We start from the raw sequence: 921,031 nt of genomic DNA, 5'->3' as shown, positions 1-921,031 counted from the left end.
TTGACATGATTTCTTCATGACAAAATTATAATTTTTGTTCAGAGATGTGTAAATTGATCAAGCACTTTGTGAAATAGGTTTTCAAATTAAGCTGGAATTAATATTGTGTGTATAATGTTTGCAGTCAGCTGTAATGCTGTCCAGATCAGAAAGTGAAGAACAGAAAATCTGAACTTCTGATGCAAAATTATTCTTATTCTCTGATTGGTCCATTTGATTCACCAGTGTGCTGGTTAATTTGATTAGACTTAGTGCATTTTTGGATTCACCATCACCAGAACTATATTTCTTCTTATCACTGTAGTCACTAATATTGATACTGCTGCCAACACTTCTAACTTCTCTATTTTTTTCAATCTTCTGATCTTTAACCTTCTCATCATTAATTCTTATATTCATTATCTTTATCACATTTTCTTCATTCTCATCAGGTCTTGTATCTACAGGCACTTGCCTGATTAAATACTTATTGAATTATTTAAATAATTGCTGTTCAATTTATCAGTTGTATATCTTATATTGCTCAAGTTTGGCTTAAAGTCTTCAAAAACTAGACAACATATTTGTTTCTTATTATAAATTTTACAGTTTACTTCTTCATCATCTGAGGTATTGCATTCCCAACAGGCAGCAAATTATCAAGATCTTTCAAGAATAAGTTACTGATCCCCTCTCTTGAATATCAGGAAAAAGATATGAATAATAATATCTTTAATCTGAACAGATACTTTGTCATAAAATGTGTAAAAAGAAGTGACTTCTTTTGTTTGAACAATCATGGTCACTTGCAGCTTATTTTTCATTAGCAGATTTAACATTTTAATGTACTTTCAAGACAACAAATTAATTTCTGAACCAGTATTAATCAATGCCATTAATTCTTGTTGGTTTATAGTGACTGGTGCATATAATAAATGTATTTCATATGCTGTTTTGAATTTTGATATCATAGGCTTTAATGTAAGTTGACTGGAATTAATCTTTAGCTCAGGCTGAACTGATTTGAAGACTTCAATCTTTGCATGACTTTTACTAGTACTGTTATTTCAATCTGATCTGAAGAATACTTGATAAAGCTTTGACAATACATCTATAAGCTTCTTGACTGACAGTTCAACCTTCTTATTGAGAATTTGACCCATTAATTCATTGGCATCTGTTGAATCATGAATCTGAGAGAATAAATAATCTGTTGCAGAATATCTTGATCTTTGTTTCTCTACAGTCTTGTTCTGAATTTCAGATTTCTTCTGATTAATTAGTTCAATGTCTTTCATGATATCATTATTAATACTAGCTTGATTATTCTGATAGATAATAAATTATCTAGTATGCTGAGTATAAAATGTTGTAATCTTAGCTTTTTAACTGTTCTTAGCTTCTTCAACAGTTCTAACATTAACTGATGTTCTTTCTTCCAGTAGTTCATATTTCTTATCTGAATCAGATTTTTTATCAGATATTAAGTATGCAAGTCATCCTGCTTGAACCTTCACACTGATTAAATTTACTAGAGGTGTCTCTTCTTGCTGATTAATCTTCTTTTTAGAGCTTGTTAACTTCAGAATTACTCATTTATTCTCTTCTATAGATCATACAATATACATGTTCAGTATTTCAGGTTTAGGAGTAACAACTTAATAGTTTTGATCAGGAGAATTCATGTGTAAGTTCTCTTCATTATCAATATGACAGTATCTGTTATTTGTATTGGATTGGTATTTGTAATACTGAGATTGACAGTGTTCAGGTTTTCCACAGTAAAAGCATGAGGAACATGTTAAAATTTCTCTCATTTGAGCTTCTTCTTGATCACTAGAATGATAGCTTGTCATCAGTGAACTGTTTTAAGCCACATAAGAATTGACTAATTGCAGTGAGGTGTTCTCTTATACTGTTGCAGAATTAGTAGTCACATTTATTATATAATTTGATATGGGTTTCAGAGACCCTTCTCTCTGCAGTATATAGTACTGATCAGAATTCTCTTGTATTCAATTTAACTGTACTCTCATGATTAATGCCAAATTTGTAAACTTGTTAGTCATCTTTTCAATTACAGCTTTAATATTAGTGCTCTCAGAGCTTGTAACTTTGAATTTTGATTCAGATTCTTCAGTCTTTACAGAACTAGCTGTTTTCTTTAAAGCTTTAACTGTAGAGAGTTTATTAGCTAATTGATATTGCTTATCAAGCTTTTTCATTTTCTTCTGCTTTATTTCATCTTCTTTAAAGATCTTCTTATTCTCTTCATACTAGTTAATCAAATCTATGATTACTTGAACAACCTTTTTAAAATTAATAGATGACATATTGTCTGAAAGATTGAACTTTGTCTTGTCAATAATCTTATTCTGGAGCTTCTCAGGCAGCCTCTGAAGAAATCAAGACATCTTAGTGAATTTATCAAGCCTTTTATTGACTTGTACTGTACTGGTAATAGTAGTGTATTCTTGAATATAGGCACAAATGTTGCTATCTCAAGCATGTGATTTCTTTATAATTACTCAAAAATAATTCTGACAGTAAATCTTGTAAGTAATGTTCTGATCATGAAATTCATGAATAATCTCTTTAGAGAATACTTCCCAATTATCTTTCTTGTAGTCTTTTAAGATCTTCATCCATTCTCCAATCCATGTAATACAGTATCTAGCCAACTGTTTGATAATGTTCTTAGAGTCAATTACCCCATAATTCTTGCACATTTGATAAAATCTTTCAATAAACAAGATAGTATCTCTGCCATCAAACCAAGGTGCATTTGCTGTACCAGGGGAATACATAGAAATATGAGAGTGAACTACAATTCTCCTGTTCTCACACTGTAATATAGTTGCATATAATTCTGTAGTACCTTCAACCATAGTTAATTCTGATTCTGATTTCTTGATTTCTTGATCTTTGGTCATGTTATACAGTATGTTCTGTTGTTTCTCAATGATTTAATATCTTTTCAAAAAACCTATTTATCAGGCAAGCTTTAGATAAGAGCCATTTAAATCTAAGCTTCTTAACCTTATTTCTAAACAAAAACCTGATTAGTACTGTATTTCTAGTCTATAAAATCTTACCTTGAAATAGTGTATTGCTTCATGTGTCTCAGAATTTGTTTTTCTTTCTTGGCAGTCACCAAATCACTGCATTATTATCTTCAGGTCTCAGCTTGGTTGCCAAATAAAGTGGGGTATGATGGAATGCCTCATTAAGATAGATGAGTTAGTTGATGTGGTGAGAGCACAAGAAAGGTGAAAAATCACAATATAGTAAGGATAGTAATGGCCAAGTAGTAAGAACAGAGAAGCATGCCTTAACAGATTCCTAAGCTCATAAGAAATAATAGTAGTAAAGAGCCCATACTAACACAGGCAGCTCTAATAAGAAACAGTAGCAAGCTTTATGAACAAGAGATCTTCATATTCTCTAACTAATAACTGAACTAATAATAAAGAACAAGTGAGTAGTAAGGTGCAAAGGTGTATGAAGGTGTTAAGTAAGATGCAAGAGCTATAGACAGTTTATATAGCTCAGAGATAATAACTGGAGGGGTTTTGTGCCTTGGACCGGAACAACCTTTGTCCTAATATGGTACTGGAATCCCCACTACACTAGATTTTCAGACCAAGGTGTATTCCATTTTGCTTTGATTCTCTTTGTTTTTAGAGAAGGTAATATATTTGAAATCATTAAACAAATTCTGAATAGTTGACTTGAATACTTTTTTTGTTTATTGATTTTTCTTCTTTTTCTTTTTCTTTTAGTTGATGTTTGTATAACATATTCATTATTTAATTCTGATTGATTCTAATCTAAAAACTTTTCTTAATCAAGATCAACATCATTATTATAAGATGGAAAGCTAGAAGATACTTTTTTTCTGATTGCATATTCTTTTAGCATTTTTAATAGTCTATAAGCATAGTTTCTGCATAGTCTATTAAACCTTACTTTAGCAGGAGGAATAGCAGCTTCAATCTCCATAGCATAAATTGAAGAAGTTTTAAAAGCTTCTAGAATCTTTTTTAAAGCAGAGTTTTGAAGTTTCTCATACTTATTGAGAAAATTCTTTTGACTCTTAATATATTTGAAATTATTGAGTAACTTCTGAATAGTTGACTTGAATACTTTTTTTATTTATTGATTTTTCTTTTTTTTCTTTTTCTTTTAGTTGATGTTTGTTCAACATATTTATTATTTAATTCTGATTGATTCCAATCTAAAAACTTTTCCAATCAAGCATTTTTAAATAGTCTATAAGCATAGTTTCTGCATAGCCTATTAAATCTTACTTTGGCAAGAAGAATAGCAGCTTCAATCTCCATAGCATAAATTAAAAAAGTTTTAAAAGCTCTTAGAATCTTTCTTAAAGCAGAGTTTTGAAGTTTCTCATACTTATTGAGAAAATTCTTTTGATTCTTCCACTAAATCTGAACACAATAATCAGCTACTAAGGTAATATAAGCTATATAAAGTTGTCTTATAGCTTGAAAAGTAAAATCTTTTTCAGTATTTGAGAGTCTGATTATTTGATTAAGAGCTCTTTCAGCAGCTGATATTTTACTTTCAACATGGTTCTTGAAAGTAAAAGTATTGTCAAGCCAAATACCTAACTATCTCACTAGCCTTTTTGGCCCCTGGCCCTCAGCCACTCTAGCTCTGGAATTCTAGGCTCATCCAGAGGTCAACCAGGCCTGTAGGGAATGCAAATACAGGAGAATACACTTTAAGCTATTATACATACACCTATAATAACTGACTGCTGTGAACTGTTCTCTCAAGCCAGCATTAACTATTCTGATTCTAGTTAAGCCACTACTACCTAGTCTACTGATCTAGTAGCTAGTTCTCTAGAAGCTAAGCTAGCCTACTACCTACTAGACCCCACCTTCCAGTTGCTAATCTCAGCATTTCAGCCTACCAATTAGCTGTCATGGTCTTACCATATCATATGAAAATCACTAACCAATTATCTCTATTAGAGATAACCAGAGATGCTCTTGTCAGGTGGTTTTCAAATCCATTCCCCTGAGTTGGCACCCCACTTAGTTACTTAATTATTAGTTATTATTGAATTTCTAGCTGGAGTAGCTTTTAGTAGTACAGTGGAGCCTACCCACTCATATCATTTTAACTTTACCAGATGCTAGATAGACTCTACTTAGTTATTCAATTATCAGTTATTATTGAATAACTAGGTAGAGTAGCTTTTAGTAGTGCAATAGAGCCTATCTATTTGCATTCATTTAGCTTTACCAGATGCTAGATGGACCTACTATTTCTACCCAATCATCAGTTATCATTAGATAAGAGCTAGTGAGTAGCTTAGTTGAGCCATGAGCATATATGTGTTGCTTTTTATACTATAACTTTGGTGGGTAAAAAAGTGTGCCAGTTCAAGAATTTGAGCCCTACACTCTAAGATGCATCTGCAGCTTATTTTACCAGTGAGCCATCTGGCTATTTAAATTCATCTTTGAAAAGTAATGTACTTCTGCTAATCAGCTTAACATCTTATCTATTAATAGTAAAGAGTAATAATTCTTTACTGTAACTGTATTAAGATTATAATAATTAATACAGAGTCTGAGTTCTCTATTAATCTTGAGTACAAATAATACTGAAGCCTCTGCTAAACTTTATAACAGATATATCTAACTCTTGCATAACTAGTTCTTGATATATTCTTAGAGTGGTATCTGGTTCCAGAATTTCCTGTCCCAGTTCTAGATTCCTGTTCCAATTTCTGTCCTGAGAACAGGATTGGGTTGAAGCTCAGCTCAACAGGATGGTATCAGGTTGTTTAACAGTGTATTGGAACAGTTTCATGGGAGCTGGAATCAGGATGGAATTGGGACCAGGATCAAAATATAGCTAATAGAATAGGTCTGGGACCTGGCCATGACAAAATGAGATAGGACTGGGATTTCAATATTGTATATGAGATGGGACTAGTAAAGTATAGAATGGGACTGGAAATTCCAGTCCCATTTGTATTGTCAAAAGATAACAAAATTTGGTAACAGTTCTAACATAATTTTATCAATTTATTCAACTTTGAAGAAGTAACAAAATTTGATAATACTCTTTATATAATTAAATCATATTGCAAGCTATTAGACTTTAGCTACTTGAGTCTATCTATTAATAATATTAATACATTTTCTGTTTCTTATCTGGATTAAGTAGTAAATTTGACAGACTTGTAATCTTTTTCTGTATAATTTTTGAAGTATCTTGATTATCTTAATTATCTTGAATGACTTTCTTGACCAACTTCTGATGTAATATAAGTACTTTATTCAGTATATGCATCTTGTCTTCATGTTTAAGTAGCATGATTTTCTTGATTATAGATGTATAAAGCTATAATTATTAATAATAATATGTATTCTGAGTAATATTGAAAACCTGTTCTATCTCAATCTTTATTAAAGATACAGTCAGAATGTCTCTTGCCATCTGAGTAACAGTTAAAAAATCAGGCTCTAGCATTTTTCACTGTTTTAGAATTAGAGCTTGAGATAATATCAAATTCTTATTATTTAAATATCACTTTATTCTATTTTGGAAATTTGCTTGTCTTTAATAGAGTTTCTCAAAAATCATTTGCTTAATATTTTAGAGAAGTTAGCAGAGAGAAAATCAGAATAATACTTATAATAAATATATATCATTTATATTAAGTATTACTTCTCTTGACTGTTTATATTTCTCATAATGCTTTTTGTAAAACCTTAAAATATATTATTAGTATATTTTACACTCATTACTGATCTAATTCTCTGAATTATATACTCTCATGTAGTGTAATAAATAAAGAGCAGCAGCTACAGCTAGCAGCTTACTCTTTAAATGCTTAGTATTACTATAGTATTTCTGAAATTTTAAGTTAGTAACTTTGATAGCTTCTTCAATATTCTCTCTTATTATTAACTGTTGGGTCTTGTTCTTCTCTCTTTCTAAATACTGGAAAAGATAATTGTAGATTATCTATACTAGATGAATTATTAAGTCTGTTGTTTTGAACAGTATCTTGATAAATTAACTAAATAGCTGTAACAGTTTAATTATATACTCTATCTGCTTCCAGTCATCATTCAATAAGTGAAGTCTTTAATATTTTGATGATAAGTTCTGAATTCATGAGTTTACAGCTTGTCAAAGTAATAAAGTATGAATATACATCTTATAGATAAAATTCCATCTTATGTGAATATCTTGAATCATCTTGTGCTAGTTCTCTTATTAATATTCTTGAAAACATGCAGCAAGTTAGAAAAAGATATTAATTATATTAACAACAAGATAAATCTATTGTTAAGTAAAGATTAGTAAATTAACTCAAGTATATCAAGACTGTTATCAAATTTTATTATCTTTCTAAAAGTATTTGCAAATATATTTATTGATGCTAGATCATCAGTAATTAAGCTCTTATTAAAAATAGTGAATAAAGTATTATTGTCTGGCTGAATCTTGAGATTGCAAACCAGCTCTCAAATCACAAGTTAAATTACATAAGACAGAGTATTATTCTACTGTCTGTATCTTAATCAGTTATCTTGTTCAACTGCTGCAATGCTGGCCTTAACTAATATATAAGATGTGCTTGCATGATATCATTATTTAATGTATTATTACTTGTAATTGCAAGAAAATTACTCTCAAGTCTTCATACTACTAATAATTATTAAAGAATCTCTATTATATTCTTGTCAGTATAAGTACTCTCTAAACTTTCAAAATCTAGTAAATACTTACAGTACTTTCAATTCTTTGTAATATAATAATTATTAATTGCTATAAAGACAAGATTATTAAAACTTGTTCAATTATCTACTGTCAGAAATATCTTGATTATTGAATTATAATTAAAGAGAAAATTTCAGAATAGCTAATTGTATATATTATTCATGACCTGATATAATGTTTCTTGTGTAGATATCTGTAATGCTATTACAGAGTTAAGCATGATTATTAATGTGTGGAATGCTGAATTCTCAATAATATGAAATGAGAGATTTAAAAATATTAATGTTTGCACAAGCTGCTGAAGAAAATTTTCTTAATTATATTTGGGAACAGGCAGATCTGAATCTGTTCAAGAACACTTCAGAAACTGTTGCTAAGACACCAGAACTGTTACTAAAATCTGTTACATTTGAGAAATTCAAATTTATGATCTATCATCATGTTAATCAGAGTATTATTTTATCTGTTACCAGTTTTTATACAGTCTTTACTAGTTAAATACTTCTTCAGACTACTTGTATCATTTCAAGAAAAGCTTGAATGACTAAGAAAGATTTAGCAATACTTGCAAATTATCTCTAAAGTGCTCTTAGAATACTCTGCCACCTAATCAAATTTTGACCAAAAATCAGAATAGTATTGCTTTGCCTTCCAGTTAAGATTACTACACTTCTTATTCTTAATCAACTGAGCAGCTTCAGTAGTTAATCATCAAGTAATAAATAACTTATGATGCTGCTTCTTCTACAATACAAATTATTTTTTTTCATGTTGAACTATAATTAATTCTGAAGAAATCTCTGTAGATTTTACTTGTTTGCTAGCTTCAGCTATTAATTAGATTTTTTTTTTTTTATAATTAAATTGATTTTTCTCTGAGTTCTATCTTAGTCAAAAAAGTAACAAAATTTGGTAACAGTTTAAGCAAAATTTAACAATTCAGCTAGTTAGGCCCATTCTACTCTATACAATAACCAACTACAAAATCATTATCTACAAAATAAAACATTCTTCTTCAGGAAAATAAAACATTTTACCAATTTAATGGTACCCCACTCTCAAATTAATATAAAAAAAGAACTAAAAACCTAACTTTCTTCTCTAGATATCAACAATTCAATCATTATCTATCTTATTATTCTTCTTATTATTCTTATTAGAGAACATCACAATCTTAAAATTATCTTTCTTCACCTTCTCTAAAGCAGGTGAACTGTTGTTATCTTTTATTAGATTCTGTAATTAGCTCAGGAATTCTCTCATCTTCTTCTCAACTCTCTCTCTTAATATACTGACCACAGCAAGATAATGATAATTATGGGCCATAATCTTGATCTCAAGCTTGACTATTATTTTACAGAATCAGACCTGCTTACATACAGTAATAGAATGCTGCATCTGACTTGTTTTAGCCTAAATATGTCAGAATCATTATTAAATTTCATTACTTTTAAATTCTATCTTCTTGCTCTGCTGAGCTTCATTCTTGATTTCTGTAATCTCTTCTCAGTAATACTTCTTCTTCTTCTTTTTTTTCTTTTACTGAGAGATCATAAGCTGGTGGTTATAATACTTTTTTGACTTATTCTTGACAAATTACTTAATCATTAGCTGTTTAATGACTTTATTCTCAATTATCTTGCAATTCTTCTTACTGTTATTCTGCCTGTAATGAATATTAATATGATTCAACACAAATCACTAAGAATATATATTACTTATATTTGACTCAGATTCTCTTCAGTATATCATGGCATGTCTTGCAATCTGCCTGTTCTATCTTCAATATGTCTTTTTGATAGTCTTTCAAGGCCTGGTAGTGCTTTCATGCCATATAGATCTTCTCTCTTATTGAATATTGCTTTGGCCTCATCTTCACAATTGTATGCAATGAGTTGAATTGGAGGCACTGCATGATGGAATTATAGAGTGTATCAACTACTTGTATTAAATGACTACTATACACATTATTTATATTCTATAGGCATATTGCTATAGGCAAGCTCAACATATTGTTGCTATACTGGCTACAGAATAATGAGAATATGAAGTGTATTGATCAAGTACTTGTGTAGAATGATTCCTATATATATTGTTTACATTCTACAGACATGTTACTATAAGCAAGCTCAATGTGTTGTTGCTATACTGCTGCAGAATAATAATATAAGATTAGTCTCTCTTCTCTTCTTTTTCTCTTTCTCTTCTTCTTCTTTCTCTTCAGAACTAATATTGAGAATTTTCTTTTCCCTCTCTTAGCCCCTCTTTTTATTTACTGCTCTTTAACATCCCTCTATATGATAAACTGCACTGCAATAATAGGTTGTATTAAGAGATAAGTGCTTGCAGAATTCTGCTCTGGCACACATTATTTACTGATAAGATGTTAGTTTTCTTCATGCACATTTATTTCATACAGTTAGAGAGAAGTGGCACAAAATTATATTAAAAGAATGAGCTTTGAAGAAGAGCAATTGACATAAAGTTAATAAAGACATTAATCTGGCTAACTTTAATCAGGAGAACTTCTGCCTCTGCTCCCTGATTCATAATTAGAAGTTCAGCACTTGTATGTCAAAAAGTAACAATTTTTGATAACAGTCTTGATGCTAATTAGTAAAATAGATGCTATTAAAGAAATTCACCACTTCCAGAGCTCTACAGAGCTAATTCTTCCAGTGGTCCTGTTCTAGTAATTGATTTGAAAAATTACTTTGTTCTGCCATCAAGAACATGAATATTACTGGCAATATACTGTTATTAAGTTACTTTAGAAGACTGCTAAAGCAATCTTGTGCACTTTATTTAAGTGTAAGTCATTATTAGCAATGGCACTAACAATTATACTGAGTAATATAGATTCTGTTATGGCAATGACATATTATAAGTATGTTACAGTCAACATCAACAACATGAAGCTTGTTCTTGATATCAGTGTCATGATCAGATCAAACTATTTTGACTTAATTAATGCACCTGATTGCTCCATCTCTACTGCTTCTATTTCTGCTGCCACCACCTGCTATCTGTATTCTGTCTCTGCTCTGCCAACTACTTCTGCTGCTGCTCCATCACCATTATTATCACACACTACTATCTCTCTGTCTCTCTCTAATGCTAACAGGGTCTCCACCTGTCAAATGACAGATATTAGAGCCCCTGTCTGGTTCACAAAGCTAGTTCTGAAGAAGCAGGAGGAGAAGAAGAAGAAAAAGAAGAAGAAGAAAAAGAGAGAGAAGAAGAAAGAGAAAAAGAATAATAATAATAACAAGAATAACAATAATGATGAGAATAATAACAATAACAAGGATGATGAACTTGCTATTTAGATAATTTCTGATTATTTGCTGACTTCAGCTATTACTTAATTTTAATACTTTGTTTTTTTTCTTTAACAATGAAATTAATTTTTCTAAAAGTTCTATCTTCATCAAAAAAGTAATAAAATTTGATAACAGTTTACACAAAATTTGATCAGTTTGACTCTTGACATAATAGAGCTGGGAAACCTGATCCCATTCCAGTCCCACTATGAATTCAGCCAGAATGAAAAATGGGAGTCTACCTTCTCTGCTGGAATGAAACATGGAACATAATTTTTTATTTGAGAACAGGACTGGGAAATAATTTATGAAATAGTGATGGGAACAGAATCTCAAGCTCTTGAGTGGAATGGAACATGGAACTAAGATTTCATATTTGAAATTCCAGCTGTTTCTAAATTCAGGATCAGGACCAGCTTCAATGGAAAATGGGATTCTATCCTGGTCCCAAATACCAGCCTATATATTCTTATAGAATCTCTCTTTGCTTGAGTAATAATGCATAAATTAGTAACATAATTCACAAGCAAGCAAAATCTGCAAGTGAGCAAAAGATATTTTTTCAACTTCCTCAACTATTCACTTCAATGCATCAGAATGCCACCAATTTGCAATAAAAATGCAAGATCCTCTATAGAAATAGAGGGCAGAATTGAACTTGCTATTTCTACACTTAAAAAGTAAGAAATTAGCTCAATTGCTGAAGCTGCACAGCTATTTAATGTGCCTTATACTACCTTATATCATTGAATGAAAGAAAGATGTGCATGAATCAGTCTACACACAAATTCAATCAAATTAACTGAGCCTGAAGAGAATCAGCTAGTTTAATGAATTCTAGACCTAGATAAATGAGGAATCCCCCTCCAACTGACATTTGTTGAGAATATGATCAACTATCTTCTTGCCATGCAACATCCTACCTCTTCTCCCCCCTGTGTTGGCCAGAACTGGATGTCAAATCTGATTAAATACTGTACAGAGCTCAAATGCCACTATTTCAGATACTATAATTACAAGTGAGCAAAATGTAAAAATAGAAAAATTAGTCAGACTTGATTTAAGACTCTGAAGAATATAATTACTGAGCATGAAATTTCAATAAAAGATATCTACAACTTTAATGAGACTGAATTTGTAATGAGCCTTTGCATAACTATTAAGATTATTACTAGTGCTGAGTACTATGATCAAGCAAAGCTTTTACAGCCTGGAAATCAAGAATGGGTTACAGTAATTGAATTAGTTAATATCTCAGGCTGGGCCTTGCCTTCATACATCATTTTTAAGAGGCAAAATCTACAGAAAGGCTGGTTTGATGAGCTTCCAGCTGGCTGAAGACTTAATGTTAGTTTTAATAGCTGGACTACAGATGAGATAGAAATCAAATAACTGACTAGACTATTTATTCCTGCTGCAAATTCACAGAGAGTTAGCACTCATATACTTCTTATTCTGAATGGGCACAGCAGTTATCTTACTTCAAAATTTAATTATATCTGTAAAGAGAATAAGATTATTTCTCTGTACATGCCAGCATATTCATTACATCTCTTGCAGTCTTTCAATATGAGTGTTTTTGCACTTTTGAAGTAGACATATAGCAGTCTAGTTGAACAGCAAATATGGCCTGAAATCAATACTATTAAAAAGATGGATTTTCTGAATACCTATTCTACAGTATATACAGAGGTCTTCAAGACTCAGAATATTCAAAATGACTTTATGACTACTGGAATAGTCTCATTTGATCCAGATCAGATTCTTCAGCAGCTGAATATTCAACTTCAAATCTCTACTTCTTCAGCTAGCTAATCTAGCAACTCAGTATCATTCTGAATTCTATAAACATCTTACAACCTCCAGTAATTGCATAAGCAGGTGGATAAGGTCAAGAATCTTATAGAGCAGGGGCTTGAGAGCTCACTCCAGAACTTAACAGAAGAATTTGATCAAATTATTAAGATCTGCAAATATGAAATGATTAACATCATTATTATGAAGAAGCAATATCAGAATATATTTGCTGCAAATGAGAAAGAGAAGCAAAAATATACAAGATCTAAGCACCAAATTCAATGTGAAGAAGATCTAACTAGAGAAGAGATTGCTGAGCTTGCCATTCCACCTGCTTAATCTGTTGAACAGTCAGTCACTCAACTCTCTGAGTTTACAGCCTCAGAGCCTGCATTACATTTGCAGGGATCATTAAGATGTACAAACTGTCATATTTTAGGCCATACAAGAAGAAGCTGCCACAGTTCTATTGCAATGTAATTTAATCTATTTAGGGGTTGTTGAGTATAGATATTTCAGATTAAATTCTAGTTAATTGGGATGCCTTAATTTAATCTTTTGCTTGCTTGTAGATTTTGCTTGCTTGTGGATTATGTTATATATAAAAACTTGCAGCTGTCTTTAAGAATAATCAGATGACTAAGCTTTATTAATTCTAGTAACTCTACTGCTTTTTCTTCTGAGAAAATATTTTTATAGTCTTTTAATCACTCAAGCACTTCTGTCAGAACTTGATTATTATCTAATGTGAAAATAGCATAAGCAAGTTTATTCTTAATGTATACTACTTAGAGAATCTATCTGTATTTAGAAGTTTTACTGTTTTCTTCAAAAATCAGTAATATTATATCTTGTTCTTCCAGTTAATATCTGGATTGAAGTCTTCTAACTACAGTATATTTAAAGCTATATTTATATTAAATATGTTAATTACTGCAAACATTCATCTTATCATTCTTGTAATTCTTATAGAGTTTATTATAGTGAGTTAAGCTTTATAAATATTATATTAATCAGTTGCACCTCTGTTCAATATTTTAATAACTTTTATAATCATCTCTGGTTGATCCCAGTTCAATTGAAATACTAGTTTATAAAAAATACTATTTATTATAGTATTTGAGTTCAACAGTGCAGCTCATTCCATGAGATTATCTGATAATATAGTTAGTATAGCTAACAGGTACATACTGCATCTGCTTGCTTTCTCTATCAGATTAGTACTCTGTCTTTTTAATATTTGATCTGGATTTTACATGAGCTTTACAGCTCTAGTTTTTACTCAGTCCTCATTCTTTTCATCTGTTTACTGAAACTTGTTAGAGTTATTTATACAGAACTTTGCTCTGTAGCCTAGTTAGCTATATTTTAAGCAGAGTTCTTCATTCATTTATTATTTATATTTCTCTTTTGATATTTTTAGAAGTGATTTCACAGGCATTTTCTTTATTTGTGAAAAGCTTTCTTTATTATTTTGTTATGATGTATCTTTTTCTTGAGAAGTTAAGATTTTCTATTTTTTCTTATTTAAGTTCTTGATCTACTGACTTTGTTTCTTCTTTTCTAAAATAAACTTAATAAGAACTACTTGTTCTTGTAGTTTCACAATTATTTTTGATCAGTATTGCAGTTTATCAAGTTCAGTTCAGATAATTAATCTGAGCTTTATTTATAGAAAGAGTATATAAAAGAATTCATCTGATAGATTGTTCAGATTCTGCTCAAGTTCAGTAATATATATAAAAAATAAGAATATAGATTGGTTTTCCTGTTGAACAGTATTATAGTAGTACTGTATTATATCTTGACTACAAGTTATCTCAGATTCAATATTGTTCCTACACTATATCTTGAATTTATTCTATAACATGAGTAATTAGTCTCTTTTTATTTCCTACATCTGCTAATGCATCTGAGATTTATCATAAAAGTAACAGAATATTTAATTAATTTTGATCATATCTATTGTCTTTTATAGTGATTTTCTCAGACAAAATTGCTGTCTTATTAAGACTAATTATAATTTGCACTTGCTAAGTGATTTGCTATAGTAATAAGATGTCTTTAGAAATGTTACAAATATAGGCCTAGATTAATCCAGCATCAAACCACATTGAATATTCCGGAAACATTACATGGTCATATTTCTGAACATATAAGAATCACACAATTCTCATGAATCATAAGAACCTCAGCATTCAGTCTTCTAGTTAGCAGATCTATATGTTTGACACATGACTCTCTTCTATTAGCTGTAGGCATTGCATTTATTTAGCTTTTTTGTACCTCTAAAATCTAAAATAATCTACAAAGTTTATATCAGATCTTCTCTAACAAGAAATTTTACATTATCAAAATTATCTGATTTCTCTGTTGATTGTGTTCACAGAAGAAACATTAAAAAAAGATTATTATTTATTACTCTTTATTTGTATTCAATCTATTTCTGCAGTCTGTATATTTTATTCTCTTTATATATATCTGCTAGATTCTTTTGCAGATATGTCTTCTTTTTTTAAGAGTCTCTTTTCTTCAGATTTCATTCAAAGTATTGAAGAATGCACTTTTGTTATCTGTATTATTTGCTGGTGTTTCACTAATAATAGCTTCACTGCTACCAGTATCTTTATTAATGTTTATTTTCTTTACATTGGTGTCTGTCTCTGTTGAGTCTGCAATATAATATGTTGTTGTGGTTTATCTTGTAGATCTTAGTAATATTATATCAACTTAGATAATCATATATTAAAATATTCAGAATATTAGAAGAACTAGTTATAAATTATGTGAATTTTTCCAGGGTTTAAGATATAAAAGAGGTAAGTAGATTCAATGCCTGTAATTAATAAAAGAAAGTTATGTATAGAATATAGAAATTCTTTAACTAGAAGACTGAGTGCTAAGATTCCTACAATTTGTGTAAATTATGTGATTCTTATACATCCCATACTGGAAAAATGAGCTTTTTGGGCAACTGTTAGAAAACATTTATCTGACACAACCTGTTGAACCACAGGTCACAAGCTTGAAACCATAGATCAACCATATATTTACAATGCACATATAAAGGGTCCAAAACATATAGAATTCAGAACATATATATTTTTAAACTTGAGGGTTTTGAACCCAATTCAGAAGCTTTTCAATTACTAGAAAGTAACTAAGTATTACAAATCACCCACACAACTCAAATCATAATGAATTTTTTTTTTTTTTAAATTTGAGCCTCCCCAGTTGGAGTCTCTGGTTCAGGAACAGAGTATAAAACCAGCACAGAAGAATCATCAGAGCAAGCTCATTCAGACTGCTTGATTATACTTTCAAGCAAATCAGCTTCACTGTCTTCAGTTGGAGACAGGTCCAACACAGAGATATTCAGCTGTAACTGAATGAAGAGAGAAGGCATGATCAGAGTGGAGAAGAGAGAGAGAGAAGCAGATACAGCAGAGAGCAGGACAGCAGTAAATTAGTCTATCTTGACTGCTGATTTATAGACAGTTTCTTCTGCCTTTCACTTTTTCTGTCATCAAATATTAAAGTCAGTTCAATTCATTCTGATATTGCATCAAGTATACTGATTACAGAAGATAAATAATTGAACTTTAAGTTCTGGCAGATATCAGTCAAGGTCCTTTCAATATTCTATATATATAACTACATTAGCATGAGTTGAATGTATGATATCCAATCAGTTTAATTTATTTTGACAGAGCAGAATGTATGCTCCACAAGCTCTTTTTATTCAGCTTGAATGAACACAAGCTTTTTCAATACTGCTAAAGTGGCAGCACCAACTTCAGTATTGAAGAGAGGGGAAGGAGAGGATTTATCAGTTTGAACTAACAGAAGTGCTATTTTAGCAAGCAATTTACTGAGATCAGCAGCCTGTTTCATCATACTGGCTTTTAATTTCTCTCAGAGTATTGCATTCTTAAGTCTAAGAAAATTATCATGATCAGACAGTAATGCTGCTACTTTCTTTGACAGCTCTGAAGAAACAGAAGTACAGACTTTTTTATCTTCTGTATAATTAGTGCATGTCTTCACAGTTTCTTGCTTGCAGGAACAAGATTTTTCAATATACATCATATACACAAATATTAAACAGCAGCTACAGAGTATATCACTTATTATAGCAGGCTCTTTTTTAACAGCCAAGAGCTTTCACTCTGGCTTCTTCTTTATGAATATCAGGAAGTGCTCATTCTGAGCTGCTGTTAATTTACATATTTGCAGAGCCATTTTTTGTTATTTCTGCATATATTATTCTTCAGTTTGCTGCAGTTCCTTATTTCATTCTGAAATCTACCACTTATCTCAATATTGGAATAGAGGGAGAGAGGCAACAAGAAATATAATGAGCTCAAGAGAAGAAAAGAAAGAAAAGAAGAGAAGAAGAGAGAGATTTTGTGTGGAAAGAGATTATTATATTTAGCATGTCTGCTTGATTGTTTTGAATTTTCTAATCAGAATGTATCTATTTATACATTACTAAGTGCTAACTCATTTTGCTTAGAGCTCCTACAGCCAATTACAGTAAACAATAAAGAGATATATATTAAATATAGCAAAATTCAGCTCTTGCAAGCATTGATATAACAGAGTATTGCATTAAAGTCTAGATATCAAACTCTGAAATTTATTTTGAAGCACAAACTAACAGCCAATTTTGATTCAAGAAGATACCTTTTCATGTATTCAACTAGAATCTGTATCTCTTTCAGAGCATGCAACCAGTTGCAGCTGGCACAGATCTCTTTAAACAGACAGGCTAATTTATTACAGTCTCAAAATAATTCTTTATAATATTCTGTAAAGAATTCCAATTCTTCTTGTCTGAATCATCATTCTCTGGCTTCCACAGAGCTTGCACTGCCTGAGCCAGACATGAATCAGATTTTCTGGGCAGTATACTAGATATCAACTGAACCACATCCAGAATTTCTGGCAAAGTCTTAACATGGACAGTCTTTAGCTTTCTTGATTGAATCTTCTGTCAGGCAAAGTTATTCAAATTAACATCTTTCAGTCTTGGTTTCTGTGTCAAGCAGTTCCAGAGCTTGAGTACAGAATTCCAGGTGTAGATTAACAGAGTAAATGCATCTCATTTTGAACTGTTGTCATCAAGATACAGCTTTACTTATGCTGCTAAATTTGCATACATCTCTATTGCCATAACTGTCAGAGCAGAAATCATGGCAATTAAGATTTACTATTAACTTATATTCAAAATACCATTTTTCTTGTGGAGCTGACTTCTCAAAATCAACATACAGCTTGATCCAGTAAAAGACTTTACAGAATTGGTCCCACTTGAATAATCAGGCAAAATAACTGATCAGCTTTTATCAATCAGTTATTTTATAGAGTTCAAAATCAGGATTCTCAGTCAAGCTGAGTTCAATATATTTCCTGACATGATTCTGCAAATGAGATCAGTTTATATCATAACTAGAAGTTTAGAGATATTGTTCCAATCTTCAAGCTACTCAAGATCTTACATTTCCAATCTTTATAGAGGTTCAACATGCATCTGAAAAGTTCACAAAAATATGAGTTATTTTCAGCTTTTCAGTTCTCAAGACTTAGTATCTTCTGGATGATATCAGGAATCAGATCAGTATTTAATGTCAATATATAGGCCCATTGCACCCAATTTTATATCTCATGCTCCACTACTTGAACCTGCTTTTCAATTTCTGTATGATCAGAGAATACTTCAGTTCAGGTACTTGTATTTGAACTGAATAATATCTCTTGAGTCTTTGACATGTTATGCAATTGGGCTCATGAAAAGATGCAAGCTGTTCTTTTTGGCACTGGTGTGCTTTGTGTCTCTGACATTTTGACTATCAGATTGCTGTTAAGAATGAATGAGAGTGAATGCTTGAATTTCAGAGAGATTCACTATCTATTATATAGTTGACTTGAAGTGCATTCAACTGCTCAAGTTACTATTTAGATCTGTATTCATATTCTTCTACATTCTAAAATTCAACACCACTAAGTGATTAATTTCTTTGAAATAGGCTGATTATTCAGGAGAATGCAGATTATTACTGATCTTGCATCTCTTAGAGCCAATTACAGATCTAGATAATCAGAATATTACAGTTAGTCTGCAGCACAGTTAACACATTTTGCAGCTGCTCTAACATTCAACTTTGCTATAATATATTCAATTTCCCAATCAAACAGCAATTTTCTTTCTAATTTCTACATACTTTGTCTCAAAGTAATTCTGCAGCAACTCTCACTATTTCTGTAACTTGAAACTCAACCACTGCAGAAACCAGCATATAAATCTCAAGCAAACATGCAAGATTCAAGATACTTAAGATATATAGAGAACTATATGTTTTGAAGAAGACAACTTTATTTGCTATTTCCAGTCTTACAGTTTCAAAAATGCAGACAGCCTGCTTATTTGTTACAGAAATCACAAGATTGCAATCACATTTTATCTTCAGTGGAATCCAACATTCAGCCAAATAATTAAACTGAGAAGTCAGAGTTGAGTGTAAGATCTTGAATTCTCTGTCAGCCTGCATTATTCTAATTACTGTATACAGAATGTAGCAAGTCTTTCAGATGTCTCTAATGCTTCATCTGATGCTCTATTCAACACTCATTCTGAATCAGAAGACATCAGAGTGCAGGAGATTATACAAGAAGCAGTGACAGCTCTACTCATGAAATCAGTTAATAACAATGAATCACAACAGTATAAAGAGCCCAAATCCAAACTCTAATTACAGACTATATTACATTCAGTGCATCTGATTAGCAATAAAGATTCTGATTTTTATTTATAACTAGAGAATTTATTGGATGACCAGCCAGCTAAGATCTACATCCCAACTACAATGAATGACCCATTAGAGATTCTAGTTCATGCACATGCAGAGCCTGATGAAATGCTGAACCATTTCACACTCACTTTAGAATTATGATACAAAAAATCAGAAATATCTCACCAACACTACAAGACACTATAGAAAGTCTTACAGATTCCTGAAGATATCAGTGCACTGAAATCTCTATTATTAGAGCTGAGCACATTGAAGAAGAAATGCAGAGCTCAATTTTCTATACTTTCTATTCAACAGGCATTCATACCAGCTGTTCCATTAAAAATACCAACTTTTTCATCTGTCAAGAAGCAACTAATACAGACATCTCTTACATTTAATTTATTCTTTCAGAATCCTGTGACTCTTTTGTCATTACTGGCAAGGTCTCCTGTATTTTGCAAGAAGATACATATTGGTATAGCTGATCTAGTTGACAACCCAATTAAATTGTAGCAATTATAGAGCTGGAGAAGCTTTATTAGATGTTCATCAGGTGACTTTGCATGATATTCTGACAGAACACCAGTCTTTTCTTCCAATTTTATTTGTTTCAGGTGCAATAATGCTGTATATAAGTGCACTTGAAATGAACAAGAAATCCATATCAGAAGAATTTAATTTGTGAGTCAGAATCAGAGACTGGCCTGCACAAAACCTGATGAAATTATTCTTATTATTCAGTACACTATTACTGCCAGCAGCTTTAATAAAAGAATCTATTTGCTGAGACTTCTGCTTTGCTCAAACAAGCTACTCTTACTGGAAGATCAGAAAACTCACATCATATATAAAGACAACATTCTAGTCTGACTGGATGTTCATCTTGACTACATTTTTGACAGATCAGATAGCTACAAACTCTTAGAAATAAATAGATTCTTTGTACAGCAAGTGATGAATACAATTCATTACACATCATCTGTACAAGAGCTTCAACTTAGCACTTCACTCCAGAGTGAACTGGAAATTGTAGCATACAGAAGAGATATGCTGATTAAGATGCTCTGTCCAGGCAATTCTATCAAGAGAACTATATCTATTCTCTTTCTGCTGTTCATTAACAGATTCAGTCTATATCAGAACATGTATCAAAATATAACTGACTTCTATATGATTTCTGCAGGACTTAATGATTCCAAAAGAAGACAACAAAACAATATATATACAATTACTCTCAGGCCTCATACTACAAATTTTCCCAATGTTGTGAAGACATTAGCTCCTGGTTTACAAGCAGTTAAAAGAGAATTTGACATTGTAATAACTGATAAAGAAACTGTCAGAATTATTGCTTCTTGTATTATTTATCTTGATAACATGCTGCAGCAAAATAACAATACTGGAATCAAACACTCTACTGCAATAGTCTTCTGTCAGAGCTGTACTGTCTTCAATATAAAGAGATTCAATATGAATTTCAACTTGATGAAACACAGCTGATACCATTACCAGCTACTTAATTTGTGAGCTGAAATTGAGGCAAAGCAGACTGTTTGCAAGCAAGAAGTACTGTGGAAAATCTATAGATTGGTCAAGAAAAGTTCTCCAGTTTTGAAGATCTGCCCAGTACTGAATCTGATGACATTTTTCTTTTCTGATCTCTGTTATAGTGAATTTTCAGGCCTGTCCAAAATTGCACATATATTATTGATATCACATATATTGATATCTGAGGGGCAGAAGAAATACTACCAAACTCTACAGAGATTTTCATTTTAGAGATACTGGATCTGACTGCAGTCTCTAATTACTTATCTGAAGTTCTATCAAATCCAGAAACACATCTGAGCTTTAATTATGATCCCAATTATACTTTACTTTGCTCTAAAGTCTGACTGGATTCAGACTGTTGTTCAGCAGGCTCTCTATAACTTCTTTAATAAACAGTCAATTAATTCCAACATTCCATGTTTGTTGCTTGCTAAAATCTTTGATGCTATTGCAAGAAGCAATTCTCTATTAACTTCTCAGACATCTGTTGGGTACAATAAACTTAAAAGTGTAGTTACTAATGCCTGAACTATGCTTCAGAAAGTAATAGGTGCTACTGTCATGGCTGCTGAGACACTACAGTTGGCTAGTCAAACAGTATGAATGCTGAGATTACAGCAGAATTCACCAGTATTCAATTGAATTATAACACTTCTGACAGAGGACATTTCAATCAATACTATCAGTATTGTTCTGAAAGCAGATAAGATATTACATGCTTTGAAACACTGATCAAACATGTATATCAGGGTGCACTATGCTAACCAGATAAAGAAGTATGCTGTATCAAATAACTGTAATATACTGATCAGAGAGAATAAATACTGTAAATACAAAGCATTTATGCAGCAAATTAACAAGCATGATGTTGAAAAGATTTTACTGATTCATAAGAGCTTCAAACACACTATATTCTTGATTCTTGATAAAGCTCTTATGGAATTGGAACCCTATATCAGTAGCTAGATGAAGCAACTTTATCACAAATGTCTAATTCTCATGCAAGACCTTATGTGATCAGAACACAATAAGTAACAAGATGATGGTGAGAATGCCAACAAAGCTGATGATTCATATGCTACTATCCTCTTCCATATCTTAATCAATGTCTACTGCCAACTACCAGCTAGCCACAAAGTCATGAAATTGCTTGATTTACAAAGCATACAGCTTTTCAAACTACTAATTACACATTTCTTTTTGCAAAAGCTCCAACTTTCATACAGCAGTGATTGAATATATCAACATATGCTTGGCAGAGGTTCAACCCTAATTCAATTGTTTCAAAAGCTGATCTTTACATTCAATAAAGATGCACATCACACTACATTGAAACTCAATGATCTGATTGAGTATACTCATGCATTGGGCATCAAGATCAGGCAAATAAGGTGCATATTCACTCACAACCAGGGCAGCTGCTGGAGGGTTTTTTTTGCCATGTTCTCTGCTTATGAAATTCAGTGTGAGAGGGTACTGGATTTGCCAATTTTGCAGGTGAATCAGAATGAGATTCATATAATCAGTCTACCTGCAATTCACAAACCAAGCCTTTACATAATATGAATCTCAGTCTATCTGCAATTCACAAACCAAGCCTTTATATAATACCTGTCAGCAAAGATTTCAAAAGGCTTGAACTGGATTCTGCTCTGCCAACTACCTTTCTCAACTGCACTTGAAGCATTTCCTTTTTATAGGTAGATCAGGCAGTTTGATGTATGTAGTATTGCACATTAGTTGAAATCTCTCCAGTGTCTGCTGGAGTAACTATACTATAATGGTTTCTATACTATAATAGTTTCTATACTATAATGGTTTCTATACTATAATGGTTTCTATACTATAATGGTTTCTATACTATAATGGTTTCTATACTATAAACATTTATAAACCTGAAAAGGTATCCTGAATATTTCTAGATATATTCATTAATCAGGGGTTTGAATATTTCCCAATTTCTATATTGAGGATTGGAAGCTACGTTTCTGAATTCAGAATGTATATATTTTTAAACTTCCAAACAACCATGAATTCAGATAAACGTATATTCTGATGTAAATATATCAGGACTAGTGGATCTATGGTTTACAAATCCTTCCCATTTCTGCTATGGTCTAGAGTTAGAGTCATGTGATTTTCTCTGAACATCTAACATTATTTAATGCTTGGTTGGTCTAAACCTATATTTGTAATAGTTACTAAAAATTAATCTTATCTATTTAAAGAATTTTTTGAGTATATATTTTATTGTATTATAATAGACTTTAATTCAGAAAAGTATTATCTTAACTATATTCTTCTTCAATTATAAGTTTATATAAATTACTAGATTCTGTTCATTTCCAATAGCATATTCATTAATTTATAGTTTCTCTTATAGATTTACTTTAAAGCTTGGATACAGACTTAAGTTCTTCTCATTAAATCAGGTGCAATCAGAGAGCTGATGATGAGAGTATTTGACAGAAGTTTTACTAGTGCCAGCTGGATTAAAGCTAGTATTATTTCAGATAACTTTTAGCTGTCAGCACAGATTGTTATTCATCTGATTCTGAACATATTAATAGTTCTGAAATTATACTAGTGTATTTTCTTTTATTCTCTTTATTATTCTGTAACTTATTTTAGTGTTTGAAAGAAACTCTAGAACTTTAAATATAGATATTCAGTTCATGTTTATAGTTTATAGTTCTTATAACTGCTATTAATATCTTAAATATGGATGTAAAGCTAGCTTCTGCAGCACTGTCTTTTATAGTTCTGTTCTTTCTATTTTTCTGTTCATAAGCATCTATATCATAAAGTGAAAAGAAGCAATATATAATATCATGGGCCTAGCTGAAGTTACTAGCTAAGACTCTATATACATAAACATATTACTTGAAGAGAGAGAAGGAAGATGGTAGACAAGTATATGTATGATATATTCACAACATTTGTGTATGATGTTAATCCAAAAGAAGAATAGTGTGGAGGTCTTCTATACAGCATGCCATTAAGAGTTTGGTCTGAGAAGAGTAGGAGTTCAACTCTTTATAATAATTACTCTTTCTATTCATTCCCTTTCTCAAGCTGTATAATTTCTTGAATGTGATGTGGAATTTGCTCAATCTACTGTTGAACCTTCTCTTGCAAAAGCTCATTTCAGGCTTGTAGCCAAACTTTCTTTGCAGTCTTGGTTTTGCGTGGAGCTTCACAAGAAGTTGTACATCTTTTTATTCACATTCAAGCAGGCTCAATTGCATTTAAATCTGGTGAATTTCCTGGCCAAAGCAGCTGCTTTATTCCATGTAAACTATATAACTTTTAAAAGTTGAAGCTTTCTTGCATCTCTGCTGGATACAGATTTGATTATAAGCCTCCAAAGTTGTTCTTCATATGTGAAGAGCTCCCTGTTAATGCCTCAAGACAACTGAAGTCTCATCTGTTCAGATAACACTCTTCTTGGTCAGGTCTATTCTTGCAAATCAAATTCAATATCTTAGATTCTTTACTGAAATCTATCTCTTTAGAGTGTCCTGATTACTTTGCATTTTCAACAAATGAAATATCAATTTGCTGGTTTTCTTGAGGCTTATAGCTCTAGTCTTTAGCTTGTTTTTCAATTGCATGGAGAGTTCTAGCAGGAATTTCTAGAGTAGTAGAGACTTTGTTAACTAGTATTCCTTAAGAGACTAAAGCTAGAGCTTGAATAGCAATTGGATGAAACTGATTATTTTCAGGCATTGGAAATTATAATTAAGATAAGATTCAAGCTGGTGATTGTTTTGAAATCAGAAGATATACATAGATCTGTAGTAATTTAGTTGAAGGGTATTGTACCTTTCTCAAAGAACTTACAAGACTACTAACCATATGTGAAAGCTATAGAAACTACAGAATGTGAACTTAATAGATGTGTGTCTTGCTAGTCTTATTCTAAAGAATTGTGAGATGAGAAGCAAGATGAACACTCTGCATCAGATTAAAGAAGATTCAAGCTGCTAAGCTAAAGACTAACTATATAGAGACTAGTGTCTCAATAACTTTTAATATAGCTATAATTAGTAGCATGAGTAAAGACTTCTGGAACATATCTCTGTAGTTAATACCAAGATTATCAAGATTGAACTTTATTCTCTTGTCTATAAATTGAGACATAATTAGTGTAGTTTTGTTTGAATACAACACTAGTGATTAGCATTAATTTAAAAGTCAATAAAATATCATACTACTTATATAGAGGTCACCACAAATTAAAATATAAATCTATTAACTAGAGCATCTGAATTCATTAATAAAGTTGCAATGTGTTGATGCAATATATCTTTTTATAGAAATTTGTATCTTGTTCTTCATACTCTGTACTCTGTACAGCACTCTTTAATATCTTAACTATAGTTAAAAAACTTGTTTAAAAGATATTTCTAGCTAATATATTTCTGATTTATTTCTGATTTATTTTGCAAAGTCTGTAGAAATCTCTTTAAATTAAAAGTGCAAGCTAGAAGATATTATTACAAAGCTTATCTTTATTAAATTAGTCTTCTATTAATTACTATATATTATTCTTCAAGAACTACAGCTTAAACTATCTTCTGATATTAATATTAAGAATTTTTATACTTTATTCTCTCTTTTTCTTATCAAGAATATCTTTGAAATAATTGCTTGAGCAATTAATATATATATTAAAAAGAAATGCAAGTCTCTTAATAAGAATTTTATTATACAAAACTGACCTTGAAAAGACACAAATACTGCAGAATTGAAGATTTCTTTTAGTATAATTATATATATAGAAGTCTACAGATCTTTATAAATAGAATATTATTTTTAGCATACTGAAAATTAGCTACTTTATCTGCTATAGCTTTACATATTGCTTATTTATTTTAAATAACTGAAGAGATTCATTTACATTTTTAATATCACAAAAGATGAGCTATAGTTTTCTAACTTAAAGAATTAATAATATAAGCTTGAATCTCTTATTTTATATTTTTATTAAGCTGTACAGAAATACTACATTTCTGAATTTAATATTTTTATTAATAAGATAATGATTTAATGTTTTGAATAAAGCTTGTATATAGTTAAGATATTAGTAAAGTTAATTCAACAGAGGTACAAGATATTTACTCTAGCAGAATGTAAGTATATTTGAACTTTCTTCTAATTAAGTTGCCAGCTGAGTATTAAAAAAATGACTAGAGAGAATAATCTCTTATCTACAGCATTAATAATATTGAATATAATTAGAAGACTATCTGAGATCTCTAATAAAGAATCTAATAGTATGAGAAGAAGTCTTAAATTAAGTATTAGTTCTTTAGTAGCCTTATACTTAATTTATATAAATAACTACTTTAATTCTGTTCAGCTTTTCTGATAATTATATAATACTGATTATAAAGTATGTGAAACTGCTTGTTCTTCTTCAGAAATATCTTTTATTCTTTAAGAACTGTAAAATAATTATACTAAATCACTTTTATAAAGTTTATTATATATTTTAGAGCAGAACAAAGTACTTTGTCTTATCTAACAAGATAATAATATAATATTGATACTATCTACACTTCATTCTTCTGATATTTTTATTAGCTAAGAATAAAAATAATCAAGAAAGACCTTTATTAATATTATAATAGCTTTCTGGTTCTCTTATATTTACACTGTACAGTATAGTATGTTTTTTTCTTAGTTATGCTCTATCAGAGTCTACAAACCTCAATAGATTCTGATATCTTCTGATATTGATCTATAGTCATGTATATGGAGATAGCTCAGTTCTTTTTAATTCAGAGGACTCAAGTAATTCTATTCTCAGATCATATCTAGTAGCATGTCAAAAAATTATCTCTCTGTCAGATATATATCTTTATAATACATCATCAACAGAGTGGTCAAGATCTTGTTCTATAATTTGAAAATTAATATATAATCAACTTTAATTATTCTTTAATACAGAATATAAGTGTCTAATAAAGACTCTTTATGAAAATCTGCATTCTTGATTAGACTCTACAAGAGTATCTTTTTACAAGATAAATATCTATCTTCTTTTTTTTGAATATTTGTTTATTAGAAAACAATACTATTATCTACAATAGCTTTACAATTCTTGATATATTTGCAAAACTTATCTATTGTTATTCTTTTGTAAATCTCAATATGATAAATCTTGATCAAAATCTCTTGATTTCTATCTTCAACTGTTCTGGTATCATCTTATTCTCTACACCTAAGTCTAACATCTTGAATTATTTGGCATTAGCTGCTGCTATAAATACTCTGCATACTGTACTTGTCAATAACTTAACATTACATACAGTCTATAGTCAGCTTAATACAGCTGTTAATACTATTACTGCAGAAAGTTAGTATATCAGTTATTAAGAGAGAAGAGTGAGAGCTGATATAAAATAAGAGTGTGATTTAGAAGAAGAGATTCAATGCCTGAGAAACAAGATGAGCAAGAACTTAAATTATCTAGCAGAACTTCAAATAGCAATGCTTGCATGATATAATACTTAACTAGAGAAGTTAAAACTAAAGAATAGTAAGTCTTCTGCTTAAAAAGTCTTGAAACTTGAGAAACTTAAAAAATACAGTAAAAAAGTAACTGATAATACAGTTAATAAGTAGCTTTTCTAATACTGATTGTACTGGAATAGGAAACTCATCTTTATCAGAAGAGTTATAACTGATGCTTAAAAAGTTACTCTAGCATCTATCTGGCTTACAGACAATACTGCAAAAAGATAAGCTACTGAAGAAAATCTAGCAGACTGTAACTTAAACAATTATTATATGTCTGATACATGACAAGATTTTAAAGACTAGATTATTATCTGATACTTAGAACTCAACACTAAAGACACTTAATGAAAATAATTAATAAGTATTAAATAAAAAAAAGATATCTAATTATATATTATCAAGCTCAATCAAGCATATATCAAACTTAAGTACTTACTACCAGAGCCTGTCTATATTTAGTTACTGTTAAAAGAACTAAAAAATAATATTCTAACAGAGTGAAAGAAAGAATATCACAAGTTAATAATAAAAGATAAAATTGTGAAAGTTCTAAAAGATATTAAAGAATCTCTAGAAATATCAAGAAGTAGAACTACTTAGAGAAATCTTGATAAATTTAAGTCTGATATAATAAATCTTAGTATATTAGTCTTTATTCTTAATGAAGAGAAGATAGAGAAGATTAATACTTTCTGTCAGACTTCAAATTCTTCAAGAAAGAACTCTTAAGCCTGATAACTCTAATATTATCATAATAATGTGTGTTATAATTGTGGTGTGAAAGATCATAGATTAGTCAAATACCTGAACAGAACTAATGAAAAGAAGAAGAAGAGAAAGAAGAAGAAAGCTAATACTAATTTCAGATTAGAAAAAAAGTAAAGTCAGTAAATACAGAAATACTTACTGATACTCTATATAAGATCTCTACATTTAATGAGATCTCTGATCTTCCTGATCTACTGAATCCAGCAGAGATTTTCAAGATTAAATTACTTACTATCTTATTTAATACTGAACATTTTAACATCACAAAATCAGAACAAATACTTTATCACATAAAGATTATTGCATCTGAAACCAACAGAAATGTCAAGATAAAGATCTTGTTGAATTCTGGTGCATTAATCAAGTTTATCAACAAAACTCTAGTGGAAAAGATAGAAGTTAAGTTAATTCTCTTTCAGAAAGCTATCAAATTATTAAACAGAAAATATATGTAATTAAATTACAGAACTTATCTTTATCTCAAGCTTGGCATTTTTAAATACTGTATTGCTGCTAGAGTTCTCAATAACTTCAATTATAAACTGATCTTGAGAAGATCATGGCTAGAAACTTGAGATCTGAATATAAGTTGGAAGTCAGTATGCATAAATATCACTAATAGACAAAAATAAACACACATGATATTATCTTGTGATATGTGACAGCACATTAATACTGATGATCTCAAGCTAAATCTAATAACAGATTATCAGCTAGCTCATGCTCTGCAAAAGAAGTTAACAGAGTGTTATGTTTATATTCTAAAGATAAAAGATAGAAGAAAAGAAAAGAAGAAAAAGAAAAATACTTCTGTTAAGAATTTAAAGTTAAGAACTTACTATCAAGACTTCCATCAGATTAACTGTTCAAGCTTGATATTAATACTGAAGACATGCTACTAATAAACATCTATATGTATCTACTATTGCAGATGCTTCTTGAGAAACTGTAAGAATTGTACATGTGGATCAGCATGACAATAAATCTATAGAAGAAATTGTATGTGAAAAAGAGTACACAAGATAAAAGATCTGGTATTAGCAACTATATATAACTTGTAGACAAGATTGCTACTGACTTTTAACAAGAGATTTATGTAGTAGTGGCCTTTTATGTGTGCTTATAAGCACATGACTTAGTGTCTCACAAGAATACATGTACTTCTAATAGCTTGTGAGCTGAGGCCCTGAACTTTTATAGATGTTGTTCATCTGTATAAGAGATTTGCAGGCAAATTCTTACAGATTTTCCCCTCTTGTAAGTCTTGATTCCTTAAGACAGCTGTCTCATTAAAAATCTTCATGAGTAGAAAAACAAAATCTCTTGGGAAAAATAAAAATTTTCTTATAAGAAAAAAAGTACAGCCTCACTAGAGATGTAATATCAACACAACTCTAATAACACAACACAACATAACAACACAACAGAGCTCAATAACATAATAATATGTAGAGAGTCTCTATTGTTCTCACTAGCTTCATGTTATTATTAGATAATGAACACTAGCTTAAGAAAGAGCTTTCTCTTGCTTTCTCTTTCTCTTCTTTTCTTTTCTTTCTTCTCTAGTTTATATTATTATTATCTAAATAAGTAAACCCTTCAAGCACTGCTTTGTATGGGAGACAAGCTTGCAAGAGATCTCTGATATTTGAAAGAAAACTATAGCTACATCTTAATACTCTGTCTGTCTGACTGCAAGACTACAAGTTAGTAAGTTCATTTCTGGTTATGCCTTTGCTTCACATGATTATAAGATTTTATCTTTATGTGAAGTTTAATTCATAAAGATGCTGATGCTTGCTAGAAGCTGCTGGTTTACTCTCTTCTCTTTCTCTCTCTTATGACTTCTTTTCTCTCTTCTCTCTCAGAAGGACCCCCATCCCCCCCTTTATAAAAGATATTAGGCTTTTAATGAGTAGTTCTGAAAGATTGAGAAGTGCTTATGACTGATAGTTCTAGAGTATTATTGCTTCTCTCTTTTTCTCTCTTTCATTAGTTATTACTGCTTTTTCTCTGCTAGTTCAAGCTGTAAGTACTTCTTGTAAGCTGACATTTGATTCACATGCTAATAGAGTTAGAGTTCTGCTGCTCTGTCTTTCTTCTTTATAGTTATTGCACTGGCCCCAGCCAGAAATGTGAGTATTCTCTATCATATTTCAGTTTGTAGCTAACTCTCTCTAGATTGTTGTTGCTGTTTTCTCTGCTCTGACAGAATTTATAAATGCTGTAGTTCTGTAGAGTATCTGAAATTATCTAGTACCCCCTCTGTAAGACTGACAATAGTGGTTTCAGACTATCTTCACCCAATTACTACCAGCTGGTACTTTTGCTGGTGTATTGTAAATCAATCTGGTGGTTCTCTCAGACCTTCTACTCTATACTGGAGCACAAGCTTTATCTATCTGTAAAAAGACATGATGTTGTGAGCCTATTCAAAGATCTGTGCTTATTGCCGGTTTGAATAATCTAAATCAGTTGGCTGTCTGTATCCAGCTCTGTAAGAATATTCTTGTAACTTGAGCTGGAGTCCAGCTGCTATCAGAACAGAAGTACTCTGCCTGCAAGAGAGCTCAGCAAGACTATAATAATATAGTCTTTACAGAGTGCATCTCTACAGGCTTGAATTAAAAGTATAACAATTGTCTATACTGTTAGCATCTTGCTTGCTCTTTCCAGCAGTAAGATTATAGATAGTTGTTACAGATCTTTATGAGAGAAAGCCAGAGACTCTTATATAATTCTTAGCTTAGTTCTTTTTCTTGTTTTAAAATTAATTTGATTCAGTTCAGACTATATCTTTTCTCTCTCTAACTTATTTTCTAGCTCTACTACCTCTATTCATCTCTTTCACAAACCAGACTTGTCTGGATTTCTACTATGAAATTGTTGGAGTAGCTTTCTCAGTGAACAGATATTACTTGCAGACACTCATGTCTTGTTCTTCTTATTATCATAATCTTCCCAATATACTCTGTACTACAGCTTATGACTCTCTCTCTTTAAGTTAATTATCTTACAGATTCAATACTTCTTTTCATTCTTGTTTATCTTGTGAACTTTATGATGAGGTAAGCTATCAATTTCTTTACAGATCTTGTGCTTGTGGAGCAGAAATATATAAAAAATGTTATGAGTTTACAGATCTGAAGATAGCTTTAGTTTGTAGACTTGCAAGCCTATCTTCTTTATAATTCTACAAGATTCATGCCTTAACAAATCCAATTTTTTGTTAGGCTGTATAGTTTTGATATTGTGAAGATCAAGTTATATCTTGTCTTTTATCTGAAAAGTCTTTGTGATGTGCTTCTGGTTATAGTACTTCTTCTGATAGACTTGTGTCTTTGCAAGCAATTTCTTGACCTTCTTATAAAGTAATCTTATTATCTCTGCCTGATTTTTTAAATTCTTGCACATATAACTATACTTCTCAGAATTCAACAGATTTGTTTATAGATTTAATTCATATATCAGCTGAAAGAGTGATTTCTGTATAAAGACCTGCTGTAAGTTATTGTATGCAAACTCTGCTATTAGCAACCACATCATCCAGTCATCTTGATCATAATTGATATAGCTTTGCAGATACTGCTCTAGCACACTATTTAGTCTCTCAGTTTGATCATCAGTTTACAGATGGAATACTGTACTTATTGTTCTTGTGATCTTCAAGATATGAGTCAAATCACTTTAAAATTTACTTGTAAACAGAGATTCTTGATCTGTTACTATACTTGCAGATAATCTGTGCAATCTCACTATCTCACAAACAAAGAGATGAGCTAATTTCTCTGATGTCAGCTTCTTTATTGTAGAGATAAAGTGAGCCATCTTTGTAAGCTGGTTCACTACAACTAGAATACAGTCAAACTGCACCTTCTCAAAATTCAGGCTTATAGAGAGATCTGTAATAATATTCATGCTAATAGATTCTCAAGAGTAATTTAAAATTAGTAAGAATGATAGTTCTTCTTGAAATTTCTTATAAACTCTTCTTGAGTTCTGGCAGACTTCACAGACTTTGCAATACTTCTTCACCAGTTCTCTTATTCTTGGCCAAAAGTATTTGTAAGCTATAAGCTTGTATGTTCTTGCTGTAGCAAAATGCTCTGTAAGAGATAAATTATAATGATGCCTGATCAGCTTTATTTGCAAGATCTTATTCTGAGAGATGTACATGTAATCATTTCTATAGAGAATGCTCTTCTTCTCTTTCCACATCACAAATTTCTTCATGCCTGTCTTAATGTCTTCATGGACTTTGGCTGTATAGTTGTCACTTTGCAGTAGATTTGGCAATAATGCCAACAGATTAAAGCTGCTCTTCTCATAAGAATTCTTCTTATAAATCAGGTCTTTGATCTTCTAAACCTGTATTGTAATCTTTTCACTTTACATATGTCTTTCAAGACAATCTTTGTAAGTAGTTTCTTAGTTACAACCTGAAGCTTTACAGAGATAAGTTATATATTCTCATCTTCTTTTTTTTCTCTCTGGTTGAGAGAAACTTGAACTATTAGTTTTAACTTTTCTGTAGTCTCTTGCTTCTTTGCAAGCATTACTCTTAGTTAGTTTGCAGTCTTGTGACTTTCTGTATCATCTAGACCAGTCTTCTTAATATAATTAGATCTTCACAAGAGTTTATCTGCCAGGTTCTTGGTTTCTTTCATATGGTCAACTGTAAATTAAAAGACTGTCAGTCTTTGTGTCTAGTGGATCTATCTTTACAAGAGATCTTGAGCAGTCTAGAAATAGTGCAAGCTATCATAATCTGTAAGAACTTGAACTAGTGTTTGCAAGTCTTTTAATCAGCAGCACTAATATCTAAATGACTCTATAATTATAAGCAGTTCTTGATCATGAATGCCATAATTTATCTCTACAGATTGCATCTTCTATAAATAAAATCTAACTAGAACCCAAACACCATTCTTTGCCAGCTGTAATAGAATATCACACACCATAAAGCCAGATGCATCTGTTTTTAGTCTGGTCTTTCATTCTATATTAAAATGATAAAGTATAACAGTTTCTGCAAACACTCTTTTCAGATCTATAAAGACTTTATGATCTTTTTCAGTCATGAAAGTATTAATCTCTCTTCTCATCTCTTTTTATATACACCTGCTTAGCTTTGCTTCTTCTTTCTTTAGAAGAGCAGTCAGGCCACAAGCTATCTTAGAGAATCTTGGAATGAAGCACCTGTAAAAGTTTGTGAATTCTAAGAAGATCTGAACCTCTTTCTTACTGGTTGGCTCTAGCTAGTCAAGAATAGTATTTATACAGCTCTTCTCTATAAGAACACTCTCTGATATTATAATATACTCAAGATAGTCAATCTTGCAAGTATTGAACTTGCACTTTGCCAGCTTGTAATAAAGACCTGTATTCTTGAGTATCTTAAGTATTAATTTCACATGCTTCTCATGATCTTTCTTGTGAGCTGAGTACATAACCACATTATCAAGATAGGCCACTGTAAATACATTTAGATATTCACTAAGTGTCTTTATAATATACAATTGAAAGACTGCTGGTGTATTTGTGAGTTTAAAGAATACTATCAAGTACTTAAATAGCTTCTGTAAAGTCTGAAATATAGTCTTCTACTTATCTTCTTCACAAATTCTCAATCTATAGTAGATATTCTTGATATTCAACTGAGTGAATATTGCAGCTTCTGCAAGCTTATACAACATATCTTTAATCAGTAGTAAAGAATATCTATTCTTGACCATTTTTGAATTCAGATCATGATAGTTCACACACATTCTTAGTCTACTATTCTTCTTGAACATGAACAAAATGAGTGCTCCTGTAGATAACTTGAAAGAGTGAATGAACCCATGAGTTAGAGTACTGCTCAGATATTTATAAAGAGTCTCTTGTTCAGCTTGTAAAAATCTGTATATTCTTTCAAATTCTGGCTGCTTCTCCAGCTCAAGATCTATGGCCAAATTATCTTTATAATGTGGTGGCAGCTCTCAAGCTCTCTTGTTGCTAAACACTTTCACAAGTTTACAGTAGGCTTCCAGTATCTGGAGATCTAGATCTGCTGTCACCACCTGTTCTGATTTACAGAAAGTTATTATATAGATGAGCTTTTCTTTCTTCACTAGCTCTAAGAGATTAACTGGTTTAACTTTCACAAGCAGGTTACAACATACAGTTTGAAACTCTAGCCTTAGTTCTCTGAAATATATCTTGAAATTGTGTTACTGCAGCTAGCTCAAACTCACTAGCATCTCATCTTTTATATTTACAACCATCACTTGTTCATGAAACAACTGCCAGTTTCTCTAAGAGTTACAGACTTTAAAGAATATATTCACAATCTCTTTCACAAGAGTAACATTCTCATAATCTATAGTAGTTTCAGTCTCTGTAGGTATCTTGTGCATCTCTAGTGCTAGCTTTGCAGCCAATCATGAACTAATTACTAGAGATTAACAACCAGAGTCTATTAGTGCTGACCAGATGATACTTCTGTTAGTTGAGCTTCATACATCTAGAATAATAAAGAGAAGAGCAAGAAGACTTTTCTTGAACAACTTCATTATATTAATTCTATCTACTTGTGGCTCTTTAATTTTCTATTTGCTATGCTTCTTCTTGAAACAGTCTTTCACAAGATGCTTCTTTTGACCACACTTAAAGCACTTTTTTTCTTTTCTTAAAGCTTTACAATTCTTGATAAGATCTTTTTCCATCTTCTGAGCAGGTCTCTGAAGTTAACTTCTCTTATCTATTTGTGGTCTTGAGTTATTAGTCTTTATATTTCTGTGAGCACTTTCAACTGAATTGGTAGACTTTACATGTGAGGCATTCTTTTCAAGAGCTGCTGTCACACTTGGTCAGAGTTGGGTAGTCAGTGCTACTATCTCATTAATATCATCTGGTATTTCCAGCTGTTCATCCAGTTTAGCTCATATGAGCTTATTCAAGTTCTCTATATATAGATTCTTCTTCATTTTTTCAAAGCTTTTAAATTCTTCACTAATTTCTGTTGCAAGCTCTAGAAATTGTTGGCAGTAAACATGATTAGTTTTATTTAAACTCTTGCAAAGATTAAAGATTGCTTGCCAAGAGTTTTATATATAGTTTGCTGGATCTTCTAGTCTTGTGTGTAGGAATTTCTTGAGGCTATTCCAGTTATTCTTTAATAAGTTGTTTTTACAGTAAATCTTTCAGAGATCTTTTTCAATGTAATCAAGTTCTGTAAGAGCATATGTGAGGGTTTTCTCATCATTCAATTTGCTTGTATTGCAAGTGAATTCAATACTGAAGATGAACTGCTGATATTTTGTATAGAAGCTAGTCTGATAGAGCTTTGTGTATTGTGATGATCTCAAAACTAATGAATGCTTTGCAGGTGTTGGATTGAAGATGATTATATTAAGAGATTCACTTTGCAAGTGCTTTTGAGTGGTCTGGAGAGTATTTAACTTTTCTTGCCATTTCACCATTCTCTTTAGTAGTTTGGTTTTCTCATGAAGTTGTTGAATTTCATCTCTTGATGCTAAGATAAACTCCCTCTCTGAGATCATAATACTAGTTTTGGTTTCATCTATAATTGAGAGAGCTGAGATGGTTTCAAAATTTGTTATCTTCTTATAAACTTAGGTTTGTTCTTCAGATAGGTTTTCTGCTGGTGTTCCAGGTTTACAAGCTTCAGAGAGTTGGCTTCTTCATGTTGATACCATTATCAGATGTCACCAAAAAAGAGTGGCAAAATGTGAGGATCATACATGTGAATTGGTGTGACAATAAATCTATAGAAGAAATTGTACATGGAAAAGAGTATATAAGGTAAAAGATCTAGTATTAGCAACTATATATGACTTGTAAACAAGATTGCTACTGGCTTCTAACAATAGATTTATACAGTGGTGGTCTTTTATGTGTGCTTGCAAGCATATAACTTAGTGTGTCATGAGAACACATGTACTTCTAACAGCTTGCAAGCTGAGGCTCTGGACTTTCATGAGTGTTGTTCATCTGTATAAGAGGTTTGCAGGCAAATTCTTACATACAAAAGAGTGAATAATTAATCTGCTATAGTATCTTTTATTATAGATTTTGATAATTTCTGCTTATTTTCATTAGCAAAGGTTCAGAAGAAAGAAAAGATATTATAGAAAGTTCATACAGTAATAATTAAAACTTCTATAGCTAAGAATAAATATAGAATCATAATAATATATGTGACAGTAACAATAAATAAAGTGAAAGAAGAAAATGCAACAAGAAAAAAGAAAGAAGAAAGAAAAAAAGAAAAAGAGAGAAGATATTATTAATATTCTACATATACTAATATAATTCACAAGTGAGTGAAATCTACAAGCAAGCAAAAGATTAAATTAAGGCATCCCAACTAACTAGAATTTAACCCAAAATATCTACACTCAATAACCTCTAAATAGATTAAATTATATTGCAATAGAACTGCAGCAGCTTCTTCTTCTATAGCCTAAAATATAGTAGTTTGTATATCTTGATGATGCCCACAAACATGATACAGACTCTGAGACTGTAGGCTTAGAGAGTTAAGTAACTGACTGTTCAACAGATTAAGCAGATGAAATGGCAAGCTCAGCAATCTCTTCTCTAGTTAAATCTTCTTTATATTGAATTTGACACTTAGATCTTGTACATTTTTGCTTCTCTTTCTTATTTGCAGCAAATATATTCTAATATTACTTCTTCATAATAATGATGTTGATTATTTTATATTTACAGATCTTGATAATTTAATCAAATTCTTCTGTTAAGTTCTGAAGTGAGCTCTCAAGCTTTTGCTCTATAAGATTCTTGATTTTATTCACCTGTCTATATAATTACTGGAGATTGTGAGATGTTTATAGAATTCAGAATAATACTAAGTTGCTAGATTAACTAGCTGAAGAAGTAGAGATTCAGAATTAAATATCTAGCTGCTGAAGAATCTGATCTGAATCAAATAAGACTATTTTAGTAGCTATAAAGTTACTTTAAATGTTCTGAGTCTTGAAGACCTCTATACATACTGTAGAATAGACATTCAGAAAATTCATCTTCTTAATAGTATTGATTTCAAGCTGCATTTACTGTTTAACTAGACTGTCATATATCTGCTTTAAAACTGTAAAAATACTTACATCAAGAGACTGCAAGAGATGTAATAAATGTACTGGCATGTACAGAAAAATAATCTTATTCTCTTTACAAATATAATTAAATTCTGAAGTAAGATGACTGCTGTACTCATCTAGAATAAGAAGTATATAAGTGTTAACTCTCTGTAAATTTGTAGCAGGAATAAATAGTTTAGTCAGCTATTTAATTTCTATCTTATCTGTAGTCCAGCTATTAAAACTAATATTAAGTCTTCAGCCAGCTGAAAGCTTATCAAACCAGCCTTTCTGTAGATTTTGTCTCTTAAGAATAATGTATGAGAGCAAGATCTAGTCTGAGATATTGACTGATTTAATTACTGTAACCCATTCTCAATTTCCAGACTGTAGAAGCTTTGCTCAGCTATAGTGCTTAGCACTAGTAATAATTTTGATAGTTGTGCAAAGGCCCATTGTAAATTCAGTCTCATTAAAGTTATAGATATCTTTTATTAGAATTTCATGCTCAGTAATTATATTCTCCAGAGTCTTAAATAAAGTCTGAATAATCTTTCTATTTTTATATTTTGCTTGCTTGTGATTATAGTATTTGGAATAATAACATTTGAGCTTTATATAGTGTTTAATTAGATTTGACATCCAGTTCTGGCTAATACAGAGAAGAGAAGAGATAGAATCCCACATGACAAGAAGATGATTGATCATATTCTTAATAAATACTAATTAAGAGGGAATTTCTTGTTTAGCTAGATCTAAAATTTATTGAACTAGCTAATTCTCTTCAGACTCAGTTAATTTGATTGAGTTTATGTGTAGACTGATTTGTGCATGTCTTTCTTTTGTTTGATGATATAAGATAGTATAACACACATTAAATAGCTATGCAGCTTCAGCAATTGAGCTAATTTCTTGCTTTTTAAGTGTAGAAATAGCAAGTTCAATCCTGCCCTCTATTTTTATAGAGGATCTTGCATTTTTATTGTGAATTGGTGGCATTCTGATGTGTTGAAGTGGACAGTTGAGGAAGTTGAAAAAATAACTTTCACTTGCTTGCAGATTTTGCTTGCTTGTGAATTATATTAACTAAGTGAAAAGATTTCTTTACTAAGTAATAATAACATCTACAATAACATTTATTGATAAGTCTTATTAACAATTATATGTATAATATAATCTACAAGCAAGTGAAATCTGCAAGTAAGTGAAAGATATTTTTTCAACTTTCTCAACTGTCTACTTCAATGTGTCAGAATGCCACCAATTTGCAATAAAAATACAAGATCCTCTATAGAAATAGAGAGCAGAATTGAACTTGCTATTTCTACACTTAAAAAGCAAGAAATTAGCTTAATTGCTGAAGCTGCACAGCTATTTAATGTGTCTTATACTACTTTATATTATTGAATGAAAGAAAGATGTGCATGAATCAGTTTATATGCAAATTCAACCAAATTAACTGAGTCTGAAGAGAATCAGCTAGTTTAATAAATTCTAGATCTAGCTAAATGAGAAATTCCCTTCTGACTGACATTTGTTGAGAATATAGCTAATCATCTTCTTGTCATGCAAGATTCTACCTCTTCTTCTCCTCATGTTAGCCAGAACTGAATGTTAAATCTGATTGAACACTGTATAGAGCTCAAATACTACTATTTCAGATACTATAATCACAAGTAAGTAAAATATAAGAATAGAAAGATTATTCAGACTTGATTTAAGACTCTAAAGAATATAATTGCTAAGTATAAAATCTTAATAAAAGATATCTATAACTTTAATGAGACTGAATTTGCAATAAGTCTCTGTATAACTATCAAGATTATTACTAGTGCTGAATACTATAACTGAGCAAAGCTTCTATAGCCTGGAAATTAAGAATGAGTTACAGTAATTAAATCAGTTAATATTTTAGACTGAATCTTGCTCTCATACATTATTTTTAAGAAATAAAATCTACAGAAAGGCTGGTTTGATGAGCTTCCAGCTGGCTAGAGACTTGATATTAGTTCTAATAGCTGAATTACAGATAAGATAGAAATTAAATGACTGACTAGACTATTTATTTCTGCTGCAAATTCATGAAGAGTTGATACTCATATACTTCTTATTTTAAATGGGTACAGCAGTTATCTTACTTCAGAATTTGATTATATCTGTAAAGAGAATAAGATTATTTTTCTATATATGTCAGCATATTCATTACATCTCTTACAGTCTCTTAATATGAGTGTTTTTATAATTTTGAAGCAGACATATAGCAGTCTAGTTAAACAGTAAATGTGACTTGAAATCAATATTATTAAGAAGATGAATTTTCTGAATATCTATTTTACAGCATGTACAGAGATCTTCAAGACTCAGAATATTTAAAGTAGCTTTATGATTACTGGAATAGCTTTATTTGACTTAGATCAGGTTCTTCAGCAGCTGGATATTCAACTTCAAATCTCTACTTCTCTAGCTAGCTAATCTAGCAACTCAGTATCATTCTGAATTTTACAAACACCTCACAATCTCCAGCAATTGCATAGACAGGTGGATAAGATCAAGAATCTTATAGAGCAGAGGCTTGAGAGCTCATCTCAGAGCTTAATAGAAGAATTTAACCAAATTATCAAGACCTGTAAATATGAAATAGTCAATACCACTATTATAAAGAAGCAATATCAGAATATATTTGCTGCAAATGAGAAAGAGAAGCAAAAACATACAAGATCTAAGCACTGAATTCAATATGAAGATCTAACTAGAAAAGAGATTGCTGAGCTTGTCATTCCACCTGCTTAATCTGTTGAACAGTCAGTTACTTAACTCTCTGAGTTCACAGCCTCAGAGCCTGCATTATGTTTGTGGGCACCACCAAGGTGTACAAACTGTCATATTTTAGGCCATACAAGAAGAAGCTGCTACAGTCCTATTGCAATGCAATTTAATCTATTTAGAGGTTGTTGAGTGTAGATATTTCAGGTTAAATTCTAGTTAGTTGGGATGTCTTAATTTAATCTTTCACTCACTTGCAGATTTTGCTCACTTGTGGATTACATTATATTAATTCTCTATAAACTTCTTCCTATTAGAATCTTTCTAACACACCTATCACTACTGAGCTATATCTAATAGGCCTTGGAGAATCAAGTCCAATTAGATGGGGGAGGATGTGGTTCTCTTATGCCTATACTGTACAGTATAGTACATTTCTTTTCTTAGTTATGCTCTATCAGAGCCTATAAACCCTGATAGATTCTGATATCTTCTGATATCAGCCTATAGTCATGTATATGTAGATAGCTCAGTTCTCTTTAGTTCAGGGGACTCAAGCAATTCTATTCTCAGATCACAGCTTGCAAGATTTTTGGTGCAAATGTAACTAAAGAACTGAAAATACCAATCTTTATAAATAACTATAACTACTATATAAATGAGGTAGATCAAGTAAATCAGCTATAGTTATTCTATACAGTTTATAGAAAGAGTTATTACAACTGGTTATTTTTTTTATTCTTTTTTATTAATGCAGCAGTGAACCCAGTGATTTTGTGGAAGATAGCTGTTCTGATGGAGGATACTTGTTCCGGATGTTGATGCCTAGCAGGTCGGTTGGTAGGTCTGGTAGGGATTGCAGGCACAGTGATATGAGATTGTTATACACTAGACACCACACAAAGCGGACGCACACATCGTCCGACTAAGGCTACTTTTGAATAGATTATCCATTTCTCCTACTTGTGCTGGTGTTCAGGTACTCCCTGTATCAACCCGTCTGCTTGTGATGATCTGGACGCGATTGGGAGGACCGAGTTTGCATGATGGATTAGTTTGAGGATTTGGCGATGGGAACAAACAGGGCTGAATCGGGATGATAAGAGAAGGCGCTCCTTATCTTATCATGGGACATATCAAGCACCATCCCGCCAGATAGATTTCTCTTCCTTTTCCTCCCCAGACCTGATACCCTCGTTTGAATACACAGGATTATTTCGATTTCCTTTTGGCTGTAACACTGCTTACAGACCACCTTCTAGCTCCCATCCCGTCTTCACTAGGTAAGAACTTCTTGACGACAGGAGGAAACAGAGTCCTGGACCGAAGGGATCAAGGGAGAAAAGAAGTCGGTCGATTCCTACAAGAGGCAGCTCACTGCGTGGAACCCAACACCCCCGGCCTCTTTCCTGTTTCCCCATTTCTCCTTCCTCTTTCCTCCTATGTTCCTCTGTCTTTGCCCTCCTTGTTATGGATATTCAACGCCAATTTCCTGGTGTGCACTGGGTCTGGGGAGGAGGAATCTCCTTTGTCTATGAGGTCCATCCTCTCATCGTGGTCAAGGTTCCGAAGTCCGGTCAAGAAGAGAGAGAGAGATTTCGCAAGGAACTCAAGATCTATGAGATTCTATCCCGGCATCCGCCCTGCCCCTCTCTGGTGGAGTGTTTCCACTATACAACAGACGGAATCTTCCTTGAGTATATGAGAGGTGCGACCCCTATCGGTATTCTAAAAATATATCTACTAACTGCGTTTCTAGATATCTCCCTTGCTTATAGGAGACAATTCAATCTTACTCGGGACCCCGAAACTCGTGTCGTTACTAAAGTGGGAAAGCTGGAACCCCTGGCACTACGAAAGTTGTGTTAGTAGACCCTTGATAACTGCTTATAAGGAACCGACCTCTTAATATACTTAGGGATGAACGATCTTGCTCAAGGTGTTGCTTTCCTCGGATCGCTTAACCTCGCTCATGGTGACCTGCGACCTGAAAATATCCTGCTTGATCGTAATCGACTGAAACTATCGGATTTTGATTGCACCGCCGAATTTGGAACAGATTTCGAAACTTGCCCTTGCCCGTACGGAAGACTTCTCAATAGTAACGAGGCAGACCAAGGAATACCAGGAACTGCCAGCTTCCTAGGTGCTCGAACAGAGCAGTTCGCCCTAGGTTCGTTGTACTACTTGATCAACTACGGCTTTGAGGTCTATGACGATCAATGTCTTACCAACGATCCTTACGAGCATGGACCTAAGGTCATGGACTTACTGCAGGACATGAAGTTTCCGAAGCTCGATGGCGATCCGCTTATTGACGATATCATCGATAAATGCTGGCACAACCAATATCGCACGCTTGCGGACTTGGCCACGCACACAGAGACGTTGCTTAAGGAACCACGAAGCGAAGCACTGATCCACGAAACAGCCTCCACTCCGGGATGGCGCACAGCTATAGACAGAATACTGCGTCGGTTGTGGTACAGCCTCGAAACCCAACGGAGGAGCAACGGGGAGGTAATCAATGGTGACGACAAGGTGGATCAGAACCACTCTGGTGAGCATTTCTCTTCGAAACAGGAATTCTGCCAGGACTTGGAGAAGCGTGGACTTCTTCGCCTACTTACTTTGAGTAAGCCCACGGAGCTTGGATTCAGCATGGAGCACAGGCATGTGTCACCAACTGCTCCGGCGAACTGAGAAGGACGAGACTACTATGGAGGGACGTTGGAGATTTCGGATCCTGTTTTTGGCTAGGGCTGGTTGATAATTTAAATGTATACTGTCAGGTTACTCGGAGTATGGAGTTAGAAAGGCCCAGAGAAGACTTGTGTATGGAATGCCACACGTGCCATCATGTAATGGATTTGTGGAAGGAACAGAATCACATCCTGTTACATGCCAAAATATGCCCTGGAATGGCCCGCTTTGTTCTACACAGTGAGCGAACCGCTGAGGAGTCGCCTCGGGGAAGGGAGGCTTTTCCAAGAAATAATTTGACCCTAAGCATTAAATATAGTGAGGCAACGGTAGCCGGCCCGTTACACCAGCTTCGGGTCTCGGTGTAGTCTTACAACGCGCTGTGGCCTTCCTTTCTCGATGCTTGCGTCCTGCCTCGAGGTATGTGATTATAGTGGCTTTGTCTAGAATTAGAGAAGTGTCTTATCTCTTGATAAAGTGTGATCCTTTCATCTTCTTGGGTATGTTCATGGCTGTCAGGGCCTTGAATCCATACAGTATCTCATGAGATGATGCTCCAGTACCAGTGGTGGCTGCATTTATGTATAATTAGAGAAGTGGTAATATCCCAAGCCAGTTCTTAGAGTCTTCCAGGCAGTGGATAAGATGGAACAAGACTATCCCCTTGTCCGTAGGTTGAGGCACAATTAGCACAGTTTTGTTTGAATACAACACTAGTGATTAGTATTGATCCAAAAGCCAATGAAACATCATACTACTTATATAGAGTTTACTGTAAATCAAAATACAAATCTATTAACTAGAGTATCTGAATTCATTAATGAAGTTGCAATACATTGATGTAATATATCTCTTTATAAAAATCTGCATCTTGTTCTTTATACTCTGTACTTTGTACAGCACTCTTTAATATCTTAATTATAATTAAAAAAGCTTGTTTGAAAGATATTTCTGACTAATATATTTCTGATTTAAATATTTCTGATTTATTCTACAGAATCTGTGGAAATCTAAATTAAAAGCACAAGCTAGAAAAATATTATTACAGAGCTTATCTCTATTAAATTAGTCTTCTACTAATTATTGCACACTATTCTTTAAGACCTGAAGCTTAAACTATCTTCTAATATTAATGTTAAGAATTCTTATACTTTATTCTCTTTCTTTCTTATCAAAAATATCTTTGAAACAATTGCTTGAGTAATCAATATATATATTAAAAAGAAACACAAGTTTTTTAATAAGAATTCTATCATATAAAACTAATTTTAAAAAGACACAAATGCTGCAGAATTGAAGATTTTTTTTAATATAATTATATATATAGAAGTTTACAGATCTTTATAAATAGAATATTATTTTTAGCATGCTAAGAATTAGCTACTTTATCTGCTATAGCTTTACATATTGCTTATCTGTTTTAAATAACTGAAGAGATTTATTTATATTTTTAATATCACAAAAGATGAGCTGTAGTCTTCTAACTTAAAGAATTAATAGCATAAGCTTGAATCTCTTATCTTATATTTTTATAAAGCTGTCCAGAAATACTATAATATTTCTGGATTTAATATTTTTATTAATAAGATAATAGTTCAGTATTTTGAATGAAGCTTGTATATAGTCAGGATATTAGCAAAGCTAATTTAATAGAGATGCAAGATATTTACTTTAGCAGAATATAAATATATTTGAACTTTCTTCTGATTAAGTTACTAGCTAAACATTAAAGAAATGACTAGAAAGAATGATCTCTTATCTACAGCATTAATAATATTGAATATAATTAGAAGACTATCTGAGATCTTTAATAAAAAGTATAATAGTATAAGAAGAAGTCTTGAATTAAGTATTAGCTCTTCAGTAGTCCCACACTTAATTTATATAAATAACTACTTTAATTCTGTTCAGCTTTTCTGATAATTATATAATACTGATTATAAAGCATGTGAAACTGTATGTTCTTCTTCAGAAATATCTTCTATTCTTTAAGAACTATAAAATAACCATAGTAAATCACTTTTATAAGATTTACTATATACTTTAGAGCAGAATAAAGTACTCTGTCTTATCTGACAAGATAATAATATAGTATTGGCACTGTCTACACTTCATTTCTCTAATATCTTTATTAGCTAAGAATAAAAATAATTAGAAAAGATTTTTATTAATATTATAGTAACTTGCAAGATGTTTGATGCAAATATAATTAAAGAACTGAAAATATTAATCTTTATAAATAACTATAATCACTATATAAATAAAGTAAACTGGGTAAATCAGCTATAATCATTCTATACAGTTTATAGAAAGAGTTACTACAACTAATTATCTGTTCTATTCTTCTTTATTAATATAGTAGTTATCAATGCATATTGAATTCAATATATATACAAGAAGCAGCAAGAGATATTACTGCTAGTACAAATATTTTTTTATAAAAAACTATATCAGTAACTCTTTAAATTTACTAAAGATGTTAATAACTTACTATTAGTCTGGCATTCAGCACTCTTGAAAAATCACCATTGAATTTAACTAAAGAAGATAATTTCTTGTACCTAATATCAGTACAAATATCAAACAGATAAATTAAAGAGCATTCAAGCTTTAAAATTATAAGTAGCTTATGTTGAATGTAGTAATATAGATTTCTGTTTAAAGAGATGATACTGACTTGATTTTCATACTCTTGCTTGACCAAATAATTAGACAGTAAGATAAAGTAATATTTTTTTAGACTTTCTGTGTTGGCCAATAGAATATAATTATAGTCACTAAAATCTTGACATACAGTAATAAATTCATATTAACTAATTATAATGTGTTGTTCTCTGTATTCTATTACATACTAGAAACTATGCTAATTGTGCTTCAATCTACAGGCAAGAGAATAAAGACTATCTGATTAGTACACTCAGATTATCTGTTGATTTGTAAATAATAAGCTGTGCTGTATAAAAGTTAAATGTTAAGCTTTTTGAAAATCTTCTGCTACAGTAAAGCTTCTATATAATGAATCAATTTTAAAAGCAATATGTTTGTGTATATAAAGTCTTAGCTAGTAACTTCAGCTTGGCCCATAATATTATGTATTGCTTGCTTTTACTCTACTAGATAGATGCTTACAAATAAAAGAATACAAAGAACAGAATCATAAAAAATAGTACTAAAGAAGCTAGTCTTGCACTTATATTTTAAAATACTAACAGCAGCTGTAAGAATCACAAACTACAAATATAAACTGAATATCTATATTTGAAGTTTCAGAGTCTTTTTTGGATACTGAAGCTAGCTATAGAGCAATAAAAGAAATAAAAGAAAATATACTAGTATAGTTCTTAAACTATTAACATATTCAGAATTGGATAAATAAGAATCTGCACTAGCAGCTGAAAGCTGCTCAGAACAATACTGATTTTAATTCAGCCAGTGCTAGCAAAACTTCTATCAAGCACTCTTGTCACCAGCTTTCTGATTATGTCTGATTTAATAGAAAAGACTTGAGCCTGTATTCAAGCTTTAAAGTGAATCTATAAGATAAATTATAAATTAATAGGCATATTATTGGAAATAAACAAAATCAAGCAGCCTACATAAACTTATAATTAAAGAAAGATGCAGCTAAGATAATACTTTCTTGAGTTAAAGCTCACTATAATATAATAAAATATATAATTAAAAGATTCTTTAAGTAGATGAGACTAGTCTTCAGTAACTCTATATACTAACAGAAAGCTCTATAAAGTCTATACTTAATTAGCAAGAACAGACTCTTTTTGTAATCTTCTTGTCTGAGTTCAATTATCTTCTTCTTGAGTCAGGTGTGCTAATAAATAACTAATTATAGAAAAGATATCTATAATCAGCTCTGAGCACTGAATTAATAGAAAGAGTTATTGAAATACCTACATCTAAAAATCTATAAAGAATATTGTGCACAACTCTGCCAGATTAATTATTAAATAAGGTAGTTCACTACTAAATAAGTCACACCACTAAATAAGCCAAATTTTGCCAAATGCTCTATGCAATGAATTTATTAAATATCTCAACAACCAGATCTTTATTATTAAATAGCTATTAAATATTAAATGAATGTGTTCTTTGAAGCATAGAAATTAGTGTAGTTAGGAAATTAAATAGGTGGACAGCCTAATATTGCAGCCAGAGCAAGAGATTCAGAGAGTAAACTTTAAAAAAAAATTCAAAAGAATGTTAACAGTAGATTTCTCAGCTAGAAAGCCTAATATCTTGCTAGAGAAACTTGTAGAGCTCTTACTTTCTCTTTTAAAAGATTGTATAGGCTCTCTGTAATAAGACTCTTTAGTAGAGAAGTTCTTCTGACAGTACTTTAAAGCTCGTGCTTAAAGATCTGACTATCAGTATTTAGTAGCACATTCAATTATCTGTTTTTTCTTCTCTGCTAGTTATAAAGTCTTCTTCTTCTTATAAGTTATTATGTCTCTCTTTCTCTAGCATGTTTGATTTTTTCAGTTTCTTATTGCTTGCAGATCTTTTTACAGACATTCTTTTATTTAATTTATCTTTTTTCAACATCTCTAGCAGTCTGCTTCTTTTGAAGCTTTTATTAAAGCTTTGTCTCTTATGTTTAAGTAATTTTATCAGCTTTTTCAGTCTCTATTTCATCCAGATGCTTATGTGTCTTAAGAACTTTTATTGAAGACCAGAACTATACAACTAGAATTATCTTTATTAAGTAGATCTAGAGACTTATCTTACTTGCAGCATTGCTTTTCTGTTACTAGAGTTAATCTTAGATACTGATTCTCATGTTCCAGCAGTTTATTACAAAAAGCAAATTACTTACTAGCTTGAATAATTTATTTAATACTCTGCAAATTTAGGCTGTGTCAGAGATATATACTCTTGATCTCTTGTTGAAGCTGGTGCATATTACTAGAAATAGAAGATTCAACCAGCAGTGTAGAGACTTGAGCAGTTTCAAATTAATATAATTAATATTGAGAATTCAGAGAATTAATTCCAGTTTTTACAAAGCTAGCAAGTATATTTTTAACTATTAAAGTCTTCTTTCAAGCTATATTAAATAATCTCCAGAAATCTCTTTTTGTCATTTGAATATAGCTTATTTCTTGATGTAGTAGTGCTTTCAGCTCATTGAAATATGTCTTGCCCAGCAGCTTAAAGACTTTAACATCAAGAGATTGCAAACAGTAAATTGAATGCAGTGGAAGAATTATAAGAAGAATCTTTTTACAGTTAGTATATTTAATAAATTTCATATTTATATAAGAGGAATGCCCATCTAGTAGAAGCAGATATCTTTTTTAATCAGCTTATTTCTTAGTATGCTGATGAAAAATCTATTTCAATTACTTCAGTTCATATTTATTATTGTTTTAACTATTTGTTGAAGCTGTAAAGTAGACTTATTTGCTTCTGTCATAATTATCTAGCTATATATTCTGAAGATCATGTGATTTGTTCTGATAAATAAGAGCTAAAAATAGTGTAATTTCTTCAGCAGAGACTAAGCAGAGTAATGAGAAATTCTTAACTATTATTCTGAATGGCAGCATTCTTTTCAGCTTGTAGAGCTTCAATAGAGACTAATTACTTTAAGATATGACAGAAGTCTAAAAGAAATTCTTTTTTATTAAAGTTGTAAATGTTTGAGAGCTTAAGATTATATTAATTGATCTTCTGCTTCAACTGTAGTTAACTAGTTAGCCAGTGTCAACAACTACAATCATAATTAATCAAATAAATTATCAAATTACAAGCATATAGAAGTGCTTAAAGCATTAATAGCTATCTGCTATCTGTTTATTTTAATTACTTGCTTTAAGATAAATGTATTTAATCTTGTCATTATACTACTTGCAAAATTAATTAATCTAGTTAATTTCAATATTCTCTTCTGTCATCTCTTGTACAATATTTCATAGAATTTAAGATGTAATAATAAGGCTGCAGCTAGAGAGCTTGTTTATATAATTCAGGAGCTCTGTCTCCTGTATATTAGAGAGCTTTTTCTTATATTAGGAGGCTGCTTTATTCTAAGTAAGTTACAAGTTTTTATGCTGTCAGTACAGAATTTCTTAGTTAACTAAGTATTTTCTTGTGATTACAGCATAATTTAGAGCTTCTTGTGATTCAAGATCTTCAATTGCAGGCCTAATTAAGGTGTTGTTAACCATGTTGTCACATATTAAATGTTGAACATTGGAGAAATTTTAGTGGTAGAAGATTTGGCTTGTTTTATTACAAATGTAGATCTAGACCAATCTTGCATCAGACCATATTAGATGTTCAGAGAACATCACATGGCCATACTTCTGAACATATAAGAATTGCACAATTCTCATAAATTATGGAAATCTTAGTGTTCAGTCTTCTAGTTAGTAGATCTATATGTTTTATGCATGACTCTCTTCTATTAGTTGTGGGCATTGCACCTATTTAGCTCTTTTGTACCCCTAAAATCTAGAATGACTCTCAAAATTCATGTTAGGTTCTCTCTAATATTCTGAATACTCTGATATATAATTGCTTAAATTAATACAATGCCACTAAGACCTATAAGATAAACCACAACAACATCTTATATTGCAGACCTGATAGAGATAGAGACCAATATGAAGAAAATAAATATTAATGAAGATACTGGTAGTAGTGAAGTCATTATTAGTAAGATATCAGTAAATAACATGAATAACAGAGATGTATCTCTCAATACTTCAGATGAAACTTAAAGAGAAAAAACTCTTAAAGAAAAAAGAATATATTTGTAAAAGAATCTAACAGATATATATAAATAGAATGAAATATACAGACTGCAAAAACAGATTGAATACAAACAGAGATTAACAGATAATAATTTTTCTTTAAAATTTCTGTTGCAGACCCAACTGACAGAGAAATCAGATGACTTTAAGAATATGAAATCTTCAAAAGTATCTTATTATTATGACAAACTAATTGATGAGTGTAAAAGATGACTAGTCTTAATAAAACAGCACTTTTATTTGAGGAAATCACTATGCAAAGTAACAGATGCTATCAGAATTAATTGAACATTTAGCTATTTTTGTGATAGACCCCAGATGCACTGGCAGATGTTGAAAATAGAAGAAGAACAAATATCTATATTATAGAATAAGTTCAAAACATGGTGTAAGAATGATGTTGAACTCAAGATAACTTGCTGTTGAGATAAGATGACTTACTACTTAACAAGTCAAACCACTCAACAAGCTAAATTTTTCCACCATTAAATTCCTTCAACATTCAATTTTAACATGTAATATCATGGTCAACAATAAAGTAATTAAGCTTGTGATTAAAGATCTTGAATTACAGAAGAAGCCAAATTACACTGCCACTGTAAAGAAATACTCAATTAGCTGTGAAATCTTGCACCAGCAGCATAAAGAACTGCAACTTGATCACCATGAAGCAATCTCCTAATATAAGAAAAGGCTTACTGATATACAGGAAGATAAGCTTCTAGAGTATTAAGCAAGTTCTCCAATTACAGCCTTGTCATTATGCTTCAGATTCTACAAAATATTATACAAGAGATGACAGAAGAGGATATTGAAATCAACTAAATTAATTAATTTCACAAGCAGCATAATGACAAGATCAAATGCATTTATCTCAAAGTAATTAATTAAAATAAACAGGTAGCAGATAACTATCAGTGCTTTAAGCACTTCTATATGCTTGTAATACCAGGTAGCTCACTGGTAAAATAAGCTGCAGGTGCACCTTAGAGTATGAGATTTAAATTCTTCAACTGGCACACTTTTTTACCTACTAAAGTTGTGGTGTAAAAAGCAATGCATGTATGCTCATGGCTTAACTAAGCTACTCACTAGCTCTTACCTAATGATAACTGATGATTGAGTAGAAATAGTAAGTCCATCTAGTATCTGGTGAAGCTAAATGAATGCAAATGAGTAAGCTCTATTGCACTACTAAAAGCTACTCCACCTAGTTATCCAATAATAACTGATAATTGAATAACTAAGTGGAGTTCATCTAGCATCTGGTGAAGTTAAAATGATGCAATTGGGTAGGCTCCACTGCACTACTAAAAGCTACTCTATCTAGAAATCCAATAATAACTAATAATTAGGTAACTAAGTAGAGTGCTAACTCAGGAGAATGAATTTGAAAACCATCTTACAAGGGCACCTCTGGTTATCTCTAATAGAGATAATTGGTTAGTCATTTTCATATGATATAGTGAGACCATGACAGCTAATCAATAGGCTGGAATGCTGAGATTAGCAACTAGAAAGTGGAGTCTAATAGGTAGTAAAGTAGCTTAGCTTCTAAAGAACTAGTTACTAGATCAGTAGGCTAGGTAGTAGTGGCTTAACTAGAATCAGAATAGTTAATGCTGGCTTGAGAGAACAGTTTGTGGTGGTTGGTTATTGTAGGTGCATGTATAATAGCTTAAGATGTATCCCCCTGCATTTGCATTCTCTACAGGCCTAGTTGACCTCTGGATGAGCCTAGAACTTGAGGGCTAGAGTAGCTGAGAGCCAGAGGTATTTACTTTTAGACTGCTCAGCTTATCATACTGAAAGAAGAAAAATTTAATAAGAACTTGATATTTCTCAACTATCTTTAAATTTTATTTTTGAAACTGAATTAGGCCTAAAATAGCTAGTTTTATTTCTGAAATGTACTGAAATAGCTACTAGACAGTAGCTTTCTCAAATATTCTAATTTTATTTCTTTCTGATTTGTATCATATTGCTGCAAGAATTTTTATTTTTCTTTAAAATTAATATTATGTACTATCTGTTATTTGACTTTTGTGGAGAAAGAACATCTTATATTGTCTTGAAATACTTTAAATTTTTTTCTTTTTTCAGTTTCTACAATGTATACTAAGTAAAGTCTAACAAAGAAGCTGTTAAATAGACTTTATAGTTACTAACTGCATAAGACTATAATGAATAATAATAATAATAATAATAATAATATGCATCTGGTGATAAAATAATATTGTTATCAAGAAACTTATAAATAATATACACATACACTCTTTTTACAACTCAGTCAATTCTTGTTCAAACTGGATGAAACCATATTCATTTGAAAGCTATTTCTCTACCTGACAAAATTCAATTTTCATGTGAATTGCCCTGCTGGTTGTTAAGATATAACTGGAAATAGATGGTGCCAGCCTCACGCCTGTCAGAAACACTTCTCACACTATTACTCAGCAACCACATGGTCTTTTCATCTAAATTTTGAAAGACAAGCTCAATAACACTCTTTAAACAAACTACTAAATTTTCTTTACTATATCTCTACTATTTATTGTGTTATTACACTTTTTTTATCTGAAAAATCTCTTACCAGACAGTCTCTTATTTTGATTTTCCTTGCCAAGACTCTTGCTTACTCACATTTTGTTGAGATGTGTCAAGCAAAGCTGGAGCTCTTATCTTATCTTATCTACTTCTATCTTATCTCTCTGCCACTTCTCATCTGATCTTTGCTCTCCAGACTTCACACTAGTATTAAATCAGTCTTATCAACTTGATACTCTTGATATAGCTAAGGCAAATTAATCTCTGCAAATTCTGACCAATCTCTACTAAATACTAGTATGTTCTATACTATTTGGTACCTAAAAAATCAGAATCAATTAATGAAAAGTAGCTTTTCAAATACTTATAGTAACTAAGTTTTTGAGCTAGAAACAAGCTATAATATAGATTACCTTGCAAATCAGAGCAGTTTTTATTAATTTTTCTGCATTTAAGAAAAAAATCAAGCTAGAGTTCTAGTAACTTAACAGGTTTGCTATCTTTTTCATCTGATAAAAGATATGCTAGCTTTCTGATACTACTATATCTGAAAAAACCAGCTGCTCTTCTCATTTTTCTGCTTAGAATATATCTTATTTTTATAGTATTGGCTCTGGCATCTTGAATGTGAGTCTTTACTACTAAATTTAAAAATATTATCAGCTGATTTCTGAAAGCTTCTCTGTAAAAAGTTCTCTAGTTTGATACTTCTCTTCAAAAAGTATACTTGCTAGTATTAATATAACTGATTTTTGAGACATAATTACTCATATCTCTTAGATTTACTAGCTTGCCCTCTTGCTCTCTACTCTCTCAACAGTTTTTTTATAGTTTTTACTCTAGAAGCTGTTCCCACAATTACAGTCTTCAAAAAAAACTATATAATTTGCTACTTCTCTCAAAAAACTAGTCTAGAATTTAACAAATATAGCTCTGGCTAAAGAAAAACCTACTATATTAAGATTTTCAGCTCTCAGTAAAACAACTGAACTAGTTTGAATTAACTAGTAAGTGAGATATAAAATAATCTCAGAAGATTTTCTTAAGAAAGTAATTTTAAAAGATTATCTTCTGTTTTTTTATTTAAGAAGATACTTCTTGAAATATAGTTAAAATATCTTTTACTTCTGATTTTTCTTCTGAATCTGAACAGCAAGATCTAAGATCAATTCTTAATCTTCTTGCTAAAGAATCTCAGAAGAAGAATTATATTCTTGTGAAAAAAAAACTAAATGCTTGTATCTTGAATATTCAAAAAATCTTTTCTTTTCAAGAAAAAGAAAGCTACTACTGTTTTTGAAAACTCTGAACTTCAAAATCTTGAGAAAAGAATTATACAGCTTGAAAATCAGAAAAAAGCAGCTACTGACAGTAGTAATACTTCACAAATCTGCTTTCAAGAGAAAGTATTTACTAGTAATACTTCTAAATCATATTCTTCTGCTCTAAAAACTGAACTAAATACTGAATCTTCAGTCAAATCTTCTTTACTCTTTAAAGTAAATGATAAAAAAGATAAGAAACAGTTCTCTGAGTTAAAACTCTTTAGAGAAAGAACACTAATTCTCAAGATAAATACTCAAGTACTTAAAGAAATTAGTGATAAAGCTTTTTTCTTCAGAAATAGAATAAATAACAGCTTTACTGAAGCAAATATTACTGAAAAACCAGTTATTTCTTCAATTGCTAAGTTATTTAAAAGCCAATCTCTAATTCTAATAACAACAGAAGACTTTTCAGCTGATTTTCTTTAAAAATACAAGCAGACTTGAATATCTATATTTTCAGATCTAATGAACTTTGATACAAAGAGCATGAAAATTCACAAAGATAAGTACTAAAGAGTCTTTATAGTTTATAGTATCTCTACAGAGATCTTTAATCATATAGAGAATTGATTATCTCTTCTAAAAGAAGAGATAGAAACTTTCAACTCTATCTCTTTAAAAAACAGCTCTTTCTTATAGACTGGGTAGTTAAGCTCAGTCTCTGAAAGCTTCTTGCTGTCAAATACTATAGAATAGAGAAATCCATTTTTCTCTAATTAATAAAGAACACAACCAATTACTTATTCTGAAGCATTCATCTTAATTATGTAAGATTTGCTTCTATTCAGTTAGATTATAATAAAATTTTTTGTCACAGCTTCATATAATTCCAGAAATATCAAGTGACAGATAGTATTTCAGACTATCAGATGAAACTTCTTTTTTCTTATTCTTTTGTTGATTTCTCTCAACAGATCTGATAAAGAAGTAGTAATTCAAGAAAAATTCTTGATGAACTATCTATAAAATATAGCTAAACTCAAGAACTATCAAACTTCATGCACATTTTTTAGTAGAGATTATTTTGCAATCATATTTACTTTAGCAGATAAGAGTTATATCACTTTCTTTTCTATAATATAATTATAATACTCAAGCTTGTTCTTTAAAAATATACACTTTAACACTTACTCTCTTTTATATAAAGTATATATACTTAAAGCTTATTAAAAACTTTTGAAAAATGCTTAAAATATTTCTTCTCTGACTAGAAGAAAATAATAATATCATCAAGATACATCAAGCAGAATTTACTAATATATTTTGAAAGAACAATATTTATTATTATTTAAAACAAGAGCAGAGTATTTATAAGTTCAAAAGATATCACAAGAAATTTGTACTTGTCTTATTATATGTTAAATACAGTCTTCTCTACTAATAGTTTATCAATCTGAACCTGCCAGAAACCAGCAGCAATATCTATCTTTAATAGAACTTTAATATTACTGATAGTATCTAACAGCTTCTGGATTCTGAGCAGCAGATAAGTATTTTTTCAGATAACTTTATTAAGTGCTTGATAGTTAATATATAATTGCCAGATGCTATTAAGCTTCTTAGCAAAAAGAACAGAAAATCTTTATGAACTTGTGAATAATTATATAAGTTCTCATTTCAATATCTTGTTAATCTGGCACTTTTGTTTCTCAAGAAGTGCCTGCAATAGTGGGTACACAGAAATATTTATTGGTAGCATGTCTCCAGTATTAATATTAAGCTTGAACAGTTAATTTGGCAGAAGTCTTAATAATAAGTTTTGTTAAAAGATATTCTTATACTTATTAAGCAACTTTCTTAACTTTAAATTCTTGACAGAAGTATTCTTCTTTTTTTTCTTTTCTTTTCTCTTATTTTTTGTTTTTAGAATATAAAGATAACACTCTGTTAACTTCTTTTGCAGAGCATAAGCTAACTAATAATCTATTATTAGATTTAACTCAAGATTATCAGCATTAATATGCTATTATATATTACAAGACAATATTGTGTGTGTTTGTTTTTATCTATTAATGATATTCATGCACATCAACTTTTAACTTATGTCCAGATCTCAAGTTTCTAGTTATAATCTTCTCAAGATCAGTTTATAATGAAAGTTATCAAGAACTCTAGCAGTAATGTGGCATTTAAAGATGTTAAGTTTAAGATAGAGATAAGTTCTGTAGTTTAACTATATATATTCTCTGTTCAGTAGTTTGACAGCTTTTCAAAAGAGAATTAACTTAACTTCTATCTTTTCTGCTAGAGCTTTATTAATAAACTTAGTTAATGCTTCAGAATTTAATATAATCTTTATCTTGACATTTCTGTCAGTTCTAAATGCAACAATCTTTATGTAATAAAGTATTTGTCCTGATTTTGCAGTATTAAGATATTCAGTATTGAATAAGATAGTGATTAATTCAGTCTTAAAAGTCTCTGCTGGATTCAGCAGATCAGAAAGATTGAAGATCTTGTTGAAAGTAGAAATCTTATATAGAGTATCAGCAAGTATCTCTGTATTTACTAATCTTACTTTTTTTCTGATTTAAAGTTAATATTGGCTTTCTTCTTCTTTCTCTTTTTCTTTTTTTTATTAGTTTTATTCAGGCATTTGGCTAATTCATGATCTTTTGCACCACAATTATAACATATATTATTACAGTAGCACTAGAGTTGTCAGACTCAAAAGTTCTTTCTCAAAGAATTTAAGATCTGATAAAAAGTATTAATCTTCTCTATCTTCTCTTTATTAAGAGTAGAGATCAATGTATTAAGATTTATTACATCAGAGTCAGATTTATTAAAATCTCTTTAAGCAGTTCTACTTTTTAATATTCTCAGAGATTCTTTAATATCTTTCAGAACTTTCACAATCTTATCTTTTGTTATTATTATTATTATTATTATTTTTAACTCTCTTACTTTATTAAAATGTTATTTTTCAGTTCTTTGAACAGTAACTAAATATAGATAGACTTTAGTAGTAAGTACTCAAGTTTAATATATACTTAATTAAGCTTGATAATATATAATTAAATATCTCTCTTTTGTTTAACACTTATTAATTATTTTCATTAAGTATCTTTAGTGTTGAATTCTGAGTATTAAGTGGTGATTCAGTCTTTAAAATCATGTCATATATCAAATATATGATAGTTACTTGGGTTATAGTCTGCTAGATCTTCTTCAGTAGCTCATCTTTTTGCAGTATTATCTGTAAGTCAGATAAACACTAGAGTAACTTTGTGAGTATCAGTTACAGTCTTTTTAATGAAGATGAGTTCTCTATTTTAGTATAATTAGTATTGGAAAAGCTACTTGTTAACTGTATTGTTAATTATCTTTCTACTATATTCTTTAAGTTTCTTAAGTTCTGAGACTTTTTAAGTAGGAGGCTTGCTGTTTTTTGATTTTAACTTCTTTAGTTAAGTACTATATTATACAAGTATTGCTGTTTAGAGTTCTGCTAGATAATTCAAGTTCTTGCTTATCTTGTTTCTCAGATGTTGAATCTCTTCTTTCAAATCATACTCTTATTTCATATCAGCTCTTACTCTTCTCTCTTGAAGACTGATATACTAACTTTTAGTAGTGGCAGTATTGATAGCTGTATTAAGCTGGCTATAGACTGCATGTAATATTAGGTTATCAGAGAGCACAGCATGCAGAATATTTATAGCAGAAGCTAATGCCAGGAGTTCAAAGTATTAAGTGTGAATGTAATAAATAGGGTGATATCAGAAAAATTAAAGATAGAAAATCTTGTAAAAAGATATTCTTGTAGAGTTTGATCAAGAATACAGATTTTCATAAAGAATTTTTATTAGAGACCTGCACATTCTGCATCAGAGAATAACCAAAGTTGATTGCATATTAATTCTCAAATTATAGAACAAGATCTTAACCACTCTATTAAAGATGTATTGTAAAGATACATGTTCAACAGAAAGATAATCTTTTAATATACTACTAGATATTATCTGAGAATAAAATTGCTCAAGTTCTCTGAACTAAAGAGAACTGAGCTATCTACATATACATGACTATAGACTAATATTGAAAGATATCAGAATCTATCAGAGTTTGTAGGCCCTGATAGAGTGTAATTAAGAAAAGAAACATACTATACTGTACAATATAGATGTAAGAGAATCACATTGAGAATTAGTAAGATCAAGATCTAGATAAATCTCACAAAGATGTAATAATTTGTAGATGAAACTATTTACAGATTCATAAATCTATACTTATATTAGAATAGCAAAGAAAACAAGTTGAAAATCTTGTACATTATAATATTTACAGATAGTACACTTTAGATAGTATTTACAAGAATTTTTTTCTTCATTCTATACACAAGACAACTTCTCTCTAAGATAATCTGTAAACATGAAGTACATATAAATAGAACAGAGAAAAATATCTTTATCTTTATTTGTAATGAGAATCTGAGTTAATAATATAATAAATTATAAACCAGAACAAGATTGCAAAATATAAAAAAGAAAAAAATAAAAATAAAAGCAACAAGATCTTTATTTATACTCATTTTATAATACACTAAAGTTGCTAGTTCTATAACTTGTTGATAAACAAATATAACAATGAACAACAAATGATATAGTAATCAGATAAGCAAACAAATAAAGAAATAATACTATAACAAAATACTGGACTTTTATAATAAAATAATTAATATTCTATAATAAAGAATATAAAGAATGTCTACTACAACCAGCAGCAATACACATGCAGAATATCTATATAGATAAGTAGTAGAGATGCAGAAGCCTGCACATTCAAGAATTTATAATACTCTGCCAATAATAGAAAAGTAATAATAATGTATGAAAAACCATCTCAGTAGCTTTATGCCTCAGAGTCTGAAATCTTTAGAGAGAGAGATAGTATTATAAATATAGATTGAGATCAATCTTACATCAGACTACATGAGATATTTGAAGAATATTGTATAGCTATATCTCTGAACATATAAGAATCACACAATTCTTACAGATTATGAGAATCTTAGTGTTCAGTCTTCTAGTTAGCAGATTTATATATTTTACACATGACTTTCTTTTATCAATTGTGGGCATCACATCTATTTAGCTCTCTTGTACCTCCAAAACCTAGAACAACTCTCAAAACCCACATTGAATTCTCTCTAACATGTTTAGTAGTGTGGCTTTTTTAGTGGTGAACTACCTTACAAGAGCTAAATTAAATTAAATTCTGTATGCACACATACTTCTTCTCTTTCAGCTTTAGTACCAGATTTTATATTTCAAAAGAATCTGCTTCTCTTTCTGCTAGTGACTCTATAAATCTCTCTGCTGGTGCTGGAAGACAGCTCTAGTAAGCTGAATTAATAGATAATAAAGATAGAGTTACAGTAACAAAAAGAACTCTGCTTATATTATAGTAAATCAGATTACATAATACAAATCTATTCTTACACTTTATTTTGATGCTCACAATATCAAGCCCAGCCATGATTTATAATTACTGTCTATATTGCATCAAGACTGGAAAAAGAATATATAATAAAAAATAATAAGAAGAGAAATAAATAGCTTTTATTAAAAAGCACTAGCAGAAGTGCTGTAAAAAGCTTATACAAGAGAAGTAAAGAAAGTTTAAGAAGATATCTGCTATAGAACTCTTTATTATACATGCAATTATTAATAATACAGGTGTTGCTAAAACTATAATAAATAATAGATATCAAGATTACTTTCTTATTACTTTTCAAGCTGTATAAAAGTATAAGCTTAAGCATATACTTATTTCTGAGTAAATACTGAAGAGATTTAATACAAAAAATCACAAGATAATAAGATATGTGGTGAAAATAAATCTGAATATTAAAGGGCACAAAAATAAAAAGTCTTTATATATAAAGTTCTCCAGTTGAATAGATATAATATAATACTGGAATATCTCTGGCTACAGTCAGAAATAGCTGTGCTAAATGAAGAAAAAGACACACTCTGGTTCAAGCTCTCTGGCATCATACTGTTTGCCAAACACATAGAACAGGCAGCTTGAGATCTGGAAGTGTTGAAAATCTTGGCCAGCAGCTTGATAACTTGGCACCAGAAACAGAGAACCAAACAAGCTACTTCTCTATCACAAACCTAGAATCAACCACCAGATTAAACTGATAATGAAGAATGAAAAAGAATTTCAGCTACTATAAAGGCCACTTTATAGCATGTTACAGAAGAAGCTTCTAGTTCTACAGAAGACACTAACAAATCTACTAGATAAGAGATTTATTCAAGTATTATGAACATAAATCTAGACTAATCTTGCATCAGACTGCATCAGATGTTCAGAGAACATCATGTAGCCATATCTCTGAATGTATAAGAATTACACAATTCTTACAAATTATGGAAATCTCAGCATTCAGTCTTCTAGTTAGCAGATCCATATGTTTTACACATGACTCTCTTCTATTAGTTGTGGGCATTGCACTTATTTAGCTCTTTTGTACCTCTATTATCTAAAATGATTTACAAAGTCTATATCAGATTCTCTCTAATATCAAGTTAGTGAATCAAGTACTGCTATACCAGTTCTCTTTACAAAGAAGTCTGGCAGTAGTCAATATTTCTGTATAGACTACTAAGAACTAAATAAGCTGATTAAGAAAGATTAATATCTGTTGCTTATAATTAATAAAACTTTGAAATAGATTGAACATGTCAAGTAGTTTATAAAGTTAGATATTATTCAAGTATTTTATTAGATATAAATATCAGAAAGCAATGAATAAAAAATAGCTTTCAGAACACAATATAAACTTTTTAAATGAATAATTATCTTTTTTAAGCTTGCAAACATCTCAAGCATCTTTCAAGAATATATTAATTAGATACTCTATAATTATCTGGACAAGTTCTGCTTTACTTATATATATGATATCTTAATCTTCTTCACTAAATTACATAAAAAATACTAGAAGCAGGTACAGAAGATATTATATTAGTTACAGAAGATAGATCTGCATATTAATATTAGTAAATACAAGTTTGAAGTCACATCAACAAAATATCTTGAATTCATTATTAAGACTGGCAAAGACATGTGAATGAATTCTGAAAGAATGCAAGCTATACTAGAATAAAAGATCTTCACAACAGTTAAAAATATATATAGTTTCATTAAATTCACAAACTTCTATCAACAGTTTATAAGAGACTTCTTTAAAATAGTAACACTACTTACAGTACTAACCAGAAAGAATAATAAATTTAAATAAATCAAGAAATACAATAATATCTTTAAACTTTTAAAAAACATATTTATCACTATATTTATTTTTCTACAGTTTAATACAAGTTATAAGATAGTAATCAAGACAAATTCTTCAGACTATATAATGAAGAGTGTGCTTCTATAATACAATAAAAGAAACACACTATAATTATGTATCTATTTCTCAGAAAAGAACATACCTGCTGAATGCAACTATAAGATTTATAATAAGAAGCTGTTAGCTGTAGTGAAGTATTTACAGAAATAAGACTTCAAGCTCTGTAGTATTAAGAAATTCAAGATGCTTACTGGCTACAAGAATCTAGAATACTTCATAACTCAACAGTATTTTAACAAGAGACAGATACAATAAATAAATATTTTGAATAACTTTAATTTTTAAATTAGCTACTGCTCTAGTAAGTTCAATATAGAACTAAATGCGCTCTTATAATATGATCAAGATATACTAGTCAACACCAACAACAAACAGCTGAGAAATTAAAAAGCACAGCTACTAAAGTCTTATATAATTACAGATAGCACAATAGCCTGCCACACCACTGAAGTAAATAATATGACAGAGCTGTTGCTAGCTGAATACTGGAAATATATATATATAGTGAACATGCAACTTTAAAAAATGGAATAAGCTTTTAAGAATAAATACTCACAGTTTCTTTCTAAGTTCTTAATAAAGATATTAACTAGTATCATACTGCTTACTTAATAACAGAAATAAGCTATACTTTCAGAAATAATACTGAATTTCAGATTCTGAAGAGTTACATATATAGATTATGCAGAAAATTTATAATTCTGTAATAATAAGTTATCTGAGTAGAAAGCAGATAATCTCTATACTTATACATCAATATTTCTGGCCCAGATTTATCAAGAATATATAGTACTTTGTACAAAACTGTAATCTCTGTCAAGCAATAATAATATAAAGAAATTATCAGAAAAAGATGCTGAAGTCTCTGTCTATTTCTGATTATATCTGATCAGAACTCTTAATGAACTTCATTATTAATTTATTAGAATTAGAAGCATGTACAAATATTATAATTATTACAGACTAGCTTATTAAAGAAGTTATCTTTAGACTATGCAAGAATATTAAAGTTAAAATAGTAGCTCAAGTCTTTATATAAAGCATTATTATTATTATTATTATTATTTATTATAGTCTTATGCAGTCAGTGACTATGAAGACTACCTAACAGCTTCTCTGTTAGAATTTACTTAGTATACATTGTAGAAACTGAATAAAGGAAAAAATTCAAAGTATTTCAAGACAATATGAGATGTTCTTTCTCCACAAAAGTCAAATAGCAGATAGAACATAATATTAATTTTTAAAGGAAAATAATAATTCTTGTAGCAATGTGATACAAATCAAAAAGAAATAAAATTAGCATATTTGAAAAAGCCACTGTCTAGTAGCTATTCCAGTACATTTCAGAAATAAAACTAGCCATTTTAAGTCTAATTCAGTTTCAAAAATAAAATTTAAAGATTCACTATTTCTCTTCTAGCTTAGCACCACACACAAATATTGTAAATATATTGTACATATATTTGTTTACCATCTTTCTTCTCTCTCTTCAAGCAATATGTTTGTGTATATAGAGCTTTAGCTAGTAAATTCAGCTTGACCCATGACAGTAAGAGATATATATCTCTTAAAACAAACTTGATTTAATTCTGTAGCTTTTTTTGCTACTAGATCAGCTTTTTTATTTCCATGTATATTTATAATTTGTATTATATTACTACAAGAATTTTTGTTTTCCTTTGAAATTGATATTATATACTATCTGTTATTTGAATTTTGTAGAGAAAGAACATCTTATATTGCCTTGAAATACTTTGACTTTTTCTTTTTTTCAGTTTCTACAATATATACTAAGTAAATTCTAACAGAGAAGCTACTAGGTAGTCTTTATAGTTACTGACTGCATAAGACTATAATGAATAATAATAATAATAATAATAATTCTTGTAGTAATATGATACAAATAAAGAAGTAAAAAATTACTGTATTTGAGAAAGCTACTGTCTAGTAACTATTCCAGTATATTTCAGAAATAAAACCAGCTATTTTAAGTCTAACTCAGTTTCAAAAATAAAATTTAAAGATAGTTGAGAAATATCAAGTTCTTCTTGAATTTTTCTTCTTTCAGTTTAATAAGCTAAGCCATCTAATAGTAAGTGCTTTAGATTTTCAAAACATGTTATGAATATAGGTCAATCAAGTATCAGATGATATCAGGTGTTTAGAGAAACTCACATAATTCTCAACTCTGAATGTATAAGAATTGCATGATTTGCATGAATTATAAGAATCTCAGTGTTCAGTCTTCTAGTTAGAGAATCTCTATATTTTATGCATGATTTTCTTCTACCAGCTGTGGGCATCAGACCTACTTAGCTCTTTTGTACCCCAAATCCTGGGAACACTCATGAAACCTATGTTGAATTCCTTAACAATATAATAAGTGCATATAGAGTATATATAAATAAAGCTGAAAGAAAAAAAATAAAAAGAAAAAATAAGTAAAGTACAAGTTCAGAGTAACAGCACTTTTAAACTGTTAAAATGGTGGAAGGAAAAATGGGTAACCTCCACTTTTAGCTCGGAAAATACTCATGAGAAAGCTGTACATGCCTAATAAAATCATAGTCCAAATAACAACACTTGCCTGCTGTGCCTTGGTGTCAACAATCTGTGGTGTTTTTGTGGCTAATGCTATGATAGTGAAAGACAAAAGCCCATCTTGAAAATAAATATTAGTACCTAGATATTCATATTTCCATAGTTTAGGAAAGCTGGGACTTACATATTGCAGCAATGATTTGGCTTTCCAGCCCAAACTGGTTTGAAAACCCGCTAGCAAAATAGGTTATTCCACCTTTGCCATCACCAGTCACATATGGAACCTTTCGAATGTGATTAAACATGTGACCACTCGTGAAGAGAAGGAGGGCAATCAAACTCATAGCAGCCCATATAGTTCGGTTGCGTACAACTGGCAAGATGTAGGGAGAACAGGCTGCAAAAATCGAAATAAAGCAGAGAAGGGAAGTAGTTATTCCCAGGATTCGGGTGTAGTTTACCGGACGAACTATATCAAGGCTTGGACTTTCGGGAAGGTGGCGGCTAATCCAGGTGTAAAGCTGGTCCGCGGAAACAGGTCTGGAGTAGATCAAAATGATGCTCCAATGCCAACGTGAATTTCCCTTGCCATGACTTACCCATTAAAATCATATCGAAGGGGCGAACTGTTCTGTCTAGCAGCAGGTCCAACAGTTGGAGGAAAGAGGAGTAGCACAGGGGCGGTTTGAAGAATGAGCTAGCCTCACATTCAGTTAATGTCATCTATTCTTGAATGTTTCTCGCTACCTTTTGGAAAACAGCTTTCCCTTGATCGAAATCGAGTGTACCAAAGAGTAGTCTTGTCGAAGGATGAGAGGCCTTATTCCAGCTCTTCGCTAACAAATCCCATTCCGGCTGCATATCTCGACATAGTTGACATCCATAACGAGCCTCAACTGCCGTAAGAAGAATAGCGACATGGTAATCGCGAGGATCAGATACAATCTCGTTGTAGCTTGAATCGTCAAGTTGAATTGGCAACAAGGATTTGGGAAGGGAGCTGAATTGGGTGAACTTGTCTAGGCCAGAGACCACATTGAAGGCAAAGAAAAAATTCAAACTAATAAGGAACAAGTTAACTGTTTGCTTGACACCCATCATTTTTGATTATATGATGAAGGTCAAGGCAGAAGAGGTCACAGTTCAAGCCTTTCGAAGGTGCCCAGTGGTCAAGTTATTCGAATTACTCTGTACGGAGTACCTGGTATGCCAAGCAATTCTGGCTGCCAAGCTGCAAAGAAGGTGGCACAAACTAACCATTTTAAGTTTAGCATTGCTTAATACCGTTGGACTTGCTACATTTGGCTGCGACATAGTAAATCCCTTCATCACTTTGCTTTGTGGGCAAGCCACTCGGGGTCAACTCCAAACAGAGAACGCCTCGATGCTGCCTCATGCGAGGGGAACTAAATAATTGAAGGGTAAAGCCGATACATATACTCCGTACACTGCGCGTGCCTGCTAATTGATGGCCATAATAACCAATGAGCAATTGGGTACTTTTTGGATTTCTGGCTTTCTGGCTCTTTCTAAGACCACCAAAAATGGCTTATTCATCTTTGATTTTCTGACTTCTAAAACCATCTACTACGGCTCTCTCTATCTGGTGTGACAGCACTAAGGCTCTAAACTGGGTTATCTCGATTACTTAGGGCTTAGGGCCAGGGCTCAAAGCCGGGACTCCCCGTTGCTTGGCTATATAAACCGCACCGCAGCCTGCATCTTTCCTTTCTTTTTCTTTTCTTCCTCATGCTTCATATTTCGTTGATTAGCTACCTAATGGAATTCAGTTTCTTATTAGCCTGAGCAATCGTCACACCTGGTGACTGCTTCCTTTGCAGGCTAAATATTTCACACCAAAAGCCACAACTTTGAGGACTCCCCAGGGCAAACCTATATCATACCACGAAGCCATGACTTTCCAAGCTCCGCTGAGACTGCTTCCGGATAATGTTTGAGGGCGAAAAGAAAGGAGCAAAAAGGCGATTCAGGAGAAAATCCCTCGTGCATGGTTTTGACATCTTTCAAGCGCAACTGGAAGAGAGCGCAAAAGCGGGGTTCTCCTGAAGCCCAGATAATAATCCTCAGGGGTTGATGCTCGGAGGTATTGATTTGGTCAAATCAATGACAGACTGCCTGTGATGTTGGCGCCTGTTGGTGTGCGAGGCTGTGATCACACCAGCCTATCCTTAATTGAGGCATAGCCTGCCTTAGCTCTGCTAGCATTGGCTGTTTTGTCTTTCAGCCGTCATCAGCGGCTAACCCGAACATTTCATCAACTCCTCACACATCAAGAAGACAATGAGCATTGGCTGGAGATTTTTCTCCTGTTAGCAGAGTTGGACCTTTGTTTTCTCGGTTCGCTGTCTTTCAGCAACATCGCCAAAGGCTTCCTCATAAATCTCTACTCACGCGACATAGACTTGCTTCTCAGCCAGGACATCATTTCCGTGTTATCATTCCATGGCCGAGCCACCGCCTTCGGAAGCCGAAAGGATTTACTACCCCGAGTCGGATGTGGAGGATTTGGAAGGATACAGGCCCGGCGGGTACCATCCAACCTTCATTGGAGACACCTTTTGTGGAGGTCGCTACAAGATAGTTCACAAGCTTGGATTTGGTGGTTATTCAACAGTCTGGCTCGCCCATGACCAGCAGCTCCAGTGCTATGTATCGCTGAAGATACTTGTTGCAGGAGCTTCACAGGGCAGTAATGAGAATGAAACTCTCTGTCTATTGACAAAAGGTGAACCGAATTGTCTCGGAAGGCAATTTATCCCAACCTTGCTTGACCAGTTCTCTTTTGACGGTCCCAATGGGTATCATCTGTGCTTGGTAGGAGAGTCTGCTGGCTGCAGCATAGCCAATTCAAAGGAGAACAGTACAAACTTTATGTTTCCACGAGATGCTGCCAGATCCATTGCTGCCCAGCTCATCATGGGCTTGAACTATCTGCATGCGAACGATGTATGCCATGGAGGTATGTCAAATACAGCCTTGTCCCTTGATTGCTCATCCAAATTACTGAATCAGACAGATCTCCATCTGGACAACTTTCTTCTTCATGTCCCGGGCTTTGACAATTTAAGTACAACTGAACTGTACCAGCACCATGGCAAGCCATATGAGGTTCCTACCCGGCGCCTTGATGGAAAGCCTAGCACACCCCACGCACCACCGTGTGTCATTTATCCCATGATTTGGAACATGCCTGCGAACGAGGTGATGGATCCTGAGATTATTATCTCAGACTATGGGACGTCTTTTATTGTTTCAAAAACACCATCTCCAACAGTCACACACCGGCCCTGTATTCCCCGCCAGAAGAATCCTTCAACGAATTCACATCACCACTGCAGCTGATATATGGACGCTGGGTGTTGTCCTATATGATGCCATGAGCGAACGGCCGCTCTTTGAAACCTTTGCATGGGACCCAGACGACATCATTGCTGAGATGGTCAACACCTTGGGACAGCTGCCCGCACGATGGTGGGGCTCCTGGACTAACCACTCTGAGTTCTTCAACCCAGATGGTTCATGGATCACCAACTTCCAGCGCATCGGCACACCTGTATTCCGTCATCTTCACCAACGGATGTGGGATATGGGCCGGGGTGAGATGCCAGAAGCCTGTGAATGGGATGTTGCTGGTGGCGAGCTCAAAGCTCTGGAGGATATGCTGAGGGCCATGATGGCATTTGAACCAGCCGAAAGACCAACGGCGAAGCAGCTCATGATGTCTGAGTACATGGTGAAGTGGGCCATGCCAGCGTGGGAGAGGCAGATGAAGCGAAAGAGAGCTTATGCTGTGGAGCAGAGGTAGTAGATTGCCCACATTTATTGTAGACTTAAGTTCATCCCGAAACATTTTCTCCCGATATCTCAAGTCAAAGATCTTCGGCGTCCGCTCCGGCTCTTGACTCACCTTTTCAAGAGTTTTCCCAAGGCACATTACTCCTATGTCCTTGGGCCGAATCGCCGCTGTTGAGCACATCGCTTCGCAGCCCTTTTTTTTTTTTTTTTTTGGGGGGCGGATTCTTACCCTCTGGGGATATTCGTATTCTTGGGGGAAGGAGCAAAAGAAGTTTATTTGATCTATTTGCCTATCTAGTTACAATTCACTGCCCTCCAAAGATTCTGCAGCGTGCATAGGATAGGTCCAGGGGCGTTCCTGGTGAAGGGGGGATTGGCCTGTTTCCTCTGTCGGTCTTGAGCCTTTCTCATTAGGTCTCTTGCCAATTTCCAAGCCACTTAAAAATTGTCTGAGCTGATCTCTGGCTGCCTGGCGATTCTGCAGTTCTGTTCGGCTAATCCCATTACTCAGTGGATGCCAATCAAAAGAGGTCCGAAGCTCATAACCATTGGTCACTAGAAAAGGTACCAATCTAGTTGATTCATGCTCCAGGGTAGCAGCTGCAAAGTCTAGGATAGGAAGCAATTCTGGCCAGTCATCCTGATAGTGGTTGATAAAGGGACGGAGCTTCATAGCAACAAGCTAGTTCACGATCTCCACTTGACCGGCTATTTGAGCATGATGTGCAGTAGCACGCTTCAGCTTGATGAAGACAGAGCTGCATCCCACGCGGCTGAGCTGAAGCGGGTGGAGAAACATGCGCATGAGAGGGCAGCTCAAGCAGCCGAGGAAGTCCGCGCCGAACGGGACGCCGAGCGTGAGCGATTGCAAAGAGAGACAGATGAACAAGCGGCCCGGCTGGCTCTTCAGCAGGAAGCGGCAGAGATGATGGCCCGTCGTGTGAGGGAGGCCGCTGAGAGAACTCCCCAAGGTGTTGATCAAGCACACTCACAGGGGAACAATGGTAGGGCAGAACAGGACGGGCTCGAACGCCAGGTTGCAGACGTTTCTAAGTCTCATAACGAGGCTGAAGGTTCTCCTGTTGAGAACATGGACGAGATTGAGATTGATGTTGACCCGACTTCAGAGGCTTCAGAATATAAACAGAAGTAATAGGCAGAGAGTAAGTAGTAAGAATATAGTTGCCTATATTCTCAATAAATACTAATTATAGAGATAGTTCTCATTTGTTCAGATTCAGTACTTATTAAACTAGCTGATTCTCTTTAGACTCAGTTAATTTATGTGAATTTGCATATAAATTCATCTGTGTAGATCTATAAGTTAATAAACAAGAGTACTCTGTAGAGTGTGGCACATTAAATAAGCATGCAGCTTTATAAATTAAAAATGTTTTTTTATTTTTAAAAGCAGATATTGCAAGCTTAAGTCTTCTTTCTATCTCTATAGAGTTTCTTGCATTTTTATTGTGAATTGGTGGCATATTTGCACATTGAAGTGGCTTGATTAAGGCATTCAAGATATTTTGAATTTGGTGTCCCAGTGCACTTGGGTGTCCTGCTCAGTTGTGGATTAAGGTAGTTCACCACTAAACAAGCCACACCACTAAACAAGCCAAATTTTCCACCACCAAATTCCTCCAACATTCAACATTCAATATGTGACAATATGGTCAACAACACTTCAATTAGGCTTGCAATTGAAGATCTTGAATCATAAGAGACCCCAAATTATACTGTAACTGTAAGAAAGTACTCAGTTAATCAAGAGACTTTGCATTAATAGCATAAAGACTTGCAACTTGCTCAGAATGAAGCAGTCTTCTGATATAAGAAAAAGCTTTCTGATATACAGAAGACAGAGCTTCTGAATTATATGAACAAGCTCTCTAGCTGCAGCCTTACTATTACATCTCAGATCCTACAAAATATTGTATAAAAGATGACAGAAGAGAATATTAGAATCAACTGAATTAATTAATTTTGTGAGTGGCATATGGAGCAGAAAATTAATTAATATAATCTTGAGCCTTCAAATATCTACAACTTTAATAAAAAAGAATTTCTTCTAGACTTCTGCCACATCTTAAAGTAATTAGTCTCTATTAAAGCTCTACAAGCTAGAAAGAATACTATTATTCAAAATGATAGTTAGAAGTTTCTCTTATTGCTCTGCTCAGTCTCTGCTGAAGAAATTACACTACCTTCAGCTCTTATTTATTAGAGTTAATTGTGAGATCTTCAGAATACATGACTAGATGATTATAATAGAAGCAAATAAGTCTACTTTGCAGCTTCAACAAATGATTGAAGTAATAATAAATATAGAAATTATTCAAGCTAGTAAGCAATTTGCTTTTTATAACAAACTGCTGGAATATAAGAATCAGTATTTAAGATTAACTCTAGTAACAGAGAAGCAACACTGCAAGCAAGGCAAGCCTCTAGACCTACTTAATAGAGATAATTCTAGTCAAGCACAGTTCTGATCTCTAATCAAAGTTCTTAAGACATATGAGTGCCTAGATGAAATAGAGACTGAAAAAGCTAATAAAATTGCTTAAATACAAGGGATAAAGCTTTAACAGAAGCTTTAAAAGAGATAGACTGCTAGAAATATTAAAAAAAGACAGATTAAACAGAAGAATATTTATAAAAAAATCTGCAAGTAACAAAAGATTAAAAAAATCAAATATACTAGATAAAGAGAGATACAACATGTTGCTTATAAGAAGAAGAAGACTTTACAACTAGCAGAGAAGAAAAAACAGACAATTAAACATGCTGCTAAATACCAGCAGTCAGAACTTCAAGCACCAGCTTTAAAGTACTGTTGAAATGACTTCTCTACTAAAGAGTCTTATTATAAAAAGTCTATACAATCTTTTAAAAGAGAAAGTAAGAGCTCTACAAGTCTTTCTAGCAAGATATTAGACTCTCAAGCTGAGAAATCTACTGTTAATATTTCTTTGAATTGTTTCCTATCTACTTTTCAAATCTCTTACTCTGGCTGTAATATTAGATTGTTTATCTGTTTATTTTCCTAACTACACTAATTTCTATACTTCAAAGAACACATTCATTTAATATTTAATAGCTATTTAATAATAAAGATCTGGTTGTTGAGATATTTAATAAATTTGTTGTGTAGAGCATTTGGCAAAATTTGGCTTGTTTAGTAGCGTAGCTTGTTTAGTGGTGAACTACCTTAGTTAACATAATCCACAAGCAAGTGAAATCTCTAAGCAAGTGAAAGAATAAAGTAAGGCATCTCAACTAACTAGAATTTAACTCAAAATATCTATGCTCAATAACCTTTAAATAGATTAAATTACATTGTAATAGAACTGCAGCAGCCTCTTCTTGTATAACTTAAAATATAGCAGTTTGTACATCTTGATAATGTCTGCAAATATAATGCAGACTTTGAAACTGTAAACTTAAAGAGTTGAGCAACTGACTGTTTAACAGATTAAGCAGATAAAATAGTAAGCTTAGTGATTTTTTTTCTAGTTAGATCTTCTTTATATTGAATTTGATACTTAGATCTTATATATTTTTACTTCTCTTTCTTATTTGCAGCAAATATATTCTGATATTTATAATAATAATATTAACTATTTTATATTTACAGATCTTTATAATTTAGTCAAATTCTTTTATTAAGCTCTGAATAAGCTCTCAAGTCTTTATTTTATAAGATTCTTAATCTTATCCATCTGCCTATACAACTACTGGAGATTACCACTTAATGTTTGTAGAATTCAGAATAACTGAAGATGCTAAATTAACTAGCTGAGAAAGTAGAGATTTAGAGTTAAATATTTAGCTACTAAATAATCTTAAATCTTTTTATTCTCACATTTTGCTTGCTTGTAATTATAGTGTCTAGAATAGTAGTATTTAAGCTCTGTATAGTATTTAATCAGATTTAACACCTAGTTCTGGCTAATATAAGAGAGAGAAGAGATAAAATCTTGCATAATAAAAAGATGATTAATCATATTCTCAATAAATACTAATTAGAGAGAGATTTCTTGTTTAACTAGATCTAGAATTTATTAAACTAGCTGATTCTCTTCAAACTCAGTTAATTTAATTAAATTTGTATGTAAACTAATTTATACACATCTTTCTTTCACTCAATAATATAAGATAGTATAAGACATATTAAATAGCTGTGCAGCTTCAGTAATTAAGCTAATTTCTTGCTTTTTAAAAGTAGAAATAGCAAGTTTAATCCTGCTCTCTATTTCTATAGAGAATCTTGTATTTTTATTGTAAATTAATGGCATTCTGACATATTAAAGTAAATGATTGAGAAAGTTGAAAAAATATCTTTTACTTGTAGATTTCACTTATTTATAAATTATATTATAACTTTAATAAAACTGGATTTGTAATAAGCTTCTGCATAACTATTAAGATTATTACTAGTGCTGAGCACTATAGTTGAGCCAAGCTTCTACAGTCTGAAAATTAAAAATAAATTACAGTAATTAAATTAGGTAATATCTCAAGCTAAGTCTTGTCTCTGTATATTATTCTTAAGAGATAAAACCTACAGAAAAACTGGTTTATTATTAATAATATTATTATTATTATTATTATTTTTTTTTTTTATAGTCTTATGTAGTTAGTAACTATAAAGATTATCTAGCAGCTTCTTTGTTAGAATTTACTTAGTATATATTATAGAAACTGAAAAAGAAAAAATTAAAGTATTTTAAGATAATATGAGATGTTCTTCTTCTACAAAAGTTAAATAACAGATAGTATATAATATCAATTTTAAAGAAAAACAAAAATTCTTGTAGCAATATAATACAAATAAAAGAGAGATAAAATTAGTATATTTGAAAAAGCTACTATTTAGTAGCTATTTCAGTACATTTCAGAAATAAATCTAGTTATTTTAGGCTTAATTCAGTTTTAAAAATAAAATTTAAAGATAGTTAAGAAATATTAGGTTCTTGTTAAATTTTTCTTTTTTCAGTATAATAAGCTGAGCAGTCTAATAATAGATGCTTTAGATTTTCAACATAATTACAAAAATAGCATAAATTGGAAAGATAGACAGATAATCTTATTAGATAAGATCTGAAATATCTATAATCAAGCTGTAATTAACAGATAGTTGATTATATCTTCTTAGATATAAAAAGAGTAGATGCTTTTCATCTGAATTTTATTTTGAATTAAAAGTAGTAACTTGTAGAACTTTCTTTATTAAAAAGATTTTTCTATTACTTTATTATTGCTTGTTTATTTATTTATCTCTTTATATTCTAAGAGATATATATCTCTCAAAATAAACTTAATTTAATTCTGTAGCTTTCTTTACTACTAGATCAGCTTTTTTATTTTCATGTATATTTATATGTGCAGGAATCTAATGAAGATGTAGATTAATATGCTGATTTTTAATGTACTTAGCAGTTTTTCTTATAGATTGAACATAATATAAGCTAGAATTAAGATCTTAATTCATAAGCCTCTGAATAGCAGCTTGACTATCAGAAAAGATCAAGATATCTAATATTGATCTTGATTGAGACTGAGAGATAGAACTTGGTAATTTAAATACTTTATCTATAGTAAACAGTTCTGTATTACAGACTTTAAGATATTTGTCTAGATTCTATAAAAATCTAATATTATTTTATAGATTGTATACACCAGCACTAGTATATTAACTTTCTTCAGCTTTTGATCTTTCTGAATAGAGAATTAAAGATTTATTATTTAAATTTTTAATTTTATTTATATGACTCTCTTTAACTATTTTCTTGTCTGAATTTTTAATTTGAATATCTATCAAATCAGCTAAATTTTCAGATTAAGATGCATTTCATTTTGCTTTGATTCTCTTTATTTTTAGAGAAGATAATATATTTGAAATTATTAAATAAATTCTGAATAGTTAACTTGAATACTTTTTTTGTTTATTGATTTTTCTTCTTTTTCTTTTAGTTGATGTTTATTCAATATATTTATTATTTAATTCTGATTAATTTTAATTTAAAAACCTTTCCTAATCAAGATCAACACTATTGCTATAAGATAGAAGGCTAGAAGGTACTCTTTCTCTAATTATATATTCTTTTGATATCTTTAATAATCTATAAGCATAATTTCTGCAGAGTCTATTCAATCTTACTTTGGCAGGAGAAATAGCAGCTTCAATCTCTATAGTATAAATTAGAGAAGTTTTAAAAGCTTCTAGAATTGTTCTTAAAGCAGAGTTTTGAAGTTTTTTATACTTGTTAAAAAGATTTTTTTAATTCTTTCATCAAATCTAAACACTATAATCAGCTACAGGGATAATACAAGCTATATAAGATTATCTTATAGCTTGAAAAATAAGATCTTTTTCAGTATTTGAGAGTTTAATTATTTAATTAAGAACTCTTTCAGCAGCTGATATCTTGATTTCAATATGATTCTTGAAAGCAAGAGTATTGTCAAGCCAAATCTCTAATTATCTTATTAGTCTTTTTGATTTGAAAACTTGATTATGTAGTTTAACTGAGTTATCTTTACTAAATGATTTAGTAAAGTGGATTAACTAAGTTTTTTCCATATCAAATTGAACTACATGAGAATCTTGTCTATTAAACATTACTTGTAAAGCTTTATCTAACTTAGAGCAGTTTTCTTCTGTTAAGAAAGAAAAAACAACAAGTTTAGTATCATCTATATAACTAGAAATTCTGATATCTTTAAGATCTGAATCATTATCATCCTTAAAAAGAAATATAGTACATATAGAGAAACATATTGAAGATAAAGGTGAATCTTAAGAAATTCCAATATTTATAGATATCTTTTCTTGTTGTTTCTCACCATTAAAAACCAGTTGAATTTTTCTTATTTGCATAAAATAAAAAATTGATATAGCTAGTAATTTAGATAGTTGCCAATCAGAGAATACTTTTAAGAGTCTATTTAATCAAACATAGTCAAATACTTTTTTTATATCAATAAAAAGAGCTGAGGCTACCAATTTATTGACTTTTGCTAATTAAACATTATGTACCAAACTTATTATAGTATCTATAGCAGAGTATTGCTTCTTTCCTTCAAACTGATTAATATATAATAGTTTATTTTAAGAGACTCAGTAAGAAAGTCTAAAAGTAATAACTCTCTCTATAACTTTTTTCAAGCAGTTAGGAAGAGAGATGATTCTGTAAGATTTTAATATTGAAGCTTTTCTATTTAATTTCTTTAGAATAACTTCAGTAGCTTCTCTCCAGATTTCTGGATGATATTTCTTTTCAAATAGTATAGAGTATAACTTGAAAAATCTATCTTTAAATACTGGATAGGTTTTTTGTAGTGTAAGAAAGAATATACTATCTGAGCCAGATGTACTGATTTTGAAGTCTGAAAAAATAAAGTTCTTGATCTCTATTTCTTGAAGATTAGATTATTTTGAATCTGAATTTTCATAATATTTATTTTAATCCATTAGTGAATAACTTGATAGTTCTCTGAAAAGGGTTTTTATAAAAGTATTGCATTTCTCTTTAAATAAGATAGCTTTATTTTTTATTTTATTTTCAGAGTCTGAGAATTTTAGAATAGAAGTTTTCTCTACTCTTTTTTCTTTAGTATACTTATATGCTTTAAAAACTTTTTTTTCTTGAGCATTCTCCAGAAATTTGTTATAACAAGATGACTTTGTCTCTTTAATAGCATTAAAGTAGTTATTTCTAGTTTGTTGAAAGAACTCTAAGCTAATCTGCTTATTCTTCAGTTCTCTAAAGACTTTTGTTATAGCTTTTCTCTTGATTTTAGCTTATTATTTCACCAAGACTTAGATCTTTCAGTTATTCTCTTTTTGGAAATGTGTTTCTTAATGAAGATTTGAATTAGATTTCTTAATTTAATTACTTCTAATTCAAGTTCTGTTGGAGTATTTTCTATTAAAATCTATTGAAATTCTTCTTTTTCTAGATTTTGAAGAAGAGATTTATTTACTTCATTCCAATTAGCTTTCTGAAAATTATATTAATTTGAATAAAGTAGATTTTCAACAAGATTTTCAGTATTTAGTTCAATACTGAATTGAATAGTTTCATGATCAGAGCCAGAGTGAAAAGCTTCATCAATTCATCACTCATGTATCTTTTAAGTTAAGTTGGTGGAGAAGAAGATTAAATCTATAATTGATTTAGATAATAGATTTGATCTGAAGAAAGTTTCTCTGTCTATCTCATTTATTAAATCCATATTATTCTCCTCAAGCTATTCTACTAGTTTTTCAGCTTTAACTGAATTGACTATATTTGAATTCCACCATAAATGGTGAGCATTCATATCTTCAGTAACAATAGAGTATTGAGAAGCTGAGATATTTACTAGTTCTCTCTCAATAGTTCAAAGATTTGAGTTGTTCTCTAGATCTTTTTGATTATAGATATTTATCAGTTGTATAGTTTCAAACTGATTGTATTTATCTTTAATATCTATAACTAGAAGATCATTACTAGAGCATATATCAGATCTTAAGCAGGGTTAATATCTGAACTGTTTTCTAGCAAAAATAGCTACTCTAGATCTCAAATCTTTATTCTCAGAAAGAATGCAATAATATGCATTATGAGAGACTGTAAACTGATTATCTGAGCTCATCCATGGTTCCTGAAATAAAATATAATCAATTTTCTTTTCAAACTCAATATTAAGATATGTATATATTGACTTTTCATTTCTTCCAACATTATTCTGAAGAAAGATCAATTTTGAAAAAGTGTTTGAAGTTTTATTTAACATAAATTAATAAATGATAGTTTAACTTTAATCTTCTTCTTAGAGATTACAACTTGATTTTCATCTTCAGAATCTGTTTTATGAGATCTCTTAGAAACAGGTTTAGTTCTGGAAAGATTCTGCTCAGCTCTTACTAGTTACATTGATTTACTAGTATTTTGTGCTGAATAGTTGAATTTTTTGAAGAAAACACACTCTGTACTTTTAACCACATGATTTTCTCAACAATTAGCACATTTTAATATAGAGTGTATACATTTTCTTCCAGTAATCTCACAAATTGAGCATTCATGCATACTTGTTTAATGTTTTTGAGTACAGATATTATATCTGGCTTCTTTTTTACAGTTTGATGCTCTATGTCTATAGATTTAACAGTTAAAGTATTGTACAGTGCTTCTAAATCTTTCTGACTGTTTATATTTACAAACTTTAAGATTCTGTCTAGCAATCACAACTGTTTTAAGATTTTCAGCTATTGTAGTATTTTAAACATGAAAGACAGCAGATGCATGTCTTTTTTGTATTCTATTTTCAGCAGAAGATAGCCAGATTGGGGTTCTTTTTAAAGAGATAGAGTTAAAAATTTCTATCTCTTCTTTTAGAAGAGATAATCTATTCTCTATATTGAAGATCTCTGTAGAGATATCATGAACTATAAAGACTCCCCAGTGCTTATCTTTGTGAATTTTCATGCTTTCTATATTAAAGTTCATTAGATCTGAGAATATAGATATTCAAGTTTGCTTGTGTTTTTGAAGAAAATCAGCTGAAAAGTCTTCTGTTATTATTAAAATTAGAGATTGGCCTCTAAATAACTTAGCAATTAAAGAAATAACTGGTTTTTCAGTAATATTTGCTTCAGTAAAGCTGTCATTTATTCTATTTCTGAAGAAGAAAGCTTTGTTACTAATCTCTTCAAGTACTTGAGTATTCATCTTGAGAATTAGTCTTCTTTCTCTAAAGAGTTTTGGCTCAGAGAACAATTTTTTATCTTCTTTACCATTTACTTTAGAGAGTAAAGAAGATTTAACTGAAGATTCAGTATTTAGTCCAGTTTTTAGAGCAGAAGAATATAATTTGAAAGCATTACTAGCAGATACTTTCACTTGAGAGCAGCTTTATGAAGTATTACTACTGTCAGTAGCTGCTTTTTTCTGATTTTCAAGCTGTATAATTCTTTTCTCAAGATTTTTTGTATACTTAAGATACAAGTATTTAGTTCTTTTTGCACAAGAACATGATTCTTCTTCTGAGATTCTTTAGCAAGAAGCTTGAGAATTGACTTTAGATCTTGCTGTTCAGATTCAGAAGAAGAATCAGAAGTAGAAGGCATTTTAACTATGTTTCAAGAAGTATCTTCTTGAATAAGAAAACAGAAGATAATCTTTTGAAATTACTTTCTTAAGAAGATCTTCTGAGGTTATTTTGTATTCCACTTGCTAGTTAATCTAAACTAGTTCAGTTGTTTTACTGAGAGCTGAAAATCTTAATATAATAGATTTTTCTTTAGTCAAAGATATATCTATTAAATTCTGAACTAGTTTTTTGAGAAAACTAGCAAACTATATAGTTTTCTTTAAAGACTGTAATTATGAGAACAGCTTCTACAGTAAAAACTATAGAAAAACTATTAAAAGAGTAAAGAGCAAGAGGGCAAGCTAGTAAATCTAAGAGATATAAGCAATTATATCTTAAAAATTAGTTAGATTAGTACTAGCAAGTATACTTTTTAAAGAGAAGTATCAAACTAAAGAGCTTTTTACAGAAAAGCTTTCAGAAATCAGCTGAGAATATTTTTAAATTTAGTAGTAAAGACTCATATTCAAGATATCAGAGCTAGTACTATAAAAATAAGATATATTCTGAGCAGAAATATAAGAAGAGTAGCTGATTTTTTCAGATATAGCAGTACCAGAAAGCTAGTATATTTTTTATCAGATGAAAAAGATAGTAAATCTGTCAAGTCACTAGAAATCTAGCTTGATTTTTTTCTTAAATACAGAAAAATTAATAAAAACTACTCTTATTTGCAAAGTAGCCTATATTATAGCTTGTTTCTAGTTCAAAAACTTAGTTACTATAAGTATTTAAAAAGCTATTTTTCACTAATTAATTCTGATTTCTCAGCTACCAAACAGTATAGAATATAAGATAGTTCACCACTAAACAAGTCAAATTTCACCAAACATTCCATACAACAAATTTATTAAATATCTCAACAACCAGATCTTTATTATTAAATAGCTATTAAATATTAAATGAATGTGTTCTTTGAAGCATAGAAATTAGTGTAGTTAGGAAAATAAACAGGTGGATGGCCTAATATGGCAGCCAGAGTGAGAGATCTAAAGGGTAGATAGAAAAGAACTTAAAGAAATGTTAACAGTAGATTTCTCAGCTAGAGAGTCTAATGCCTTGCTAGAGAGGCTTGTAAAGCTTTTACTTCCTCTTTTAAAAGATTATATAGACTCTCTGTAATAAGAATCTTTAGTAGAGAAGTTCTTCCAACAGCACTTTGAAGCTGGTACTTGAAGTTCTGACTGCCAGTATTTAGTAGCATGTTCAACTGTTCATTTTTCCTTCTTTACTAGTTGTAAAGCCTTCTTCTTCTCATGAGTAACATGTTGTGCCTCTCTTTCTCTAGCACATTTGATTTTTTCAGTCTCTCATTACTTGTAGATCTTTTTATGAGCATTCTCCTGTTCAATTCATTTTTCTTTAGCATCTCTAGCAGCCTGCTCTTTTTGAAGCTCCTGTTGAAGTTTTGCCTGTTGTATTTAAGCAATTTTATCAGCTTTTTCAGCCTCTATTTCATCCAGATGCTTGTGTGCCTTAAGAACTTTTGTTGGAGACCAGAACTGTACTTGGCTAGAATTATCTCTATTAAGTAGGCCTAGAGGCTTGCCTTGCTTGCAGCATTGCTTCTCTGTCACTAGAGTTGATCTTAGGTGCTGATTCTCATATTTCAGCAGTTCATTATGAAGAGCAAACTGCTTACTGGCTTGAATAATCTATTTAATACTTTGTGAATTTAGACTGTGCTGGAAATGTATACTCTTGATCTCTTGTTAAAGCTGGTGCATATTGCTAGAAATAGAAGGTTTAACTGGCAGTATAGAGGCTTGAGCAGTTTCAAATTGGTGTAGTTAATATTGAGAATTCAGAAAATTAATTTCAGTCTTTACAAAGCCAGCAAGTATATTTTCAACTGTTAAAGCCTTCTTTCAAGCTATATTAAATAGTCTCCAGAAATCTCTTTTTGTCATTTAAATATAGTCTATTCTGTAATATAGTAGTGCTTCTAGCTTGTTTGAATATGTCTTGCCTAGCAGCTTAAAAATTTCAACATCAAGAGATTACAAATGGTGAATTGAATGTGACAGAAGAATCATAAGAAGAATCTTTTTGCAGTCAGCATATTCAATAAATTTTATATTTATATGAGAGGAATGCCCATCTAGTAGAAGCAGATGTCTTTCTTGACCAGCTTGTTTTTTAGTATACTTATTGAAAACCTGTTTCAATTACTTCAATTCATATTTATTATTACTTCAACCATTTGTTGAAGCTGCAAAGTAGACTCATTTACTTCCATCATAATCATCTAGTCATATATTCTGGAGATCTCACAATTTGCTCTGGTAAATAAGAGCTGAAGATAGTACAATTTCTTCAGCAGAGACTGAGCAGAGCAATAAGAGGAATTTCTGACTATCATTCTAGATGGCAGCATTCTTTCTAGCTTGTAGAGCTTCAATAGAGACTAATTACTTTAAGGCATGGCAAGAACCTAGAAGGAATTTTTTTTTATCAAGATTGTAGATGTTTGAGAGCTCAAGATTATATTGATTGATTTTCTGCTCCAACTACTTTATAAGTATCAAATAGTTAGCTAGTATCAACAACTACAATTGCAATTAATCAAATAAATCATCAAATTACAAGCATATAGAAGTGCTTAAAGCACTGATAGTTATCTGCTACCTGTCTGTTTCAATTAATTGCTTTGAAATAAATACATTTGATCTTGTCATTATACTACTTGCAAAATTAATTAATTTAGTTGATTTCAACATTTTCTTCTGTCATCTCTTGTACAATATTTTATAGAATCTGAGATGTAATGACAAGGCTGCAGCTAGAGAGCTTGTTTATATAATTCAGAAGCTCTGCCTTCTGTATATTAGAGAGCTTTTTCTTATATTGGGAGGCTGCTTCATCCTGAGCAAGTTGCAAGCCTTTATACTATTGATGCAAAATCTCTTAATTAACTGAGTACTTTCTTGTGATTGTAGTATAATTTAGAGTCTCTTGTAATTCAAGATCTTCAATTGCAAGCCTAATTAAGGTGTTGTTGACCATGTTATTGCATATTGAATGTTGAATATTAGAGGGATTTGGTGGTGGAAAATTTGACTTGTTTAGTGGTGTTGCTCATTTAATAGTGAACTACCTTACTAGTATTTAGTAGAAATTGGTCAAAATTTGCAGAGATTAATTTAGCTTAGCTATATCAAGAGTATTAAGTTTATAGAGCTGATTTAATGCTGGTGCAAAGTCTGAAGAGCAAAGATCAGATAAGAAGAGAAAGAGAGATAAGATGAAAGTAGATAAGATAAGATAAGAGTTTTAGCTTGCTTAACATATCTCAACAAAATATAAGTAAGCAAGAGTCTTGACAAGAAAAATCAAAATAAAAAAGTAACTGGTAAGAGATTTTTCAAGTAGAAAGAATATAATAATACAACAAATAGTAGAGATATAATAAAGAAATTTTAGTAGTTTGTTTAAAGAGTGTTATTGAGCTTGTCTCTCAAAATTCAGACAAAAAGATCTTGTGATTACTAAGTAATAGTGTGAGAAGTGTTTCTGACAAGGTTGAAGCTTGCACCATTTATTTCCACTTATATCTTAACAACCAGCAAGACAATTTACTTGAAAATTGAAAAGCTTCTTAAGTAGAGAAATAGCTTTCAAATAAATGTAGTTTCAACTATTTTTAACAAGAGTTGACTAAGTTGTGAAAAGAGTGTGAGATTTGAACAGCTAGTGCTTTGAATACAGATATAGTTTCTATATTTTATTAGATCTTAATATGGAATAGTAGGGTTACATCTTTATTTTAACATAATACAGAAAGTTCTTTCTTTGTATACAATGTTTGAAATCTCAAGTATATTCTCTTCTGAGTCAGAGATAATTAATATGTTGTATATTTGTGTGATACTCTGGAATTTTTAGAGTTGAAGAGTATTACAGAAAGTAACAACAGTTTACAGATTAAAATAATAATTAATAATTCAATAGTGCTTCAGTTAAGCTAGCAGTCTTGCTCTGACAACAAAAAGTTTCTGTACAGATATGACAGAATTAGAACAAGACTATAGTATCTTCTCAAGAGTAGCAGAATCAGATATAATTATACAGTATTACAAAACTTCAATAATACAGAAAGTAGTCAAGATATAAAAGTATCTGATTTAAAGATATCTAGTAGATAGATAAAAAAATTGATCACAATAAACAAGTCTATCAGATCTCTGGTAATACATATTCTTATATACATGATGCTTCTCTGGTAATAGTTCTGTTAAGCTATTTTATCTATTTTACTACAGTATGTTTACTATATTTTTCAATCAGTTCTATCATGCTTGGTGTAATTGGTCAGCTTATCAGTTGTATCATTAGTCACATAATCTCTATCTTAAAGTTTCTCTGTAACAGTCTGTGATTCTGTTTTATCAGGTCTCATCTAATCATTCTGTGTATTCTGCTGTTATGCTGCAGGATTCATAACAAGACTTGGTTAAACCAGGTTTTCAAGTAGATTTGATATTAATAAAGTCATAATACTGCAGAATTTGCCAAATACTTAAGTGAAATATATCAGATTTAAAGATAAGAATCTCAGTAAATTTTTCTCAGCCAGCTCTATTCTTGTGAATCAAATCTAATATCTTAGATTGTTTACTGGAATCTATCTCTTTCAAAGTGTTCTGATTACTTTACATCTTCAATAAATGAAATATTAATTTACTGGTTCTCTTGAGACTTATAGTTACAGTCTTTAGCTTATTTTTCAATTATACAAAGAGTTTTAGCAGGAATTCCTAGAGCAGTAGAGACTTTGTTAACTAGTATTCTCCAAGAGACTAAAGCTAGAGCTTGAATGTGAATAGCAATTGAATGAAACTGATTATTTTCAGGCATTGAAAATTATAATTGAGATGAGATTCAAGCTGGCTGGTGATTGTTTTGAAATCAGAAGGTACATGTGGGTCTGTAGTAATTTGGGTGGAGAGTATTGTACTTTTGATACAGCTATAATTACTAGCGTGAGTAAAGACTTCTGGGACGCACCTCCGTAGAAGAGTTGGATTTTGAAATCGCAGTCATGGGGTGGTAAAAGATGTTGGGTGGTTATTACTTCCCCTTTACAAGCCACAGTCTGATCATCTGCCTGAATGCAAAACATACCTGCCTTCTACCCACAGATTTAAGAGGCTTCAGGTCCAATATGTGGCCACCAAATTGCATTTGCCATTCTGCTTTGGCCCCCCCCATTCTTCAGACATCTTATGTATTTATGTCACAATCACGACGATTCGCTTCCTCAAAACAATGGCAGGCAAGACAGTTTAAGGATATATACTGGCGAGAGGCGAACCTACGGGGTCTAAAGAGCCGTGCAGCATTTAAATTACTACAGGTATATCCTTGTGTCTGATACTTTCAAAAAAGTATTTGGCAAAGTTGGTAATTTAGTTCTAGATTAACAATCACTATCGCATATTTGAGCCTGGGCAAACAGTTGTTGATCTGGTATTCAATTTAACCTTATCGTGAATTATGAAGCTACTAACAGTGGTGTTCAGGGTTATGCTCCTGGTTCCTGGTCTCAGGCAGGCATTTCTACCACTCTTGCTTTGTTATCATCTAATGCTTGATATTTATTGTAGGTTGCAGTTGACTTAACTCATCCGAATGGGAGGGTCCTGGGGATTGACATTATCCCTGCCCAGCCACCTAAAGGCGTATCAACGATCCAGGGAAATTTCCTTTCCCCTAGGATTCAGGCATATATTCGGGAATTCCTGAGAAATCCCGACAGAGGCAGACCCCTTCGAGAGGAACTCTGCTCGAGAACTCCCCAAAAACCTCGGACTGCCAATGAGGTGGAGACCTTCGAACCGGGATACATTGACAGAGAAAAGGATGTTAGTGAGCGTATTTCCAGAGAACCCTGCGATGACCACTCTCCTCAGACAGAAGCTGGGGAAGGTACAGTCGATGTTGTTCTAAGTGATATGTCTGCTCCCTGGAAACTAACCACTGGCTATTGGAAACGAAGTCTTAATGACCCGTATAATAGGATGATGAATACTAGCGGGCTGGGTTTCCGTGATCATGCCCGAAGTATGGTACGAGAAACAGTGCAGCATCCAAAGAGGCCTTGGGTTTGCTTACATGACATAGGATCTATGTAATGCTGCGGTGAACTTCAGTTACGATGTATTAAAGCCAGGAGGGCATTTCATTTGCAAATTCTATCAAGGGAATGAAGATCAACAACTCGAACTCCGCTTAAAATCCCTCTTTCAAAAAGTGCATAGAGAAAAGCCGGATTCATCACGGAAGGTTTGTGTTCTTGATCCCATTTAATGGTACTCTGAACTAAATTCAGCCACAGGAGTCAAGAGAGGCATATTTTATTGGGTTAAAACGAAAGAGATATGCTATCAAATCAGACATTGTACTTTGACAGAACGGAAGTGTTTAGGACTGCCCGTTGCCATTTGGTACTTGCCAGGAACCATTTTTTTAGTCAACATAGATGTTGACGTGGTAACTTGGGTATGTGGAGGTTCTGGACAGTCAGGGGGTAATTTCCCCGGCTCTCGGAAGGGTTTCCCTATATATATAAGCTTCTCAGAGAGCCGCCAGGCTTGACACAAGGTGGGCCAAGACTATACCGGCCTTAGACGTCGTTTTAAGGGTGAAAATTGTCGCGTTTGCGTCTCAGCTTCCCGGTCTTCGGCGCAATTATTGAGTCCATCACTCAAGTCAAACAATGCTTTCTCGCGTTTTGCCCCGAGAACCCGACGCCGTTTCACGGCGTTGCGCCCCATCTCGGAAATGCCGAGTCGGGACGCTTTGTCAGTCAAACGCAAGGCCGAGATATTATTTTGCATCGTTTGTTCAGCCAACAAGTCAAGACTGTCGTGACGCCCTTGCATACGCTGCGTCATGTGTTCTTGAACCCCCGGCTTATGATTCTCAAAAGAATTGGTATCCTTGACACTCGCTTCAAGTCTCGGCGGCGTGCTCCCCTCCCTAGATGCTGGGGAACGCTTAAATTCTTCGGACATAATGTGCGCAGTGTCGACATCGATATTAGTCCGGCTCAAGAAAGGCGTGACAGAAAAAAGGGATTTATCACCCGGAAGCGTAGAGAAACTTTTAACAGGTTGACAATTTTTTGATCTTCCCGGGGTTGCGATGGCTATCTGCGGTCGGCGCCGCACAGGTCCCGGCATAAAGTCTTGTGACTCCGCTTCCCTTGCAGCTCCCAAGTAATTATCCAAATGGCTCCTTGGCGCAACTTCCACCTCAGACTGCTTTCCTTCAGCGATGTGCAACCTAACTTTGAGCTCTTTTATCTCATTCTCGAGGGCTGTGCGTTTATCCACTTCGGTCTTCAATCTCATCTCCAGCTTTTCCATTGAATGTTTCTGTTTCAATATCTCGTGGGCGGTTAAGTTACTCTCCTTACCCATCCGTCCCGAATCATTGTGTTTTGCGGACATCACAACTTGTCGTTGATTCTGAAGTTCCGACTCCAACAAATTGATGCTTTTCTGCAGGGCCAGCCTTTCCGATATAGCTGTCTGGTAAGAATTATTTTGTACGCGCAACTGCGATAGGCGTGATTTCATGTTAGAAATCTCTCGAGCCAAACATTGCTTGTCAGCTTCAGTCCCGGCAATAGTGGCAGATATCGCTTCTAGGCAATTGGCTTCTGTCTAAAGAAAGATCAATATCTCATTTGAAACACACAGGAAAGGACGGCCACCTTGAAGGTCTTGATTTGTCGGAATTTGAATTGAAGGACAGTGTGAAGCTGGGAAAGTCTTGTTTGTACATATTGTAATTGCTTTTGTAAATTCAAACACCGTGCTTGCACACTCTGGAGCTCTGAGGTTGAATCCTCAAGTCTCCCTAAGAAGACATCCCTGTCGTGCTCTGAAAGTAGCTTGGCCACATTTGATGAGCGGCAGCTTTCTGCAATAACGACAGCTGTGGTTTGACCAAGAACCTTTTCATATTCCAATTGAAGTAGCAAAAGAGAAGTAGGCAAAATCTGCAGTATAAGTGTTAGCAATAGTAAAGAACACATAGGGAAGTCTGACTTTATTTAGACCATTGTTTTGATTCCTCTGCTTCACCATGGTTGTATAAGACTTGCGCCCAAAATATTAAAGGCAGCAATTTCATCAGGCAGGTAAAGGCAAAGAAGGAAGTATCAATATGAAGTGGGCTATTCAATTGATTCTACCTATCATAGTATTTATCAATGTATGAGCCAACATGGGAGAAGAAGTGTGCAGAGCAGTGTAAACCAAAAAACAGCAGCCTAAAGTGTTCATCCCGCTACATTTTGTGCACAGATTTCACATAACATAAATGCACTCAGCAAACCCCATAACATTTCAATCACCCAACACCTTAACCACTCAATGACTGCAATTTCAAAATCCAACCCTCAAACTTCCAACCATGATAAAATAATCAACAAAGCTGTACAGAGGTGTGTCCCAGAAGTTTTTGCCGTGCTAGTAATTAGGCTTGTACCAGAAATACATTGCACCAAATTAGTATGGATCAGCCTGTACCTTTGATCATGGATTTATTTCTCCTCTTTTACATCCTCCCAAGTATTCATATCTTCAAGATGTAGAAAGCTGCTAGAGTCTCTGCAGCTTCTAATCTACTAGCTAGGTAATTTTTTTCTAGATTCTGCTGTTTTAAGATCTTTCTCTTTAAACACTGATCTTTATACTCTCTAGAACTCTTATAATCACTTTCTCTATACTTATTCTCTCTCTCAAGCTGTATAATCTCTTAAATATGATATGAAATTCATATAATTCACTGTTGAATCTCTTTTGTGAAAGCTTATTTCAGACTTACAGTTAAACTTCTTTTACAGTCTTGATTTTATGTAGAGCTTTATATGAAGTTATATGTTCTTTTATTTATATTCAAGCAGATTTAATTATATTTAAATCTAGTGAATTCTCTAACTAAAGTAGCTACTTTATTTTATATAAACTATAAGGTAGTTCACCACTAAACAAGCTACACCACTAAACAAGCCAAATTTCACCAAATGCTCCACACAATGAATTTATTAAATATCTCAACAACCAGATCTTTATTATTAAATAGCTATTAAATATTAAATGAATGTGTTCTTTAAAGCATAAGAATTAGTATAGTTAGGAAAATAAACAGGTGGACAGCCTAATATTACAGCCAGAGGAAGAGATTCAGAGAGTAGATAGAAAAGAATTTAAAGAAATATTAACAGTAGATTTCTTAGCTAGAGAGTCTAATATCTTGCTAGAGAGACTTGTAGAGCTCTTACTCTCTCTTTTGAAAGATTATATAAACTCTCTGTATTAAGACTCTTTAATAGAGAAGTTCTTTTAACAGCACTTTGAAGCTGGTGCTTGAAGCTCTAACTGCTAGTATTTAGTAGTATATTTAACTGTCTGTTTTTTCTTCTCTGCTAGTTGTAAAGTCTTCTTTTTCTTATAAGCAATATATTATGTCTCTTTTTATCTAGTATATTTGGTTTTTTCAGTCTCTTATTACTTACAGATCTTTTTACAAATATTCTTTTATTTAATTTATCTTTCTTTAATATTTCTAGCAGTCTGCTTCTTTTAAAGCTTCTGTTAAAGCTTTATCTCTTATATTTAAGTAATTTTATCAGCTTTTTCAGTCTTTATTTCATCCAGATGCTTGCATGTCTTAAAAACTTTTATTAGAGATCAGAACTGTACTTAACTAAAATTATCTTTATTAAGTAGATCTAGAGGCTTGTCTTGCTTACAGTATTACTTCTCTATCACTAGAGTTAATTTTAGATACTAATTCTTATATTCTAGCAGTCTGTTATAAAGAGTAAATTACTTACTACCTTGAATAACTTATTTAATACTTTGTGAATTTAGATTTTGCTAAAGATGTATACTTTTAATCTCTTGTTAAAGCTGGTGCATATTGCTAGAAATAGAGAATTTAATTAGTAGTGTAGAGACTTAAGTAGTTTCAAATTAATATAATTAATATTAAGAATTTAGAGAATTAATTTCTGTCTTTACAAAGCCAGCAAGTATATTTTCAACTGTTAAAGTCTTCTTTCAAGCCATATTAAATAATCTCTAGAAATCTCTTTTTATCATTCAAATATAGCTTATTTTATAATATAGTAATGCTTTTAACTTGTTCAAATATGCCTTTTCTAGCAGCTTAAAGATTCTAATATCAAGAGATTATAAATAATAAGTTAAATACAGTAAGAGAATTATAAGAAGAATCTTTTTACAGTCAGTATATTTGATAAATTTCATATTTATATAAGAGAAATGCTTATTTAGTAGAAGCAGACATCTTTCTTAACTAGCTTGTTTCTTAGTATGCTGATTGAAAATTTATTTTAACTACTCTAGTTTATATTTATTATTGCTTTAATTATTTGTTGAAGCTACAGAGTAAACTCATTTACTTTTATTATAATGATCTAGCTATATATTCTGAAGATCTTGTGATTTGCTCTGGTAAATAAGAGCTGAAGATAGTGTAATTTCTTTAGCAGAGACTGAGCAGAGTAATAAGAGAACTTTCCAACTATTATTCTAGATAGCAGCATTTCTTTCAGCTTGTAGAGCTTTAATAGAGTCTAATTACTTTAAGATAGAACAGAAGTCTATAAGAAATTCTTTTTTATCAAAATTATAGATGTTTAGAGGCTCAAGATTATATTAATTGATTTTCTGCTCTAACTATAATCAACTAGTTAGCCAGCATCAACAATCTCAATTAATTAAATAAATTATCAAATTACAAGCATACTTATAGAAGTGCTTAAAGCACTGATAATTATCTGCTACCTGCTTATTTTGATTACTTGCTTTAAGATAAATGCATTTAATCTTGTTATTATACTGCTTACAAAATTAATTAATCTAGTTAATTTTAATATTCTCTTCTGTCATCTCTTGGACAATATTTTGTAGAATCTGAGATGTAATGACAAGACCACAGCTAGAGAGCTTATTTATATAATTCAGAAGCTCTATCTTCTGTATATTAGGGAGCTTTTTCTTATATTAGAAGACTGCTTCATTCTGAGCAAGTTGCAAGTCTTTATGTTATTAGTACAGAGTCTCTTAGTTAACTGAGTACTTTCTTATAGTTATAGTATAATTTAAAGCCTCTTGTGATCCAAGGTCTTTAATTGCAAGCCTAATTAAGACATTGTTAACCATGTTATTGTATATTGAATGTTGAACATTAGAGGAATTTGGTAGTGGAAGATTTGGCTCATTTAGTAGTGTGGCTTATTTAGTAGTGAACTACCTTATAACTTTCTCTCTATAAAATAAATATATGCTGATGCTTTATCTTCTTACACTAGAGTCTTTAATTAATCCTTAAAATACTTTTTTATAAAAAGAATAAGCTTGGAAATAAGAATCTTTCTAGTTAAAATAAAACAAAGAAATTAGTAGAAATTCAGAAAATATTTAAATTTTTTAATATTTATACTAATCTACTTCTTTATTATCTTTATAAACTAGCTTTTTATTCTTTTCTGTAAACTAAAAGACTGATTTTCTTTTAGAAATTTTATAAAACTTTATTTATTATATAGTAGTATTAAGCTTTTATTTTTTTTTATCTTAGCTTTTCTTATAATATTAAGCTTATTTAATTTTTTTAAGCTTTCTGCTTCTCTACAGAAATCTTTGCAGTTTAAATATAATAAAAATCTCTTCTTTTTATAAATAAGATAGTCTTAAAATATAAAAGTTAAAATTTTCTTCTACCTCTACCAAATACAAATAACAGATCTGACTATAAGTCTGTAAACCTATTCCCTATATGCAAAATTAAAAAGCTTTCTGTTGATGCTTTAAGATAACTAAAATCTTTATTTATGTACTCTGTAGATAATATTTTTTCAGTTATCTAGAATTTAATTCTTATAAGTAATAGTAAATTTTAGTCTGTTCTCTCTTATAGACTTAGTTAGACCAGATTTTGAAGTAAATTTAATATTAATAAAGCTATAATACTGTAGAATTCATCAAACACTTGAGTAAAATATATTAGATTTAAAGATAAAAATATAAATTTCTCTTAGCCAGCTCTATTCTTGTAAATTAAATTTAATATCTTAGATTCTTTACTAAAATCTATCTCTTTAGAGTATATTAATTTGCTGATTCTTTTAAGACTTATCCTCTTATCCATAGATTGAGGTACAATTAGCGTGGTTTTGTTTGAATACAACACTAGTGATTAACATTGATCTAAAAGCCAATAAAATATCATACTACTTATATAGAGTTCACTGCAAATCAAAATGCAAATCCATTAGCTAGAGCATCTGAAACTATTAATAAAGTTACAACATGTTGGTGCAAGAAATACATCTTTCTATAAAAATCTGCATTTTGTTTTTCATACAGCACTCTCTAATACCTTAACCATGGTCAAAAAAGCTCTTTTGAAAGATATTTCTGGTCAATATACCTTTAATTTAAATATTTATGCTGGCTTAATTTTTATACTCTTACTTGGCCAGGTAGTTAGATGGTGAGACAGAGCAATATACTTTCTAGACTTTCTCAGAAGTGTTAGTCAATAGAACATGGTTATAATTATTAAAATCTTAGCATATAGTAATAAGTTCATATTAACCAATTATGATATGTAGTCCTCTGTATTCTATTACACACTAGAAACCACACTACTTGTGCCTCAATCTACAGACAAGGGGATATCTGTAGTCTCTAACTTATTTTTCAATTATATAGAGAGTTTTAGTAGAAAGTTCTAGAGCAGTAAAGTCTTTATTAACTAATATTTCTCAAGAAACTAAAGCTAGAGCTTGAATATGAATAGTAACTGAATAAAACTGATTATTTTCAGGCATTAAAAATTATAATTAAGATCAAATTCAAGCTGGCAATTGTTTTAAAATCAGAAAATATATATAGATCTGTAGTAATTTACTTGAGTATTATACTTTTCTTATAGCTATAATTACTAGTGTAAGTAAAAACTTCTGAGATGCATTTTTGTTAAAGCTGTTAGAGTTTTTGCAGCTTTTAATTTACTAGCTCAGCAATCTCTTTTTAGATTCTGCTATTTTAAGATCTTTTTCTTTAAATACTGATCTTTATACTGTTTAGAATTCTTATAATTATTCTCATTATACTTATTCTTTTTCCCAAGCTGTATAATCTCTTGAATATGATATAACATTTGCTTAATTCACTATTAAATCTTCTTTTATAAAAGCTTATTTTAGACTTGCAGACAAACTTTCTTTATAGGCTCAATTTTGTGTAAAGTTTCATAAAAGGTTATATATCTTTTTACTTATAGTCAAGCAGACTTAATTATATTTATATCTAGTGAATTTTCTGACTAAAGCAGCTGCTTTATTTTATGTAAATTATATAAGCTTTTCTATATAAAATAAATACATGCTGGTGCTTTATCTTCTTGCACTATTATTATTATTATTATTATTATTATTATTATTATTATTATTATTCATTATAGTCTTATGCAGTCAGTGACTATGAAGACTACCTAGCAGCTTTTCTGTTAGAATTTACTTAGTATACATTGTAGAAACTGAAAAATAGAAAAAAATCAAAGTATTTCAAGGCAATATAAGATGTTCTTTCTCCACAAAAGTCAAATAACAGATAGTAGATAATATCAATTTTAAAGAAAAACAAATATTCTTATAGCAATATGATATAAATAAAAAGAGCAATAAAATTAATGCATTTGAGAAAGTTACTGTCTAGTGACTATTCTAGTATACTTCAGAAATAAAATCAGCTACTTTAAGCTTAATTCAGTTTCAAAAATAAAATTTAAAGATAGTTAAGAAATATCAAGTTTTTATTAAAATTTTCTTCTTTTTTAGTTTGATAAGCTGAGCAGTTTAATAGTAAATGCTTTGGATTTTCAACATAATTACAGAAATAGCATAGATTAAAAAAGTAGTCAGATAATCTTATTAGATAAGATCTGAAATATTCATAACTAAGTTTCAATTAACAAATAATTAACTATATTTTCTTAGATATAGAAAGAGTACATGCTTTTCATCTGAATTTTATTTTGAATTAAGAGTAGTAATTTGTAAAACTTTCTCTATTAAAAAGATTTTTATATTACTTTATTATTGCTTGTTCTTTTATTTGTCTTTTTATATAAGTAAAAGATATATATCTCTCTGAACAAACTTAATTTAATTTTGTAGATTTTTTTACTACTAGATTGGCTTTTTCATTTTCATGTATATTTACATGTGCAGAAACTCAATAAAGATGTAGATATATTTACTGGTTTTGAATATACTTGGTAGTTTTTCTTATAGATTGAAGATAATATAAGTCAGAATTAAGACCTTGATTTATAAGTTTCTGAATAGCAGCTTGACTATCAGAAAATACCCAGATATCTGATACTAATCTTGACTGAGACTGAGAGATAGAACTTGCTAGTTTAAATACTTTATTTATAGTAAATAGTTCTGTATTAAAGACTTCAAGATATTTGTCTAGATTTCATAAAAATCTAATATTATCTTCTGGATTGTATACACCAGCATCAGTATATTAATTTTCTTCAACTTTTTAATTCATCTGAATAGAGAACTAGAGATCTATTATCTAGATTTTTAATTTTATTTATATAACTATCTTTAACTGTTTTTTGTCTGATTCTTTAATTTGAATATCTATTAAATCAGCTAGATTTTCAGATCAAGATGCATTTTATTTTGCTTTGATTCTCTCTGTTTTTAGAGAGAATAATATGTTTGAAATCATTGAACAAATTCTGAATAGTTAACTTAAATACTTTTTTTCTCTGGTACAGATTATAACAAAGTTCAAAGCAATCAAGTATACTGTTACAGATGCTTAAAACAGTAAAAGTCTAACTACCTTTGTAACAGACAGAGCCTTAACTGCAAAGTAATGCAGAATAATCTTATCAGAATATACTGTAGTGCTTTAAGTATAAAGTTATCTAGAGATATCTCTATGCTAAATAGTAAATAAATTACAAGAAGAAATAATACTTCAACAGTTTATTAAATATCTTATATAAAAGCAATATAACTGATTTAACTAGTATAGCATGATCTGTGTACCAGAAGCTAAGCAATCTTAATATTTCTGGCCACCACCACCAAACTGTACTTGGCAACTACAGACTTAACCTCAGGCTTGGCAATTTCTGATATATCTAATGCATAAGTCAGTTATATTAGTAAGATTAGTTTCATAACAATTAACAAGATCTTCTGTACAGACTATATACAGAGTAATATTAAGAGAGCTAAAAGCAAAAGACTTAAAGAGTACTTTCATTTTTAAAAAATAATTATAATAGATACAAATATGAAATGTCTGCTGGCAAATTAATATAAAAGTAAAAATAAAAAATACTCATGAAATATGCTGTTAAAGATCTTTTACAGTGAAATGTTGCATGATCTACTTAATAAAGATGACTTTTAATTTTATAATCAAGAAATATTTTCTGATAATGAACTATATCTAGATTCTTTCTTCTCAGATGCTCAAGAAAAACTGAATATTTAGAAAGATATCTTAGAAAAGCTATACATAATTTGTTATTGCTGTCAAGAACAGTTTAAGTTCAGAAATAAGCTTCATGCTTACTTAAAGAGCTATCAACCAACTGCATATTATCTTAATAAGAATATGGAGATTTTCTTCTTCAGAAAGGTCATAGTACTTATTTCAAATCTTGATTTCTGATACTGAAAATATACTACAGCTAAAGTATATGTAATATCTTTATTAAAGATAGTACTCTATTGCTTGAATACAGAATACATCTCTATATTGATTAGTAAATATTTTATTTGAGAGCAGAACTTTCAAATAGTTATTAATAAAGCAGATTTTATTTCTGTAAAAAAGATAAATAATAAACTTATTTTAACTAAATATATCTATTTTCTGTTGCATTTTTCTTCAGCACTATCAAATAAAAAGCTCATGATAGTTAAAATAATAGTTAAGACCTGTATTGTTAACACTCTAGCTTCAGAACTACTAATTAAAATCAATAATCTGGTACAAAAGAAATTATCTTAGATCTTAATTATTATAAAATCGTGTTTATAAATTGCCAGAAGATAACAGTCCAGCTTTTGATTATACTGAAGCTTGATCATCAGTTAAAATAATTATTATATGCAGCAGTAAAGATAATAATTGAATCTTAAATGCATGCAAGAACTTCTGTGAAACTTTAAAGAGAAGAATGCCTTTTTCAAACAGAGATTATATGATTGAACTAATCTTTACAATGTTATCTATATTTCTGTTATAGAACATAATATTTCTTTCACACACATTGTAAATAACTCAGATAAGCTGGTAACAATCTCCAAAAAGATGAGAATTAGCTACATTAAAGAATGAGAAGAGAATAATATCTATCATGTTCATTCTATGGCGGATATTCTAGCAAGAACACAAGAAAGTTAGTAACTAATGATTAAATTAATAACATCTGTTGAAGAGAAAAGAAAGGTACCTAATAAGATCATTATTTGTAAAAAATTAAAAAAAACTGACCTTCTAAATAAAGTAGTCACGAAATACTTAAGTATCTGATAAGATACTAAGAGCATGATCAATATTCTGCAGAAGTATTAAATAAAGATAGATTGTCTGATATAATACTTTAGAAAATAGCTTGAATTTATCTGTTAAGTATCAAAAATTAGAAAATAATTAATCAGATATTTGATAAGCTTCACAAACAAAAATACATGAAGTAAGCAAAAAATTAGAGTGGTATCTGATTCTGAGATTTCCTGTTCTGGTCTCAGATTTCCATTCTAAGTCCTGTCTAAAGAACAGAATCAGAATAAAGCTCAGCTCAGCTTAGCAGAATGAAACTAGGTTGTTTAACAGCATATTAGAACAGTTCCATGAAAGCTAAGATCAGAATGAAATTGAGATTAAAATCAAAAATCTAGCTAGTAGAATAGGCCTGAGATCTGATGTGACAAAATAAAATAGAATTAAGATTTCAATATTGTATATAGAACAAAATCAGTAAAGTGTCCGAAGTAGAATAGAACTGGAAATTCTGATGTTGTCAAAAGATAATGAGATTTGATAATGATTCTAATATAATTTTATCAATTTATTCAGCTTTGAAGAAGTAATAAAACCTGATAACACCCTTTATATAATTAGATGATATTGCAAGTTATTAGTTACATACATTTTCTGTTTCTTATCTAAATTAAGTAGTGAATTTAGCAGACTCGCAATATCTTTCTGTACAATCTTTGAAGTATCTTGATTATATTAATTATCTTGAAGAACTTTCTTGATCAACTTCTTATATAATATGAGTACTTTATCTACTATATATATCTTGTTTCTATGTTTAAGCAGGATGATCTTCTTGATTGTAGATGCATGAAGCTGCAATTATTAATAATAATATGTATCTCAAGTAATATTGAAAATCTGTTCTACCTCAATTTTTGTTAAAGATATAGTTAGAATGTCTCTTGTTATCTGACAAAGAGAGCTACAGAATTAAATCAAGTTTATTCAGAGAGATATATATCTCTTACTTATATAAAAAGACAAATAAAAGAACAAGTAATGATAGAGTAGTATGAAGATCTTTTTAATAGAGAAAGTTCTACAAATCACTACTTTCAATTCAAAACAAAACCCAGATAGAAAGCATTTACTCTTTCCATATCTAAGAAAATATGATCAACTATTTGTTAATTAAAGCTTGATTATAAATATTTCAGATCTTATCTAATAAGATTATTTGAGTACTTTTCAATCTATACTATTTCTGTAATTGTGTTGAAAATCCAAAGCATCTACTATTAGACTGCTCAGCTTATCATACTGAAAGAAGAAAAATTTTACAAGAACTTGATATTTCTTAACTATCTTTAAATTTTATTTTTGAACCTGAATTAGACTTAAAATAACTAATTTTATTTCTGAAATATATTGAAATAGCCACTAGATAGTGACTTTCTCAAATACACTAATTTTATTTCTGAAATATATTGAAATAGCCACTAGATAGTGACTTTCTCAAATACACTAATTTTATTACTCTTTTATTTGTGTCACATTGCTACAAGAATATTTATTTTTCTTTGAAATTGATATTATATACTATCTGTTGTTTGACTTTTGTAGAGAAAGAACATCTCATATTGCCTCGAAATACTCTGATTTTTTCTATTTTTCAGTTTCTACAATGTATACTAAGTAAATTCCAACAGAAAAGCTGCTAGGTAGTCTTTATAGTCACTGACTGCATAAGACTATAATGAATAATAATAATAATAATAATAATCTTGTTATCTGAGTAATAGTTAGAAAATCAGACTCTAGCATTCTCTACTGTTCCAGAATTAAAGCTCAATATAATGTCAAATTCTTATTATTTAAATATTGCTTCATTTTATTTTGAAAATTTGCTTGTCTTTAATAAAGTCTCTTAAAAGCTATTTTGCTCAATATTCCAGAGAAGTTATAGAGAAAAAATCAGAATAATACTTATAATAAATAAATATTATTCACATTAATTATTGCTTCTCTTGACTGTTTATATTTCTTATAATATTTTTTGTAAAAAACCTTAAAATATATTATTCATATATTTCACACTTGTTACTGATTTAATTCTCTAAAGTATATACTCTTATATAATATAATAAATAAAGAGCAGCAGCTATAGCTAGTAGCTTACTCTTTAAATGCTTAGTATCACTATAGTATTTCTGGAATTTCAAGTTAACAGCTTTAATAGCTTCTTGAATATTTTTTGTTATTATTAACTGTTGAGTCTTGTCTTTCTCTCATTCTGAATACTAAAAAAAATAATTATAAATTATCTATATTACATGAATTATTGAATCTGTTGTTTTGAACAGTATCTTAATAAATTAACTGAATAGCTGTAATAGTTTAATTATATACTCTAGCTACTTTCAGTCATGATTTAATAAGTAAAATCTTTAATATTTTGATAATAAGTTCTGAATTCATAAGTTGCTGGTTCTCTTGTTAATATTCTCAGAAACATATAGTGAGTTAGAGAAAGATATTGATTATATTAGTAACAAGACAAATTTATTATTAAGCAAAGATTAGTAAATTAACTTAAGTATATCAAGATTTTTATCAAATTTTGTTATCTTTCTAAGAGTATTTGTAAATATGTTTGTTGATACTAGATTATCAGTCATTAAGCTCTTATCAAAGATAGTGAATAGAGTATTATTGTCTGGCTAAATCTTGAGATTGTAAACCAGCTTTTGAACTACAAGTTAAATTATATAAGATAAAGTATTGTTTTACTAGTTATCTGTATTTCAATCAATTATCTTAACTACTACAATGCTGATCTTAACTAATATATAACATGTGCTTGCAAGTATAATACTATTATTTAATGCATTATTACTTGTGATTACAAGAAGATTACTCTCAATTCTCTATACTGTTAATAATTATTGAAGAATCTCCACTATATTCTTGTCAGTATAAGCAGTCTCTAATCTTTTAAAATATAGTAAATGCTTACAGTACTCTCAATTCTTTATAATATAATTATTAATTACTATAAAGACAGGATTATTGAGACTTGTTTAATTATCTATTATCAGAGATATCTTGATTATTAGATTATGATTAAAGAGAAGAATTTAAAATATCTGATTATATATATTATTTATAATCTAATATAACGTTTTTTATATAAGTATCTGTAATGCTATCTTAGAGTTGAGCATGATTCTTAATACGTAGAATGCTGGATTCTTGATAGCATAAAATAAGAGATTCAATAATATTAATGTTTGCACAAGCTGCTGAAGAAAATTATCTTAATTATACTTAAGAAGAGGTAGATCTGAATCTGTTGAGAATACTTTAGAAACTGTTGCTAAGATACCAGAATTATTACTAAAATTTATTATATTTGAGAAATTAGAATTTATAATCTATTATTATGTTAATCAGAGTATTACTCTATCTGTCATCAGTTTTTATATAATTTTTACTGATTAAATGCTTCTTCAGACTACTTGTATTATTTTAAAAAAAGCTTGAATAACTGAGAAAGCTTTAGCAATACTTGCAAATTATTTCTGAAATACTCTTAGAATGCTCTATCATGTAAGCAAATTTTGATTAATAATCAGAATGTTATTGCTTTATCTTTTAGTTGAGATTATCATGCTTCTTATTCTTAACTAATTAAGCAGCTTCAGTAGTCAATCACCAAATAACAAATAACTTATAATACAGCTTCTTCCACAGTATAAATTATTTTTTTTTTATATTAAACCATATATAGTTAATTCTGATGAAATCTTTGTAAATTTTAGTTATTTACTGGCTTCAGTTATTAATTAAAATTTTTTTTTTTCACAATCAAATTGATTTTCCATCTTTATTAAAAAAGTAACAAAATTTGGTAATAGTTCAAGCAAAATTTGACAACTCTCAGCTAATTAGATCTAATTCTACTCTGTACAGTAACCAGCTACAAAATCATCATTATCTACAAAATAGAACATTCTTCTTCAGAAAAATAAAACATTTTGCTAGTTTAATAGCATCTTATTCTCACATTAATTAATTTTTTTTTCAAAAGAAAAGAACTAAAAATTTAACTTTCTTCTCTAGATATTAATGATTCAATTATCATTTATCTTATTATTCTTCTTATTATTCTTATCAGAAAATACTACAATCCCAAAATCATCTTTCTTTATCTTCTCTAAAGCAGATAAAATATTGTTGTCTTTGATTAAACTTTATAAATAACTTAGAAATTTCCTTATTTTCTTCTTAACTCTCTTCTTTGACACATTGGCTGCAGCAAGATAATTATAATTATAGATCATGATATTAGTCTCGAGATTGGCTATTATTTAACAGAACTAGACCTGTATATATACAGTAATAAAATACTGTATCTGGCTTGTTTTATTTTAAATATATCAGAACTGTTATCAAATTTTATTATTTTTTGAATTCTATCTTCTTATTCTATCAAGCTTTATTTTCAGTCTTTATAGTCTCTTCTTAGTAATACTTCCTCTTCTTCTTTCTCTTCTTTTGCTGAGAGATCATAAGCTGGTACTTATATATTCTTCTTTAACTTACTTTTGATAAATTACTTAATCATTAATTCTTCAATAACTTTCTTCTTAATTATCTTATAATTCTTCTCACTGATATTCTGCCTGCAATGAATATTAATATAATTTAACACAAATCACTAAGAATGCATATCACTTATATTTAACTCAGATTCTCTTTAATATATTATAATGTATCTTGTAATCTGTCTCTCTTGTCTTGAATATATTTTTTAATAATTTTTCCAGATCTGGTGGTACTTTCATACCATACAGATCTTCTTTCTTATTAAGTATTTTTTTAGCTTCATTTTCATGATTGTATGCAATAAGTTTGAATTAAAAGTGCTATATAATGGAATTATAGAGTATATTAATTAAGTACTTGTATAGAATAGTTATTATACATATTGTTTACATTCTACAGATATATTACTATATATAAGCTTAATGTATGCAACATATACTGACTACAGAATAATAATATAAGAGTAGTCTTTCTTTTCTTTTCTTTCTCTTTCTCCTCTTTTTCTTTTTCTTCAGAACTAATATTAATAATTCTTCTCTTATCTTTTTTACGGCTCTTTAATACCTCTATATAAGAAACTGCACTGCAATAATAAGTCATATTAAGAGATGAGTACTTACAGAATACTGCTTTAGTATATATTATTTACTAACAAGATATTAGTTTTCTTTATACAAATACATTTTGCACAGCTGGAGAGAAATGGCACAAGATTATACTAAAAGAATACATCATGAAGACTAATTAATATAAAGCTAATAAAAATATTAATCTAATTAACTTTAACTAGAAGAATCTCTACTTCTGCTCCCTCATTTATAATTGAAAGACTGGCACTTGTATGTTAAAAAGTAATAATTTTTAGTAATAATCTTGATGCTAATTAATAAAATAGACATTATCAAGAAAATTTGCTACTTCCAGAGCTTTATTAAGCTAATCTTTTTAGCAGTCTTATTCTAGCAATTGATTTGAGAAATTACTTTATTCTTTTATACAGAACATGAATATTACTGATAATATAATGTTATTAAGTTACTTCAGAAGATTGCCAAAGTAATCTTATGTACTTTGTTTAAGTATAACTTACTATTAATAATATCACCAATAATTATACTAAGTAATATCAACTCTATTATAGTAATGGCATACTGTAAGTATATTACAGTCAATATTAATAATATAAAGCTTGTTCTTGACATCAGTACTATAATTAAGTTGAAATATTTCAGTTTAATTAATATATCTAATCATTCTATCTCTGCTGCTATCACCTGCTGTCTGTGTGCTACTCTCACTCTACTAACTACTGCTGCTGCTTCATCACTACTACCACCATGCACCACCATCTCTCTGCTTTTTTTCAGTGCTAACAGAGTCTCCATCTATCAAATAGCAGATATTAGAGCTTCTATTTAGTTCACAAAGCTAGCTCTAAAGAAGTAAAAGAAAAAGAAGAAGAAAAAAGAAGAAGAATAATAATAATAATAATAATAATAAGTGAGGATCATATGTGTGAATCAGTGTGACAATGAATCTCTAGAAGAAATATATGTAGGAAGAAGCACATAAGATAAAAGATCTATATTCTGACAACTATATACAACTTGTAAACAAGATTGCCACTGGCTTTCAGTAAGAGATTTGCACAGTAGCAGTCTTTTATGTGTGCTTATAAGCACATAACTTAGTGTCTTGTGAGAACACCTGCAACTTCTACTAGCTTACAAGCTGAGGCTCTTAATTCTTCCAGATATTATTTGTCTATATAAGGAGTTTGCAGGCAAATTCTTACAGATTTCTCTCTCTTGTAAGTCTTGATCTCTCAAGACAGCTGTCTCATTAAAAATCTTTATGAGTAGAAAAACAAAAACTCTCTTAAGAAAATAAAAATTTTCTTATAAGAAAAAGAGTACAGTCTCACTAAAGATATGATATCAACATGACTCTAATAATATAACAACACAACACAATAACACAACAGGGCTCAATAACACAATAATATGTAGAGAGTCTTTATTGTTCTCACTAGCTTTGTATTACTATTAGATAATAAGCACTAGCTTAAGAGAGAGCTTTCTCTTACTTTCTCTTTCTCTTTTGTTTTCTTCTCTTTCTTCTCTAGTCTATATTATTATTATAAAAATAAGTAAACTCTTCCTGTTTTGTGTAGGAAGCAGGCTTGTGGAAGGTCTTTAATGATTGAAAGAAAAATTTTAACTATATCTTAACACTCTGTCTGTCTGGCTGCAAGGTCACAAGTTAGTAAGTTCATCTCTGGTTATGTCTTTGCTTCACATGATTATAAGATTTTCCCTTTGCATAAAGTTTGGTTTGCAGAGAGACTGATGCATGCTAGTAGCTATCAGTTTACTTTCTTCTCTTCTTCTCTCTTACAACTTCTCTTCTTTCTTTTTTCTCAGAAGAACTCTCATCACCTTCTTCACAGAAGAATTTGAGTTTTTGATAAGTAATTTTGAGAAGTTAGAAAGTGTTTACAACTGATAGTTCTAGAGTATTATTGCTTTTCTCTCTCTTTATCAGTTGCTGCTCTCTACACCAGCTCAAGCTGTAAGTATCTTTTCACAAGCTGATATTAATTTGTGTGCTGATAGAGTTAGAGTTCTGTTCTCTCTCCCCCTCCACAGTTGTTGCACTAGCTCTGGCTAGAAATGTAAGTATTTTCTATTATATTTCAGTTCACAGCTAATCTTTTCTAGATTGTTATTGCTTTTCTCTCTGCTTCAGCAGAATTTGTAAGTGCTGTAATTCTGTAAGATGCTTGAAACTGCTCAGCACTTTTTTGTGAGATTAATAATAATGATTTCAGATTATCTTCACTTAAATACTGTCAGCTGCTACTTTTGCTGGTGTGTTGTGAGTTAATTTAGTAATTCTTCCAGATCTTCTACCTCATACTGAGGTACAAGCTTTGTCTATCTACAAAAGAACATGGTGTCACAAGCCTATTCAAAGATCTGTACTTATTACTGATTTGGACAATTCAAACTAATTAACTGCAAATGCTCAGCTCTGCAAGAGTATTTTTGTAACTTGAGCTAACGCCCAGCTATTATCTAGACAGAAGTGCTCCACCTATAAAAGAGCTTAGCAAGACTATAATAATATAGTTTCTGCAGAGTACATCTCCACAGGCTTGAGTTAAAAATATAACAATTATCTATACTATAGGCATCTTGCTTGCTCTTTCCAGTAGTGAGATTATAGATAGTTATTACAAGTTTTTGTGGGAGAAAGCTAGAAGCTCTGAGTTACATAGTCTTTTTTAGATAGTTTTCTTTTTTTGTTTTGAAATCAATTTAATTCAGTTTAGTTTGACTATGTCTTTTCTCTCTCCAACTCATTTTCTAGTTCTACTACCTATATCCATCTCTTTTGTGAACCAGGCTTGTCCAGATTTTTATTATAGAATTGTTGAAGTAGCTTTCTCAGTAGACAGACATTACTTACAGAAACTTGTGTCTTATTTTACAATGAGGTGAGTTATCAATTTCTTTACAGATCTTGTGCTTACAAAGCAGGAATATATAGAAGATATTATAAGTTTACAGATCTGAAGATAGCTTCAGTCTGTAGACTCACAAGTCTATCTTTTTCACAATTCTACAAGACTCATGTCTTAACAAATTTAATTTTTTGTTAGACTGTACAGTGTTAATATTGCAAAAATCAAGCTATATCTTATCTTTTATCTGAAAGATCTTTATAGTGTACTTCTGATTATAGTACTTCTTCTGATAAACTTGTGTCTTCACAAGTAATTTCTTAATCTTCTTACAGAGTAATCTTATTATCTCTGTCTGATTCTTTAAATTCTTGCATATATAGCTATATTTATTAGAGTCTAATAGATCTGCTTACAGATTCAACTTATATAGAGGCTGAAAAGATGATTTCTGTATAAAAGTCTGCTATAAGTTATTGTACATGAACTTTGTTATTAGCAACTATATCATCCAGTCATCTTGATTATAACTAATATAGCTTTATAAATACTGCTCTAGTATACTATTTAGTCTCTCAGTCTGATTATTAGTTTGTAGGTAGAACACCATACTTATTACTCTTGTAATCTTTAGAATATGAATCATATTACTTCAAAATTCACTTGTGAACAGATTTTTGATCTGTTACTATACTTGTGAATAATTTATGCAATCTCACTATCTCACAAATAAAGAGATAAGCTAATTTTTCTGATATCAGCTTCTTTATTGTAGAGATAAAGTGAGTTATTTTTGTAAGCTGATTCATTATAATTAGAATGCAGTCAAACTACATCTTCTCAAAATTCAGACTTGTGGAAAGATCTGTAATAACATTTATATTAATAGATTCTTAAGAGCAATTTAAAATTGGTGAGAGTAATAATTCTTCTTAAAGTTTTCTGTAAACTCTTCTTAAGCTTTAACAGATCTTACAAACTTCATAATACTTCTTCACTACTTCTCTTATTCTTGATTAAAAGTATTTACAAGCTATAAGCTTGTACATTTTTGCTATAGCAAAATGCTCTGTAAGAGATAGACTATAATGATATCTGATCAGCTTTATTCATAAAGTCTTATTCTGAGAGATATACATGTGATTATCTCTATAAAGAATGCTCTTCTCTTCTTTCCACATCATAAATTTCTTTGTATCTGTCTTACTATCTTTACAGATCTCAGCTGCATAGTTATTACTTTGCAGTAAATTTAGCAGTGATGCTAACAGATTAAAGCTGCTCTTCTTATAAGAATTCTTCTTGTAAATCAGATCTTTAATCTTCTAGATCTGTATTATAATCTTGTTTACTTTACATATGTCTTTCAAGATAATCTTCACAAGTAGTTTCTTGATTACAATCTAAAGTTTTATAAAGATGAGTTGTACATTCTTATCTTCTTTCTTCTCTCTTTGATTAGAAGAAACTTGAACTGTCAGTCTCAATTTTTCTGCAGTCTCTTACTTATTTGCAAGTATTACTCTTTAATTTACAGTCTCATAACTCTTCATGTTATCTAGATCAGTCTTCTTGATATAATCAGATTTTTACAAGAGTTTATCTGCTGGGTTCTTAGTTTCTTTCACATAATTAACTGTAAATCAAAAAACTATTAGTCTTTGCATCCAGTAGATCTGTCTTCACAAGAGATCCAAAGCAGTCTGAAAATAGCACAAGCTATTATAATCTGTAAGAACTTGAACTGATGTTTGCAAGCCTTCCAACCAGTAGTGCTAATATCTAAATAACTTTATAATTGCAAGCAGTTCTTGATTATCAATATTATAATTTATCTCTGCAGGTTGCAACTTCTGTAAATAAAACTTAACTAGAACTTTAATATTATTCTTTGCCAGCTGTAATAGAATATCATATATTATAAAGCCAGATGCATCTGTTTCCAATCTGGTCTTCTATTTTGTATTAAAATAGTGAAGTATAACAGCTTTTGCAAACACTTTTTTCAGATCTATAAAGATTTTATAATCTTTCTCAGTTATAAAAGTGTTGATTTTCTTCTTATCTCTCTTTATATGTATTTGCTTAGCTTTACTTCTCCTTTCTTTAGAAGAGTAGTCAGGCTGTAAACTATCTTAGAGAATCTTAGAATAAAGTATCTGTAAAAGTTTGTAAATTCTAAGAAAATCTGAATCTCTTTCTTACTGGTTGACTGAAGTCAGTCAAGAATAGTGTTCATGTAGCTCTTCTTTATAAGAATACTCTCTGATATTATAACATACTCAAGATAGTCAATTTCACAAGTATTCAACTTGCACTTTGCCAGCTTATAATAAAGATCTGCATTCTTAAGTATCTTAAGTATTAATTTCACATGCTTCTCATAGACTTTCTTACAAGCTAAGTACACAATCATATTATTAAGATAGGCTGGCTACTGTAAACACATTCAAGTATTCACTAAGTATCTTTATAATATATAATTAAAAGACTGCTAGTGTATTTACAAGTTTAAAAAGCACTATCAAGTACTCAAATAATTTCTGTAGAGTCTGAAATATAGTCTTCCACTTATTTTCTTTATGAATTCTCAATCTATAGTAGATATTCTTGATACCTAACTGAGTAAATATTATAGCTTCTGTAAGCTTATACAACACATCTTTAATCAGTAGTAAAGAATATCTATTCTTCACTATTTTTGAATTCAGATTATAATAGTTCATACATATTCTTGATCTGCTGTTTTTCTTGAACACAAACAAGATAAGTGCTTCTGCAGATAACTTGAAAGACTGAATAAACTTATAAATTAGAGTACTGCTCAGATATTTATGAAGAGTCTGTTATTCAGCTTATAAAAGTCTATATGTTCTTTGAAATTCTGACTGCTTCTCCAGCTTAAGATCTATAGTTAAATTATCTTTATAATATAGTGGCAGCTTTCAAGCTCTCTTGTTACTAAATACTTCTGTAAATTTGTAGTAGGCTTTCAGTATCTCAAGATCTAGATCTGCTGTCACTACCTGTTCTGATTCACAGAAAGTTATTATATAGATGAGCTTTTCTCTCTTTACTAGCTCTGAGAGATTAACTGGTTTAATCTTTATAAGCAGATTGTGACATATAGTTTAAAACTCTAGTCTTAGTTTCTTAAAATATATCTTAAGATTGTGTTACTGCAGCCAGCTCAAATCCACTAGTATCTTATCTCTTATATTTAAAATCATTACTTGTTTATAGAACAAAGTAGCCTTCATAGTTACTGACTGTATAAGGCTATAATGAATTATTACTATTATTATTATTATTATTATATTTACTTCTTATTCTGAACAAATACAGCAGTTATCTTACTCCAGAAATTAACTATATCTGTAAGAAGAGTAGAATTATTTCTCTCTGTACATCTGTATATTTATCACATTTCTTGCAGCTTCTAGATGTGAGTATTTTTGCAAGACCTGTAAATACAGAATGGGGAATGTAATTATTATAAAGAAGCAATATTAGAATATATTTACTGCAAATAAGAAAAAAGAAGTAACAATACAAGAGATCTAGATACTAGATTCAATATAAAAAACATTTAACTAGAGAAGCTCAGATTCTTATTATTTCATATGTGGAGACAATTAAACTCTCTGTCATTTACTTTTGTAAGATTCTAGCTTCAGAGCCTGCACCATGCTCATGTGCTCTATCAGAATATACAAATTGCTAGATTTTTAGCCATACTAGAAGAAGCTGCGCCAGTCCCATTGTAATTTAATTTAATCTAATTAGAGGTTGTTGAATGAAGATATTTAAGTTGAAATCTAGTAGTTAAAATATTTTAAATTTCGTGGCTAACTTGTTTAGGTGGCTAGGTTGTATGTAGGTTACATTAGATTAGAAGAGTAACTATATAATCTTATTAAATAAGATCTGAAATATTCATGACTAAACTTTATTTATTTTAAATTGATAGTAGTGATTTGTAGAACTTTTTCTATTAAAAAAATCTTTATATTACTATCATTACTCGTTCTTTTATTTGTCTTTTTATATAAATAAGAGATATATATCCCTCTAAATAAACTTAATTTAATTCTATAATATCTTTTTTGCTACTAGATCAGCTTCTTCATTTTTATATACATTTATATATGCAGGAACTTAATAAAAGTGTAGATTAATTTGCTAATTTTTAATGTACTTAGCAGTTTTTCTTATTGATTAGAGATAGTATAAGCCAGAATTAAGATTTTGATTTATGTCTCTGCATAGCAGCTTGACTATCAGAAAAATTCTAGATATCTCATATTAATCTTACTTAAAATTGAGAGATAGAACTTGCTAGCTTAAATACTTTATCTATCATAAACAGTTCTGCATCAAAAATCTCAAGATATTTATCTAAATTCTATGAGAACCTAATATTATTCTGTAAATTGTACACACCAGCACCAGTATATTAATTTTCTAAAGCTTTTAACTCATCTGAATAAAGAATTAAAAATCTATTATCTAGATTTTTAATTTTTATTTATATAATAATTCACACATATTCTCAGTTCACCATTCTAGATGCAAACAGAATAAGTGCTCTTATGAATAATTTAGAAAACTGAATAAATTCATAAGTTAGAGTACTGCTCAGATATTTATAAAAGATCTCTTACTCAGCTTATGAAAATTTGTGTATTTTTTCAAATTCTGACTGCTTCTCTGGCTTAAGTTCTATAGCTAAATCATCTTTACAGTATAGTAGTAGCTCTCAAGTCTTCTTATTATTAAACACTTCTGCAAGTTTATAATAGGCTTCTAGAATCTAAAGATCTAGATCTGCTATTATTATCTGTTCTGATTTACAGAGAGTTATTTTATAGATGAGCTTCTCTTCTTTTACTAGCTTCAAAAGGTTAACTAGTTTAATCTTCACAAGCAGGTCACAATATATAGTTTAAAAGTCTAGTCTTAGTTTCTTGAAATACATCTTGAGATTATATTACTACAGCCAGCTTAAACTTAATAGCATCTCATCTCTTATATTTATAATTATTACTTGCTTATAAAATACCTGCCAGTTTTTCTGAGAGTTACAATTTTATAGACTTTTAAAAAATATATTTACAATCCTTTTTACAAGAGTAACATTTTCATAATTCAGAGCAGTTTCAATTTCTATAGATATTTTATGCATTTCCACGGCTAGCTTCATAGCCAATCACAAACTAATTACTAGAGATTGATAACTAGAGTTTATTAGCACTGACGAGATGATACTTCTGTCAGTTAAGCTGTATACACTTAGAATAATAGCAATAAAAGCAAGAAGACTGTTCTTGAATAACTTTATTATATTGATTGTATTTACTTACAGCTTTTTAATTTCTTATTCACTATCCTTCTTCTTCTCAAGATAATTTTTCATAAGATATCTCTTTTAATCACATTTAAATTACTTTTTATTCTTTTTCAAGACTTTATAATTCTTGATAAGATCTGTTCTTATCTTCTGAGCAGATTCTTGAAATTAGCTTCTCTTATTTATTTACAATCTTGAGTTATTTATCTTTATATCTCTACAAGCACTTTCAACTAAACTAATAGATTTTATATATGAAACATCTTTCACATAAGCTACTGACACACTTAACATAATTCACCCCCAAGCAGCTCACCCCACCAAGCAGCTCACCAAAATCAAAATATCTTCAATTTTCTAATTAGCCCATTTCAACACATGAAAATGCCACCAATTCACAATAAAAATGCAAGAAACTCTATAGAGATAGAGGAAAGACTTGAACTCACAATATCTGCTATTAAAAAGCAAGAAGTTCACTCAGTTTGTGAAGCTGCTCACTTATTTGAAATCCCATATTCAACTCTACACTATCAGCTTAATGGCTGATCCTCAAGAACCAGCTTACACACAAATTCAGCCAAGTTGACAAAGACTGAAGAGAACCTGCTAGTTCATTGGATTCTAGATCTAGCTAAACAAGAATTACCCCCTCCTCCAGCCAGCATTTATTAAGAATATGGCTAATCATCTTCTTACTCTATAGCATTCCACTTCTAATCCCTTCTGTGTTGGCAAAAACTGAATGTCAAAGCTGAGTAAATACTGTATAGAGCTCCAGTGCTGCTATTCTAGGCACTATAATCATGACTGAGCTAAATGTAAGGATAGAAAGGTTATTCAGAAGTGGTTTAAGACCTTAGAAGATATAATTGCTGAGTATCAGATTCAGGCTGAAGATATCTACAACTTTGATGAGACTGAATTTGCAATAGAACTCTGTGCAACTACTAAGATTATTACTAGTGCTGAGCACTATGGCTGGACAAAGCTTCTACAGTCTGGAAATTGAGAATCAATGACAGTGATTAAGTCAGTCAATGCATCAGAATGAGCCTTGGCTCCATACATCATTCTTAAAGATCAGAATATCCAGAAAGGCTAGTTTAATGGGCTGTCAGATGGCTGGACTACAGACAAGATAGAAATCAGATGGCTCACCAGACTATTTATTCCAACAGTGAATTCACATCAGATCAGCAGTTATATACTTCTTATTCTGGATAGCTATGACAGCCATCTTACACCTGAATTTGATTGAACCTGCAGTAAGAATAAGATTATTCTTTTTTGCATGCCAGCACATTCATCATATCTCTTACAGCCTTGAGATGTAAGTGTTTTTTGCAGTTCTAAAGTGAGTATATAGAGCTCTAGTTGAACAGTGAATGTGGTTAGAATTCAACACCATAAGAAGATTGATTTCTTAGAGATCTATTCTACAGCACATAAGGAGGCCTTTAAATCTCAGAATATTTGAAGTAGCTTTAGAGCTACTGATATAGCTCTATTTGAACTGGACCAAGTTCTTCAGCAGCTTGATATTCAGCTTTATATGCCTAGCCCCCCAGCTAGTCAAGCTAGCAATTCTCAGTTATTCTTGATCCTACAAACATCTAGTAATTTCTGCCAATTGCACTGACAGGAGAAGAAAATCAAGCATCTTATGAGACAAAGGCTTGAGAGCCTTCTCAATCTAGAGAAAGGCCTGGATCAAATTATTAAGGCCTGTAAATATGGCATGATCAACACTACTATTATAAAGAAGCAATAACAGGATATATTTGCTGCAAATAAGAAAGAGAAGTAAAAATGCAAGAGATCTACTTACAGAATTCAACATGAAGGAGATTTAACTAGAGAAGAAGCTCAGAATCTTATTATTTCTTCTGCTCAGTCTGTTGAACAGCCAGTTATTCAATCCCCCCTATCTCATATCTTAGAGCATATACTATAGTTACAAGCTCTACCAAAGTGTAGCAATTGTGGTACAATCAGGCATACAAGACTAAGATATGCAAAATCTAATGTAATTTAATTTAATTTAATTATTTGCTACTGAGCATAGTTAGTTCAGGTTAAAATCTAGTTGTAGAAATATATTGAATTTGGTGAGCTACTTGGTGGGGTGGGCAGCTCAGAGATGAATTACATTAGTTAGAGTCAGATAGCTAGCACTACTATCTCTTGAGTACTATCTGAAATCTCCAGTTACTCATTTAACTTGATTTATATAAACTTATTTAAGCTTTATATAAACAGATTCTATTTTAGTTTCACAAAGTCTTCAAATTTTTCATCAATTTCTGATGTAAGTTCTAGAAATTATTAGTGATAGATATTGTCAATTTGGTTCAAACTCTTGCAAAGATCAAAAAGTACTTATCAAGAGTTTTTATGTGCAGTTTATTAGATCTTTTTTTAGTCTTATATATAGATAGAAATTTCTTGAGATTATTCCAGTTTTTCTTTAATAGAAGATCTCTTAAAGATCTGTCTTAATATAGTTGAATCTTATAAGAGTATATGTGAGAGTTTTCTCATTATTTACTTTACTGGCATAACAAATAAACTTAATATAGAAGATAAACTGCTAATATTCAGTATAAATACCAGTCTGATGTAGTTTTATATGCTGAGATGGTCTCAAGACTGATAAATACTTTGCAGATACTGAATTAAAGATAAGCTAGCCAGGTGGCTCACTGGTAAAATGAGCTGCAGGTGCACTTTAGGGTGCTGGGTTTGAATCCTTCAACTGGCACACTTTTTTACCCACCAGAGTTGCAGTGTAAAAAGCAACGCATGTATGCTCATGGCTCTACTAAGCTACTTACTACCTCTTACCTAATGATAACTGATGATTGGGTAGAGATAGTAGGTCCATCTAGCATTTGGTGAAGCTAAAATGAATGCAAGTGGGTAGGCTCCACTGCACTACTAAAAGCTACTCCACTTAGAAATCCAATAATAACTAATAATTAGATAACTAAGTGGGGCACCAATTCAGGGGAATGGATTTGAAAACCACCCAGCAAGGGCACCCCTGGTTATCTCTGATAGAGGTAATTGGTTAGTCATTATATGGTGAGACCGTGACAGCTAATTGGTAGGCTAGAATGCTAAGATTAGCAACTGGAACGCGGGGTCTAGTAGGTAATAGGCTAGCTTAGCTTCTAGATAACTAGCTACTAGATCAGTAGGCTGGGCAGTAGTGGCTTAACTAGAATCAGAATGGTTAATGCTGGCTTGAGAGGACAGTTTGCGGTAGTCAGTTATTATAGGCGCATGTATAATAGCTTAAGGTGTATCCCCCTGCGTTTGCATTCCCTACAGGTCTGGTTGACCCCTGGATGGACCTAGAACTCCAGGGCTAAGATGGCTGAGGGCCAGGGGGTACATCTTCATTGGGTTCCTGCACATGTAAATATACATGAAAATGAAGAAGCTGATCTAGCAGCAAAAAAAGCTACTGAATTAAATCAAGTTTGTTCTGAAAGATATATATCTCTTACTTATATAAAAAGACAAATAAAAGAACAAGCAATAATAGAGTGGTTTGAAGATCTTTTTAATAGAGAAAGTTTTACAAATCACTACTCTCAATTTAAAATAAAACCCAGATGGAAAGCATCTACTCTTTCTATATCTAAGAAGATATGGTCAACTATTTGCCAATTAAAGCTTGGTCATGGATATTTCAGATCTTATCTAATAAGATTATCTGACTGCTCTTCCAATTTATGCTATTTCTGTAATTGTGTTGAAAATCCAAAGCATCTACTATTAGACTGCTTAGCTTATTATACTGAAAGAAGAAAAATTCAACAAGAACTTGATATTTCTCAACTATCTTTAAATTTTATTTTTGAAACTGAATTAGGCTTAAAATGGCTAGTTTTATTTCTGAAATGTACTGGAATAGCTACTAGACAGTGGCTTTCCCAAATATGCTAATTTTATTTCTTTTTGATTTGTATCACATTGCTACAATATTATTTTCCTTTAAAATTAATATTATGTCCTATCTGCTATTTGACTTTTGTGGAGAAAGAACATCTCATATTGCTTTGAAATACTTTGAATTTTTTTCCTTTACTCAGTTTCTACAATGCATACTAAATAAATCCTAACAGAGAAGCTGTTAGGTAGTCTTCATAGTCACTGACTGCATAAGACTATAATGAATAATAATAATAATAATAATAATAAAGATAAGCTATATCAAGATATTTACTTTGCAAGTGCTTTTAGTTAATCTAAACAGTATTTAACTTTTCTTGCAATTTTATTATACTATCTAATAATTGATTTTTTTCATAAAGTCATTAAATTTCTTCTTGAAATCTTTCTGTAAACTGTTATAAATATAGGCCAACCAAGTATCAGATGATATTAGATATTCAGAGAAACTCATATAATCTACAACTCTGAATATATAAGGATTGCATGATTCATATAGATTGTAGAAATCTCAGCATTCAGTCTTCTAGTTAGAGAACTTCTACATTCTATGCACAACTCCCTCCTACCAGTTGTGAGCATCAGATCTACTTAGCTTTTTTGTATTCTAAATCCAGGGAATACCTACAAAACCTATATTGAGTTCCTTAACATAGACTTTTTTCTAAGATTACAATGCTAGTTTCAGTCTTGTTAATAGTTAAAAGAGTTGAGATATCAGAATATATAGTCTTCTTACAAACTTGAGTAAGTTGTTCTTCAGATTAGTTTTCTGTTAGTATATCAGATTTACAAGTATCAGAAGATTGGCTTTTTTATATAGATATCATTGTTAAGCATTATTAAAAAAAAGTAGCAAAATGTGAGAATCTTATAGATCAGCATGATAATAAATCTCTAAGAGAGAATATATGTAGAAAGAAGCATGTGAAGTAAAAGATCTTATATTCTAGCAACTTTATACAACTATAGACAAGATGACTACTGGTTTCTAGCAAGAGATTTGTACTGTAGCTGTCTTTTATGTATGCTTTTAAGCATGTGACTTAATATTTTACAAGCACATATGCACTTCCAATAGCCTGCAAGCTAAGATTTTCAGCTTTTGCAGATGTTGTTTATCTGTATAAGAGGTTTACAGGCAAATTCTTACAATTCTGTAGATCTATCAGTTTCAGAATACACAGTTGTGAAGAAACATTGTTTAATATTTAGAAGCTGGCACAAGTAGGCTTAAAAGCTAACTACAAATTATAACTCTTAGTCAGAGATAATAACTGTGAATAATTCATGGCAGTAATATACACTTTATATAAAGACTTGCACTACTATCTCAATCTTAATATTCTTGCATAATTTAAAGATAATTTCTTTAGTAAGTTAGTCTATAATAATTATAATATTTGTATATTTTTCTGATTTCAGCAGATCAACAATAAAATTTATAGAGAGCTCTGACTTAATATAATCAGAAACAGAAAGAGACTTTAGCATCTTTTTTTATTAATTTATTCATACTGTTATTGCTCAGTAAAGATTGTAGTTCTGTACAAAGTATTATAAATCTTTAGCAAACTTAGGCCAGAAATATTCATATATTCATATATAGATTATCTGTTTTCTACTCAGATAGTTTATTATTACAGAATTGTAGATCTTCTGCATGATTTATATGCATAAAATCTCAGAATTTAAAACTTAATACTATTCTCAAAAATATAGTTCATTTCTGTTATTAAGTAAGCAGTCTAACATTAGTATTCCACAACTGAGTGGGACAACCAAGCAAGTGGAACACCAAAATACACATACAAATCTCAACTTTTTGCTCTCTTATATCTTAACAAGTCTATGTCTGATTATTATAAAATGAAGAAAATACTATACAAATATAATAAGCTTTGTAAATTATAAGAATTATGTAAATATAATAATTATTTCTTAAGTTATACTATTTTATTATCTTTTTACTAGCATGTATCAAAGTATCTTCAGAAATAATAGAGTTAAATAAATCAAACTGATAATACTATTTATTAAGTATCTATATACTCTGCATTTAAATTCTAAAGTCTATATAGATTCAACAATGTTGTTGAGATATAAGAGAGGAAAAGATTGAGATTTGTATGAGTATTTTAGTGTCCTGCTCACTTGGTTATCCTGCTTGATTGTAGATTATGTTAATATATCTTTATACTGAGTTCAGTAAAAAATCATAAATATTTGTTTTTAAGAGCTTGTTCTATTTCTTGAAGTTGTATGTCTGCTGCATATGTGCATTCCCAGTAATTAACTAGTAACAGCTTTATTATATTATTTATTTTAGTAGCATGATAGATTATTACACTATCTGTGACTATATACAACTTTAGTAATTATGCTTTCCAGTTCTTCAGCCATTTATTATTAGCATTAGCTAGTATATTTTAATTGCATTATAAGAGTACATTTAAGTTCTGTATTAAGCTTCCTTGGGCAGTAGCTAATCTGAAACTTAAAGTTATTCAAGATATTTGTTTATTATATCTGCTGTTCATTAAGATACTATCAGATAATGAAGTACTCTAGATTCTTGTAATCAGTAAGAATTTTGAATTTCTTGATACTATACCCTGTAGAGTTCAGAGTTATTTTTATAAGTACTCTACTACAGCTAGCAGTTTCTTATTATGAATCTTGTAGTTATATTCAGCAGATATATTCTTTCTTGAGAAATAGACATATAATTATATTGTAGCTCTTTGTAAGAGCACACCTTTTATTATATAGTCTGAAGAATCTATTTTAACTACAGTCTTACAGCTTGCATCAAACTGTAGACTAGGTACAGTAGTAAATATGTTTTTCAGAAGTTCAAAAATATTATTATATTTCTTGATTTATTGAAATTTATTATTCTTCTTGATCAGTACTATAAGCAGTGCTACTATTTTGAAGGTCTTGTATAAATCATCAGTAAAAGTTTGCAAACTTAATAAAGTCTTACATATCTTTAACTATTATAGAGGTCTTTTATTTCAGTATGATCTTCAGCTTCTCAGAAACTATCTGTACATCTTTGTCAGTTTCAATAATAAAGCTGAGATATTTTATTAATATAATTTTGAATTCACACTTGCTAATATTGATGTGCAAGTCTGTTTTTTATAATTATTATAGAATCTTTTGTATATACCTTCAGTGTTTTTTACATGATTCAGCAGAGAAGATTAAATTTTCATTTATATGAACAGAGTAGAACTTGGCTAGATAATTATAAAGCATCTAATTAATGTATTTTTGAAAAATGCTTGAGGTATTTATAAGTTTAAAAAAGATAATTATCTATTCAAAAAAGCTCATTGTATTATGATTATCTTCCAGTATTGACTGAAAAATTCATAAAAGTTATCAGCAAAGAGAAAAGCAGTCTTCTTTAAAACAGAAGATAAAACTGAGATCAGAAGAAATAAAACTTGAGTATGTGCACAAGCAAGATTTAATTTAATTTAACTCTTGAATTTGATAATTAATCTGGCAGAATTGTGCACAATATTCTTTACACATTTTAGATTCTGATATTTCAATAGCTTCTGCTATCAATTCAGTATTTAACACTAATTATAGATACTCTTTTTATAATTAATTATTCATTAAAATATCTGATTCAAGAAGAAGACAGTTAAACTCAGATAAAAAAATTACAAAAAAAGTTAATTCTTGCTTAATTGAGTATAAACTTTACAGAGCTTTTTGTTAATAACTAAGATTATTAAAGACTAGTCTTATCTGCTTAAAGAATTTTATAAATATATATATTATTATATTATAATAAGCTTCAATCTAGAGAAGTATTATTTTAATTACATCTTTCTTTTATTAGGAATTTATATAGACTGCTTGATTTTATTCACTTCTAATAGCACTATCTGTTTATTTATAGCTTGTCTTATAAATTTATTTCAAAGCTTGAATATAGGCTCAAGTTCTTCTCATTAAAACAGACACAGTCAGAAAGCTGATGATGAGAGTGCTTGACAGAAGTTTCAGCAGCAACAGTTAGAATAAAGCTATTATTACTCTAGACAGCTTCCAGCTATCAGCACAGAATCTTAATTATCTAGTTCTGGAAAATATTCATAATTTATAAACCACACAGACATATTTTCCTTTATTTTCTTTATTATTCATAAACTTCTCTTTCTTGTAAAGTCTTAATCCTTCAAGATAGCTGTCTTATTAAAATTTTTATAAGTAGAAAATAAAATTTTATATTAGACAAAAAGGTACAGTATTTTGCTACTCTACTTTTTATTATTTAAGTATATAAAAATTAAGACTTAATTAATAAAAGTATTATATCAGATTAGTATCAATAAGATAGACAAGAATATACAGAAAAGCTGGTTTGAAGAAGTACTAAATGACTGAAGATTGAATATTAGTTGAAAAATTCAACAAGAACTTAATATTGCTCAACTGTCTTTAAATTTTAATTAAATCAGTTAATGTATCAGACTAGATCTTACCTTCTTACATCATTCTTAAGAGCAAGAATATACAGAAAAACTAACAAAAAGAGAGCAGTAGCTGATAAGAGAAGAAGAAAATAAAGTAATAATACTCTAAAACTATTAATTATAAGTACATCTTAGTTTGTCAAAAAATTACTTATTAAAGACTTAAATATTCTAACAAGTTATTTGATTTCTATCTCATCTATAGTCCAGTTATTAGAACTAATATTCAATCTTCACTTATTTAGCAGATCTTCAAATTCTATTGAATAAGCTTTTACAATGAAATTCTACATGTTTTTACTACAGAATTTAACAAGTTCTTTCTTTAGAATTCAATATATCCTACTAGAGAATCTTATCTAGTTTTCAATATTCTTTCAGAGATTTTCTATATTATTATTTCTAAAAGTAGCTAAAGTCTCAGCAGTCTAAAGTTTGAGACCTTACAGATAAGTAATTTTTTCAAGATTCTGATAGAAAACTTTTCTTTTAAATACTAACTTTTTTACTCTCTAGATTTCTTAAAATTAATTTTTTAATTTTTATTATCATCTTTTAAGCAGATGATCTCTTGAATATAATAATGTAGAATTTTTTTAGTCTGATTTTCATAAGAAGCTTCTTTAGAAATTATAAACTATTTTATTTATATTTAGACAGACTTAATTATATTCAAGTCTGATGAATTATTTAATTTTATAAAATAGTTATTAAATTTTATAAAGATTATATATCTGTTTTTTAAATAAAGTAAATATAAGAAATTGTATCTTAAATAATAATATTTAGTTTAAATTTTGAGATGTTTTTTTTAATAAATAAAACAAGTGTAGAGATAGGAACTTTTTTAGATAGAATATTAATAAAAATTTATATAAAAGATACAAACAATATTTTAACTTTTTAATATTTATATTAATTTACTCCGTTAGCCTTTTATATACAAGCTTTTTATTTTCCAATAGATTTAAATATAGACTTTTTAGAGGGCTTTTATTTACTATAAAGCTATATTGAATACTAAATACTTAAAACTTTTAACCTTTTTACATTTTTATTTCTTTTGCTATATTAAGCTTATTTAATTCCTTTCAAGTCTTTTTTTAACTCTCCAGAACTTTTTGAAATTCAGATATAATAGGAATCATTTTTAACAATAAAATATCTCTAAAATATAAAATCTGAGATGTTTTTTTACTTTTTTTTGTATATAGATTTTATTATAAGCTTTTTATTATTTCTTTGTTATACTTATATAACTTCTTTTTTATGCTCTAGCAGTACAGCAATCTTATTTAAGGATTTTTTTAATTCTTTAAAGTTTAATTCTTATAAAGAATAGTGAATTTTAATCTTACAGACTTACTTAAATTACATTTTTCAAGTAAAATTTTGCAATAATAAAGTCATGCTTATATAGAATATATAAAATACTTATGTAGAATACAACCAGTCTTAAAGATGAGGATGTCTGTAAATTTCTCTCAACTACATTAAATTTTTATTATAGAGTTAAGCAATTTTAATTTTCTCAATAAAATCTATAACTTTAGAATATTCAGAGCACTTTGCATCTTTAATATAACTTATAGTAATAAGAAAATTAATTTTTGAATCAAATCTATATATACATTTTTACTTGTCTTTAAATAGCATAAAGAGTAGGTTGTTAATTAAAAGATCTAGAGATCTTTTATAATATTACTTCAAGCTAGTAAATTAATAGCTTGAATTTAAATAGCAGGAGAATGGAAGAAGTTATTTTCAGATAACATAATAAAGTTAATTTCTAGAATTTGTTAGATTTATTGAATTTATTAAGTTTATTAAGTTTGATTATTGAGATGCTGAGATAAAATAAAATAATAGAATAGCTTGTTTGTTATGAAATTTATTAATTTGGTAAGAGACTTTTATTCAATTACTTCAAGCTTTACTAGCAATTATGAAATATAATAAAATCTTTATATAAAGCAGATAAAAAAGATCTTATACTTTATTTATAAAAAAGAAAAATTCTTATTATATTTTAGTTTCTGAAAGTTCTGTGGAGCAAAAAAAAAACACAAAAAAATTAGATAAGCTTAATATAATAAAAAAAAATAAAGATGAGAAAGAATTACAAATTTTAATAAATATTCAGTATTAAATACAGTTTTAGAAGGAAAAAGATTTTAAAAAAAATCTACATTCAACTTTATTAAGAAGAATATAAAAAAGCTTGTATATGAAGAAACTAAAAAAAGTAAACTAGTTTAAATATTAGAAAATTAAAATATTTTTTGTATTTCTTATATAAATTCTTATTAATATTTTATTTAAAAAATTCTTATCTCTAAGCTTATTTTATTTTATAAAATAATGCCTTATTAATACAGATAATACTTCTGTTAATTAAGGCTTAATTTTATATACTTAGAATAATGTAATCCACAAATGAGCAGGACAATCAAGCAAGTAGGACACAAATTTAAAATATCTTTGAAAATAGTCTAATCTTCAAGAAATAAAGATTAAGAACTTTATATTTTCAGGCTCTAGAATCAGTACGGAGTACATCTGATTGGTATATCTTTTCTTATACTATAAAAAATCTATCCAGTACTTGAATTAAAGATAGGCTTTTCAAGCTATAGTTTCTCTATACTATTTGAAAAGAAATATCATCCAGAAATCTAGAGAAAAGCTACTGAAATTATTCTACAGAAATCAAATAGAAAACTTTTAATACTAAAATCTTACAGAATTAGCTCTCTTCTTAACTACTTGAGAAAAGTTATAAAAAGAGTTGTTACTTCTAGACTGTCTTATTAAGTCTCCTAAAATAAACTACTATATTAATCAGTTTTAGAGAAAACAAGCAATGCTCTGCTATAGATACTATAATAATTTTAGTACATGATATTCAACTTGCAAAAGCTAACAAATTGGTAATCTCAGCTCTTTTTATTAATATAAAAGAAGTATTTAACTGTATTTCATTAAATAAACTTTAAAAAGGTCTTCTCTGATTTGTAACTGCCTAAATTACTAGTTAAATAAGCTTTTTCTTTTACGGAAACAAGAAAAATTCAACTGATTTTTGATGATAAGAAATAACAAGGAAAGATATTCTTAAATATTGAAATTTCTCAAAATTTATCTCTTTCTTTAATACTCTTCTTTATACATACTATATTTCTCTTTAAAAATGATAATGATTTAAATCTTAAAGATATCAGAATTTCTAGTTATATAAATTATATTGAACTTGTTGTTTCTTTTTTTTTAATAGAAGAAAAACTGCTCTAAATTACATAAAGCTTTACAAGCAATGTCTAATAGACAAGATTCTCATGTAGTTCAATTTAATATAGAAAAAACTGAGTTAATCTACTTTACTCAATTATTTAGTGAAGATAACTTAGTTAAACTACATGATCAAGTTTTCAAACCAAAAAAAGCTAGTGAAATAGTTAGATATTTGACTTGACAATATACTTTAAGTACTTTCAAGAATTATATTGAAATCTCTTAAAGATATCAGCTGCTGAAAGAGTTCTTAATTAAATAATTAGATTCTCAAATACTGAAAAGATCTTATATTTTAAGCTATAAGACAACTTTATATAGCTTTTATTATCTCAGTAGCTGGTTATAGTGTTCAAATTTGGTAGAAGAATCAAAAGAATCTACTTAATAAGTATAAGAGATCTTAAAACTCTGCTTTAAGAAAGATTCTAAAAGCTTCCAAAACTTCTTCAGTTTTCTACTATAGAGATTAAACTATACGTAAACTATTAAAAATGCCCAAGAATATATAATTAGAGAAAGAGTATCTTCTAGCTTTTTATCTTATAATAATGATGTTGATCTTGATTGAGAAAAGTTTTTAGATTGAAATCAATCAGAATTAAATAATGAATATATTGAACAAACGTCAAGTAAAAGAAAAAAGAAGAAAAATTAATAAATAAAAAAAGTATTCAAGTCAACTATTCAGAATTTGTTCAAATGATTTTAACTAGAGTGGTATCTGATTCTGAGATTTTCTAACTCAGTTCTGGATTCCTGTCTCAAAGACAGGATTAAATTGAAGCTCAGCTCAATAAAATAGAATCAGATTGTTTAACAGTCTATTAAGATAGTTCTGTGGGAGCTGGGATTGAAATGAAATTAGAATTATGATCAAAATCTAACTAGTAAGACAGGCCTGAGACCTGGTGTGTCAAAATAGAATAGAACTGGGATTTCAATATTATATATAGGATAGGACCAGTAAAGTATAAAATAGGACTGAGAATTCCAGTCCTATTTGTGTTATTTGATAATAATTCTAATATAATTTTATCAATTTATTTAACTTTGAAAAAGTAATGAAATTTGGTGATGCTCTTTGCATAATTGAATTGTATTGCAAGCTGTTAGCTACTTAAGCTATCTATTGATAATATTAATACATTTTCTGTTTCTTGTCTAAATTAAGTAGTAAATTTCGCAGGCTTGTAATCTCTTTCTATACAATCTTTGAAATATCTTTATTATCTTAATTATCTTAAATAACTTTCTTGACTAACTTTTCATGCAATATGAGTACTCTATTCAGTATATGCATCTTGTCTTTATATTTCAGCAGCATGATCTTCTTGATTATAGATGCATGGAGCTGTGATTATTAATAATAATATATATCTCAAGCAATATTGACAATCTGTTCTACTTCAATTTCTGCTAAAGATATAGCTAGAATATTTCTTGCTATCTGAGTAACAGTTAAAAAATCAGATTTTAGCATTCTTTACTGTTTCAGAATTAAAGCTTGAGATGATATTAAATTCTTATTATTTAAATATTGCTTCATTTTATTTTGAAAACTTGCTTGTCTTTAATAGAATCTCTTAAAAATCATTTGCTTGATATTCTAAAGAAGTTAATAGAGAGAAAATCAGAATAATACTTATAATAAATATACATCATTCATATTAACTATTACTTCTCTTGACTGTCTTATATTTCTTATAATACTTTTTTGTAAAATCTTAAAATATATTGTTAATACTGTTTTTAGATTTTCAGCTATTATAATATTCTAAATGTAAAAAGCAGCAGATGCATGTCTTTTCTGTGTTCTATTTTCAGCAGAAAATAGTCAGATTGAAATTCGTTTTAGAGACATAGAATTAAAAATTTCTATCTCTTCTTTTAAAAGAGATAATTCATTCTTTACATTGAAGATTTCTGTAAAGATACCATGAACTATAAAAACTCTCTAGTGTTCATCTTTACAAATTTTCACACTCTCTATATCAAAGTTCATGAAATCTGAGAATATGGGTATTCAAATCTGCTTATATTTTTGAAGAAAATCAGCTGAAAAGTCCTCTGTTTTTATTAGAATTAGAGATTGATTTCTAAATAACTTAGTAATTAAAGAAATTACTAGTTTTTTTAGTAATATTTATTCTAATAAAGCTGTTATTTATTCTATTTCTGAAAAAGAAGACTTTGTTATTAATCTCTTCAAGTACTTGAGTATTTATCTTAAGAACTAGTCTCTTTTCTTTAAAGAGTTTTAGCTCAGAAGACTAGTCTATCAGAAAAAATACTATAATCAGAAGCATACTGTAAAAACCTTTCAGATAAAAGAGAAGATAAGGGTTAATCTTATATTCTTGAAGACTAATAAGAAATTGAATTTGTTGAGACATAAGTCTTATAGAATTATAAAGAAAATAGACTTGCAAGTTTACAGACTAGAGCTATTTTCAGATCTGTAAATTATAATATCTTCTATATATCTCTGCTTTACAAGCACAAGATCTGTAAAGATATTAATAGCTCATATTATTATGAAGTTTATAAAATAAATAAGAATGAAAAGAAGTACTAGATCTGTAAGACAATTATCTTAAAGAGAGAAAGTTACAAGCTGTAATACAGAGTGTGTACTGAGAAGATTATAATAATATGAACAAGATATAGATTCCTCACAAGTAATATTTGCTTACTGAGAAAGCTACTTTAAAAATTTTATAGTAAAAATCTAGACAAGTCTGATTTTGTGAAAGAGATAGATAGAAGGAATAGAAGAAGAAAATAAAATAAAGAGAGAAAAGATATACTTAAATTAAATTAATTTTTAAAGAAGAAAACTAAGTTAAAAATTATATAAGAGTCTCTGATTTTTTCTGTAAAAATCTGTAATAATTACTTATAATCTTACTGCTGGAAAGAGCAGGCAAGATATCTACAATATAAATAGTTATTACATCTTTAATTTATATCTGTAGAGATAGACTCTGTAAAAACTAGATTATTATAGTCTTACTATGCTCTTTGCAGAGAGAGCACCTCTATTCTGATAATAGCTAAGCTCCAGCTCTAATTATAAGAATTCTCTTACAGAGCTGGCTGTGCAAAGCTAACTAGTTTAAATTATTCAAATCAGTAAATAAGTACAGGTTTTTACATAGACTTGCAACAGTATATTCTTTTATAAATAGATAAAGCCTGTATCTCTGTATAAGATAAAAGATCTGAAAGAACTAGTGAATTAGTCTGTAAAGATCTAGTAAAGGAATCAGCTGAAGATAACTGAGTGAAGATAATCTGAAATTATTATTATTAATCTTGTGAAAGAGGTACTAGATAATCTTAATGACTTAATAAAATTATAATACTCACAAATTCTGCTAGAGCAGAAGACACAGTAACCACAATCTAGAAAAATTAACTATACACTAAAATATAATAGAGAATATTTATATTACTGACTAAGACTAGCACAATAATAATTACAGAAGCAAAAGATATAACAGAACTCTAACTTTATTAGCACGCAAATTAATATCAGCTTGCAGAAAATACTTATAGCTTGAACTAGCAGAAAAAAGCAATGACGAATACAAAAGTAAAGAGAGAAGCAGTAATACTCTAGAATTAGTAGTTGTAAGTGCTTTTTAACTTCTTAAAACTACTTACTGAAGGCTCAAATATCTCTATTATAAAGAAAAAGAAAGTTAAAATTCTCTCTAAAAAGAAAAGTAAAGATAAGTTGTAAGAGTAGAGAGAAGAAAAGTATAAGCTAGCATGAATTACTAGTAAGCATTAGTTTCATCTGTAAATTAGATCTCACATAAAGACAAAACTCTATTATTATATGAAGTAAAGATATAATAAGTAAACTTACTAGTTTATAATCTAGTAATCAAGCAAGCAGAATAGTAGAAAGTAGTTATACTAATTCTCTCAGATTATTAGAGATCTTTTACAAGACTGCCTCTTATGTAAAGTAGTGCTTAGAGAGTTCACTTATCTTTGATGAAGATAATATAAACTAGAGAAAAAAGAAAAAAAAAGAAGAGAAAAAGAAAGTAAGAAAAAGATCTTTTTTAAGCAAGTGCTTCTAATATAAGACTAGTGAGAACAATAGAGACTCTCTATATATTATTATGCTATTAAGGTCTGTTGTATTATTAGAGTTGTATTAAAATCATATTTCTAGCAAGACTACTTTTTTTCTTATGAGACAATAAAAATTTTCTCAAGAGATTTTTTTGTTTTCTACTCATAAAGATTTTTAATAAGATAGTAACTACCTTGAGAAATCAAGACTTACAAGAGAAAATAATATGTAAAGAATTTATGTGTAAATCTTTTATATAGATAAACAATATCTGCAAGAGCTGAAAATCTTGACTTATAAGTTGTTGAGAGTACATATACTTAAGTGAAATATTAAGTCACGTGCTTGTAATTATATATAAAAAAACAGCTGCTGTATAAATTTTTTGCCAGAAGTCAGTGACAATCTTGTCTACAGTTATATGTAGTTACTAGAGAATATAAGACTTTTTATCCTGTGTACTTTCTTTTACATATATTTTCTCTTAAAGATTTATTGTTACACTAACTTGTAAAATACAATTTTCACAAAAGTCTCTACTGCTTGACAAGAAATTCACCAAGATTCTTAATTTTAAATCTAGTATATTTTACTCAAGTACAGATTTTGGCAAATTCTGCAGTATTATAGCTTTGTTGATATTAAATTTATTTGAGAATCTGGCCTAACTAAGTCTATAAGAGAGAAAAGACCAAAATTTACTATTACTTATAAGAATTAAACTCTAGATAACTGAAAGAATATTATCTGCATAAATAAGACTTTAGTTCTCTTAGAATATTTAACAGAGAGCTCTTTATATATAAAGAACAACTTTAAAAGACATAATTAAATCTGTATCTGACAAGGATAAAAGAACACCTCAATATTTATATTTGAGAACTATTTTATCTATATAAAAGAAAAATTCTTATATTTAAACTACAGAAACTCTGCAGAGAAGCAGCAAGCTTAAAAGAAATTAAATAAGCTTAATATTAGAAAAGAAGCTGAGATAAAAGAAAAATAAAAGCTTAACTATTATATAACAGATAAAGCTTTACAAAATTTCTGAAAAAAAGACCAATTTTTTAATTTACAGAGAAGAATAGAAAGCTGATTCACAAAGGTAATAAAGAAGTAGATTAATATAAATATTAAAAGAATCTGAATATTTTCTGAATTTCTACTAAAATAAAGACTAATTTCTTGGTTTATTCTAACTTAAAGATTTTTATTCTCAAGCTTATTCTTTTTGTAAAGAAATATCTTAAAGATTAATTAAAAACTCTAGTGCAAGAACATTGAATTTCATTTTTTGATATTAAAGTAGATTCTCCATTCAAACCAGCAATAATCAGACGTACTTATTTTGTAACTCAGTCAATTCTTGTTCAAATTAGATGAAGCCACATTCATTTAAAAGTTATTTTGCTATTTGAGAAGCTCTCCAGTTTTCAAGTAAATTATCTTGCTGGTTGTTAAGATATAAGTGAAAATAAATGGTGCCAGGTTCATGTCTGTCAGTAACACTTCTCACACTATCACTCAGCAATCACAAAATCCTTTTATCTAAATTTTGAGAGACAAACTTAATACTCTTTAAAGAAACTTTCAAAATTTCTTTACTATATTTCTACTAGTTATTGTGTTATTATACTCTTTTTATCTGAAAAATCTCTTACTAGACACTCTTTTATTTTAATCTTTCTTGTCAAGACTTCTGCTTACTTACATTTTATTAAGATGTGCCAAGCAAGCTAAAATTCTTATCTACTCTTATCTTATCTCTCTATCTCTTCTTATCTGATTTTTTGCTCTCCAGGCTTTGTACTAGCACTAAATCAGCTCTATTAACTTGATACTCTTGGTATAGCTGGGCCAAAGTGATTCCTGTAAATTCTGACTAATCTTTACTAAATACTAGTATGTTTTATACTGTTTGGTAGCTGAGAAATCAGAATTAATTAGTGAAAAATGGCTTTTTAAATACTTATAGTAACTAAGTCTTTGAACTAGAAACAAGCTATACTAAAGACTGTAAAATCAAAGCAGTTTTTATTAATTTTTCAGTATTTAAGAAAAAAATCAAGCTAGATTTCTAGTGATTTGATAGATTTGCTATCTTTTCTATCTGATAAAAGATATACTAGCTTTCTGGTACTGCTACATTTAAAAAAGCAGCTGCTCTTCTTACTTTGCTGCTCAGAATATATCTTATTTTTATATTATTGACTCTGACATCTTGATTGTGAGTCTTTACTACTAAATTTAAGAATATTCTCAGCTGGTTTCTGAAAGCTTCTCTGTAAAAAGCTTTCTAATTTGATACTCCTCTTCAGAAAGTATACTTGCTAGTATTAATCTAACTAATTTTTGAGATATAATTACTTATATCTTTTAGATTTACTAGCTTGCTCTCTTGCTCCATACTCTCTTAATAATTGTTTTTATAGTTGAACTGTTTCTGTAATCACAGTCTTCAAGAAAAACTATCTAGTTTGCTAGTTGTCTTAAAAAACTAGTCTAGAATTTAATAGATGTAGCTCTGATTAAAGAAAAATCTACTATATTAAGATTTTCAGCTCTCAGTAAAATAATTAAACTAGTTTAAGTTAACTAGCAAGTGGAATACAAATCTTAGAAGATTTTAAGAAAATATTTTCAAAAGATTATCTTCTGTTTTCTTATTTAAGAAAATATTTCTTGAAATATAGTTAAAATATCTTCTACTTTTGATTCTTCTTCTGAATCTAAATAGCAAGATTTAAAATCAATTCTTAATCTTTTTACTAAAGAATCTCAGAAAAAAAATCATATTCTTGTGCAAAAAGGAACTAAATACTTATATCTTGAGTATTTAAAAAAAATCTTTTCTTTTCAAGAACAACAAGATACTGCTTGTTTTTGAGGACTACAGAAGATGTATTGATAAAAGTATCTAACAATACTTTCAAATCATACTCTTCTGCTTTAAAGACTAGACTAAATACTGAATTTGTAGCTAAATTTTCTTTACTCTCTCCATCTAAAGAAAATAGTAAAGGACATAAAAAAGAGTCTTCTGAGCTTAAAACTCTTTAGAGAAAAGAGATTAGTTCTCAAGATGAATTCTTAAGCCCTTGAAGAGATCAGTAAGAAAGTCTTCTTTTTTAGAAATAGAATAAATGACAGCTTTCCTGAAGTAAATATTACTGAAAATCCAGTTATTTCTTTAATTGCTAAGTTATTTAGAGACTAATCTCTAATTCTAATAATAATAGAAGACTTTTCAGCTAATTTTCTTCAAAAGTATAAGCAGACTTGAATATCTATATTCTTAATGAACTTTGATACAGAGAGTCTGAAAATTTATAAAGATAAGTATTGAGAAGTCTTTGTAGTTCATGATATCTCTACAGAAATCTTTAATATAGAGAATGAATTATCTCTTCTAAAACAAGAGATAAAAACTTTGAATTTTATTTCTCTAAAAAGAAATTTCAATCTGGCTATTTTCTACTGAAAATAAAGTACAGAAAAGATATATATCTGCTACTTTTTATATTTAAAATACTATATTAGCTAAAAATCTGAAAACAGTTGTAATTACTGGACAAACTCTTAAAGTTTGTAAATATAAACAGTCAAAAAGATTTAGAAGTACTGTGCAATATTTTAACTGTTAAATCTATAATTATACAGCATCAAACTATAAAAAAGAAGCTAGATGTGATATCTGTGCTCAAAAATATCAAACAAGTATGCAAGAATGCTTAATTTGTGAGATTACTGAAAGAAAATATGTACTCTACACCAAAATATGCTAATTACTTAGAAAATCATATAACGAAAAGTACAGAGTATATTTTCTTTAATAAATTTAACTATTCAGCACAAAACACTAGTAAATTAATGAAACTAGTAAGAGCTGAACAGAACTTTTTCACAACTAAAACTATTTCTAAAAGATCTTACAAAACAGATTCTGAAGATGTTGTAATCTCTAAAAAGAAGATTGAAGTTAGACCACTATTTATTAATTTATATTAAATAAAACTTCAAATACTTCTTCAAAATTAACTTTTCTTCAGAATAATGTTGGAAGAAATGAAAAGCTAATACATACATATCTTGATATTGAGGTTGAAAAGAAAATTGATTATATTGTATTTCAGAAATCATGAATAAGCTTATATAATTAGTTTACAATCTCTCATAATACATATTATTGCATTCTTCCTGAAAACAAAGAGTTAAGATCTAGAGTAGCTATTTTTGCTAGAAAACAGTCCAGATATCAACCCTGCTTAAAATCTGAGATATGCTCTAGTAATAATCTTCTAGTTATAGATATCAAAGATAAATACAATTAGTTCAAAACTATACAACTGATAAATATCTATAATCAAAAAGATCTAAAGAACAACTCAAATCTTTGAACTATTAAGAGAGAACTAGTAAATATCTCAGCTTTTTAACTCTGTATTATTACTGGAGATATAAATACTCATCATCTATGGTGGAATTCAAATATAGTCAATTCAGTTAGAGCTGAAAAACTAGTAGAATAGCTTGAGAAGAATAATATGAATTTAATAAATAAGATAGACAGAAAAACTTTCTTTAGACTAAATCTATCATTCAAATTAATTATAGATTTGATCTTCTTCTTTCCACTAACTTAACTCAAAAGATACATGAGTGATGAATTAATGAAGCTCTTCAATCAGACTCTGATTAATGAAATTATTTAATTTAGTATTGAACTAAATACTGAAAATCTTATTGAAAATCTATTTTATTCAAATCAATACAACTTTCAGAAATCTAATTAAAATAAAGTAAATAAATCTCTTCTTCAAAATCTAGAAAAAGAAGAGTTTCAATAGACTTCAATAGAAAATACTTTATCAGAACTTAAATTAGAAGTAATTAAATTAAGAAATCTAATTCAAGTCTTTATTGAAAAACACATTTCGAAAAAAGAGAATAACTAAAAGGTCTAAATCTTGATGAAATAATGAGCTAAAAATCAAGAGACAAGCTATAATAAAAGTCTTTAGAAGACTAAAGAATAAGCAAGTTAGCTTAGAGTTCTTTCAACAGACTAGAAATAACTACTTCAATACTATTAAAGAGATAAAGTTGTTATGTTGAAATGAATTTCTGGAGAATACTCAAGAAAAAAAGATTTTTAAAGTATATAAAGTATACTAAAGAAAAAAGAGTAGAAAAGACTTCTATTCTAGAATTTTAAAATGAAATAGAAAATAAAGCTATCTTATTTAAAGAAAAATATAATATCTTTATAAAAACTCTTTTCAGAGAACCACTAATTTATTCATTAATAGATTAAAATGAATATCATGAAACTCCAGACTGAAAATAGTCTAATCTTCAAGAAATAAATATTAAGAACTTTATTTTTTCAGGCTCTAGAATTAGTATATCTGACTCAGATACTGTATCTTCTCTTACCTTACAAAAAAATTATTCAGTACTTAAAGATAGATTATTCAGGCTATAGTCTATACCATTTGAAAAAAGATACCATTCAGAAATCTGAAGAAAAGCTACTGAAATTATTCTAAAGAAACTAAATAGAAAAGCTTCAATATTAAAATCTTACAAAATTATCCCTCTTCTTAACTGCTTGAAAATCATTATAGAGAGAATTATTACATCAAGACTCTCTTGTTAAATCTTTTAAAATAAATTACTATATATTAATCAGTTTGGAGAAAAGAAGCTATGCTCTGCTATAGATATTATAATGAGTTTGTTATATAATATTCCACTTGCAAAAGTTAATAAATTAGTAGTCTCAGCTCTTTTTATTAATATAAAAGAAGCATTTGACTATATTTTACTAAATAAACTTTTAAAAGTCTTCTCTATCTGCAACTATTTAAATCACTAACTATATAAGTTTTTTCTTTTATACAAACAAGAAAAATCAAACTGATTTTTGACGGTGCAAAACAATAAGAAAAGATATTCTTAAATATTAGAATTTCTCAAGATTCACCTCTTTCTTTAATACTCTTCTCCTATATATACAATATTTCTCTTTAAGAATGATAATGATTTAGATCTTAAAGATATCAGAATTTTTAGTTATATAGATAACACTGGACTTGTTATTTTCTCTTTCTTAATAGAAGAAAATTGCTCTATATTAGATAAAGTTTTACAAGCAATATCTAATAAACAAGATTCTCATATGGTTTATTTTAATATAGAAAAAACTGAATTGATTCACTTTACTAAATTATTTAGTAAAGATAACTTAGTTACACTACATGATCAAGTCTTCAAATCAAAAAAACTAGTGAGATAGTTAGATATTTAGCTTAACAATACACTTACTTTTAAGAATCATATGAAAATCAAGATATCAGCTGCTGAAAGAGTTCTTAATCAAATAATTAGACTTTTAAATACTGAAAAAAATCTTATTTTTCAAGCTATAAGACAACTTTATATAGCTTGTATTACCTCACTGTAGCTGATTATAGTGTTTAGATTTGATAAAAAAATCTAAAGAATCTAAACAAGTATAAGAAACTTCAAAACTCTGCTTTAAGAAAGATTCTAGAAGCTTTTAAAACTTCTCTAATTTATCCTATAAAGATTGAAGCTGCTATCCCTTTTGCTAAAGTAAGATTTTAATAGACTATATAGAAACTCTACTTATAGATTATTAAAAATATTAAAAAAATACATAATCAGAGAAAAAGTATATTCTAGCTTTCTATCTTATAATAATGATGATTGAGGAAGGCTTTTAGATTGAAATCAATCAGAATTAAATAATGAATATATTGAACAAACATCAACTAAAAGAAAAAGAAGAAATTTTCAAGATTTTGCACTAATCAGTAATACTGTTGAAATCTCTGAGTAATACTTTGTGTAACAGATTAAACTTGATAGTCTACTATATTATTACTATTTCTCTAAGATACATATAAAGTTCTAATAAATTGTTACCAGATCTTTAATTATTAGAGCAATCTTAATATACATTGTAAAGAAATATATATTACAGATCTATATTTTACTTTTCTTGTCTACAATATCAGTAGTTCTTCATATTTTTGACACATTCACATAAAACAACTCTATATTAGTGATTTTTTATAATATTAGGTTTTCTGTATACTTTATACATTTTATTGATACAGACTAATTTATTGGTAAAGTTCTCTTTAGCTGTATTAGAAAAATCTCTTAATATTATATGGCTAAGAATTCTTTAGTGCATTACTGCATTTTTTTTACTTAATATATAATTAATCTCTTGTATAAAGTCTCTCAGAAAATCTTGAAAGTTAATAGCATTAAAATTCAGTCTTGATTGCTTTCTTGCTGTATATAAAATTATTTCTTGCTTTTTCTTATTAACTGCTATTACTACTCTTCTAGCTTCTCTGAAGTAAAAAAATAAAATATATACAGATAACTATCTTGTAAATTCATTCAGACTATAATAAGATCTGAATAACCTTGTCTATATTGATAAATCTTTTACAGATAAAAGGCTTGAAAAGATGTTCAGAGTGTTAAAAGCAAAGAAATTATAGCAGTTTACTATTATTTGTTAATTAAAGTTCAAATTACTACTTTTAGCAATAAATATTATTTACTGATCTTCTGTGAATAGTCTATTCAAGCTATTAATTAGTATAACTTATTATATAGCTTGCTTAAACTCCAGTATGCTTATAATATATTCTGCTATTTTAACAAATTTCTTAACAGCTTTTTATAAAAATCAGTAATTATATACTTATTCTGCTGAGTATACTCTATTCTTAGTAGTACTAAGAATTTCTAAATAAGTTATTCTTTACTTATAATCTTCTCTTCTGTATTGCAGTCATAAGGTGCCATGGCTGAGTGGTACAGTCATGGAGTAACACTTTGTATGTCGCGGGTCCAAATCCCGCCCCTGGTGGCTATCATATAGTAATACTCAGATTTTGATAGGGTAACTGTAGCTGATTTGGACCATCAGCCACACTTACTACATCAATTTCTGAGTATCTCTGTAATGCAATAACTGAATTTAGTAATGTTTATGAAGAATCTACATCAATAAGCAATTTATATGCTTATTCAATCTCTTGTTTTCTTACTTCTTTAGTGGAAGAATATCTAATATTATCTTGACATACTGGAATTTCTTAAAAATTATATATCTAACACATACTATCTTACAAAATCTCTTTGAGTAGTCTTCATGATTACAGACTGTATAAGACTATAATAAATTATTATTATTATTATTATTATATCTTCTGTATTATGATTTTTCAGAAAGATAAGTGCCAATAATTTGTTCTTAATAGAGTTAAGATTTCTGTTATTTACATAACAAGCTAATTAATAAATGTAGTTTGAAAAATCTGCAATTCTATATAACTAACTGCAGCTGAAATTACTTAACCAGTTTATTAACTGTAGAATACTGATCTATAGGTCCACTATATTTATGTTTGACATAGTCTAACAAAGAAAAAAAAAGAAATCAACAAAGAATATATATAACTTATAGAAATTCAGTGCATATTGATGGTAGACAAAGGGTTTCTATTTAAAGTTCTTGATCAGATAATAAAAATCTCTCCAAAAACTCTGAATTTCTATAGAAATCTCTTCTATGCAAATGAAAACATGCTACTAATTTAGTACGCAATAGTATATCTGTAGAAATATGATATTTTAATTAGTTGACTAGCTAAGAACTGTCTACAACTAAAGACTATATCTACCTACATATCATAGAAGAAAAAAGTAAGCACTATTAATGATTCTTCCTAGAATTCATATCACTATCTGTGCTTTTATCTTATCTATTATTACCTTCCTGCCTCTCTTCAGCACTAGCAGGGTCTCTGCCTATTGTATAATAGATATTAGAGCTTCTGTCTAGTTCAGAAAGCCAGTTCTGAAGAAGTAGAAAAAGAAGAAAAAAGAGAAAAAGAAAGTAAAGAAGAAGAAAAAGAAGAAAAAGAAGAGAAGAAAGAAGAAGAAAGAAAATAATAATAATAATAATAATAATAATAATAATAATAATAATAATAATAATAATAAACTTGTTATTTAGATAGTTCTTAATTATGTGCTGGCTTCAGTCATTAATTAGTTTTAATACTTGTTTTTTTTTTTTTCATAATTAAATTAATTTTTCTAAAAGTTCTGCTTTTATCAAAAAAGTAACAAAATTTAATAATAGTTCACATAAAATTTGATCAGTTTAACTCTTCTATATAAATTTGATATAATGAAGCCAGAAAATCTGGTCCCATCCCAGTTTCACTATAAATCTAGCTGGAATAGAAAATGAGAGCCTATCTTCTCTGCTGGAATAGAATGTAAGACATAATTTTCTATTTAAGAATAGGACCAGAAAATAATTTATGAGATAGAGATAGGAACAGAATCTCAAGCTCTTGAGTAAGATGAAACATGAGACTGAGATTTTATATTTGAAATTCTGGCTGTTTCTAAATTCAGAACAAGAACTAGTTTCAATAGAAAATAGCATTCTATTCTAGTTCTGAATATCAGTCTACTACATTATTAAATATAAACTTTAGAATTTAGATATAGAGTATATAGATACTTAATAAACGATATTATCAATTTTATTTATATAACTTTATTATTTGTAAAGATACTGTAATACATGCTAGTAAAAAACTAATAAAATACTATAATTAAAAAAAATAATTATTATATTTTGATAATTCTTATAATTTACAAAGTTTATTATATTTGTATAGTATTTTCTTTATTTTAGAATAATTAGTCATAAACTTGTGAAGATATAAGAGAGCAAAAGTTTGAGATTTGTATATATCTTTTGATGTTTTGATAAGATATTTTGCTTAATGGTGAATTACAGTAAGCAATTTGTGTGCTTATTTAATCTCTTGTTTTCTTACTTTTTTAGTAAAAGAACTTCTAATATTATCTTGATATACTTGAATTTCTTAACAAAATTATGTATTTAATATATAATAACTTAACAAATCTTTCTGAGTAGTTTTTATAGTTACTAACTGCATAAGACTATCATAAATTAGTATTATATATTATTATCATTATTAATTCAAGATAGTATAAGCTAGAATTAAGATTTTAATTTATAAGTCTTTGAACAGCAGCTTAACTATTAGGGGAAATCCATATATCTAATATTAATCTTGATTAAGATTAAGAGATGGAACTTGCTAACTTAAATACTTTATCTATAGTGAACAGTTCTGCATCAAAAATCTCAAGATATTTACCTAGATTTTATGAGAATCTAATATTATCTTGTAGATTATATACATCAGCACCAGTATATTGATTTTTTTCAGCTTTTAATTTATCTGAATAAAGAACTAAAGATCTATTATCTAGATCTTTAATTTTATTCATATGAATATCTTTATTTGTTTCTTTATCTGACGTTTCAATTTGAATATCTATGTTAGGGGAGTCTGATATAGATCTCATAGGTTGTCCCTAGATTTGGGGTATAAAAGAGCTAAGTAGGTCTGATGCCCACAACTGATAAGAGGAAGTCATGTGTAGAACATATAGATCTGCTAACTAGAGAACTGAATACTGAGATTTCCATAATTTATGCAAATCATGTGATTCTTATATGTTCAGAGTTGGTGGTTATATGAGTTCCTTTGAATATCTAATATTATCTGATACTAAGCTGGCTTATATTTTTTTGGTGCTTGGTTGGTCTACATTTATAATATTATTTTCCTTCTCAGAGGCCTTGAACTTTAAGATATAGGGCCACCAAAGTAGTTTTTCATACATTGTTATAGCTTCTCTGTTATTGGTGGAGTATTATAGATTCTTGAATATGCAAGTCTCTGTATTCCTACTGCTTGTCTATAGAGATATCTTACAAGTACATTACCAGCAGTTGCAGTAGGTATTCTGTTGTAGAATATTAATTATTTTATTATAATAATTCAGTATTTTATTAGTATTTCATCATATTATTCTTTTTTTGTTTATCAGCTTGTTTCAAGTGGTTTTGGTTGCTATATTGTTCATTGTCTGTGATTATATTGTTTATCAACAAGTTATAGATCTAACCACTTTGGGACATTGTGATGCAGATATAAATAGAGACTTCCTCATCTTTATTCTTCTTCTTTTCTTTTTACTACATCTTGTATGCAAGCATTATTATTTTCTTTAACTTCTACTTTTATTGTCATGATTTTAATAAAGAATTCTATTTCTAATAATGAGAAGAACATATTTCTCTGTTTTATGTATATATATTTAATATTTACAGACTATTTAGACAAGAAAGAGTCTTGTATCTGAGATATCAAAAAGAGTTCTGTGTTTACTACTTGAAGCATCAAACTTGTACTTGCTATAATATAAGTGCATTTTTATCTGTTTTTTCTTCTTGTTCTGATATGGCTATAGATTTCAAAGTCTGCCATTAATGTTATCTGTAGACTTTTATATCTTCAAGAGAAGTATTACTTCTTTAATACTGCAGATTCACATCATTCTTATGATATAAAGTGTATGAGTATTCTAGTACAAGAGTTTTATGATCTTGATTCTGAGACTGTAAAATATTATTATTATCAAGCTTCTTCTGTTCTTAAAGAATCTTCTTCAAAATATTATTGTCTATCTTCTCTTTATCAAGCTAAGACTGTGAATCTTGTATCTGAAACTAAATTTATTAAAGATGATCCATCTGAATTTCTTTATTTATTATCTCTAGTTTATACTGTTTTGTTTTGAGTTCAAAACAAAATTGGAAATATATTTTTGAGATTTTTCTCAGATTTTCATATTAATTTCTCAATAGAGAATTCTTTCTACTTTACCAGATAATACTTCTTGCAATAGTGTATCTTGTTATTTAAGATTTCATCTACTAGTACTGCAGAAGAATATATTAGTATCTTACTTTTTCTCATGCAATACAGTTTTAACAATAAGACATAAAAAATATTATGAATCTGATAGCTTGAAGAGAGCTTCAGTCAATATACATTATTTTCTATAGTCTTTACTACTGAGAAAGATTTATAGTACTTATTACCTAGCTTCTTACAGAGATATATTATATATAAGTTCTTTAATAATAACATTACTTTATCACCAGATGTATATATCTTGTCTTGATATTTTCAGTTATAAGATCATACTTAGTCTTTTTTCACTTTTGTCAAATGTTCTATCAGACTATCTCTTAATACAGAGATTATTCTCAGTCTTTTCATCAGATATTATCTGTGCATCATCAGTTAACTTCTGAATCTTATCTGATTCTCTAGATTCAAGGCCATACATTACTTTAAACAGAAATATGTGCATTATAAAGTGTTCTAATTTATTATATGCAAACTCTGCATACATAAGCTACTTTTCTTAATTATCTTGTCTATAACTATAATAAATACAGAAGTATCTTTTTAAGATCTTGTTTAATATCTTTGTTTAGCTGTCTGTTTGTAAGTGAAATATTATGCTAAGTTTTTATCTAACTTTTATGTAAAAATATAGCTTTAATTAATATTTACTTATAAAGACAGGTCTTCAGTTCAAGATAATATTATCTAGAAATTTAAAGTTCTTAAATATTTTTTTCAGCAAGAGATTTGTTATCTTTAGTATATTAATCTTCTTTCTATATATAAGAAAATATGCAAGTTTTATAAATTACTTTATAATAATCAGAACTATATTATATAAATTTCTCTTCTTCTCACTTAAAGAAAGATCTATTATAAAGTTTATAAATATCAAATATTAGAGATTACTGAATATCAGCAACAGTAAAAGCAGCTTATATAGTTTGTATGTTGAAGTCTTCTCTTATTAACAGATTTGATATTCATATATATACATCTGAATATCTTATCTTATTAAATATTATTTATATTTTTGTCAGAGTAAGATAAATATCTTCACTATATTAAAGTAATAATGAACTTATAGTAGTTTCTGTCTTAAAGTTAGATTACTTGAGATGTAGATTCTGTCACTCTTTATTAATAAATCTTATTTATTAATTTTTTACTCTGACTGCTGAGATTCTGTCTCAGTAAATCTTGCTTGTACAGAGAGATTATTTCTCTGTATCTCTAGCAACAAATTTAATACACTCTTAGTTAATTTATTATAGATCTTTTTTATCTTTTATTATTATATTTATACACATACAGAAAATTCAGAATCTTCTGCAATTTCTATATTAAGTCTCTTCAGTATCTCTAGCTGGTGCTTCTTGAACTAACTTAACTATCTTAATATTATCAGATCTTCTCTATACTATCTTTATTTTCTTGCTTTGAAGAGCAAGAGCAGTATATACTTGAATATCTTCTTTATTAAAGAAAGTTTCTTTAAATAAATTCCACTCTGAAATATTATCTGTATATTATTATTTAAGTATATATATAGAAAGATTAATGTTCTCTTTTAGTTTGATATAGTCTGGTCTTTATAATAATATGTCAGCTGGATTATGCTTTTCAGAGCAGTAGAGAATCTTAAAGTTATATACTTTAAAAATCTTAATTTATCTTATATATTATTATTGTACCATCTTGTTTATAGACTTTATGAATGAATAAAGATTTGCATGATTTATAATAATCTTTATAAAATATTTTATTTCTTCTAAATAATGTTATTAATAAATAAACACTCAGACAATAATTAATATTCTCTTATTCAGTATGCTATAAACTTATTAAGTCTGATTAAACTTGAATAATCAGTAGACAACTGAATATTATTTATCTTCAAATAGTTATAGTAATATTATATCTGCAGTATATTCTGAAGTATCTATCTTCAGACATATTCTATATTCTGGATTACAGTCACAGATAATAGACTCTTCAGAAAAAACTGTTTGTAACTCACAAAATACTTTTCTAATAGTAAATATCAGAAGAAATAGTTTTCTCTTTCATCTATTTTTACTGTTTTTCAAGAAATCTATCAACAGTATCACAACAACTGAGTACTTTTGTATAAATCTTCTATAAAAGTTTGCAAAACTTAGAAATATCTAAATATTATAAAAACTTTATAATAAGAGCTACTTTATAATTATCTGTATCTGCTTTAGGTCTATCTTAATATCTTCATTATTAATGATATATTTAAGATATGAGATTATTTATTTTTTTAAAAACATACTTAGTAAGCTTTGTAAATAATTGATATTCTCTTAGATACTTCATAACTAATCTAACATATTTCTTATGCTCTTTCTCTGAGACAGAGAAGATAAGAATATTATCTAGATAAACTACACAGCATATCATATTAATCAGACCTGCCAATGCCTTATTTATATAGAACTGGAAGATTACTGGTGCATTTAATAACTTAAAAGATATAATAAAATACTCAAAACTTCTAAACTTTATACAAAATATAATCTTTCATTTCTTCTCTTCTCTGATTCTAATTTAGTGATAGATATTATATAAATTTACTTTAGAAAAGTAGTATACTTCTGCTAGCTGGCTTAGTATTTTATTTATCAACAACAGAGAGTAATAGTTCTTTATTATAATTATATTAAGACTATAATAATTAATACAAAGCCTGAGTTCTTTATTAATCTTAAGTGCAAACAATACTGAAGTCTCTGCCAGACTTTATAATAAATATACTTAATTCTTGCATAGTTTGTTCTTGATATACTCTTGTAGAATCTCTGTTTGCTTGAGCAATAGTTTATATATTAGTATATAAGAGAACTTACAGCTGTCTTTAAGAATAATTAGATAACTAATCTTTATTAATTTCAGTAATTCTGCTGTTTTTTTCTCTGAAAAAATATTTTTATAGTCTCTCAGTCACTCAGATACTTCTGTCAGAACTTGATTATTATCTAATACAAAAATAATATAAAAGAGTTTATTCTTGATATATATTACTCAGAGAAATTTGTCTATATTTAGAAGTTTAACTGATTTCTTCAAGACTTAGTAATATTATATCTTGTTCTTCTAGTCTATATTTAGATTAAAGTCTTTCAATTACAGTATGTCTAGAATTATATTTATATTAATTATATTAATCACTACAAATATTTATTTTATCACTTTTGTAATTTCTATAAAGTTTATTATAGTAAGTTGAGTCTTATAAATACTATATTAGTCAGTCTCAGCTTTATTTAACATCTCAATAACTTTTATAAGTATCTTTGGTTAATCTTAATTCAATTGGAACACCAGTTTATAGAAAATACTGTTTACTGTAATATCTAAGTTCAATAATACAGCTTGTTTTATAAAATTATTCAACAGTATAATCAGTATGATTGACAGATATATACTACATCTGCTTATCTTCTTTAGTAAATTAATACTCTTATCTTTCTGATGTTTAATCTAGATCTTGTATGAATTTTGCTGTTCTGATCTTTATCTAGTTCTTATTCTATATATCTGTTTACTAAAACTTGTTAAAGATATTTATACAGAACTTTACTCTGTAATTTGATTAACTATATCTTAGACAGAGCTCTTTATTTATTTATTATTTGTGTTTCTCTTTAGATAACTTCAGAAGTAGTTTTACAGATATCTTCTTTATTTATAAGAGACTTCCTTTATTATCTTGTTAAGATACACTCTTTTCTTAAGAGATTAAGATTCTTTATTTCTTCTTATTTTAATCTTTATTCTAGAGACTTTGTTTCTTCTTTTCTGAGATTAATTTAAGAAGAGTTGCTTACTCTCTTAGTTCTGCAACTATGTTTAATTAATATTGCAGTTTATCAAGCTTAAGTCAGATATTTAATCTAAGTTTTATTTATAAAAAAAGTATGTGAAAGAATTTATTCAGTAAATTGTTTAGATCTTGTTCCAGCTCAGTAATAATGTAATCCACAAGCGAGCAAAATCCACAAGCGAGCGAAAGATTAAATTAAGGCATCCCAACTAACTAGAATTTAACCCAAAATATCTACACTCAACAACCCCTAAATAGATTAAATTACATTGCAATAGGACTGCAGCAGCTTCTTCTTGTATAGCTTAAAATATGACAGTTTGTACATCTTGGTGGTGCCCACAAACATGATGCAAGCTCTGAGGCTGTAGACTCAGAGAGTTAAGCAACTGACTGTTCAACAGGTTGAGCAGGTAGAATGGCAAGCTCAGCAATCTCTTCTCTAGTTAGACCTTCTTCATATTGAATTTGGCACTTAGATCTTGTACATTTTTACTTCTCTTTCTCATTTACAGCAAATATATCCTGATATTGCTTTTTCATAATAATGGTATTGACTATTCTATATTTGCAGGCCTTGATAATTTGGTCAAATTCTTCTATTAAGCTCTGGAGTGAGCTCTCAAGCCTCTGCTCCATAAGATTCCTGATCTTATCTGCCTGCCTATGCAATTACTGGAGATTGTGAGATATTTGTAAAATTCAGAATGACACTGGGTTGCTAGATTGGCTAGCTGGAGAAGTAGGGGTTTGAAGTTAAATATCCAGCTGCTGAAAAATCTGATCTGGGTCAAATAAGACTATTCCAGTAGCCATGAAGCCACTTTGAATGTTCTGAGTCTTGAAGACCTCCATACATGCTGTAGAATAGGCATCCAGAAAATTCATCTTCTTAATAGTGTTGATTCTAAGCCATATTTACTGTTCAACTAGACTGTTATATGCCTGCTTCAAAACTGCAAAAACACTTACATTAAGAGGCTGTAAGAGATGTGATGAATGTGCTGGCATGCACAGAGAAATAATCTTATTCTTTTTGCAGATATAATTAAATTCTGAAGTAAGATGACTGCTGTACTCATTCAGAATAAGAAGTATATGAGTATCAATCCTCCATGGATTTGCAGCAGGAATAAATAGTCTAGTCAGCCATTTAATTTCTATCTTATCTGTAATCCAGTTATTAGAACTAACATCAAGTCTCTAGCCAGCTGGAAGCCCATCAAAGCAGCTTTTCTGTAGATTTTATCTCTTAAAAATGATGTACAGGAGCAAGATCCAGCCTGAGATATTAACTGATTCAATTACTGTGACCCATTCTCAATTTCCAGGCTGTAGAAGCTTTGCTCAGCCATAGTGCTCAGCACTAGTAATAATCTTGATAGTTATGCAGAGGTTCATTGCAAATCCAGTCTCATTAAAATTGTAGATATCTTCTATTGAGATTCCATGCTCAGTAATTATATTCTTCAGAGTTTTAAATCAAGCCTGAATAATCTTTCTATTCTCATATTTTGCTTGCTTGTGATTATAGCATCTGGAATAGTAGTATTTAAGCTCTGTACAGCATTTAATCAGATTTAACATCCAGTTCTGGCCAACATGGGAGGGGGAAGAGGTAGAATCTTGCATGGCAAGAAGATGGTTGGCTATATTCTCAATAAATGCCAGTCAGAGGGGGATTCCTTGTTTAGCTAGGTTTAGAATTCATTGAACTAGCTGATTCTCTTCAGACTCAGTCAATTTGGTTGAATTTGCATGTAGACTGATTCATGCACATCTTTCTTTTATTCAATGATATAAGATAGTATAAGGCACATTAAATAGCCATGCAGCTTTAGCAATTGAGCTAATTTCTTGCTTTTTAAGTGTAGAAATAGCAAGTTCAATCCTGCCCTCTATTTCTATAAAGGATCTTGCATTTTTATTGTGAATTAGTGGCATTCTGACGCGTTGAAGTAGATGGTTGAAGAAGTTGAAAAAATAACTTTTGCTTGCTTGTAGATTTCGCTCGCTTGTGGATTATGTTATACATAAAAAATAAGAGTACAGATTAATTTTTCTGCTAAATAATATTATAATATTACTGTATTATATCTTAACTGCAAGTTATCTTGAGTTTAATATTATTCTTACATCATATTTTAAACTTACTTTATAATATAGATAATTATTCTTTTTTTATTTTCAACATCTGTTGGTATATCTGAAATTTATTACAAAAATAACTAAATATTTAGTTAATTCTGACAGTATCTGTTACTTTATATAGTGATTTTCTCAGACAAAAGTGCTGTTTTATTAAGACTAATTATATTTTATACTTACTAAGTAATTTACTAATAATAAAATACTTTTAAAGATTTTACATTCTTAAAATTATCTAATTTCTCTGTTGATTATATCTGCAAGAGAAATTTTAAAGAAAAATTATTATTTATCAATCTTTATTTGTATTTAATTTGTTTTTGCAGTCTACATATTTTATTTTATTTATATATGTCTGCTAGATTCTTTTATAGACATGTCTTCTTTTCTTTAAAAGTTTCTTCTCTTCTAGTTTCATTTAATATATTCAAGAATACATCTTCATTCTTTGTATTATTAGCTGATATTTTACTGATGATCACTTCACTATTTTTAACATTTTTATTATTGTTCATCTTCTTTATATTAATATTTATTTTTATTAAGTCTGCAATATGAGATGTTGTTACAGTTTATCTTATAGATCTTATCAGCATTATACCAATTTTGATAATTATATATCAGAAAGTGTTCAGAATGTTAAAGAAGCTTAATATAGATCTTATGAATTATCTTTAGATTTAAGATACAAAAGAGCTAAGTAGGTTCAATGCCTACAACTGATGAGAGGAAGTTATATGTAGAATATATAGGTCTGCTAACTAGAAGACTGAATACTGAGATTTCCACAATCCATGCAAATCATGTGATCCTTATATGTTCAGAGTTGGTGGTCACATGAGTTCCCCTGAACATCCAATGTCATCTGATGCTGGGCTGGCCTATGTTTGGTGCTTGGTTGGTCTACATTCATAACGATCTATCAAATCAGCTAGATTTTCAGACCAAGATGCATTCCATTTTTCTTTGATTCTTTCAGTTTTTAAAGAAGGTAATGTTGTTAAAATAATTGAGCAAATTCTGAATAGTTGACTTGGATTATTGAAATTATAGTTGTTGGGTAGTGAGAAATGTTAATTACTAGTCTTGGTAAAGACCCCTGGGAGACTGTAGTAGTGGGGACAGGGCTGCAACTTTGTATATTGCTATCCTGTTACTCCACCTTTTCCTTCCTTTTCAAAGGCTTGAGTAATTCTTTCTGTCTTAGAAATCTATCCATTTTTATCATCTCTACTGACCTGCTTTCTTTCCTAAGTTGGTGCACTCTTTCTTTTGTCCTCTCTTTAAATGCCTTGCGGCTTGGCTATGAAACAAAGTCACTTTGGAGCTCTTTTGTACTAACATCATACATGGTCTAAAAGTGACACGCTCCCGAAAACTTCAAGCAGGTGAAGAGCACCTGCCTCGTTACTTTGCAAAAAATGGGTTTGTTGATGCCGACCCAAAGAAGACAAAGAAAGATGGTGGTGGCAAGGCCAATTGGTGAGAAATCTTGTGTAGCATTAGAATTCTACTGTTGCTGATACTAGTGAAGGGGTCGGTCTGGAGAGGAGGTGCATGATTATGGCTATACATTTGCAAATGCTCGGCGTCGCTCAAACAGCAGCAACCAAGCACTTGAAGATTTTAAAACTAAATTTGAAGCTATCGAACACGATCCCGTCTTCGAAGAAGACATTCATGGACCAGAGCAAACAGATATGGAAACCTGTGAGTTGAAGGATCAAAATTCGGGACAATGTGTCAGTATTGTGGGCAGGTTGCACTCGGATACCGAGAAGCGAAAGGGGCCATAGATTCATTATCCTAGCCTGATCCGTTGAGATTTGCTGAGGACTGTTTACTGAAATTCCCAAGCCATGTAATGTTCTAATGGCGCAAGCTAGAGGGTCTCAAGCAGGGTTCGTAGCTGCATATTTCATGCAAGCTAAGGAGTAGCTGAAAGAGAAATGTCTTTGACTGATCCCCTAAATTTCTCATTGCTAGCCTGCAAAATCTAGACTCCCAAATATTAGTTTCTACTTCACGACCAGGAACAGGGAACACAAATGTTGCAGCTTCCACAGGAGCCCAATGTATGCATTTGCTTTAACTCTCCATATGGCTTGGTAAATCCCGCGACTTTGTAAACATTGCAATTTCGAAAAGAACTGTGTACTAATAAAGTGCTCCAATGCTTCAGCAAGCTCCACCAGCGTGCTTGCTCTTAAAGTAGCCTGCTGGATCGTAGCTGAAACAATAACTGACTGGACAGTCTATAATTTTCTGAAAAAATAGATGTATGCGAATTGCTTCATCTCCTCAATATCACCACCTTGAACAACCTTTTCATCATTGAAAAGAACCCATTGGTTGTCTTCATCCTGGGCAACTTCTTTTCGGACAAATGCAACATAGTGACTAGGATATGTCAGATCAGTACTTTCGGAAGAATATGCGCTTACTTACCCAGCATGAACTGAGACGCCTTTGTGGCAGATGATGGCGTGTAATTGAAAGAGAGCAGGTATATCACTAGATCCTTGCAACTGCGCTGGGGATCCACTGCTTACTTGATATCCCTCGATCTCCGCGTCATACGGATGACTTAAAACCCAATCCAACGCCCTGTTGATATCTCCATCCGTTTCAAGGAGCGCTTTCCGAGCTTTCGGACGATCAATGCCCATGTCAATTAGTTGACCAATCTTTGCTTCGTCTTCATTTGAACAGTGATTCCCACCGCTACCTGGTGGTGCGGAAATGTCCGTCGTATCGATATCCGGATCATCCATATGTGAAAGCAACCAATTCAATGCGGCATCCGTATCCGTGTTTCCTGTGGCATAGAGTGCCTTTTTGATCCGAATCTCAGGAAACCCCATACTGAGAAGCATGGCAACCGCTTCTTCATTGGGTTGAAACTCGATATCTGGGGGTGAGGGCTCATCTTCTAATAAAATTTCGCCTGCCTGAATGCCAAGCGAGCGATATTGGCTGAGATCCAAGGGTTCGTCACTCACTTCGACGGGGATATTAAGTTTAGTTGGCACCCAGTTGATCAGTTCAAACCGTCTGGCGTTAATAATCAAGTTTTGCGGAAATGTCTTGAAGAGCGATCGCTTTCGGAAGCCCTTCTTGCTTTCGCACCCAGAACACGTTAACTCAACAATTTCTTCTGCAGTAAAAATATCGAGGCATTCCCTGAGAGAGACACGGTCGAATTTCGAAGACACCGGTGTTTCTCCGCTTGCGCAACTCTCAGCATCATTGTCTTCTTTCAAGCGACGAATTGGGACAGGAACAGAAATATTATCCTGTTCGTCAATTTTATATCGCACCTTTCCACATGATAGGCATTGTAACCGCTGCTCCAAATTAAAACGAAAAGATGCAACTGGATTGGGAGTGTCATAATGTTTATTGACATTTATAAGTTTAAAAAGGTGCAGAAGAAATTCAAACGCATCTTGCTGGCGCATTGTCGAAAATTCATCATGACCGCGACCAATTAAATGTTTTAGCATTCCTGGAGCTAGCCCCAACTGATAAGGTAGGTCTTGACAGCCCGTGTGGGCCACCGTATCGGAGTTTGGGACAGAGTAACGGCCTGAAATAAGCCCATCGGCTATTTTCCTTAGTTGAGTTTCGAGATCCTCCGCCGGTAAAGGTACTACTGGAGGAAGCTCTTGTGGTTTAAAATATCGGTATTCAAACTCCGGTAGGGAGAACAAGCACTGGAGAGCACTGGCAAGGTAGCAACTGTTGCCGAGGTTTCGCAAGCCGGTGAGTCCTGGCCCAAAGATAGGCTTTAGGTCCATCCCATCGCTTGAAGTCATTGTAAACTCCCATTTAAGGTTTTGCTCAATCTGCATTTCCGTGAGACTTTTCTCGGTTTTTTTCTGCTCAGTGATCATAATTCCCCAGTGTGCTAGGTGCAAAGCTAGATCCGGGTCAATTCGTTCCTCATTGCAGGCATAACAGAATACATCAGCAGACCCCTCAGGAGAGATCGAATTTAGCTTGACCGAGACAGAATGTGTCAAATTAGAAGCATGTGCAAGTGCATGGGAATTGCCTCCCATGCCCCCAAACTGACTGCGACCACAGCCAACATTGCCACATTGTAAGCATAACCAAAGATTTTCTTGCATGGAACACTGAGAACAATGAGAAAATTCTGCAGAATATTCAGAATAACTTCCCGAATAAAAGCCACATGGGAATCGTTAAACATACTGTTAAGTTGCATTAAACTAGCATCATCCTGGGTGAGACACAGGATATGTTCACATGATGTAAGTTCAAGCTCCCATGCCTTTACTTCTTCCTTGCGAGAGAATGTGAGGGTGTTCATGACACCATCTATCACATCCTGCAACACTGGGATAGAAGAGATATCAACATCATCATTGTCGCAATCATAACATATTACTTTGATAGTGGTGTTATAATGATCTTCTTCTCTTAAGGGCTTGATCGCTAATTTCGACATTTTAGGGGGAGGTTCATCACGCTATAGCGCGCAAGGAGTTAGCCAAAGCCAGATTAACAAAATCTGTAAACAGTGTACAAAGATATCAAGTATGGCCAGACCTGTATTGGCTTGCGCGTTCTCCTAATGTTTAGGGCCAATGGGTGCTCACAGCGAGCATGGTGAAGGGCAGCATGATCTCTGTTCCCCGTACAACCTCCATTAAAGCAGCTGAGGCAGACATTCAGCCCAGATGGATCGTCCTGTAGTCCTTGTTAATAATGCATCAGGGCGACCATATGTGGTCCATGCGTACTATAGAGTCAAAACATTGGGTGCAATCTTCCCGATATACAGATTGGCTGTTTCTGGGAGGTTGCAGCCCTGCCGAATCCACATGCGGGCACACCATGCTTTTGCTAGAAGTTAACAAAGCCTTGAGATATAGCAAGAGAATGAAATGGGATGACTATTATGATCCCAACTGCAGTAAAAAAGCTAAACCACAAGGGCTGAGGTATGAGGGGGTTGTTAGAAGCCACGAGCGGAGCACAAAGTCAGGTTGTCATTGATTAATATGTAGGTAATTATGAAGGTATGAAGTATGGTGTAGTGTCCCAGAAGTCTTTACCCACACTAGTAACAAACTAGTGGTTAGCGGGGTGGCAGGTTCCGGCAGGTTACTACCCAGGCGCGCCATGTAATGCATTTGATTATTTGATTGATTGATTGATTGATTATGTCATCCACTGTCCCAGCTGCTTTGTCAGCAGCTATGCGGGCCTGACCTCACATGATTGTCAGCTCAGTCACATGTTCTAGATACAAAAGAAACAAACATAATAGCAAATAAACTAAACAAATACAATAATACAGATACAGATTTTTTATCCCAATCTCCATAACATCAAAAAGGAGTGTGTCAAAGAGCAAGAAATGAAATATAAATAAAAATACAGATAAATCTCTGATACTATTATAGCTGGTGTATTTTGAATACTATACATCTCTGCTGCTATATCTATTTATTCTGTATTACTCTTCAGAAGAACTTATTACTTTACTAACTCTGTATTAATATACTGAAATTACTCAAGTAATTTAATCTTTATTATACATTTAGCTGCTTTAATACTGAAGCTTTATTATAAGAGTATTATTCTTAGATTTGTTGTTCTTCTCTTCTCTTTTTACAGAATATTCTCTTTAAGCTGATAGTATATTAATGTAAGAATTCACCTGCAAAACTCTTATACAGATGAACAACACCTGCAAGAGCTAAGAGTCTTGACTTGCAAGCTGTTGACAGTTGCATGTGTTCTCATAAAAATATTAAGTTACATGCTTGTAAGCACATATAAAAGACTACCACTACACAAATCTCTTGCTAAGAGCTAGTAGCAATCTTGTTTACAAGTTATATATAGTTGCTAGAATATAAAAATCTTTTATTTCATATACTCTTTTCTACATACATCTTTCTTAGAGATTCATTGGCACATTAATTCATATGTATAATTCTCATATTTTGCTACTCTTCTTTAATGACATTTAATAATAGTATTTATACAAAGAAGCTAATCTTTTAAAACTTGTAAATCTGAAACACCAGCTGAAAATCTACTTAGAGAACAAATTCAAGTTTGTAAAGAAATAACAAATATGAAAACTATCTTAGCTCTCTTAACTATCAATAAAATTAAAAATAGTATTATAATCTCAGAAAAAAAGTTTACTTTAACATCAAAAACAAAATTTAACAACTTTACAAGAAAAACTAACTACTAGAAAATATTATAAAATAGCAAGAAAAGTTAAATAATACTTTTCAAATTACTTAAAAGTACTTGTAAAGTAAATTTCTTAATATAATTATTTTTAATTCAATATCTGTAAAGTATCTGCTAATTTTAAGATTATCTCAACACCTAAAACTCTACCAGACTAATATCTATATAGAATATTAACAGTTTATCTTTAATATTAAATTTATTTATAACACAAGCAAATTAAATAATAAGAAATCTCTTATATATACTTCTACACAACTTAACTATATTAAGAAAGATCTTTAAAAGATTTACTGTAAAGATAATTTATTAAAAAATAACTGAACTAATCTTAAGAAAATTTTATATATAAGACAAGAAGATTCAGTAAATTATTACAAAGCTCTTAATAAGTACATTTTAATATTTGCAAAGGTTTAAATAAAACTGATTATATTTATTACTAATAATTTCTAGAGCTTATAACAGAAATTAATAAAGAATTTAAAGATTTTACAAAAATAAAGAAGAATCTATTTATACAGAGCTTGAATAAGCTTATGTAAATCAAATTAGCCAAGCAGCTGAAGATATTAAAGAGTATTAATAAGATAGTAGTACTGACTACTTAATTTTAATCAAGTATATCAGTAGCTTATATGAAGAATATCTTGTATATAAAGTTCACTAATTCAGTTAAAAGTGCTTGTAAAAGCATAATCAACCAGAACACTCTTTTCACAACTCAGTCAATTCTTGTTCAAACTGGACAAAGCTACGTTTATTTGAAAGCTATTTCTCTGCCTAAGAGGCTTTCCAATTTCCATGTGAATTGCCTTGCTAGTTGTTGAGATATAAGTGAAAATAAATGGTGCCAGCTTCATACCTGTCAGAAACACTTTTCACACTATTACTCAGCAACCACATGGTCTTTTTATCTGAATTTTGAGAAACAAGCTCAATAACACTTTTTAAATAAAATACCAAATTTTCTTTACTATATCTTTACTATTTGTTGTGTTATTACATTTTTTTATCTAAAACATCTCTTACCAGACACTCTCTTATTTTAATTTTCCTTGTCAAGACTCTTGCTTACTCATATTTTGTTGTGATACATCAAGTAAAGCTAGAGCTCTTATCTTATCTTATCTACTCTCATCTTATCTCTCTACTTCTTCTTATCTGATCTTTGCTCTCCAGGCTTCATGCTAGTACTAAATCAGCTCTATTAACTTAATACTCTTAGTATAGCTAAGCCAAATTAATTTCTGCAAATTCTGATCAATCTCTACTAAATACTAGTAGGTTCTATACTGTTTGATAGCTGAGAAATCAGAATTAATTAGTAAAAAATAGCTTTTCAAATACTTATAGTAACTAAGTTTTTGAACTAGAAACAAGCTATAATATAAACTATCTTGATTAAGACTAAGAGATAGAACTTGCTAATTTAAATGCTTTATCTATAGCAAACAGTTCTACATCAAAGACTTCAAGATATTTGTCTAGATTCCATGAAAATCTAATATTATCTTGTAGATTCTATACACCAGCACCAGCATATTGATTTTCTTCAGCTTTGAATCCATCTGAATAGAGAATTAAAGATCTATTATCTAGATTTTTAATTCTATTTATATGACTATCTTTAGCTGTATTCTTGTCTGAATTTTCAATTTGAATATCTATCAAATCAGCTAGATATTCAGATCAAGATGCATTCTATTTTGCTTTGATTCTCTCTGTTTTTAGAAAAGGTAATATATTTGAAATCATTGAATAAATTCTGAATAGTTGACAGATACTTTTTTTGTTTATTAATTTTTCTTCTTTTTCTTTTTCTTTTAGTTGATGTTTGTACAACATATTCATTATTTAATTCTAATTGATTCCAATCTAAAAAACTTCTCCAATCAAGATCAACATCATTATTATAAGATGGAAAGCTAGAAGATACTCTTTCTCTGATTGCATATTCTTTTGGCATTTTTAATAGTTTATAAGCATAGTTTCTGCATAGTCTATTAAATCTTACTTTGGCAGAAGGAATAGCAGCTTCAATCTCTATAGCATAAATTAAAGAAGTTTTAAAAGCTTTTAGAATCTTTTTTAAAGCAGAGTTTTGAAGTTTTTCATACTTATTGAGAAGATTCTTTTAATTCTTCCACCAAATCTAAATATCATAATCAGCTACTGAGATAATACAAGCTATATAAAGTTGTTTTATAGCTTGAAAAGTAAGATTCTTTTCAGTATTTGAAAGTCTGATTATTTGATTAAGAATTCTTCCAGCAGCTGATATCTTAATTTCAACATGGTTCTTGAAAGTAAAAGTATTGTCAAGCTAAATATCTAACTATCTCACTAGTCTTTTTCGTTTAAAAACTTGATCATGTAGTTTAACTAAGTTATCTTCACTAAATAATTTAGTAACATAGATTAACTTAGGTTTTTCCTATATCAAATTGAATTATATGAGAATCTTGTCTATTAGACATTACTTGTAAAGCTTTATCTAACTTAGAGTAGTTTTCTTCTATTAAGAAAGAGAAAATAATATGTCTAGTATTATCTATATAACTAAAAATTCTGATATCTTTAAGATCTAAATTATTATTATTCTCAAAGAGAAATATAGTATATATAGAGAAAGATATTAAAGATAGAGATGAATCTTGAGAAATTTCAATATTTATAGATATCTTTTCTTGTTATTTCTCACTACCAAAAACCAGTTAGATTTTTCTTATTTGCATAAAATGAAAAATTTATATAGCTAGTAATTTATGTAGTTGCAAATCAGAGAACACTTTTAAGAGTTTATTTAGCAAAACATAGTCAAATACCTTTTTTATATTAATAAAAAGAGCTAAAACTATCAATTTATTAGCTTTTGCTAATTAAATATCATGTATTAAACTTATTATAGCATCTATAGTAGAGTATTGCTTTTTTTTTTTAAACTGATCAAAATATAGTTTATTTTAAGAGATTCAATAAGAAAGTCTAGAAGTAATAACTCTCTCTATAATCTTTTTCAAGCAATTAAGTAGAGAGATAATTCTGTAAGATTTTAATAATAAAGCTTTTCTATTTGATTTTCTTAGAATAACTTCAGTAGCTTTTCTTCAGATTTCTGGATGATATTCCCTTTCAAATAGTATAGAGTATAACTTGAAAAATCTATCTTTAAGTATTGGATAGATTTTTTGTAATATAGGAAAGAATATATTATCTGGACCAGATATACTGGTTTTGAAGTCTGAAAAAATAAAGTTCTTGATCTCTATTTCTTGAAGATTGAGTCATTTCTAACCTGGATTTTCATGATATTTATTCTAATTTATTGGTGGATAACTTGATGATTCTCTGAAAAGAGTTTTTATAAAAGTATTGTATTTTTCTTTAAATAAGATAGCTTTATTTTCTATTTTATTTTTAAAGTTTGAGAATTCTAGAATAGGAGTTTTTTCTACTCTTTTTTCTTTAGTATATTTATATGCTTTAAAAATCTCTTTTTCTTAAGCATTTTCCGGAAATTTATTCCAACAAGATGACTTTATCTTTTTAATAGTATTAAAGTAATCATTTCTAGTTTGTTAAAAGAACTCTAAGCTAACTTGCTTATTTTTCAGTTCTCTAAAGAATTTTGTTATAGCTTTTTTCTTGATTTTTAGCTTATTATTTCACCAAGGCTTAGATCTTTCAGTTATTCTCTTTTTGAAAATGTGTTTCTCAATAGAGATTTGAATTAGATTTCTTAATTTAATTGCTTCTAATTCAAGTTCTGATGAAGTATTTTCTATTAATGTTCATTGAAACTCTTTCTTTTTCTAGATTTTGAAGAAAAGATTTATTTACTTTATCTTAATTAGCTTTCTAAAAGTTATATGCAAATTTGGTAGAGTAGTAGATATTTGTAAAATAGTATTGTCTGTATAAGCTTTCCAGGAACTTTTGTTCTACATCTCTGTATTTAGAAGAAATAAAATATTCTGTAGAAATTATTATAAATCATGTAAATCTTCATTCATTTATAATGTTCACAAACAAGATACTATAATAATAATATATAAGATGAATTAAGATTCTCAGAGTATATAACTTTAAGATTCTCTACTTTTCTGAAAAGTATAATTCAGCTAATACATTATTATAAAGACTGAACTATATTAAACTAGAGGAGAACATTATTCTTTCTATATACATACTTAAGTAGTAATATGTCAATAATATTTCAGAGTGAGACTTATTTGAAGAAACTTTCTTTAATAAAGAAGATATTCAAGTATATACTACTCTTACTATTTAAAGTAAGAAAGTAAAGATAGTGCAGAAGAGATCTGATAACATTAAGATAATTAAGTTAGTTCAAGAAGCACCAGTCAAAGATACTAGAAAGACTTAATATGAAAATTACAGAAGATTCTGAATTCTCTGTATGCATATAAATATAGTAATAAAAGATGAAAAAATCTGTAATAAACTAACTAAAAGTATATTAAATCTGTTACAAAAGCTATAGAGAAATGATCTCTCTGTACAAGTAGAATTTACTAAAACAAAATCTCAGTAGTTAGAGTAAAAAATTAATAAATAAGATCTATTGATAAAGAGTGGTAAGATTTATATCTCAAGTAATTCAGCTCTAAGACAGAAACTACTATAAGTTTATTATAATAATTTATTTACAGATCACTTTAGTGTGGTAAAGATATTAGTCTTGCTTCAGCAAAAATATAAATAATATTTAATAAGACAAGATATTCAGATATATATATATAAATATCAAATCTGTCAATAAGAAAAAACTTCAACACATAAACTATATAAACTACTTACTTTATTACTGATACTTAGTAATCTTTATTATTTAATATTTATAAACTTTATAATAAATCTTTCTTTAAATAAAAAGAAGAGAAATTCGTACAACATAATTCTGATTATTATAAATTAATTTATAAAACTTGTATATTTTCTTGTATGTAGAAAGAGAATTAATGCATCAGAGATAACAAATCTCTTACTAAGAAAGATATTTAAGAATTTCAGATTTCTAAATAATATTATCTTGAACTAAAGATCTATCTTTACAAGTGAATACTGATTAGAGCTATATTTTTATATGAAAGTTAGATAAAAACTTAGCATGATATTTTATCTGCAAACAAATAATCAAACAGAGATATTAAACAAAATCTTAAAGAAATATCTCTGTATCTACTGTAGTTATAAACAAGATGACTAAGAGAAGTAACTTATATATACAGAATTTGCATATAATAGATTAAAATACTCTATAATACATATGTCTCTGTTTAAAGCAATGTACAGCTTTGAATTTAGAAAATCAGATGAGATTTAGAAGTTAATTAATAATATTCAGATGATATCTGATAAGAAACTGAGAATAATCTTTGTATTAAGAGATAGTCTGATAGAATATTTGATGAAAGTGAAAAAAGATCAAGTATAGTTTTATAACTGAAAATATCAAGATAAAATGTATGCATCTGATAATAAAATAATATCATTATTAAAAAATCTACAAACAATACACTCTTGCAAAAAACTAGATAACAAGTACTATAGATCTTTCTCAGTAGTAGAGACTATAGAAAATAATATATATTAACTTAAGCTTTTTTTACTATCAGATTTATAATATCTTCTATATCTTATTATTGAAATTATACTACATAAAAAAAAGTAAGATGCTAATATGTTCTTCTATAATACTGATAAATAATCATCATAAGTAAAAAGTAGATAAGATCTTAAATAACAAGATACACTATTATAAGAAATGTTATCTGGTGAAGTAGAAAGAATTCTCTATTAAGAAATTAATATAAGAACTTGAGAAAAATCTTAAAAATTGTTACAAATGTAGGTCTAGACCAACCCAGTATCAGACCACATCAGATGTTCAGAAGATGTCACATGGCTATACCTCTGAATATATAAGAATTGCATGATTCTTACAGATTGTGGAAACCTCAGTATTCAGTCTTTTAGTTAGCAGACTTATACATTTTACACATAACTTTTTTTCATTAGTTGTGGATATTGTACTTATTTAGCTCTTTTGTACTTTCAAAACCTAGAATAACTTATAAAATCTACATCAGATCCTCTCTAATATTCTAAACACTCTGATATACAATTGTCTAAATCAGTATAATATCATCAAGATCTATAAGACAAACCATAACAACATTCTACATTGCAGATCTGACAGAGATAGAGACTAATATAAAGAAAATAAATATTAATAAAGATGCTGGTAGCAGTAGAGCCACCACCAGCAAGATACCAGTAAATAATATAGATAACAGAGATGCATTTCTTAATGCTTCAGATAAAACTTAAAGAGAAGAAACTCTTGAAGAAAAGAAGACATGTTTGCTAAAAAATCTGGCAGATATACATAAACAGAATGAAATACACAGACTGCAAAAACAGATCAAAGATAAACAGAGATTAATAAATAATGATTTTTCTTCAGAAGTTCTCCTGCAGACATAAACAACAAATAAAAGAAGAAGCTCTGTCTAAGATATAGTTAACTAGATTATAAAGCAAAGTTTTTTTGAACAGCTTTAGTAAGTCTCAGCAGACAGATAAAAAGAACAAGAATTAGGCAAAGACTAGAGCTGTAAAGCTCATACACAAATCAGATCAAATACTGGAAAGACAAAGGATAAACTCACTAGAGAAAGCAAGCAGACACAATATGTGTCTGTCAATTATACTAATCACATTATCAGATGGTTTTACAGAACAGACTGCATTGTTGAACTCAGATATCACAGTGAATAGTATTTTCTACAAACAGATGTTTTAATTAGACTGAGATCAGCTGAAGATACTTATAGAAGTTATTAAAATATTAAATAGAGCTGAGGCTGACTGGTATAGCATCTACAAGATCTAACCCACTATAACAAACTCTATAAGAATTATAAAGATAGTAAGACAAACATTTGCAGTAATTAATATAATTAATATGAATATAGTTCTAGACATGCTATAATTGAAAAACTGCAATCCAGATATTAACTGAAAGAACAAGACATGGTATTACTAATCTTCAGAGAAAATAATGAAACTTCTGAGTACAGATAAATTTCTTCAAGCAGTATACATCAAGAATAAACTCTCTTATACTATTTTTACATCAGATAACAATCAAGTTCTAACAGAAGTGTCTGAGTAATTAAGAGACTATAAAGTTATTTTCTCAGAAGAAAAGCCAGCAGAGTTGCTGGAATTAATAAAGACTCTATATCAATTATTATAGTCTTAATACAGTTACAGTAAAGAATTGTTACTTTTTACTGTTGATAGATGAGATGTTAAGTTAGTTGGCAGAAGTACATTACTTTTTCAAGATGAATTAATATAATACAGATGATATTTCAAAGTGAAACTTATTTGAAGAAACCTTCTTTGATAAATAAGATATCTAAAGATAACATGATATGAATGATATTTCAGAGTAAGACTTATTTGAAGAAACTTTCTTTGATAAAGAAGGTATTTAAAGACAACATAATACAGATAATATCTCAGAGTTAGACTTCTTTAAAGAAACTTTCTTTAATAAAGAAGATATTCAAAAATAACATAATATAAATAATGTTTTAGAGTGAGACTTATTTGAAGAAACTTTCTTTAATAAAGAAGATATTCAAAGACATGCTACTTGTGCTGTTCAAAGTAGTGAGATAGAGATGGTGCAGTAAAGATCTGATAGCACCAAGGCAACAGTTAAGTTAGTTCAAGAAGCACCAGCCAGAGATACTAGAAAGATTCAATATAGAAATTACAGAAGATTCTGAATTCTCTGTATGTATGTGAATATAGTAATACCATTCTCATTCAAGCCAGTGACAAAAGATAAAAAAATCTATAATAAATTAACTGTAAGTATGTTGAATCTGTTGCTAAAGATACAAAGAAATAATTTCTCTGTACAAGCAAGATTTACTAAGATAGAATTCCAGTAGTTAGAGTGGAAAATAGATAAACAAGATTTTTTAATAAAGAGTGGCAGAATCTATATTCTTAGTAATTCAGCTCTTAAACAGAAACTACTATAGGTTTATCACAACAATTTATTTGCTGGTTACTTTAATATAGTAAAGATGTTTGTCTTGCTCCAGCAAAAGTACAAATAGCACTTAATAAAATAAGATATTCAGATATATGTATATGAATGCTAAACCTGCTAACAAGAAAAGACTTCAATACACAAACTATATAAGCTGCTTATCTTATTGTTAATATTCAGTAGTTTCTGATGTTTAATATCTATAGACTTTATAACAGATCTTTCTCTAAGTAAAGAGAAGAGAAATTCATACAATATAGTTCTGATTATTATAAATCAATTTATAAAGCTTGCATGTTTTCTTGTATATAGAAAGAAGATTAATGCACCAGAGATAGTAAATCTCTTGCTGAAGAAGATATTCAAGAACTTCAGATTTTCAGACAATATTATCTCAGACTAGAAATCTGTTTTTATAAGTGAATATTGATCAGAGCTATATTTCCACATAAAAGTTAGATAAAAGCTTAGCACAGTTTTTTATTTATAAATAGACAGTTAAACAGAAATATTAAACAAGATTCTGAAGAGATATTTTTATATTTATTGTGATTATAGACAAGATAATTAAGAGAAGTAGCTTATATATGCAGAGTTTGCATACAACAGATCAGAATACTTCATAATATATATATTCTTATTTAGAGTAATGTACAGCTTTAAATCTAGAAAACTAGATAAGATTCAGAAGTTCACTAATAACATACAAATAATATCTGACAGAAGATTGAGAATGATTTTTATATTAAGAAATAGTCTAATAGAATGTTTGACAAAAGCAAAAGAAGATCAAGTACAGTTTTATAACTACAAATAACAAGATAAGATATATACATCTGGTGACAAAGTAATATTATTATTAAGAAACTTACAAATAATATACTCTTATAAAAAGTTAGATAACAAGTACTATAGACTTTTTTCAGTAGTAGAGACTGTAGAAAATAATATATATTAATTAAAACTCTCTCTGAGTTGTCAGATTCATAATATCTTTCATATCTTATTGTTGAAACTGTATTATATAAAAAAGGATAAGATGCCCACACATTCTTCTGTAATACTAGTAAATAATTATTATAAGTGAAAAGTAGACAAGATTCTAGACAACAAGATACACTATCATAAAAAGCATTATCTAGTAAAGTGAAAAGAATGCTTTATTAAGAAATTGATGTAAGAACCTGAGAAAAATCTAGAAAACACACAAGAGATTCTTAAAAACTATCTACAGAAGAGGTAAAGCCACCAGAAAACAAACAAATCTACATACAAAAAGAAGACTTAATGATGAGAAGAGGTACTACAAAAGCATTCAAAGTATGGCTGTGATGGAGACAAGCTAGCCAAAGAAGAATATGATTCAGAAGTTGCTGGAACTAGTGGCATAATAATAAATAGCATCACAATAGATAGAGTAGCAACAGACAAAAATATAACAGCAGATGTAGAATTAGAAGAACAACAAATTATATAAAATATATTTAGAACACTCTGAAAACCAGAAGTAATGGTATTAGTTAGACTATCAATAGTAGAAGTAACATTAGTCTATGCAAAAAATTAGTTTAGAACAAGCAGAAATAATAGATCAAATATACAAAATCAGTTTCAGCTGTATTATAAAGCTTTTTTATTTTACTGATCAAGTGCACAGCAAGCTAGTCAATAAACACTTGTACATTTTCCACTTCAACTTGAATTTGCAACATTCTAGCACAAATAAGAGTAAGAAAATATAAAGACTCTCAATATCATTTGATATTATTACAGACAGTATTAGAGAAAATATGAACAATATCATCAGATAATAATGTTGAACAACAACAATATTTTATAGAAGAATCTGTAATTAAGAACAAGACATAATAATATAAAGCATATATTTTTCTGGCTAAATTCTTCTAATGCTTTGCAGTACCAGAGTCTAAATTATGATAATCACATACAAAATCATACATCTCTCTTACAAGAGTTACTCAACAAGAATCTGTAGCAGAAAGATCTAAATAATTTTCATGAAGATATAACAACTTTTAGATAAGGCTGATTACAGACTCATAAACCTATATCTATATTACAATAGCAAAGAAAACAAGTCAAAAATCTTATACATTATAGTATTTACAGATAGCATATTTCAAGTAATGCTTATAAAAGTTCTTTTTCATATTCTATATACAGAGTGACTTTTTGTCCAGGTGATTGATAAATATAAAATAAACACATACAGAACATGAAAAGATGTCTTTATTCTTACTTGAAACAAGAATCTGAGTTATTAACATTGTGAAAATCATGAACCCAATATGGTCAAAGAAGAACAAGAAGAAGAAGAAGAAGAGAGAAACAAGAGCAAGAAGATTTCTATTTATACTCATATCATAATACACTAAATTGCTAGTTTCACAACTTGTTAATAAACAACACAACAACAGATAACAGATTAGTAACATAGCAACCAGACAAGCAAATAAATAAAGAAATAATAATATGATAAAATGTTAGACTTTTATAATAAAATAATTAATGTTCTATAACAAAGAATATAAAGAATATCTACTGTAATCAGCAGTAATATGCATGTAGAATATCTATATAGACAAGCAGTAGAGATGCAGAAGCCTGCATATTTAGAGATCTGTAACACTTCACTAATAACAGAGAAGCTACAACAATGTATGAAAAATCATCTTGATAGCTCTATGTCTTAGAGTTTAAGATCTCTAGAGAGAAGAATAGTGTTATAAATATAGGCCTAGATCAATCTTGCATCAGACAAATATAGAACTAGATTAATCTTGTATCAGATGACATTAGATGCTCAGAAGATGTTACATGGCCCATATCTCTGAATGTATAAGAATTGCACAATTCTTACAGATTGTGAGAATCTCAGTATTCAGTCTTCTAGTTAGTGAATCTATATATTCTATACATGACTTTCTTTTATCAGTTGCAGGTATTGGATCTACTTAGCTCTTTTGTACCCCAATTCTGGAAAATCTATAAAATCTATATCAGGCTCCTCTAACAAGAAGTTAGTCTTAAGAATAAGTAAAAATAATAAAGCAGGTCTATAAAATTAGTTTTTACAGTATCTTAAAGATCTTTTGTCTCACTTATCAGATAAGTAAGTAGTAAGATAGTTAATTAAAGTGTGAATGTTTTTAATTTTGTTTTAAATCTGAAACAAAATAGCATAAATTAAAGGTAGCAGACAAAAAAATTTAAATAAATCATCTTTAATAAATTCAGTTTTAAATACAAGATTCATAGTTTTAGCTTGACAAAGAGAAGATAAATAACAATATTTTGAAGAAGGTTCATTAAGAACAGAAGAAGCTTGACAACAATGATATTTTACAGCTCTGAAATTAAGATTATAAAACTCTTGTACAAGAATGCTTATATATTTCATATTATAAGAATGATGTAAATATTAAAAGAATGATATTTCTTATAAAAATATAAAAGTCTACAGATGATATTAATAGCAGACTCTGAAATCTATAAGAACAACAAGAAAAAACAAATAAGAATACACTTATACAAGTTTGATACTTCAAGTAGTAGATACAGAACTTTTTTTAACATCTCAGATATAAGATTCTTTCTTATCTAGATGGTCTGTAAACATTGAATATATACATATAGAATAAGAAAATACATTCTTCTTATTATTAGAGGCAGAATTCTTTGTTAAAAACATGACAACAAAAGCAGAAGTTAAAGAAAATAATAATACTTATATACAAAACATGATAGAAGAAAAGAAAAAGAACAAGAGTAAAAAAGTCTCTATTTATACTCACATCACAATATTTTAAAGTAATTAAATCTACAACTTATTGATAAACAATATAATTACAGATAATAAATAACATAATAATCAAAACTACTTGAAACAAGCTGATAAACAAAAAAAGAATAATATTGTAGAGAGTTGAACTTCTACTCTTCTCAGACTGAATTGTTGATAACATGCTGTGTAAAAGATCTTCATGCTATTTCTCTTTTGACTTAGTGTCACATACAAATGTTGTAAATATATTATATGTATACTTGTTTACTATCTTTCTTCTCTCTCTTCAAGTAATATGTTTATATAAATAAAGTCTTAGCTAATAACTTTAGCTTGATCTGTAATATTATGTATTGCTTTCTTTTACTCTGTAAAATAGATGCTTATGAACAGAAAAATAGAAAGAACAGAACTATAAGAGGCAGTACCAGAGAAGCTAGTCTTGCACTCATACTCTGAGATACTAATAGCAGCTGTAAGAATTATGAACTACAAACATGAACTGGATGCCTATATTTGAAGTTCCAGACTCTTTCAGATACTAAAGCTAGTCATGAAGCAATAGAAAAAGTAGAAGAAAACACACTAGTGTAGTTCTTGAACTATTAATATATTCAGAACCAGATAAATGAGAATCTGTACTGGTAGCTAGAAGCTGCCCAGAATAATACTGGCTTTAATTCAGCTAGTACTAGTAAAACTTCTATCAAGTATTCTTGTCACCAGCTTCCTGATTGTGCCTGATTTAATGAGAAGAACTTGAGTTTGTACTCAAGCTTTAAAGTGAATCTATAAGACAAATTATGAATTGATGGACATATTATTAAAAATGAACAGAATTAAGTAATCTATATAAACTTATAATTGAAGAAAGATGCAGCTAAGATAATACTTCTCTGAGTTAAAGCTTATCATAATATAATAGAATATATATTCAAGAGATTCTTTAAATAGATAAGACTAATTTTTAATAATTCTGTATACTAACAAAAAGCTCTGTAAAGTCTATACTTAATTAAGTAAGCATAAATCTCTTTTATAATCTTCTTGTCTAGGTTTAACTATCTTCTTCTTGAGTCAGGTATACTAATAAATAACTGATTATAAAAAGAATATCTATATTCAGCTCTGAGTACTGAATTAATAGAAAGGGCTATTGAAATATTTACATCTGAAATTTACAAAGAATATTGCACACAACTCTGTCAAGTTAATTATCAGATACAAGAGCTAAATTAAACCAAATCTCACATGTGTGTGTGCTTCTTCTCTCTTAGCTTTAGTACTAGATTCTATGCTTCAAAAAAGTCCACTTCTTTCTCTGCTGGCCATCTTATAGATCTCTCTGCTAGTGCTGGAAGGCAGCTCCAGCAAGCTGAACTAGTAGATAATAAGATAGAGCTGTAGTAATAAAAAGAACTCTGCTTATATTGTGATAAATCAGATTATATAGTATAAATCTGTTCTTATGCTTTATCTTAATGCTCACAATATTAAGCCCAGCCACAATCTATAATCACTGCTTATATTGCACCAAGACTGGAAAAAGAATATATAATAAAAAATAATAAGAAGAGAAATAAATAGCTTCTGTCAAAAAATACTAGCAGAAGTGCCACAAGAAGCTTATGCAAGAGAAGTAAAGAAAGTTTGAGAAGATATCTGCTATAGAACTCTTTATTATGCATGTAACTATTAATGATACAGATGTTGCTAAAACTATAATAAATAATGAATGCTAAGATTACTCTCTTATTACTTTTCAAGCTGTACAGAAGTATAAGCTTGAGTGTATATTTATTTTTAAGTAAATGCTGAAAGAATTTAATGCAAAGAACCATGAAATAATAAAATATATAATGAAAATAAACCTGAATATTGGAGAGCACAAAATATACAAAGTCTTTACATATAAAGTTCTCTGAGTAAATAAATATAATATGATATTAGAATGTTTCTGACTACAGTCAGAAATAGTTGTACTAAATAAAGAAGAAGACATACTCTGATTCAAGCTTTCTGACATCATACTGTTCATTAAATGTATAGAACAGATGACTTGAGATCTGAAAGTGTTGCAAATCTTGGCCAGCAGATTGATAACTTGATACTGAAAACAGAAAATTAAACAAGTTTATATTTTTGCTGCTAGTTTGACTGATATTGACAAGACTCTCTGTGAAAAGAATTATTCAGACTCTTGAATGAAATTATTAAAGCACTATTATGAATTTCTGAATATTTTTAGTGTGAAGAATACTTTGAACAAGCTGTCTCTCTATTGTGGATCTGGAATTAACCACCAGATTAAATTGATAATAAAGAATGGAAAAGAAGCTCAGCCTTTATAAGAGCTACTATATAGTATGTTATAGAAGAAGCTTCTAGTCTTACAGAAGACACTAACAGACTTACTTGACAAGAGATTTATTTAAGTCAGTAAATCAAGTGCTGCAGCACTGATTCTCTTCACAAAGAAGTTTAATAGTGGTCTGCATTTCTGCATGAACTACTGAGAAGTAAACAAGCTGACTGAAAAAGACTGGTATTTGCTAATCTTAATTAATAAAACTCTGAAATGAGTTGAATATGTCAAGTAATTCATAAAGTTAGACATTATTCAAGCATTTTATTGAATAAATATCAGAAAGTAATAAATAAAAAACAGCTTTCAGAATATGATATAAACTTTTTAAATAAATGATTATCTTTTTTAGGCTTGCAAACATTTCAAGTATTTTTCAAAAATATATTAATTGAGTGCTTGTGATTACCTGGACAAGTTCTGCTTCATCTATATAGATAATATCTTAATCTTCTTCACTGGATCATACTGAGAACATCAAGAGCATGTATAGAAGATGCTACAATAATTATAAAAGACAGGTCTACACATTGATATTAGCAAATGCAAGTTTGAAGTTATATCAATAAAATAACTTGAATTTATTATTAAGACTAACAGAGGTATACCAATAGATTCTGAAAAGATACAAGCTATACTAGAATAAAAGACTCTTATAATAGTCAAAAATGTGTGTGGCTTTATTAAGCTCACAAATTTCTACTGATGATTTATAAAGAACTTTTCTAAAATAGTAGCACTACTTATAGCACTAATTAGAAAGAATAATAGATTCAAATAAATCAAGAAATATAATAATATTTTTAAACTTGTAAAAAACATGTTTATTACTGCATCTATTCTCTTACAGTTTGATGCAAGCCATAAGATAGTAATTAAGATGAACTTTTCAGACTATGTAATAGAAAATATGCTCTTGCAATATAATAAAAAGAGCACACTACAATCATATATCTATTTCTTAAGAAAGAATATATTTGCTGAATACAACTATAAGATTTATATTATTATTATTATTATTATTATTCATTATAGTCTTATGCAGTCAGTGACTATGAAGACTATCTAACAGCTTCTCTGTTAGAATTTATTTAGTATACATTGTAGAAACTGAATAAAGGAAAAAAATTCAAAGTATTTCAAGACAATATGAGATGTTCTTTCTCCACAAAAGTCAAATAGCAGATAGGACATAATATTAATTTTAAAGGAAAATAATAATTCTTGTAACAATGTGATACAAATCAAAAAGACCCCTGGCCCTCAGCCACTCTAGCCCTGGAGTTCTAGGCCCATCCAGGGGTCAACCAGGCCTGTAGGGCCTATAAGATTTATAATAAGAAACTGTTAGCTGTAATAAAGTATTTACAGAAATAAGACTTTAAGCTTCATCACACATGCTCTTTTTGAGGCCCACACTCTTTTCACAACTCAGTCAATTCTTGTTCAAAATGGATCAAACCACATTCATTTGAAAGCTATTTCTCTATCTAACAAGCTCCCTAATCTTCATGTGAATTGCCTTGCCAGTTGTTGAGATATAAGTGGAAATAGATGGTGCCAGCCTCACACCTGTCAGAAACACTTCTCACACTATTACTTAGCAACTACATGATCTTTTCATCTGAATTTTGAGAGACAAGCTCAATAACACTCTTTAAACAAACTACTAAATTTTCTTTACTATATCTCTACTATTTGTTGTGTTATTACACTCTTTTTATCTGAAAAATCTCTTACTGGACACTTTTTTATTTTGATTTTTCTTGCCAAGACTCTTGCTTACTTACATTTTGTTGAGGTGTGCCAAGCTAAGCTAGAGCTCTTATCTTATCTTATCTACTTCCATCTTATCTCTCTGCCCCTTCTTATCTGATCTTTGCTCCCCAGGTTTCACACCAGCACTAAATCAGCCCTATCAACTTGATACCCTTGATATAGCTGAGCCAAATTGATTTCTGCAAAGTCTGATCAATCTCTACTAAATACTAGTATGTTTTATACTGCTTGGTAGCTGAGAAATCAGAATTAATTAGTGAAAAATAGCTTTTCAAATACTTATAGTAACTAAGCTTTTGAACTAGGAACAAGCTATAATATAGGCTATCTTGCAAATCAGAGCAGTTTTTATTAATTTTTCTGCATTTAAGAAAAAAATCAAGCTAGATTTCTAGTGACTTAACAGGTTTGCTATCTTTTCCATCTGATACAAGATATGCTAGCTTTCTGGTGCTGCTACATCTGAAAAAACCAGCTGCTCTTCTCACTTTTCTGCTTAGAATATATCTTATTTTTATAGTATTGGCTCTGGCATCTTGAATGTGAGTCTTTACTACTAAATTTAAGAATATTTTCAGCTGATTTCTGAAAGCTTTCCTGCAAAAAGCTCTTTAGTTTAATACTTCTCTTCAAAAAGTATACTTGCTGGTATTAATTTAACTGATTTTTGAGATATAATTGCTCATATCTCTTAAATTTACTAGCTTGCCCTCTTGCTCTCTACTCTCCCAATAATTCTTTTATAGCTTTTATTCTAGAAGCTGTTTCTGTGATCACAGTCTTCAAAAAAAACTAGTCCAGAATTTAATAGATATAGCTCTGGCTAAAGAAAAACCTACTACATTAAGATTTTCAGCTCTCAGTAAACCAACTGAACTAGTTTGAGTTAACTAGCAAGTAAGATACAAAATAATCTCAGAAGATTTTCTTAAGAAAGTAATTTTAAAAGATTATCTTCTGTTTTCTTATTCAAGAAGATACTTCTTGAAATATAGTTAAAATGTCTTCTACTTCTGACTCTTCTTCTGACTCTTCTTCTGAATCTGAACAGCAAGATCTAAAGTCAATTCTTAAGCTTCTTGCTAAAGAATCTCAGAAGAAGCATCATGTTCTTGTGCAAAAAGAACTAAATGCTTGTATCTTGAGTATTCAAAAAATCTTTTCTTTTAAAGAAAAAGAAGATACTACTGTTTTTGAAAACTCTGAACTTTAAAATCTTGAGAAAAAAATTGTACAGCTTGAAAATCAGAAAAAAGTAGCTACTGACAGTAGTAATACTTCACAAAGCTACTCTCAAGAGAAAGTATCTGTTATTAATGCTTCCAAATTATATTCTGCTGCTCTAAAAACTGAACTAAATACTGAATCTTCAGTTAAATGTTCTTTACTCTCTAAAGTAAATGGTAAAGAAGATAAACAACAGTTCTCTGAGCCAAAACTCTTTAGAGAAAGAAGACTAATTCTCAAGATAAATACTCAAGTACTTGAAGAGATCAGTAACAAAGCTTTCTTCTTCAGAAATAGAATAAATGACAGCTTTACTAAAGCAAATATTACTGAAAAACCAGTTATTTCTTCAATTGCTAAGTTATTTAAAGGCCAATCTCTAATTCTAATAATAACAGAAGACTTTTCAGCTGATTTTCTTCAAAAACACAAGCAAATCTGGATATCTATATTCTCAGATCTAATGAACTTTGATATAGAGAGCATGAAAATTCACAAAGATGAGTATTGGAGAGTTTTTATAGTTCATAGTATCTCTACAGAGATCTTTAATATAGAGAATGGATTATCTCTTCTAAAAAAAAAGGTAGAAACTTTTAACTTTATCTCTTTAAAAAGAACTCCAATCTGGCTATCTTCTGCTGAAAATAGAATACAGAAAAGACATACATCTGCTGTCTTTCATGTTGTTATGAATCCTGCAGCACAATAACAGAACATACAGAATGATTGAATGATATCTAACAAGGCAGAATTACAGACTGTTGCAGAAGGACCTTAACATGAGAATCATGTGACCAGTAATAGAACTGATAAGCTGACTAATCATACTAAGCACAATAGAATCAATTGGAGAACATAGCAAATGTATTACAGTAGAACAGATAGAACAGCTTAGCAGGACTATTACCAGAGAAGCATCATGTATATAAGAATGCTTATTATCAGAAATCTGATGGACTTGTTTATTGTGAGCAATCTTCTTACTTATTTACTAGATATCTTTAAATCAGATACTTTCATATCTTGGTTACTTTCCATACCAACTGAAGTCCTGTAATACTGTACAACTGTATCTAATTCCACTACTCTTGAGAAGGCTCTATAGTCTTGTTCTGACTCTGTTACACCTGCATGGAAACTCTTTATTATCAGAGCAAGACTGCTAGCTCAACTGAAGCATTATTGAACTATTAATCACTATCTCAATCTGTTATTACTTACTGTAATACTCTTTAATCTCCAAAGATTCAAGAGTGTCACACAAATATATAACATATTAATCACCTCTGACTCAGAAGAGAATATATCTGAGATCTTAGAGATTACATACAAAGAAAGAACTTTCCACATCACATTAAAAGATAAAAATACAATTTCATCTCATGTCAAGATCTAACAGAATATAGAAACTATGTCTGCATTCAAAGCACTAGCTCTCAATGCTTAAGATCTCATGAATAGAATCTTGCAGCTCAAACAGATTACCAAGAAACTTGAAGAGCAGAATTATGAATTAAAAGACCATAATGAGCAGCTTGAGATCCAGATTATAATCATTCCATCTATCAGATAACAGAAAAAGAAAGATAAAGCCAAAGTTAATTCACCAGAACTCTTCAAGAGTAAATAAGAAAAATTACAAGCTTTCTTGAGACAATTATGCATCTATATAGATATGAAAAGCAAAGAACTCAACAGTAACAAGAACAAGATAATAATAGCAGTATTATATCTTTACAGAGTAGCATTTGATTGATTTGACATCTACTTGCAGAATTACTATAAAAAAGATGAAGATGATCAGAAGAACAATATGCTCAAGATTATTAACAGTTATGACATCTTTATTTGGACATTGAAAACCACTTTCAGAGAAGTTGAAGAATAAAATGTGGCAGCTCAGCAGTTACATCATATATAATAAAAGATATCACCACAAGACTATACTGCAGACTGAGATACCAGATTCATAAGCAAATTCTGAATAACATTAATGGCACAACTGGAAATCAAACAAAAAATGTCAACAGCCTATCATTCACAAACAGATAGACAGACAGAACAATTAAATCAAATCTTGAAGCAATATCTGCAAGAATATATTAACTATTAACAGAATAATTAGATTATACTACTGCTTATAACATAATTGGCTTACAACAGAGTAAAGAATACCACTACAGAAATGACACCATTCTACATAAACTACAGCAGGAAACTGGAAATACAGAAACAATCAAGAATTACATGACAAAAAGCTCAAGAAGCAGAACTTATGGTAATATAACTGTAAGAACTGCAAAACCAGATAAGACTAGATATTAAATTTCTGAATGAAAAAATGAAGCACTACTACAATAAAAGATACCAGAAGGCATCAATCTTGAAAGAGAGAAAAAAAGTATTTCTAATTTGATAGCATATCAAAATCAAAAGATCTAGTAAAAAACTTGATTTCAAAAAATTGGGATCATATAAAATTACAAGGTGAATTAGAAAAGTTAATTACAAACTCCAGCTACTCAAAAAGATGAGAATATATCCAGTATTTCATGTCTCATTATTGGAGAAAGCACTGCTACATGCTAAAGAAATGCTTATAGAGATTGACAAAGAACAGAAATACAAAGTTAAACAAATACTGAATTATCAGAAGATCAGCAGAAAACTTCACTATCTAGTGAAATGAAAAGAGTACAATATTTTGAAAAATATCTGAAAATCAACAGAAAACCTCAGAAATACTCAGATAATTATTATGATGTATTATTAACAACACTCTCATCCAGCAAAGTATTAACAAATGAATTGGAGATAATCAGAAAAGAAGTTTAAGAAAGAAAGATTATCTAATAAAGCAAGCAGACTCTAAATTTCTGTCTGCTCAACTACTCTTTTCTGCTTCTTCTTCTCAAGATGTTTCAAGTTCTCTATAGATTTCAACTTAGATTCAAGAAATTTGCCAGTCTGATTATAAGGCAGCTTTTTCTGTTTTTGAAGACAAAGAAGACAAGAGAGAGTTTCTTGCTCAGTATGCTTGAGCTTATTCTGAGTCTCAAATAATTTCTGTTAATCAGCAGCAGAAGAATCATCATTGTAAATATAAGAGCAATCAGTATGAATACACTTGCTATATCAAGAAGAATAACTTGATTTTAAGCAAGTCTTATCTAATAAGAAGCACTGAGAGCAAGAAGAAAGCATTATGAATCTGGATTGCTTAATAACAGAAAGAAGATTATTCTTGTGAATGATAGAAGCAGATAACATGGTAAATAGAAATTATAAGAACACTCACTAAGAAGAAAGATAAGAGAAAACCAGAAACTTAAGAAAGGGAGAACACTTTTTTATACTCTAAAAAGCAACAGGCAGAGCAGTTGAGAACAATATACTGTAAAAAAAGAGAATGATGTTATAAATTCTGCAGCACAATAACAGAACATACAGAATGATTGAATGATATCTGACAAGATAAAATCATAAACTGTCACAGAAGAATCTTAAGACAAGAATCATATGACCAGTAATAGAACTGATAAGCTGACTGATTTCACTGAGCATAATAGAATTGATTGGAGAACATAGCAAATATATTATAGTAGAACAGATAGAACAGCTTAGCAGAACTATCACCAGAGAAGCATCATGTATATAAGAATGCTCATTATCAGAGATCTGATGAACTTGTTTATTATAATCAATCTTCTTACTTATCTACTAGATATCTTTGAATCAGATACTTTCATATCTTGGTTACTTTCTATACCAACTGAAGTTCTGTAATACTGTATGACTGTACCTGATTTTACTACTCTTGAAAAGGCTCTATAGTCTTGCCCTGACTCTGTTACACCTGCATGGAAACCCTTTGTTATCAGAGCAAGACTGCCAGCTCAACTGAAGCACTATTGGATTATTAATCACTACCTCAATCTGTTATTACTTACTGTGATACTCTTTGACCCCCAAAGATTCAAGAGTGTCATGTAAATACATAACACATGTTCAAAATACTACAATAGCTGAAAATCTGAAAACAGTTGTAATTGCTGAACAGAATCTTAAAGTTTGTAAATACAAACAGTCAGAAAGATTTAAAGGCACTGTATAATGTTTTAACTGTTAAATTTATAAACATATAGCATCAAACTGTAAAAAAGAAGCCAGATGTAGTATCTGTGCTCAAAAATATCAAACAAGTATGCATGAATGCTTAATTTGTGAGATTACTGGAAGAAAATGTGTACACTCTACATTAAAATGTGCTAATTGTCTAGAAAATCCTGTAGCTAAAAGTACAGAGTGTGTTTTCTTCAAAAAATCCAACTATTCAGCACAAAATACTAGTAAATCAATGTAATTAGTAAGAGCTGAGCAGAATCTTTCCAGAACTAAACTTGTTTCTAAGAGATCTCATGAAACAGATTCTGAAGATGAAAATCAAGTTGTAATCTCTAAGAAAAAGATTGAAGTTAGACTACCATTTATTAATTTATGTTAAATAAAACTTCAAATACTTTTTCAAAATTGATCTTTCTTCAGAATAATGTTGGAAGAAATGAAAAGTCAATGCATGCATGTCTTGATATTAGATTTGAAAAGAAAATTGATTATATTTTATTTCAGAAACTATGAATGAGCTCAGATAATCAGTTTACAGTCTCTCATAATACATATTATTGTATTCTTTCTGAGAACAAAGATTTGAAATCTTGAGTAGCTATTTTTGCTAGAAAACAGTTCAGATATCAACCCTGCTTAAGATCTAACATATGCTCTAGTAATGATCTTCTAGTTATAGATATTAAAGATAAATACAATCAGTTTGAAACCATACAACTGATAAATATCTATAATTAAAAAGATCTAAAGGACAACTCAAACCTTTAGATTATTGAGAAAGAACTAGTAAATATCTCAGCTTCTCAATACTCTATTGTTACTGGAGATATGAATACTCACCATTCATGGTGGAATTCAAATATAGTCAATTCAGTTAGAGCTGAAAAACTAGTAGAATGGCTTAAGGAAAATAATATGGATTTAATAAATGAGATAGACAGAGAAACTTTCTTCAGGCCAAATCTATCATCTAAATCAATTATAGATTTGATCTTCTTCTTCACCAACTTAACTCAAAAGATACATGAGTGATGGATTGATGAAGCTCTTCACTCTGGCTCTGATCATGAAATTATTCAATTCAGTATTGAACTAAATACTGAAAATCTTGTTGAAAATCCACTTTATTCAAATTAATATAACTTTCAGAAAGCTAATTGGAATAAAGTAAATAAATCTCTTCTTCAAAATCTAGAAAAAGAAGAATTTCAATGGACTTCAATAGAAAATACCCCATCAGAACTTGAATTAGAAGCAATTAAATTAAGAAATCTAATTCAAATCTCTATTGAGAAACATATTCTCAAAAAGAGAATAACTGAAAGATCTAAGCCTTGGTGGAATAATGAGCTAAAAATCAAGAGAAAAGCTATAATAAAAGCTTTTAGAGAACTGAAGAATAAGCAAGTTAGCTTAGAGTTCTTTCAACAAACTAGAAATGACTACCTTAATGCTATTAAAAAGGCAAAGTCATCTTGTTGGAATGAATTTCTGGAGAATACTCAAGAAAAAGAGATTTTTAAAGCATATAAATATACCAAAGAAAAAAGAGTTAAAAAAACTCCTATTCTAGAATTCTCAAACTCTGAAAATGAAATAGAAAATAAAGCTATCTCATTTAAAGAGAAATGTAATGCTTTTATAAAAACTCTTTTCAGAGGACCACCAAGTTATCCATCAATAAATTAGAATGAATATCATGAAAATCCAGATTAAGAATAGCCTAATCTTCAAGAAATAGAGATCAAGAACTTTATTTTTTCAGACTCCAAAACCAGTACACCTGGCCCAGATGGTATATTCTTTCTTATACTATAAAAAATCTATCCAGTACTTAAAGATAGATTTTTCAAGTTATACTCTATACTATTTGAAAAGAGATATCATCCAGAAATTTGGAGAGAAGTTACTTGAGTTATTCTAAAGAAACCAAATAGAAAAGCTTCATTATTAAAATCTTACAGAATCATCTCTCTACTTAACTGCTTGGAAAAAGTTATAGAGAGAGTTATTACTTCTAGACTTTCTTATTGGGTCTTTCAAAATAAACTACTATATTTTGATCAGTTTGGAGAAAAGAAGCAATGCTCTGCTATAGATGCTGTAATGAGTTTGGTATATGATATTTAATTAGCAAAAGCCAATAAATTAATAGCCTCAGCTTTTTTTATTGATATAAAAGGAGCATTTGACTATATTTCACTAAATAGACTTTTAAAAGTCTTCTCTGATTTGCAACTACCCAAATCACTAGCTATATGGATTTTTTATTTTATGCAAACAAGAAAAATTCAACTGGTTTTTGATGGTGAGAAATAACAAGATAAGATATCTATAAATATTGGAATTCTTCAAGGTTCATCTTTATCTCCAATACTTTTCTCTATATATATTATATTTCTCTTTAAGAATAATAATGATTTAGATCTTAAAGATATCAAAATTTCTAGTTATATAGATGATACTAAACTTGTTGTCTTCTCTTTCTTAATAAAAAAAAATTGCTTTAAGTTAGATAAAGCTTTACAAGCAATGTCTAATAGACAAGATTCTCATGTAGTTTAATTTGATATGGAAAAAACTGAGTTAATCCACTTCACTAAATCATTTAGTGAAGATAACCCAGTTAAACTACATGATCAAGTTTTTAAATGAAAAAGACTAGTGAGATAGTTAGATATTTAGCTTGACAATACTTTTACTTTCAAGAACCATGTTGAAATTAAGATATCAGCTGCTGAAAGAGTTTTTAATCAAATAATCAGACTTTCAAATACTGAAAAAGATCTTACTTTTCAAGCTATAAGATAACTTTATATAGCTTGTATTACCTCAGTAGCTGATTATGATGTTCAGATTTGGTGGAAGAATCAAAAGAATCTTCTTAATAAGTATGAAAAACTTCAAAACTCTGCTTTAAGAAAGGTTCTAGAAGCTTTTAAAACTTCTTCAATTTATACTATAGAGATTGAGGCTGCTATTCCTCCTGCCAAAGTAAGATTTAATAGACTATACAGAAACTATGCTTATAGACTATTAAAAATGCTAAAAGAATATACAATCAGAAAAAGAGTATCTTCTAGCTTTCCATCTTATAATAATAGTGTTGATCTTGATTAGGGAAGGTTTTTAGATTGAAATCAATTAGAATTAAATAATGAATATGTTGTACAAACATCAACTAAAAGAAAAAGAAAAAAAGAAAAATTAATAAATAAAAAAAGTATCCATCAACTATTCAGAATTTGTTCAATGATTTTAAATATATTATCTTCTTTAAAAACAGAGAAAATCAAAGCAAAATGAAATGCATCTTGGTCTGAAAATCTGGCTGATTTGATAGATATTCAAATTGAAAATTCAGACAAGAAAACAGCTAAAGATAGTCACATAAATAGAATTAAAAATCTAGATAATAGATCTTTAATTCTCTATTCAGATAGATCCAAAGCTGAAGAAAGTCAATATACTGGTGCTGATGTATACAATCTACAAGATAATATTAGATTTTCATGGAATCTAGGAAAATATCTTGAAGCCTTTGATGCAGAACTATTTACTATAGATAAAGCATTTAAATTAGCAAGTTCTATCTCTCAGTCTTAATCAAGATCAATATCAGATATCTGGGTGTTCTCTGATAGTCAAGCTGCTATTCAGAGACTCATGAATCAAGATCTTAATTCTGGCTTATATTATCTTCAATCTATAAGAAAAACTGCTAAGTGTATTAAAAATCAGCAAATTAATCTACATCTTCATTGGGTTCCTGCACATGTAAATATACATGGAAATGAAAAAGCTGATCTAGCAGCAAAGAAAGCTACAGGATTAAATCAAGTTTGTTCTGAAAGATATATATCTCTTACTTATATAAAAAGACAAATAAAAGAACAAGTAATAATAGAATAGTTTAAAGATCTTTTTAAAAGAGAAAGTTCTACAAATTACTACTTTCAATTCAAAATAAAATCCAGATGGAAAGCATCTACTCTCTTTATACCTAAGAAGATATGGTCAACTATTTACTAATTAAAGCTTGATCATAAATATTTCAGATCTTATCTAATAAGATTATCTGACTACTCTTCCAATTTATGCTATTTCTGTAATTATGTTGAAAATCCAAAACATCTACTATTAGACTGCTTAGGTTATTATACTGAAAGAAGAAAAATTCAACAAGAACTTGATATTTCTCAACTATCTTTAAATTTTATTTTTGAAACTGAATTAAGCTTGAAATGGCTAGTTTTATTTCTAAAATGTACTGGAATAGCTACTAGACAGTAGCTTTCTCAAATATGCTAATTTTATTTCTTTTTGATTTGTATTATGTTCTATTTGTTATTTGACTTTTGTGGAGAAAGAACATCTCATATTGCCTTGAAATACTTTGAATTTTTTCCTTTTTTTAGTTTTTACAATGTATACTAAGCAAAACCTAACAGAGAAGCTGTTAGGTAGTCTTCATAGTTACTGACTGCATAAGACTATAATGAATAATAATAATAATAATAATAAGACTTTAAGCTCTGTAGTATTAAGAAATTCAAGATTCTTACTAACTACAAGAATCTAGAATATTTTATAATCTAACAATATCTTAATAAGAGACAGATATAATGAATAAATATTCTGAATAACTTTAATTTTCAAATTAGCTACTGCTTTGAAAAGCTCAATATAGAACTGGACACACTCTCATAATATAATCAAGATATGCTAGCCAATGCTGATAATAAATGACTGAAGAACTGAGAAGTATAGCTACTAAAATCTTATATAGTTACAAGTAGTACAATGGCCTGCCATGTCACTAGGGTGAACAATATAACAGAGCTGTCACTAGCCAAACACTGGAAATACACACATGCAGCAGATGTACAACTTTAAGAAATAGAACAAACTCTCAAGAACAAATGTTCATAATTCTCTTCTAAGTTCTTAGTGAAGATCTCAGTATCAGACTGCTTGCTTAATAATAGAAATAAGTTATGCTTTTAAGAATAATACTAGGTTCCAGATTCTGAAGAGTTACACACACAGATTATGCAGAAAATCTATAATTCTGTAATAACAGGCCACTTAGATAGAAAGCAAATGACTGCTATATATGTGAATAATTCTGGCTTGGGTTTATCAAGAATATATAGTGCTTTGTATAAAACTATGATCTCTGCTAAGTAATAACAATATAAAAAGATTACTGAAAAGAGATGTTAAAGCTTCTGCTTATTTCTGATTAAAATAGTTCACTATTAAACAAGTTACACCACTAAATAAACCAAATCTTTCACCACCAAAATTTCTCCAATATTCAATACTTAATATGCAATAACATAATCAACAACATCTCAATTAGGCTTGTAAGTGAAGATCTTAAATTACAAGAGATCTTAAATTACACTGCAATCATGAAAAAGTACACAATTAATCAAGAAACTCTGCACTAATGATATAAAGACTTGCAACTTGCTCAGAATAAAGCAGCCTTTTAATATAAGAAAAAACTCTCTAATATATAGAAGGTAGAGCTTCTGAATTACATAAACAAGCTCTCTAGCTGCAGTCTTGCCATTATATCTCAGATTCTACAAAATATTATATAAGAGATGATAGGAGAGAATGTTAAAATCAAGTAGATTAATCAATTTTGTGAGTGGCATAATAACAAGATCAAATGCATTTATCTTAAAGTAATTAATTAAAATAAGCAGGTAGCAGATAACTATCAGTACTTTAAGCACTTCTATATACTTGTAATTTGATGATTTATTTGATTTATTGTGATTGCAGTTATTGATGCTAGCTAACTAGTTAACTACAGTTGAAGCAGAAAATCAATCAATATAATTTTAAGCTCTCAAACATCTATAACTTTAATGAAAAAGAATTTCTTCTAGACTTCTGTTATGTCTTAAAGTAATTAGTCTCTATTAAAGTTCTACAAGCTGGAAAAAATGGTGTCACTCAGAATAATAGTCAGAAATTTCTCTCATTACTCTGCTCAGTCGAAACTGAAGAAATTACACTATCTCCAGCTCTTATTTATCAGAATAAATCACAAGATCTTCAGAATACATAACTAGATAATTATGACAAAAGCAAATAAGTCTACTTTACAGCTTTAACAAATGATTGAAGCAATAATAAATATAGATTGAAGTACTTAAAATAGATTTTCAATTAGCATACTAAGAAACAAGCTAATTAAGAAAGATATTTGCTTCTACTAGATAAGCATTTCTCTCATGTAAATATGAAATTTATTAAATATGCTAACTGTAAAAAGATACTTTTTATAATTCTTCTGCTATATTTAATCTACTATTTGTAATTGCTTGATATTGGAATCTTTAGGCTACTGAGCAAGATATATTCTAATGAGCTGAAAGCACTACTATGTTACACAATGAGCTATATTCAAATAACAAAAAGAGACTTCTGAAGACTATTTAATGTAACTTGAAAAAAGACTTTAACAGTTAAAAATATACTTGCTAGCTTTGCAAAGACTGAAATTAATTTTCTGAATTTTCAACATCAACTACATTAATTTGAAACTGCTCAAGCCTCTATACTACTAATTAAGTTTTTTATTTCTAGTAATATAACACCAGCTCTGACAAGAAATCAAGAATATATATCTTTAACACAGCCTAAATTCACAGAGCATTAAACAGATTATTTAAGCTAGTAAGTAATTTGCTCTTTATAACAAACTACTAGAACATGAGAATTAGTATCTAAGATTAACTCTAGTGACAGAGAAGCAATGCTGCAAGTAAGGCAAGTCTCTAGATTTACTTAATAGAGATAATTCTAGTTAAGTACAGTTCTGATCTCTAATAAAAGTTCTTAAGGTACACAAGTACCTGAATAAAATAGAAACTGAAAAAGCTGATAAAATTACTCAAACACAAGAGACAAAGCTTCAACAAAAGCTTTAAAAGAAGCAGGCTGCTAGAGATATTAAAGAAAGACAGATTGAATAAAAGAATATCTGTAAAAAGTCTTATAAGTAACAAGAGATCAAAAAAATCAAATATACTAGAGAAAAAGAGACACAACATGTTGCTTGTAAGAAGAAGACTTTACAACTAGTAGAGAAGAAAAAATAGACAGTTAAACATGCTACTAAATACCAGCAGCTAGATCTTCAAGCACTAGCTTTAAAGCACTGTCAGAAGAACTCTTCTACTAAAGAGTCTTATTATAAAGAGTCTATACAATCTTTCAAAAGAGAAAGTAAGAGTTTTACAAGCCTTTCTAGCAAGATATTAGACTCTCTAGCCAAGAAATCTACTGTTGATATTTGTTTAAATTCTTTTCTATTTATCTTCCAAAGCTCTTACTCCAGCTGCAATATTAGGCTGTCTATCTGTTTATTTTTCTAACTACACTAATTTTTATACTTCAAAGAACACATTTATTTAATATTTAATAGCTATTTAATAATAAAGATCTGGTTGTTGAGATATTTAATAAATTTATTATGTAGAGCATTTGGCAAAATTTGACTTGTTTAGTGATGTGGCTTGTTTAGTGGTGAACTACCTTATATCTAGTTAGAACTCTTTATAAACTTCATTATTAATCTACTAAAATTAGAAAAATGTACAAATATTATAATTATTACAGACTGACTTATTAAAGAAGATATTTTTAAACTATGCAAAAATATTAAAGTTGAAATAGTAGCTCTTGAAGTCTTTATATAAAGCATATACTGCTGCTACAGATTACTTATAACTATTGTTTCTAATTAAAGATTACAATTTGTAGATAACTTTTGAATCTGCTTGTGCTAGCTGTTGAAGATTAAGAGATATCTTTTTACAACTACACACTCTGAGACTGATAGATTTATAGAATGCATAAACCAAATACTGAAAGCTTATCTTAGAAAGTTTATTAACTTTGCACAGAATGACTGGACTTAATAGCTGTCACTAGCTAAGCTAGCAATTAATAATTATAATACTGTATTAATAAAAGTAAGCCTTTTCTTTCTGATGCATAACTATAACATAAGCTCTCTGAATCTCAAAATTAATATCTTATTTATAAATCAATCTTCACACAACTCTATTGAACAAGCAGAGACTGTCATGTACAGAATACAAAATACTGCTAAATAAGTTCAGTCTGTAATAACTGCTGTTCAATAGAAGTAAGAAAAGTATGTTAACTATAACTGTAAATCTTTATAAAACTTCAAGATAGAGAACAAAGTCTGGCTAGATCTACATAATATTAAGACAGATTATATAAGCAAGAAGCTAGATACAAAGAATATTAAGTTCATAGTTATTGAGATGATTAGCTCACACAGCTATTGTCTGAATATGCCATCAGAAATTTATAATGTGTTTCATATGCAGCTTTTCTGTCCAGCTGCTATAGATTTCTTCTCTAGCCCGTAGCAGTTGGATTAGCAGCTGCCAGAGATCACTACTGAAGAAGAAAAGAAGTATAAGATAAAGAAGATTCTCAAGAAGTAAAAAAACTGCTGATGTCTTAAATATCTTGTCAAATGGAAAAAATATGTGCACTCAATATGAAATAAGTTGCAAACACCAGTGATAGTGCAACACTTGAAGAATAGAAGAAAAGTGTTGTAGAGAGTTAAATCTCTACTCTTTTCAAACTGAATTCTTAATGGCATATCATGTAGAAGATTATCATGCTATTTCTCTTTTAGCTTAGTATCACATACAAATATTGTAAATATATTATACATACACTCATCTACCATCTTTCTTCTCTCTCTTCAAGTAGTATGTTTGTGTAAATAGAGCCTTAGCTAGCAACTTCACCTTGACCTATGACAGATATAATAAAACACTGGATATTTATAATAAAATAATTAATATTCTATAACAGAATGTCTACTGCAGCTAGTAGTAATACACATGTAAGATATCTCTATAGACAAGTAGTAGAAATGCAGAGACTTGCATATTTAAGAGACTATAATACTTTATTAATAACAGAGAAGCTATAATAATATATGAAAAACCACTTCAGTAACTTTATATTTGGAAGTTTGAGATCTCTGAGAAGAAAGATAGTATTATAAATGTAGACAAATCAAGCACTAAACAAATATAGATTAATCTAGCATCAGACAATATTAGAGATTCAGAGAATGTCACATGATCTATAACTCTGAATGTATAAGAATTACACAATTCACATGAATTGTGAAAACCTTAGTGTTCAGTTTTCTAGTTAGTGAATCTATACATTCTACACACAACTGCCTCTCATCAGTTGTAGGTATTGAATTTACATAGCTCTTTATTAGAGAGAATCTGATGTAGACTTTGTGGGTTATTCTAGATTTTAAGAGTATGAAAGAGCTAAATAAGTGCAATGCCTACAGCTAATGAAAGAAAGTTGTGCATAAAATGTATAAGTTCACTAATTAGAAGACTGAATACTGAGATTCTCATAATCTGTAGGAATTGTGCAATTCTTATATATTCAGAGATATGATCATGTGATGTTTTCTGAACATTCAATGTGGTCTGATGCTGGATTAATCTAGACCTATATTTATAACACTATCCTCTCTCCAGAGGTCTCAGACTCTGAGACATAAAGTTACTGAGATGGTTTTTCATATATTGTTATAGCTTCTCTGTTATTAGCAGAGCATTGTAGATTCTTGAATGTGCAGGCTTCTGCATCTCTACTACTTGTCTATATAGATATTTCACATGGGTATTACTGCTGGTTATAGTAGATATTCTTTGTATTCTTTATTATAGAACATTAATTATTTTATTATAAAAGTTCAGTATTTTGTCATGTTATAATTTCTTTGTTTGTTTGCTTATCTGGTTGCTATATTATCTGTTATCTGTTGTTGTGTTTGTTTATCAATAAGTTATAGAACTAGTGACTAGTGTGTATTATAGAATAGATATAAATAAAGATTTTCTTGTTCTTGTTTCTCTTTTCTTCTTCTTCATGTTTTGCAATCTTGTTCTGCTTTATGATTTCCATCATGTTATTGACTCAGATTCTTGTTATGAATGAAGATAAAGATATTTTTCTCTGTTTTATTTGTGTGTACTTTATGTTTACAGATTGTCTTGAATAGAAGTTATCTTGTGTATGAAAAAAAGAAAAGAATTCTTGTAAATACTGTCTAGAGTATACTATCTGTAAATATGGTGATGTATAAGATTTTTGACTTGTTTTCTTACTATTTTAATATAGATATAGATTTATAAATTCACAAATAGTCTTGTTCACAAATTGTTACATCTTCACAAGATATATCTAGATCTTGATTCTACTGATTTTCAACAAGTAACTCTTATAAAAGAGATGTTATTATTATTATTATTATTATTATTATTCATTATAGTCTTATGCAGTCAGTGACTATAAAGACTATCTAACAGCTTCTCTGTTAGAATTTATTTAGTATACATTATAGAAACTGAATAAAGGAAAAAATTCAAAGTATTTCAAGATAATATAAGATGTTCTTTCTCCACAAAAGTCAAATAGCAGATAGGACATAATATTAATTTTAAAGAAAAATAATAATTCTTGTAGCAATGTGATACAAATCAAAAAGAAATAAAATTAGCATATTTAGAAAAGCCACTGTCTAGTAGCTATTCCAGTACATTTCAGAAATAAAACTAGCCATTTTAAGCCTAATTCAGTTTCAAAAATAAAATTTAAAGATAGTTGAGAAATATCAAGTTCTTGTTGAATTTTTCTTCTTTCAGTATAATAAGCTGAGCAGTCTAATAGTAGATGCTTTCAATTTTCAACACAATTACAGAAATAGTATAAATTGGAAGAGTAGTCAGATAATCTTATTAGATAAGATCTGAAATATTCATGACCAAGCTTTAATTGGCAAATAGTTGACCATATCTTCTTAGATATAGAAAGAGTAGATGCTTTCTATCTGAATTTTATTTTGAATTAAGAGTAGTGATTTGTAGAACTTTCTCTATTAAAAAGTTCTTCAAACCACTTTATTATTACTTGTTCTTTTATTTGTTTTTTTATATAAGTAAGAGATATATATCTTTCAAAACAAACTTAATTTAATTCTGTAGCTTTCTTTGCTGCTAGATCAGCTTCTTCATTTCCATGTATATTTACATGTGCAGGAACCCAATGAAGATGTAGATTAATTTGCTGATTTTTAATACACTTAGCAGTTTTTCTTATAGATTGAAGATAATATAAGCCAGAATTAAGATCTTGATTCATGAGTCTCTGAATAGCAGCTTGACTATCAGAAAACACCCAGATATCTGATATTGATCTTGATTAAGACTGAGAGATAGAACTTGCTAATTTAAATGCTTTATCTATAGCAAACAGTTCTGCATCAAAGACTTCAAGATATTTGCCTAGATTCTATAAAAATCTAATATTATCTTGTAGATTGTATACACCAGCACTAGCATATTGATTTTCTTCAGCTTTGAATCCATCTGAATAGAGAATTACAGATCTATTATCTAGATTTTTAATTCTATTTATATGACTATCTTTAGCTGTTTTCTTGTCTGCCCTCCTACTGAAGGCTTTGCACCTTAAGCTGCTATATACAATGCCTATAGCAACCAACTGCCGCATCCATCCTGTCAGCCCCTCTAGCAGGTTCTGCTTCCCTAGCTAGGGGCCGCTGCCCACCTGGAACTCCCCAAGCCCTAGGCTTCCAGCTACCAATCTCAGCATCCCAGCCTACCAATTGGCCATCACAGTCTTGCTCCAGGGGGCCCAGTCACCTTCTGGAACTAACCACCTATCCTATAGCCTATTCCCCATGCTGTATCTAAGACTTAGCCCTAATGTTATCACTAAGCAGGGGCCTAGGACCCACACACACAGCCCTGGAGGGCCAAGATAGGCCTGGGGTGCCCTGTCTAGCTAGTTCCCCCTGCCAGCCACTAACCAAGCATGCAGCTAGTGGTCAAGCACCCCCCCCCCCACCTTGCACACAGTGGGGCAGCAAGAGTTCCAACCAGTCAGGTGGTTTTCAAAGCTATTCCCTGGTTAAAGGTGGCCCCTAGGGGCCCCTGGCTTTTAGTTGAGAATAGAGCTGAAACTATCCAAATTTTATCACCTTCTTTGGCGGGCAAAAAAGCATTAGTGGCGCCTGTGGAGGGATTCAAACCCCCGCCCCTGGGGGAGGGCAGCCTGAGCCAGGTGGTGCTGTTGCCATTGAGCCACCCACGCCGGGCTTATAAAAGAGATGTGTGGTTTGATGCAGAATTATTATGGTCTAGACTCAAGTATATTAAAGAATTAAAAAAGATCTGCTAGAAAAATAAGCTTCTTATATTATTATACTCTGTTTCTCATTGCAGGTCTTTTAAAAAAATATTGTTATTATTTAATATTATTAGTTAATAACATCATCTATGTTTCTTCTGATGCTGATGTTCAAGAATCTCTATGTTTTCTTACTTCTATTTGTGCTGGAATGTCTCAAATCCAGATTAAGGTTGGAAATGTGCAGGTATTGATTGACCAGCTAGCCACATATCTAACTAGTGATATAAAAAAACTTTGTAAAACAGTTAAAACTGATTTTATATGTTTAATCTATTATTTCTGCTTGTTTTAGATTAATTTTTATGTAGGCTAATGTTGCTTCTTTTATTGATAATCTAACTGATGCTGTTTCTTCTGATTTTTATAATATTATGAAGATACTTTATTCATCTTAATGTTCTTCTACTGTTATATCTTCTTCTATGGCTGTGCTGTCTGTTGTTATGCTATCTGTAATTATGCTGTCTGTTCTCACAACACCCAAATCATGTCTGTCTTTAGCTGACTTGTCTTTATTATAACTGTGTTTTGAGCACTCTTATAGTACTTCTTGTCATTAATTATTTGGCTTTATTATATATGGTTGTCTTTAACATATTTTGTCTTCTTTTTGTATGTAAGTTTGTTTATCTTAAAATGACTTTGCTTTTTTTGTAGATAATTCTTAAGAACTTCTTATGTATTTTCAAGATTTTTCTCAGATTTCTATATTGATTTCTCAATAGAGAATTTCTTTCATTTTACTAGGTAATGTTTCTTATAATAGCACATTTTATTATCTAGAATTTCATCTACTTCTTACTTATAATAGTTATTTACCAGTACTGTAAGAGAATACATTAATATCTCACTCTTTCTTATATAATATAATTTCAATAATAAGACATGAAAGATATTGTAAATCTAATAGCTTAGAAAAAGTTTTAGTTAATATATATTATTTTCTACAGCCTCTATTACTGAGAAAGGTCTATAGTACTTATTATCTAACTTTTTACAAAAGTATATTATTTGCAAGTTTCTTGATAACAACATTACTTTATTATCAGATGCATATATTTTGTCTTGTTATTTATAGTTATAAAACTGTACTTAGTCTTCTTTTGCTTTTGTTAAATATTCTATTAGATTATTTCTTAATACAGAGATTATTCTCAGTCTTCTGTTAAGTATTATCTGTATATTATTAGTCAACTTCTGGATTTTGTCTGATTCTCTAGATTCAAAGCTATACATTACTCTAAACAGAGATATATATATTATAAAATATTCTGATTTATTATATGCAAACTTTGCATACACCAGCTACTTCTTCTAATTATCTTGCCTATAACTATAATAAATATAAAAATATCTCTTTAAAATCTTGTCAAGTATAGAGCTCTGTTTGATTATCTGTTTGTAGATGAAAAGCTGTACTAAGTTTTTATCTAACTTTCATGTGAAAATATAGCTCTGATTAATATTTGCTTGTAAAGACAGATTTCTGGTTCAAGATAATATTATTTAAAAATCTGAAGTTCTTGAACATCTTCTTCAGTAAGAGATTTATTATTTCTGATATATTAATCTTCTTTTTACATGCAAGAAGATGTGCAAGCTTTGTAAATTAATTCATAATATCCAGAACTGTATTGTATAAATTTCTCTTTTCTCTACTTGAAGAAAGATTTATTATAAAGTTTATAAATATCAAATATCAGAGATTACTAAGTATTAATAATAAAGTAAGCAACTTATATAATTTATGTATTAGAGTTTTTTCTTATTAACAGATTTGGCATTTATATATATATATCTGAATATTTTGTCTTATTAAGTACTATTTATATTTTCACTGGAGCAAGACAAATATCTTCATCACACTAAAGTAACTAGTAAATAAGTTATTGTAATGAACTTGTAGTAGTTTCTGTCTAAAAGCTAAATTACTAGAAATATAAATTCTGCTACTTTTTGTTAAAAGATCTTGTTTATCTATTTTTTACTCTAACTGCTGAAATTCTATCTCAGCAAATCTTGCTTGTATAGAGAGATTGTTTTTCTGTACTTCTAGCAACAAATTTAACATACTCACAGTTAATTTATTATAAATCTTTTTATCTTCTATTACTATATTTATATATATATAAGAAATCCAAAGTCTTCTGTAATTTCTATATTAAGTCTTTTCAGCATTTCTGATGTACTTCTTGAACTAACTTAACTGTTGTCTTGATATTATTAAATCTTCTCTGTATTATCTTTATTCTGCTGCTTTAAACAGTATAAGCAGCATGTCTTTAAATATCTTCTTTATCAAAAAAAGTTTCTTTAAATAAATTTCACTCTGGAATATTATCTGTATCATATTGTTTAAGTATATATGTAGATAGACTAATGTCTTCTTCTAATTTGATATAATCTGGTCTTTATAATAAAGTGTCAGCTGAATTATACTTTCTAGAGTAGTAGAGAATCTCAAAGTCGTATACTTTGAGAATCTCAATCCATCTTATATATTGTTGTTGTACTATCTTGTTTATAGATTTTATGAATAAATGAAGATTTGTGTAATCTGTAATAATCTTTATAAAATACTTTATCTCTTCTAAGTACTGCTGCTAATAAATAAATACTTGAACAATAGTCAATATCTTTTTATCTAGTATGTTATAGACTTGTTAGATCTGATCAAACTTGAATAATCAGTAGACAACTGAATGCCACTTATTTTCAAATAACTGTAGCAATATTATATCTGCAGTATACTTTAAAGTATCTGTCTTCAGCTGTATTCTATATTCAGAATTATAGTGTTAGATAACAGACTCTCTGAAAAAGATTATCTGTAACTTATAACATACTTTCCTAACTGCAGATATCAGAAGAAAAGATTCTTTCTTTTATTTATTTTTACTGCTCTTTAAAAGATCTATTAATAGTGTCACAATAATTAAGTACTTATATATGAATCTTTTATAGAAGTTTGTAAAATCCAGAAATATCTGAATATTATAAAAATTTTATAATAAAGATTACTCTATAATTATCTGTATCTGCTTTACATTCATCTTAATATCTTCAGTATTAATAATATATTTAAGATACAAGATTATTTATCTTTTAAAAGTACACTTAGCAAGCTTTGTAATTCTCTTAGACACTCTATAACTAATCTAACATGTTTCTCATACTTCTTCTCTGAGACTGAAAAGATAAGAATATTATCTAGATAAACTATACAGCATATATTAATTAGACCTGCCAGTGCTCTATTAATATAGAACTGAAAGATTATTAATATATTTAACAACCTAAAAAATATGACAAGATACTTAAAACTTTCAAACTTTATATAAAACATGATCTTTTATTTATCTTCTTCTCTGATTCTAATCTGGTAGTAGATATTATATAGATCTACTTTAGAAAAGTAGTATACTTTTACAAGCTAGCTTAGCATTTTATCTATCAACAGCAGAGAGTAACAGTTCTTTACTGTAACTGTATTAAGATTATAATAATTAATACAGAGTCTGAGTTCTTTATCAGTCTTGAGTACAAATAATACTAGAGTCTCTGCTGAACTTTATAATAGATGTATTCAATTCTTACAGAGCTTGTTCTTGATATACTCTTGTAAAATCTCTGTTTGCTTGAGTAATAATTTATAAATTAATATATATAAGAGTTTACAGCTGTCTTTAAGAATAATTAGATAACTAATCTTTATTAATTTCAGTAATTCTGCTGCTTTTTCTTCTGAGAAAATATCTTTATAGTTTCTTAATCACTCAGGCATTTCTGTCAGAACTTGATTATTATCTGACATAAAAATAATATAAAAGAGTTTGTTCTTAATATATATTATTCAGAAAAATTTATCTGCACTTAGAAGTTTTACTATTTTTTCTGAAAATTAATAATATCATATTTTGTTCTTTCAGTAAATATCTGGATTAAAGTCTTTTAATCATAATATATCTAAAACTATATTTACATTAATCATATTAATTACTGTAAATGTTTATCTTACTATTTTTATAATTCTTATAAAGTTTATTATAGTAAGTTAGGTCTTGTAGATATTATACCAGTCAGTCTCAGCTTTATTCAATATTTTAATAACTTCTATAAGTGTCTCTGGCTGATTCTAGTTCAATTGAGACATCATTTTGTAGAAAATGCTGTTCACTATAGTATTTAAGTTTAATAGTGCAGCTTGTTTTGTAAAAGTATCTGACAGTATAGTTAGTATGATTAACAGATATATACTGTGCCTGCTTGTCTTCTCTAGTGAATTTATTCTTCATCTTTCTAGTATTTGATCTGATTGATGCATGAGCTTTATGACTCTAGTCTTTATCTGGATTTCATTCTTTTTATCTGTTTACTAGAACTTGTTAAAGCTGTTTGAACAAAACTTCACTCTATAGTCTGATTAATCACATCTTAAACAGAGACTTTTCTCTATTTGTTATTTATATTTCTCTTCAGATATCTTTAAAAGTGGTTTTGGAGGTATCTTCTTTAACTGTAAGAGTTTTTCTTTATTATTTTGTTAGAACACATCTTTTCTTTAAAAGATTGAGTTTTTTCGTTTGTTCTTATTTAAGTTCTTATTATTCTGACTTTGCTTCTTCTTGTCTAGAATAAACTTAATAAGAGTTGCTTGCTCTTGTAATTCTGTAACTATTTTTAATTAGTATTGTAATTTATCAAGTTCAGCTCAGATAATTAATTTAAGCTTTGTCTGTAAAAAGAGTATACAGAAAAATTCATTTAGTGATTATTCAGATCTTATTCAAGTTCAGTAATATATATAAAAAATAAAGATATTGATTAGTCTTTCTATTGAGTAGTATTATAATATTACTGTATTGTATCTTAACAGCAATTGATCTTGAGTTCAATATTATTCTTATATTATGTTTCAAACTCATTTTATAATATAAGTCTTTTTTCTTCTTCTATTTTTAACATCTGCTAATGTATCTAAGATTTGTCATGAAAATAACTAAACATCTAATTAATTCTGATAGCATTTATTGCTTTATATAGTGATTTTCTCAGATAAAAATGCTGTTTTATTAAGACTAATCATTTTTTAAAAGAGCTAAATAGATATAATATCTACACCTAATAAAAGGGAGTCATGTGTAAAACATATAGATTCACTAATTAGAAAACTGAATACTGAGATTTCTATAACCTGTAAAAATTGTGCAATTCTTATATATTCAGAGATATAACTATATAATGTTTCCTGAACATCTGATGTGATCTGATGCTGGGTTGATCTAGATCTATATTTGTAATACTCTTTTGTACTTCAATTCTGGAACAACTTATGAGACCTACATTAAGCTTCTCTAACATTTGAAAAGTTATTTTTCACTAATTGATTCTGATTTCTCAGCTACCAAACAGTATAAAACATACTAGTATTTAGTAAAGATTGGTCAGAATTTGCAGAGATCAATTTGGCTCAGCTATACCAAGAGTATCAAGTTAATAAAGCTGATTTAATGCTGGCACAAAGTGTTATGAACATAGATCTAGACCAATCAAGCATTACATGATATCAGATGTTCAGAGAATATCACATGGCTCATAACTCTGAATATATAAGAATCATATGATTTACATAAATTGTGAAAATTCCAGCATTCAGTCTTCTAATTACCAGATCTATATATTCTATGCATAACTTTCTTTCACCAGTTATAAGCATCAGATCTACTTAGCTTTTTTATATTTTAATTCTGAAACAATTTACAAGATCTATGTCAAGCTTCTCTAACATTCTGGACACTTTTCAACATACAATTATCTGAGTCAGTATAATGTCACCAAGATCTACAAGATAAACTACAATAACATTTTATATTACAGACCTGACAGAGATGAACACTAATGTAAAGAAAATAAATATTAATAAAGATGCTGGTAGCAGTAGAGGTATTACCAGTAAAATATCAGTAAATAATGCAGATAATAAAGATGCATTCTTTAATACTTCAGATAAAATCTGAAGAGAAGAGATTCTTAAAGAAAAGAAGACACACCTGCAAAAGAATCTAGCAGATATATGTGAACAAAATAAAATATACAGACTGTAAAAACAGATCAAATATAAACAGAGATTGACAAACAATAATTTTTCTTCAGAATTTCTCTTGCAGACACAACTAATAGAGAAATCAGATAACTTTAAGAATATAAAGCTTTCAAAAGCATCTTATTACTACAGCAAATTACTCAGCAAATATAAAATATAACTAGTCTTGATAAAACAGCACTTTCATCTGAGAAAATCACTATACAGAGTAATAAATACTGTCTAAATTAACTAAGCATTCAGCTATTTTTGTAACAAATCTCAGATATACTAACAGATGTTGGAAATAGAAGAAGAATAATTACTTATATTATAACATAAGTTTGAAATTGTTATGAATGTAGGTCTAGACCAATCTTGCATTAGATAATATTGGATGTTTAGGACACCACATGGCCATATCTCTGAACATATAAGAATCACATGATTCTCATGAATTGTGAGAATCTTAGTGTTCAGTCTTCTAGTTAGCAGATCTATATGTTACACATGACTCTCTCTCATTAGTTGTAAGCCTCACACCTATTTAGTTCTTTTGTACCCCAAATCTAGAATAATCTACAAAGTCTATATCAGGTCTTCTTCTAATATTCTGAACACTCCAACGTAGAATTGCCTAAATTAGTACAATACCATCAAGACTTATGAGATAAGCCACAACAACACTTTATGTTGCAGACCTAATAAAGATAGAGATCAATATAAATGAAATGAACATTAATAAAAGTGCTGGTAGTAGTGAAGCTATTATCAGCAAGATATCAGCAAATAATATGAACAACAGAAATGCACCTCTTAATGTTTCAGATGAAACTCAAAGAGAAGAAACTCTTAAAGAAAAGAAGACACATTTGCAAAAGAATCTAGCAGACATATTGAAGCAGAGTATGATGGGATGCCTCATCAAGATAGGTGAGTTGGTTGATGTGGTGAGAGTGCAAGAAAGGTGAAAAATCACAACATAGTAAGAATAGTAATGGTCAAGTAGTAAGAACAGAGAAGCATGCCTTAACAGATGCCTAAGCTCATAAGAAATAATAGTAGTAAGGAGCCCATACTAATACAGGCAGCTCTAATAAGAAACAGTAACAAGTTTTATGAACAAGAGATCTTCATATTCTCTAATTAATAACCAAACTAATAATAAAGAACAAGTGAGTGTGTAGTAAAGTACAAAGATGCATGAAGGTGTTGAGCAAGATGCAGAAGCTATAGGTGATTTATATAGCTCAGAAATAGTAGCTGGAGGAGTTTTGCACCTTGGACTGGAACAATCTTTGTCCTAATATGGTACTGGAATCCCCACTACATTTCCTCCTGGCTTTTAATGTTGGTGTCCCCTGACAACAAGCAACATATGAAACAAAACAAAGACAATTTAGTAAAGAAAATAAGAGGATAAGAATTAGTAACAATCTGGTAAGAAAAGAGATAGAAAATAAGAATAAAGAGAGTAACAGCAGCAATTTTTAATAGTGATTATCATGATTCTCTTCTTTCATCAAGTTCTTGAGAGAAGAAGAAGGCTGAACTGACACTAGATTAATATTATTGTGCATGCAATGCCAATAGAATTTGTTACCAAAAGCTTTCTTTTCAATTTAGTATATCTTGACAATGGCATCCAAAGCAATTTGTGTGGTCTTTAGATGCCAGTTATTAATGAAGTTCTGAGCCTTCTTCTCTTCTGGTCTAAAGAGGATATTGAGCTCCTCAATCACTATAAGATTGTTTCACCTAATTTGGTCTATCAAGACATCTAATATAGCTCCTAAGCCTTGCAATTGAATAGCAGTAGAGAATTAATATAGAACTGATGTGTAATGGTTTGAATAGCTGAAAGGTGATGATGGCCCTGGAACTAGATTTCTATATATGGTGGAGAGCTGTAACCAGATACCAGCTTTATTAACTTCAAGATGTTCATGGTTCTTCTGGATTGCCACATATCAGAGTAGTATAGTATACTGGATCTTTTTGCATAGACTGTAAGCTTCATGAGGCAGCAGAGAGCTTGTAATTTGAACATCACCAGATTTGCAAATAATGTTAGTCCATCTAATACCAAATTTTCTTTCATCATCTTTGATATACATTGTATTCTTAATGTAGTGAATATAGCCATCAGTAGATAAGCCTTGTTCTTCAACTAGTTTCTATTAATTCTCTAGATAGTTATGTATTTCTGGCAAGATTTCTGTGCAGTTGCTGAACTCTTCTGTCATTAAGATCAAGAATTCTTGTATCATGTTAACACCCCTTCCAGTAGTAATAGCATCTGGAACATTAATATTAATATGGTGAAATCCAGTTTTTATCTTCTGGCTTAGCATACTTGATGTAATATGGATAGGAGATTAATTTTCAAGTGCAGTCAGATCTTGTCAGCATGTATTATAGATAGTATGCAGAGTCCTGGCACATGAGTTGTTAGCTAATACTGTGGTACATTGTTCTCAACCATCTATAATTATTGTGACCTTCCATTATTTGCTGATAATGGTAGTACATATTATATTCACCATTGACTCAAGTGAGTACTGTGGTGGTGATACCTTGTAACTTATTGTTCCACTAGCATATTAGCTGGAGAATAACAACAGATTCAGTAGTCTCTCATTTCTTCTAAAGATTGCTGGTGATGAACTTGTTAACTTCAGTGATCTGTATGTATCAGTTAAAGTTGAATATTCTCATGTTTGCAACCAGAGAGATAATTGGCTGATGTTTGAATTTGTAAATGTCTAAAGCATCTTCAGCTCTAGCCAGTTTATTTGCCAAATGGAACCAGAGGTAGATGCTGTTATTGGTCTTGACTGAGTTAATGTTGTGATGATTCCTATAAATGTGAGCCAAACAGTTGAGAAGCTCCTCTCTATTAAGTGTGCAAGTTTGCAATCCAAGTTTTGAAGCTATTAGTTTTGCATAGTTATAGTATAGATAGATATCAGCTTTCTTATCACTAAATGTCTTTTCTAATTGCTTCAGGATGTGAATAACCTTCAATTCTGAACACATTTTAATACTCTTTATCTTTTGCAGGAGTTGCTGTTCAAATTCATGGTAATAGCAAGTACCAGAGTGTACTGCCATTACAGATTCTTCATGCTTGTGTTGAGGTATCTCTTCATTACTTTCAGAAGAAATAATGAACTTGTCAATATTATCTAAGTCTTGAAGAGTTTAATGTACTAATATGACTGCAATTCTTTTACTGTAATGCTTTGAAGCTTCTGATTAGCTGGATAAATTGGCCAGCATGCTGGTGAATTTAAATGATAGCTGTAATTGGCCAGTTTCAAATCCATGCAATCTAATTAACATCATGCTATATATAGAGGCTCCTGACACATTACAGCTATGTAGTATAGATATTCCACTTATTGAAATATCTCTTGATGATCTTGAAAACTGTAGTTCTTCTAGTAGATCTTAGAAGCTGCTTGCAGTGGAAGAACTTCTAGTGATATTCTGAATTAAATATTAGGAGCTAGATGACTGTAAAAGAGTCAATGGCTGTAGAAGACTGTAGTTACTAATAATAAAATCTTGCTAGCATAGAGCATCTCTTGAAGAAAGTTTGTATATGTGATTGACTTCTTTGTCAGCTGTTGTATAATTGTCTGGCAATATAGCTAAGCTTTAGCAATGTCCAGCTTCTGTAGCATCTAGTCTTTGGAGCACTGTGCTGTTAATATTATTAGTGAACTTATCCCAATTCTTGTAGATATTTAGAGTATAATGAAGCTTTTGTGCTATCTACAGACTCTTTACTTTTGACTATATAGCATCAATTCTGTCAATACTCTATATAGTGACAAGTCTATTCTTGATCTTTTGCATATCAATATAATGTTGTTTGACATCCAGAGTAACCTTTTAAGTATCATGGAAATCAGCTTTAAAATTAGTGTATGTAACATGTTGTCAAGCTCTGAATCTTTTGATATATCAATAGAAATAGGCCACTAAGTCAGTAACCATGTCAGTTACTTGCATCAGTGCATTCATTAGCTTGATCTGTAGGCTGTAGTAATGGTGCAGAGCTTGATTATCAATGTATTCTATAGCTGCTGTTAGATTATTGAAGAAATAGCCATCCAGATTAACTCCACTGTCTCTGGTAATAACCAGGCCTTGGTTTTCAGATGCAGGGGCTAGAGGAGGCAAGTTGCTTTGTCCAGCCATTTTGAAGAATATCAGTAATCTAAAAAGAATTGCAAATGTCAGAATAACAAAATAAAAGGCAAGAAGAAGTGTTGAAAATGTTGAATCTGCAAAAAGAATCAAGCTTGAATGTAAAAGATAGTAAAGCTTCAGAAAAGAAAAATGAGTCTTTAAATATTTTCTGAAAAATTCAGAAAAAGTGAAGGCTTCTGTAAATAACAAAGAAAGAGAAACTTTCTAAATAAGCAAGCAAAAACTTCACTCTGCAGACAAATAGAAGAAATCTCTCAAAAAAGCAAGCAAAAACTTCACTTTTGCAAACAAAACACAATAAATTAAACATTTTGTGAAGGTATAACAACAGCAAAACTTCAGTCATCTGGTATAACAGTTGATAATTGTGTTTGCTCTATTTCTTCTCAGTCATTTTCATTTTTGCTTTTACTCTGATTTTGGTCATCCTCCCCCCTATTCAAGAAGCTAACATCTGAGGAACTGCTAGAGAGAAGATTAGGCTGGCTTCTTGTGGCATATCTTTGAGAAATATTCTCCATCTCTTTATCTGAATCTGCTGAGCTATTACTGAACTGCTTCATTCCAGATCTTATAAGATACTTCTTTAATCTGCTTTCTGCAATAGATTCTTTGATTTCAGTACCATCTAACTCTTCAAGATGATAGGAACCTAGTTCTTGATTAGCAGACTTAACTCTATAGAGTTCTAGTTATCAAAAGTACAGGATGTTGTTTCTAGACATATTCTGTTCTTCTTTAATATTGTGAAGCAAGACAAGATCTCCAGGTTGAAGAGAGTTGATCTAAATATTATAGGTATCATTAAAGTATTTCTTATTCTTAGTACATATTCAGAGCTGATAATGTGCTGCTTCCAGAACATTCTCATCTTGTTGTTCAATTTGACATGCATGCATCAGAAGAAGGTCTTCAGTTATTTAAACATTTCATCATGAAATTGTTTGCCAAGTGAGAATCTTGAGTTCAACCAGAAGAACTGTCTTCTGGCCCATTAGCAATCTATAAGAGAAGACACCAGTACTAGCCTTAGTCATCATTTAATTCACCATCAGAATTACAGAAAGATGTTTAATTCAATTTCTTTCAGTATCATTGGTAGCTTTAGCTAATCCATCAGCCAAAGACTTATAACCAACTTCCACCATATCATTTGCAGGAGAATTATAGGGTGAAATAATAATATATTTAATGTTGAATTTCTTCAGTAAGGTCTTCACAACATTCTTATTTTCTGGTTCTCCATCCATAACAAATTTGGCAGGCAGGCCCCATCAACAGATGATATTCTTATAAAGAAATTTGGCCACAGCTTAAGCTGTTGCCTTCTTCAATACTCTAGCTTTCATCTATTCAGTAAAGTTACATCTTGCAATAACCAAATAATTTTGTTCTTGACAGGAAGGCATGTGTTTGATATTCACTCTAACTTTCTTTTAATAGATAGAAGTCCAGATAGAATGAAGCTCTTCACTTAATCTTTATAAATCTCTTTGTTGATATTGAGAACAGTGCTTCATATAAGCAGACATGTCTTTATACATTTCTGACCACCAGTATCAAGCTTGTAAGATAGAGTATATTCCTTCTCACTCTTTATAATCAAATTCATCATGCATTATGTGTAAAATTTGTTTATGTTATTCTTTGTTATTCACAACACATCTTAGAGACACACCAGATCCTGCTTGCCTAAATAGTTAATCAGCCTCCACCACATATTTAATTGCTTTCTTTTGAAATCTTGTATACTCTTTTCCTTCCATGTCTAATGATTTTGATAGGGTGGTTAGATATTGTGCAATTTTCTCTGATTCTTCTGAATATGTGAAGTCCAGTATTCTAAGATCTTCACTATCAAGAGCTCAGCCAGCTAAAACTCTTATAGAATTTATAAAGGTAAACAGATCTTCATCTTCTTCAGATTCAGGTTGTTCTCTAGTACCTAGTTCTTGGTGAGATAGTTCATCAGCAGCTATGTGTTTTGTTCCAGGAACATGTTTAACAGTAAAGTTAAAGAGATGTATTCAAGCTATTCAATTAGTAATTAAAGCTTCTGGAACATCTGTAGCAGTCCTATTAAGTTAGGTGACAAGAGTTTTTGCATTGATTTTCAAGATAAAGGGTACTCCATAAATATAGTATTAGAATTTCTTGAAGACTTTCAAAACAGCTCTGCATTCTTGTTTGCCAGCATCATATGTTTTCTCTGAATCATTCCATGTTCTGAATTTGTATTATGCAGAATGTTGAGCTCCTTGTTGCTTCTGAATAATACATTCTCCCCATTCTAATCTACTAGCATCAACAGTCATAGTAATAAGCAAAGAATCTTGTCCATAATTAATTAAAAGAACAATAGGAAATGAACATAACTTTTCTTTCAAAAGTATAAAGATATCATTTTGCTCTTCAGTTCATGACTATATAATATTTTGTTGAAGCAGATAATGTAAAGATTTGATTATCCAACTGTAATGCTCTATAAGTATTTGAAAATATCCAGCAAGCTCTAGAAATTCTTGTAATTCTGTAATGCTTGTAGAAGTAGGCCAATTTGCAATTTTAGCTATCTTGACTTCCTCAGGTTGTTGTCTGTCATAGTTGCAGATTCATCTAATAACATTGACTTCAGACATGCAGAATTGAGATTTGGTGCTGGAGATTCTAGCTCCAGAGATTTTGACAAGCTATAGAATATAGTTCAGGTTCTGCAGATAATCATAAACAAATCTTCTTATTTCTGAAAGAACTGTAGTTTCATCTTTGACATATAATTTTTTTACTTCAAGATCATTTATAAAGGCTCAAGCAATCTCTGGAAAAACTTCTTGTATAATCTTCATTATTCTACATTGAGCTTGAGCTGGTGAATTTGTTGCCTCTTGGACTAAAGTTGTATGATGAAAGAGCTCAATAGAGGTTGCAATGGCTGTCATATTCCTGCTCTCTTTAACTAATGGAAAATTATTGTATTTAGAGAACAAGTTGTATAGACTAGCTATAACAAGTCTGCTAAAGTTTTCATCATATTCATTAACATTAGAAGAAATAAAAGCATCTCAAATAGTAACTTTATTGTATATATGTGCTGTATTAACTAAATAATATTTACCTTTCTGTTTCTTTGCAACCAGAAAATAGAAGTTGATATATGAATTACAACAAGACTTTAATATTTTAGCTTCTAACCTGTTCTGAATGATTTTAATTAGCTTATTATGTAGAGCACAAGAAATTCAGTAAGTTTTAGTCTGCCAAGCTTCATAAGACTCTGTTTTAATAATCTGCAGAGGCAAGTATTCAGGATGAATGTCACATAAGTCTTTGAATAATTACACCAGCACCCCTTCACATTTATAAAGAACTGATATGAAAAATTTCTTCTCTTAACTTGTTAGTTCAAATTCAATTTTGAGCTTCTCAATTCTCTCATTTGTTAGCTGTTCTCCAACAGAAAAAAACACAATTCTAGATCTAATGTGGTCATCAAATTTACAATTAAACACAACACATTTCTTCTCAGAATAATACTTATTCAAACAAACATCTACTCAATTATCTAGATCTTCTGATTTGCTTTCATCAGATTTTCCAGATGCTAATGATCTTATCTTATCAGCTTTCTACTTATAAGCAGTGCACACTCTCCAGACTTCTGAAAAAGATAATCTGATGTTCCAGCCACTATTGAAAATGTCAACTTGACACAATTTCTTTGTGATAAAATTGTGATTTTTGTTCAGAGATGTGTAAATTGATCAAGTACTTTATGAAATAGGTTTTTGAATTAAGCTGGAATTAATATCATGTGTATAATGTTTGCAGTAAGCTGTAATGCTGTCTGGATCAGGAAGTGGAGGATGGAAAATCTGAACTCTTAATGCAAAATTATTCTTGTTCTCTGATTAGTTTATTTGATTCACCAGTACACTGGTCAATCTGATTAGACTTAGTGCACTTTTGAATTCACTATTGCTGGAACTATGTTTCTTCTTATTACTATAGTTACTAATACTGGTGCTGCTGCTAATGCTTCTGACTTCTTTATTCTTTTCAATCTTCTGACCTTCAACCTTCTCATTATTAATTCTTATATCCATTATCTTTGTTGCATTTTCTTTATTCTTATCAGGCCTTGTATTCATGGGCACCTGCCTGATTAAATACCTGTTAAATTGTTTAAATGATTGCTGTTTAATTTATCAGTTGCATATCTTATGTTGCTTGAGTTTAGCTTAAAGTCTTCAAAAACTAGATAATGTATTTGTTTCTTATTATAAATTTCACAGTTCACTTCTTCATCATCTGAGATGTTGCATTCCCAACAGACAGCAAATTACCAAGATCTTTCAAGAATAAGTTGCTGATTCTCTCTCTTGAATATAAGAAAAAGAGTATAGGTAATAATATCTCCAATCTGAACAGGCACTTTGTCACAAAATATGTAAAAAGAAGCAACTTCTCTTATTTGAACAATCATAATTACTTGTGGCTTATTTTTCATTGGCAGATTCAACATTTCAGTATACTTCTGAAACAACAAATTGATTTCTGAACCAGTATTGATCAATGCTATTAATTCTTGTTGATTTATAGTAACTGATGCATATAACAAATGCATTTCATATGCTGTTTTAGATTTTAGTATTGTAAGCTTTAATGTAAGTTGACTGGAATTAATCTTTAGCTCAGACTGAACTGGTTTGAAGACTTCAATTTTTGTATAGCTTTTACTAGTACTGTTATTTCAACCTGATCTGAAGAACACTTAATAAAGCTTCAGCAATACATCTATAAGCTTCTTGACTGACACTTTAACCTTCTCATTGAGAATTCAACCCATTAATTTATTAGCATCTGTTGAATTACAGATCTGAGAAAATAAATGATCTGTTGCAGAATATCTTGATCTTTGTTTCTTCATAATCTTGTTCTGAATTTCAGGCTTCTTCTGATTGATTGATTCAATATCTTTCATGATATAATCATTAACACTAGCTTGATTATTCTGATAGGTAATAAATTGTCCAGTATGCTGAGTATAGAGTATTGCAATCTTAGTTTTTTGACTGTTCTTAGCTTCTCCAATAGTTTCAACATTAACTGATGTTCTTTCTTCCAGTGATTCATATTTCTTATCTGAATCAGATTTTCTATCAGATATTAGATATGCAAGTAATCCTGCTTGAACCTTCACACTGATTAAATTTGCTGAAGATATTTCTTCTTGCTGATTGATCTTTTTTTTAGAGCTTGTTAACTCCAGAATCACTCATTTATTCTCTTCTATAGACTGTACAATATACATGTTCAGTATTCCAGATTTAGGAGTAATAACTTAATAGTTTTAACCAGAAGAATCCATGCATAAGTTCTCTTTATTATTAATATGACAGTACCTGTTATTCACATCAGATTGGTATTCATAATACTGAGATTGACAGTGTCCAGATTTTCCACAGTAAAAGCATGAGAAACATGTCAAAATTCCTTTAGTTTGAGCTTCTTCTTGACCACTAGAACAATAGCTTGTCATCAGCAAATCATTTTAAGCTACATAAGAATTAACTAATTGCAGTTAGGTGTTCTCTTGTACTGTTGCAGAATTAGTAGTCACATTTATTATATAATTTGGTATAAATTTCAGAGACCCTTCTCTCTGCAGCATATAGTACTGATCAGAATTCTCTTGTATCTGATTTGACTGTACTCTCATGGCCAATATCAAATTTATAAACTTGTTAATCATCTTTTCAATTGCAGCTTTAATATTGGTGCTCTCAGAGCTCTTGACTTTGAATTTCAATTCAGATTCTTCAGTCTTTACAGAACTAGCTGTTTTCTTCAGAGCCTTAACTGTAGAAGATTTGTTAGCTAATTAATATTGCTCACCAAGCTTTTCTATTTTCTTCTACTTCATTTCATCTTCTTTAAAGATCTTTCTATTGCCTTCATACTGGTCAATCAAATCTATGGTCACTTGAACAACCTTCTTAAAATCAATAGATAACATATTATCTGAAAGATTGAGCTTTGTCTTGTTAATAATCTTATTCTGAAGCTTCTCAGGCAGTCTCTGAAGAAATCAAGACATCTTAGTGAATTTATCAAGTCTTCCATTGGCTTGTACTGTACTGTAATAGTAGTGTATTCTTGAATATAGATGTAAATGTTGCTATCTCAAGCATGCAGTTTCTTTGTAATTACTTGAAGATAATTTTAACAGTAAATCTTGTAAGTAATGTTTTGATCACAAAATTCATAAATAATCTCTTTGAAGAATACTTTCCAATTATCTTTCTTGTAGTCTTCTAAGGTCTTCATCCATTCTCCAATTCATGTAACACAGTACCTAGCCAACTGTTTAATAATGTTCTTAGGATCAATTACTTCATGATCCTTGCACATTTGATAAAACCTTTCAACAAACAAGATAGCATCTCTGCTGTTAAACCAAGATGCATTTGCCATACCAGGGGAAGGCATAGAAATGTGAGAGTGAACCACAATTCTTCTGTTCTCACTCTGTAATATAGTTGTGTACAATTCTGTAGTATCTTTAATTATAGTTGATTCTGATTTCTTGATTTCTTGATCTTTAATCATGTCACACAGTATGTTCTGTTGTTTCTCAATAATTCAATATCTTTTCAAAAAACCTATTTATCAGGCAAGCTTTAGATAAGAGTCATTCAAATCTAAGCGTCCTAATCTTATTTCTTAACAAAAACCTGATTAGTACTGTATTTCTAGTCTATAAGATCTTATCTTGAAATAGTGTATTGCTTCATGTGTCTCAGAATTTGTTTTTCTTTCTTGGCAGCCATCAAATCACTGCATCATCATCTTCAGGTCTCAGCTTGGTCACCAAATAAAGCAGAATATGATGAGATGCCTCATCAAGATAAGCAAGTTAGTTAATGTGGTGAGAGTGCAAGAAAGGTGAAAAATCACAACATAGTAAGGATAGTAATGGTTAAGTAGTAAGAACAGAGAAGCATACCTTAACAGATGCCTAAGCTTATAAGAAATAATAGTAGTAAAGAGCTCATACTAATACAGGCAGCTCTAATGAGAAACAGTGGCAAGCTTCATGAACAAGAGATCTTCATATTCTCTAACTAATAACCAAACTAATAATAAAGAACAAGTGAGTGTGTAGTAAAGTACAAAGGTGCATGAAGATGTTGAGTGAGATGCAGGGGCTATAGGCAGTTTATATAGCTCAGAGATAGTAGCTGGGGGGGTTTTGTGCCTCAGACCAGAACAACCTTTGTCCTAATATGGTACTGGAATCCCCACTACAATATGTAAATAAAATAAAATATGCAGACTGCAGAAACAGATTAAACATAAACAGAGATTAGTAAGAGATGATTTTTCTTTAGAATTTTTCTTATAAATATAATTAATGAAGGAATTAGATAACTTTAAGAATATGAAATCTTTAAAAGCATCTTATTATTATAGCAAATTGCTTGACAAGTATAAAAGATAACTAGCCTCAATAAAACAGCATTTTCATCTGAGAAAATCACTATAAAAAGTAACAGATGCTGTTAGAATTGACTGAACATCCAGTTATTTTTATGATAAACTCCAGATGCATTAACAGATGTTAGAAATAAAAGAAGACTGAAATGTGGTGTAAGAATAATATTAAACTCAGGATAACTCACTGTCAAGATACAATGCAATAATATTATAATACTACTCAGCAGAAAGATTAATTAATATCTTCATTTTTCATGTACATTACTGAACTTGATAAGTTACAACATTAACTAAAGACAGTTGTGAAACTATAAAAACAAGTAACTCTTATTAAGTTTATTCTAGAAAAGAAGAAGTAAAGACAGAATAACAAGAATCTGAATAAGAAGAAATAGAAAATCTTAATCTCTCAAGAAAGAGATGTATTTTAACAGAATAATGAAGAAAAACTTTTACAGTTAAAAAAACATCTGTAAAACCAACTTTCAAAGATATCTGAAGAGAAACACAGATAATAAATGAAGAAGAGACTCTATCTAAGATATGATTAATCAGATTATCAAGTGAAGTTTTGTTTAAACAGCTTTAACAAGTTCCAGCAGATAGATAAAAAGAATGAAAACTGAATGAAGACTAAAGCTATAAAGCTTATGCATGAATCAGATCAGACACTAAAAAGATAAGATATTAATTCACTAGAGAAGGCAAGCAGGCATAGTATGTGCCTGTTAACTATACTGACTATACTGTTGGGTAATTTTACAGAACAAGCTGTACTGTTGGACTCAGATACTATAGTGGACAGTATTTTCTATAAACTGGCATCCCAATTGGACTGGGATCAGCTGGAGGTATCTATAGAAGTTATTGAGATGTTGAACAGAGCTGAGACTGACTGATATAATATCTATAAGGCTCAACTCACTATAATAAACTCCATGAGAATCATGAAAGTAGTAAGACAAATGTTTGCAGTAATTAATATAATTAATGTGAATATAGTTCTAGACATGCTATAGTTGGAAGATTTCAACCCAGATATTAACTAGAAGAATAAGATATGATGTTATTAATCTTTAAAGAAAACAGTAGAACTTCTGAGTACAAATAAATTTCTTTAAGTAACATATATCAAGAATAAACTCTTCTATACTATTTTTGTATCAGATAATAATTAAGTTCTGACAGAAGTGCCTGAGTAATTAAAAAACTATAAAAATATTTTCTCAGAAGAAAAGACAGCAGAATTACTAGAATTAATAAAGATTAGTTATCTGATTATTCTTAAAGATAGCTGCAAATCTTTATACATATTAATCTATAAATTATCACTCAAGCAGACAGAGATTCTACAAGAGTATATTAAGAACAAGCTCTATAAGAATTAGATACATTCATTATAAAGTTCAGCAGAGACTTTAGTATTGTTTGCACTCAAGATTAACAGAGAACTCAGACTCTGTATTAATTATTATAATTTTAATACAGTTACAGTAAAGAACTGTTACTTTCTGTTATTGATAAATAAGATGCTAAGCTGGTTAGCAGAAGCACACTACTTTTCTAAAGTAGGTCTACATGATATCTACCACCAGATTAGTATTAGAGAAGAGAATAAATGAAAGATCATGTTTTATATAAAGTTTGAAAGTTTTAAGTATCTTATTATATCTTTTAGATTATCAAATGCACCAGTAATCTTCCAGTTTTATATTAATAGAGCACTGGCAAGCCTGATTAATATATACTGTATAGTTTATCTAGATAATATTCTTATCTTCTTAGTCTCAGAGAAGAAGCATGAGAAACATGTTAGATTAGTTATAAAGTATCTAAGAGAATATCAGTTATTTGTAAAGATTGCTAAGTGCACTTTCAAAAGATAAATAATCTTATATCTTGAATATATTATTAATATCAAAGATATTAAAATGAATCCAAAGTGGGTACAGATAATTATAAAGTAGTCTTTACCATGAAGCTTTTATAATATTCAGATATTTCTGGGTTTTGTGAACTTCTATAAAAGATTCATATATAAGTACTTGATTATTGTAATGCTGTTGACAGATCTCTTAAAGAGCAGTAAAAATAAAAAAAAAAAAAAACTTTTCTTCTGATATTTACTGTCAGAAAAGTGTTTCACAAGTTGCAGATAATCTTCTTCAGAGAGTCTCTTATTCAGCACTATAATTCAGAATGTAGAATACATCTGAAGATGAATACTTCAGAACATGCTGCACATATAATATTGCTACAGCTGTTTGAAGATGAATGGCATCTAGTTGTCTACTAGTTATTCAAGTTTGACCAGACTTAACACATCTATAGCATGCTGGATAAGAAGATGTTGATTATTATCTGAGTATTTGTTTATTGATGGCAGTACTTAAAAGAAATAAAGTATTCTGTAAAGATTATTATAGACCACACAAATTTTTATTTGTTTAAGAAGTTTACAAACAAGATAGTACAACAATAACATGTAAGATAGATTGAGATTCTCTACTGCTCTGAGAAGCATAATTCAGCTAACATATTATCATGAAGACTGAACTATGTTAAACTAGAAGAGAACATCAGTCTGCTGATGTAGATACTTAAATAATATGATGCAAGTGATGTTTCAGAGCAAAATCTATTTGAAGAAACTTTCTTTAATAAAGAAGATATTTAAAGATGATATAATACAGATGATGTTTTAAAGTGAGGCCTATTCAAAGAAACTTTCTTTAATAAAGAAGGTATTTAAGAACATACTGCTTACACTGTTCAAAATAGCAGAGTAGAGATGATGCAGAGAAGACCTGATGGCATCAAGACAATAGTTAAGTTAGTTCAAGAAGCACCGGCCAGAGATGCTAGAAAGACTTAATAAAAGAATTACAGAAGATTCTGAATTCTCTGTATGTATATAAATACAGCAATAAAAGACAAAAAGATCTATAATAAATTAACTGTAAGCATGTTGAATCTGTTGCTAGAAGTATAGAGAAATAATCTCTCTGTACAAGCAAGATTTACTAAGATAGAATTCCAGCAGTCAGAGTAGAAGATAGACAAACAAGATTTTTTGATAAAGAGCAGCAGGATCTATATTTCCAGTAATTTAGCTCTTAGACAGAAACTACTACAAGTTCATTAAATTTATTTGTTGATTACTTTGATATAGTGAAGATGTTTGTTTTGCTTTAGTAAAAATACAAATAATACTTAATAAGACAAGACATTCAGACATACATACATAAATACTAAATCTGCTAATAAGAGAAGACTTTAATACACAAACTATATGAGCTGCTCACTTCATTGCTAATATCTAGTCATCTCTGGTATTTAATATTCATGAACTTTATAACAGATCTTTTTCTGAGTAGAGAGGAGAGAAATCTATATGATATAGTTCTGATTATCATAAATTAATTTACAAAGCTTGCATGTTTTCTTGTGTATAGAAAAAAGATTAATATTGCAAAGATGGTAAATCTTTTACTGAAGAAGATATTCAAGAACTTCAGATTTTCAGATAATATTATCTCAGACCAGAGATCTGGCTTTACAAGCAAATATTAGTCAGAGCTATATTTTCACATAAAAGTTAAATAAAAACTTAGCATGACTTTTCACTCACAAACAGATAGTCAAACAGAGATACTGAATAAGATCTTAAAAAGATATCTTCACATTTATTATAGTTATAGACAAGATAATTAGAAGAAATAACTTGTATATGCAGAGTTTACATACAATAAATCAGAATACTCTGTAATATACATATCTTTATTTAAAGTAATGTACAGCTTTAAATCTAGAGAACCAGACAAGACTCAGAAGTTAATCAATAATATACAGATGATATCTAACAGAAGACTAAGAATAATCTTTATATTAAGAAATAGTCTGGTAGAATATTTAACAAAAGTAAAAGAAGATCAAGTATAGTTCTATAATTACAAATAACAAGACAAGATGTACACATCTGGTGATGAAGTGATATTATTATCAAGAAACTTACAAATAATATACTCTTTTAAAAAGTTAGATAACAAGTACTACAGGCTCTTCTCAGTAGTAGAAGCCATAGAAAATAATATATATTAACTGAAGCTCTCTTCAAGCTATCAGATTCATAATATCTTTCATGTCTTATTGTTGGAACTATATTGCACAAGAAAGAATAAGGTGTTAATGTATTCTTCTACAGTACTGGTGAATGATTATCATGAGTGGAAAGTAGACAAGATTCTAGGCAACAAGATGTGCTATTGTAAGAAACATTACCTAGTAAAATAAAAGAAATTCTCTATTAAGAAATCAACATAAGACCCTGAGGAAAATCTTGAAAACACACAAGAAGTTCTTAAGAATTATCTATAAAAGAAGCAAAGTCATTCTAAGACAAATAAACTTACATACATTAAGAAAGATAGATGTGATAAAAAAAAAAAAAACAAACATGAAAACCATAACACATCTACAAAACCAAGAATTTAATAGCAAGAAGATGTTCCACAAGAGTACTCAAGATGCAGCCACAATAGTAGTAAACCAGCTATAAACAAGCAAGACTCAGAAGTTGTGGAAATGTTTGACATAATAATAAACAGTACTGTAATGAAAGTAGGCATAACAGATAAAGAATCACAAGAAGAACAAACTGTATCTACAACACTTCAGAAATCAGAGAAGATAACATCAGCCAGACAGTTAATAAAAGATATAAGATTGATCTAAACAGAGATTAGTCTCACAACAAGTAAAAATAGTAAAGAAAATCCACAAGACTGCTTTCTGTAACACTCTAAAGACTTTTGGCTTCATCTGTTAAACAAGTAGTAAAATAATCAAGTGAAACTCAGATATTTCCAATCCCATTCTCTATCTGGGACAGAACAGTACAGACTGAAGTTATTGAACAAGAAAGCTCAGATGAACTATCTTTAATAGATTTTATTTTGAATATGAGGTTTACAGTTTTGGTTTTACAACATGATGCAGAATGACAGTACTTTGTAGAAGATTCTTCAAGACAAGAAGTAGTCTGACAGTAATGATGTTTGGTGGCTTCAGAATCAAGTTCACAAAACTCTCACACAAGTACACTCATGTATTTTATATTGTACAGGTGATGTGAATCAGTTATATTGAAACTATAATATTCTTCTCAAAGCCTTAAAAGCTGAAAACAAGTTCAACAGCAGATTCTGGAACCTATATTCATGTCAGAATAACAAGAGAGACAGATGAAAAGACACATATATTATAACAGATTCAAGTCTGATATTCTAAGCAATATGCATATGATTCTTGACTGGTATTTTATATATATGGTGTGAATTTATCTAAGCAGTCTGTAAACATTAAGTATATACAGACAGAATACAGAAGAGCATCTTTCTTATTATAAGAAATAAAATCTAATAATAACATCATTATGAGCTAGATTAAAGAAATAACAACACCCACATCTAGACAAAGTAGAAGAAGGAGAAGAAGAAAGAGAGTGAAGAACTCTCTATTTATATTCATACAGTAATATACTAAAGTTGCTAGTTCTACAACTTGTTAATAAACAAACACAATAATAGACAACAGATAATATAGTAACTAGACAAGCAAATAAATAAAGAGACAATAATATGATAAAATACTGAACTGTTGTAATAAAATAATTAATATTCTACAATAAAGAATACAAAGAATGTCTACTACAACCAGTAATGATATGCATGCAGGATGTCTATATAGATAAGTAATAGAGATGCAGAAGTCTGCACATTGAAGAATCTACAACACTCCACCAATAACAGAAAAGCTATAATGATGTATGAAAAAACAATCTTGATAGCTCTATATCTTGAAGTCTGAGACCTCTGGAGAGGAAAATAGTGTTAAAAACATAGATCTAGATCAATCTTGCATCAGATGATGTTAAATGTTTGGGATGTCATGTAGCCATATCTCTGAATGTATAAGAATTACATAATTCTCATAAATTGGGGAAATCTTAGTATTCAGTCTCCTAGTTAGCAGATCTATATATTACACATGACTCTCTCCCATCAGTTATGGGCATTGCACTCATTTAGTTCTTTCATACCTCAAACCTAGAACAATCTACAAAGTGTAAAGTTTTGTATAAATAGCTTTAACAAGTTCCAGCAGACAGATAAAAAGAACAAAAATCAGGCAAAAATCAGAGCTATAAAGCTCATGCAAGACTCAGATTAAATATTAGAAAGACAGAGTATTAATTTAATAGAGAAGGTAAGCAGATGTAGTATATGTCTGTTAATTATACTAACTATATTATTAGATAGTTTTACAGAACAAGCTACACTATTAAACTTAGATATCACAGTAAACAGTATTTTCTACAAACTAATATTCTAATTGAACTGAAATCAATCAGAGATATCTATAGAAGTTATTAAGATATTGAATAGAGCTGAGGCTGACTAGTATAATATTTATAGATCTAACTCACAATAACAGACTTTATAAAGATTATAAAGATAGTAAGATAAATATTTATAGTAATTAATATAGTTGATGTAAATATAGTTCTAGATATACTGTGATTGAAAAACTTCAATCTGAACATTAACTAAAAGAACAAAATATAATATTATTAATTTTCAGAGAAAATAATAAAACTTCTAAATGCAAGTAAATTTCTTTAAGTAATGTATATCAAGAACAAACTCTCTTATATTATTTTTGTATCAGACAACAATCAAGATCTGACAGAAGTATCTAAGTAGTTAAGAAATTATAAAAATATTTTCTCAGAAGAAAAAATAGCAGAGTTACTAAGATTAATAAAGATTAGTTATCTGATTATTCTTAAAGACAGCTGCAAGCTCTCATACATACTAATTTATAAACTATTACTTAAACAGACAGAGATTCTATAAGAGTATATTAAGAACAAACTATATAAGAATTAAATATATTTATTATAAACTTCAGCAGAGACTTCAGTATTATTTACACTCAAGATTAATAAAGAACTTAGACTCTATATTAATTATTATAATCTTAATGTAGTTACAGTAAAGAATCATTACTCTCTGCTATTAATAGACAAGATGTTAAGTCAGCTAGCAGAAGCATACTACTTTTCTAAAGTAAATTTACATAATATCTATTATCAGATTAGAATCAGAAAAGAGAACAAATAGAAAATTATATTTTATACAAAGTTTAAGAGTTTTAAGTATCTTGTTATATCTTTTAGATTATCAAACATACCAGCAATCTTCCAGTTCTATATTAATAGAGTACTGGCAGGCCTGATTGACATATTCTGTATAGTTTATCTAGATAATATTCTTATCTTCTCAGTCTCAGAGAGAGAGCATCAGAAACATATTAAATTAGTTATAGAGTATCTAAGAGAATATCAGTTATTTATAAAGCTTGTCAAGTATACTTTTAAAAGATAAACAATCTTATATCTCAGATATATTATTAATACTAAAGATATTAAGATAGATTCAAAGCAGATACAGATAATTATAAAGTAACTCTTGCTATAAAATTTCTATAATATTCAGATATTTCTAGGTTTTGCAAACTTCTATAAAAGATTTATATGAAAGTACTAAGTTATTGTAACATTATTAACAGATCTCTTGAAGAGCAGTAAAAATAAATAAAAGAGAAAATTATTTCTTCTGATATCTGTTATTAAAGAAGTATTTTACAAGTTATAGACAGCTTTCTCTAAAGAGTCTGTTGTTTAATATTATAATTCAGAATATAGAATATATCTGAAGAGAGATGCTTCAGAATATACTGCAGATACAATATTACTATAATTATTTAAAGATAAATAATATTTAGTTATTTACTAATTATTTAAGTTTGATCAGACTTAACAAGTCTATAGTACATCAGATAAGAGAATAGAGTAGTATCCAGTTCTGGAATTTCCTGTTCTGGTCCCAGATTTCTGTCCTAATTTCTGTCCCAAGAACAGGATTAGGTTAAAGCTCAGCTCAATAAAATGGAACTGGGTTGTTTAACAGTGTATTGGAACAGTTTCATGAGAGCTGAGATCAGAATGAGATTGGAACTGGGATCAAAATCTAGCTAATAGAATGAGCCTGGGATCTGGCCATGACAAAATAGAATAGAACCAGAATTTCAATATTGTATATGAGACAGGACTGGTAAAGTGTAGAATAGAACTGGAAATTCTAGTTCTATTTGTGTTGTCAAAAAATAATGAAATTTGATAATGATTCTAGTATAATTTTATCAATTTATTTAACTTTGGAAAAGTAACAAAATTTAGTAATGCTCTTTATATAATTGAATCATATTACAAGCTATTAGACTTTAGCTACTTGAGTTTATCTATTAATAATGTTGACACATTTTCTGTTTCTTGTTTAGATTAAGTAGTGGATTTAGCAGGCTTGCAATCTCTTTCTGTATAATCTCTGAAATATCTTAATTATCTTGATTATCTTGAATGACTTTCTTGGCCAACCTTTTAAGTAATATGAGTACTTTATTCAGCATATATATCTTGTCTTTATGTTTAAGTAGCATAATCTTCTTGATTGTAGATGCATGAAGCTGTAATTATTGATAATGATATGTATTCTGAGTAATATTGAAAATCTGTTCTACCTCAACTTCTGTTAAAGATACAGTCAGAATATCTCTTGTTATCTGAGCAATAGTTAAAAAATCAGGCTTTAGCATTCTTTACTGAGAATTAGAGCTTGAGATGATGTCAAATTCTTATTATTTAAATATTACTTTATTTTATGTTGAAAATTTACTTGTCTTTAATAAAGTCTCTCAAAAATCATTTACTTAATATTCTAGAGAAGTTAGCAGAGAGAAAATCAGAATAATACTTATAATAAAATATATATTATTTACATCAAGTATAACTTCTCTTGACTATTTATATTTCTTATAATACTTTTTGCAAAACCTTAAAATATATTGTTGATATGTTTTATGCTTGTTACTAATCTAATTCTCTGAATCATATACTCTTATATGATGTAATGAATGGAGAGCAGCAGCTACAGCTAGCAGCTTATTTTTTGAATACTCAGTATCACTATAGTATTTCTGAAATTTCAAGTTAACAGCTTTAATAGCTTCTTTAATATTCTTTCTTATTATTAACTGTTAGATCTTCTTCTTTTCTCTTTCTAAATCCTGGAAAAGATGATTGTAGATTATCTATACTAGATGAATTATTGGGCCTGTTATTTTGGACAGTATCTTGATAAATTGACTGAATAACTGCAACAGTTTAATTATATACTTTATCTGCTTCCAGTCATGATTTAATAAGCAAAGCTTTTAATATTTTAGTGATAAGTTCTAGATTCATGAGTTCACAGCTTGTTAAAGCAACAAGATACAAATATATATTTTATAGATGAAATTTTATCTTGTGCAAACATCTTGAATCATCTTGTACTGATTTTCTTATTGATATTCTTGAAAATGTGCAGTAAGTTAGAGAGAAATATTAGTTGTATTAGCAATAAGATAAATTTATTATTAAGTAAAGATTAGTAAATTAACTCAAGTATATCAAGACTATTACCAAATTTTATTATCTTTTTAAGAGTATTTGCAAATGTATTTGTTGATGCTAGATCATCAGTAATTAAGCTTTTATTAAAGATAGTAAGTAGAGTATTATTATCTGGCTAAATCTTGAGATTGCAAACCAGCTCTCAAACCACAAGTTAAATTACATAAGCAAGACAGAGTATTATCTTACTATCTGCATCTTAATTAAGTTGTTCAACTACTGCAATGCTAGTCTTAACTAATATATAAGATGTGCTTGCATAATATTATTATTTAATATATTGTCACTTGTAATTACAAGAAGATTACTCTCAAGTCTTTATACTGCTAATAATTATTAAAGAATCTCTATTATATTCTTACCAGTATAAGTACTCTCTAAACTTTCAAAATTCAGTAAATACTTATAGTACTTCCAATTCTTTATAATGTAATAATTATTAATTGCCATAAAGATAAGATTATTGAAACTTGTTTAATTATTTACTGCTAGAGATATCTTGATTATTAGATTATAGTTAAAGAGAAGATTTTGAAATAGCTAATTATACATATTATTTATAATCTGATATAATGTTTCTTGTGTGGATATCTGTAATACTATTATAGAGTTGAGCATGATTATTAATGTGCAGAATGCTGAATTCTTGATAGTATAAAATAAGAGATTCAAGAATATTAATGTTTGTACAAGCTGCTGGAGAAAACTATCTTGATTATATTTGAGAACAGGCAGATCTAAATCTGTTTGAGAATGCTTTAAAAACTGTTGCTAAAATATCAAGCCTGTTACTAAAATTTGTTACATTTGGAAAATTAGAATTCATGACCTATTATTATGTTAACCAGAGTATTACTCTGTCTGTCATCAGTTTTTATACAATCTTTGCTAATTAAATGCATCTTCGGACCACTTGTACTGTTGTCAGAAAAGCTTGAATAGCTGAGAAAGATTTAATAATGCTTGCAAATTACTTCTGAAGTACTTTTAGAATACTCTGCTATCTGATTGAATTTTGGCTAAAAATCAGAATAGTGTTGCTTTTCCTTTCAGTTAAGATCATCATGCTTCTTATTCTTAAATCAACTAAGCAGCTTCAGTAGTTAACTATTAAGTAATAAACAACTTATAATACTGCTTCTTTCACAATACAAATTGTTTTTTTTCCATATTAAACTATGATTAATTCTGAAGAAATCTCTGTAAATTTTGCTTATTTACTGGCTTTAACTATTTAATTAGGTTTTTTTTTTTCATAATTAAATTGATTTTTCCCTGAGTTCTGTCTTAATCAAAAAAGTAACAAAATTTGATAATAGTTCAAGCAAAATTTAACAAACTTCAGCTAGTTAGACCTATTCTACTCTGCATAGTAATTAACTACAAAATTATTATTATCTACAAAATAAAACATTCTTCTTCAGAAAAATAAAACATTTTACTAATTTAATAACACCTCATTCTCAAATTAATATAAAAAAGAATTAAAAATCTAACTTTCTTTTCTAAATATTAATAATTTAATTATCATTCATCTTGTTGTTCTTATTATTCTTATTAGAGAATACCACAATCTTGAAATCATCTTTCTTCATCTTCTCTAAGACAGATAGACTATTGTTATCTTTCATTAAACTCTGTAATTAGTTTAGAAATTCTCTTATCTCCTTCTCAACTCTCTCTCTTGATATACTGACTGCAGCAAGATAATTATAATCATGAGTTATGATCTTGATCTCAAGCTTGACTATTATTTGATGAAACTGAATCTGCTTATATGCAGTAATAGAATACTGCATCTGACTTGTTTTGATCTAAATATGTCAGAATTATTACCAAATTTTATTACTTTTGAATTCTATCTTCTTGTTCTGCTGAGCTTTATTCTTAATTTCTGTAGTCTTTTCTTGATAATACTTCTTCTTCTTCTCTCTTTTTTTTTACTGAGAAATTATAAGGTGGTGCTTATAGTACTTCTTTGACTTGTTCTTGACAAATTACTTGATTATTAACTGTTTAATAACTTTATTCTTAATCATATTGTGATTCTTTTTGCTGCTATTCTGCCTGTAATAAATATCAATATAATTTAATACAAATCACTAAGAATGTATATTACTTATGTTTAGCTCAGATTCTCTTTAATATATTATAATGTATCTTGTAATCTGTTTCTTCTGTCTTAAATATATTTTTTTAATAATCTTTCAAGATCTGGCAGTGCTTCTGTACTGCATGAGTCTTTTCTCTTATTAAATATTGTTTTGGCCTCATCTTTATGATTGTATATGAGAAGTTGAATTGAAGATACTATGTAATGAGATTATAAAGTGTATTAACTAACTACTTGTATAGAATAGTTACTATATACATTGTTTATATTCTACAGACATGTTGCTATAGACAAGCTTAATATGTTGTTGCTATGCTAGCTACAGCATAATAAGAATATGAAGTGTATTGATCAAGTACTTGTGTAGAATAATTACTATACATATTGTTTACATTCTACAGACATGTTGCTATAGGCAAGCTTAATATATTGTTGCTATACTAGCTGCAGAATAATAATATAAGATCAGTCTCTCTTCTCTTCTCTTTTTCTTTCTCTTTTTCTTCTTTTTCTTCAGAATTAATGTTAATAATTTTCTCTCTCTGTGCTGATTTATTTACTACTTTTTGATATCTCTCTGTACCACAAACTGTACTGTAATAATAGATTAAGTTAAGAGATAAGTGCTTGTAGAATTCTGCTCTGGCACATATTATTTACTGACAAGATATTAGTTTTTCTCATGTGCATTTATTTTGCACAGCTGGAGAGAAGTAGCACAAGACTGTATTGAAAGAATAAGCTCTGAAGAAGAATAATTAATGTAAAGCTAATAAAGATGTTAATCTGGCCAACTTTAATTAAAAGAATCTCTACTTCTATCTCTCTACTTATAATTAGAAGTCTAGCACTTATATATCAAAAAGTAATAATTTTTGATAATGATCTTGATACTAATTGATAAAATAAATATTATCAAGAAAATCTGCTACTTCTACAGCTCTATCAAGCTAATTCTTCTGGCAGCCCTGTTTTAGTGATTGATTTGGAAAATTACTTTGTTCTGTTATCAAGAACATAAATATTACTGGCAATGTACTGCTATTAAGTTACTTCAGAAGACTGCTAAAGTAATCTTGTGCACTTTCTTTAAGTGTAAGTTATCATTAACAATAGCACCAATAATTATACTAAGTAATATAAGCTCTGTTATGGCAATAGTGTACTGTAAGCATGTTATAGTTAATGCTGATAATCTGAAGCTTGTTCTTGGCATCAGTACCATGATCAGATTAAACTATTTTAATCTAATTGATGTGCCTGATCATTTTGCTCCAGCTGTCACTATCTTCCATTCTGCCATCACCATCTGTTATCTGTGTGCTGCCTCTGTTTCTGCTCTGCCCACTACTATCTCTCTGTCTCCCTCTGGTGCCAACAGAGTCTCTGTCTGTCACATGGCAGGTATTAGAGCCCCTGTCTGGTTCACAAAGCTAGTTCTGGAGAAGCAGAAGAAGAAGAAAAAGCAGAAGAAGAAGAAGAAAAAAAAGAAAGAGAAAGAAAATGATGATAATAATAATAATAATAATAATAATAATAATAATAATAATAATAATAATAATAATAATAATAATAATGACAAGAATAATAATAATAATAAGAATGATAAACTTGTTATTTAGACAGTTTCTGATTATTTACTGGCTTTAGCCATTACTTAGTTTTAATACTCTGTTTTTTTCTTTTACAATCAAATTGATTTTTTTAAAAGTTCTGCCTTTATCAAAAAAGTAATAAAATTTGGTACTAATCTACACAAAATTTGACCAGTTTGACTCTTGATACAATAAGACTGGAAAACCTGGTTCTATTCTGGTTTCACTATAGACTCAGCTGGAATGGGAAATGGAAGTCTATTTTCTCTGCTAGAATAGAACATGGGATATAATTTTCTATTTGAGGATAGAACCAGGAAATAATTTATAGAATAGTGATGGGAAGAGAATCTCAAGCTCTTGAGTAGAATGAGACATGGAACTGAGATTTCATATTTGGAATTCTGGCTGTTTCTAAATTCAGGACTGAGATCAGCTTCAATGGGAAATGAGATTCTGTCCCAGTTCTGAATACCAGTCTATAAGAGAATATTAGCTATTGTTCAAGTATTTATTTATTAATAACAGTACTTAGAAAAAACAAAGTATTCTGTAAAAATTATTACAGATTATGCAAATCTTTATTCATTTATAAAGCTCACAAACAAGATGATATAATAATAATATGTAAGATGAATTAAGATTCTTAAAGTATATAACTTTAAGATTCTCTATCACTCTGAAAGGTATAACTCAGCTAACACATTATTATAAAGACTGAATTATATTAAACTAGAAGAGAATATCAGTCTGCCTATATATATACTCAAACAACATTATACAGATAGTATTTTAAAGTGAAATCTATTTGAAGAAACTTTCTTTAATGAAGAAGGTATTCAAGTACATGCTGCTTATACTGTTTAAAGCAGTGAAGTAGAGATAGTACAGAGAAGATCTGGTGACATTAAGATAGTTAAGTCAGTTCAGAGAGCACCAGCAAGAGATGCTGGAAAGACTTAATGTAGAAATTGCAGAAGATCTTGAATTTTCTGTGTGTGCATAAATACAGTAATAAAAGACAAAAAAATCTATAATAAATTAACTGTATGTTAAATTTGTTGCTAAAAACGCAGAAAAGCAATCTCTCTATATAAGCAAGATTCATTAAGACAGAATCTCAGCAGCCAGAGTAGAAAATAAATAAAATCTTTTAATAAAGAGCAGCAGAATCTATATCTTTAGTAATTTAGCTCTAAGACAGAAACTACTATAAGTTTATCATAATAACTTATTTGTAGATTACTTTAGTATAATAAAGATATTTGTCTTGCTTCAGCAAAAATATAAATAGCATTTAATAAAACAAGATATTCAGATATATATACATAAATGGTAAATCTGCTAACAAGAGAAGACTCTAACACACAAACTATATAAGCTGCTTGTACTGTTACTGACATCCAGTAATCTCTAATATTTAATATTCATGAACTTTATAACAGATTTTTCTCTGAGTGAGAAAAAGAAAAATTTATACAATATAGTTCTAGTTATTATAAATTGATTTACAAAACTTGCACATTTTCTTGTATATAGAAAAAAGATTAATGCACTAAAGATGACAAATCTCTTACTAAAAAAAACATATTTAAGAACTTCAGATTTTCAGATAATATTATCTCAGATTAAAGATCTGTTTTTATAAGTAAATATTGATCAAAGCTATATTTTTACATAAAAGTTAAATAAAAACTTAGCATAACTTTTTACTCATAAACAGACAGTTAAACAGAGACACTGAATAAGATTTTAAAAAAATATCTCTATATTTATTGTGCTTATAAACAAGATAATTAAGAGAAGTAGCTTGTATATGCAGAGTTTGCATACAACAGATCAAAATACTTCATAATATATATATTTCTGTTTAGAGCAATGTACAGCTTTAAATCTAGAAAACCAGATAAGATTCAGAAGTTAACTAATAACATATAGATAATACTTAATAAAAGACTGAGAATAATTTTTGTATTAAGAGATAGTCTGGTAAAATATTTGATAAAAGCAAAAGAAGATCAAGTACAGTTCTATAACTAAAAATATCAAGATAAGATATATATATCTGGTGACAAAGTAATATTATTATCAAGAAATCTATAAATAATATACTGTTGTAAAAAGCTAGACAACCAGTACTATAGATCTTTCTTAGTAACAGAGATTATAAGAAATAATGCATATTAACTGAAGCTTCTATCAAACTATCAGATTCATAATATTTTTCATGTCTTATTGTTAAAACTATATTATATAAGAAGGAGTAAGGCATCAATATATTCTTCTGTAATACTAATAGATAATCATCATAAGTGGAAAGTAGATAAAATCTTAGATAACAAGATGTGCTATTGCAAAAAGCATTATTTAGTAAAATAGAAAGAATTCTCTATTAAGAAATCAATATGAGAATCTGAGAAAAATCTGGAAAATAAACAAGAGATTCTTAAGGATTACCTATGAAAAAGGTAAAACTACCAAAAGATAAACAAATCTATATACAAAAGAAGAGTAAATATGGTAGAAAACAAGATTTTAAAGACCACCATATATTACAAAATCAAGCAATTAATAATAAGAAGAGATACTATAAGAGCACTCAAAGCATAGCTGTAATAAAGATGAGCTAGCCAAAAATGAATGAGATTCAGAAGTCACAGAAATAGATAGCATGATTACAGACAGCATTATAATAAATAATGCAGCCATAAAGATAAAGCAGTTAAAGAATATTAAGAAGAATAAAGTACTTCTACAATACTTCAGAAACTAGAGATAATAATATTAGTTAAACTATCAATAGAAGATGTAATATTAGTCTACACAGAAATTAGTTTAAAATAAGCAAAAATAATAAAGCAAATATATAAAACCAGTTTCAACTGTACTACAGAGCTTTTTTGTTCCACTAGTCAAACACACAGCAAGCTGATTAATAAATACTTATATATTTCCCATCTTAACTTGAATCTGCAATATTCTAGTATGAATAAAAGTAAGAAAGTATAAAGACTCTCAACTATTACCATTACAGATAACATTGAAAAAAATATTAAGAATATTATCTGGTAATAGTGTCAAATAATCATAATATTTTGTAGAAGAACCATTAACTTAGAATAAGATATAACAATATAAAGTGTATGTCTTCTTAACTGAACTCTTCTGATACTTTGCAGTGTCAGAGTTCAAATTATAATTAAGTTACACATTTCTCTTGTGAGAGTTGCTTAAGAAGAGTCTGTAGCAGCAAGATTTAAATATTTTCTATAAAGATACAACAACTTCCAAACAAGATTAATTGCAGACTCATGAATCTATATTTATATTAGAATAGCAAAGAAAACAAGTGGAAATTCTCTTATATTACAGTATTTATAAGTGGCACATTCTAAATAATACTTACAAGAATTTCTCTTCATATTTCATATGCATAGTTTCTTCTTGTCAAGATAATTAATGAATATGAAATAAACACACATCAAATACAGAAAGATATTTTTGTTCTTGCTTGAAACAGAAATTTAAGTCACAGATATCATAAAAGCAGTAAATAAGACATGATTAAAGAAGAAGAAGAAGAAGAAGAAGAAGAAGAAGAAGAAGAAGAAGAAGAAGAAGAAGAAGAATAAAAAAATCTTTATTTATATCTGTACTATAATACACTAAAGTTACTAGTTCTACAACTTGTTAATAAACAATATAACAATAGACAACAGATAATATAGCAATCAGACAAGCAAACAAACAAAGAAATAATAATGTGATAAAATGCTGAACTTTCATAATAAAATAATTGATGCTCTACAACAAAAAATATCTACTGCAACTGACAGTAATATATATGTGAGATATCTATATAAACAAGCAGTAGAAATGCAGAAGTTTACATATTTAAGAATCTATAATACTTTGTCAATAAACAAAAAGCTACAACAACATACAAAAAACTACTTTAGTAACTCTATATCTCAGAGTCTGAAATCTCTAAAGAGAGAGATAGTGTTACAAATATAGGTCTAGACTAGCAAGCATCACATAATATCAGATGTTCAGAAAATATCACATGGCTCATAACTCTAAATATATAAGAATCACACAATCTGTATAGATTATGTAAACTTCAGCATTCAGTCTTCTAGTTAGCAGATCTATACAATCTATATACAACTTTCTTCTATCAGTTGTGGGCATTGAATCTACTTAACTTTTTTGTACTTCAATTCTGGGATAATCTACAAAACCTACATCAGACTCTCTTAACACAAGTCTTAAGAAGTAAAAATCAGATGAGAAGAGGTAGAGAGATAAGATAAAAGTAGATAAGATAAGATAAGAGCTCTAGCTTACTTGGCACACCTTAACAAAATGTGAGTAAGCAAGAGTCTTGGCAACAAAAATCAAAATAACAGAGTGTCTGGTAAGGGATTTTTCAGATAGAAGAGATGTAATAACACAACAAATAGTGGAAATATGATAAAGAAAGTTTGGTAGTTTGTATAAGAGGTGCTATTAAGATTATCCCTCAAAATTCAGATGAAAAGATCATGTGGTTGCTGAGTAATAGTGTGAGAGGTGTTTCTGACAGGTGTGAAGCTGGCATTATTTATTTCCACTTATATTTCAACAACTAGTAAGGCAATTCACTTGAAAAGTAGAAGGCTTTTCAGGTAGAGAAGTACCTTTCAAATGAATATAGCTTTGTCTAGTTTCAACAAGAATTCTATACTAAAGTATAAGTCTTACTTTAAAGCACTACAGATCTCTTGTTATGTATTTGTGTGACACTCTTGAATTATTGGGGGTCAAAGAGTATCACAGTAAGTAATAACAGATTGAAGTAGTGATTAATAGTTCAATGGTGCTCTGGTTGAGCTGGCAGTCTTGCTCTGATGATAAAGAGTTTTCATGCAGGTATAGCAGAATCAGGGCAAGACTATAAGGTCTTCTCAAGAGTAGCAGAATCAGATACAGTTGTACAGTATTACAGAACTTCAGTAGTATAGAAAGTAATCAAGATATGAAAGTATCTGATTCAAAGATATCTAGTAGATAGATAAAAAGATTGATCATGATGAACAAGTTCATTAGATCTCTGGTAATAAGCATTCTTATATACATGATGCTTCTCTGGTGATAGTCCCACTAAGCTGTCCTATTTATTCTACTACAATATATTTGCTATATTTTCTGATTAATTCTATCATGCTCAGTGCAATCAGTCAGCTTATCAGTTCTATTACTGGTCATGTGATTCTTATCTTAAGATTCTTCCATAACAGTCTGTAATTCTATCTTGTCAGATGTTATTCAATCATTCTGTATATTCTGTTGTTGTGCTATAAAATTCATAACATTATCTTCTTTTTTTATAGTATGTTGTCTCCAACTGCTCTGCCTGTTGCTTTTTAGAGTATAAAAAAGTGTTCTCTCTTTCTTGAGTTTCTGGTTTTCTCTTGTCTTTCTTCTTAATAAGTGTTCTCATGGTTTTCTTTCATCATGTTATCTGCTTCTAACATTTGCAAGAACAATCTTCTTTCTGCTATTAAGTAATCTGAATTTGTAATGCTTTCTTCTTGCTCTCAGTACTCTTTATTAGATAAGACTTGCTTAAAATTAAATTATTCTTCTTGATGTAGCAAGTATGTTCATACTAGTTATCATTGTATTCATGATAATGGTTCTTCTGCTGCTGATTGACAGAAATTGTTTGAGACTTAGAACAAGCTCAAGCATGTCAAGCAAGAAACTCTCTCTTGTCTTCTTTATCTTTAAAAACAGAAAAAGCTGCTTCACAATCAGACTGGCAAATTTCTTGAATCTGAGTTGAAGTCTGTAAAGAACTTGAAATATCTCAAGAAGAAGAAGCAGAAAAGAGTGACTGAGCAGACAGAGATTCAGAGTCTGCTTGCTTTATTAAGTGATTTTTCTTTTTCAGATTCTCTTCTGGTTGTCTCCAATTTGTTTGTTAATGCTTTGCTGAGTGAGAGTATTATTAATAATATATTATAATAATCTTCTGGATGTTTTTGAGATTTTCTGTTGATTCTCAGATGTTTTTCAAGATATTGTATTCTTTTTATTTCACTAGATAGTGAAGTTTTCTGCTGATCTTCTGATAATCCAGTATTTGTTTGACTTTATATTTCTGTTCTTCATTAATCTTCATGAGCATTTCTTTAGCATGTAATAGTGCTTTCTCTAATAATGAGATATGAAATACTGGATGTATTCTCATCTTTTTGAATAGCTGAAGTTTGTAGTTGACTTTTCTGATCTGTCTTGTGATTTTGTATGGTCCCAATTTTTTAAAATCAAGTTTTTTACTAGATCTTTTGGTTTTGATATTCTGTTGAATTAGAAATACTTTTTCCCCCTCTTTCAGAGTTGGTGCCTCCTGACATTGTTTGTTATAGTAGTGTTTTGTCCTTTCATTCAGAAATTCAATATCTAATCTTATCTGGTTCTGCAGTTCTTGTAGTTGTGTTGCTGTGAGTTCTGCTTCTTGAGCTTTTTATCATGCAATTCTTAATTGTTTCTGTATTTCTGGTTCTCTGCTGTAGTTTATGTAGAATAGTGTCATTTTTGTAGTGGTGTTCTTTGCTCTATTGTAAGCTAATTATGTCATAAATAGTAGCATAATCTAATTATTCTGTTGATAGTTGACATATTTTTATAGATATTACTTCAAGATTTGATTTAATGTTCTGTCTGTCCATCTGTTTGTAGGTGGTAGACTGTTAATATTTTTTGTTCAATTTCCAGTTGTGCTATTAATATCATTCAAAATTTGCTTGTGAATCTGATGTCTTAATCTGTAATTATCTCTTCTGGCATTCTGTGGTTAGTGAGTACATTTTATAGTACCACTATTGCTGTATCTGGTGCTGTCATTGCCTCTCTAAACAGTATAAAATATCTGTATTTTGTCAATTTGTTGATAATCACTAGTATTAAGTTATACTCCTTCCCTTTCATATTCTTTGAGTTTGGGAGTTTTGTGATAAAGTCCATTACTATAGATTTCCATGATTCTTGCAGTTATGGTATTGGTTGCAGTTTTTCATATAGTCAGTATTTGTTGGCTTTGCTTTGTGCACATGTCTCACATTCTTTAATATGTTGTCAAATATCTGTTTATATTCCTGGCCAATAGTAAGTTCTTGTAATTCTCTCTATTATCTTGTTGGTCTCAAAATGTTCTGAAGTAACTGTATCATGTTCTTGTATCATTACTTGTTTTCTGACCTCTTTGAGTACATATATCAGTTCATAATATAGTATTATTCTATCTTCTTTCTTGAAGTTTTCATTTTCTTTATTAATCTTTCTTGTGTATTTATCTTTTCTCATTGTCTTTTTGATCTTTTCTTCAATGTCTGATTCTTCTGTAATGATTCTTGTTGCTCTTAATGTCTGTTGGTTCAGAATCATATTCTTTGTTTCTTCTAATTCTTTGAAGAGTGTTCTTGAATCTTGTTCTTTTTTTATCAGATCTGATCTTTAGCTTAGTGTATCCATTCAGGCATTCTCCATGTCTTTGCAGTATCTTATCTTAAAGTTATAGTGTACCAGTACATCTGTGTATAATCTGGCTTGTCTTCTTGTAAGCTCTTTTGTTGTCATAAAGTATTGTAGATTGTCATAATCTGAGATAATTTCTGTTTAGTGTTGGTTTTCTTGTAGTTTGATCTTCTATTTCTTTAGTAACACTACTATTACTAGTAGTTCTTTGTCATGGATATTGTAGTTCTGTTTGGCTGATATCATTGTTATAGCATGCAACTAATCTCAGTTTCTCTTGTTCATCTGGTTATTGTAGTCTTTCTGCTATTATGCAATCTGATGCATCTGTGTCAATCACATATCTTTTTGTCAGATCATAGTGTCTTCTCATTTCTTCTTTTCTGAATTTGTCTTTTATTACTTTAAATACTTGTTAGCACTCTGTCATTCATTTGAATAGTTTGTCTTTCTTAAATAGCTGTATGAGCAGTCTTGTTTTCTTCAAAAATCCATGTATGAATTGTTGATAGTAGTTCACTAGTCTGTAAAACATCTGCACTTCTCTGACTTCTTTTAATGCCAGTTATTATAGTATCTTATTAATTTTTTCTAGCTTTATTTATATTTCTTCTGTTGATATAATGTGTTCAAGATATCTGATTTCTTTCTTATAAAAGTCATATTTTTTTAGTTTTGCTGGTAGATTGTACTTTTGTAATTTTTCTAGTACTTTTCTGATCTTCACAGTATGATTCTTTCAGTCTTCTTTGATATATATAACCACATCATCAAGATATGCAATAACAAAGTTGTCCAGATACTCTTACAGTATATTGTTAATTAGTGCTTGAAATATTACTGGCATATTTGTGAGTTCAAATAACATGATATTGTATTTATACAGTCTGTATTATATTCTGAAAGCTGTTTTCCATTCATTGCCTTCTTTAATTCATATCTGATGGTAGATGTCTTTAATGTTAATTAAAGTAAACTATGTTACTCTTCTCAGTCTGTCTTGCACTTCTTCAATCAGTAGTATTAAATAACAGTTTTTGACTGTAATGCTGTTCAACTGTCTGTAATCTACATATAGTTATAGAGTTCTGTCTTTCTTTAATGTAAACAGTATTGAATATTCTGCTGATAATATTAACTCTTTTATATAATCTTTCTGAAGATTATTCTCAATATATTTCTTTACTTCAGCTGATTCTTTTTTGTTTAATCTGTATATTAGCAGTTTCATCAGTTGTTTTTCTTCTTGTAGCTTTATCTTGTGGTTCCAGAGTTCATGCTTTAGTAAGCTGTTGCTTTGATTTCTCTTTCTAAATATATTAATGTATTCTTAAAATTCTTCTAGTAGAGTCTTTTTAATTTCTTCATTCTGGTCATTTCTTTGTACTTACAGCTGTATCAAGTCATTAAGATTCTTTATAGTTTGATTCACTTTTTCATCATGAATTGGGTTTTCATAGGTCTCTTTAGTATTAATTAATTATTTTTTACACAATATCTTCTGATTGATCTGACTTATTACAGCCAGTATCTTGTCTAAGTCATTTCTGAGTGTAGGTCTTCAATCATGATTTTCTGATTTGAGAGAGTATTTATAGTTTGTCAGTCTAATCTTTTCTTCTCACCAGTTAATTTCTGGATTGTGCTGTTTTAACCAAGAGTATTTCAAGACTATATTATAATTTTCTAGATACATCACTTCAAAATGCACTTTCTCATAATGTTGTTCTATTCTTATTTTAATGAAATATGTCTCTTCTTTAACTTTATTCAGAGTTTCTCCTTCCAGTTCTGATAACTGGTAGAGGTATTTTTTCATTTACTTTATAATGCCAGCTTGTTTAGTGAATCTTCTGTTAATAAATAATCTGATCACTTCTGAGTTCACTAAGACTGTTGTGCACTTTAATTCAAGTAAGATTGCTGTAACTCTGAGATAACAGATTTGTTTATTGATAGCTAACAGTTTTGCTTGCCTATTCATGCTGCTTACAGACTCTTATTTGTGGCAATCTGCTTGTTTTTCAAGTCAACAAGAGTCATCTTGAGTATCTGTTTGTATATTGTGCAATTTTCTTTGGTACACCAGATTTTGTGTATTCTTCACATGTACTTGTTGTCTCTGCATTCTGTACAGGTTTCACATTCTTCTAAATCATGCAGGGATCTTCCTATTTTCCAAAATCTCTTGTTTTTATGGAATTTGCATTGGCATTTGTACTTGAATTTGTTATAGCAAGAGTGATCTGGTTTCTCTATCTCTTTTTGTTTTTCACTCCAGTACTGTTCACACATTGTTATCACTAACAATCTGTTGTTTTCTTCATATGTTGTCCAGTGCAACTGGTTGTCTTGAATCTATAATATTCTTGCTGTTGAACATTTTTTCTCTCCAAGTATCTTGCTTTTCATGAGACTCAATTTTTTCATATCTTCTTCATGTTTCTTGAATTCTAGTATTTTCCAGCTTAGCTTTTTTTTCAATTTCAGTATGAGCCTTTCTTTCTTGTCTAACTAATATTCTTTGTCATTGCTGTTGTCTTGTTTCTGGGTTGCTCACAGCTTCTTCAGTAGTCATAAGTAATATCTGCTGTTCTTTTCATCTTGATGAATAGAGCAATCATTCTTATAACAAAAGCTCTAATGAATTCTGGCATAATCTGAATATTTTACATATGAGATATTCTGTAGATCTGGCATCTTCTATTCTTCTTTCTCAGTATTGCATCTGCAACACTGGCAATTTTATATCACAGCTATAGTCTTCATAATACATAAATTCTTTCATAACTTATGTTCATTGTTTGAACTCTTCTTGTTGTTTCTGGTAAAGTTTACATAAACATCTATAGATTAGATATTAGGCATGTTTCTTGTGTTTTGAGTCTTGAATTTCATTCATTTTTCATTCATAGTGATATTTGCAGTTAAGTAATTGAATCCCCTAATCATTACTTGGTTCATTTCTTGTTCTCATATATAATTCTTCACATAACTCTTATTTTTCATTATCCAGCTTGTTTCAGCATTTTGGTTCACTTTCTGGCTGCTGAAGTAGCTTCAGATAAGCTTTTATAATTTAATTTTTGAATATCTTTCTGAACTATTATTAAAGTTCTTCTTCAGTTTGCTCTTTCTGAGTTGTTACTTGAAGATACTGTTTCACTTCAGAGTCTTCTCTATTTTTTTTTAAGATTACTTTAAGTTTCTTATTCTTTTAATCTGTCTTCTTTACTCTGCATTATCTCACTCAGTATTCTGGCTTGATGCAATAGAAGTATAGTTTTTTCTTTTTTCTCTGTTCTTTCTCTTTCTTATTAAGAGTGTTAAACTTTGTCATGTTCAGCTCCATGAGTGTGTATCTATAAGAATCTGATTGTACTTGCTTGCTCCAGTCTTGATTTTCTGTATAATTTAATAAACTGGCTCTCTTTTATAATGCTTTTTCTTGTTTTTCCATCTTTTATTCATAAAGTTGGTTTCTGATCCTGACTGTCACTTTAATTATTTTGGTTAGAGTGCATGGTTGTCTTTTCAATTATGCTATTTTGTTTTTAATCTCATCAAATAGCTCTTGATAGAAAGTGTTAGCTAAGGCTTCATTATTTCAATCAGTATTGATATAGACTTGCTGGAACCTCATAATATAATCTTGTAATAATGTCTTTTGTTGTATATGATATAGCTGCTGGACTGCTGCATTTCATTTCTTAACTTCTCTGAAAGTAGTTTTCAATATCTGAATAAAGATGTTGTAACTGTTAATAATCTTGAGCATGTCATTATTCTGATTATCTTCATCTTTCTTGTAGTAATTCTGCAGATAAATGTTGAACTAATTAAATACTGCTCTGTAAAGATATGATGCTGCCATTATTATCTTGTCTTTATTACTGTTGAGTTCTTTGTCTTTCATATTCATGTAGATGTATAGTTAACTTAAGAAAGCTTGTAATTTTCCTTGCTTATTCTTGAAGAGTTCTGGTGAATTAACTTTAGCTTTATCTTTCTTTTTCTGTTGTCTGGTGAATGAGATGGCCATGATCTGGACCTCAAACTGCTTCTTATAATCTTTTAATTTACAGTTCTGCTTTTCAAGTTTCTTGGTAATCTGTTTGAGCTGCAAGATTCTATTTATGAGATCTTGAGTATTGACAGCTGATGCTTTAGATGCAGACATAGTTTCTATATTCTGTTAGATCTTGACATGAAATGAAATTGTATCTTTATCTTTTAATGTGATACAGAAAGTTCTTCTTTTATATGTAATTTCTGAGATTTTAGATGTATTTTCTTCTGAGTCAGAGGTGATTAATATGTTATGTATTTGTGTAATACTCTTGAATTGTTGGGGATTAAAGAGTATTACAGTAAGTAATAACAGATTAAAGTAGTGATTAATAGTTTAATAGTGCTCTGGTTAAGCTGGCAGTCTTGCTCTGATGACAAAGAGTTTTCATGCAGGTATGGCAGAGTTAGGGCAAGGCTATAAAGTCTTCTCAAGAGTAGCAAAATCAGATACAGTTGTACAGTATTACAGGACTTCAGTAGTATGAAAAGTAACCAAGGTATGAAAGTATCTGATTCAAAGATATCTAGTAGATAGGTAAGAAGATTAATCATAATGAACAAGTTCATCAGATCTCTGATAATAAGTGTTCTTATATACATGATGCTTCTCTGGTGATAGTCTTACTAAGCTGTTCTATCTGTTCTACTGTAATATGTTTGCTATGTTCTCTGATTAATTCTATTATGCTTGGTGCAATCAGTCAGCTTATCAGTTCTATCACTGGTCATGTGATTCTCATCTTAAGGTTCTTCCACAACAGTTTATGATTCTGCCTTGTCAGGTGTCATTCAATCATTCTGTGTATTCTGTCATTGTGCTGCAGGATTCATAACATCTCTGTTATTGCAATATATAATCTAGCTATACAGCTAGATATATGCTGAATCTGTTGGCAAAATTAACTGAGAGTTGGTTGAGTTAATTAGTACTTGAACACTTGTATAAAACAGACTTCAGAATCAAATATGCTGATGAATGAGTTTGAAACTATTTTCCTATTCTCACCAGAATAATAGCTAACTATAAAGAACAAGTGTTGATAACTGGAGCTTATTATTATTTATTATTATTATTCATTATAGTCTTATACAGTCAGTGACTATAAAGACTATCTAGCAGCTTGTCTGTTAGAATTTACTTAGTATATATTATAGAAACTGGAAAAGAGAAAAATTAAAGTATTTCAAGATAATATGAGATGTTCTTTCTCCACAAAAGTCAAATAACAGATAGTATAGTATCAATTTCAAAGAAAAACAAAAATTCTTATAGCAATATGATATAAATTAAAAAGAAATAAAATTAGCATATTTGAGAAACCTACTGTTTAGTAACTATTTCAGTACATTTTAGAAATAAAACTAGCTATTCTAGATCTAATTCAGTTTCAAAAATAAAATTTAAAGATAGTTGAGAAATATCTTGAAGTTCTTATTAAATTTTTCTTCTTTTAGTTTGATAAGCTGAGTAGTCTAATAGTAGATGCTTTGAATTTTCAACACAATTGCAGAAATAGTATAAATTAGAAGAGTAGTCAAATAATCTTACTAGATAAGATCTGAAATATTTATAACTAAGCTTTAATTAGCAAATAGTTGATCATATCTTCTTAAATATAAAAAGAGTAGATACTTTCTATCTGAATTTTATTTTACAATAAAAGTAGTAATTTGTAGAACTTTCTTTATTAAAAAGATCTTCATATTACTTTATTATTACTTGTTCTTTTATTTGTGTTTTTATATAAGTAAGAGATATATATCTTTCTAAACAAACTTGATTTAATTCTATAGTTCTCTTTACTGCTAGATCAGCTTCTTCATTTTCATGTATATTTACATGTGCAGGAACTCAATAAATATGTAGATTAATTTGCTGATTTTTAATATACTTAACAGTTTTTCTTATAGATTGAAGATAATATAAGCTAGAATTAAGATCTTGATTCATAAGTCTCTGAATAGTAGCTTGACTATCAGAAAACATCTAGATATCTGATATTGATCTTGATTAAGTGTTGTGTATTTGCATGACACTCTGAAATCTTTGGAGTCAAAAAGTATTACAGTAAGTAATAACAGATTGGGGTAGTGATCAATAGTTCAATAGTGCTCTGGTTAAGTCAGCAGTCTTGCTCTGATGACAAAGAGTTTTCATACCAATATGACAGAGTCAGAGCAAGGCTATAGGGTCTTCTCAAGAGTAGTGAAATCAGGTACAATTGTACAGTATTACAGAACTTTAATAATATGAAAAGTAATCAATATATGAAAGTATCTGATTTAAAGATATCTAGTAAATAAGTAAGAAGATTAATTACAATGAACAAGTTCATTAAATCTCTGATAATAAGCATTCTTATATACATGATGCTTCTCTAGTGATAGTCTTGCTAAGCTGTCCTATCCATTTTATTATAATATGTTTGCTATATTCTCTGATCAATTCTATCATGCTTGATGTAATTGGTCAGCTTATCAGTTCTATTGCTGGTTATGTGATTCTTGTTTTAAAGTTCTTCTGCAATGATCTGTAATTCTATCTTATCAGATTTCATTCAATCATTCTGTGTGTTCTGCTGTTATGCTGCAAAATTCATAATATTATTCTCTTTTTTTACAGTATATTGTCTTCAACCACTCTGCCTGTTGCTTTTTTAAAGTATAAAAGAGTGTTTTCTCTTTCTTGAGTTGCTGTTTTTCTCTTGTTTTTCTTCTTAGTGAGTGTTCTCATGGTTTCACTTTATCATGTTGTCTGCTTCTAATGTTTACAAGAATAATCTTCTTTTTATTATTAAGTGATTCAGATTTATAATGCTTTCTTTCTGCTCTCAGTGCTCTTCATTAAATAAGACTTGTTTAAAATCAAGTTATTCTTCTTGATGTAGCAAGTATATTCATGCTAGTTATAATTGCATTCATGATGATAGTTCTTCTGCTATTAATTGACAGAAATTATTTGAGACTCAGAACAAGCTCAAATATGCTGAACAAGAAACTCTCTCTTATCTTCTTTATCTTCAAAAACAGAAAAGGCTGCTTTATGATCAGACTGGTAAATTTCTTGAATTCAAGTTAAAGTCTGTAAAGAATTTGAAATATCTCAAGAAGAAGAAGCAGAAAAAAGTGACTGAGCAGACAGAGATTCAGAGTCTGCTTGCTTTATTAAGTAATTTTTCTTTTTCAGATTCTCTTTTAATTATCTTTAATTCATTCATTAATACTTTGCTGAATGAGAGTGTTGTTAATAATATATTACAATAATTATCTAAGCATTTCTGAGATTTTCTGTTGATTTCCAGATGTTTTCTGAGATATTATACTCTTTTTATTTTACTAGATAGTGAAGTTTTCTGCTGATCTTCTGATGATTTAGTATTTATTTGACTTTATATTCTTGTTCTTCATCAATCTTTATAGACATTTCTTTAGTGTATAACAGTGCTTTTTCCAATAATAAGATATGAAATACTGGATGTATTCTCATCTTTTTAAGTAGTTAGAGTTTGTAGTTGACTTTTCTGATCTATCTTGTAACTTTGTATGGTTTCAATTTTTTGAAATTAAGTTTTTTACTGGATCTTTTAGTTTTGATATTCTGTTGAATTGGAAATACTTTTTTCTCTTCTTTCAAGATTGGTGCCTTCTGATATCTTTTGTTATAGTAATGCTTTATTCTCTTGTTCAGAAATTTAATATCTAGTCTCATCTGGTTCTGCAGTTTCTGTAGTTATGTTGCCATGAGTTCTGTTTCTTGAGCTTTTTATTAAGTAATTCTTGATTATTTCTGTATTTCTAGTTTCCTGCTGTAGTTTATGTAGAATAATATTATTCCTGTAGTGGTGTTCTTTGCTCTGTTGTAAGCTAATTATGTTATAAGTAGTAGCATAATCTAATTTTTCTGTTGATAGTTAACATATTCTTGCAGATATTGCTTCAAGATTTGGTTTAATTATTCTGTCTGTTCATCTATCTGTAGACAGTAGGCTGTTGACATTTTTTGTTCAATTTTCAGTTGAGCCATTAATGTTATTCAGAATTTGCTTGTGAATCTGATATCTCAGTCTGTAATTATCTCTTCTGGCATTCTATAATTAGCTAGTACATTTTGTAGTACTATTATTGCTGTGTCTGGTGCTGTCATTATCTCTTTGAATAATATAAAGTATCTGTATTTTGTTAATCTGTTAATAATTACTAGTATTGAGTTGTACTTCTTCTCTTTCATATTCTTTGAGTTTGAAAGTTTTGTGATAAAGTCTATTACTATAAATTTTCATGATTCTTACAGTTACAATATTGGTTGCAGTTTTCTATATAATTAATATTTGTTGGCTTTGCTTTATGCATACATCTTACATTTTTTGATATGTTGTTGAATATCTGTCTACATTTCTGATTAATAGTAAGTTCTTGTAATCTTCTCTATTGTCTTGTTGATCTTAAAATGTCTTGCAGTAACTGTATCATATTCTTGTACCATCACTTGTTTTCTGATCTCTTTAAATACATATATCAGTTTATAATATAGTATTATTCTATCTTTTTTCTTGAAGTTTTCATTTTCTCTATTAATCTTTTTTGTGTATTTGTCTTTCTTCATTGCTTTTTTAATCTTTTCTTTAATGTTTACTTCTTCTGTAATGATTCTTGTCACTTTTAATATCTGTTGATCTAGAATTATATTTTTTGTTTCTTCTAATTCTTTAAAGAGAATTCTTGAATTCTGTTCTTTTTTTATCAGATCTGGTCTTCAGCTTAGTGCATTCATTCAGACATTTTCTGTGCCTTTGTAGTATCTTATTCTAAAGTTGTAGTATATTAATATATCTGTATATTATCTGACTTGTCTTCTTATAAGCTCTTTTGCTATTATAAAGTATCACAGGTTGTCATAATCTGAGATAATTTCTGTATAATATTGGTTTTCTTGCAGTTTGATCTTCCATTTCTTCAGTAATACTACTATTGCTAGTAGTTTCTTGTTGTAAATATTGTAGTTCTATTCAGCTGATGTTATTATTCTTACATAGCATGCAACTAATCTCAGTCTTTCTTGTTTATCTGGTTGTTGTAATCTTTCTGCTATTATATAATCTGATGCATTCATGTTAATCACATATCTTTTTGTTAGATTATAGTATTTTCTTATTTCTTCTTTTCTGAATTTATCTTTTATTACTTCAAATGCTTGTTAGTACTCTGTTATTTACTTAAATAGTTTGTCTTTCTTGAATAGTTATGTGAGTGATCTCACTTTCTTTGAAAATTCATGTATGAATTGTTGATAGTAGTTTGCTAGTCTGTAAAATATTTACACTTTTTTAACTTTCTTTAATATCTATTACTGTAGTATCTTATTGATTTTTCCTGATTTTATTTATATTTGTTCTATTAATATGATGTGTTCAAGGTATCTAATTTCTTTCTTGTGAAAGTCACACTTTTTTAGTTTTGCTGGTAGATTGTACTTCTGTAGTTTTTTTAGTACTTTCTTGACTTTTACAGTGTAATTCTTTTGGTCTTCTTTGGTATATATAATTACATTATCAAGATATGTGATGACAAAGTCATTCAGATACTCTTACAGTACATTATTAATTAGTGCTTGAAATGTTGCTGGTGTATTTGTAAGTTTAAATAGTATAATATTGTATTTATACAGTCTGTATTGTATTCTGAAAGCTGTTTTTCATTCATTATCTTCTTTAATTTATATCTGATAGTAAGCATCTTTGATGTTAATTAAAGTAAATCATGTTACTTCTTTTAATCTGTCTTGCACTTTCTTGATTAGTAGTATCAGATAACAGTTTTTGACTGTAATGCTGTTCAACTGTCTGTAATTCACACATAGTTATAAGGTTCTGTTTTTCTTTAATACAAATAGTATTGAATATTTTGCCAGTAATATTAACTCTCTTATATAATCTTTTTAAAGATTATTCTTGATATATTTCTTCACTTCAGCTGATTCTTTTTCATTCAATCTGTATAATGACAGTTTTATTAGTTATTTTTCTTCTTATAGCTTTATCTTGTGATTTTAAAGTTTATGCTTTAATAAGTTGTTGCTTCAATTTCTTTCTTTAAATACATTAATGTATTTTCAAAATTCTTCTGATAGAGTTTTTTTAATTTTTTTATTCTGGTCATTCTTTTATACTTGCAGCTGTACTGAGTTGTTGAGATTCTTTATAATTTAATCTGCTTTTTCATCATAAGTCAGATTTCTATAGATTTTTTTAGTATTAATTAATTATTCTTCATATAATATTTTCTGGTTAATCTGACTTATTACAGCCAGTATTTCATCTAAGTTATTTCTGAGTGTAGATCTTTAATCATGACTTTCTGGTTCAAGAGAGTATCTATAGTTTGTCAGTTTAATCTTTTCTTCTTGCCAGTCAATTTCTGGGTTGTATTATTTTAATCAAGACTATTCTAAGACTATATTATAGTTCTCTAGATTCATGACTTTAAAATACACTTTCTCATAGTGTTGTTTTATTTTTATTTCAATAAGATATATTTCTTCTTTAACTCTATCTAGAGTTTCTTCTTTCAGTTCTGATAACTGGTAGAGATATTTCTTTATTTACTTTATAATATCAGCTTGTTTGATGAATCTTCTGTTGATAAATAGTTCAGTTACTTCTGAGTTCACTAAGACTGTTGCACACTTTAATTCAAGTAAGATTACTATAATTCTGAGATAAGAGATTTATCTGTTAATGACTAATAGTTTCACTTATTTATTTATACTGCTTACAGACTCTTATTTATAATAGTCTGCTTATTTTTTAAATCAACAAGAATTGTCTTAAGTATCTAATTATATATTATATAATTTTTCTTGTTAGTATATCAGATTTTATATATTCTTTACATGTACTTATTATTTTTGTATTCTGTACAGGTTTTACATTCTTTTAAACTGTGCAGAGATCTTGCTATTTTTCAAAATCTCTTGTTTTTGTGAAATTTGTATTGATATTTGTACTTAAATTTGTTATAGCAAGAATAATCTAGTTCTTTTATCTTTTTTTGTTTTTCACTTTAGTGCTGTTTATATATTATTATTACTAATAATCTGTTGTCTTCTTTGCATGTCATTTAGTATAACTGGTTATCTTAGATCTGTAATATTCTTGCTATTAAGTATTTTTTCTCTCCAGATATTATGCTTTTTATAAGACTAAGTTTCTTCATGACATTTTCTTTATATTTCTCAAATTCTAGTATTTTCCAGCTTAGCTCTTTTTTTAGTTTTGGTGTAAGCTTTTCTTTATTGCTTGACTAATATTCTTTATCATTACTGTTACTTTATCTCTAAATTGCTCTCAGCTTCTTTAGTGATTATAAGTAGTATCTGCTATTTTTTTTATCTTGATGAATAGAGTAATTGTTCTTGTAATAAAAGCTTCAATAAATTCTGGCATAATCTGAATATTTCACATATAAGATATTTTGTAAATCTGGTATTTTTCATTCTTTTCTCTCAGTATTGTATTCACAATACTAGCAATCTTTAATATTATATCTGTAGTCTCTGCAATATATAAAGTCTTCTATAATCTGTATTTATTGTTTGAACTCTTCTTGTTATTTCTGATGAAGTTTACATGAACATTTATAAATTAGTTATTGAGTATATTTCTTGTATTTTAGGTCTTGAATTTCATTCATTTTTTGTCTGTAATGATATTTGCAGTCAAGTAATTAAATCTTCTAATTATTACTTGATTCATTTCTCATTCTCATATATAGTTCTTCATATAACTTCCATTGTTTATTGTTCAGCTTGTTTTAGTATTTTGATTCACTTTCTAGCTGCTGAAGTAGCTTCAGATAAGCTTTTATAACTTGATCTTCAAATATTTTTCTGAACTGTTGTTAGAGTTCTTCTTCAGTTTGCTCTTTCTGAATTATTACTTGAAGATACTGTTTGATCTTAGAGTCTTCTCTATTTTTATTTAAGATTACTCTAAGTTTCTTATCTTTTTGATCTGTCTTTTTTACTCTGCATTGCCTTGCTCAGTATTCTGGCTTAGTATAATAGAAGCATAATTTTTTCTTTTTTCTCTGTTCTTTTTCTTTCTTATTGAGAGTGTTAACTTTTGTTATGTCCAGTTTTATAGATATGTGTTTATAAGAGTCTGGTTGTACTTGCTTGCTCTAGTCTTAACTTTCAGTATAATTTAGCAGACTGAATTTCTTTTATAATGCTTCTTCTTGCTTTTCTATTTTTTATTCATAAAGTTGGTTTCTGATTCTGACTGTCACTTCAATTATTTTAGTCAGAATATATGGTTGTTTCTTCAATTGTATTATTTTATCTTTAATCTTATTAAATAGTTCTTGATAGAAAGTGTTAGCTAAGACTTCATTATTCTAATCAGTATTAATACAGACTTGCTGAAATCTTATAGTATAGTCTTGTGATAATGTCTTTTATTATATATAATGTAGCTGCTGAACTATCATATTCTGTTTCTTGACTTCTTCAAAAGTGGTTTTCAATATCTAAATAAAGATGTTGTAACTGTTAATAATCTTAAGCATGTTATTATTCTGATCAACTTCATCTTTTTTATACTAATTCTGCAGATAGGCATTGAATTAATTAAATGCTGCTTCATAAAGATATAATACTGCTATTATTATCTTGTTCTTGTTGTTATTAAGTTCTTTGCCTTTCATATCTATATAAATGTATAGTTGTTTCAAGAAAGCTTGTAATTTTTCTTGTTTACTCTTGAAGAGTTCTGGTGGATTAACTTTAACTTTATCTTTTTTTTTCTGTTGTCTGATGAATAGAATGGCTATAATCTGAATCTCAAGCTACTTATTATGATCTTTTAATTCATGGTTCTGCTCTTTAAGTTTCTTGGTAATCTGTTCAAGCTGCAAGATTCTATTTATAAGATCTTGAGCATTAATGACTGGTGCTTTAAATGCAGACATAGTTTCTATATTTTATTAGATCTTGATATGAGGTAAAATTATATCTTTATCTTTTTTAATGTAATGCAGAGAGTTCTTTCTTTGTATATAATCTCTGAGATCTCAGATGTATTCTCTTCTAAGTTAGAAGTAATCAATGTGTTGTATATTTGTGTGACACTCTGGAATTTTTGAGATTGAAGAATATTACAGTAAGTAACAACAGATTAGAGTAGTGATTAATAGTTTAATGGTGCTCCAGTTGAGCTGGCAGTCTTGCTCTAATGATAAAAAGTTTCCATGCCAGTATAACAGAGTTAGAACAAGGCTATAAAGTCTTCTCAAGAGTAGCAGAATCAGATACAATCATACAGTATTACAAAACTTTAATAGTATGGAAAGTAATCAAGATATAAAAGTACCTGATTCAAAGATATCTAGTAGATAAGTAAGAAGATTGATCATGATAAACAAGTTCATCAGATTTCTAATAATGAGCATTCTTATATACATGATACTTCTCTGGTGATAGTCCTGCTAAGCTGTTCTATCTATTCTACCACAATATATTTGCTATATTCTTGAATTAATTCTATCATGCTCAGTATAATCAGTCAGCTTATCAGTTTTATCACTGGTCATGTGATTTTCACCTTAAAGTTCTTCTGCAATGATCTGTAATTTCATCTTGTCAGGTTTTATCCAAGATTCCAATCATCCTGTATGTTCTGCTGTTGTGCTGCAGGATTCATAACATTGAGATTGAGAGATAGAACTTGCTAATTTAAATACTTTATTTATAGCAAACAGTTCTGTATTAAAGACTTTAAGATACTTGTCTAGATTTTATGAAAATCTAATATTATTCTGTAGATTATATACACCAGGACCAGCATATTAATTTTCTTCAGCTTTTGATTTATCTGAATAAAGAATTAAAGATCTATTATCTAGACTTTTAATTCTATTTATATGACTTTCTTTAACTGTTTTCTTGTCTGAATTTTCAATTTGAATATCTATCAAATCAGCTAGGTTTTCAGATTAAGATGCATTTTATTTTGCTTTAATTCTCTCTGTCTTTAAAGAGAATAATATGTTTAAAATCATTAAATAAATTCTGAATAATTGACTTGAATACTTTTTTTATTTATTAATCTTTCTTCTTTTTCTTTTAGTTGGTGTTTGTTCAACATATTTATTATTTGATTGTGATTGATTTCAATCTAAAATCCTTCTTCAATTAAGATTAGCACCATTATTATAAGATAGAAAGCTAGAAGATACTTTTTCTCTGATTACATATTCTTTTAGTATTTTTAATAATCTATAAGTATAATTTCTGTATAGTCTATTAAATCTTACTTTGGCAGAAGAAATAGCAGCTTCAATCTTTATAGCATAAATTAAAGAAGTTTTAAAAGCTTCTAAAATCTTTCTTAAAGCAGAGTTTTGAAGTTTTTCATACTTATTAAGAAGATTCTTTTGATTCTTCCATTAAATCTGAATACTACAATCAGCTACTGAGGTAATACAAGCTATATAAAGTTGTCTTATAGCTTGAAAAGTAAAATCTTTTTCAGTATTTAAAAGTCTAATTATTTAATTAAGAACTCTTTTAGCAGCTGATGTTTTAATTTCAATATAGTTCTTGAAAGTAAGAGTATTATCAAGCTAAATATCTAACTATCTCACTAGCTTTTTTGGTTTGAAAACTTGATTACATAGCTTAACTGAGTTATCTTCACTAAATAATTTAGTAAAGCAGATTAATTCAGTTTTTTTCATCTCAAATTAAACTATATGAGAATCTTGTCTACTAGACATTACTTGTAAAGCTTTATCTAACTTAGAGCAGTTTTCTTTTATTAAGAAAGAGAAAACAACAAGTTCAGTATTATCTATATAGCTAGAAATTCTGATATCTTTAAGATCTAGATCATTATTATTCTTAAAGAGAAATATAGTATATATAAAGAAAAGTATTGAAGATAGAGATGAATCTTGAGAAATTTCAATATTTATAGATATCTTTTCTTGTTATTTCTCACTATCAAAAATCAGTTGGATTTTTCTTGTTTGCATAAAATAAAAAATTCATATAGCTAGTAATTTAGATAGTTGCAAATCAGAGAAGACTTTTAAAAGTCTATTTAGTGAAATATAGTTAAATGCTTTTTTTATATTAATAAAAAGAGCTGAAGCTACTAATTTATTAACTTTTGCTAATTAAATATTATGTACCAAACTCATTATAGTATCTATAGCAGAGCATTGCTTTTTTTCTTCAAACTGATTAATATATAGTAATTTATTTTGAAAGACTTAATAAGAAAGTCTAGAAATAATAACTCTCTCTATAATATTCTTCAAGCAGTTAAGAAGAGAGATAATTCTGTAAGATTTTGATGTTAAGATTTTTCTATTTAATTTCTTTAGAATAACTTCTATAGTTTCTCTTCAGATTTCTGAATAATATCTCTTTTCAAATAGTATAGAGTATAACTTGAAAAATCTATCTTTAAGTACTAGATAGATTTTTTATAGTATAAGAAAGAATATACCATCTGGGCCAGATATACTGATTTTGGAGTCTGAAAAAATAAAGTTCTTGATCTTTATTTCTTAAAGATTAGGCTATTCTTAATCTGAATTTTCATAATATTTATTTTAATCTATTGGTGGATAACTTGGTGATTCTCTGAAAAGAGCTTTTATAAAAGCATTGCATTTCTCTTTAAATAAAATAGCTTTATTTTCTATTTCATTTTCAGAGTCTGAGAATTCTAGAATAAAAGTTTTTTTTACTCTTTTTTTTAGTATACTTATATGCTTTAAAAATCTCTTTCTCTTGAGCATTCTCTAGAAATTCATTTTAACAAGATGACTTTACCTTTTTAATAGCATTAAACTAGTCATTTCTAGTTTGTTAAAAGAACTTTAAGCAAACTTGCTTATTTTTCAGTTTTCTAAAGACTTTTATTATAGCTTTTCTCTTGATTTTTAGCTTATTATTCTACCAAGGCTTAGATTTTTCAGTTATTCTCTTTTTGAAAATGTGTTCCTTAACAAAGATTTGAATTAGATTTCTTAATTTAATTGCTTCTAATTCAAGTTCTAATAGAGTATTTTCTATTGAAGTCTATTGAAACTTTTCTTTTTTTAGATTTTGAAGAAGAAATTTATTTACTTCATTTTAATTAGCTTTCTGAAAGTTGTATTGATTTGAACAAAGTAAATTTTTAACAAGATTTTCAGTATTTAGTTCAATACTAAATTAAATAATTTCATAATCAGAATCAGAGTAAAGAGCTTTACTAATTCATTACTTATATATCTTTTGAGTTAAATTAGTAGAGAAGAAGATCAAATCTATAATTAATTTAGATGATAGATTTGATCTGAAGAAAGTTTCTCTGTCTATCTTATTTATTAAATTTATATTATTCTTTTCAAGCTATTCTACTAGTTTTTTTCAGCTCTAACTAAATTAATTATATTTGAATTCCACCATGAATAATGAGGATTCGTATCTCCAGTAACAATAAAGTATTGAAAAGCTAAGATATTTACTAGTTCTCTTTCAATAGTTTAAATATTTGAGTTATTCTCTAGATCTTTTTGATTATAGATATTTATCAGTTGTATGGTTTCAAACTGATTGTATTTATCTTTAATATCTATAACTAGAAGATCATTACTAGAGCATATATCAGATCTTAAGCAGGACTGATATCTGAACTATTTTCTAGTAAAAATAGTTACTCTAGATCTCAAAGCTTTGTTTTCAGGAGGAATGCAATAATATACATTATAAGAGAATGTAAACTGATTATCTGAGCTTATCTATAATTTCTGAAATAAAATATAATCAATTTTCTTTTTAAATTCAATATCAAGATATGTATGCATTGGCTTTTCATTTCTTCCAAGATTACTCTGAAGAAAAATTAATTTTGAAGAAGTATTTGAAGTTTTATTTAATATAAATTCATAAATGGTGGTCTAACTTCATTTTTTTTTTTTAAAGATTACAACTTGATTTTCATCTTCAGAATCTATTTTATAAGATCTCTTAGAAACAGGTTTAGTTATAGAAAGATTCTGTTCAGCTCTCACTAGTTTTATTGATTTACTAGTATTTTGTGCTGAATAGTTAGATTTTTTGAAGAAAACATACTTTATACTTTTAGCTACATGATTTTCTGAGCAATTAGCACCTTTTAATATAAAGTGTATACATTTTCTTTCAGTAATCTCACAAATTAAGCATTCATACATACTTGTTTAATATTTTTGAGTATAGATATTATATCTAGCTTCTGTTTCATAGTTTGGTGCTGTATAATTATAGATTTGATAGTTAAAGTATTGTACAGTACTTCTAAATCTCTCTAACTGTTTGTATTTAGAAACTTTAAGAGTTTGTCCAGTAATTATAACTGTTTTCAGATTTTCAACTATTATAATATTTTAAATATAAAAAGCAGCAGATGCATGTCTTTTCTGTATTTTATTTTCAGCAAAAGATAGCCAGATTGATGTTCTTTTTAAAGAAATAAAGTTAAAAGTTTCTATCTCTTCTTTTAGAAAAGATAATTCATTCTCTATATTAAAAATTTCTGTAGAGATATTATAAACTACAAAGACTTTTCAGTACTTATCTTTATGAATTTTTATACTCTCTATATCAAGATTTATTAGATCTGAAAATATAGATATTTAAGTCTGCTTATATTTTTGAAGAAAATTAGCTGAAAAGTCTTCTGTTATTATTAGAATTAGAAATTAGTCTCTAAATAACTTAGCAATTAACAAAATAACTGGTTTTTCAGTAATATTTACTTTAGTAAAGCTGTTATTTATTCTATTTCTGAAGAAGAAAGCTTTGTTACTGACCTTTTTAAGTATTTAAGTATTTATCTTAAGAACTAGTCTTCTTTCTTTAAAGAGTTTTAACTTAAAAGACTGTTTCTTATTTATTTTACTGTTTACTTTAAAGAGTAAAGAAGATTTAACTGAAGATTCAGTATTTAGTTTAGTTTATAGAGCAGAAGAATATAATTTAAAAGTATTACTAATAGATACTTTCTCTTAACAGCAGATTTATAAAGTATTACTATTGTTATTCTTAGTTAATAATGCTATTTTCTGCTTTTCAAGCTGTATAATTCTTTTCTCAAGATTTTGCAGTTCAGAGTTCTTAAAGATAGTGATATCTTCTTTTTCTTGAAAGAAAAAGATTTTTTGAATACTTAAGATACAAGTATTTAGTTCTTTTTACACAAGAACATGATTTTTCTTTTAAAATTTTTTAGCAAGAAGATTAAGAATTAACTTTAAATCTTGCTGTTCAAATTCAGAAGAAGAATCAAAAGTAGAAAATACTTTAACTATATTTTAAAAAGTATCTTCTTGAATAAGAAGACAGAAGATAATTTTTTAAAATTACTTTCTTAAGAAAATATTCTGAAATTATTTTATATTTTACTTGTTAGTTAACTTAAACTAGTTCAGTTATTTTACTGAGAGCTGAAAATCTTAATATAGTAAGTTTTTCTTTAGCTAGAGCTACATTTATTAAATTCTGGACTAGTTTTTTAAGAAAACTAGCAAATTATATAGTTTTTTTTAAAGACTGTAATCACAGAAACAGCTTCTAAAGTAAAAACTATAAAAAAATTATTAAAAGAGCAGAGAGTAAGAGAGTAAGCTAGTAAATCTAAAAGATATAAGTAATTACATCTCAAAAATCAGTTAGATTAGTACCAGCAAGTACACTTTTTAAAGAGAAGTATCAAACTAGAGAGCTTTTGCAGAGAAGCTTTCAGAAACTAGCTGAGAATATTCTTAAATTTAGTAATAAAGACTTATATTCAAGATATTAAAGTCAGTATTATAAAAATAAGATATATTCTGAGCAGAAAAGTAAGAAGAACAGCTGATTTTTTCAGATATAGTAGTATCAGAAAGCTAGCATATCTTTCATCAGATAAAAAAGATAGCAAATCTGTCAAGTTACTAGAAATCTAGCTTGATTTTTTTCTTAAATACAGAAAAATTAATAAAAACTGCTCTGATTTATAAAGTAGTTTATATTACAGCTTGTTTCTAGTTTAAAAACTTAGTTATTATAAGTATTTAAAAAGCTATTTTTCACTAATTAATTCTGATTTCTCAGCTACTAAAAAGTATAGAACATATTAGTATTTAGTAAAGATTGATCAGAATTTACAGAGATTAATTTAACTCAGCTATATCAAGAGTATCAAGTTAATAAAGCTGATTAAGTGCTGGTATGAAGTCTGGAGAGCAAAGATTAAATAAGAAGAGATAGAGAGATAAGATAGAAGTAGATAAGATAAGATAAGAGCTCTAGCTTACTTGATATATCTCAACAAAATGTAAGTAAGCAAGAGTCTTGACAAGAAAAATCAAAATAAGAAAGTGACTGGTAAGAGATTTTTCAGATGGGAAGAGTGTAATAATACAACAAATAATAAAGATATAATAAAGAAAATTTGATAGTTTGTTTAAAGAGTGTTATTGAGCTTATCTCTCAAAATTCAGATGAAAAGATCTTGTGGTTGCTGAGTAATAGTATAAGAAGTGTTTCTGACAGGCTTAAAGCTTGCATCATCTATTTCCACTTATATCTCAACAACCAGCAAGGCAATCCACTTGAAAATTAGAGAGCTTCTTAGGTAAAGAAATAGCTTTGAAATGAATGTGGTTTTGACCAGGTTTGAATAAGAATTGACCAAGTTGTGAAAAGAGTGTAGGCAGTTGTGTGTTTTACTGTTTTCTCTGGTTGATAACTGGAGTCAAAAGTAGTAGTTAGATACTGCACCATTTACACTGTTTTATCTAATACATAAGAGAATCTGACAGAATCCCGGCCAATAAGAACCCATGAATACACACTGACAATACTTCAGAACCAGCAAGATGCAATAGCAATCAGAAAAACTTGATGAAATTCCAACAAGAATTAAAGAAATGTGAGTTCATGCTGTTCTAAACTTTGTATGGCATCATTCATTAGTAAATGTTTTACAGTATTATGATGATTGACATCCTCCACTAATTGCTTAAAGAGCTAGTGAATTATTTGATTAACTAGTTGAAGACTTTAATCAAGAATGTCTTCAAAGCAACTCATTAAGAGAAGAAAGACTCTGATTCCATCATTACTGTCAGATGCTGGTGATATTGCAAGACTTAATAAGCCGTTGCAAACGACATTGGATAGGAATGGGAAAGAGGACAGGCAGACTGGCCTTCAAATAGTCGCGGCGACCCTGAAGGGCACCGTGGAAATGGTGTGCCCGTGGAGCGCGAACCTGCTGCGATCGAGAGCACTGGCACAGGGCATGAAGACCGGCCGGCGCGACAGCATGCGGCGTGAGACCAGCTGAAACCAATGGAGCGCGCCGGGGAAGTCCGTACTGTACCATGTAACTTTGGTGAGGGGCTGGTATTGGTAAAACGCCAAGTCTTCCTAGCGAAAGCAAATGGCTTTTGGTCCACACCTCTGTATGTGGAATTCCTTGAGTCAATGGCGATAAACCCAGCAGCCCAAGGCGGAAAGCCGATTTTTCCTTTACCAAATTTTTGTTTTTTAGGGAACCAGTAAGTAGTACTTCGTACATTAGGGAAAAAATGTCCAAAGTCCATCTTCTTGATTATGTAGCCGGGAATGTTCGATCGCTTGTCAATGCTGTGGAAAAGTTAGGATATCAGGTTGAATGGATTCAATCCCCTGAAGACGTGAAGAAAGCCGAAGTTAGTGCCCCGTACCCTGTACCCCGTAGTTGAAGTGAACCGAGAATGCCAAAATATGTCGACTGACTACAACTTAGAAATTGATATTGCCTGGCGTGGGACATTTTGGCCACTGTGTAACTCAGCTTTCAAAGGGCGGATTCCTTGAACCCATCAGGGAACACATACAGTCCGGCAAACCATTTATGGGAATTTGCGTTGGCCTTCAAGTGCTATGTCAGGGATCAGCTGAGGCTCCTGGAGTCAAAGGATTGGGCCTAGTGCCGGCGACCTTGACGCGATTCAACTCTTCAAACAAAAGCGTTCCCCATATTGGTTGGAATTCAGCACAGTGCGAAAAAATCAGTCAAGGCAGTCCACAGACATTTTTCGGTCTGAATCCAGAGAGCAGGTATTATTACGTGCACTCATATGCAATTCCTTATGGAGACGGTCTGCTTAGCAACGGCGAATGGGCCGTAGCTACGGCCACGTACGTAGACGAGACCTTTGTTGGTGCTATAAGTCGAAAAAATGTCTTTGCTACTCAATTTCATCCGGAAAAAAGCGGTGCCGCTGGCCTGCGCACATTACACGCTTTTTTGGCCGGGGAAAATGGTCTTGTTGGGTGTTCACCAACGTTGCTTGTGCCCGGGGACCTCACACGACGAATAATTGCTTGCCTTGATGTTCGAGCCAACGATGAAGGTGATTTGGTGGTCACAAAAGGAGATAAATATGATGTGCGCGAGAAGAATGACGACGCCGGCCGTGGCAAGGTGAGGAATCTTGGGAAGCCAGTTGATATGGCAAGGAAATATTATCAACAGGGCGCAGACGAGATCGTTTTCTTGAACATTACGTCCTTTCGCAATTGCCCGCTAGCCGATGCGCCGATGCTTGAAATTCTTCGCCAAACAGCGGAGACAGTCTTCGTCCCATTAACAATCGGTGGGGGAATAAGAGACACTGTTGATACTGACGGCGCATTTGTTTCTGCGCTGGATGTCGCAACAATGTATTTTAAATCAGGAGCTGACAAGGTCAGCATTGGCTCAGATGCGGTGATTGCGGCTGAAAAATACCATGCATCGGGAAAACGGCTTTCTGGCACTACAGCCATCGAGACGATATCAGGTGCGTACGGAAATCAAGCCGTAGTGGTTAGCGTGGACCCGAGGCGCGTGTACGTTTCAAGCCCAAGTGATACTCGGCACCACACAATCTGGACAGAGTACCCAGATGATCGGGGCAATCGGTACTGCTGGTATGAATGTACCATTAAGGGAGGCCGAGAAGGGAGGGACATCGATGTCAAGGAATTAGTTGAGGCTGTGGAAGCCATGGGTGCTGGAGAAATATTACTAAATTGTATCGACAAGGATGGTTCAAGCAATGGGTTTGATCTTGAATTAATAAGAGACGTGAAGTCATTTTCGACGATACCCATCATCGCCTCCAGTGGTGCCGGTAGTCCAGCTCATTTCAAAGATGTTTTTGAACAAACTACAGCCGACGCTGCTCTCGGTGCTGGTATGGTATGTGGAGATCCCATTCAACGGCATAAATAACTGTGGGTGCGAACTAATATGGGACCAGTTTCATCGTGGTACATTCAGTGTTTCTGAGGTTAAGAGTTACCTTCAAGAAAATGGGCTTGTTATCCGAAGCCTTGACAACCTGGGCACTTGATCTTCAACATAGAGAGGCTGTTAATGGAGTGATTCCGTGAAGTGAATTTGGTGCACGCATACAGGATTCATCCTCTCCATTTTGAATTGCACAGAGCCCAAGTTCAAGATATAAAATCAAACTGAAAGGGTTCGCGATGATTCAACCTCAGGTACTCTGTTCCCTCACAATCCAACAGGCACGTTGTGCTGGTATGGCATCACTTATTGCAGTCTCAACGGCTTTGTGTTGGGAAAATACACTGAAAGTGTCCAATAATAGGAGCTATTCCTACTTTATCAGTACTCTATTAACGTCATTCCACTTTTGAACAAAGACTGGAAGTAGCACCATAAACCATGATAAGCTAGGGCATGCCGGTGGCATCTTAATATAAGTATACAGGGATAGCAGCCTCACTGCCAGGACTGATGCGACACCAAAATTAGCGTGAATATACTTTGTTTGACTGAAGCTTGAAGGTTCGCAAAACAAACAATCAATCAACATATCAAAATCCATTTTAGCCATAAATTAACACAAAAGACGATGAAAAGGGAAACCAGTTATATTTGTTGTGCTTGTTATGCTCCCTGATAAAGCATTGTTAATAGTGCTGGGGAATTGAGCATTACAGTCATATTGAGCCCGGAATGCTAACTGGGAACTTCAAAAAGGGGCGAAAAAAAAAAAAAAAAAAAAAAAAAACGCGTCACGTCACAAACAAAGCGCCAGAGTGAATCTTTGGGGAGCCATCACAGTTCTTCATGTACTGTGGCCTCAGCTTGCTTCGAAGTAGCAGGTGTTCCACTCTCCGTTGAAGCAGTGGACGCGACGGTCTCAGTTTTCGGTTTGCCAGTAACATCGCCTCCCTCCTCCACTTGTCCCTTGACATAAGCATCAACATGATATTTTCCATTATCACGGATAAAGTTCGCAAGATCTTCAACAGTTCTCGTTCCGCGATATTCCACAGGAGAATCCTTCGAATCGGCAGGGTAAAGTTTTATCGTAGGAAAGCCTTGAATTTCATCGGGTACATCATTCGCAGTAGCATCTATTTTTGCAATGACGACCTTTGAAGAAAATTCGGGATTATTCGCATAAAGCGAAGCTAGCTGTTCATATTTAGGTGCGAGGCTAAATGTATCAGTCAGAGATGAAGCATGAGAGATGATAGAGAATGAGGGGCTTACGCCTTGCAGTGCCCACACCATGGGGCGTAAAACTCCAATAATACATCCTTGTCGTTGTTTTTCACGATGTCTTCGTATGAGTGACCAACCACGACAGTGACGGGGCCTTCTTGGGATTCAGGTACTGGTTCGGACTTGATACTGGGTTCAATTTTTCCATCAAGAACATCCTGGACGAATTGGCTGATGTCTTTTTCATCAATTTTTTTGGTCTGGTCATAAGGAAATTTCGTGTTCTTCACTGTATCCTGAATAGCAAATGCTGGAAACTTCTCAGGGTCAAGATTGAGATTTCCAGCATGCGCTCCAAAAGCTTTCGCATCAATGGTAGCAAAATTAATAGCGCCCTTTAGCTTTCTAGCGAGAGGCTTCAGGTCTGCAGCGAATTGCTCACGTTCTTCCAGCGTCTCTGCAAAGATATAAGCAAGAGGAATCCCTGCCTAAGCCCAAGAGGACGTTCACCGCAAGGTCAGTTGGATCTAATTAAATGTTGCCAGGAAAAGCTATCATTACTCACAGCCATGTAGCCAGAATATGTTTCAGGTCCAACTTCGCCGACAAGAGGAGTGCTGGCAGTTTTGACGAAGTGAGTTATTGCTTCTTTGTCAAATTTATCGACAAAAATGTCCTTGCGATCATCAAAGTCCTTATATAGGACAATTGCTGGCTGTGAGACACCCTCAGCCTCCGCCAATGTAGCATCATTGGTGCCTGCAAAAAGATATTCATCGCGTAACGCTTCAGCAATGGAGGTGAAGGTCTCATTTGATGCCTTATCGTCCTCTTTGAAATACCCAACAACGACTATTTTGTCTAGGCCTTTGATAGTTTCAAAGGTATCAGATGTTACCTTAGACACAGCAGGCAGAGACTGTTTGATCATAAAGGATACAATCCTAGCCATGACAATTCAGCGACATGTAGCAAGATGAATAAGGGGTGTCAAAGCTCATCACATACGATTGTGACTTTCTAGCACCATTGTAGGGCTTTGTTGACTCCAAGCCGCGGAATACCTTCAGTGTGGGATAGCCTTCAACGCCATATTCTTCACACAGCGCGGCTTCTTCAGTGCAGTCCACTTTGACAAGCGGGATATTCTTCTCCTTCAACTCAGACGCAGCCAACTCGTACTCTGGGGCAAGGGCTTTACAATGCCCACACCATGGCGCAAAGAACTCCGCGAGGACGAGGTCGTGTTGCGTAATAAAATCTTTGAAATTATCAGCCTTTAGGGATTTGACACTAGACTCGTCATCAGCCGCGAAGGCGGATGTTGCAAAGCAGATGCCTGCCAGGCCAAGGGCGAGATGGCGCAACTGGTACATCTTGGGTAGATTAAACCCCTCGGCTCGCTCAAAAGTCAAGGCTCGAGTGCGAGGACGGACGCGTCAATGGTATCTTGACCGACCACTGCACAGATGCAACAAAGAAATTGATGGCTTGGAATGATCAGTAGTAAAAGAAAAGCTTCAATTGTTCAGCCAAGCATTGGAGAAGAGGGCTGTTTGTGTCAGGATTTGGGGAAATCAGAGGTTGTTATAGCTTTGCCCGATGAACTTTGAACTTTTGCGGCCGAAGATAAGGACAGGTTGTTCTTTTCAGGGTAGAGAAGACATGACATTACTAATGCGCCCCTTTACCCGTATATGGAGCCACTTAAAATGTGTGGCGTATGGACTCTATCCTCCGCACAATGCTCCGCCTGGATAGGAAGAATCCTCCGATAGGGACTGGCGAAGTTGCTCACCAACTCCACATTTTAGTTAACTTAACTCCGGCTGTGGGCTGACCAGCTCCAGCCTTGTGTAGGCAGATCAATCAACCCCTGCTGCTGCTGCTGCTGCTGCTACTGGGGACTCCGTACATACGGGAATTCCAAATGCTCAAACAGAGTAGTCTGTGACTTCTCCATACATTTGGTTGACTCTGACTACATAATTATGGCTTGGCTTGGTAAAGTTCATGGCCATTGCAAATGTCAACAGGTATGCTCTCAACCCTGAGCTTCTGCACCTCAAATCAGGTTCAATAGGCAGATGTCCAATGATACACTGATGTAATTGGTTTACTAGCCATCTTTTGTTAATAGTGTGTACAACACACAATAGTTCGGTACAGCGGATTTCATATTCCACACATATTTAAGAGTAGGTCAGTAGTTCCCTTCTCTCCAATGATTTCACAGCCCATTCTCGCGATGGGGGTAGTTTCACTAAGGTCATGTAGGAGAGGAGTAGGGTTGTGATGAGGCCATCTACAATCTGGAGCTCCCTTGCGCAGTAGTTATGACAGATGCAGAAGTTGAGATTGCTAACATCACTATCAGCCTCATTCATGCTTGACTACTCTGATGCACTGATACTCAGTTATTACTAACTGGTCATGATGGTATCAGGACAACATCTACTTTGTCGCCTTTCCTCAAGTAAGTATGGAGTACCATAGATACACTCTATAGTGGTGAGTAGAAACTGAACGGTCCTACGGAAATTGAAAATATGAAGTATACTCCATGCCCTGTACGGAGTACTCCGTACTCCATAGACAGTTTGACATTCTGTTGAAACTCATCGTGCTACTCCGTACTCCGTACATGGGCGCCAAGCTTCCCTCAACCTGACCATTCGCTAGTTAACTAAACATTTCTGGACTATGTATGGAGTAGAAGCTAGCTTGGCATCCACTGCCATGATATCATAACTTACTACCTAACTATCCTGGGTAACTTTGTACGCGCCCTGTCAGGGTAACTACTCTGTATGTATGTACAAACCGCGCTAATCTTCGCTTGGACTTAGCCAGATTGACATCATGTATGTGCAGGACATCCCAGTTCACCAAGGAGCTTCTGCAGACCTTCTTTTTGTCCTGAATTTCTCCGCAATCTATGTGTATTCTGGCTTGAGCCTGCCGAAGCGAGAAATAAATCGCCAAACGTGGCGCCCTGTGAATGTTTCAAAATGCAGTATACACCGTTTATCTCGGACATCGAAATTCCTTTCTTCTCCTCGCTTGCGACGTTGAAACTTAACCATGATAAACTCGACGATTCAATCCACAATATCTTAGGGTTCTACGAAGTTCGGCCCTCTGATCCACAGGAGGTATCCTGTCGGATGCAAGTCCCCGGCAACGCCCTGGTCGCTGATAAGTGGGTTCTGCTCAAATGGTCTAAAGGTTCTTTTATTGACTTGCCATTTAGAGTCCCGTTTGGCGCTTTTCGAGCCGAAGGTGTGATTAAAAATTTCAATACCGCTGAGGAGTATCGTATCGTCGACAAATCAGCTATGCTTCACGATGCAGGGAAGCGAGTAAGTTATCATATAGTCCTGGCCTTGTTATACGGCGCTAAGCTCACGACATCACTTAAGATTTGGGATGCGATAATGGATGGTTCAGTTTATTCATCCCCATCACTTCTTGCGTCGTTTTTGATGCTTTCATTTGCAGATCTCAAGAAGTATAGATTCTCGTACTGGTTCGCATTTCCCGCCATTCATTCGAACCCCCCTTGGGTTCCATCGCCTGTGCATCATGATAGCCGAGATCTCGATAAATCGGAAAATGCGATTCACCAATCTTCCTTCTCGTTGACCAATTCAGACAGGGATGCATTAGTAGATGCAGTACTGGCGTGGCGGTCGACTGTAGAGCCGCGCCAGCATGGCTTCTTCCTCGCTAGAAGAGTTCGACATCTGCCTTCTCAACCTCAGTTAGAATCTAATATACCCACCGACCCTGGTTCTAATGCAAGCCCACTTCAAGCTCCAGACTACAATAAATGCAACTGCACGTGGGAAGTTTCATCTCTGTCCACATACGAGAACGGGTTTTTCGGAAATGCCGCAGCGGAAGACTGTTTTATTTGTTTTGTTGATCCATCCAATTACCCAGATGCACCGGGCTGGATGCTAAGGAACTTGCTCATCCTAATCCGACATAAATGGAGGCTCAATAAGGTTCAAATCATTCGCTATCGTGAAATACCATCGTTTGCCATGGGACCCCAAAGCACTGTGATGATCTTGAAGTCTGACACGAGTATCGATGATAGCTTTTCTCGCTCTGGGAGTTTAGTCATGCCTAAGCTTAGTGGATGGGAACGCAATGCAAATGGTAAGCTTTCTGGTCGCTTGATAAATCTCACAGAACACATGGACCCCGAAAGGTAAGCCCTTGACATTCCTGAAAAAGAAGAAGCAACTAATATGATGCTTTTAGAATAGCAGATCAGTCAGTAGATCTTAATCTGAAGTTGATGAAGTGGCGAATTACTCCAAGCCTTAACTTGGATGTTATCAAAAGGACCAAATGTCTATTGCTTGGTGCAGGAACCCTGGGATGCTATGTGGCGAGAAACCTCCTAGTAAGTGGGAAAACATTTTAATGAGATTGTTAATCTAATATAATCATAGGCCTGGGGCGTTCAAACAATCAATTTTGTTGATAATGGTTCTGTTTCATTCTCCAATCCTGTAAGGCAACCCCTTTTCGGATTCCATGATTGCCTATACGGTGGTGCCAAGAAAGCCGTTCGTGCCGCCGAAGCTCTCCAGGAAATTTATCCAGGGGTTTGTTCCACCGGTCATGTTCTGTCTATACCAATGGTAGGACACCCGATGGTCAATAATAATGCTGCGAAAAGTGATTATGAACATCTAAAGAACCTTATTGATCAACATGATGCCATTTTTCTGCTGATGGACAGCCGAGAATCCCGTTGGTTGCCTACTGTCATGGGCAAAGCTGCTGGAAAGATGGTCATGAATGCGGCATTGGGATTCGACACGTTTGTTGTAATGCGCCATGGAACTACCGCTAGACGTCAGGAGTCTGTCCTTGGCTGTTACTTCTGCAATGATATCGTGGCGCCAGCAAATGTAAGTTCATCTGGCTCCATATATCCCAAGCTTGGAGTCTAATGCTAGACAGTCCACCAGGGTGCAAACCCTTGACCAGCAATGCACAGTGACAAGACCAGGAGTAGCATCTATGGCGTCCGCCTTGCTAGTTGAGCTTTTCGTCTCAGCCCTTCAGCAGTTTAATACACCCCCAGCCCCCGACTCCTCAAGCCATGGAAACTCCTCACACCCCTTGGGTATTGTACCCCACCAGATAAGGGGATTTTTGTCAACCTTTTCAAACGTTGTTGTCACTGGACAAAGCTACGAATTCTGCAGTGCCTGCTCCAATAATATTGTTCATGCATATATCACAGATGGGTGGGAGTTTGTTCAGCGGGCAATCAATGAAAATGGGTACATCGAGGAAGTTAGCGGGTTGAAAAAGGTAAGTTCCCTTACAGTAATCTATGATAGAATGCTGATAGGACTAGGTTCAACAATCAGCAGAAGAGGCGATTGCGTCATTGGAGCTAGAGGATCCCCTTGATTCAGAAGGTGAAATGCTGTAACAGGACAGGTATACATGGTCCCTCATAAAGAGCATTTACATGCCACAATCGTTCCTTCTATCCTGGATATATACCCATAGTTATCGTCCTATGAATTTACCTGAGTCAATTGGACACAAGATGAATCGATGAAAGGCCCTTCGCCCCATTATACCCAATTGCAAGACGTAAGTGGAGATCTTCACAAGTAGATGTATGCAGAGCGTATTCCAGCAGGGGTATCATGTTGAAGGTCGCTTCATTTCTTTGTAAGGGGCTGGTTCTTCGAGCGACTCTCGCGTCTCCGCTGTGGAGGGATTTCGCTTTCTCTTCCGAACAAACGCGTTCAAATCATTTGCGCCTTTGATAGCTTCTTCCAGTAACACTTTCCCCGCCGGTGACTGAACTTGATTAAGTATGCTATTTTCCAATACACGATCCGGAACCTGAAAAGAGTCCGTAATTGAATTTGGTGGATGAAGTAGATCAGTAAGCTATCGACAGGTTAGTAAATAGACAACTTCAAAGCGATATGAAAACTAAAGCAGAGAACACACCCTTTGCTGCATATCGGCCACAATCTCCTTTACATCCTCTATGTTGCGACTAAGCTTGGCCAGTTCCTGGATATTGCCGGACCCCATACCCGCCAGCTTCTCTTCTTCTGAAGATATTCTGAGCTTACAGCACTGGATTGCCGCTTCCATATGTTTTGCTGCTTCTGCTCTCATTTGCAAATCGACTTGCGATGTCAGATGGCTATCTTCGCCACTCGTTTGGGTGACGGAAGAAAATTCCAAGGCTAAAGATAATTTGTAATGACATTCAGCAACTGTAGAGTCCCCTGGCGGAAAAAGTTCACGTTTAAGTTTCAATGCAGCCCGCAGGTCGGACACCGCCTCTGAGAATCTTTCACCCTCTAGGGAAATTTCTGCTTGTAAATCGTAAATATCGGAAAGTCGCTCCTTCAGCCTTCTAATTTCGGTAGATTCGGGAACACCTTTCTCGCCAGAAAACGACAGCAATATACTGTCCAATTGCCGCGATAATAACACACGTGCCATGTCAAGAGTTTCGAATGCGTTTTCGAAATCATCGTCTTCGACGAGCGCTTCGCGCCCCGTATCCCCGGCGTCCTCCTCGTCTTCGTCGTCGTCATCGAAATTTTCATCCCCGTTAAACTGAAAATAAGTTTTATTGGTACCGGTGTCACTGTTTTTTTTCGCATCTCGCTCTGCAGCTGCTTTATCTTCCATGGAAGTGTCATTTTTGTCACTTTGAGGCATAAAGAATTGAGGTTGATTAGACGATTCCTTTCCCCGGGGTTTCGATGATTCAACCACATTTTGAATAGCGGCCTTAGAGCCAAATACGTCGCTTTTGCTCACTGCAACGTGATAAAGGCATCTTCCATATGAGTAAAGCAAATCTGCATTGTCGATAGCCATTTCGCCATTTAATTCAGCTTGTATTTCAACCGCTCGAGAATACAAGTCGGCAGCGGAGTTATAGTCTTTGATCGCTTCCTTTGCAGAAGCTAGGCGTTTAAGCTCAGCCAGGCGATCTTCCTGAGAAGAAGATTCTAAAGTTTCTGGCATGATCGAGGGATTCCCGGCATCAAGGACCGAAACGGCGCGTTCTTATGCAATGTTCAAGGAAGCTTTGTACGAGGTACGATGGATGTGGCAAAGGTTGTGAAATTTAGCTCCCTTTCTCTGTTCTCGATAAGGTACGACGTCAATTGTTAGAACTTAGTTGACCTTATTGAGCAGTTAACTAACTAACTACAGAGTAACAAAGTTAACTTAGTTAGCGCGTCTTACCTAACTCGTCCGCCATTCGGGTGGTTTGCTTTCATGCGGAAGTACGTATCTAGACGGGAGTTAACGGGTCACGTGGTCCTAACCCATGTTGGACTATGACTTCGACTCTTCGATCTAAATCAAATCCCTGCCACTTCTTTGGGGCACTTGTGGATTGCCTCGAGAAACTATGGAACAATACGAAGTAGATAGTTGTATGGTATAGCCATTTGACTTCCAGGTGATCAATATTCTGAGAATGACACGGAGTAAGGGACATCATAACATGTAATTATGATTTAGTCTACAGAAAACCCAGCCGCCTTGCACCCTAACTCGCCATCCTATCCAACAACGCCTTTCATCATGTCTGGCCTCGAATGCCAGTCATAGGGCCGAGGGATTAAAGTTTGAACTGGCATTAAGTTTCTTCTGGATTGCTCCTGACAGCACCGACAATCCATGTAAACCAGTCGTCCAATCTGCCCCTTTCAATGTAGCTGCGTAGCAATTTGGCTTCTTCATCAAAATCTTCGAGTAAACGAGCTTGCTCTTCTGGGAGGAGACGAGAGGCAAGCCCCTGGGGAAGTATGTTCGAATTGGCAATATCCACAGGCGTATGGAGTTTGCAAAACAGCTCGGACTCATTTTCAAAGTCTATCGAATTTTCAGTGAGTGCATACCAGAAAGATACTTCCTTCAGAACAGATTGGAATTACCTTTTATATCACTCAAGGTCCTAAATAATACGGTGGACCGGATAACATCTTCCACTTCTTTATCTCCCTTTTGCTTGGTGCGATTAATGATATCCCAATCATCGCGAATCATACAACGCCGCCAGAGAAGCTTTTCAAGAACATTGCAGTATTCAGGGTCCTGACGGCTCAAATCACTCAAGCTTAAAGCTTTCAATGCCAAACTAAATTCATGGCCGATAATATCCTCGTCCCCATCTTTCATAGAGGGTGCGGGATCTATTAATGTCAGGGTATCAACCAGTTCGTCAGGCTCCATAGGGCACTTGGCAACCAACTTCGCTAAATTACGATGAAGAGCTTCGCGAAGAGCGGGTTTCGAATGAACGATTACCTTGCCGAACTGCTCATTGGCTAATTGTACCTCCGCACTTTGGTCAATTGCGCCGTGTATAGCAGGTGCTATATGACCGTACAGCATTTCTTGAATGCGTGAGAGCTCGGAAAGATCGTCAAACCGTTTAATATCTTCCTGAAGGCTTGTTAGATCCTGTTTCTCCGAACTTTCAAGTGTCGCAAGCCGACAAAGCTTTCCTATTGCGAGTTCCACTTGTTTGCTCCATAGATTCGACTCATAGCTTGTCGCAAAATTGCATAACGATTTCGAAGCGCTGCCATAATCCTTTTCTCCTAGGACATCATTCATCCAACTCAGCTTGGCGTAACCTGGTCGCTGATGCAGAAAACGAGTAATATGTTCTTGATACGGTGACATCAATACTAGCATCTCTGGATAACCAGCCAATATCTGTCGGGTATAAAAAGGGTTAGCCCAAGCCTCGCCAAATCTCTCAAAATACTTGTCAATTCTCAGTTGGCAAGCCTCCATTTCGCCATCGTATGCTGGGTCGCCTGCTCCTGCTGGATGACGATCTCCAATCCGATTTTCCATTTCGACTATAAGTTCAACCAATGCGTCCATGTCCTCGAAATTCTCAGCGAGCTCGATAGACTCTTCTAGTAAACCCATCGCTGCCATCTTGTAAAGGTGCGTTTTACGGTGCACAATGTAACATTTTTGAAGCTCTTTCCCAGCATCCTGCTCCTCCACCGAAGCTTGGGAAATGCACCAATTCACACGCTCCATATACAGTTTCCATAATACTCTGAACGCTTTGGGGATGTTCTTCTTAATTCGTTGGATCATACTAGAAACGGTCTGATCAGAACTCCCCGGATCTTTTTGTTTCAGCCATTGAAGGCAAACATTCAATTCGGCATCAAGGAGTCGTTCGCTCTCGACGTAGTTGACTTTGTCCGCCGTCCACAGCGCAGAAATCAAGCTGTACTTAGGCATCGGAAGCCCATTTATACCCGGGTAGCAATCTCCTAGTCCATATAGCTTAGCGTGCTCCTCCCGGAGCTGAAAAGTGGCACCCAAAGCAGCCAAAGAAAGCTCGCTCGCTTGCAAAATTTGCCAGACGAGCTGTCTATCCAATCTGGTGCCATTGTTGGACATATCCCTAATGCCGTGTAGAATCCAAGGAACGATATAATCCATTCGCCATGTATCGTGGATAAACCAATGGCGAACAAGATCTTCTTCCCTATTGCTAGAAGGGAATTTGGTTCTAAACCTTTCTCCCATCTGTCCTAGAATATATTCCAGATGAGTCCCACCAATTTCAGAGTTCCTACATATATTTTCCTGAGCTTTCCAAACCGCCCTATGAGCAGCTACTTTCTCAGCGTGTGATAATAGAGTCCATCTTGCCGGATAAGAGAGTTGGAAATGTTGCTTGCTTAGATAAGTAGCCAATGCGCAAAGAGCTGTAGACCGCAATTTCATTTGCTCATCTAAGCTTGCCACCGTCGCGGGAACAAATTTGGAATTAGATCGAAGGATATCGCTGCTAATCTGGAGAGCCGCATCCTCAAGAGCGCTTGGCGACATGCACAGTTCCTCGTAGCAAGTAAGATCCAATGGGTTGCCTTTAATATCATAAAATACAACTTGTTCAAGTCGAGATTTCACCGTTATCCGACCTTCGTCAACACCTGTGCGGGATATGGGTCGAGCACGAACGGAAATACGAATCAAGCCGAGATTCTGAACCATTATGAGGCAAGACGGAGATTTCTGGTCAAATTGTGAACGCTCAACTCCACATCCAAGAATTGCGTGGTCATTTTCATCGCGGAATTTGATATAGTCCTGAAACGGGGTCGGAATAGGCCCGCCGTCAAGCAATAGCTGCGAAGAAGGCGATTCTCGCAATGGTACCAAAGATAATAAAACAATTCCACACTCGAAAATAATGAATCCAGTGTGACCAGGTTTAGGGACGTGTATCCGTGGCGTCCATAGATTATCGCGCCTAGTCACAGTCGGTCTAGGGGTGACTGAGGAAATACGACCGACGGTGACTTGAGAGCCGTGGATATCTACCTCAACAACCCAATAACAGTTCGACCGCTGTCGTGTGGCGGACAAAAGCACCCATAGTGAGTATCTATCCTCATTTCCCTCTAGGTCCACGCTGCTAGAGTCCTCCCGAAACGTGAAGTCCACAAGCTGGTAGGAATCGGGATGATAGTCTGTCGAAATAACACAACTCTCCAATGCGTGACTTACCGCCTTTACCACCTCGATCCGTGTTTTGAAGATACTCCCATTGCTCCAATGAGTGTCCCAAACTTCTATTAAACCGGAATTTGTAGCAACCAAGAGGTTGCGGTGCCCCCGTCGATATGACTTGCCAGCCTTGGCAGCAACTACATTCTTCCGCCAAGAAGCACTTGAAAGAACATTCCGAATTCCTCCAAGTAAACCGCCGCCCGTTAATCGCGATGAAGCATTGAGAAATTGAAAGTTAAGGGCCGGCTTTCCCTGTGAGTCTCGAACGCAAACATGACAGACCCGTCCTGTAGATAATATGACTATGAACCCCGCTGGCTCAACATTAACGATCTCTGTCGCATATTCACCAGAAAGCAGTCCAGGGATTGCATCTTGTAAGCCGCTCCGTTGTTGTTTAATCAACCCAAGTATCGTCGGATTTGAAACAGTTTCCCAAAACAGAACGTCACCGGTTGATGGAAGGACAATGACTAAACCAGGTTCCGAGTGAGTTGATGGAGAGATGAGGGTTGCTAAAGGTAAAGCGTCGCTCGGCTTTCCTGAAAGTTCTAAAAGGGAAAGCACACGGACATCATTCGTAGCTAATGACGTAGAGGCGGCCGAATATGGCCATAGAATTGCGTTCCTTCTGGTAAGGGCAACGCAATATCCAGCATCGGGAGAAATAACACAACGAAATGGTTCTAAAGGGGTTAGACAAACGCTGGGAATCGATAGCCTTCAAAGGATTGGGCTAACCTCGTAAGATCTCCTTCACCCTATCCGGGACTGATGGTAAATGAGTAGCTAAATAATAGTCGTTATTTACCTATTGGAAGCATATGTCAGCCATAAACCGTCGTCAGATATCAGTTCGACAGTCAATTACCAAGATATTTGACATCTTAAGGCGGTCACAGTTATCGAGTTTCTCTGGCGCCGGACTAGAGGTATCAGCTAAGCCGGTGTTGTTCGGAGGAGTTGATTCCCTTCGCGCTGTCTCATTTTCGCTTTGATTAAAACCAAGGTGTATTTCGCTCTCTTCCTCTGTATCATAGTTATCGAAGGAAGTATCCCGCAGCAGTGATTTTTGTTTCTTTGCTTTCGGCGAATCGGAAACGTCATCTGAGGTTCTCTGTCTTCGGCGAGAGTTTCTATAAGCTAACGGAACCTGGGTTGCACTATTTGTGGAAAACATGATGAAAAAGGTGAATTGACAGAAGTTTGCAGGTTCAATCCTGTTTCTGTGCTTGCTTCGGAATGCTATTAGAGAGATGAAAATGGCACTTGTCTGGAGAGCTAAATAAACTCACAACAAGGAACTGTTCAGCGTTTGGCGAGGACACGCTCCGACAGAGAGCGCGCAAAACTTCACTCGCCTTGACAAAGCACTCCATACGTCGTACTCCGGACTCCGTACTCCGTACATTAGTTTGGTAGTTAGTGAACTAACTATGGAGCTCTCCCCAATTACATAAGGTAACCAATAATGCTTGGCATCTGCACCTCGCCTGCGGAATAACGTAATCCACCCCCGAATGAACCACCAAAATATACATACAAATCTCAACTTTTTGCTCTCTTATATCTCAACAACATTGTTGAATATAGACTTTAGAATTTATATGTCGAGTATATACAGAGTAGACACTTAATAAACAGTCTTATCAATTTTATTTATTTAACTCTATTATTTGTAAAGATACTTTGATACATGCCAGTAAAAAGATAATAAAATACTATAACTTAAGAAATAGTTAATTATTATATTTAGATAATTCTTATACTTTACAAAGTTTATTATAACTGTATAGTATCTTCTTCATTTTATAATGATCAGACATAAACTTGTTAAGATAAGAGAGCAAAAAGTTGAGATTTGTATGTACTCCGTACTCTGTATATTTTGGTGGTTCGCTCGGTGGTTTGGTTCGCTTGGGGGTGGATTACGTTAGTTACCTAAATTTATTATTAATCATCCTTCTCTTCCAGAAAACTTCGAGCGCTGGTCTTCTATTCTCAATAGCAAACATCCAGAGCCAGAAACAAGACTTGGGATTCTGGTAAATTCGGGCCTTGTAAAGCTGAAGTTCAACCATTTTTGTGAGAAGCCGCGCGAATCAGCATTTCTAAAAAAAAAGGGAAAAAGGAAAAAGGAAAAAAGAGAGATGGAGCGTATGCTGCTGCTCTCTCCTCCATCGCTCGCCGCCCGCCCAGAGAGGTTGAACACAATCCTCAGCTCTCACAGTCGATATGCCACTGATCTCCAGATGCTTGATCGCGTAGCGGCCGGCCTTGTGTCGCTACCGCAATCTACCTATGATATTGTCATGCTTTTAACAGATGTTGATGGGTTGGGAACAGGCTCGACCTCCGCGATGGGTCGCGGGGTCATCCAATCCGTCGTACGTGCGCTCCGCCCAGGGGGGAAATTCAAAAGAGAAAATGGGACTTTCACATCGACGGAATGTCCAGACAACACCGAACTTATGCTTGCGGGGCTGGTGTTCGATGATACTGGCGGTCTATTAAAGCCGGACTTTGGCCCTGAAAACATTGTGCCACTTAAACTTGGAAAAAGAAAACCCGTCCACTCAGTTTCGAGCAATGGCACAGGTACTAGTGGACCTCATGTCAACATGCAATTATCGACTGGCTCCATGCTGAAAGGACAAACCACGACCATCAAAGGAGTAGGTTTCGTCGATTTTACCGACGATCCATCTCTTTCCGAAGCCGATATCTATAGCGGGCAGACGGATGACGAACTCATTGATGAGGAGACACTTTTGGATGGAGAAGACATGGGGCGACCAATTATTCAACGTGAGTTTGGTCTGCTTTATAGATATAATCTCTTATGGCAATGCTAACATGCTTTCAATCCAGCACCAGAATGCCGCCCAAAAGCTGGGAAACGTCGAAGGGCTTGTAAGGATTGCACCTGTGGACTTGCAGAAAGACTGCGTGAAGAGGATAAGGCTGCACGCGCCAAAGCAGATGCTACTTTGGAAACTATGAAACTAGCCCCTAAAGAGCTGGCGGAAGTTGACTTCACAGTCCAGGGCAAGTTGGGGAGCTGTGGGAATTGTGCTCTTGGCGATGCTTTTCGGTGTGATGGATGCCCATATATTGGCCTCCCTCCATTCAAACCTGGCGAGGAGGTCAGACTTTTGAGTAATGATGTCCAGCTTTGAACTCGCAGTGTACTCGGGAGCATGATCAGGCATTGTTCCCCGTACCTCTCTTGTGCACGATGTAAATGTATGCCTTTTGCATTCATGTTAGTTGCCTGAATTGCCTCGTGTCTTCATGATCTGAAATTGCTTCGATTTTGCTTCTGTGGTTTAACCTACCCATGAGAGGCCTCACTTTGTCTGACATTTTGAATTTATCTAAGACTAAGAGTATGAATAGAGGCCATGTCATTGGTTACATGCATATAACCATACACGCGATGGTGTGGAGTATGAACTTGGCGACTTAATTACATCACAAGGACCTTCATCGCCTCGATTTGGAATGAGGTATCTAGAAATTAGGAGAATTATGGTTAGGGAAGGTCAGGGTATGAGAAATATGAATAATTATTCGGGTGCCCAGAAGTTCCCGTTCCCTCTTGGATGGTCCAAATAGAGAGTTACCTCACCCTGTACAGAGTACTCCCGGATGGTTAGATGCCATGGGTCTGACTGCGCTAATCCTATTTAATTTTAGATATGGTAGGCCGAGGGCAGCCAGACTTTGCCCGAGGGAGGCGAATGAGCGTGGTGTGGTTGGAGCATCGCAAGTCATGCCCCAAAAGAAAACTCAGCAACACATTTTCATCCTTCACCTAGTTGGGACTCGCAGAACAAATTCTACTTCATTGACCCAGAAGGGGGCAAATCTACAATAGAAAAGAAACGAATATCAATTGCTTTAGATATCAACCATGTCCTTCTCAACACTTGTCCAAGACATCGCATACAGAGACTCCCATCCCGATGACCGCAGCTCAATCTTGTCGAGAGGAGGCAGGACTCGATCCCATGCCAGCACGGCCGCGACCAGCGTAAGCATTTCCGGCGACATCTCGAGCCAGTTACATGCTGGCTACAGCCATCCACTGAACCGCATCTGGCAAGCTGAGAGGCAATTAACCAAGGTAAGTAATGTACCATTTTTTTTTTCCCACCGGTTTCGCTAGATCGCAACTAACCGAGCCCAAGTCTATGCTTATTTACCCCCTCTTCATAACCGATGTTCCTGATGAAGAAACTCCTATCCCATCCCTACCAAATCAATACCGTCGTGGAATTAACCGTCTCGTTCCCTTTCTCACCCCCCTGGTAAAGAAGGGCCTTCGTTCGGTTATCCTTTTTGGGGTCCCTCTTGCCCCTAACGCCAAGGATGCTCTCGGTACAGCAGCGGATGACCCGGCAGGCCCAGTTATTCAAACCATTCGCCTCCTTCGCGCACAATTTCCTCAGCTCTACATCGTAACTGATGTCTGTCTGTGTGAATACACTTCTCATGGCCATTGCGGGATTCTGCGAGAGGACGGCACGTTGAACAATGCTCTATCCATTGATCGAATTTCCGACGTGGCCCTAGCATATGCAGAAGCTGGAGCGCATTGCGTTGCTCCTTCCGATATGAATGATGGTCGGGTCCGCGCCATCAAACTCAAACTAATCGAAGCTGGCATTGCGCATCGCGTGCTCCTCATGTCCTACAGTGCTAAATTTAGTGGATGTCTATATGGACCGTTCCGCGATGCGGCAGGATCAGCTCCTACTTCTGGCGACCGTAAATGTTACCAACTACCACCTGGTGGCCGGGGTCTCGCCCGTCGTGCAATTCAGAGAGATATAGCCGAGGGTGCAGATATTATCATGGTGAAACCGGCAGGTAGTTACCTCGACATCATTAGTGACGCCAAGGAACTAGGTAGGGACATGCCCGTTGCGGCATATCAGGTCAGCGGTGAATATGCGATGATTCATGCGGGTGCTAAAGCCGGTGTGTTTGATCTGAAATCAATGGCAACAGAAAGTACAGAGGGCATTCTGCGCGCCGGTGCCGGCATCGTGGTGAGCTACTTCACACCAGAATTTTTGGACTGGCTCAGTTCCTGAACAATGCTATGAGATACCAAGAAGATGGAGCTTAGGGGAGTATTAATTTTACTGCCCTAGAGTTTGAACATCCCCAATGCTTTTCTGGTTTGCCAGACACCCTCAGTACATCGTGGAGGCTGTCGTTATCCGCTTCGAATAGGAGTGACCGCAACCTTAGTCCTACTTTGCCATTTGATCTGCACAACACTCAGCTACATGGTCAAAAATGTACCCGGGATCTTGACTTGTGTAACTTAAGAATTATCCACACATACCTAATGTAGGGTTTCAATGAGGTCTATGTAGGCCATATTCACATCATATGCTGACTAAATATGATGATTCATCTATACGGTTAGAAAAGAACAATTGCGACAGCAAAATACCCAATAGGCAAATAAAAGGCGATATATCTAATGTGCGGCCATCCAAACGGTGAATATGTTGATACTACAGACATACAGATCATAGATGCAACTACTCCGGGACCAGCCCTCCCATGACAATTAGGAATTGAAAACAAGAGAAAAAAAAAAAAAAAAAGAGGTAGGATGTGGGTTAGGACATTATCAAACGGCACAGCAACAGGAACAAAAGGAAAGGAAAGGAAAAGAGCAAGGCAAAAATGTATAGATCCGCAGTGTTGACAGAGTAAGATAGGTTCGATCAACCTTTTTGGGCTGCGTAGAGTTCCAAATGTAGAAACCCAAACACGCAACAGGAGAATCAAATAACGAGAATCAAACATAATACACCGCTGAGGCTGTTTTTTTCGCATCAGAACATGAGTATCGTAGCAAACAAATACGCTCACGGATAATTGGGTTTTAGACCTTGAAAGCCATAGGGCAAAATTTGAGACCTGACAACTTCACCAGGAGCAATATACGCCCCTCTTCCCAGTGTCACACCCGGCAGAATCGTGCATCCAGCGCCAATCCAGCAATCTTCTGCGATAACAACCGGGCGTCCTTGGTAACGGCTTTGCGAGCCTTTACGCTCTTGCATACTACCAATAGCCATCGAACTAAGAATGGTCACATTGGGACCTATCCACGTATGTGCACCGACGGTAATAGTGCAGTCATCCGCGAAGAAGCAGTTTTCAGATATCAGAACATCCTCCCCAATATTAATGTTATAGCCGTAATGGCAATTAAAAGGGGCTTCCACCACGGCACCGGGACCTAAAGATCCAACCAGATTCGAAGAAACGCTTTCGGTTTGCCCCTCTGAGGAAGGTATCAAAACTTCGTTCAATAGCCGAGTACGCTCGATGGCACTAATGCCATAGATCGGGTTACCGGCATTGGCGAAGCGCCAAAGGGCAGCTTTGCAGCGTTCCCGATCCTTGATCAGTTGAGGATCGAAAGGTCGATACTGTTCGCCGCTGAGCATCTTCTCCTTTTCTGTCTTTCCGCTAGATTCAAACGTAATATGAGGTTCCATGTTCAGAGCCATTCGTGCTTGGGCAGAGTAGTTGGCAGGGTCAATACGAGGAGGGCCCGACCTTTGTTCCATTGTCGTCTGAAATACGGCCATTCCTGGCTTAGCGTGTGTACTATGAGTTAGTTCACAAGATGAATGCACAACCGGATATTCCGACTTAGACTTGTCGGCGCGGGACATTTCCTTCAATCCTGAACTCTCTCTGAATTCAGGTTTTGGTGGTCCGTCTGGAAGATAAGCCGTTGGCCCCTGAGCAGTCCAAGAACTTTTAAGCCATGAGTTTCTCGAACCGGGCCCCGGAGGGCTACTAATGTATTGCGTTGCCGCCCGATCGGCTTCATCAACAGGGACTGGTCGAGATTTACTTCCATCTGGGAGCATTGTCGCCTGAATCCTCGCGTCATGGCGCTGAGGGCTCATTTCGTGCGTGTATGGGTGAGCGACCTCTGGATAATTTCCTTTTGATTGCAAAGGAACAGGCCCTTTAGGGTTTGCGGGTTTCTGCCAAGTGCTACGGACAGAATACCCTTCACAAGGAAAATTGCCGCGAATGCAATTATTACCTGAAAGTTTGATTAAAAATCTATGGCAAAATAGTTTCTGTACGTGGTGGATCGATAAAGCCAGTGTAACTTACACGCAGGGTGCTGCTCATCACACTTCTTCTTTCGCCTACGGCACGTCATACAACCCGTTTTGGTTCTATTACTGAATACCCTCTTCCTTTTAGGGCCGGGCTGCGTAGCAGGTGTTTGAGATTGCGCTTGCGACTTGCTTTGAGGTTGGGTTTGGGTTTTGTTTGGAGGTTGAATTTGGTGATGCGGTTTATCTTGATCATCTGGTTGGTTCGTGGCATGAGTAGCCAATTGAGCCTGATTTGGGCCTGTGGTTTCAGCCGGGTGCCCGTTTGGTACAGGATCCCAGGCTTTCGAAGCGACATTGTTGTCTTGCACATCCCGCTGGAGAGCTTCTGCGACCTGTGCATCAGAAGACTCAGCAGGGGGTGCTGACTGTTCTCCATGAGTGGTAGACCGCGAATCGCGGCTATCCCAGCTAGGGCGATGAGAAATAATGTTGGTTTCATCTGTTGGGTCGGCAGAGGAGTATTGTCGCTGCATAGTCTTCACCGCGGTCTCGGATTCAGGGGTAGTGGCCGGCTTTCCCATGCCGTTCGTATCTAGCGAACGTGCCTGCACCGTTACGCTATCATCCGCTTTAGAGTTAGGACTTCTGGGATTACTTTGAGTATGATTAGTGGTCGATGGCGAAGGATGCCTATCACTAGAATCAGATCTCTTCCGTTTGTTTCGATTTAGGCTGGCGGAGCACGCATCAGAGGTCTTGAGGTTTTCGATTTGATCGTGATTCACTTTTTCCGATAAGCTATCCATTAACAGTTCCTTCTGCGCGGGTGAAATCTTTTGATGGTCACTTCCAGGTCGGCTTTCGACAGATCTTTCACATTCATGGCTGCGGTCAACCAGCGGTTGGAGGTCCGAAGAGCTGTGTAAGAGCGAAGGAGGATCTCTGCCGTTGACGGCAGTAAACCGAGACGGGCTTTGCTCTATACTTGGGTCTCTTGTCGAATCATGGTTTCCATTAGCCACCGTTGGGGCCGCCACAGCCGACATTGCCACTGTTGTTTTATATCTGAGTCTAATCTAACCGCGCAGTGTAACGGAGACTTTAACAAGGCCCCTCTATGCCAATGCGGATCAGAATCGGTTGCGCGGACCGGGTCTTTAGGGACAAGGAGCTGGTCTTTAGGGACAAGGAGCTGGTCTGTAGCGGATAATGGAGCCGGATAAGCCTTATCACTTTTCAGTGAGGCCTGACAGTGGATTTATGGTAGACGCATACGATCGAAGCTGATGTGGTATCAATCATGCATAAATCACAAGATTCCAACCGCCGCGGTGAGGAAACAGTTCGGCAGCTAAGATAGAGAGGCAATGGCGCCGGCCAGAAGGTGGATATGAACTATGGCGGGCTTAGTGGGTTAACCAAGGACTTAGAACGGACAGTTAAAAATATAGAAGCGATCCTTGAGAACGCAGTAGATTAGGCATAAATGGGTTAAGGATCAAGGTAAGGGAAGAACGTTTTGGATGAAAGTAAAGTGTGTATGTATTGAAGGTATGACGATGGAGCTTTTAGTCTTCGGGGTATCACTGATCTCCTGCTCTAAGCTATGGGTTGGCTAGAGATTGAGTGTCTGGAAAGGAAACGGAAAGCGATGTAGATTAAGTGACGGTGGAATGGGACTGGAAACAATCGAGTGGGAAAGGGAGAGAAACAAGAGAGAGAGGGGAGTTGGAGTTCGGGTGGGCGATTAAAACCACCTATTATTATGAAGACGACAAGGCGAAGCAGAGCTGAGTTAAACTAAATTAGGCTTGGAGTCGACGGTTAGAATTTAGTCCCAAGGGAAACTGGGAAAATCAGCGACGAGAGCGAAAGAGGTGAACTGCTCCTCTCAAGACAACGAATCACCGACTATAGGTACTCCGTAGCTTTGGCCCCCTCAGTCTCTTATCCCGTATTTCGAGTCGATGGTCATGCCATAACCGACTAGATGAGATATTCTCTCGACTCCTCAAGGTGCGACAGGTCCTTGAATGAGAGGCGGGGGTCTGCGAATGGTTGAATCAGACCTCCAGCCTAACCGCCCTTAACCCAGCGAAATTGAGCGATCAGACGAAACTTAGGGCGGCTGGGCGGATGGGAAGGGCGTTTGTATCGTTTCGTTTCGGCTGTCGCTTGCGTTGCGATTGGATTAGAACTGTATTATTGGTTTGCGCCTGTTTGGCCTGAAAGAAGGTTGTAACCCTGGTGGTCCGGAAGCTGTTTTGCCTTCACGCACACACGCATTGGTATTATTCAGTACTGACCTGTATTTTTTCTTACATGAAAGTGTAATTCATGATCCTCATGCATGTTCTTTTGCGTCCCTGTCCAAAAAAAAAAAAAAAAAAAAAAAAAAAAATATTATACAAGAGCTGAAAAAACCACAGGTCAAATAATGACAACTTGTTGAGACTGCTTTTTAACAACAGAAGTTGAATTACACCAGCCACTTAGATGGACATATCACGCACCTGAGAACTCCTGAAATTCAAGGGTTGTCAACTCGGTACAGCGTACTGTACAAAGATACATGGTACCTGCCAGCACATACGGAGTACAAATAACCAACCTTCTTTACTCGTACAAATGTATGTACGGTGTATGCACAGGCGGAGGCCAGCCAGCTAACTAAGCGGCGGCTGGCATCAGCTTGTTCATCTGGAGTTAACCTCTCTCAACTCTGTGGGCTTTTTGTCCCAGCCAAACACTGCAGATCGCACATGGCAGGCAACGACAATCCTTTCAATAAAAATAGCAGTTAACTCGGGACTCCGTCCTCCGTACTCCGTAGGCGCTGCAGAATGTTAAACCGCCTAGCGCGGGGCTCATTTTCTGGCCAGCCAGTTCAAATTGAAATGCCTTCTCGTCTTCTTGACAGGGATGGACGGTCGAAAATACCGCCGCAAAGCCAGCGACCACCAAAATCCTGACCATCAAATTTGCCTCCCTATCCCCGCCGTTGGCAGTCTTTGGTTACCCAAAGCACTAATCAATCGCCATCTATTCAGAGGTGCATAGCGCGCTCCCAAATCGCATATTCGAGTTCCGGGATTGCAGTACTATGCGTGCTCCGAGTAACGTTATTGGACATACGGAATCCATGGCCAACCAACCCCTGTTGCCAGAACCAAAAGGAAGTGGGTTCCATGTGGTTTGGCTCAGGAACTCTTTTGGATATGACTTCTTGGGTCTGTATTTCCAGGAACTCCCCGGTTGCAAATGTCATTTGAGGTGACTTCAAGCTGAGTTACCAGGTCAGATTTCAAAGCCAGCAAAATAATCCAGGTGCAAAAAGAAGCCAAAACTGTAGGCAAAATACTCCACACATAATATTCATGTATTCAATCAAGAGTATCCTCTCACTCCAGAGGTCTCCAGGCAGAAAATGGAAAAATCGAAATAAATTCATGTACAGAGAACTTTGGATAATGTAGACGGAGTAAAAGGGTACAACGTGACTTGTATCAATTTATCCTGGGCAATGGAATAGGGGGGCTGGGGTTTGATGTTTGTGGAACAAAGACTTTCCCGCGGTGACACTTGCACATCTCAGCGCCAGTCGCTAACCAACCGCTTGTCGAGGAGGAGAATCTTTGAGTTTTCTTGGATGCACAGTCTTGCCAATCAGCATGAATTGCAGGGTGGCCAATACACCATGTTCATCTTTTTCCTCACCAAGAGAAATTTTAAAGATGTGGGTTTGGTGAAAGGGAATGAAACATCCATGTTGTGTACAGAGTACCATGAGTTGAAGGAATAGTTAATCACCTAGAAGTTTCAGTTAATATGCCCTGACATTCATGAACTGGCTGCCCAGGTAACTACAACTTCGAAAAAGCAGAACAATAATCCGAACTGTCGGGTTTCCCGCTGCGGCTCACTTGACGAGACGGGGTACAGAGTACGGAGTACAAAGTTAGTTAGTCTATCGCGGCAAAGGCGTGCGGAAAAGAGGTTTTCCGAACTGAATCATCCTCGGTGGCGGCAATTTTGCCCGCGCTCGCAAAACATTTTTGAAAGTTGGGACGGAATCGTACGGAACCCCAAGTACTTTTTCATCATCCCTTCACATCTTGAAATTTGCACAGTCCTGAAGTTTGATATGGCGGTACATCTTGGGGCAATATAAAGACGACAACCCGTGATAGATATGCCGAAAAAGGGGACTGGATTTCCTAAACCTGGATTAGCTCCTCTATGATGCAATTTCTAATGCGAACCAGTGAGTACGGAGTATTTGCACCCGTTATCGAACGATGAATCTGTTAGTGCGTTGACATTGATGAACGCCCTAAGTTGAATCAAATTCGGGTCATGTCGTTAAAGCCTCGCGATTCCGTTCCATGCGATTGTACGACCAGCTCCTACAAAAGGGATCCAAGCCGATAGTGGCAAGCACCGACGGGCGGGAGAGTACCAGCTCAACTGGTGAACTCCCCTGTAGCCCGGAGGAAAGAATTATTTACGATTTCTATAGCTACCTATTTACCCATAGCAACATTTATTGTTGAGAAGATATAACCTCAGAGGCCGACGATTGTGGGGTAATGAGGGAACTGATGATAATGCGCGGGAGTCGGTGGCTCGGTGAGCCAGCCTCTTCTGGTGAAACCATAGACATGTACGGAGTACGGAGTAGTAGTTAACGGAATGCATACCTAGTTACATCATATCGTGTATATAACTATGAATGCATGTTCATATATAGATACCACAGAACTCACTGAGTATCCCGTACTCCTTGCATGCCACGTATGTACATACATCCATATGTATACACAATAGGTCGCTGCCTTCCTAGGTACCAGTTAATTGACACGAACGTTACGTGGGATAGTTCGACTGCCGGATGTCAATTGTCGAAGGCGGCCACATTGTCACTCCGTTCCCAGAACCTTGCTCCACATCTCCTCCTCCGGGAAAAGAACCGTCGAACTCTTGAACACGACCTGTGGGTTAACTAGTGAAGTGGATCATGTTTGCCTCTTGGCCCAAACTTCGGGTGTTGGATCAGACGCGGCTGTTGTTGAGGGACGGCGAACTTTTCGCGAGCCACCGACCATCACCACTACCGAATTTCACTGCCAGGCATGTCCGATTCTAATCAAACGCGCATCGGCCACCATAACGGCTCTATCGTCTGAGTTAAAGTCAGGATGGATTGGCCATTAAATTTCTATCCTCCTTTCGGCCCTTCAAAGATATATTTATCTTTAAGTCTCTCATTGATCTCCTTCACATACCTGTAGAAGTATCCAAAAGGGAGACTCTACTTGCATTTTCGACATCTTTCGTTTTTTGTTCTATCCCAAATAAGATACCCATGTCTAAGCCTCAAGTTCACGTTGCTATAGTTGGGGCCGGCCTTGGGGGCCTGGCTGCAGCGATTGGCATAGCAAGGGCCGGGCACAAGGTCACACTTCTGGAGCAAGCTCCTGAGCTGGGGGAGGTACGGATAGCACATACCTCCGGGTCTGCAAGATCCTATCTCTTATATGTGACCGGATATTAACCTTTATTTCGTCTTATTTAGATTGGAGCAGGCATCCAAATCCCCCCCAACGCGGCCCTGATTCTCAAGCGGTGGGGTATCCTAGACGCCATAGAAGAAGTCTCTGTTCGCCCGAAAGATTTTATTCTTCGTTCTTATCGGGATGGGAAAGTACTCTCAGTCCAAAATGTCCTTCCGTATACCGAAAACCGATATGGGACACCTTATCTCCATATTCACAGAGCAGATTATCACAAGATTCTTCTGAAGGAAGCGATAAGGCAAGGTGTAGAGATTCTACTTGACTCTACTGTGATAGGAGTAGATTTCGAGAAGCCAGCAATTCATTTGAAAGAACAGCCTGATTTCCACGCCGATGTCGTCATTGGCGCTGATGGTCTTAAATCGGCGTGTCGAGAAGCTCTTCTTGGCCGGCCCGACCCTCCTCGCCTAACCGGGGATTTGGCATATCGAATTATCGTGAGGGCGGAAGACATGAGGAAACATCCTGAACTCTCGGAGTTCCTTGACCAGCCATGCATAAACTATTGGATGGGACCGGATGCTCATGCGGTGTGTTATTTCCTCCAGGGTGGTGGCCTATACAACATTGTTTTAATCTGCCCGGATAACCTTCCCGAGCTTGTGAATATTGCGCAGGCAGATCTGGAAGAAATGCGGGCTTTCTTTGAAAACTGGGACCCAAGGTTGAAGGTTATTCTTGATCTGGTCCAAGAAACCAAAAAATGGAGATTACAAAACAGTGTAGAAATGGCAACGTGGTGCCACCCGAGCGGAAAATTTGCATTGCTCGGGGATGCGTGCCATGCGACTCTTCCATACCTGTGAGCCTCCGAACATTCGCTGTTGTTTTTATTGGGCACTGACAGTCTATCAGAGCACAGGGAGCGGCGCAAGCTGTGGAGGACGGGGCAGTTCTCGGCACTCTGTTTGAGGAGCTTGATGACAAGGCTCAGCTAAGCGATCTACTCGCTATTTATGAAAAAATACGAAAATCAAGAACAACTCGGGTGGTCCAGGGAAGCACAGCTCTTCGGGACATTTTCCATATGCACGACGGCCCAAGCCAGGAGGAGCGGGATAGGGTACTCCTGAATGAAGCACCCTTCGAAGGATTCCCTAACCGCTGGGCGGATCCAGTTTTCCAGCAGTTCTTGTTCGGATATGATTCACGTGCCGAAGCACTACAAGCATGGGACGCATATAAGAAAGGGAAATCCCCCGAGTCCATAAAGGGAGTTGAATCTCGCCTGTGATCATACTGAGCGTTGTTGCTATTTTTGGTTTTTATTGTTTGCCTTTATGCAGGAATGCTGTATCATCTGTTCATAATTCTGTATATTGGACCGTTCTAGGGCCCTGAGGATCAGGATGCCTCAGAGAAAGGCCTTCAAATATTGTGCCTTGGAAGGCTTCTATAGATAATCTGGAAAGTATAGAGAGCATTTACACAACCTAGGCCATAGGAAATAGCTTCAATGAGCGCTGAGGTAGAAGCAGGACCTATTTTTATTTTGTTACCAAGGGCTTAAGAATAATATGGATCCTTCAATGAAATAGCGCTGCATTTAACTGTAAAGGAGGAGAATTGAAGTTTAAATACCCGAGAACTTCGTAGTTGATGGTTATCGGGTTGTAACAACTATGATCACTCAGATCACCCAACCGCGCCATGGCAGAGAAGTGCAGTTAATGCCGGATGCCTGTCAGACCCCGAAACACCCAGGTTCTCTTAAATAGTTACTAATGACTAAGCTGTTAACTAGCTCACCTAGTTAGTTAACTAGTTACAAGTTACCTAGCCATTTAAGTTAACTAACAAGTTGGTTCTCAGGACTGCAGCACACTTTGAGAAATGGGGTCATTTAATTATCCATTTGGACCCTGTACTCTGTAGTTCACTGTGTGGCTTAACAGTTGATAGCTACTCGGTAATTAGTTTTCCTTTTGAGGTGGTTGAGGATGATCCTTTCTGCTGGTTAATTCCCCCTTGCAAATTATTGATAGGTCGCAGCTGTTAACTAACCAAATTAACTAACTGGTCAAGTCCCCAAGTCCAACAGTTAACTCGTTTGGTTATTCAGTTAGTTAACTACCCCTCCCCACTCGTCCATCTCCCTGATATTCGAAGCTAAGAACTGCTTCCTCATCCCACTCACATTCACCAGGTCGACCTCAATTCTTGCACCCTAGCTGGAAAAAGAAGGATTGATCTTCCTCGCGGGGTGTATCCCTAACCTTGGTGCACCATGTCGGTTTCGATACAGGAGCTGGATAACACTGTCCGAGCTTTCTACGAAGGCTCAGGCGATGTTGTACGTTTCTTCCCGAGTTGTCCTAAGACCCGAGGATTATGAATAACTGCAGATGCTAATGTCCCTTGATTCGATCAGAGAAAACAAGCGCAACAATCATTAACAGAGGTGTGACCAGCCAGTCCGAGGCAATTTTATCCCTAATCGCGCCGAGATGCTTACTTATATCTGCAGTTCAAACAAAACCCCGAGGCCTGGTTATTAGTGGGAAATATTCTACAAGAGTCGAACTATGTTCAAACAAAATGCAAGCAGCTGTAAAAGTTCATGCTACATTTTGAATTAGGCCACTAACTCCTCATAGATTTGGCCTTGCAGGTCTTAGACGATGTGATTATGACACGATGGAAGGTTCTTCCGCGAGAGCAATGTCAAGGTACAGCTTCTCTGATCGTTTTCGTTTTAGATATGCGTTGCTCACCTTTCCCTAGGTATCCGAAACTTCATCGTCAATTGCATCATTGAACACTCCAAAACTGAGGAAAAGTTGAAGAGCGAAAGAGCATTTTTGAATAAACTCAACCTCGTCCTCGTTTCGATCTTGAAACAAGAATGGCCGCATAATTGGCCTACGTTTATTAACGAAATAATTTCATCTTGCCACACGAGTTTGTCCATCTGCGAGAACAACATGGCGATCCTTCGTTTATTGTCCGAGGAAGTTTTCGACTATTCACAGGACCAAATGACTTCGACAAAGGCACGGAACCTGAAAACCACAATGTGTCAAGAGTTTTCTTCTATATTTCAACTATGTTCCGAGGTTCTTAATACTGCTACTCAAAGCAGCTTAATCAAAGCGACACTAGAAACGCTTCTCCGGTTTCTCAATTGGATCCCGTTAGGTTACGTTTTTGAGACACCTATCATCAATACTCTTCTCAATCGTTTCTTGGATGTGCCCGACTTTCGAAACGTAACATTAAAGTGCTTGACCGAGATCGGGAGTCTACAGGTTGGACCTCAATTTTCGTACGACGAGAAGTTGGTACAGATGTTTACGGAGACTTTGACAACTGTTTCCAAAATCATTCCCCTATCATTAGATTTAAGGCAAACTTACGCGGCTAGCAACTCCAGGGATCAAGAGTTTGTTCTCAACTTGGCACTTTTTCTCACGAACTTCTTTAGTGTGCGCTTACATGTGAGTAATTTATTTTATTTATTTATTTTTGTTTTCTTAATCTCCAAACAAAGCCAATCTGACCATGTACCAGCTTATCGAAAGGCTCCCCAATCTTGACTACCTGACTCACGGACATTTTTACCTCATCCGCATTAGCCAAATCGACGATCGTGAGATTTTCAAGATCTGTCTGGAGTACTGGACAAGACTAGTCCAGGAGCTATATGAAGAAATGCAGCAACTCCCAATAACGGATATCAACCCTTTAGTTAGCATGGGTGTGAGCGGTTTGTCAAATGGAGGGGCTCCTAATCCTAGCACTCTTGCCAATTATCCTCTTCGCAAACATAAATACGCCGAGGTCTTGTCGAGTCTCAGAACTGTGATGATTGAAAAGATGGTGCGGCCGGAAGAAGTGTTAATTGTCGAGAATGATGAAGGCGAAATCGTTCGCGAATTCGTCAAGGAGAGCGATACGATCCAGCTATATAAAACTACGAGGGAATGTTTGGTATATCTTACGCATCTTGATGTTGTCGATACAGAGAATATCATGGCAGACAAGCTAGCCAAGCAAGTTGATGGGACCGAATGGTCATGGGCGAACTGCAACACTTTATGTTGGGCCATTGGGTCGATATCTGGAGCAATGAATGAAGAAACAGAAAAGAGATTCCTCGTCACCGTTATTAAAGATCTCCTTGGACTCACCGAAATGAAGCGCGGGAAAGATAACAAAGCAGTGGTGGCGAGTAACATCATGTACATCGTCGGACAGTATCCCAGATTTTTGAAAGCACACTGGAAGTTCTTGAAAACGGTGGTTAACAAGCTTTTCGAATTCATGCATGAAACTCATGAAGGTACGTATAGCGTCGGAACCCCCTGGATTTGGCTAACAAGGTTTGGTGAAAAAAATAGGCGTCCAGGATATGGCCTGTGATACATTTATTAAAATTGCCAACAAATGTAAAAGGCATTTTGTTGTGCACCAGCCCGGCGAGGCAGAGCCCTTCATCGACGAAATTATTGGATCAATGAGCAAGATTACCTGCGACTTGTCCCCTCAGCAAATTCACACTTTCTATGAAGCTTGCGGCTATATGATTTCCGCCCAGGGTCAAAAGTCAATACAGGATCGGTTGATTGAAAACTTGATGTCATTACCAAATGCCGCGTGGGATAGCATTATAAATCGGGCGAACCAGGATCCTGCAACTTTGCAAGATGGGGAGACGATTAAAGTTGTAGGTAACATCATGAAAACGAATGTCGCTGCGTGTTCCTCGATCGGGAGTTATTTCTATTCCCAGATAGGCCGTATTTATCATGATATGCTGAACATGTACCGGGCTTCCAGTCAACTGATTAACGATGCGGTTGCGAGAGATGGCAAGTGACTATCATGTTTTACTGTTTGATGATTTTTTGCTAACCTCTTGCAGGAAACATCGCCACTAAAACTCCAAAAGTTCGTGGACTTAGGACCATCAAAAAGGAAATTTTGAAGCTCATCGATATCTACGTTGAAAAAGCGGATGATTTGGACATGGTTAACACCAGAATGGTACCGCCACTTCTCGAAGCTGTCCTAGTAGACTATAATCGAAATGTGCCAGATGCTCGAGAGGCAGAGGTTTTGAATGTTATGACTACCATTATTCATAAACTTCATGTGCGTATTTACCCTCTCACGATAGAGCATTGCCGCTAACAACATCACAGAATCTCATGGAAGATAAGGTTCCAATCATTATGGAGAGCATCTTTGAATGCACTCTCGAGATGATTAATAAAGATTTCCACGAGTATCCGGAGCATCGTGTCAGCTTTTTCAAGCTTCTCCAGGCTATCAATCTCTATTGCTTCCCAGCCCTCCTTAAATTGGACGCCAGCCAGTTCAAATTTGTTATCGACTCTTGCATGTGGGCTAGTAAACATGATAACCGAGAAGTGGAAAACACTGGCCTTACCATGTGTCTTGAACTAATGAACAACATGGCAGAGACTGACCTACAAACGTCAAGCATTTTCTTCCGTCAATTTTACATTCCCATTTTGCAGGATGTTTTCTTCGTTCTCACTGATACGGATCACAAAGCCGGTAGGTCAAGGAGAAACCCTGAGTGTGGGAAGCTCGACTCACATGGTTCTATAGGTTTCAAGTCTCAAGCGATGCTCCTTTCGCGCATGTTCTTCTTCGTTACTACCAATAAAATCCAACAGCCCATCTATTCCCCTGAACAAGCACCTATGGGGACTTCAAACAGAGAATTTTTACAGGAGTATGTGGGAAGTTTGCTCCAGAGTGCCTTTAAAAACCTTCAAGAGTAAGTCGAACGCATCGCTCTGGTCAACCGCCACATCTGACATTGACCGCTCTAGGGTGCAAGTAAAACAGTTTGTTCAAGGCCTATTCACTCTGAACGATGACTTTGCGAAGTTCAAGACGCATCTGAGAGACTTTTTGATTTCACTAAAGGAGTTTGCCGGGGATAACGCGGAGTTGTATGCTGAAGAAAGGGAACAAGCCCTTAGAGAAGCAAAGGCTGCTGAAAGAGACCGGGCAATGAAAGTGGGCGGTCTCTTAAAACCGGCGGAGATGGACCAGGAGGATGAACTTTGACTCGACGAGGAGTTGCGGACAGAATTTGAAAGGTCCGCCGATCGCTGTGCCCATCGCTCGCGGACATCGTATTCAAAGGGTTTTATCTTTGATGGGTGGGAGCTCTACGGTGTCTAAAACCCCATTACAACACAAATCCAGATTGAACCCAGGCTTGGACCGCTTTCGAAGTGCCCCCGCTTGTTAGCTACCCGCCTCGGCCGCACAAGGAACGACGAGCGGTAATGCCTCGCTTATGAGGACGTGATAAGCTACTATTTTAAGAGATCAGGAAACCACAAAATAGGGAGACATGTGTTTAATTTTGAGCAGTGTATCAATATTGTCCATCCACTTGTATTGTTGGATGTATCCACATTGCCATTTCCATTTGTTGCACAGCTAAACACTGTGATAGTGCTGACCTTGGAGGCTGTAGATATTCACTATTTCAAGAATATCAATTTAAATCAATGGTATTGGATGTCGGAACTCCACATGTACTGGGACCGGCCGGTCAAATTTTTTTTTTTTTTTTTTTTTTTTTTTTTTTGGTGCTTCACGGGCCCAGTTTTGCATATGAAGTACTTCATGCAGTCTCCATTTTGGAGAATAAGGCGGCCACGATTTAAAGTGGATTTTATCTTAGGACATGCATTCCTAGGACCAACCATTGATATGAACTGCATACTCCATACCAGATAATATACAGAGGACTCCGTGGTCAACTACCCATGCAGAGTACCCCGTCGTAGGCGCGGTTTATGAACTTTGGACTCTTGACGGCGCCATGACAAGTATGATTTGCAATTCTTGGTGAATGGTGCAAGTGATAACGGGTCAAATATAGTTACAGGATAGAATCTTATTCCCAGAATACTCCGTATTGAAGCTTATGTTCATGTCACGCAAAATGCAACGAGATTCAAATTGATTCCACCCAATTTCCCCGGATACGGAGTATTTTGGCAATGAATCGTCTTAAACTTGATCCCTGATCCCTCTTCAGGCAATAGGGCAACGACCGGGCCGCCGCGGTTCACTCTTCTCGGTTTCCAGCCGGGGCAGGACGTAAGCCGCGACGATGCAGCAGGTTACTGGAATAGTTTTTGAGGCCATATTGGGCTGCATTACGGTAAAAATATCATTCAACACCTCGTTGGGCCCTTCTCCTGCGAGCACTCACTGAAAAGTGGTCATACCCGCGGCCTCGGTTTGGGACACTTGACTTCCTGTCTGTTTTGTTTGGAGCCTCATATTAAATCAAGACTTGGCACCAATGGCGGGCTTCGATGATTTCGAACCAGATCCTTCCGAACAATTTCAAGACCCGCGTTGGAGTATCACGAGGCGCCCTCCGCACTACGGCGAACAATCATTCGCCCCCGTCAAATCCGGAAATGTAAAGTGAAGTCTGGACTCCCATTTTTCTATTATTGGAAAATCAAGGCCGCATATGTGCCGACATCGACCCTCCACACTTTGCTGGCTAACCACATATATATTAGAATACGAACACGGCTGACGGGAGTTTGAAGCAGTTCCCGTGGCTTCGCGTTCTGCCGCCTGCACTGTATTGCATTTGAAGGCGCTTTAGCCGACCGAGATGCGCGGAAGCGATGGTCTTCATTGAGGTGCAGGACAACTTAACTGGCCCAGGGAAAGACAAGGTTTCCCCTTGGAGGCATCATCAAGTTTCCTCCCCTCTGGATGGTGTGCCCGTCAAAGCCTGACCCGTAACCAGTGGATCAGGTTACATTTCTCAGCTGGTGCTTTTCAAAACTCATTGACCGTCCTCGTATCCAGGAAGACAAGGAGCTCGGTTCCTGCTGATAAAAGCATGAGCCAGACAGCTATAAATCGAGGCTTCTTCCTTCGCAAGTTGGTAAAGGTTCGACATCATCAACAGCGATATTTGCCTCGATTCGACACCGCGACACGAACTCCATTCTTCCGCAACAGCTCCGCTCAAAAGACGGTCCCATAGTTTGTGCCCCAGTCCGGACTCTAGATATTGTCCTGGGTTATTTCTGACAAAACCACAGGAAAATATGAAACTCACTGCGGCTGCTCTACTTTCTTCCCTCGCTTTCGCCTCAGCGTGGAACCTGGATCTTTACACCACCGACAAGCGCCATGTCAAAACGCACGGAACCAGAGACTCCGGCTGTAAGAACATCGAGTTCCACCCTGCGCTCAAAGTTAACCGTGCAAATTTCCGTCCCGCAACCAATAACTGGCCTGACCCAAAGACTTTCGAGCTTTACGCCAGTAAGAACTGCAAAAAGTTGAGCTACCGTAACGGCAAAGGCAATCACAAGATGTCCGCCAGAACCATTCGCAGTTACAAAGTCTACTAAGAAATTTCACAAGCCCATCAAGGCAGCCTTCGCGTACGGGCTGAACAGCATGATGGGTGGATGGATTGCCTTCAATGCTGGTGGCAGTGGCGTCATATGTCATTAATGTAGTTGGGAATCTAGATTTCTCTTATCAGGCAGAGAGGGTCCTGTATTTCATTCTCAAAGTTGTCAATTTCCTAAATGTATACTTCTTCATTCACCAAAAATATCTCAAAAACCCCAGATAATTCTATCTGGTTGCTGTTGCAGACACGACGGCCGGCGTACTCTGAACTTTGTCCGTAGTACTCTGTAGACATGACGGGAAAGGGGCAAGTATTAACTTACTGTCGCACGCACACTTAATTAGTCACCTATGAAGTTTTCAATCTGTATTAACTAAGTTACGGAGTACTCCGTAGTCAGCCTAACCAGTTAACTATGTACGGAGTAGGTTAACAGTGTATGGACGGAGGACCTGGTCCGGGATTTTAGCTCATTAGTTAAGCTCATCAGCCTTGGGATGGCTGCTTATCACAACAACAACTAATGCTGCCAAGGGCCCCCAATGCGGAACATTCTCACCACACCTGTTCTTTTGTGATAATCAGAGCCTTTGAACCATTTGCTGATTCACTCCAAACCATCACCAATAACTTCATTGTCCCCGCCTCTAAAATAGTATTGAAACATATTATCCACCTTGTACCAGGGAAAATCTAGCATGGCGCGAACAAGACCTCCAAACCCGCCCGCCCCTAGTATAACTGCTACCCATGTCGAATCCTCCAACATCCAACAGACGAGACGGGGAATACCGATTACTGGAACCCTAAGGCTACGAGGTGAGGCAACGGCCACAGAGGAGAGCCCTGCCGAACGGAGACATATACGATGGGCTGAAGACGTTGTCGACAACGAAGGACAAGGCAAAAAGAGCTCAAAAGGTACATAATCCCACCTAGGAGAAATATGCGCTTGAAGACCTTCGATCCATTTTTTTTTAAACTAATAAAACTTCTGGGTCCAGTCTGTTGCATATATCATAAGCCCCGAGAGGTTGGCGAAAGCAGTTCAGAGTCAGATTCTTCCGACTCCGACTCTTCCGAGAGCAATAGCGACAGCGAAATCGATAGTGGAGAAGCAAGAATGACCAACAGCCGCTCCCCGAGACGTCATTTACACAATCATGATCATGGTGGCAGTGAGCATTCAGGTCACGGCAGAAAACGACCAAAAACGAAACCAAAGGTAAACGCTTATGAGCGGGTGCCGAAGTATAACGAAAAACGGGAAGGCACTGGGGAAGGCCCTTGACAAGTTCTGGAAGTATAGTGACGATAATGGATTTACGAACCACTACTTTGGCATTTAGTTTACATATGAAGAATCGCGACATTTATTATGGGATGATTATTCGTGTGGGGGGACATTTTCGTCTGCTCGCCAAAAGAGTCATGAATTTTTGACTGATGATCATCTCGTTGAAACACGCATTACGGCGGAGTCGGTTTCCTGCGCTCTCTATAGCCTATCCACCCCGGCATACTCGAACCCATTTTAGGATGTCCCGAGTTTGTTGCTATAAAGGGAAGCTGGGAACTTTGTCAATGGAACATTGAGGCTTGATGAGAGATGACGTTTAAAATGTATATAATATAAATAGGTGCCCTTAGACCATCATACTCCGTCTCCTAGTGGCAGGGCCGCGTTGCAAGCGCGTTGAGTCGATTGGGGTTTTAGCATAGCCAGCCGCAGTCTCCTCCGTGGAGAACTCAAACATCCCTTCAGCAGGTGGTGTTTTGTTGTACATATCAGTCCTCGTCGTCAAATGGGCATGGCTAGCATCAAGTGATGGGTTTGACGAGTACCTCCGTGTTTCACTTCGTTTTTTTGTCTGGCAACGCTTTTTACTTCCCGCAACAAGAGTTGAAATAGCAATGCTAGATGCTGATTGCCCGTTATGGTAATCCCCATCAGGATGGGCGGAACATCCCTCCGCCATTTGTTCATGATCGGGTAATTTTGTTGGCGGATCCTGGGGCGCCTGGACGGGATTGTTATTTATAGTGTCACCTTCTTCGGGCGTTTGGAAATGTTCGGGCTGCGATCTCGAAATACGCCGAAATCTGTCTTGCCCAACGGCATCAACAAGCTCCTCTGTGGGGCGTCTCATTTTATCTCTGAGGTTTGGCTCGGCATAGCTCACAGGTCCTCTTGATCGTCTAGACTGTCTAGTCCTTGTATTTGCAGATGCTTTACCGTCCGTCGGACCCGGCTCTGGGAGTATGTCTGCGCTTTCGCACGTTGCAGCGCGATCGACCATATTTGGGGTAGCAACTGGTGGGTCGGTGTCTAAACAGTGGCCCACTTCCTTGGGTGAACGGGCTCCCTTTATGGGTGCCTTCGGGTTGAATTCAGATAAGTTAGGTTCTAAAACACTAGACTTTAGCTTGTCGAAACTGCCGCGCTCGTCCTTTATTGTCCTGCTACACGGTGTTCCATTGATTTGTGCGAAATGTCGTTTTCCTTCACCTCTCAGCTGAACTTTTTCTGAATCAGTTTTAACCGGTGACCTTAGGTTTGTGTTTGTGCTCTCTGCAGCAAATGGTTAAATATTTGCCAAAAATATGTGAATAGTGAAGGGAAGATACACTTACTTGGTCCTAAGGCTCGACGCCCAGGCTTCTTTTCCCCCACAGGTTGCCTTTTGTGTTTGGAGACTCTCTGCATGGGTTGGTCCTCGCTACGGATATCTATCTCCTGTGGCAGGTCCTCGGATGATGCATTTAGGCGGGTGAACTGAAAATCATCTTGACAGTTGGAATGCGCTGAGCCGGGCTCTCCCTCTTCCTGTACATCGAATTTTCGTTTGGATCCGGCCCTTGGAGGTTTATGGCCATATCCATCTGGGTCTGTAAACCGCTCAGCGTTGGGAAGAATATCTTGTAGAAACGAGCTATCTCTACGTTTCCTTCGCGGTTCAAGGGCCGGCAATTTATTTTGGGACAATAAATTGACCTTGGAGCATTTACTGCTCTCGGGTGATTTCTCTGCGAAGAAAGGGCTGGGGACATTAGCAGGAAGAGAGAAAAGCGACCCTGATATCGAACAAGGTAGCGTGTCTTCTTGCAGTTGATCGTTTATTGGTGATTCGGGAATTTCTTCAACCCTGGGACAAGTTAGACTAGCAAGTTTTGGCGTGGAGCAAGGCAGGCGTGTTTTCTTACTCAGGAGTTAACCTCGGAAAATATTTATCTTCGCAGATGACAGGAAGTCTATCTTCGTCTCCTGTCGAGACAGTCTTTTCAGGCTTCACATTTTGTCGGCCACAGGAAGGAGACCGCAAGAAATCAGAACTATGCGATTCCTTTGGCGTAATAGGGTGTGCCCTCCGAGGCAACGAACCAAGATCGGTAACCAAAATGGATAGCTCGGCTAGTTTTGCTTCAAGTTTCTCCTTGACAGAGAACAACTGGTCACCGAAGCGCTGACTACCCTGACACTTCTCAACTTCCCTATTCAGATAACTAATTTCATCGCGAAGGGCAACGTTTTCGGTAAGGAGTCTGGACACTTCGGATTCAAGTGTTCTTATCCGCGCGGATTGAATTGAGTTTGCTCGAGCAATTTCCCTATTCTGTCGAATAAATCGTCGCTTCACTAATGGAGTTGGTTAGTACTATGGCGTTTCGCTCGCAATTTCTACACTCACAAGATTCAAGTGACTCCGTTGCCGGAGGAAGATCGTTGAGGCGGGCCATGGAATTGTGGTTCTAGAAGCAGCCTTCCTGTAGCAGGTATAACACCCTTCTATTCGAGCCAAAAACAAGATGGCAACATGTCAGTGAACCGGCCAGTTGAGATTGTCGGGATGTTGTGCTTCTTGGATTGGCGAAGTTGGACTTGTTCGGATGGGTTTGAGGAGAGCAGAAGTTTGTTGACATTTAACTCTTTGTGGTTAGATCATCCCCTAGCAGAAGCTGCCGGAGCAACCCGCTGATCTCGGCAAGCGCTGCTTTTTGTCACCAGAGCAGGCTGCTTGTCGCCAGCGATCACAGAATGTGGCTTTCAATCCTGCCGTCGAGAACGTTGAAACCTTGATTGCGCATCATGGCCCATGGCCCGCGGCCGACCGGCATGTTCGGACCATCTGCCGGGTCATCCTTACGACAGCCAAACGGCCTGTCTAGCTCATCTTCGCAAAACTCGTCCATTCTTGCTGCCCGAGTCGCCGCTAAAAAGGCTGAGCTTGAAGACCTTGTACAGTTGCGCGATGTCAGTAGCGCGTTGGCGACCCAAATGGAAGTATTAAACGGGAAACTTGAAACACTACGTGATGGCACAGAAGGTTTGTCATTTCAAGCCTTGCGTTGCTGCAATGATTGAAACATAGACCCTGTATTCGATAGACGTTGGCCGCACACGTTAACCATTGACATGGCGTTGTACTTTAGCTGTTGCTTGTGTTATGGCAAATTGGGAGAATGTGTTGAGGGCTATCAATATGGCGTCGGGTGAGTAAACGTGTGAACAGATTTGACCTCCTTTGAGATAACTAATGAAACCCTTTCGTTCGTCTCAGCAACAATGGCTCGGACCAACAACAGAGCTGTCGAATCAACACATCAACAGGGCAGCATTGACAACCCTCAGGAGTCCTCCCTCCCCGCTCCGCTAGTGCGCATCCCAGCTGAACCGCTGGAATCAACTCCAGGAAACGAGCCTTAGAGATTGGTATGATACCCCGAGAACAAAAAGGGTCAGGGTATGCAATTCTTTCTCCGATATTATATCTGGGGTTTAGGAGAAGAGTAGGCAGCGTCGGACGGAGCGGCTTGTTCTACCGGCTCCCTATATCGGTGCATGATCCTCACATATTAGTTACTATGCCTAGCGCCCTGGTTTCGTTCTCCTTTGACTGCCATCCATGGCGGGATACGCAGTTCTTCCTGTTGGTTCAATTGTCGCATTAGCCCTACGTACACATCCAACACGTATTAGATTTATCAAAGGAGAATATGCAACTTGGCTGTCGAGCGCGTCAGGACAGCTCGATAAGCGATATTAACCCCGACGCGCGAGAAAGAAGTCTAGAGTTAACCTACAACGAGACGATAGTTAAATAGGTAAAGTCTCGGGCCAAGTTGCAACGGTCCACGCCCGCTCAGGGTGGAGCCTTTTGAAATTAAACCGCAATCCCCTGGTAGTTAAAACACCGATTCATGGATTGAGCCGAGCCTTCAAAATGAAAGGTGTCGTTCTTGACTACAAATACCCCGTGCGTCTCCCCTGCTAGCCCTTGTTCCGTTAACTTTTACATCCCTCTTAAAGATTTGTTGATGTCGTATTTCCAATTAAGGAGCGAGACGGACGTGTATTTTGATGACGCCCCCTCAAGACCAAGCCACCAACATATCAATAAACCTACGATGGCAGAATCTGGGCAATGCCATATTATGTAGGTGACGTTTTACAAAGTTACAAAGAGTTGATACCATAGCCAATGATGCCTTTTGGCAGAACGCGTGGCGTGTTGTTGTTGAAACCGCGTTCGCGTACACACCAATCTTGGGGGGTTATAGACAAACACCTCTCTCGCAATTGAGGAAGTTTGACGGAGATTCGCGCGCAGTTTTGATAAGCAGGTTATTGGCGACCTGGCCGTTCATCCTCCAGCAAAGAAAACCACGCGTTTCCCGAGAAGACACCCCGTCAGGGAAAAAGCAGGAATAATAAAACCCGAAACCCAGCAGCAGAAGAGCTCGACTCCACTGCGGCAAGCACGACCAGCTTGAAGGCACTTTTCTTTGCTTTTTATCAATCGAGGTATGCGGCTCCCGTGTCTATTTGCTCTCCCCACGTCCTTGGACTCCGCCCTCTGACTGACCTCGTAGGCCGGCATTTTCTGCTTATAGTCTAGCCCGGAATAATCCCGGAACCTACATCAATGCAAACGGAAGCTTTGGAGCCTGCCCTCGGGACTCCGAGATTCGATCCCGATGTGCACAAGAGTCCGAGAGAGGATGGCCCAACGAGCGGTGAAGACTCCTTTGTTAAATCAATTATCACCGGCTCTCCCCAGAAATCCTGCACCCACAACACTTGGATGGATATAAAGTGGGACGCGCCACCTGAATCCAATTCACGTGTCTCTCCCAGCGATTTAGCACAAATAAAAGATCCCCTTGATGCTATTGACGCTCTAGAGGAAGCCCTTGAAGAAATCGGAGAAGCTTTACCGACAGCTCAATATCATGGTCTTGATTCCCCCCAAAGAGAGGGTACCCCGGTTGAAACTAGCAGGAGCCAAAATGGAGAGACTAACCACATGGTTTCCAATTATTCAAGGAAAGAGACCACCAGCCTCGCGATATCGGAGGGGTTGTCATGCATGGACGGAGCTCCCAAAGATGCAGGTGAAAATGCGAAGCCGAAGACTCCACGACAAGCACCAAGCCGAGCACCCGAGCCAACTTGCAAAACACGAACGTTGTCGAATTCCAAACCCAGCAAAACCTCTAGTAACTGCACGGGTCCCAAGGTAGCAGACCGCTCGGTTGGCGAAGCTCTCGCTGCAGGTCAACTTGGTCACACCCCAGCCAATGTGCCGAAGACTTCTAAAACCGAACAGCCCAAAGCGAACCGACTTAGCATCGCCTCACTTAGTACCTCAAAGCCAGGGTTTACACCAGTCAAGTCCACCAAACCCCTCACTAAACCGACCTTCGAGTTACCGGGCGAGGCCATTTCGCGGCGCATGAAGGCTCAGCGAGAGCAGCGTCTTAAAAAAGAGGAAGAAGAATTACAGCGCAGACGGGCCTTTAAGGCTTCCAAAATTCGATACAGTATTGTTCCATCTACTGAAGTTAGAGAAACCATTACCAGCCGCTCCAGGGCGAACCTAAGTGCTGCTGAGAATTCTCACAAAGCTCCAGCCCAGGCACGTACAAGATTGAATTTTTCAAACTCAGCGCAAACGAGCCCTACAGATAGAACCTCCCTAAAACACACTGGATCCGATGAGCGCCTTGGACGGCGGACGAGTTTTGCGTCCCCAAGAACGCGTCATTCGTCGGTGAACAGTGACCTAATCTCGCGCTCCTCCAGTTTGAAAGCCGCGTCCAATCTTGCCGGGACAAATGGGCCCCAGACCAGAAATTCTATGACCTTTACAAAGACCCCAGCTACAAAGACCGACCACATAATACAGAAGTCCCGAGGGAAAGAAATATTCGGACAGGATCGTCAATTGGTACAGGAACGTGAGCGCGAGCGTAAAGAAAGGGAAGATGCTGCTAAACGTGCCAGAGCAGAAGCAGCACAGCGTGGAAGACAGGCAAGCCGTGAATGGGCAGAGCGACAAAAGCAAAAATCCAAGATTGTCAGAGCAAGCCTCAATGCCTGAAGTCCGATCAGTGGGGCCGGCAGGCGGATTAGGTCCAAAGTAAGAAGCGAAAGATTGGCGGTACTTATCTGGAATCCTCGCCCATTAAGCATGTATGAGTTCAAGCCTGACAGTGTTTTTTTTGATAAGGATCTACAGGCGGTGTGCCTGGACGATACCGTGGATGAACATCACTCACATTCTTGTAGTAACCAGTGCCTGAATTTTGTTTTGCTGCTTTTTCCTTTTTACCACCACCTCCCTAACCAGTTCGAGTTATTCAACTGTTAGGGTACGAAGATAATCATATGTTTGGACTGCTACTACGCTGCTCGTGTTGCAAACTACCCTCTCTCTTCTTTTAAAAAACACATTCTCTCTGTCTGTTGATTCTACTGTTGGCATGCTGCAAATGTATTTGGTCCTATTGTCTTCAAAAAGAAAGGGTTTTTTTTGGGGGGGGGTGTTTGGTTTCATGGGGGTATGTCCAAAATGAGGGGGGTTCTAACGTCTGGAGAGACTGCTTTCGGTCACCTCATCCATGACAGGATGACCGAACTACTTTTATGCCCGGCAGTGTTCATGAAATATGAGTATGGAAACCCAAGTTCAAGCGTTACTAAATTTCAGTCAGCTTACTTTTCCCATCTTCCAACTTGTGCAAAATCAACGGAACTTATAATTCATCATGCAATATCAATCTATACCTCTAGCACCTCGCATCCTCAAACGAGAGTATATCAAGCCTTCAAGTTCCGGGCTAGGTGGCCGAGATTTGAAAGGAAATATATTTATTTTTATTTTTTATTTTTATTTTTTATTTTTATTTTTATTTTTATTTTTATTTTTATTTTTTTTTTGGCCAGGTCTATGTACGAGACCGAGCTCTCCGGCGACGAAGTCGGAATGGTGGCTAGGAGACCACCCCCCTAAAACACCACACGCTCATATAGAGCATGCAGCATTTCCAGAGCGTCAAGTTTCTGCAGAGTGCAGAGTGTTTCCGTAACAACGGTGGGCTATACACCAAGCTGCATTTGATACTAGGCTATCCAAGGCCGGCACGCGGAGACTTTTATGGAGACAAGGAGATAGGTTTAATAAGTACATATTTTCGCTCATGATCATACCGCTAAAGTCATGGACCTCTCTTTCATATTAGCAAAAATAATTAGTCCCTTGTGAGTTTTCTTGGATTGAGCAAATTACAGCAAATCAAAATATGTAACCATCGTTAGGTCCAGCCCCTATCAATGGGGGTATAATATCTTGGGCCGAATGATTTTGACCATATTGGAGATTGGAGTGGAAGCTTCCAATATTTCGTATGCGGCGAATCTCAAAACGATTGAATGGGTACATTGACCCCATCCACGGAGTAGACCAGGAGGACAAATGACATTCATGTACCATAAGCTGACTGCATTCTACAGCTTAGGGTGAAAGACCAGAAACCGATGGCTCCTAGCCCTAAATTACGATGCTCAAGTCCATCAAAGACTCGTCAATGCTCTCGATAACGAAGGTGGGCATGCAAGTAGAAAGAGAATTTTCGGTAGCCAACGGAGGTGTTACTGTAACAGAGCAGGAGTTTCGACGGCACCGGGTGCCCAAAAGTTATGCAGCGTGTTATTTCCTATGAAATTTATCATGAGAATGGAGAGGATTGTATGTAGAATGCAGTGGAAAGAGCATGCAGACAGAGGTAATGACGCAAATCGATCTAGCGCAGCAAGCTTCTGACCTGCTGGAAACCAAGCAGAGTTGAAGCTGGGAATGGCAGTTGAGAGAGTTGGACGTGAGTACGGAGCACTCCATACAGTTATCAAAATAGGCTTGAAAGACAACCTCGGAGCGTTCCTACGTGGAAGTCGGGCTAGCCTAGATTCTCCCTTGATGAGAAGAAGAAGCACATGAGGCAACCGAGATTTGAAAACAGTGGGTGATATCATCGCAATTCTTGCAGCGAAAAGCATTTGCCACCTCGGCTGCAAGCGGTGGACATGCGAGACAGACGGCCAATTTTCTTTTTTTTTTTTTTTTTTTCCCCTTTAAAAATTCATCTTCTCGTATATGCCCGTCGCTCAATCGTGGCTTAGTGGCTTCCACCACAAGGACTTGGCGGTGCGCCTCTCCACGAGACTCAATCAGACGACACCGTTCACCAGCCCTATGCACCCTTGACGAAAGTCAAAAGAAGCTTTCATGAGGCGAACTCGAAATTTTTTTTTTTTTTTTTTTTTTCCCGAGTCGTTAAAAATTCTCTTTCCGACCAGGATTGTCTGGTTTTTTGCAAAAGGACGAAAAGAGCCCCTCTCAGACCAGCGCGACCACACGGATGCAGGATTCCAACGCCATCTGAGTGAGACCCTGAGATGTATCGTGTTGCAAAACTAACAATCGTGAGGGACGCTCCACGCACAGCTTAAAAAGAAAACTTTCCGCCAAATATGTTACAACATGGTTCGAGCTGAGCAAGTTACACAGGCACCACCATTTTCCCCAGTAGTTATTGGAGCAACCGCCGACACGCACCCCCCAGCTGGATACCTGGACTTTTGTAGTAGAACCCTGGCGATCCTCATGACCTGGAATTTGGCCCCAAAGCGAACGGGAGAACGATGTTTGTATACAAATGTACATATATGTATGTTTATATGCATGTCCTGTACATACGTACATACTTATTGGACAATGTATCCATTGTTCCAGATTTTCATAAAAACAATTGTTCAGTGTAATGTTGAGGTTTGAGAAGCAAACACCAATGGTAAGCGCTGAGGCCTGCACAAGGTCCTCAGTTGAATACTTTTCTTCAATATTCTTTTTTCCTTTGCACTGGTTGGGTAGCCAGACCCATTTTCCTTTGTCTTTGATGAAAAACTAACATTTGTTTGATCATCTGTGAGGATCCATAGTGGTCTTGCTCCAATTGTTCCAGATTTCAGCAATGCACTTTCACACAGGGAGACAGGCAATTTATCAACAGGGAATAAGATGAGTGAGTCGAACCATGGTGTCTATAATTGACATGTCATCATACATACAAAAGATACATTCTCAAATCAAAAAGCTCATCAGGCACCAAAGGAAGAAAAAAAAGCAGCCAAGTGCAGTGCACGCACAAACTTCCATTCCCCCTTTAACCATGGTGGACCTAGCCAGTAAAATCTAAACAACAAACAAGTGAACACCAGACCTATTGCCCTGAAATCCACCAGGAGTGTTTCGCAAAAAGCAACCAAAATGCTCCCTGTTTGTCCCACTATGGATTGAAATCCCGCCTTGAACCTTTTCCAAGGTACAAAAATACTTTAGCAAGGGTGGAGAAAAAAAAGGTAAAGAAAAGAAGCCTTTCCATGCGCCTCAGAAAAGTTCTCCTTCTGGACTCTTCTGTCTTCCATAAAACCATTTCCCCCTAAGTCACTTCCAACATTTGTTTGAATGGAGGAATTTCAGAAAATTTTGCATAAGATTGAACAGAGTGTAGAATAATCCCAACCAACATAAAATGGTTATAACGCCGGCTTGAATGCTGCATGGATGATGCTAAACACAAAAACATTTTTGCCCAGATTTTTTTTGATAAATGCTTAACATGTTGAAAGAAAAAAAAAAGAGGCCTCCCTGGAGAGTAAAAGATGACCGTAGGAAAAAAAAAAAACAATAAATAAAGAGATATCGAACAGTAGAGGAGAAGCGCGAAAGAGAACCCGTAATCTCGTAGAACACAGTAATCGAAGCTTAAATTGCAGCGAGCCCTGTATCATGCTTTTGTGTCGATATCAGGTTCGGGCGATGGAAAAAAAAAAAGATATGTATAGAAATTATCTTATAATGCACATTTGGCGGATAAGGGTTCGTTCAAGAAAGGGTCAAGCGTCGTTTCCAGTCACGAACCTGGTCGAAACAACCAGCGTATTCTTCCAGTTCGGTTTTGGCTTGACCGGATAGAGGGATAGAGGTTGAAGAGGAGCTGCTTAGCGACGAGAGGGAGGTTTGCGAAGAGGTTGGAGATAGAGTCACTCGGGAGGACTTGGAAAATATATTTGAAATGGAAGACAGTGCCGTGTGAACTCGCTGGGTGGTGGGCGTAACGAAATTGGAAGGAGCACCGAGTGGTTGATTTTGCCCATTGTCCTGGTTGAAGACCGTCCAGGGCTGGCAGAGACCCGTTGTAGATGTTGGAGACGAGGGTTCTGACTCGGACGTCGAGTATTGATCTATCTCTGCGAGCCGGCAAGTCTGAGAACAGTAGGCTCCCCCGAGAGTTTGTCTGTCACAGACAATGCAAAAGTCGAGAGACCAATCGGTAGACATTGTGGGTTGATTCTGAGGTCGGAGGGAGCGGATAGAAAATCTTTCTTTTTTTTTTTTTTCTTTTTTGAGAAAATATTCTTTTGGCTGGTGGCTTATCGGTTACTGCCCCAGGCACCGAGAGAAGAAGCAGGATATATAACAAGTGCGTGGGGAGGGAGGGATGTTGTGGTCACGGTTCAGGTAGAAGCAGGACGAGGACGAAACGATGACACGAAACCGGCCGAGATTTGACTGACACAATGAAAGAAAAGGATGTCGAAAGACAGATCACAAGGTAGAAGAAAGGATGGGAGCGGGGGTTTTCTGAGGAACTCGTGATTGAAAAGAATGCGTCGAAAGTGAAGAGTGATATGGAGAAAAAGTGGTGTGATGTCTAGGAGGGTCCTCGAGAGAATGTAGGGCGGCTGTAATACTTTTTGAGGACAGGGAAAGGTAGAACACCAAGGTACACACAATCAAAAGAAAAAGAGGTTTTAATGTGGATTATTATTGTGCATGGTTTTGTTTTTCGAGAAAGGGCGTCTCTTTAAGTTCGAATTAGGGGACTTCTCAATCGTCCTCCACAACCCCCTTGGCCGTGGGTGCTGGGAGTTTTACATCCACGCAGGCTGATCATCCCGGAAGCTTCGAAAAATTGGGTCAACAGGATGAGGGTCTTGGGTTGCCTGCTAGTCTCAAAGTCTGGTTTATTTTATTTTTTATTTTTTCTTATTTTTGAATTTTGAATTTTTTGGCCCAAAAAAAAAAAAAGGAGACCCGACGGGAGCAAAAAATAAAACCGAGTTTGACGTATGGAATCACAGAGAAGCGTCCATGTGTCTAGCGTTAGAGGCTAGCGCTGGGCCACCATTCGCCCAATTTTCCTGGCTTCTTTGAGGCACACCCACCCACCCAACCCAGGGAAATTTTCCCTCTTGTCAAAACAGCGGCAAGAGTGGGCCGGGAGGGGTAAGGTGGACATGATTGGGCTCAGGGGGCGGCGCGAGGGGGATGAGCAGGGGACAGGGCGGCGTTGAGGGGGGCCTGTCCACTCAGCGCCAGCCGTCGATTACCGCTAAGCCGTGCTGTAATTACAGAACACTTGCAGCCGCGTCTGTGCACCCGCCCCTAGCCTGTCTGGGAATGGTGGGCCTGCGCTCCCGACGTGCCAAGTGGGCGAAAATCTCTGGAGTGGCGTGGCTATCTCGGATGAGGAATGGCGCCATTGTGGGGGATCTGAGAGTCACCACAAGCGAAAGGTCCCACACCCCAAGAAGGTACAGTACCGTACGGTATGGACGGAGGAATTGTCACAGCAATTACTCCGTCCTGCGAGACACTTCTTTCCTGTCTGCACCCACTTCCAGGGGAGGTTGTTGGTTGATTTGAAGCCTAAAGTCGATCAGCCAACTTGGGTCATCATCCTCGACGTTAAAACCCTCGCAGATCAAATCACTCTAATGGCCCATCAGCCTGGCGTCATCACTTCCTTGTCGTGGAAGACAAATTTCTCTCCCATCCTGAACCCTCAGGGAGGTTGCAACGAAGACAACCGATCTCAAAGGGGAGACAAACACCTGCTTGCAGGATGGTATTGGCATTGCGTATGATACTGAATACAGTACTCCATGTTTCCAACACCAGGCCATGCAGGCTGAACCTTCTGCTGCATGCAGGGCCTGTCTGGCTTCGTCGCCCGTCTGAAGGGAGGCCTGAGGGTCTTTCTCGATCATTCCCTTTCTGTCCACTGTATCCGCCCATTATCATTCATTGAAATTTGATATCGCCATCCTCCCCGTATGCTATCATTATTATTCTCATTATTAACTATTGACACAGTCTTACATCATTCTTTTCAAATCTCAAACATTCCGACTCCCAGACTTGCGTATTATTCTTTCCGACGGCAAATTTTCGGGTAGGCTGTGTTCTGCATATTTGCAGGGATGGCACAATGACATAGCCCGATCGCAATTGCACTTGTGGCGCCACCCTCATCAACCCTTGCAAGTTGGGTGGTGTGGTGGGGTGGGGAAATCAGGAGGGACGTTGCTGCGCTCTCGCTCTCGCGGCGAACCATCTGCACAAGGAAAAAAAAAAAAAAAAAAAAGGAAAAAGGCAAAAAGGGAAGCTGGATTCCCGACGAGCCTTTGTGAGCGCTGTTGATGGAGGTCACAGAAGTGTTGGTCTTGGTCTGTCAAAAGTTCGACAGATAGAACTTAGAAAGGAGCGCTTCCACAGGTCCACGATACCTGTTCCACAGCGGAAAGTCCGAGCCTAAATTTACAGGAGTGCGGCCCATCAATAATTTGCAAATCTTTCAAAGTTACTCCCTTACAAGACTTTGCTGGTGCCTCTCATTCCGATCTACAATTGCATCATTTTTGTGACTTCTGACGGCTCTGATTGTTATCGAGACGCTACTGTGCGGAAGGACCGTTGCATGAACACCTCGCGCAACTAATGTCGCTTCCCATCGTACACTTGCACCGGACTTTGACATATTTTACACAGAGCTTATCCCTGTCGCCATCAACCAAAAGTCCAACTTGACTTCTGAAGTACGGAGTGGGCCTCGAAAGTTTTACGGAGTACGGAGGTGGCGCCTGAATTGGTCCGTGGCAGCGGCGGCTACCAGAAATAAGGAAACCGTCGCACCGTCCTCCAAACTTCACTCGAGGACAAAGTTCCGGCCATACAAATCTTCACTCCTAGTCTTATTGCCACACCAGAGAAAACTGTTGGTGAATCTAATGAAGCTGGACATCTGGGCTGCAAGACATAAGCATTAAACCTGTTGATATCATTCCCTTGGCCTTCTGTAAAGTCCGGAGACACCTGTTCCTGCGGTTGGGCACACGCAGTCCTCATTCCTGCAGCCAGAGAGACCAATCAGCTTACACTCAAGAGCTCAGCTCTTCTCATTGAACGAAGACTCAAAACACGTCCGAACACTCCAACTTTAAAAAAAAAAAAAAAAAAAAAAAAAAGGAAAAGAAAAGAAAGAAAGGAAGGAAGGAAGGAAGGACACGAACTGGTTGCAGAACAGTTTCATGCAGGCGAACAGCAAGCTCACAGCCTGAGCGGTCGATGTATTCCCCCAAAGCAGAACAAAGAGATCGAACTAACGTCATTCACCCACTGTCTACTCCGTAGTCTGTACTCCGTACAGAGTATAACTAACTTGAGTATTGAAGGACAGAGGATTGTAGAGACCCCATGCAAACAGGCTAAACCGCCCTTGGAGAGATATTCGACCCTCAGATCAGCAACAACCACTCGCAGCTGTGTTCATGTAAAAACATGGAACCCGTTCTGAAGCAAGTTTCCCACCCAGTTTCGGTTGAAATCTCACCATACCCTGGGGTTCCACGTTTTCTCCTCTCGTTATCCAGTTTGATAATCAGCATTTCAGTTCCTGCCACTCAATCAACAGTTCTCTCCTCATTTGTAGACATTTCATTTGCTGAAACTGTGTTGTTCTAAGGAGTAGACATTGTGTTCCCCCACTGATACCAATATGTGGCACAAATTTGGTATGTGCAACAGTGGTTTGGAGCAGGCAAAATGAAGGCTGTTATGCAAACCAGGTCGTGCCTTGGCAGGCTATTTAATGCCGTGGGTGAGGATTTAAAAAAAAAAAAAAGAAAAGAAAAAAAAAAAAAACGAAGGCGCCTTTACCGGCATCTCATGAGATGGCGAAACGCCTTTGGCTGGCAAGACCTTTTGGTTCTTGGGCCAGCGGTTGAACCCAATTACATAGCACGCTTGTCCGCACCTTGAAACCTCCGAAACCAAGCTGAAAGAACTGGGCGTCAAAGCTCGAGATGCCACCTCAGAACAGACATCGATCAGGAGGCGAGGGTTCGCAGCAATTGCCCGTGGTGAGAACCCTGTGGTGTTCTCTGCGTCGCTCGTGCCTCGTTCCATGAATAATCGGTCCCCGGTCCTCGACGGGAAGAAAAAAAACCACGCAACATTCAAATCTCCCTTTCCCTGCGTCGATCAGCCCTCAAATTGCTGGGACCTGGAATGCTGCACGAAGACGATTCAGGAAACCCGACCGGCATAAAGGTTTCTTGGATAGATGCAGTAGCTTGCAGCCACGCGCACCGTCCTTGCTTGGCTGTGGATTGAACAAAATGCCACCCGTTCGAAAACAAAGCTATCCCAAGCTTGATTGAAAAATTTCCAGCTGCTCCGTGAATCTCACGCACACCATCGAGATCTTCTCCTGCCAACCTTGCTAACACCCGAGTTCAAGCCCACGATCGAGTTGCAAACTTCTTACTCATGGTGATCCATCCTGTTTCTAGCTGTTTCCTATTCATACCTTGAAATGGCCACATATTGTGTATGTCCATGAGAGAGATTTATTTTTCTTTTCTTTCCTCCTTTTTTTTTTTTTTTTTTCCCTCCTTTCTTTTTCTCCTTCCCTCGCATTCAATTTTGAGATTTGTTCTTGGATCTCTTGTGTTGTGGGGTTGACAAGGCGTGGCCCGTCCCATGTTCGCTGCTCCACCACGCCGTGTCCCCGCAAAAGATTCAAGGGCGGCAGATTATTCATTAGTTCCTCCAAACGGAGTTCCCCGTATTCACCAGTGCCGCATTTTTGGCACCGCTCGACGACATGTGGAGCATAGTCTTGAAGGAAATCACAAGTATGGTGTTTGCATGCCGAGGAACCGAGACGCCTATCCAGACAGGCACTTATTTCTGCATACATATTACATTTGGGGCATCGCCTGCATTGCATTGCATGTCAAAACGCGACCATTCCTTGTCTGGAGCATATGTATACATGGTATATTTGGTACATACATAATGCGTCTCGAACTGCATTTGCTGGTCAGGGCAACGAATCAAGTCGGATTAATTGAAATTCGGGTGCTGGGAGCCGTTCCCGCAACATGCGATTCGATATGGGCACACACTGCGTCTTCCGGATCCATATGGGAGATGCCACCTTTTAACCTCTTTTCTCAAACTTTGACAGCAGGCCGATACTCCGCTGCGGAAATCCAATAGAAATGGTTTCGAGTTTTGTGGTCCCATTGTCTCCTCAGGGCCTGACCCATACTTGGGCGGCTGGTATCGATACGCCGGAGTTCGCAGCATGACTGGGGCCTGTCGAAGCGTTCGATGCCACGTTTGTCGCGAATGGCAGCCGCCGTTTGATCTTAATTTTGATTTGTTTACGTTTTCTATCAAAGCTTCGGCCAGCGGACCCATACTATAGAACACTGAAGGACTTAACATAACTACTCATCCCTCAAGGATAAGAGAAGTCTAGATTTCTTTCACCTTATTCCTTCACGCCTTTCCCTTTCATGCATGCGTTGCTTTATCTCCCAGGTACGGAGTACGTACCACCCATTTTACCCTCGATGTATTTGCATCATAGTACAAAACCCGCAACTCGCGATGTGCACACGGTTCATCGTCTTTGCACGACTTTTTCTCCCAATATCCTTTTAAAACTCTGAATCTCACTACCCAAGTGCCCGTTGGAGATGTCGTCCGACGATCCTTGTATGCCGGGAAGCCTAAAATTTTCCACCGAAGACAAATGGTTCTGCACCCCATTTCAGGCCAGTTAAAACGAGAAGACGGTTCAGCGGCTGCCTTGAGGGGAATTTTTGACCACCTCACCGCGGTGCAAAAGCGGATGGTATTCATTTATAATCAATGCCTATATTTCGACATCATAACCAATCCACGCTGTTTGGGTTGTAGCTGACATTTTCCACTCTGTAAATGGGGGAAGTCTCTACACCTTTACTTCGGAACAGTTTTCCTTGCGTCAAAAGCACAAAGTGCGGGGAGTCAGTCTTAAGCTATAGACCCAAAATTAAAGCGAGAGACGAAGTCCCAGAAGTGATTCAGGGCTTTTCTTTTTACCCCAGGGAATTTTGTTTCATTCGATCAAAAAATGTTCTCTCAACTATACCTACCTAGCGTATACAAGCCAGATGCGAAACAATGCTCCTTTGGCCAACGCTATCGCAAAAAGCATAACAACAAGAAACATTCAAGATCATTTATACAACTATGAGGACAACATACCGCGCCCAACATGGTCAAAAACTCATTTGCATGGAAATTTAATGAAGATGCCTTTACTCGGAGCACGTTATGCTTGGCTGTCACTTCGCCGGCGTCCGTGAAGCCGATTGTCTGAGAAGGAAGGTGTTTGCCTCAGTATTGCTTTCGAGGCTCCATGTGGTTCCACATCGTCAGCAAGAGTGGTGACACGCGAACCCGGTAGTTAAAAGTCCCACCCGCAGAAAAGCCCACACTTTAAAGCGGGCTATCCGGACTCAGGTTGCGAAAGTCAGGTTGAATAAGGTAACATGCGGTGCATGAGTGGGTTGGTAACTGTGTAACCAACCAAAACAGCGTTGCGCGGTAAATCGAGGATGGTAGCAACCGACAGGATAAGCCGTTGCCCAAAATGTTTAGCAAGGCGGATTAGCCACGGGTGCGCAGGCAAGGGCATCCATGATGCTAAAAGGCCACCCTCTCGTTGATATCATTATGGTCGCATCTTTTATGCCGCCAAGGGGATGAAATTTTCAAGAGCTTCGGTCAAGAGTTTTTCTTTCTTCGGGACAAACCTGACGCTGTATTTCTTGGGGATGGCAACCAAGCTGGTTGGGTCTGAGTTGCCCTTGATTGGGTCCCACTCAATCCTGCCCTCTGGTTCGATGCGGAAACAGTTCAACATGCGAAGGAACACGAGGTAAAGTTCCCGGTTGGCCAGGAGGGAGCCAGCACACATACGGTAGCCAACCCCATAGGTGAACATTGGAGCATCGGGTTGTTCCAACCAACGTTCGGGTCTGAAAATTTCGGGATCTGACCATACTTCAGGATCTACAGTAGTAAAGCGTTAGAGAAAGTTGGAAGAAAAAAAAAAGGCAGAAAAATTTCCACATTCTTACCCATGTTACAAGCCCAGGCATTGAGGAAGAAGACGCTGCCTTTGGGAATAACTTTTCCTTGGTAGGTAATGTCCTTGATGGATGTTCGTGGCAATGCTAGACGAAGAACAGTGTAATATCTAGGAAACAAAAATTGGTTACTCAAATACCGCTCATGAAACGTAGATATGTCGTAGCTCACCTCAAGCATTCTCTGACAAGCGCCACGATATACTCACAGCTCTGATCATCGGTGGGATCACAGAGCGGCTTATCAATCGAGTGATATTGCTTAATAGCTGCTGCGGCTTTATCTTGGATGTCAGGTCGTTCAGCAAGCATACCGATACTCCAAGCTACCAGAGTTGTGATAGTATCCAGACCGCCCGACAGCATAGTCAAACTGATGGATGTGAGTTCAACATTGTTGAGTCTAGCCTCCTTATCGAGCATAACATTCGCTTGGATGCACGGCTTGTGTTCGTTTTTAGCCATTCTCTCCTCCAACCCACGATTTAGATAGTTCAAATACTTGTCGCGACGGTCGCGCATTTCGGCAGCCTTCTTGGAGCCAACACTGAAAGGATTCAAACGAAGAAGTGGAATATAATCTTGCAAGTTGCCAGTCGTGCTTCGGAAGCGACTTATCTCATCCTCAACATGGGTGATTTCGGCAAAGAGCTCTTCCTCTTGAGAAGCCATGCGGACTCCCCAGTTCAGTGTAAGAGCCAAACTCAGACTGAGTCGTTGGATCATGGGCATAGGGTCCACAGCAGCCCGCCCAGCCTTTCCATACTTCATAAGCTCGGCGACGAAATCCTTAGATTCGAGGTCGAGATGGCTGACATAGGTTTGGACGGAGGGTCGATTCAGAGCAGAAGCTGCACCCTTTCTACGTCGTTTGAGGGACTCACTAAACGGAGATGTTCCAATAGTTGTTCCAGCGGTATTTGATACGACCTAATTTGCGGGTTACGTTATTCATCAGTACATCATTCTTCTTTCGAGATGCAGCCGGATAACAACGAGAAGCGTGGCGCTCACCTTGTGGAACGTATAGAACTCCGGGCGAGAACTCAGAGCCTGTGCATTTTGACCGAATAGGACTTTGGCCGCCGCTGCCGAGTTCACGACGATAACGGGAATGTTGCCGAGTTGAATCTGGTAGACTGGCCCATATTTCTTGGACCACCTGCGGTACTGCTCGGCGGCATTCACTCGAATCTGAGCCAGGTTTCCGATCAGGGGAAAGCCCTTTGGTCCCTTGAAGCCGGGAACACGAGCAGCCGCTCGGACGAATTCATTGGCGATGACATAAATCCCGGGAATCAACAGCGCAAGGACTCCAAGTGCATGAAACGGATGTGCGATGGCCTGCGAATTGAGCGCAGAAATGAACGATGACAACGCCATGTCGGAATTCTCGTCTCGACTTGACGATGATGACGATGGACGACCAGTGTTCTTCCCACGACGGGGCTGTTCATTCTATTATTATTATAGCCGTGAGCGGCGGCTACATGGGGCTAGAAGAGCGATGGAATTTGTTCCGCCGTGGACGAGCTTCCCCGGCCCAGCTTTTCCCCCACACTGAGAGGACGGATCGGCTGGGGTACGGAGAAGTTACATAATTCGGTGAGCCGGTCGGCGGTCGGGCTTTCGGGATGAAAACAGTGCAAACCTGGGGATGGTGGAGATCAGATTGCTTGGGGCAAATTCCCGTCCCTCGGAATCATTCCGCGCCGTGCCTTTTCCAATCTGGAGGGAAAATCTACGTTGTGCGTTGATGATAACAAATCTGGCATTCGCTTTTTTCCCCATCACGCTTTTGAGATGAGTGTGTTCCGGATCTTAATCCCGCAGTCGTCGGATCGCGGCGGGAGTGCGAAGTAGGCAGTTCGAAAGGGGCCAAAATTTAATCCAGCCTCGTACCTTTCGTACAAGTGTATCTGCACGCGGCTGTACTACAAGACGGGCAATTGATTCCTAGAGGGTTCCTTTGTCAACAAAACACTTCGTCTATCGTGATAACCTTTCCTTTTTTTTTTTTTTTTTTTACCCTCCTCCCCGTTCCTCGAGATCGCGCTGGTCCTTCTGGCATATTCAAGGCTACCGTCGGCCACAGATGCTTCAACTCCGCATTGAAAGGAGAACGGCCCCGTACGAAACGCGATACATGCCAGATTGACAAGATACCACAAAACCCATTGGCACAAAGTCCGCTTCGCACTGCCTGGCCGGAGGGAAACCAGCGAGGGCTTTCTGGAAATTTAGCGGAAAAACCACGCCTCTGATTACGTGATCTGTCACATGCATGCGAGCGGCCCGTGCCTGGAATCGGAACGGAATTTTAATGACCCAGCGCGCTAAATCCCTTTTGGGCAATAAGTGTGATGCGGGTTCGGACTCTGATTGGCCGGGAAGCGCTAGCGTTCCTCGCGAGGAATGACGTTTCGCCGGAGAAGGAGTACTTCGGGGTACCTTCTTTCACGGGTGGGATTACGTCGGTGCCCATGTGTCGCGAGGTAACTCTCTTCCCTGGTGACGATCGCTCGCCCAAAGCTTTTCCCCAAGGCTTTTTTCGCATCCGACTTTTGCAAGCGGCCGTTTCGTTCATCGTTCATCTTCTTCTTTGATTCCACTATGGTCCGTTTGTCATCCTAGCATGTATTAGTTACGCCTTCTCCTCTGCCCTCCTTTCCTCGGTCAATATTGTATTTTTACTTGACCCGACTCAAGATTTTGGTTGGTACATAGCTATCGGCCGTTGTTCAATCACATGCGAAACTGTGGCGCTTGAACAAATCCTCCCCCCCCCCCCCCCCCCCCCCCAAAAAAAAACCGATCCTTGCCTTGAGAGACGCCTTCGTGGAATCTAAAAGCGCAAGATATCTGGTCTCATTTTTGCGGACTCGTCCTCCTCAGCCATATATGACCCAGGACAATGGCTACCAGACCGCCTAATCGGTTTCTGAAAACTTTCTTTTATACGGTCGCGGCTTTTGCGGGAGCGGGCGGCGTCCTTTATATAACTTACCGGCCGCGGAATATTCCAGGATCCGATCCAGCTGCCGTCCCGCCTCCTCGTTATGGCGAAGGCGGGAAGCTATTGCCCCCGCAATTCCCTTATATAAAGACCCGAGATGAGCAGATACGTGATTTAAAGAGGAGCTCGGCGGGGAGCCTCCAAGGCACCATTAAAGGAAAGCAACTTTTTGATGGCAAAGGAGGCAATGGAGCCACTGCCGCTCATGATGAGGAGCCCTTCGATCTCCTTGTCATCGGCGCTGGAGCAACCGGAGCTGGCATCGCCCTTGACGCAGCTACTCGCGGTTTGAAAGTCGCCGTTGTGGAACGCGACGATTTCAGTGCTGGAACGAGCAGTAAGAGCACGAAGCTGGTGCACGGGGGCGTCCGCTATTTGGAAAAAGCAGTCTGGGAACTTGACTACAACCAGTACGTTTCCTCGGTCAAATTGTCTTTCCTGAGATTCATCGTCCTAACGGCGTGCCTCCTAAAAGGTATTCACTAGTTAAGGAAGCCTTACGCGAAAGGAAATATTTCCTTCATACAGCCCCTCATCTCTCAACGTGGCTGCCAATCATGGTTCCAGTTCAAAGGTGGTGGCAGGTTCCGTATTTTTGGGCAGGGACCAAGTTTTATGACTTCTTGGCAGGCTCCGAAGGAATTGAGAGCTCATATTTTTTGCCTAAGAGTAAAGCACTAGATGCCTTCCCAATGCTGAAAAAGGACAACTTATTCGGGGCGTTGGTTTATTATGGTAAATCCCTGAGATACCTGTTCGCTGCATCGGTGGTGCATTGAGCTAACCCGTGGCAGATGGGGCCCATAATGATTCGCGTATGAACGTGTCGCTGGCTATGACGGCCGCTATATACGGATGTACCGTGGTGAATCATATGGAAGTAACTGGCTTGACTAAAGATGCAAATGGAAGGCTTACTGGGGCGCGTGTGAAGGATCTTATCGCCGAAAGAAACGGTCAAGAAGCCCAGGAATTCACCGTTCGCGCTAAGGGGGTCATAAACGCAACCGGACCTTTTACAGATTCTATTCGAAGGATGGATGATCCTAATATCGCTGAGATTGTAGCGCCGAGTTCTGGCGCTCATGTGATCCTGCCAGGATACTATAGCCCAGCGAAGATGGGACTCATCGACCCGGCCACTTCTGATGGCAGAGTGATTTTCTTCCTTCCTTGGCAAGGGAATACGATTGCGGGCACCACAGATAGCCCAACTACGATAACGCCACAGCCGATACCTTCGGAAGATGACATTAATTGGATCCTATCAGAGATCAGAGGATACTTAGCTCCAGATATCAACGTTCGACGAGATGACGTACTTGCTGCTTGGTCTGGCATCCGACCGCTGGTGCGTGATCCTAAGGCTAAGAATACAGAGTCCCTGGTTCGAAGCCATTTGGTTTCCGTATCCAAATCCGGCTTGTTGACTTGTGCTGGTGGAAAATGGACCACATACCGCCAGATGGCAGAGGAAGCTGTGGATGAGGCGATTAAGCAATTTAATCTTCAACCTCGAGCCCTTCGGATAGTTCCTGACATCAGTGGCACTGGCTATCACGTCGACAAAGCTATTCTTGATGGCTCCTGCCAAACACATCAAGTCCGCCTGATAGGCGCTCACGGATACTCAAAAACTTTGTTCATTAACCTTATACAGCACTTTGGGCTGGCTACTGACGTTGCTAAGCACCTTACAGAATCATATGGGGATCGTGCCTGGGAAGTAGCTGCTATGTCATCGCCAACGAATATACGTTTCCCTCTATGTGGAGTTCGCATATCTCCACTCTATCCATTTATTGATGGCGAAATTCGATATGCTGTTCGTCGTGAATACGCGCAAACGGCGGTTGATGTTCTCGCCAGGAGGACTAGGTTAGCATTCCTCAATGCCCGAGCTGCCCTTGAAGCCCTCCCTACCGTTGTGGATATAATGGCAGAGGAACTGCACTGGGACGAAAAGCGCAAAGACGTCGAATGGACCGAGACGGTCAAATTCCTTGTTTCCATGGGTCTTCCTAAATCTCGAGCTGGCGCTACAAGAAAGGATGTCGAAAAGGGCAGATTGACTGGCATCAGCTCCACTCAGACCAAAAGACCTTTGGTGGACTGTATGTTCCTCTTGTTCTTCAAAAGCATCCCAGGTTTCTAACATAAAAGTATAGGCACCAATCCAAATGCGATTCAGTTAGACCGAACTCTACCTGAATAACCACGGATTCATGCCCAATTTTTTGTTTAAGCGTCGACCTCTTTCCAGACACGGATCTATTCCTTCTCCTTACAATTTTGATCTTATGATCTTTAATCTCTTCCCTTCTTTCTTTTAGACATTTTATAGAATGCAATTGTGCATCTCTACTACCATGATATTAATGTCAGTATGCATACATACACATATGGCATGCATTACAGGTTTAGAGGTGACTGCTTGTAAAGCAAGATAAAAATAAATTAATAGACAAGACCAAACTGCATTTCATGGAGTTAATGATCAATTTTTAGGTTTGAACGTTTATGCTTCTTTGAAAAAAGCGAGGGAGGCCTTCAGCAGCCTATTTCTCTGTTCCTTTAGACCTCGATATCTTCACCCAATACGGAGTACAATCATTCATTTACCTCAGGGCTATAGGGACTCTGTCCCAAATTTAGATCTGTATGTAACTTACATATCCAAGCTGCATGGCTACAGAAAGTCCATGCTTAACCCTTGGCAGCTGATGCAAGTCACCAACAAATGTCAGCTCCTCCATTGATTAACCACCCAGTCACTGTTAATAGTTATAAATGGTTCGTAGCCACTATCCCGATAACTTCGCCCCCTGCAAGCCAGCTGGCGTGCAAGTATCCTTAAAAGTTTTCGGTGTGGATACCAAATTCAGAGTTAAACCTAATCGAACTTCCAACCAGAAAGAGTTACGGGATATTCAGATGTTTTTAGTGTCCCTTCCGCGTGGACTGCAAATACAAGTATGCCTTTCTTGACTGACCAACTAACAGATCTTCGTATGATTTTAAATCCATTTCAAAGAGCGAGCCTCAGCGAGCGGTGCCTCGAGATCTCCGGTGTTGGTCCCAGATCTGGCATCCCTGATAAATTGGCGACGCCCCAAGCCTTGACGTAATGCACCACACCTGCAAGAGTATAGGCTATCGATATCTAGTAACTATGGAATTATTTTGGCAAGGATTATTCCCGAAATAACGAGGAGCCTCTGCATAATTAGTTTGATATATTATATTGAACAAGGCGCCTACATCCTGATCGCTGTTGGTAAGGGATTCGAGCCTCAACGATTCGAGCCTCAACGTGGGCGTTTTGATGATAGTTCTTAGCAAAAAGTTTGCGGAAGAGAAATTCAACTACGGAGTAGATCTTGTAGAATTAGTTTCAATTTTTAAAATTTAGTAGAAAATTGAAAAGAATATTGTATAGAAGTTATAGTGCCCAATTTCTTCTAATATTTTATATATCATTATCTAGCTTCTAACACTGTACTTATCTGATAGTTCATGCTTGATACTTCTTATTAGTTTTTCTTGAATAGTTATTCTCAGTAATACAAGTGCAAGACCGACTTTAAAGCTTTTCAAAGCTGCTTTTTCTCCTTCTCAACAGAGTTAACGTTAATAAGGCACAGAGGAGCAATATACAGAAGAAAGCTAGTGTTCAACTTAGGTATACAGGGTATTAAGAGGACGAATTTCAAGAAGAGGCCGCGTTATTGTTCAATTGTGACATTGTTGTCTTCTGTGTAGTGACTCTTTTGGATTAGATATCTTCCATCCCAACGGCGTCTAATCCCTATACCAGATTGGCGTTTTGAAAAACACCTAGTCTAACACTCCCAGGGACTGACATAATTCAGATATTTTCAGGGTAAGGAGGTATTTTCTTTCTATGTTGCTAAATGCTTCATGGATTGTTTTCCCGACAGCTTCTGTCTCATTCAAAGATTGTATCATATGTAATTCTGGAAATCCTATGTTGTCATTAGGTTGTTCGCACTTGATTAGTATTCCAGAATTTCCTCCTCTGCCAACTTTGTCAACTTCTATAGACAGATCCATTTGTGATGCAATAATTCTGCTGCAGACTTTCGAGTCTCCGGGTCAATTTCTAGCATGCCTTTAATGAAATCAATAAAGATATGGACTTCAGAATCGGGCATATCACTAGTTTTCAGGAAAGGCTTCGTTGTGCCGTTTATCAGGCGCTCAAGTCTCGTGGGTTTCAAGTTAGGGATTCGGAGAAGATTCCCTGGAAGCAAGGCGCGTTAGGATGGTAACAGGATATCAATGGCATCAATAGAATGAATGTACAGTACCTTGTTTGTCAAAGAATTCTGCGGCTCGATTCCCTTTTTTTATGAAGTCAAGTGGGAACGGGCCGAGGATTTCAATAATTCTTGCTAGATGATCATCTTCAGCGGTCCATGTCCCGTTCTCTGATGCTTCACCGGAGAACAGAACTATCCCTTGGACAAACTCCATAACCTATCAATATCCGGTGTATATGTCAAGATAATTCGCGCCATAGCCCAACAAACAATGAAATTTTCTTACAAGACATCCGAGGCTCCATATATCGACACCAGTATCCCAAGGGGCGCCGATAGTCACCTCAGGAGCCCTCAGAGCTGGCGACTGGATTAGGTTTGACAGACGATCTTCCCCCCAAGTCGCTATAATCAAGATAAGTTTCGTGTGTGAAGAAATGCGACGTAGCCTAGGTACCAACGCCGAAATCAATTATTCTGATGCGAGGGTCTATCATCTCCGAGACCAGCGGTGTTGTGATAACCTCTCGGAGCGGCACTGTAATCCCACGTTGACAATCGGCCCGCGCGGGAACTTCCGACAAATACTGAGAAATAGCATGATTCGGGTTTTCCAGCTCTAGAAGTATATTTGTTGGTTTCAGATCTATCGATGGTAAGGATGTCAGCATTGAAGCAAAAGGCCAGAAATTTATGCGGTATCTTATGCCATACCTGTATCAATGATGCCACACTCTCGATGCAGGAAATCAAGCCCAAGAAGAAGCTGTCGTGTTATCACTTTCACAGATTTCAAAGGCAGCTTTCCGTCTTCGTATTTGGCGGCTTGAAAGTCCAGATGGTGTCCAAGTACGTCAAATACAAAACAGACATGATCTCCATTGGTCCCGTATGCTTAAATTGATCGAGAAGACTCAACACATGGTTGCGCCCTCTGTGGGAACTTTTATTAGAAACTTCTAGAATTCTCGAAAGAATTTCTTTCTCAAAAATGTCATGGGAGCCGCCGTAACAATCGGCTCTCAACACCTTGAATGCTACGTATCTCTGATATCTACATGACGAGTTAGTTTGGTGTACGACGGCAACGGGCAACGTACTTCGAATCTCTAGCTAGCCAAACCGTGGAATGTTGCCCATAACCCAATTTTCTCAGGACAGTGTACTGAGCAGAATGAAAAGTATCGCCTAGGGAAATGGGATGAAAACCCCTAGTTTTGTAATAGTCCGGTTCTCTGCGACTGGATAAGGATTCAGAGGATCCAACGATGCTAGCTGAGATGCTGAACCAAAGAACTTTGAGATTCGAAGCCGAGTTTTTGCTAAAGAGGTTTTTATTGTATTCATTATCTCAGTGAAGACCGCCCAATATAGTGGCACGAAGTATGGGGGCCTTGTACAGATCGGCGGGGCGCTGGTTATCTATTATACGTTCGCGGACAGGAGGAGTAGGACAGGACGTTGGTCCTGACCGAGTAGCGCTGTAATCTGACCATTTTAGTTTTCTCACAAATGCCTATTTATACAACAAGTGACCAACTCTTTATAAACATAATCTTGCCTTGTTGACTTGTCACTTTGGCTGATGTCTTACCTTACTTACTACAAATTACTTGTATCTGTCTGCTGATTACTTTGTGATGCAAGACAATGTGGTTTAGACTGCGCCATATCAAATTCACCACTTTCCTTGATCATTTCCATAGTCTAGTGATCACCTTTAGGGTCGAGATTCTTGGAGTCGTCATGTTTTGGTCCTCTAGTCAGCATCAGCAGCAAGTTTCACGTCTAGCATTCCATTGGGCCCAGTAACACCCCATCGATTCATGTCGGCTTTGTTTGCATCATAGAACTTTTTTATTGCCTTCCCTGCTTCCATGCGCTTTTCAGGATTGCTTTATATATGCCTTCTCTAAACCATCCAAAGGCTTTAAGCGGGTAATTGACGAACATAGTACGGAACATGATGATAGGAATGGCGCAGAAGCTAAGCCTCTGAAACAAGCTTGTGGTAAACCGTAAGCAGAACAAGAGAGGAGAGAAGATGTTTGGGCCATGTATGGAAGTAATAGTAGCAAGAAATTGAGGAAATTGAAGGCTCTTTTATAAGTGGAAGAGCACGGAGCACAATGTGACACAGTAAGGTGCTTTACCAAAACAATTGGCTGGTAGAGCCTTTCCTTTCTTTTCTCTCCTTGGGAGCGTAGGTGTTGAATGGGAACGCCGAGTTTCATACTTGGAAGCAAGAATCTTCCTCTGGTCCATAGTTCATTGGCGAGATATCCTATTAAGATTGACCACAAGTAACTTGTGTTCATTGAGCCCATATGTGGTGACGAGCGCTCCAGTATAAAATGATTGGATGTAGGCTCCGCAAGGCTGTAATGTCTCATGTACTTGAGAAGGCGATACGCTGCTGAAGACCATCAAATCCCGAGGCGCAGCAGCATCATCGGCCGCTAACATATCTTGTCTGGCTTTCGAAGCGCTGGTACATGCAATGTGCAATTGGATAGCATTTGGCAAGAGCAGCATTTTTGGTCAATGCTTCATAACGATTTCGAGGGATACCCTGCTACATTTATAAATCATGCATGATCATGGTGTTCAAGACTGATGTTGTTGCAAACAGGGGAAAGGAGAAAAGTTTGAAGTGGTTTAATTTTTGACTTATCTGAATTAACTACGGAGTAGGTTAGTCAACTACTCCGTAGTTAACTAGTTAATTAACTAATGAATTTGTGGCCATGTTTTTTACAAGCTAGTACTTGTACAAGAACCTTTCAATTCTTTGTATTTGTGTATATTATATATGTAAGGGGAAGTAGATGGCCCTGAGTGTCCTCGCCAAGTTCAGCCCTACCGCCAGCAGGTCTTTCAATGTGTCTTGTTTAATGTGCTATCGTGTAGCGAAGAATGTTAGAGAACAAGCATTTGCATAGCAGCTAGCTAGTTGAATGCTTGATGCTGTAGTATAGAGAGTGATATGTAAGTAGATTCAATCTGTATAGATTTGTAGCTAGCTAATTTCACAGTATATCAAAAATAGAAGACTGAATCACTGACTGCTTGGATCCTGGAAGGAGGCAAGCAATTCCAGGATCCAAGCGATTGACCTAGATCTCACACTAAGATGTCACCTTCTGTTGTGTTCTGTGAAGCTTTGGCGATCAAGTGGTTATTTGTAGCTACTCTGTAGTTTGTAACAATATACTATACAGTGTATAAATTTAAACAATAATTTTTATAGTTTTTAACTGTATAGATAATAATAATAACTAGTTAAGTAACTAATTAGTTAGGAATAAAACTGATTATAGTTGAGATGAGAGGACTTGAGAAATGAGGAGATTTGGACTGGCCATTGTTCTGAAACTAGAAATTACATTTTTATAGTAATTTGGTTGCGGATTGTGTACTCCGTACTTTTGATACAGTTATCATTACTAGTGTGGTAAACCTCTGTATTGGTTGACAATGCTCAAAAATCCCAACCAGCACAACAATTTCCGTCTATATCCCTCAAAACCCTTTCATAGTTGGATTTAACACAAGGACGTTGGCGGGGGGCTGGGTCGTACTATGAATAATAGATTTCAAAATTTGGTCCTGGCCCAGTGGCAGCAATACACTCAACGCCAGGCGAGCATCCAGTTCGTGAATCGTGAATCGTGAATCGAAAATTCAGGTACCGTATTAAAGACGAAAAATAAGTTGAAGTGCGGAGTCTCGCAGGCGGCTCGTAGTAGATCTCACCATAGCTTGTACCCAATAACAAGTCGGACATAGATAATCAAGATATTGAGCCTCGGTGCTGACATCTCGTATTAAAGAGCAAAAGGAAAGAAGAAACGCGGGAACGAAGGAGAATGGGATACCAAGGACTGATTCGGAGAACTGATATATTTGGAGCCGGAGAGCTGGGATCTCGTATTGCCCTCTTTCATATGAACCAAAAGTGCGTTTACGGACGTCGGTGAAAGCGAATGTTCAGATCGGAATGGAGAACGTAGTTACGTCCCAAAGGCCATCGGCAACACCCAATAACGGGTTATCAGCGCCCACCACACAAGATAAATTCGTCAATATCAGAGGGTGCCCCTCGGAAATTGTTCCAAAACCGCTCCACCGCACGTTGAGCTATTGGGGAATCGCGAAATCGGTCCCGGAAATAGTTGAAGAGTGCAAACTCGTCGCGACTCAATATATACGTATCAGGCTGTGATTGTAATTTCCGCCAAAGCTCACCGATAGCTGTTTCAAGGATAGCGCTCACCCTGGGATCTATCTGGCCATCTTCGCTGTTTCTGGCTGACTCTAACGCTCGTCGAACTGCTTCACGGTTTGGAATATTAGGGCTGTTTGCCATTGTGACTTTGAGTGGAATCTGGCTCATCGATTTTGCTTTCATCAGAAGCAGGATGGGGTTCCCCCGTGCTTTTGTACCATCCCAGCTGGTTGCTATTTTCAATCTCGGAGATGAGGCTCATGAAATTTGCGCCGGCGATGACGCTGACTCCTCTCACATTGATTATTCGGACAAGGAGAGTAATTTATGTGGCAGCGAGTGTGAGGGAGCCTGTTAGGCATCAAGGCGGCCCCCTTTCTGCTGACGGTACGGAGTAACTACTTTACCATAAAGATAACCGGCGACCACTATTTGCAAACGGTTATTTTGGGCTTATAGTTGGTTGACGTTCCCTGCTCCTGGCCTTGTGCCCCGCTCCTCCATTCTAGAGGGTGAGTTAGCCCAATAGAAATATCTGAGAGCACACAGATGTGAATTGGTATTGCGCTGCCAATTCAAAATAACCATGTGGCGGGCCGGTGGGGCATTTGATGGCGCCCCTGCATCATGGCTTTTTGGATGAACGAAATACCTGGATCAGTTTTCACCGCCCACAGTTCGAGTCAGGCGTTGTTCAGTAGCTTGACAGGTAAATGCGTGTACCGACTGGGATAGCCATCCCTGAACGCAAGCCTGCCCATGACCCCATCGAAAGCTGGGTAGATTTACAGACGCGGCAAATACATCAGTAACGTGACACTAACCCAAAAAAGGAGGAAATTCTCACGTCCGTTTGGATGTGAATAGCGGAAAGAAGTGCAGGATAAAGGAGTTGGTCCTCCCTTGACAACGCCGTCGGCGAAGATCACCTCCTGCTAAAAGACGCCAGAACGATGAGATCGTGCACGAGTCGCGCAGGGAGACCCATAGAGCATCCGTCCGCACAATTTTCCGAATGTTTGGATCCACAAAAAGCTGTGTATCCACTGGGCTATCATTCCCGGTCATGAGCCTAAAATAGTTTCATGCAAAGCGGAAGCAATCTGCACGAAACGATGCTGGGCACCATCAAGACGAGCTGAGGGGCCATTTGCATCCAGGTTGTCTCCAGCGCGGCTCTCATCAAAATAAAACAACACTCAATCCTGATTAAATTGGATTTCTTCACATACCTGGTTACTCATAGTCCTGACATATAACAAATCGCCATGCCAGGAGAAGAGACGCTGCCCGAATTCTATGGAATGGAAAAGTGAGAGTGGAGTTGAGCCAGCAAGCGTCGGACCGCGTCTCACTCATGAATTCAGTTCAGATAGGTCGCGGTTACCTCCACGGCATGTCATCCCCTATTAGACGTGCAGCTGAACATATTAGCTGTTTTTTTGATGAAGCACTTGCCACAGGAACGCTGCCATATTTCGCCTAACGTCTTCGAATCCCAGTTCAATATACCAAACAAACGACGCGTTATCGCACGGACCAACGGATATCAACTGAACACCGCTCCAGTAATGTTTGCTGAACATACAATGACCCAGCGTAGGGGGAAATTCCTGTCATTCCTCCTCAGCGTGTTGAGCAGAGACAACAAGGGCGAGCGCGAATTCCAAAGGGTTGCCTTCACGTTTATGACGACATGAATGTCAGCCCAATCCGCTTCGAAGGATGAAAGAAAACATGACAGCTACCTTCATGTTAGTTTGGATGGTAGTCTAAGATACTGGGCTCTAAGTCGGGCGATAGCGGCATCTGGCGTAGAGCGTTATGCCCCTTCCTTGAAGAGAACATTAACTATCGTTCCAAACCAACACCGAATCATTATTGAGAGTCAGATTGATTTTGTTCCGACTCGTGGCACCACAACCTCGCATGACAGATTTGTAATGCGGAAGGGTTTTGAAAACCTAAACACCGGGAGCGATGCTGCATTGCTGCGTGGAGATTTGCGGGATAAACTCTATCTTTTCGCGATAACGCTCCTGGTTCCGTGTGTTGTTGACTCAGCGTCACAACATTGAGATCGGCTTGTGTTTCGCCGCTGTTTCCTTTTCTCTTATCCAGAGGGTTGGTTTCTTCTTACACCGTTCTTAATACGGGAGCGGCATTCGGTTTCTTCCAGATAACCCCGATGCCTTCTAAAGCATAAAGTGTCCACGTAAGAGCCACCGTGTTGACGGCTGCAGACGAGCTGTTAGAGCACCACGATGACGTCTTTAGTGGAAACTTTACCATCCACGTTAAGATCCTTGGACCTCGGACAAGTCTATACATGTCGGGTCATTTAAAGTCAACATTGGAGATCATGAAGCCACATTGACACGCCAACGGAAGGCTTGAGTCTGTTCCATCCTAGGAAATCATTGTGGCTAGTCGGAATCAAGCCCATAGATTACTCATTGTCTCTGGCAAAGGAATCGGAAACCATTCAACAAAAACGACCTGCAAAGTAATAATAGTTGCCTATGTTTGATTTTGAGATGGAGACCGGATTATAAAGTGACAACAAAGACCATGGGTCCTATTTACGAATCCTTTCCGGCGACCTCTCTCCACGATACGGGAAACATCCTAACCCTACCACCAATGCATTCTCAGCTTCGGAATTGACAACTCCTTGTACAGGGAATTCGAAAGGCATGTGGTGGGACCCGGCCGGAGAGGACACCTTGCTACCAAATTCACCGAGTCTCTACTTATTTGGAAGCTGGTCGTGGTGCCATCATCTGCGCAATATAGGAAGTTTGATAGGCAGGTAGTATAGTTACCATTTTATGGCGCTAGACGCTCGTGCGTGCAGAGTATAGTTAATCATGCATGTTGCGACTTACCATTTATCTAGATCGTAGGGTCCTTAGCATCTCAACTATCCGCCGGTGGTCACTCGCGCCTAGATTTTATATATAGGTGGATATGTAGATACTTGATCTGCAAACATCATTTCTGGATGGTCAACGAGTTGGTTTGCAACCCCAACGCCAATGCACAAAGTACATTACATGGCCTCATTGTGTGGAACTAGTGGGTTGATGGCGCGTGTTGGGGCTCTCCTGCTCAGGAATTGTGCCTGAAAATAGCTCTGGTGCAGATCGAGGACCCAGATTATCGGGCTGGCCGGGGAGGCGCCAAACAACCATGTCGTTGCGTCCTTACTCCAGACGGTGCACAGTTCAACAAGACCTTGTCCGGCGAGCATGGGCTTTCCGGGGGAGTCGGTTATAGCCTATGAGAACAAGGCGCCCAGAGCACACGTCAGTCACGTGGCAACACGTGTATGCCCGCGCGGGGCCCTTGACTCTACAGGAGAGATGTCTAATTAAAGCCGACAAGAATAGCAAGGTGCTCCGTACTCGATATTGAAAACATACGTAGGTCTTGAGTCCTCGAAGTTTGGTAGTTAGTGGCTTGCGGCGCACTTGTCTCCGTACTGAAGATCCAGTGAGCCGGGAAGGCTCGATGTGGTCACGGGCAACTTAGCAACTTAACTAACTTGCTACTCCCGGGCGCACAAGCTATTACTTAGTTGGTTAACCAGCCAGCCAATTGCGGAGTACCAGCTAATCGATAAGGACGAGGGGCGGCTGAGGAAAACCATCGACTCCGACCACAAGACGAAAAGGTCCAGGCACCTGTTGTTAATAGCGTTTGAGACAGCGTCACCCTCTTTGTTGTGTGCATCGTTCTTTTTGGCTCCTTTTGTTTTTTGAAATGGTTTACTACTTCACATCTAACGTTGTTGAGCCGGCCGCGTTCATTTATGTCGGCAGGGACAAGGAGGAAAGTATGCAAATCTCAACGATTTTCTTCTAATTGGCTTTACTTTGCTGATATGAGTGCCCTAGATGAGGACTTGATAAAATATGGACTGGAGAGTGATGTATGGTAAGCTGGTCAAGGACGATTCTCCTCCCATTTTTTATGAGCCCTGTTCAAACTGACTCGCCAGGGTTCGTACACCCCGCATTCCCAACAATCCGCCATTCTCGGATGTGCGTTGTTTCCTGACAGACTCCTAGTTCCATGTCGACAATCTGTCGAGTGCACATGTCTACCTTCGCCTTAATGAAGGCCAAAGTTGGGAAAATATCCCCCAGGACTTGCTCGAAGATTGCGCGCAACTCACAAAGGCCAACTCTATTGAAGGTGTGACGATACCGAAAATCTCCAAGGCTGCAGTGTCTATTTTCTAATAACGACAATCTCATGAGAGGACAGGAAACAAAAAGGATAATGTAACGATCATATATACGCCATGGTCAAATCTATTAAAGACGGCTTCGATGGCGACCGGCCAGGTCTCTTTCCACAACCCGAAGCTGACCCGGAAAATATTTGTCCCTGCACGCCAGAATCCAATCGTAAACCGACTAAATAAGACTAAAATTGAGAAGTTTCCCGATCTCAGAGCTGAAAAGGAAGAATATCTTTCGAAAATTAGGAGAGAAGAGCGAAAGCGAAGAGAGGAGAAACGTGCCACTGAGAAGAGAGAACGCAAAGAGAGGGAAGAGCTGAAGTGGCAAAAGGAACATGCCTACGATGACCTAATGAACGAAGAGAACGTTCAGCAAAGCAGCAACCAGAATCGTGACGAAAGCTATCTGGATGATTTTATGTGATAGGGGCTATACCAGCAAATTATTTTCCTTGTGGCTTTTCTCAACCGCCTCATCCTCGTGCAATGTCGGAGGAGCGAAAGTTGAATAGCCGCATTTCGAAATGGATGTATGCAAGAGCACCGGCAGTTTTTCAATCTAGAGCCCTCTACTCTAGGGCTACAGAATGCATAGATATACCCAACATCCCAACCTATCTCCTTTCTTATTTCTTCGCTATGTATACCCCTCTCGTCTTCCTTGAAAGGAGCTATACCTGGATTGCTGCATGGGCTGATCCTCTTGCCACACAGCCAATCCAATATATGGATGCTACCTAAAGCCGAAATGATAATCGAGCAATCAGGATCACGAGTATACTGCTTAGTTTCATGCAATATCTGTGCATGCTGTTGAGGCTGGGGGCCTACTGGGGATGTGCTAGAGGAGTAGATCGGGGAGAGCACACGGTTTTGATATATGTTGCTTTCTCAATAAATGGTGCCCACAAAAGCTGGAAGGTCTCTTGTAAATGGGATAGATTCTTTGGTGAGAACATATTGATCTCGGCTGCAATTTTTAATGTCACCCTCTGGGATTTTTAATGCCTATAAAGGTGGTTATCGCTGTGTGCCTCGACCTTTTGAGCCTAGCTTGCATCTTTATTTATATATTTTATACATTATGCCTGCATATTCAGAATTGGATCGCTGCTGTAGTGGTGTGAGCTGACTGTTAACGCTGACGGGCGATGCATAATATTTGGCTTGAATAAGCTTGAGACAAAGGAGAGCCGACGGAGAACAGGTCTTGGGTAATGAAGCGGTAAAAGGCGAGCTTTCCAGGCTGCACAAGCATGCTGTCTCAACTCATGCGCTGCGAATTGCTTTTCTCAAATCTTGCAAATCTCAAGAGTCTAGTTGGATGTAATGATCGAGCAGACGGGAAGAGTGGAGAGACATCTGAACTAGGTAAGGGGTGTATAGATATAGATTATACCGTCATCAAGTGGCGCCTTGGGAACAGGAATGTTCGAACTCGAAGGTGCTAAAACCCCGGGTAATCCGTCAGCTCCCCCCCCTCGTAGGGGGGTCAGGCTATCGGGACAGTAACTTCATGCACCAAGGCACTGGAACGGCATAAGGCACATCACATTTAAGACGCATGTGTTCTTGATGATAGCGAATATCCGCTATTTGGCGCCAAATGCCTTATGATCAAAGTCATAGCTACAGGGGCATTCTCGCCATTTTAGTTACGTGGTGTCGCAATCCGCCGAGCCGGAAAATGCCATGGTTGGGGAGACCTGCGGTAAGCTGGGCTCCAAGGCTGGCTGAATGAGTCTGGACAAGGCACGGGTTACGCAATAGTTGGATACCAAAACCCATGTGCCTGAAGCGCACGAGTCCGCAGCACGGATCCCCGGTCAGCCGTGTATGATTCGGGTCGGGAAGATCTTTGTTCCTCCGCAACTTTGGTTGGCTAGGTTTAACTACTAAGTTACGTACTATGTATGCTGTTGAAGACTATGAGAATACGTCCTCGACAGCGGCTCCACCCTAGCCATTTCGTTCTTCCTCCAGAATTCCAATAATAAGCCGACATTCTCGTTATTTGCCTAATGGATGCAATTATCGTCGTCCCGATACACAAGAAATTTCGCTAAACAGAATGCCGACAGACACGGTTTCTACCCCTCCTCAAGGTTGGTTTGCGCTTCATCGCTACAGAGCGTCCCAAGACTAATCTAACTCGCTTCTTCGGGGCAAAAAAGCCACGGGAAGGTCTAAGAAAAACAAGAAGAAAAAAGGCCCTGGGAAATCGAATGTTAACGGAGAAGATGATCGCAAGTTTCAAGTGTCTCATCAGAGCGCTGCGGCGAAGTCCGATGAGGCCTTCGAGTCCACGACGAAGGTAGCTCCATTGACAATAGCACTGATTTTACGGTGATGTGGTTCTAATTCTAATCCAATTGCATATCTAGACGCCTGCTGAGGATCTAGCAAATGGTTCACAGCGCGAGGACACGGAAAGTCAGTTGGAGAAGACGGACGATGAAGAAGAAAACCAGCCCACAAAGGAGGTTCTACCACCCACAAGAAATGACGAAACATGTTCGGAAAATTCTTTCAAGCAGCAGATGCCATCAGGTATCGAATCAGATACACGGTTTGAAGCTCTCGTACGAGATCGCGACTCACTCCGAGCGGAGGTTTCAGAGATGCGAAGGACTCTCGAGCAGATACAGTCAAAACATGATCAAGAGATGGAAACCCTTCAGAATAAACTGCAAGCGACACACAATGAGAAGAATAACGCGGAAACGCAATTTCGAAATCTTCTGGGCAAGGTCAACACCATCAAGTCCCAGCTAGGAGAAAGGCTGAAAGCCGACGCTGTATGTCTCGCTCAGAGATCTCAATGTCAATATGCCCGCTAATCCTTCGAGCAGGAAGAGTTAAGCCAGGCAAGAAGCAAAATTGAAGAACTAGAGGGCCAAAACGAAACACTTAAGTCCGAAGTTGAAGCTAAATCAGCGCAGATTGAGTCGTTGGAGAAGGAGGGTGAGCAGAGATCTAAAGAACTTTCAAGCCTGAGAAATAGAACGAACCTTTCTCAGCAGAATTGGTTGAAAGAAAGGGAAGAATTGCTAGAACAGGAGTCGTATCTACGTGCAGAATTCGAAGAGGCCAAACAGGCCATGCATAACTGGGAGATTCTTGCTATGGAGGAACGATCCGTTCGAGAGGGGCTTGGGGATAAGGTGGTAGACTTGGAAGAACAGCTAAATGCTCTCAAAATTGACTATGAGAGAGTATCGAAGGAAAGCAGGGATCAGGAAAATACGATCGAGGGCCTTCAGAAAGCTCTACAGGAGATCCAGAGAGGTGAGCGCTCCCATACAGAGATTGGGCTTAAGAAGCATCCTGCGTACTAATATTCCGGTGTAGCTCGAAAGCAAGAGTTGCGCGAGCTGGTCGAAAGCTCTGATCTCCAAGCTGAAGATCTCCGGAAGAAGGTTCAAACTGCTGAAAAATCAGCTGCCCAGGCCACTGCGGAGCTGGAAAAAACAAAAATGGAGTTAGAAAGAGCGCTGCCCTTTGAGAAGGAAGTGAAGGAGAAGAACCTCCTGATAGGAAAGCTTCGGCATGAGGCAGTCACGTTGAATGAGCATCTTACAAAGGCTTTACGTTTCCTTAAGAAAGGGCGGCCTGAGGACAATGTGGATAGGTGTGTCGTAAACGATTGTAAGAGCATCGCGATAACTTCTAACCCGTGGGATAGGAATCTTGTGACAAACCATTTCCTTCATTTCCTCGCACTTGATAGGTCAGACCCGAAGAAATTTCAGGTCCTACAACTTATAGCTGCACTTCTGGGGTGGACGGATGGTCAGTCGACTTCCTCTTTTGTTTGTCAAAATTTATACTGACATACGTAGAACAACGTGAGCAAGCTGGCCTTGCTCGGCCCGGAAGCACTGCATCGCTTAGCCTTCGAGTCCCTGGCGCCTCACTCGTGCAGCGGACCCCCAGCTCTCCTGCACTTGCAACGGATTATTTCTCCGAATCCACCCCTTCCCGTAAGGAATCGCTGGCAGAATTATGGTCAAGCTTCCTAGAGCAAGAGGCCCAGACTGGAAAGGAACAAAAGGATTCCAAAGCTGAAGGTGAATGATGATGCTTGATGACTTGTGCTGGCTTACGCTTTCATTGTCGGAGTTTCTTTTGCAACATTCTGTATTTTATATATCCATGAGAGAACAGGGTATCTCGGCTAGCAATAGATACATGAAAAAAAAGGCCAGACCTGTGGAAATTCAAAGTGTTGCGCCAAAATTGCCATTGTCCACGATCCAATCTCTCACACTCTTGTAAGCTATGTCAAAATCATCATTGACTACGATTTTGTCATGAGCTCCCGGCTGCTTGGCATATTCTAGCTCATTGCTTGCTTGCGCCAACCGTTTACTGAGGCTATCTTCCGTCTCTGTTCCGCGGCCACGGAGTCTGCGCTCTAGTTCTTCGATAGATGGAGGGGCGAGGAATAGGAACCGGGCATTAAGGTCGGTCTTTTTGACTTGCTTGACTCCCTATTGTTCTCGACTCATTAGCCAAAACACTGCTTTCGGCTAGTGCGCTGTTTGAATCCCAAGCCCAAAGAGCCAAGAGAAGGAAGTAAAATCATACCTCCATTTCAATATCCAATATACAAACCCTCCCTTTTTCACTAATATTTTTCACCGCCATGGTGCTCGTTCCATAGTAATTGCCACCGAATTGAGCATATTCGATAAAGCCGCCTTCGTCAACAAGATTTAAAAAGGCTTCCTTGCTTGTAAAGTAGTATTCGCGACCATCGACTTCGCCAGCACGAGGGCCTCGAGTGGTATCTATGTGCCCGATTAGCTGCTGCTCCCCTGTCTCTTTAGAGCCGGAAATACAGGCGGTGTTGCCCATAAGCTTCAAGCTGGTGCTAGTTATACTCACGAGATACCGAGAAGCTGAACTTATCAGGAAACTCGGCAAAGAGCCGCTTAAGGATCGTGGACTTGCCCGTCCCTGATGGCCCGGAAATCACCACAGGGCGAAACTTGCGCACTGCAATGCGGCAGGGCACGAACATGGCGGTTAGCCCAGGTAGCGAACAGAATTCGCAGAGGACCTACCTGTAGCGGCCATTTTTAAAAATCGATACCGCTCACAGGAGCCAAGGCTTCGTAGTAGCAAAGTCTGTCGAGCAGCGGGGAGCGAAAAAAGAAACGAACCTGGGGCGTGAGTTGGGACCATGGTACAGCCCTCAAGGGGGGTTTGTTCTTGGCAACGTTCCTTCTGGGGTTGAAAGTTCACACTGGGGAACAGATGAACTACGCGAACTGCCAAGGATGCCCAATTTAAGAGCTATTCCAGATGAAGATACCGATGACAATCTTATTCGCCATCTTTTCTACGGAGTACTCCATATGGATTCTCATGGACATAGGCCAGACCTTGATTTATCTCAGGAAGGTCCTCTAGTGAATCTTTTGGAGTTGGATACTGTTTTCATTTACGATGGAAGCCACCAAAAAAAAAAAAAAAAAATTTGAAGACAAAATGGGTCTGGAGGAGTTATAGATTAAACAAAATATCAAGTCCGAACTTAGCAAAGTAAGAAGACATGCTTCTGTGGACGACCTGCAATCTCGAATCTATCCCTGTAAGCGATGCGAACAAGCAGTGGAGAAAAAAAAAATACTAATTCACTGATTAGAAAAGGAAACCATAACAACTGCAATAGGATATCTGGAAAAGGTAGCACTAGCTTGCTCGCAGGAACGAAATTGCTTGTATTGTATTCGCATATCCGGCCAATGCAGATCGAGTGGCTCGACATGACCTAGCCAGCAAGAAGTTGGAGGTGTTCACCTCAGTAGCCATTCATCGTCATTCTTTGCGAATTGCGGCTTAGCTCCCTGTCCGCCGAAGGGCTTATGGGTCGACTGCCATGGCCGGTAGCACTGCTTTCTTTCAATGCAAGCAGCTGCTTAGCGCGGAAAGTTTCGTAGTGAATCTGGCTTGTGGTCTCAATTAAGTCTTGAAGGTGGGTTCGTGTAAGGAAATTGCGGAGGTAGACAAATTCGCAATGGCTCTCGTCTTCGACATTGATTACACCCCAACGGTTCTGGCGACCACGAACTTGTTTGCCGTTAACAATGATTGACTTCTCACTTCCAACAACGGCGAATGGAATTATGTCCTGCATACCGTGTAAGTATGGTGGCTAGAAATGCGATGAGATACCCCGAGACAACGATGACTCACTTTAATCTGGGCATTGACAGCCCGTTCTTCATCATCCAGCTCATCATTGTCGTATGGATACATTTTGAGGTTGTGGAAGGCAAACTCCTCCTTGATTCTTTCCTTGAACGCAGAACGCTCCTCCAGAGTCAGGGAATCGGACTTGGCGATCACCGGCACAACATTAACAACATCGGAAAGTTTCTTGAGGACAACGATGTCAATAGGTTTCAGGCTGCAGGCTCTAGTTAGCATATGTTGAGCTCCTATTCCTCAACTGATACTCTACGTACGCATGTCCGGAAGGCTGGATGAAGAAGAGACAGCAATGGATTCGAGTGTCCTGAATATAGCGCTCTCTCTGTGCAGTAAGTTCCTTTCGGAGGAATGCGGAGTGTTGGTCTTTGATGTACTTGACGATCGGATCCCAGCTATAGAGAGCCGAAGAGTCAGTACTGTGCCCATGTTCCTGTTCACCACATACACGAACCAGCGATCATTATTAACTTGGTCACCGTAGCCGGGAGTATCAACGATATTCAATCGCAAGCGGACACCATTTTCCTCAATAACTGGTTTGGTGTTAGCCTGGGTAAATGACCTTTACGAGATATGGGACGTACTGTGTGAGACGGTTTGGATTTCCGTCGTGGAACGCACAGGCTCATCTGGTGTCAAACGGCCCTTGGAATCAATTAAGTGCGAAGCAAAAATGGTATTGATTAGAGTGGATTTGCCGAGCCCGGTTTGACCTGAAGGAGGGCCGAGTTGGTCAGAATGCGATAAACCCTCAGGATGATACCTCGGGGGCACGAACCAACACACATGACGTTGAACTGAAAGCCACGCTTCAGCAGCTTCCGCTCGATCTGCGAAGTGATGCTGTCGAAACCGACATGGCTTCGAGGATAAACCGTATTATTGGCTTGCTGTTGGGCAGACTGGGGAGTCGGGGATGCCATTTCGACTGCTCTCCGCGTTGGTTTCAGCAAGCAAAGTGAATCGATGGAGAAAATCGTCTAGATCTGTTCGACAGCCGATTCAAGGGTCAGATCGAGTGAAGGAAGGGATCGGGCTGGCCAACTGAACGGTGGGAGTGGTAGTGAGTCTTCTCTTGACGAACAAGAAACCCCTTAAATTTCTCAGTCCTGCCGATGGACAGCTTGGTTCGGTTTGCTGCGTGAAGGCCAATCGTGGATCAGGGGCTCAAAGAACAACATTAGCCCGCTTCCGGTTTAGCGCTGTTTCCCAAAGCTCCACGAAATTGGGCCAATCAGGGTCCTTTGCGCTCGGTTTCTTCACGAACCCAAATCGGCTGCTTATATAATGATCTTGAGTTTTGCAGCATCTCGCTCCCCAAAAGGCTTTGAAGCGGAAGGCGATGCCAATCTGTTGCTCTCTGCCGGAGATATATACAGCATTCGCGGCGCGTCTACCAGGTTGCTCGAAATGGCTGCGATAAGACCGATTTGGGCTTCGCCCTTGCCCCATCTCTTCATACGAGCTATCCCGTCCCTCTCAGTCTTCCAATCTTCAACATCGAGCCGACTGCTGCAATATCTCCCACGCTCTTTTGCCCTATCCTCCAAGACCATTGCCCCGGGTGCCATAGTGCTAGGCCTTCCTTCCATCCTCTCTGGACTTTGGGAATCTATCCTCCGTGCGGTTCCCAAGAAGAAAACCTCTCATATGAAGAAAAGACACCGACAAATGGCTGGCAAGGCTCTAAAAGATGTGAAAAACATGACCAATTGCCCCGGCTGCGGCCAGCCAAAGAGAGCACATCTACTGTGTCCTACATGTGTTAGCGGTACGTTTATAGTTATTATCTGCGGTTTTGATCCCAAAGAGAAATCGACTGACAATTCCGTCTCCAGAGGTCAAGCAACGTTGGCGAGAAGAGGAAAAACCGGCAATATCAGCCTGACCTTTAGCTATGTTTGGATTTTGCGGAGCCGTTAAAGACCTTGGATGTATAAAACAATTAAAGGGGGCATGGCATGCGAATTGGCGTTTAAGCGGGTGTTTGCACTATTGATTCCTTGATGATTCATCAGTTGTATATTAGTTTGTATGACAAAATCAATTCTAGATTCCTTTTTTGCAATATAAAATATATCTATACTATCTTGTTTTTTGTTTGCTGGTGAAGAACTCTTCTGCATCACATGGTTTGCTCATGCTTTTATGAAGCCTGAGCTTTTGGAGTGATTGTTGCGGCCTTAATTTTATCAATCAACCGTACACAACACTTTCAACACATAGCATAGTCATCACTCCATATTAAAACTTTGAACGCCAGGAGAACAAATTGGATGTGTTAGAATACGGGGATATCATTGTGCAGATATGGTAAGAAATCCTAGAGGGACGTTTTTGAGGTGCAAGACAACTTCTAACACGAAGACAGTCGAAGCAATATCTAACATTGCACACTATTGACAATGGTGCTGAACCACAAAGACCCCAGAAAGGGCCTCATGCTTACTGAGAATTACAAATAGCCCATCCTGTCGATATATTTTCTTTGGCAGTCACACCGACCCAGATTCTATCAGCCTCAGGCTCATCATCCCTCAATGTTCATTCAACCACAGAGGCAGAGTTTCCGATTGCCCAATCAATGACAAAAGCTCACAAAATTGGTTGCCACCACATAGTAGCAACTCAGGATGGATTAAGGGCAGCCAGTGCGGGTTTCAGCGGTGAAGTCAAACTGTGGGCATATGAAAATGGGATGTGGAGCGAGGATACAAACTGTACGTGTGAAGTCCCTTTGAATGTTGACTGCCTGCCATGCGAGAAATGCTCTCTGCTCATAGCATAACTACAAAGATACTGGAAAAATCTGCAATGTCTGGGCCATAATTCTGTCTAGTGATGGGCATTATCTCGCTGGAACTACCCATGACGGCCACATCAAAGTTTGGGACCTTCAGAATGGCGCTCACCAGATCCATGACTTTGAGACGAAAGGAAGTTTCGGCATGTGTATAGATATTGTATGCGCTGACAATATTTTTCGATGGCGAAAATCTGACAATATCTTCCCAGTCACCCGATGGACGATTTACGGCTTCTGGCCATCAAAGTGGAAGCGTTTATATTTTTGATAATAGCACTGGCCGGATGCCTTATTCTCTATCAGGTCCGTACCATTATCGTAGTGCGCCCCGACTGTTGCTAACTAATTGTCCGTAGGCCTTGTTGAGCCGGTTCGGGCTGTGGCCTTTTCGCCGGGAGGGAAATTGCTGGCCGCTGCTGGAGATTCAAGGGTGATTATGCTCTACGAAACATCGTCGGGCGAGCAGGTGGCAAACTTTAGCGGACATTCGGCATGGATTATGTCTCTAGACTGGAGTCACACCGGGGAATATCTTCTCAGTGGGTAAGTATTTTAAGGAATATCTGGGATTTTTTTTTCTCAGGCCGAATGCCTCTGACACTTTAGGTAGATCGTTTGACGGAAAGGTAAAAGTATGGTCAATTGAGCGGAAAGCTTGCGTTGCGACTCTTTCGGAGTCTGACAAGGCGCTGTGGTGTGTCAAATGGCTACCAAAAATGGGAAAAGCAGAAGGTTTCGCGACAGCTGGTGCAAATCGAAGCATTGCATTCTATCGTGAGGCTACGGGGGGTTGAAGAGAGCCAGCGCTCAGTCTCTGAATCACACTCAAGCTTGGGAAATAGCGGATTTGTAGTTCATCATCATGATGTTAGAATGAGGGGTATCTCTAATGCTCAAAGAAAAATATATCAAACAATGGCATAACCCGGTGTTTCGTTCACTTCATTGTTGCCACGAATAATTTTCGCATCCGTTTAAGGAAGGCCCCAAAATCCCTGTCTTCGTTGACAATGTCAAGTTCACGTTCGATGACTGTCCTCTCCAACTTGGGCCGGCAATGGAATACCTCGTAATCCCGGGAGGCGGTCCCAAGCTCAAACCAGGCCTCTCTCTCCCAGTCCTTTTCCAACAAATGAGTATATACAATCTTTAGCCGATCATCCCTCCCTGCACCTTCGATCCTTAAGCATAGATAGTCCTGCCAAAATTCTAGCTCGGGAGTGTTCAGGCGTGATTGGGCTTCAAGCTGTCTCGCGTGCGCTCTCTGCGCTTCCAGTCTCTGATTGATGGCCTTTTGTGTCTCTTCAATCTGCTGTTTTAATCGGTCTCGCGTTGCCTGGCGGGCGTCACGTTCTTGAGTTACTGTCGCAATCGCCTCATGCATCTCTGCCGCTTCCACAGCCTCTTTTTGCAATGTTTGCGCGTGGGTTTGTGCCTTTAAATTAAATATTTCAATATCTTTTTGCTTCATACGTCGGTCCTCTGTAACTATTCATTAGAATCTGGTGGAAAGGGGAACCGGTTGCCGTCATGCAATCAGTTTTAAGGAATAGTACCTTGGAGCTCTGCAAGATTCACCCGAAATTGATTTTTCTCCTCTAAAACTTGCTTCCTTCCTCTCTCAATAAACGCGTCAAATCTTGCGGTAAACTGTGCCATCCGCGCACGTAAATCGTCGAATCCAAAATTGAGAACTGGAAGTTGGTCGGCCATGGATGGCGCATCTGCCGATGTCAGAGGTGGGCGCATGCCCGACACTGACATCGAGGGATCAAATGTTGAGGCCATGATATATCGCTAATTTATCAATCCCCCAAAAAATGTATGTATGTATGTATGTATGCTCCGTGGTGATTTGCCCTTTGATCAATGGGAACGAACTTCGCTGGTGTTTTTCCAGGTGTCAAGAATATTGGTTGCGCAGCAACATCCGGTCTAGCCCCAAGGTTACTTCGATCTGGCTTACGGAGTACGGAGTACGGAGTACTGAAACCCCAAATAGGTTGGCGCAAACTGAATATGGCGCTAAACTCAAAATAAGCTTGGCCCTTTCGCCGAACAAGACGAATTTCTGCATGGAGCTCTCTTTCGAGCTCTCAGGCCAGCACTATGACCATGCCGCTACTTTTCAATCCATAGCTCCTCACAAACGATTGCTATCTAAATCATTGACACGCGTAGTGTGTGCATGTTGATTTTCTCCGCAATGAATACCAGTTTTCTTCAAGTTTTCTTGCTGCGTACCACGCCTCGATCCAAACCAGATGGATGACCACTGTCGTCGAACTACCCTGCAGTATGGGCACCTTGGAACACCATTCTACCTTCCAGGGACGCAAAATTGGGAGTTTACGCGTGTTCCTAAGCGAAGTTGGTATAATCATTACTAATGTTGAATAGCAACACGCTGATGTATCGCTAGGTCCGGCCTTTACTGCTTTGAGGGAAACTTTTGTCACCTCCCTTGAACCCGATTCCACTTTCTCGAGTCCTACAACTCAGCATGAAGCTTCTCGAGTTGCAAGAAAGGAACATTCATTGTTGAAAGCATATCCGGAATTGGCCCCAAGCTTGGGGTTAGTGAACTCTCACGACAGGTCCTCCCAAGTCATCACTGCAACTGTGACGAATTTTGACCCCTTGGTTTCTACGCGTTTGGCATTTGGAAGAGCGGTCAACGAGAATCATGCCGGTAGTCAGTCAGTTCCGATAGTAGTAACTGCTTCTGGTGATCCAGCAACATCCATTGCCGTTATCCCCCTCGATCTCAAAACTAAGGGTACGCTAGCCGGTTCGAAGCAAATGCCCTCTAGTCCGAACCTCGCATACAGCGATGGCGCATGGTGGAAATGTCCTGGAGGCCCAGTGCAGCAAATTTGTTTCGCAGAATCTATTGATGAAGAAAACACGTATTTCGCGGCGAGATTTTCCCAGAGCACTATGATATTTCGCCCTTTGCGCCATAGAATGCCATTACTCTCATCCTTTGGAGTGAGAGGTTTTATGCTGGAGCCGCACTCGAAGACCCATCTCAATGCAAATCCATTGGTTGATATACCGATTTCGTTAACTGGTGGCCAGCCGCATGCCGATGTTACTTTTAATCCATGGTACCAACGGCAGGTCGCGATTATTGATCGTTGTGGGAAATGGAGCGTTTGGGATATACGTGGCAAGCACCAGCTTCAAGCTGATTGGATTGCTGATCGAGGTCCCTGTGGATCTCTGTCGCGCGCGTCTGGGTTAGGAATTTCTGAACCCACAAAGGAAGATCATTTTGATGGCTGGGCTGCAGTCATTTGGGTTGGTGATGTGCATCAATTACTGGTCTGTAACCGTCGCAATCTGGCCCTATGCAGACTTAGCATGCAGCCGCCTGAACAGCACCTCATATCCCTTGGGTTACAGCGACCTTCTGAGTGGATTTTGGATATTTCTAGAAGCAAACATAATCCTTCCCACTTTTTTGTTCTTACCACAACCAAAGTCCTGTGGTTGAATGTTCTTCCAGTTGAAGCATCCCCGGATGGCCATGGTGTATCCACATTGCTGAGTTGGAAGCATTTCCGGGATACAGAAGACACAAGCCTCCGCCTCGCACAGGTGCTGGTACAGAACGGTACAATCTCTCTCTGACTTTCCCTCATTTTCTATGATTGCATATCTAATGAATTGTAGCATTATATATAATTATATTTTCTCATTTTAACGACTTGACTGAAGCCTTTCGGTTCTCGCTCTCGGCGGAAGGATCGTCAATTCCACTATCCATATCCGATCCATTCCTTCTCTCTACCCCTTGGCCCACGAATGGAGCCGAACATCCAGAAGATAGGCAGAAGAGTTTCTGCTTTTCGTCCATGCTATTTGAAGAAATTGATGCCCCCCCGGGTTTCAGCGACGAAGATAGCGGAAGTCCAACACTAATTAAATTTATTGGCCAACGTGCAGATCTTGCAATAGTTGAAGGGTTATATTCCATGGCTCTACCCTTCGAATCTCCAGAAGCAAGTTATCCGCGCCTTAACTCTATTCTGCCTCAAAGAAGACGCAAGTTGGCTAGCTTGGCTCGGGTTGACGACTTTGACTTTGTAGTAGATGATGTGGATGAACCAGTAATCCAGCTAGAGATTGGGATGAAGCAGAACAACAGCCTCCACCGATCGTTCCGCCGAGATTTTCAGCCACACCAACGGACTGAGCAATGGACATCTCTGCATGTCCGAGTGATTACTAGTGCTAGCCAACCAGTTCCACGACAGGATGAGATCGAGATTCAAATACAAGGATTTGACGATTGGATTCGCCTGGCTACCAGCAGACTCCAAGACCAAATAGCTCATGATTCAATGCCTGCGGTATCTCAGACACTGTTAGTGATTGTATTTCTCTGTGCCTTGGTATGTGGTGCTAATGAGTTTGCTAGACTTGAAGCACTCGGTGTCCCACCGGCTCTAGATGCGATTGATAGTAACGCAAGGAACTTTGCACGATTTATTCAGACCATGTCCAGTCCAGTACTAGAGCCCCGCCACCGTCGTTGGTTATCAGGGTTGCCGTTGCCATTTTCCGCTACATCACGGCTACCTGTTTTCACTCCAACGCAGCAAAATGATATGTCCCTTGCAGCACTGTATGACTCCCTTGTCTACGATTGGCTTTCTCCGCTGTCAGAACATGTTCCCAATCGGGTTCGGATGTCAAAAGAAAGAATGATTCGATGCATGGTTGCAGAGATAATGTTTTCGAGAATCAGCCTTGTGCAAATGATGCCAGAAACGAGAGAGTCCACCAGTCTTGAGGACCAGGTAATGACCTCGTCAGGACCAGCCAATGAGCCGCCGTTTAAAGGGGGACGGCGTGGTGCATCACATGACGGTATATTACCAAGTCAAGGTGCAAGCTTTACACCCATGCTTTACCAATCTCATGAGCCGACAGCGCGAGCATCTCTCGCTTTGCACCGTTATACTACCGTAAATCCCCAACCTGACCCCTTAAAGCGTGTCATGACAACATTATCCCATTGGAAAGTCGGCACTGATCCGGCGGATTACGACTGGCAGAAAACAGTTCACGCGATTCAAGATGAACAGTCGCTGTCCGGGGACCATCCAACCGTCCAGAGACGTCGTAGGCGTGAAGAGCGCAAACGACGCCAGCTGGAAAAAGCTCAAAAGCAGGCGTCATTAACGCCGTCAACACCGAAATTAGTTGACGGCGGGAGAATGTGGGGAAGCCAACCAGACAGGGCCATTCGTATGTCTCCGGTCGAGCCCGAGCTCTGGAGCAGCCAAATCAAAGAAGAAAATATACCCCTGACACAGGTAGAAAGAGGAGTATTTGGTAGCAGAGAAGTGGCGCGAAAGAAGATGGGTAAGGAAAGGAGAAAAAGGCGAGCAGCCGGATTTTGATATTTCGAGCTTTTTTGGGAATATGCATGTATGAGCCAACACACTGATATGTTTGTATCTTTTTACACACCATGTCAACTAAATACAGACACCGGAGAGAGTGTCATTGTAAAAATACCAAAGGCAGACATATTTCAACCTGCATTCTCTAGTGAGATATCTAAGCAGCACCAAAACACAGCTGATTCCGGGTCTCAATCCTGGCGCCCCCAAGACTATTTAAAGGGTAATCTAAACCGAAATTCTTGCTCGATATTCGAACCCGATATGAACTCCATGTCGATAAAACGCCAATAAAGATGTATGCAATCACTAGCATGGCTGTCACGCACCTCCATTACGAACTAGCGAGAAAGAAAAGTGACCCTCGTTCGTTCGTGGTTGTGCATTTGCAAGAAGGGGTGTTGATGGTGTATTTACACCTACTATTTGCCTTTTTTTTTGAGGTGGAATTCTCCCTGTCAAGGAGAAGAGGTTGGTCTCAGGCCTCAGATTTAGCTTCTGACTTCAGGTTTCATCGGTGGCCGAAAATATCGATTATATCGTCAATGTCTTCATCATCTTCCCCATCCTCTAGCTCCTCCTCCTGATCATTCGCGGGGTCTTCGTCTTCGTAATCGTCTTGTTCTTCGTCATCATCTTTTTCCTCCTCGCTGTCATACTCTCTGCTTCCCAAAAAGCCTAGCGTCGCTCTTTTAAGCGCAGAGACGGGCCAGAAACTACCTCTTTCATCATTTTCGCTGTCTGAATGTATCACCTCGGGTTGCGAAATCGTTGTCCATATTGATCCTCGTCGTCGACTAAGGCCAAAATAGTTACTAACAGTCGGGGATACGGATCGTGCATTATAGCTCTGCGGCAATGCAGGAATCGCCCGGCTTCCTGATCCCATTATCGAGCCTAGAGCGTCCGATGACCCATCTGCTGTCGGTATCGATCGAGCTATGGTTCTATTTTCAACAGATAAGTCGTTTGGTATTCTAGGTATAGATATCAGTATGCCGCTACCCTGTCGGGAGACAGGCTCATCGTTTTGGTCGTTATTTGTGGAAAACAATCGAATTTGGGACGTATTGTAGGAATCGCATCTAGCATCGTTAGCGAGTTCCAAACAAATGGAGGTAAATTCCAGCATACGTATCGCATTTCAGACCCAGCCAGTGGTATTGCACGACGCTCTTTGCATGGCAATCGTTGCAATTTATGACAGCTTTGGTATTTCTAAACTCTGCAGGCATCGGCTGGCTCCCTATCGTGCGGTCGAGATTTCTAAAATGGGCTTCCATGTTCGCGACAGTTTTGTTACAGATTGGACAACGGTATGATGTCTTGGAGTATTTATCAAAGCATTTTTGGTGAATGCTATGCCCGCATTTCATGAATATGACTGGGTCAGGGGAGGTGAACATGTATTCGCCGCATATAGGACAGTCGCATTGGGTAGCGCGCTCAATGCATCGATGGCTGGTTTCGATCTTAATGGGTAAACATACACTACATGTCTATGGCACTGTCAGCGATTGTCACGATCATTCTCTTTATAGCGTACTAGCTCATTGGATACCTTGCAGTGGAAAAAATCTTTCCCAAGTCCTTCCCCGCGACGACAGATCCCGCAGTCGTGGCAGTGGTATATACTCTTCGAAGCATCGTTGTCCCAAAGTTTGCAAATTCCGCAATAATAACAGGCGGCTTGGGTGCCACACGATTTACACCACTGGTTAGCTTGTTGAGGTGTTTGGCACATCATGCATAGCATATTCTCTGTCTTTCGTCGAATGAGGGTATGATCCTCGATATCATCATGACAGAACCTGCATGTATACCACTTTTTGCATGTAAAGCATTGGAGTTTGACATTTCTCTTGTAATGCTTGCATCCCAATATCTGTTGTGCTTCCTCATCCAGCAAATCTCCTGCTGCCAAGGCAGAAAGAACAAAGTCGTCATGATCGTAGGGTTGGGCTAATGTTGCGGTACCGGGATAATATGTCGGGGTAAGGTCATCCATCGAGAGATAATAAGGATTACCAGAAGTATAAGAGGCGATTGAGGAAGTGGAAGCTGGGGTAAGGGTAAGCTGGTCAGACGAGTGTTTACTCCGCGGCGATAACGGAGTCCAAGGCCTATCATGAGGTTGAATAGTAGCTCCACGCTGCAGCGTGGGCTGGGGAGATCCAGAAACCCCGAGCGAGGAACGGTAGCTCTCGGTCATGATCGCATGTATTTGCTGGGCCTTTTCGGCGTTGGATGCACCGCCTTCTCGAATCGCGTGGATACGTTGTCTGAGGATGCGCATGCCGTCGTCGGCAGGGAGAGACTGGCCATTGTCAATCCAACGTTCGTTTTCAACGGTCAGGCCTAGATTGCCATCTCCAATGAGGTCATCACCATCGGTCGCGATTCGGCTCTGCAGCAACGTAGTCATGGCGGAGCTTTCGTCCCACGACGCCCCGGCCAGCATTGACCGGGGCTCATCGTTCTGCTGCAATGCATGATAAATGCCGCTTCTCGTACTATTTGATAGTATTCCCGATTGTCGCCGGCTTAGGTACCTATCATGGCTTCTAGACGATTGGAGCGATTCGGAACTGGAGGAAGGCCAAGGCAGTGATAGTTCAAATTGGGGAAACGGCAATCCCGATTCTGTGGCCCGCACGGAAACCGACTCCAGGTCGTTTACGTTTTCTGGTGCATCATGGTTGTTATTCTCGTTTCGAGGCTGGATAACTTCAGGGCTGGCGTCCCGCGACTTGGATTCGGCCTGGTTCGAGGGCAAGGATTGCATGTCGAGCGGTCAGCGAGAGAAGTCCCGAAGATATTCATTGATCAATCAGGCAGGAGATCACTGGAAATAGCAATGAGATTATTTCGTCTCATGCTTTTCAGTGTTGGAACAAACATAAGTGTCTGTATGAGGGCTTGACTGTGGGGGTTCATAATGGATTTGGGTGTTTCTCAGTCAGCCCACGCCTGATGTTACTCCACGAAGTGACATCTCGACATAACAAGCATTCATTTATACGAAAATGGTTTACAAAGACACATTCACGTGAAGTAAGTTTGTATAGATATTACTGAAAATGCGATTTTTATTTGAAAGATATGTGGCACACGGATTATCCATACCAAAAGACCAAAAGATAGGACCAGTCAGTGGGGTTTGCAACTATGTATGTACGTTAATGAGCTGCGCTTCCCATCGGGATTCAAAGCCCTCGAAGCGTGTGTGGAAACTGATCACTCTTAGCCGATGTAGCAGCTTGAGTCTGATCGATAACCAGGTGCTCCATATGCGACATTGCACCGCGAAATAAAGGTCCCTGTGGTCACTATTTCCACCCGTGGCTCGCCCGCTTTGGATTTTTTTTTATTTTGTTTATTTCTTTTGTCAATAGCTTTCTACCAATAATTTATGACTATATCAGATTCATCAACATCGCAGGCACAGTTCCAAGCTTTCGTTCAGTAGATGTAGGGCGTTATCAAAATGGACGTAAGGAATTGAACGGAATTTGTAATCGGCGTTGGTTCTCTTCTTTGAGAAGCTACCATTAAATCAGTGTCGTGCAACACAGGCTGAGGGGATGAACACTTACAACGGTGGGTTCCACACCATTGAAGGGCCTCGATAGAAATTGACTCGTGTCAAGTTCTTCAAAATCTTGCGCTCCGTGGTGCCTGGCTGTTTGCCCCGATCGATGAATCTAATGGTATTGATGATCCTTTGAGGGCCGAAGTCCTCTGAGGATCCGGATCGAAAAGCAGATCGAAGTATATTCCGCACGTTGACTCGTTCGGGTTTGGTATACCTCACGGTGCGCAAGGCCGTTCTGTACAAGTGTCTGTAGGAAAGGACAACAGCATGGCGGTAGCTTACTGACCGGAGAGTATCGACGGTAAGTGACATCTGCAGTAACTATCGCTGCTCGGCCTGTTTATGGCTCTCTGTCGCGATTGAGCGGTGGGGACTTCAGAGAACGGCTGGCTGTTGTGGACGAAAACTGGGTACCAAGACCAAAGTGTTGACTTATTCGACTCCAGCCTTCTGCAAGGCTCACCCCGTCTGGCTCATGGCAATTGCGGTGAAGCCTGCAAACGCGACTGCTGGCCTCTAGAGCAATGCTCTTCCGACGAGCCCTGGGGCCAGCTGGAATCCAGAAGGGAAGCGCAAGGAGAGCGCGAGCTGCTTATGTCATACTCCTAGGTGCGCACAATCCTCAGGCTATTGTAATCAATACATGCCCGGAATAGGCAAATGGACTCTGGTTATACACGATGAAGTGATTTTCTTCTTCACGTACTCCTTAAAGTATATCCCGCCAGTTCTTAATCGCGAGGTCGGTTGAACGGGCTTTATTCAAGGCATACCGCGGTGCCTCGTACTCTCTACTCACATAATAATTACATATTGGGAAAACGTTGCAGGGCGTCTATATACACTGGATGTTGTACGGAGTACGTTACAAAGAAAAGAGCAGACATGATAGGCACAGGGATCTTGAAACAAATAAAAGGCTTGGCTAGCTCATGATAGGTATTGTCTTCCCAACCATGGCATATCAGTACTAGTACTAGAGATATCTACCAGAAAACACTATTTGTTATTGTTTTCAGCAGTCCTGAAGAACTCTTCGATTTGTGATTTGTTGTCAGTAATTACTTGATCATAAGTACTAGGAGATTCTCATACCGTGAAGCAATATTCTTTCGGTAGAACCTGTGTCTGAATTGAATGCTCTCCACGCCTCTATATGCGCAGGATACTGCCTCTTCGAGACTGGGGCCGTAGGTAGAAACCGAGAAAACCCATCCTTCGGCTGTTTTGAGTTCACCATCGCTGCTTCTCTTATTTCTGTCATAAAATATCTGTATACCAAGAGGCATAACAGGACTTAGCGGCGAAGATTAGTCAATCAAAGAGAAGTAAACAGGGACTGAGCAAGGTAATGATGTTTCCTTTAGAATGAGATTGCGGGTAACCGTCTGTAGGATCAACAATGCTGCATGCATATCCAGGCAAGACTGGTATAGATACTGTGTCTAGTTTCCCCGTTGAACAAGCAAGTAACACAGCTGCAAGATCACATTCCGGCGCGAGAAGCATCATCGTTTGCGTTTCAGTATCCCCGAATCTTGCACCGTATTCCAGGACTTTGGGCCCATTTCTCGTCATCATAATACCTGTGAAAAGCATGCCAGTAAATTGCCGCCCTGATGCCATGTTAGCAGCCCGCATGCCATTTTAGAAGGTCATGGCATATACTCTCAGCCTTAAGTCAATCCAGCATAGGCTGAATGATGTCACAGTCAATTTCCCTTGATTGATCCTGTCCTACAAAAGATAAGGATGCGTAGACTCCCATGCTCCCAGTATTTTGGTCCTTTGTTGCAATCCAAGATCCATTAGTGATCCTGGCCTTGTGGAAGCAATATGAAGGTTTTTCCATTACTGAAAGTCAAACAAAAATCGCATGAATACTATGTAATATTTACATCATTTACGAAGAACTCTCTACTCCGTAGGTAGTTTGGTGGTTTGGTGTTGGTAGGATCTACGTATAGAGAAGCTTTACGGTACGGAGTACGGAGTACCCCGTAATTTGCTAGTATTGAAAAAATCCTAAAATCCGCGATGGCCTACAGTACTAGTAGTGTCACATGACTGGTCAGGTGCAACCTTGGCCCGAAACGCTGCACCCGGAAAGGCCCTTAATAACGAGGCTTCCCACCTGTTCCACCTCGCTTCTTCTTCTGCCCAACACACCCTGAAAAAAACAGCACTGAACACCGCCCTCGTCAGCGCAAACTGCGTCCTGAATTAGACAAAAAGAAGTCCATGATTGCTTAGGCACCTGGACTCTTGTCTTGCATAACTCCTTCCTTGCCCCCAGGATCTACTTTGGGCCTGCTTAGATCACTGCTAAGCTTAATTGAGAGTTCTCAAATAAGATACTTTGTGTGCTTAGGAAATAAGCACACTGATTCTCTTTTTGCGAGCAATAGTCCTTTGATCCTAACTGGTGTTCTTCTTTCCTTTCTTTTTTTTTAAAAAAAATTAACCACACATGAAACAGGCAGATATGCAGATGATTCTCCCTATTGGAAATAATATTTTCTGTGAGACGATGTACCTTTAAGCCTTGGAGGTGCTATCTTTCCAGTGACGTCGCCCCTCGTGCTAGGTGCGGTTGTCGGCAACGGTCACCAGAATGACTCGTGTACTTCATCGGGCCGGGTCGGCGCAAGCCGCTCGTGCTCGCAGCAAAGTCCCCAGAACCAGTCTTCGCAAGCACAAAATAATTATGGAAACTGTCACTCAGGAAAAGAAGAAGCTTCGGAGTGTTGTACGACTTTCAAATCATGCAATCTCTAAAACAATCCCTTTATCGATTATCGCGTGTATTACTGACTGCCAGTAGATTTCCTTCGAAGCAAAGGCGCCGCCTGGCTACACGTTTATACCGGCCGGGAATCCCAAATTTACTACTGCATGCAAGGAAATATGTCGAAAAGATGGCCTCAAAGTGTATACTGTTTCGGTGAGTGCATATCAGCTTGCTTCTCCATCAATGCAAATCACTAATGCCCCCTTGTTCTCGCTAGACCACACCTCATCAAGGCATGCACAATCTTTCCCAACAAGTTCATAGGATCGGCTATCACTTTCCGAGTGTTGTAGTGGCCACGGTATGCATGGACCGAGGTGTCTTCCTGTCATCGACCGGGAAAGTTATGCCCTATCGGCACTTACCTAGTCACGGGCATGTTAGAGAGTTGATGCGCGAACGAAGAGCAGATTCGGAGATATCGCAAACGACAATCAATGCCGAGGCCCGCGATGCAATCAAGGACTTATTTCCTAATATTCCAGATAAGGACTTGAATCAGATCATCAAAACCGCGTTCCGAAAGGTATGTCAACTTCGCACTTCAATACTCTGCTAATAAAAACATAGGGTAAACGGAAAGTTGGGACTGCTGTTGAACTCCCCCTAGCACGTCGCGTCCAGTTAGCCGTGGTCGCGCATATACGTCATGTGTACACCGATTATGATCGTCTACTCAGATTAATGTCTTTTCAAGAAGCTCGAGCTGCAGTTGAAGAACCCTGTCTTGCGAAGCTTGTACAGTGGAGAGGTGATGATGAGAGCGGTGAAACCGTTCTTGAAGACGTATTTCGCGAAGTTATTGTTATCTCCGATGATGAGGATGATGATGTCAGTGAAGACAATGAGCAGACCCAAGCAGAACGGGATTCAAGTGTCGAATTTGTGTGCAGCAATACTGTGGTCAAAGAACTTCAGACTTGGCCATTGCAATACGGTAATTCGAGCACTGTGGATAGGAGCAATGTCCCTGAGCCTTCTGAAGATGAAGCGCCTCCAGGTGTTCGCTTTATTCCAGACCCTCCAAGGAAACGGAAAACAGGGGATAAGAAAAAGATTGATCGTAGAGGCTTCAGCAGATACCAAGCCTGGGATCGAGCCAGAGATCGTTATAAGGATATGTTAAATACGCGTCCTGGCCATCAACCGGCCGGACAGTCGTCTGGACATGATTCCTTACCCATGTCCACAGAGGCGCGGCTGCATGAGATGCAACCAACCCGACAGTTGCCCTATACCGGAGAATTACAACCCCGACCTTTACATATACTTCACCCTGTGGACGCACCTGTTTCAGTCGCCCAACGTTCGTACCGAGATGTAGACGACGCCGCGTCACAAGTACATGTGAGGCATCTGAGTCCTGCGATGCAGGCCGCCTAGGTCTAGCCGGGAGGTACAAGTACGTTTACGCTAACTGTTACAATTTGCAGATGAGACGACCCGAACCTCCCAAGATAATCCGTTTGTCCGACGGCTCCATATTTGAAAGAGCCGATAAAATTACGAGACCAGGTTATGATATGCGACCGGGTTTCATTCCTCCTTCATCGCTTCATCCCCGCGGGTATATACCATCTGAACAGGTGAAGTATAACCCAACTAGTAGTAAACCTTACGCTCCCATGCAGGAGACGATCCATAGTGATAGTGAATTCCGTGGACGCACCACAGCCATAGGCCATTATCCAGATGAACATGGTCGCGAATATGGGCCTGACCCGGGACTACTTATGTCGCGGAAGCGGGACTCCAATGGCCTGTTAATCAATGAAGCTTACCGTGAACAGCCTCCACTTGAGGATTTGTCTGGTAGAATGAACATCATTGAAATTGATGATGGCAGGTATCACTTCCCCCCCAAAAGGAGCAAGATCCTGGTTCACAACTCCATTGAGAGTTCGCATCCTGAGGGCCACAGAGAAACTTCGGAACTCCTATATCCAGCCGGAGACATGGACACTCATCGAGAGAAAAGCCTTTATGATTCGAAAAGTGCAGCACAGGGTATTCTGATTAACAAAACACACATTTCTAGCAGTGGATATTCTGATCCACCATTCAATCACAGAGAGCGCCTTGGAGCACAGACGGATCGAAGGTCGACTGGGGAACCACACTTAACGGAAATTCCCACTAGAAAGGATCCGCTTACCAGCGATTTCGTTGACCGTGGACATCCCCATAAGGGCCAAGGCCTGAGACATCTCCCTCTTGTTAATCATTCTATTCATGCTGCTACGAACAAACCGTCTGTTGTCAAAGCAGACAGCTCTTTATACGGGGTCAGGGATGACACAGATAATGTCAAACCTAACCAGTTTTCGCAGCTCTCGCGCCCTCGACATGTGCTTCTTGGACCAGAGCCCCGCGAAGGTCGGGAGGTCCAGTTAAAAAGGTCTGGCCACGCCAATTCTGTTGCGATGCGGGTGGATTCACCAAAACGGAGATCCTTTTTATCTAATCAAGATACACGCTCTTCGCGTATCTATTCCCACGACTTTGTTCGTCCTGTAGCTTCGCCGGGAAACAAGGAGCCCTTGAGATACCAACCACATTCCAGACTACATGATGACACAGCAGGCCAAATGGGTCGTCATCCACCAAAATATTTGCAGCAATCTGATCTTTGTGAATATACCTCAGATCGTATGATTGCATATGAAGCCCCCTTAAACCGCTCCCTATCGCCTCCAATTCACCACTTTAGTTCCCGGATTGCCAACCATCGTCCTGCTCATGCACCTCGGCTCTTGCAACAGTTTCCGGTTTCCACCCAGCAAGAAACTTATGATGGTCGTATAGTAGAAGATTCTTACCGTGGTATCCTGCCAGAACAAAAACGGTATGGTTGATATTCTCGGATGTTCTTTTTCAGTGATCGGTCCACTATTGGAATGGACCGCCGCTCTTCGTTTGGTGTGTGGCCGATGCTAACATATGATGTAAAGATATTTCCAACAAGAGCTGGAAACCCGTCTACCAAATTACCGCGAGCCAAGTGTTCGAAGGGAAGCTGTTGAAGACAAGCGTCCTCACGCCAGACACGTTGTACTGCGAGACCCTGTGCCTATTGGGGGGAACTGAAAATAGCCATCAGCGGCGCTGATCCCGATACAGCTATGTGATATTTCTTTATTCTTTTTTGTTAATAAGATTTCGCAAAGGCAGACGAGGGCGGCGAAAGGTCATTTTGTATAGGGTCCTTGACCGTCTGGAAGTCTGGTTGAAATGTATTTGCTGTACATACTATTGACAGACGACTTATGTCTGTGAATTTCTGGATACCCCCAATACTACAGCTAGTTACACATTTCGCTTTTATTCTGTAGCCAGGTGGCTAGATATCGGCAGAAACATATTACATACAACGAGATTAGTCAAGCTATAAATATTTCTCCTTTCGTTTTTAAAAGCCAAACTGTATCTACAGGCTGGTTGATACGTCATTGCTTTCCCCGCCTGGCAAAGTGGTGGTCATTTCAGTGTCGACAGACAACAGCACATCGGCAGTGTTCCAACAGCCCTAAGTTGGAAAAAATAACTATGGAATTTCTACTGCCAGTTCGGAAAATGGCAGGCTCTAGACAGCCATCTCCGTCCCATCTGCCTCGCCTTTAATCACAGTTTTACCAGTCTTCTTGATCGTGTTGAGAACGGTGTCATATTCCAGGGTCGATTCGGCGACGACAGTTGCCGTTTGCGATTCAAGGTTTACATCGAAGGATTTAACGCCTGGACACACAGCTCTCAGTTAGTACGGAGTATGCCGGCTGAAAATCCTTGTAGTTCAAGTTGCGACGGGTTATTGATAATCGCACCTTCAAGCTTCTTGAGAACTCGCTCGACTGCTCCCGAGCAACCGCCACAGCTCATCGTGACATTAAATTTATATTGGTGTTCTGACATGGTGGCTTGGTGTTATCGGTTCGATAGGGGCTTGCAATGCCTGAATTGCGGGGTAGTCAGCGAACTCATCAATGGAATTTCTCTCTTAATTCTGTGGTCAGCAACGGTTTAACTAACTGAGAATTTAACCACTCTATACTCTATAGTCAACCAGTTAATCACTTCTTAATAGAAGAGGCACCCCGTGAAATTGATGGGAGGAGTAAATAGTTGTTCAAAGTAGTACAAGGAGGCAGTTTTGGGATTCAGCGTTTTGAATGTAACCACGGTTTATTCGTAACTTTTCTGGTTAGTACTCCTCCAAATGTAGTCAGTTTTGACAAAGGGAGAAGCGTGTTTTTATAATAGGTCTGTGGACGGTTGTCGGTGTGAGCAGATGACAGAATGCGCGAAAACAACTCAAATATTATAAATCAGCAAATCCTTTTATTCTACAACTCCATAGCTAGTTAGCTACTTGCCGTCTGAAAACTGGTCCAGCAATAATATCTGCAACAACCTGGAACACCTTCCATGCAAGCTAACAGCGCAATTCGCCTTTTCGCGCGAAAACACCTCAGCCCTGAAGAAGTTCGGTCACCCCTTCGCTGGATATCGATTCGGGGCTCTTTGATGTAGCCAAAGGATATCGGTGCATAAAAATTCCTCATTTCTCTCGAAAGCGAGAAATATGGATACAGGTCAGAAATCGCTGTCTGACTTCTGTTGGCGGCCCATGCATGGTAGGCGAAATAAATCCAAGTTAAAGGCCCAATATACGTACCTAGCCAAGGTCCCTCGGGCTCTGAGTTGAACCGGATGGACACGTACATAGTCGACTAGCCTGGAAGTTATTTTCAAGATGATGGGCACCGAAATCCTCAAATAACCAAAGAACTTGAGCGCCCAGAAAGGAGATCGGGCCACGCGGCTTATATACCCCCAGAGATGCCTTTGCTTTCCACCAGTGGTCTTGGGCCATGGTTACCCCAAATGGCCCCATCTATGCGTGTTCGAAATCTATCTTGTTCAGATAACTAAGTTTTGGTTCTCCGCACGACCCCAAATGTAGCCGACGGGCCGACAGGTCTCTGCTCCCCAGAGAAGTCTCTAACAAAACTGTTTGAAACAGTAGAGTACCGAGGTTGGAAATGGGAACAGATGGGGATAAGGGCAATATCTGCCTTATGAATGGAGGCATAATTAAAGATGGGATTCATACGTCACCCATACAGTCTTTTTATCTTTATCCCTACACCAAATTGTGCCAATACTTGGGGATCTAGGGACCGAAAATGGCACAAAGCAGCAACCTTAGATGGGCCTGCAAAGGGCAGCGCCCCGTCAGAATTGCAAATTGTTCAGGGGCTCGAGGTAATTTCAGGCGATGGGATTTTGATTGGTCTTTAACTGATATGTTCGACTTCTAGGCGACCCAGGATATCAGATGTTGCGTCAGGTAACGCAAGGAGATGTTGATTTTGTAACTGGAGATTATCTTGCGGGCATGGGGGTCCTTTCTCTAGTGACGACATTTGCAGACTAACATTACAATAGAGATGAATCTTGCAGAACATGCGGAAGCTGTGATAGCAGGAAAGCATCCAGGTTATGACCCTTATGCACTTGATGGCATCGAAAAATCAATTGATGCAATATGGGAGAAGCAAATCAAGCTCATATTGAATGCCGGAGCCCTTAATCCGAGGGGTTTGGCGAAAGAAGTATCAGATCTGGTGAGAACATAGCTTTGATATATCTCCCCTTTGTTTCTTTCACTGAGCTCTTTGAAGATTCGGTCACGGGGATATGATTTAAAAGTAGCGTATGTTGCCGGCGATAATCTTCTTGAAGAAGTGCGAAAGAGCCTGGAGATAACGGGTCAATTACCCGCCCACCTTGATTCCAACAATGACCAAGTCCAATTACAAGCGCATGCTACAGATTTGTTGGATACACATAAAAAGCCGGTTGTTTCTGCAAATGCATACCTAGGAGCTAGGGCAATTGTGAAAGGATTGGAGCAAGGCGCGGATATCATCATCTGCGGCCGTGTAGCTGATGCCTCGCCTGTGATTGGAGCCGCATGGTTCTGGCACGGTTGGAGTGACACTGACTACGACGCTTTAGCAGGCGGATTGGTAGCAGGCCATCTGATCGAATGTTCCGCATATGTCACGGGGTCCAACTTTTCTGGGTTTACGGAGTTCGATACGGATATGTTCCTTGATCTACCGTTTGGCATTGCTGAAGTGGCCGAAGACGGAACGACTGTGGTCACGAAGCACGAGAATACCAAAGGCCTGGTCAATGCAGATGTGGTCAAATGCCAGTTCTTATATGAATTGCAAGGAGATGTTTATTTGAACAGTATGGAAACGTATCCTTACTCTACGTGGAACGCAGTCTCGAATACTCACTACATATTAAGGCGATGTTAAAGCATATACTCGAGACATTGTGATCGAGAACATCGGTAAAGATCGGTGGGTCATTCTTGAAAACGACTGCAGTCAACTGTTCCTTTTTAATTGACGTGGTCCCTTTCTTGCGAATAGAGTTAAGGTCTCCGGGTTAAAGGGGGCACCGCCGCCTCCAACCACGAAGCTTGCAATTTTTTATCGAGGAGGATACGAGGGCCAACTCCTTGTGAATGCAACAGGATACGGAACTGATAAAAAATGGGAGCTGTTCGAGAAGCAGGTGAGGTTTGGGCTCCAAAAAAGTGGCTATGGAGACAAATTTCAATTCCTGGAATTTCAAATGTGAGTAAAAGAGCACCGAGAACTTGACTTTTGCATTTCCAAACGGCTGTGTAACTGATTTTTGAGGGAAGTTGTGGTACTCCTGCGGTTAATCCGTCAAGCCAATTGCAGAGTACGACTTATTGCCGCGTTGTCTCACAGGCAGAAGAAGCAGATAGCATCATGGCGGTTCCAAAAGCAATGCAGGAATTTACGATGCAACATTTTTCTGGTATGTCAAATTTCCTGTAGCGCAGAAGACTCTAGACTTGAGGACAAGTTGAACGAACGTCGAATTACAGGGTTCCATCTTTCACTGGACATGCGAACCGCAATACCTCGGCCATATTTGGCCTTCTATCCTGCTCTCTACCCCCAGCAGGCACTGAATGAGACGGTGACTTTCTTGAACCCCAGCGGAGCGGATGACTTTAGCATTGCAGCAGGACATCCTTCGCGGTACGAGCCACTTGAGGCTCGATGTAATTATGAAACAGATGGCCCATGCGACCTTTGCTCCTTCGGTCCTATGAAGACTGTCCGTTTGGGCGATATCGCGCTCGGGCGGTCCGGAGATAAGGGGGCGAATATTAACATCGGGCTGTTTGTTCGATCGGTAGCCTCATGGGACTGGTTTCGTACCTTTATGACGCGTGAAAGAATCCGCGAGCTAATGGGCCAGGACGATCGGGGATATTTTATTGAAAGGGTCGAGTTTCCCAATCTCCTGGCTGTACACTTTGTGATCTATGGGATTCTTGGGCGCGGAGTTAGCAGTTCGACGAAACTTGATTGCCTGGGAAAAGGATTTGCAGATTATCTTCGGGATAAATGGGTTGAGGTCCCCACACAGTTCTTGGAAGCTTCTGCGAATCTCTAGACCGTATCATTAACTTAGTTTCTGATCGAGTGATCCTGGCATCTTCATACTCGGCCCTTCTAAGCTGGGGGTCTTCACCGCCTCCTTTGCAGGTTTACCAACCTCCTATATGCCCGTACCCGAGCGGGGTCAATTTTTGCCACTCTCCTCATTATCGCCCTTTCACGCGCTGACCTCCGTATTTTCTTTGCTGGTAACTCTCTCTTATGGCTTGAGGCAAGGTGCTCTGTCCTGCATGCAGGGCTGATCAGTGACATCACCTGCCGTCTGGCCAGCCTAGTTTAGTGACAAAAATCTCCTAGAAAGTTCTCGCCAACCACAGGGTTGATTACATAAGCCAACCGCATGACTGTGTGTTTTAACTAGGCAGAAGAGACCTTCGATGGACATTCCTGAAGGCTGAAACCAAGCGGCCCGCCTTGGTACCTAGTCCGTACCCCTCGTCGGTCTCGCTCTGCAGCTGCTCGTCGTCCAGAAAATCCCACACCGTCAAACGCCCTTCTGTGGCTCTTCTCTTCCTTTTCTCATCGCTTCTAGATCTTCGAGGATACGCCTCATTTTTTTCTACCCCTTTGCCTGATAAGTGTAGCATAGTTGATAATCTTCCTTTGCTGCTTCGTCAGTTATTACACAGGGATCCTTGTTTCCCGCTCGCTCATTTTCTGATTCTATTCTTGGGGTTACGCCGTCCAACACCTGAAACGGCGATCGACGGCGAAAGCAACCAGCCGGTTCCTTGACATGCCTCATTATTAATTTCACCTTTTTATCAACTTATTATTGTTTCTGCGCTTTTTCATTTCATTTTCATTTTCATTTTTTCTTTCCTTTTCTCTTCTCTTCACCCGCACGGCTCGCCCCCATCCCGTGGAACGAGAGGGACTCTTTCATGAATCCCCTTAAAAGCCCCCGGCCATAATGATTCGGCGCAACTCTGACGTCGAATTCTCCCTTCCAAACTCCGGTGTGGATGGTCGGGTCACGCCGACGAACGTTCCTAACGAAGGGGATGTCGAAATGATTTCAGAGGATACCCCTTCGCCTCTCACGCTCCCTCCGCACCTAATCGCCCGCCTTTACCCAATTCCCAAGGACCGTAGACGACCGTCTGCTTCGTCTTCTCGCCGCAGCTCCATCTCGTCCCTTCACTCTGTCGTGTCCACTCATGGAAGCTCGCATAGCGATCATATGGCGCAACATCTGCGCCGCGCTTCCATAATCGAATCTCGCAAGGCGCGTCTTGCGGATAGGGCGGCGCACGTCGAGAAAGTTAGGTTACGCGCAGCCCTTGCGAAAAATGCGACAAAAAATGCATTGAAGGAGGAGCGAGCCCTGGCAGCGCAGCAGGCGAGGGAAAAACTGTTAGCTGACATCGCTGCCAAATGCGAGGAAGAGGTGCGTAGGGCTAAGAAAAAGGCAGAAGACATAAAAGAGCGAAAGGCTGCAGAACACGCAAGACTCCGGGTCGAGATGGCGGAGAAGTTTGCGGAAGTCGAGCGAAGGAGGCTGCTCTATCAGCAGACTCTCCGTCGGCCTCGAAGGACAAGCTCTGTGGAGGGGAAGCCTCCCAAGCAAATGCCAGTGAAAAAGCTCAGCCAGAATGCGGCTGTGTGTATTATTCAGAAGGCATGGCGCAATCATCGCGCTCGCACCACGATCAATTTGTTTAGGTCCTTGGATCTGTCTTTGGAAAGAATCCGCAATCTCAGCTTTGAGGAGGTTGGGGCGCTGCTTTCCGAGGAGAATGTGCTTAATGTGACCACCAAAGTGCTCCGTTTGTGTGGGCTGCAAGATTTGGGAGAGAGTTCCATGAGCGGGAGAGGTGCTGTGCGAGTCTTCCTGAGCAGTTATCTGATCCTGTCCCATCCTGCACAAGCTTTGAGCAGCAATGGAGAGCAAGAGCAGGATTTAATTACAAAGGCGCAAGATTTGCTTGTCATCTTCGAACAAGTCATTACCCAGCTTTCATCAATTGGAGTTTCCCCAGTGTCCTTATCCAGCGACCTCCAAACGCTGTCGCAATCTTACAATACTTTCTTCTCTGCCTTCCACGCTTGGAAAACCCACGATTCGACGGTGCTGATCGAGATTATGCTGGCCCAGTTTGTTGAACTGGAGCTTATATGGCAAACGGTCAAAGATGATCGCGATGGAGGAGTTGCTGACGATTACCAGAAGGGTATCCGTCACAACCAGATTCTACTATTAGCACGTTTGAAGAGACTTGCTGGCCGAGACAAGGCCATGGAGATGGTTAAACAGGCACTGAAAAAAGCAAAGCGAGAAAAGCGTCGAAACGGAGCCTCCAGCGAAGCTATACCCCGTGCCGTAACTGACCAACCCTCAGCCACCAATGGACCCCCAGAGGACGTTCACTCCCCTCTTGGTGAAGTGTTTTCAGCTGATACCGAGCGTTGGCCGCAAGACTCCCTTGAAAATCAGTTGAGTCCACAGGATCGATTCGTTAAGCTCCTGACGGCTTTACCAGATAACAGAACTCTTGTTCATGAACTGTTAATCAACCGCGAATATAAGATTGACCAGGGATCATACACAGAAGTCCGAGGACGAGTTATGAAGCATATGTGCGAGACGATGAGGAGAGACGCCGAAGTTGGCCTTGGCACCAGCTTGACCGTTGCCATGGCCACTGTCATCCAGGACCGACTTCTGCGTTCGTTGAAGCCTGGAAATTCACTCCATAACTTAATAAGCGAGGTGTTAGATCCAATTCACATCGCAAATCAGTGCAAAGCCGGAAAATTCTCGTACGATGCATTTTTCGACTTCATGAGTACCATTCTTCCTAAGCTGTGTGCTCCCTTCCGTGACCCAGACGTGAAAGCCTTCGCGGAGGACACGTCCGGAGATGCAATTGACCGCTTGGCTAGATTGATGGGCATAATCGACCTCCTATCCTTGGACCATACTAATTTCATGTTGCAAATGGCTGCCCCTCAGCTAATTCGAGAGGGGCCTGGGTACGAACAGCGAGCGTTTAGCAAGGAGGTGGAAAACGGAACGATCACGCTGGAGAAGACAAGGCAGTTTTGGCGGTCTAACCGTGACTCAATCATTGAGGAACTTAAAAAACGAGACCCTGGAAGTTCGGGGGTTACACCTCCCGTCGCAAAGATATATGCGCAGGGATTGGTTAATCTTGTCTTGAGCAATGGAAGGCTATCTCATGATCAAGTTCCGGAAACGCTGAGCCTGGATCACTCTCGGCTGGAGGCCCTCCGATCTCAATCGTTCAAAATCGCGGCAACAGCCGCTATCCTTCTCAGCGCGAAGAACTTGTTGAAGCGGGATGTTCGGTGTCAATGGAAGGGAGAAGCAGAGCGTATTCTGTCTCTTGATTTTGGTGAAATTAAACCGGAACGCGTTCAATCTATTCTTGACTCGACACATCCCATGCCAGCAGCAACAAGATCACAGCTTTTTGCTACAATCAAGCGGGTTTTGATGCCAGCTTCTGCGGCATCTGCGACGGCTTCGTCTTCATCGGCACCGGGCGTTATGGCGACAAGTGGACCAGCTGCATCGTCTTTCATCCAATCTTCAAATGCACCCACCGAAATAGCCACATGTGCGCGATACTTTACAGATCCGGTTGCAAAGTTGATGTTGTCTCGGCTTCGGGCACACGTCCTGGCGCGCCTCAGCGCCGCCAGTGCGAAGGAGCGGGTTCGCACCACCAGCACTGCCAGTCAAAGTCTTGCAGCAGCGGGTATGCCGGAATTTGTCAACGAGGTGGGCAAGCTTGTGGATAGCTTGAATCGAATCCGGGAAGTAGACTGGATGTGCCATGGTATGACGTATGAGAATATCTGGAGCGAAGATGCTGATGAATAGAGAAGACGAGCTGTGATCTCTCCGGCTTCATGTTTGCTTTGCGCCCATTGTGTGTTTGTTATTCTGACATGTATACTTTGTATTCTGTTTTATCGTTATTGCTACTGCTATACTCTTTGGATGGAATGGGAACCAATGCCTATGCATACTTGAATGAATTTTTGGTGTTCCATGTGTCGACTTGCCCTTGCTTGTTTGTCGAGAACATGATCATGCCTCTCATTCTGATGTATTGGTCCTGCTTCATCGACGAGGCCTCCATAGGGACCATAAAGGACTATAGTCACGTAACCAAGGCATTGATGTTCTGAGATCAACTTGCTGCTGGCTCACTTGAACACCTAGCTACACAACCTGATCATAGCTTTCGGCTCTATAGACTATGGACATGAAATCTACTGGATGCTTTGCAACATTGCATACGCTTGAAACACGTTTGTAGCCCCATCAATGCTCATCAAGTTGACCCCGAAGCCAGCATGTGAGCCGAAAGAAGAAGCCGAAGGTCGCAAAACAGCAAAATCGCTTCTATATCGGATGGCCAGACTCGAAGTGTCGGCCGGCGGTGAGCGCACGTGAAGAGTGGAATTGCGCAACTCGGAAAAGGCTGAACACTTCCCACGTGGTTGGCATGTTCCGCAACGATGGTTTCCAGTCTTCTTGAATAACTTCTAAGCTGAAGTGGAGCCTTCCGAGCGGCGAGTGTTGGAGACTGAAACTGGTTTGTCCTCGAGATCCATGATTCCGTGATATTCTTCTTATCGTGGATTTTCTTGAAGAGTACGGAGTACTCCGTACCTTTTTGCTCGACTAAGCCAATGATGGCTCCCTGGGTACGGGTTTTCGACAAGGTCAGTTGAGCGAAGGATGAAGCTGTCGAATACGATGCCCTAACAGCGGAGCACTCGCACTCCACGCTCAAGGTCGCGGCGATCTGTCTTCTGCTTTTACGATTATCCTTGCCAAAATAAATTTTCTGTGGATGTGGGAAATGGCCCTGGGTGGCTGGCTGGATGTACACAGCGTGCCTGGAAGGTAATTGGCTGTTTGCCTCTTTCAGAGTTCTCCGTGATCTCAATTATATGTACGGAGTACGGAGTACTCCGATATGTAGTTTATTTAGAGGATGGCGTTTGATGTCGTCCTGCTCCAATCAAATGATTTCCAACTCTTGTTTCCTCCGTTCACTTCCAAGACATTGCATGGATAAATCGAAAAGGGAACTGCTAAAGTTAGCTTACCCCTATGGAGTAACGAGCACGTAGCGTCCCACAAGCTCAGGTGCCCTGTGCGTTAAGTCGCATTGAAGCGCAATAGTTAGTTATTTTTCATCCGAACCCTAGCAAGCCACAAAGGGCACACTCTTCCAGAAATATATGCCTGTTCGGCACAGCGAGAGCAGCATGCTTGAATGCCGATGCAACTCTGGTACAGGGGAGGAAAATAGCCGGATATTACTTCAGATCTTCATTTTTTTCACCGCTAACACCAGGAATTTGTCACCCCCTCAAAGTCAGGTGGGCTGCTCCGTAGTCTGTCGCTAGTTACCGAGCGACAACGTTAGGACTCTTCTTTTTTAATTTTTGCTATGTCCAGAGAGACCCGGCAGGGCCGAGCATCCGAGATTTTGCTCGATTCCGCCGTGATGGCGTTGTTCCCATTCTTCGGGTGGGATCCTCGGGCAGGGTGAAACACCTGTGAGTGGGCGAGCGAAGGGTGCCACCGGAGATCTTCGCCTTAAAAGTCCCTCTCGGGGATAGCGCGATCGAGGGTGGGTGAATCAGTGGAGTCATGTTCAGATTCTCTTTCGCGACTATCGAACTGACACAATTCTCCGTGATCAAAGCTCAGCATCCTCCCTCCCTCTCGACACCAGCAGTTGAAGAGGTACCCACAACGTCCTGAGATGACGCTAGCTAGAAAGTTGCTGCTTCAGCTCAGTCCAAGGATGGCCGAGGAATGGCTTGGGCGAGCTTCTGCGCACCCCTTGTCCTTTTCCTCCACGCCCTGGCCAATCACGGCAGGTCTCAAGCAAGCCCGAGTACGGATTATGCAGCGAGCGAAAGGTGGGAATTCTGGCCTGCAGTTGTGTGGGATGCCGAGCCAGGTAGTCTTGACTCGCTATCGCCAGGGTTTTTGGTGGAAGCCTGCCTCCCCTCGCTTCGCTTCAACAAGTCCAAGTCTCTGATGATACCCTCCCCATTAGCCGTTGCTTTAATAGCTGAGAACGGAGGAGGATGTGCGCAACTTCTATGATTGAACGTCCTCCCATGCTGAACCTGGAGACCCGTTTACCTTAATTTTCTCCTTTGTGCTTAAGTTCTTATGCGTCTCGTGTCTCCTAGAGCGTTCCCTGTCCGTTTCCTCCGTGGGTAATGCATTTTTTAGCCCTGCCAACTGTCAAATCATCTCCAGAGTATGCCAAAGTTAAAAAAGCCCGAAACAAATAAGCTCAGTCTATAAGATCCAGTGTCTCCGGATCTTGGCCCCGGGGCTTTTCTTATATCTCCTTTATCCCAACTAAAGTTTGTGCTCGCCGCTCAGGCATTTTTGAAGGCTTTCCCCGGTCATCTGGCTGCTCAAGGTCCTTGACAATGAACTACATGCATCTTCACTTTTCCAGGTAGTATCATTGTAATTCATCCCTTGGGATTTTCACAATGAGCCGCGCCCACTTGGCTTTCTGCTGTATTGCGAGAGAGCGCCACCTCTGATAGCCTATGTTGTTTTATCCATCCATACGGCACTCGTCGATAATAATGGCGAGTGAACGGGAATCTGGGACAAATGATTTTGTTCCCGTATCATACAGTGCGGGCTTTATCGTCCTCTCATATCTTGTTAGCCTAGCTGGATGTGCAACCTGTTTAGAATTGCTTCATCGGCGGACGTCTCGATTCGGCCTATATAATTGGTAAGACTCCAACACTTCTCACAGTTCTAATCGCAGCCGACTTAACTGACTCGAATAGGTATCTTCTAATTAGTGCGGCAGTGTGTATGGGGGGTATTGGAATCTGGTGTATGCACTTCATCGGAAACCGGGCAACCATCCTTCACCATGGCACCGATCACCAAATCTCTTATAGCTCCGCCTTCACCGCAGTGTCATTCCTCTTACCGATTGTCGTTCTTATGATCGCATTTTACTTCATTGGAATAAGCGAGAACACAGAAATATATTATATCGTTCTCACGGGAATTTTAACCGGTGCTGCTGTTTGTGGTATGCATTATGTCGGCCAACTGGGAATAGCGAATTATTACTGCAGTTACAAGCTTGCCAATATTATCGGTGCGGCAATCATTGCAATTTCTGCAAGTATTACTGCCCTGGGGGTGTTTTTCCGATTGCGTGCTTCTTGGACAAACAGCTGGTGGAAGCGACTGCTCTGCGCTTCCATTCTAGCTGTCGCAGTATCGGGGATGCACTGGACGGCATCGGTGGGCACTTCATATCGAGTTAAAAGGATATTCCTGAACAACGGAGGCCAGCTATCGTCCAGCCAGACTGTGATTGTCTGCACTACACTAGTATGTTTGAAACCGGTCCAGATTTAATTTTGGTATTGCTGGCTAATTATCTTTTGGCAGTCTTGCGCAGCATGCGCGTTTCTTATATTCCTTGCGATTTTCACCAAGCGACAATACAACCGTTCGGCCCATCGCGTTGGACAGCTAGTGTTGGCATCCGCATTTTTTGATCCCTCAGGTGGAGTTATGGTCTCACCAGAAGGCCTCCTACCGACCCAAAAGATCACGAATCAATATATTGATAGGGTACGAGATGCTTAGGGCTTTTTATCCCTACTTTCCTTTGTGGATAACTAACAAGCTATATAAATAGACTTTTGCCGACGAGGAATTCGGTAGAACCCACCCGGCATTTATTTGGGCATTCCGTGCGAGTCACAACTGGTCCATCTTTAGGAAACTCATTCCTGGAATGAAGTATCATCTTCTCTCTGACACAGCCACGAAGCGGTTTTATCCCGGCAATAGTACGGAGGCGTATGGTGGTGTTGATGTGGACATGAATTTCGAATCCGTTTTCAAAGAACTTTTCTGCGTGGCAGCTCAAGAGCTTGCGGACAAGCTCCACCAGCCTCTCGATAAGATGGGGGTGTTGTATGATGATGTGATGATCACAGGGACTCAGCCCGGGAAATTGAAGCTTGATTCAGAAACCGATCCTGAGTCGCTATGCCCGCCTCAGAGGGTTCTAGGGAAAGGCCAATTTTTGTTCGCTGTGCGTCATCTGAATAGAGAAGAAGCTGTGCAACTTTCTGCGGGTGGATGGCGGTTCGCTGCTGGGCCACAGATAGCTCCAATGATAGCACGGGCTATGCAAATACCTCCCGATGAGATGCTGATAAACTTGGAGAATCTACGAAGCTACGGTTCCACGCAGGAGATGATGGAACCCGGTGTTTATTTGATCTGTTTCTCTCTTTATCCTTCGGTCAAAAAAGGGTTTGATGTCCTTGCGCGCAAAGATGCACCGAATCTTCTTCCTCATGTGCGGTTACCGATCACATCCATCTCACAATGGCAGCTTGATATTTTATCTCGAATGGATGAATGGCCATTGAATCTTTGCCTAAAGTGGCTCAAACAACATGGCGACAGGCCTACTAAGCCTGAAATGCAATTGTTTTGCCAGCAGATGTACAATGCAACATCTGACCTTGCGGACTTAACTGAGAGCTCTGCTTTTGGGATGGCTAAATTTTCTGCTCGAAAGATCATGATTCCCTGCCGCTTACCCGGGCAGCCTGGAGGGTCAGGCAAATGCACTGCCTTTTCGTTCCGTTTCATTACTGGTTTACAGTCCAGCATTCCCCCTCATCCCCTTTGTCTTACCCCTCTCAGTCTCTTCACTGCCCAACAGCAGGTGTACCCGGGCATTGTGGACAACGCCAATTTCCAACAATCCGTTCTCGAAGAATTCGGCCATTGTGCGGCACACCCAACCCCCAAAAAAGGATCCCAAGCGTCGTCTTTGGTCGGTTCATCCACCCAAAATTCCCACGGCATACGGCCAAGCCGAAAGAGCGACCTTTCTAAAGCCACCATTTCCGAAATCGACGATGGTCAATCGAACAAGAAACCTCCTTGGGGAGGTATCATGGTCAGCAATCAAGTAACCGTGGATGTCACGGAACGTCCAGCATCTTTCTGTAGCACTGGTGGTTTTGAGATGCAGGACCTCGGTGTCATGGCTGAAGCCAGCTACGCTGGCGCGTACGAGACGTTCGTGGACGAACTCTGCGCCATATGTCGAGAGACAGCCGACGTTCAGTGGGATCTCTAATGGATGATAATGTGAATAGTATTAATACAGCTTTAATGGGAACGGTTTTTTTCGATGTTCGATGATCTTCTTGTTGCTTGGTGATATCGCTGCTGGCTCTCTTCTTTTTTTTTTTTGTGTTTTCCCTCAGGATCTTCTCTGTCTTGCTTGTTGTGGCTCAATTCCAAAAGTTATTATAGCTAACTAGGACCATGTTAGCAACCAGGCGCATACGGGATAAATATTGTATCATAGAAACCAAGATTCGGATACACATGTAAATATTCCAACTACGTTTTAATCCTCTATAATAGCGAACTCTATCTGGTGCTATGAGAATCAATTGCTTGCTTCGCCCTTATCAGCTTGGTACCAATTCAAACTTCGAGAAAATATCCCACGACCATCATAATCGTCAATCTCTCATCGAAGTAGTAGATAATCACAAACAGAGCGGCTGATATGCTTTGTACATGATCAATTAACTCGTTAGGTCTTCCAGGGTGGCTCCACTCTTGCAGTCACTCAAGACGCTTTCTCATTTATCATCACTGCCTCCATCCTGAGGACGAAAACCATAAGAGAGAGTCGCAGCCAGTCCGCCACGGAATTTCGCACAATCCTCACTTGTCCCGCTCTCCTTTCCAGCTACCATGCCGTCGTCGACACCCGGGGGATCTCTCAAGCATCTCTCTGACCTTACCCCGCCTTCTCAGGACCGCACCTGGCTCACCTCCTCGCACCCGCGCCTCCCCATAGCTGCAACATGCTGCGCTGATAAATCAGTTCGAGTCTACTCACTCGTGAACTTCACCCTCTTATCTACCATATCTGGCGGCCACAAACGCTCGGTGCGGTCGTGCGCTTGGAAACCCCACGTAAAAGGCGAAAGCGTGCTCGCCACAGCTAGCTTCGATGCTACAGTTGGAGTCTGGAGACGATGGGATGGATTTGGGAGGGCAGAACGGGACATGCTAGGACTTGCAGGTGGATTAGCGGAGGCGGACCGCCAGGAGGGGGATGATACGGATGGCGATGAAGAGGATGAAGATGAGGAGTGGGGTTTCGCCGTGCTGTTGGACGGGCATGATAGCGAGGTGAAATCAGTGTCTTGGTCTTCTGGCGGGTCACTACTAGCAACGTGCTCGCGTGATAAGTCGATTTGGATATGGGAAGATCTAGAGGATGGGGATAATAATTTTGAAACGGTGGCCGTGTTGCAGGAGCATTCAGGTGACGTGAAGTGGGTGGCATGGCATCCGGAGGAGGAATGTCTCGCTTCGGGGAGCTATGATGATACCATTCGGCTCTGGAGAGAGGATGTGGACGATTGGGGACAGGTAGCTTGTCTAAGAGGTCACGAAGGCACTGTTTGGTGTGTCGAATGGGAGGCTCCTACGTCAATCGCTGGTGACAACGGCGATGGCGCCCCTACTACTATGCCAATTGATCCCGAAAACGGGAAACTGGCGCCATGCGAACGAAAGAAATGGATAGAAGAGCGTTCTATGTCTGGTCCACGCCTTGTTTCCTGCTCAGACGACAAGACCATCCGAATATGGCGAAAACAACCCCAAGAAAAGCCACCTCCGGTTCAGTATTCATCAATACCGAGTACAATTCGCCCTGCTACTATTGATGAAACCTGGATCGAAGAATGCCAGTTACCTGCCATGCATGACCTGTCTATATACTCCGTAGCATGGAGCAAGAAGACAGGTCTAATCGCTTCCACGGGCGCAGATGGACGGATTGTCATCTATCAAGAACGTTTCACTTCCAAACCTCCGGTGCACACCACATCAGAACAAGATAAACCAGATTCAGCACGAGAGACCCAGAAAGCCAACGGAGAGAGAACCGCGCCATCTACAGCATGGGAAGTTGTAGCATGTGTGGATGCCGCTCACGAGATTTATGAGGTCAATCATGTCTGCTGGGCGAAACGAGCGGATCAGCGCAAGTCTCAGCAACAAAATTTCGACAATTCGGAAATGGACCATGCTAATGAAGAAGAGGTCCTTTTAAGTACTGGAGATGATGGTGTTGTCAGAGTCTGGACGTTAGAGCGATAATTCCCCTCGACGCCGTGCTTCGATTTTGAGGAATCTCTGTTCCATTACTGCGTACATTAAGCCCGGAAATGAGAAAGCTTTCGGACATTGCTCTTATCACTTTTGATTCTCCCCAGCTTCGGGGCAATATAAACGACTGAATGTTCAAAAGATATCTAATGTGGTCTCGAAAAATGTATAACAAATCATTCACATGACAATCAATGTCTAGCCAGCGCGCCAGACTCCTTCCAACACGTATATGCAGATTAATCAGATTTTGGAACGGTGAAAGAGGAGAACAGTAGAAAACACAGAGCTTATGAGCTGGATGATGAAGGCATATTGCTAGGATGGTACGATTCCTTCTGTGCACCGAACTTTTCATCCTCATCCTCGCTATCTCCTCCTACACTGCAGTGACCATTCGCACCCGGGGACCTATCGTCCGTACCGCGTAAAGTGTCCAATTCGGAAGCGTCAAAATCTGCAGCGGCCTCTATATCATCATGGGACGAGCGTTTATTTCGGAATCCGGAAAAAGATCCGGAGCTTAGGCCGTTGAGATTTGGGTAAATACCACGGTATCCACTCCCTTGTCGCTGGCGACGAGAGCGCCAAATAAAGAATCCCCAGACAGCTGCAGCAATGGCAACAACAACAAGGGCAACTTCTCCCGATTTATAATAAGCTGCCCAAGTTGCAGCTTTGAGTTTCTCCTTCTCGCGCTGCTCGGCAGTAGTGCTGTTGGGGTGGTTACCAACAGAAGTGAGAGCTCCTTTTTCACCGTCGATGCGAGAATCCGCAGGATTTCCTCCAATGCTAGTGATATCAACACCCAAAAATCTGTCAAGCATGTCACGCGACCGTCTCCCGAAGTCAAATGGTACCATATGGCTGGCGTTGTAAAATAATACATATGTTAGATTCCGCGCTTCTTGGTAATAGCCTGCGGCCTCTCCTTCAAAAGTCCAGTCGTGTCGTGGTGCCCAGACTCCGGGCGAAAGCTCGAAGCCCATTCCGCCAGACCATTGCATGTTGTGGATAAACTGTTCAGTGCCAATATGATTGCAGATAAAATCTTTGGCCCCGCTGAACAAGGTAATAGGGATTCCAGACTCGAGAATTTCTGGCAACAATTGCACTGACGGCTTGGAATTGCGCGCATTAAAGTTGCTCGACACTGCTCCTGTGCATTCCCGCCAGCCAGTTCTTTTGTCATCGTTGACATGTAAAGCACTGATAACATCGTCCCGACGGAGGTATGGGGTTATATGCTTTAAATCTGGCGGCCAGTTCATCCCACATGAAGGGAATTCGTCCCTAAGTCTGATGTCATACATGTTTATACATTTGCCATTTTCTCTTGTCACCTCAAGAACTGCAGAGAGGACCTTTTCACAAGCGCCAGCGTGGATCCGGTCCTTACCACCGCTATCGAGCTCGGATATACATTCCGAATGTGCCCTTTCAACCCGTTTAGCAGCATCGGTGCCGCTTTGTATAAGGTTCTCCTTGTAGGCATAGGTTAGATAGGCCTGATATTGTTCCACAGGGGAGATCCACCCGTTGCCAATAAGCAGGCCTTTGAGGTTCCAGAGTCGATTTTGTGCTTGGGTTGTGGTATTTTTGTTACGATCTAAAATCGCTTTAGCAATATAAGGTATATACTGTCCGGCATAGGATTCGCCGGCGAAATATAGCTGCGACCAAAGGTTAGCACGGATTAACAGAGGCCAAGGTTGTGGAACAGGTAGGGTAACTTACATCATCATGCTCATACTCAGGGAACAACTCAAACCATTTTTCCAGGAACGTGACGAAATGGCTTGCCATCTCGTCCAATTCGTGGATATAGCTATTGGTATTGACATAACTGAATCCTGTGCCAACAGGCTGGTCCACGAACAAGATATTCGCAAATTCGTCCCAAGATCCTTCATTATATATCAAGGTGTGATCGTCCTTTAATCGATACGGTCCAATCTCCATTAAAGCGCCATCCATAGAGCTGCACCCGGGCCCTCCATTTAGCCAAATAACAGTTCGTTGACGATTAGCGATATGACGATTCTGAAAATGCCAGAAGAAAAGGTTCCCATTGTTTTTGTGGTCAACTTCGACATGTCTATCAAGAAAATAACGTTAGCACAAATAGCCCCAGAGGCGAAGATAATCAATAAAAAATTGACTGGGGGGGGCGGAATTCCCGCCACGGCTCGCCTCACCCAGCATGCATCTTCAGTAGGGGACCGTCCGGCTGTCCTGGGAGCGAACGAACGTAGTAATTCGAAGCACACTTCTTTTCAGCAACAACCGAGCTTCCCAATACCCCCCATACTAAAAGCCATCTCGCCAATGTATGTAGCAGGAACGCCGGCGTTCGAGTAAAGGTGGATGTCGAGGGCATGGTGGGCAGCGATGACCGCTCCGGCAGAACAAGTCCCCACGCCTGAATGGAACTCTTCGCTCAACTATTGCAAACGATATTTAGGAATCATGTATGAAACGGTGGTCTTTGCCTCTGGAAAAAGACGCCTGTTCCGTGAGGATTTGGATGTTCTTTTGGTTGAAACAACGGGCCTATCGATGCGGGTTGCGGAATTGCCGCAGGAACATGGAGCTTCCCTTGACGAAGAAACCGAAGAAAACGAGAGAAAATAGAGAGGTTAAGAGCCCAAGAGAGACAAATAGCAATGCATACCTGTCAAAATGGCGAGAGGGTCCGGGCTGTGTTGCAAGTTCAAGGGGGCGGGCGGTTATGAGGTGGTATCGCCGTTCTTGTTAATGTTGGCGAGATGGCCACATCTCCCAGAACACCCGAGCTAGTGTGCAACCCGACCCACCGCTGACAACGCCAATGTAAATCCTCGGTATCCAGTCCCGGATATGCAGCCGCAGCTACGTATCCTGTATACCAAGTGGAGCAACACACTATTTTAAGCTTGCGCTAGCTGTTACCGAGCAACTGTTTTAGTGCGGTGATAACGTGCTATCCGGACTGCAACAGGCGGAAGTACGGAGCGGTCAAAACCGGAGATTCTAGTAGAAGAAGTTGAGAATGAACTGCGAAAGATACAAGAATGATTTCCTTTTACTGGCATCGCGAATCAAAGTGACTTCTAACTTTTAATCTCTTGGGAAGCCTTGAATGCATTAATTCAACATGGAGTATGTAACGAGTCCCAAACAGGGATCTGCTGATCCGCTGATCCTTTCTGCGCAATGGGCCTTTCTCCAGAGTATGCCCCGTCAGATTCCACGGAATATTTAGCAAGTTCGTCATAGCAAATCCTCTAGCCCTTTATCCGCATCCTTTTTAATGAGCTCAATCATCCCCTGCAGGAGACTCGTCAGCGCAAACTCGGCAAAGGGGTCCAGCTCTAGGCATCAGCCAGCTTACCTCGGGCATCACGGGCTCCCCTTCTCGAGCTTTCACATACCTAAATGGCATTTCCGTAGTTTCGTGCTTGTCGAGTCGTAACTCTGGATAATCTACCCATTCAATCTGGTCCAGAGGAGCTGTATCCATGCCCTGTAAGCATGAAGGGAATGCGAATGGAGCTGGGAAGTTACCTTTGTCCTCGACGACCATGCGAGTTACCCTGACTGCAGTATCGGTTGTCATCTGCTTAGGCCCTAGTCTTCTACCCGCATAACCCTTCTTGCGCAATTCTGATGTCCTATCTATAGACAAAAACCGCGTTAATGTGCTTGCGATTAGGCATTGGGTATGCTTAAAGAGAAAGCTAGCAGACAACCGTACCTCGCGGAGGGTCATCTCCTAAAGCAAGCAGGTACCCAATTAGTAGCTGATTCATATCCAAAAATGCTTCTGGCATTGCACGAAAACAAAGTCATCTGTGCCAGAGTCTTTATCGGGTCATACCAAGGATGCCCCCATAAAGAAAGATATCGAACGCATCTCCATCCGCCGGGGATAATTCTGATGTAGCGGCTGGATCTAGTAAGCAGACCCTGGGCTTCTGGCTGGAAAAAATCTCTTCGACACCTCGGTGCTCCACATGTAAGCTGTCCAAAGCAGCCAGTTCAGGCGGCAATTGCAGCGACTCTGGAACGGAGGTGAGCATGAATTTAGCGCCTGCTGCGCAGGATTCCTTTGCGATAGATCCGTACTCGAGAGCAGACCATGGGCCTAACTCCGGATCCAGATGCTCAACAACATAGGTTTTGGTGGTCGTTCGTGGTATCTCGCCCATTGTATTTTATCCCGTTGATATCAAACTCCGTCTTGCGCTTTTTCTGATGAGGTGAGTACCAATTTCAGGTTCGCCAGTGCCCGAAACCTAGAGTGCTTCAGCTACCTCAAATCTTGTGCAGAGTCCTCAATCGAGAGATTTGTCGATAGGTGCACCTCCTGTTTGTCTGTAACTCGGTCTTTGCGGGCTGGCCGCTGCTAATCGTCATCAGCAGAAAATTCTAGAACTCGAGGAAATGTAGCGCGCGGCAAACAAACCACTTTTTCGCTTTTCTATGCTATACAAAAAGTAAAAATTAGATATTCTGGAAAAATCTTGTAGTTAACTAACCATCGGCCCGAGATCCAGAGATGGGGTACGAAAATCGATGCAGGCCCATGCATCCAGCACAGAAAATTTCCCAACTGTTGGGCCGTGCATACAATGAAAACAAGTAAAACTACATTCATTATGCATTTACACATTGGTTGTTTGCCTGGACAGGCAGCTAGGTATTTACTACTGAATCCGATGTTTACAAGCAAATGGTCGAGTTGCAAGTGTCTACTCTTGCGCTGTATCACCATAGAATTTTACAATTCCTCCACATGTCACACGAATTAGACTTGGAAGGATAGGCTATAATATTGAGAGCACAACGTGATTCCTTCGGGGATCTAAGACATTGAAAACACCGGCCATATGGTCTAGTCATCTCAAGCCTACGTCACTTTCATGCGGAACCAGGATGCTCCCAACGAATGTGTCCGGAGCCTGGCCCATTCCATTCCTCGAACGCTTTGATATGCATGCGGGGGAACCAGTGGCCCGCTTGACACTGAGTTTGTCCATTCGAATAATATGTGACAGAAAATCCCATGTCCTGGAACTACCCTGCTTGGAAGACTTCAATCCGAATTCCCATCTTAAACCCGCTATGTTGGCTAGTAGTTAAGTACTGGAACTACCGCATGAACTCACAGCAAAAGGTTGCTGACGTTCGTTGAGGAACTCTGTATCCCAGAATTTCTCGAGGCAGGCGTCTAACATAATGGGGTTATGTTGGTGACACGCTGCAGCATCCAAGGTTATACATGTAGGTGAAATTGGATGCAAGCAGGCGGCAACTGCGGGCGTCCTTGGAGCGGAACGCATTTACCATGGAAAAAGATATGTTGGAACGTACGTTTACTCCCGACATGCCGACGGAGGTGGCTATTCATAATGGATGTTCGCCGTTTGCAGCGGAAATATCACATACTTTGACGTCCCAAGAAATCGATAGAGAGTGCGATAAAGGGTAGAAGGTATCAACTATTGCTGAAAATGCCAATCCTAATCCGTAGTTGACTCCTAAGCCAGATCATCTCATTATCAGAGCAATTTAACCTCTTGTTGTGAAGCATAATCCGTTGAAGTCGATACGGCTGCCAGCAATTCTCGTACATATTGACTGGATCCGGTCAATACAGATTCAATGATGATGATGATCCTCTCTCCAGCTGAGAACGGGCAGCTGAGGCAAACAGTCACCAGAGATCACAATTCATCCCCAGCAGCGATCGCGCAAACAACCTCGCTAGTTTTCAGACCCTCTTCGATTAAGGTCGAAATGTGCAAGCTATCGGCCAACAATTGTTGCCGCTTCGACGCCCAGACTCTGACGCTGCCGACATTGGCGCGATAGCTGAGGGAAAAAAAAAAAAAAAAAAAAAAAAAAAAAAAGAAGGACGCGGGAAAAGAAAAGGCAAGGGGAAGGGCGGACAATGTCACCCGCTCCCTTTGCAAAACGGTGAGGGAGAGTTCTGGGGGTGGGCAGACCACAGGCCTAGTAGGGCCGGTGTGCATCCTGGAGCAAGCTTGATGGCCGGATAAGTACAAGATGAGATAAGTACACTGGCCTTTTGAAGCGGGACATGGCGCTGTTAGAAAGGCTGGAGCAAGAGAAGACGTGGAGGACAGTTTGTCTTCTGTAGATGATTAACTAACTGGTTTATGAGAATGGCTTGAGATCTGAGTTTGGTGTGGGAGAGGTGATTCATGTTGTTTGCGGAAACACAATGACTTCTGGAGAGCCTTTGAAGCCAAAATGAAGAATTTCACGTCCCTATTCCTAGCCCATAAGAATGGCGATATTATCATAGAGCCTGGCAAGATTGAAGTGTTGATCCTTGTCAAGCAAGTTGAACCGTGAAACGGAAGAAACGGCTTTCCACGACCCCTCTTCACCCACAAGAGAGTTTGCTAGTTCGGTCGTGAGCTCCCAGCTGATCACCTTATCGATAACCACCCAACCCAGTTGAATAACATCGAGTTCAAGTCGTCAGCACTCGCTCGCCAACCCTTCTCTCGCCCCCCTTCTGCTCTTCAACCTGCCTCTCTACCAGCTCTTGTTTCCCTCATGCAGTAGCAATTATTTACTTTTTCATCCATTGGGATTGCTGCCAAACCCACCTATGCTATCCTGGCTCGTCTGAAACCTTACCTCCTCCTCGTTAACATCATCATCACCGCACTGGACGTCTCTGCTCACGACCACAGCTGGCTGCTCAAAGTTGACCGAATTTTGCCTTCACGGTGCCATACGCCCAAACCACAGCCATGAACCCTCATCAGCAGAATAAGATCGACATCAATGTAATTTCCACCCCCACCCTTTCTACCTAGACTCAAGTTCACACATTCCCCGCTAACCCAATCCTTCGTCTGCTCCTAGTCTCTGAGCCCCGATGAACAGCGTCTTTTGCGGCTGTATGGGAAAATTCCAAACAAGAAAGACCTGCTCCAAAATAAGCTGAAGGTTGATCCATCCATTTGTTTCAATCCGGGCCTCTCCTTGGAAACCCCTCATCATGTCTATTCTGATGCTAATAGCCCCCATATAGGAACGAAAATATTTTGACTCGGGCGACTATGCTCTTAGCAAAGCCGGCAAAGCATCCGACGTTGGAGTCACCAGCATCGGTTCCCGTCATCCTGTCCCGGAAAATATCCCTCACCTGACTGCAACCTCACCTCCCCAAGCAAGCCCCATTCCCGGACATTTCAATGGTCATTCCCCAACCCAGACTGGCGGATCCCATAACGGGTTACCCGTCGGGATGAGCCGTAGTCCGATCCGAGAAAGTAACTTCCCACACCGAAAGTCGAGTCTGGGAGATAGCGGGCTTGGGGAGGAGGGCCAGAAAGAGAGGTCCAAAGACGCTGGTGAGGGTCTCACTAGTGCTGAAGCGCGCAATCGTGACACCAAAGAAGGGAGCATAAGTCCTCCACGAGTCACAGGCGGTTTGCCAATTCGGAGATAGTCTTGAAGTTCCCCCGGCGTGAAGTGAAAGGGGAGAGAATTTGGCTACAATCTTGAAGTTGGTGGTATGATTTGCTTATTGAGATGGCAACCGTTAAACAGTTCTTTGCACTGGGTGATTCATATGGAGTACCGAATGGGTATGGATATATCGTGGGTGTCCGCTTGTGGAATGCTGAGTGGTCAGTGAGCTTTCCAGGGCTGTGAGCCTGGAATCTCGTTGTGGAGCTCCTTTGCTTTTTATCCTTACTGTTACTGCTCCCTTCCTTATCCCATATCTAAAAGACCCTCGCATGTCCTCAACAAGCTGTCCAACTAGTCTGGACTTTACGTTGCTTCCCAGCTCCTTTGACCACAACTTCTCTTCTTCTCCTTCACTCTCTAAAACCAGCCTACTCATCCCTCCCCAATACTTCCCTCTCCCCTTCTCCTTGAGCAACCCGTGACATCCCTTCTGTCTCTCTGCGTATCTGTTTTTGGGATTAATGGGGCTTTATCTGTCACCCTGTGTTTCCTCTCATGACCAAGTAACTCTGCATTTGTTATGAAAGCATTCTGCCTCTATATCCAAATCAACACCACTACTTTTCCACGCCTCTAGTTATTTTCTCTTGACCTTTTTCTTTACCTGTGATGTCCCTTTTCCTCTGCTTTTTCGCCTGTTTTTCCCCCTTTTTCTAAAATTTTCTGACATGAAATGTGTTTTTCCTGTGTTGTCATGCTTCCGGCTGAGAAGCGTTCATCATTTGCAACTGCTCTGCTGATTTACTAAATCAAGTCCAAGTATATTTATTTTCCAAATGACGGCAATGATATTCAATTCAATGCTTTCAAATTATCAATTACCTTAACCCGAGTGATATATTGTACACACATAACTTTGCAATTTTTCCCCCTTTGCTCAGCATGCATCGTTATAATCAAAACAGATAAAGAAACAAGTTAGAAGAAAAGGCTGAGGGAGCGCAAGGCAGGGACTTTCTGTTGGATTTGCGGTGGTTTGTTAGTAGCTTTGCATTGTGTGAATCTGGCAGTGATGATAGGTGACTAAAGGAACAGGGATAAAATACAGTGGATGAAGGGCAAGGGCGATGGGATTCTTCATTTGGGATGTTTATCTCTTGATACAGCAACGCCTGGATATCCTACTCTTCTCTCGTCTTCGCCCTAAGACTTGGTGATCATACCACCATGATTCGGTCGAGCCCGGCCGCACGGCAGGTCGCAGTTAGGGTTCTCGGGTACGTTTAAGAGGGACTTGGATGCTTAGCAAGAATGGGCAGGAGTTAGACGACGTAATGTCCTCCAAATCCGGCCCAAAAAATGGATCAGATCCGAAATCGACCGCGGAACGAAGGACTCTTAAGCGAATGTGTTCGCAAGCGTAATTTCCGATAATCAAGATATCATAAGAGCGTTCGGAAGCGTCCGAGTCTAGGGGGATATAACTCGGATTGCGAGAATAAAATGCATCGCAATTTACACGCTGCGAACCGGTAAGCAGCTTCTTGGAGACTGACTAAACAGCCACGCTGGACATATGGCCTCCGACTTCATCATCTCATGTCAGGTATCCAACTGTGTCGAAATAATCCAAATAAAACGCTTGCTTGGGTGGATGGCAAAATATTGCTTCCGATGGTAGTCATGTGTCGATATTCTTTCAGAGCTCCAGTTCACGTTTCAGTCTGTCTTCCAATGTCCAGTCAAGCCACCATCAATATCGTCCTGCTTGCCCAACCACAACTCGACCGCGTAAAGCCCCATCGTGCATCCCAGGTTGACCCATCTCCAAAAGTTCCCGCCCATGGCTCCAGCACTCTTCCACCATTCCCCATTTGCTCCCGTGGATTGGGCAGCAAAATGTTGCATCAGCAAGCTGGTGTAAACGGCAATGAGAATGGATGGTGAAAACCAGCTCAAGAAACCCAAAAATTGACCAGCACCGTCGGAATCATCAAGAGACGCTTCCTGGGATAGAGCTCTTGCTCCAGATTCCCGAACTGCAGGGATAATCCTTGTCGATGCATAGAGCACAAACAAACGATACAGCAAAGATATCAGGACGGAAGGGCTGATGGCACTGAAAGCGGCGCTCACGATATTAAAAGCGGTGTGGATGATGGACGGCAAGGCAGACAGCGTATGCATAAGCGTTGTGTACGAGGCCATGATGATGGGTGGAAGCGGAGGAAAGTCGGGTTGCGAGGACACGGATGGTGTCTCTAAGGGTGTCGAGGGTTGATAGTCGGTGAATATCTGATAGATGCAGAGAACGATGTAGGCAAACAATAGGGAGCTCTCCACCGGATTTCCTCGACCGCTCCCAATGCCCCATGCGCAAAGGAACACAGCACATGTGATTGCGACCCCGATTAAAGCGGAATCAACGCTGCTGATCTCTGGAAACCGTAGCACACGCCATAGAAAGTAAATTGAGCTCGAGATAACCGAGGCGGACATAACAAGGAGGCTGATCTAAGCAGGAGTTAGGTCGGGGGATCTTTGGGGGCGTAGACACGAAACATAGCTTACCATCCAGCTGTCACTTCTTCCACCTCTATTAACTAGCCATCTTGTGATTTGACCGGCAGCCTGGATGACTAGCAGACTGCAAAACCCCTCAGCCAACTGGAAGACTGGAGTAGACCATCCGAGAAGCTTGTCCCAGCTCCCTAGCGACACTGTTTCGATCAAGCCGTTGGCACCGAATATCCATTCATGGATTGAAGTATCTTGTGCTCTCTTCCCATTGAACGTCCTCTCTACCCAGCCGCTGGAGTTATCGGAGTCGACAGAAAATTTATTTAGGGACCAGATCAGGAGTATAGGTGCAACTATCCATTGTGTTGACCTGGCGAGGATGATCAAGGCATAACGAACTCGCGAGTTATCCGGGGTGGTGAGCTTGAGCACGGAGAGTAAAAAGTAGAACGTTGCCAGAGACAGGGAATATGCCAGGCCGCAGGTTCTCCCACCGACATCGAACGCGAGGGGAATGGACAGAACGATGGCGGTGAGGAAGAAAGCGGACGAAATGAGACGTACGATCCACATCGATAAGTGGAAGCTAGCTGTACGCACCGTTGAAGCTATTCGAGTGGAATCGGGAACCAAAGACTGCCTGACTGTGCGGTGCGAACAATCTCGGAAGAGGCCCTTTTAAGACGATCTGCAGTCTGGTGCTGTCTTTTGGGTGTTCCCTCGTGCCTGTCTCCAAGATAACGACTTGGCTGTAGGCTTTGCTGTGTCGAGATGTCCCGGTCAGACGAAACCGAACCGATGCTCGAAGGTAGGAAAATTTCAAGCGTTGTTTTGGTAGAGGGACGCCGGCTAGCTTCGTGGGAACTGGGGAATAGCCAAAAGCAGCAAGCGATTTGGTGACGGCGACGATGACGATGACGATAATGATGCCAGAGTGTCCAGAGGCTAAATTTTAATATATTCAATCCACAACAATTACATGTAACTCTGATGATAGTGATGATAGAAAGAGAATTCAGGAGGAGACGAGGAGGAAGAAGAAAAAGAAAGAAATAAGCCAGAGCGTCTTCTCCGTTCTTTTATTTATCACAATTAAATTTGATTTTCCTTTTTGGCTTAATTTTTGCTTCCCCCTAAAATCGCGGCCAACACATGCTCGTAGTGTAGGGTCGCGTGCAAGCGAGAAGCAGAGCTAGAATGAGCTCTTTAAGCAATTACTCCCGTACTCTAACATTAAATACATATCAAGATGTGTAATGCCTGCTAGGAAACACTGTTTTTCCCCCGGGGTCACCTCTCGCCGGTTATTAAGACTTGGTTCATCGATCCTAGCTGTGCTAAGATGCATTCTCACGTCATAGGCGAATGGTTAACTAGTTTAGTTGAAACAACTAGCTAGCTAACTCGTTCACCCACTCAACCACCCGGCGCGCCATTTGCTCGTCGCTGCAAGTTCTTACGATCCCCTCCGAAACCGCCTTCTTTCCGCAGCGATTTATGAGTCGCGTTTATTCTCGACTGCTCAGGATGGCACAGGAATCAGCTTCGAAGAAAGTCAAGGCAGCTGGTCCTCTGATCGGCACCCACAAGTAATTATGTCTGCTTGAAATTTTTGTCAGAGAAAGCATGTTGACATAACCCTAGTGGGCATTTCCACGCAGACGAGGCCCTAGCCGTGTATCTTCTTCGGATGCTGCCAACGTATTCTTCCTCGCCCCTCATTCGCACCAGAGATACAGAGCAGCTGGCCGCCTGCCACACCGTTGTTGATGTTGGTGGGGAATACGACCCAGCAAGGAATCGCTATGATCACCATCAACGCACTTTTCAAAACACCTTTCCAAACCATCAGACGAGACTATCGTCTGCTGGCCTAGTATACTTGCACTTTGGGAAGGCAATTGTCGCCCAACACATGTCTAAGCCAATTGACCACGAAGATGTTCAGCTTGTATACGAAAAGTTGTACACCGATTTCATTGAGGCCCTGGACGCAAATGATAATGGCATATCCGTCTATGAGCCCCAAGCGCTTGCTGCTTCAGGCTTGCAGAAGCGCTTCCGCGATGGAGGAATCAATATTGGCTCCCTAATCGGCGATATGAATCTGCCAGATCCCATCGAAAACCTCGACGAGGATGGCCTCTTCGCCAAGGCAAGCAAATTCATCGGAGAGACATTTGTCAGGAAGCTCCGTGCTGCATCTGGCTCCTGGTTACCTGCCCGAGAAACTGTGCGGGCCGCTTATGAAGCCCGATTTGACGTTCATCCCTCTGGCAGAATCATCTTGCTCCCAAAAGGTGGGGTGCCGTGGAAGGAGCACCTATATAACTTGGAGGTAAACGCTCCGGGAGCATCCACTATCGCTCCATCCGACGACCCAAGGCTTGGAAAAGAAGTATTCTATGTCCTCTATCCGGAGTCCACAGATCCAGGTGCCAAGTGGCGGATACAGTGTGTCCCCGTTGACGAATCGAGCTTCGAATCTAGGAAGCCGCTTCCCGCGCCCTGGCGTGGAGTCCGAGATTCAGACCTTGACGGTGTCATAGCTGCTGAAACCCAGAGTAAGAATCTCGCCCCGATCCCCGAGGGAGCCATATTTACTCATGCGAGCGGCTTCATTGGCGGTCACAAGACGAGGGAAGGGGTACTCGCAATGGCAGTTAGAAGCTTGCAGTACAGCGACTGAAAAACATCCTGTGTAATTGCACTGTTTATCAACGCGGAAAATATCCATCGACGGCGTATTGGTCTACATGGTAGCATGGTTTCTATATCTAGTTACCTATCCCTATACAAACCCCTTAGTTACCAGATTGCCCGTTATAGCAATCTTTCAACCGGTACTGTCGCGGGCATGCTTCTCGCAACAGTATCATCAGCCACTTAACAACCGGTCAGAGAGTTGCCCATAGTGCTATATTTCCCGAGACTCGAACCCCTCCACTTCTTCAGGAGTAAGAATTCCCGTAATTTTCCCGAATTCCGTTTCCGTATATGCTTGTTTGCCACAGGTGGAATATGCATATACGCATGCACATTCCCGGGCAGAAATGCTTTAGTGGCCTTGCGGCTGCGCATACTTCCCTCGAAGAGAATAATGGTAGGTCCATTCGTCATTCTACCCAGCCGGTTACGGGTGTCTTCCACTTTGCATCCAAGCGACGTCTTAGAGTAGACCCGGAAGGCCGGCAAAGGTTGCAAGGGCACTCGTGAATAAAGATTGGCGAAAAGGAGACTCAGTCTTCTTGTATTATTCTCGGCGGAAGCGCTCCAATATCCTCAATGTTATCAGATCCGACACCCCGCCTCGCGTGCCCCAAACTTGTACTCGTTTCCCCCAGTAGCTTCTCTATAATTTTGGCTTTGGCAGTTGCTTTTTTCAGCCTTTCATCGAATTCAGCGACCGCTTCTTCTGCATTTTCCATCGAAAGCGTCAAAGGATCCACCAGGGAAAGAAACGCCGCGAGATGCTTCTCTAGTCGGGGGTTGGGAGGTAGGTCAGGGAGGTGGACATCATCACGATCAGGGGTATTCGTGGAGACTGCTTCAGCGCCCTCAGCAGCGCCATTCAAGCTCTTGGAAGCGTGTAACAAGCCATGATTCCCGGGTAATCGCTTCGCCCAAATTATTCCCTTGCCGTATAGTCTTCCCATCTCTTGAAATTTTTCAAATCCATTTTCAACCGCGAATACGCATCCTTCGTTGTAGCCGGCGACTTCTCCGTCCTTAAATCCGAGCTCGTACCCCTCGGCGTAGAAGGTCTCCTCCAAGTCAAGTAAGCTGTCAATGTCCATGTTTGATGTTGGCACGTCGTAATATAAGGAAGTTTTTGCTTGGCGGGATATCTCAAATCAAGGAACATGGAAAGAAAGTTGTGTCACTTCGGTGTGTGGATGACTCAATAGCTTTCCTCTCCCGCTCCGGCTCCGAAATTTATTTTTTTTTGTCTCCCCGCCCCCGCCATTTCAGAAAACACCCCCCCCGTTCCCCCTGTCTGCAACAACTAACTCCCCATCGAACAAGCAATATGGGTTCCCAAGAGAAAATCCTGCCCCAGAAGGGCCAACGGAATATTCTCGTTACCAGCGCCTTGCCTTACGTAAATAACGTTCCCCATCTCGGAAACATTGTGGGCTCCGTTCTTAGTGCCGATGTCTTTGCTAGGTTGGTCCAAGTGCCCCGATGAATCCTTGCAGCGAAACTAAGCAGACCTGAGCAGATATCACAAAGCCTGTGGCAGACCGACTCTATACGTCTGCGGAACTGACGAATATGGCACGGCGACGGAAACCAAGGCGCTCGAAGAAGGTGTGACGCCCGAGGAGCTATGCGCCAAATACAACAAAATTCACCAGGAAGTTTATGAATGGTTCGAGATCGGGTTTGACTTTTTCGGCCGGACTCCAACGCAAAAGCATACCGAAATATCGCAGAGCATTTTTAAGCGACTCTACAAGAATGGATACCTGGAGGAGAAGACCGCGGAACAGCCATTTTGCGAAAAGCACCAATCCTTTTTAGCAGACCGATATGTGGAGGGCGAATGCCCCCGGTGCCACTACGATGATGCCAGAGGAGACCAGTGCGATAAATGCGGCTCTCTCCTGGATCCTTTCGATTTGATTAATCCCCGTTGTAAGGTCGACGGCGCGACACCAGTTAGCCGTCCAACGAAACATATTCATCTTCTATTGGATAAACTTCAGCCGCAGATTGAAGATTGGGTTCGCCCCGCTATAGAGAAAGGAGACTGGCCGAAAAACAGTCGAGTCATTACCGAATCATGGCTGAAGGAGGGCCTCAAAGATCGTGGCATTACGCGAGATTTAAAATGGGGTGTACCGGTTCCTCTCGAAGGCTATGACAACAAAGTTCTTTACGTCTGGTTCGAGGCTTGTATTGGATATCCTTCCATAACGGCCAACTACACCGATGATTGGGAGCTCTGGTGGAGAAATCCAGAGGACGTCCGATTATACCAGTTCCTCGGAAAAGATAATGTACCCTTCCACGCTGTCATTTTTCCCGGCTGCCAGTTAGGAACAAAGGACAATTGGACCATGTTGCACCACCTTAGCACCACCGAATATCTTAACTATGAGAACGGCAAGTTCAGCAAATCCCGCGGTATCGGTGTCTTTGGAAACAATGCCAAGGACACTGGCATTCCCCCAGATGTGTGGAGATACTACCTTCTCAAGAACCGACCAGAAACTGGCGATACCCAATTTGAATGGCGTTCCTTCATCGATGCCAACAATGGAGAGCTTCTTGCGAAACTGGGAAACCTCGTAAATCGAGTTGTCAAACTGATAGCGAGTCCCAAAGCTTACAGCAGCGTTGTGCCTGATTTTACCATTCCGGAATCATTCAACCCCGTTCTAGATGACGTAACAGCCATTCTCCGTCAGTACATTGAAGAAATGGAAGGGGTTCACCTTCGTGCTGGGCTCATCACCGCTATGAGGGTCGCTGAAGCCGGCAACAACCTCATTCAATCAAACAAACTCGACAATTCTCTCATTGCCAACGAACCAGAACGGGCTGCCACCGTGGTCGGCATAGTGACTAACTTAATTCACCTTTGTGCCAGCGTCTTCTCTCCGTACCTCCCCGCAACATCAAAGTCCATTCTCGAACAACTAAATGCTCCATTCAAAAATATCCCATCCCTAGAAGACCTCAAGGACGGTTGGAAGCCTACTGCCATCAAGGCTGGCCATAAGATTGGCAAAGCAAAGTATCTCTTCTCTAACATCGACGTCAAGAAGGCTGATGAATGGCGGGAAATGTTTGGTGGTTCCCAGGCCGAAAGGCGAAAGAAGGAGGAAGAAGCTGCCAAAGTGGCCGCAAAAAAGGCCGCAAACAAGGCTAAAAAGAAGGAGAAGAAGAAGCAGCCCAAGGGAGATAAAGAGGATGAACGCGTGGGAAAGAATGTGGAGACCTCTGCAAAGGGAGGTGCAGAAGCTGTTTCTGCAACAGCAGAAGACAAGAAGGGTGAAGCGGTGGAGAAGATTACTGATGGCGTTGCCCAAGTCACGATTCCCACATCTTAATACTTGCCAATGGCGATGAAAGAGTATTGTTTTTTTCCGTGGGTTATCTCTTATGATATGATGTGATTATCTTTTCTGATGCTGTCTGACACATTGGGGAAATACTTTTCTATTCCCTTCAGTTTTTATGTCGCCCTTTTTCCTTTAGAGAAAACATAGATGGATATACATTATGTATACCATGGGTTCTAGACATAAATGATAAGACTGGTATCTGCGCAATAGCTGCCTGATTATTGGAAGAGGTGTAGAAGTATTCTATACTCTTAACCCCCTCCTGCGTGGTGAAGTTTGTCATACCTATTCTATTTGAGGACTAGAAAGAAACTCGTAGACTGACCAGAGGCAACGAAGGGAATCATACTCAAATGGGAGATAACAGCAGCCAGAATACCATGTCCAAACATCGCGGTCATTCCAGAATAATCAAAATCAGAGGTGGAAAGGACACGAATGGTCAATGCGTTTGTGGTACAGCTTTTAGGTAAAGGAGTCGGCGGGAAGGAAAGGCATAGAAAAGAGCACATGCTCGGGGAACAGCCATCATGTCACTGTTATGGAAATGGTATATTATTCAATCGCGGCCGGCCTGCTTCGACGTGTGCTAACGTATAGGAGTAAACGGCACTTTCTAGATCCTAAGACGCAGGGCTCCTGTGAATGCATGTTGGTGGTCCTTGGTTATTGTATTAGAATTAATCGGGTGCACGATATCGCATCATCTGGTCCTGCGTGCGTTTGAAGGGCGAGGTCGGACTTCTTCTGCGGCGACAGGATGCATCATGACCTTATTCGGAGTTTGTGGAGTATTGCCAGTATATCCCTTGCTCCAGTCATAGCTCACTGCATAGGCAAAAATGTTCCCGTTACGGTTGAAGGTGGAACAGGAAATCGTCCCTCCGACATTTGGAAATCCCTTAAGTCTGTGCTTGGCATCTTTATCCCAAAAATGGAACGTTCCGTCGCTGCCTGCCGTACTGAATGTGCCGTGTGTGGGGTGGAAGGCGATGGAATTGACAGAATAGACGTTGCTGATGGTTGTGGAGCCACTGGGGCTTTCGCGGTGACACTTGAAACTGAAGTTCGAGCTAGAATCCTTGTCTTCAACATACTGAATCGCACAGCGACCCTCAATGCTGCCAACTGCGAACCCTGTAGCATCCGTGAAGCAGCTGACAACTCTTGTTTGCCACTTGAGGGGCGATTGCATGGTCTTGTAGAACTTTGTAGGTTGGTCCAGATTCACAATATTAATATATCGATCTGCCGTGCCGATGACGAGAAGCTTGTTCCTAACGTCCATTGTGTATACCCGTTCTTGACAATCGAGAGACGCAATGGGCGTAGACTGTCGCAGATCCCAGTACTTTACAGTTTTATCCCACGAGCCGGTGACGAGCAAAGGCTGGCTTGAATTTGCTGGATTTGAAATCATGCGGCAGCATCGAATAGGCGCGTCATGCGCTGCGACTTGAACAGGATTGCTGGGGTTGCCAGCTAAGTCGAGCATACGGGCGGCTTTATCTGCACCGACACCGACAACCTTGGTTCCATCCTACAATGTAAAACACATGTCAGGACCTGAGCAGGAGAAAAGACAGCAGGCTGAATTCGAATACGTACAGGCGACCAACAGCAGTTCAGAACAGGACCCTGGTGCTCAAACAGCGCTTTCCCTTCACTCATTCCTTGTTCGTTGATCTCGTAGATACGGACTTTCTTATCCCATGATGCCACTGCAAGGTGGTCGCTAACACTTGAAAATGCGAGATCGGAGATGCTATCCTCCGGCGGCGAGGACAGGGCAACATCCTTAGAGAGATCGCCTGTCGTGCTGGTGGTGGAGCCAAAGAGGGCTGACGACATTTTGGTAGTCGTGGGTTCCGCGTCGCTTCAACGTCCTGATATGAAAGAAAGAAACCGGTACACCAGATAGAATGCAAATCAACCCTGTAATATAAAAACGGGGCAAAAGAAACAGAAAGAAAGCTGAATCAAGGATGGAGGTTGAGCGTGCGATTCGTCGAGTTCAGGAATCTTTCGCTGATGGTCAGAGGATGCAAACGTGTCAAACAAGCTTCTATGATGACTAACCTCACTGAACGTTAGTTACGAGGATTTGGAACCTTTTTATATTGGTCACGTGAGAGGCGAGCTTACCTGCAGTACTCAGTACGCCGTACCTCCTTCAGCAAGCCAGAAATCCCCGCTAGAGGCATACATAATGCATATCACACTCTGTACTTCGTATCAACCCGTGGATAACCACTCTGTGGTTGTTGCCAGGTGGTTAGATAATAAACTTGGGTATGGAGTAGTTACAAATACAACTCAACCATAGGCTTCAGGAAGGAATTTCGACTTGGCGGTGTTGGGTACTCCGTAGTGCGGAGGAGTCATTTGCGGATTTGTGACGTTCCTCAACGGTCCCGGCCCACAGATAAGAGCGCAGCAACCCGTTTTTAACTGCCGGACCGCTTAGAATGCTGTCGCCGGCAAAGCAGTGTGAACGCGTTCTCAAATCGCTCATCCACCAGGTACCAGAGTTTAGTTACTATTGACAACTCGACCGATGCCCCCACCACCACGGGGAAACTATGAACTGATAACCCGAAAACATTACTAATTATCCCGTCACGACGAGAATTCCGATCAAAATTTAAGAGTGAGACTCTGTACAAGTTGAAGGCCCTTGGGATTCAGTCGCAATTCCAATTTAGCTGGCTAGGAATATATCTTCGGCTGCAGGAATATCCTTCTTCGCTCTTCGTCACCTAGTTACAACAATGGCCGCAACAAATCTCCCCGCATTCCTTCAGGAATCCATCAAGTCCACCAAGGTTGATTATCGAAAATTGGGTCGTAGCGGCTTGAAAGTTTCCGTCCCAATCCTTGGAGCTATGAGTTTCGGTTCGACCTCATGGGCTCCATGGGTGATCGAGGAAGACAAGGTATCATGCCCTACGGTCAAGTCTGCAAGGATTGTTTAGATCTTGCTCACACCAACTGTCAAACCATAGGCCCTTCCTCTCTTGAAAGCTGCGTACGACAAGGGTTTAAATACTGTATTGCTGCCCTTCCATTATAAACCGTGAGATGACATCCAGAGAAGCTAATATAGCCCCCAGTGGGATACGGCCAATGTGTATTCAAATGGCATCTCAGAAGAAATTATCGCCAAAGCCATTGAAAAGTACAGCATTCCCCGCGAAAAACTGGTGATCATGACCAAATGCTGGGCCGTTGTCAGCGAGCACGACAATGTTATGGCATTTGGACAAAACAAGGTGTATGCTCGTAGCAAAGATTATGTCAATCAACTTGGTTTGCTGCTCCGCATCGAAATACTCAGAATGATTATGCTGATAGTTGTGTATAGGGCTCTCGCGCCAGGCAATTTTCTCTGCGGTGAACGCCTCTTTGAAGAGGCTCAAGACGGATTATATCGATCTGCTCCAGATTCATCGATTCGACGATGAAACTCCGATTGAAGAGACCATGGAGGCACTCCACGATTTGGTGAAATCAGGAAAGGTCCGATACATTGGGGCAAGCTCGATGTGCACATATCAATTTGCGATGATGCAATTCTGTGCGGAGAAGCGCGGGTGGACCAAATTCATTTCCATGCAAAACAAGTACAATCTCCTATACCGAGAAGAAGAGCGGGAAATGAACAGATTCTGCAGGGAAACAGGTGTAGGACTCATTCCGGTGCGGCATCCATTCTTCAACACTGAACTGCTGAGGAGTAGAAACTTATGTGTGATCATAGTGGTCTCCGCTGGAACGAGGTTTCCTTGCCCGCCCGCCTTCCGTCGAACCTGTCACGCCTCGAGCTGAGTTGTACCTAAAGACCAACAATCTTACCGAGGAGGACCTTGAAATTATCCGCAGAGTGGAAGAGATCTCCAAGAAGAAAGGGAGGAAAATGAGCGAGATCGCTATAGCTTGGATTAAGAGTAGGGTTACCAGTCCTATCATCGGATTCAGCTCTATTGAACGGATTGATGAGGCTTTAACAGCAAGAGAAGTGAGTTTGACAGAGGAGGAAGAGAAATATTTGGAAGAGCCGTACAGGCCCAAAAAGGTAGTCGGTCATTCTTAGATGACAGAAGGGAAGAAGACCGTCTTTTTGGTTGCTTGGATTTCAAAGCGTCTGCTTATTTTCGGCTAGCGTCGTACAAAGACAATTACGCAGAGAACTATCCAGCGAGCATCCCATAAGTTCTTCAAGGCTTGCGCTGTAATCCCTTGATAGTGAGGCGACTTCGGAGAAGGCGATTCCGAGTGCCGAAAGGCAGGCTATTGATCACGTAACTGTCCATCCACAACAACAGTTATTGTTTATCAGAATAGTCTGGCTTATCGTCATATTGCAGGGGCTCATTGTTTTGGTTCCTGAACAGAAGCCAACTCCTGTCTTGCGATGCCTCTTCGTTGGAAGAAAAGAGTGAAGGGCACAAGACGCGCAGCCAGCGGGTTGGCTTGTTGGCTCCGTCCTCACGCTACTCCGGATTTGGCCTAGTGCTGTGGATTCTCAGCGTAGGTGAAAATGCGGGGTACATTAGCTAAGCCGGCAGATCCCATGATGTTGATGGGCCGAAGTGGAGCCGATGATGTCGCGGTACTCTAGAAGTACCTCCAGAACACTGCTCCAGAGCTGGCTCAGCGGTGGTTGATGTTCGTCTGTATGGCCGCGCAGGCGAAGGACTTATGAGGCCATTGTGCCAACCCGCACTTCCGTTTGGCAAGACCGGCCCATGCCCAGTGGACGGTTTGAGAGCAAGCCACCCCGGGCGGACACCATGGTTAAACGGGCAGTTCCCAGGGTTGGTCACGAGACCGCCAGCCACGCTTGGAGCTGCCGCGCCGGATGGTGGCGGCCAGTAGATATACCTCATGGATACCTCCTGTGTGTCTTGGATAATGGCGTGAGTCCATGGTCACTCGGATGTCACGTATGGTATCCTTTCCCCTTTCGGCTGGGCCAAAACCCCGCTTTCGACGGCTGGGATTCCTCCGTCCTCTCTCCTCTCTTCCCATCACTTGACTCCCATTTCCCCCGTCGTCGCACTCTCTCTCTCTCTCTCTCGCACAGCACACACATACACTACACTCTTCACCACCCATCTAATCCCTCTCCCGATTCAATCCGTCTTCCAAGACAGCCCATCTATGCAGCTTCTCTTAAGCTCCAAGGTAGGCTACCTCCCAAGCTTGATACCTACGTCCTCTCCCAACCGCCACCCACCTCGTCTTATCTTTCGTTTCAAACCATTGATCCTTTAAAACCTTTAACTGACAGATTGCTCAATCTCAGCATATTCTCGACTCATAAACATGTCCGAACCACTCACCAAGGTCGACTCTGCCGTTGCAGGTCTCTCAACCTCCCCATCAGAGGGCAAAAAGGCCTCAAAACGTGTCACACAGGACAATGGTGTCATGAACATTAACGACCTAGGTATGCTTACTTCCTGATGCTTTTTCCTGTTGAGGGGTTTGTGCTCCCAGCTGCCTGCTAACATCGTAACCTTTCTCACAGAGAAGGAAGGAATTGAACTACAAATTGCACCAGAGACACAGAAGTTAAACTGGTAAGAGACAGCTATATTTTATTACCTCATCAACTTCAAGGTTGTTTTGTCTGTTCAATGGCTGATAGCATGCGATAGGAAACTCAACACGTCACCTGCAAGCCTGGATGAGAAAGACACTCTCAAGAAGCTCCTCACAACGCCTCCTGTTAAGAAAATTGACCTTCACTTCCCTCTCGGACTCCAAGTCACTGCCCGAAATCTAAAAGGTGTTACAATCAAAGATGCCTTGGACGCGATATACAAGCAATTTAAGAAGAAGGTATGTCTTATGCACCCATCTTTTGTATAAGTCTCAGGTGGCCTGTATATGCTTAATACGGACCGATTGCTGACAACCTTTGCGTACAGGCAGATGATGAGCTTGACAACCCCATCCTCGCTGGTTTCGAGTGGGATAAGGAAGAATCCTGGACAAGATTGATCGTACATCAGAAGAAGGAAGGCGCTCCAGTAAGCAAAAAGGCAAAGAAGAAGGGCGAAGCCTAGTGATAGCATGCTCCGTTTTAGCGAATCGCACTTGGCAGATAGACCCCACTCAGTGTAAGTATGGTTAGAATCTTTTGGTTCTGCATCGCCGGCACAGAACGTTATGATAGGTATGGGCGTGGAAGGTTGCAATGGCATGTACACGATGTATCTGTATCTACTATGGACTCATATCCATTCAGCTCAAGGAATACTGATGGATCAGATGCTCATCTACCACCGTGCTGTGTCCATTTGTAATAGATATATAAAGTAGACTCTTAAGGATTGTCGGCCACCAACAAGAACCAGTCGTCCGTCCTGCTTGCACCCGTGAAAAAGGGCATTGAATCATGTCAATTAAACTGTTATGGTATCTCGTACATTTAATTACAGACGCATGGTGAAAAGCTATTTATCACCAAAAAATGAAGAGAAAGGGATATGCAATTAACTAGCATCACACCTGACTTGGGGAGCGCGAACTAAGTTTTAAGTGGGCTGCCGCTAAGCTAGGATGTCCGACCGTGCACGTCTGATTCACGAGCGCCTTCGAACGAGGGAGAGACAAAATATAGAGAGAATGGTAGCTAGCCACGAGATTCTCACTCTCATTCTCATCTCCCGCTTCCAAGCAACACCTCAACGATCTCATCTAAGATCTCGTACGCTAGGTGCAGATTTAATCTTCGATTGTTCGTCGTGGCAAATATTCTCCTCGCAGCCGCCTGGGCATTAGCTCTACCCACAACACTCCCTGCCAAATCCGGAATGAGTGTTGCTAACACCACACTGGCGTCGGTACGGCTTTTCATCTTCTCCGCAAGGGTGCGTGGCTTGTTTTCACGGAGCTTTCCACCAGGCCACATTGTGTCCTTGATCAGGGAGATGTAGCGGAGCAACGCAGTATCTTGCACTAGGGATTTGGCGTTTTCGCGAATCTTCCGCTCGATGGTGCCACCAAGGAGCTGGTGCAGGACCACGACTACGGCGCGGCCTCGTAGCCAATTATTTCCTTTGTTGAGTTCGAAGATTTCGAGGAAAATGTCACAAATTGGTTTGACGAAGGGCTCTAGCTCGCGATCTTCGAACGCACTGAGTTCAGCTTCGGCTTCGGCCGCCGTAAGGCTATCTTCGGGGGTGATGAGCCCCGGTTGCGGGGTGAGGCTACGCTGGGTCGTTGCGGCGGATATGAGGTTTTGTCCGGCGGCAGATAGTTGGTCAAAGACGGGTATGCTACCAAGAATATCGTCCACAGAATCGGTAACGGAGTTGTAGATACGGGTCACAAGGTCGCGGCCCTCGCCTTCCCGTGGAGTGCCGGAAGAATGAGTGGCAGGGAGGATTGCACGCTGGGATAAGAACGCACGAAGTTCTCTACTTCGACAGACGTCCGGGAGGAGTAGAAGCTGTTGCAGATAGGCTTCAAGACCTAAACGGCGTTTATGTAAGAAGTCTTTTTGAAGTTTCATTACCACCCTTCTGCGTGGAAACTCAAGAGGTCGGACAGCCGCGTATCGTGTTCGAAGTTGGTGATGGAGTTCGTGAAATTCGCTATATCGACGGGGAACAGCCCAGGAAGCAGCTGGCATTTGTTCGCCAGCTTTGCGAGTTACCTCGATGAGATCTAAGACCGCGTCAATACGTATTTAAAATGAAATTAACGAAGTAGATATGCTTACAGAGAGCGTATTCACGGCCATCTTCCTCTTTGCCAACTATAATAGACTTGATCTGGACCGTAGAGCGGCCGTAAAGGCTGTTGTCACTCTCCTGTAAGATATACTGTTGTCTTTGCATCTCCTTTCGACGTATCTCTCGTTGTAAACTGGACCTGGACTTTCCCAATATTCGCAACTCTGCGGTATTGTTCGTCAACTCAGCTTTTCGAGTCAAAGCGCCGACGATTGCTTCTTGTGACATGAGTTTTTCTATATCCGCACTTAGAGCAGAAATAGCTTCCGTCAAACCAAGGTCACCCGGAGCAGCTTCATGTATCTCATCTTCAGGTGATTGAGTTTCGTCCACGACCTCATCTGCATACTCGTCTTCAATGAATTTTTTTTGGTCTGGAAATAGATCGTCATCTGTGAAAACACCAATTCGGGAAGAAGTATTAACAAGACCCAATGAAGCTATACTGGGTTTCGGCTTCTCTGGAAGGTTCCCATGTGGGCGAGTCGAGTCAAAAGAACTTCTCGCGGAATCTACATCTCTGACAGGGTACGGCAACGAAAATGGTGATCCAATGCCGCTTTTTGACTCCTCCGGTTTGATTTCATGAGGCTCATTGCTCATTATGTCGTTCAATGCAGCTTCCATATTCGCTATTATGCGACTATCTTGCATCTCTCCATCTCCATTGTGAGATCCCTGGCCAAGGCTGTATGTCGACGACTCCATTGGGTCAGGCTCTATTTCATCACTAAATAAAGGTGCGCGAGGCGAGTCCAACAAGGATCGCCTCTCTGTCGGCAAGGCATCAGTTAAAAGGGACAATTTAGGTGCTTCACTGGCGGGAAAGGGTTTTCGCATGTCGCGGGATTGACAGCTGGACTGAGAACCAGTTCTTTGTAATGCGGCAGGAAACATATCGGATGCTGGCGACCGGTTCAGCACTTTTCTCTCTAACGGAGCAGAGGAAACTGTAGCTGCCTCATCAGAGGCTAAGTATTTGTAATACAGATCCGATTTCTGGAATCCCGGATAGTATTTGTTTTGCATTTCTTCCAACACCATTGACTGCGTAGTTAGTATTGCTGTTCTAGCCCTACGGTATTGTTCGGGGGTGGCCCGTTTGCCGGCGCTAATAAACTCCTTGACGGCTTTTCGTGACTCTTCGGGGACACGAAGTTCGGGCTTTGATAAATGGTTTTCGCTGATCAGTATCATGTCATTTCGGTCTGTTGCCGTCCAAGTGACGGATCTTGTCGGGGTATCATCTCCAAAATCATCCTCTAAGGGATTCCTAAATCCATCAACAACGATCCAGAACTGTACCAAGGACATAAGACGGTGCCGATCCATGTATTCCATAAAGTACGACAGACCCGAGGCATTATGCATAATATCCACCAAAGAAACTTCGTGCGGTTTAGATATGTAGCTGTAACGTAGGTCGGCGTTGGCCTGGGGGCTAGAGTGGCCGCCAAGCGCTGAGAGTTTTGCAACTTTCTGATCAAGCACTCTTTTCCCTGTCTCAAGGCGTCTTAAATAAACTTGGTCCTGACCGTCGATCATGTTTTCACGTTTCAATTGACTCGCTATGTGACTCCTAAATTTTCTAGCGTCGGACAAATTGTTACATCGTCGTATAGCTCTCACGAAACGTTCGAAGTCCCTTTCTGAATCGTTGGGGGCAAGCTTAGGAAATTGCTGCGACCGCTTTGACCTCGGAATCGCAGAGGCATGCTGATCCAGAGCGGCGCGAAGCTTTCGAACAGTCTTTCGGTCCTGAATGGTTGCTTGGCCATAGGCCTCCACAAGCTGGTTCCAGGAATCCGGGTCGGCTAGGAGGTCCATCAAAGGGAAGAGAATGGCGCAAGTTATAATTTCCCTGATCAATATTGATACTGCCCGGCTATCGAGTAAAGTTGACGGTACCAAACCAGGAAGTAGAGAGACAACGATTTTCCGCAGGTGATTTTGCTGAGCATTATTTTTATCGGGAAAGGAGGGTGATGTGGCGGGGTGTAGATTGCCATCTCTGTACCTGGATGCAATAGCGATATCTAGCTCTTCAGACTCCGTGACATTATGCGTAAGATTCTTCCCTCTCACCGCTCTCTCGGCCTTATCGAATTCTTTAAAATGCGCAGTCAAGATGGGTACAATTCGAGACACCAAAATTTCCACGAGATCTTCACTTTCCAGTCTCACCCGCAGATTGTGAATCGCCGTTCTTATTGCACGATCAATCTCGTTCGCAAATTTGAGATTGCTGCTAATATTTCCATACCATGCCCGGACGAAGTCTCTTATGGCGAACTGGAGTAGCTCATCGAGAGCAGCGGAGACGATGAATGACTGTGGGTAGAGCGGCTCCGGCTGATATTTCACATCGACTCGGTAGCTCCCGCAGTGCTCCTCCCAGTTCTGAGGGGAAAGAAAGGCAATGGACGTGCCAGCCAGGCTGACCGGCCTTGCTCGATGGTCGAACCCATCACGAACGGTGAGTACAACCAGGGCTCCAATAGTAAGAGCCGTGAGAGCAGCTCCGAAAGCAAAGGAATATCCGAGAAATCGAAGGACAGGTAGCCATTCAACGAGCAGACCCCAAGCAAGGAGGCCACCAAAGCTAGCGATGAGTATATCGCGGCGACCTAAGGCCATTCTTTCAGACGCGATATTCGGGTCGACCCCATGACTGCTAGCTCAAAAGCGGCATAGATTAGAAAACTGCTCGCTTCGCACTCCTTCGCTGCGTCGTCCTTCAATGAGTGAATGCCATCCAATGCAGACCAGCTTGATGGGCACTGCCCGCGACGATAAGGATCACGTGGCAGAGCTGTTCCGGGTTACAAATTTCCGGGTAATGCTCTCCAGATCTTACGTCATATGGTCTTGGCGCTGCGGGAGAAAAAAGTAAACAATCCCAACAACCAATTCACACAAGGTAACTTGTCCCGTTCAACTCCCCTCAATCGCACCAACGACATTGAAAACATGCCATCCTTGACGGATTTTGTCGATTTCAACCAGCCCAGCTTCAAAGGTATGGCGATACCCTTGCTCCACTCGCAGTGTCGCCTGTTTCCTGTCTATTCAAAAGCGAAGGTACTCTCGAGTACTTGAGACGAAAGTGGGTGCTGACAGTCATGATGCGAACAGTTGCTGCGGCTGCCATTGCTTTTAATCCAATTTTCTGGAAGTAAGCCACTGGCTATATTTATTGATTCCTTCACATTGATCAGGCTAACAAATTCGATAGTGTGGTTGCTCGACAAGGTACGCTGCTAACGAAGCTGATCTCGTTGCACCCTGCCACTGCAAGTACTTATTTGTCCAAACGCAACCACAGAATACCGAAACCACTTCTTAACTCGCATCTTTGGTAGTCCCTATTATGGCTGCTATTTCCTTGCTGTAGTCATTTTCTCCCTAGGGATATTCCGTGATAATCTCTACAATGAAGCCCTCAAGGATCAACCATATTTTGCGCCTGTCCACCAACCTTACGTTGCCTACGGCCTTTTTGCCGTGGGAAATACCCTGGTAGTTTCCAGCATGTGGGCGTTGGGCCTTACCGGGACCTATCTAGGTGACTACTTCGGGATTTTGATGGACGCGCCGGTCACTGGGTTTCCGTTCAACGTTTCAGGCGCACCGATGTATTGGGGCAGCACCATGAGCTTTTTAGCTGTCGCGCTCTACTATGGGAAGGTGGCAGGACTCGTGTTAACCGCGGAAGTGTTTATTGTGTATTGGTTGGCCCTGAAATGGGAGGAGTATGTCGTTCACTCGAAGGTTTACGATCGCTATGTTTACTCAATCGTTAAACTAACACATCGCTCTCGCATAGCCCTTTCACAGCCGAAATTTACGCGAAGCGCGATCGAGACAGGGCAAAGTCCGGGAAAAACAGCAAGCGGGCTTAGCGGGTCTTACCGCACGTCGAATTATTCGCCTGGAAACGGGGGCAGATCAACTCCCTCGAACTGGTCATTTCCACGAGACTTCAACAGTGATCTCGGCTATCATATGGCCAGTGATGGCAAAGGCAAATAGGTTATCTGGCAGAGCAAGAAGCTGGAACAACCGAGCCATTGAGCTATGCATTCGAGCCAAACTCTCCTGCATCCTCAACGATCGACCGAAATAGAACTCCCAACACCACGGTGGAAAACGTCGGCAGGAAGACACTATTATTACTGCCACAACAAACAAGTAGATTTGTCGCAATTTTATAGCGCCAGTTGCTTCACAGTAGCAAAGAGTGCGATAAAAATTATGCTAATTTATAACCTCCACTATTTTGTACAAAGGTACCCTTTTAACTTTTGACCCTTCGAGGGCTAGAGGCAAAATTAGAGCTGCGCTGTCCAATCAAATCTCACTTTTTACAATTAGAGAGGATGCTGATCGAACTGTTGGTCACATTGCTCCGTTGTCAAGAATCAGGGGAAATACCAACATGAATAAATACTACTGCGAGCTTCTATGGCACAGATCTTTTTGGAGGAATTTGACCCGGCGCTCGCATCATCAACAAATAGCATCGATATAATAAAACCGCAAGCAGCCCATTGCCTCAGAAATACGCCTGATAATGCAAAATCCGGTGGTAGGCGAAACGCGCCCCAGAGAAATCCGGCAACAAGATTCAAGCCATGGAAAGGGATTGAAACACCCGTCGCTATGAGTAGAAGGGAATTGAGTATGTAGTCATCTCCCTTACCCCCTCCGTCGTCCTCTCTTGCCTGTTGCACGGCCCTCCTCCACCTCCGCCTCCTCTTCATCGGCACCCTTTTTTAAGTCCTCCCCCTCCGGCAACCCCCACTTCTCTTTGTCATACCAATCCTCCCCATCGCTCATTTCGCCGACATGGCCCTCTGCCTTACACCATTCAAACACGTCTTCCTTCAGTCGGTATGCTTTACGCAGCATCTCTAAAATGTCCGCGAACAAGCGGACTGTCTCACTCTGTTTCTGAATATAGGCCCAGAGTAAATGACGTGCTTCTTCCGCTTCGAATGGTGCAAGGCCGCAGTTGCGGTCTATTTTTATAGATGGGAATTCGTATAGTGGGTGAGGTACTGCATCGTCGTCTTCAACATCGGTAGCATCTGTTGCTTCCCCGAAAGACTTTGGTGATGTGGCTCGACTTGCATCTGACGGCTGGGGCAGTTGATTTGCCTGTGCACGCGTAGTCATTCGGCGCGGAGGTTCGGGTAACTCGTCGCCATCAATGGCGCTCTCGTCAAGCTCGTTATCAGCCTCCATTCCAGTTTTCGAGGTGTCCTGTTGCACAGATTCTTCCTTTTCTTTTACGTTGTCCTCGCTTGTTGAATTGAATCCTGCACCATCGGGATCTGTGCTACTTTGCTTTTCTAGCATCAATTCGGCGTGGCTTTCCCTTTGTTCTGGTCCCGACCCCTTCTGTTGTTCCGCTACGTTCTTACCAGCATTGTCTGTCTGCAGGGAGACATCCTCCATTTGAGCATCCGTGATTTTGTCCTCGTCAACCGGGGCATCCACCATTTCGGTATCTAGGCCAGATGGTGCATTCGGAGCGGAAACGTTTTCAACGGACGCACGGGAATTTAGCTCGACAAGCTCTGGAGGATTCTGCTCTAGAGTAGTGGGTCGGGCTTCGGAGGAACGGCGAATGGAAGATGTGGTGTATTCGAGGACATTGGTGACGAGCGGCTGGAGATCTGGTGGTAGGAGGAACGCGGGTTCAAAAACTGCTCTATCTTGGGGTTTCTCTACGGCTCCGCAAGGAATCCAAGGAGCATCCCCCAGTAATTGTCGGTGAACCTTTTTCGCCTGCCAGAGCGCATATCGCTCCTGTCTCAGCCTTTTATCTATGAGATTAACCATGTGTAATATGGCCTTGTTCTTGTAGGGTTCTGCCATCGATGGATGGTCCGGAAGTTCTGAAGGGTGTCTTATTGGAGCAAGGAGGGCTATAACGATTGATTCACTCGGGTTAGCTCTTTGAATATTTGGGTAACATTTACTCAGGCGCTAGACACCGGGTTGGGGCTAGACTCACTCTCAAGAGCTATGCCAGAATATGGATTCTCCTCTGCGGCTTCTGCGTCGGCTGTCGCATCCGAATCATCATCATCAAGCTCATCACCTTCAAAGTCATATCGCGGAGGGTTGTATTGCAAGATATGTCGCGTGTATCCTGCGTGGTCAACTTTCTGTGCAAACATAAAAGCATGTCAGACGTGGTCAAGACATCCAAAAGCAGTTCACTCAAAGTGCAAGTGTCTCCAACAATTAGCATACCATTCGGTAATAATCCTGGCCGTTCATGATTCCAAGTGAGCCTTCATGGACGTATTTAGAATTCAGTCTGGTTTTATTGCCGCGATTTGTTGGCTGAGTGATTGCCTCGTCGTATGCATCCTGGCCTTTATGGAACGAGGGTCAGCATCTTCCCAAAACTGCACTTGTTTTCGATGGGGCAAAGAATGAGCCAACCTAATCTCTCTCGAGCGAGGGCTCTCTTTAAACCAACAATCGTCTCCTCGATCATAGCTAGTTGGGAAGCCATTCTTTCGTTCGAGCAAAGGCCAAAGGTCAATCTGGAAACGCACAGAATCCGTGTGCTTTCCACAAATATTTAGTGACAGCGAACGCGGTAGAGATAAATTCTTATCTTGAAATGACGTTTCAGAGTTTGTTGCGAAGGTAGGGATGCTCCGTGAACAAGTGAGAGGAACCGCTGGAAGAATTCGAAGGAGTCGGAACTTGGGCTGAGAGCTGGCTAAGACGAGGACGAGGTATATGTTGCACAAGTCATACCCAACGGATCAGGGGGTCAAGGAGAGAGAGGAACAGGAAGTATTGAGCTTTCGCTGTGGCTGCTTCAACCATCCTGCTTCAGTGACTTCACGACGACCGTGGAAGCAACCTTCTTGACCGCTTTCGATGGCAGAAACATCGGTCCGGATTAAAGTTAATTTACTGCCGGGCACGCTGCGCAAGGTTACTATCCACAATAGGGCTAGCGCCGGGATGCACGAGAAGATGTTCTAATTTTAGCCCCTAATGCCGTCTCTCTGATCAAAGGAAAAGGTACGGAGTATACGGAGTACAGATGTTTTTCGGATCAGTGTTATTTGTTGTTATTATTTAATAAACTTGATTCTCCCTATCAAGGCGCGATTCCCAATTGTAAAGAGCATCGACCTCGGAAGATTAGTTACAGCCCGCAGTTAAATTGTTTTTCCAGCACAGGGATGAAACCAGTTCCTAAGGCGAGTAAGCTGGAAACCATGGGATTTTCCTGGATTGAAGTTTTTGCAGGTATCAATCCGGTGTCCTTCATATGACGCCATTCGAATGGAAAAGAGGAGGGGGGAGAAATCCTTCCTTGCGAAGGTGACGTCTGGTTTCAACGGCCGCTCGAGCGACGGAGCACAGCACATGGCTTTAGTATTAAAGCCTCCAACTGGCAGAAACCAACGTCTTAATGTTTCCATCTGCCACTGCCATCCAGTGCCTCTATATCGGGAAACAAAAGCCATTGACTGTCGCAACCAACGCTAGAAATTTCCACGAGCTTGAGATGACCAAACCATGCCCTACGCCCCTGCTTGAGGACCCAAAAGGAATTTATGGCGGCCGGATCCAAAAACTGGGACCCGTAGTGAACCAAAGCCAATCCTGACACAGGACTCGCATGATTTTAGAATTCGGCATTCCTATCATCGATCATCCAGCAGGCCATTCCATCTAGACAACCAAAGCCCTTCAAGGAAGCACATGTCATGAGTCTAGCGAGCAAACGCAGGCTCCCACATTGAGCTTGGTTTCTAGAGCGACTATATGGCTTTCCCAGAGTATGCCCGATGCAGAGTATCCGGAAGGCCTAAACGCGCGATGGAAGCGTACGCATCGATCCAAAACCCATTGGCGTCCTTTCTCGTTGATTGTTTGCTGCAGTCGTTTTGAACAAGAGGTGTAAACGATGCGCCACCTCGGGGATACTGTATCTAGATCACATCGACAGGCGAAGGCGAGAGCAAGTACCAGGTCCGTTCCCACAAGTCCTCAAACTGTTTAGCCCGCAGCTCCCCCCTCGCCATATCCGCAAGGCCTCACACGAAACATAGGCAACGTTGCATTGGCAAATGATCTCGCCTTCCAACGGGATATTATACTTTCAAAGAAGTCGCCAGGAACCCGGTTGCGTAGCAACTTGTCATGCTTCCGCCGAGCCACAACCCATGAAAAGCCGAGCCATTGCTGATGCGCAGTCTCTCCATCGGGACGCTGCAAAACGCACGTCGATGGGAGACCGTTGGAGCGAGTCCCCCGAAGCCAAAGGAGTATCGAGGTGACATCCCTATCCCGATCCTTCGTTAGGGCGTGCCGCTTCCTCGACCCAGTGGCAAGGAGTGATGAAAGGCCCACAACACACATATGGTAAGTGGTGAAAAGGTGTCGCAACACACCCCTGGCGAGGATGCCACTGTTGCCAATAGCAAGATTCGCTTCGTATGCCGCTGGCGGCTAAGGAGGAGGAGGAGTACCGCTTGTGAAGGAAGCTCTCCAAAAAGAGCTTTCAGAGGCCGATTGCGCGGGCCCAACGCAACTCCCCTACGAAGTCTTCACTTTAGGAAAACATGCTCTATCAAATTTATCATGGGGAGGCCTGCAGGCTGGTATTTATGCTTCGAGAGACCGTTCAGCCTGGGCGTAGTTGAATAGCCCGCAAATCACTGCCGGTTCCGTAATTTGATCCTTTGAAGCAATGTAGACGGTGTCGGCGGACTCAACAAAGGATCCTGTATCATGGACGCATGAAAGCCCTCAATGCTCGGGAACCTGGGCGTAAATACCAAGAAGAATGAAAGAAACACAATACCAATTTTCCGCTTGGAATCCGAACCGGGTATTTGTAGTACCACAAAAATGCGTAACGTCGAGAGAGAGCACTGTAGAAGAATTATTGGCTGCTGCGTACGCCGTAGATGATACTAATGCAGCAAAAAATTGATGCCCCGAAGCCCTCAAAACCAAGGCTCACTTCCGAATCTGTTGATGCAAAAGTGTGCATTACACAATAAAACCATACCCCTTGAATAATTCCCCAGCCAGGCCTTCTGCTCCATCGCAATAAGCTACCAGGTGAGCAAATTGTTATCCAGTTTCTTCGTCAATTCTTGAAAAGCTCTTTCTAGCTCCACTTCAAGCACACAGCGAACTTTCAACGAACTCATTGACGGCCACACCCCCCGTTCTCCCTTCAAGACCCAGTGTTTAAGGGTATCCCTAGTTGGTTTATTAAAGACCTTTGTCAAATCCTGAACCGAAATCTGTGGTAAAAGCACAATGCATGAACCTGGAATGTTCTCTTCAATAAGGATTGAACGGAGCAAATTAGGCAAGCAATAAAAGCTATCTAGTTGTCTCAGGCGGCAGCGGATCTCCACCTTTGAAAGCGTATATAGAAGGTGGAATATCTTCCACCTTCTAGCCAGAACTTTGGCGCCAGGACGATGAGTGGCCTCACCAAAAATAGGAATAATGAAGGGTCGCGCTTGTGAAATAATGAAATGATTGACATTCAGAAGCTCCGGTAGGCGGCGCAGAGGCGATTCCTTAGAACGACAACGGAACGTATGCCACGAATGAAGATTGAGATTATCAACTGGCTTCCATGGCACGATTTTCCCTGTCTCGCTTTTACACCAGATTGTGACTTCTTCCTCGGCAGCAAAGGACACATTGGAAGCCAAACAAGCGGACCAGATGAGCTAACAGTCCTATTAGTCCAAGGATATTTGAAGAAGTACGGGGATCAGGAGTCCACCTACCACATGGGGCGTCGTGATGTAATTTAGAAGATTTGGAGCACCTCCTATTGTCGACATTGCAAGAGTTATATTCAGAACACGCTTAGTCCTGCTGTAGGCTTCTTCAAAAGTAATATCTCTTAAAGCAGCTCGCACATGATTTTGCAATGTGATGTGATCCCGAAAGTAGTGCTCATTTAAGCAGCGTATAATTCTGCGGAGGAGACTCTGGAACCAACCATATCCGTCTTCGTGAGAAAATATACGGAACCAGTCGAGGCTATGATATGCTCTCGGTTCTTCGAAAGCCATTATGTCAAGATACTCTCCCTCAAAGAACCGCTCTAGTTCATTGTCCGTTCTAATGCATAATAGAGCTGCGACGAAAGCTCCTGTGGCCGTCCCAGTTATCACGCGAGGGAGTAATCCTTCACGATATAGAGCCCTCGCAACACCGATGTGACAGGCGCCAAAGATAGAGCCTCCTTGAAACAGCAAAGTTGACCTACCCAAGCCTTGCCTTGCACCACGTATAAAATCAAGCTTGGCTTGAGTATTGAAGCCAGTGTGATGTGGTGGGCTTGTCTGTAGCTGCATCACATAACGCAGGGATATCACTTGTTGGGCTGCGTAGCTTTCAATCAAGTCCTTTGTCCCCGCAAAAGCTTTATTGTATAGTTCTGGCACCGCGATATTGACCATGTTCCGAATTAATCCTGTCCGGATGGTATTGCATACTACTCGAGGATCATCTATATCCTTTGCCCTGCGTAGCTTATCCAGTCGTTCTGTGATGTTCCGATAATTATACAAGGTACTTTCCGGCTCCCGGCGCCTAAAGCAAAGTTGCGACACTGGTAAGCTTATGGAAGTGCATTGGATTCAATATCCAAGGGATATGACACTGTCTCGGAGAGGAAGCCGTTCGACCACGTACCATGCACTCAATCCAAAAATATCATCCAAAGCAACCGCAACGTCTCGCCACTCTTCAAATGTCCTCGCTTGCTCAAGCTTGCGGAAAAGCATGAATTTTCGAGGATAGCTCCAGATCAGGAATGTCAATTGCAGAAATTTCTGGGAAAATAGGGTCACAACTAATGTAACCAACCCAACTGGGTGAAGGTAAGGGTAAAGAACGTAAGGGAGTGAGCGTATAAAACGCGACAAGAGCATCACTGTTAAATTAATCAAGGACAACATTATGAGGAAAATTAGCTCGAAAAAATCTAGAAATGTTTCGCGGCGAGCCATGGTGATTGCTCTGACATCTGTAGAAATTAGCTATCTAGGCGATCGAGACAGGGTGTGCATCGTTTTCGTGTCTCCTTCTTTCCCTTCTTTACCTGTGAAAGACTGATGTATAGGTCCTGACTTACTGCGGAGGACGAACTTTGCAGCCATCCTATTTGTGATAGTCTGTAGGTAGGTGTCGGCTCCTAGTCATAGCTGAATTTGCAAGAGATCAATTTGAACGACCCTGGAACTACGAAGCATAAGTCGAGGCCTGAGTCAGTACGGCGAATGGAGTTGTAGGAATATCAGGTTAAGGATAGCAGAGACCGGTATGTTTGGAGCTTCCCAAGTTATATATGAAGTCATAACTCAGTCAGAAGGTTTAAATAGCCACCTACTCTACTTTGTATACTCCATAACAACTCTGTTGGTTGAAACAAAGTTCCCCTCGACAAAGGTGTAAGTGAATTGTAACTATATGAAAACCCATCAGATGTGCACATGCAAAATATAGATTTGGGGCTTATAAGCGAAACTAGACATCTACTAACTTGATAGTCATAAAATGTTTGTTGAGAATTGTTATGAAACTATCAGCTCAACCCCAGCGATAATCATAACAGATGCGCCGTCATCAGCCCAGCCATAGGAAACAAAGCACTGCAATCGTTTTCGAAACAAGGGAGGGCGAAATAAAGTAGGAAGACGGGTCCCGTCGAAGATACACGTAAGTTTTCATTTTCTCAGCGTATGCATATAGAACATTAAGAAAAGAGGATTCCATTGTTCCCGTTGGTTGGGCACCTTGCTATGAGAATATTCTAGCTTTTTTTCCCATCACCAATTCAAGGTCATCCCGGATTCCTTCTGACGAAAAATGGCGCCAAACCGTTGCTCCCTTATTCCTCAATGATGTTGCCCTTCTCCGAGACGTATATACCGTCCAAGAACTGTGTAGATTGTTAGTACCATGCTTGCGTAACCCCAAATGACAATAGGGATATTGATTTTGGTATGTGGCTAAAGAAATGGCGATTCTCACTTTTCGGATATCCTTGTTTCTCACACGACAGACTTGGTTGATATCTGCACAGGTCTGTGAGACACCCTCAATGGAGTTTCCGGACAATTGAATCTCATCCTTAACATTCTGGGAAATGACAACTTCAACACCAGGTTGGCAGACAACGCGACGGACAATTTGCTCGCCAAGGAAGTTTCTGTAGGCAATAGATGTTAGCGCAACCATTTCATCACAGCAATCGCCGCACAACCCAAGATCCCCCGACGCAAAATCCAGGCTGCCCCATGCCAAAATTTTTCACATAACATTGCTTCCTTCCCTCCTTGTGAAACCTCTTAATCATTTCACTTTCCATATCCTTCAATTCAAACCATGTCGAGGCGACCAAAAAGGACAGCGCAACAATGTCACTGGGGATATCCATACCGGATCTCAACGGTAATCAATCCAGTCTCCTTGTTGGTATCAAGGTTGACGTTGATGGGAAAGTGAGCATAGACATAACGCATCTTGTATTTGAAGCCGCGGGTAACACCAATGATCAAGTTGTTAATGATCGTTCTGACGGTGCGGAGGGTGGCGACGGCTTTGCGTTCTCCGTGGTGGATTTCGATCGACAGAACGTTCTTCTTTGGACGAGAGAAAGAGACCGCAAGGTGCGACAGATCCTTAACCAGCTTGCCTGCAGTGAGAGATATATGTAAGTGTACATGCCATCGTTACCGGCGAGAACGTGTCGGGACGGGAGGATTCATGGGTTTCTCGAAATGTCGGAGAGTGCTCGAATATTTGATCGAATCATACCTCGTGGTCCTTCAACAGTCACAACCCGCGAGCGGATGTGAACGCTCACTAAAATATATCAAAACCTGTTAGCATTTGACTCTATAACAACAGCCAAAGCTTTCCTCCCAGGCGCATTCCTCCCCGGCTTCTTTGCAACAGAGAATGTGGTCCAAATATTCCAGCAAGACATCCGATTCCCGAATCCACCACCACTACCAGCGCCGAATCCATGCCGTCACGAATCAAGGAGTGAAAGCTCACCATTTTCGGGGATTGTCAAAGTCTCCTCGGAATGTATGTAGCGCATCTTGACGGCGTCTGTCTAATTATCTCCGACGGGAGTTGGAGGAGAAATATTAGAAGGACAGAGGAGAAAATGTGGTCGTGTCGTTGGCCGTCGTCGTCGTCGACAAGTCGAAATTCCCAAAACCCACACACGGAAGCAATTCAATAGGGCTTCACAAGTGTGTGCGTCGCTTAGGGCACGTTTGCGGTTTAGCGCGATGCAAACCACAAGGCTGCCGTGACGCGCCAAAAATGCAATTCGACTATTCCTAAAGCGGTAAAGAGCTTGCTTCGGGGCTGCGGAGACAAGTTCTTCCGTGCAAGACTGTTCTCGCCCCCAACCACTTTGCAAGGGCCTTGCTATCATGTAAGTGCGCACGGGAGTAGCATGGAGGGAATGCTACGCAGTAAAGAGATGGCTACGGAGTACATACATCTTCGATGGATCATTCTTTTTACGAGGAATACGAAATCCTAAAGAGGGAAAAAAGGACACAGAAGGAAAATAATAAAAGGTCCCAAATTTTTTGCCGAAAGGCTTTCAGTGAAGAAAACGCCAGGCATCCGGGCGGGGCGACCAGGGAATTATATATTTGCCCTTTCCAACAATCAAATGCCGTCCACAGCAGTATGACCCCAGATAAATATTAATCGTGGTCAAATTACGCATCCTGTATTCAAACCATCGAGCACTTGCCACGGATTCCAAAGGTATTCGGGCCACCCTGAATCCCCAAATGGATGGCGCGTTCAGAATAAAACAATTATCCTTATATCCAGCAGGTATCACATATGCCCAGTTATCTCTTGCGTAGTAGTTCCAAGTCATCGATCTCTCCAGGGACAACTTTACTGGTCGTAAATCTTAGACCGGCTTATCATCAATCCGTTTTGCCTCCACCAATCTTCTTCCAACCATCTGCTTTATTTTCGGGGCTAGTTCCCTCGAGATATCAAGTGCTTCAATATCGTCCCCACCACCGATACTCTTGCCGTTGATGAGGACATTTGGAACAGTCCTGCGCCCAGTATTGCTCGACAGCAAGGCCTGTAGCTCCTGCCCGAGCGGGTGCTCGTCTAATTCGACAACGAAGGGCGCAGGGACAATGCTATACTTTTCGAGGAGAATATATTTTGCTTTGCGGCTGTAGGGACAGTAGGACTTTGAGAATATAATGACTGAGTAACGAAAACAGACTGTCAGCGTGATCGTGCACGATCTACGTTGGACTTGAGAGGAACCTACTTGGCGATCTCTTCAGTATGGAATTGAATTCCGCCTCAATTTCCACTTCTTTCGAATCGCTTTCCTGCTTTGGCACATCTTTTCCTTTCTCGTCCGACGGGGGCACCTTCACCCGCCCCGCAACAGATCCGCCACCCTGCTCCCCTTCAGAGTCGCCTTTCGGCGCCACCGGGCTTTCATATCGCTGTCTGTCAACGGCGATAGCCTGTTTATCCTCCGGCTTTAGTTTTCCCGGCTTCAATTTTTGGAACATCACTCCATCGTCCTCCTGCTGCCCGACTTTCCGAGCATGTTTGGCATCGAGTGCCTCGACAGTTTTTTGGTAAATCCTCTGATTTTGTATTCGACGTTGATCGGCCTAGCAATATATGGCCCGTGATCGTTAGTTATTTGAATAAATGCAGATCCCTCTCGGGAACCACACGCGAGGAGCCGGGGAGAATATTTACCGTCAGGTACAGAATTAATAAAACGATCAAGAAAACTGAGATCAGCAACAGCTTTATTCGACGATAGGGCGACATTTTGCCCGTTGCCCACTTATGGGCAGGTCATCAGCTTGCCTTCTGTTTCCAAACGCGTTGCTGGGCCTAGATATCCAAAGAACTTCGGGTGCGCAGGTTCTCCCGCGGAATATAAAGGCAGCCTGCTCGCGAAGTTCAAATATGATTGATATGGCTTATTGGATCGTTAGAGGAAGAATGGAAAATGATTGGGTCTGGCTTCTTCAACCGCGATTAATATTTGCTTGCCGATCGGTGACACCAGAGGTGTTCTCGGCCCGTTTGTCCAGGACGACCTGGAATACTCCGCAGCCTTGCCCCTTAAAACGAACGAACCTTGCTCTTAAGGTTTAACAGGTCATCTAAATCTCGAAGCTTGATTCACTCAGTCATAATAATTGGCAAATTATTGAAAGTACTCCGTACGGAGGACTTTTTTAATATTTTTGGCAGAGAAGCCAGATTATTGGCACTGGGTCGTGGCTGAATTCGCTAGTCGGCGGGGAACTTTGGAACAACTGGGGCCGGCTTCGCTCTGAGGTCTCATTTGCGACACTGTCGACGGAGCATGTCTCTAAAATAAGATATATATAGCCCTGCATGTGAAGCTTCATAGATTTTATATAAGACGCTGGAACTTTCTGGTCCGTAGGGAGTGCTTCGAACCTCTACCGAAATCCAGGATTTTGGTATCTTGCGCCCTCAATCTCCGGCGACCTGATCGTTGGAATTCCGGTGACGGTTGTACGGAGTCAGTCAAAATCGTAGCCATTAGGTATCTCCCATGGTAGTTGACCGCCAAAACCCACAGGCCAGCACGGTGGCCTCACGGCTGTATTGATTTCAATGCTCCGTAGGCCAGCGCGCCCTCATGCAGACCTTCGTTCGTACTGCCCTATCTTCATATTTCTCATCGCGTACTACCCCCATTAAGCATTCCCAACGGAATAATCCGTACCGCCCGCAGCGTCACAATTTCCTACCGTCCAGGCTAGCACTCACTAACAACCTCACGCTAAACCATCGTTAGTGACATAGTTAGAACATTCCCTGTTAGCTCCCGGGTGGAAACGCCGGGAATCAAACTTCCTCTAAAGTACCATGCCACGTTGATGCGATGGCTACGGAGTAGTTTCATTTAATTGTTATAAACATGGCATTGGGCGCGCATTTTTTGAAAAACCAACAAGGCTAAGGAAGCGATTGAGATCAACTTACTGCCTCTATTGAAGTTGGTTATAGCTATGAAAGCTCGTTATAAGTACGCCAGAAACACAGGCGACAACCCCAGCTATAGGCCATCTTTCAACACTGACGAGGTTAGCAGTACATGTTGATCTAGCGAAGGGTCAAGAGGCAGAAATTAATAGGAACAGGCAGTTGAATTTATGTAAATAGGGAACTATCTAGCCATCGAGGAGTGAAAGGAAGATCCATGCATACATGAAAAAGCCATCTGACGGATGGGCTAGGAGGTATCTCAAAAAAAAATAAAACGAGGCACAGTTGGATGCTCTGCACAAAAGCAAGAAATCAATCTCGCATAGCACAAAAGGCCGCAAAAAGAAGTAGGGGTAGAATGAAGGGAAGAATTGTACATCAAGAAACTGGATATCAATCAAATCACAAATACACAGCTTTGGCCATGGTGGCTCCTAAGCCCAAGATTACAAATTAGTGGTAAAGGGGTCATAAATATGGAATGAGTGCGGTGCAATTGGGTGGGCATGTAGCCATACACATGGGGCTTTTGCAAAACATGATTCAACTTGGGAATTCCGTCCGATTCTTCTCCCACAAGGCCGTCGCAATCTATGTTAGTACAGTAAAGCAAGAAGGTTATTGGGACAATACCAGTGGAGAATGAAATAAATGTGGGTATAAAATATCTGAGGATCTAACGTGCGGTCACCGTGGCTCTTCTATCTCGTCGTCCTTGAACAACAGTCGTCCAGTCTTCCCATTCTTTTGCCATTTCCATGAGCACATTCCCCATAACTGTGGCGGAAGCCATAAGGCCATGGCCTTCACCTTCGAGGACACGGACCTCGCACCGTCTCATAGTTTTTCCAAGCCATCTGACATTATCGACGGGCACTCGAGTGTCTTTAGAGCCGTGGTGTATGACAACAGAACGTGTGATATCATTATACCTAAATCCAATAGTTTGTCGGCGCTCGAGGCAGATCAGTAGGTCAACGGCTGGATTCGCATTGGTCGTGGCTAGTTCCCAGATAGCATGGGTTAAGCGGTTATCGTAATCGCTTTGTCGTTCACGATCTTCTCTTGCAGCGGCAGCAGCAAGGATGGCAGATTCAGCGTTTGGACCAGAAGGATCAGAAGTTGCGCGTGACACAATATCTTGCGACTGGCGGTGAACTGAGGTTCGAGGCACAGTTGTTGAACCGTTTCCGGCGTCCGTTCCGGCAGTGGTTGCGGCCTGCACGGGCGCGGGGAGTTCTTTATCTTTTGCGAGTGCATTAAGTCGTTTATTTTTGCGGGATGTCTTTGGCAGACTGCTTGTGACACTCGCACTGGTCGTAGTCATGAAACGAGAATTCGCGACTTTCAAAATTGGCGTTGGTAAAGCCCGGAGAATGCGTTGGGAGTAAGGAAGTGCGTTAGCCGGGAGAGGGTCCTTATGAGACCCCATTCCGGACATCTGTGAAGGTGGAATCCATGGTGCGAGCAAATGAAGTCGTCCTCGGATGTGCTGAGGCATGCGCAAGGCGGTTGCAAGGGCATATATTGCACCAGCAGAATGCGCTAGGATCGAAAACTTTGTAATCTTTAAGTGATTACAAATGGTTGCCAAGTCATCTATTTGCTTGTTAGTTTATGATGCTTTCTAGTATAGCCCGGTAGAAAAGAATACGCGAACTATCTAATTGAGCTCGAAAAGCGCTCTGGAAAGCTAAATGAATTAAGGAACATACCGGGCCAGCTAAGAGGTCCTGAGCCATCGGCACAAGGTTCACTTTCACCAACTCCAGGGCGGTCAGGTGTAATCAGCCGCAGCTTGAGGGTTCTTGCGAGTTCATCATAAAATGCAGTAAGGTATCTTGTGAGACCCATTCCCACACAGCAAAACACTACATGCCCCCCAGGGTCGCCCACTTCAGAGAATGCTATTGTCCGGCCCGTTTGCGGGTGTCGCACTTTTTGGGTTAACCTTGCAGCCATCATGTAAGCTCGTACAGCATCGTCCACTGAATCCGCGCTCGATGGTCGTTCGTCTGCACCTGTCGGTGTTTGCGGAACTGGTGAAGGCACGCCGGAAGAAACCCTCCGGTGACTTCTGGTATCGGAATTTGCACCATTAGAACGTCGCTTTCCAGCTTTATGCAAGGGCTCATGCCTTTCTTGTTTCCCCATCATTGGCTGCATATTTGTCGTTTTAGACGCAAGCGGGCCACTGTTTCTCTTTTTAACTGATGTGGTTCGGCGGGTTTGAACGGTGGGTGAAGGTGCGCTTTCTTCAAGGTCGAAACTCAGCTCGAGTCGGGTGAATCGGGTCTGTTCCAGAGAAGCGGAATCTCGTTGTTTAAACGTGCCAGATGGAGTGACATGCTTCACAGATGATTGTGGACTTATTTTAGGGGTGGAAGGGTATTGTCCTGCTGGCTTATCGTTGGCATGTGAGCTATCTTTGTGATTTTGCTGCTGATTGTTGGTCTCCGTAAACCCCTTCGGCGTTCGGTCATTCTCCCCATTCACTTCTGCAATGTCGCGGTCAATGGTGAAATCTCTGCTAGAGTATATACTGTGACGGGTGGATCGTCTTTTTTTCGAAGCTCCGCCATTTTTATAGCGTAGAGATGACTCTCGCGCAGGAATAAATCTGCCACTTCCAATGCCTCCAGGGCTTAAAGTAACAAAGTCAGTTGCAGTGTGAGAGGAATTTAGAGAAGGCGCCGAATCCCGCCGTGGAGTAGAATCCTCAGGAGGCTGTAGGTGCTCTGCATCACCGCTTCCCTCCTCCGCCAAATCGGCCATCGAAGGGGTCGAGCGCAGACTTAACCGGCTTCTCGAGCTGCTGAGACGGTTCCCGTCCGCCACACTTAAGCGATCAGCATCCTTGTCCTTGAAGAATTCCCGCGACGACCTTTTTAGGATACTCAACGGAGCTTTCAGGCTCTTTCTACCCCCACTGCTGGACGATGCAATACTTGTCATAGACAGCCGGGGACCGGGTTCCAAACTGACTATCCCAAAGCTAGAGAATTCGTCCTTCCCATTTTGTGAAGACGCGTACGACGCCCGAGATCCAGATCGGATCAGCGATGATTCACGTTTGGTGCTTCGAGAGGAGCGGCGGGATCGCGATCGCGCAGGGGGTTTAGACATGCGGACGACCGGTGATATGGCAGCATCGTCCGGGTGTAAGAAATCGGAAATAGAATCATCGAGTGGTGTTCTGTATGCCCCATAATCCATCCCAAACCCAGGACTGGGGGGCGGCGCTAGATCATCTTGCGGAAATTCTGATTGCAAGCAATTTGGTGAGGAAGGAGCAGTACGGGACCCAATTTTTGGAAGACTGTCGAAATGATTCCGCGCGGGGCTCGAGATGGTGGAAAGGGAGGAGATGAGGGAGGAAATGACCTCTGGAGATGCGGGTTGGATATGTACATGGTCAGTGGACAACGGTTCCGACGCTGCCAGTGAACGGGCTGGCAGGGATTGGCGACGCTGAGAAGAGCCTTGTTGAGTCCGGTGCATTCGACGACGCGGAGGGATAGGTATGGCGGACGATTCATCGAGCTCGTCGTGGCTCGCGGCGTCCATGACTGGGGTCCAGGATGGGAGGCTGGAAGGATGCCTAAACTGCTCGGAATAGCGCGATGAAGTGAAACGCAGGCGGCCCGGCTCGAGCAGCGACCATGATTTCTGCCTCCTTCGATTCGGAAAATTGCTGCCAGCCTTAAATTATTTCATTCAAGATTTGCGCCCATGGTCCCACACGGGGCCTAAGGAGGGTACGCAGTTAGTCCCCGGCTTGCTTTTAGAATTATTGTTTGTTCCACTTGCTGCTGTGAAAGCTCTGTCACTGCAAGATTGTGCTCTCCGAAGAAATAAGGCGCCTTGATTGCAGGGACCTTTCTGATTCCTGTGCTTTGGGAGGGGGGAAATATTGAGTCTTGTGAGCGCAAGGATCAACTGACGGGTGTGGGCACCGTGTCTTGGCCTTGGAGTTAGGGATATTATTTAAACCCCTGAGTGGTGTGGGATCAATTTGCGTCCTTCGCACGTTTTGATCACCCTTAGCTCATTCAATCACATAGGAAATGCATGTGGATGGTGTGGTTGGATGGCCCTCTGTCTGGCTTGTGAAGCTGGACAATCTCGTGGGCGCAAATGAAATCTCAGAATTGGGCCTCTCCATCCCCGTGAAACTAATTGCTTCATTCTCCTATTGGAAGCAGTGTAAATCAAACCATCCTCTGCCATCCTCTGCTGTCCCCTTTCGATGCGGGCCTTCAGACAATTTGATTCAGCTTGATTCAAGTTGCACTCCACAGTGCGTAGCCTGGAAATGTCTCAAAGCCAGTTCATCATCTTTCCACTTCAAGATAATGCACTTTACATTCATGACCAGTTTCTCGAAAGGCATCCATGCGACAAAAGTCAGGGATTCCCAACAGGGGAACACAAAGATGTGTGTGATATTTGAATATGTGCCACCTCCCTTCCACGCTCCGCATCGGCGGCATCGTGCATCTTTTGACTCTTCTGTCAAGTCTATGCGTGCAGCAAATGGAATTGGTCGGGAAATCCATGCTTCGCCATGTTCCCGCTACTAAAGCAAAGCATGAATATGAATGATCGGAGAAGCAAGAAACCCTCCACAAATCCTTTAACCACATATTATCTTATGCTAAGAATCCATGATGGAAACTGATCCATGTCTATATTTTGGAAGGTATAATTTTACTCCACATCGACAGCTACTTTCGATACCCGATACAATAGTTTGCCTGTTGAAGGGGGGGTATAGTTACATAACAGGAAGTGCGTTTGAGGACCAGCTGTAGCAGATGATTCAATCCTGAGACTTTCTGGCCCGTGAACCCATCAAGAGTAATCCGTACTCCGTACGGAGTACTCCATTCTGAGATCTGTGCCGTGGGAATGTCGGGCTGCTGAATTAAATTCAATAAAGAACTGCAAACTTTCAACGGCTGGGCCAATCGGAGGTGCGGTGGTGGCTGTCACGTCCAAATTGTGCGAACAACGTCAACATCCCACCACCAACTTGCTGGGGTCATCGCGCTCTAGGGTCAGTGACAAGGGCAGACATTGCACTCAAAGGAGCCTCGGAACCTCCAGAATCCATTCCAAGATGCCTTCTAAACACTATCCAGTGACACTGTGACTTCACTGACCAACCACATCAATTTTTCAGCGGGGAACCGAGACCATTCCGCCATGGATGCCTATCCTCTTGACTACGTCGGCCACAACCTTCCGCTTGTTCTTCTCTCCGGAATTGAACCCGCTGGTCAGGAATCGTTACATCTACCGTCGTCCGATGTCACCTATCCCCAGTTGAATGAGAACGGTATCCAAATATTCTCCGACTTTCCGCCATTAACAGATGCGACTGCAAAGAGATTATTAGTTGACCTCCTGGCGGAGGATGCGTCAAAGTCTCCATGGAATGCCCGGGCATACGGCGGAAAAGCAAGAGGAATCGGGTTTAGAGTAAAACGGGTTGGGCGGGTAGGTTAGCAGTCCCATGATTCATGTTGTTCCCGGCAAGGTGCCTTTCCCCAAATTGCGTTTTACAAAAAAGGGACGAATTCAATCTGGAAATCCAGTCCGTCTCAAAAGTTTGTGATGCTGAATTTCTCTTGGTGTTCAGAAACTCGCTGGCGACTTCATCAAATTGAAACAGACGCGCTGACCGTCGTCCACAGACCTATACTCTCCCTCCACGTAAAGCCCGGCCGCCGATTCCATCGTCATCCCCCAGCAGCAGCAATCACAATGAAGCCGCAGGTGCTCCCCTTATCCTGCATTCGCCAATTTCCCCCCTGACCCCCGCCTCACCTACGTATCCAGATGGGATAGCAACGCCCTTATGGGTAACAAAACATCAGAGCTTGGTCCCTACCGCATTCGTCAATTTTTTCCCGCTTACACTTGACTCAAATATGGCGTCCCTTCGCGACAATCAGCTAAAGATTGAAATCAACACCTTAAAGAAAGATTGGGCCAGTTCTGGTTATAAGACAAGGTTCGTGGTCGCGCTTATATGTGAGGACGGGCCCGTGCCTGGAGACATAAATGATCGGATATCGAGCATACGGAGGGCTACGAATCTGGACCTTAAGAACATCTTCGTTCTTCCACCTACTCCGTCGCAGGAGGACTTTCGTGATTTTGTGAGGTCTCTCTTTTCTTCTCTGCAGGGTCCATGCGTCGAGTACTATCGAGATCTGTCAAAACACGCTAGGCGGAAAAGAAATCGAGGGTCTATACCTCCCCCAACAGCGCCCCCCACAACAGGAACATCACAAACGCTGGCAGCTCAGGGTTGGAATATCCGGTACGAGTTTAAACTCGGTGTGTTTGCAGAGTTTCGCCAGGAAATAGATGCTGCCTGTCGAAGTTACGAAAGCGCGTATGCGCTACTCTTCGGGGAAGAAGTGTTTGAAACGATTGCTGGATGGAGTCCTCGGTTCGATGATGCGCGAATGTTAGCTGATGTTCTTGCCATTCGGATCATTCGATGTCTTTTGTGGACTGAGCAGACAACTTTGGCTGTTCGAGTATGGCTGATGCATGAAAAGCGTATAAAGGATATTGTTGGCAGTCGTGGGAAGGGTACTAACAACTATGGCTGGGAAGCCTGGGAGGCTAGATGGTCGCTAGTAATGGCTGATCTGATGCGCCGAGCAGATTTATCCGTTCTAAAAGTCCCAAGCCATGCAGCAGACTCCTATCCAATCCGCCAGGCGACAATATATGCCCCCCCGGAAGAGACTATATCTGCTAACGAAAGGCTGTACCCTTGGGAATTACTCCATCATGCGGGCTACTGGCTGAATCGGGCCGCTAAGCATACTTCACGAAGAAGGTTATTGGCTGAAAAGATCCCAGACGAAGATAGATCCGCGCCCACCCAAGCGTCACCTGCCCAGGCAAAGGGTCGATCAAATGTATACGATACATACCTCGCCCCAGAGCCTTTCGATGAATATCCCCTTTCTGATAGCAATGGTACAAACCATTCAAAACTGATCATTAGCTATCTTACAGCTTCTTCGGAGGAGTTTTCGAAAAGAGGCCAGTTACGCATGGTAGAGAGCCAGAAACTAGATATGGCAAGGGAGCATATGCGCCTAGGCGAATGGGAAATTGCATTGGATATCCTCCAATCAATATGGCCGGTCCTGACTTGGAGAAGGGATGGTTGGTGGCACCTAATGGAGGAATTTGGGTGGGCGCTGAGGGAGTGTGCACACCAAGTTGGGCACTCTGAAACCATTATAAGAGTTGATTGGGAATTGATGAACCGCTGTAAGTGACTGTCGCAGATGCACACCTTCTTTGTCTTGTCTCGAACAAATTTACTTCGAAACCGTACTGCAGAGCTTTCTAATTATTCATAACAGGCTTTACACCGAGAGTAGGATGGAGCTACGATCTGAAAAGGGGCGTTGTAGATCTTCCCACTGTCGAGCCGAAGCCTTCCATCGTATTCAAGGAAGAGGAGGTAATTTCATTTTGTATGTTGTCGGAATATCTGATTCTTTAAGCTTCTCGGATATCCTAATTTGGCAAATAGTGTCAGCCTCATTCGCTTTCCAAAAGCTAGAAGGGAACGTCGGCGAACCATTGCAATCTCAGCTCGTTATTGGATCGTGTGCTCATGGAAGCGCTTCGCCGATTTCTTTAACTGAGGTGAAGGTCACCTTTGAGGGTAGCCTTCGTCCAATCAAGCTCCAGGCAAGCCATGAAGCCGCGATAGTCGCGTGTAACCAAACCGAGATTTCAAATATCACGCTGTCTGACTCCCTACTATCGGATTCGGCCAGTATTCTATCACATCCGAGCAATCTGCCTTCCATGACTAGCACGGCCGATCTGACATTAGCTCCGGGTCAGACTAGGGTTTTCAATCTAATATCTATACCGCGTGAAGCTGGTGAAGTCAAGGTGTCTTCAATCACTTTGATGTTCGAAGATGAAAGGTTTGACATTACGTACGTCGTAACTCAACAGCCTTCCAAAGAATCTGTCTGGTGGACTTTGGGCAAAAAAGGCGCTATGTCAAGAAGAATTGGCAAAGATAGAGATACTTCCGCCTGTAATATTTTGCCAAAACCACCGAAGGTTCTTATCACAACCCCCTCATTGCGCAATCACTATTATACAGATGAGCATATGGTCCTTGACATTCTAGTTGACAATGAAGAAGACGAACCGGCGGAGATTTCTGTTGAAGTTAGGTTACTTGGGCAATCGGAAGCGTCCGCTCAAATACATTGGGCAGATGAACCAGAGGCCGATGCTCAGTCTAATAAGTTTGCTCCTACAACCCCAACTGGTTCTGACCCCTCTCTGGGCCAAATAAAGCGAAGGAGTATCGGTATCGTTGATGCCACTTGCCGGAGAACACTACCCCTCATGTTCACAGACACGTCCATGCCACAAGACTACGAGCTTGAAATTTCCGCATTCTACCATCTTGTTTCAGATCCGGCAACGCCGATATTCAAAACAGTGACTCTTGACCTCTCTTTTATTCGCCCCTTTGAGGCAAATTATGAGCTCATGCCTCGTGTCCATCCAGATGCTTGGCCGGACTTTTTTCATCTCGATGAGCCTGGATTTAGTGATGAGTCCGAGTCCAGGGCGCACGGTCTGCAGCAACGATGGTGTTTGAATTGCAAGATAATCTCATTTGCCCACGAAGCTCTATTGATTGATGAAGTAGAGGTAACAGTAAACGGAATAGCGGGCGGGCTCGTTCGCCAGGTCGGACCAGGGTTACGCAAGGATAATAACGCAGCAGAGATCCTCCCGGAACAAGTTCGCGAATGCGACTTCAATATTGAACTTCAACGCCTCGCTCTTGACGACCGCCAAACGACGACGCTAAATCTATCCCTTGATATCAGATGGCGCCGGCAAGGGGCAGAAGCGGCATCGTCCTCGACCATTGAAGCATTCATACCTACAACGACGCTCCCAATTCCCCGCTTCGTCATTCCTATGGGAGAACCACGCGTTCTGGCAACGGTTATGCCGTCGTCGTCTGCCATCCCCGGTTTCATCCACCTGAACTACACGCTTGAAAACCCGTCAATGCACCTTCTCACTTTCAACATTACCATGGAAGCCAGTGACCAATTCGCGTTCAGTGGGCCAAAGTCGATCGCAGTACAGTTGGTGCCGTTGAGCAGACACACCATCCAATATAACCTCCTGGCAACTGGAAAAGACAAATGGATCCAGCCTCAGTTAGTGGTAGTTGATTCCTACTACAACAAGACGCTGCGGGTGTTGCCCACGGAAGGGATGAAGGCGGATAAGAAGGGAATTTTGATCCATATAGCCTAATCCAGGCTTCCATACAAGAGGTCTGCTTAGATAGAGGATAATCTTTACAAAAGTCACCACCCCCAGAATCCTTTGCTAGGCTGTCAACCGAACCTTCAATTCCCCCCTTCTTCTCTTCTTCTTCTTCTTCTTCTTCTTCTTCTCACCGCCCGTACGGAGTATAACTAACTAACTAGTGGTTAGACCCTGGGGGGGGGGGGGGTTAGTGTGAGTGATCACCCAGATTGCTGCCGGGTTACTGTCAAGCTGCCAAATAACCCATCCAGACCAGGGAGGGTTGGAGATAGATATGTAATCACTCTAGAAGCTGAGTGCTTCTTGATTAAATTATTAATTCAGCTCCATCTTAAATTTTAGGCTGGTATTCGGGACCAGGACAGGACCATTTCCCATTGAAGCTGGTTCTGGTCCCAAATTTAGAAACAGCCAGAATCCCAAATATGAAATCTTAGTCTCATATTCTATTCTACTCAAAAGCTTGAGATTCTGTTCCTATCTTTATTTCATAAACTATTTCCTGATCCCATTCTCAAATAGAAAGTTATGTTCTATATTTCATTTCAGCAGAGAAGATAGACTTCCATTTCTTATTTCAGCCAGATTTAGAGTGAAATCAGAATGGGATCACATTTTCCAGCTCCATTATATTAAATTTATAGGGAAGAGTTAAACTGATCAAATTTTGCATAAACCATTATCAAATTTTATTACTTTTTTGATAAAGACAGAACTTTTAGAAAAATCAATTTAATTGTAAAGAAAAATAAAAAAAAAGAAAAAAAAAAAAACAACTATTAAAACTAATTAATGATTGAAGTCAGCAAACAATCAAGAACTATCATAGAAGTAACAAGCTGATATTGAACTTAGACACTATTTGAAGACTTCTTTTGTGATATTATGTATTGTACATCTAGATATATAATACATCTTTCAACTTGAAATTCTAATTGCACAGCTAGTATGCCTCAATATTTACTCTATCTTGATGATGCCAGTTCTTGACGATAAACCTTGTTTGGATCCTGCCCCGTATGCCGATGAGGACCAACCATCTGATTCCATCCCTGAAGAGTATGATCTTTGAGGGACTCCCAAAACAAGAAAAATCGCAATAAGAAACAATTCAGAGGGGTAGTGGAAAGGGGAAACATTTCCAAGCACCAAACTTTCCTGGAAATGGGTAACCTCTGCATCCATAAACCCCTTCTCACCACTGGGGGGTTTCAGAAGCAAATGTCTCATTTCGACAGTGTAAATAATGGTGGATAGTCTGGGCAGTTGTCAGCAGGTCAAAGGGTGCTGCGAAGATGCAATGAAGAAAAGAAGACTCACGGAAGGGGTTGGGGAAACAAGGTCCCAGCAGGACCTCTTTTCCCAACCAATCACTTCTTGAAGGTTGGTCTGGGCATGTGCCAAGTCTTCCCTAATTCAGCCTAGCTCAATCACGTGATTGAAGGCTCAGGTCAAGGCTTGGCATCAAGGTCCGGTTGGAGAAGGGCTTTCTTGTGGGCTACGGTTCTATATACATCTACTGCATTTGGAACCCTTCGAAGGACGAAATTCTACACGTTCAGGATGTACGGTTTGATGAAACCCGCCGCTACGATCCTGAGGAAGTTTTCCTGCAGCGTGAGTGCAGAGAGGCATTTTTTAAGCTGTTCTTGCCCAGACGCTGCAACACCAATGAACCGATTCCACTGATCCTGATCCGTCTCGTCATTTTTGCTGGATATTCGGCGCAGTTCTTTCCGGTTTCGATACTCCTTGCGCTCGGTATTCATGATGTGTGCATAATCCCCGATCAGCATTTCAAGCTTACCATGATTCTGCGCTAGATCGTCCTCTCGTCCTCCTCCTTGATTAGATCGTCCCGCTTCTCGACACAGAGGATTGTGTAGAGATATATATTTAGGGAGTCGAAGCAGACTTTATAAAGTGATGAAAAAGATTGGTTCTGTTGGAACCTCTCTTCACGCCAAGCTGATTAGGTAATCCTGTTAGCTAACTAGCGGTTAGATGGGGGGGGTTTAGTGTGGGTGATCACCCAGGTTGCTGCCTGGTTACTGCCAAGCCACCAAATAACCTGTTTGGACCAGGGAGGGTGGGAGGTATATTATATAATCAGTACAGCATGATCAAGATCACCAATTCAGCTCCATCTCAATTCATTCTGTATTGTACAGGAGCTTCTGCTTCTGATGAATCTACATTAATTGACATACTCTCTGCAACACTAGACAGCATGGCCACTCCAACTCTGAACAGCCAGTCTGTCCTGATGGTGAAGATGGAGACATGTGTATAGCATGCACTTGATAGCATCCTGAATGCCCAGCCAAAGAAGACCTGAATTAGGCTGGTATTCGGGACCGGGACAGGATCCCATTTCCCATTGAACCTGGTCCCTGTCCCGAATTTAGAAACAGCCGGGATCCCAAATATGAAATCTCAGTCCCATGTCCTATCCCACTCAAGAGCTTGAGGTCCCATTCCCATCCCTATTCCAGAAATTATTTCCTGGTCCCATCCTCAAATAGAAAATTATGTCCCACATCCCATTCCAGCAGAGATGGTAGACTCCCATTTCCCATTCCAGCTGGGTCCATAGTGGGACTGGAATGGGATCAGAATTCCCAGTCCCATTGTGTCAAATTCATAGAGAAGAGTCAAACTGATCAAATTTTGTGTGGACTGTTATCAAATTTTGTTACTTTTTTGATGAAGGCAGAACCTATAGAAAAATCAATTTGATTGTCAAAAGAAACAAAGTATTAAAACTAACTAATAACTGAAGCCAGCAAACAAATAGAAACTGTCTAAATAACAAGTTAATTATCATCATCATCATCTTCATTATTATTATTATTCTTCTTCTTTCTCTTCTTCTCCTCCTTCTCCTCCTTCTTCTGCTCCTCCAGAACTGGCTTTGTGAACTGGACAGGGGCTCTAATACCTGCCATTTGATGGGTGGAGACCCTGACAGCACTGGGGGAAGGCAGGAAGGTGGCAGTAGTAGTTGGTGGAGTGGAGGCAGCATGCAGGTGGTGGATGGTGATGGCAGAGATGAGATGATCAGGTGCATCAATTGGGCTGAAATAGTTTGATCTGATTTTAGCACTGATGCCAAGAATGAGCTTCATATCATTAGTGTTGACTGTAATGTGCTTATAGTATGCCATTACCATAACAGAGCCTATATTACTCAGTATAATTATTGATGCCATTGCTAAGAGTGACTTACACTCAAACAGAGTGCACAAGATTGCTTCAGCTGCCTTCTGAAGTAACTTAATGACAGTATATTGCCAGTAATATTCATGTTCTTGATGACAGAATAAAGTAATTTCCTGAACCAATTGCTGGAATGGAGTCACTGACAAGATTAGCTTGATAGAGCTCTGGAAGTGATAGATTTTCTTGATGGTATCTATTTTTATTAATTAGCATCAAGACTGTTACTAAAAATTGTTACTTTTTGACATACAAGTGCCAGCCTTCCAATTTTAAATGGGAGAATGGGGACAGAAATTCTTCTGGTCAAAGTTGGCCAGATTAACATCTTTATTAACTTTATGCTAATTACTCTTCTTCAGGGCCCATTCTTTCAATGTGGCCTTGTGCTGCTCCTCTCCAGCTGTATGAAATGAATGTGCATGAGAAAAACTAATATCTTGTCAGTAAATAATGTGCACCAGAGCAGTATTCTGCAAGCACTCATCTCTTAATATAACCTATTTTATTGCAGTATATGTTCATTGTATGTGTGGATGTCAAAGTGCAGTAAATAAAAAGATGGTGGGGGAGAGAGAGAGAGAGAGGAATTATCAATATTAGCTCTGAAGAGAAAGAAGAAGAAGAGAAAGAGAAAGAGAAGAGAAAAGAGACTGACCTGATGTTATTATTCTGTAGCCAGTATAGCAACAACACATTAATCTTGCTTATAGCAACATGTCTGTAGAATGTAAACAATATGTATAGTAACCATTCTACAGTACTTGATCAATACACTCTATAATTCCATTATCCTGTAGCTAGTATAGCAACAATGTGTTGAGCTTGCCTATAGCAACATGTCTGTAGAATGTAAACAATGTATATAGTAATCATTCTATGCAAGTACTTGATCAATATACTTTATAATCTCATTATTCTGTAGCCAGCAATTTAACTCATTGCATACAATTGTGAAGATGGGGCCAAAACAATATTCAATAAGAGAGAAGACCTGTATGGCATGGGAGTACTACCAGATCTTGAAAGGCCATCAAAAAGATATATTTAAGGCAGGAGAGATGAATTGCAAGGCATGCCATGATGTACTGAAGAGAATTCAAGCAAAACATGAGTGGTATGCACCCTCAGTAGTTTATGTTAAATCATATTAACATTTATTGCAGGCAGAATAGCAGTGAGAAGAATTGCAAGATAATTGAAGATAAAGCTATTGAAGAGTTAATGATCAAGTAATTTGTCAAGAGCAAGTTAAAGAAGTATCATAAGCACCAGCTCATGGTCTCTCAGCAAAAGAAGAGAGAGAAAGAGAAGAAGTGTTACTGAGAAGAGGCTACAGAGACTGAGAATGAAGCTCAGCAGAAAAAGAAGGTAGAATTCAAAAGTAATGAAATTTGATAATAGTTCTGACATATTTAGGTCAAAACAAGCCAGACACAGCATTCTATTACTGCATGTAGGGAGGCCTGATTCTGCCAAATGATAGCCAGACTTGAGGTCAAGATTATGGTTCATGATTATGATTATCTTGCTGCAGTTGGTGTGTTAAGAGAGGGGGTTGAGAAGAAGATGAGGGGATTCCTGAACTAATTACAGGGTCTGAGTGAAGACAACAACAGCTCACCTGCTCCAGAGAAGATGGAGAAAGATGATTTTGAGATTGTGGTGTTCTCTAATGAGAATGATGAGAAGAATAATAAGATGGAGAATAATTGGATTATTGATATCTAGAGGAGAAAGTTAGATTTTTAGTTCTTTTTTCATATTAATTTGAGAATGAAGTGCCATTAAATTGGCAAAATATTTTATTTTTCTGAAGAAGAATGTTCCATTTTGTAGAAGAATTAAGATTTTGTAGTTAGTTGCTGTACTTACAGAGTAAAATGAGACTAACTATCTAGAGATTATCAAATTTTGTGTAGGCTCTGACCACATTTTGTTACTTTTTTGACTAAGGCAGAACTTAGAGAAAAATCAATTTAATTATGAAAAAAAAAAAAAAAAAAAAGAAAAATCTAATAGCTGAAGCCAGCAAACAAGCAAAATCTACAGAGATTTCTTCAGAATTGATCATAGTTCAACATGGAAAAAAACAATTTGTATTATGGAAGGAGCTGCATCATAAGTTGTTTGTTACTTGATGGTTGACTACTGAAGCTGCTCAGTTGATTAATAATAAGAAGTGTGATGACCCCAACTGGAAGGCAAAGCAACATCATTCTGATTTTTGGTCAAAATTTAATCAGATGGCAGAGCATTCTAAGAGTACTTCAGAGATGATTTGCAAGCATTACCAAATCTTTCTCAGCTATTCAAGCTTTTCTTGAAATGGTACAAGTGATCTGAAGAAGCATTTAACAAGCAAAGATTGTACAAAAACTGGTGATGGACAGGGTAACACTCTGGTTAACATGATGGTAGGTCATGGATTCTAATTTTCCAAATGTAACAAATTTTAGTAATGGTCCTGGTATCTTAGCAACAGTTTTCAAAGCATTCTCAAACAGATTCAGATCTGCCTGTTTCTGAATGCAATTGAGACAATTTTCTCCAGCAGCTTGTGCAAACATTAATATTCTTGAATCTCTTATTTTGTGCTATTGAGAATCCAGCATTCCATACATTAATAACCATGCTCAATCCTGCAATGGCTTTACAGATACCCACACAAGAAACATTATATCAGATCATGAATGATATGTACAATCAGCTATTCTGAAATCTTCTCTTTGACCATGACTCAACAACTAAGGTATTTCTGACAGTAGATAATTAGACAAGTCCCAATAATCTTGTCTTTATGACAATTAATGATTATTACATTACAAAGGATTGGAAGTACTGTGAGCATTTACTGAATTTTGAAAGTTTAGAGGGTACTCATACTGGCAAGAATATGGCAGAGATTCTTCAATAATCACTAGCAGCATGAAGACTTGAGAGCAATCTTCTTGCAATTACAAGTAACAATGTGTCAAACAATAGTATCATGTGAGCACATCTTACACATCAGTTAAGGCCAGCATTACAGCAGTTGAACAAGATAACTGATTGGAATGCAGAGAGTGGAACAATACTCTATCTTGCTCATGTGATTCAACTTGTGGTTTGAGAGCTGGTTTGCAATCTCAAGATTCAGCCAGACAATGATGCTCTACCCACTATCTTTAATAAGAGCTCAATTACTGATGACCTAGCATCAACAGACACATTTGCAAATACTCTTAGAAAGGTAACAAAATTTGATAATAATCTTGATATACTTGAGTTGATTTACTAATCTTTGCTTGATAATAGATTCATCTTGTTGTCAATGCAACCAATGTCTTCCCCCAACTTGCTGCACATTTCCAAGAATATCAACAAGAGAACCAGCACAAGATGATTCAAGATGTTTGCACAAGATGGAATTCCATCTATAAGATATGTGTTTGTGCTTTGTTGCTTTGACAAGCTGTGAACTCATGGATCCAGAACTTATCATCAAAATACTAAAGGCTTTGCTTATTGGATCATGACTGGAAGCAGCTAGAGTATATGATTGGACTGTTACAGCCATTCAGTTAATTTATCAAGATACTGTTCAAAACAACAGGCCCAACAATTTATCTGGTATGGACAATATACAATCATCTTTTCCAGTATTTAGAAAGAGAGAAGGACAAGGCCCAACAGTTAATAACAAGAGAGAACATTCAAGAAGCTATCAAAGCTGCCAACTTGAAATTCCAGAAATACTATAATAATACTGAGCATTTAAAGAATAAGCTGCTAGCTGTAGCTGCTGCTCTTCATTCATTATGCTGCATGAGAGCATATGATTCAGAGGATTGGACCAGTGATGAGTGTAAAACATACTAACAATATATTTTGAGGTTTTACAAAAAGTATTATAAGAAATATGAACAGTCAAGAGAAGTAATACTTGATGTAAATGATATATATTTATTATAAGTATTATTCTGATTTCTTCTCTGCTAACTTCTCTAGAATATTGAGCAAATGATTTTTGAGAGATCCCATCAAAGATGAGCAAATTTCTAAAATGAAATGGAGTAATATTTAAATAATGAGAATTTGACATCATCTCAAGCTTTAATTCTGAAACAGTGGAGGATGCTAGAGCCTGATTTTTCAACTGTTGCTTGAATAGCAAGAGACATTCTGGCTATATCTTTAACAGAGATTGAGGTAGAATGGGTTTTCAATATTGCTTGGGATACATGTTATTATTAATAATTGTGGCTCCATGCATCTACAATCAAGAAGATCATGCTGCTTAAACATGGAGATAAGATGCATATGCTGGATGAAGCACTTATATTGCATGAGAAGTTGGTCAAGAAAGTCATCCAAGATAATCAAGATGATCAAGATATTTCAGAGATTATACAGAAAGAGATTGCAAGCCTGCTAAATCTACTACTCAATTCAGATAAGAAACAGAAAATATATCAATGTTATCAATAGATAGACTCAAGTAGCTAATAGCTTGCAATATGATCCAATTATGCAAAAAGCATTATCAAATTTCAGTACTTTTCTGAAGTTGAATAAATTGATAAAATTATGTTAGGACCATTACCAAATTTTGTTACTTTTTAACAACATAAATGGAACTGGAGTTCCTGATCCCATTCTACACTTTACTGGTTCTGTCCCATATACAATATTGAAATCCTGGTTCTATCCCATTTTGTCATGTCAGATCCCAGGCCTGTTCTACTAGCTAGATTTTGATCCTGATCTCAATCCCATCCCAATCCCAGTTTCCATGGAACTGTCCCAATATGCTGTTAAATAACCTGGTCCCATCCCATTAAGCTGAGCTTCAACCTGATCCCATCCTCAGGACAGGAATTGGGATGGAAATCTGGGACCAGGATGGAAAATCCTGGAACCAGATACCACTCTAACCTGAATGCAGTATAAGTTATGCCAGAAGAAGTAAAGAGTAAATATCTGTATTATATGTATTCTCTTGTTAATTCTTGCTCTCTTCTGTTCTGTTCTTATACTGTACAAGATATCTGTATTGGTCTGGCTGACACTTTCTAACTTCTACTTGCTAGCATTTCTGCTGAATGAAGAGCTTTCAGAATAAAGAGCTGATAACAGAGCAGAAGCTGCTCTGGTTTCTATTTGAATATATGATTAACTATCCAGCTAAAAGATTCTGCCATTCCTACAACCATATAAATAAGAATGGAGAGTCTGTTATGCAAATCCTGAATCAATCATTTATCAAGATCTACAAGACTGTAATTGTCAATTTCTGAAGCTACTAATAAAATTATTATATAAACTTTCATCTTCATCCAGTTAGCCAGGCTGTCTGAATCTTGCTTGAAACTCATTCAAGACAGAAGTATGAATGCAAGAAGACAGAGTTTATAGATTACAGTACAGAAACTCTACTGAATAAATATCATGAGAAGAATATTATATAACTAGTTAAGTACTGCTGACAGAACTGGTCAGAGTTCAAAAAAGATCAGTCAGTAAAGCTACATCTCTGCACTACAGTAAACTTTCTAATAAGCTACAGCATGCTTCTCTATAATAAATTCCACTATATAATACAGCTGGCTGATCTCTTTATTCTGAAGCTGACAAATAAAGACCTAATCTCTTACTTTCTCATGATTTTGATCATGAGAAATGGCAAGACTAACCAGATGGGCCAGATTGAGTATGCTACAGTAATGTGCTATCACAATCTCTTGCTCTACATCATGACACAAACAATCTTTTATCTCTTCTATTAATGGAACATTGTACAAGAGCCACCACTCCAGTTTCACAACTGCCAGAACTGATACCAGCTGCATCTAATCAAGAAAAATGATATAAGAAAGCCTCTATTATATAAGATCCAGCTGGACTGAATTTAATGCATCTACAGTAGAACAGAGCTTTCTGGCCTGAAGAAAATTTATACTTAATAAGCTGCTGAAGCCAGGCATGCAGAGCAAATTAAAGTCAGTAAGAGCCAGATCTGCTGTACTGAAAGATAAAATAATAATGTTCTCAGCCAGTACTATCTGACTAACATTTTCAGAAAGTTTGTACAGGCCATGACTGACTTTAACTTTCATATATCTGGGAACTTCTATCTGCTGTACACCAGAGTGCTTGTATCTGAGTCACTGGAGCATACTGTCTGACTTTAGATTAATGACTGGATATGGTGATTTAAGTTATATAATGTCCAGAACCCCAACTTCTGCCTTCAGAGATTAAAGCTGAGAAGATTTTCAGATCAGAGTGATTCTTGAGATTAGCTCAGAAGATCTTCTGCTGTACAGCTGGATAGAAATAATCTGACTGCTCAAGAATTTCTATATCTGCTTTATTATTTCTGTATAGTTCTTCTGCAGAACTCTGTCATTCTTCAGTCTCTCTTTTTCAGTTATTTTCTGTGGACCAGCTCTGTATTCATGAGAGAGAATTATTATTAATTTGCAGAGACAGTCCAGATGGCCAACATTTATAAAGAAAAGCTGTATGAAATGCAGCTGCAGTAGACAGTATTTATAATGACAGATCAGCTGTATATTGTACAGCAGAATCTAAGTATGGCCTGTAATTATTTATATACTACTCTGGAAACAAGACTGCAAAAAATTAATAATTAGTTAGAAGTACTGACCAGTAAGCAGATTTCTTTTCTTGTATGAGTATTTTCTGCTGGTTAAAGAATAATGACAGCAGCTGCTGTCTTTAAAGATAAAAATGAAGAGAGAGACAGTAGTTCTACAGTATTCAGAGAAGCACAAGTTTCAGTCTGTTTATTAGAGATAGCTTCAGCCTCTGCTAGTACCTCTGTTCCAGTCACATACCAGCTTTCTTATATACTTACTACAGTTCCAGATCTGTAGCAGGAATGAACAGTTAATCTGAAGAGTAGCTCTTCAGTATAGAGTCTAGATTAGGCTGGTATTCAGGACTGGAACAGGATTCCATTTTCTATTGAACCTGGTCCCAGTCCCAAATTTAGAAACAGCCAGAATTCCAAATATGAAATCTCAGTCTCATGTCCCATTCCACTCAAGAGCTTGAGATCCTGTTCCCATTTCTATTCCAGAAATTATTTCCTGGTCCCATCTTTAAATAGAAAATTATGTCCCACATCCTATTTCAGCAGAGATGGTAGACTCCTATTTTCTATTCTGGCCAGATCCATAGTGGAACTGGAATAGGACCAGAATTTCCAGTCCCATTATGTTAAATTTATAGAGAAAAGTCAAACTGATCAAATTTTGTGTGAACTGTTATCAAATTTTGTTACTTTTTTGATAAAGGCAGAATCTATAGAAAAATCAATTTGATTATTAAAAGAAACAAAGTATTAAAACTAACTAATGACTGAAGCCAGCAAACAAACAGAAACTGCCTAAATGACAAGTTAATCATCATTGTTATTATCTTCATCATTATTATTATTCTTCTTCTCCCTCTCCTTCTTCTTCTTCTACTTCTTCTTCTTCTTCTCCTTCTTCTCCTTCTCCTCCTTCTCCTTCTCCTGCTCCTCCAGAACCAGCTTTGTGAACTGGACAGGGGCTCTAATACCTGCTATTTGATGGGCGGAGACCCTGACAGCGCCGGGGGGAGGCAGGGAGGCAGTGGTGGGTGGTGGTGGTGGTGGTGGAGCGGCGGCAGCAGTAGTTGGCGGGGCGGGGGCAGCATGCAGGCGGTGGGTGGTGGCAGCAGGGGCAGTTGGCGGGGCGGGGGCAGCACGCAGGCGGCAGGTGGTGGCAGCAGGAGCAGAGCAATCAGGCACATCAATCAGGCTGAAATAGTTTGACCTGATTTTGGCACTGATGCCAAGAACAAGCTTCATATTGTCAGTGTTAACTGTAACATACTTACAGTGTGCCATTGCCATAATAGAGTCTATATTACTCAGTATAATTATTGGTGCCATTACTAAGAGTGACTTACACTCAAACAGAGCACACAAAATTACTTCAGCTGTCTTCTGAAATAACTTAATAACAGTACATTACCAGCAATATTCATGTTCTTGATGACAGGACAAAGTAATTTTCTGAATCAATCACTAAAACAGGGCTACTGACAAGATTAGCTTGATAGAGCTCTGAAAGTGGCAGATTTTCTTGATAGCATCTATTTTCATCAATTAGCATTAAGACTGTTATCAAAAATTATTACTTTTTAACATACAAGTGCTGGCCTTCTAATTTTAAATGAGGGGATGGGGGCAGAGATTCTTCTGATCAAAGTTGGTCAGATTAATATCTTTATTAACTTTATGTTAATTACTCTTCTTTAGGGCTCATTCTTTCAATGCAGTCTTGTGCTGCTTCTCTCCAGCTGTATAAAATGAATGTGCACAGGAAAAACTAACATCTTGTTAGTAAATAATGTGTGCCAGAGCAGTATTCTGCAAGTACTCATCTCTTAATATAACTTATTTTGTTGCAGTATATGTTTGTTATACATGTGAATGTCAAAGTACAGTAAATAAAAAGATGGTGGAGAAGAGAAAAGAGAGAGAAATTGTTAATGTTAGCTCTGAAGAGAAAGAAAAAGAAGAGAAAGAGAAAGAGAAGAAAAGAAAGACTGATCTGATGTTATTATTCTGTAGCTAGTATAGCAATAATGTATTAATCTTGCCTATAGCAACATGCCTGTAAAATATAAATAATATATATAGTAATCATTCTACAGTACTTGATCAATACACTCTATAATCTTATTATTTTATAGCCAGCATAGCAATAACATGTTAAGCTTGCCTATAGTAACATGCCTGTAGAATGTAAACAATATATATAGTAACCATTCTATATAAATACTTAATCAATATACTCTATAATCTTATTATTCTATAGTCAGTAATTCAACTCATCACATACAATCATGAAGATGAGGCCAAAATAATATTTAATAAGAGAGAAGATCTGTATGGTACAGAAGCACTGTCAGATCTTAAAAGATTATTAAAAAGATATATTCAAGACAGAAGAGACAGATTGCAAGATATACTATAATATGCTGAAGAGAATTTAAGTAAAATATAAGTAATATGCACTCTCAGTAGTTTGTGTTGAATTATATTGATATTTATTGCAGACAGAATAACAGTGAGAAGAATTGCAAGATAATTGAAGATAAAGCTATTAAAGAGTTAATAATTAAGTAATTTGTCAAGAGCAAGTCAAAAAAGTATTATAAGCATCAGCTTATGGTCTCTCAGCAAAAGAAGAAAGAGAAAGAGAAGAAATATCATTAAGAAAAGATTACAGAGACTAAGAATAAAGCTTGACAGAAAAAGAAGATAGAATTCAAAAGTAACAAAATTTGATAACAGTTCTGATATATTTAGACTAAAACAAGCCAGATACAGCATTCTATTGCTATATATAAAGAGATCTGATTCTGTCAAATAATAGTCAGGCTTGAGATCAAGATTATAATTCATGATTATGATTGTCTTGCTGCAGTTAATGTATCAAGAAAGAAGATTAAGAAGAAGATGAGAGAATTTCTGAACTAATTATAGAATTCAAGTAAAGATAACAACAGCTCATCTGCTTCAGAAAAGATGGAGAAAGATGATTTTGAGATTGTGATATTCTCTAATGAGAATGATAAGAAGAACAATAAGATGGAGAATGATTGAATTATTAATATCTAGAGAAGAAAGTTAGGTTTTTAGTTCTTTTTTTATATTAATTTGAGAATGGAGTATTATTAAATTGGCAAAATATTTTATTTTTCTGAAGAAGAATGTTCCATTTTGTAGAAGAAGAAAATTTTGTAGTTAGTTACTGTACTTACAGAATAAAATAAGACTAACTATCTAGAGATTATTAAATTTTGTGTGGACTCTGACCATATTTTGTTACTTTTTTGACTAAGACAGAACTTAGAGAAAAATCAATTTAATTATAAAAAAAAAAAAAAAAAAAGAAAAATCTAATAACTGAAGCCAGTAAACAAGCAAAATCTACAGAGATTTCTTCAGAATTGACTATAATTTAATATGGAAAAAAACAATTTATATTATAGAAGAAGCTGCATTATAAGTTATTTATTACTTAGTGATTGACTACTGAAGCTGCTTAGTTAATTAATAATAAGAAGTGTGATAACTCTAACTGGAAGATAAAGCAACATTATTCTGATTTTTGATTAAAATTTAATCAGATAACAGAGCATTCTAAGAGTACTTTAAAGATAATTTGTAAGCATTATCAAATCTTTCTCAATTATTCAAGCTTTTCTTGAAACAGTACAAGTAATTTGAAGAAGCATTTAACAAGCAAAGATTGTATAAAAACTGGTGACAGATAGAATAACACTCTGGTTAACATGATAGTAAGTTATGGATTCTAATTTTCCAAATATAATAAATTTTAGTAACAGTTCTGGTGTCTTAGTAACAGTTTCTAAAGCATTCTCAAACCAATTCAGATCTGCCTGTTTCTGAATGCAATCAAGATAATTTTCTTCAGCAGCTTGTGCAAACATTAATATTCTTGAATCTCTTATTTTATGCTATTGAGAATCCAGCATTTTACACATTAATAATTATACTTAATCTTACAATGACTTTACAGATACCTACACAAGAAATATTATATCAGATCATGAATAATATATACAATCAGCTATTCTGAAATCTTCTCTTTAATCATAATCTAATAATCAAGATATCTCTAACAGTAGATAATTAGACAAGTCTCAATAATCTTGTCTTTATGGCAATTAATAATTATTACATTACAAAGAATTGAAAGTACTGTAAGCATTTACTAGATTTTGAAAGTTTAGAGAGTGCTTATACTAGCAAGAATATAGTAGAGATTCTTCAATAATCACTAGTAGTATAAAGACTTGAGAGCAATCTTCTTGCAATTATAAGTAATAATGTATCAAACAATAATATCATGCAAGCACATCTTATATATCAGTTAAGGCCAGCATTGTAGCAGTTGAACAAGATAACTAATTAGAATGCAGAGAGTAGAACAATATTCTGTCTTGCTCATGTAATTTAACTTGTGGTTTGAGAGCTGGTTTGCAATCTCAAGATTCAGCCAGATAATAATACTCTATTCACTATCTTTAATAAGAGCTTAATTACTGATAATCTAGTATCAACAGACACATTTACAAATACTCTTAGAAAGATAACAAAATTTAGTAATAGTCTTGATATACTTGAGTTGATTTACTAATCTTTGCTTGATAATAGATTTATCTTGTTGCTAATGTAACTAATATCTTTCTCTAACTTGCTACACATTTCTGAGAATATCAACAAGAGAACCAGCATAAGATGATTCAAGATGTTTGCACAAGATGAAATTCCATCTATAAGATATGTATTCATGTCTTGTTGCTTTAACAAGCTGTAGACTCATAGATTCAGAACTCATTATTAAAATATCAAAGACTTTACTTATTAAATCATGACTAGAAGCAGCTAGAGTATATAATTGAATTGTTGCAGTTATTCAGTTAATTTATCAAGATACTGTTCAAAACAACAGGCCCAACAATTCATCTGATATAAATAATATATAATCATCTTTTCCAGCATTTAGAAAGAGAGAAGAACAAGATCCAACAGTTGACAATAAGAAAGAACATTCAAGAAGCTATTAAAACTGTTAACTTGAAATTTCAGAAATACTATAGTAATACTGAGCATTCAAAAAGTAAGCTGCTAGCTATAGCTGCTGCTCTTTATTTATTATGCTGCATGAGAGCATATGATTCAGAGAATTGGACTAGTGATGAGTGTGAAATATACTAATAATATATTTTGAGGTTTTACAAAAAGCATTATAAGAAATATGAATAATCAAGAAAAGTAATACTTGATGTAAATGATGTATATTTGTTATAAGTATTATTTTGATTTCTTCTCTGCTAACTTTTCTAAAATATTGAGCAAATAATTTTTGAGAGATCTTATTAAAGACAAGCAAATTTCCAAAATAAAATAAAGTAATATTTAAATGACAAGAATTTAATATTATCTTGAGCTTTAATTCTGAAACAGTGAAGAATACTAGAGCCTGATTTTTCAACTGTTGCTTGAATAGCAAGAGACATTCTGGCTATATCTTTAACAGAAGTTAGAGTAGAACAGGTTTTTAATATTACTTGAGATACATGTTATTATTAATAATTACAGCTTCATGCATCTACAATCAAGAAGATCATGCTGCTTAAACATGAAGATAAGATGTATATGCTGAATGAAGTACTTATATTATATAAGAAGTTGGCCAAGAAAGTTATTCAAGATAATCAAGATGATTAAGATATCTCAGAGATTGTACAGAAAGAGATTGCAAGCCTGCTAAATTCACTACTTAATTCAGATAAGAAACAGGAAATACATTAATATTATTAATAGATAAATTCAAGTAGCTAATAGCTTGCAATATGATTCAATTATGTAAAGAGTATTACCAAATTTCAGTACTTTTCTAAAGTTGAATAAATTGATAAAATTATATTAGAACTGTTATCAAATTTTGTTACTTTTTAATAATACAAATGGAACCAGAGTTTCTAGTCCCATTCTACACTTTACTGATCCTGTCCCATATATAATATTGAAATTCCAGTTCTATTTCATTTTGTCATGTCAGGTCCCAGGCCTGTTCTACTAGCTAGATTTTGATCTCAGTCCCAATTTCATCCCAATCCCAGTTCTCACAGAACTGTCCCAATATGCTATTAAACAATCCAGTCCTATTTTATTAAGCTGAGCTTCAACCTGATCCCATCCTGGGGACAGAAATTGGGACAGGAATCTGGGACCAGAATGGGAAATTCTGGAACCAGATACCACTCTAGACATCTCTCACATCTAATTTATTCTTTCAGAATTCTGTGGCTCTTTTGTTATTACTGACAAGGTCTCCTGTATTTTACAAGAAGATACATATTGGTATGACTGACCTAATTAACAACCCAACTGAATTGTGGTAATTATGGAGCTGGAGAAGCTCTATTAGATGTTCATCAGGTGACTTTGCATGATATTCTGATGAGACACCAGTCTTTTCTTCTGATTTTATTTATTTCAGGTGCAACAATACTGCATGTAAGTGCACTTGAAATGAACAAGAAATCTATATCAGAAGAATTTAATTTGTGGATTAAGACTGAAGACTGGCCTGCATAAAATCTGATAAAATTATTCTTATTATCCAGTACACTATTACTGTCAGCAGCTTTAATAAAAGAATTCATTTGCTGAGACTTCTGCTTTGCTTAAATAAGCTGCTCTTACTGAAAGATCAGGAAACTTACATTATATATAAAGACAACATTCTAGCTCAACTAGATGTTCATCTTGACTATATTTTTAACAGATCAGATAGCTACAAACTCTCAGAAATAAATAGGTTCTTTGTATGATAAGTAATGAATACAATTTGCTACACATCATCTGTACAAGAGCTCTGACTTAGCACTCTGCTCTGAAGTGAACTGGAAATTATAGCATATGAGAGAGATATGCTGATCAAGATGCTCTGTCCAGATGACTTTATCAAGAGAACTATATTTATTCTCTTCCTGCTGTTTATTGACAGATTCAGTCTATATTAAAACATGTACTGAAATATAACTAACTTCTATATAATTTCTGCAGGACTTAATAATTCTGAAAGAAGACAATAAAATAATATATATATAATTGCTCTTGATTCTCATGCTACAAATTTTTCTGATGTTGTAGAGATGTTGATTTTCAGTTTACAAGCAGTTGAAAGAGAATTTAATATTATAATAACTGGTGAAGAAACTGTCAGAATTATTACTTCTTGTATTACTTATCTTGATAACATGCTGCAGCAAAATAATAATACTGAAATCAAATACTTTACTGCAACAGTCTTCTGTTGAAGCTGTACTGTCTCTAATGTGGAGAGGTTCAATATGAATTTTAACTTAGTGAAATATAACTGATATTATTACCAGTTACTTAATTTGCAGGCTGAAATTAAGATAAAGCAGACTGTTCATGAGTGAGAAGCACTGTAGAAGATTCATAAATTAATCAAGAAAAGTTCTTCAGTTTTAAAGATCTGTCTGATACTGAATCTGGTGACATTTTTCTTTTCTGATCTCTGTTATAGTGAATTTTCAGGCCTGTCCAAAATTGTGCATATATTATTAATATTACATATATTAACATCTGAGAGGCAGAAGAAATACTGCTAAACTCTACAGAGATTTTTATTTTAAAGATACTGGATCTGACTGCAGTTCTTAATTACTTATCTGGAGTTCTACTAAATTCAGAAATACACTCAAGCTTTAATTATGATTTCAATTATACTCTGCTTTGCTCTAAAGTCTGACTGAATTCAGACTGTTGTTCAGCAGACTCTTTATAACTTCTTTAATAAATAGTTAATTGATTCTAATATTCTGTATTTATTACTTGCTAAAATCTTTAGTACTATTGCAAGAAGTAATTTATTATTAACTTCTCAGATATCTGTTGAGTACAATAAACTTAAAAGTGTAGTTATTAATACTTAAACTATACTTCAGAAAGTAATAGATGCTACTGTCATGACTGCTGAGATATTATAGTTGGCTAGCCAGACAGTATAAATGCTGAGATCATGACAGAATTTACTAGTGTTTAATTAGATTGTAATACTTCTGACAGAGAACATTTTAATCAACTCTGTCAGTATTGCTTTAAAAGCAGATAAGATGTTACATGCTTTAAAATACTGATCAAACATGCATATTGAGGTGCACTATACTAACCAGGCAAAGAAGTATACTGTATCAAATAACTACAATATACTAATTGAAGAGAATAAACACTGTAAATATAAAGCATTTGTGCAGCAAATCAACAAGTATAATGTTGAAAAGATTTTACTGATTTATGAGAACTTCAAACACACTATATTCTTGATTCTTGATAAGACTCTTATGAAATTAAAACTCTATATCAGTAGCTAGATAAAGCAACTTCATCACAAATATCTGATTCTCATGCAAGATCTTGTGTAATTGGAACACAATAAGCAACAAGATGATAATGAGAATGCTAATAAAGCTGATGATTTATATGCTACTACCTCCTTCTATATCTTAATCAATGTCTACTGCCAACTACCAGCTAGTCACAAAGTTATGAAATTGCTTGATTTATAAAGTATACAGCTTTCTGAACTATCAATTATGCATTTCTTTTTGCAAAAGCTCTGACTTTTATATAGCAGTGATTGGACATATTAATATATACTTGATGGAGGTTTGACCCCAATCTGATTGTTTTAAAAGCTGACTTTTATATTTAATGAAGATGTGCATTATACTATATTGAAACTTGATAATCTGATGGAGTATACTCATACATCAGATATCAAGATCAGGCAAATAAGATGCATATTCACCCATAACCAGGACAGCTGCTGAAGAGTTTTTTTTACCATGTTTTCTGCTCATGAAATTTGATGTAAGAGGGTACTGGATTTGCTGATTTTACAGATGAATTAAGATGAGATTTATATAATTAATCTACCTGCAATCTGCAAACCAAGCCTTTACACAATATCTGTCAGTAAAGATTCTGAAAGGCTTAAACTGGATTCTGCTCTGCTGACTACCTTTCTCAACTGCACTTGGAGTGTTTCCTTTTTATAGATGAATTGGGTGGTTTGATGTATGTAGTATTGCACATTAGTTGAAATCTCTCCAGTGTCTGCTGGAGTAACTATACTATAATGATTTCTATACTATAAATATTTATAAACCTGAAAAGGTATCCCAAATGTTTCTAGATATATTTGTTAATCAGGGGTTTGAATGTTTCCTGATTTCTACATTGAGGATCAGAAGCTACATTTCTGAATTCAGAACATATATATTTTTAAACTTCCAAACAACTGTGGATTCAGATAAACATATATTCCAACATAAACATATCAGAACTAGTGGATCTACAGTTTACAAATCCTCCCCATTTCTGCTATGGCACCTGACCCAGTTGTCAGGCCTGATCACTGGGCTGGGCGCCCTGCTAACTAACACAACATATACTATATTGAGTAACTGGTTATTATTCTAATATAGAGTATAGCATAGCTTGAGAAATAGATTCTCTAACTCTATTAAAGAAAATAAGTACACTGAAGACTTGCAAGATAGCTAGGACTGAAGATCTTTACTTAAGTACAGAGTATAATCTCTAAAGTTTATGTACTTGATAATAGCTAAATTTATGAAAATCAAGCAAAGCTTGCAGAATATTTAGACTTTCTAACAACAGATATGTTGTGAGAATGAATACAATTAGATAAAATTAACTATATTTTGACTATAGTTCACAAGAAATACAGTAATTTCTTTAGTAAAACTGGTTCTGTATACAGATCTGATATCTTAATCTGTATTAATATAATAAAGAAAATAAAGCTTCCAAACATACAGAGAGAAATTTCTTTACTTAATAATAATCTCAAGAATCTTGGGTCTACTAATGATATTTCTACTGTTGTATTATTATTGACTGTTTAGTAATTAATTATAAAATCTGAGAGAAGATTCAAAAATAATAACTCTGAAAAAATATATATAGACTTCTTCTTCTATTAAAGTACACAGTACAGATAAGATCTGCCAGTCAGCAGCTTAAATAAGAAAAAAACTATAAGATAATAAAGTAATTATTTTAAAGTATGCAGATCTGAATGTGCAAGATAATTCTGCTGTAAAGACAGAAGCTGAGACTGCTATTATTACAGCTATTAAGTTACAGCAACAAACTTCTTCACATCAACAGAGAAAGGTTTCCCCGGAAGCCTTGTCAATCCGGCCTGATGCATCCATCGCATCCATTTGGAATTGCCATATCTCATGTAGCATGCACCTGAATTTAAGCCATGGGAGATGGGAGAAGCCACTTCCAGCTCCCTCTTTTTGTGGTGCCCTGGGAGATGGAAGATAAAAGAGAACTAACTAATGGAACAAAGTACGCGGCGTATCTAAAAACTAGGCAAGTACATACAAAACAAGCCACAGTAGCCTATCCCACTTTGATATTGTCAATAGCCTTGTCAAAAGCCTTGATGATCGGCCCATAGAGAATCTCTGGATCCTTTGGTGTACCTGTAAAGATGTCGCTTTCGCGCACGGGAAATAAAATTCCCCGCAACTCTCTGCAAAGCGGCTTGATACTATCAAACTTGGGCGGAAACTCCTCCAAAATGAGCTCAAAACCATTGGCACCGACCACACCTAGTTTTGCAGTAGCAATGCCTCGATAGCTATTAGTATACCAATTTGTTAAAAGACTCCTTTTCGGCCACTCCTTACCCCAGCCACGAAGGGCGCACTGCCAGATAAGTACATAGAAGAATGATTCGAGATCATGCCGATATGTATGATCGATGTTGAGCAGCACCTCAATAGCCATGAACTCCATGGTGCCAGTGCGATAGCGCGCGCCGCTTCGCCCGGTGCCGAGCTCCTTGGCAAGGTCCATGTCAATCAGCATCCCCGCGAAGCCAGTCTTCTTGGAATCGGTTATGATGATGTTGTTCTCAGAGATATCCCGGTGGAGGATGTTTCCTTTGGAGTATAGTGATCTATGTGCCTTGACTGCATCACGAAGCGCTTCCAAGAGTTCCAGAGGCGACTTGTAGTTATGGATTGGCCGGCCAGCCGGGAATATGACGAGACAGCGAAAAATGCGGTTATCGTATGCACTGTCGCTGGGAGCGAGCAGACTGGCCCCTTGGGCTTCTTTGACATCATATGTAACCTCATTCTGTGGCGCGCTCGATTGCTGGCTGTTGGACTTGGATCGCTTTGATTTCGGGCCAGCATGGACAGACTTGCGCTTCTTCAGATGCTCAGCGGAACTCTCTATGATGGTTAGGCCATGGTGCTTGCTGAATGATCCGGAGAGGACACTGTGTGGCTGAGAAAAGGACTGTGAGAAGGACGACACGGCGCTGGGTGTAACATGGAAGGAGTACGGCTTTATGAATGTCATGCCTGAGCGCATCTCCTTGATACTGGTGATAGACTGATGGCCGACCAGTCTGGCAATGCCTTTGACTTCTCTTTGGTTGGCTAATCTGAGGAGATCCGCTTCAGGCTTCCGTCTGTCAGAGGTCCAGGAAAACTTGGTGATGTGATCCCAGTCCTCAGAGTATGGGACTTTTGTGAGATAGCAGGATGTTCCGCGGCAGACAATCGCCCGTTGACGGGTGAGAGGCTGTGGTTTCATCTGCAGCTTCATCTCGGTCCCCTCCTGCGCAACATATATGAAGCGATGGTTGCCGTCCCGCTCTGTAAACGTGTCCAGACCTAGATCCTCCTCATTCATCATTGTATAACCAGCGATCACCTGTATGAATCGTTCTGGCTGCTCATGGATATTGAACGGACCCGGGCTGTAGCATCCTGAACGGTCAAAGACCCATGCTGTCATGAACGGCCCGCAGATGGTAAATGCGTGAAGGTACTGCCGTGTCGGCTGACAGGTAAGCACATCTCGCGCATATCGGGCGAGCTGCACCAACGTCCTTTTGACACCATCATTGTTAGATGCCTTGAGTTCGCCAATCACCTCGATGTCTCCCCAGTCGTGGTCTGTATCTGATGGTTTTCCGCTCTTTCGTTTGACAATTAGATTGACCTGCTGCCGGGCCTCGCCGCCGGTAAGTTCTTTTGGTATGTTTATCGTGTAGTAGCGACGTTGCTCCTTCAAGAGCAGTTCATCCTGCAGTTGAAACAGCCAGTTCTGTACGTTGTCCTGGGTAGACTGAAGAAGTTTGGTCCATTTGCCGCTGATGTGTTGGTTCTTGATTGACTTGTAGACATCCTGAGCACGATCCGTCCAGTTCTTTCCCTCAAATTATTTCTCAAAGAACCCTTGCACGTCCTGATATGTGCAGCCCCGGATCTCTTCAAAGACTCTTGCCTCGACCAGCTGTCGAGTCTGTTCACTGTCTTGCTGTGATGCAGAGGTATGCGCGATCTGCGTGCTGTCAAATGTGGGAGGGACGCCTGGTGCGGTTGGGGTCATTCTTGAGAGTTCAGTAATGAGATTGAGAACGGCGCTCCAGATGTCATAGTCGGATGCCTTTTGGATGATGAGCTTTACTAGCGGGCGGTAGTGGGTGTAGCTGAAGTTCAAATAGACGCCCTATTTCCGACGCGATGTCACGACCACTGTTCCTCAACCGAAGATTGAAGGCTACTTCTTCTCCCTGCAGGGCAGAGAGCAGTCGTGATACTGCCTTCTGGCAAAGGTGTTCAGGTCTGTCGTCAGTGCTGTCAAGAGAACTGACAGAGGAATACAAATGCTCCGCGTCCAGAAGTGACCTTCGTAACTGGTCGAGAGAATTGTTCAAGGGATGGTTGTTAATAATCTTGCAATCGTCTTCCGATAGAGAAGCCATTTCTTAAGAGGAGGGGAAGGGAGATCAGACTTGGAATAAGGGTAGAGCAGCCAGGGGAAAGTTTCTTAAGGCTGAGCTCTAGACCGTCATTAGCTGTGGAACATATCAGCGCGTCACGTGAGAAAAGGTGTCCGCCCGGAGAAATGCGGGAGGGGACGGTTGATGGAGGTATTCAGGCCAATGATGTTATCTGGAATATCCGGATACCTGCAAGAGCCTGGGACACGGCCACAAGGGCTGCTATGACGCACTACGCCCCGTGGCGCAGGCTCTGCCTTATCCGGGGGGCAAGTGGGGCTTGTTGCTGCCAAATTACAAGTAAGCTTTCGAGGATGTGGAAAAACGCGGGTTCTGATTGGCGCCATATCTTACGCCCGTGTCATGTTGAGACGCGTACTGTGCTCGAACGCCGGGCGAGCACGGCGCATGGATCGCGGTCGCAAAGGGCATTCCCGGCTGCAATGACAAGCTCAAGGAGGGGCAGGAAGAGGCGCCGGCCTCCGCAAGCTATACCGACCCGAAGAACAGGAATGCTGGAGCTTCACGGCCCGAGACAGCCGGACGCGCACACATGTGATCTGACTGGCCTACCTCCGTAGTGTGTAATGGGGAATACGGAGCTAACTAGCTAATTGCTGATGTTTGTTATTAAATTAAATTGGCGACTTAATAGGTAGTGGTCTTGTCAATCCCGTCGCCATCCCAGCCGCATTCAGCCAATTCCGCCGCATGCTGTGCAGCGCAGATCAGTCTCTGTGATAGTTACCATCGAGCTTGGTTTGTCATCGAAATTGATGCTCCGATCTGGCTTTCTCCAATTTATCTCTCCACAATTTCTGAAGACGGTCTCTCGTCAGCGCGGTCATCTTGGCTGAGAGGTATTGATTATCGCGGATAACTGTTCATTAATTCGAATTGATACTCGCGCTTTCTTTCAAGACAGTTCAATTTCCATTTGCGAAAGAAGAAGTTGATTTAAGAAAATAAAAATAAACATGGAAGACTCAGCTCCTCAACCAGCCGTCTCGCTGGGACAAGGGGTCGAAACTGCGCCCGGTAAGTAACCATTGTCGGCTTCGAAGTTTCTCTACGACCAACCCATAGTTATGTCGACATGTATCCATATACATAGTAATAAAAACCTTGAAAAACCTACAGGTCCCCTTCAAGCAGAAGCCATGGGCTCAAACCACCCTGAAGGCTATGACCACGTTTTTGACACATCCGACGGTGTGGGCAACGGCCCTCGCATTATCAACATTAGCGACAACTTGGAGGTCTTGTGTGGACCGCTGCTCAACTACAAACGATTGAGTACGGACGATAGTGGTCGCACAATATGGCACGGAACGGTGCTTATTGTTACGCTCCCTGGCCAAAAACACCCCATGTTGCGATTGAGGCCAAAAGGCCCGGTAGCTCGCGGCCAAACTGAGTTCCACACCAATGGCGATGTCGCTACTGGAAGCGAGACGACGATCAAGGGACAAAAGCTCTTTGCGGATCCGGATAAGGCTTTCTGGAGATTTTTTGTTGCCGTCCCGCTGGAGAACTTTGAGGCGAGGTGGGAGTATATCATTCCAACGTTCCGTTACCAAAGCGGGAAAACAGCGAAGGAGTCCTGGAATTTTGTTGTCCCATCTGTGTCAGAGTCAATGCGCATCATGTTCCATTCCTGCAACGGGTTTTCGGTTGGAACGGACCTTGACCATTGGCAAGGGCCACTTTTGTGGAACGACGTGCTTAGGCGCCACGAACAGAAACCATTTCATGTCATGATTGGTGGTGGCGATCAGATTTATAACGACTCTGTACGGGTGGATGGGCCATTAAGGGTCTGGACCGATATTACCAATCCCGCAAAAAGACGATCACACCCTTTCCCTAATACTATGAGAGAAGAGTGCGACAAGTTCTACTTCAATAACTACATCCGATGGTATTCTACGGAACCGTTTGCAACCGCAAATGCGCAGATTCCCCAAATCAATATCTGGGATGACCACGACATCATTGACGGATTTGGCTCTTATACGGATCATTTCATGAAATGCTCAGTATTCCGTGGAATTGGGGGTGTTGCTTACAAGTATTATTGCTTATTCCAACATCATACCCCGCCGGCAATGTCTACCTATACCACTGATACCCCGGAGACCATGCAAGCGGTCAATGGCACTTCCGGGCAAGACCCACGGCAACTGGAGAACAGCTACGTACTCCAAGAAAAGGAGGATGACCCAAGTTACATTCGCGGTGCTAGGCCTGGCCCATACGTGGAAGAAAAGGGCCGAAATATCTGTACTCGACTAGGCAAGCGAATCGCATTTATTGCAATCGATGGGCGTACCGAGCGTACTCGTCACCAGGTCAACTATCCAGAAACTTATGACCTCATATTTGACCGACTAGAAAAAGAATTATCCGCAGCTAATGGCGAAATTAAACATGTGATTGTCTTACTAGGAGTTCCTATTGCTTATCCTCGTCTTGCTTGGCTGGAAAATATCATATCTTCCCCAGTTATTGCTCCTATTCGTTTGCTTAATCGACGTTTTGGTGTTGGTGGTGATCTTTTTAATAAGTTCGACGGGGAAGTCGACCTTTTAGATGATCTGGACGACCACTATACAGCTAGACACCATAAACGCGAGCGCAGGATACTCATCCAGCGACTTCAGCATATTTCAGAGAGATTCTCTGTTCGAGTGACCATCCTTGGTGGCGATGTACATCTAGCAGCCATAGGCCGGTTCTACTCGAAAGTTGGGAGCAAGATTCCGGTCATCAATGACCCAAGATACATGGTTAATGTCGTCAGCAGCGCTATTACCAATAAGCCCCCGCCAAAAGCTGTTGCCAATTTACTTGCTCGCAGAAACAAGATTCACCATCTTGACTTTCACACCGATGAGACGCTTATGAAGGTTTTTAACGAGCAGCCTGGAGGAAAAGAAAAGTCTGCAGATTTCAACAAGGTGACGATGCCGTCGCGCAACTACGCATGCATTACTGAAGTTGATTTTTCGGGTGTCAATGGGGGAACAAAAGTTAACGAGGAAGAGCTGGCGCAATTCCCGGCACCGAAGAATGGTCACAACCCTCTTCATCCCGGTGAAGTGGATGCAGGGACAACCCATCCAGCTGCCGATGGAATCACTAGTAGAGTGGGCATGGACGGTGGATTAGATGTGTCAATTCGAGTTGAAATTGATCCTGCCGACAAAGAGGGCACAACAGAAGGATACGGTTTTTGGAGTACGTTCTTCATACCCAAATATATCCTCGGAAATACATCCTTGGGGGAAATTATTATGATGTTATGAATGCTAATGATTTATCTATTAGTTCCACCATTGGTGTCCCCGAGAATGGAGGGCCATCACCGTTTCTCCCGTCATCGTGAGGATCGGCAGACAGCAGGACCCAGCGCAGCCTAGATGTACCATGGATAAAGTATTCCTTTTCTTATCTTTTATATGATGTATCCTATTTTTGTCTTTTCCTGTTGTGAAGAACTTTTTCGGGATTCCCAAACTGTACTTTCTGGTGGAGGATTTTTGCCCTGATCTTGTATTATAATTTTTTGTTGGTTTTGGGCAGTTGTTCACGTACAGTTGATGCATTGTACAACTTTCCTCTTTGCATACCCAAACACTCCCTGAGCCCAGCTACCTCTTCCCTGTCTTTGCTCAAACTTTGGTGATTGCATGTTAATATCTCTCTCTAACCCCCTGCATTTTACTCCATAAATCTTCTCGCCTCTTGAGAAGCTGTCTCCTTTTATATCACTTAATGTTTGGTATGGATGCTGTTAAGTTTTTTTCTATTCCGGTGGTGCTGGTCATCTCCTAGCTGAGAAAAGAAGTCGCAAAGCTCCCACATATCAACTTATCAAAATGTCTCATCTGTTCACCCACAGCTTCGCCAAGTTGCCGCCTTGTTTCCTTCTGCATAATTTACATGATTTTGGGCGCTATCAATATTCTGGTCACTGGTTAATTAAGGCTGATCTGAACTGTCCGTGCGGGCTTTCCCCAATTTCCGATCAGCGAGAGAGGGCATACGCTACGATATCAAGTGTACCTATCTTTTGCAACATGGGAGGTTTGGTATTCCTTTTTATAGGCAAGCCAGAAATGATCTTCGGCTTAGGAATGAAGCAAGTCATAGCTTGCACTGGGTTTGACTTTGGCCCATTCGGTGGTAGATAGACCTGTAGGGCCGTGGACCGGGCTAAAAAAGTATTACTAGATCCGGGTGAGACAGGGTGGATATATTTTGTTTTGCTGAGCTATGGTCTCTGGACTCCGTGTGCTCTAGGATATGAATCCTCTATACTCCGTAAATACCCATATGACTCTTTACAACGAACGTTTGGTTTGAAGACAGGCTGGTTATGCAATGACATCATAGGCTTGGCAGGAGTTTTTGGCTCTGTGGTGCCCACATTTCAAGGATAGAAACAGGAATCCAAAGCTTGCACGGACTAGTCTTCTCGGTGGGAACTTCTCGCTGGCCTGACGTGCTGACCCCTTTCTTTTTTCCAAAGGGGGGGGGGGGGGGGGGTGATTGACAGTGACATCACACTAGTCACGATGTGGCGGACCAAAATCCCGCCTCGATGGGGAAATAGTATATGAATCTCCCTCAAGCCTTATATCATCCTTAGTTGGATTATGGTATATATTTATACGCATGATAGTATCTTTTTAACTAATAAAACTGCTGTGACTTATACTCTTTGGTTGCTACTTTAAAAAGTTTCTCAGACATTTGTTCAATCTGCTCCACTACATCTTAATCAGTTGCAATGGCAGATTCGTATGTTATATAAGCTCTATACTGGCTATCAGATGGCTAATCTTCTTCCAGGCCCTGGCGCAACCAATATCATGAAGAGGAGTCCGATCCAGAGCCAGAAAGGGAAAAGGCTCAACCACAGCCCCAACTAGCGCAACAGCCGCAGCCGCAGCCGCAGCCGCGGCCGCAGCAGCAGCAGCAGCCTGCCAGAATCCTTACACAAGATCCGCAAGCACAGCAACAAGTTGCAATACAACGAACGGGCAACTTAGGGGGACGAACTGGCGCAATCCGCGAATCCCGCATCAAAGACCGCCCTCAACCCAAGGATCAACGAGACAACAGCTTGAAAGTCAAGATAGAACTGGATCTTGAAGTAGAGGTAGATCTCTACGCTCGTGTCCAGGGAGATGTGACGATAGGTTTGATGTGATGCATAAATATAGGAGAATGGTAGGATTACTTGATCTTGCCACTTGTTCCATTTATGCCTCCTGTGCCATGGCGTTATGGTGTTCCTACTGTTTTTGCCCAGGGCTTTGGTTGCGGGATGCTTTTGATTTGGCGAAGCGGACACCGGCAGGTGTTTTGTTATGAGATTTTGATCCGCAATTTAAAGATTGGGTAACTGAATTTGAGAGAAACTTTTTTGCGGTTGGTTCCTGCCCAGTCTTGAATTTTAGGATATAGGACTACATCTTGAAGTTGATAGGATGAAAATATATCCTAGAAACAGCTTACCAAACAGGATTGTTAGTTTTCATCATAACAGGGGCTTCAAATCTCATAGGGAAACTTGTTGGCAGCATCTGTTTTGTCACCCATACAAACTATAAACTCAAATAAGCATAATTTGATTTGCATGTTGCTGTTGGGTGTCACCAAGCCCACAAGCCGGAAAGCTTTCAACCGATTCCATGACAGTTAATCTGTTAGAAATTGTGAACTTGTGATGATGATTCTCCTATTGAGAACTTAATAGGATATCAGCCACCTCTGTCCTTCTTAACCTCTATCAGAACAACTAATGACTTCTTTATAATACAAGCTAAAACCTTTATATCTAGACAGCAAAGTAACCAGCCCTCTTATCTGCCCATAACGCCCAAATATGTTGCAGATGTGATGGGTACTCACTTGTGAAGTACCCATTTTCTGGCGCGACTACCGATATCCGTCAAGAAATCTATGCCAAAAATTCTTTTTCCTTTCCCTCTCCCGTTTCTCCTTCCATAGCCACCCAACAAGAGCACCAGTAGCATATCCGCCCAAATGCGACCAGTGGTCCATGGCCGCTATTCTAAACGGTAACGCTAGAGTAATAATTTCAACAAGCACGATTACAGCCAGGAATGTACTCCCATTCGCCGAAAACATCTCTTGCCAATCGCGTGGAAGGAATGCAATCGTGAGTTTGTCACTGGAGGTTAAAGATGGTTAGTAAAGTTTTTGAAGTGAATAGGAAGGACATACTTCGAGTGTAGCATGCACCAGGCGGCAACTAATCCTGCAATGGCGCCACTGGCCCCCAGAGATGTGATGGTCAGTTTATTTCCGAGAACGTGAGCGGCGAGTGACGTTAGGGAGGCGATAGCTCCTGAAGAAAGATAAAGCGCCAGGAAGTCACCGCGACCGACCTCATCGTGTACTATGAAATGTATATGTAAGCACATTTTCGACAGCTGAATACCGATAGTTGACTCGGGGCAAACATGCATCTTGTCCCAATAAACCAGAGTATAAACATATTAGCACCCAAATGACGCAGTTGCTGATGACTGAACACACTGCCTATAGTACTTAACGAATATGGGTATAGAGGCACACTGATGAAGTATCTGTTAAGCATCCTCCATGCCGGAGGGAACGCTTTCCACATCAGAAATACGGTGACATTAGCTCCGATGAGCCCAATTGCAGTCGCTGCAGCAGGAGGAACGGTAGGTAAGAGACGGTGTTCACGAGAGGGAGGCTCATATGTCTCGGAGTATAGATAGCAAAGTCCGCCGGTGAGAATGGCGACACCCAGCGAGGGAAGTATGCGGCGTGGCTACGGATCTCATTAGAATTGCAAAATATCCAAAACTGGACGAATACATACCTTATTCATCTTCGACGTGTCTACATTCGTAGATGTGGCGCGTATGTGATGCTTTTGAATCCATGCCAGAGCAGGGCGTAGCTGTGGATCCGCACGAGGACGAGCTACAAATGCGATTAATACACTCCTTTGAACAGGGCCACAAGTTGAGTTTAAACTCTTACCTTCTGTGATCGCGGATCCTTCAAAATTTGCCAATTCGGTATTCCTCTGAATCGACCTTGCGAAGTTTTCTTTCTCCTTTGCCTCGGATTCCAACCATTGCTGCCTCTCATCTTCCTCTTTTTTCTTGTTAATCTTCTCATTCTTCTGCCTAATCTCTTGGAGTACACTACGCCCGTACACGTCTCCTTCTTTTTCAACCTCCGCTCCAAATCTTCCGCTTTGAGGCTTGTATAGACCCAGTTTTTCAGCACGCCGCATTAACTTTTCCTCCTCTTCCTGTTCTTCCCTCTCAATTCTCCTCATAATGGCCGCATCTTCATCAACAGGGAAATTCCTGCGGAGCCACTCCAAGCCATCGTCCAAAATATGTTGTGGAACCCCATTCTTGATATCTAGCGGCAGCTCCAAGTCCAGAGTGCCGGCCAGTCGCCGGCCATGGAGGACTCGAAGAACACGATTCCCGAAAACAGGAGGTATCCTCGGTGTCCCAAATATCTGTGAGATCTGAGAATGCGAAAGTTCACGCGGTTGGAATCGAACGCCTTCTTCTTGCGTCTGGCGACTATTTGGAGGGGCGCTCGGCTGTGCGTTGAGGAGTTGAGAGGTGTTAAAGGAGCGGTAGAATCTGCAATTGTACGAAACTATAGTAGAAAAAGAGGTCCCACTTTGCTTTGAGGTTCGAAAGCTGAAAGCTCCTTGGTCTGAGCTGGGCGCAACTCCCATGCGCAAACCTGGAGGTCGGCTATCTAGGCATAATAAACGGGCAAAGCTTCGAGCTGAGGAGGATGGCTTGAACGGCAGTGAGGAGCGAATTCCAGTGCATGGACCTCGCCATGTCATCGAAAATGCATTGTTCATTTCTAGCAGCTAGCTTTAATCTCTTGAAAAGTCGGTTTCTGGTCTCGTGAAAATGTTTGGGATGCCCGTACTCGCAGCGACGGAGGAGGGCATGCGTCCTGCTAGAAGGTCAGGGTTGTGCGCAAAAAAACAATTAACTCATTCAGCGCATCGCGGTGAGCCAATTCACCCTCCACAGAGGATAATATTACCCAAGTATTGGTCTGTCCTGATTCATGTATGTCGAATTCTGGGCTTCCAACTGATTTCGAAATGTTGATTACGTAATATTTCGGGTTTAACAAGTCAAGCTATGCTTTTAACTCCGGAGGCATCACATGATTGGCATCATAAGGTTGTGGATAACGTGGAGGCAACAGAGCGTCAAAGCACCAAAGCATCACGCAGCTTTCGACCATACAGATTGAAAGAAAGAGATAAGCACTTCAGGGTAGAATGTCGTCCGAGTCTTTACCTATTACTTCGACTGCCTTCGCTGGAGCTCTCAAAGACCTGACCATTCCATTGCTCTACGCGAAGGTGTTTGAACTCCGCAACTCAATATCCCACCTCGAGCGATCCAACACCGAACTCAAACAATACATAGAAATAAGCCCAGGAGGCGATGAAATTTGCCAAGAAGCCATATCTGAAAATGAAGAAGTCATCAAGCGAATGTTGGACCGGATCGACCTGGTCAAAGCCGAGGTGGAGGCCCGTGGACAAGAGTGGATCGAATTAAATGGCACAGACAAGCTGGATGAAACAAGTGAAATAGGACTTGGACCTGAAGCGGAAGATATTGAACTACCTGATGCACCGATTACTGGAAGTGATAACGAACGACTGCAAGTTGGCCAGCCCCAGACCCGATCTGTTGAAAGCAACGGGCCATCTCAACAGGAATCGATGGGGCCCCGGCCAGGAGGCAACGAAAGACAACAAGAAGACGAGTCAGAAGGGGTGTATCTTTAAACTGAACTGAAAAGAGCGATTGATACACAAAGCACGGCAGGTCCTTATCCCTGCTGAGCACACTGCAGACACTGCTTGAGTTTTGAATTCTCAGAAAGTGTAGCTTTGCAGCCCGGGATTCAAAGCTTTGGATGCTTAGATTGCTTTACAAATCCCGCTTCATACAGGCGCCTTGATCGCTTTGGACGGACCGTTGAGCTAGGCTATCAGATAGAATCTGGGGATGGAGAAAATACGTGAGCAATAGCCGCATGATACCCGGGTTAAAAGTCCTTCCGCCAGAATGCATGAGCGGCCGGAGAACAACCAGATATTCGCAGCATTTCCATTGAACTTGGCCGTAACTGGAGAAACAACCACTATTTCGTAGCTGTGGTTGACATAGCAACTTGAATATGGACAGAGAAATCAAGTAAATAAACATGAAATATGGTCCATTTGCCCACAGTGACAGAGTAACACCGTAATTAAATGCATATATGACTTTCATCCAGTTGAGCCTTCTTTTCTGTGGCCGAGATTTAATCAAGCGCTATAACGCCCATGAAAAAGAATATGAGAAAGACACATCGTTCCGTTGGTAGTCATGCAGAAACTTGCAAAGATTGAAAACGCCCGTGATATCGTAAATAGCCAGCTTGTGGGATGTTTATCCTTGAGAAGACGTAGAGGGAGCAGCAGGCTGCTGGGCCCAGTGACCGGCAAGGGCTTCTGGAGGGATTTTCTCCTGCTTGATATAAATGTCGATCAACGGTTGCATCGGTTCCATCTCCTTGTCAGCGACAAGCTTGTAGTATTTAGCTACCGTCACAAAATGCACGAAGCACATATTCAAAACCTCGTGTTTGTTAATATGCCAAAACGGGTTTTCCCAATGGGCATGATACAAATGAGCGTAGCAACGGAACATTTGTTTCATAATGCCTTGGCAGTCCTTGTAGAACGTTGGTGGGAAACCACTTGATTTACCAATCCAATCTTGGGGAGTCGCTCCAGCGGAATTGGTATTGTTCGTGGCTCCTGCGGGTGGGCTGGCTGGCGACGGATTTGCTACAGACCCAGGCGTAGTTGTGAGTTCAGCAACGGCGAAGGTGGTGGGAGGCGATGACACTTGTTCCGTCGGGAACATCACCGGGTCGTGGATTTTGCTCACGATCCATTTCTCGACGCGATTTATAAATTTGGGAGCCGATATCTTCGCTGCTTTCCCGTCCACCAACCAGGTATATGTCAGGCTATAGAGACAATGGTTATGAGCACGTGTTCACTAGCATCGGCATAAATGGCACAACATACTTTCCAGCAGACATGGTAGGGCAAGTTAGTTCGTTACAGATTGGGAGCCCGGTATGAGTGTTGACTTCCTGGACCACTTGGAGCATGCCATGAATGAGGCGGTTTTGTTCCACAACTGCCTTGGTATTAGATCTTCTGAATGAGCATGTTGAGTTTGGTAACGTACTCTGATGGGCCAGCCATTCCCCAAGCTCTACATTCTTCGGACAAGCACAGAGAGTCAAAAAATTCCCCTTGACGTTGAGGGGCGCATATTTCTCCTGGAAGAAGTACTTGATGCCTTCACGCTCACTCGGGGTATTATCAGCACTCAGCGGGGACGAGACCGAGGATGCATTCGCGTTTGCGGTTTGACTCGACGAATACGTAGGTGACTGCTGATTCGATGGTGCCGTGCCATTTTTCGGAGGGTTGTTGTTATTGTTGTTCTTATTCCCACCCCTACCAAATCCCTGACGGCTAAACAAAGGGAAATTAGCAGCAGTTTCAACAGCAGAGCACAGGGAGGAAAATAAAACCAAGATCAAAAGAGTACAATCAAGACTGAATGCAACAAGATGAAGGAAAGTGTAATATCACATTTGAAAGGCCCTGTGTAATGGGGACACAAGCCATAATAGTTAGAACACAACTGGGGAACGATGAGGGACAACATACACGCTCTGGAAGAACGTCGCCATGATTGAAATCTGTCTAATATTGGACCACAGAACCAAGCAGTAGTTTACCTATGGTGTCTTAGGTCGCAGCAACAGCTAGATCGAACAATAGAAGAAATTTCTGTCCGTGAAATCTCTCAGTGTGTTTGGAGAAAGTGAGTAAGTGCCTCAAGAATAAGATGGTAGAACGGGGGGAAGTAAACGCCGGCTCGGATTATCATCTCACTCCGGCATCGGTCGTGCCCTGCCATCACACGCTAGGAGAACTTGGGGATTAGCGTTAGATCTGGTGGAGCAGAGAGAACTGTGAATGCGCTCACAGCTTCAAGACCTCGTCTTCATCAAGTGGTGTTAGTGCGACAAACTGTTATTCAACACTACTTCCTTCTGACTGTTACTCAGCGACTGCAGCTTCTGCGATAGCCTTTCGTCTTGTTCAAGCATTTTAGGATTCACACACTCACAAACACGCCACACCTCTACGGGGTATTTCAAACACCTATCAACCTATCCAAGCTCTGAAGGGATACTCTACGTTTCTAGGAGATGTCTTCGGGTGGCGATAGTCCCAAAGTGGACGAAGATGAAGTTAGGGATACAATTGAAAATGCATCTTTACCAGGCGAAGATAGTCCACCATCGCTTGAAGAGGATAAGCCGGACCTTGACAACGACGACGCGGACCTCTTTGGATCTGGCTCTGAAGGCGGAGACGATTCACGCGAGTACGCTCAACATGGCCTTGATTCAAATTTAACATTGTGTGCTAACACGTATTAGAAAACCCCGACGAAGGCTTGACGATGAGGAACTAGATTCAGGCGACGATGAAGGGCGCTGGGATCGGCGTGAATCCCCGATGGACGAAGATGGCGCGGAATTCGGTGAGACGCTTAATATAATGGACCTTAACCTTGGTCGCACTACAGAGCCGGAATCCACGGACGGACAGGTTGGTTCTTTTCGCCTGTGGTACAATTTCTTTTACTGACATCCGTAACTTTCAGTTCTATACGCTGAATATGCCGAATTTCCTGTCCATTGAGTCCGAGGATTTTAACCCTGAGACGTACGTTGCGCCGCCATTTTCTTCTGCTTCAACTTCGCTTTGCTGGCGCTATGACCCCAAGAATGGAAAGGATATTCAATCCAATGCACGTATCATCCGCTGGTCAGACGGCTCTTTGACACTTCAACTTGCCTCAAACCCGACCGAACAATACCGAATGCCTCTGAAACCTCTGGGGCGACCTAATAATTCTTCTAAAAACGCTGATTATGACTCTGAATTGGACTCGCATGTCTATCTTGGAGCTGCTGCAGAAGCTTCATCAGTCATCCGTATCACTTCACACCTCACCGGACAACTTTCCGTTCTTCCTACTACAGTTGAAACAGATGATGCGGTTCAAAAACTACAAGAATCATTGGCGGCTGCAACCAGAACCGGCCGAAAGAATCCTGATGGCACTGTTGCTATGTTCGATGTCAAGGAAGACCCGGAACTTGCAAAGAAACAGGCCGAACAAGCTGAGCGCGAGAAGCTTCGTGAGGCCCGACGACGACAGCTAGCTGCAGATCGCGACCTCGATCGTGGAAGGCGTGTAGGCCTCCCCGGAAGAACCGGTGGAGCTGGTCTTACGATCGCTGGATTAGAAGGTGACGACATGCTCGCCACTCGAGGGCGCATAGCTAAGAAACCCAGGCGTAAGCCCAACCGCCGTGGAGAAATTTACACCGACGATGAAGAGGAATATGGTCGCAGGGGTCGGACTCGTGAAGATGAATATGACGAAGATGACGGTTTCCTTGTCCGCAGCGACGAGGAAATAGAGATTGAAGAGGAAGAGGAAGAAGAACTCCTAGAGGAAGACGATAACCTAGAAGCAGAGGGTGAAACAGACGACGAGATTTCTGCTCCACATAAGATGGCCACTCGTGAAAAAGAGAAGTCTCCGAGACGACCTCTCGAGGATGGTGAAGAACCGGAAGGGGCCAAAGCGGGCACTCCCCCAGTGAGAAAGAAGAATCGATACGTTGTGGAATCTGATGAGGATGAGTAACTTTAGGATTCCGGTCTGTTCACTCGAAGATCAACAATTCCGTAAATTGTCCCTTTTGTTTCTCTATTTCATTTTTTTTTTTCTTTTCTTTTTTTTGAAAAAAAAAAAAAAAAAATCGCCCGCACTGTGAGATACGGGCGTTTTGGGTGGGAGCCATGTCTTTATAGTGCACTTACCTTGGTATCTCCATACGTTGGGCGTCTTATTCTCGGTATTTCATGGGCAATTTAGATCATAGGGTTGTCGCATGCGGAATACTTCGTACCTAGGTTCAATCCATAAGAAAGTGAAAGTCACTTCGGATTCCTCAATATCCCTCGCAACTCCTTAAAATACCTACATACAAGCAGAAACGCATGTCCGGACATTATTCGTGCCTTGTATGGGAACTGAGAGCTACATACAGAGAAAGTTAGGTGAGAAACGGAGAGAAGAATGTGGTCCTAAGGCTGCAAGGCCGCAGAATCCAGACAGTCATACAGATATATTCCACACATTTCAGTTTGTGAGGAGACCATTGTAAGACCTGTTGTCTATCAGCTAAAGGCGCGATTCGCCCTCATCAAAATTAAACCTTGCAATCACCTTCCTTGCACTACCTATGACCCTCAAACAAAAGTAGTCTTGCTCCTTATTGTGCTCGCTCTGATGCTGACAAACTGTGCCGGGCGCATCCGCCGGATAAGCTTTATCCTGCCAGGTTTGCCCCTCTGCATGGATTTTTCGTTGTCTCTCCTCCATATCCTCAATCAACGAGAGCAAGCTCGGTGTTTCAAGGCATTGAGACTGGACAGCATGGACTATAGGCGGCACGCTACTTCCAATCACAGCATGCTTAACGACATTATGTAACCATGCTCTCCAGTGCTTCCGGCGCGGTTCGGGATCGGTAGGCAGCGATGCAATATATGAGGGGTCGACGCTCAGGTTTCCCAGGGCTTCGGCATCTTTGCCAAACACTAGGAGCCACCCATCGGCTACCACATTCAGGAGCGTACCGAGGAGCATGAGGTTTTGCATTGAGGTGTTGAAAGCTTGCGGGCATATTTGGCAGTGAATCACGGATTTCGCGGTGCGTGCTGCGCTGTATAACGTTGTTAAAGTGTGGACAGAGAGCGGAAATGACGACAGTGTTGATATGGAGCTGAGGCATAAGTAGAGATATGATAAACATGAACATTGCGTCGTTAAACTTGGAGCCAAAGGGGAGAAGATGGAATCTGTGGGCTGGTAATTTGGTGTTTGGAACATCATTGGGGTGTTTATTTGCGAGTAGTCCGGGTTATGTGGCTTCCACTCCAGAAGAGGTTCTGGTTGGAAAACTTCGGACTCGAATATCGGCCCATCTGTGACAAACGGACCGGCTCTCAAATCATACTGATTTGTCATGAAAGATTTATAAATTGCCGGACACATGTTGGCGGCCTCCAATGCGCCCACGGGGTCTGGAATACCCTCAAGGATCGGTAGTAGGTCCGTAATATTGCTGTCATCCAAAGTCTGACTAGGTATGGAATTCTTGCTCTCATCGGACCGTTTCCTCTTTGGAGGCCGCCCCATCGGCTTCTGGAGGGAATAATGACAGACCAACGACTGCTTAACACAACGGCTGCATCCTGTCGCCTCTCCCGAACATTTTAACTTTCGCTGCCCTATAATCGAAGACGTTGGTACGCGAGAGACACCAACGCGCAATCAGTCAAAACGACTTACTGCACTCATCGCAGGCGGTGTGCCGCTTTGGGAGGGCTCCCGGATTGAAGGCCTTGACATTCGAGTATGAGAAGTCCATAACCGGGTCAAGCCAGGGAGCAGTTGCGTTGGTTTGATTGATGTCCATCGCAGCGGTGATGCCCAGAAGAGCCCGACTTAATATTGACAGCAAACCAAAAAAAATAAATTGCTACTGACTGCGAGGGCTGGGTTGGTGTTGGTCGGAATTTGTCGAGCCTGGATAGGAGATTCGATGCCCCGCGCGATTTCAGGCAGGCTCCAAAATCTTTCAACGGCAGATGAAGAGCAGGTCCGCCTTCGAACATGGAACTCTACTCTCTCAGATCGACCTCCTTAGATTCTCTGCTACCCTTTTCTGTGATTTGAGGCGATGTTGACTTCATAACATACTTAACCTTCTAACCATGCGTGTTGCTCCGTTGACCAATGACAGCAAGTTCAGGTGGCTACCAAGGTTGGGAGCGACGGAACAACAATATTCCTGAGACAGTCGGAATTTTGTTTTTGCAGGTCCGGGCAGTTTCGAGCGGAAAAAAAGCTGCACAATGTCGAGAAACTGCGCCGACGGCAGGGCTCAGCGAGTCATCCAGGCCCCGATTGTTCGCGATGGATTACTCCAAGGGCTCCAAGAAGCGCAAGGCTATAACGAAAGATGTTGACGAAGACCCGAGCGTCGTCTCTGGAGATGAATACGACCTTGAAGCGCTCGACAGGAACGATTCTGATAGCTCCGCCGACGCGAGCGACTCAGAGATTGAGTTGATTGGCGATTTCAGCAGCGACGATGGAGAAGACGACGATGGAGAAGACGACGATGAGCTTGATAGCGATGAAGTCCCATCCGATACGGAACCCTTTGCCCGGGTGAAAAGTGGGAATATTGCAACCGGCCTTGACGGTTCTTTAGATGGGGAAAGCAACGACTTGTCCGACGATAATGAACCGAATTACCGCATTGAAAAAGATGCAAATGGCAACGACCGGTATATCTACCCCGAAATCAATCCTGATGATAATTCGGAGTATTCCGAAGTCGATGAAGAGGCCAATACGATTGGCGATATCCCACTGTCTTTCTACGACCAGTATCCCCATATCGGCTACAATATTAACGGGAAAAAGATCCTGCGCCCCGCAAAGGGTCAAGCATTGGATGCACTGCTAGATAGCATCGAGATTCCGAAAGGCTGGACTGGTTTGACCGATCCATCCACCGGAAAGCCATTGCAACTAAGTCAAGAGGAGCTGGAGTTGCTGCGTAAAGTACAGATGAATGAGATCACCCAGGATGGCTACGACCCCTACCAGCCTACCATCGAGTACTTTACGAGCAAGCAAGAGATAATGCCTCTCAGCGCAGCCCCCGAGCCAAAGCGAAGATTTATACCTTCGAAACATGAGGCAAAGCGTGTTATGAAAATTGTCAAGGCCATCCGGGAAGGCAGAATTCTTCCGTATAAGCCCCCGGAAGAAGAGGACGCAACTCAAGAAGGAATACAGACATACGATTTATGGGCTGACGAGTCTCCACGGCCAGATCATCCAATGAATATTCCAGCTCCCAAACTACCACCACCAGGATATGAGGAGAGCTATCATCCGCCGCCAGAGTATCTACCTGATAAGAAAGAGAAAGAAGAATGGGAGAACCAAGATGAAGAAGATCGCGAAAGAGAATATCTGCCAACGGATTATAGCACTTTGCGAAAAGTGCCAGGTTACGAAAGATTTGTTAAGGAGAAGTTCGAACGTTGTCTCGACTTGTATTTGGCGCCAAGAGTACGACGGAGCAAGTTGAACATTGACCCGGAGTCTCTCCTGCCTAAGCTACCTAGCCCCGAAGAACTTAAGCCGTTCCCAACAACCTGTGCAACACTATTCCGAGGTCATCGCGGGCGTGTTCGAAGCTTAGCAATTGATCCCACTGGGGTCTGGCTAGCTAGTGGTGGAGATGACGGTACCGTTCGCGTTTGGGAGCTACTCACGGGCCGACAATTGTGGAGTGTTAAACTAAGCGATGAAGATGCAGTCAATGTCGTCCGTTGGAGGCCAGGCAAAGAAGCTGTCGTTCTAGCAGCATCTGTTGGTGACAGTATCTATCTTGCTGTTCCCGATGTTGTTAATCTGGAACTGGAAGCGGCTAGCCTTGAGGTGATTGATGCTGGCTGGGGCTATGCTACGTCCACAGGAACAAGTACTACAAAGAAGACTTCACCGGTACAATGGACTCGTCCTGCATCTTCCCTTGCGGATTCTGGCGTATATGCAGTGATTCCATTAGGTTATATCGCCAAGTCAATATCCTGGCACCGTCGTGGAGACTACTTCGTAACCGTCTGCCCTGGTACATCCACCCCTGCCTCAGTCGCGATCGCCATCCACACTCTCTCCAAACACCTTACGCAATATCCATTCCGCCGACGTCTCAAAGGTGGGGGTTCACCTCAAGTTGCGCATTTTCACCCTTCCAAACCTATCCTCTTCGTTGCCAATCAGCGCTCAATCCGCGCATATGATCTCTCCCGTCAAACTCTAGTTAAAATTCTCCGCCCTGGCGCCCGATGGATCTCCTCCTTCGACATCCATCCTACATCCTCCTCTACTTCTGGCGGCGATAATCTTATTGTTGGTTCTTACGATAGACGTCTACTCTGGCATGACGTCGATCTCTCCGATCGCCCCTATAAAACGCTTCGGTATCACCAGAAAGCCATCCGTGCCGTTAAATATCACCCTCATTACCCTCTTTTTGCAGACACGAGTGACGACGGCTCCTTACAAATTTTCCACGGCAGTGTCACGGGTGACTTACTCAGCAATGCTAATATTGTACCTTTGAAGGTGCTAAAAGGACACAAAGTCACAGGGGACTTGGGAGTGCTAGATCTTGATTGGCATCCAAGGGAAGCTTGGTGTGTTAGTGCTGGAGCAGATGGCACGTGTCGGCTATGGATGTGATAGATTTGATACCTCCTGTCTTGTGTAGTGCACGGATATGCCCTGATACATGTTAATTTAAAGCGGCGCTCTGGGGTTAGCTGTGAGATATAGTGCTCCAAGCTTTCTCAAAACATGCCATTCCTTTAATGAAAAATGCCAATGAGATATTGTAAGACGTCTAACTGGGTATATTTTCAAAACTTAGAGGTATATATGTACGTACATACATACAAAGAGTATGGTGCTGAGACAAATAGTTAAATCGCGACATTCCCACCTCCCCATTCTCTCCTTAGTCTCTCATATCTCCTCATGTCAGTAACACTTGGTCTAATCTCTGTCTTTGCAACTAAGAAATCTTCCAATTTGATTGTATCTCGCCGCTTGATCGCTGCATAACCGGCACGGCGAAGCAATGAACCCAAATCTGCACCGCTGTAGCCCTCACACGAGCGCACCAGGGCTTCGATTTCCGGGGTGACTTCAACAGTTAGGTTACGAACCAATGTACGAAGGATATCTACTCGCTCATTCTCGCTAGGTAGATTAACAAAAAGAAGAGTTTCAAGACGACCAGGTCGTAGCATGGCCGGGTCGATGATATCTGGCCTGTTGGTGGCAGCGATGACATATATCCCTTGTCGTGCGCTACCAAGCCCATCAAGCTCAGTAAGTAATGTGTTCACCACACGCGCAGACGCTTCGGAGAGTGTATCATCGCGACGAGGGACAAGAGCGTCAAGTTCGTCAAAAAATATAACGCAAGGAATAGAAGACCGCGCACGAACGAAGACTTGCCGCACTGCTCGTTCTGATTCGCCAACGTATTTGTTGAGAAGCTCGGGCCCCTTGACGCTAATAAAATTGGCACGCGATTCGTTAGCAACGGCCTTAGCAAGCAGAGTCTTTCCGCATCCTGGTGGTCCCCATAGAAGAACACCGGTTGGTGCTGATATCCCGACCTGAGCATAAATTTCAGGGGTTTTGATGGGGTCGACGATTGCAGTGACGAGTTCTTCGCGCACGCCACCGAGGGCGCCCACATCAGCCCAAGTCGTATCAGGTATTGTGGCGAAACCTTCACGTTTCGAGGAAGGTTGAATTTTGGGGAGTGCGGCCAAAAAATCCTCGTTGGAGACAAATACCGTTTGGGGTTCAGATTCCGGAGGCGCCTCTCGAGCTCGCCTTATCAGGCGGCGGAGTTCTAAGATTTTCGGGCTTATGTTGCTCTGAGGCTCTTCAATGTCCATCTCTTCATCGCCTAGAGATTTTAAATGATCTAAATATCGCTTGATAGCAGCTGTCCCCGCTGTAGATACCAGATCATTCAAATCAGCTCCGACAAAGCCAGGGGTCCGTTTCGCAAGTAATGGAAAATCCAGACCATTGGCAAGATTCATATTTCTTGTCAATGTGCGTAGGATTTGTTCTCTGACTGGTTCACTAGGAACACTGAGATTGATCTCCTTGTCAAAACGACCACCTCTTCTCAAAGCTGGATCAAGACTGTCTGGCCGATTTGTTGCGGCCAGTACAATAACTGGTTTTCCATCCGTCTTTTCCAAAGCTAAGTCGTCCATGCATGTGAGTAACTGGGCGACAATTCTCTTCTCCATTTCACGCTGGGCACTTTCACGCTTTGGAGTGATAGCATCAATCTCGTCAATAAAGACAAGACAGGGAGCAGCCTTTTTAGCCTCGTCAAAGTGTTCCCGGAGTGCCTTTTCCGATTCACCCGACATTCCAGAGACAATTGACGGAGCAGAAATGGCGATAAATGGAACACCCAATTCTGCCGCGAAAGCATTGGCAATTAGAGTCTTTCCACACCCGGGAGGCCCGTGCAGTAGGACACCGCGTGGCGGCTGAACTTTGGACGAGGAATAAACTTGAGGCCGAGTCATTGGGAGGACAATTAAATCTTCCATCTCTTGGATCACGTCGTCCACGCCTCCTAAATCTGCAAGGCTCACATGTGTCGGTGGGGATCGGTCGATAGAACTCTCCGCTTTTCGACGTTTCGAGATCGATTCACCACCTGTTTGACGCCTTTTGTTTGTGGGTTGGGGGACCGACGACGAGGACTCAACCGCTCCATCTAATTTCTTATGAGTTGGCGGTGTTTTCGACTGTGTGTTCCACATTCCCACGATGCTCTTGTTTACGCCATTCAAAGCCTAAGCGGATATTAGCAATGTATCAGCTTCCAGTGAAATCGTGGCGCCATACCGGAGGCTGTTGTTTCTCGACCAATCCCTCAAAGTCTCCTTCCAACGACTCAGATTCATCTTCACCCAAAGCGTCAGCTTTAATAACGTCCAATACCCGCTCAATACTGTCCTCTAATAATTTTTTGGGTCTGCGATTTAAACTGGAATTGGATTTCTTGATTCGGTCGTAAATCATAGGCACACCAAGCCGTAAATCCGAACCTTCCGCTTGCTGTTCGTCCACGAGCTTGCGGATAATTTGGTAGACCTGCAATGATAGTTAAAAATTCAGCGCTCTATATTCATTCGGGAAAGCCATCAATGTGCTCACCTCCTTATCAAGGCCATGCCCAAGGCTTGGCCGACCGCCACGATTCCTTGGTGGCATTTTGTATATTAAAAATGCGCTTGTCTCGCTCGCCGCCCGAGATCAACTTTCGCTTCCTGTCATAAATTGCTGTATCGACAGGCCGGTAAGTTGCCCTGCCGAAGATACCGGAACATTGTTAAGCCGAGACGTAACGATTATGCTTATCGATAAGGAATCGGTACCGTAATTCAGATACAGTCGGCTGATACAAGCCATCCGTCGTCGATTCAATGCGTGAGAAGCACCTCACTGGATTGGAAAACGTGCTCTTGAGACTATTGGAGATGCTAGTAAAATGGGAAACGCTTCCAGCTCGCATAAAATATCCGCGCAAGATAGGTACGTGTGGTACTGTTATCACAATTTGCTGCAGCGCAAGTCGTCGAATGCGCCGTTGAGCGAAAGGGCGCCTCAGCCGTTTGCCGTTCCTGTTCTACTATACAAATAGAGATTTGTTCTTGTTTTATTCGCTGACTATGAGATTCTGATTCCAGAGCAATTCTCGATCTGAAAAACCAACGAGATAAGCTACATCAGTACCAAAAGCGCATCACTGTCCTAACAGACCGTGAAACGGCCATTGCCAAAGAATGTTTGGCTCGCGGCGATCGATCGCGTGCTCTCTTAGCACTACGACGCAAGAAATATCAAGAATCTCTACTTTCCAAGACTGATTCACAGCTTGACCAACTGGAAAAATTGACAGGGAGCGTGGAATTTGCCTTGGTCCAAAAGGATGTCTTGTTTGGCTTAAATCAGGGTACGAAAGTGCTACAAGCTATCCATAAAGAAATGGGGGGACTCGAGGGAGTAGAGAAGATGATGGGTGAAACACAAGAGGCTAGAGCATACCAGGAGGTTCGTTTCCTACGCTGCTATTTCGTTCCATTATCTAGACCTAGATTACCAACGGTTCGCAGGAAATAAGCCACATGCTCGCCGGACAGATGTCGAATCAAGACGAAGACGAGGTAGAAGACGAATTGGAAGAACTCGAGCGAGAGGTTGCTGGGAGTGTGAAGCTCCCTGATGTCCCAACGTCAGCATTGCCGGAAGAGGAAGAACGGAATAGAGCCACGACAGCTAGCCAGCGTGCCCGCGCAAGAGCCAGGGCACAGGCGCAGAATGCAGTCCCCATGGAAGCCTAAGCCTTGTATCCCTATATCTCCAGTTTCTTTTCTTTATTTCGCCAGGGTTCCCGCACAATATACAGTCACCGCACGGCATGTACATACGCGGTGTGATGTCGGTCTGATGAGTGTTAATAGAAGGAGTTAATGGTATCGTCTGATTTCCTACGCATCCGGTGCGTGCACCTAGTACACTTTGGACGCAGGATATATCATACCCCCAGTTGTTGGTAATCGGCACCGCTCCCTAGCTAGTATTAATTCATTATTATCATTTCGCTAAGGTAGAGGGAAGCTAAACTAATAGAATAATAGAGATCTATCATATCTTCCAGTATCTACACCACGGAACCCGTCCTACTGTCCAATCGTCCTTCCAACCCCTTCGCCTACACCTTGTATAATAACATGATCTTTCGGGTTGGCCGCTGCCTCATACAACACCGTAACCGGTTCTCTGATGAGAGCCATATAATGCCCTTTAAAGCCGATATACCCTACCTTTGTGACCTCCTCGTCTCCCCCACTCCAGTTATCTTCGAAAAATAAAGTAACAGATGTCGTAGTGTTCCACTGAGCTCGGTTAAGGGGAATCTCCAGGGCATCGGCATCTGAACCTGTGAGTGTCTGGGGAACGGTAAGTGTTTGGGTGGCCTGGAGATCGGAGGCAGTGGAGAAATCGAGATCCGGTCGATTGCGGAAGAGTTTAATGGTCTTTGGGGCGGAGGTTGTAGGAGGTGCGTAGAACAAGAGGGAGTGGAGTTTAACCTGGCCAGTGAATCTGAAATTGACTCAAGTCAGCCGGAAGTACTGGGTTTGTTAGATGGAGATGTGGCGTCAGAATATTTTGATGGAGGGGCAGAGCATGGCGGGGTAAATAATGAATCAAGAGGCGTCAACTTGCGGCATTCGAGGATCGGAGGTTGAACTTACGGGATATACATCAGCATCTGCTCATCCACATCGCTTTCCAGCTCGGGGCTATCGTCTAAACGCTGAGCCCATGTTTTCTTGACGATGGCAGTGCCAGCCTTTGGCTCGGATTCGTTCAGCGTGACAATTCCATCGAAATCGATCTGCTTATATAAAAGCGACTGGAACGCGGGGGTCAAGTCATCGCTATGGTCATGATCATGATCGTGGCCACCATGGCCATGGCCATGGTGGTGGTGGTGGTGGTGGTGATGTGACATTCTAACGCCGCGGTTCTCTATAGTTGGTAGGAAGAAGCTGATTGAACACAGAAGGGATGTAGATAAACGATCTGGATACTATAAAACGAAGGATGGGGTCAAGGGCGAACCTCCACCCTCCAAAATCTTTTTGGGTCTCGAATAACGATCAAGCAAGGGGTATTCCCTTATTCTTCTCTACTTCCCACTAGGATTAGGCCGTGTCGCCCCTTTATGTAATTCGGTGACAGAGACATCGAGATCAACAGACGAGTTTCTTGGACATGCATCACAACGTTTGCCATTTACTCTACTTTTGCCCTCAACACAACTGTAGTATCTAAGCTAAACAGATCACTCTTTCACCTGGTAATAGTCGGAGGCATACTCAAGGAGCCATGACTTTTGAATTTTAGTGATATCCCGAATAAATATCTTGCTGCTTGTTTGCAGGACCTCGTGGAAAATCACCCAGTCCGCCTTTCGATTCTGTTTGTTACTTGTTAGTACTTCAACATCTGACCACTTTCTCTTGGATATAACTTACAAACAACAACGAACTCGGATGCGCGTGAAGGGTTACTCCTCCGCTTATGGTTTTAAAGGTGCCGTCGGGCTGCATCCTAGCAGCATGTCCAAAATATCCTGTTGTGAGGCACCGTTGTATCTGTTCCGCAGTAGTAGCCATCTGAGACTTGCGGGAGGACAGGGTTTCGTCGATCTGAATTCCAAAGCGGTCCAAGTATCTTTTAAGCTGTGCACGGATGCTAACTGCCTTTTGCATCGATTTATAATTTAGCGAGTTCTCCCGGCACCACTTCGAGTCTTTCTTTCCCTTGGTGACAAAGGCGTGGTACACATTCAGATATGTTAAATGATCCCCTTCCTCCACGGCAAACTTTCTCCGCGCGGATTCCATACCCTTTTTCTCGCCCTCTTGTTGAAACCAAACGGACCCTTGAACACTCGTCATGGCTGCTATGGATAAAATTTCACTGAGGCATCCAAATGTAGAGGCGTTAAGCAAGACTTTGGCCATCATAGGGTCCACCGAAAGCTCAGCCATGTGAATACCAAGAGGTTTGGTCAACTTTGCGTACTCATCCACAGCTCCTAAAGAGTAGAGCAGCTCAAGTGCTCGAACAACAAGCTCCGCAGGTGGGGTAGAGAAGAAATCAAATCGGACGATATTATCAATCCCAAGTGCTTTCAACTGGAGAATCACCGGTGCCAGGTTTGACCTTTGAATCTCTGGAACAGAGGCATCTGGTAGACATGCGTATGATTCCTCGGTATAAAGGTGAAAGCACTTGCCTGGTCTTGTTCTCCCGGCTCGCCCGGCTCTCTGGGAAGCAGATGCTTTTGAGATAGGCACTGCCGTTAAAGTATCGATCCCAGTATTTGGGTCATAAGCACGGAGCTTAGCATATCCGCAGTCAATAACGAATACGATCCCATCGATTGTCACGGATGCTTCAGCAATATTAGTGGCGACTATGACTTTGCGGGTATTTTCAGGAGCAGGGTCAAAAACATAGAGCTGCTGTTCCGTAGTAAGTCCCGCGTACAGGGGTAATGGCAGTAACTCCTGGGATTTTGGGGGTAAAGTGGCAGCACGCTCCGAGATTTTTTGGATAGCAAGATCTATTTCTTCTCTTCCGGTGAGAAACAACAAGATATCACCATTGGTTTCCCCCACATGGATGTCGAATACTGTCTTGATAGCTCTCTCAACATAATCTTCTGCCGGACTCTCCAGAAACAAGCAATCAACCGGATACATTCTCCCCTCGAGGCTAAGAATTCTTCCCACTTTGCCGCCCATTTCGCTTCCATTCTCCGCATTAAACTGGTCTTCTGCAAAAAAACGTAAAAATTCCTCTGCCTGCAATGTTGCACTGCTCACAATAATCCGCAGTTCCGGTCTCTTTTTCATGATCTTTTTGAGTATCCCAAGAAGGATGTCAGTGCTTAGGGAACGCTCATGGGCTTCGTCGACCATAATCACAGAGTAACGAGATAACAATGGGTCTACGAGAGCCTCTCGCAACAGGAGACCGTCCGTTAAGAATTTTATCCGGGTTGCAGAAGACGTTACGTCCTCGAACCGAATTGAATACCCAACCTCTTGGCCGACACTACACCTCATTTCCTCGGCGACCCGAGCCGCAACAGTTGTAGCAGCCACCCTGCGAGGCTAATTCATGAATTAGCATGTGCATCTGTAATTCTACCGCAATGAGATATCAGTAGTTAACATAGCTGGGCAACAACCTACCTGGGTGACTGCAATCTGCTTTCCATCTGCACACCATCCTGCTTTGTCAAGGAATTGAGGCAATTGGGTAGTCTTTCCGCTACCCGTTTGGCCCACGACTATGGTTACAGGATAATTTTCAACGACATAAAGCAAGCTATTGCGATGTTGTGCAATGGGCAATAACGCTGGGGGTTTATAGAGCGACGAGATGAAGCCCGTGGAGAGGTCAAAGTCGGTGGCCATCTGAGTAGGTTAAAAGTTCACCGGGCTAGTCCAACAGAATATATTGCTAACCGTATTGAGCTAGCCATGACCGAACGCTCAGACTCTCAAATTCCCGCCCAATCGGTGAATATGACTTCACTGTTTTCGCGCCGATGCTTAGGCTGAGACAGACGATTAAGTACCCCGACCTCATCTGGGGCTGGCTAGGTTGCTCGGCGAAAGTAAAATCCGAGACACCAGCCACATCACCTACTAATCAGTTTTCATTGGTTGTCTGGTGCAGATGGCGTCACTTGAGTTTGAGCCACACAGGAACTCGTAACGCAACCGTCAACATCCCGAGGGGGCGTCAGCTTTCTCGTCTCATTCACCGATCAAGAGCACTTTTATTTTTCGCTTCAAAGCTAGCTTACTTCTTCTTTATAGATTTTATTCGGGCTGTTTTTACGACATAAAAGTCAACAGTATAACAATCATGGCTGACGGGCCAAAGGTACGAGAAGCTCAGATTTCGTGCTGCCTAACGGCCAGTATCTTGCTGACTGTCGAGAGTTTAAAGAACATTGTCAATCCGGAATCCCCGACGACCGCTCGCCCGCTCGATTTTGATGACGAGCCTCTTGAAACGGGAGTAACTTCAACAACTCCAACACTTAGAACTCCGAATGATGAAGCTCCTCCGAAACCCCCGCGTCCACTTAGTCCCGAGCAGGAAGCTGAGAATACGCTGAAGGAAGCATTTCCAAGTATCGATGCCAGCGTTGTGAGAGCTGTGGTAGTGGCTAGTGGTGGAAACATAGATAGAGCCTTTCATGCCTTACTCGGTATGTACTTTCGAGTCTTCTCCCCATGTGGTACGTTTTGTGAGCTCATCTCAGTTTCAAAGGGATGTCCGACCCGGATGCGCAAGTTGACCCTCCTCCTATGAAACCACCTCGCCCTTCAATCGCTACATCCACCACCCAGAGACAGCTCGAGCAAGATGAAATGTATGCACGCCAGCTGGCCGAGCATTATAACCGTTCGGAACAGCACCGTAGCTATCCTCAGTCTGGATGGGATCATGAACCCCACTTACCACAGAGACAAAGAGAGACCGGCTTAAAGCCGAATGAATTATATGACGATCGAGAACACAGCTTTATTGATGGTATGCGTGGAACGAACTGCAGACGAGGCCACGATCGTTTGAGCTAACGTTATCTTTAGACGACCTTCCGATAATTAAAGAGAACATCCGCAAGGGTTTCTTGGAAACCCAAACAAGAGTCAACACTTGGATGCAAAATTTAAAGAAGAAATTGGATGGCGAAGAATCGGAAGATGAGATTAACTACGAGCAAAATCGGCAAGGTCAGCAATACAGACAAGGATTTGGCGAGTCACAAAATTATCGACCAAGGAGAAGTGGTGAGGCTCGTCGCAGTGCGGACCGCGAACGATATGATGCGGATCCACGGGTTTTGAGTGATGATTTTGCAACCTTGGAATTAAGAGATGAAGAGGGTAAGCATTGGCTAAGATCGCCTTCGGAAACATAACTGACGCATGAATGAAGCACCTCCAATTCGTCCACCGCGCCCCGCTGCCAACCCGGATTTATTCAAATCTAAATCATCCTCCCCTGATCAACGAAAGGTCTCATTTCAAGAAGGCCCACCAGAGGAGATCGGCGCCCCCCATTCTTCCCGTTCAGATTCTCAGAATCGCGCTGCCCAACCACAAGGCAAGCCGAGTAAGTGGCAGCCGTTAGCCACGGTGGAGCCTTCTCCGGTTACGGATCACGATCCTTTTAGCCTTGGGGATTCTGATGACGAGAAAGAGGTTAAAAAGCAGGAGGTGAAGTCGGAGGAGAACGAGAAAATAAAGTCGGCCACAACAGAAGCTGCCAGAGGGGATGCTGGAGCGAGTGGTAGTAATAGCAAAACCGACAGCACTTCCGGAAATCCATAACCTGTAACATAGCACTGAGAGCGAATATACTTGGTCACATTCCATGTTGACCTAGCGTGCACAGTTTCCATATTACCAATTTGTCTATTTGCCTTATGTATTCAGGTCATTCCCATCTTGTGTGAGGGCCACAAACAATCCTATAAGAAACACATTGCGTGAAGGCCCAGCATGGTATCGTGTCATAAATCATAATAGCAGCGAATAAAGTACCAATTGTTAACAAAGAAATATCCTCCAAAACGCCGCCAGTATTGTTCCATATCTGGCACTTAACCACCCAAAATAGCCTTGGCCCTATTCACCACCGACAAGCCCTCTGCTTTGACTCGACTCCTTCCGGAGCTCCTTGATCACGGTCTACAGGTGATAGGATGACAGCTAGAGTCAGTCTATGCTTCAATTTCCCTTAAGGTAGCTCTGAAGGGAAGCAAAGAGAGAAGTATCATGGTTTTCTTTTCTTTGCTGATTTGTCCAAAGAGGCATTAGGGGAAACTTACGGCCAGCGCCTCGGGGTTGACGCCATTTTCAATTAGAGATACACATAGAGACAACTCTGTGCGGTCCAAATGGGTATTCTTGACGATCCGCCTATGAGCACAGCCGTCTCTTTCATGGGACGAAGAATTGCGGAGTGTGTACGTACCAGGAGCGTGGATATCTCGTGAAGGATATCGATGACTTCACGAGCTGCTTGGCGCTTTTCGTCCTGTTGGGATGGCATTTGCGAGTTGAATGAATACTATAGTCCCTTGTAGAAACTCCAAGGTTGAATGTATATATATAATTTTCCTTTTTTCCTTTTTTTTTTTCCTTTAGACAAAGTGACCGAAATGTTGGAGAGGATCAAAAGCTCCAGCAGGACGGCCAAACAAAATTAGAGCGCGACCAGTGGAGATCCCAAAAGGTAAATCAACGCCCACTTTTTCCCTCCTCGAGGAACACAGCCAAATTGAACCCAATTAAAGAGGATAATCACTTAAATCGTGCAACAGAAGTCATGACGCTATCTTCGCAACCGGTAATAAGTGACATTCACACACTCCCTCAAAAAAGTGCCACTGCCATCATCGAGTGCATCACGCGTCTTGAAAAGCGCACTTTCCCGCCCTCAGAAGCATTCGAATTTACCATGGACCTATGGAAGAAAAAGCCCAACACGCGAGTGATATACGTGAAGTTTACAGAGACGGCCTCTTCAGTATCTTCGAAAACCAAACTAGCAGATAAAGTCACTAGTAATAGTGCTACGAATGTGATCGGCTACGCAGTGTACGTGCGTATGAAAGGCACTGCACTGCTGCATAAAGTCTGCATCGCGGAACCGTACCGTGGGCAGGGAGTCGGCAGGCAGTTGATGGCGTATATCGAGCAAAGATTACGGCGGGAAGGGTGTCAAGCTGTGCAGCTGTGGGTTGACAAGGACAGGGCGGCTGCGAGGAGGCTGTACGCGCGATGTGGGTTTGAGGAGCAGGAGACGGTAGAGAATTACTACGGGAATGGGAGGACGGGGATTAAGATGGCCCTGGAGCTCGAAAGCCGCTGAAATCCTTGCTTTTCTGAGAGTCGTCGTCGAGAAAACGAGCTTTGCCAGCTTTGTCTGGTTCTTTAACATGGGATAACGGTCGGCAAATTGCGCGCTCATTGTCATTGAAAAACCAGGGCCGCTAAGAACCTGGGATAAGAAAGACTGACACTGCAATCCTTCGTGCAGCAAATCACCAGGAACCATTGGACAATAAGACTTCACATGATTGGAATGATGTCTTCAGTGATGGTGGTTTATCCTATGAAGTAAAGGATCCGTCTAGACATCTCAAAAGCCACCAGCAGGGTGAAGCAGCATCATCTCTTCAGGAGGAACAAGGGGACACCCAATGACCAATCAGGGTCGGTTTAATCAATTGAAGCCTGCTTCTATCATGTGCAAAAGGGAGACTTTGTTCGGCACCCTTTAGATTAATGTATACAATGTACTCTGTATTTCACAAAGAGAACGGATGTCGCTCTGGAGTGAACTAATTCTGTGCCCGTGGTGTTCTCCAAAGCTCCATATGGCTGTCCCGGCTAGAAAGCTCCCTTTTCCCTAAGAAGCAAATCTGAAAGTCCTCCTTTCAAGGAAGCGGGCTGGTGGCGCAGCGGTTAGCGCGTAGGATTGCAGATCCCAAGGTCCCCGGTTCAAATCCGGGTCAGCCCTAACATAGTGACCTGATTTTTTTTTAGCCCCATGATCGATTAATTATATATGGGCGGTGGAGAAAATGGAGAGGAAATGTGAGGAAAATAACTTCGTTTTTCAAGTAGCTTCTTAGAACAGCCGGCTACCATGGGTCATTACTGAATTGTCTATATTTATGTCGAGCCGGGCACACGCTTCGGCTGACTCCCCTGGAGGGACTAATTTACGCAATGCCAATTCTAGAAGCTAGAAAATCATTCATATTCCGCTTTCTCAATTAATTACACGGCATTTGTGGGAAAGACCTAAAGACTCGGCATATTCGTGCTTGAGTTTCGTGACTTGCGGCCTTTGACGAAAGCAGCCCGAGAAAAATGGCCACTGACTTCTGTGTACTCCGTCCCGAGTCCTCTCGCTGTTGAAAAAAATTGTGATGGGGAAAATTTAAGCAACAGTGCCTGGAGAGTTCAGGGATGGGCTCCACGATACCCCGTCCTATTCGGCAATCATCGCAAATCAGTAGCGTTAAAACTCTGCAAAATGGTGTTTGGTGGTGCGCTTAGTCCGGAGTGCTCAAGGCAATGAAAATTTTTCACTTGGCCTCGTGGCGGGATGGTGATCCGGATGGTGGCTTTCGAGCTCAGAAGCGCCGTGGATGCGGGCGCTTTCAGGGAGCCCCTGTCATTGGACAAGAGCGAGAAAACTTGCAGCGGGGAAGCGTTTTGGTCGGCCTAGTTTACTTATTTTTCTCCCTTTTCCGTTTCGCATTGAAAAGCAAGGCGTTATGAACTAACATCCCGAGCAGCAATGGTGAGTTCCCCCAAAACACACTCGTTGCGCTGACGCATACGTGCCCCGTGTAGACCACGGGCTCAACAGTATTATCTCGCACGACTTTCATCGTTAACTCGGGATGTACGGAGTATTTATGGAGGTATATAGATCCATAGGTTGTGATGCGGGTACGGAGTACCCCGAAGGAGATCTCTCCATCAGTCTGAGTTTAATCAAGAACCTCCAGCTTGTTTCGCGTGTTGCTATGTTCAGAGACATGGTGGAGTCTGGGCGGCAAAGACCATCCCTTGTTGTACTGTGGGCATGGATCGATGGATGTACCTCGTTGTCTCCAGATCAAAGCTGTCTGGCTTGACCGCAGTTTGAAACAGGGCACCGGCGTTGAAAGCAGTAAAATGTTTGTTCTCCGTAGTTCTAATTGTTTTGGTGATATTTGTTCGAGGTTCCAGATGCTTTTGACACCCCGCCAAATTGCAGTTCAGAGAGCATAATTTAGGCTTTTTCTTTGGTCATGGCGTAACTCTCAGGCGTACGGCAGCCCATACGATCTTTTTCGTGAAGCTTTTTCGTCATTTCTCACATCAACCCTCCCAGCACGCGACCTCCTCCGTTTGCCAACCCCTGATATCTGATTTCCGAAGGGCAATTCGAGTAGAGAAAGGAGCTCTTTCTGGCCGGAGACGAGGCACACGAGCCCAACAGCAATCTCGGCACATCCTCGCAGCCGCCTGGACCCCCAGGCTGCTCCCGCTGACAACCCACATTGACCTTCGTCCTCCACCTCACTTCGCCCTCCTCCATCCCCCGACACAATCTCCCCTTCAAACTCTTTCACAACAACACAAATCCTTTCTCCTCACGTAATCCTCCCACCCAACACCCCCGGGAACCTCGCGACCACGCTCCTCTCACGCCCAATCGACATTGCTCGCTCCATCGACCGAGGTTGCACCCATAAGACGACACACACAAGAAACAACGCCTTGCCTGGACTTGACAACACTTGAAAGATGGGTCAGACTTTGAGTGAGCCTGTGGTTGAGAAAGTAAGTTGCTTCTGTGTTGTTTGTTAGAGACAGATAGCAGCCATTCTCGCGTCACCTCAGCTCCAAATGGCCGACTAAGCGGGGCTCATGCGTGCAGCTTTGCACAATGCTTAGTCGTCGCTCCTCTGTTGCTCCCGCTGTTGATACCATGGGACTAACATGACGCGTTTTCTTCTTTGTGACAGAACTCTGAGGAAGGCTCTGATGAGTGTGTTATCTATGGCCTTTCTGCCATGCAAGGATGGCGCATCAGCATGGAAGATGCTCACTCTGCCGTGCTTGATCTTCAAGCAAAGTACCTGGCTAAAGACCACCACCCAACAGACCCAAGTAAACGCCTGTCTTTCTTTGGTGTTTATGACGGGCATGGAGGTGAACAGATGGCCCTGTATGCGGGGAAAAACGTCTCAAGAATTGTTACCAACCAGGAGACATTCGCGCGTGGAGATATAGAACAGGCGCTGAAAGATGGATACCTTGCAACTGACCGCGCCATTCTTGAAGGTGGGTGCCATTCTACATATGTTCCGAGTGCTGTTCGACTCGGTTATACTGATTCCGTGCGACCTTGTCTTTAGATCCTAATTATGAAGAAGAAGTTTCAGGCTGCACTGCAGCTGTGGCTATTGTCTCAAAGGATAAGATCAGAGTCGTATGCGGCCCACCTAAAGTCTGTACAGTCGGTTTCTCTGTTCGCTGCTAACCTCTTCCTAGGCAAACGCAGGTGATTCCAGATCTGTTTTAGGTGTCAAGGGTCGTGCGAAGCCGCTCTCCTTTGATCATAAGCCCCAGAATGAAGGTGTGCTTTGTCTCTGTGCTTTCATATGTCAGATTCTCGGCTCCTAACCTCCAAATAGGTGAAAAGGCAAGAATTAGTGCGGCTGGCGGTTTTGTTGACTTTGGTCGTGTCAATGGCAACCTTGCTCTATCCCGCGCCTTGGGGGATTTTGAATTCAAGAAAAGTCCGGATCTGTCGCCTGAACAGCAAATTGTGACTGCTTATCCTGATGTCACCACTCATGAGATAACTGAAGATGACGAGTTTCTCGTTATTGCCTGCGACGGTACGCCTTCATGAGTTTTTTCCTCCTCTGCCCGAGTTCTAAAGTTCCTAAGCTAACATATTTCTACCAACAGGAATCTGGGACTGCCAGTCGTCTCAGGCTGTTGTCGAATTTGTTCGACGTGGAATTGCCGCAAAACAGGAATTGCACCGGATTTGCGAGAACCTCATGGATAATTGTCTGGCTTCCAACAGTGAGACCGGTGGTGTTGGTTGTGACAATATGACTATGATCATTGTCGGTTTTCTCAATGGTAAAACGAAAGAAGAGTGGTATAACATGATTGCTGAACGAGTTGCAAACAACGATGGACCCTGCGCTCCTCCGGAGTATGGTGAGCTTGATATTACCCAGCCCAGCGCCTTGAACTTTGGCTAACTCGGTTTTCTAGCTCAATTTCGAGGTCCTGGCGTTCGACGTCAATTCGATGACAGCCCTGATGAATACGATCCAGGACTTGATAGCCGGCCAACCGGTCGCAGCGGCAGAATCATCCTCCTCGGTGATGGTACCGAATTGCTGACTGATATGGGAGATGGAGAGATGTTCGAAAATGGGGACAGAGTCTCTGAGCAAGAGTCTACGCGTGAAGTCACTAGCTCTGTTGATGAACCGAGAAACGAACGTAAGGGCACTCCCGGACCTCAGACCAATCACGTTGCTCACTCCAATGGCCCAAGCAACGGATTGACAGCGGAAGCAAGCACCACCGAGATGAATCCTCCAGCCCCAGCTGGAGTCGAGCAGTCTGCCAATGCGTCTACCACCGAAGAGCAACCGAAAACCACCTAAAATGCGTCCGTCTTCTTTCAGTTTATTCTTCGAAAGTAATGATTCTGCATTAACCAGTGTTGGGGGTATTTGACATGAGCTCGAGCTTTGTGACCTTTTCGTGATGGATTTTTCTTCTCCTTTTTCCATTTCTTTGCTTCTTGTACTTGCTGATTATTTTCCCCTGGGCTTCCGTGGCGTGCCTGCGGAGGCCTCATGACGAATACAACTTTCGACTACATACGTGAGCCTTCGGCGCTGCCGTGCACGTATGCTATGCCCTTGTCACCAGCTTTTTCGACTTTTCTTTTCCTCTATGAATGCATTTCCTGTCTTGCCAAAGGAGGTTATTCGATGAATGAATGAGACTCGCATGAAACGACGGGGACGGGGTGGATGAAGGCCAATTAGGTTACTTGCTTTCTGATATCGTGGAGGGGTTCCATCCATTTTTCCTATTCTCTTCCTTTGTTCCCTTTTTCTTTTTGTGTTCCCTTTCATTGTCCGTTATCACCCTGTCGAGGCGTTTACATGGGTTAATTTAATCTTCGAGTGTGCAAGCTGAGGATAAATAGCCTTCTTCCCATTTTACCCTTGTGTCCACTGTTTGCCCTATCTTACAGAAATTCCCGGCACCAAGCCCACGCTGTTGCAAAGGGAAACGGTTTCTGCTTGAGGAGGTAGCATACTTTCTTTGAACGGGCCGTGTTTATTTGGTCAAGCGCTGAGGCGTGAAGAATGCAGCGATCCCACTGGCAGGTTGTCGTAAACTCGTCTGTGCGAGCTTGCAAATCCAACCCGCGACGATTCTATAGACACTATGTATCAGTCTTCTTAAGATGAGGAGCAATCAGAGCAAATCAATTTCTCTTCTTTTTACACTTCGCGGCAGGGTACAACCGATGAGGCGGGATATTATGCTACGTAGGCCAAGTGCCGCTTCATCCGTATCCCTGCAAAACAAGATGATCATCATAGCTTTTGAGAAAAAATAAAAATAAGAACCCACCCCCTTTTCCATCATTCTCTATCAGTGGGAAAAAAAAGAAAAAGAAAAGGCCACAGTGCGCCGTCTAAGTAATTCCAATCCTTGAATCCAGAAATCGCCTTTTTGTTTTTGTTCTGGAGAACAGTTCTCCACCTGCTGTCCGGAATCGCGGGAATGGAGCTCGGGATCCACCGCCATTGGTAAACCTGAGGAAGATTGGAAACCAACACATTTGAAAGTTGAAACCCCCTTCTTCGAACAACCTTTCCGGATCTCGCCCTGTCAGACACTCAATCCTGATTCCTCGGAATAGGACGCGTGCAGAAGGCGACCGAACGTACATCTATCCTTAAAGAACACGCAAATGTCGTCGCCGTCGTCAACGGCCACGAAGCGGAAACGCAGCGTCTCCCACCTACCCGCTCCCGATATCCCCCAGTCATCAACTGCCGAATTGCTTCAGCCGTCATCCCGCGACGCCTCTGGTGAAGAAGGAGATGAATCCGCAGCTCCCAACACATCCGTGAAACATAAGAAACCCGCCCTTGCTGCCGACACGTCCACCGTTCCACCCTCCAAGCGTCCTAGGACCCGATCTATAATAGCTTCAGACTTAGCGGCCCAGGCTCTCAACGGCGATACATCGTCAATTAGCAAAAATGATCCAGGCGAGCCGTCGGAGACGACGGAGGCAAGTGTAGACATTGAGAATCGGGTGAAACGTCGATCGGGCTCATTCCGTCAGCCAAGACATCAGGATGAGCGGATGAAGCCGCCGATGAGAGCGGGTTTGCAAGATCCGGCTGGTTACAAGACCAATCCACCTCCTACTGGACGCCCAGTGAGGGTGTATGCGGACGGTGTATTCGATTTGTTCCACCTTGGGTATGTGTTATACGTCCTTTCTTCCAATTGATATATAATTTTTATTTTGACCGGAATACTGATGGAAATTACAGTCATATGAGGCAGCTGGAACAGGCCAAGAAAGCATTTCCCAATACCCATCTCATCGTCGGTGTGACCGGAGACGCGGAGACACATAAGCGGAAAGGTTTGACCGTTCTGAGCGAGGTTGAGAGGGCAGAAACCGTCCGTCACTGCAAGTGGGTGGACGAAGTTATACCGAACTGTCCCTGGATCGTAAGTCCGGAGTTCCTTGAGGAACACCAGATAGACTATGTTGCCCACGACGATATACCATATGGAGCAGACGAGGGCGACGATATTTATGCCCCGGTGAAAGCGGCAGGCAAATTTTTAGTCACTCAAAGAACAGAGGGCGTGAGCACCACAGGTATCATTACGAAGTATGTCCTTCTATCCATGCCTTTGTACCATTCATATATATATATATATATATATGATAAGCTCCTTTGTTGCTAATACAAACCTTCACTGTCCAGGATTGTTCGAGACTACGAAAAATACATCACTCGGCAACTCAAGCGAGGAACCTCCAGACAAGAGCTTAATGTCTCCTGGCTCAAAAAGAACGAGCTTGAGATCAAGAGGCATGTCATTGAGCTTCGCGACACCATAAAGAATAACTGGTCGTCAACCGGTCAAGAATTAGGCAAAGAACTGAGGCAATTCTGGCAAAGCAGGCCAAATAGCCCTGCTCGACGAAGCTTTGACTTGGGACATAATGGCGTCACAAGCCCAACGGGGAGCGGAAATATATTCGGATTTGGAGGTAACAAGTCACACCTCGATAATTCGAACCGGCCAGAGAGCCCCAGCGTAGGCCGGACAGAGGATTTTGCAACAGGATATAGTTTAGGGTTGATCGGCGGGGTTCGATCATGGGTGAGTCGCATGCTCATCGGCCTTTTCTTTTTTTTTTTTTTTTTTTGAAATTCTACCCCATCGCTCTTCGAGTCATTCCAGCTTCGAGCTTTCGGCCATTCTGCTTACCACCTTGTTACAGATGATGCGCAGCCGTACTTCTCTGCGTGATACACTCAGCCTCCCAGCATCGCCTTCTGGCAGTGATGAGGAGCGCAATGGTACTGAGGATACGAAGGCTGAGGCCCCCGGGAATTCGAAGGTAGCTACCTAATATTTCATATACTCAACAGAATGGGCAGGACGATTGAGCCCAGGAAGACTGTGTCCGGAACCTAATGATATTTCTGTATAATGGCGTTCGTTTTTCTTGGTAATAAAACGATTGCTTTGCGACTATGTTAGTGGGTAGCTAGGAATCCCTAAATATCCACCTCTAAATGACCCTGTCTATGTATATACACCTTATGCATCTCAGTTTCTGCTAGTATCAATATATAGCCTAAAGGATCGCTTGCCTCGCTTATCCCCGTTTGGGTCGAGACCTACGATTGGAATATTACCTAGAAAGTATATTCAATCATTGGGGACTGAAACCATACGAGATCTATGTGGGATGGATGACATGGTATATATGTATAGAGTCCTCCGTACTCCGTATATAGAATTAGTTCGCATCCTTGAAATAGGCCTCGGGATTGAACCGAGTCGCCTCCGAACCAAATCTTCAATACGGAGTACATAGCATTCGGCTCCGTCGGCATTCCTCACTTTGATTTCGCCACGGATCCAGCCGACAGGCTATTAGTCATAGCATTCCTCGTCATCGGAAACGAAGTTGTAATTTCTACGGAGTACGATGTAAAAGATATCTACGACGTGGAGATTCGCGGTAAAGGAACCGAACTTCTGGTTTAACTAGCGGAGCGCACATCTTATGGCGCGCAGAAATTTTTTTTTCCCCCTCCCTCGCCGTTACCAACGTAACTAGATCGTCCAAGCCATGACAGTTTCTCCTGTTGAACCTGGGGGGAGTCCCGCGACCGTTCCACCAGACGAGCTCCGAGAAGATTCGGTATCGCGTGTCGAACTGGAAAGCGATTCTGCAGAGCCAGGGACTTCTCGGCATGACCAGGATTATCAAGGTGCTCCAAACAAACCGCAAGCAGCTCCTCCACGCCCCGACCATCAGAGAAATAAACGCCACGGTGCATACCTGGATGTCACGAATGCCGGTTCTTCACACTCTTCTTCGTCCGATTCCCTAGTCTCTGCACACTTGCTTCCCCCAAACACCGTGCAATCCGAACCTGTATTTGGAGAACCAGTCTGCCCGTCACCATCGCCTGCACCGGAACTCACAGCTGCGTCCCCGCCTCCAAAATTGGCATGGAAGCAAAAAATTACCCGGACGTGGCTTCTGGGTAAGGGGATGCTGATGGTTATGTCGGCGCAGTTTTTCGGTGCATCGATGAATGTGATGACGAGATTGTTAGAATTGAATGGGCCGCACGGCAAAGGGATGCATCCGTTTGAGGTAACAAGCTTATCCCTGCTGGTTGCATCCTAGTCCCCGGAGAGACTAATAGGTGTTTTAGATCCTCTTTGTCCGCATGTCTGCAACCACTTTCTGCAGCTTCCTGTACATGTGGTACACCAGGGTTCCGCAGCCTTTTGGTGCTCCCGACGTTCGAGGCCTCCTAGTTCTCCGTGGAGTGAGCGGCTTCATCGGCGTTTTCGGACTATATTACTCACTTGGCTACCTGCCGCTGTCAGAGGCGACGGTGTTGACATTCCTTGCGCCGATTCTAACTTGCTACGTCTGCTCTTTAATCATGCCGAACGAAACTTTTACCCGCAAACAGCAGCTAGCCGGGATTGGTTCGCTTGTAGGTGTTGTCCTCATTGCCCGTCCAACGTCGCTCTTCTCGAGTATAGTGAGGTCCTCTGCAGAAGGCATCCCTCCGTATAGCAATACCACGTCCCTTCAATCACCCATTGCCGCAAGAAACGCCATAGTTGGCAAATCTAGCACCGGTCCCGACTCCGACTCGACACAGCATCTCATAGCCATTGGCGCAGCTCTCGTCGGTGTTCTCGGTGCCACATCAGCATACACTTCCATCCGCAAAATTGGTCAACGAGCCCATCCTCTTGTAAGTGTAAATTACTTTTCCACCTTGACCACGATCATCTCCACTATCGCCGTGCTGGTGCTTCCTAATGTATCGTTCCGTCTCCCTGCCAATGTCACGGAGACTCTGCTCCTCTGCGGTCTGGGCATCTGCGGCTTTTTCCTGCAATTCTTGCTCACAGCCGGGCTGTCGTATGTTCCTCCGCCATCTGTTGTAGGCGGGAATGGCGCAGGATCCGGGAAAGGTAGCTCGCACGGCTCGCGGGCTACAAATATGGTGTATACCCAGATGTTGTTTGCATTGTTTTATGATAGGATGATTTGGAATTCAATGCCGTCGGCGCTGAGTTGGGCCGGGTCCGGGATTATTCTTGCCAGCGCGATTTATGTCGCGATTGCGAGAGATGGGAATAGGCAAAGTATTCTGGCGAATGTGAAGCATGAGGGTGAAGAGGAAGAATCTGCAGATGGGATTCTTGCGGGTGCTCGTGGTGATGATCTGGAGAGCGGGACTGCTAGGGCGAAGGTCGTGTTCCGGAATGATGGGTGCGAGGCGGTGGATGAGGAAGAGAGGAGAAGCTTGCTGCATGGTCATGAAAACGACAATGATGACGACGAATATGGCGAAGGCGAACGAGCGCAGGAATATACGCTGCCACGATGATCTATGAATAATGATGGATATGACCACCCAATGCGAACGGGGTTAATGAGGATGTATGATGGGGATAAGTTGGGTTCGGACTTCGCGATGGATATTTGTCCGACCCATACCAAAAGAAATAACGATTGCGGGCTTATAAATCTATATAGAAGATGTCGTAACTAGAATGTATGTACTGTACTTTTTAACAGTGTTCGTTTTTGATGACCGAGAATCAGGGCAGTCCACCATAGCAAGGAGTACAGAAGCAAGTCGGTATTACGTTGCGCCAAACGTGAACAAATCAGAGCAGCTACGCTCAGGCAGTTCCCTTGTATATCAATTTCGATTTATTATTGGATTCTTGCCGTTCGCTGCTCAGCCTACATTTCTACGAACTGAACTAAAGGAGCTTCGGGAGGTGCAAGACAACTTGCAGCACGAATGCCTTCTTGTCATTCTGAATTTCAAACATACATATTATACTACGTGGGCTCTTCGCAGACTCCAAGTCCAGCACAGGCGCCCAGGGAACATACCACTTATCTATGTAAAGGTGAAAGTATCTCCGCCCTTCTCCATCATCATGCTTCCTATCCTCTTCGTCCCTACGACTCTCTCTAACTTTAGCGCATCCCACTTCGAAAACAGAGCACGCACGCCTTTTTCTGCTGCTTCCCCAACCGCAGAGGGATCCAGTCCCAAGAAAGCCACAATCTCCCCGTAGAATACAGGGTTATCGGGCACACCGTACATGATCACGCGCTTAACACCGCGGATCTTGTAGCGGCGGAAGTGGTGTAAACGCTCTGTATAGAGAAGTACAGAATGGCGGCCATTCATAAAATAGCTTCGGGCGCGAGCTACATCGCGGACTGAAGTGTACTCCGAGATTGCGCCAAATGAGAGATTGGTGGTTTGCGAGGAAGTGGCAAGGTAATTCCGAATACGAACGAAGTCGAGATACGAGGGTATAAAAATCAGGGTCCCTGAGGCAGAAGACTTTCCGGAGCCAGACCAATTCTTCGCGAGGGACGAAAGAACGGTGTTGGTGAAATACTTGAACCGAGTCTCTGGGTCCTTGACGGGAGACAGAGAGTCGAAACGTGAGAAAGTTTGTTTGACGGGCACTGGAACGGGTAGATCGAGAATCGCGCCCTGATATGTGGTGTTTATTTTGACTTTTCCAGAGACGTTTTGAGCGTAGGTGGAATAGACCGAGTTAATTTCAGGAGACATGAAGGATGTGAAAATAAGTGTTTGGCGGAGGTATTTGGCGTTTCCATCAAGGTACCATGTTCTGACCCGACTGAAATCACATCCATGGGCTGCTTTTGGTTGCAGATTCAAATGTGAGAACACATATTCAACGTGATCCCAGTTCTGCATAAGAAGGGCGTCAGCATGATCGACAACGACCAGTTCAATAGATGACAGAAAATCATATTCTTGCTTCTTCCCACTGTGAATAGTCAGCGGCGCATCAGCAAGAGTGAATAGGGTGTTATCCTTACTCTTCCTTTTCCATTGCAGTTCGCAAGCCGAGTGGACTCGCGAGGATGATATCGGAGTTGTAGAATTGGGTAAAATATTTCATCGTTTTCCTGGTGAACTTCAGACCGAGCCTGAACATGTCATCATCGTTACCACCAAATAGCTCCTGGAAGTCTTCAGGTTTGTCTTCCCAGGACTTATCATCGGTTTCAGAAAATGTCTCTAAGAATCGCTTTTTATTTTCTTGCTGGTCGGCTCTATAAAACTTAGAGATGGAATCTACGATCCGCACACAAGCTTGTCTGGTAGGGAGCAGGATCAGAACTTTAGGCCGCGTGAAGCCTTGATCTCTCATTTCAACGTCCTCTCCTTCTTTAGGGACACGCGAATTATTCTTAACCACTCGATCTCGAGTTTTAATTATGTGATTCAATGCATGCAGGCAGTACATGTCTCTCAGGCTGGCTGCATTTTCCGTAGTTCGGGCACCATAGAGCATGTCATAATAGCCAAAAATATAGGGTGCGATGCTGCTATTTTGGGCGTTAATTTGTGACATGTGCTCCGATGCGCTTTCCGATAGCTTGCGTTTGAGTGGCAAATCCTTTAAGCTATGTAAGGGAGGCAGAGCCAAGGACTGTTCATTGCCCACGTCTGGATATGTTGCCGTAATTCGCATGCCGGAAGAGAGTTGATGCTTGCTTGTTTGCCATGTTTTGGTAGAGGCTTCGATCCGTTTGGATAAGCGAGCTTCATCGGGCTGAGAAAAGTGTGCTTCGAAAGGGTCGGAACCTACGTTTATTGTTAGCCGGATGCTTCTCAAGACAAGCAAGATAATAGGGCCATACCAGCGGCTGCGTCACGATCAGCTTCGTCAATTCCATCGTTTTCATCCCCACTTTCGCTCTCATCATCTGATGCCTCCTTGACGTCTAGATCGTCCTGTAGTTCCGAGTCGACCTCTCTTGGTATCGATCTCTTCACCTTGTCCACTTGGTCTTCCTTGCCATTATCTTTGTTCTTATGTTTTAACTTTCGTTTCTTCCTGGCTGGCCCATTTGGATCTGCGCCAACATTCAGCAGCTGAAGGAGGGCATTGTAGGGTTTCGCGGTCAGCCTTTCCTCTTCCGCGCTATCGGATGAAACTACCGAGTACTCCGCATCGCTAGCTTCGTCTAGCGACTCGTTATCAAAAGCATCTGGCCCCTCGCTTGGGGAATTATCTTGACTTCAAAAGGCGGTTAGCTGGAGGAACTTGTGGGTTGAGAAGTATTGGACATACTCAAGGTCCTGCACTCGAGAAGTTTCAAATTTCGGCAGCTTTCTCCTAGGAGGGCCTCGCCTGGCGTGCGCACCTTTGACAGCCATTGTTAATGATTCCCGCCGGGGTAAAGCAGCAGTGTTGTTGACCTTTCACGCTGACGCTCGTGGTGGTAGTCAGGCTTTTTTTTTTCGTTAGATGATCTTATCTTATCTTAGCGTGAAATTTCCACACTGGAATCCGCACACACAAGACATTCAACATCACGACAAAGCGACCGACCAATCCCGCCCCCCCACGCCCTCCAAATCTTGCCTGATACCTCGCATCCGACAGGCACTACTCTTTTTTTCTGCTGCTTGCAATCATGGCTGACACTGGATCGTTTATTCATCTGGCACGGCCCTTGGGTCCGGCCACCGTCGGAGTTGCTCCCAGCACTGCCCCTCTCAACGTTGTTATACAACCACAGGTAAAGCCTCGAAAATGCGAGCGGAAAAATTGAACATAACTAAATTAACACATATATACAGGCAATTTTCTCTATCCTCGATCATTCTTTGCGCCGAAATGCTGACCAAGAACGCGTCATTGGCACCCTTCTCGGTACCCGGTCGGAAGATGGCACCGAAGTTGAAATCCGCACTTGCTTTGCTGTCGGTCACACGGAGACTACCGATCAAGTCGAGGTGGACATGGAATATCAAAAACAAATGCTTGCGCTGCACTTAAAGGCCAATCCTAAGGAAGTTCTCGTTGGTTGGTACGCCACTTCGTCGGAACTGAACACTTTTTCTGCCCTTATTCAGAATTTTTATGGAGGTCAGGGAGATGGGACATGGCCTCATCCTGCTGTGCACTTGACTGTTTCTACCGAACCCGGAAAGGATATTGAAACTCGGACGTATATCTCTGCGCCAGTGGGCGTTACTGCTGAGAGAGCAGCTGACAGTGCTGCGTTCATTCCTGTTCCATATGAGATCCGCTACAGTGAGGCGGAAAGAAATGGTTTGGAGGCTATTGCGCAGGCAAGAGATGCAGAAGACCGGGCATCCAGTTTATTTACCGATATTGAGACCCTCGAGAAGTCGATTGAAGAAGTCCTCGGCATGATCGATAGGGTATCGAAATATGTCGAGTCGGTTATTGATGAAGAAGCACCCGCTTCAACGGCTCTTGGCCAGTTTTTGCTCAACGCGCTTGCTCTGGCACCAAAGGTTGATCCGGCCGATATTGAAAGTGACTTGTACGTTGTTTACCCTTGCCGTTTCATGCGAAACCGTTTAAAAACTAACTTCTGGCACAGCAACAAACACATCCAAGACGTCCTCGTCGTTTCGTATCTCGCAAATACTATCCGTACCCAAATGGAACTCTCCAACCGGCTGGCTACCGCCCAGCTCACCCTTGGAGGTGGCGACAGCACGGCCATTGGTGGTACAGGTGCTGAAAGCGGAGGTCAGCGTGGTGGCCAGCGCAACAACCGCCAACGAGGCGGCCAGCAACGGAATCAAGCTGAGGAATTGCGAGCGTAATCCACCTGACCGTCAATCTCTCTTAACGAACGACCTTTAAACCACTCAATCTCACCCTTCCTATCCTCACCTGCCCTCTTGGCCATGAATTAATTACATACGGAGGCCCTGGACTGCTAGACACGATGTTTCCTCGGGAGCTAGCGGTTTCTCCATACTCTTGGGAACTTCGATGGATCGCAGTTATTTATTCTAACCTATTCGGCTGTGGCTGTGGCTAAAAGCAAGGCGTCTTCGGAGTTGCTGTGCCATGTTTCTGGTTTGTTGGTTTATGCCACCCGATGCCCATGGGAATCTTTTGATATTCTTTGCTTGAGGAGGATCGCGAACAGATTTTGAATTTCTCTGCATGATGGATCATGAAATATGAGGCATGCATGTATAGACCAAATGAATCATTTGCAATTCAATTTTAGTCACAATCCCTACTTGAATTGCTCCCGGAGGGACGCACGCAGAAAAAAAGCCCAAATACACCTAGCAGTTACGCCATTCTCATTCAGTCCCTGATCAAATGCAGAAAAGTGTGCTAAATCGCGAGCCATGTAACCCAGATGTCATTCGCATGCTTGATCTTTCTCGTAACGCCTGACTCGCCTGTGACTGAGACCCGTATCCGTTGAGCATGTTCCTTATCTATTAAACGCTGGTTCCCAAGTCCCTTAAAAACGCCATCATTGCATCGTGGATATCGCTGTGTCGTAGAAAATTTAAGCGGTTGATTCTGCTTTAACAGTCGAAACCTTGCGCTTCTTTCCTGCCCCACTTTCTGAAGCAGCAGTCTCCATACCGGCAGCACGCTTCTTTCCCTTGCCCTTTTTCTTCCCGGCGGCAGCACTAGTACCATCCACGACGGTTTCTGCTCCCTCGCCATCAGAGCCGACAAGTCCCTCAATTTCCTTTCCAGCGGTCGCGTCTTTGCCGACTCGATCGTCGTTCTGATCAAAGGCCTTGCGGGCTTCTTTCAATTCCTTTTCTAACTGGAAGAGTTCTTGGACACGGCCGAGCTTAGCAGCATCGCGACGAATGACGAACATGAAGTCGTCGACCTTGACCTTTTGGCGGCCAGCATGGGCTGCGACTTGGGCTGCCGCGTGGCAGGTTTCGATGATAAAGTCGGTGACGATCTCATCGAGAACGCGAACAGTCTCCGGGTTGGGTTCCTGAGGAAAGTCGGGATGAGGGGCGTTATCGCCGAAAGCGCGTAGGAGCTGTCGAACTGAAGATAGTAGAAGAGTAAGTATGAGTAGACATGTTTGGACAAGTGAACTGCACCAGTAGCAGCGCGTTCTCGAGCTCATTAGGAGAAGAGACAAGCAAAGAGTTAAGTTAACCAAGTCAACGGAAGGAAGGCTTACGCTCGTTGCCAAAGTTTAGCTGGGCATGGTGCCGGGTCAAGCGCACGCGTGGCTCCGACATCCCGCTGGCCTGGACAGCTGCGGCAGCCAAGTCTTGTTCGGCGGTCTCTTCGCTGTTTACAAATGCGAGGGTATAGTGCTCGTAGAGTCCGGGAGCAGGAAGGATCGCGTACGAATGGTCGCCGTGTTTGAAGGTGAGAGGCTTGGAAGTTTTGGGAAACGGAATCCAGTTTCCTGCTGGAGGAGGAGGAGGAGCAGGATGCTCAGAGTGTTTGTGATGGGCAGCATCGTTACTTTCCATGGTCCTTAGTAAGGTGGTTTAGAGTCAACTAGCGCGAAGCTGATTCACCAATGGTTAGTTAGCCGCGCGGTTAGGAAATAGGCGCAAGATGACCCACGCCAGACACCCAACTGCAAAAGACACCTTCACAACAACCGGGTAGGAGAAAGGAAAGAGAAGAAAAGAAAGAGAAAAGAAGTTTTTGAGCCCAAGAGGATCCTAAACACGAGCCACAATGGTAAGTTCCTTTACCTAAAGTTCCTGATTCCTCTCAGCAGACCTAGCCGTCGACATCAGCAGTGATGCCAGAACAGCCGCTTGTCCACTGTGCGTGAAACATCTTACTGACAATTGTCTGATCAGACTGCACTGTTCAACTTCCAATCACTCCTCCTAGTTATTCTCCTAATCATTTGCACAAGTACTTATGCGCACTCAATAATGCCCGGGATTATGGACCGAAACCAGAATGGGTAAGCTTCCGCCGTTCAGACGCCGCCTTACATCGACTGCAACCAGGTTTATGAGGAATAGCAAAGATACTACTGAAATCACTGTAGCCAAATGCTGATGCTGTTGTTTCTAGATTCTTTGGAATATTTTGGAAATGCGCCAGGGTTGGAGAACGGCTGAGTCCGTACGTGAGCTTATGCTGTATTGCCATGGCTGTAAGTCCGCCGAGCGCCTTAGAAGATCTACCCAAATGCAGTTCCTTATTTGCTCTAATGGGAACACAGATTTCCCTTTTCATCGGCTCTTAGAATGTCTTGCAATTCCCTAGTCACACGTTCCACGATGTCAAGCGGGTTCCAGCGTTGGGAGTCATAACTCACTTCGAAGCGGTTTATCTTACATCATTATAATGCACGAAGGACTAAACTATTCTGACTGCAAGATGTCTGATGCATGGGATCCTTGGGCATTCAATTGGCCCGCTGCTATACAATGCGATCCTCTCATGTTCGGATCATATAGCCATCTTCGGAAGGGTTCCTCTCCTTGATAAACGGCCCTGGCCCCCTGGGCTTTCCTATCGCACGCGTTGGGAATTGGCACCAAAATCGTTTACTATCTCCAGTGGCCCGTGGCAGCCGTTATTCTTCGCTCGCCTAAATGAATTTCAGGGCAGGAATGCACATAACACGTGTCCAACCCATACCAAGTCTTTCTCCCCGACCTATTCTTGCGTCGCTGACCCCCAAATCCTCAAACTCTCATCTTTCGGACCTGTTGAGCTGTAGGGTATACCTATGCATTCCTCCCCGATCACCAACTTTATATCATGGCTTGCATCCATATCATATGATTCCATACTAGCATTCCATGGATTTGGGACCTTTCATTTTCTTTTTCTTTTTTAATTCCTCCGCATGCAAGAGGCGCAGGAGAACATGTAGGCAAGGGTTTCTCATGGTTAGGATTGGCTGTAAATACCATATTTCGTCGGTTTGTTTAGCATGCTTTCCGTCAACTTGGTTTTGCAATGTCTCTCAAGTTATGAAATTTGGGTGGCAGGGTCTGCTTGGAAGTTCCTTGCACATGGAAGATTGATGACCTCGGGGAAATATAGGGCCAACATGTGTGAAAACCGATAGCAAAGTTACTACGATATGCATAAATGTTGCTCATTACACATATCATGAGTAATGCCCTGTGGGGCAAGCTCTGTTGACGTTTAGCTCTTCAGTCAAGTGAGCTTGTTCATCCAAAACAAGATCTTCCACCAAATTTTGACTTGACTCTCTTGGAATGTGCCCATTGGAATTGCTGTCCTGCTTTTCTTCACGCTGATCAATTAATGTCAGAGTTTCCGGATCCACGCCGGCTTTTTCTAGCCCTTCACGAAGCCGCCCTTGATCCTGGACCGCTTTAAGAGCCTTGATAGTATATCTGTTGGGAGTCAAGTTATCCAACAGCATTTCTTTCAGCCCCTGGGTAAACTTCATAACCAATCCCAAATCTGCATATCCTCGAAGCATCACATTCCACGCCGGGACGTCCATTTGCGCTCCACATTCCTGCATCATCTCACGGATTATATCGGCAACTTCTAGTCTCCCATGGGCCATTGCACCAGCCAGCAGAATATTCCAAGTCACCATGGATGGACGAGCTTGCTGAATCGGTCTATTTTCTCCTCCAAGGATTGCCGTCTCTGGGAGGGGGTCGTACATATTTCGAACTATCGTTATGGACTGACTGACCATGTCTCTATCTCGACGAAGCGCCATCAGAAACGTATCGTAGACATGACTAGTCTCCGCTAATTTGCCAATAGGATTGTGGCCATGCCGGACAAGCTCGCAAAATCGATCATAGACTTTAAGGGTAATTGCTGAGCTATTGCGTAGCTGGAGATAGGCAGCAACCATGATAACCAAGGCATGCGATGACGGAGAGGAGCAGTTGTCCCGGACAGTTGGCTCTCCCTGGATTATGCCAAGGTCTTTGAGTGGCTGAGGATCATGCCCTTGGCAATAAACCTGCATCATCTTTTTGAAAACTTCGGGTATAGTCTCGGGCGTAGCCGCCTCATACAGCCCGTGCAAAACCTTGCTAATAATATGAGGCTCCCGTGCTATCTCGGGATTCGACGCTATCATGCGACGGCATGTTTCCACTCTTAAGGCATCACCGCGCGTTGTGGCATCATTAAGCAACATCATAACCGCATAAGAGTCAGGCAAGACTTTAGAGTAGTTTAGAATATCCCAGGCCATATCCGGATCGTCCATTTTCAAAGCATTTTGAATAACAACATTTAAAATCGCGCGTTGAGGTTCTATACCAAGACCCAACACTTCGGGAAGAAGTCGAAAACTGCGAACTCCGTTTTCATCACACGTGCTGTCTAAGCTAAGGAGCTTACAGCAATGACGCACGATCTCCTCTGACTGGAGTGAATCCCGGGAAGTAAGTCGGGAAGGGACTAGCCGTAATGCCCGAAGGGAATTTTCCGCATCAGCAAATTCATAGAAAAGGTCCATGAGATATAGCAGAGTTTGAGGCGGCACGTAGACTTCACTCTGGGCGATCTTTTCAAAGGTCTCCCTCAATTGGTCTGGTTCGCAATGCTTAAGGTACACGTGTATGCCTCGTTGGGAGGCGCTTATAACTGGCCATCGATGCGGGCCGATAAGAGAATGCATTCTGCTGTGATAATGATGCTTATTTTCCGGAGTGGACGTCAAGTCCTTGTAATAGAATGCGTCGAGATACAGAAAACATTCAGACACCATGGAAAAAGAAGGAGAAGGCCATTGGTCAGTAGATTCAAAAAACGTCAGAACATCGCCTGGTGAGTTCAACAACAGCCAAAAGGCGATATCCGGCCACATCAGGCGCTTAGTCGCCAAGGGCAACTCGGACCAGAAGCTCTTACCACTGCTCACACTGCTGAAATGTTTAGCCCAGTCTGCCACGACTGGCCATTTTTGCACCCTAAGTAGATTCCAAATCTCGACACTGGGCATGCCGGCATGCTTGTTTGCGAAGCAATTATCAAAATTCCTCTTCCAGTCTTGACGGACGATGGTATAGGGGTAGAGAGAATTCCACCTTGCTTCAAACTCAATCCCATAAGTTCTTGGATTAAAGGCAAACCCAGGGAGAGCATCAGCTTCCTCTGTCAGACATTCATCTAGCTGGCGGCGCTTCAGTTGGATTTTTGGTAATGTCGCACCTTGACTGTCAACTGGACGCCAAAGACGCACGTCTCGCTTTTTCACTCTCTGTATTCCTTCTAGTAAACTCGTCTTGGTTTCACCAAGGGAGTCCTGAAGGGAAACGTGCGAATCGGATTCGTATAGCTCAGTTCCATTATCCTTTTTTTGAGTAATGTTAGAGATCCGATTCGACGGGCGCTCCTGGAGAGCTTGGGGCGCGGATTGGCCAAGACGTTGCCTTAATCGCCGAGACACTGACGAGAACGCAACATGCCTGGGTAGAGAAGGCCTATCTTGCGGGCGAGAGGGAGGAGACTTTTGGGTTAAGGGAGAAAACCCCCCCGTGGAGGGTGAAGGGGAGGCAATGGATGAACAACCTCGTTTTTGGTCATGGGTCGGGAAAAGATATTTCTCTTCATCGCGCTCTTCGAAGTCAGGATTCTGTGTCGTTGCTGCTTTCGCTCCCGGTAAACCAACGCATTCTGAACTGTAGGAAAAGGACTGAGAAGTAGGAACACGTCTATCCAATATTTGGGCGCTTTTTAAGGCTTTGGGATGCCAATTGGAATGTCGGGGTCGCAAACCGCGAATCCGGACAGAAATGCCATTCATGGAGGTATCGAGTGACACAAATTGCCCATGCGAATGGATTCTTTTGCGGAAAGGACTCTCGAAAACAGAGCAATCTTGTAATCTAGGATCCTGGTGGACAGCTTTGACGTAGTAGTCCGACTAACTACTCCGTACAGCCAATTTTTTTGACGCCAGCGCGAGACAGCAAGTTGGCCAGTCAGCTTTCCTCCAAGGCTTGGCATTTCTGTGGCTGGTTACTTCGCGAGTGTGGCTACGGAGCTTGCTCTCACCGCAGTTTTCGACCACGAAGCAAACCAGCTACAGGGCTTGCTAACTTTCAGCTCTCTTTGCTACTTTAAAATTTTACATCTCTCACCGTTTGGGTATGGCGTCCACACATGCCAATCTCGATGCGGCCTCGGTGGACCGCAAAACGCGGCTTGCAAGGCTTGCGGCACTGAAAAGAAAACAACCAGAGTCTGATGCGAAAGAATCCGGTCTAAAAGAGGAGGAACATTCGGAGGACAAGTCCGTCAGCATAACCTCACGATACCTTTCTGGAAGAAACTATGACCCAGAAACACGAGGTCCCAAACTTGGCTTCGAGAACGCGCCTACGGAGGGGCAAGTCACCTTGGAGGAACAGGCAGCGAAGATCGCGATATCCACCGCAGAGGCTGCCAAAGAGGATGAGGAGGTGGATAAACCTATCGATTTGTTCAAACTACAACCCAAAAAGCCGAATTGGGATTTGAAGAGGGATCTTGACGCAAAGTTGAAGATTCTCAATGTGAGGACGGAGAACGCGATAGCACGTCTTGTCAGAGAACGGATACAGAATGCGCAAAGAAACGCTAAACAGAAAACTAAGGCCGGCGACATGGATGGAGAAGAAATAGGCATCGAAGGCGAAGCCTTGCTGGAGGGAATGCATGCACGCGAGCGGGAAGAAGAGGAAGAGAGAAGGGAGCGAGCAGAAGAGGACTTGAGCTAGAACTCCACCGCCACAAACGACATGGCGGATCTTTTTGACGTCCTCTGCTTATACGAGCTTTTACCGGCTGCAATGGGATGGAGCATCGGAGCCAAGGCTACTCGAGATATCAAGATGTCATAGTTTCTAAAAGGATATATGGTACATTGTCGGTTGTTAACGTTATAAGCGTGATCCTCCTTGGCGCCGAAATAATGATCAAAATGCAGACGACAACGCACGCGGCAGGTGGAAAGAGAAAAAAGGAAAAAGGGAAAAAGAGAAGCCAGCATGCAAAGTGAGAAACAAAGAACATTCACTTGCGGTGGAAGATAATTTTCACGTCCTCATATTCATGGCTTGCGTCAAGGCCAGCCGCTTACTGTATGGGCTCAAGCTTCGCCTTTCGGGTTGAGGTGCCGCACGTCTCATAGTGTCACCATCTCCCCGTCTGTCCTTCGCGGGAGAGCGCATGCGACGCCTGATCCTGGATCTGCTAGGACTTGAACCTGGAGAAGGTTTTCTATACCCCTGAACAGGGCTTGGTTCATTCCACGTTGACGGTCCATTTTGGTTCGCTGAGGGTGTTACCGAGCGCCTCTCTCTCGCAATCCTGCTCCTATCCATGCTTCGACTATCAGATCTACCTCTCCAACTCCCTCTCCTCCTTGGATCGCACCGTCTTCCCCGTTCGCTAGGGCTTTGCGACTTCCACTTGCGTCGAATACGGCGGTCGGTTTCACGCGAGCGCGAATGCGTTTCCGCATCTGAATCGGACGAAAAATATGATTCACTTGATGAACTTCTTGCTTTTCTTTTACGCTCATCCGTCCGGAAGGGTGATGGGGACAAGTCGTGCCGTCTCTTCGGAGGGGAGGACCGCGAGCGGTTGGTGGATATGGTGGAAACTGAACTCGAAGATCTACTCGAAGAGACTGAAGGGGACCGCGATTTCGGCCTTCTCGTGCTAGACCGCGTGTCATTCTTACTTGAATTTCTTTTGCTAGGATGTATCTCCCCGTCCTTTCGGTTAAGGAGACTGCTTGGTGGTCCTTTTCTAGAAATGTCGCTTGTTAGACTTGTATGGACATTAATATTTGAGGTAGCCACACATACAAAGTCGAGGCTTCTGTTGGGATTTCCGTTGATAGTGGCTGTAGCAGCTTCGGGTTCGCTAATTGCTGGGTTCTCGATGGGCGCGACGTATATGGACGTTCTTGTGGAGTCACATTGCATTCGTAGCTGTAGTGACGTTTGTAACAGTCAGCACCAATAAAGTCTGGAATATGAGGAGTGGAGACATATCTCTTTTCAAGCATTTTTGACAGAGGGTATTCGGAGTCGCTTTCGACGGACCCCGAAGCCCTGGAATATTGCGATATCGGTTCATCCCACTGCTTGGTTCAACACAGTGTTGCTCTTGCTTGTCGGTCCTGAATCCTGTCGCAAAAGTGTGGAGCGGAGCGGAACAAAGCACGGTAGACAGACTGCGCAGATGTCTCCGCGATGATATTTCTTCTTCTAGTTATGCCTTGCTTTACCTGCCAACTGTGCAGCCTTGAAAAGTGACAGGAAGCGCAGCTCAGTCCCTATACCAGCTACCTACCGCAGCCGCCTCTGTTTTCTTCCAGCCCGTTCGGCATCCCCAAAGCAGGGTCGATGACTAAGCTTTCACCGATGACATAATCACCACCTCCCCACAGCTGCAGCCGCCAAGCCACCTGCGCCCAACCTTTATCGACTTTGTGCACTTCCTCCTTTCCGCTGCCCACGCTTCAACGGCCTAGATTTGCGCCTTGACAGCATCACTCCTCTTTACTGCTGCCGCAGAAGACATCATTTCTGGTTGTGCACAGTATGGTTTGATGCTCACAAGGCACTCTACCAGTTTGCACAATCTTTTTCAGCCTCAGAATTCTTGCTTGCAGCCCTTGCGACTGGCCAGTGATTCAGCAATCATCTCCTCACCTTACCCTGTTAACTCTTTTCCATGGCGGATATCCATGTCCAAAGATATGTCGTCTGTTTTTCTGGGTTTCTGTGTGGTGGCTTGTCCTATTGACCCTGTTTCTGTTGTATGATCATTTGTTGCTTCTGTGAGCGGTTCTGCCAGAGCGATACTGGTCTTTCATATCTACTGGGGTTCATTATCCTTTTTTAAGCCTTGCCATGGCTTCAAACACAGCTCAAGTTACTAGCCAATTATCATTTGCAAAGGTTTGTTTTGCTTATAAACCTCTTCCTTGATGTTGATCTTCCTCGTTAAGATTCTCCTTGCTAGGTTGCAATGATGAGCCCGCCCCTTGACCAACGCATTTTGGCCTCTCATCCGAATACCAAGTCTGCCAAAGCCATTTCCACCATGCCAATGGGGACCGCCCCCGTGGCTGATCCTTCCGATCAGCAACCTTTACCATCTGGTGATATCCCCAGTCCGCAAATGGACGATCTGTCGAGAGGAGTAGAACTCCTCCATCTGTCGAGCGAAAAAGAAGTGTCAGGTGGTTTAGAGGCTTCTGGAGAAGATGGTCAATCAAAGAATGAAGGAACATCTGATGATGACCAAACCCACTTATCCAGCTCTTCTACGAAACCAACGAGTTTTGACTCCAAGAGCATGGCTTCCGTAACAACTTTCGCCATGGATGAGAAGGAATCCTTACGGCCCGACGATAGTGCGAGCGTTCAAGCGATAGAAGAGGATGATTTCTCTGGGTCTGCTTCCGGCGCACCTAATTCTCAAGTTGGCTCAGAGAGTAGTGCTCGTCTAAACCGTGTTAATCAGTTAGCCATGGCCCAGCGATTATCCGGCATGGCACCGACCAATATTTCACGACTTAACGAAGGATTAAAAACCTTTCATGGGGATGCAGCCGCAAATCCTCCGAATGAGCGAAGCCTTCATGGTTTCCCCAACGAACCGGACGAGAAATTGCTTGAGGCAATGCGCTCACCGAAAGATAGATTACTTATACTACAGCTTGAAGAGAAAATTATCGCCTTCATCAAGAACCCTAGGTTAGTTTGGCCTTACAACCTTGTGTTATAAGCGAAGCTGATGACCTTTGCAGCGAGCAATCATTAGAGCTCCCTCCTTGTAACGCTTTCGGTCGCTTGCTAGCCCATAAATTGGGTGATTATTACCACCTAACTCATTTTGTGGATAACAATGTGACGTCGGTTCGTCTTCACCGGACGCCGTGGTGCAGGCTGTGAGTTGATCCTATTTTAGTATAAGTTTGCTATCTTGAGGCTAATAATGTTAGTCCTACCCCCTTATCGGCACTCTATGCTGCCGATGCTATGAAAACTCCACCTCCAGCTGTTCCAGCGATGAAAATCATGCGCCGCGTTGGTCAACCTGGAACGTCAATATCCGCGGGAGGTAGCACTGCGCCTAGCTCATCAGCCCCATCGAAAGCTACTTCGGAAGCAGGGGCAGAAGGTTCTGGCGAAGATGGAACGGAATCGTCCATAGCCGCTACTCCAGCAAAAGAGCGCCAAACATTGACACGAGAGGAACGCGAAGCAAAGTATCAAGAGGCTCGCGAACGAATATTCAGGGATTTTCCGGAATCCAAACCATCAGACAGCCCCAATAGTGGCGAGCATAGCTCAAATGTCTCCAGGTCTAACTCCAGAGTCGGTCGCAAGAAGCATAGACAAAGAACACCTCACGATGATGGCTTTGAGGCGAGATCGCAGTTTAGTACCTACTATGGTGGTGTTCAGTATTCATCCACGCAGATACCTTTTGGGGGAATTGTGCACGATGCTTCCTTTGTCCCGCAAAGCAGCTACATGTTGGGACAGCCGCCGGGCGCGGGGTTGAATTTCGCCCAGGGTAATCAGACCACATCCATATATCCGCCTCATGCCAGTCCTGGCGTTTTTCCACAGTATCCCGTTGGTATGGCAACGCAAGGCAATTGGCAAAATGGACATATGCCAGCAGCCCAGTATGCAAATTTCCAACAGGGCAATCAGCTCCCGATGATGTCACAGCAGTCGTCTACGAGATCATCCCCGGCAATGAGCTCTTATGCCCTGCCAACTGGCATCCAGTATCCGCAGTCTCCTCCTTCGTGGAACCAATCTACATACCAACCTGGCTATTCGTCACCAACAGGGCAAAGGAATTCCCCAGCTGTACACTGGCCCAACGTTCCACCTAATTCAATCAATCAAACCCCAATGACTTATCCGTATGGTCAGTCTCCAAATCAAGCATATTCACAGATACCCGCGAACAGTGGCACTCCGAACCCCTTGCCAGGGAGTTTCATACGATCAACGTTTAATCCCCAAAGCAGATCATTTGCGCCCGGTGCTGGAATCCCTCGACACAAATACTCAGACAATGTTACACCCTCCCAAGCTTCCAGTACCTACCCAACCATCAACCAACAATGGATAGCGCCTCAGGAGAATATGAACCGATTCCCACCAAAAAGTTCGGGACCTCAGCCTAATGCTAAATCTCCACTACCTCAATCATCGGGCCAAGGTAGACCGGCCGATAACCAAAATTCGATTGCAAAATGGGGTACGCCTTCGCATCTTCCACCAAAGCCCCCACCTTCTGAGGTGCCTTATGATTTTGATCGAATGCCTCGGACATCAACCGTTCCTTCGCAAGCCTATACAAATAATACATCGACACTTTCAAAGCCAGCCGCATCAAAGTCCGGTCCTTTGGTGGTAGGTGGGGCTGCGCCTCAGAATTCTCGGTCTCATGGAGCTTAGGCTACAGTGTTGTAGCAGTTTCCTTGCATGCTTCGGTATGTCAACATCCCGGTTATCTAATCTAGGACATCCGTTTATCTAACAACCACACTAGGCGCATCAGGGCATCTTCTGGTTATGGGTAACGTTACACATGTCAACACATAATGTTCACAGGTCGGCGTCTCATGGTTCCTGGTTTATGATTTCCTCCTTGAGAAAGGATTGCTTTTGCAAACCATGGAGTTCTCAAATGAAATTGTGGGGTAAAAATGGGGGATATGATTGATATAGAGTAGCTGCATGAAAAACTCGAGTCTTTTCTTAGACCTTTGCCATGTCCCTTTCTCCATCTACATATACGCTATATTGCGCCCCCATGACATCCTACTCCTAGTTGAGTTTGTCGTTTGCTATTAACTTTTTAAAAGTCTTCAGGTTACCACAAGCACAAACATATCTTTCGATTGGGATCAAAGGGCCACATTCCTTCATAAGACCATAGTTCCCAATGACAATGTCAATGTCAATGATCATAATCAAAGCATAGAACTTGGGGATAATGTAAAGCTCCAGATGCAAATATCTAAGCAAATCATCCACCATGCAAGGTATTACTCTCTGTTCAACATAATTTCAGCTAGATATATAATATACAGAAAAAGAGGCATCACTCTAAAACGCCATCAGTGCGAAAATCTTGGTCAAAAAGAAGACAAATTCCCCCCATTCATTCATACACCACGCTTCAGCAAGTCTGCCTCAGCCCTTTTGACTTCTTCTTCTAGCGCCTCCACCCCGTCTTTCCTGAAGCGAGTAACCTTCTTAACATTCCTCGCCGTAATCTCGTTAACCTCCTTGCCCTCTGTTCTGCGCCGGGCAAGAGCTTTAGCGGTCATGGCGAAACGCATATCCCGTGGTCCGTCAACAAGCTCAAGAATAGCCGAGGGCGCTTGATCGGGCTTTCGGGGCTCGACGCGCAGCACGCGGGTGTACCCGCCCGGGCGGGTGAGATAGCGCTCGCGAAGGGTGCCGAAGAGCTTGGGGAGGAGAGCGTGGGGTGTCTAATTAACGGACAGTCAGTAACGATACTCTAAGGGCACCTATCTCAACGTATGGGGTCCAAGAAAGATTCTTGCAAAACGGTTTTCCGGGATTGAGGCAAAGCATACATAAAAGATCGACAAGGCCCTTTTCTTGCTGGCTTCCGTATTCTTCTTCCCCAAGGTTATGAGCTTCTCTGCTAGTCGCTGTGCTTCTTTGGCTTTGGGCCATGTCGTTGTGATTGATTCATGGGTAAAAAGAGATGTAACTAAATTTCGGAGGAGAGCTTGTCTGTGCGAAGACTTTCGACCTAGATGTCGATATTTCATTGCGCCGCCGGCCATGGTGAAGCACTGAAGATGGGTTAGGAAATTTTCAGGCAAGAATTGTAGACCTCTTTCGGACGAATGTCAAGCGGGGGACTAGGGACGTGTGGAGAGTTTTCAGGTAGACTGGAAGCAATGGACCTTCACACACGGGAGCTGGCGTGGGATGAAATACAGCTCTGGTGTTGTCGGAGGGTCGTGCATTGGAGTGAGAATCGATAACGTTCTGCGGCGGACGACGAAGATCCGCCCACCAATCGGAGCCGAGAATTGGCAACCAGAGCTTCTCGCCCGCCCACAGCACCGCTTCCATCAACAGAATGGCGAACATCGAACGCATCTCAACCGCGTGTGCCCCTTGTGAAATGCACAATTAAAGAGCTTAGTTCTCTCGGCAGACCAACTACACACTAGAATGGGGTTTTTCACCGGCTTTGTACGTCCATTCCTTCTCCTCGTCCACAACGACGTCACGATCTTACCAGTTTCTTAAACCGCTGCTAGTTTGGAGGATTCACCCTCACTGCCTCGATCCTCTATATAACCGTACACCTGCATCTTGCGAACCGGCATCATCAACATGTCCTTCTACGCGAACAAATCGATCTTCTTAATACTCTCTCGCTCCCAGCAACAGCCAGAAATGGGCTCATTGGCAATGCTGCCGCTGATGTAATGGCTCGTCGAGGATATCTTCCCCGACAGAGACCGGGAATCATGGAATTGGGCAAAGAAAAATGGAATCAGGAAGTCAGGCTGTTAGTTAGGAGGGCGCAGGAGTTAAAGTGGGAGGATGTACAGGAAAAAGTTCAAAAAGGCTGGGAGACAGCAAGGCGCTTGACGAAGGACAGATAAAGTTCCAGTCATTGCCTGTTTTCTATCTTTAAAAAAAAAAAAAAAAAAAGAAAAAAAGGGAGGGGGGGTTGATACCCGTTTCTGCAATATATTGTATCACAATGTTTGACTGCATGGATTTATGACAATGTTAAATGTATGACTTCCAATGTCCTAGTATCAATTCAGCCGTTGGTCTGACCTTAACCCTGGCGGCTTGACATTGATGGGAGGCCCTGAACTCAGCCCACGGCATGCAACCGCGCTCCCTATGATCCGCGCCGGCAGGCTATTCAGTAGAGAACAGAAGCACCAACAACATGCCCTACAACAGCCATAGGACAGAAGCTTGAATTCTGGTATAGTTAAAGGACCATACCAGCGACAACTCGGTACCTCAGCGAACCTAATTCAATGAAAAATTAAGGCTCCTTCGCATAAATTTCCTCAGCCATTTGATGCGGCAGAGTCCATGCTTTCGCTCTCGCTCCAAATTTCTTTACTCTCCCGCTCCACGGCTCGCATGGCATTGGCAACTTCATCAAGTTTCGCTACGACATCTAGAACGCTGCTATTAACCCGTTCAAAATACCGGTCGTTGGCTTCTCTCCTCTTTCTTGCAAGTAAGATGTCTTTTTCTGTCTTCGCATCCAGCACTTTATCGGGTGCATGGTCATCGGTTGCCGTTGATGCGCGCCGTATAGACTCCGCTCCCTTTTGGCCACCTAGACCAGACTCACTAGCAGAACTATCGGCAATCTCGTCCGTCTCACTTCTCGCCCATGCCTGCGCCAGCGCCAGCTGCTTAACACGGAGTTCTTCGAGGGCCATTGCATGTTCCGCACCAAAGGCATGATCTCCACTAGCAGCACTCAGCTCAACTTCTGCAAGGGTACTCTGCATCTCTTCCCACACGGCATCTCCATCATCTGATTGCGCTTGGGCCCGAGATTGAAAAGGGCGGAGGAAGGGCGAGCCTAGCTCCGTGCTAGCACCGAGGAACCCTTTAGAGGAGCCATGCCTCACGGAAGCTTGCGACCCTTTTAGGGAAGATGATGCACTTCCAGGTTCCTGAGGGAGGTTGAGGAGTCCTGGAGGTAGCGACAAGTTAGACGCGTTGCGCGAAGGAGGTCCTTGGAAGAGGGCTGGACGGGGAAGACGCTGGGCGGATTTTGTCCTAGGTTGCGACATTATATCAAGAACTTGTGTAGTTGTAAAAGTTCACACCACTAGCCTAGAATTCACGGAGGGACTCGTCAAATAGCAGTTTGCTGCTCCATCTCATGCTGTCTTGAATGATGAAGCGGCTGGGAGGACGGACGCGGTTGCCGGATAAATATATTGCCGATAGCTATCCCAAACTCGCTTAGCGTTAGGGCGAGGCGAGCGACACATCCACAGTTGAGTTTGGAAAAATCGACGACAGCGACCTCCACCATCGACAAATCAACCGGGCTCCCTGAACCGTTGTATTTTTGCGATAACATTTTTCGGTACGTATATCGAGAATTTCCCGTCGCCCCTGCTGCATCTACTTTCCAGCCTTTCCAGCCTCCTGTTCAGCCAAAAGAAGCCTTTTCGATTTTCGGCACCAGAGACTAACTCGAGGGATCCCAAAATCGATAGCAAAACTACCTTCAGACATTATTCAATATGGGTAAAGGAAAGCCGCGCGGCCTGAACGCCGCCCGTAAGCTCCGCAACCATCGCCGCGATAATCAATGGGCCGATCTTACCTACAAGAAGCGCCTCCTCGGAACTGCCTTCAAGTCATCTCCCTTCGGTGGTTCCTCTCACGCTAAGGGCATCGTGCTCGAGAAAGTCGGTGTCGAAGCTAAGCAGCCCAACTCCGCTATCCGAAAGTGTGTCAAGGTGCAATTGATCAAGAACGGAAAGAAGGTCACTGCTTTCGGTGGGTTTAATACTTTCGCGGGGAAACTATAGATAAACGGATGGCGGGTGCTGATGCATTGTGGTCAACTAGTTCCCAACGACGGTTGCTTGAACTTTGTCGATGAGAACGACGAAGTCCTCCTCGCCGGTTTCGGTCGCAAGGGCAAGGCCAAGGGTGATATTCCCGGTGTTCGATTCAAGGTCGTCAAGGTCTCCGGTGTCGGTCTTAGCGCTCTCTGGAAGGAGAAGAAGGAGAAGCCAAGATCTTAGATGATCTTAGGGAGTCCCGGGATTGGGGAGTGCTGTGTGATGGGATGGCAAGGGGGACATGGCTTTTACCGGCCGAAACAGCATGGGATATTTTCGCTGCTACTCCTACTACGATAGAGTGGGCGGTTGTGGTGGGCCAAATCATGCAAACTGGTCTACGGTGTTGAAATGCTACCTCTTAACCCGACTGGGTTCATGTTGGTCTTGGGGAACAAGTAGCACCCATGGAAATACCGGTAAAGAAATAGCCTATTTCCATTTTCTCTATGATAATGTTCATAAAATTATAAATGTCATTGCATCATGATTCGAAGTTCAAGACTCATGTTCGTGTCACAATTTGACATCTTCATTGCGATAGTGATCTGCCACAATGCGGTATAGATATGACGGTGCATGACCCCCACTAGAACAACACATTCATTAGCTGTGATCTGCCAAATATGACCAGCCAAGGAAATGAAAACATACATATTTGTGATATAAAGGTCGATCAGCTCGGCGGGCACGTAGTCAGACAATGGATTCACCACATCAATGTTGTCCACCAGCTCTCCATCTTCATAGGGAAGCACCGCACTTGGATCTCCATATTCCACCAAAGACTGCTGGTCAAATGGGTATACAGGGCTCAGTTTGTATACACCGCTCACAACAACTACTGGGGTCTTGTGCGCTTTCGCAGCATTAGCAATGAGCCTTGTCCCTGCGGCAGCAACCAAGCCACCATTTGCAAGGACACAATCGGTCCCAAGAATGACTTTATTGACCTGTGACATCAACGCAAATACCGCTGAATCGGGTATCAAGATAACGGTGATTCCTTGGGCAATTAATGGTTTCTGGAATGCTTCCGGCGTCAACCGTTCTTCGTCGCCACTCCTGATACCAGTTACTGTCGCATGGGTATCATCATGGTTGTTTGGATATGATTCTACCTGAATAACGCTGAACTTTCGTTTTGCTGCAGCTTTGAGGAGGAACTTTTGCACCGTGGTTGACGCTGTGTGGGTGAGAATCACCTCGTTTGAATGGATGTGATCGAGCGCATAGGCCGCAATCTGGTCATTCGCCTGGTTCAGCTCTTCGAGTATCTCTTTTATACCATCAAACACTTCACCTCGGTAATCTCGGGGCTTATCGTCGCTAGTATCTGGCTCTCCTCGGGAAACGCTGATAGGCGAATTGGGGTCTGTAGACTCAGGTGGATATGAAAGCAAATTAAACATTGACGTTCCTGGAAGAGCGGGTGCTGCCGTAACGTGACCTGTGAAGGACGGCCTTTCTAGAGAATCGAGGTGCGATAGCTTCTCGAGTGCGCCGCCGGGGTGTGTTGGCAGACGCGCGAGGTTGTGAAAACCACCGTGAGGAGGGGTATGAGGGCGCGTATCGTCTGATCCGGCGTCGCTCATCATTCCGCAGTCTCGTTTCCAGCTCTCAGCTTCATCTCTCATCATACCCAATACACGGCGGACAATGTTGCCAACGATCAGTTGTCTGGGCTGCGCTGACACCAATCGTCTACCAATTCGCTTGACATGGTCGATTAACGTCGCCGGGTCATTTGATTTATTGGTGTGCATAGCCCTCAAAAGGAGATGCGCGGTCGCAAGCGCACATGAGTGCGGCTGTCGGATGTGGCGTCTTTTTAAGAGCCTGCGATTCCTATTAGTACGATAAGGCGCAGTTGGCTAGATTAACGAACGTTATTAAATTTTCTGTGGATGCCTCGACTGAGCTTTGTTTCAAGGATTGAATATAACTGGATAAGCTCGGGGTCATGGGTAATATCGCTGGCGCCGCCATCCTGGCTATCTTCTCGCCCTCCTAACTGTGCCTATTTTTCTGGTGGGAGTCTTGAAGATCTTTTGCTGATATGACTCAATTGAATTTTGAGCTCAAGCAAAATGGCTTCGAATCCAGAACAAGGGAATATCAACTTAGAACATACAAATGAAAGCACAACCAAATGATAGGGAAGTAAAGAGACTGGGAAGTATCAAGCTGACTTCCTAGATTTTTGCCAAACGAAGCATCACTTAAAACACTGAAGCAATGAGCTTCCCAAACACGTTCGTGCAGCGAATCCAAACCATCACCAAGAGAGGAAAGGCGCAAAGCTTGGCAGCAACCTTCATTCAACCTCAGTCTGCGCAGCCCACCACTCCTCTCAGGCTATAACATACCCTCTCCCTCTTAAGAGCTTACGGATCAGATGAGAGGGAAAGCTATGTATTGGATCAAGAAAGATCAAGGCTGAGAAGCTGGAGACTAGCATCTCGACACATTTCAACGGCTCTCTCATCCAGACTACCTTCATTAAAATGGTGGGTTTTGCTTACAACAGTGGATATGTTTTGAGGTTTCAGAGGACTATTCTTATCGCTGGAGCTTTTCAGTCGCATCATCTTGATGAACCGCGTGATCAAAGTGCCTATTGCAACATATATTCCCATGTACTTCAGAATTCCGCTTAGAAGCTTGACATGTGCCCATATTGTTTCCATTTGAGATAACTAACTTACTATCCTTAATGAACAGCACAGAAGAGCTTTCCTTGAAACCTTGGGCCAAATCCTCGAAATCTGGCGGGAAAGATCAGTCATCTCAGGGAACCCGCAAAATTCTAGACACCAAATGCTGCAGCACTCAGTCATACAGCTCAATGCTGAAAGGTGGTGAAGAGAATTCTTCCCAGTCCCGCGGATTATTCCGGTCACCACGCCACCTTAGTGCTCTGGCTCTGAGGGTGAACTTTCCTTCAGCCATTGATTTACCATCAGCTAAAACAGCTTGATAAACTGCAATGCGTTGGTACGAGTGAAGTGCCAACTTGTCCAAGGGGGTAACCGCGCATTGAGCTGTTAAATCCCGGTATTGGATTTTCTGGAACCTGATGTCTATATGCTATGTACAATACATTTCTAGCCGGGCTTTTGGGCTGATCACCATAAATAATTCCAATAGCATGGAGTGTGTCTTTTTGGTGCATCCTGAAATATTGTCTTTTTGGCCTTGCTATCTGTATGGATGGATAACTGTGCATCTGTTGGGTGGGAAGGGTTGTTTAGTGATGTCTAGAGCAGCTTTGATATCACTTTCAGAGCTTATCAGGAAGCAAAGAATCTTCTTCATAAGCGATTCAGGGGAATCTCTGCATCTGTTATCAGTGCAAGAAAGCCTCATAATTTGCAAATTAACACCCAGAGATTAATATAAGCAGGGTGGAAGATTCAGTGTCAAAGCACTAGGCTTGATGATACCCATCTACACAACGCAGTTCTTAAATGCACCTCTCTTCTTGCAGCCAGGATAGGGAAACCGGATCCGGAAGCAGGGTATGTCAAGGAATGGAAAATCGGCAGCGAAAAAAACTGAAAACTGACGACTTTAATTGTGAAGCCGATGATTTAGACGACAGAATTTGAAATTAGGCGAGGGACAGGAGGTCGCAGAGGGCCAAATAACGTATTGCAAGTCGGTTAGAATGCGGCGTAATGAAAGCCGTTTCGACTAAAACTTGCCCTGCTTTTCCATCGATTCTCCCGCGTACTCTCGCCCTAATACTTCGTGACAAGATGTATATTTGAAGTCGACACTTCTTATTCCTTACTGCATTATCGCCTGCAAGTGCTGTCTCGTTTCCGAGTCTTTATTTCTTGCCGGTAGTAGTGGCGACCTCAATACTGGCTGGGTGTAGGTAGTCGACTAGCAACACCTTATGGCCAGAAAGCACTTCACCGTCGCATATTTCCTGTCTGGGGGCTGGTTGATCAGCATTGGGGAACTTGCTTGCGAGTAAAAATTTATTTTCGAATCGCGGGCGGCATTTGGATTGTGAGGGATTAAACTTGATGCCGTGAAGGGGCGCAGCTTGGTGGTTTGATGCTAGAAAGCCGAAAATCCGAAAATGCAGGATTGCAGAACTGCAGCAAGGTAGAAAGCATTCTCACTCTGATGTGTTGTAATTTCAAGCAGGGTTGGGGGTCCGGAACCGAGTTATTCCTTGCCAGACAAAGGAGCTTCGTTTCACAAGCGTCTTTCACCATCTGCGTGCACACTGTACGATCAGGACGGACATAGAGACCAATGGCGAGCCTTAAGATTTAACTTAGAGTTCATCCACTCTTATATCTCATCCCCCTGCAAGAGTTTTCCTTGATCTGCCAGGGTTGTTCACTAGCTACATTGAAGTCGAAGGTTCTGCTCATCGGGGACGAAGAACGTGAGTGATCTGTAGAGCTAGGGAATGGTGTGGTGCGAAACGGAGGTCTTACGGAAGAGCTTCTTGTCGAAACTGAACCCGGGAATCGTTGGACAGCATATCAGCACGTCCTCGTCTTTGACGTTGGCCAACTCGACACCGTTGCATTCTACACGGTCTTTCCCGTCTTGGAGCTGTCCATCAAAATCAGCTTCCCAAGTCCCGTGCATATTCATCGTGCACCAACTTTCCTTGTCGATCCCTGGTCAGGGATAGATTGGATTCATCTCGTTGAAGAATGCAGTATCAATGGCGTTGCGGATATCAACATTGAGTTGACCGGCCTTTCGCTCGCTACGAAGCAGGCACTGCCTTGACAGCGGCTGGTTTGCGTGCCGGTCAAATGGTAGAACTTGTGACCACACTCGATGAGGCTTTGTTTCACATTGTCATTATCGGGGTGGTGATGGAGAGGGAACGCCTCGAGATGGTGAACGGGGGCGCGAGCCGTGGAATCTAGGAATTTCGAAATGGACACCAGCTGTCCCGAAGATTTCGCCTTTAGAATCCAAGCGATGCCATTCCACTTTGTATTTTGAGCCGTTTCGCTTTACCTTCCTTTCTCCAACATCGAAGACCACGCATCTCGGATCCGAAGTTCACGCCATGCATACTTGTAGCTTGGGTGCTCTTATCAGTCGCTCCACCATCCCCGCTCCTTTCGACCAAATTAAGGTAAAGCATCAGAGATAGCACGGTAAGCCCTGCTTATCCAGTATCCTCAGTCCAAATCCTGCATTTTGTAAGTAAGTTGCTTTCCCCAGTCCAGTGTGCCTGTAATATCTGTTATGCTGTTGTGTTCATCAAGAGTGGCAAACTCTAATCAATGTGCCTGTTGTGTCTGTGGCTGAAGCATGCGGTGATGGTGATTAAAGAAGCATTCCTATATATGGAATATGGAATTTGGAGTACTCTGTACGGAGTATTAGCTCCCAAGTTCAATTGCGTTTTGAAGAATTCTGCCCCGCTTCGAGTCGATTAAGCATGCCCTCATGAGTTGGGTTTGAAACACATCACATAATAGGAGAATTATTTTTGAGAGCTAATGAGTCTCAACCACTCACTGAATGATGGTAGGAACGCATTTATTCCTCGGGCGGCAGACAATCCCACACGGCACCAAATACTATAATATTGTCGACCTGAAGGGATTGACAACTCTTGAGGATAAGTCCTTCTGGTGGACTAGCCACAGAGTGATCGAAAGCGGAATCTTCACACCCATAGAGATCCCTGCCGAAACGTTACCCTCGTTGGGTGCCCTCCTTCAGGTCTCCATATGCTCCCGTCGGAGTGTCCCCAATTGCGGTTTCATTTCAATCAGTTGCTTTCTTTTTTTGGAGTAGCATAAATCTTCGTACATTTCTATCCATGAAACGTATTGTCGTAGTGCCAGGGAGTGTCGCGAACGAGGAGCTCTCACGAGGCTCTATTTGTTTTAGAGCAGAGGCGGAGAGCAACCGTAGTCGCGTTGGGAATTAGTTATAACATGCGCAGTTCTGTCAACTCGCTGGGAGACTAACGCACTCAAGAACAGTCACTGAGAGCATGCTGGTTAAACTCCCCGCCAGCAGGCATGGTGGTTGTTGGGCATGAGAGACCGCAGTGCTGATATCGTTGACGCCGGGCTTGGCCCAACAACTCCGCGTGGGCTTCCCGACTCCCCACCTCACCTCAACAATTGATCCGGCTCTCTTTCGTCACTTTGGACAACGCATTGTGCTGGATCTCTGTCTGGATCTTTTGCTTGTGATACATGCCATCATTGCATTGGAACGTCTGGATGTGAAACAGCGGCGTCTTGGGGTAAGACTACGTAGTGATCGGAAGCGATCCCATTCTTTTATTACTTATTGGCGGCGCATTTTGGTTTGTCCACGCCTCACTCAAACTCGTCTTCTCAGCGCCTCCGCATTCTGTTCACGAGCGACAATACACTTTCATATTCTCGCACCAGAGTTCAACTTGGCCAGTCATTTGCTCTATATAGGCCTGCGTTCATGGCCTACGCCAAAAGATGAACTCCCTCAACATCCTCTCGTCCCGCGTCATCGGCCAGACTACGCCGTCGTCCTCCCGATCGCCCTCTCGATCCCGTTCCCGTTCCCACTCCCAAGGCCCCACGCTCACTGGCAGAAGTGCTCTAGCAGGGAATAGGTCCTATAGCGAAGGAAATCTACATGATATCGGAGCACTTGAAGGGTCAACGGAAGAGGAAAATAATAGTAGTGACCAACCTAATGACGTTGCACCGACCATGGGAGACGTCGAGGAGAAGGCCCCTCTGTTGCATGGCCTGCAGAAGGACGGAAAGACATTACGAGCAAGCGAATTGCACGCAATAGCCCAGCAGCTAGTTGAAGCCCTTGCGGAAACCTTGTCATCTATATTATACACTCTTGCATCACCGGCTATATATCTCGTGCGAACTTTTCGCGATGATAATGGCCGGTATTCCCCTCTTAACCCTGTCCGACGGATGCGATTGTCTGGCTCAGAGTCCAGAAAAGACGTAATGGCGCTCGAAGCTTCAGGAAAAACAACGAGAAGGTCAAGATCCGGTTCCGTGAGGAGCAACGTTGGTTACAGAAATCTGAGGACCTCTCCGTCCAGGGAGTCAATGTCTTCCATGTCGTCCAACGCCTCCGAGTCCGATATCGATCGAACACCAACCAAGGCGGGCCGCCGGCACTCAAGGTCAAAATCGGAACAGATACCCAGCATTGGAAACGAAGTGACGCCTAGACGTTCAATTCGAATCCAGATACAAAACGGTCGAAAAGGCACAGGAGATAAGGCGCATAGAAGGCGAAGTAGCGAATTAAGGGATACTGCTACCAACGTTGCTGCTGAAAGCCTAAAGTCGCCGATATCTCCCTCAATCCATCGACTCACCAAATATCCCCACGCTCCCGCTCCACCGCGACCACTGATTCCACCTCGACAGCCGTCTTACGCGCCCGGCTCAGGAAGGCCTAGATTCCCTCAGAAGACTTTAATCCTTGACCTCGACGAAACCCTCATCCACTCTCTGGCCAAGGGTGGTCGCATGTCTAGCGGCCACATGGTTGAAGTGCGGCTCTCCACGCCCATGACTACATCCACCGCACCTGGTGGAGCATCCACTACCCTGGGCCCGCAGCATCCTATTCTCTACTATGTCCACAAACGACCGCACTGCGACGTATTCCTGCGCAAGGTTTGCAAATGGTACAAGCTTGTGGTCTTCACAGCGAGCGTGCAAGAATATGCCGATCCAGTGATCGACTGGCTGGAGCAGGAGCGGAAGTTTTTCCATAGTCGGTACTATCGGCAGCACTGTACGTTGAGAAACGGGGCGTACATCAAAGACTTGAGTTCGGTAGAACCAGATTTGAGTAAGGTCATGATCTTGGATAATAGTCCAATGAGCTATATATTCCATGAAGGTAAGGCTGTTCACGCTTGGTAGCTTTGTAATGGACACGGGATGTGGTATGCTAAAGCAGTATAACAGACAATGCCATCCCGATTGAAGGATGGATTAATGATCCGACGGACAATGACTTGCTACATCTCATTCCATTGCTGGAAGCAATGCAGTATGTGACCGATGTACGAGCATTGCTTGCCCTTCGACGCGGTGAAGCTATGACATAGAAAACCCTGGCAGTATGCTTGGTAAATGTTAATTGTGTGAAGTTGTATATACATAACTCAACAGTTCCTCTTTTTTTTTTTTGACTTTTCTGTGTCTTCCTGTTTCATCGTACCACCCAAGCATTGAGCGTGCATTTTCATTTATATATCTCTGCCTGTTGTCTGCAGGGGTTCTATTATCTCTTTGAATGGGTTTTGACGCTTTTTCCCCCTTGTTCTATGATACACCTTTTAATAGCTTGCCAGCCATGGTTTTCTCTCGTCTCTGACGCCCACTTTATTAATGGGTTGAAACACGCACTCCTCCCTACCGTCTTCATGAGAGCGTGTAGCCGAGTTATCCGATTTGCATACCCATTTAGAGTAATTTGCTTTGGATCACCCTTGTCCTGCACAGCTGAAGAAGAAAAAAGTGTACTGTTAGTACTGTATAATACGCAAGCCGGATGGTCAGGAAATTATATGTCTTTGTTCTATCCTTGTGCGTCGAGAACCCGAAAATCTATGTACATACATACAAGAGAATTATTTCAAAATCTCTCCACTTCTAGGACCACTCTTATGGTGCTTATCAGGGGAACGGGAGAGAAAGCTAGGTTTGAATTTTATTTGGTAACTTCCACAAATGCCTCCTTCAAGGCCTGGATCGCTTTGTCAATATCATCCCTTGCAGGATCCGTCACACTGACACCCATGTGACCGAACCGGATATACTTGCTAGCAATCTCTTTGTGGAGGCCTCCAGCAAACACGACACCCTTCTTACCCAAGATTGGCAGGATATCCGCCGGCGTCAGACCCTCAGGCAGTCTGATAGCCGTCATGGCGTTGGCCTGGTTCTCAGGCTTGGTGGCCAATTGGTGCAAGCCAAGCTCAGCAACAGCGCTCTTGACACGCTGGGAGGCAGCACGGTGAGCAGCAAAGCGCTCAGAGAGTGGTTTGGATGCGATCTGGACGAGGGACGTGTGGAGTGCCCTGACGAGCTGGGTAGCTGGAGTGGCAAAATATGACGGCTTGCCGGCCTCGTAGTTTTGCATGACGGGAAGCCAGTTGACCATCGAAGCGTAGTAGCTAGCCGGTGGGCTCTGGCGGGTCTTGAACCTCTCCATGGCACGGCCGGAACACATCACGATACTGAGGCCGGGAGGACAGCCGATGGCCTTTTGGCTGGCGGTTAGGACGACGTCGATGTCCCATTCGTCAAAGGCGATTTCTTCGCACCCGACGCTGCAGACACCGTCGACGACAACGAGGGTGTTGGGGCTCACACGTCTGACGAGTTCAGCGACGGCCTTGATATCGCTGAGGACACCGGTGGAGGTGTCGACGTGGGTGATGGTGATGACTTTGTAATCGGCGAGTTTCAATGCCTGTTCAATGTCTGACAGGGATGGCCGGTCCCCGATGGGAGCTTTCAGCTGGGTGGCCTTGGCGCCGTAGGTTTCGAGACAGGCAGCGAAGGAGTCGGCAAAGTAACCGCTGTGGAGGACGAGGGCTTCCTGGCCGGCCTCGATGAGGTTTGACGCAACGAGGTCCCAGCCAAGGGTGCCGGAGCCCGCGAGGATGAAGGGCTGGGCGGTGGGAGAGGTGCTTTGGAAGAGCTTGCGGACAAGGGTCAAGGATTCACCAAAGGTCTTGACGAATGCTGGGCCGACATGGCTCTCGCTTTGGAACAGTCAGTGCATCTTTGATTCTCAACGGAAGAAGCGTAGTAGAGACGAAAGACGAGGGGGCAAAGAGCTGTTAAACTTACGCAAAATGAGACATGGACTGAAGGACGGCATCGTCAAACTCAATCGGGCCCGGGATGAGCAGGGTAGGGTGAGGAGCTTGGGCAGACATGGTTGCAGAGGCGCTATTCCCGGTCGTGGTGCTATAGTTTCGCTGTTGCTGAAGTTGATGGCGAAGAGGGGCTTCTCGAAGAATGGGTTTATATTCTAGGTCGTCGGGTTCGACAGAGACAGCTCTCTCGGTCGAGAAGGGGGTGTTCAGTGCAGGCAAAGGCAGTCTCTGATCAAAATGCCTGGAGATCAGACTCAGACGTTGGCGGGTGGAGGAGCGTGAGGACGCCAGGGTGACGGAGGGGGAACACGCCGCGGGGTAGATCCGGGAGGCCGCGAGTCGGAAAGTTGCCGCCAGCTTGACGAGCGCGTGGAGACAGACTACTTGTTGAAAAGAGTGCTAGCTACGCCGGGCAGAGTGCGTGGGAATCTGTTGAAGAAGCGAATGTGTCCTTTCTCAGCCGATGTGAATCATTCTCTACCTTTGATGCCGCCGGCGAATCGGTGGATAAATACTAACGAATTTTTTTTTTTTTTCTTCTTCTCCGGCAGTGAACCTTAACCGCCGAAAAAGGGGTTTCTACGGAGTATACTTATTTAGTTGCAGGCAACTCGACGCCATGTTCTCCCGTACTCCGTAGGTAGTTATTTAGTTAATTAGAAGACATAAAACATAAACTATCAGCTTCAAGTCCAATTGAATTGATACTTCATAAATATGACTCCGCCTCCTAGTACCAGTTTCTCCCCATCAGACATCCTCCCTGCAACTCTCTCTCGCCTGCTAGCCCTTTACCCAGACACTGCCCGCAACGTATACCAGGCCAAGCTGGAAGCAAAATCAAAGGCTTCTAAAAATGACATTGACAAGCAAGTCCGGTCATTCGTAGACCTGGACAACTGGCGCTACGAAGTCCTCCCCGCCACGTTAAAGCATAGGGCAGAGGGACAAGGCCCGCCCAAAGCGAGGCCCGCGAAGCGCGTCAAGAAAGCGGCAGACGCTTCCGATGAACTGCACCTCAAGAAAGATGAACTGGTGCAGCTGATGGAATGGAAACTGTGCGAGTTTGGCCTCATTCCATTGCATGTTGAATACAGAAATAATTAAACCCTTCGTAATAGAAAGCATGGCTCCTTTAGGCCAGCGCTGATGAACCTCATCCGCTCAAACCCGGAGCCCGCGATCTACACCGCAACCAGCGATGCAGCTTCTTCCTTGCCAACAACTACCGTTGGCAATGATGCTGATGCCGATGCTCTCTTCCCTTCCCTCAGCCTCGAGGTTCTCACCAAGTCCCTCCGCGGCGTGGGCCCTGCCACCGCATCACTGATCCTCTCCGCCAGCACCGCAGGCGGAAGCGCCAACCAAGTCCCCTTTTTCAGCGACGAGATGTACTGGTGGCTGTGTTCGCACCGGTATCCTTCACCAGCAAACCCTGCAGGACCATTAAAGCCTCCGCCAAAGCTAAAATACACTATGAAGGAATATCGAGAGCTATGGGGCTGTGCTCGGGAGCTTAAAGCACGCCTTGACAACCTGGATGATAATCATCTTTTTTCAATGCAAGATATCGAAAAAGCCGCCTTTGTCATCGGTCATTTCGAGTGTTCCGGCTATGCTACTGCTGCTGCGAATCCTGATCCCAAAACCGCTTCTTCTAAAGCCGCCAATGAGGGTGAGGATAACGAGCAGCCTGTAATTCAAGAAACTGACGTTGGCAACAAGGATGGAAAGCCAAAGAAGAGAAAAAGGAAGCACTGATGCCCGGGAAATCATTGACGTTGATGTTTTACTTGCTAGCAATGTATGTTTAGAGTCAAGAAGACTACACACTTATCGATACCCGGAGTTCTGGGAATGGAGATTACATTATGAACTGTGTTTAATTTCCGTTTATCAGTGATCATACCCTATTACTTCGACAAAGAGCCATCAGCGCATGACCTTTGTCTCCAGCAAAGAAGAATTTCTTATCATAGTACTCCGTACACCATGAATAACCGCCCTAGAACGGTATTGTAAAACGGATAGAGTAACTTGTCAAAATACATGTTCGGCCAAATGGCTCTCAGAGGCTGCCGGGGAGGGGAGGGGAAAGCAAGGCATGAATCTTGACCGGAGACCTTTCAAAACCTGATCTCACTACAGACCTAACTGCCTCTATATACTATCTGTACATGGACTCGTAAAATAGGAGAAAGGGAAGCGAGCAGACACGTAACAATTCCTCGCCCATTCCAATAAATAGTTCCCAGGAACGAGGAAGCGATGAATGACCCTTTAATAAGTTGCAAATCCAAAGAAAAAGGGATGTTATGGTACGACAGTTTACTCTTGCCCAAAACCGACTGTTTCTTCCACGGCGATGGACAGTTTGTTTTGTAGTGCTTCATATGTCTTGTACGGTGGAAGGTCGAGGCGGTTGAAACTATAATATTCCTTGTCAGCGAGTCGATCAAAATCATCACACAGACGAGGGGAGCGTACCAAGTGTGAGATTTGGGAAGTGCATTGATATCTCCCGACTTCTCAATCGTAAACCTTCTCGGACCATCGCTACCCTGTAGGTCTTTGAACCCGTTGACGGGAATACGCGAAGTACCCGTGGCAAACTGCAACAATCTCGACTTTTGTTCCGCATCCCAAGTTCGTATAATTTTCCAGAAGTTCTGAATGACCTCGTCTTGCTCCTGGTATCCACGATAATCGGTATGCTTTTTCCAATCATCGACATCAATATCTGCGATTCCACCAATCAGGAGCTCAAGCTCTCGCTCATCGAAGACATTGACTAGATCTGCAGGAATAAGTTCGTTAAATCCGGTGATAAAGGCGTTGAATTGCTCTTCCACTCTCTTCTGAATCTTCCATTCAGTGACCAACCTGGGGTCTTCGTTAGAACTGTAACATTTCAGGAAGCAAATGATAACCGCTTACTCAACATATTGTCGCTTATTCTCATTGGTAACAGCAATATCTCTTCCATTTGGGATTAGGTCAATTGTTTTGTGTTCCCCAAACTGTTCATCGTCGACGGCAAAAGTCAACTCAAACACTCCCTCAATATCATTCTCCCTGTGGAAAAAAAAGTTAGCTAAAGCACCAATAGCCCATGTGATTTTGTAATCCAACTTACAAAGTCCATGTTAGATTTCGGTGGAAATCTTCATCCACACCTTCCATGTCCTGCAACGTGACCTTCTTCCTCAACATCATCTTGTAAAAAGCGCCAATGAAAAATGAATCCAAGAACCGTCGATGGAAAATCGCAAGTCCAACCACTCGTCCGATGAATCTGAAATAATTCAGGTGCTCTGGGTTGACACCGGAGTGTGGGTTGATTTGGAGTGTATAATTATCGTGGGCGGAATATTCAAACAAGCAGTAAAACGGATTAAACATTTCGTGAGAAAGAAGGAAGAAAAATTCACTATACACGTCAGCATTGAGAGCGATCACAGATTAAAGGCAGAGCAGAGCATTGTACTAACCGTGACAAGCCACCATAATCAAGGCCATCCTCGCCATCAAACTTGATCATCAAACGTTTCTTAAGATCCGATGGGCTCTGTCGCATGATCTCCGCATATGAATCTTCGAAAATGGCACTTCGCCGTATCTTGACATGGCACTGGCCGGACATGATTCTTAGTGCGGGCTGAGATCTAAAGTAGATCAATTTACGGCGGAAATCGCGTTTATACTGTGGAACCCCTTGATCGAGCGATGACGGCAATCGCGGATCGTCCCACGTAGTTGTCTTCGTATTATGATCCACAAAGTAGACTCGAGCAGTATTTGTCAGGCGCATTTCCCAGCCACTTGGTAGAGGTCCAAGCTGAGAAAGTGGTTGCGAGGAGATAGTAGTATTATTCCCATTCGCCCCAGGGCCGTACATACGGATATATTGTTGGCGGCGAGGGTCGACCCAGGTTGTTGTTCTGGTGTTATGGTCAACAAAGTATGGACGGCCTTCGGGAGTATATCTCTGCTCCCATCCTGCCGGAAGTTCTCCAGAACCCGCTGTGGTAGCCCCTGTAGTCATCATCTGCACTGCTGTAGCATTGTTGGCAGATGGGGGAGTGCGAGCTTGTTGCGAATCCGGGGAATTTGCACCAGTGCGATCCTCAGGTAGCATCCGGTTCTGATGAGCTCGCCGTTCCATTTGCATATTGGCTTCGAGCTGGGTCCTCTGCGTCTGTTCACTGTAGTGTGCTGATGGACGAGTCCACGTCGTCGTCCGTGTATTATGATCTACATAATAGGTTCGACCTAAACCGTCTTCTCGCCGTTCCCAACCCGCAGGGAGTCTTCCCTGGCTATCCTCAAAGGAACTCAAACTCCTATGTTGGTTTGGCATCCCGTTAGCCTGTGACCCACCGCCGTTTACTGGTACTGCGGATGTAACGGCGGTTGCGGTGGAGGGATTTCTTGAGGGTTGTAAATGGGATGTAGGAGGCGGATTTGAAGCGGGGGATTCTGCAACACCTGAATTTGGGCGTGGTCCAGGAAGCGATACCGGTGCTGTGAGGGCCGGGGGGTGGTGTTGAGTAGGTGCTGGCGCAGGAGGAGCTGTAGAAACGTGGGAACGCGGCCCACCTTGGTTCGCAGGTATGGGCGTCGATAAATTGGTAGAAAGGTTGATAATTAGTTTTCCATGAACAACCATGTTGTCATTGGATTTTTTAAGATCTCGCGTGAGCATCTCTGTCAAGTGAAGGCAGTGAGCATCCGCAATATTAACCTGAGGCACAGTTGAAAGGCAGGTCCAACTCACCATCGTCACCAACGTCGAGATCAATCACATCTCCAATTCGAATGTTTATTACGCCGAGAAACCCTTGGTCCTTCTTCTTGAATTTCTTCTGGTCAAATATCTGGATCGCCAATATGCTATCTTCCGTGACCCTCCTACCAGTCCAGTCACAGTTAGTGGCGAACCAGGAGAGAGCAGGACGGGGTATGTGGTCATACAAGTCAAACATCTCATTCCAATACGGATTTAGCGTCTTCTTGATCACAGAAGTCGTATGTGTCTGTTCACCTCCCACCGTCGCCACGGCGAAAGGATCCGGAAAGCCTTTGAAACACGTCCACGTCAGTCACCTTCTGCAGCAGTGGATCAACTAGATACGGCGAGAAACTCACGGAACACATCTCGTTTGTATAACCCATCGGCAGCGATGACTACTCATAAGCAGCGATTAATATCACAACTGCGGAGACAAATGTGTACGGGGCCAACAGGGGGAGGGGACAAGTATAGATGACGCCTTACTCGTAACTCGGAGGTTTGGTTGTCTGCAGCAGATAGATGCCGGTCATTAGGGGCCGCTCATTGAAATGAAGTGTAAAAACAGGAGTTTACTCACGCAGGTAAATTCGAACCCATTCTTCTCACAGTTTCGGTTGTTCAGTCAAGAGGCAGCGGACGCGGTCCCCCGTCTGTCGAGACGGTTTTGATTGAAGCCAAGCGCTGTGGCTTCGACGATAACGCACATTCAGCGCGGGGCAAGGGTAGGATAAAGCGAACGAGAGGAATAATGCGGTCCACCCAAGGTAGTAAGGAGCACAGAGAACAAAGGCAGAGATTGAGTATGCTCGCCTCCTGACTGTCTGTCCCGATCGTGATCCTGGGTTGCTGGAAGGATGGGATGGGATGGGATAGATAGGCTCAGCCTCATTAAGACCGACCTAACTTAGTCTGTGGCAGAGTGGCGCTCCCCGCTCTTGTCTCAAAACCACCAAACGCTGACAGATGGACAGGAAATTGGAAACGGCCGAGGGGGAAAAAAGGGCGTTGCTCGACAAAGGAGCAGTTTAGAATGAGGTTGTTTGCTGCTCTTTTGCCTGCAGGATCAAAGCGGCGATGATGCGGATGAGGCAGCGTGTTGGCTGGATCCGGCGGATATCAATGTGGAGAAGTCAACGAGCTGACAAGGATTCAAAGCCACCAAGATCCCGCCGCCAGATGTCATCAAGATCATTACATGCCCAATGAACCATTGCTAGGGTCGACTGTATCTACAGATATGATTAAAGTGATGTCCCAGCAACGATGTGCACATTACAACCGTATGAGAAAAGGTTTCCTTTTCAATGAAACGACAAGCCCTGCCCGTGCGCGATATTTAACAAACATAACAATGGAACAGTCTACCTGTCAGCTGGTCGCCCGTGAGCTAACATATCATGATCTTGCTTTTTAAACCGAAGGAGATCGCAGGGAGAAAGCTGATTCAAACACACAAAGTCATAAGAAACCTCAAAACAAACTCTCCCACACAGAGTCCAGCAGAAGTCGAAAAACAATTGGCATCGAAAATCAACTGCTACCCATCGTATCTGCTCTTGAATCTCGGTCCTTTCTCCCCTTGCTGAAGTGTCGTGACGTATCATACACACACGGATTTGCCCCAACTCCCAAGTTACCCTCTTTTCCGCCAGGTTAGAAAGCGTAGACGCCCTGGCCCGTCCATATTCCCAATTAGATAGGCAAAAGCGGGAATCATTCCGAGTTTAAATGGCCCCAAAGTCTAATTTCTAATAGGGAGCGTAGCCCCGGCCACGGCCGCGATAGCCGCCACCCCGATAGGACCCGCGAGGATGATAGTAGCCTCCACGGCCGCCGCCATAACCACCTCCATATCCACGACCGCCTCGGAAGCCGCCGCGCCCACGGCCACGGCTCATACCAGGCAGGTTTGTGCGTTTTGGGACAACCTGTTATCGTGGAAAGCAAATTAGCTCTGCGTGGGTCATTGCATCTATGTTGCTACGCGAATAAGACTCACCTTGAGATTTCTGCCGCGGAACAAGCTCTCGTTCAAAACCAATGCCTGCGCCACCAGGCTAGGCTCACTGAATTCGACATACGCATACCTGCCACACGGACCACCATTAGCACTCCATCTCTTGCCAGGCAGCGATGGCGACATGGGGAAACAGAAGAATATCCATGTAGACAAGAGACAATGCAGAAGAATGTCATCAAAAAAAAATAAAAAAAAAATAAAAAAATCAACACCGAAAGCAATGAATCAATCAATCAATCAATCAATCAATCAATCAATCAATCAATCAAAACGCACCCCTTCGGATGTCCCGTAAATTTATCCAGCAAGATTGTCACCCGGTTTATCGACCCGCAACTCTGGAAATGAGCCTGAATCTCCTCCGGCGAAGCACCGTAGTCGACGTTCCCCACAAAGATACTTCGCGCATCGATGTCTTCTTTATCTTCACGAAGGTTTTCCGACTGCTTGTCTAACGACGCTTGCATTTCGCGCAGTTTGGCGGCCTCGGATTCCATTTCGGCGACCCGTTGCTTCATCGCTTCGATCTCTTCCTGTGGACGTAGAGGCATCAGCATTTAGCTTAAGACGTGGAAAAATGATCGCTTGACGCTTGAGCGCTCCCGGTCCATATGTAGACTCTAGGAGACTGAAACATGCGTACCTCATCGTCGCCGGGTTTGTCTTGCGTGTTCAAATACTCTTCTGGCATATCTCCAGTGGTAGCCATATTTGAAAAGGCGAGTCGAGACGTCGAGTATTCTTAAGTTAAGCCTGTTCTATAGGCCGAGGATAACGTATTTGACGTTGTCTGTCGCAAGGGAAAGAACTAAGAAAAGAGATAACTATGCAGTCCAGAGGGCTGATAAAGCAGTGGATCTGATGTCAAAAATAATATGCTAATGTTTTTAATAGAACTCTGTATATTTAGTACGGCTCGGCGCAAGAACCAACGGGCACTGTCAGAGCAGTGAAGGTTTGAATTGTTTCGCAGCAAGTGAATCGATCATCGCTTTTGCTTGATGCAGCGGAATTAGTTAGCTTTGATGGGTGATGGATGAACTAGCTTAGCTTTGAACAAATTGGGCATGGTGGCGACCAGATTGCCCAGTGGCTGCAGCTCCAGACATGACCTCGCCATCATCAAAGCCCCAGCAATCAGCACCCTTTTTATAGCAAATCTTGTGTCCTAAAGGAAGTTGGGCGTGAAATGATAATCAATAAGTCCACTACTATAGGAGCCTGGCTTCTCTGGGTGATAGTGCTGTGTATCGAGATGTGATAAATAACAGCTCCTGTACCATTTAAGTACAGAGTACACTGCTGAACATTGTTTCGTTGACGTGATCCAAGATAGCGCTGGAGTTGCCAACCCAAGAAAGATAGGAGTCACACAAGCCTATACTCCCATTCTTCGTTATTATGTATGTACATAAAAGTCTATAAAGTAAAAGCAAGCAGCACACAGAGATCATAAAGTAGAGGACATTAAGCAGAGCAATTAAAAAAGAGCTGACTCAAGCCGCTTGGACACTTGGTTTTCGATACGACATCTTCTCAACAGACACAGTCTCAGTTCCCTGATCATCCGTCCGTAGCTGATAGACATAGAGCACCAACACGTCGCCTTGGACCTGGAAATCAAAAATATCATCAGTAATTCACCCTCGACATATTAGTAGCAAAAGCCGGCCTCAAAACCAACACATTCCCCGACCAGGCCGCTGCCGGACTGAAGATCTGAAATAAAATACCGGGAACACTCACATCCATTAGACAGAAGCTCGGCACCACGTCCTCACCCCCACCGTCCATTGTAAATGCTCCCGTAGCACTCCCGGGATTCACAAAAAATCTCCCCTCCGCCTCAAACGCATCAAACCGATGTGTACCGCCCCACAGCAAGACATCCACATCCATCTGCCTCGCCGCGATCAGCAGCGCATCCGCATCACCCGACGGAACAATCGTATGACCATGCGTAAAGCCGATACGTAGCGATCCATGGGTTATAACCTTCGACAGGGGCAGATTCGGCGAGTCGACATCGAAGTCACCCTTAACGAGTTGCAGGTCGGGAGCAATCTGGCGGAGAAAATCAAACGTTTCGCGGTCTGTCAGGTTTCCCAGACATAGTATCTGGCCAATTTTGCCTGGCGTAAGGAGCTTTTTGAACTATTCGCCGTTTGCCGGTAGATGAGGGGTGGGAGGTTAGTCTTTCTAGCTGGTCTCGCGCGCGAGCCTTCCCCAACATGCCGTCAAAAGCCGGGGGAGGGAAATAGAAGATGAAGAGGAGAGGGCGGTATCACACCTTAGCCGGTAAATCCTGTTGAACAGCAGGGCGATTAGCATCCAAAGAACCCTTAAATGATCTAGGCGCTGCTGCAATGCCCTGCCGTACGTACCGGGGCTCTATCAGGTATGAAGAGGTCACCAATGACCAAGACCAAACGGGAGGTCATTTCGAAGTCTCCTTTGTGCAATAACTTCTCTAGAGGCCCATTCCTAGAAAGCGTTCCAATTTTCTATAAGCAGAGACGATGATACCAGGGACAGCCTCGTTCCTTTGTCAACTTCAATAGCTACTCCAATCGTCTCCCGGGTTCTTCGCAAGTCGACAATTACACGTGACGTCAGGCCGGAGCTGCCAAGAGGAAGGCCGAGACTGAAGCTTGTAAATGGGAATATCATGGGCGGAATCAACCTAACCCTACCCTAACACGGCACGGAATCCTACTCCCTACAATCGAAATATGTGCATATAATTCTGCAAAAATGTATGCAAATAGATGGCAAAAAGAAATCACTGACATTAGAGGAGTGATGCCTTCAAAGGAAATTCGTTCATAAAACTCTCTACAGAGTACAATTTCCCGTAACCCAGATATAGGAAGTTTTCACCCGACAGCTCATACTTCATATATAACAACAAGGCTCCTGAGCAATGGAGTGGAAAAAAGAAAAGTTAGGCCACGAATCAACCATGGCCATAGCCACTCACAAACCCAAAGCAAGCCAGACGCTATCATCACGAATTCAGCGTGCAAAACAAAGAATAAAGTGGTGTATGGAGTATTATGCAACGAGGGGGAAAAAAAAAAAGGACACATAGCAGGGAATTGAAAACCCGTGAACCCCAAACGCCAGTGGCTGATTGTGCAAGACCCAGCCCTAAACCGTGTGACCGAGGAAATATACTAGTCAACCGCCCGCTCGCCACCAGGAAAGTAGAAAAATTATAATGAAATAATTGGAAAAGATCGGGGTAGGGAAAGGATCTAGAACATCGAAAAGTAAAAGAGGATATCGTGTGGCTGTTGAAATCCAGACCACGTCCCGATACATGGCAACAGTCAGACTATTTTCGGCGAGGTTTCCTAGCACCACCTTTCTTGCCCTTCGTGGGAGAGGCTGGAGGCGAGACAAATGTGACGCGCTTCTGTTCAGTCTGGATACTGCTATTTTCAACAGTGCCACTGGTGCGACTGCGTTTGATGGATCTCGTTTTCACAGGATTTGCTTGCGGCGGCCGCGTAACGGTGGATAAATGGCGCTTGTGAGGTTCGGAGTAGCTGACGGAGGTCGTGGAAGTTGTTGATCCGTCACCACTCGCTTCAAAGCCATCCTGAACCTCAATATTGTCAAATGATATGTCGTCCTGGCCGGACTCCGATGGGCTGGGACTCGGGCTTTCGGATTCTGAGGGAGCCTCATATTCATCGTCATCACTGACCAAGCTAGGTGCCTGGTTGGATTCGACAGTGTTTGGGCTCAGATTAGGAGAGTTCGAATCAACCATCTCAATATCACTACCTGGCACTGGCTGCCGTTCACTTCGCGGGCTCGTTCTTGTCGCCGTAGCGGGAGAGTAGGGAGATCGGTGCGCCGCTGGCGCTGAAGGGGGATGTCTTAGAGGTGGTAGAGATGGCACCTTTTGAGAACGCTTGTCAGATCCTTTGCGGCTACTTGGCCGCTGAGTCTGCGGGGGAGCAGCCACAGAACGAGCTGGCAAGCGAGTACTTCGAAAATTAGGCGGGGCTTCTTGAACGTTGGATGTAGTATCCACATCCATAGCATCCGCATCGGAGTCGTCCTCGGAGGAGTATGAGGCGATATCTGTCTTTGTTAAAGCGTCGCCAACGATATTAAAGAGATCTAAGCCAAGGCCCTGCTTCTGCAATAGAGCAGAAAGATGCGGCGTCTGTGGTGAAGCTTTGAAGTCGGGGCTCATAGCAGAGTCACGTATGCTTGGTGGAGGAGCTTTGGCCGGGGGGTAGGATTCCACGTTAGCCGTCTCACTTTTGGCAACGGGTGTGCTGGCAGGCTTGTCTTCACGCTGGGTGTTTGACGGGGACCGTTTTTGCATGGCATTCCTCGCCGTGGAGTCTAAAACATGTGCAGATCTAATCAAAGGGTGAACGTATCCCGGAGGGGCATTAGAAGCTGTTTCGTTGTTCCGGCATATCATCGCGCCAGACTCGTCAACCTCTACTGGCTCACCCGACGCTGCAGCGGCAGCATCGTGGCTGGCAAAGCTGCGATTGTGGGCTATCCGACAGTGATTAATAAATCCTTGTGTGCTTGAGAAATTGTCTCTTCGACAATCCAAGCACACCAATTTTACTAATTTGCCATCTGATTTTCGCTTCATAATCATGGGTCCGGCTTTGTCTTTGGGTGGAGGGTAACCACTCGAAAGGGCCTGTAGTTTTGCACCGGCTGAGTTTCGTTGCGACCTTGATGTACTTTCCGCCCACGATCCACGCGTCGTGCGACCTTCCATCAAACCCTTGCCCGCACCATAAATTCCAGAGGGTATAGGCTCGAGTTCGCCACCGTCGAATCGAGGATCTGGCAATAGCCATCTGGCGTAGTGGCGACTGTAAGGGCCATCGGTAACTCCCCATGGAGATGGAGAGACCGGTTGTCGACAGTCTTCAGGCCGTGAGACCGCAAATCCCGTGCCATTGCTAACAGCTTGCGAAATTCCGGATATACTCGAGGTTGGAAACGGAATTTCGGAGCAGCGACGAAGTTGCTCCATAGCGACCTGACATTTTGCGATTTCCTGATCGATAAGGCGCAGTTCGTTGTGCTTGAGCAGGATTTCGAGACTGAGCTGAGCTTCCAGCGTTTGGCGCAACGTTTCGACATCCATCCTGTGAATCGATGCGGCGCCTAATGCGCCTTCTGTTCCCTGCTGTTTCAATTGTTGGCCCTGTATGCTCTTTCCTTCTCCTCCACTGTGCTGCAGTGAGGCAGCCGTTTGTACTATAGCATTATCGGTGGATGTTGCAGAGGGCGGTGTCCTGCTCGTAGGCTCAAGATGTTGCGTTTCGCTCATGTTATTCTGGGCAACGTTGTTGGCTTGGTGAAAGGACTCTGCCTTAGTTGTCGGTGAAGAGACTCCGTTGCCGCCACGCGGTGGTCCCAATTCACTCGAGTTCGTCCTTTTCCGTTTTAACTTGTGCGGTGTCGGGCCTGCCATGTTCGGCGACTTTTGCTGCGGTACAGCCAACATCTTCACCTCCTCCGCTGTCACCTTATTACCCCCAATAGACCAAGGAATCAGTCGAAACATTCCATATGAGAGCTGACCCTGCTCGATCTCCCTTCCTCCTTTTTTCCGTCCCACCGTAACCAGCACGAGTTAATTCAGCGACCGGGCAAGTCGCGTAGGCAGCTCATCTACTATCGCAGTATCACCGCCACTGATACAGTAGGCAAGCGCATCGGTTATTCGATCGTATCGATGCCAAGTCGCGTTCAGTCAGGGCGACGGGAAGCCAAGGGGAAGGTGACGTCGACAGGCGCGGCGTTTCAGGAGCGGAGCAGGTGGCGAGAGGCCCAGCGCAATCTGGGCGCGATAAGTGATCTCTTTCGGACCGGGTATGGAGGGATTAAATCAAACAAGTATCTGCGTCCATGGGGTAGCGGAGAGAAGAGGGAGGAGCATGGAGTCGATGTCGCCGACACGCATATGGGAGAAGGGTTGAGTTGGATCGGGCTGAGACAGTCGGAGTTAACTAGCGTGTGGAGAATGCCTAGACGTCTTACTGTAGCAAGCCAAATTGACGTACGTTATGCGCGATGTATACGACAATTTTGAAGATACGGAGGATGGCGCGCAGCAAGCGACTAACCGCAAAGTGAGTTCGAGGACTTGCTGTGGTAAGAAAGTGGTTTGGTGTTGGCTGGTGGCTATTGACTGTCGTTCCTTGTTGTCTGGCTTAAGGCCGGAAAGGGGGGGGGTGTGACGTCCACGGCTATTTTCTGGTTTAGTCGCCCCCAGGCACGACGGCCCAAAGAACGGAACGGAGCAAAGTTGGTCTGATTACGGAGTACCTAAAATAGGATGAAGCAAAGAAGGCTTCTAGCAGAGCCCACTGCTCGGAGGTGACGGACGAAAGAGGATCAGCCCAACACTGCAAGACTTTTGCAAATCGAGGGTTCGAGATGCATCGCTCGGCTGGTGCTCCCAGGGTCGCTCAACGTGAGGCGGAGATGAGAGGAGTGCGAATACCGCGTCTTACAGGGAATAATACGGGCCTTGCCTGCCATTCACTCAGCTGGAACTCGTGGACGGATTACTCACCCAGTAACTCCGACTCGGTGCGTGTATTTCAAATACGGAGGTTCGGTTTCTGGAAGAGTCGCGAGGTGGGAGACCGTACCACGCTAACAAAGTCTAGGCACGGCACTTGTAATTTACCGCCAAGCCTCCATTAAGCCTTATGAAACACACGCGTTCGTTTATGGACTTGTACGGAGAAGCTCCGGTGCGCTGTGACATAAAATCCGACGTCGCCGCAGTCTCCAGCCCGTGTGTGGTGAGTAACTATATGTATAGATGAGTGCTGTAGAGGATAAAGCGAGCGAGGACAGGCTGGCTCTGCTGCGCGCATGCTGTTGGCCAAGAGCGGATTTGTGACTGGTCGAGCAATGAGCATCCACGCCCGCCAAGCGCGATGCTTCGTAACTTCTGGATCGGCTTCGACCCTGACCAGGGCCCACCGCGCTGCAGCCAATGATGAGGTCACATCGGTGCATCACGTGATATCAACTTCGGGTGGCCGCCGCTTCGGGCCAAAGAGCTTCTACATAATTAGAGGCATCACGAAGCCGAGGGAGCTCAGCTTCTCCAGACGATGGAACGTGGACTGCAGGCAGCGTAAAGGCAACCGCTATGTAATGGATTAGTGTCTGAGGGCGACCTCTGCTGTTCTCCAGTTCTTTATGTAGTCACTCACATAACTACTGGCTTTGTTGATCTTTGGCGTGCGGTCCACGGCAGCTTCTCTAAACCCACAGCAGTACACATTCCCTTCCCTGCCTAATCTTGCCTTGAGCAACCAAGATCACAAGACAATACATCTACACACTCGAAATGCCCAGGGCATTACACTAGCCCTTCAATCACAAAGGAGCTTACATAGCCGCCGCCTCATGGTGCAAAGGTTGTGTGTGTGTGTGTTGTAAAACGGCTAGAACAGTCTTGATGGAACCCTGTTAGACCGCCCCCTCCCCGCATCATCGTCAAGCGCATTGTTTACTTTAAATAGTACCCCGAATATGTCGGTGTTTGTCTTGGTAGGAAAGGCAATACAATAGCTTGCAGTGGAGGTCAATGCTCTGATAACACCCAATCTCGATAGCCCATTCTGCTAATAATACGCCCGGACTTCCCAGTTATTCAAGCAGACATTTCTCACAAGTTTGTCATAAAAATACATATCAGATCGCCAGCTGCAAAAGCTCAGCACGGAGCTGACCCGAAACATGAGCAGCATAAAACAGAGTAAAACGGCAGCCAGGATCCTTCACACCGGTTGGTATATGTTGCACAAAAAATCATCCAGAAAAAGACTCGTATCCTCGTATAATCCAACAGACATCCATCCTCTCACTCTTGCTCCCTTCTCTTGTTTTCTTTCCCCCTCCCTCCCCTCTCTCCCTCTCTCACCCCAATTAAATCGATGTCCAAATGATCCGAAGACGCTCAGGATGCACCTTCCTTCATCCTCAGCGTAAAATTCACAATGACCGCCGCAAACAATGCCCCCGTCAAGACCGTAGGGCCAAAGCGATCGTCGAACCCGCTCTGGCCCCTTTTGCGAATGCTCGTCGCACGCCAGTGGAATGTCACTAGCGCATATATCATGGCAGCCATGGCCACAAAAGTAAAACAAGCGGCACTGATCTGGCCAACGCGATCCCCGAAATTAAGCAGGCCCAGCGCCAGGCCGCCGAGAATGATGGTGAAGTTCAGCCATGAGAGGAATGTTCGTTCGTTGGCGAAAAAGACTTTGGGTTCGACGCGGGTGGGGAGGGCGATTCGCTTGCCTACAGGAGGCATTTGTGAGCATGCTGTTGAAGGGTCGGCAGAGTGCTACATTCTGAACGAGACTAACCTGGGGCAGACTGAAGGAGAGGTTGACTGGACATAATGTGGTTCTGGTGACTGGTTTTTTTTGTTCAAGGATACGGAGTGACGACGGGGGGGTAAACCATACCATGGGCGTTGCCTAATATAGTTAGTTTAGCGTCACCCACATGTAAGGCGCATATCGCTGCTTTTGTAACTTTATATAAGCTGCCATCCTCCATCACGAGAACAGAAGAGCCGGAATGATTGGATAACAACCTGGATGAGGCCGAGTCACAGACCAGAAAGGAAGAATCTTAGGCAAAAGGGTCACAGAACTGGATAGTCAGGATAATTGGGACTTATCTAGACTGGTGGATAGACAGAGTAGTCATGACTATCAAAACTATCACCCCGAAAGCATCATATATATAAGAATGCTTATTATCAGTAATCTGATGAACTCACCTGCTAGAATTACACTGTTGATATCGCTTTGGATATAACTTAATATACTTATTAAACTGACTGTTGGGACGAGAATGGGATAGAATTTCCAAACATCTCTTCATAGTAAATGTATTCAGTAGCTCATGATATCATCCCTATTCTGTCTCTTTGTATGGAGATACCGAGTTCAGTTCAGTTATTCAGTTGGATTAACCCCTTGGGGGTTTCTGTTCAATGACTGCCTCGATTGTCCCACAGTTATACCGATAGAATTTGCTTGCGTGGCTGTATCGAAGGCCATACATACGTCAAGAGAAAGTATACTACCGTGCGTATACGATTGAGACGAGTGTGGCATCCTGGCAGATCAGTGGATAACACAAACCCGTGACTCGTACTCATTCTCACCATTATTTTTCTCAGTAAGGATTCTGATGCAATTACATGGAGGACGGACGAAATGCCCGAAGCCTTGGCTGGAGCTTGGGTACTCTCCTGATAAATGATTGCAGCCTGCCCGGAACTAGGCCAGAGGGAAACCTCGCTCGGGAGAACATGATGAAACAGCGGAGGCAGCTTTAACGGTGGGATCCAGAAACACTCACGCGCGACCAAACAGCATAGGAGTATAGATACACGGGGCCTGATTAAAAGCGATAGAAAAAAGAGATCAAAAACAGCAACAAGGAAATAAACAAACCCCCTAAAGTCGACGTCCAGCAAGTAATAGGCTTTCTGGCGAGTTTAGATAAGTGATTCGCCGTTGCTAAGCTGCAAGGTCACCGCCAAAATAATCACAGCAATCTGTGCGACATCCTCCGCGCTCGAAATGTCTCAGGGCCCAAACTCGTTCATCGTCAAGAATGAGTTATAGTCAGCAGTGCGCTCAGGGCTTGTAAGGTACTCAACATACTCGGCGTCATAATCCGCCATCACAATAAATATCTCGTGCCGGTCCTGAGCAAGCAGCATGCCACTTCGGCCTTGGTACTATTTGACGGGCTCGGGCTTTCAGGCTGCGATGGTTCAGACTGCGCTATCTGGTCCATAGTTTTGAACCGGGTCCCCTCCGCGAAGGGGGGGTAAATTGAATATGGCTGCCGACGTAGCGGTCCTCGATGTCCTCAGTGCTCAGCCTGGATTGTAGAACGAGCTGTTGATAGTACCAGATGGGCTTAAAGTCTCCCAGAGGCGGGCGGGACGGGGAGGAGATCATCCGGAAGGTCCATTTCATCTTCCCTGACCTGTTTGACGAGTCCTTTCCAGTACGAAACGTCGTTCAACCACTCTTTGGCTTTTTCGGTCCCCTTAATCCCGCAATTTTCAGGCACGAGATCGGCGGAGCTGTGGGTTTTCCAAAGAGGCCAGAGGGCAAGGTACTATTTTGCTTCGATTTTAGAAGCCGAGGAGTAGTCCTTTCATATATATATTTAGTGTCACGGCATCTTGTTGGCTGGCATATTTTTTCCACAGTCTCTTCGAACCAACCATAACCGGAAGAGACTTCTCGACAAGGGCCATCTAGCTTGAGTTAGAGGTATGTATCGAGCCAAGAGAAAGAAGAGAGTAAATTGGAAACTGGTGGTGAGCGGCAGAAAATAAAAAGAAACTGAAAAAAATTAAATGCCGACAAGGTACGAAAGCCCGCTGCCTTGTATATCCAGTTGCCCTATAAGTGTAGTCTAGGAGCAATCACTAAAACGGTGCAACATGTTGACTAGAGGCATAGTGATTGGAAAGACACCCTAGGCCCAAAACGAGATACCTTAACTGGTGACGGGCCATGTCACCTGGTGGATGAGATGCTTCCGTCTCTGTTCAATGAGAGCAGAGGCATTAAACATTGTTCTCATAGCTCATGCAAACATATCCAGACATTCTCTGTTCAAGCAGGCAGTACTGTCCAGAAGTTTCAGACACAATATGATCCCAAAATTCATGCATCCTATTGTGTATTTTCAATGAGCCCCAATTCCATGAATAGCAATGGAATGCGGTTTGGCTCAGCATAGGCGCCGATATTCTGGAGGCTCATGGGTTCTAAATTGAAGAACTAATTATTTGAATGGGATTGGTTTGTGGCAGGCGCTGATGTTCTTTTTGGCATTTAGTTAATATATGTGGGAGATGTGAGACTTCTTGGGCACTGTAAAGTTATGATTTTGCACTACGGAGTACAAAGTACTCCGTAGTTGGCAACATTCGAACTCGATAGCCTCCTATTATAGTTACAACAATTAGCCGGAATTATACTCTGTACTACATTTTGTTATTTGATTGAAGCCATTACTGCTTCCAAATTACAAGACAACGCCACCGCGCTTAGCATTCTTGGACGCTAGCGTCAGAGACACCATCCGAGTCTGCCAGCAAGCAGAACGTGGAATATAAAAATGAGATGCTATGAATTCTCTCACTTGCAACTTGTTTAAATTGTCTTTCTCCTTTTGCCCCCTTCCTGCCATTTGAGTTGTGCACTTGACTTGCGCACATACATACCTAGTCAACATGACGTCCTTGAATATAAAACACGTGCGTCATTTTATCATTTCTCGCTTTGGGAGGATACAACGCGTAGCCCATATAGTGGACTGCATATTCAAGGAAGCAAAGGCCCTGAAGCACAGCGAGCTGACTGAGAATGGCCTCTGGAACTTGAGAATCAGCCTATCTTGTATTGATCCCGAGAAGGCTTCTGTTAGCGATCGGATGAGTTTCTACGCTCCACTTCCAAAAGAATGTCCGAAGATTTACTGGGATGAAAAGAAAGAGTTGTTTTGGAAACAGCGAACTGGGCTCAAGTAGGGACCACGCCCTGTCAACCATCACCTCCAAATCGTTTCTAGCGACTTCTGGGGCGCCTTGCTGGGCCAAAATAAGAGCCAGCTGTGGGACCAGCGCAGGCAGTCCGTTGCATTTTCCTTTTCAGACTATGAAGAGGAAATGGAGAAATTTTGATCGACTTCCCTTTTACTTCCAGATGCTATAACGAGTTGCCGAGAATCGGATCTGGTGAATATTCCGCGTCAAGCTCCCTATGAATGGAAAATGCTTGGGGAAGCCGATTCTGTGGTGACCCGGTACCTTCACTGCAGTTTCAGGATAGCCCATACCGCTGAGCCCCTAGAGCCCCTTCGCCTCAGTGAGATGCTGCCGATTGTCGCAGTCATGAAGTGGAGAATGAGACAGTGGCGCTATGTAAACCATGATATTTTTTCAAGACACTATCCCCAAGAAGTCGATGTTTGTTTTTGAGTATTTCGCGGACCATCTCCTACATCTTGCTCAAAAGGACTTGCCACTCGAAGTGACAAAAAGGATTCTCAGGGATGCTCTTCGTGGAATTGCAGAACTCCATGATCAGGATATTGTACATACTGGTACGTAATCCCTATCGTGAATTGTAAGCGGTGCCTTACTTGGAGTAGATATCAAGGCGGACAATGTTTTTATCGATTGGGAAGGTCAGAGTGATGAAATTATTATTAAGAGAGTCCAGCTTGGAGATCTTGAAGATGCCGCGCATATTCCTCCTGGATCACATATGATCGGAAAACAGGCCGGGAATTGGATGTGGAGGAGGCCTGAAGCCCATGCCAAGGGCCCTTTGGATAAGCCCTCTGATATTTTCTCCTTTGCTCTCGTCGTAAGTTTCTATACTTATAAAATCTTAGGCTTTCAAGTGCCATTAACATATCATATAGTGCATTTATGCGGTTGCATAAACGCGTCATCTTTGCTGTTGGGGAAGATGAGTTGGACGAGGGTGTGGACCGTTTGAGCATTGTCATTGAGCGCCAAATATCATACTTTGCAGATGAAGGTGGAATGAGTGGGTTTTTGAAGCATCTTGGTGATAATCCCTGGGTTCGTGTTTTCGAAGTAATTCGGGATGGTTTCGACAAAGATCACCCTCGCAGACCACCTTCCCTCTGGAAAGGTGTTGATAAAGAGTTTAAAAGTCTTGTCTGTGCCATGACAAATTTTGATCCGAAAAAGAGAATCACGGCCCATGAGGCGTTGGCGCACAAGTGGTTTGAAGATGTCTCACATGAGCAGGAGAAGCAAATTCTCTTAGAATCAATATCTCTAATCAGCGCTTCTCAGATTGTTACATTAAGCCTTCTCAATAGGGAATGAACAAGGGGAACACACGGATGAATATTCAATCATACAAACTTCAACCGCGAGTAAGCAAGGCGGAGAATGGTAACTGCTTGATGACCTGTGGATTGCGGAACGGACATGTGTGTATCAAAGGGAAAGCCATGACAATTATGTGAACTACACTATCTACTTCTCCACTCAAGCCTTCCTTGGTCCACCTGCTTTCTTCTTCACTGCTCTTCCACAACATATTGGCTGCCGATGTAGTTTCACCTTGTCTGCCTCAACAGGGGTAAACTCCTCTGCAGGCTCCCAGATGCAGTGCCATGCAACATAAACCCATGACTTCTCATTCTCATCTCATAGCCAAGAAGGCCACACTTTATTGCCAAATCAGGCCACATGGATCCAATCAATGGAGAGCTACCAACATGTGGTGATTTCCAACAGTACAGGAGGCTGGGGTCTAATTGTTTTGGGCTGCTTTTGGCTTGTTGTTTTGGAGCCACTGTCAGTTGCAGTGGTGGTGTCAATCATCTCAATGCAGTTATATTCACTATCCTCATACTTGCTCTTGAGAGCCCAAGTGAGAGGGATCACATCATTGTTGTCTGATGCATACCTTTCCTTAACCACATGGTCCAAAGATATCTTAGACTGCTCCCTGTTACTTGAGAGTCCTGAGGTCTTTCCCAAGATGGCGTCCAACTGGGATACATCACCCCCAGCCATGGTCCTGTTATTGCTCAAGCACAGGTTCAAGTCCTCAGTAATTAGGATCAGTGTGTCTGGTGCACATTAGAATCGTAGAGACCGAAGGGGTGTAAACATACGTTATCTTGAGTGTCTCCAGACTCTACCTGCATACAGGGGCCATTCCTGAAAGCACCATCCAAACTAGTAGAATTAGCAACTGAGTGGCTAGGCCATGGGCGATTCTTATTGCCCTGGCTGGGATTCTTCAGGTGATAGCGCGCCTCATCCAAGTCAAGCAAGATATCAGTATCTAGCAGGCCAAGATTATCATCATCAGAGAAGAGATCACAGAGCAGATCTTCATCATCACTAGTTATATAATTTTTTTTTCTCTGTCTGCAGGCTGGCTCCAGGATGGTGAGGGAGATGTTTCCATACTCAGTGCTTTCACAATTCACACAGATGTTAGTTTGTAGGGCTCCAAGCTCGTTCATTCTGTGTAAATGATGCTAGAATTTGTAGCAATGTTCACCTTCGTAGCCTTTGGATAAAGATTGCCAGGTTGGTACTCAATGAAGCAAAGGCTTGACTAGAACTAGGAAACAACCCAGAGCAATTGAGCTGAAAATTGTTCATCTTGCTAAAGGTGACTGGGAGCAGGATTGTTAAGTTGGGTATAGAGTAAGGAATGTGTAAAACTAGTAGGAAAAACAGTAGATTTTATCTTCGAATCCGCGCTGGAAACATTGGGGATCCTGTACTTTCTCGCTTCCCCTCTGCGGCACCAAAAACCGACACAGGGACCCAAAATAAGCCCATTCGACGCCGTACAGAGTACTTTCCAGATAATCATTCTTTGCATGTAATAGACCACCTAGGCAAAAATGCCAATCACCAGTTCAATATCCCTAATAGCATGCCACATTGTTCATGATTCGTCCCACCAGACCAGCGAAGAGGGCAGGCCAGATCTTTTGCTCCGGTTTCCCTCAAGCTAGTTACGGGTCTTGGCGTGCTTATCTAAGGAATATTCTCACGACGTCACTGTTTGGGACGAGCACGCAGCGGCCTGGATTATTTTCAAGCTGAAGCTGAGGCGAGGATTCCGCAGTCAGCTTTAACCTGTCGTTTCCAACTTTATCGTCCCCTCTTCAAAGCCTTGAGTGCTGCGGAGCCTTCCCCTCGTTCACCAAACCTCGCTTACCTTCTTGACCTTGCGACATCTCACAATGACCACTGAAGCTACGCCTAACAATCCTGTTCGTATCCCTTTCTCGAAGAGTACGAGCCGCTTGCTTTGTTTGTTAACAGCTTCTCCCCTGTAGCCTGTTCCGATCGAGGAGTTGTCAAGGATTGCGGCTGAGGTATGATTGGGATTGACACCCGTGTTCCAAAGCGAAAGTTGACCCCTCCATACTCACATCGCAATTTGAGCTGCTATGCAGGCATGCGACGCAACACTAGAAGGTGTTAGCAGCTATGACCACGAGAAAGTTGGCCAATGGAGCTCTCAAATAATCGTACGTTCTATCGAGCCCTTCCATTTTCGCATTTCGTCGCAAATGATACATTGACCAGCGACATATCAACTAAACCATTCATTGCCCACAGAACAAAATCCTCCAATCGCTAATATCAGCCACCACGTCCACTGGTTCCACAAGCTCTCCATCCCCATCAGAATCCAAACAACCCTCCTACCGTTTTACCGTGAACTGCACTGTAATTCAACAAGGCCTCACCGACGCGCAATCTTCAGACTCTAACCCAGGCGCGAACTCGGTCGAAGTTGCGGGGCGGCGTGGCATGCACTCTGCGTCGGGCGCATACTGGGATATCAAGCGCGACGGGATGTGGACATATAAATACCCAAATGGAATCGAGAAAGGATTGGACTTGGTGCTAAATGTTGTCTGGTTCGGCTCGTTTTGAAGTGAACCCCGAAGAAGCGAAAGTAGGCAGTGTGCCCCTTTATGGTGGGGAGTTGTGTTGCTTCTTTTTCTTTAAGCTAGGCTCATGTTCAACAACACAAAAAAAGGAAGTAGGATGAGCCGCGCGTGGATGGTAGATTCTTTTGGATGTAACGAGATCAAGAAATTAGCGTGCGGAGAGGTCAAGGGTGAAGGTAAAGAGGAGCTTCTATATACTCGGCGAAGCATTGGGTATTGGATCCATTTCTTATGCCGATGGGTGTTTATAATGAAACTGGATCTTTCAGGTCCCTCGATTCGCGGATTGGCGTAGAAAACCTTTATGACTTCTCAGACCCATGACATGTATTGGCAAAAGCAATTTGCAAAACATTAAACCTTCGGAGCCTCCTCTATCCTAATGTAATAAAATCCACCCAACGCCATGCCTGAAGAAATAAGTCATTGAGAATTTGGACATGAAATACAGGGAGTCGTAAAGCAATGATGGGGCAGAGAAGGTATCATAAATTCGACGAAAAGGGTGCATATACATAAATTTCAACACCAAGAAGCTTCTTTTAACAAATCATCTCGGTTCCGAGTAATCATTCAACGCAACACACACTGCCCCTCGATGATGGCCGCTGTACTGTCGGATGATCTGCCCAGACGCAAGCTCCCACAAGCGGGCATAATGATCACTGCACACCGTAACAAGATATGCGGAATCTGCGGAGAAGGCACAATCCCAAACCCAACGCTGGTGAACGGCAAGGGTGGTTTCAAGATAAAGCGTGTTGGTGGTTGGGTCTATAGGAGGCCTTTCTAGCAGCGCTAATGACTGTGGGCTGGGCTCCTCATTTTCAGTGGAGCCTTCGTAATCAAAATCTCTTTGGGTGGGGTGCGAAACAGGTTCACCTCTGGAGTCTGAGCTTGAGCCGTATTCGTGGGGCCTGTCCACGGTCGTATGCTGACTAGCGGCGGTTTCAGGGACCCCGTTGGTCAGCTGAGGTTGATACATATGGGCTTTGCCGTTTGCTGCTGGAGTTTGGGGTATTGGAGAAGAAGCATTGTTAGGGCCTTGGACCTCCTCTCCTGCTGCGGCCCTGGCCTCAGCCGCGGCTTTTGCGGGCGGGTATTCCGGGTCAAGGTTCCAAATTCTAGCAGTATGATCTGCCGAACAAGTTGCGAGATGTTTAACATCAGGGGACAACAAAACCCTTGTGATGTAGTCCTTGTGTGCCTGGAAGGTTGCGATGGGCACTATTTTGGTAAGGTCGTGATCTTGCACCATGCGCCATAGGTATACATTTCCCTATAATGCACCACATGAGCAAGGTTGGCATTTCACACAAAGTCAGCTCAATGTAGTGTTACCTTATTATTTCCAGCGCAAAGCAATGATCCATCACTGGCAACACTAACGCTTGCCACAGACACGTCTTCCTCGGGTATCAACTGATGACTGCAGCGATTCTCCCCTAGATCCCAGACTCTGATGGTACCTGAGTAGTCGCAGCTAATCAACTCTCCCTGATTCGGGTGGATCACAACGTCGTTAACCGGCGACTTGTGATTGTAATTCCTTTGAAGCGACCCGGACCGCGTCTCCCAAACCTTGACTGTACCATCTTCTGAGCTCGTAACCATCCATTTTCCTTCGCAGTGAAACGCGACGCCGGTGACATTGTTGGTGTGGCCATTGAATGTCATAACAGGATCGGGTATATTGGACTTAATGTCGTAAAGGTTCACGCTGTGCCGGCCAGCCGCAGCGATATATCGCTTATCGGGGGTGATGCATAGCCGATTCACCTGGGACAAAGGGTGCTGGATTGTCCTCGAACATATTCCTGAGAGGGCTTCCCAAAACCTGGTTGATGAGTTAGAGGAGACCTTCCAGAATTCACAGGCCAGCATTAAAAATTTTGGAAAATTTGTTGCTTACCGGATTGTATGGTCATACCCAGCTTTGAAGGGAGATTGGCCTTAGCTGCTTTCCCACTTCGTAACAATGAAGAGGCATGAAGGCTTACCGGTACATAGAATGACACTCATGCTGAAAGAATTCACGTACTCAACATCCGCCAAATGGAAATGCAGGATTAAAGAATTAAAGAGGCTCACTCCCTTGGAGGACTCTTGGAACTGCGCAGGCAAGCGTTTCTGGGAGCTGTGAATGTCCCGACTCTTGGCTGATAGCGATAAGCTCGGCCGCAGCAAGGCCACATGACTAAGATTTGGTTATTCAGCATTATACTAGAATAAAAAAGGCTAGTTTGTTAGTTCTAGTGCTGTGATTACACATCACAACCATCACTTTGGGGCAAATGCACGAACCACCGCTTAAATTGACATTTTGTTCGAGAAAATTGGTGAATGACGTGAAGGCTTCGAGCTCAATTCTGTCGGAACACAGCGTTTTCATGTCCTCTTGTGAACAATAGAGATCTCTTTGGGCCTTCTATTGGTCTAACTGTTCTACCTGAGTGATTGGATTGCCATCAGGAGGTTGCCCCAAGGCACACCTTTCCTGGTCCCCATTCACGGCTCCAAAACTTTCATCAGCATAGTGCTGGTGGGCTCCCACTACCCTTTTGAATCAGGTTATAAACCAGGCTCATCTCTGGGGCTTTAGATGGTCCAATCCATCAAGCTACCTTCGCAGCTTCATCTTTGATAGATTTCCTATCCAAGATGGAGACAGCAACGCCATCTTCAGAAGGTATTTATGCTTCTTTAGGCTTGCAACAGCACCCTACTCCAAACCATTCTGAACTCCCTTCTTCTCAGCCTGTCACTGGTCAAGGTCTGGGGCTTACACCTCTCCCCGGGTCACAGCTGCAGCAGGATCGAAATCACAGTCAGAACCAGGACCTTGATCTTCAAGGTCTCGGTGCGGGTGATGACCTGTTTGACCTGCCGGCCGAGTATGATTTAGATCCGAACGAGCTCGATCGGTTTCTCCGCGATGTAGACCTTTCTGGTTTGTTGTCAACTCAGGGTCAGCCTGGCCAGACGCCCACCAATGATGTCCCGGTCGCTGGACCTTACCAAGCCCAGAACCTGATCACTGGAACGCAAGAACTCCATCGTCCTGTCCCGACCGTCCTTCCTGGTCCTACTTTCGCGAGTGATTCTAGGTACCGACGACTTGCCCCGACACCAGGCCGTGGACCCGAGCATAAAAGGTCTGTCGATGATATCAGTGTTGATGAGGATCATGTACTATCCTCTGTCAAAGGTAATGAACCTGTTGCAAAGAGACAGTGTATGGGCCACTCCATTCAGTCCAGCTTTATCGGCGATAGTCATCCCGTCTCCAATGTGTTCCGTCACGACCATCGACGCCATCCACCCCGGATGGATGCAGCCATAGGGTCAATCGAAGAGCCTCAACCCTATGCTAGATCCGGCGTTCCTGTGATCGCAACGCCTATCCTTAATGAAGCACGCCAGGGTTCGAACAACCAATCACGTTCATCTTTGGGCATTCCCTCGATCGGACTGTTTAACGCATCTAGCAACTCGAGCAGTGCGTCAACGAACAGCGTAGGCTCCGTATCGACACCTCTTGCATTGGAGAAGCGAGGAGATCTCGCAATCCACCAATCCACGAACTCCCAAGCAGCATTATCGTTACCCCCGTTTCGCCCCCATGGCGTAGCACCCGCTACTCCATGTCACTCAGTAGATATAGATGCTGCTAGTTTTGAGCGTGAATCGTCTATTGATTCTCTGTTTGATGATCGGGCCAACAGCCCGTTGTTGGACGCCGCACCCACAAGCCAGAACGCCGGAAAACCTCAATTTATGCTGCCTTTGATAGCAAATACCACTGGACCACGGATATCCGAGCATCTCAAGAAAGTCTGTCAGTTAAAGGATGAGGATATCCTTCTAACTCAATCTCGAGAAAGTGGGTGGTTTTGCCGCCAAAGACCCAAATATATCTCCCCATACCCCCGACCGGGGGGAGATCTAGGCTATCTTCCATCTAGCCCATCTCTTCACGTCAGATCGATCAAAGCCGCGGATGACGAGGTTGCATCTCTCCTCAACGACTATCGAAAACGACTCGAAACGTGCATTTCTGATAGGGATAAACTCATGGCGGAACTCCAGATGTATAGCAACGTTGATCCGGTGACTCAAAAAAGTCAATATCAGAGGTTTAAAGACGACATTAAATATCTGAAGCGGGCGGTAACTGTGAACGCGAAAAAGGAGGAAGAGGCCTCAAAGGAGGCGCGTTATTGGCAAAACCGGTATTTCGGTGTTGTCAACATATACAATCACCTTTGCGCACAGTTCCATCAACTGCGACAGCTAGTGCAGCCAATGCAATTTCAGGTTCACCAGACTAGGCTAACCCAACAATGCTCCGCACCGGCTCCAATTCAGCAAAATACCCAGGTACCCAGACTACCAAGCAATCGCCCTGCACCAACTAGCGTGACGTCAACCCCTGCTACTGGTAGCGCCGTACCATCTGCTGCAACTTCTGCGCCTATGACTCCTAGCGCCTCATCTGCACCAACCCCAGTCATGGTTGATTTAACTGGCGACGCGGACGGCGATATGTCAAGTCAACCAAAGGAAGCTCAAAACGTCAATTCCACTCCCGCAACAGACATCCCAGTTTCGCAGAAAGAACTGTTCAAGTCCATGCGCAAGAAAGAATATCGGTGGCTGGGTAACAAAAATCACATGCAACAACGTTTCACGAATACTTTAACCACTCAGCCCCAACCGCATACTAATGTCCCATCAAATACGGCTAATAATTCCTCTACCACTACGACACCTAACAACTGTCGACATGACAGAGTAAAGGACAACAGTGTATCTGGTCGCCCTCGTCAAACCGCGTCAAGTCGTCAGATTGAAACCGGTGTGCACCAGAGAGCAACCATGCCCGGTGCGTGTGATCCCGGAGATAATGAATTTGCAAGGATGATGGAGGGAAATTTGCAGGGTTCGAGTGATATAGACACAACAGGCTCAGGGACGATTTCTGACCCAGCCACGGTTGCGCCCGACACCTCAGAAGTGACGGAAGGAGCTGATGATGAATTTGCGAGGATGCTGGAAAAGGATCTTGAAGCTTCAAGTTGAGCAAGAGGCATGATTGTGTCTGAAGGATGTTGAGGTCGTCTGAAGCATTCGACAGCATTTTAAGGTGTTCGAGGACGACTATTGTGTGGGCTTTGTGGATTTTTGTTTTTCTTTTTAAAATCAAGGCTGATATTGACCTCTGCCAGTGTGCTGATACTTTGTCTCCCTTCAATGTGTGTTTGTTTCCAAGGACTTTTACAAGAAATTGTGGATGAATTGAAGGATACGGCGTGATTTTAATGATGCTGTATGTGTATGATACCCTCCACGCTTATGCTACGTGTTGAAATGAGAAAAGGCTCCAATATTATCCATTCCGGTTCTGGGGTATTACTTGATCTACCGCACACTTAACAGAGGCCTGTTCGGGAGTCACAGATCAAAGCTTTCGTAATATTTCTAGAGTTTTGAATTTTTTGAAGATACAGATATCAAGTAGGGATATGATGGTAAAAAGGTGAATTCTGCTGTACGGAGTACTTTCCGGCAGTCTTATTCACACTTCTCATCTATCGCAAGGGGACGAAGGGAAAAAAAAAGAAAAAAAATGCAACAGGGTATATAATCTAAACGTCCACCCTCATCCTGTTCCAGCCATGGGCCCTCCGCCTGGTATCGCTGCTTTTTTCCTCTCCGCCACTTGCACAATCCCTAGACGAGGAGGAATTTTCTCTCCGCACGAACGGCCCCTTTTCCCCGCCGCCAACACCATTTTTTTCTTCCCGTGCTTTCTTCCTGGGGCCACAGCAGCAGCAACAACAGCACGCGCAGAGGCTGGCGGCATGGAAAATGAACCCGATAGATGTCAGGCCCACAGCAGTCCACATAAACGCTAGCATCCGGGTGCCCAACTGAGCGTGGATATTCAAATCTGCCTCGTTTCTCACGAAGACCATTTTGAAAATTGTGAACATTGCCGTGGCTATCACGGAGGCGGCAGCGGTGAGGAAAAATGTAGCGAAGGTGAGAAGGGTGAGTGGGAAGAGGTATCGCTTCTTTGCGAAATGGGTTCGTCTTTTCGACGGGGAGGGAGAAGGAGCGGTGGGGCTCGTGGAGGAGACAGAGAATGGGGTGAGAAGTATACAGATGAATGCTAGGACGGCGGCGGTAAGGAAGAGGCCAAACATCCAGTGGGATGCTATACGTGCGATGTCGAGAGCTTGGGTGACGTCGCCCGGGAGCGCAACTAGTCGATAGCACTTTAGTGCCTAGCCCTTGGGTGAAAGCGGGATTTTTGAAATGGCAATGGACTTACTTGTAGCCCCAGCAAGCAGCTCATTCAGTAAAATCTCAACGGGGTTGAAGAAGTACATCTTTCTCGGGGCTGAGCAATATGTGATTCCTGAACCGTCATCGTATCCTTCGCAGAAATTCCACAAACCGACCTGGTAGAAATCATGCAGCCCGATCGTCCGGGCAATACTGTTGATGAGGACGGCGTCCGGAACGGAACGGGGTATTATCTCTGATAGATCGATTTTAAGGAAGTATGTGTCTCGGAGTACGGGTCTGTCGCTGACATTTCCGATCTCGACGAGAATGAGAAAGATGAGGGCAGCAAGGTAAAGAAGGGCATAAAAGAGACGCCATCCGGAAAATGAGCCTCGTTGTAGGTCTCTGGATGTTGGAGGAGAAGCCTGATTCCTATTCTCTTTACGATGAATGAAGCTCAAGGGTAGAAAGGCCATTGTTCATCCAATCGATTACCGGGGAGGAAGGGCAACCACCGGCAGCGGGTGTGGACTCCCGGCTACACTTCGACTAGGAACGAACGTCACCCGAACGGAGGAAGAAATTCAAACGTTCGACGCCAAAAATCGGCAATGATGTGTTCCAGCATGACACAGAACGAGAGACAGGTGCGGAGGGATGTGTTTGATATTTTCAGAAACGGGTGAATATACCAAAGGGCCATGAAGCAGGAGTAATTCGCCACCGCCTTTGAAGGAGACGCGTCCGCAAAGAAACGACAAGCTTTTTCAGCCAGTAATCGTGCGATGGATTTGGGGACAAAATCAGGGAATCAAGGTGGACCTCCCCGTACGTGCGGATGGGGCGTTGGGCGTTTGGTTCCGCAGCATGGTCTTGTCTCCGCCAGCGGGCGCCTCTCTGACATCTGCGCAAGCTCTGGTCGATGTCGTGGACACTTTGCGGCGCCACACTCCCGTCAACCAGCCATGTTCAAACAGCGGCCGTCCGGAGTACAGTATCCAGCACGGTGATCCGGATCTCAGGCCGGCCCCCACTGCCCGGGATCTCTCCTGTCAATGGCAAAGGCCGTGTTGGTTGCCGAAGAGAATTCCAAACACGCGGCGCAGGGGCTTACGTAACCGCGGCTGAGGGAAACTGGGGCTTGGACCCACCACGTCACTGCCAAGAACCGTCAAGCATAACCTTGTTATGTCAGCAGGACATGGATCAGATAAGATAGGGTTCGGTCCCTGATCCGACGGAAGTTCCCTGTACCGTACCGACGGCGAGGAAACCGAGATATGTTCAATCGGCAATTAAAATTAAACGTCGAACTTGTTCACTACGACAGACGGGTAATGGTGCGGTGCGGTGTGTTTGCCCGTTAAAACACTACGCTGACTGGAGTACAACTCGCACCGTGTTGGCCCAGAGCACATCAGCCCTTGATTTTTACCCCGCTCCAGAGATGTTCGAAAAACGGCTACATATGTAACCGTGAGCAATTCTGCTGCCTACAACGCGGAATGAACAGAAACTCAATTAATGGCGGAAAGGTTTAACCTGGCAACTTGTGCAGATAGCCGCTTGAACACCCTGAAGGGCGAGGCAGGACCATTGGCTGAACGGAAAAGCCCGGAACTACATCTCGTATGTTGTACATGCCCTGGGCCAAATTCCCCTGCCAGGAGGGATGTCCGTGTGGGGGTTGGCCATGTTGAAGATATAATCTCAAGTCTTCCGATCCGGACAGGACCGAATGTCTTCCTCATCTTTGTCTGTCGCGCCTTTCTCTAAGCTGTGGCCATTCCCTTTCCAAAAAAGCGCTCACACCTATCAGTACCATACCAGAATGGCTACCTCCAAGAGCAACCCACTCCGAATCGGAGTTCTGATCAGCGGCTGGGTGCAACTCCTAGACCTCGCCGTAATTGACCTCTTTGCCATAATGTCCCCCGGATATATCAAAACCTGCAATCTCCCACAGTCTATCGTCGACCTAGCCGTACCTTTAAAAATCCACTATATCGGCGCGTCATCGGCGCCTGCAAACCTATCTGCGAATGTGTCCATCAATCTCACTGACACCGTCTCTTCTCCCTCCGTATCCCCGGGAAATCTAGACATTCTCATGATTCCAGGCCCGGATCCGAACCAGGTCCCCTCTGACGACCTCAAGACGTTTGTCCGACAGCATCACGATGTCGGAACCACGATCCTTAGCATATGCACTGGCTGTATAGTAGCGGCACATGCGGGTATTCTCAACGGCAAAAGGGCCACTGGGCCTAGGATTATGATTCCAGGACTGCGCGAACAATTTCCAAAGGTGAAAGAGTGGGATGGTTCGTGCAGGTTTGTCAAGGATGGGAATGTTTGGAGCAGTGGTACGACCTTTTCTACTGGGACCGTTCTGTTTTTCATTTTTTTTTTTTTTTTTTTTTTCCCTTCTTTTCTTTTAAAATGCGTGAATCTGACAGTGCTTGTCAAAAAGGGAGCATAACCAATGGATTTGACCTTGCCATCGCATATTTGCGCGAAAATTATCCCGCACCCCTTGTGGACGTGGTATGTGACCTGTCTGAAGTCGCAGACAGGCCATCTGAATATGTTTCGGGCCTGAGATCAGAATTTTTTGGAAAGTTATGAACATTTTACCGTTGTTCTAACTTGATAAGAAAAGGTGAAATGCCTAAAGAAAATAATTGTTCTTAGGACTCAAGCAAAAAAAAAGTGGTTCATGGATATAACTTCTGCGATGATTCTCAACACCTCTCTCCCCGCCTTTTTTTTCTTTTTTTCTTTTCATACATCACAACATTCTAGGGTATATAAGAATCTTTTGAAGTTCCCAGACCTATACCAGCCCATATATACCTTTTCCCAAAGCGCCATACGCAGATAATCGAAGCCGCAAACGCCCATCAGCAAAGAGTATGACCGCCATCACGGCAAAGTAAACAGAAGACTTGTTGTAATAGTGGCCAGAAGCCCAACAAAAAAGCTTTGCTTCGCACCGGAAGACAGGCCTTTGGACGCCGCGGAAGTTTGTCGGCCACAACACTTTCTGTTGTATGTGACATTATTACAGTTCGCTGCAACCTCGAATACAGATCCATTGAAATTGCCGATGTTGTAATAATCGACCAAGATAAAATTTGGTGGCCGAGTCCATTGTTCTAAACGCAATTTGTGGTTAGACAGATATTAAATGAGAGTCGAAAGACGTAAAGGAGGTCTGACCTGTGCAATTCCCAGCCATGGCGCCGGCACTTCCGTATCCAGAAACGGCATTTGTCTCATTCAGTAGAACTGTATTCGGGACGAGTAGGCTGGCACCTGCTAGAGAAACCTCGGTATTGAGATTATGGTTGGCCATGTATAGGCGCTTCTTTGCATCTTCTGCACTTAGGCCTGGTGGTCTATGGACAACGCAAGGAAAGTCTCTATTTGTCGGGGAGAAGGGGGTCTCCCACATTTGTGAAAACTCATCCAGGAGGTATGGTACTTCGGTCTGGTTAGCTTTGTAGTCGAGATATACAATTGCTCTCTGGCCAGTCAAGATGAAGTGGGAGAGAAGTGGCCAGTCATCGAGGGCCATCGGTATCTTTGGAGGGGTGTAGACATAGTCGATTAGACCGGAATTCTCTATGGGTTTGGTGTAGTTGGTCGGAAGGATGAAGTTTGAGTTGCCCATCAAAATCGAGACAACGTCGTACGGATTGGCTCTGAGCCAGTCGGCTACTTTCCGCAAATAATCCTCCAACGGGCCGACATCGAGTAAATCACAAGAGGAATGACACAGGCGAATGGTACCGTTGATATAGTGAGTCTGGAATTGTACTTCAAAGGGAGCACGGAGCAGTTAGTGAAATATGCGATAGGAGGGCGTCGAAGGTCCCGGATCGGATCACTTACGCATACGAATTCCATCATTGAGTTGGATGGTCACATCAAGTTCCTGGTTTCCGGCGATATTTCCCCGCCGTACGAAAGGGCTGTTGTGGGCCGCAATATGTGTGATGTTGGAATACTTCCTTTCACAGAACTCTGGATAACCGTTACACGGACGGGTGTTTGTGGGGACGGCAGCCGATTCGGTCGAAGTGGCTGTAGCATTCCCAGACAGTGTGGTTCCATTTGTGGTGCTGACTCGCTTGCTACCGATGAGGAGAGTCCCCCCGTCAGATGTTGCAGTCCTCTCTGAGCCGGTAGCTGTCTCAGTGCCGGTCCGGGCAGACTCTAGCTGTTTATCCGTCGCACTGACAGTAACCACCGATGAGTAGCTTTTGTAGAGACCTGAGGTGTCGGAAGGAATGGGATCACCAACGGATAGCGAAGGGGGTATGTTCGTCCCTGTGAGGGTGATGATATCGTCTGCATATATGGAACGCAGCAAAGAGGCTACGGCAAGAAGACGGAAGCTCAGCAGCATGGTCAGAAACACCGGCTGGTTCACACAACGCAGGATCTCGGAACCAAAGGATTGTTTGGATTAAATCGAGAGAAAAGTTATTCATTCAAGGGCGCAAAAAGCCAGATGAGATAATACAAACAAGGGGAAAGGCCGAGTTCATCGCTCGTAAATCGAATGCAACGGCTGATGCTTCAGAGCTAGGCAGAAAGGGTTTCAACTTGCAGGCAAGGGAAGATGGAAGCAGCCCACTCTACAGGAGAAAAACGAAAAAAACTAAATTCAAATTCAAGATCAAGATCAAAACACCGCTTGCAGATCGAAACAGGAACAGGAATGACAATCGCAGCCAGATCATCGTCGCGGAGCTGGTGCTATAAAAAGCTGTCAAGCAACTGGCTCGTTCGGTGGCGATCCTGACAGCGCCCGCCGTCGTCATCGCGGGCCCTGCGGGTGGGTCGAAGGCGTGCCGTGAGACAGTCGCTGAGCCAGCAACGTACATAGCGGGTGGGCGGCGGCGGTGAGTGGTCTCTCTCGTGGGTTGAGAGCTTGTTAGCGGTGGAACCCGGCGGTATTGCATGTACGTTTCCAGTTATCAGGGCTGTTCGACAGCCAACTAACTAACTACTGGCGTGAGCGAAATCGAATCCCCATTGTTTTTTCCCCCCTGACGATGTCAAACTGTATTTCGAACAGTCCTCGTTGCGTGTCTGCAGAGTATGTAAATTGTGGCACCCATTTTAAGTAGCCATCAAAAATAAACGAAGTCTTCGCTGTCAAGGGCCGTTGCAGCGTGTCGTCGTCGTCGTGGGGGAAAATCGCTGCCAGGGAATCGAATCGGTGATGGTGGGCGGGGATGCGCCTCCGGGCTCAACGCAAACGGACTTTCAATTTTGCTTCTCTGAGCTGCTTTCGCTCGCAAAGCAGCCCGTCCGCGATCCCCTCCACATTGTCTCTAGCCAAGGGAGCAGTGCTTTAAGCCTTGTATCCCCCCTACAGGATCTAGAGAAGAATTTGATTCACCCTTCAAAAAAAAAAAAAAAAAAAAAAAAAAAAAAAAGAAAGAAAGGAAAAATGGTCGACATCGTCCCCCTCTGCTCCTATCCGTCCTACCTCTCCCTCCTCCCGTCCATCCAAACATGTAACATCACCAATCTCCCCGAAAACTACTTCCTCAAATACTACATGTACCATGCCCTCTCCTGGCCACAGCTCAGCTTCGTCGCCGTCGTCCGATCCCCGCCCAATGGCGGCAAAAACAAGTACAGCGGAGATTATCCCAAGGTGGTCGGATACGTGCTCGCCAAGATGGAGGAGGAGCCACTCGACGGAGTTGCACACGGGCATATTACAAGCTTGAGCGTGATGAGGACGCATAGACGGTTGGGCATCGCCGAGAGGTTAATGAGAATGAGCCGTATGTTCCCAGATCCCGCACCTCCTTGAGGAGCCCATCCACTCTCACGCTTGGTTTTCTCCTCCTCTTCCTCTTTTGTTGATTTCTATCACTTTTTAATGCTAATAGTAGAAAACCTGATCCATAGAACGGGCGATGGCCGAATCTCACCGGGCCCACTACGTCTCGCTGCACGTTCGAGTCTCAAACACCGCTGCGCTGCACCTGTACCGCGACACACTCGGCTTCGAGGTCGAGAAGGTCGAATCGAAGTACTACGCCGACGGTGAGGATGCGTACGCCATGCGCATGGATCTTCGGGACCTCTGGGTCAAAGAGGACAAGGAGCCCAGAACCGCTGCGAGCGAAAGTAAATCCGCTGCCAAGACGAAGAAACAGGAAGACGACGGCGACGACGATGTGCAGGATGAGGGCGATGAGGTGGGAAGCATGGGCAAAAAGGAGGACGGCAAGGAAGGGGAGAAGATGGTCAAAGTGAAAATTGGACGGGCTCTGGGAGTGGGAGACTTGGTGGAGAGAAACGAAGCGGTACGATGAATGTGGTTCTGATTAGGATCGTTCCATAGCCATTAAACTCCGCCGCGTTGTGCTGTTCCCCCCCCTCACGGCATCATCTACGTATTCTTCCCAGCTTCACGGGTGCTTGTGAGATATATTTTATATTCATAGAATCCTTCTGAAGCTAACACTACTTTGGTGTGGAGGCATCTATAAAAAATATTAGCAGCATGCCGCTGCACCTTATTGCATGGAATCCTACCGAGTACTCCGTACAGTGGATTCGTACGAACTGACAACAGATGAAAAATAAGAGAATCATCAGTTCATTAATAGCACCTGCTAAATCATTATAGGCTAATACCATCAGACCTGCCTTACGCCATAACAACCAACCGGAGAGAGCCTTGCACGAAGGGGACACAGCAAAAACGGAATAAAGAGGGTAGATGTATGTATATACACATATATCCCACAGGGCAAAAGTTCTGGTTTCAATTATTTTGCCCCTGTGGAGGATTGTCTCGCTCACTGTCTTCTCGCTCCTCATCGTCGACAGGAAGCACTCCGATCTCCTGCTTGCCATCACCAGACCATTGAACCGACGGCGCCTCGGCCTCGCGTGATTTCTTCCAGAATCCCGACGACTTTGGTACCGCATTGCTGCTGGTATATCCCCAGCTCATCGTCTGTTGTGTTTGCTCCTTGCTGCAGCTCTTTCCTTTCCCCTTGCTAGATTTTGTAGAGTTGTCTTCAGGTTTAGCTTGCTGATTTTGCATCGGTGGGATGTCTGTCTCCTCGGTCTCAGTTCTCGTCTCCTGGGTTAAACCAGTGGGTATCACTGGGGGCTCAGAAACGAACGGAGAGGAGTACGCCGGAGGCGGTGACATTGGGGGACAGGGCGGCACGGGGACATGCGTCGGGAGAGAAGAGGTCGGTGGAGCGATGTTAGCGGGATTGTGAGTCGTGCCAACTTCCTGACCTTTGACGCCTAAAGCTCGAGATATTAGTAAAGGAATCTTTAACTTGATGCATTTCTCGCACAAAGCGGAAAGCAAAGCTCACCTTTTCCCCTTTGCTGCTTTCGCTCCGCCTTTCTAGCCTTTCTATGTTCTTTCTTCGAGCTTTTGATCATGCGTCGAAGCTGTTTTTTCTCCTGGCGGAACTCATTTCTCATAGCTTTATACTCTTGCTTTAAATTCCCCATTTCGGCTTTAATAGCTCGTGCTTCCGCGACCTTGTCATTGAACATCTCACGCGAATTCGCCCCACGACCCGGCCCACATCGGCTCGAAGATCGTAGTTCTCTATGTGCTGCCCTCAGCGCGCCCATCTCATGGCGTAGCGCTGCAACTTTCGCGCGATGCTCCGTGTTCAGATTACGGGCCTGAGTGCGACTTTCGCGTAAGCTATTCATTTCGGACTTAATGCTAGTTTCATTGTCACTGTGTTCCGAATCTGAAGAAGACGAGGACGAGAGCGAATCCGAGAATGATGACGAAGAGGACGACAGAGAGGAAATAGAGCCGCTCCGTGGCCGAGAACTCATAGGACACCCGGAGTTAGACCAATAAGGTCCCATGCCACCGCGACGGCTGCATCCTCCCCTGCCAGCGCCTGCGCCCCATGGACCGGATGGATTCGAACGGTATGACCAGGGCGAGCGCCTGTTGCAAGCTTTTTCGAATTGTTCCGTGGCACGCTCGAACCTGTTCCCTTGCTGCTCAAAGTAGTTTTCCCATGCCTGTCCCTTGGCTTCCATCATTCGGCCGAATGACTCGGCACTTTCTTCGACTCGCTTTCCATGCGCCTCGGCTTGTTGTTCGATGTGTTCGCCATATCGTTGTGCCTGCTCGGAAAAGTTGTTTGCCCAGTTAACGATCGCGGACGCCCAGGACCCAAAGGGCGACTGGTGTTGCGCGATCTGCGGTCGGTTTCCTTGGTTTGTATCGGCTTCGTTTTCCGTGTGAGGTTGATATGGCCGAACAGGTGTAGGATCAGCGGCATTTTCGCCAACTGGCTTGCGAGGAATGCCATGCTGCGATGCAGGTGGTGCCGTCTGCGATCTGGACAGAGTCGGGTGTGCGCCGCCAGTTCGCAGTGGCATTGATCTGACCGTCGATGGGTAGCAATTGGGGCAAAGCGGAGAGATGGTTGTGGTCCCAGATTCAGAGGGAAACACATATGCCACCCTCATTGCCCGGGGGCCAAAGAAGTGCACATTCCATTCATCGACAACGGCCGAAATTCGAGCTTTCCGCTCCTCATTAGCTTCCTGGGGCCGATCTTTATGGTCTCTTGCAATCTCCCGACGAAGCTTTCGTGGAAGATCCGGATGATTGGACGCAGGGCCCAGATGTGAAGGGAGTAAGTAATTTAAAAAAGTAGCCCAATCGTGCTTAGAGGCTTCCGCAGCTCGAGATCGCCAGCATCGCGGGAAGCGGGAATAGTCCTTGGCCTGGCTTCGAGTGTAGATGGTTATGGTATGCTCCAGGATCTCCTCGTCTGGGCCATGAGGGACGACTGATGGACGCTCATTGAAATACGGAGCAGCAGAGATGAAATTATCCGCTGGCTGTATAGAATAATTGGGTGATTGTGCGAAAGGTTCACCTTGAACAGACAAACTGCCAGAGGTTGGCGTGAGGGGATCGGAGGGAGTATACGGAGGAGGGGCGTCGTCCGGACTTCCTTTCCGCAGTGTCATATCGCAGAAAATACTGTAGCTAATAGATAGAACTTGTTTAAGGAGAATTAAAAAAAAAAAATGTTACAAAAATAAAACGATGTGTTGGGTATCAAATGATCGAAAGGCGGATGTTCGAAGGAATATGTATCCAACGATTTGTGCTGGAATTAACCACATAGCCTGCATCCTGATCAGCCATCCTCGTATCGCCCCAGGCAGCACAATAAGGACGAACGAGGTGCAGGGAGGGTTGCACACCGGTCGGCCAATCCTCAACCTAATTCTGCTGCCTTGGCTCGCTCTGTCCCGGGTTTCGAGCATCGGTTAACGGGGTGAAATTTGTACACGACTTTTGTCCTCTCAAACGATGCTTCACGATTTCGAAGAGTTTGAATTACGCAGCAACGGCCTATCGGCGAAAACCATTTACTTTGGTTCCATAAACGCACTAACTCGACCACAAGCAGACTTGTCGAGCTTTGCTGGATTTTTTTCTTTTTTTTTAAATTCAACCGGAGTCATTGAATCGCCCTGCTGTATCCAAAAACATGGCGCTGAAACACCTGCTCTGAATGTGTGTAGGTTATCGAGTCCAAAATGGCGGCTCGACCACACAATGCATCCAAGTTTCCATCCAACTCTAAGCCAATCGATTCTCCTTCCAAGGCCAAGGAAGGCTCAAAAATTGAAACTGCTTCCCCCGTCAAATCAAAACCCGCGCGGCGGCCCCGCGAAATCGCTTAATGGGGAGGCCCGTCCTCGATCCCATTTTCTACAGCAACCAGCCCCAGATGTCATCGCTGACCCCAATCTCTAACGCTATCAAAGACTCTTTCGCAACAATCAACGACAGCGGCCCTCCGACCTGCTCTTCCTGCACCTTCCTGCCGGAGGGCGCCGAGGGCTCAATATCATCATGAGCTTTAGACGGCGCAGTCTTCATCCCAGCGATAATATCGCAGAATCTTGCAAATCTGGCAAACCCAAGTTGGGGCACGTCCTCAACAGGCAGCGTGATCTCAAGAGACGGGATACTTGCGAAGTGCGCCGGGGTGATCGCCCTTCGAAAGGCAAGGAAGTCGTGTTCCCTTATGTCTAAAGACCTGTTGTGGAATCGAAAGCCGGTAGATGCATACATCACGTCGAGTGACTCGGAGTGTCTGCGTCAAATAAAAACTGCTTAACTTTAGAAGACCACTGGAGGAACAGGAAACCCGAGAACTTAACCATACATTTGGTGGCAGGTGTATGTCAATGCCAAATTCAGTTTACACGACCTTCTACTCTTGCATCTGGTTAGTCAAACCAGTGATGCCATCCAGCAGCCAGAATCCAGGATGCCGATGCTGCCGCTGAAACAGACACCCAATGAGTCGTTTAGGCCCCGGGCTGATCACAACCACACTTTGATGCTGCCAGCGGCCGTAAACATGCTCATAGACGAGAAGGCGTATTTCAAATGGAAGATCCAAGAACCTGAACGTTTCTTTCTTCTTCTTTATTATAATGAGCCGGGCTCCCTTTCACTTGAAGCAAGGAAGGTTATGATCCTCTTACCTTTGTGAAGAGGTGAAGAACTGTCTTGAGCTTCATGGTGACTGCTTTTCAATGTAGCTTTCAGAGATATGGGGGTGTGGGTAGTTTTCGAATAAGAATGAACCCGGGTTTTATGGTGAAAGATGTCAGATAAAGGTAAGCTCCACGTACTTAGTACTGATATGGCACTTTAGGCATCCTTGCCGGTTTTGTATTGTCGTGATGTGTAATTGGCAAGCATCCTTCAAGTTGCCAGCCCGTCCTTTTTATTATCAGTGGAGTTATTTATGAAGCTTTCACGCACATTTTTTAGCCACTAATGTAATGTGAATCCCGGCGTCCACAGCTATGGGTTGTTATGAGGCAGGGATGCTCCCTCTTGATATCCAGGTACAAGAGAAGAAGGTCAAGTTGGTGCTATTTTACTAGTTATTGGGTACACTTAGAGTAGAATGACCTGACTGACACCTTTAAGGCAAAGGAAGATATAGCAGTTCTTCAGCATTGAGACTGAAGAGCTGGGAACCTCAGGTGACAGGCATGTATCTCGATGGTAGATCATTGTCAGCCACTTTGAGGGCATATGAATATGGGGAGGGTATGATAAATAAGGCTTTGATGTCGAGTACTGGCGAAGGGAAAATCATGTATTGTGAGATTGTAAGGTCTGCAGTTGTGTAGGAATCGAGGTTTGTATGAGGATTCAGGCATTAAAATAAAAAGCAACCAAGAGGAAATATACATCTTGAAAATTTAAGAAGCAATTAAACCAGCGCAATAATCACCTTAATATGCATGATAGCAAGTTCCAGCTGTCTAGAAAGATGCGCGGATAAGGATGGGCGGCGCAACCGCCAGCATCCATGGCACCACAGTATCGACTTTGATGGAGAACGTCCTGACCATTTATATGCAGACAGAACCTTGACTGACGCTGCACTATCCTCACGGTTCAGTCACTCTCATATGCTGCTGATGACCACTGCTCGCCAGGCTTGAGCAACCCCGTGAAGATAACGCCGCTGCCAAAGAAATAAAGATAAAAAATAGACATAGTCCTGACACCAAAATGGGAGGTTTCAGGTTCCGAAGAGCAATTGGTTTATTTTCCATTCAAAAAATAAGTTACAGACCATTCTGATGGTCAATGTAAAGTCAAAAAAAAAGGGTTTTTCGCCTTCTTTCATATTTATTTGGCCCTTGGGAGAGTGATATCTGACTCTTCAAGGCTAAGATCAATAGGAAGCCCAATGATAAGGTGTGAGTTTGGGTACGAGCGGGGCTAAAATCCTTAGGAATCGTATCAGATGCGGTATTTAGCTTACTTAGCCATCGTAGAGTGACTGTGGGATTGTCACTCCCCTGGACAGACTGTGCTGCCAGTGACTGAACGGTATCGACCGGAGCTGGAGCGCATCACGAAATCTACCTCGGCTGGCTAACCATACACGGCGTCATGTTTTTCCACCTCCACCACCCCAGGGCTGTTTATGCCCAGGCACCACCAGCTTGGTAACACTAACAGCTGGAAGGCTTTAAACCCACAGACATAACAACCACATTATAAACAGATTCTTCACCGGGTCTTTTGACCAATTAGTGCGTTCTTGCATGTATGCTACAACAGGTGACCCAATCTGAAGTTCAAATCTGCCCCTGTGAGGCCTTTCTCCTGGAAAGATTCCGAGAACAAGCGTTACTTTTTCTTTAAGAGCTAGGTTAAACCATACATACGTGATGTCCCGCTGGGGTTTGACTTAATGAAAGTCTTTCCTTTCTTCCTCCTTTGCTTGATATCTAATTGTGTAGCTTTAGATATTGTTTTATGTGTGCTTACTATCTCCCCATGTAGAAGCCACATCAAACGCTTTCTCGACCCTGATTCAGAGCGTTGAGATGCTTATTCTGACACACCTTATGGACAATTGCGGCTTTCACAAGTTAACAATTGAATTTGCCAGACAGTCGCACTCTACCTGATGGTGATTAGATCCAGAATGCGGACTAGATACATCAGATAAAGCATGAAAATTTGGAGACTTTATATCTCCCTGGACGCTGTCTTTTCGAGAGACCCATACATCGAACGAACGCTAGTTTCTTATTTGCAAAATTCTCCATCGACAAAATCAAACACCAAGACTTTATCAAGATAACTAGCAACACTCTGACCGTAAGCTTTGTGTACTGGGTCTTCTTTCGTGAAGTAGTCTCGGTCCTCAGCGTTTGCGAGTTCAACGACAAAGGCGTGCGTCATCCCATGCTTTTTTTTATACCACAATATATCAGCAAAAGAACCCATGGAACTGTGCGATTCTCTCAGGGTGCAAAGCTTGTTTACCTGTAACCCGACGGTCGAGTTATCTACTCCACTGGTCATGGATCTGATGTACGGTTTCTGCGTTGTCGGATGGAGGCAGATGTCCTTCAAGGCCATATTCCGCGTAAGTGCCTTGTTTCAAAGAGTTGTTAGTGCTTTGCCCTGACAACAGAGGATATGTTTACTCAGCATACATCCTTAATAACTTCCTGGCTGACTTCCGGTTTAAAGCTAACAAGGACAATGTGAAAAAGTGACATTCTGGGCCCTTGTTACAGAACTGAAATAAATCTAAGCTGGAAGAACAACCCAAAGGAGGCAATATAGTGACAGCTTTCTGGAATGTGATGTTGCAAAGCAGAAATTCAAGGTGGGGTAAACAGATATACCTTTCGCAAAAAGAGTTGACAAGAAGGAATTCTACCAGGGTGGATACCCTGCATCCGCAAATAGCATCCTAAGATCATGAATGGGCCAACAATTCCGAGTTAATGTATGCCCCATAGACACGTTGCAGCTAGCCTGGGCAAGCTAAAGGGTGTTTTCGGGGTTGGAGTCTACAAAATGCGATCTAATTCATCTTGATGCTATCATTGATCGTTCTTCGAAGTACTAGTCGCAGCGTGTTTACTGGTTTATATACTCATCCTCAAACCTCCATTTGCACAAATCACACTCCCTGTACACCAGGCTGCATCTTTCGTACATAGCATCCCCACCACCCCAGCTATCTCGTCCGTAAACGCTGGTCTTCTACCTCCCATCTTCTCCTTAACCTTCCGCAAGTCTTCTTCACTCAGCCTCTCCTCGCCAGTTCCCGTAAAACCTGGCTCGACAATCATATTGCTCCCCGGTGTGTTATCCTGCCACCCTTGCATTCTTTTCCAAAACCCCTCCCCGGCTCCCCAGTACATATCACCCAGCACTGGACCAGGGTTAACCGCGTTGACGGTCGCGCGATCGCCCAATTCTCGCGCCCAAGTTCGCGTCATCGCTTCCAATGCGCCCTTTGTGCCAGCGTAGACGCTCTGGCCGGCAAGCCCCAGGCTTGTACTGATGCTGGATAAGTTAACGATACGTCCAGACCGGTTGCGAGGCAAGTATGGCGCGATGGCCTGGGTTAGGAGCAGAGGTGCGAGCACATTGACATTATATTGCTTATTGAACGTGTCGACGTCGATCGGGCCTCTCTCGGGGTCGTTGAGAAATCTATTCTCTGAGATACCGGCATTGTTTATGAGAATGTCGATCTGGAGGTGACTGCTACCTTGCAGAGCTACGAAGTGTTGCCGAGCTGCGAATAGGATTTTCTCAACTGCTTCTACAGGATTGCCGAGGTCAGCCTGTTGAGCAAAGCACTGGATGCCGCACGTTGCCTTTCACCCCTCGCAGAGATCATGAGTGCGTGCTGTAGAGCTGGGAGAAGTATAGACCAAGAGAAGATGGCAGCCCTTCGAGGCTAAATTCTCGGCAATTGCAGCGCCAATACCTGGAGATAGTAGAGCCTAATGGGTCAATAATTTTGTGTGTGTCTTGCTAGGATCCTTATTGGGGTTGTCTACTTGCCCCTTGAGCCCCCCGTCACGATGCCGAATTTCCCCTCCAAGGGTCTATTCAGTGTACCCTGCATTGCAGGAACCTATAAAATGCTCTCGATATGGAATCAACGTAGCCATTCAAGATTCCCAACAGCCCACATCTATTAGTACTGGAGCTTATAACCTCCTGTCCGTCTTCATCGCAACCCCGCCCCCGCAATATTGTAGGGATCGCCGGATCGGCCCGATGCCGATGACTTCATAAGCTGGATTTTACTATTTTTAGCGTCGGATAGAAATCGCTTGCGAGATGCCTAACTTCTTTGCTTTTCTTTTCCTTTCTTTTCCTAATTCTTTTTCTTCTTGGAAGAACGGTCTTTTTGCCCCGATAATGGAGTTGTGGGTCATTAGTTACTGGAAAGATAGAATTAACCATGATTTATTTCCAACAAAGCTAGGTGCATAGTCCTCCAATCCCTCCGGTAACTATTTCATTAGGCATTCATTATGCAAATTCCGACAAGAAGGAAAGCTCATTAAAGAAGCAAAGGCCATACAATAGTAACCGCCATAGAATATATTTTGCTAAAACCGGATGTTGGTCGAATTTGAAAGATACCGCATTCGCCAATTCAGCTTATCCAATACCAACAAGGAGAGCTCGACATCAATCCCAGGCTTCTCCCCAGTCGTCCTCCTCAGCGGTGGGTTCGACTTTTGGCTTTGTCTCAACCACTTTCTTTGGTGGTTGAACTATTCTCTTTGGTTTCGCCGCCGTACTAGCACCAGAAATTATTGGCTTCGATGATGTCGTGGATGATCGTGTTGTTGAGGACTTTGCTGTTGTGCTGGTCGTGGTGCTAGATTTACTCAGTCCCTTTGGCAGCACTTTCTTCGTCTTGGCTTTCGACTGTGCCGCTAGCCAGCCTGCAAAATCAGGCTCTCCTCCGTCATCAAATGGTACAGACGGTGTTGCTGATGGAACTGGGCTTGGAGACTCGCGGGCCTCGAAGAGCGCGTCTGCTTCTTCCTGTTCGTGATCTTTGTCTCGTTCTTCTGCCATGCTTCCCCATGCTTCAAATCCATCATCTTCAATAGTCGTTGTTTCTGGTGGTCGCTCAGATTGTGTTCGAGCTATGCGATGTCCGTCACTCGACGTTGTTGGTGTCGTTTCTAGTCCCCGTGACGGCGATTTCACGGTCGTGCGGGGCATCGAAGATGCCCGGGTAGCGTTACTTGCTTGACTCGCGCCCCCCTGTGATCCGGCTGGCTGGATTTCACCTTTTGCTCTTGGTGGTTTGTTTGTAAAAGATGATATGGCCCATCCTGCCCAAGATACTCCATTAGACATCGCGGATTTTGCTGTTCCTGCAGCGGACACATCTGGACTTGCTTGAGGTGGCAGGGCAGTATCGGCCATCGTAGATGCATACTGACGGATTTGTTGTAGGTAAGTGTCAAAGGTCTTGTTTGCCTGATCGCGAACGAGTCTGCAACGCATTAGTATAGGTGGATACTTGCTACTTCTTCAACTTACTTCTCCTTGTCTATCAATGCTGGGCTGATCGCCGGGATAATTTTGGTAGCGCAATCCTCTTCACTAAAGAGATCTATGGTGGCGGCAAGTGCTAATAGGGCTGCATTTCTAGCATGGACGAATGGGTCTCTGAGCGATCGGGTGAATGCAGCAACAAGTACTTTTGTTCTTGACTGGATTCCAACATTAGCACCTATACCAGAAAGACGAGCGACAAGTGTTTCTTACGCTTTGCCCTAAATTTCTTGCTATTTTCCCTAGGCATATTGTAGTATTTGTGCGAATACCTGGCTGCTCGTCGTTTGCGGTCTTAGCAAGGTATCGCAGCAGGTCACCATTGATGGTTCGATCCGACAGTTTACCTATTACTGTGAGAACTGCTTTGACTGTTTGCTCCCGTACGACCGGTGCCATGTCAGTAAAGCCAGTCACCTGTAATCATACCATTGTTAGCGAAACCCAACCCGTGTTCGTGGGCTACCGTACCATGTGAGGGAATATCTTGTCGTTGACTTTTTTCTGTGATAATCGGTCAATCATCAATGGGAGGTTATCAAGCAGACACACTCGAATCGCTCTATCTGGGTTTGCGAACAATCGTACTATGGCCGGAGTGAGCTTCTGGTTATATTCGTCGTCTGTGAGTTTCGTGCCGATTTTCAACACGGTTGTCAGAACTTTCGGGCCGCCGCCCCCAAATTCCACTGACTTCAACAGTTCGGGAAGGATTTTCATCTTGAAGAACTCTTCCGGGAAGTCATCGGATAGTTCATCGAGTTCACTGCAAATTATTAGATATTCCTTTGACTGGCAAAAAAAGTTACGACAAAGAAAAGACGCACTTGATGAATTCTTCTCTCTCTGCGTCATCTTTCAGGCCCAAGCTATCAATGTCTTGCGTTAATCGAATCAAAGGCGAGTCGAAGAACCCGCCGGCTCGCTGGCCTTGTTCAATGAAATGCGCCAGACTCAATCTTAATTTCGGGTTTGAGTTCACTAGCTTTTTATAACTTTGGTGCATGCTTGGAGGAATATTCGACGTCCGGCCAGCTTGATTATTTTGAAAATTTCCATTAAATGTCTCGAAAATAAGAGTCCCAAAGTTGTAAGAATCCACGGCGTGGAGGGGGTTTCGTTTGATAGTTTCCCATCCGCCCTTTACAACTTCAGGAGGCGCATAGCGGTGCGAGTCTGGCAGGAGGCTGCCATATGTCTACGGCAAGAATTAGTAGCCGTCCATCGCTTGATCTATTTTTCGGGGCATGGGACAATAAACAGACATATATCACGGCATCATCTTCTTTCATAGAGCCTAAAACGTCAAATCCACCTAATTTCCATTCGCCGCTCTCGCTAGTATATATGGAAGAAACTCGGACAGCACCGTGTACGGAGGCAGCGTCTTCGTTAATGAACTTGAGAGTTGACTAGAGACATGGCTGGGAATTAGCTCGGTGACAATGGAGAAGAAATGATAGCATAGTAGTAGACCTACAGCAACGGAATGGAGACCCCATTTTGCTGTCTCTTCTGAGAGACTTCGCCTCTTCACTAGCCATGACAATGGAAGAACTCTCTCGGTCACGATGTAGATATGGGTATCTGTCTGTCCGCCTTGTTAACCACCCCCGATCTCGAGACAGGCGCCCTCGTTCATCGCTTCCGCCTCCATCGAGCATTGTGCAAAAACTAACCTCAACAGTGTCCAGCACTCTGAGAACTCCGGGGTGGCGTAACGTTCTTAGTTTCCGGAGCGCGTTCTTTGCAAGCGGGAGGCGCGATCGATCCTGTGAGATCTCGAAGGTGAATATGCTACACGACGAGCCATCTTCCTACACAAAGAAATCATTGTTAGCGAAAGAAGACGAATAAACAAACTTCAAGGCTGCATACTCGCTTGGTGCCGTTGTGCAGGGACCAGATGGACTCTCCATTGTCAACTCGATCCCCGAATGAATAGGGTAATGAACTGCTTTTCGAAATTGCAGAGACAACGGCAGATTTTAAGAAATCCATAGCATAATATCCCCCAATGACAGCTCATACGATTCAAGGCCTGATTCAGACGTCGGAGCCTAGACCTAGGAGCTATGACATATACGGAGTATTTGGGAGTGATTTGGTGTTTTGATGACCACGGTTTCTTGTCCCTCCCTGCTCCAGATCTGCCAACGAAAATATCCCTCTAAACCAGTGAATGGGCTCACTTTTGCAAGTTTCTACACGTCAGGGAGCAGACCTCCTCGGAGACTAAGCCGCCACTACTATCTGCCCATAAACACATTCAACAATCTTTTTAAATTCGATTTATCAACTGATAAATCACCGGGGAGTGGCGGAAATTCGTAGTTCCGGGCAGTCCTGGAGAATAGTTGATCCATCCGAGACAATCTTATCTTATCAGAAAACGAGCCAACTAACTAGCTGGTTAACCATATTAGGCCTAGTTTCGGCGCGGGTTGCTGCTCGCTTCTCTTCTTCTCGTTTTCACCTCTCCCGTTACCCGCTCTTCGCTTGCTTTCTCTCATCCTCATCCGCTGCTTTCTCGCAACGGCTTCTTCTCCTTAAGATATCAGATCAACAGCACGGTGGGCTGCCTATGCACCAATAAAAGCTTCCTGCTTCCTCGTATCACATTGTACCCTCCATGAATGCCCGCCGGAAGTGCAAGTCGACGAGGTATAATATGCGGCCCCCTCCCTTTTCTTTTTCCTTCTTGAGAATGAGCCTCCAGGGGATTCAGACAGATTCTATATCATGCGCAGCAATATGACGCTGCCTGTTTGTGGGCTGGCAGGTAAAAATGCGTCCTATTTTCGCAAACGAATACCTAGAATAGTTCTCTCAGTCAAATATCTTACTTGCTATGAGCATCACGGATGTGGCCCGCTCTACCTTCTGGATACCATTTGATTTCAATGTCCATTATTCCTTGTTGCCTTTTGCTTTCTTACCTGTGTTCTTTTCCCTATCCCCTTTCACTTTCTATGGCCTCCTCCTTCATATATTGAATTCAGATCCACTTCCATACCACATTTCTCCGATGATGATTAAATCTGGTAAAAGGTCAGACAATAACACGGAGGCGATAACGTTGCCAGATATTTACTCGCAGAGAGTGTTTGCATTTCAAGGTTCATCCAACACCTGTAAGTCAGCAGCAAAACGGAATCCCGGCGTATCTCTCTCCCCTTTTGTCCCACCCGAGCGAAAGGCATGTTCTACATCCTGGGCAAGATGCACTAGCAGGCAAGATGGGTCTGTTTTGCAAGCACTCCATAGCAATTGACCGCCATGGAATTTGCTAGTGCAGAGTGAAAACCCTTTACTGGGCCACTTATCACGGAGCTTTTGATCCACTTTGCTCTATGAGGACACAAGAGCTAAAGGCAGTGGCCGACATGACGGATGTTTTATCACCCAGGAAGTGAACTGCTTTCGTGGGAAAAAGGGCGGGTTGATGGTGAGAGCGGAATCCTTTTGCTTTTTGATCGACCTGAGTGATGTATGTGAACCCTTTGAGAAGCTACCTTCTGTGTGATCGGGCGCCTTTGACCCTCCGTCGAATGACGACCAATTTTTATAAACTGAAAAGACCTGAGGAGAATTCCATTTCTTCGAACACATCTTGAAGCCATTTCGTCCTTTCCTTGTTATTCTGTCTCTCTTTTTGCTTCCTAATTGCCAGCGTACACCAATATCTATGACGACTTTTTGATCGCCAAGAGTCCGCAGAATTATTAGTTATTTGCTATCTGAACTTCGTTTTGGTTTGGCCATCTTTGCTTCCCCCTCCATTTGCGTTTGATACCCGCAAAAGTCGTCTACAGATTCGGGATATGTCTAGTTGTGTACCTACATACCGAGTACCAAATGTATGGTTGCGAGAAGAGACTTATGTTGCGTACGGAGCTTATATTACTACCCTCGAGGCGTAATATCTGATTCCTACAAATTCTATAATGCAAATACAAAGTCCCCGGCGATTCATTAGCCATCAGGGCCAGAACGCAATAGTCACCCATGATAACCAGCTCGTATTAACTTAACTATCATTGCCACACTTCACAACTAGCAACAGAGTGCACCCACTGCTCTTTCCCTCCTTGCGCAAGAACCAAACTTAGAAAAGGAGGGAGAGTGGCTCGATCAACACATTTCCATCATCCGATGGGCATCATTCCACAAGTCCACTGCCACAATCAGACCTTCAACTCTTTAGGAGACTGCCACATCACTAACAACTAAGACTGAAACCATACGAATCGGTTACAAATTGTGCCTTTCTACCAGCAAAGATCCTCAAATTAGGTGTCACCCCTGCTTGCAAATTATGATCCATCTTCATCCAATCTCAAAGCTTCCTATCTGTGCTCATCAGCAAGGTAAAATTTTCCCACAGGTTTGTAGGAGCATGTCATTCGAATTCCGGAATTGATATTGCTTCTGTCAATAGCGAGTATCATCGGCGCGAGGAACGGGTGCATATCGTGATACAATGTGCACCAGTATAATTGGAGCTTATTGCCCTGGATAACTAATCACGTAGTAGTTTCGGAAATGTGCCGAGTTAAAATACCGAGGAAAGGGGCATCGGCGATATTTGACACGTCTTTGCTGCATGCCTGTTTTCCACACGTCTTCTACGAAAACCCATCAGCATTGATGACAGTATCAGAAGGCAGTAATGCGACTCACTCCAAGTTTGTGAAAAAGATTTGCGCGCTTGGGTTCTGCTCGTAGTCGTCGCCCTAGACGTTGCCCATATCGTGAGAATGTAAAGAAAGTCATATATATGCTAAAAAGAGATAGTGGAAACCGAAACGAAATCCAGTCAGAGTCGTCCAGGTTCGTCATGCGGCGCGTGCAACCAAATGGGGAAACGAGTATCAGTGCAAGCATCAATAGGCAAGGCACCATCGCCGGCGCGTTTAGTTTTGGAGTTCATTTCACCTCTTCGGCACCTTCGTTAGGATGAGGACCTGAAGCGGGCCCCTGAGGAGGTCCTTGGGATTGCATGTGCGGTGGAGGCATATGCGGCATTTGGTTGAAGTTATTGCTGGGTGTTCGATATTGGTGGTGGGGATAATGATGCGCTTGGCTTGGGCTCGACGCAAAATGTGGATGCTGTTGGGGGTGACCAGGACGAGCGCCAGGCACTATCGGGTGTAAGTAATGAAAACCGACAGAGATTATTTGGGGAGCTTACTATGACTAGGCTGCTGGGGTGGATAGAAAGGTTGTCCGTGTTGTCCAGGATTCATGACCATAACAGGCTGCGGAGGTTGACCTTGTTGCGAACCTTGATGGACCATCATGGGCGCACCCCGGCTGGGGCTCGGATAACCGCTGTGGGGCTGCGGAGGTGGCTGTACATGTGGATAAGCGTGGCCAGGGCTCGGGGAATACATCTGCATCTGAGGATTATACGGAGGCCCCATACCCTGAGGCATTCCCATATACGGACCGCTAGAAGGTTGATGAACCATCATCGGGGCTCCCATACCGTTTTGTGGATTGACAAATTGTGGCGCGCCAGGGTAGTGCCGCATATGAGGAGGCTGTGGACCTTGACCAACATAAAACTGAGGTACCCCTTGCCCAATTGCCAGCTGAGCATGAGGCCCCATTGGTGACTGGTACGGCATATGAGCGTGCTGGAGCCGTGGGGATGGATAAGCATGAGAAGCGGAAGCCGATACTTGCATGCGGTGATGATCTTCAAAATGAGGCTGTGCGGCAGGATGGTGCTGCGGAGGGAGAAGGTGATGTGGACCATGGGGAGGACCATTGCTAGGTGGCACATTATGATTGCCATGTTGAAGGTGGAAAGGTAGTGGGGCTTGATGAGGCATTGGAGGGTTTGATGCTGATCGTGTCTGAGGTGAGATCGCAGGTCCTCCGCCGGGTGGTTTGAACATATCGGCATACGTTTTCTCTTGATTGATAGAAGCAACTTCCCATGTTGGTGGTGTCTTGTACGCTGGAGGAATGCCACCATTGAAAGCAAAGTCTTTGAGGCTCTGTTCCGTGGCCTCTTTCTTCATTCTTTTGATAGGATTAAAATGATCATTCAAGCTTGGTCTTTCCGTAGCTGGAAGTAGCACCTTGGCGCCGAAGAAAGCCGATGGGCTTGCTGCTCGCGAAATTGACCGCGTTCGGACATTTGAGACTGGGCTTGAGGATACAGCAGATGTACTGGCAGGAGTGAAAGTGTGTGCTGCAGGGTTTGGTCTGAATTCCATAGCTCGGGCATTGAATTTGGTGGACACCGCGGAAGTGGGAGTTTGGGTGGGCTTGTGAGCATTAGCATGATCGCCGGCCATTGGGCCACTTGGCGGGACACGAGTATCTTGAAGTGGAAGAGGAGCGGGCAAGGAGCCCATGGCAGCACCTTTGCGTTGCTGCTGAATGTCAGCTAGACGATGGCTTAGCAATCCAGATCCAGCACGTCCGGGGTGAGCAGGTAGATGGGAGACAGGACGCCCACTTTGTGGTCCTAATGGTGGATAACCCTGACGGCCTCGGGGATACATCTGTCGTTCAGGCGGCGGCATCGAGGGCGCAGTGGCTGTATCATAGCGAGCGGGCCCATTCGATCCAGTTTGGCGGGGCGCAGTTTGTTTCTGTTCCGCCGTAGCGGTAGATGAAGCGGTTGACGCGGCGGCGGCAACAGCGGCAGCGGCAGCAGCTTTCGCGGCGGCCTCACTAGCCAGTTTCTCTTCGTGTTGCTTTTTAGCCCTCTGGATAATTTCCTCCTGTTTGTTAGGATCTTTAGCTAGTATAGGCACCAAGTCTTTTGGAACCGGTGTTCCCAATTTGAAGTTCTTGCTGAACTTGACTAGTTCGTTGAGTTTGATAGTTCTGTCATATTGGGCTTGGTTACGACGACGTTCTTGGAGTTTCAATTTCTCGTTGTTAGCAAATTGACGGAAGTGGTCGAGAACCTCAGTCTCGACATTCGTTGCTGCATTTTCCACACCGGTGCGCTTTGGGGGAATATTTAAACTCGGGATGGGTTTAACAGCTGTAAGCTTACCCTCAGTGTCATTGAGTTCAATGGTCGACGCTGGCTTCGGCAAATCCGCTGGTTTAGTCGCATCTGCAGCTTTGGCTGCGGTGGCCTTCCCGCTTTCCGCCTGCTTATCCTGTTGCTTCGCTTCTGTTTCCCTGGGGCCAGGCTTGGGTTGTGCCGTCTTTGGCTGTGCAACTTGAGCCGAAATAATGGCAGGATCCACTGGAGCACCGGGCACAGTAGGATGTCCCATGGGAGGTCTTCTAGCAGGTGGAGTGTATTTATTGGGCCCACCAGTCTGCAACGGAGGGAAGTCATCACGACGAACACCACTATACTTCTCCTCCTCGCCAATATCGTCCTTGGGATTGACAAAGCCACGTTCTTCACGAACATGAGGATTGTCTGTTTCGCTGGATTCGATTTCGCGAGCAATACGAGCCGCTTCGGCTTCTCTTTGTTTATATGATGGGTCATTGCGATCAATGCGGGTGGTATACAAGTTCTCATCGTAGCTCGAAGTGGCACCGAAAAGTCGAGCATTGGTCTCGAACTGGTCCCAGGTGCCGGTTGAAGCGGATCCCTCCAGAGACATTTCCACCACTGCATCTGGCCCAGGTTCCCAGCGCTGCAGTTCCCTTTCGCGTCCTGGTTGATTTCCGGAGATATCGGTGTCGGTTCGGAAAGAAGAGCCTAGGCGGCGCCATTAGGGTGCGTGACGAACTAAGAAATTACTTTTGAACTCACCATTTTGCTCCTTCACCCCCATACCGGCCGTGGAAACACCAGCCACGGCGAAATCTGCAACATCTTGCGCATCGAAGATCATCTTGTGGTCTGGACCAGATCCAAGGTATGGACTGGCCTGGTGGCTTGTGCCGTTTGGGCGGATTGAATCAGGGTCCGTGGAAGCGCGGCGTGTCATTTTTAAGACAAAGGACGTTTCGTTGGGTTCTGTTCTCGAACCCGAAAATATGCCAGAGAAATTTTCTCCGTTCTTGGTGGTTATTGTGGCAGTCGAGCCCTGAGGAGAAGTAATCAGCATCGACCTTGGTCGGCGGCGCGAATGAGCAGCTCCCAACTTACAATGAAGGCAGTCATCAGGAAGACAAGGCGATCATGTGCGTGCATATCAGGAGTGTTTGATTCCTTGCTTGTTAGGGACTTGGGGGAAACTGCGGGCTTTCTACCATGACCGGCTCCGTTCTGCTGCGAGGCGGGACCGGTGTCCTTTCGGGTGATGGCATTCGCACTCTGCATCCAGCCTCTGGGGGTGTTGTTGTTGTTGCGCCTGCGAACAAAGGTCAGCCTGGCCATGTCCATGATCCTAGCAATCGGGTTTCCCGGGGGTGCCATTGTTGAGGGGGAGGTAAGCCAGGGAAAGGTGCAGAAAAGGGGTAGAAAGGAGCTCGCCGGCGGGAAGACACGGAGTGAGATGCCGAAGGGAGGGAACGAAGAGAAGGGGCAAGGAAGGAGGTGTCGCTATATATATGTGTGTGTGTTTTTGTGCAGGGAGGGCAGAGACGTCCGGGGCATCGCATCTGAGGAAGGCGACGACGGGGCAAAGACGATATCAGAAGCAGCTTACCTCTGGCCTCCATCGACCGGGCTGCCAGACTGCCTGCGACTTCCGTCTTTGAAGGCGGCGTTTGGCCTCATTGGGCCTCTGTTTCCAACTGTGTTCTGCGACATTGCTTGTTGTAGCACTGGCTGAGCTTCTCGTAGTTCAGTGTTGCGATTGTTGCGATAAGGGTAGAGAGTTCGTGTTCGTCAAGCTCATTACCTGGTGGACGCCCAATTCCAACAGGCTGAAAGCTCGCTGGCGGAAGAAGACAGGAAAATTGGGTTAGGGAAAAGAAAAAGGGAGGGGAAAAAAAAAAAAAAAAAGGAAAAGGGCACAAGCGGCCAAGCACCGCCCGGCGGATGAAGGAAGTTCGACACACGGCTTGCAAGGAGAGGACTGCAAAAGACGTCAATTATATCAATAACAAATAGAAGGAGAAGGCTGAAGGGAAATTCGAAGATGAAAAATTAAAATGATGCTGTGGGGATGGAACAGTGCGACGCAGAGGCGGAGGGGGAAAAGGGAGAGGAGGAAGCCGAAGAAGCATGAAGCAGGTCGTCAAAAAAAAAATTATGTGGAGAAGGGCGAGGAGAGCGAGAGGAAGAGAGAGAGGGCGGGAGAGGGAGCGTCAGCAATACAAGGCCGTCACAAAAATTTGGGGGGATGAAATGCTGGTAATTACAGCACCGTCACTTTGGTCTTGTGTTTTGTAACTGTGCGTGATGATTGGCCGGCACCATCCCGAATGCCGGGTTGGTGAGGCAAGCGCCAAGCCGACCGCCGTATAGGCCCTGTATCTGCAGTCCAGCCACACAGGCGGAATTACACCATCCAAGGCTTGCCGGCCAGCGCGGTCTGACACACACAATGTAATTTTCTGTATCAAGCTGACACAGCTCACTTCTTCACAGCCCAGGAGCACGCTTCACTGTTTGATATTATAATTATTATTATTCTTGAGAGAATGACAGTTTGTGACAGCTGCTTTGAGGGGCTGGCAGGTTACAGGATCGTACGAGAAACTGTGATGTCAGTGGGAAGCACTCCCCAGATAAGCTTCCCCTATATAAGGTTATCCTGTCCTGGCTTTCCATGGTCCTATGGCCATACATATTATTTACAAACAATGCACATGCTCCGGATGATCAGAAAGAAAACTACCTGAAACCCTGATCCGGGACACAAGCCTTTTTGCTGACAGAGCAATCTCCATTAACACCGTGGTTGTAGTTTTCCTCCCATAATCATCATTGTCCCAAAACAAGGCATCCTTTGGAGAGCCTTGCCAGGCTGGCCACCAACATATACAGGCAAGGCACAACACCCCTTTCGGGAGTGCTTGGCCTTCACAGCCAGCGCTCCTATTCAATATAGCTTTTACTTTGTAATGTACATACATAGGTCTGCACCCTTCAGAAATATAACAGCAGCGAACCAAACTCAAGCAGTAGAAGGAGGGTGTCTCAAGAAACCTTCTTACTCATCCGAAGCCCTCTGCAAGCGTGTGGTGATGGAGCGAGCAAGGTACCAGGTGTAGAGATGTGGGACGAAATGTACTGTATGTTTCGCTGACTGGACCTTGTTCAGCAACCACAGACCCTGCATGGGAGTCATTTACTGCTGCCTGGTAAGAAAGAAAGGGGAGAAAAAAAAAGAGATGATGATGATGATGAAGATGATGAAAAAAGAAAAAGGGAAAAAAAAAAAGACCAATCCAGTGAAAAGGAACTGCACCGACGACTGGATGGTTGGGCATGCTCTGAACTCCCACGCTAAAACCAACTCGGGATGTTTGATAGGTGTGATAGCGCTAAACCTGGCCACTCACGGGCTTCCCTCATCACAAACCCAAAAAGCGAGCCTGACGAAGTGAGTGACACCAATTCAAACGCACTCCACCACAAATCACCACTCCTTTGCTGCCATGCGAGCCTGGCTTTTTGTAGCAAATAGTTAAATGCTTGCACCTCGCCCACCATGGAATCTTATTCCAGATACCAACACTCACCACAACGGCGCGCCGCGAGCTCAGAGCAGTCCCAGCCGCCCATGGCACAGTCGAGCAGCAATAATCCCGGTGCGGCTGGGGAGGCCTCTGGTGGCCGGGCTTCATCGGGCTCCGTGAGGTCTTCGGCACCCAGAACGTCGGTGAGTTCGGCTCTGCTTCTTAATGCCAGTTTTGTTCCAGACGACGTGGCTTTGTGAGCACCTCATATGCTGACTCTCCTGGCTTGTGAACCAGCCTGACAAACAACTCTCCCAGATCGAGAAGAGCGTCACACATCTTCTGGTGGCCACAAAGGAGCTGCTCGAGACGCTGACTCAATGGTCAAGAGGCCAGGCATCCGAAGTGAAGGTTTCCGACGTATATGTCCGCCTTGGCTACGAGTTTAACCTTGCCTGTCGGGCTTTCGGGGCCATCGGAGTTGATACTACAGATCTCGGTCCTGTCCCTGACCTGTTGCGAACCATCCTTGAGGACACCCTGAGCCAAGATGCCTCCACCGAATCTCTAAATCGATATCTACCGCGCATACGCGATATCATCATCAACCTGCTTCACGGTTTGAAGCGTAAGCAAGCAAAGCTACGATCAAGGCAGGCAAGGGGTGGACCGCGCCAGGGAAGCCAAGGAAGCATTGCCAGCGGAGAGAATGCTATACCGCCGGCAGCGGATGAACTTCCTCCGCAGCCTCCGCAGAATCGTCCTCCAGATGCACGGCAGAGCACACCATACGCCGACGATCAAGCGTCCGTGGCAACTCGAAATACATCGTCCAATTGGCCTACTGACCGCCAGGGTGGGTCATTTTCAGAAAGAGATGCGATCAGAAGGGAGGCACAGCGTGCGATCGCCACGTCTGTCTCGTCGTCATCGATGTCCAGTTCCACGATGCAGAATATGCCCGTTCTACAGCCCTACGACCAAGACTCCGTGACTGCTCGCCCCCAATCACCCGCTAGCCAGAATCATATTCACGGCTTTCCTCACCCACCTCCCCCGCCGCCAAAAGCAAACGATGCCATCGGAATGCTGCAGAGGAGCGGCGAGCTGGAACGCAGGGCTTCGCGAAGATTCTCTGCGTATCAAATACAGAAGCATCTTGGTCCCACAAATGGCCTTCCAGTCCTACCATCTTCTCAATCGTCACAGCTGAATAGTCGTGGGCGTGATGTACGTGAGTCAATGAACGCAGTGCGCCTTCGTGGTCCTGCTCATGGCCGAAAACAATCAGGTCATCGTCGAGTGGGCGATAGCACCAGGCCTCCCACGACACCCGAACCTTCGGTGATAGCCAAAATAGAACCACCACCAGAACCCGTTCCAGAAGACAGCCCAACAGCGAAAACTCCAACGGACAAGGTCCGTCCTTCACGTGACATTGAACATAGGGATACCCCAATCGTGGATAAACCTGTTCCCAGCCTACCACAAATTCCCGAACGAGACTCTCTTCAAGAGGGAGTAGACAAGGCCAGCAAACAGGAGACCGATCATGGAGGGACAAGAACTGTGTCGATGGACTCGCAGAACTCACGCCCCGCTCAGTTCACCCCGGATATGTCGCCGCCACCGTCAAGCAAAGAGGTTACTTTGTTCCTGCAATACAAGACGAAAATCAAAAAATATGTCCTCGCGGAAGGTTATGCTGGCTTAACTATTGGGAGACTCCAACTAGCATTTATTGAGAAATTCGCGTGGAATACACATAATAACGGTGTGGATCTCCCCGAAATTTATATCCAGGATCCGATTTCCGGTGTACGCCACGAGTTAGAAGATCTTAACGATGTGAAGGACAGGTCAGTTCTTGTTCTAAACGTCGAGGCCCTTGATGAAGTCAAAAAGCACATTGACGAAAGCGTCGGTGGTGTTCGACGTCTAATTGAAGGGGTGCGGGATACCATGGACAACCAAGCTGCCTCTATCCAGCTGCTGACCGACCGTCAGCAACAAGCAGCCAAGGAGATCGCCCGTCTCGCTGCGGGTCCAGCACCTCTCTCATCAGCAAATGGACAGTCACTCACATCGACTGCCAAGGGCAGTTATGTGACAGAGATACAAAGTCTTCGTCGCGATCTTGCCGTTCTTCGCCAGACTTATTCCAATTTCTCCTCCGACGTCTCAGCATCTATGAACAACGTTCGAACAAAAGCCAATGCTGTGAAGACCGTAGCTACTGATATGAGTGTACCCTCGTATGAAGGGGATGCGGGCCGGGCTCGTGTCAATGCAGGGAAGAAGGAACTTGCTGACGAATCCGAGAAACTCGTGGCTCGGGTTGATGATCTACAGGACCTCGTAGAAGACCTTCGCAAGGACGTCGTAACCCGCGGTGTACGGCCATTGCCAAGACAATTAGAAGCCGTTGGCCGCGATATTAGCGCCGTGACCAAGGAGCTTAAGAAAATGCAGGACTTCCTTAAGCGCGAGAAGCCTATCTGGACAAAGATCTGGGAGAAAGAACTGCAACAAGTGTGCGAGGAGCGAGACCAACTCACAATGCAGGAAGATCTTGCCGTTGATTTAGAAGATGATCTGGAGAAAGCTACGCAAACGTTTGCGTTGGTCGAACAAGCGACTAAACAACAAGCCCTTCAGTCGTCGAATCCTGACGGCAACGCCACAGTTGTTAGTTTTAGGGTTGCGTCGCGAACACTTCCCTTAGATCCATCTATAGATCCGGTAAAGGCAAAAGATAGCGTCCTAGGAGAAGTCCGAGCTCTCCAACCGAACCACGAGAACCGTGTCGAGGCCATCGAGCGAGCAGAAAAGGCAAGACAGAAGGAACTGGAGAGCCGACGTATCGGCCAATTCCAAAAAGAACTCGGAGCCTTTGTCGAAGGAGGAAAACTAAAGAAGAGCGGAGGATTCGAAGAAGCGGAGCGTTTGAGAAAAGCTAAGGACGAAAAGATTCGAAAGGAGGTGTGGGAGCGTATGCAGGGGTTGAATACCGGAGACACTGAGGAAGAACAACCCGCTCCCCAGACCCCAAAGGAAGAGTCCCCACTTGAGAACGGAGAGCCAGACACTTCAGCCCTAAAGCAAGATGAAGAACCGGAGAATGCCGCGGATGTCAGAAATGAGGTCGATGCTCCTGCTGCCCCTTCTTCACCTCCGGCCAACACCACACCTGAAAGCCCAAAGAGTGCTTCGGGCGGAAACAGGTCATCGTCTGGTCCTGGTATGTCTGAACAGGACGAACAGGCACAGTGAGGTTGCTAACAGTGTATGTAGCGTCGCCAAGTAAGCACTCATCCTGGCTAGGATCTTTTTTTTCTAGCTAGTTGCATGCGTGCCTTTGCCGCGATGCCACTGTTTACACACTTTTCATTCTATCTCATGTGTCGAATTTCCCTATGATCTTTGTTCCTTCTTTCTCTCTTTTCTTTGATACTTCCTCCTCACCGTCGATCCGATCATTGTGTGATGCTACTTGATGACCCTCAGCAAAGATGTCTATGGCGAGATTGCTCCACCGCTACCCTGGCAGAGTTTCTTTATGTCTTTTCTTTCCTTCTTTGTTTTACCCTCCCCCCCCAAATTCCACCGATAGTGACTCCTCTTTCACTATCCCCCTGTTCCCGCACTACATTTCACCCCCCATTCCCTGTTTGCCTCCACAAACCGCATCCCGATCACTCATCCATATTTTCCCTTCATGATACCCATTAGTTGATGTTTTGCATACATGTGACCCCTTCCCCATTTCCAATGTTGATATGATTTTCACGCACCCTTCCCCCCCCTTACATTATGGCCCCCGATGTGCATGGAAGTGTTAGATTTTTTTTATTTGATGAATGAATGGATAGTGTAGGGATGCAATGGTTAGGGTGTCAATTTAATACTTCGTTATGAAAAAAAAGAAAAACCCGCCTTCGAGTTATTCAGTAGCAATTAAATCTTTCTCCCAGTGTAAGATCGAGGGCTATACTCATCCGCCAAACAACATCTCGTCGGCCTGCCTGAAGACCTGAAGACGAGAAAGCTCCTTTCGTGTCTGCCTGAGCTGCCAGGTGCAACTTGAAGCACTGGACCGGGGTCGTTAGCTCCCGAGTGGGTCGGCGTCAAAGAGCATATGTATCGCCGCAGGGGTGACATCCATGACAACGGTTCCCCCGCCCCCGGGCGCCGGGGGGGGGGGTTAGGTCTTCGATCAAAGTTGTGCTACGAAAGCTGCTAGCTTGTGGAGCCGAGCATGGGTCAAGGAAATATGAACCTATCTGACGAAGAACTCCGAAGTAAGAACAATCAATCTGTGTCTCGTTGCTTTCCAATTTTCCGGTACATTTATGTCCCGTATGTATGTATATACGAGAGCACCCAGCATGGAACAGGACGAGCAGGGAATAATACGGGAAGGAGTTGCGAAATCGTATTCTCGGAGGCGACAACATTATCAGAAGAATATGGGTGCCTGGATGTAAAAATTTCCTACTCCATGAGCGTATAAAGCATCTCTCGCTCCTCCAATGCTACGAAAATTGCGCCTACATTCTATGGCTTTTGGGAGAGGTAGCGTCAGCCAACCTAATTGCCAGGACGACCAAACTTCTTCGTTTCAGAAAGGTATACACCGTACATTCAAAGGGTCAAAACGGTAGGGAGCGACTGTCAACCAGGTCCCGAAGATATTCGATATTACCCGCTGTTATCACCCAAGCTCATAGTCTTATAGGTGACTTGACCTCATCCGAAAATGACCCGAAGCAAGAGCTCTGCGCAAACAGACCTGTTTTCCCGGTTGGAAGAGCTTTTGAGTTCACAACCTTCAGCCGCAGGAACTTCTCCATGCAGCGCATCGACCCTTTTGGTCGAATTGGGGACACCATCTGTCTCAATTGCTGTTCTCGACAAGGGCGAAATACATTCTCGTTGTATCACGAGCTTGTACGACAATGAATTGACTCGGTTTCAATCCGGCTCCATTTCGAAGGCCATCGCTTCGTTGGCCGTTTTCAAGCTGATTGAACTTGGGAAGCTGTCTCTGCACGGCTCGATAGCTCAGTACCTCCCCACATCCCTCGTGCGCCAACTTGAAACGGCGCACACAGCAGGATTATCCCAACACATCACGATCGCCCAGTTGCTCAGCCACACGTCAGGGCTTGAGCCTGATGGGGTCTTTGGGTTTCTGGGCTATGAGGAGAGCAGCGATGGAGAAACCGGTCTTCCTGACCTAAGGACTATTATTGCCGGCGAAGCGCCATGCAACACTCTCCGCATCAAGCTCGCAGATTATCCAGGTCATCGTTTTAGCTACTCTGGCGGGGGACTAACAGTGCTCCAGATGATAGTAGAGCAGGTACTGGGAAAACCATTTTCCACAGTCATGCGGGAATACCTTTTTGATCCCCTAGAAATGACACGATCAACGTTTGAGCCGCCAGGCCCCGGAGATATCAACGGTTTGGAGCCTTTCGATCATAAAGGTGAGGGAAACTATGCCCGACCGTATTATTCTGGTCATACGCCGTGCGAAACAACCCACCGGGTTAATCCCGAGCAGGCTGCTGCCGGATTATGGAGCACACCAGAAGATTTGCTTAAAGCAGGTCGAGCCATACTAAGGTCACTCAACGGGGAACCCGATGCATTTCTGAACCAGGCATTAGCACGCACAATACTCACCGAGGTCCAAAATGGCGTCGCCCATTCATGGTTTGTGGCCCGGGAGCCGCCATGGCAGGTATTCAGGCACGCGGGTAGCAACATGCCAGGCTGGAGATGTCACCTGATATGCTTTGCAAACGACACGGGATCGGCCTCTCCGAAGAAGACGTACACGCACCAAGATGCGGCGGTCCCGGGGGAGGGGTGCGGAATCGCAATAATGACAAACTCGGTTGAAGGCGTCGCGACTTACAGTAAAGTCCTATTCGCAGCATGCTACCTACTGGGCTGGCCTGCTCCACCGAAACCACGAGAGGGCTCCGACATCGTGATCCCATTCGCCGATACCCATACAAAGGTTGATCCCCAGTGGATTGGGTGGGAAGGGCACTGGGATGGGGGATGGGAACTCTTTGAAGGCCAGGACGGAGCCCCTTTTGCCAGATTGAGAGGCATGGCCGCCGTGAGCTTGTACGTGGCGGCGCGTCCGCGGAGCATGGCGGAGATGGCCAAGCCACGGGGCGAGAGAAGCGTGGATCTGGTTTGTAGCGGACTCGAGATCATGTTTCGGCTGATGACAGACGGGCGGGAGCGGGTGATCGAGATCTGGCACGGCGGGCAGCGGGATCGGCGGCGGCTGCAGCGGGCCGATATACCGAACTAGACCTGTCTAGGAAATAAACTCACTTAGCTAGTCTTGGCAGCGTTTATGACTAAGTGGATAGTGCAAACCACGCAAACACACAGGAGCCGAAGTTTCGCCGGAAAACGTCAGCGACAACGAGCTATTCATTCGCCCGCGGCAGATGTTGGGAGCTCCAATAGATCGAAGAGATATGCAAAGTCAGTGGCTTAGCTGCATATAGAGTGACAAGCCTGCAAGGAACGCGGTGAAGTGTCCGACGATGAAACAATGAAGCTGCGGTGAACCAATGCTAACCTCACAACTGTCCCGGGCGTCTTCGAAACAAATTCACAGGGAAGAATGCAAGGCCCCCGTCAGACCTTTTCAAAGGAGAAAAAAGCTCCTGAACCACAGAGTAAACTATTAAAATATTATCGGACTGACAGAATGTGATGACAACCACCAGCAGTCCTTCAGATCCCGCTAGCTAGCTGTAATTCAAGTTCGCTCTCAATGCCATCACGCTTGAGCCTACCCAGCTCTCTCCTCCTGCTTCTGACCGCAGCGTTGCCGGCGCAGACTTCACGGATTTGCACTACGCAGGCAAATCCAACCCTTGAGCTCGATCGAATAGAAGCACGGACATGGGAAGACTTACTCCAACGCCATGCCTCAATAAGCCGCAGACTTCGCGTAGAACAGCCCACCGCAGTCCGCAAGATGCCAGATGACGAGGGCGAAAAATTCTGGATGGACTATTGGTATTTCAACGACGACAGACATGATCCTCGAAAACGGGACGTAGCCAGCTATCTCGAAGACGATGAGATGAACAACAATCTCGCTGCGCTGGAACCCGCCTACCCAATACACTTTGAGCGCACTGTTCCGGGCTTCTCTCTCTTCGGGAAAGAGTTTTCGATTCCCAGAAATTTGCGCCCAGGGAATCTTTTTTCGAAGCGAGCTTTCCAGTGCCCTGCCAACACCCGGCCTTGCAGCTCCATCTCCCGCCCCAACAGCTGTTGCTCTCTCGGTTCCGTATGCCAAATCGTCCCCGACACTGGCCTGGGAGACGTTGGCTGCTGTTCTGGTGGCAGCTATGGCTCCGGCAAGAAATGTTCCGGGAAGCTCCAGTCGTGTCCAGACGGGTACACAAACTGTTCTGAGTTCCCAGGCGGAGGATGCTGTATCCCTGGGTACATATGTGTCAAGGACGGGTGTCTATTTGTCTCCACGACAACAGTGACAATCACCGCATCTTCATCCTCTGCATCTACAACCACCAAACCTACAACCACAACGCAGATCGTCAACCCACCCATCCGCCCAACCTCACACCCGACCATTACCACCACCGTACTTCCCACCAGCACCGGCATAGCCACCACCACGGACCCTGAAATCCTTGACGACTGTCCCACAGGCTTCTACGCCTGCAGCGCCGTCTACAACGGTGGCTGCTGCCGCACAGGCCGCGACTGCAATCCAACCTCCTGCCCACCCTTCACGCCATACACAGCGATCAACACCAACGGCGTGACCATCATCATCCCCGCGTCCGCCACCGGTGGTGCCGCCCCGCCCCGGAGGGCAAGCAAATGCGCCGACGGCTGGACAACCTGCAACGCCGACGCGGGCGGAGGATGCTGTCCCAATGGCTTCCGGTGCGGGAGAGAAAGCTGCACGTTCTCCGGGACGGGGACGGCGGAGGCACGTGCCACGGGAGGTGGTGAAGAGGTGGTGGGGAAGATTCCGCCGGAGAGCGGGGCGCAAATATTGCTTCCGAGTCTTATGATTCTTGTTGGCGCGATGGCGGGACCGAGGTTCATCAGCTGGATTGCTGCAGCATGAATGACGGGGCTTCCTCTAAGGCTTGTGGGGCGGCCGTGGTGACGCCATGTCAGCTATCTCTCTTCGTGACCCCTGTTCCCTTTTTTTTTTAGCGCTACAGGGAAGACATCGTGGGAAGCTTGGATCTGGAACGGAGTTTAACGGCCTTTTTTTGGGGTAACTCCGGAGTAGGTAGCTAGTTTGAGCTGTTTGCACCTGATATTCACATGCTTTTCGTGATAATTTTTTTTTTTCCCTCCCAGTTTGTTCCCTCGTCCATGGTTATGATTGACTTTGGACACTTGACAATAATCATTGCCATGAGGGCTCCATTTTCCCGAAGCATGCAGTTTTTCCCATGTGGATGAATTGATGAGAATGTCTAAATTCAAGTCTATCGGATAACTAACAACGTTGTCTTCCAGCCATCGAAGGCCTCTCTATCCACATCGCCATTTGTCTATCCATCCCGTCCTTCTATGTTTCTAGAATCTAAACAGTGTATTCAAGCAAAAACAGTAACCAAATCAATACCCATAAGAAAGGAGAATATAGGAAAAAAGAAAACGCCAAATCTCAATCCAGGGGGCAAAAAATACACGTTTGAAATGCAAAAGGGAACATCAGCCCTCAGTTAAGAGAAATCACAGCTTACTGGGCCTCTCGTTCTTCACCAACACTTCGTGGCTTGGATAAGGGTCAAATGTCATGGCATTGACTGGGTTCAGCTCGCTGGCCCGATGGAATAGATCTTCGTAGACTTTGCCGTCATATCTGCCTAGAGAGCTGTCGAGTTGCCAGTCAGGGAACTTCCATGAGTCCACCAAGCGCACAGCATGTGGACGGACCTCCTCGAGGAGATTCATCACCGCCTTGGTACGAGTGAGAACAATTTGTCTTGTCGTGACAGCTCCAGAGGTGAAGAACTCAGCGGCCTCACGCTCAAGGGTGTGGAGAGCATGCAGGCGGAAGAGCTTGTGGAGAACAGTCATTGTTTCGGGATCAACGGCGGCGGCGGTAGCAGGGGAGGACACGGCCTCATAGAAGTTCTTGACAACGAGGTACTGGGAGTGAGCGGTGGAGAGGCGCCAGAAGTCGACTAGCAGGCTGTTCCAGGATCTCTTCTCGACATCGCGGTGCTTAAGGGCCTCGAAGGTCAGATAGGCAGTGCGCCACGCGAATGCATCAACAATGTCCTTATCGCTATCGAGGATGTCGAAAGCAGCACCTGTGTCACGGCGAGAAAGGTAGGTCGCGAGGACACGGCAGGTGTCATTGTTTGCTGGCTTGCCAGCGATGACGGAACGGGCAGATTTGAGGAGCTAATCAAGTATTAACATCTTCACTTTTTTTTTTTTTTTTGGATTCCTTCAATACGGGCTATGTGAGAGAGACTTACATATCGGGCAACCTGCTGCGTGAGCATGTAGTTGTCTCCTTCCCAAGTAGCAGTCGGGAGGTAATCGGCGTACCATGGACCAATCCCGCTATAACTGCTGTAGCCGTGTCCACCGCAAGCGCGACGGCAGGCTTCCAATCCCTCAACAGCAATGGTACTTCCCAAAGCTTTGAGACCGCAGGATGTGGCATGAAGGTCGGCAAGGAGATCAGCTCCAGGGTTCAATTGCTCGGGACCAGCGCCCCTGGTCTTGGTTCCATTTTCGGTAGCCTTCATCAGGCTCTGGTTTTGTTGGTAAAGAGCCATCATGCCACGGCCCGTGAAATGCAGCGCAAAAGTGGCGGCCAGAAGGGGTAGCAATCGAATTTGGACCATCTTATAGTTGATGACCTGGTTCTCTCCGGTTTCCGTCGCCGGCGCATCACGGTCTTGGAATTGTCTTCGGACCGCGCAGTACCTCGTGGCAATCGTGACACCACGGGCAAGGACGCCACCGGATTGGAGGACAATGGTGGAGCGCACCCAGGTTAAGGTTCCGTACACGAGGGAGGGCAGTGCTGGGCGGATGTACTTGCCAGTGTCTGGATCAACCCTTGAGAAGCGGGCAAGCATGTTCACGTGGGGAATCTTGACATGGTTAAACAGTAGGAAGCCATTATCCATGGTGCTAGATAAGAAACGTTAGCGCAACGTAGAAGCACAAGCAGAGCAAAAATAAATACTCACTTGTAGCCAAATTTCGGACCAATGTCGCCAACATGGATGTTCTCCAGCGGCTCATGGGTCTCGAGGTCGCGAATATGGACAACGAATGGATGAGGACCGTAACTTTTGCCGCCAATAATCAGCTGAGCCATCACGACTGCGTGGTTTGCCGTTCGTCCGAGGGAGCCAATCCACCACTTGGAAGCGGTCAGGGTTGGAGAATGGATGATGAAAGTCTTATCGGTGGGGTCCCAGGTAGCTGTGGTCTCGAGGCCACGAACATTCGAGCCGTGGCCCAATTCAGTCTGTGCGTAGCAGCCGATGATTTCGTATCTCTCTGCGCGCTCGAGGAAGAGTTTGTGCTGCTCTGGGGTGCCTTGCTCTCTGAGGGTGACCTAATCGTTTGCGACAGTCAACAGGGTGATACATTTTTATGATTTCTAATGGGAGTCTGAAAGGCCCACCAAGAACATGCTGGCGTGAAGTCCATAGGGGGTAGGTTCGCCGAGCAGGTCGTTCGCCATCATAAATTCGTCCTGGGACCATCCATGCTGCTCTCTCAGATTTTGAAGACGTTTGGCCTTGCCGAGAGATCTCTTGAGACGTTCTACACGGCCAAGTGTGTGGTTCTGCGATTTGTCGAAGACGGGCTCCTTCTCCATGATTGCAAGGAGACGTTCTTGTCTCTGCAGAGTTTCCTTTGTGTGGATGAGCTCGGCGAGCTTGTCGACGGAGACGTTTGACTTTGCCCGCTCTTGTTCAAGCAACTCCGTGCCCTGAGGCCCGGCGGGCTTCAGCTTCTTCACCCAATCCGGAGTGGGAGACATGGTTGGAGGAGGGAAATCAAAAGAAGATAGGAAGAAGATAGAAGGGAGGAGAGGACGAGGGGAGAGGGAGAAGACGTGGACTGGATTGTGAGTTAGGAGCTGGGAGGTGGAAGACGAATGCGAGAGGGCAGCTGGGGAAGAGAGGCATAATATAGCAGCGCCGGCGGGGATCACGAGTTGCCGGCTGAAAGCCACGGCGGAAGCCTCCGAGCTGCTCGATCGGGCATCTGCCGAGGTTCAGCCCGCCAGCTGACATAATTCGGCCCCGAAGCCAAGGTTTACTCATCCCGACCGTCCAGGCTACACGGGAGCTTAGCTACACGGAAGTGTACTTAGCTGTACGGAGATAAAACCTATGAGTTTGCAGGGTCCGGAGCACATACATCAACACCGCATAGTGTGGAGCTTGGGTGCATACCACATTGCTGAGAACTATGGTGTTAGCATTGCTGCTGCTATTTACTCCTTGATTCATCCTTCGTTGTCTTGAAGAAATCATCCCCCCCTTGTTTGGTTCTGTAACATTTTAGTCCCGCCACGCCTATGCGCGACTGGTTTATCGAGTCTTCGATGCATTTTATTCCTACTGCGCCCCTGAAGACACTTACCCACTCCAGCTCGCCTCCGTCAAGATAATACTTTAATTTCCAGCTCTCATCCAATATGCGGTATCCAGCCTTATACCTGCCCTCGTCGCCCTCCCCATCCTCATCCCCGTCCCCAGCTGCACCCTTCCCGATCCCTTTCCCAATCCCTTTGCCAACCCCCTTCCCAGGTATCTTCGCCCTCTTCTTTCCGCCCTTTTTGAGTATTTCTAGACGATGGCACTGTTCTATCGTATCTTTCACCCTCTTTCCCCAGTCACCACTGGAAAAGCCGCCTCCCCATATTTTGACGCCACCGTGATACCAATTCGATCCGCGGTAGAATGAGCATCCCGCCCAGGGCTTCTTCCGGGCTGGCTGGCGTACGATCTTGGGAGTTACACGGTACTTTATACCTCCAGATTTGAACCAGCCGCCCCCCTTCCAGTTCAGAGGGTTGTTTTTGTCATTTCCGTCGCATCCATCGATGATCTGGCCTATGAACTTGTGCCTGCAATCTGTGACATTCATTTCTGGCCCTAGGCCTGGCTTCCAGTCCATAGCAAGGTCCACTTCTTCGGGCGTTCCCTTAAGATACGTCCTTGCGACCGACCCTGAGCCTTTATCCAGGACCCCTTTGATGGTGCAGCTCTTCTTGTCCGGTTCGCCCTGGCCGAAGGCTTCGGTACAAAACTCGTCTTCAATGATGTCCTTTATAATATATCGGGTTACGTATTTCTGCGAACCCAAACCGAAACACTTCTTTTCTTCCTTTCTAGGAGTTTTTTTCGTTGAGCCGATTTCATCCCTTTTTTCGGGTTTCTGAATGCCTATTAGATTGGGCAATGGACCCGGCATATAATGCTTGGGGTGTCCATGGATGCTCACCTCTGGCTCCATAATAGGAAAGGTGCAGACAGGAGTTATTCCGCTTTCATCGTCTTGACGTTTGGCTCGCATAGCAGCCCCGCTAGAAGTAAGGCAGACCCAGCTATTGAGGCAATTCTTGGTCCTCAACCGCTCGAAAGTCCTCAGAGGATTTGCAAGCAAGGGGATTACTTTCCCGAAGTAGGCCTTACTGTCCCTTGTGGGCAGCAGTGCAGAAAGAGAACCAAGAGGACTAACACAAAAGGAGAGAAGCAGCAGCCTGGAGTATCTCATGGTGAGGCTACGTGAGGGCTCAAGGAGAACAAATTACGGTATAACTATCGTCCGTAAGAGTTTTTCGGGAGAGAGAATTAGAACTAGATCTCCATCCACGCCGAAAATCGAGCAATGGTGGTTTTTTTTCTTTTCTTTTTTCTTTTTCCTTTTTTTTTTTTTTTTTTGGTTAGATTCATGGCAGTTTATCTATTGTAGCTTCAAACGGCCTGCTTTAAAATACTTCGTCTGGTTGTCCAGCGGCGATGGCACCACAAAACGAGCTCACCTTCCGTTCAGATCGAGCACAGAGATGTTGAATGTCGTGACACGGCAGCAGTCGCCCAAGCAGACGGGACACAGCACGCTAGCCCGTCCAACAGTGATTTAGCGATGAAACAGAGGTTCCCTCCCTCTAGCGCGCCGGTAGCAAGAGGAGACAGGAAACTTTTAATGGTTAGGCAGATGGTCGACATCGAAAACTCCGGCCCGTTGAAGGATGGGCAAGCGGGACGATGAAGTCATAATCCCCCAAGGCCTTATACACGCTCGTAGGACGTATTACACCATCTTGAAACCATTTTCATTGTAACTGATTCATAGTACTCCGGGGAATGTTAATTGCCGGGGCTTTTCCCATATTGGGCGGCTGATCGGGCCAACCTGGACTTGCACGTTTTCACTGCAGTTGATCATAAGTGGTCAACCAGTTAATCATGATGGGAACCATTAAATAGGACGTCAGATCTAATGAATGAATGAACAGCCATTGTGTGGAAATATATGCATGACGAGAATGGTTGAAACAAAGCTGTTGTAAGCTAATTCTCGTTTTAAAATGTCGGATTTAGGAACAAGGTCTTTCGGATAGGTTGTCTATCGAATGTTTTCGATATTTATAGTCCCGAATCATTTACCATTTACGAGTCTGCTGCCGCCAAACTGCGTGACATTAATCCGATCGACTCACCAAATCAGGCTATGAATTATGGGTTGCGGACGACACTGCGCCTCTGACACATACATGGACGGTGCCGCCCTCTACATAGAACGGGTTCTCGCTCAATCGGTTCCGTGAAGATTTTAGTACCTGCAGTCATTGTTGCGACTGAGGAGGCCAAAGTGCGCCTCGCCTCCGGATTCAAGCACACTGTGATTCGGACTTCACAATATTTATGATAATACCTAACATGTGAAGCCATAGACTGCAGAATGCAAACCACATGTTATCTCTGGACTTTATAATGCAATGTTCCGACAAAATGACATGTTAGAAGCCCACTAGATTAGTCCACGCTAACTAGAGAATGCATCCGAATAACTCGAGAAGTACGGAGTACTCATCTCTGGCCGATACCTGATAGGATACCAGGTCTCGGAACCACCGCAAATCCGTATAGCAATGCAAACAACTGCGACTGCATCAGTCAAATCCGAATGTTCCCGAGAAGTTAATTACTCCGTGCATCTGCGGCTGCGAACCTCCTGTCTCTGGCACACAGGCCCTTTCTCGTCATAGCATTTTTTGTGGCTCTCGTTGAAACAGCCTTTCGTTTCAAAATTTTTGGTTTCTTCCAGTCAGCATCAGCTAGAAGGTTTGCTGTTGCGTTTCCTGCGACGCGCTTTTTCGCCGGGCAACGCCCACAGTCGCATTTTTCTAATAGGTATCACCACTCCACTAGATCCTCGAACATACCATGAAAGAAGGCTGTTCGAGGGTGATGAAGGGGATGATATGCACATAGGAAGTTCTTTCTGACTAAACTAGATAAATGATCAGAATCCAAAAAGAGCCATTTTCCCATCAAGACATCGATTCGTTGCAGGACAGGAGAGCCACTTACCGACCCTGGGAAATGTGTCCACGAAGGCCTTCGAGCCGAAAGCACAACCTGATGTTTGTTAGGGATAGAGGACCATTGGCCCATGTGATGCGTAAGAGCACAAGCTTACAAGCAAGAGCCGGTCCTTGATATGAACTCGGACCAAATACATAAAATCCCACGATTAGTTACGGGGATCTACGGTCAGAAGCATCTTTTGATGTATTCTGTCTCTAACTAGTGGCGTGCTATGAAAAGTAACCGCCTTTCAGGATTCAGTGTTCACGTACTTAGGGGATCGCAGCATCGAGAAATGTAACGACCTTAGCCTGATATGTATAAGAATTCTAGCATAAGGGACGTAGTTAAGCCTAGTTGGCCATTCCAAATTATCGAAGAGAGCGATCGGTAACGTACTATCGAGCCTTTAATTGGGAGAAACAGTGCTAGAATGGCCTCTATCGCATTCCGACGGTGGATAGTGGCGCAACATTGTTGGATATGCGAGCTCTCAATGATCGCATCTCATTGGGGCTATTTTGCAACCCAATCTCGCAGGCCTGCTAATTACACTGCTGCGGCGACTACAGCAGCAAGGATGCAATGCTTCTCCTGGGGTGACCGGTCAACTGGGGACTCATGATATCCTTCGGGAGAGAGATGCTATTTGAAGAACAGCGCCACTGAAGAACACACGATACAGAGTATTGTTTGACTGATGGAAAGCGATAACAAGGAAGTATTGTCGTCAAAGTGTTAGAAAAATTGTCCCCCGCTGGTCAAGGTCGCATCTGGTGGTGAGAGGGTAGCTAACCAGCCAGTTAATTACTATTCATTCGGGTTGTGAAGCAGAGTCTTCAAGTATGAAAATGCTATTGATCTGCCGTGATGACAGGGAAAATCCCCAAGTTGTAATCAGTTAATCCTTGAGACGATGGCAGAGACAGGTAAGTTGTCTGGTGGTGAGGGATTACTTAGTTATCTCGCTCGACCTTCCCTGGCGGGGACCTTCTGGTCCAGTGACATGACAACTTTGCCGACAGCCATCCAAACTCCACCTCATATCATCACCAAACACCACCAGCACCGCGAGCCCTCCAACGTCGCTCGCATCCCCATTCAAGGTCAACCTCTTTCCGAATTATTTGTATCCTTGGGCGAGGTTTACCAATTACCCTCGCCGGCACCTTTCGAGCCACGAAAACCATCTTTTATCGCCTCCGAACGGTGGAGCCGAAAACCCTTCTTATCACTCCCCGCTCATCTAATTCCACCTTTAACAGACATCGCCGGTCATGCCTGCAAGGCCCGTTTCCCTTTCCGCTCGCTCGCGGTGCTTGCTCCGCGCCCCGAAACATTCTCAGCGCCAGGCTTTCTCGACGCGGAGTCCCCTTAACGGTGCCCATGAGCCACACTATGATCCCCCAACCGGTTGGTTGTTCGGCGTCAAGCCAGGTCAGAAATACGTAAAAGAGGGATGGGAAGGTCTGTGGACATATGGATTTGTGGGAAGTTTGGTGGTTGCGGGAATCGCATATTCTTTCAAGCCGGATACTTCGTACGTGCAGCCATATCCTCCACACGGCGTTTATCCCCCATATCCCGAGGCAATTTCCCTGATGTTTTTTACTTTGCGACTTGCTTTGTTATTTATGCATAATATTGTTTCCCAAGCCTTATTCGCTGTATATTTGACGAGTAAAGCTAACTTAATCTCTTTTATCCAGGATACAAACATGGGCTCTAGAGGAGGCAAGACGGCGGCTCGAAAAGGAGGGCATCCTTGAGGATCCTGATGTCGTGAAAAAGGAATAAACCTTGCGTCCTGGCCCGTACACGTTTTATATTCCGCCTTCTGTACATAGAATCTCCGTCCGCTACGCGAGGTTGAAAAGATGTATGACAAGAGGCCCTGTTTGTTCAGTTTAGACCAGCCATGATAATTCAAACAGAAGTGCTGTTTGCTTTGTTATAATATGGAATAACAAGCTTGTAGCTGTCATGATTGTGGTTTAGGCTCTAAAATTGCATAGTTGGATCGTGGGCCCTACATAGATGAACGGAGATAATTTCGCTTGACCAAATATTCAAAATTTCAATGCTGCATGGATATCTGGGAGCGTACCTATCTACATGGGAAATGAATTACGTATGTACATGAAAAATCTAATTTGCAGGCTACCGACGCTCTTTGAAAGCGTCAGACTTCGGGGTATATATCCGTCCTCCTTAGCAGTGGCATTTCGTTTCGGACTTTTTCCAATAGTTTAAAGTCGATATCCGCCACCGCAATTTCTGGTTCGCCAGTTTGGGACCCCAGCTTGGCCACGATTTCCCCCCATGGATTCACGATCATCGAATGACCATAGCTAAAGCGCTTATTATTGTGCTGGCCGCATTGAGCGGCTGCCACAATATACGATTGCGTTTCAATGGCTCTAGCTCGGAGGAGCGTTTCCCAGTGAGCTTGGCCGGTTGGTATAGTAAATGCGGACGGGTAAGTAATTATCTGGGCACCTTGTCGCCGCAGAGCTAGGCTGATTTCTGGAAAGCGAAGCTAAAGATCCCCAGTGTCAAAGAGATTCAGGTTGTCGTTAGAATCGGGGATATTCAATTGAGAAGATGGCAAAAAAAGCAGTTAACAGTCGCGCAGTAGGTGTCAGCTTACATCGAAGCATATACTTAACCCAAGACGACCAACTGGTGTTTCAAAGGGAGGGACAATCTTCATCCCTTTCTCAACACTCCTTCACGTTTATACCGATGATGAAGCGTCAGTAATCCTTTGACGAGAATCTCTCCAGGTCTCATGATTTGAGGCGGGGTCTAGATACCCCTACGAGTAGGCCTGCTCACCTGCTCTCCTTTAACACGGGACCGCCTTTTATATCAACGTCGAAAAGATGTATTTTCTGATATCTTTGGGTGATCTTCCCAGTCTCATCAATCCAAATTAATGTATTCTTGACCTTCTCCCCGCCTTGAGCAGGCTCATGTATGCCCACATTAATCGGCAATCTTGCTAATCTGGCCTCTTTTTGCAATCCCAAAACAAAATCACTCTCGTTAACCGGTCGAACTAAGAAAAGAGACTCTGCGGGAGACGCGGCAATGTAATCTGAGGCTTCGGGGAGGAAGAGCGCCTGTGTCGGCCGTGGGACGTTAGGTTCGAACAGATGTACGTGAACTATACTGCAATAGTGGATGCTTTAAGCCCAACCTTCGCACCTGCGGAAACAGCCTTGTGTACAAGTATTTGACACTGAATAAGATTATGAGCCATGCTCGCGGTTGAGCAGAGCTGGCCGACTGCCTGCGGAGTGGTTAGTAAAAAGATTTGTAGGTATCGGCTCGGAACTCTATACCGCTCTCGTCATCTTTTACGTCGCGGAGCGCATATACTGATAGCTCTTTGGCGCAATTCACAGGCAAGAGGATGTTAGATAGCTACATTGCACTGCTGGAGTCAGAGCACACGTATGATGTAGCATCAACATCCCAGCACCCGGCGCCTCGCATCGGCGACTGATATCGGCTCGGTTAACCTTCCTGTTTCTGAGTGAAGCTGCTTGTAGATCACGTGATATCAAAGTTGTTGGAAAGAATTCCTGGCGGGCTTGTTCGCGACGCGGGTGGATATAATCTATTCGAGGGATGGGAGGATTTATATCTTAAAGTTTCCAAATATGATGTGTTCTTGAGCGGGTTTGACTCTGCGGAATTCCAGTTACCGTGTGAAATTTATCCCGCGCCCAACCGCGCAGTAACAGAGCTGAGACTCTGACCTTAGGCCTGCTTGGTCGCGACGGGGGGACACAGAATTTCATTCACGTTTGACACCCCTGCCATACTTGCGATATACGAATCGTAGGTCTGAATAATCAGCTCTCACTATGAAAAGTTTACGGAGGGACCGCTCCTCCCACCCACACGCTGCGAATGTTTCCAGCAAAATCTTTGTGAGGACAACTAAGAGCGGAAAGGTTCAGAAGATTGTACGAGAACTATATCTGAGACAAGACATTCCGTGCTCATCAAAATTATGCCCGTCATGCCTCTCATATGCGCCAACGGATGCCAATGGCAACGGTGAGAAAAACACCCATTGTCTGGACGTTTATAGGTGCTAATTCGGCTGATAGTCACGCCGTTTGTCTTATCTGAGCGACCAGCCGGGACGAAAGCATTTCCGAGAGGGCATTACCTGATGCCAGATACCAATGCGCTTCTCAATGGAATGGATCTTTTCGAGCAGACAAGCGCGTTCTACGATGTGATCGTCTTACAGACAGTTCTAGAAGAGCTTAAGAACCAGTCCCTCCCTTTATATAATCGGTTAATCTCCTTAATTCGGAGCGAGGAGAAGCGGTACTACCTCTTTTTCAACGAATTCCGCTTGGAAACACATGTTCGCCGCCAGCGAGACGAGAGTATAAACGATCGCAATGACAGGGCTGTGCGTCGGGCAGCAAACTGGTACTCTGAGCATTTAAGCGAGGTTTTGAAGCAAAGCAGGAAAAATTATACGGTACCGGCAATCGTTGTTATTACAGACGATAAGGACAATATCTTGAAGGCGAAGAAAGAGGGCGTTTCTGCGTTGTCGTTGTCAGATTATGTCGCAGGCCTTGACGATGCAGACAGACTCCTGGACATGGTTAATGAGTCGAGATCTGCACATGACGCCAAACTTCAGAGAGGGCAATTGATTTATCCGGAGTACTATTCCATGTCAAAGTTGATGACGGGTTTACGTGCAGGAACTTTACACCAAGGCATATTCAACGTTTCTCCTTACAACTACCTCGAAGGATCAGTTCAGGTGGCGGCGTTCGACAAGTCTCTGCTTATTCTTGGTCGAGAGAATAGTAATCGAGCAATCGCCGGAGATTTAGTGGTCGTTGAGGTATTGCCAAAGGATCAGTGGAAGTCTCCTTCCACGAAGATCGTGGATGAAGAAGCGCTCACGAAAGACGAAAACCCCGAGTCTGAAGAAAATGAAGCCGTGGTGACAGAAAGAGAGCGAAGAGCACTTCAAGAGGAAGTCAGAAAAGCCCACGGAACAAACCCTGAAGGGCGACCGCAGCCCACAGCCCGTGTAGTTGGCGTGATCAAGAGGAACTGGCGTCAATATGTGGGTAATATTGATGGCGGGTCATTTAGTTCTGAAGCTTCGTCCGGTCGCAGGCAACAAGCAGTATTTGTCATTCCCATGGATAAACGTGTCCCGAAAATTAAAATACGCACCCGACAGGCCAGTGAACTACTGGGTCAGCGTATATTGATAACAATTGATGCCTGGGATCGCGACTCGCGCTATCCAACTGGCCACTTCGTCCGTTCCTTGGGTGAACTGGAGACAAAGGGAGCGGAAACCGAGGCCCTCCTACTTGAGTACGACGTGCAATATAGGCCGTTCTCGCAAACAGTCCTCAATTGTCTTCCGCCCGAAGGGCACAGCTGGAAAGTTCCTGGGAACTTGGATGACCCATTATGGAAAGATCGGAAGGACTTGAGAGATTTGCTAGTTTGCAGTATTGACCCTCCAGGATGTCAGGATATTGACGATACTCTACATTCAAGACCATTGCCAAATGGAAATTTCGAGGTTGGTGTTCATATCGCGGATGTATCCCACTTTGTTCAGCCCAACAACGCCATGGACATTGAAGCCAGCATGAGAGGAACTACCGTGTATCTGGTTGATAAGCGTATTGACATGTTACCAATGCTTCTCGGCACCGACCTCTGCTCCTTAAAACCGTATGTTGAGCGCTTTGCGTTCTCGGTAATCTGGGAGATGACGCCTGATGCGGAGATAGTATCAGCCAATTTTACCAAGTCCGTGATTCTTTCTAAGGAAGCTTTTAGCTACGAACAAGCGCAGTTGCGAATTGATGATGAGTCTAAGAAAGATGAGCTGACCCAAAGCATGCGCACATTGCTGCGCATGTCCAAGATCCTACGACAAAAACGCATGGACGCTGGAGCTCTTAACCTTGCTTCCCCTGAAGTCCGTATCGAAACTGAATCGGAACTCAATGATCCAGTAGCCGACGTGAAAACCAAAGCTCTTCTCGCTACCAACAGCCTTGTTGAAGAATTCATGTTGCTCGCCAACATCACCGTCGCCTCCCGCATATATCAATCATTTCCACAAACCGCCCTTCTTCGTCGTCATGCCACACCTCCCCCCCAAAACTTCGAACAGCTAATCGCTCAACTCTCTAAAAAGCGCGGCCTCACCCTCGATGTATCTAGCTCCCTAGCCCTCGCAAACTCCCTCGACAAATGCGTCGACCCATCCAACCCATTTTTCAACACCCTAATCCGTATCCTCGCAACCCGCTGCATGACTTCAGCCGAATACTTCTGCGCCGGGGCCCATGCAGAATCAGAGTTCCGCCACTACGGTCTCGCCTCGTCGATCTACACGCATTTCACCTCCCCAATTCGTCGATACGCTGACTTGGTGGTCCATCGCCAACTCGCAGCCGCCATCGGGTACGAAGGACCCGGCGCGTCTGTGGGCGAAGGCCTCGCAACGCGCAGTAAACTAGAAGATATTTGCAAGAACATCAACCACCGACATCGCAATGCGCAGTTCGCTGGCCGCGCAAGCATAGAGTACTACGTCGGCCAGGCGCTCAAAGCACGCGGCGAGATGGAAGCTGCGAAATCCGGCAATGAGAACGGCGCTGCTGCGGGCGTTGATGAAGAGGGCTACGTGATGCGCGTGTTTGATAATGGGATTGTGGTCTTTGTGCCGAGGTTCGGAATTGAGGGCGTGGTTAGGCTGGAGGATTTCTTGCTCCCTGGACAGAAGGTTGATGAGATTGGGGTTCGTGGGGGGAAGCATATTGCCGCGAGGAGAGAGAGCGAGTTTGATCCCGAGGAATATGCGCTGAGGGTGCGAGAGAAGCAGCATGAGGGAGAAGATGGGGGTGAGAAGGTGAAGGCGGGAAGTGTCTACGTTGAGTTGTTTGAAAAGGTCAAGGTGAATGTGAGTTCCGTGAAGGAAGAAGGGGTTCGCGGGGCGGGTAAGCGGAGAGTACGGATTTTGGTCTTGGGAAAGGCGTAATGTCTAGTCGCTTTGCTCTCTAGGTTTTGCCTTTTATGTTGTTGTGGCATCTTTTTTGGGAAGAATGCATCTAGCGGGCTATTCACCCCTACTTTTGTTATAAAAAAAATAAAAATTTTCAATTTCTCGATTCCCATGCCAGTTCCCTATCATTTTTATCTCATTTTGATTCTATTTACTAAGCCCGCCAGGTGGATACATGCGAACGAGTCCTGAAAAAGTCCGAAGAACAATGCTAATAAAATAATGCTGGGGATATATGCAAGCCAGTCGGCCGAATTCGTATGTTGCTTCGTGTCCCAAGAGAATATATGTCGATTATTAGGGGTATATGCAAATTAACAAATCCACAAGGTATTGCCCTAAACACATCCAGCGCGATATTCGTATCAATCGTCATATGCCTAGTGGAGGTAAGAAGGATTTGTATTTTTTTTGTAAGAGATGCCTCAGGCTTAGGAAGGCATCGCTAGGCTATAGCACATCCATAATGCCATAACATATAGTATCGTGCCAGGATCTTGTAACTATTAGGTATATGGAGAAGTCCCCGTCTCTCCATCGTCAAACATGGCCACGGACCATCATCCTGCGCAGCAAATGAACCGGAGACCAAACCCGGGTGTCTATCTCAGGTGAAGGCGGAGACGGCAGAGCAGAAATAGTATGCTCATTAGGGTGGCTTGAAGCATCTCTATCGGGCGAAAGCTGGTTCTCAGCAACCGCCGGGGTGTTTGTGTCTGGATGACGGCTTTTCAGTGTTGCAGAAGTGCCAGCTGCAAGGGCTACGGCTCTCTTCTTCGCTGCTATTTCTACCTGACCAATTTTCCAGCCACGGACGAGCCATATGCTAATACCCGCCACGATGTATACCAGGCCTGTGAATATCTGCGCATAGAGGTAGACCCACTCCTTTTTAGAGTCGTCCTTTAGCAAAACGGCGATTGGTTCTGACACCGTCGTCGGCGGCACAATGAGCACCCAAGATATACTAAGCCCGGCAGGTAATTCTTGCATCCCGATTACTTCTGCACAGACGGGAACGACAGTGGTCCAGAAAGTTCCTGCAACAGTGCCCACGATTATGGCAAAAAAACATAGCACTCCCATGTTGAGAGACGGAATCCAGACGGCGAAGCAAAGAAGGCCACAGAAGAATGTGAAAACAGTGGCCATGTTGATCCTCCCAAAACGGTCACTGATGAGACCTATTACAGGTCTGCCTAAGCCTTGTCCCAAATTGAGAAGGGCGCCGACAATACTCCCTTGATGCGGAGAAAGCCCAATAGAGAGTGCGAAATTGGGAAGACTGAAGATAAGCACGACGTAGCCAAGCAAGCTGAAAATGCCCCAAGCTTGAAGCAGCAGAAACTCGGGCCGCTTCAGTAGTGGAAAATGAAATGCGCGATAACGGCTTCCTACGGCCTTATTCCTGTCTCTCAGCAGATTGCACGCGACTATATTGATGCTGAACGTGGTGATTCCAAGAACACGGAAAGCCCAGGCCAATCCAAGACGGGGGATCATCGCGCCGGCTCCTAAGGAGTACGCAAGTCCTCCCATCCCCGAGCCAGCGGCAGCGATTGCGTTTGCAACACTTCGTTTCTTCAGGAACCACTGCGGGGTGATCCCAACAGATCCAATGAAAATACACCCCATTCCCACACCAAAGCATACGCCCTGACTTAAGAATAAATGCCACTGCTCTTTGGCAAACGATGCTCCGATGAACGAGATAGTTTGCAGGCAGACCCCTATATTTAGAATTGTTCGATTGCCGAAAAGGTGTATTAGGTGGGTGACCAAAGGTGATATTAAGAGGGCGCAAGACATGCTTAGGCCGCCGGTGAAGGCGTATCCGATTGCGCTCATATTGGGGAATATATCGTTAGAGAGATAGTGGGACAAGAAGACACCGTAAGACTACATAGAACAAGTAAGCAATGCGTTCACAAGTCAGATACAGGAGAGGGATGTAGCGTACACTGTTAACTCCCCATGTATTTCCGTTGATGAAAGCTGCACAAGCAACACACACCCAGCCATACCCGCCATCTGGTGGGACGTCTTCTGGTGGCTTCTCCTCCAATCTATCCTCCGCAGATGACGGAGTCACTTCGTCGCCGGACAGTTCGGTACCATCAGTATCTCTTTTCTCATCTGCATCCGGTAATGGTGGATGCGTGATTTGGATAGACGAATTGTCGCCCATGGTCCTGGTTATTTAAGGCCTAGTTATGGCCGCAGACATTAATCCCCTTTTTTTTTTTGGGTTGGAAATTAGTCAAAAGTGCAAGCGACTCGCACAGAGGGCAAAAAGGAAAGGGAAATCAGGAAAAATAAAATAGCTAGAACTGCTCCGCAAGGGTTGATGGGCTTTAGTTAATATAGATAAGTGGATAATGCCGGCAGCACCAACGGCATACGTCGAGCCTCACAATATCCATCGAGCGAACGGCCGGTTCAAATTGAGGGACGACGCGCACCGTTGCAGGGCGCGTCGGGCTTATAAATTTGCTGGCCCCGTTGACCCGTTCTAGCGCTGTCCGTGGGGGAAGAGAGCAACAGTTGCTTTCTTTTTGAAGCATCCCGGCTGCACCCACCTTTCCTAGCCTAGCGGTGTCCTGGAACCCCAGTTCCTTTGTGCCAAAGAGGTGCGATCAGGAAATATGGCGGACGAGATCGAGGAGTTTAACTCCCGGATTGGCATGGCTGGAGAGCTGTGCCTAGGCATATCTTCGCAGCGCCCTACCGCCTCAGAAAGTTGGGGTCTGGGGGGGGATTTTGCGGGAATTGTGCCGGAATTTTGCCCCATCCTGACCGTCAAACTGCTCGGGTCTTCCCTCTCTCGACAGACCGAGGTGGCCCAGACAAGGCGGAGGTGGCCAATCGGGCGCTAGAGAGCAGGGCCCCAATGTGGGGGAACCGGGTAACTCTCCCAGCGCTTGCTTGTCCCCGACTGCGCGCTGAGCGTGAGGCTTCGGGACGCGGTGCCGACTGAACCGGGTGTCAGGGAACTCTATTCGCGGCCAAAGGATCACCTGCGCTGGGCCCTTGCTCTCTCGTCTTCCGTTTTTGAACTTTTCGTTCTTTTTAGAAAATCCAAAAAAAAAAAAAAAAAAAAAAAGGGGGCAAAAGGCAATTGCACCCTTGCATCTGCGTCCTCATTGGCCCACCCGCGTCTCGCCCGGACTCAGAGGCCGGACGGGGTGGCCTGGGTGACCATCGTGGCATCCATGAGGCAGAAGGTCCAACGTGCCGATGGAGCCATGCAGGCCCAGCATTCCATTGGGGAGAAACGAAGGGATCTGCGGGCGCGACGACTGGGTGCGCGAGGTGAGATCCCGGTCAACTGGAGGGGATCGGAGTCAACAAGCTGCGAAAACAAACCACAGGGGCATTCAAGTGTAAGAATTGCGAGCTTTCTCTGCGCTTCGCTGAGCGACCTTCACCTTCGCCAGAATGTAACCCGGCGAATCGCCTGGACAGCTTTCGGGTTAGTGGGCCCAGACAGATCTCTGAATGGGATCGGAACCGGAACTGGGCAGGCAGAACTATCTACATATGTGGCTTTCTCGCGAAAAGAGTCTGTGTGTCACAGGGGAAGAAAAGTGGGAAGTTCTTTGCCGTAACCACCTGAGGCACTGAGATCGTTTGAATGCACTCGGGAATGCCGGCGATCGGGATCCCAGATCTGCCGCCCCTCCGCCTGTTTAGTTACCAGATTCAAGGAGAATTGAATGAGCAATAATATTTAATATGTTTGAGTGATAAACTTGCGTCCGCCAAAAGCCCAGTTACACAGGCAAAAAGAAAGCAGAGAGACAAAGGGGGAATGGAGCAATTATCCAGCGTCATACGTACGCACGCATGCTGATCCAGGCAATTCAATGGGTTAATCGCATCGTGCACATCGTAAGCCAGGAGTCAAGACAGTCAGCAGTCGAGAACGATGCAGGGGACGATCCAGCTTTGCCAAGTCTACGGAGGACGATGTGTGGCGTTACAGACGTGGAGTTCACCACGTATATATATATATATATATACGAAGTCATTTATCATGATTGTTTCATATTTGCAAAGCTGGGTCGAGGGAGTTCACACGGCCGCCTTTGACGAGGATCGCAGGAAGGCTTCCCGAATCCTAGCTGGCGCTCTCTCCACGCCTCGATCCAATTCTGCACGACGACCACTTGACGAAACTAAGGTTGGCTGATTGCGGCAGCGATCTCTGTGACGGGGCCAGCGGCTAAATTATGTAGCTACAGAGTTAGCTCGTCACTCCCACCAAGGTGGATGATGCGATCACCGGTGGCACCAATGATAACTTCGATACCGGATCGCCAGCCGCGGAAACACTCCAGATGGTCGTGGTTTACCCTCGATTCCAGGAAGTCAGCGTGTAGGGATGTACTTCGTAGTCGCAGAGTAAATATTGCAATCAATTGAAGAGCGCTGTGTGAAACAGAGAGAGGCGGTTGGCCCTGGCAACGGGCAGCGAGACTCGCTAGTGCAAACACACACACACCCTGGCCGGATACGTCACAGACTCGCTCGATGCGTTGGCGGCTGGTGATACGCGAGGACTGCCGGCGGGCGTATAAAGGATACAGCCAACGAACGCAGCCCTCGACTCCCCGCCGGTCTCCAATTATCTTAGTGAGTCTTCGAGGAGTTGGATGTCTGAGAGTCATCTCTCTTTTTCCCAAATCCTGCTCCTCTGACGTATCTGTTGCGGCTGCTGCTGCTAGGTCAACAGAGAGCAGGCCCATGGCTGGCTGAATTGCTGTCCACTCTCTTCACGCTGAACCGATATAACTACTCCGTACAGGCAGGTCCATTTTTATGGTGAACACGATCACTTCATTATTTACAGTCGAGAATCGTCCGCAGAGACAGCCATGGTCCATTCGATCCGATTCAAGTCCGGCACCCGGAAGGTGTCTCCTCCCAACCCAACCTTCATGGACGACGACCAGCTCGGTGAGTAGAACAGGAAGAAGAGTCCCTCAGGGGGAGATACGCCCCCTTTGCGGGAGAACCGAACCGATATGGTCTTCGTCTTGAGTCAATATTGAGTGTCTATGAAGTGGAGGATGCATCCTTTGGTTGACTAACTCTTCCTGCGCAGCCCACTACCTCAAGGACCTTCGAAACAACCGCCCTCCTCGCCCAATTGGCTCCCGCCCGCTCCCTACGAAAGACACGGCTCTCTTAGGATCTCCGCAGAACAATGACCTGCCGCCTAGAGCGTCCTCTGCCCTCTCGATGTCCAGGCCAGCGGACCCCTCCGGCCCAGCCACCGGCGATCTCTTTCCGCGTTCTTCCAGCGCTCTGTCCCACCGTCGATATATGTCCGAACTTCTCCAGCAGAACGAACCTGGAGAATACACAAGTATCCCGGAGGAAACGGTGGATGAGACCCCCAGGAATACGTCGTCTACACCGATGGTGTCGTCACCAAATGCTCAGTACCGAGAGAGCGGCCACAGATGGGTCGAAAAACGGGCAGCACGCTCGCTGCGAAACGCACTGGAAGAAATGGACCTCCAAGACGAGGAACAACGTCTCTACGACGCAGCACACGAGGAAGCTGTGGACTTGGTCTTGCAGCACCAGAAGTATGGATTCCAGGAAGAGAATCCACATGCTCCCTACCGCAACCCTGACGTTGCGAATCGTTTTCTACGATATTCTGAAAAGGGAGGCCATTTTAGAAGCCATAGCTCTGCAATTCCGAGATCTGAACGAGACCTCTCTGAGTCTGACAGTTCTGGTGGAAGCAACTCCGCTAACTCCCATAGGATCTCATTTCCAGCAGAAGTTCATGGGACAAGGCCCCAAACTCACCACGATAATTCCACTTTCAGAGTTAAAAAGAATTCATGTCTGAGGCGGACTTCAAAAGTAAATTTTTCTTTGCCGGAAGATGACATGCAGCAGGCTCCCCACCCCCAGCTATCGCGAATTTCTAACAGCGATTCTTCAAAGGGGCTGTTTAGAAACCCAGAAGACCAGATCTACGAGGAGCCCGAAGATCCGAGCACCAAGGCTGAGGCAGCGACCGATAAATTTATACCCTCTGCTCTTAGGGTGAAGGCTCGAAACTCGCTCCCACGCGGTGCACGATCCCTTCCTCGGCAGGCTAATAATAGAGCCGGTAGCGAGAAGAAACTGTCCATTTTTGATATTCACAAAAATCCTCCCACTCAGTCTAAAAATCCTTTTTACAAGGCCAACAATTTCTCTACGACTGCCAACTCCACAAAAGAGCAGGAAACTTCGCCTACAAAAGACGGGATCGAGATACGTAGTGAGGAGATTCGTGCTGCAACCAGCATGAGGCTCAAGGACAGGAGTTCCAGACTCCCTATGCCATCAGCTGTCAGTGATCGGCCTGGCCGTCCCATTGTGAGTTTTGATCCTGACTGGAAAGCTCCAGAAGAGGAAGCCTACGCCAATTCGAGAGGCGCCCGACAAGGCTTCGGACAATCGTCATCGCGGCCGTCGATTGAGAATACCTCTACTCCACACAAAGATCTAGCACCTACAATCAATGTGAGCGAGGCCCCGAGCGTTCCCTCAATCAGTGTTGAATGCGAAGACTCCACGGCGCCGTCTATCGTTATATCAGAACTAGGTCCTCCCATTTCTTCAATGCCACCTCAAAGTGAGCCAAAGCGACGAGAACTCCCTGACCCCAAAAAGTATGCAGCCGAACAACGCAGCAAGAAGGCAGCGGCATTGTCCAAAAACCGCTTTAGCCATATTACTCCTACTAGTATCAATTTTCCCACCGCGGCCTGTGCTGCATGCGGCCTGCCAATTTCCGGACGGATAGTGACTGCGTGTGATCACCGGCTCCATCCTGAATGCTTCACATGCTACCACTGCAGCACCGCGCTCGAATGCGTTGCTTTTTACCAAGAACCCGAGTCCAGCCGTGCGGAGCGCCTTGCCGGTTCAGACGACGACGATCAAGAAATGAACTACCCCCGATTTTACTGCCATCTCGACTTCCACGAACTGTTCTCCCCGCGCTGCAAAAGTTGCAAGACCCCCATCGAGGGAGAGGTAATCGTTGCATGTGGCGCCGAATGGCATGTGGGCCATTTCTTCTGTGCTGAGTGCGGTGACCCGTTCACGCCTGAGACGCCGTTTGTCGAGAAAGAAGGGTATGCGTGGTGCGTACGCTGCCACTCGCGCCGGACGGCGGACAAGTGTCGTGCATGCAAGCTGCCGGTGGTAGAGGATGTGGTGGTTACTGCACTGGGCGGTCAATGGCATGAGAAGTGCTTTGTATGTTGTGAGTGCGGAGGCGGGTTTGGGCCCGAGGGAAGGTTTTTCGCTCGGCAGGGAAAACCGAGAGTCACAGCGAAGGGAAGGCAAATCGGGGGACCTGTGGAGACAGCGGCTTGTGAAAGCTGTGAAGCGAGGAGGTTGAAGGCCTGAACCTTTTGTGACTTGGTGAAATGAATGGTATATATAATTTCTTTTTATCGTGTTTCGCATTGAAAGAGGCTGGATCCCCCTGAGTGGTGTATAGAAGCTTAGTTTTTGATATTCAAGTTCATTGGGGTTCCTTGGATCGGGTACTGCGTTTCGATCTCTTACAGATTTCCCTTGATCTGCCGTCAGGGAGTGTAGAAGTAGCACATATTAGTGCTTGCAAAACGACGATGTCTGCTCTTGGACGCCATATTTTCTTCTAGTTTCCAACTGGAGGAGGCTTGAGCGGACCTCTATATATAGTAAGTTCACAAAATGTAGATGGCATGTGGATATCTGGTAGGGGCCACCTGGGGTGCAAAGAGATATAAAAACTTAAGGAGTCCATTCCGGATCCTCCTTTCTCCGCCAAACTGCAACGAACTTCTGCCCTCCATTCCTCGTCACCTTCTTCCCCTCTTCGGTCTCGTCTCTCATGATTCTCACACATTCATCTTTATCTAGTTCTTCGTCATCCACCCTTTCCCACAATTCACTCACGCCGGCCGCATCATTGCCTGGTACTTCATCCGCAGTTCCCTCAAAGTGGCTCACCATCCACAGGTGCAAGTCCTCAACATCGGTGATGGTATATAACTTTCCTCCCGGTCTTAGCACGTATGCATACTCTGCATTCAGCGACGTGGAGACGATTCGCGCCTTATGCTTCCGAGCCTTAAAGTGTGGGTCTGGGAAGCATATGAATATGGATGAGAGTTGATGGCGCGAGAAGAAATTGGGGAGGAATTTCATCGTGTTCGAGCGAATGGCGGAGATATTCTGGTATGACGCGGAGGACACAGCAGCTGAAGGTGAAGACTGGATTGATGATTGATTTTGAAGTTGAGACTCGCTTTTATCTGGTGAAGAGGACTCTTGTGGGGCTTCTGGGGGAGGCCTTTGGGAGCGAAGGGCCTGGATCCGTGCTGTCACGTATTCGAGGACCTGAATGCGGATCTCCATTCCTATAATCCGAGTTCAGAAGATATCTATCGACAACAAGGGAAATTCGATGCAGAAAACCTACCAACCATCAACGTATCAGGCATCACTGGAGCCAATGCGACCAGCAAACCCCCAAAGCCGCACCCTATATCTGCAACCTCCACATCTTTCAACAATTTTCGAAAGCCAGCCAAATTTGTCTTACTCTCATCCGGGTCCACGTATGCAGGGAAATGGACGGACCAGTCCATGTGGTCAGGGCTAATTGGACTGTCATTCGTTGCGATTAGCACAGCTATCGTCGGTGGGAAGGGGGGCGTCGGAATGCTCACTAGCTCAAATGATGATCCGAAAACGGATTCGCATGAGCACGCTGTCGGTAAAGTCTCTTCCTTGGCATCTGAATTGCCCCGGATTCTTGGGCTTTTGCTTCATCGCGGTATTCATTGCGCTTTTGGCGCTTCGGAGGTGGGGGTGTCATCGTTGGATCGAGAGCGAAAACTTCGAACCGGGCGGTCCAATTGCTGTTTTCTTCTCTCCACTTTTTAAATCAATCAATGAAGACTGATAAAGAATCATATATTTCAATCTCTAGAAAGAGAGTACCTGTGCTCCGTACGCCGTGTCGGGTGGTGGGAAAATGGACAATAACAACGAGTCAAGTTCTCACTTTTTTTTATCTTATCAGAACACGGCCCAAGCGGTCTTCCTCGACTTTAAACTTTCGACCACCTCGTCCCTTTCACTTCTGCCATCAACATTGTCCTTGGAATGACAATGTTCCCTTCGCTCGTCTTTGTTGGTTTTTATTGGGAATTAAACCTTTTTCCTTCTTTTAAATGTCATTATCGAATCGAGCGCAGCGTGTTATGGGATCTTTTCTTTCGTCCCAAAAAATTGAAGAACTTCGGGTCTTTGCTCGGTCGAGACGGAAGCGCAAGAATCGAAAACCGCAAAGGATGCTTCAGGCTTTTTCCAATCAATTTCATAAACGGATTTTGTGTAGTAGATCACCAGCAATTGTGGTGATGGCTTTTTTCTTTCGCCTATTGAAAGTTGCAGATGCCCTCCTCACCCGAGGTTGTTGACTGATAATGGTTGTCCGCCTCAGGGGTTCTTCGTATATTAAAAACTGAAAGAGGATTTACTCAATTGGATCAGCCTGAATGTGTTCTGACTCAATGAGTTTTGGTGTCCAAGTTCAATTCGATAGTGTTTCGAATCACATCACGCCTAAGGAGCTTCCATGCTGGAAGTCTCCGCTCATGTTTATATCTGTTATTCCTCAAAGGTTGATTTGCAGAATCATTTACTTCTCATACTGGTTTTGAGCTACATTGCAAAGCTACCCTGAGCAGAATTTTTCTTCTCCTCAGCATAAAGTGAGAATGAACATTGAACCCTCACGGACTGTCACAGCTCTCTGGCGAGTGCGGAGGGATGCAGCTCCAAACCCAGATAAAGATCTAGTGATTCCTGGGGCAACCTGGGTTGGCCCATTCTGAGATGCATCACAATGCGCAAGATGTCATTTACGACTGTATTACCACATGCTGATTGGATATGGCGTTCCCAAGTACAAGGACAATATAGCCAAACCCATGTTGACTGTTGACTCTGTTCCTCGGGGGTTCAATAGAGCGATGGCTAGTGTGCCCAAAAGAGAGTTCTGACACAATGAATATTCTATCTTTCAAATACAGTTTGGCATTGCATTTTGGCGCTTACTCTTTCATTTGAAGTCTCGGAATGCCTAGAGTCATGTTGCAACTTATCATACTGGCCTCTATGAATGCACTTGTCTAGTCATATTTTGCCAGAAGTTCTCATTGATGACCGTGGCCTCTGACATCCTGAACCTCTAACATAACCTGAACTGGTCCCCTGCAATCACTGAGATTAGACCGCTATGGCATGAGCGGTGTCTTCTATTTGATCCTTGATGGGCCCTTTGAAATGGTTCGGGGATCACAATGCGGCCTCCAGTTATAAAAACACCGTTTGTGATCCTTTGGCAGTCAGGAGTGTCTTCTCAATATTCGGTCAGCGGCTGCAATTCTCCTAGTGAGGCTAGTTTATCTAGTAGCTGAGGTTTGATGCTGTCATTTCCGAGATAAACACGCTTGACTGAGGATAGAGGTCATATGAAGGGCACTCGTAGGAGAAAGCTCCACTTGAGGGGGTTGGCAATTGACCGTGAAAGTCACTTGAACCCTGAAGTCTGAGTGCATCGTCGAGCGCTTGAGATGAAGAGACGCGTTCGTTAGTTAGCTGGGCGTGGAATGCGGCCTCGGATCGTCCTCTCAACCGAGGACATCTCTTGTTTTGCAGCTCTGGTTTTGTGCTCTGAGGGGAGAATGCAAAGCCGTGCTTTGGTGACACTGGCAATCGCTGTTCTTTCTTATCTCTAAATCGATAGGTGTCTCCATGTGTCTTGAATCAAAATATTCTGGGCAGACTGAGCCTTTAGTTATCAGGCGACTGCGGTAAAACTGTTGCTCAAATACATCCAATCGCTTCGGGCGAATCCAGATTGTCTGTCCCTAAAGTCGGAAAGCGAGCAAGGAATGGTTCTCCGCGTGCGGAGAACCGTTTTAATTTGCAAGATCCTGGCCTCTTCGTTTAACCAGTCCTACTTCGGATCCTACACTATACCTGATGATAGAACGGCAGAGATTTTCGGTCCCTTCCACTTGGAAATTGAATATCTCCATAAAGTTAGTGTTTCTTGAATACAAGAATACTAGATCCTTGGTGACTATCATTACTTGACTATTGAATTTCAATGTTTAATGGTTTTACTACAGGTTCAGGAATGGGGTGCAAAATAGAGAATGTTACACTGACCGATATCTCTACATTGAGCATTGAGGCTTGGGAGTGGGGGTTGAAATTGAAATCCTTGGTGCGCTTTTACCTGATAGTATAGTATACAAAGTCGGACTGGTTGATTTAAAAGAGATGTTCAGCGAGAGAAACTCCGATCCGCCCAGATCCCGTCTCGTGCCGGTGGTATCTGCAGGCTCTGCTATGTAGAAGAAAATGATTCGGAGAAATCCACCCGAGGGCATCAGGATGGACGGAGTATCTATTTGATAGAATGGAACAAACAAGGAAGTATATTAGTATATCTCGATCAGCAATCTATGATCTCTCTCAACTCTTGCCCGCAAAACGTCCGATAGCCTAAGAATATACACTTAACTGCGACGTTGAACGCCCACGTCGTTTGCTAGACTTACCTCTTGCTCTCCTGGTCAGTCCACTTCGCCTCGAGCTATGAGCTAAAGCTAACGTCAAGTGCTAAGAGTCTCAAAACCAGGACAAACGGAAAGGAACAACAATGTCTCAAAAGTACGAGTGGTTCGTCCGCCTGCCCGACAGACCAGATGTGCTCGAGACACGCCTAGAAAACCGACCACTGCACGTCTCTCATAACAAACCATTGATGGAAAATGGCACCATTACCTTTGGCGGCCCCCTTCTCTCTTCACAGCCGACAAGTATGGAAGAAGGGCTCCAGAAGATCACTGGGAGCATCCACTTGATCAAAGCGAGGACGGAGGAGGAAGTGTGGGAACTGGTCAGGGATGATCCTTATGCAAAACTTGAGGTTTGGGATCTGGAGAAGGCGGAGGTAATGGCGATGAAGTGTTTTATTATGGCGGATATGTAAATAGGGCGATGTGCATTGGGGCTGGCCCATTGATGAGATGGGCCCCGCGATTGCACTTGTTGCCGTGCCCTTGAATGTTATGGACTGTTTGGAAGGGCAGTGAAGTCCAATTAGAGAGGCATTTATTGCTAGAAACTCTTTTTGACAGTCCGTTTTATCATCCTACGTGGGAATTGCCCGTAGACAGGTGTAGATTGCAAATGTAGGTTTTAAGGAGGAGAACGCAGAAAGCTGTTTCGCTAATGAGTCACTAGGACGATGCATCGGAAAATCCATTGGTTCCACAGCAAACGAGATAGGTAGAGCTACAAATGTCCCTTCTTGCCCCACCATTCCCCGGGTAACTTAAGTGCTTCCACCCGCTTGGAAGTCCTATCGTTCATGTAGCAGAAGCAAGCGGTGGGCATGTGGGTCGTGGGTCGTGGGTCGTGGGCCATTCCTTGAAATCTCCCAGTCCGCTCCTTTGACTGGATGGATGAGATGCCCGAACCCGGGCCAGGGTGCATGACACACAACTTGAAGTCCAAACGTAGTAAAACAGACGAACGAATCAAAAAAAATGGAAGGGAAGTAACAAGGGAAAATAGTACTGTTGAGGCTGAAGGCTTGATCTCCAAGACACGCTCGGATTTATCGACCATCGCGAGGTTGCATTCGGGGTCAACTGAGACTCATGTCTGGATCCCGCATTCGCCTTGAGGGGATTGATTTGGTGTTTTTCATCGCTCGCTAGCAATCCAAACATTTCCGAGGGAACATGTCTTTTTTAATCAGCCTGCATCTGTGTACGCGAAGCGATGTCCGCACGACCAAGGATGTCCTCCAGGGACAAGTCAGCCCGGAATGGTTCGGCAGAATGGAAGGCTAAATAAAGCTCTCCCCGGAGTTTCTTCTGCTCCGCTACCGTCTCGTCCCTAGCTTGTCGAGGAAAGTTCCCTGCCAACGATATTTGGAACCATTTTTTTGCTTTGGCCCCCGAGGAGCGCTTGTAACAGTGCTTGCAGCGAAGAGGCTCTCCGCAGCGGCTGTCAATCGGTCGGCATGTGGGGCGGGATCTGCGCCTAAGCTGCGCCACAACCGCCGCATCGGATGTGCCAAGCAATACTGCCAAGGCTTGGCTCTGAGCTTGATTTTAGGTAGATGGGATCGCGCGGAGTTATTAGACCTTCGGCTTCGGACTTATTGACATGTCCATCGATGGCTCACATTACAGCTACATGGGCGTATATATTTCCGCGTCGCCTTGGGCGACCCCATAGAAAAGCATGCATGGGATTTCCATAAAGTCTTCCGTATCCCCTTCGTTTCTCGTCAGCAGAGGACTTCACACAAAAGCCACGGCAGCCTATTCTCGCTTTGCCTTTGTCAGCCTCCCCGCGACTAACTATCAGCCGCAGATACACAATGGCTTGCAACTCCGCGGCCTGGCTTACTGCCGCCAAAGCCACTCCTTTCGAAGTCAAGCCCGCGCCGCTCTGGACTCCCGGCGAAAACGAGATTCTCGTTCGAAATCACGCCGTCGCCATCAACCCTGTCGATGGTAGCCTTCAGGCTTTTGCCTGGTGGCCCTTGGAGTACCCAACCATCCTGGGCCAGGATGTTGCTGGTGTCGTCAAAGATGTCGGGCCAAATGTAACCCGATTCAAGAGGGGAGACCGCATAGTCGGTCACGCCGTCGGCATGGCCACAAAACGCAACCAGGACAACGGTTTCCAGGCCTACACCATCGTCCAGACAAATATGGCCGCCGAGCTGCCTGAGAGCATCTCTTTCCAAGACGCTGCCGTCATACCACTGGCATTCTCCACCGCGTCCTGCGGGCTCTTCCAGGATGCTTTCCTAAAGCTTCAGCCCCCAACAGAGCCTCCCCAGAACCCAACTGGAGAAACCCTGCTGGTCTGGGGCGGCTCGTCAAGCGTGGGAAGCAATGCAATTCAACTTGCTATTGCTGCCGGCTATGAAGTCATCGTCACCGCCTCTCCCAAGAATTTCAATTACGTGAAGAAGCTTGGTGCCGCGCAGGTATTTGACTATAGCAACCCTACCATCGTCGACGAGCTCGTGGACGCATTCAAGGGCAGAACTGTCGCCGGTGCGATGGATTGCATAGGCGCAGCGGCCACCAAGGCTTGTGCTGAAGTCGTGCAGAAGTCCAGCGGAAGAAAGTTCGTGTCGACCACAAAGGGCGGATTTGAGGAGCCTCCAGAGGGCGTAGCTGTCAAGAATGTCTTTGGAACAACGCTCAAGGATAATAATGTTGGTAAGATGGTCTATGTGGACTTTTTGTCTAAGGCACTGAGGGCGGGATCCTTCGTGCCGGCTCCCGCTCCTTTGGTTGTAGGCAAGGGATTGGAGAGTGTTCAGGGAGGAGTTGATATTATCCGCAAGGGAGTTTCCGCCCAGAAGCTTGTTGTATTGCTCTGAATTTTTACAGCAGTACGTATGTATGTACACTACATACAAAATCCCCGGGTTGGATAGGAAAACCAGAAGGCATGTAGCCAGAGCATTGTGAGAGGGTGAGGGACGAATAAAACAGATTATGACACTAAAACAGTCCTACTGTATGGAAACGTTTGGCTTTGGTTGCTTCAGAAGCTACCATCCTAGCTTAAAAACCGTATCTTGTTTTCTTTACGGTATCGATTTACGGACAATGGAGGGTGTGAAATTTAGCTTTCTTTTTCTCGAACTTTTCCCTAAAACGGAGTTGGCCATGCCATTTTAAACCTTCGTTAATACTCGCCACGAGGAGTTATGCTTCTTGGCATAAGCATGTGCCGCAATTGACAGCCAGCGCAGCTGAATGCACGCATCAGAATGTACACATTTTATGGACCTCAACCGAAAAGCCACAAGGCATCATACTGGATACCATCAGCCTATGGGCTTGCAGCTGAAATAAGTATAACGCAGCCAATACCCACTCAATGCCGCTTTGCATCCCAGACGTCGGGTGAATGTAATATGCAAGAATACACAGTGTCAACGGTAGCTTATGCAGAGGCAGAAATTGCTACTTAAAACGGAAGAACACCTTTCGTTGGCCGGTGGTCGTGGATATCGTGCTCCTTTATGCATGGATAACGTGGAGGGTGGAAATGCGACTTTCCTGTCTTCTGAGCATCCCAGAAGTTGAAAAAAAGTTCCTTCCGGGGATAATCGTGCCTCTGTTCGCGGATATTCGTTTAACTGGCGGTGGCAAGGGATAGCTTCCCCTCCAAAAAGAACTAATTCGTAGGGGGCCATTGACTCGTATCTTATGTATTAGGCGAATATAGGGAAACGGGATGCGCTGGGGCTAGAAAATACTACCACCACCATCCCGAGGTAAGAGCTGCGTGGCTTTTGCACGAGTTGGTCGATTATCAAGCTCTGTGGCCATCCTGATGAGTTTACCTCTTCCTCGAATTTCGGCACATATGCACCCAGACGTATGTTGCAGGACTATTCCCATTCATGGCAACAACATTTCAATTCTGCTTTTTATGGCCAGGTTATGCTTTGGAAGGAGGTACTGCGCCGTCTCATGGTTTGTTGCTTGGTGTAGACAATGCTAGGGATAGCCCATTTAATTCGGCAGCGAGCTGGTCAGGAGTCTAAGAAACGTGGCTTCTCTGTAATCTTACAGGTTAGCCAGGATATGCTTTCGTTTTTAAGTTCACCGCGAGATTTTTTGACAGGCCATGCACGCGGGGTGTGGGAACCTCTAGCATAGATTTGGTGCCACCATCCTGCATACGCCCAAGCCCCAGAGTGCACCCAGACTGGTTGGCTGTTGCGGCCGTTTAACCCAAATGCACACGCTGTAGAGCTATTTTTATTCGGATTTTGATAGTTCCAGCGCGAGATTAGTTAATCGGATTTGACAATAGCTTAGGCCATTCTAGTCAATGCAGTATAATTCTCACGTGCATCCATTTCGTATTTTGAACGGGCGCTCCGTTTGTGTAGCTGAAGAGAACCTTTCATTTTATCCTCTTCCTCTTTCATCAGCAGTGTCAAGAAATGCGCCTATTGACGAGTGCCGAGGCAGCATCTGACCCGATGTGCGGTGCAGTGTAAGGATGCTGGAGCTTCAGGAGGTGGATCGATGTCGTTGGCTCACGGCCTTTCCTTGGAGCCAAGAGACATACGCCTCTACCTAGAGTACCCATATAGCAGGAACCCCCGGCGCGGATTCGTTCCAAAACTTATGTTTGAAGCCAGTGCCCAAAAAGGAAAAAAGGGAAAGGAAAAGGTCCTGGCACCAATGGCTCAAAAAGGGATGCAGAGAACCGCACGCAAGGGCGAAAAGCCTGAGCTTGTACGCCTCAAGCACATCCTCCATGACTGATCGCCAAGAGGATTTGCAGGGGTTGGAGACCACCAGAACAGTCACGAGAGGCTTAATGTTCATGATGGCTCTATTAGCAGGCCATGAACCATGGGACTGCTCCTTCAGCTTTCCAGCGCTATTGTGCATGTACAGCCTGGAAACGCACGCATGGGGTGTTGTCAATTTTGGAAACCCAGAACAATCGTATGCACAACACGACATTCCTGCCAAGGACTTACGAGTGAGCTATGAACAGCATCAACAGAAACTTTGAAGTCAATGCTTGGTTTATAGCCAACGCGCCTCCCGTTGACAGTGGGTTTTAGTGTCCTTGAATGTCGCCTTCAGTATCCAAGTCTTAAAGACTATCGTGGCTATGTTCTCCAGTTGGAAACCTCCCCTGCTTCGAGACTAGGAAAAAGAAAGCTTTCAGACTTTTCCCGCATATTACTGTTTGCCTTGTTATCTCTTTATAGGATTTTGTAATCCTATATCCTACCGCGATAGGGAACATTTCACGCGAGGTCCGAAGTTGAAAACCAAAGCTCACCTCAAGATGTCGGAATCAGTGGGATTCAAAAATACAACTTCAACTTCCCAGCCTCGACAAAAGCCTGGAGCCGCCTGCGAAGAATGCCGGCGGCGAAAGCTACGGTGTGATCGACGACAGCCTCAATGCGGATTGTGTGAAGCGTCTGGCAAGGAATGCCTGGTCTCGACGACTCGATCTCTTCGCGGACCCAAGCGCGGATATCTAAAAGCCTTGCAGGCTCGAATTGGTATGTTTTGGATTCCATGTTATGGGGTTGAATGCTGTGGGAATGAGGAGCATTTTTGGATTCAACAACAAGAAAGGGAGATTCTGGCTAACGCTTTTGGTAGCTGTTCTTGAGGGAAGGCTACTTGAACAAGAGCAACAGAATAACCAAACCGGAAACGTACCGACAGTGGTGAACGAGAATACGGTTGAGAACCTACCATGTAATGATCAGAACTTTGTACAGTGGGATCTTCCAATTCCGGAAGATATGTTTTTGCAGGACCCGTGCTTCGGATCGAAAACTAATGACTCACTGGGAGAATCGTCATTCGACGCCAATTCATTCAACGTCCCAAATGTTGTTGAAAATGTCAATGATGAGGCGAGATTCCAGGATTTCGTCAATGCCACGAAGGTGTTGGATATGTCTGAAGGGCCGGACGAGTTCAATATCTCAGATTTAATGCAGGCAGATCTGTAAGTAATACCCCAAGTTTTTGCTGGGAGAAATCGATCGAGGAGTTGTAAGAAAGGAGAGTCGGCTTTCCGTCCTGAATATAATGATCCTCGATCTAACTTAATAGTAGCGATCAACTATATTTCGATAGAATTCACACATTTGCGCCCATTGTCCATCAGCGCCAGTATTTTTCTTGGAGCCGGCAGCCCAACAAAACCGAGGCCCAGATATGTTTGCAATACGCCATGTGGACTCTCGCAGCGTCAGTATCGGCGCATTATCAAAGCATCCGGGACTCTTTGTACGGATTTATGCGCCGTGCACTCGATTCCTTGGAAGCAGAAAATATAAACCTTGCGGTGACAGATATCGAGCAGGTTCAAGCTTGGCTTTTGCTAGCCATTCATGAGTTTATGTGCGTGGATTTCCGCCGAGCATGGATCAGTGCTGGGCGCGCATTCCGGTTGATTCAACTTAACTGGTTTCACAACACAGAGCCCTTAAATATGACGATCTCGCAGATGGAATGGGTTGAGGCTGAAAGAAAGAGGCGAACCTTTTGGATGGCATATTGCCTGGATCGATTTGTTAGCATCCGAACCGGGTCTCCATTGACTTTTAGCGAACAAATGGTACGATCATCTGCGTGGATTGTTGGAATAAGTGCCACTAGCTGACTGAAATACTTCTTTTGTCCAGATCACGATTCGTCTTCCTTCGCCCGAAGCTGCTTTTGAGAACGACCAGCCCACACTGATGGGATTTCTCTCAGAGGCAATCGCGGCAACAGAGCCTATTGCGCCATCGACATTTATCGAATGCATCATTATGGCAACCATTAGTGGTCGTGCTCTAGCCCACAGGCACCAGTTTTTGGTCGATAATATCTATCTCAACACAAGGGAGGATTTCTGGGACCACCACCACTGGATCAATTCCATTCTAACCAGAAAAATGGATATATTCACTTCAGAATATCCCCTCCGAATACAGCAAACGGATCCAATGCTGCTTTTTATCAGCATGATGTGGCGCACTACCGTTTTGCATCTTTGTCAGACAATGGAGCATGCGATACCATTGACAGACGAGAAGAGACCAGTAGTGGTGGAATATATGGGGCTGTCCTCAATAGCCGCACAGGAAATCGCAGATTTGACAAAGAATATATCGCAACTCAACCGTTTCAAGGTGAGAAGATGTCTCCAGAGTTATACATCAGAAGGGCTGATGTGACTGACAATGCTGTGATCGTAGGTCCATCCATTGACGTCAATCCCCTTATCGCTTGCCGCAGAATTCTTCGGTACATATCGCGACGTCGACAACTCATTTCATAAGCTGCATCAACATATCACCGAGGCGATGCGCAACTTGCAAGGGCTCACCAATCTTGGTCCGAGCTTTCACAGGCGTTCCGCATAAGATAGTGAACAACGTTATGGCACAAAGGTTCACTTTTGAACTGCCGAAGGTTAAATGTGTAATCGAATATGGTTGTAATGGGCTTCGGCCCGGGTTCTAAAAAGGCAGCAACGATGATTCTATGGCGTGTCGGGCATGCATGGAAGGTGACGTTCATTTAATCCTTTTTTTTTTTTTTTTTTTGCCCTGTAGCATGTAGCGAGCCTGTGGAATCATAAGAATACTTTGGCAGTCTTTTTAACTGGTTTTGTTTGAAAATCAAGTCCAGATGAAGCTGGCTTTAAATTTCTTTAACCATTTCAGGTTCTTTCATGCTTTTGTTTTCGTCATCCATCTCGAGAACACTCGGTAAAGCGACAAGAAAGTTCCACGGGAACAAGGAATAGCCAGCGAGGTTCCGCAGCGCCTACGGCTAGCATGAGTACCAGCAACGAGGGCTACGAACGTCGTTTGCGTCTCGGACTTAACGAGGGGCCGCGTCTGGACCCTGCACGTCGTGCAAGTCGGCCACACCCATACATCTTCGGCATTCCCTGTTTTGTCGGCTTTATGACGACTTGTCCTCCCAAGATTGTCTATGGAGTAGTGAGTTGCATACTCCGTACTCGTACGACAGCTGAGGTTTTAAACCGTAATATCGATGTCACTATTGGTAGATATTCGCAATATCCGCTTGCAAACTGAGGTGAGATGGGCGTTAATTGATAAATTTTTACCTTGTGGCGTATGCCAGCGCGATGTCAGGTATATCCTCCGTAGATGGGGTGCAAGTCGCGATCTCTGTTCTCCGAGCATCGGGGGCTGGCCATCCTAGTAAAATCAGCCAAGATTTCATAGCTAGACATCCCTACTTCGTACGTGCATGATTGGCATCCTTCTTTATGAATTGCGTCTTTGGTATGGTGGATCCCTTGTGAGTGGGAACAGCCGGGCTCTTCACTCCGTCCTATGCGGTCTGGCATCGAGGAGATCGAATGCTCCTGAGGTCCAGTCTCGCTGGTGGGAAAAAGGGGAGTCACGTGTTTGATTATGTAACCTAAGGTGGATGAAAAAGGGGCAAATGAAAAAATTATCTCGTGTGAGCTTCCATCAGGCAATTCACATCAATGGAGCACGACGGACATCGCCGCAGAAAGGTTCAAGACGGTGACGCGACAGAGGCCGCACGGGCTTATACCGGACGAAACACGCTTCTGCAGTGCGAGTCTATCCTTGAAGAGGGAAAGGTTTTATGGAATCAGAGTCTGCGACTGGCGCCTGAGGAGTCTTCCTCGGATGCCTACGAGGCGACTGTCGCTAGAGATGTGAAGATAACACCGTCTCCTAGGCAGTGCCCTTCATACGGAGCGGTTAATGAGTCTTAAATTTATTTCTCTACCGTAATGGAAATTATCACTCCTCGAAGTGTGAGAAGCTGGGGAACCCTGACTTGCTTCAGTATACTCTCCGCTCTCTCCGACCAGACCCTTACCTTGGTGTCCAGCATCAGGCCTGTGAGTAAGGTTTGGAGTATTGTCCGCCCTTATGATTTCAGGACTTTAATTTTCTAGCAAGAGAGTACGGTAAGATGGAAAATCTCTATTGCCAGTCAAGGAAGTACACGCCTAGCCCTTTATGTCGTCGACTACCACACCCTGTTCGTGTATCGGAGAAAAAGAAAGGACTTCTACGGAGTATAATCCCTCGAATTGATAGGCTGTATGCGGATAGGCTTCAAGCCAGGACTCTTCCGCTTTCGCCCATAGTGTTAATCAACCTCTGCCGAATGTGTTCTCCTACAACAGTCTCAATTCCCGATCCGTCAAGTGCCACAGTTTTCAATTTCAGGTTCCCATTCAGAAAGAATGGAACGCTGTATCGGTGGTTTACACTCGAGTTGATCACCCGGTGCCGAGCACTGCGATAGTATCCTGCCGTCCATTTCTGAAGCATGTCGCCGATGTTGATCACATAGGAATTTTCCTTTACCGGAACTGGGATCCATGTTTTCGTTGGTGGATACCAAACCTCGAGTCCTTCTGTATTTGGCTCTTGGAGCAAGATTGCGATTCCGCCGAAGTCCGTGTGATCACCAACTACACCCCGCATGAATACTCTCAATCAGAATTGGAAATTTAGAAAGTTTTCCTAGGACAGGCCAAAAGAAAGGAGGGAATCCTACCTCCGAATTGGTTTTCATGCTTGACGGGCTGAGGAGCATAGTGCAAAAGTCTCATTGGAATGGAGGGATTTTCCGCAAACTTGTCAAAAACGTCTGGCGGGCAATTCCAAGCTGCTGGAAGGCCACGAGCGAGGATTTTGAGGAGAACTTTCACCAAATTCACCATTGTGCTTTGATACTCCATGATAGGAGTGCGGAATTCGCTCTCAGGGATAGCGTCCGGCCAAAGATTTGGGCCCCTAGAGAAGCTACCGCAGTCTGGATCATCCTCAGGGATCTCTGCGCCGATAATAAATGCCTTTTCCGAGAAAATGATTTCAGTCTTATTTTCAAAGTGAAAAGGGACAAATCTAAGTTTTGGTTTACCTCTTTTGTATCGGGCAACAGACCCTCCTGGTGGACTTGGATTCCGGGAGGTTCATACCCTCGGAAGGACTTCCCCACGGACTTCGAAATGGCAACTTTCATTCTTTCTTCCATGGGCAGCTCGAAAAATCTTTTGGAGCAAGAGAGTGCCTTATTCTGCTCCCTTGTGGAAACACCATGACCGGTCAGGTAGAAGAAGCCATATGTGGTGCATGCACGGCGGACAGCTTCAACGACATCCTGCACGGCTTCTTCGGTAGCATCTTGCCACAAGAATGGACTGATATCAATGGTTGGGATGGTCTGGGGAACGGCTGTCTCGACAGTCCCCATATTGCCAATTGATTTGGAGGTTGCTACTAGGGATGGTTTATCGATTGAAGGAATCGACGTGTGCATAGGTAGTTGCAAGTATGGCCTAGCACATTCCAGGTGTTAACGCGTTGTCATTTTTATATCGTTCGAAAAGCTCTAGTGACATGACCTCGGGAGCGCAGAAGATCCAGCAGCATTGAGAGTAACCCAGCTTCGTCTCTCTAGGCTACAAGGCCTGCTCCGTAATTGTTTTCACCATCGGAGTTTGACAAAAAGCAACATTGAGAATTTGAAAACTCCGTACCGACGATTCCTGATTCCGGGTTGTTGATAATGCGAAACCTTGTCGGACCAAATATACTCCGCTGAGCGGAGTGATGGATACCTATCGTATCCTACGAGGGGTTTTCCCGGACCATGGCCACTAATTATCCTAATCTCCCGTCCAATCGATGTGCACAAAGTACGGAGGCCCTCTGACTGACACTACGGTGTGGATGAATGAAGGAGGTCCGGAGAGTGCTATGTAGACAGACAGGGAAGACGGAGTTTCTTTTCACGAGCACAAATCCTACATATTGCCGTTAAAAGAACTCCTGACACCCCACAACCACAAGTTAAAGATATCTCACATCAACCGAGTCTTCCTTGAATAAACCCGGACTCTTAGTACAAAAGAGAGACCGACAAAGCTCATCGTCTAGCCATCCAATATTTTCTCCAACTCCAAATCAACTCATTTTCGCTCCAACAAAAGCTACCCTCTGTCTACCAAAGGCAATACCGCAACGATGTCTCAGCAATACGACTGGCTTATCCAAATCCGTGCCAACACCGAGGACCTCGAGGGCCGCATTAACACCCGCCCAGCGCATCTCGTGCATAATAAACCATTGATAGAAGCGGGGAAAATCCTGTTTGGGGGCCCTTTACTCGCGCATCAACCAGAAAGCCCAGATGCAGATCTTGCAGTCACGGGTAGCGTTATGCTGATTCGAGCGGGGACCGAGGAGGAAGTTCGACAGCTGGTTAGGGAAGATCCTTATGCGAAAGTTGGATTTTGGGACGTGGAAAATGCAGTTGTGTCGCCTTTTCGGTGCGTGGTGAGGAAGAAGACGGCGTAAGGGGTGGACGGCCTGTGAAAAGGCCATCGGAGGTTGGATGTCTAGTTCCAGCTTTTCATTTGCGCTGAATAAAGGTAAAGCATAAATTGTCTGTAGGAATTTGCTGAAATATACAGACTATTGTGCCTGCGTTCTCTTCAAAGTGTTCCTTGTATCCTCTTCTGGTATCAGTGTAGACGGGAGGTTGTATAGTAGCAATCCTCCCTCAAAATGCAAACTGTAAGCACCAAAAGCGAGAAATGGAGAACCCAAAGAGAAATAAAGAGAGAGAGCTCGATTTCTATCTATGAATTACTTCATTGATATGCCGCTGATTAGATTCTCAAAAGCAAAAATTAAAACCTTCTTCTGACAGTCTCTGCTGCCGTTAAATCGTTAATATAATTGGGGAATCCAATCAACGACCAAGAGATAACAAAACTTTTTAGCGGAAAATTAAACACCCAGAATGAATGCTTCGATGACTGACAATCTATCTTTCTAGTGGCGTGGGTATAATCTAGCCACTGTCACACCTGAAGTTTAAGATGGTATACGTTATGCTTTGATGTTGATTTTGAACCCATACTGGGCCACTCTCAACCCAGCATACATAAAACCAGCGACACAAAGCGAGACACCACCGAAGATCCACAAGCCAGTCCAACCTAGTGGATTTTGTGTGCCCAAGATACGGCCACCGCCAGGTCCACCGGCTAACACACCAAAGCCGATGATGGCATAGGCCATACCAACTCTGGTTCCGATCTTGGTCTTGTCTTTCGTCAGGATGACGAAGCAGAGAGGCGGCATCCCAATGAGAATGCCGCTGATGAAACCAGAGAGTAATGCAATGACGATGAGGCCTCCCTTATTAGTTACCGCGATGGTGCAGAGGATAAGGACTCCAGAAATGATGGCGCCGGGAGATATGAGGTTGAATGGTCCCGTTTTGTCCGCGATGGCATTGGGGACACTTCGACCGAGACAGGATGCGGCGTTGAAAATAGGCACAATGTAGAAGGCGATTTCGGTGCTGGCGATGTGACGATTCTCGGTGAAGAACGAGAGGAAGAATAGTTGGGTAAACAGCCCCATAAAGGCAATAAATGAGGCGATTACAAAGAACATGTAGGGCGCATCCGTGAAGGCGGTCCAGTCAATGAACGATCTAGCCTTTGGTGGTTTAACGCGGAGTCTCATTGCGGCGAGTGGGAAGAGGAGTGTGCCAAGTGCGAGGAAGCCGATAACGCGGACGGACCAGCCGAATCCTACCCGGTCAATAAGCCGATGGAGGATAATTGGGTAGATGATGCCGCCCAGGGACGAGCCAGAAGCCGCCAGGCCAACAGCCAAGCCAAGTTTCGTGCTGAAATAGGTGGGAAGAATGGAGACGCAGGGTACAAAGAGGCATCCGGCCCCAATTCCAATGCAAAAGCCCTGTGCAAGCAGCACTTGCCAGTAGGCGTTGCAGATGCTAAGCATCATGTGTCCGAAGACAAGACCAAAAGTGCCGACGAGGAGCAATGGGCGAAGGTAGCCCCGGTCGTAGAATGGGCCGACGAGGATACCGGCGAGCAACACCATGAAGGCCTGAATTGAGCCGATCCATGAGATGTCGGAGGAGGATCTCGAGAAGAGGGACCCTGATTCGTAGTATGTCTGGTAGACACCGAAAGCATTGAGGATGCCCCAGCTATTGAAGTAGAGCATGAAACTGCCGGCAACGTGAAGCCAGGCTGAGAGACCGCCGTTTGGAGGGGGTGAAGGCCCACCAGGAGGCAGCACCTTTGAGGTCTGTTCAACGATGGGCGGCGGCTCAGGGCTGTCGCGCTTCTCTTGCTCGAGGCTGCTTGCTGACGACACGGCGGACGGCATTGTGGGCGGGACGGCCTCTGTTTTCTCTGGCAGCCGTAATGGAGAGGACAGGTTATTCTTGAATCCAAGAAGCTTTCCACTCCCTCTGCGACCCAACAGCACGAGTATTTCTACTCGCCTGCGCTGCCATGATCAGGACCAGCGGGCTCGGGCTTGTCGGCGGTGCTATCGCTCTCCACGACACCTGCGCCGATAGCTCCGCGGTCGACCCAAAAAGCGCGGCCGACCGTCTCGTTCTTCGCCACGGAAAGACGCCGTAGCTCGAGAAACTCCGAGCCGGACGGCGATGGGCAGAGCAGGCTGTGACTCTGAGGGTTTCCAGGCATTGGTGGACTGTTTGTTACTGTGAACGTGGAGTTGGGTGAAGTTCATCCTGGCTGGCGAACGTGTGATGTCGCTTGGCATCGTGATAGATTTAAGTAACTATTTCACGGGCACAGGGGGTTTGGTTGAGCCGAAGTTCTCCCACGCGCAATCAAGCGCGCAACCGCGATGTGACTTTCAAAGCCTTTTTTCTTGGGAATGGACAAAGAGTGGACGGAGGAACTTGACTTGTTATTCCGATGGCAAAACTGAACCTCGTCTTCTCAGCTCTTCGCCCTCGTGTCGAGCCCTCACCAATACGACGGCCGTCGTGCTTTTTCTCACCCACGGGTCAAGAGTGATGGCGGAAGGAGAAGAAAGAAGACAAGGCCATGCCCATGGAAGTTACTGGCCCTTTTTGCCTTCAACTTTCCCAGGCTTTTTCCCCTTCCTCCATCTATCCCTACGCTGAGGTGGAGAAACTCACCAGAGTCAAGATTTGCGCTGCTGGACCAGAGAAGATTCACTCTGTACCGACTCACAAGGCACGGATAACTGCCAAAGGCACCGTCTAATCCCACTCTACAATGGCTGGCACAGTCTGCATGGACCAGGACTCGACCATTCACCTCCCTCGCATCCTCTGCCTCCACGGTGGCGGCACCAATGCACGCATTTTCCGCATGCAGTGTCGTGTGCTTGAGCGCACCCTCCGCTCCACATTCCGTCTGGTCTACGCCCAGGCTCCATTTCCAGCGCAGCCAGGTCCAGATGTGACTTCAGTGTACCAAAACTTCGGGCCATTCAAGGGCTGGCTGCAGGCAACCGCCCAAGCCCACGAGTACAGCGCCCAGAACGTAGCGGAGCAGATTCACGACTCTGTAACCGCCGCCAGGTGTGCAGACAATCTACTCGGTGCCACCGGCCAGTTTGTGGGGCTTTTGGGCTTTAGTCAGGGTGCGAAGATTGCAGCGAGTATCCTCTTCGCCCAGCAATATGGAATGGCGTTATCTGGCGGCCAGTGTGACTGGCCGGGCCTCCGTTTCGCGGTACTCCTGGCCGGGCGGGGCCCCCTTGTATGGTTAACGCCGCAGGCACCCATGCCGCACGGGGTTGTTGACCCGACGTCTCCAGCAATGCTGATGCAACAACCCTTCCTCGCTGATGACTCCGATGAGCACATTCTACGTTTGCCGACAATACATGTTCATGGGCTGAATGACCCTGGAATCGACCTCCATCGCGAGCTTTTGAATCAATATTGCGACCCCAATTCCGCAACTTTGCTTGAATGGGAGGGCGCACACTCTGTGCCAATTAAGACCAAGGATGTGAAAGCAGTTGTGGAGCGAATATATTCCGTTGCCCGGGAGGTAGGCGTGCTGAATCTATGGAGATAAGTACCGGGTTATAGTTCATACCCCGTTAAGGTAGCATTAGAATCAAAGAGCGCATATCTATCTTGCGGGCGAAGTAAGAAATATGCATACTTTGTTCTTGTCTACTTTATTCTTCCTGTACGGTCGCATTTAAGGTGCCCTAAACAAAGTGGTTGCTTTTCTACATTCAGAACAACATCATGCTGGATCTCGCTGGTTAGGGACAGATGGTTTCGACTAGCCCTGCGGGACAATCCGCGATGCTGTGATGTCTAAAGAGTCGCCTAGTCGTGCACACAAAGATTGACCAGCGCAGAAAGAGGATAGTCATACAACTCAAAATATATTAGTCCATTCTACTTCCATAAATATCCCTTTCTATAGACAGTACGAAGTACTCTGTGCTCCAAAAGGCAGGCCCAAATAAGTCAAACAAGAGAAAAGAAAATAGTCCGTCAGTTAATTCAAAAACCCCATATCCTTCCAGCTTTTAACAAACAACCTAGCCACCCGCTCGCTCACAGGCCCAACATTTGCCAGGGTCCTTGAGTGCTCTCGCGCCTTCGCCGTATCAAGCAGAAGTCCACCACATGACATGCGAAGGAAGTTCCCGTCAAGAAAGTCTATCAGTATAATTGCTGGGTTCTCGCCCTCGGGGCCTTCCACCCGCCTTGGATGATCTATCACGCGCTGTACCCAATCTTTGAATGGGATAACGTTCTGTGGCGGTATATCCATGGCATCCGCCAACACGGGAATCATTTCCTTCCATGGTTGACGAACCGGGTTGTCGATGTGGTAAATAGGATATAAGGTCGTCTCTTCGGGCAACATCAGGATATCGACAAGCGTGCTGGCGACGTCGTCTACAGGTGTCCAGGAGAGAAGCCCATCAAAGTCCGGTAGGGCCTGAAGTGTCTGAGAAGATTTAAACACGAACGACAGATGCTCCATCGGATTCCAGTAACCGCTTGCGCTGGAGCCTCCAACCTGCCCAAGCCGGATAGCCGTGGCACGGAATCGGTCTGGGTATTTGTGCAACGTTTCGTCAAGCATACACTCGCAAATGTATTTGGCATCACCATAGCCTGTGGGTAGCACGGATTCGATTGTCATCCGCTCCTCAGGAACATTAACCTTGCCCGTCCAGATGGGCCAGTGCCCGACGGTCGCAATTGAGGAGATGAACTCGAACGTCACCTTGGTTCCCTGCGACCGTCTGCTTGATATCTTACGAGCGAGATTGAGCAGGTTGCGCATAATCTGAAGCTGGGGTGTAAAGTTCTTGACAGGCCACTTGGCATTCATGAGCCATGCATTGTGAATGATATCGGTGACATTGTTGACAAGGTCTTCATAGTCGACCGTTAGTAGACCAAGGTTAGGTTTTGACAGGTCTGTCTCAATCACACACAATTTTCTGGAAGCTTCCGGATTAATACTGATGCCTTTCTTTGTCAGAGCCTGTTGCTGCCGCTCTTTGGGTACCTGTCTACTTCGCCGGTTGAGGCATACAACGCGCCTGATATCTGGGAGATTCGCAAGTTTGGCAATTATGTGGGATCCCAAGCTGCCGGTGGCGCCTGTCACGAGCACAGTTTTGCCCTTCGGATTATGCTTCGGAAGAGAGGCCGATAATTCATCGACGACAGCCGCGGCAAAGCCGTCGGTCAGCTCCTGCACGTATTTATTGACGACTGCTTGTCGAGCGGCACAGTCAGCTGATCGAATCTCAATAGGCTTGGGGGTGGAAGGAATTCGGAGTCTGTCGCACCTAGAACCCGAAGCCATTGCGATAATCAGCTTCTCAACCTTGTTTTCCGGCATGTTACCGTCCGTCCAATCAACATGCCCATAGCCAACAGACTGTAAATCCTTCTCCCATCTGGACTCGCATGTAACAGCATGTGTGCGGCCATCATCGAAGAACCACCAACCTTCAAATAGCCCAAAGATCATATCGACCCAGTAGAGTGTACCCGTCATCTCCAGCATCATAAGGAGCCCATCTGGCCGTAATGCCTTACGGATATTCTTTGCCGACTCACACAAGCTGTGTGTCGCGTGAACAGCATTGCTTGCAATAACGACATGTTGAGTCCCGATGAGATCGTCCGCAGGCGCCTTCTCAATATCATGGGTTCTGAACTTCATGAATTGGTAAGGTTTGAACTTTTTCCTTGCACCAGCGACAAAGGACGGCGCAAGGTCTGTAAAGGTATACTCGATTGGCACGTTCAACTTTGCCAAAAGAGGAACAATCCACTTAGTTGTTCCACCAGTACCAGCACCCATCTCCAGAATCTTGAGTGGGCCAGTGCTCATATCGAGCTTCGAGATAAGCCGACACAAGAAGTCTTCCATCTGTGCATAGAACAACCGGTTCAGGGGCCAGTCAGCATACAGGCCTGAGACAAGCTCGCGACCCTCCTCTGTACAGAAGATCAACTTGATCCCATCTGTATTGCCTCGCAGCACCTCCGCTAGATTAGAACCGGTGTAGAAGGTAAGTCTATCTGCCGTATTTTGATCCGGGAAGCGTTTGAGTAGCTGCTCGAGGATGTCCTTGCTGGATTCTGGCGGAGGTGGAGTGGTAGTTCGCGTGATAGTGTCGCCATCGAGGTTTATCAGCAGCGCTTCCTTTGCAAGCATCCGGTAAAGGTAATCCACCAAACGCCTATGTTCCGAAGGGTGTGAAATGCGAGCTAGCTTCTGCCCGGGCTTTGCCTCCCGCAGATTACATCCTAGCTCATCAAAGGCCTCAAGGGTAAGTGCAATACACAGTTGTGTTTGGACCGGCATGACCATATCAACGTAGTTGGTCTGGTTATACTCGGCAATTTTCTCATCCGTTAACTGTTTTGTTTCGTTGAATGCTTCCATGACTGTGGCGAAAGGGAGTTCGAGGCCGGTAGGTTCTTTGTTCAGAAGATCTCTTTCCGCCTCGGGCACAGGAGTGCTTGGGTTGGTTTGAATAGTAGAAGCGGTGAACTCGTTATTGGTGTTTGATCTTTCATAGCTATCGTCAGACTCCCCGTAATCACTGTTGGCAGCGACCTCCCCGCCTGTAGAGCGATTCACAGCGCTCTGAACACACTTGAGTAGGTTACACATGTCCACAATCTGCATGAGCTCACTTTCAGGAAGCGTAATATTGAATGCTTGCTCAATCTCATGGGCCATCTCCATTCCCATGAGAGAATCGATACCGAGGTCAGCAAGTTGGCTATCATCTTTAATCTCATCCAACTCAAGACCCGAGAGCTCTACTAGAATTGCCTTTACCTTCGGGCTCACGTCTAGACTCTGAGACTGCTTCTTCCCCTTTGCCGGTTTGGTGATATTTGGTGCGTGGTTGGCCGATATGGTGGACTCTGGTGACAGGGTAATCGTGGAATTAGCGGCTCGCTCCACCTTGACTGACCCTGAGTGTTTTGCAACGCAACCATGGGCATTCCTCACGGTAAGACATGAAAGTAGCTTGCTCATTGAAACCTTTGGAATTCTGACATAGCTGATACCGAGAATTGCCTCAACTAGTGCACCGCTGCTGGCATTAAAAACAAAAACATCCGTGAGATATGATGTCTCCGAAGGGTGGTGGTGGGTTGCAAACACGTGGAAGGCCTTTGGATTGAGGTCTCCGTGGTAAAACTTCGGTGACCTTATCCATTGCTCAATCCCATTGGCAATAAATATATCCGTTGGAGCTCGATCTGTCATGCAATTTACCCAAATACCTCCAACTTGACAGAAGCTGTCGACAAGGTGGGCGTCAAGCCATGATTCGCTATCGCACTTCCTGACAACATACCCAGCGGACTGATTGCCACGACCGACAAGTTTCTCGAGACCGCGATAGTCCTCACCATAGTCAACAATCTCAGCGAATATCCTGTAGATGTTCGTGCTCTTGAGAATTTCATCTACCTCACCACTCGTTAACAGATTCAAACAGTTTTGATGGCCGATCAGCCGCTCAAACCGCGCGAATTCAAGTCTAATCATCAGGTCATCTGAAGGCCGGAAGAGTACTTTACCAGTTGTATGAAGTGTTTTCAAGGTGCTGTTTGCCAAGTCGGTGCTGAATACCTCGAAATTCCAGGATGGGGCTGTGCTCGTGTCGTCTTCATTAACCTCGATCCAAACTGCCCGCGCTGCGTTGATGCAGATAGGAGACTGATTTTGAACGCCATGGATCTGCGGCATCAGTTTTGCAGCCATGAGGTCGGGGCGGAGATTGCGAATGGCCTCGACGACAAGATCCAACTGCACCGTTGATGGGCAAATGGGCTCAGTTTCCGCGATGACGTGACCGACGATAAGCCTATCATACTTCGAGATCATCGTGTTGATCTGGAACTTAGCGAGGCGCTTCCTGCCATCTTGATATCCAACGAAGGTGAGAAGTTGGTCAGGGACCCTTTCTTCTTCCTCCTTCGGCAAGGTTGGCGTCGATGATACCTTAGGGGGGCCCCTAAGCTCGATCCAATGGGACACCTTATCGAACTGATATGGAGGAAGCAATAGAGGAGTATGCTCTTTTGTTTGTGCAGTCTGATGTGGCCAATGGTCTACTTTCAGGCCAGCCCTCCACAAGCTCAACGTGGTGTCAGTGAGATTGTTGATTCCATTGTCGCATGTGATATTGACAGCGTGGAAGTGCGAACTACCAGGATTACCAAGCGCTCGGCTTGCCATGGAAGTAATCGTGGAGTTGGAACCAGCTTCTAAAAAAATGCATGATAGGTGACGCTTAGAGAGTCGCTCCACCGCGTGGTGGAAGAACACCGGGGAACGGATGTGGTCCGAAACAAACCTAGGGGTGAGTTTTTCTTGATGAGGAAATTCAGTTGCCCTCTCCATGGGAATTATGGGTTCGCCAAAATTTAGATTTTTGGAACCCTGTTCTAGCTGCTCAAGAAGAGGTCGAGCAAAGCACAGTGAAATGCATTGGTAACATTCAGTCTCTTCGCTCTCATCGATGAAAAAGCTGGTGTGGAGATAGAAGCAGCGACGGCTTCGATAGACGCTGTAGAACCAGCAATAGTGAAGCTCCTGGGTCCGTTGTAGCAGGCAATGCTGGCTGGAATCTCCCCTGGACAGTTTTTGCTTGACTCGCTCAGAAGTTTCTCAACATCCTCCACGTCAGCTTCCACCGCTATCATGGCGCCTTTATCACCACTCCAAGCGTCCCGAACAAGAGTAGCGCGGCTCACAACCATCCTCAAGCTGTCTTCTAGGGAGAGGATTTGCGAGACGCAAAGAGCTGTGAGCTCGCCGAAGCTATGGCCCACAACTGCAGCTGGCTGAATGCCTGAGTCAATCCAGCTGTGAGCACAAGCATACTGCATCGCAAATAGTATAAGCTGCAACTTAACAGTATCCTGAATGGGTGAACGCTCGAATATACTTGGGAAGATACTCCCAGCACCGAGTGAGCGTGCAGCCGCATCGACAGTGTCAAGGTGTTTTTGGAGGATAGCCACACGTTTGTACACATTTGGATCCAAACCAATAAATGTAGAGACTTGGCCACCAAAGCAGAGCACGACTGGCCGAGGCTGGGCGGTAGTTGCAGCACTAGCAACGCTCATATCGCCCTTCTCGAACATCTCTAGCTTCTGCAGTAGTTCATCCACTGATCGAACACTAAACATCAAGCTACGCTCGAGGGAACGATTACTTTGGCGGGCAAGGTTAAAGGAGATGTTAGACAACGAAAGTCCCTTCGTTGAAGAGCTTTGTCCAGCAATAAACTTGCGGAAAGCTTCAGAGTACCGACGAAGGCTTTGGTCGTCAAGACCACAGAACCAGAATGGGAACTTGGTCCCGGCGGCCACTTCGATAGGGCTCTCCGGAGCCGTCTTAGATCTGGGAACTAGCGGTTGCGTGATAACCATCGAAGCGTTAGATCCTGACGCGCCGTAGTTATTGATAAGTGCTGCCTTGAAATCGGTGTTCCATGCCTGTAATTTCGTGGGAATGCTCATATTATCTGCCGGGGTAGCATCGATGGCCGGGTTTATTGTATTGAAGCTTGCCTGGGGAGGAATCATGCTCTTTTGGATCATGAGCAGAACCTTGATAATTGAAACAATTCCGGACGTGCATTCAATGTGACCGACGAGGCCCTTGACCGAACCTAGCATAAGAGGGCCCGTCCTTGCCGGCCCACCGAGGGCTTTCCGGATACTGTCATATTCGGCAGGGTCTCCAACAGCAGTTCCGGTGCCATGTGCCTCAACAACGGAAATTTCCGCCGGCTTGATGCGGGCTTGATTCCTGACAGCACAGAACAGGCTGGATAAGGAGGGAACATTGGGGACAAAGATAGGAGTGCAGTTCTGATTTTGTTGCACAGCTGTTGCAGCAATGACACCCAAGATTTGGTCCCCATCAGCAATGGCAGCAGAAGCCTTCTTTAGGAACACAGCAGCAATGCCCTCGCCTCTGCAGTAGCCATCAGCGTCAGCATCAAAAGGCTTGCATTGCCCTGTGGTGCTCAAAAAAGAGGCCCCTGCAAGATTTTGGAACCAGAGAGGGCCGCTCATAATATGGGTCCCCCCTGCGAGGGCGGCATTGCATTCTCCACTAATAATTGCGCGGCATGCCTGATGCACAGCGACAGTTGATGAAGAACAGGCTGTATCAATGGTAAGCCCTGGGCCTGTCCAGCCGAAGTAATGGCTGACTTTTCCTGCAATAAAGCCTTGCAAATTCCCAGTTGCAGAGAATGCGTTGGGCGCATGACAAGCGATATTATTCTCATAGTCAGTCGCACAAACGCCCATATAACATCCAATGTTCTTCTCCGGATTGGCCGAGTGGAAGTAGCCAGACTGTTCGACAGCTTGGTAGGCAATCTGTAAAAGATGACGCTGCTGAGGATCCATTGTAGCGCTCTCGCGTGGGCTTTTCTTGAAGAATTTATGGTCAAACATATCGTGGCCATTGACAAAGTTGCCAAACCACTTCCGCTTCGGGTCGGTATCACGGAATGCTGTTTCGAAACCAAACCGCTCCTTAGGAACCTCCCTGTGCTGTGATTTCCCTGAACATAAAAGGTTCCAGAACTCCTCTAGGTCCTCCGCGCCGGCGAATTTACATGACATACCGACGACGGCAATGTCATTGTCCGAGTAGGTCCGCTGGTCCTTCTGCAATCCCTCGAATTGCCCGTTGGTTAGATCTCGATCCGCCACATAGACCACCTGTTGGCTCAAACGGCGCATGAGTGAGGGTGGTATGCACCGTTCGGAGCCAAACGAGAAGATGGCGGCATTTTTATCATTTAGGCTGCCAGCACGAACAGTGGAGAAAGTCCGATACCATTGTGGAGGCTCTACCAGAATAGACGTCAAAGCATGGCTGTGCAAGGTCCCTTTGGTGATCAACTCCCCTCCACTGTTTGATCTAGTGGGTATCACTAGCTGCGATGCATCAGGGAGTTGAAATTCTGGATGGGTATTACAGAATTCAACTAATGAACTTAACTGAGGTCGGTGACATTCGGCATGAAAGCGTCCGAATAGGCCTACTTCAGATACCATCACACCGGACGATTTCAGCTGCTGCTGCAACTTCGAAACCGTTGAGGATGCCGCGGTCACAGTGACTCGATATTCATCATAATTGACGGAAACGTAGGCCTAGATGGTCCCATTAGCTATAATATCAAGGTAGAGGCAAGAACATTGACACAGTTCCGGGGGAGGGGGGCCAAAAGGTTTTTTTTTTTTTTTTTTTTTAATATTTACCTCAGGGAAGTGCTTCAGGACACGCAAAACCTCCTCAGCGCTCTCAGCGGTGTTGCAGAGAGTGGCGAGAGACTTTGAAGTTCCAAGTTCAGACTCTCTATCCTGAGAGTCCACAACCATTCCAATCAGCAGGCCAAGACGAACTGCGACGGCGCCATACTTGACGAACTCCTCCCTATGAGTTGCACTTGATACAGCGAAAGCGCTGAGGAGCCCTGTGCAGAAACCAAGCGTCTCTGCGCCATGCTTTGAATCAAGGAGGTGGTCAGACTTGTTGTCCAGGTCAAGTTGGTTACTGTGAAGAAAAGCAGTATACTGTGCCAGGTGAGATATAACAGCAAGAGGGATCAGGAGCGCGTTCGGAAGCAGGAACGGGATCTTGAGCTGTTGTCCAGTCCTAAAGGCAAAGTCTAGATTTTCCAACTGATTGAGAGCTGACCAGTCTTCGAGATTTGGAAGTGCTGCGATGATAGTCCTCCAACATTGCGGGAGTTCGGCAATAGCTTTAAGAATCCAGTCGTGTGAATCGGCTTCAATCACGGTTTTCCGTAACTCGGTAAAGGAAGCCTCGTCGAAGGACAAGGGAAGAGATCCGAATAGTAAAATCAAGGGCCCTGAAATGGGGCCCTTTAACCGATCATCCATGTTCATCATCGTTGCCGGCTTCCGGTTTTAGGGGATATGGCAAAGGAGAGAGAAGGGACAGATCTATTGTTGAAAAGTCTATTTCGTGTGAAAGAAAATTTATGAGGGGATTGTGCTCATAATCCACTTGGACGAATACACAACATCCAAGTCTGACCCCTTTCTTCGTTTGGTTTTTTGTTGCTCGTTGGCTCTGTGAATCGAATGATACGGGGCGGCGGGGGTATTTATGGGTTATAAAACGAGTGCTTATAGAAAGAAGACAGTTTATTTGCGGTACAGGAGCCCGAAAAAAGAGATTATCAATGTGCCCGGGAGAAGCTGAGTTACGGATAAATAAAGGAGGCGAGACGTGGGGTATAAGGACAGAAGAAAAGGCTCATGTCCATATTTGAAGTCTGTGACAGCAAGGTACATCTTGTATGTGGCTTGCTCGTCAAACAGCATTCCTATACAGCAGGAACAGCAACTAGCTTTCCTGGTTGGCATGAATCCACAGCAGGTGAAACTATCGCGGCGGTTCGGAAAAAAGAACCAAGAAAATTAAGCAATTAAGGCCAAGATAGTCCAGCTGAATTGAACAGGCAGAGTAGGCTTTCGTGTCATACTATGCCCGTTGAAGCTATGTTTTCGTCCGCCGACGGTGGATATAGACACACCATACGGTGAACAAGAATTTTGCCATGCTATAGCACGAATGGGGTCCTGCCCATTGTCCGTGCTGCAATGCTAAGAAGCGCCCAGTCACCCGTAGCGATAGCTTTTGAGCCCTGTCATGGACAAGGACGTCGAAGCCATGGCAGAGGAAACTCCGCGGGCGGGAAATACTCCGGGGTCGTCCCCGTGCGCCTGGCCCTGACAGAAGTATGCCGCCGAAGACATCAGGGAATTGATTCTCGATCCACATAGGACTGGTCACGATATTGCACGTAGAAGCCTTTTCGATTTTTGATTCTTCGTTCACTCACAGCGGCGCGACGGCATGCAACTCGGCACGAAGCAAAAGCGCGTTTCCTTTTTGTTGGCCAAGATTGCCAAGAAATTTCGGTTCTATTTTGATCACTCGGAGGTATCGGTCGGAAGCTTGGGCATTCGGAGCTTGGACCAGCAGCACAAAATGTCGCTCAGACTTCTCAAAAACCCAAGTGCTGCATCAGCTTGACGTGACTGGTACTAGTCGTATTGAACTGTTATAGTAGATGCGATGGATCGCCCGAACTCATCGTACTCGACAGCGAGTTACTCCGTCAGGAATTACCTTTCGCTCTCACTCCATGCAAGCCATACAACAGGCAGAACCAATACCATGTTATCAAGAGCTGAAGATAGCTAGGAGATAGACCATGCCTCTCTCTCAGTTGCGCTCTAGTCCCCTCTGCGATTACGCCTTTTTGGCCATCAATCCCTTTGTACTGCCTCGGTTCTGAGCTTCCCGGCGACGTGAAGCCATCATATCAGTTATTTTCAGACCGTTCCCACATATCGATCCCAATGTCGGATACCGCTACTAGAGAAGGGCCTCTCGATATCGCCATTGTTGGCAGTGGTATTGTCGGAGTTGTGCTTGCAGTCGGCCTCATACGTCAAAAAATAAAGGTCAAGGTCTATGAGCAAGCCCAAGGGTTTCGTGAGATCGGTGCCGGCATGGCATTTACCGCCAACGCAAGGCAATGTATGGATCTGATCGATCCCACCATTACCGTAGCGCTTAGAGCAAGCGGATCAGTCGCGACTTCAAGCGGCGACGAGCAGGATCCAGATCCAAACGACTATCTTCGGTGGATCGATGGGCATAATCAACGCCGCAAGGATGACCCTTCTTATCAGAAAATGCTCTTCAAAATTGATGCAGGGTACAAAGGCTTTGAGGGATGCCGTCGTGACCGCTTTTTGGAAGAGCTTGTAAAAATTTTACCTGCAGACGTGATCCAGTGCAGGAAGCGCCTAGACACTCTTGAAGAGAAGGAGGGTGGTGGAAAGATTCGCCTGATATTTTGTGACGGAACGACAGCAGAAGCTGATGCTGGTAAGCTTGTAACCGGAGTCAGTTTTACTTCTGCTCTCGTGAATGATCACTGATAGATCGTTTCTCAAACGCTGCAAGTCATTGGATGTGACGGGATCAAGTCACGTGTGAGAGAGATTATTCTCGGAGAGGGAAATCCAGCATCATACGCTCACTATACACACAAGATCGCCTATCGTGGCCTGATCCCCATGGCCAAGGCGATTGAAGTGCTGGGAGAGTACAAAGCCAGGAACCAGCACATCCACGTTGGACCTAACGCGCATCTCATCCACTACCCGGTCGCCAACCAAACTATGATCAACGCCACAGCCTTTGTCTCGGACCCCGAAGAATGGCCTGACGATAAACGAACGGTCGCGCCCGCTATTCGGAAAGACGTCGAAGATGCATTTGAAGGTTGGAGCCCTTGCGTTCGTGGGCTAGTCAGCCAGCTCCCAGAGAAACTCGATAAATGGGCGGTATTCGACCTGTGGGACTATCCCGCTCCATTCTACAACAGAGGTAAGATATGTCTTGCTGGTGATGCCGCCCACGCTTCCAGTCCTCACCACGGTGCTGGCGCGTGTATGGGCATCGAAGATGTGCTATGCCTTTGCACCCTGATGGGAGAAGCGCGCGTTTTGATCCAGAAAGCCCCGACAATCAGAGATCAAGCTTTGATCTCGGTATTCGACACGTTTAATTCTGTTAGACGCACGAGGAGCCAGTGGCTTGTGAACAGCAGTCGAAGGGTTTGTGACCTATATCACCAGCCAGAATGGGCCGACCCGGCAAAGTGGGTTAAGGCTGAGACCTGCTTTGAAGAAATCAAGGACCGGTCGCATAAAATATGGCATTTTGACTATAATGTGATGTTGCAAGAAGCTACCCAGGGGTATAAACAAAGCCTGGAGGCATTAATTGGTGCAGTAAGTGGCTTATGAGACTGGGGATAAATATGGCCGAAAATACGACTGGTCGCTGTTCTTTCGAATGAGTTCTTGTAGTAGATAAGATCGCGTACTCCGTGTCGAAGATAGTAATTGAAACCAATTTCAATTTGTTAATTGCGCCATATAAAGGCCATTCGACCCTCAAAATATAAAGCACGCGGAGCAATACAACCCTGTTTAGGCGTCGCAGGAAGTTGCAACAGACTTCACATGCGAAAATTAGTACTGGATCAAGGATCGGCCAAGATTCACCGTAATAAAAGAAAGAAATGGAGGATAGGGGAAAAGAGCTCTCCCTATTCCGGCTCTGGAGGTAATTTGCATACCCCACTCCAATCCAGGCTCTCAGCTAGGTGACTGAGTCGACGCGACTGATCGCTGTTATTGCTGAACAGCTGCAGTGATGATGCCCTCGAGCATGTCTATTGCCCAGTTCGGGTCCCAGATCCCAGGTGGCACAGCCCAACAGCTCGCAAACGCCTCGAGCAGCTCACGAAAAATCTGCGGACACCGGCTGATTGTCTCTTGACAGGCTCACACAAAAGTGCATGGCTTTGACGACGTCGGTCAAACAAAGCGCTTGTGCTGGCTAAATTTAGCGATGATTCACGTGATGATGCTGGCTTTTGAGAGTTTGTACGCAGACACGACGTTTTTCCGCGGCAACATTCAACAAATCTCCAGGAAGCACCGAGATCAGTTTGTGCCCTGTTGTCCTCTCATGAGGCATTTCCCGGCTTTCTGTTTCATGGCTCGCGGAACAAAAGTGCGGCCTCATTAACTAGTTAGTTAAGATACGGGTTTACTTGTTCCCGAGACATACGAGAAGCACGGCCCATGATGAAGGCTGCACCGAGTTGAATCCCTCCTCTCTTTCTGTTAAACCCTATACAGATGTAAGGGGTAGTGTTATGTCATAGAGACCAGGGGAAAAAGCCAGAATGCGAGATTGAAGTATATTTAGCAGTGGGGGGAAGGGGGTGCGGAGGGATCTCGGAGCTTCAGTTAAACCGCGGAGACTGGTCACCATGATGTTCAGGCAGCTGTCGAGATGTTGCTGAATTTGCGCAATGATGCAAAAAGAGATACACTATCTAGCCTCCTGAGAGAGAGATGGATATAAAAGTCCATTCCCGTACTCCTCCAGGATCGAGTTAACCCTAATATTGTCCTGTGTTTTCGTCCCAACCATCATTGATGAATAGACATTTAAGTCCCTTACTGGCGTTGGTTGGCCTTCTTCAGAGATGCAGCTCTCTGTCGTGATCCTGAGCGTGCTCGCCTATCCTCTTGCTTTGGCGGCTGACATATTCAGCCCAGATTCATATGCCGCTGGCGATGTGATCTTTCGGGATTTCGCCATTATTGGCGGCGGAGCGGCAGGAACATACGCAGCAATCGGCCTGCGAGATATGAACAGATCTATTGCTTTGGTCGAACGCTCAGGAAGGCTGGGTGGCCATGCGGTCACTTATACCGCTCCCAAGACTGGCGGAACGGTCGACTTTGGAGTGCAACTGTACCTCAACAACACCCTCTGCCGCAATTTCTTCTCACGACTCAACACTCCCATAGCAAACGCGTCTTTTGACTTTGCCGGAACGCCCGTTTATGCCGATTTCGCCTCGGGAGCTGTCTTACCAGACTTCCAGATACCCCCTCTCGGCCCCGATTATGTCAATGAGCTCAACAAGTACCCATATCTCGAGAACGGCTTCAATTTGCCAGACCCTATCCCCAAGGATCTGCTTCTGCCATGGTCGCAATATATACAAAAGTATAACATCAAGCAATCGGTGCACGCCACCCTTGCGCGACCCGCAAACCCGGGAAATCCGCTAAGTACCCTTGCGATGTACGTCTTCAACGACATAAACCATGTCATGCTGGCTGAACACAACGGGCTTGCAATCGTAAACGCCAACCATGACAACTCCGAGCTCTACCGGAACGCCTTGGCGGAGCTGAGACCAGACGTCCTGCTGGACTCGACCGTTCTCTTCGCCCACCGGTCAAGAAGAAGAAGAGGTGGCGTCAGTCTCGTTGTGAAAACTCCAGCCGGCAATAAGCTCATCATGGCCAAGCAACTTATCATCGCTATGCCGCAGATCCTCGACAACATGAAGTATTTCGGCCTCGATCAGCGCGAGGGAAGAATCTTGTCGCAAATCAGCGGTTCCCCATACTACGGCGGGGTGATAAACAACACCGGCCTCTCTACGGATTACAATTATCACAACGTCGGCGCCAATACTTCTTATCACGTCCCTGCCTTGCCAAACGTCCCAGTCATCACCCCGACCCACGTGGACGGTCTATTCTACTACTGGTACAACCCTGGAGAGCCGGCAACCAGGGACCAAGTGCAAAGGGCTGTGACAACTACGATCAAGACACTACAGAGAGCCACCAACGGCACAACCACGGCAGAGCCTGAATTCCTCGACTTTTCAGATTTCTCACCATTGCGCCTTGATGTGTCATCTCAGAGCATCACCGGCGGCTTCTACAGGGACATGTACGGCCTGCAAGGGTACAGTAACACATGGTATATCGGCACATTGTTCGTCGTCGGTTCCAGCCAGGTGTGGAACAACACTGCGACTATGCTGCCGAGCATCGTGTCGGCCGCGTGGTGATGGACATAAGAGCCTTTCTGCAGTTTTTCAACGTTGGGATCCGCATAGAGCGCACGACATTTGTAGGAATGTGCTATTCGCAAAGGTGCTGGAAGCTGGTGCCATGTCTTAGCAAGTAACGATTACCATGACCAACCTTGTATGTACTTATTATGGGCAACAATCTTTGTTTCTAGAATGTTTGAATATGGAATACAAGTTAATAGCTCACTTTAGGTGGGGTGGTTGGCCGAGTGGTAAAGGGCCAGCCTGGAATCCTTCTGAAGTAGGTGTTCTGTTGATTGGGGAGTCGACCACACTGAACAGAAGGTTGTGAGTTTGAATCTCACCTTGACCAAAAAGAAATCTTTACCATGGGGGATCCCATCCCCTAGGGGGACAGGTGCTATCTTGTTGGTGGTTATAATTGGTTGCTATGGATCAGGAATATACATGAGTTAGGTATGAGATGTACTGGGCCTGTGTGGTTTACAAGATGATCCACTTAATTATGTACTTACTTTCTATTGATTTGCAAATGTCAAGATGTGTCAGTTACACCCAAGGTTTTGAGGGTTTTCCCTTGGGGCATGGCTCCAATCAGGAGAATGATGTGAGTTGTAAGGGGCCTCATGGCCTCCCCTGGGAATCATGTGCAGTTTGAGCTTAGTTAAACGGAATGACTTAACTGAAGTCCCCACATCAAGGAGGACACATGCCTGTAACTAGTTGACAGATAGTGTGGCCTTCATAGTCTCTGACTGCATAAGGCCTATGAAAAATATGATATACACACACACACACACACACACAAAATAGCTCACTTTATAGTTCTTAGTCCTCTATGATTAATAATTGAGAAGATGTCGATCACACCTCATACTCCGAGAGCAGTTGAGGGCGTGGAGTGTTCGCATGCTTCCCGCAGCCGTCGGTCATGCTGTTTAGCCGGGCACTCTGAGCTCAGGGTTTCCGCACCAATGTACAGTTCCTATAATAATCAGGAGGGAATTTCGATTATCCCAAGATGCTACAATCATACTATGCCCATAGTCGCGCAGGAGGCAGGCCGCTTTGTTAATCTGCTTGACAGATGCCATAAACAAAGCCACTAAAACATTGTCATGAGTATCCAGATGTTTTTGATTGAAAGGCGGCCAATTTATTGCAAATAGCTATCTAACACGTTTGGTCTTGCAGTGAGGTCGCGGAAGAACATGCTGAATGGAGGGAGATATTTAAATACATCGACTAACCACTATCATTTCAACGCAATGTCTGAACAAAACACCCAATGGTTTTGCGGCGATGATTTTATCTCAGCTACATCCGCACCAAATTCCTAATGCTCCAGTCGTTTTTGACGAACATTGATCTTTCTGCTATCTCTCTTCCCTTGGTTGTACGCGTTCGGGTCGCGCACACCAGCTCTTCTTGTATTGCGCTGGCTTAATTTGACACCCTGCTCTTGTAAAAACTCATCAGCAACTTGGCTTGCTGTCTCCTGGAACCTGATCAATTGTGTTTCGGACGACCATGCTACAGGTAAATTCTGCAAAGCGCTCATGTCGTCCGGGTCGGACGGTTCCTTTTTCACGAGTTTCGCCATCTGCTCATCCCAATCCCCAAGGACATTAATGGCCTCATCGTCCTGCATTGAGAAATCGGCTTTGATGTCCTCATCAAATCCAGTCATTGACACATCGCCCAAAGAGACTCCCTCAAATTTTGTGGGGCCACCCTGATCATCCTCTTCGTCGCAATCATCGTCGCTATGGTGAGCTTTGTAAGGGGCTTCACCGCTGTCCTCCGCCAACCGTGATGTTCCAGTCGGATTCCCATCAAGCTATTCGGAAACTCCAAGCCGCCCTAATTCTTGTTGCCGATGTTGCTGCTCACGGAGTTCCTCAGTTGCCAGACGTTCAGCCTCTTCCTTCTGAGCACGCGTAGCTTGCAGCGTCTTGTCTTCTCACGCGATACACAGAAGACCGCGTGCTGCGCCCATGCTATAGCTGTAGGCCGAACTCCCACCTTTCTGATCACATGCCCAGTTTGATATTAGATTGTAAACCATCTCGAAAGCCATGGCAGCAGAGACAGTATTCTGGGCAATACCATAGAACGTCCATCTGATATACCACATCCCTTGAGTAGAATAGTGTTTGCAATCAAAAAAGGTATCCATTGCATGTGCAACAATGCTAACAAAACCTTCATTGTTCGGTCTTGCATTTAATTGACGCGATTTTCTAATCTCAACAATGCTTTGGCCCCCATGCTTGTGCAGCCCATCATCTTGCTTGTCGTCCGCGTTCAGCACGTCAAGCATACTTATGTTGTACTGTGTCATGAGCTTTGACGACAAAAAGAGCGCCGCCTTAGCCTCAGCTTCAGAAGTATTCGGATGATTGGCTTTTTGAATACACTTCCTCAGTCGTTCAACCACGCGATCGTCAACATCAAGCTTCGGAGCAGAACAGCGCTGGTCCGCTAATTCCTTAACTTCCGCTTTCTGGAGGGGTGTCCGTCTTTTACGGCTCCGTTTCGCTGTGGTTGCTGCCGTGGTCGTCGATGGGCTTGTAATATTAGGGTTGCTAACATGGTTTTGATGCTCTGCTCCGAGGAGTGCCATTGAGTCCATGATTATCCCTTGCGCATACATAGGGGCCGTCACTGAGTGAGGTCGCCTGGGATCATACTCTTAGGACATATTCAAAAGATAATCAAGAGAACTAAACTGCCTATTTGAAATGAACTGGCGCTCGGGTATTGGCAGAATGGCAGTCTTCTCCTGAGATTCTTCAGTTTCCATTCAAGAGCGGCTTTCAGTCTGGCTTGACAGTCCTAGACGAGGAACGGAATTGGGGAGTGCATACCTATTTGTATTCCTTCAATGAAGTCCTTCCTTTCACTGAGTTATTCTCAGATTGTAATGGCAGAGTACCTGTAAAAGCAAAGCAAAAGCAAAAGGGATGGTTCAGAAATGATAACTAAAGAGGGGTCTCAGCTGTAGGTGATGGTCGCTGCCTGTGTTGTCGACCTTTTAGCATAGCAACCAAGATGCAGTAATGATTGGTTGCTAAGGCCAATAGGCCTACAAGGCACTTGAGACATGGGAGGGCAGGACATCAACATCTCTCATCACTACAAATCATCACCAGCTACATCACAGAAGATCTCAGTCTTTGAGAACAAAGTCTGATCTGATAGAGAAGATGTGACTTTCTTCAGTCTCTATCATATTTTAACAAACATTTTCATTTGTTAGTTAGACTCTAACAAATATCATTGGGGATTGACTCTCATGGTACTGGGAACTATCCCATGGGTATTTTCTGATAGCTCACAATTGACTAGGTATGCAAAGATTCCCCTGTAGATTGATGGAGCCAACCACCTAACTAGTTAATTCTTAGATCACATGGGGGAGGGTAGCCCTCAGCCCATCATGAACTTGAGCATCAGGCCACATACATCTAGTCCCGCGACAGAAGGAATTGGGCAATCGCATAAGCTTTACTGAATTGATGATTCTGTAAGAAGGTGGGTGACTGGTGGGAAGATGATGATTGGGATAGGGGAGGCAGAGGGTGAGGTGAGGTGAGGTTGAGGACGATGCCCACAGGTGAGAAACCAACTAACTAGTTAACTAACTAGGTACAGCAGCCTATAGCATTCAATCTAGGCTGGGTCCCAACTCCAACCAGGGAGTTGAATCAGAGTCAAGAGAATGTCAGTCAGACCATGCTAGGATAAACCAATGTCAGCATCAACCAGATGGAGAGAAATCTGCGTATACAACCTTCTAATACTTTTAAATGGAGTGGAATAACCATTTTCCAGTTTGAAGAGATGGAATATTCTGCCTGGGCACCATTACACTTCATCCAGAAGACCTGTATACTCCGTGCTCCGTACTCCGTACTACTATGAAGGAAAACATACCCACATGCTCCTTCTCAGGGTCAACTGTGGCTGGGAGTCTCAAGATGAGATGATTATGGATCTTGACAGGCATCCATAACAGAATTTCTAGCCTGCATCTCCCTGAATTAATGCTCAGAACTAGTAGTCTATATATATTTGATAAAGCAAAGCAGTGTCTTCTTCTGATTCTGATATATATGTGTCTACACAGTGCGTACAGAACTAATGCAATTAACCAACTAAAGAAGATCACATTTACTAAGTACAACATGAAGCTTAACATTCAGGAAAACAGCAGGTTATTTTGAGGTGTTTTTTTGCGGAGGGGTGCCGGAGTAACCAGGTTATTTGGGGGGCGTGGCGTTATAACATTTGATAACAACCCCCTTGATAAGGCTATCACTATCTGTAGCATCCAGGCTTCTCCGCGCAGCTCCCCCATCCATACAATCCTCATTGACGACTCAAGCAGACGACACCAGCAAGTCCACCTCCGACACGCCTCGCACTCGCAGCCGGCCATTCCTCCCAATGCCACCGCTCACCTCACACCCGGCCACCCCAACCCCCGCAGAGCAAAACACCTTTCCCTTCCCCGCGCCGCACTCCTTTCCGCCCTTCTTCACCCTCCAGCCCAACGCTCAAACCCTTCTCTCCCAGCTCCAAAAATGGTCCGCCCTCATCCAAGCATACTGCCGGCATCACCGCCTCTACCGTCTCTCCCTCGTCGATGCCCTCGATTCCCCACTGTTTCACAACAAGCAGATCCGCAAACGGCTGAGCCTGGTGGACGCACGGAGGATTGTGGATTGGATGTGCGGTGCGCAAGGCGGTCGGAGAGCGGAGTGGGTTGGTGGTGAGGCGGGAGGGAAGAGCGTAGCGTGGATCTGGTGGCGGAGACCTGAGGAGTGGGCTGGCGTGATTGCTGACTGGGTAAGAATTCGTTTCGTTCTTCTTTTTTGGATCTTTTTATGCTGATGATTTTAATGGCGCTGTAGGTCGAGGAAACAGCGCAGAAGAACACTGTTCTCACGCTTTACGAATTGACAGAAGGGGAGGCTACGATGTCGCAGGAGTTCCATGGCATGGATCCAGATGTGCTGCAGAAGTCGTTGCATGTTCTGGTAAAACGCGGGAAGGCCCAGGTGTTCGGGAATGAAGACCAGCAAGGCGTGAAGTTCTTTTGAATGATATACGATCTTCCGTTGATTACAGCGGAAGATGGATCCTAACGACGAAGCAGAGACCTTTTATCAATGCCTGCCATACAAATATCACAAAATAAGACCTTGGCCACGGTCAACGGTGATATGATACAATTCATCTAATCAACAGTTGCCTCGGCACACGCCGGTGTGTGCAGGGATCTTAACATAACCAGGATCAATTGCCGGATGCTGCCAAATCTTCTTCCTTCCACTCATACTCATCTTTCCACCGCCACTCCTGCGACATTGCAATCTCCAACAGCCAATCCGTGCGCACAATCTTAGGGACTTTTCTTGCGTCTTGGACCATTGTTCGAAACCTCGGCCAAAGTTTCACATGGCTTTTGTCGCCGCCGCTGATGAGATATACCTCTTCCTTGTGTGCCTCTCCACCATCCGCACCGCGACGCCCGGCAATCGTTAGCGGCCGCCCCCGGTACATTGCGCACTGTCCACCGTTTGTCTCGATGATAGACTTAAATACGTCGAAACCGCCGTGTATCGTTTCAACGCAGAATATCGTTCGACCCTGGAGGAGTCTATTCTGATTCTTTTCAGCTCTCCGCAGTGCTTGGTCGAGAGAGAACTCGTATTTTTTCTCTGACTTCTTGTCACGCAGTTTGTATTTATTCGGGTCGAGCAGTTCATCCTTCTTGACACAGTCGGTTATGAAGTCGCAATTTATGATCTTCGGCGCGTATGCAAGGGCATTGACAAATTTTTGGGTCTTTAGGATAGATGGGGCAGCGAGATGTGTGCATTTCGACGCATCTTGGACAACCATGATTCCAAGGTCACGTAGAATACGCTAATGTACGGGTTAGCAACAAGGAGCCCAAACAACTTTGCTGCGAATAGGGAACCGAAAGACAAACCCTGTCATTATCCTCCTGTCTCGCATTTCCCACCCATGGAGAATATCCCGTAATAAGTAAATGCATGGACACCTGTGGTCTAGTCTTTTTTTGCTTTTTGGTCTCCGTATCTGTGGTCTCATCGGGCTCAATGGACCGTTTTCTCGATACGACCGCGCCATCGTCGCTCTTCCTTCTACCACCATAAATAACTCCGCCGGCTCGCCGTTTCTCCCTCTCATAGAGAATCATATCCGGTGCGAGGTCCTGTAGGCGTGCTGTCGCAACATCTTTAGACTTTCTGCTTCCAGTGGTGGATGGGGTGTCGTTCTCTTTTCCTTCAGCAATGGACCGAGATACATGGGGTGTTTGGAGCGAGAGGCGATCCCTTTTAGTCGTGGGCTTTGATTCTTTCGTTCCTTGCGGCGTGGAAGATCCTAAAGTAGATAATTGTTTTGCAGTAGTTGTCTTTTCAGGTTGCTTTTTCACGTTGCTCACAGACACATTGTTTTCCTTCTGCTGCACAACGCTCGGCGGCGTGTTTTTGTTCGTCGCTGCATCTTCTTCACGGGGAAAGAAATGTTCTTCAATGGCAAACTTGTCAATCTGTGTCTGACCTACAATCTCGCCGAGATTGGTTCTTTGGGGAAAATGCGTATATCGAGGATTGGTAACAGTCTGCATCTGCCACTTTGCGTAACTATCCTCAAGCCATAGATGGTTCACAACGTGGAGATTCCATTCTCGGGCTGCAGTGCATTTTTCACTATTCCCATGTGCTGTGATCAGATGCGTGTTATCTTGTCTTAGAGACTTTGTGCATTCGGCACCGGCAGCAACAATGAGATTTTCCAAGTATATTCGCGCTTCGCCTGAATAATTCGACAAACTGATTTTCAATCCGTTAAATCCAGGGATACCGGATCGGGAAACCGGGTAATGAAGTAGTCGACGGAGTGGAGATATCCAGGTGTTCCGTGTGATGAGATGGTATAACCATGACAAGTTGCCAACCTCCTTTCCTGCTCTGGAGGCAACCTGATAATCCTCGCCCTCGCGATAGCGGCCGACATAAATGTCTGCACTACCGACCTCATACGCAATCCTACCGCCGCCTTTCACTATTAACGTCTCAAGACATTGAAGCAGGCGTTCTCCAATCTTCAAGTCGCTAGATATCATCACGCTTTTCCCGTCAAATACATTCAAATCATCCCGCACTTCGTCCGCTGAAAGCAAATATCTTGGTTCTGGAGTAGAAGCGCCAATGATATCTTTGTTTGTTGTTCCTTTTATGGGATCATCGCAGCGAGCGCTGAGAATTTCGGGGTCGGGAAGCATATACGGTCGTTCGTCTATTCTCTTACCCAATTTTAGGCAATCATCGAACCTAACTCACTTAGACTTATCAGGCAATTATGCATATGAAATGGGCCTTACCAATGAGGAAGCACTATCTTTAAATTACTTAAGCGTCCAGCGGCTTGTCGGCACTTGTCGGTATCCATATTCAACGCAACAAGGTGCGTCGTACTACTCGTAAGTCTAGCTGTATAGAGCCCGCCCATCGCTAGCACTCCACCAATAATCGCATCCTTGTCACCTTCTGGTATATCCGCACAGCTAACGAGGACGTCATTCAAAAAAAGTCTTGGGTCGGGATTATATTGTCGAGGATTTGCGAGCTTGTTTTTGGAGGCAGAAGCGTGAATCCATTGCGGCTTAACAACGGGAATCAGCGCGTCACATGCAGAATCGTGACCGGGAAAGTCAATGGTGGAAGAAACAAGGTGCGTAAATTCGCTGATTGGGGGTAACGGCGTAGGCGACTGATGGATGACTACTTCACCTCCACGCTCCTCGATTGTAGATGACAGCTATAGGCAACTATTAGTTCGATAGGCCAAATTAAAATCTGAGCGTACGTACTTTGGAGGCGACATCGTTGTCAAGTTTGTGAGAGCGGATGATACATATTCTGGTTTGTGAGAAGAGCCCGCCTTCAATATGGGAAGGTTGATCTGCCATGATTTTCGATGCGTAGATAGGCAAGGAGTGAGATAAAATGGTAATTTGAAATATAGATAGCTTAAATAACAATTATCATAGCGGCATATCGGGAAATGACGGAATCTGTTCAGCGAAACCGAAGAGCACCAAAAGGTCTCGACATTGGTGATGATGTTGATCCGCCGCTGGCAAACGTGACGGGTCGACGCGTCCCAAGCAACACCAGATCATGTGATATAACTAATTAAACGGCATTGATGACTAATAATATCTATGCCAAGCTCAGGACTCGGCGCTGGATGCTGTCGGGGCCGGCATTTCAGCCTCGGCTCGTTGCCAGCCGTACTCCGTAGACGGGGCGGAAAGCTGAAGAGGAGGCGGGTTCGGCATGGGGTGAGAGCAGTGATAGCTACATCATCAAGGACAGAGACCTGTCTCAGGAGCCCGGGATATATGCAAGCGGAAACAGAGATCTGAAGTTGCGATGGCTTCCACCACTTTTCCCTTCCGTGTTGTTGAGCACGTCACCCCGTGCCAACACATTCGGGAATACCCCCGGGCGACGAGCACGACTCAAGAGGAGACGCTGCACCTCTCTGTGAAGCAGTACATTCCGCTGGACAACCCCAGTCCGCAGCCCGGAGATGTCACCATCATTGGAGCGCATGCGAACGGGTTTCCGAAGGTGAGGCGCCCCTGCGCGTTTGCCTGTCGCTACACCGAGCCTGACATTATTAAATAGGAATTATACGAACCCCTTTGGGAGGAGCTGTTGGCACGCTCTAAATCAAATGGATTTCGAATTCGGGCTATTTGGATTGCAGATGCTGCACACCAAGGAAACAGCAGCGTGCTAAACGAGCACGCCATGGGCAATGATCGTATGAAGACCCATTTCGAATAGTAGACCTATCACTAATGCACAGGGTAGCATCATGGTTCGACCATCCTCGAGACCTTTTGCATTTGATCAACATAAAAAGGGAGGAAATGCCTCGTCCGATAGTGGGCATTGGTCATAGTATGGGCGGCGGGCACTTGTTCGTTTATCCCAGTTGACTTCATTCGAGGAAGAGTCCCTAATATTTCTTATGTAGGGTGGCCCTGTCTACCATCCACCCCCGTCTCTTCACGACCATCATCCTCATGGACCCGGCAATTCAAAACCTCAAGTCCTATATCTCCGACCATACCTTCCACACCAAGGGGACTAACATCCCCACCACCACCCGTGCATCCACCTACCGGCGAGATCTCTGGCCTTCGCGCTCCGCCGCCGCCGAGATCCTCCGCAAAAGCAAATTCTACCAATCCTGGGACCAACGCGTCTTCGACCGCTGGATAAAGTATGGTCTCCGCGAACTGCCCACGGCCATCCACCCCCTGGACTCACAGTCCCAAACCCTACCGCCGGGCCAGCGCCCCGTAACCCTAACGACAACCCTCCACCAAGAGGTCTTCACCTTTTCCCGCCCAAAGTACTCCATCGCCAACTCAGACCGGGAAACCCAGCGCCTCACCCATCCAGACATCTCCCTTGACGTTCCTAATAGCCACCTCTTCTACCGCCCGGAATCACCACGCATGTTCACGTTCCTCCGCTACCTGCGTCCCAGCGTATTCTACATCTTCGGCGAAAAATCTGACATGAGTAAACCCGAATTCTGCCAGGAGAAGCTCGAAACCACCGGAGTCGGGGTTGGTGGGAGCGGAGGAGCGAAAGAGGGCAGGGTTGATGCATATACCCTGAAGAAAGTAGGTCATTTAATCCCGATGGAGGCAGTAAAGGACTCAGCAGAGCTGAGTGCAACGTGGCTGGGGAAAGAATTGGAGCGGTGGAGGCGAGAGGAGGAGATTTTGTGGAAGCAGTGGGAAGGGAAGAGCAAGGTGGAGAGGATGACCATTGATGACGAGTGGAAGAAACACATCGGGCCGCCACCATCAAGGAAGAACGGGAACAATAAAAAAGAAAAGAGAGCACCGAAGTTATAGACGCCGTATATATACATGCCTTGTATAGCTAAGCCTAGACATATAGAGAATACAAAGATATCTAGCATACACCCTTATTATAATCCAATGATGTTTCGTCTAGTCAGCATCCGAGGCGGTTTAGGGGCCGTAGGCTTAAAATACCTATTAGGGCGCACCCTTCTCCAGTTACACCATCCATACCTATTCATATCTTCAACGCAAGGCAAGAAATCGCGTTGGGTGCTCCCTTCAGAAGGGGAAAAAAGTTGCATAAGACTCTTTATGATACTACAATGACTTTCTCCCATGGCCGTGTGCAAAATTCAGCGATCACCAGCTGAAGAGGATGTTGATCCGCCTATATGACACATTCTCATTCTCGATTCCCAGGCCTCGCAAAAGCCAATTCCCTGACATTCAGCTACCCTTTCTTGATTCGATTTTGAATAGAATCTTCGTCCGATGGACGTACATTCATCCCACCGGATCTACCATGAAACTTCCACCGCTTACAATCGCAACCTATATGGAAGTATGGGCCTCTTGCATCAGACGGGGAAGACCAAATTTTCCAAAAATGGAAGTCAAACAAACTCTTCAAAATTAAGATTCTAAGAAATGTCGGCACTGTCTTGGCCACCATCCAAGGTGGCATCCCGGAGGAGCTGCTCTCACTACAGTGCGGGTCTTTCAATGTCTACCTATGCGTGAAGTTTTGCAGATGGTGGTTCCGTAGTCATCTAGTTTCCAATGCCCAGACACACCCATGTTTCCGGAAGAGAAATTGAAGTGAGAAGTCTCGGTGATGTGCTTTCTGGAAAGACACACACTGTCCGCCGGATGAATCATCTGTCCACCCAATAGAACAATACTATCGCTGAAGGGTGCAGATATACAACGTGGCTTATAAGCTTGCCTGAGAACGTTGACTCTGCATATGTAATCTTAGCCCCTTCAAACTATTCTGTGACAATTTCTGCATAACAAACATTCTTACCAATGCTGAATTCAAGCTTGCAGGGACAGCCAACTCAGAGTCCACTCATGCTGTGTCAGCAGAATTTGCTCAAAGCCCGTCTTACTGACTGCTTCTTGAATGTCCTGGATATTGACCGGATAGATTTGATGATTGGTCCCAGACTTTAAGGAAGCTTGAGAGAAGGAGGAGACAGCTATCCAGCATGGTAGATATCAGACAACAACACTCTCTTCAGAGATATAAAAGCGAGCTGGGTGTCTGATACGGTCTACTGGGTCATGACTGACAAACGATTATTTGGCGCTGGAGACACTGGATACCAGTTCCACTTGTTCACAAAAGAGGAGAAGGACGAAAGAAAATTGGCTACGAAGGGGGAGTGCATGTTGAAAGACTGGGGCTCAGTCACAGTGCCCATGAAGTCGGTATTGTAGCTTGTAAAGTGCGAAATGAGAGTGTTTCTGCATTTGGGAAGATCGGCTTTAACCTCACTGCATTCCATGATATCGATGCTCCACAAGAGCGGGAGCCCAGAAAACCGAGAAGTTCTCAGCTAAAAAAAATAGATACTCACGACGAAACATCAGGGGCAGAACAGGTACTTTTTGTTTTGGGAAGACCCATCTATACATGTAGTTACTCGCATCAGCAAACGTGGGAGAAAGGTGAAATTCAGTATTCAAACAATTTTCACAAGAAAAAAGTGGAAGTGATCTTTTCTAGCCCGGAGCAAAACTGCAAAACAAATCTATACTAAGGGAGGTACTCGAACCCAAATCCGAAAAGAGAAAAAGAAAAAAAAAAGGGAACATGTTACTCTAATCCGTCCGATAAACCATCAGATTCAAAGAAGATAGGTATCTAACATCAAGAGAGATGTGAAGAAAAGGTGTAACATGGAAGAGTTTAATGGGTCTTTATCGCGGCCGTTCCGTTCAAATGGACGGGCTTTGGGATCTCTTTCTCGACACGGACAACGTCAGGCCAATTGTAGAACCGTGGCCAATACAGTTCATACTCGTCCTGGCGGCCGTTAAGGCAGTGCCGGAGCCAAATGCCCCAAATGATATAAATGTATGCACCAGTTCCGGTCAGAAGATGCCTAGAGATTGTAAATTAGCATTGAATGCACCCGTCGTTGAGGTTCAGATCGACAAATACATACCACCATCCATGGCCTTCGAGGAGGATACCCCACGGAAGACCGATGCTCCTGCGCCAGCCTCTAAAAGTGGAGCAATAGTGGTTGTCGAGGTTCCAGATCAAAAAGCCGGTAAGGAACGAAGTCAACCCAAACACAACCATGAACCACATGGTGTTCAGAATTTTCAAATCTCGGGTGTTCTGGGAGAGTTGAACGTCTCTCGAGGAGCATGGGTTCGAGCCTCCGTTGACGTGTGCTGATGCACTCAGTGCGCGGGCCCTGCGCCATTTTGATCGGAGGGTTACCTCCATTAACCACATACTCCGAAGGACAACCACGACTGTCAGTATGGCGTAGGCATTCTGGTGGAACCTTGGATCCTGGAGATAATGATAGTATGCGGTGATGAAAATAGATAGACCGAGAAGACTAGAGCCGAGTATGGCGCGGGCCTTTGTAGATTTCGAGAAGGAAAAAGTGGCGTAACACATCAAGCACGTGGTATAAATCATGGAGAGTTCATCGACGAGCTGCATTGGGTCTAGTCAAGCGAGGTTAGCGGATGGCTTGGGAATGGGGATAGGAAGTTCAAGGGGCGAAAGCGCACATTTCAATGTAGAATGGAAGAGCAAGCTTCCAAGGCCGACGATAAAGTAGCCGATGAAAGCAATCTGAAAGATGAAATCATGGCCATTTTTTCGACAGCTGATGATTCCCTTTACTCCGAGAAAGAGAAACAACGCATTGGTCAAGGAGTTGACGATCTCGGCAAAATAGATGGTGGCATAGTAATCCTAAGTTGCAAATGCATACTGTCAGTCGACGCGCCCTGAACAAGATTATAAACGCGAGGATACCGGAAGTTATTTCTTACCTCCTCACACCAGTTGAGAGTCGAGGTGACGGGACTCCAGAAACCTGTCCGAGCAGGCGGGTATGGAATATGGAACATTTTCAAGTGAGGAAGAGCTAGACTGTTGATCCCTGCATCGGCCGGGAACGTGCGGAGCAAGAAGCAGGGATGGCACTGGGCAAACGAGCGAAAGGAGATATCTACCGAATAAAGCAAAAAAAAAAAAGGCACGAGAGAGAGAATAAACTGAGGGAAAGGATAATAAATTGTTCCTTTTTAAGAAAAAGAGAGCAGGATTACGAGGCGAAAAAGGTTCGTGGGGATGGGGAAAATTGAAGAGGCTTTAACGATGGATGATGGACCTGTGACGTATTGCGTGGACTGGCCTCTGACAAGATGACACTCGGGGTGACAGGGGTCAGGAGGGGAGAGCAGCAACGAAGACCAAGGCAATGGTCTTGAAGAGTCACGTATGGGAGGAGGAGAAGAAGAAGAAGAAGAAGAAGAGAGCGTGTGTGAGAGACAAAGAGAGAGGACAGGAGGAGAGGAAGCAGAGGGCAGCACGTTACGTTGCCCTCGCCGGAGATTCCCTGGTTCGGACGATAAGACCCGATAAGGCAGCCCTAACTGACCCGCCAAGAGCCGACCGTCCCGGACCTCCGCCGCCCAATCGCAGCGCTGCTGACTAAACCCTTCCGAGTTCCGTGCTGGGCGGCGCGTCCTTTTGCTAAAGATAGGCGCTGACGCCCTGCCTGCCTGTCAGCGCCGGTCTCTGCAGGGTCCAGCCCCATGATCTGTCGCTTCTCGACCACCTCGACTTCTGGCGTGCCTCCAGCCGTCCCCGGAAATCGATGCGACAGGAAAGTCGCCCCCAAGGCACCGCATGCACCGACGGCATTTGTTGCCTCCAGGGACGATTCAGTCTGACTTTGTGCGTTCCACGGCTCAGCAGAAGCACAAGAATCCACCCCGCAACAAAGTCCGCCACCTGGCTGAGTGACGAGAGACGGTCGTTGGAGTCGGAGAGCAGATCCCAACTTGAAGAAACCCACTGCCGGTCTCTGCTTCAATATAGGAATGTATACGGAGTAGAGATGAAGGGGGACATGCTTAATACCGTTTCTCCGTTCGTACCAATACTGGTAGTTGAGATGGTAGCGCAAACGGCCTTGAATCCCGAAGGACTATCCACTGAGTGGAAAAGGACTCTCGGTAGTACCGTAAAACGAAGGATTTGCCTGACGTTCTCCAGAAAAAAAAAAGGTAAAAATTCAACAAGATGGCTACGAGTTGAGTTTTCCATCCGAATCATCTTGGCTCTAATGGCAGGGGCAAATGGCATATTAGATCATCAATCTCCATGACTCCCAGAGGTGGTGGTCTGTCTGGCCGGGAAAGACTTGGGAAAAAGGAATGCACCAAGACCGTAACTATGTATGACAGCGGGTTGTTTGTCAAACACAGAGGCTTCAGGGATCTTCCCATGGCATCGCTGGTGACAGGTGCTATCTGCACTCGGCCATGGCCAGGCCTTGTTGAAAAGCCAGCCCATGTTTCGCATCCGAACAGAACCAAGGTGTGGCCAAAACGGGCTAAAAAAGTTTGAACAAAGAATAGTAACGACCAGAGTTACAGTTTGGCAACATGGATCATGGCTTGCTAATGGCGGACGGACCACTGAGAGGAAAAGAGGCTGTCATCTTTTCCAGGGCCGTCATTTCTGGGAGGTTTGTGTTGCGGACAAGGCAGGCCTGGATGTAAATTTTCGGCTCGGAGGAACTTCCCCACGCGTCGCCCTCTTCTCGCCTCTATTCTATCTTCCCAGACATCATAGAGATCAGTATCAGGGGCCGTAAATACGTTGTGCATCACAACCTCACCTCGAAGGAATCCATCATTCACACACCAGAAGTATCTTCACCCCTTCGAGTCTCGGCTGCCCAGGGAACCAACTTGTCCACTTGGAACGCTTGGGCCGGCCCCCTTGTTCATCCGCTCCGAAGTCCTGCCCAATCAGATCCTCACCGCAACCCAGCGACCACTTGACATCACTCGAGCCGCTCGTCGACGGATCAAAGCAACAGAGACGCTCGCCCTCCTGAGAAGAAGTTTCGTTGTCCCTAGCGCTTAACGGTTTCGCAAGAACCCATTTTATCTCTCCAATTAGATCTCCATTTACCTTTGAACCCCCGCCTACCTTTTTCTAGCTACTGCCCACTTCCCCTGTTTCGAAAGTCAAAATGTCCATTCCCAATGAAGCTCTTCAAAAGGTGCGGCCCCTGTCAGGGTCAACACGACACAATCGCGATCAAAGCTCCATCATAGGATTAGTTCTAGCGCTTGCTGACACCTGTGTTGCTACTATTAATAGCTAGTCCAAGAGATCGAATCTCAAGCCATTGCCTCGCAGCAGCAGATCGGCCTGGTCAAGTCCCAAATCACATCAAAGCAGCGAGAGGTACGCCTCCTGGAACTCACTTCGAGCGAGGTGGGCCAAGTTCCGAAGGGAACCAATGTATACGAAGGTGTTGGTAAAATGTACGTTTATGATTTTCAGCCGTTGCCGCCGACGGTGTACCTGAATCCCCTCTTTTCATTCACCAATGTTCCGAAGGCTGATTTGTGGGTGATGCGTGCTTGGCTTTTATAGGTTCGTCGCGACGCCTATCGATAATGTCAATAAACGATTGTCAGATGAACAGAAGGGATTGAAGACGGATATCACGAATCTCGAGAAGAGACTACATTATTTGGAGACGACATTTAAAAATAGCCAGAACCAGATCGAGCAGATTTTCCGGAGTGGCGGGAGATCGTGAGGTGTTGAATCTTCTCCTTTTTTCTTTATAGAAGGATCGTGGACATTTACTGCATATGAAAACCTACGAAGCGTGAGCGCGGCCTCGACAATATTGGGATGGTCGCCTGGGGGAGAAAGCTCGCCCTAGGTCTTAGCTGTCGAGGCAATACTTTGCAATCCGTGAACGTGGGAGTCTCTGCACATATTCTTGTTGGAGCGTGGAGAATTAGATCCATTGAGTGAGATTGAGCGAGAGGTGATTGTTTTTGGCAATCGAATGTGCTGGGCTCCAAGTGGAATGGATGGGACTGTTCCAATGACTTCTGTGACTTCGAGTGCCTGGCATTATGGAGCGTCTCATGAAGCTCAATGTGATGTAGAATGACTATCATTATATATATATATATATATATATATATATATGTGTGTGTGTGTGTGTATATCAATAAAAGAGAGTAAGCTGTATTATAATCTCCGGTGACCGTTGCTATTAAGTAGACTACTCGCGTGACTGATAGAAATCCGAATATCCAACTTTTGCGAGCATGGCCATATAATTTTAAGATAGTATGTTATAAAAACATGAGGGAAGCACTTGCAGACTGGCAGAGGATAGCATAAAGTCGATATGTATGTGGGCATGGGAGGCATACGCCCCTGGAATAAGCCAGCCACTTGAATTAAAAACAGGACTTATATTTGCCAGAAAGTCAGCGGTATATAACCAGACAGCCCTGGTGGCCGAACGGTCGGTCCTTGTGGGTTGGGATTACGACGGGTCTCTCCGAGACACTGCCAGTCGTCCCTCTACTCCCTACCGGAACGCAAGCCTGCAATGCAGCTTCAGGTCAAACCCCCCGTCGAAGAGGCAGTGGGGGGGCGGGCGGTATACGCAGGTGTCAATTTTTGTTGCTGAGTCCTCCAGCATATATTTTTCGTCTATAGAGGCCTTGAACATATGGGTATTGGGGTATCTTATTCATAATATGTGGTGGGTGCTTTGCATGCAGTTGTTTTCGCTGTAGGTACCTGTACCATGGAGCTATGAATCGCAGAGGGAGCTCTGATATGCCGTCCCGATTTGGAAATTGAAATTTGAGCCACTCGGAGGCGCCAAGTTCGAATCTCGCTCTCGAGCCTCGAAAAAAAGGATTACTTTTTATTCCCATATTAATTCACTTCGATCGGAGTACTCTGTACAATTTCTCAATGCAAAAAAATTAAAAATAAGAAAAAGGAAAAGAAGGAAAAAGACTACTAACAGGCTACAACGCAGCCTGCGAAACAACAAAACTAAGCGGCATTATCACATCCAATTTCTGGTTCCTGGTTCGGGACAAGACTCCAATCAAGGAACTCCAAGCTCTCTTTCCAAGGGTCTTGCAAAGCCCCCTGTGGAGCTGGCGGCTCTTCATCCAGGTTTCAAGGCCGTGCCTCAGGGAATTGGGCGTCGAATAATGACATTCGTGCGTTCATGGGGCATTTGATAAGGTAGACACGCAGAGAGATGCATCCCGGACGAAGGAGGCAACATCAAGCTAATGCATTCCGTGATTAGGGTGGTAACCACTCCTTCACAAAGGACGAGTTAATGCACTGCGCAGATTTGCTCGAGCATGTTGGCGGTTAGGGTGAGGGCCAGCTCACCAGCGAATGGCTAAACTGGCACGAGAACATGGCCAGGCGAATGAGACACAACATCCTTTACTCACCAGGTGCGGGATGGTTCAGGCGACCCCTTGCTTGTGATCAGCAGTCGTTGATGGCACAATATGATTGGGAGCTTGAAGAAGCGACGGATATTGCGACGCACTTTCAGGCAAATTCTTGGCCCGCACAGCGATGGCAACGGCTCCACATTCTGGTGGGCTTCCTGACTTGAGCGGTGGTGCTAAATATGTATACAGACCCAGCACGGGGGAGGCTGGGAGAAAGGATTCCTCACGGAGCCGTCGCCTCCCTTCATTCTCAACAGCAAGACTGCTGCAGGATACGGAGTAGACCCTTGAAACATCCTCTTTGAGGAGCCGCCCAACCATCCAAGGACTGCCTAGCTATTCTCAGAAGTCAACGTCCTCTGACGCCGTCTGCTGCCGACAGCGCTGTCCTACGCTGCAATCGGCCCCGCTTCATCCCCTTCTTCCTTGCTCACTGGGCGGCTTCCGTCCATCCAGCCAGCGGCCGACCCTGGCGGCGGCTCGTCGTAATCAAACATAAGAGGCTCTTCGTCCACATATCCGGACAGTCCCCTCTTCGTCCTCAAACCTCCAACATCATAACAACCCCATTTATCGAACTGCTGTGACGTGAAAGGCCTCAGGCATTACAGAAGATTAAATAAGATTCACCGATAAGATATACCCTTCAATTTAACTATAAATAAACGAAGTCCAAGTTCGTTCTTTTTTGCCCTGTTGTTGCGAGCCTGCACGACTTACGAACATCCCACCTTAGACCTTCCAACCTCAACGAGGCACCTATACTATCTTATCTAACGTCAAGTATCATCGCCTATAACATTGTTCCATCCTTTTTCTGTCCCCTGATTTCTCGAATACCAGTTTTTGCTGTTTTTGAGGCCCCCTTTCCCAAATATTTCTTCGTCGCCCCGCTCCTAAATCGCTCTGAAATTCACTACCAAAGAGAGTCGTGGCCGTTGGAAGGATCAGGCCACGGAAACAAAATAGCCAGTCATGCCACGATTCCGAGGTATCCTCGAGTCACCATCCAGCTCGGATACAGATTCAGACTCCTACCAGGAGGACCGATTCCGCCACCATAGACGTCCTGTTGACAGACGTCGTGGTTTCCTCGACATCAAGGCCCCCCGGGTCAGAGCGGCCTCTGTTGGTGATCGCCATAGGGATTCGTCAATCTACATCGGCATCAACAATGAAAACTATTCCAAGTCCCCGCCGCGTCCGCGGAACCGTGCCAGGTCGTTTTCCCGTCGGCGTGATGCAGCAGGTGCCTGGGACGAGGTAGAAACAAACATCCTCCGCGAGCAAAGAGCTATCCGTCAGGAAATCATTGAACGCGATATCCGAGACCGTTATCGTGAGCAAGAAAAGGAGCGGCTGCGTGAGCGCGACCGAGACAGGGACCGGGATCGGGATCGCGACTACGAACGGGAGCGGGAGCGGGAGCGGGAGAAGGAACGCGAGAGGGAACGCGAGAGGGAACGCGAACGGGAACGGCTACGCGAACGTGAGATACTTGAGCTCGAGGCACAGCTTCAATCACAAAGAAGAAAACTCGAGCAATTGGTTGAAGATAGGCTCTGGGAAGAGGCAGAAAGGGAAGAAGAGATCTATCGACGCCGAAAAAGGCGGTGGGAAAAACTAAGGGATAAAGAACTTGAACACGAACAGCGGGAGCGCGAGCGTGAACGAGAGCGTGAACGCGAACGTGAGAGGGAGCGACGTGACCGAGGGCGCGGTCGAAGCCGAAGCCGAAGCCACAGCCATAGCCGTAGCCGAAGCCGGTACAGGAAGGATGCTTGCTGGACCCGTGACGAGATCGCAAACGAGCTTGCGCACGAGGAACTACGTCATATAAAGCAAGAAGAGGCTAATAAGAAGCACGTCGAGGATGCTTTTTTGATCGCACAATTCCGCGCCTTACAGGAAGAGGAAGAGCGTAATAAGCGCGAACGGAAGATACGGCAGAAAATAGAAGCTGAGCGGGCGAAGCAGGAAGCAGAAGAGCTAGAAAAACAACAGCATGAACAGAAGCTAAGAGACGAGGCTATAGAAGAATATAAGAGGGAAGAAGCCGAGAAAGAACGCAAACGGCGTGAAGAGGAAGAGCAGGCTGAAAAACAGTTCAATGAGCGGCTTCAAAAGTTGTTTGGTAGCCATGGGATTTCGGAAGAGGATATGAAGAAATTTTTAAACCAGAATAAAGAAAAACCAGAGCCCAAAGCTATAGAGCCGCATGCTCCCAAAGATCAATTTGTCAAGGTACGTGCATTCGGCTCCCCGAGTTACGCAAACCTATACTAAAATCATTGAAGGTCCATCGTCGGTTTATCTCTCCTTCGACGCTTATGGCATACGGACTTCCATGGGAGTGGGATCCTGTAAGTCTCCCTCCGCCCCACCGTTGATCGCTGACCAGGGACCAAGATTCGCTAACTCAAGTCCTATCAACCCTAAAGTACGATGCAGACTACATGCTCATCCATTCTTGGGTGCCTCAGGAACTCCAGGAAGAGCTCTTCGAGCATACCCGTCGTCTACGCGAAGGGCGCATGCTCCCCGCTGCGGCGGAGCCTGAACAGAGCGCAGAATACGTTGAGCTGAGGGTGAATGATAAGAAAAAAGATCAATTATTCCTGGTGAGGAAAAAGAAGGGGGCGAAGAAGCATATCTTCGTTGAGCGATAAGTAGGTTAGGAGCGAAGCAGGCTCGCTTCTAGACAAATGTGATGATGAGGCAAGGTGTATCGCTCATCTTCTATCATTGGCTTTATAACCTTTTTCTTATAGGGAGATTTGGTTTTTGTTCTATTCTTGAAGGTCTTGGCTCCTTGTTTCCTTTCTTTATTCATGATTTATTCTTTTTAGTCCTTTTGTCTACTCAGTCATATTACTCCAAACCAAAAATATTCTGATGATTATAAGGGAGAGATGGTGCTAACAATGAACGACCTATATGCCTCATGAAGGTCTTAAAGATGAAAAATACCAATAGCACATATTATAATTAGTAAAATAGCTATCTGTTCTACTCCACCATGTTAGTGGGATTGATCATAATATGACTAGGGGTTTGAGCAAATACTTGGAGTGGGTTGATTTCATTGCGTAGCTGCCATCGACATAAACATACTCCGTACATATAACTCCACTAACCCATACGCATCCCGTCTATACAGAAAGATCCCATGATATAGATAATTTTACAAATCCGGCCTTGTTCCCAATTCACCAAAACCATGCTCAAATGCAATGACAGGAGAAATGGCCATGATAGATGCATAGACCTCAGCTTACAACACTCCCTTAACATCTCTCTGCTCCTCTGCCCATCTCTTCTCCGCCCACATAATCAACTCCTCATAAACCGTCCATGCCAGTGCCGAACTCAGCGCCTTCCTTCCCATTCGTAATCCTAATCCGCCAAATAAACTCCTCATTCCGTCTTCTCGGAGCATCAATGCAGTCGCACGCATCATGTTTTTATATTTGGAGGGCATAAGCTGGACTCGGGTTTTCACGACATCGAAGGGGTTCGTTATGGTGGTAGCCAGACCTGCAGCGAGAGCGCCGGAGATGAAATTTATGGATGCTGTTGAGGGGGGTGATTTCTGCTGCTCTGTAGGAGTGCTCCGAGCAGAAGGGGAGGAAGCCCCGAGAAGGGAGGCAAGGCTGCGCTTCGATTGTTCGTAGAAGACCACATAAAGTCCTGCATAGGGAGCATCGCGGATAGCGGTTGCTCCAAAGCCAGCAAATAGGCCTCTCACGCCTTCGTGCCGGACGATATCTTTCGCTGCTCCCCATAAGCTGCGATAAGCATAGTAGTCGGATTCATAGCGGACTTTGAGGACTGTTACGGGCATCATAACGAATCCAGCGGCTACCCGTGCGACGGCGCCGGTTATCAGGTTTGCTGTGTGTGAAAGCTTGGGTAGAGCAGACGACGCAGACACCCCTGACGGGGAGTTTCCATTTTGTGGCTTGCTCCCATGGCCGCCCCGGAACAAGTACCCGGGATCATCGGCTGCAACTGCTGTTCTTAAAGTGTTTAAACTGGTGAAATACAGCGCAGAACCGAACCCTGTTCGAAGGGCGGAAGGAAGTGTGCCACGCCATAATCCCTGAATGGGATGCGGAGAAGCCAAGATAGAGCGGATTGTCGGCAGGAGAGCAGCTGTTTCTCGAGACTGCTGGACTCGGGTTTTGAGAAGGTCGGCAGGTTGAAGGAGAATGGAGGAGGTGAGGCCGGAGAGGAGGCCAGCCGCAAAATGAAAGGTTGGCTTGGATAGATAAGCTATTGCATGTGTTCCGGTTATTTATGATCAAGCTTTGGAGGGAAATTGGAGCTGGTGATGGGCATACTGGAGCTTTTCAACTGCACACTGGAATGGGAGCCATTAGACATTCTTGTCCACTCGATCCACGAGCAGTACAGGTATTACCTATATCCTGAAAATGCTTGATTGGAGAACACTCGGATATAGGATCTGAATTTTTCGAATCTTTCGTCTCTTGTTACAGAAGTTGGCTGGCGGGTCGCATTTTTCTTCGGAGCACTTTTGGTTTGGTGATTGAGTGATTCCAGATCACACCGCTAGGCGAGAGCCTAAGGTCATGTCGTCATCGCATCGTATTCTGACACTGCGGGGAGATGTGAAGGTCGAAGAAATCCACAACAGGGCGCAGGAAGCTCCGGAACGATGACATTCACAGGGTCATCACAGTTTGCTTTCCGAACCAAGGAATCTCGCTCCAAGATGCCTTTCTTCCGCCAGCAAAACCCTTGTCTTGCCGTCCATGCTGGCAATTACATAATCAAGGCCTCGGGAAAACTTGCTCTCGGCCCGGTCCTGCGCCGAGTCACGTGGAGGTACCTCCCGAAAAGCCGCGCGCCTGGCCGCTCTTGGGAAACCCTGCGTGCATGCACGATCGCCTTGGGAGGGGCTGCACCGCTTCTGTTTGGCACGCAGAAGCGAAGCCAACTCGTACATTGCGGCCCGGATGAGATGCTGTGAACGAATCGACACTAGACATGGAGTGTCACTTTTACGGGGATCGTACTTATACTTTCCGGCGTCTTCCGCCGGGGCTCCGAATTGTTGTTGAAAGCTCCAATGGAGAACATCGCGAGATGCTGACCTTAGGAGCGCAGCAGATGTCAAAACTGATTTCCTCCGGGGCAAGATCCTTTATCAATGACGTCGAACAAGGAGTGACCAACTCCGTTCATCAATTAGGCTTTGCCAGTGTCTTGAACTTGCCATGCCAAAACAACAATTCGCACCAATTGACTCGGCACTTTCACGTTCGTGAATAGTATCAGTCCAGTTAACATGATGCCACCCGCAGCAGGTCATGATCGAATCAATGATGGGATCATGAAGGCTAAGGAGAGAAGACCCCGTGCATTCTCTCCGAGATGAACTTCATTTTACAGTATGAACGGCATTGGGAAATAGACAAGGCCACCGCGTTGTGGATGTAGCTGCTCATCTGGTTCAAAAACTACAGAATTTATTGCTTATGTGCTCTCTCTCCCCGCTCTTCGACTTCTTGATACTGAAGAGTTCCTACATTTGGAAAGTTATCGTGTTTAGGTTCATGGTTACACCATGAACAAAGAACCTACCCTTACTGCAAGTTGCTTAATTCAACCTACGAAAAAAAAGAAAAATACAAGAACTGTACCAACCACCCCAGCCGACCACCCGACACACCGACGCCACCAAGGGGAAATATTCCCATGCCTGGCTATATATCTGGAAGCACCGGCTTCTAGCCTCCCAGGAGGGCAGCGACTCGATGAACGAGCAGCGAAACGTGCTGTCTTTGTTTCTGTTTTGGTGATTTCATTTACTGTTTCGCAGTTCTCAGAGACGAAACAGTGACTCCGCGCGAGAGATGTGTTGGGATACATGTTAAACCAACCTCCCCAGTCACCAAATTCTTGTCTTGCCACCAAGTTTGAACATCTTCTATTAATGTAAAATTACGATCACTTTGACAACGAAAACAATGCAGCAAGCTCAATCTACTGATAATTGCTACACCGACGAGAGACAGAGGCTAAGTCGTGCTTGGGCTGCACGACAGAGGCTTGCCATGAGACAAAAGATGAGAGAGATGCGATCAATGACTGGGCAGGAAGGGTAAGGGTGGACTCCCAGGTGTGATACTTCAACATGTCTCTTCGATTCCACTTTTATAAGGTATTTCAGTATGAAGAATTCTGCTAACCGTTTTCTGACTGATTAGGCATCCTCTCGAACATGAAACGATGAAATGCTCCTCATGTGGCATCCAGATAAAAGGTACCATCCAACGGATTTAAATAATCGAAGTCCACAAGATGAATTCAAACTAAAATTACATCGTCAGATGATGTGACTCCTTCTGCGACAGCGTGTCGTGTCAGCCTAGCCCCCGATCAGGTTATATTAATGATGAACCCAGATTCCGAGGCCTCCAGCGCACCGGGTAGTGTTTCTACAGATAGCAGGTCCTCTGGTGGAGCCTCGCCTATCGCGGTTTACCCCGGACTCTCTTTGGGACGGTCAGGAACTATTATCGTAGTGTCGACCTCCTCGGGGGCGTCTAGAGGAGACAGAGCGGCAGCTTTCACGACCGCTTTTTTGCACAAACTAGATGCAGCCGCACCGGCCGTTATCAAAGCTCTGGATGGCTTGAACTAGGTTCTTTTTGTTTAAAAATGCTTATAGGCCAAATCTTAATTGTCTGAAGCGAAAATTCTGAATTTAACATTATCGAGCGCAGCGTGTTGAGGGGAGAGCAATATGTGATCAATAGCTTATGTCTCAAAGATGATCCAATCTGTGGCTTTTTGGAGAGAAATATTGCACTGTATTTAATTTTGCATTAACTACGGAGAACAGCTACTCGGTAGCCCTTCAGCAAAATAGGAATTCCGGAATCTCGAACGACTCATCAGAAAGTCGACTCCACGTCAGAGGGCCGACTTGTGACACGGGGTGGCATCGACCAATCGACCGTGACCTGCGCGGCTTTGAGCATCACCACAATTTCCTCCACTGTGGGAACTTGCAAACAATCCAGTCTCATTGCAACAGATTGCATTCTCCTAGCGCAAATATTGCAAAATCAGGGGGCAGACATGTACAGGCTAAACTCCAACCCTCGCAATCTTTTGCGAAACCGGGCGCTTAAGCGAACTGACCACTGATGCCTCACGACAATGCGCCGCACTCTCGCAACCCCGGTCTTTCCTCGTTTTCTTTCCAACCTCACAGACTCAACCCCCATTGAACACACCAAGTTGACTGCAGGACCATGGATGTAAAATACTATGAAATAGATCCGGATGGTGACGTCTTGCTGCTGTTGCGAACCGCAAAGCAGGAAGACGAAAGTAGTGAAGACAGGGAATTTGCCAACGATGAGCCCAAGGCTGAGACGCCAAATGAACGGATGGAAACCGAAAAGCGCGAAACCGAATGCAGCGGCGACGCGAAGTCGGCCGACGAGAAAACCAAAGCTGAATCGCCAACCGAATCGGTGGAATCAAGTGATATAGACATCCGGATGCGGCTCTCTTCGAAGCATCTTATCTTGGCTTCGCGTTATTTTCAGAAGATGCTTGGCGGTGATTGGAAAGAAGGATGTATTCTCCGCGATGGCCAGCAATTGGAGGTCACCGAGGAGGGCTGGAAGTCCGGGCCCTTCTTGATTCTGATGAATATCATCCACGGCCGAACGAAGAAGGTCCCTCGAACCGTGACCATTGATGTTCTTACAGAAATCGCGTCGCTTGTTGATTATTACGAGTGCCTGGAGGTGGTGGAAATCATGGCTGAGATATGGACCTCGAAGATTACCATTCCGCATCTCACCTTAAAGGATATTGCCCAGTGGTTATGGCTTAGCTATGCTTTCCGTTGGGCGAGGAAGTTTAAGACCTGGACAAAGTGTGCTATCCTAACAATTGAGGGCCCGCTTTATACCCAGGGACTTCCTATCCCAGACAGAATATTGAGTAAGCAGCTTATAAAATCACGCGGCCTCGAGGTCCGGAAAACCTCCCGAGCTAACGGAGACAACAGACGAGATACAGGAGCAGAGAGAGGAATCGATTGAGCGGATTGTGGCATACCTCCATGGCCTCCTTGCCGAGTTCACGAAGACAGAACCCTGCTGCATTGAATGTAGCTGTATGATGCTTGGGGCATTGACCAGAGCTTTGAGCATGATGCACCTTCTCTCACCACGGCCATCCAGACCTTTCTCTGGGTTGAACCTGAGGGACATGCTCCATGGGCTTGCGGAAATCTACTCACCAAGCTGGTACAACACATACTATGCTCGAGAAATACATAAATGCAGCCTAGAATCCATAATACAGCCAACACTTAACAGTGTGACAGAAAGTATTACTGGTCTAGAACTGGAAAACTTCGTTCGTCCTGAGCCCATCTCCAGAGGAAGCCTGCGGAGCAGCCAAACAAAAGATTAGTATGAGCGTTTTGACATGGTATTGCTACTGGTTATGGCAAACTACATACAAAACCAGAGGCCATTATAAGCAGAATTCTACAATTTACATATCGAATATCTGTGCCTTTGTACCCAACTGCTACAGCTGCGTGTGCATATATTCACCCCAACATGCATATGTATCATATCGCACAGCTAATCACCGCTATATAGTCAGTAGGTTATTGGCTGCTGTGAAGTTACCCGTTCATGTGGCGCTGCTTTGGCTTTTTTAATGTGTTATACTGGCTTTGATATCGTTGTTATTGTTATACCAGTCTTCTTTTAATTGACAGCAATGGACTTGCAAGAGTCAAGCTATCTAGAAAGTGAGAGTCAAAACAAGCCTGCCGGCTCAGCAAGACTGCCTCATTTGCTCTGATTCGCATCTCAGTTTGAAAGTCACGGATAGCTTGCTCAAGAGATTTCTTCCCATTGCGCCAGAGCTGAATTTGGTTTTTCAGCAAGACCGCATCATACATACCATGATTTGCCGCTTCTCCTCGGTCTTTTCCCAAATGGTCAGTTAATTCGCACTGTCATTGGCCATAGAGAAGAATATGAGAGAACAACTTACACATTGTCATTGGGTGAGCGGCATCTCCTAGAATGGTTACCCTTCCCCCAGAACACACATCCCAGTCCAGCGTTGGCCAATCTTGCAACTTGATATCCAACGCTTCTTGATCGTCAGTTATGCCGTCTAGTGCTTTGCGAAGCCCAGGATAAAATCCTGTCCCCTCCTTAGCCTTTTCTTTCAGTTTGGCTATTTTCCCAGCATTGTCTGCTGGAATTGGCGACTCATCCTCCTTCATTATCCAGCTCATGTTGAATTGCACTTCATGATACTCCTTTTCTGAACCAGCGCTTCCGTTGAGCTGAGGTGTGGATACTCTCGAGCAGAAAATGTAGACACCGGTGGCTGGGTGGGTTCCCTGCCATAAAACTGGAGCGACGGAGTGAAACGGCTTCATGTACTCTTCATCTCCTCGAAGCTTCAGGCCAATGAAAGCAATGGGAAGATCGTGGAGTGCGGCTTTTTCGCGGCCCATGAGCATTGATTTAGCCCTGCTGTTCTTTCCATCTGCGGCTGCGAGAATTGTTCCCTTTACTTCTGTTCCATCGGCAAAAGAGACAACGACGCCATCGTTTGTGACCTTGTATCCCGTGAAAGCTTTGTTCCATTTGATATCAATTCCCTGGCTCAAAATTTCGCGGAGCTTGATTCGATGAACTCGATAATGCGATTGGGTTTCGGCTGCGAATTTGGGTTTTCCGGTCTCGAGATTTAGATAGACGGAAGGAATACGATCTAAGGGCAAAAGAAGTCATATATACAAATCCAATTTCAGTCACCTTGAAGGTCCTTCGGTGTATGTATTCAGGCTAAATTCCACTTACCCCTGTCTGCCACTTCTGGATGCACATGGATTTTGGGGATTTGGGCATAAAGCTCAGGAGGCAAACACGATGCAAGCGGCTTCATTGCCCAATGTAAAGAAATAGCCCAGCCTCCATATCGTGAGTTCAGGCCACTGTCGCGTTCGTATATCTCGAATGGAATTCCTTCTGACTTGAGGGCCTGGGCCAGGGTCAATCCTACTAAACCGGCACCAACAATGATGATAGGAAGATCTGCTTGGACACTCATTCTCAATCGGTACTTTTGCAACGAGCTTTTTGAACCCGGTCACCACACGACGCCAATCTTTGTTGTGCACTCAGCGATGGGTTTGAGAGCGGCTGAAGTTCTCGAAAGGCCAGCGGCTGTGCATAGAGGTTGTCACAGACATTATTAGACATGTTCAGCCCCCGCTTTAGCAATTTCTGTATTTTAGTTAGCTTCTTGCTTGCAATTGTTTCCTAGCAGCCTCGGATTTGTGATGACTTCGGGATGCTCTTTGATACTCGAGCAAGTCGGCGTTAAGAGGCCCCTTTCGCTTCTCGGCGACTAGGGCGATCACACCGACCCGAATCCGGTTCCGAAAGCTAATTCAAACACCGAGCAACTTACAAACAAATGCACACCTGCTATGGATTACGACGGCCCATGATAGCGTCCAATCTGAGTGATAGAACGTCTGCCTGTGAGCGATGATCGGCCAAGATATGGCGAGTCTCACATGGAGTACTCTATCTCTAGCTCTAGGCTTGTCAAATCGTGATATGTCCTCCGTATGTCTTGATATTCTTGATGCGATTTATAATAGACCGAACCCCAAAGAAAAGGCCCTCAATTTTCTTTTTAACTTGAATATCCCAAACCAGAACTGAATGCAATGTTGTACAAAGTTATACGGAACTTGATAATTTCGAAAGGAGCTGGAGAATTTGGGTATTAAAGACAAGTACCAATTGGACTTGCGGAACGCACTGACCACCGGGCAATGCGAAAAAAAAAAGCCAAAAAGAAAAGGCTGTGAGAGTATAGTAACGTAGAAGCGAAACACCAGTGGAAAGGAATTTGGTGTTGGATGCCGTACTGTTCAGGGCCTGCGAACCCACCGGTTAGAGCTCCTGCTGCATTGGCCATCGATTAGTATCACTATCATCTCAGGCTCATATGTTGCCACAAAATACCGAGCAAAGTAAATGCCTTCCAATCAGGTGCAACACAGGCTCCCACTTCTACTTCTCGGAAAGTAAATCGATCGCCTCCCGAAGCGCCTCAAGCTTCTCCTCTATGTGCATCAGCTCTCGTCGGGTTTTGGCCATTTTCTCCTCCGACAAGACGGTTTGTTTTTCACCGATTATCTTTTGCCGCTCCATATCAGCCTTCGACTCCTCAACTTGGTTAATGTATGTGAGCAGACGAGCTTTCTCTTTGTGCAGCTGTCCCAATTCTTGTTGTCTCGAATATAGCTCAGCCTGTATGCTCTCGAATAGGGATTGGTCGCCGGAAGCCATTTCTTCAATTAGAGCGGATGAAGGACAGTGGAATTTTGTTCGCTCGTTTAATTGATAGACGTTCGATATTACGTGTGGAGGCAATGCACCCGAACCGAGTTCGAGATGTGAAGGTCATTCGCTTTTTTGCTTTTTCTTTTTCCCCTTTTTTTTTTTTTTTTTTGATGACAGTTAGGTTTCTTTATTGCCTACTGGTCTTGCCACGTCATCTCATCACTCTTTCGTGCATATTGCTGCCTTTACTGCCACCAAATGGTCAAAAAGAACCTGCACCTCTGGTTCCAAATTAACACTCCACGAGATAGGATATTACTATCCCCTGTAGGACAATCTGTAGGAATGGTTGATAGAAAGGTCAAAAGTTGGAAGTGCGAACAAGCTGCCGCTTAATCTGTCTGCACTACATTGTGGTCAACACATCTGTCTTTAGAACAAGAATCCCATCTAAGATATTATTTCGCACCTCGTCAGAAAAAACAGCTTCTATTGCTGTGAACATTTCCTGAAGCATCACGCAAGGGAAGGGCAAAATCTCTTCTGTGCGCAAGTCCGTCGCGTGCTCAAAGCGACGTCCCACTACCGTCCCTCCGTGGATGGCCTCGTCAAATTACACGAGACATCCGGACATCCCAGGCAAAATCCACTGCTGCAAATGTTAGAAATATAACTATACACCGCCTCCGGGGCTAAATTTACCCTTAATTGACAGTAATTCTGTTGTTACGTTGCTGTTTGGCGCTCCCTCGTATCGAATCCATTAATCCAAGATCGCAGGTATCGCTGGGGCCAATTTGGGAAACTCTGGCCGTAAGTACGTGCTCCTCCGAAAGTGGAAAATAGCGGGATTTGCATTGCATCTAACTCATTTGGTATAGTACGTCGGCTCACTGTAATCACTGGTCGACTTCATATTCTCGTTTGATATTGAGCTCAATGCGTGACAGCGGGAGCTTTTCGGATTGTCCGGATAGAGGGTCATATGATAGAACCGGAAAATATCCGGACACCTGCTCAGGATAGATTTTGATTGATGTGAGTCGTGTTCGCCGATTCGACCTATAAGTCAATCTAAACCGCCCGACGGGTGCGTCGATCGCACGCCCGCTACGACAGAATCTCGTCGAATACATCTAGCAACGATAAGCATTCAGCCCCGTCTTCTGACAGACAAGCCAACAAATGGGATTCAAAGCAATCCCAGCCGGGGTTTTCCGGCCCCAACTCCCACACGCCCGTCTCGCTCGGGATCGTTGCTGTATTCTCTTCGTGCGAGGCTAACTGTCAAATTTCCAAGGTTGATGGCTGTCGGGTGAAGTTGTCAATTGCAGAGGTATCTCGAACATGCAGGAGGGTGTCCTTTTGTCTCGTATCTGCAGGTTGGACTGGAGCAGTTCGGGGTCAATATATGGGTCGAATATACGTAGATTTCTGTTGCAATCACTCAGGCTCTCCTCCAAGTCGCGGTCTTCTACTCCATCACACAGAATGTTTCCAGAAAACACAATTTTACCACACCCCACTCTTTTTGCTGCTGAGACATCTGCTGCATGCATCCTTGTTGACCACCCGATCAGTCCTCATTTTGAGGTGGGAACGGGGAGCTACTCGAGCACGGCATGTATTTAAAACGGATATGATTTTCGAAGAGAGTAGATCAAATATCTAGCGGTTTGCTCGTTGTCCGCGGAGAAACGTGGATTTCCCATTGAGAATCAATCCGCTTTGCCGGGAGAGACACCTTTGAGCACCTTTGAGGCCGGCGGCGTACAAACACGCTCAAAAGGTTAGAACACCCGGCTACTTGGAGGTCGGTGTTAACCGCGTCGGTTTTGATACCTGAGGGGGACATGTCGATTTCGTAAGACAGCAGCATATTTTCTCTGATATTAACAATCTGTGACAATGATGTCGCTTGGCTTGTACATAGTCCTCTTTGTTGGGAGTTAAGTTACATGGTTACCTACCCCTGGAAGTTTTGTATGTACAGCGCCTTTGGAGTTCAAGTAGGAGATAGAATCGTTTTTTATGATGCTCAGTGATATCAGCAAAAAGTACGGAGGGCTCTTGATGTCAGGGTGAACTAAGCTCATTAACTACAGAGTAACTAAGTAACTAGTTAGTTAACTTGGCGAGAGACTTCATGACCCGGCATGCCTTAGCCTCATAGTCCATCATCAAGCCGAAATTCAGGTGGAAACGCAACATTCTTTATTCGAAACCTTCAGGGTGTGCCCTGGTCTGAGCCATCCTCTTCGGCGTCAGACTCTTCAAAGCCCTCACCTTCATCTTCAACGTCTGAGGCTCCGCCACGATACACTCCATCCTCGTCTGTCTCGTCCACCAGCTCGTTCGTGCCCATAGAACCTATGGCGATAGCAACCGTGTACGAGTTCACAAACTCAGGGGCAAGTCGCACCGTCAAGGGCTCATCTGGTGCTTTGTCTTCATCGTCACCTTCGTCCTCACTTTCATTGAACAGAGTGTCTACAAAGAGAAGACTGTTGTCCGCGCTGGTCCGTTCGTCGGCAACAAGAAAGTAGTAACAGCCAACAGCTGTATCATCTGCGTTATCCTTCAGGAATTTGGCGATCCTTTCGAGACTCCAACCGATAAAGGGAGACTTGAATGACTGGTCAACAGGTGGGCGGGTAAAGTCGTCGACCGTGTAACGTTGGATTGCGGGGCGGGAGGTATCCGACAACACCAGAAGGGCTTCAGATGTATCTTCGCTCTTGGTGTAAGCCGTCTCTACGATGCTAGAAAGCACCTGTGAAGCGCATTAGTATACCTTTGGTCTCCCTCTGCAGCAGGCAAGGGATCTTCTAAGTACCGAAGGCTCAACATCATAAGTGCAGATAATGGGGATCAGTTCAACCATCTTCGATTCTGTGAGGAATTTTTTTCTTTTCTTTTCCTTTTTAATGATTCTTATTTCCTGGTCTCTTTATTGGGACTCTCTAAAGAGATGAACAAGATAAAATTGAGACGAAGTGGGAGAGGAAGACAGGGGAGTGGAGAGAAGAAGCAAAGAAGCCTGAAGGCGATCATAACAAGTCATGGGGCAGCCTTTTCTCCTCCGCGAATACAAACTCACAAAGTTGAGAGTACCGGAGTACTTCTGGAGGTACACAGGAGCTCTGCTATTCCAGCTGGTATTTCAATGTTCCATCCACACTCCATCAGGTCAGGCCTATCTTCCTGTCACCAACCGGCCTGCCTTCGCACAACGCAACACGACAGGATCCGAACTGCTTCCTTCATCCTCTTCCATACAGCCTCTTTTTGTCAGCCGCAGCTGATATGGGATCGGCGAGCTTGTTACTCTGGCTATCCGACCGCAACACCGGCACCTGGTGCTGGATGTCTGTCGGTAGCATGAGAGTAGAATACCCAGATATAAAAGATACCATCATGCCTCCTTGCTGGATACCATTTACAGCAGTATCAGACCAGCCCAGTCCTGTCAGCATCTGCAAATCCCTCACCAGCATTTGGTTTGCTCTCTCTATCCCCAATGTCTTCTACCGCAGGTCTCTCTCGGCTTTCTGCCCTCTTCCTCCTGTTCTTCTTTTTCCTCAGTGTTAGCGCAAAGACCTTTACCTGGAACTGTGGGAACTCCGTCGGGACGTGCAACAACTACTGTTACTACGCCAAATGCCGATCAGGAGCAAAAAGGAGCTTTACCTACGACCCTAACAAGAGTAATGCCAGAAAGCGTCGAGTTGCATCGGGGTGCAGTAAGAACCCGTGCGGAAGAAAAAGCAGACTCCCCTTCAAGAAGTTCGGCCGGTCATGCGATGAGTTCCCCTTTGCCAGTACGAAGGAAGGTGGAAAGGGTGCGCAGTTGAGATGTGTTAACCCGCACGAGAATAGCAGTACGACCAATTCCTTTCTCGCCCTGAAGCCGCAACCATTTTCCAGTGAAGCTAATGATGACACTTAATGATGCTCAGGCGAGGGTGGCCAGCTCCGTGGATTCTACAGAAAGCTGAAGCCTGGCGAAAGATACGGCATCACTATCAGAAACTACGGAAAAGCGTAAGCGTTTAACCACTCAACCCGTCACTATTCTACTTGAAGCACGTGGGTAAAAGACGGGCTAACCAGCCATTTAAAGACGCTATTGTGCGCGACGTACCTGCAAGAATGACGGAGGACAGTTTTACCTCAATTCCAACCGCAAGTTCGTGGGCAACAGGCCCAGAGCCTTGAATGATGCTTCAGGCTTCACCATGAACGAAGGCAACGAGGCGCCCGCAGATCTGAAGCAAGTGGAAACTGAAGATGGCGCTACTCACCTGGTTCTTGCTGAAGATCCCGATGACCCCATTGGTGCAGGCTCACAACTTTGGGATTCAGAGACCGACAAGAGCCATACCGTTGTTCGTGTGCTTTGAAATTTTGAGGACATCATGACTGTACTTTCGGTTCTGACAGAATTGGCTGTCTTCCCTTTACCTTATGTTCGCATATAAGCCTACCAAGGCTTATGAATTTGTTCTCGGGGACTATATAGATATATGATAGGCCAATCTATCCTTTCGGTGGAAGCTTCTCCTGATGCAGGTTGTGTTTTCATAGTCTGCCCATGTATGCTCCAGCTTCCTCTACTTATAAACCGCAGTTGATACTGGCATGATTTATAATAGGCCACCTAGGCAAAAACGCCGTTCGATATCCCTTACAATTTAGCGTAGTTAGTTAGGTCTAGTGTGCTTAGTTAATCATATATGACGAACTTACTAGCTTGCTGATAGGCCAGTCCAAGTTTGGTTCCACCAGACCGCGCTAGTTGACTAATCTCCTCTGTGTACGGAGTAAACGTCCTTCAACCTACCTCGCTGAAACTGCTTCAATGATATCAATAATACAGCCTTTCATGCTCTGCTTCCTCATATTCTAATACTTTTGAAGCACAATTTCATCAGCTTCATGAATCGGGTGTCAATGTGATATCCCAGATGAAGGATCACGGGAAGGCGACACTTTGGTGGGGTAAAAGTCTTGCATTGCATTAAGGTGGCTCACCACTCAACGAGCCAAACCACTCGACGAGCCAAATTCCTTTCAATGCTCCACGCTACAAATTTATTAATTATCTCAACAACAAATTATTATTATTAAACTAGCTATTAAATATTAAATGAGTGTGTTCTTTGAAGCATAGAAATTAGTGTGGCTATAAAAATAAACATGTGGACAGCCTGATATTGCAGCCAGAGCAAGAGATACAGGGGGTGGATAGGAAAGATTGTAAAGAAATGTCAGCAGTAGATTTCTCAGCTAGAGAGCATAAAGACTTGTTAGAGAGGCTTGTAGAGCTCTTACTACTGCTTTGGGAAGATTATATAGGCTTGCCACAATGAGGTTCTTTCATAAGAAGACTGTGCCAACAGCACTTTGAAGCCAGTACTTGAAGCTCTGACTGCCAGTGTTTACTAGCACATTCAACAGCCTGTCTCTCCTTCTCTGCTTGTTGTAAAGTCTTTTTCTCCTCACAGGCAATACACTGGACCTCTTATTGTATAGCACATTCAAGCTTTTCAGCCTCTCATTGCTCACAGGTCTTCATACAGACAGTCTCTCATTCAATCCATTTTTCTTCAGTCTCTCTAGCTGCCTGCTCTCTTTGGAGCTCCTATTGAAGCTTTGCCTCTTGTATTTAAGTAATTTTGTGAGCTTTCTCAGCCTCTATTTCATTCTGGCATTTCTGAGCCTGCAGAACTTTTGTAGGACTCCAGAACTGGATCTGGCTCAGCTTATCACAATCAAGTAGGCCTAGGGGCTTGTCTCACTTGCAGCACTGTTTCTCCATCACAATAGTTGATTTTAGAGCCTAATTTTCATGCTCTAGCAGTTCATTTCATATTGCAAATTGCTCACTGGCTTTGATAACCCATTCAATACTCTGCAAATTTAAGCTGTACTAAAGACAAATACTCTTAACCTCTTGACAAAGCTCCTGTATATTTATAGGGATAGAAGGCTCAACTAGTGATGCAGGGCCTTGTTGATCAGCAGTTTCAAATCAGCTTAGTTAATACTGGGGATCCAGGAAATAAATTCCAGTCTTTGCAAAGCCAGCACATATATTATCACCCATCAAAGTCTTCTTTCATACTGCATTGAATAGTCTCCAGAAATCCCTTTTTATCATTCAAATATAGCCCAGTCCACAGCATAGTAGAGATTCCAGCTCACTGGAATACATCTTGTCCAGTGGCCCAAAAACATCAACATCAAGAGACTGCAAACAGTAAGTAGAGTGCAGTAAAAGAATCAACAGTAGAATCCTTTCACAGTTTGCATATTCAATAAATTTCATATTTATATGGGAAGAATGCCCATCTAGTAGAAGCAGACATCTTGCTCTACCTGCTTTTGCCTTTGTATACAGATTAAAAATCTGTTGCAACCACTCCAGGCCATATTCATTATTGCTCCAATCATTCACTGAGGCTGTAAAGTAAGTATATTCACTTTCATCAAAATCATCTAGCTATATATTCTGAAGATCTCTGGATTCATTCTGATAAATAAGAGCTGGAGGTAATGCAATCCCATCTGCAGAGACTGAACAGAGCAGTAAGAGAAATTTCCAGCTTTCATCCTGAGTTGCAACACTTTTATCAGCTTGTAGAGCTTTAATAGAGACAAGACACTTTAAGATATGACAGGAGCCTAGAAGGAATTTCTTTTTATCAAAGTTGTATATATTTTCCAGTGTAATATTATACTGGCTGATTTTCTTGCTCAACTAAATGCAGCAGCACAACAAGTTAGTCAAATTTAACAACTGCACTTGCAAAGAAGCAAAAAAAGCATTCAAGTACAAGACTATAGAAGTGCTGAAAGCAGTAGTAATTATCTGCTATCTGTCTATTCTTGTCAAGCAGCTTGAGATAAACAGACTTGATCTTGTTCTTATAGCACTCACAAAATCATATCACCCAGTTGATTCCCATGTTCTCTCCTGTCATCTCTTGCACAACATTTCAAAGGATTTGAGATGTAGAAGCAAGGCCACAATTGCAGAGCTTGTTTATATACTCTAGGAGCTCATCCTTCTGTATATTGGTGAGCTTCTTCTTATGTCTGGAGGTTGCTTCATGGCAATCAACTTGTAGGCCTTGATGCTGCCAGCACAGAGTCTCTCAGCTGACTGAATATTTTTTCACAGTCACACTGTAATTTGGAGTCTCTTGCAATTCAAGATCTTCAATTGCAAGCTTAATTGCTTTGTTGTTGACCATACTATTGCATATTGAAGTTGAGTGTTGAAGAAATTTGATGGTGCGAAAATTTGGCTCGTTGAGTGGTTTGGCTCGTTGAGTGGTGAGCCACCTTAATTCCTGAACCCTATTTTCCAACCATGATGTTGAAAGAGCAAACTCAAGACAAGGGTAAAAGGAATGATGGAAGTAGGCTATACGATACTTTCTACCAGATTTCTTTAAACTTCTTAGAATTCCTGAACGGTGAATTATGTTACATACCCCGATGTCAAGTTCACTTTCATTCCTGAGCAGACACTCTCCCGACAAGATCCTTCAGTGTCATGCTCACTGATTCCGGCAATTCAATGGCAGGAAAATGGGTTTCGCCACTGAGTTTGACAAACGAGAACCATTCGGCATGCTTTCCCTGAAATTGTTCATGTAATTCCACATAACCAGGTTGTTTAGGGTGGCTGAACACATGTCGAAGAAGTGGAGGGTCCGGCATCGCTTCCATGCGCTTCATCGGACTGCCCCAAGTCGCATATGCTCTCTCGACCTCTCGGCAACCTCGAGCCCACATATCGAATCCATGTCCGCCGGCATTCTTGATTCTTGATTCGCGCCATTTATGATTTGAGGTGTTTGCTTCCCAAGCAGCAATGAGACCGAACAGCGCCGCTCGCCATGTTTCCTTATTTTGAATGGCTTTTAATGTGTCGACAAACTCCGGAGGAGCTTCTGTCATAATAAGATCGAGAAGCAGTACCGCTGGGACTCGTTCTTTGCCCAACGTCTGGGCAACTTGCATCGCAGCCCAGCCCCCGTGGGAATGAGAGATAGCAACGAACTTTCCCACTTCGAGTTCTTCAAGCAGAGCCAAATAATCCTTTACTTGTTCCTCCACACCGAAGTCTTCCACACGATCTCGGTTGGGCCCATGCCCTCTCCAATTCAAACAAACCACCCGATACTCGTAAATCAGATACGGGAGAAGCTCTTCCCAGCCTCGATGGTCCTGGCACCAGCCCGAGAAGACGACAATGGCTGGTCGCTCGCTAGGAATGCCATAGTCGATAAACGACAATTGCTGTCCGTTGATGGTTTTCGTGTAGAGCATTGCGAAGATGGGTTCAAAACAAAGGTGAGCGTTTGATAGCTTGATGCAAAAAAGAGTGAGTTACAAACCCCCTGCATATTTAAAGCAACACAACATATACTCGAGGAATCTGCTATCATGGTCAATGTTCCCGGAAAGCAGGACGCCCAAAGGTATGTCTACGGATCCGTCATTATTCCGCACTGGGAAATAAGTCGGCGACTAAGAACCAAGTCGCCGTCTTGCGCTCCTTGGGCTCGGAATAGCGTTCAGTACATGGAGTACTCCCGTCAAATCAGAGCTATGATTGTTCCGGGAGCTATCCAGCTCTGCTCCGGGTCAATCGGATTACGCATTTTTCGGGTCGGGATCAGCCCCTTTGCTTCCAATCCCGGGTAAAGGCTCGCTTACGGAAGTTGGAGCCCATTCGAGGGGAAGAAGACCCTGGAGTCGACGAGCTCAGCTCCTATCCGCAGAGATCATTTGGTGAGCACCACAAGCTCTGTCCTACCCCAGAGTCCCGAATATACGGTTCAGATTTACCCCAGATTTTGGGATGGGGTTCATGGGGTAGCTAGACACTTGAGCCTCCAAGTCTCTTTTCATGCCTTTATAAGGCTACCTTTCCTTTATTTCTTTTATATCTACCCCAATGTCTGCTTTTGAAATTACAGCTTCTCCTGTCATAGCGACACCTGTCCCAATCGTCCCCGCAAACCGTTATGTCCCCCATCGCAGAAGAAAAGATAATGGGCGTCGAGCGCCATGTTGAGAATACCGCGTCCGTCAAAGTTGATGACGACACTGAGGACACTTTTCGCCCACCGTCTATTGGCCTTGCAGTGTGGCAGAAGCTTCTCGGTGTCGGCGTGGAGCTACGAGGCCTCGAGCCCGTTCCCTTAGACAAGCGGACCGATCGTCGCTACATCAATATATGCACGATTTTGGCAGCTTCCATGATTAGTTTGTTGCCGTACGAGATATCCCCTTCCTTGTATTAGTAGAAACTTGTGTAAACCTGCTGATCTAACTATCATTAGGCTTGGTATTGGACTTGCACCCACTCTTGTGTATGGGCTGTCATTTTCACATGCTGCGGCCATGATTATCTGCCTGCAGTTTGTGCTTATCATCCCATCTGCTTATATCGCCACCATTGCTCCCAAGACAGGCATGAGACAAATGGTCCAAGCACGATATTCCTTTGGGTCAGTCCACTATAAATTAGCAACCTTCTCTCTTCTCTCTTACCTTCAACCTGACTAGTGAACAGAAAGTACTTCAACGGATTCAACTCGCTTCTAGTTACTCTTGGAAGCGCTGGTTTTGGAATTATTGCTTGTGTTCAAGGGTCCCAGGTTCTCACATCTATCAATCCCGAGAGGCTCCCTATTGCCGTCTCAATCACCATTATGATGTTGGTATCGCTGTTCCTTAGTTTCATGGGCTATAGCGTTCTGCATTTTTTCGCGCGCTGGGCCTGGACTGCCACCCTATTCGCTATCGTCGTTCTTACAGGCACATCAGGAGACAAGCTATACCAGCAGGCTCCACCTAGGGCACAAGGCGCTCCGCCTTATATGGGTATGGTGGCATTGGCAGCTGCTAACATGTTAACTTGGGTCAACATCATTGGCGATTATGCTTCATATATGGCACCAGAGGCTCCATCTATCCTTATAATGTGCTATGTCGTCGCAGGCCTTGCTGTCCCTTTCTCCCTATTGATGCTTCTCGGAGCTGCGATTGGAGGCGCTATACCCGTTATCCCGGCATGGGCTGAGGCCTACAAGCTAGGCGGTATTGGCGGTGTCATTGGCCATGTTCTCATCGAGCGACTTGGTGGTTTTGGCAAGTTTATCCTTGTCATTCTAGCGTTCTCAGTTGTCACGACATGTGCTCGGGATCTCTATACCGTCTCTTTCAACGTCCCCGCAATTTTGCCACCTCTACGGGTAGTTCCCCGAATCGTCTGGGCAATAGTTGCCACTGGAGCGATGATCGGTGTTGCGATCGCGGCTTCGGCGAGCTTCTTAGAGTCAATGGCCTCCTTCCTTCACATCTGTGGATACACGGCAGGAACAAACGCTTGTATATACCTGGTTGAATGGTTTTATTTCCGAAAGGCAAACCCTGCTTCAATGGATCCCGCTATCTGGGACGATGCCAGGGCTTTGCCTTCTGGTATCGCTGCAGCGGCCGCAACGTTCATTCCCTGGGCGCTTATTGTTCCAAGCATGCAGTCTGCTTGGTATACTGGACCTATCGCTAAGAAAGCTGGAGATTTGGGGTTTGAATTTGCCGTGGTGGGTGCTCTGTTGGTGTATGCTCCCGTAAGAGCGCTTGAGATCAAGTACAGAGGACATTTGTGAACCTATTACAATTTACTCGAAAGCTCTACTGGAAATCATATCAGAATCTTTTAATCCTTTGGCCAAATGATTTATGGTGTCTTCCCACTAAGTATTCCTGATGTTAATTTACTATAACCATCTCAGTTCAAAATTATTTGTCTATATGCTTACATTCTTTAGCAGCTTTTGGGCTATTTTCCCTACCGGGCATGCTAGCAATTAAGTCAATGCCTAACTATAATTTTACCATGCATATCTGTTTGCCCCTATATAGCTCTGATCATTTACACTACCACAACGAGCTGTTGATTTTGTCTTGGTCTGATGGGGTTGGCACTTATTAGCTTTCTTTCGAAAAGGTATCTAACTATTTCAAATTTCGTCTCTGATGCTGAATAATATCCTACAATTTCTCCTCCTTAATGCAGTGTTCCGAACGAAAACTCTCGTCAATAATCAAAGTGTTTGATCCCAAATCCACGCCCTTGGAAAAGGCCACCCAGACATCCTTTACATGTGATCCGACCCTCTCAACAACGTCTCTGCTCTTCGAGCCACCTAGCATAGGAGCATCTTCCCAAGAGGACCAGGACCCCAGCAAGAAAGGCAAGTCAATTGTATGCGCTGCTCCCCAGGGGCTGCTTGGAGGAGCCCATCGGAAGTAGAAGGACGAGCATTTTCCGCCAGCCGCGAGAACCTGCTTTTGAAAGTGCTTTGATGGCGAGTGGAAAACTTTCTTCGTAATTAGCCAGCTTACAAGCCAACGAATACACCGGCCAAGGAGAGGAATCGTAAAAAATCGAGCCGCACGATCATTCATTGCCGCAAACGGAGTGCCTTCGTCTTTTGTACAGCTAATCAGAACTGGAATGTCCTTGGCCCTCTTCCGTATAACATCGTCAAGTTCAGATATCTGGGGAAGAGGATGTTGTCCGAACGAGGGCGCAAACGGCATGCCGCGTGAACCAAGTTTCTTCGCCGTAATCAGTAGCTGGAGCTGGATTGATAGCATCTCTTCTATCGAGGGAGAACCAGCAGCTAAACTTTGCAATTTCTCCTCTGCAACCTTCGAGAGGGCCAGAGTAAGGCTCTCCGCGGACTTGTCGTATCGTCGGCCGATGGGGGCGCTTTGCAGTATCGCGCGATGAAAGAGGCCCTCAGTGCCTTCCGCAGCCATCAAGCAGAAAATTGAATCTGCTCCCGCGGATTCTCCAAAAAGTGTCACATTGCTGGGGTCTCCACCAAAGCTAAGGATATTGTTTTTCACCCAATTCAGCGCTTCAATCTGATCAAGCAATCCAAGATTTGCTGGTGCAATTCCAGGGATTTGTAGATAACCGAAAATTCCTAGACGATATGTGACACTAACGACCACGACACCGCGAGCCGCCAGCTCCAGTCCTTGATAGCAGTCAAGGTCTCCGCCGCCTGTGAGATAGGCACCTCCATGGAAGAACACCATGACAGGAAGGTTCTGTCCACCGATCGGAGCTGCAATACTTAAATGGGTACAGTCTTCGTCCATGGCCCTACCTTTCGCCAACGGCCCGGTGACCATATCAAGACGCGAAGGAGCTTGTGGGCATATTGTGGATGGCCGAGTGTAATCAACTACTCCTTCCCAAGGCGCAATTGATTGAGGAGGTTCAAAGCGTTTGGCATGTGCGTATGGAACGCCGCGAGCGTGAACTAGGTTCTCCTTCTGAGCTGCGGAGATGGTGCCAGACGGTAGCTGAATGATGATATCCATCTGATCATGCATTGGTAAGACGCAAAAGGTCCAGTAATTGTCAAGCAGGTATATCAGATAGTAAAGGAGTACAGTTAATCCTTGGTGTGCTCTGCATCAAAGCGAAATAATAGCTCCATGTGTTCTGTATAAAAGACTCGATCTGAGCCGTTGGGACTGGACAAACCCCCACACTGATGCAAGATCGAATCGCTAACACGTACCCTGGAGACTCAAGAAGTTCGGTCTCCACCTGAGGGCTAATTGAAGCCAAATAACTCTAACTGACCATGTGCTACATCCATAGGACACGCTAGTGATGGCGTGCGGAGTCGAGCATGCCACAGGAGGCTTGAAAATAGCTAGTCGGCGACTACTTAGGCGGTCAGGTTTGGATAACCCTGGAGTCTCCATTGTTTAGTCCGTGCGTTCAACAACAGTCTGTTAACCAAACCATCTGAACAGTTCAAGACAGTGGCGCGAACAGTTGAATAGCCAAGGTATGCCAGGCTAGCTTCAGAAAGATGTCGCGGAAGATGTCGTCGTTGGTCCTTTTTGGGGCGAGCCAGCGATTTTAGGGTTTCGACATTCAACCAAGGCTGGCCAAATTGCTAGAAGCCGAATAGCCGGCTCGTCGTCGTAGTTTCAAGGTCGGTCGTCCTTCAAACTGTTCATTGATCTGCTAACGAGGAGATTCAGGCATCAGAATGCGGCCCTAATCGGCAGCCAAAGTTCGCTTGATCAACATGCCCGTGTCGGGTGCACGAGTCAAGGTTGCATGCAAGCTGTGCAACTCACGGCGTGTGCGATGCGACCGAACCGAAAGCACCGCGTGCTCCAACTGTCGCAGTGCCGGTCACCACTGCGAGCCCATTCAATCGAGACGCGGCAAGTATGGATCCTCACGTTATTGCTTGATATCATCGTTTTGTTTGCTGGGTGGCGTCCTCTGCATATGAGAAGAAGAAAAAGAAGCTGGGGAAATGTAGAAGAGCCAAGCGGCCGGAATTTCGGACAAGGATGACTCGTTCCTCCAGACGAAGAAACTGATAGGCCCCTTTCACTTAGACACCCAAAGCACAAAAAAGACCGCCCGAACGCAACCAGCATCTCAAGGTCCCGCCCGTCGCAGACCAATGAACGTAATAGCCATCAGCCGGCTGATTCACTTCGCCAAAGTACTTCCTGTCGCAGTTCCCAGGCAGCTCCGGATGCCTGGGACGGAGCTAGCAGTCCGGGAAGGACTCTCCAAAGAGATCTCAACCACTCTAGTTTCAATGGCTCCGGAGGAAATGGTGAACAGAGTAGGCAGGAGAACGGCAGCAACCCAGTTGTGTATATGGGAGACTCTTCCAATATAAATTATTTCATGGTCCAAGTCGGCAACCCGTTCCAAACCTCCAGCCGACCATCTTCTCGTGGCCGTTTCTGGGGCGAATGTCTGCAACGCTTCTTCTTTGAGAGACTGGATCAACAAAGCAAGCAGCTAATAGACCAGGCGTGGTCTGATGACTGCGAGCATCTCAGGGGCTTAGGCGCACTCCAGATGCCGCAGAAAGAGACCAGCGATTCATTGCTCAAAACATTTTTCCTCTACTCACAGCCTGTTTTTCCTATCTTCGACCTGTTGGATTTTTCATCTCTTTATGGAGCAGGCAGGGCGTCTCCACTGCTCTTAAATGCCATTTTTCTAGTGGCTGTCATGCATTGCCCGGAGTCCACTCTCGCTGCAGCAGGGTTCACCTCCAGATATATTGCTTGCTTAACATTTTATCGGCGGGTAAAAGCTTTATACGATGCAAATTACGAGTGTGACGCTATTTCTACCATTCAGGCAACTCTTCTCATATCGCACTGGTGGGGAAGTCCGCTGGAGCAGAAGGATACATGGCACTGGCTGGGAGTGGCAGCGGGGCTGGCTCAGTCTTTAGGAATGCATCAATCGTCCGTTGCACCCGTTTTTTATCATTTCTTGCCCCATGGGCCTTGTGGATGACTGACATTTGACAGAAAATCTTATTCGTCACTACAGCCAAGATATCGAAGACTATGGCGGAGAATATGGTGGACGCTTTATGTATGTTGGTCGCCTTGTATGGACACCATGATGGCTTCTTACTAAGAGTCGATCGCAGGTTCAAGATATTCATATGGCGACAGTCCTCAATCGACCACCTCATATCAGCTCCTCCTTTCTCGATGTAGGACCCTTAGATGAGACAGACTTTTGTGACACAGAAGTCACCGGAACAGACATCTTTCCAAATTTAAGCCGTGAGAGTAGACTGTTTATAATCCATTTTGCAGAGTTGATTTCGAAAGGTATATTTATTTGGCAACCGGGTTGCAAGCTATACATGTTTTTTAGGAGAGTTGGCTAACTATCTAACCTGGCAGTCAATGTCTGTCTCACTGAAAAACTCATGGCATCTGGGAATTCACCGCATGGACAGCCCATCGACGAGGACTGGCATCTAACTTTACCACCAGAACTACGGGACCTGCCATCACGGATCTCGATGGACCATGGGTTCTGGGGCTCCATCTTACAGATTTCCCATTGGTATGGAGAAACCTGGTTGAATATTAATGTTCTCTTGCTAACGGGCTTTGATAGCAACTATCAAATTGTATTTCGCCGTCAAACGTCAGAAAGTCCGGGTAGTACTGGTGTAGGGACAGTGCCATTCAACGCAGCAGCCAAAACCACCCGACTAATCGAGGACCTGCTCTCGTCTGGAACTCTCTACCTCGCGCCTAGACACATGTAAGTTGCTCATTACTCTCTATCTTACCACATGCTTCTTTGTCCATGGGTGCTCATGATAATTTATTTTTCCCCAGCGTTTCTGGGATCTTCGCCTCACTGGTTATCCACATTATAAATATCCGCAAAGGGGATGATTATATAAAAATGATCTCCGAACATTGGGCCAACTTGTCGATGACTGTGCTGAGCAAATTTGAAGAGCTATGGCCGATTGTGGTGTGGACTCGACGTCTTTTCGAATGCATCTTGAAACCGCCGTCCGCAGAGGCGACCAGCAACGCCGCAGGCAGTAACCTAGGTTACTACCAACAAACAATTGATGAAAGCAGGATACCTCAGATGCTCTCTCCGGATTCAATGGCCGAACACCACGTTGGTAGAACTAGGCATGCTGCCCAGGAACGAGATTTAGCCGATGCAGCGAGCAGTGGGATAGGTACCAGTTTCTTTCCTTGCCACCAGAACGAGGATTTTTCATCGCTTTTTACGTCGTTTCCATTTGGAAGTCTTTTAGAGGATGCAGGATTCAGCCCTGTGACTGGCCTTGCCTATTTGGACACCACGATGGCCCAACCGCCGCCAGATATGTCCCAGCTACCATGATTGTGAGCATCAAGAAATAAGCGTATCGCAATTTGCTGGCACATCTCCCTAGCCCTAAGCTAAACCACAGAGCTGCACTCGAAAGTGGAAACATGACTCATACAATACATTTGACTGTTGTATAGATGTCATGATGACAATTATAGTTAAATAACAAAGTTTTAGCCCTCAAATACCGCTTACTGCTCAATGACACTCGCAGGAATGTTATGGGATGACCGAAATTTCATGAGCGATAGTTACGAGTAGAGAGCAAAGAAAGTAAGTACTGGAGTTTGCCAAGGGAAGTTGGCCAACTGCGTCCATCAATATTGAATATCAAGTGATCGATGATCCAGTTTCAGATATATCTCCCATAAAGAGATGTAGACTCCTAGGCCCCATCATAGTCATAATAAATATTTCATCAAAGAAAACTTAAGAACCGGAAACAGTTTCCCTAGTCCGGGTCAAATCGTCGCTTGAAGGATGAAGCTTGACTTTCTCAGAGTTAGCCCAGTCACTCTCGAGTCTGTGCTGTCGAGTATCAATACGCAGCGCCACTCCCAGTATTGGTAGCTGCAGTTTCATAATGGGTTGTTGCGCGAAGGCGATTATAATCGTGCTGGGTGATTGGGAGATAGCTCGCAGGCTTGTCCTCGCTCACACACGAAGGAAGGCATTTGATAACCGACGTAGGGTCTGGAGCAGTGAAGTAGGGAATGGAGTAACGTCCACGAACCATACGATTGAACCCCTCGTAGCGGTCAGAGAGAGGTGGTAACGTAACCCGATGAAAAGTTGAGCGGAGATAATCTTAAGAAAAGTTAGTGACACATGACGACGGGAAAAAGAGATCGATGAGAGTAGGGATGGCGTTATATATGGATAATACCATTGCTCCATCTCTGTAAAAGATCTCCGACATTCATAACTATCGCATCTTTGATTGGCGTTGCAGCTATATAACGACCCTTATTGCGAATGTCTTCAACCTCTAACCCGCCACACTCATCTTGAAATAGGAACGTGATCGTACTCCAATCAGTATGCGAGGGCATACGCGCATACTTTTGCTCCTCCAGCAACGCCGCTGGGAGAGGAGGGTAGTGCAGCAATCGAAGTTGGTTATTGTGCCCTGAATGAAACTTCAGCAGATAATCTTCTTCTTCCAGGCCAATTCCGATCGAGATTGCCCCCAGGACATTTTTTGTCACTTCGAAACAGTCCCAGTAGAACTGTGTCATGAAACTGCGGAATCCCGGCAGCATCTCTTCAGGAATCCACACATTCGGCTGATCCTGATTTCCATCGCTTCCTATATCGTAACTTTCCTATCGATGAGGCGTGTAAGTCATTTTGCCACGGCATTTTGCAAACCTAGCATTCATCCAAACAAATGGGATCCAGCGATCACCTTGTAGTCAGTTATCTCTCGCAGTCTCTTTGCGAGCTCCGGGTCCTCCTTGTCGCTCATTGCCTGCGAAACCTTTTCAAGCCCGGGACTCGAATATCCGCGATGAACCGAGGCACCGCTTGGATGAGGAGCTTTTTGTTTCTCATCTGAGGAGAGATTAAAAAACTTCTCCGACCAGGCGAATGCTTCAGCTACTTTTTCAGGAGCCATTCCGTGGTTCACAATGTACACAAAGCCGACGTCTCTGCATGCCGACACAATTTCCTGGGCCACCTTCATCCGTTCCTCTCGCGAGGAGCCACGCTTCCAGTTGGCAAAGTCGACGACGGGAATCCCCTTTGGGGAGCTCTCAGGCTCGCTATCACTCGCAGCCTGACCAGGCACCATCGTGAAGGGGCTCAGTGCAGCACAAACAACAGACTAAACTCGAAAACACGTCGTCTGTAGGAGACAGTGGGAGGAATCCAACTTTGACTGAAACGCATTCACCGTCTTCGTGCTCAAGCCGGATGACTACATCATAATGTGGGGGAAGAACAGGGCCCGTTGCAGGCTCCCCGGACGCCCTAATCCTGGCGAATCATTATTGGTGCTGATGTGTATGTAATAAAATTCAAGACCGGATGGTGGTCCATGAGCCGGCCAATGCAGACCCGGGCGACAGAAGCGTGCTCCAACCGCCAAAAAGTGTGAATCGCATGCCCATCTCGCCTGTCGCTTGGATCGGTGAGCTAACATGGTCCCGTACTGCAATCAAGGAGACGTTCCCTGGTGGTGCAAACGGATGAAAAGGCTGGGGCCTTGAAGATTTCAGCTCAGTCGAAGTCTGAAACGACGGAACCAAAACAGCATGGATGATGGCTCGGGCAGCGGCTGAGGTTGCTGTTGCAAGCGCCGTGTGCTTCAGAAAAAAAAAAAAAAAAAAGGTCGTTTGTTGACATGGCTCCGGTTGCCGTGGCAGTGAGACAGCGTGCCCGGGCAGTGGAGATGCCCAGCGATGCCAGCCCGAGCGCCATCATTGGGCGACGACGATGACGACGGGCTATCCCCGGCGCTCTTGGAATCAGGATCTGTTCAGCGAGTGACAGTTCATCAGTCGCGAGATCCTTTTCTTTTTTCTTTTTTCTTTTCTGTTGGCGATGGACTTGATCAATTTCGATCCTGCAACCGCTGCTTGACTCTGTTCGGGTTGCACTGGCGATCGTCCAAGGCCGTTTGCACTCGGTCCTTCTCGTGACCTCTCTCGATGATCTCACGAACCACACGCTTTTTCCCTGTCACGATGTACGTTCCGGCTGAAGACCACGCCGTTGCTCTTTTTTTGCAAAATACGCAGAATGAGTCCATTGCCACGTACTAACGGGAAGTTGAGATAACCCCTAGAAATAATAACCACGAGAGAGCCCGGCCTTTGATCGAATCCGTCTCGGTTTGCAACCCATTGCGGGTTCTTGTGAAGGATGCGAGCAGGACTCTCGTTGCTCCTCCCCATCCTCGTCCAAGCGACCGGCTACGACCGCACCTCTCCGTTCCACCAGCCCGTCATCGACGGCTCCGATATCATCGCCCGCGACGGCATCGAAGCTCTTTTACTTCTTAAACGCCAGAACGGCTGTCCAGCAGGTTTCAACTCATGTGCGTTCCTAGATGCACCCGGCGCCTGCTGCCAAAGGGACACGATATGTTCTCGCGATGATGCGAACAACATCGCATGCTGCCCGACGGGCGCAGCCTGCACCGGAATTCTAACCCGTAGGCCCTACTTCGCTTCCCACCTTGGTTCTGACATCAAGTAGCTGACAGCAATGCCTAGAATCGTCCTCCGCAACCACATCTTCTGGCTTCATGTTTCCAGAGCCAGGCACCGCGACGACGACAAATCCCCCATCCCTGACCGGCAGCACAGTTCCTAATGCCCCTTTTCCCTTTGTATACATACCCACGAGCTTCAGAGACCAGCCAGAATGCGTGCAATCATACTCCGGCTGTGTGTCGCAGTTCCAAGCTTGCGCCAGCTCCCTAGGCGGAGTTAATGGAGTGACAATAAGCGGTGCAGACGGCGCCGGAACGACAGTACAGGGAGTAGAACCCACCGCGGACGCCCAGTCGATTTGCCTTAGTCTCAGTCGCGAAGCCTGCTACGGTCTTCAGGAAGCCTACTGCACCGCTTTCCAGGACGGTAGCTCTGGGGCATCGCCGCCATCGACCAGAACTTCGCCTCTTTACGAGATCCTGACCGGACTCGGGATCGCTCTTGCAGGGATGATTGCTTAAACGAGAAGATGATATTATGTCCGATTCGTACTTTCCACGACTTCTCTCTGAATGGAAAAAGGGAGATATCGCTATGCCGTGATGTCTATTTACTCTTGGTTTATGTCTATCGATTTACGCTGTACATATTGCACTTACAGGGTATGGGAGCATTAATTTCACATAAAAGGTATGCACATAATGCTGTTCAATAGTGTTTGTTCGTCAGGCTTTTGTCCATAATGAGGATTTGCTTTGCTATGCTTTTCAACAAACACAATCCTTTCTAATTAATACAATATTAAAGGGTGGCTTCATGAATCATGGGCCCTTTGGACCCCCTTTGGAGAGTTCTTTTTTTTTATTTTATTTTATTTCTTTTTTTTCTCCTTATTAAATTCGCTTAGTCCTTGAAATTCAATAAGCCTTGATAGACTTGAGCCTGGCGACGGTCTTTCAAGTCAAATGCAGTGGAAAGAGTACAAAATGCATGTTTGATTTTCTCCATGTTATCCTAACCAAGAAATCAGGGTTTCAGTGCTACATATTCTTGACCCTTGGTCCTCCAACCACGGTGACAATGACTACCCTCTCTCTACCGATGTCATGAAGCTGTCTTCAAGAATAATCACAAACTCTCATGAGTCAGAGCTGCTGGCGCAACCTTGATTGAGATGCGCATTACCTCCAAGAAGCAGCTTTGGGGACGGTAGCTACCCGGAGCTCAACGCTGATCAGAGCATGTGTATCTTGTTGCTCCCGCGGAAAACTGCCCTTGCGTCTGGGATTCCGGAAATATTCCATAGAACGGCGTACTTAAGCTGTTCGCTTCATGTTCCTTTGCACTATGATACCCATACAAGGTTCCATGGTCGTCCTTACCGGCCTTGGTGATTCATAGGGGATGACTCCAGCGGTACGTGCTTTAAACGACAGAATGATGTTGTCGTGACGTTTGTCGATACTATATAAACGGAGATGTCGCCCGGAGGGCTTTCTTCCCTATTCATATATATATGAATATATATATGTCCCTACTCGCAATGACTCGTTTATAAATTCTTCTCTTGCGATTTCAAATATATATTTCCCTTAATTGCCTCGCGGACTGATATATATATATATTTACATACGGTTTACGGTACAGCCGAATAGTATATATCCTGCCGGTCATGGTGTCTACGCATGATCAAACAATCCCAGCAGTACCTTATATCCTTCAGCTACCGAAGGAGCTTCTTCTCGAAATCTTTGACTGGCTTGTCGACGTCAACCCTCCTTGTCATGAGCGGGGCCGTACTTGGAACGGCACTTTCTGGGCAGTAGCGTTAGCCTGCAGACGGTTCTATGCCACAGCCACGCCATATCTCTATCGCAGCATGCAATTCGGAGGCGCTAAGATAGAGCATGGATTTTACCCGATAGGCGATCCAGTCATCTGCCTATTCAATACGTTGAAAAGCAGACCGGACTTGCGCCGACACTGCAGGCACCTGATTCTCCATCACATGCCGCTTCTCAAAACACGAATGGCTGGCGAGATCTTTACTCTCCTCACCAACGTTAGAACGCTTGAACTCGGTGGCGATACCTTTTCGCGACTCTGGCCGCATCTCATATTCCACATATCGTCAATCCCACTCCAAAGCCTCAAGTTGAGCCAACCGCAGATATCGCGTGAATTAGCACTCCTTGTCAGAAGATTCCCTCCGGCACTTACGAGTCTCACCTTGTCCGGTTATTGGAGGACACAAGCAGACTTGTTTCTTAAGTATGCAGAGAAGAGATGCGACACTGTCACTTCTCTAAAGCTCCTCAATTCCGAGCTTTTACATTGTGGAGTTTTCGAGGCCTTGGTGATGATGTTCCCGAAACTAGAACACTTCACCCTCGAAATGGCGGCCCAATTCCCGCCTTGTCGACACCTTGAGCCGCCGGCGTTGACCCGCGTATTGAGGAAGTGCCGTGATTCATTGAAAAGCCTCACCTTGCGACCACTCGACTTCCCACGCGGGGCATGGAACATGGCCACGTTCAACTTTCCGAACTTGGAAACACTCCAAATTCCGGGGCATATGCTCACCGGCGGTTGTGGAGATTTCAGGGACACGGCCGATATGATTGTATGTCCAAAGCTGCGCCGCCTGGTCCTGGAGTACTTCTACGGAGATACGTTTGCCAACACAAGCGCGGACCTCGGAAAGCCGGACGTGCAATGGCTCTACGAATTCGCGGAGCACAGCTATATGCAACGCCCGGCCTTGCAGGAAATAAAGGTGCAGTTTGACAATAAGATTTATATGTGTCCTGGAGACCGGTATTATCTGTATCCCTGGGTGATGCTCAATAACCTGCAACGGGAGATAAGCCGCTTCGGAATAAAGCTCACTTACGACGAGCCTGAGAACCCGTGGGATGGTTTTAGATTCCCATATCATGCGAGGGCCGAAATGTGGCCGTGTCCCCTTCACCCCTACAGTTTTAGGCGCCTTAGTCAGGAGCGAGCACCGCCTGATGATGTCCCGAAGTCAACGTTCGTCACGGAGATATCCTGGACCACATAATAGAGCTGGGCACCGAGAGCGATTACTCTCAAATCGTCATCGCATTCGGGTCGTGCCTTTTTCTATATTTTTTCTTTTTCTTTTTCCTTTTTTTCCCCCCCCCTCCGCTTTCAGATCTTATTTTTCTCTATCGCCATCCCGTTCATGTTCAGCTCAGTGTGTTTCCATACGACGAGTCAGCAATAAGAATGCTGGGGATGGAGGAGTTGCCTTGGTCGGAATTTTTTTTTACAGTTTTTGACTGTATCATATATATAGATAATCTGTCAGCATTTCACAATCCGGAAAATGAACAATCTCAACCTCTTGTCCGTCATGAACTTTCTTTTCGTTGGTAGGAGAGCCAAGACAAAGGTTGTGTATAAGCTGGTTCGGCAAAGTGTGTTTTTTGCCATCCTGCCATTTAGTGGACAGTCTCGAGAAATGTGTCTCAGTTAAGCGCCTCTTAAGTATCGGGTTTGGCGGCGATGATCGAAGCTTTCAGGGAGAAGAGAATGGGCCTGTGCCCGTTGCTTTCCAAAACCAGAGTGCGTTCTTCATTGCAACATCGCCAATGGCCGAAGAGAGGATCGCAAGACGAAGGATAACCGGCTCAGAAGCATGGAGTATATGCCTGTATTAATCGAGGTATCCTCCAACTTCACCAAACTTGTCGATTGGTCCATACTCCGTATTCTCATGGGCGATCAAGCAGAACCGGTGAGGCCTGGCGCATCTCCAGGGGTTTGTCTGCCAGGGAAAATCTCGAGCAAGCCAACGTTGGCCAGTTGCGTGGTCGTTCGCGGGCGTGTTGATCCCCCGCATCGCCAACATAATCCATCATCGCACTTGATAGAGTTGATGCCGCCCGGGACCGTTTTCTCGAGCACCATCGCGATCCTGCGTGGTTGTCCTCTCGCTATTTTTACTCATCGCTGTTTCATCAGCAAACCGCATCGCTTGCGATCGCCCTGGCCGAGAAAGTCGGTGGTTGGGCATTGATGGAGCGGGTGGCTGGGAGACTTCCCGCCCACCGAGCTGTGGTGACGTGAAATACCCAGCCTTTTCTGGTTCACAAACACGAAATCTTTTTTTTTCTCTCCCTTTTACTCCGTACCTTTGCCTTTCTTTCTATCTCCTCTTTTGCCTCTTTACATTCGTCTGTGTTCCCGGATTTCGAATAGCTCTCCTCGTCGGACCGGCCGAGACTGCTGTGTTGTTGACATTCTCTCCCAGCCCATCATCCTCCCTGGCAACGGAGGTCAGGAGCTCAGATCATAACACTCTGCGGCCAACTCCGATTGCACCAGGTGTTGGTCACGTCATTCATGATTAACGGCTATTTTTCTGTTGTTCCTTGGTCTCAATTACCGTTCGCTGTCTAAACTGCACACCAGCACGCGCTATATACATACATATATACATCATATCCGAAGCCCCTGCTCCAGGATGCGACGAGCAACCCACCGGTCGACGGCCCTCTCCGTCGTTGCGCTCCTTGCGGCCACACCTCTACCGACATATGCTTCGCCATTCCCTACCCAGTCGCCCAGTCCCAATATCCTCATACACCGCGACTGCCCCAATCCTTGTGGTTTCTACGGCCAGGTGTGCTGTCAGCAGTCCGAAGAATGCTACACGAATTCCGACGGCCAAGCTGCATGCAGATCCGCTTCCAAGGGCGAGTGGGAGTACTTCACGACGATATACACTCGGACAGATCTCGTGGTGGTCACCTCGACAGGCAGTCGCGCCGCCTCCCCGACCTCGCCCGGAGACACGCAATGCAGAATTTCCCTGGGTGAGACTCCGTGCGGGGATACCTGCTGCACTGCCGCAGAAACATGCAATGCAAAGGGCGTCTGTGTCGAAGGAGGCAGTTCCCCATTTCCTTCGGCTAGCCCGCCAACGAGACCGACCAGCGACGCGACCGTGACGGCCACAAAGGCACCAACCACGACCGTTGGCTTTATCCCAGCCATCAGCACCGACGGGAGCACCTTGATCGGCGGAATCACCCACGGCAGCGGCGGGCTCAGCGGCGGGGCGATCGCAGGTATCGTGATCGGGTCTCTTGCGGGGGCGTTTGTGCTGCTGCTGCTCTGCCTCTGTTTCTGCGTCGGAAGCATCGCCAGTCGCATCCGCGGCGTGTTCGGTGGTGGGCGTCCACATCCACCGTCAACCGTCTACTCCTCGTCTTACATGTATTCGGCTTCTGAGAGCGGCGGCGGGCATGGAGGCTGGCACGGAGGACAGCCACCGTCGGAGCACGGGAAGTCTGGATGGGCTAAGTGGTTGAGCATTGGATTCCTCGCTGGAGCGATTGCATTGTGCTTGGGCTTAAGGAGACAGAGAGCGGAAAGGTCTGAGAAGAGTTATTATTCGTACTACACCGCGTCGTCGTCCGAGAGCAGCTCGAGTAGCCCCTCTAGCGGCCGTCCACCACGCAGCGGTCACCATCCGCCACGCAGCCATCGAGGATACCCGAGTGACCGTGGCTCCAGAAGACATGGATCGCATTGAGGCGAGTTACACCACCGCTACTGGACAAAACAGTGTCTCGATCAACGCCTCACCGAACTACTTCCAAGATTTCCCCCCCCCTTTTTTTTTTTTTTTTGCTTTGTTCCCCTCTCCCCCGTTCTTTCAAAAAACGAAACCCTTTTCTCTAACGACAGTAATGATCCGACCTGGGATAATGTGGATTGGCTCTGGGATTTGCGCATGGACGTTTTTGTTTCGCTTTCCAAGTATCTTCTGGGAGTTATGTGGTGTTAGATCTGGCCAGCAGCCATTATTTTACGTCGAGTTGACGATGACAGCCTGTGGGCGGATTGAATGTGCTATAAAGGATATTAGACGATGGACATATTGGCACCAGAAAGTCGCAAGGAGGCTTCAGGGCCATCGCATGATGGATTTCAATGGATGTATGATGTTACGCTTGATGGATCTCGCTGGTAATTAAAGGCTGCATTCCTGTACATACATAGTAGTAGTTATACGAACATAATGACGTTGGTTCGATCAAGCGCTGATGCTGGTTGTGAGTGAGATGGATCGTAACAAAACTGCTCAAGCCCTACGCATTCGCCAATCGGACACCTCCGGACTGCAGCCGAAGCTGTAGAGCTGCCTGCTCCGAGCTGATTTGCTGAGGGCTGGGCGCATCGTCCGCCAGTGGTTGCCCCTGGCGCCGCGAACCTCTCGGCGGGGGGTTGGCGATCCGGTTCGGTCTGAGTGCAACATGGCTCGGAGGGGATTGCTTTTGAAGCAGTGCTCCGTGCTGGCTTCTGGGCGATCTTCGCTGTGATCGCGAAACTTGACTCGTTCAACCAACGAAGTGAAAAGCCGTCGGTCCGCTGAGTCAGCACCCTCCCACTCCGGCGTCTCGAGCCACAACCAGCTCGCTCGCCCTCTTTGATCTCTCTCTCTCTCTCTTCCTCTGCTCTCTCTTTCTCTCTCTTTTTTTTCTCTTTTCCCCCCTCACTCTACTTGAACCATTCTCTCGTAGACACCCTGCTTATCTACATGCCTCTCGCGCCACACGATCCCGCTGAATCGCCGCTCTTCTTCCAGACAAACACCACTCGGGGCCTCTACCCCAGAGTGAAATCCTCCAGAAAGGCCTAGAAAAGAGAAGCGAGGGACGTCCACTCTTCATACTTCCCATCATGCTCCAGGCTCAGACTCAACACCTCTTCTCCCATCAGCACCAGTACCCCCAGGCTGATTCCACCTGGCTCCAGCACCAGCAACACCAACAGCACCAGTCGCACTTCCAACAGCAGCAGCAGCATCACTCCCTTGCGGCTCAGCATGCCGCACAGGCACAGGCTCAACAGGTGGCCGCAGCTGTAGCTCAGCAACAACAGCAACAACAACAGCAGCAGCAACAACAGCAGCAGCAGCACCCACACTACAATCGCCTTGCGCTGAGCGGTGCCACCTCTGCGAACAATCCCCAATCCGCTCAGGGCGGTCCCGATAGCACCGCCCTCGGAGCTGCTGCAAACATGGACAGCATGATCAGCGAGGAGAATCGCAAGGTTCTCGTGTGGGTTGCTGAGCTGCTGGACCCGAGCCGGAGGGAGACTGCACTCATGGAGCTGAGCAAGAAGAGAGAGCAGGTCCCCGAGTTGGCCTTGATCATATGGCATTCATTCGGTATGTCAATGTCCCTCGTCCACTTCGTTTCATTGTCGCAGTTACGTTCTTTAAGGTACTAACTGAACGCAGGTGTTATGACATCGTTGCTGCAGGAGATAATCTCCGTCTACCCGTTGCTGAATCCTTCCCAGTTGACTGCCGCTGCGTCAAACCGAGTCTGCAACGCCCTTGCTCTCTTGCAGTGTGTCGCCTCTCACAATGAAACGCGGACTCTTTTTCTGAATGGTGAGATCCCAAAAAGAAACACCTGCTACACCCATTGTGTCTGTTGTTGTGGGGCTCTTAACCAATGGATCTTTTTCCGTAGCTCATATTCCACTCTTCCTCTACCCGTTTCTCAACACCACCTCAAAGTCCCGCCCTTTTGAATACCTTCGCCTCACATCCCTGGGTGTGATCGGTGCTCTGGTGAAAAATGATTCGTCGGATGTCATCAACTTCCTTCTTACAACTGAAATCATCCCCCTCTGTCTACGGATCATGGAAACCGGATCTGAGCTGAGCAAGACCGTGGCCATCTTTATCGTTCAAAAAATATTGCTCGACGATATCGGTCTCGCCTACATCTGTGCCACGTACGAACGTTTCTATGCTGTCGGCTCCGTCCTGAGCAACATGGTCACTCAGCTTGTTGAGCAACAGACAGTTAGATTGCTCAAGCACGTCGTGCGCTGTTTCCTTCGGTAAGTTCTCCAATGGTAATTAGCTTTGAGAGACCTATCCGCTTACTGTGATGATGACTAGACTTAGCGACAACAACCGGGCGAGAGAAGCCCTTCGTCAATGTCTGCCGGAGCCACTTCGTGATGCTACATTCTCCTCTGTTCTCCGTGACGATGCTGCCACGAAACGATGCCTTGCTCAGCTTCTCATCAACCTCTCCGATAACGTTGTCGACACGTCTGCCGGTCCTACCATGTAGCGCAGAAGGCCCTCGATATTCACAATTATCATTGTGAAAGAAAAAAGAAAGAAAATAATCGGCAATATAAAAAGGATCCTGTCATTTTTATAGATATGGTGACAAACAGGAAAGAAAAAAAAGGAAGAAACGCTGCTGCTGCTGCTTTTCTTTTCCCCCTCGCTTTACTTTGGTGTGATTTAATTTTCTTTGAGCATTTGAGAGTTGCGGGGAAAGAGATAAGGAAGCCTTCTTGCCATATACCATGCACCAGATTTTGCCTGTTTTTTTTTTTTCCCTCGCCTTTTCTACATGTGTGGGCGGATTTTGTCCGTCTGATACATACCCCCTTTCGTTTCAATCGCGTTCAATGGTGTTTTCATTAGCTGCTTATTACCAAGTTGCTTTTGCATTGTTATTTTTGATGTTGTTTTTATCTTTCGCTCATGGGCACTGGCGTGTGGGGATTATGGGGATGGGATCAGGGAATAGGTGTGTGGCGATATATGGTCTTCTGGGAGTTTTTAAGCCCTGCTGTTTCAAAACTCATGTCTTCAATGTTTCCTCGCAAGTTGCCCCTATGGTTGATATCACAAACAGCATATTTTCTCTTATTGATGTGTGGGATTAGCGAGACCATCTTAGTTTCAAGTTTGTGGGGGTTCTTTATTTCGCTTTTGTTCTCTCTGATCTGCAATGCTTCCCTGATGTGCGGTGCGGCTTTTCAATCTTTTTTGGACAAAAAAGCAATATTTGGTTCATTTCAGTGGGTGATATGATGGGTGGTATCCTCCTTTTCCTTTTTTTTCCCCCCCTTCTTTTTCCCTCGTTACCGAGTTGAGAAGATGGGGCTTTGGGCTTTTGGGCTTCCAACCATCCGCTTTCTCAATGGAATGGATGACGGAAGCTGATCGGGTTTCTCTGTGCTCTTTTAGATCTCCACATACATACTTTTGCTTCTCTAATCCATCCTTTTTTGTTTTTTTTGCACATTCTATTGCCCCCCTGCTCTACCTTCTGAACTGTTTGCCTCACAGGCCGGTGCGCAGGTTCGATCCTCGCCCCGAGTCTTCCTTGTGCAGCATCTGATAGGAAGAACGGCCCTAGTGTGCTTGCTCACCGTCCGTTTATTCCCTTTGGCAGAGCACAAGTACAGAAAATGAGAGTCTTGATCGTACGTGCGGCGGAGAAAATAAGAAAGAGGGGGGAGGGTGGAATTGATATCCTTTTGTTTTTTTTTTTTTTTTTTTTTTTTTTTTTTTTTTTTTTAAACAAAAAAACTTTTTTCGCATGTATCTGAATAATCAATATGTAAAAACTCCATAGTTAGCTAGGACATAATAGCACCAGCTCCTTTTTTTTTTCTAATTTCTTAAAGCATGTTTGTAGGGAGTGTGTGTATGATAATTAGTTTCTTAGGTTTATTCTCTTTTTTTCCCGCCTTCCGGGTGTTAGGCGTGTAACAGGGGGGATTGCAAAACGGCATTCATGAATTTGCCGGCGGGAAAGTCTTGTGGGGGATGGGAGAAGGGCACCTGATCACTGTCCGGAACGGAGTGGCCGGGTTACTCTTTTTTTTTTTTTTTTTTTTTTTTGGCAATGCGATACATCGATGCGGCAGGGATGGAACGGTCTCGCCCCAAAAGAAAGAAGGGAAAACAATAATACGAGTGAATGACCGTCAAAATCCATATCACTCCACCTTCTTGCCCGTACCCCGTCTTGGCTACCTACTGGTAAACCAAAGATGGAGAGCATCTCTCCTAACTTATATGTTCAACACGAACCGAGATCAAAGAGCTGGTGATACAAGCCGGTAAACGAATTAAGGGACGAGGCCTTCAGCGACAGAATGGAATCGCTCCACTTTTCACTTACGAGTTGCATCTCAAACACACAATAAATAGATTGGTAAATATTGTTATTGTGAAAAGTGGTAGGAGGAACATGTCACATTAAGGCCACGAGTCAATCCTGCCAAACAGGGTCGAGGAGACGTCAGAACCGGCCGAAATATAAAAATGGAACAGACGGAGCAAATGAAGATGGAACGCACAGCGGCACAGGAGTGCATGCCGAAGAAAAACACACACAATAAGTTTCTTGAACACGAGAGGACGGAGATAATAATGACACCAGAAAAATCCTCCGAAAAACCAACTTTTATAACGATCGCGCATGACTACCGTTCAAACAACGGATCATCGTCGATGCGGTTGGACGATCAAGGCATGGCTCGAACCGCCCATCATCACAGGCCCACACAGTATCACATAAACAAAACAGTACAAGATCAATCCAAGTCGCAAAAAAAAGAATCACAGCAGAGAGCAAGACCATTTTTACTGTTGAGTCTCCGCGAGAGACTTCCAGTACGCCTCGCGTTGACGGCTATCCTCCAAGGCCTTCTCCAATTCAGCGATGCGACGCTCCATTTGCTCCTGGAGTTCGACCTTACGGGCGCGAGATTTGCGAGCAGCTTCAGTGTTCCTTGCACGCTTGGCGGCAACAGGATCGCTGGTATCATAAACGATTGGCGGAAGAGGCTTGTCTCGATTGCGTGGCTTGACTCCAGAGATGGAGGAAGGGCGAGTTGAAGACCGGCTGTTGCGGGGAGATGCTCCGGGAGAGGATGCAGTGCGGGTCATAGGTGTGATGAGCGCGCTTGGTGCTTTTGGTGAGCAGAGAGGCACCTTCTCATCGAACTTTGGAAGCATCGCGGATTCAACCGGGAACAACGACTCCCACTCTTCATGGCCGGGGCCAAGGTCCGAATCAGTAGCAATGAGCGGCGAGGTATCATGGCTGAAGTAACCGGGGGACTCAAACGAGGGAGTGCTCATGTCGGTGAAGGAGGTTGACGGTGGGGCGGACGAGTCCATCATCAAGTCCTTTGGAGACACGGTCTGGGCGGGCATCTGTTCTGCGACAGAATTGAAGTTGATAAGCTGATCGAGCTGATCTTGATCTAACAAGGAACTGTGGGAAGAAGAGCCCAGGTCCTCGACGAACTGGTCCGTCGAGAGATCCAGGAGGGTTCCGATATCTGGACGCTGGTTAGCCACAAGACGCACGGCAGATGCAGAGAGAGACACCATACCGAGCGGGAGATTAGACGTAGACATCGCTCGACGATGATGTTGTGTCTGTGGATGCTGTGGTGTACTGCTTCCCGTACCGGGAAAGAGGGGAACTGGAGGACGAACGGAATGCGGTGAAGCGCCGCGGGCCAGCAACAGAGCGTTTCGGCGCTGCTGAGGCGAGATATTCACGCGTGGACGAGGAGGAGACCAAGTTGACGGGACACAGAGCCCCTGGGACTGACCGATGATGCTTGCCACTCTCGGGTCTTGAGCAACGGGCGAGCTGGACGAACGAGCCTGCAGCTCGTGCTGATGTTGCTGGGCGAGGAAAGAGTGACGACGAAAATTGCGTGCCGAAGCAGGGTTCAGCGGGACGGCAGGTCTAGGGGGATTCGCTTGGGGAGAGTTCCAGTCGCGTATGCGAGACGGCGCGGGGAAGAGCACGAAGTCGTTGTGAGGAACGTGCAGGGGATTCGAGGGAGCCGGAGGCTGCTGGGATGATGGGGGTTGAGGCCATGTTGACTGTTGGTTATCCGTGGTGAACGACGTAAAGTCGAACGTGATGGTTGGAGTTGGAGTCTGGGAACTCGAGCTGCGCAGAGCGTTGCCTAAGTTCAGAGGTCCTTCACGAGGAAGCTCTGAAGAAGTGTGAAACTGGGGGTAGACCGGAGTGGTTGAGGAGAGTATGGTTACGGTGTTGTCTCTTTCCTTGGAAAAGAGAGAAGGCAAAAAGCGAAGAAGCTTAGAAGGCCGTCATGATGGACTATCCCTTCTGATTGACCTTTTTTTTTTAAATGTAGAGTGATTGTAGATGGTTTGTGTGAATACTGTGTGGGAAAGATTGTGAGTGTGGGTTGAAAAAAAAAAAAAAAAGAGAAGAGGCAGAGAAAAGACGGGCGGCGGGGGGAAAAGGAGGCTGCCAGGCAGTTAATATGAGGCCGCTGCCGGCTGTGCATTACCTAAGCTCTTCGGCTGGGCGAATTGCAGTGCGGCGGGTCGTGGGGCTGAAAATACCCTCACGCTTTTCCTGATTCGGCACTCCGACCTCGTAGCTATCCCGGATCAGGTATAGCGCCAACGGGGTGGACCCGCTGCTGTGACTCACACCCCCATTGACGCTGCTGATTGGCCAATGTGTTACCCCGACGCTCCGAACGTAGCTGGCCCTAAGCCGCTTCTGGTAACTGCGCGGGACCTTTCTGGTACATGGCACTGGCCTGGAGCTCGGCTGCGCGCTCATGTCTCGCCCAGGTACCCGCTGCTCTGGCTCGTTCTCCCGGCTCGCTGCGACGGACGCGTCCCTTGGAAACCGAGCCGCACTCTTCAGCTCGTTCCTAATGAAGTCATCCAGCCCCGTGCCCTCCGCCTATAAAAAAGAAGTCTGCTCAACTCAATTGGAGGCCTCATTTCAACCGTCCCGGTTTCACACAATTTCAGCGACCATCTGAACACCCATCGAATATTCGAAAAGGTCAAAGGAAGTGGCCTCCCAAGGTTGAAGCTTGATGGGAGGTTGAGTTCACATGTTCGCGAGCTTAAATTGGGTGCGGAAGCGGATCCTCCCATTGCGCCTCCGGAGTCGCAATTCGTCCTCCGACATCGCGGATTCAGCCACGGGGGCCCACAGGCTGATTTCCTCGTCGCGCTGCTTCAGCTGCGGTCTGGGGCTTCGTCTGGCAGGTCAGCCTAAATACGGAGTCGCTGCCAGGGTTCATTCAGTCCGCTGCCCGGGCGTCAGATTTCCTTTCTAGGATACAAAAACGGTGCTTCGTCCCCGCGCCCTATTGTCATTGATCAAGAGTTTGCGAACCCGAGATGAACAGATGACATCGCGATCACAGCTCCTCCATATCCAAGCCTCATATCATATCACAGCCATCGAGATGCGACCGGGTGCAGGTCAAATAACTCTCCCGGATTACATACGCCATTTGATGAGCGGGTGGAGGCAATGCGAAACCTGCAACGCCCAGCTGACGCACATGTCTTTAGGTACTCCGTATCCCTTGCAGTTTACAGCTGCTCGTTGGCGATCGGCTCGAAGATAAGAGAGATTCGATCTCCGCAGCTTGCTCACTTCAGCAATGGCGACAATGATGCACAGTGGTAAATTCACACCGTCCACTCATACAAGGATACCGCGAAATTCAGATCGAAGCAGGAAATATGAATTGAAATCAGTATTTCCATAACATACTCCTCATGCATAATTTTGCCCCAAGTCGAGAACTAGAGGTGCAACGGCTATGTTTTCGTGCAGTACAGTGAGAAAGTGTATGCTGTGTGCGCTGGAGTTAAATATGACGCTTCAATGGACGAAGGAGAGAGGATACGCCACCTCAACGACCCCAACCAACGTATGTGCTTCTATTGCAACAGCTTGGTTCCTCGCCCACAAGCATCAATTCCACGGACCCGAACATTGACGACATCTCGTAACTCGCGTGGGGACCCCGGGAGCAACGGGCCTGAAAGAAGCTGGCTCAAGCAAGGGAGAAGGAAGTTCTTGCTTGACGGATATGTAGTGGATGCCCTTTTTTTTCAAGCTGAAAGGACCCTCCCGTAGCATGTTGCTATCAAGGCTTATCGAGGTCAACTCTTGGTGCCAATTGAACTCTCCCCATACCTCAAGCAACAGGCGAGGAAGATTTGGACAAAACACACCCAGTAGAGCAGAAGGAGCAAGCTGATATGATTCGTGTCCAAGACGGCGCTCTATTCGCCCGGTAGTGTGTTGGAGCGGCCAATTGGCCTTACAGATACCTAGTTACGTAGTTCCTCGTGAAACCCAATGCTTTGTTGATGGATTTGTCGAGAGAAATGACAGCATGATCTCGTTAAAAAGCTTTGATCCTCAGGATACACTCCATTCGCTGACTGGTCGGTTGTTGGCTTCGAGCTGGATCTGGACGTCCAGGACCTCTTTTTTTTAGTTTGCATGGCCAAAATTCTGATGATTGGTTTCCACAAATCCTGGCATAACCACTCTTGGACGAGCAGTGGGCAAGTGAGGGAACGGCCCCTGCAAACAATCGTCCAGGATGGTGCAAACAAGCAGCCAGTGAGGATTCCGTAATCGGCGGACAAGAAGTCCCATAGCTCGGAAACCTGCGATGCTCAAGCGCCATCGGAGTCCCGCCGTTTAGATCCCGCCAGGTCCAAGCAAGAAACGGTTGGTCCAGGGGGCCCTGGAACAGAGCCACAACCACACCGGTCCCCGCAGCCAGTAAACTCAGATCAGAACTCACTAATACCTTTTTTTTTGAGTTTTCACGCAGGAGTCATCTGTGGCAGCTGTTCGTCGGCGTCAACGCAGAATCTGCAGATATCTGCTTCCGATTTCTCAAACCGGAGCAGGGAGAAAAAAGGTACCATCGGGGCTGCTGTTACGGCAGCACAAGCTCAAGCAAACAGGGCCAGGCGAAATCCCCCAGTCACGCGTGCTACGTCCCTTGGCCACCCCCGCACGCCCGAGATACGACCCTAGCTCGAGTACCCAAAGTACAAGCACCTCTCCGCTCTCATCGACCTTACTATCGCCATCCATCAGGCTCTCGCTTCTTCATCGCCAGACTGTCCATGCATTGTTGACAGGACCAGGGCTTGGTGACATTCGACCCCTCGTTCCTGAAGCTCGGCCATCTGCCGTCCTGCCCTTCAACTGTCGAGTGATAAAACTATACATGCAACCAATCACCTATACTTCGTATACTTCCGCTTGCACTTCACGCTCTCTCTCTCTCTCTCTATATCAGAGCGGCGGACTTCTACAGCCGTGCGTCTTGCACACCCGATTGCTACAGACACCTGGCAGATGGTAGCCGGTCCCTCTGTTTTGTTTCGTTGACCGAGACCTCTGCGGCTGGACAACAATCCCAACAATGTCCGCAACAATGAGGCCTATCAACACCCTGCGCCCGTGTCGAACTGGTACCCGTGCGGGGTTCCAGAGGCGTCTGGTGCTCGCTCTTTCAGGTACGAACCCTTCAATATCTTAAAGGCTGGCAGCTCGCCTTTTTTTTTTCTTTTGTTTTTGTTTTTCTGGGGCGATCACATCTTTCTAACGACGTCTCTATTTTTTTTGCCCACCGTAGCTTTCCAGTCTCGCACATTCTCCTGCACTGCACAGAGACGAGACGATAAACTAAAAACTACCCCTTCCAATCTCATCACCTCCGTCCCGTACTCAGCCCTCACGGTCGGCGTTCCCCTCGAAACCTACCTCAACGAACGCCGTGTGGCTCTCACGCCTCAGAATACAGCCCTCCTCCTCAAGAAAGGCTTCAGTCGCGTGCTCGTCGAACGCGGTTCCGGCTCCGAGGCCAAGTTCCCAGATGAAGCGTATCAGAGTGCGGGTGCGACCGTGGTTGGGCGCGATGAGCTATGGGCGGACAGCGACATCCTACTCAAGGTCCGCGGTCCTAGGATCGAAGGAGATATCAGCGAGGTGCACCAGATGCGCGAAGGTTCAACGCTACTTTCACTCCTGTATCCGGCGCAGAGTAAGAGTGTCGTGGAGGCGTTGGCCGCTCGGCGGGTGACGTCGTTCGCGATGGATATGATTCCTCGCATTTCTCGTGCTCAGGTGTTTGACGTGTTGAGGTGTGTGGTGAAACCTAGTGAATGTTTTACGTATCCAGGGGGATATAATAGATGCTTATGAGAATGGGTGTTGTACAGTTCTATGGCAAATATTGCGGGCTACAAGGCCATCTTAGAGGCGTCAAATCACTTCGGCAGGTTTTTACCCGGTCAAGTGACTGCAGCTGGGTAAGTGTTCACAGCTCCTCGGGGAAATTTTCTTTATCTAGAAGCTCAAGCTAATCGTTTAAACGCTTTACAGAAAGGTTCGAGGATGCTTTCCCGTATTTTGCATCTCTACAATGTCTACTAATTCGCTTTTTAGATCCCTCCGGGCAAAGTCCTGGTCATTGGTGCTGGTGTCGCAGGTCTTAGTGCAATCTCTGCCGTAAGCTCCCTCCCACCCTGGTGTGATAGTGAGGGTATACCATACTTAACCTTGCTAGGCGCGTCGGATGGGTGCAATCGTACGCGGTTTTGACACTCGCTCCGCGGTGAGAGAGCAAGTTCAATCTCTTGGAGCTGAATTTATCGAAGTTGATATCCAAGAAGATGGCTCCGGAGCTGGTGGATATGCAAAAGAAATGTCCAAAGAATTCATCGAGGCCGAAATGAAACTGTTCCTCGAGCAAGCTCGTGAAGTTGACATCATTGTCACCACGGCTCTGATCCCCGGGAAACCCGCTCCTAAGCTGATCACTGATGAGGTACGGAAACTTGGTCCAGATTTTCGATTGGACCAGGCTGACACAGAATTTAGATGGTCGCCGCGATGAAACCAGGCTCCGTTATCGTCGATCTGGCGGCTGAAGCTGGAGGAAATTGCACGTTGACCGTTCCGGGACAGTTGGTGACTCGAAATGGCGTTACTATTATCGGTCCGTAACGGCCATTCAGACCCTGGGACTTGAGGAGTACTGACATGTATACAGGTTACACTGACCTTCCGTCCCGGCTTCCCACGCAATCCTCTACTTTGTACTCGAATAACATTACCAAGTTCTTACTCTCAATGAACCCTGAAGAGAAGCACTTCGGTGTCGACCCTACAGATGAAGTCGTACGCGGCTCAATCGTCACGCACGGCGGCGAAATTCTCCCGCCAGCACCGCGACCTGCACCTCCTCCAACGCCGCAGCCAAAGGCTGCAAGCACAGAGGTGTCCAAGGAGTCCGCTGAGCTTGCCCTGACGCCGTTCCAAAAGGTATCCCGCGAGGTGGCGACCGTGACAGCGGGAATGGGATCAGCTCTCGCGCTCGGGAAATTTACAGGCCCATTGTTCATGAGTAATGTATTTACTGCCGGTCTCGCAGGTCTAATCGGATATCGAGTTGTCTGGGGTGTGACTCCTGCTTTGCACTCTCCCCTGATGAGTGTGACCAATGCGATCTCCGGTGAGATATCCAACAGGTGAATCAAGCTCTTCCTATCATTTTCTAACATGCTTCTTTCTTAGGTATGGTCGGTGTTGGAGGCTTGTTCATCATGGGTGGTGGATATCTTCCTGGCACCATTCCTCAGGCCCTCGGGGCTCTGTCTGTCCTTCTCGCTTTCGTCAACGTATCCGGTGGATTTGTGATCACCAAGCGCATGCTTGATATGTTCAAACGTCGGTTATGCTTCCCTCTCTTAATATTGTAGCTCTCTAACACTTTTGCAGGTCCCACTGATCCCCCAGAGTATCCTTGGTTATATGCTATCCCCGGTCTTCTCTTCGGTGGAGGATACATTGCCGCCGTAAGCACTGGAATGGCAGGCCTTGTGCAGGCAGGCTACCTCGTGAGCAGCATTCTCTGCATCAGTTCCATCTCTGGGCTTGCCTCCCAGGCAACTGCACGACAAGGAAACATGCTCGGTATCTTAGGTGTTAGTTCCGGTATCCTGGCGTCTTTGGCCGCCGTTGGTTTCCCCGTCGAAGTTCTCGCCCAGTTCGTTGGCGTCGCTGGTATTGGTAGTATCCTCGGTGAGCAGGAGCTAAGTTCAACGTACGGCCCTGAATTGAAAGCTAACGCGGGTATAGGTGCAATCATCGGCCGTCGCATTACGCCAACTGAGCTCCCCCAGATGGTTGCTGCTTTGCACTCTGTTGTTGGTCTGGCTGCTGTCTTGACCAGCATTGGTAGCGTCCTCGCGGATATTGGATCGATCTCTACTCTGCACCTTGTTACCGCCTATCTAGGTGTCCTCATTGGTGGGTCGTGGTATATGATTTTCAAACTTGGCGGTTCTATTTCTAATTTGTATTGCAGGTGGTGTCACTTTCACCGGTTCAATCGTCGCGTTCCTTAAGCTTGCGGGGAAAATGGCATCCAGGCCGCTGAACCTCCCTGGGCGACACTTGGTTAATTCCTCACTACTCGGTAGTAACATGGCGCTTATGGGCGCGTTCGTGACTATGGCTCCTGGTTCACCCGCCATCGCTGCTGCATGCTTGGGCACAAGCACAGTTCTGAGTTTCTTGAAGGGATATACCACCACTGCTGCTATCGGTGGCGCTGACATGCGTACGAGTTTCCATGTTCTTTTCTACGCTTGATGCCCAGTCGCTAACAAATCACTGCTCAAACAGCTGTCGTAATCACTGTCCTCAACGCGTACTCTGGTTTTGCTCTTGTTGCAGAAGGTTTCATGTTGGATAACCCGTTGCTTACCACTGTTGGCTCATTGATTGGAGTCAGCGGTTCCATTCTGTCGTATATTATGGTAGGTCTATCTTGATCTTTGGTAGAGTCTAGTTTAGCCCGTGTAGCTAATTCGATTCTAGTGTGTTGCCATGAACCGGTCATTGACCAACGTCTTGTTCGGTGGCATCTCTGCGCCAACGCAAGCCGAACACAAGATTGAAGGGCAAATCACAAAGACTTCGGTCGACGACACCGCTGATGCTCTCCTAAATGCAGAGAGTGTCATTATTGTATGTTCCTATGTTCCTTTTTTTTTATTTTTCTCCCGGGCAAATCTTCTTTACTAAGGGAATACTAGGTTGTCGGATACGGTATGGCTGTCGCCAAGGCTCAATATGCGATTTCTGAAATTACGCGAATGCTCCGAGCCAAAGGCGTCAAAGTGCGGTTCGCCATTCACCCTGTTGCCGGAAGAATGCCTGGACAGTGCAACGTCCTTCTCGCGGAGGCAGCCGTTCCGTATGATAGTATGTGCTTAAACTTACCGCCCACCACCCTTCATTTTGTAAAGTCGGTAAGCTAACCTGTGATGCGTAGTCGTTTTGGAGATGGATGAGATCAACGATGATTTCGGCGAAACCGACGTTACCCTGGTCATCGGTGCCAATGACACTGTGAATCCGATTGCGCTTGAGCCAGGCTCCGCTATTGCCGGCATGCCCGTGCTCCACGTGTGGAAGAGTAAGGAGGTCATTGTTATGAAGCGTGGAATGTCCAGTGGTTATGGTATGTCAGCCCGTTTGCCAGCCCCAGAAGGAGAAATATTTGGAGATCCTGATCTTTCTGACCGGTTAATTAGCCGATGTACCGAACCCCATGTTCTACATGCCCGGAACAAGGATGTTGTTTGGCGATGCGAAGAATTCATGTGATGGTGAGCCTAGTCCTTCCTCAACCAAACCGACCGCGAGCATCGGGATTACTAACATACGTGTGATAAAAACAGCCATCCAACATGCTCTTGAGTCTCGAAAGTAGATTGACAACGCCTCACTCAATGCCGCACCACGAACATAACCTTTACTCGACGCCTTTTTTTTTTTTTCTCCCCACAGGTCAGTAAGGTAATTCACAGCAAGTCGGTTTGTTGGATATACCCGGTATAGAGCAAATTAGAGCTGCGACGCTAGAACTTGCATGCTTGATGCCATATGCTGCCTCTTTTTGCTCTGAAGCGGTAATTTTCTCGATGCGTTGTGTAGATAGATGATTTCTTTGATCGAAATAGTTGCATATGATACCTGTTTGTTTGGTTTGCTCCAATTACCGGATTATCTCTCGGTCCGTATTACCACGCGTTTGCTCGCTTATCTAGCCACATCCGGCATGGCGCATCTTGGCAAAACGCGAGTTCCAGAAAAGGGCAAGCGCGGTCTTGGCGCTGGTCGCCTTGCCCGGCGGTGACATCGTGAAAATTGCCTGCTTGCGCTTCGCTCACGACCACCGCCGCTGGTGCTGCACCACGACCTTCGCAAGAACTGCTCAACGCCGTGCCTGTCTCCGCCTCTCCATTGCACCGTGTCTTCTCCCGCCGCTCCCTCTGCAACCCTCAAGACAAACACAAATTTCCTCCCCTGCCGCCATACCTTCTTTTCTTACTTCCCCCCCCAGTCCCCTCCAAAGTTCCTCATCCATCAAACACGCGCGTCTGATCGCCCGTAACTCAATCCCGTGTTCCCTCCGCACCTCGTCCGCCCTTCCACCATGGTTTCGCGCAAGCGTGCCAGGGAGGAAACGGAGGAGCACTCGGTCTCCGCTGTGGATTCCGGCGTTTCTCACGAACATGGGGGGCTCCTGCATCGGCTGCGCAACATGTGGGAGTTTGCCAATCTCGTCGAGTACATCTTCTTGTTCGGCAAGTCCATGAAGATAGACGACGATTTCGACATCGAGGTACGGGTTTTTCTCTTTTTCTTTTTCTTTTTCTTTTTCTTTTTCTTTTTCCTTTTTTTTTTTCCCGCTCCCCTTTGGCTTCTAGCCTTCAAAGTCGCGTTTTGTTTCCATTTTATCTTTCATTTCCGCTGGCGTTTTTCCTTTTCTTTTTCTCTTCTTGAGACCCTCGACTTTTCCTTTCTCTCGCGATAACGCTTTATAATGAGCTTGGTTCTAATATTGTTTTATGATATCTGGATAGGATTTGGAGACCGAGTGCCTAAAACCTGGACACTCGGAGAAGTTGCTCGAAATCGGCTTGTCGCTACTCAAGTTTGTCTCGTCGCACCGCGGATTAAAGTACGTTCATTCCATATCTACTTTCGTTCCTTTCATCCTTGCCTAACCGCTGTCCTTGCACTGCCCTTACAGTCGAGAAAATTTCGAAGAATACACCCGCCGCCAGTATAACGCAAAGGCACCCGGACGAAACCCATTCGGCGATGAAGAACAGCCGAAGAAGTTCCACGAGTTCGATATGTTCGAAAAGATACGCATCCTGCAGCAGCTGGCTACCTGGACGCTATGGAACCCGGAGAAATTCCGCGAAAAGATGCCGGAACAAAAGGAAACGGAGCAGACTCAATGGGTGAGGTCCCTCCCCCTTTTTTTTTTGGCTACCTTCTATATGAATATGTTCACTAATTTTATATCGCTTGGCAGCGCATTGAAGAATTGGGCTATGATCGCGATGAGCGACTCTACTACCTTCTCGATGATAACAGATTGTATCGCCGTACTGAGCCTCCTATTCCGCCACCCAGACCTGCCAAGCCCAAAGCAAACTCCAAAAAAGGGAGGGCAGCTGCGCGAGCTGCCAAACGCAGGAAGGTCGCTGAAGATGAAGTGAAGAGCGAGGAGGATGGTCAAGCGAACGGCGACGCCGCCGAAGATCCATCCAAAGGCTACAAGTGGGAGTGCATTGCTATCACGCTTGCTGAATACAACGCATTTATCGAAAAGCTTCGAAAGTCCAAGGATCCAAACGAGCAAATTCTTCGTGATCGTATTGTGAACGATGTCATCCCAGTAATAGAGAAGGCTGAAGAGGCGCAGCAGAAGAAGATTCAGCGCAGGGAGAAAGAACTAATAAATCTTCAAAAACTCGCGACGGCGAAGAGATCTAGTAGAATTGCAAACAAGCAGGAAAAGGAACGCCAAGAGCTTCTTGCTGCCGAGGAGGCAAAGAAACACGAGGCTGAGCGTATCGCTGAGAAGAAGCAACAAGAGTTGAGGGAGAAAATTGAGAAAGAGCGTATCTATCGTCTCATGACACGAGAGCAACGACTCAAGGATCGCGAGGAGAAGAGGAGATTGCACGAAGAGCATCTTGCTAAAATGGAAGAGCAAGCGAAGAAGCTAGAGAGTGGAGAGGCTAGGCTTTCAGAACGACAGCTTAAGGCCATGATGGAGAAAGGCAAACAAGATCTCGAGGCTCTGCAGGGTGAAGAGTCATGGTTTTTTGACTGCTCTGTCTGTGGAGTGCATGGAGAGAACTTGGATGATGGCACTCATAGCGTCGCCTGTGAAAAGTGCAACGTGTGGCAGCATAGCCAGTGTCTCCGCATCCCGAAGGAAGAGGCAGAGAAAGATGACTTCCATTTCATCTGCGCGGATTGTCAACAACGTATTGAAGACGCTAAACGACCGAAACTCCCGCCCCTGAAGTTCCGCATTCTGGCATCCGCGTCGCCACCATCCGCTGAGACTACCAAGGCCAACGATGAAAAACGGAATCGCCAGCCTGATGAGTCTCCCGTCAAGAAGCCCAAGAAACCGCGTCCCACTCCCTCCGCTCAGGCCCCTGCGTCGCAGCCTCCAGGTGCTCCCGAAATGCATCCCGATGTAAATCGTCTCGCAATCTCGCAGCCCCAGGGAACATATTTCTCTCCCACTCAGATGATCCCGAACGGGGTTCCAGGAGCACATCCTTCACCACGCCCAGTGCAAAATGGGACGATTTATCAGCCTATCCAACCGCAACGCCTCCCTCCCATTACAGCTCAACCCCATCCAGGGTTCCCAGCTCAGCAAGTTTCTGCCGGGCAACAACCCGAACCACAGCTCAAATTCATCCAACATTACGCCACCCCATCTCAACCCCACTCAACAACTACCTCTTTCAACTCTCAGCGTCCCTCTTCCTCCTACTCAGCCCATAGCAATTACCGCTCCCCCATACAGAATCGCCCATCTATGTCTCCAACGCAAGGGAATCGTGATGTTGGGCCGTTGGCCGGTTTTCCTCCGCCAGCAGCCCCGGACGGCGCCATTCCCAGCACCCCTTTTAACCATAACCAAGCGCATCATGTTGCTAGCTCCCCATACGTTAACCAAACCCCTTCTGCTTCTTTCTCTGCTACGCCTCGTGCTTCCTTTGCTCACACACCTCCCCCTAATTATTCTCAGCCCGTCGCCATGTCAGGTCTCAGCCCAACGAAGCAGTCACCTCCTCGCGCGCCCCTGGCCTTCTCCCCCAACATAGGACATACAGCTATTCTCCCTCCCGTGCAGAAATTACACCCCAGCCCTAAGCTGATGGGCCGATCATCTCCAGATGCTCCCATTCCAGCCCCGGTTAAGAGCATGACTCCTGAACAGGAGGATCGAAGGCGGAGGGAAATGGAATTTTCGGCTCAAAACTTGGCACGTTCGTCAGGTCCGAGTGATAGCCCGCTCCCACGGCCTCCTATTTTACATCCCACGCAGCCATTACCACATCAAGCGGGCGCTGCTATTGATAGATCGTTTAATGGAGGCAGTAGCAAATAAGTGCCCAGCTTTTCCTTGCTCATAGCGGCTGGGAAAGCTTTGAGCTATTGGCCGAGGCTCGTTTGGTCCCTGGAAGTATGTATATCTCCTTTCACGAACGACAGTTTTCCTTTATTTTCTATTTTTCTTCGTGAACATCCGTCATGATGCTCTTTTCTTTAATACGTCACATCTTCTAATACATACACTATGCATTTCTACCAAAAGCATGTACGTCTTTACACAATATCTTCTTCATTTCGTCATGTGGTTGGCTTTCTCACTTTTGCATTCGGCGTCTTGCATTGGGATGGAGAATTGAACAGGATAGACCTACTTTTTCTGTTTGGTGTTGTTTTGCTTCCTTTTTGTTCTTTTCTGATTGTGGTCTATAAGAGTCTTTGAAGGATAAACAATTCCCTATACTGGCCCTTGAAGAGTTAAACTGTACAGCAATGGTTACGGTCACAGCTACGATGCATTTGGCCTTTTGGCGATGTATAATATCTACAAACGAATGAATTTAGCTACTCTGCTGTCCTTGCTTCGAGCCAAAGGAAGGCCCCCTTCCTTTTTGACCTATTGCGTCTGGATGCCTCGCGTCTATCACGCCCAAAGACATCGTGCTGCTCCGAATACGCCCTGGATGTCAACCCAGCCCGCTACCTTAGCCATCAGGGGAAGCTCCCAATCCACACGCACCAGCTACGTATGAAATTATGTAGGTAGCTAAATAGCGCCAATCTAGCGCTTCGACAGGAACCGATCTTACAGCTCCGACGCTGGAAAAGAATGCCGAGTCACATAACGTGAGTGCAGTGCATTTATCTCCGCTTGTTGATTTGATGATAATGCATATGGAGTGGTTCCCCGATAAAAATTGGGGGGGAACAGAGGGAGGGAGAGACCAAAACGGGCCAGAGACACAACTCACTCGCCGACTCTTGCATGCCGAGACGGTTCCAACCCGCGAAGGCTTCGCTGGTCAGCCCGAGCGGCTCGAATTCCGCCACGGCTTGGGTAAAAGTGGGAAAAGAAATACTCCAAAAATATCACTTTTCCAAGGGCACGGCCTCCCGGGACGATGGAAAATTTCCCTCGTCCACGGCTGTCGGTAGCTACTTAGGGGTTATCCCGCTGGTTCAAGAGAACGCCCAGGGAGAGGGTGTGTACAGCGCCCCAAAAGAAAAAAAATAAAATAAAATAAATGACGAATTATGCTTCTTCCCGATGTAAACCAGGTATGTTCTGGAGTACATGTTTAGACACGTTGACACCTCGCATAGGCCTCTGGGGTAACTCGAGACGTCATCGCGGGCATGCCAATCGTGACAGCTACACATATGCGAGGTACCCAACAGACGACAGGGAGGGCTTATTGGATGTATCCTGTCACTCGAGGGAGCAAAACGCCTCGGCTAGAAGTTTGCTCACTATAATAGGCTAGGCTTAAGATATATAACTCATGCTCGAGCTTCGGATATATCGGACGTGTTACTCGGCTGCCTCGGAATCGCTTCCCCTGTGGCAGGAAAGGACGCACTCGTCCAGCTCGCCGGGATCTTTTTGTACGCCGTTCCAGAGCGCTCGTGTAACTCGCTACAGGCTCCCCGGTCTCCTCAAGCTTCCAAACGATGATAAGGTAAGCCCGTGGAGACGAAACAATCCCACAAAGCTTTCTGCAGCGAGGCTTCTTCGTGACACTCTGAACCATTTCCTCGAAGACACCCCCACAAGTCTGTCTCCTAAATTGCATGGCCTTTGCTACTACTGAGAGTGCGATCTGGGAGACCCAACGCTGTAGAAGCTTCCACGGGCAGAAAAACGCCAGGTTGTGTGCTTTTGTTTTGTCATCTTCCTGAAATGGCCTTCTGTGATACCGACATTCGCAAGTCGGTCGCGAGTCGGTGGGAGAATGTGTCATGAGATGCTCGTGGCTATAAGAAATGGAGCATCTGGCACTGCCAGCGGAGATTCCACGCGACACGCACGCCGACTACCTTTCCTCCGACACAGGACGTCTGCCCTACAAGGGAGGACTGCCATACAGCCCATTGTGCTTCGCCGGGCAAGCCCTCCACTGACACGTGTCATGAGGCAGCTTCGCGGATGAACCCCAGGAGAAAAGCCTGCAGCGAACCTTTTGGGGCCATTTCCCACCGGGAAAGAAAAAAAAAGGACTGCTTCAAACGACATTCTGCGAATATATCCCCCTTGGAATACGTTTCGAGCGAGACACCGCCGTGTGAGCGCGATGCGGGTTTTGATGTCAACCAACAGGTCCAGAACAAGATCACGTACTCCGTAGTGAAGGGTTAGAATACGGAAACAGCTCCATCACACAGGTAGCGGGGAGTTGGAGGGCTTTGCCTTGCCATCTAACCAGCGGTGCTGAGCTTGTATGTAATTCTTCACAAGCTTCGAAGCTGGCAAGCTCCATGGTGATACGACGATTTGCCAATAGGGCCATGCCCCTCAAAAACGGTGCATATCAAGTCACACCATGGTCGTACAAGAGATCCCCCCGGCACTAGAAAAAAGAAAAGAAAAAAAAGGAAAGAAAATTTGATCCCGTTTAACAATTGAATTATTTAGAGTTATTTTTTTTTACAAAAAAAAAAAACAAAAAAACAAAAGGGGATGACAGCACCCGGCCAATCTCCCACGGGCTAAATACCTGCCCGGCCGTTATGGCGGCCACAGATCTGGAATCCCTCTCCCCCGGCTTTTGCCATTTTCAGTGTCGCACATTGCGAAACAGCTGATCAAGAGAAAAGGAAAATGATATCAGCGCACGTTGGGTACGCCCTCTCAGGGATTGGAGAAGTTTGCCGGGCCACTTCAGCGGGATGCTCAAATTCAACGACCCAGTGACAGGTGCGACCACTGGGCAAGACTTCCACCCTGTTTAGAATACCTGCACAGGCATTGCTCAACCCCGTTCATCCTGGAGGGATATGGTTGATATCCCTTGTGGAGGGAGAGTAAGAATTCGAACTTGTTCGCGCCTTGCCTGCCGGGAGCATACAGTCTGTGAAACTCGTCCTGATTGCCCATCGCTGCTTTCCTGGCTGTGCAGGCTTTGAGCCAATGAAAAAAAGGGAAGCAAAGAGAAAAAGATCGTTCGGCCGCGGCAGACCGCCTATCACCTCCGAGGTCAACGTGTATACACGTGGGATGGAGGGAGACACCGATGTCAAATGTACTGGTCATTCCTGCGATTCCATGACTCAGGAGGTAACACTCCCTTCGGGCGAACCGAGGCAGGAATCACGCCCAAACGCAGCCCCCTTTTTGCACGGACTATCAGGAGAGACAGCTTTCGCGACCAGACAAACAATTGAATCACCACATCAAGGCTTCCCATGTCGTAGAAAGATACCTTGTCTGTCGTTTGTTTCTCTGGTATTTTGACCAACTTCCATAGTCTCAAAACAAGACAGATAAAGTTAGAAGCAACATCCATGTACTCCATATAGAGTAATGATAGCCTCTTTGCAATTGAATCTGCAAAATGGCCAATAACCTAACCCAACAAGCACATCTCCTACTTGGAGATGAAGAGGAAGAAGCAGGAGGAAGTAAGAGTTATTTTCTGTTCAAATCCACAACTTTGCTTCTCCTTTTCCAGCATATCCAACATACCCATTCGTCATCTCTGTTTCATCTACAGAGTACACATCAAACCCTTTCTCTTTTTCTTTCAAAAATGAGCCAACTGCATATTAGAGTGTTCCGTTGGTTGGGATCTGTATCTACAGCTTACCAAGCTTCTGCATATCGAAGGACTCGGGGTTCAACCACGACGGTCACCTCGTCTGTGGCCGGGGAGTCAGGTAGTTAGGCCTATGAGGTTGAGACACATGTGAGAATGGCATTATAACATTTCCCTTTTTTTTTTTTTTTCCCTTGAGCGGACCGCGGTCGACCGCGCGGTCACCACCACCACCACCGTCATCGTTATCGTCGTCATCGTCATCATCGCATATTGGCGTGGAGAGTCAAAGTCTTTTTCTTCGCCCACGCCTCCAGGGGTAAAACTTCCAAGACAGAAATGGATTCTTTCATCTGCTCGACAAACTTCAACCTCGACGCCATACTCCCAAGATATCCCAACGGTACTCCGGTGACCCAGGGCAGCGACGAGGAAAGTTTTGCCGATTCCCCTCTATTTTCCTTTTTCTACCTCTTTTTCTTTTTCTCTTTTTTTTTGTCTAAACAAGTTGTTGTGGGCACGGGACGCTCCCGGTTTGCGGCGACGCATCTGTTGCCTGAGTTTCTGGAGTTCCTGGGGCGAAAAAGAGATCTTCTTTTTCGACGGAAATGAGCCCTCCGCTGGCGAATGGTAAACAAGCTAAAGTTCTTCAGGCGTCATGATCTAAAACAAAAGCAAAAACTGTTGTTCTTGGTTGCATGCCTTTTTAACCCCCCTCGAAAGCTGGACGGCTGGGAGCAAGAGTGTGGTTCGCCAATTAAAAAAGTGAAAAAATAGTACTGCAGAAGGGGGAGCCAAAAAAAAAAAAAAAAAAAGGCGCACGGGCTCAGTTCCTGCGAAAGGTGAAAGAAAAATAATTAATCTGATAGGCGGGAAAGTCTGCAAGTCAAAGGCAAACAAAATGATAGCTCTGATTTTCTTTTTTGTTTCTGAGTTTGGGAGGACGGGAAGTAGGCGGGTCGATGGCTGAAGGGCAGACCTGGTTGCCGGGACCAGGCGAGGCAAATCAGAGGAAATCTCACACAAAAGAATGATCAATGCGAGTTCGAGATGGCGTTTGCCGCGGATGCAGTGCGGAGGACGGAGGGCTCCGTGAAGTCGAAGGAATGGTGTGAAAATACATATCTGTCTCCACAAACATTAGTGGGCGATCAGCCGGTTTCTGAAGAAAAGCTGAGACCGCATATCTCCATCCTATCATCGACGGCGATACGAGCTCACGAGCCCCCAAAATTCTAATTTACCCGCGGTAGAAGCTCCAAGAAAACCAGCACAGGAATAGCAACGATAGCAAACGGGCGTTGGAAAAAGGATGCTCAAACAGATTATTTTTAGCGTTGTCGCGGGATGAAACTTCGTTGGGATCCGGAGCAAGCTTAACTTAAAACTCTCACTAAAACGATCGACGCCAGGGACTCTCAAGCTTGGCATCGACATCGGCCGCGAACCCACAAAACCAATGCACTCCATGCGGAGTACTCCACGGAGGAAACTGAAAGGGCCAGCTTTCGGAGGCTTGTCTGGAATAAACGCGCAACGAATAGAAATGAACTAGATCCGCCAATCCCTGCTGATATACCGAGTCTTCCCCGCTCATCCTCATCCGGCCAGAAAAGGGCAACGCTGGACCCGGTAACCTGGATAGACTCATAGTTACGCCATTATGGACTTAAGAGAAAGCTCTGAGTAGATTATCCTGGCAACACGTCCTGGAATAAAAGGAAGGTGACACAAAAATGGTTTAATGAGCTACCGCGGTGGCCCAACCAACCCCCACAACGGCCGGAAGATCATCGCGGGCTGAGAGACATTCATGGGGGAAAGGAAAAGGTGTGCAAGGTTCTTGAGACACACGACCTCTTTTTGTCAGTGCGAGATGTCACTCTTTAGGCACAGGTGAATACGCCTTTCTGGATCAGAAATTGGCGGATATCAAGCGAAAGGAGGAGGCACAGTACATAGCTTCAAGTCTGCGGAGTGGAAAGAGGATACGCACATTGGTGTTTCAGAGTCAAACCGCAGTTTTTCTCTCCCTCTCCCTCTCTCTCTATATCTATCTCTGTCTGTGTGCCAATTTTACAACCGACAAGAGTCCAATTGCTGTGGGAGAGCTGTGGTTGGTTCGAGGAGCTTTGGATGTATAAAAATAATTTTGAGTTGTTGTTGCGCAGACCCAAGTACCATTGATCCACAAGAGTCAAAGCAGGATGGCATCATCAGTAGAAAACGAGCCGTTATCTGCTTTCCTTCACTCAGCGGGGGTCGGTAGAAAAGACTAGCACGAGGATTGGACGACCCGTCCGGCCGGCCGTGCCCATCGAGTAAGATAAGCATGACACTCTAACGGATGCGATTGAAGTGTACTAAGCTAGGACGGTAAGAGAATTCTCGAGAATAATGACAAGCTTAGAGATACTGGGGTGGCGAAGATGGACAGCCTACATGTGCATCGAGCGCGCAGTCCTGTTTGACGCGTTGCAGGTACTGTATGGGCTGCAGCGCGTGCTATCCATGGGGCGAACCGGTTGAAGCCAGCACCGATCCGGAGGCCGTTGGTCGAACCGTCAATCCTCTGAGCCGCACGGGGAAGATCCACGGAATGGATTTAGAACAGGCGCTGCAGTGTATGTTTTTCTTTTCTTTTCTTTCTTTCTTATTTTTATTTTTATTTTTTATTTTTTATTTTTTATTTTTATTTTCTTTTATTTTTATTTTATATATATATATATTGTTTCTTTTTTGGGCTGGAGGGAAGATATCACGCTAGAGTCCCTTACCTTAACTTTTTACTCTGATCTTCGCTCCCTTTTGTCTTCCGGTGTGTGACGTACATGCAGACCTTTCTTCTAGAAGACGAGACGCTGATCAAGATGGGGCATTCACCTTGAAAGAGTGGGAAGCACGTCATCAATACGGCGTCCTCAGACCAATAAGGCTCTCAGAAAAGTGTCCTGCTGCCCCGTTCTGCGGTTAGGCAATTGCTGAAGACGATACATCCTGCGAACGCTTGCATGCATACTTAGACTAGCCGGAGCCATAGGGGATACGGGATAAGAATAGTAAAAGTCAGTGTGAGGGAAAGGGGGGTTCTTTGGCCCTGCAGGGCCAAGCCGGAACTTTTTCGCACTAGGCAACGGATCGCTGCACATTAGTTTCTACCGTCCGTTGGCCGCGGCAGAGCAGGCATTCCGGGGGGAGAAAGAAGCGGAAGTATGGATGCGGTTCATGAAGTACTCCGTATGGGATGGGGGGGAGGAAGCGGAATACGTGATTGATAATGATGGCTGGGAAAAGGCGGGTAGGTTCCGAATATGGCTTCGGCAACGCGCTATGAGGACGGGAGGGAGAGCGATGGTGTGCCGGTGACAGTGGCTGCGGCGGAATGGAAGGACCGGGCGTCACCCGGTACGAGCGAGACGAGAAGCTGGCTGAGCAGAAGCCGGCCGGGAGTGCTTTATACGTGTACTGAACATATACATTACTTACATACAGACGTAGAAGGTACATACCAACGATGCATTACCTGACGGGAGGTGCAGTACGTAGACGCGACGCCACAGCTACAGCCAGCAGGGGACAAAAAGAAGCAGCTCTGCGCCACAGACGTGTTTTTTAAGTGACAGAGCGGGCGCGTGTGTGTGTGTGTGTGTGTGTGTGTGTGTGTGTGTGTGTGTGTGTGTGGGGGGGGATGTGCGTGTGTGTTGGAGTGGCGCCAGCGGGCAGGCAGAGAGCCGGCGCGGCAGTTATGAGCACGGCGAGCACGCACTGAGGATCTATCTTTAGGGGAACACCCACAGAGGATGCAAGACAATGCTCAGACGATGCATGTCGAGCTGGGCCGGCCGCAGGTCTCCAGGACACCCGGCCGATTCCGCGCCCCGGCGATCGATATACTCGAACCAGGAGAGGCAGGTGCGCTATTTTCAGAACGACCCGCGACCATATAAAACTATCAATTATTAGGTAGGTACGGAGTACGGAGCATGCATGGGTGGTGTATTATAGGTATTCAGACGGCAGGAACGAGCGCTGTCTGGTGCTCACATGGGGAAGAGCGAGAGACATATGGGGGGAAAGAGAGAGAAATAGGCAAGTGGGAAGGCTTTAGGTTGCCAATTTGGGAATGGAGAGGAGGTGTGTTTGCCTTGAAACGCCGTCAGACAGGGCAGGATCCTCTCCACAGCGGCCGTGGGTTGTTTTGGTTGTTGTGGTGGTGGTGGTGGCGGTGTGGTTGTGGTGACGACTGGAGTGCGGTGTTTCGCAAATGCCTCAGGATGACGTGCCGGGTGCGCACGGACCATTTGGGCAGGACGGATCGGGCGTAGCGCCAGATCCACGCGGGGGGGAAAAAAAAAAAAAAGAAGCGAGCGAGCGATCGAGAGACCTCGATGGGTGCTTGCAGCCCCCGGAACTGACGAGGCCCACACCCAACAGTCTTAGCCAACCAGGAGAAGATAGCGCGCGAATACCCCGTACAGAGAGGAACCGCCAGAGAGACAGACAGACAGACAGACAGGCGAAACGACGCATGGAGCTCCCTACATACAATATGTACATCGGAGGGTCGGAAATTGGACGAAGGTGGGCCATTGGGCAATTCCACAAGGAGCGCCCAGGCGGCCCCCCGACCAATCAGAGCAGGCCCGAGGGAGCGGATAGGTTCAATCTGGCTAAAAAAAAAAAAAAAGAAAAAAAAAAAATCTCGCAAACTTCCGGTCTAGCCTGGCTTGGTAATACCCTCCCCATCCACGCTGCTTTCCCCCAAACCTGTTTTTCCCCCAGTCCACTAAGTCAATAATTCACCGAGTTGATCCTATTTTACATTATTTTTCTTTTTTTTCCTTGCCTTGAGGAAGGCCACAGACCCGGGTCGCTGGGAATGGCAAGCGATGACAGATACTGTACGTGGGGGAAAGGCCAGAATAATCTGTTGCTCCCCGCCTGCTCTTCGACCGTGGTTCCTTCCCTATCCCTCTGTTTCGAGCAGTATCACCTGACGGGCAGCTGCTGCGGGTGATCGGTGCCTTCCCCCTCCTGCTGGTTGCTAGTGCTGCTCTTTCTGATTCCTACTGCTCCTGCGCTTGCTTGTCCCGTTCCTTCCTCATCATCAACTACTCACTCTGCTGGCTCCTCTTTTCTCTTCCCCTCACTTTCTGTCCCTCGTCTCTTCTCTCTCTCTCTCTCTCTCTCTCTCTCTCTCTCTCTCTCTCTCTCTGTGTCTCTCTGTGTGCGTTTCCTTCTAACCTTTTCCCTTTTCGTCTCTCTCTCTCCCCCCCCGCGATGCCCCGCCCGTCGACGAATCAACCCGCCTCCCCGCCCGTTGGTTCCCGTGTTGCCGCAAAGTTCACTTTCATCCTTTCCATGGGCCCATGTATGTATAATCTCTGCTCAAAGTGGCCAACCCAGCCAGCCATCATCGCTCTCAATCCACCGTCCGTTGCGATCAACCCGCCTTCACCTGCCACAAAAGCGTTGTCCCAATTTTTTTCTTTTTTTTTTTTTTTTTTTTTTTCCCCAATTTCGCCCTAACTCACTCATCATCCACCTACCCTGTGTAAGCCTGGTCAGTGCGTGCCCCGTCGTCGCGCTGCAGAATCAGCACTCCCTGCTCCCACAGTCTGTCAGGCTTCGCTAATGCAGGTAAATGGCTTGCCGGGAAGGACAGTTCAGACCCGACGGGCCGGGAGCCAGTCATAACCACAAACCACTATCCAATCGCCCTCGGTGAAGATGACATATACAGTATCTCCCATCTCCAGCAATCCACAGGATGTACCCCGGACATACATACAATTTATAACACACGTCTGTTGGTCTGCCTTATTTTTTTTTTTTTTTTTTTTTTTTTTTTTTTGCCATTGGGGTTCAATCAAACTCTATCACTAAGCTAACCGTCTAACCGTTCTCGACCTAGTCAGTTAGGCTGGACGGGCAAATCTCCGCCTTCCAGCTTGCTCTGTTACAGGCCCGACGGATGCCACCCGAGCTGCCAACAACGGACGGAAGCGACACATTCTCTCCATTTCTTGACGGCTGCTTGACATGTATTGTCGCTGTTCAGGTCCTAGCCGTAGTAACAGGACACACACAGACGCCGTCTTGGCCAGCTCACAAAATGTCAAGTGGTTAATGCAAAGTTCCAGTTTAGTTTGCGCTCGATCGAATCAGCGTGTCGATCACTGTCAGATGGCGCACCGACAGGGATGATCCTGGCACCAGACCAGGGAAATCCGCGATCTGAGATTGACCTCTACTCTCGGGATGGGGTTGAGGTGTTGACCAACCAAGCCGCCTCTCCTTCTCAGCGGTTTTCAAACGTCTTTGTAAATCTGTCCCTTCCAAAGCCAAAAAAAAGATCGAAGATCCAAAATTATTAATAACAGCGGCCCCCAAAGATGGCCCGTTTTGGTCTCTCTTTCGCCTTTGCAGAGAAGATCTGACATATTCGACTGTCTCTGTCGGTAACTTCCTGTCGACCGTGGACAGTCTCTTGACTAGCTCGCCAACTCAATCTGGGGACTTGCCAACTCTATCTTCGCGCTACTCTGCTGGCGACCCGATCGCGCTCCAATGAATATGAGCGGTAATAAAGCAGACGAGCGCGAAGGGGGGAAAGATCGCAACTATGTCCAAACTACCACGTTGACGGCTCCAACTTTGATCCCCGGCACTAGACAGCTTCCTCGTAGTGTGTAGCCCGGACACTGGACATGTCTGCTTCGAGCAGGATCGCATGGAAGCGGGAGCAAAGAGGCAAATCGTCCCAACAGCGACACCTTAAGTCCACACACACACCCACACACACACACACACACATATCTATAAAGAAAAGAAAAAAATCCTCTTTTCCCTCTTTCCCCAACCTGCATTATATTATTGCAGCAAGTTAAACAAGCTGTTTCTTCTTCTGCTGCTGCTGCTGCCGTCGCTGCTGGTCCTCACCACTGTGCCGCAGCAACCACTGCATCCATCAAACACAACAAACGTCAATGACTGCATGCTCTTCTCGTGCTTCTTCTCCTGTCTCTTGCTGTTGCTCTCTCCCCAATTGCACCTCCCCGGCTGCCGCACCGCATTGCTCCCTCCTCCTTGCATGAACACAGACCGCCCAGCCCAAACTTTGATCTCTCTCGTCCTGCATCCATACATGTCTCTTCTCCTTCCACTCCGCCCAACGACCCAAACTTCCAGAAATCCGTTGGAGCTAGCCAGAGAGTGGGCCCGGTAAGACAGACTAATGTAAGTCCCAGCAGAACCCGTCGATCCATCCTCTACTCGGTGGATTGGCCTTCTTCAATTTCAGCATCTTCTCCCTCTCTTGAGCGCGTTGTTTGGGTGTGTATGCGTGTGTGTGTGTGTGTCTGTGCCAGCCGCTCTCTCTCACCTGGCTATCAACACGCACCACCCACTCCAGCCAACCAAACCCCCGGCATTGGCGTTAATATTTCGTTTCTTTCCCCTCCTTGCTTGTATTACCCTCGATCTCTGGTACTTCTTTTTTTTTTTTTTTAATATTTTCTTATTTTGCTTTTAAGACCTACTTCGGTCTCTGGATGTGGCCCATCTCGCCGTACCCTCGATCTGTTGATCTGGGAGTATTAATTAGCTACCAATATCCCACATATCATACATATATATTGTCGGTCTTACGCATATACAGCCCGCTCTCCCCTTCTCCTCTCTCATTATTTTCACTCTCCATTCCGACTTTGGTCGCTGGCTCTCCATTCTGATCCTGTTGTCATCTTCCCTTCTCGCTTGCTCCTGTCCAGCACTTCCGCAAACCATCAAGAAAAGACAAAAAAGGCGAAAAGGACTGCTAATCAGAGAAGAAAGACTTTCAAAAACAAACAGTCCGAGACAAAGCACTCTCCTGAAGAGACATTCAAAGCAACAAGCTGCTTCCGTTAAAGTTGGGTGAGTACAAAGATGTTCCATCTCATATCCACACAAAGAATATCTCCCCGTCCACGTTCCTGAACTTTCCTACCCCCTCTCCCCACAACAATCCACGAGCACAAGTACAAGCATCCAGGAGTTACTGGAGAAAGACAACAAGCAAGCTAGGACCTCTAGCCACCTGCTGCTGCCTCCCCCACATGGGAGTTGGGGGTAATTTGCAGGCGAATGGCTTCCAATAGACAAGGAAGCAGAGTACCTTCAAATATTTTTCCCTTGCATCCATTGATCATGGACGTTGATTTGCTAATTGTCTTAGCACCAGCTTCCCAAAAGCATAGAGAGAGAGAGAGAGAGAGAGAGAGAGAGAACAAATTGCCTGTTCCTCTTCTGGGAGAAGACTAAAATAGACACATGCTCGGACGGTCGCATCCTGCATGTCTCTGATCCAGTCCCTGTTCCGCTTCTATTAGGGGAAGCATAGGGTAAAACTGCGAATAGAAAACAGCTTTCCCAAATTCCTTCTTGCTAGTTGGGTTTAGCTCCTCTCACATACCCGGATGATCGAGACGGTGCCTGCCGAACGCAGCCCGTTACTCAGCCAAGCTCCTGTTTCAACCTCTCTTATTTTTGTCTTTGGAGATATCGCTAGCGGGCAAAAGTCCGCCTCTTCGCTCTCCTCCCACTGCTGTCTTCAGCTTTCCCCTGGAGACGTTGGCAGCAGCCCCTGTTTTGTCTAAAATAAAAGAAGACGCATCTGACAAGTCAGGGTCAACCAGATCACTCCTGACGGTCCATAAGGATAATAGATACTCTTATCGCGCGGCAGAAACTCAAACCAAGGACCCCTTTTTGTTTTGTCCTTCGTCAACCGGATCCGTGGGCAAAGAAATCCCACGTTGCTTCAACATATAAAAGAAACAAAATAAAAAAAAGCCGATTCACCACAATCCTCTTGAAGATAAAGCGACGCAAGACCCAGACACTCACACATCCCCAGGCACAACAAGGCGAGTATAAGGCATATTCCGCCACGTGGAAGTGATTCGAAACAAGGCAAGGGCCAAGAGGGCATCTGCCGACAACTTCTTCAAAAAGGTATCTTTAGTGCAGCATCTGTGCATTCAGGTTCTTCTTCTTTCACAGTCGTTTGATTCAATGGATTGACCGTTTTTTTCTATTTCCTTCAGAAAACGACTCCGCCATTGACACTTCAACCTGCACCATCCACTCGCCACTATCTCCATCGCCTTCAACGAAAAACCTGCGGCCCGGACCAGGCTGCTTTTCCAACCTCAAGCACGTGCCGGCACCATTGTCTTCTTTTTTCCGTTGACAGTCACGTCTAGGGCTCTGCAACGGGATTCTCCCCCGACTTCAGCCGACCTATTCTGACCATTCACCTGCCGCAGTAAATTCGCTTCTGTGAATCATAGTGCCCTTCGCTTTCATTCAAAAGGAAGCTTAAGAACCCCCTGGTTCTCGAAGGAAAAAGGAAAAGAAAATAAAAGAAGATATACTATCAACAACTTCCAGCTTTGAACGGGAAGCAGAGGCACAGAAAAAAAAAAAAGATAAGAACTCGAGCAAATCCTTCATTGACCCTCGAAGGACTTAATCCACGAAAGAGCACGCTTGTCTGGCTCTTTGACGATAATGAACCATCAGCATCCTCCTTCACCTCCACCATCTGCAGACGGTGAAATCAAGAACCCTTTTCACGACTTGTCCCAGAATAATACATTACAGTCTCCGTTCCTTCGGAACCATCACCCTTTCACAACCATGTACGCAAGACAGGATTACCCGTTTGCAAAAATTGATGTGGACAATAGGGATGTCACTGAAGTGATGGTGAGTGGCAGCTATCGGGTCTTGACATATGCACGTAAAGACATGGGATGTCGTTCGTTTGGCTAACGAAACAAAAAAGGCCGGATACCCACAGACCGGCGCCTTTAATAGTGTACCCGGGGCGGAGTTCCCACAAATAACTTCGGTGCCTCAATTGGTATGCTGACAAGTTGTTGCTCAATGCTGAAGAAAAGAGGAACTGACTTACGAATTATCAGACTTACGTCCGCGCCATGCAGCTCACGGGTAACCAGCACCACCAGCATCACGCCGTAGATATGGGACGAACCGGAAGCGGAGGGTCCAGTTCCTCCAGAGGCTCAACAGGAATGCACAAGTTCCAAGATGCCGATAAGAGCAGAGTTCAGAGGATGACGAGAGTCAGAAAACGCACAAGAACCGCCAGATCAGACAAGCGTAACCTAATCATCACTGCGCCGCTGAGCGTGCTGACCAAGGACATGGTGCACATTCCGATCCGCGACATGAAAGCCTGGGTGAATAGATCCGCCGAAGTGCGTCGGAAAGAAGTTGCCGCAAAGAACGGAAAGATCGCGAGGCCGATGAATTCGTTCATGTTGTACCGCTCCGCGTATGCTGAACGAACAAAGGAATGGTGTGCGCAAAACAACCATCAGGTGGTATCGCGTGCATCTGGCCAGAGCTGGCCGCTTGAGCCGAAGGAGATTAGAGACCTATACGAGGGATACGCTACGATTGAGCGGGATAACCACCAAAAGGCTCATCCAGACTATAAGTTTGCGCCAAACAAGACACAGAATACCCCAAAGAAGAAACAAACGGCGACGAAGGATGACGAGAACAGTGACCTCGATGACGCCGGGTTCGACATTCCTGCCTGCTCACGCCCAGTGGGTACCTGGCCGAGTCGCTCCGATGCCGACGAGGGATTTGGCAGTCGTACCTCCACCCCGTTTGACAAGGATAGCAGCTATGAAAGTCGCACTTCAACCCCGTTCGATCACCCCAACGGTGATATGTATGTGCATCATTCTGATATCAATCGGTCATCGTGGGAGATGGTCAACCCAGGAAGGCCCCTTCCCGGTGTTCTATCACCGCCAGAGCAGAGCCACTACTACCAGCCCTCAATCCACCAGAGCGTGCTAGGTCCCGGCATTGAGGATGTGACGTACAAGAAGATGGGTGTCCCTGGCGTATCCTATGAGCCGCAGGGAACATTGAACGGCCTCCCTGGAAACCCGCATCCTGAGCTCCTTCCAACGCAACCCAGTCGAACCGTTGAAGATTCCACCCAGGTCGACCCCCAACTCCTTGAATTTAGTCACCACCAGCAGCAATCCGTCACCGAAGCAGGTAGCTATCCTGGCCACCTAAACCTCTGGCAGGTGCCCCCGACAACCCAGCACTATGTTCCAACCAGCATCCCGGCGCAGCAGGCAGAGGAATATTTGTCCGCACATGCGCAGCAGACCGGGTTCCATCATGGTGCGTCCTTGATGGAGAGTCGCGATGTGTGGGGTGAGGGACACAACGGCGAGGCTGTCAAGCAGGAGTTTGGGCAGGAGTTCGACCAGTGGCTCACCGGGCATCACACGTACTGATCCGCTTTGAATTTGATGTGATTTTCTCTTTCTTCCATTGTGTTTCCATTTTTCCATTTTGTGTTCTTCACTCCACGCAACTTGCGGATAAAGGGATATGCGAACGGGGAAAGGAATGGGAGTTGCTGGTCATGGGAAATTCTCTTTTTCTTTTTCTGTCTTCTTGGGTTGGCAAATTTGTTTTGGGAGCGCGAATATCTCTTTTCTTTTTTTTTTTTTTTCTTTTTTTCTCTTTTTCCCCATTACATCATTGGTAGGCATGAGTTTTTCTGTGTCTCATTTTTGATCTTTGTCCTGTGTGACCTCCCTTTTTACGTGCCAGGGTTTGGGGCAAGATGCGATGTGATGGAACATGGGATATCACGGTGTGTGTATGTAGTCCTTTTCTTGAGAGCTGGCTGGCGTTTTTGGCCCCTTGTTTTCTAAGATGGGTTGGGTATGATCATATCATTTTTCTGTCTTCTTTCCTTCAGGTTTTCTGATCACAAATTTGGATAACTCGGATCTGGGATTTTCAATCATTTTTTTCTTTTTTTTAATCGGCCAGTGCATCCGGAGGCGGCTGTCTGAACACTTTTTTTCTTTTGGTCTGGAGGGTCTTGGATCTGGGCGGCTTCGGATTTGGTATTTTTGACGAGCCATGGTGATAGATATGACATTTATAAGTTTGAGAAAAAAAACGAAAAAAAAAAAAAAAATTTTCGAAGTTTGATGTTGATTGCTTGTTCAAAATGCTTCGGCCGCGACATGGTTGAGGAGTGTTTCATCCTATCCTGGCCTACTACTTTGCCAACGCGTCGCGACACGCCAAATAAAGATATTATTTCAATCTTAAACTGATCAAAGCTCTCCACGCCGCAATGATGATGATTATCTTATGACAGATATATATATGTATATATAGCTTCCATTCATGATTAATTTTTATCTTGTAATTGCCTGTTAATCCTAAAATTGAGCTGATCTCTCCCAATTACCCAACCAAGAACATAACCTCCCCCGCCATCATGTACGGCGACCTGGGAAACAAACTGGTATTCTTCCCACCAACCCTCAAACGCCAGCATAGTCAAACACCTCCTAGCTAACTCTCCCTCCCTCACCTTTTTTTCCTCCTCCACAGGTCCAACACGCCAAACGCATCCAATCCCTTCCGCACGTCCCCCCTCACCACACAGAGCTCGTGAGCAGCCTCATCGGCGAAGTCCACGAGCTCAACGCGAACGTCACCCACCTACTCTCCCCTTACGGCGACCAGGACGGCAACACGCCAGCCTTCAACCCGTCCGCCGATCCGGCCACGGCGTGCGCTCTGCTCGTCAACCACCTGTGCATGCGCCGCAACAAGCGGTGTCTGTTGGCGTATCACCGCGTGCGGGTGGAGAAGGTTGAGGAACTGTGTTGGAAAGGGTGGGATGTGGTGGATTATCGGCAGGAGAGGCGGCAGCAGGAACAGCAACGAGGGGAACAAGGTGGTGGTGGTGGGAGTGGGAGTGGGAACGTGTTGAGTCCCGAGGAGGAGGAGTACCTGAGGCTGTATGGGGAGATGCTGCTGAGTTATAAAGGCCAGTGGACGGATGTGGATCTCACGGGAAGTTTGGAGCCGCCGCGGGATCTGTTCATTGATGTGAGGGTGCTCAAGGATGTGGGGGAGGTGCAGACGGAGTATGGGTATGTTGTTCGTCGTCTTGCTCTTCTGTTTTTCTGCTGGGTTGGGGGCTAGGTAAGGGCGTGGAGTGATATTTTATTGCTGACCTACGTGCAGGTCGATTAATTTGACGAAGAACAGTCAGTTTTATGTTCGGCTGGGGGACGTTGAGAAGCTCATTGCCCAGGGATATCTTCAGCGCTTGAGCTGAGTGGACTACAGAGTGGAATGGGGGAACAGAATTATCGAACTTTTGCGATTTGAGGAGGCTGGGTCGCTGGGATACGGGGACTATGCGGCCTACAGTATGATCGTGAATCGCTTTTTTGTCGTGGACGGCTATGCCTCGACTGGAAGAGGTATGCTTAGAAGGTAATCCCATCAATGTTAACTTTAGAGACGAAAATGCTTCGTCTCATGCCTAAGGTCCGACGGATAACGAGACACCGTACAGAGTGTATTGGATGATGCATCGTGTGCGAGAGACAATGGGGAATAATTATGCTGTATGCATGGGCTTCGACAAAGCGGAGGACGTCCTGGAACGGAAGAAGTTGTAAATATAGTCTCAGGGCCCGACAACGGGCTTGGAAATACTCCGTAGTTAGTATCAGAACAAATAAGTTTTATCGCTAATCCCTGTCCTCAGTTATGTCACCGTGCATGCGACAAGGCCCGTCAGACTAGCCTGATGCCCGTGCCTTTTGGCTATCATCGCGAACGAAAGAAAATTTTGTTTTTGGGTCCTTCTCAAGCTCCTTTCGTGGATGTCTCAGTTCTTTGAGGCAACGTTTCTCGGGTGCGAGGAGCGGCTAAAGCAGGCTTCATCGCCAGCACGACGGATAGCAGTGGACTGCCCAGCGCTATCCGGTCATTCTCAGCGACGATGTCGCCACCCGCCATGGTCATGGCGGTCCAATTTGGCGACAAGGACGGGGCCCAGAATGGAGAGTCGACTGACCAAGAGATACGAGATGGAGTGTTGATTTCTGCGCCTTTTGAGTTTCTGCGCCGAGCTGGAATGGTCTCGCCTCAACGTCATACCGAACTGTCTCGAACCTCACGCGGCGTGCGATGACAGCCGGCCCTTTCTTTTTAATTTTTTTTCTATCTTCGCTTTCTTTCGTCGAGTCTTTTCTTTTAACCTCCTTCTCGGCGTGCCCAAAACAAGTATTTTTTTCCAAGGTTAGCGATATCGGCTAGGTTTATCGCCTTGACTTTCTTTATCTGCTGTCACTTCCCCCCGCGCTGGGTCCGAGGGCGGTTCGCGACCCCAGGATCCAAAACCCCCATCCAGGAACAAGCTGGACGTGTGGAACTGCCAGAATTTCCTCGAATAATGCCGGTAAGCTGCTGATCAAACATGGAGGGAGGGAGATCACCTGGACCCGGGTCCGGTGGCAGAGAAGAGTCCAGCCAAGCGCTCCCGAATCGGAGGAGAGCTTATAGCACTAGGGATACCCGAGACGACCGGCTGTGGTCAAGCGAAGCGCCTGCGCGAACCAGCTCGGATGCTGCTGGGACTGAGAGTCTGAGAAGCTGGAGTCGCCGGCCCTCGGTGAGCGAGAGGACGCCTGCGAGGTCTTTTTTCCACAGGGCTTTTCATGGACCGTTGGGTAAGTCATGCATCGGTGCTGGTAGTGTGCTTGTCTGTAAGATCGGATTGGGGTTGAAACGGCAGGGCTAACACAATAGCTACCTACGTGGGTCATGGCGCGCAGAGGACGGCCAATACTCTTTTCAGGGTGTGCGAGAACAAACGACTGAGTTAGAATCGCGAGCTATATCCGATGCGGAATCGATCCGTAGTGTAACAACTACATTCTCGGGGAATGGCGACAGTGTGCCTTTGTCGCTGGATCAGAGGATCTTGGAGCCCTTCAGGTCCAGAGATCGAGCAGAGAGCCATATTTCCCAGCCCGAGGTGATTGTTGAAGAGGAGTCCGGTTCCGATACCCCAAGGGCGGGATCTGCTCATTCTGGAGGATCTGCCTTGACCGCTTTGCTGCGTCCTCCCCAGCAGGAGCAGCAGAGAGTAGATTCCGATATACAAGACGATATCCTTGGTGAGGACGGGCACGACGCTGCGGAGGAAACACCTTTGGTACGACAAGAGTCTAGGGCAAGAAGTCCTCGCCAATATGGTACCTTGGGGGACGCGGAAAACCCTCTGCTTCTCCTTCCAACCTCCACGCCCCCATGGGATGCAAAATCTTCTCCGCCGACAAAGAAGATACAGTGGAGGAATTTCTGCGATCCAAGGAGGTGGGACAGGCGGACTATACTCCAAAAGGGCATTATATACCCGGCAAGCCTCCTACCGGCCGTACTCTTAGGGCTTCTCCTGAATGTCCTAGACGCTCTGTCTTACGGAATGATCTTATTTCCTCTTGGAGAGCCATTGTTTGCGGACAGGGGTGCCGACGGCATATCGATGTTCTACATCAGCACTATTATTTCACAGCTAGTCTACTCTTGCGGTGGGTCTATCTTCAAAGGTGGCATTGGTTCCGAGATGATAGAAGTCGTGCCTTTCTTCCACAAAATGGCCCTTATGACCTTAGCCAGGGTGGGTGCGGATAACATGGATTCTGTCCTGGCAACAACAATCCTGGCATATGCACTCAGTTCTATCCTTACAGGGACCGTCTTCTTCATTATGGGTGCCACCGGGCTGGGATCCTTTATAGGATTTTTCCCTCGACATATTCTGATTGGGTGCATTGGTGGCGTTGGTTGGTTTCTTGTAGCAACCGGAGTTGAAGTGTCTGCCCGACTTTCCGGTAATTTCAAGTATGATCTGGATACGCTGGAAAGGCTCTTCCAGCTCGATACCATATTCCTCTGGACGACCCCTTTGCTTCTTGCGATTGGTCTGCTCGTTGTTAAACGATATATCAAGTCGAATTTTCTTGTGGGAGGATATTTTCTCTCCGTTGCATGCTTGTTCTATTTTTTCGAACTTGTGCTGGGTATTCCTTTGGACACATTGCGAGAAAAAGGGTGGGTGTTTGAAGCTCCTGCGTCCGATAACCCTTGGTATCACTTTTATACTCTCTACAGTGAGTCTTATCCGATGACCTCTTGTAGCATATCTATTCGATCCTTTGCAGCCCTGACGTTGCTTTAGACTTTTCTGCAGTCAATTGGCCTGCCCTGGCAGATACAATTCCAGCCATGTTCGCCTTGACTTTCTTCGGCATTCTTCATGTTCCAATCAATGTTCCCGCTCTGGGTATTTCTACTGGAGAAGATAATCTCAACGTTGACCGGGAGCTAATCGCCCATGGAATTTCCAATGCATTGTCTGGCTTTGCGGGAAGTATACAGGTAAATCTCTTTCTTTCTTTCTTTTATCTTTTTTTTCTCCTTTTTTTTTCTTTTTTTTTTTTTTTTTTTGGCCTATTACGACTAGGAGATTCTTTTACGCAATGTACTGACAATTGATTAGAACTACTTGGTGTACACAAACAGTCTTCTTTTCATTGCGAGCGGTGGGAATCACCGTTTGGCCGGTATCATGCTGGCCATAGCTACTTTTGGGATCCTACTAGCCGGACCTGGTCTTATTGGGTTCATACCCATCATGGTTGTCGGAGCCCTGATATACATGCTGGGGATAGAACTTATGGAAGAGGCTTTGGTAGATACTTGGGGCAGGCTTCATAGATTGGAATATATGACTGTAAGTTGTATACGCCATCACAACGTTATATTTCGAAGCTGATAGTCAACAATAGGTAATGATAATAGTCGTCACGATGGGCGCATGGGATTTCGTCACTGGAATTGTTGTTGGGATATTTCTTGCTTGTCTTAATTTCGTCGTCCAGGCTTCCCAGAAGTCTGCGATTACAGGAACTTACACGGGACAAGTCGCCGTGTCCACCGTCCGGCGGAATCCAACCCATGCTAAATTCCTCAAGGAAGCTGGGAGACAGACGTTTGTCATTAAATTGTCTGGGTTCCTTTTCTTCGGCACCATAGTGAGTGTTGAGAAACAGGTACGCTGGCTGATCGAGGGGGAGGTATTCAGCCATAGGCCAATCCGCTTCCTGGTACTCGACCTTTTGCACGTCAAAGGGTTGGACTTCTCCGCCGCTGAGGCTTTTACTAGACTGAATCGGATGCTGCAGACTCGACGAGTACACATGATCATTTGCGGCGTCGATATTTCCGGCGAAGTAGGCAGAAGCTTACGAAACGTCGGCCTATTCGAGCAAGAGAACGAAGTCCCCGTTCTCGAAAATTTAAATTCCGCCCTTGAGTACTGTGAAAACGAGCTTTTACAAGCGCTGCATGATCGAAAGAATGCAATGTCAGGGATAGCAAGGACCGAGCCATCGTCGCTCAAACGTACGTCAAAAAACCCCCCTTTCCACCCTACATGGATATTGTGTTCCCCTGGATACAGGCTAAGGGCACCATAGCCATATTCAAACCCCAAACCTCCGACCTCCCGGTCAACTCTCCCCGTAATCTTTACCTACACCAACTCGCCGCCACCACTCTCCGCGAAGAAAGTGCCTCTACCGCCGCCACCGCCTCATCCTCCACCCCAACCAGCAAACCTACGAGCACCAAACCGCAACACCAACCCCCTCTCTCTCTCCTCATGCACACCTTCCAAGGTCTAACCACCCAACCCGAAGCCTTCTGGGCCCCCGCTGCGGCCTACTTCACGCGTGCCGAGTACCCCGCGTCCAGCATTCTCTACCGCATGGGCGAACAGGCGCAGCACTTCTTCCTCCTGGAGTCCGGGATGCTGCGGGCGGAGTACGACACGCCGCAGGGGAATTATTTCGAGCTGATCGCGGCGGGGCGGCCGTGCGGGGAGTTGCCGTTCTTCGGGGCAACGAGGAGGACAGCGACGGTCAGGGCGGAGACGCCGTGCGTGGTGTGGATGATGGGGGAGGAAGGGTGGAGGAGGTTGAGGGAGAGGGATGCCGATGTGGGTTTGGAGATGATGAGGGTTTGTTTGAAGTTGACGGCGGAGAGGATGCATACGATTACGTCGTAAGTGCTCTCTCTCCCCTTCCCCCCCTTCTTTGTTTTCGTGTTTGGGTTGGGACTGACTTTGAGGGTGTTTAGGTATGTTTTGACGGCTACTCGATGACGATTTCGGGTGGGTATTTTTCTTTTTTGTCTCCTAATTTTGTTCATATAAAGTTGGACATTTTTGGACATAGGTGGCTTTCTACTTTTATACCAAAAGCTATGGATATGGGTACCATACGGACGGGGTTGGGGTATTCTCTACGGAGTACGTTGGACCTATAGACATGGAAATTTGCTAGACAGGAAAAGGGTAGAATGTATATTTTTCCCATGGGGGACCCAAAAAAAAAAAAAAAAAAAAAAAAAGCAGGAAGGATTGGAGTAAAGACAGGCCCAATAATATCTCTTATTCATATCTTGTCTTGTCCTGTATATACATACGCGTTGTGGTTAAACCTGAGAGATGCACGATATATTTACTTTCTAGAGCAAAGACACGAGCGCACGCTAAATTCATCGAACCAGAAACCAGCACGGTCCAGAGATCCTATCTCTGTACCTCGTTTGAGTGGGCAGTGCAATTGCTACAATGAGGCAGCAAATAATATCACAACAAAAACAAATTCTTTAGGTATGGCAAGCGTCGGTGTATGTATGTGCAGGCCTTTCAACGGTGACATCTGTCTCTCTCCCCATCTCCGCATCATACCCGTGCATGCATGCCGAATGATCCCCCGGACATGTGTAACCTCCCCGCCCGGGGGGGGGGGGGGGGGGGGGATGACAGGAGACGTGCACACGCTGTACCTCCGTCCTCCGACTCGCCGGCCGTGGCTGATCACTTAAAAATGTCTCGAAACAACCTTTAATGGGGGGGCCTTCTGTCAGCGCTGGGGAGTGGATTTTAAACCATATACACGAGTGTAGGTCCAGTATCATGGTTTGCTCGCTGGAGAGTGTAGTGTCTGGCTTCTACCAGGAGAGATGGTAGAACGTTGTGTCACCTGTAAAGTAGGAGGGTGACAAGTCTAAAAAAGAAAAAAAAAAAGAAAGAGGACTCCTTTTACTCTTAACTTTGTCATTAGCCTGAGGATGACGAAGTGGGGTATATAAGTGAGGTAATAAACCATATGAACATCCCGGCTCACTCGAAGAGTAGCAAACGAATATACAAGGGCAAATTTAACTCTTTTGGAGGGCGCGGAATAGGCTCCATGCGTAGATACATTGTTACCACCGGGGTGCTCCGGAATAGCACTAAAGAAAGAAGGGGAGGGAGACAAGAGGCTGGAGATGCATGTTGAAAACCACAACTGCAATAACGCCGAGAGCTTCTGTACGGCATGGGGCCCAGCTTTTAGCTGTACAGGGGGGGAGAATATGGACTTGGTTGCTTGGAACGCTTTTTGGAATCACGTCCCAACAGAGGTCGATGGGGAAAAATCATCCCCTCCGATCATGGCTTGCGGTCACAAGGAGATGGCACGACAGAGGTGACGAGTGCTTCCAATGGATGAGAAAAGGAAAGCAAAGACAAAAACAAAGGCGAATACGTCATATATCTACTCTGTACGGAGTACCACAAGAGAACAATAACCCACTGTTGGTAACAGGTGGCCTGATTGTTCTTTTTTTTTTCTTTTTTTTTCCCTCCTAGGACCTTGAAGGAAATACAGACAAGCAAAAAAAAAAAAAAAAATACAATAAAATGAAGTAAAATCACAAGTTTAATGTGTGGTACTCGGTATTGTTCCTGGCGCCATCTGGCTGTGGAGTTCCTTGGTAAGGGGTAAGAGTAATGACTCGGCTCATTAAACATGAGATCGTTGGATAGGGTTGATTCCGGGCCAGGATGTCGGAGTCTCAACTCGAAATTGCGAATATATTGGTAGTGCGGCACAGGTCCTCGGCACAGTTACAATCATTAGGTAGGAGAATCCCCATCCTTTTCGCCACCCCTTTTTCTTTGGTGGTATCGAAGGCTGGGAAGGAAGAGAAAAGTTGAACAAGAAAATAAAAAAAAAAAAAAAAAAAATTGGATAAGAACAGCCAAAGTATCCACACAAGCTTGCACATCAAACTTTCCGGAGGGAAAGGTGGATGAGTCATGAAGTAGGATGTACCCACAGTACCGTGTGAGGAGGCGGAAGTTTTCACGCTGAGAACCCCGTAGACACTTGATTCTGGACCTTTCTGCGGAGAAGAGGAGAAAAGATAGGCTTGGAGAGGGTATCATGCTGGCCCAGGCTCAGCTTCAATTGACGATCAAACATCCTATACTCCGTACTGAGTACAGTGTTGATATGTTTGTGTGCGCACTCAAGTAGGCTGTCAGCGGGACCGTTCTTGGAGTGCTGAATGTTCCCCCGGCCGGTCTAACTAAATATCTGCATTTTGCTATGGTGAGGCTCCCGGTGCTTTGTCGTCCTGTCGGGATCAAGCCCTGGGTCTTCGTGGGTCCGATGGCGGTATTGGAACCCCACCGTTTGTGACAGGAGAGCGGGCGTGTGACGAAAGCTTCATTCCACCACATGGCTCCGGAGCAGGAGTCGGAACAAGACGACAAGCAGGAATATCGTCGAGAAGAGAGAGAGGGGGATAGAGAAGAAAAAGAGGGGATAGAGAAGAAAAAGAGGGGATAGGAGAATGAGCAAAAAAGAGAGTGTGAGAGCAAGGCAGATGCGGGCGTCTCGGGAGGGCGTGAAGTTTGGGTGGTCGTTTTTCTGCCGAAAAAGGGGGTTGAGAGTGAGTCGGATGATTCAGCGATGCCAAGCCTGTGTCGCCAAGCTTCTAGTCTGTCTTGGCGCATGTGGGGACAGCTGCACGAGGTAACGCCCCCGCTAGCTAGAAGGGGCTAGCCCATACATTATGTCATTCAAATTGGCCAATCAGATGTCGTTTCTCGTATACAAGCCGTTGACACGTGATGGACACTCTGACTAATCCACTCTTTTTCCCCCCTTTTTTTTAATTTCCTCCTTCGTGGAGCTTTTTTTATTTTGACTATTAATTTTACCGGGGGGGGGCAAATGTAGGAGCTGTCATCGAATTACGGGAGAAGAGACGTCGTTGCTCGTCAGTCAGATGGCGAGTTTTCTCGCGGTGAAGGAGGCGAATGGATAAGTAGGGAGAGCCAACTTAAAGGGAAAAAAAAAAAAGGGCGGGTAAAACGGATGTTGAGGGGGGTGAGAAGGGATTGTTCTGGGTGGTGTGAAATGGTCATGCGATCATCATAAAAAGGCGGGAAAAAGGGAGAATTTGGAGAAAATAAGCATATTTGGATGAGTTGCAACCAAAGATAGCTTGGCTCTGTCGGGGGACGAGACTCTTCCTCCCACGGATCCGTCCCATCCAAAAAAAAATGATGTATGTCTCTCATGCCCGGAGTATATTTGTACATACTCTTGTATGAAACTCATTTTTATTTACCTTTTTTGTTAAGGAGCGTTACGGCGTTTCTTGCTGGCCAACAGACGCGAAAAGAAACGTTCCGCCAAAAAAAAAAAAAAAAAAGGAAAAAGAAAAAGAAAAGAAAAAGAAAAACAAAAAGAAAGGTTCAGCGGTGGTAAGCAAAAAAAAAAAAAAGCCGCTGGAGAGATGGACGATCGCAGGGTGGGGTGCGTTTAGTGACCTTTTCTTTTTAGTTTGGCCTTCTCCTGGACGTGCGAGCTGGGATGACCCTTACCTCCCTAAAACAAGAGCTTTGAACCCTGCACCAACCACGGGCCTCAGAAACGGGTTCGACTCGTCAGCCGTCTGCGAGGAATCACGGCGCTTCCCCAGTTAGGCGACGATGAAGCTGCAGCCAGCAGACATGGGGACTCCGGAAAGACGCCGGCAATAACGGTGTGAATTAATGCTGCGATCCCCTTCACCCACCGAGTCGCAAAGTGAGCTGCTCTCCGTGAGTGTCAGACCACCGTGCAGCGGGGATACAGCTGGGGGAACGTAAACGAATATATGTACTCCATACATACGTAATCTGTCAGTACGGTATAGTTAGACACAAGCTCGAAGGGAACAAACTATCGTATGGTGATTCTGTGGTGAAATACGGAGTCTGTATGGACTTTTGACTTTTTCTTGTCTGCGAAGAATGACTACAGTATTATACAGCAAATACGGGCGGGAGGGAAAAACACTTGGAGCAAGAAGCACAGAGAGGCGAGATCAGAGGTATTTCTTTACCCCCCGCCCCTTTTTTTACGGACATTGGTAAAGTAAACGGCGAAGCGTTGGGGTGAGACAGGTTTCATCCTCCTATCAGATATCGCCCGTCAATGCTCGGGGTCCCAGCGATTCGCCCTTCGCCAGCTTTGAGCGGACCTATCACCGACGCCTACCTCCCTCTCTCTCTCTCTCTCTCTCTTCCCCCACCCCCCCTGACCCCGACCGTTGACGCTGCTCCTGGCGGTGGTTGCCGGTCGCTGGTCGCTGGTCTCTGGTCTCTGGGTCAGCAAACAGACAAACGCAGGTCCCGTCTCCGTACCGTATGTAACAACAACATGCATGCATACGTACATACATACATACATACTGTCAATCCTCTGTAACTCGGTATGTACTTGTGTAGTTCGATGGAGCGTGTGTCCTGTCATTTCCGTATGGGTAATGTACCAAGTTCCCCACTTACCGAAAACTGGCCACGAGCAGCGCGATTTGCAGCCGCTGATTGGCCAGTTGGGGGGGAAGAACAGCCCAGAACCGACTAGCGATCAGCTGCTCTTTCCCTTGCTTGGTTTCTCCTTTCCAGCCACACCCACTCGCCGCCGCCGCCGCCCGGTCACGACTCACCCAAACTCGCCCTCCCTGCCTTTTTACCCTTTTCTCTCTTTTCTTTTCCTTTCTTTTTCCTTTTTTTTTTTTCTCCTTCTCTTCTCTCTTCTTCTTCTCTTCTTCTCTCTTCTCAGTCTCTTCCAGCAGTTCTCTTTTTTCTGCCACCAATCGACATTGATACCCCCCTCCCCTGTGCTTTGTTGCTTGTTGGCCTGTACTTATTTTCCTTTTGCCTTCTTTTCCTCTTCTTGAGATACCCCCCCCACAAACAAACGAGATACCCAATCCTATTTTTTTGCGGATTTATAACCACTTATATTTTAATAATCCCCTTCCTCAAAGTAACAGCCTGAAGAGCTCTCCCTCAAGCTTCAAAGGGTACGAAAAGGGTAAAAAACATACACACAAGACCACAGGTCAAGGAACGTTGTCATCTAGATCCTGCTAGACAGACACACGCGAACTTCTTGCCTTGAAACATCACCATCTCATCGAGTCAAGTCATGTCTGAAGCTCAAAAGCCCGTCGAGGAGACCCCCGTTGCTCCTCCAGCCGCGGAGACCGCTGCTCCTACCACCGAAGCCCAGCCTCCAGCTGCTGAAGCTCCAAAGGACGCCCCCGCCGAGTCCGAGGAGCCAGCCAAGGAGGAACAGAAGGCAGAGGTGACTCCCGCGACCGATGGCGTGCTCGGCCACAAGGCACCCGGCTTGGTCAAGTAAGTTGTCCTTTCTCAGAGCAACCTCGTGCTAAGGGGATTGATGGAGCACGGCTAACAAGTTTGAACCCCCCTGTTCATTCAGGAGCCTTCGTTTCTCTAAGCGCTACTTCTGGTTCAGCGACGATGCTGTCGAGGTCTCCAAGCTCAGCACCTACTTCCAGAACGAGAAGCTGAGCATCGCCCACCCAACCGCCGCCTGGGCTAGCCAGACCGGAAAGGGCCTGCTCTTCATCGCCAAGCGTGCCGAGGACAAGGCTCACCCTACCGGAATGATCAACTTGGTATGTCATCGGACCACGCGCACTGCAGTTTTAGAGCGACATCAAATGCTCATCTGACGTCCTTTGTACAGGCCGAGGTCTCCGATATTGCCAAGGAAGGTTCCAACGAATTGACCTTCAAGTGGAACGGCCACAAGCATGCTTTCCAGGCAACCTCCGGCGACGAGCGTGACAGCTGGTTCGCCGCTATCGAAGCTAAGTCTGCTGAAGGCAAGGCTGAAAAGGAAACCATCGTCGGTAGTGACGGATATAAGGCCGAACTCGAGAAGCTGAGTATGTGAATTTCGAACTAGTCATTTCTATATTTTTTTTTTTTTTTTTTTCTAGAAGAAGGTGGAGCGGAACTAACTGGTCACTAGCTGCTAAACCCGCAGCTGCCACGGTCGCCCCTAGCTCGCCAAAGAAGAGCCTTGAGGCCAAGGGCAAGGATGCTGCGAAGAAGCCCGAGGGCGAAGAAGCCAAGGCAAAGAGCCGCTCTCAGTCTCGCAAGCGCGCAAGCATCTTCGGAAACATCCTAGGCAAGAAGGATGAGGGAGAGGCTAAAAAGGAAGAACCTAAGACGGAGGACAAGGCAGAGGGAGAGGATGCTAAGAAGCCTGAGGCGGAAACCCCTGCTGAAGAGCCTGCCGCTGCCGCCGCCACTACCGAGGCCGAAACTCCAGCTGAGACCACTGAAGGTGAGAATGCTTTTGCCGTTTTCTCTCACTCAATTTATATGTGCCTTATATAACTAATACATCCTTCTAGCGGCTCCAGCTACGGAAGCCAAGCAGGAAGAGCCCAAGCGACCTGAGGCCAAGGCTAAGCGCAGCTCCGTTTTCGGAAGCTTCCTCCAGAAGGTCACCAACCAGGGCCACGGCAAGGCTGACAAGGAGCCCGCAGCCAAGCCAGCAGAGACCACCACCACCGTCTCTAGCACCGCTCCACAGCTCGGTGACCCAGTCAACCCTGATGCGTCTGAGCCAATTCAGCCTGAGAGCGTGACTCAGCCAGAGGCCAATGAGCCTGCTAAGGAGACACAAGAAGAGCCCGCAACTTCTCCATCTTCTATCAAGGGTGGATTCCTTAACTTCATCAAGAAGGATAAGCACGAGGTTAGTACAATCAAACCCTTGAGTTGACGCCAACACCAGTGAACATACGTTCTGACGATTATCCAGGAGAAGAAGGAGGCTAAGCCTGAGGACAAATCCGACAAGAAGCCAGAGGATGCCCCTGCTGCTGAGGAACCAGCTGCCCCTGAACAGGCCACCGGTGCCACGTTGAAGGAAAAGAGACGTACTTCGTTCTTCGGAAACTTCGGTACCAAGAAGGAGAAGAAGGTCGAGGCTGCTGAGGGTGAGCAGGCCGAGGGTGAACAGGCAAAGGCCCGGTCCCCATCTATCCCAAGGCTTGGTGGCCTCTTCCGCAAACCAAGCAAGGCGGTCAAGAAGGACAAGGAAGTTGCGCCTGCTCCTGCTGAGGGTGAAGCTCCCGCCGAGAACACCGAAATCACTGAGATCAAGGAGACGACTGAAACCGCCACCCCAGCTGTAAATGGAGCCGAGACCTCTGAGAACAAGCCTGCCGAACCTGCCACACCCGCTGCACAGCCCGTCCAGGCTGCTGCTTGAAGGGCTGAGGCTAGGACGAGCATAGTTGAGATCGAGAAATGGTGGGACCAGCGCTACATGTCTCGACCTGGCACGTTTCAAATCCAGTAAATTGCTTCTCCTAGCCGTAAAGCAAAGCCCCTGGAAGGATGCATGAAAAGATCGTCTCCCACCGCCTCCATCACTGACAATACGGAATAAAAAAAATATTATGACGCCATGACCTGGAAGACAAGCCAAAGCCCCCACCTCTCCTATCTCGTATGAATTCGCCATGTCAAATTCCATTGCTCGCTCGCGCGGACGCGGCCTGTGTCCCATTTTGTGTTATTGTCTTTCGGTGCGTTGTGTTTGGGAACCTACTAAAATTTAAAATTGCGAGGTGGACGTGAATGATACCCAATAACCCCCCGATACCCAATTGTTGCCGTGTTTGATAATGCCCTTTTGTTTTGTCGCTGGGTCTGCTATTTTGAATCTTTTCTTGATTATTTTTCTTGCCAAGTGTGGTCTATTTGGTTCTTATTTGTCGTATGGATGTACATCAGACGAACCATATCTTTATCTATCTTGCGAGTGTCGTGGCTGTTCTTAATTCCCGTTGACTTGAGCCGAACTGATTTAGGAGGTTGCGATGTGACCGTCTTGCTTCTATTCTGCGCGAGTCATTGGGAAGAGATTGTAGCTAGTATTCTTGATAGTCTCGACGCTGATGTTTTATTAATAATTAATAGTGCTTGTTATCTTCTGTATCAAAGTACAACTCATTTTCTGTCTGATATCCTTCTCGTCGTTCTGCTCCCTACTCCCTTGAGTTTCTGGTTAATGGCTGGCAGCTGAGACTTGTAGATCCCATTTGACGTTGAGATAAACTAGTTCTTACGGCGCATGTCCAACATCGCTCGGGCTCTGTGCTGAGGTTCTTCCCAAAAGCACGCGCAAAGCCCGCATAACACTTCAGCGCATGGATTCCAAATGGGGTTATGCTCAAGGAATAGGGCTTTACAAACCATTGGTCAGCTGGAGTAACCCATATATTGACTACCTACTTTGGAACTTCGATGGAGGGACAACCAGGGTGCTATGTGGTCTCTCGAGTTTTACGGGTATAAAAGGGACGGCTGTCTGTCAACCCCCTTTTCTTTTTATTTATTTATTCTTTTGTATTTATTTATTTTTCCCTCCTTGTATTCACTATTAACTACAGAGTAGGTATATTTACATCGAAAAAATAACCTTGTGCAGGATCATAGCGTTCACTAAAAACACACGCCTGTATGTATTGTTTTTTACATCACACACAGCTCAGACTTGCCTTTATATCTCCTTCATGAGCACATGTCCCGTCCCATCTCCATCTTGTCCTTTGACTTATCTTTCCCTCCCCTTTTTTTCGTTCGCTTCCCATCCATGTCCAATTTCCACTGAGCTCCCACTCTACTTCCAATGAATGAAAGCATGGGGTGCACAGGAGAGAAAAAGAGGGACATATCAAAAGAAAAAGGGTAGGTCGCGAAGGGGAGAAAGGGGAAAGAAGGAATCGTGAAAGGAACAAGGATTAGAGCCGGGGATGGAATACTGCCTGTCATAAGTATCTGTATGTCATCATCGCTGTGTATCTCATAGGTAAGGGGGAGGGTAAAGGAAACTGCTGGGGTGGGATTATGCAAGCGGACTACGAGAGCACTTGAGTTCCCTTACTCCTACCACTCTCCATCTTCGCAGTCCTCGAGCCGAATTGGATGGCTCTTTTCTTCTCCTTCGCCACCAGGTTCATGCCCAAGTTCCACGCCACCAAGCGCAGCGCTTTTTTCCCCGGTTCAAGCTCTGGTTCTTCAGGACATTCGACCACTCCATCTCCGCCTGCCGATTCTGCGCCATTGGACGCGATGCCGAAGCCACACTTTTCCCAAACGGGACGTTGAAGGGCCCATCTGAGAAAGTCCTCGTCAAGATATGGATATCTCGCTTCGCGGCCCCAGTTCGAAAGGACGCGATCATCGCGTCCGAGGTTCCTCTTGCCTAGGCGCCCGACGTCCAGATCGATCTCGTCGACAAGGCCCTGGAAGCCCTGGCGTGCGAAGGCGAGGGCGTGTCGTTGGTATCCGGCGAACACTTCGTCCGCGCCAAGGCCGGAAAGAAGGACCCGTGCTGCCGTCGTGTAGGGAGCGGGTACACCGGAATCATCATCTGGCGTAACTTCGCCAACGCCGCGCGATGCGAAGTATAACGCACACGTTATCGACAGGTCCATCTCCGTGTTGTGAGGGCGCATCAGGCGTCGAACCTTGTCCCTATGCTGTGTTGTTTCCGCGTAGGGAATATTTATGCAGACAAACCGCCACGGGCGCGTCGGACAAATTCGGCGCAGCTCTGCGTACGATGACCGGCCGGTCTTGCGGTCCGGGCAATCCTCAAAGACAGAGGTCTGGTTGCCGTTCTTGGCAAGGTTAGCTGCGGCTACTCTGGGGTTCTCGAATGCGACATTCAAGAGGTCGATCGGCTCGTCTTCTGGGAGTAGTTCATGCGCGAGCCTCGCCAGGATGGTGCAGTCAAGCCCGCCGGAGAAGAGGACTGCGACCTTTGCTCCTGCTGATAAGGAAGGAGGGTCGGGGACGGCCTGGACGCGAAGCTCAAGTGATTGGCGAAGTAGATTCTCTAGTTCGAGCACGGATGGAGAGCTGGTAACAAGCGGGGACGGGGCTCGGGGTGTGGTATCTGGAAGGCATTTGTTCATGGGTGGTATTGGAGCACTCTACGGCTTTCAAGTTAGCTTTAACCTCCTGGCATTCCAGCGAATAAACGTACAGGAACTGCCGTGAGAGAACTCGTCCCATGTACCCATGGAATGGTTGTTATATCGACGATTCGAGAGCCGCGAGCAAGATGGATAACATGGATGCCGTCAGTGGTCACTTCTTCGAAACAGTTAGATGAGGATCCATCACAGACGCTGGAAATCTTGAAGTTCCCCCTTCCGTCCCATCCAGTCAGCAAGGATCTTCTCCCCAGGAAGTCTCTGCCGTAGATAATCCTCGATGCATAGCCATCATAAAACACAAAAGAAAACGGCCCTGATATGGTACTGACAGCATGTGCCAATCTGGGCAGGGGGTCTTCACATGCATATGATCGTGTGGGATCCTCTGAAGGCCTGACTGACTCCAAGAACAGCTGGAAAACTCGATGGGTATCATTTCCACTGATAATCTCATTCGATATTTTCCATGCCTCTCCATTCCAGCAGAGGACTGACTGGCTGGAAGGGTCTACGAGAGGCTGTGCTTCCACATGATCCCCTCTGAGAGCAAGAACAGACGATATGAAGGTTAAATACCGCTTGCAATCTGCGTCGCCGTCGCACTGCTCATCGCCGCCACTTGGTGTTGGGCACGATACGCATGCATGATGAGCCCGGTAGCTGTCTGGTCCTCTATTCCTGACGATGCGCTGTGTGTCTTCTTCGGGGTGGACAAACTCTGTGCTACTAAGCGAGAAGAAGATGCCACACATCGTGGACTGCTCCTGGGCAGCGTAGAGTTGGCCAGAAGCTGTCTGAGGAGCGACAGGCGGAAGCGCAAAGGGGGAGATTTTTCCCAGGCTGGGTTGGGATTCGAAGGAAGGTTGGGCTTATCAGGGAGCCGGCGGAACAATAACCCGTGCGATAAGGCTCCCGTGATCAGCCCATCGCCCAACGCCGAAACTCCCTTCGATAATTCCCCCACGGCAGCATCCTCCAGCGTGTCGGGACAGTGCAAGGGAGGCTTTGCTATGCTGACAGGGTCGCCGAGCTCGTATTTGTCGTGCCCTTTCTCGAGCATGAATATGTCCTGCTGTTGACTGCCATCTAGTTACCTTTCATTTTTACCGCGGCTGGTGCAGAGTGTTGGATCTCCCGTATTGACGGTTGAGCTTATGCCTCCCTCATCGGAAGTCTATACCTCCCCTTCTCCTACACCAGACAACAAGCAAAACCAAGAACCACCACTATCTGGAGTTGGAGGACCTGGCAGCAAAGAGCCTGCCGCTCCCTCAGTCAGGACTAGTCCCACAGGCTTGCTTTCCCCTGAAGATGGTGAGAAAGACACAAACTTGTTCAATGGAGCCATGGATGAATCTAAGCCCACGATGGAAGATAACGTCTCTTCTGGAGACACTATGAAGATGGAACCCGAGGATAAGCCCTCCGGAAGTCATCCTGAGAGATCTTCGGAAGAAAACATGAGACCGCCCACTCAACCAATGGAACGCTTGTCAGTCTCGAAGAGAGCACCAGACACCTTGCCAGCCTTACAACTTGATACCGACACCGATTCTACCCTTCCTCCTCCTCCGCCACAGAAAGACAATACTTATATAGATCCTACTCCTAAGACTCCTCAAGCTCCGTACTCCCCTCTCACAACTCCAACCTACGCCGATAAAGACCTCCCCGATGTTCCTCGAGATGGTCACACAGCTGAGGCTGGTGGGAAAGAAAGTGATAAGGAAGGGGAAGGCGGGAAATGCGAGGGTTCGCAGTCGGAGATTCAGAGCATAATAGAGCAATTCGCGGACGAAACAACAAGTTTGCGTCAAGAAGAAATAATGTCTCCTCGACTTGAGTTGGCCGCACATCCACGTTTCCCTCCCCGTAAATCCAGCCTCGAGCCCGTCCCATCGTCCTTGGAAAGCGCGGGCGATCAGCAGTCTAACTCCCGGCAACCACAAACGTCTTCCATCCTATCGAACCATTCTCGCAGGTCTCTATCACCCCCCGCCGTACCACCGAAGTCTCCCCCGAGTGTATCCCAGAAAGCGACTGTTGGCGAAGAAACGGAGAGCACCGGCCCACCTCCTCCAGAACCCGAGCCCGATCAGCCATTTGACTTCCACCGCTTTCTGGAGCAGCTGAGGCATCGAACAGCCGACCCAGTAGCTAAATTCCTTCGTTCCTTTTTAACCGAGTTCGGGAAGAGGCAGTGGATGGTCCACGAACAGGTCAAGATCATCAGTGATTTCTTGGCGTTTATCACAAACAAGATGGCCATGTGCGACGTCTGGAAAGAAGTCTCCGACGTTGAATTTGACAATGCCAAGGAAGGAATGGAGAAGCTGGTCATGAACAGGTTGTATTCCCAGACTTTTTCTCCCGCGATACCGCCCCCTCCAGTCCTCCCTCGAAACAGGAGTAGAGGGCGGAAAAAGGATTTGGAGAAATTGCTAGGCCCTGGGAGACGAGGTCAACATCAAGAAGATGTCGAGCGGGATGAAATTCTGGCCCAAAAGATCCGGATCTATAGTTGGGTGCGAGAAGAGCACTTGGATATACCGCCGGTCAGTTCGAACGGCCACCGTTTCCTACATTTGGCTCAGCAAGGTGAGTTCGTCTCGCGCCGATAAGCTTGACGTGATCCCTAACTCTTCTATACTAGAGCTATTGAAGATCAAAGGCTACCGCGCTCCGAGAGACAAGGTCATCTGCATTTTGAATTGTTGTAAGGTCATTTTTGGTAAGGATTTCACGCATATTCTCCCTCCAGGAACAAAAGTGCTCACTTCCTGAAGGTTTATTAAAAAACTCCAGAGATAGCGACACATCTGCTGATTCCTTTATGCCGCTTCTGATTTACGTTGTGCTGAAGGCCAACCCCGAACATTTGGTATCAAATCTACAGTATATACTTCGATTTCGCAACCAGGAAAAACTTGGAGGAGAGGCCGGCTACTATCTCTCTTCATTGGTATGGCCTCAATATCCATGCCAACCCTGAAAGCATCTAACACCTGCTGCTAGTCCGGGGCCATACAATTTATCGAGACACTTGACCGGACCTCTTTAACAGTCAGCCAAGAAGAGTTTGACCGGAATGTTGAAGAAGCAGTCTCTGCCATCGCCGAAAAACACAAAGAAGCTGAACAATCACTCAGTCGGGAAGCAGAAAAGACCCTAGCATCTCGTGAAATTACCCCTCGAAATTCGGAAGAGCAGGGATCGAGATCCACCGACTTGCCCTATGCCTCTAACCCAGAGGACAATCCTTCAATGGCTGGATTGCTGCGTACTATCCAAAAGCCGTTGACTACCATTGGCCGGATATTCTCAGATGAAACAGAATCTCAACAGCAGCAGCAGCAGCGAACGCTCGGGCCGCCGCAGCAAAATCCGGGATTGGCTTCAGCTCCATATCAGCAACAGCAACAGCAACAGCAACAGCAACAGCAACAGCAAAGAAACAATGGGTTAAGAGGCGTTGAAAGGCAGCGAATTCGGAACGAGCCCCCAACGCAGCAACAGAGGAACGGATTCGAAGCACAAGAAGCGGCTGCGCGCCAGGCTAGTGCTGAGGCAGCCGAGGCGCACCGTATACAGCGTGCTGAGCATGCTGACGTTGTGGAGTAAGCTAGCCGCGTTCCTGATTCCTCAATGATATTTTAACACTGATACATCGCCAAAAGGACGTTATCGGGGATGTTCCCAAACTTGGACAAAGATGTCATCGATGATGTTGTCCGGATGAAGGAAGGAAGGTAAGGACCGCCTTAGATGCCTTTGGCTTTACTCGTAGCTAATCAGCCTCCCCAAGAGTCGGTCTGGCGGTAGACGCATGTCTTGCTCTTAGCGCCGAATAAATCACCCAGGACGGAAGATTTGTCGTCGTCGAGCAGTGACCTTGAGGCAATTTTATTGAATTGTAGGCATGAGCATAGTGCTGGGGATACCCTTGCACAATTGACCATTTGATATTCTTCATTTTTCAACATGCCCACTGGGGGGACCAACAAGGTAAATAAAAACCGTGAAAAGTCATCACAACAAGTAGTAGAGCGACATGATGCAGAGACTGCTGCTGGCGCGTTCATCTGTTCACTTTGGTATAGCACAGAGGGCATAGATACTTAATTTTAATAATTTGCCGGAGGCCTCGCGCCTGAATTTCATATTTCTTACCACTGTGAGTGCTCTGTACAGAGTATAGGATTTCAAATTTGTGTTCGAAAGCTGCATGCTCCAGAGCCACAAAGTTTCTGGTGTTCATTTTCGTCATCACACGCAAGTCAGTGAACTCTGCAACACAGCTTGGCCGGCAAAGCTTCAAAAACCACTCCAAAAGCCCAAAAGAAAAATATTAACAGGAACCAAAGAAGGGCCGGGCAGACAGCTTTGCTTGCTACCTTTCCCGCCGGAGCTGACCTGAATGCAGCATGCCGAAAAAGAAGAAATCCCAGGTCAGCCTGGCGAGCGAGGACATCAAGGGAGAAAGCTCACCAGCAGCAAGCGTCCCTGCGTCTCCAGATCCTCAGTCGCCGCGGCCGCCGCTGCAAGGATCCGGAGCGAAGAAAGGAGGTGAGAAGAGCAAACAGGCGCAGCCCTCGACATCGGCACTCATCATATGTCGGAACAAGTAAGTTGACCCGCCAGATCACAGTTGTACTGCTTTTTGTTCCCACACACGATGATACACCTTTGTTTTCGTTGTTCGTTTTGGTTTTTTTGGCGCTCCCCCATGTCCTTTTGGCCCTTTGAGAAGATCGGTTTCCGCTAACGAGATGGGACCCAACTTTGCAAAACACGCAAAAGACACTGGCGATACATTTCTTCTTTTCACGGCCCTTGGCTCCAGCTACCTCCGGATATCCTCGAGACCCTCTCGTTTAGTAACTATGCCTCCCCGCGACCTCATCCCATCGACCCCGCTGTGTTCTTCGACATCGTCAAGATCCGCCGCTCCATCGAGGAAGCCACCGACCTCGCCGTCCGAGCTGCGAATGGGACCACCTCTTCGGCGCTGGGGAATTCGCTCAATGCCTCCAATGGCATCCTGAGCGGCGGAAGCAGCGCGGTGCTCGGACTAGGGATAGGCGGGGGCAGTGGGCACGCGAAGCTGAGCCGCGAGCGACGACATCGCATGCGGGAGCACGCGACGCAGAAGCTCGCCAAGGCGTACCGGCTGGACGAGATCGCGGCGAGTGTGGCGACGATGCAGTCTGCGTCTGCGCTCGAGGAGGTGGCCAAGCTGGTGCTGCAGCGGAACGAGTACGACTGCGATGCCCAGTATGTGCATTTTTTCCATGAGAAGATTCCGTCTCGGTCGTTGGCGCAGTGTACGAGCCTGGAGCCGCTGGATGAGATCATTGCTACACGGCCGCGGGAAGGGTCGACGTTCAGGACAAGAGCGGTGACGAGGGTGTTTAAAGATGATTATACCGGTGCTGCGAGGGATCTTACGGAAGGGCTGAGCGTGTTCCGTCTATACATGACTCCACACGTAGAAGGCAAGGGTGAGGCTGAGCTGTTCGCCGCTAGGAAAGAAAATGAACCGCGGACCATGGATATCCGGGAGGAATTGAGGGTAGATGAGAAGGATCAGCCCACGGGCTTGGAGACGCAGCTATTATTCCATCGGGCCGGTGTATATCTGAGTATCGCCTGCCAGCACATCAAGTCTGCCTTGGATGATCTAAAGCTGTCTCAGAAGGAACGCATCCCTAAGCCAGAGCCCTACAACGAAGGCGCCAGCTCCCCGTCGTTGTCCCCTGCTGGAAAGGAGGCATACCGTCGGTGGCTGGAGGCGCGCAAGATTATAAAGACAAATGCCCGACGTGCCCTTCGTGACTACATGAGCTTTCTGTCGCATTTTGACTATACGCCAGGCCTTTCTTGTGAAGTAGCCGAAGCATTCCTACGCAAGGTCAACTATACGTCATCTGGAAATTTCGGAAAGCCACGACGGCCGCGGACCCATTCAAGCCGTCTGCTTGAGTCTGGGGACGGCAGCGAGGAAAGCCCCGGACAGAATGGTCATTCGTCTCTGCCTTCCACTACGGTATATAAAGTCTCCGAGCTCTTTTCTGCGCAACCTCCGCCGGACCTCCCTCCTTTCCCCGCCGAATCACAGGAACTGGTTCCCGCAGCCCAGGCACATGGCGGCGACAGCGATGATCACTCCTCTCACGAAGCTGTCACTTATCACCCCCTCCTGACCGATGCACTCCACTCACTGCTTCTATGCCACGCAATCGTCCAGACGTCTTCAAAAGAACTTCTTCGCCATGCCTACATGGCTGCCCGGGTCGCCCGGGTCTGCGATGGATATCCGATCTTTCTAGCCCCGCGGTCTCCCTCCCGTGCAGACTGGATGGAAGTGATCAGTCACGTAGATAACTGGATCGATTTGAAACAGCCGTGGGAGTCTCTCTGCGCGCCAGCACCCCTTTCCCAGGGGCAAGGGATCGAGAAGATTGGCCTCACGGAGGAGGAAGAGCGGGAGAATCGGAAACATGAAGCGATCCTGGAGGCACTGGGAGACGACCGGGTGTTCGATGAGGCAACCTTCCGGGCTGTGGTGCAGGCGCGCGAGAAGCGGATGGAGCAGCAGCAGCAGCAGCAGCAGCAGCAGCGAAAGGCGAGTGGGCAAGGCGGTGGCAGCCCTGTGATCAAGCGCTGGGCGCAGGAGGATGGGAAGGAGTATCCTATCTGTACGGAGCGGGCGGAGGGCATTATTCGGTGGATCCAGGAGGCTCCTCTCTCTACAGGTGAAGGACGAGCAAAGGGGAAGAAGGGGAAGAAGAAAAGGTCCTCCAAGGGTGATAACGAGACTCCGGCTGAAATTATGACGTCGAGAGAAGACAGCTTCCAAGATGCGGATTGAAGTAGACGGGGGGCAGCAACTTCTGCTGTGCTTTCAAAAACGTGGGCATCACTGGGCTACCTTTTTTGAGCAAAAGTTTAGGATTCCCTCTACGAAATGGCGACGGAACGGCTTTTTTTTTCCTTTTTCCTTTTTCTTTTTTCTTTCTTTCTTTATATTTTTGGCAAATCATCCCCGGAAATTGGATTTCCTTTTTTTTTTTTTTCCTTTCGAGAAATGCGCCGTGTCATTTTGGGATCTTGTACGTGTACAACATAGCTACTTCTTTGCTATTGGAAATGTAATTATTGGAATCATGCTCCTTTTCCACGAATAGCTTACTAAATACGGAGTAGAAGTAATAAATTTAGGTCATGTCTTTCTGTGATAGTTGAAATAACTATGATGTTGTAGTTGATGATTTGCCTTTTTTTTCTTTTGGTTTGTTTGGTTTGTTTGATCGATTCAGGTGATCTACTACATTACATAATATTATATCACATGATTTGCCACTCAGCTTGATCCTCCAACCAATCATAGCCAGCAGAGAGCCTCTCGCTTAGCCTTAGCGCGGATTGCGGTGCCCCACTCTCATGTATAAATAAGTGCTGGAACCCCGACCCTTTTCAACTTTTTTCTTCTTTTCTCTTCTTCATACTTACCTTGTCTCGGGAACCGCGATCATGAAGGCGGGCTCCCATGAGATGGTCCCTGCATTGCACAGCGCGGCGGACGCGTCTTGTTCATCGGCCTTCGGGTCTTTGAGAGGCGTAATTTTTGACTCCCTTCACTCCACAGTGTGAGTGAGACTTAGTCTCTTTTTTTCATCAATTTTTCTCGCTATACGCGAGAGGTTGGAGAAGAAAAAGGATGGCCCCCTATTTCTCAAGTCGATACCCGTTCTCACCTTTTTAGAATAGAGCACTGGAGTTTCGCCCCTTTTTTTCCCCATGTGGCTTTTTGTATTCGGGCAATTTGAACTGCCAGGGCATACTCCGTATGGTTGTTTTGGTTCAGCGAAGCAAAAGCGAAGTGTACTCCGGAGTTGATGAATAGTACTCATGTAGGCCTTGCCTCGTAACAGTGAATGACGTCGCAACCGCGCTGGCTCGCCACGTCTTAGCGCAGGCAACTCTATTTTCCTCATATAAAGCGGCTCAAAACTCCCGATGTTGGTGAATGAATCAAAATAGCCAAATAAAGACTTTGTGTGTGCATCACGTAAGGCGATAATCGTGAGGCTTGAAGATTTGAGAAAATTTGACGTCCTTGTCTCAGCCCCATTTCACCGCGGAGGGAACCAAGATCCATAACTACGAACCCCCCCACCATGCCAATCCAGCTTAATCCAGCTCCCGCGGACGACTCCGGCGATAAACAATCTGCTTCTCGAAGCAACTCCTCTTCGTCCGATTCCCAGCCGTCCACCCAGTCCACCGCTCCTTCCGCCACGGGCATGTCTGAACATGGCACGGGTACGGAAGGGCAGCTGAGCAGAGAGGAAGCTGACCGCCTGTACGAGGAGCGAATGGAGGAGGAATACGCAAAGAGGGAGGGTGGAGCATAGTTTTTAGTCCTCGAACACGTCTGCGATATTAAGCCGCGATTCAGCTCCGTTCTGGACGTACCATCTGCTCCGCCTTTTTCCCATCTGTGATCGAGTGTGACGGCCGGTAGGCGCAGAGATGCGGGGATAGGCTCAGCTTTGTGTATATTCTAGAAGGCTACTACGCTTCGTCTTTCTCCTACATTATACCTTGTTCCCTCCGATGCATGAGATGCAGTAGACAGGATTTTTCGCATAAAGCATGAGAACACGATTGAACATACAACATCAGAGGTAACATCCTGTTCAAAGTGTACTTTTCTTAAGCGCGCCACATATGAAATATCAAAGGTAGAATCGCCTCCACCTGAAACCAATGTCGAGGGTCTTGGGATACCCCCCATCCATCCCCCGCTGAAGAAGTGGTTGGTATCGCCAAGATCCCTGAAGCTTTTGCGTCTCAACTCATCCTGAGGCCTCATCCCGCCTGTAAAACTCCCACAGCCCCGAAATGCGGCAGCCCCCAACCGCCACGTGCGTGCACTATCATCAATCGGCATCCAACAGAAAAACCACTGTCTGGGACAGGTGCACTACGCGCGCCGGAACGTCATAGTTGATGGTACCCAGCTACTCGCTGCGGAACCCAAAGAGCACTTTCCATGGCTCTGGCATCAGTCGGCTGAGATGTAAAGGACTACAACGGCATGTTAGCAAAAAAGAGTTCATGTATGTACGGAAAAAGGAGCCCTCGATTGTATCTTACCATTATTTCCCCGTACAAAGACATCGCCATAGGATTTTCTTAACTTTCCGTTGACAAATTCCTGCGTCTTTTCCAGGGCGATGTTCATATACCCATCTATAGACTGCAGTTCGCCTAAAAAAAAGGAAGACCAACCGGGATAAGCTCATATCGAAAAAAGGGGGGGTTTACAACAACGTACCTTTGTAGACGACGCCAGAATTAAGCTTGACCGTCACGGATGCGCCAGTGATCCCGCTGAGAAATGCCGAGGGATCCTGGCTGTCGGCGGCTCCTCTGCTCTCCATTGCTGAGGCAAAAGAAAAAAATTGGTTCAAAATCAGGCAAAGTAGTAGCCTCTAGCTGGCTGCGGAAGAGTGGTTTTTTTAAATCTGTGACTCTTGGCGGAGGGCCGGCCTGACAATCATCAGGAGCTGTCCTTGCTGGTAGGTGGTGATTGAACTGGCGGGCCGGTGACGGCGTTAATGGATGAGCAAAACTCTCAAACTCAACGAAACTAACTTCCACCACTTTAGCCAACCAGAAACACCAGAAATAGCTTACTATTTGCTGTGACGCTATTGGCCTGGTGGGCAATGAAGCTTTGTGCGGATCTACGGAGTTGTGAAAGGTTGATATCTCAGAATCTATGGTAAATCGTCGTTCGCTATAGAAAAAAATTTGAGACAGGTTACCAATGCTGATCTTGCTACTCGCTCAGGGCTTTGAAGGACTGTAAAATTTAAGGGGAAAGGGATCTCCAGCATCTCAATATGATGTTCCTTTCTTTCATTAACAACCACATGCATTCATGGACGGGGTGCTCCCATATAGATCTCGACAAGTGAATCCGTGGCTAGAGGAACCTCAACTCGTGCTGTGTCTAACGCACACATTCTCGGCGGATCCTACCGGAAGAGCCTCTAAGAACACTTCTTTTCCTTTCACGTTTGCTTCCTTCCACCATCCGGCACAACCCACAGTCTCCTACAAAAAGCAGCAGAAATGGCATGCTTCTTGGTACTGAAGAGACTACTACTTGGGCCTTCCCCGCCATCTACCCAGGACCGCCTCCGGAAGAGGCTTGGTGAGTCCACACCTTTAAGAGAAAACCCCCCAGGTGCCGTTCCAAATCGAATCCTCTAACGCATCCCTATCCCTATAGAGCAACGCCAGCTGCTGTCGGACGAAGGCGAGAGCAGTCTGCAAAACGGCCAGAGCCGCAGACTCCTCGATTTGGAGGCGCAGACTTACGACACCTTTGATGACAACGCCAGCAACGCCTCGACTCGCTCTCGCATCAACCCAAGGATCATCTCCGATGCCATCTTGGGTCTTTCTGACGGCTTGACCGTTCCGTTTGCTCTCAGTGCAGGTCTTTCGGCTCTGGGCAATACCAAAGTCGTCGTGCTCGGTGGTCTTGCAGAGCTTGCAGCAGGAGCTATTTCGATGGGCCTTGGAGGATATGTAGGAGCCAAGAGCGAGATGTAAGCTATCCCATTAACCTGCTTTCTTGGTGGGTAAAGAGTGTCATGGAGGACCCCAGCTGATATCCCGGTGTGCAGGGAATCTTACCAGGCTACCAGACGCGAGACTGAAGAGTTAATCGATGCCGCGCCAGAGGAGACTGCCACGCGCGTTCGCCAGGTCTTCGCTGAATTTGGAGTCCCGGACAGCGTCGTGGAGGATATCAGCAACAAACTGCACGATTCACCCAACCTACTCATGGGCTTTCTCCTGAAATTCCACCACGGCGAAGCAGAGCCAAACTGTAACCAGGCCTGGATCTCCGCGATCACTCTTGCCTTGGGTTACTTTGTTGGCGGTTTCATCCCCTTGATCCCATACTTTTACATTGACAAGGTCTTGGTGGCTCTTTACTGGAGTATTGGCGTCATGGGCGTCACGCTCCTCGTCTTTGGATACATCAAAACCTGCATCGTTCGCGGCTGGTATGGTAGGGACAACATTATCGCCGGCATCAAGGGCGGACTTCAGATGATCTTGGTTGGAGGTTTGGCTGCCGGGGCCGCGATTGCGTTAGTGCGTGCTATTGATCAAGGGGCCGGGTAACCAGCGGTTGGGGGCGTTAGCTTACTGCTTTCGATTTCAGCGAGTACTCTCTGCGATTGATTGGTTCTTGTCCTTGGGGTTCGGCGCTATAATAAGGGGAAAAGACACCAGGAGTAAACCGGTGCTTACAGACTTTGCAGGATAGTTTAGACTATACCCAATAAGCAAAATTCGAATGAAGTCTCCCAATGCTTATATCTCTACGTCAAGGCCCTCGTAATCAGTTCCTTGCCTCTGCTTGACAGCGGGATCTCCAGAGCCAGCTCATGTCCCCTGTCGGACATCTTGCCCCATGTTTTCCTGAGAATCCCTATCACCTTCTCCTCGTCGTGCTCCCGCTCAAACTCCTCGAACTGGTTATCCAGGAACACCAAGCACGCAACGTCCTCCAGGATCTGACACTCCTCGTCCGTCTTCATGTTCTCCTTCCGAACCAGAGCCGCAACCCTCTCCGAGTCCGCGGCCGAATAGCCAGAATTCAAACAAATCTCCTCCACCAAGCTGGCATGGCGCTTCTTTAAAGCTGCTCTCCATGATAGATAGCCTATTTTGTTCATTGGGTAGGAAGAGCGAGGTACTTCCCATCGGCGAAGGTGCTGCGCGCGCACCGCTAGACGGAGGAGGTCTGACGGGGACGGAGTGTGCAGGGTGAGGTATTTGGACATTTTGTTGGCGTAGTGAAGTTCATAGGGAACCTGTTTGTCGTCAATTGTCACGACATTGGGATCGTCTGAGTGCGCATTATCTATCGCGTGCAGGGCCGATTCGAAATTAGAGGCCATTGTTTTGTTATTCTTGTTTCTTTTTTGAGCGTGCTCTAGTGGTGATTTGGTGAATAGTAACTGGGTATATGCACAAGCTGCGAATTTTTTCCTTGAAGTGTTGTGATTTGAAGATATTTCGCGCGGATCAATTCCGGCGCATATCGGGAAAGTTTTACGGCGGGGCGATAAGATTATATCGTACTGTACAGTAAGCGGACCCTCGGTTGTTCCGATTCTAGTGGCGATTTGCCAGGTATCGATGTAAAAACACCGGTATCAGAGGAAGGATGCTCTCCTTGCGTGGACGAGCGGTTCTTTGAGCGCTGTCCATATTAACAAGTCTACTTGCTACCGACAGCGAGGGCGGCTTGATATGTGAAGCAATTCCCTCGCTGCTCTGAGATGGACACGAACTAGAAGAAACAAAAGGAGATGCACGATAGCGGATATTTGTAGGCTTATAGGAGGTCTCTGTTCGGTTCAACTTATCGCATAGTATAGTGGAGGGTAACTATACCTTTATGCGATATGAAGTCAAACCATCTAGCTATGTTGTTCTCTTCCGGTTTCGCCGCACAAAGTACGCCCTATCAGGCACTCATGGCTGTCGGGTAACCAAAGAGGGACCCCGAATGCCCTCTAGCCCCTCCGCACGCCAAGCGCCGTGTTTCAATGATATCACGAGCGGGAGACAATCAATATCATCCAACAATTGCTATAAACTCTCGAACTCCACATGTCTAGATCTGGCCTTACAAGGTAACTAGCTGTCATCCCCATCGGATATCTTCCTGCGACACGGATCTATATTTCTTACAGAGCAACCCTCCCAGCATGGCCGCAGATCGACCCCTCACCTCATTTCGCCTGCTATCATTTGACATCTATGGCACCCTCGTGGACTGGGAAACAGGAATTCACGAAGCACTGAAGCCACTGGTATCCCGCCTCCCAGATAACCATCGCCTTAGATCCGATCATCTCGCGCTAGGGAAAGCGTTCGGTAAACATGAGCGCGGTCTGCAGACTACACAGCCACGGCTTACCTACGACCGTGTGCTGAAGACTGCGTACGAGCAATTGGCAAAAGAACTGCACGTCGTCCCCCAGGGGAACGATGCGGAACGCTTACTGGACGAGGAAGCATGCATGTTCGCTGCCAGCATAGCTACCTGGCCGCCTTTCCCCGACACCGTCGATGCGATGCGCCGGCTCAAGAAGCGGTTCAAGCTTGTTCCGGTGTCGAACGTTGACCGTGCCTCGTTTGAGAAGACTCTGCATGGCCCGCTGGGCGGTGTGCATCGCGATCTGATGGCAGGTGAGCCATTCTTTGACGCGATATACACTGCCCAGGATATTGGGTCGTACAAGCCCGACCTACGGAACTTTGAGTATCTGATATCCCATGTGAAGGAGGAATTCGGGGTGGAGACGGAGGATATTCTGCATGTTGCGCAGAGCCTGCATCACGATCATGAGCCGGCGAAGAAGATAGGCCTGAGCAGCGCGTGGATTTCCCGGGGCGATGGCGGGCAGAGCGGGATGGGAGGGGAGGTGAAGGAGTATATCCAGACGGGGAGGGTGGCTTTCGGGTGGCAGTTCAGAAGCCTGGCGGAGCTGGCAGACGCGGTCGATAGGGAGGGAACGAATAGCTGAATGCCGTAGTTTGGTATACTCCGCACTGTGTATCGCTTTGCTTGTAACTTAGATTTAGTTAAGTTAGACGGAGCGAGTTACATAAGATTACACACGTGACTGAAATGATCACGGGACCCGTCAAGTCAGCCGCTAAACCCGAACAGGCTAGATGCGGCGTGTAGGGCGGGCGACAAAGGCCGGCGCCTCCCTTCATCATCAGCGTCGCCCCCAAAGAAGGACCTTTTCTCGCCCTTTGGCTGGAGACTCAGTTCGGGATCATCGTCGGCTCTCTGGATCTCAGCACCGTGGGATTGATTGAGAACTCTGACGGCCTTCCTCGTCTCTGGGACACACTGATCTTCTCATGTTGCGGCGCGTGAGTTCAGCATCAGTCCCCCAGTCGCCACTTTTGGAACCTCAGAAATCCCAGTGGCACCATCGCCTACCACACTCAACCCCGACCGCTCATCTTGACGATCGAGCCGCTCACGTCCGTTTCCCTTCTCCATTTATGACCGCCACCCCTCAGAGCTATGCATCGAGCTTCTCAACGACACAGTCGACGTCACCCGCCCAGAGCGCATCTCAGTCGGCTCCAGACTCTTCATCCCCTCCCTCCTCACTCGCAATGTCTGCGCAGCCTGCCCAGCAGCTCACCGTGACTAACGCCTTCCCCACTCCCGCCAGCAGCGTGAGCGGCGTTGCGAAGGAATCCCAGGATCCATCCGAGAAGGCGGCTCGCGCTTTGATGGAGACAGCTGAAGGCGCGCCGGGTTTCACCGATATTGACAATGGCATCCTCCAGAACCAACAAAGCCCACAGAACCAGCAAGGAACCATCGCAGGACTGATTCCCCAAGAGGACGCAATGGACATAGACCGCAAAGATGATCTCTCAGAGGACCCCAAAATTGCCGCTCTCCAACAGGATATCGGGCAGGCGTTTCACACTTGTAAATCCTGTAAGGCCTCAGATCTACTGTTTGGTTTGTGACCTTGACCTGTGCTGTATTAACATGGCTAGCCTACTCGATATCTGGACCAAGCCCTCGCTTTGACCTCATTTCTCTTTACGGACTTGGTCCAGTGGCCGCCTCCGTTGCTCGAACGGATCCGGTCACAGGCGAAAAGATTAACAGGCTGAGGAAATCCTACGAAGGGAAGATCAAGGGGCTGGGACTCTCGGGAAGGAATAAAGCGGTTAAGCGCGAACCCGGAGCGCCCGGTGGATTAAGGCAGCTGACAATGTGGCCTGAAGAAGAGTGGCAGAACCAAAAAGTAATCGGGAAAGATATCAGAGTTGCTGAACCAGATTCTGCACTACACAAGTTGCATATGAGGGCTATGAAATTCGAGCCTGGGCCTGTGCCGAACAACGACTATTGGGAGGATGTCCTAGGCCACGAGAAGCCACCCAAGCAAGGTGCCGCAGCTGTTCAGCCGAAGAAAGCAGCGGACACTGTTGGTGGTGCTGTTCGACAGAGTACCCAAGCTAACGGCACACCAATATCGACGCCCGCCCCACCCGTTGAGTCGGGTCGACCGAAACGTGCGGGCAAGAAGAGAAGCTATAATGATAGCAGTTTCGTTGGGTACGGAGAAGGCTTCCCAGACGATGACCTAGATATGGATGGTGGCTTTTATTCAAACAGTGAAGAAGGGGCTAGGGGTTCGGCCAAAAAGAAACGAAAAAAGGTGATAATCTCTATCATTTTGCTCCCGCAGATCTCTTTCTCTTTCCCTCGCTCTCTCTCCCTCTTTTTTTAATTTGGGGCGGCGGGGGGTTGGGGGGAGGGGATGAATTTACTCGACTCGAGACTAACACACCTACCAGGATCATGTTCCGGTTGTTCCGCCCTCACTGACGGAGCGGAAAGGCAGTTATGGCGTCGGAATGTTTGGCGTTGGCACACGATGACGCATGCTACGATGAATGAGACAAAATTTGAATGGACACCGGCAAAGCGTTTGCCAGCGCGCATTACGAAAATGTTTCCGCGACGAAGAGTGGGGAGTTGCTCTCTCTGCAGCCCCAAGTATGATAGTTTATTGCTTCGCAAGCATCCATTACGGGATCGACGATTTAGGACCTCCGTTGGACAGACTTTCGATTTCGACTTCGACTTCACTGTACACAATTACGTGTTTTTCTATTGCTTTGATTATTATTCCGTCACTGGGGCAAATTTGCATAATGGCGTAGGATATACCCGCCTCGGTCCAAAAATGGCGTTAAGACGACGATTGGGTTTTTGATTTTCTCTGGGAGGATTTCTGGTCTGGCTGGGAGTGGGTGTCATTATTACAAGGGATTTTCTGATTGTTTTGCTTTTGCCCTGCCCTAAGTGGCCCCTATGTCTCGTTCTTACCGGGTGGGCCTTGGTGAATCCATATGGAATTCAAGGTAATAACTACCCTTTCCCCCTCGAAATTTAGCTTGTTTCTATTGCGATTTGAGTCACATTTCTCAGGCTACTACTTTGCTGCTTTGCTGATGGTGTCTCCCCCGCGATATACGTGGGCCATGAAAGAAAGATGAAGTAGTTTTGCTTTTTTGTTTTGTTTCTGAAGTTGGGCTTGTGTTGGGTGTGAAGAGAGCCATGGTCGTCTATGTCTTTTCTCCTTTCTATGCACGGATGGTTCGTTCCACTGCTGCTCATAATTCACTGCATGGAAATGGACAAGCCGCCCTCCTTGTCAGAAGAAAGGCAAGTATCTTCTCCACCACGACAAGACCCTGTTTCAACATCCCCAGATGAGAACGACGGTTCGATGGGAATATGCCAGTTTAATAGCTCCCTTAACAGGTTGCACACTCGAGATGGAAGATTGCTATTATACACCTTTTCCCATCTCCGGCTGTCTCTTTCTTTAATGATACCTGATGTGTATGCATGTACATATATGGCCTCTAGAGAGGTTCTATAGCGTGAATACAGACATGGGAACTTGAAATAAAAGCCTTTCTTTTCTTGTCGTTCGACGCGGTGGTGGGATAGTTATAGTTTGAAACAAAGGAAAATTTTTAGCGAGATCGAAGCCTCGAGAGGCACCAGTGACAAGTCGACTATGTGTATGATCTTGGCTGGCTCGACCTTTCACTATTTTAAATCCACACAGTGACACATTTGAGAGCGCTTTCGGGAAACTCAGCTCTTGACAAGCAAGCAAAGACCTTGAAGGTGGATGTTGCAATAATGCTCACTATTGAGCTCAGACATATAAATAAGGTCCCTAAGTCAGGATTGTGCGGCACAAGCACACCCTTTCCCTGTTGTTTACTTTGGCCGAGCTGCAGATATCTTTTCCTTTCTCAGAACACAGTCCTAATCACTGAGACAGCCTAAGAATTGCAATATGTAAGTTGGTTATACAGATCTGAAGGTCTCAAGCTATCTATATATAAACAACTTCAAATTTTCAACCTGACTCGAAAAACTGATAGCCTTAGTTTCCAGCAGACTCCTTGCATGCAGCACATAATTCGCAAGCGAGAAACGCTTTGGATCGCTCCCAATTTCTGTTTAATTTTCGAATCAGACCATTTGCATCGACAAGCTCATCTCCCTGGGAAAATTCTGACCAATGACGACATACATGGTTTAACTGAAAGATTCGGAAAACCTGATAAAAACCCTGGTAGGCGTCAAAGGGGAAATATTCCTGTAAGACAAGACTCTGTCCTCGAACTTAATGTGAAGTTCATAGCTCGTCCTAAAAACTCAGCTATAATGGCAAATTTTTGTGCCATTGGGTATTTGTACAAGCCTGTAAGAAAAAAGATATCCCCCCCCCCCCCAAAAAAAAAAAAAAAAAAAAAAAAAAAAGAGAGAGAGAGAGAGAGAATAGAGGAGCCCAGATATATGGGCCTTGCTTTAATGTAGCGGGTGCGCACCGATAGAGCTCCTAAAGCGCCCAGAAGTACACGTAGAAGGACCGAAAGTCAAGCCAGTGAATTCACTAGTGAGGGGCGGAACAGCAAGTATAATCGCAGGAATACACGCAACTCAGAAAAACAGGCGCATCAACTGCAACGGCCAGCGTTCATACACCTTTTCGTCCTGCCGTGAAGGAGAATCGACTCAGAAGACAGCTGAGATTCAGCGACGCTCATACGCGGGAATATTTGTTTTTGAGAAAAAAAAAATTATGATAAATGGGAAAGGATATCATTTAGAGAGCCGAAACAAGCAATAAAGGTGAATATATCATGTCAAGGCATTGTAAAACGTAGCAGATTCGTTTACGAGGTAAGACACATCAGGAAGCTCATCGACAAGATGCGCCATCAGCTCCGACTGCTCTTCTCGGCTTAAGCTTCGGTCCCTCCAGCCAGTATTGGGGTATGGTTGGTTGAAAAACTGCGAATATTGACCACCGAATGCGCTTGTCCAAATCATAGGATCCAGCGGGGCGTTACCATAGGAGAGATGGCTGGCCATAGTTGATGCAGCAGAATAGTTAGAATCCCAATTCCGTAAACCGGTGACAACAGACGGAAACGAATTATGAAACGAGCTTGGGTCAAACAAAAGATGGGGTGGCGCTAAAGAGGAGGGGGAGTCGCAAATCGGAAGAGGCGCAGATTGCTGAGTGGGAATAGAGTCAGTGAGGTACGGCGAAAGCGATGAGTGAGAAACGGTTGGCTGAGAATCTGAGCTGTGATAACCATTGCGCGAACGACATGCTTCCAGAGAATCATTGGTTCCATAAGAACACTCCGATGATATCGTTGGTGACCTAAAAACGGAGGGATGCTGTGGCGGCATTAGAGTGGCAGATGTAGCAGGATCGGGACTCGACATTTGCCGCGGGGTGGTGACATCGTGTGAAGAAGCTGGAGATGGTCGATTCGATGGAGTATGTACCACAAAGGATTCATCGCTGTCATAAGCCTTGAGACAGCCAGCTATCAAGCTCTTATAGAGTTGTCTGCAGGATTCGACCCCTGGCCAACGCTCAGCACTAACAGCAAGTACTTCCATGGCAATATTAATGTGCTGGATTACTTCCTCTATTGGATGCTCATGACGAATGCCAGGGTAAGAAAGTGACCAGAGAATCGTATTTAGGGCCATGCACACGGATTGGGTCCATATCCAAGTCAGATCCACCGAGCCTGTTGTCACTTGATCTTTGTGCATCTTGATATTGAACGCACAGGCATCGTAACACCTCTGCGCCGCCTGTAACGAAGGCTCTGGAACCTGTGGTGAGGGCCGGTACATAAAGACAATCATGGTATTACGCCTTCCTTCGAACCTGTAGCGCGTCAGTCGTCTTTTAATTCCGTATTAGCTGTGTCGTAAATGTATGGAACATACCAAACCGGGCTCAGTCCACTTCCTTCATCGTTGGTAGGACAGGAGTTAACCCATTTATCGATTTTCTCTAACATCTGGGAAAACCATGGATCTTGGTCATCAATGGGTGTATCCCGTTTTCTCAAATAGAGGGTGCGCCGTATTTCAGCTTGAAGAAGGCGCATTTTGAAAAAGTGGATGGCAATGCACTTTTTCATTATAGGCTGCGCTTCTGGCGATACGCCTTGAGGGGTGATGTACTTGTCATCGACAATCTCAAAGAACTTCACATTAATATGATCATGAGTAACGCAGAAAGCGCTCGGCCGGCCAAGACTGTGTGAGAGACCGTACTCCATGGATGTTACGATCCAGAACAGCCGTCTCCGCATATCAACTTCAAGGCAGTTCAAAGGTTCGCCAGTTGGCGACGTGGCAATGGTAGTTTCGTCAGTAAGGCCCAAATCTTGACATATTTTCACTGCGGTTCCGACAACCCAATAAGCTGCCGTCCGCGTGGGGGTCAGAAGTGAGTATTGACCAATGAGTACGAAGCATTGCAGGGTGGAAATATCCATCTTTCTGATGCTGGCATCCAAGTACGGTAGAGCAGCCAGGTAGAACGCATCTGCTAATCCGGCGAATTGCGTGCTCAGCTTTTGCATGCTGATTGCAATGACGATCCGCAACTGGAAGTTTTGGCAAGGATCATCGGAGCCATTGTAAACCGCGTCTACGTCCTGTCTAAAGGATGGCTCGTGCAAGGTGGGAAGCATGTATTGAGCTGCAACTCAAAGTCAGCCGACCATGATGCAGGGTTAACCTGTGCGCAATCGCTATATAATACCCTTTGCCATGAACAGGTCCACCAATCTCTCAGTCAAGCCCCGGTCAGGCAGGTCTGGTTGGGCTACGGAGCTAATCAGCGGATATATTTTCGACGTTGGTTTCTGGCTCTCTTTCGTAAAAACGTATTTGATCTCTTTGGCAGTTATCTCATTAACAACCTCCTTTATGCTTTTGGTGTCCGTGTTTTGTTTTGCCATCTCCATCACGAAGCGAGTGATTGCGATGCCACTCGACGGCCCCAGAAATCTCGATTCATCATTTTCTTTAAACTTGATAAGGCCTCCCCCCCGAACCATGAGTTCGGGGTCCGGCGAGTTCTCGATCTGACTTTCCACCTGTGCGAGTTTTTCGTGGAGTCTCCTGACCTTGTCTTGAAGCTGCAAGATATATGTTCTCGGTACAGTCGTATTCTTGACCGGATCGAAATAAACGCATTTGGAGTCGCTCCGCTGGCATGGACCGCATCGAGGAATTCCAGTGTCGCATCTAGATTTCCTCTACCGGAACCTCATGAATTAACGCGGCGGATTAATACAAGCCAAAGAAAGCAGCAAGTAAAAGGAGGCAAATTGAGAAGTGGCTATCAGGGACGTATTGCTCTTGTAGTTCTTACCTGTCTACATCGTGTGCAGGCGGTTAATGTATGCGCAATGCGCCCGCCCATCTGCTCCTCTGGAGACTGCGGGGAGCCTTTTGGCAACAGTGTCCCGCGGGCGGCAGAGCGCGGTGGTTTCGAAGCACCGGCATCCATTAGGACAAGAGCTGCGCGAAGAGACAATGCTCAGGCTTCATCGTCATCCTCCTTGCGGCGGGCTTGCGGTGAGCGAGCTTGATCGACGCAGCTGAAAGAGAGTTTGGCCGATTCGGGATGTGGGGACGAAATTACTGACTAAGCCCAGCCCTGTTACCAGTCGATACGCACCTTGCGCTGGTAGCAACCGAGCTGATACCGGTGTATTCTCAACCTCTGTTACCTGAAGGCCAGGGATTTGCACGTGACGCAGCTGGAGCGGCCTGTGCGGAGTCGGCGACATTCGAACGACCAGCGGCGACTGTTGGGCACCCTGACTCGCCAGGACGACGTGCATCCAGCGCATCAACACCGCGTCCGGAAGTAACAATCGATGGGGCTATCCATCTATCAAGACACCCTCCCAGGAGGCACTCTGTGCTTCATGCGCCGGAAAACAGCCACCCCCCCAAATAAGAACAATCGACTGCCGAAGGCGGAGCCAGAGCACGAACAGAGAGAGGGTTGCAGTGAAATAATAACGCTATCACACAGCTCACAGCATCATGCCATCCAATAGGAGCGGGGAAAGGTGAAAAGCACAGAAACATGAACAGGGGAAGAAAACCACCAAGGTGGAGAGTCACTTCCAGGGTGCATTGAAGGGCGAAGCTCATTTTTTATATCCGAGCCCACAGCCCACTCCCAAACGCTAATATCTGCACAGACGTATGATCCTTCTAATAGTAACCTTGAATAAGACTGATCAGTTCACTCCGCACAGTTGGTCCCCACAACACCTGCTTTCCTGCCCCATACTCTGTACTGCTCAGGACTTTCACCTGAATACAGACGCAGCATTATCCACTTTCCGTAAAGCTAAGTTGATCATCGCAAATACGTCAATTACAGTATTTAAAGCTTTCTCTCTATGCCCCGTCTTCTATGAGAGGACCATCTAATGAACATAATGATAGCCAACTAAAATAATCTCCTGAAAAATATCCAGCCCAAGCACTGAGATCATGCTGCAGTGAAGGTTCCGGGAACAGTGAAAGCTAAGCTTTATATGGAGATGTTTGCAATCAAAAAGTTTTGGAGGGATTTTAAACTCCATATGAAACCAAGATGAAAAAGTTGCTGAGTGATGAAGATAGTGACTTGGTCCATTCAGCCGCTGCTGAGAAATGCTCTTATGGCTCCAGTCATTGTGAAGAACAGAAGGAAATCAAGACCTGATTTGCCTGAAATAGCAAAATCATAGGGCACAGGACATACTTCTGAAGGTCTGTGTGGTTCAATTTCAGGTTCATGGTTTGGGCTGAGACTCATCCTGCTTGTAGCAAGGCCCTCTAAACTCATATTCTGTAGGCTGACACGCTCAGAACAGCGGAGGAAAGCCTTGTTTCTTGGCTGTGATATGTAATCAATTGTAGTGTTATCTGGTATGTTTGCTCGAGTGGTACCCAGATATTGGTATGTATAGAAGTCTTATTCTAAAGGAATTTCATTGCACGAGACGCGTGGGAGTCATATGCCGATTCATGTCCTTATTATTCCGTACAAATCCTAGATAGCGGACATTCATTGATATCTTAACTACCGAGGTGAGGTCCCACGGAATCCCGTGCAATTACAAATGGGCCTAGAATAGAGCAAGGGTACGACGAAGGTCGTAATTGGTCCCTGGAGGTGTTTCAAGTCAAAACGTCTCATAATAGAGCCAGGTATCTTTACAACACCCGCCAGTCAATTGGGTTAATCAACTATTCCACTGGAAAGAGACAAATCTCCCTCATTCATTCAGTCCGCAGCTGAAAAAATGGTTAAAGTTTTCAGTTCGGCGACTCCAAATGAACCAAGCTCTTTCTTCCGAAAGCCCATGCCCGGCTATATGCAACTGCCGATGACACTCCCGTGCTGTTGGTTATAGCCCTGTAGAATCGATATCTTCCCTGCAGGGACTGGCGAGTCCGTGGTAATTCTCAGGGCGCTGGTGGCCAATAAAACCATGGCGCACTACTGATGAGGAGCGGGCCTTTATCCCACTATGTACTGACACTAATTGAGACGTCTACAGAGTATACGTGAGTCTGAACTCCCTGTGGCATGTGAAGGGGAGCTTTGCAAAGGAACAGGCCCATACAACAGTATACACGTATCTGTCTGAGTTTGAGTATTATTCGGTCAAGGATTCTAATGATGTGCACTGCTAGTCAAAAAAGCTCCCGCGGGTGATCGTATGGATATGAACAGTTTAAGTATATACGAGAAACGAAAACAGACATGACTGTGGAATGGTTTTGGTTCCACAAAATGGGGCAATTTCGACGTCGAATTGTCAAAAAAACGATCCGCGTCAATTAAAAGGAGAGTCCGTAAAATTTTCGAGTATCTTCCTCCCCGTATTCATCTTGTTGATAACTCATTTAGAGGTTCTCAAACATAGCCTTGATACCAGCCCAGGTTTCCTCACCGCTTGGGATAATCTGGTCAGGTGGAAGAACGAAACCATATCTACCAGTATCACGGAGCTCCGCAGCGAAACCTAACTCAATATTTCCAACATCAACAGCCCAGTCGACGCTGTTTCCGTTCGCCTGGTAGATAGCGTTGCAAATTGGGCCAGTGGTGAAGCTAGTACCGTGAACTGCCTCGACTGCCTGGCTAAAGGCGTTCGCGAGGGAAATATGCATGTCGTGGTTATCAGGGGTCTCGGTGCAGCTGTAGCCATATGCTGTTTTAAGGGGAAGAAAATATCAGCGTGATACTATAGAGAAAACAGCCAACGGGAAAGAAAAGACAGATAACGACAGAAACGAGAAGGGAGCACTAACGAGTCATGAAGAGCTGAGAGTAGGAGTGCCAGTCGATGTATTGTTTTACACCCTGGCTCTCTACAAGTCTCGGAAGGTATTCGAGCCAAAGTTGGGTCTCTGGGGCGTCACCGGGCTGGGCTCCTATTGATATGAAATAAGCGTTTTGCGTGACAGAATATGATGGTTGAGAGAGATGCACCTCTGTAAGTTTCATCGCAAGGGTCTGGAGATGAGCCGCTTCCTTCCCACATGTAGGGCCAGTTGCGGTTCAGATCAGTACCGGGGCAAGCACCCTGGTTAGGGGTACGGTTCTTGCGCCACATGCGGTCACGGGTTTGGGTGAAGACGAATCCTACATAATTGCAGTTAGCAAAAGATTTCTTACGCAAGCTTGAATTGGAAAGCATCCCAGGACGAGGCATACCGTCTGGGTTAGCAACGGGGAAGATGTAGAAATCATAGCTGTCAAGCATGGCTTGCACTGTAGCGTCGGCAGCACTGGAATTACTCAAAAGGCTGGCAGCCATATATTCCACAACCTAAAACCACGATTAGTTTGCCGAATACAGGTAGCTGCAAACCATAAAATGAGGGTTCTCACCATGGTGGTAATCCATTCACGGGCATGGGTAGTTCCGTGCCAAACAACAGCAGGCTTTCCTTGTTCAGCTCCCCAAATATGGATTCCCTGGATAGGGCGATTCTCGTAGCTGTTTCCAACACTGACAATCTCGGAGTTCGAGGAATGCTGGCTCTGGAGCTCGTTGAGCCAGTTCATGTGGTCATCAAAGCTGTGATAATCCATGAACCACTCGGAGTCGGGAGCGGTTGCATATGATCCAGCTAGATCAAAGATTAGCGATCGAAAAAAGAGTGTCTGCGTCTCGTGTATTTACATACCTTTGAAAGCACTAGAGTGAGTGGATTCACCCTCGATAGAGGCTCCGAGATCCTCGTGCATAATCTCTGTCTTGAGGCCAGCGATGGCCTTGTTGAAGGCCGAAAGCTGGTTTGGTGGGATAACAATATCTGCATCGGAGCCGGCAGCTTTGGGGTATTTCCATGTATCCAGCTTCAGGGCTTTAATGATATCGACAACCTTGGCGTGGTTGCTTTGTTCAGTTGGGATGCGAACAACTTTGTATCCGCTGTAGTTTACATTGGGGACGGCTGCGGCGAGAGCAGACGCCACGAGCGTCGACAGAACAGCGAGCGACTTCATGATGCAATGAGAGAACGACCCAGGTACCAGGCAGTGCTTCACCAGTCCGGAAATTTGCAGGCACGGCCGACTTCAGTATGGTACTTGAACGCCTTGAGACCGCAAAAGACGGAAATAAGAGGAGAAGATCAGTTCTCAGGATTTCGTCAGGACTTTATAAAGAAGGCTATCCCGCATGGATGATACCGGTTTCCTTCGGGAAGTCATCACGTATGATCATATACCGCGTGCCATGCAAGCATGTCCTGCGGAGAAATGATGGTGCAGAGCAACTAATATTTAACGTGCGGAGTATTCCTTCCCACAAATTAGGTGAGTGGCAGCGTAAATCCCAGAGCTGCAATTCTAATTTGAGCCATTTCCACTGGCTGCCATGCACGCTCTCAGCCGAACGGTATCTGGAGTTAGCTTGACGTTTTACTCGCGAAACCAGAGACGGGCGACCAGCCAAAACACCCCCAATTCGCCCCACATTCATAATCGGACGGCAATGATCTTCATCAGGGACGAGTACTCCGTATGTTTCGGGAAACGTCAATCCTCAGTAAATCGGTCGCCGAAGTGAGCCGCCAGGGGTGAATGTATCTGACTGGCCACAGTTTCAGGCGCGCCAGTACCAGACATCAGCCCACAGGACAGAATGTGTCACCGGAAGCCACGCCGATCAATCCCAAGTGGCCTTTTCTTTTTTCATTCTGGAATACTTGGAGTGATCAAACGCGCAGTCAACTAACTTCCATCCTTGTTTCTTGCAGGAAACCACATGCTGTTGAGTTGTTGATGATGAATTTGTTCATGAGACCGACCTGCGAAGCATAAATGGGCAAATGAAACAGCCCCCCCAAACAATTTTAAGTCGACACTAGCTCTAAGAGTTTCAAACAAATGCTTATTTATTACTCTTGTACTCCGTACTATGCGGGCATGAAAATTTGTCAAAGCAGAGCAGCCAGAGGTGGCAAACATGACGAGAGGTTGTGAGTTGACTCCGCATTCCGGAATAGACCTTGATAACCTGCTGTGGTTGTGGGGGGGTTTATCCAGGGACTGGACGAGCCGAAAATCTTGGACGCCGCCGAATCAGCGCTCGAAAAAAGACGTCGAAGAGTGGAAAGGTTGGGTTGCACTCGGGCCGTATCAGGAAGATGAGCATCCTCCAGGCGTTGCTTCCCGTCAAGACCCCACTCCTTCGCCAATGCGAAGATCGACTCAAGATCTTCTGTCGAGGGATTCGGCTAGCGCTAGCTGCGTCCTCAATGTCGCAAGTGATCTTCATACCGGTCCAGGTGGCATCCTCTGACCACGACAGTCGAAACGTCTCCAGCAAGGTCCTGAAGGCCGCTAAATCCTTCGAAGAAACCGACACCTCTCCTGGCTGCTCTCCGTCCAGAGCAACGCTTCACGCCGCCCTGCGATGTGATGGGTCCTTCGACGGAGGTGCAGTTAAGGTTGTCGGGGCGGTGGAGCCAGCTACCCGGCTTCCGGCTCGCTGACTGGCTGTTATTACCCCTGGATTTCACGTGATTATATTGATTACTAAGTTTATTCAGCCAATCAGCGCGCGTTAACTGCTCGCTCACTTTTTATTTTTTTTTCAAAAAAAGGGGAAAAAAAACTGGGAGTGCAAGGAGGATGTATGGATTGTTAACCCCTGCCCCATGCCGTCCTTCCCCCAGTCAAGTTATTCTACGGAGTCCTCTGAAAAAAGACGCGTCACACGACGTCGGGGTTTTTCCGGGGTACGGAGGGCCTTTTGTCGAAAAGGGACCCAGAAACGTTCCTCTTTTGTGCCGGCCGACGACGGCAACGGAAATTCCATGGCAAGCGTCGCGTCTCGTACTCCCGGCTATTTTGTGCAAGAAGCTCGGGGCGACAATAAGGCGTTGGAACCGATGAACCCTCTCGTCAACCAATTGGAAAATAGCCCGCGCTTCTACGAGGACCTTGTTGTCTGCATCACAAGTGAAAGGCGTTCGTCCGCATTTCACAGTATTCGGGGTTACGCGAATGATGCAATGTGTTTGTGAACCCGCCCCCCCCGGTACCCCGTATCCCCCCTACTTCGCCTCAATTATTCACCGAGTTTGTGATCCATATTCTTCATTAACACACTTCATTGCCGTTTAGCAAAAGGGATAATAATGTACATCGAAAAATAGGCAATGGCATTAGCACAAAGGAAAGAGGCGCCGGGCCTCAGAATTATTCAATAAGACGCATAAGCCGTAAAAGAGCGATCCCCTGTTTTTTAAAATAAAAAGATAATCAACGTTTGAAATCTCTATCTTTAGTAATATATGTATATATGAAAGGAGCGGAAGAGAAGGAATAGGTAAAAGAGTGGAAACGGAGTATCGCGCTTGAGTATCCCTCTCTTTCGAGTCATGTTGAACAGAGGAAAATTCTATGTCACTTACACGCCACTATTGTTATACAGCAACCGGTTTGTGGTGTCTCGCCCGGGGTTGCGAATTCGAGGCTGTGATAGGCGCTTGATCCGGTTGCAGACTTGGCCTGAGGAAATCCCTTCAAGGGCCATTAAGTAAGCTCCCACGCCAGCAACATGGGGAGCAGCCATGGATGTGCCAGACAAAACCCGTCTCGCGTTGTTAGGGAACACGGAGGGGATTTGGTCGCCCGGTGCGTAAATATCCACTGAAAGCCAAACAACACCGTCAGCAAGCGCCTTTCGGTCATTTCACTCGTACAGTTGGAGCAACGGTTTATAAACCTACCAACACTCCCAAAATTGGAAAAGTCCGCCCGAGTGTCTCTTTCTGTGCTCGCTGAAACCGTGCATACCCCACGAGCCGAGGCGGGTGAGGTATTCGCTGCGTCTTCCTGCAAAGGGATCAGAACACACAAACTGCCAACGCAGGTTGGGGAGAGGACACAGCATTTTTAGAACTCACCCCATCGTTGCCGGCTGCAACTGCAAGAAAGATACCGGCGTTTGCTGCATTTGTAGCAACCTGGTTGAACGCACGTGCCCCGGTTCCACCCAAGCTAAGGTTCATAACGGCCCTCCCGAGGATGTTGTTTCGTCTGGCATGGTCTACACACCAGTTGATACCGCTAATGATGCCGCTAGTACTCCCACTGCCTTCGGCATTGAGCACTTTAACAGCAACGATGTTAGCTCTCTTGGCCACGCCGAAGTTTCTCCCGGCAAAGGTCCCGGCGGTATGAGTTCCGTGACCGTTTTCATCTTGGTTGACATCGTTAATCTCATTAGTACCCCAAGTAGCGCGTCCCTCGAACTCAGGGTGCCGAATATCAATACCCGTATCAACCCCATAGATGGTGATTCCCCGACCAGCGGATTCATCAAAGATATAGTCACGGTTACCAGGCCTCTTGTTAGAGATTCGTCCCAGTCCATAAGAGGGAGCATTCCTCTGGGTGACGAAGGCGGTAATATTCACCATTCGGTCTGGCTCAACATACGCCACCTAATTCAAGTCAGGAAATTGGGGTTAGTCATGGGCGGTATGATTCATTTCTCACAGCAGAGTTATTTGCTATTTGCTCGATCGTCTCCCGGGCAAAAGAGCCGCTATAACCTTTCATCCCAGTCGCGCTCCAAGTGCGAGATACACCGCTAAACGCTCCTGCACGCTTCCGGGACTTACTATTCATACCAGTGGCCCAAGTTCTGTGTGATTCGAAGTCGGATTCAGAAATTCCCTCATTCATGACAACTATGTACGAATCTGGAATGACGTCGGTAGCGCCGGCGGCGGCATTGATCATCTCACCTGCCTGGGCAGCAGGGAATGCCGTGATTAAAAGGAGAATGGCGCTGGAGAGGAATCCCATGGTTGATGATGGTTAGGAGTACACTTGAGGGCCCTGCGATGAAAGAGATGTTTATCGCTTGGTGACCAGTGGTGAGAAGATGGAAAGAGACAAATATATATCCAAGGCGGCGGGAAGGCATCCCAATGAATTAAGTGTCGGTAGCATCCGCAAACCTGCGACACCTTCAGAGGGAGCCCGATTTACTTTACCCCGGAGGACTCTTCATGCAACGCGAGACATCTCAAACACCCAGTGTACGGTGATTTGTTCCGTTTGCTGTTTTACGCCACAGCAAAACATCATGAGCCTCGTGCAGTCCTCAGAAGAAAGGTGAAATTATTTGTCGGGCTGTAAGATTTGGCTTGGTATAGTGGTATGCCGAATAGACTTGGTTTAGGGGCATACGCCTTCGTGTCGCTGGAGCAAAGCCGGCTTTAACGCCAGGCCATAGCAAACAAAGACTACAAAGGAAAAAGAACATGCTCGGTCCTCACGTGCGGACGATAGATTCAAATCGGCCATGAAGCAGCCGATTAAGTAATGAAAACCAAGGGAATATGTGATTCTATCACATATCTTGAGATTAGGCATATTCTGCCTACTGGCACTCGACATGGAAATTTCCTTTCCGGTGATCGAGTGAATTGTCCTTTGCTGTGTGCTTTGATAGAAGGATCCGACCACCAGGAACCATTCCCAAACCTATGAAGTCAGACCAAGACTCAAATCTCAAACCCTAGTACCGGTGCCACATGTCTAACACACATAGAGCACGTTAAAAATGCGCGCTTTGTGTCTTTCGCGATACCATAGCGCAGACGCCACGCCGTACTCTGATATACAAGCAAGCCGAGCTCCATGCTCTTTAATGGCGGGATGAAGAACGCCGGTCATACGAGGAGGGGAAAAAAAGAAAAGGAAGGAATCTCGACCTCGTTCGACGGGTGGCTTCCCGCTTATCTGAAGCCAGCACACATCCAACCGAAATGCGTTCGAACTCTGAGCGAACCGAGCCGTATCCTGCGACACGACAAGTTCCATCTGCAGCTACAGATGGGTCTCCTTGCTCCCTAAATAGTAGCAGCATGTGGTCTGACCGGACGAGTATCCTCATAAGCGAAGAGGTAAGCATCAGTCATGGCCGCCGCTACCTGCCCTGGCCCCCTAGGAAAAAGTTGTCCGTCCGTCTGCCTTGCCTGTCTGCCCGTCTTCATCAACCAGCAAGCGACGTTGGAAGGCTTGCGCTCTCATTGGCTAAGGTCCCTGTCTGAGCTAACATGCTTAGTCACATAGCTGCAGCCAATCTCGGCAGCGGGATAGGCTATTCACGTGATCATTCCCCTTGCCTCACCGCCTTGCAGATCGCAGGCTGAAACTCGACGGAAAGGAAATGCGCACAGAGCAAGACCGCTTCACACCAGCCAATTCGTATCAGACGGGTATCGGGGCCCCTGTGGTTGTCCCACTGTTTGATCTATTTTAAATCTGCTCCTTCGTGCCGACTGCGCCGGTGAATATGGGCCCTCGGAGAGATTCTGCAGAGCCTGTGGATCTCACCACGCGGGTCGTGAGTGTGGTGACTTTTTGAGATCTGATCACATGCAGATAGTGGACATTACATCATATATTAGTCATCATGCCCTTATCCCGTCACGTGATACGTAGAAAGCTCTTCATTCGTACTCCGTAGTGGTGACTCGATCAAAAAAATAGAGGAATGGAATCAAATTGAACTAAAGCAAATCATGATTGCATAACCTTGACCTTGTCTCAAGTTTGCACCGTGGATCCTTCAACGCAATGACATCTGCGTAGAGAAGAATCACGCTGACAGCAGCAGCGCGGGACGTTGGTTGGAGTATCTCCGTGTTGTCATTTGGGAGTGAGCTCCGCCAGTGGCTGCAGGCGACGAGGGCCTAGACGAGCGGGCGGGGTTAACCGGAATTGGGTATCACAACACCCTCCACGCAGCGCCCCAGAGATATCAGAACCCTGCCGCGTACGCGCGTGTCCGGTGAATCGCAGTTCCCCAATAGGCGACCAAACCGTCTCTCGCCATCAAGCTTCTAAAACAAACTTCTGATCGGTCACACCACCCTTGATCAAGCAACCTTCTGGTCGATTGATTCCAACTATTACCTTTCTGCGTCTGATGGCGCTCGGTAGATGCATTTTATAAATCATAGGCGAAGGTAAAATGAGCCCTTTGGCTGAAATTTTTTAAAAAAGGACCCCAAAACAGTTGCTACCTAGTAGTGAAACCTATTGGCCAGGTCTCAGTCATCCAATCAACCAGATTCGTGACATTTCCATACTCTTCCCCACGGTTGAAATAGGATGGGATAAGAAGTTGTACGGAGTACCAAGAGTGAGGGACCAAGAACGAGCCTGGATTTGGAATTTAACTGGAAGCCAGGGAAAAGACTGGAGAACTTATTTCGTATACTGGTGGGAGACATGGATCGGCGTCTGTGTCTGTGACCCTAAGGTAGTTGCCGAAAGACGACGAAGCAATGCTATCGATTACAAAGTTCTTCTCATCGGTACCCTTGTTGCTATCGCTCGCTGAATGTCCGTGGCCTTTTCTTGGGTTCAGAGAGAGAAACATGGCGCCCAGCTATAAGATCGGGATACTCTTCCCGATGGAAGGCGCAAGTATGTGGCAAAAAAAGATTGATCCAAGCATGTTGCGAAGCCTGATCGCCGTTGGGAGCAGTCATGTTTTTAAGAGTACATAGGCAGCCGTGCCTAACGCAAGCAGCTTGATTGGGGGAACTCGAGACGACTCATTATTTGTCGAAGACCCAACTCCCGTTCACAAGGCACGTTTCTTCTTCCTTCTCCGCATTTCGTCCATCTAACGACGATACTGGGTATGTTAGCATGCGAATCTGATTGGGGTCTCCCGATGCAGACTGCATACGTGCTTGTTGGGACGGCTACACACATATGGGCCACGTTGGTAATCATAACTGGGCTGGTCAACCCTCCGTTTCTTCATTATCATGCACGCCGCTCGATGCATGATTGTGGAAGTGGATGGAAGGAGGGGCTCTAGAGCCGCTACGATCGTAGTTATGGTGGCATTGACGAGGCTGCAGCGCCTGTAGCTCACTCAGAACCTGAACTGTGCAGGTGTCCAGCTGGGATGAAGACAACAGCAATGCAGAGGGACTATAAGCATCTGGTGCGAAGCACTGTTGTCATTTCGCAGTATAAATCTCTTCAATTCCCACCCAGGGGCGTCGTTTTTACTTATCCACATGTCCCTCTTGACCTAGTAGAGTGAAACTAGAAGAGCGAAACAAAGCGAATGCCTTGATTCATGGGAAAGAAACTCCCTAACTATAGATTCTCGAAAAGGAAAGGTCGAACTGTCTCAAAAACTCAGTCTATCATTGATAACGCCATTGCTAGGTTTTCTCGCAGATATTCAACCTATAAAGACACAGTGAGTTGGTTTGAACATGTCATAAGCTCTGTGAAGGGAGAGGGGAGGGACTTATCCCAATCTAATAACGTTTTCCACCGCCAGATGCCCTCAGTTAGCGGAGTCGCTCCTGCAGCTAGAAGTGAACTATATAGTAGGGATGCCCAGATTGTCATCGAAGAGCAATTCCAGACAGTCATGGACTCTTTTCAGAGGCTCTTTGGGATATTCAGCGTGGTGAATAAATCCGTGTATTATCGCGATTTACTCCACCTCGAACAGGTCATGGGCGCAGAACTGGACAAAGAAACACATCTCCGAAATTTGACGAATGCGGTGTCAGCAGTTTCCCAGACAAAAGATGAGGAGATTAGAAAGCTCGCCGAAGAAAACGAGAGGTTAAAGACGGAGCATGAGACCTTCGAGGAGAACAAGAAGACCTTTAAAGCTGAGAAAGAGGAGTTTGAGAAAAAATGTCGCGACATGGAAAAGAACTACAAGAGTCGGGAGGAAGAGCTTGAGGAGAGGTTTAAAGAAAAACGTAAAACTGCGGAAGAACTTCTTAAGAAACGTCTTGAGAGGGAGAAGAAGGCGGTGGAAGAAAAGGTGGAAAGCGAACTCGAGGAGCTCAAATTCAGGAACGCAGAACTGAAGATGAAACTCGAGACAAAAATGTCCGAGTCCGAACTCAAAATTGAGAGGTACGAGGCGTACGAAAAACTGCAGAAGGAAAAAATCAACGACCTGGAATCAAAGCTGCAAGTCGTTGACCCCAGTTATGCGATGAGCAAGAAGTCCAGCACATACTAGTAAGAGAGAAAGCGCCCTCTTGAGCAATAAAAACATGAAAAGCTAACCTCCATCTGCACAACCAGTCACGAGATCTTCGGGAAATTTTCAGATAAGATTGCGAAGATTGCGGACGATCATTTTGGAAAAAGCCCACCCGAGGATCACATAAACATCGTACGTCCTCCGTATTACCAATATGAAGATGATTTTGGTTCCTTTTTTTCTTTTTTTGGCTAACAGCGCAATAGATGCAACTTTTAGGACAGCAGCACAGACTTTCTGAGGTCAGTAAAATATTCAATTATGCTTCCAGTTCGGAGACGGAAGTCGCAGCAAACCTCAGAAAGTGCGCCATTCGCCATTTCATTGCATCTCAAGTCGCTAAGGTGCTCATGAATTCACCCTTCTCCCCAAGGACATCAGATCGGGACAATAAGGGTCTGCAAGCTATTCATGACTCATCAAAACTCAACAATCACCAAAGGATGTTGTGGAGAATGATCACTTTGAGAGCTATTGATAGCCGCGCCGGGTTTACAGCATGGGCGAAAGAGCTATCAGCGGAGGCCATGGAGAAGATTCAATACCTCGTCGAAAACAAGCAGCATAGTAAAATCAAAAGAGAGCTGGCAAGCCTGTTCGAATTTACACTTGATGTGTGGGATATAACGATGAGAGACGGGCGTAATTTGGTGATCAATACGCACCCGCCCAGCAAGCATAACGGGACGTGGAAGTTCATAGACAACCCTTTGCCTTTCAGCAACGGAAACGGTAGCACTACAGCAACTGCAGCACCGAGAGTCGTAAAACAAGAGTCGTTTGCCATCTTCCCTCGGATCACAGGGGAGTTTGAAGTGGAAGGAAAGAATGAAGATATGAAAGAAGAGATTCTCCATCCGGGAATTGGGCTCTTCTCTGATTCTCCTGTGTTCGAGCTGGGCCTAAGGGAATTCCAGGAGCTTAAGAGAGAGGTCAACAATTCCCATAAGCGACACGCATCCATTTCGTCCCCAATAATAGCAGAGCCGCAGCAGCTATCACTTGACACAGGAGCTGGCAGGCCGAGAAATGGATCGACCTAACCGTTGGCATTGGCTGGAAAAGGGAAAATGAGGAACATGACCGATGAGTTTCAACTTGGATGATAGGTGTCCCCATGTCGTTGTCGACTTCCGCTTTCCAGAATTGCACTCCAATTGCTCAGCCCCACGGAAGCGTTTCATTTCATCGGTAGTCAAAGCAGCTGGGGCGAAGTCAGCGCAAACAGGCAACAAAGGGCCTCAGCACCATGCCTAGGCTAGAAAGGGAATGGGACTAGTAATAATAGTAGTTAGTAATGATAATTTATCAAGGCCGCCATTCCACATATTCACATTCATTTTGCATAACTGACGAGATCGGTAATATTGGCACTTCTGTCTCCTCCGCCCGGTGGGTGGTCTTATCGCACTGTTGGTAAACTGCGGGGAAGTATGTCGGTACTTCATTGGCGAGAGCGAGATTCCCGGTAGCCATGGACCGCCCAGCTCTTTGCGTCGCAGGTGACTCCGACAGACTCGAGCCTTGAGGGTGTGCGTATCCAAGTGTGCGGCTATCGGACGACATTAGTGCTGCGAGAGCGTTTTTGACCTGTGAGGTTTACGCACAAGGTGCAATGGAGCTGTCTTTGAAGGATAAAACTGTCTGGAGAGTAGTTACAGAGAAAACAATAAACGTACTCCATATTTAATCGCTAAATATATATATATATAAATATAAATATAAAATAATAATAATAATGAAAAATAGAACTAATTTTGCCCGAATTTCCTTGTGTCCTTCAGGCCCCAAGGGAGTGATTGGCGCCAAAACGGACGGCTTCAGCAATCAAGCTCGCACAAACACCCAAATCTAAAAATATTTCTGGGAGCGGACATGACTCACCATTGGTCTGAAGCTGAGCCCCAGGAGTCTCCTTGACTTGTGTGACTGGGGCTGGGAATCGTATTTTGTGCGACGTCGACGACCTACACGTTAGGCGGTCGATTGGCGCGGGGAACTCTGCGGGCGAAGAGGACCCTTGGCCTCACCACAGTTAATCTCGTCCGTCCCAAGGCCAGCGACAGGCCCGGCAACAGAACGGCGGCCTGGGTCTCACTGCCATCATTCTTCAGCCCCCGTTTTAATAATCATAATATCACCGCTAGTTGGACGGATCTGCCGATAGGGCTGAAGCACTAACCCACCCGTGAAGCATCGAATGTATGTCAAGCTGGGCTTGCTGACCCAGCTCCAGAGCCGCTGATCCACCCCTCGTCCACCTTGCGCTGCTTGAAGATGTGTGAGGTTCGTGGATCTCCCTTTTCTCGACCGCGTTTCCCGCCCAGACGATGCGTTCTCCTCAGTCTTTTGGTATTATCATAGTTAAATCAGCTGCACAATTTCACCTGCTTCCCCCGATGCCCCTGTCGCCCACGGTGCCGGGAGCTTGGGAGAAACCCCAACCGCGTCCTCAAGCACCAACCCGCTGGAACACGCACCCTCACGCCCCGCTCGAGTATGCATTGAAGAAAACTGGTTCTAACCCTGTCGCAGTTGGCTCCTAGCCATGGCATCAGTTTATCCAGACTTAGATACCCCCCTTCTTAAGGTCAGCCGGCCCGTTGCAGCATGCTCCCGGTGCCGCAATGCAAAGATCAAATGCGACGGCAAGCTGCCCGCTTGTTCCGCCTGTGAGAAAGCAGGAAGAGGCAGCAGCTGTTCCGGCGCCACAGATAAGTTTGCCAAGGGCAAGGAAAGAAGCTACGTCGCCTCGCTCGAAGCCCAATGCGAGCGACTCGAAAAGAAGATCGAGGCCACCAAACGGCGTCAGCAGGGAATTGTTGTTGCGCAGGCTGACCGGGAGAATGTCGGCGTACATGCAACGCCGACGGCTACTACTTCATCCTCCAACAGTGGAGATGCTACCTACGGCCAGGAGTGTTCTGACATTGATGATTTAGTCGGCGATTTTGGCTTTTTGTTCGTTGCTCCTCAGACCCAGAGTCCTCAACCCCCCTCCCATTTCACGAGCTGTGTTATGCTTACGGCACTTACAGGGCTGTAAATGCGACCTCCAGGGATTTCTATGGAATCTGTTCTTCCACCTCATTCGCCGGCTTACTCCTTACCGTTGCTGTCGCGCAACCACTGCCGCGGCCAATCCCACGCATCGGGTTGCCGCCCCATTCTCAGGTTGCGAGTCTTACCCTGAGCTACTTTGATAACTTCTATCCATTGATGCCATTTTTGTCAGAAACAAACTTCTGGGCTTCTGTGGATGCTATCTACCAAGATAATGGCCGCTTTGCAAATAGTCACGATCATTGGACGCTACGTATGGTGCTGGCCATTTCCGCCGCCTCAAAATCAAGACTTATGAATGATCGAGACAGTCAGATAGCAATGTCCTATGTGCACGTTGCACTTGGTCATTCCGAAGATGTCCTAAAGCCAGGCACCATTGCCGGAATCCAGGCCATCTTGCTTCTCGCACAGTATTCCATGCTTAATCCGGGTCATTTTAGGACATGGTACCTTATTGGGATCGCAGCACGGGTAGCCACTGACCTAGGCATTCATCAAGAGCACGCCTCCGCAGCCTACCTCGACAAAGCTGTTTTGGATTCTCGCCGAAGAACTTTCCACTGTGTATATTCTCTCGATCGGTATGGATCCGTGTTCCTAGCCACTCCATTTTTCCTTTGCCTAAAGGCTAACACTAAGACATGCGGGCATAAGAACCGTGAGCACAGCTTTGGGTCGGGCATTTTCATTTTCGGATGACTCCATCAACGTCCCATTTCCACCCGATCCGCCGCTTTCTGCCCCCACGCCGCCCTGGCACAGCGGCCTATTTCTCAGGAGCATTGAACCTGCATTGTGTCTCTTTCAAATACGCCACTTTCAATCGGCTGCTTATCAAGACATGTTTCTAAGTGGGCACCAGCATTCACCTACTGCGCAATCGTGTGCCTGGGAACGTTGTTCAGCGGCAGCGACCTGGTTCCAAAATTGTCCCAAAGACGCACCAGCGCATTTCTCTACCTTGTTTCACCTCGAATACCTTTACACCCTTATTCTCGTGCTATCTCCATCAAACCGCTCTCCAACAATCAGCGAGACGAATCAAATTCTTCTTTTCGAATATTCCATCGACTTTATCTCCCAGCTATATAATGAAGTTACAACTCCAACAGCTTTCGCCCCACTTCTCACATACATAGATATCGAACGCACCTACTACGTAGTATGCAAATTATTCAATCTTCTCCGTCAAAATCATCATGAACTCTTGCGAGACAAGGACGCTGAGCAACGAAAGCTTCAAAGATCACGTCCTATTGGGGGAGCTCTTCCCGCACCATTAAGAACGACCGCCACATGCCGACAAGATTCGACGAAGCGGGCCCTAACATGCCTATATGAGGCACATTCGATATTCGAATATGCGTTCCGTCGTTGGAATGTGCGCTCCTTATTGGATGGCTTCAATCACAGCTCTATTGAGCTTCGAGTGATGCTGTCATCGATGCTCGAGCAGCAGCAGCAGCAGCAGCAATACACTCAACCTGCACATGGAGCCGTTAAACAATCGCGTTTGCCCAGGTACTAGCCTGCTTAGTGGCTGACAACATCAAACAAACATATCTTGGATATCTGACATCTACGGAGAACACGTCTCTCAAGGCATCTGTCCAGCTCTTTAACGGGTGTCTATCATTTCTATACATCTTCCCATGAGACATATAACTAGGACTCCCTTTGTTTCGCCCGTTTAACTAGCTTCTCGATTTCATTTGTTCTGCAGAAGAGGGGGTTGTGCCCCCGAATGTCATGATCCTCTGACGCGAGCATTCCTATACATTGGCTTGGATGATCAAAAGCAGCCCTATCCGTTCTGCCTTTCTCTTTGAAACTGTTTAACTTTCTGCCATCACCCTTGACGGCGATAGCAGGTATAGCATAGCGCTTTTTAATCAAAGTTCTCACATTTCTGTACATGAGCACGCGCTTTCCTATGCATAATATCCGCACAGGCTGCACTTGCCTCGCACATTCCTGCAGCACAAATATATGAAACGTGCAAAGAAAGAGCAAGCCAATGGCCGACTTCATTCCCGGGAAAGCCAGCAGGCCATCCGATCATAACAAGTCGGCCATCTCAACGATGATATTCACGAGCCCTTGCGCAAAGCACCGCCGGAAGAGTTCGCCTCTCGAATAGGACTGCAATTTTATTTTTTGAGTTGCCTATCGCTACACTACAAAAGAAATGTATTGGCCATTGGCCTGGGCGATCTTCACCACAAGCAGCCTTATGATATATGGTAAATTCCCGGCCCTTGAAGGAAAATCTCACCTACTAAAAGGCGTTATACTTCAGCTAGATCAATAACAACACATGCCGCTCCACTTGACGGTGGAAAGAACCCGCAGATCTCCCAATCAAGCCTCGAGACCGTCGAGACGAGCCGTGAGGAACTCGACAAACTCCTCTCGACAGATTCTAGTGACGGTTTTCGCGGCGATCCCATCAAACCATACGGCGGTAAGGTTCCAATACATAGGAATAGTCTCCTTCGTTCCGAGCAATTTAGACGGTTGGTCGGCGATCTACAGACCTGCGGCACGGACCTCCTCCCGTATGGATCTGAAGATTTCCTCGCAAGATCTACCGAAGTAAAAGGGTCAAGTATAAGATCTTGTCGGGAGGCGATATTCACCTTCCTCAAATGGACCAAGGGCGATAATCCGTACCTGAATCTTTCGAACGTCAGTCGTGCACAGTTGATTAAAAGTGCGTTAGATGGTGATTGCGGATGTGCGTATCTGCCCAGTTCGGAGCTGACGTTTTCGAGTCTACGCCATGGACATGCAAAACGAAACAACATCGATTCCATGGATGATCCTCCCGCTCATGGTCACACACAGTGTAAAGGATCATCAAAGATACCCAGGGCTAACCCACTTGAGATCCCCGATGTGCCAACTCCATCACATCTACAAGCTTGCGAAGAGAAAATGTGTAGAATCGGCGACTTGGACAAAATATGTACTCAGCCCAAATATCGAATGACTATGGCTGAGATCGGGGTTTGCAAGATGTGCTACCCCAAAAATGAGGAGCAGCTGCGACTTTACTGCATTGTCCGTGAAAAACGGGAGAGGAGGGCCTTTTTTGTGGCGTCTGCGATGGTAGCCATATTCGCGATCGGCGTAGCGGGGGTAATCGTTTTTAATGACTGCGTTCAAAAAAGGGCGAGAGAGGCATCTAGCAATATGGGAGAGGGAAGGATATATCCGCTTCGATGCTGCGGTCTCTGGGATTTTCTCAAACGGCCCTGGGCTTCACGGGTTTGCGGATACTTCAAGCGCGGCAGAGAAACAACAGGTGTCGAGGGATCTACATTCAACAGAACAACCGTTACAGAGGAGGCGGTACTTGCTAAAACTTTCGAGGACGGAAACAGCACGAACGCCGATCATTCCAACGGGTACGAACTCGAAACTATCGATCCCAGGGCCCTGAACAGTTTTCGGAGAGTCGGGACGTATGGGAATTGGGCAATAGGAAGTACAATTCCTGCTGTGCCTCAAGCCGAGAGACCCAATATTCAAAGGCGATTCGCAACGACGAACGTCTCGTCAGCTTGGATGTCTTCCAGAGAAAGCTTTGACATCGATGATGTTCCATCTCCGTCTGCGTGTCCCACAGAACCTAGCTCTTCACTTCAAACTGGCAACGCCCGCAGCGAACGCTGAACGATATGATTGGGGGCGTAACCGAAAATAAGATTCTTGTATTGTGAGGCGAAACGACGAGGAGTCAAGCTGCGGTTAGCTATCATAGGTGGCAAATTTGGTTTTGTCTCAGCTAATGGCTTCAAACACTCACAATCCCTTTTTGAGTCCAGATCCTTTGTTCGTTACTTGGGTACTTCGTATTGAATACAAATACTCCGTAGTTACACAATATCAGACAAAGCTCTAGCAGTGGGACGATTTACCTCAGGATACAGTCACCATTCCCATGACTTGAACGGCAAAGCATATTCCCTGGTCGAAGAAAGGAGGCCATTCTGTGGAGTTGAGAACAATCTGTAGTCGACCGTGATCACCAGAGTCGATATGTCTAACTCGCTTCAGCAGTTCAGGAGGGTTAATCATTTTCCACTCCTAACAAACTATCTAACTAAGTGATGTCTGAGACAAGAGATACTCCACACTGTCAAACCACACCAATGACTCCCGAAGTCCCTGTTCTTCTCAGCTTAGGTTGAGATATGCACATATATGTACTCCGTATATCCGGAGAATATAAGATATTTCATACATGCCTTGCAAGACATTGTGCATGCAAGCCCCGCCCCGTCTCCCATTTTAAGTCATGAAAACATGAGGTTCATTTCACATATGTACTCTGTATCCAATCCTCAAAACAATCGTCCTACCTTTGATCTTTGCCAATTTGCTTCTTTCTTTCTTTCTTTCTTTCTTTCTTTTTTTGCCTTCCTCTTTGGCTTTATAGATCCTTCGTCCTCTCATCGCTTCCCTGGATCCAGGCGTCCAGCTTCGCGCGATCTCTCACCTTGAATCCGACTTTGAACTGCTTTGGATCAAGCGTCAAAGCACACTTGTTGATACCGGCCTCGAGACAATCCAAGATCGGATCGTCAGCGCGGTTCTTCGCCGGAACGATTCGGAACGCGGAGATGAGGCGCAGGAAAGCGGTGTAGAGTTCTCGGTTGGCGAGGTGGGAGCCAGCGCACATGCGGCTACCAGCGCCGTAGGCGTAGTGTGGCGTTCCTGCACCATCGGAGACGTTGAGGTAGCGTTCGGGGCGGAATTCGTAAGGGTTCTTGAAGTGGTTCTCGTCGTAGTCGGCGGCATAGGCGTTCTGTGAAAAAGACATAAGTGAGTTAGCGTTCATAGCTGGAGGAGGGACAGCCAGGATGGCACTTGTGGGGAGGGAAAATACCATGAAGAAAGTAGTTCCAGCGGGGATAGTTGCTCCCTTGTATTCGATGTCCTTGATACTGACGCGTGGTAGGCAGATGGGGATGACGGTCCAGAATCGGAGAACTTCCTTGACAAAGGCCGTGATGTAAGGGACTTTCTCTTCGACGAGACATCGCTCCCAGGCATCGCCATCGGGGTAAACCTTCATGATCTCCTGATAAGCGCGTTCCTGGATCTCTTGGCCATGCGCAGAGGCGAGATAAGCGATCCCCATAATCAAATTGCCGGGAACGGTATCGAGACCGGCGGACACCATAGTCAAACAGATAGACTTGAGCTCAGCTATATTGATACAGTCAGCGAAACTGCCTTAAGAATCATTCGAACTACAGGAAGAAAAAAAAAAAAAAATACTCACCTTCATTGAGCTTGGCCTCTGGATCCTTCAAAATATTTCCGGTAATACATGGTTTATCGGTGCCCTTCGCAATTCGGTCTCTCAGCATATCCAAGAGTAAAGACAGATATCTATCACGACGCTCTCTGAACTCCTTGGCTTCATTGTTGCGGCTGGGCCATAGCCGCAGCAACGGAATATAATCCTGCCAGTTGTTGCTGGTGCTTCGGAAGTTGCTGACCACGCGCTCGACATGGCAAATTTCCTTCAAGAGTTCGTCTTCGATGCTGCCGTCGATGCGGATACCGTAGTTCAGGGTCAAACTGGTGTTAAGGGCAAAGCGCTGGAAGTATGGGTTGGGGTCCACGTCCACGGTTCCATCTTTGCTGTCGTTCAGCAACTCCTTGATGCTGACTGTGGATTCGAGGTCGATGATTGGCATGTATGATTGAACCGCAGGACGGTTAAGAGCGGTGGCAGCAGCCTTCCGGCGGCGCTTGCAAGATTCATCCCATGGAGAAGTGCCAATGGTGAACCCCTGTGAACTTGAGACGACGGTATGGAAAGTATGAAGAGTTGGGCGGGAGATTAGGGATGATTGGTGAGTGATCCAAAAGTGTTTGACGGAGTCAAACGTGTTTGCAAAAATGATTCTCTGAAAAGGAACAAGTTGACCTCAGTCAGTCGAAATTCTGGATCTCACTCCTCCAGGGGGGGTTGTGTTCTTCACGTACCTTATTACCAAGTCGGACCTGGAAGACCTCTCCGTATTTCTTCACCCAGTCTTGGGCCTTTTTCGCGTGGGAGTCTCCGAGCTGTATCAGGTTCCCGAACATCGGTACACCTGGAATCTCCGGGAGATTCTTGATCTTCGGGATGTCGGTCTTATTCAATTGCTTGATCACAAAGTAGACCACCGCCACGACGGCGATGGCTATCGTCTGATAACCCATGTTTGGCAACCTGTGCACCACCGCTCTCAGAGATTCAGACCAAGGATGGCAATGACGGAAACGGAATGTTCGATAAAGACGAGCAAATTGAGGTGCTGGCTGACCCGGGGGGCAGATACCGATGGGCCGCTGCAAGCGAATTCGGAAGAGTGTTCTCTTCCCTGAGCCTACATGCAGAGAACTAATCCAGCCACCGAATGGGTTGTGCAATATCCGAGTCTGCAGCTACGGGTCACAGCGAGTCTTGAAAAGAAAGGAAGGTCGTACCGGGATCAAATAAATACCCAACGATCCAAAGGCCGGAATTTCGACTCAGCGTCATGAATGGAGGCCACGGGAGTTCGTGAGAAAATACGTAACAGGCGCTGCCGTCTCAACCTATTTGACTTGGGGTGTCCCCGCATTTACCCACAGCCCCGTATAGAATCTCGCTGAGCGCGGAGGTGTGATTCGTACGGAATTCCGCACACGATGATTCTACAGCTCAGAATCCCGTTCTGAGGGACGAAAGCCAAGCATATTTCTATGCATAACTAAGCTTCATCGAAGGTAGAATCTCTGACTGTGGCCACGCCGGCCATACAGTATACGACCCCCTAAACGCGAAGCAGCAATTGCGACGAACGACGAACGATGATAAGAAAGCTGCACATCCCGAAGCTGGCCGGCACGCCCGGGCTCAACGCCAAACCCCACACCACTGCAAACCTTCCCCGGCGTTTCCGGCTTGGCGCTGGCCCGTGCGGCAGCAGTTTGATGGCGCGGAATTTCCGCCGTTGCGCGTTTTCCCCCGCAATCAACATAGCCGGATCGGGAGTCGGCGGCGGGCGGTGCCGACGACGAAGCCGAGAGCTGGCAGTCAACGCGCACATCAAAGATGCCTTTCTAACTGTCATGTAACTAGCTATATTACTCTGTACAGCAACTCTGATCTGTTCCCGGGAGCTACGGTGATATCTGTCGTCCAAGTGCCCCAGCGGCTAATGCCACTTGAAGGAAGCCAGATGTACTCCGTACAGCGAGCTAGAAATCCCCGATCGTTGGCAAACGGCGAAGAGATCCACTTGGTGGAAAAATCGACCCCATGCCTCACGCGCCTGTCACCCGCCCAAGCGACAACGTAAGGTTTCATTCCGCACTTGGAGCTGTACCCCAAGCCCAAGCTTCCTGCCCAGGATGCGAGCTTTTCCCTATGCTTCACTCGAGATGGTGGTTTTGATAAAAGACTTTATTGGGGGGAGGAGGGAAGAACGCCGAAATAAGGCCGTTGGAGAAGTCGATCTGATGCTAATATCCACTTTGGGCTACGGGGCAACTAGTCACTAAATTACATACTCTGCGTTTACTACGTAGTCATCTGCAGGATTATGGCTCCGCATAGCAAGCCGGATACGGAATGCAGACCATCAACATTTTGAATGCCTTCCATGGAGATCATTGCCGCCATGTGATAAGCTTGGGAAAAATTTAGTCTTTCGATAACGGGGCTTTGCATGATTTTCATCTCGCATGGCGCGGTGGAGATCTACATCCCTCGCCCCTGTGAGAACCGCCATCATCCAGGAACCGCATAGATGGAATTCGTGCCGCTGGGCCGACTGATCTTGAATATCGGTCCAGGACACCGGTCCCAGTGCCGTCGACCGGAATGCCCTCGCGCGCTGGGTAGCGGCAATTGGGATGGCAAACACAGCAGGGATTCGAGGTGCCAATTTATCCTGCTCCTCTGCGAATGGGGAGCTAAGAAAAAATCAATATAAGGGACTGGATGATACCCTCTTGAAGAAACATTCATATTCATGTCGGAAGCGAGACGCGCGTGCATTCCTCAACATAATGATACGGAACGATACCATCCTGGATACTCTGTACACCTCACAAAAAGAAAATAGATCTCAGGCGTTGAGCGATAAGTGCGCACCTTATACGGAGTACATACAATGCTTGATTGTGAGTACAGATACAGACACACATGAAAACTCCAGCACCCTTTGATCAGCATATCACAGGATTTGCTACTGGCCTTGGCTATAGTGAAGGCTACTCACACCTTCGCCCGTTATCAAAGCCCAACTCGCTTGCGGCTTCTACTTATCTGGATCAAGATATCGTTTTGCAATGGTCGAATTAGAGCTAAAAGTATTGCTGTCTCCCTGCAGATGTATGGTTTGACAGTTGAAGTGAAGCGACTTTGTCTTGTACGACACTACGTCCTGTACATGTGTGCGGTGTTTGTTGGAACCAGATGAGTGACAAAGAGCGTCGCAGCAGGCTCAGATTCGGCTCAGATTGGAGACGGAAAGATTTGAAAATGACCCGAAAACTCAAAAAGAGAGATTTTGCTGATCAGGATCCCGATCAGCGTCAGAATGGCAAAACGAGATGTTTCTGATTTTCAGCTTGTCCGCCTAGCATTTCAAAACTGGCCGTGAATTCGTATTTGCTGACCAGTCTCCCGTCCAACATGAGGGTCACAGCAGATTCAGCGACAAGAAATAGCAAATGAATCCATGACCGAGGAAAACCAAAGCGCCCTAGCATCGATGCACGTGAAACCACGGAGCAGTGAACAGTTACCAGGCCATTACTCGCTAGGCTGCTCCTAGTTGAGTCAACGGATCAAATTGCTTGCAATATCAACTCGCCTTGCCAGTTTGGAGGAGTGCATTCTCAAGCTTCTGGAAGGCTTGGCGGAGCATGCACTCGTCTTGGCGATGCATGACAGCTGAGCGAGCAGGGATGAGGGCGTCGCGCAATATGGCGCCGTCAAGAACACACGTCGAGCTGTCCAGACAGATCATGCATGCGGATGCACGGCGATGGAAGGCGAAGGAGCGCTTTACATGCAAGGATCAATACTACATATGGGGGTAATCATCTCATGGGATCATCCCAGCCAACAACTGTGGCTTGCCCCTAATCTTATATGGCTCGACGGAAGACATGGTTTCGAGAAAAGAGAATTCCATCCTTTTTTTTCAACAGGAAAATTTTCACTCCACCTGGATCGTGCATTTTAACAATCTCAACAAAAAAAAAAAAAAGTTAAGTTTTCATGATCCTATATTACTTATAGGTCGGCATCTTAAGACACTCTGAGCTCCCCTTCTCATCTCATTGCTCATTTGACGAACGCTTTCCTGTAGAGCTATCATCCGATTTGTCGGAAGATCTGTGAAGCTACCTTCGGAAAGACGACGAAGAATGTGGAGGAAAAAAAAAAAAAGAAAAGAAGACAAGCACTTGTGTGAGTTAGTGGCAGGTCACCTAGCATCAACGAAAAATCGACTTTTCTGTGCGATCACGCAAGAGAATAAAGTATGGGATTCCGAAGTAACTCGCTGGTGCAACTCGATGACGGTGTGGATGCGGGTGAAACAATCGTCGCACCAGTCAGAAAATGTCTGCTTTCCCAACCGCGACTCCCTTCCGGTCGATCTATGGAGAGCGGTGAATGCAGTCAGCCGCAAATCGATGTGAAGCACCCACATGAAATGCCGACCGTCTGAAGGCGTGATCTCAGGCAATGCACCCCCAAGGTGCCTCGCTTCAAGGTTAGTTTTACCCAGCATATCGCTGTCAAGGTAAATTATGATCATCTCAAGATCGGGATGCTGGTTTATTTTATTTTACTTTATTTTCCTTCCCTGTCTTTGCATTCTTTTTTGCAATGCATCCACCCAATACCCCGTATATCCTACCTCTTTCAAGTGTTGTTTTTTCTCGAAATTTCTGCTATCTTTCGAGAAATCATAACGGGTGCAAGTAATTCGAGACAAGGACTCTCGTACGGAATATTTCCATGCTCGGTCAAGTCATTTAATACCTATGGCAGTGAACCCGGTTTTGCCCTGTCAGCCAATTATGCGGCTAAATAATATGTTGGTTTTGAATCCCGGGGGGAGTTTTAACATGGATACCCATGGGAGATTCCATAATGCGATTGCGTATGTGTGGCCATAATCTCTTACCAGGGGTATCTCGATCTTATTGGACGTTGGAATTCACACGAGCCAAGGTCGTAACTCGCACTCTGGGGTTCCCACCCTCTGATTGATCTTCTGGACGTCTCAACGGCGTTCCTTTTTTCTCCACGTTTGGCCGCGAATTGGTTCGCGTTCGCCTATCCTCCGCTGTAGATCCGCATGGTTGTTCTAGGGCGTCAACCCTTGGAACGCTTCTTTGCGGTGGGGGGCATTTTGTTGTCCGGTATTCAATACGGTCAAAACAATTTCCTCGCACGCCGCCTTTCACTCACAAAATAAAAATCTCCGTCCTTGAGTAAAAGAGCAAAGAGACGAAGCATCCTTCGTATCGTTTGCAGTCGATGAGCGATTCGCGAGCGAATCTGGGGTGGCATTGCTTGGCAAAAGCTTCATCTTCAGCGAACCCCCCCAAGGAGGCGAACTCCCGTCAAATTGAAAGCATGGCTGTGTCCACCTGCTGCTGGAAGCGTCAGGCATTGCTGACCCTGGTCTCAGGCGCTATCAAGGGGGGGTCCCCTCTGGTCATCATCCACGCGCCATTGAGCACCATAGCCGCCCCTTGCTCAAGTGTTACATCGAAATAGCCGTGGCTCCACATAATATTGGTCGGCGGGTACGAAGGAAGGAAATCAGCAGGACCCGGTACAAACAAGGAAGCCCAGGAAAGCAAGGAGGTTATCCACATATAAAAATTGGAAAACAGCCTTTCAGACGGAGCTGCAAAGGCTGGTGGAGTGCCAACAGGTTATCTTCAAATTCAGCCTCCATGGATTTTGGACGAATATCGATAGCGATATTCGTGCGAGATGGGAGGCATGTATCAATCGATACTCTCACAGGCAACGCGACCAATAGCTTCTAAGGAAAAAGAGAACCGAAGTGATGGAGTCATCACCATATGCAGGACGCAAAAACGAAACCCCAAAGATTTAGCGAGGGCTAAGCTTTGGGGAAACAAAACGGGCTACATGTCCTCGAAGTCACTCGGAAAAGTGCGAGAGGCGATTTCAGACCTTCGGCTATTTCAAGTATTCAAAGTTGTCAGCCACTTAACTTACCATGCCGTGATGGCAGCTGCAAGTAAACTGAAGGTGGTAATTTGTTCGGACAACTTAATTCTGATCAAGTTCCCCTCGCCGAAAACGTGTAACAACGCCCGGGCGTACCCCTTTCCCCCTGTTGCATCACTGAGCGCTAGTTAACCTCTCCAGCTTGGTGGCTCTTTTTTGTATATTGCGTGTGGGGTGCGGTGCGGGTGGTTGCTTTCGACGAGGGCGCCGTAACTACAAGCCAACTAACATCTAGAACGACACAGGTGGCCGCACGAGAAGCCCAGGGATCTGTGAGAAAGCCGACTTTAGCCCGCGATGCTACTCACCCAGAAACGGAGATAACATTTGCTCTCTGCTGCAAGCAACAAACGTCTGACCACCCTGATGGTTTTTGATGATTGGCGCCCGCCAGGCTAGGGCCTAGGAGGTAGGTTTGTAGCCGCCGCCCACTAAGCCACTTTTCCCAGGAGTTGGATCCCCATGTCTACCCGTTTCCCACCACGGAGACCATTTCCTGCTTTTTATTGTCTCAGATTGTGGATCCGATGTGACCTCCTCCCGGGCTATTCTCCGCTCGACCAGCGGAGACCAACGTGCCCATGCTTTCCCCGCCGCGAGATAGAGCTTAATATATCTTGTCCTGTTTCCCTCTTCCTCCCTCCCTTGGCCGCCTTTCCTTCCGTCCTCTTAAACCTGTCTGCTACTTTCCTTCTCCCTTGGCCACGTTGGACTAGGTTACGTCCCCAATTAACCCACCATGTCCGACAGCGACGTCAATGTCGACGTCACCTCGACGGACAATGAAAAGCGACCAACTCCTCCAGCCCGGGTCTATGGCCTGGCTGCCCGAGTCGATCCTACCGTTACCTTCGAGGAATTTCGCTACTGGGCGAAGCTCCAGCGTGCAGAGGAACGAGAGGAGAACCTTCGATATATCGAAGAACAGGGCCCTATGACGCTATCCAAGATGATCAAAAACCGATTCTCCCACGGAATCCACCATGAGAGGAAGAAGAAGGAACAGAAGGAAGCAGCCAGACGGGAAGCGCTACAGGTCACTGCGGAGAGTAACGGCGAGCAGGAGCAAAACCCGAAACAGACCGCGCGTGAGGAGACGATGACAGTGACGGAGGAGGAATGGAAAACAGCCAGCAGGGCGCTCAAGACAGCGGGCTGGGGCAGCGTTTTCTATCTGATCACAACCGATATTCTGGGCTGGGAGACCACTGCGTATGTAATCTTCTCTTTGAATGTCTCCGTTCACCCGAGTTCCAGGCCTAGTCTAATCTGGCCTGGGGAAATCTAGGTTCGTGTTCTCCAGTGTAGGATTCGGCCCCGGCGTGGCTCTGTACATCATCTTCGGTTGCTTCGCCGCCCTCAGCGGTTGGATCTTGTGGAGAGTTTTCCTAGGATTGGACTCGGCGCAGTATCCAATGGTTTCCTTTGGCGACACGTACTTTCGCGTTTACGGCAGGAAGGCACGGCACTTCATCAACGTAGCACAGTCGCTCCAGCAATTTATGACGGTCGCAGTGCTTATTCTGTCGAACGGTATCAAGATCGCCCAGCTGTCGAAAAGAGAGATCTGCTTTATCGTCTGCATGATCATCTTCATGGTAGCTGGCATGATGTTTGGCAGTATTCGTAGCTTGCAGCACATCGGATGGTTTGCCAACGTGTCCGTCTGGGTTAACATCATCAGCTTCATCATCATGTGAGTACCTACCTAACTATGCCTCTTGCTGAGAAAGAGATAATGACTGGCAATAGCATGGTGGCAAGTGCCAACTTTGGCATCGATTACGCCGCCGTCACGCGGTCCACGCTAATCAAAGAGATCGGGCCCGTTCGGACGTTTGCAGGTCCTCCACCGGACCAATACCAGCAGCAGGCGCACGGCTTCGCTGGCCAGTTCAACGGTGTCAACCAGATGGTTTGTACGTATCGCCGATCTCTTTTTCCTTTTCTGCAGCTTCCTCTTGCCGGCTTGCGTTGACGCCTTTGGATCGTGATATTAGACAGTTACGGTGGTGCTCTCCTCTTTGTCGCTTTCATGGCAGAAATGCGCCATCCGTGGGATTTCTGGAAGGGCTTGCTCTGTGCCCAGGTCTTCATCTGCCTGGTCTATCTGTTCTTCGGAGCCTTTGTACGTCAGCGACGTGTTCTAATTCTCGGGGTTCGTATGGATCTAACCTCATCCTCCAGGTCTATGGGCATTACGGCCAGTACTCAGTGGCCAACCTCAAGAACGTCATTCAACCCCGCGCACTTCAAATCGTCTGCAACTCCCTGGGCCTGATAACGGCCTCGATCGCCTGTTGTAAGTAGCCATCCTGTGCCCACACACCAACCCCCCCCCAAAAAAAAAAAAAAAAGGCATGCGGGCGCTGAGAGATTTCGGCTTGGCTGACCGCTCTTATCTTGGTAGTGATGTACTTCAACGTCGGCATGAAGACGGTCTATATTGAGGTCTTTCAGGAGGCCTTTAAATTCCCACCGATCACGACGCGCAAGGGACGATGGATGTGGTACGCCCTCGGTCCCGTGTACTGGGTCATCGCGTTCCTCGTGTCGGCATCGGTGCCGAACCTGAACGGTATTTCTGGTCTCGTGGGCGCGCTGCTGATCCTCAACTTCACGTACACGTTCCCGGCCTTCCTGTACATCGGGTTCAGGTGTCAGACCGATGCGGCGCTGCCAGGAGAGGGATTCGACCCGGCGACGGGCGTGACGACGAGACTCGACGGAGGATGGAGGCGATGGCTGCGCGGCTACAAGAAGAGCTGGCCAATCAACACGCTCAACCTCTTCTACGGCCTCGGTGGGCTCGTGTGCTCCGGGATGGGGGCGTGGGCCGCTATTGAAGGGCTGAAACAGGTGTTTGGGCCCGGTGGAACCGTTGCCACCTCATTTGGGTGCGAGCCACCAGTGTAAACGGCCGAAACGCAGAGACGCTGGTACTATTCATCATGGGACCGCCCACCCTGCTTGTTTGCTTTCCCCCCCCGCCCTTGGGTTTGATGGAAAGGGATGGGAATAGTAGGCGGTTTTCAACGAGGTAATTTGACGGTGGGTACCGAGAGTCTCCGTGCAAAAGAAAAGGCACACGAAATGAGGATTATATGCGTGTAGAAAGTGCTTTGACATGAAAGGTACTAATGAGATATACTGTTTGTGTACTCCGTAGATATATTCCTAAAGCAAGTAATTGAAACCTTGAAAGGTGAGTTCAAAGTCATCATGGTTGCTGGAGAAGAAGAAGAAGAAGAAGAAGAAGAAGAAGAAGAAGAAGAAGAAGAAGAAAGAGAAAGAAGCAGAGAGAGGATTTTTTCTCGACTCGTCCAGGAGGTTCATACTTTTGTGGATGGGAACCTCAAATGACTCATTTTGGGGCTCTCCGATGATGCGGGGGGGCACGCAAAGCTTCGGTGGTTTCCCCAATCGGGTTTCCGACTTCTGGGGCCAAGTTGCTTCCCTCCTGATTGGGCAATTCGCCCAGGTAGCCGCCAAGAGCCGCGCGTGATGGAGCCTTTCCTGATCGGGTAGCACTAAACCCCACACCTTGCCTACAGTACATAGCTCTGCGTGCTTTTCTTTTTTTTTTCCTTTTTTTTTTGCGTTTCTTTTTTGCGTTTCCTTTTTCCCCGCCAGAAATCTTTCCCCTCCCCCCACTTTCTTGGCGCGTCCCCGGCCTGACCGTGCTGTAGTGTGGGGGAAGAGAAAAGCGAGAGAGAGAGGGAGAGAGAGAAAGAGGAAAGCGCAACCCAAACCTTTTCCCCACAGCACATCAAACCTTCCATTCTCTTGCTTAGAATGGTTTTTGCTTTTTTTTTTTAGCGTCGTTCCTGCTCTCTTTTTTTGGAGAAAAGCTCTTAGCTTCGCATCCAAAAGGCAGGCGCGGAATGTTTCCCTCTTCTAGCGACCACCATGTAGCTTTTCGCGGGGAAAAAGTTGTGGTTCTTCCTGGTTGTCGGGTCTTTTTGGCTCCCTTGGCTCCATCTGAGCTTGTGCGTTGCGTGCGTGTTTGTGTGTGGTTTGTGTGTGTGTGGACCGGCAATCCAGCAGTGAAGCTTCGAACCCCCGTCTGGATACCGGCCGTTTCGGAGCTGTCGATGACGGCCTCAAGGCCAAGGAATGTATGTATATGCGTTTTGCTTCCAAGGATGCGAAAGGAGCGGAATAATTCACTCTGGTGGATCATGCCCATGGGCAGAGCAGGTCAAAAATATCCCAAACCCTTGGGGGGGATTCAAACCGGAGTGTTCTCTGCAATCCGTTGTCTGCATGGGCCATTGCTTAAAACCCGGGGGATATGCTTCGCTGTCTTTTGCCTTTTTACTTTTTTCCTTTTTCCTTTTCTTCAATTTGCCTTGCTTGTATTTGACTGGTTGGTTTTCTTCCGGCCTGGTGCGAAACGGTTTTCTCGTTAGATAAGCTGGGAGATCGACTTACTCCTTGTCTTCTTGCTCGATTTTCGGCTTCTTTTCGCAGGTTGACCCAGCTAGCCAAGAGCTTGCGTGCGCAACAATTCTCGCGCTGTGTGATATTGATACCGGACGACCTTGTTCTTTGCGTTCGTCCTGAATCCTGCATTTCCGCGGGGGAAGTGCCCAGACAAATTGCTACATTGTCCTGCTTCCCTGGCCCTTTGCTTCTCCTTTTCTTTTTCTTTTTATTTTGTGGGTAAAGATCCTTATTCCGGAGCAATTGCACAGAAGAGTGGATTAAGATGACTGACCCGCCCTAGGTTGATAGTCCCGGGCGAAGCTCTCTCTCCCTTACACTTATATAAAACACGTTTCTTCAGCGACCACACTCCGCCTGCGCAAGTCTTACCGGCTCACAGGCCAATTGGTAGCGGCATTGGCCCCTTGTGATAGTTACTGGACCTTCACGTCCTTCCACCACGGCGAACTATAATCGGCGAAACGAAAAATGCCGGATACGAAAGAAGTCATCGACGACGCAAACTCCAAGGAGACGGTCTCCGAGGTGGAATTCGACCCGGCTGCAGAGAAGGCCCTCCTGTGGAAATGCGACATCTGGGTTGTGCCCATCCTCTTCCTCCTGTTTCTGCTGTCGTTCATCGACCGTATCAACATCGGCAATGCACGTCTCCAGGGCCTGGAGAGGGACCTGAACATGGAAGGCCACGATTACAACATCGCCCTTTTCATCTTCTTCATCCCGTACATTCTTCTTGAGGTTCCCAGCAATCTCATCCTCAAAAAGGTCGCGCCCTCTACTTGGCTCAGCGGCATCATTGCAGCATGGGGTACGTATTTTTTTATTTTCTATTTTCTATTTTGCTCATGAAGGGGGGGGTTTTCTTTTATATTTAGCTCTTCTGACGGGCATTATCATAGGAATTGTGACGGTTTGCCAGGGTGTCACCCATAGCTTTGCTGGGCTGGTGGTGTGCCGTTTCCTCCTCGGCGCGTTCGAGGCCGGTTTCGTCCCAGGTATGTTATGTTATGCTTATGCGCCTTCACTCATGTAACGATCTAACAACGAGCCCCAGGATGCGTCTACTTGATCTCGATGTACTACAAGCGACATGAGCTCCAGACACGAATCAACCTCTTCTTCTCTGCTAGTATCATTGCGGGTGCTTTCAGCGGCGTGAGTATTACCACCGTGCAGTGCATATCTCAAAAACATAGGAAAGGAGGGGGGGCTAAGAGGCTAACGCGAAATTTAGCTACTCGCATACGCAATTGCAAATATGGACGGAGTCGCCGGCTACGGGGCCTGGCGTTGGATTTTTATTCTGGAAGGGATCGCAACCGTGGTGATCGCCGTCGCATCAAAGTTTATCATTGCCGACTGGCCGGAGACGGCTAAGTTCCTCAAGGAGGACGAGAGGCGACTCCTGATCGCCCGGCTGGCCGCCGACAACAAGGGAGCCACCATGGATCGCCTCGATAGGAAGTCAATCAGGCGGTGCTTGACGGATGTCAAGGTTTATCTTGGGTAAGCACACACAGATCTCTTGTCGCTGAACAAACAGAAAAAAAATAAATAAAAATAAAAATGAAAATAAAAATAAAAAACGAAAAGAAAAGAACAAAGCGCATGAGGCTAATTGAGGCTAACGGGGTGTTAGGATCCTGATGTACTTTGGCATTGTGAACACCGGGTATGCAACCTCGTTCTTCACGCCCACGATCCTGAACCAGTTGGGATGGACTGCGATCATGGCCCAGGTGATGAGCATTCCTGTCTTCGTGGTGGCCACGGTGGTCACTCTTGTGTGCGCGGTGATCTCGGACCGCATGCGACACCGCTACGCGTTCACGTTGCTGGGCTGCGGCGTCGCCACGATCGGGTATGTGATCCTGATCTGCCAGCACAGCGTGTCGGTGGGTGTGCGGTACATGGCGGTGTTCATGGTCACCGCGGGAGGGTTTGTGGCACAGCCGGTGGTGATGGCGTGGGTGAGCAACAACATGGGCGGGCACTACAAGCGATCGATCGCGTCGTCGATGCAGATTGGGTTCGGCAACAGCGGCGGGCTGGTGGCCAGCAACGTGTTCCTGAGCAGCGAGAAGCCCGGCTACCCCACGGGTTTCGGGACCAGTCTGGGGCTGGTGTGGATCTGCGTGCTGTCCTGCACGGCGTTCTTCTGGTGGTGTCGCCGGGAGAACAGGATCAGGGATGCAGGCGGTCGCGACTATCGGTTCTCCCTGCCGGAGGATGAGCTGAACAACATCGGTGATGACCATCCCACCTTCAGGTTTACATATTAAAAGAGAAATAATACATTCAGCTCTCTCTTTTCTGGTTTCATATAATTTATTTATTTCCTTAGTTATACTCCGTATGTGGTTCGGGTTTCCTGTATATAATAAGTGCAGAACCAAAACTTGCCCCCCAACTAGGCCCTTCGTATAGCCATCCATACGGAGCTCTTCCATTTTGACTCTCTCAACGGCTGCGGGGTAATAAATTGACGGCGCCTTGGCCTGGCTCTTTCTCTTTCTCTCCCTCCTTCCTTCCTCTACTTAAATTTCAGCCCGGAGAAGCTCTCCGCCTTTCCCCGTCCGGCAGCAGCAACCGGCAGCGAAGTTGACGCGGTGATTGGCCTTTCCTTTTCTTTTTTTTGTTTTTTTGGGCCAATTCCAGCAAGCAGCAGCAACCTTGCAGCAGGCGCATCCGCCCTTCCCTTCCCTTTCCCTCTTACATACCCCACTCCTTCGCCGCCAGTCCCGATGCAGCCTAGCGCCACGCCCCGAAAGTGGTCTAGACGGGCGCCGATCGCGGGAATTCGAGTGGACCAATGAGGTCATGTGTTGCCATTCCCTTTTCTGCCAAGGTTCATGTCTTGCTTTTTTCTTTCTGCTTTTACTTGCTTTTTCTTTTTTTTCCTTCTTTTTTTCCCCTTCAATGTCCAGAGTCCAGATGATGGTGAACTGGTGGGAAAAAAGGGAGGGAAGGAAAAGTACTCTGTAACGTGAGAGAGGTACGGAGTACAAGAAAAAAGGTGGAAATTACCTTTTTTTTTTTTTTTTCCGGCTGTTCCTGAATCCAAAGCTTGGAAAGTCGCCACCTGTTTTGTGTGTCTTCTTCTTGTTTCTTTTTTTTTTTTTGAAGAAGCAGCTCAAGTTGGAAACGGGAAGGAAGTCATGATCGCTTCGACTGACGACAACAACTGACTAATCAGGTCGAAGTCAACTTTTTTTACATAACCGGCCGACTTCGCTGCTTGGTTTTTGTTTTCTCCGTATTGAAACCCGAACGAAAGACGGTTTTTGGTTTCTCTTCTGCTTCTGCTGATTCTGCTGCTGCTACAGTTTTGATTTCTCTTATTTATTTATTTATTTTTATTTTAGTCGCAGATTTGGCGGGATTTGAAGTTTCGGTTTCTCTTTTTTTTTTTTTTTTTTTAATCCCCTTTTTCCTTTTTTTTTTTTTTTTTCGCCTCCTTCCGAACAACGGGCCGGGTTTATATAAGGAAAGTTACACTTTTTTTGGTCAGATCTAAGACAAGAATCGTCGTCGTCCTTCTCTGGTATTTGTGCTGCCTGGATTGCGTCGACAGAGTGTCGCTTGTACTGAGACCTCCCTGAATGATTCAAAAGCGGCGCCTGGCGACGATGCTGAGGATTGAATGACCTCGAACTTCCTCCCGCGTCCTCCTTTTTTCTTTTCTTTTTCTTTTTGCTGCGCGTTCCAGATAGGACCCTGGCATCAGCCTCAAGGCTAAGAAAGATATAGAAATTCCTTTCCTCCGGGAAGATCCAGCCAAGATCAATCACAATTTTTTTTTTTTTTTTGGAGCGTTTTCTTCTTTATATTCTTTTTATTTTTATTTTTATTTTATACCGCGCGTTTCGACTGCCCATACGGAAGCCGAAACCTCCCAAGTGTTTTGCGACAACAAGAGGAGTAGGCCGTTCCCTCGCCATGCCGACGAATATCCCAGGCCAACCTCGTCCGGCCTCGCAACCAACACGAAAGGAGGCCGAGGTGCAAAAGAAAAGACTCCGCCTCCTCCCTCGCCCCATCAGAACACTCTCCTTCTCCTCCAAGAACACCTCTCCGTCCCCGACCACCCTGTCCTCGCCCGTTCAAGGCCCAACTCGCGCCTCCGCCTCTAGAACCCCTACGACCGCGCTCACCACTCCCCCCTCCCCTACTCCATCCCCCTCGAAATCACACCGGCCCGCCTCCTCCGCACGCAGATACTTCCGCCCATCCGCTCTAAAGAAGCTCTTCACCCCCAGCTCCTCCGCGACCACGCCACAGAAGGCGCAGCCACGGTCACACCCACAGTCGCAAAAAAAACACGGCCAAAACCAGAACCAATCCCAGATCCCGACGACCCCGACCCCGGTCCCGGAGCCGCCGCCGGCACAGCGACCGCCCCTGAGCCGTCTCTGCCAGGCATCGTCGTCGATCCTCACGTACCACCGCAACAGGATCCTCGACAGGGACGAGCGCTCCGAGCGCTACTGCAAGATCCCCCTCACGCAATGGAACCTTGAGAGTCTCCAGTCCGAGCTGGCCGAGCTCCGGATCCGGGAGACACTCAGCGCCAATCTCGGAAATAGCAGCGCGAACAACAAGAATAACGACAGTGATCGTGGTCGTGATCGTGATCGCGATCGCGATGATGATGATAATAATCCTCGGCGCAGAGATTACACCACCAGGGATGAAGCGGGAAAAGTTATACCTGACGACGTCGCCACCGCTGCCGGCGCGGCGCGGGTCTTTGGCGGCCAGGCGAATTATAATTGTAATGGTAATAATAATAACGGCATCAACATCAGCATCGGTGGTAACATGAGCGTCTGGAACAAGCCCTCTTCGAGCCCGAGCCGGCGGAAGGTCGAGGATTCCGTTTTGCCATGGTTGGAAGCGATCCAAGACTGATTCCTTTTTTCTTTTTCTGTTTTCAAGAAATTTTGTTCTTGTTATATTTTATTTTATTTTATTTTTTTTTTTTTACCCCCAAGTCATATACTCCATATACGACTGAATCCTGATCTTCTTTCTTTTGGACGATATTACTGGTGTTTATGATGATGTTGAATTGTTGGAGATATCCCCCTCTTTTCTTTTTACATGTTTTCTGGTGTCTTTTCTCTTTTTGCTTTTTTTGTCGCGGACGGGGTGGCTGGATGTGAATTGGGATTTCAATGACGAGTATGCGTCTGCCTTGGATAGACACAGGGCCTGCTCGTTTTGTTTCTGCACTTGTTTCTTTGCCTGCTTGTTGATATACCCCCCTCCCCCGTGATACTCTCTGGCACCACAGTAATGCTAGACGGTGCAGCTTTGCTATCTATATTTTTTTTTTTCTTTTTTTTTTTTTTCAAAGTTCTCAACTGGATCGCCTCTCCATATCAAGAACAACTCCGGATTGTACTATCACAGAAGAACACGGGGTTGGGAAGAAAAATAAAAAATACACAAACCAAGATTGTTTTTTTTCCCTTCAACAAGCAGTGCTGTTTAAAAGGGGGGGTTTGCTCAGTTAGGGCTTGTGTGCTGTCATACTGTGATTGTTTTTATGACTTACATGCTTATTCTACTCTAAATCTTGGTGTGAGAGTGAGAAGAGGATACAATCAACAACACTATCCATGACATTTTCTGAGATACATGTTTCTTTTAACTTCTTTTTGGACCATGTCTGGTATCGAAAGATGTGATTTGCCTCTCTCTGGGGACCGGAACCAAAAGACTTTATGCATGGACAGAAGGGCGAGGGGTGTAGATACAATTCTGCAGGTATCATTTTCAATTCATCTTTTTTTTAATTTTTAATTTTATGTATCCCGAATTCTATCGCATCGTAATTTGACACATGCGTAACCATTTATCTGACATAGAAGACAAATCTCTCATCCCATCTCATCCTCATCGCATCTCAGGTGTTTGGGGGGGAGGAATTCTCTCTCACATAGGAATTGTTTTTATTAGGGGAAAAAAAATAAAAATAAAAGGGGGAGAAAAAAGGAAAAACAATTCCCTCAAAATTTATTTTTCTCATCTATCATTCAGTTTCCCAACGATGTAAGTATACATAAAATTCAAAAATTCATTAGGTAGAAAAATAAAAATATATATATAAAAAAAAAAAAAAAAAAAAAAAAAAAAAAGGGGAGCGACCACCATAGTAATATCGTCATCATCAAGGCACGGCCTCCTCCCCCTTCCTCCAACCCCCTTCTCTCTCTCTCAATCCTTTCCCCCCTCTTTTTCAAAAAGGGCAAAAGGGAACTCAATGGCTCAACAGATCATGCACGCTGATGCCATTCTTCCCCCCGGCGTCAGAGTTTCCTCTCGGGAACGCCGGCCTGGGCGTGTCGGCTATCCCGCTCGAGGTCCTCCGGTCGATGTTCAGCATCAGCAGTGCCGTCGTAGCTTCGCGGTCCATGTCCACGTCCATGCTGTCCCGGCTGGAATGTGCCTGGGGCAACATTGAGGGCGTGGAGGCGCCGCGTTGGTGGCTCTGTTGGCGCTGATGTTGTTGTTGTTGGTGCGGGGGGATGATGGGCGATGTGGTGCTTGATGTGGTGGAGGTGGTTGAGACGGTCGATATGGTGGAAGTGTTGGAAGAGAGGGTGTCGCGGTGGACACGGGGCGGGAAGAAGGGGGTGTTTGAAGGTGGGAGGGCGGGACTGGGGAGGATCATGGGGATGATTTCGAATGGGGAAGTGTGGGAAGAGCGAGACTGGGTATCTCCGCTTGCTCGGGGAGACGTAGTTTGGGAATAAGATGCAGATGGTTCGGGATGCGGATTGAACTCCGGAGAGGCAGAGTATGAGGATAGGCCGGTTCCAGGTTCTTTGGGGGTATTCCACGTTGGCGACGTGGGTGTAGAGTCTCGGCGAATGTTTGCTGCTTTGAGGTCCGCGATACACTGTTCGAGGTAGTTTACGTATTCTATGCTTGCCTGTGGGGGGGAGAGTTTCAGCATCGGTTAGCCCAAGTCTGGGGGCATCTCTATACATCTCAAAGAGAAAAAGAGACCCAACCCGTACCTGTAGTATAGCAAGTTTATGCATCTCCTGGCCCTTGCAGGCCGGGATCATATTCTTCAGGGTGGCAAACTCCTCGTTCATCTTCGATCTCCTCCTCCTTTCGATGAGGCTATGTGCCGTCCGGCGTGCGATCTTCCGGCCGGCCGCGGTCGTCGCACCGGGCTGCTTCCTCTTCGACCCGCTTCCGTCCGCGGACGCACTCTGGCCATCTTTCCCCTTTGCCTGCGCACCGGCTCCGGAAGCTTTCGGCTGCTCCTGGCCTTTTGGTTTGACCTGGATGATCTTCCTGGTCCTGGTTGGTGGTGGGGGCAGGGTGAAATCGGCGGCTGGCCTCTTTGTCGAGGATCTCTGACGCAAGGTGCGGGTGGAAGACAACTGGGCGGCGGCATTGATGTCGGGAGACGGGGGCGAGAGAGGAGGGAACAGGCTGTTCTTGTTGGAGGAAGAGGAGGAAGAGGAGGAGGAGGATGAGGAAGTGTTTGTGGTTGTTCCTGTGCGGTTCGACATGATGACGGGCGGAGGCAGGGAAAAGAAGACGCCAACGGGAGAATTGATGCCCTTGTCCAGCGCCGCAATCTCCGCCGACGGTGCCGGAGTCAGAGGCAGCTGGGCCTTTGGCATCATGGGTTTCGATTACGCGGCAGCCAAGCCTCGTGGGGGATGGTGGCTTCTCTCGAGAAAACCCCAGTGACGAGTTGAGTCTGCAGGAAAGAGATGGAAACGAAGAGATAGAGATAGAGATAGAAGAAGAGGAGAAGGAGAACAGGAGAATAAGGGGGGTGAAGCCTCAGACGAGGGAAGAGAGGTCCGTGAGAGCGTGACGGCGCGGCATGATGGGCAGCTGCATCTTGATGGAGGGAGAAGCGTAGCTTATTGTACACGCTGCTGTTGTCTCGCGGCCCCGGGCACACACAGAGAGAGAGAGTCTTGCTGGGGACATCGAGGGAGGGCAGCGGGAGAGGGGGAAGGGCCCGGCGGCGCCTCTTATAAGCATTACCCTCGCCTTTGGCCGGGGCGAGTTGCGGTGCCGGCGAAAGCAGCGAGCTTCCAGGCAGGGTGTCGCGTGCTGCCACTGATAGGCTGGCAGAGTTTCCAGGGAGACGCACAGACCAGTTCACATGTGGCCGCTGGGCTGCGTGATTGGCCCCAGCTGGTGTTTTTTCGATCTTCTCAAACTCACGCTTTTCACTGTCGGATTGTTGAGCGTTTCGGTTGTTCCCGTAACGGCTGTGATCATGGAGTAGTTGTATGGAGTATACTATAACCACTATACTATACAGAGTACACACATACACACACGAGAAGACTACGGAGACGCAGGGTGTCTTGTGTTGTTCACCATATTTTTATTTTTTTGATTTTATTTTTTTTCTTTCCTCTGATTAACTCGTTAAATGCTGCTTTTAACACCACATTACAGAGTACTCTGTAGATACAGCCATCACTGTCTTCCCTTCTTCTTCTTCTTTTTTCTTTTTTGGGTTTCAAAAAGTGATCAGAATCTCCCAATTTAATCCAAAATACTCCCGTATTTTTCCCCTTCCTTCTGTTGGGCGGTGTGACTGGGGGTGGTTGGTGGTTTTTCAGTTTTGGTGCTTCACAAACAGCCGATCCATGACATAGCCCGCAAACATATCCGGCCCTGGCGTTCCTACCACCCAGTCAACCCGGTTCCCCGACCGATTAGCCAACCACAGCCCGTTGTCCTCGACGTCCGGGTCATCGTGGTCCCGCCGCTTTCGATTCCGTCTATCTACCACGCACATCCCACGCGTCCACTGCCCCGTCGTCTCGACCCGCAGGTCCAGCGGCGAGTCGAGCGACAGCATCCACTGCCACGAGTCCGGCAGAAGCGCGTACCAGATGCACACCGGGTCATGGAGGCTTAGCGCCGCCATGTCGCCCTCGTGGCCCGGGTGCATGGCGTCCAACTTGGCGAAGCTGTGCTCCAGGATCGCAGATGTCCACTCCACCAGTGGCGAGCGGGTCGCCACAGTGGACGCGATCCGGTCTCGGAACTGTCCGCGTGTCAGGTTGTGAGACCTGGTCACGTCGAGAGACACCAGCTTAACCTTGAGCTGCTTGCTCAGCGTTGCCGGATAGACAGGCAGCGCCGACGGGAGGTCTGCCGGCGGCATGGTCGACAGCGGCATCTGTGATGTCAGCGCAAAGATCCTGGCCGCCGCCACGGGATCCGCGTATGTGTTGAATTCCGCCGTGGGAGTTACCTAGATATATATCTAGTCAGCATCATTTCCTCTGAATCAACTCTCCCTTCTTTCTTTCTCTCTTTCTTTCTCTCTCTCTTTCTTTCTTTCTTTCTTTCTTTCTTTCTTTCTTTCTCTCTCTCTCACACACACACAAAAGTTCCATACATTTCCAGGGCAATCAACAGCACCACCCATCACCACCACCTCTTTCACTCTCAGAAATGTCTCCGGGTCTTCGGCCGCCGCCAACGCGAGATTGGTCAGCGGTCCAAGGGCTATAATCGTAATCGTCCCGGGGTCATTCTCCCGTAGTAACCTAAGCATCTCTTCGTAGGCTGGTTTCGTCGACGCGATGAATGACGAATGACGTCGAGCGGCAGCCTCCAGCTCTTCCACCGACGCCGGCAGAGGCGAGAACAGAGACTCCCATCCTTGCGCCGGCGTGAGATGGGGATGCTAGCAGTATACGATTAGAAACTCCAGCTTTCCACTCAAAAAAAAAAAAAAAAAAAAAAAAAAAACATCAAAAGACATACACTTGTATGGACATTACCGAGGCCATCTTTGCCGTCTAGATATCGAAAAGAAACCAAAAAAGTTAAAAATCCCAACACCTTGTTCAGAAGGGGGTGAAGCGTGACCAAGCTCCTTGGGCAACGTGGTTTGGAAAAGGGGGGTCCTGAGCTTACGAAAATAATCCGCCAGCATCTTCTCTCCGGTCAAGGGTTCTTCGGCGCCGACGGCCATGAGCGGCTTGGACGCCATCAGCGCCTCGAAGCCTGGGGCCAATCCGCGGTTGTGTCTCCATTCCATCTCCTTTTCGATGATGTGGAACATAGAGACTGCATTTCGAAGACAGCTATAAATGAGGCGTGTAAGTTCTCCCCTTGCTACATACGTACATGTACACACACACACACACACATATATATGTATGTGCATGTTCTATGAAGTTGGTTGAGGTTGATAAGAAATTGGAACAGACCTCCTCACTTCGATGTTTCCAAAGGTCAAGGAGACCAGAAGCACCTCGATCTCCTCTGCCTTGGAGGAGAAGGCGAGAAGAAGAGCGAGGATATCATCAATTCCCTGGGGAAGGAGAAAATGGTGTTAGAACCTTTGCTGGCCCTGTTGCCTTTTTCTTGTTTTCTTTTCTTTTCCTTTCTTTTTTTTTTTAATATGCAAGCTATCACCACTAACTCACGAAACAGCGACATGTGTCCCGTCCCATAATGTTTCCATGTACAGATACACCACCCGGGACGGGAACAGGAGTTACAAGATTTAAAAGGGCACATCAGAAGAACAAAACCAGAGGAAAATCAGGCTTTGCCTCACAGGATCCGTATCAATAATGACTCTGCTTTTCGGAGCCATTGTCACAAAATGCCGGCTCTATTTTTTTTTTTTTTTTTTTTTTGGACGCAGAGACAATTCCTGCGCCCTCCCGTACGTACGGGGATTATTGTTACTGTTTCTCTGCCGGTCTCCGACGAGCAGTCGTCGCAGTGGATAGGAGTTAACAAATAGTATTCTCCGGCCAGGCCCGAGACTCGCGCAAACCCCCCACAGGGCACGAGGCTGGATCGGTGGGTTGGTCCAGGTTGTGGTGACACAGATATTATATTAATGGACTGGCGGGGATATCAAAGGAGGGCAGCGGGGCTGAAATACATTAAGCCAGATGCCGACGAAGCAAAAGATTCAACAAAAAAAAAAAAAAAAAAGAAATTCCAAAAAATGGGAAAAAGAAAAAAAAAGGAATAAAGATCAAGGAAATGAAGAAGCGGAAGCGCGGGGAAGTGGGGTGGACAGTGACGGCGGCGGCGGCGGCGAGGAAAAAGGTTTGCGTTTCTGGACCGAAGTTTTTCCCTTTTTCATTTCACTGTAACTAAAGAGTTAATGGATGACGGATTCAAGCGGGCGTGTCCATGGTTCTGGCTGAATTTCCTCCTAGAGCTTAACTTGATGCGGAATCATTGTTCATTATTTCTTTTTCTTCTCTCTTCTTTTCTTTTTTCCTTCTTCCAGTCAAGTGTACATACTCCATCAGTTAGTTGTGTGTGGGTGTGTGGTGTGCTCGCCTATTGTCAAGCAAACCCCCCCCAGACACATATCATCTCCCTGAAATCCGTGATAAAACAACAGTGTCTCAGATGCCGCCCGGGTTTTTCGTCAGGATTATCACTGCTCCGCTACCCGGTTCCCTCCCCCCCCCCAAACACAAATCGTGGCCGAGAAATATGAGCAACAAGACACCCACAAAAACAGGGACACTCCGAAATTCCCTGCGCTCCGTTACAGCCGAAGCGCTGCGCCGCGCCGACGCGTTCCGAGCGCCTCAGAGTCCGCCCACTGTTTCCTCCCAATGAGTTATCGCCTCCGTATTGTTTATTATCTTTATTTTTAGTTTTAGCGATTTGCTGATTGGACGATCAATGATTCAATTGCTTCCACACCGCCGCGACGCCCATTGAAGACGCACACACACACGGTCCTCGTGTGACAGGTCCTCGTGTGACAGGTCCTCGTGTGACAGGTCCTCGTCGAAGGATGTTGCCTCTGGACCTCTTCTTTTTTTTTTTTTTTTTTTTCCCTCTCTTCTATTATTATTCTTCTTCTGCAGCGTGTGAAGACTTCCTCGTTATATGCGCATCCCGCCTCCCCTCCCCCGTACTAGACTCTTGACCCGGTTGCAGAATAATACTTGGTGATTTGCCAGGGGCCCGGCCCAGAATTCCGTTGGCTGACGACCGAGGACAGGAACCCCTAGACGGGATATTCCGCCTCGCCAGCAAGAGAAACGTAGCATCGGGAAGATAAGCCAACACTTTTTGTCTCTTGTCTCCCTCGTGGCGGCGCTGGGGGGGGGGGGGGGGTGTTTCGATCTTGGAGATATGGTAATAATACATGTAACTGAATACTAACAAACTCAAGGCGCTGGTAGAAAGTACTCCATGCCTGGGGGGGAACCTCCGAACATTGCCATCCGAGCGGCTTGTCTCCTCCTCAAGCCCACGCCAACGGGGAAGGGGGGGGGGGCCTGCTCACCCAATGGAGCGGCGCGCCGTGGCCGCCTCGCACCCAAGGGAGAATTAAGCCCTTTTTCTTTTATCGGCAAAATAGATGTGCCCTCTTACGCAAGGGACAACCCCTGTCATTCGTCGTCTGAGAAGGCTGCCATAGAGTTCTTCCATGCAGCATTCCGGAATGATTTTTTAAAAAAAAATACATACTCCATACTGTGTTCACAACTTTCGGTCGGATATTCCAACCCTCAAGGTCGCTCCCGTGCAGGACTTGTGCAAGATACAAAGTTTAGGTTACGTCGTCTAACAACATACATACATACAGAGTACTCCGTAGAGAGCGTCTATCTCCTCCACTGTGGTCCTCATTATGCAAGTTATTGTGGATAGTTATTTTCACACCTCGTTAATCAGCAGGGACTAGTTCACCTGGGATCTTCGCAAGATGTGTCCAGATTCCAGAACAGCTTCACCCAGCTTGAGCATGAGTAGTCAGTGACTCTGTAGTTGTTTCACAGGAGATTCAAGATCCCTCCCCGCAAGATGTTCTGCTCGAATCTCTGCAGAGAACAAGTTCTCCCTCCCCCCCTCCTCTGCACGCGTGCTCAAACTGGCTTACCTCCGCGATCATGTCATGATTTACTGCGTGGTGAGGGAGGAACTTGGCAACGATGAGAGTTGTCACCGCCACTGCCACTAGTCACCCTCAACAACCGCGCCTATCCAAATAGCGTTTAGCGCACCAGATGTTTCTGGTACTGATTACAGTGGATTTCTGGATAGCTGGCCTCAACCAACCGCGATCCATCACCCCCTTCAACAGGACAACTCCCTCTGCAACCCCGACCCCCAGTTCGACCTCGCGTCCGATCACTCTGCCATCACTCATCCGTCACCTTCACTCCCACTTTCTGACTTTCCCTTTCTCCTCTTCTTCCTGCTCTCCGCCAACCTTCTGCCTGCTGCTCTGCCCTCCCTTTAGTTGAGACATGTCTATCATACCGCGATGACCTCAGCTCCCGGTTTGACTCCAAGTACATAGAACTGTAGGTATTTTTTTTTCCCTCACATTGTCTCTCTCCATGCGGTAGCTAACCGTACTTTTTCGTACTTTCCTTTCAGGAACGGGCAACATTGATTCGACTGCAGCTTTTCTTTTATTTCCCGTCGTTTGGAGCTTAGCAACGCCTCTCGAGATTCACGCTTCGTTGTGGTCCTTTCCCCTTTTTCCTTCCTCTCTCTCTCTCTCTCTCTCTCTCTCTCTCTCTCTCTCTCTCTCTTCCCCCCGGCGCCACCTCCCCACAAACCCGGACGTCTTCGTGGGCGTCTCGATCAGCCGCTCTAGACCCTGCTTTTTTCCATTCTTCATTATCACCCGGTCGATCGACCCCAACTCAAACCCACCCACCCCCTATACTTTCCGTCCACGCAACAAGCCAGCGCTGGTTGATATCCGCCGCTGGAAACATCCTCATAACACCTGATCATACGTTCCACTGCCCTGCGGTAAGCTTTCGTCCTCCCTATCTGGAACGTGGGCGTTGATATGACTGACGCGTGTTAACGGGTGTAGCTTCCGCAACCATGAATCCGTATCTGCGCTGGGCGATTTTGCTTCTCGTCGCCGGTGGGCTGGCTTACTACTACCGAAAGGGTTCTCCCAAGCCGAAATCATCCTCCATCAGATCGAGCCTGGAGAAAACAGACCAGTCTCTGTCGACTAAAAAGCTAAAACAGCGCAAGCCGAAGAAGGCGCCTGAAGCGACAAATACCAGTGGTAGCCCTACCCCGACCCCGCAACCTCAACCGGGAGTAGCGCCTGCCACAACGTCTGCCGCTGCCGATGAGGGCATGAGCAACCTCGAGTTCGCTAAACAGTTCTCCAAGGTGAGAGAAGGAAATGCTATCGCGACCGGTACCTCGAAGAAGGCGACTCCAGCACCCCAGCCGGTATCTCGCCCGATGACGGGAGGCAGCGATGCGCCTGGTTCGACCAGTGCTTCATCTTCGATGACCGGAGCGGATGCAGATGACGATCTGTCTCCCATCGGATCCCCAGTCATCAAGCCAGCTGGCGACGTATCCGACATGCTCGAGGCACCTGCACCTGGAGCGTCTGTCCTCCGACTCACCGGATCGATTGAAGACGAGCAGAAGGCCAAGAAGAAGACCAAGAAGTCGGATGGATTTAAACCGGCGGAGACCAAGAAACAGAGACAGCAGCGAATCAAGAGGGAGAATAACAAGCGAATGGTTCAAGAGGCGGAGATGCAGAGACGGGCTCTTCTTGAGAAGCAGCTCCACACTGCCCGCGAGCACGAGCGCCAGGAGGCCGCGAAGTCCAAGCCACCAACCTCAAACGCGTGGGCGCCTACTGCTCTCACGAACGGAGTGAAGAAGACCGAAAGCTCCCCGGCTGCGCTCCTTGACACTTTCGAGCCAGGCACCAAGGACGCTACCCTCAAGTCAAAGGACAATAAGAACAACAAAGGTTCAGCGGCAGCGCCAAAGAACTGGACGGATGACTTACCTTCAGAGGAAGAGCAGATCAGGCTTTTGAGTGCCATGAGCAGCGAGAATGAATGGACGACGGTTTCAAACAAGAAAAGGGACCGGCGCCGAGCAAACATTTCAGGTGGGGCAATGAGTGATACAAGCACCTCAGACGCCCAGGTTGTCAAGCCTGAACCTGAACCTGTTGTGAAGAGCCGTCCCCCAGTAGAAGAGAAGACATGGACAGAGCAAGGCCATCCTCTTGATTCTGAATGGGCTGCGTGAACAGGAAACAAATTTAAAAAAGAAAAGAACAAAGAAAGCCAGCATCTATTTACTCTCCACACCTTTAACCATCAGCAAGCAGGCAAACAGCACTCACATTGCAATCCTCACCGCGCTCTTCTCAACTGATGCAATGTAAGAGTTATTTTAGCATTTGTGCACCTGGTGTTTAGTTTTTTTTTTTTTTCTTTTTAAGGCTATCTCTGTTTTTTTTGTCCTTTTTTCTGCTTCTGGTTTTCTACAAAACAAACTCTCCGGCACGGTCACAATACGACTTCAGTTGATCTAGGGACATCCCATTTGAGTCTCAGGTCAAGTATGCTCTAAATCTCATTTTTATACCATGCAGATGAGGCATTGTCACAAAAGGAGTTTCAATTCCTAGTCAAGCAATCCCTTTTATAATTGAGGCAAAGGTTGTTTATGCAGCTGATCTCCTGGTGCTCCAGAATTCACCTACTGTGACAACTTTATACCCTCCGCCCTCATATTCCCTCTCCTTTTCATCCTCTCTTCTACATTTCAGCTCTACCCTTGATACACCAAAAAAAACAATTCCCTGTCTGAACTCATGACCTTCAAATGCAGCCCAAGAGAGCCTGTTATGTGTCTTTATTTAATTATGTTTTTTCATCCATGTTGAGTGCTTCTTCATGCTGGCCCCAAGTGTGCTTGCTTCTTACCTCGCCTCCCTACTATTTGATGAAGAAGCAAGAAAGGGAGAGTTCAAACCGTACAAGAGCTCCGCGGAAGCATTTTGAAGACCAACCAGCATTTGATTCTGTTTTTTCCAATTTTGCAATTGATAGTGATGTTCTTTTCTATGTGTAAATGTATTCTGCTACTGCTTCTGTTTGTATGTATTTAATCCGGCGGTTTTTTTTTTTTTTTCTCTTCTTTTACTTCATTGCTCTAGTCAGGCTTGTCTGGGTTGTGTGGATTTATGAAGAAATTGCTTGTACAGTGACCGCAAGCCCTTTCTCTCTCTTTCAATGCCAACTTTATATTCATCCACGCCCAGGACTGATAGATCGAAAGGCCATGAAATATATCTCCATTTGAGAGCTTTGACTGGGTGTATGGGTCAAGAAAAATAGATAGGCCGGCTCGGTGCGGACATGAAAGGGTTTGGCGGCTGGTTGAACGACGCCCCCGGAAAAAAAAAAAAAAAAAAAAAAAAAAAAAAGAAAGAAATTAATGCTGAGACTGATCCAGTAAGAACCAGCCTCGGTGGACCTCAGCATTGCCATGTAGCATTTATAGACGACCTGCTCCAAGTTAGCTAGACTATTTGAACGAACCTTTCAGGGCACCACATTCTTGTCTTTCTCACTATATTTCTATGTGATATTCTTTTACAGCTTCATATGTGTGTGTGTGTGTGTGTCTTTGGAGAGCATGGCAGCATTCATCTTGAGCTGCTTGAGCAAAGGAAGGCAAATTATGGATATGGGATCACTGCCACTGCCACTGCCACTGCCACTGGGATGAGAGTTGAACAAGGGGCAAAGCATACATGATGTAGGGATGTGGTGTTTTTTTTAATTGATGTTTAGTGTAGCGTCTCTTACTCCTCCTTCCGTGGCCTCTTTACTTGTGTTTGCTCACTGGAAGGAAGCAACTGATGTAACATTTTGCAGAGTCAGTATGGCCCATATATCCCTGCTAGTTATACAGAGTAGTAGAAGTAATACTATGACGAGGGCGCTTCCCTGCCTGCATCTTTTCTGCAGACACACCCGTCCATGGCTGTCCCGGTCCGATGTTAATCCCTTGTGGATCCCGTGATATGATCGCCCGCCAGCGGGCTTGGCAACCAAACCGCATGCAGCAGCATCGAGTGCCGTCCGGAACAAGAGTTAATCGCATCGTGGCCTGTACTGGGCACCCTCCGGTCCTCACTTCACAGCTTGTTGTCCCAATTCATTTATTCTCACAACTCCCCACCTCTTCTATTCTGACCCTCTTTTTTACTTTTCCCCCTTTGTTTTATTGTTAAGTTGTCACAATTTTTTGCCCTGCGATTCTGTGAAGAAGCACCAACTCATCGGTCTCATCTCGGGTTCTTCTTCCTCTTCCTCCTTTACCCCCCGCCCGCGCCCGCGCAACTCGCCACGAGTGAGGAATCAACTGTCAACCTCCCCTTCCCCACTCATCCTTCCAATTCTTGAATAACAACATAGCTTGGGCCCGAGCGAGTCATGGCGCAGATCCGCGGCACTGCCGGATACAATCTGGGTCACAGCAACCCGTTTGTCGGTCCCGGTCGGGCTGACGCTACAAATGACCCGAGTCCCTTGGATGCGATCCGTGAGCAGACCAGCAAGATCGAAGACTGGTTGGAGACCATTTCAGACCCGATCAAGCCGTATGTCTGCAAATTTCAAGCCCTCTTTACTCACTCCCTTAACACCTCACCTCCGTTTCTTTTTTTCCAAGACCTTGTGCGCCCGCCCCAGCCAACTTTTCAACCTTTGTTTTCCATAGTACGTTGCAACTAACCAGAATATGTGATTTTGGTACAGATATCTTCCCGCAATTGGCCGTTTCTTGATTGTTGTTACCTTCCTCGAAGATTCTCTGCGCATATTGACACAATGGGGCGACCAGCTCTCGTATTTGCACGAATTCCGATCCTGTATGGGCGCCCTCCCTCTCTCCTTCCGGCTTCTAGCCGGCACAAATCGCCGTGCAGCTCATATGTAGCCTTCGGGTGCTAATTGCTGTTCGTATTATACAGTCCCACGAGGAATTTCTCATATCTTCCTTCTCCTGAACGTTATTGCCATGTTGGTTTGTTCCGTCTTTGTTATTGCCCGTAAACATAGCGAATACGCTGTCGCCGGTCTCCTTGGAGTTGTCGTTTCCCAAGCCCTCGGATACGGTCTGGTCCTCGACTTGACCTTTTTCGTTCGAAACCTCAGCGTGATCGGGGGTCTCCTCATGGTGCTCTCAGACTCGTGGGTCCGCAAGAAGTTCGTCCCGGCCGGCCTGCCTCAGCTCGAAGAGAAGGACCGCAAGATGTATGTCCAGTTCGCGGGACGTGTGCTGCTTATCTTCCTGTTCATCGGCTTCATTTTCTCCGGATCGTGGGGCTTCTGGAGAATTTTGGTCAGCATCCTTGGATTTGTCGCGTGTGTTATGGTTGTCGTCGGCTTCAAGGCTAAGTGGAGTGCCACGATTTTGGTCGTGGTGCTCAGCATTTTCAACATCCTGGTGAACAACTTCTGGACAGTATGTATCTCCGATCAAAAAAAGAGGGCGGAAAGGGTGTGGCACTGGGTGAGATAGTTACTGACCACACCGCACAGCTTCATTCCAAGCATCCTCACAAGGACTTTGCCAAATATGACTTCTTCCAGACTCTCTCCATCGTGTGAGTATTCTCAATGCATCGTAGCTGGTGTTTCGTTTCTTTTTGTCTGAGTCGCCAGCTGGACGATTACTAATGGATTTGTTTCATCAGCGGCGGCCTCCTCCTCTTGGTTAACATGGGTCCAGGACAGCTCAGCATGGATGAAAAGAAAAAAGTCTACTAATTTAGCCCTTCCCCCAAGCACTACAACTGCACGCATTGCATTCACATTACATTCTAGTTGTCGTATGAACTGTCACAAGAACAGTCCGGTTCTCCAAAACTGAGTTTGAAGAGCTGGAATTGGATCGCAATGTGATATGAAGGAACTCTGCATAGTTGCATGAGCCTCGACACCCTCAAAACTCATGTATACCCCCCCCCTCTGGCGCACCAGCCAGCTTACCCCACATTTCCCATATTCCAATCCTTGGATTGAATCCATCTGATCTGAACTACAAGCAACCTCGAAAAAGATCACCCTTTTCAACGTCTTTTTTTATGGTGGTATTAGCTGTCATTGGAATTTCAAATAGTCTCTGGAAGCACAAAGCTTGCAGTTTTGAATAACTACTTCAATTCAGATGCTAACATTTCTTTTCTGCCTTTTTTTTTTTTTTTTTTTAACAAAAAAGCTCCCTTTCGGATCTAGCAACTTTACGGTGTATCGAAAACCTTCCAATAGTGTATTCTATAGGCTTCCTTCACATCCCAGTTCGCATTCTTCGATCAGGCAGTTTCTATGTAAGATTAAGGTCCGTCTCTCCACTGCCTGGGGAAGAAAAAAGCTGCTCGATATGTTTGGTTCAAGAAAAAAGAAAAAAAAGAGAAATATAAAAGACAGTTGCAACAATCCCTTTGTCGAAACCTGCAGCTTTTACATATTGCGTTGCATGGTGACGTACATGAGTAGACTTTGCTTGTTTTTAGACCTGCATGAGTATGTGGCCGGGTAACATTGGGGTTGTGTGTGTATTAATATGTACTCCGTACTCCCGTTCTAATTCAAGACAAAAAGGCAGTTTAGCTTATGCATATACGAACCTGAAAGTACTCCACGTAACATGTTGCATCGTGGGGCATTGCAGGAATGGTATTTGCATTGTCAAAATACGTATGCATGCAGCCATTGAAGTCATTGCAAAGGGGCTTGTCCCAGATGTTTTCTTTGTCTTTCCATTGACTCCCAAGGAATATCTAACAATATAAGGATTCGTGGGACTGGAAGAAAAAAGAACGATCTCAGTTGCTATCAATCATTGAATAAAGAGCCATGGTTTCTTCTTTTCCTTTCGAGAAGAAAAGGGATGACAAAGATCATCGAAGCATCGCTTCGGTAGGTAAAAACGCTAATGAGACAACGTACTTGCTTGCGTTGGGATAAAAGAGACGAAAGGGAGGGTGTAAAAGAGTCGCAGCGAATAGCTGCAATAAAAGAGCGGTTTAAAGCGATTAATTTTGAAGCCGTAAACGATTTTCTACTATTCTTTCTCCAAGGCCAAATGGCAAAAGGTTCTAAATATCCATACTCCATCGATACGGTTGAATATGCCGAAAGTCGTCGAAATCATCAGCGTCCGCTTCTAGCCGCAAGCCAAGACAGCGCTTAGTGTTATCATCAAGGTTATTGGCATGAGTATTAGCAGCCCATATGGGTGTTAATGGGGTTCGAAAACGAAAAGCCTTTCCGCTATCAACAGTGTCGTTTGTCGATGGACGATCTTCGGCGTAGGTGGTGGAGGTTTTGTGTAGCAAGGCTGAGGATGATGCTACAAGGGGTTCACGTTGAAGAGCTCGGGGGCTAGGAGAATTAGAGGGAGAGATCAACGTAGGAGATGAGGTTAGGTGAACGTTTCCGGATGTTTCTGTGTTGGAGGGTAGACGGGACGATGACGCTATCGTGGAAAGTGGGGCACGGGGCGTTTGTTGTCTAGATATCGAGGATTCTAGAGAATCGGTTGAAGTCCCGAACGACAGGACTGGGCAAAGAATATCGCCTGACTGTTGCTCGGGAGTCCTTCGGTGACTGGAGGTTGTGGGTTGTAAGGCATGGGAGCCCTCGATCGGGTTAAGAGATATAGGTGGAGGTGATCGACCTGACAGCGGTTTACGTCCCTTATGAGATGGTCTAATGCTTGGGGAAAGCTCGGGTTCTTCAGGAATGGCTGAGGGCCTTTTGAGAGGGCTGGTATCACGACTTTGCCGTACCGACGTTTCAGCCCTCACCTTCCCTGCCATGACCTTCGCGCTGGGGGGAGGTTGTAACATCCACCGAGTTTCTGCTTTGCTTCGAGGGCCACAGACAACAGGAGGATGGAGATCGTTGACTTCTGGGTTCCGGGCAATGTAGTACTTGGACGAGTTGAAAGAATCTGATCGCCCTCGACCCGAAAGTCCCACCGATGACCCCTTCACCTCTAATCCCCACAATTCCTCATCTTCACGCTGATAGCGAAGCCTATTCCAAGCATCTCCAATAGGGTTCTTCAACGCATCTTTATCCTTCTTGAGGCCCTCCAGCGTTCCCGTTAGAACCTCCGGATCGGCCGGTCGCTGAGGGGAGGTCAGATTTCTCTGACTACTGGTACGGCTGGTGCCATTTCTATGTCCCTTTCGTGACGGCGGTCCGGGGCCGAGAGCAATCTCTTCACTCCAGTAGGAATTCGTGGTGAATGGAAATGGCTGGTGAAAGAAGACAGGTTGGTCTGTGACTATACCCTCCCTGCTCGGATCTCGGACGGTTCGTGCAGCCTCTCTCTTCCGCTTACGCCTGTAAAAGTACTCGCCGCATGGTGTACAGGAAGCGTAGTAGAACACTGCGGATTGTGCTCCTCTAAAGAGCCACATTCCGCGGCACTCAGACGGTGGAATGGCCGGAACTCGACAACTGACTGGTGGACAGGTCGAAAGGGTGCATTACGGAGATGGTGGTGGATTGTATTGCATGAGCTGGAGCACGGATCTGTATGGTCGAATGCACAGCGTTCTGCGAACATGGGTGAGGTCTATAGGGGGAAGCTTTTTTTTGGGGGGTCCTTTTGTCTATTCAAGGGAGGGGCTGGAAGTCGTCAGAGTGACCCGTGGCAACCGTAAATAAAAAAGACGCATGAAACCTTCGCCATCCGCCCAGCGTGACGAGATAAAGACAAACACAAAACGCCGGCGTATTCTATGCAGTGTTGAAAGAATTGATGGGTGTTGATGCCAGAGCAATCGAAGGAAAAGGAGAGCAGATCAAAGGAAAAGGAGGAGAATAGGGGATCAAATGGGCGAGTTGGGGTTGCAGCGAAGTGATGATGCTGCGATGGGGGTGCTTAGCGGGAAGGGGCAGAACCGCCGCGCTAGCCCGTCCAGGTTAGGCTGGAGGTTGGCGGGGCTTTCGGTGGATCCGAAACGCTTGGCGGGCGAAAATACATGACGAGGCAGTTACAACCATACGCAGTACCGCCGCGGCGGTTCCCCTGGCCCTTTACCGTGCCCGGGCTGCCATTGGCCGGCGCCGGCGCTAAGCATTTTGTAACCGAGCCTTTCCTCTAGTCAGTGGGCCGCGGGTAATCTATTTTCGAGCATTCTGTATCGACGTTTCCACGATTACCGGCCTCTCCTGCTTGTTTCGACTCCGGGAAGGGAAAATCCTCCGGAACGCTCACCCGATATCAGATCCGATCACAAATGTATGTATGTACATACATAACTGCGGAGTACAGCTATACCTCTGTAGATATGGGCGTCGTTGAGGCCATGTTGGAAGAAACATCTCGTAGTTGAGTCGCTCTGCACTAGGCTGCTCTGAGGGATTTCCTCGCCTGAACAGATCCACACACTGGCACCTAAACACCCAACCCGCTGCAAGTTCAGGAGAACCATGCAATTTCTCTAACAACTGATGCTTGGGCCTTCCAAGCAATTGGGCACTTGTCTGCCATTGCTTGACCGGAAAACGGTGAAATGCGGCATTTGTTTGCACCCATAAACTCACCTCCTTACGGTAAACCTGCGCCGAGACTGTGCGTATTATCGTCTGCAGGCCTGTGGAGGGGCCCTGTGCACCCTTTGCGTGTGCTCGGTATGGAGGTACAGTAGAAATTGGCCTGGGAGTTGAAAGCACGCACGCGACACAACACAAGAAGATTGGAGCATAAATTCCCCCTCCAAGTTATTATCCTATAATTTTTCGTATATGATTTTTATGTCTAGTTGTAAATCCTTTTCTGTAATTCGCTAGGTCGGTCTCCGATTCAGCCCCCAAAGTTCCAAGAAATTCCAGCAACAAGGCAAGGAGCATCAATCGGATTAGACGCAACCTCGCAAGCATTGCCAACATATGTCCTGGTTAACTATACGCTTGGCCCAATTGAATTAGCTGCATTCCCCTTCATATTGTTGCTCGGGCCCGACGATAGGTACATCAGACTTGTAACCCAGTTCACCACCTATCTTCTAAACAGGCCTGCAATTGTTCAATTGGCATCGTTTCGAAATAGTAGACATAGCCGCACACCTTCAATCTGCCGAACAAGCCGGGAGGGAATGCCGTACTCATATCAAGAGGTGTTTTTGACGAGATACGCCACGAAGGACAAAAAAAAAAAAATTTATCCCAACCTTATACTGCAATGCCCGAACTTCTCCATGGTATGTAACATTGTGCTAGCCAGCCGTATGCCCGGGGGAGCCAAACGCCTCGCTGAAAGACCATTATTATTTTGTTTTATTGGCGTTGCGAGTATGGACAAGGTGCGCCTCTCAATAATTCTTCGTTCCCTTGATGACCTCGCCTTTGACTTTCGACCAATCGATCTTCCCGTCTACCTCTTCGTCAATCTCCCCGCATATCACCACGTTGTCGCCACGAATCAGATATAGTCCATGGTCAACTTCTGAGCTCGGTTCAGGGTCATCTGGCGGCCTGATTATCCGCTCCACCGTTTCCGACAGGACGAGATTGGTGAGTTGGTCCGTGGAGAGAAGCGTGCCTATCAAGGTGCGGCCATCGACAGTGAGAACCAGGACCTTTTCTTAATTTGGCGGAAAGGGAAAGAAAGAAAAGAATATGTCAGCATCATCGTTTGAAAGCCGAGTGAGTCCAACAAAAAACGAAAAGGAAAAGAAAAAAAAAAAAAAAAAAAATTAAAAAAATTAAAAAAGAGGCGAACATCCATGACGATTCGGTCGGGGAGAAGGGGCATTGGGTTACCAACTGTTTATATAGGGCTGCAGAGACATGGTTCGAAAGTGCCCTTGATTTTATCGATAATGCTGCCCCCGGATTCACTAGTATAACCCTATGAGCCTTTCTCTTCCACGACGATGCTCTCCCTCCCAAACCCGCGGCGGCGATTGTCTGGTAGGTCTTGGGTTGAAGAAATCGCAAAAACAAGCTGCGATGGCTTTAGGGCAACAGTGAAGTCATAGCCTAAGTTCCGTATCTGAGAGCATCCAAGAAGAGGTAGCTTTCGTTTTACGTCGTTCTCAAAGCAGCAGCAACACAGCCGCGGTGCATAATGCCAGCGCCGTCCAACAACGGCGACCACAGCTTCCAAGACGCGCTGCTTGCTTAATCCATGCTTAGTCATCATTTTGGCACACTTTCCACAACAAATGGAGACGAAAAAGCAACTGTTTGGAAGATGGGCCAATCCTGTCCACTTTGGCTCGATTTCTATCTAGGCAGTTTGGTATGATGCAAATAAAAGGTCATCAGAAAATGAAGTATCCCCTAATATCCAGTTTCGCCCCCGAACCCAAACTCCCAGTGAAACAAAGCAGTAGAAGCAGCAACTTTCGCCTATGCCGAACGCTCGAAGGTCCAAAGAACTCCGTAAGACGCAAGAAAAAAAAAAATAGAAGTTATTTGCTGGGAGCAATGTAAGGTATATTGCGAGCGCCTCTCGCGACGATGGGCGTTGTAGCTACCAGACTAGATTCCCACACAAAGCATAAACTAAGCGCAGTTATTTAGACTATTGTGGTATCCATCATTTTCCAAAGAATGCCTCCCTTCCCTGCAATAGTTTCGACTACTTCAGGATCGTCAGATCTAAAGGCACACTGCTCCCTCGTCCTGCACGGTACAATTTTTGGCCCCCCTTAAAATCCCTAGGTTTTGGCAAGTGAGATTCATCCTGGAACTTAAACCTTGAATCCTGAACAATGATTCTTGAACGTCCTCCTGTAGTTGAGGTTGTCGATCCAGTGCTTGACCGTTGCGGACCAGTGCCGTTTGAGAGCGTGTAGGCGGACGGATCCAGCATCGAGCGCATTGGAGGTTGGTGTGCGGGACGCGCATTGTGGTCAAGGTGGTCTGCGAAGGACGGGGGACGAGAGGATAGTGGTGTGGAGAGAAGGGATGATGTGCGTGCTGATGAGGCAGACGGAGGGGACGCTGGAGGTGGAGGTGGCGGAGGAGCTGAAGGAGCCGTAGATGCGGCGGAATGTGAAGGTTGGGAGTGACCAAATGCGTTGCGAGCCGCTTGCATTGCTATGGAAGCGGCCGCCGCAGCCTGTCCGCCGTTCGCGACCGGTGGAGTTGGAGGAGGGGGTGGCCTAGGAGCCGATGTAGTAGGAGGTGGTGGAGGTGCGGATGGTGGAGCAGGAGCGGACAACGAAGGTGGCGCGGGGGGAGGGGGAGGGGCTGCGGACACCGGGGGTGCAGGAGGTGCGGAGACCTTTCGAGCAGAGCCAGGAACAGGAGGGGGTGCACGTCCCGCTCCGGGCAAGGGAGGTGGTGCGCGTGGCGGTGGCATGTCAGGAGCGGACTTCGCTGAAGCCGTTGAAACCGGCCTTGAAGATGGTTTCGGTGGTGGTTTCCGAAGGTTTGCTACTAAAGGGTTTATCGCAGGTGGTGTTGGGGCTTCTGCGGATGGCCGAGGCGGTGGACGCGCAGTTGGTAACTTAGGTGCTGTTGGGGGTCTGGGGGCGCTTCCTGCAGGTGCTGGAGGCTTCGGAGCCCGTGGTTCAGAGTCCGTTAGATATGAAGCGTCAGGTGCGGCTCCGGTATCAATTCCACCACGTTTCCTTAGCTTGGGCATTCCTCCGGCAAACAGGCCACCAAGTTGTGGAGCCGAAGGAAGAGCAGAGGCACCGTCGCCCATATGACCGTCTCGGCCACTGTCACTATTACTTCGCGCTCGATTTCCCCCAGGTGCAGTGGGAGGAGCTAAACCAGTGGGTGGTTTGAACATCCCGGGTATAGGCGGTGCGCCCCCGACAGGAAGACCGGCCGAACTCCCTGAACTCTTGGAAATCATTGGAGCCGATCTATCATTCGTCACCGTTTTCTTTAGGCTCTTGCCTTTTGTGATATCCGTTAATAGCGCAGACTGGTATCAAGGTTAGCCTACGGCTCATTCGCCGGGTATGCTAGGACGCTTACTCTGTCCTTGGCCACTGCTTTGGGGGGTTGCTTTGGGAGATCTCCACTCCTTGGTGGTCTTCCCGGTGGGGGAGGCGGCGCCGGCGGAGGGGCACCACCGCCAAATCCGGGCAGGGGCGGTGGTGGAGGGGGAGGTGGTGGTGGAGGTGGCATGGTGCCTACGGGAGAGGTAGAGGGCGGGAATGTGGTTTAGTGAGGGAGAGGCATAGAAAATACTGCACTTTATCGAGATGATAGTGTATATCGAAAAGCAAAATGGATATTATGCCGGCGTGTATTAGATGCCCCAACAACAAGAAATCAATCATCAATGAATCGCTGCTGTGGAGGCAGTCAGCTCACGATGTCGATGTGACGAGATGTTGGGATTGCTCGCTGCTCAATATCGTCAGCGTGTGGCGGTGCGGGTCAAGGCGATTAGATAAGCCACACCTGCACTTAGCTGCTGCGTCGGGATTTCACTGCATCATTGGAGCACAGAGAGCGTCGAGTCTCCGTGCTGCAGCAGAGAAATATGAAGCGCATTGCGCTTCGGGCTCCAAGAGGAGCTCGAGATCTGATATGTCAATTCTGCGAGTTTTCCACGTCGTCCCGACGATTGGCGATGCGCTCCCAGCCAGCACTCGTCGCACCGCACGCCCCACGAGCTTCCAGAAATGCCGACACAATTACGGGCCATTCGAGCAATCTCACCCTTCCTAGAGCGTCTCTACACCGGTTTGCTTCGAGCTCTGCGGTTTTGAAATCACAAGATGACCCAGACCTCATGCTTCGTGAAGTGCTGAAAGATTCACATGTTATGATAACTGGGACGACATTACCAGACGAAGAGACGATTGTACGCTTACTCGAACGTTGCAAAAGTATTACGAATATTGCTCTTTCGGATAACAATGCTGCTGCGCAGACAGCTCAGGATAATGCGACATCGTCGCTTCTTGACCTTGAGAACGAAAACGGGAGCAGTAACAAGCCAGCCCCAAAGAGGACTGTACAGAAAAATTTCCGGCAGAGAGCAACAATTGGGATCTCCTCTATGCTTAATGAATTACTGCGAGACCCGAAAGTTTTCATAACACCCAAAATCCTCCATGAATACACTGTGATCCAATCCCAGCTCAAAAAAGGAGACCACTTTCCCGAGATCTTTTCCCTCTACGCAAACAAACCCGCACCGCAAGTCAGCGGATCAACAATCACGTACCGTGCTGTCAATGCTAAAACACCGAAGAACGCAATACCACAGAAACTTGCCGATATGGCCCTCGAGGTTGCCATTGAGCAAAAGAATCTATCCCTTGCTCTCGCTATCGTTGACACAACTTTTTGCACGCCGGCTTTCCGCCGCGCTAAAGTTCTACAGCGGGCCTCCCTGCCTATAGCGGGATTAATCGGTACTCCCCCGGCAGCGTATATGGCCGCCAGCTATGCCTCCACTTTCCAAAACACCATGAATCCCACAACTTCAACGTGGATTGCCTTCTCTGCCATCCTAGCCTACATTACATTTACATCCTCAGTGGGATTGGTTGCTATTGCCACCGCAAACGATCAAATGCAACGTGTTGTATGGATTCCCGGCATGCCACTTCGACAACGCTGGTTGAGAGAGGAGGAACGTGCAGCAATGGATAGGATAGCCGTGGCTTGGGGTTTCAAAGATCCATGGATGCATGGTGAAGAGGAGGGAGAAGAGTGGGATAACCTAAGGGAGTTTTTGGGTATGAGAGGCATGGTTTTGGATAAAACAGACTTAATGGAAGGCATGGAATAAATCTGGCTTACATATGGCCCCATTATGACGAAATCTTGATAGAGTGTACAATACTAGGGCGATCTCAGTGCCATTTCTTAACCAATTACTGGGTGTCCGAATGAGAAGAGAACTACGACAATGAATAGAAATAGTCGGGATATTGCTTTTCATTCGTTATTTGCAGTAGATCGTAAATACACATCTATCGACATGATAATGCGGTCATACAATCCATGACAGGCTTAATAGAGTCTCTTAGGAGGAGACATGGTGGCCTTAATTGTCAAGCTGCCAACGTTTTGCCAACCCTTCTTCAACAAGGAGACCAAGTAGTTGATGGCCAACATAATGTTAGAGATCAACTCATCCTCGGTCATGCCAACGTTTCCAACAGCGACACCCATGCAGAGCACCTTCTTGAGCTGGAACTTGATGGTGGACTTGACATCGTTGATCTTGCCCGCGAGATCTTCGTTGTGGGAGATAGGGGTAGGGAATTTACCGGCTAGACACATTGTCAACGATGAACCGTCATGGAATATTGCAAATCGCGTTCTACCAACCTTTGGAGAGACCTGGACCCAAAAGACGGGGGATCTGCTTAATCAAAGAGTCGGAAGCAACAAAGGCATCGTATTTGCGAGCCAACTTCTTGATGAGCTTCTTGTTCTTGTTAAGCTTCTTCAAATCATCGGCGGACATGGCGTCAATGCCGTGGTGCTTGGCACGGTCAATGTCATGCTGGTCACCAAGAACGCTATCCGTCACAGTCATGCCATCAGCCAAAATCTAACCAGACTACATCCCACATATAGTTGTTCACGACATACCAGACGCTCATTCCAGGGCGAGGAACGGAGGGCAACTTGATGGTGCCGGAGAAACGCTTGTCACGCTGAGGATCATAGTTCTTCAAGCCGATCTGGAGCTCGACGGTTTCGAGGAAGTTTCTCTTCTTCTGGTTGTTGGAGTAATCCAGAAGTTGTTGCACGTTTTGGCGCACGCCAGCTGTTCGAGTTCCGTCAGTAACGGGCCTAGGCCAATTTGTCTATGTAAGCCCACTTACCGACTGTGACCTTGGACATGATGAATACAGTCTTCCAGAAGAATAACCTTGGGAGTAATTCTTATGGTGAGGACTTTGCGCTCGATATAGTGCTGACTTGAAGAACGAAAACTTCACGAGTTTCGCTTTCCAGCGGATTTGTGGAGCTGGGCCAGTTCTAGCCTAATAAGGGTTAGTGCAGCCCTAGATAGTTGTGCTGACTCATCCAGTTAACATTTCCCTGCAATTTCTGGGCTCAGCGCATAGTTGACCCAATCAACACATTCAAAGGATGGCTCTTCAAAAATCAATTAAAAACCGGTATAGATTGCAGCAGCTATTTTTTCGCATTCTATACTCCGTATACAACGTCTTTGATATTTGTTCTTAGATAGTCACAAGTTCAGTGGTCTTTGCCATTGCGACAGTCACAAGGTCCTTTTCCTGCAGCTCCTCTATTTGTGGCGCTCCCTCCAAGGCTTCAAACCCACAACTCTGATACAAACTGATCGCAGGTGCATTATTTGCAGACACTAAAAGACTGATATTGACCTTCCGGGCCCCAAAATTCATAGCATCCTTTCCAACTGTCTCCACACTTTTGACCACGAGCCTGCGGCCAATCCCTTGTTTCCGTGCTTCTGGCAAAACAAACATCGATGCGGCAAAGTACGCCGCCTCCCCACTAACGAGCGAAGACATGTCCAAAGTCGAAGATGGCCCCATCGAAGAAAATACTTTCCATGGGGAAGCTGATTCAGATCCATCCGCTGCAAGCGCCCGAGGGCCCAGAAGAACAACCATTCCCACCCATGGATGATCTGAGAGGAGCTTTAGATCATCGTCAATGTGATCATCCTCACAACCCTCTGCCGGCGACGTCCTATTTTTAGCAAGCGCCACGAAAGTCTGGGCCAATGGGTTTTGCAGCCGCCGAGCCCACGCCGCATCGTCAAATTGGCTTTCTCGTTCATAACTCGAGGAAAATGCTGATGGATCAGCCTGGAGAGCGGCCAGACGAGCTTTTCGGAAGTTTTGGCTTAGCACTGCGAGGGTCGGGGGGGAAATGTTAGTCCCCGGCGGAACTCGGACCACGGTAGCTGTTTTGGGATTCATGTTCATGCAGGGGACTGTTCAGTGGGCTGTTGTTTCGTTTGAAATGAGGGGACGATATTGGTTTCACCCAATAAATGTATACGTCAATGAAGCACAGCAATGTTTTGAGTGAGGGGAGGAAGCGACTCAGGACCGTCTTCCCACAGATCTCACGATATTTATGTTACTGCTGACAGGCTAACTGTAGTTAAGCCTGGTGACTCAAGGCGAAATCCCAGGCATGGCTCTGAGTCAATCTTTTGCCATCGAGCGTTCCATCGCATCGTATGGACCTTTTCTGAGACCCCCTGTCCAGGGCAGTGCCTTAGCGCAATCCGGAGAGCACATGAACGGAGAAGAACGCTCCCTGTCCACTAGTTAATGGAACGCAGCCCGCACTGCCTCGGCGGCAGGGTCTGGTTGGTATGGGCTAAGCGCCGGGCAACAGTAAGGCTTGCTTCCATGCAGCGCAGGCCTGAAACGTCCGCCACCTTGTACTCCATAGATTGCCTTCAAAAGGGAGTGAAGTCCGTCATTTTTCAGGGTGTCACGAATTTTTAGTTTCCCGGTTGTGAAACTTTTTCTGATAACAATCTGGAGAGTCCGTGATCATTTGAGTTTAGAATTGAGTTTAACTACCGAATCGTTCCCGCAATGGCGAATCCACACCCCGCCTCTGAGGAGACACCATCGATGCCAGATTACTACAACAAGCTCCCAAACTGCGAATCGTTACGAGCGAAGCTTTGCAATCTCGATGACAGTTCTGATTTCAGGCGTTGCCAGTACTATCTCGGAAGTGATGAGACGCGTAACTTTGTCGTCGATTTCGATGACAATGGCGCCTGGTGTGCTTTTAACATCGAGAAAGATGAGCTATCTGCATTACTAGATAGGAATGTATGTTATTTTATTGTTTTTCCCATAACCTAACTGTACAAAATCACAAGACGGATGTGCTAAAAAGCACGTACATACTAAATAGACATCGAAACCTTTTGAGACCAGATGGATGTAAGATATGGAATCGTCTAGCCAAGCGAGATATCTTTGATCATTGACCGGTTTGGATCTATAGTAATATATGGGCCCCTGAACGACAGGTAGAATTGATACAGGTAGTGTTTGCAGTTGCAGCGCATCTTCTACTTGTCGGACGGATAAACTGATGTATGCAGGCCCTTACCACCCGTTACGAAATGTCCCATCGCCTCGGAGGGTTAATGTGCTCGGATCCTTCGCGATCAAAAAAGATCACTCCCGTATCACCAAAGCTTGCGTGTGACAAGCCACACGCAGAGCATAACGAGGGAGACGACCTTTCCGAAACCACCAGATCGGGGGATATTGAATCAGGATCTCGTTTTGAAAAGCTTGCCTCAGTGGAAGGCCCCACATCCCTTGAGAAATCAAAAGAGTTCGACATGAGTGGCTTCTCATTCTCACAACTGGTAGACAAGATTTGGCACTTTTCGTCAGTGGACTATGGAAATGAGTGTATGGCTTCACAAAGAATATTCCTATTCGGGCCATTTTGCTAATTATAGCAGACACCTGTATAGGATACAATTCTCTTTATGTTGTTCCCAGTGTTGCATTCAAGCAGCCCCCAGGTAGACCTGATGGGAAGAGAGTTTGGTCTTGGCTTATAGTGTGCACCGACGGTAGGGTTATTCGAGTAACCAAAGTTGCTTCAATAACACAGCTGACAGTGCAAAGGGACTGTTATCTCCATCCAGGAAAACCCTTTTGCCCAGGAAACGTTGAGCCCCGACCAGAGACAAGCCGCCTTGAAAGTAATCCGACGTAATACTGGTCTGATTCTTTCTGGGATATCAAAACAGCACAAAGAGAAAAAGAAGCAAAATCCGCTCATGAACACGCACATTAGGAATTTTTCTAATGCTTCCTCAGATATGAGGATCAAAGAGGGTGAAGGGCCCAGCTTGCTCTTCTACTATATCTTCGATGATTGGGTAACCAATTATGGCTTGGTCATAGGAAGAGAGCATTCGTACAGCTCCGCCCTTGAAAAGTTGGTGAGTAGTTTTTGCCGGTTCCAAGAAACCGTGATTGAAGTAGGCTGACACCAACCAAGAGAACCGATATGCTGGAAAAGCCCCAAGTAGACCTGATAACGGACCTCCACGGGATGGGAAGAGAGCTCGCGATTTTAAAAAGACTATATCAGAGTTACGAGCTCATTGCCACCAGAATCCTTAATCGACAGGGGCAGATGATGGAGCAAACGCGCAGAGTTAATACACGAACGGCCAGTCAAGTCCGAGGCCTGCACAAATATACTTCCGAGCCCATGCGAAACGAGAGTTGGAGATCGTTTCCCACTGAAAGAGACTGTGACGAGAGTATAGAAGATTTCGGGTTACAACAGATCGGAGGAGCGCCGTTGAAGGAAGCGGCACTCAACCGTATCGAGCGGCTTGCCGACCGAATAAGACTCTATGCTTTGAGTGAAATCGAGGAGTGTCTGAATGAAAAGGAGACCCTTACATTTTTGGTAAACAGTCATTACCTCCCAGTGTCCAAGTAATTTTCGAAATCTAACTCGTGTTAGGTTTTCAACTTGATCGCAATCAAAGATTCGCACGCTGTCGGAAAGCTAACCCGAAGCACTGTTCTACTTTCCAAGGTAACAATTCTTTTTCTACCAGTGAGCCTGATGACTAGTTATTTTTCCACGGAGATCGACGATCTCAAGGCCTCTTATACCGCCAAAAATTATTGGGTCTCCTTCGCAGTGATCATGTTCTTGTCCGCTGCAGGACTCTCTTTGTTCGGATGGATCCACAATGTTATTGGTGGCAAGTCAACACATCGGTCTATAAAAAGGCACTTCATGCAGGCGCGGAAAGCTCTGCAGCAAAGGAGGGCGAAGAATTACTCGTGATTTAGAGGGTCCGACTTTGGTGACGTCGGTCTTTTTCAAGCAACTTTGGTCTATCTTTCCAGTCTTGGTGAAAGACATTTTGGAATATTTATGATGCAGTGATATGGAGTATGACGAATGGAGTCTTATTATTTGTGGACATAGAGGGAGGAATCTCATGCAGTTCAGCTTGAAATCACTGTACGCCATGCAAGTCAGTAAAATCTCTAATCCAATAGGCCATGATGAAGCGCAGTCTCCTGCATTCTGAAAATGATGAGGAAGAATAACACCTAGCTTCTCTAACAAGTGTTCATGCAGAGCATTCCGTTCAGTCCTGCAGCTCCAGAACCTGATTAATTTTGGAGCCTGAGAGCTAAAAACCCTTTCGAATATTCACATGTGCCACTTAGAATTGAGAAAGTGGCCTCTTGTCAAGGAACCATTGCTGATCGCAGGCTGCACCAATTCCAAACAGAAATAAAAACGATGGCTGAAGAAGGATGATGAGACGAATGCTATTCTCATATTTTCTCCCGAGCGAAAGCAGTGTCATTCAGATTGCCTCCTCTTGTTTTTCTGTTGCTTTATCGTGGAATCACGCCTTTTTTTTGGTGTGGTGGGCTAGTTTGGGTGGCAGAAGGGCCTTGGCTGGGCAAGTGTGGGAGAGTGACAAAGGCTACGCTGAATTCCTCGACCTGACATTCTCCCCAAAATTTCCATCTCCATCAGAACAACTGTCAATCACCGGAAGATAGGAGACCTCTTATCCTTCCACTCAACCACTACATTGAACTTTTTCTGACATTCGCCCCATCCGGCACTCTTTTCCTTGTGAGTTGATGCTGTTTCTTGTTTTCAGCCCTCTGTCAAAGTTACAAATGGACCCAACCTGTTCTGTCCCCTGGATGCCTGCCCTCCTCATTTCACGTCCCTCCACCTCCCACATCAGCCACCTGTCCGCTCCCCTTTAGAACCCTCTTTGCAAAACTTTTACCAGGCACGTCAATATTATTGGTGCATATGCTAATCTGTTGCCCTGTTTTCCATCTACGTTTAGATCTCTTTTCCTACCTCTTTCTACGACGACACCACCAAGATGGGTATGACATTCTCAAAGCTGTTTGACAGCATATGGCGGAAGAAGGAGATGAGAATTTTGATGGTCGGTCTTGATGCCGCCGGAAAAACCACCATCTTGTATAAACTGAAACTCGGTGAAATCGTCACGACTATTCCCACAATTGGTAAGTGTTGGCGTGGCCGCGTTTGCATCCAAAAAAAAAGACGTTGGGAGAATCCGGGGGTAGACGCTAACACATGCTGGTACCCGACAGGATTCAACGTCGAAACCGTCGAATATAAGAACATTCAATTCACCGTGTGGGACGTTGGTGGTCAAGACAAGATCAGACCCCTTTGGAGACACTATTTCCAGAACACACAGGGCATCATTTTCGTCGTTGACAGCAACGATCGTGACCGTGTTGTCGAGGCTAGAGAAGAACTCCAGCGCATGCTTAATGAAGATGAACTCCGCGATGCCCTCCTCCTTGTCTTTGCCAACAAGCAAGATCTTCCCGTACGTCTTTGAACAATCCCTCCGATGTACTGGGCGCTACTAACGTGATTGCCTTACAGAATGCGATGAGCCCCGCTGAGATCACCCAGCAGCTCGGCCTCCAAAGCTTGACACGACGTGCCTGGGTAAGTCGTATCTCTCCCGTCATGCAGCGTCAAGCATAGCTAATCCGTCCCACAGTACATCCAATCCACCTGCGCTACAACCGGTGATGGTCTTTATGAGGGTCTCGAATGGTTGGCCAACGCCTTGAAGAAGTCCGGACATGACTAAATGCTCTCCAATGATTGATGTGTAATGCCAACAATTGGGATTACGTGTTGCGTCGGTGCGGAAATGTGGGCTTGGCGGTACACGTTTTGATAGGGTCCTTTGTTTCTCAAACCTGGCGTCATCTCTCTTACTTTCCGCCTAGTATGATTGTCGTGCTTTTACCTCTTTATATTTTGTCTCCTTTTTATAACCTTACTCGTTGTCAATTGAAGCCCTGCTTTATTTATATACACATCGGGGTGTCTTTGTGTCAACGAAGGGTGCGTCGTCTTTGGCCTGTCATATGTGTGCTCAAGCCTCGTACAAAGCTGCCCCGTCAAACTCACTACAACCCTACCAGAGCTTTGGCTGTCTAGTATTCCTCTCCACACCTTATACTCTTTTTAGAAGTGTCATAATTACGGGGAAGAAGTCGCAAAATAATTGTACAAAGCACTTGCCGGCGTTACTTTCCGTCCCGCGGGGGTTTGCTTTATTCCGAATCATTTTTGGACCGGTCGGAACAGGAATTAATACATCGAATCATCTCGTCTCTTGCAACTTGGTTTCAGTGGCATGTCCATTCTTTTGAAATGTTTTGGCGGGGTTAGTGTTTTGGGTGGAACGTACGCCGAGGTGGCAAACAAAAGCTATATAGGCTTCGATAAGGCACTTAATTGCATCAGCTATAAGTTTCAATACATTCATCGGTTGGTAAATTCGCTGCATATCTGAAGTAAGGAATCTAATCCAATACTAGATATGGATTTATCTCTATAGAAACCGAGCAACGAGGCACAACGGGGTGTGAAGACCGAGGACATTTAAAGCAACAAGAGTTATAAAGAATTTAAAAAAAAAAAAAAAAGGGACCTTAATCTAGGAAATAGCAACCCGCCAACTTCGTTTAAAAGGTTTGTATTAATTGGTAAATTGGTAAGGTATTTGAGGGATTGCGGGCGACATATTTGCTTATGTACGTAGTAGAGTGCTGTGTGTTTGTAGGAGTCTGGTATCAAAGAAAAGAAATCATGTCAAAATCATTCAAGAACCCGGGCATATGCGCTTGCCATTGCTCGTTGGTCATCATCGTGAGGTCATGAAATCGTTACCAAGCCGTGTTCCTTGTTCACATCGATTCCATGGCGTATGCGGCCGTATCAGGTCGTGTGGACATTTTGGTCAATTCATAGCCGGATTCGTTTCTGCCTGAGAATCACCGTGTGTCGCTCGCTGAACTTGTAGAGTGGCAACCTTGTGGGTACAGCTTTGAGAGCGCGGTTCGATACCCGTTACCCACCACGCAGCGGCATGGACGATCTGTATCACACACTGCAAGTCCTCTATCGTCTGGGGCGCGTAGATCATTACGAATCCCGTAGGCACAAATCTCAGCTTCCACCACCAGCTCTCTCTCGCTAGGGGATGGCGTTCTCCCCATCCCTTATCGATGATGTGTTTCACGTCCAGGGGGTGAAGTGTTAGGTGGAGACTGCCGTCGCTTGGGTGAGAATGACATACTTCGCCGTTGCAGGTCGGCTGGTTCCTCAGAGTCGGAACCGAAAACAGACCAGTACTGTGTTTTTCGAAGCATGAAGTATCAGTGTAAAAGCGGTCGGAATTATGGACGGATATATCTTTGATTGCGGCTGCAAGCGCTGAGTACATGGCCGAAGTGCCTCGCTGGGTTATTTGACGCTGGGGAGCGATTCCCGCGACTTTAGGTCGGGATAAACTCCTTTTGGGCAAATTCTGTAGAATGCCGGCATGAGGGTGAAGGTCGGGAGGTAGATAGGGCGGATCTAGAGGATCTCTAAGCACGAAGATCTGTAGTACACAGATTCGAAGGTACCCCCTAAAGGTCGAGGGCGTACCTCCTGGGCCTAGGGCCAAGAAGGCATGATATCCGCTGCGTACCCTCCGAATGAACAGCGTCAGAACCAGTATTGATATTGTAGAGAGAAGCGTAAGCATGAGCGGTGAAGAGGTGTATGAATCCACATCAATAAGGACCATGTATCCGGCGCCAAATTGCTGCGTGGACGAAGAAGCTGCCTGTTGATGTCGAGGTGGTGAGCGTGATTTGCCGAAAACCCAAGGCACAAGACCGACTAAAATTCTCCGGACATCCAACTGCATACCATTTGTGCTTGAGTAGGCTGGAAAGGTAATCATAGAACTTCGTGATTTGAAGTAGAAAACAAAAACTCCTCTTGCATTCGGACTTGAAAGCAGGGGGACAGAATATATGAACCAAATAGAAAAAATCATGAGAATATAAACGCAATATCAAGAAGGATGGTTCCTCGTCTTTATCACAGGGCTCATTGTGTGATTGATGCAGAATCGGCTCTAACAGTGAACCAACACGGCAGGTGAATTCCAATGCCTGACTGGTCATGCCCAAGGATTGATCGATTATTAACGTTTAATTGCATGAAAACTGTGTTCAAAGCTATTAGCATGATTGTTTCTTGCAGCTTCGGAATTGGCCTAGGCCATTGCTAAACAATGTTGTGTCTGCATGACACATATGCCTTGTTCAGATGACATCCAGGCCGCCCAGCCTAGTTAAATTTGGGTGAAGGTGGAGTGAGTTTGTCACAAATTGCCACTCTTTTTCAGATTTCCCACCATAGATCCAAGATGACGCGCCTTGTTTCTTTATTGAATGTCGGGTTCTTGATGGCAGTGTCTCCAAATGCGATTAAGAAAAGAAAAAGAAAACTGAAAAGTCCAAAAGCTGTTCCCCACACAGCTGGTGCAGAAGCTGTAGATGCATAGATTTGTCCTTTCAGCTTTATGTCAGCTTGAAGGGAAAGTCACTTTGGATGTAGCTTTCAGCCATCCGCTGGGACCAGTTGGTGTGTTTCTTGGATTCGATACCACCATGGAGCACGGAGACGTTACGCAACAGCCAGCGTCAGGGCCCCACGCAGAGCCATCTCATCGATCCACGTTCATTAGGGACGGAACAGTTGCCAAAATCTCCAACACTATGGACGATTAGCTCGCATACTCAGCCCAATTTGTGCGGTGTATTTTGTCATCGATAGCTCTGGATTCCTCGACGCTGAATGGTACCCATCCCACCTGTCAGGCCAGGACCGTGGCTAGGGATCAAAATTGACCTTCATCTCACCCTAGTCTGACTCAACATAGAGCGGTTAATCTCTTTACTCCGGGGTGTAGAGGAAGAAACTTATATGTCCAAAAATTTTGGAAGTCTCAAAATCCCCACTTCTACGAAGGAGACATGAGAAGGATTACAAGTAAGGAATTCGAAAATCGAAGATACCTACATATCCATCCAGTGACAGTTGGGCCTCAATAGCCGCTAGCTAACATATTCTCGTATGTTTTCGCCAGACACCCGGCATCCGCATAGTTTCTCCTGAGTCCTGCATCACACTGTTACCTACCCTGGTTCTTCCTGTAGCATGTGCTGCTGTCCTTTTGCCTCATCACTGTCGTCTCCCTATGATAAGAGGCCACCAATGAATTGCTTTTCGATATATGTACGGGGTACGTACATACATATATCAGCTGTGACACTTTTGCAAACAAAAATAGTTGCTTGCCGCGACTCATATGGACCCTGTATGCTGTTTACCCCCAGATTTTAGATCGAACCAACTAATTCCGGGGGAGTGGGGTGGAATCGATCTGTCAACTCGGCTGTTTCTTCAGTCACTGCAGGAGAAACACGAAAAGTTGTGTCCACAAGTCTTGTCGGCATTTCAGATCCTCAATCCAGGGCCATACGAGGCTCAGTGCTGGCATTGGATAGAAACGTTTTTGTAAGTCATCTGATGCATTACTCATTTTGTCCCTCCATGCCAGCTCAAATGCTGTCGCTGGACAGAAGGCTCATTGAATGCATCCTCCATGCAAAATGTCGTGGATTCGATCCTGTGTGGGTGTCCAGCCGACATCGTGGATTTGTGGATAACGAAGATGCCGCGCTTACCTCATCAAATAGGCTATTCTACATTTGGATTAGTTAGATTTCTCGCTGAGTCATGCCCGAGGATGGCGCCAAGACGTGGTTGCCGTGGTGAACGCGCTCTCACACTAGACCGAATTAGGTATAACCTCAACCAATCAAAACGGCCAACGGGACGGGCGGGTCTCGAGTCTGGCGCTGCGATTGGTGGAGGCCTTGGCGACTGTTGACTCGCGTCCGTTCCGTGAGCGGAAGGCTTGGACGACAGAGGCACCTTTGACGTCAAAGGAACGACTGAGCAGCCCCGGACGTCGATTGTCTCGAGAAGATTCCCTACCTCTCTCCGGTGGCTCAAGCTTCTAATCTCATCCTCCTCTCTGGCGGATCGCTCTGCGTCGCCAAAATACTACTTTCGCTCATCTTCCATTGGGTGAATCTAGTTCGCGGGGCGTTTGACGGCTGTGAGATGCTCGAGTGACAACTCTCGCCAATGCTTCGACCCGCGACTTAGCCTGTGATTCTGGTACGATTTTTTTTTTCCCCTCTTCTTTAAGCCAGGGCAGCGCAATGGGCAAAAAAGATTCATCACATCGGGAGAAATACCCGTATCTCTCTCGAGAATCGTCCTTCGAACGCGATGAAGAATACTACTCTTTCTCTGACTCCTCTTATGGAACGTCGGACTCTGCAAGACCAATACTGCGCCCTCCAATACCGCGCAAAAGACCCGTATTGCGGCCTTATCGTTTCCCGCACACTGTGATGAGATGTGTCTGCCTGGGAGTGTTTTGTGCATTGCTCTTGTTCGTCTTTGCCCTCTTTAGGGTTACTCTGATACACACCTTTATCAAGCCCATTGAAATAAAGCTCCCAGAGGGTGAGCTGCTGCCGAGACCACCACAGTGGGAGAGATTTCCCTTTCTCAAGCGATATTACGGCGGTATAAAGACGTTAGTGCCAAGACAGAATAATGTGCCTGAATACCCTGGCGAGGAAGTCGACGAAAAAGTGAAGAGCGGTAAAGGCTTGCCCACAGAAGATAAGAAGAAACGGGATTCTCAGCTCTCCAGTTTCATCTTTGATCCATATCCAAATTATACCTCCCCAGAATACATCGCTAAATACGGCAGTAAAAAGGATTGTTTTCTCGACACAGCTGAAAAGGTCTCGGTCCCATATGTCCGCCATTACAATGGCGTCCCGAAGGGATTTCCAGACGCCATAATTGGTTCGAATGAGTTGCTCGGAATCAAAGACGACATTTGCTTCGATCGATTCGGGAGGTTAGGTCCTTACGGCTTGGGATACGGTTCCAGATCTGGGGGCAGTGGTGCCGGACTTGAGGGTGAGAGGTCTGGGATAGAATCTGTTTGGGAAGACGTCCCTCCTGTCGATTTTCGGGGTATCCAATGGGCAGAGGTTCAAGACCGTTGTGTTTCCGCGAACCGACACCGTTTTCCAAAACCATCCAAACCGAGAGTTGACTCTTTCCGGACGCTTCCACTTGCAAAACGACCCGAGGGTGATCAAAAGGGAACTGAGACGGTTCCCGCTAATGTCACGATTGGAACCGACCGTCTTCCTCGGGTTGCATTTATCATTCGCACGTGGCACGATTTCAAGTATAACAAGGAGTCCATCATGTACTTACGGTCGTTGATATCCGAACTTTCTTTGATATCTGGCGGAGAATATATGGTACATTTCCTTATCCATGTACGGGATGACAATCTTCAAATTTGGGCCGACGACGAAACATACAATCGCGTTTTGGAAAACGCCCTTCCCAAGGAATTTTGGGGAATGGGGAGTCTGTGGTCGGAAAGACAGATGGGACTTATTTATGGTGGGCTTGAGGACGCGTTCGTCCGAGGTCTACCAGTTCATGGTGTTTACAGGAGCGCATTCATGCCACTACAATACTTTGCTCATCAGCATCCGGACTACGACTTTTACTGGAACTGGGAGATGGATATACGGTACACAGGGCATTGGTATCACCTACTCCATAAAATCTCGGAATGGTCAAAACAGCAGCCACGCAAAGGGTTATGGGAGCGAAATTCACGATTCTACGTTCCCAATGTCCACGGATCGTGGGAAGATTTCCGACAAATGGTCCGTGTACAAACTGAAATTGGAACGAATAATCCGCACAATATGTGGAGCGCGTTAAGGAAAGATCAGAAAAAGGGCTACCGACCATCAGAGCTCCAACCCGATAAGCTGATCTGGGGGCCCGAAAGACCTCCGGCAGAACAAGATATCCTCGAGGTGGGCGGTGAAGGGATACCGCCAACGACATACGAGAAAGATAAGTACGAATGGGGCGTCGGCGAGGACGCTGACCTCATTGTTTTAAACCCACTGTACGATCCCGAAGGAACAACCTGGCTTCTGAAAGATGATGTCACCGGGTACAACAGGAGCCACGAGTATCCACCGCGACGAACGTCGATCATAACAGCATCTCGTCTTTCACGCAAATTACTACATACAATGCATCGTGAAACTACCATAAAGCGACACACCATGTTCTCGGAAATGTGGCCCGCCACAACATGTCTTCACCACGGTTTCAAAGCCGTGTACGCCCCCCACGCTGTCTACATAGACCGACGGTGGCCACCGGTGTACCTGGAGTCTATTTTCAATGGAGGCAGGAATGGAGCCAGCGGTGGTTCACGAATGTCAGTCTTCGGGGACCGCGAACATAACTTTAAAGGTACGACGTGGTTCTACTCGGCGGGACATGCCCTAAACCTCTGGAACCGATGGCTTGGGTATAAAGTGAACAATGACGGCGGTGAAGACTTTGAGCTCGCTAACGAGGGGCGCATGTGCCTTCCACCGATGCTGTTTCATCCGATAAAGGAAGTGAGTTTGACCATTGACAGTAGTTGACCCGTGACCAAAAATCGGAGCTGGTGTTCCATGGATTGTTGATGTTTCAGAAAATGCTTTCCGATCTATACGTTTTCCGCACTTTTCTGTTTTGTTTTAAAATCCCCAACGAATGCTCCGTGTTCAGTGCTTCTCACTTTAGTCAGCGCCGTGGGATTTCGACTTTCGAGAAGTCGAAATCCACGATCCACAGAACTTAAAAGATTTGAGATCAGATCCCGGCTGGATCTTTTTCTGTGGCGAAACTATTTTCTCTACCAAGCAAGAGGGCTTGGGGATAAGGCTATGCATTCCATGGTTTCACTGTAACTCGATTATGAACAGTTTTTATACATCCGAGCCAAAGGCGTGGCGATGCGCATATGTGTTTCTTTTTTTAGGAGGTCAGGCCTGGTGTTAATGGGGAATCATCATTCTGCGGTATGCATCAAGGAGTTTATGTGGCCATGGGAAATTGTTTCTAAGCGGGGTAGAAGGACCAGAATTTCTTCCACATGCATATGATGTACTCAATAGCTCTGTGAATAATATTTTTCTTTATATGCGACTAAGACTCCAAAGATGACTTCAAAGTTAATGAACCAAACCTGGGAGCAGGGAGTTAGAATGTTATGTCGGAGTACGGGATAAGATTGCGAGCCTATATATCTGACAATCAACATCATAATGTATATTTCCCGACTTGCTTTTGAATGGACGACGGGGCGCATGCTCGGAAGAGGCTGAGGGTCTGACGGCCCCTTAACGAGGAGCCGAGAGGAACCCAAGCCTACCTTGGCCTGCTGGATATAGTTATCTCTGATGCTACATTCCACATCCGACGGTTCTCGATTTGCTGGGCGAGCAGGAAATCGCCAGTCCATCCCACCAGCGGACTGGTATGTCTTTCTCGTGCGGAGGCAAAAATTGGCCTCCTGAGAGGGAAGAGGTGTTTCAGCTAGGTCTCCAGCCTGTACTCCGTGCTCCGTGTTTATGTTGTTCGTTGCGATTTTAAAAAAATTGTCGCTGGTAGCTTCAAGATGTCCATAGAAAAAGAGAGAGAAAAGTTAAGAAGGGCATGGAGACACCAAGACCAGCTGACGACGGAATACACAGTTTGGGGGTTTAAGGTTATTCAGAATGTTCACCCTGTCCAAGAATATGCATAACTCAAGAGCACTGCGGGACCTCGCTCGCCACCTTGTGAAAGGAAATTATGACAAATTAAAAAAACCAAAAAAAAAAAAAAAGGGTTGGTGGACGGTGCTGCATGATGCTTCCCCATCTCCTACGATGCGGTGAAATTATCTGCTTGATCTGCAGGTAAACCATTTTGCCGGTGATATGCTCTGTAACCATGCATATGTATGTACGTCGTCGTGGGGAAGCTTTTTTGAAACAGGCACCTTGGTAGCGCGGGGCCTCGAGCCATGTCCGAACATCCTGTGCAGAACAATCAGCTCCGTGCTGGCTGGCAGGCAGAATTTTGGCGCTTAACAGCAAGATGTCATTGCACCAGGATGGAGTGCCTGAAAGCCAAGCTCCTAGCTCGCCAGCTAGCCAAACCGCTAAACATCCGGCGGCTGCAAGCTGCAGCTCTTCCCCAGATGTCGACCACAATTGGCCAGTCAGTTGTGTGCAGCACACCCGCTTTGACACCAAGGAGCATGTAGGTGTGGCCGCTTCTGTGACGGCGATGTTTCGGGCAAACGGGCAGAAAGTGGGTGGTCTCAACGCCAGTGGGGGCTTGACCGGTTTGACCAGACCGGCCACCAAACTGTGGTGACAGTGGCGGCAGTGCGGAGAGAGCAGCTGGGTGGAGGGGAACGCCCATTTGCTATTTTTGGTGATTTTCTTTTTCTCTTGTTTTTTTCTTTTTTTTTGTTTTGTTTTGTGTGAAGGGCTGCTGTGTGCATGAATATTTAAGGAAGCTGTGATCATCTTTCTTTTCTTTTTTCTTTTTTTCTGTCTTCCTCTTTCTTTCTTTCATTCATTCATTCATCGCCAGGTCAACCGCCTTGCTCTCCTTCTCCCCCTCTCACCGTCCAACCACTCTCACTCTCACTCATCGTTCACTGCCTGTCATTGAGCGGTCTTGTCCATAGTTCCCCCATACTTTCTGCTGTCACTGGAATCTTCACGGCAGAAAATTGCTCTTATTTACTTGCTATCAAAGCTAATCTGACACCTGTGCTCTGCAACATACCCCCCATTCTCAGACCTGCTGTCTTGGCAACTTCAAGTTTGGCTTTACCTGTCTGCACAACTCGCATCTAATTCTGCTTTCTCGGTTGACTCGCCTGATCCAAGATGCATGCAAAATCCCTTCTTGCTTTTACTTCGCTCTTGAGCGCAGGCTTTGCTGCCGCTCAGACTGGAAGGCTTGGAGATGCCGATGTCACTGTTGGCAACTCTCCCACCGTGGTGTACGAGGCCGAATTGCTAGACAAGAACAACACCAACGTCCGTGGCACCGTCCTTGTCAGCGGTTCTAGCGACGGCGTCGGCGTCATCTACAACGTCAATTTTACTGGGTTCCCCCCTTTTGGAGGCCCATTCAGTGAGTAGCTCCCGCAACCCAATTCAACCTTTAACCCTTGGTTCTGACCGTTTTGCCCCACCAGTCTATCACGTCCACGACCAACCCGTTCCCGAGAACGGGGACTGCCTCGGCACTCTTGCCCATCTTGACCCCTACGAGCGGGGTGAAATGCCCAAGTGCGACCCTTCCAGGCCACAGACCTGTCAGGTTGGAGATCTAAGCGGCAAGTTCGGCGATATCGAAAACGTCAGCGGCAGTTTGTTCTTCCAGCAGCAATACCACGACCCCTACTCCTCCGTCACCTACGGTCTCGGCTCCTTCGTTGGAAACCGCTCTATCGTCGTCCACTTCGCCAACACAACGCGTATCAACTGCGGCAACTTCACCCTGAAGGAAATCAGACCAGGTAGCCGCGGTCTCCCTTGCAACGGAAGATTCTGCCCAAACAGTCCTTCAGGAAGCATGTCAGTTCCTGTTCCAACTACAACTAGCCCTCCCCCCTTCGAGGGTGACGCTGCGAAAGTGAGCGTAATGTCTGCTACTGGAGTACTTGCCGCTCTCATTGGTCTATTGTGGTGACTTTGATTTTTCAATGTCATCACTGATCACCTTTTAGGATCATATTCTTTAGCGGTGGCGTCTAGGATAGCTTAATTTAATCCGTTCAAATGTGGCTGGAAATGCCTAGTTCACTGTGATGCAAAAATGCTCTTATTTGCTGGGTAGCTGCTTTGACCAATCCCTCTTTTTTTTTTACCCGTTTTCTTGTATTCACTTTCACTAATAATTAATGTATACACCTCTTAAAAGTGAATCAATATGCAAATAACGGGGGTAAAAAAAGCTCCCCTTCATCAATCTTTGGCTTCCTTTTCACCGTATATAAGCTTGTACTCCATATAGTGAGTGGGTAACCAGTTTATCAAAGTGGCTTACTCGGTTCTTTCTCTGTGCAGTTAGCTTTTGATTATGTATATGTGTAGGGAGCATACGAAGTACTTCTCGAGGAAACATACCCGTTTGGGGACGGAGCTCGCAAGCTTCGAGTATCACTTGTTGCGGTGGCTGAAAGGGAGGTGAGTTTGAAGACGGTGGCGGTCTTCGCGGGGGGGGAATTTTATCTGCTTCTTTGCAAACCTCAGAATGATGATAAACCCGACCTCCTCTGGGAGGGGAGGGGAAAGGGAAAGGAGGGAGACAGGTGTGTCAGTTCTTTTACACAAGTTTTTGAAACAACACAGTAACACAGCCCATTGGAAGCAAGTCACGGGCATCTTCTGTGATGTCTCTGATATTTCATTTGATATTCTTGAGTGTTGAATTCAGGCTTTTTATTTTTTGAGTTCTATTTCACCCTTTTCTAACTACCTATCTATAACTTCAGTAACTGTATTCTGGGGAACGTGTATGTGGATTATATGCATCGGTATGCATCATGCATGTTTATGTATGTATATGCAGTGAAACACCTGGGACAAAATGCAAGAGCTTATCCTGTGCAATCCTCCAGCTGCTGCTGGTTGGCCACATTCTGAACCTTGGAAGGGTGGGACGTACGTAATGCAAAGTACAAGGTCCTCACGCGTCTCAAACCAATATGGTTCTCAAGGAGGCATACACAAATCACAAATCATCTTCTCCAGGCAAAGAGTACACCTATACTCCAGGGTGTTTCAATCGTTCCGTGGTTTGGGTGGTTGGGAAATATAGACGATCTGACCGTGTTGTTGAAACCTTTCCTTTTTTTTTTTTTTTTTTTTTTTTTTTTGGGGAGAAGTCAGGTCTAGGTTACCCTTGGGCCCACGGTACGGGAGAATCTTGATTTAGAAAAAGTGACTAACTCCATCACACACCTTTAGATTTAGACCGGGCAGGGCCCCGAAAAAATGGTGTTGAGATTCGACGTTGTGTAACTCCCCAAGTTCTCTCCAAACGTGTCATTATCGGAGGAAAAGAAGGATCAGCGAGTGCAAAAAGGGAAGGGATAAAAAAAAAAAAAAGAAGGGAACAACGTCGAGAATCCAAAAGGGAAGATGGAGATAGTTTCCCCAGTTTGGAAGTGATTTTTGCTAGGCTTCTTGGGCCCAACGACGTTCTCGAAGCGGCATCTCCTCGCCAGCTTTGGCGCGGGTGCCATCTACTTCGTGACGCCAAGCCCAATACTCCCCAAGGCGTTCTTCAGCGTAATTGGCATAGTCGAAGTCGATCTGCGAAATCGTCGCTTGGATCAACGCCCATACACCCCTGTTTAAGCACGTCAGTTCGCAGGCGCTTTGACAGCATGGAGAGGGGATGGGCGTACCAATAGAAACCGGGGATTCCCCTGAACCTATCAACGTCCTGGAACAGCTTCTCGACAGCTTCTTCCTGGGTTTGACCCAAATCTGCATATTTACTGTAGCTTTGGACGTATTCTGTGAGGAATCCACGGCGGACGGAGCGCGTGGGCATCATGTTGTAATCACAGTCGTAACCACCCCACTCGGCGAAGTGGTTTGCAATATCGAACGCTGCGGGCGATGGTGTGGCATACTCGTAGTCAATGAAGCTGACAGTTTCGACCGAGTCCTGTTCAGAGGCAATAGACGTGGCTGACTTCGGCTGTCGAATAACATTCGCGCTTAAAAGGTCGCAGTGAGCGAAGACCAGCTATCACATCATCAGTTCCAACTCCGATTCAGATATATACAAAAATAAATAAATATAAAAAGTAAAAATAGAAATAGAAATAGAAAAATGTATATATTAACCCAACTTACCCCATTTTCTCCCAGGCCTGACTGATCGTCTAACTCCGCGACAATTCTTTCAAACTCTTTCTGAAGCCGCTTTCGTCTTTCACGTTCCTTATCGGTGGTAACGGGGAGAGCGAGAATCCACTTCTGCAACACGGTCCAAAGTGTGGGTATTCCATCTCCCTGCTCTTTGACCGGGTGTATGTCATCGTCGACTTCGACAGAGCAGTTCGTATTTCCATCCACAATGTCCAAGGGAGTTGCAGTCCCGTTTGCGGAGTCTGGGATTACTGGATTAGTGGTATAGTCATTGATCGGGAGGACGGCATGCCACTGGGCAAGCCGCCGTGCAACCGCCCGCCAGATATGTGGTTGGGTAAGGTCATGCGGAGAGGCTACCTGTCCACGGATAAAGCGATACAGGAGGCCATTCCTAAACCGAGCTAGCAGGGGAGGAGCGAGGCCTTTCGACGCAAGCAAGGCATGGGATCGTATTTCCTCTGCACATCACAAAAGATCGGTTAGAACCATCTATCCCCACGAGTGCCAGGAAAAAAAGAAATTTGGGCAGAACGTACTTTCTCTATCGATGAGGACCTCTGTATGATTGCCGTAGGCTCTCATTAACACTGCTTCATTGTCAATCTCCTCGTCGGTCATACCCGGGGCTCGTCGGATAATTTTCAACAGCTTTGAGCAGCGTGTTAGTGGGAGTAAAAATATATATCAGTGGCATCGAAATGGTGGGCGATTTTGCTACGTACCGTGTTCGTGATGCCATCGGTGAACCTCACGAATTCAATCTTGCCTTCAGCATGCTCCCACTCCGGTCGCAAAGCCAGGACAAGCCTCAATGCCGAAGCCTGGGAGTCAGCATGAGTGTACGACAGAGGAATGTACCTTGTCGATGCATGGCCTGCACCTTGGGTCGACTGGCTAGGAGCCATACTGTAAACAAGTTCTCTATAAGGGTGGTCTCGTGCGAGCGGGGAAGCAGATCAGTCCGGGGTTGAGCAGCACTGGGCCAAGTGTATTCAACCAAGGAACGCAGATTCCACAGAAACCTGGCAAAGGCAATTAGCGGACGTCCCTCTCTTCAAATAACAAAAGAACGCCCGTGGTACGGAGGAGCAATGAATGAGGTTTTTTTTTTTTCCTTTATGGCAAAGGGTGTGAACAGGGTGGTTTATCACATGGCTTCCCCACAAGGTCGCTGACATCTACTGGACCGGGGTGTCCCAACAAAAGAAGAACCAAAAACAAAAAAAAAAAATCCCTTGAGGGAACACAGTCCCACGATTGAATGGAGCTACATACCAGATAGTTACGGCGAAAGGCGGCGATGCGTCTTCTACCCCGGGTTTCGTGACACGGGGGTGAAGTGGGTGGGAAAGGGGAGGAAGAAAAGCAGGGCGGTCTCGTGCCCACCATGCTGTTCCTGGTAGCCTGCCCAGCGCTTGGTGGGAGCGTCCCTAGCGTCATTCCCAATGGCCCTGGAGCGACCCAAATTGCTTGTTTTGAGTCTTGCCGAAGTTTGGATCCCGAGCGAAAATCCCACGGCAGCTGCCCGACGGACGAGTCACAGCTCCGTTCACTTATGCGCTAGACCGTACCAGGCTAGCGTCGGTCGGACCTGCACGGTCTAGACTTTTATCCGATTGGCCGGCGTCGAACTTGCTGGGATTCGCCAAGACACACATTACATAATAAACACGCCTTGCCTTATTAGGACTAGTTATTATCTTTAATATATCACGTGAGTCCGGCTACAAAATCGTCGCTTCCGCACAGAAAATTTTTCCCTTCTTTTTTCTCTTCTTTTTCTTTCATCTATCATCAGTAGAGGTTTACATTGACCATGTAAATTTCGCACCGGAGCTCCGTCAATGACGGCTTGCTGAGGGTTGTTCTGTTTCTTTCCCTATGGATTGCCTTCCGTTCCCGGCTTCGGAGAAGAGAGTTGATTTGACGACTTGCGTCTTTGACAATTCGCATGGCGAGGCTTTCAATCGTGAAGTCTGGCTATGGAGGAGGCGTGACATTATGAATTTTTTGCGGCTATCTGCTTTTGTGGGATTCATCTCTGGAGCTGCTCGGACTGTGACTGTCGTTTACGAGCTGTATCATGTGTCATATAGAAGTTGATAGGAAAAAGTTACAATGGAAAACAGATTTTTGACAATCCATGCTGAGGTCCTTTTGAAGACGAAAGATTTCCAATTCTCGCTACTCCGTACTATGCCGCATTTATGCTTCTGCGCTGCGTTTTTTTCCTTAATTACTCTCAACGTTCCTCTCCGGCTTCAGGCCTTTGGCCTGCTTCCAGGTCCTACAAAATCACGTATTAATGCGTCACTTGGTTCGTAATCGTCATATTCTCCTATCGTCGTCGCTATGCTCATGCCTTCGTTGCCCGTCCAGTTTGAATAATCTCCCCAGTCCTCCTGTCGTCGCTTCGTAAGACCGGCCAGCTCGAACCGTCAGCCTTAACCAATGTCAGCTCCATTTTAGTTCCCATGATCTTGTATTGCGACTTCTCCGTGTCGATGGGCGCGAACAGCTCATAGGTATCTCGAAATCGCTTATTATCCGTAGTTGGGAGGTCAAATTCGATCGTGTTCGGAGAGGAGAAATTAACCTTCGCCGTGTCCTTGTCGATCTTCTTCAGATAAAATGATACAATCACTGTGGAGGGCGTTTGATAGAAATCCGTGCTGTACCGTGGAGGGCCAAATGTTAGAACGGGCTCGAAGACAAACTGTGAAACGGCTGTGAGCTCACCGAACAGTGTCAACTTTTTCCTCCCCTTTCTTCCCTTTACCAATGAATAGATGTCTCTTTTTTGTATTACAGCCGGGGATTTTCATAAACTCGTCAAACTCCAAGACTCGTCTCTTGCAACAGCTCCATCCTTTGCTCCCCTCATGGAATATCGGTTGTCCGGGATGGTTCACGCATTCCTCCTCGTCTCTCGAAGCGCCGGGACTATATTTCTCGTTGCAGCCCCTTCGGCGACATACCGAATTCGCAGCGATCTCCAGCGAAGGATCGTCGGATTCTGACTCCGGAGGGGCCGGAGTGCCGCTCGGAGTAGGAGTGTGTACTCCAGTAGCCCCGAGTGTCACTGGGGGATGGCTGGGCCGCGTCTGAGAAATGGGAGCGGTCTTGAGAACTGCGCCTTCTGTTATCTCCTCTGTTTCTATGCCTGCTCTCTGTGGTTCTGCTGCGGGCGTGTCATCCACTGTCGAGTGTTTTCCAACCGTGCACGGCGCGATCTCGAGGAATTCATCGAAGTTTAGCACACGCGGTTTGCAGCATTTCCAGCCTGGAGAGGCGGGGAAGGAATAATTAGTTCCAACATGCTCTGTAATGTATTCCGGAATAGAGAGGGTTTCTGTAACCCCGGTGTTTGAAAAGTGCAGAATAACACTGGGAGGTTGGCAAGACAAAATGCGCTTGTGTACCTACCTTTGTGCCCCTCATGGAACACTGGCGGGCCAGGATGGTAGTGGCAAGGCTCATCCGGGTCCTCAAAGTCCTTCCCACAACCTTTGTGGACACACTTGAGAGGCATTTTAGCTAAAAGTAAGATCGTCAATCAGCAAAACACTTTTACCCAACATCACACAAGAAAGTAGCTGTGGAAGACAAGTTCGCGGGCGGAATTTTAGCGGGCAAGCGGCACAGCAGCTGCCCCCAAGCAAATCGAAGCTTCTGGATAATTTTCTTCCACATTCAAACCTGCCAACGTCCACGCCGTCTTGGTTCAATTGACTTTCAGCCCCAACCAACGGTACTTACCCCAGGTCTATCTTTTACAAAATGCGCCCGACCAGATTTCTGTCGCAAAATCTCCGATTGACGCTATTCACGCGGGTCAATTGCTCCCTCTGCGATGTCGTCAAACACACATTGAACCAGGTCCAAACCGCACGGCCGTTTGACTACTCTGAAGTGGACGTGTTGAAGAACAAGGAATGGAAGCAAGCATATCAATACGAGGTTCCTGTTCTACATATTCAGAAGCGGATATCCGCCGGTGGCGATCCCGAAGTGCTCTCGGAAGCAAAAAAGCTGTTCCATCGCTTTACCCGGGAGGAGCTGGAGAAAGCAATGGATGAGGTCGAAAGCTCCAACTGAGCCGGTGAGTCGGATTCTACTGCAATTCAATGGGGCGTACAGTATCCTTAACGTGACATTTAGTAAAAATCTATATATATTGCTCACACAAGCCCGACCACTGACGGCGGTTATCCAGCCTTTGCCGTCGTCAATGAACCTTCGAGATGAGTCGAAAGCGCGTAGACGTCGGAAGTAACGGAGATCTGTCCGATTAAAACAATGATCTTAGAAAAGTGCTCTATACAATCAACGGCGGAGGTTTGGGATTTCTCCTCTGGGACAAAATACCATGTGAAATCCTTGTGAGGCAAATTTTTTGGCCATTTCGCCATTTGGACTGAATATACCGGCTTTTTTGCCATTGTCCACTGCTGCTTTGCGAATTCGCTCGATCGCGGCCTCCAACTCGGGGTGAAACTCATTAATCACTGGCCGGCCAATGTTGTTTCCCAGGTCATATGGCCCGACGAGCAAAACGTCAATTCCTGGCACCCTGGCAATCTCTTCGACCTTAAAATTCATACCCTCTTGTATTAGTTATGACGACAGTTTTCCCCCATGTACAATAGAGAGAATCTTTTTTTCCAGGCGATTTTTGCTGACGCACATTTTCTAATCCTTCCTTGGTCTCAATTTGCACAATCGTAAGCAAGGTGTCGTTCGCGTGGAGTAAATACTCCGTTGCAGAGACATTGCCAATGGGACCCATGGCGAAAGGACTCCCAAAGCCCCTTTTTCCCATCGGAGGGAACTTCGCAGATGCTACCAGCTTTCTAGCATCATCTGCAGTGTCAAGCAGTGGTACAAGGATCCCATGGGCACCGGAATCAAGGGCTCCTTCAATTCGAATGTCAGCTGCTTCGCACATGTGCTTCTTACTCCTGTCTCTAGGCTAGACTCCTACGCTTGACCATCCAGCCTTCATTCGCAGCGATGCGGACTATCGGACTGACGCCTAGAGCAGCAATTGCGGCCACCGCCTCGTGCATTTGGGCGTCTAGGGGCGAAGTAGACATCAGTCAACCAGCTTCCACCTGTGTGCTCGAAAACATTGTTCAGGGAGTCCCCCGCAAAAAGGTATGTCTATCAGCCGTGCGGGGAACCATGGGGTTTCCCAAAACCCATACCTGCAATGTTTCCATGTTCGGTATCAACACAAATCCAGTCGAAGCCGCTTCTCGCCAGAATTCGCGCAACATTCGTGCCTGGCAGCATCTGCCATGCGCCGAACGCCTGCCCTCGGCCCGCCTGGAGCACCGTTCGTAATCTGTTCGCCGCCTGCATTGTTCTTTACAGAAGTTACCGGTCGCAAAGAAATGTGGTTCACTAGCCGTCTTGCAAAATGAATTCCAGCGGAAAAAGCTACCGTTATTAAATTCAACTCTAGGGAAATGGTAGGCTTGGACGCTGTGTTACAGCGAGTCAAGTTGGTTGCTTGTGCTCGGGCCGAAGAGTTTGCCGCTATTACCCAACATTGATGTGCCTCGTTAGTTAAGAGTTAGTTGTTGCCATGCGAGGTAGTTGAAAGTTTAAAGGATGCGTGCATCCGGGGCAAGCTAAGGCCTCCGGAAAACACGATGAAGCTAAGGTTTACTTCTTCCAGAAAGTTAGCGGGCGGATATTCCACTTTAAATTCAAAGTGCAGTTGCAGAGCACGGAAAGCTCTCTACCGCCAAGTAGAACCGCCAATCTAGCATTGTCTAGGGCACATATATGCTAGATTGTGAGCGCATGGTTTGCCCTTTGAGAGCTGCTCCTCTAAATTAAGTCTTTTACTTGCTATTTCTTCTTCTTTCTGCTTTTTATTTTGCTACTTTAAGAATTATACTTTCCTATTTCCTATAGTTACTCGGTCCAGCTTGTGCTTCTCTTTTCGTGGGTTCCAGGGCCTCCAAGACCTGGTTCGTGCTTCAGTTTCTTAATTTTCCAGCTCAACCTCAAGGTCCTCTAATCCTATCCTTTTTTTTACTGCACATTTTACTATTATTTTTATTATTATTCCTGTCTGAAGCGCGTTCTACAACATGCCAGGTTGCCGACGTCGACCCACATTTGGCGATGTCTATGCCGTTAGACTGCGTATTTCTGTCGCCATCCTCATGTCAAACGAGCGTAAAGTCCTCCGCCTATGGAAAGTGTGCCGGTCCTATGAGAATCGAAGCTTCTTGGATGCCATTGTCTTTTGTTGGAGACAGCGATTTGAGATAGTCATGTGCTGCATTTTCGCAATTAATCGTGTATATCCAAGTCCATTTGGAACAGCTTATCATGCTGGGGTTTAGAAATTGACCAGAACTCAAGGATGTAGAATTTTGCAGTAAGATCATCCAGGATAAACCACCCACACTGCGATGACATCTAGCGTTTAACGTCTTGGAACAATGGTGTCCCGACCTTAGAAATGCTTTGACGTTCAAACATCAGAGCGAGCGCCCCGCCGGCCGCCTGCAGCCCAACGGAAAGCCGAGAACCTTAACCGGAAGAGCTACCACATTTACGGCTAAGTGAGCTGGTTTTAGCGTGACTTTACATAAGCCGTGTCAGTCGGAGCAAAGCAAGTGGCATCAGGGGATTTTATCAGATGCTGCTTGCAGTCTCTTTGTTTACGCCTCCAGGCCCCTCACCACTCGTCCATTGGGGTCTTTCACTCCCAAGCTGACTTTAATTTATCGCTCCCCGAGACTTCTTATTGAATTTCTTCACATTTGCTTCTTCCACATTTCCGATCTTCCTCAACGTGTCCAGAGGGACGCGTCCGCAGCCGTGACCACCGATCAATATGAATGCAGATAACCCTAGCGAGCCGAGCACCCCTAGAACGGTACGATGCGATCGTTGTCGCGCGGGACATAGAAAATGTGATGGCCGGCGTCCAGGTAAGTTGTGCTCTATCCACGATTTCAATGGCCAAAAAGCCCACCAATTCTAGTGCCTCTTAGGCTGATCTTCGCAAAGCATGTGGCCAGTGTTTAGGGAAAGACCGCGAGTGTACCTATCGGCTTTCGAGCACGTCGAACACGTCCATCACATCTCTACGCATCAGTCAAGCATGCACGGTGTGTAGAGCTAAAAAGAGAAAATGTGATAGGGAGTTACCTGGTAAGCAACCATTTCATTGCTCTTTGCTGCTTGCTTAGCCCAACTGGATGTTATGCCTGCCTTTAACACAGTAGCTGATACATTACAGTCTGTGGCCCATGTGTCCGAAGAGATCTGGCACTTCAATGTGAATACCTTAGCTCCACCCCTGCCCGTCGTTCGTTGTGAGCCTCCCTTGCCCATCCTTCGGATCATTCTTTTTTGGCCAATATTTTGTTTCTTATGATATTGCTTTAGACTTGCGGATAATCCCTTGATACACCCAAGATCCGACGGAGAAGACGAAGCTCGCCCTCGAAAGCATCCAAGATTGTCGGGTTCATCCTTTATCAGAGGTAGACCTGCATCACCATGCTTGGAAGCCGAGCCTAATGGCATCAATGTTGGCGCAGATGAGAGCGGTCCTAGAATAGACGAAACTGATGCAGGCAGAAATGAAAGCGATACAAGCAGTGATGACAGTGATACTAGTGGAGATGAAAGTGAAACCAGCGAAATTGAAAGCGATTCCGACATGGTTAGACACGATGTTAAAGAGGTTGAATGCGATCCCAGTGAATGTAGGGGCGATGCTGTTGACATTGGAAGCGATTCTGGCGAGGATGAGAGTGATTTTGGAGAAGTCAGACCTGATGAAGTTGGAAGCGATGTCGGTGAAACTGCAAGCGATCTCGGTTCTAGTGAAGATGAAAGCGATTCAGGCAAGGCTAAACGCGATGACGAGGAGGTTGAACGCGATTCCAGCGAAATTAGCCGCAATGCTGTTGGAATTGAAAACAACTCTAGTGAAGATGAAAGTGATGCCGGTGAAGTTAGAGACGACGCTAGTGAAGATGAGAGTGATTCTCTATCCGAAGTGAAACAAAACGGTGTAGAGGAGAAATCTCCTGGGGGTAGCGACGCGCCGTCGGACATTGAGATGGAAGTAGAGCCTGCCACACAGGACTTGGAGCCGCGGAATTACAGAAACATCTCAGCTATCCCTCCGTCACCAACAAGCGTTTCCACAGAGATATATAACTCTAGAGGCTCGGATGAGGATATCTCCCTGTTGAACAATTTGAAGGAAGCAATCTCTCAGCGTACGGATACCTCTAAACCGGGAGTGTGTGAACTGGCGAAAGCTGAGCTACGGAGGTTATCCATGAGGATGAAGGCAAATATCGGATTTTTAGAGGTACAGCCTGATTCCCAGGACTTGGTCCTCCCTACACGCGAGATTGCAGACCAGCATATGGCGCTTTATTTAACTCGTGAATACGTTAATTTACCAATTATCCATCTTCCAGCATTTCAACCCAAATACCTGGAATTGTGGCAAGAAAAGGAACCAATGGATGACAAGGGTGTCTTTCAGGGCATTGTCAATCTCATGTTAGCTCTCGGTTGTCTTCCTAATTTCGACACTCAGGAAGAGGCCTCAATGTACTTTGCTAGGGGTCAGAAGCTCATACGACTCGGAAGTTTAAATGGCGAAGATATACCTTGCGTGCAGGCCTACATCCTTTCCGCCCAATACTTGCTTGCGATTGGAGATGTAGATGCTGCTTGGAAGTCCATTGGCAATGCCATTCGGACTGCACAGGTTTTACACCTTCATCTCAAATCCGGGAGCCAGCACTTGGAGAAAAGGGTGGACAGAGAGCTTGCCAAAAGGCTATGGCATAGTGCCATCATGTTAGAAAGGTAAGTCTAGCAGATTTTGGCGAAATTTCGGCAATGTTCCTGTTGTCACTAACCCAAACCTTTCATAGGATGATTGCTGTGAACTCTGGAATGGCATCAATCGCTTCCCCACCGTTTCGGGCTCCGTTGCCTATTCCTCTTGAGACCGAATATGTCGATGTTGTTTTTGGCGGCGAACCTATGTCTGGCCCTGACCGACCTTCAATTGTTGAATTCTTTACAGCTTCGTGTCGTTTGTATGAAAGATACGACGACATTGTATCTATCCAAGACGAGCTTCGCATTACCGACGGCCGCTCGCCACGCAAGACCCTAGAAGCTTTCGATCCTCAGAAATTGCTCGATGCCGATAGATTGCTGTGCAATTGGAATGCTGCGTTACCACCGTTTCTCCAGTCACATGCACCTGCTCATGAGAACACCATTGCACTTCGCCAGCACAATGTGCTCCGTGTGCGGTATCTTCATCTGCGACTGCTGCTATGGCGTCCATTACTAGCTATTCTAGCTGCAGACCCCGAAATTTGCAAACCCAACCTGATTAATGGTTTGCACAAACCCGAAGCAAGTCGGCTCGATACACCACTCATATATACCATTGCTAAAGAGAGTGCCATCAAGTGCATTCTATGTGCCCAAGAAATTGTCCGCATCCTAGCAAGATTTGAGCGGTTGGATGAAAAATCGAATCCTGTTGGACCTGCTCCTTCTTGGTGGGATAACATAGGTTATCTCTATTGCTGCGCCACTGCTATGCTTGCGGCTCGCCTGTGTTCGAGTGCTTATGATGAAATGCCTAGAAACACTGTGGAAGACTGCTGGAGCAAATCTGTCGATCTTCTGATTAGATATCGCAAGTTAACCCCCCTGGTGATAAGATGTTTGACTGTGTTGGAAAAGCTTTCTTCCACTGTGATGGAAATCGAAGATAAAGACGAGATTAAGAAGGAAGCAAATGGCGATGAGCAGTTTGTCCGGCGAACAAGGGATATGACTTGGTTGGAGATGCTGCCTGTTGATGTTGAAAACTGAATATCAAGAATATGAAAATGGGACCTTGATTACCATTTGCGATGGTATTACTACGACTTCAGACCTTTTTTTATCCAGTTGACCTTGTAAGGATTCTCAATGTGGTCGAGTATTTTCACATCTCCCTCCTTTGCGCTTCTTCCAAGGGACGTGCATGAAAACCTGAGCTGGCATTATGGTGCATGGTTTGCTGGTTGGTGGATATGGCCTTGTATCTATATCAATATTTTGTTTGAGGTATTAATTATCAACCCATCAGAGCCACTTTGAGAGGTGGTGGGACATTGCCTTACACTTCTCTTCTTTACATACGCAGAGGAAAAAGATTTTACGTAACATTTGCTTCTTTAAGAACTAGTTAACTAGATATAAGTACAATGGACGCCTAAATAACTTCCCTTGCAACTATAGGATTTCAGGCAGGTATCCCACCAGGAAACAGGTTAAAATAATATCATTATGTGATCATATCATCATTAAGTCATTAAAATATAACGGTAGTTGCGTTGAGGATGGCACCAACACTGAGCAATGCGACTAGCCGTGCAAGCATCTCAATTTAGAGCCATACAACAGCGACAACCAGGCAAACGATTAGGCCAAAACAACTCCGCTGCAACTCCTTTCTTGTCTTTTCTGACACCACTCCGCCAGAAATCGCATCTGAGGAAGGCTTTGGTACTGGATTTCGGTGTGATCGGGGAAAGCTCAAAGGGGTCAGGATGCTGGGAGAAGTTATTGACATCGCGGCATCGTCGGGGATGGAGGCAGGAAGTATGGGTAAATGGGATTTCGGAGGTAGGATGTGTGCTTCGGAGCCCGAAGAGATGATGTTGCGCAATCGGTCGGGTCTGGGGTGGGTGCTTGCAATGACTGGTATTACCGGTAGGACGAGATTAGATGTAGTTTCATTTATGTAGCTGTATACGGGAAGTCGAAAGTTCGGGCCGATGCAGAATGAGGCTATTTTTCCAGTGAGTACAGGGTATTTACTATGGATATGTAAATATGGGGGACGCAGAGAAGAGCTGGCATGAACACACCTCCGAATCTTTCAAGTGATCCAACAAGAGAGTGCCTATTATGCTGCATTCCTTTCAGCAAGGTTCCACAAAGGCATGGCAGAATCAAGACTGCCATCCAGACTGTTGGTATCCGCAAGAACATCCACATTTTGGTCAGATGGATTGTTCATTATTAGGCCCTTCGAAGGCAGGGAAACGGTAGTGAGAGAACAACACAGAAGGAGGAGAAATGAAGAACAGGATGAAAGAGACCTGCTCCTTCATCAATTCAAGCCTCCTTGAGAGTAGTATGCATGCAGAGAGGAAGCTGCACGTCAAGACAAGCTGCTACTCATATATTGCCCATTGTTGTATAAGGGGCCTAGGAATGCGCCACATCCTGCGGCTGATAGTTGTCCCTTTCTGTGGACAAAATTGGGAGTGTCATTAACAGTGTTTGAGCCGTTGCACATATGCAGGGTTGCTTGGGGCGCAAGGTCAAGAGGCTAGATGTCTGAAAGGATGACATGGGGCCTTTGTGGCCTGGGATGTAGCCTTGTTTTTCTTACCTTGGCTCTCTGCACTGGAGGCTCGGTGGAGTGATCACTTCAACTATTGGCCCATTTACTTGAACTCTTTCCATCTTCACCATCCTAACCATTTAGCATGAGGTACAGAGTGAACTGTTCCCGCTTTACTGGGTTTCAGAAACTGGGTGCGCTGTTGGAAGGTTGTCCATCTGGGCATTTCTGTATGTGCTAAGTATACATATGCCGCCAGAGCAGCCAATTTAGGGCAACCTGATTTAGCATCAATGCAGTCTAACTGAATTCAGCGAATAACTCCGGACAAGCTGCGTCGCAACAAATTCATGTTATGGTACGGAGTACAGACAGGGGTTCGCAGCCCCCAAAATGTCTTGTCAGTATATGGGGATGGCATTGTGCTGTGATCAAGTTATCATCAACTTAATGCTTGTGTTGCCAGTTTCCTGAGTGGATATTAACTTGCCGGTTAACGGTTAAATACCCCGATCAAACCAGCTGAAACATCTGAAACTGAAACAAGTTGAAATAAGAGAGTTATCCCATGACACATATGCGAGCCCATCAGAAATGAGTTTTGTTTCCTTCAGCAAGGACTGAACGCTAATCCAAAACAATATCAAGGGTATAACCATCGAAGATTCGTAATGTTGTTCATATTCTTACATAAATAGACGAGAATGAAAAGAGGAAAAAAATCAAATAATCAAAGCCTTGACTGTCCCAATTTCTTGGTTTCCGCCTTGTACACCTTGACGAGCTGTCTGATCGAGAGGTCGAGGAGCACGTCCTCCGAACCTCCTGGGATGCGGGCACCCCAAACCTCACGGGAAATTTCTACGAGTAGATGACAAGATTAGCAAACGGTGTAGAGGCCAAACTATCCAAACCTGTAATCAGACTTACTTTCAACGAGCTCTCCTTGGCCCGTTCTCGTTAACCCGTTACCACCGAACAACAGGACTGCAACCTGCGAACACTCATTAAGCACCATACCCGCCTTTGCCTTGGCTAAAGCAGTGAGACCCCCTAGCCGGCGATCACCCTCGTCCTTAGGCATATGCTTGAGTTGATACAAGAACTGCTCGACCCACGCCCACATGGATTCTAACTCTGCACCTGCCTTGGCCAGGCGGTGCCTCACAACGGGCTGATCCATCAATGTCTTGCCGAAAGCTTCCCGTTTAATGCAGTATTCGAAGGCCGAACTGAGCGCAACACGTGCCTGACGTGTTACACCAACCGCGATGGTAAGACGCTCATGGTTAAAGTTGGTCATGATGTACTTCATCCCCAGGCCCTCTTCGCCGATGAGATTCTCAACTGGCACTTTAACATCGTCAAGCTCAATGTACGTGGTACCGCTAGCGGTTTGACCGCTGACGTAGAATCGACGCATAGACACTCCTGGATAATTTTTTAAGGGAACAACGACAATCGATAGGCCAGAAGCCCCGGGACCGCCAGTGCGAACAGCCATCGTAGTATAATCGGACCAGATACCATTGGTAATCCTTGGACGTGTTAAGAAAGTTCTTCGCACCACGCAAAGAATGGGTATCGCACTCACCATTTCTTGGTTCCATTGATAATATAGTACTTTCCGTCCGCAGTCTTCTCTGCCGTTGTGGTGATATTGGCAACGTCACTGCCCGCATCAGGTTCAGTGATAGCAATGCACATTCTCTTCTTGCATGTCAGGAACTCTGGAAGGAACCTCTCCTTCAACTGCTCGCTGCCGAACTTGATAATCGGGGGAATACCAAAGGCCAACCCGGCTGTCAGAGAGCTGGGTGGCCCATGCAACCCCGATCGAGCCATCTAATCCCTCAAAAATGCATAATTAGCCCCCAAAATCTCCCCGAAGTTTGAACATGGAGTCTTCTTTTGCACCCACTTCATCCAGGTATATGCCCGTGTATACGAGATCCCAGTCCTCGACTTTGACTCCCAGAATGTCATGGATATCCAACCTCTTCAGCCAGTCAACAGGCAGTGGAGAAGGCAAATTCGGTAACAACATGTTATGCTTGCCAAATGTTTCAAAAACATGTTCGGGTACTTGGCTGTCACGCTCCCATTCCATGGCATGCTTGTTTAGATTCTCCCAGAGGAAAGCCCGGCATCTCTTCTGGAACGCTCGATGGGCATCTGTGTAATATGGTGAGGGGAGACCGCAGAGATACGGAGGCTCAGAAAAGGGTATAGGGTTTTCAGCATTGGTCGCCATGCTAGCTGCTTGTTTTGAATTGAATACGGAGTCTATCGGCCACTGTAGGCTTGGATGGAAAAGGTTCGGCGATTTGAACGATGGGGTTGACCAAGGGCAAAATACATAAATATGCTTGGAAGTTAGAAAAGCTACGTCGATATCGGTATTATTTATAAACGAGAGCTTCCATGAAGAAACCTCCTCAGCCCGAATATGTACTGAGCCCGAAGCAACTCGGTGGAGAGGCGCTGGCGGTCCGGGTTGGAGTTAACCTTGGCCCGGAGAGCCGAGGCTCGCGGCACGTGAGGGTTAGGTAGGGAGTCTGAGTGCCAACAGAGAATTTCACTATTATCAACAAGAATCTGGAGAAAGCCCTGCTCCAGGGTGAGCCGATTTCTAGAAATATTATAAATTCAATAAATAACTATAGATAGTTAATGTTACTAAGTAGAAATGCAGATCTAATAACGCAGTGATCCCTCCCTGCACAAAAAGCAAAGCACCACACCAAAGAATATAAATCACAAATGAGGAGGAGGAGGAGGAGGAGGAAGAAGAAGAAGAAGAAGGAGAAGAAGAAGAAAGAAGAAGAAAAGGGCCAGGATGGATACTCACGACCTATCCGGTAATAGGCTTTCTGGATGTATCTGTATTCCTGTATCAAATCGGCTGACCCATTATTGGGTCATTCACAATCGGCGAGACGCCTGATAAGCTAGTAGGTGTTCTCTTTTGCCATAATTGCGGTGTGTTCTCTCCACTTGCGCCGACACGAGTCGGGGTGCTTTGAGTTCCATCGCTCCAGGACTTATCACCCCCAGCCACACTACTTGTACCTCCACTGCTCGTTTTCCCTCCTCTCTTCACCATTTTGCCTAGAATACCGACCAACTCAGCTGCATCTTCGAAACTTTCGTCGTCCATTCCTTCTTGGGCATTGTATACATCTGCGATAGCCTGCTTGGCAAGTCGCCTACAGGCGGCTGCGTCATTAAGACAATCGTACAAATATGCCGCATATTCGAGTTTGACGGAGAGTCTAATGGGGTGAGAGCCTGGAAGGAGTTGGTCGGCGAGCAGAGCTGCGTAAGTAAAGCATGCTGTGGCACGCGGAGTGTAATCGAGTGCTGGGAGAATAAATGATGCAGCGCTCTTAGGGGTTTCGGGCTGTATTACAAGCCCTGGTGGCCGAGATTGCGCGCGGTTACCACCCCCTACAGGTCCACCCATGGCTGGTGGAGGCGAAGGCACAATGGAATCTCGCTGACCTGCTGGATCAACTTCCGATCGACCGTTTCGGGAACCATTCGTAAGATCAATATGTGAGGTTGAGGAAGAAAAGGTGTGAATTCCAGAATTGTGGATCCTCGGTTGGTTGTGAAAAAGGACAAAAATGTGGTAGAAAGAGGCTTGGAGCTTGTATGATAGGACTTTCAAGTCGACATAATCAGTAACCATCGGAAGGATATATTGTTCCACCATGATCAATCCCTCGCGCGAAAGCCATAAGATATGGTGGTAAAGGTGTAGCGACTTAGTTTCTCGGGTTGGATCTAGTCGACGTAACTTGCGGGCTCGAAGAAGCTTCTTCGATAGAACCACTGAAAGGCCGAGAATCTTATAAAGCATTCCAGAGAGAAAAGGATTCGTGTGGCTCGTCGCTGTTGCAAAGTGGCCCAAAAACTTTTGGTCCACCTCTGAGGAGGCCATCCATGTAGCGAATGCAGGAGGCTCTGCTGAATCTTGCCACTGATAGGAAAGATGTATTAGCTCCGGCATATGGTTAGGATTGTGTATAAGATTCTCGATCGAAGGGGCATCCATGGTCAATTGGGTGGCTCAAAAAAAAAGGTTACAAAAGGTGGGCGGAGAAAAGGGGCAAACGAGAGAAACAAAGCCAAATATAAACAAGTTCAACTGGGGGCTTAATATAGAATCCGTATCTCGTCACTGGGCATCATGGATAGATTTGGGAATGTTTGCTGGGATGATAGACTCCCCGGCGGCTAAATCCCCAAATTAGGTATAAACTGAATAAATGCCTTACCTTCAATGCGGTGATCAGTCAAGCCCCGGCGCTTATAATAATTTCGGGTTGAAAATATCGCAACAATGCTATTTTTGGTGTAATTGTAATTGCGAATTCTGGGTGGGAGGATATGAGTTGATCTTGGCCGCGAAAGGCTCGGTTGAAACGTCGTCAGAAGCTAGATTGAGGCCGTTCAAGGTCCTGGAAACCTATCGATAGTGCTGTGAGACGATCCGGGAAAAAGAAATAGTATTAAGGAAGGCCAGTGGAACTTTCTCATCTGACAAAAAAGTAAGATCGTTCGACAGGCGTATGCTGTTTAGAGCTTGCCGATCTATGTAAAACGCCTCCGCAGCCTCAAGTCAAGTATAAAAAGAATTCTGGCGAAGCGTATTAAAGACGTATATAGTACAATATTCCTCAAATTTCGAAGTAGACAAAGCGTTCAATCGATGGTGCCCAGTCGAAGCACGGTATGTATCGGAGGTCGCGAAATGTAATATGAGAGTAGTATACATAAGAACCCTGCAAAGTAGGTAACAACGATAACTACTTGCTTCGACATGTTAGCTATACTCTCTTGTTATAGTACCAGCCCAACGGCATACCTTAGTACCGGGATTTATTCAATTACGGTAAGGCATTGGTTCGATTCACCAGATGATAGCAACGAACGGCTCCCACTAAGAGCAAATAGAGCCGAAGAGTAGCTAGAGAGAGGGATGGAACGGTGGGTATAATTCCTGAGAAATTCGTAGTTCATTGTTCGCAATTGCGTGCGAAGGAAGGTGATCTTGGGTGAAATATCCGACAGATTCGGGCAGGGTTGGAGGGAAGCGTTGGGCGCATATCGGGGTTGAGCGGGTCAAAATGAAGCGAGTTGAGGCATGTTCGGATTCGCAACTTCAATTGACATGAGAACCTAACAGAAACGAATCCATTGACCGCGCGGACTCGGAGGATATCTTGTTGAAGGTTTTCTCGGCGAAAGAACAGCGACAGGCGATGCTCAAACCTGAAAGGGAAAATTTCACGGTCGACTTGAACTTATTGCTTATTTTCCGCAATCCGGCTACCTTTGGGATCTGCAAATCTGACCGTGACACAAGAAAAGTAATTAGTTGCTGTTCACAAGATAATATGGGAGAGCGGTCCTTAAAGTCGGCTGAAGTTCGAACGCTGGCGCAATGCGACCGTTGAAATCTCAGAATCACAACACATGGCACACGACAAGACAGCGCCTCGTCAACGGGATCAGCTTTTTTTTTTCCCCCAACTTAATTACATCAGGTTCGCACAACGGGACCCAAATTGACACCTGGAGACCGGATTAGCCTCACATTCTCGTGAGTTGGTGCTGCAGGTTGCATGCACTCAATCAGAGCTAAGGACACCGCCAGTTCTACGTGTCAGGCCGGGAATAGTCCGCGCCTCAACCCTGGGGTCCTCCATCGACTCCAGTTCGCTTCCGCCCCGGCGGCGCCGTCAACAAGGCAAGGCGCAAGGGCCACAATTCCTGTTCAAGGCGAAAAAGAGCGCAGTTTTGTCATGGGTTCTTCCTGGCGTAACTCCATCTGGTGTGTGTCCGGCCGCGCTTTGAGTTCAACGTCAGAGCCCGCCTTGTCTTGGCTCGTGAATAAAGCCGACACCCAACCCTCGAACCCTCGAACCCCAAGCATAATGAGTTGACTTATTTCTTCGATGCCTGAGATGGCAGAACTCGGTGCTCCATGCGGAGTACCAGCCACGGTGTTTGGAGCATCGGCAGAGTTTGTGGGACCCGTTCCCGCTCAAGCTCCATCATGAATTCCATGGCTCAGCAGATGGGGTTCGCGGAATCCACAGCGCTCAAAAAGCGAATCCGCATAAATGTAGAGACCATTCCAGAGAGCACTCCCACGCTTTCGTTTGGCTGCTTCATCGCTAAAGCCCCTTGTGGCCTGTCAACGCAAAATCCACCAACTGAGCGCGTCTTCATGCGCCCCATTCAAGGTTGCTAGATATCCTTCCATCGGAGCTCTCGTTTCGCTTCCTTCGGCTTTGGTTCGCGCTCTACCCCGGTTTCTCAGAGATTCCCGCATGGTAGCCGCTAATTCTCAGGAAAGGTCCATAACACAGGAGAGAGGTTTTGTACCAAAGTTGACATTAGTCAAGTGGCGTCTAGCCTTCAGTTTTTGCACGTGAGATGATCCTAAGTCGGCTTCTGAGGCATATACTTTTTGGAGGCATTTTGGGCCATAGTAAAGGTCATCCATTTCAACTACCCCGTAAATGGGGAGAAAACAAAGCACCTTGGATATTTATCATTCCTCGCTTTATAGGCGAACCACTACTTCGAATCCATACATCCCAAACTTTCGGAAAACGTGGCTACAGTGCATTCATTTCTTTCTTTTTAAGATGCAGCCTTCTTTGGTAGTCTATGACCCGATGAGATCCTCGCATCAACAAGCCCTCCCTTTTCCTTTATCGTTTTCGTCATTATGTCCCGGTTCTTCGACCTCTCGTGCTTTTAGCGAGTCTCTTATCGCAGTATATATCTCATCTATGCTATTTTTTTCCTCACGTCGCACCTCTATGGCCGCCTGGCGGATCATAACTCTGTCTGCTTCGGCGTTGATCATGTCGTGCTCGAGCAAGATTAGTCTCAGCCTCTCTTCAATCTGTGCCACTGTTTCAACCAGCTCTCGATCTTGACAAAGATACTTTTCCCTCTCAAGCACTGCACCACCAGCGCGGTCGTTAGCGCAAAACTTCTCCGTGTCGATGAATGCGCGCCCCGACACATTCCATAAGAGGATTTCTGCGTCCTCTTCGATGGTCCACGGTCTATCGTGGTTCCAATGTTTCGCTCTCCAGCTTCGGGAGAGACGACCTTTTAGTCGCATATCATTAAAGTGACCAGAAATGGAATTAATAGACCTTGCATTCCCCCCTGGTAGGTTTTTTAACAGCCAGTCGTTCGAAACATTCGGGTCCATGGCATTGATTACAAGGAAATTTTCCTCTTTCAACGTCCACTTCGCTCCTGAGTTGGACTTGTTAGAAAATACTTGGAGATAGGACTTTGGGTTTCACACCACTGGACTGTTTGACTTGACCCTATCAAAACATCTTAGTCCTTGGCATGCAAATAAAAAATGGAGCACCTGATCCCGGGATGTTGCTTACCTTTGGAGCTTGATAGCTACCCTGAGTGTCAGGACCCATTTTTTTTTTTTTTTTTTTAATGATTATTATTATTATTCCGCTCTCTGTCGAGCTTTGGCTGGATTCTTAGTATCAAAAGTATTAATATGTATGTCAAGTGGACACAAGTCTTGTTAAGATATCTATACGAATAACGACAAGCCTGGAATGCTGTTATTGGAAAAAGTATTGAATATTTGGCGAGCTAGAAGTAGATTGAGGGGCCCTTTAAAGCTTTCGCGCTGAAAAGGTCGAAAACTTTTATATTCGGTCAAAAACCTGGCTTTCGAGAGATTCGGGATAGGCCGGTCCCTTTCACCAAGGACATCGTTGATAGTCGGCACTTTGCTCTTAATAGCACGCATTTTGTCCTGTTTTCGGCTGTCAACGGATAGCTCACGATTTACTGGATCTTCCGATACACGCTCTTTCTCGAGCAACAATAGATCGAGTTTTATGGAGCTTAACCAAGACCAGGTTGAGATGCAAATTTTGTATGTAAACTGCAATATTTGGTCCTTTTCGTTAAAATATGAACACAATGACGGTTGGTTCCCTTGTTTTAGTAGTAAATTAACGCGGACGAGCTAGATATAATTTTTCGGCCAGTCCCGACCATGCTTTTTTGGGAGTTTCAAAGAAGCACAACATCTTAGGTTTTTGTAACGTCGGTGAAATTTTTGGCTGCTAGAATGCAGCGCGAGAGGCCGATTGAGAGAGCACCGTGTAATGCCCACAGGAGTGATTTCCGCCAGAATATTCGAAATAATGCACCCAACAGCTAGCTGTGGTGCTTCCATATCAGGGAAACTTCGGTGTCAATGCCTCGGTATGTACTCCGTATATCAATTCTTAAGGAACCAAGGCTTGTAAGAGCTGGTGGATCGCCTATAGTTAGTTTTGGTATTCGCCGCCTTAGTGCCATGGCGGCAAAGAGCTTTTTCATATTTAACTTAAAAAGTATAATGGTGCTCTGAGAATTATGGATGAGAGTTTCGATCAGGGCATAAACACTATAATATTTGGGGGGTAGGCAGTGATGCCTTCCAGCCAACAGGATACCTTTTCGAGACAACATGGTAGAATGGGCCTGAAGGAGTTGTCGTGTTTCCATATCGAGGTATTAAAATAAATTATTTGTTTGGCAGAAGTTTTTCATCTCCTAGAAGACTTGAATTTTCTCAGAAGTTGACAACTTTTGTCGGATGTGGTCATCTAGAACTGACATGTAATAAAAGGGTGAAATCTAGAACATGTGAATCTTGATAAAGGGGTATTAGAATAGTTTTCCCCAGAAGCCAGGGGCATCTTGATTGAAAGGACCAGGAAGAAGCGAAGTCAAGCCTCTTCATAGGAACTTTGAATCTGGGCAGTGCCATCCTGCTTAGGCATGTTGGGTTGCGTGATGAGAGAGGGTGAGGTTGGTTTATATACCTTGCGACGAGAAAGAAAGGTAGAAAGATGTGAAGAGGTTTTAGACCCCTTTATTGTAAACAAAATTTGCGACGAAAGTGATGCCAAAATCGTGAAAATGGAAGGTTTCTTTCTACTGATGTAGACCTTCTGACGAAAGTGATGTGGAGTTTGTGAATAACACTAGAGATGAGTCACTCACTTCTTCATTCTGCTGAAGATTAGAGGGTGAAGGAGAAGGCTGATGCAGCTCTGTTCACCGACATAGTGCCCCAATGAATACAACATAGAAAGCCGAGTCTTCACTTTGCTATAGAGACCAGGAAGTATCTGGAAAATACAGAAAAGGGTCAAAAACACTTCAAGGATGAAGGGTAGTGCAGAACAGATAGAGTTTTATATTCGACTGCGCATCTGTTAGTACAGACTTATCCATAGATCATTATAGCTGGATGGCTAGCTAATAGTAGCTGGCCCTCAAAACAACTTTCGCATTACCTTGGCCGTCGGTGGATTAGACGGCATCGGGCAAAAGCGAACCGGCCTGGGAAACACTGTACTCTAACAAATGGATCGCAAGGTGCTTAGCTGCTTCAACAACCATCAATGCATGACTATCAGACTGTGGCTATGAGGAATTGTTAGATGTGAGGTAAATAAGGTATTCTCAAATCTGTTTAAAGGCGCAAATTATCAAGGAAGTAGGGAAGAGTATATATGCTCAGAAAAGAAGATGCTGAAGGGTGGCCCTGTTAAGAGTGGGAAAGCGATAGCGTGTAATAATGACCTCCAGGGCCCTTTTAAAAAAGGGGCATTATACTAAAAGTGTTGGGTCTATATCAATATTTTCGATACGGAAAAGAGCCCGCTATGAACCTGCAACGGAAAGACGGATGCGAATAAGAAGTCCGATGAATTGGAGAACAATAAATGATCGAAGAAAAGCACCTGGCAATGCAAGACGTTTCGGTGGTAGAGTAATAAACCGGTCAATATGCTGAAGTCGGAATTGTCGGAAAATAAAGTATATAACCGAAGCGTGAGTTAATGAGCTAGCTATAGCTTAAGGAGCAGAGCAGCAGAGCAGCAGAGCAGCGGTCCATTAAGGGCGTGCAATCAAGTTGCGTAGCTCATCATCATCAAAATACCCAACAAATGCCCTTCGCAGGAATATTTTCCAAATATTTCTCCGAGAAATGGTTGTTGTCCCATTTCCCTCTTCAAAGGAATGTAGAGCTGGACTTTCGGTTTCCGACTTGGTGACGTCTTGGGGTGAGCGGTGTTCGCAACCTTTGAGGTCATCATAGGTAACGCAGTCTTTCTGGATATGAGCGAGGTCTGGACTCCTCGCAATCCTTCTCGCCAGCTTTAAATAACTCTTTACGGTCATGTCTTTCAGTTTAAATAGCTTATCGATACGAGTGTTGTATTCGACTTCGAATTTCAACGATGTGTTTCCGGTGGTGCTGCTGGGCCACGGCCATTCAGCTTGCTGCAGCCGGTACTCACGCCAGCTTGAAGGGGGCATCCTAAATTTCGAGTTCATTTCCGTAATATTGGCAAAAAGTTGGGTATATCCTAACCAAGTGAAAGGCTGGTTTGAATAAGCTGGTCCTGGTGGCGCCGTGCGAGAAGGTGGTAATGGTATTGTAAACCTTGGTGGTTTCTTTCCATCTTTTTGTTTCTTCTTTTTTTTTCGACGCTTTTTCTTCGACAGTTCCACGTCGCTTTCCCGTGTGCTCCCGAAAGATGAAGTTTCATAAAGTTTAGCGTGAGAGACATCACCAGCACCTTTGATGTTGCGGTGAGTCCATAGTGCGGAGTCGTCCAAGCCTGAGATATTATACTCGATAATTCTGAGGGATGGAAAATAGTTTGGAACAACGCTGGGTGACACCAACGAGACTGCGTATCTTTCGGCCCATTTTCCGCCTATTTGTCGATGATATTTCTTTTTCGATTTTCTCAGGGTGGCCCCAAGGATATCTTTGTCCCTGTTAAGCACGCGTAAGTTGGCACTCTTAGACGGTGGTGACGGTAATTTAGCCCATAGGTCACGGAGGTCGCGAAGGTAACTTGTCCGGGACTGTGTTGTCATCTTGTCGCGTGAATCTGCTTCATACTCTGGTTCCAGAGCGGCGGCTTGGTCTCCAATTTTCAAATCACGGAAGTCTTGGAACATGAAATGGTCTATATTCATATGCCCAAACATACTACCGACGACCACGTCTCGGTATTGCTTCACCCATAAAGTATACTTTTGCCAACACGTCTCGTCCCAATTTTGCTTAGAAGATGTTCTTGCTGGAGGAACATGGCCTATCAGGATGGCTTTCATGCTCCTATCTCTTATAAACTGAAGTTGGATTCGTAGCCATTCCATATGTTCATATCCGGGCTGAGATTTATCATAGCATCCATCAACAGCGTTATTTGAGGCGAAGAAGTACATAGTATTCAAGCTGAATACCGCCAACTTATTCGGTATGACTTCGACGTAAAACCAACCTCCTTGCACGAAGGAGTGACGCTGTTCTTCTGGGATGAACTCACTCCACATGCGGGCGTATGTAGTCGTCCAACGGTTGGGGCCAGCATGAAAAATGTTATGGGGCATCACATCGTTGTTGCCTATCGTGGGAACGATTGGGATCCGCAGATGCATTTTCCCTTTTTTTGTCTCGGAAAATACGTCGCGCAAGCTATCAACCATGGCTTGGTTCAATGCGATGATTTCGGTTTTGGAGCGAGGGATATTTTCATCGTTGTCATGTCGCGCCGAATCGCCGGTCCACACCACGAAATCAATCGAATCACGAAGATTCTCTTGTATCCATTTGAACGTAGCGTTGACGAGGGTAAACGGGCTGTCGCAATCGGTTCCAGCCGATCCCAGAAACCCCGCATCTCCTTTACCTCGGTGACAGTCGTGACGCGAGTCGGAATTGGAAAAAGCCTTGTAATGGGAATCCGGGTGTATATCTATCGCGGCGCGTGTCAGCAAAATGGCAAGCCCCTGGATCCGGACGAGACTCGTATCACCTGTTATGTGGAGGAAACGGCCATGCAGCCTCGGTGTGTCCGAATTCTCCAAAACATCATCTTCAGTGCTATACTCGGCACCCGCTTGAAATGGATGCTGTACTTGCCCGGTAACTCCAGATATCCAACCGGCAAGCAGCAATAATATCCACGGGCGTTTGGCCATGACGTCGTGTTGAGAAGGAGAGAGGGCGCCCTGGCCCAAAGAGCTCGCCCTATATCATAAGAAAATAATCCTGCGAGAAGACCCAGATGAGTATGGGGATTTATAATAAAGATTTAACGCCCTTCCACGGAGCTTGATATATTTTTTTGTTCACCTCTAGCAGCCGTTAAGTGCAACCTTGCTGGAAAGTTTGGCTGATGGTCCCGGACCTGGCGGCTCATTGGCCCACGGCGGCCCCGCGCGACATGAATGACATCAGCTCGCCGTTGACTTTGCGCGTTTCTGCGGACGCTCGCAAGCCACCACTGATGTGTGAGCCAACCTTGCAATCGTGAACGTGATACTGACACGGCGTTGGATTGGGTCATAGGGACACGCGCTTTGGTTGCCATCAAATGGCTTAACGAGCTAAAATATGAATTTGATCTCCGTTCCTGCGGAGAGGCTAGAGTAGTTTAGTTATAGCTAATCTCCCTGGTCAGCCCCCGGTTTCACCGGCGACGCAACGAAGATCCGAAACGATTAAAAACGACGGCCATACAGAGTCTATAGGCCCATTAATGTGGTATATATGGTACAATCGCACGATAATACTCCGTATGATGCTGCAGAACTGGATGCTTTGGGAAGCTCGGCCGAAGTACATAGCCGCCAGAAAATCCACAGTCTCGAAATACCATCTCAGCGTTGAATTTGGTTGAACGATTGATGAGGGTGGGTTAGTTTATGCTGGCACGCGGGCCCCTCCTCCAAGTCTAAGATTCAGCCTTGGTTGAACTCAACTCCGTCGGCTTTGTGAAGCTCTCCATGTGGCTTTTTGAGTTACCTCCCGTTATCCCGGTGGGCTAACCAACTAGTAGTTAACATGAACCCCTCCCCAGGTCTCGTGCAACTCCCGTGATATTTGCGGCACCTTTCTTCTCGCTGTCCTATCGTCTACTTGCAGGGCGAAGTCCCATTATTTACTCCTATCTTGCTGAGAAATCTTACGTTTTAGTATTACATCCAAAGAACCATGTCGGGCTTCCCAAGCTTACAACCCGCATTCACGCTCCAGGTAGGCTCCTGTATACCTGATGCCCCTCTATGCCGAAGGACATCAAAAGCTAAACCGATGGCGGGCCCGGAATAGGTGAAAATTGAGCCAGCGGCATCTGTTGGTATGGCAATGTCCCAGTAGCTATCATTTCACGATAATTGAGACGCCACACTACAGGAAGTGCATCGCAGCAATGCGGCCTCCTCATCACGGTGCGCCTTGCAAGCAAACCTCTGACCTGATAACCTCGAATGCCTAACATTTCCTATCAGCCCATGGTCGGTGGTACAGTGAGGAGTGAGCCGGGCTTCTCCCCGGCATTCAATGGGGAGTTCACCGGCACTGGCAACGATTACATCCACGTCGATCCCGATGGGAAGCGTTTTAGACTCAATGCACATGGCCTTATTCGGTAGGCGTTTTCGATGAGCCTCCCGGACGTTGGAGACTGACCAAACGCTTATGTTAACAGAACGGATGACGGCGCGGTATGAGATCACCAACCCTTTCGGCCCGGCCATGCCATTATACTCATACAGTGTCTGCTCTCTATATCAATAGTTGGTATATCTCCTTTATACAGGCATTGTAAACGTTACTCCGGAACTCAACGCCATTATGAGTGGTCAATCGGAATCAGCAGTCACACCTTTTGGTGATGCATGTATGTTATCTACCGCCCCGTTTGCCTGATGCTACCCTTCTTGATTTACTAACATAAAATTTTGTAGTTACTCACCTTACATTCAAGGCACGTATATCCGCCCAGTCTGTTGGACTACATATAACCATTTTGGCCAGACGCTAATTTCTCCCTTATTACGGAATAGACTGGAGATGAGCGGTACACCTTCCTCGAGTCGGGGGTGTTCGTTGCAGCCGGACATTTCATCTATGAGAAAGGTCAGCTGCCAATTGTAGAATACAAAGTTAGTAAGGTCTGCAAGGGATGAGGGTTATCAGTTTAAGCGGGTGTTGGTTTGTGAGAAAGGCACAGAAGCGAACATCGTGTCTAAGGGGTTAATGAAAATATTCTTTCATATTATTGCCAAGTCGTAGGTTATCAGTGGTCCGGAAGTATTCAGACCAAACGGCAACCTTACAATAGCTGAACTCCTCTCCCGAATTGTCTATTCGAAGAAGAAAAAAGAAAAAAGAAAAATAGCGCTGCTTCGCTTAACCGAGTAATGGGTCCCTCTCACCCTCATATCCACTCATACTCTCACCATTCTCAGCTTCAAAGAATGCACGCTGTCCCCTGGCCCCGTTTATGTATGCTCCAAATCCCATACTACTCCCCCACCCTTCACTTAGCAAATCGAATACCGATACCAGAAAGGCTCCCTAATATCCCCCCGTCTTGGTCTTCTAAACCTCTCTGCTTTCCTTTTAGTTTATTTATGACCCGTGTAACCACCGTCCACATGAGTAGGCCAACTATAGAAGTCCCCAGTATAGATGTGATAGCCGTTAGTACTGTAATCGTGCTCACAGCACACCCGAGCGGTCTGGAACGGAGTTCCCATCGTTCTTTTGGGCCAAGAGGACAGATCGAATTGTTCAGGACGGGCGAAAATATGGGAATCGTGGATGGATTTGGGACACAGGCTGAGGACTGGAGTTTGAAGAATGCACCTTTTTAGATGGGGCTCATGCTTCATGCCCATAGCCAGGCATTGATAAAGAAAATACAGATATTGTGGAGAAGGAGAGATTTCAACGTACGAATGGACACCAACTACAGGAGCTTGATGCTTTCAGACAGCTCCAGCAGTCCTGGAAACCCCAGCAGAAACGGAGGAGGTCATCGTCGCTGGATCCGCTCAACGGCGTGATGAGAGTATTAAGATTGTCCATGCCGATGAAAAGAAATGTAGATGGCCAAGTGTATATGGAATGCGATTGTAAATGCATAAATTCTCACATCGCGACAGGGAATAAGTATTTCGAATCCCACGACAAGAGTAACGATCCGTACGGCACGTCCAGGTAAGGGATATCAGACTTCGGCTCTTGGGGCTAGGCTAGGCGTCCATTTTTGTGTAACCACAAGGTTCTCGACCGCGCCAAGATATTCCTCCAATGCAGAAATACGTAAATCAAAAATGTGCTGGAAGTCACTGATAAATATGTGGGCAATCATCGAAAGTCTGGCGTATGGCCGACCGATACTTTGATAGACTGCGGCATCGGCTAAGGCCGTATCAACAAAAGACGGCGAGTTTGGACAAATAAATATCTCATCATAAGCACCAGAAGCGCCTGTGCCTTACCAGTAAACCCATCCATATTAAGGTAAAAGGGAAAAAAAAAGGAAAAAGGAAAAAACAATACAGATAGTAATGAGACAGAAGGGAGTCAATCTCGAATAGAGAACCCCTGAAATCAATTCAGGCCCTAGAGAAGAAAACCAACTTTAATTACTCCCGTACATAAACGCACGAATCCTCTAGTGAACATTCATTCCACATGATAATCATTGCGGTATTTCGCTCAGAAGAAAAATTAAACCACACGTTTAACCTGAACAGCATAGTCTGTTAGTCTTGCTGCATAAAGGGGACTGGACAGCTGGTCCAAAGCCATCATACCTCGAAGAACCTCTTCAACCACCAGACCTGGAAAATGCCGTTTGAAATGAGCACGCCCAATTGGAAAAGACTCCACCATTTTACTCTAGCATTCGTACTTTCGGCGGTATTTCTGTGGGTGCGTTCGCGGACGATGATATACTGCTGCTCATCCTTCACGTGGGCGAGCTCTTGAGACAATTTTTTCACTAGTAAGGATTTCAGCGAATGCTCCTCGAATAAGGTAATATTCACATGTAGGTGGCGGTAAACAGACCTTCAGTCTCCAAGGGATCGGTTGGAAGTTCGGACTCAGGGACGTAGACAATTCCATGCACGTTGAAGGAAACCTCTTTGCTGTTTGAGGACCATGCTTCATTTCCGAAGCAGTACACATATTTACCATCTCGGGTTGCGGTAAAGGAGTGCTCGTCGGAGGATACCGATGATTTGCTGTACTGATGGTGGCCGGCTGGGTCCTCGATCTACGCAAGTCATAGCCGTCAGTTGGGGCACAATGGGAATGAAGACGATATCGGGGGGTCTCAAATCAGAAGCATACCCAGAAGTTGATGTCGAGATTATCGCTTCCGCCGAATTCTCTATCTCCAGTCTGGAATGTGACTGTCATTTGGTCTCCAGAACGTAATTGCTCGAAGAAGCATTCCCTTGAATGTGCGCGGAGAAGAATGTTATGTGCTGAGACTACCCCTATCCACCCCAGGATGACCACCAAATACGTCGAAGGAGAGAAGCGCATGATGAATTTGTTCTCAGTATGTTCAATTCAGTGTGTGGCAGAACTGAGAAGCAATGAGCGAGAAATGAATGGTGTGCTGGCCTGGATATCTATGTAATATTTCACTTCAGATGTCTTGACACCAAGTGTCCAACTCAGTTTCTAGCAACAAAGTGCGCACGGACCAGGTACCCCCAGTGAGCGTCGCGAACTTTCATACTCCGGATGGAGTACTCCGTACACATAGAATAAACTCTTCCTGGGCATCCATATTCCCCCACTAGCTTTCGTACCACACGCTTTAAATTGATTGACGGCATAATACTCTAGCTTATGCTTTAATTGTCCCTCATATGCATAGAGGCAATACAGATTGTAGATACTTAAGCTATCCTCTAAAGAATGAGAACAGCAACTGAGTGCTTACTCTGTATTCCTACATGCCTTTCACTTTGCATAAGCAAGGACATCACTAAACAAATGTGACGATGTCTCATATATTGGAAGTTGTTTATAGAATTCCACTGGTCAAGAACCAACTGGTATGTACTGTATTAGAGTACATAACAAATGGATCAATACAGTATGAAAGACATGATTTTTCACACTTGCCCTTTCTTCAATGTTCAATAGCCTCTGGCCAAGTTCTCAGACCAATTCCTCATTCTCCCAAACAGCGGAACATAGAATCCTGCATCACTCAATTCCTTTCATCGGAAGTTCGGAACTTTAGGCTTTTAATAAACAAGATGCCTCTTTCTGGGCATCCTTTGCCAGATATTAAGGTCTCATTTGCTGATGTTTTCAAAAGTTCAAAGACTTTGCGTGAGGAAGCTGCAGCGGCAGCTTTGAAGGTAATCATCATACAAACATACTGTTTGTCAAATGAAACCTCCTAACCATTCCTAAGCGATCTCTATTAGAAGCTAGCAACAAGAAAGCCGAGGAAGCCGGGCCGCCCCCGCCGCCTCCGAAGGAGCCCATCCTAGCAATAGAACAAAAGACGGAGGCGAAGCCTGTAGCTCCCGAGTCGGGGCCGGGACTAGCTGCTAAAGCCTGTCTAGCGGAGGCAGCCGCTTCAACAAACTCCATTTTGGAATGGACGCCAGAGCAAGATCTACAGCTCTTGAAAATGAAAGCTGAATACACCCCTTGGAGAGCTATATCAGCATCCATTGGGAAACCTGTGTTTGCATTGAAGGACCGCTGGGGAGTGATTCAACCAAAGACAAGTGCATCGAGGGACAAGCAGAAGGCCCAAAAGGAAGCGAAGCCGACCAAGCTGGAAAACGAGAAGACCCATGAACGCAGGGTCTCGTTCTCCGAGCCGATAGTTACACCGGATAACGTGAGTTCCCTTACTGCTTATCACAACGTCTTCCGTGTTTACGCTTCATGTTAGCATGCTTACACTCTCCTATTCCCGTAATTAACTGTAAGAATAGGACGGTGCGCGGGACGCTGACTCCTCTAAAAAGGTTCTTTACCTTGACGAAGCCTTCACGCTGGAAGATGTCATCCTCCTCAATCAAATCGCCGCAAGGTATGATGAGGATAAGTGGATCAGGATCAGCTCGCGTTTCTTTGATAAAACTGGCAAACGGGTCCATCCACGGATTCTCAAGAAGCACGTTTGCGTGGATTGAGCCGCCGAATACTCAAAGCTAAGGAAATATCCACCTTTCCGTTTCACCTATGAAATCCTAGACCTAGGCATGGGTTCTAATGCTTTGAAATTATCCATCATAGACAAGGCCTTTCTGAGTCTGCGATTAGCTTCATGATATAAGAATGCCAAATGACAGGTCCTTGTTCAAAGCCAGGCGCCTTCTCTGTAGGATGGTAGCGTCGTTCATGTAGATTTATGGTTAGGAGGCGCCAGGAAACATTTGCAACCCATATTTCGGGTACTAAGGAGAAAGTCTATCACTGGTTCAACTTGCTCAGAGTGAATGGGTAAGTGACACGGCTCCATTTATTGCACTATGATCACTGTCTATGATATATTTAGATCTGACAGCCGGAACTGTTCATCCCTTTTCGTCACAACTGTTGACTGGTCAGGAGTCTCTGGGCTAGAACGCAGCAGCTTTGTGAAACAGCACTTGGCCCTGTAAAGTGGGCGTAACGTGTACGGTTCCCCTGAATTTTGGGTCCAACCTGCAAAGGATTGTGGCGCATTACTCTGATTCTGAGCCAATAGTGGTAGGTGTTAGCTGGTGACTTGGCCCTTTTCAGGATAGTGCAACGGGAGTGGTGATACTAGCTCAGTTTCTGAGACTGTATTAGGATTACGCCGAGGAAACGGCGCGCTCAAGCATGTTTCCCATGGGCGGGAGAGCTTGAGAGTTTGACATTTCCGCTGTCTTTTCCTCTCCCTCTCCTGGCTGACGACATTGAGGTGGATTCGCTCCCTTAAAATCCCATACCATTCCTGTCCTTCGTTTTCGCAATTCAGTCTTTATTCCATCTCTTCCTTCTCCCATCCCCTGTCTGTCGCTGATTTCTTTCATTCACTTCTTTCATTAAGACCGGTTTCCTCCCAGCTTCGTCTCGGTTCTTTTCCCTGCACCTTGTTATATCGTACATCCGTGGAATCCGTCATTCGCTGGGAAAGTTGATAATGCGTTTGTCGACTCTCCTTCCTCTCGCCCTGGCGGCCGTACCCGCTGTCTCTGCGGCCGGCAAGCTTGGCTTTGCTCTCGGTGTTAAGAATGCCGATGGTTCCTGCAAATCCCAGGCAGACTTTGAGAAGGATTTCGATGTTTTGAAGGCCCACTCAAATATCGTCCGGACATACGCCGCGGCCGATTGCAACAATGCTGAGGCCATTGTTCCTGCTGCTAAGAAGAAGGGATTTAATCTTGTGTTGGGTGTCTGGTGAGCCGAATCGATTGCTCATGTTTGGATGCCGCAAGGGCATGTTAGAAAAGAGTGTCTAACCAGCGCCCGGTTCTACTAGGCCTGATGTCCCAGAGTCCTTCGACGCAGACACCAAAGCTCTGCAGAAAGTAGTCCCAGGAAATGAAGATGTGATCACCGCTATAACCGTCGGCTCTGAGACTTTGTACCGTGGAAACTTCACCGGCCAAGAGCTTTTGCAGAAGATCAACAAGGTTCAGAAGATGTTCCCCAAGGTTAAGGTCGGCACTGCAGACAGCTGGAACAAGTATGCCGATGGTACTGCTGATCCGATCATCGCGGGTGGTGTCAAGTATCTGTAGGTGCATTCGCCGCCGAACGGAAAGATGGGACATAACTGACCAGGATTACACTTTGCACAGACTTGTCAACGCTTTCGCATTCTGGCAAGGACAGGACATTTCCAATGCCACCGACACATACATAGATGACATGATGCAGGCCATGGTTCACATCCAGAAAGTCGCTGGAGCGAATGCTAAGCAGATTCACATTGCTACTGGAGAGACCGGTTGGCCAAGTGGTAAAGACAACTCCAATGCATTATCTCGGCCTTCAGCCTGGCATATGATGTACTGATTCTTCTATAGACGGTGGAAGCGACTTCGGTGCTGCCAAAGCTGGAACTAAAAATGCTAAGACCTTCTTTGAGAAAGGCGTGTGTGCAATGCTTTCCTGGGGCGTCGACGTCTTCTACTTCGAGGCTTTCGATGAGCCATGGAAGCCAAAGAGCATTGGCGACAATGGCAAGGCTGCTGACGAGACCCACTGGGGCTTGTACACCGCTGATCGCCAGTCCAAGTACACGCCTGTGTGCAAACATATTCGATCTTGATATAACCACCACCTGAGGCTGCTGTGCTGGTCTCCGAGAAAATGGAACCCGGAAAGCAACCGTGCGATGGGTCTAACAGTTTGGGAACGACCCGATGCCTAAGGGCTTTCGCATGGTTGAGGCCGCTCTTTAAATTTTTGTTTTTCGCGATCATCTAAGGTGGGCGATGGAAATATGGCTATTGCAGGCAAAGTTGGCGCATTGTAGCTACTCTCTTTAGACTAATTGAAAATGCGATTGTTTTATCAATGTGTCCCCCCTGATTCATGTCTCATGCGTGCGTGCTGCACCGTATGGCCGAATTACCTACCACACAAACTGTGGAATTAACTTATGCCTTTCGTCTCATACAGATGTCAAGAGCCTACTTGGTCTGTGATGCCCTTTCTTTTTTTTTTTTTTTCTTTCTCAGAAGCTGTCGTGTCAGGGATGCTATAAATAATTAAATTATCCGGGAATTCCATCTCCTCAAATTATATAAAAGCATCTAGGCCCCTTTTTGATGCGGAGCATTCCCCTTTTTCTGGTCTGTGCCCAGCACCCGAATACTGTGTGGTTGCGGGCGGCAATTTATTATGCGATGGGAAATTAGTGTGGAAACCAATAATTCCACTCTTGATGATTTCCCCCTGGCCGCCTAAAACTTATTTTGCTCCGGTCAAGTTTGCGTCCCAAACCCAGCAGGCCGAAAGCAACAAGAGCTTAATCCAGTGCCTTTGGTGATGCGCACCATGGTTCATTCTCTGGATTACCCAAGCTCTCTCTGACCCCGGTTTGTTTACCACCACATCTCCGTACTTTTTTGTTGTTTCCCGACAATCCTCGTGGCACCAATTCTGAGGCGTGGTCCACCGTTTTGGTCGCGTCAGGTGCCCAACGAAGACTCCTCGCCAATCCACGTCCTGGATCGCCGTTGAAGACGGAAACCCCCCTCTAACGTGAAACCCGTTGGACTGCTGAGTTGGTGATTTGGGTGTGATTTCCATGATTCAAGATTACGCCGAATACCAAGGGCAGCAAGCTGGTGCTTGCCACTGCAGAATCGAAAGGTAGGGGTCGGACATCGTCAACGCATTCTCCGAGGATAATTGCGTCGAAAGAAGCTACGAGAGTTTTCATACTTCTCTTCCCCACGTCCTATTCCTCTCTACACGTGTGTATGGATTGCAGGCTTACCGATAACCTGCCGCTAGATCCCGCCAATCGGGCGTCCCAATTGCCTCCCCGCGGCTCGAAGCAGCATAACACCAACGAGCTGAACGTGCCTGTGCCGGCCGTGAAGAGGTCCGTAACACCAGGAGCCTCGAGCCTCGCGGCTGCTCCTCCTGGCCCCGACGTCTCCCGGTCTACGTCTCCACTACAACTTTCGCTCCCTGCTCTTCCGAAGTACCATCCTGCAGCGGGATCGCAGCTGTCCTCTCCAGACAATAGAAGAGCGGAAAGTAGACTCAGCAGCACTTATTATACAGCAGCCTGGGGCTCTCCATATGCAACACCGAGTCCTAGACGGCTGTCTTCCTCAATAAGAAGCCGTCGGGGTATTACAGATTTTGATTTGGAGGCTTCCCCCAATCACTCCATGCACGCTGGACAGCCAGAACCGTCGTCAAGGAGGAATAATAATTCGCGTGATATCAGCGTACCCCCATCGGAAGCCTCTCAAACCTTTTACGGCTCGCTTGGTAGACGGTTGGAGAGGGATCGTCTGGTGCGGCAAGGGGGAAAGTCGATAAAAGACTTCACTCAGGATTGGATTAACCAGTATCTTTCAGGGCAGTTACGCTCTGAGCGGACAAATTGGTTAAGCGACGATTCCGGTGACGACGTAGCATCGTTCCTTACAGCCAAAAATCACTTTAGCGAATCCGAAGGTTGGCTTGGTCTTGACGACGATCCATTGGAAGACGACCCTCTGAAAACGCCGACAGCGTCGACTTTCTTCAACCGAAAACTTAAAGAGCCCGCGGCAAGGCTTGATCTTCCGAGATTGAGAGCTAAGCATCTCAAAACGAACAGTTCAGACACATTGAGACAGTCTGACTTTTGGGATTTCGGATACGACCAGGACGCCACCCCTGCCGTGATGCCGAACACCGAGTCCTTAGAGGCTACAGAGCCTGAACTCGAGATAGCTCGCAAGTCAAGCATACCTGTCTCACCGGTTGAGAAACCGCTCCCGCCTCCTCCGACAGTGGATGAAGAGTCCAAAACTGAACCCATACCTCCCACTATTACTAGAACTTCGACCCAGAGGGCAAAAAAGCGTGTTCTCTGGAAGAATAAACCATGCGTGATTGCACTTCCCCTTAATGATTCCCGTGGTGCAATTGAAAGCTCAGGCCCACTCCTCACGCCTGCTGATGTTGAACGACGACTGAAGGAGTGGGAAGAGGCTGGGTATGATGTCCGTTCGGTTGGATATGATCTTTCACAAAGTCGTCCAGCATTCCCTGATGCTGCCGAATGTCATCAAGAGTGGCAACAAAGGAACTATGCCATTAGCTTCCCTGATCAGGCGGAATGGGACGCTTATGTCAACTTCTTGAAAGAGGAGAAGCTCAGGGCTCTCGGAGTATCTCTTGGAGGTGATGACCTCGCGTCCGCTCCAGTGAGCCAAGCTCCGTCGCAGTTCATTGGAAACACGGTCTCTCCACCCATTCCAACTTCGTCTGCGGCTAGTAACCACCTCAATATGTCGGGAAACCCACTCGCAGCAATTTTGGGTCAAACGACAAAGCCAAATGCCGGTCTCCTTTCTATGACTTCTCCATCGTCTCCTTTTGGCTTCTCTGCCAGCTCTCCATTTTCAAACCCCCCTGTATCGTTTTCAAGCGAGCCTGGGTATTCTTTTATGCCGTTTCAGACGCCAGCAACGACAACCCAAGGCACTCTCACGCCTCAAAATCTTTATGGTATTCGAACCGGCATTCTGTCGCCTGTTGGCGCTACAAACATACCAAACCTGGGTTCATTGCTGCAGCCAGTATCCCCGCTTACAGCTGATGAGTCAAAACAATACCCAGCAGGTTTTAATGCTCACCCTTCATTAAATCATACGTTCATCGGTCAGTCACAAACGCCACAACTTGGAGATGCCAGTAACATTATTTCTCCTCCTTTGGACAATCCTGGCCTCGAAGTTGAGGCAGATTCGGACACAATACAATCTTCTTCTGGCCCTGAAATTGCTCACCCAACTCCACGAGGGCACAACCATAACCTAAGCGAAACGCTTCAAAGAGGTGTCGAGCGCGGTGATTTCCGGCTTGGGAACTCGGTCACAAAAGAACTTGAAGACGATCAGGGAACTCAATCTCGCAATGATCTGATGAAATCGCGGTGGGACATGCCCGATGAATCTGCTCAACACCCCTTTGCTCAGGCAGCCCAGACTAGTCAGCAGCATCATTTGCTACAGCAACAATTATTTGGCGAGCAGCCTCATGGAGAAGGCCAGCTTGATGGGTCTGAGATTGATACGAATCCAAGCTTGTTAGGCACTCCTACCCATGAAAACATGCAACATCACGGATTTAACCCATTTAGCCATCAAGAAAGCAGTGCAAATACTTTCATCCCACGTCATCAATCGAAGCCCTCCCTCTCCAATCTCAATATTACTGCTAAAGCTTTCGAACCGACAGCAACTTTCTCTCCAACTAATTATTCATTCATGACTAACACCTTCCCGCCTGGAGTCAGTAACGCTGGCACTATTTTCAGCCCTGGCCTTTCACAGCACAGTGCGAATTCGCATTCAAGTAGCTTCAATGTGAACGCGCCGGCCTTCGAGGCACATTCAAACCGAAACTCGCTTTCCAATTTCAAGCTCTCTTCCGCCTCTTTCAATGTTGAGGCTCCTGTTTTCAACCCTGGTCAATGTGCACGCGTCGACGTCCCTCAAAATACGTCCGCTGAAGGTAAAAGCAAAATATATGGTGGTTTCAATCCATCCGTCATTGTGCCACCAGCCAAAAGGTCGAAGGCGATCCCAATTGTACGACCAGAAGAACAAAACAAAGAAATGCGGGATAATGATATGATCGAAGATGAAAGCGGAGATCATGATGTGCAAGGCCGTGAGAAACGCAAGCGCAGATCAAAGGATGACGGTGGTGACGAGACATCATTGCCCATCCTCGCAGATATTGCAGTAGATTCCAAACCGATTCTTCCGGTTGTCGGAAGCCCCGCCAACGTTGACGTCTCTGAAAAGAGGGATGATGCTGAGAACGAAACCGATAAAAGATCGAATGTCGTGGCAGCTGAGGATGAATTTGAAGCGGAAACAGACAGATCCATAAGCACGCCTATAAGTGAATCTGCCACTTGGAAACCGTTTGAATTCAAGAACGAAGAAGATGCAGCTGCTTTCCATGCAGCCCTTCCTATTACTTCCGTTCCATTTAGTTCCAAGAAAAGCGAGACACCCTCGGAAGCTTCTCCAACGCCAGATAAGAAAGGTACGATGCGGCCTATCTCTAATTCGAATAAGGAGCTTCCTCTTCTTCCTCAAGAAATCATTGAAGATAGCCAACAAAAGGTATCTGATTTGAAACCAACGCCAGAATCATTGGAATTCAAACCCTCTGCTCCGTTCTCAGTGCCGGGTCCAGTTGAACTTCCGGCGGAAAAACCTGAAAAACTGGTTGGCTTAGAAGGCTCCAAGTACGCTGTGCGTAGTCCGGCAGTGTCCGAGGCTGAACAAGCCTCTCCCACGACAGATCTCTCTCAGGGCCAATCTAGTGCGGAAGCCGAGCGGTTAGACGATAATCTCGAACACGATTCGCCCAACGAGCAAGAAATCGATGCGGTTATGCGTCAATTGAACGAGGATGACCAAGATCTTGGTGTCGAGAGAATGGAGCCATCGCTCCCTGAGCATATTGCTATCAAGGACAAGAATGTGCCGGAAAATCAATATGGTACTCCTGAACTTGCTGCATCAATATTAAGTCGCAGCAATGCCCCTAGCCCAAGCCCTCGCAATATGTCTTTGACGCGAGGAAGTTTGCCCAAGCTAAACACAGGCATTATCACGCCCTCGCATGCTCTCTTTACCCCTCAACGAAGTTCCAACCTTGGCTCTCAATCTCCAATCCGCCACTTGAATAATCCCGATATCGATCATATTAGTGATTGGGATGATGCTATTTCGTCTGGCCAAGAAGAAGAGCTGCAATATAGAGCACGTTTCTTCGACACTCATGTTGATGAGGTTATTGGTAGTGTATTGGACGATCGTCTTCTTCCTCTAGAAAGGACCTTGGATACGATTGAAAACTCGATCGCTTTGCTTGCGTCACAAACGGCGACGCGAAGAAGCACGTCCGCTGATGTTGAACATAGCGATGCAGATGACGAAGATGAAGATGAAGAAGCCGCTAGACACAGGTCACGATCGCCCCTTAATAGGCAGAATCGACTTATTGAGAAGATTAGGCAAGTCGTTTCGGAAAGTGTGACTACCAACCAGACTCCAAAAGAACCTGCGCCGCTGGTTGATCTATCCGAGGTTCATAGCTCCCTTGCGGAATTGAAGACTCTAACAACGCAATTTGCTCCGAAGGAAATTCCTTCCGTCGATCTTTCCGAGGTTCATGCATCGCTTTCGGTCTTGAAAACTTTGGTCACCACTAAACCGGAACAGGACGAAGCGAGCAATTTAAAAACCGAAATCATTGATTCCATTGTCAATCATCCTAAGCTTGCTGAAATGATGCGTAGTTCAAATGAGGAAAAGGATGCGGAGAAACTTCAGATGCAGCTTGAGGGTCTGCAAAGTATGTTGCGCCTCGCAGACGATCGAGCGGAAGAAGAGTACAAGAACCGAAGGAGGATCCAAGACTCCTTGGCGGAATTGCAGAGACTCCTGAAGGCCGCTGAGGATGATGCTGTGCGACACAGGGATGCTGCTGCCGCTTCCGAAGAGGCGCTACGAACCTTCAAGGAACAGAAGTTGCCCGAGATGGAACGGCTAGAGAAACAGTCAGCTCTGCTCAACGAAAATCAAGAAAGCCTACAGCTCACACTTTCTGAACTCTCGCAGAAGAACATCACACTCCAAGGAACACTTGATGAGTATAGAGAAACCGGTGATCATTTACGCTCTCAGCTTGATGAAGTGGAAGGAGAGAATAAGGAACTTCGTCGGACAATTAGTGTTTTGAAAACCCAGATGGAGGATAGTCTCCGTGCTCGCCAAAATCTTCGAGGAAAATTTGAGAAACTTCAAGAAGACATGGTTACTACTGCCCGGGATATATCTCAAGAGCAATCATCGTGGAGAACAAAGGAGGAACAACAAGATATCAGGTATAATGTACTGAAAGCACAGTATGATGACGAAGTGAAGCGCCGGAAGAAACTGGAGCTCCATATCGATGATTTGGAGCAGAAGGAAAAAGAAGCCACGAAATTGAGATTCATCCTTGGGCAGTCTCAGGAAGAAAATGCGAAGTTGGAGGAGCTGTTGATAATGGTGCGACAAGAAAGCCATGACTATCAGAATAAGGCAGCCAAATACGAACGCGAATTCAATGAGGCTCGTGAAATAAGTCGTATTGAAATCCAGAGAGTAAGGACATCAATGGAAGCTGACCTTGAGAACGCGAATCATCAGGTCAATTTTGTTCGTGCGGAGCTCGAGAGTCAGATCAATAATCTTGAAAATCAATTGGAGACCGCGAACATGGATGCGGATACGTCTAAAGCGAGATTCGAACTTCTATTAGAAGAAGCGAGAGATGCAAAAATGGCGGCCCTCCACGAAGCTGCTGAATCGAAGGAAATAGCGCTTCAGGAGCAGCGCCTTGCACATGAGCGAACACTGAATGACCTTCGAGAGCGACATGCCCGTGTTTTACACAATGGATCTGAAGACCGGCAGCGCGAGGAGTCTCATTATATGGAGTTGATTGCACTTCGGGATGAGCGGATCGATCACCTCCATGATAAGGTCGCTCACTTGGAAGAAAAGCTCGAAATCGCCAAGACAGCAGCGCGCACCGCTGCTCAAGCCGCACAGAACGCCAAGGCAGCACAAGTCATGTCACCCACTCAAGTCACTTCGCCGTCGTTGACATTCACAAAGGGTACTAATGTTCCCGAAAAGATATCCCCTCAGGCACTTCGTGAATCAATCCTGGTGCTGCAGGATCAGTTGCAACAGCGAGAAGGGTGCATCGAAGAGCTTGAGCATGAGCTTTCGCTTATTGATAAAGATGCACCGGTGAAAGTAAAGGAAAAAGAAACAGAAATTGCTTGGCTCCGTGAACTGCTCCATGTTCGTTTGGATGACTTGCAAGATATCATCAATGTGCTGTCACAACCATCGTTTAATCAGAGTGCCGTACGCGATGCTGTTATCCGCTTGAAGGCGAATCTACAAATGCAGCAGCAGGAGAAAGAGAGGTCAATGGCGGGTGGTAGCCCCCAAACATTCCCTTCGCTCTCTGCAATCTCGACTTTCGCCGCGTCACCACGTGCTCTGCCGCTTGCGGCTGCGGCTGCGTGGGGAAATTGGCGAAAGGGAAGGGAGAATTCTTTGGGGCCCAATATGGCCGATAACGGGTCCAACAGCAATGACAATACACCATCCAAAGCATCAAGTTCACAAAGCTTCTTGACCGGACTGTTAACGCCGCCTCACTCGAACATGCGCCCCCCGGCGAATCGTTCCGCTCCTCCGCCACGTTCTTATTCTGACAGCCGCCCACTAAGATCCTCTGGCGCGACCCGTCGCAGGCCGTCAACTCTCCAACCGGAGGCAACACCCCAGCCAACGGAGGCTCCACGGACTCCACCTCTTTTGCGAAAGTCAAGCTATGACCATGATGCGGAAGCGACGAATTACGATGAGGCGTACGCTGATGATAACGAGAGTATCATCAGTGGTATTCTCACACGGGGCTCGACCGCGCCAGCTAATGATGGCCCGTTTGGTCCGGCCATATAATGGCGATGAAGTGAAGTCGTTTCGCTTATATTAACTTTTTTTCTGGGATTTGCCCGGAAAACTGGTTTACCCTTTCTCCCATGTCGTTATTAATTTTTCCCCCTCCTCCCCATAACTATTTCCCTATTTTCTCGGTCTTTCTCATATCATCGATGCATAGTGATAACGATTTTCACGCCATTTATTATCTATCACCGTTTAATAATAATCTCTTTAGAATTCCTGTATATTTATCTCTCACTTTCGTTCTCTCCATCTGACCTTCAGTCAATCGTTATCATCTATACAAGTCTTTCATTCCAAAAATTTTTTAATCTCGTTTGCTTTCCTTGATTTTTGACTTTTTTGGAACTTCCGGGATATCCTTTTCCCCCAGGCTGCATTGAGTGGATACAATTTTTTGTTACTTTTGATCGACATTTGAGACACCCGTTTATACCCCATTCTCGAATTCCTTTTTTTTTTTTTTTTTTTTTTTTTTTTTTCCAATTTGATTTTTTATATCAGAATGTTGCTAGTATTTTCTCCGCTTTGACCAGATTGATAGCCATACATATATACATATACCCTTGCAATTTTTAGTATATCTGAATTTGGTACTTTAGATTATGAATGATATACAATGAGCTCGGATAAACGATTCCTGTTTTGGCGGCCCAAACTTGTTTTTATACTATGGTTTACGCTAATTTGTACTCTACATAGTCAGGTGCTTAAAATTCCCCAAAATACCCGTCAGTCTGGAATTTTGAAGAATCTTGGCCCGCCTGGCTGTTGGAAGCCCCATTATATACATACACACATTATCAAGGGCTGGCGCGCTATATAAGGAACCGGTCCGCTTTGAATCTCACCCTTAAAGCTAGAACAATATATTTGCAGAGTCGTGCCGGGGATTATCAACGAGTATTTCCCTGATGCGATACTATCTAGATTTCGTTTATATGCTTTGGGAATAATGTATCGTAATATCCATACGTGCAGCTTTAGCAAAGTCACATAGGGCGAGTGCGATGCACATTGGCGCCATTCGCGGATCTCCCAATCCAGCCGATTTTTCTTACATTACCCAAATCGAAGGCCGTCAGATGCCATAGATGGATCGTACACAAAAAATATTCATACCACAGGCCAGCCCAGACTCATTCGTCGGCCCGTTTCCAAGGGTATCACATTTCAAATAATGTGGTAGGTAGCTGGAATAGATTGCCGCAACTTAGTTAACTTCAATCTTTCAAATAAGAATGCAATGTTCTCGCGCATAGAGGTCTCTCAAGATCTCCACCGACGACCTTGCGCTCGACTTTTTCGAGAGCGATGACGGGAACGTCACGATTGCATGTCTCAATGCCAAAAGACCCAAATCACCCCAAAATCCAACAACCCTCTGCGCAGAAAACTTCAACATCGCACCCAACACCGTCAGATGGGTATCCTGAATTTCCTCTGGAGGAACGTTAACAATGATTGAAAGTGCTTTCCAAAAGTGTGTGTTCGGTAGCGGGTTTTGGCGAGAAGTTTTGGAAAAGTCTCGGAGGGATATCGCTGCGAATCCGGCTCCTAGGCCGATCATGCGTTCCTCGTGGACCTGCCGGGAGACGAAAGGTCCGTCTGGTTCGTCTCGCCACCAACCTAGTGCTGTTTTACCTGTCTGGGTGGATTCGCTGCCGTAGAAGCCCCAGAGGACGGGGCATACGACGTGATACTTCGCGAGCAGGATGTCGATCATGGAGCAACCTTTGTAGACGAATGCGTCCATAGAAAAGACTTGGGCAGTGAGGACTCCAAGGGGACCGGCACATTTCGGCGTTACGCCAGCTTCGGCCACTAGTTGGGCTATTATTGCCTTAGCAAATATATTGAGAAGGTATATTAGTAGCGCGGGAACCTTGCTCTCTTCGTTCACAACGTGAGGTGGTGGGAAGGCGATAAATTGGCGAATGTCGATGGAGGGTTCTTGTAGGGCCGAAGCTTTCTTGAGGATGGTGACAATCTCGTTGGTCTAGACAACGGTTAGAGCCGATATATCATGTCAACTGAAGGGTAAAAGTGGACCTACTGGAGTTCTGTTGGCCGCTGTATCGTTGGTTAACAGCTGGCCGACACATTTTTTGATTGTTCGGCGCATGTCTCCCATATGCTGCTTAAGAACCGGGTTCTTCTTGGTCTCGTCGACCATGTACTTTCTGAACTGCTTAAGGTGTTTGTGTAATTCGAGGTATCGTTTATGCTCAGTCACCTCTTGCGGTGTGCGCCGGGTTTCACCAAGAAATTCTCGAATTTCTGGTCTCTTTTGCTCTGCGACCTTTTTCTCCTGCTCCTTCTGTACCTTCAGTCTCTCTTCCTCCTGTTTCTTCTTCTCTTGTTCCAGACGCTCACGTTCCTCACGTTCCTCACGGGCTTTCTTCTCCGCTTCTTCCTTAGCTTTCCGAATGCGTTCAGTTTCTTCGGCCTGTCGTCTCCTCTGCTCTTCCCTCGCTTTCCTCTCAGCCTCCCGTCGAGCGGCCTCTTCCCGTTCACGACGCTCCTTTTCAGCTTTCTCACGTTCAATTTTTTCTTTCCTCCTCCGCTCCTCCTCTTCTTTGCGTCTACGCTCTTCTTCGGCGGCTCGTAGATGCTGGTGTAATGTTTCCTCCGCCTCTCGTCGTAACTGGTCCCGTTTAGCGGCGGCGGCACTCAATGCTGCATTGTGGACTTCTTCCCTCTCGCGATCGATTTGGTCGAGGCGTTCGTAGAATGATCGCCGCTCGTACTGTTTAACCCTCTTGAGCTCCGAATTATGTAGACGCACTTGCTCGAGGTCTCTGATGAGGTCCTGCATCAGCTGCTTGGAAGGACTGTCCAGCAGCCCTTTGGTGCGAGCCATGCTGACCGGATATGAGATGAAAAGAGGAGCACCCGTGGTCGAATGAGTAGTTCAGATGTGTAGAGGTTTCGTGGCCACGGGGGAAAAAAAAAGAGTATAGGGTCAAAGAACGGATAACTGCGAGGGTGCTAGGAGATGCAAGGTACACAGTGACATCAATGGTTAAGGGACAAGAGACAGGAGCTATAGACACAAATGATTGTGAGAAGCAAACAGGCTGATTTAGATTGGGCGAGAAATTCTTTTTTCTTCTTTTAGCTACGGACGTCGAGCAATTTCCCTCTCCTTCACCATCTCGATGGTTTGAAAGGACGAGAAGTTCCGTTGACTTGAACGAACGAGCGCACGCCCACAGACCACCTTACGATCAATGAAGGGGCGGACAGCTCGAGCCAACACCGCCTTTTTGTGCAACACTGCTGCTCCCCAGCTGGTCCTGCGCAAAATTGCTAAATAAAATCTTTTTATAACAAACGATTTTGTTATTATGTAGAGGGCCGACGGCGTGTGCAGGTCAAGGGACAAGCCGAAAGTCAAATCTGCAGGCGGAAAAGGGAATGGACCTGTAAAACAACGGATCAACCGGTTAGTAAAACGTCGGATGGCGCGTGGGAGAGGACGTCATGAGTATTTACAGATTGCAAGCAAGCAAGCGCCTGGTCAGCGGCAAATCTTCAATCCACCTCTGTCGAGTCGCGCTAAAGAAGAGAGAGCCCCATCTGGAAGCAGCTGGAGTTAAGCGCCAACGGCAACAGAAGGTCAAGGTTGTCAAGAAAAAGCAGAAGACAGGACAGACAGGGTGAGAAGGGCCGCGGCGGGTGTTGGGGGGGGACGGATGGATAAGGGTATGCCAAAAGACTATATTTTTTTGTGGTTGCGGACAGACTTCAAAGCCAATAGCGGGTGGGAAACCACGGAACCAAGAGCTGAAACGCTGCTGTTGCCAATGCACTTCTGCTGTTCTCTGGTTGGCTTTACATCACCATTTCGCCTTTGCAGAGTCTACCGCTTGTTGCTGTCGAAGTCAAACCGGCGTCATTCACTCATCATCTTCCAGCATCGCGGGGGGTGGGGAGAGAGAAAACCATAAGAACGCGGCAACCTTTAAAAAAAACGACTCTTCTCTTTTTCCTCTCTAATCCACCTGCCCGCCACGTTTGCTTTTTTTTCTTTTTCGCTACGATCCTGCGTTTTCGATCCTCCCCCGATCTTTCTTTACCAGTCATCAGTTCTCTAGCAGCCTGATTATTGATACGTTCGTCTTACAGAACAGCGCAGTCTCTCGTCTCCGCTTGATGCAGGGTGCTCCAACGCCACAGCGTCCTTCGATCTCGTGCAAGCTGACCAGCCAGCGTTCGCCCGCGCGATCACAGCGCCAGGGAAGCTCTCACCCCGAACAGGCCTAGCGCCTCTTGGAGTCACGCGCATTTGCCGCACTAGTCCCAACACGTACAAGCGTTCTCACCCGGCCGGTGGAGCCCGGAAGCACGCTAAGCCTGAAGCGGTGAGTGCCCCTAAAGAGGCCCAAGCTGGGCCGTCGCTTCCTCGCTGGCTCGAGTGGAGGGAACAGCCAAACAAATCCCCCCTTCGCCATCTCTTCACAGCAAGTTCGCCTGGCATCCTTGTTTGGCCGTTCTTCCTTCCTTTCCCATTCCCCCCCGTCCGCCCTCTTTTGCCCACCTCCAGAGCGTCAGAGCGTCATCTCTCCCTCTCTCTCCCCTTCTCTCTCTCTCTCTCTCTCTCTCTCTCTCTCTGTGTCTCTCCCTCTCCTCCCTTCTCCCTCTCCTCTCTTCGTCGTATATTTCCCTTCTTCCAGCTATACTGTTTCTTAATTCCATTTTTCCTTTTTTGTAATCTTGCTTTCTTTTTTCTCCGTTGCCGGCTGTTCCCTGTCCTTAAGCCTGTCCTTTTGCCTGTTACATCTTTCCCTCATTATCAGAGCTCTAGCTGTCCCACGCATGCCCAAAACTCCCGCAGCCTGTCTCGCTCTCTCTCTCTCTCTCTATCGCTGTCTTTGCAAACCCCCCACTCGGGCAACCGCTGCGGTAACTCGCTGCTTTCTGCTCATTGGGTCTAACTCGTGCTTTCCACCAACAACAGCAGTGTCTGCGCTTTCCCAATCAGTCGCAGCGTGGGCGTGTCTCGGTCCTTCCCCCTTCGCTGGGTAACGCCGTCCTTTCCTTCCACCCCTCCAGTGGATGCGTACAAACAAACAACCAAACTAATCCAGTCCGATCCAGTCGGATCAAGAAAGGCTGCCGAGTTCTGACAAACAACTATCCTTTTCCATCCCTCTTCCCCCCTCCTCCCCGGCTCACACCAGACTGCCCGCTCCGTGAGACCATCGTATCCCGTCTCCGCCCGTCTAGTCATTTAGGTGAACCTATCCAGCAACGGTTTATTCTATCTCTTTTGAGTAAATTGTGAGTCTGTTCAATCAACTCTCGTTTCGGGGTTCTTGTCTAGGCTAACATCTGCGTCGTATTTCCTCCGTAGAATACCGATTAATTCGCATCTCACTCGAAAAAAGGAAAGCCTCTTAAAACAGCCATTCATTGACCTCGAGTCATTTTTTTTTTCTGACAGGATCGAGTCTCGTCATTGAAGTATCCTGAATAGCTTGTCAGCATAACCTTGCTTTTGCTCCAGTGGCATCGCAATTATGGATCAACAAGGGCAGTCTGGGATCCCAGGTCCCACTGGTAGACGGCTGCACATCGCCCATCGGAGAAGCCCATCAGAGCTTACTCCTCTTATGAGTAAGTGCCCTGTAAATCCCTAGAGACCTATATATATGCGCAGCTGCGGCTGACATCTCAATCAGTGGAGCAATTAGCTTTACAGCAACAGATAGAGCTGCTTCAGCAGCAACAGCAGCAGATCGCTGCAACTCACCAACAATACGTTAACATGGGATATCTACAGCCCCAACAACCGCTGCAGCACATGACTAACGCCTACTCTCCAACCGGTATTCAAGGCCAAGGTGGCATCCCTAACATGCCATCTCATGGAAATGCGTTCCAGTTTCCGCAAGTCCAGCAACAACAGCTCGGCGTTCCCATGAACAATCCAAATCAACCATCGCATCGCCGCAACCAATCTGCTATGCCTAATGTTGGAATGGGTCCTCCCCCGGCTCCCTCCTCCGGGTCAGCTTACGGCGAGTTCAGCCAGCAAGGCCAAACCCAATCGAGTCAAAGTCGCGAGAATGGCGGTCAAGGTCGTGGTCGGGGTGCACCTGGTGGTGGACACCAACGTCGCCACTCTTTAGCTCTTCCAGAAGCCAGAAAAGCTGCCGAACTAGCACAACAGAAACGAACTACTTCCGGCTTCCAATTTCCAATACCCGGCTCTTCGGGCGCCTCTAGTTCAGGCCAGGGTGAAAGAAGTTCCACGCCCGAAGAAAAAGCGGGCACCGCTGCCACGAGCACCACGCCGCAAGCCCCACAAGGCTTGGGGGTCCACCGGGCTGGGAATATCCGTGCCGGTGCTCATATGCGCAGCCAGTCTCTTGCTGTTGGTAATGGTCGTGGGCCTCCCGCCAGGGGAGTTGGCGGATTCCAATTCCCCCAAACTGGAGATGGTCCCGGAGACGGACAGCGCCGCTCAAGTCATCAAGGACATGGTCGAACTGCCTCTAGGAATTTTGATAGCAATTGGCGTCAACAAGGCAACCAGGGCCAGGCGCAAGACCAGCAGAGAGGCTCCATGGGGGGTTTCAACCAACAGCAAGGCGGAGGTGGTTTTCAGCCGGGTCACCGAGTACGGGGCTCTGTAAACCAGTCCGTTGGCTCTATAGGTTCCTTCCAATATACCGGACAGCCTCAGCTCATCCAGCTGCCTCAAGGACCGGTCGTCATGGCACCACCTCAACTTTTCGGTGCTCAGCATCTGGGGCCTCTTCAATTAGCTCAGTTGCAGGCCATGCAGCAGGGCGGACAGCTGAACGGGCAAAATGTGTCACTGCAACCTAATCAACAAATCAGCCCTCAGCTCGCGGCCCAACAGCAGCAGCAACAGCGAAAGACCCTGTTCACCCCATATCTTCCTCAAGCAAACTTGCCTGCCTTGCTCAACGACGGGCAGCTAGTCACTGGTATCTTACGGGTCAACAAGAAAAATCGGTCCGATGCCTATGTTACTACACCTGACCTCGATGCGGATATCTTTATCTGTGGCAGCAAGGATAGAAACAGAGCTCTTGAAGGTGATCTTGTCGCCGTAGAACTTCTCGATGTGGACGAAGTCTGGAGTCAAAAGCGTGAAAAGGAAGAGAAGAAAAAGCGAAAGGATATCACCGATACTCGAAGTGGCAGCTCCGCCGGACTTGACAAAGGCAGATCCGATTCAGTCACAAACGGAGACTCTCAAATCGCTCCCGATGGAAGCATTCGTCGGCGAGGTAGTCTTCGACAGCGCCCAACACAAAAGAAGAATGATGACGTCGAAGTTGAAGGACAAAGTCTTTTGCTTGTCGAAGAGGATGAGATCAGCGATGAGCACAAGCCATTGTATGCGGGTCACGTCGTTGCTGTGATAGAGCGTGTGCCTGGCCAGATGTTCTCCGGTTCGCTTGGTCTTCTTCGTCCAAGTAGCCAGGCAACAAAGGAGAAGCAAGAAGCTGAACGTCAAGCCAGAGATGGTGGCCATAGTCGACCTCAGCAAGAGCGGCAACAGGACAAACCAAAAATCGTCTGGTTCAAACCTACCGATAAGCGTGTGCCTCTTATCGCTATTCCCACGGAGCAAGCTCCGAGAGACTTTGTGGAGAAGCACCAGGACTACGCAAATAACATCTTCGTGGCTGCCATCAAGAGATGGCCTATTACTTCTCTTCATCCATTCGGAACTCTGGTCGAGCAATTAGGCACCATGGGCGACTTGAACGTTGAAACGGACGCTCTTTTAAGAGACAACAACTTTGCTTCCGATGAATTTTCCGATGCCGTCTTGAAGAATGTTGGATTTGAAAATTGGTCTTTAGAAAGTGAAAGTGCCGCATCGCTGGCCTCGCGTCGTGATTTCCGTGATGAGAGGACCTTGACCATTGATCCCAACGGCTCGAACGCATTGGACAACGCGATCCATGTAAAACCGCTTGACGACGATAAAGTCGAAATCGGCTTCCACGTTGCTGATGTCACTCATTTCATCAAGTTCAACTCTCTAGTCGACAGGGAGGCAAAGAAGCGTGGTACTGGGGTGTACTTGATGACTCGCATTGTGAACATGCTTCCACCTCGTCTTTCAGGCGAAGTATGCTCTTTGCAGCCGGGAGAAGATCGCTTGACAGTCAGCGTTGTCTTCCGTGTGGACCCTAAGACGGGCGCTGTCGAGGACGAACCCTGGATTGGCAAAGGAATAATCAAGAGCTCAGGGAAATTGACGTACGATGAGATCGATGCAGCTATTGCTGGCAAGGAAGTTGAGCTTCAAGCCGCTACCCTTGATGAAGTTAAGCTGCTGAACGTGAGTGCTTTATTATTCATTCCCCACTTTGGTATAACGGTACTAATCCGCCGATTCCAGAGCATCGCGTCGAAGTTTAGAGAAGCCCGCTTCGGTCATCGATCAGCAGATGTGCCGCCGCTGAGACTATTTTATCAACTTGACGACGAGAACGTGCCTGTCATGCATAATATTTTTGACTCTTCTACAGCTCACGAGCTTATGGAGGAATTAAGCCACAAGACAAACTCCCTCGTTGCTAAACGGCTATTTACAGCTTTCCCCCAGAAGGCTTTCCTTCGCCGCCAGGCATCTCCCAATTTCAGGAGACTGGGAACTTTTGTTGATAGAATGTCCAGGCTCGGGTACGACATGGATTCCACAAGTAGTGGAACTCTGCAAAACAGCCTTTTCAAAATCCAGGATGTTGACTTGCGGAAAGTATGTGAAACATGTGTAGAGTTTTAAATGAACCTTGCTGATTAATTTTTCATAGGGCATGGAAACACTTCTGATCAAGGCTATGCGCCGTGCGAAGTATTACGTTGCCGGAACCGTCCGGGATGAAGAGCGACAGCATTATACCCTCAACTTGCCTCTTTACACTCACTTTACTAACCCGTCGCGCCGCTACGCGGACATTATTGTCCACCGTCAGTTAGATGCGATGATAAATAATGCTGACTTCCCGGAGGATATTGAAAACCTCTCTAAAACCGCCGATCACTGTAACAACAAGAAGGATTCTGCCCAGAATGCGCAGGAACAGAGCGTTCACATCGAATCTTGCCGCATCATTGACAAGAAAAGACAGGAAATCGGAGGTGACCTTATCAGCGAGGGCATTGTACTTTGTGTTTACGAATCCGCTTTTGATGTGCTCATCCCAGAATATGGATTCGAAAAACGAGTACATTGTGACCAGCTCCCTTTGAAGAAGGCTGAGTTCCGCAAGGATGAACGCGTGCTTGAACTATACTGGGAGAGGGGCGTACCATCTTCCGCCTACATTCCTGAAGACGAACGACCAAAGCCTACTCTAAGTTCACGAGCTGCGAACGCTGCCGCTGCTGCTCGCCAAGCAGAGGAGGCCAGACAGCGAGCCAGAGAAAGAGAGGAGGCGCAAAGGAAACAAACTGAAACGGGTACCATGTCGACCGATGATGTCGATGCTCTCTTCGATGACGATGAGGATGACATGTCCGAATTGGCAGAAATGGCAGCAGGCGTATCGCTCAACTCGCCAGCTGACCGCTCCACACAGAGTATGCCACCATCCCCAACGAGAAACGGCCATGTTCAAACGCCACATCGGACCCAATCCGATCCGAAAATAGCGATTAGCGCCGCCGAGGCTCCAGAGGTCAAACTTTCCAACAAGGAGAGATATATCAACCTCTTTAAACTTCGCGAGGAAGATGGCGAGTATATCCAGGATGTTACAGAAATGACCAGAGTGCCAATTATTCTAAAAACTGACCTTAGCAAGAGTCCACCGTAAGTTGACCTTTACCCACCCAAAAAGGTTGCTGGGTTGTAGCTTACAGTATCGAAATAGGTGCCTTACTATTAGGTCGGTGAACCCATATGCGCTTTGAAGCCGGTAACGACAAGCTGGGCGTATCTTTATAGCTTTGAGTGTGTACTGTGAAACGACAGTCCCTTATTCTGCCTGCTTAGGTCATTTACGAATGGTCAACATCATATATGCGGAGACTTTCCTCGACTGGTTGCCCACTTGCTACCCCAAACTCATTATTTTGAACTCTTCTGTTGATGCTGCATTTCATACATGAGGTTTCCCAGCTGCTGGCGTTCAGGTCCGTTGCTTCTTGCGCATATCGCCATATCACCTCACCTGTTACCGCATTGGGTTGAAATAAGAACTCTCACTCTTGCAAACTCAAAAGTCTAGTAGTCTGACAGCGAATATTCATGAAACAGGCCCAGATTGCTATTGACTACAAAATATTACTGGTGGTTCATGTACTGCTGCTTTGACAGAATTTGTCATGTGGCTTGTCTATATGCTTATTTCAAATTGCATGTTCCTGAAAATTGATTTTATACAGTGACACGCGAATCAACTCGGTATCTTTTCAATCGCCTGTGGTATATGCATATATTGTAATTGACGTTGATGTTCCTACAACTAACTTATTAGAAAATGCTAAAGGGAGATTAATAGTCTTGCATGTATGTATACATATATATTTCACATGCAGACACCTTGTATCAGCCATGGTCACTTCTGGTTTGTCTTCCCAGACCCTTTGTTGGATACATATTTGTGTGCACTGCAGAGGGGTTGATATCACTTTCACTTTTTTTGGTTGCAGTCAAGGATCCCCAGCATCTTAGCAGGCTCTACACCACAGCCTCATTTCATTTTTCTTTCTCAAAATAGTTAGTTTTCAACTTTGAAAGAGAACCTAATTGTTCCCGAGGAGCAAATTACATGGAGATGGGGGCAGAGAGTGTGTTAAGATGCTATTAATATATTACGGATCTACTCTGTGCCTTATACCATGATGTCTGGCAATGTGAAATGCCGGCTGTATTCTCTGTATCACGATTTACAAGTATCATTGGAAAATTTGGGCGTACATAAATCTACTCTTACTTCGCTATCTTATTCCAAGTATCATCTGCTGCTCTTAACTTTCTGCCGTTAAAGTAAGATCCAAGGACAACTCTTCAGACATCGGCTACGCCCTCGTACTTCTTTCGTTCACCATAAGTTTTCATTGGGACTGAAAACTGCTTCGCTGTGCAACATACATTAACGAAAATAATCGCTGTTGAGAAAAACCACCCATGCTATTTCATGACTGAAAGGAGGGACACGAAAGCAAAATAAAGCATAAGTAGCTGGTAAATAGAAAGGATAAAAAGGAAAATAGGTAACTATAGCCGTCTAAGCCCCGTTCGCGGCTTCGGTCTAACACTGTTGGTTGATACCTTGCGGGTGGCTGGAGGAGGTGGTTTGGATGGTCGAGATTTGGATGAAATGGTGCCGACGCCAGAAAGGGGGCTTCTCGAATATTGGGGCATGAACGCGGTAGTTGCGGATGGTGGCTGGGCCCGAGGAGCCAAGTTTGTGATGATGACGTTGCCCTTTAGCGATGTATTGCCGATTACGGGCTTGGATATTTCGTTATTTGCAGGGTGAGCATCGCTTAGACTTAGTTGCTGCTCGGCTCGACCCTTTGCATGAGCCGTTTCGGAAGCAGGCTGCAGCCGGGCTGTTGACTGGAACGGGGAAGCCGGAATAATTGGACTGTTTCTCGGATCTGCGATTTTCGGAGATTTCCGCCGTAACGTCTGTCGCTGGCCACGGTCGCTGTAGTTTATGTTTGCCGCGATGTTTCTCTCAGAATTGCTTAGAGCGTTGAAACCGTCCTCATCGTCATTAATCACAACCATTTCATCCGGTTCGGGCGGTGTGAGTGCGGAAAGCGGCCGTTTGCCAAGGACGCTCTTCCACGGGCTCGGCGGTGGGAAAGTGACAGGGGACAGTGACAGCGACGGGTCATTTTCTTTGGATGCACTGCCTAGGTCGTCGCCTTCATCTGAGTCCTCTTCCCGCCCGCCATTTAATTTTTGGTCCTGCAAGCTATCCCTTTTGAGTCTGATATCTAGCTTGGAGCTAGGCATCGGCGCATTATGCGACGTGACGTCCTTCTTCATAGTCACGGAGGATGAGCTTGACCTATTCCTCGACTGCGAAGGGGCCGAAGTCTTTGTATTTTGAATTTCGTCTAGATTTGTTTCTGGGTCTTCACCTCTTCTCTTCGCCTCCAGCGCAAGGTTTTTTAACTCCGGTGGAACAGGGGCATGTATGGATGTCATTAGCTTCGCCTGGCGCGCGAATGCCTCATAATCATCCTGCAAGAGGGCTCCAGCTGCCGAGTTCAAAGCCGAATCCGGATTAGGATGTATCAAAAGGCACGATATGGTCTCATCAAGAGTCAGACACGAAGCTCAAAAAGTAAACTGCCGTTCGCCGAATGAAAAGAGGGAGAAAGGGAAAAAAAAAAAAAAAAGGAAAACTCACAATGAGTACATCTCTCAGTGTTAATTTCGGTTCCCAGTCTCTCTTCAGGGTGTCCACACACACCGCGCCAGTTGATTCTTCGACATTTGGATGCCATATCCGTGTTCGAAATGCAGCTTTCGGCGGGCTTTTTGGATAATCTTCAGGGATGCGGAGATGTAGCCGCCATAGGCCCTGTGAGTAAGGCGTTACTGGGGGCCCAGCTAGAAGGATAGTGAGCTGTCTGAGATCATCCGGAAAGGAGGATTGGCCATTCGATGGGGGGAAGAAATAATTTGGCGGAAGGCCTGAGCTGTGAAGAGACGCATGGTCTGCAGCCAGTCTGCGAAAACCAGAAGCCTGTAAATATGGGACGAGACAATTAGCCTTTTGTATGGATAGCTATTGGTAGCTGCATAAAACAAAAAACCGTGATAAGAAAATATCCCCACCATTGCACTTCTGTGTCTGGTTTCACAAGGGAGCTTATTTGCTTGGATGGTTGGGGGAACAAGCAATGCCAAAAAAACCAAAATTCAAGGTTAGGACTCCTTTGGATCAACAATAACAGGATAATTACTCTGTAACTGGGAAAAGAAATTGTGAAGAGCGGAGTTGGCTCCCCGGGCGACGTCGGTCGATTGTCATCGGCTTGGTTGTTTTGCTTGGATTGTTGATGCTGCCCCCGTTGATCCAGCTACCGCGCCGATCGACGCCCAAAGCTTAAGGCTCGATGGGCCAACGCGTGGCTGGGTATGTAGGCCTGAGCAATCGCGTCTCGGGGCGCGCGTTCCGTGATCACGTGACGGGCTAGGACGTTTCCGGACGTGCAGACGGCTCGACCACGTCAGGCAGGATGCAGACGCCAGACGGAGGGCTGCCGGCGACGTTCCCCCTGGCGACGTGGACTTGTCATGCTAAATTCATGGGCTGGACCTCGAATAGGAGATCACGAAAAGAACAACAAAAGCTTAAAAAAAAAAAAAAAAAAAAGGCAAAACTGAAAAAAATATTATGCTCCCTTGTGATTTGGCAGAGTGACACGCCTCTCATGTGTCCGGATGAAAGGGGGATGGAGAATCAGGAATTGTTTCCAACCCGGCGAAACAAGTCAATGCGAAGATAATCAAGAGGCGCACACATCAATGTCGATCGTCATTTTGCCTGCATCAGTTCAGAGAAACATCTAATCACCAGGTAATAATCCTATGTATTGATTTGCTACAATGGAGGTATTTATTAATTTCCAGCCGATAGTTCAAATCCGTGAGCATGTTGAGAACAAATTCCGTCAAAGCCGTACAGGAGAAAACAAAATGAAGAGGATGGCAATCTAAAACGCCGGGTTCTTGAATGCGTACATAAATTAGACAATATTAAAGGGTATTTCGAAGCAATGTCACATTCTCTGCCACAAAAAAGAAAAAAAAAAAAAAGCCCCCTTCATTTTGTCAATCAGCTTTACTTTTTTTTCCTTTCTTTTTTCTTTCTTTTTTTCTTATTATCATGTCCTAGTCCGGAGACCAGTACAGTCGATATTAGCATCGTTCGACCACATGGTACACAAAAAAAGGATGTTATTTTTCGATTTTTGTTGACGCGAACGAGTGTCCAAATACGGGCAATCAACTTGACAAAAATGAGGCGTCGTTTAAAGAAGAGCAGCGACGAGAGCACCGAGACCGAGACCGAAGCCAACGGCTTGGGGACCGCTGGTTGGGGCCATAGCCTCGGAGGAAGAGGTACCTGGGGCACCTGTTCCGGTTCCGGTAGGTCCACTGACAGTGCGGCTCTCGGTGTCGGTCTGACGGGATGTCATGGTGCTGTTACCGGGGATATGAGTGCCGGTGCCTCCTGGAGCAGTTCCTGTTGGTGGGATTGGGAGGAAGGTCATGCTCCCGGTGTCAGCGGGTTGAGATACGCTTGTGCCGGTTGGGGCGGCGGTTTGCTGCGTGTAAAAGTTAGCAAAAGGGCAAATATGCTAGACTCGACATCGAGAATGAGGAAAAACCGGTAGAACTCACATCTTGTGCGAGGCCAACAGCGGCCAGGGCGAGGACGGAGACGAGGGAGAAACGCATCTTGGGCGACGTGTGTGTGAGATCGAAACAGACAGCAGCTATGTGACGGTGGCGGAGAATAGGAAGCCGGAAAGCTTGGTGAGCAGCGCGTTTGTTGGTTTAGTGAGAAAAGAGGACGTCGACAGATATATAATATTGTACACGGGAGCAATAGGGTTGTTTTGCAGAACGGGGCGGGAGGAAAGATGGAAGGAAAACAACCTCACCTGGGGGGATTCGTAATCCTTTATATGTCCTTTCAGCGGGAGCAAATCCTATTTCCGATTTGGTAACAGAATCCCAGTAACTATCGCAACTCGATTGGGTGGCATTGGCCCACTCGGCTCTGCATTGTTTCGGATAGGATCACCGCTGCCTTGGCAAATTACACATCAACGAGGCTTGGTGACGAGCACATCCCTGCCCAGGGCAACAAACCGTGACCTGCTGTCACCATTGCCATGCAAGTCCAGCCCACTCGCGCTGGCGGAGCACGGGTTCAGCCAGCAAAGCCCTGGCAGATGACAGCGGTTTCTTTTACAACTTTTAACTATTCTATAAGTGACGGGGGAAGCCCGCAACGACAGACATTGCCATTCTTCCTCGACGCCGCAATTGGCTCTTTGTTCGGATTGGTGGCTGGCAAAAATACAGTGTGCTTACAGAGTCCATACATTACGGATGTACACGCAGCAGGGAAAAGAAAAAGCAACATTCCACCTGTCTCCCTTCGAGACGGCGGATCTTGTCAGACACAGCTGACGCCCACAACAAGCGATATTATCGAATAATGGGAAATAATAGGTAGCGCAGCTGGGTGAACACGTCCATAAATTATCGCCTGTTTCAAGATGGTAGAGGTTGCCCTGCCAAAGGTGTCGTGAAGAAACCCACCTTTTTCCGTGTGGGAACACCGTCGTTTGAACCCATCCACGATGGCGCCACCAAGCTTTTGTCGGCTGGAAGGCCACGAGAAAAAGTTGGCAACGCTCTGCTGATCTTTTTCTGCGAAGAGCCCAGCGCATTCGTAAGACCTCCCTTTCACCTTGCGATGCAGTGCGTCACGGCGCTTTGAGCGCAGACAAGCGACAAAGCGAGGAGGGTGGGTGGCCACAAAAATAGAAATAAACAAGTGGGACCGCCGGCTGGAAAAGACGCAGTTTGCTTGGTCCTCGCCTTGTCAGACGGTGGCCCACAGCGATCGACCCGTCCTAAACAGCCCCCGGTACATTATTAATTTGACGACAGAACATCAGCGACGAGCTCTGAGGGCCAGAGCTGCCGTGCCGGTCGAGCATTTTCTTCTTGCGTTGGAGGTACTCGGTACGGGGTTACAATCTTTATTTGTATTCCTTTTTTTTTTTTTTTTTGGATGAACTCCGGGTATACTTCTTATAACTAACTATGTACGGAGTACGGAGTATTCCGTACATATGGGGTGATTTTCGTACCGGTTTGTTCATACAAACAGAGTTCGCCTCCAAGCACTCAGGTCTTGCCAACCCCGGGTGTTCCTGGCAGAATCTCCGGGTGGTGTCCTGCCCCCTTTTAAAAAGGACGCATAATATATATGTATATGCGTTGTACCCCCGAAAATGTACTCCGCACCCTTCGCGGATTTCCCACCAAGTTCGCCACAGCCACGGAGGCTTGAATAGGAAGGCTAAAACGCAAGGTTCTCTCCCGCCGCGCGCTCCATCCGACCAGGACCCCCAAAAAGCCCCGGTGATTGTCATTTATGTCATGGTGTTAATGGAAAATAGACTACTCTGTACTCGGTACTTCCTCGAAACCTCGTTTTCTAGAAACTTGTGGCCCCTTCCAAGCGCTTGACGCAATGCAGTCGGTCATCTGAGCCTTAAAATAGATGCAAGGTCAGCTTTCACACTCCTATGAGCCTCAGCTCCAGATAATATTCCGTACTGTGTACTCCGTACTCCGTACAATCATCAACCTTGGGCTGAAGCGATCTTCTTTCTTTTTCTTTTCGTTTTTCGCAAGGGACTCAGGCCACACAAGCTCGAATGTGCCAAGCAAGACAGACACGGAGCACACACTCCGCACTCCGGACCCTTCTCTTTGCGGGCGAGTATTGCATCATAAATCAACTGCCGACGGAGAACATATCTCATTACGCATGCTGTGCGAGAGCCGAGATCAACAGCCGCAGTCAGCCGCGACCCAATCTCAAGCTGCACACCGGACAAATATTTTCTCGTAGGCGTTTTTTGGAGTAACTGTATTTCGCGGAGCTAAATGAACGACCCCGACGTGATCGACAGTAAGCATTAAATCCCGAAATCCCTTTGAATGTTGTCTGGGGTCCAGGCAGACGGAGAAAACCGCTCGGGACACGCAAGTGGTAAGTGGTTACCCGAGGAGAATTTCGTCCGAAGGGGCTTCCGATGGGTCGCAACATCATAACATTACACAATGCCACGCACATGTATGAACTAAGGACTATCTCATTTATGTATGATGATAATGGGTCTCTATATTCATGGAAAGCCGTTGGTCTGGCTGAGAATTTGCCATGTTAGAGACACATGGTCTCGGGCATTGGCAAACGCCGCGGAATGGTATGTAGCTTCGGCTGATTTCTTTTTGAATAATAGTGGGTATCTCAAAAGTGCATATCAAACGTATTGATGCAGTTCTCAAAGCCAGCCGCCAGACATAGCTACATACGAAGACAACAGTGAAGATAAGATGAGTAAAAAGTCCCTATAACCTACACGCCGAAATCATCGTCACCGCTTCACCGAGGATCCATCCTGCTGCCTCATCCAATCCGCAAACTCCTTCCTCTTCGCCTACCAAATTCATCAGCATGCGTGCACTCTCAATAAACACAACCCGCCCCCGCGCGGCCCCAAACTCCCCGCACAGAGCTAGTCGATATTAACACAACGTACCCTAATATCCAGAAATGCCGTCCGATCTTCCAATCCCAGAAACGGATTATCCAAGCCACCTTTCTTTTCGATCTCGCCGGCCCACGCACTCCAACTGATGGGCTGCGGTTTCTCAGCTCCAAGCACTAAGCCGAATATGACCAGAGCAACCGCGACGAGGGTCTCGAGGGTGATGTCCAGAGGAATTGGGTGTGCGCTGCCATATAAGGTGGAGTGCTCGTGTACAGAGTAGCCGCTTTGCAAGTGGACCAACAAGTAAATAAGTCAGCGGATGTCAAGAAAGTTATGGAGGGGGGGGGGGGGGGGGGGTTGTTCTCTCTTTCTCCCGAAGGGATTGACAAAGGCACTTACGCATGTGCAAGGAAAACGAGGCCGAGTGTGGCCAGTACACGTGGGAGGAATGCCATGGCTGCTGCAGGTAATAGGAGTTCAGTTGAACTTTTTTTTGGACAGAAGTCCGCATATATTTAGACCGCCGCGTGAGTTGCAGGACGTGACCGTGGTTGGTCGAAAATCCACATATGCCAAGACCGGAGCTTTGCGGTTCTCCCCAGGAATCTTCCACAGCCACATTCTGGAGTATGGAAATTTCGTGAGTCTACGGAGCACAGAGCGAATAGAATAATACGGAAAATTAGGCATTATTTTGAAATTCATTCAATCATTTTCATTCATTTTCAAGGTGCTAGTATGGGCCTAGCTTCCCACACGATCCAAGCTCGTGTAAATAAATTATCATGTTTAATTATCCGTCATTAACCTCCAGTCACAAACCTCCAGTCACAACCCACCGGTTGCGTTGCTTAAAGTTTTTGCATAGCAGCCTACAAAGGTATAAGTGATGATCTTTATGGGGAAAGAGGGAGAAGGCAACTTACAACGTCGGTAGACTGAACGTGGTCCTCGTCACCTTCGATCTCCTCCTGGAGATCGCTGACAGAGATCTTCTCGTCCTCGATGACAATATTGATTTGCAATTTCTTAATACCAAAGCCAACAGGAACGAACTTGGAGGCACCCCAGACGAGACCGTCCTTTTGAATGGCTCTGACATTGGCTTCCATCTGTTCTAAATCTGTCTCATCATCTACTCTAATGTTAGCATCATATCTCGGGTTCGAATCGACAAGGACAGTCTGGCTTACCCCAAGGTTTAACTTCCAAGGTAACAATAGATTTAGCAGCAGGCTTAGGCTTGGCAGCCTTCTTTGCTCTATACTCGGCCAGTCTCTTCTCTCTCTCAGCGACAACTTCAGGGTCTTCTTCCTCTGACTCGCTACCGAAGAGGTCCATATCATCATCATCAGCGGCAGCAGGGGCAGCCTTAACATTCAGTGGAATGTCAGAGCTCTCTGGGCCATAAGCGGTGTAAGGCTTGGAAGAATCTCCTGGCAAAGAAGAGAATTCCGACTCGTAGGAAGCAATGTGCTTGTACCAACGAGCAAGATGAGGATATTTGGCAGTGTCTGGGGCAGCATTGAGAGCCTTATAGGTCACGGCATCAGCCTGAGTTGGAGCATATCTACACATGTATACTGGTTAGGCACATAGTGTCGACAAAAGACAGTTATTGCGGTTGCAAGGGTGGTTGAACGACAGGAGCTCAGAGGTGCGAAAATCGCTATTGTGTGTAGTCATACAGCGGTGTCTTAAGCCGCCTCATAAACACGGACCAATTTTTTCTCATCATAGACAAATACGAGTGAAGTAACGGGGGCTTGAGAGCGAAAAAGAATGCAGAAGTGACTTACCCCTCAACGTAACTACGTGTGGACAGGTATTGGTTGGCGACTGGGCAGAGTAATTAGCCAAAGCCAACGAATGCACGCTTAAATAGCAAAGGTAGCTTACTGGCAAGGCCAGAATCGGTTGAAAGGTCGGCGAAACCCATGATGATAAAGTGTGGTGAAGAAAATTGAGAAATTGAGGGATGTGTGTGTGAGGGAGGGGTGGTTGCAAGGTGTTTCGATTGTTGTGGTTTTTAAAATTTTCTCTTCAACACGCACGGGGAAAGGAGCTAGTGTTAGCCCGCTAGAAAGGCTTAGTCATGCATGTCACATGACGGTCGATGACCGCATCAAAGTCTGGGAGGCCCGTTTCTCGGGGTTGAAGCTACCAGAGCTTTCGAGAACGCCGGAGACAAGGAAAGTATATAAGACGAATTGAAGCACACAGCACCCGATTGGACATGTCTTTTTTTTTCCTGTGTGTCTTGAGACACTGCTGAAGCTTTTTTATCTTCACACACACAAAATGAGTTCAACATTATCGACACGATTCTCCAGAGCAGGTGGACGGCTTGCGGTGCCAAGTTTGGGGGGCATTTCTCGATATCGGTTGCCCTATCGAGCATCCGAACAGAGCATCGCGATATCCCGCAAGCCATTGGCCTCCTTACCACGATACTTGAGACAATTGGCGCCGGTGTCGAATTTCGTTCGACATTATGCGAATGGTAGACCCCATCCTCCAGGCGGCACTCATCGTATGAACCTCGGTGGAGAACCCGAGAAACCGGCGCTTGAAGAGTTTGGCGTTGATCTTACTGCTAGGGCTAGGGATGGGAAGCTCGATCCAGTCATTGGCCGTGATGCGGAGATCCACAGGACGATTCAGATCTTATCTCGGAGAACGAAGAATAACCCGGTGTTGATAGGAGCGGCTGGTACCGGAAAAACAGCTGTCTTGGAGGGCTTAGCGCAACGCATAGTTCGAGGCGACGTGCCAGAGAGTATTAAAAACAAGCGAGTTGTTGCTTTGGACCTTGGTCAGCTCATTGCCGGTGCAAAATTTCGGGGCGATTTCGAAGAGAGATTAAAACGAGTGTTGAAGGAAGTTGGTGAAGCTCAAGGAGGTGTGATCTTGTTTGTCGATGAGTTACATACTCTCCTTGGGTTGGGGAAGGCAGAGGGCAGTATCGATGCTAGCAATCTTCTCAAGCCTGCATTATCCAGGGGTGAGCTACAATGTTGCGGAGCGACCACCTTGAACGAATATCGACAAATCGAAAAGGATGTGGCACTTGCCCGCCGTTTCCAGCCAATCTTAGTTGACGAACCAACCGTTGCGGATACCATCTCGATCTTACGAGGAATTAAGGATCGATACGAAGTTCACCATGGTGTGCGTATTACGGACGGAGCTCTCGTAGCAGCCGCCACATACAGTAACAGATACATAACGGATCGGTTTCTCCCAGATAAAGCAATTGATTTAGTTGATGAAGCTGCTTCTGCATTACGGTTGCAGCAAGAATCGAAGCCTGACGCCATTCAAAAGCTGGACAGGGAAATTATGACGATACAAATCGAACTGGAGTCGCTTCGGAAGGAAACAGACATAGCTAGCAAGGAGCGTAAGGGGAAACTTGAAGAACTTTTGAAGGGAAAGCAAGAAGAGGTTGGCAAACTGAACGAAGTGTGGGAAAAGGAGCGTGCACAAATCGAAGAAATAAAGAAGACCAAGGAAGATCTGGAGCGGGCCCGGCTTGACCTTGAACAGGCACAACGAGAAGGGAACTTTGGCAAAGCTGGTGAATTGAGATATTCTATCATCCCAAGTCTCGAGTTAAAGATCCCCAAGGAAGACGCTACGATTTCTGCGACGGATAGTCACTCTCTTATCCATGATTCCGTTACTGCTGACGACATCGCCGGTGTTGTCTCTCGCACCACGGGCATCCCAGTCAATAAGCTCATGGCTGGTGAAGTTGAGAAGTTGATTCGCATGGAAGATACTCTGCGCAAATCTGTTCGTGGGCAGGATGAGGCTCTTGCTGCTGTCGCCAATGCGGTTCGAATGCAAAGAGCTGGCCTTAGTGGTGAAAACCGTCCCTTGGCGTCGTTCATGTTCCTCGGACCGACAGGTGTCGGAAAAACCGAACTCTGCAAGAAAATGGCTGAATTCCTGTTCTCAACTGAAACGGCTGTTCTACGATTCGATATGAGTGAATTCCAAGAGAAGCATACAATTAGCAGATTAATCGGATCACCTGCTGGATATGTTGGCTATGAAGATGCTGGCCAGCTAACCGAGGCGGTTAGGAGGAAGCCGTATGCCGTACTCCTTTTCGACGAGTTCGAGAAAGCCCATCGTGATATCTCATCCTTGCTTCTACAGGTCTTGGACGAAGGGTTCCTTACCGATGCACAAGGTCATAAAATTGATTTCCGAAATACATTAATCGTTCTGACATCGAATCTTGGTGCCGACATCCTTGTTGGAGCAGACCTTACAAAAGGAGATGAGATCTCACAGGAGATCAGATCAGCAGTCATGGCTATCGTTCAGTCATCGTACGCACCAGAATTCCTGAACCGAATAGATGAGTTTATCATCTTCAAGAGACTCTCCCGCCAAGCACTGAGAGATATTGTCGACATCAGACTTCGAGAACTACAATCTCGGCTGGATGATCGACGAATTACTTTGCAAGTGACCGACGAGACCAAAGACTGGCTTTGCGATAGAGGTTATGATCCAAGGTATGGAGCTAGGCCTCTAAATCGCCTCATTTCAAAAGAAATCGGCAACCATTTGGCGGACAAACTTATCCGAGGTGAAGTGGTAACCGGTCAAACAGCCTATGTTGTTTTTAATGCAAACAAAACCGGACTGGATATCTCAACAAGCCCTCCATGATCAATATAGCGAGCTGACTCGACATTATTCACGATTTTATGATTGATCTATGTACAACATTTGTTATGGGAAATATCTTTGGAAAACGGATTGGTAGAAGGTAAATGCACTGTATATAATACTCACTGTATCATAGGTAGTGTTGAAACCCGACTCACGTAATATATACGCAAAAAATTGCTTCTGTGAATTACCAAATTTGGTAATTTCCACATCTTTCCATCCTTTCTCCTTTAGATTCCCCGCTACTCGCAAATAGGCACACATTAGGGCTCACTAAGCTTTGCACATCTCTCATCATCTCTATTTCTTGTGCTTTCTCTACATATTGAGTTATGTCACCGTTGTCACAGACAAAGCGACGACTTGCCGGTCGTAAGGCTACCCGAGCCACTCCTCGGCCCCGAAATGGACGCTCTTCAGCTGCCCAGTCACATGGACATAGTATCCTACCACGATCGTCCCAATCTCGAGATTCGACAGCTAATGTAAGCCCTCCAGCAATATCCCATGCAACAGAGGCTACAGCCGAATCAAGACAGGAGAACACCATTTCAGAAGGGGGCGGAGATGATGATTTATGCCAAATTATCATGGCCATTGATATGAAAGATCGGGGGACGGTTGGTTGCTCCTATTATGTTGCTGAACAGAAGAAGCTTTATATCGTTGAAGATATTGTCTCTGGGGGTATGGACGTCGTGGAGACATGTAAGAGCTTCGATGACAAAATACAATCCTCTCGCTGACTAGACACCAAAGTGAAACTTGATGTTGAACCGACGGTAATTATTCTTTCGACCCGCGCCGAACGAGACGCACAGGAGCCCTATAGAAATGGAAACGGCGAGACGTTTCTAGCTGATGGTGGGGCATCGACACCTTCCTAGGCTCTTGGGGCTCATTCTCACGAATTCCTTTAGATTCTCAATTTCGACTTCCTTATCACCTTGAAGTTCGGCCTATCCAAGAGTTTGGTTTTGAGAGCGCCAAAACGAAACTTACAAGTCTCAAACTTAGGCAAGGGAGTGCCGATATTCCCAAATTTCTCGTTCCTGGAAACGCTTTCTCCCACGAAAATGCGGAAGATGCCGAGGATGTAGGCTTCACTAGCCAACAAGGGGAACTTTTGTATCTCGCTGGCATCGTCGATATGGAGAATCACGTTTCGGTCGGATGTGCCGGTGCTCTTATAGCATACCTTCAAAGAAAGCGCTCAACCCAGGATTTCCAGGGAGATTCAGCTGGAGATCAGTTATTGAGGATAGACAAGATTGAGATGTCATCCTTGAAAAGCAATATGTAAGCGTTATTTGTCCGTATTGACCGCGCAGTTGACTTATTGGCCCTTGCACTAGGTTCATTAACAGAGACACTCTTTCATCGCTTCAAATAATCCAGTCAGAATCTCACCCAAATGCATTCAACCAAGGTCCAGGTCAAACTTCTTCTAGTTCCAAGGAAAGTCTCTCGATTTATGGTCTTTTCCACCGGTTTGCCCGTACTTCCCAAGGGAAAACAATGCTGAGGCAAATCTTCCTTCGGCCCACCATTCATCAGAGTATCATCTCTGAACGACATGATTTTATCAGTACATTTCTGCGAGTGGAGAATGCTGATGCCGTAGCAAAGCTGACCAAGAGCTTAAAAGGCATTAACAACTTACGCCCTGTTATGATTCATCTTCAGAAAGGGATTAGTACTGGAAATGCTCGTTTTAGGGGGTTCAAGAGTGTTGTTTGGGCCACAATTTTAGAGGTATGATAACGAGAGCAACTCTGTAAATGGAAACTAACACATTATCAGTTCGCCTTTCACACTATTGATATCCATGAAACCTTGAAAAAAATCGCTGGGGCTGAAAAATTGAACTTATGCGTAAAGGCACGGCCGACTGTTAAGCACATTTCAACTCCGAGCTAACTGAATTTAGGCTATGCATAAACTGGAATTAGCGAAACTACACCAGGTTGGAAGGGTGATCTATGAGACGGTATGGTATTCCAATTGCCTCTAGGTCGTATTCTCTGATGCATGCACAGGTAGATCTGGAGAGTTCAGTCCAAGAACATCGAACCATCGTAAGACCAGGAGTCGACCAGGAACTGGATAAAATGAAAGAAATGTATAATGGCATGGAATCGTTGCTTAGCGATGTTGCAGCCACCATTGCAGCTACCCTTCCAGAAGAATTGAGCAACGAATTGAATGTGATATACTTTCCTCAACTTGGCTTTAATATTGCTATCCCGCTCGACGAACACGGTAGACCAATGTATGATGGGGGGGATGAGGAATGGGCGCAAGTTTTCACTACCGAAAATCGGGCATATTTCAAAGATTTCCGCATGCACGAGATGGACGAGAGATTGGGCGATATGTATGGGAATATTTGTGGTATGCCCTCTATGTATCCGAAAATGGGGTTATGTTGATCTGATCTTTGACAATGCATAGCGAAAGAGATTGAAATCGTCTACGACCTTGCCCAAAGCATTCTGGGCTATGAGGAGATACTAGTTGAAGCATCAGACGTATGCGGAGAGATTGACAGGTATGTGCTTAGGGTTTACATATTTCGGGGTATTTATTGGAAATAAATTCTTATCTGGATCTAGCCTGTTAGCGCTTGCCCACGGAGCCGATTTGTACAAACTTGTGCGACCACAAATGACAGATGAAAACGTTGTCATTATAAAAGGGGGACGGTAACAAAATCATCCCAGAAGAGATAACAAGACGTGCTCACCCGCCGCAGACACATCCTCCACGAAGCCGCCGTATCTTCCTATGTCGCCAACGACACGTTTCTTGTCGGTGGAAAGGGAACTGAGCGATATCAGTCTCCCACGGATGACCCTAAATACTCCGGAGACTCTCAAGCCTCAGACTGTACGGGACCAAGTATGCTTCTGCTTACGGGCCCAAATTACTCGGGAAAAAGCGTATATCTAAAACAGGTATAGAGAAGGATCTGATGTGACTTTCAAGCATAGGTAACTGACTAGACTAAGGTGGCGCTCATTATCTACATGGCCCATATAGGGAGGTATGTCAGTGCACTCCGAAACACCGCTTGAAAGGCTAATGCTCTTATAAGCTTTGTTCCCGCGAAGACTGCAACAATTGGGGTTACTGATAAGATCTTAACTCGAATCACATCTCGGGAGACTGTTTCAAAGGTAGGAAGGACATTACCCTCTAATCTGTGAGTGTCTCAACTTTAACATCAAACAGACTCAAAGTACATTCGCAATTGATTTGCAGCAGATCTCGTTCGCGGTAGCAAACTCGACCAACCGAAGCTTGATAATTATAGACGAATTTGGAAAGGGCACGGAATCAGCGGGTGAGTCCTGGCCGTTCCACATTGTTTCTTAACCCTGACGCACATATACTGTAGATGGGGTAGGACTGGCTTGCGCATTGTTCGAATACTTTCTAGATCTAGGAGACGAGCGTCCCAAGGTAATAGGTGCGACACATTTTCACGAAATACTTGAGAATGAGTTCCTACCTCAAAGACCAGAACTCCAGCTTGGACACATGGAAGTCCAAGTGGATCCGGCTGCTTCGGAGCTACAAGATCAGATCACGTATTTATATAAGTTTGTATCAATGGTTTCATGGCAAACCGGGCTCAAAACATGCTGACCAAAGAATTAGCTTCCGATTCGGGCGCAGCAGCGAGAGCTTTGGAACCATGTATGCATTCAATTCCTCTATTTCTGCTTCCCGATGCTCATATGCATAGCTGTGCTGCGATGAATGGTATAGACCTAGCAATCGTTTCACGGGCGAATGAAATTGGAGACCTATCGCGCCGTGAGGAGGACCTTGTTGCTGCGTGTGCAAAGATGACAAATGCAGAAATAAACGAGCTTGAGGTTGCTGTAAGTGTTGATCAAGGTTTTGAGTACATCCAGGGACTTAAAAGGGACATCGAATGAGCAAAAAGCTAAAAGTCCTGCCCAGGAAAATATCGCAAGAAACTTTCTCCAAGCCAATTTTTCCAGGCCATTGTCCAATATTAGACAATGCAGCCAATCTGACACTGTCACTTCTATCCTCGACGGTATTGTCGGGAATATAAGTAATGCGGACACGAGCAGAGGCGGCGGAGAGACTTTTCAGGCTGGAAGTTCTTCGGATACATCTGTGGAAGAGGTCTATTGAGAATTTAATAACTAGTTACTCGATTATGTGGTATGTAGTTATGTAACGCATCATGTTCGAGCGGCCCAAAAACTTGGTACTTCATCTTCATGAGAAAATCATACCACGGATCCTAACCGTGATGAACCAAGAATTTTCCAAGCGTATCGTCATATACATTTAAGTATAGAGTATTCTTACAATTTAACACTCTTGACCAGATTCTTCTTAATACCTGTCAACTCTCCTCCATATCCACCAGCACCTTCTCCTCCCTTATACACGGGCCGTATGCTGCCCAGCTTTTTCTTCTTCTCCTCAAACTTCTTCCTCTTCTTTACACGGGGATTGCGAACATCCTTATTCCTCTTCGGAGCTAATCCTTTATTCTTTTCAATGGCGTATGTGATGGCTCGCTTTCCGCCAGGACCAATTTCTTCTTGGACCTCGACGTGACCACCTTCCCGAGTAGCTTCAATATATGTTTCGGCGAGTTTCTTCTTGTTTTCCTTTTTCTGCTTATTACGAGCAGCAACGAAATCGTAATAGTCGTCACTATCAGAACCCATTTCTCCTCTGATCTTCTTAGCAGCTCTGTAATCGTCTTCATCACTGTCACCACCAAGCCGCTCAAGCTCGTTGGCTTGCTGATGGCCTCGTTTCTCCGCGTTTCTATTTAGACGAGCCTGCCGGTCCTTCAGGCGCTCACGATACGGTAGATCTGCGTCGCCACCAGCATCACGTCCTGCAGCATCTCGTTTATTCGCCTTTTGCGCAATCTGAGATGTATAGAAACGTAATGACTTCTTTTTCTTCGCTTTTTCTGCAGCTTCGTAGGCAGTAAGCCCAATTTCGTCACCAAAATCCGAATCATCATCAGGGGCGGATGAGACCCTGTCTCGCTTCGATATATGTTTCTGCAGCTTATAAGGTTCTAATTGCCTGGAAAGCTCTTCCAGACTCGCTTCAGTCTGGCGTATTCTTTCCGCTCGTCGTAATTCAGATTCCATTTGAGCCTTGTCAGAGACCTTTTGTGCTTTTGTTTTCCGTATTCTCTTGGGTGTTTCTTCGACAATCTTGTCGTTTGTTTTGGACACGGGCTTAACAACGTTTTCCGGTATTTCACACACCGTAATGTTGGAGAATTCCGGTTCTTGTATATTTTGCACCTCTTCCCACTCCCTCCGACATTTAAGTAGAGTTTCCATAATCGGGTGTTCTCTAAGCTGGGCTGGTGCCATTGCAAGGCAACGTTGTTCAACGTCCCGAGCAGGGGATACTAGAAGCACAAAATACATGCTGATAGCTCCGAGATACGCTGAGAGGACACGCCATTTTATCAGCAGAGCCGAGATATCATTATCAGTACCGGCTGCCCTCTGTTTGAGAGCTTCAGAAAGCTCCTGGTGCAATTGTTGTAGTACAAGAAACTCTTTCGATAGCGGCTCGAACTCGGGGTATCTCTGTTTCAATAAGTTCAAACGGTCTCCGATGCTCATATCATCAGATATCTGCAATTCTGGTAGAACCTCTGTGATGGTGTCTCCGCTGGGTGCCTGCTGTCTATCTTCCTCGTTTGGCTGTGGCGTCGCCCAGCCGGCTTCATCAAGCCCAAAATCCGCCTCATTCATGGACTGTAACTTCTTTTGCTGAAGCCTCTTAGCTTCTGCCTCTTCCTCCAAGGCATCTCCCTCGGTTTCAATAATATCTGCGTCGTAGTAGTCTTTCTTCGAAGACCCCCACCCTCCTATCTCCTCGTCTTCGTCTTGAGCAGCCTGCGCATCTTCCGAGATTGGAGGGCTCGCAGACTCGCGTCCTCGTCGCCTTAAGCTTTTCCCTGGCGGGGAGGGCTCTGCGTATTCCTCCTCGACTATTGATCCATCTTCATAATCATCCTCGTCGTTGGACGATCGGTAGGCATGGATTTCTTCATCGGACAGCTGGAGAAGTTCCTCTTGAAAGTTACAAATCAGTATCGGCCCAACAACAATTTGGAGTATCTGACATACCATCCTCTGCCAATTTCCGTCTCCGTTTGGCCTCTGGAGCTTCATCAAGCAAAATGCGATCCCTTCCGGCCTGAAATTCGTCGGCGGAGTCGGTGAATTGCTCGTCGAGATCGAACCGCGAGTTCTCGCGGTATGCAGCATCTTTTGAGGCAAGTTGACCAGAAGATGCTCTAGACTTTCTCTTTTTACCCATGATGTGAGAATCCAACCGCGAATACTCCGCACACAGGCCTCCAGCTATATGCAGTGCGGACTTTTTCAGCGCTTGAGTTCATCAAAAAAAATTAGGTGTAATGACAATACAGGTGGTATAGACTTCAGCCAACCATAGCATGGTTTTGTGACTGTGCCGTGTAATATTGCATGTGACGCGGCGTGCGACCTGACTAAACCGCTTTAGGAAAGACCAATACTGTCATGTCGCCCCGGCCTTCGTAGCAAGTCGGCCGTCCCGACCGGGACAGCGTTTTCTGCTACCACACCCCCTGTCGAGCTCGCTGAGAAGAGAGAGCTTCGTTGCCTGAGCCGGAACAGAGCCCTTATGCTTGCAGGCAGGAAAATTAGCTGTCAATTCTTCTTGGTAGTTTGAGATTCAGGTGGAATAACCCATAGTTATTGCACCCTGCACGAAGCTGTGCGCAAAGGGGAGAGCACGCGGCTTTGCCTGCCGTTTGATACCCTCGAGATAGAGAAAGTGCTCTCGGTTCCGGGGTCTCTTTCTCTTCTCGATGCTGTCTTGCTATATCTATTCATCTACGTACGATCTTTATTTCTCAAATGTTTCCCTTCAAGGAGACTCTCTCGAATTTTGAGCTAGGAGTCGGTTTCGCTCTTTTCATCCTATTTGTATATCTATCCGCAATCATGTTAGGCTTCGCCACGACAAACCACTTTGTGGTCCATGAAAAGGTATGTCGATCTTCTTTTGAAGTTGACATATTTTTTACTCATTGCTAACGGAACTCGCAGACCGTGGTGATTACGGGTGGGTCAGAAGGGATGGGCAAGAGTGTTGCCATAGGTCTATCCCGCAAAGGTGCACATGTTGTGATTGTTTCTCGGACCGTAGAGAAGCTCGAGTCCGCTCTCGAGGAAATAAAGGTATGAGAGTTGATTTTATCGAGTGGGCATAAATTCGGTGCTCACTCCCCAGTGTAGGCTGCTGCATTCAACTCAACTAGCCAGAGATTTCACTACATCAGCGCGGACTTGAGAGACGCAGATGAAGCTGACCGAGTGCTTACGGAAGTGACCGCCTGGAACAATGGCATACCTCCCGACGTTGTATGGTGCTGTGCTGGTCAATCTTTACCTGGCTACTTTATCAATACTCCCACGCAAACCCTAAGGGATCAAATGGATACAATCTATTGGACTGCAGCTTTTACTGCTCACGCGACTCTGAGAAAATGGCTTGTCCCAATTGCACCTGGTCAAAATACCAAGCCCCGCCGCCGACATCTTATTTTTACGGCCTCTGCAGCCGTTTTTGTTCCTCTAACTGGGTACGCACCATATACTCCTGCCAAAGCTGCAATGCGTGCCCTTTCCGATACCTTGGTCCAGGAGGTCGAGGTCTATAATGGATCAAGGAGCAATCCGCGAAATGTCGCCCCGGCAGCAGATGTGAAAGTCCACATCATTTACCCAATGGGCATCCTTTCCCCTGGCTTCACCTATGAGCAACAGGTGAAGCCCGAACTGACGAAATTACTGGAGGAAGCCGACAAGCCCCAGACCCCCGAAGAGGTGGCGAGAGTAGCCATTAAAGGGCTCGAAAGGGGTGAATATATGATCACAACAATGCTCACTGCAACTCTTATGAAGGCGAGTGCCATGGGAGCCAGCCCACGCAACTATTGCCTTCGTGATACTATTACGAGCTGGATTAGCAGTCTCGCCTTCCTCTATGTCATTCCCGACTTGACTTCAAAAGCATGGAAATGGGGGCGAAGATATGGCGTTCCGGAAAAGAATGAACGCTATCGGAGCTAAGAACGCTTACCTAGGAACGCTGGCGTTTGCGTCATGGTCATGCGTATGGCATGCCCTTTGTACTGTACATACATACAACACACACCTAGATACCACCTCACGCATAAATGAGTTGGTAGTCGACTTAGCCTAAAGTTATCGAATACTTATACTTTACCTGATTAAGAGACAACATAGCAAAGTACAACCATGCATATATATCTCCATGTCACATCTTTTGTCGCGGAGAAAAATCCCTGCAATTGCCAGCTGGTGGGAGGTTGCGCCGCCATTTCCCAAAGCGGCAGGGGGAACGCAATCTCGCAGGTTACGACAGCACTCCCATCCGTCTCGGGGATGAAAGACGTCGGTCTTCTCCATCACAGCCCACATTTAGCCCAGAGAAGTATAGAAATCCGATCACGGAAGTTTCATCGTCAGAATGAAGCTGCTCATTGCCATTTGTCTTGTCGTTGCTTTTGCTTCCGGCCATGAGCCCCGTGTGAGAGGGCAGTATGACCCCCCCATGATTGTGGTCGGCGTTCAGATGGCTCCGCTCAATCCAGCCATTACCTGCTGGAATACTCTCAACTGCTCGATCGGACAAATCGAGTCAATGAAGATCAGAGACCGTATAGAATTCGTGCAGTTCATGGCGAGGTCGAAATTGAGATTTCTTGAATCTTCCAACCAATTCCGCGCCGTTGAAGGGACGATGGATTTCTTTGTTCGAAAAAGCATAGCAAACCGGGGGACTTGGATGTCTTACATCAACGCCGCTGTTGTTGAAGCCATCCAGCGGGGTGCAGCGATCGCGTTGGGTGAATCCGACAATACAGGCGGCAACCCGGCCACGTTAAAGTGGGCAGATTATTTTGATCAGCGTAAATTGGGAAGATTGATGAATCGTGATGTAAGTATTTGGATCCTGTCCTCTACTTGACAATGTGTTGTTGTTGTTGCTAACAAGCAGTTGTGTCAGGCACACGACCGTGCATGGGCCGTCGCGGAACAAACGGCCGTGGAGTATGGTATTCGACTTGCAAACTCCAAGCCGGATATCGAGACACCAACTACGAGGGAGAGACGATGGCAGCAGTTCACAAAAATTTATCGGATGGTGATGCAATACCGTCGGACTCTCCTCTGGCTCATTAAAATGTGCGTTGTCTGTCTACATATCGTGTCCGAAGTGGATTTGTGAACGGGGAATATGGAAGATAAACTCTAATTATTCGCTGCAGGGCTTTCAATTTTACTAGTCCGGGCTTACCAATGGCTTCGGAAGCTTTCTTAGACTGGTTCACAGATGTTACGGATGCGACGTCAACCGGATTCCTGGCAGAGATTGCTTGGACGCTGTGCGCATTAGGTCTATCTTGGGATGGTGAGGACCCTATTAAGGATTTGGAGGTCATACTCGGAATGGTCACCGAGTTCTGGGAAGCGTTTCAAACAAGCAGGCATCTTGATAATTGATCCAGGGCATACTCCGTTCGGATTAATGCAGTTCCCAAAGGCTCTCGTGAACTTTTCAATTTTTTTTTTTTTATTTTTTTTATGTTTTTTTCATGTGGACTCGTTAACCGCTAACTAGTTAATGAGTGAACTAAGGTTTCGGGTCGGAATAACATGGCTTGTTACCTCACGCTGAAGCGCAGGGCACAACTGTTTATGATGACGCAATAACCATGAAAGACTAAAGATACACCGTCCTTGCAAGCTATGCCTTAAAGGCATAAAAATTGCCTTTCGCATCTCAATCGCTGATGTCTACTAGAGTTAATAATATTGTGAAATATGAATCATTAAGGACACATTCTGTACTTGAGAGTTCGGCATTTATATCTTGTTCGCCCAACAGTTCTTCCCACCTGTGATCACAATGGGTGCTTTATTTTCGATTCCGATGCTCTCTTTTTTGCTAGTTCCAGCTATGTCCTCGTATGGTACGAGTTTGAATCTCTTATTCTTCTACATAACCTGGACAACCTTGGTGCTTTCGCATTCACCACTGAAGGTTGAGATTGTGGGAACCATTGCAGTCCGCTTACTGTTTTATTTGATACCATCATTGATCTTCTTCCTTTTTGATGTGCTCGTTCCTTCCGCTGCAGTGATATTGAAAGCACACGGATCGCATGGTCTACCGTCGGGAAAGAAAAGGAAAAGCGGGAAAAAGGAGGCCAAGGTAGCGGCGTGTGCGGTGTTTAATTTGCTGCTGGGATTGCTGGTGCAAGCATCCATCGAGGTCTGTTTGACGAAGGGATTAAAGATGAAAAGTGCGATAAAAGTTTCCACGCGATTGCCATTGCCTTGGGAGATTTTGACAGACCTCTTACGTGGTCTGTTTGGTCGCGAGGTATGCACCTTGCGGAGCGCTTGCACATGATGCCTAAGACGGGGCGCATGACTGCAAGAATTGCATTGGCAATAGCTTACGGTGTATTAGCTTCTTGAATATATAATACATCGCTATATTTTGCACTCATCGACTCTCCGTGTCGCCAAAAACCATGATACATGGTACCATGCGCTGCATACACCTTACCCTCTAACCGCTCATTACGACCATCCGATCCCATACCTTCTTCTAAGATTCCTTCCGATGTTTCTCCCGGCGGCCATCTTCCGTTTTCATTTACTGTCCTTTATCCTATATCTTTCGTTGATCTCCTTGGAAGAGACGTTTGCATACTCTGGATACAAGGCCATGCCTACAAGTTTCTTTATCGGAGGAATCGCGAAACGGGTCGAGATGCACCTGACGAATAGTGGTAATGGAAACTACTCACCATGGGGAATTATGGACTGGATTTTTGGAAGCTCGATCGGTGATAGCGTTGCCGATGACAGCCTCGAGGATACGGAGGAGTTTGATGTTGATGAGCTGGCAGAGAAACTTATGGAGAGATCAAGGAAGAGACGAAGAGGTCTAAAGAGGCAGTCGAGAAAGAGGACTGACTCCTAAGGTCTGCTAGTATTTTGGGTGGATGCTTCCAGATATTTATGGTGATGTATATCTCTGCGGAATTGTGAAATATTAGTCATTCTGTAGGTGGGAAGGGTTAGATATCCAATATGGGAAAAGGCGTCGCGTCGGTCGGTTCGATGAGTTCAGCACCAAAGTATGCTATGTTTTCAAGATGGAGTTGCGCGGCAATTCGAAAGCGCATGCATGGCACACCGGTCTGAAGGTGAATATTTGTATTGCAATTTTCGAGGTTACTATTTGCTTTCTGCAATAGAAGGTGTTTCGAAGTAAAAATCACCTATGGCAATTGCATAAGTGTACATATGTTTAATGACGTTTTGCAAATTTCCCTCTCTCGCATACAAACAGAAAAAGGACATTAAACCGTAGCTCCTCAACCCGCATCTACCATTTCATTTCATGAGGCTTGTCACCTGTCCGCAGGCTGAAAGTGGAGGCAAGGTAACTGCCGAGGAATGGCTCTTTCTTGATGGTGGCCAAAAGAGCCTGATCTATGGCCTTCTGGTCGGCGGCGCGTGCGCTGGCGACCTTCTTCTTCTGTTCCCAAGGATGAAATATTAGCTTCCACTTTCCACGTAATGAACCCCCTTTCATTTTACCAATAGATCTCTGTCATAAGGGCCACCATAACTTCACATACCTCTGGCTTCTCTCCCTGCTTGAAGAAAGCTTCTTCACCCTTCTTCTGCTCGGCCTTCTCGCGAGTGAAGTACTCGGGCTGCGAAACCTTTTCCAACGTTTTCTGGTCCACACCGTTCAAGTCGACAGTCGAGCTGGTGGCGATGACATATCTGGCGTTTACTCGTCGGAGAGGAACACCGTTAAGCTTGAAGGGACCGGTAACAAGGAGGACACCCTGGCCAAGGTGCTTGAGCAGGATAACCCGCTTTCCACGGAAACGGCCAGCGAGGAGGATGAGGATGGTTCCCGGCTGGAGGCTCGGGCGGAGCTTGGTAGGATGGGCAGTCTTGCGAGCCTGAGTCAAGTCAAAGACATATTGTTAGTCTCGTTCTATTAAATTTTCGTGAATGGCAATTCCACCGCTTTGTGTGCGTGTGACCGATCGAGTGCGAGATTCATCGTAGGCGCGCTATTCGTTCGATTTATCGAAATTCGAGATGGTCCGGAGACCCGGCACACCGTCGCACGCACACCGATCGTCGCAAAATCACGAATTGCAAGACAGCAGGAAAGAGCGTATACTGACTTTCTTCGGTTGGGGCTCATCATCCGCAGGATACCACTTCTGTGCCTTTTGGCTGGGGTGTGGGATCACTCTCTCGCCCTTTCCAAACTTCTTCGTCTGGCCAACAGACTTTGAGTCCAAAGTCGCCGACATATTGGCTGCTGTGACGAAGATTTTGGAAAAGAAATTGGAAATGTGACTGTTCCGGGTTGTCGACGGTGGGAGTTGCTGGGTTGAACAGTAGTTGACTTGGTCGCCCGGAATGCACTCTTGATGTGAGATTGATTTTGTGGGTTAGAGTGCCCTACCCATTAGCCGAATCGCGCTAGTGCGAATCTGGAGCTAGTGGCTGCGGTAGCCAATTAGCGTGCCGCATTCCGAGCTCCATCCGTCTTCCCCAAGAACCTCTGCCTCATCAGACATCATCGTCATCCAGAGTCCCTCGCAGATCGCCCGGTTGTGTTTGACGTACCTTGCATCCGCGCAGCTCTTTGCATAGTTATTATACCTTGAGTGTCTCCCGGCCACATAGCACCCAAGACATGTCGATATCTCCGATAATCACCTTCAAAGCAGGTATCTGCGATCTCGATGTAAGTTAAGTGCTGTTGCCATCAACCTTGGCCCCTTGTTGTCATGAGGCCTACAACGAGGAGCACAGCCCTGACGATGCAAAGTTTTCATCTGGATATCGCTGACATCTACCCTTCAAGACCTCCCCTACTCCTCCTAGAGTGAAACCAAAACAAACGCCGGGTTATATTTATTTGTATTCTGAGGATGACCTTGTTCACTTTTGCTGGCGCCCCCGCTCTGCCCCTCTCGACGAGCCAGAACTCGACCTGGTGATGGTCCCCATGGATGCGACCTTTACACCTTACAAGCCTACAAGCGCTGAAAATCCCCTAAATCGTGACCGACCCACCAACGGTAGAATATATGTCCTTAAATTCTCCTCCAGCTCCCAAAGGTTTCTCTTCTGGCTGCAATCGAAAAGTCAGCATGAGCATGGGAACCCGGCTTGGTTCAGTGCCAGGGACCTTAAATTAGGCCAGATCGTGAACGGACTTCTTCAGGGTGAGGAAATCGATGTTCAGGAAGCAATCGCAAGTTTGCCAAGGAACGATGACCAAGATGACGATGAGACGATGGAAGACGTTGAAGGAACGGATCACAGCCCAGACCATCACCGGTCAGGTGGGGGTGGTGCTGGACCCGGTGCCACCGGTGGTGATATTCGAGAAGAGGGCGAAGAGGCAAGGGAGGGCGGAGCAGACGGTGGACGAGCGTAGGTATTGCTCTCTGAAGTTGCGCTTTCAGAATTGAATTGTCTATCTAGCTTTGGACGGTGCTCGTCTTGACAAAGAATACTGAAAGACATTTGTTTTAATTTTTTATCCTTATCCTGGGACTTTACAAGTTTGTTACTAAAGGTAATTATTCTCCTAGTGCCGCAAGTGGATCGGATCCGTCTGCAGTCGTTCAAGATTTCCTACGCTCGCTTCAGGGCAGTGCTGTTACCCAGTCCGAATCTACAGAGAAGCCGTTCGCCACACTCAGCGAACTTCTCGCGCCCTCATCAACGATGGCCCTGGTCGAATCAGCAGACTCGAATGCTGTGGATCACCTTCTAAATTTCCTTCCTCTTTCTCTTTTACTGCTGGCACAGAATCGTAACATCCCAACGGCTGAAGTTCGCCCCGAAGAAGCGCAGAAGGCGATGGAATCGTTAAGCCTAGCCCAAAAGAAGGCCATCCTTAAGCGAGTGCTTCGATCACCCCAATTTGCGCAGAGTCTTGGAAGTTTGACCGTAGCATTACGAGATGGAGGCCTCCCCAGCATTAGCGATGCTTTGAACATTAAGGTTGAGAATGGAGGATTCATGCGTCGCGGCGGTGTACCACTCGGGGGAGGGGACGCTATACGGACATTCTTGGAGGGCGTAAAGGGCCATGTCAAGGAGAAGCAAAAGCCAGCAGATAGTATGGAAACGGATTAGACTTGTTGAGATACACCTTGTGCAGATCTAAGAGCATATTTTGGACCACAATTGTTAGCGACCACGCAAAACCTATATACTTTGCTTCATACTCTGTCTTCTGCAGCAAATGCAACCACACACAGGACTGTTGGCAGAACATTTGATTCACAGCCACCAAAAATAGCTGATTGAAACCTTGGCAGTCACTGTGTTGCTTGTTTATTGGGCCTTGTGAATGGTAGTCAAAGCTTAAGTTTTTGTGCTGGACTGCAAGCAGCTGTTTCACAAGGTGAACTGTCAATTGCCTGTCACAAGTCACTTGTGACAATGAACTCAAAGAACAACCTGATATCCTGAAATACATAACCAAAGGCAGTGCTGCGCTAGGAGGCTTGTTTGCGATATATAAGGCAGCGTACGGAGTACATTGAGTTTCAATGTGTCTCGCGAGGCTGCCAGACAATGCTTTGGCTGCTAATTGACTTTTCCATAAGGCTTAGGAACCGGGCCGTATTTCCACCTGCAATCGGGGCAATGAGCCACTTTCAGCTGGACGGGTGCTTCCAAGAGAACACGATGGGATCTGGCCAATGGGCAGCACGCAGAATGTCGGGGCCTCAGCCATGACGAAGCCTGTACGAGGATGTAACGGTAATTTACAGATACTTTGCTAGCCTGGAACATCTTTGGAACGTTGGTAAGATCATCCGTCCATAATGCATTGCAACTCTGCACTCTGTACTCCGTACCTGAGCCAGAACAAGGAACCACATTTGAGGTTCGCGCTTTGGTTACGGAGTCGACATCCTACTATTCCCGGTTCGAACAAAGCCTTTTTGTCTTATCAATACTTACCTTTGCGCCGGGGGTCTCGACTGTCAAACGACCCCTCTTCCTCGAACTCACCTGTCCAAAACTCCCCCCAAAAGTGACGAAACCTGGAACCTTATTCTCACACAAGCTGAGACTTCTTGTCGCTGAAAGAATAGTTGGTTGCTTCGAGTTCTTTTTTGCGGCGATGACTGGCATTCGATGACCACCGCCAACCACAATGGCGTCTTCTGGCAACGGCAACCAGGTCCCCAATAACGGACAGGGCGACCAGATCCCACTCCGAGACCTGTCCCGGCCTCCCGATACGGTGATAGCGGAGCATACCGGTCGACGACTAGGAAGAGCAAGGAGCGTTGATAGCGATGAAGGGTATGGCTTGGGAAGACCGTCCCTGCTCGGTCTCAGGCCCGGCGTGCGAAGATATGAGCGGATTGCGGAGGACTCTCCGAGTCGAGAGCGCGCGGATAGTCAGGATGGATTCCAAAATATCGATCTATCTCAAGATGGCGCCCCTAGCGGCCGTGGAGCGTATACAAATAATCCGAGATATTCGAGTGCTTCCGGCGAACAACGAGGAGCGGGATTGCGCTTTATCCCATTTGAGCCGATTTCTCAAACCCATTCTCGATTAGACAGCATTGGTGGAGGGAACACTGGTGGATACGGAGAGTCTGACGGTTTGGCTTCGCTGTCTAACATGGAAGCCGAATATTTCAATGAGAACGCCTCTCCGACCGAACCTGGCGAGACGGATAGAACGCCTTTGACCGACCGAAGATATTTACAACCAATAAGTGGCACTTCTGAAGGTCAAACCAGTCTGAATAAGACCTTAACCGGAAATAGTGGGCATAGCGTTCGTTTTGATGATTCTGTCTCAGGGACACGCCTCGGAGATGATTTACCACATCTTGAGGGTGGGCTGGGCAGAAGGCACAGCAGCTACGAAAGTCCGGCCAGCTCGCGGCTAAGTCTGGGTAGGTCGATACGCCTCACTCCGACTGGCTCAAGCTCGGCTCTATCACGTGCAGGGTCAATGATGAGGATGATGTCTCAGCGTGTGGTCAATCTCAGTAATGAACCGGAGCTCGTGGAGCAGACGTTACGGAGAAAGTCCTCGCTGAAGACTGCACGCTTAGAAGGCCCGCCTACCCTTCCAGCTATGGCGGACTATGCGCATGATATTCGAGGTAGTCCGGCGAAGACGCAACATGGGCCCCCAGAAAAGCCGTTTCCCTCAATACATGTCAGGCAGCGAACTTCCCAGATCAATCCGCTGAGAGGAAAATCGCTGGGCATTTTCTCACCAGAGAATGGGTTACGGAAGGCTTTGTGCGAAGTATTGATTCATCCTGCCACTGAACCAATCATCCTGATACTTATTGTCATCCAAACCGTTCTCCTCGCCGTGGAATCGTCAGTGAAAAAAAGAGCCATGGTTGGAAAATGGGGTGACAGCGCTTTTGATTATGCCTTCTTAATTCTTTTCACCATTTATACCCTTGAATTGGCAGCACGGATAATAGTCTCCGGTCTCATCCTCAACCCCGAGGAATATAGCACTCTCGATCGTTCGGAGGGTCTTAGAAAGGCAATAATTTCCAAAGGGCGAGACCTGTTCATGCCTCAACGGCAATTTTCGAAGAAAAAGCCCCCGAATCCTGTGAATAATCAGATGTCCATTTTGAGATCGTTCACCGGAATGCAACCCCAGGCAAATCACGCTGACGAAGCGGCCCAGCAACGCGCTAGACTTGCTCGTCGTGCCTTCTTACGTCACTCGTTCAACCGACTTGACTTTCTTGCCGTGGTCTCTTATTGGATATCGTTCGTGCTATCTATTATGTCGGTTGAGTCAGACCAGCGCTTGTTTGTCTTTCGAATGCTCAGCAGTCTTCGTATTCTTCGACTGCTCGCTCTCACTAGTGGCACTACGGTAATTTCTAAAACATACCTCCGTGTGTCTAATCCTGGTTCTAACTGATCTTAGGTCATTCTTCGAAGTCTCAAAAAGGCAGCGCCTTTACTCGTGAATGTGGCCGTCTTTATTGGCTTCTTTTGGCTTCTATTTGCTATAGTTGGGGTTCAGAGTTTCAAATCTAGCCTTCAACGGAGTTGTGTCTGGGTAGACCCGGAGAATATTAGAAATTTCACGATGAATGACGCCCCTGACAATATTCAACTTTGTGGGGGATATCTTGACAATATTACTGGTGATCCAATGCCCTGGCTTCTGCCAGATGGGAGCCGAGGGGCTTCTAAAGCTAAGGGTTATTTGTGTCCCCAAGGCTCTCGTTGCGTACAAGGTAGCAATCCCTATGGTGGGACTGTCAGCTTTGATAACGTGGCCAACTCCCTAGAACTCGTCTTCGTCGTGATGAGCTCAAACACGTTCACTGATCTTCTTTACTATACAACCGACAGTGACTACCTCGTTGCTTCGGTTTTTTTCATTGCATCTTTCGTCGTGTTGAGTCTGTGGCTCGTCAACCTTCTGATTGCAGTCATAACTTCATCCTTCCAGGTTATACGAGAAGAAAGCAAACAGAGTGCCTTTACGACCGATAACATAGATGATGTTCAACAAGAGGAGAAGGCCCCTGCGCGCGTTAGTGCATTAAAACGGATGTATAACAAGACATATTGGCTTTGGATATTTTTGATAACTTTCGATCTTATCGTTCAGGGAATGAGAAGTTCGTCGATGGGACCAGATCGCAAGGCATTTATTTACACTACGGAGCTTGCAGTAACAGTCCTCCTTCTCTTTGAAATATTCTTTCGGTTTGCATCGGACTGGAGGAATTTCTTTAGAAGCTCTCGGAACTGGTTTGACCTCGCCTTGGCAGTGATCACGGCTATTATCCAACTTCCACCTATTCACAATTCTGGCCGCGTCTATGCAGCCTTGACCATTTTCCAAATTCTCAGGATCTATCGCGTGGTCCTTGCATTCTCCTTAACTCGGTCCCTCATTATGACTGTCTTCGGAAACGTTATTGGATTGCTGAATCTCATCCTGTTCGTGTTTCTGATCACCTTCCTAACCTCGATTTTCGCCGTGCAGCTGTTTCGCGACCAAATTCCAAAGGAAAAGGACGGCGAAGTAACCCCAGTGTCGTTCTTTAGTATATACAACTCCTTCTTGGGAATGTACCAAATACTATCAAGCGAGGATTGGACATCGATTTTGTACTCAGCGACAGAATCAAGTGCCCCTTGGAAAACCTCATGGATCTCTGCGGCATTTTTCATAATGTGGTTCATTCTCGCAAACCTCGTTGTCTTGAACATGTTTATTGCTGTCATCCAAGAGAGTTTTGATGTTTCCGAGGATGAAAAGAGACTTCACCAAGTTAAAGCATTTTTGCAGCAGAAGCAACTAAGTGGCTCTTCTCAAGGGAATCTTGCAATATCCTCCATCTTCAAACTTGGCCGTGACCAACAAAGATACCGTGACCCTCTTGACCATGGACCCGCCGCCCTAGAGATGCTTCTTAAAGATGCCGTTGTTCACGAATTTCTGGATGAGCCCGCACCTTTACGGATGGACAGTCAACACCCAGAACTATCCACAGACCCTGCTCAACCCGGAGCATTTTCAAGTTGGTTTACCAAGCTCAAAGGTCGGGTATTGAATCGGGAACCGAACCCCTTTTACTCGAAGTTGAAAATCTCCAGGGATTATGATGAGCTCGATCCGACGGCGATGGCTAAAGAAGTGCTTTCGGCATCAGAGCAACGAAAACAAGCCCAACGGCAGTACTTACAAAGGTATCCGAGATATAATGTCTCTCTCTTCATTTTCCCTCCAACTCATCCGATGCGGCGTCTATGCCAACGAATTGTAGGACCTGGACGGGGCAACACGCGAATCGAAGGCGTGGATCCCTACAAGCCGGTCTGGTACACTTTTTCTGCCTTCATTTACGCTGCAATTGTCGCGATGGTCTTGCTGGCCTGTATTGCCACTCCTTTGTACCAGCGGACTTACTTTGAAACACATCGCTATGCAGTCAAAAATTGGTTTGTGTGGACAGATATCGGTTTCGCCATCCTTTTCACCGTCGAAGCACTTATCAAAGTAGTTGCCGATGGTTTCTTCTGGACACCTAATGCCTACTTTAGAGGCTCGTGGGGATTCATCGATGGACTTGTGCTGATAACACTTTGGATTAATGTGGCTGCTTCTCTGCTTCAGAACGGAGACGTGTCCCGTGTAGTTGGGGCATTTCGAGCTTTGAGGGCCCTGAGGTTACTTAACGTCAGCGACAGTGCGAGAGAAACCTTCCACTCAGTTATCATTCTTGGCGGGTGGAAAGTTATATCGGTAGGTAGTCCATTTCTCAATAACATCTAATGACTAACAACACGGTAATACAGGCGGCGTTTGTCTCAATGGGCTTCCTCGTCCCATTCGCTATCTATGGGTTGAACCTGTTCAATAACCAGATGAAAAGGTGCAACGATGATGATTTCGGATACAGCTCCCTTGCATATTGCGTTGGGGAATATAAATCTTCTCCATTCGCCTGGGATGTCTTAGCTCCTCGAGTTGTTGAGAACCCTTTCTATAGCTTTGATACGTTTGGCGATTCCTTGTTCATTCTCTTCCAGATTGTCTCTCAGGAAGGCTGGACGGATGTGTTATGGAGCGCTATGAGCATCACAGGTGTTGGACAACAACCTCAGCCATTCGCCTCTCAGGCCAACGGATTGTTTTTCGTGGCCTTCAACCTTTTGGGTGCCGTCTTCGTCTTGACACTTTTCGTCTCTGTCTTCATGCGAAATTACACTGAACAGACGGGAGTGGCTTTCTTGACTGCTGAGCAGCGATCATGGCTCGAACTCCGCAAACTGTTAAGGCAAATATCGCCGTCCAAGAGGTCGACGAGCAAGAAAAACAGCAAGTTTAAGGCATGGTCCTACAGAATAGCCGTGAAGAAGCATGGAGTTTGGGCCAAGTTCATAACCACTTTACTTCTCATTCATTTGGGACTGCTAGTCCTAGAGTTCCATCCGACAGTGGGATGGTGGGACCGAACCAGAGGTGATACGCCCCTCTGCCCTTTATGGTCCTGCTCTTACTAACTTTTTCAGATATTATTTTCTTCGTCTTGACGTTATTCTACATCGCCAATATAGCCATTCGTCTAATTGGCCTAACGTGGTCGCGGTTTCGCCGAAGCTCCTGGGACTTATATTCAGTATTGGCAGTGTCGGGAACCTTTGTCACTACGCTTCTATCCCTCATCGGCCACGAAAACCGCGCTTTTATGCAACTTCACAAGCTTTTCTTAGTATCAATAGCTCTACTCCTTATCCCACGAAACAATCAGCTAGATCAGCTTTTCAAGACAGCAGCTGCTAGTTTGACGGCTATTTCTAATTTATTGGCTACTTGGTTCGTCTTGTTTCTCGTCTATGCCATTGCCCTGACGCAGATATTCGGACTCACAAAATTCGGCGATGGAGAAAATAACAATATCAATTTCAGAACTGTTCCCAAGGCTTTGATTCTTCTCTTCCGAATGAGTTGTGGAGAGGGCTGGAACCAAGTCATGGAAGATTTTGCGACCATGGATTTTCCTTATTGCACTTCTGAGGATGAGTTCTTTCAGAGTGACTGCGGAAGTGCGGCCGGTGCTCGCACCCTTTTTATTTCATGGAACATTCTCAGCATGTATATTTTTGTCTCTCTTTTTGTATCACTTATTTTCGAAAGCTTTTCATATGTATACCAGCGAAGCAGTGGCCTATACGCCATCAGTCGAGAAGAAATCCGTCGCTACAAGCAGGCGTGGGCAACGTTCGATCCAGACGGGACAGGCTATATTTCCAAGCAACAATTCCCCAGACTTCTTGGTGTAAGTTGATCGCACTCTTTAACTGGTTTTGAGGTGACTTGCACTATTGACACTGCATAGGAACTTTCTGGGGTGTTCGAAATGCGTATCTACGATGGAGATTTCACGGTCGGGCGCCTTCTCGAGGAATGCAAGTTGAGCCGCCGTGAATCTCAGCAACCACATGTTCGTGCTGTAGACGGCGTGGATCTAGACAAGTTGTGTCGAATAATTGAAAGCCTCCCCGTGGGAGCAATCCGTCGAAGACGCGCCCGATTGAATGCATTTTACGAGGAAGTTCTTGTTTCTGCAGATCCGGAGCGAGGAATCTCTTTTACCTCGTGTCTGATGATACTAGCTCATTATAACGTCATTAATGATAGCAAGAGCTTAAGGTTGGTTTTATATGATCTTTGGTAACTATTGGCTTCAAAATTCTCTAACAACATCCCTTCAGATTGGAAGAGTTCCTTAGGAGACGCGCCCGTCTGCAACGCGTCGACGAAGCAGTACGTCGAAATGTTGTCGTCGGATTCTTTAATACCTTATACTGGTCTCGTCGATTCCGCCGATATCAAGAACTTAAGCACGACTCTCGACTGGTAGATGTGCCACAATTTTCTGTCCCAGAGATCTATGTCGAAGACGATGGCCAAGAGGACGGGGCTTCAGAGGGCCAGCAAAGTGGGCCACCGTCTCCATCCATGCTTTCGCCAACAAGTGATCGGTCCGGAGCGTCGCACCGCAGCTCCCGAACGCTACCACGCATTGATACAACAATAGCCACCGAAGATCCATTCTTCTCACCTACGCAGTCAGAATGGTCCCAGATCGGTTCACTATCGCCTCATCGAACTACTCTTAGCGATAGAGATACGGGACAAACGGATGACACTACTGGACGCTCCCGCGCTGGCAGTTCAGTTAGCGTTCAGGGTGTGATGGACTCTTTTGACAATTCCGTGTGGGGTGAGAGCATTAGGCGAAGTTTTACCCAGCGCCGCTCGCAGGGCAACTGAAGCCGGAAACTAATGGCGGAACCTTTGGTTCCCAGCCTTTCCCTTTTTTTTTTTTTCTCTCTCTTAATGTGGATTTTCAGTGGGGAAATTTTCATCAATGGATAGATACCCATGTATTATATACATTTATTTGACGCGAACACGATAGACATGATGGTGGGGATGGCCGTGTTTGGAGGTTATCTAATGATGGGACAGAGGTCAATTATGTTCTCTTCTGAGGGATGATTCTGTGAACAGGTTTGCAGCAATGTGGTCCCCGTCCGTTGCACAACAACTTTCCATTTAAAGTAAACCCCCTAGACCGACAGGCAAGCTCAAAATTTCCTTGATGTTACACACTTTTCTACTTCTGTTTGTATATTCCCTTGTTAAATAGTACCTTTCAATTTCACTTTTTTGCATATGTTGAGCCTGTGGTTATGGTGTCTGGAGGTATGAGCTTGATGTAAAACCGTAGACGCTCCTGCTCTCATTATTACTAAGCATTTACAGAGTGGCTGACCCCTGGGTGCAGTTTTTCTTCCTAATAGTCCCTTAACTTGAATGACCCTCTCCCTTCACATCCCAATAACTAGTTAATTCTTTGCTGATTCCCTATAATATCACACTGTGTTTGGTAGCACCAGCAAGCTTGATACATTATCTGGGAAGATGATATCGCAGGAGCCCTTGTTTGATGCCGAAACTTCGGTAAAGTAACCCGCTAGTAAGTCATCCCTGCTCAGGGGTTCGCTAAGCCTTGGTGTCAATGCGCGCCCAGATTCATGCGTACAGATGTGTAGTTACGGAGTATCTTCCTCGCCTTCCAGGCCCTGTGTACAATCTGGCAGAGGTACTATGATGATAGGGCACAGACAGACAATGACAAAGCCTCAATTGTCTGTGCTCTGGATCATGCTAGGAAAGAGGCGCACAATCATCATTCTATAGCAACTATACCACCTGAGCGCTCTAGATGAGTAACTCAATAATAACCCTTTGGCTTGTTGCTTTGTATTCTGGAGTTAGTTACAGAATAACATGTCAAGTGCGGTAACATCTTGTCCCGGGTTCAAACCTGTAACACAACCACTTGATGCCTGGAACCTGATTAAAGATTTCGTTATTTTGGACAGAGTACAGAGTAGAGTCGTGAGATATGTTGTTATTTAAGAACCTGGTCACCAAGCTAAATCCAAAGTGGTCTGAAGAAGGCGTTGGTCTGTTGTCAACACGTAGCACAAAACGGCTTGTCCAGTAGGACTGAGGAGTTATTCATGCATGATAACCAAGTTAGCACTCAAACTGCCCTGTACTCCACAGAGTAGCCCGTTGTGAGTTTATCTCAAATCACCTGTAACACACACAGACACACAAAAGGTGTTCAGTGAGGTAATGTTCACATGTGCAATCTTGGTTGAGAGTATACGGAGTAGTTACGTGGATCAAGCAGGGCCAGAATAAGCTCAAGACTTTAGGCCAAATCCTTACCCTGCTGCCAATTCGACGAAGCTGCTGGTGGATGGGGTAGAACGGCGGCGGTGCAGATGAATGGAGCACCCCACAAGAAGTCATTGTCGACGATGGATGACAGCTTGACTTCTTCCCCTGGTCTTTTGGACGGAGCCCTCCGTAACCTCCCATTTGAGGGAATGACGTCGTGACTTTTGCGTTCCCTGGCCCCGAGGTGGATCAATTCAACCCCCTTCTGCAAAGTGAGACAACCAGGGCCTGTTCTCGCGCCTTCTCCCGGCCGCCTCCCGACCTTCGCCAGTTCACCACACATGATGGTCAGACCTGGCTGTCACAGCGGTTGACTCAAATTAACCCGCCCTTCTCTTCTTTTCTTCTTCCATACTCGCTTTCTTTTCTTTTTGTTGTCGCCGTTGGACCCCCAGGCTGAGAGAGAGCCCGTCGCTGTCCCACCAGACCATCGAAGATTAGGTTCGCTTCTCTCCTGCCTGGCCTTTGCGTTGCAGTCGCCTGGTTCGAATCACTGACGTGGAGGATCATATCTCTAAGCTCGCCATTCCCTTCTATTATTATATTTGTCTGACAACTTGCCCACATTACCCTTCCTTCGTCTGGGACGTTCTTGACCCACGGTTTGACGGCCGTCAAGGGTAGCGGTTGCTGCTCTCAAACCTTCATTCTTTCCATCTCGTTTACGTCGGGCTCCGTATACGGTCGATCCGTGAATTCCTTTGTTTCCCGTACCATTGTCGATCTACGTTGCGCTTGTATATTCATACAGGGTGAAGCAGCTCTTCCTATTTTATCAACAGAACGGCAGTGCCTTATCTGTGTTATTGTCTTCTAAGCCGAGGATTATTCTCTGAAGACTTGTTACGCTGGACCGTCATCGAGCAGTCCCTTTTCAAGACGGCCGTACAAGAGTTGATAAGCCTCTTTGAGGCGCTTTCTCCCCCACCCCAACCAAAAATGGCTGAGAGAAATCAACCAACCCCCGAACTGCTCCCTTCTCCATGGACGGATTTCAGTCCGCTCCGAAATCCCTTCACGTACAGCAACTCGAATTCTACCGACTCTGAGCGAGGGAGCCCATTGACCTCGGCGACTTCAAGCCCCACTTGTTCTCCAACTTCGAGTCCCATAAGCGCGATCCGAAGCCATGCTTTTGGTCCATACCTTCGTCGTGCTCGCAGCCGAAGTAGGACTTCATTCACATCACGCTCGCCTAGTTCCTTCCGGCTTTCATCTCTGTTCTTACGCCGTCGCCCATCCACTGTTGATCTTGCACTGAGCGAGGAGCGCTCCAGGTGCTCTGCAGATGAGACCGAGCGAAAAAGTTTGGGACTAATGGAGCCTCGTCCGGTTGACCCGATGCCCATACTTGCGAACATCGACGAGGATGGAAATAAAACCCTAGGGTTTCAGGTGGAAGCAAAACCCACCACTTCAAATAGCTCCAGTGCGACCCACCAACCACGATACGTGATGGGTGGTATTTTCGAGGTCATGGAGGGAGCTGCATAGATACATTAAGCTGATGCAGCGATTGACTGGGCTTGCGATTCTATATGCGGGTCATATCACCTTTTCTCTCAACGCAACGTCGAATACCTGGAAAGTCGATATGCGACTACCGGGAGCTAAGTCTTTTTAATGCTTTTCACTGCGGCTTCCAACTGTTGGGAGTCGACTCTTCACATACCTTTACTCTTATTGAGGGAAATTCAGGGCTATTTTCATGTTTGTGTCCCTTCCCATGTATTTATCTTCCTCTATAACCTATCTTGCAACGAATCAATTCGTGCTTTTCCCCTGTACCCTGGGAAGGCCCGGATTTTACATGTCGAAGACAAAACTGTATATACAAGAATAAGATGTACTCTATCATGGATGGTCGCGTGTTATTGGTTCTACAATCCCGGAGCCTCTAGATCCCCACCCTCCTCGCCCAAGAATTACTATATATGAGCGGTCGCGAAACGGTAACACCATCCGTGGCAGCCGCAAGACACATATTTTGCAACAAATACAAAACGGGGGTTTTGGGTGGGCTTTCCAGCCCACTTTCGATACCCAGGTATTCGTCCCCTGCAGATTGAAGTGTCTCCAATTTTCACCAAGATGATAAATCATAGCTTGAAAAATATTACTCAAGTCAACTAAGTTGACATGCAGTCGCGTGGTCTAGTGGCTATGATTTCTCGTTCACATCAAGTTGAACACTGTGTTCCGAGAAGGTCCCAGGTTCGAACCCTGGTGCGACTACTCCCGCTCCCTTTTTTGCTCCCATTTTTTGCTTTCGAAAATAACTACAGAAGTACTCCGTACTCCGTACTCCGTACATAAAGCCTTTTTTGATCACTCTACTTCAGCCCTTAGGAGTTTGCTTCACTGGAGTCGTCGGTCCGACTGGAAGCCGGCGCTTACTTTCTTTATTTTTCTTACGCTGTTGGTACTCTTGTCACTAAGGCTTTGAGATTTGAGTGGGACCACTCTCTGAATAATTAATCTATTATGTTGCCTAGCTATCTTCCATTCCATTCAAAATATCAGAGACTAGGACAGCTGTAGGGCCCCTCCTCAACCCAATCTCTGGTACACTCACTAGTTAGATATTGTAGATCAAGAAACGAAAAATTCTGATCCAACTCCCATACCGAGAAGAACTGTTCCAATTCACAAGTATCAGCGAGGGATCGTATCTGTGCTCCTGAAGGCTTGGGGCTTCTGTAGAATGGGGCATCGAAACATTTTGGGAAAAATCCAGCAAACTCCCAATCGATGATACCATTAACTTCCAGAGTATCTGGATCGACGATGACATTGGATTGCGAAAGATCGTTGTGGCAGAACACATACCCTTTAGCTGGAGAATGCTTCGTAATCCACATTTCATCGCGTTGCAGTTGTTTGGCGACTGGTGGAGGACAGACAATACCAGTTGGTCCACCAATGCAACTAGAGCGTAGGCCTTGTAATGTTCTCTTATACCTTTCAATCTGCTCGATCACTGTGTGTTGATCAGAGAGTGGGAATTCTTTTAGAGGAACACCAGGGACTAGCTCTGTCCACAAGTGGTAGGATCCATCGCTGTGCTCACCGGCGTGAATGACGCGTGGGACGGGGATGTCAGTCTCTTGGCCGATGAAGTCTAAGGTGGCAGCTTCATTTGCGAGTCTCGCCGCGTTGTCGAGTGAAATGTGTAGTTGGCCACGGAAATCGCGCTGATATTCGCTGGGTGAAAGGGTTCTTTTCAAGAAGCAGTTATCGTAATAGCGGTAGTGCCTCTCGTGTGTTGTCCAACTTGCCATCCTGAATCTACACCTCACTTGTGACAGAGATGATCAGAGGTCGTTTGGACTGGTGGGCAGAATCCGGGCGTTTGATCGAGAGAGTCCAGGTTCTGACTGTGAAACGTCAAAACTTACTCCACGAGGGATCTCATCAATGGCAGACCGGATCCTTCTCAGGTGATCTGGCATCCACATGTCGTAAACATTCTTGGTAAACTTGTATGCACTCCACGTATCCTTCCCCTCCTCGCTGGTAAAGTCAAATGTTCTGATTGGGTGACGGTAGAAGGATGTCTTGTTCCCCTCAATGACTGCATAGTGGCCGTATATTCTCACTGTCCTGTGGTCGTGCGAGATCGAGAAAGCCAAGATCTCGCGATTGACCTCCTCCTCGCGTCCCACAAGTTTAAACAGCTCAACAACACCCCTCACAGCAAGGGTCATGCTGTGTGCGTTCTGTCGATCGGCGATGTCGAGGGCGGCGGTACCCTTAACCTCACTGGTCAAGAAAGGAAAGTACATGTAGAAGGTGGCTAGGAAGAAGGAGCTGTAGGTTTCCAGGTCATCACCAAGAAATGGCTCCAACTTATTTAGCTCGTCTTCTGTGAATGCAGACCGGCCAAACCCGACCGCATAATCAGGCTGCGGACGTGGTCCACAGAAGGCAATAGAGGAACCCCATGGTTCATTGACGCTTTCAACCAAACACTCGAGATTCTTAGCGCCACATGTAGCTAATGTCTCCGCCGCAGGAACAATCAACCGAGATAGATCTTGAATAACTCTTGATTTGTTTTTACTCTGTAGCTTTTGGTAAGCCTTCTGGAATTGGTCATTCTCAAATATTGTGCCTTCAGGAATCGTCTGTTTCTTGTCAAGTAGTGTTTTGCAAATCTGCTTGCTTCTTTCTGTTACTTCAAGTTCAGATTCAGCCATAAAGCTGCCTTTGGTGGCAAGGACGGTCTCATAAGTAGCGCTTCTGTATTTGGCGCTCTTTCCATCTCTCGATTCTTGATCAGTTGGTGCGTTAGAGCCTGTAGCAAGACTCGAATTTGAGTTCTTGCGGCGAAGAGAAGCTGTTGACTTTTTCTCTGCAAGAAGGTGGCTCATGTTTTCAATCTGTCCAGGCTGTGCTCTAAAATATTCTTTAGGCCAGCAGTCATTCCTGCACCAATATCTAGTCAGGTCAATCTTCTTCCAGTTGGTAATATGTCGCTTTTCTTCCTCAGGGGGGTCAATAGCTAAGCTCGGTAAAGACAATCGTGGTCGTTTTGAAGAGGAGAGTGTTTGGTCTTCAGAAGATCGTTTCTGATTTAGTTTTGTATAATGTTCTCGGGTCTGGATGCTGGTCGGAGGGTCCTGCAATATCTCCGTTGAATCAGTATCATATCACAGTGATACAACCGGAAGAAGCGCACATACAGTTGCAGAAGCCTTTTTACTGCTTAGCCGCACGCTCCTGCGGTAGGACTTCGGTTGCTGTTTCTGTGGTTCTCTCTTAACTCGCTTAACTTGTTTCCCTATAACAAGTCGGTCTGGAATACAGTAAAAAAGATCTGGAAATTACCTTTGTCTTCGGGTGCCACGCGTTTTCTGGCCACTATCCGCGTTTGACACTCAATTCTGGGCATCGTTTGATGATGAACCATTTTGAAAGATGGGAATTGGTGAAGGGTAGTCTTTTAATCGGACGAGGAAGGAGTGTGAATTGACCGAAGGTTGAGGGGAGCACATGCAATTTGGGTTAGGTCACAATGTGTTGACCGGAATATAGTTATTCCATTCCCTTTTAGGCTTAGCTTCAGCTGGCCCACATGTTATCTTTGAAGCCTATACACTCCGTAGAGACTTCATCTACGGAGTAGACCCGATAGCTATGGGTTAGTCCCTCGTCCAAGCTGCCGTGTGGCTTAGTTAGGACCGACCAGGCCAAGTACGCGCCCACACCCAACAAAGCTCCAGCCAGACTGAGCCCACTGTTTTATATCAAACAATTGCTCGTCTCTTTCAGAGTGTTCGTTATGCTCGGAAGACCGGCTCCCTTTGCCAGGTGCATCAGGTGTATTTCACCGGCTTTCTACCCTGCCCTTTATCACCAACTACCACCGCGCCCATTGAGGATGGGAGGGAAAGTGAGCTCCCCTGTGCCCAGTGCACATTACCCCAGTACATCGAGGCCATTTTCGGGCAATTCTGGAAACAAGATATATCCAGTCCCAAGTATGTATGAACGCACCAGCTAAAATGGGGTGCTAATACCACTCCTGCAAGGCCAAGGTCAAGATCCGTGCTCGTACACAGCAGGGCGCTTCCTCCACCAGGATGAGCTCCAACGCAACGCACGACATGTCCAGTTCAGTTTCTCTACACTATGTGAGGTTGCAATTGGCCTGTGCCAGGGCGCATCTCGTGTCACAAGCTATGAAAAGAAGGAAGGTGGCTATAACAGAGTTTTCGTCCTCGCGTGTGACAACGGCGAGCGCCTTGTGGCAAGGATACCTACGCGAGTTGCTGGTGCGCCACGGCTGACGACGAATTCAGAGGTTGCCACAATCGCATATTGTAACTCATCCGGTCCAAGTTTAGTCTTCTATGTCTTACGATCTCTACAGTACAGTCGAAGACCTCACTCCCCCTTCCCAAAGTCTTGGCCTGGAACGATGACCCTAGCAACCCCGTTGGTGCAGAGTACATCATCCAAGCACATGTGGACGGCGTCCTGTTACATGAGCAATGGCCTCAGATGGACGGGCTTCAACATATGCAATGCACCAAGCACCTGTCGCTGAAGATTCCGGAGATGACATCGCTCAACTTCCCAGCTTATGGGAACATTTACTTCTCCGACGCACCGATCGAAGCAGCTCTCAAAGTTCCACTGCAAGATGATGACCGATTCTGCATCGGACCATATTGTAGCCCGTTATTTTGGCACCGCGGGGCCGGGGAGCCTGAGCTCTATGGAGAGCCGAGTGAAAATCGTGGTCCATGTACGCTGCATTCCTGCCCAGATTTTCTCACCCGATACTAACAGCTGTATTGTAGGGAAAACGCTTGATGACTATGTATCTGGGCTAATAGACACCGCGCTCTCCCGTATACCCAAGCAACCGGACAATCACCTCCCATATCGCGGTTCTGTGGAAGAGCATATTCGCCTTGTAAACATCTGTCGAGAAACTATGCATAAACTAGTGCAGAGCTCTCGCATCCAAGAGGCTGGTACGCCGACATTAATACATGCAGACTATAACAAACGCAACATCTTCGTCTCCGCCGACGATCCGACTGTGATCACTATGATAATCGACTGGCAACTAACCTGCGTCGAGCCCGCATTCATATACGCACACATGACTCCAGACTTCGCAGCTCTCCCAGACACCGACCCCAGCGAAGATAATAATGAACCAAAATCCAAAGAGGAGGAGAAACTGCTCTCAGACCTCTCCATCTGCAACCAAACCTACAATGTGATCATGACATACAAGAACCGCAAGATCAAACCGGGAAGACTGCTTGATCCCACCTTTTTCCGTCTCTTCCACTACTGTTTTATGACCTGGCGCGATGGCATCCCCGCGATCCGCCAAGAACTGATTGATCTCAGCGCCCTCTGGGACAAGCCAGAACTAGGCTTACCGGCTCCGTACCCATACGCTCCAAGTGAGGGCGAACTTGCAGAACACAGGAAGCAGTATGAGGATTTTGAAGCAACGCAGAAACTCAAGACATGGTTGAAAATATCACTGCAGACGACATCCGACGGATGGATGCCCAATGAGCTCTGGGAAGACGCAAGAGAGGCGAATAGGATGGCGTATGAGCAGTGGATGGAAACGGCAAGAGAGTCCGAAGCTCGGGGCGATGATAGTATGACAGTCGAGAAGGCGGAGAAGCTGTGGCCGTTTGATGCGAGATAGACCGGGGGGAAAGCACCTAGTGATTTTTGATATTGACATTTTTTTTCTTTGCCTACCTATGGATGTTTTTGAGTCAAATACCCATCTCAAAATATTGTAAAGAAAAGTTGGCACTTGTTTCTAGGTTCCCACATAGAACGCTGGCGTCGTTGCGGCAAAGGTACTCAATTCTCAACAATCGGGAGCCCGCAGGGGAGTTTCCCACTGAGGAGGTAGACGAGGTGAAACGTCAGCGCCTGGAGCAACGCGGAGGAGATGGAAGGAAGTAGACAGGGAGGCCAAAGAAGTCCTGAATGTAGATTTATCTTTGTCTAGCTAATCCTGTGTTCGCAAGCCTCTATATTCATTGGCCTTTCCCTCTAAATTGGGTTTACCCCTCCTATTAGGTGAATTGCCATGGCGCTGAGGCATATCTGGATGAATTCGCAGATTAAGTCATAGTTGCAGTGTCGAAGGGAGCGAGCATAGTCGGCAAAGTCCATGGGCATGGTCCTATGAGGAAGGCCTCTCTTATAAGTTTTATACAGAGGGCTTTGAACTTGCATTAGCTGGGGTAGATACGTAATGGTAGCCTTGTTAGTGAAGTCCTTCAATATGGGATGTTTCAGGGAACAAAGTCAGTCGCCTGTTCGATACCAGCTAGGAGAGCATTCTTTTGGGGTAAGATTTTTGGACATGGCTAGGTACCTATATGGAACCATAAACCACAAGTGATTCACGCCAGATATCAATACCCAGCTTCTACAGATTTAAGCTCCCAGTCATTAAACAGCCTTTGGCAACAGATTGTGGGAAAGTAAGTCTTCAGCGTAGTACCAGCTTTGGCTCATCAAGATTTGAGCGATCAAATACTGTAATGACAGCTGGGGCCTTTTGAATTGCGTGATGCGTGACAATTGAGGGGGGCGATGGCCATACCAGAAAAAATGAGCTTTACAGGCAACTGTCAGAAAACATTTACTTATCTGATGTGACACATTGAACCACAGATCACAAGCTTGAAACTGTAGATCAACTGTATATTTAAGGTAGTTCACCACTAAATGAGCCACACCACTAAATGAGCCAAATTTTGCCAAATGCTCCACACAACAAATTTATTAAATATCTCAACAACCAGATCTTTATTATTAAATAGCTATTAAATATTAAATGAATGTGTTCTTTGAAGCATAGAAATTAGTGTAGTTAGGAAAATAAATAGGTGGACAATCTAATATTGCAGCCAGAGTGAGAGATCCAGGGGATAGATAGAAAAGAATTCAAAGAAATGTCAACAGTAGATTTCTTGGCTAGAGAGTCTAATATCTTGCTAGAAAGGCTTGTAGAGCTCTTACTTTCTCTTTTAGAAGATTGTATAGACTCTCTGTAATGAGAATCTTTAGTAAGGGAGTTCTTCTGATGGTGCTTTGAAGCCAGTGCTTGAAGCCCTAACTGCCAGTATTTAGTAGCATGTTTAACTGTCTGTTTTTTCTTTTCTGCTAGTTATAAAGTCTTCTTCTTCTTATAAGCAACATGTTGTGTCTCTCTTTCTCTAGTATATTTGATTTTTTTAATCTCTTGTTGCTTGCAGGTTTTTTTATAAGTATTCTTCTGTTTAATCTGTCTTTCTTCAGTATCTCTAGCAGTCTGCTTCTTTTAAAGCTTCTGTTGAAGCTTTGCCTGTTGTGTTTGAGTAATTTTATTAGCTTTTTCAGTCTCTATTTCATCCAGGCACTTGTGTGTCTTAAGAACTTTTATTGGAGACCAGAACTGTACTTGACTAGAATTATTCTTATTAAGTAGATCTAGAGGCTTGTCTTGCTTGTGATGTTGCTTCTTTATCACTAAAGTTAATCTTAGATGCTGATTCTTATGTTCCAGTAGTTTATTATAAAGAGCAAACTGCTTACTGGCTTGAATAATCTGTTCAATGCTCTGTGAATTTAGGCTGTACTGGAGACATATACTCTTGATCTCTTATTGGAGCTGGTGCATATTGCTAGAAATAGAAGATTTAACTGGCAGTGTAGGGGCTTGAGCAGTTTCAAATCAGTATAGTTAACATTGAGAATCCAGAGAATTAATTCCAGTCTTTGCAAAGCCAGCAAGTATATTTTTAACTGTCAAAGTCTTCTTTCAAGCCATATTAAATAGTCTTCAGAAATCTCTTTTTGTCATTTGAATATAGTCCATTCTGTAATGTAGTAGTGCTTCCAGCTTGTTCAAATATGCCTTGCCCAGCAGTTTAAAGATTCTAACATCAAGAAATTGCAAACAGTGAATTGAATACAGCAGAAGAATTATAAGAAGAATCTTTTTGTGGTCAGCATATTCAATAAATTTCATATTTATATAAGAGAAATGCTTATCTAGTAGAAGCAGATGTCTTTCTTGACCAGCTTGTTCCTTAGTATGCTTATTGAAAACCTGTTTCAACCACTCCAGTTCATATTTATTATTACTTCAATCATTTGTTAAAGCTGCAAAGTAGGCCCATTCACTTCCATCATAATTATCTAGTCATGTATTCTGGAGATCTCACAATTCACTCTAGTAAATAAGAGCTGAAGGTAGTACAATTTCTTCAGCAGAGACTGAGCAGAGCAATAAGAGAAATTTCTAACTACCATTCTGGATAATAGTATTCTTTCCAGCTTATAGGGCTTCAATAGAGACTAATTACTTTGAGGCATGGCAGAAGTCTAGAAGAAATCCTTTTTTATTAAAGTTATAGATGTTTGAGAGCTCAAGATTATATTGATTGATTTTCTGCTCTAACTACTTTATAAGTATCAAATAGTTAGCCAGTGTCAACAACCACAATTACAATTAATCAAATAAATCATCAAATAACAAGTATATAGAAGTGCTTAAAGTACTGAATCTTAGAGTGGTATCTGGTTCCAGAATTTCCTGTCCCAGTCCCAGATTCCTGTCCCAATTCCCATCCCAAGGACAGGATCAGGTTGAAGTTCAGCTTAATGGAATAGGACCAGGTTGTTTAACAGCATATTGGGACAGTTCTGTGGGAACTGGGATTGGGATGGGATTGGGACCAGGATCAAAATCTAGCTAGTAGAACAGGCCCGGGACCTGACATGACAAAATGAGATAGGACTGGGATTTCAATATTGTATATGGGACAGGACCAGTAAAGTATAGAATGGGACTGGGAACTCCAGTCCCATTTGTGTTGTCAAAAAGTAATGAAATTTGGTAACAGTCCTAACATAATTTTATCAATTTATTCAACTTTGGAAAAGTACTGAAATTTGGTAATGCTCTTTGCATAATTGAATCATATTGCAAGCTATTAGCTACTTGAGTCTATCTATTGATAACATTGATGTATTTCCTGTTCCTCATCTGAATTAAGTAGTGAATTTAGCAGGCTTGCAATCTCTTTCTGTACAATCTCTGGAGTATCTTGATCATCTTGATTATCTTGAATGACTTTCTTGGCCAACTTCTCATGTGATATGAGTGCTTCATCCAGCATATGCATCTTATCTTCATGTTTAAGCAGCATGATCTTCTTGATTGTAGATGCATGGAGCTGCAATCATCAATAATAACATGTATCCTGAGCAATATTGAAAACTCATTCTACTCCAACTCCTGTCAAAAGTATAGCCAGAATATCTCTTGCCATTCAAGCAACAGTTGGAAAATCAGGCTCTAGCATCCTTCACTGTTCCAGAATTGAAGCTCAAGATGATGTTAAATTCTCATTATTTAAATATTACTCCATTTCATTTTGAAAATTTGCTCATCTTTAATGAAGTCTCTCAAAAATCATTTGCTCAATATTCTAGAGAAGTTAGCAGAGAAGAAATCAGAATAATACTTATAACAAATATACATCATTCACATTAAGTATTACTTCTCTTGGCTGTTCATATTTCTTATAATGCTTTTTGTAAAACCTCAAAATATATTGTCAGTATGTTTCATGCTCATTACTGGTCCAATTCTCTGAATTATATGCTCTCATGCAGCATGATGGATGAAGGGCAGCAGCTACAGCTAGCAGCTCACTCTTTGAATGCTCAGTATTATTATAGTATTTCTGGAATTTCAAGTTGGCAGCTTTGATAGCTTCTTGAATGTTCTCTCTTGTTGTCAACTGTTAGATCTTGTCCTCCTCTCTTTCTAAATGCTGGAAAAGATGATTGTACATTGCCCATACCAGATAAATTGTTGGGCCTGTTGTTTTGGACAGTATCTTGATAAATTAACTAAATGGCTGCAACAGTCCAACTATATACTCTAGCTGCTTTCAGTCATGGTTCAATAAGTAAAGCCTTTGATATTTTAGTGATGAGTCCTGAATTCATGAGTTCACAGCTTGTTGAAGCAACAAGATACAAATACACATCTTATAGATGGAATTCCATCTTGTATGAATATCTTGAATCATCTTGTGCTGGTTCTCTTGTTAATATTCTCAGAAACATGCAGTGAGTTGGGGGAAGACATTGATTGCATTGGCAACAAGACAAATCTATTGTCAAGCAAAAATTAGTAAATCAACTCAAGTATATCAAGACTGTTATCAAATTTCATTACCTTTCTAAGAGTATTTGCAAATGTGTCTGTTGATGCTAGATTATCAGTAATTGAGCTCTTATTAAAGATAGTGGATAGAGCATTATTGTCTGGCTGAATCTTGAGATTGCAAACCAGCTCTCAAACCACAAGTTGAATCACATGAGCAAGACAGAATATTATCCCACTCTCTGCATCTCAATTAGTTGTCTTGTTCAACTGCTGCAATACTAGTCTCAACTGATGTGTAAGATGTGCTTGCATGGTATTATTGTTTAATATATTGTCACTTGTAATTGCAAGAAGATTGCTCTCAAGCCTCCATGCTGCTAGTAATTGTTGGAGAATCTCTGCCATATTCTTGCCAGTATGAGCACTCTCTAAACTTTCAAAATCCAGTAAATGCTCATGGTACTTCCAATTCTTTGTAATGTAATAACCATTAATTGCCATAAAGGCAAGATTATTGGGACTTGTTCAATTATCCACTGTCAGAGATATCTTGATTGTTGGGTCATGGTTAAAGAGAAGATTTCAGAATAGCTGATTGTACATATCATTCATGATCTGATATAATATTTCTCATATGGGTATCTGTAAAGCCATTGCAGAATTAAGCATGGTTATTAATGTGCAGAATACTGGATTCTCAATAGCACAAAATAAGAGATTCAAGAATATTAATGTTTGCACAAGCTGCTGGAGAAAATTGTCTTGATTACATTCAGAAACAGGCAGATCTGAATCTGTTCAAGAATGCTTCAGAAACTGTTGCTAAGACACCAGAACTGTTACTAAAATTCATTACATTTGGGAAATTAGAATCCATGACCTACCATCATGTTAATCAGAGTATTATTCTGTTTGTCACCAGTTTTTGTACAATCTTTACTCATTAAATGCTTCTTCAGATCACTTGTACTGTTTTGAGAAAAGCTTGAATAGCTGAGAAAGATTTGGCAATGCTTGCAAATCATCTCTGGAGTACTCTTAGAATGCTCTGCCATCTGATCAAATTTTGACCAAAAATCAGAATGGTGTTGCTTTGTCTTTTAGTTGAGGTCACCACACTTCTTATCATTAATCAACTGAGCAGCTTCAGTAGTCAACCACCAAGTAACAAATAACTTATAATACAGCTTTTTCCACAATACAAATTGTTTTTTTTCATGTTGAACTATGATTAATTCTGAAGAAACCTCTGTAAATTTTGCTTGTTTGCTGGCTTCAGTTATTAGATTTTTCTTTTTTTTTTTTTTTTTTTCACAATCAAATTGATTTTTCTCTAAGTTCTGCCTTAGTCAAAAAAGTAACAAAATGTGGTCAGAGTCCACACAAAATTTGACAATCTCTAGATAGTTAGCCTCATTTTACTCTGTAAGTACAGCAACTAACTACAAAATCTTCTTCTTCTACAAAATGGAACATTCTTCTTCAGGAAAATAAAACATTTTGCCAATTTAATAGCACCCCATTCTCAAATTAATATGAAAAAAGAACTAAATACCTAACTTTCTTCTCTAGATATCAATAATTCAATCATCCTTCATCTTATTGTTCTTCTCATCATCCTCATCAGAGAACATCACAATCTCAAAATTATCTTTCTTCATCTTCTCTGGAGCAGGTGGACTGTTGTTATCTTCACTCAGACTCTGTAATTAGCTCAGAAATCCTCTCATCTTCTTCTCAATCCCCTCTCTTAACACACCAACTGCAGCAAGATAATCATGACCATGGGTCATGATTTTGGCCTCAAGCCTGGCTATCATTTAGCAGAATTGGGCCTCCCTATATGCAGCAATAGAATGCTGCACCTGGCTTGTTTTGATCTAAATATATCAGAACCATTACTAAATTTCATTACTTTTGAATTCTATCTTCTTTTTCTGCCAAGCTTCATTCTTAGTCTCTGTGGCCTCTTCTCAGCAACACTTCTTCTCTTTCTCTCTCTTTTTTTGCTGAGAGATCATGAGCTGGTGCTTATAGTACTTCTTTAACTTGCTCTTGACAAATTACTTGACCATCAACTCTTCAATGACTTTATCTTCAATTGTCTTGTGATTCTTCTTGCTGCTATTCTGCCTGCAATAGATGTCAATATAATTCAATGCAAACCACTGAGGGTGCATACCACTTATATTTTGCTCAGATTCTCTTCAGCACATCATGGTATGTCTTGCAATCTGCCTCTTCTGCCTTGAATATGTCTTTTTAATGGTCTTTCAAGACCTGGTGGTGCTCTCATGCTGCATGAGTCTTCTCTCTTATTGAATATTGTTTTGGCTCCATCTTCATGATTGTATGTGATGAGTTGAATTGCTGGCTACAGAATAATAAGATTATAGAGTATATTAATCAAGTACTTGCATAGAATGGTTACTATACACATTGTTTACATTCTACAGGCATGTTGCTATGGGCAAGCTCAACATATTGTTGCTATGCTGGCTACAGAATAATAGAATTATAGAGTGTATTGATCAAGTACTGTAGAATGGTTACTATACACATTGTTTACATTCTACAGGCATGTTGCTATAGGCAAGATCAACATATTGTTGCTATGCTAGCTACAGGATAATAATATCAGATTAGTCTCTCTTCTCTTTTCTTTCTCTTTCTCTTCTTCTTCTTTCTCTTCAGGGCTAACATTGATGATTCCCTCCCTCTCTCTCTCCTCTTCCCCCCCACCATCTTTTTATTTACTGCACTTTGATGTCTGTGCATACAATGAACATATACTGCAACAAAATGGGTTGTGTTAAGAGGTGAGTGCTTGCAGAATACTGCTCTGGCACACATTATTTACTGACAAGATGTTAGTTTTCCTCATGCATGTTCATTTTGCACAGCTGGAGAGGAGCAGCACAAGACTGCATTGAAAGAATGAGCTCTGAAGAAGAGCAATTAGCATAAAGTTAATAAAGATGTTGATCTGGCTAACTTTGACCAGGAGAATTTCTACCCCTGCCCCCCCATTCAAAATTGGAAGGCTGGCACTTGTATGTTAAAAAGTAATGATTTTTAGTAACAGTCTTGATGCTAATTGGTGAAAATAGGTACCATCAAGAAAATCCACCACTTTCAGAGCTTTATCAAGCTAATCTTGCTGGTGGCCCTGTTCCAGTGATTGGTTCAGGAAATTACTTTGTCCTGTTATCAAGAACATGAATATTGCTGGCAACATACTGTCATTAAGTCACTTCAGAAGACAGCTGAAGCAATCTTGTGCACTCTGTTTGAGTGTAAGTCACTCTTAGCAATGGCACCAACAATTATACTGAGTAATATAGGCTCTGTTATGGCAATGGCACACTGTAAGCATGTTACAGTCAACATCAATAATATGAAGCTTGTTCTTGGCATCAGTGCCAAAATCAGGTTAAACTATTTTGGCCTGATTGATGCACCTGATTACTCTACTCCTGCTACCACCATCCATCACCTGTGTGCTGCCCCTGCCCTGTCAACTACTGCTGCTGCTGCTTCACTATCACTGCCACTGCCCACCATCACCTTCCTGCCTCCCTCTGGCACTGTCAGGGTCTCCACCCATCAAATAGTGGATATTAGAGCCCCTGTCTGGTTCACAAAGCCAGTTCTGGAGAAGCAGGAGAAGAAGGAGGAGGAGAAGAAGAAGAAGAGGGAGAAGAAGGACAATGATGATGATAAAAATAATGACAATGATGATTAACTTGCCATTTAGATAGTTCCTGTTTGTTTGCTGGCTTCAGCTATTAGTTAGTTTTAATACTTTGTTTCTTTTGACAATCAAATTGATTTTTCTATGGGTTCTACCTTCATCAAAAAAGTAACAAAATTTGGTAACAGTCCACACAAAATTTGATCAGTTTGACTCTTCTCTATGAATTTGACATGATGGGACCAGGAATCCTGGTCCCATTCTGGTCTCACTATGGACCCAGCTGGAATGGGAAATGGGAGTCTACCATCTCTGCTGGGATGGGATGTGGAACATAATTTTCTATTTGAGGATGGGACCAGGAAATAATTTCTGGAATAGGAATGGGAATGGGACCTCAAGCTCTTGAGTGAGATGGGACATGGGACTGAGATTTCATATTTGGGATTCTGGCTGTTTCTAAATTCAGGACAGGGACCAGGTTCAATGGGAAATGGGATCCCATTCTGGTCCCAAATACCAGCCTAGTACTCTTTTCTACATACAATTCCTCCTATAGATTTATTGTTATACTGATCTATACATACAATTCTCACATCAAGCTTGTTCTGAGCCTCAAATAATTTCTATTAATCAGTAGCAGAAAAATCATTATTATGAATATAATAATAATCAGCATAAATACACTTGCTACATCAAGAAAAATAACTTGATTTTAAGCAAGTCTTACTTAATAAAAAGTACTGAGAGCAAGAAGAAAGCATCATGAATCTGAATTACTTAATAACAGAAAGAAGATTATTCTTGTAAACATTAAAAATAGATAATATGATGAAAGAAAATCATAAGAATACTTACTAAGAAGAAAAACAAGAGAAAGTCAGAAATTCAAGAAAGAGAGAACACTTTTTTATATTCTAAAGAAGTAATAGATAGAGTAGTTAAGAATAATATACTGTAAAAGAAGAGAATAATATTATAAATTCTGCAGCACAACAATAAAATATATAGAATGATTAAATAACATCTAACAAAATAAAATTACAAATTATTATATAAAAGAATATTAAGATAAGAATTATGTAATCAGTAATAGAACTGATAAGCTGACTGATTGCATCAAGCATAATAGAATTAATTGAAAAACATAGTAATATATTATAATAGAACAGATAGAACAGTTTAGCAGAACTATTATTAAAGAAGCATCATGTATATAAGAATGCTTATTATCAGAAATTTAATAAACTTGTTTATTATAATTAATCTTCTTACTTATTTACTAGATATCTTTAAATCAGATACTTTTATATCTTGATTACTTTCTATATTACTGAAGTTCTGTAATACTGTATAACTGTATCTGATTCTGCTACTCTTGAGAAGGCTTTATAGTCTTGCCCTGACTCTATTATACCTGCACAGAAACTCTTTGTTATCAGAGCAAGACTGCCAGCTCAACTGAAGCACCATTGGACTATTGATCACTATCTCAATCTGTTATTACTTACTGTGATGCCCTTTGACCCCCAAAGATCCAAGAGTGTCACATGAATACATAACACTATGTTTGTAACATAATCTTTAAAATTTTGTAAAATTCAAATCAATAAACTAGTACAGTTGAATATTTAGTCTTCTTGCAAAGTTTTTCTCTGACTAGGCCAGAGTTGACCACGACAGTTTCTTTCCTCACACAAGCATTTGACAGCATCAGGATCAATATCTTTTCCATCCTTTATTGGATTCCAATTAGGATGATAATCAAATGTAAGTTCTGTACCTGCTGGTATATTAGTTAAAGCAAAAAAAGCCAAACCAAATATACGCTGGTCCGCATGCTTGTGGGACACGGGAAACATTTTGCAGTTAGGGTTGCAAGAATGATTCATAAACCGAGTAACAGAGCCAAATTTCCGCCCATCAACTACATACACTTCCTCATCATCAACGAGAAAGTCTAATGAAAATAAGTAACTGGCTTTGTTGGAGATAGCCTTTTCCCGATTATCGGCTTCGGATTTTGTAAGTAATTCTCCAAGATAGCAATCAATGTATTGGCCTGCTTGAATAGAATTCTTTGATCTTAACCCTGCAGTTTGTTGCGCGTAAGTAGCTAAGTCATGATGTTATGCTGTTAGATTCATAGCACTGCACTTACCAAAGCCTCGATTCCGAGTTTCAAATATTTCAAGCCTGACTTTTCGTCCTCTCTCAACAACTCGATTCATACAAGTCGAGCTGCAGCTACACAACATAGAACACTCATAGATCATGGACTTTCGCTCCATGAAATCTTCTCGTAAAACAACGGCGCCATTATCGCCAACTTTATATGGCACAATTCTTTGGTCCGACCCCTCCTCTTGCGAAGGACAAGTGCATATATTCAAATCACATTTTTCTGTGAAACAGCTGCAACCGGCATGGAAACTAGCATCCACTGGGGTGACACCCTTATGCATTTTGTAGCAACTGACGAATTCGAAATTGAAATCAACGTCGCGGGTTGCGTGATTGCAGGCAAAATAGACCGGGGGGCCATCTATTGACAAAAGTTTTTCGATATAAAGATTTTGCAAGTCGAGAGCCGTGTGGTTCGCGGGCTTGCCAGCTCGAAATGTCCGTGTAGCACGGGGAAGTTTAGTTGCGCTACGTTTGCCCTTTTTGGCTTTCATATACATAACGGACATGCATCTCTGGACATCATTGACCAAGTAATGCTGAGATAACCCATGGTGAGGGGGCAGCGAAGATGCTGGGGAGTCCTCTTCATCCCGGCGTCGTTTTTGGGTGCTGTAGAAGGTCTCTGTTTCAGAACTCGAGAATCTTGCAGCGAGGATGTCCAGTTCCAGAAGACTTTCACGGGTCTGCTTTCGAGCAAACAATTCACGCTTTCCGTTTGTGATGTTTCTTTCTCCTAGTTGCGTGAAGCCAGTTAGAAGTAGCTGCGAGGTACGTAGCGAAGTGCCAATTGCCTAAACCAGTTAGCGCGCTTTGCGACCACAACAATTGTGGGCAGATTTGGGGAAAACAGCAAGGCCCCATGGTCCAAACCACATATCAAAGCCTAAGCAATAAAATGATTTGAAAACTTTTTGCTTGAGCACACCAAAACAATATTTTATGTCATACCTTAAAGGGATAAGAAGTTTGCTCTTCCTCAGAAGTTGTGTCAGCGGTCAGGTCTATCACCATGTTGTGTGCTACAACAGCTTCAAAAACTAGCTATGGCTTTAATCCTCATCAATTTCATAAATTAGAGCATTTTAAGATAACAACTTTTAAATTTTTCCATTAGCCTAGACAAACATGAGAGTTCATTGAAAGCTGTTCTTTTTATAAAAGAATAATATGTTGCTTGAATTTTTGAATGTGCAAAGTTAGCAATACTTATAAAAAGTCATGTTAAAAAGCTCTGCAGTAGTAAACTTTAAGTTAACTTACTATTAAATACCCAGTGTTTACTATAAATAATTAAAAGGTTTTTTTTAAATACTTAAAAAAATAATATAAAAGATTTAAAAAACTCTTTTGCAAAAGCTGAAATTTTAATAATAATCAACTTTAACTAATTTTAAATTGTTAAATTTTCAAATTTAATAAAGAACTCAAATGTTAGAACTTAGAAATTAAATCTTTATTTCTCTCAGATCAGGCTCTTGATACTATACTATGCTAAAAACATTCACACTATTTTTCTTTTGGCAGCTTGGCCTAGCACTACACAATAAATATTGTGTACATATTATGCTTATACATACACTCATTTATTCTCTTCTCTTTACTTTTTTTTCTCAAGTAATATATTTATGTATATAGAGCTTTAGCTAGTAACTTCAGTCTTACTTATAATATTATACATTGCTTGCTTCATTTTACAAAATAAATGCATATAAACAGAATAAAAAGTTACTATAAAAACTAGTTCTGAAAGAGTTTGTCTTGCCTTCATGTTCTGAGATACCAATAGTGTGATGACTGTGACCCCTGCAGACTGAGCTAGCAAACTGGCAGAAGGTTATGCTAGAGCAAAGCTCTAGACCATAGGCAGAAGATTCACTAAAGAAATAAATATTTATCTAACACAAAAGCTTATTGTATGTATAATGTATTTCACAGTGTAGTGGGGATTCTACTGCATATTAACACAAAGGTTGTTCCGGTCCAAGGCGCAAAAACCACCCTAAAGCTACTATCTCTGAGCTATATAAACCACCTGTAGCCCCGGCATTGGCAAATCCCCATCAGGCCCGCCACGCCCCACAAATTTTAGTATAATTTTTGGTGCTGTAGACAGTCTTAGCACTCTTGACACCACATAATTGCCCTGATTTTACTCCAGGCCATATTTTTGATTTTTTTCTTGCTCTGGATTAGCTCTGATTGAGTTCTTCTATCTATAATAGCTCCAGGCCTGCTGAACTTCATCAAATTATTCTTTAGTTGTCTCTTTTTGTGAGGATCGTACGTGTGGATCGGCGTGACAATGAATCTATAGGAGGAATTGTACGTAGAAAAGAGTACGCGAGGTAAAAGGTCTGGTATTGGCAGCTATGTACAACTTGTAGACAAGATTGCCACTGGCTCCCAACAAGGGGTTCGCGCAGTGGTGGCCTTTTATGTGTGCTCGCGAGCATGTGACTTAGTGCCTCACGAGGACACATGTACTCCCAACAGCTCGCGAGCTGAGGCCCTGGGCCCTCGCGGGTGTTGTTCGTCTGTGTAAGGGGTTCGCGGGCGAATTCTTACACTTTTACTTATCAAGTCAAGATACTACTTCTGCCAGTACTTTGTACTCTTAGCTATCTGGAAGTTCTAACTCTACATATTAAAATAAATAATTTCAAGGCTAGTAATATTCTTATTTTTTCTAAAAACTCACAAAGCTATAATTTAGATATGAGTAAAAAACTAAAGTATATTATAAATTCTTGGAAATTCTTGATCTCTTAGTATTATACAGAGACTGTATGTAAAGCAGAGTTTTATGCTTCTGACTACTCTGTATTAGTATCTGATTTCTTAATTTTCTTGTTGCTATTTTTTTTTCCATCTTCTGATATCTCATTTTTCTTTATTGTTGTTTGTTTTCAAATCTGAAGATGGCAAGCTGCTGAGATTTGTCAAGAGTAAATTGTTAAGATTCATATATTCAAGCTCAATAGCAGATAATATACTAAGTGTTAGAACTCTGACAGAGAAAGTGAAGTCTTGTAAAGATTTGTGTAAATTACTTAATATCTTCAAATTATCTTCTGTAATTTCTGTAAAAGTCTTATTCTCTGATATATTAGCAAATCTCTACCAGGCCTGGGGCTGGCCCAGGTGTCTGAGTGGCCAGGGTGTCTGTACTTATGTCACTTTCCTGGACTCACTCCAGGCAGGCACAGGACTTACTCTGGTAAGTATTTTTCTCTGTCATGATTTCAGGCAACTTCTAATATAATAAGTGTCTTTGCTGCATCTGCTGTTAATTTAGTATGTTCTATAAATGTTATTATTTTTAACAACTCTGTTATATCTACTAGATCTGTCATTTTTCATTAATCTGTGCAAGCTGCTTTCTTTTATAGTGGTGTCAATAACAGTAATAAAGATGTTATTGATATTTTTATTCACAAGTCTACTAATAGTATTGCTTATATAATTACTGTTACAATTAATATAAACAATACTATTATCAAATATATTAATGTTCTATTTCATACTGCTGCTGCTAACATCAGAGATGACAATAAATATGCTGCTCTTAACTTTACTGTAGAAAATAAATCTAGTGATGCAGTCAGATAATTCACTACTACTGATGTGAAAAATATAATTATACAGAATCTCATATACACTCCAATTCAATACTATTAATCTTACTATACAGCTTGACTATTTCATGCTGTATAGCTAGATTAGCAAGCTTTACCTATTAATTATTATTTTCTGGTCTTCTTGTGCTCTGTATTCTCAAGAATATAAGAACTGCCAGACTTACTCAATAGGAATAATTCTAGTTAAGCACAGTTCCAGTGGTCTTCAACAAAAGTTGTTAAGACACGCGAGCACTTAGATGAAATAGAGACTGAAAAAGCTGATAAAATTGCTCAAATACAACAGGCAAAGCTTTAACAGAAGCTTCAAAAGAAGCAGACTGCTAGAGATACTGAAGAAAGACAGATTGAACAGGAGAATGCCTATAAAAAGATCTGCAAGCAACAAGAGATCAAAAAAATCAAACATGCTAGAGAAAGAGAGGCACAACATGTTGCTTGTGAGGAGAAGAAGACTTTACAACTAGCAGAGAAGGAAAAACAGATGGTTGAACATGCTACTAAACACCAGCAGTCAGGGCTTCAAGCACTGGCTTCAAAGCACTGTCAGAAGGACTCCCCTACTAAGATTCTCATCACAGAGAGCCTATATAATCTTCTAAAAGAGGAAGTAAGAGCTCTACAAGCCTCTCTAGCAAGACATTAGACTTCTTAGCCAAGAAATCTACTGTTGACATTTCTTTGAATTCTTTCCTATCTACCCCCTGGATCTCTCACTCTGGCCACAATATTAGGCTGTCCACCTATTTATTTTCCTAACTACACTAATTTCTATGCTTCAAAGAACACATTCATTTAATATTTAATAGCTATTTAATAATAAAGATCTGGTTGTTGAGATATTTAATAAATTTGTTGCGTGGAGCATTTGGCGAAATTTGGCTCGTTTAGTGGTGTGGCTCGTTTAGTGGTGAACTACCTTATCACTCTGGATCAACCCAGCCTTGGCGTACAGGGATTCATAACCTTCAATGCAGCCTTCCATTCCGACAAGTAGAGCCACTCTTGAGCTGCTTTTGTAGATAGAACAATGATGTGATGGTGCACTTGATTCGGTGGGTTACTGTCCGCGAGACGCTTTGTCGGAGAGCTGGACTGGGTACGCTTGCTTGGGGGGAAGGGAAGTATTTGTATGGCGCTCTCACAAAGGAAATGTGATCTAACTCTCTGCTCGAGCTCGCCAAGGCCGGTTGCTCCTTATCTGAACTTGAGGTACACACCACTTGTGCACATCGTATTGTCATTCAACTCGCCGCAATGGTGCAAATCGAAATACGAAAACCGCCATGGATATGGGCATGATCTTCTAATGCAGTTCAAATCGAGGCAGTCCCACGACCAGTATATGCAGCAGCGGTGCATGAAGCTCCAGGCAATGAGCGACTTGGTTGGATAACGCGCCCAAAGTGGCGGAGGATGTGCCATCGCTTGATACTCCATGGCTTCAGGCAGGTTCATCGTTGCTTTGATGCGAATCACAACTAAATCCGGATCGCTGGTGGCTAAATGGACCGTGTTGCCTCGCGTGGGTTGTGTAGTGTTGAGACGGGGCTGCAAGCTTAGAGAGCCGACCGAATCACAGAGACTAGAGACGATGTAGGCTATCAGGCCAATCTATGTACTTATTTATTGCGGTCCAAAATACTATTGGTAAATCATAATGACGCCTATCACCATCGATCTAATGTCCCATGCACCCTTGACAAGACCTTTTAGACGAGCTAAGTTGACCGTAGTTCCGGACCAGGCGAACCGACCGCGGCGAGCAAGTCGACGGGTTCGGAAAGGAGCTGGGCCAGGCAGTTTTTGTCGCGCAGTTTTGTTCCTCAGATGATCACCGCGAATGTCAATCCCCAGCGGCCATTTTTCGAAAAAACTGAATAATATGACAGCTGAGTTGCCAAAATGAGTAGTGAAGGGACAGGGTATGCTGTGACGTGGCCAGCCAGGACGAATGGGGATGACTTCCTGCCGGATTGAGCAGCTCGCAGGCGAGACGGGGATTGTCCAAAATCTCGAGACACCTGCCCCGCACCCCCTCGACGAAGAGAAAGAAGGACGAACTGTGAGAATTGATTTACTGTTTTTATCATACATCTCTTGCCAGCCTACCGGTGGATAGAATATATTTCTCAAAAAGAAAAAAAAAGGTCCGGTTGATTGAGCGCTGAGTATACCAGCCATGTGCCGATTCAGGGAGCGTGTACATAACTGCGGCCACTATCACAAATTCCTTGTCATGCCGCGTCCTGAAGCCAAGTGAGGAGCGCAGTATGTGATGAAGGAAACACAACCCAATCTGTCACGACTGGGCTGGTGGGTTGTGGAATTCCCGGATGTGATGGGAAGGCTTCTCCCATATGTGAAGGGCCCGGTGTGTTTGCAAAATCTAGCTTGGTCATTCCGGAATCTATCCAGCTGATGAGGGGAGTAGGCACCCGAACCGACGGCGGTTTCGATGAGAGCATGATTGATTGGAGTGAATTTTGAAAGGGCGATGACACCAGAATCTGGTGTCTTGAGATATGTGTGTGAGGAATAATATCAATAATGCAGGATTGATCCGCCGAGTTGTTGTTCTTGGGAATATTTTTTCAACATAGTCGTGACGGTAGATAAATCTATCCGCGAAGTGGGGTCGTCTTTAGTTGTTGCTCTGACAATCTCGTTCATCGAGTCTGTACCGCTGCTGGTGGCCATTTTTGCCACTAACTGACCGAATGCCCAGATGTCATTCCACTTTCGGTTTCTGAAGGGCAAGGAGAAGGGATTGATCTCTTGCCGGATTTCTGGCGATTTCCATTCATATGTGGTACCCCCAATGCCACTGACGTCAATTAGCACCGCGTTTCCCTGCGAGTCAACAACAATATTCGATGGCTTTAGGTCCATATGCGTAATCCCCCTCCGATGGAGTTGGTGAAGTGCGGCAGCGACTTGCGTAGCCCAGATTATACAGGTCTGTGGTGGGATACCGATTTTCAGCGCCTCTTCGAGTGTCCCACCCGGGTGATATTCCAATAGAAGCCCTCGCAACACGACCAAGCCATCTTTACAGCTTTTCTGGGTTTGGTAAGGGTTCGTCGATATGACTATGCCAGCCAATCGCACAATATTCGGGACCCGGAAAAGGTCTTTCAAGTTCCGTAGCTCTTGTTGAATAACTGCCGTGTCCGTGGGATGGTAGAACGGCCGGTCGATAGCTTTGAAAATATACTCCTGCCCGGCAGCTGCATTGGACAGCTGCACACGATAGACCGCACCTGATATATCTTCCTTCTTTTGAATATCATCGGCCCAGATTTCCCGCACTGGGGATGAGTCCCTGACGTACAATGGATAAATCACACGTGAACTATCCTCTCTAATCGAGTACCTCAGGAGGTGAGCGACCTCATTGTAGCTGGTCGCCGCCAGTTCTGGACGCATCGACAACGGGAGCACCTCCAGTCGTTGTGAGTCTTTGTTTGCCGCGATGGTCAGTTCAATCTCAGTGACAGTATCTTGTAGAAGCGTCAGGCGGCCGAAATCGATGCACGAAATCAGGGACTTCAGATCCAACCTCCGCCTTAACCCTTCGCCCTTTGAGTTCGTAGGCTTCCCGGCTGAACCTTGGGGCAAGGAGAAGGGGCGCGTGAGGGTAAGTTGTGAAAGGAGCTCGCCCTTGAAGGTAACCTTGACGTGCCATTGTCGATCGTGGGAGGACACCACGGCGCGGTGAGAACGACTTGACGGTTCTCTGTGGCCGAGGGAGAGGAAGCCTTGATCTTCAGTATACGAACTGGGGATGAACTGCACCCGAAGTCGAGTCATGTCCGCCGGGACCTCTGTGTTTGGTTTCATGAGTGATGGCTCTTCAATTCGTCTTTCAACAAGCCTATCTTCTCTTTTGGTGGCGGAGGACGAGCGTCGGGCAACCAACTGCTGACAGATTGATTGATTGATTGATTAGTTAATTCTTCTATGCTAACTAGTTTTATTCTCTATCTCTGAATCAGAGACTTCAATCAGTGAGAAGACTTCTGAATAATTTAAAAAAAAAAAAATTCATTATAATTTGGGTTGTGCAGGTAATTGTGTAAATACTTAATTAGTTTCTAGTGATTAAAAAGCTTCTGAATTACATTTAAAACTCTTAATTAATACATTATATGTTCTGAATTTGATATGTTTCAGACTCTTTATATGTGTATTGTAAGGTAGTTCACCACTAAACAAGCCACACCACTAAACAAGCCACACCACTAAACAAGCCAAATTTTCCACCACCAAATTCCTCCAACATTCAACATTCAATATGTGACAACATGGTCAACAACACCTCAATTAGGCTTGCAATTGAAGATCTTGAATTGCAAGAGATTCCAAATTACACTGCAATCACAAGAAAGTACTCAGTTAATCAAGAGACCCTGCACCAACAGCATAAAGACTTGTAACTTGCTCAGAATGAAGCAGCCTCCCAATATAAGAAAAAGCTCTCTGATATACAGGAGGCAGAGCTTCTGAATTATATAAACAAGCTCTCTAGCTACAGTCTTGCTATTACACCTCAGATCCTACAAAATATCATACAAGAGATGACAGGAGAGAATGTTGGAATCAACTGAATTAATCAGTTTCACAAGCAGCATAATAACAAGATCAAATGCATTTATCTCAAAGCAATTAATCAAAACAGACAGATAGCAGATAACTAGCTGCACTGGAGATTCTAGCTCCAGAGATTTTGACAAGTTATAGAACATAGTTCAGGTTCTGCAGATGATCATAAACAAATCTTCTTATTTCTGGGAGGACTTCAGTTTTATCTTTGACATGCAATCTCTTTACTTCAAGATCATCTATAAAGGCTTGAGCAATCTCTGGAAAAACTTCTTGTATAATCTTTATTATTCTGTGTTGGGCTTGAGCTGGCAAATTTGTTGCCCCTTGAACTAAAGTTATATGGTAAAAGAGTTCAATAGAGGTTGCAATGGCTGTCATATTCCTGCTCTCTTCAGCTAATGGAAAATTATCATATCCAGAGAACAAGTTATATAGACTAGCCATAACAAGTCCACCAAAGTCTTCAGTGTATTCATCAACATTAGAAGAAATAAAAGCATCTTGAATAGTAACTTTGTTGTACATATGTACTGCATCAACTAAATAATATTCACCTTTCTGTTTCTTTGCAACCAGAAAATAGAGATTAATATATGAATCATGGCAAGGCTCCAATATTTTAGCTTCTAACCTGTTCTGAATGATTTTAATTAGCTTATTATGTAGAGCACAAGAAATTCAGTAAGTCTTAGTCTGTCAAGCTTTATGAGACTCTGTCTTAATAATCTGCAGAGGCAAGTATTCAGAATGAACATTATATAGATCTTTGAATGACCACACCAATACCTCTTCACATTTATAAAGAACTGATATGAAAAATTCCCTCTTCCAACTTGTTAGTTCAAATCTAATTTTGAGCTTCTCAATTCTCTCATTTGTTAGCTGTTCTCCAACAGAAAAAGGCATGATTCTAGATCTAATATAGTCATCAAATTTACAATTAAACACAATGCATTTCTCCTCAGAGTAATACTTATTCAAACAAACATCCACCTAATTATCTAGATCTTCCAGTTTGCTTCCATCAGATTTTCCAGGTGCTAATGATCTTATCTTATCAGCTTTTCACTTATAAGCAGTGCACACTCTCCAGACTTCTGAAGAAGGTGGCCCAATGTTCCAGCCACTATTGAAAATGTCAACTTGACATGATTTCTTTGTGACAAAATCATGATTTTTGTTCAGAGATGTGTAAATTGATCAAGTACTTCATGGAATAGGTTTTTGAATTAAGCTGGAATTAATATCACATGTATAATGTTCACAGTGAGCTGTAATACTGTCCAGATCAGGAAGTGGAGAATGGAAAATCTGAACTTCTGATGCAAAATTATTCTTGTCCTCTGATTAGTTCATTTGATTCACCAGCACACTGGTCAATCCAATTAGGCTTAGCATGCTTTTGGATTCACCATCACCAGAACTATGTTTCTTCTTATTACTGTAGTCACCAACACCAGTACTGCTGCCAACACTCCCAACTTCTCTATTCTTTTCAACCTCCTGACCTTCAATCTTCTCATTATTAATTCTTATACCCATTGTCTTTGTCACATTTTCTTCATCCTCATCAGGCCTTGTATCCACAGGCACCCATCTGATTAAATACCTGTTAAATCATTTAAATGATCACTGTTTGATTTATCAGTTGCATACCTCATATTATTCAAGCTTGGCTTAAAGTCTTCAAAAACTAGATGATACATTCATTCCTCATTCTAAATTTCACAGTTCACTCCTCTGTCATCTGAGGTGTTGCATTCACAACAGGCAGCAAATTATCAAGATCTTTCAAGAATAAGTTGCTGATCCTCTCTCTTGAATATAAGGAAAGGGGTATAGATAATAATATCTCTGATCTGAACAGACACTTTGTCACAAAACACATAAAAAGGAGTGACTTCTTCTGTTTGAACAACCATGGTCACTCACAGCTTATTTTTCATTGGCAGATTTAACATTTCAGCATACTTTCAAGACAACAAATTGATTTCTGAACTAGTATTGATCAATGCCATTAATTCTTGTTGATTTATAGTGACTGGCATATATAATGAACACATTCCATATGCTGTTTTGGATTTTGGTACCATGGACTTTGATGTAAGTTGACTGGAATTGATCTTTAGCTCAGGCTGAACTGGTTTGGAAACTCCAATCTTTGCATGGCTTTTGCTAGTACTGCTATTCCAACCTGATCTAAAGAATGCTTGATGAAGCTTTGGTGATACACCTATAAGCTTCTTGACTAACACTTTGACCTTTCTATTGAGAATTTGACCCATTAATTTATTGGCATCTGTTGAATTATAGATCTGAGAGAATAAATGATCTGTTGCAGAATATCTTGGTCTTTGTTTCTCTATAGTCTTGTTCTGAATTTCAGGCTTCTTCTGATTGATTGGTTCAACATCTTCCATGATATCATCATCAACACTAGCTTGATTATCCTGGTAGGTAATAAATTGTCCAGTACACTAAGTATAGAGTGTTGCAATCTTAGCTTTTTGACTGTTCTTAGCTTCTTCAACAGTTCCAACATTGACTGATGTTCTTTCTTTCAGTGGTTCATATTCCTTATCTGAATCAGATTCTCCATCAGACATTAGATATGCAAGTCATCCTGCTTGAATCTTTACACTGATTGAATTTGCTGGAGGTGTCTCTTCTTGCTGATTGGTCTTCTTTTTAGGGCTTGTTGACTCTGGAATTGCCCATTCATTCTCTCCCATAGACTGTACAATATACATGTTTGGTATTCCAGATTTAGAAGTGACAACTTGATAATTTTGACCAGAAGAATCCATGTGCAAGTTCCCTTCATCATTAATATGACAGAATCTGTTATTTGCATTGGATTGGTATTCATAACACTGAGATTGATGGTGTCCAGGTTTTCTACAGTAAAAGCATGAGAGATGTGTTGAAATTTCTCCAGT

The 921,031-nt window shown here is 43.1% G+C and overlaps 286 protein-coding genes, 2 non-coding genes and 3 pseudogenes across 292 annotated transcripts; 154 read left to right on the top strand and 137 right to left on the bottom strand.

The window, feature by feature from the left end:
- Positions 1 to 30,424: 30,424 nt before the first annotated feature.
- CIMG_13128 (uncharacterized protein) lies at positions 30,425 to 30,974 on the top strand (the record flags this gene model as incomplete). The annotated part of the gene is made up of 5 exons (XM_001243352.2): positions 30,425 to 30,428; positions 30,510 to 30,541; positions 30,592 to 30,648; positions 30,695 to 30,747; positions 30,797 to 30,974. The coding sequence occupies 5 exons, from the start codon at positions 30,425 to 30,427 to the stop codon at positions 30,972 to 30,974; spliced, it is 324 nt and encodes a 107-aa protein (XP_001243353.2).
- Positions 30,975 to 41,853: 10,879 nt separating this feature from the next.
- Positions 41,854 to 43,324, top strand: CIMG_13127 (serine/threonine protein kinase; the record flags this gene model as incomplete). The annotated part of the gene is made up of 3 exons (XM_001243347.2): positions 41,854 to 42,091; positions 42,143 to 42,247; positions 42,302 to 43,324. The coding sequence occupies 3 exons, from the start codon at positions 41,854 to 41,856 to the stop codon at positions 43,084 to 43,086; spliced, it is 1,128 nt and encodes a 375-aa protein (XP_001243348.1). The 3' UTR covers positions 43,087 to 43,324.
- Positions 43,325 to 63,496: 20,172 nt separating this feature from the next.
- On the bottom strand, positions 63,497 to 64,753 carry CIMG_07243 (oligosaccharyl transferase subunit). Its single transcript, XM_001243346.2, has 4 exons — positions 64,395 to 64,753; positions 64,247 to 64,344; positions 63,832 to 64,187; positions 63,497 to 63,767 (listed from the first exon to the last, which is right to left on the bottom strand). The coding sequence occupies exons 1-4, from the start codon at positions 64,746 to 64,748 to the stop codon at positions 63,586 to 63,588; spliced, it is 990 nt and encodes a 329-aa protein (XP_001243347.2). The 5' UTR covers positions 64,749 to 64,753; the 3' UTR covers positions 63,497 to 63,585.
- Positions 64,754 to 65,428: 675 nt separating this feature from the next.
- On the top strand, positions 65,429 to 67,473 carry CIMG_11924 (CMGC/SRPK protein kinase; the record flags this gene model as incomplete). Its single annotated transcript, XM_012358736.1, has 3 exons — positions 65,429 to 66,627; positions 66,685 to 66,917; positions 66,943 to 67,473. Exons 1-3 carry the CDS (start codon positions 66,111 to 66,113, stop codon positions 67,471 to 67,473), a joined length of 1,281 nt encoding a protein of 426 aa, XP_012214159.1. The 5' UTR covers positions 65,429 to 66,110.
- A 202-nt stretch (positions 67,474 to 67,675) lies between these two features.
- On the top strand, positions 67,676 to 68,811 carry CIMG_11923 (uncharacterized protein). The gene is made up of 2 exons (XM_012358735.1): positions 67,676 to 68,626; positions 68,684 to 68,811. Exon 1 carries the CDS (start codon positions 68,182 to 68,184, stop codon positions 68,614 to 68,616), a length of 435 nt encoding a protein of 144 aa, XP_012214158.1. The 5' UTR covers positions 67,676 to 68,181; the 3' UTR covers positions 68,617 to 68,626; positions 68,684 to 68,811.
- Positions 68,812 to 78,651: 9,840 nt separating this feature from the next.
- CIMG_13126 (uncharacterized protein) lies at positions 78,652 to 78,804 on the bottom strand (the record flags this gene model as incomplete). The annotated part of the gene is made up of 1 exon (XM_004445412.1): positions 78,652 to 78,804. One exon carries the CDS (start codon positions 78,802 to 78,804, stop codon positions 78,652 to 78,654), a length of 153 nt encoding a protein of 50 aa, XP_004445469.1.
- Positions 78,805 to 82,612: 3,808 nt separating this feature from the next.
- On the top strand, positions 82,613 to 85,212 carry CIMG_07241 (21S rRNA (uridine(2791)-2'-O)-methyltransferase MRM2). The gene is made up of 7 exons (XM_001243344.2): positions 82,613 to 82,956; positions 83,019 to 83,069; positions 83,123 to 83,149; positions 83,207 to 83,556; positions 83,620 to 83,668; positions 83,724 to 83,885; positions 83,938 to 85,212. The coding sequence occupies exons 1-7, from the start codon at positions 82,657 to 82,659 to the stop codon at positions 84,007 to 84,009; spliced, it is 1,011 nt and encodes a 336-aa protein (XP_001243345.1). The 5' UTR covers positions 82,613 to 82,656; the 3' UTR covers positions 84,010 to 85,212.
- On the bottom strand, positions 82,737 to 85,921 carry CIMG_07240 (uncharacterized protein). The gene is made up of 4 exons (XM_001243343.2): positions 85,658 to 85,921; positions 85,321 to 85,608; positions 84,221 to 85,270; positions 82,737 to 84,159 (listed from the first exon to the last, which is right to left on the bottom strand). The coding sequence occupies exons 1-4, from the start codon at positions 85,694 to 85,696 to the stop codon at positions 84,073 to 84,075; spliced, it is 1,464 nt and encodes a 487-aa protein (XP_001243344.2). The 5' UTR covers positions 85,697 to 85,921; the 3' UTR covers positions 82,737 to 84,072.
- A 45,378-nt stretch (positions 85,922 to 131,299) lies between these two features.
- CIMG_15062 lies at positions 131,300 to 131,374 on the top strand (annotated as a pseudogene). Its single transcript has one exon. The product of its transcript is annotated as a tRNA-OTHER (tRNA).
- Positions 131,375 to 142,262: 10,888 nt separating this feature from the next.
- Positions 142,263 to 143,354, top strand: CIMG_07237 (uncharacterized protein). The gene is made up of 4 exons (XM_001243340.2): positions 142,263 to 142,407; positions 142,526 to 142,572; positions 142,680 to 142,800; positions 142,853 to 143,354. Coding segments are annotated over exons 2-4 (384 nt in total). The 5' UTR covers positions 142,263 to 142,407; positions 142,526 to 142,571; the 3' UTR covers positions 143,115 to 143,354.
- A 16-nt stretch (positions 143,355 to 143,370) lies between these two features.
- Positions 143,371 to 146,362, bottom strand: CIMG_07236 (ubiquitin C-terminal hydrolase). The gene is made up of 5 exons (XM_001243339.2): positions 146,088 to 146,362; positions 145,894 to 146,034; positions 145,537 to 145,813; positions 143,767 to 145,477; positions 143,371 to 143,718 (listed from the first exon to the last, which is right to left on the bottom strand). The coding sequence occupies exons 1-5, from the start codon at positions 146,181 to 146,183 to the stop codon at positions 143,574 to 143,576; spliced, it is 2,370 nt and encodes a 789-aa protein (XP_001243340.2). The 5' UTR covers positions 146,184 to 146,362; the 3' UTR covers positions 143,371 to 143,573.
- A 34,749-nt stretch (positions 146,363 to 181,111) lies between these two features.
- CIMG_15061 lies at positions 181,112 to 181,194 on the bottom strand (annotated as a pseudogene). The gene has a single exon. The product of its transcript is annotated as a tRNA-OTHER (tRNA).
- Positions 181,195 to 190,069: 8,875 nt separating this feature from the next.
- On the bottom strand, positions 190,070 to 190,489 carry CIMG_13125 (uncharacterized protein; the record flags this gene model as incomplete). The annotated part of the gene is made up of 1 exon (XM_001243338.1): positions 190,070 to 190,489. One exon carries the CDS (start codon positions 190,487 to 190,489, stop codon positions 190,070 to 190,072), a length of 420 nt encoding a protein of 139 aa, XP_001243339.1.
- A 5,944-nt stretch (positions 190,490 to 196,433) lies between these two features.
- On the bottom strand, positions 196,434 to 197,612 carry CIMG_13124 (uncharacterized protein; the record flags this gene model as incomplete). The annotated part of the gene is made up of 4 exons (XM_001243336.2): positions 196,434 to 196,752; positions 196,999 to 197,115; positions 197,275 to 197,450; positions 197,580 to 197,612. 4 exons carry the CDS (start codon positions 197,610 to 197,612, stop codon positions 196,434 to 196,436), a joined length of 645 nt encoding a protein of 214 aa, XP_001243337.2.
- Positions 197,613 to 210,190: 12,578 nt separating this feature from the next.
- Positions 210,191 to 210,709, bottom strand: CIMG_13123 (uncharacterized protein; the record flags this gene model as incomplete). Its single annotated transcript, XM_004445408.1, has 3 exons — positions 210,191 to 210,307; positions 210,368 to 210,484; positions 210,695 to 210,709. The coding sequence occupies 3 exons, from the start codon at positions 210,707 to 210,709 to the stop codon at positions 210,191 to 210,193; spliced, it is 249 nt and encodes an 82-aa protein (XP_004445465.1).
- A 1,225-nt stretch (positions 210,710 to 211,934) lies between these two features.
- Positions 211,935 to 212,405, top strand: CIMG_07231 (uncharacterized protein; the record flags this gene model as incomplete). The annotated part of the gene is made up of 1 exon (XM_001243334.2): positions 211,935 to 212,405. The coding sequence occupies one exon, from the start codon at positions 211,935 to 211,937 to the stop codon at positions 212,403 to 212,405; it is 471 nt and encodes a 156-aa protein (XP_001243335.2).
- A 28,091-nt stretch (positions 212,406 to 240,496) lies between these two features.
- CIMG_07226 (imidazole glycerol phosphate synthase hisHF) lies at positions 240,497 to 243,377 on the top strand. The gene is made up of 3 exons (XM_001243329.2): positions 240,497 to 240,704; positions 240,782 to 242,221; positions 242,283 to 243,377. Exons 1-3 carry the CDS (start codon positions 240,582 to 240,584, stop codon positions 242,373 to 242,375), a joined length of 1,656 nt encoding a protein of 551 aa, XP_001243330.1. The 5' UTR covers positions 240,497 to 240,581; the 3' UTR covers positions 242,376 to 243,377.
- On the bottom strand, positions 242,613 to 245,097 carry CIMG_07225 (protein disulfide isomerase). Its single transcript, XM_001243328.2, has 4 exons — positions 244,511 to 245,097; positions 244,068 to 244,446; positions 243,551 to 243,990; positions 242,613 to 243,494 (listed from the first exon to the last, which is right to left on the bottom strand). The coding sequence occupies exons 1-4, from the start codon at positions 244,876 to 244,878 to the stop codon at positions 243,110 to 243,112; spliced, it is 1,572 nt and encodes a 523-aa protein (XP_001243329.1). The 5' UTR covers positions 244,879 to 245,097; the 3' UTR covers positions 242,613 to 243,109.
- Positions 245,098 to 246,405: 1,308 nt separating this feature from the next.
- Positions 246,406 to 249,063, top strand: CIMG_07224 (E1-like protein-activating enzyme Gsa7p/Apg7p). The gene is made up of 7 exons (XM_001243327.2): positions 246,406 to 246,704; positions 246,756 to 246,864; positions 246,925 to 247,721; positions 247,775 to 247,919; positions 247,969 to 248,433; positions 248,486 to 248,842; positions 248,889 to 249,063. Exons 1-7 carry the CDS (start codon positions 246,514 to 246,516, stop codon positions 248,964 to 248,966), a joined length of 2,142 nt encoding a protein of 713 aa, XP_001243328.2. The 5' UTR covers positions 246,406 to 246,513; the 3' UTR covers positions 248,967 to 249,063.
- On the bottom strand, positions 249,056 to 250,627 carry CIMG_07223 (tetratricopeptide repeat domain-containing protein). Its single transcript, XM_001243326.2, has 2 exons — positions 249,503 to 250,627; positions 249,056 to 249,439 (listed from the first exon to the last, which is right to left on the bottom strand). Exons 1-2 carry the CDS (start codon positions 250,541 to 250,543, stop codon positions 249,188 to 249,190), a joined length of 1,293 nt encoding a protein of 430 aa, XP_001243327.1. The 5' UTR covers positions 250,544 to 250,627; the 3' UTR covers positions 249,056 to 249,187.
- Positions 250,628 to 251,018: 391 nt separating this feature from the next.
- Positions 251,019 to 255,489, bottom strand: CIMG_07222 (nuclear pore complex protein Nup133). The gene is made up of 5 exons (XM_001243325.2): positions 255,382 to 255,489; positions 254,955 to 255,318; positions 254,825 to 254,894; positions 251,467 to 254,769; positions 251,019 to 251,404 (listed from the first exon to the last, which is right to left on the bottom strand). Exons 2-5 carry the CDS (start codon positions 255,261 to 255,263, stop codon positions 251,169 to 251,171), a joined length of 3,918 nt encoding a protein of 1,305 aa, XP_001243326.1. The 5' UTR covers positions 255,264 to 255,318; positions 255,382 to 255,489; the 3' UTR covers positions 251,019 to 251,168.
- A 589-nt stretch (positions 255,490 to 256,078) lies between these two features.
- On the top strand, positions 256,079 to 257,509 carry CIMG_07221 (Fe-S cluster assembly protein DRE2). Its single transcript, XM_001243324.2, has 2 exons — positions 256,079 to 256,891; positions 256,955 to 257,509. Exons 1-2 carry the CDS (start codon positions 256,234 to 256,236, stop codon positions 257,260 to 257,262), a joined length of 966 nt encoding a protein of 321 aa, XP_001243325.1. The 5' UTR covers positions 256,079 to 256,233; the 3' UTR covers positions 257,263 to 257,509.
- A 389-nt stretch (positions 257,510 to 257,898) lies between these two features.
- Positions 257,899 to 259,582, top strand: CIMG_07220 (delta-aminolevulinic acid dehydratase). Its single transcript, XM_001243323.2, has 2 exons — positions 257,899 to 258,212; positions 258,277 to 259,582. The coding sequence occupies exons 1-2, from the start codon at positions 258,000 to 258,002 to the stop codon at positions 259,183 to 259,185; spliced, it is 1,122 nt and encodes a 373-aa protein (XP_001243324.1). The 5' UTR covers positions 257,899 to 257,999; the 3' UTR covers positions 259,186 to 259,582.
- On the bottom strand, positions 259,583 to 263,245 carry CIMG_07219 (C6 zinc finger domain-containing protein). The gene is made up of 2 exons (XM_001243322.2): positions 261,254 to 263,245; positions 259,583 to 261,179 (listed from the first exon to the last, which is right to left on the bottom strand). Exons 1-2 carry the CDS (start codon positions 262,245 to 262,247, stop codon positions 259,978 to 259,980), a joined length of 2,196 nt encoding a protein of 731 aa, XP_001243323.2. The 5' UTR covers positions 262,248 to 263,245; the 3' UTR covers positions 259,583 to 259,977.
- Positions 263,246 to 264,343: 1,098 nt separating this feature from the next.
- CIMG_13122 (uncharacterized protein) lies at positions 264,344 to 265,954 on the top strand (the record flags this gene model as incomplete). The annotated part of the gene is made up of 6 exons (XM_001243321.2): positions 264,344 to 264,435; positions 264,498 to 264,549; positions 264,734 to 264,937; positions 265,016 to 265,465; positions 265,570 to 265,830; positions 265,906 to 265,954. 4 exons carry the CDS (start codon positions 264,344 to 264,346, stop codon positions 265,370 to 265,372), a joined length of 705 nt encoding a protein of 234 aa, XP_001243322.2. The 3' UTR covers positions 265,373 to 265,465; positions 265,570 to 265,830; positions 265,906 to 265,954.
- Positions 265,955 to 266,566: 612 nt separating this feature from the next.
- Positions 266,567 to 268,250, top strand: CIMG_07216 (salicylate hydroxylase; the record flags this gene model as incomplete). The annotated part of the gene is made up of 3 exons (XM_001243319.2): positions 266,567 to 266,692; positions 266,777 to 267,579; positions 267,633 to 268,250. The coding sequence occupies 3 exons, from the start codon at positions 266,567 to 266,569 to the stop codon at positions 268,009 to 268,011; spliced, it is 1,308 nt and encodes a 435-aa protein (XP_001243320.1). The 3' UTR covers positions 268,012 to 268,250.
- Positions 268,251 to 268,615: 365 nt separating this feature from the next.
- CIMG_07215 (exportin KapK) lies at positions 268,616 to 273,323 on the top strand. Its single transcript, XM_001243318.2, has 12 exons — positions 268,616 to 268,838; positions 268,924 to 269,070; positions 269,149 to 269,178; positions 269,245 to 269,317; positions 269,375 to 269,446; positions 269,502 to 270,214; positions 270,288 to 271,059; positions 271,118 to 271,588; positions 271,642 to 271,871; positions 271,922 to 272,300; positions 272,355 to 272,526; positions 272,582 to 273,323. Exons 2-12 carry the CDS (start codon positions 269,005 to 269,007, stop codon positions 272,820 to 272,822), a joined length of 3,219 nt encoding a protein of 1,072 aa, XP_001243319.1. The 5' UTR covers positions 268,616 to 268,838; positions 268,924 to 269,004; the 3' UTR covers positions 272,823 to 273,323.
- A 1,030-nt stretch (positions 273,324 to 274,353) lies between these two features.
- On the top strand, positions 274,354 to 275,303 carry CIMG_07214 (uncharacterized protein). The gene is made up of 2 exons (XM_001243317.2): positions 274,354 to 274,787; positions 274,847 to 275,303. The coding sequence occupies exon 2, from the start codon at positions 274,853 to 274,855 to the stop codon at positions 275,159 to 275,161; it is 309 nt and encodes a 102-aa protein (XP_001243318.2). The 5' UTR covers positions 274,354 to 274,787; positions 274,847 to 274,852; the 3' UTR covers positions 275,162 to 275,303.
- Positions 275,304 to 275,713: 410 nt separating this feature from the next.
- CIMG_07213 (type 1 phosphatase regulator YPI1) lies at positions 275,714 to 277,566 on the top strand. Its single transcript, XM_001243316.2, has 2 exons — positions 275,714 to 276,090; positions 276,174 to 277,566. Exons 1-2 carry the CDS (start codon positions 275,868 to 275,870, stop codon positions 276,458 to 276,460), a joined length of 510 nt encoding a protein of 169 aa, XP_001243317.1. The 5' UTR covers positions 275,714 to 275,867; the 3' UTR covers positions 276,461 to 277,566.
- On the bottom strand, positions 276,198 to 279,016 carry CIMG_07212 (uncharacterized protein). The gene is made up of 4 exons (XM_001243315.2): positions 278,859 to 279,016; positions 278,374 to 278,806; positions 277,804 to 278,315; positions 276,198 to 277,741 (listed from the first exon to the last, which is right to left on the bottom strand). The coding sequence occupies exons 1-4, from the start codon at positions 278,905 to 278,907 to the stop codon at positions 276,816 to 276,818; spliced, it is 1,920 nt and encodes a 639-aa protein (XP_001243316.2). The 5' UTR covers positions 278,908 to 279,016; the 3' UTR covers positions 276,198 to 276,815.
- A 168-nt stretch (positions 279,017 to 279,184) lies between these two features.
- CIMG_07211 (DASH complex subunit DAD2) lies at positions 279,185 to 280,333 on the top strand. Its single transcript, XM_001243314.2, has 3 exons — positions 279,185 to 279,494; positions 279,601 to 279,660; positions 279,729 to 280,333. Exons 1-3 carry the CDS (start codon positions 279,257 to 279,259, stop codon positions 279,872 to 279,874), a joined length of 444 nt encoding a protein of 147 aa, XP_001243315.1. The 5' UTR covers positions 279,185 to 279,256; the 3' UTR covers positions 279,875 to 280,333.
- A 629-nt stretch (positions 280,334 to 280,962) lies between these two features.
- Positions 280,963 to 283,230, top strand: CIMG_07210 (uncharacterized protein). Its single transcript, XM_001243313.2, has 2 exons — positions 280,963 to 280,972; positions 281,041 to 283,230. The coding sequence occupies exon 2, from the start codon at positions 281,094 to 281,096 to the stop codon at positions 282,549 to 282,551; it is 1,458 nt and encodes a 485-aa protein (XP_001243314.2). The 5' UTR covers positions 280,963 to 280,972; positions 281,041 to 281,093; the 3' UTR covers positions 282,552 to 283,230.
- A 2,538-nt stretch (positions 283,231 to 285,768) lies between these two features.
- Positions 285,769 to 287,125, bottom strand: CIMG_07209 (uncharacterized protein). The gene has a single exon (XM_001243312.2). The coding sequence runs from the start codon at positions 286,848 to 286,850 to the stop codon at positions 286,395 to 286,397; it is 456 nt and encodes a 151-aa protein (XP_001243313.1). The 5' UTR covers positions 286,851 to 287,125; the 3' UTR covers positions 285,769 to 286,394.
- A 715-nt stretch (positions 287,126 to 287,840) lies between these two features.
- On the top strand, positions 287,841 to 288,610 carry CIMG_07208 (uncharacterized protein; the record flags this gene model as incomplete). Its single annotated transcript, XM_001243311.2, has 3 exons — positions 287,841 to 288,116; positions 288,197 to 288,433; positions 288,506 to 288,610. 3 exons carry the CDS (start codon positions 287,841 to 287,843, stop codon positions 288,608 to 288,610), a joined length of 618 nt encoding a protein of 205 aa, XP_001243312.2.
- A 2,546-nt stretch (positions 288,611 to 291,156) lies between these two features.
- Positions 291,157 to 291,585, bottom strand: CIMG_13121 (uncharacterized protein; the record flags this gene model as incomplete). Its single annotated transcript, XM_004445405.1, has 1 exon — positions 291,157 to 291,585. The coding sequence occupies one exon, from the start codon at positions 291,583 to 291,585 to the stop codon at positions 291,157 to 291,159; it is 429 nt and encodes a 142-aa protein (XP_004445462.1).
- A 306-nt stretch (positions 291,586 to 291,891) lies between these two features.
- Positions 291,892 to 292,907, bottom strand: CIMG_07205 (uncharacterized protein; the record flags this gene model as incomplete). Its single annotated transcript, XM_001243308.2, has 5 exons — positions 291,892 to 292,062; positions 292,200 to 292,375; positions 292,482 to 292,521; positions 292,571 to 292,666; positions 292,896 to 292,907. The coding sequence occupies 5 exons, from the start codon at positions 292,905 to 292,907 to the stop codon at positions 291,892 to 291,894; spliced, it is 495 nt and encodes a 164-aa protein (XP_001243309.2).
- A 472-nt stretch (positions 292,908 to 293,379) lies between these two features.
- On the bottom strand, positions 293,380 to 295,165 carry CIMG_13120 (3-hydroxyphenylacetate 6 hydroxylase; the record flags this gene model as incomplete). Its single annotated transcript, XM_001243307.1, has 4 exons — positions 293,380 to 293,705; positions 293,774 to 293,892; positions 293,955 to 294,712; positions 294,797 to 295,165. The coding sequence occupies 4 exons, from the start codon at positions 295,163 to 295,165 to the stop codon at positions 293,380 to 293,382; spliced, it is 1,572 nt and encodes a 523-aa protein (XP_001243308.1).
- A 261-nt stretch (positions 295,166 to 295,426) lies between these two features.
- On the bottom strand, positions 295,427 to 296,509 carry CIMG_13119 (uncharacterized protein). Its single transcript, XM_004445403.1, has one exon. The coding sequence runs from the start codon at positions 296,367 to 296,369 to the stop codon at positions 296,103 to 296,105; it is 267 nt and encodes an 88-aa protein (XP_004445460.1). The 5' UTR covers positions 296,370 to 296,509; the 3' UTR covers positions 295,427 to 296,102.
- A 183-nt stretch (positions 296,510 to 296,692) lies between these two features.
- CIMG_07203 (glycerol-3-phosphate dehydrogenase) lies at positions 296,693 to 299,288 on the top strand. The gene is made up of 4 exons (XM_001243306.2): positions 296,693 to 297,208; positions 297,274 to 297,533; positions 297,593 to 298,912; positions 298,967 to 299,288. Exons 1-4 carry the CDS (start codon positions 296,697 to 296,699, stop codon positions 299,011 to 299,013), a joined length of 2,139 nt encoding a protein of 712 aa, XP_001243307.2. The 5' UTR covers positions 296,693 to 296,696; the 3' UTR covers positions 299,014 to 299,288.
- A 1,568-nt stretch (positions 299,289 to 300,856) lies between these two features.
- CIMG_07202 (CMGC/SRPK protein kinase) lies at positions 300,857 to 302,428 on the bottom strand (the record flags this gene model as incomplete). Its single annotated transcript, XM_001243305.2, has 8 exons — positions 300,857 to 301,062; positions 301,130 to 301,298; positions 301,368 to 301,486; positions 301,539 to 301,727; positions 301,796 to 301,975; positions 302,026 to 302,135; positions 302,182 to 302,269; positions 302,371 to 302,428. 8 exons carry the CDS (start codon positions 302,426 to 302,428, stop codon positions 300,857 to 300,859), a joined length of 1,119 nt encoding a protein of 372 aa, XP_001243306.2.
- Positions 302,429 to 304,425: 1,997 nt separating this feature from the next.
- Positions 304,426 to 305,995, bottom strand: CIMG_07201 (uncharacterized protein). The gene has a single exon (XM_001243304.2). It carries the CDS (start codon positions 305,490 to 305,492, stop codon positions 305,136 to 305,138), a length of 357 nt encoding a protein of 118 aa, XP_001243305.2. The 5' UTR covers positions 305,493 to 305,995; the 3' UTR covers positions 304,426 to 305,135.
- A 3,079-nt stretch (positions 305,996 to 309,074) lies between these two features.
- CIMG_07199 (uncharacterized protein) lies at positions 309,075 to 310,589 on the top strand (the record flags this gene model as incomplete). The annotated part of the gene is made up of 5 exons (XM_001243302.2): positions 309,075 to 309,147; positions 309,209 to 309,248; positions 309,313 to 309,355; positions 309,383 to 309,509; positions 309,582 to 310,589. 5 exons carry the CDS (start codon positions 309,075 to 309,077, stop codon positions 309,980 to 309,982), a joined length of 684 nt encoding a protein of 227 aa, XP_001243303.2. The 3' UTR covers positions 309,983 to 310,589.
- Positions 310,590 to 311,629: 1,040 nt separating this feature from the next.
- Positions 311,630 to 313,765, top strand: CIMG_11917 (golgi matrix protein; the record flags this gene model as incomplete). The annotated part of the gene is made up of 7 exons (XM_001243301.2): positions 311,630 to 311,663; positions 311,733 to 311,872; positions 311,943 to 312,356; positions 312,411 to 312,846; positions 312,910 to 313,189; positions 313,244 to 313,350; positions 313,401 to 313,765. The coding sequence occupies 7 exons, from the start codon at positions 311,630 to 311,632 to the stop codon at positions 313,634 to 313,636; spliced, it is 1,647 nt and encodes a 548-aa protein (XP_001243302.2). The 3' UTR covers positions 313,637 to 313,765.
- CIMG_07197 (guanylate kinase) lies at positions 313,682 to 314,584 on the bottom strand (the record flags this gene model as incomplete). The annotated part of the gene is made up of 3 exons (XM_001243300.2): positions 313,682 to 314,051; positions 314,149 to 314,351; positions 314,449 to 314,584. The coding sequence occupies 3 exons, from the start codon at positions 314,582 to 314,584 to the stop codon at positions 313,779 to 313,781; spliced, it is 612 nt and encodes a 203-aa protein (XP_001243301.1). The 3' UTR covers positions 313,682 to 313,778.
- A 458-nt stretch (positions 314,585 to 315,042) lies between these two features.
- On the bottom strand, positions 315,043 to 316,897 carry CIMG_07196 (septin 3). Its single transcript, XM_001243299.2, has 6 exons — positions 316,559 to 316,897; positions 316,365 to 316,493; positions 316,232 to 316,313; positions 316,035 to 316,172; positions 315,763 to 315,976; positions 315,043 to 315,697 (listed from the first exon to the last, which is right to left on the bottom strand). The coding sequence occupies exons 1-6, from the start codon at positions 316,701 to 316,703 to the stop codon at positions 315,368 to 315,370; spliced, it is 1,038 nt and encodes a 345-aa protein (XP_001243300.2). The 5' UTR covers positions 316,704 to 316,897; the 3' UTR covers positions 315,043 to 315,367.
- Positions 316,898 to 317,190: 293 nt separating this feature from the next.
- Positions 317,191 to 317,668, top strand: CIMG_11916 (ribosomal protein L32; the record flags this gene model as incomplete). The annotated part of the gene is made up of 2 exons (XM_012358734.1): positions 317,191 to 317,551; positions 317,619 to 317,668. The coding sequence occupies 2 exons, from the start codon at positions 317,191 to 317,193 to the stop codon at positions 317,666 to 317,668; spliced, it is 411 nt and encodes a 136-aa protein (XP_012214157.1).
- Positions 317,669 to 317,883: 215 nt separating this feature from the next.
- Positions 317,884 to 319,526, top strand: CIMG_11915 (WD repeat protein). The gene is made up of 7 exons (XM_012358733.1): positions 317,884 to 318,093; positions 318,152 to 318,188; positions 318,246 to 318,500; positions 318,577 to 318,743; positions 318,796 to 318,889; positions 318,943 to 319,129; positions 319,197 to 319,526. Exons 1-7 carry the CDS (start codon positions 318,091 to 318,093, stop codon positions 319,378 to 319,380), a joined length of 927 nt encoding a protein of 308 aa, XP_012214156.1. The 5' UTR covers positions 317,884 to 318,090; the 3' UTR covers positions 319,381 to 319,526.
- On the bottom strand, positions 319,524 to 320,374 carry CIMG_07194 (uncharacterized protein; the record flags this gene model as incomplete). Its single annotated transcript, XM_001243297.1, has 2 exons — positions 319,524 to 320,068; positions 320,143 to 320,374. 2 exons carry the CDS (start codon positions 320,372 to 320,374, stop codon positions 319,524 to 319,526), a joined length of 777 nt encoding a protein of 258 aa, XP_001243298.1.
- Positions 320,375 to 320,694: 320 nt separating this feature from the next.
- CIMG_11914 (RNA polymerase I-specific transcription initiation factor RRN6) lies at positions 320,695 to 325,091 on the top strand. The gene is made up of 4 exons (XM_012358732.1): positions 320,695 to 320,956; positions 321,009 to 322,205; positions 322,265 to 322,958; positions 323,013 to 325,091. Exons 1-4 carry the CDS (start codon positions 320,851 to 320,853, stop codon positions 323,998 to 324,000), a joined length of 2,985 nt encoding a protein of 994 aa, XP_012214155.1. The 5' UTR covers positions 320,695 to 320,850; the 3' UTR covers positions 324,001 to 325,091.
- Positions 323,192 to 326,913, bottom strand: CIMG_07191 (CHY zinc finger domain-containing protein). Its single transcript, XM_001243294.2, has 3 exons — positions 325,565 to 326,913; positions 325,138 to 325,502; positions 323,192 to 325,088 (listed from the first exon to the last, which is right to left on the bottom strand). The coding sequence occupies exons 1-3, from the start codon at positions 326,786 to 326,788 to the stop codon at positions 324,515 to 324,517; spliced, it is 2,163 nt and encodes a 720-aa protein (XP_001243295.2). The 5' UTR covers positions 326,789 to 326,913; the 3' UTR covers positions 323,192 to 324,514.
- Positions 326,914 to 327,192: 279 nt separating this feature from the next.
- Positions 327,193 to 328,133, bottom strand: CIMG_07190 (uncharacterized protein). Its single transcript, XM_001243293.2, has 2 exons — positions 327,600 to 328,133; positions 327,193 to 327,548 (listed from the first exon to the last, which is right to left on the bottom strand). Exons 1-2 carry the CDS (start codon positions 327,908 to 327,910, stop codon positions 327,434 to 327,436), a joined length of 426 nt encoding a protein of 141 aa, XP_001243294.1. The 5' UTR covers positions 327,911 to 328,133; the 3' UTR covers positions 327,193 to 327,433.
- Positions 328,134 to 328,659: 526 nt separating this feature from the next.
- On the bottom strand, positions 328,660 to 329,224 carry CIMG_07189 (phosphoribosylglycinamide synthetase, C domain-containing protein; the record flags this gene model as incomplete). Its single annotated transcript, XM_001243292.2, has 2 exons — positions 328,660 to 328,869; positions 329,039 to 329,224. 2 exons carry the CDS (start codon positions 329,222 to 329,224, stop codon positions 328,660 to 328,662), a joined length of 396 nt encoding a protein of 131 aa, XP_001243293.2.
- Positions 329,225 to 329,764: 540 nt separating this feature from the next.
- Positions 329,765 to 333,707, top strand: CIMG_07188. 2 transcript variants are annotated; one of them, XM_004445399.1, is made up of 6 exons: positions 329,765 to 330,347; positions 330,423 to 330,542; positions 330,607 to 330,915; positions 330,960 to 331,730; positions 331,823 to 333,234; positions 333,341 to 333,707. In XM_004445399.1, exons 1-6 carry the CDS (start codon positions 330,213 to 330,215, stop codon positions 333,474 to 333,476), a joined length of 2,883 nt encoding a protein of 960 aa, XP_004445456.1. In that variant the 5' UTR covers positions 329,765 to 330,212; the 3' UTR covers positions 333,477 to 333,707. The 2 variants fall into 2 exon arrangements, with proteins under 2 accessions (XP_004445456.1, XP_004445457.1); XM_004445400.1 differs by having other exon boundaries at positions 331,823 to 333,707.
- On the bottom strand, positions 333,676 to 334,658 carry CIMG_07187 (iron/copper transporter Atx1). Its single transcript, XM_001243290.2, has 3 exons — positions 334,416 to 334,658; positions 334,211 to 334,338; positions 333,676 to 334,124 (listed from the first exon to the last, which is right to left on the bottom strand). The coding sequence occupies exons 2-3, from the start codon at positions 334,296 to 334,298 to the stop codon at positions 333,973 to 333,975; spliced, it is 240 nt and encodes a 79-aa protein (XP_001243291.1). The 5' UTR covers positions 334,299 to 334,338; positions 334,416 to 334,658; the 3' UTR covers positions 333,676 to 333,972.
- Positions 334,659 to 334,724: 66 nt separating this feature from the next.
- CIMG_13118 (uncharacterized protein) lies at positions 334,725 to 335,259 on the bottom strand (the record flags this gene model as incomplete). Its single annotated transcript, XM_004445398.1, has 3 exons — positions 334,725 to 334,743; positions 334,824 to 335,061; positions 335,109 to 335,259. 3 exons carry the CDS (start codon positions 335,257 to 335,259, stop codon positions 334,725 to 334,727), a joined length of 408 nt encoding a protein of 135 aa, XP_004445455.1.
- A 313-nt stretch (positions 335,260 to 335,572) lies between these two features.
- Positions 335,573 to 337,901, top strand: CIMG_07186 (uncharacterized protein; the record flags this gene model as incomplete). Its single annotated transcript, XM_001243289.2, has 8 exons — positions 335,573 to 335,651; positions 335,708 to 335,736; positions 335,819 to 336,013; positions 336,071 to 336,647; positions 336,709 to 336,763; positions 336,836 to 337,042; positions 337,114 to 337,253; positions 337,324 to 337,901. The coding sequence occupies 8 exons, from the start codon at positions 335,573 to 335,575 to the stop codon at positions 337,899 to 337,901; spliced, it is 1,860 nt and encodes a 619-aa protein (XP_001243290.2).
- Positions 337,902 to 338,819: 918 nt separating this feature from the next.
- CIMG_07185 (uncharacterized protein) lies at positions 338,820 to 341,756 on the top strand (the record flags this gene model as incomplete). Its single annotated transcript, XM_001243288.1, has 1 exon — positions 338,820 to 341,756. The coding sequence occupies one exon, from the start codon at positions 338,820 to 338,822 to the stop codon at positions 341,754 to 341,756; it is 2,937 nt and encodes a 978-aa protein (XP_001243289.1).
- A 395-nt stretch (positions 341,757 to 342,151) lies between these two features.
- CIMG_11913 (uncharacterized protein) lies at positions 342,152 to 342,955 on the bottom strand (the record flags this gene model as incomplete). The annotated part of the gene is made up of 3 exons (XM_012358731.1): positions 342,152 to 342,284; positions 342,332 to 342,784; positions 342,945 to 342,955. The coding sequence occupies 3 exons, from the start codon at positions 342,953 to 342,955 to the stop codon at positions 342,152 to 342,154; spliced, it is 597 nt and encodes a 198-aa protein (XP_012214154.1).
- A 707-nt stretch (positions 342,956 to 343,662) lies between these two features.
- On the top strand, positions 343,663 to 344,016 carry CIMG_07184 (uncharacterized protein; the record flags this gene model as incomplete). Its single annotated transcript, XM_001243287.2, has 2 exons — positions 343,663 to 343,797; positions 343,978 to 344,016. The coding sequence occupies 2 exons, from the start codon at positions 343,663 to 343,665 to the stop codon at positions 344,014 to 344,016; spliced, it is 174 nt and encodes a 57-aa protein (XP_001243288.2).
- Positions 344,017 to 344,515: 499 nt separating this feature from the next.
- Positions 344,516 to 347,070, top strand: CIMG_07183 (uncharacterized protein; the record flags this gene model as incomplete). Its single annotated transcript, XM_001243286.2, has 4 exons — positions 344,516 to 344,670; positions 344,729 to 345,290; positions 345,351 to 345,536; positions 345,604 to 347,070. The coding sequence occupies 4 exons, from the start codon at positions 344,516 to 344,518 to the stop codon at positions 347,068 to 347,070; spliced, it is 2,370 nt and encodes a 789-aa protein (XP_001243287.2).
- A 218-nt stretch (positions 347,071 to 347,288) lies between these two features.
- CIMG_07182 (WD repeat protein) lies at positions 347,289 to 349,324 on the top strand. The gene has a single exon (XM_001243285.2). It carries the CDS (start codon positions 347,703 to 347,705, stop codon positions 349,122 to 349,124), a length of 1,422 nt encoding a protein of 473 aa, XP_001243286.1. The 5' UTR covers positions 347,289 to 347,702; the 3' UTR covers positions 349,125 to 349,324.
- Positions 349,210 to 351,845, bottom strand: CIMG_07181 (pheromone-processing carboxypeptidase KEX1). Its single transcript, XM_001243284.2, has 3 exons — positions 351,332 to 351,845; positions 350,871 to 351,231; positions 349,210 to 350,806 (listed from the first exon to the last, which is right to left on the bottom strand). The coding sequence occupies exons 1-3, from the start codon at positions 351,511 to 351,513 to the stop codon at positions 349,424 to 349,426; spliced, it is 1,926 nt and encodes a 641-aa protein (XP_001243285.1). The 5' UTR covers positions 351,514 to 351,845; the 3' UTR covers positions 349,210 to 349,423.
- A 326-nt stretch (positions 351,846 to 352,171) lies between these two features.
- CIMG_07180 (protein-arginine N-methyltransferase SFM1) lies at positions 352,172 to 353,582 on the bottom strand. The gene is made up of 5 exons (XM_001243283.2): positions 352,993 to 353,582; positions 352,870 to 352,887; positions 352,680 to 352,790; positions 352,507 to 352,625; positions 352,172 to 352,442 (listed from the first exon to the last, which is right to left on the bottom strand). The coding sequence occupies exons 1-5, from the start codon at positions 353,321 to 353,323 to the stop codon at positions 352,386 to 352,388; spliced, it is 636 nt and encodes a 211-aa protein (XP_001243284.1). The 5' UTR covers positions 353,324 to 353,582; the 3' UTR covers positions 352,172 to 352,385.
- A 2,039-nt stretch (positions 353,583 to 355,621) lies between these two features.
- CIMG_07178 (cAMP-regulated phosphoprotein family protein Igo1) lies at positions 355,622 to 357,441 on the top strand. Its single transcript, XM_001243281.2, has 3 exons — positions 355,622 to 355,939; positions 356,019 to 356,102; positions 356,188 to 357,441. Exons 1-3 carry the CDS (start codon positions 355,904 to 355,906, stop codon positions 356,605 to 356,607), a joined length of 540 nt encoding a protein of 179 aa, XP_001243282.1. The 5' UTR covers positions 355,622 to 355,903; the 3' UTR covers positions 356,608 to 357,441.
- CIMG_07177 (uncharacterized protein) lies at positions 357,417 to 360,170 on the bottom strand. Its single transcript, XM_001243280.2, has 2 exons — positions 359,142 to 360,170; positions 357,417 to 359,084 (listed from the first exon to the last, which is right to left on the bottom strand). Exons 1-2 carry the CDS (start codon positions 359,661 to 359,663, stop codon positions 358,290 to 358,292), a joined length of 1,317 nt encoding a protein of 438 aa, XP_001243281.1. The 5' UTR covers positions 359,664 to 360,170; the 3' UTR covers positions 357,417 to 358,289.
- A 357-nt stretch (positions 360,171 to 360,527) lies between these two features.
- On the top strand, positions 360,528 to 362,022 carry CIMG_07176 (uncharacterized protein). The gene is made up of 2 exons (XM_001243279.2): positions 360,528 to 360,679; positions 360,735 to 362,022. Exons 1-2 carry the CDS (start codon positions 360,588 to 360,590, stop codon positions 361,777 to 361,779), a joined length of 1,137 nt encoding a protein of 378 aa, XP_001243280.2. The 5' UTR covers positions 360,528 to 360,587; the 3' UTR covers positions 361,780 to 362,022.
- Positions 361,977 to 362,887, bottom strand: CIMG_07175 (uncharacterized protein; the record flags this gene model as incomplete). The annotated part of the gene is made up of 2 exons (XM_001243278.2): positions 361,977 to 362,371; positions 362,422 to 362,887. 2 exons carry the CDS (start codon positions 362,885 to 362,887, stop codon positions 361,977 to 361,979), a joined length of 861 nt encoding a protein of 286 aa, XP_001243279.2.
- A 219-nt stretch (positions 362,888 to 363,106) lies between these two features.
- CIMG_07174 (methionyl-tRNA synthetase) lies at positions 363,107 to 365,371 on the top strand. The gene is made up of 2 exons (XM_001243277.2): positions 363,107 to 363,257; positions 363,313 to 365,371. Exons 1-2 carry the CDS (start codon positions 363,121 to 363,123, stop codon positions 365,147 to 365,149), a joined length of 1,974 nt encoding a protein of 657 aa, XP_001243278.1. The 5' UTR covers positions 363,107 to 363,120; the 3' UTR covers positions 365,150 to 365,371.
- CIMG_07173 (Poly(A)+ RNA export protein) lies at positions 365,230 to 367,145 on the bottom strand. Its single transcript, XM_001243276.2, has 2 exons — positions 366,773 to 367,145; positions 365,230 to 366,704 (listed from the first exon to the last, which is right to left on the bottom strand). The coding sequence occupies exons 1-2, from the start codon at positions 367,013 to 367,015 to the stop codon at positions 365,868 to 365,870; spliced, it is 1,080 nt and encodes a 359-aa protein (XP_001243277.1). The 5' UTR covers positions 367,016 to 367,145; the 3' UTR covers positions 365,230 to 365,867.
- A 518-nt stretch (positions 367,146 to 367,663) lies between these two features.
- Positions 367,664 to 369,367, top strand: CIMG_07172 (aldo-keto reductase). The gene is made up of 5 exons (XM_001243275.2): positions 367,664 to 368,100; positions 368,170 to 368,214; positions 368,278 to 368,473; positions 368,529 to 368,863; positions 368,925 to 369,367. The coding sequence occupies exons 1-5, from the start codon at positions 367,936 to 367,938 to the stop codon at positions 369,255 to 369,257; spliced, it is 1,074 nt and encodes a 357-aa protein (XP_001243276.2). The 5' UTR covers positions 367,664 to 367,935; the 3' UTR covers positions 369,258 to 369,367.
- A 353-nt stretch (positions 369,368 to 369,720) lies between these two features.
- CIMG_07171 (uncharacterized protein) lies at positions 369,721 to 370,053 on the bottom strand (the record flags this gene model as incomplete). The annotated part of the gene is made up of 1 exon (XM_001243274.1): positions 369,721 to 370,053. One exon carries the CDS (start codon positions 370,051 to 370,053, stop codon positions 369,721 to 369,723), a length of 333 nt encoding a protein of 110 aa, XP_001243275.1.
- Positions 370,054 to 370,214: 161 nt separating this feature from the next.
- On the top strand, positions 370,215 to 371,455 carry CIMG_07170 (uncharacterized protein). Its single transcript, XM_001243273.2, has 5 exons — positions 370,215 to 370,351; positions 370,473 to 370,616; positions 370,698 to 370,749; positions 370,828 to 371,011; positions 371,101 to 371,455. The coding sequence occupies exons 2-5, from the start codon at positions 370,493 to 370,495 to the stop codon at positions 371,236 to 371,238; spliced, it is 498 nt and encodes a 165-aa protein (XP_001243274.1). The 5' UTR covers positions 370,215 to 370,351; positions 370,473 to 370,492; the 3' UTR covers positions 371,239 to 371,455.
- Positions 371,456 to 371,537: 82 nt separating this feature from the next.
- Positions 371,538 to 375,610, bottom strand: CIMG_07169 (intermediate filament protein). Its single transcript, XM_001243272.2, has 2 exons — positions 372,900 to 375,610; positions 371,538 to 372,844 (listed from the first exon to the last, which is right to left on the bottom strand). The coding sequence occupies exons 1-2, from the start codon at positions 375,547 to 375,549 to the stop codon at positions 371,835 to 371,837; spliced, it is 3,660 nt and encodes a 1,219-aa protein (XP_001243273.1). The 5' UTR covers positions 375,550 to 375,610; the 3' UTR covers positions 371,538 to 371,834.
- Positions 375,611 to 375,844: 234 nt separating this feature from the next.
- On the top strand, positions 375,845 to 377,181 carry CIMG_07168 (methylene-fatty-acyl-phospholipid synthase). Its single transcript, XM_001243271.2, has 5 exons — positions 375,845 to 375,931; positions 376,048 to 376,087; positions 376,148 to 376,164; positions 376,238 to 376,664; positions 376,739 to 377,181. The coding sequence occupies exons 1-5, from the start codon at positions 375,883 to 375,885 to the stop codon at positions 376,812 to 376,814; spliced, it is 609 nt and encodes a 202-aa protein (XP_001243272.1). The 5' UTR covers positions 375,845 to 375,882; the 3' UTR covers positions 376,815 to 377,181.
- Positions 377,182 to 377,304: 123 nt separating this feature from the next.
- Positions 377,305 to 379,725, bottom strand: CIMG_07167 (uncharacterized protein). Its single transcript, XM_001243270.2, has 4 exons — positions 379,372 to 379,725; positions 379,177 to 379,301; positions 378,935 to 379,088; positions 377,305 to 378,845 (listed from the first exon to the last, which is right to left on the bottom strand). The coding sequence occupies exons 1-4, from the start codon at positions 379,442 to 379,444 to the stop codon at positions 377,611 to 377,613; spliced, it is 1,587 nt and encodes a 528-aa protein (XP_001243271.1). The 5' UTR covers positions 379,445 to 379,725; the 3' UTR covers positions 377,305 to 377,610.
- Positions 379,726 to 380,011: 286 nt separating this feature from the next.
- Positions 380,012 to 380,975, bottom strand: CIMG_13117 (uncharacterized protein). Its single transcript, XM_004445397.1, has one exon. The coding sequence runs from the start codon at positions 380,418 to 380,420 to the stop codon at positions 380,109 to 380,111; it is 312 nt and encodes a 103-aa protein (XP_004445454.1). The 5' UTR covers positions 380,421 to 380,975; the 3' UTR covers positions 380,012 to 380,108.
- CIMG_07166 (TAG lipase/lysophosphatidylethanolamine acyltransferase) lies at positions 380,875 to 384,210 on the bottom strand. The gene is made up of 5 exons (XM_001243269.2): positions 384,074 to 384,210; positions 383,632 to 383,965; positions 382,716 to 383,529; positions 381,007 to 382,655; positions 380,875 to 380,921 (listed from the first exon to the last, which is right to left on the bottom strand). The coding sequence occupies exons 1-4, from the start codon at positions 384,096 to 384,098 to the stop codon at positions 382,020 to 382,022; spliced, it is 1,809 nt and encodes a 602-aa protein (XP_001243270.2). The 5' UTR covers positions 384,099 to 384,210; the 3' UTR covers positions 380,875 to 380,921; positions 381,007 to 382,019.
- A 214-nt stretch (positions 384,211 to 384,424) lies between these two features.
- On the bottom strand, positions 384,425 to 386,158 carry CIMG_07165 (60S ribosomal protein L9). Its single transcript, XM_001243268.2, has 5 exons — positions 386,002 to 386,158; positions 385,759 to 385,806; positions 385,381 to 385,636; positions 384,973 to 385,150; positions 384,425 to 384,880 (listed from the first exon to the last, which is right to left on the bottom strand). Exons 1-5 carry the CDS (start codon positions 386,045 to 386,047, stop codon positions 384,830 to 384,832), a joined length of 579 nt encoding a protein of 192 aa, XP_001243269.1. The 5' UTR covers positions 386,048 to 386,158; the 3' UTR covers positions 384,425 to 384,829.
- Positions 386,159 to 386,456: 298 nt separating this feature from the next.
- CIMG_07164 (glutaredoxin) lies at positions 386,457 to 388,402 on the bottom strand. The gene is made up of 3 exons (XM_001243267.2): positions 387,721 to 388,402; positions 387,272 to 387,629; positions 386,457 to 387,204 (listed from the first exon to the last, which is right to left on the bottom strand). The coding sequence occupies exons 1-3, from the start codon at positions 387,793 to 387,795 to the stop codon at positions 386,891 to 386,893; spliced, it is 747 nt and encodes a 248-aa protein (XP_001243268.1). The 5' UTR covers positions 387,796 to 388,402; the 3' UTR covers positions 386,457 to 386,890.
- Positions 388,403 to 389,137: 735 nt separating this feature from the next.
- On the bottom strand, positions 389,138 to 392,918 carry CIMG_07163 (hydrolase). Its single transcript, XM_001243266.2, has 3 exons — positions 392,806 to 392,918; positions 390,711 to 392,744; positions 389,138 to 390,594 (listed from the first exon to the last, which is right to left on the bottom strand). The coding sequence occupies exons 2-3, from the start codon at positions 392,560 to 392,562 to the stop codon at positions 389,672 to 389,674; spliced, it is 2,775 nt and encodes a 924-aa protein (XP_001243267.1). The 5' UTR covers positions 392,563 to 392,744; positions 392,806 to 392,918; the 3' UTR covers positions 389,138 to 389,671.
- Positions 392,919 to 393,062: 144 nt separating this feature from the next.
- On the top strand, positions 393,063 to 393,578 carry CIMG_07162 (uncharacterized protein; the record flags this gene model as incomplete). The annotated part of the gene is made up of 1 exon (XM_001243265.1): positions 393,063 to 393,578. The coding sequence occupies one exon, from the start codon at positions 393,063 to 393,065 to the stop codon at positions 393,576 to 393,578; it is 516 nt and encodes a 171-aa protein (XP_001243266.1).
- A 460-nt stretch (positions 393,579 to 394,038) lies between these two features.
- Positions 394,039 to 398,460, top strand: CIMG_07161 (uncharacterized protein). The gene is made up of 4 exons (XM_001243264.2): positions 394,039 to 394,497; positions 394,695 to 396,300; positions 396,396 to 396,509; positions 396,569 to 398,460. The coding sequence occupies exons 1-4, from the start codon at positions 394,204 to 394,206 to the stop codon at positions 398,344 to 398,346; spliced, it is 3,792 nt and encodes a 1,263-aa protein (XP_001243265.1). The 5' UTR covers positions 394,039 to 394,203; the 3' UTR covers positions 398,347 to 398,460.
- Positions 398,461 to 399,304: 844 nt separating this feature from the next.
- CIMG_13116 (uncharacterized protein) lies at positions 399,305 to 400,671 on the bottom strand (the record flags this gene model as incomplete). Its single annotated transcript, XM_004445395.1, has 6 exons — positions 399,305 to 399,413; positions 399,561 to 399,619; positions 399,682 to 399,772; positions 399,931 to 400,204; positions 400,314 to 400,343; positions 400,572 to 400,671. 6 exons carry the CDS (start codon positions 400,669 to 400,671, stop codon positions 399,305 to 399,307), a joined length of 663 nt encoding a protein of 220 aa, XP_004445452.1.
- Positions 400,672 to 401,177: 506 nt separating this feature from the next.
- On the bottom strand, positions 401,178 to 402,067 carry CIMG_13115 (uncharacterized protein; the record flags this gene model as incomplete). Its single annotated transcript, XM_001243263.2, has 4 exons — positions 401,178 to 401,542; positions 401,591 to 401,776; positions 401,933 to 401,983; positions 402,064 to 402,067. 4 exons carry the CDS (start codon positions 402,065 to 402,067, stop codon positions 401,178 to 401,180), a joined length of 606 nt encoding a protein of 201 aa, XP_001243264.2.
- Positions 402,068 to 409,054: 6,987 nt separating this feature from the next.
- CIMG_13114 (uncharacterized protein) lies at positions 409,055 to 409,602 on the bottom strand (the record flags this gene model as incomplete). The annotated part of the gene is made up of 2 exons (XM_001243261.2): positions 409,055 to 409,476; positions 409,590 to 409,602. 2 exons carry the CDS (start codon positions 409,600 to 409,602, stop codon positions 409,055 to 409,057), a joined length of 435 nt encoding a protein of 144 aa, XP_001243262.2.
- Positions 409,603 to 418,557: 8,955 nt separating this feature from the next.
- On the bottom strand, positions 418,558 to 421,016 carry CIMG_07157 (uncharacterized protein; the record flags this gene model as incomplete). Its single annotated transcript, XM_001243260.2, has 3 exons — positions 418,558 to 420,457; positions 420,494 to 420,717; positions 420,758 to 421,016. The coding sequence occupies 3 exons, from the start codon at positions 421,014 to 421,016 to the stop codon at positions 418,631 to 418,633; spliced, it is 2,310 nt and encodes a 769-aa protein (XP_001243261.2). The 3' UTR covers positions 418,558 to 418,630.
- A 724-nt stretch (positions 421,017 to 421,740) lies between these two features.
- On the top strand, positions 421,741 to 424,456 carry CIMG_07155 (uncharacterized protein; the record flags this gene model as incomplete). The annotated part of the gene is made up of 3 exons (XM_001243258.2): positions 421,741 to 422,072; positions 422,175 to 424,274; positions 424,365 to 424,456. Exons 1-3 carry the CDS (start codon positions 422,012 to 422,014, stop codon positions 424,454 to 424,456), a joined length of 2,253 nt encoding a protein of 750 aa, XP_001243259.2. The 5' UTR covers positions 421,741 to 422,011.
- A 459-nt stretch (positions 424,457 to 424,915) lies between these two features.
- On the top strand, positions 424,916 to 425,230 carry CIMG_13113 (uncharacterized protein; the record flags this gene model as incomplete). Its single annotated transcript, XM_001243257.1, has 1 exon — positions 424,916 to 425,230. One exon carries the CDS (start codon positions 424,916 to 424,918, stop codon positions 425,228 to 425,230), a length of 315 nt encoding a protein of 104 aa, XP_001243258.1.
- Positions 425,231 to 425,728: 498 nt separating this feature from the next.
- On the top strand, positions 425,729 to 426,587 carry CIMG_07153 (uncharacterized protein). The gene is made up of 2 exons (XM_001243256.2): positions 425,729 to 425,840; positions 425,892 to 426,587. The coding sequence occupies exons 1-2, from the start codon at positions 425,830 to 425,832 to the stop codon at positions 426,250 to 426,252; spliced, it is 372 nt and encodes a 123-aa protein (XP_001243257.1). The 5' UTR covers positions 425,729 to 425,829; the 3' UTR covers positions 426,253 to 426,587.
- A 362-nt stretch (positions 426,588 to 426,949) lies between these two features.
- On the bottom strand, positions 426,950 to 429,105 carry CIMG_07152 (rhomboid family protein). Its single transcript, XM_001243255.2, has 5 exons — positions 428,085 to 429,105; positions 427,921 to 428,024; positions 427,536 to 427,869; positions 427,293 to 427,467; positions 426,950 to 427,239 (listed from the first exon to the last, which is right to left on the bottom strand). Exons 1-5 carry the CDS (start codon positions 428,941 to 428,943, stop codon positions 426,984 to 426,986), a joined length of 1,728 nt encoding a protein of 575 aa, XP_001243256.2. The 5' UTR covers positions 428,944 to 429,105; the 3' UTR covers positions 426,950 to 426,983.
- Positions 429,106 to 429,325: 220 nt separating this feature from the next.
- On the top strand, positions 429,326 to 430,338 carry CIMG_07151 (uncharacterized protein). Its single transcript, XM_001243254.2, has one exon. The coding sequence runs from the start codon at positions 429,379 to 429,381 to the stop codon at positions 429,895 to 429,897; it is 519 nt and encodes a 172-aa protein (XP_001243255.1). The 5' UTR covers positions 429,326 to 429,378; the 3' UTR covers positions 429,898 to 430,338.
- CIMG_07150 (protein kinase activator) lies at positions 430,128 to 431,993 on the bottom strand. Its single transcript, XM_001243253.2, has 4 exons — positions 431,851 to 431,993; positions 431,360 to 431,652; positions 431,194 to 431,308; positions 430,128 to 431,132 (listed from the first exon to the last, which is right to left on the bottom strand). Exons 1-4 carry the CDS (start codon positions 431,871 to 431,873, stop codon positions 430,547 to 430,549), a joined length of 1,017 nt encoding a protein of 338 aa, XP_001243254.1. The 5' UTR covers positions 431,874 to 431,993; the 3' UTR covers positions 430,128 to 430,546.
- A 214-nt stretch (positions 431,994 to 432,207) lies between these two features.
- CIMG_07149 (RNA polymerase-associated protein LEO1) lies at positions 432,208 to 434,212 on the top strand. Its single transcript, XM_001243252.2, has 3 exons — positions 432,208 to 432,577; positions 432,633 to 432,804; positions 432,860 to 434,212. The coding sequence occupies exons 1-3, from the start codon at positions 432,399 to 432,401 to the stop codon at positions 433,913 to 433,915; spliced, it is 1,407 nt and encodes a 468-aa protein (XP_001243253.1). The 5' UTR covers positions 432,208 to 432,398; the 3' UTR covers positions 433,916 to 434,212.
- Positions 434,213 to 434,417: 205 nt separating this feature from the next.
- Positions 434,418 to 436,005, bottom strand: CIMG_07148 (uncharacterized protein). The gene is made up of 2 exons (XM_001243251.2): positions 435,629 to 436,005; positions 434,418 to 435,567 (listed from the first exon to the last, which is right to left on the bottom strand). Exons 1-2 carry the CDS (start codon positions 435,753 to 435,755, stop codon positions 434,456 to 434,458), a joined length of 1,239 nt encoding a protein of 412 aa, XP_001243252.2. The 5' UTR covers positions 435,756 to 436,005; the 3' UTR covers positions 434,418 to 434,455.
- A 70-nt stretch (positions 436,006 to 436,075) lies between these two features.
- CIMG_07147 (ribosome biogenesis protein ERB1) lies at positions 436,076 to 438,764 on the top strand (the record flags this gene model as incomplete). Its single annotated transcript, XM_001243250.2, has 1 exon — positions 436,076 to 438,764. One exon carries the CDS (start codon positions 436,076 to 436,078, stop codon positions 438,605 to 438,607), a length of 2,532 nt encoding a protein of 843 aa, XP_001243251.1. The 3' UTR covers positions 438,608 to 438,764.
- On the bottom strand, positions 438,761 to 441,187 carry CIMG_07146 (ribosome biogenesis ATPase RIX7; the record flags this gene model as incomplete). Its single annotated transcript, XM_001243249.2, has 3 exons — positions 438,761 to 440,766; positions 440,819 to 441,067; positions 441,131 to 441,187. The coding sequence occupies 3 exons, from the start codon at positions 441,185 to 441,187 to the stop codon at positions 438,847 to 438,849; spliced, it is 2,226 nt and encodes a 741-aa protein (XP_001243250.2). The 3' UTR covers positions 438,761 to 438,846.
- A 223-nt stretch (positions 441,188 to 441,410) lies between these two features.
- Positions 441,411 to 442,585, top strand: CIMG_07145 (SNF7 family protein). The gene is made up of 3 exons (XM_001243248.2): positions 441,411 to 441,508; positions 441,664 to 442,027; positions 442,090 to 442,585. The coding sequence occupies exons 1-3, from the start codon at positions 441,465 to 441,467 to the stop codon at positions 442,315 to 442,317; spliced, it is 636 nt and encodes a 211-aa protein (XP_001243249.2). The 5' UTR covers positions 441,411 to 441,464; the 3' UTR covers positions 442,318 to 442,585.
- On the bottom strand, positions 442,562 to 443,659 carry CIMG_07144 (uncharacterized protein). The gene is made up of 2 exons (XM_001243247.2): positions 443,233 to 443,659; positions 442,562 to 443,080 (listed from the first exon to the last, which is right to left on the bottom strand). The coding sequence occupies exons 1-2, from the start codon at positions 443,490 to 443,492 to the stop codon at positions 442,657 to 442,659; spliced, it is 684 nt and encodes a 227-aa protein (XP_001243248.1). The 5' UTR covers positions 443,493 to 443,659; the 3' UTR covers positions 442,562 to 442,656.
- A 98-nt stretch (positions 443,660 to 443,757) lies between these two features.
- Positions 443,758 to 445,974, bottom strand: CIMG_07143 (ATP dependent RNA helicase; the record flags this gene model as incomplete). Its single annotated transcript, XM_001243246.2, has 3 exons — positions 443,758 to 443,960; positions 444,019 to 445,668; positions 445,750 to 445,974. The coding sequence occupies 3 exons, from the start codon at positions 445,972 to 445,974 to the stop codon at positions 443,826 to 443,828; spliced, it is 2,010 nt and encodes a 669-aa protein (XP_001243247.1). The 3' UTR covers positions 443,758 to 443,825.
- A 319-nt stretch (positions 445,975 to 446,293) lies between these two features.
- On the top strand, positions 446,294 to 447,913 carry CIMG_07142 (CUE domain-containing protein). The gene is made up of 5 exons (XM_001243245.2): positions 446,294 to 446,449; positions 446,516 to 446,780; positions 446,843 to 447,106; positions 447,166 to 447,462; positions 447,515 to 447,913. The coding sequence occupies exons 1-5, from the start codon at positions 446,432 to 446,434 to the stop codon at positions 447,907 to 447,909; spliced, it is 1,239 nt and encodes a 412-aa protein (XP_001243246.1). The 5' UTR covers positions 446,294 to 446,431; the 3' UTR covers positions 447,910 to 447,913.
- Positions 447,914 to 448,206: 293 nt separating this feature from the next.
- CIMG_13112 (mitotic-spindle organizing protein 1) lies at positions 448,207 to 448,633 on the bottom strand (the record flags this gene model as incomplete). Its single annotated transcript, XM_001243244.1, has 3 exons — positions 448,207 to 448,269; positions 448,410 to 448,487; positions 448,556 to 448,633. 3 exons carry the CDS (start codon positions 448,631 to 448,633, stop codon positions 448,207 to 448,209), a joined length of 219 nt encoding a protein of 72 aa, XP_001243245.1.
- Positions 448,634 to 448,831: 198 nt separating this feature from the next.
- CIMG_07140 (acetyltransferase) lies at positions 448,832 to 449,902 on the top strand. Its single transcript, XM_001243243.2, has one exon. The coding sequence runs from the start codon at positions 448,910 to 448,912 to the stop codon at positions 449,453 to 449,455; it is 546 nt and encodes a 181-aa protein (XP_001243244.2). The 5' UTR covers positions 448,832 to 448,909; the 3' UTR covers positions 449,456 to 449,902.
- Positions 449,903 to 450,033: 131 nt separating this feature from the next.
- Positions 450,034 to 450,106, top strand: CIMG_15060. Its single transcript has one exon. It is a non-coding gene; the product is annotated as a tRNA-Cys (tRNA).
- Positions 450,107 to 451,303: 1,197 nt separating this feature from the next.
- CIMG_07139 (protein phosphatase 2C) lies at positions 451,304 to 454,645 on the top strand. The gene is made up of 8 exons (XM_001243242.2): positions 451,304 to 451,929; positions 452,115 to 452,433; positions 452,508 to 452,581; positions 452,644 to 452,728; positions 452,787 to 452,993; positions 453,067 to 453,327; positions 453,385 to 453,618; positions 453,688 to 454,645. The coding sequence occupies exons 1-8, from the start codon at positions 451,894 to 451,896 to the stop codon at positions 453,783 to 453,785; spliced, it is 1,314 nt and encodes a 437-aa protein (XP_001243243.2). The 5' UTR covers positions 451,304 to 451,893; the 3' UTR covers positions 453,786 to 454,645.
- On the bottom strand, positions 453,811 to 455,562 carry CIMG_07138 (uncharacterized protein). Its single transcript, XM_001243241.2, has 2 exons — positions 454,185 to 455,562; positions 453,811 to 454,093 (listed from the first exon to the last, which is right to left on the bottom strand). Exon 1 carries the CDS (start codon positions 454,786 to 454,788, stop codon positions 454,615 to 454,617), a length of 174 nt encoding a protein of 57 aa, XP_001243242.2. The 5' UTR covers positions 454,789 to 455,562; the 3' UTR covers positions 453,811 to 454,093; positions 454,185 to 454,614.
- Positions 454,814 to 456,987, top strand: CIMG_07137 (cytidyltransferase-like domain-containing protein). Its single transcript, XM_001243240.2, has 4 exons — positions 454,814 to 455,637; positions 455,712 to 456,062; positions 456,159 to 456,561; positions 456,683 to 456,987. The coding sequence occupies exons 1-4, from the start codon at positions 455,117 to 455,119 to the stop codon at positions 456,812 to 456,814; spliced, it is 1,407 nt and encodes a 468-aa protein (XP_001243241.1). The 5' UTR covers positions 454,814 to 455,116; the 3' UTR covers positions 456,815 to 456,987.
- Positions 456,988 to 457,543: 556 nt separating this feature from the next.
- On the top strand, positions 457,544 to 459,544 carry CIMG_07136 (uncharacterized protein; the record flags this gene model as incomplete). The annotated part of the gene is made up of 2 exons (XM_001243239.2): positions 457,544 to 458,077; positions 458,139 to 459,544. The coding sequence occupies 2 exons, from the start codon at positions 457,544 to 457,546 to the stop codon at positions 459,336 to 459,338; spliced, it is 1,734 nt and encodes a 577-aa protein (XP_001243240.1). The 3' UTR covers positions 459,339 to 459,544.
- Positions 459,545 to 459,787: 243 nt separating this feature from the next.
- Positions 459,788 to 462,222, bottom strand: CIMG_07135 (U3 small nucleolar RNA-associated protein 25). The gene is made up of 4 exons (XM_001243238.2): positions 462,094 to 462,222; positions 461,660 to 462,039; positions 460,832 to 461,603; positions 459,788 to 460,779 (listed from the first exon to the last, which is right to left on the bottom strand). The coding sequence occupies exons 1-4, from the start codon at positions 462,177 to 462,179 to the stop codon at positions 459,864 to 459,866; spliced, it is 2,154 nt and encodes a 717-aa protein (XP_001243239.1). The 5' UTR covers positions 462,180 to 462,222; the 3' UTR covers positions 459,788 to 459,863.
- A 144-nt stretch (positions 462,223 to 462,366) lies between these two features.
- Positions 462,367 to 464,065, top strand: CIMG_07134 (eukaryotic translation initiation factor 3 subunit F). Its single transcript, XM_001243237.2, has 3 exons — positions 462,367 to 462,544; positions 462,606 to 463,318; positions 463,379 to 464,065. The coding sequence occupies exons 1-3, from the start codon at positions 462,440 to 462,442 to the stop codon at positions 463,605 to 463,607; spliced, it is 1,047 nt and encodes a 348-aa protein (XP_001243238.1). The 5' UTR covers positions 462,367 to 462,439; the 3' UTR covers positions 463,608 to 464,065.
- On the bottom strand, positions 463,994 to 465,266 carry CIMG_07133 (transcription initiation factor TFIID subunit 13; the record flags this gene model as incomplete). The annotated part of the gene is made up of 2 exons (XM_001243236.2): positions 463,994 to 464,826; positions 464,966 to 465,266. 2 exons carry the CDS (start codon positions 465,264 to 465,266, stop codon positions 464,318 to 464,320), a joined length of 810 nt encoding a protein of 269 aa, XP_001243237.1. The 3' UTR covers positions 463,994 to 464,317.
- Positions 465,267 to 465,410: 144 nt separating this feature from the next.
- On the top strand, positions 465,411 to 466,973 carry CIMG_11908 (S-adenosylmethionine-dependent methyltransferase). Its single transcript, XM_012358730.1, has 4 exons — positions 465,411 to 465,483; positions 465,609 to 465,718; positions 465,832 to 465,913; positions 465,983 to 466,973. The coding sequence occupies exons 1-4, from the start codon at positions 465,481 to 465,483 to the stop codon at positions 466,004 to 466,006; spliced, it is 219 nt and encodes a 72-aa protein (XP_012214153.1). The 5' UTR covers positions 465,411 to 465,480; the 3' UTR covers positions 466,007 to 466,973.
- On the bottom strand, positions 466,883 to 469,616 carry CIMG_07132 (uncharacterized protein; the record flags this gene model as incomplete). The annotated part of the gene is made up of 1 exon (XM_001243235.2): positions 466,883 to 469,616. Exon 1 carries the CDS (start codon positions 469,520 to 469,522, stop codon positions 466,883 to 466,885), a length of 2,640 nt encoding a protein of 879 aa, XP_001243236.2. The 5' UTR covers positions 469,523 to 469,616.
- A 175-nt stretch (positions 469,617 to 469,791) lies between these two features.
- On the top strand, positions 469,792 to 470,645 carry CIMG_07131 (coiled-coil domain-containing protein 12). The gene has a single exon (XM_001243234.2). The coding sequence runs from the start codon at positions 469,869 to 469,871 to the stop codon at positions 470,475 to 470,477; it is 609 nt and encodes a 202-aa protein (XP_001243235.1). The 5' UTR covers positions 469,792 to 469,868; the 3' UTR covers positions 470,478 to 470,645.
- CIMG_07130 (uncharacterized protein) lies at positions 470,576 to 472,039 on the bottom strand. Its single transcript, XM_001243233.2, has 3 exons — positions 471,762 to 472,039; positions 471,573 to 471,708; positions 470,576 to 471,513 (listed from the first exon to the last, which is right to left on the bottom strand). The coding sequence occupies exons 1-3, from the start codon at positions 471,844 to 471,846 to the stop codon at positions 470,796 to 470,798; spliced, it is 939 nt and encodes a 312-aa protein (XP_001243234.2). The 5' UTR covers positions 471,847 to 472,039; the 3' UTR covers positions 470,576 to 470,795.
- A 200-nt stretch (positions 472,040 to 472,239) lies between these two features.
- On the top strand, positions 472,240 to 475,452 carry CIMG_07129 (R3H domain-containing protein). The gene is made up of 4 exons (XM_001243232.2): positions 472,240 to 472,673; positions 472,738 to 473,474; positions 473,528 to 473,668; positions 473,723 to 475,452. The coding sequence occupies exons 1-4, from the start codon at positions 472,626 to 472,628 to the stop codon at positions 475,200 to 475,202; spliced, it is 2,406 nt and encodes an 801-aa protein (XP_001243233.2). The 5' UTR covers positions 472,240 to 472,625; the 3' UTR covers positions 475,203 to 475,452.
- Positions 475,453 to 475,713: 261 nt separating this feature from the next.
- On the bottom strand, positions 475,714 to 476,733 carry CIMG_07128 (mitochondrial 54S ribosomal protein YmL8). Its single transcript, XM_001243231.2, has 2 exons — positions 476,354 to 476,733; positions 475,714 to 476,245 (listed from the first exon to the last, which is right to left on the bottom strand). The coding sequence occupies exons 1-2, from the start codon at positions 476,567 to 476,569 to the stop codon at positions 475,916 to 475,918; spliced, it is 546 nt and encodes a 181-aa protein (XP_001243232.1). The 5' UTR covers positions 476,570 to 476,733; the 3' UTR covers positions 475,714 to 475,915.
- Positions 476,734 to 476,966: 233 nt separating this feature from the next.
- CIMG_11907 (uncharacterized protein) lies at positions 476,967 to 477,406 on the top strand (the record flags this gene model as incomplete). Its single annotated transcript, XM_012358729.1, has 2 exons — positions 476,967 to 476,987; positions 477,056 to 477,406. The coding sequence occupies 2 exons, from the start codon at positions 476,967 to 476,969 to the stop codon at positions 477,404 to 477,406; spliced, it is 372 nt and encodes a 123-aa protein (XP_012214152.1).
- Positions 477,407 to 477,497: 91 nt separating this feature from the next.
- Positions 477,498 to 478,623, bottom strand: CIMG_07127 (uncharacterized protein). Its single transcript, XM_001243230.2, has one exon. The coding sequence runs from the start codon at positions 478,574 to 478,576 to the stop codon at positions 477,833 to 477,835; it is 744 nt and encodes a 247-aa protein (XP_001243231.1). The 5' UTR covers positions 478,577 to 478,623; the 3' UTR covers positions 477,498 to 477,832.
- A 175-nt stretch (positions 478,624 to 478,798) lies between these two features.
- CIMG_07126 (40S ribosomal protein S23) lies at positions 478,799 to 479,872 on the top strand. The gene is made up of 3 exons (XM_001243229.2): positions 478,799 to 478,878; positions 479,012 to 479,297; positions 479,370 to 479,872. Exons 2-3 carry the CDS (start codon positions 479,039 to 479,041, stop codon positions 479,546 to 479,548), a joined length of 438 nt encoding a protein of 145 aa, XP_001243230.1. The 5' UTR covers positions 478,799 to 478,878; positions 479,012 to 479,038; the 3' UTR covers positions 479,549 to 479,872.
- CIMG_11906 (translation regulator GCD7) lies at positions 479,703 to 481,556 on the bottom strand. The gene is made up of 3 exons (XM_001243228.2): positions 481,254 to 481,556; positions 480,020 to 481,204; positions 479,703 to 479,954 (listed from the first exon to the last, which is right to left on the bottom strand). Exons 1-3 carry the CDS (start codon positions 481,352 to 481,354, stop codon positions 479,882 to 479,884), a joined length of 1,359 nt encoding a protein of 452 aa, XP_001243229.2. The 5' UTR covers positions 481,355 to 481,556; the 3' UTR covers positions 479,703 to 479,881.
- A 185-nt stretch (positions 481,557 to 481,741) lies between these two features.
- CIMG_13111 (uncharacterized protein) lies at positions 481,742 to 482,793 on the top strand. Its single transcript, XM_004445390.1, has 2 exons — positions 481,742 to 481,875; positions 482,090 to 482,793. Exon 2 carries the CDS (start codon positions 482,445 to 482,447, stop codon positions 482,760 to 482,762), a length of 318 nt encoding a protein of 105 aa, XP_004445447.1. The 5' UTR covers positions 481,742 to 481,875; positions 482,090 to 482,444; the 3' UTR covers positions 482,763 to 482,793.
- Positions 482,794 to 482,924: 131 nt separating this feature from the next.
- CIMG_13110 (uncharacterized protein) lies at positions 482,925 to 485,367 on the bottom strand. The gene is made up of 6 exons (XM_004445389.1): positions 484,877 to 485,367; positions 484,367 to 484,725; positions 484,000 to 484,293; positions 483,826 to 483,946; positions 483,502 to 483,751; positions 482,925 to 483,306 (listed from the first exon to the last, which is right to left on the bottom strand). The coding sequence occupies exons 2-3, from the start codon at positions 484,494 to 484,496 to the stop codon at positions 484,205 to 484,207; spliced, it is 219 nt and encodes a 72-aa protein (XP_004445446.1). The 5' UTR covers positions 484,497 to 484,725; positions 484,877 to 485,367; the 3' UTR covers positions 482,925 to 483,306; positions 483,502 to 483,751; positions 483,826 to 483,946; positions 484,000 to 484,204.
- A 187-nt stretch (positions 485,368 to 485,554) lies between these two features.
- On the top strand, positions 485,555 to 488,003 carry CIMG_07123 (dullard-like phosphatase domain-containing protein). Its single transcript, XM_001243226.2, has 2 exons — positions 485,555 to 487,240; positions 487,309 to 488,003. Exons 1-2 carry the CDS (start codon positions 485,830 to 485,832, stop codon positions 487,449 to 487,451), a joined length of 1,554 nt encoding a protein of 517 aa, XP_001243227.1. The 5' UTR covers positions 485,555 to 485,829; the 3' UTR covers positions 487,452 to 488,003.
- CIMG_07122 (aminotransferase) lies at positions 487,440 to 489,682 on the bottom strand. The gene is made up of 2 exons (XM_001243225.2): positions 489,205 to 489,682; positions 487,440 to 489,116 (listed from the first exon to the last, which is right to left on the bottom strand). The coding sequence occupies exons 1-2, from the start codon at positions 489,291 to 489,293 to the stop codon at positions 488,057 to 488,059; spliced, it is 1,149 nt and encodes a 382-aa protein (XP_001243226.1). The 5' UTR covers positions 489,294 to 489,682; the 3' UTR covers positions 487,440 to 488,056.
- Positions 489,683 to 489,899: 217 nt separating this feature from the next.
- CIMG_07121 (uncharacterized protein) lies at positions 489,900 to 491,114 on the top strand. The gene is made up of 2 exons (XM_001243224.2): positions 489,900 to 490,291; positions 490,355 to 491,114. Exons 1-2 carry the CDS (start codon positions 489,951 to 489,953, stop codon positions 490,992 to 490,994), a joined length of 981 nt encoding a protein of 326 aa, XP_001243225.2. The 5' UTR covers positions 489,900 to 489,950; the 3' UTR covers positions 490,995 to 491,114.
- Positions 491,115 to 491,336: 222 nt separating this feature from the next.
- Positions 491,337 to 495,089, bottom strand: CIMG_07120 (E3 ubiquitin-protein ligase RSP5). Its single transcript, XM_001243223.2, has 10 exons — positions 494,606 to 495,089; positions 494,512 to 494,534; positions 494,382 to 494,420; positions 494,208 to 494,313; positions 494,011 to 494,144; positions 492,725 to 493,940; positions 492,370 to 492,663; positions 492,171 to 492,308; positions 491,721 to 492,116; positions 491,337 to 491,661 (listed from the first exon to the last, which is right to left on the bottom strand). The coding sequence occupies exons 1-10, from the start codon at positions 494,623 to 494,625 to the stop codon at positions 491,562 to 491,564; spliced, it is 2,466 nt and encodes an 821-aa protein (XP_001243224.1). The 5' UTR covers positions 494,626 to 495,089; the 3' UTR covers positions 491,337 to 491,561.
- A 193-nt stretch (positions 495,090 to 495,282) lies between these two features.
- On the bottom strand, positions 495,283 to 497,047 carry CIMG_07119 (polyadenylate-binding protein 2). Its single transcript, XM_001243222.2, has 4 exons — positions 496,692 to 497,047; positions 496,325 to 496,581; positions 496,028 to 496,115; positions 495,283 to 495,956 (listed from the first exon to the last, which is right to left on the bottom strand). The coding sequence occupies exons 1-4, from the start codon at positions 496,755 to 496,757 to the stop codon at positions 495,777 to 495,779; spliced, it is 591 nt and encodes a 196-aa protein (XP_001243223.1). The 5' UTR covers positions 496,758 to 497,047; the 3' UTR covers positions 495,283 to 495,776.
- Positions 497,048 to 497,416: 369 nt separating this feature from the next.
- On the bottom strand, positions 497,417 to 498,489 carry CIMG_07118 (MJ0936 family phosphodiesterase; the record flags this gene model as incomplete). The annotated part of the gene is made up of 4 exons (XM_001243221.2): positions 497,417 to 497,661; positions 497,795 to 498,202; positions 498,339 to 498,353; positions 498,433 to 498,489. The coding sequence occupies 4 exons, from the start codon at positions 498,487 to 498,489 to the stop codon at positions 497,545 to 497,547; spliced, it is 597 nt and encodes a 198-aa protein (XP_001243222.1). The 3' UTR covers positions 497,417 to 497,544.
- Positions 498,490 to 499,385: 896 nt separating this feature from the next.
- Positions 499,386 to 501,548, bottom strand: CIMG_07117 (ADA HAT complex component 1; the record flags this gene model as incomplete). The annotated part of the gene is made up of 1 exon (XM_001243220.2): positions 499,386 to 501,548. The coding sequence occupies one exon, from the start codon at positions 501,546 to 501,548 to the stop codon at positions 499,386 to 499,388; it is 2,163 nt and encodes a 720-aa protein (XP_001243221.2).
- A 231-nt stretch (positions 501,549 to 501,779) lies between these two features.
- On the top strand, positions 501,780 to 502,136 carry CIMG_07116 (uncharacterized protein; the record flags this gene model as incomplete). Its single annotated transcript, XM_001243219.2, has 1 exon — positions 501,780 to 502,136. One exon carries the CDS (start codon positions 501,780 to 501,782, stop codon positions 502,134 to 502,136), a length of 357 nt encoding a protein of 118 aa, XP_001243220.2.
- Positions 502,137 to 503,655: 1,519 nt separating this feature from the next.
- CIMG_07115 (vacuolar transporter chaperone 1) lies at positions 503,656 to 504,489 on the bottom strand. The gene is made up of 2 exons (XM_001243218.2): positions 504,439 to 504,489; positions 503,656 to 504,370 (listed from the first exon to the last, which is right to left on the bottom strand). The coding sequence occupies exons 1-2, from the start codon at positions 504,470 to 504,472 to the stop codon at positions 504,027 to 504,029; spliced, it is 378 nt and encodes a 125-aa protein (XP_001243219.1). The 5' UTR covers positions 504,473 to 504,489; the 3' UTR covers positions 503,656 to 504,026.
- A 2,861-nt stretch (positions 504,490 to 507,350) lies between these two features.
- Positions 507,351 to 507,800, top strand: CIMG_11902 (uncharacterized protein; the record flags this gene model as incomplete). The annotated part of the gene is made up of 2 exons (XM_012358728.1): positions 507,351 to 507,643; positions 507,689 to 507,800. 2 exons carry the CDS (start codon positions 507,351 to 507,353, stop codon positions 507,798 to 507,800), a joined length of 405 nt encoding a protein of 134 aa, XP_012214151.1.
- Positions 507,801 to 508,047: 247 nt separating this feature from the next.
- On the top strand, positions 508,048 to 508,982 carry CIMG_07114 (serine/threonine protein kinase; the record flags this gene model as incomplete). Its single annotated transcript, XM_001243217.2, has 4 exons — positions 508,048 to 508,222; positions 508,271 to 508,488; positions 508,517 to 508,524; positions 508,547 to 508,982. The coding sequence occupies 4 exons, from the start codon at positions 508,048 to 508,050 to the stop codon at positions 508,980 to 508,982; spliced, it is 837 nt and encodes a 278-aa protein (XP_001243218.2).
- Positions 508,983 to 509,372: 390 nt separating this feature from the next.
- Positions 509,373 to 509,681, bottom strand: CIMG_07113 (uncharacterized protein; the record flags this gene model as incomplete). The annotated part of the gene is made up of 1 exon (XM_001243216.1): positions 509,373 to 509,681. The coding sequence occupies one exon, from the start codon at positions 509,679 to 509,681 to the stop codon at positions 509,373 to 509,375; it is 309 nt and encodes a 102-aa protein (XP_001243217.1).
- Positions 509,682 to 510,716: 1,035 nt separating this feature from the next.
- On the top strand, positions 510,717 to 512,915 carry CIMG_07112 (uncharacterized protein). The gene is made up of 4 exons (XM_001243215.2): positions 510,717 to 510,904; positions 510,971 to 511,009; positions 511,091 to 511,165; positions 511,257 to 512,915. The coding sequence occupies exons 1-4, from the start codon at positions 510,875 to 510,877 to the stop codon at positions 511,575 to 511,577; spliced, it is 465 nt and encodes a 154-aa protein (XP_001243216.2). The 5' UTR covers positions 510,717 to 510,874; the 3' UTR covers positions 511,578 to 512,915.
- CIMG_07111 (WD repeat protein pop3) lies at positions 511,912 to 513,717 on the bottom strand. The gene is made up of 4 exons (XM_001243214.2): positions 513,595 to 513,717; positions 513,507 to 513,528; positions 512,936 to 513,431; positions 511,912 to 512,873 (listed from the first exon to the last, which is right to left on the bottom strand). Exons 1-4 carry the CDS (start codon positions 513,614 to 513,616, stop codon positions 512,145 to 512,147), a joined length of 1,269 nt encoding a protein of 422 aa, XP_001243215.1. The 5' UTR covers positions 513,617 to 513,717; the 3' UTR covers positions 511,912 to 512,144.
- Positions 513,718 to 513,972: 255 nt separating this feature from the next.
- Positions 513,973 to 517,008, top strand: CIMG_07110 (uncharacterized protein). The gene is made up of 2 exons (XM_001243213.2): positions 513,973 to 514,283; positions 514,352 to 517,008. Exon 2 carries the CDS (start codon positions 514,832 to 514,834, stop codon positions 516,674 to 516,676), a length of 1,845 nt encoding a protein of 614 aa, XP_001243214.2. The 5' UTR covers positions 513,973 to 514,283; positions 514,352 to 514,831; the 3' UTR covers positions 516,677 to 517,008.
- A 39-nt stretch (positions 517,009 to 517,047) lies between these two features.
- CIMG_07109 (uncharacterized protein) lies at positions 517,048 to 518,607 on the bottom strand. The gene is made up of 2 exons (XM_001243212.2): positions 517,932 to 518,607; positions 517,048 to 517,862 (listed from the first exon to the last, which is right to left on the bottom strand). Exons 1-2 carry the CDS (start codon positions 518,362 to 518,364, stop codon positions 517,243 to 517,245), a joined length of 1,053 nt encoding a protein of 350 aa, XP_001243213.1. The 5' UTR covers positions 518,365 to 518,607; the 3' UTR covers positions 517,048 to 517,242.
- A 1,019-nt stretch (positions 518,608 to 519,626) lies between these two features.
- CIMG_13109 (ThiJ/PfpI family protein) lies at positions 519,627 to 520,617 on the top strand (the record flags this gene model as incomplete). Its single annotated transcript, XM_001243211.2, has 2 exons — positions 519,627 to 520,254; positions 520,362 to 520,617. The coding sequence occupies 2 exons, from the start codon at positions 519,627 to 519,629 to the stop codon at positions 520,514 to 520,516; spliced, it is 783 nt and encodes a 260-aa protein (XP_001243212.2). The 3' UTR covers positions 520,517 to 520,617.
- Positions 520,618 to 520,641: 24 nt separating this feature from the next.
- On the bottom strand, positions 520,642 to 522,598 carry CIMG_07107 (uncharacterized protein). Its single transcript, XM_001243210.2, has 3 exons — positions 521,786 to 522,598; positions 521,111 to 521,710; positions 520,642 to 521,046 (listed from the first exon to the last, which is right to left on the bottom strand). Exons 1-3 carry the CDS (start codon positions 522,300 to 522,302, stop codon positions 520,814 to 520,816), a joined length of 1,350 nt encoding a protein of 449 aa, XP_001243211.1. The 5' UTR covers positions 522,303 to 522,598; the 3' UTR covers positions 520,642 to 520,813.
- A 481-nt stretch (positions 522,599 to 523,079) lies between these two features.
- Positions 523,080 to 525,171, top strand: CIMG_07106 (N-acetyltransferase complex ARD1 subunit). The gene is made up of 2 exons (XM_001243209.2): positions 523,080 to 523,698; positions 523,826 to 525,171. The coding sequence occupies exons 1-2, from the start codon at positions 523,356 to 523,358 to the stop codon at positions 524,233 to 524,235; spliced, it is 753 nt and encodes a 250-aa protein (XP_001243210.1). The 5' UTR covers positions 523,080 to 523,355; the 3' UTR covers positions 524,236 to 525,171.
- CIMG_11899 (uncharacterized protein) lies at positions 523,827 to 526,980 on the bottom strand. The gene is made up of 2 exons (XM_001243208.2): positions 525,262 to 526,980; positions 523,827 to 525,187 (listed from the first exon to the last, which is right to left on the bottom strand). The coding sequence occupies exons 1-2, from the start codon at positions 526,901 to 526,903 to the stop codon at positions 524,691 to 524,693; spliced, it is 2,139 nt and encodes a 712-aa protein (XP_001243209.2). The 5' UTR covers positions 526,904 to 526,980; the 3' UTR covers positions 523,827 to 524,690.
- A 1,810-nt stretch (positions 526,981 to 528,790) lies between these two features.
- CIMG_13108 (uncharacterized protein) lies at positions 528,791 to 529,349 on the top strand (the record flags this gene model as incomplete). Its single annotated transcript, XM_001243207.2, has 3 exons — positions 528,791 to 528,831; positions 528,913 to 529,081; positions 529,242 to 529,349. 3 exons carry the CDS (start codon positions 528,791 to 528,793, stop codon positions 529,347 to 529,349), a joined length of 318 nt encoding a protein of 105 aa, XP_001243208.2.
- Positions 529,350 to 530,522: 1,173 nt separating this feature from the next.
- Positions 530,523 to 531,001, bottom strand: CIMG_07103 (stress responsive A/B barrel domain-containing protein; the record flags this gene model as incomplete). The annotated part of the gene is made up of 3 exons (XM_001243206.1): positions 530,523 to 530,684; positions 530,763 to 530,873; positions 530,936 to 531,001. 3 exons carry the CDS (start codon positions 530,999 to 531,001, stop codon positions 530,523 to 530,525), a joined length of 339 nt encoding a protein of 112 aa, XP_001243207.1.
- A 320-nt stretch (positions 531,002 to 531,321) lies between these two features.
- On the bottom strand, positions 531,322 to 532,435 carry CIMG_07102 (3-oxoacyl-(acyl-carrier-protein) reductase). Its single transcript, XM_001243205.2, has 3 exons — positions 532,308 to 532,435; positions 532,113 to 532,230; positions 531,322 to 532,062 (listed from the first exon to the last, which is right to left on the bottom strand). The coding sequence occupies exons 2-3, from the start codon at positions 532,138 to 532,140 to the stop codon at positions 531,377 to 531,379; spliced, it is 714 nt and encodes a 237-aa protein (XP_001243206.2). The 5' UTR covers positions 532,141 to 532,230; positions 532,308 to 532,435; the 3' UTR covers positions 531,322 to 531,376.
- Positions 532,436 to 532,698: 263 nt separating this feature from the next.
- On the bottom strand, positions 532,699 to 536,084 carry CIMG_07101 (SCY1 protein kinase). Its single transcript, XM_001243204.2, has 9 exons — positions 535,710 to 536,084; positions 535,511 to 535,648; positions 535,312 to 535,422; positions 535,097 to 535,243; positions 534,659 to 535,029; positions 534,303 to 534,597; positions 534,045 to 534,248; positions 533,817 to 533,989; positions 532,699 to 533,769 (listed from the first exon to the last, which is right to left on the bottom strand). The coding sequence occupies exons 1-9, from the start codon at positions 535,830 to 535,832 to the stop codon at positions 532,947 to 532,949; spliced, it is 2,385 nt and encodes a 794-aa protein (XP_001243205.2). The 5' UTR covers positions 535,833 to 536,084; the 3' UTR covers positions 532,699 to 532,946.
- A 1,749-nt stretch (positions 536,085 to 537,833) lies between these two features.
- On the bottom strand, positions 537,834 to 542,955 carry CIMG_07100 (PAB1 binding protein). Its single transcript, XM_001243203.2, has 6 exons — positions 542,420 to 542,955; positions 541,918 to 542,122; positions 541,579 to 541,855; positions 539,026 to 541,524; positions 538,515 to 538,975; positions 537,834 to 538,456 (listed from the first exon to the last, which is right to left on the bottom strand). Exons 1-5 carry the CDS (start codon positions 542,521 to 542,523, stop codon positions 538,761 to 538,763), a joined length of 3,300 nt encoding a protein of 1,099 aa, XP_001243204.2. The 5' UTR covers positions 542,524 to 542,955; the 3' UTR covers positions 537,834 to 538,456; positions 538,515 to 538,760.
- A 365-nt stretch (positions 542,956 to 543,320) lies between these two features.
- CIMG_13107 (uncharacterized protein) lies at positions 543,321 to 544,009 on the bottom strand (the record flags this gene model as incomplete). Its single annotated transcript, XM_004445386.1, has 3 exons — positions 543,321 to 543,417; positions 543,595 to 543,756; positions 543,876 to 544,009. The coding sequence occupies 3 exons, from the start codon at positions 544,007 to 544,009 to the stop codon at positions 543,321 to 543,323; spliced, it is 393 nt and encodes a 130-aa protein (XP_004445443.1).
- A 284-nt stretch (positions 544,010 to 544,293) lies between these two features.
- Positions 544,294 to 547,613, top strand: CIMG_07099 (actin-interacting protein; the record flags this gene model as incomplete). Its single annotated transcript, XM_001243202.2, has 2 exons — positions 544,294 to 544,543; positions 544,638 to 547,613. Exons 1-2 carry the CDS (start codon positions 544,373 to 544,375, stop codon positions 547,611 to 547,613), a joined length of 3,147 nt encoding a protein of 1,048 aa, XP_001243203.2. The 5' UTR covers positions 544,294 to 544,372.
- A 1,323-nt stretch (positions 547,614 to 548,936) lies between these two features.
- On the top strand, positions 548,937 to 550,677 carry CIMG_11896 (uncharacterized protein; the record flags this gene model as incomplete). The annotated part of the gene is made up of 1 exon (XM_012358727.1): positions 548,937 to 550,677. The coding sequence occupies exon 1, from the start codon at positions 549,100 to 549,102 to the stop codon at positions 550,675 to 550,677; it is 1,578 nt and encodes a 525-aa protein (XP_012214150.1). The 5' UTR covers positions 548,937 to 549,099.
- A 173-nt stretch (positions 550,678 to 550,850) lies between these two features.
- On the top strand, positions 550,851 to 552,709 carry CIMG_11895 (uncharacterized protein). The gene has a single exon (XM_012358726.1). The coding sequence runs from the start codon at positions 551,152 to 551,154 to the stop codon at positions 552,487 to 552,489; it is 1,338 nt and encodes a 445-aa protein (XP_012214149.1). The 5' UTR covers positions 550,851 to 551,151; the 3' UTR covers positions 552,490 to 552,709.
- A 120-nt stretch (positions 552,710 to 552,829) lies between these two features.
- Positions 552,830 to 555,476, bottom strand: CIMG_13106 (acyl-CoA oxidase). Its single transcript, XM_001243200.2, has 4 exons — positions 555,037 to 555,476; positions 554,594 to 554,967; positions 553,868 to 554,534; positions 552,830 to 553,790 (listed from the first exon to the last, which is right to left on the bottom strand). The coding sequence occupies exons 1-4, from the start codon at positions 555,397 to 555,399 to the stop codon at positions 553,113 to 553,115; spliced, it is 2,082 nt and encodes a 693-aa protein (XP_001243201.1). The 5' UTR covers positions 555,400 to 555,476; the 3' UTR covers positions 552,830 to 553,112.
- Positions 555,477 to 555,748: 272 nt separating this feature from the next.
- On the bottom strand, positions 555,749 to 557,144 carry CIMG_13105 (uncharacterized protein; the record flags this gene model as incomplete). Its single annotated transcript, XM_001243199.2, has 2 exons — positions 555,749 to 556,805; positions 556,872 to 557,144. The coding sequence occupies 2 exons, from the start codon at positions 557,142 to 557,144 to the stop codon at positions 555,855 to 555,857; spliced, it is 1,224 nt and encodes a 407-aa protein (XP_001243200.2). The 3' UTR covers positions 555,749 to 555,854.
- Positions 557,145 to 559,998: 2,854 nt separating this feature from the next.
- Positions 559,999 to 560,920, top strand: CIMG_07095 (NADH:ubiquinone oxidoreductase subunit). Its single transcript, XM_001243198.2, has 2 exons — positions 559,999 to 560,504; positions 560,674 to 560,920. Exons 1-2 carry the CDS (start codon positions 560,242 to 560,244, stop codon positions 560,759 to 560,761), a joined length of 351 nt encoding a protein of 116 aa, XP_001243199.2. The 5' UTR covers positions 559,999 to 560,241; the 3' UTR covers positions 560,762 to 560,920.
- Positions 560,921 to 561,088: 168 nt separating this feature from the next.
- On the bottom strand, positions 561,089 to 562,428 carry CIMG_07094 (nitrilase). Its single transcript, XM_001243197.2, has 5 exons — positions 562,312 to 562,428; positions 562,167 to 562,259; positions 561,803 to 562,089; positions 561,615 to 561,693; positions 561,089 to 561,503 (listed from the first exon to the last, which is right to left on the bottom strand). Exons 1-5 carry the CDS (start codon positions 562,321 to 562,323, stop codon positions 561,147 to 561,149), a joined length of 828 nt encoding a protein of 275 aa, XP_001243198.2. The 5' UTR covers positions 562,324 to 562,428; the 3' UTR covers positions 561,089 to 561,146.
- A 118-nt stretch (positions 562,429 to 562,546) lies between these two features.
- Positions 562,547 to 566,283, top strand: CIMG_07093 (VacB and RNase II family 3'-5' exoribonuclease). The gene is made up of 2 exons (XM_001243196.2): positions 562,547 to 563,035; positions 563,089 to 566,283. The coding sequence occupies exons 1-2, from the start codon at positions 562,840 to 562,842 to the stop codon at positions 566,025 to 566,027; spliced, it is 3,135 nt and encodes a 1,044-aa protein (XP_001243197.1). The 5' UTR covers positions 562,547 to 562,839; the 3' UTR covers positions 566,028 to 566,283.
- On the bottom strand, positions 566,128 to 568,298 carry CIMG_07092 (MFS transporter). Its single transcript, XM_001243195.2, has 2 exons — positions 568,012 to 568,298; positions 566,128 to 567,950 (listed from the first exon to the last, which is right to left on the bottom strand). Exons 1-2 carry the CDS (start codon positions 568,237 to 568,239, stop codon positions 566,592 to 566,594), a joined length of 1,587 nt encoding a protein of 528 aa, XP_001243196.1. The 5' UTR covers positions 568,240 to 568,298; the 3' UTR covers positions 566,128 to 566,591.
- A 398-nt stretch (positions 568,299 to 568,696) lies between these two features.
- CIMG_13104 (uncharacterized protein) lies at positions 568,697 to 569,667 on the top strand (the record flags this gene model as incomplete). The annotated part of the gene is made up of 5 exons (XM_004445383.1): positions 568,697 to 568,796; positions 568,883 to 568,956; positions 569,156 to 569,363; positions 569,423 to 569,523; positions 569,629 to 569,667. 5 exons carry the CDS (start codon positions 568,697 to 568,699, stop codon positions 569,665 to 569,667), a joined length of 522 nt encoding a protein of 173 aa, XP_004445440.1.
- A 936-nt stretch (positions 569,668 to 570,603) lies between these two features.
- CIMG_07091 (LIM domain-containing protein) lies at positions 570,604 to 573,622 on the top strand. Its single transcript, XM_001243194.2, has 2 exons — positions 570,604 to 571,010; positions 571,159 to 573,622. The coding sequence occupies exons 1-2, from the start codon at positions 570,929 to 570,931 to the stop codon at positions 573,477 to 573,479; spliced, it is 2,403 nt and encodes an 800-aa protein (XP_001243195.2). The 5' UTR covers positions 570,604 to 570,928; the 3' UTR covers positions 573,480 to 573,622.
- On the bottom strand, positions 573,582 to 575,087 carry CIMG_07090 (tRNA (guanine-N(7)-)-methyltransferase). Its single transcript, XM_001243193.2, has 3 exons — positions 574,793 to 575,087; positions 574,543 to 574,730; positions 573,582 to 574,480 (listed from the first exon to the last, which is right to left on the bottom strand). The coding sequence occupies exons 1-3, from the start codon at positions 574,939 to 574,941 to the stop codon at positions 573,852 to 573,854; spliced, it is 966 nt and encodes a 321-aa protein (XP_001243194.2). The 5' UTR covers positions 574,942 to 575,087; the 3' UTR covers positions 573,582 to 573,851.
- Positions 575,088 to 577,803: 2,716 nt separating this feature from the next.
- CIMG_07089 (uncharacterized protein) lies at positions 577,804 to 578,435 on the top strand (the record flags this gene model as incomplete). Its single annotated transcript, XM_001243192.2, has 2 exons — positions 577,804 to 578,097; positions 578,391 to 578,435. The coding sequence occupies 2 exons, from the start codon at positions 577,804 to 577,806 to the stop codon at positions 578,433 to 578,435; spliced, it is 339 nt and encodes a 112-aa protein (XP_001243193.2).
- Positions 578,436 to 579,423: 988 nt separating this feature from the next.
- CIMG_07088 (zinc-binding oxidoreductase CipB) lies at positions 579,424 to 580,690 on the top strand. The gene has a single exon (XM_001243191.2). It carries the CDS (start codon positions 579,541 to 579,543, stop codon positions 580,558 to 580,560), a length of 1,020 nt encoding a protein of 339 aa, XP_001243192.1. The 5' UTR covers positions 579,424 to 579,540; the 3' UTR covers positions 580,561 to 580,690.
- Positions 580,691 to 582,144: 1,454 nt separating this feature from the next.
- CIMG_13103 (uncharacterized protein) lies at positions 582,145 to 582,728 on the top strand (the record flags this gene model as incomplete). The annotated part of the gene is made up of 3 exons (XM_001243190.2): positions 582,145 to 582,197; positions 582,298 to 582,442; positions 582,492 to 582,728. The coding sequence occupies 3 exons, from the start codon at positions 582,145 to 582,147 to the stop codon at positions 582,726 to 582,728; spliced, it is 435 nt and encodes a 144-aa protein (XP_001243191.2).
- Positions 582,729 to 583,010: 282 nt separating this feature from the next.
- On the top strand, positions 583,011 to 585,099 carry CIMG_07086 (uncharacterized protein; the record flags this gene model as incomplete). The annotated part of the gene is made up of 5 exons (XM_001243189.2): positions 583,011 to 583,233; positions 583,337 to 583,691; positions 583,802 to 584,306; positions 584,374 to 584,865; positions 584,932 to 585,099. 5 exons carry the CDS (start codon positions 583,011 to 583,013, stop codon positions 585,097 to 585,099), a joined length of 1,743 nt encoding a protein of 580 aa, XP_001243190.2.
- A 1,713-nt stretch (positions 585,100 to 586,812) lies between these two features.
- On the bottom strand, positions 586,813 to 587,959 carry CIMG_07085 (citrinin biosynthesis oxygenase CtnA; the record flags this gene model as incomplete). The annotated part of the gene is made up of 3 exons (XM_001243188.2): positions 586,813 to 587,174; positions 587,261 to 587,582; positions 587,627 to 587,959. The coding sequence occupies 3 exons, from the start codon at positions 587,957 to 587,959 to the stop codon at positions 586,813 to 586,815; spliced, it is 1,017 nt and encodes a 338-aa protein (XP_001243189.2).
- A 773-nt stretch (positions 587,960 to 588,732) lies between these two features.
- On the top strand, positions 588,733 to 589,065 carry CIMG_07084 (uncharacterized protein; the record flags this gene model as incomplete). The annotated part of the gene is made up of 1 exon (XM_001243187.1): positions 588,733 to 589,065. The coding sequence occupies one exon, from the start codon at positions 588,733 to 588,735 to the stop codon at positions 589,063 to 589,065; it is 333 nt and encodes a 110-aa protein (XP_001243188.1).
- Positions 589,066 to 589,356: 291 nt separating this feature from the next.
- Positions 589,357 to 590,922, bottom strand: CIMG_07083 (uncharacterized protein; the record flags this gene model as incomplete). Its single annotated transcript, XM_001243186.2, has 2 exons — positions 589,357 to 589,426; positions 589,634 to 590,922. The coding sequence occupies 2 exons, from the start codon at positions 590,920 to 590,922 to the stop codon at positions 589,357 to 589,359; spliced, it is 1,359 nt and encodes a 452-aa protein (XP_001243187.2).
- A 487-nt stretch (positions 590,923 to 591,409) lies between these two features.
- CIMG_07082 (citrinin biosynthesis oxidoreductase CtnB) lies at positions 591,410 to 592,969 on the top strand. The gene has a single exon (XM_001243185.2). It carries the CDS (start codon positions 591,813 to 591,815, stop codon positions 592,623 to 592,625), a length of 813 nt encoding a protein of 270 aa, XP_001243186.1. The 5' UTR covers positions 591,410 to 591,812; the 3' UTR covers positions 592,626 to 592,969.
- Positions 592,970 to 593,063: 94 nt separating this feature from the next.
- On the bottom strand, positions 593,064 to 601,018 carry CIMG_13102 (citrinin polyketide synthase; the record flags this gene model as incomplete). Its single annotated transcript, XM_001243184.2, has 3 exons — positions 593,064 to 597,518; positions 597,566 to 600,256; positions 600,365 to 601,018. The coding sequence occupies 3 exons, from the start codon at positions 601,016 to 601,018 to the stop codon at positions 593,064 to 593,066; spliced, it is 7,800 nt and encodes a 2,599-aa protein (XP_001243185.2).
- Positions 601,019 to 601,735: 717 nt separating this feature from the next.
- Positions 601,736 to 602,171, top strand: CIMG_07080 (uncharacterized protein; the record flags this gene model as incomplete). The annotated part of the gene is made up of 2 exons (XM_001243183.1): positions 601,736 to 601,873; positions 601,980 to 602,171. 2 exons carry the CDS (start codon positions 601,736 to 601,738, stop codon positions 602,169 to 602,171), a joined length of 330 nt encoding a protein of 109 aa, XP_001243184.1.
- A 125-nt stretch (positions 602,172 to 602,296) lies between these two features.
- On the top strand, positions 602,297 to 604,082 carry CIMG_07079 (FAD binding domain-containing protein). The gene is made up of 2 exons (XM_001243182.2): positions 602,297 to 603,035; positions 603,114 to 604,082. The coding sequence occupies exons 1-2, from the start codon at positions 602,501 to 602,503 to the stop codon at positions 603,959 to 603,961; spliced, it is 1,383 nt and encodes a 460-aa protein (XP_001243183.2). The 5' UTR covers positions 602,297 to 602,500; the 3' UTR covers positions 603,962 to 604,082.
- Positions 604,083 to 605,156: 1,074 nt separating this feature from the next.
- On the top strand, positions 605,157 to 606,819 carry CIMG_07078 (uncharacterized protein). Its single transcript, XM_001243181.2, has one exon. The coding sequence runs from the start codon at positions 605,218 to 605,220 to the stop codon at positions 606,607 to 606,609; it is 1,392 nt and encodes a 463-aa protein (XP_001243182.1). The 5' UTR covers positions 605,157 to 605,217; the 3' UTR covers positions 606,610 to 606,819.
- A 9-nt stretch (positions 606,820 to 606,828) lies between these two features.
- Positions 606,829 to 606,946, top strand: CIMG_15059 (annotated as a pseudogene). The gene has a single exon. The product of its transcript is annotated as a tRNA-OTHER (tRNA).
- An 815-nt stretch (positions 606,947 to 607,761) lies between these two features.
- Positions 607,762 to 610,153, bottom strand: CIMG_07077 (uncharacterized protein). Its single transcript, XM_001243180.2, has 4 exons — positions 610,063 to 610,153; positions 609,465 to 609,985; positions 608,562 to 609,379; positions 607,762 to 608,360 (listed from the first exon to the last, which is right to left on the bottom strand). Exons 3-4 carry the CDS (start codon positions 609,248 to 609,250, stop codon positions 607,931 to 607,933), a joined length of 1,119 nt encoding a protein of 372 aa, XP_001243181.2. The 5' UTR covers positions 609,251 to 609,379; positions 609,465 to 609,985; positions 610,063 to 610,153; the 3' UTR covers positions 607,762 to 607,930.
- Positions 610,154 to 610,995: 842 nt separating this feature from the next.
- CIMG_07076 (ESCRT-II complex component) lies at positions 610,996 to 612,152 on the top strand. Its single transcript, XM_001243179.2, has 2 exons — positions 610,996 to 611,448; positions 611,514 to 612,152. The coding sequence occupies exons 1-2, from the start codon at positions 611,047 to 611,049 to the stop codon at positions 611,700 to 611,702; spliced, it is 591 nt and encodes a 196-aa protein (XP_001243180.2). The 5' UTR covers positions 610,996 to 611,046; the 3' UTR covers positions 611,703 to 612,152.
- CIMG_07075 (DNA repair protein) lies at positions 612,146 to 614,719 on the bottom strand. Its single transcript, XM_001243178.2, has 4 exons — positions 614,507 to 614,719; positions 614,018 to 614,454; positions 612,599 to 613,967; positions 612,146 to 612,531 (listed from the first exon to the last, which is right to left on the bottom strand). The coding sequence occupies exons 3-4, from the start codon at positions 612,817 to 612,819 to the stop codon at positions 612,453 to 612,455; spliced, it is 300 nt and encodes a 99-aa protein (XP_001243179.2). The 5' UTR covers positions 612,820 to 613,967; positions 614,018 to 614,454; positions 614,507 to 614,719; the 3' UTR covers positions 612,146 to 612,452.
- A 200-nt stretch (positions 614,720 to 614,919) lies between these two features.
- CIMG_07074 (toxin biosynthesis protein) lies at positions 614,920 to 616,656 on the top strand. The gene is made up of 4 exons (XM_001243177.2): positions 614,920 to 615,272; positions 615,330 to 615,468; positions 615,519 to 615,627; positions 615,685 to 616,656. Exons 1-4 carry the CDS (start codon positions 615,072 to 615,074, stop codon positions 616,577 to 616,579), a joined length of 1,344 nt encoding a protein of 447 aa, XP_001243178.1. The 5' UTR covers positions 614,920 to 615,071; the 3' UTR covers positions 616,580 to 616,656.
- A 1,332-nt stretch (positions 616,657 to 617,988) lies between these two features.
- CIMG_07073 (alkaline dihydroceramidase Ydc1) lies at positions 617,989 to 620,022 on the bottom strand. The gene is made up of 4 exons (XM_001243176.2): positions 619,559 to 620,022; positions 619,292 to 619,478; positions 618,706 to 619,225; positions 617,989 to 618,642 (listed from the first exon to the last, which is right to left on the bottom strand). Exons 1-4 carry the CDS (start codon positions 619,634 to 619,636, stop codon positions 618,447 to 618,449), a joined length of 981 nt encoding a protein of 326 aa, XP_001243177.2. The 5' UTR covers positions 619,637 to 620,022; the 3' UTR covers positions 617,989 to 618,446.
- On the top strand, positions 619,887 to 621,143 carry CIMG_07072 (uncharacterized protein; the record flags this gene model as incomplete). Its single annotated transcript, XM_001243175.2, has 4 exons — positions 619,887 to 619,906; positions 619,953 to 620,130; positions 620,275 to 620,663; positions 620,867 to 621,143. The coding sequence occupies 4 exons, from the start codon at positions 619,887 to 619,889 to the stop codon at positions 621,141 to 621,143; spliced, it is 864 nt and encodes a 287-aa protein (XP_001243176.2).
- A 262-nt stretch (positions 621,144 to 621,405) lies between these two features.
- Positions 621,406 to 622,767, top strand: CIMG_11886 (prefoldin subunit 1). The gene is made up of 3 exons (XM_012358725.1): positions 621,406 to 621,807; positions 621,909 to 622,075; positions 622,188 to 622,767. The coding sequence occupies exons 1-3, from the start codon at positions 621,778 to 621,780 to the stop codon at positions 622,354 to 622,356; spliced, it is 366 nt and encodes a 121-aa protein (XP_012214148.1). The 5' UTR covers positions 621,406 to 621,777; the 3' UTR covers positions 622,357 to 622,767.
- A 556-nt stretch (positions 622,768 to 623,323) lies between these two features.
- Positions 623,324 to 623,967, top strand: CIMG_13101 (uncharacterized protein; the record flags this gene model as incomplete). The annotated part of the gene is made up of 3 exons (XM_004445380.1): positions 623,324 to 623,358; positions 623,602 to 623,803; positions 623,896 to 623,967. 3 exons carry the CDS (start codon positions 623,324 to 623,326, stop codon positions 623,965 to 623,967), a joined length of 309 nt encoding a protein of 102 aa, XP_004445437.1.
- A 297-nt stretch (positions 623,968 to 624,264) lies between these two features.
- Positions 624,265 to 627,000, top strand: CIMG_07071 (uncharacterized protein). The gene is made up of 3 exons (XM_001243174.2): positions 624,265 to 626,299; positions 626,353 to 626,418; positions 626,497 to 627,000. The coding sequence occupies exons 1-3, from the start codon at positions 625,031 to 625,033 to the stop codon at positions 626,722 to 626,724; spliced, it is 1,563 nt and encodes a 520-aa protein (XP_001243175.1). The 5' UTR covers positions 624,265 to 625,030; the 3' UTR covers positions 626,725 to 627,000.
- Positions 627,001 to 627,114: 114 nt separating this feature from the next.
- On the bottom strand, positions 627,115 to 628,764 carry CIMG_07070 (mitochondrial carrier protein). Its single transcript, XM_001243173.2, has 2 exons — positions 628,399 to 628,764; positions 627,115 to 628,330 (listed from the first exon to the last, which is right to left on the bottom strand). The coding sequence occupies exons 1-2, from the start codon at positions 628,439 to 628,441 to the stop codon at positions 627,330 to 627,332; spliced, it is 1,044 nt and encodes a 347-aa protein (XP_001243174.1). The 5' UTR covers positions 628,442 to 628,764; the 3' UTR covers positions 627,115 to 627,329.
- A 1,084-nt stretch (positions 628,765 to 629,848) lies between these two features.
- CIMG_07068 (uncharacterized protein) lies at positions 629,849 to 630,823 on the top strand. The gene is made up of 3 exons (XM_001243171.2): positions 629,849 to 630,185; positions 630,292 to 630,347; positions 630,415 to 630,823. Exons 1-3 carry the CDS (start codon positions 630,052 to 630,054, stop codon positions 630,726 to 630,728), a joined length of 504 nt encoding a protein of 167 aa, XP_001243172.2. The 5' UTR covers positions 629,849 to 630,051; the 3' UTR covers positions 630,729 to 630,823.
- A 521-nt stretch (positions 630,824 to 631,344) lies between these two features.
- Positions 631,345 to 632,859, top strand: CIMG_07067 (uncharacterized protein; the record flags this gene model as incomplete). Its single annotated transcript, XM_001243170.2, has 2 exons — positions 631,345 to 632,047; positions 632,115 to 632,859. The coding sequence occupies 2 exons, from the start codon at positions 631,345 to 631,347 to the stop codon at positions 632,522 to 632,524; spliced, it is 1,113 nt and encodes a 370-aa protein (XP_001243171.1). The 3' UTR covers positions 632,525 to 632,859.
- On the bottom strand, positions 632,814 to 634,195 carry CIMG_07066 (uncharacterized protein; the record flags this gene model as incomplete). The annotated part of the gene is made up of 3 exons (XM_001243169.2): positions 632,814 to 633,052; positions 633,122 to 633,856; positions 633,946 to 634,195. The coding sequence occupies 3 exons, from the start codon at positions 634,193 to 634,195 to the stop codon at positions 632,814 to 632,816; spliced, it is 1,224 nt and encodes a 407-aa protein (XP_001243170.2).
- Positions 634,196 to 637,672: 3,477 nt separating this feature from the next.
- On the bottom strand, positions 637,673 to 638,329 carry CIMG_07065 (uncharacterized protein; the record flags this gene model as incomplete). Its single annotated transcript, XM_001243168.2, has 2 exons — positions 637,673 to 638,218; positions 638,240 to 638,329. The coding sequence occupies 2 exons, from the start codon at positions 638,327 to 638,329 to the stop codon at positions 637,673 to 637,675; spliced, it is 636 nt and encodes a 211-aa protein (XP_001243169.2).
- A 636-nt stretch (positions 638,330 to 638,965) lies between these two features.
- CIMG_07064 (uncharacterized protein) lies at positions 638,966 to 639,848 on the top strand (the record flags this gene model as incomplete). Its single annotated transcript, XM_001243167.2, has 3 exons — positions 638,966 to 639,326; positions 639,405 to 639,489; positions 639,569 to 639,848. The coding sequence occupies 3 exons, from the start codon at positions 638,966 to 638,968 to the stop codon at positions 639,846 to 639,848; spliced, it is 726 nt and encodes a 241-aa protein (XP_001243168.2).
- A 3,016-nt stretch (positions 639,849 to 642,864) lies between these two features.
- CIMG_07062 (dioxygenase) lies at positions 642,865 to 643,893 on the bottom strand. Its single transcript, XM_001243165.2, has one exon. The coding sequence runs from the start codon at positions 643,786 to 643,788 to the stop codon at positions 642,967 to 642,969; it is 822 nt and encodes a 273-aa protein (XP_001243166.1). The 5' UTR covers positions 643,789 to 643,893; the 3' UTR covers positions 642,865 to 642,966.
- On the top strand, positions 643,864 to 646,139 carry CIMG_07061 (NCS1 nucleoside transporter; the record flags this gene model as incomplete). Its single annotated transcript, XM_001243164.2, has 4 exons — positions 643,864 to 643,940; positions 644,034 to 644,740; positions 644,808 to 644,975; positions 645,041 to 646,139. The coding sequence occupies exons 2-4, from the start codon at positions 644,490 to 644,492 to the stop codon at positions 646,137 to 646,139; spliced, it is 1,518 nt and encodes a 505-aa protein (XP_001243165.2). The 5' UTR covers positions 643,864 to 643,940; positions 644,034 to 644,489.
- Positions 646,140 to 646,466: 327 nt separating this feature from the next.
- On the bottom strand, positions 646,467 to 648,030 carry CIMG_07060 (para-nitrobenzyl esterase). The gene has a single exon (XM_001243163.2). The coding sequence runs from the start codon at positions 647,881 to 647,883 to the stop codon at positions 646,525 to 646,527; it is 1,359 nt and encodes a 452-aa protein (XP_001243164.2). The 5' UTR covers positions 647,884 to 648,030; the 3' UTR covers positions 646,467 to 646,524.
- A 566-nt stretch (positions 648,031 to 648,596) lies between these two features.
- CIMG_07059 (transcription factor) lies at positions 648,597 to 652,064 on the top strand (the record flags this gene model as incomplete). Its single annotated transcript, XM_001243162.2, has 7 exons — positions 648,597 to 648,742; positions 648,919 to 649,794; positions 649,861 to 649,927; positions 649,986 to 650,172; positions 650,248 to 650,413; positions 650,468 to 650,617; positions 650,695 to 652,064. 7 exons carry the CDS (start codon positions 648,597 to 648,599, stop codon positions 651,221 to 651,223), a joined length of 2,121 nt encoding a protein of 706 aa, XP_001243163.2. The 3' UTR covers positions 651,224 to 652,064.
- On the bottom strand, positions 650,698 to 653,109 carry CIMG_07058 (uncharacterized protein). The gene is made up of 3 exons (XM_001243161.2): positions 652,620 to 653,109; positions 652,098 to 652,536; positions 650,698 to 652,018 (listed from the first exon to the last, which is right to left on the bottom strand). The coding sequence occupies exons 1-3, from the start codon at positions 653,004 to 653,006 to the stop codon at positions 651,750 to 651,752; spliced, it is 1,095 nt and encodes a 364-aa protein (XP_001243162.1). The 5' UTR covers positions 653,007 to 653,109; the 3' UTR covers positions 650,698 to 651,749.
- Positions 653,110 to 653,696: 587 nt separating this feature from the next.
- Positions 653,697 to 655,415, top strand: CIMG_07057 (uncharacterized protein). The gene is made up of 3 exons (XM_001243160.2): positions 653,697 to 653,903; positions 654,003 to 654,371; positions 654,433 to 655,415. Exons 2-3 carry the CDS (start codon positions 654,080 to 654,082, stop codon positions 654,891 to 654,893), a joined length of 753 nt encoding a protein of 250 aa, XP_001243161.1. The 5' UTR covers positions 653,697 to 653,903; positions 654,003 to 654,079; the 3' UTR covers positions 654,894 to 655,415.
- Positions 655,416 to 657,724: 2,309 nt separating this feature from the next.
- CIMG_07055 (uncharacterized protein) lies at positions 657,725 to 658,417 on the top strand (the record flags this gene model as incomplete). Its single annotated transcript, XM_001243158.2, has 2 exons — positions 657,725 to 657,815; positions 657,921 to 658,417. The coding sequence occupies 2 exons, from the start codon at positions 657,725 to 657,727 to the stop codon at positions 658,415 to 658,417; spliced, it is 588 nt and encodes a 195-aa protein (XP_001243159.2).
- A 447-nt stretch (positions 658,418 to 658,864) lies between these two features.
- On the top strand, positions 658,865 to 660,448 carry CIMG_07054 (uncharacterized protein; the record flags this gene model as incomplete). The annotated part of the gene is made up of 1 exon (XM_001243157.2): positions 658,865 to 660,448. One exon carries the CDS (start codon positions 658,865 to 658,867, stop codon positions 659,936 to 659,938), a length of 1,074 nt encoding a protein of 357 aa, XP_001243158.1. The 3' UTR covers positions 659,939 to 660,448.
- Positions 660,449 to 660,904: 456 nt separating this feature from the next.
- Positions 660,905 to 663,451, top strand: CIMG_07053 (cell differentiation protein rcd1). Its single transcript, XM_001243156.2, has 4 exons — positions 660,905 to 661,582; positions 661,655 to 661,810; positions 661,893 to 662,268; positions 662,330 to 663,451. Exons 1-4 carry the CDS (start codon positions 661,090 to 661,092, stop codon positions 662,505 to 662,507), a joined length of 1,203 nt encoding a protein of 400 aa, XP_001243157.1. The 5' UTR covers positions 660,905 to 661,089; the 3' UTR covers positions 662,508 to 663,451.
- A 918-nt stretch (positions 663,452 to 664,369) lies between these two features.
- Positions 664,370 to 666,426, bottom strand: CIMG_11881 (cross-pathway control protein A). The gene is made up of 2 exons (XM_012358724.1): positions 665,587 to 666,426; positions 664,370 to 665,532 (listed from the first exon to the last, which is right to left on the bottom strand). Exons 1-2 carry the CDS (start codon positions 665,609 to 665,611, stop codon positions 664,829 to 664,831), a joined length of 729 nt encoding a protein of 242 aa, XP_012214147.1. The 5' UTR covers positions 665,612 to 666,426; the 3' UTR covers positions 664,370 to 664,828.
- A 98-nt stretch (positions 666,427 to 666,524) lies between these two features.
- On the bottom strand, positions 666,525 to 667,025 carry CIMG_13100 (uncharacterized protein; the record flags this gene model as incomplete). The annotated part of the gene is made up of 2 exons (XM_004445379.1): positions 666,525 to 666,935; positions 666,999 to 667,025. 2 exons carry the CDS (start codon positions 667,023 to 667,025, stop codon positions 666,525 to 666,527), a joined length of 438 nt encoding a protein of 145 aa, XP_004445436.1.
- A 1,892-nt stretch (positions 667,026 to 668,917) lies between these two features.
- On the top strand, positions 668,918 to 674,102 carry CIMG_07049 (NAD(P)(+) transhydrogenase (AB-specific), alpha subunit). Its single transcript, XM_001243152.2, has 18 exons — positions 668,918 to 669,544; positions 669,664 to 670,171; positions 670,250 to 670,339; positions 670,413 to 670,416; positions 670,476 to 670,538; positions 670,597 to 670,857; positions 670,911 to 671,028; positions 671,083 to 671,544; positions 671,607 to 671,759; positions 671,811 to 672,113; positions 672,171 to 672,341; positions 672,400 to 672,654; positions 672,720 to 672,853; positions 672,915 to 673,064; positions 673,133 to 673,301; positions 673,372 to 673,560; positions 673,634 to 673,708; positions 673,781 to 674,102. The coding sequence occupies exons 1-18, from the start codon at positions 669,451 to 669,453 to the stop codon at positions 673,810 to 673,812; spliced, it is 3,231 nt and encodes a 1,076-aa protein (XP_001243153.2). The 5' UTR covers positions 668,918 to 669,450; the 3' UTR covers positions 673,813 to 674,102.
- Positions 674,103 to 674,289: 187 nt separating this feature from the next.
- CIMG_07048 (PHD finger domain-containing protein) lies at positions 674,290 to 678,056 on the top strand. Its single transcript, XM_001243151.2, has 4 exons — positions 674,290 to 674,727; positions 674,969 to 675,066; positions 675,139 to 675,355; positions 675,430 to 678,056. The coding sequence occupies exons 1-4, from the start codon at positions 674,539 to 674,541 to the stop codon at positions 677,536 to 677,538; spliced, it is 2,613 nt and encodes an 870-aa protein (XP_001243152.1). The 5' UTR covers positions 674,290 to 674,538; the 3' UTR covers positions 677,539 to 678,056.
- A 678-nt stretch (positions 678,057 to 678,734) lies between these two features.
- On the top strand, positions 678,735 to 679,630 carry CIMG_07047 (uncharacterized protein; the record flags this gene model as incomplete). The annotated part of the gene is made up of 5 exons (XM_001243150.2): positions 678,735 to 678,758; positions 678,804 to 678,867; positions 678,992 to 679,085; positions 679,123 to 679,159; positions 679,322 to 679,630. 5 exons carry the CDS (start codon positions 678,735 to 678,737, stop codon positions 679,628 to 679,630), a joined length of 528 nt encoding a protein of 175 aa, XP_001243151.2.
- A 1,083-nt stretch (positions 679,631 to 680,713) lies between these two features.
- Positions 680,714 to 680,983, bottom strand: CIMG_07046 (uncharacterized protein; the record flags this gene model as incomplete). Its single annotated transcript, XM_001243149.2, has 1 exon — positions 680,714 to 680,983. The coding sequence occupies one exon, from the start codon at positions 680,981 to 680,983 to the stop codon at positions 680,714 to 680,716; it is 270 nt and encodes an 89-aa protein (XP_001243150.2).
- A 3,375-nt stretch (positions 680,984 to 684,358) lies between these two features.
- Positions 684,359 to 684,739, bottom strand: CIMG_11878 (uncharacterized protein; the record flags this gene model as incomplete). Its single annotated transcript, XM_012358723.1, has 1 exon — positions 684,359 to 684,739. The coding sequence occupies one exon, from the start codon at positions 684,737 to 684,739 to the stop codon at positions 684,359 to 684,361; it is 381 nt and encodes a 126-aa protein (XP_012214146.1).
- A 314-nt stretch (positions 684,740 to 685,053) lies between these two features.
- Positions 685,054 to 685,891, top strand: CIMG_13099 (uncharacterized protein; the record flags this gene model as incomplete). The annotated part of the gene is made up of 3 exons (XM_004445378.1): positions 685,054 to 685,144; positions 685,238 to 685,518; positions 685,691 to 685,891. The coding sequence occupies 3 exons, from the start codon at positions 685,054 to 685,056 to the stop codon at positions 685,889 to 685,891; spliced, it is 573 nt and encodes a 190-aa protein (XP_004445435.1).
- A 2,227-nt stretch (positions 685,892 to 688,118) lies between these two features.
- Positions 688,119 to 689,117, bottom strand: CIMG_07043 (uncharacterized protein; the record flags this gene model as incomplete). Its single annotated transcript, XM_001243146.2, has 6 exons — positions 688,119 to 688,176; positions 688,218 to 688,466; positions 688,635 to 688,726; positions 688,774 to 688,821; positions 688,863 to 688,967; positions 689,085 to 689,117. The coding sequence occupies 6 exons, from the start codon at positions 689,115 to 689,117 to the stop codon at positions 688,119 to 688,121; spliced, it is 585 nt and encodes a 194-aa protein (XP_001243147.2).
- Positions 689,118 to 690,787: 1,670 nt separating this feature from the next.
- CIMG_07042 (HMG box protein) lies at positions 690,788 to 693,033 on the top strand (the record flags this gene model as incomplete). The annotated part of the gene is made up of 2 exons (XM_001243145.2): positions 690,788 to 690,985; positions 691,204 to 693,033. The coding sequence occupies 2 exons, from the start codon at positions 690,788 to 690,790 to the stop codon at positions 692,569 to 692,571; spliced, it is 1,566 nt and encodes a 521-aa protein (XP_001243146.2). The 3' UTR covers positions 692,572 to 693,033.
- A 387-nt stretch (positions 693,034 to 693,420) lies between these two features.
- On the top strand, positions 693,421 to 694,457 carry CIMG_07041 (PSF1 domain-containing protein). The gene is made up of 3 exons (XM_001243144.2): positions 693,421 to 693,605; positions 693,695 to 694,242; positions 694,337 to 694,457. Exons 1-3 carry the CDS (start codon positions 693,579 to 693,581, stop codon positions 694,428 to 694,430), a joined length of 669 nt encoding a protein of 222 aa, XP_001243145.2. The 5' UTR covers positions 693,421 to 693,578; the 3' UTR covers positions 694,431 to 694,457.
- Positions 694,458 to 694,990: 533 nt separating this feature from the next.
- CIMG_07040 (sulfate transporter) lies at positions 694,991 to 699,575 on the top strand. Its single transcript, XM_001243143.2, has 7 exons — positions 694,991 to 695,835; positions 695,941 to 697,281; positions 697,350 to 697,549; positions 697,671 to 697,904; positions 697,960 to 698,575; positions 698,650 to 699,235; positions 699,311 to 699,575. The coding sequence occupies exons 1-7, from the start codon at positions 695,583 to 695,585 to the stop codon at positions 699,333 to 699,335; spliced, it is 3,255 nt and encodes a 1,084-aa protein (XP_001243144.2). The 5' UTR covers positions 694,991 to 695,582; the 3' UTR covers positions 699,336 to 699,575.
- A 4,572-nt stretch (positions 699,576 to 704,147) lies between these two features.
- On the top strand, positions 704,148 to 707,335 carry CIMG_07037 (uncharacterized protein). The gene is made up of 6 exons (XM_001243140.2): positions 704,148 to 704,708; positions 704,794 to 704,992; positions 705,064 to 705,265; positions 705,352 to 705,669; positions 705,740 to 706,086; positions 706,153 to 707,335. The coding sequence occupies exons 1-6, from the start codon at positions 704,497 to 704,499 to the stop codon at positions 706,603 to 706,605; spliced, it is 1,731 nt and encodes a 576-aa protein (XP_001243141.1). The 5' UTR covers positions 704,148 to 704,496; the 3' UTR covers positions 706,606 to 707,335.
- A 405-nt stretch (positions 707,336 to 707,740) lies between these two features.
- On the bottom strand, positions 707,741 to 710,158 carry CIMG_07036 (cytoplasm protein). Its single transcript, XM_001243139.2, has 2 exons — positions 709,393 to 710,158; positions 707,741 to 709,339 (listed from the first exon to the last, which is right to left on the bottom strand). Exons 1-2 carry the CDS (start codon positions 710,095 to 710,097, stop codon positions 708,260 to 708,262), a joined length of 1,785 nt encoding a protein of 594 aa, XP_001243140.2. The 5' UTR covers positions 710,098 to 710,158; the 3' UTR covers positions 707,741 to 708,259.
- A 184-nt stretch (positions 710,159 to 710,342) lies between these two features.
- Positions 710,343 to 713,375, top strand: CIMG_07035 (guanine nucleotide exchange factor Vps9). The gene is made up of 6 exons (XM_001243138.2): positions 710,343 to 711,943; positions 711,999 to 712,076; positions 712,132 to 712,307; positions 712,361 to 712,962; positions 713,023 to 713,094; positions 713,151 to 713,375. The coding sequence occupies exons 1-6, from the start codon at positions 710,500 to 710,502 to the stop codon at positions 713,194 to 713,196; spliced, it is 2,418 nt and encodes an 805-aa protein (XP_001243139.1). The 5' UTR covers positions 710,343 to 710,499; the 3' UTR covers positions 713,197 to 713,375.
- A 394-nt stretch (positions 713,376 to 713,769) lies between these two features.
- CIMG_07034 (uncharacterized protein) lies at positions 713,770 to 716,514 on the top strand (the record flags this gene model as incomplete). Its single annotated transcript, XM_001243137.2, has 2 exons — positions 713,770 to 713,969; positions 714,146 to 716,514. The coding sequence occupies 2 exons, from the start codon at positions 713,770 to 713,772 to the stop codon at positions 716,214 to 716,216; spliced, it is 2,271 nt and encodes a 756-aa protein (XP_001243138.2). The 3' UTR covers positions 716,217 to 716,514.
- Positions 716,515 to 717,381: 867 nt separating this feature from the next.
- Positions 717,382 to 718,034, top strand: CIMG_13098 (uncharacterized protein). Its single transcript, XM_004445377.1, has one exon. It carries the CDS (start codon positions 717,526 to 717,528, stop codon positions 717,760 to 717,762), a length of 237 nt encoding a protein of 78 aa, XP_004445434.1. The 5' UTR covers positions 717,382 to 717,525; the 3' UTR covers positions 717,763 to 718,034.
- On the bottom strand, positions 717,975 to 718,925 carry CIMG_07033 (U6 snRNA-associated Sm-like protein LSm6). The gene is made up of 3 exons (XM_001243136.2): positions 718,689 to 718,925; positions 718,508 to 718,621; positions 717,975 to 718,438 (listed from the first exon to the last, which is right to left on the bottom strand). Exons 1-3 carry the CDS (start codon positions 718,792 to 718,794, stop codon positions 718,416 to 718,418), a joined length of 243 nt encoding a protein of 80 aa, XP_001243137.1. The 5' UTR covers positions 718,795 to 718,925; the 3' UTR covers positions 717,975 to 718,415.
- A 255-nt stretch (positions 718,926 to 719,180) lies between these two features.
- On the top strand, positions 719,181 to 720,762 carry CIMG_07032 (calcium transporter). The gene is made up of 3 exons (XM_001243135.2): positions 719,181 to 719,573; positions 719,652 to 719,973; positions 720,052 to 720,762. Exons 1-3 carry the CDS (start codon positions 719,492 to 719,494, stop codon positions 720,557 to 720,559), a joined length of 912 nt encoding a protein of 303 aa, XP_001243136.1. The 5' UTR covers positions 719,181 to 719,491; the 3' UTR covers positions 720,560 to 720,762.
- Positions 720,390 to 721,355, bottom strand: CIMG_07031 (glutamyl-tRNA synthetase). The gene is made up of 2 exons (XM_001243134.2): positions 720,585 to 721,355; positions 720,390 to 720,506 (listed from the first exon to the last, which is right to left on the bottom strand). The coding sequence occupies exon 1, from the start codon at positions 721,339 to 721,341 to the stop codon at positions 720,760 to 720,762; it is 582 nt and encodes a 193-aa protein (XP_001243135.2). The 5' UTR covers positions 721,342 to 721,355; the 3' UTR covers positions 720,390 to 720,506; positions 720,585 to 720,759.
- An 802-nt stretch (positions 721,356 to 722,157) lies between these two features.
- On the top strand, positions 722,158 to 722,979 carry CIMG_11877 (haloacid dehalogenase, type II; the record flags this gene model as incomplete). Its single annotated transcript, XM_012358722.1, has 1 exon — positions 722,158 to 722,979. One exon carries the CDS (start codon positions 722,158 to 722,160, stop codon positions 722,977 to 722,979), a length of 822 nt encoding a protein of 273 aa, XP_012214145.1.
- Positions 722,980 to 723,232: 253 nt separating this feature from the next.
- CIMG_11876 (uncharacterized protein) lies at positions 723,233 to 725,880 on the top strand. The gene is made up of 3 exons (XM_012358721.1): positions 723,233 to 723,923; positions 723,986 to 724,656; positions 724,796 to 725,880. Exons 1-3 carry the CDS (start codon positions 723,326 to 723,328, stop codon positions 724,877 to 724,879), a joined length of 1,353 nt encoding a protein of 450 aa, XP_012214144.1. The 5' UTR covers positions 723,233 to 723,325; the 3' UTR covers positions 724,880 to 725,880.
- A 1,017-nt stretch (positions 725,881 to 726,897) lies between these two features.
- Positions 726,898 to 729,864, bottom strand: CIMG_13097 (transcription factor; the record flags this gene model as incomplete). Its single annotated transcript, XM_004445376.1, has 4 exons — positions 726,898 to 728,223; positions 728,286 to 729,048; positions 729,112 to 729,610; positions 729,727 to 729,864. 4 exons carry the CDS (start codon positions 729,862 to 729,864, stop codon positions 727,170 to 727,172), a joined length of 2,454 nt encoding a protein of 817 aa, XP_004445433.1. The 3' UTR covers positions 726,898 to 727,169.
- A 2,408-nt stretch (positions 729,865 to 732,272) lies between these two features.
- On the bottom strand, positions 732,273 to 735,236 carry CIMG_07026 (secreted carboxypeptidase McpA; the record flags this gene model as incomplete). Its single annotated transcript, XM_001243129.2, has 6 exons — positions 733,563 to 735,236; positions 733,264 to 733,505; positions 733,087 to 733,201; positions 732,862 to 733,014; positions 732,681 to 732,803; positions 732,273 to 732,580 (listed from the first exon to the last, which is right to left on the bottom strand). Exons 1-6 carry the CDS (start codon positions 733,882 to 733,884, stop codon positions 732,273 to 732,275), a joined length of 1,263 nt encoding a protein of 420 aa, XP_001243130.1. The 5' UTR covers positions 733,885 to 735,236.
- Positions 735,030 to 735,377, top strand: CIMG_07025 (uncharacterized protein; the record flags this gene model as incomplete). Its single annotated transcript, XM_001243128.1, has 1 exon — positions 735,030 to 735,377. One exon carries the CDS (start codon positions 735,030 to 735,032, stop codon positions 735,375 to 735,377), a length of 348 nt encoding a protein of 115 aa, XP_001243129.1.
- Positions 735,378 to 735,701: 324 nt separating this feature from the next.
- On the top strand, positions 735,702 to 735,911 carry CIMG_07024 (uncharacterized protein; the record flags this gene model as incomplete). Its single annotated transcript, XM_001243127.2, has 1 exon — positions 735,702 to 735,911. The coding sequence occupies one exon, from the start codon at positions 735,702 to 735,704 to the stop codon at positions 735,909 to 735,911; it is 210 nt and encodes a 69-aa protein (XP_001243128.2).
- A 386-nt stretch (positions 735,912 to 736,297) lies between these two features.
- CIMG_07023 (subtilisin-like protease) lies at positions 736,298 to 737,703 on the bottom strand (the record flags this gene model as incomplete). The annotated part of the gene is made up of 4 exons (XM_001243126.1): positions 736,298 to 736,539; positions 736,620 to 736,725; positions 736,797 to 737,336; positions 737,392 to 737,703. 4 exons carry the CDS (start codon positions 737,701 to 737,703, stop codon positions 736,298 to 736,300), a joined length of 1,200 nt encoding a protein of 399 aa, XP_001243127.1.
- Positions 737,704 to 739,389: 1,686 nt separating this feature from the next.
- Positions 739,390 to 740,945, top strand: CIMG_11875 (uncharacterized protein). The gene is made up of 3 exons (XM_012358720.1): positions 739,390 to 740,037; positions 740,109 to 740,507; positions 740,568 to 740,945. Exon 2 carries the CDS (start codon positions 740,199 to 740,201, stop codon positions 740,421 to 740,423), a length of 225 nt encoding a protein of 74 aa, XP_012214143.1. The 5' UTR covers positions 739,390 to 740,037; positions 740,109 to 740,198; the 3' UTR covers positions 740,424 to 740,507; positions 740,568 to 740,945.
- Positions 740,946 to 741,220: 275 nt separating this feature from the next.
- On the top strand, positions 741,221 to 742,992 carry CIMG_11874 (uncharacterized protein; the record flags this gene model as incomplete). Its single annotated transcript, XM_012358719.1, has 3 exons — positions 741,221 to 741,924; positions 741,991 to 742,081; positions 742,156 to 742,992. The coding sequence occupies 3 exons, from the start codon at positions 741,221 to 741,223 to the stop codon at positions 742,990 to 742,992; spliced, it is 1,632 nt and encodes a 543-aa protein (XP_012214142.1).
- Positions 742,993 to 743,202: 210 nt separating this feature from the next.
- Positions 743,203 to 743,515, bottom strand: CIMG_07020 (uncharacterized protein; the record flags this gene model as incomplete). Its single annotated transcript, XM_001243123.2, has 2 exons — positions 743,203 to 743,224; positions 743,304 to 743,515. 2 exons carry the CDS (start codon positions 743,513 to 743,515, stop codon positions 743,203 to 743,205), a joined length of 234 nt encoding a protein of 77 aa, XP_001243124.2.
- Positions 743,516 to 744,079: 564 nt separating this feature from the next.
- Positions 744,080 to 746,903, top strand: CIMG_07019 (C6 transcription factor). The gene is made up of 4 exons (XM_001243122.2): positions 744,080 to 744,235; positions 744,485 to 744,910; positions 744,988 to 745,596; positions 745,670 to 746,903. Exons 2-4 carry the CDS (start codon positions 744,498 to 744,500, stop codon positions 746,541 to 746,543), a joined length of 1,896 nt encoding a protein of 631 aa, XP_001243123.2. The 5' UTR covers positions 744,080 to 744,235; positions 744,485 to 744,497; the 3' UTR covers positions 746,544 to 746,903.
- Positions 746,904 to 747,203: 300 nt separating this feature from the next.
- On the top strand, positions 747,204 to 748,693 carry CIMG_07018 (uncharacterized protein; the record flags this gene model as incomplete). The annotated part of the gene is made up of 2 exons (XM_001243121.2): positions 747,204 to 747,258; positions 747,315 to 748,693. The coding sequence occupies 2 exons, from the start codon at positions 747,204 to 747,206 to the stop codon at positions 748,691 to 748,693; spliced, it is 1,434 nt and encodes a 477-aa protein (XP_001243122.2).
- A 481-nt stretch (positions 748,694 to 749,174) lies between these two features.
- Positions 749,175 to 752,166, bottom strand: CIMG_07017 (phenylacetate 2-hydroxylase). The gene is made up of 4 exons (XM_001243120.2): positions 751,022 to 752,166; positions 750,309 to 750,942; positions 749,910 to 750,232; positions 749,175 to 749,828 (listed from the first exon to the last, which is right to left on the bottom strand). The coding sequence occupies exons 1-4, from the start codon at positions 751,238 to 751,240 to the stop codon at positions 749,454 to 749,456; spliced, it is 1,551 nt and encodes a 516-aa protein (XP_001243121.1). The 5' UTR covers positions 751,241 to 752,166; the 3' UTR covers positions 749,175 to 749,453.
- A 480-nt stretch (positions 752,167 to 752,646) lies between these two features.
- Positions 752,647 to 753,041, bottom strand: CIMG_07015 (uncharacterized protein; the record flags this gene model as incomplete). The annotated part of the gene is made up of 2 exons (XM_001243118.1): positions 752,647 to 752,980; positions 753,016 to 753,041. 2 exons carry the CDS (start codon positions 753,039 to 753,041, stop codon positions 752,647 to 752,649), a joined length of 360 nt encoding a protein of 119 aa, XP_001243119.1.
- Positions 753,042 to 756,032: 2,991 nt separating this feature from the next.
- Positions 756,033 to 756,673, top strand: CIMG_07014 (uncharacterized protein; the record flags this gene model as incomplete). The annotated part of the gene is made up of 2 exons (XM_001243117.2): positions 756,033 to 756,320; positions 756,542 to 756,673. The coding sequence occupies 2 exons, from the start codon at positions 756,033 to 756,035 to the stop codon at positions 756,671 to 756,673; spliced, it is 420 nt and encodes a 139-aa protein (XP_001243118.2).
- Positions 756,674 to 757,035: 362 nt separating this feature from the next.
- CIMG_07013 (amino acid transporter) lies at positions 757,036 to 759,464 on the top strand (the record flags this gene model as incomplete). Its single annotated transcript, XM_001243116.2, has 6 exons — positions 757,036 to 757,508; positions 757,585 to 757,992; positions 758,049 to 758,215; positions 758,297 to 758,424; positions 758,484 to 758,598; positions 758,707 to 759,464. The coding sequence occupies 6 exons, from the start codon at positions 757,036 to 757,038 to the stop codon at positions 759,210 to 759,212; spliced, it is 1,797 nt and encodes a 598-aa protein (XP_001243117.2). The 3' UTR covers positions 759,213 to 759,464.
- A 1,749-nt stretch (positions 759,465 to 761,213) lies between these two features.
- CIMG_07012 (MFS transporter) lies at positions 761,214 to 763,027 on the top strand (the record flags this gene model as incomplete). Its single annotated transcript, XM_001243115.2, has 5 exons — positions 761,214 to 761,553; positions 761,597 to 761,740; positions 761,800 to 761,900; positions 761,980 to 762,251; positions 762,385 to 763,027. The coding sequence occupies 5 exons, from the start codon at positions 761,214 to 761,216 to the stop codon at positions 763,025 to 763,027; spliced, it is 1,500 nt and encodes a 499-aa protein (XP_001243116.2).
- A 1,386-nt stretch (positions 763,028 to 764,413) lies between these two features.
- Positions 764,414 to 766,178, top strand: CIMG_07011 (uncharacterized protein). Its single transcript, XM_001243114.2, has one exon. It carries the CDS (start codon positions 764,685 to 764,687, stop codon positions 765,654 to 765,656), a length of 972 nt encoding a protein of 323 aa, XP_001243115.1. The 5' UTR covers positions 764,414 to 764,684; the 3' UTR covers positions 765,657 to 766,178.
- An 832-nt stretch (positions 766,179 to 767,010) lies between these two features.
- On the bottom strand, positions 767,011 to 768,397 carry CIMG_07010 (uncharacterized protein; the record flags this gene model as incomplete). The annotated part of the gene is made up of 2 exons (XM_001243113.1): positions 767,011 to 767,685; positions 767,774 to 768,397. The coding sequence occupies 2 exons, from the start codon at positions 768,395 to 768,397 to the stop codon at positions 767,011 to 767,013; spliced, it is 1,299 nt and encodes a 432-aa protein (XP_001243114.1).
- A 719-nt stretch (positions 768,398 to 769,116) lies between these two features.
- CIMG_07009 (inosine-uridine preferring nucleoside hydrolase) lies at positions 769,117 to 771,360 on the bottom strand (the record flags this gene model as incomplete). The annotated part of the gene is made up of 6 exons (XM_001243112.2): positions 769,117 to 770,001; positions 770,149 to 770,439; positions 770,520 to 770,554; positions 770,673 to 770,842; positions 770,969 to 771,072; positions 771,322 to 771,360. The coding sequence occupies 6 exons, from the start codon at positions 771,358 to 771,360 to the stop codon at positions 769,357 to 769,359; spliced, it is 1,284 nt and encodes a 427-aa protein (XP_001243113.1). The 3' UTR covers positions 769,117 to 769,356.
- A 3,236-nt stretch (positions 771,361 to 774,596) lies between these two features.
- On the top strand, positions 774,597 to 776,444 carry CIMG_07007 (uncharacterized protein; the record flags this gene model as incomplete). The annotated part of the gene is made up of 1 exon (XM_001243110.2): positions 774,597 to 776,444. One exon carries the CDS (start codon positions 774,597 to 774,599, stop codon positions 775,788 to 775,790), a length of 1,194 nt encoding a protein of 397 aa, XP_001243111.1. The 3' UTR covers positions 775,791 to 776,444.
- Positions 776,445 to 777,726: 1,282 nt separating this feature from the next.
- Positions 777,727 to 779,996, top strand: CIMG_07006 (COPII-coated vesicle protein SurF4/Erv29). Its single transcript, XM_001243109.2, has 5 exons — positions 777,727 to 778,158; positions 778,316 to 778,428; positions 778,531 to 779,024; positions 779,102 to 779,166; positions 779,257 to 779,996. Exons 1-5 carry the CDS (start codon positions 777,992 to 777,994, stop codon positions 779,327 to 779,329), a joined length of 912 nt encoding a protein of 303 aa, XP_001243110.1. The 5' UTR covers positions 777,727 to 777,991; the 3' UTR covers positions 779,330 to 779,996.
- A 309-nt stretch (positions 779,997 to 780,305) lies between these two features.
- Positions 780,306 to 782,378, bottom strand: CIMG_07005 (uncharacterized protein). Its single transcript, XM_001243108.2, has one exon. It carries the CDS (start codon positions 781,990 to 781,992, stop codon positions 780,661 to 780,663), a length of 1,332 nt encoding a protein of 443 aa, XP_001243109.1. The 5' UTR covers positions 781,993 to 782,378; the 3' UTR covers positions 780,306 to 780,660.
- An 898-nt stretch (positions 782,379 to 783,276) lies between these two features.
- Positions 783,277 to 784,626, bottom strand: CIMG_07004 (small nuclear ribonucleoprotein Lsm8). The gene is made up of 2 exons (XM_001243107.2): positions 784,347 to 784,626; positions 783,277 to 784,163 (listed from the first exon to the last, which is right to left on the bottom strand). Exons 1-2 carry the CDS (start codon positions 784,369 to 784,371, stop codon positions 783,892 to 783,894), a joined length of 297 nt encoding a protein of 98 aa, XP_001243108.1. The 5' UTR covers positions 784,372 to 784,626; the 3' UTR covers positions 783,277 to 783,891.
- Positions 784,627 to 785,165: 539 nt separating this feature from the next.
- Positions 785,166 to 786,847, bottom strand: CIMG_07003 (uncharacterized protein; the record flags this gene model as incomplete). Its single annotated transcript, XM_001243106.2, has 2 exons — positions 786,521 to 786,847; positions 785,166 to 786,467 (listed from the first exon to the last, which is right to left on the bottom strand). Exons 1-2 carry the CDS (start codon positions 786,671 to 786,673, stop codon positions 785,166 to 785,168), a joined length of 1,455 nt encoding a protein of 484 aa, XP_001243107.1. The 5' UTR covers positions 786,674 to 786,847.
- A 160-nt stretch (positions 786,848 to 787,007) lies between these two features.
- CIMG_07002 (uncharacterized protein) lies at positions 787,008 to 788,440 on the top strand. The gene has a single exon (XM_001243105.2). It carries the CDS (start codon positions 787,035 to 787,037, stop codon positions 788,292 to 788,294), a length of 1,260 nt encoding a protein of 419 aa, XP_001243106.1. The 5' UTR covers positions 787,008 to 787,034; the 3' UTR covers positions 788,295 to 788,440.
- CIMG_07001 (60S ribosomal protein L1) lies at positions 788,409 to 789,429 on the bottom strand. The gene is made up of 4 exons (XM_001243104.2): positions 789,343 to 789,429; positions 789,107 to 789,284; positions 788,840 to 789,033; positions 788,409 to 788,781 (listed from the first exon to the last, which is right to left on the bottom strand). Exons 1-4 carry the CDS (start codon positions 789,359 to 789,361, stop codon positions 788,519 to 788,521), a joined length of 654 nt encoding a protein of 217 aa, XP_001243105.1. The 5' UTR covers positions 789,362 to 789,429; the 3' UTR covers positions 788,409 to 788,518.
- Positions 789,430 to 789,708: 279 nt separating this feature from the next.
- On the bottom strand, positions 789,709 to 790,437 carry CIMG_07000 (uncharacterized protein; the record flags this gene model as incomplete). The annotated part of the gene is made up of 1 exon (XM_001243103.1): positions 789,709 to 790,437. One exon carries the CDS (start codon positions 790,435 to 790,437, stop codon positions 789,709 to 789,711), a length of 729 nt encoding a protein of 242 aa, XP_001243104.1.
- A 538-nt stretch (positions 790,438 to 790,975) lies between these two features.
- CIMG_06999 (uncharacterized protein) lies at positions 790,976 to 793,324 on the top strand (the record flags this gene model as incomplete). The annotated part of the gene is made up of 8 exons (XM_001243102.2): positions 790,976 to 791,316; positions 791,402 to 791,430; positions 791,495 to 791,534; positions 791,595 to 791,913; positions 791,967 to 792,080; positions 792,136 to 792,455; positions 792,515 to 792,934; positions 792,992 to 793,324. The coding sequence occupies exons 1-8, from the start codon at positions 791,071 to 791,073 to the stop codon at positions 793,322 to 793,324; spliced, it is 1,821 nt and encodes a 606-aa protein (XP_001243103.1). The 5' UTR covers positions 790,976 to 791,070.
- A 709-nt stretch (positions 793,325 to 794,033) lies between these two features.
- On the top strand, positions 794,034 to 795,606 carry CIMG_06998 (ADP-ribosylation factor). The gene is made up of 5 exons (XM_001243101.2): positions 794,034 to 794,137; positions 794,364 to 794,550; positions 794,641 to 794,885; positions 794,945 to 795,010; positions 795,066 to 795,606. The coding sequence occupies exons 2-5, from the start codon at positions 794,403 to 794,405 to the stop codon at positions 795,156 to 795,158; spliced, it is 552 nt and encodes a 183-aa protein (XP_001243102.2). The 5' UTR covers positions 794,034 to 794,137; positions 794,364 to 794,402; the 3' UTR covers positions 795,159 to 795,606.
- A 433-nt stretch (positions 795,607 to 796,039) lies between these two features.
- Positions 796,040 to 797,630, bottom strand: CIMG_06997 (uncharacterized protein). The gene has a single exon (XM_001243100.2). It carries the CDS (start codon positions 797,406 to 797,408, stop codon positions 796,320 to 796,322), a length of 1,089 nt encoding a protein of 362 aa, XP_001243101.2. The 5' UTR covers positions 797,409 to 797,630; the 3' UTR covers positions 796,040 to 796,319.
- Positions 797,631 to 798,973: 1,343 nt separating this feature from the next.
- On the top strand, positions 798,974 to 799,446 carry CIMG_06996 (uncharacterized protein; the record flags this gene model as incomplete). The annotated part of the gene is made up of 2 exons (XM_001243099.2): positions 798,974 to 799,139; positions 799,226 to 799,446. 2 exons carry the CDS (start codon positions 798,974 to 798,976, stop codon positions 799,444 to 799,446), a joined length of 387 nt encoding a protein of 128 aa, XP_001243100.2.
- A 204-nt stretch (positions 799,447 to 799,650) lies between these two features.
- CIMG_06995 (uncharacterized protein) lies at positions 799,651 to 802,449 on the top strand (the record flags this gene model as incomplete). The annotated part of the gene is made up of 1 exon (XM_001243098.2): positions 799,651 to 802,449. One exon carries the CDS (start codon positions 799,651 to 799,653, stop codon positions 801,985 to 801,987), a length of 2,337 nt encoding a protein of 778 aa, XP_001243099.2. The 3' UTR covers positions 801,988 to 802,449.
- Positions 802,450 to 803,396: 947 nt separating this feature from the next.
- Positions 803,397 to 803,816, top strand: CIMG_13096 (uncharacterized protein; the record flags this gene model as incomplete). The annotated part of the gene is made up of 2 exons (XM_004445375.1): positions 803,397 to 803,635; positions 803,756 to 803,816. The coding sequence occupies 2 exons, from the start codon at positions 803,397 to 803,399 to the stop codon at positions 803,814 to 803,816; spliced, it is 300 nt and encodes a 99-aa protein (XP_004445432.1).
- Positions 803,817 to 803,968: 152 nt separating this feature from the next.
- CIMG_06994 (Cu-Zn superoxide dismutase) lies at positions 803,969 to 805,455 on the top strand. Its single transcript, XM_001243097.2, has 2 exons — positions 803,969 to 804,526; positions 804,591 to 805,455. Exons 1-2 carry the CDS (start codon positions 804,277 to 804,279, stop codon positions 805,085 to 805,087), a joined length of 747 nt encoding a protein of 248 aa, XP_001243098.2. The 5' UTR covers positions 803,969 to 804,276; the 3' UTR covers positions 805,088 to 805,455.
- Positions 805,456 to 806,385: 930 nt separating this feature from the next.
- Positions 806,386 to 808,395, bottom strand: CIMG_06993 (ethanolamine kinase). The gene is made up of 5 exons (XM_001243096.2): positions 808,008 to 808,395; positions 807,822 to 807,933; positions 807,268 to 807,743; positions 806,811 to 807,157; positions 806,386 to 806,752 (listed from the first exon to the last, which is right to left on the bottom strand). The coding sequence occupies exons 1-5, from the start codon at positions 808,188 to 808,190 to the stop codon at positions 806,578 to 806,580; spliced, it is 1,293 nt and encodes a 430-aa protein (XP_001243097.1). The 5' UTR covers positions 808,191 to 808,395; the 3' UTR covers positions 806,386 to 806,577.
- A 1,131-nt stretch (positions 808,396 to 809,526) lies between these two features.
- On the bottom strand, positions 809,527 to 810,860 carry CIMG_06992 (CORD and CS domain-containing protein). Its single transcript, XM_001243095.2, has 3 exons — positions 810,712 to 810,860; positions 810,025 to 810,568; positions 809,527 to 809,957 (listed from the first exon to the last, which is right to left on the bottom strand). Exons 1-3 carry the CDS (start codon positions 810,815 to 810,817, stop codon positions 809,642 to 809,644), a joined length of 966 nt encoding a protein of 321 aa, XP_001243096.1. The 5' UTR covers positions 810,818 to 810,860; the 3' UTR covers positions 809,527 to 809,641.
- Positions 810,816 to 811,970, top strand: CIMG_06991 (glutaredoxin domain-containing protein). Its single transcript, XM_001243094.2, has 2 exons — positions 810,816 to 811,387; positions 811,447 to 811,970. The coding sequence occupies exon 1, from the start codon at positions 811,066 to 811,068 to the stop codon at positions 811,381 to 811,383; it is 318 nt and encodes a 105-aa protein (XP_001243095.1). The 5' UTR covers positions 810,816 to 811,065; the 3' UTR covers positions 811,384 to 811,387; positions 811,447 to 811,970.
- CIMG_06990 (HpcH/HpaI aldolase/citrate lyase family protein) lies at positions 811,494 to 812,844 on the bottom strand (the record flags this gene model as incomplete). Its single annotated transcript, XM_001243093.2, has 5 exons — positions 812,493 to 812,844; positions 812,270 to 812,362; positions 811,973 to 812,202; positions 811,654 to 811,875; positions 811,494 to 811,568 (listed from the first exon to the last, which is right to left on the bottom strand). The coding sequence occupies exons 1-5, from the start codon at positions 812,647 to 812,649 to the stop codon at positions 811,494 to 811,496; spliced, it is 777 nt and encodes a 258-aa protein (XP_001243094.2). The 5' UTR covers positions 812,650 to 812,844.
- Positions 812,845 to 813,989: 1,145 nt separating this feature from the next.
- CIMG_06988 (uncharacterized protein) lies at positions 813,990 to 817,475 on the top strand. The gene is made up of 5 exons (XM_001243091.2): positions 813,990 to 814,241; positions 814,321 to 814,464; positions 814,553 to 814,628; positions 814,702 to 816,150; positions 816,219 to 817,475. Exons 1-5 carry the CDS (start codon positions 814,145 to 814,147, stop codon positions 817,180 to 817,182), a joined length of 2,730 nt encoding a protein of 909 aa, XP_001243092.2. The 5' UTR covers positions 813,990 to 814,144; the 3' UTR covers positions 817,183 to 817,475.
- Positions 817,476 to 817,741: 266 nt separating this feature from the next.
- Positions 817,742 to 818,355, bottom strand: CIMG_06987 (uncharacterized protein; the record flags this gene model as incomplete). Its single annotated transcript, XM_001243090.2, has 2 exons — positions 817,742 to 818,145; positions 818,226 to 818,355. 2 exons carry the CDS (start codon positions 818,353 to 818,355, stop codon positions 817,742 to 817,744), a joined length of 534 nt encoding a protein of 177 aa, XP_001243091.2.
- A 1,082-nt stretch (positions 818,356 to 819,437) lies between these two features.
- Positions 819,438 to 821,142, bottom strand: CIMG_06986 (acyl-CoA dehydrogenase; the record flags this gene model as incomplete). The annotated part of the gene is made up of 4 exons (XM_001243089.2): positions 820,629 to 821,142; positions 820,302 to 820,552; positions 819,638 to 820,245; positions 819,438 to 819,568 (listed from the first exon to the last, which is right to left on the bottom strand). Exons 1-4 carry the CDS (start codon positions 820,959 to 820,961, stop codon positions 819,438 to 819,440), a joined length of 1,323 nt encoding a protein of 440 aa, XP_001243090.1. The 5' UTR covers positions 820,962 to 821,142.
- A 461-nt stretch (positions 821,143 to 821,603) lies between these two features.
- Positions 821,604 to 824,660, bottom strand: CIMG_06985 (uncharacterized protein; the record flags this gene model as incomplete). The annotated part of the gene is made up of 2 exons (XM_001243088.2): positions 824,345 to 824,660; positions 821,604 to 824,290 (listed from the first exon to the last, which is right to left on the bottom strand). The coding sequence occupies exon 2, from the start codon at positions 822,765 to 822,767 to the stop codon at positions 821,604 to 821,606; it is 1,164 nt and encodes a 387-aa protein (XP_001243089.1). The 5' UTR covers positions 822,768 to 824,290; positions 824,345 to 824,660.
- Positions 824,661 to 825,416: 756 nt separating this feature from the next.
- Positions 825,417 to 826,182, bottom strand: CIMG_06984 (uncharacterized protein; the record flags this gene model as incomplete). The annotated part of the gene is made up of 2 exons (XM_001243087.2): positions 825,417 to 826,010; positions 826,144 to 826,182. 2 exons carry the CDS (start codon positions 826,180 to 826,182, stop codon positions 825,417 to 825,419), a joined length of 633 nt encoding a protein of 210 aa, XP_001243088.2.
- Positions 826,183 to 828,220: 2,038 nt separating this feature from the next.
- Positions 828,221 to 830,899, bottom strand: CIMG_06983 (vacuolar endopolyphosphatase). Its single transcript, XM_001243086.2, has 2 exons — positions 830,617 to 830,899; positions 828,221 to 830,556 (listed from the first exon to the last, which is right to left on the bottom strand). The coding sequence occupies exons 1-2, from the start codon at positions 830,780 to 830,782 to the stop codon at positions 828,677 to 828,679; spliced, it is 2,046 nt and encodes a 681-aa protein (XP_001243087.2). The 5' UTR covers positions 830,783 to 830,899; the 3' UTR covers positions 828,221 to 828,676.
- Positions 830,900 to 831,654: 755 nt separating this feature from the next.
- Positions 831,655 to 833,770, top strand: CIMG_11869 (uncharacterized protein). Its single transcript, XM_001243085.2, has 8 exons — positions 831,655 to 831,839; positions 831,915 to 831,942; positions 831,999 to 832,033; positions 832,094 to 832,233; positions 832,294 to 832,309; positions 832,383 to 832,485; positions 832,553 to 832,572; positions 832,652 to 833,770. The coding sequence occupies exons 1-8, from the start codon at positions 831,798 to 831,800 to the stop codon at positions 832,772 to 832,774; spliced, it is 507 nt and encodes a 168-aa protein (XP_001243086.2). The 5' UTR covers positions 831,655 to 831,797; the 3' UTR covers positions 832,775 to 833,770.
- Positions 833,771 to 834,125: 355 nt separating this feature from the next.
- CIMG_06981 (endosomal cargo receptor) lies at positions 834,126 to 835,245 on the bottom strand. Its single transcript, XM_001243084.2, has 4 exons — positions 834,954 to 835,245; positions 834,669 to 834,876; positions 834,413 to 834,600; positions 834,126 to 834,344 (listed from the first exon to the last, which is right to left on the bottom strand). Exons 1-4 carry the CDS (start codon positions 835,149 to 835,151, stop codon positions 834,327 to 834,329), a joined length of 612 nt encoding a protein of 203 aa, XP_001243085.1. The 5' UTR covers positions 835,152 to 835,245; the 3' UTR covers positions 834,126 to 834,326.
- Positions 835,246 to 835,879: 634 nt separating this feature from the next.
- CIMG_06980 (uncharacterized protein) lies at positions 835,880 to 836,776 on the top strand (the record flags this gene model as incomplete). Its single annotated transcript, XM_001243083.2, has 3 exons — positions 835,880 to 835,984; positions 836,041 to 836,478; positions 836,576 to 836,776. The coding sequence occupies 3 exons, from the start codon at positions 835,880 to 835,882 to the stop codon at positions 836,774 to 836,776; spliced, it is 744 nt and encodes a 247-aa protein (XP_001243084.2).
- Positions 836,777 to 837,528: 752 nt separating this feature from the next.
- Positions 837,529 to 839,142, top strand: CIMG_06979 (glycosyl hydrolase family 17). Its single transcript, XM_001243082.2, has 4 exons — positions 837,529 to 838,010; positions 838,093 to 838,350; positions 838,415 to 838,575; positions 838,643 to 839,142. The coding sequence occupies exons 1-4, from the start codon at positions 837,754 to 837,756 to the stop codon at positions 838,885 to 838,887; spliced, it is 921 nt and encodes a 306-aa protein (XP_001243083.1). The 5' UTR covers positions 837,529 to 837,753; the 3' UTR covers positions 838,888 to 839,142.
- A 729-nt stretch (positions 839,143 to 839,871) lies between these two features.
- CIMG_06978 (myosin class II heavy chain) lies at positions 839,872 to 847,260 on the top strand (the record flags this gene model as incomplete). Its single annotated transcript, XM_001243081.2, has 2 exons — positions 839,872 to 839,936; positions 840,058 to 847,260. 2 exons carry the CDS (start codon positions 839,872 to 839,874, stop codon positions 846,842 to 846,844), a joined length of 6,852 nt encoding a protein of 2,283 aa, XP_001243082.2. The 3' UTR covers positions 846,845 to 847,260.
- A 483-nt stretch (positions 847,261 to 847,743) lies between these two features.
- On the bottom strand, positions 847,744 to 849,710 carry CIMG_06977 (RNA export mediator Gle1; the record flags this gene model as incomplete). The annotated part of the gene is made up of 2 exons (XM_001243080.2): positions 847,744 to 848,846; positions 848,904 to 849,710. 2 exons carry the CDS (start codon positions 849,708 to 849,710, stop codon positions 848,079 to 848,081), a joined length of 1,575 nt encoding a protein of 524 aa, XP_001243081.1. The 3' UTR covers positions 847,744 to 848,078.
- Positions 849,711 to 850,254: 544 nt separating this feature from the next.
- On the bottom strand, positions 850,255 to 851,138 carry CIMG_06976 (uncharacterized protein; the record flags this gene model as incomplete). The annotated part of the gene is made up of 2 exons (XM_001243079.2): positions 850,255 to 850,273; positions 850,346 to 851,138. The coding sequence occupies one exon, from the start codon at positions 851,136 to 851,138 to the stop codon at positions 850,956 to 850,958; it is 183 nt and encodes a 60-aa protein (XP_001243080.1). The 3' UTR covers positions 850,255 to 850,273; positions 850,346 to 850,955.
- A 929-nt stretch (positions 851,139 to 852,067) lies between these two features.
- Positions 852,068 to 857,244, top strand: CIMG_06975 (VacB and RNase II family 3'-5' exoribonuclease). The gene is made up of 6 exons (XM_001243078.2): positions 852,068 to 852,133; positions 852,207 to 852,469; positions 852,535 to 855,182; positions 855,243 to 855,602; positions 855,658 to 856,658; positions 856,720 to 857,244. The coding sequence occupies exons 2-6, from the start codon at positions 852,373 to 852,375 to the stop codon at positions 856,757 to 856,759; spliced, it is 4,146 nt and encodes a 1,381-aa protein (XP_001243079.2). The 5' UTR covers positions 852,068 to 852,133; positions 852,207 to 852,372; the 3' UTR covers positions 856,760 to 857,244.
- Positions 857,245 to 857,744: 500 nt separating this feature from the next.
- CIMG_06974 (ubiquitin conjugating enzyme E2) lies at positions 857,745 to 859,809 on the bottom strand. Its single transcript, XM_001243077.2, has 3 exons — positions 859,650 to 859,809; positions 859,219 to 859,557; positions 857,745 to 859,121 (listed from the first exon to the last, which is right to left on the bottom strand). The coding sequence occupies exons 1-3, from the start codon at positions 859,650 to 859,652 to the stop codon at positions 858,069 to 858,071; spliced, it is 1,395 nt and encodes a 464-aa protein (XP_001243078.2). The 5' UTR covers positions 859,653 to 859,809; the 3' UTR covers positions 857,745 to 858,068.
- A 524-nt stretch (positions 859,810 to 860,333) lies between these two features.
- Positions 860,334 to 861,449, bottom strand: CIMG_06973 (uncharacterized protein). Its single transcript, XM_001243076.2, has 2 exons — positions 861,222 to 861,449; positions 860,334 to 861,145 (listed from the first exon to the last, which is right to left on the bottom strand). Exons 1-2 carry the CDS (start codon positions 861,276 to 861,278, stop codon positions 860,849 to 860,851), a joined length of 354 nt encoding a protein of 117 aa, XP_001243077.1. The 5' UTR covers positions 861,279 to 861,449; the 3' UTR covers positions 860,334 to 860,848.
- Positions 861,450 to 862,898: 1,449 nt separating this feature from the next.
- Positions 862,899 to 863,766, top strand: CIMG_13095 (uncharacterized protein). Its single transcript, XM_004445374.1, has 2 exons — positions 862,899 to 863,131; positions 863,259 to 863,766. The coding sequence occupies exons 1-2, from the start codon at positions 863,125 to 863,127 to the stop codon at positions 863,492 to 863,494; spliced, it is 243 nt and encodes an 80-aa protein (XP_004445431.1). The 5' UTR covers positions 862,899 to 863,124; the 3' UTR covers positions 863,495 to 863,766.
- A 241-nt stretch (positions 863,767 to 864,007) lies between these two features.
- On the bottom strand, positions 864,008 to 864,579 carry CIMG_06971 (uncharacterized protein; the record flags this gene model as incomplete). The annotated part of the gene is made up of 3 exons (XM_001243074.2): positions 864,008 to 864,070; positions 864,173 to 864,407; positions 864,524 to 864,579. The coding sequence occupies 3 exons, from the start codon at positions 864,577 to 864,579 to the stop codon at positions 864,008 to 864,010; spliced, it is 354 nt and encodes a 117-aa protein (XP_001243075.2).
- A 215-nt stretch (positions 864,580 to 864,794) lies between these two features.
- On the bottom strand, positions 864,795 to 866,135 carry CIMG_06970 (elongation factor 1-beta). Its single transcript, XM_001243073.2, has 5 exons — positions 866,024 to 866,135; positions 865,924 to 865,963; positions 865,318 to 865,694; positions 865,051 to 865,259; positions 864,795 to 864,996 (listed from the first exon to the last, which is right to left on the bottom strand). Exons 1-5 carry the CDS (start codon positions 866,061 to 866,063, stop codon positions 864,976 to 864,978), a joined length of 687 nt encoding a protein of 228 aa, XP_001243074.1. The 5' UTR covers positions 866,064 to 866,135; the 3' UTR covers positions 864,795 to 864,975.
- Positions 866,136 to 866,310: 175 nt separating this feature from the next.
- Positions 866,311 to 869,035, top strand: CIMG_06969 (heat shock protein 78). Its single transcript, XM_001243072.2, has one exon. The coding sequence runs from the start codon at positions 866,426 to 866,428 to the stop codon at positions 868,811 to 868,813; it is 2,388 nt and encodes a 795-aa protein (XP_001243073.1). The 5' UTR covers positions 866,311 to 866,425; the 3' UTR covers positions 868,814 to 869,035.
- Positions 869,036 to 869,148: 113 nt separating this feature from the next.
- CIMG_06968 (DNA mismatch repair protein Msh5) lies at positions 869,149 to 873,061 on the top strand (the record flags this gene model as incomplete). Its single annotated transcript, XM_001243071.2, has 17 exons — positions 869,149 to 869,524; positions 869,567 to 869,680; positions 869,737 to 870,115; positions 870,172 to 870,571; positions 870,620 to 870,697; positions 870,747 to 870,806; positions 870,856 to 871,210; positions 871,271 to 871,367; positions 871,432 to 871,521; positions 871,572 to 871,773; positions 871,828 to 871,862; positions 871,914 to 871,995; positions 872,051 to 872,162; positions 872,217 to 872,421; positions 872,480 to 872,518; positions 872,568 to 872,706; positions 872,789 to 873,061. The coding sequence occupies 17 exons, from the start codon at positions 869,149 to 869,151 to the stop codon at positions 872,987 to 872,989; spliced, it is 2,964 nt and encodes a 987-aa protein (XP_001243072.2). The 3' UTR covers positions 872,990 to 873,061.
- Positions 872,965 to 875,253, bottom strand: CIMG_06967 (Sas10/Utp3 family protein). The gene is made up of 2 exons (XM_001243070.2): positions 874,978 to 875,253; positions 872,965 to 874,922 (listed from the first exon to the last, which is right to left on the bottom strand). Exons 1-2 carry the CDS (start codon positions 875,168 to 875,170, stop codon positions 873,166 to 873,168), a joined length of 1,950 nt encoding a protein of 649 aa, XP_001243071.1. The 5' UTR covers positions 875,171 to 875,253; the 3' UTR covers positions 872,965 to 873,165.
- A 222-nt stretch (positions 875,254 to 875,475) lies between these two features.
- Positions 875,476 to 877,133, top strand: CIMG_06966 (3-ketosphinganine reductase). Its single transcript, XM_001243069.2, has 3 exons — positions 875,476 to 875,886; positions 875,947 to 876,078; positions 876,136 to 877,133. Exons 1-3 carry the CDS (start codon positions 875,755 to 875,757, stop codon positions 876,970 to 876,972), a joined length of 1,101 nt encoding a protein of 366 aa, XP_001243070.2. The 5' UTR covers positions 875,476 to 875,754; the 3' UTR covers positions 876,973 to 877,133.
- Positions 877,134 to 877,393: 260 nt separating this feature from the next.
- Positions 877,394 to 878,430, top strand: CIMG_06965 (uncharacterized protein; the record flags this gene model as incomplete). Its single annotated transcript, XM_001243068.1, has 3 exons — positions 877,394 to 877,864; positions 877,934 to 878,112; positions 878,196 to 878,430. The coding sequence occupies 3 exons, from the start codon at positions 877,394 to 877,396 to the stop codon at positions 878,428 to 878,430; spliced, it is 885 nt and encodes a 294-aa protein (XP_001243069.1).
- A 406-nt stretch (positions 878,431 to 878,836) lies between these two features.
- Positions 878,837 to 880,768, top strand: CIMG_06964 (sterol desaturase family; the record flags this gene model as incomplete). Its single annotated transcript, XM_001243067.2, has 2 exons — positions 878,837 to 879,313; positions 879,404 to 880,768. 2 exons carry the CDS (start codon positions 878,837 to 878,839, stop codon positions 879,920 to 879,922), a joined length of 996 nt encoding a protein of 331 aa, XP_001243068.1. The 3' UTR covers positions 879,923 to 880,768.
- Positions 879,474 to 881,396, bottom strand: CIMG_06963 (60S ribosomal protein L6). The gene is made up of 3 exons (XM_001243066.2): positions 881,154 to 881,396; positions 880,587 to 880,922; positions 879,474 to 880,483 (listed from the first exon to the last, which is right to left on the bottom strand). The coding sequence occupies exons 1-3, from the start codon at positions 881,283 to 881,285 to the stop codon at positions 880,331 to 880,333; spliced, it is 621 nt and encodes a 206-aa protein (XP_001243067.1). The 5' UTR covers positions 881,286 to 881,396; the 3' UTR covers positions 879,474 to 880,330.
- Positions 881,397 to 881,593: 197 nt separating this feature from the next.
- Positions 881,594 to 883,315, top strand: CIMG_06962 (uncharacterized protein). Its single transcript, XM_001243065.2, has 3 exons — positions 881,594 to 881,725; positions 881,846 to 882,420; positions 882,582 to 883,315. The coding sequence occupies exons 1-3, from the start codon at positions 881,675 to 881,677 to the stop codon at positions 883,129 to 883,131; spliced, it is 1,176 nt and encodes a 391-aa protein (XP_001243066.1). The 5' UTR covers positions 881,594 to 881,674; the 3' UTR covers positions 883,132 to 883,315.
- Positions 883,316 to 883,866: 551 nt separating this feature from the next.
- CIMG_06961 (calcium channel subunit Cch1) lies at positions 883,867 to 891,223 on the top strand. The gene is made up of 6 exons (XM_001243064.2): positions 883,867 to 885,883; positions 885,938 to 888,277; positions 888,331 to 888,997; positions 889,048 to 889,814; positions 889,875 to 890,188; positions 890,251 to 891,223. The coding sequence occupies exons 1-6, from the start codon at positions 884,165 to 884,167 to the stop codon at positions 890,810 to 890,812; spliced, it is 6,369 nt and encodes a 2,122-aa protein (XP_001243065.2). The 5' UTR covers positions 883,867 to 884,164; the 3' UTR covers positions 890,813 to 891,223.
- Positions 891,224 to 892,583: 1,360 nt separating this feature from the next.
- CIMG_06959 (uncharacterized protein) lies at positions 892,584 to 894,218 on the top strand. Its single transcript, XM_001243062.2, has one exon. It carries the CDS (start codon positions 893,237 to 893,239, stop codon positions 893,789 to 893,791), a length of 555 nt encoding a protein of 184 aa, XP_001243063.1. The 5' UTR covers positions 892,584 to 893,236; the 3' UTR covers positions 893,792 to 894,218.
- A 222-nt stretch (positions 894,219 to 894,440) lies between these two features.
- CIMG_15058 lies at positions 894,441 to 894,532 on the top strand. Its single transcript has one exon. It is a non-coding gene; the product is annotated as a tRNA-Val (tRNA).
- Positions 894,533 to 894,757: 225 nt separating this feature from the next.
- CIMG_06958 (uncharacterized protein) lies at positions 894,758 to 897,214 on the bottom strand. Its single transcript, XM_001243061.2, has 4 exons — positions 897,128 to 897,214; positions 896,983 to 897,080; positions 895,368 to 896,919; positions 894,758 to 895,277 (listed from the first exon to the last, which is right to left on the bottom strand). Exons 1-3 carry the CDS (start codon positions 897,207 to 897,209, stop codon positions 895,612 to 895,614), a joined length of 1,488 nt encoding a protein of 495 aa, XP_001243062.2. The 5' UTR covers positions 897,210 to 897,214; the 3' UTR covers positions 894,758 to 895,277; positions 895,368 to 895,611.
- A 466-nt stretch (positions 897,215 to 897,680) lies between these two features.
- On the top strand, positions 897,681 to 899,954 carry CIMG_06957 (uncharacterized protein; the record flags this gene model as incomplete). Its single annotated transcript, XM_001243060.2, has 4 exons — positions 897,681 to 897,780; positions 897,832 to 898,122; positions 898,173 to 898,550; positions 898,606 to 899,954. 4 exons carry the CDS (start codon positions 897,681 to 897,683, stop codon positions 899,481 to 899,483), a joined length of 1,647 nt encoding a protein of 548 aa, XP_001243061.2. The 3' UTR covers positions 899,484 to 899,954.
- A 6,813-nt stretch (positions 899,955 to 906,767) lies between these two features.
- Positions 906,768 to 907,710, top strand: CIMG_13094 (uncharacterized protein; the record flags this gene model as incomplete). The annotated part of the gene is made up of 4 exons (XM_001243059.2): positions 906,768 to 906,784; positions 906,970 to 907,018; positions 907,156 to 907,261; positions 907,310 to 907,710. 4 exons carry the CDS (start codon positions 906,768 to 906,770, stop codon positions 907,708 to 907,710), a joined length of 573 nt encoding a protein of 190 aa, XP_001243060.2.
- A 1,580-nt stretch (positions 907,711 to 909,290) lies between these two features.
- CIMG_06955 (histone-lysine N-methyltransferase Clr4) lies at positions 909,291 to 911,007 on the bottom strand (the record flags this gene model as incomplete). Its single annotated transcript, XM_001243058.2, has 3 exons — positions 910,795 to 911,007; positions 909,821 to 910,637; positions 909,291 to 909,751 (listed from the first exon to the last, which is right to left on the bottom strand). Exons 1-3 carry the CDS (start codon positions 910,855 to 910,857, stop codon positions 909,291 to 909,293), a joined length of 1,341 nt encoding a protein of 446 aa, XP_001243059.2. The 5' UTR covers positions 910,858 to 911,007.
- A 5,021-nt stretch (positions 911,008 to 916,028) lies between these two features.
- CIMG_06953 (serine/threonine protein kinase) lies at positions 916,029 to 917,297 on the bottom strand (the record flags this gene model as incomplete). The annotated part of the gene is made up of 1 exon (XM_001243056.2): positions 916,029 to 917,297. One exon carries the CDS (start codon positions 917,295 to 917,297, stop codon positions 916,029 to 916,031), a length of 1,269 nt encoding a protein of 422 aa, XP_001243057.2.
- Positions 917,298 to 921,031: the final 3,734 nt, after the last annotated feature.

The sequence above is a fragment of the Coccidioides immitis genome, assembly GCF_000149335.2.
Source record: "Coccidioides immitis RS genomic scaffold supercont3.2, whole genome shotgun sequence".
NCBI classification, from domain to species: domain Eukaryota; kingdom Fungi; phylum Ascomycota; class Eurotiomycetes; order Onygenales; family Onygenaceae; genus Coccidioides; species Coccidioides immitis.
This window is presented reverse-complemented; position numbering and strand designations above follow the sequence as displayed.

What these genes read in the sequence shown, in the direction of transcription:
- CIMG_06975 (XM_001243078.2), top strand. Translation starts at nt 852,373, where the DNA reads ATGGATCAACAAGGGCAGTCTGGGATCCCAGGTCCCACTGGTAGACGG. An exon ending in AGAGCTTACTCCTCTTATGA is followed by an intron (nt 852,470 to 852,534) that starts GTAAGTGCCCTG and finishes CATCTCAATCAG; the next exon opens with TGGAGCAATTAGCTTTACAG. An exon ending in ATGAAGTTAAGCTGCTGAAC is followed by an intron (nt 855,183 to 855,242) that starts GTGAGTGCTTTA and finishes CGCCGATTCCAG; the next exon opens with AGCATCGCGTCGAAGTTTAG.
- CIMG_11908 (XM_012358730.1), top strand. An exon ending in ATGGACCGAAACCAGAATGG is followed by an intron (nt 465,719 to 465,831) that starts GTAAGCTTCCGC and finishes TGTTGTTTCTAG; the next exon opens with ATTCTTTGGAATATTTTGGA. An exon ending in TATGCTGTATTGCCATGGCT is followed by an intron (nt 465,914 to 465,982) that starts GTAAGTCCGCCG and finishes ATGGGAACACAG; the next exon opens with ATTTCCCTTTTCATCGGCTC.
- CIMG_07041 (XM_001243144.2), top strand. Translation starts at nt 693,579, where the DNA reads ATGTACGGCGACCTGGGAAACAAACTG. An exon ending in GCGACCTGGGAAACAAACTG is followed by an intron (nt 693,606 to 693,694) that starts GTATTCTTCCCA and finishes CCTCCTCCACAG; the next exon opens with GTCCAACACGCCAAACGCAT. An exon ending in GAGGTGCAGACGGAGTATGG is followed by an intron (nt 694,243 to 694,336) that starts GTATGTTGTTCG and finishes ACCTACGTGCAG; the next exon opens with GTCGATTAATTTGACGAAGA.
- CIMG_13098 (XM_004445377.1), top strand. Translation starts at nt 717,526, where the DNA reads ATGCCAATCCAGCTTAATCCAGCTCCCGCGGACGACTCCGGCGATAAA.
- CIMG_07209 (XM_001243312.2), bottom strand. Translation starts at nt 286,850, where the DNA reads ATGTCTACCGATTGGTCTCTCGACTTTTGCATTGTCTGTGACAGACAA.
- CIMG_06970 (XM_001243073.2), bottom strand. Translation starts at nt 866,063, where the DNA reads ATGGGTTTCGCCGACCTTTCAACCGATTCTGGCCTTGCCA. An exon ending in ACACGTAGTTACGTTGAGGG is followed by an intron (nt 865,695 to 865,923) that starts GTAAGTCACTTC and finishes ATACATGTGTAG; the next exon opens with ATATGCTCCAACTCAGGCTG. An exon ending in ACGTTCAGTCTACCGACGTT is followed by an intron (nt 864,997 to 865,050) that starts GTAAGTTGCCTT and finishes ATACCTTTGTAG; the next exon opens with GCTGCTATGCAAAAACTTTA.
- CIMG_07203 (XM_001243306.2), top strand. Translation starts at nt 296,697, where the DNA reads ATGGCTACCAGACCGCCTAATCGGTTTCTGAAAACTTTCTTTTATACG. An exon ending in CGGGGCGTTGGTTTATTATG is followed by an intron (nt 297,534 to 297,592) that starts GTAAATCCCTGA and finishes AACCCGTGGCAG; the next exon opens with ATGGGGCCCATAATGATTCG. An exon ending in CAAAAGACCTTTGGTGGACT is followed by an intron (nt 298,913 to 298,966) that starts GTATGTTCCTCT and finishes ATAAAAGTATAG; the next exon opens with GCACCAATCCAAATGCGATT.
- CIMG_07196 (XM_001243299.2), bottom strand. Translation starts at nt 316,703, where the DNA reads ATGGCATCCCCGACTCCCCAGTCTGCCCAACAGCAAGCCAATAATACG. An exon ending in AATCCAAACCGTCTCACACA is followed by an intron (nt 316,314 to 316,364) that starts GTACGTCCCATA and finishes ACACCAAACCAG; the next exon opens with TTATTGAGGAAAATGGTGTC. An exon ending in CAAGTTAATAATGATCGCTG is followed by an intron (nt 316,173 to 316,231) that starts GTTCGTGTATGT and finishes GGCTCTCTATAG; the next exon opens with CTGGGATCCGATCGTCAAGT.
- CIMG_07144 (XM_001243247.2), bottom strand. Translation starts at nt 443,492, where the DNA reads ATGTCACATCACCACCACCACCACCACCACCATGGCCATGGCCATGGT. An exon ending in CAGATGCTGATGTATATCCC is followed by an intron (nt 443,081 to 443,232) that starts GTAAGTTCAACC and finishes AGTCAATTTCAG; the next exon opens with ATTCACTGGCCAGGTTAAAC.
- CIMG_07137 (XM_001243240.2), top strand. Translation starts at nt 455,117, where the DNA reads ATGTCGTCGCCGTCGTCAACGGCCACGAAGCGGAAACGCAGCGTCTCC. An exon ending in TTCGATTTGTTCCACCTTGG is followed by an intron (nt 455,638 to 455,711) that starts GTATGTGTTATA and finishes TGGAAATTACAG; the next exon opens with TCATATGAGGCAGCTGGAAC. An exon ending in TCGGCGGGGTTCGATCATGG is followed by an intron (nt 456,562 to 456,682) that starts GTGAGTCGCATG and finishes ACCTTGTTACAG; the next exon opens with ATGATGCGCAGCCGTACTTC.
- CIMG_07110 (XM_001243213.2), top strand. Translation starts at nt 514,832, where the DNA reads ATGGGCCACTCCATTCAGTCCAGCTTTATCGGCGATAGTCATCCCGTC.
- CIMG_07057 (XM_001243160.2), top strand. Translation starts at nt 654,080, where the DNA reads ATGCGAGCAGGACTCTCGTTGCTCCTCCCCATCCTCGTCCAAGCGACC. An exon ending in CTGCACCGGAATTCTAACCC is followed by an intron (nt 654,372 to 654,432) that starts GTAGGCCCTACT and finishes AGCAATGCCTAG; the next exon opens with AATCGTCCTCCGCAACCACA.
- CIMG_07236 (XM_001243339.2), bottom strand. Translation starts at nt 146,183, where the DNA reads ATGGTGTGCCCGCATGTGGATTCGGCAGGGCTGCAACCTCCCAGAAAC. An exon ending in CCCAATGTTTTGACTCTATA is followed by an intron (nt 146,035 to 146,087) that starts GTACGCATGGAC and finishes CAAGGACTACAG; the next exon opens with GACGATCCATCTGGGCTGAA. An exon ending in GGCGTCTCAGTTCATGCTGG is followed by an intron (nt 143,719 to 143,766) that starts GTAAGTAAGCGC and finishes GACATATCCTAG; the next exon opens with TCACTATGTTGCATTTGTCC.
- CIMG_07161 (XM_001243264.2), top strand. Translation starts at nt 394,204, where the DNA reads ATGGATGCCTATCCTCTTGACTACGTCGGCCACAACCTTCCGCTTGTT. An exon ending in TTGGGAATTGATGAACCGCT is followed by an intron (nt 396,301 to 396,395) that starts GTAAGTGACTGT and finishes TATTCATAACAG; the next exon opens with GCTTTACACCGAGAGTAGGA. An exon ending in AGAGGAGGTAATTTCATTTT is followed by an intron (nt 396,510 to 396,568) that starts GTATGTTGTCGG and finishes TTTGGCAAATAG; the next exon opens with TGTCAGCCTCATTCGCTTTC.
- CIMG_11899 (XM_001243208.2), bottom strand. Translation starts at nt 526,903, where the DNA reads ATGACACTGCGGAAAGGAAGTCCGGACGACGCCCCTCCTCCGTATACT. An exon ending in AAAGCAGCAAAGGGGAAAAG is followed by an intron (nt 525,188 to 525,261) that starts GTGAGCTTTGCT and finishes CTCGAGCTTTAG; the next exon opens with GCGTCAAAGGTCAGGAAGTT.
- CIMG_07164 (XM_001243267.2), bottom strand. Translation starts at nt 387,795, where the DNA reads ATGTCGCCCTATCGTCGAATAAAGCTGTTGCTGATCTCAGTTTTCTTG. An exon ending in TATTAATTCTGTACCTGACG is followed by an intron (nt 387,630 to 387,720) that starts GTAAATATTCTC and finishes ATATATTGCTAG; the next exon opens with GCCGATCAACGTCGAATACA. An exon ending in CATACTGAAGAGATCGCCAA is followed by an intron (nt 387,205 to 387,271) that starts GTAGGTTCCTCT and finishes TTCGTTACTCAG; the next exon opens with TCATTATATTCTCAAAGTCC.
- CIMG_07135 (XM_001243238.2), bottom strand. Translation starts at nt 462,179, where the DNA reads ATGGCTGTCAAAGGTGCGCACGCCAGGCGAGGCCCTCCTAGGAGAAAG. An exon ending in TCTCGAGTGCAGGACCTTGA is followed by an intron (nt 462,040 to 462,093) that starts GTATGTCCAATA and finishes CGCCTTTTGAAG; the next exon opens with TCAAGATAATTCCCCAAGCG. An exon ending in ACTGCAATGGAAAAGGAAGA is followed by an intron (nt 460,780 to 460,831) that starts GTAAGGATAACA and finishes GACTATTCACAG; the next exon opens with TGGGAAGAAGCAAGAATATG.
- CIMG_07011 (XM_001243114.2), top strand. Translation starts at nt 764,685, where the DNA reads ATGCCGACGAATATCCCAGGCCAACCTCGTCCGGCCTCGCAACCAACA.
- CIMG_07077 (XM_001243180.2), bottom strand. Translation starts at nt 609,250, where the DNA reads ATGTATGCGCAAGGGATAATCATGGACTCAATGGCACTCCTCGGAGCA. An exon ending in CGCGGTCTTCTGTGTATCGC is followed by an intron (nt 608,361 to 608,561) that starts GTGAGAAGACAA and finishes AGCTCACCATAG; the next exon opens with CGACGATGATTGCGACGAAG.
- CIMG_07134 (XM_001243237.2), top strand. Translation starts at nt 462,440, where the DNA reads ATGGCTGACACTGGATCGTTTATTCATCTGGCACGGCCCTTGGGTCCG. An exon ending in ACGTTGTTATACAACCACAG is followed by an intron (nt 462,545 to 462,605) that starts GTAAAGCCTCGA and finishes ACATATATACAG; the next exon opens with GCAATTTTCTCTATCCTCGA. An exon ending in GCCGATATTGAAAGTGACTT is followed by an intron (nt 463,319 to 463,378) that starts GTACGTTGTTTA and finishes CTTCTGGCACAG; the next exon opens with CAACAAACACATCCAAGACG.
- CIMG_07060 (XM_001243163.2), bottom strand. Translation starts at nt 647,883, where the DNA reads ATGCATGATCAGATGGATATCATCATTCAGCTACCGTCTGGCACCATC.
- CIMG_06969 (XM_001243072.2), top strand. Translation starts at nt 866,426, where the DNA reads ATGAGTTCAACATTATCGACACGATTCTCCAGAGCAGGTGGACGGCTT.
- CIMG_07082 (XM_001243185.2), top strand. Translation starts at nt 591,813, where the DNA reads ATGGCTGGCACAGTCTGCATGGACCAGGACTCGACCATTCACCTCCCT.
- CIMG_06979 (XM_001243082.2), top strand. Translation starts at nt 837,754, where the DNA reads ATGCGTTTGTCGACTCTCCTTCCTCTCGCCCTGGCGGCCGTACCCGCT. An exon ending in GCGGGTGGTGTCAAGTATCT is followed by an intron (nt 838,351 to 838,414) that starts GTAGGTGCATTC and finishes CACTTTGCACAG; the next exon opens with ACTTGTCAACGCTTTCGCAT. An exon ending in AGAGACCGGTTGGCCAAGTG is followed by an intron (nt 838,576 to 838,642) that starts GTAAAGACAACT and finishes ATTCTTCTATAG; the next exon opens with ACGGTGGAAGCGACTTCGGT.
- CIMG_07127 (XM_001243230.2), bottom strand. Translation starts at nt 478,576, where the DNA reads ATGTCGCAACCTAGGACAAAATCCGCCCAGCGTCTTCCCCGTCCAGCC.
- CIMG_06962 (XM_001243065.2), top strand. Translation starts at nt 881,675, where the DNA reads ATGTCGATATCTCCGATAATCACCTTCAAAGCAGGTATCTGCGATCTC. An exon ending in CAGGTATCTGCGATCTCGAT is followed by an intron (nt 881,726 to 881,845) that starts GTAAGTTAAGTG and finishes CTACCCTTCAAG; the next exon opens with ACCTCCCCTACTCCTCCTAG. An exon ending in GGAGCAGACGGTGGACGAGC is followed by an intron (nt 882,421 to 882,581) that starts GTAGGTATTGCT and finishes TTATTCTCCTAG; the next exon opens with TGCCGCAAGTGGATCGGATC.
- CIMG_07180 (XM_001243283.2), bottom strand. Translation starts at nt 353,323, where the DNA reads ATGGGCGAGATACCACGAACGACCACCAAAACCTATGTTGTTGAGCAT. An exon ending in CATGGTCGTCGAGGACAAAG is followed by an intron (nt 352,626 to 352,679) that starts GTAACTTCCCAG and finishes GCATGGATACAG; the next exon opens with CTCCTCTGGACCAGATTGAA. An exon ending in GGGAGCCCGTGATGCCCGAG is followed by an intron (nt 352,443 to 352,506) that starts GTAAGCTGGCTG and finishes AGTCTCCTGCAG; the next exon opens with GGGATGATTGAGCTCATTAA.
- CIMG_07165 (XM_001243268.2), bottom strand. Translation starts at nt 386,047, where the DNA reads ATGCGCTACATACATTCCGAGGAGACTTTGACAATCCCCGAAAATG. An exon ending in TTTGACAATCCCCGAAAATG is followed by an intron (nt 385,807 to 386,001) that starts GTGAGCTTTCAC and finishes GATATATTTTAG; the next exon opens with TGAGCGTTCACATCCGCTCG. An exon ending in GACTGTTGAAGGACCACGAG is followed by an intron (nt 385,637 to 385,758) that starts GTATGATTCGAT and finishes CTCTCACTGCAG; the next exon opens with GCAAGCTGGTTAAGGATCTG.
- CIMG_07149 (XM_001243252.2), top strand. Translation starts at nt 432,399, where the DNA reads ATGTCTTCGGGTGGCGATAGTCCCAAAGTGGACGAAGATGAAGTTAGG. An exon ending in GGCGGAGACGATTCACGCGA is followed by an intron (nt 432,578 to 432,632) that starts GTACGCTCAACA and finishes AACACGTATTAG; the next exon opens with AAAACCCCGACGAAGGCTTG. An exon ending in CGGAATCCACGGACGGACAG is followed by an intron (nt 432,805 to 432,859) that starts GTTGGTTCTTTT and finishes CGTAACTTTCAG; the next exon opens with TTCTATACGCTGAATATGCC.
- CIMG_07169 (XM_001243272.2), bottom strand. Translation starts at nt 375,549, where the DNA reads ATGGCCTTAGGTCGCCGCGATATACTCATCGCTAGCTTTGGTGGCCTC. An exon ending in TGGCCGTGAATACGCTCTCT is followed by an intron (nt 372,845 to 372,899) that starts GTAAGCATATCT and finishes ACGCGGTCTTAG; the next exon opens with ATCTCATCGAGGTAACTCGC.
- CIMG_07119 (XM_001243222.2), bottom strand. Translation starts at nt 496,757, where the DNA reads ATGGCTACCACTGGAGATATGCCAGAAGAGTATTTGAACACGCAAGAC. An exon ending in ACAAACCCGGCGACGATGAG is followed by an intron (nt 496,582 to 496,691) that starts GTACGCATGTTT and finishes CTACGTCCACAG; the next exon opens with GAAGAGATCGAAGCGATGAA. An exon ending in TTTACGGGACATCCGAAGGG is followed by an intron (nt 496,116 to 496,324) that starts GTGCGTTTTGAT and finishes TCCGTGTGGCAG; the next exon opens with GTATGCGTATGTCGAATTCA.
- CIMG_06963 (XM_001243066.2), bottom strand. Translation starts at nt 881,285, where the DNA reads ATGTCGGCGACTTTGGACTCAAAGTCTGTTGGCCAGACGAAGAAGTTT. An exon ending in ATGAGCCCCAACCGAAGAAA is followed by an intron (nt 880,923 to 881,153) that starts GTCAGTATACGC and finishes GACTTGACTCAG; the next exon opens with GCTCGCAAGACTGCCCATCC. An exon ending in AGCAGGGAGAGAAGCCAGAG is followed by an intron (nt 880,484 to 880,586) that starts GTATGTGAAGTT and finishes CCTTGGGAACAG; the next exon opens with AAGAAGAAGGTCGCCAGCGC.
- CIMG_06961 (XM_001243064.2), top strand. Translation starts at nt 884,165, where the DNA reads ATGGCGTCTTCTGGCAACGGCAACCAGGTCCCCAATAACGGACAGGGC. An exon ending in ATGGTGGGACCGAACCAGAG is followed by an intron (nt 888,998 to 889,047) that starts GTGATACGCCCC and finishes TAACTTTTTCAG; the next exon opens with ATATTATTTTCTTCGTCTTG. An exon ending in AATGATAGCAAGAGCTTAAG is followed by an intron (nt 890,189 to 890,250) that starts GTTGGTTTTATA and finishes ACATCCCTTCAG; the next exon opens with ATTGGAAGAGTTCCTTAGGA.
- CIMG_07212 (XM_001243315.2), bottom strand. Translation starts at nt 278,907, where the DNA reads ATGGCCCGCCTCAACGATCTTCCTCCGGCAACGGAGTCACTTGAATCT. An exon ending in AACGGAGTCACTTGAATCTT is followed by an intron (nt 278,807 to 278,858) that starts GTGAGTGTAGAA and finishes CAACTCCATTAG; the next exon opens with TGAAGCGACGATTTATTCGA. An exon ending in GCGTCGAGCCTTAGGACCAA is followed by an intron (nt 277,742 to 277,803) that starts GTAAGTGTATCT and finishes CATTTGCTGCAG; the next exon opens with AGAGCACAAACACAAACCTA.
- CIMG_07188 (XM_004445399.1), top strand. Translation starts at nt 330,213, where the DNA reads ATGACTCGTGTACTTCATCGGGCCGGGTCGGCGCAAGCCGCTCGTGCT. An exon ending in AGAAGAAGCTTCGGAGTGTT is followed by an intron (nt 330,348 to 330,422) that starts GTACGACTTTCA and finishes GACTGCCAGTAG; the next exon opens with ATTTCCTTCGAAGCAAAGGC. An exon ending in TCAAAACCGCGTTCCGAAAG is followed by an intron (nt 330,916 to 330,959) that starts GTATGTCAACTT and finishes ATAAAAACATAG; the next exon opens with GGTAAACGGAAAGTTGGGAC.
- CIMG_07201 (XM_001243304.2), bottom strand. Translation starts at nt 305,492, where the DNA reads ATGAAAGCAAAATCGATGAGCCAGATTCCACTCAAAGTCACAATGGCA.
- CIMG_11914 (XM_012358732.1), top strand. Translation starts at nt 320,851, where the DNA reads ATGGATGACCACTGTCGTCGAACTACCCTGCAGTATGGGCACCTTGGA. An exon ending in ACAGGTGCTGGTACAGAACG is followed by an intron (nt 322,206 to 322,264) that starts GTACAATCTCTC and finishes AATGAATTGTAG; the next exon opens with CATTATATATAATTATATTT. An exon ending in CCTGCGGTATCTCAGACACT is followed by an intron (nt 322,959 to 323,012) that starts GTTAGTGATTGT and finishes TGAGTTTGCTAG; the next exon opens with ACTTGAAGCACTCGGTGTCC.
- CIMG_07129 (XM_001243232.2), top strand. Translation starts at nt 472,626, where the DNA reads ATGGCTTCAAACACAGCTCAAGTTACTAGCCAATTATCATTTGCAAAG. An exon ending in GCCAATTATCATTTGCAAAG is followed by an intron (nt 472,674 to 472,737) that starts GTTTGTTTTGCT and finishes TCTCCTTGCTAG; the next exon opens with GTTGCAATGATGAGCCCGCC. An exon ending in CGGACGCCGTGGTGCAGGCT is followed by an intron (nt 473,669 to 473,722) that starts GTGAGTTGATCC and finishes TAATAATGTTAG; the next exon opens with TCCTACCCCCTTATCGGCAC.
- CIMG_07091 (XM_001243194.2), top strand. Translation starts at nt 570,929, where the DNA reads ATGGTCCATTCGATCCGATTCAAGTCCGGCACCCGGAAGGTGTCTCCT. An exon ending in CATGGACGACGACCAGCTCG is followed by an intron (nt 571,011 to 571,158) that starts GTGAGTAGAACA and finishes CTTCCTGCGCAG; the next exon opens with CCCACTACCTCAAGGACCTT.
- CIMG_07150 (XM_001243253.2), bottom strand. Translation starts at nt 431,873, where the DNA reads ATGGCGACGTTCTTCCAGAGCGT. An exon ending in GCGACGTTCTTCCAGAGCGT is followed by an intron (nt 431,653 to 431,850) that starts GTATGTTGTCCC and finishes CCCTTTGTTTAG; the next exon opens with CCGTCAGGGATTTGGTAGGG. An exon ending in CCTACCATGTCTGCTGGAAA is followed by an intron (nt 431,133 to 431,193) that starts GTATGTTGTGCC and finishes TTGTCTCTATAG; the next exon opens with CCTGACATATACCTGGTTGG.
- CIMG_07073 (XM_001243176.2), bottom strand. Translation starts at nt 619,636, where the DNA reads ATGTTCCATATTCCATACCCGCCTGCTCGGACAGGTTTCTGGAGTCCC. An exon ending in CTCTCAACTGGTGTGAGGAG is followed by an intron (nt 619,479 to 619,558) that starts GTAAGAAATAAC and finishes TTTGCAACTTAG; the next exon opens with GATTACTATGCCACCATCTA. An exon ending in CTTCCATTCTACATTGAAAT is followed by an intron (nt 619,226 to 619,291) that starts GTGCGCTTTCGC and finishes TCGCTTGACTAG; the next exon opens with ACCCAATGCAGCTCGTCGAT.
- CIMG_07213 (XM_001243316.2), top strand. Translation starts at nt 275,868, where the DNA reads ATGGCGCGAACAAGACCTCCAAACCCGCCCGCCCCTAGTATAACTGCT. An exon ending in AGGCAAAAAGAGCTCAAAAG is followed by an intron (nt 276,091 to 276,173) that starts GTACATAATCCC and finishes TTCTGGGTCCAG; the next exon opens with TCTGTTGCATATATCATAAG.
- CIMG_06988 (XM_001243091.2), top strand. Translation starts at nt 814,145, where the DNA reads ATGAATGCAGATAACCCTAGCGAGCCGAGCACCCCTAGAACGGTACGA. An exon ending in ACCCCTGCCCGTCGTTCGTT is followed by an intron (nt 814,629 to 814,701) that starts GTGAGCCTCCCT and finishes ATATTGCTTTAG; the next exon opens with ACTTGCGGATAATCCCTTGA. An exon ending in AGTGCCATCATGTTAGAAAG is followed by an intron (nt 816,151 to 816,218) that starts GTAAGTCTAGCA and finishes AACCTTTCATAG; the next exon opens with GATGATTGCTGTGAACTCTG.
- CIMG_07225 (XM_001243328.2), bottom strand. Translation starts at nt 244,878, where the DNA reads ATGTACCAGTTGCGCCATCTCGCCCTTGGCCTGGCAGGCATCTGCTTT. An exon ending in GGTGCTAGAAAGTCACAATC is followed by an intron (nt 244,447 to 244,510) that starts GTATGTGATGAG and finishes TGTCATGGCTAG; the next exon opens with GATTGTATCCTTTATGATCA. An exon ending in TGGTGTGGGCACTGCAAGGC is followed by an intron (nt 243,495 to 243,550) that starts GTAAGCCCCTCA and finishes TGATACATTTAG; the next exon opens with CCTCGCACCTAAATATGAAC.
- CIMG_07095 (XM_001243198.2), top strand. Translation starts at nt 560,242, where the DNA reads ATGCCTGCAAGGCCCGTTTCCCTTTCCGCTCGCTCGCGGTGCTTGCTC. An exon ending in TCTTTCAAGCCGGATACTTC is followed by an intron (nt 560,505 to 560,673) that starts GTACGTGCAGCC and finishes TCTTTTATCCAG; the next exon opens with GATACAAACATGGGCTCTAG.
- CIMG_07222 (XM_001243325.2), bottom strand. Translation starts at nt 255,263, where the DNA reads ATGTTTTCCACAAATAGTGCAACCCAGGTTCCGTTAGCTTATAGAAAC. An exon ending in GGTGAAGGAGATCTTACGAG is followed by an intron (nt 254,770 to 254,824) that starts GTTAGCCCAATC and finishes TAACCCCTTTAG; the next exon opens with AACCATTTCGTTGTGTTATT. An exon ending in GACCTTGAGTGATATAAAAG is followed by an intron (nt 251,405 to 251,466) that starts GTAATTCCAATC and finishes AAAATTCGATAG; the next exon opens with ACTTTGAAAATGAGTCCGAG.
- CIMG_07181 (XM_001243284.2), bottom strand. Translation starts at nt 351,513, where the DNA reads ATGCCCTCGACATCCACCTTTACTCGAACGCCGGCGTTCCTGCTACAT. An exon ending in CTACTGAAGATGCATGCTGG is followed by an intron (nt 351,232 to 351,331) that starts GTGAGGCGAGCC and finishes TTTTCTTGATAG; the next exon opens with ACATGTCGAAGTTGACCACA. An exon ending in CTGAGTATGAGCATGATGAT is followed by an intron (nt 350,807 to 350,870) that starts GTAAGTTACCCT and finishes CTTTGGTCGCAG; the next exon opens with CTATATTTCGCCGGCGAATC.
- CIMG_07187 (XM_001243290.2), bottom strand. Translation starts at nt 334,298, where the DNA reads ATGTCAGAACACCAATATAAATTTAATGTCACGATGAGCTGTGGCGGT. An exon ending in AGTTCTCAAGAAGCTTGAAG is followed by an intron (nt 334,125 to 334,210) that starts GTGCGATTATCA and finishes CTGTGTGTCCAG; the next exon opens with GCGTTAAATCCTTCGATGTA.
- CIMG_07223 (XM_001243326.2), bottom strand. Translation starts at nt 250,543, where the DNA reads ATGCCAGAAACTTTAGAATCTTCTTCTCAGGAAGATCGCCTGGCTGAG. An exon ending in TGGCCGATATGCAGCAAAGG is followed by an intron (nt 249,440 to 249,502) that starts GTGTGTTCTCTG and finishes ACCTGTCGATAG; the next exon opens with CTTACTGATCTACTTCATCC.
- CIMG_07002 (XM_001243105.2), top strand. Translation starts at nt 787,035, where the DNA reads ATGAAGCGCATTGCGCTTCGGGCTCCAAGAGGAGCTCGAGATCTGATA.
- CIMG_11915 (XM_012358733.1), top strand. An exon ending in ATTGCACACTATTGACAATG is followed by an intron (nt 318,189 to 318,245) that starts GTGCTGAACCAC and finishes AATTACAAATAG; the next exon opens with CCCATCCTGTCGATATATTT. An exon ending in GTGGAGCGAGGATACAAACT is followed by an intron (nt 318,501 to 318,576) that starts GTACGTGTGAAG and finishes ATAACTACAAAG; the next exon opens with ATACTGGAAAAATCTGCAAT.
- CIMG_11923 (XM_012358735.1), top strand. Translation starts at nt 68,182, where the DNA reads ATGATGTGCAGTAGCACGCTTCAGCTTGATGAAGACAGAGCTGCATCC.
- CIMG_07177 (XM_001243280.2), bottom strand. Translation starts at nt 359,663, where the DNA reads ATGTGGATCGTACGTCTCATTTCGTCCGCTTTCTTCCTCACCGCCATC. An exon ending in GAAGAAGTGACAGCTGGATG is followed by an intron (nt 359,085 to 359,141) that starts GTAAGCTATGTT and finishes ACTCCTGCTTAG; the next exon opens with ATCAGCCTCCTTGTTATGTC.
- CIMG_07074 (XM_001243177.2), top strand. Translation starts at nt 615,072, where the DNA reads ATGGCTTCCACCACTTTTCCCTTCCGTGTTGTTGAGCACGTCACCCCG. An exon ending in ATGCGAACGGGTTTCCGAAG is followed by an intron (nt 615,273 to 615,329) that starts GTGAGGCGCCCC and finishes ATTATTAAATAG; the next exon opens with GAATTATACGAACCCCTTTG. An exon ending in GCACGCCATGGGCAATGATC is followed by an intron (nt 615,469 to 615,518) that starts GTATGAAGACCC and finishes TGCACAGGGTAG; the next exon opens with CATCATGGTTCGACCATCCT.
- CIMG_07224 (XM_001243327.2), top strand. Translation starts at nt 246,514, where the DNA reads ATGCAGTATACACCGTTTATCTCGGACATCGAAATTCCTTTCTTCTCC. An exon ending in AACGCCCTGGTCGCTGATAA is followed by an intron (nt 246,705 to 246,755) that starts GTGGGTTCTGCT and finishes CTTGCCATTTAG; the next exon opens with AGTCCCGTTTGGCGCTTTTC. An exon ending in ATATCGTGGCGCCAGCAAAT is followed by an intron (nt 248,434 to 248,485) that starts GTAAGTTCATCT and finishes AATGCTAGACAG; the next exon opens with TCCACCAGGGTGCAAACCCT.
- CIMG_07035 (XM_001243138.2), top strand. Translation starts at nt 710,500, where the DNA reads ATGCCTCCCTCATCGGAAGTCTATACCTCCCCTTCTCCTACACCAGAC. An exon ending in TTGTTGTAAGGTCATTTTTG is followed by an intron (nt 712,077 to 712,131) that starts GTAAGGATTTCA and finishes CACTTCCTGAAG; the next exon opens with GTTTATTAAAAAACTCCAGA. An exon ending in GCTACTATCTCTCTTCATTG is followed by an intron (nt 712,308 to 712,360) that starts GTATGGCCTCAA and finishes ACCTGCTGCTAG; the next exon opens with TCCGGGGCCATACAATTTAT.
- CIMG_07109 (XM_001243212.2), bottom strand. Translation starts at nt 518,364, where the DNA reads ATGGCCTTTCTACCCTTGAGCTTCATTCATCGTAAAGAGAATAGGAAT. An exon ending in GCTGCTTGCTGGGGCTACAA is followed by an intron (nt 517,863 to 517,931) that starts GTAAGTCCATTG and finishes GCTATCGACTAG; the next exon opens with TTGCGCTCCCGGGCGACGTC.
- CIMG_07152 (XM_001243255.2), bottom strand. Translation starts at nt 428,943, where the DNA reads ATGAACAATGCATTTTCGATGACATGGCGAGGTCCATGCACTGGAATT. An exon ending in ACACGTCGAAGATGAATAAG is followed by an intron (nt 427,870 to 427,920) that starts GTATGTATTCGT and finishes TGAGATCCGTAG; the next exon opens with CCACGCCGCATACTTCCCTC. An exon ending in CTGGTTTATTGGGACAAGAT is followed by an intron (nt 427,468 to 427,535) that starts GCATGTTTGCCC and finishes TACATTTCATAG; the next exon opens with TACACGATGAGGTCGGTCGC.
- CIMG_07138 (XM_001243241.2), bottom strand. Translation starts at nt 454,788, where the DNA reads ATGATGGAAAAGGGGGTGGGTTCTTATTTTTATTTTTTCTCAAAAGCT.
- CIMG_07243 (XM_001243346.2), bottom strand. Translation starts at nt 64,748, where the DNA reads ATGATGGGTGTCAAGCAAACAGTTAACTTGTTCCTTATTAGTTTGAAT. An exon ending in GGAAAGCTGTTTTCCAAAAG is followed by an intron (nt 64,345 to 64,394) that starts GTAGCGAGAAAC and finishes ATGTGAGGCTAG; the next exon opens with CTCATTCTTCAAACCGCCCC. An exon ending in CTTCGATATGATTTTAATGG is followed by an intron (nt 64,188 to 64,246) that starts GTAAGTCATGGC and finishes GATCTACTCCAG; the next exon opens with ACCTGTTTCCGCGGACCAGC.
- CIMG_06967 (XM_001243070.2), bottom strand. Translation starts at nt 875,170, where the DNA reads ATGGGTAAAAAGAGAAAGTCTAGAGCATCTTCTGGTCAACTTGCCTCA. An exon ending in ACGGAAATTGGCAGAGGATG is followed by an intron (nt 874,923 to 874,977) that starts GTATGTCAGATA and finishes GTAACTTTCAAG; the next exon opens with AGGAACTTCTCCAGCTGTCC.
- CIMG_07033 (XM_001243136.2), bottom strand. Translation starts at nt 718,794, where the DNA reads ATGGAGAGCAGAGGAGCCGCCGACAGCCAGGATCCCTCGGCATTTCTC. An exon ending in TTCTGGCGTCGTCTACAAAG is followed by an intron (nt 718,622 to 718,688) that starts GTACGTTGTTGT and finishes CCTTTTTTTTAG; the next exon opens with GCGAACTGCAGTCTATAGAT. An exon ending in CTTTGTACGGGGAAATAATG is followed by an intron (nt 718,439 to 718,507) that starts GTAAGATACAAT and finishes ATGCCGTTGTAG; the next exon opens with TCCTTTACATCTCAGCCGAC.
- CIMG_07079 (XM_001243182.2), top strand. Translation starts at nt 602,501, where the DNA reads ATGTCGGATACCGCTACTAGAGAAGGGCCTCTCGATATCGCCATTGTT. An exon ending in GACAGCAGAAGCTGATGCTG is followed by an intron (nt 603,036 to 603,113) that starts GTAAGCTTGTAA and finishes AAACGCTGCAAG; the next exon opens with TCATTGGATGTGACGGGATC.
- CIMG_07120 (XM_001243223.2), bottom strand. Translation starts at nt 494,625, where the DNA reads ATGGGTTCGAATTTACCTGC. An exon ending in TCTCGACGTTGGTGACGATG is followed by an intron (nt 493,941 to 494,010) that starts GTGAGTTGGACC and finishes TTCACTTGACAG; the next exon opens with AGATGCTCACGCGAGATCTT. An exon ending in GATTATGGTGGCTTGTCACG is followed by an intron (nt 492,664 to 492,724) that starts GTTAGTACAATG and finishes TGACGTGTATAG; the next exon opens with TGAATTTTTCTTCCTTCTTT.
- CIMG_13117 (XM_004445397.1), bottom strand. Translation starts at nt 380,420, where the DNA reads ATGGCTTTTGTTTCCCGATATAGAGGCACTGGATGGCAGTGGCAGATG.
- CIMG_13110 (XM_004445389.1), bottom strand. Translation starts at nt 484,496, where the DNA reads ATGCTTTACCTTAATTTGGTCGAAAGGAGCGGGGATGGTGGAGCGACT. An exon ending in TCGATGTTGGAGAAAGGAAG is followed by an intron (nt 484,294 to 484,366) that starts GTAAAGCGAAAC and finishes TCTTCGGGACAG; the next exon opens with CTGGTGTCCATTTCGAAATT.
- CIMG_06992 (XM_001243095.2), bottom strand. Translation starts at nt 810,817, where the DNA reads ATGCCTCTCAAGTGTGTCCACAAAGGTTGTGGGAAGGACTTTGAGGAC. An exon ending in GTTCCATGAGGGGCACAAAG is followed by an intron (nt 810,569 to 810,711) that starts GTAGGTACACAA and finishes CCGCCTCTCCAG; the next exon opens with GCTGGAAATGCTGCAAACCG. An exon ending in GAAAAAGTTGACACTGTTCG is followed by an intron (nt 809,958 to 810,024) that starts GTGAGCTCACAG and finishes TCCACGGTACAG; the next exon opens with CACGGATTTCTATCAAACGC.
- CIMG_07121 (XM_001243224.2), top strand. Translation starts at nt 489,951, where the DNA reads ATGACTCCGCCTCCTAGTACCAGTTTCTCCCCATCAGACATCCTCCCT. An exon ending in CAGCTGATGGAATGGAAACT is followed by an intron (nt 490,292 to 490,354) that starts GTGCGAGTTTGG and finishes CCTTCGTAATAG; the next exon opens with AAAGCATGGCTCCTTTAGGC.
- CIMG_07001 (XM_001243104.2), bottom strand. An exon ending in CGCCCTGGAATGAGCGTCTG is followed by an intron (nt 789,034 to 789,106) that starts GTATGTCGTGAA and finishes TGTGACGGATAG; the next exon opens with CGTTCTTGGTGACCAGCATG. An exon ending in GGGTCCAGGTCTCTCCAAAG is followed by an intron (nt 788,782 to 788,839) that starts GTTGGTAGAACG and finishes CAATGTGTCTAG; the next exon opens with CCGGTAAATTCCCTACCCCT.
- CIMG_07131 (XM_001243234.2), top strand. Translation starts at nt 469,869, where the DNA reads ATGGCGTCCACACATGCCAATCTCGATGCGGCCTCGGTGGACCGCAAA.
- CIMG_07048 (XM_001243151.2), top strand. Translation starts at nt 674,539, where the DNA reads ATGGTTTCGCGCAAGCGTGCCAGGGAGGAAACGGAGGAGCACTCGGTC. An exon ending in TCGTCGCACCGCGGATTAAA is followed by an intron (nt 675,067 to 675,138) that starts GTACGTTCATTC and finishes CTGCCCTTACAG; the next exon opens with TCGAGAAAATTTCGAAGAAT. An exon ending in AAACGGAGCAGACTCAATGG is followed by an intron (nt 675,356 to 675,429) that starts GTGAGGTCCCTC and finishes ATCGCTTGGCAG; the next exon opens with CGCATTGAAGAATTGGGCTA.
- CIMG_06974 (XM_001243077.2), bottom strand. An exon ending in CACTGAGAGATGTACTCATT is followed by an intron (nt 859,122 to 859,218) that starts GTGAGTTTTCCT and finishes ACTCTTGATGAG; the next exon opens with ACCATATCGTGCCTTTTGAT.
- CIMG_07210 (XM_001243313.2), top strand. Translation starts at nt 281,094, where the DNA reads ATGCAAACGGAAGCTTTGGAGCCTGCCCTCGGGACTCCGAGATTCGAT.
- CIMG_07049 (XM_001243152.2), top strand. Translation starts at nt 669,451, where the DNA reads ATGTCCGCAACAATGAGGCCTATCAACACCCTGCGCCCGTGTCGAACT. An exon ending in TGGTATTGGTAGTATCCTCG is followed by an intron (nt 672,114 to 672,170) that starts GTGAGCAGGAGC and finishes ACGCGGGTATAG; the next exon opens with GTGCAATCATCGGCCGTCGC. An exon ending in GGCAGCCGTTCCGTATGATA is followed by an intron (nt 673,302 to 673,371) that starts GTATGTGCTTAA and finishes TGTGATGCGTAG; the next exon opens with TCGTTTTGGAGATGGATGAG.
- CIMG_07005 (XM_001243108.2), bottom strand. Translation starts at nt 781,992, where the DNA reads ATGTGGCTCTTTAGAGGAGCACAATCCGCAGTGTTCTACTACGCTTCC.
- CIMG_07220 (XM_001243323.2), top strand. Translation starts at nt 258,000, where the DNA reads ATGTCCTTCTCAACACTTGTCCAAGACATCGCATACAGAGACTCCCAT. An exon ending in CTGAGAGGCAATTAACCAAG is followed by an intron (nt 258,213 to 258,276) that starts GTAAGTAATGTA and finishes ACCGAGCCCAAG; the next exon opens with TCTATGCTTATTTACCCCCT.
- CIMG_07053 (XM_001243156.2), top strand. Translation starts at nt 661,090, where the DNA reads ATGCTCCAGGCTCAGACTCAACACCTCTTCTCCCATCAGCACCAGTAC. An exon ending in GATCATATGGCATTCATTCG is followed by an intron (nt 661,583 to 661,654) that starts GTATGTCAATGT and finishes AACTGAACGCAG; the next exon opens with GTGTTATGACATCGTTGCTG. An exon ending in GTCGTGCGCTGTTTCCTTCG is followed by an intron (nt 662,269 to 662,329) that starts GTAAGTTCTCCA and finishes GATGATGACTAG; the next exon opens with ACTTAGCGACAACAACCGGG.
- CIMG_07166 (XM_001243269.2), bottom strand. Translation starts at nt 384,098, where the DNA reads ATGGCTGCAAAGTTCGTCCTCCGCA. An exon ending in TGCAAAGTTCGTCCTCCGCA is followed by an intron (nt 383,966 to 384,073) that starts GTAAGTCAGGAC and finishes TAATTTCTACAG; the next exon opens with ATGTCAGAGCAATCACCATG. An exon ending in ATTTTTGGATTGAGTGCATG is followed by an intron (nt 383,530 to 383,631) that starts GTACGTGGTCGA and finishes ACTTTGCTTTAG; the next exon opens with GCGCCGGGAGCCGGAAAGTA.
- CIMG_11869 (XM_001243085.2), top strand. Translation starts at nt 831,798, where the DNA reads ATGTCGGGCTTCCCAAGCTTACAACCCGCATTCACGCTCCAG. An exon ending in AACCCGCATTCACGCTCCAG is followed by an intron (nt 831,840 to 831,914) that starts GTAGGCTCCTGT and finishes GGCCCGGAATAG; the next exon opens with GTGAAAATTGAGCCAGCGGC. An exon ending in TGAGCCAGCGGCATCTGTTG is followed by an intron (nt 831,943 to 831,998) that starts GTATGGCAATGT and finishes GCCACACTACAG; the next exon opens with GAAGTGCATCGCAGCAATGC.
- CIMG_07094 (XM_001243197.2), bottom strand. An exon ending in CTGTTTCCGCAGGTGCGAAG is followed by an intron (nt 562,090 to 562,166) that starts GTTGGGCTTAAA and finishes CGGCCGACACAG; the next exon opens with GCGCTCTTCCTCCCCGAAGC. An exon ending in CCCGTGTTAAAGGAGAGCAG is followed by an intron (nt 561,694 to 561,802) that starts GTGAGCAGGCCT and finishes ATAAACGTGAAG; the next exon opens with GAGTGTTGAGAAAGGGATGA.
- CIMG_07190 (XM_001243293.2), bottom strand. Translation starts at nt 327,910, where the DNA reads ATGTCACTTACCGTCGATACTCTCCGGTCAGTAAGCTACCGCCATGCT. An exon ending in ATGGTGTGGAACCCACCGTT is followed by an intron (nt 327,549 to 327,599) that starts GTAAGTGTTCAT and finishes ATTTAATGGTAG; the next exon opens with CTTCTCAAAGAAGAGAACCA.
- CIMG_11875 (XM_012358720.1), top strand. Translation starts at nt 740,199, where the DNA reads ATGCTATCGATTACAAAGTTCTTCTCATCGGTACCCTTGTTGCTATCG.
- CIMG_07219 (XM_001243322.2), bottom strand. Translation starts at nt 262,247, where the DNA reads ATGTCGGCTGTGGCGGCCCCAACGGTGGCTAATGGAAACCATGATTCG. An exon ending in TGATGAGCAGCACCCTGCGT is followed by an intron (nt 261,180 to 261,253) that starts GTAAGTTACACT and finishes TCAAACTTTCAG; the next exon opens with GTAATAATTGCATTCGCGGC.
- CIMG_07122 (XM_001243225.2), bottom strand. Translation starts at nt 489,293, where the DNA reads ATGTCTGCCCAAGCTCCTCACCCTACCCTGCTCATCCCGGGCCCGATT. An exon ending in CAGTCCATGTCTCATTTTGC is followed by an intron (nt 489,117 to 489,204) that starts GTAAGTTTAACA and finishes ACTGTTCCAAAG; the next exon opens with CGAGAGCCATGTCGGCCCAG.
- CIMG_07100 (XM_001243203.2), bottom strand. Translation starts at nt 542,523, where the DNA reads ATGTCGCAGAACACAGTTGGAAACAGAGGCCCAATGAGGCCAAACGCC. An exon ending in TCCTGATGACTGCCTTCATT is followed by an intron (nt 541,856 to 541,917) that starts GTAAGTTGGGAG and finishes ACTTCTCCTCAG; the next exon opens with GGCTCGACTGCCACAATAAC. An exon ending in ACCCCAGCAGCCTAGTCATA is followed by an intron (nt 538,976 to 539,025) that starts GTAAGCTCCCCA and finishes TACACCCGATAG; the next exon opens with TGCCTGGCGCTCGTCCTGGT.
- CIMG_07142 (XM_001243245.2), top strand. An exon ending in AGAACACAGCTTTATTGATG is followed by an intron (nt 447,107 to 447,165) that starts GTATGCGTGGAA and finishes CGTTATCTTTAG; the next exon opens with ACGACCTTCCGATAATTAAA. An exon ending in GGAATTAAGAGATGAAGAGG is followed by an intron (nt 447,463 to 447,514) that starts GTAAGCATTGGC and finishes GCATGAATGAAG; the next exon opens with CACCTCCAATTCGTCCACCG.
- CIMG_11881 (XM_012358724.1), bottom strand. Translation starts at nt 665,611, where the DNA reads ATGTCTACGTCTAATCTCCCGCTCG. An exon ending in TACGTCTAATCTCCCGCTCG is followed by an intron (nt 665,533 to 665,586) that starts GTATGGTGTCTC and finishes ACCAGCGTCCAG; the next exon opens with ATATCGGAACCCTCCTGGAT.
- CIMG_07093 (XM_001243196.2), top strand. Translation starts at nt 562,840, where the DNA reads ATGAAAAGTTTACGGAGGGACCGCTCCTCCCACCCACACGCTGCGAAT. An exon ending in AACGGATGCCAATGGCAACG is followed by an intron (nt 563,036 to 563,088) that starts GTGAGAAAAACA and finishes TTCGGCTGATAG; the next exon opens with TCACGCCGTTTGTCTTATCT.
- CIMG_07151 (XM_001243254.2), top strand. Translation starts at nt 429,379, where the DNA reads ATGTCGTCCGAGTCTTTACCTATTACTTCGACTGCCTTCGCTGGAGCT.
- CIMG_06983 (XM_001243086.2), bottom strand. Translation starts at nt 830,782, where the DNA reads ATGGCCAAACGCCCGTGGATATTATTGCTGCTTGCCGGTTGGATATCT. An exon ending in CCGTTTCCTCCACATAACAG is followed by an intron (nt 830,557 to 830,616) that starts GTGATACGAGTC and finishes GCGCCGCGATAG; the next exon opens with ATATACACCCGGATTCCCAT.
- CIMG_07145 (XM_001243248.2), top strand. Translation starts at nt 441,465, where the DNA reads ATGGGAAACGCTTCCAGCTCGCATAAAATATCCGCGCAAGATAG. An exon ending in AAAATATCCGCGCAAGATAG is followed by an intron (nt 441,509 to 441,663) that starts GTACGTGTGGTA and finishes TTCTGATTCCAG; the next exon opens with AGCAATTCTCGATCTGAAAA. An exon ending in AGGCTAGAGCATACCAGGAG is followed by an intron (nt 442,028 to 442,089) that starts GTTCGTTTCCTA and finishes AACGGTTCGCAG; the next exon opens with GAAATAAGCCACATGCTCGC.
- CIMG_07126 (XM_001243229.2), top strand. Translation starts at nt 479,039, where the DNA reads ATGGGTAAAGGAAAGCCGCGCGGCCTGAACGCCGCCCGTAAGCTCCGC. An exon ending in AAAGAAGGTCACTGCTTTCG is followed by an intron (nt 479,298 to 479,369) that starts GTGGGTTTAATA and finishes GTGGTCAACTAG; the next exon opens with TTCCCAACGACGGTTGCTTG.
- CIMG_07241 (XM_001243344.2), top strand. Translation starts at nt 82,657, where the DNA reads ATGTTGGGTGGTTATTACTTCCCCTTTACAAGCCACAGTCTGATCATC. An exon ending in CTCCTGGTTCCTGGTCTCAG is followed by an intron (nt 83,150 to 83,206) that starts GCAGGCATTTCT and finishes TATTTATTGTAG; the next exon opens with GTTGCAGTTGACTTAACTCA. An exon ending in AGCCGGATTCATCACGGAAG is followed by an intron (nt 83,886 to 83,937) that starts GTTTGTGTTCTT and finishes ATTCAGCCACAG; the next exon opens with GAGTCAAGAGAGGCATATTT.
- CIMG_07178 (XM_001243281.2), top strand. Translation starts at nt 355,904, where the DNA reads ATGAACCCTCATCAGCAGAATAAGATCGACATCAAT. An exon ending in AGAATAAGATCGACATCAAT is followed by an intron (nt 355,940 to 356,018) that starts GTAATTTCCACC and finishes GTCTGCTCCTAG; the next exon opens with TCTCTGAGCCCCGATGAACA. An exon ending in TGCTCCAAAATAAGCTGAAG is followed by an intron (nt 356,103 to 356,187) that starts GTTGATCCATCC and finishes GCCCCCATATAG; the next exon opens with GAACGAAAATATTTTGACTC.
- CIMG_07167 (XM_001243270.2), bottom strand. Translation starts at nt 379,444, where the DNA reads ATGGCTTCCCAACTAGCTATGATCGAGGAGACGATTGTTGGTTTAAAG. An exon ending in CCTCGCTCGAGAGAGATTAG is followed by an intron (nt 379,302 to 379,371) that starts GTTGGCTCATTC and finishes CGTTCCATAAAG; the next exon opens with GCCAGGATGCATACGACGAG. An exon ending in GCCAGGATTATTACCGAATG is followed by an intron (nt 379,089 to 379,176) that starts GTATGCTAATTG and finishes ATGTTTGCACAG; the next exon opens with AAAGTTGACCACGCAGGATA.
- CIMG_07004 (XM_001243107.2), bottom strand. Translation starts at nt 784,371, where the DNA reads ATGTCTCTGCAGCCCTATATAAACA. An exon ending in TCTGCAGCCCTATATAAACA is followed by an intron (nt 784,164 to 784,346) that starts GTTGGTAACCCA and finishes CGCCAAATTAAG; the next exon opens with AAAAGGTCCTGGTTCTCACT.
- CIMG_06993 (XM_001243096.2), bottom strand. Translation starts at nt 808,190, where the DNA reads ATGGCTCCTAGCCAGTCGACCCAAGGTGCAGGCCATGCATCGACAAGG. An exon ending in CAGGCCTGGGAGAAAATGGG is followed by an intron (nt 807,158 to 807,267) that starts GTAAGTTGGGTT and finishes ATGATGTGATAG; the next exon opens with CTGGTCTTCGCTCACTGCGA. An exon ending in GGAATCCCCGGTTTCTATTG is followed by an intron (nt 806,753 to 806,810) that starts GTACGCCCATCC and finishes GTGCTTAAACAG; the next exon opens with GGGTGTATGGGCGTTGATCC.
- CIMG_07226 (XM_001243329.2), top strand. Translation starts at nt 240,582, where the DNA reads ATGTCCAAAGTCCATCTTCTTGATTATGTAGCCGGGAATGTTCGATCG. An exon ending in AAGACGTGAAGAAAGCCGAA is followed by an intron (nt 240,705 to 240,781) that starts GTTAGTGCCCCG and finishes ACTACAACTTAG; the next exon opens with AAATTGATATTGCCTGGCGT. An exon ending in CTGCTCTCGGTGCTGGTATG is followed by an intron (nt 242,222 to 242,282) that starts GTATGTGGAGAT and finishes ATATGGGACCAG; the next exon opens with TTTCATCGTGGTACATTCAG.
- CIMG_07148 (XM_001243251.2), bottom strand. Translation starts at nt 435,755, where the DNA reads ATGGACATCAATCAAACCAACGCAACTGCTCCCTGGCTTGACCCGGTT. An exon ending in CACCGCCTGCGATGAGTGCA is followed by an intron (nt 435,568 to 435,628) that starts GTAAGTCGTTTT and finishes CTTCGATTATAG; the next exon opens with GGCAGCGAAAGTTAAAATGT.
- CIMG_07106 (XM_001243209.2), top strand. Translation starts at nt 523,356, where the DNA reads ATGGTCGACATCGTCCCCCTCTGCTCCTATCCGTCCTACCTCTCCCTC. An exon ending in GAGGTTAATGAGAATGAGCC is followed by an intron (nt 523,699 to 523,825) that starts GTATGTTCCCAG and finishes CCTGATCCATAG; the next exon opens with AACGGGCGATGGCCGAATCT.
- CIMG_07032 (XM_001243135.2), top strand. Translation starts at nt 719,492, where the DNA reads ATGGCATGCTTCTTGGTACTGAAGAGACTACTACTTGGGCCTTCCCCG. An exon ending in CCGCCTCCGGAAGAGGCTTG is followed by an intron (nt 719,574 to 719,651) that starts GTGAGTCCACAC and finishes CTATCCCTATAG; the next exon opens with AGCAACGCCAGCTGCTGTCG. An exon ending in GTAGGAGCCAAGAGCGAGAT is followed by an intron (nt 719,974 to 720,051) that starts GTAAGCTATCCC and finishes CCCGGTGTGCAG; the next exon opens with GGAATCTTACCAGGCTACCA.
- CIMG_07214 (XM_001243317.2), top strand. Translation starts at nt 274,853, where the DNA reads ATGAAACTCACTGCGGCTGCTCTACTTTCTTCCCTCGCTTTCGCCTCA.
- CIMG_07075 (XM_001243178.2), bottom strand. Translation starts at nt 612,819, where the DNA reads ATGAGAGGGAGAAACGGCGAGCCGGCGGAGTTATTTATGGTGGTAGAA. An exon ending in GACAGGAGGATAATGACAGG is followed by an intron (nt 612,532 to 612,598) that starts GTTTGTCTTTCG and finishes CCCGTACATTAG; the next exon opens with CGTATTCTACGTGACCTTGG.
- CIMG_07076 (XM_001243179.2), top strand. Translation starts at nt 611,047, where the DNA reads ATGCCACCGCTCACCTCACACCCGGCCACCCCAACCCCCGCAGAGCAA. An exon ending in CTGGCGTGATTGCTGACTGG is followed by an intron (nt 611,449 to 611,513) that starts GTAAGAATTCGT and finishes ATGGCGCTGTAG; the next exon opens with GTCGAGGAAACAGCGCAGAA.
- CIMG_07062 (XM_001243165.2), bottom strand. Translation starts at nt 643,788, where the DNA reads ATGCTCTACACGAAAACCATCAACGGACAGCAATTGTCGTTTATCGAC.
- CIMG_06994 (XM_001243097.2), top strand. Translation starts at nt 804,277, where the DNA reads ATGCATGCAAAATCCCTTCTTGCTTTTACTTCGCTCTTGAGCGCAGGC. An exon ending in CCCTTTTGGAGGCCCATTCA is followed by an intron (nt 804,527 to 804,590) that starts GTGAGTAGCTCC and finishes TTGCCCCACCAG; the next exon opens with TCTATCACGTCCACGACCAA.
- CIMG_06998 (XM_001243101.2), top strand. Translation starts at nt 794,403, where the DNA reads ATGGGTATGACATTCTCAAAGCTGTTTGACAGCATATGGCGGAAGAAG. An exon ending in CACGACTATTCCCACAATTG is followed by an intron (nt 794,551 to 794,640) that starts GTAAGTGTTGGC and finishes GGTACCCGACAG; the next exon opens with GATTCAACGTCGAAACCGTC. An exon ending in GCTTGACACGACGTGCCTGG is followed by an intron (nt 795,011 to 795,065) that starts GTAAGTCGTATC and finishes TCCGTCCCACAG; the next exon opens with TACATCCAATCCACCTGCGC.
- CIMG_06958 (XM_001243061.2), bottom strand. Translation starts at nt 897,209, where the DNA reads ATGGTTCATCATCAAACGATGCCCAGAATTGAGTGTCAAACGCGGATA. An exon ending in CGTGGCACCCGAAGACAAAG is followed by an intron (nt 897,081 to 897,127) that starts GTAATTTCCAGA and finishes GACTTGTTATAG; the next exon opens with GGAAACAAGTTAAGCGAGTT. An exon ending in GTAAAAAGGCTTCTGCAACT is followed by an intron (nt 896,920 to 896,982) that starts GTATGTGCGCTT and finishes GAGATATTGCAG; the next exon opens with GACCCTCCGACCAGCATCCA.
- CIMG_07068 (XM_001243171.2), top strand. Translation starts at nt 630,052, where the DNA reads ATGCAGCAAGCTCAATCTACTGATAATTGCTACACCGACGAGAGACAG. An exon ending in TCAATGACTGGGCAGGAAGG is followed by an intron (nt 630,186 to 630,291) that starts GTAAGGGTGGAC and finishes CTGACTGATTAG; the next exon opens with GCATCCTCTCGAACATGAAA. An exon ending in ATGTGGCATCCAGATAAAAG is followed by an intron (nt 630,348 to 630,414) that starts GTACCATCCAAC and finishes TTACATCGTCAG; the next exon opens with ATGATGTGACTCCTTCTGCG.
- CIMG_07172 (XM_001243275.2), top strand. Translation starts at nt 367,936, where the DNA reads ATGGCCGCAACAAATCTCCCCGCATTCCTTCAGGAATCCATCAAGTCC. An exon ending in GGGTGATCGAGGAAGACAAG is followed by an intron (nt 368,101 to 368,169) that starts GTATCATGCCCT and finishes GTCAAACCATAG; the next exon opens with GCCCTTCCTCTCTTGAAAGC. An exon ending in ACGACAAGGGTTTAAATACT is followed by an intron (nt 368,215 to 368,277) that starts GTATTGCTGCCC and finishes TATAGCCCCCAG; the next exon opens with TGGGATACGGCCAATGTGTA.
- CIMG_06997 (XM_001243100.2), bottom strand. Translation starts at nt 797,408, where the DNA reads ATGATTTTTTCTATTTGGTTCATATATTCTGTCCCCCTGCTTTCAAGT.
- CIMG_07168 (XM_001243271.2), top strand. Translation starts at nt 375,883, where the DNA reads ATGCCATCCTTGACGGATTTTGTCGATTTCAACCAGCCCAGCTTCAAA. An exon ending in CAACCAGCCCAGCTTCAAAG is followed by an intron (nt 375,932 to 376,047) that starts GTATGGCGATAC and finishes TGATGCGAACAG; the next exon opens with TTGCTGCGGCTGCCATTGCT. An exon ending in TTGGCCCTGAAATGGGAGGA is followed by an intron (nt 376,665 to 376,738) that starts GTATGTCGTTCA and finishes GCTCTCGCATAG; the next exon opens with CCCTTTCACAGCCGAAATTT.
- CIMG_13119 (XM_004445403.1), bottom strand. Translation starts at nt 296,369, where the DNA reads ATGAACGAAACGGCCGCTTGCAAAAGTCGGATGCGAAAAAAGCCTTGG.
- CIMG_07037 (XM_001243140.2), top strand. Translation starts at nt 704,497, where the DNA reads ATGTCTGAAGCTCAAAAGCCCGTCGAGGAGACCCCCGTTGCTCCTCCA. An exon ending in AAGGCACCCGGCTTGGTCAA is followed by an intron (nt 704,709 to 704,793) that starts GTAAGTTGTCCT and finishes CTGTTCATTCAG; the next exon opens with GAGCCTTCGTTTCTCTAAGC. An exon ending in TCAAGAAGGATAAGCACGAG is followed by an intron (nt 706,087 to 706,152) that starts GTTAGTACAATC and finishes ACGATTATCCAG; the next exon opens with GAGAAGAAGGAGGCTAAGCC.
- CIMG_06959 (XM_001243062.2), top strand. Translation starts at nt 893,237, where the DNA reads ATGGCTGAGAGAAATCAACCAACCCCCGAACTGCTCCCTTCTCCATGG.
- CIMG_07092 (XM_001243195.2), bottom strand. Translation starts at nt 568,239, where the DNA reads ATGGGCGACAATTCGTCTATCCAAATCACGCATCCACCATTACCGGAT. An exon ending in ATACATGGGGAGTTAACAGT is followed by an intron (nt 567,951 to 568,011) that starts GTACGCTACATC and finishes TGTTCTATGTAG; the next exon opens with TCTTACGGTGTCTTCTTGTC.
- CIMG_07017 (XM_001243120.2), bottom strand. Translation starts at nt 751,240, where the DNA reads ATGGGTTATCAGACGATAGCCATCGCCGTCGTGGCGGTGGTCTACTTT. An exon ending in AGGTCCGACTTGGTAATAAG is followed by an intron (nt 750,943 to 751,021) that starts GTACGTGAAGAA and finishes GTTCCTTTTCAG; the next exon opens with AGAATCATTTTTGCAAACAC. An exon ending in AGAGGCCAAGCTCAATGAAG is followed by an intron (nt 750,233 to 750,308) that starts GTGAGTATTTTT and finishes GTATCAATATAG; the next exon opens with CTGAGCTCAAGTCTATCTGT.
- CIMG_07163 (XM_001243266.2), bottom strand. Translation starts at nt 392,562, where the DNA reads ATGGACGCCGCGAGCCACGACGAGCTCGATGAATCGTCCGCCATACCT. An exon ending in AGGACCTCTTAGCTGGCCCG is followed by an intron (nt 390,595 to 390,710) that starts GTATGTTCCTTA and finishes ACAAGCAAATAG; the next exon opens with ATGACTTGGCAACCATTTGT.
- CIMG_07123 (XM_001243226.2), top strand. Translation starts at nt 485,830, where the DNA reads ATGAACTCCCTCAACATCCTCTCGTCCCGCGTCATCGGCCAGACTACG. An exon ending in GAGCTATATATTCCATGAAG is followed by an intron (nt 487,241 to 487,308) that starts GTAAGGCTGTTC and finishes GCAGTATAACAG; the next exon opens with ACAATGCCATCCCGATTGAA.
- CIMG_06981 (XM_001243084.2), bottom strand. Translation starts at nt 835,151, where the DNA reads ATGCGCTTCTCTCCTTCGACGTATTTGGTGGTCATCCTGGGGTGGATA. An exon ending in ATCTCGACATCAACTTCTGG is followed by an intron (nt 834,877 to 834,953) that starts GTATGCTTCTGA and finishes TGACTTGCGTAG; the next exon opens with ATCGAGGACCCAGCCGGCCA. An exon ending in CGATCCCTTGGAGACTGAAG is followed by an intron (nt 834,601 to 834,668) that starts GTCTGTTTACCG and finishes AATCCTTACTAG; the next exon opens with TGAAAAAATTGTCTCAAGAG.
- CIMG_07221 (XM_001243324.2), top strand. Translation starts at nt 256,234, where the DNA reads ATGGAGCGTATGCTGCTGCTCTCTCCTCCATCGCTCGCCGCCCGCCCA. An exon ending in GGGGCGACCAATTATTCAAC is followed by an intron (nt 256,892 to 256,954) that starts GTGAGTTTGGTC and finishes CTTTCAATCCAG; the next exon opens with CACCAGAATGCCGCCCAAAA.
- CIMG_07107 (XM_001243210.2), bottom strand. Translation starts at nt 522,302, where the DNA reads ATGCTGCTGAGCTTCCGTCTTCTTGCCGTAGCCTCTTTGCTGCGTTCC. An exon ending in CAATGATGGAATTCGTATGC is followed by an intron (nt 521,711 to 521,785) that starts GTAAGTGATCCG and finishes CTCCCTTTGAAG; the next exon opens with TACAATTCCAGACTCACTAT. An exon ending in CATGGCTGGGAATTGCACAG is followed by an intron (nt 521,047 to 521,110) that starts GTCAGACCTCCT and finishes AATTGCGTTTAG; the next exon opens with AACAATGGACTCGGCCACCA.
- CIMG_07170 (XM_001243273.2), top strand. Translation starts at nt 370,493, where the DNA reads ATGTCCGAACCACTCACCAAGGTCGACTCTGCCGTTGCAGGTCTCTCA. An exon ending in CATGAACATTAACGACCTAG is followed by an intron (nt 370,617 to 370,697) that starts GTATGCTTACTT and finishes CCTTTCTCACAG; the next exon opens with AGAAGGAAGGAATTGAACTA. An exon ending in ACAAGCAATTTAAGAAGAAG is followed by an intron (nt 371,012 to 371,100) that starts GTATGTCTTATG and finishes CTTTGCGTACAG; the next exon opens with GCAGATGATGAGCTTGACAA.
- CIMG_07112 (XM_001243215.2), top strand. Translation starts at nt 510,875, where the DNA reads ATGACCACTGAAGCTACGCCTAACAATCCT. An exon ending in TGTCAAGGATTGCGGCTGAG is followed by an intron (nt 511,010 to 511,090) that starts GTATGATTGGGA and finishes GCTGCTATGCAG; the next exon opens with GCATGCGACGCAACACTAGA. An exon ending in AATGGAGCTCTCAAATAATC is followed by an intron (nt 511,166 to 511,256) that starts GTACGTTCTATC and finishes CATTGCCCACAG; the next exon opens with AACAAAATCCTCCAATCGCT.
- CIMG_06973 (XM_001243076.2), bottom strand. Translation starts at nt 861,278, where the DNA reads ATGCGTTTCTCCCTCGTCTCCGTCCTCGCCCTGGCCGCTGTTGGCCTC. An exon ending in CTGTTGGCCTCGCACAAGAT is followed by an intron (nt 861,146 to 861,221) that starts GTGAGTTCTACC and finishes TTTTACACGCAG; the next exon opens with CAAACCGCCGCCCCAACCGG.
- CIMG_07031 (XM_001243134.2), bottom strand. Translation starts at nt 721,341, where the DNA reads ATGGCCTCTAATTTCGAATCGGCCCTGCACGCGATAGATAATGCGCAC.
- CIMG_07115 (XM_001243218.2), bottom strand. Translation starts at nt 504,472, where the DNA reads ATGTCCAGTCAACCTCTCCTTCAGTCTGCCCCAG. An exon ending in TCTCCTTCAGTCTGCCCCAG is followed by an intron (nt 504,371 to 504,438) that starts GTTAGTCTCGTT and finishes TGCCTCCTGTAG; the next exon opens with GCAAGCGAATCGCCCTCCCC.
- CIMG_07070 (XM_001243173.2), bottom strand. Translation starts at nt 628,441, where the DNA reads ATGTCTAATGGCTCCCATTCCAGTGTGCAGTTGAAAAGCTCCA. An exon ending in TGTGCAGTTGAAAAGCTCCA is followed by an intron (nt 628,331 to 628,398) that starts GTATGCCCATCA and finishes CACATGCAATAG; the next exon opens with CTTATCTATCCAAGCCAACC.
- CIMG_07240 (XM_001243343.2), bottom strand. Translation starts at nt 85,696, where the DNA reads ATGGTGAAGCAGAGGAATCAAAACAATGGTCTAAATAAA. An exon ending in AAAACAATGGTCTAAATAAA is followed by an intron (nt 85,609 to 85,657) that starts GTCAGACTTCCC and finishes CTTATACTGCAG; the next exon opens with ATTTTGCCTACTTCTCTTTT. An exon ending in GACAAATCAAGACCTTCAAG is followed by an intron (nt 85,271 to 85,320) that starts GTGGCCGTCCTT and finishes ATCTTTCTTTAG; the next exon opens with ACAGAAGCCAATTGCCTAGA.
- CIMG_07237 (XM_001243340.2), top strand. An exon ending in GGTGGTGGCAAGGCCAATTG is followed by an intron (nt 142,801 to 142,852) that starts GTGAGAAATCTT and finishes ATACTAGTGAAG; the next exon opens with GGGTCGGTCTGGAGAGGAGG.
- CIMG_06966 (XM_001243069.2), top strand. Translation starts at nt 875,755, where the DNA reads ATGTTTCCCTTCAAGGAGACTCTCTCGAATTTTGAGCTAGGAGTCGGT. An exon ending in ACTTTGTGGTCCATGAAAAG is followed by an intron (nt 875,887 to 875,946) that starts GTATGTCGATCT and finishes CGGAACTCGCAG; the next exon opens with ACCGTGGTGATTACGGGTGG. An exon ending in CCGCTCTCGAGGAAATAAAG is followed by an intron (nt 876,079 to 876,135) that starts GTATGAGAGTTG and finishes TCCCCAGTGTAG; the next exon opens with GCTGCTGCATTCAACTCAAC.
- CIMG_11906 (XM_001243228.2), bottom strand. Translation starts at nt 481,354, where the DNA reads ATGGCGGCGCCAGCGATATTACCCATGACCCCGAGCTTATCCAGTTAT. An exon ending in TCCACAGAAAATTTAATAAC is followed by an intron (nt 481,205 to 481,253) that starts GTTCGTTAATCT and finishes TAGGAATCGCAG; the next exon opens with GCTCTTAAAAAGACGCCACA. An exon ending in GACCTTTATATCACAAATAT is followed by an intron (nt 479,955 to 480,019) that starts GTATGTTTTCAT and finishes GTGTTGTTCTAG; the next exon opens with TGGGGGTCATGCACCGTCAT.
- CIMG_07111 (XM_001243214.2), bottom strand. Translation starts at nt 513,616, where the DNA reads ATGAGTGTCATTCTATGTACCG. An exon ending in GGGTATGACCATACAATCCG is followed by an intron (nt 513,432 to 513,506) that starts GTAAGCAACAAA and finishes CTCATCAACCAG; the next exon opens with GTTTTGGGAAGCCCTCTCAG. An exon ending in TTTGCGCTGGAAATAATAAG is followed by an intron (nt 512,874 to 512,935) that starts GTAACACTACAT and finishes GGTGCATTATAG; the next exon opens with GGAAATGTATACCTATGGCG.
- CIMG_13106 (XM_001243200.2), bottom strand. Translation starts at nt 555,399, where the DNA reads ATGTCTCCCACTCCGGATTGGGTGAAGAAGCTGAAGCCCGCCGGGCCT. An exon ending in TTCACGCCAGCATGTTCTTG is followed by an intron (nt 554,968 to 555,036) that starts GTGGGCCTTTCA and finishes GCAAACGATTAG; the next exon opens with GTCACCCTCAGAGAGCAAGG. An exon ending in GGTCCGAAATTTGGCTACAA is followed by an intron (nt 554,535 to 554,593) that starts GTGAGTATTTAT and finishes TTTCTTATCTAG; the next exon opens with CACCATGGATAATGGCTTCC.
- CIMG_11886 (XM_012358725.1), top strand. Translation starts at nt 621,778, where the DNA reads ATGTCCATTCCCAATGAAGCTCTTCAAAAG. An exon ending in CCAATGAAGCTCTTCAAAAG is followed by an intron (nt 621,808 to 621,908) that starts GTGCGGCCCCTG and finishes TACTATTAATAG; the next exon opens with CTAGTCCAAGAGATCGAATC. An exon ending in TACGAAGGTGTTGGTAAAAT is followed by an intron (nt 622,076 to 622,187) that starts GTACGTTTATGA and finishes TGGCTTTTATAG; the next exon opens with GTTCGTCGCGACGCCTATCG.
- CIMG_06991 (XM_001243094.2), top strand. Translation starts at nt 811,066, where the DNA reads ATGCGCCCGACCAGATTTCTGTCGCAAAATCTCCGATTGACGCTATTC.
- CIMG_07090 (XM_001243193.2), bottom strand. Translation starts at nt 574,941, where the DNA reads ATGACACCCCCACCTCCGAAGCGCCAAAAGCGCAATGAATACCGCGAT. An exon ending in TCGGATCATCATTTGAGCTA is followed by an intron (nt 574,731 to 574,792) that starts GTGAGCATTCCG and finishes AACGAATGACAG; the next exon opens with TCCAATTAGCCCTGACCACA. An exon ending in GCCTGATACGTTGATGGTTG is followed by an intron (nt 574,481 to 574,542) that starts GTAGGTTTTCTG and finishes CTCGGATTATAG; the next exon opens with GAATGGAGATCCGCATTCAG.
- CIMG_11895 (XM_012358726.1), top strand. Translation starts at nt 551,152, where the DNA reads ATGCCATCACGCTTGAGCCTACCCAGCTCTCTCCTCCTGCTTCTGACC.
- CIMG_07101 (XM_001243204.2), bottom strand. Translation starts at nt 535,832, where the DNA reads ATGGATTTCTTAAAATCTGCCGTTGTCTCTGCAATTTCGAAAAGCAGT. An exon ending in AAGATGATGCCGTGATATAT is followed by an intron (nt 535,030 to 535,096) that starts GTCTGTTTATTG and finishes TTCTTGCCGTAG; the next exon opens with ACATATGGCAGCCTCCTGCC. An exon ending in GAGAGAGAAGAATTCATCAA is followed by an intron (nt 534,598 to 534,658) that starts GTGCGTCTTTTC and finishes AATAATTTGCAG; the next exon opens with TGAACTCGATGAACTATCCG.
- CIMG_07173 (XM_001243276.2), bottom strand. Translation starts at nt 367,015, where the DNA reads ATGTCGTCAGCCCTCTTTGGCTCCACCACCAGCACGACAGGCGATCTC. An exon ending in TGAACTGCTGTTGGTCGCCT is followed by an intron (nt 366,705 to 366,772) that starts GTACGTATTCGA and finishes TTTACATTGTAG; the next exon opens with GATGGAACCAAGGTTGTCGG.
- CIMG_07130 (XM_001243233.2), bottom strand. Translation starts at nt 471,846, where the DNA reads ATGAACCGATATCGCAATATTCCAGGGCTTCGGGGTCCGTCGAAAGCG. An exon ending in TCAAAAATGCTTGAAAAGAG is followed by an intron (nt 471,709 to 471,761) that starts ATATGTCTCCAC and finishes ACTGTTACAAAC; the next exon opens with GTCACTACAGCTACGAATGC. An exon ending in CCAACAGAAGCCTCGACTTT is followed by an intron (nt 471,514 to 471,572) that starts GTATGTGTGGCT and finishes CGACATTTCTAG; the next exon opens with AAAAGGACCACCAAGCAGTC.
- CIMG_07040 (XM_001243143.2), top strand. Translation starts at nt 695,583, where the DNA reads ATGGAGGGAGGGAGATCACCTGGACCCGGGTCCGGTGGCAGAGAAGAG. An exon ending in ATAGATTGGAATATATGACT is followed by an intron (nt 697,905 to 697,959) that starts GTAAGTTGTATA and finishes AGTCAACAATAG; the next exon opens with GTAATGATAATAGTCGTCAC. An exon ending in AGGATGCATACGATTACGTC is followed by an intron (nt 699,236 to 699,310) that starts GTAAGTGCTCTC and finishes GAGGGTGTTTAG; the next exon opens with GTATGTTTTGACGGCTACTC.
- CIMG_11876 (XM_012358721.1), top strand. Translation starts at nt 723,326, where the DNA reads ATGTTGCGGCGCGTGAGTTCAGCATCAGTCCCCCAGTCGCCACTTTTG. An exon ending in GTTTCACACTTGTAAATCCT is followed by an intron (nt 723,924 to 723,985) that starts GTAAGGCCTCAG and finishes TAACATGGCTAG; the next exon opens with CCTACTCGATATCTGGACCA. An exon ending in CCAAAAAGAAACGAAAAAAG is followed by an intron (nt 724,657 to 724,795) that starts GTGATAATCTCT and finishes CACACCTACCAG; the next exon opens with GATCATGTTCCGGTTGTTCC.
- CIMG_07088 (XM_001243191.2), top strand. Translation starts at nt 579,541, where the DNA reads ATGGCTTGCAACTCCGCGGCCTGGCTTACTGCCGCCAAAGCCACTCCT.
- CIMG_13111 (XM_004445390.1), top strand. Translation starts at nt 482,445, where the DNA reads ATGTCTATATGCTATGTACAATACATTTCTAGCCGGGCTTTTGGGCTG.
- CIMG_07215 (XM_001243318.2), top strand. Translation starts at nt 269,005, where the DNA reads ATGTCGGTTTCGATACAGGAGCTGGATAACACTGTCCGAGCTTTCTAC. An exon ending in CGCAACAATCATTAACAGAG is followed by an intron (nt 269,179 to 269,244) that starts GTGTGACCAGCC and finishes TTATATCTGCAG; the next exon opens with TTCAAACAAAACCCCGAGGC. An exon ending in GCCTTTAAAAACCTTCAAGA is followed by an intron (nt 272,527 to 272,581) that starts GTAAGTCGAACG and finishes TGACCGCTCTAG; the next exon opens with GGTGCAAGTAAAACAGTTTG.
- CIMG_07006 (XM_001243109.2), top strand. Translation starts at nt 777,992, where the DNA reads ATGGCGCAGATCCGCGGCACTGCCGGATACAATCTGGGTCACAGCAAC. An exon ending in TTTGCACGAATTCCGATCCT is followed by an intron (nt 778,429 to 778,530) that starts GTATGGGCGCCC and finishes CGTATTATACAG; the next exon opens with TCCCACGAGGAATTTCTCAT. An exon ending in TTCCAGACTCTCTCCATCGT is followed by an intron (nt 779,167 to 779,256) that starts GTGAGTATTCTC and finishes TTGTTTCATCAG; the next exon opens with CGGCGGCCTCCTCCTCTTGG.
- CIMG_07174 (XM_001243277.2), top strand. Translation starts at nt 363,121, where the DNA reads ATGGGTTCCCAAGAGAAAATCCTGCCCCAGAAGGGCCAACGGAATATT. An exon ending in AGTGCCGATGTCTTTGCTAG is followed by an intron (nt 363,258 to 363,312) that starts GTTGGTCCAAGT and finishes AGACCTGAGCAG; the next exon opens with ATATCACAAAGCCTGTGGCA.
- CIMG_07182 (XM_001243285.2), top strand. Translation starts at nt 347,703, where the DNA reads ATGCCGTCGTCGACACCCGGGGGATCTCTCAAGCATCTCTCTGACCTT.
- CIMG_07176 (XM_001243279.2), top strand. Translation starts at nt 360,588, where the DNA reads ATGAGTCGCGTTTATTCTCGACTGCTCAGGATGGCACAGGAATCAGCT. An exon ending in CCTCTGATCGGCACCCACAA is followed by an intron (nt 360,680 to 360,734) that starts GTAATTATGTCT and finishes ACATAACCCTAG; the next exon opens with TGGGCATTTCCACGCAGACG.
- CIMG_07128 (XM_001243231.2), bottom strand. Translation starts at nt 476,569, where the DNA reads ATGGCCGGCGGCGCAATGAAATATCGACATCTAGGTCGAAAGTCTTCG. An exon ending in GGGCCTTGTCGATCTTTTAT is followed by an intron (nt 476,246 to 476,353) that starts GTATGCTTTGCC and finishes TCCGTTAATTAG; the next exon opens with ACACCCCACGCTCTCCTCCC.
- CIMG_07058 (XM_001243161.2), bottom strand. Translation starts at nt 653,006, where the DNA reads ATGGTGCCTGGTCAGGCTGCGAGTGATAGCGAGCCTGAGAGCTCCCCA. An exon ending in GAGAGATAACTGACTACAAG is followed by an intron (nt 652,537 to 652,619) that starts GTGATCGCTGGA and finishes CCTCATCGATAG; the next exon opens with GAAAGTTACGATATAGGAAG. An exon ending in TTTACAGAGATGGAGCAATG is followed by an intron (nt 652,019 to 652,097) that starts GTATTATCCATA and finishes ACTTTTCTTAAG; the next exon opens with ATTATCTCCGCTCAACTTTT.
- CIMG_07078 (XM_001243181.2), top strand. Translation starts at nt 605,218, where the DNA reads ATGCAGCTCTCTGTCGTGATCCTGAGCGTGCTCGCCTATCCTCTTGCT.
- CIMG_07071 (XM_001243174.2), top strand. Translation starts at nt 625,031, where the DNA reads ATGCCACGATTCCGAGGTATCCTCGAGTCACCATCCAGCTCGGATACA. An exon ending in CCAAAGATCAATTTGTCAAG is followed by an intron (nt 626,300 to 626,352) that starts GTACGTGCATTC and finishes AAATCATTGAAG; the next exon opens with GTCCATCGTCGGTTTATCTC. An exon ending in TTCCATGGGAGTGGGATCCT is followed by an intron (nt 626,419 to 626,496) that starts GTAAGTCTCCCT and finishes TCAACCCTAAAG; the next exon opens with TACGATGCAGACTACATGCT.
- CIMG_07102 (XM_001243205.2), bottom strand. Translation starts at nt 532,140, where the DNA reads ATGATCTCTGCGAGGGGTGAAAGGCAAC. An exon ending in TGCGAGGGGTGAAAGGCAAC is followed by an intron (nt 532,063 to 532,112) that starts GTGCGGCATCCA and finishes GCAATCCTGTAG; the next exon opens with AAGCAGTTGAGAAAATCCTA.
- CIMG_07191 (XM_001243294.2), bottom strand. Translation starts at nt 326,788, where the DNA reads ATGCAATCCTTGCCCTCGAACCAGGCCGAATCCAAGTCGCGGGACGCC. An exon ending in AAGATTTTTTCCACTGCAAG is followed by an intron (nt 325,503 to 325,564) that starts GTATCCAATGAG and finishes ACAGTGCCATAG; the next exon opens with ACATGTAGTGTATGTTTACC. An exon ending in CTGGGTCTGAAATGCGATAC is followed by an intron (nt 325,089 to 325,137) that starts GTATGCTGGAAT and finishes TAACGATGCTAG; the next exon opens with ATGCGATTCCTACAATACGT.
- CIMG_07140 (XM_001243243.2), top strand. Translation starts at nt 448,910, where the DNA reads ATGACGCTATCTTCGCAACCGGTAATAAGTGACATTCACACACTCCCT.
- CIMG_07019 (XM_001243122.2), top strand. Translation starts at nt 744,498, where the DNA reads ATGGCATCAGTTTATCCAGACTTAGATACCCCCCTTCTTAAGGTCAGC. An exon ending in GTCGGCGATTTTGGCTTTTT is followed by an intron (nt 744,911 to 744,987) that starts GTTCGTTGCTCC and finishes CGGCACTTACAG; the next exon opens with GGCTGTAAATGCGACCTCCA. An exon ending in TGTGTATATTCTCTCGATCG is followed by an intron (nt 745,597 to 745,669) that starts GTATGGATCCGT and finishes TGCGGGCATAAG; the next exon opens with AACCGTGAGCACAGCTTTGG.
- CIMG_07211 (XM_001243314.2), top strand. Translation starts at nt 279,257, where the DNA reads ATGGCCCATGGCCCGCGGCCGACCGGCATGTTCGGACCATCTGCCGGG. An exon ending in ACTACGTGATGGCACAGAAG is followed by an intron (nt 279,495 to 279,600) that starts GTTTGTCATTTC and finishes GTTGTACTTTAG; the next exon opens with CTGTTGCTTGTGTTATGGCA. An exon ending in GGCTATCAATATGGCGTCGG is followed by an intron (nt 279,661 to 279,728) that starts GTGAGTAAACGT and finishes CGTTCGTCTCAG; the next exon opens with CAACAATGGCTCGGACCAAC.
- CIMG_07036 (XM_001243139.2), bottom strand. Translation starts at nt 710,097, where the DNA reads ATGTGTGGCATCTTCTTCTCGCTTAGTAGCACAGAGTTTGTCCACCCC. An exon ending in GTTCTCTCACGGCAGTTCCT is followed by an intron (nt 709,340 to 709,392) that starts GTACGTTTATTC and finishes TGAAAGCCGTAG; the next exon opens with AGTGCTCCAATACCACCCAT.
- CIMG_07139 (XM_001243242.2), top strand. Translation starts at nt 451,894, where the DNA reads ATGGGTCAGACTTTGAGTGAGCCTGTGGTTGAGAAA. An exon ending in TGACCGCGCCATTCTTGAAG is followed by an intron (nt 452,434 to 452,507) that starts GTGGGTGCCATT and finishes CCTTGTCTTTAG; the next exon opens with ATCCTAATTATGAAGAAGAA. An exon ending in CTGCGCTCCTCCGGAGTATG is followed by an intron (nt 453,328 to 453,384) that starts GTGAGCTTGATA and finishes TCGGTTTTCTAG; the next exon opens with CTCAATTTCGAGGTCCTGGC.